Consider the following 1,077,683-nt stretch of genomic DNA (forward strand, 5'->3'; position numbering starts at 1 on the left):
GATGCTGTGGAGATTCAGTAGCAAATGTTTATCACCTATGGTAATCAGTCAGGGAGTGGAATTTACAGCATGTGTCCAAGTTGTTTCCTAACCAACAGCTTGCCAACCATCTCCTGGTTGACATTAATCCCAAGAAACTCTTTCATAAACTGCAAAAATGAACTAATCTCCAAGGTGGCAATGGGAAGAAACAAACACACAAACAAAAACAGTATTTACCACAATTCACACCCACTTTAGCTTTACATTTCTGGCAAGGATGTATTTGCAATAGCTGATGCGGAGAAATAGTGGAAGAGTCTGATACTGAGCTGGAACAGAAAAGAGACTTTCAGGAGAATGTATAAGATGAAAAACAACAAAGAGGTAATAAATGACACAGAGAAGGCTGGGAATAGTGATAGATGGAGGAGGAAGTGAACATGGACATACCCCACGTGGGGAATTCAATGTGAAAAAGAAGACAGTAAACGCTGCTTTTTAATTTGTTGATAGCTCACTTGCTCTTTTTTATTTTATTTTATGGAATACCCAAAACCAAAACCAAATTTCTTGTAAGAATCACAAACATTCCGCATGGAACAGGTTGGGTTTTTGGTATTTTCTGTTCTGTTTCAGCTTGGTTGAAAGCATCACAGAATGCTGGAGGGGGGGGGGAACACCCTGCTCAGTAAATAATTAATACTGAGATGAATTACTAAGAAATTAATGGATTGCCTGTCTTCTGAGAACTTCATAAACCAATTTTTCAAAAACAAAACATTAAACATTAAACAATGGATATAGTGAAATCTTGACTATTAATTTAATTTCGCATGGAAGGAACCATCCTCTCCCATTTTCCTTGACAATAAGTGAACTCCTATCCTCAGATTTGATTTACTTTCCTCACTGGAACTGCGTTGGGCGGGGAGGGAAATGACGGGATGAGATTCTTTGAAGCCAGCCACGTTTGGAAGAAATGAGTTGCGTTTTATAAATGGATGTTTCTCTCCATTTGCAAATTGCCAGGTGGAACAGATGAAGTGCTGACAAGGTCACAGAGACTAAATATGAAAAGGAAGAGCAGGCAAAGCAGTGACGAACCCTATGAGCTGCCAGCGGCCCATTTATTACACTGTCTAAGGAGTGCCTAGGAAAGTGAGCAAAGTGCTAATGAAAACTTGGCTAATCATTCACCCTTGCAGTATTAATGGCCAGAAGTGTAGGCACAGCTGACAAGGGGGCTGGATGTATCAGGCGGGGGGGGGGGGGACAGAGTGTGCACTCCTGATGTCGTGCTTTGCAAAAAATGTGCACCAATGAAAGCTGCCAACTTTTCCACTGAGATGCAATATCATGCAGATCACATTGGAAGCATATATTTCTGTGCACACCTGCATACTCCTTACATGGCTGCATTATCCAGCTCAGGAGAAGGAAAAAGTTAAGTTGACAACTGGCAGACAAACCTGGCTTGTACTCTTATGAGATACAGGATTTCAAACTTGCCTATGGAGCTTCCCATGGAGGTGGATCCAAACACAGGGATGGGGTGCCTTGATAACGACAAGGAGAATCTCCCTGCTTTCGAGGCAAACATAGACAAAGCCTATGGCAGGGATGGGATCACAGTAGATGATCTGCTGGCCCTGATTGTCTGATACTGTCAGGGAGAATTCAGAGGAGCAATGGACAGAAGAGGCAGAAGAGGAGCTCAGGGATGCTGAAGAGCCCCACAACTGCCCAGAGACAGAGGAAGCGTAAGAGAGGGCAGAGAGTAGCCAGGGAGAGCAGGGGCTCAGGGATGCTGCAGAGCCCTTCAACCGCCCAGAAGCCAAGGAAGGAAGCTCAGATTCAGGAAGGGAGGGGGATTTCAAATCAGGATTTCAAAACAGACAAGGAGGGAAATGAAACGTAAGGATCAAAGACGTCTCACATGATTCCCATGCCTACTTTGCTGGTGCGGGAATCGTAAGAAGCCACTCCCCAAATCTGACTCAACGGTTTGTAAATACCAAGCTGATTGTGCTGGGTGTTACTGCGAAGCGGAAACACACCACCTTTACAGATACCACACCCCTCATCATAGAAGCCAACTCCTAGGGACCAAGGTCCCTTTGCCTCCCTCCAATAAAATATTAGAGGGGGCTGGGCCCCCACAAAGTTGATGAGCATTGCCATTCAAATGGGGTGTGTGCACCGCATCATGTGATCGATTATGCAGGGTGGGGCTGCAACTCATGTCAATCAACTCATGTGTAAATGGCAGTGGAAGCACACAGATAGCAACCTGAGGCCTTTCCTTTGGGCAACCTGTTGTTGTTGTTGGCATCTGGGGACAAAATGGCATGCTCATCAGCGGTCGCAATTCAATTGAATGTGCACAAAATGGCCACCGTCTGTATGGGTGGATGCAGTCCTCAGCATCCATCAGAACAGGTATTGGAACCTTTGGTCCTCCAGATGCTGCTGAACTACAACTCCCATCATCCCTAGCCATTGACCATGCTTGATGGGGCAGATGGCACGGAGCAGGAATGCGAGTCTGTTTTAGCTACCTGGCCAGGTACTTTGTGGAAGGTCCTGGGGTTTCATCCTGGGGCTAGAAGAGTGGGATTGTTTTCATCTTGCTCAGACTGACAGCACTGGATCTTGTTTTAATCAGTTGACTTGGTTAGTCACCTTCTGGCAGCAATCCATAAGGAGATCCACAATTCTTGCAAGTGGGACATCATCATCTGCTTGGCTGTTCCATCATTTATTTTACTGGGCAATACTTCAACATCAAACATAGGGCAGACATGGAGTGGGAGGGCAGTTCAGCATATGATGTACCCATTCACAAAAAGACAGCTTCCTACAGAATGGCAGTTTCTTAAGTGTGACTGCAGAAAAAAAGCAATTTGTGGAGGAAAAGTGTGAGCTAGCTCTTGGCATTGTCTTTCAGATTGACATCTCTGCAGGAGAGGTCTTCTCTCAATATGTTCTCAAGCCAAAGAGAAGGTCTTCTTTCTACTCATACGGCTTGCTAGGAGCACTGTAGAGTAAATATTCATAATGCACTTGAAACTTTAATTATAGCCTTCTCCCTTCACTGCATCAAACAGATCACCAGATGTTACTGAAATTGAAGCATTCTGGATAGTTTCTTAGAGCAGCTTATGCATACATTTGGGGGAGAAAGCACAGCACCAGTAATTATTTGGTAGTGTTGAATAGGACTATACAATATCTCTTATTAATGACCACTTAGGCGCCAGCTAATTACTAGCAGTCTGCGATGATAGGCATATGACTACCAAGCTTCCTCTATGCCCCAGTGGAGTAATTATGCAATTATTTCTGTCTTTGAAGCTGGAGCATTGTCATGCAATCTAAAAAGTGCATGTTATGAAGAAAGCAATTACTCTTAAAATTGCTGGTAACTTCAAGTGGAATTGGCAACAAATCTCCCAAAAAACAAAAACAAAAAAACAACACCCCCAACTCTGTGCAATTAATTATTGTGTGGTTTGGCATTCGCAGAAAGTAGGCAGAGATGTTCCAAGCCTCTTGAAATGAAATGAAAGCAAAAATGAGTGCATATGTTCAGTTTTGTGGATTCGTGGAAAAGATGGGCTTTCTTGCTTTTCCTCTTAGGCTTGAAACACCCAGAGCAAAATCGTTTCAAAATGGAAATGAGCTGTCCTCATTGCTATATCAGTACACAGTACAGTAGTCCTTAAGGTCTGCTCTCTCTCTCTCTCTCTCTCTCTCTCTCTCTCTCTCTCTCTCTCTCATTATTTCACTTTGTGCAATATCTGTTACTTTCTTAACTTACTCATCGAGGTTCCTGTTGCCCACAGCTGGAGCAGCTTACACAGTGTGGTGTAGTGGTTAGGGTGTCGTGCCAGGACTAGGGAGACCAAGGTTCAAATCTTCACTCAGCCATAATGCTCACAGGGTGACCTTGGACCACTCGTCATCTCTCAGCCTAATCTTTTAAAAAAATAATAATAATAATTTTTTATTAACTTTTTCCAAATAAACAAACAAAACAAAAACAATTATTTTATATACAATTCATCTTATATTCACCCATCTCAGTTCATTTCGCTCTGCCGAACTGTGACTTCCCTCCCTCCCGTCATTCGGCTTTATTTTTCACTCTTATCTCGCAGTTCCTTTTTACCCACATTTTAAATCAGTTCGTAGGATTTATTTCAGTCCTGCAAGTGTCTTTAAACTTCTACAGTTCTTCTCCATATAGTCAATGAATTTACTCCATTCCCTTTGGAACTTTGTCTCTCCCTGGTTATGGATCCCGCAAGTCAACTTTGCTAACTCTGCATAGTCAATCATTTACGTCTGCCACTCCTCAATCGTCGGTATCTCTTGTAGTTTCCATTTTTGGGCTAGTAAAGTCCTTGCCGCGGTTGTGGCATACATAAATAGCCTCTGATTTCCTTTTGCTATCTCCTCTCCCATTAGTCTCAATAGAAAAGCTTCAGGTTTTGGGGGAAAGGTATACCTAAACATCTTTTTCAATTCATTATACATCATTTCCCAAAATCTTTTTACTTTTTCGCATGTCCACCACATATGATAAAATTCACCATCTTTATCTTTACATTTCCAGCATGATTTATTACTCATTCTAAACATTTTGGCTCGTCTCTCAGCCTAATCAACCTCACAGGGTTGTTGTGAGGATAAAATGAGGAAGAAAGAACCACGTGCACTGCTTTGAGCTCCTTGGAGAGAAAAGTGGTATGTAAGTGTAAGAAGTAATTTATTAGGGGGTGCATCCAAGTAACATTTTAGCATATTTATCTTAGAGGACACTATGATGATAGGATTTCAAGTCCAGAGTGATGATCCATGTTGTGCCGATTTCAAACCTCTGGTGACTTCTGATATCTATAGGCAGCTTTTTGTTTGCTTTGCACCTTCAGTCAACATGTGCATATGGGATAAAATTAGGATTGCATCCACTGGCTCTGCTCCTGACCACATAAGCAGCAAGGGATAGTTAGGGCTGGGAGAGACTCCCTGTTTGAAACCTGCAGCCACGGTGGACAATGCTGAGCTCGACAGGCCAAGAGTCAGTCTTGATTTCAGGCAACTTCCTGTTTAAATGTGTTCAAGCTGGGCATGCACTGGCAAAGAAAGGGGGTGCTGTGGCTGCGGTCCGCCCTGGGTGTCATCCCTCTGAGGGGGGTGACATTGCCATGCCACCACCCCCCGGGACGCTCGCAGCTCGCCCCGCCCCAGGGATGCTAGCCTCTTCCCCCCCGGGCTGCTAGCCCCGCCCCTGGGTACACAGCATGTGCGCTGCTCCGGGTGCCAGAGCAGCTACTGGGTAGCTCCGCCTCCGTGCGCATGCCACCAGAAACCCTGTGAAAGGCAAGTCAGCCCCTGATTATGTGCAGAGTGGCTCAGTGCAGACTGGCAGCTAAAATAATGGAGTCCCAGGAGGCTATGAGTTTAAGTGCAAGCCGGAGTCTGCTCACCCTCTGGTCTATCAAAGGCTCTCGTTCCTTCCCCCTCCTCCAGCTTCCTTTCTACTCAGGGTAGGGAAGGGAGCTGTGGACAATTCTGAATGGAAAAACACCCAGAGGGAAAATAATTAAGCAGCCCCTCCCCATAGTGTTTTCTCAGTTAAACCCTTGCATCCTCCTCCCCCCAGGCTGCTTTTTTTGGTTAAAAAAAAAAAAAGCAAGGAGAAAGTTGCATGCAGCTGGTTAAATTCAATGGGTTGTCCTACTCAGAGTAGACCCATTGAAATGAATGGCCCCTAGTTAGTCATGTTTATTCATTTCAATGGATTCACTCTAAAGCAGGACTAGCATTAGATACAACCCGGTAAGACTTTCTTCTGAGGAAACACAAATGATGCTAAGTATTTGCCCTTATTTCCTTCTTGAACTCCTTATAGGGCTGGTATCCAAGCATACTCAAAACTTTCTCCACTTCCATCACGTTCTGGAACTTTCCCGAGCAACTTCTCAAAAGGCATTGTGAAACATTCCACTGCTCTCTTTAGCAAGTGGAACATTTTTTAATTAAGGCTGCATTTCAAAGGCAGTGGGACTTCATAAGCGAATGCTAATCCTGTATTAGCAGAGAGTAGTGAGTGTCGTCAGCATATTAGAGAGCCATGCCAGCCGGTGCTAGGCTCAGCCTCATTCGCACGGACTGAGCGCAGAGAACAGATGTCTTCCCAGTAATGGATTTCTGGAAATCAAAAGATTTCTTTAATGTTTTAAGACAGCTTGGCAACATTTGATCACGATTACCTTAACAGCTCTGCCGTGTTTCAGGACCTAATTAGATGGGAAAGTCTCCTAGCAATTTAGCCTAAGTATCAAGTGTCACATGATGTAAATAATCCCGTGTCAATTAGAGTGCAATTTCTCATATGGATTATATTTGGATGGATTGAGAAGCAAAACTTTTCAATATCACAACCAAAGCAAGTGAGTCACTGTATTGATTCAGTATAGTTAATCGCCCACACCCCACTCCACTTATACCTAAAGATCCATTTATCTCAGTCCATAGGGCAAGTACACTAATGAGGGGTGACCACAGAATATCCAAGTAGCCCACACAGAAACATTAAGCGGTAGACAATTGATTTCTGAGGCCATCATGCTTCCCCATCACTTTCATTCAGATCGGTTTTGCTCAAGAGTTCTACAGATGTTGTTTCCTTCATGTAAGGTTTCTTACAGCACAATCTCAGTTCAGAGATAAAAAGTTCCCAGATAAAGAGAAAGTACTTCTTCATGCATAGTTACAGTAAGCGATGGAACTCCCTCCCTCAGGAGGCAATGAAAACTTGGTTGGTTAGACAAACTCACCAAGGAGAGGGCTATCGATGGCTACTAGACAACAATGGCCTGTAGCCACAAAGTCTGTAGACTTTGGCTGGCTACTCACCATACATTATAGCAAAGAATCCCAGCAACTTTAGCTTACCTCTCACAGAGCTACAATTCCCAGCACCCTTAACACAATGTCAGTTTTCAGGATTCTTTGGGGGGAGTCATGTGCTTTATTGCAAATGTGTGCAGTGGAATTCAACTTCAAGCCAAGGTGAGTGTTCCGTCATGGCAAAAAAAATCTGCGTGTTGAATGGAGCAAACTTCTCCCCACAGAGCTGATGGACAGGGTGGGGCAAGGAGAGGGGGAAAGCCCTATTGCACCAGTGGGACATATTGAGCTCGTTCCTGCTAGCACAAGTATTTAGTTGACTCCAGCCCCTGGTGTGAGTCCAGCCATGTTAAAACAAGACCAAGTATCTTCATCTACTGTGCAGGAAACTGGGACAGGATGTGGAGAGAAAGGGCTGCAGGCACAGACTGCTTGCTCAGAAACCTGCATGAATGATGCACTGTGAGATTGCAGCTGCCTGTGGGGAAGCACATGTTCAGAGGCAGGGGTGCCAACTTGAATAAAATATTGGGGGGGGGCAGGTAAGCACCGCCCTGCCTAATCAATCACATGATGTGGTGCATGCACACCATTTGAATGGCAATGCTAATCAACTTTTTTAAGGGGGGCTGGCCCCCTCAAATATTTTATTGGGGGGGGCGCTGAAGGCACCTGAGCCCCGAGGAGTTGGCACCAATGCTCAGAGGTATTTTGCTCCAGCTGTTCTAAGGCTAACCCATGTTACTCCTGAGTTAAATGCTGTCAAGGTCTTGGAACAAATTAAAACGAGGGTGGGGAATGAGTGAGGGGATTCCCCCCCCTTTTTTGAAGTGGTGGCAGCAACAGATCACATTTCCTGATCGCCAGAGGTTAGATGGGGTTTGAGCTGCAGCTATGGCAGCAGGGCGAATTGCAATCAGGCCCAGGACACATTCAAGACAGGACTGTATCCAGGAACAGCATAGAAAACAGGCACAAATTAAACAAGCAAAACCCAGGCATTTGCATCTCAAAAACATCCAAGGACAGCAGGCTGAAAACGGCAGCCCAGTTGCAGTGTAGTACAGAAATTCTGAACTAGCCCACCAGCACTGTCTTCGTGCTTCCAGCCATGCGTGTGAAGGGGAGACCATCATGTCAGTAGGTGCCAGGATGATTGCCAACAGTTCCAGCCATGCCGCAGCCCTGGGCAAGGAGCAATCAGGCTGTGAAAGGACCACGGCAGCAGTGAGTCCTTCCTTCCCTCCCTCCCTCCGTCCCATCATGCATGCAGCACACATCAGTGTGTGTAATCTCTAGTGCTGTACATCAAGGATTGCCTTGCGCCTTAAAAGGCCAGTGAAATGCATGTAGGATTTAGCTGTCCTGCTTTCTTTGCACCTTTGTGACTCTGCACAATACTGTAATTTATATTTATGAGATTACGGGCAGATTTTAAAAAGGTATTAACTTTCCAAACACTCAGGGTAGGGAAAAAAATACTAAAAATAAAACACCCTTGTATTCTTCTGGGTTTACCGTGAGACAAGAAGGGGGGAATAAATAAAAGAGGAAAGACTGCTGCTTGAGGGCTAGAGAAAGGGATAATGGGATGGTACGCCAGGCTCAAATTATGTGTTAAGGCGACTGATGGCTTCCGGCCTGTGTCCCTTGAATTACAGCAGAGGTGAACATCAGGGCAGGATTTGAGGGAGGAGTCTAGGGCTCCACTCTGCAAAATGTCTAGGAGGGCCCTTAAGTGCAATGGGGCTGACAGACCACATTTTGAAGTGAAATCATACATAGCTATCTACACAAGGGTTGCATACACAACCTGCATTTAAAGCAAGCACACACAAAAATGCCCCAATAATTATGGGAACTGTAGTTTGTTAAGGGTGCTGGGGACTGTAGCTCTGTGAGGGTGAGCGACAGTTTCAAGGGTTATTTGTGAGAAGTGTGCTTTAAATGTGTGGTGTCGCTCTGCCCTCAGTTAGCTCCATTAAACCATACATCTTGGGGTTGGTTTATTTTTGGAGGGGGAGGCCTAACTCTGGAGATACAAAGTACTAGGTTTGTTTACATCTTGTTTACAGAGGCCATGATTGAGACATTTTAATCCTGCCAACTGTTTTTATGATGTTGTGAGTTTCCCTGTGCACCATAGCTGCCAAGTTTTCCCTTTTCTCGCGAGGAAGCCTATTCAGCAAAAGGGAAAATCCCTTAAAAAAAGGGATAACTTGGCAGCTATGCTGTGCACGTGGGCTTTTATTGTTTTTACATTTTAATTGTTTTATTTCTCCCGTAAGCCACTCTGGGACTATGACTGAAGGGTGGAATAAAATATTTATAACACACAAACAGGAAAGGTTCAATGAAATATATCCGCCCCCGCCCCCCTTTCTTTATCCAAATCGCAGATCTGGGCTTTAAATTTTCACAACTTTAAACAGAGCCTGCAGTATGTCAGCTGCCGGGACTGGAGCATGGTGTATAAGCTCTTCTGAGCTTTGCTCACCTGCCTCACAATATTAAAGCAGATATTCTGACATGCTAGGCCACAAAGCCCATTTTGATTAATGCTGAGAAAAATCCTGCCACCCAAAGCTCCCTTCAAACCTGTGTGACACATTCCCACTGCCTGCTGCATATGCAGAGAGGAAGCGGAGAGAAAACCCCAAGAAAGCCCTGGGGAATTATAGCCAGGATGGGATATGTTCTCTGTCAGACACTCTACCTGAACAACAGAGGACCTGCCTTCAAGGCTAGGAAGAGACCAAGAATAGGAGTCAGATACCCTGGGAAGTGTGTGTGTAAAAAAGGTAAAGGAGCCCTGGACAGTTAAGTCCAGTCAAAGGCGACTATGGGGTGTGGCGCTCATCTTGCTTCAGGCCAAGGGAGCTGGCATTTGTCCACAGACAGCTTTCCGGGTCATGTGGCCAGCAGGACTAAACTGCTTCCGGTGCAATGGGACACCGTGATGGAAGCCAGAGCGCATGGAAACACAGTTTACCTTGCTGCCGCAACAGTATCTATTTATCTACTTGCACTGCTGTGCTTTTGAACTACTAGGTTGGCAGGAGCTGGGACAGAGCAATGGAAGCTCAGCCCATCACAGGGATTCAAACTGCTATCCTTCCGATCGGCAAGCCCAAGAAGACGCTCAGTGGCTTAGACCACAGTGCCACCCATGTTCCTGCTGTGGAACACTACCATATATCATAAAATGTCAGGGTAGTATCCACCAATAAAATATAAAACATTATTAAAAATACAAAAAAATTAATAATGTGATTGGCTAACCAACTTAAACAACTGCAAAGGCCTTGTTCTGCTGTGGGTTGCGAACGCTGTGGGTTGCGAACGTGCCTCCCACACTTATTACGTTCCCAACCCAAGCGTCCACTGTATATGTACAGTGGTACCTCGGTTTATGAACACAATTGGTTCTGGAAGTCTGTTCATAAACTGAAGCGTTTATAAACTGAAGCCAACTTTTCCATTGAAAGTAATGGAAAGTGGATTAATCTGTTCCAGACAGTCTGCGGAGTACTTAAACTGAAGCGTTCATAAACTGAAGCGAAATTTCCCATTGAAAGTAATGGAAAGTGGATTAATTCGTTCCAGACGGGTCCGCAGAGTACTTAAACTGAAGCGTTCATAAACTGAAGCATGGGTGTAATTGGTTCCGGAAGTCTGTTCATAAACTGAAGCGTTCATAAACTGAAGCAAACTTTCCCATTGAAAGTAATGGAAAATGAATTAATCTGTTCCAGATGGGTCCGCGGTGTTCATAAACCGAAAATTCATAAACCGAGGTGTTCATAAACCGAGGTTCCACTGTATTAGTATTAGGTACAGTACAAGGAATAATAAAGCTGCTCCTTTAAGAAAAAGTATTGCCTTTCCCCTTTCTAGACCTCAAGACAGGCTGGGAAATGAAGGCACAGTGATACAGTATTCATGTTTCTGCCCAGAGCAGAAAAAACCTCTGTCTCTCTTTTGTAACCTAGTTCTGTTTAGTTCTTGCAAGTCCAGGAAGAGGGGTAAACTCACTCATTCTTACAGAACTTCATAAAGAGATTTCTAACCACACCCAGAGCCAAAAGAACAGCTTACTGGAATGTGGGTACTGTAAATACTACATGTGCCTTATCAACTTCAATAAAATACATGCCTGAGAGCTTTGTGGAGTTTTGTTTCTACTATCCAGACTGAGAGAAGGCTCAGGATGGAACAGGCCTCTTAGCATCAAAGGGGTCTTTTAACAGACACCTGAAAGTTAAAGGGCGAGGCCGCCTGCCAAATCTCTGCTAGCAGAACGTTCCACAGCATTGGACTGGCGACACTAAATGTCCAACAGAGGGACAATTATGGAGAGGCAAGGGCCCACAGCCCAGCTCCCTAGCTGGCCAGGTGGGACTAGCTAGCTCTGGGAGGAGGTATGTGATTTCTCAGCTGGAGTTGCCTCAGGACAAGTGAGGGTCACCTGCCTGGTCAAGCCTAGATGCTGCAACCAGCATGCAAAATACCAATGGGAAGCAGAGTTGAGGTACTGTGTCAGTTCAACTCCTCATGTTGACGGGCCTTCATTTGTACGCTCCTGAACCTATACGGGACTGTGCTCGAGTTTGACTGGACTGTATCCTGACTGCTGGACTTTGGACTTGGCAACCTGGATTGACCCTGAACATCACTTCCTGACCTTTGGGCTTTGGATTCTGCTTGTGTGGATCAACCCTCAGACTTTGAACTTTGGACTTGGCCTACAGACTTGCTGCCAGGTAGGCCACAGGTTCAGGACACTGTGGAATATTAAGGGTAACTGAGTCATGGGATGCTGAAGGTGCTGGTTGAAAAATTACAGTAAATAAGCATGAAGCTGGTGATTAGGAGGGATGTATGACTTGAGCTTGTTAGCTTATTTTACCCATAATTTTTGACCTGATAAGTATAGCCTAAAGCAGGCATCTCCAAACTTCGGCCCTCCCGATGTTTTGGACTACAATTCCCATCATCCCTGACCACTGGTCCTCTTAGCTAGGGATCATGGGAGTTGTAGGCCAAAACATCTGGAGGGCCGAAGTTTGGGGATGCCTGGCCTAAAGCATAAACTGGTTTGGAGCCTACCAAAATCCCCCCTCCCATAACCTGTGAATAATACTTTTGTTAAATTCATTGGCAGGTTCGTTAACATGAACCAGAAAGTGTTGTTTCAATACCAGCTGAGATTCAAATGCAGCACCTTCCCCCAGTCAGGACAAGCTGTTAATTAATTGCTACCAGAGATGTAAAATAAACAGTGAGGTTAATTCACAAGGTAAATATTTTGTACATCTTCCAAATATTCCTAACATTTAACCACAGAACAATAGATTAGCCCAAGACAACATCTGCTGCAGTGATAGGTCAGGTGCATGCCGGAGACTGTCAATTAGTTAGATTAATAATGAGTAATGACTAGCATGCATTTAGCATATGAGCTGACTGCTACAACGCTAGAAAGCGCAGCTGCAATCGGAAATCAGTCCACTCCTCGACTCCTCGCTAGAACTTTGAAAGCAGCCCAGTTTAGCCAAATTCAGGATCATACATTGCATGCACATGGTTTTCAAGGGGGGAGGGGGAGAATGTCACTCAGGAGGCTGAAAAACTAGGGGACTCTTTATTATTATTTTGAAAAATTAAGGTTACATAGCACCCTTCCTTCAAAAGGAGCACAGGGCTGTGCACAACTCAGTAAAAATGCCATCATTTACAACAATAATAAAAACACCTCAAAAGTAAAAGCAGTATAGTCCAAAAGGGCACTAAATTAAATTCAGGCCCATCTCCCAAAAGCCTGGATGAACAAATATGTCTGCAGCTGACATGTGAAAAATAAAATAAAATGTGGGGGACAGCCGAACTTCCCTGGAGAGGGAATTCCGCAATAGGGCCACAACAGAGAAAGCTCTGATCTGTGTCTTCATCAAGCCTGTTGGCAAGATCATGAACAAGGCCTCCCCTGCTGGGATGGTAGGTATTGGGGTGCAGGAGACACTCCTTTAAGAACTAGGGCAGGCATCCCCAAACTGCAGTCCTCCAGATGTTTTGGCCTACAACTCCCATGATCCCTAGCTAACAGGACCAGTGGTTGGGGAAGATGGGAATTGTAGTACAAAAAATCTGGAGGGCCGAAGTTTGGGGATGCCTGAACTAGGGTCTTCCTAAGACACAGAGGGATTTTCCATCAGTGCCAACAGCTTGAAATGGGTTTGTAGCTTGCAGGCAGGTAGTGCAGTGCTTTCAGGATCTGTGTCATTTTGGTAAACTGTCAGGTAATTTTGGATTACTGAGGTTAGTCTAACTTGGTTGAGGAACTGAACTCCCTGCTGCTAGGCACAGCCATGCCTTGCCACTGAGGCTCACCTGAGCCTCTATCAACAACTTTGGATCAAGGAAGCCACTTGGAAGGAAGACAAAAGGGAGGTATCACCATGCTCGGGGGAGCCCTAAGCTTTGAAGAAGTACAAAGATTATTCAGAAGGGCAAAAAGAACCCAGAACATCTCAATGAGAACTGAGCATGGTGACCACCGACTGTCTGCGGTGGTAGAGGTGGAGAATGGCTGGCTGGCAGGCACACTGAACTCCAAACCACTATTTGTACTACTGCAAAATGAATTAGTTCACACGGGAATGCATATTGCCTGTTATTCCAGGCAGAATGGTCAACGGCAGTAGAAGAAGGGCAATGGACCACACAGGCCTAAGGCCTTGTATGCAAAACTCAAGGAAGATGGGTCAGCTTCCCATATCATTGCACCATTTACTGTATTTTTCTGTGTATAAGACAAGGGTTTTTTAATTAAAAAATTATGCTAAAAATAGGGGGTCGTCTTATACACGGATAGTGGAGCATTTTTGTGGGTGATTGGTTGGTGTGGCAAGGTCCGCTGGCTATTAGCTGCTGCGGCAATGGAGTGGGTGATTGTCGCTTTTGGTGAGCGAGCAGACGATTGGTGGCTTCGTTGATGTTCGTGCTGTGAACTGTGACATTCCTGCGGGTGAGCGATTTTCGACAACCCTATCCCCCCAAAAGCTCAATAAGTCGGGACAGGTCCCACCCCCCATGGGGGTGTGCTATACACGGAAAAATACGGTATTTTAGCTGTCACCATGTGCCTCCTTCGTACATGTGCCATCGTGCAAACTCTGCTTCCAATGGCACCTGCGCTATTTTCTAGATATTTTAAAGGAATACCGCTATAAGGTTGAGCTACTCCATGTTAGGGTTTTTATATATCCTCTGCTGCACAAGCAAGCAGCACATGTGTGACTGTTGTTTTTCACACACTGAGTCTGTGATACTTCATGAGAGAGAAAGTTTACTGTATTATGTCTCTTCCTGATCATGTGATGTTATTCTGTACTCTTTCGCTTCTGGTTCTCAATGGAGAAGGAGGCAAGATGCCTAGCTCTGTTCTGGTGGAGTTCAATGAGCAGAGAATGGACTGTGTAAATAGCCTTTAATAAAGTAGCTTTAGATCTACTTTTGGCTCTTCATTATTGTCCTACTGCAAGGTGCAGAGGAATGTGCGTGCTGTCTTCTACAGAGGGGAGTCGCATATTACTGGCCTCTGGTCTGTCCAGGCATCAACAGGCAGGGAAGGCTGCTCTGAAGTGTCCGGATGGCTGGGGCTGTTTCCAGTTGCCCTGCGCACGCATTGCCTACATGCGGTAGCCTTCGGATGATTCCAAAACTCCACACAGGCACTACATTCGTAACACGGCCAATTTTTTTTACAATGCTCTGTTTACCTAGGAGCACATCCCACTAACTACAGTGGCATTTTAACTCCCAATGCATGCATGGGGCTGCAGTCTCAGGAGCTTTCCCATTATAGGCACAAACACATCCATGATTAAGTCCAAGACTTTCCACGAAAGTCAATTGCATATGAAGTTCACTCCTTGCAGGCAGGAAGGGTGCTTCCCTTCTGCTTTGGTCAGCTACTCCCCCTGCTGTCGGTCACATTGGGTTGACCGTCTTGACTTTCAAGTGTCATTTTGCATGGGAGGGAGAGGCTGAGCTGTTGGGGCCTGAACTCATTCCACAGGGGGTTGAGCACAGTAATGATTCCTCTCATTACCTACTCATTTTGCAGATATATTGACAGAGAGGGGACTCCAGTCAGTGACCCATAAACCTTTTTAATTGAAAATCTCCCCAAATAAAACGGTAGTATAACCTCCAGGCTCATCCTTTTGTTTCCTAACTCAGATTCCCAGTCTCACAATAAGGCACTAAGGTGAAGGTACTGGAGACAGACAGAATCCGCTCCCCCACCAAGAATATAATAGCCTGGGGTAGCACAAAGGAACCCGGACAGTTTGGTCTATCCTTGAACTGAGCTGTCAGCAATATTGTGTAGGCCTACTGGGCTTTTCTTGCAACTTGCTACCCTTTCAGCAAATGGAATGGGGGAGGTTCAAATCCTACAACAGCATCTATAATAAAACAAAGAAATCTATATAATTATAGCCATGCACCAGAAATTATTAAACCAAAGATTGGCCCGTAGGACTGAATTAATGAAGGAGATAAAAAACACAGCTATAACTATGATTCCAAAAATATGTCAGGAAGCCAGCAGCGCAGACCATTTTGGAATAGAAAAACACCAAAGGCAAATCAGTATTAGCTAATGAATTGGCTATAGTGTTGATTAATGCAAAAAGCAGGGTTGTTAATATATTTCATGTGGAGATCCACAAAATAGGGAATAAAATGAGCATTCTGCTGAGTGTGATTCCTGTGTTTCCTCTCCATGGGCACATCCCTTAATTTTATGGATATATATATATAAAATTAAGCATACTCTTCAGCCAAAAGGGGCTCCCAGGGCAACTTCCCCTCACTGGGTGGAGGGGAAACAGAGACAGTCTCTGTTTTCAGGCTTACAATGTAAAAAGCCACAACACAAAAAGGAAATGTATTTGGACGGAGAAGGGAAAAAAATAGGCTCAGCTTCAAGTTCTTAGTTATAAGCTGTTCTAATGCATACTCTGCAAGTGTCCTGGAAAAAGAGGGACATCCCATTTTTCCCTGTGAGAGCACGGTGGCCATTTTGAGTGCCATGATACCAAGTGATTTAGGCTGCGATATTGCCCCCCCCCAAATGTGTATCTTTTGGGCTCCATGATCTCAGGCAGGTCATGTGACTGGTGCAGGAACATGGATGGGAAGATGCACGTAGGGTACGCGAATGACCAGCTGGGATGGGAGAGTTCAAAGACAGGAGGCACCAAAAGTTTGCAATTTTTTCAACTGCACTGCTCAAGTGGCTCTGCTTCTCTCCGCTTTTCTCCTCTGCTGCAGCTTGAGGTAGACTTTTCATCCTCCAAATCCTCCAACTGCTGATGCAGTTCACTATTTTATCCCCCTCCCATTCTCTCTCTTTTGAACCACAGTATACCGGTATTGATGCTTCCCCCCTCCACAATTTTGCTGCATATCTTAGTGGCACCTCCAGGCCTGTTTTGGCATCCAGTACTGTACATCCTCACACCATGCTACTTGTCTGAAAATAGAGGGAGTCATGCTTACAGCAAAAAGGAATTTTATTAAAATTTAACAGCAAAAGTTTTAAAATATGTATTTTGCAATAGCCAATTAGCTGGTACCCAAAATGTGAGCAATGCTTTGGGGAAAATCATCTCCAATTAACAGAAGCATGTGGGGGGGGGGGAAACCTTGTTATTACATATAATTATGTGATTGATTCACACCCATTTTGGTTGTTTACAACTTTGGATGTTTTAAAAACCACACTAGATATACTTGACCTATGACTAGGGGTGGACAGATCAATCTGTTTCTGGGCCGTGTAAATTTTGCATGTGTTCATAAGCTGCTTTTGCGCCATTGCTTCATTAATCTATGATTTGTTTTTTTATTAAAAAAAACCAAATTAAGAGCCATATTTAAATCAGTACTGAAATAAATATTTAAACATATATTTGAATTGCAAGATAAGTATTTTAAAATGTATTTTATTTATTGCATTTCTAAACATTTTACCCTAAAACATGTATTTTTAAAGGCATTTTGGTATGCTTTTTTTTTTTAGTTCAAAGGTATATTGCAAAATTTCGAGGAAGTTTGAAACCCGAAGGATGATTGGTACGGTATATTCATCTAGAATTAGGTCAGTTTGCTTAAAAATGCAAACCAATTATAATTTCCCATCCCTACCTATGTCCGTGATTAGAGTTGCCTATTTTGAGTTTTCACTTCACAATTGCCAATTTCGACCAATTAGGGATGATAGTGGAATGCCGTGATATCACGGCACTATGTAGCCAATCAGATTTAGCTAGCTGGCCATGTCTGATGGCAAGCAAAGCCAACTGACAACAAGCAATGCTTCCTTCATGAGCCACAGGGGTTACACCAGCCTTACTCTGGGCAAATTTGTTTGTCCCACTTGATACCTGATTAAAGAGGGCTATTGTGTTGCCCTTGGAGACACCTAGCTCAGCTGGAATGCTAAAGGTGGAAGGTAGAACAACGGGTTGTTGGCAGGGATCCTAAGAACATCAAGAGAGTCCATCTAGATCAGACCAAAGGCCCATCTATTCTAGCAGCCTGGTCTCACAGTGTCTGGCCAGATGCCTCTGGGAAGTCCACAGGCAAGACATGATTGCAACAGCACTCTTCCCACTTGTGTTCCTAGCAGCTGGTATTTAGAGGCATCCTTGAAGTACCATACAGCCATCGTGGCTGGTAGTCACTGATAGCTTTATCCTTCATGAATTTATCCTCAATGCACATAAAGTAACTGCTGAAACATTTGCACAAAACATGTAACTGCATCAACAATACAACTTCAGATAATAATGAAAGCATATAAACAAGCAGCATGCCCTTTAGGCACCGCTCAGAATCTATATGCCTGGCAGAATCAAAAGTTACTTGCATAGGAACTAATTCCGAGGCTGTGTGGAAAGCTGTAGGTGGAGATTTGGCCTTCGTATTGCCAGCCTCTGGAGTGTTCCAGTCTAGGGATTGGTGTGATTATTTCTCTTTGGGAATCAGATGTAATTAGTGCACTTTCTTTGTGTCACTTTTGGAAATCGCTTGAATGCTTATGCAGAAAAAATTAGAAAAGGACAGTCAGAGAAGCAGTTTTCATTTTTATGCCATGACTCTACACAAGACTGAACGTAGAACATAGACTCTAATGTCACAGAGGAACTGCTAGCTAAGCCAATAATGGTTTAAAATAGAGATTGGTTGGGTGAAGTAGTGGAGATGGAATAGGTACGAATTTTGAGCAGTACCACTTATAGAAGCTGCCTGTGGGAGAAGCACTAAACAACTGGTGCATCATAGAAGGGGAGGGAATTCTAGTACTCCACCTCCCACACTTGATTCCCCCCCCTCTTTCGAACTCCATTTCCCACTGCTAGACTGAGCAACTGTCACACAGCATTATTCTGTAAAGTGTTTCTTTGCCGTTTGTCACCATCATGTGGTGGTCCAGCCATCTCTGCTCCTTGGGTGGCTTCCCTTGATAAGTTAGGGATATGTCAATATGTCCCAGACTCAGGGACATTATTACGGAAAGGTTACGGAGTCACCACTAATCGGTTTTTGAATTGATGTTAATGCCATAAATTTCCCCAGGGAAATGAGAAACAAGGCACTGGAGAAACTATTGGAATTCATGAAAGGTGTTAAGTCATTGTATATGCAGAAATAGGTGCTGCAGGTTGAAGAGTCATAACTGAAGATTCCAATTAGGTTGCCCTGACCCAGACCTAGCCCATCTCTTTCTCCCTTTCCATAAGCTCTTTATGAGTCTTCATAAGACATCGCAGAAGCCTGTGTTCCAAAGGCATTAACCTTTCTCATGTCCAGGCTGATGATTGTCTTATGCCTATGGAAGCCTGGCTTTTTCATCCGATTGGGCTCCTTGTGAGAGGTGGGGTTCACACAGTGAAGTGACTGACATAACCATAACTTATCTTTGACCATGTTCCAGCTGTTTTGACCAACTCTCAAACACAGGCATTTAGATTTCGCAAACAGCCAGTGAGATAACCAGATATGCCTTAAACCTATTTAAATATGAACAGTGTGCCACTACACTTCAGCATTTTTCCTTCCACATTCCCAATGAATAGAATGTGTGTGTCCTATCTATCTTTCCGTGTTTTTCTAGCAAGGGAAATAAGTATCTTATGCCTTCCACTTCTTCAGTTGTTCCTTGAATGTATTGCTGGTGGAGTCCATTCCATGGTACCAGTTTCCTGTGCAATTTGCATGGAGTTAGCAGAGCAGATGGTACCCTTTGATTTTCCTTCTGCACTGATTCCCTAGAAGTGTCTGAGTAAAGGAGGTGCTCTGATTTAAAATAATTAAATGCTGAGGAAATGCTTCTGAATGTGTGCATGAAATTTAATTAATGGAGCATTTTGACAGAATAAGTAGGTGTTGTTTGCAGAAAATGGATATCTTATAATGTTAAGGGAGAAACTGCTACATGAGGAGATGGTCTCTCCAGGCTCTGCCCCCACCATTTGGAGCAGTGGTTTTCAAACCTCCTGCCTTTAAAAAAAAACATTTTACATATTGATATGCCTGCTGAGGACCTTTGGATGTCTGCTTCAGAATGCCTTGCTTTACACTTTGTCGAAGGGAAACTCCCGACCGGAGTAGAAATCATATATCAAACAGATGGAAAGCTCCTCAATCTGAGCAGGCTGAAAGCAAAGAGTAAGGTTACCGTAACTTCCGTCATAGAGCCTCAGTATGCTGATGACAATGTAGTGTGCACACACTCAGAGGATGACCTCCAAACCATCCTAAATATCTTTGCAGAAGCTTATGAAAAGCTTGGCCTTTCACTCAACATCCAAAAAACCAACTGCACCAACAAGTACAAAATAACCCCTCTGCAGCGCCACAAATCCAACTCAATGATGTAACGTTGGAAAATCTTGATCACTTCTACTACCTGGGCAATTATCTTTCTACAAGGGCCAACATTGATGCCAAAATCCAGCATCGCCTGAGCTCTGCAAGTGCTGCTTTCTCCCGATTGAAGTGCAGAATGTTTAAGGACCGGGACATTCGCAGGGAAACCAAAGTGCTTGTTTACAAAGCTATTGTACTACCAACCTTACTATATGCTTGTGAAACATGGACCACTTATAAACGCCATCTCCAACTCCTCGAAAGATTCCATCAACGGTGTCTCCGAAAATTTTTACACATCACTTGGGAAGACAGGCGAACTAATATCAGTGTACTGGAAAGCAAAGATCACCAGTGTTGAAGCAATGATTCTTCAACATCAGCTTTGTTGGACTGGTCATGTTGTGCGTATGACTGATGATCGTCTTCCAAAGCAACTACTCTATTCTGAACTTTAAAATGGAAAGCGTAATGCTGGTGGTCAACAAAAGAGGTTTAAAGACTGTCTCAAGGCAAATCTAAAAAAATGTAGTATAAACACTGACAACTGGGAAACATTGGTCTGCGAGCGCTCCAGTTGGAGAACAGCCTTTACCAAAGGTGTCATGGGCTTTGAAGACACTTGAACTCAGGATGCAAGGGAGAAACATGCTAAGAGGAAGGCATGCTTGGCAAATCCACACCGTGATCAATTCCCGCCTGGAAACCAATCTCCCCACCGTGGAAATACATGTGGATCTAGAATTGGCATCCACAGTCACTTATGGATTCATTGTTAAAACCGTGTTTATGGAAGACAATCTTACTCGGCTACAAGTGATCACCAAAGAAAGAAGAAGAAGCCTTGCGTTGCAAAAAAATGTGGCGAGTGTAGAGTGCACACCCTGGAGTGACACTGTCTCACTACAGGAGCTGGCGGGGCACTGCAGTATGCACAAACACTCCCAAGTGGCTGTACATTACTGAGAGGGGTCTTGGCAGTGATGGGACAAGCTGTCTTTCACAGTGACACCACTGGACTACTCTAGGAAGGGGGCAGGATTCCATTCCGTTCTCATTTAAAGGCAAATATACATAATTTGGCCATTTCTGAAACAATACGCAAATGAAAACATAGCCATCTGTCAAAATTCATACTTCTCCCAATTTAGAAGTGAAGTTTCCCAGCCAACTAAGATGCACAAAAATGCATATACTAATGTAAAGTGTGCATAAGAATGCATACAGTACATCAGTGGAAAAATACATAAAATGCACTATTTTAAGGAAAATGTAAATATTAGGGAAAATATGCTTTGGCATAATGTATATATTAGGCAAAACTGCATGCAAAAATGTGTATATTAGAAGAAATTTGCAGTAAGATGCTAGTGAATTTTCATGAGGACTTTAAAAAGAAAAACACCTGCAAACTGATGTGGAAATTTGGAGAAGTGAACTTAAGGCTGGAAAAATGAGAAACTGAAATTGACAGGTTTGCTCATTCCTAATCTACACTACAACCATTGCTCCGATAGCAGAATGAGCAGTCAATTGAGCTTTGAACAGTCAGTGTGTCTTGGGACAATCCAGGGCTTACATTGGCTCTGAAATAATGCAATTGCCAATGATAGCACCAGTATGCTGCCAGCCACAGCTCATCAGTTGTGCACTGCCATAGCCAACCAACCCAATAATTTGCACTCCAGAGCGGCCTTTTCACGCACATTTATCATACCCAATCTTTGAGTCATTTACTAATCACAAGTGACTGCTGTGCAAATGACCCAGACTAGCTAAATGCAAGGTCATCTCCTCCTCCCCATCACACCTGCCTTGACTCTGCTGGGATACAAGTTTGGGGACCCAGAGAAGTCCTACTTTTATTGTCTTCTCATTTAGATTCACACGAACATTTCTGAATGCAGCTCACATGCTTGCAAGAGAAGCCAAATGACGCAAAGTCCCCCCAGGGGTCAGAGAGAAGGAGAAGGGGTTTAAAAAATGTATCAGTAGAGCAGCAAGGCTGGAAATGAGAGCCTATGAATAAGTGAGGATGGAGGTGACATTTATAGCAGCTTAAAGCCAGAGGACATACTGAGATCCTTGGCCGAATTCACTTAAAACATGCACACCAAGCTGGAAGTCAGCAGGAGAGCTGGGGTAGAATCAGGACAAAATCAGAAACTAGCTCATTGGCATTGCCCTGTACACCTAGTTTCTCAAACTGCAACAAGCAGCTGATCACCATGTCTATCAGTGTGTTCCACACTGGACTATGTAAGCCCCCAATAACGAGTTGGAGGAACAGATGTTTTACTCTTTCCAAGGGCGGATTTTGGTCTTTCAGATTTCAGTGGCGCCCCGTGCAAGGCCAAAATCCGGCACCCCGCTGCCTCGCACCTTCCGTTTTGCTCAGTTCACTACATCATAGTTATGATGTCCAGTGTGGCGGAAACAGTCACGCTGCCCTAAATTGGCCTCTGCTCTTTCCCACTTCACCATTACCCATCCAAAGCTGCAACGGGTCTCAGTGCAAAAAACACATACAGATATGTGTAGTTTTCCCACTGCAGACAAAAAGCAGTGGGCATTCATATCTGGACTTTAGAACAGAAGAATGGTTTAAGCATCCCTTCCCCCATCAAAACACAACAACATCAACAAACAAACACTAGATCATTTGGCCATCACATTAGTTTGGCCCTGAGTGAAACTCTGCAGGATGACAGGACCACGAACGCTCTGGTGAAGTTTGGCTACCAGTCACCATAGCACTTGGCCTTTCACATCCCTTATCTGCTTCTGGGTATTAATTGGATATGTCCAACTCCTCCATTAGGAGCTGATTATTCTGGATGCAATAGTTAGACTTTTGAAATCTCTTCTCCTTTCTTGCCAGAAGGAATGGTGTTTGTAGGAGACTGATTGACTTTCGCTCAGATCTGCCGCATTCTTCAAAACCTCCTTGATTCAGCCCCGTTCTGTTTGTTTACAGCAGATATCTGTGTCTTTCACATTCATTAGCACTTTGCCATCTGCCGCCTTAATAGGGAAATAAATGAGTGTTGTGGAGAGTTCCTTGAGAGTGTGGAAAGCAGCATTTGCAAAAGTATTTTTGTTCCTCTTCCCTCACACTTCTCCCCACCACCACCTTGCTTTATCCTTCTGGGTTTCATTTGATGAGAGAAAAGAAAATAATGTTGCAGGAAAATAATGTTGCAGGAAAGTTTTGTTTGTTTGTCTGCAGATATTTTCAAAAAGGCTTCTGGGTAGGCCATCTAGCGGGGCTGAAAGGTGAGCTAAAATAGGCATCAATATAAACTCATGCCAAGAGTGTGGGACCAAAGGATGGGATTTTCCAGGATCCAATTGGAAGCCGGGATGCCTTCTGTAATTCTGGGATGTCCTGGTCAAATCAGGACAGTTGGGGAGGTATGCAATAGCTCAAGGACTGCCTCTCCCCATATGAACCAGCCCAGACTCTGCTATCATCATCTGCGGCCCTTCTTCATGTGTCTCCTCCATGAGAACTCTGGAGGCTGGCAACACAAGAATGGGCCTTTTCTGCAGTGGCCCCCTATTTCTAGAATGCTCTCCCCAGGGAGGCTTACCTGGCACCTTCATTATACATCTTTAGGTGAAAACATTCCTCTTCAATAAACAACAAGAACTACTACTACTACTACTACTACTACTGTAGGATATAGGGATGTATGCATGCATGATTATTTTCTTTAACAATAAAAACAATTAATAAGAACAAACTTAAAAAGATAAGCAAGGAGTCATAGCAATTTATAGCACAGTATAATGCAAATAAAGGTAAATGCAAGCAAAAAAAGAGTAAGACATAGTTGTATTGAACCTTTTGTTGTTAGTTATTATATGTCAAGTCTTTTGTAAATTATAGATCTGTATATATCTCCCTGAGTTCTCTAGGGTTCACCTGCTCTGCAATGGAGGCCCCTATCCTGCCTCTGTATTTTGGTGCCTGGTGGCCTCACGCTTCCATATGCAATTTTCATAGGCAATAGGAAAAAGTGCATCTGAGTCACTTCTATTTTTTCCAATTGTGTGAACCTTGTTAATGCAGGGTAGCAGGTGGAAGAGAAATCAAATGTATGTTCTTGTCAATGTAGGTTTCACATTCACATTACATGCCAATTTGAGCTTAAACCAATTTAAGCATCATGTGTCCTTAGACTCAAGTGATATCTAAAGTGGCTTTAGACTGGTTCAGCTCCACTGATAAAAATGTACATTTAATTTTCAAAAAATGGTTATCTTTTAGTATCTATCCTGCACTCTCAAAATTTCTCAAGTGATTTGTCCCAGACCCAAAAAACATTATTGGCATGTGCTGAAGAAGAAAAGCCCTATGCTTTGATCTGATCTATTCTGCAAAGATTTTTCCTAAGTGCTCATTGCTTACCATGGGCACCTGTGAGTACAGAAACACTTTCCTATCTTATATTTTCAAAACTGGGTGGATCTTTCCTAGGTGCAACCAAAACCCTAGATAAGTCTATTGAGTTTTCTATCCCCCTCTATGCTCTATTGAAAGCCTGCAACCAAATACAGACTTTGTGGCTGCAACATTAAGACTGCTTTTCCTCTCCTTCCTTAGTATGCTTAACACCTAATCTGATGAAGAATTCTGGGTAACTCCAAAGCTTGCTGACTGTGAGTTTTATCCAATCCAGTGCACACAGAATTCCATTGGAATTTCCTCTGTTTCAGAGGGTCTTCCGGTCCCCTGGAGCAGATTTTGAGGGTGTCTGAGGAAGGGGGTTCTGCAAGGGAGCAGAGAGGGAAACATCCATTATACATGAGCAGAAGTTCACTGTGCTGGTGAAAGAGCAGTGTTGGATGCAACCCTATTTTGTGACGTTTTGGTTGAGAATGTCTGTAATATAAAGATGATAATGTTGACTTAGTTGACAGGATTACTCGGATTATGCACAGAAAGCCACTGGAACATGTATAAAGGTGTATATGCTATCAATGCTTAATGTTATTATCATTAGGCTGCACGCTCAGCTCCAAGGCATAGGACCTAGAGAGATAACCACCTTCATTTTTGTCACAGCTTTCCTTGTTATGAATACAATGCTTAGCCAGGGTCCTGCAGGGTTGGGAAAGGCAATGCCCGTTAACGAGCATTAGCACACATATAGCAGCATGTTCACAGATGGCCTTTGACCCTTAGCTTTCACTTCTTTCCTCTCCGTGGGACAGAAAGTCACCGTTCTTTCAAGGTCACCTTGGGGAAAGCGCAAACTCCGTTCATTAGTCTCCACTCGGTGAGCAAGCTTCTGGCTTTGAAGAGGGGAGAAGCAACAGCCCCTGTTTCACTGCATTAAACATTGATAAAGCCCGCCAAGCATGTCTGGGTCTAATGCAGCTGCTTTGTAGGGAGCAGCTAATGCCCTTCTCTAAAATTCAGTCATTTGAACTATGCTGGGAGGCAGCCGGCACCTCTGCTCCCTGCGATCGCTCAAGCGTCTTTTAACTTAATGACAACAACTTTGCTAACAGCTGAAATCAATACAATTCCAGCATCTCAATCTAATCATAGCCGGGCAGCTCAGGGAGAAGTCGGCTCAGATGCACGGCTTTGGAGACGTACGCAATCTCTGGCATCATGAATTTAACCCCCAGAATGGTAAGGATATCATTGGACATGCTTTGTGTACTTCACAAAAGGTGCATTGGCTGCCACCCTTAATCTCCTCTCCTGGCCTTGAGACCGCACACCCAGTCCTGATGCCTCCACAGTGGCAAAGCTAACCAAAGAACACACAACCTTTAATTATGGGGTAGATGGCTGGAACACTGCATGTTGTGCTCTGAACCAAGCCCATTTGCTAGAACACTGCTCTACCTTGCTCAAGCCCTTGCCACCAAAACCAGATGGCCCAACCTTATCTATTTACTTACTTATATTGTTCATTCTTAGACAGATTTATAAGCCACATTTCTGCCCTAAATGCCCTCAAAGCAGCTGAACCAATAACCAGGACATCGTCAAAAAGCACATTAAAACTGACGGTGCTTTATGGCAGCTCAACTCTTCCTACTAGCCCACCAAAAGCCATGGGAGCTAACCAGAGTTAAACCTTGCTGCAAAAGCAGACAGACAAGCCCTTGGCACACCCTTTCCTTTATAGGGTGAGTGGATGCTCTGTTTCCTTGAGTCAGTACAGTGTGATGGACTGGAGCTCATGGGACAACTTTTGCGGGGCTCTCTCTAGGACCAGCAGCAAGCCCAGTAAGTGCAGCAAGACAGCCTTGATAAACTCCCAAAACCTATTAAACTGTTAGAGGTCAGCTGTGGGTGCGTTATGCATCATTTGGATTAGGCACTGAACTCCCAGGACGTCACAGTCTCTGGGATAGCAAATTTTAGATAAGGAAAGTAGCATTTATTCACATATTATTCACTAGCATCAAAGGTGGTCATGTTTCCTCCTTTACACTCTTCTGCCTGAAGGGTTCTCTGGTCCATGTCCAGTCTAAATAGAAAGAACCCTAAGAAGGAAGAACAGGGACCTTGAGGCTGCTCACCAATGGTTAGCACTCAGAGTGCAGGCTGAGAAAGGAGCAGCCTGCAGTGGGAGGGGCAGGGCAGCAGTGAGGTCAGATGCCCCAATAGGAGCACCAGATGCAGCCCTGACCTCACCACCATCACCACCACCTGGAAAGCATCAGTGATGCTGCTATTGAGAGGTGAGGGCTCTAGCTCTTCCCCATCACATAAGTCACTCATGAACTAAGCAAATGCAGTTTACTTGGTATCTATTTCTATTTAAACTATAGTACATTGGTACCTCGGGTTAAGAACTTAATTCGTTCCAGAGGTCCGTTCTTAACCTGAAACTGTTCTTAACCTGAGGTACCACTTTAGCTAATGAGGCCGCCCACTGTCGCCGCGCGATTTCTGTTCTCATCCTGAAGCAAAGGTACTATTTCTGGGTTAGCGGAGTCCGTAACCTGAAGCGTCTGTAACCCAAGGTACCACTGTACTTAGTTCTAGAGGAGGAATTCCATGCAGTGCTAAGGAGATCAAGCCATCTGTGCAAGGATTTCAGCCTGCCAGATAGAACCTTTCCTCCCCTGGCACCCCCCGACCCAATATGGGGGGCAGGGGGAGGAGAGAGGGGAATCCACATTGTGCTAGTGGGAGTTCTTGGTGTTGTTTCTGGTAGTGACACTCATTAGCTGCATCTGGCCCTACGTGCATCTATTATATAAATTAGCCTGCATTTTTTTAAAAAAAAAACAATGCAAATTTACGTCCTCTCTTGTCCTCCTTCTGGTGATGGATTGCCATTTCAGGACCACTTTTCAGCATTAGTGACATTTGTGTTTAGGGTAGCACATGCCCATGTTGATTTATACAGTCTGCCTATGTGAAGGAAATGGACAGCAGACAGCTAGATACTAGGAAGTATGTAAAAGAAAACTAATTCTATTGGGAAATGGTGATGATGGGGATTAAATTTATTACCTGCCCTTCACCAGCAGGTCCCAGTGCTGGTTACAATTTAAAAATGCCCCCCCCCCCGTTGCTCTGGATATTCCCAAGATATGTTCAGAGTCATAGCATCAGGGTGAAATATGGAGAAGAGGGATGAAGGAGCAGCTATGCTTCACTTTGAAATAGACCCTTTCTGAGCCCCTCACCTCCAGAAGTGTTATTCCAGCCAGTAGTTGCCTGGCAGAGCTCAGAGAAGGAAAATGCTACCTTAGGGCAGAAATTTGGATTAGGCTCTCTTGAAACAAAGCTGATCCCTTAATATTAGAATTTAGGAGGCAACACATGCCTATAGCAGGATTGTTGTTGAAGCTTATCACATCTGAAGCTGTGCCACTACCAAGGACTATTCTCACCTCAAGTGGGATTTGAGAGCTTTCAGTGTTAAAACAAAACCAAGCCAAAACAATGGGGTGTGTGGACTCTTAGAACTGCATTTATAAGAGGATAATTTCTTGTTTATCTGCTCTTCTTACCTCAAAGCCCAGCAGCCACTCTCTCAATAGATAACCACTTCCAACTGCCTCCACATTTTCTGCAAACTCCATCTCAGCCTTACTGAAAGAAACACTGTGACCTGGAAAATGCCTTTTTGAATATCCCCCTGCCAAGTAATGTTTAGGGTGCCCTTGAATAATTTGTAGATCATAAGCAACCTCTCTTTGCTTTTATAATTGGACAGAGGTTAGCTCACTTTAGGTTTAGCTAATCATCATTAAAATTCATGCTGTTGAATTTTGTGTTTTGAAAATATTTGTTTCATAGTAGCATGAAGGGGGAATCCATTTTCTTCCAAAGCCTTTTGATTGATTGATTTTTGTAATTCCATGTCCCACACTCCCTGTAAATCATATATTGCAAGAAACTGACAGATTTGGTAAAATAGATTGCTGCCTGAAGCAAGAACATCTCAGAAAATGTTAACACAAGAGAGCAGTTAGTGTTGGAGAGTGACAGCTGTCAGCTCAGAACAGAGAATATTCTAGAATCGGCTTCTGTCAGTTTCTTTCCAGCAACAGGATGTGGAATTGTGGCTTTGACAGTGCAGTAGATGACAGCCCCCTGAGTCCTTTTGATAATATATGCTCTGAGCAAGAGAAACTGCCTCAGGCTACCAAGGCTGGCCTCAGGATTTTTTTTGCAAAGAGGGGGCCTGGGCAAATCTCATGGTGTCATCTGGGGCTGGCGGCCATGTTTAACTGCACACAGCCACACAAATACGTTTGCATGACTTCTGAACCCTGAATAAATTGTTTTCAGATGAGCATAAATCACACCCCTAAATTACCATAAATTACCCCTGTGGGATAATTTAACGAAGGTTTTCCTTTGTGTGGAGAGAGGGTAGTCCAAAGTCTCTCCCTATATATATATATATATATATATATATATATATATATATATATATATATGATAAATAAAAGAACCCCTATATATAGCTTCTAAGCAGTTCACACATTAAAACAGGAGACTTGGGTTGGGAGATCAAAGAGAAGGGCCATGTGAAGAAAAGCAGGTGGAATGCCAAATAAAGATGGAAGCCCCTCATATACTGTCTGTGGGTTGTTCTGAGTCAAAGAAAACTTAAAGACATGTGGTTTTCTAGTGAGAAATGTTGGGGTTTACTAATGAACCCTCTTCATGGGCTATGAAGGACTTGGTGCAATGACACTTCTGGTAATGCAGAGATTATCGCCTCAACTGGCCTGTTCTATTTCTGAGATACTGTATAGGGCATAACTGTCAAGTTTTCCCTTTTCTCGTGAGGAAGCCTATTCAGCATAAGGGAGTTTCCCTTAAAAAAAAGGGAGAACTTGACAGCTATGGTATAGGGGCAAAAAGGGCATTGTACACTCCTGTTTCAGAGCATATCCACTACCACTAGGTCCTTGACATAGAAGTTGCTCAGCAGCCACAGTGCAAAAGGATGTCCTTTCTACCTTAAAAAAGGGTAAAGGGACCCCTGACCATTAGGTCCAGTTGTGAACGACCCTGGGGTTGCGGCACTCATCTCGCTTTACTGGCCGAGGGAGCCGGCATACAGCTTCCGGGTCATGTGGCCAGCATGACTATTACTAAGCCGCTTCTGGCGAACCAGAGCAGCGCACGGAAACGCCATTTACCTTCCTGCTGGAGTGGTACCTATTTATCTACTTGCACTTTGACGTGCTTTCGAACTGCTAGGTTGGCAGGACTTTCTACCTAGCTGCCCATTATTTTATCCCAGCCTTTGCCAACCAGGTAAAACCTCAATATATTTGGACTTCAGTTTCCATCAACATGTGCTGGTTGGAGCTGATAAGAATTGTAGTCCAAAACATCTCAAGGGGGCCAGGTTAGTGAAGGCAGTTTTGTGCTCACAACCTCTTTCTCAACTTGCAGCATGAGCCAAGAACCTGTTATCAGTCCGAGAATTCCACTCTAAACAAAAGCACATTTTGAAGATATAATTCTCCTCTTGTATTTGAAACCACAGAATAAGTGATGCAGATATTTGCCGAGGGAACAGGCAATCTGCACTTGGAAGGAGGTGATTATGTACAGCCTGCAGCCTTATAAGATGCTCCTTTGCTTTCGTTGCTTGACAGTTTGCATACTTGGCTCATGGCAGCTCTGAGCATTTGTCACCCAAACTGTGGTCATGTTTTGGTCACTATGGCCATATACTCTCACTGTACATCTTTTTCAGCCCACAGCCATAGCTCTGATCATAAAAGACCTTGGTTGCAGGAAGGACATTTGGAATTCAGACTGGCATCTAAATTGTCTTCCTGGGCATTCTCCCATCGCTAAGTGTTTCACTAATGGGCTGGAAGGGATGAGTTATTGTCCCAGGCAGTTCCCAATTCTCTCTGCTCACACTGTAAAATAAGAAAATAAGCACCTGTCCATCACAACCGGAGTCACGAGCTGCCAATAAATTACTAAGATTGCTGCGTGTGAGCGGACACTCTCTAATTATCCTACCCACTTGTGACAGCAAATCCATTTTGCTACAATGGAATTTGAGGACAATCAAAAGCCCAGTAATGCAAAGTGGTTCCTCACATTGACTTTACTCAAGCTTGAGGGTGAATAAAAATGTATATTTGTGTGTATGCGTATATACATACATAAAATCAGAGTTGTAAAATGGAAATCAAATTATTTTCATTTAAATAGGTGGTTTTTTTGTTTTGTTTTTTTAAAAAACAGTTATGTCAGTGTCCCAATAGCCTGGTTTAATGCAGGCAAATATATTCAGGTCTGCTCTGTGCTCATGATCTCTTGAAAGAGGTTAACTTTCTATGCAAAAGAATGAAGAATATGTGTCTTTTGAGGTCAAGCATCTTATTTATTACTGTTTAACAATCAGTCCATTTTTGCAGGGAATTCTAGAAATTGTAGCTCTGGGAGAGGAATAGCAGTCTCCTAACAACTCTCAGGACCCTTAACAAACTACTGATCCCAGGATGCTTTGGGGGAAGCCACGTCTGCATAAATTGGTTTGATAAGACTTTACATGTATAGTGCAGATGGCTGTCACCCGAACTTCTTTTGGTATCTGATTGGTCACTGTGAGAATCGATTTAGCTCTTCTAGGGTTCTTTCCCCCAAGGCTGACTCTGATGGTAGAGGTGAACCATGCTTGTCAGAAAAGTGCCTGGGGAGAAAGGGAAGGAAGGCAGGAGAATATTCAGTGCTCCTCACACAAGTACTACTTTTGATCTTAAGCTGGACCCCATCTCATCACGGGCACACATGTGAACAAAGGTGGGTACTGCTATCTCATCTAAATGTTGTCCTCAGTGGGGCTGAGCTTTTGTATCAAGTCCTACATGTTAGTGAAAGTAAGCACTAGAGAATCAACACCAGTCTACACTGAATCCACTCTTGGTGTTCCCCCTATGCATGTTGGTTGGGGGTGAAGGAAAATGCTTTTCAGCACTTTGAATGCAAAATATAGTGAAATTTATCCAACACTCCATTCTGTACCTTAAGTGCTTGGACCAGAATTGTGTTTAGAGCAATTAATGGCACAGACCCCCTACCACCACTGATATCCTAATTCACCAAAAGCTTTCAGACCTGGAAGCTAAAGAGCTACTTGCATGGAAGGTCAGCTCAATGTTGCTTTTTCTCCAGCTTCAAAAGTAATATTTACTTTCCACATTCAGAGTTGTGGAGGGCTCTACAGTGGTACCTCAGGTTACAGACGCTTCAGGTTACAGATGCTTCAGGTTACAGACTCCACTAACCCAGAAATAGTATCTCGGATTAAGAACTTTGCTTCAGGATAAGAACAGAAATCACGCGATGGTGGCAGCAGGAAGCCCCATTAGCTAAAGTGGTACCTCAGGTTAAGAACAGTTTCAGGTTAAGAACGGACCTCCAGAACGAATTAATTTCTTAACCTGAGGTACCACTGTATAGAGACCTGAATGCCTGCATTGTTAGATCTCCACCAGAGATTTAAGGATCTCAGAATTGGGCTGAAGGAGTTGTGACACCAAAAACAAGGTGATCAGCCAAGAGTCAGCATTGAAGAGATGGGAAATTGATCTGGAAATATTTTAGAAACATTAGAACAGAGTCAAGAAAGGCTGATGTAATTTACTCTCTCCCAGTTCTCCCAGCCCAGCCTTTAAAATGAGCACCCATTGGTCATGAAAAAAGACTATGTGAGGCACAGGTATATGATATCAGGTCAAGTGGGAAGGCACAAGTCAGTGTATGAGACTGAGTTTGTTGCAATGGCATACAATATAATCCTCCTCAAAACACTTCCTGCTTCTTAATTCAGAGTGAGTTTTGAGGGCAAGCAGACATGCTGGACAGCCATTTGAAGGGCAGAGAAAATAACATTGTTAAATCTTCCTGGGCCTAAGAGCATCAACCACAAGGCTTTCTGAGATCGTTGCTTAAGACAGGCAGAGCCAGCTATTCTGGCTTACTTCGCAGGCTACCCAAGGAGGAAGGAATCAATAGTATGTGGGAAAGAAGCATGAATGGTGGACTGAAACAAAGAAGATAGGCACAGGAACAAACTGATATTAAAAAAGTATCCCCTGGTGCCATCTTAGTGTTCAGGGTTTCCCTTTCCCCACCCCAATTAATTGGTTGCTCTCTGCTGGAAGTAGAAAAACTCGTTGAGTATGATGGGATCAAGGCACATGTTTCTTTTATTAGATATTTATTGGGAGAAACATAGGGGGAGATGTGGGTTGGCAGCAGCAGCGCCCCCTCATAATGCCTAGCTTCACTGTAGCTCATATTGCTCTAGAGACTGATGATCAAATTTTGTTTGCAGATGCCTGCTCAGAAATCCAGGTTCTGACTGCATGTTGGGTTCACTAAAGTGTCAGCATCTCCACACCTGTACTATGAGATCTGCACTGTGAACTCCTCATTTGATTTGATTTTTTAAGAAGGGGGGAAAATGTACTGATTAAGGCTGGAAACAACACAACACAATCCTGAAATGCTGTTTCAAGGGTGCTATGGTCACATGTCTCCTTCCTGCTTGGGGGTGGGGTAGAGTAATTTTAATCAGGCTATTATTATTATTCCTTTCGAGCTCTGTTTAATGCAAAGCAATGAGTTTGTGTGTCAGCTGGAGCAGAGAAAGGTTTACTGCTCTGTTTTAAGGAAAGCTGACACCTCATACTGTTGGCTAATATATTCTCAAGTGAAATACACCAAAGCGTATTGCATCAATAAATCATCCTAGGCGGAACAAGTTGGCACTATAAAATTGCAGATTCTTGTTTGGAAGTATTAAAAGGCTGAAAGCACCTAGGTGTTTTCCATGCCACCCCCGTCACCTGCCCCAAATCCTTCAAAATAAGCTTCCCTAGACATCTAAGGATACTATCTGGATTGGGTACAGCAATTTGGGACTATTTCTGCTAGTGTATCTTATCTCTTCCCTACAATCCCAACCTACTCCACTGGAGAGATGTCTAAAACAACTCCAAACCAAGGCCCCTACCCACACTCAAGACACACACCATCGCCACACTGCTACATTTTAACGAGAAGGCTCTACTACTTATTAACGCCTTCATGCTCCAGAAATCTGATATAAAGGCCAGATGGGGCGAATTGGAAGGGTACAGACCTCATACTGCAAAACGGAAGCTCAATGGTGGTTCTGGGAGGTGACCTAAATGCCAGACTAGGCCGAAACAACCAGACCCTATATACATGGTTAGGCTACACACCCCCAGATTTGGAGGAGGCGGAAGGCCCTCTCACAAAGCGAGACTCAAAAGATCAAATGGTGAATTCTGCCTAGCACAAATGACCTTCAAACTGAGTCTTCACATTCTAAATGGTGCCTTAGGAAGGATCACCCAGCTGAGTTCACCTACCAGTCTGGAATTAGGATGAGCGCTATCAACTATATCAATGTCTCAGAACCTAGAAGTCATACCAAGATTTGAGAGCAACCATTTCCTGGCCTCACCCCAAGTAGAGGAGTTAACTCAGAAGGTCCTTACTGTAAACAACTGTCAGGCCCTTGTAAGGAACCCACCGCCGAGCCAAATGAACCTCTCAACTAAATCAAAAAGTATCAAAATTGCTGACTTCAGTAAGAGAAAAATTAATAATAATAATAATAATAATAATAATAATAATAATAATAATAATTTATTTATACCCCGCCCATCTGGCTGGGTTCCCCCAGCCACTCTGGGCGGCTTCCCAAAAAATATTAAATTACTGCAACATCTGCTTCTCTTTACCCAGGGGCGTAGCAAGGGGGGCGATGGAGGTGGGCCGCTACTCTGGAAGGGTGTGCCACTCGGCATGCCCCCCTCAGCCCCCGCGACTCCCAAGCCAGCCCCACCGCGGTGGTGACTGGTAGAAAGCCTCGCTCGGCCTCAGCGCGATGGCAGCTGACTTGCTTTGCTTCTTCTTCCTTCCGGCTGCTGGGCGGAGGCGAGGGGCGGGCCAGGGCCTCCACGGCTCTGCCCAGCAGGAAGCTTCGGCGTATCTGCCGGGGGGGGGAGCACTGTGTGTGCGTGTGCAGGAGCCAGCCACAATTTGCTAGGTCAGAAAGCGTTGCGGAGCCAGGATGGGCGCTGCATCCATTGCTTAGCTCTCCTGGCCCTTCTGTGCTGTGGGGCGGGGTGGCAGCGGTGGGGAAGCAGCGAGAGGCCCCCCCGTGACAGAAGAGGGCTGGATGGGGAAGGACCTGGGCGAAGGAGTGAGTGAGCAGATCGCCCAGCCCCTGTGGACGGATAGCCCCGCCCTCGGGTGCACAGCATGTGCGCCGCTCTGGGTGCCCGAGCGGCTAGCTCCGCCGCTGTCTCTACCTAATAATAGGGCCGGCCCTGAGGATATTATACCCCAGAGCCTGAGAGTATCTGCAGAAGTGTGGTGTGAGTACCTGGAGTGAGAGAAGCTAATTATTGGGTGGATCCCAGAATATTAATTTTCCTGCAGGAGACTATAATAGTTTTACCAGAGTTATATGGTACACAGTTTCCAACCATAGCAACCCAGTTTGGTCTGTATATGAATATAAGAAACACAATTGCCTCAATCAGAATGTAGACTGAAGGTGCCTCCAAATGGCTTCTGTTGTGTTCCAAAAGCATATTCATGAATAAAAGAAACCACACTTTTGAGTTCCCATAAGGGGAGGCAAAGAAAGAGCTGTACTCCCACTTGCTTCTCTGCTCTATATAACTCTCTCCCAAAGCTTGTTTTCATTTTAAGAATATATATAAAATACATGTGTGTGTATCATGGATTATTTTGAGAGAAAATAGTAGGATAATTCACTACAGGTAATGAATGATTCCTGTCATTTTAACAATGGTTTGAACTCCCTGAACAAATATTATTGTTCTGCAGCCTTATGACAAAGCCAACAAATTATGCACAATGAGGCAGCCAACTTGCTCCCCCATCTCCCCCATTTAGTAAGGAACATGAAAGGCTTGAGATGAGTTGTGTCAGATATAATCTTTCCTGTGTGTCCCAATTCACAATATCCTAATAGAGCCTCAAGCAGTTAATGGGGAGCCTATACCAGAGTGAGATGCTGCTCGGTGAGGGATGAATTTTGTCCCAAGAGTAGAAGTCAACTGTGCATTGTAATCGTTGAACTAGATAATCCTTGGACTTTACGATACCAATACTTATAGAAGATACGATATGTTGCCATCAGGAACTGTGCTTTTTGATATGACGATTAAAATTACAGTTTTATTACATATCATGTCATGTTACTTTACAGCTACTTATGTGTGTGTCCAAGAGTAGAAGTAGCATCCTTCTCTCACACCAACACACCAGCACTTAGGGTGACACTGCTTCCCTTAGATTTTGTGGGTGAATGTATGTGCTAAACACCTGTAAATTCTTACCGCTTCTGCTTGTTTTCCTATTCCAGTGTTGTGTGTGTGTGTGTGTGTGTGTGTGTGTGTGTAGAAAGAGAGTGTGTGTAAAGGGGAATCTAAATCTTTGCCTCACTAAATATAGCTCCCTCAGAGGGTGGAGCAGAAACAGATCCCAATAAGGGGCGGAGGAAGGGGGTACAGTAGGGGTGGCCCACCCTGGGTGTCTTCACTGAGGGGGTGACATTTGGCATGCAGCCCGCCCGTGACTCCCAAGACTACCCTGAGCTGTTGGGGGAAGGGGGGGGAAGCTGTGCCGCTTTGCCAGCGCCATTCCCCCCTTCCCCCTTCGTTTTGACAGCTTGGGGGAGGCTTATCAATACTTCTCCATTTTTTCATCTTCCTAGGTTATCTATACGTTCTATTACATTACAAGTGTATTTAAAATCCTGCTAATGTTTTGACCTGCTTACAATGATTTTGTATATAAATTATAAACATTTCCCATTCTTTTTTAAATTACCACAGAGTCTAGGGCTTGCTGATCAGAAGCTCGGCGGTTTGAATCCCTGCAACGGGGTGAGCTCCCGTTGCTCGGTCCCAGCTCCTGCCCACCAAGCAGTTCGAAAGCACATCGAAGTGCAAGTAGATAAATAGGTACCGCTCCGGCGGGAAGGTAAACGGCGTTTCCGTGCGCTGCTCTGGTTCGCCAGAAGCAGCTTTGTCATGCTGGCCATATGACCCGGAAGCTGTCTGCGGACAAACGCCGGCTCCCTAGGCCTAGAGAGCGAGATGAGCGCCGCAACCCCAGAGTCGGACACAACTGGACCTGATGGTCAGGGGCCCCTTTACCTTTAATGTGTTTTTTATATTGTACACCATCCTGGGATCTTTTAATAAAGAGTGGTAGAGAAATTGAAACAACAACAACAACAACAACAACAACAACAACAACAACAACAACAACAACAACAAATACTTGAGTCTCAAGCCATTTGGGGCTTTATATGCTAGCACTATCACCTTGAACTGGGCCTGGTACCTCACTGGCAGTCAGTCATAGCTGCCAAGTTCTCCCTTTTTTAAAGGGAAATTCCCTTATGCTGAATAGGCTTCCTCGCGAGAAAAGGGAAAACTTGGCAGCTATGCAGTCAGTGTAAACACTTTCAAGACAGGAACCAACTATTTCCACAAGCTGCAGTTCTTGCCTCTCTACTCTATGTCTCTTCCTCTGAATATCTAGCTATACTAAGGGTGCATACAGAGATGTAAATTGTCTGACTGCCTCGCTTCCTAGCCTAGCAGTCACATTCTGCACTAGCTGCAGCCTCCAGGCCAGCTTCAAGGGAGGCCCCATGCAAGGATGTTCTAGATATACGCTTCCAGTTCCACTGCAAGAGTTTGGCCTGGACGGCTGCTCTCTTAACTCTTCCCCAGCTTTCTCTTTTTATATTCTCCATGTTATTATTCTAAGTTGTAGTCAGAGTGCGAAAGAGTGGGTGGGAAAGATCAACAGAACATCTGAGCGAGTAAAATCCTTGCCAGCATTTCATTATTCTGTGGCAATAAATTTTATACCCAAGTGTTCATTTTTATTACCATAAAGCGTAATGGGCTGTTTTCAAGTGGAAGCTGAGCTACAATCCAGCCAGTAGGTAATAAAGCAAAGTTGCTTCGAAGATTCCTTCACTGCCTCAATCAAAGCATTAGCTGCCTCCTGCTATATGTCACCAGCTCCCACTCTGCCAAACATTGCTGAGTCAGCTTGCCAAGAGCTGCATGCTTCCCAGCACAGGCAAGAACGCAATAGAGGCATTTCCTCTTCCCAAATGAAATGTATGAGGACTGATCATTCAGGGGCTGGAAGGCTCCCCTGGGAGAAAGGAACCGACAGTTTCCACAGGCTGCAGCTTTCACCTCCTGCTATGAATTTCTAGCTATACTAAGTGTGCATACAAAGCTACATTTTCTAGAGAACTTGGCACAGATTCTCCCATTATTATAAGGGGACAGGATCCTGGAGTAAGAAAACCACAAACATGATAGTTAATCTGGGCTGAAAGAAAACTACTCTCAGGGTTTTTTTGCAACCGCTTTTAGGAGTGATGAAAAAAATGCCTCCCTTTGCAAATGTGCTTCCATATTTGTTTGTGTTCTCATCCCCTGCTCTCATTCTTAAAGTACTTCAATTGATCTCAGAGACATAACAATGTATTTAAAGCTGATTGACTACAAAGCATTGTGATATCATCCCTGATGGGTTATGACTGATGTGACTTATCTAGAAAGGGAAAGAATGTGCTAAAATGTGTCCATTTTTTGCTCTTTGCAATTTTCCCCAAGATAATACATTGTTGTATGTTACCAGTTTGCCTGCACAATTTTTCCTGATGTTGATTTTATTGGTTGGTTGGAAAACTGCATTGCAAAATTCAGAAAAGTGCGAATTTTGTTTTGCTTCTCCTGTTGTTTCAGAATCTGAATTAAGTTTCTGCCCCAACCATAGTAGCTAACATGCCACAGAAGGTTTCTGACTCTTATGGCTAGCTAATTAAGCAAATGGGGCTCCTCTAGCCAGGTACAAAGCCATTAAATCAAATATTTGGATTCTGCAGCTAAGACATAATAATCTACACTTGGCACTGGCAAGGCACCACCAGGGGAAATCCCACACAAAAGGAGGTAGATGCCCATGCTAATTAAATTCAAATTACATTTGTCATTGCTAAGTTTCCTGTTGAACTGAATTCATAAGGGAGAATCTGGGTGTGCTTGCCACCACATGCACACACATCTCCCACCCCCTTTTTATGAGAAAAGGGAAAGCAAACAGGCTTTCCCATCCACTGCAAGGTTATCTCCACTGCAGCAATTCCTCCTCACTCTGCCTTCTGCAGCACATTTAGGAAGTTAATATTACAATACCCATTCAGTGTTGGTGCCAGTGCCATTGCAGTGCAAAGGGAAAAGAGAAGCAAGTCCTTTTGATTTTGGGGGAGGTGAAGAGTGATAATGGTTTTGAGCCCAAACAGCATAACATGGCTGTCAGCCAGTGGGGCTGTGGATGCAAAGGAACTTCACCTAAGGGGCTAGATCAATGTCTTTCAAGCTGTGTTCTAGGGATCCTTGATGTTCCTGAATGAGAAGACCAGTTACTGGAATCCAAGCTTCCCTATAAGATTGCTTCCTAGCTCATCTCCAATAATGTGCAGTCGAAGGGAATGAAGAGGGCACGATAGGTCACATTCTCACTTCATGAAACACAAGTAGGAAGAGTGCTGTTGCATTCAGGTCCTGCTTTGGGGCTTCCTAGGGGCATCTGGTTGGCCACTGTGAGAACATGATGCTGGACTAGATGGGCCGTTGACCTGATCCAGTGGGACTTTTTAAATGTCCCAACAACAATGAAACCCATTAGGCTTGGCCAGTGCACCTAGGTCCGCCAAGTACCCCAGAAACTTTTGTAATACACTGGGATTCTGTAGCAGATATGTGTGTGTGAGGGGGAATCCTCAGCAATGGAAAGGGTTCCCTGGAGGGTAGGAGATCTGAAAACAGCTGGCTAAATGACATCACCCCATAAGGAACACAGGTCACTGCCAAACATAAGAAAATACAGTGTCAGACCACTGGTCCATCTGGCTCAGTACTGTCTACACTGGCTGTCCAGGGTTTCAGACAGCGGACATTCCCAACCTTACCTGGAAATGCCAGATAGTGAACCTGAGATCCTTCAGCATGAAAAGCACATGTTCTATCACTGAACGATGACCCTGCCCCAGGAAGAAATGGGAGGGGAAACTGCCAAGCAGAGGCAGGAGTCTCATAAGACATACTATTCCATTAAGAGCTGTTGTGCATTCATCCAAGGTATGAGCTTGGGCACTTGGCAAGGCACCACCACGTTCTTGTACTCCCCAAGACAGTCCTGCATGTCTAGCTACTCGAGCCTCAGCAAAAACAAACAGGGCCTGCTAACAGCCCCTCTGGCATCTACCAGGGGATAGATGAATCTGTCAATTTCAGTTACAGGTGGGTAGCCGTGTTGGTCTGAGTCGAAACAAAATAAAAAAATTCCTTCAGTAGCACCTTAAAGACCAACTAAGTATGAGCTTTCGTGTGCATGCACACTTCATCAAGACCAATTGCAGTCATTAACAGTTGTTAACAGTCATCAACAGGTTTACCACTCCTATCAGCCCCTCACGCATCACCCATTCCCATCAACCCCACCCCCCACCCTCTGAATATACATAAGGGTCTGGTGATTTCTGTTTCAGTGTATCTGATGAACATAGCTGCCAAGTTATCCCTTTTTTACAGGGATTTTCCCTTATGCTGAATAGGCTTCCTCGCGAGAAAAGGGAAAACTTGGCAGCTATGCTGATGAAGTGTGCATGTGCACGAAAGCTCATACCAAAATAAAAACTTAGTTGGTCTTTAAGGTGCTACTGAAGGATTTTTTTTAAATTTTTCTGTCAATTTCAGTTTCTCAGTTTCTCCACAAATGTTTGAATTTTTCTTTAAAAAGCCTGCACAAAAATTATATGCATTTTTGTGCCAATTTCTCCTGATATTTGCAATTTTTTGCACACAATTTTGCCTAATATACACCCTTTTTGCAATTTCCCCTAATACGCTGTAGTTTTCTATGTCATATTTTTGTTAATAACTCCATTTTCCTGCACACAGTTGGACAGCTGCATCACAAAATTCAGAGAACCGCACAGTTTGATGGACAGCAGTATTTCACTAGGTACTGAGCAGTACACTAGGTACTGAGCAAATTCCCCCACCCCCCCATTGATAGCTGCTGTCTGTCAATCTCTGCTACCTCACCCCCCACCCCCACCCCTTGTCTTCAGTATAACTAAAATAGAAAGCATGATTTTCACTTTGAATATTTCCCAACTGCTCTATCCAGAGACTATGAACGGCATCTGCTAACTTTTCCTCCCTCTTTAGTGTCTCTCAAGGTAAATTCCAGCCATGTTTGCACTTCTCAACAAAATTCCAACCAGGGGGGTGGGGGTGGGATGGCATGGATTTGCTGACAATAGATGCTAAAACTTTGTGTCTTTAATTAGTCCCGGGAAGTCCTAGGAGGGAGTTTTAGTTTTCATGAGATTCTTCAGCATCCACAGAACAGGTGTGAGGTCTTTCTGTCTCTCAGCAATAACAGTACAGCTGCACAAAGTAGTTTTGCTTCCTAGACTGACCATTCCTCCTGTGTGCACAAATGGTGGTTTCACCTTAAAATTTTTTACAGTGGAGATGAGTATTCTACAGGAAACAATTTCAATGCAAAGGCACTGAGGGGAGGAATATCCCCCATCCTTCCCAATTGTTTGCCTTTTTGCACCCACTTGCTAAAGTTCATACAAGCCTCAATTGTTTGTTTCTGTGGTGCCTTTTTATTTTAAAAAATGTTTTCTCTTCACACAAGAAGTGAAGTTGTCACACATATCCAATGAGATTTAATAATCTGATAATGTCACCAAGGGCAAACAAAACTTATACAGAGTAAGGGAATTGCCCTTAGTCTGAATTATCTTGAATGAGCTTCATTTGTCCTCAGTGACATAATTGTGTAGCTAAATCTCATTGACTATGTGACAACTTCACAGTTTCCAGGGAGAAACGAATTGAGAACGCAAACAAGCAATGGAACTGAAGCAGCAACCAGGGCTCCGAAAAGGCTTTTATTCCACAGCCTGTTTTGGAAAGGTACATAAACTGGTGGAGGGACAAGGGCGTACCCACCATGGGGCAAGTTAGGGCAGCTGCCCTACTCTAGAAGCCAGCTGCCCCCCCAAGCTAAAAAGAAAGAAGAAATCTCAATGCAAAAAGCGGGGCGCGCGGCCCCAGCCCGAAAGAAACAGACCAGCCCTCCCCCCTTTCCCCTTTCCATAACCCATCACACTTTCTCCTCTCCCCCTCCCACTATCGAGCTGCAAAAGCGGTGGGGTGTAAACGTAAGAGACGGAGGGATCCTCGCTTGTTCTCCCCACCCCACCCCGACCACCCCCACCAAGAAGTCACTTCTTTGTAGTTTTCTCCCCTGCAGCAGGAGAAACAGACACTCCCCCAATTCGAAATACAGTCAGTCAGCAGCAGCAAACGCGCGCGCGCGCACACACACACACACACACACACTGCAGGCTCCTTCAACCCTTCCAAGATCCTCCCTCCCCCCACTTTCTCCCCGGATCGAGGCACTCACACTCACTTTTCTGGCTGGGTGCCTTGATGTCTATGCAGAGCAGCTGCAGGGGCAGCTCAGCCAGGGACAGTGGCTGCGGAGCCAGCCCAGGAGGCACAGTGGGGAGCCGGGTGGGAAGCAGAGGAGGAGGAGGCTGAGCCGTCTGCGCTCGGGGCAGAAACAGCGCACCTCGATGGGGCGAGCTGCCCAGAGGGGCGACCAGTGCCGTGGGCAGGGGGGCAGGAGGGGGCAATTGCCCCCCTAGAAGCAAAAGGCTAAGGGGCGCAGCGTGGCAGCCCCAGGCTCCGGCTCCCAGCGCAAAGCTCCAGAGGCGCGAGGGGAGCGTAAGCGGAGGAGCGCTAAGCGGGAGCGGGTAGTGTAAGTGGAGGAGGCAGCCACAGGCTCGCGTTCCCCGTGCACCTCTGGAGCTCGCGCCGGGAACGGGAGCTTGGGGCCGCCTCCTCGGAAGACCTGGGAGGTGCGGAGGAGGCAGCCCCAGGCTTGCGTTCCCCGCGCGCCTCTGGAGCTTCGCGCCGGGAACAAGAGCCTGGGGCTGCCTCCTCAGAAGAGCTGGGAGGACGCAGGCCACGTAGCCCCGACCACATTCCCACTGTGGCCCCTCCCCTCCCGCCCCTTGCCCCCTTGCCCCCCCTAATTTTGATCCTGGGTACGCCCCTGTGGAGGGAGAGTGGTTCCCTGTTGCTACAACCGCTCCCGAGAGCGCGGACTTGATAATAGCTTCGTAGCCATTAGGTTGGTATGCGTAGATATCCAGAACTGTAAGTGTTATTTTTGAGACTGAAAGCAGGCAATGCCCATGGCAACTTGATAAAGCAGAAACAAAATAATTTTGTGCATGCACACGAAAGCTTATACCAATGACAAACTTAGTTGGTCTCTAAGGTGCTACTGGAAGGAATTTTTTTATTTTGTTTTGACTACGTCAGACCAACACAGCTACCTACCTGTAACTTGATAAAACAGAGACACTGTTTCCTGTGGGGTGCACATGAGATTCTTTTGCTTCTTTTTACTTGTCTGGTAAAATAAATTTTACGCATTATTGAAACACTACAAAAACCTGTAAACGGAAACAATAGTCGGATGAGTGTGGGTACCATTTAAGATAGGGCCTCTATTATTACCACCATCATCTCTCTCAGGAAACTTTTGTATGGATTCACCCTAAGAATCAGTCCTGTTCCGGAGCCCTTGGAATCTGGACAGATATTTCTACCCAATGCTAAGTTAAGAAACCGCTCACGGCCATCATGAAGAGACTGGAGACAGTCTTCACTTCAGCGTCCTATCAAGAAACCCAAATCTCTACAGTGATACGTCGGCCTAGCAAGGCATAACTGCTTCTTCCTGGTTTTCTTTGCCGTGTAGCTATGCCCCTCGCTAAATAGTTAATTTACATAAGAACATCTATCTCCTAAATTGTGTGTATCAAACAATCAATCATTCAAAGGCGGCAAACCTCCCGAATCTGTAATTATGGTGTCGCAGCTGATTGTGATGGAAGTGGAGCTGTCAGGGAGACGTCCGTGAGACAAGCAGACTGGCGCAAAGCCCTCGCCCAAAGTGTCTGCGCAAGCGTTCCTGCCATATGGGGCTGTGATTAATAGGCCGCCTCCATGTAAATATTTAGCTGTTTAGGAAGTAACTGGATCCAATTACCTTTAAATGCATTTCTCTCATCCTGAGAAAGCACAAAAAGACTCGGTTTTTTAAAATGATGACTTCAGCCCTGCTAACGATGCTAGAAACGTTCCTTGGCAAAACCAAGGGAGAACAGACACGAATAGGCACGTGTGCATCTGTTTCATGTGCCTGCATACACATTATGTGGGGCTCCAGTTGTCGGGAGCCCCAGCAAAACAGATCTACTTGATTTCCAGTTCATGAATCTAGTACAGTGGTACCTCGACTTACGAACGACTCAACAACCAAATTTTTCGACTTAAGAATGGGGCAAATGGCCACGCACTTACGAATGCCTTGACATCCGAAAGGAAACCGCAGCGGTTTTAGATAGGGATTTTTCTACTTACAAATTTTCCCATTTCCAATGCATTCCTATGGGAAATCACGTTTCCAATGGCGCTTTTCAACTTACGAATTTTTTGGCCTACGAAGGTGCCTTCGGAACGGATTAAATTCGTAAGTCGAGGCACCACTGTACTGGATTGTACAAGTTTGCCAGGGGACAAAGTGCACCTTGGCTCTCTAGCTGAAGCTGGTGTTCCTGAGACTGCAGCATTTCTGGGAGCCATTGAACTCACAAGCTCAGTTTCTGTGTCCCAGTTCCTTTGATGCAAGAAGAGCTGCCTCGTGTGACGCTTCATTTTCTACCAACCTCCAGGTTGGGCCCTAGTTTGAACAGCTGAGGTGTTTCTGGCATTGTAACATGCCGGAATGACCAACTCTTTCTGCAGTGAAAGAACCATAAGGGCAGATTTCAATGACACCCTTATTCTCCCCCCACCTTGTATATTTGTATTGCAAAAATTTGAAGCTCACAGAAGAATCAAAGACTGCAAACATAAAATTGTGATAGCTCAATATGGCAAATAAGATTCACCAGTAACACTCAAAGTAAAAGATATGGAGTTTCCCCCAAATATTATTCTACCCTATCCAAATATTATTCTACCCTTGAAGATTCTGCTGTGTCACTCTGGGACTGGTCCACACAGCAGGTTCTTCTCCCTTGCCCCAGCAAGAAATGTCTTTCACTGTATAAAGGAGGCCCTTTTGATTGTGGAAGTGACCAATGCAGCATTTCCTGGCCTTTCCCTAAAGTAAGCGCAGCCTACACTTGAGAGATCAAGGGCAAATAAACTAAAGTAATTTAGCTAGCAATGTGTTTTGAAGTTTATTTTCTCTGCTTGCCTAAACCCTTCTCCCATTCTGCCTCTGGTAAATAAATGTCTCCTTTGTAAGGATAAGTGTTTTGCTCTGCAATTATTCTTGAAATAGCTAGCTTACCCACAATGCCTTACTGCCAGCCTTATGCTATGAAGTGGAATAGAGAAATGAATCACCTGGAGGCTTGAAGAGCAAGAAAAAGACAGAGTTCTTTCACCAAAATAATTACCCCCACTGTGCTTTTAGGATTACTTGCTTGCTTGGATGTTGCACAGCTCAATGTAGACTTGTGGCAGCAAAAATTAATAATAATAAAACCCCAAAGTTTGGAGACTACTCATCCCAGGGCACCCTCTATGCCCCACATCCCATAATAGAGGGTGTGAAAACTCATCTAGTGGTGGTTTGATGCTTATATTGAGCCATAGTGAAAGCTGTGCAGTTACAACAGGAGCCACAGAGATCTGCTACAGGTAGCTCTGCAGGCTGTCTTTCAGGGTGGGCTATCTTCAGAATGGACCACCATTGCAGCTGCACCCAAATATAGTTAGATGACTGTTCTCCAAATCACTGAGTGTGCTAGCTGAGGCTGATGGGAGCTGGAGTCCTCTGACATTTGGAAAGCCAAAGGTTGCTTGCCTTTGTTCTAAGCCAGGCACCCCCAAACTTCGGCCCTCCAGATGTTTTGGACTACAATTCCCACCATCCCTGACCACTGGTCCTGTTAGCTAGGGATCATGGGAGTTGTAGGCCAAAACATCTGGAGGGTCGCAGTTTGGAGATGCCTGTTCTAAGCCCTCAAACTGACAAATGACTTATGGGATGCATCACTTGAAATATGAATTTGTTACAGATACTTTGTTTCAGTGGGGTGCCCCATAGGTATTTTCAATAGTGCAACAACACCCTTAGCTTCTTAATTCACAGATTGTGACATGGGTCTGCATCCTTTCCAGTTATATGCAAGCGCTTGAGGAAGTGGTGTTGGTTAAAATGGTCAAGAAAAAGTTCCGCCCTGAGAGGATATGGAACAAGTTCAGCCATTGGGAGTGTGGGCTGGGGTAGACATACTTGATCAGCTTGGGCCATAGTTTCCTGTGATTTCCTCATTATTCCAAACATGAATTGTTCTGCTTGTTTTGCCTCCTTCAAAGTGCAGTACGGGAACTTTTGACGATCCTTGAATTCCCTGTACTTCTTCCCAGCTGTTGTCTATATTGCAAACTGAGTGATGTTATTACAGAACATGCCCTGCAGCAAGATATGAATGAGCATCTACCCGTATGCTCGCCAAATATTTACTGCACAAAAGGAGAAAGATATTATTTCATAAATCAAAAAATTGCTCCCCTGGCCCCTAAATGAAGTTTAAGAGCAGGCTCAGTAATTGCACTCCATGTTGTATAATGCAGAGCTGATTGAGTACAAGGGCAGCCTGCTGCCACCTGAGGGTTCCCTTTCCAAAGAGCTGGGCTCATTTGCAAGAAAATGGCCAAGCCATTCAACTAGGTGGAGGTGCGACATCCATCTTGCATCTGTCCCAAATGGCTCGCGTCAGCTGAGAAACATGGAACTTGAGTCAGGAACGATGTCCTACCGCAATGGGAAGATCCACGTCATGAATTTAAAACATATTCAAATGCACGTTTAAAGCTCACTACTTTCCTCAAAGAATCCTGGGAAGTGTAGTTTGTTGGGGAAAAAAAAGCAAATTCCATGCTAGGGATCCTTAAGAACGCAACTGAAAATAAAGCTGCCAATATCTTAATGCAAATCTATGGTATGAGCACATTTGGAATTCTAGTCACCTACACTCAAAAGGGATGTTGTAGAGTTCAAAAAAGTTCAGAAAATGGCAACTCAAGTGGTCAAGGTGCTGGAGCAACTCCCCTATGAGGCAAGGTTACAACGTTTGGGACTTCTTAGTTTGGAGAAAAGGTGTGTAAGAGACGACATAATGTATGGTTATAAAATCATGCATGGCATAGAGAAAGTGGGTAGAGAAAAGTTTTCCCTCCTCTCTCCTGACAATAGAACTCGTGGCCAACCAATGAAGCTGAATGTTGGAAGATTCAGGACGGATAAAAGAACATCCTTTTTCATACAGCATATAGTTAAACTATGAAACTCGCTCCTACAGGAGGCAGTGAAGGCCACCAATCTTGATGGCTTTAAAAGAGGATTAGACAAATTCATGGAGGAGAGAGCTATTAATGGCTACTAGCCTTTTGGGGCTTTGATCTTCCTCCAGGGCCAGAGGCAGATAATGCTTCTGAATGCCCATTTATTGGTAACCACAGGGGAGGAAATTGCTCTTTTGCTCGAATCTTGCTTGTGGGTTTCCCACAGGCATCTTGTTGACCACTGTGAGAACAGGATACTGCTTTAGAGGGCTCTGCTGCTAATTCCCAAAAGCAACTCCATCTTTTGGAATACTGATTTATTTCTGGTGGCTCAGAAACTTCTGTCAACAATTCCATATCAGTTCCACACCTACCCTCTACCCTGCCACCAACAAAAGAGTCTTGTGCACTATGTGATGCTTTTTTGCTTATGTGTTACTCACCTTAATCCTGCCATCAGGACTGTTTCCTGCCTCTTTCTTAGACTGTCTACTCCCCATTGCTCCTTGCAGCCCAAATCTACCACTGGTATCTAGCTCTATGGACAAAACTATTGGTTGGGTGTAACTTCCGTAACTTCCTGCTGCTTAGCATCTGAAATCTTGGCTGTTCATCTTATGTCATAGTTCTGCCTCTGCCTCTGCCTCTGCCTCTGCCTCTGCCTCTGCCTCTGCCTCTGCCTCTGCCTCTGCCTCTGCTGGTTACACTGAAGGTATACAGTGGTACCTCTACTTACGAATAACTACTTACGAATGGAGCTCCGCCCGCCATCTTGGATGTTGTTTAGATAGGATTTTTTCTACTTGCGAATTTTTAGATAGGGTTGCTTCGACTTACGAATTTTTTCTCCCAATCCATTCCTATGGGATTCGACTTAAAATTTTTTCGACTTACGAATGTGCGTTTGGAACGCATTAAATTCGTAAGTAGAGGTACCACTGTACTTTGGTTCACCTGACTCTGTATATAGTAAAGAGATATAGGATAGCACTGGAGTTCTGGAATAGGAGAAAATAATTGGGGGTCACTAAGATTATCCAAAATGTACTCCTACATTTGCATGGCCACTTGTTGCATACTGCATTCTGATCTCATCACATCTAAGTGTTAGCAACAGATGCACAGGGGAGATGTGCCTGCAGAATGAGTACTGGATGCCTTCCAGGAGACAATTTGCATTCTCCCTCTTTCTGCATGAAATTGATACTGGGCTCATTGGATGGAATCTTTTGAGTGAACTGCTTGATTCCTCAGTCTGTTTGCCTGTTTTATAAACTCCAAATGCCAATGAAATAGAACAGCAGGGAGCATAAATCCACAACCTGGTCAAATAAAAGCTGGGTCTGTAGAGGGTAGTTTGCAGTCAATTGCTACATGTTCCTGGACATCAGCATTGCTGCTGATCTCTCTGTGTGTATTGGATATCCTTTGTGCACACTGGCAGAACATCCAGGTGATAGATCACAACACAGATTCAGATGTGTTCCAGAATGTAGGAGCAGAAGAAGAGGCAGTCCAACCCAAAGGCAATTATTTACCATAACTGGGATGCCATATGACCAAGGATGCCTACTCCCATTCCAGAATTAGCCTCCGGCCTTAGCCAGTTCATATCACTGCAGGGCAGCTCAACAGCAGGTATATTAGAGGAAGGCGCTTTTTGCCAACATCAAACCATGGTGTCATTTGACTACAGCCCTATTCAGGAGTGCTTGAGAGCACAAATTGGGTAGAGGGAGCAGGGCACTGTGCACTGCCCCTGCACCCAGCATACCCATGTGCACTGCTCCCCACAATTCCTGCCTTTGTAGTTTTATCAGGAACCATGTCAAATGTGTGAAGGTGAGGTATGGAGAGAGCTGAGCCACTGCTCCCTACTGCATCGTTTGTGTTATCGCATGTTCCAATGTTTCCTCTGAAATCCAGTTTGTCGTGTCAGAGGAGGGCAAGTCCAAGCTCCTGCATGCCAAACAATGTGTTCCATTGAATTTAGACAGTGCAAAACCTATCAATTTAGTACAATGATTCAAGTCTCAAGTAGTTCCTGCGGGTTGCAGGGGAATTGCCAGATGTCTTGCCAGATGCGAAGTTGTTATACGTGTTTTATTTCTTTCCTTCACTTGCCTGGCATCTCTCTGCTTGATTGCAAGCAATTCAATACCCTCTCCATCCCCACCCCCAGTTACTGGGACAACCCACTCCAGTATCTAACAGTTCCATAGTAATAATCTCCAGTTTCCTTATTTTGTAGTTGGGTAGAATGATTGAGTTATATACTTAGGCATATGTGGGACAGCACCTTGTATGATCACTTGTACATTCTTGCATCTTCTTGACTCTGTTTTCTGAGATGCTTTAGAATTATGTCCCCGCTCCCTGGAAAGCATCTGCTTTTCTCTACTATGATGAAATTGCTACCACTTTGCTCTTGGCCCCAGCCAGAAGACCTCAGGGTTTCATCTGCTTGTTTGTTTGCTTGTTTCAGCCATTCTTTAGATTATTTACCCGTCATTGCAACAAACTTTTGGAAGCCCAGCTGCTCTCTTCTAAATGCTTGTTTAAAAGAAAGAAAGAAAGGAGCAGGCAGAAGAATGGAGGGAACAACAGGCACCCAGGCTGGCTTCCCCATCTCCCAGGCTCACTTCATCACAGGATGTAGCAGACATGATATATAGGTGAATCTGTGGGGTACCAGGGAACACACTGCATAAAGCTAGAATGGCAGAAAATGTATTCTGCATTTTCCCAGACCACAGCGCCTTGCAAGGCTCGTCTAAACATTCCCTTGCAAAACTGAATTTAGAGGGTGATTACAATCCCACCTACAGGTTCTGGGTAGCATGATTAAGCATTGCTGCCCGAAGAGATGCTGCCACTTGCTTCTCTGTCTGTGAACAGCTGCAAAACATCTTGGCTTCCAGCTTTTGCATCCTGCTTCCCAGCTGCAAGGGTAAGATGAGCCCAGCCAATTGCAGAAGTTCAATGGGTTTAGTGAAGGAAGAATGGTTAGTTTTAAAATAGAAAAAAGAGAAGTCAGAGGCTCAAGCACATACAGAGGTCTTCAGAGCCTTGAACTTAGAACACAAGCCTGGAAGTTGCCCACACACAGGCCTTTAGGATCTCTCTGGTTCTTGAGTGGCATTCACCGTCAGCTGTGTCTTACTTGTAAATGGCAAAAAAGACAATCACGGGAATATATAATCAGCGCAAAAACAAAACTATACCGTGATAAATCCCTGAAACGAGAGATCGATATTCATGTCTTTTCTATATCAGAGTTTCTTTTGGGAGATTTAAACCTATTATTGATCCCCTTCATGGATCAATGCCTTGTCGTGGCGAAGGGGCTTGAATAACTCAGAGAAGCTATGAGCTATGCCATGCAGGGCCACCCAAGATGGACAGGTCATAGTGGAGAGTTTTGACTAAACGTGATCCACCTGGAGAAGGAACTGGCAAGCCACTCCAGTATCCCTGCCAAGAAAACTCCATGGACAAAGACAACAGGCATATAAAAGTTATGACGCTGGAAGATGAGCCCCTCAGGTCGGAAGGCATCCAACATGCTACTGAGGAAGAGCGGAGGACAAGTACAAGTAGATTCAGAGCTGATGAAGCGGCTGGGCCAAAGCCGAAAGGACGCTCAGTTGCGGATATGCCTGGAAGCGAAAGGAAAGTCCGATGCTGTAAAGAAAAATATTGCATAGGAACCTGGAATGTAAGAACCATGAGTGGAGGTAAGCTGGATGTGGTCAAAAATGAGATGACAAGAATAAATATCGACATCCTGGGCATCAGTGAACTAAAATGGAAGGGAATGGGCGAATTCAGTTCGGATGACTATCATATCTACTACTGTGGGCAAGAATCCTGTAGCAGAAATGGAGTGGCCCTCATAGTCAACAAAAGAGTGGCAAAAGCTGTAATGGGATGCAATCTCAAAAATGACAGAATGATCTCGATACGAATCCAAGGCAGACCTTTTAACATCACAGTAATCCAAGTTTATGCACCAACTACCGGTGCTGAAGAAAATGAAATTGACCAATTCTATGAAGACCTACAACACCTTCTAGAAATGACACCAAAGAAGGATGTTCTTCTCATTACAGGGGACTGGAATGCTAAAGTAGGGAATCAAGAGATAAAAGGAACAACTGGCAAGTTTGGCCTTGGAGTTCAAAATGAAGCAGGGCAAAGGCTAATAGAGTTCTGTCAAGAGAACAAGCTGGTCATCACAAACACTCTCTTCCAACAACACAAGAGACGACTCTACACATGGATATCACCAAATGGACAGCATCGAAATCAGATTGATTATATTCTCTGCAGCCAAAGATGGAGAAGCTCTATACAGTCAGCAAAAACAAGACCTGGAGCTGACTGTAACTCAGATCATCAGCTTCTTATAGCAAAATTCCAGCTTAAACTGAAGAAAGTAGGAAAAACCACTGGGCCAGTAAGATACAATCTGAATCAAATCCCTTATGAATACACAGTGGAAGTGAGGAACAGGTTTAAGGATTTAGATTTGGTGGACAGAGTGCCTGAAGAACTATGGATGGAGGCTCGTAACATTATACAGGAGGCAGCAATGAAAACCATCCCAAGGAAAAAGAAATGCAAGAAAGCAAAATGGCTGTCCAACGAGGCCTTACAAACAGCGGAGGAGAGGAGGCAAGCAAAATGCAAGGGAGATAGGGAAAGATACAGGAAACTGAATGCAGATTTCCAAAAAACAGCAAGGAGAGACAAGAGGGTCTTCTTAAATGAGCAATGCAAAGAAATAGAGGAAAACAATAGAATGGGGAAAACCAGAGATCTGTTCAAGAAAATTGGAAATATGAAAGGAACATTTCGTACAAAGATTACCATAATCAAGGACAAAAGTGGTAAGGACCTAACAGAAGCAGAAGACATCAAGGAGAGGTGGCAAGAATACACAGAGGAATTATACCAGAAAGATATGGAAGTCTCGTACACCTCAGGTAGTGTGGTTGCTGGCCTTGAGCCAGACATCTTGGAGAGTGAAGTCAAATGGGCCTTAGAAAGCATTGATAATAACAAGGCCAGTGGAAGTGATGATATTCCAGCTGAACTGTTTAAAATTTTAAAAGATGATGCTGTTAAGGTGCTACACCCAATATGCCAGCAAGTTTGGAAAACTCAGCAATGGCCAGAGGATTGGAGAAGATCAGTCTACATCCCGATTCCAAAGAAGGGCAGTGCCAAAGAATGCTCCAACTACCGCACAATTGCGCTCATTTCACACGCTAGCAAGGTTATGCTTAAAATTCTACAAGGCAGGCTTAGGCAGTATGTGGACCGAGAACTCCCAGAAGTGCAAGCTGGATTTCGAAGGGGCAGAGGAACCAGAGACCAAATAGCAAACATGCGCTGGATTATGGAGAAAGCTAGAGAGTTCCAGAAAAACGTCTACTTCTGCTTCATTGACTATGCAAAAGCCTTTGACTGTGTCGACCACAGCAAACTATGGCAAGTTCTTAAAGAAATGGGAGTGCCTGATCACCTCATCTGTCTCCTGAGAAATCTCTATGTGGGACAAGAAGCTACAGTTAGAACTGGATATGGAACAACTGATTGGTTCAAAATTGGGAAAGGAGTACGACAAGGTTGTATATTGTCTCCCTGCTTATTTAACTTATATGCAGAATTCATCATGCGAAAGGCTGGACTAGATGAATCCCAAGCCGGAATTAAGATTGCTGGAAGAAATATCAACAACCTCAGATATGCAGATGACACAACCTTGATGGCAGAAAGCGAGGAGGAATTAAAGAACCTTTTAATGAGGGTGAAAGAGGAGAGCGCAAAATATGGTCTGAAGCTCAACATCAAAAAAACCAAGATCATGGCCACTGGTCCCATCACCTCCTGGCAAGTAGAAGGGGAAGAAATGGAGGCAGTGAGAGATTTTACTTTCTTGGGCTCCTTGATCACTGCAGATGGTGACAGCAGTCACGAAATTAAAAGACGCCTGCTTCTTGGGAGAAAAGCAATGACAAACCTAGACAGCATCTTAAAAAGCAGAGACATCACCTTGCCGACAAAGGTCCGTATAGTTAAAGCTATGGTTTTCCCAGTAGTGATGTATGGAAGTGAGAGTTGGACCATAAAGAAGGCTGATCGCCGAAGAATTGATGCTTTTGAATTATGGTGCTGGAGGAGACTCTTGAGAGTCCCATGGACTGCAAGAAGATCAAACCTATCCATTCTTAAGGAAATCAGCCCTGAGTGCTCCCTGGAAGGACAGATCGTGAAGCTGAGGCTCCAATACTTTGGCCACCTCATGAGAAGAGAAGAATCCTTGGAAAAGACCCTGATGTTGGGAAAGATTGAGGGCACTAGGAGAAGGGGACGACAGAGGACAAGATGGTTGGACAGTGTTCTCGAAGCTACGAACATGAGTTTGACCAAACTGCGGGAGGCAGTGCGAGACAGGAGTGCCTGGCGTGCTATGGTCCATGGGGTCACGAAGAGTCGGACACGACTAAACGACTAAACAACAACAAACCTATTATGTTTCTTTGAGTAATCATTAGTTGAGTTTTACTATTATTCACTTTATCAATATCTCGTTTCAGGGATTTATCATGGTATAGTTTTGTTTTTGCGCTGAGTGTCTTACTTGTAGGCTGCATTAGGTAGGTTAGGCTAAGAGACAGTGACCAACTCAAGCTTCATGAGCTTCATGGCTTCAATGAGCTTCATGGCTGAGTGGGGTCCATCAATTTAGCCACTACACCACATTGGCCCAATATGGTTTGGGATCTGGGATTTGTCTGGTCTGGATGTGCAGCCTTAGTCAGAACTTTGCCTCGGCAACTCCCAAGGCTTGCCATACATCCAGAATTTCCCAGACATTTGGCCGTCAGAAACAGTGTCCGGGCAGGAATCGCTTAAATGTCCAGGAAAATCTGGACATATGGCAACCCATGTCGATGTCCAAAGATTTTGGCTCAACAACATTTGTGCCTGGATTTTCACTTTTTTGAAATATGGCAACCCTACAAACCCCTCACTGGATCTGTTTTACACCACAAGTATGACCGGAATGTGTGCTTGAACTATGATAATGCCTCTTGCTCATCTGCATGTATCCTGGAGAGGGGCATGCGAGTGTATGTAGAAACTAGCCTACTGTTCAAAGACTAAATTTACATTTGTTGCTCCACCCACTTTCACCTCTGGCTCCACCCACCACCAGCATGTGGCCCTCATAAGGTTGTTCCAAAGGGAATTTGGCCCTCAGGCTAAAAAAAGGTACTCTGTTCCTGCTATAGAGGCAATTCAACCCCCACACAGCGTGCCCTTCCCTCCTGTCATCCCCCCCCCCCATTGCTAGTTGAAAGCCTTGACAGCATATGAAAATATGGGTGGGTGTTTTGAGCTTGGGATCTATTTTATCTTTATCCTTCTTTTGTTTTAAATATGAATGGCACCTGTTAGATAGGAGTGTTTATCTCCCTGAAGATTCTCTGGGAAGACTCGAGCCTATGAATCACTTGGTAGTTCATTGAAACCTTCATGAATGCTTGCTGCCAAGGGGTAAACTGCTCCCATCAAGAGCACATTATGCTCTAACTCAGTGTAATAAGTATTTGACCACTAGAAAAGCTGATGCAGTAAACAGAAACACCTTTGTTCTTACTTTAGAGGTGTTGGATGTAATTGCTGATGTGGCAGGAAATGCAGATGTTGCGAGGGAGGAATCCCAGGCTGAGAGCTCTGTTGGGAAACGAAACTCCCAGGATTAGCATCTTCATTCATCTCTCATCCCAACCTTATTGCCTTACATAACTTTGTGAATATAAATGGACTCAGAAATCTCCCCTGCTCAGTGCTGCAAATAACAATTATACAGCTGATGCTTTGTTCCCTTTCAGTCAGTGGCACCATTTTAGTGTTCAGAAGAGGGGTGAAAGCTATTTCACTGAGGATGGGGCAAGGGTTCGTGAATCTATTCATGACTAAATTGCCCACCAAAGGCTAATTTTAAGAGAACTTGTTCACACACACACACACACAAATAATTATTATTTATACCCCACCCATCCTACTGAGTTTCCCCAGCCACTCCAGGCGACTCCCAACAGAATATTAATAACACGATAAAACTTCAAACATTAAAAACTTCCCTAAAGAGGGTTGCCTTCAGATGCCTTCTAAAAGTCAGATACTGTCTGAGAAATAAATACTTGTTGTCTGAAACATGGTGCCAGTGTTGGGATATAACTTCCCCACCAACCTACCCCACCCGTCTTGGAATACTCCCTTGATTTTTGGTTAATACTTCCATCGTAGAGTTGTTTGCTTATACCGTCTCTAGGTTGCTCCTTCTGAACGCTCTTTGCCAATAATGTAACACATATTAGCATATGATCTTGAGGATGTAATATGTTGCCTTATTAGACAATGATGCTGGATGGCAGGCACCATGACCAATGAGACAATGGTGAAAGTTTGCTCAGGTTTTGTCCTGGCTTTGCAGTTATGCAATGAAGCTCAGCAGCCACTGCTCCCCGGAGACCTGAATTTTGCCTAGGTGCCCATAATTCCCAAATGATGTCTTGCCATCACAACTGATTTCTCTCTTTGTCATTGTTCCATAATGGAAGGAAATAATATTCTTGTGCACTAGGTGACCCTTTCTGCTAACCGGGTATTAATGCCATTAACTGGTGTGTCTGCTGAGTCAGGATTGATTACACCATGGCTTCCACCTAACAAATGTGGACAGGCCTTCAGTATATTCATTAGCAAAGGTCAGAGTGTGGGGGACCCTGAAGGCAATAAAACCTGCAAAATAAATGAGGGAGAAAGAAAGCTGTAAAGAGTTTTGCTCCTATGTTGCAAGTTGCTGGCAGATTCCTTGTGTTGGAGTCGTCGTTCCAATCACTCATTCCAATTGTTGCGCGTAGTTGTCTGAACTATGTGGAGATAAAGCACATAGCAACCTTGATGGGAGGAGGGGGAAGTAGCATGATTGATTCATACAAACAAATTATGAGAATGATGAGAATTCATTTAGGCTGAGCAAGTTGTCATCTGGCTCCATGCTGAACAGCTTCTGTAGTTATTTCAGCAGCTACTCCATTCAGAACTCACCTTGTCTTCACCACACTGCTGAGGCACACTTTAGAAAAACTCAAAATGAGTTTTCTGGGGAATATAGTGCATGATCACATTGTGCCCATTCAGAAGCCGAGTTTCAGGTGATAGATATTTCCCAGCGGTGGGGAAAAGGCTCTATGCATCCATTCTGTTACATAGCATCTACAAATCTGCTTTTCTGGGAAGAGATACTAATGGCTGTTCAATAAACACCTGGAATGCCATTTTCATGTACTCTCCTCCCTCTTGAATGTGTCATCTAACTCTTCTTTTCTTGTCCAGTGAAGCCTCATTGTCAACAAGCAGGCCTTAAAGATGGCAGTGGGAAAAGGAGCAGTGGGAAAAGGAGTATCTTTCTGAGAGTTAGAAGCCCACCTTATTAAGCAGTGGTAATTTTACAGCAGGGGTGGGGAACCTGTAGCCCACCTGAAGTTGTTGAGCTCCCATCAGCCTCAGCCAGCCTTGCCAGTGATCAGGGGTGGTGGGAGTTGTAGTCCAGAGACCTCTGTTGGAGCACAGGTTGGTCACTCCTGTTTTCCCATTTCACAATGGCAGAGGTAGGCAATTAATTTCCATGACTTTCCTGAAAGTCATGACAGGCGCAGTGGTGGGATTCCAGAAAATGGTTATCTTACAACAGGCAAGCACCTCTATGTGACATCAGAACATCATCACTCAGTCGACAGTCTGCAATCCACAGACTACAAGCCTGAATATGGATTCAGTTACCCATATATTCAATGGGCTGGATTCAACTAGCCTGTTCTGCTAGTGGAAGCATGTGCAAGGGCTCCTGCAAATGCAACAGAGCGTTCCTGCCCTTGTACACCCCCACAAGCTGCCCCCAAATGCACTTTGGAGGGTTGGGACTCCCCCAGAAACATAGCTGTTAAGTTCTCCCTTTTTTAAAAAAAGGGGAAATTCTCTTATGCTGAATAGGCCTCCTCACGAGAAAAGGGAAAACTTGACAGCTATGCCCAGAACAGGGTGTGTGGAAGGGGAAGGGAGATTGTTTTGCCTGATGAGCAGAAATGCTTCACTGATGGAACAAATGTCTTAGCACAATGCTGAATTCATCCCCTTGTTCTTTACCAGCAAAAGAGAAATACATCTCACAGTCAGGCTTCATCACTGGAATATGCTCTATTTTTCTCTTCACCCCCTTACCCTTTTCCTTTTCTAAGGTCAAACGCCAGCTCCATCAGCACTTCACCTGGCCCAGGAGCACTGTGCATTACATTACTGGGAGTTTAGAAGGTGCTACTTGTCTTCATATCGTGGCTAATAATCAACTTGGAAGTGCATAGTCAGCAAGGAAGGGAAACGAGCAGCTAATTGCCATCCCAAATGAGCTTTCTGAAGTAACTTTCCATGATTCCTGTTTTCCAAACTGATGAAAAACCAGAGAGACAAAAGTGGATAGGTAGAGCTTGGGGTTTTTGGATACCTGTGGTCAGGGCCATGCAAAGCTGGTAGTAGGCCCAGGCTAAATGGAAAATGTAGGCCCCATTTTGGTAGGAGGCCCAAGTCAGATGGGAAATGTAGGTCCCATTTCAATAAACTCTACCGGGGGACTCTGAGTAGGCCCCCTCAAAAGCATAGGCCTATGCCAATTGGCTCCTCTGCCCCCCTCTGTTCTGGACTGCCTGTGATGAAGTGTATTATGTGTTGACAAATAGATTCAGACACCCCAAAGTGATTAAAAAATTGTGTGTGGGCATCTGTTGTTTTCTGGCTTCTGAGAATCCCTACTTTTCTTTCTTTTTTGGGGTGGGGTGGGGTAACCAGGAAAATTAGAAGCTTGAAGGTTTTTTTCTTAGAAAGTTTCGGGTAAGTAAGGGGGGATGCAACTTGGATGTTTACACAGGTTGCCATGACTCTGGCCATTTCAAAGTAAACCCACGAGAGCTGTCTGGTTATAAAAGCCCCCACAGGGTAAATCTGGGCAGTCCATTTCTGTGCCGAGAACAAAGTTGCCTCCTAGCCATTTCAATTGTGCAAGGCTTTAACAAAGCTATTTAATGTGCTAGAGATCTTTTTGATAAATGGCTGGGAAATTACAGGCATTCTGGGAGATCTGCATGGAATATCTTTCTTTCTCAAAGAATGTGTCATTGTAGCAGGACTGTGGTTTGTCTAGGATTTGGTAGTTAGAATTGACAGTGTATCCCAGCCAGTATCCCAGGCTACTTTTGGGCAGGGAACAAAAGTCTAGAAAAATGGTACTAAAGATTAGGGAAATGGCCAAAAATGTAATTTGAAAAGCAGTCAGTTCTAGTGCTTTGAAAGCAACCTTCCCCACTGATTTTTAAAGCAGACAATATTCTTCCTTATTCCTTTGTTTGTTGGCCCCTGGCTGCTTAGTTATTTGGTTATTTCTTATGTGCAATGCAATGCAAACCACTTGGGCAAGTTGTTTGGGCATCAATGGGCCTATTGTCCTATTCTAATGAGGATGAGCCCATGGTGAAGTCTGAAGGAAGGAAGTCTGAACAGGAAGTTAGAATAAGGACCAGAGAGAAAGAGACTCAGAAGGTCAAGAATGGAATTGGACTGAAGAGTACAGTGGTACCTCGGGTTAAGAACTTAATTCGTTTTGGAGGTCCGTTCTTAACCTGAAACGGTTCTTAACCTGAGGTACCACTTTAGCTAATGGGGCCTCCCACTGCTGCCGTGCCGCTGCCACGCGATTTCTGTTCTCATCCCGAAGCAAAGTTCTTAACCTGAGGTACTATTTCTGGGTTAGCAGAATCTGTAACCTGAAGCTTCTGTAACTTGAAGCATCTGTAACCTGAAGCGTCTGTAATGCGAGGTACCACTGTAATAAGAGACACATCCTTCAGTACCCTGGACAGCTCCCGTGGAATATGCTCAAAACTGCTGGGTGCTAATTGAGCCCTTATACTATTCAATAAAATGGACTTCAAACTTTCCACATGAATATGCCCTTAGAGACAACTAACCTGGGTCCTTGTCATTAGTCTTTGGATTCATTTTCAGTTTTGGAGCCAACACCCTTTAGATAGGTGCTTAATCTTCCTCAGTGTTTCCACGAGTCTCAGTGTAGTTTTAGTGCAATATCAGAAAGAGGTGTATGATTTTGTTAATAGCCAGTTGTGTCTCCAAGAAACACACACACACACACACACACACACACACACACACACACCATGTCAGAATGCAAACCCCATTTTAGGGCTAGAAATTGAAAAACCAGTTGGTCTGCTCACAACCTATCGTTGCTTTACAAAGACAGTCAAGGACAGTCACCTGTAATTGATGCATTTGGCACATCTATTCCTTTCTTCCTCTTGCTCATTCAGTTTTCTAGCCAGATAATTGCTAGGCTGGTTAGGACTGCCAGGGAACAGTGTATTCCCCAAATTTCTTTCTCATCCCCACTGTGAAATCAAGTATAGGGTTTGTTACCTCTAATACGTGTGAGTCACCATCAGAACATTATGAGAACCTCTTGGCTCTAGACCCAAGGGAGGCCTTCCTCTCATGTTATCTTTCTACTTTATTAAGGGAAGTCCCTGGAAGGTAGAATTTTTTATGTTGTCTTACTGCAGAAGAAGAATCAGCCAAGAGGCTTTGTTGTTTCTGTCTAATAAAGGATTGTGGCATCTGGGACCCAGATCTTAGGTAGCCAAGCTTGCTGCAGCTATTATTAACTTCTAATTCAATAACATAAGGAATTGTGAGCTTCTTCTTGCCATTGGGTGATGCAGTGAGCATAGCCTGTCATAGATCAAATGGCAAGTGAATTAACTAAGAAGGTGTTTTAAAGACTCTTTTGTCTTATTGCCAAAACCTTTATGCTCTTCTGTCCTTTGAAAATGATTTTGTGTAAACCTAAGTGTTATGCCTTGCAGTTATCCTAGCAATAGCTACAGTAGCTACCCACATGTCCTTAAAGTCCGGCTTTATACTACGAGATAAAATACTGTAATTGCAGTGTAACAAGAGAGATTTGGGGCAGTATAAAGATTCAAATAGCAAATGAAGCCACAAGAATTAACCTCATTGTACAGTAAACTCTTGATCAAACTAAGCAATAAGGAACCAATCAGTGGGCAGAGCCAAATGTCAGCATTAAAGACTGAAATTTTTTTCCTCTGTTCATGGTTTATGTATTTATGTGATTCCAGATTTTGAATAGGGAGAGGACTTTGCAAAATCTCTAGTCCCTATAACAAGTGCTTAACACAGTCAACTTTAGAAGCAACATACTGTACTTTTCAGAATGTTTTCTCCAGTCTCAATTTTTGGTTGCTTTGTGAAAAAAGATGCATATATGGAACATGGAAGCATAGAAGCAAGCTACAGGGGTAATATATATATATGGTGTGACAGAAATATGCTGTGAGTCGTGACTTATGGAGTTTATTCCTACCAGATACAGCTTAGCTAACTTAAAAGTGGATTATTACACAAATCAATGGAGGACGCATATTTGAATGGCTATCGGTCATGATGACAAAAAATGGAACCACCCTACAGGAACTGCTCCAGGTTTCAGTGGTAAGAGGAGCCCTTGAGCAATGTCCCCAGTGTCCTCCCTTGAAATGTGAAGTGAGTGAAGTGAAAATACATACGGCAGGTATTGCTTCTCCTCCTCATCTACCAACCCTCAGTGGAGAGAGGATGAGTGAGTCGTCTTGTGCCAAGTGCAGTACAACTCCTCTTTGTTGTTTGTTTGCCTGCTTGCTTGCTTGCTTGCTTGCTCACTCACTCGCTCACTCACTCTCTGCCCCAGTCAATTAGAGGGCAAGTAACCAAAGAGTGGACAGTGGGAAGGTGGAGCAGCATCATCAGTAGCTAAGATGGAAGAACCAGCTGGTGATAGACCTTTGCTAAGCCCTAGCAGGAGCCTAATGAGGCTCAACTCTAATGCTGGGTCTACCTCCATAGTCTGAGACCTCTGACTACTTGATGCTGGGACTGGTGGGAACAAACAACAAGGGATGGCTATCTCCTTCTTGACCTGCTTTGAACTTTCTAGGGACACCTGGCTCACTATTCCTTGGGAGCAAAACACCACCTTTTACAACCCAAGGAAGAGCCAAGTCATTGAAGCTGCAATTTTACAAAGGAGAAGCAGAGCGGAATATGATGGATGGGCTGCAAAAGCTGCTTACTGTTACCTTTCTGGACATCATAATTACACACCTCAGGGTAAGTCTGTCAAGCTTTGGTGATGCCAGTTCTTCTGCTGAGATTAAAGCAAAGTGCTTAATTCAGAAAGAAAAAGCTGCAAAAAGGGAAAGCGGAGTGAGAATTACAGGTGTGGTAGAGAAAGGGCCTGTGAGGTTCCAGCACCTGATACTTGTGTTCATTGAGAGACAAGGTTCTAGGACCATGTTCCATGTCCTTACTGTTACAAACAAGTCAGCTTTTGGGGTGCCTTCTGTGAATACATAAGGGTTATATATGGCTGAGCTTTTCCCTCTCAGGACTTCCCTAACTTGAGAAGCTGTCAGACCATTTGCCTACCTAGCCCACCACTGCCTTGAGAGTTTTAAATAAAGGCTGCCCCAGTCTTTCTGGGGATTGAATCTGGGATTGAATCGGCATACAATGCATGTGCTATTCATCTGAGCTACACCCCCCCCTTCCCCAGACCTGCTCTATGATGTCTGCTACTGGCTGAGGAGTGTTTTGGTGGCAGTACCAAAACAGGTCTTATCTACCCTGGAGCTACCCTCAGTCCTTGCTGTGAAGAACATAAGAATGTTCTTCCATGTCAAACCAGGCCTGGCATTGTGCCTCTGAGGGTGGCTAATTCAAAACGATCGAGAAATTGTTAAGCACAGGAGCACGCAAGTCAGACAACTCCAGGTAAGGGCCATGCTATTTATTTACTTAATGAGAACCATAGCTCTGAACTGCAAGCATTACAAAGGGATAATGGCATTAAAATGGAGTTCAAGCTGTTGAGGGAGGGAGAGTGGGATGGAAAGTCTGAATAGAGGCTGTTTCCACCCAAACCTTCCATTACAGGTGCAGGTGGTATAACAGCCTGCTGAGGTCATGTGGCTGTGGAAGTTTTCCTTTGGAAGGCTGTACAGTAATCACTAGGAAGACTTTCTCTCTCATGCCACTTTGGAATTTCTACGTTGTTTTTCCTGCATCCCCCAACCTCTGTGAATTTTATTTATTTATAACCTGCATTTTTACGTGCTCAAAGCAGCTTACAACAGCACAACGTACAGATTATTATTTTTATTCTTTTCCACCATTCCTCCAAGAAGCTGGAGGCAGCACACCTGCATCCCTCTCTGGCCCTTAGTCTCTGAGGGGTGGGGATTTGAATGCATCACTCCAAACAATGCTCATCCCACAGGTGTGCAACCTGTGCACATGTAGCTCTCCACCTCCTTCAGCAGATAGAACAGCACTTTCAAAGGCTGCTCTAGGGCCAGGGTCTGCATTTTCCCTCTGGGTTGCCTCCTGACCCTAACAGCTATGTGTGCCAGGAATAAGTCACTGTTTACTGACTGCAAGAAGGCAGCCGAGGCAGCGGGATGGCTGGCATGTTCACGAGGAAAGCCAGAGTGAGTCTATAATTCCGTGTGTGTGTGTGTGTGTGTGTGTGTGTGTGTGTGAGAGAGAGAGAGAGAGAGAGAGAGAGAGAGAGAGAGAGAGAGAGAGAAAGAAAGAAAGAAAGAAAGAAAGAAAGAAAGAAAGAAAGAAAGAAAGAAAGAAAGAAAGAAAGAAAGAAAGAAAGAAAGAAGAGAATGAATGGAAGAAGAATGTGCATCAGAGACCCAGAACAGCCAAAGGGAGCTTATGGAACCCTCTATCCATTTGTTGCGCATCTGGTATATCACACCTTTAGGCACAACTAAAGAACTTTGTCCCCTTTTCATTCTCTTCCACCTTATAGCAGTCTAAGATGGGCCAAGGTTTTTGATGATGCCTTGCCCTTGACCATTTTAACTATCAGCCAGTCCCCATTTCCCACAAATTTCAGTTTGGTAATTCCCCAAGCTGTCAGTCCATGCTTTATTTGTGAAAACAAAAAGCCATTGCAAAGAGAAAGAGGGAGAGAACAGGGAAAAGGCCCTGTCATACCCACATTAAGCGCTGATAAAACTATGCCACAGAGAACAACGTAAGAGAGAGGAAAACAAATCCAAGCCAATGGTATACAGCAACCTTCACTGACCTTCGGATGTTATTGGGCTACAACCCACATAAGCCTCAGCCGGATAAACATTGGAAGCTGCTTGAGTCAGACCTATTGTTCCATCAAGCTCAGTATTGTCTGCACTGACTGGCAGCAACTCTCCAGGATTTCAGGCAGCAGTCTCTCCCAGGTCTAGCTGGAGATGCTGGGGATTGAACCTGGAACCTGCCACATGCAAAACAGATGCTCTGCCATTGAGCTATGGCCCTTTCCTCACATTACAATTGCAGGCCCATGCAGCAGAATCGTGTTGCCAGTGGCTCCCTGTAAAGGTTGATAAAGGGCATTTTAAAGTGCAGAACAAAGAAGCAGGAGGGACAAAGCGAACCTTTTCCCCACTTACGTTTCCTCTCCTTTCATTACTTCTTTCTTTTTAGCCATTTTTGGCCAGGTCAAGCTCAGTAACTGGAAGCAACCCTCACCAGAAGAAAAATGGCTGGAGAAAAAAGCCCCAATTTGGGGGGAGAAAAGCTTAGGCAATTATCTATGAACTTTGCCCATATTGTATCTTGTGACTCTCTTATTGACCCATCGCTCATCCCCAGCTGTCATCCACTCTAACTTGCGTCTCATTATTACACATACACAATCCATTTCTTCTCGTCTTGCCTCTCTGCTCATTTTTAGCAAAAGGTGTTGCCTGTTACGCCCATATGAGAAATCCACTTACAATAGGGAAACATCAATTGGGGGGTGGGGTGGGAAGAGCACAGATATCAGCTTTTACAGCCTGCTTCTTTGAAATTGATCTGGAAGAAGATGCTGAGACACACAGCGACACTTCCTGCCACCTAGTGGCAAGAAGGGGTAAATCAACCCCCTTTAGCAAAACCGTCCTGTAACGTTACTTGGATTTTTTTAGTATGTTTATTTAGTAATCGTAGACCCCTTAATCTATACAAATCCTAAATACATCACAAAAACAGTTTGCACATTGAATCTCTCTTCTCCCAAAGACTCATCAAAGTCTAAGCCTGAACATTTCCCAGAGGTACAGCAAGGGCAACTTCTTGCTGTGGTTGTTGTTGTTGTTTAGTCGTTTAGTCGTGTCCGACTCTTCATGACCCCATGGACCAGAGCACACCAGGCACTCCTGTCTTCCACTGCCTCCCACAGTTTTGTTTTGGAAAATTGAAAATAACTGTAGTACACAGGAAGTTGCTTTATACTGACTAAGACAATTGGCACATCTAGCTTAATATTGTCAACCCTGACTGGCAGCTGCTCTCCAGGGTCAGACAGGGCTTTCCTGGAGATACTGAACCTGGGATCTTTTGCATGCAGGGCATTTACTTCACCACTGAGCTACAGACCTGCTTAGGGATACTTGAGGATGTTATCTGTTCCACATTTTTAAGCGAACAGACCTGATTTGCACTTCCTGGACTTAGTGCATGCAGCTATCCTTTGGTTTTCACACCTCTCCACATTTTGCAATACACTCCTCAGCTTTAAAAAGAGGCATCAAAATCTTTCAAGATGGAGGGTTCTCTACCTTCCTCTGCTTCGAAATTAATGAGGCCAGGGATAGGGGGAAGGCAGAGATGGTAGCAAGGTGTGAGATAAGCAGGTGCCTTGACCTCACCTGCTCACCCCAAACCTATTGCAAAGATTCAAACTGCTCCCAAATCCTTGCAACAACCCTAACCGATATATGGAGCAGTTTCAATATTCTCACCTCCCTGAGCTTTTTCTCTAAGTTCCATTTCCTCCAGCCATTCAGCAACAGTTTAAGATTCATTTCCCCACAGGGGCTGCGATCTCTGGCTGACGGTGTGAAATGTTAAAGTCGTTGCCTTTCAGTCAATACAGGGCAACTGCTTTGATGACGCCAATTGCACCTAAAAAAAAAGGAGAATAGGAGGGAAGAGGTTATCACACATCCAAAATAGCGGCCTTGTGTTTACCAAGGGCCCACTGTTTTCATCTACCGTGATGCATCCAGCGCAGAAACCCATGTCTGTTGTTGCTTGGCAGATCAGTAGCACTCCAAAAGTTGCCTTCTTTTCTAATTTCTGAAGTGTGGGATTCAGGAAGGGGCTGGCCCTACCATTAGACAAAGTGAGATTTCAGGCGACAGCTGCTGGGAGACAGACAACAGTGGTGAGGGCACAGCTGTGTGGCCCCTAACTGAGCATGTTGCCCTTATGTGTGTGGAAGTGCAGTGTCCTATGGCCAGTATGGAAGTAAAAATTCAACTGCCTGCCCATAGGCTGGTGATGGGGTGGGTGCCAGCCTGTCCTTCACTTCAGGCTGCAAAACATTTTGGGCTGGTCCTGGTGGAAAGGGTAAGTTACACCCTCCAGGGGCCCAGTGCAGTCCCCAGTCAAGACAAAACAGAGTGTCTTGACTGTGCTTCCAACTGAGCATCGGAGATTCATGATCAAGGTGCGACACTGTCAAAACCTTCATTGCTATTCACACTGTGGAGTGAGAAGTGAATGAGGTCTGGCCTTGAGGAAGATTGTATTCGCAGCGTAGCTCATGTCGTTCAACTCTTTCTTTGTTCAGAAAATGGAACCTGTTTAAAATCAGTTGCCAGCTGAAGAACGATGGGATGTGCCTCCTGCAAAATGCCTGTGAGATGTACCCTTTCAAAAGCAGGATTGCATTTATAAACTATTGTTCATTAACACATGCAGACATTCCCCATAGCACCGTGAAGTTTTAATAAACAGTATTGTAGGGGCCTCAAGAGATTTGCTTGAGGGAGTCCAAAATGGCTTTCTTCATTATAAATTCTTGCTCTGGGAGCTTACACGAAGAGATAAACAAACCAGCAGCCCCCTTTTCTCCCCAAAGCAAATATTTTGGAATAATTGTGAATCTGCAAAAATAGGAAACATTCTGTGGATGGCAGGTGGACTCTTCACTAAATGTATCCTCTTTGGAGCAGTAGCCTTTTATTGCCTTGGCGCACAGCACAAATTTTCCTCACAGAGCTACAATTCCCAGAATTCCCTGTGAATAGCTCTGGGAGAGGAATAGGGGTCTCTTAGCAACTCTGTAGCAAACTACACCTTCCCATAATTATTTGGGAGACACCGTGGTGTTTAAAGTGGTGGCATGGTGCTAGAGATGCATGTTGTGAATGTGGCGAAAGGCAGTTCTGGCCTCTTTTTGTCCCTATTGGGTGTCCAATTGTTGAAGTTATTTCTCAGACAGAAAAAATACACGAGTCTGCTAAAGAGAAAGGCTTGCTTAACTCAGCCTACGGGAGCTGAGAATGCACTCCTGGCTTATTAACTTTTTAAAGACGCAAGGTGGAATGAGAACTCTTAGGAACTACTGGGCCCCTTCAGAAACTCCAGAACATTGTAGGTATATGTTTTAAAATAGACATTCTATACCAGTAGAGTTTTATCTTTCCCAGAGGTGGGGGAAAGGATGCAAATCCAAACGACGATTTCATTTGTAACCTGGAGGTCTATAAGCTTTTCAACATTAGTTCAGTCAATACACAATTACTGAAAGGGGAGTTGTTGCTTAATTGTCTATACAGAGGAGTGGCTGACCATCTTTTATAATGAAAACAATAACACCAACTTGTGATTGTCATTATCTTTTAGTGTGACGAATCCCAATACTTTGTTGCATAGTTAAGTGAAGTCTTCATATCACCATATAAGTTCTCTCAGACGCATGTTCTCGTCTCTGTACATTTTTAAATTACTATATACCCACACTCCTGCAAATGTACTAATCCTATGAATACAAGTTAGTTCTTGTCCTTGTATTTTTCAAAATTCATGTTCACACATTAGATTTGGTGACACTTCCCCTTGAATTGCTGCACACTCCAATATCACAGTCCTATACAAGTGTTCTGAGAACTAAGCTCCACAGAGTTTTACGAGACTTACTCCAAGGTGAGTATAAGGTTGCAGATTCACTAACTTTGCTTGGATTATAGTTTTGATTTTCTGTCTTATGAACTATTTCAAACAAAACATATTCTTAAATAAACTCATAACTTTAAAAATGCATAGCAGTGCTGTCAAAATTCATAATCACCTAATTAGGAAGATGAATTTGTATAGGTCATAATACTTGTTAGTATTACAGACTGAGCACCACTTCCTCCCCCTTACTTGGAAAGTAAAATGAGATACTGAAAATGGATTAGCCACTGTTTCGCAGACCAGATACCCAAAGTGAGCTGTTTTGGAAGCCTGTGTTATTTAATGTCAAATTCCTTGTTCCTTCTGAAATGCCCGCCAGCTGCTGTGAAACTGCATGAACTACGGAGCCTGCTGCTTTATTTATTTTTTTCCTGTTCTACCATTTGACAACAAGACCTTGTAGGTGCATTTTACAGAATTTCTTTCATTTACATTTCTCTTCTCACTGAAGCACTCATGGAGTGCTCTGAACTGAACATCCAAGCAAGCAGCCTTTTCTCTGTTTGCTCAGTTCTCTCACTTGTTTCTGGTTGTTGCCCACCATCACTAACCACTCTTGGTTATAGGGGTGTGTTTGTGTGTTTGTTTTGAGAGAACAGGTGGTTGAAGTTCCATACAGCTCTCTACCATGACGGACAATGGAAACTACAACTCCTAAGGGCCAATAGGAAACGCCACATGCATGCAGCACTATCAGTATACCTGAAGGAGCATCTCCAACCCCATCATTCAGCCCAGACACTGAGATCCAGCGCCGAGGGCCTTCTGGCAGTTCCCTCACTGTGAGAAGTGAGGTTACAGGGAACCAGACAGAGGGCCTTCTCGGTAGTGGCACCCACCCTGTGGAACGCCCTTTCAACAGATGTCAACGAAATAAGCAGCTATCCTATTTTTAAAAGACATCTGAAGGCAGCCGTGTTTAGGGAAGTTTTTAACATTTAATGCTGTATTGTTTTAATATTTGATTGGGAGCCACCCAGAGTGGCTAGGGAGACTCAGCCAGATGGGCGGGGTACAAATAAATTACTATTATTATTATTATTATCATTATCATCATCATCATCATCAGCAACAACAACAACAGTAAAAGCCCTGCAAGAAAACAGATGACCCCCCACCCTGCCCAAAGTACTTCCAAGAATTTGCAGTTATTATAGAGCTGATTTTGATTTCAACCAAAGGACCTGTCCATCATCACACAACAGCCAAATTGTACAAGAGAGCTATCTCAACAACATTTTTTTTTTGTTTAGAGGGAAGCAGCAGTTGCTCTTCAATAACTTCAATAGTACGAAACCTCTATTCTGTTTCACATTAATTTTGTTTGGCTGAAAACTGGGTGTGGTGCAAGATACCCCCCCCCAATAAGTGCATTGCCATAGCAACACACAGCTGCTCCCTGTGCATCTTCATGCTCCCAAATTCCATTCTCCATGGGTGTTGAAAATGGAGGGTAAGCACATTTCAAGGGATTTGAATCATTATTTACAATTATTTTGGTGAGGCCTCGCCTCTCCAATCGATTATTGCTGGCTAAGCCTTGAGAGGGCAAGGGAGCAAGAAGGATTTCTGGGGCCTGGTTCCCTAACAAGCCCAGCGGCAGCAAGGGAAGAGAAGGGGAAGGGAAGCTGAAAGGGCATTCTTTGAATGCTGTGTCACATCAAGGGCAGCAGCTATGGGCTTCCTTCTTCCCTTCAGAACTTACACCGGGAAGGATGAGGAGAAGGGTTTGGTAAGAGGAAGAGAGGGTGAGGGTGAGGGGAGGAAGTCACACAGGTGCCGGCATCTCTGAAACAGGACTGTGTTATTCCTTGGAAACACATGCATCATAAGGATCAACCAGGCTTTGTTTGTGTGTGTCTGTGTGCTTGGTCTTAGGAAGATTCGCTATATGTACTATCACATATAAAGGGTTGGACTGGAAATGAAATGAAACTGTTTGGCAGAGCCTGCCATTTCATAATTAAAAGCTCAGGCTGCATTGCAGATAACAGGGCCGCTCTGTATTCATAAGTGTTCTGAAATTCGAGTATCACGTCTCAAGAGATGTGGCCACCTAACTTTGCAAAAGCAGAGGCTTCCCAAACACCACCTCCCCCTCACTCCTTCTGAGAGTGCAGCTCAACAAGGCAAAAAGTCCTCTTCTTGCTACTCTCTCTGCATATGGCACCCATAGTTTTGAGTCAGCTGGTGATGAATTGCAGCAAAGGGTGCAATGAGCACAGACCATGAGGGTTCATTGGAATGCCAGTGCCACACCCAGAACCAGTATGGCAGGGTGGGGTGGGGGCATCTCACTCAGCATTCTGTTCCCCCAGTAGCCTACAAGCAGGTCCAGAGTGCAGCAGTGCTCCATCGCTTGCCATACTCAGCAACTGGCTTTTCAGAGGTCTACCAGCAGTGGAGATACAACATAGCCATCATAGCTAATAGCCATTGGCAGCCTGGTCCTCCATGAACTTGTCTAATCTCTGCTTAATAAGAACTATCTGCACAAGCTTTTCACATCTTCCATGTCCACATTGTTCCTTCTTTATTTCCACTCGGGGGCTGAGACTAAAATCAAGTTGCTTCTCTTCCATAATATCCACTCCCTCCCCTGTCAGATTCAAGCCCTTCCCCAGTGCTCGACGGTGCAGTGTGATTTCCCAGCGCCATCTTTGTCTCCTCCACTTTCCTTCTTCCTTACATTAACTCATCCGTTGCGCTCAGTGGCAAAGTTTTGTTGTGCACCTCAAACAATGTCAGGCTCGGCAGAGTGCTTTGCATTACACACATATAAAAATTTTCTTCCCCGATACACGAGAGATCGCTCACAACCTGACAGCAGAGAAAAAGATGTGATGCATCTTGCAAACAATGGAGTTGTTGAGGAGAGGGGTTGCAGCATCAGCGGAAAGCTTAAATTGGCTCCCTGGTGACAGTGCATAGAGCTGCAAGCGCTTCTCGGCTTCATAAGAATTCTGGTCTGGTCTGTCCTCTTCGCATGATGGGGTGAGCGGAGATTAGCCTTATGAAGGAAATGCCCCATCCAGCACGTCTGCATTCATTACCAAAGCATTTATTAGGGATAAAGAAACCCAAATGGATGTGCTGTGGAATGAGCATTCCAAGGGCTCGAGCAGATGAAGTTAGCAGATAAAGATGTATCCTCTCTCCAGGGCTGCCATGCAAACACATGTCTGCCCATAGATGGTTCTGCCAACATGGCTTCCAGAACAGATTACCTCAGCATCCTGATGGCACCTCAGCATCCTGATGGCTGTGAATGTACTGCCTGTGCTCCATGGGGGTTTGAGACAGGGCACCACTCCCAGAACAACACCCATGGGATTGGCAGGAACCAGAGCATGACTGTCAAGGTCTCCGCAAGAGCTCAAAGAGTCAATGATTGCAGTGACAGGAGAAGAATTCAGAGATCACGATCTGCCAGACCGTAAAAGTGGTCCATTGGGATCCTGCACCTGGGATCAGCATCTCTACTTCAACAGGAAGCTTTGGTAGGCAGGTATTGAAGCCAACATATTGCCTAGAATATAGGGTATTATTAGTCTATTCCCAGTTAGGAATGCAGAGTGGACCTGGTTTGGTTCGCATGCACACACGGACATGCACACATGTACTTCTTAGTAGCAAACAGTGACCCACATGCAACAGAACTTGGGAAGATGGGAGAGACTCCTGATCCCAAATCTACAGGTTATCAACACAAATCAGGAGACACAAATAAGTGAGAAGCGGGTCTGAAACTCTATACTCTGCCTCAATATTTCTTACTTACTTGCTAATTGACACACTAATTTGATAAAAAGCAAACATTTCTTCTCATTGCTGCAGTGTAGTCTGCTTGCTCAGCGCAACTGTTACTTGTTACTTTGGCCCATTAGCAGCTTTTTGCAAGGAGTCTAAGGGCAGGGAAGGGCTCTTTGCTAATTGATTTGGGAAATGTGCCTAATGCATGGCATAGTCAGCGCACCTTAGGCTGCTGAGTGAGGCATTGGGCAACCCAGGAAACTTTTCAGCTCCCACCCACCGACCTAATTTTGCTGCCTGCATTGCTTTGCTGGTTTGTTTGAATGCCAGAGGCCTTCAGAGGCTAGGGAGATCTCTAGGTCCACTCTTTCCTTGGTATCCGTCTCTTTCTTTGGGTCCTTCCAGGATGTTGCTGTTTTCAGGTTCACCCGTGTGCAAAAAATCCGCTTCCCCCTAAAATCAGACATTTTGTGATAAGGAAAGCAAAGGGGAAATGTACTTAAAAGTGTAGGGTGACAATTGCTTGACACAACATTCAGTAGGGATATAAGAAGGTATTGATGTAAGTTGCATGCAGCACTGTTTCCATTCCACTGCAGTTTGGCTACTGACAAAGCTATGTTATTTGTCTCACCATCCACTGTGGCATAATCTTAAGTAACTAATCATGTTATTGTGATGTTATTCGACAACATTCATTTCAATGCAAAGGGAATGCATTTGTGTGCCTTTTGAGGACTGAAAACAGCAACAATAGCCCTGGGAGGTAAAGGTAAAGGGCCCCTGACCATCAGGTCCAGTCGTGTCCGACTCTGGGGTTGCGGTGCTCATCTCGCTCTATAGGCCGAGGGAGCCGGCGTTTGTCTGCAGACAGCTTCCGGGTCATGTGGCCAGCATGACAAAGCTGCTTCTGGCGAACCAGAGCAGTGCACGGAAACACCATTTACCTTCCCGCTGGAGCGGTCCCTATTTATCTACTTGCACTTTGATGTGCTTTTGAACTGCTAGGTGGGCAGGAGCTGGGACCGAGCAACGGGAGCTCACCCCGTTGCAGGGATTCGAACCGCCAACCTTCTGATCAGTAAGCCCTAGACTCTGTGGGTTAACCCACAGCACCACCTGGGACCCTTAGCCATGGGAGACCAGGGCACAAATCCATACTCAGCAATGAAACTCACTGGGTGACCTTGGGCCATTCACACACCTTCAGCCTTTTGCCCACCCCCACCCCCTGTATACGTATATATAGTATATAGTAGGTGCTTGCGCACACAGGCCTCAAAAAGTCTCCTTTTTCATTGTTTGTCTCTCCTCTGTTATGAGTAGCCTGGCGTTTTATGTTCAACCCCTCCCATAAAGCAGGAAGGAATTACAAAGGGTTCAGCGTAAGTCTTTGCCTGGTGGCACTGGAGACCATTAAATGCATAGCATGGCATTAGGCTGCTGCTTCTGGTAATAAAGAACAAATGTGCGAGGGTTCTGGCGAGAGCTGGGATTTAACAAACACAGGGCTGCTAGCGTCACAGGCCTGCTTGGCTATTATGATTCAGGGGTAAATAATTCCTGCGAATCATTTGTCTACATTGTCTGGAGAGAATGCTGTGGAATAATTTGAAGACGGGAAATGTTCAGGATGTGAAGCATGCACCGCCGAGCGCATTGTACCCAGCTTAGCGTCTTCTCGCCTTTGTTTGGCCCTCGTTACGGAGAGATCTGCATGGTTTGAACTTAAAATATGAGAGTGATTATCCAATCCAAATAAAAACCTCCGCAGAATAGGAAGTGCTATTTCATAGCTGCCTGCCTAGAGCAAGGCTATGAATGGCTTCTCTGGAGCTGAAAGAAGGGGTGGGAGAGGGGAGAGGGTCTCACAAGGAAGTGTCTCCTGCAGAGTCATCAATGACACTTCAAGAATAGGCAGCACCACATTTAAATAAGCTAAGTCTTGTTTATGCAAAATCAGGACTGAATTATGTGGCGGGTCTTTCTTTTTTCTTTTTTTGCTTGCCACACAGAGCTAATTGGGGATCTATCACCAGTCACATCTGCTGCATGAGCCTTATCGGTATAATAGCTCGTGAGATTGTCAAAATAAATACATAAAGCATTGCCAAAGTGCAAAGTAAGAAGGCTCCAAATGGGAGAGAAGTCTTCTTCTTCTTCTTCTTCTTCTTCTTCTTCTTCTTCTTCTTCTTCTTCTTCTTCTTCTTCTTCTTCTTCTTCTTCTTCTTCTTCTTCTCCCCCTCCCCCTCCTCCTCCTCCTCCTCTTCTTTTTGGTGGGTAGACATTTAAATAGGAGGGGGTGGGGAGCGATATCCTGCCATGCCTCTCACCACATGACCCTGGGAGGGCAGTGCAGCAGTCCTGCTGACTTTACACACCATGGCTGGCAGAAGGCATGGAGGTGGGAGGGATGTTTAACCCTTTCGTTCCTCAGGCTGATGACATGAGGAAAATCCCTCCTTGGGTGTGCAAGATTCTTTTCCATTTTCTTCATTATTTTGAGCTGCCTTTCTTCTGGGTGGCACTCTAGCAGTTGTCCATATTTAAACACACAAAAAAATCATAGATTCAACACAAGGAAGCATTCTTTGATATCTTTGATATCTTTGATTATTAAAACATTGGAATTTTTAAGGATTTCTGTTTTACTAGCCATTTGCGGTTTCCTCTTTCAAGCCTGTGATCCATCAGAATGTCACACTACAGACATTCTGACAGAGGAATGGATGTGCAGTCTTAGGCTATTAAAACACACACATTCCTTTAAAGCCGCAGTGCAATAAAATAAGGAATAACAGAATTAAACCCTGTGAATGGGAAACACCTGTTTGAAGGTGAGCCTTCTGCTAACTCCTGGCATGGCCAGCCATCTCTATCCACATGGGAAGCTATGTGTGTGCATGTGATTGTCTGTCATAACTTTCCTTCCACATGTCACTCACCACAACTACAGGGAGTCCCCATAGACTCCTGATTCTAATTTTTCTAAATATCTTTGCAAGGGCAATCAAATCCCATGTTTTAAAGCTCACTCTTCAATTTAGATTGTGATGCTGCCTCGAACAGAATAAATCCCAAACTGCATTGGCTTCTGCTTAATTTCCAAGACAGATTCAAGAAGCCAGTCATTGCTTAAATCATTTAGGAGTGAGGCGTTTAAAGGGGCACCTTCTCCTACCACTTGTGGCTCCTGGAGAAGCCTCAACACAAACCGAGATGCAGATGGTGGAGGCTGAGATGCCTGGGCTTCACCAATCCCTGCTTCATACGCTCCTTTCCTTGCTGACGTTCCAGCATTTGATAAAGACCATAGTGTTTCAAAGCACATTTGAACAATGATTGAACTGCTAACCTCTCTATAATGTTGAGGCTGTGCAGATTGCATTGTTTATTTTTTGCACTGTTCTTAATGATCTATTGTCATAGCCTTGAGCATTCCTTAAATGGAAGGGACACTGCAGGATATAAACATTTAAATAAATGGATGGATGGATGAAACCCAGTATTTAAGATAATCTCTTTCGTGCAGAATGCTGTTCCGAGGAACTACGGGCACAAGAAATATAATGCAATCAATAAAAGAGGTAGATTTATTCCTGCAACATCACTATGCAGCCATACTGTCATATCTAATGCATCGACTGAGGAAAAGAAGGTGTCACATTGCCAAAGACAAACTTGCCAAATGAGTTTCCATTTGGTACCTTGGACAGTGCCTGCCTTCTTTTTTAAAAAAATACTTTTTATTAATTTTTCACTTTAAACAAAAAACAATAAATTCCAACATATATCAATCAATCTCATTCCCCTCTGCTCTGCCGCCATCCGCTCTGACTTCCCTCCCTCCTGCCAACCGGTTTTCCCTTTTCCAGTCTATCTCACAGTTTCATTTTATTAAATCAAGTCCACAGTTTCATTTTATTAAATCAAGTCCACATTGTAGGATTTATTTCAATCCCGCTAGTGTCTTCAAACTTCTACAGTTATTATTACTATATTCAATGAATTTACTCCAGTCTCTTTGGAATTTTGATTTGTCCTGGTTTCAAACTCTGCAGGTCAGTTTTGCCAGTTCTGCATTGTCCATCATCTTCGTCTGCCACTCCATTGTTGGTAATTCCTGTATTTTCCACTTTTGGGCTAATAATATTCTTGCCGCAGTTGTTACATACATAAATAATCTTTGATCTAACTTTGCTTTTTCTCTCCCATCAAGCCCAGGCAAAAAATGCTTCTGGCTTTTTGGGAGAGGTACAGTCATCCCTCGGTTTAAATACACTTCAGTTTGAGTACTTTCAGTTTAAGTACTCCGCGGACCCGTCTGGAATGGATTAATCAACTTTCCATTACTTTCAAAGAGAAAGTTCGCTTTAGGTTAAGTACGCTTCAGGTCAAGTACGGACTTCCAGAACCAATTACACTCATACTTCGGGTTAAGTACACTTCAGGTTGAGTACTCCGCAGACCCGTCTGGAACGGATTAATCCACTTTCCATTACTTTCAATGGGAAAGTTCGCTTCGGATTAAGTAAGCTTCAGTTTAAGTACTCTGCGGACCGTCCGGAATGGATTAATCCACTTTCCATTACTTTCAGTGGGAAAGTTCGCTTCAGGTTAAGTAAGCTTCAGGTTAAGTACAGACTGCCAGAACAAATTGTGTACTTAAACCGAGGTACCACTGTACAGTGGTACCTCGGGTTACAAATGCTTCAGGTTACAAACGCTTCAGGTTACAAACTCCACTAACCCAGAAATAGTACCTCAGATTAAGAAATTTGCTTCAGGATGAGAACAGAAATCGTGCTCCGGCGGCATGGCGGCAGCAGGAGGCCCTGTTAGCTAAAGTGGTGCATCAGGTTAAGAACAGTTTCAGGTTAAGAACGGACCTCCATATAACTGCAATAACTTAAACAATTGTTCATCCACATTTCCTCTGAAACTTTGTCAAAGAGAATAGATTTCACATCTTCTGTTGGCAATTTGTTCCATTGTTGAAATGTTCCCACAGGTAAAAAGCTGCAAAAATAACTTCCTGTAACTGAATGCAACTGTGATTTATTTATTTCTTGGAGTGGGGGAGGGACACAAGTTTGAAATGACCCACCCTTTGACAAGAAGTCTGGTTAGGGATGTAGAAAACAAAGGTCAGAGGAGCCCGATCACATAGATTTTCCAATGTTAAAAATATGTGACCCTTATAATTCACCAGAAAGCAAGACCCAGTGAGCTCTATGATGCTTTCCCAGGAAACATGTTTAATAATTAAATGTTCTTACTAGAATATCAAAAGTGAAGGCATAGGAGTCAAAATTCATGGCGGGCACACACACAAGTGATGCCTATGTACAGATGTGCTGATCTCTACTCTCATTGTACCCCGTCTATCTGGCTGGGTTTCCCAAGCCACTCAGGGCGGCTTCCAACAAAGATTAAAAATACATTAAAACACCAGTCATTAAAAACTTCCCTAAAATATCCCTTCTTAGCATAGGGTACCCAGAAGTGGGCACAGTATTCCTGATGAGGACTTCAGAATTTAGGGATAAGGGTCATGGAGCATTTGCTTTGCTTGGGTCTCAAGCTTCAATCTGTTGAATCTCCAGGTAGGGTTTGGAAAGACTCCTTCCCTGGAGGACTTAAGTCAGTGTAGATAATATTCAGCTAGATGGAGCAATGGTACTCAGTACATTGCAACTTCCTATATTCCTAGAATAATCTGGAAGAGTTTTCAGCTTCAGTCTTAAACACACCAGGAAGGAACAGAGTGGATCTTACTTCTGAATAAACATTGATAGGATTAGACTGCCAGTGTTTTATGACAAGAGTTGCCAATATTTTATGCCCCTAACAGCTGCATCGCAAGCATAAATTAGTGATGGCTTTTTCCATCGCTGAATCTTCATGCAAGGAAAAGCTGCTGTTTTTATGCAAGTTGTTAAAAGCACAAGAGCTCTGCCAGAAAATAAGTTGGCAAACTCTTTTATGACACAACAGTAGCTCAGGCTATAATGCACCATAAACATGGTGGAAAAGAGAACACAACAATAAATCATCATCATCTCATGACAGTGAGAAGAAACCAACTCCCCGCAGGACTATAAAAATTTAAAACATTAAAAGCTGGTCAACTAGCTTTTAAAAGAATGGGTTAGAGAGTAGTGAAGGCATCGCTCAGAAATGGTATTGTTTTCTGGATTTGCTTGAACTACAGAACAAACTGCCAAAACATGTTTACCCATTAAAACCATTCATGTTGCAATATTTATATGCTCTATTAATCATACATCAATAGATAATGGCCGAGGAGGCTGCATGTTTTTAGGACTGAAGGAAGCAGGGGATGTTGCTGCTTCATAAAAGAATGACTTTCATTCAACCGGGAGCATTCATTTATAATCTTGCTATATCCATTGTCAACTTTAATAAAGTGTATATTTAATTATAAAGAGTAACGCCAGCTCTTTGAACTCTCCTTGATTGAGTTATGGTTGACAGCTGATAATCTGAGCACTGCTGAATGGCTCCTGAGCAGGTCAAAGAGAAGCTTCCCATTGACTTAGGAGGAGCAGGACAGCGGCCTTTCTGTTCAACTTACTGAATTTTACAAGGAAAACTAATCTGATTTCAAGCCTAACTTGTCTCCTTAGTGCTCAAATGCACACACACTTATGATCGTCAATGTCAGTTGAAACGGCCTAGACATGCAGCTATTCATACCTTTTGAAGAAAAATAAATAAATCAAGCACTGTAGGAGAATTCACTAGGCAGAGTGAAAAAGATGCAAGATAAAATGTGAGGATAGTGAAATCTTTTCTTCCAGGAAAATACTCCATTCTAACTCTCAACGTATTATGTGCCCTCAGCTTGCTACGTTTTGTTTCCAATTCCAATTTAACCACATCTTCAGTCCACAGGAAGAGAATAAATAAATCTCCTAGTTATTTATTCAAAATATTTTCATCTTGCTCTTCCAGAGTGGCTTACAGATTTCAGTGATAAGCCCCTGCCCTCAAGCTCACCACCTGAAAGGCAAAACACAAGAGGAAAAGGGATTGGGAGGGAGGCGGGGGAAAGTAAACCGAGGCAACCCATTCTCAGGACTTATCCACACCTCTTTTTGCAGAATATAATAATAATAATAATAATAATAATAATAATAATAATAATAATAATTTATTATTTATACCCCACCCATCTGGCTGGGTTTCCCCAGCCACTCTGGGTGGCTTCCAACCAAATATTAAAAACAGTACAGCATCAAACATTAAAAACTTCCCTAAACAGGGCCACCTTCAGTTGTCTTCTAAAAGTAAAATAGTTGCTTATTGCCTTGACATCTGCTGGGAGGGCGTTCCACAGGGCAGGTGCCACTACCGAGAAGGCCATCTGTCTGGTTCCCTGTAACCTCACTTCCCGGAGAAAGTGGCAGGGCAAAGGCAAAGCCACCCGAACCCATGCTTAGAAAGCACTGCTCAGACCCATGGTTTCTAGGCATGGGGCAAGCAGAAGTTTGAGCCCTTAGTTACAGAGTCTAGCTGGAATGGAGTTTACGAAGGGAAAGAGCCAGAAGTTTCTGTTCTCTCAACAAAGTCACTGATGGAGTCACTGATGGAGCCCAATATTGAATGTCACTTTCTATTTCTAACTGGGCAGTGGAGAGCAGAGGAAGGAACTTCTGAAGGACCTTTAGAGATCAAAAACAGTTCTAGCCTCCCCTTTACAAAGAGCATGAATTGCCTCTACCCGGTTTTTTCTTTGGTTACTTTATTCTTGGGAATTTATAGCTATATCCTCCTCCATTTTGTCTTCTCATCAGCAACGGGATGTAGGTTAAGTTGAGGGACAGACCCAGGGGTAGGTCACCCAGTGAGCTTCGTGGCCCAATATGGATTAATATTTTGGCCCTCTACATATTTTGGCCCCACAAGCTTTCATTCATAAATAAACAAAAGCATAGAGAAACACCCTCTAGCTACTAGATTTCACCTACATGGCAGCCTTCATATGTTACTGGGCTACAACTCCCATCATTCCTGAGCACTGGCTGTGCTGAGTGGGCCTAATGGGAGTTTGTGTCCAGCAACATCCAGAGGGCACCATGTTGGCTACCCCGGTACGAGACCATGCCAAGATGGTGAGCATGGATGTCTTGAGCCATAGTTGGAAAAGGGTATCTGTTGCATAGCTGCCAAGTTATCCCTTTTTAAAAGGGATTTTCCCTTATGCTGAATAGGCTTCCTCGCGAGAAAAGGAAAAACTTGGCAACTATGATCTGTTGGCCTTGCAGCCCCTGGGAACAGGAAGAGGCCCAAGCTCAAGTGAATTACCGACTGCCTTTCTTCCCCCACTCTCATAGCTCCACCACCCAAATGCCCATAACCCCTGCCTTTCATCTTGGCAATTTCTCCTTTGTGTTGAATAAATTGAATATGTAATTTCATTTTCTCTCTTAGAGCATTAACAACCTTGGGATTGTTCAGATTCACAATGAAGACAACAAACAAGTAATTACTGACAAACTGATATTGCTGTCGAGAGAAGAATGCAATTGATTTTAATTTCTTGTCAGTCCTGTTTACACTTCTGTTGCATTAGATATAATAAAGTGCTACGGTAGATTATGGTCTGCAATAAAACAGTGTGTGTGCGTTTTAAAATAAAAATTAGGCCCAACAAACTGCCTCCCGTATGAAAGAACATGCCTTCCCCCACAGTGTGCCCGCCTCCACTTAATTCACTTTAGAGCAGTACATCCATTTCACAGGGATCCTGTGGGAACCGCAATTAATACTCAGGCACTGAGATTCTCTCTGGGACAAGAATTAGGGTGAGGTACCATCCTTTCTGTATTTGCCCTTCAAAAACCAGTGCTCAGCTCTGATTATGGGCTACTTAAGTCAACTGGCATCTATGGAGGCAAGTACAGTATAAGTTCCATCAAGTGACTATAGAAAAGAGGTTTATTTGAATGAGTTCTGCACTACACCAATCATATTTGTTGCTATAAACTTTGTAAACGGATGCCATAGGAGACTGGAGTACAAAAAAAAATTTATGAGCAGATACTTCTTACTACAGTTGATTTCTAAACAGCTCCTAGAATCATAGAATCATAGAGTTGGAAGACAGCACAAGGGCCATCCAGTCCAACTCCTTGCCAAGCAGGAAACACCATCAAAGCATTCCTGACAGATGGCTTTCAAGCCTCCGCTTAAAGACCTCCAAAGAAGACCACCTCCTCTTGGTTTCTGTTCTTTTGTCATAGCTGTCAAGTTCTCCCTTTTTTAAAGGGAAATTCCCTTATGCTGAATAGGCTTCCTCGCGAGAAAAGGGAAAACTTGACAGCTATGTCTTTTGTGGTGTCCCCTGTAACTACTTCCCTCTCACTGGTTCCTTTCTACATGCAATAAGCAAGGTGTGGAGTGCCATTTCCTGCAGGTCTGTTGGCATACTTTACTGAAGACATTTCAAAAGATACAGTCTTCAAAACAGACGCAGCTCTGAACACATCCATTGACGTTTAACACCTGACTCTCAAAAAAGTATAGTTTCAGAATTCTGTACACACTAGCAGTACCATTGGATTCAGTTCCCAAATGTCACTCAAAATTGGTGCAGCTGGCAGTTAAACTCTAGGATTAGAAACCAAATCAGTACACATTATAAATCTATTCAAACAGATCTCTAGCAGTTGGTGATGGCCCTCTTGAACAATGTTTTTTTAAAACAACAACAACAATAGGAGGAGGGCATGATGTGGGTAAAACTGAAAGGAGGAAGAAAGTGGTGCTTGAAGATTAATTAAGGGCCCACTACTTAACTTACTCTCCCTAAACTGAGCACCCTGCTAACTTTGAGGCAAGCAACTCGGATTCAGGAAGGTGAACCTGTCTACATAGGGGTGCCAAGTCAAGGTTAAGCACTCTAAAGTCTAAGTTTTTATAATGTTTCTGCTTTCAATATCACGGAAGTCTCGTCTGTATACCTCCCTCCTCCCTGTGTTCCACCATCCTACACATGCATTAGATTTACTTATCTAATATTAAGTTTATGTCTGATACAAGATCGCCAGTATTGATCGCCAATATTTGAAATGCATTGGAAAGCTGTTTATTGTTGCTGTTATTGAAACAAGCATAGTTTCTAATCCGCCATAACTAATCAGAACCGAACCAGTCAGTTTAAGAGCATCGAGCAAGGTACTGAAATTTTATTGGAACTGAACTGAAACCCAAGCAGAACAAATTTAAGTCGCAGGTGAACTGGAACAGAACATCTACTGTCTTACTCCTTGTGATCTGGAAGGGGTGCTGTTGAGAGCCAGCTCAAATCCTACAGGGATACTTTCATCAATTAATCAGGATTTCCCCCCCTCCCCTATTCTATGAGTGGCATTTATTCCTGCCATCCCTGCTCCCCATGATCTTTAATCCTAATTAATTTCATTGGCGCTCGCTGCGGCCCATGCAATGTGCTGCTGGCATTTGCATTACACTGTTGGGCTAGAGAGCACACTCCTCACCTGCTGAGACTCCTCCATAGAGAATGGAAACTCTGTGACTCTCCAACCCCATCAAACGGATGTGTTATTAATTGACCGGGCTTTCTTTCCAGCCGCCCCAGGAGAGCTCTCATCTCGGCTCTGCTAAGGATTGGAGGCTGTTAGAGCTAATGCACTATTGATGAGGAGGCAACGGGACTACAGAAGTATCTACTTAAGCAAGAAGTATTTTTAGACCCTCGCAGGGTCTGGACAGAGGGAGCCACCAAGACACGGAACTTGCCTGACTGCCATCTAGCATATGTCACTGCTTTCTGGATCCTGGCAATACCAGTGGCTTTGTCTAGAGAGACTGATCCTTCTCCCCCGCTCTATAATGTTTATAAAATTTTCTGTTTTACATTTTAGAATATTCATTCAAACAACCATAAAATGTCAATGACTTCCCTTCTCTTTCCACGGTTCATTTTGCAAAACATAAATCCCTGCATATTTTATATAAATTAAACCATTCAGTATTTCATTATTACATCCATCAAAACTTATTTACACTGCTGAATTTATCTTAATGCTGCCCACATTTTCAAATAAACAAAATTTTCCTCCATAATAAACATTTCCCAATACTGTATTCTTTAAACACATGTTCTTCTTGTTCTCTTATTCTATATGTTAGGTCCGTAAGCTGCGCATATTCCATCAGTTTAAGCTACCGTTCTTATTTCGTTGGGACCTCACTTTGATTTCCATTTTAGAGAGGTTGATTCTTGATTTTGTTGGTCTGCGTGTGTTTGTGTGTGTGTATGAGGAAATTTATACCCCACTTTTCCACTATACATGGTGTCCCACAGAAAATTAAAAGCAAAATAAAGCAATCCCACAACATAACTTGATCAAAACAAATACAAAGAAGAAAGTGGCAGCCAGAGAAGAAAAAACTATTCAGCCGGCATCAACAACGAAACAATATGCTAACCCAGCTAAATGCCTGCCTAAAGAACCATGTATTTTAAAAGACAATGGAAATATAGTAGTGTGGGGGCCATGCAGATCTCTCGGGGCAGGGAGTTCTGCCACCAAGGTTCCACTACAGAGAAGGTTACCTCTTCAGCATTCTCACAAAGAAAGACTTCAGAAAAACATACCAGAGAAGTTTTCCAGATGACCTTGGAGACTGAGCAGGTTCATATGGACAGAGGCAGTTAAAAGTGTAATCCAGGCATAGGCAATCTCGGCCCTCCAGCTGTTTGGGGACTACAACTCTCATCATCCCTAGCTAACAGGACCAGTGGTTAGGGATGATGGGAATTGTAGTCTCAAAACATCGGCAGGCCGAGTTTGCCTATGCCTGGTGTAATCTATCAAATCCACACTTTCTGAAACAATATATGACCTGAAATACAGTCATCCTTCAAAATGTGCCCTTATCCAGATTTTGCAATGCAGACCTCCAACCGAACTGTGTTTACAAAAGTGCATATATTAGGGAGTGGTGTGCCTAAGAATGAATATATTAGTGAAAAGAGCATACAAAATGAATTATGTTCTGGGAAATGGCTTGCAGAAATATGTACATTAGTCAAAACTGCATGTAAAATGTGATTATTCACACTAGAAAGCTGATGTATTTTCATCAGGATGTAGGGGCACGTGCAAGTTGCTGCAGAGATATAGAGAACTGAATTTAAGATTGGGTGAAATGAGAAAATGAGAAAACCAACACTCACGGATCCTTCCATCCCGATTCACGGGAGGCGTCTGTGTTGTGGGAGCAACTTTGACATGTGGCCAAAGGGGAAGAAGCAGCCCATGATCTTTTCTGAACATAAGTGAACAGCTTGACTGTTTTCCCTGCAGCCTCCTATGCGGTCTTCATGCAAAGCGCCCAAACGACCCCTGGGAGGAACTTGGCAGGAAGGGGCCCAGTTTTGGTGGAAGGCAGAAGCAGCTAAAGAAACATCTCAAGAGGTGGGTGTTCCTCCTTTCAAAATGACCCGTTCTTCTCCAGCCTCAGACTCAGGTGCATGTTTTATGCTTCGCTGACAAATCATATGAAACTCATCTGCAGCTCTCTGTCTTGCTGCAGCACAGTTGGATCAGTTTGCAGCTGTGGATAGATTCACTCCCCACCCTCACCCCCCTCTCTGGAGATGGATGGAGAATCTCCCACAAATCTCACAGAGCAGAGAAGGTGTGGAAGTGGCTATAAAATCTGCTATAAAGCAGGTGGAAGTGTACAAAAAGGGTGCAATAAAGGCAGAGATCGCTTCCATCTGTCACGACACTGACTGGGTGGTTTATTCAGCTAGAGAACTGGCATGTCAAACTGAATATATGTCAGGATTCCTTTAGGATCCTCCTGTCACATCACATCATGGTTAGTAGGACCACTGTCAATGCCACTGTAGAAGGTGGCCAGGAAGGAAAGATGCTATACTACCTACCTACCACCTTGAGGAAGGTGAACCGGGAGGGTGGCAGAATAGAAAACAAGTATAAATTAGTTACAATGCCATAGGGTAATTTCATGAAAATGTCAATCTACAGACACATTTTTCATTTTTTATAGTAAACGTGTTCTCCGTCATTTCAAGGATAATTTCCCAAAGTTTTATTATCTGGCAACAGTTATTCAAAACAGCATTTTACACATGAGTAAAACAAACAGAAGCATGGCATGCAAGATGACTCAGAATTTCTCTGTCCCCCACCCCCCACCCCCAAAGTTCAATGAAATACCTTTCCAAGAAAATAGAGAATACAGTGGTACCTCTACTTATGAATGTTTCTACTTACGAACAGAGCTCCATCCGCCATCTTGGATGTGGTTTAGATAGGATTTTTTTCTACTTACGAATTTTTAGATAGGGTTGCTTCGACTTACAAATTTTTTCTCCCAATGCATTCCTATGGGATTCGACTTACAATTTTTTTCGACTTACAAGTGTGTGTTCGGAACGCATTAAATTTGTAAGTAGAGGTAGCACTGTAGGTTAATGGTGCTTTATTGTATTAATAGTTTTGCTTTCTCATTTGGTGAACTGGCTAGAAATTTTATGCTAGGAACAAAATAAGATGAGGTTAGGACAATGGTGCTTATGTTGATTTATACATTTGTCACAAACACAAAACCACAGACTTCCCCGCCCCCAGTACAAAGAAGGGCTTCAGATGATGATTGCTGGGTCTGCCGTGGTTGAGATGGAGAGAGGCAGTCCTTAAGGCATTGGGAGCTGAAGGTCTCTTGTCTTGTCCCAGGGAACAGTACATCTCTGAAAAACATTGAAGGCAGTCTTGAATACAAAGTGTAAATAAATGCTAACATGAGTTAAAATAAATACCACACACACAGGGAATAATGTCCCCATGGGAAATGTGATTATAAGTATCACATGCAGAGCATCTTGCTTTGGAGGCATTTATTTGTGGGTGTCTTATCAGTAAATTTTCACATATTGTATTGGTCATGTTACATTGGTCACAGGTCATTTGCCAGAAAACATTTTCTCCACGGATAAATTCTTGAGGTTGCAAAACTCTAACATGGGTCACAGCTTTTAAAATGCAGTAATAAGAAAACATTTGAACTACTTCTTGAATATTTATGTAGAGGCAATCAAGGCAGTTAACAAACAAATAGTTTAATGTTAATTGGAGTTAAATAATAGCAGCTGAAACACGAAATACTGTGTAAAGAAGCTTAAAATGTTACATTGGTCACTATGGCATTACCCCACCATCCTATGCAGATCAACTCTGCAGTCTATCCAGCATCTTCCCTGATATGTGTGTATATGATTGCAGCCTCATTTGCACCTACCTCCCCTCTCTCTCTCTCTCTATCTCTCTCTTCTCTCTCCCTCTCTCTTAGAGAGCACTTGTGGCCGAGTAAGATTGCCTCCCATGAACACAGTCTTAGTGGTGTATCCATAAAAGACTCTGGAGACCAATTCTGGATCCGTACATCGTTCCACAGTGGGGACATAGGTTTCCAGGCAGGAGTCAATCATGATGAGGATTTGCCAAATGTGCCTTCCTCTCAGCTCTTTACTCCCTTTTGTCCTGAATTCATGCTTCTTCAAAATCCACGACGCCTTCGGTAGAGGCTATTCTCCAACTGGAGCGCTCACAGGCCTGTGTTTTCCAATTATCGGTGCTTGTACTACATTTTTAAAGAATTGCCTTCAGAGCGTTTTTAAACCTTATTTGCATCTACCGCCAAACTATCATTGGTGAGGTGTGAATGCTGCATCAGTAGGGGAAATATTAAGCACTACAAAACTCAACTGTTGTGGCATATTTGTTATAAGAGACAGTATTTCTGCACAGATGACTCTTGTTTGTCCTGTTAGCAGATCTCTGTGTGTGCACATCTTGGTGCATCCATTCCGATACACATGTTCACAGAAGCACAAATTTAGCAATCTTTAATCAGGAGACAATTGTGTGTTACAGTGGTTATTGCACTATGTTACTACCGATGGAGACATCACAATACTGCTATGCTGACTTGGAGGAATTAGCAAGAACCAACAAATGTACATATAAATGCAGAAAACATGTTTAATTACACAAAATGGCAGACAGTAAGTAAAACAGCTGGGGTGGGGTTCTTGAAACAGACGTATAAAATAGCAGGATGGCTAGCTGTGAAAAGTTACAAACCCCTGTTGACGAAACATAAGCTTCTATTTTAACAGTCCTTATAACACAAGATATGGGACCCAGGTGGCGCTGTGGTCTAAACCACAGAGCCTAGGGTTTGCTGATCAGAAGGTTGGAGGTTCAAATCTCTGCGACGGGGTGAGCTCCCGTTGCTCCCGTTGTACATTGCTGACAAATGTACAAATCAGGTGCCAGGAAAACAGTGCCAACCTAGCAGTTTGAAAGCACATCAAAGTGCAAGTAGATAAATAGGTACCGCTCCAGCAGGAAGGTAAACAGCGTTTCCATGCACTACTCTGGTTTGCCAGAAGCGGCTTAGTCATGCTGGCCACATGACCCAGAAGCTGTCTGCGGACAACCGCCGGCTCCCTCAGCCAGTAAAGCGAGATGAGCACCGCAACCCCAGAGTTGTCTGCAACTGGACTTAACGGTCAGGGGTCCCTTTACCTGATAGAAGGCCTCAGGTTCTATGGCACAAAAAAGCAGGATAAAAAAATACCTTCAGTAGCACCTTAAAGACCAACTAAGTTTATATTTTGGTATGAGCTTTCGTGTGCATGCACACTTCTTCAGATACCAAAAAAGCAGGGTGAAAATATCTTGGAAAATAAAATACAAACAAATGTTGGGAGTCCTAAAATTAAATATGTGGCTCACTTTCCTCCTCATATCTAATGCGCTCCTCAGCTTTCCCACTCTACTTCAGTGTACCAAAGAAGCATCAAAAACAGGGAATGGAACATACAGAGGTGACTGAGAATCTCCTGCACAGAAAGCACAGAAGAGCTGGAGTCACTATTATGGGGCCTAAACTGACTTGCAGCAGCTCTGGGAACGGGTCACTCTTGCTGCTCTATAAACCAGCCCCAGCAGCCATTCTGGGTCTACAGCAGGTTTGCAGGGCTACAAACTGTGAACACCAGCCCTCTACAAGCTACAAATTAAAAGCAGCCTCAAGAGCAGCGCAGTGGCAGGCCGGCTTCTACTGCTGAGGAGTCTCAAGCAGGCGGAACAAAAGGAGCCGGTGGTGTTGTGCTGATGCCCACAACATCCAAGGAGCCGCAGCCATTCTTTTTCCCGCAGAAGCACTTCCTATCAGAACAATTTGGTGCTAATAAGCTCCATTTATAACAGTAAGCAGTGGTTTGGCAGAATAATTGCCACTAAATACCATTCAGGGCTTTCTTGCTTTTCCCCCTGCAAGTCACTAATTATTCCGCTGCTGAAATAGCATCCAGAGGAGCCACTGAATACCAACAAATGGGGAGCTGAGCATTGATTCAGCGAAGCGGTGGCAGGGCCTGATTAGGAATGATAGCAAGGCCATCGTCCCCTGAACAATGCCCCTTGTCGTCCCATGCATGTCACGTGCCGCGCCCAATCACAGTCCCCTCCACACAAGTGTCTGCTTCAGCTCCAGTTGCAACTTGAGAAACAGAGCCTTTTAATAGGCTGTGTGACCCAGGCGAAGGAAAAGGCTGGCGACGAGAGGAGCAGCAGCAGCAGCAGCACCTGGGAGGAGAGCTCCCAGTGCCCTTCATGACTTGGCTGTCGGGGCGTTGCAGCAAGTCCGTGACACACATGTGTATAATAATATTTGTGAAGCGATAAATGTGCCTCTGGGGAATTAAGAGGGTGGGTGGCTAGGGTCACGTCATTCAAAACAAAACAAACATTGGGGAAGGGAAAGAGAGCTGCTCCAAAAGATTCAGGGTCTGTGGTGCTCTGGACCACAACCCAGCAACATCCCTGCTTGGCTGGCTGTAGAACATAGGTAGGTTCCCCTTGAGGCCCCTCTCAGTAAACGAAGCTCTCATGTTTGGTGCACTTTTGAGACACTGTTCCCAAAGGCAGGTATTAGAAGTCTTGTCTTGTTTGTATATGCATGCACATTTGAATCTACCCCTTAGCCAAATTGGGGGGAGGGAGGGGGTGAAGATACAGGTTTTTTTTTTTAAAAAAAGCACAAAATTCAGGTGTGCTAGTTTAAAGTTGGCAGATGGTAGCTCCAGTTGTGGAGTATCCCCTTACTATGACCATCATTACAGCGATGGTGAGCTCCCAGGCAGTTCTGCTTGAATTGGTATGTGTTGTGACGTTCAAATTTGTGGAGTTCAAATTATTCAGGCATCCCTCTCCCTCCGCCTACTGAAAACTTATTGATGTTCTTCCCTCCTGTTCTCTACTATAATTTTGATGCTTTTAAAATATGTTCCCTACAATGCCCTCCTTGTTCCCATGCATATCATAGCAGCTCAGACGATTTCTTGCAAGGTGAAAGCATCTGGTTCTTGGGGGAAGTTACTTATAGATAAGCATTATGATCATATAGTGGGTCATAAACCCCCCACTTTGTGGGGGGCTGAGATAAGACTGAATTAGGAAGGACACTGTGGATTTATAGGACGGGTGTTTTTTTTCATGAGAGATGAAACATGAGGTCAGAAACAATTTCAAACTGCCCTCAAACTGCGCAAATTATCTTCAAATAACCTTTTAAAATAGCTCAAACTATAATAGAATCTTGAGAGAGGATAACACACCACCCTTGGGGAAAATAAAGAATATTTTATTATTGATTTTAATGCCAGAGGGGACGCTTGTGATTACTTGCCTTGTTGTATGACTGCATTAATTTCTTCTGAATTGACATCCACAGCAACCTGAGAACTCCTCATTCTAAAAACATGTAATCATTTGAGCTGATAGATCAGACCCTAGTTTTTAGTGTCTGTTTATTTTTGGTGCCTATAGTATTAAACATTGAACTATCTAGCACTCTATCTTAGCTGCATGTTGGTTTCTCTTGACAAAGAAAGGTGGAGTATAGATAGTAGACACAAATATATTGGTAGCATAATGGCATGTCTGTCCTGACATCACATCACCAGACAGCAGCAAAGAGAAAGAGCACCAGAATCACTCTAGGGCAGTGGTTCTCAACTTTCCTAATGCTGGGACCCTTTAATTTTACTGCTGTTATGAATCGTAATGTAAATATCTGATATGCAGGATGTATTTTTATTGTTACAAATTGAACACTTCGTCTGAGGCGACAGGAGGTGGGCATGCACCTCCTAACCCACAATGCCAGCGTGGAGCGCTCCCTGCCCTAGAGCCAAGGCAAGTACAGTGGAACCTCGGTTTATGCCTACCTCCGTTTACAAACGCCGCGGACCCAGAAGTGTTTACATCCGGGTTCCGCGGGGCTCGGATGTGCAGAAGCGATCTGCGCAGCTCGCACATGCACAGAAGCGCTCTATCGGCGCTTCGCGCATGCGCAGAAGCGTGCCTTCGGCGAGCGAATGCCTCGGCGAGCAAACGCCTCCGCGGAACAGATTGCGTTCACAAACTGAGGTACCACTGTATATGGGCTTGAGGCACACGAGTCACACTTCCAGTTCCCACCATTAGTGGGCACTGGTGACACATAAACAGTAACTAGTTCGTTAATCACACGGGTGTTTTTATTTATTTATTTATTTTCTTTATTAAAATACTGATAATAATAATAATAATAATAATAATAATAATAATAATAAATTATTTGTATCCCGCCCATCTGGCTGGGTTTCCCCAGCCACTCTGGGCAGCTTCCAACAAAGATTAAAAATACATTAAAATGTCACGCATTAAAAACTTCCCTGAATAGGGCTGCCTTCCGATGTCTTCTAAATGTCAGGTAGTTATTTATCTCTTTGACATCTGATGGGAGGGCGTTCCACAGGGTGGGCGCCACTACTGAGAACGCCCTCTGTCTGGTTCCCTGTAACCTCGCCATGAGGGAACCGCCAGAAGGCCCTCGGAGCTGGACCTCAGTGTCCGGGCAGAACGATGGGGGTGGAGACACTCCTTCAGGTATACTGGGCCTGAGCCCATCAAACATTCCCTGCAAAGTATGGTTTGTATACCTGTACTATGAATGGGCATATTGTGCATGGATAAAAATACTATACAGAAGGGCCAAACTTTCCTTTAAGGCACCATGGTAAGGGAGGGGGAGAGAAGTTGCAGCTGATCTTTCTTTTTTTTTGTGGGGAGGGGGTTGTTTGAGTCATGCCGGGTGCAATGGCAAAGGGGGATTTTTGTTTTTATTTTTTCTAAATCTACCTTGAATCGTGCCTGGATCCAGGGGCAGAGCTGGCCAAGTGTTCCATTCCATTCCACCCATACGCACAGGCCCCTATTGAGGATCCCGCAGCCGCTTTGCAATTTGCGGCTCTTAACCTTCCCCCACCCCCCTGCTCGCCAGCCCTCCCTCTCCCGCATCATTGCGGTTGCATGCTATCTGGAAATGGCGGGGGCCGCGAGAACCCGCAACGTGGGAGAAGGGATCCGAAACAAAGCCGCCATGCTTTGAGCAGCCCACCAGTGTCCATCCCGCCCCTTTAAAGTCATTGTCGTTGTTGTCATCTGCTGCTGCTACCACCACCTTCCCTTCCTCACCCTCCCCTTTCTAGCAGAAAGAACTACACCCACCAGGATGCTTTGCGGGTCTCTCCCTGGGGTTCCGGATGCTGCTCCTGCCGCTGACAATGCAATGTGCTAATCATCAGCCACCACTTTCTTTTCTCTCCCCCCCCCACACTCTTTAAATTCCCCCCCAAAATCGCTTTAGGTGTAAACAATAATCTGGTTTCGCACATGCAGGGGGGGGGGGTTGCGCGACGCAAAAAGCAAAAGAAGGGTTTGCATTTGAGAAGGCTCGGAGTAAGCAGATCTGTTTACTGGTGCGGGAGGGGGGGGTCACTGGAAGAGACTAGACTGTGGGCGTATCTGCATGTGGGTGCCTGGAGACTGATAGAGGAGCAGTGTCCCCGTCGCCTAAGACCATCGGAAATATGTGTTTTTCAATGGTCTTAAGCGACCCCTGTGAAAGGGTCATTCGAAACCCACAGGTTGAGAACCGCTGCTCTAGGGTTTCAGATCCAATAAAGAGGAAAGGGGTCAGATAACAACAAAAAGAGTCATTTCAAGCTATCTTTGAATTTCAGCATGCACATTTGTGAATGGGGAAATAATTCATATTTGTAATTGTTTTGGCAGAAAATTAGCTGCAGTTGAACTTTGCTTTGAATATTCTCTGCCCTCTGCAAGTAATGGTTGAACTTTCCCTCCGAGGACCCCAATTAACAGTGCAATCTTATGCATGCCTACCTAGAGGTTCAGTGAGTCTTCCTGCAAAGTAAATGTGTCTAGGATTGCAGCACAAAGGACCTGTCCTGCAAAAAGGCTGAGCACTCTGAATTCCCTCTAAAATGTACAACACTTGAGGGCACCGCACATCTCTAGGTGTCATCTGAGAAAATCATTACAGTATTACTGCCAGGAATCTCAGGGGCAAAAAAGAGTCAAAGTAGAACAAACATCTGTTTAGACTTCCCTGTGTCAACAACATTTCACCTTTGGGTGGTTATGAGAATGATAATATTGCTTATGATTCTACTTATTCAGGTACTACTGTGAACACAGTCCCATTGGCCCAATCTTTTCTCTAGCAATAAAGCTCTCAGGAGCACACTCTCCAAAGAGGAATAGCATCTCCATGGCAGGACTCCCTAAAAATTAAATCATTTCTCTTTCTACACCATGCAGAGGTCCCAGTACTCTGTCTTCCTTGGCTATATAAAAGCCAATAGGGTTCTGTCCTTTAGTCAAACATCTGACACAGCTCTTATGGCTCAGGAATTGGGTTAAGTAGCAGGAAGCAGAGAGCAGGAATAAATAGACAGTTCTCTGAATGTAGGAATCTAGAAAGTGGAGACCCCCAAGGATCGGTTTTGGGATCGGTACTTTTTAATTTGTCCATATACATGCTAGAGTTTGGAGGGAACAGTGAGATAGCCATGTTTGCCAGTGATGCTAAATCAGGCATCCCCAAATGGTGGCCCTCCAGATGTTTTGGCCTACAACTTCCATGATCCCTAGCTAAGAGGACCAGTGGTCAGGGATGATGGGAATTGTAGTCCAAAACATCTGGAGGGCCGAAGTTTGGGGATGCCTGTGCTAAATGGTTCATGGTCATTAAACCAAAAGGAAATAGTGAAGAGTGTTAGTGTATAAGAGTTAATGCATGCAGGGGGAGGACAAGAAAGGGTTAATTTAGGTGTGCTTGACCTGCACTTGCAGCTAGTTATGTGTGAGTCAGCAAACTTGTGACAGTGAGTCCAGAGAGTGACTCAGCACAAAAACAAAGTATAAATACCCTTGTACCTATAGCCACTTTGCCTGGGTCCCGGTTCCTCGGCTAGAACCTAACTTTGGCTGTAAGGACAGACTGAGGTAGGGTTACTTTATGCTACAACTGTACGTAGCTGCTAAGCTTGCTCAGCCTAGATAAACTTCCAAGAAATATCTGCCACCACTGCTGGGCCCCTTCCTCATTTCAGGTGTTAAGTACAAACCAAGTGCCTCCATTCATCCGAACTGGAAGGAAAACCAATTAGTTGCTGGCCATAACCATATATTGCTACAATAACCTTGTAATTGACATTTCTGGGGTATTATGGAGGCTGAAAGTCATAAACTTAATGAAAGTATGTTTATTGCACTTCAGCTTCATCTCTGATTAAATCAAATTTGCATAATGGAAAGTTATTAAATTTCCATGTTTCTAATTTCCTTTAAAAAAATAATTTAAAAAAAAACAGCAATTCAAAGACTTTGTTTATAGAAAAGCTGGATGGTGCATAGGGATGCTACAGAACACACGCCTTAGCTGAAAAATGTTTTTAATAAATTGCCTCAGATGGAGCAGGCATGTTGCATTGTTCCATCTTTTAAACGATTCTCTCTTCCCAACAAATCGGAAAGTGTCCCTGCTCATGTCATTAAACTGAAGGTGTGCAGCACTGGAAAAGTAATCTATCAGTGCCAGGCGAGCTATACCTCTGCTCTCCCCCGGCCTTGCCATCCTGCCACATTGGCAGAGAATTTTAAGTAGTAGGCATGTTTATTATTTCCAAAAAACAAGGGAGCATTTTAATTTTTTTAATTTTTGCTAAAGGGTAAATTATTCCTGCTAAGGGTTGAGTTTGGAGCAGTTTTTTAATCGCATAGTAAGCAAAACCTTGTGGGTTGAGACAGTGTCTGTGTGTAGGAGGTGAGATTGCTCCTCTTCCCAATAGGGCATTAATGTAAACTATGTTCTCTGACACAGCAGTTCATCAAGCAGCCTCTGTAGAATGAAAGGCATTCTTGTCCGTTTGGAACACAGCATTCAATAGCTTTCCAGATTTCCTTGGTTCTCCTTTCTTCCCTAAACTGGACAAAGCTGTTGAAACATTTCAGCATCAATTAGCAAAAAGAAGAAGAAGAAGAAGAAGCCCTCATCTGAACCTGTTCTCTCCCTTCCTCCTCTGTGCAGAGCTCTCAAAATCTAGCTATTTCGCACATCCCCTTTGCACTGGTGAGTTTGAGATGCTCAGCTAAATGTACCTCACCCAGGGACATGCCCACACTCTTCCAGGTCTCTAGAATGGAACATTTCAAAGAGCTTCCACTGACAACATTCCCATTTGGCACTGAATAAAACAGATGCCCACCTCCATGCATGAGAAGAGGTGCCTTCCCCATCATGCAGGAATTGTGAATCCAAACAATTTTCTATGAGCCCTCATCATCAAAGTCTGCATTTAATATATGAATGGCTCTGAAGACCTGGTACATGCACCACAAGTGATTGGTTTTTGTTTTTATATATTTTAATTCCCCCCTCTTATTCAGTAAAAGTTTCCAGGGTGGCTGGATAAGATTTATTCAACCACGTAAACAAGCCCAATCTCAAAGCCTAGAACTTAAGTCCCACTGCGTTCAATAGGACATGCTCCAATATATAAGATTTCCGGCTTAGCCACCCAACAACAAACTTCTTATTTAAGGGCCCTTGAATTCAAGGAAAATATCTCCAGCATCATTTAAATTCACCAGCGCATCCCAATCTAGGGTGCCAATTCTTCATTTTCATTCTCAGTGGCCCACCACTTTGGGTCTCTGGGTCGGACTATAACAAGCAGAGGAAGATTATGACTTTTAAGATTATACTCCACTTAATGAAGTAGATGTGAAATTGCAATGTACATTTGGTGTCAATGAAAAGATTCCATCAGCCTCTAATTTGATGTACCCATTTGTTTATGTCATGCACCTGAAAATATGAAAAGAGGCTCCAATAAAATATTCATGGTTTGAGAGAAATATGCTTTGACTTCTAGCTTTCCGCTCTATGCTTCTTGCACCAGCTTTTCTCCTACTTGAGTGATGCCCATGCGCTTACAGGAAAGGATTCATTAGCGCTAATCCGAGTGGTGAGCACATGCAGTGCATGGCTGCTAACAGGGAATCCATGCCGCTACAGAGTGCATCTGCTCCTTTTCTACAGTGCCGTGCAAGCACTAATTTATGAGCCCTGAAGCGGCAACAGGGGCGTTTTTAAGCCAAGCTTTTTATGGCATAGATCATAGCAGGCGGGGCGTATGACAGATGTCTTCATTAGGAAGGGCCAGAGAGCAGCCCCAGCCCTAGTCAGTCACGCATGGACATCCATGGCTGAGTGGAGGAAACAGAAGCAATAAAACTTGGGCAGAGCAATGGCTCAAATGCACAGAGAAATTCCAGGCAGAAATGGAGCAGCATGCTGGAGGGGCAGCGATGGACTTCATCCTGCTGCTCCAGATTCTACACTTTAGAAAGGGAGGAGTCAGCAATGAAATGGAGAATTAAAGGCAGCTTTCTCAAGATGCACGTCCTGCAACTATAAAGGAAGACAGAATAATCAAAGGAAGAAAGGACCTCCTAATTGGATCGTAGATCTCCACCTTCTGGCAAAGGACTTCTGGACCTTTTATTGGCAGGCAAAGACCAGCCAACAGTCTCAATAGTTACATCTCTGGCCGCCATTTCGATGAGAAGAATACCTGCGTAAAATTTTCAGTATAATAAACAAAATGGGTAAGGACAAAATTGCCACTTTGTTGTTCTCTCCCACCCCTGGTTCTCCCATAATATAAAAGCAATTAGTTAATTTCAAATGGCATGACCCTATGATTTTTTTTAAAATGCAAATAAATATGGCCCAAAGGACATTGGGCATTGGTTGGGAAAGTGTCTCAGAACAGGAGAAAGGTGGTAGCATCCTCAGAACCCTGCCATCCCTCTGCCTGAGTGTCCTTGTTTTTTCTAGTCAAATGATATACCTCTGTTCATTCAATACAGATGTTTGTCGAAAGCCTTGTATGAGCTGCAAAGCAAGGCTGAGCACAGAGCCCCCCCCCCTTTCTTCTTGAACGTGCACTGCTGACATATGGATAGCTTTTGCTTGTATCCCCAGTGGTTCACACAGTGACTGGTTCCTCCTCGGCTGCCCCAGCCCCAGTATTTATCCAACTCACTGGACAGTCAGATTGTCATTCCCAGCAGGCAAGCTGTTAAGAATCACAAATTTTAGCCTTGCCACGTAAATAGCAAGGGACAAGACACCTGGTGCTTCCCAAATTGCTTGGCACAGGCAGAGGAGACGGAAACAGCAGACAAGGAGGTTTGCTCAAATTTCTACATAGGAGCTCAGATCAATGGCAAGTCATGAATGAACAGCTGCAAGTGGAGGAAATGAAACAGTGGCACTCTGCATACAGAGAGCATCCATGAGAGAAATACACAATATCCAGCAGCTGAAAAGGATGGGAATTTAGGCTGAACCTATGAGACAGATACATACTGAACAATCAACACAGGGGGGGAAATTCAGTCGCCATGGCTGTTCCCCATATGCAGCCCCCATAACTCTGTGCATGGTTCTGAATCCTAGACATAGTGTGCAAACATGCCAGCAATCTTCTGGCTGGTGTGATCACTAGTCTGGGGAGGAACAGAATTCAACCAGATTCCTACAACCAGATCCCAAATCTCTATCCATGAACCAAAGATTGGTATAGCCTGGATAGCTCAGTTGGTTAGAGCATGCTGCTGATAATACCAAGGGTGCAGGTTTGATCATATGGGGCAGCAGCGTATTCCTGCATTGCAGGGGGTTGGACTAGATCAGGCATCCCCAAACTTTGGCCCTCCAGATGTTTTGGCCTACAACTCCCATGATCCCCAGCTAACAGGACCAGTGGCCAGGGAAGATGGGAATTGTAGTCCAAAACATCTGGAGGGCCAAAGTTTGGGGATGCCTGGACTAGATGATCCTCAGGGTCATCTATGATTCTATGTCAAAGCTATATTTTATTTGGCACCAATAGGGGATTTCCCCTCAAAAGAAATGAAAGGGGACTGCAGCAGCTGTGTTGGGGGGCTGAAAAATGAGACAACAGCAGGGTGATCCAGGCTACTTTCCTCCCTTCTCGTGCTGAAGCCTGATGTCTATAAAGCACTCCCGAGTCAAATCTGTATCCCCACAAAACCTCCTGTTGCTCTGTCATTCTGCATTTCCATATCTTATAGCTCAATGCTTTCCTAAACTGGCCTGAGTGTTGAGATTACCATTACCAGTCCAAGTTGGTTTGGATTCCTGCCATGATATCCTGCCAAGAAGTGCAGGCCCAAACTCTGGCAACTGTGTGAGTATCATCAGCGCTTGGGTGTGGGGTCCCTTACAGCTGCATACAAGAAGGATACTATTTCCCCTACCCCTGTGGCTACTACTGCACTCTTAGGATTCTACCCCTTTAATCAGCAGTGCCAAGCAAGCTTAATGTGCTTTCTGAGATAAAGCACATTAAGGTTATTTATTGCCAATAAAGCAATACACACACGTATAAATTAAAGGCTGCCTGCGCCTTGCTACCTTCCAATCATATCTGCGAGAGGCTCTCTGTGACCTGTTGTGATTTATGCACTCAGAGAATAGGCTGGCCAATAACCAAGAGGCAAATGGTGTCATGGCCATGATAGCTAAAATGGAAACACCACATTCAGCTGCAGTAAACATCTGATGACCAATGTTGGGAACATACAAGAGAGGGCATTTCACACCCTGCTTGTGAGCTTTTATAGACTGGCTTCTGTTTAGGGGGAAATGCTAGACTTTGGTGTGATCTGAAAGGTAATTCTTATGCCTCTCAACCTCATTGGTTCTGGGTACCACTGTTCTATCAGGACGACTGCCACAACAACGGTCTCCTTCCTAAGTAACTGCTTCTAGAGATTTAAGGGTTATGTCTGATGGGCAACCATTCCTGTGGACAGCATCTTTTCGCAATCTCATGCTTTACATGTTGGGCACAGAAACATCCTCCAGTGTTGTGTAGGATATAGAAAGGTAATGAAAACCCTGCGCAATAGTGATTCAAATCTAGACAACAGAAAGAAACACCTCAACATAATGAAATTTGTGAAACAATGCAGCCTCATTCAGCAGATCTACTTCTGCAGGCAGAATAAGCAATGTACTATATTAAACAGAATCAAGCCTGTTAATCTTCATGGATTTTCCCACTTATGGAATCCAATCCTCATTGAAATTGCCAATACATTTGCCCTGGGCTTTCGCCACCTGATGTGAGAGGACTCTCGGGTGTCTGTGTTATGTAGGGTGCTATGTGGGAGCTGGGTTGGTAGCTGATCCTATTTTCTACAAGGAGGTTGGGCTAAAAAGCCTTTTGCTCCCACCCACCTCACCCCCAATCTCTACATACGGCAGCTGTGAAAAAGGCAAATTCCATGCTAGGGATCATTAGGAAAGGAATGGAAAATAAAACTGCCAGTATTGTAATGGCATTATACAAATATTTGGTGCAGCTGCATTTGGAATACTCTGCACAGGTCTCATCACCTTCATCTAATGAAGCTGAATGTTGAAAGATTCAGGGCAGATAAAAGGAAGTAGTTCAAAGGGCACAGTGGATTCTGGTTGACTTCTGAGCACAATTTGCTGGTGCTTAGTTGAAACTTTGAACAGCTTTGGACCCGAAGAACCATCTACTCGCATATCAGCCTGACTTGCATCAATATTTAGGTCCTCCCTACTATGGGAGGCGGGTGGCGCTGTGGGTTAAACCACAGAGCCTAGGGCTTGCTGATCAGAAGGTTGGTGGTTCGAATCCCCACGATGGGGTGAGCTCCCATTGCTCGGTCCCAGCTCTTGCCAACCTAGCAGTTCAAAAGCATGTCAAAATGCAAGTAGATACAGTAAATAGGTACCACTACAGCGGGAAGGTAAACGGCATTTCCGTGTGCTGCTCTGGTTCACCAGAAGCGGCTTTGTCATGCTGGCCACATGACCTGGAAGCTGTACACCAGCTCCCTCGGCCAATAACGCAAGATTAGCGCCACAACCCCAGAGTCGTTCACGACTGGACCTAATGGTCAGGGGTCCCTTTACCTTTACCATCGAAAATTAGGTGTGCAGTGATTGGGGAAAGGAATTTCTCAGATGGGGCATCCTACTTATTTGGTTCTTTCCCCCGGATCTGGCACCTATGTATTCATTCCCCTGGTCTTAAAACTTGAAGTATCATAGACTCCTTTTTTTTTATTCTGCTCCTTTATAGATTGTCATCATGTATTTATTGTTTTATATCTCCTTTCAAAGGGTGGTCTACATTAAATACATTTTGCCCTCCTCCTCCAAACATTTTTCTTTTGTTGCATAATTTAGATGGTAAGCCAGAGGGCAAGGACCATCTTATTACTGATCACTGTGAGCCACTCTGGGAGCTGCTTTTTTTTTTTGCCTGAAGAGCAGGCTAAAAATACTTTAAATAAATAGAATGTAAAACAATCCATTGGAACTCAATTGTTGTGCTGCACACCTTTCAGAATCATTTTAATGGAAGCCAATAGAAAAATTACTCTTCCATATTCTATTCATGGTACTGTATAATAACAAGGTTTCCTGGCTGTAGTGATTTTCAAAACCCCATATTCTAAAGAGCCATCCACCCTTGCCCCGAAACTTTCCTTGTTTTAGATTTTAGCTCTAGAACCAGATAAAACAACAAGGGTAAAATAAAAGTTTTTTTGCAATCTCCCTAAACAGATATCCCTGGGTTGGTTTTTTTTAAGGGGCTATGAACGCACTATGAACGCAGGTGGCGCAGTGGGTAAAACCACAGAGCCTAGGGCTTGCCGATCAGAAGGTTGGCGGTTCGAACCCCCGCAACAGAGTGAGCTCCCGTTGCTTGGTCCCAGCTCCTGCCAACCTAGCAGTTCGAAAGCACGTCAAAGTGCAAGTAGATACATACCGGTAGGTACCGCTACAGCGGGAAGGTAAACGGCATTTCCGTGTGCTGCTCTGGTTTGCCAGAAGCGGCTTTGGCATGCTGGCCACATGACCTGGAAGCTGTATGCCGGCTCCCTCGGCCAATAACGCGAGATGAGCGCGCAACCCCAGAGTCGGTCACGACTGGACCTAATGGTCAGGGGTCCCTTTACCTTTACCTATGATCATTTCCACAAGACTAATAAATATACCCAGTCATTACTGAACTGCCAAGGGAAGGCAATTGTGGAGGGATGCAGTGGTTAAAGAGGTTTGTCTCATTGAACATCCATCTGTGTCCAAAACTGAAGAATCCTTTCTGTGCAATCTAAGTTCAAAGGCTCCCATCAGCCCCTTTACTATGGGAAATTGATAGGAGCAAAGGCAACTGCCTTGTCTCAGGTCAGGCCTGTTGTCCATCCAGCCCAGCATTTTCTGCAGGCAGAGGACTTTTCTACAATCTGATTCTAAAAGAGAACTGTGCCAGGGTTTGGAGCTGAGAAGGATCTTTTGCATACACGCACACACCTAAGATGCTGAGCGGAAGAGAAGGGCATCTTCAACATTTCAGAGAGAAGCTCTATTCTGAGGTACTTATCTTTATCAGGCTCTTCCATTAGTACCAACAGGACACACAGCAGTAGCCTGAGAAATCAATGCCCCCTTCCCCCAAAACAGCAGCAGCAGCAGCAGCTGTACTGGCAAAAGGAAACACTTTCTGGATCACAAAGAAAGAGTTGCTTATGCTAGGTTATCATATCTGCAGGGAAAGAAGAACTCAGCAATGAAAAGCGCAAAGCAGACCTCACCAAACCACTGCTTTGGACACAAAGCAAAGAGGAGCAACTTGGGAAACATAAAAGCTTGGTGAAACCTTCCCTTCCCCTGCACTGCTTTCACCCAACATTGCCATTCCTCTATAGTCTGCATCCGCCCTCTAGTGGCCAACCCTGAAATGGGCTCAAGAGGATAAGAACACTGGTGCTTGCTTAGGAACCCAATAAAGGACCAGTTATGTTGTTGTTCCTGTTGCTGTTTAATATATACTGCTTATATGTCAAATTGCTTCTAAGTGTTTACAACTATAACATCAATCCATAAGGACACTACAAAAAAGCCATGCACAATAAAAGCTGCCCTCTACGAGACAGACCAGAAAGCCCATTGATCTCCTTTCATAGGTTGTAGAATCACCTAGCACAGGGGTTCCCAACAAAATTTTCTCGAGGACCCCTCATCAAGCCGCTATTGTGACAAGGACCCCCATTAATTCCTAATCCTAAAATTAAAAAGTGAGAGCCAAATTAAGAGTCTTTTTATATTTTATATTTATACGTTTTTTACAGTTCTTCCTCTTCATCTGTAGGCCTTTGTCGTTTTAACGAACCACTTTTTAACCAATGGTCTATTTTTAACTACGCGAACTGTAGCTTCCGCGAAAAACGCTTTGTTTACAAACACTACTGTTTTGCAAAGAGGCAGCGCGCGCCAGGGAGGAGGGAGGGGAATGGAGAAGACAGGGTACCTGCGCAGTAGTGCACAAATGAAGCCGACACGCGCAAAGCATCTTGGGGAGTGTTTGTAAAGCGCCACCTAACGGCATACAGCAGAACTACTGCCTCTATCTAATTCTAGTTTTGCGCTAGACTCTGCTCATGCAGGAAGCGGCCAAAATAAAAAATCTGTTATCATACGAAATATATTTAATATATTTTTTATTCTAATAGCATCTTGCGGACCCCTCTGGCATAGCTCGCGGACCCCTGGGGGTCCCCGGACCACCTGTTGGGAACCACTGACCTAGCATGCAGGAATCTTTTGCCCAATGTGGTCCAGAGAGTGCAGTTCAGGAGGCAGACTCCCCACACACCTCTGTGAGTCAACAAAGTGCCCTTTCAGCTCGCTTTGTCACCAGCAGCTACTGGTATGATAGCTGTACACTGCCTCCAGGAAAAGAAACAGCATGCTTTAAAACACCAGTCACTGGGGAACCACGGTGGGAGAGAATTACTGCCCTCTTGTGCTGCTTGCTGGCTTGCCATAGGGGAACCTGGTTGGCCACCGTGGGAAACAAGGAGGCTGGGCTAGTATCACCTTTGGTCTGATCCAGTGGCCAGGCTCTTTCAGTATTCAGCAAGCATACACATCCAAGGCCACAAAATGTGGCAGGCAATCTGCCACGCATTTGCTTGGTGATTTTTTTCTTTTCTTTTGCAGTATTCTGGAAGAGCTGTCTTAACAGCTGCTGTGCAATAGAGGCAACTGATAAGTGGATGCTAAGTTGAAATCTTCACCATATAACTGTTTCTTGAAAACTGAAACAGAAAAATAACGTGTTTTTACACATTACACACACACACACACACACACACACACACACACACACACTACAAAATATGGTGATGAAAAGAATTAAAAGAAAGTCTAAAGTTGCAAAATGCAAATATTAATGAACCAAGAACCAGGAAGATCATACTGTGTCTGAATGTCCTGGCTTTCCTCATCAGGCTTTAAGGTTTTTAGCTGAGTCTCAGGGAAACATCATCTCTCTCGGTCAGTCTACAAATGCCTAAACTTTCTTTGTACCACTTTCACAGGCTTAGCTAGGGCCTGTAAGAAAGCTGGCTTCCCTTTGATGTCAGAGCACTGGGGCTCAGGTCACTTGCGAGACTCTGCTTGGCTTGGCTCAGCACCATCATTTGTAGCTTTTGGCCCAGGTGACTACCGAATGCCAGCACTCTCAAAGCTGTATTTGTGGGTGTGCACTGTCAAGTCTTCCCCTGAATTGGCTCTTTGTGAAGGCATCAAAGAGGAAGATTTTCTTATCCACTAGTGTTCTATAATGCAAACAATCTTCTGATACCAGTTCCCTTGAAAGTCAGACATGCAGTCATTTTAGACAATTCCAATTATTTTAGAAAGCACAATTCAGAGTACTGAAAAGCATTAAAGATCACTCAGCTGTTACAGAAAAGAAGAGAATTCACTTTTAAACTAGAAAGTTTTTTTTATAAAGTTGAAATTTGTTACAGGATTTTGCCTCTGCCTTGCATTATTTACACATATAACGCCTCACACAGAAATTTTCTGAGTTTGGCATGAATTAGCATGCTGGCATTTTGGTTCTGCAAAACAGATCCCACTGTTCTCTGTGAGCCTGGTGTTATCAAACAGTCTGAGGAGTTATTTCATGTGAGACCACTAATATACCTTTAGCCCAGCTCCTAGTTTAAACCAAGCTTGCAACTCTTAACTAAATTTCCGCTTTTGTAGATTCAGCAAGAGTGTTTTAAGTACCTTGTAGAATATGGCCCATTGGCTAATAAAATCAGATAGAAGTTTGTCTCATATCTTACTTTTTCAGTAATATCCTCTCCATTATCAAGGCTGTTTTGGTCCAAAGGACATCACCCTTCCAAATTAAGTACTATGAAATGCTGCATTGTGTGGCTCTTCATTTCAGAAATGCTTTTCCAAAGGTTTCTACATATTGGGTCACAGGCTCCTTACAATTTCATGCATACTTTCCTCTGGAACAGATCTTAACAATTTACAACATACTTATGCTTGAGCAGATTCTCTGGCCTTTGTAATGTAAAACTATGGAGCAAATATGTTGCTGCCTAGAGCATTAATCATGTGACTTTGCCCAACAGCCTGTATGTGTCTACTCGGAGGAAAGCTCCACTGGCTTCAATGGGGCTTACTCCCAGGTAAGGTTTTTTTATATAAAGTTGAATTTTGTTACAGGATTATGTCTCTGCCTTGCATTAATTACACATATAACGCCTTATAGGTATCTTTGGTGCATGGAATTCAAATTTTATATGGGCACAACTCAAGTCTTCAGTGGCAACTTTTCTTCTTCTTCTTCTTCTTCTTCTTCTTCTTCTTCTTCTTCTTCTTCTTCTTCTTCTTCTTCTTCCTCTTCTTCTTCTTCTTCTTCTTCTTCTTCTTCTTCTTCTTCTTCTTCTTCTTCTTCTTCTTCTTCTTCTTCTTCTTCTTCTTCTTCCTCTTCTTTGTTTCAGAGGATAGTAAGAGAGGAACTGCCTGATTTGTCCCTAGATGATCACTTCCTCTTTATTCATGCATCATGCGTCAAGCTACCCTATAAATCAGGCATGTCCAAAGTCTGTTCCAGGCTCCTAATTCAGCCTGCAGTTCGATTTAATCTGGCCCCCGTGGCAGTATATGTCCTGGGGTAAAATTGAAAAAAAATGCTCAATAACCTCAATCCTAAAAAAATCTCAACAACTTGGGGGTTAAATCCTTAAAAAATCTCAACTTTGGTTGGCCCTCATGCATGTTCACTTCATCAAATCTGGCCCTCTTTGAAAGACATTTGGGCACCCCTGCTATAAAGCAAACAATTCCCTTGTTGTCTTTTGCTTGCCATTCATCCCCTTTCTTCTTGCCTCCTTCATGAATGGGATCCAGGCCCAATGCGGTCCCCTCCCTGAAGTCGCATTGCCCGTTGTCCAGAGAGTCAAGATCATGGGCATAGCATTAAAGCAGCACCCCACAGATAGGGGAAGCAAAGCAAGCTCTGTTGGAATGGCAGGGGAAGTTGGGGTAGTAGCAGTGCCCAGCTGGTTGAACCATTCCTAGCTAACCATCTCTTCCTCAAACCAGATCTATATGCCTCTGTGCAGAAATAGCCATGCATGCACTGCCCCTGAATTGCATGAATTTGTTACTGAAAGGTGTCTGATGACAGTCTGATTCAGCTCAGAAATCACTTGCTCTTGAGACTGTGGTGCGTCCCCCCCCCCTTTCCTTCTGTCAGTTTTACCGCAGTGGAGATGTGGAACTGAAGCTGCCTATATTGCAGAACATAGATATGAAGTGAAGTGGGAATGTGATCTAAGTCACAGAAGACACATGATGGAGGGGATACTGAACAGTGCCGGCCCAGCCATTAGGCAAGGTGAGGCTGCTTCCTCAGGCAGCAGAAGTCACTGAGACAGCACCCCATGGGTGCCCCCACCTGCCCTGCCACCTCCACCAGTGGCAGAGAAGTGGCACCAGCATTGACGCCAATTTTGGGTGAGTTTGTGTCCATTTCGGGTGAGCTCTCATCCAAAAAGGGCTCGATCTTGCCTGAAATCAGCACCAATGGTGGCAGCTTTTCTCTGCCAGCAGACTGTGGTCCACCAACGAGTACTGTCCCACAAGGAAGAATGCCAGATATAATAGAAGCCCAGAGAAAGCTACCATATAAATCAGCTGTGGGGAAACTTTGGCACGCCAGGTGTTGCTAAGCCATTGGCCATACGTTCTGGGGCCGATGGAAGTTGTACTTGTTTATTCATAAAAAAAAAATATTTTTATACCATTATTCAGGGTGAAAAAATCAGTGTGTTTTACAAACAATGGTATGTAATACCATTTGGTAGAAACCATAGAAAGAAGTTAAAGTCAGAATTGTGTAAAGATGTATTCTTAATTGCCTGCATAGGCCTGATAGAATAGAACTCTTCTTTCTTTCTTTTTCAGGACAGTGCCAAGACATTTTGCTACCTGCAGTGAAGAACAAGGTTCTTCTCCCACTTTTCCAAGGACAGAAGCTGACAGAACTGGCATTTTATTTCAATACTAGCAACAGAAGCTTCCTCCACCTCACCTGAGGACAGTGGGCACATGGAACAAGGCACATAGCAGCACACATCACTCTGCCCTCCAACAGAAGGGTTCCAGCTGAAACAGCTGCTGCCTGAGGCAATAGTCTGCTTAATGGTAGGGTTAGCCTGGTTTTTTTTTTTTTTTTGCTGCTGCTGCTGTTTTTTAAAAAAAAAATGTGGTGAGAAAAGTAAAGGCAACCAGCTATCTTAAACATGCTTTTAACCTGCTTTTAATCCAGCTTCTACAGTTCTCTGTTGCTCTTGCTGTGCTGTTTACAGGATTGTTACTTTATTTTTAAAAAAACTCATGTAAGCTACTCTAAATTAATTTAGGAAACAAACAAACATACCTGGTGGGACTCGGCCATAGCTCCTCCCTGCTCCACTTCTACACACTGCCGATGGATCGAGAAGGTGACGTCTCCGATAAGGCTGTGGGAAGGATGTCTGTAAACTCCTTCAAATCCAGTCTGACAGATGGTTGCATCATCAGTTGAGGGGAAGCAGCATCTGGACCTATTCTCCACAACAGATCATCACTATGACAGTCTCTGAAGGGAGCATTATCACAGCATTGATCATCTGTTCACCAAGTTTTGTGAGCTAAACTGCTGTACACAGTCTCACTTGCCAAGTTTCTCCGCTGTGGCACATAGTTAAACAGCCAGTTAAAACATTACAGAAGATAGCAATAGCCTTCCAGTAATAAATAAGGATGGTGCTAATGTTCTGTGTCAGGGTCACCCACAGAACCTCCTATGGTACCTACAACCTATCTCAGTATATATCTCCTCAATACACCAGAGATGCTTGGCTTTTCCTGCTCAGCCGTCTGCACTGGCTCAGCCTCTCCTACATTAAACATGCACTCTTAGATTTGCCCATATATCCTTGGATGCAGGACCGGATGTCCACCCTCCCTTCTGTACTGAACAAAGGAGAGAAGAGCTTCTCTTTGTGAGCAAGCACGGTAGTGTCTTTTCCTCTCCGCATCTATGGATATGATGCCTACGCCTTTTTGTGGTCCTATGTCTTTTTCTCCTCTGTGAGATGCGGCAGCCATTTTGTATTGTGTCACATTCCTACACTGGCAGGACAACGAGGAGGAGGAGGAAGAGGGGTGTAGTTGGGACTGAGACACACTGGGGCAAGCAGGGGATGGAGATGGAAGTACTCACAGGGTGATGGGAAATGGTGAGGCTCCCAGTACGTTTCCGAGCACAGTTCAAAGTGTTGGTGCTGACCTTTAAAGCCCTAAACGGCCTCAGTCCAGTATACCTAAAGGAGCGTCTCCACCCCCATCGTTCTGCCCAGACACTGAGGTCCAGCTCCAAGGGCCTTCTTGCGGTTCCCTCATTGCGAGAAGCCAAGTTGCAGGGAACCAGGCAGAGGGCCTTCTCGGTGGTGGCGCCTGCCCTGTGGAACGCCCTCCCATCAGATGTCAAAAAGGAAAACAGCGACCAGATTTTTAGAAGACATCTGAAGGCAGCCTTGTTTAGGGAGGCTTTTAATGTTTAAGAAATTAGTGTATTTTAATGTTTCTGTTGGAAGCCGCCCAGAGTGGCTGGGGAAACCCAACCAGATGGGCGGGGTATAAATAAATTATTATTATTATTATTATTATTATTATTATTATTATTATTATTATTATTAGGGGATGGGGGTCAATGCACAGGAACCAGAGCAACAGGACCCATCACCAGAGGGGCCTCTGTCTCCATGAACACAACAGGCTATGGGGTGTAGAGAGCAGCAGGAGGGGCACTCTAGGAGGCTGAGGCAGGCAAGAGTCTACAGCCCAGCCCCCTAGCTGGCCAGGTGGGGCTCACTAGCTTTGGGAGGAGGTGTGTGATTTCTCAACTGCAACAGACTTGGAACAGGTGAGGGTCACCTGCCTCATCAAGCTCAGGTGCTGCAATCAGCATGCAAAGTCCCAAAGGGAAGCAGAGCTGAGGTGCTGTGTCCGCTTAAGTGTCCATGTTGATGGATCTTGGCTTAGATGTTCCTGGGCCTCTATGGGATTGTGCTTTGGGTTTGATTCTGGACTGCTTGAATTCGGACTTGGCTTAGTTGGACTGACCCTGGATTGTGTTTCTTGACCTTTGGACTTTGGCTTGCATGGATTGACCCCTGGAGTTTGAACTTTGGACTTGACCTACTGACTTGCTGCCAGGTAGGCCTGGGGTTCAGCACTTTTTCAAAAGTCTAAACGGGTCCCAGTTAGCAAATCCTGTTCTCTGTAAATAGTATGTTAAGGCTAAAAGATTTGTAAAAAGATTTTCATCTTAACCAAAGTCTAGATTGACCAGCACTGATTCAGATACTAACCTCTGTGCACTCTGTCTTTTCTTTATTTTTCCTTACGCTTGTCTAGAAAAATTTCCATCAGCTGCACTGGGCTGTGCAAAGTAAAATTATTCACAATTAAAAAGTAAAAAGGAAAGAAAAGGCCATTTTGTGTGAGTGACTGATACTTCTTTTTCTGTAGCTAATGCTTATTTTTCTGCATCTCCTGTTATAACCAGATAGTAGTGCCAAAAATCTGAACATAGCAGAAAGCTATTCAAACTGTTGAAGAAAATAGGTCTTTGTTGAAACATCATTCAGTGAGATCCAGTGGTCCATTTCACACATAATTAAACAATGACTTAGTGTTATAAGACTGAGGCACAGGAAACCTTGGGCTTATGAGCTTCCTTCCCCCATCCTCTGGCAAAGTGCAAGGGGTAGATTGGAAGCTTCAGTCGTTTTAGATTAACCACCGTTTAATTTTATGTCTGATTGAAAAATCATGGTTAACCTTAATCATGGCTTCTTTAATGCAAACCAGCTTCATAAACTATGGTTTGAAGGTGGCTTGTTTCCCCTAACCATAGCTAAGATTTATCAGTTTAATATGCCATGGCAAGCCATGGTTAATCTAAAATGGCAGTAAAATCTTGCAATAATACCAGAGGAGGAGGGAGGGTTATGCAAGACCATGGAGAGAATAAAAGGTAAAGGTACCCCTGACTGTTAGGTCCAGTTGCGGACGACTCTGGGGTTGCGGCGCTCATCTCACTTTACTGGCCGAGGGAGCCAATGTACAGCTTCCCGGTCATGTGTCCAGCATAACTAAGCCACTTCTGGTGAACCAGAACAGCGCACGGAAATGCCATTTACCTTCCCGCAGGAAGGTACTTGCACTTAACGTGCTTTTGAACTGCTAGGTTGGCAGGAGCAGGGACCAAGCAACGGGAGCTCACCCCGTTGCGGGGATTCGAACTGCCAACCTTCTGATCGGCAAGCCCTAGGCTCTGTGGTTTAACCCACCCATGTCCATGGAGAGGGTAGATAATACTAAACTATGGTTTACTGTTTACTGGTTTACTGTTTTGAGGGATGCAGGCCTGTCCAGGCAGGTCTCATACATGGAACAAAACCCTTCCACACTGTTCCTGAGGAAATTGTGATCAGGTGGCACACCTTGTGAAATCCTTTCTTTCGCTTTATTTGTGCTCAGAACAAAGTAACGTCACAGGTGCTCAATGTTACATCAGTTAAGAGAAGCTGTCCCACACAATGTAAACTGCAGATAATATAAGCTGCACAAAAATGGTTAGACCTGCCTTCTGCTCAATCCTACACAATTGAAAAGAAATTGCAGTAAGCCGTATCAAATAAACACCTTCATTAAATGCTTAAAGTGAAGCCATCGGGATTAAAACAAGTGTGTCAACAAGTAAAACAAAGACATCCAGATATAATCTTGTGGCAGGATGAAGCAATTACTGAGGGGGCACGTAAATAAAGAAATGCAACAAATCCCTTTCCTTTTATGCATCAACAAGTAAGCAGTAGCAACGAGAGAACAATTAATTAATGCACAAAAGCTAGCTTCAGCTAGTGGCATATTTTGGCTGCCATCCCAAGAACATAAGCAGAGCCTCAACAGACCCCAGGCCTAGGAAGCTGGATCACAGCTGGAAGAAAGCAGGTACCTTCTTGGTGCTAAAATAGCACTACCAGCTCCAGCAATTTCACCACACTTCTCATAATGCCACCGTGAGGTGAAAGCCCTTGAGGGAGCACTCAGAAGGTGAGTGTGGAGCCAAACACCCCCGGGTGCCAGAGTGGTTTGGTTTCTTGGTTCCCTTGAGCTTGTGCTGATGCACTGTGGAGGAGAAAAGTTGATGAAAGATGGGAAGCTCCAGTCAGTAACTGGAGTTAAGAACTGCTGTTCACTTTTTCAGATTTTAGCAGATGTAGAAAAAGATGTTGAGTGGTCACATAGTGATGGTAATATGTAGTTCGGTCCAAAGGTGGCTGGTGCCCATTGTGACTGGTAGAGTGGAAGGCAGGGAGGCCAACACGACAAGAAGAGTCAACTAATTCTAGTTTTCTCCCCATCAGCCTCCTTGCTGAGCTGGACAAGGACAACATTGGGCTTAAGAAGGAGAACATTGCGAGCAAGGGCCACCTCCTGGTCCGTAAAAAAAGCAGGTAGGGGCTGACTGAGCTTGGTGGGGCAGCACCCTATTTATCCTAATAGACCAGGGGTGGCCAACTCCGAAGAAACTACGATCTACTCACAGAATTAAAAACTGGCAGTGATCTACCCCCTTTTGGGGTGTTCAGGTCAAAGTTGTTTAGGGAGGAGGAAAGCCCTGTTTTTTAGGGCTTCAGGTCAAAGTTGTTGAGATTTTTTAGGAAGGAGGAAGGCCCATTTTTTAGGGGTTCAGGTCAGAGTTGTTGAGCTTTTCTGAGGTGGGAATAAAGCCCTGTTTTGGGGGGTGAAGGGCTAAAATTTTGAGCATTTTTAGGGGAGCCAAAGTTGTTGAGCTTCTTTGGAGGGAGCCAGTGATCTACCAGTGATCTACCACAGAAGGCCAGTGATCTACTGGTAGATCACAATCTACCTGTTAGACATGCCTGTAATAGACTAACCGCCAGGTGTTTGGTCCTGTGTATGTAACTCATGAAAGTGGTCTCAGCATAATAGTCTGGAATTTTGGGACTTCCATACATGTTGGGCTGAACTCCCAGACTATGGCAGACTCTTACATGACATTTGCTGCCTCGGGCAAAGGACAAGATGGCACCCCTCCCTCTCATTTCACAAACAAGTGAACCAGATTGGCCGGCTCTTATTTCAACAGTCATGGTGGGGCAGCATCCTGCACTGAATCAGAGGGCAACAGGGCAGCTTAGGGGGCCCAGAGCAGGCTGCAATGTGGCATGCTCATCTCTGTTCCTCCAATGCCTCACCACCACTCCCTGCCCCGGAGCATCTGCCACCTGAGGCAGCTGCCTCACTCTGCCTAAGGGTAGGGCCAGCCCTGCAAGCTAAAAAAAATCATATTTAAGCAATCAACACAGCACAGTAATATGAGCTGGGACCCTTAGCAATGTCTTAATTCAAAATCCTGGCCCGCTTCCCCTCCAGGCAGCATTTACAATGGAAACATTTAACAAGTATATGTGTGCAGCCAAATGTCAACCAAGGTTGAAAGGAGCCTTTTGTTCAGTGCCTTGGGGCTTTGAGCTCCAATTCTTTACAAATATTTATTTGATTTTGGTGGAGGAAAACAAGAACATTCCTGATAATGAAGAAGAGATAATTATCCCCCAATCAGGGAGGGGAAAAACTTCAAAAGGCTCTGCTTGATCTTACATTAGAGTGAGCTGGGCTGGGTAGCTCCCTTGTGGCTGTCTCATATTTACTGCTTTCCTGAAAGGATAATGACAGAAGCATATTGTCCCTGCTAGCTGTGTTTGATTTACTGGACCTGAAAAAGAGTGAAGCTAATGGATGAAGAAAGGAGCAAAAGGGGCTTTATGGTGCAAGTTTGCACCTTCACATTCCTGCTTTATTTGCTCAACTCATCCTTAGCACAATTTTCAGCTCTGGGCCTGGGCAATCTTTACTCAGAAAAAACACACGGCATTGCTCCCTTTTAGGAAGGCCAGGCCATATGTTTCTCCTTCTCAGTCTTTGGCTGAATCCCAAACAGTAGTTCTTGAACCACCATACATAAAAGCTGCTCTCTCTTGTGTGGAGTTTATGGAAAATATAAAACTGTGAAAATATGCATGAGTTTTTAGTGCCTGTTATTGGATAGGCAATACCTAGATTTTGTGTCCCCGTGATGCTTTACTGCAGCCTTCTTCCAAAACATGCTTGTCTCCTACAGAAACACGACTACTCATAGCAGTTCTGCACTGAAGGAAATAAAACCCTAGCACCTTCAAGGCACGCACATGATGGAATTCTTATCCCACCCACAGAAACAGCAGCGATATTAATAATAAGACAGCAGATCCCAGATTCAGAGCAGCTCTACCCTTGGCCAGACAGCAGTGAGGTGTGATGGAGCAGCACATCCAGTGCCACATCCACAGCTCTACTGCTCATGTTAGCCATGGTGCAAGGCAAGGGGGCAGGCAAACCCCTGCTTCATGCCATACCAACCTGGAGTTGTTACAGCAACTGCATCTGATGGCATCAAGTGGCAGCAATAGGGTTGGCTTGGGATGCTCCCTTCCACACCTAGAACAGCTGTTCAGCAGTACTTCTGTATATTCACACTTTGGGCAGGTGGAACAGGAAGCCCCATGCTGGAGAAGTGACATCAGCATCACTCCATGGCCAGATGCTGGCGAAACTGTGGATTGGATGGAAGTAGATCCTCCACCATCCAGTATTGCAGGGGTTGGTTGGTTTGCTGCTAATTATTAATATTAAAATGCTAAACAATATTTGAGAGAAATATGGATACTCAGAGGCCTCATATGTTTTGGATATTAAAGGCCTCACCCAAGACATGTCTCTACTTGCGGCGAATGACAAGATGGTGACTTTTGTACCATGCGTGGAAGCCAACTGGCCAGTTGGATCTTACTTGAACACCACCCCAGCCCTTTCCCCAACATCTGCCACCTGAGGTGGCCACCTCACTCTGCCTAATAGAAGAGCAGGTCAAGGTTCTAAAAACCAAGCCTTGATATCCTGCATGTTATACTCTCTTTTTTCCCTTCACCCTTTTCCTTTGAAATTATCCACTTCCTAGATTCTCTCAGTTCCCCTCTCCCTACTTCCCTCTCTTTTGTCTCCTGCTTTCCCAATTGTTCCACTCACCCCTCTGTCAGCTCATTCCCCCACATCTGGCCCTTTGTACTGCTATAAGGAGTCTTACGAGGCTTTAAACATCACCCAGCTGCTCTGCAGCCCCACTTCTAATCTGCCAGGGTCTGTGTCCAGTAGGACCAGGTAGGAGACAGTGCTGCAGCCAGACATAGGGCTCATCCACACTTACTTTTTGACCAGCGCTTTTTAGGTACAGGTCTGTGCTTTCCTGGTCCATGTCTCGAGTGCTTCCCCCTGTCCAGCGCTTTCCCCACAAAACCCAATCTTTGCCGCTGAATCATAGAAAATGGCAAATTGAGTTTTCTGTGAATTGCCATTTGCTCTGGATCGGTGGTAAAGATTGGGATTTTGTGGGGAAAGTGCTCAGGCAAAACAAAAAACAAAAACCACAAAACAAAGCAAAACAAAACCAGTCAAACACAGGCTGAGAAAGCCCAGACCTGGACATGCAGAGCAAAGGTAAGTGTGAATGAGCTCATACATTCTATACCCTCTCAATAGACAATACATTTGATTCCATCTCTCCTCCCAACTAAGAAACATTCACATCTTTAAAATATTTTGGAATGCTCTAAATATTTGCGCAGTGCATTCAGGGTGCCAAGATGTGCTCCAGAAACCTCTTGCTTAACACTTGTTTGCAGTGTCCACTGTTTCTCCTCACAGCTGCAGTGTCTGCACCACCTTCTCCTTCCTTGAGTGATCCCAGCCTATCTGGGATCACACAGGGAGTGTGCTAACAGATTTAATTATAAAAAAATTCCTTCAGTAGCACCTTAAAGACCAACTAAGTTTTTATTTTGGTATGAGCTTTCGTGTGCATGCACACTTCTTCAGATACGAAGAAGTGTCTGAAGAAGTGTGCATGCACACGAAAGCTCATACCAAAATAAAAACTTAGTTGGTCTTTAAGGTGCTACTGAAGGAATTTTTTTATTTTACTTCGACCCAGACCAACACGGCTACCTACCTGTAACCAGATTTAATTATGTAATGCCGAGGGCAAGCTAAGCCAGTTGCCCTCGCTCTGAATGCACACCTTCACTGCTGCCCAGCCCTGTGGTGGGCAGCTACACTTACATACCCTTTCAAGTCACCTTCAAAGAATTGTCAAAAGTGGAGGCAATTTTCAGTGCTGCTGAAAGTGTCCCTGAACAGCAAACCCCATTCTAAACTCATTTCTAAAAATATTATCCAGTGGTTTGTATGGATGTTACGGAAAGAAAACAGGATAAAAGCCAAGAGAAGTATCACAGTTATTTGACTACCAAGAGTTCCACCCAGATCCCTTACAGTTCCCGACAGCCTAGTCCACGGTTCAGATGCCTGGGATTAGACTAAAGAGAGTCTTTGGGCTTCTATGAAGAGTCCTTAGGCTGGGGTTGCAGTAGTGTCCAGCAGCCTAAATTGCTTTTGGGTGAGAGTGAAAAGGTAATTAAAGTTACAATTAAGATTGTTGTTTAGTCGTTTAGTTGTGTCCGACTCTTCGTGACCCCATGGACCAGAGCATGCCAGGCACTCCTGTCTTCCACTGCCTCCTACAGTTTTTTCAGACTCATGTTTCATAGCTTTGAGAACACTGTCCAACCATCTCGTCCTCTGCCGTCCCCTTCTCCTTGTGCCCTCAATCCTTCCCAACCTCAGAGTCTTTTCCAGGGAGTCTTCTCTTCTCATGAGGTGGCCAAAGTATTGGAGCCTCAGCTTCAATTAAGATTACACTTCATAAATCTGTTTAGTAAATTATATTTCCCCCCAGTGTTTTTGAAGCATAGGTGTGAGCATGAACAGTGTCAGTTACTGCTATACATTTTTCAGTGTTTCACATTATACTGCATAATGTATACCTCTCAGCTAAGGTTGACCATTTAAATTTTCGTGTCCAAGTTTATATTTTATGTGTTCCAAATCTGCAGCAGCCCTGAAAAAGGTAAAGGGTTACTCTTCCACCCCGATCATCAAAATGCACTTGAGCCACTTACAGGTATCAATAAATCATTACCTCTGAGTACCAGCTTGAGGCTTTGCCTCTTCTCTCATTCTGTTTAAACCAGCAGGAGGATCTGTGACAGTGATAGGTTTGCCTTCTTGTCATGGATCTGGCCGCTTAGCCTCCGCTCTCTGCTAACCAAGGACAGTGACAGAGCCAGACAGAGAAGTTCATAGCTAGTGACATCTCCTCTCGGTGGGAAGCAGAGTGGCCTTGTTATATCGGGGGCAAAGGGAGAGCATCATTGAGGTTAAAGAGTACATGAAACTTAGCAGGTACCTGGCCCAGGCAAAGGAAGGGAAGGGACACTGATAGCATCTTTCCAGAAGGCAATTGTACCACATGGAAGGTGCACGGAAACCTATTTGTCCACCTAGGCAGAGCCTTCCTTGGGCAGAGAAGCAATACAGATGTTTGGTAATGGCTTGCATAGGAATAATTATGTACCCAACCACTGCCTGCCAGTGAATCGCACTGAACATAAATGTGTGTGATCAAGGCCAGAATGTAAGTGAGATAAGCTAATATGGCACTGTAAACTACTTTGCGTTTTCATGTTGGAATAACCAGTTTAGTGGTGTAAGGTTTTGAGAGGTTTAGTCTATTTTATATATTGAGAACTGTTGAGCATGTCTAACCTGCAATGGTTGAGGATTAAATACTCTGAATGAGGCAGTGGTTCCCCATGTTTCAAATGACATACACGTTTGCTCAAGTCCAGTAGGGAGATAGAATGAAGGAGCCGCTTCATGCAGGGTTGTGCGTGTGTGCGGAGAGAGAGAGAGAGAGAGAGAGAGAGAGAGAGAGAGAGAGAGAGAGAGAGAGAGATGTATGCCAGAGATGAATGTTTTTTTGAAATGTGGGGAAATAAAGTTTCTTACTCCCAAAAGGAATTTTATGAATTTATCTTTGAAAATTAAAGTAAATCGGCTTGTAATCAGTTTTAGGCATGAGAGTTTGTTCTCCACCAGCACATATTTGTTTTATAATTTACAGACTATTGATCCAGGGCTAATTCGCCATTTAAGAAGATTGGCATTAGCAAGTTCCATTATAGCATGCTGGGAATTATTATGGGTATTGGCAGCTCTGCTTCATTTACATTTTGCAGACATTCACTTTGATGCAGTGTAAGTTAAAACCCATGATATAAGGAAACTATATCAATTTGAAAAGGCAATTAATAATAATAGGTCACAACTAGCCATCCTTTCATGGACATCACTGGACTCATTTTTTTCCATACCACTAACCATTTTTGTTTCTATTATCCTGTGGGGTGACATTTTTCTCTGGGAAAGAGACATCCTCCACCAATCTACAAAGTCTCCCCCCCCCCGGGCAATTCTGTGTGGTGCACAGGTTGTATGGTCTTTTGCTCATTTTCAATCTATTTAGCTTTGGCTTGTTAGCAGTGTCTTCATTGTTTACTTTTTGCCAGGTGTCAAATATTAATGTCATAAGCTATCAAATACTGACAGTTCTAGAGATGGTTGCCAAGTACCCAAAAAAACCCAACAACAACATGCATGCCAGCAACCTAATATTGCCAAAAAAGACAAAATAGTATTGGAAGTCTGTTACCAAATGCTGTCATAAGGACTTAAGAAGAGCCTGCTGGATCAGGCCAATGGCCTATCTAGTCCAGTGTCCTGTTCTTACAACTGCCAAACAGATGCCTGTGGGCAATCTGGGGGATGTGAAACACAGAGCAGTCAAGTACAACATTCCTAGAGTGGACATAAAAAGGGGATGTCTGGACCAGCCAGTCAGAACTTCCTGTTTCCTCCTGGGCTGGGACAGACTTCCTCTGCATGTGACTAGAGGTGGGCATGGCCTCACCTGTGCAGGTAACAAAATACCTCAGCGGAGGCTGCTATCTGTCTCTCTTTGACTCCATTCCTCGAAGAAGCAACATCTGCTTAGCCTAAGATGCTCTCTTGGCTTCCAGCCAAGAGAGGACAAATGAGCTATCTCCTTGTGGGATAGTTTCCAGGTAGAGTCATAAATTCCAGAAATTCAACTTTTCCTCTTGCAAAATAAAAATGTTATCATTAAATGGGGCATATTGCTCTATTTACCCCTAGCACCAACAACTTGCGCATGTTGTGTCAACCTGCTTCTGTGCCTGTACTATTCTGATGGGCTTGGGGAATATTGGGATGATACCCCAGCCCCAATCAAAATACACATGGAAAAGTCTCGGGGGGGGGATCCCCCTTATGGCTTACATTTTGAGAACCTGTATCTTAAACATGACCATCTTTCTCCCACCTTTCTTTTTATGCCATACATCCAAAGCCCACGGCTGTTGCTCTGTTCTAAGGGTTCATCTGCCTGCTGATTCACATCGTGGCCACCCAAACCTCTGTATTGGTGGCTTCCACCGCTGGGACACTTTGCTTTTGGCTTGTCAGATTTTTTTTTTTGATGTCACAAAAACAACTGGCAGATCTTGTGTTTAGGGGATGCTTTCAGTGAAGTACTAATTATTAGATCACTGTCAATTTGAGAGGAGGTTGCAGGCAGCATTCCATTTGGGGGGGGGTCCTGTTCTGGATGCATTACTGTTCCACAGTTTCATTAATGGCTTAGCTCAAAGAAGTAGCAAGTATGCTCAAATGGAGGAACTACAAGCACTAGAGAGCAAGATTAAATGGAGGAACTACAAGCACTAGAGAGCAAGATTAAAATTCAGTGTGATGTTTAAAATAAAAATGAATTGAAAGAAATACAGAATGATTAACTGAGGGAAGACTGTCTGGGCTTAGTATATTCTGTTACATGCTTGGGAAGGGGACAGTACACAGCTTTTGCCTGTGTGTGACACACAAATACACACACACACACACACACACACACACACACACACAATCACAAAGTGAGATCACCAGCAGCTTAAGACTCCACAGGCTGCTGTGCCAAAAACAGGCAGAGCAACTAAACCTTCTGCTACTGTCAAATCATCAGGATTTAAATGAAGCCACTGTGCCCTTTCTTCTACCAGAGTTTGTTCTCTGCCATCAGAAAAGAGGATAATTTGTCTTGATAAGGGAGAGATTGGTAGTGGTTCAGTTCATCAGTGGAAATTAATGCTGCCAACCTACACACTGCCTGTTTCATGGTCTTTAGTCCCTGCCTGTGAGAGAACTCAGGAAAGGCATTTTGCAATTTTAAAGTGGGGTGTGTGTGTGTGTGTGCGCGCGCCTGTGGCCCTCCACTTGTTATTGGATGATGGGAGATGGAGTGCAATATATGGAGGGTCATAGGTCCTCCATCTGTAAGCTAAAAGCATTGGAGGTGAGCCACAAAATCCAGTTCTGAGATCCAATGACTAAATGGGACGAGTGGGCTTGAAATGAATGCATTGCTGCAACACATAGCCATTACAGTTTGGTAAGTGCCCTGCCTATTTCCTCCATTTTAAATTGGTTACTTCTGTTGAAGAATCTTGGCTATGGTTTCCATTATTTTTCTCACTAGAGATTAACAGAGGTAATCAATAAGGATAGTGTTTGAATCTCTCTCAAGGGTAGTAGGGTAGTGAAGAAGAAATGATTGTTTTCTCTGAGGTACATCACCTGGGCTTCTTCGTTGTAGCTCATCTCTCTGCCCTCCCTTTTGGAGTCTATAACCTAAGTCATTTGCTAAAAACTCCCTTGACTGTACAATGCTCCATGAATGACATAAGTATTGATGCATCAGGGAGCAGCACAGCGAAAACACCTGAATCTTTTAGCATTACGTGGGACAGAGACACAGTTCGCCTGTTTCAGTTCTGTTTAGAAAAACCAGATGGTTGTAGTAGTATAACAATCCCCAGTTCAGTTTTTCAGATATTGAAGTGCTTTGTGTTAAACATTGACATAAAAGGACTTTGAAATGGCCATGCTAAGCAGTCACCATGAAATGTCATTGCTTCATTAGTGTCACTTTTAAGGCATAACAGTAGATTCCCAGCTCTGCTGTGCGAGTTCCGTAGCCATATTATGCATAAAGGTAAAGGTAAAGGGACCCCTGACCATTAGGTCCAGTCGTGACCGACTCTGGGGTTGCGCGCTCATCTCGCATTATTGGCCGAGGGAGCCGGCGTATAGCTTCCAGGTCATGTGGCCAGCATGACAAAGCCACTTCTGGCAAACCAGAGCAGCACATGGAAACACCGTTTACCTTCCCGCTGTAGCGGTTCCTATTTATCTACTTGCATTTTGACGTGCTTTCGAACTGCTAGGTTGGCAGGAGCTGGGACCAAGCAACGGGAGCTCACCCCGTCACAGGGATTCGAACCGCCGACCTTCTGATCAGCAAGCCCTAGGCTCAGTGGTTTAACCACAGCGCCACCTGGGTGCATAGGGCAGTTTAATTGCCAACAGCAACAAGTTTCACCCATTTTCTCTTTAGCACAAGTACAAGTGCAATCAGACTGAACGTGTTTCCATAACTTCAGTATACCCCAACCAACTCTCTCTCTCTCTCTCTCTCTCTCTCTCTCTCTCTCTCTCTCTCTCTCTCTCTGTGTGTGTGTGTGTGTGTGTGTGTGCGTGGTGTGCGTGCGCAGCAGTTAAAAACATATGATATTGGGTGTGGAAAATATTTTAAAGGCCATAGCTACTCATAATGGGTTTTTCAACTTATTTATGTGTATATGTATGTCAGTCAAACTAGTCAGAGATATTGCACCCAATTTTATGATTTTAAACAATTTTAGGGTGCAAAAGTACCCATACTCAGTTGTCCTAAGTTGAGCTTCGTTGATACAAAGTAAAGCTTTAAAAAACCCAATCCTGATGCACAATGACACTGAAGTAAATGCAAATCACACTAACACTAACCTCTTTTATGAATAATTTATTATTACTTTTTGCAAAAAAATAAAAAATCCCAAGTGCAATGGTAATCTTGGTGAAAATTCAGTGTCAAAAATAGTAAGGAAGACTCAAATTCTAAGAACGGTATGATGATTACTAAATGACTTGCAATGCCCTTGTAGGTAGTAAGGAGATGGCCCAAATTATTCTAATTAGGAGTTTGCTGAGTCAGACAGAAGCTACTGAGCATGAGGTTAACTGGAGGGAAGAGTCTTGTTTTCTCCCAGAAAGCTCCAGCTTTGTATTCTCATGGCTGTCTAATACAAGACTATCTTCTTCATGTGGAGGAAAGCCATGGCATTATGTGCTAACAATGCAGCTGACACTTGCACTTCCCAGACATGATAGCCATGTAGGAAAAACCATCCTTTATGGAGTGGTGAGGAACCTTTGGCCTGGGGATCAAATAAAGCCCCCAAGGCTTCTCTGTCTGGCCTAAGACTGTGCTCAAACTATGCACCTTTCCAGGCTCTCTGCAGGCTATATCCTTCACTGACCCAGTTCCATCCTTGAACACTTCTGCATAGCTAGAACATGTCCTTGAACTATGATAATGCCTGTTTGCCTGGATGGAGAGGTATGTGTATGTGTAGAAATCACTGGTTTATGCATGGCTGAAATGTAGCCTACTGGTCAAAGGTAAGAGCCACATCCATTGCTCTGCCCACTTTTGCCACTGACCATGCCCACATTTGCTTTTGGTCCTCACCACCAACAGCTTGAATACCTTCCCCCCACCCCGCCCACAGCGTGCTCACAAATTAATGTGGTACTTGGGCTAAAAATATTCCCCATCCCCTCACCTAAAGTTGGCCATATATTATTGGACTCCAGCTTCCATCAGCCCTACACAGCATGGCCAGTGCTCAGGAATGCTGGGAGTTGTAGTTCAACAATATTTAAAGGGCACTATATTGCCTACTTCTTGGACTCTGATGTGACCCAAACCTCTGCCAGAGGGATTATGTTGCCATTGTCCACCCCACACCCCTTGTTGGTCTTTATAGGAAAAGCTAGTGTTTGCTACTCAGTGAATAATCAGAGCAGAATGGTCTGAAGGCAAATGATACAGTTCTACTGTGGAAGCTAAACAGGTTTGGCTCTGGAAGTTGTCTGAATGGAAAAACAGCCCAACCTGTGGCCCTCCAGATGTTTTGGCCTACAACTCCCATGATCCCTAGCTAACAGGACCAGTGGTTAGGGATGATGGGAATTGTAGGCCAAAACATCTGGAGGGCCGAAGGTTGGGGATGCCTGGTCGAGAAGCCATTCAGAAGCCACTTTGAGCTTTCTGGAGGAAAAGTGGGATATAGTTTGAAAAATAAAGTAAATCATCAGGAAGTGACCCTCGGACATTTCAAAAAATCTATGTTGCCATAGAAACCCCTTCAGAAAGATAAGGCATCCCAAGAGTCCAAGATTAGCATTTTGTTTGTTGACTTGTAGTCCTAAGATGAAAAAGACATAACTCTTTGCTGCTTTCTAAAATATGCTAAGCAACAATTCTGCAACTGAGCCACCAGTAAAGATGAAAATGTTGGTAACAGACCATGAAGGCAGGAACATCCCAATGAAAAGAGCATCTGCTGTTATGTTTCAGAGCTTTGACATGTGGCTGATGCAAACTTTGTCAGAGAAATGAAGAGTATCGTGGAATAAATAGTAGCCTCTTTCCCTTTTACATTCATTACAGGTTGAATTTATTTATTTAGAGCATTCTGCACCACACTTCATTGGATCAGGTTCCACAGTGGAGTACAATATAGAATATTTAAAACAAAATCTAGTACAATAAAATGCTAACAGTACAATCCTCTCCTCACAATGCTTTTCGATGGCTGTGGGTGGGTAGGATACTGCTTAGTCTCTTCTCCACTGGTAGCCAGCAGAAAGCCCTAAAACAGAGTGGGGGTACCATGCTGGTGGATTTGGATCTACTGGATTGCTGGACCCTTCAGCTATGCCAGCCTGCAGCTATAGCGGAAGGATGTGGGCAAGGCACTTGGATCAGTGCGAGAGACTATGTGGACTCTAGACTCTTGCCCCTTGTGGCTGATTAAAATGAGCAAGGAGGCGATAGACAGCTGAGCTACGGAGGTGATTAACATTTATATGAAACCACTGAGTGGTGTTATCCAGAGACTCAGAGTATGTTGTCATCAATAAGCAGATGACCTGCAGTTCCATATCTCCACATCTGCTGTATCAATGTCTGGCTGTAGTAACAGACTAGACAAAAGCTAATAAACTGAAGCTCAATCCAGGTACAGTTAGTGGGAGGTTCCCTAGACCAGATGGGTGGAGTTCAGCCTGTTTTGGAAGGAGTTGCGCTCTCCCTAAATGAGCAGGTGTGCAGTTTGGGGGTAGTTCTAGATCCACAAGTAGCACAGAGTGCCCTCCATCAGCCTTGGCTGATGTAAACAGATGGTATCTTGACAAATGCATGTGGCCCCAACCTCACAATTTCTGATATAATCGTGGATACTATTAAGGGCATTTACTTACAGGAAAGGAGAAGTTGGTGGAAGGGAGGATAATTAGAACCTCTCCCATGACTGTTTTGTAAATCCTCCCCTCCTCCAGTTCATTTTCAGATGTTGTGAGAAAGAAAATCCAAACCACATGAAAATTACCTGTAGGGTATTAGCAGCCCCTTATGCTAATATTATGAAGGAAAAGCAGGGCTAAGAGCTGTATGTGTTTCATTCCTAACTTCTGATTTGACCCTCAGACTCCAGTCTTGAACCAATAACAAACTGGGGGTATGGATAGTTATTGCCATCACAACTTGCTTATGAGCAGAGTGATCTCATTGGCTGCTGCTGAAGACAGAATGCTGAGTTTGATAGACCTTGGTCTGATCCACCAAGGCAAACCTTATGTTCTTATTCTCATTTTTTTGCTGAGATGAGGATTATTGATAAAAGAACCAAGACATCAATCAATATGTTTGTGGGCCTTGCTTTGACCAAGTGGCTCTTGTTTCTTGGAACGGCAGCTCAAGGTCATAATCTGAATGAACTAGATCTTTCTGACTGAAAGATCAGGCACATTCAGTCCATCATTTGGAATATAACTTTAGAAAAACTGAACTAGTCCACTGTTTGCTTTAATTTGCTTTTTCTTTGTCCTTATCTGAGAGAAGCACTTGGGGTCAGGGCAAAGGCAGAGCTACCAATCCCAAAGCTCTCTTTCCTTCTCCACTCTGTTTCTCTGTTATTTTTCTGGGAAATGTGCCTTTTCCTGGTTCACTAGATTTGAGATCTTTTCTCATCATATTTAACCTCTTAAATATCCCATTGAACCTCTAATTTGTTGAACCATTTATTAGAGACCAGTTACTTACTTTGTGTTTATGGGCCCAGCTCTAATGCAGGTTTTATTTTTATATTACATTTATATTCTGTCTTTCCTCTGAGAAGCTTGAGGTGGCAAACACTTCCCAAATTTATAATAATAAATAACAATCATCTAACAATCCCTTGAGGTATGTTAGGTTGAGAGTAAGTGACCAGCCCAAGGTCATCCAGTGAACTACATAGGTGAGTAAGGATTTGAACCCTGGTCACCCAGGTCCTAGTTCAACATACTAACCCAGGGTGGCCCAACTTTTCATACTATGTGGGCCACAACAGTACTTTGACATGGAACCCCTAGGCTGCACACTGTTGTCATGGGGGGAGCGACACACACACACAAAACCCTCCTGCCTTCCCAAAGCTGGCTAAGTGAGGTGCTAGGCTTTAGGAAGGGGGCCCAAGGCCCTGGCAGTGTCCTAGAGCCCTCCCACTTCATTCCCCAAGCTGGGAAAGTGCTAACAAGGCTTTGGGAAGGAGCGGGAGGACTCTAGGACCCTGTCAGAGCCTTCACGCCTCCTTCCCAAAGCCCAGTGGCCTCACTTTCTTGCCTTTGGTAAACAGTGTGAGTGCTTGGGGGAGGGAATCAAATGTTGCTAAGGGCCACCAAAAATGCTATTGAGCGCTGCATGTTTGACCATTATGGTCAAACCACAACACCACTCTGCCTACATGCAATTAAGATTGCAACCTTATACATACTTACCAGGAAGCATGCCACATTGGACACAGTGGGACTTTAAAAAAAGAAGAAGCATACATAGGATTGTGCAGCATGAGATGTGTTTCAGGTGCTTTCTATCTCATTGGGAGGGAACACCTCTCTGAACCCGTTTTGGGGTTTGGGCTCAGACTTGGGATGCCTCCTTGCTCAGTAGCTTAATTTGCATTAGCAATTTGACAAGGCCCTCAGATTTATTTATTTTTAAGTGGATCGTGATGGCAATTGTAGCTATGGAGTTTAAAGCATCCTTCTATTATATGCCTGAATTTGGATCATAATTTTGCAGTATCACTCATTTTCACCATTTGTTCGTTTGGGATTTGCTTACAGCTGCAAGGCTTCTTCTGCAAGGCCTTGGGAAGCCACTGCCAGTGGTGTACATTGCTGGGCTATGTAGACCAGGACTCCACATTCAGGAAGTTGATGCTGAGAACCTCTCGTTCCAGGTGCATCACCTATCAGACACAAAACTCAGCTCTCGAAAATAAAAATGTCACTAAATTCTAACAGGGAGGATTTTGGTTCCTTGTAGAACCACAGAGTTTACCTTGCCCTCTTGACAGCCCTTCAAGTACGTATAAACATACTCCCCATTCCAACCTTCTCTTTTCCAGGCTAAACGTACCCAGTTTGTTCAAGATTTCCTCACAAGACTTGCTTTCCAGCTCCCTGAGCCTCTTGAGAGGGGTGTTTGTTACCAGTTGGGTTATAATGCATGCAACATATACAGTACTTTAAAAGTTAGAACTTGCCTGTTAAATTTAACACAGTAGCAAAGGGTGAGTGATTACAGGTCAGGACAGAGTACTGCTGTTGCATACCAGATTCATGCTTCACTGTTACTACAGCCTCACATGAAAGAAGAGATCAGAGATATGCAAAACCCACCCAGCCCTGTTCAGAAATTTCACCCATTCATCAAAATTGTTTTAACTTCCCCAATCATACCTGCAAAGGCTGCGAGCGAGCAGAGCAGGACTCTTCAGAATTGCCTTGATTTTTGTTTTACACATCTGAACTAGATGCAAATGCAACCTTTACCAGAACCCCAGGGTGCAAACTCACGAATTAGGTGCTTCATAATGCTTTTTCATCACCCTATTGGGCAACAATTCTACCATTCAATGAAATAAGGTGGTAGGCAGAGGTGGTGGAATTCTGTATTGTTCCATTTCAGACTATAGTTGGGTAGCAGCGTGGTTTATTATTATTATTATTAATGCTCCTGGTCCCCTGAACATAAAACACTCTCTGCATGAAGCAAAACCACCAAGGAGATGGCTGTGCTAACACACTTTCCCTGATGTGCTCATTTACTACATAAAAGGATACCCTTCTGCTTGAGCATTCAGAAATACAAGCTCTCACCTGCAGAACGAACTGACCCAATGCAGAATACTATCACTTCGGTTTTGCTGCAGTCGTTTTCACAGATACACTGAATGTGGGGACGGCAGAATTGCATCAACTGCCTCCACTCCATGCTAGACTATCAAATGTGGTGTAGGTTCTGTCTGCATAACCCGGGGGGGGGGGTTGTAAAAAAAAAATAGAGAGAGAGGATACTCAGTCCAGCGTACAAAGCTATGCCTGCACATTGCTACCCGCCTGGCTCTGCTCAGACGTTTCGCTGCATGCATAGAGAGTCTGTCCCTCCACAGGTTCAGTGAAGTGCTGGCTGTTGTGAGAGCAGGTGTGCATGGTATGTAGGTGGTTAAAAGGGGGGGCGGGTGGCAAATGGGTATCTTTCCCCACTCTTTCAGAACATGATTGAAGATGAAGTGGGAGGAGTCTCATACCTGCTCCTGAGATTGAGCGGGAAAGTGCAGCGTCTTCATTCACTTGCACTTGCCAAGGTGTGCTCGGCTCCTGCATGCGGCACAGACGCCTCTGTTTCCACAAAACAGCCTCCCCACAACCACGCCCCGAAGGTCCAGGCCACAGAGCAGCGCCCAGGACCTCACACAGGGCACGTTCATGGGGCCCTTTAGACCAGCCCTCCCTCTCCCCGCCCCCCTCTTTCAGCTCCGTGACAAACCCATCCCGATATAACTTGTGGACACGCGCTTCCCACCCCACCACCGCGCCTTCTTACTACCATTCAGTTAAGGAAGGTGGCTCCGGCGAGGGGGGGGTGTACGCCCGCCTTTTTCCCGCCTCCGGGCGCTGAGGGGGGGGGGAAGGAAGCCTTCTTTCGCCAGTCCTGCAGAGGGTGGCCTCTGTAGGAAGGGAGCCCGAGAGCGGGGCAGGGCAGGGGTCTTTGGGCCTCGCCTCCCCACTCCGAAAGGCGGACTCTGTCCTGAGCCCCCCCCCCCAAGCTCCCTCGGCCGTCGGCCCCTGGCGCCGCGGGGCTGCGACTCCTTCGCAGGGGGCCGGGACTGGGCGGGCCTAGAGAGGGAGGCAGGCGGGAGAGGCGGCGGCTCCTCGCGCAGCCTCTAGCTGTCCCCGCCCGCTCGACAGCAGCAGCTCCGCTCGAGCCCGTGTGAGCAGCGGCGGCGCAGGCAGCTCCGGCCAGCGCTCGGCGACGAGGATGCCCAGCCCGGCACCTCCGCAGTGCTCCCGCTCCGCCCCGGCATGGTGAGTGAGGGAAGGCAGGCAGGAGTACGCGCAGGGTTGGCGGGCAAGGGCGAGGGAAGAAAGAAAGAGAGGAGGGGACGGAAGGTGGCCGGCCAGGGCTGCGTTCCGCGCAGCCTGCCAGCTCCTGCCCAAGAGTCGCTGCTGCTGCTGCTGCTGCTGCTAGTGGTGCTTCTTCTCGCCAGAGACGGTGCCAAGGGAATTCCCTGCCCGGTGAGCTTCTGGGAGCTGTTGCTGCCCCGCTCTCCGCTTCGGCACTATTCTGTCCGGGCACAGCAGCCACACCTGCCTGCCCTCCTCTTCTTCCGTGGTACCCATGCCAGCTTGGGAGGGAGGTTTTCCTTCCACACCGAAGGCGACCCTCTGCCTGGATCTCTTCCCCCACCCCCGCTCTTAACACTCTGGCCGCTTGCAGTAGGCCCCCTTGGAGGGGCAGCTGCTGCAGCACCCCCTGACACGTCGACACCCCCCCCCTTTTCCCTTGCTCATTTTCTCCTGGGCCAGGTAGCCTCTGATGTCCTCTTCTCTCTTATAGCCCATCACAGGAGGAGCTGTGATCAGGTCGGGACTTTCCGAGTAAGAAGAGCCCATTCTTGCTCCAAAGCAGCCAAGTCGTGCCTCTTGCTTCTTGCCGGGATGAAGAGGCATCTCCAGAGATGGAGGATGGATCTGGGCTGCTGCCAGTGAAGCGCCACTGAGGAGCTCCTGATTCCTACCCCTGTTCACCATCCATGGAGTGGCAGAGCCGAGATCCTTGATTGGGCTGGGCAGAGCCCTCTGCCTCCCACCTTTTGCTCCTCCGGCTCACCATGGGGTGGAGGCATCTCCTGTTGCTCCTGCCTCTTGCCCTGTACGCCTTGGCACTGCTGCTAACCACACAGGCAGCTGGGCCCCTACGGACACCCAAGGGCAACCGGACACAGGGGGCAGCAGCCCCCCGGCGGCCATACAAGCCGGCCAAGGAGCAACAGAACCAGACGCTAGCCAGCACACCACCATCTCCTGTGGCAGCTGGTAGTGGGGGAAACCGTGGGCGCAGTCCAGCAAAGGTGCCCTCCAACGTCAGTGCAGGCAGCTCTGTGCCAGCGTATGAGACATGCATGGGCTACTATGATGTGAGCGGGCAGTGGGACAAGGAGTTTGAGTGCAACAATTCCCAGAAGGATTTCCGCTACTGTTGCGGCACCTGCTATTACCGTTTTTGCTGCAACAAGCGCTCTGAGAAGCTGAATCAGGATAGGTGCCGGAATCAGGGCCCGCGCCCCAACACAGATCTAATGACCCCCGCCACCAGTAATGATGGACCTGGAGGTATACCCAATGGGTATGACCCAAATGAGGACAACACGAATGCCACCGTCTACATTTCATGTGGTGCCGTTGCCTTTGTTGTCATTGCAGGCATTTTTGCCAAGGTGGCCTATGACAAAGCACGACAGCCACCGCAGGAGATGAACATCCACAGGTGAGAACAGGGTGTGGATTCTGTACCTATTTACCTCCCCCATGACCTGTGCAATGAAAACGCATTAGTGAGAGTGAAGTATGAGCACTCAGTAATGACAGCATCTTACAGCATGGGAAGAATCCCCCTTCTCACAGAAATGCAGCTACTTCCCTCACCTTAAGTGATTAACAGTGGCCCAACTTTTTTCTCCTTATAAATGGGTTGACTGTATTCCTTGATCTTCCATAGATCTCTGCTGTCCTGCAGGGAATGGAAGAAATAGTTCTCTTTAGGGCTCTTGAGCCAGTCCTTTCACCTGCTGTACAGCATAGTTCCTTCTGTGGCCCAAGGAGCTAAGTACAGATGTAAAACTACTTTCTGGAAGAGATTGCCCCATATCCAGGCACCATACAGATCCCAAAAGAAATTGCTTTACAGCCAAGTAAGAGTAAGGAGTGGACAATTTCCCAGGACAATTTCCTCCTTTGCTCAGAATCTTCTTACCTCCATGTGGAGATCCATATATAGAGTCTTGCATGTTATACCATATATTCATACTTCTTCACTTTTGTATTCTTGTTCAGTGAACAATAATAATAATAATATACCATTTTCGTAACAAGGACAGGACATGCTATTGGGAAGTAGGTTTTCATTTCCAATTCTGGAAAAGGAGGTTGCTTAAAACACACACACTTCTCTGCTTCTTTAGTTTAACACTGGGTTAATAAAACAGACATAATGAACAGAAGTTAATTTGTACTGTAAGTGCAAATGTTTAAAATGGGTCTTCTAGTAAGAAGACTATAATGGATTCTGAACTAGTTACATTGAGATATGTATGTGGAGAGGGAGTTATGTTTTTAAAACTACTTATTCAAACTCGGATTACACAGAGTTACAAAGGAAAATGTATGCATCATCACTTATAATAACTGTGGTGGAATTTACTCTTGAAAGAAATAAGTGTTTTCTTTAGGCTAGCTAGGCTGCGGAGGAGAAACAGAGAATCTTCTTATCTGAGATTCAGCTATCTATATCTTGCTGCAGTTGGGGGAGCACCTTCTAAATGGATGGTGTAGGTGTCTCAATTCTCCAGCAATTGTGAGCATTATTTTATAGGCCAATTACCGTAACCACCTGGCAAGTCTTACTTTGTAGGCTTTGAATCTAAGACCTTTAAATTTACTTCTTCAAAATTCAAAAACCTTTAAATGTGCTAACTGCAACAATCTTGATAAGGTCCTGAAATTAACAGGTGTTTAACCTTTTGTAATCTACCCCCATCTCTGACGTGTCCTTCAAATCCTCCATTTCTTCCAACCTTGTATGTTGTATCTACCTTTCGGCCATTTAGATTATTAACTTGCATTATCTCCACAGCAAAGCACACACTTACATAATACCAAGCAGGCCTTAAGTAAGGAAATAGCTGCCCACAGTCAACAATGCTGAATGTCTTAAAAGCACAAATGAGGGAACCCCCTCCTTTCACATTTCAGCACTGCAGCTAAATATTAACTCTACATGAATGCACTGTTTTCTATGTTGCCTTTGTTTCATATTAAAACAGGCTTCACTATCTTTTCACCCTCTTCAGACACCTCTTCAGATAAACACAAAACATGGACAGGGATTTTCCTTGCACCCATCCTAGTTTGTCTGTTCAGCACTGGACAGTTCCCTTTATATTGGTTAAGCTGTACAAGCAGCTCACTGGGCTTCTGTTTTACATCTCACACGGGTTCCATCTGTTCTCCCCAAACTTAAACAACTGTTGCTGTCTACTATAACTATTCCTCTTATTCCTCTTTCCGCCCTCCCCTTTGACACCTGTTCATCCTTCATCACTCCACAGCCCACCCAACCCTCAGTATCTTGGCACAAACACATATTCACTCCCTGGGTTCTCTGATCCCAGTGTTCCCCATTGGTACTTCCTTGTGGCTAGCACTCTGTGTGCCTAGTTACTTCTTGTTTGTAGTGCTCAAAAGCTAGAGAAAAGGGAAAGTTTTCCTTCTCCCACGCTAACTGCAACAGGACTCACCTTACTGTGTCTGTTACCAAGCTACTCTTGTCACATACCCCTTGATATTTTGGGAGGGAGACCCATCGCTCTGCATTTTGATAGATTTGTTTCTCTGTTGTTTTAATTCTACTATAGTTTAAATACTTTCAAGCTATTATCTTTTATATGTTTTTAGCTTTCTGTATTTTATCTCTGTTGTTCTGATTTCTGTAAGCCGCCTTGAGTCCCAGTCTTGATAAAAGGCAACATATAAATAGATACAATAATAATAATAATAATAATAATAATAATAATAGTAACCCTGTATTCCTCCCTCATTAGCTGCAATTATAAGCAACTATTCCAACTCCTTCTATTTTTCAGCACTTCTGGGGTATTATAAAGTAACACTTGAATGCTAAAGATGACACACAGGTTTTTTTCCCAAAAAGAGAATGGTAGGGAGTGTTGCGTAGCAGGAATACATTTGAAATGTGTAAAGTCATATGTGTGCCCTTCATTTTACCTCTGTGAATGACCACCACCTCTCTCCAGCTGACATGCACCATTGAGGCAGGACCCCAGAACCATGCCAAATTATTAAAATTTGGGCATATGTGCCTCACAAATGTAAGCATGTAAAATAATTTATATTGAGATATATTTTAAAAATATGCAACAAGAACAATCTACCTAACGGAGAGAAGAAACTGTCATTGCACAACTATCATTCAAGTCATCAGTTAATGACTGTGTTTTGTCAAAATACTTGACCACAATTTTTAAAGTGAAAGACAAGTGTCCTTTCCCTAGTTGCATGGAATACCAGCATGCCTATAGGTAAATTCTCAAGACAGCCCCCATCCCTGCAGAAGCCTCCATTTATAGACTTTTTTTCTGATCTACGAGACCTAAAAACAATTTCCTTTAATTTCTCTCTTTTGCCTACTATCTAACATGCAGTGAAGGGCAACTAACTCATCAGCTGGTACAAGTTATCACAGCTACACATACACCACACACTGAATCCGAACCTTCCTGACAAACCTCAGCTGCAACTGCAATCTTAAGGTTTCTATTCTGAAGGGTTATGCCAGGACAGAGTTTGAATCTAGAACACCCTTGGCTCTTAGTCAGTACATTATGGTTGCTCATACTTATGCCACACACCTCAAAATTGACACAGTCAGAAAGTGGGGGTCAAAAATGATTTTTATTGCAGTTTGGGTAGAGTCCTGGTGGCTAGCAGGAGCTGAGTGTGTGCGTCTTTGGCGTATAATACTGAAAGAGGCTCTTGTTTGTTTCGATGGCTGTTTTGCTGAAGCCAGCATGTCTCAGTGAACAAATGACATCTCTGATGAATTTGGAAACCTAGCACATGTTCCTCTTTTCCCACATGTTCCTTTTGCTACATATAATGCCAGGGGGTTGGAGACCTCCCATTAAAATCATAGGGAGCCCTGTCAGCCCTGTCTAAACACCTCTTGTCATTTCTATCCTTTTGAAGTTCCCATTTGCTTTTTTAAAAGATGAATTCTAAATTGTGAAATGAATCACCTGTATGGAGATGAAGGGCATGAAAGAATGAATGACAGAGTGCGCGTTTGGGGGGAGGGTGTGTGACTTCAAATATCTTTGAAAAGAGTTGATTGACTTTTATTATTAGAATATAGTAGATGACAAAAGATTATGCCTTTCAGAGATGTTTAACCTAAATTTGATCAACAGTGGCACAATAGTTTAAATATTGTGAAGCACTGATCCAGCTTTCTGGATGGGGTGGAGAATCTCTTCTAGCTCAAGGGCCACATTACCTTGTGGGCCACATGCCTGTGATGGGCAGGGCTAGAAGTGGGAAGAGCAGTGGATTTTACTCTTACCTTCATACAGATGTTCCCCTATATTCCATCCAGAGGCTTTGTGCATGTACATACAGATATCTATTTATTCGTGCTACATCCAGACAAGCAAAAGGCACTATTACAGTTCAGAGATACATGGCATCTGGCAAAAGCACTTGAGGAGGACACAGAGTAAGGTCAGGGGAGGACATGGCCTTATGGCATTCCCGAGAGAGGGGGGGGGCCTAGATGGCCACATATCTGAGGTTCCCCACTCCTGCACTAGGGGCTGCATGGTCTGTTGTTTGTCTCTGATGCCACCAAGGCGTGTCAATTCTTGATACCATGACTAGTATGCTCCTGTATCTCACAGTTATACACAGGTCTTGAGCCTCTAGAGATGACTAAATGGTGAAAAGTTGGGGGATAGGAACAGGAATGTTGCGTCTGTTCTCATGAGCTCTGATGGAATGTTGGTGATGCAGATGGAACAGGGAAGACAGTAATGGTTGGTTGCATTCCAAACTGGGTTGGGGACTAGGCAGTCAGTCATCCAGCAATTGCAAGCACCTTTCCAGATTCAAATGTGTGATGAATACAATACTTGCAGCAAATAGCACAATGGTTTAACTTAAAACTGTTTTCTTTAAAAAATATATTTAAAAGCTTATTATATGCCCAGTGCTGTTTCTATGGATTTTAGTGGGAAGGATATCCAGCCCTAAATTGTAATGGATTTCACTTAGTTTAGAATTTGATAGAGGGCATGTAGGTACTGTGACAATTCTTATTTAGCTCTTTGAGGAAGCAGCATTAGCTCAGTGAGAGGAACTTCCAGGTGGATACCAGGCCTGTTAGTTGCTTCTGACACAATTGAAATCTCATCTGTGCATGAAGAATTGCCACTGCTGGTGGGTCTTGTGAAGAGTGCATTTCACAACTAGGAAGAAAAACTTGTTTCTGTCACTATCTTTCTAAAAAAGCAACACTATCCATGTTCTTGGAGTGTGGCATTTCCCAATCAACATTCAAGATGATTTTTTAAAAATAGTTATAAGTGAGATTAGTTGGCATAAGATAGATAGATAAACTTTATTTCGGCCATAGGCCCATAATGTTGGCATAAGTCTATGTGCATATATTTCTTACTATATCCAGGAAGGGTTCCAATCTATAGAAAACATAATGTGGCTCAAGTGTTGGATAAAGCATGGATTGTAGTTTTGAATTGCCTAGAGCAAAACGAAGAACTTCTAAACAATATTAAAATTTATTTATAAAGGCAAAATTCCAGGCATATTAAAAGAAACATAAAATAGCCTCCTGAGCATTTCACCAATATCATCTACATTTTTTAAAAAAAATACTTTTTTAAAAAATACTTGGGGCTCCTATGTTAATTGCATATAAACATAACTACCTTTTTCATTCAGTCAGGATGCAAAATATAAGAGGAAGAATCATGTTCGTATTGTCATAACAGGTGGACTCTACAGTTTTTCTCTTCTCCTTCATAGAATCATAGAATTGCAGAGTTGGAAGGAACCCTTTGGGTCATCTACGCCAACTCCCTTCAATGCAAGAATCACAACTAAAAAAATCCCTGACAAATAGCCACCCAACCCTGTTTAAAAACTACCACCACCGCCCTTCCACTGTCAAACAGGTTTTACAGAAAATTATTCCTAATTGTTAGTCAGGATCTCCTTTAGTCAGTCCCCGTTATGGTTACTTGCTTAACCATATTCATACGTTTTATTTACGGTAACTTACTTCTGACTACATAGGTACTTATGGCAAGGTGAATTTTAGAAGTCTTTTCATGCTTGTTGTTTGGTGAGCACAGATCGTGCAACCGTGAAGGTTTCCTTTTAGCCTTCATGTTCTGCAATTCCGAACTCTGCTGTTAGACTTTCCCCAGAGCTTCCCCCTCCATAAAATGATCTGGATTCTAAACTAATTCTGCTACTGAGGAATATAGCCCAGAAATAGCTGTGCAATGATCTTGCCCAAGTAAAGAAAAGATTTGTACTTGTTGGCTCTGCCATTTCTGCCTCTTTCACACATGTTAGTTTAAATGGTGGGACTTCAGCCTTGAGTGGATTATTGTAAACAGAGTTGGTCTGCCTCAGAATCAACGAGTGTGTCTCTGTGTGTGTATACCAAAAAGTGCTCTAAATCAGGCCCCATATATGTTTAAGTCTGCACCCGAAACACACAAAACACACAAAAACTGTGCATACTTTGATCTCACCATACTCCAGTGATACTTGGTGGATATTTCAGGGTATGCTGCATTTTTTTTGATGTGGCTATGGATGGAACGCTGCACACCTTATCTGTCTTCCTCCTATCTAATTAATTTCCCTGAAATGTGGCAGCTTTATATTTTGCGGTCTCCGAAGTTAAGTTTTCATCTTCTAGTACTTACTAATGTTGCTTCCTTTTCTCCTGCTTCTGTTAAATTCATATTGAAACTCTTGTTCACATTGGCAGATGCTTCTGGGATTCCTCCAAAGCACAAATTCTTTTGTGCCATGAGCTTTTGCTCACATTTGCATTATCCTGGGCTAGTGCAAATCCATAGGTCATTTTTATATTAGATGTGCACTGCTGCACAACAGACTCTGGTGATTTTGCATGTAACTGCAACATCCCTATATTTCACTCTCAGGAACAGTGTTGGCAGCTGGCTGCCTCACATCACTCAGCATTCCTAACTGGGCATTTATTCTGGTTACAGGTAGGTAGCCGTGTTGGTCTGGGTCGAAGTAAAATAAAAAAATTCCTTCAGTAGCACCTTAAAGACCAACTAAGTTTTTATTTTGGTATGAGCTTTCGTGTGCATGCACACTTCTTCAGATACAGTGAAATAGAAGTCCCCAGGCACTTATGTAGAGAAGGGGTGGGGAGGGGTGGGGATGGGGAGGGGAGATCACTCAGAAGGGTGGTGGAAGTGGGCATTAATTGTAGTGTTGGATCGGCAGGAGCCAACACTTCAGATGTAGCTTGAGAGAACTGTAGTATTTTTCTACCCAGAAATAAGTTTGAACTCTACCTTTTTGTCACATAACAATCAAACTCGCCTGTAAATGTGTTACTTCTCTAAGCCATACCTTATGATTCTTAGCCCCTGTAAGTCATATACTGATTTGTTGTTAGCCATGATTTGGCTATGTGTGACAGAGGAGATGTTGGTAATGTACTGGCTGTTGGACTTACCTTTATCGCCAATTGTAACTAGAGATTTAGGGAGGGGGGACAGAAGTCATTTGGCCATGTAGAAACACCAACATACTTTCACTTCAGGAATGTGACCCTGGCCTGCTAAACATGTACAGTGGTACCTCGGGTTACAGACGCTTCAGGTTACAGACGCTTCAGGTTACAGATTCCGCTAACCCAGAAATAGTACCTCGGGTTAAGAACTTTGCTTCAGGATGAGAACAGAAATTGTGCGGCAGTGGCACGGCAGCAGCAAGAGGCCCCATTAGCTAAAGTGGTTAAGAACAGTTTCAGGTTAAGAACGGACCTCCAGAACGAATTAAGTTCTTAACCCGAGGTACCACTGTGCTGCCCACAGCCATCACACTCAGCTGAGATAATTTTAGTTGCCAGCTGTGTTTTCATTTCTGTTGCTAGAGTTTGGTTGTGTAATGTTGTTGTGGACCTCTGAATTAGAGTGGCATTTCTGCGATGGTCTGTGTACATCTCTCCGCAGCATCCCTTACTTGAGACTCTAGTTACAGACAGGATCCAGGAACAAGAGATGCTACAACAGAAATGCTACTAATTTTGCTGAGCCTGCAGTTTTGCTTTGGGTCAGCCTTGATTTTCCCCATCAAATTATTCTTCCCTCTCATGCACAAGCACCTACATACAAGAAGTAATGGGGACTAACCATTAGTGAGGTGCATTTCAATGGATTTCTATTAATTTCCTGCCTCTATATAGTGCACCAAGCTAATAACATTACAAGCTGGAATTCATTCAGAGCTTTTTGAAGCTTTGCTAATTAGGAGGAAACCTGCCAGTGCCAATGGGCCTGTATTGGTGTTTTAAAGAAAACTCTGACTCCATCCATCGCTTAAGCTTTGCTGAGGTCTACACAGTCACAGGAATGTTCCTCTCTCACGCCCTGACTGAATTTTATAGTATAAGTTAACGTTCCATGGCCCTTTCCAGTTTCCTAGCCAAAAGCTGCTATTTCTACACAGGAATACCATTGACACATGATGCAGAGTGTGTGTCTTTTGTACCCAAGAATTTCAAGTAGAAAATGTAATTAAAACACAAAACAGTCCAATGTTTGGAGCTAGCAATGCTTGATGTCAACTGGCCATACTACCGGTAGCATCTCCACTAGAAAGGCAGCTGCTCTTTCACATGAGGTCCCCCTGGGTGTCATGCTTCAGTCTGTTTGTCTTCTTTACTAACCCCCTTTCAAAGTGACGGTGGCTCTTCAATGTGCACGCTTATTATGATACATGAATGTGAGTAATCTCAGTACTTGAACCTGCAGCCCACTCACTCGGCACGTACATTGTGAACCACCAACGTATGCCCTTCTCAACAGCCATAAGCAGGATACAATAGTACACAGACAGATTCACAAACAGACACATGCACACAGAGCTCTAAAGCCTGAAACATGCACCATTCAGTAACTTTTTATTTTTATTTTTACAAATGACACCTGAAACATTTTTTTAACATGTGCTCCCAAATCTTCTCTTGGAAACTCTCTGTAACACCGCAGGAAATGCATAGATTTGCCTATATGTTTGGGTTCTGGAGGGGAAATGGAAGAGATGGGCAGGGAAGTGGGGCATTGAACTGAATATCTGCTTCCCGTGAAGTGTGGTGTAACATATATTCAGGAACCTAGGAAGTTTTCAGTACTGTGCTGTTAAAACCGATGAGTATATAAACCAGGCCAGAATCAATTTGACAAACGGGCTGCCTGCTTGGATAGCATTTTGAACTTTCCATGACACTCAGGCAGCCTGAAGATGGGTACCAGACTGACCGATGAATGGCAGATAGTTCAGCAAAATCCTGACAGCCTGTTCCTCATCCTCCCCTCCCTCTGTGTCCCACGGGAGATTCATCCTTTCAGGTGAGCTGCCCAGTTGTCTGCATGAATAAGCTCTGACAGCCTCTTGCCTCTGGCCAGGCAGCATAAAAAGTGAGTATAGGAAGCCACTGTTATCTCTTGGAAGGCTGTGATGGATTTCAGCAAGATCACCACCACATAGGCCCAATTCCAGCACATAGATTTGCATGAAAGGACTCTTCCTACTCAAGAAGGGCTTGGTTTCAAATGTTTCAGTTAGAATACTTTGTCTTTGGGCCTTGGCTTTTCCTGAAGTCTTCTTCACAAAGTCACACAAATAGTGTGAAGTCTTCGTCACACTGTTGCTACAATTGAGCAATCTCTCATGTCAATATACAGTGTAGATCAGGCATCCCCAAACTTCGGCCCTCCAGATGTTTTGGACTACAATTCCCATCATCCCTCACCACTGGTCCTATTGGCTAAGGATCATGGGAGTTGTAGGCCAAAACATCTGGAGGGCCGCAGTTTGGGGATGCCTGGTGTAGATTCTCCCTCAAGGAAGCAGAATCTTAGTGGGGGAGTTAATGGATGCTCATGCAAACAATAGGCCGACTATGGTCATTCACAGAAACAATCCTGTTCCTTGCATAATTGCATGGCAAAGAGGAGTTGACCAGTGATAGCTACTTATTTCATGTGCATCAACGATACACAAAAGATAGTCATTGATGCCAACTGCTCACATGTTTTGGCAATGAGTAGAAGGTGTCCTATGCACTGTCCTTATATTAATCTATGGCTTCAGTCATGGGTATGAGAGGGATGCAGTGCAAATGTTATCGCCCACCCAGATCTGGGTAACTTTTCACTGAAAGGGCTGCCACACAATAGTTAATAATAATAATAATAATTTATTCTTTATACCCTGCCCATCTGGCTGGATTTCCCCAGCCACTCTGGGCAGCTTCCAACAAAATCTTAAAATACAATGGTCTGTTAAACATTAAAAGCTTCCCTAAACAGGGCTGCCTTCAGATGTCTTCTATAAGTCTCGCAGATGTTTTTCTCTTTGACATCTGGTAGGAGGGCATTCCAGAGCGCGGGTGCCACTACCCAGAAGGCCCTCGGCACTGGACCTCAGTGTCCGGGCAGAACGATGGGGTTGGAGACGTTCCTTCAGGTATACTGGACCGAGGCCGTTTAGGGCTTTAAAGGTCAGCACCAACACTTTGAATTGTGCTTGGAAACATACTGGGAGCCAATGTAGATCTTTCAAGACCGGTGTTATGTGGTCTCGATGGCTGCTCCCAGTCACTAGTCTAGCTGCTGCGTTCTGGATTAGTTGTAGTTTCTGGGTCACCTTCAAAGGTAGCCCCACATAGAGTGCATTGCAGTAATCCAAGCGAGTGATAACTAGAGCATGCACCACTCTGGCGAGACAGTCCACGGGCAGATAGGGTCTCAGCCTGCGCACCAGATGAGATTAAGCTGATTAACTGTTATGAGGAAGGTAGGAGCAGAAGAAAGATATTAGACTATGGCTTGTGGGTTTTCACTGTAAACAGCTGGTAAATGGCTACATCTGGACTCAGAAACTGTAGCAGAGTTCTGTTGTACAAAAGGTTACATCTCTCTCTGTGGGACCCTTTGGATTGCTAATAGGAAGAGATTAGCTAGGACCCTCTGTAAATTACCCTGACTCATCTTGGAGAAAACAACAAACATGGACTGGAGGTGGGAGAACGGAGTGAGAGGCAAGGAGGGGGTGCTAAATAAGTTGGAGAGAGAAAAAAAATCATGCTCCTATCACAATTATCAGGGTTAGGGTATCTTACAAAGAGAGGCATGGAGCAGTCTGGAGATACAAAAGAGGTCTAGTTAGTGAGAAGTGGGTTATCTATGGACATTAACCTAAATTTGCAAGGTGATTAGAGGTGTTACCTGGATCAGCTAGGACACCAGGTGCTGGGGGATTAATTAGCTTCATGTACACCTGCTCATGTTTGTGGTTTGCATTGTCCTATTGCTTACCATTATTTTTTCAAGGTCAGTGTTACCTTACCAAGATCAGGTTTATACTACACCTTTTACCTCTGATTTGTCACAATGATAGGTGTACTCATTGCTCTGAGCAAGCTAGATCACACAAACACATAGCCATGGGCCATGTACAAAGTTCCAGCTGAACTGAGCTTCTCAGCAACAACAGCCCATGTTAAGTCAACATAGTTATCTTGCACCCCTGCATTAGAATTCAGCTCCTGAGGATCTCGCTCAAAATTGGATGTGTCATGATGAGCTATTATCTGAAGAGATGAATGTGCATCTACGCCAGCCTGGCTCTCCCATCTGCTCAGATAGGTGAAGCATCCTCTTAGGCAAGATTTGTTTTTCTGATCTAAGATGTATTATTGGCACAAAATGCCTTTCAGTTGTGTCATAGCTCAAGCCTGCAGCGCTTACGCAAGTAAGTAGGCTGCCTTTGGCTCCTGTTGAGATGAGGTTGGCAAGATCAAGCCCCTCATATTTGGTTCTCATTCCCACTGCTCTCTCCTGCAGTTGGGAAACAATCAACTGAAATGCTGCGAGTTGTGTGTGTGGTAGAATAGACGTATCCATCAAGCGTGCATGATATCATACCAGGGAGGAGTTTGCTTCTCTTACTTAAGGTTGTTGGTGACAGGGCATGTGTGTGTGTGTTGGAAGTTGCTCACAAACATCATTGTGATTTAATTAGAAAGCTGCTAATCATCACGCGTTGGGTTTGCATTTGTGGTTCTGTCTTAATGCCAAATGATACAATGTGAGGAAGGAAGTGGCAAAGGGAGAGCATTTCATATTGGCTAGGCTACAGAATGAGCACATGCAGTTTGATAGGTCATTCCTATGGCTGAACAAGCCCGAACCATGGTTTTGTTCATAAATGTGGAATTCTGCTGACACAGGTGCTGTGCTCCCCAAGCTGCTTGGGACAGCCTCACAGCCTTCAGTTCAGATACCAAAACAAAATGTAGACTGCAGCTGTAGCTCCACTTGTGTAATCTAAAGTTGGACAGTGCAGCAGAAAAATGAGTACAGTCATACCTTGGGTTACAGACGCTTCGGGTTGCGCGTTTTGGGGTTGCGCACCGTGCCGAACCCGGAACGGGTTACTTCCAGTTTTCGGTGCTCGCGCATGCGCAGAAGCACTGAATCACAACCCATGCATGCGCAGACGTGGCGCTGCGGGTTGTGAATGCTGCAGGTTGCGAACGTGCCTCCCGCATGGATCACGTTCGCAACCCGAGCGTCCACTGTATTACAGGGAAAGCACTTCAATAATCAAATGTTCTTTTCCTGAATTAGGCTCCTTACTCTCCCCCTTTACTATCTCTGTCACCTGTGGTTAGGCAGCTCATCTCCCCAATCATCACTTACTTTCCTTTCCTTTTATTCCAGACTAACATACTATTATTTCAGAAGAAGGGTGCAAAAACAAGCTTTCCTCCCCTTCCCCCCCCCCAGCGCTAAGTGATGTTTATCTTGTTTACAGAAGTGGTTAGTAAATTGTTCTATTTCTCTTGTAATAGTATTGTGCTTCATGTGAGAACCAGCTCCTGATGCATAGCTTTCTCAACACAGGCACAGAGAGGGAGAAAATGTGAGGGTTTGGATGTCAGACCATAGGATTCTACTTTGTGGACAGACAGTAAGCAAAAGAAATGCTTTCCTTCTCAGTGATGCCATGCAAAGGGATACTATTGCTATCCCTTTGCAATAGTTATTCTTGGAGAATGCAAACAGGCTATCCAGAAAGACAATATGGGATGGAACCATACAGAATCCAAATGCTGTGATCTGCCACATGCCACTGCTGTTCTGCCTTTACCAACTAGGATCCTCTTGCCAGTAGTTTAGATCCTCTGGTTTAGCTCCTCAGTGGATCACTTCTGCAACCTAAGTTTTAGTTCTCAGCCAAGACTGAAGGCCCTATTCCCAATAATACCATTATAATACCAACTTAATAATAATAATTTATTTATACCCCGCCCTCCCCAGCCAAAGCCGGGCTCAGAGCGGCTAACACCAAATATAAAACAACTGGTTAAAATACAACTCAACAACAAGACTACATACATCAAAATTAAATTAAAATTAAAAATTCAGCCTCATATAAAAGGGAAAAAGAAAGGGGAAAGGGGGGGAGTCAGGTTGGCTCCAGGCCAAATGCCTGTCTTACAGGCTCTGCGGAAAGAAATCAGATCCCGCAGGGCCCTGGTCTCAGGAGACAGAGCATTCCACCAGGTCGGGGCCAGTGTTGAGAAGGCCCTGGTTCTAGTAGAGGCTAATCTGATTTCCTTCGGGCCCGGGACCTCTAAGGTATTACTGTTTATGGACCTTAAGGTCCTCCGCGGGGCATACCAGGAGAGACGGTCCCGTAAGTACGAGGGTCCTTTTGTTGATGGGAACAACAAAAGTCATAAAGAATAACCAGATTCCATAAATTTGTTGCATTCCAGTGCCTGTTCTGTAGCTACTATGCACGCACTTCAGCCCATGTTATTTTTTCTTTCTTTTTTTGCATCATGGCAACTGCCAATAATCTTATTTTGCTCCTCAGGTACTTCTTCATCCCATTGTTTGTCTACTTGGGAATTAGTCATTCCCTACACCCAAAGATTGGGCATGCAGTGTTAAGGACTTACTCAAGCAATCAGTGAAGACGCCCCAATCATATTTTAGCTTTTGTAAGATAGTCCCACAAGCCCCAATCAAAGTCAAGTGTATGGTATGGTATGGTATGGTATGGTATGGTATGGTATGGTATGGTATGGTATGGTATGGTATGGTATGGTATGGTATACAGTCCATGAAGAATGGCTGTGGTGATGATCTTGTGAAGGGTAGGCATATTGCTCTTCACTCCTTCCAAAGATAAATCAGGATAGAAGACTACTCCAGATTTAGAGAGGAGAAGTACACCATTGTTAATTAAATAGAAGACACTCACACAAATTCCACAAACAGTGGGGTATTATTTATATAGGGGGAAAGGAACCATTGCCAACGATGATGATTGTTTTAAAGACTAGTTAAGAGCTTGTGTGCTGGAGTGGCAGAGCAAGGGAGCACTCAGACTAAAATTGCCATCTAAAACTTCTGAAGAGACACAAATTGGCAATCATAGGGAAGCAGTGAGTTGTGTCATTGGCACTATTTATAACACAGGCAATGCCAAACAGGTGCCTATGACTACTTTCATGAACATATTCCACACAGCAGTCACAACTGATATAGGGAAGGGATACGTCCTTGCAACAGAAGTGCAACACGGATGAGAAAGTGAGGCTGGACTCTGCACCACCGATGGGAAACAACCATGTATTCATTCTGTTAAAACTCGATAGTCATCTAGAAATTCTCTAAGGCTGCAATCCAATGCACACTTATGTGTGGGAAAGCCTGATTGAACACAATGAAACTTTGTTGTTGTTTAGTCGTTTAGTCATGTTTGACTCTTCGTGACCCCATGGACCAGAGCACAGCAGGCACTCCTGTCTTCCACTGCCTCCCGCAGTTTGGTCAAACTCATGTTCATAGCTTCGAGAACACTGTCCAACCATCTCATCCTCTGACGTCCCCTTCTCCTTGTGCCCTCCATCTTTCCCAGCATCAGGGTCTTTTCCAGGGAGTCTTCGCTTCTCATGAGGTGGCCAAAGTATTGGAGCCTCAGCTTCAGGTTCTGTCCTTCCAGTGAGCACTCAGGGCTGATTTCCTTCAGAATGGATAGATTTGATCTTCTTGCAGTCCATGGGACTCTCAAGAGTCTCCTCCAGCACCATAATTCAAAAGCATCAATTATTCGGCGATCAGTCTTCTTTATGGTCCAGCTCTCACTTCCATACATCACTACTGGGAAAACCATAGCTTTAACTATACAGACCTTTGTCGGCAAGGTGATGTCTCTGCTTTTTAAGATGCTGTCTAGGTTTGTCATTGGATCAATGCCTTGTCATGGCGAAGGGGCTTGAATAACTCAGAGAAGCTATGAGCTATGCCAGGCATCCTCAAACTGCGGTCCTCCAGATGTTTTGGCCTACAACTCCCATGATCCCTAGCTAACAGGACCAGTGGTCAGGGAAGATGGGAATTGTAGTCCAAAACATCTGGAGGGCCGAAGTTTGGGGATGCCTGAGCTATGCTGTGCAGGGCCACCCAAGATGGACAGGTCATAGTGGAGAGTTTTGACTAAACATGATCCACCTGGAGAAGGAACTGGCAAGCCACTCCAGTATCCCTGTCAAGAAAACTCCATGGACAAAGATAATGAAACTTACTTCCATGTAAACATACATAGGGTCAGGCTGCATGACCACACTTCTGGTACTGATGAATATAGTTTATTGACTGTGATTCCTGCATTGTAGGGGGTTGGGCTAAATGACACCTGGGGATCCCTTCCAACTCTGTTCTTCTGGTGGACCCATCTAGTCCTCAGGGTTGTTGATTTTAAAGATCTGGTCTAAACTTGACTTGCAATTGCCTGGCCTTGGCCCTCACTGATTCCCTAAAAGAAAAGGAAAGCAGCTTTGGGAATGGAATAGCAGGAGGAAAGGGGATACTTAGCCCTTTCCCTTCCTGCCATTTATTTGTTTCATATGAACCCTCTCAATTATTTTTCTTCCATTAAGGAAAAGATACAGCCCCCGTCTTTTCCTTCACCATTTGGAAAGCAGATTGGGGTTGATTTTGAGTAGAAAAATGGAAGGAAATGAAAAGGTTAAGCAGTCCTTTCCCTAACCCATTCCTCTGCTCTGCTTACATCTGCCTGAGGCTGTTTTTTCATTAAAACAAAAAACAAAAACAACCACACAAACCACTAGGGGAAAGAGGCACACAACTACATGTCACGTGCAGTTTGGCCCTGCGATTCTAACGTCTCATGGGGATATTTCTAATTAAACCTTTCCCCTTCTGGAAAGTGTGTCTTATCAAATATGTGCACTTATAAATAAATATATGATGCAGCTCAGCATGGTACAGGTGTGGGATGTAACTCTCAATTTGCCTTCAGGTTCTACAGCATTCATTTCAGGGTTTGTTTGTTTTTTAAAAAAGAATCCTGCATTTTGGGACACAATTTGTTTTTTCCTCTGTTTGTTTCTAGCATCTATGGGAAAGTTTCACAAGAAAAATTGCTTTACATTACACTACTCTACAAAAAGTGCTGTCTGCTCCTCAATGTTCTTGGCTTGTGGGGTGTTCAGTTTGTCCTTGGAGGATTCTGTGCCTGGTACCAGGTCAGGGCTAGGCATGACACAACCTGGGTGAGCATTTACCCCAACACCAACATCTCTTTCCTGAGCAGCCATTGCTACTTCAGACACCAGAAGTTTATATGTGAAGTTAAGACTTCTTTGCTCCAGGGTGCATAACTTTACACATGCTTACATTGAATCACATTTGCCATTTTAATGCCCATTCACCCAGTTTGAAGAAATCATTTGGGGGTTCCTCGTTATCCCATCCTGAGCAATTTGGTGTCATCAGCAAACCCAGCCACCTCACTGCTCACCTCCAACTTCAGATAATTTAAAAACCAACACTGGTCCATATAAAAGAACTTGTCCCAATTAGGCAAAACCTTCAGATTTCACAGATTTTGTGACAGTTCTCATCTCAAACATGCCAAACTGCATTAAAAAGTTTTAATGTAAAATACATTTAGAAATACATTTAGAAATAAATATCTGATAACTGCTAAGCTAACTTAGATCTTTTGATGAACTCTGGGTTGTTGTTTTTAAGTCCAAGTCCTTAACCACATGCTTATTGATGCTCTCATCTCGCTTTACTGGCTGAGGGAGCCAGCGTACAGCTTCCAGGTCATGTGGCCAGCATGACTAAGCCGGTTCTGGCAAACCAGAGCAGCACACGAAAATGCCGTTTACCTTCCCGCCGGAGCGGTACTTATTTATCTACTTGCACTTTGACATGCTTTCAAACTGCTAGGTTGGCAGGAGCTGGGACCGAGCAATGGGAGCTCACCCCATCGCGGGGATTTGAACCGCCGACCTTCTGATTGGCAAGCCCTAGGCTCAGTGGTTTAACCCACAGCGCCACCTGCGTCCCTAAAAGGATAGTTAGGCAGGAGCAAAGTTTGCCTTCTACCACTAAGCTATAGTGCTTCCCCTCTTAACAGCTTCTCCTCAAGACTGCATCTCCTTCTTGGCTCTCATCATTTCCCACTGGTTAGCCTGCACTCCCAACACTGCATATTTGTGGGGTAGTATCCATCATAGCTTGTCTTCTCTGGATTCTCTGCCATGCTCTTGCACCCAAATTTATATATATCCGAAGAAGAGCTGATGACTGGCAATGCATCCTTCAATACAAGGGATGCTTTCTTTGGTAATAGAAAGCTTGTTCTTTTGTGTTCTGCTCAGTTATATTATTTCTGTTAATTTCAGGATTTTGATGCCACAAATGTGTGGTTTTTATATGAACCAGTGCACAGAATTTGGGTTACTGTGGTGCAGGTTTTGATTTATAGACTTCACACAACCAACACAACTGATGCTTGCAATTCACTCTCATCTCTCCATCCTGCTGTGGACAAGTCCATAGCACCATAGGACACCACCCTTCTGCCATATCTTATCATTATAGAATGATAACAGAGTAAAAATGAGACAGGAAAGCTGTCTTTTCCTTCAAGGGCATCAGTGAACTCAACGCTTTGAAAAAGTTGAAGGAATTTTTTTTGGCACTACTCTTGTTATTTGTTGCTCAATGTACATGTGGCTGGTGCCCGAGGAAAAGAGTGATTCATAATCTTGAACATGTCTTGAACATTTTAAAAGAAAGAAAAAGGGGTGGCTAACATGTTCCACTCTAGAAGTTGCTGGACTACAGCTCCCATAATCCTTGACCATTGGCCATGCAGGCTGGAGCAGAAAGCTGTTGGAGTCCTGAAGCAGCTCAAGATCCAGAGGATCTCAGCCTGATATAAATGAACTGTTTCTCGTACAATTTGCAGGCTGCAACAATAATGCATTAAGGAATCCGATTGTTTCCCATCCTTGCATTGGTAACAGATTGACTCTAGGCCTGTTTCCCCACTAGAGAGAACAGAACCAATTACATTGTATTAGCATTAAAGCCTCTCCTACTCCTTCCAAGCCAAACTCCCTTGCCCTCTCCATGTCATGGAAGAGTCTTTGTAGATCTTGGCTACACAAAGAAAGCAACCCATGTGTTTCCTTCCACTATTGTTCTGCGGAGTCTAAAATTCTCACGGATGAAATATCATTCAAACATCCACAAAAGCATCTCACTGTGGGAAGAGTCTTGATGTATTTCTTTTTAGCGCTGCAGCACTGAATGTAGATGTATTTTTCACAAGGAACCTGGATATCCTGTTCATCACAATCCAGGTCCCTAATAGGGTTGTGTTTGTTAGTTACTTCAGAACTTTTCATGAAAATCAATATCTTCTGAAAAGCAGAACAGCTGTTACTAAAATAAAAATAAAAATTCAACAATTAAATAGATATATATTCTGCATTTCTTTTAACCCAGTGTTCTTTCCCTTTTCACCACCTAATTTCTTCTTCCTGTCTTGCCCACACACTCCCTTCCTCCTTTTGCCATTCTGTATCTTTTTCAGAAAGATTTTCATGTCAGCTGGAGCAAAGAGTTTGGACACTGTTTTATCTGTGTAAAAAAGAAACAATGGGATCGGAAACCCAATAGGAACTATCCCATTTGCAAATCAAAATGAGATCTAAAGAATCACTCTGTTTGAAAGCTTGCTGCACGGAAATTTAAATTCATGTGTTCTACTTTATTTGCTTTCTTAGCAAGCTTCTGAAATGGAAGAAGTGATGTATTGCAATATAGCTTTTGTGCAACTCCTATGCATTTCAGAGGGATTCATACTACAGGTCTAGTGGATTGTGCCCAAGGTATTATTCATTTAATGCAGGATTTTAAGATGCTTTTCAGAATAAAAGCCCCCACAAGGTGGCCTACAATTTATAAAACAATTCATAAAAAATAAATAGAACAAAACCCAACAATGATTTAAAACACCATAAATTGACAGCAGATAAAAGCTAATTACAGCCAAGATGAAAGGTGTAAGAAACACATTCCATAGCACCATCCTAAAACAATCAAGGATATGCAAGATGGTTTTAAAGTTTGCTTAATAACCTGAATAGCAGCATCAGTGGTGCATAAACAGGTAAAGAATGCTATAAATCTGGGACCTTTACCTCACCTGGAGAGAATGAATAAGATTAAAGATGTGGTGTTGCATATTTCACTTCTATTTATAGTTATAGATACTAACTATACTATTTATAGTTATAGATGCAGCTCCCTTATGGAATGGGAACCTTGGGAAACACTTTGAAAACCATTAATGTTACCTGGAAGGAACCATGGTTCATATTCCACAGGGATATTTCTTCAAAAGGCACATCTAGGAGATGGAGAAGGAGATGCAACTGAGATTTTCACATAACTAACGTTGTGATCTGAAGCCACCTTATTTGAATTCCAGCTTGGTATGGACAACACCAGCCTTTCAAAAACCCAGTGGCCTCCAGAGTTTTTCTTCTTCTCTGGGTTGCAACTCCTACCATTCCTGACCATTGCCCGTGGTGGCTAGGACTGATGGGAATTGGAGTTCAACAAATCTGGAGAGCACCAGGTTGGAGAAGGCTGATTGATACAGAGTAGCAACAGTTGTCAAACAGGTGCCTTATGAAAACCGCACCTGGAAACACCAGGGATCGAAACAGAGAACTTTTCCATGCAGAGCTTGCGCTCTGCAACAAAGGTATCCCACATCCTTTCCCTTTTGTAAAGAATATACTGTGTGTGGCAAATTACAGATAATGGGGCCAGGTTCAAATGTGTCAGTAGAGGCTTTAAAAATATATATTGTAACATAAAGCGCTGTGATCAAGTTACACAAATGTTTGTGTGTGTGCAGTAGCAGCCAGTGTGGTTGAACAGAGCCATGGAGCTGCTTTCTTGACGCCAGCATTACCACAGCTTACCTGGAGGAAGATGAGGTGGGGCAAGGTTGGGGCTGTGTGGAGGCAGCAGCATGAACACCAGATTGTCTCTGAGAGTGCACTAACACGGCCCTGAGCTTGCCGCAGCAGCATCTGTAGTGGCTAGTGCTGGGAGTAGGGTTCCTTGGCTGTGTCCCATCACATCAGCTGCTACTGTGTGTGTGTGTGTACGCATGTTTTTTCAAGCAAGAATAGTTAGCATGCAGGAGTACGCATGGCATAAAGTTCAAGCAGCTGGCATACATTATATGTGTTAGAGAGTTCTACTGTGACTTCTACTTACAATATTTTGGCTCCTGTCCATGCATTCCAATCTTGACCCATAGACAGTGCTTCAAGTGAATGGGCAACCATGAACACCATGAACTTTGACACCATCCTGCTTCTGCTCCCTCTCTATTGGTTTTTCTTTCTCCTCTCGTATCTTCTTTACATCTAGTGTTTTTACAAAAGAATACATTCACACACACAAGAAAGAAAATGTAACAACCACAGTATATTCTTTTTTAAAACAAACAAACAATGCATCAAAACAAAATAAAAAAATTCCTTCCAGCAGCACCTTAGAGACCAACTAAGTTTGTCATTGGTATGAGCTTTCGTGTGCATGCACAGTTCTTCAGATACCTGCTCATGAAAGCATGCACACAAAAGCTCATACCAATGACAAACTTAGTTGGTCTCTAAGGTGCTGCTGGAAGGAATTTTTTTATTTTGTTTCGACTACATCAGACCAACACAGCTACCTACTTGTAACTAAAACAATGCATCGTATCACATAGAGACAAGTTCTCTTACGTTCATCTTGAGTTGTGAACACTTTGCACTGTCTTCCATCCTTCCTTGCAGGGCTCTGGCCGATATCCTCCGGCAGCAGGGACCAATCCCCATAGCACACTGTGAAAGAGAGACTATCTCGGCTATAGATACCTCCCCCAAAGACAACACACCAATCAGAACATCCTCCAAAAATCACTATACGCCAGTGCGCACCTCCAAGAGCAACCCAGGTAAGTGTTGCGCTTCTTCAGTACTTATAAAATCACACTCTGGTGATTTTATTGGGGGGAGGGGGAATGAGTCAAGATGGAGGCTTCGTGCCTGAGGATTCTGTGGAGCAGCAGCAGTGGCTTGCATTCGAATGTGCATTTGTGACTATACTTTAAGAGATGCAAATACTTTTGTTAATGGGCTTATTGAGACATGTTTAAATGCTCGGTGAAGGTATAAGATGAAAACAATGGCATTTTGCAGCAATGGGCTACCATATCGAGCTGTTACAATAGAAAAGAATAATAACAATAGACAAACAAATGAAATCTGACAAAAATATGTAGGTGGGGGCACTACAAAGGGCAAGTGAATTGTGACACAAGCTTTCAGTCTTAAAACATGACCCAAATCCTCATCTGAGCACTGGAATCTTCTGCTAGCTCCACTACCCACCTCCTGGGAAATATGGCATACTTTGTATTATCCATTATATGAACTGTTACAGTCATAATGGGATACTATGTAGAGCGAGATGCCCCAATTCAGTCACAAGTGATTGAGTATGACACAGGAGTCATTGGGTAAAGCCTTCCTGCCTCTGGTTATTTGAGAGGTCAAAGCAGGTGACCTTAAAAGGGTAATAGCTCCGCGAGGTGCTGAGGCAGCCCGTCTCTTTTGCCACTGCAAACTGCAGATTCCCAGCACAACACACAGGTAGTGTGACTTGGGCATCTTTCCCTCTCTTTATCTTATTGATTGCATCCCAAGGGATCTTCCTTCTGTTGAGGCAAAAGGTAAAAGAGGGGTTTCAGCAGAGAAGTCGAAGAGGGGAGGGAATACCGAAGCCCTCTGTATCTGCAACACCTCCCAATCACCTCACTCCTCTTTGCTGCTTTTGTTTATACATTGCCTGAGAAGGCAAAAAACAAACAAATAAATAAATAAATAAATAAATAAATAAATAAATAAATAAATAATAACAACAACCATATCTTTCTGTATAAAGATAGTTGCACAGTCCTGCCAATTCTGACCAACCAATATAAAGATGTGCCCCTTTCTAACAAACTTCCACTAGTTCACAGTGCAGGGCCGGCTCTAGGTAGACCCCCGGTGGCGCTGGGTCGGTAGGCAGGGTGCTGCGTGGCGAAGCCGCACGGAAACCATGCTGCACCCTGCGGGGGCGGGGGCACCGGAGCGATCTCCGCCCCTCAGCGCCAGGGCAGCTGACCTGCTTGAGACTGCCCTGTCACAGTGCAGAACAGGCAAGAAAAACAACCCCCCGCCACAAAAAAACCAAAAAACAAGCGTTTTTTATATTAAGAAAATCATACTCAGGCCTTACGTAACCAGCTGATCTTAGGGCTAATCAAGACTTCCATTTTGTGCCATATTTTCTATGCACAGTTCTGGGATTTCAAGGTCCATGTCCAAGCGCCACGGCAAAGAAAAACAACCACCACCACTCAGACATGGACCTGGAAATCCTGGAACTATGCCTAGAAACGCAGCAAAAAAGGAATTGTGGATGAGCCCTCACACTGTGTCCTGATGGGAGTGCATTGTGAACAGGCAAAGAGGCTCGGCCAAGGACAGTGTGAGTTTAAGCAGCCTGCCAAGCCCCACCCCATGCCTGCGTTAGTGTACTAACATACCCTCTTCACACTACACCTGATAGGTTTCACCTCCATCTGGGGCCCCTGCAAAGCTGCTCCTACCTGAACCCTCTGTGGCAAACAAGGAAGCAGACTTCTGGTTCTAAGGCAGAATGTAATCTATAGCTGTGCCTATAATCTATAACCGCAGAACATAGAGCAAGGGCGTACCCACCACGGGGCAAGTTAGGGCAGCTGCCCTACTCTAGAAGCAGGGCTGGTGGGCAGAGGCGGAGCACAGCCCGGCGGAGCGCGAGTTCACCATTCCCGCCGCGCCGCGCCGCACCCTCCCTCCAGCTCCCCGGCGCGCCCTCAGGCAAGGCCAAGCGCGGCGGGGAACCAGGGAGCGCGGCGCGGTGGGCGGGAATGCTGAACTCGCGCTCCGCTGGGCTGGGCTCCGCCTCCGCCCACCAGCCCTGCTTCTAGGGAGGGACACAGCCCGGCGGAGCACGAGTTCGCCGTTCCCGCCCGCCGCGCTGCGCCCTCCCTCCAGCTCCCCGTCGCGCCCTCTGGCAAGGCCAAGCGCGGCGGGGAACCAGAGAGCGCGGCGTGGCGGGCGGGAACGCTGAACTCGCGCTCCGCTGGGCTGGGCTCCGCCTCCGCCCACCAGCCCTGCTTCTAGGGAGGGGCACAGCCCGGCGGAGCGCGAGTTCGCCGTTCCCGCCCACTTTGTGGCCCCTCCCCTTCCGTGCCTTGGCCCCTCCCCTTGCCCCCCCTAGTTTTGATCCTGGGTACGCCCATGACATAGAGAAACAATTGGGCAAAAGCCAACATTTCCTGCATTTTTTTCCTCCTTAGCTAGTATGCCGGGCAGGTAAAGGAGATGTTTAGCAACTATAAGTTAAGCAACCACTTCAGCATGACCAGTTCATTACCAGATAACTGCAGCATTAAGTGGTGCCCCACATGTGTGAATTAGTTGTTCCAGCTCACCTATCACAGACAGAGATTCCGCATCCTCTCAAACCACAAGGCTCTCGACTGAAGTTGATGTATGTATGTATGCATTCAACTGTGGCTGATTTGTACAGAGGAATCAAGTTATGCACAAGCATGTGTGAATCTCTTGAGCTCCCAAGCTCCTGCCTATAAAAATGCAGTGGTGGTACTACAGGGGCAGGCTGTTGGGAGGAAAGAGGAAATTAGTTCAGTCTAATAATAATAATAAATGAAGAGGAAAATTGTCACTGCAGATTATCTGGGACATACACTTAGCAAATGAAGAAGCTGCCTCACACTGTTGGCCCATCTAGCTCAGTATTGTTGACACTGACTGGCAGCAGATTCCCAGGCTTCCGTGCAGGGGATTTCTTTACCTGGAGATGCTTGGGACAGAACCGGGGACCTTTTGCGTGCAAAGCATATGATCTGCTATTGAACTATGGCCCTTACAAAATTATGATGGAATTTAAATGCTAAGAGCCAGTTTGGTTGCAGGAAGAAATGTGGGTTTAGTAGAGTCCTGAGCTTTGACTCCATACTGACAAAACTCTCACTTCATCTGGAGCCATCAGCAAAGAAAAAGAGGCAGCAGTTTAAGATAGTTGCTGAAACTATTGTTTCAATGACAGCAGTTTTGAAACAAAAAGATGTGTTCAAAAAGGGGCTTTTGAAATATCCCTATTTCTTGCCTCACAAAGCAAAAGTGACATATTTGCTGATATGGATAAGTATTCTAAATAAAGCAATAGGCTTCTGAGTTGTTACTCTGGATCTAAAGAGAAAGAGTGAAAGAAAGATTCCTCATTTAATGGAAAAGGTGAATAATAGGCCATAGTTTTGTATTTTGGAAGAGAAAATGGGAACAATGTGGTCCAACAGCGACCACCAGGGAATTGCAAAAATCATATTTCTTCTGGAGGTGCCCTGAATATGCAGTGCCATGATTTGGGGAGCTAGAAATATCTACAGGGGAAACATAATGTGATCTCTGCTATAGATTGCAAAGGCATGCCTAACATATGGATGTCAGCAACGGGTCTCCTTTGAGGAAGTGGTTCCTCCTCTCTGCATGGCCATCCAGGGAATTCACCATTTGCTGTTGTGAGTTAGATGTAAAACACAGTATGCCTAAGATTACAAGAAATCTCCCTAATTGCTCTATCTATCAGTATTCCTTTGGCGCCATCACAGAGACGCTAATTGTTCAATCTCTGCATTAAAGCTCTGTCTCTTATGTTTTTGAGCTTAAGATACTGTTTCCTGCTATCCCTTCCCTGTGTGGTGGGCAATTCAAAGCAAACTCAGAAAAAAAAGGAGAGAGGTAAAATATTATGAATGACTTCTTATTTGTACAGTTCAAAGCACACACTATTTCAGTCATCGTTATTGAGTGCTCTGGCGAGCCAGAATGTCAGTGGGCCCTCTGGTGTCCCCAGAACCTTGTCCTTAACTTTGTTGTCCTCTGGAGCTAGTTCTGGATTAGCAGGGTGGGATATTGATGCTGAAGCGCAGTAGCTTGCTTACATCTACTTAGTGAGTCCAAGCCTGAGGTGTGGTTGGCTATAGGTTTGTAGTGGAGCACATGCATCAAGGTCCCAGCTTCAATCCCTGGAAATGAGCAGGTAGCTGGTGATTTGAAAGACTTCAGCCTGGGAACACCTGGATAGCTGGTGCCAGTCAGAGTAAGGAATAGTGGGTCAAGTGGACGAATGGTGTGACCTGATAAAAGGTAGCTTCCTATGTCCCAACAAGATTTGAACTAAATATATCCTGGCACACACCTCTGTATCTTCTTAACTACTTAGACTAGTTGTAGGAGAGGGATATGGAGATTTACGACATCTTTGCAATCTGTATATTTGCAAAATATAAAGACTAAGCATTTACTGTGAAGCTGCAGTGTCAGCAACAAATGCAGAGCAACATCAGTTCAGCCCTTCCAAAATCTGAACCAGCTGTTTGCACAGTGAAATCCAAGCTGCCTCTTTTAGCTTTCTCTCTTTCCCTCTGGTCGGGCAAAATGGCAAGCATGAATGACTCAAGATATGTTCCAGATGTTTAGAAACAATTGGGTTTTTTTCCCCAGCTGTGGTCAGATTGTAACCAAAAGTCAAACCATATATAACAGGACAGGATGCCTCATAGCAATATGGACAGGGGAGATGACCAAGTTCAGTGAGATATCAGAGAGACCACTTGCCCACCATATTGTGCAGCAGTCAGGTGGATTTGTAGAGTTAAGCAGCCATGGTCATTCCTCCTGGGAAAAGAATGTTCAAACTCCACAGAAGACAACTGCCAGGTTCTTTTCGAAATGGACCTCATGCCGGATTAATACCCAAGGTTATGAATTTGTTAACCAGGAGCTCTGTTCACAGAGTTTGCAATAAGCAGAGGATTGCTGTAGACTTTTGAAGAAGGGTTGCTCAGGCAGATAGTTCCTCCTCCCATCAAGCAGGGAAATTATTGATCTGGGTTTTCAAATATTCATCAGAGGCAGAGCTGGCTCTGCCATTAGGCAGGCTGAGGCAGCTGCCTCAGGCAGCAGCCCCACAAACACCCTGCCACTGGCGCAGAAGTGGAGCCGGCCCAAATGGCGTGGGAATCTTGTTGAGCTCACAAATACTCATGCCATTTGGGTGCAATCTCACTCCAAAGTGTTGTTGGTGCTGGTGCCACTTCTCCACCAGCGGTGGAGGTGGCAAGGTGGGTGGAGAAGCAGCGCTGGCAGCAGGAAGTATAGTGGTGGCAGCGGCTTGGCAGGGCAAGGCAGCACCGCCTCAAGCGGTGAAACAGGACACGCCACCCCTGCTCAGAAGATATGGATTAATGTTGCCTATATTGTAGCCCCTGAGCTGTGCCCTGTGGTCTGGATGCAGTACAGCCTCTTTGTTCTGTTCTCAAGAATCCTGCTCTGAGTCCCTCCTGCCCTGCATGAGGCGGCGGGGGGTGTTGGCGTGGAGGGACAGTTTTGCACCATCCAGGGGGAAGAGAGCAGGGACATGCCATCTTCCAAAGTCTGTGTCATGTGATAGAGGAGAGGCTGGTTAGCTTATGGGACATCATACTTCCAGCAGAGAGACCACTGGGTGGTAAGCACTAAGATTTTAAAAGGCTAGTGCTGCCCTTCCACTTACATTTGCAGTGCAGATCAGCAACTGCCCTTTGACTGTACAAGAATACCTGCTACCTCTTTTGTGGGGCTGGTTAGGAATATTTCCTCCTTTGGACAGGGAGTTCATGGTGAGCATGTACTCTGCACTCAAGAGATTAGGTAGTAATATATTCAAGTTTAGCTGAACCTGCAGTTAGTCCTCGCTGGTGGGGTCAGTGCAGGTAAAGAGGGTGGTATAATTATAAGGAAACTGGTAAGCACCCCAAAACACCAGATGAGTGGCAATAGGGGTTTCCATAGACCAGATTCTCAAGGCCAATGTGCTTAGAGGAAATGGGACTAGAACCCCTTGGGAATGGCCCAACTCACTCACTCAAGGCTAAGGGGTTGTGAACTGTGACGATGACAGGACTCAGTGTAGCAGATGTAGCTGGGAAGGAGAGGTGCTATAGCTTATGGTAAAATTCCACATGCAAGTACAAACCAAATAGACAACCCCAATGGGGATTGAAATTTAGGTTTAATTAGGGTTCTTGTCTCTATGCAGTTACATTTGTGGTTCTTATATATCACCCAAATGCTCCTTCAGACCACAGAACCTTTTAAGGCAGTGCAACACCACCTGGATGAAACAGAAAGCTTTGCTTCTCCTCCATGGCTGGAATTAAGCTGACCTTATTCTCCCACAACATTCCCTTAAACATCCTAAAAAAGTGCTCAGCAGCAGCAGCAACAAGAAACAACAACAGATCTTTGGAAGGAAACCCTAGATTTCCTAGGAGAAGTTCAACTCCTGTTTAACAATAATGGTATTAGACATTTAAAGATTTGTAAACATGGAGAACCTGGTTTGCTTCACCGTTCCCAAGAAACAACTTTTCCTTCCAGTTTATGTGCTACCATGGCAAAAGTGGTTGAATGAGAAGGTGCCTTATGCACCTTTGTGTCTGAAGAACAACCTATTGGTGCAAATTCAGCTTTGAATGCAGTAAGCTACACAGGTTAGTCCACTGATTAGCTAGATATATCTGGGAAGGCTTTTAATAAGTCATTTGAGTCAGGATGCTTCCAATGTGAACACACACAAAGTGCTGTTTTCAGCAACTCCTTTTACCTGGGGGCATATTTTGATCTCAGTCTGCATGCAAAACGAGAGTGGAACATGTCCTCAATCTTTCTCTTTTCCTTACCTTAAAAAAAAAGTTTTAACAAATGTGTCCAGCCAATTTCAGAGTTCAGCAGCATGGGAAACATTTCACCTCTTCACAGATGTGAAAAGATTTTGAAGCCAAGGCCAGCTGCCTCTGGGTTGGCAGATGAAAGAAGAGAACTATTTTGGTTAGAGTTTTTCTGACCTATGCAGAGAACATCTCAAAGTCACAAGTAGTTGGTATCTAAATAGACCAAGACCAAGTTTGGAATCTCCCAAACTGTTTCATCATCATCACCATCATCATCATAAATGGAAGGCAAAAGGCTTGATGATGAAATATAAATAAATCAATAAATCTACATTAATCTAATCTATCCATCTATCTACACAATCCTGTAGGCTTTTTTTAAAAAGGTGGTACAAGTTTGTTTCATGAGTTTGTGAGAGTTCACCATTCTTGCATACTCTTCAATGCATACTCTTTTCAAAATGGGAGCCTGAGTGGATGATGAACCCCCCCCCCCAGACACTTCTTCTTTTATTTATTTATTTATTTATTTATTTAATTTTTGCACATTTTCCATTTTTCTATTTTCAGAAACAGAATTTTTGTGCAGACTTCCCAACCTTACCTTCCATGGCATTCATAACAAACCTGGCTTTGCTGCATATCAGTTTGTTATTCCACCCTAGTTTTTCTCCTTCTGATCCTTCACTGTATTTAACTGTTGTTTGTAGAATTACCCCTACTTGTAGGTTGATTTTTGGTGTCAGAGTTTAAAAAAAAAATTTCCCCAAAGCTGTCCCATTCACCCTTTTGCTTTTTTGTTTTTTCCCATCTTGATTTCCTATTGTGGCTGTGAGATTTGCGAGTTCTGCAAATTCTGTTAGTTTGTGCAGCCATTGTTCTTTATCTCTCCCCCCGCCCCCAACACTTCTACTCATACCTTCTTTCTGTGTGTCTTCATGTATGTGAATCTCACTTGCAGAGTCTGGGGACATCCTCCTTAGGCATGGGAGAATCCACCACTGTCTGTGTATGCAGAATTTTCTTATGATTCGGTAGCAGTTGAAAAGAGCAGATGTTAAGTAGGTGAAGCCCTACCAGCTGAGTCTTGTGTGATTTTGAGCTGTGATCTAGGCAACCCCTTGGGCAACCTTGAGAAGTAATTTTTTAAAAGATACAATAAGTAAAAAACAGAGATGTGGCTACTGCTCCACATATCCTGCAAAGTAACACAGAGAGAAAAAGACTGCAGACTGCACAAACTCATTGTGGAGCAAGTCATTTGGCAGGGATAACAGCAATACATGTTAGTTGGTTGGTTTTCTAAAGGAAAAATGCCTAAGAAATAATAGAGAAGAAGGACTGAGCTCCTTGTGGGTGGGTGTGGAAACATTTAATCCCGATTCAGAGAAAACAGAAATGTACTCCGTTCACTATTTATTTAAGGCATGTGCTATACCACTTAATTATTTCCATTCCTAAATGGTGCATATAAAAGCAATCCACAGAAGATGAAACAAAACAACAACAAAAATTCATCATAAAACCAAACACTACCCCAAAATGCCTCCTGGGACAAGAAAGCCTTAATCATGAGCTTGAAGTTCAGCAAGGGAGGTGCCTGTCTAATCTCAGCTAGCAGGGAGTTCCAGAGGCTTGGGCTTACTATGCCTCACCAAATGCACTGCTCCTAGTAGTTAACATTTAACAGAAAGCACAGGAGAGCAGACCAGAAACGGCTCATCAGAGCTTCTCCTTGGTGACAAATGGTGTGTTCCTCTGCGGCATGGAAATAAATATTTTTGTGTTGAAGTGACAGGCTTTGTATTCAATAATAAGTGTTTAACTGAGACAAATTGGAAGAGGTGCCTGTGCAAAAATGCAGGTACATTATTAATACATAAGTGCTTGGATACTCAGATAATCTGTTAATTCAGGCATAGCTAGCTGCATAGGTCCCACGGACTGCAAGAAGATCAAACCTATCCATTCTTAAGGAGTGCTCACTGGAAGGACAGATCCTGAGAAGAGAAGACTCCCTGGAAAAGACCCTGATGCTGGGAAAGATTGAGGGCACAAGGAGAAGGGGATGACAGAGGACGAGATGGTTGGACAGTGTTCTCGAAGCCACCAACATGAGTCTGACCAAAGTGTGGGAGGGAGTGGAAGACAGGAGTGCCTGGCGTGCTCTGCTCCATGGGGTCACGAAGAGTCGGACACGACTAAACGACTAAACCACAACAAGCTGCATAGGAGTCTCGCTCACTTTTAGTTTCATGCCAAAGAGCAGAGCTGGAAGTGTGATACACGAGGCAGCATGGATGTCTTTGTCCCTCCTCAGTGCAGCCTATGAAGCGCCCAGAGCTCGACATCCCCTGTATCTTGTGTGCAGACAACTGGGGTAAATTCTGTGCTGCTCCGCTGGAAGCAGGAATTCAAAATGAGCAGAACCTGAGATGCCTCCCCACCAAAATAAAATAAAATAAAATAAAATAAATGTAGGAGAATGTATGGTGAGTATCTGCTCCCTGATGGTTTGCTATTCTGGGCTGCCTCAGTGTAAGAGGCATGCTGTAGCAGCTGATCCCATTTTGAAAAACTACTTGACATGACCCCATTGGCTCTGCAGATGCCCCCAAGCTGGACCACACATCCTTTCCACATCCTTTCTTTTGGAGCCTGTGGACTGAGGGGTATGTGGCCATCCTAAGTCCACCTAGGAAGGCATTTAGCATTCTATCTGCAGAGTGTGGTCCCAAAGCTGTGAAGCCTGGCATCACGACTCTTATCGTCCACAATGATATCAGGAAATTGTGAGTTACTATGGTAACAATATCTTCTTTTTTTATATAAAAAGAGAGACTAATAAAAGTAGCAAGAGGGTGAGCAAGAGGATTAAGAATATAGATTTCCTTTGAAACAAAACATCACAGCAAAACTCAGCTGGCTCTGTGCAATACAGCGGACTGGAGAGAACACAGGAGGCGAATGGGCTTCACTGACGGAGGGAGGGAGGGAAGGAAGGAAGGAAAGAAGGAGGAGGGAGGTGCATCGTAGGGAAAGAAAAAGAACGCTTAATGTAAAAGGGAGCCTTTGAGACAAAAAAAGCGGGGCTTGTTTTCAGCTCAGTGATAGTATTATGTGGTGGACAGAGAGACGTAGAGAGAGGGGGGTGTACAGCGCTCCTACTGGTGTGGAGCTATTTGCTCGCTCACTGCACAGAGTGATCCTTTCCACGCAGACATGGTAGTCTCAAGGTGTCAGCACCAGATGTTAATCTCAGTGTTGCCACCCCAGGAGTGACTATGAATGAACCCACACTCTCCAGCAAGAAGACGGAAGAACACAGGAATCGAATGAAGGGGAAATTGAAAGGTTTGCCCCAAAAGTTGTGAGCCCAGTCTTTTGTGCAGACCCAAGGCACTTTGCTACCATAAGCTGAACATCAAATGATGCCAGCTGCCTCCCTCTGTGCTAGGGCCATAGTGATTTACTTCGCTATTCAGACATCAATTCCTGCCTCAATCATCCCCCTAAATTTTGCTGCCCGAAGCATTCTGCGCCATCTTACTTCGTGACAGGGCGACCCTGCAAGTCTTCTATACAGCCAGGGCTGTGACTCCACCACTGCATTGAATGAGTATGGAACTTGATCCTTGGCCCCTCCTTTGACATTTGGGAATCTTAGTTTTCTTTAGAAACAACAACACAGAAGCAATTTTCTAGCTCTGTTGACTATGCTGCTAGACAAGAGTGTGGAGGCAATGTCTGTTGGTGGAATCTCAAAATTGACAGTGCAGTGCTGGAGTGGCTATTGGCAGGGCAAGAGAGCAAGGCTGGCCCTTTAATTTCCACATGATTATCAGAGAAAGAATGAAGAAGTCTGGGGGGGGGGAGGGCAGCTTCTCTTATTTGCATATTTATATATTTTGCAGAATTCTGCTTTCTTGTGATTTGTTTGTTTAAGCGGATAGTATGCACAGACTTTTCTCTAGTCTTAAAAGTCAGCTTGTGCATTTCTTTTGTTTATTCACTATAAAGAAGCACAGTGTGTTTGAAGAAACCACCAGGAGAGTATATCTTTTGGGGGGAAGACTTGTGAAGGAGATTAGTTCCAATGGGGGTTGTGGATGCCACCCCACTAAACAAAAAGCAAATGCCACTGGAAGGTTGAGAGCTCAGAAGCTCTTGATGTATAAAGTGTCCACTATTCCTTCTTCTTGGTTCCAGTCTCCTTTAATGACAGAAACCCTGAGGCCTCCCCGCACCATTTTCTCACAAGTGAGGCAGCCAGAAGGCAAGAGTTATGGCTCTGTAGGACAGGCTGAACTCTGAGCTGCAACTAAACCGCATGCCTTTTGGTCTGTGGGTTTTGCAGAGGAGGCTGGGTGTCTCTGCCAGGTCTTGTAGGAATAGTTCTAATCTGTATTCATAGTAACACACTGTTTATGCACCACCTGCTCTATAGCCCTTATGGCTTTTCTAGCTTCAGCTTGAGTATGTAGGCTGTGAAACGCACTATGTGTGTGTACATGCCAGCCCCTCCTTCACCAGAATAGGAAGGCATTGGTGGTGATGGCAATCAGAAGCTGGCCATGCAGGAGAAACAGGGCTAGGAGCAGTCTGAAGGACAAAGGAAATAACATCTCTCTCCCCACTCCACCCCATCCTCACATACAGAATAAAAGTTGACAGCGACCTGTAGCCTACTTCTCTTGTTCAGACATCCCACTGTAGGCTGTGCAATTAGATCTTCCTGAGGTTCTTCCTGATTGCAGGGCTTGGAGGGAAATGATAATGAAATGAGTCTTGACTGCTTTCAGAAACATAGATGGTTGCTTGTTAGTTCTGCCGACCTGGCAGCCAGAATTTGGTCACTGGCATCACCAGTTGAATGCCTAACAACAGGGAGTGCAATTGAGTGAGCTTAGTATAGCTTAATTTGCAGGATTAGTAGGATAGGTGGTGTTTCATCCATTCATTATAAGTGTTGGGGGTTTTTTTGTTATTCATTCTGCCTTCAATCGTGTTCCCTAGCAATTTGTATAAAAATGACAATAAAACAATCAAGATATGAATGCAAACAGCATGCACGCTGTGAATCTTACTCAAGATTTAAGCAGGGTACATTGAAAGGTGGGTGGGACCCTTTATTAATTCCCTGTAATGGGTGAAGTTGAGAAAGAACTCAGCATGGTCTGCAGTCCCTTCCTCTGTGTATCACATCTGGTCGCTGGTGACATCACAATACATAACTCATTTGCCAAGACCTGAGAACTTGGGCTAGAAATGCTGTTTCCCCACAGTGGACTATCCATCTGCTGAAAGTCTCAACCTTGATGTTGCCGAAGTGTCTGGGTAGGCCTTTAGAAGAAATGCAACATTGGGGTGGAGCAAATCCAAGAGACTTGTCCATAGGACTTTGACCAGGTTTCTTGGGCCCTAAATTATTGCCCAAACAACCTGTGCAGCTTTAACAAGATGTACTCAGGGTGCATGTTCACAAACACTTACACACTCCCCACATACCATTGTATGCATGCTTATGGATGTACTGAATGTTCATAAGGACAGTTCATATTTTATACAATGAGCGTGTTTATAATGCACACGCCAGTGCTTGCAGCAGTAAATGCAGCAAAGTGTTAAGTGGAGATTCCTAAATGAGCAGGAGACACATGTCAGGAAACGGCAGCCAATCCGGAATCCCCAGCATGTTTCCACTGCTGCTTGTCCCTGAATATTTTCAAATATACATCTGCGCTTCACGATTTTATGCTGTTTACGGCTCCAAACACCTGGGTACATGTGACAAGCATTGGCTCTGTGCCACTATGGGGATTGCTAGTATAGAATTAGGGGTGGCAAACCGGTTTTGTTTTAAGCAGGGGTAAATAATACATGACTGCACTCTTGTATATGTGCTGCTCGAGTCACCTTTCGTTGGGCACATTTCTAATTTCTCCTTCTCTTCATCTAACCCACTTTTTCTACCCTCCCCCTTCATAACAACTATGCTATTTCTTCTGTTTCCTCTCTACTCCCACATCATGACCTAATTCCCTTTCCTCATAACAATTGTTTGCTTAGGGCTGCTTTCCTGCTGTAAGAGGCCATCTCTGATTTGTCGGATACCAGATGCCCAGTGCTGGGAGATCTGCCTGTCCAGTGGAGGACTTAAAGAGGGGTTCTAGGTTGTGTTTTGTGTGTGGCTTCCGGTTTTGAGCAAATCCAAGGCACAGGGGGGAAAAACCACCCCAACCGTGTCCCTTTTGGTATGCATTGAGCTACCTCTCCTGTGACATTGCCGGGGTTTGACCCTGAGTATATTCATTTGGCACGGTCTCTGTTTAACACCCTCTCCGTCATTTTAGAGCAAGTACGTAATTTGGGCTGGTGCTTCAATTGGAATCTGATAGGAGGAGGAGTGGGGGCCAGGCATCTCTTACATGTCATTTCTCTAACGGTGACATGCTGGCTTTATCCAGCTTGTGATAACCCCCAGGCTAGGCAACAGGAACAGAATAGTCTCTCCATTCATTGATGTTTTCAGTTTGCTGCATTTTCCAGTTCAGATACTGTAGGCTGAGATCTCCAGTGCAGCCAATTATGCAGCATGTGTGTAAATAGAATGCATTGGCGGGGGGGGGGGGCAAAATTCCTAAGCCTTTGGCCCCCATGCTGAATTCTTTGGCGCGCGCACCCACACCCACACCCACACCCACCCCATACTTGAAATGCCAGGGAATGAAAAGATTGAGAGCTGCTGGTAGGTCTTGTGTCACAGTTTGGTCACTCGTGGAATAGGTCCTGCCTGCAGGAAATGTGCAGCCCTGAAAAGATGGCTTATCCTGAGGACCAGCATGCACGGAAGATGGGAGCTAGATTCAGGGAAATTATGGTTTTTCTGAGTAGGAGGAGGCTCTGGAAAAAGCCTTTGCTTTTAACTTCCCTGCCTGGCACATCTGCTGTTTAGAAATTACAGAGAATTTCTTGAGAAATGGTGAATTAATTATACTGTGGTTGCTCTGCTTGCTTGTTCACTCACTGTAGATTCTGCCTTTGCTTATCTGCTCCGGAGTTCTGATTTCATAAGAGTGGAAGTGACTGCGACTGAGTTCTGGAGATAAGGGATAGATGTTTGGTGGCTGAACACTGCACAGCAAGCAATCAGATGCCAGGGACACCAGGCAAGGCAAAGCCAGCACTGACCACCCCACTCCCCCCCCCCACAAAAAAAGAAAGCCTAGCAAAGCTAATCCCTAATACGGAGTTTGAAAATGAGCTAAAATAAGTTTCTGCAACTATCCAAGTTAAAATATTTTCTGGACTGGAGCAAGTACATAGGATGCTGGCCAACACATAGGGTGGGGGCATGGAGAGAGACTTCAGGTTAAGCCTCTGGCCCAGCATATGGGGTGCAGGGTAAAGAGTTCAGGGCAGTCCCTCAGAACAGACTTCATGGGTTAGGAAGACTCAGATTCAGGATGAGCTTTAAGCAAAAACAAATAAATTGCATTCACAATAGAAGGGCTATTCTAGTGCATGCTGGTCCAAAGGGCTAAAAAAGAAGAAGAAGAGGACTTGCAGAGCATGGTACATAGGAAGCTCCTGCTCCTGCATTTATCCTTTCACTGAAGTGTGTGTTTGCATGCGTAAGTGCATTTCTAAACGGAGCAAAAAGTATTTGCCCATTCAGAGTGAGGGCATGAATCATTGACCAGACTCTGAATTGCTTTTGTGACGCTGTTGCATAGATAAATCAGATTACCTTCATGGCATGACACCAGAATGCTACTGCTAACGAACACCATTACTGTATGGGCGCAGAGTAAGGATTGAAAGTATTGCCCTGACTCTGACCTGAGTTTTCTGACATAATCCCATGGCCGTTTTGATTGGTTACAGGGCATTTTAAGTTTATCATGCTGGCCTCATGATCCCTGCTGGGGTGAGATCAAGTTGCCAGCAAGAAGACCCCCCCAAAAAAAAATTAGAAGGAAAAATGAGACTTCAACAGTTGCCAACAAACAATAAAAATATTGAGGGGGGGCACCATGAAAATGGTTGGCACAGTCAGGTTCCCTGGGGGCACTGAAGGGTCCCATGACCTCCTTTCATACTCCCTCTTCATATTTAACATGGCTCTATGTAAAACTAAGATATGGAACAAGCTGTCTACCCTAACTGGATATGTGTGTGTGAAAAAGAGAGCTTGGTCTCTTGTACATAAGAATGCTTCATGTCCCAGATAAAACAGCTGGGCAACATCTCCATCCCAAGCAAATAGGGCTGCTTCATTGATCCAACCTATGGCAACGAAGCCCCAAACTGAGACAGAGCCAGTGAAATGTAAATGTAAAATCTGGGCCCCAGCCATTGGGCACAGTTGGGTGCATCTGAGGCATGATTCATATGGCACAGTCTGCTTGTCATCTCCAGCACCTTGTTCTTATCCTGCTCTGGTAACATTTACATGGCTGAATCACATGGGGACATTAGCACACAGGTCCCAGATTGAGGGAAATTGGGGTGCGAGGGCTGGCCCACATACGGTACCTACAATATCCTAGCAACTACAAATGATTCAGCCATCCAAAAAAACTCACCACCACCCCGGGAACCACAGTCAGAGGGAGCCTTCTAGGCCATCTACTGCAACCCACTGGGGTGGAATCTGCACACAAATTAAAATAATAATCTGAAAATGGTTTTTTTTATAAAGCATTTAAAAAACACATTGAATTTTCCATAAGGCTCACCATCGCCACCTAGTGTCACATTGTATATTGCATTTAAAACGCTCTTAAAATGTTTTATTTGCAGCTGAAGAGCTGAGCCCTGGGAGTCAGGGCAGGAAGTCCATAGCTAGATCGTTCCCAACAGATGGCTGCCTGGCCTCTGCTTGAAGACATCAAGCAAGAAGAACCCTTCACCCTCCTGCACCATGTTGAATGGTTCTAGTGTCAAACCATTAGGAGGTTTTCTCCTAATGTTTGCCCAAAATCTATCCTCCTGGGATTTCAGTGGTGGCTAGTGCACCTTGGGATGGGTGGGGTAGAAAGCAGGGAGACCAGCAGCAAGCGGAGCTGGAGCCAATGGTGGGCAAAGCCACTTGATTCTAGGTTTGCCCTTATCCTCCTCCCTGCTGAGTTGTAGCACTGAGACTGAGAAAGAGGGAGCTGGCAGCCAGTGCCATCCACTGGACTGGTTTGGAGTAAGAAAGCAAATAGGTAGAGGCTGGCTGAGGGCAAAGTGAGGTTGTTGGGGGCAGTGCCCCATTCTCCCCGTAGGGTAGATTCCACTCTGTAACTGGAGCCCATTAGGCCTAGTGTTGCCTTGTGGGGCAGCCGCAGGTGTGACACTCCGCTGGCATATAAACCAGGTCTGAATATTAGGGCAGCGAAGGGGGCAGGATTTCAATTCATTGCAGAATTTGGAACAAACCTTCCTAATCTGCATTTGATGAACCATGCTTAGATTGGAGCACAGGCATGTGGATTAAATAGCATGCCCACAAAGTTTTCCAGAACACACCGTCAGTCCAATTTCCTTTTGGATGCGGTGGGTCTAAAGCCTTTTTCCCTGGTTCTGTCTTTTTTTAATAAAAAACAACAACAACAGTACTTTATAGCTGCTTTTAGCACATGCCACATTTGCTAAAAGCAATCAATCAAAAACCTTTGAGTGAAAAGCCCTTGGAAATGGTGGTACATTATAACATGGCATTCCTTCCTGTGCAAGTGTAGAGAGAATCATAGGGCTGCCTCCACAGGTACATTTTACCCTTTATGCAGGAAGGGATAGCATGTCTGTAACACGCTGACATTTTTAAAAGAAAGAAAGAACCAGGGAATCTCTCAGAGACCACCTTGTAAATTCTTCTAAAATAATTTAAAAATGTTGAAAGCATGCTGCAGATTTGAAAGATCCACACAGACTTGCCAGTCCACTCATGTGAAAAGGACATGGACTGGATCAAGGCTGTTTCATACATCCCTAGATTAGGGTGCCATATGAGTCATAATGAATCTGTGAGGTCACCACAGGAAGCAACTTTTCATTTCTCTCTGTTCTCTCTATTCTGCCCTGGCTCAATCAACCCTTCAGTGTTTTGGAGAAGACACAGAATTTCTCCTCTGGAATTACACATAATATTTGCATCATAGAGAAGCCACCATAAGATTCAGATTCTCGCTCCAGATTCTTGCACAGCATTCTATGGGATTCCTTCTTCCTCACTGTGAACAGCAGCAAAATCCCATTTTCACAATGAATATCAGGACACTTGAAAAGTGGCACCCTAGCCTCCATAATGAATGGACAGTTTAATTCTGAGCTGTATCATCATGTGAGGATAGAATGGATTGGCCAAGTCAGAGGTAAAAGAAAAGATACTATATGCCTCAGGCACATGGTTTTTTCAAGTAAAGGATGTCATCAGAGGGACTGAGGGAATTCTGTGTTGCTTCTCTAGCTGAACACTAGAGGGCACAATGCATACTATAATTACCCATCTCGCCTGGCTGGACTGCTAAATGAATTTTTTTCCCCATTTTGGCTTCTCGGTGCCTGTGTGAACACAGATCGCTGGCTGATCCTTGTGCTGCTTAGCCTTTTTGCTTTACCCTGCTTCTAAGTGAAGCACACTGCAGTCCCTACCTGTTGCATATGCTATGTCTAGCCTGTTGCCTGCATCAGTCCTCAGGCTTGCAGTGCTCTGCTGTCCTAGTAAGTGTGTTATATCACCTCTGCCCGTTTGCTGATGTTGATGTGTAATGTGAAGAAGTATATAATCCCTGGATGCAGAAATTTATGAGGACTGCTAGAGGGGAAAGTTGATGGAGTTTCGATCAGCTGCACACGTCACTCCCTAGCAGGCCCTGCCTTTCCCATCAGACAGTATTTTGGTTTGTGTATTGTTTATGAAAGTCCAAATTGGGTAGGTTCACTATATTACATATGAACTGAACTGAGTTTCTCCACCACCAATACTTGACAGCCACTTCTGTGTATTACACTGAGGAGCTCAAAGTGATTAATCAGCTTGAAGAGGAGGAATCAATCTCTTCCCCTTCCCAAATATGGCTGAAATACATTGCTGGAGAAGAGTCTTCTGCCCAGTGGAATGCCTTAGTAGAGCCAGATTAGGAATTAATGCTTTGCTAGATCCTTCTAAGAATCCCTTGGGTAAACCCTCAGTGATGGAGGCAGCTACCAGATACAGTTTTTAGCTGGCAGAGCTCCACTGTAATTAAGTCACCTTGATGAATTGGCTCCCCATCAGTGGAAAATTATGCTAGCTACTGGGAACAGAGAGGAGAGATTTGCAGTTTGGTTCTGAGCCACCACTGCCACCATTGCCCTGATGACAGGTGGCGTCATCAGGCTCATATATGCTTTGTCTCTTTGGCTAAGAGGGAGCTAAAAATCTGGGGTGCTGCAATCACATCTCCCTATTGTGTACATTGCTTGCAGGAAGCGACTAAATAACTTTTATTAGTGTGTAGACTTGCTTGGTGTATTTGAGTCCTTCAGCTTGCTTGCTGCTCTTTTCTCATTCTGCCACTCTGAAAATTCAGTGTAACTCCAAAAACAGTGTTGGAAGGTCTGACGGGTTTTCAATCATAGCCTAGTGGTTAGCCATAGTCACAGGCTCCTGGCTACCTAACCTCTCCCCCCCCCCACTTCCTCACATGCAGACTCACTCAGTGATGCTGAACAGCAGATTACTAGGTCCCTGCATATAGTTCTACTGCAGCTTGACAAGTCATCAAGCCTTCCTTTCAATTCTACCACTCCACCCACTAACAGGAGTCTGACAAATACCAAGATACGGTAGTCCCCTCTACAACTTTTGAGTAACCCAATGCAGCAATATGTGCCAGTTTGTGCTTTCACAATTTGGCCTGGTGACTGTACAGTGACGGCAGTCACATTGCTCACTCCCACGGTGTTTGATTACCCAAAGCCTGGTGGGAGGGTACATTGTTCCATCTTGCAAGCTGATATGCTTGTACTGACAGAACTGTCTGTAATAGTGTGATGTAGCTCAGTGGTAGTGAATCTGCTTTGCATGCAGAAGGCCCCAGGGTTCAATCCCCAGCATCTCCAGGTAGAGCTAGGAGAGACACCCTATCTGAAAACCTGGAAAGCTGCTGCCAGTCAGTGTAGATAGTAGATACTATGCGGTAGATGGACCAATGGTCTGACTTGGTATACGTTTCTGTGTTTGAATTCCACCCTGAGCGTTTTAAACTTTGCAGCACTGTGTGTCCAACAATGGAAGGTTATAAAGATCTCCCTCCTACCCTTTCCCGCCAGGCACACAGAGGCCCCTTCCCAAGCTGGCACATGCCTTGGTTTGCAGTCAAATTCCTGTGCACAGGAAGCAGCTGAGACACTGCAAAGAAAATGTAGAACATCCTGTACTGTGGGTTTGGCAACAGCTCTGTAATGTTCATTGTATCCTTGCTGCATGGAGCCAAGGCTTGAATAATCCCTTCTGTTTCTCTCCTTCATAAGGCGACAAGCAGCAAAAAGGGACAAGATGCCTCTACTTTTAATATTTACGTGTAAAAGGGAATTTCAGCAGGTGCAACTTCTCTCACTCCTGCATAATATGCACCTGCTGAAGTTCTGTATTCTGTATAGCATTTCTCAGATCCAAACCTTTCTGTTTCTGTCTAAGAAGGTGCACCTGCCTTCAGCTCTGTGTCATTTAAGCAGTAAGCACATCTCTGCTACTATAGTCTCTTATGTTCTGCTAGCTTACACTTGGCTCCATACAGCCACGGTTTCTCTTGCTCTTCCAGCTCCAACTATCTACCTCTGCAGGGTGGGGAACACTGAAATGTGGGTCAGTGCTATATATATATATATTAATGAACTAATCAGTAAATTATGAGATTTATATCTGCCCTTCATACATTAAGTTCTTTAGGGCAGCTCACAAGGTCATGAGAAGATAAACAATAATATTGAATAACACAGCAGAGCAGTAAAACACAACAATAAAAGCCAGTTAGCCTAGGCAGCCTGGACAAATAAAAAAGGTCTTCACTTAGTACCAGAAAGCCATCAGGTTTGGTGACAGATGAGCCTCACAGCACTGAAAAGACCCTTTCTCTGATCATCGCTCAGCTAACTCTCACTAGTCACCACCTACCTGACCATTAGGAAACAGTATTCAATCCAGAGCCAGCCCTGCCATTAAGCAAAACGAGAAGGCTTTGCCATTAAGCAAAACCTCACCCAGGGGATGCTGTGAGAGAGTGGCAGCCTACCCAGCTTCACCCATCCTCCTGTGCCTTGTTGTTGGCCTAGGCTGGTAGGCTGTGGCATTTGCAGCTCTGTCCTTCAACACTTCATGAAGCTGAGTAGGTGAGGCAAACCACCTGTCCTCAGGCATTGCAAAGGAACACCAGCAGAACTGAAGTAAGAGTTGAACTGCCCACCTGGTCAGCTTTTGCACATGGACTGGGGTCTGGGAGGATGTCATCTTGTTGTTTACCTTAGGCAGCAATGGTTCTTGGGCTGGCCCTGCCTAATAAACATTAACGTTGAATAATATATATGAGAAAAATCTATTATCCAGCAGGCCACTCCACTGAGCTGGCAAGCTTTGCCGCCTGCCATACCCACATGTATAGGAGCATCCCTATTTTCACCTGTAAAAAGGTTGAAGGATATCTTGCTCCTGCTGCCTCTCTCAGAATCTGAGAACCTCCAGATAGAGCAAATGTTCCAAGGCCTCCTAACGGAAGGATTTAAGTAAGTCAGCATAAATACTGCTCTGGAACAATAATTGCATATCCATCTAGCAGAGCCCTCCCCTAACCTGGTGCCCTGCAGGCCTTTTGAACTAGAGCTCCTGTCAGCCACCTGTCAGCCATGGCTAAATGTCAGGGATGGTGGGATTTGGAGTCCAGGAACATCTGGAGGGCACCAGGTTGAAGAAGGCTATCTTCAGAGTTAAGCGACAGAACTCTGATCTGTTTCTGAGTGACTCTGAGTGCATTCTCCTCTTCAATATATAATTCAGCTCCTGAGCCACTCTGTATACAACAAAGCCTAGCAAAACTCTATGTTCCTCTTTCACTATAACTGAGAATCTAAGAAACAGCTTTCACCTTTCCCTCTTTTAGCCAAAGTGGATGAAATTTACAGGAGCAGGAGCCTCCCCAGAGTGGATTAAGCCTGTCTAATAGGTCCATGGGTTTGAGAGGTAATCAAGTGATACGTATTGTACATCTTTAAAAACTTTGCAGCCCGTCTTTCTGCAGGTTGTATGTGTCCTTTGATAGGCTTTGGAGGTCTTCCTGTGGAGATCTGAAGAGCTTTGGGTTCTATTTGGGTTTTTTTGTGTGTTTTTTTGTTAAAGCAGAACAAAGTAGGATTAAAAACAAATCTTTAAAAAATCCTTCACTGCTATACTTAAACAAACAAAATAAATCCAGAGCTTTTCAACTGCTCAGCAGGCAACATTTTCAACAGCCTGACTTACTGCAAAACCCTTGGACCTAGAGCCACACGGAGATATTACATAGGAAAACATATAGCTATATAGGCACAGAAAAGTATAGAAGCCTAGCAGCAGAGCACTCTGGTGGAACCTCTGTTCCAACTCGTCATGGGAAGGTGTTATTGATGTTGCACTTCAACAAGGAAGAGAGGGGAGACCCCTGAATCACCTTGCTGAATTTTCTTGTTATTCGGTCTCCAAACAGAGCTGATGCAAACTCCATATTCAATTCATCTACTTATTGCTCTTTCCTCTCCCTATTCTCCACTTCTTCTGCTCCCTCCCCTTCTATGAAAATTTTAACTGTAAGCTCTTTGGAGGCAGGGAATTGCCTGTTTGCTTGTGTTTTTCATTGTTGCATTGATTGTGTAGTGTACAATGGCAATATCTGGCAATGCTAATTGCCATGGTTAAAAGCCTGCTGTAATGTCTACTTAGAAGCAAGTGCCATTCAACATAGGTCTCCCAAAATTGACCATTGAATTAGAAGTTTCCTCCCTCTGGCTTCTGCCCCAGCTTTACTAGTAGCTCCTTGGTTGTCTCTTTTGGGGGATGTACTCACTGGTTTCCAAAACAGTTGCTACTGATATATATCAGTGCTTTTTCATGGTAAAAAATGAGGTATAAGTGCTATGGGTGCCAGCATAAAATGGCTGCTTTGGGCAGCAGCAAATGAGGTGACAGTACTCTGTACCATACTATATTGTCACAAAACCACCAGTATTTATTATTGCATTTGTGAAATTATGTGCCTTTTAATTAACAAGCACTTGCTCTGTAATTAAGCTCCCCACCACCACAAGTAATTAAGGAGTATTTAAGGGACAATTCAGTAATACAGGGACCCTGTTGAGCAGGAAGCAATAAAGGAGACAGACTGCAAGAAGGAAACTTCAAATTAAAGGGACAGTAGCCCTGTAAAACCTCACTGATACTTGCCAGCTGACATTGGCCAGGATAGCATTGTATCCATCTGAGGTCTTATCCACACTTCCTCTTGTCCTGCTGCTTTTCCCTGGAGAAAACCACTCTTTGGCGCTCAATTGGAGCAAACAGCAATTGCCATTTGTTCTGATCTATTGCTAAAGAGTGGGTTTTTCCTTGGAAAGGAGCAGGGCAGGAGAAAAACTGCTCAGACCTATATCTAGAAAGCATGGGTCAAGGAAAAAACACTTGGCCCTGTGCTTTCTAGGCACAGCACAAGCGGAGCTGTGGACAAGCCCTGAGAGAGAGAGAGAGAGAGAGAGAGAGAGAGAGAGAGAGCACCATATAATCCAGCGGCATCTCAAAATGTATGCATAGAGAAGGGTCCAACAATTCATGGTATTATGGCAAAGCAGGCTTGTGTATTCCAAGAGGTTGTTGCATGTCTTCTCACTGTCATTCCAGAACCCACCCTGAGGTTGAGGACTAACATACTAATTTCTGCCTGAGAGTAGTACTTCCATCCACAGACATAGATAACCTACTTACCTACTCTCCCCCCCCCCTGCTTATTCCCTGGGACAAGCGTAACAACCATATTCACATTATTTCAGCTTAGGGCCTTCCAGCAATCTGATTTATTTTTAGCACAACATTTGACCTTGCTCCAGTTCAGCACTAGTAGTGTAATAGCCCACTCCCACACAATTGATGAGGAAGTATTACTAAATGATTGCTTAAAATCTGGCAATCTTTTATGAGATGATGATGATGATGATGATGATGATGATGATGATAGCCTGCTCTTCACCCTAAGGTCCCAGGGTGGGTTAAAAACATTAAAAACATGTGTGTGTCCCAACACTGCAATAGGATAGTTATAAGTGGAGAGAAGAATTCTCTGGAAACAAATGATGTTGTGGGAACTATCCCACAACTGTCTGTGATACTCGTACAACCACAGGGAACAACATTAATTGTCACAGTGAGCACTGAACCCTCTAACTAGGGTGGAAATAACATCTTGTCCATTTCCAAAATGGAGAAGTATATTCCAAAATATCGTTACTTTGGAACAAGAAGTCCTTGGAGCAGAAGCATGTTACAGCTGTGTAAAAATTCTCCATGTATCTATCTATATTGACAATGGATTTGCCACTAGGTTAACTTAAGGAATTAACAAAAGGAAAGCTTTGTTTTTCTTCCTGTAACAACCTGAATCCCCTAAAGAGCCTCTCTGGAGGGTCAGGAGGCCTCCCAAACAGTGTAGGAGGAGAGAAATATTGGGGTGATTCTCCACTCCTCTAGCAGCCCCCACAGCCTATACCACATTATTCAGGATGGCCACCAAACCTTACAGAGAGACTCTTTTTGGGTGTGGCCATGTGAGCAGAAAGGAGGAGATGGAAAACTTTCCTTCCATCAACTTTTCAAATTTTTCTTAGCATGCAAAGCATTGTCTGGAGAGGCTTTTGGACATGGAGGATACTCATCTTATCAACATGCATCGGCCCGCACTTGCTTGCTCACTTGCCTATCTTGCATGAGGGAAAAGTTATCTAATTAATCCTTAAAAGCCACAGCAGGCACAACATTTATGCCCAAACCTGGGGTCATATGTTGCATTTGCAGTTCAGTTGATATACTAGTAAGAGCATCTCTTTAATTGTCCCGCTTCCTGTCTGTCACTGATTTTTGGAGGCACAGTTAACATTTGGATAAATGGAAAGTCTCACCTGTGATGTAGCCCTCCCATATCTCAGAACTAGTACAGCATGGCCTGCCTTCTAGTTGCATTTCATTTATTTATTTTTTAAAAATGACATGGTATTTCCTCCTGGCTCATAATAAGGCAGCTTTCAATAGGAGTGATAGGAAAGTTATTAACAACTAAGAACAATTTTGGGGCTCAGCAGAATTTAATTGGACATGCTGGCACATATTTGGTGAAGCAAAACCTGACAAAGGCAGTTGAGCTAATTGGGATAGTGTTATTGTGGCCACGTTTGCCACAGAGACTGCTGGCGTAAAAAGCTGCTTAAGAATGAGAGATAAGCCTCCTAGCTCCCCCATGAACATCTAAAAAGCCCCAGGCACCATGTCTTCTAGAAACTGCAGAAATACTCCAAGAAAAAGCCTTAAAAATTGCAGAAGGGGATTCAAATTTGATTTCTCCTGCTCTGGAGGCTAGGACACGAACTAATGGCTTCAAGTTACAAGAAAGGAGATTCTGACTAAACATCAGGAAGAACTTTCTGACAGTAAGAGCTGTCTGTCAGCTCTTCCGCAAGAGGTGGTGGACTCTCCTTCCTTGGATATATTTTTTTAAGCAGAGTTTGGATGGCCACCTGCCATATAGGATCTAGTTGAGATTCCTGCATTGCAGGGGGTTGGGATAGATGTCCCTCGGGTTCCCTTCCGGCTCTACAATTCTTTGTTTCTATGAGAAGCCCAAAGGAGTGCCTCTGACAAAGAACATAACATTCAAACAAGCTTGTGTAGGAAATGTCAATGCTTTAAAAATATGTTGCTGTCAGCCATTGTTCACTCTGTTGGTTGTGGGTGATAACTGACATCACAGTTCCTGAATGAACAATTAATCTATGTAGGCTGAGCCAAAATCTTGCTCCCAGTTTTGAGGAGAGTCATTTCAGTGATGAGGAGGAAAACAGGCAGAAGGCTGCTGAACGTAATGGTTATGACACTCCATGGTGTTACCATGAAGTTTTATTCTGAAACCAGTTGAGGCAATGCTTTCTGCCCTCACTCTAAGAAACTGTGAAGTTTTTATTTGCCGGTATTTTTTAAATGTCAGCTGCCAGCCACTGGGAGGAGTGCTGTCCTGATGGCTCTGGATAGGGCAAAGCAGTATCATGTGAGTTTGCTGTAAAAGCAGAATAACAGAAATATAGAGTTGGAAGAGACTATGAGGGTCATCCAGACCAACCCCCTGCAATGCAGGAATATTTTGCCCAATGTGGGACTCGAATCCACAACCCTGAGATTAAGACTCTAATGCTCTGCTGACTGAGGCTCTATCTATTCCTGCACCAGGCTAATTTTTTATTATTATATTTCTATTCAGTTTTTGCACTGAAGAATTACTTTATAAATCCGAATGTCTCAGAATCTGGGAGATATGAGCTGCTTCGTGTAAAGCAGGGTCACCAAACTAAGGCCCGGGGGCTGGATGCGGCCCAATCGCCTTCTAAATCCGGCCCGCGGGTGGTCCGGGAATCAGCATGTTTTTACATGAGTAGAATGTGTCCTTTTATTTAAAATGCATCTCTGGGTTCTTTGTGGGGCATAGGAATTCGTTCATATTTTTTTCCAAAATATAGTCCGGCCCCCCACAAGGTCTGAGGGACAGTGGACCGGCCCCCTGCTGAAAAAGTTTGCTGACCCCTGGTGTAAAGGATCACATGGCAGCCTGCACTCCCACCTAACATTGGAGGGCAAAAATGTAGATAAGAGGGGGCTCTGTCCTTCTGCTAATAATGCATATGTATGAAAACTCTCCATGCCTTTGAGAAGAGGTGTGAAACCTGTTGTTGTCACAGCAAGAGGCCATACATGGAACCATCAGGTATTAGTACCTGTATAGGTATAGGATGGTTAACTATTAAGCACTGCGTAAATCCTAAGTATTATTATTGCAGTCATTGTCATGATTATCTATCTTTCGCATTCAATCTTATTCAGAAGAGAATACCTAGATAGCTTGCTGATCACCACAGCTTTACTGCTGGCATGGTTAATGGCCAGCCACTACAGGTGCATTTAGCAGAGGTGGGGAGGTGCTTCACAGTGCTTCCCTCATCCATAAAATAGCTCAGCTGGGCTGCCTGCCACCTACACAGCTTGCTTGCTTGCTGCCAGCAGTTCCTCACACTGGAGTTGGCATGGTCACCTATAGGCGGTCACCCAAACTGCAGCATGACAATATGTAATGCATGGTTCCAATTACATAAACCTCTGGTTACGAACTTAATTCGTTCCAGAGGTCCGTTCTTAAGCTGAAACTGTTCTTATCTTAAGGTGCGCTTTTGCTAATGGGGGTTTCCCCCTGCGCACGCCTCCAGCATGCAATTTCCGTTCACATCCTGGGGCAAAGTTTGCAACCAGGAGCAGCTATTTCCGGGGTAGCGAAGCTCATAACCAGAAGTGTTCGTAACCAGAGGTACTACTGTATTAAGAGAATGTATCCCTATTTCTGCAGCTGCGAGCTCAGTAGGCATCTCCTATAGCTGTCAGTGTTCTCTAGTAATGGTTGTATCACAAAAATGCAAAGTGATAGTAGATGTTGAACAGGGCTCATGCATTATGCATGTCTGCAATATATTTTCAAAATCTCACAATTTGTTCTGGTTTTGTTGTTTTAATAAACGGTGTTGTTGTTTTTAACCCTCATGGTTGCAGGATGAAGGGAAAGAAAAGGCTTGCTGAAGGGTCAAAACCTAAAGGGACTTGTAGATGGAACATCCGAACATAATTTCTTTTTCTTGCCTATAGACCCTTTCCCCTTCTATTCTTATAATTCTGGCACCTCAGACTTTTCTTCCTTTGTCTTTTACACACAGACACACACACACACTTGGGAAAATGATTCTGAATTCTGTGATGTGCTCCATTATATCATTATGCATCTTTGAATAATCTGAGTACAGGATTTGGTAAGGCTTGCTGAAGAATTCAGAATTAATACTGTAGACTGCAGGGTATAACCACCCCAAGTTCTGTTGTCATCCCATTTCTAAAGGTGAGGCCGGAGGAGGCAGAACCAGCATAGTCCAAGCTGGATCAGTGGCAAATCCAGTAGGATGGAGTCAGAATAAAAGTTGGTTGGTGTACAGTGGAGCCAGAAAGATGCAGGTAGCAAAATCTTGAAGCTGCCAGCCTTTCAGACTTCCAATACTGGTAACTTAATAGAACCTAAGGTGTTTGACAACCCTACCCCCACCCATAGCTGCCAAGTTCTCCCTTTTTTTAAGGGAAATTCCATTATGCTGAATAGGCTTCCTCGCGAGAAAAGGGAAAACTTGGCAGCTATGCCCCCACCCTCACCCTTAGGTTGAGTTTCTGAAGAAGTTACTATACAGTTCTACCTTTTTGCCCAGTTACATCTGAAGAGCCACCAAATTGTTATTCTTTATGGCTTCCTATTATTCAGGTGAATGGAGAAGCCACAGCAAATCTTGCACTGGGGCAGAGGCTTCTTAGCCCAAGAGAGAGTCTTGGATGCCCCCGTAATGCCATGTGTTCCAGTGTATTTATATAATTGCCTGCAATTTGTTCTTCAATGAAGCAGTGCTTTCTGGATCCTCTGCCTCACGTACCATTTCTTATCCAGGCAATCTGTGCTAATTTACACTCCCCATGTGTAGCAAAGGCAAAGCAGAAAAAGATGTTAAAGCTGACGGGGAAATAAAGTCCCTGCAGGAAAGGATGTTGCAGCATCCAGCCCTCTCTAGGCAGATCATTTTCCTCAAGTTGAGGTCATCCTTGGTAGTCAGCCGTGATAACAGTTTCTGCCTCTGAGCCCCTCTGCACTTGAAATGCCCTTCCTTAGCCCTGGGGGGTTCATTTACCATAGGCTGTGAGCTGCAGCTGTCTCTCTACAATCTCTAAGGTGGCTACGCTTGATTGACAGTATAAATAGATGTTCCTTCCCTTCCTGGGGCATGCAGAGAACCCACACCTTCTTAGGACTGCTTGTTTGTGCTGTTTGTCTCACAAGTCACTGAAATTATCCAAACAATGGGAAACAGGGGTGGGGGTGGGGAAAACACCATCAGCTGAGCAGGCAGCTGAAAGCACAGGGCATCTCCTTTCTTCCCCTAAGGTGACATTTTGTGGTAAACTCAAATTCAAGTCCTTCATAGGTACCCGTGCAATAGCAGAGATCTGCCTTGGAATTTTAGTACCCACAGAGAGTTCACTGTTTTATAACCTGTGTTTAGGAATAACATTTCTGAAAGGTGGATGACAAGAGCTTAGTTCAGCTCTAATAATCCCATTATTCTCGAGCTGGGAATATAAATGACATTTGCAACCATGGTTGTTCCTCTTGCAATATACTTAGGGTGTGTTTGCAGTGGAGTGTTTCCCTTTTGAGCTGAATGCCCTGAAGAGCTTGGCTTTTGTTGAGCGGTGAGCAAAATATACATCCATTTGAGGGTTTGTCTGGCCTCAGATGGGGAGGGAGTCATTTTCCTCTGCGATTTAATTCCGTCTCTTGAAGGATAGCAGAAAGATGTGTGTGGTAACCTCTTCTTTTCCCAGTGTGGCAAAGCTGTCTTCTTATTTATTTATTTATTTGCCTTTTGAAATGAAAGACAGAGAGAACGGAATTGATCTCAGGAGAACCAACCATAGCAATTGCGAGCCAGCCCAGTTGTGAGTAATAGGATAGACCCAGGAGATGCAACCTCAGTCAAGTAGCACTGTAGAAAACCACTTTGCTCTCTATAGGCACGTTAAAAGAGCTGGGCAGCTACTCTAAGTTGGAAGAAGAACGTGCCAGTCCATTTAAAAACAATAACATATAACTTTCATTGCAGGGCAGCCGTGCATGCTCTATAGTTAAAGCTGGAAGTTTCCTTAAGGAGTTGATTTTTTTAAAAAAAAAAAAAGTCTCAATATTCACATTCTAAGAATCCACATGCTGAAACCAGTGGCCACTTGTCCATAGAAGATAGCGGAATATCGTCACCTCAACCTCCCTATCAGAGTGTGCATGAACTAACATACATGGATGTGCATGTGCAAATGAGAATGTGTGAGAGGTGGGAAGAGAGAGAATGGTGTATCCTTCTAAAACATCCATGGGAAGTCACAGCAGGCTACAAAGAACATCCATGCAAAGAGAATGGGCTTGGAGGAGAAGGCATGTGGGAAGAGCTTTAATTTAAAATGAAACGCAATGGAAGCCTTGCCCATGTCTGGATTTTCATTTTTTCATATGATCACTTCCTCTGCTTCTGCCCCTTGGATCCCTTTGTCTATCACAACATGGCCAGAGGCAGAGAGCAGCAGAAGCTATTAACTGCCAATCTACCATGGGTTTTTTTTTAACCCTATAAAATACCTGCTGCATTTGGCCCTCTGGTGCCCCTCCCAGCCCTTCAAAGTAAGTGCTCATGTACCAAAGCTTTACAATGAAAAGAATGGTAATTGAGGATTAGGTAGAGAGGGATATATAATAATTGTTGGAGCATATCCTCATATGACGCTTCTAAAGGAATATGATTTCGGCTAGAATGCATGTAACAAATGATGTTTCACAATGACCCTTTCCTGAGACTCGCAGGTGGGCAAAGGGATTTGGGGAACCAACTGATTTATTTCCGGCATATCTTTGCTCAGTTCTTCTGTTTGACCTCCAATCTACCTGGTTGTTTGGGGATGGCTGCAGTTGCAGGGGTTGGGGAGGGGAGCAACAAAATAGAAGCCACAGTATTTTCTCGAAATACAAGCTCGCTGTAGTACTTGTCATTTATTCCCACTCCCAATATTATTTCATTTAGTCAATTAGTAATTTAGAAAGGTTCATAAACCTGTTAATCAAAAAGCTCTTTAAGTGGTGTGCATAATGAAATTGTAAACAATATGCAGCTGAAATTCAGATAACAAATACAGTATACATAAAATAATTATTATTAAAATGCAGATAAAATCATTAAAACATTTTAAACAAATATAGGTAATTAAATTATATGCCTGGGTAGCCTTGCTGATAGATTTTGGCTCACTCATTCGGGTATCCACACCACTCCCATCTGGAGTGTGGCATCCAGAACAGTGGTTAGGATATGGTGATCCCTGAACCAAATCTGTTCCTCCAGTGGTCTACTTCTCCCATCATTTATAGCCAAAGCGTAAAACAAAGGCATGGGCATAATCATGACTGCAGTTATGGGCTTCCACCCCACCTCCTTCTGAGTATGGGCGCTCTGTTAAAACTTGTTTACTGGGGTTCTAGGATCTATATACCATATCTGCTTCAAGGAACACAATAGAGGAAGTGCCCAGGAAAGGGAAAGTGGTGTTTCTTAAAGAGAGCATTTCAGCTCAGTCAATAAACCACAAAAGATGTGACTCTTCTGGTGTCAGGATTCAACATGAGGGTTGCCCACAATGCAGCATCAATCGAAAACAGCCTTCACCCAACTAGAATATGTTTTGAACTTAGAACCATTGGCCATGCTGCCGGATGGGAGTTGGAGCTCCCCTAGCCTTAACTTGCAGCTCCCCCAGCCTCAACACCATTTTGTCCTACACACCCAACCCAGGGAGAGCACCACTGCTATGTTTCTAGAACACATCTGAGCCAGGAGAGGCTGTGTGCAAGTAGAACCAGTGCCTCAAAGCAGTACAGGACTGAAGCTGAATCCTGCTAAGACAGTGAGACGTTGTGAGAGTGAGTGCTTCCCAGCTCTGAGAATTGGGAACTTGTCCCTCTGAAGGAACAGGTACATAGTTTAGGAGTGCTCTTGGAACAGGGTGGGCTCCGTGGCAAAGAGCACTTTTTACCAGCTTTGACTGGTGCATTACCTGGACAAAGATAGCTTGGCCATTGTGACTCATGCACTTGCAAGCTCATATTTGGACTCTGCAATGCATACTATTAGTGCAGCATGGATTGCTCAGTTGGTTAGAGCGTGTTGCTGATGACGCCAAGGTTGCAGGTTCAATCCCTGTATGGGGCAGCTGCATATTCCTGCATTGCAGGGGGTTGGACTAGATGATCCTCAGGGTCCCTTCCAACTCTGCAATTCTGTTATCTATTTGGCACTTCTTTTGTGGTTAGTCTCTAGAGGCTGCAGCTGGTGCAGGATTCTACAACCTACATAGTGCTTTGCCAGTGCTAAGGGATCTGCTGTGGCATAAAGCCAGTTTTAAGGTCTTATTACTTACACATAAAGCCCTAAACAACTCTGGACCAGATTAAGGCTGAAACCAGGTTAGCCATACCACAGTCTGATGATTGTGAGCTTGTGGCTTTTTCACTAGTAGCACCATTGTTGTGGTGCACTCACTGGTGAAATGCAAGAGGTCCAGTTTAACTGGCTTTTGAAGACATACCTGTTTACATACAGGCATTCCCTCAATCTCTTGACCCAGTTGCCCTGTTTTAATTGATGTGGGTTTAATGGGATAATTTTACTGTATATTTTTAATAATGGTTGTTTATGTTTTAATGGGATAGTTTTATTGTGTATTTTAACTCTGCATTCTTTGTTATAATGTGTTTTAACAATGTTGTTTAGAAGCTATCTGTGCATTAAGTGGAATAAAAATTAACAAATAAAAAAATGGATTGTAATGTGACATGCTGTTTCTCATCTTTCCTTGACAGGTCACTATGGAAAGGATATTTATCGAAGCGGAGGTCCAGATTTCCATAATTTCATCTCCTCTGGGTTTGTCACGTTAGGAAGAGGACACAGCAAGGGTACAGTGGAAACCATTTTTTGCTAAATAGAAAAGATGAGGTTGAGTCAGTCTCTCTCTTGGAAGTTGGTTTGTGTATGATTCCAGATAACAGTAAGAGTGTGGAAGATCATTGGTTTATGCTGGAACATGGAGTTACAAGTTCAAAAAACTGCCATTAGTGGGCTCTTAAAACCTGTAGAGAGACATGTGGCATTTTGGGTCTGGGAGAGGTATAGACTGGCAGACAGACACGAGCTGTTTGCAGACTGCTGTTTGCGGTCCGACAGGATAAATTGCTCTGTGTTTTCCTGTGTAAATGGATGCAAAATGCCTTCCTTGCCACCATTTCCCAAGAAAACAGAAGGGAGTGTAATGCCACCATAGCCATGGGATAGAAAAGTGGCACCTGCTCCCATAAAAGCAGAGTATACTCCACTTATACTGTACATGTGTACCACATGGGAAAAAATGTTTAGAGCAGATTAAGCTAATGGTTTGGTACAGATGCAAATAATTATGAGCAAATCTAACAGAAATGCCTCATGCACAAACCCCACTGAAATTTCATAATAGGGAAAAGGTTTTACAGCTCCCACAGCTATACTACACAAGCATATGCATTCTTATACTTGCCGAAGGTTATCTTGCAATTCTTCCAAGGCCATCTAGCTAAAGTTGGAGGGATGGGGATGGGGGTGTCCTTATTCCTTTTATACAGATCAATGGGGAGTGTTTTGATGTTGGACTAGGGGCTTCCCTTGTCTAGCAGCCTTGGGAGCTTTGTTTTGTTTTGCCTTGCTCTGCTTTGCTGTCCTCTTGAACACACCACTGGGCTCTCATGCACCTGTCCGTTAGAGATGTTTGCTTTGGCAGTGCCTTCTGTGGTTCACTTGCTCTTTGCTTGTACATGGTGGAACCTGGACTGCACAAACTGGTCTTTAGAGTGCCCATGGATTCATGGTCCAGTCGGGATTCATGGATCAATCCCAAAGCAGATCACTGGACTACATGGCCTTTGTTCTCCTCTACTTCTTGTCCCCTACACTTTCAGTGGGATTTCTGCATGAGGTGCTCCTTGTAGATTGTGCTATAAGGTTGCTGCTCATATTATTCACTACATCTATTGAATGTGCATCAGCATATTCAGTATAACAGGAGTGCACTGTATTCAGATATATTTTCCCCAATATTGTAAGTATTTTATAAAGTGATTTCCTTAAGGGTCATATATTTTTGTGTGTCTACCTAATCTGTGAGAGATATAAAGATAGATAGATATATATAATATACACACATATATAATATGCTATACAAATAAGAAAACATGTCAGTATCCATATTCTGCAATATGTATGTTCTGTGTAACATTATATGTATATTCAGTACAATCCTGAGTGTGCTGATGTGGTGATGTCAAATAGCAAATTATACATGCCATACGTAGCATCTAGCTGATGCTCACAGCTGACGTTCAGGAACTTGTTGTTACCCGGACCTTGATGACTTGTCTTTTAATCACTCTGTTGCCCATTCGGGTGGGTTTTCCATTCAAAATAGTGTGAATTATTATTTTTAACTTTCTTGTGCACATTCTGTTGCCTTCGGATTGTTGAAGAGTGAGTTAGCCTCCTCGAAAGACTTGAGGGGAGAGAGGGGCAGCCTAGTCTGTGCTGGGCCACTCCCTGGTTCTAAGACACAGCTTCTAGGCTCACTGACCACCAAGTCTCTTCCAGGGTCCACCTCACTCTGTGGCACATTAGCACATTGATGGTGGTCTGTACTGCTGGGCAGGCACAAGCCACATTGATAACCCAACATTGTTTCCTGCTGATTCACTGTGAGATTGTTGTACGTTTATATTATAGATGTATATGGATATATTATTTCTACAGAAACAATGTACTGTATGTGGAAACATGCTGTTTCATATATATCCATCCTTGTTGCTGTTGTTGTTCCCATGGATGCTCACCATTCACAAGTTGTTAAAAAGAAAAAGAAAAAACACCTTTATTTTCCTGACATCTCTTGCTGTTTAACTCAATGGAAGAAAATCTTTCTCTACAAGTGTCATCCAAAAGCAGTATGAGTTCTGTGGAACTGTCACAGAAGAACCAATATATGTGTGTATTGTCTGTGTTTTGTGTATTCAAATAAAGTTTACTGAGGTGGAGGCAGAGCCCATAGGATTATGCTCTCCCTTTGGGCAGGATGGTATGCAGAAGCGCAGCACAAAATTGAGAGGAAAGCGAACACCACATATGAACCAGGAACTAACCTTCAGAAAAGGGACTTATGTAAACTTTCTGTGAGCATGCCCTTTCAAGGATTTCATTGGGTGGGAGACAGGTCAGACAGGAATGGAAAGCACAAAGCACTGAGTTGAAGGTAATAGCCACTGGGATCTATAGAGAGATTCCCAGAAGCATCTCTTCCTATGTCCCAGGCTTTTCCATTTATTTCTGACTGGCTACATATTATTGTCATTTCCACTACTCCAGAGGAAGTTATGGGGGATTTTTGCTTAGATATGCAGGCCTGGTTTGACAGGGCAGGAAGGCAGAGGGGAGAAAATGGAGCATAAAATTGATAAGTGATAGCGGCCATGTGCAAGGCAGGAAAGTGGTGAATGAGCTTTTGCTATCTAGCTTTATCCAGTTTTGCCAACTCTCACTGTTTAATTAGGAGCCTTACTAGAATTGATTTCCCCCCAAAGAATGCTGAATCTTCTGCAGTAATGTAATCAATTACAACTATTCTTTATTTTCAAACCTTATTATTATTTTCAAACCTTATTTTAGAAAAGCAACTTTCAGGTTTTCCTGGCCAGTGAAGGCGGCTTGAAAAAATATTGTGCATGGATGCTTAAATAAAAGGAGCTGGGTTTATTTATTTTAATACACTCCCCAATCTTAAATGTGTTTACTCTGAAGCAGGCTCTACTGAAATGAATGGGACTTATCTTCCAAATAAGTGTCTTTCAGATTGTAGCCAATAGCTGTGCCTTCACTATTTTGAAAGCCAGGTTCATATATTTGATCTGTTTGAGACTTGGCAAAGCTCTTTGCATAGTTGTGCCTTAGTGTGTGGCAGCTTTTCATCCTGTGTCCAGTTGGTTTGGTCTTTTTTGATTTATGGGAGGTTAATTATTTTGAATGTTTACAAGTGGACTAGCTGTGTCCTTTGCCTGATCCAGCCATGGCATTTCTTATGTACTCAGCAATACTTAAATGTGTGTAAAAAAAATTCTTAAAAAAAACCTTTTGCAAGTGAAGTTGCACTGGTGGGTTTAAGGAATGCATGTCTTCTTAACCCATTAATGAATACTGCTATTTGCATGCAAGAGCCATAACTGTATGTATACATGTTCCCACTAATCTGACCCATCACCGCTTTAGATGCTGTAATTGCAGGCACGTCTCTTGGCATATATATATATGGACCAAAACTGTTGTACCAGCTGTAATATCTCAGTAAGTTTACTTGTAAACAGAGATGGTTCTGTCTAACCCAGCTTAATTGTAGCTTCATGAAATAAGCTACTATCATTGCAATTCCCTGATATAACTCCCCCTGAAAAATTGCATCTTCATGTTATGGCTTTATTACTGGTGGCTTTACTTCGCATCAGTGTATTGTGTTTAGTACTGTGTTAATTGGAACTGTTTGTGATCTTGTGTTGGTTTTTCTATGCACTAGGATACATGTGCTCTCCCTCCCCGCTTCCAGGCTGTTCTTTGTGGTGTGGTTGTGCTGCAAGGACTAAGTATCAATTCAGTGGGAGATTGTTTGGGGATGGAAGCATAGGTACATGATATGCTATATAATACCATTGAATACCAAATAGGTGAATTGAGGTTTTTGACATTCCACAGATTCCTAGGCTTTGGTGATTTATTTTTCTGGTATATGACACTCGGCTGGATGAGTCATCTGAGCCTCACATTTTCAGTTTATAAAATAGTGGGTGATCATATTCTCCAAACTATGGGATGGGAATGTGCTCTTGTTTCAGCATAATCAACGAGAGCTCTCTGACCGTAGGCATACTCATGATGCAGGAGCTCCCTGTGCCAGGATCTTCCTCACAAATGCTTCACACATTGTTCCGTTGCTTTGTTAAGTTTGCTTGCACTGCTTTCATTCCAATGAGAATGCGCAGTACAAAATAACATCCACTTCAGGGAGTTTAGCCTGCTTTTGCCAGATACTCACCATTTATGTATCAAGGAAAAATAGGCACACTCTAAGCGGTTAATTCACATGGCAGTTGTCTGTGCAGATGTATAATCCATTTTTCTCAGTCTACAAGCAGAGCCACCTTCTTTCTAATTATCAGGCACAGTTCTGACATAACTGCAATGTTTCCCACTATGTGAACAAGCCTGCCCTCAGGCTCATAGACCCACCTCCCCTCTCACATGCTACAGGAGGGGAGAGAAAGCTGCTTCTTTTGCTTTTAAGCAAATCATAGTTCCCTGTGATGCAACCATGATTTCAAAGGTGGAATTGACGTCTGGGGGCGGTGCTCTGTCCTGGATCTTACGCAAGTCAATTGAAAAATTGTTGGGGTTTTTTTTTTTGGCATTTTTGTAAAATAAGAGAGAGAGAGCTCAACCACTTTGGGGTTTGATCGGAGAGCAAGCCAGGATCTGAAGCCATGGTTCTGATAGTAGCTTTGTTCTCACTTACCATATTTTAAGCAAACCAAAGTTGGGTTGAGTTTCTGGAATGACAAACTGAGTATGTATACCAGGCCTGCACGTTTGTGATGTACTAAAGTTGGACACAGCCCACCAGTGATATACTGTGGTCTGCTTTGGGTATTTGACAATCTCCTGGATTTTGCAGTACCTGGATAATAGGGTGGCAGGGACCAGGTCATTTATTGAGCCCTGTTGGAGTGTTTTAGGTGAATGATGGGAATGTTTGGCTTGGTGGGTCACAAAACATGCAGGTCTGGGTAACAGCTATGTACACGCATAAGCACAAAAATGGTCTAAAATAACTGTAAACTCTCCCCCCCCCCAGAAGATTGCTTCTTCCCATTCCTTTCTTCTTCTTAACAAAACCATGGATGCAGGTGTTCTTTTTGCCAAGCTACCCTTGGACAATCTTTGCAGGATTTCTGCTATTAAGTAACAAAACAAAACAAAAACCCCAAACTAGCATGGCTTATTATTGACAGCAGGAATTGTTCAGGTTTTGCATTTCCTTGCTCCTTTTCATTTAAATTGTGTTAGCCTCATTCCGTAACTCTGCACAATGCAATTTGTTTTGGCCATTGAGTTTCTCTGTTTTTGAAGAATCAGATAAAGTGCACAATATATAGCCAATGTGTTTTCCTGGTGATTCATGAAACCAAATGAAGGAGTTTATCCCCATTGGAATACTGTCAGTTAAGACTCTTAAGTGCTCACCCACATTTCTGCTTGTCCCCTGCTTTCTAGGTATTGGTGCAAGCAGTTTTGCATTTCCCCCACCGGTTTCCTTGGAAAACACTTTGCCACTGAATCAGAGTAAACAACAATCTGCAGAAAAGTTTTTAATGTTTGATGTTTTATTGTATTTTTAATATTTTGTCGGAAGCTGCCCAGAGTGGCTAGGGAAACCCAGCCAGATGGGCAGGGTAATAATAATAATAATAATAATAATAATAATAATAATAATAATATGGTCTAATTCAGCTGTAAACTGTAGGTTTTCCTGGAGGAAAGTGGGGCAAATGAGGTGTGGGCAAGCACTCAGAAAACCACTTCCGCATTTCACGGAGGTGGTGTTGTGGGCGTGGCCCGACTCAACCATCGCGAGGGGGCTGGTAGCTCAGCCCTCTCGCGAGACGGGGTTCCCGCCTCCGTCATACCCCGGCCGACCAATAGGGTCATCCGGGAGGCGGGGCCTCCTCACGTTTTAAATTGGGCCGGAGGCGGGAACCCTGCCTTTCTTTAACCCGGCACTCGAAACAAATGTTCCTAAGAAGCAAAGTCCATACTCATCCACACCCTCTCTCCCCAGGCCACACATCTCAACTGGCCTTGCTCCACACCCTCCTTGAGTTTTTTTGTTTGTTTTTTGTTTGGTCTGGCTGGAATATGTCCTTGAAACTCTGATAATGACTCTTGCTTACCTGGATAGAGGACAAAGCAGGCTGTGGAGGTGCATGTGGATGCTAGCCTACAGTACAAAGGTAAAATTTGCATTCATTGCTCCACCTACATATTCCTCTGGCCTTGCCCACCACTGGCATGTGGCCCTCAGAAGGTTGTCCAGAAAGGAATGTGGCCCTCAGGCTGAAAAAGATTTTTCACCCCCACCCCTATTAAAATTTGTAGAAATATACACAATGGGAGGACTTGGATCATATATTATTGTGCTCACAACACTTTCAAATATTGTGGTTTCTTAAGAAATATACTTTGTGAAATGAGGGATATGTATTTCAAATTCTATTTTATATTGCGGGAATATTATATCAGGCTCTGCATCTAAACACAAACAACCCACAAGTTTCTTGCTCTCTCCCTAGGTTGTAGGTTAGTGTAAATGGTGTTAGGAGCACAGGAATCTCACATGAATGGATACAAACATTATACAAGTCCTTAACTATTCAACAGCTAGCATTAGCTAAAGGTAAAGGAACCCTGACAGTTAGGTCCAGTCGTGGATGACTCTGGGGTTGCAGCGCTCATCTCGTTCTATAGGCCGAGGGAGCCAGCGTTTGTCCGCAGACAGCTTCTGGGTCATGTGGCCAGCATGACTATGCCGCTTCTGGCGAACCAGAGCAGTGCACGGAAACGCCGTTTACGTTCATGCCGGAGTGGTACCTATTTATCTACTTGCACTTTGACTTGCTTTCGAACTGCTAGGTGGGCAGGAGCAGGGACCGAACAACGGGAGCTCACCCCATCGTGGGGATTTGAACCGCCGACCTTCTGATCAGCAAGCCCTAGGCTCTGTGGTTTAGACCACAGCTATAAATGAGGCAGCCCCTTTCTACCAGAGCAATCCTGTAACTTCCAGAAGTCAGTTACCTCACTGAGGATGCCTGCCATCTATGAAAAATGAGCAGCGCAATATTATGAGAGAGAAACACAAAGAATAGGAGGGAGTTGGAGCAGGAGACTTGAAAAATATAGAGTATTTTCTGTGTGTTTTGTATTGCATGTGTATATTTTTACTGTACCTAATTGAAACTCTTTCTGTAAACTGTTTTGTGTGTGTTTTGATAGAAAAAAGTGGATGGCGATTAAGTCAAATGAAAGTAAGCAAAGAGAAGACAGGGACATGAAGACAGGTAGATGGGAGATGACAATAGTCGGAAAAATGAGATTACTGTAATAACATGACAATACACATACCCCACATATGGTAATGGCATTTGTTCCAGCACAGCATAAGGAGCACATGTGATGGCATGCAAGTGAAGAGTTGCATTACACATTGCTTTTTAAGCCAAAAAAGGATGTTTACCTACATGCTTGTCTCTGATACACATATCCTATTCGTTTCAAAGTGTAGTGGTTAACCTGATAACTTATCCCACTAAAAACCTACACAAAATTGTAAAAACAGACAGAAAAACTAGAATGTGGGTGAGAGAGTTTTCTTTAGGGTCAGCCTGCAAAGTCCACAAAATCACTCTCCTTTGTCTTTCTTGTTCTCCCATTGTCTCCCTAAGTGCTGTCCAGGGTCCTGATGTCTTCTTCATGTCATCTTCTAGTAATACAAACTTCCCCCCTTTAGATTGCAGTCTCAGTGTTGATTGCTCCTCCGTTGCATACCTGAAATAAAATAAACCAACTAAAAACCACTGTGTAGATATGAATCTGTATAAATGCATGTGTGGCTATGTCCCTCTTTGTGTCCACCCTTACCATCAAGGTTCTGCTCACAGGAATACATGATAGGCTATCACACTTTCAAGGAGTGCAGTTAGGACCCTCATTCACTGTGTCACTCCATCAAACGTCCCTGTGTTCTCAAAATGGTTCATTAAGCACTTCATGTGCTGCCAGTTAGATATAGTTAAGGAAAGCTGGAAGGGGCACATAGTCTCATAGCAGCAGCCAAAGTTCTCCATGAATAAGCAATGCAAAAATTGAGATTTTGGCAAGTACACTCCCAGTTATCATTAACACTTGTTAGCAAGATCACATTGGCATGGGGAGAGCAAATTGCAGTCATCTGCATCCCAATAAATTAGTTTATTGTCACCCAATATAATATCTATTCATTGTGATTGCATGAAGTGTGTGTACCCTGTTTTCTGATTTGTTAATTAATGGAAGATTATCCAGATTCTGCAGCCAATTATATATGCTGCAGACAGAACAGCTAGACTAGGGAAGGGTGATTCACAGTTAGTGAGCATTACCGAAGAATTCCTGCTCTAGTGGAATTCTTATTTATGGTAGCTTATTTGTCTGCACTGTCTCTGGATAACTTGCTTAGTATGGGGCAGCAAAAGGACAACAGGAAGGGAGGTCTGTTTCAGAGACAGGCCAAGGACCCATAAAGATGCTTGAAGCAAGACATGTGCTCATAAGCATAGTATAAGGCATAGAAAGATCTGAAGCAGAAGAGAAGAAACCACCAACTATGTGCCAGCATTATATATTCCATATGCTCAAGAACAACAAACTTGATAAAGGGAAATGCAAAACTGAACTAAACCTAGCATCATAAGCTATCACTGTTGCTATGACTGTATTTTACAGGATAAGTAAAAGAGTAACAAACATGTCACTGTACATATTACACAGATTTTGTTTCACTGAGTGGTCTTTTTCAGATATCCTATCACAAGGCAGAACTGTCATTGTACAGTTAGCAGGTAGTGTTAGAATTTTCTCTGTTTCCCACCATTGCACTATGTAATACCAACTCTGCACTTGGAATTTCTGGGTCTTACCACTTTTTTATTTTTATTTTGAAGTTGGTCCTCTTTAGCAAGTTACTGAAGATGCCAGCAATGAATCTCTGCTAGCACATTCAGCTTTGGCATTGAGGCCAAAGGTAAAATTGCAATGAGTGGCAAGAGATAGGGGAAAGCAGGCACTGGCAATTAGAGTGAAGATTGTAACCTAAAATACTTTACCTGTGCACAGGCAGGATCTGAATTTCCATTGAGTGATCCCAGTAGGCCAAGGAGCTCTGAAGGTGGAGGCAAGGGAGAAGTTGGATTATCAAGGTGTATGGGGAGCACCCATTAATCCTGAAATATAGCAGAGAAGCTAAATGCAGCATTTGCACCTGCCTTTACACAAATATCAAAGATAAATCCACAGTTGCAACTATTATTTTTCAGATGGCAAATTCCACAAAACAGTAGGATACTGTCTAGAGTATAAACATCCAGGTAGGCAGGTAGTATTCTTTCCAGGTTTATTGGCACAAATCTCTCTGAGGCATAATTTCTTCAAGCATGCCAGTACATTAAACCTTTAAATAAAGATTGGTCAAGTACATTGCCACATTCAGCTAGTGTCCTCAAAGCAGCTAATAACATTAATAAACATAGCAGATAAACTAACCCCATTGCAGCAGTGCTCAAGAAGCAAAACAACCAACCCTACCAGCCAATGATTAAATGGCCATGTTTGCACAATAAAATTAGTTTAGATACCTCAATCAAACTGTGGTGATCTCACATAGCAGCATTTGGAGAGAGGAAGACAAAATGGTACATGAAATTCTGTGTCAGCATTGGGATCAGACTGGGGCTATGCCCCCAATTCCAGACCTGGAGGGTGTACTCTATAGCTAAAAGGCCGCAGGTGTCATATGTCTGTTCTGCTCCAGTTCAACATTTGGTGCTTAACAACCTATTGCCTACTCAACAGAGCAATCTTGGAATCTTTGTGAGATTTCAGAATCCCAGTGATGCAGTAACCAGAATGGAGAACTGTGTTATTAGAAAGGGGGAAAGCAGTAATGTACAAGGTCTCCCATAATGTTCTGTATAAATAAATTGTATGTCTTCAGCACTCTGTTGAAACAAATGTTGTACATACAAATGGAGAAGGCATAGATAGGAGGAATGAAAAGGATTGGACACAGTGGGACTTACTTCCAAGCAGAAGTGCCATGAGCTTCCATTGAGACCAAGAGATAAGCTAAATGGGTATTATTAGTTAGTTAGTTAATTATTTAAATTTCTATACCACCCTTCATCCAGGGATTACAGAGTGGTTTGCAATATAAAAACACAAAAATATTTAACATAGTAAACAAAAAACCACCCCACCCCCGCAGTATAAAAGGCCATAGATTATTTAATTAGCCAAAGGTATACAATATGACGAAGTGTTTCAAAGTTACGACTTGAGTAGGAAAAGATGGTTGAGGCCTTTCTTTATCCTTTCGTATAATGAAAGGATCACCAAATATAATAAAGACACTGGTCAGAATGCAACAAAGAAATGTTTGGATTTAAGCTTTTTGAAGTCAACACACTGCATTGGATTGTGGCTCCTCAGTTTAAAAAGAGAGAGAGAGAAATGCTTTTGCATGCATCACACAGCACCCCTTTGAATTATTCTCCCATTACTAAGTCTGGTGGAATATAATATAATTCAGGTGGTGGAGAAGAGATACTCATGGAAGACAATAACCTGAGTTACTGTCATATAGATGAACTGGAGCATGCATACTGATGTTCATGGTATTCTTGTCACCTTAAACTGGTGAGACTGGAGGTGATGGCAAAGAGTGATGTATTCTGGTTATATATGCATCTCTGGTTTGAGATTTAGAGATTATTTTCTTGCTAACTTTAAGTCACTAGTAGAATGATGTGCAAATATCTACTGTATATTCAGAAAGAGAAAGAGTCAGAGACAGGAGTAAGAAACTGTATCAAGTGGGGTATACAGAACCTTTCAAACAAGTTTCTGTAAACATGTTGATTTTTAGGCCACCGGTAAAATGATGTCTCATATAGATAATGCACAAATGTCTATATGCTGGAAGAGAAAGAGACAGTGAGGAATTGTATTGAGTTGGCTAGACAGAACTTCCCAAACAAGAGCCCATAAACTATCATTTCCCCCACTCGTCCTTTTCATCCTTTTATCCCATATATCCTTATACTGAAAAAAGAATAGCGTCAGAGGCAGGCTGATCTTAATGGCATAGGAAATAGATTCAGATTGAACTTAGTTTACATGCCCATCTTATTTAAATAGTTCATGCTGATAAATCAGTATTTGCACCTCCATAAACCACCTTGGGAGATGGGAGTAAACCATCTTTGTCGTAGTCTATAAAGCTATGGTTTATATGGAGGTAACTTGCACTAACTGGTAAACAGTTGTCAAACCCTGAGTGCTCCCTGGAAGGACAGATCGTGAAGCTGAGGCTCCAGTACTTTGGCCACCTCATGAGAAGAGAAGAATCCTTGGAAAAGACCCTGATGTTGGGAAAGATTGAGGGCACTAGGAGAAGGGGACGACAGAGGACAAGATGGTTGGACAGTGTTCTCGAAGCTACGAACATGAGTTTGACCAAACTGCGGGAGGCAGTGGAAGACAGGAGTGCCTGGCGTGCTATGGTCCATGGGGTCACGAAGAGTCGGACACGACTAAACGACTAAACAACAACAACAACTTGCACTAACTGGTAAACAGTTGTCAAACCCAGTAGGCTTGAGAAAAAGCAACTGAGGCTACTGATTGGATTTCTTTTATAGCCATGTGCCACCACTTTGTTGCATACCTGTGTCTTTAAGGCATCCCTTTCCTCCACTTTCTCTGCCAGTGCCTTTATTTTCATCTTAGCAGTTATGTAGCAATCTGTTTCACCCTAATGAATTCCTCTTTCTTTGCCTTGTGTATTATGTCAAAATAAATCACACAACTCAAAAGGAAAATTCAGTCTATTATTGAGTGCCCTTTCCCAGGAAGGATTCTTCCTACTACATAGCTGCCAAGTTTTCCCTTTTCTCGCGAGGAAGCCTATTCAGCATAATAGAAAATCCCTTAAAATAAGGGATAACTTGGCAGCTATGCTTCCTACATGGGCTCTCTATTGTCACTAGGCTTTAATCGTGGGGATTGTGGGCTGCCTCATCACATTGCTTACATGTGTAAAATAAAAAAGGGGGGGGAGGCTGCTTCAACATTCTCTTGGAAAGGGTTTCCTCTTTCAGTATTTATTGATCAGTATTTGGTCATATAAGTACATCTGCTGCTCCTGCTTAGATCTCATTTAGTGCCTTAAAAAATGGTGCTTTACTCACAAAGGATTTTATGAGAAATTCTATATTCTCAAAAGGGGGGGGGGAATCTAATGTCTTTTCCATTGCTTCGTTTGTAATTAATCCAAACTGAACTTCACAAGTAGTAATTCTGGTCCTCCACCCCTGCCTCTTCTTAGATGTCTGCTGTGGCATGTGTCTGAAAAAGTGTTTTTCTTCTTCTTCTTCAGAGATAATGTTTTATTCATATACAGCTTTAAGTCATGTTAATAAAGTAATTGATTAAGCAATTAAACATTCATACAATCAACAGATTAATGTTTAAAATAACAGTTCTATTTTTTAAAGAGAAAATCCACTTTGAGAAGGGGTGTCAAAGTGGTAGTAGGCAGGAGGTGCTGAATAACCCCCCCCCCATCTTCTGAATCCCAAATTGCCCATCCTGAAGTGGCTCTTCTTAAGGGGAGGGGGAGGAAGCAGGCAGCCTTTCTGAATTTGCTGCATATTTTTGTTAGACCTTGATAATCCCAATGAAGTGAGAGGAGACTGGAAATCTTCCAAGCAGCAGCCTCACAGGAATAAACACAGGCAAAATCAAGGGTTTGCTCACTCACTTGCTCGCTATGGTAGCTTCACAGCACAAACTCACAAACAAATCCATGAGCCTGTAATGCTGCCTTCAGTAGTTTTCATGGCTGCTCCAGATATAATTCTTCATCTTAAAGGCACAAGTGAGGAATGTAAATAAAATGCATCAAACATATTGAAAGCATCTATGCAAATCAGGACCAGACACGTTCCCCAGGCAAAGCCAGGTATTTTGCACTCCATTATGCACACAGTTATGATGTCACAGGACTAAGGAAAAGTAACAGTCCTCAGCATTAAACCCAGATAGAGACTAGAGACAATAAGAATATTTACGCCAATGGTGGAACTTCTTAGAAGCTTTCCTGCTAGTCCCCAGAAATATGTTTATGGTTACCACCTGGCAACCATTATCTGCGGACTCCTGCTCAAGGCTCCCATTTTAATGAGTTTTGAAATGTCCTGGAAATGTTATTTTTAAGTGCTGCCAACAGATCATACCTATCTCCATTCATTTTTCCTATGCTGAGCTGGCTCAGCTCTGTAACCCTCTGAACACAAAACATTTTGGGTCCCTACTTATCCTACTTGCTATTTTTTGCATTTGTTCCAGTTTCAACATATTCTTCTCAGATATGAAATAAAAAAATTCCTTCAGTAGCACCTTAAAGACCAACTAAGTTTTTATTTTGGTATGAGCTTTCGTGTGCATGCACACTTCTTCAGATACAGTGAAATGGAAGTTTCCAGGCACTTATGTAGGGAAGGGGTGGGGAGGGGTGGGGATGGGGAGGGGGGATCACTCAGAAGGGTGGTGGAAATGGGTGATTGACTGGCTGATAGCTGTTGATGACCGCAAACGACTGCAAATGGTTTTGCATGAAAAAGCAAGGGTTGAGATGGCTGAAGATCGCTTATCATGTATAATGAGATAAGAACCCGATATCTCTGTTCAAACCAGGTCCCTCCATGGTTTTGAGCTTGGTGATAAGTTGCAATTCAGCAACTTCTCTTTCCAGTCTATTTCTGAAATTCTTTTGTAGTAAGACAGCTACTTTGAGATCTTGTATAGAATGTCCTGGGAGATTGAAGTGTTCTCCTACTGGTTTTTCTGTCTTCTGGTTCCTGATGTCAGATTTATGTCCATTTATCCTTTGGCGTAGGGTTTGGCCTGTTTGTCCAATATAGAGAGCTGAAGGGCACTGTTGGCATTTGATGGCATACACAATGTTAGAGGATGAGCAATTAAATAGTCCTGAGATGGTATGTTGGATGTTGTTGGGGCCAGTAATGGTGTTGTCTGGGTGTATGTGGCAGCAAAGTTGGCATCTGGGTTTATTGCAGGCTCTGGTACCAGTGTCCATGTTAAGTCTGGTGGTTGTATTATTGTGGGTGAGGAGTTGTTTAAGATTGGGTGGCTGTCTGTAGGCAATGAAAGGTCTTCCTCCCAGAGCTTGAGAAAGGGAGCGGTCATTGTCCAGGAGAGGCTGTAGATCTCTGATGATGCGTTGTACTGTTTTAGCTTGGGAGCTGTATGTGATGACTAGTGGTGTTCTGTTATTTTCTTTTTTGGGTCTGTCTTGCAGCAGGTTCTCTCTAGGTATCTGTCTGGCTCTGTTGATCTGTTGTTTAACTTCATCAGGTGGATATTTTAGTTCTAAAAAGGTTTGCTGTAGATCTCTTAGGTGAGATTCTCTGTCTGTAGAGTTGGAACAGATGCGGTTGTAACGTAAGGCCTGGCTGTATACGATGGATTGTTTGGTATGTTTGGGATGGTAGCTAGAAGCATGTAGATATGTTTGTCGGTCAGTTGGTTTTCTGTATAAGGTGGTGTCTATACGTCCATCCTGTATTTTTATAGTAGTGTCCAAAAATTGTATCCTGTTCTCAGATATGAATGACCAAAACTGGACACTTGTTTCAAGCAATGCATTATCTGAGCTTAGTATTGGAAATGCATGCCCTTATAAATCTGAATGCTGATCATCTAGCAAGTCAAGGGTCTCTTCAGCCGCTTATAGTTATTTTATGGCCAGGATCCCATCTCCAGATGCTCCACCTCACTTGTCATTTCCTGTTGACCACAACATTATGTATTTCCCAAATGCATAACTATATAACTTTGTAAACTTTGGGAGAAATTCAACATCACGCTTAAGTGATTGTTCCATTAGGGAAGCATTTGACTTCACTGTTCTGGGCATTTGCCTGAGCTCCCCAGAGTCAATTTTAGTGGGTGCTGGGGAAGAAGGGTGGGGAAGCTGTGTTTTATATTGTAAAAATACCAAGATGGATCACACTGAGGGTATGGACTCCACTCTTCAAATAAAGGGTAAAAGGATAGTGGAATATTCCTGCCTCTCCCCCTCTCCAAAAGAAAAGTTCACAGGCTAATAATCTCTTTAAGTTAGTGGTACAACAATGGAAGCTGCCTTGTTTTATAGGAAGTGAATAAAGATGCATGGCTCAGTTAGTTCATTTTACCTCACTAGTACTCTGGCTGCAGACCACAATCTGTCAACTGGAATATGGGGCTTCCATATATGTTGTCCAGCTGAATGGCCTTGTTCACCATGGAATTCTTTTTTTTTAATTTCCCTTGCAGTATTTTGCTGCATATAGCTATTACATCTCATGTGTCTTCAATGATGTTGTGAAATAAGTGGTCTGCTTCAGCCACATGCAGTCACATGGGAAAGTTGGAAATAATTTGTCAAATCTTGTGCTGTTTGACTCTTGGCCTGCCGTCATCACATAAACAACTCAGTTTCTCAGGCTGTGAGCGTGTGAACATTTGACACCTTCCATGGCACATTCAAGTTGCCCAGTTTATCAATTATCAGTTTCAAGAGCTGAGATCAGACACCTGTGTTTCTGAAGCTGAACACTGGCTAGTTTCCCCAGGTCATTTTGTACCTACAGAGTTGGTTGAGGAAGCATGTCTCTTAGCAGTTTCTATAACAGCTACCTATTACTCACTTGTGCAGTTTTGAAACACCAATCAGATAATTCACAGGTCCCTGAGGACAGTGTAACACAAATCTTCAGGGAGTAGGTGAGGGAGGCAGCTGTCTTGTTTGGAGTATTCACAACTTTTTAGTGCTTTTCAGGGATGTTTCTTATTTTATTTTTAAAATCCTCTTCCTCTGCATTGAGACAGATTTTTCTGCTGGGATGTCCAAGTGACAATCACAATATTCATCCTCCTCTGGGTTACAAGGGGAATGTATCAAGTCAGATAAAGGGAAAAGCCTTGATGGTCATTTTGTCCAACCTTTCTGTTATGTTAGGGCTGATTTCAGCAGTCAAATGTTCAGACATGTTCCAGGTTTTATGGAAGCTTCAGGTTTCCTGTTTCTAGGGAACCATCTTCCGTCCTACAATATTTTTGCTTAATCTTGTGTGAGGTTCCATTCCTTTTTAAAAACAAAAACAAAAAACAAACTGATTTCCTTCCAATACATTTTCTGCTCCTCCGATATTCAATGATATTGTGGGTATCACCTTCTGTTAGTGATTGAGTTTTAACCAAGAAGCTTTTACTGGCAAAGAAAAGAAATTGCTCAGCATTGGTACTTTCTAGTGATATTGTAATCTGCATATACTTATATCTGGTAACATGCTGACGTGAAGTTGGACGCACCTCTTCAGTGGCATAGTTAATGCGAAAGCGATGGGGACTTACTTGGTATTAGTGTGGATAAAAATATGTTCCTGTTAGCTTCCCTGGTGCCATGGAGGATCCCATTGCAGAACATGCTACAATTATTCCAATCTCTGATCAGGGACATGAGGAATCATCATGCTTTTTTTCTTTCTGGTGGCACCCATGCTTGTCCCAAGATACAAGGCGGAGCCCCATCAATTTCCAGTGACTAAGGACATGACAAGCCTAGAGATGTAGAGCTTATGGTACAATTAAGTAGTATTTGCTCCATCAGGGTGACAGTGATGAATCACAAGATTGCCAGCCTTCTCCATATGTTTCCATTCCTTCTCATCAAGCACAGTTTATACCAACTTTCCTGGGTCTTGCTGTGGTGGGAGATCTTTTCTACTCCTTTAGGCTTCCTGCACACTTGTGAATCTTGGGCCTCCATGAATAGAAAATGTTTCCTGCTGCAGAAGTTATTCTAGGGCAGGCATCCCCAAACTTTGGCCCTCCAGATGTTTTGGACTACAATTCCCATCATCCCTGACCACTGGTCCTGTTAGCTAGGGATCATGGGAGTTGTAGGCCAAAACATCTGGAGGGCCGCAGTTTGGGGATGCCTATTCTAGGGGAAGCTGGCACAAGCTGCCCAAAAATGGAAGTGGGGCTAATGGCCCTGCAGCCCTTTACTACTTACATTGCTGCTTTATAGTTTGAATGCTGGAAGATGGCTTATGCTTCCTTCAGCACAAGATTGGCTTATCCCTATCTGACTTTCTGAGCAACAATGCAGGGAAGTTAAGGCATGATATTACAAGCATTTTTACACTTTCTATTTATGTAATGAATGCTAGCTGTGGTAGAGATAGTCTAGGGGTCAGCAACAAGCGGCCCCTGGGGGTTGTTTAACCGGCCCCCAAACTGCCCCCGAACCAAGCCGCCTGCTCGGCAAGTCCCTGTGTGCTGCACTAAACCGGCGTGGCGCAGGGGTTCACTTCTGCGGCTCCAGAAATTGCGTCTGTGCAGACGCAGATGCCAGAAATCGCAGGGACGTGTGCAAGTGATCCGGCCCATGGAGGGATCTCCGCAGGAGTGAACAGGCCCAGGCATGGTAAACCTTGCCGACCCCTGAGCTAGACTTTGAATGGAGCTAACTCTTCATGGAATAGTCATAGGGCTGGAAGGGACTAGAAAATCATGAAGTCCAACCCTTGCCACATACTAATACCCTTCATACATCACCAACCCCCCAGATTAAGTCATATCATCTGAACTGCAATGAGCCACAATAAAATCCCTGTCTTACTGGTGGCAATGACCACTTTATATAGTGCGGAGAGAATACTCATATAGCCAACAGTGCCACTGTGTGTCAATGCACACATGATGTTTGCCTCACCAAGAAGAGCATCACCTAGATGTACAGCCTTAGAGCAGCGAAGTAAAAGCCAAGAAGGTGGCTACCAAAAGACTGAAATGACTAGTCTGTTGGGTTTTTCAATTGGCAATCTTCCTTGTAGCATTGCAAACCATGTTTTATCACATCCATTTCAGTGGCTGAGATGGGAGGAGATGCTCCTGTTGCACACATTTTTGCCTCACAGTCTGCAGCAAGCAGAAGCAGGAGGCTTTGGAGTCGAAGTATCAGCTAATGTCAATCATAAGGAGGACAAAGGTGGCGAGTGCAGAGGTACTTCTCCCTAGTTGCACAGTTACTGCAGGGCCTTCCAGATACCTTCAGGGCAGCTAGAAGCAACATTGACACACAAGGGCCTTCATTGTTCAGTATCAATTTAAGTTTTAAATGTAGGCCACTAACATTTACACCAAGCCTGATCACTTAGCCATGTTCTCTTCATATGGCCTTGCTCCCGATGAGCAGGAAGCACAGTCCCAGAGGTATGGATTTCCCACCAATCCTTATCACGATGCACAGAGGCCAACAGAATGATTCTAAACCCCTGTCCATTTCAGAAACAAGCCTTCTATTTTAGAAGGTGAGTGAGTCAAAGGTTGTCACTCTTCCATCCACATAGATGGCATCTCCAGAGGAATGGCAGCTTGAAACAGAAAGCTGCTTCACCCCTCCTGCCAAACTCTTCTTGTGCAATCCTGTTCCTAGTTGCCATTGCAAGAAAACCTATGATGTCTAGTCCAAAGAACATGGCAAAGTCGGGGAACAAATCCCTGCAATACAAGAGTCTTTGCTACCAGACAAACATAACTTAGGAGCATGGTTTCTTTAAACTGTTTCTGAAGTTTAAAGATAGGCCCTTGAGGAAAGCCTTATCCAGCTACATTGTAGGTGGCAGACAGATGGGTTGTGTGATGCAGCAGAACTTTCAAGGAACAAATTACATACTATATGTTTATGGGATAACAGCAGAACAGTTTCTGGTGATAGGAGGGGTCCCCACAAAACGTGATAAAAGTTCAAGTCCTCTTGCATATTGTCTTGCATAAGCTAAATGTTCCTAGTCCCTTTGTCCTTTCCTTATAAGTTCATGCATTCTAAATTATTCAACATCTTCACAGCTGCTTTCAGAATCCTTTCCAGTTTGAGTGCATCCTGCTGAAAATATGGTAATCAGGCCTGGACACAATATTCCAACTTTTGGTGTTGTTGTTCCAATGTCATGGTATTGATTCTGCATCCAGACTGTGATGCATGCTAATCCCTAAAGCCTTCTCAGGAGTGCTAGAAGCTGGCCACTGTCCCTCCCTTTCTATAGTTACCTATTTGGCTTTTCTTTCCAATGGGTAATGTTTAGCCATTTCTCATTCCTTAATTGCATTCCATGACATATAACCCAGTTGCTCCAATGTCATTTTGAATGATAATCCTGTCCTCTGTAGTGTTTGCAATTCCTCATATTTCCCGCATGTTGGATGAGTATAATCTTCACTTCTTCATCCAAGTTATTAATGAAAATGTTAAATAGCCCTGGATTCATGACAAACATCTGCAGAAACCATCTTTTACAGAAACCTATTTTGAAACAGAACCATACTCTTATTAAAGGGATGGGGAAGCAATTGCCATGGGCAGCACATGGTGAAGGCCTAGGCCTGCTTTCCAAAATCTGCCCCTTCAAAATTAACGTGGGATCCAGGCCCTGAGAAGGGGCAGGAAAATGGCTTCCTTCTACTAACTCAGGAGCCACATTCCACTCACTCCTTGTCTTGAACCTGAATTAGGGTGGCCAGGTGGCAGGTGAGACAGATACAGCAGTCACCTGGCCACAGTCTTCTCCACGGTGTATTACAGTCTTATTTACTTTCTAGTAATTTCTAAAATTGCATCTAGACATCTAAAGTAAAGCATGCACATCTTATGAATATCTGTGTCCTCTGTTCTCTGCATTTTGCATTCACTCACCACCATGCAAGTGTGCAATTAAATCTCCAGGTGAGGTGTGGGGGTCATATTGGTTTGAATGCACATGCATTGATCATCATGCCCATGAACACTAAGGCACTATGTAGTGCGCACAGCATGTGGAGGAATATTTTGAGCTGTGGATAACTATATAGCAATATAAACTTGGGGGGAGTGGAAGGGAAGGGAAGTTTTTTTTGACCTCATGGTATGCATCTCACTGATCCTAATGGTAACCTGCAGAAAACCATAAATTGTCAGGGCATCGAGGAGAACATTTCCCCTATTTTCAGGAGAAATCCATTATGCAGCTGCATTTGGAATACTATGTACCGTTCTGGTCATCTCACCTCAAAAGAGATACTGTAGATCTGGAAAAGGTTCAGGAAAGGGCAACCAAAACGATCAAGGGGATGGAGCAAATACCTATGAATAAAGATTACAGCATTTGAGACTCCATGGCATGGAAAAAGTAGATAGCAAACATTTCCCCCTTCTGTCATAGCACTAAAACTCAGGGATATCCAATGAAGCTGAATGTTGAAAGACTGAGGACAGATAAAATAAAGTACTTCTTCATGCAGCACAGTTAAAACTAAGACTTTCTTCACTGCCTCTATTGCATCTGCAGAAAACAGCAGCAGGAGACTCTTTCAGGTGCTTCACAATTTAGCGGAACCACCTGCTCCATCGGGGCCCAGTACGGGCCACATGATCTCCTGCAAAGTTTTTTGCAGATAAAGTCACTCAGATTGAGGAAGAGGTAGACTCCACTGTGGGAGCAGGGCCAGGGCGGGAGAGTGCTAGAGTCCTGTCTAGTCAAGCTGCATGGGATCAAGTTGCATGGGATCAATCTGTTACCTCCGAGAATGTGGACAGGCTGCTTGGACTAGTGAAACCAACCACCTGTCTCCTTGATTCTTGCCCATCCTGACTTATAAAAGCTAGCCAGGAAGGGCTAGATGATGCCTCTGTGAGGGAGGCTTTCCAGACCCGCTGAAAGAGGCGGTTATCAAACCGCTTTTTAAAAAAACCATCATTAGATGCGGCCAATATGGCCAACTATCACCCAGTCTCAAAACTCCCATTCTTGGGCAAGGTGATTGAGCAAGTGGTTGCTGAACACCTAGAGGCATGCCTAGAAGAAGTTGACCATTTGGATCCCTTCCAGTCGGGATTGGAACTCATCATGGGACTGAAATTGCCTTTGTCACACTGGTAAATAATCTCCGGCGGGCTAGGGACAAGGGTGAGAGCTGTTTCCTAATTCTGCTGGATCTCTCAGCAGCTTTTGATACCATTGACCATAACATCCTTCTGGACCGTCTAGAGGGGCTGGGAGCTGGGGGCACTGTCATACAGTGGTGGTGGTGGGGATGAGTGTTCAGACCCCTGGGCTCTCATTTGTGGGGTGCCTCAGGGTTCTGTCCTCTCCCTCATGCTTTTCAACATCTACATGCAGCCGCTGGGAGAGATCACCAGGGGGTTCATCAGTATGCGGATGATACCCAGCTCTACCTCTCTTTCAAATCAGAATCAGTGAAGGCCGTGAAGGTCCTGTGTGAGTGTCTGGAGGCAGTTGGAGGATGGATGGTGGCTAACAGATTGAGGTTGAATCCTGACAAGACAGAAGTACTGTTTGTGGGGGACAGGAGGCGGGCAGGTGTGGAGGACTCCCTGGTCCTGAATGGGGTAACTGTGCCCCTGAAGGACCAGATGCACAACCTGGGAGTCATTTTGGACTCACAGCTGTCCATGGAGGCGCAGGTCAATTCTGTATCCAGGGCAGCTGTTTACCAGCTCCATCTGGTATGCAGGCTGGGACCCTATCTGCCTGCAGACTGTCTCGCCAGAGTGGTGCATGCTCTAGTTTTCTCTCACTTGGACTACAGCAATGCGCTCTATGTGGGGCTACCTTTGAAGGTGACCTGGAAACTACAACTAATCCAGAATGTGGCAGTTAGACTGGTGAGCGAGACCACATAACACCAGTCTTGAAAGAGCTACATTGGCTCCCAGTACGTTTCCGAGCACAATTCAAAGTGTTGGTGCTGAGGTCAGCCCTAAACGGCCTCGGTCCAGTATACCTGAAGGAGTGCCTCCACCCCCTTCATTCTGCCCAGACACTGAGGTCCAGCGCCAAGGGCCTTTTGGCAGTTCCCTTGCTGCGAGAAGCCAAGTTACAGGGAACCAGGCAGAGGGCCTTCTCGGTAGCAGCGCCCACCCTGTGGAACGTCCTTCCATCAGATGTCAAAGAGAAAAACAACTACCAGACTTTTAGAAGACATCTGAAGGCAGCCCTGATTAGGGAAGTTTTTAATGTTTAACAGACTATTGTAGTTTAATATTTTGTTGGAAGCAGCCCAGAGTGGCTGGGGAAACCCAGCCCAGATGGGTGGGGTATAAAGAATAGATTATTATTATTATTATTATTAAACTATGTCAGTCACTCCCACTGGAGGCAGAGATGGTCACCAATCTAGATGACTTTAAAAGGTGATTAGAGAAATTCATGGAGGAGAGGGCTATCAATTAGTCAATGGCTATTAGCCATTATGGCTATGCTCTGCCTCACAGTTGGAGACACTAATGCTTCTGAGTACTAGTTTCTGGAAACCACAAAAGGGCAGGGTGCCCTTGTGCTCAAATCCTGCATATGGGTTTTCTACAGGCACCTGGTCGGCCACTGTGAACACAGGATGCTGAACTAGATGGGCCATTGGCCTGATCCAGCAGGTTCTTCTTATGTTCTTACATTCTCACTCAATTTCCCTTCATTTTTTTTCCAATTAACATTTCAATATTCCACATGTCAACTATGGACTTAATTGATTGACTCAAAAAGTTGGCTCAACAAATGGTTCTTCTAGACCTCTTAGTTTTCCTTCCCCCTCACTCTTATAGTGAAAGTGAAAGTTGCCATGGAAAACAATGGATAAATCTAGGATGTTAGCATAGCTGTGATTGGGCTACCACATGTGCCGACCCCCCCCCCCAAAAAAAACCTCCCCAAAGGATAGCAGTAAAGTCAGCAGTTCCTGTCTTTGGTGTTCACTATGAACCAAGAAGTACCCTCCACAAACAATGAGTTGAGCTACTGGGTTCTGGAAGCTCACAAGGACATTGTTGGGTTAAAAAAGAAAATCCTTTCAATTTACAAACTTATACATTTCTGTGTACTCAGGAGTCCTCTGAATATGAGAAAAAGACTAGCTTGTTTTTGGATGACCTTGTTTCTGTTCCAGACTGAGAGACGTGGTTCCTCTAAATTGATACAATTAGCAATCTTAATTCATTTACTGCTTGTAGTTCAACCAAAAGGGAAGAGAGATAGCTTAGTAGTGAAGCAGCTCCCTTGCAGACAGAAAGTCCGAGGTCCAAACCCCAGCAGCTCCAAGTAGGGCTGAAAATGTTCCTTGTCTGAAACACAGGCAAGGCACTTCTAGTCATTGTTCTGTGCTAGATCTAGCTGACTTGGTATATCTTACACCCTGTGTTCATTAGGCAACCAAACCACAGTATCTCTCACAGGCATGAAGACAGACACTGGCAATTTAATCTCATACAAACAAGTCATACCCATCTGTTCATTTTGGTGCTAAGCAGGCAAAGCAAAAAAAAAAAAAAAAGGTTCACAGACAGAATACAAGTACATCAAGGTCAAGAACACACCTTGGAGTAGGGGAACTGAAAAATGTCCCTATTGAAAGCAATACATAAAAGGTAGGCACCTAAAACTGTGAAGTGCTGTTGACAGATTCTGTTTACCCTCTCCCCAGTTCAATTGAAAGTAAATGTTCAGCAAAAGGATGAAATCCAAAACAGATCCCAGAAAATGTATCGGCAGCACATCAACACAATCCAGTATAATGATAGGCTGTGCTTCAGTTAACTGGTTCCTATGGACTTAAGTGCACCCAGTGATTTGCCAGAATGCAGGAAAAAATGCATTCTTGAAGACAAGTGTTGCAGCATGTTTGAGAAGAGCAGCAAAACTTTCAGTTGGTAAAAAGTCTCTCCAAATTACATCATGAAAACACTGTTTGAAATATGACATATCCAATTGTTTTAGGCCCAATTCAATCTCACACTGACTGTGAGGTTTTGCCTTTCTGTGCAAGAACTACTGGACGTTCTCCAAGAAGGCATTCTGTACAGCTCTCAAGTCAACTAGGTCAAGAAGACCAGCAATACTTAATAGTTAAGCAAGCATCTTACACCAGCTATTTAATTTACTTAAGATACTGCAAGACAGCAACCCAATCCAGTACATGTTTACTCAGAAGTAATTTCTACGAGTCAAATGGGCGTTTTCCCCAAGTAAGTGTATGTAAATTGAAGCCTTGGGTTTTCTTTGTTTTTGTCATTCTAGAATTTTGCCCATAGGGCATATGTTTGTTCTGCCCATTCTCCCAGACAAGGACCAAATCCATATCCTCTAGTTTTGAAACATCCTTCATTGAGGGAACAGTACTGGGACCAAATGCAAGACTTGGAGAAATTGTCCCATCCCCATGCTATTTCAAATGTTACTCACTGTGGATAGAGTGAAGATGGATTCCACTTGCTGCAGTCAAGTTTCAAAGTCTGGGGCCAACATATAAATGTTGCTGGTGCCTCAGTCTTTCTTCAGTATAACTGAGTCCTCTCTTTAAGGATGGGGCCCAACTTCAGAAGCAGCTGCTATTTATGTTTATCTCAATCGTCTTCCAAATGAGTCCCAGAATCAGACTCCATTGTGCACTTGAGCTGGGCAGAGATACTTAAATTTTCACAGGGCTTCAATGTGGCCTCAGGGCCTTTCTGTAGATTTTCTTCCCAGCTCTTACAGAGCAGTCTTTTGTTGGTTGCAGCACTGCTTCCTGTTGTTCCTACCATTTTGAATGTCTTTAGAATGAAATATAAGCACGCTTCTGTAAGATAAATGAGTAACTTATCTGTTCTTAGAGGATGACGGGAACAGGCATTCACCAAACCCACCTTTTGCAAGCTGAATTTCCGCCTCGAATACTTGGAAAAGGCGCAGAAGCACAGGAGGCCAGGCACTATCTCTGTGCTGCTTCAATGTGGCTTCTTTTAATCGGCTGGCTGTCCAGCATTTCAGCACTGCAACATCAAGGTGGATGCTTCGCCTCTGATGTCAAAATGGCTCCAAAATGGACCTGGGGTAGAACTATACTTCCACTGCTTTCAGGCCACTGGCCTCCTGCAATAGGCCCAGCCCCATTGCATGCGTTGATACAGATCTCGACGTACACAGAAATATGTGGCCCACTTGCATCCCATCTCACAGATGAGCGATCCCCACGCCGCTCCGTATTCAATACCTTCATTGTCTGTTGCAACAACATGTATTTCGGGTAGGCAAAAGTGAAGTGGTGATCAATCAACACCCTGGCGGCTTTGCACAGCTCCCCTCCCCCCAAAACTCTTTTTTTGCTGTCTATGGCTCCTCTGTTCAGGGCTATAGCTGAGTAGCTGTTGTTGTTGCTGCTGCTGCTACACATTCAGCAGCAGCAGCAGCAGCAGCAGCAGCAGCTGCTGCCGCCGCCGCCACCTCTACTGCACTCTGATGTCATCCATTTATTGAGCTGCATGCTCCAGTGAGAGACGGTGTAGGATCCCTGGTAAATGCCTTCCTCGTCTCTTTGCTATACTTCCAGCCACAGGATGAGCAGCTCCGAACAAAACAGCTTTCTTGTCTTATTGAGCGAGATCCTAGAAGCGGCTTGCGATGCTTAGAATTCCATGCGTGTGTGTGTCTGGGATGCAGCCCTGACAGCCTGTGAGTGATGGGGATAGTGATCTCCAGCATATCAGAGGAAGCTTCTGGTGCAGTGTTTCTGTGATGTTTTCAGAAAGCACCACCACCTGTCTCTCTCCATGCCACTGCCACATCCCATTTTTCTGCACCACATCAGATCTGTTAGCATCTTTATGGAGGGTCCAGACGATAGATGCATATAAACAAAAGGTCACCAGGATGTTGAATTTCTCCCTACCCATCCCTGGGGAAAAACAACAACTATTCTCCTCCACCAGTGACCTTTACTGCAGCTTAAAATGGAGGCATTTTCAAAATTATTATTTAAGCTTACAAAAAAAAGGCTTCCTCCAAAGAATGTGTGGTAGAGAAGTGTATGCACAGCCTGAGTTTGTCTTGCTGTTTTCATCACAACCATTCCTACTGCCAAAGAAACAAGACGCTTTCCAAAACGATTACAGCAATAATGTGCATCAGTTCTTTTCTGGGGGGCCATTTTAGATTATTTCCCTGACCCCTCCCACCGCCGCAGAGACTCATGGATTCCCGCCTAACCCATCCTTCAAATGAACCAATCCGTGGTGGCTCGGGGGAGGGGGGGCATGGCCATCTACTTAGCCTGGCCGACCACTTAGCACAGCATCCATTTGATGTCTTAATCACTTCTATATGACTTTTCTAAATGCAAACTGTTTTTATTTGTCAATTAGCACATTCACAATTACAAATATAGTCCAAGGGATTCAATTGCACACACTTTCTTGCCAGATGAGCCACACTGTGTTAGGGGAGAACAAACCTGAATGTAACCAGCAGCTAGTTTAAAGGACATATGTGGAAAGTAACTGGTCTATGAAAGACCAGATTCTGCAACCATGGTCAAGTACCACAAAACCCCCTGCCAAAGAGAATAAGTTGCTGCAACAATATCCAAAGCTTTGAGTGATCCATTATACTCCCAAGCAGCAGCAGGCCTGATAACTCCCCTCAGATAAGTGCCACACCTTTGAATACGCTCAGACCAGAGATGCTTTTCTCCTCCACTAGAGGAATGTGGGTCTGTGAATGTCAGTGCAGATTCCTGAACTAAAAAGCCTTCACTATGATTGAAAGAAAGACCCCACTGGATCACGCCAAGGGCCCTATCTAACCCAGCATCCTGTTTCTCAGAGATGGAAGCTCCCAAGCAGGCTCATGCATGACTAATAGCCATTGATAGCCTAATCCTCCATGAATTTGGTGCCTGGTGGTCTTAGTGGGTGAGCAGAGAGTTAAACCTGATCCTCTGGCCAGCAAGTCACCAAGAGAAGCTCTGCCACTGTCACAGCTATACAGGGTGTCTGTGTGTCCGTGTGTGTGTGTGTGTGTGTGTGTGTGTGTGTGTGAGAGAGAGAGAGAGAGAGAGAGAGAGAGAGAGAGAGAGAGAGAGAGAGAGAGAGAGGAAACTCTGCTTGTACCTCTGCTGCCACTGCCAAGTGTAACAACCACCACCCCATCACACAAAGTTTTCAAATGATTTCACTTACTTGCCCCTGTTTGTGAAAGGTAAGTTCTGAGGTTAGAACTTTTGGCTCAACCTTAGTAAGATTTTGGAACGCATAAATAAAGAAAACCATCAAATCTAACACGCGGAGGAAGCACTTTATCTAAATTATCTATCAATTCAGTATTTGAACAATTGGTATTAATAATTGTATTATAAATTGGTATTGTTATAATGAGCCTATTATTGGACTGTAACTGAAAACTAATAAAAGATTACTATAAAAAAAGAACCTTTGGCTCAGCCTTAACGCGAACACAGCTTTCCTCCTAAAAGAAGTAGTGGTTTTTACCTTGCTGCATGCTGACTTACAGTATGCTTCCATCTGACTGGGATGTCATTGTTCACTTGCCAAGGTTTTTGCCACTGTCTTAGAATTTAAAATGCTAAGCAGCCCAGAGTGGCTGGGGCGACCTAGTCAGATGGGTGGGGTACAAATAATAAAGTTGTCGCTGTTGTTGCTGCTGCTGTTGGCACCGTGTTTTAAGTATCTGGTTTTGCAATAGCATTTTCCCCAGATGTAGCCAAGTCAAAATTAGCATGCTGTTTTTGTGCTCTTTTTTTTCTTTTAAGCCTGATGTTATATTATATTCTGCTTTAACATCACAGTTTTGCCCCGGCTTATTCTAAATCTCTGGTTCACCAGCCAATGGTCCCTTATACTACATGGTGGTACAGAGTGTCAGATTCCCAAGTCACTGAAATATTTTATAAGTTTTAAAAGAATAGGTCAGTACAAAGACATCACCGTCATTTACAGGTACTCCCATTGAAACATGGTTTGCTTATTGCCTCTGAAGTGTAAAAAGTGTAAAAATGCCATCCTCGGCTTGAATCTCCACGTAATAAGTAGGCTGGCACTAATACATAGGCTCTGTAATATCAATTGGACCTGTGCTTTATAAATGAATTCTATTAATCTTTGAAGACTCTTATTGGGGAGTTTTGCTGATTTAAAGCAGCTGCTAGTTTGTTGGGAGCCATGTCAGATCTAAGATCACACTGATCATACCGTGTGTAAAAATAACAATTTTGTAAAGCTACGAGGCAGCTGCCAAATTCTCTTAGAACACTAGTATCTTCTTAAGCAGGCATAAACAACTTCTTTCTGGAGTAGGGAGAAATAGTAGTCCACCCATATGTGTGTATTAAGAATATCCATTAATTTATCATATAGTGCTTGATTGCCAAAGTAGCTTTTCTCAACAAACCTCGGTTAAATGAGAAATTAAGTGCTACAAACAATGTGTGCATAGTGCAAAGCAGGATGGGGGCTTGGGTGTGTGTATTATAAACTATAAAGGGTGCTGTGCATGTTCTTATAAATGCACGAATCCTTCCTTCCCTAAAGGAATGAAGGCAGGAGGGCATGCCTTAAGGTTCGTGCTTCAGGGTTCCCAACTCTCCAGAGCCCCAGCAGGTGCTTTGTTAACAAGATGTTCCTATAGTGCCAATTTAGAAAGCAGATTCTTCTAAATAAGCTTCGTCTCTCAGTACAATAAACATTCAAAAGGATGGCAGCATCTGCATTGCACAGAGAACACAAAAGCCTCCCTCTGCTGAAGCACTTTCATATCTGCTCTCATGGTCAGGAACTATTCCTGACAGCGAATCCTACATGGAGAGCAATGTTTCACGCAGAGGACAGCAAATTCTGCAGAGCATGCTCTGCAGCTTCCACTTCTTCTGATCAGGTTTGACATGGGAATGAAACATCAATACTGCTGCTTAAACAGGCAGGGATCAGCACTGTTATTTATCTCCTATTGCGTGGCATCGCTCCATGCAAGTATGCTCAGCCACCTCCCCATTAGAGAGGCTTGGAGGAATGCTTGTTTCAGCTTATGCCAGGCATAGGCAACCTCGGCCCTCCAGATGTTTTGGGACTACAACTCCCATGATCCCTAGCTAACAGGACCAGTGGTCAGGCATAGCTGTCAAGTTCTCCCCCTTTTTAAGGGAAATTCCCTTATGCTGAATAGGCTTCCTCGCAAGAAAAGGGAAAACTTGACAGCTATGGCGGTCAGGGTTGATGGGAATTGTAGTCCCAAAACATCTGGAGGGCCGAGGTTGTCTATGCCTGGCATAAGCTGAAACAAGCATTCCTCCAAGCCTCTCTAATGGGGTGGTGGCTGAGCACACTTGCATGATCCCTAGCTAACAGGACCAGTGGTCAGGGATGATGGGAATTGTAGTCCCAAACCATCTGGAGGGCTGAGGTTGCCTATGCCTGGCTTATGCATACAGCTGCTCTCCGGGTGGTTTTTTTTTTTGTCCTCTCTTCCCCTGTGGAATGTGACTTGGCTGGCATTGCACCACATTGCCTCAGATTTCTGTTTGTGGCCCATGACAGTCCACATGGAGACTGGGTCCAATTCTGTCACCAATTAACTTATTAAGATGTTTTTTTAAAAAGAAAGAAAGAAAGAAAGAAAGAAAGAAAGAAAGAAAGAAAGAAAGAAAGAAAGAAAGAAAGAAAGAAAGAAAGAAAGAAAGAAAGAAAGCGGGGGTGGGGAGAGAATGTGACATTATTTATAATATTTGTGTTTAACTACTGTGGGGATGGGGCAGGTAGCTAGATATTAAAGTAAGTAAAATATGTAGGACAACAATTTCTGATAGTAGAAGGAAAACATTGGAAGCCCCTTTCCATGGGTGTTGGTGAAACTGGTGGGGGGAAAGGCAAATATGAAATCCCTTCGGGGTTGGTGTTGTGTATCCTCTCCAGCATGTGCAGTGGAGAGACCCTTGAGCACTAGGGATTGCTCCTGGCACCAATTTGCAACTCGGTGCTATTTGGCAAATGCAAGCCATGGCAGACAAAGCAGTAGCCACATTCACCTGCTTCATCCTCTCTTATTCTGAAATCAGACGAAATCCAGCTCTTTCCTCATTGTGTGCATTTAGAAGTCATCAGCAAATTTTTCTGGGGTTTTAAGGGATGTTACTTGTCTTCACTGATTTGTTCTCTCTGATCATCAGATGGTCAAAACAGCTTGGTGTACTCCCTGAGTGAAAAAGGTCCTCAGTCATAGTTATTAATGAGAAATGCATATCTTTTCCCCTCAAATTGGGGGAATGGGTGTGGTTTGCCCTGTGAAGCTGAAACTCTTCCCTCCCTCTCAGCCCACTTTTGTGAACTGTGCATTCAGGAACATTCTTTTTTAAGATCAATTCATGGGTGGTGGCAATTCTTTACATAAGAAACTCCCAGACACTTAGAGCAGTCTCCAATGGGAGTCATATCAAGAGCAGGGCAAATGACATCGGTAGACTCAAGTTCACCATGCATTGTTTTCATTGGGTCTACTCTGAGTAAGACATTGTCAGATGCAAGCTTTTAGGCTGGAGAAACAGTGCTGCAGCTGGAACAGTCACTGGGATTTAATTAATTAGTAAACAGGCAAGGATAAGGACTCATCACCCAGAGAGAACTAAGGTGCCAGCAACATTTTTTGCAAGGGAGATAAGTACTGATGAGGGGAAATAGCAAAGCCTTCATGAAGACTGGGTGTATATCACCCAGGAAGCTAAATTAGAGCCTATCCTTTCAGAGCATCCTAGTCATGTTTAAGTTAAGAACACACCCTGAGTGCATCTCCTTCATGCTGACTAGCATGGTTGTCACTGTGATTTCTCAGCATGCTCAATTATTTCTGCAGAGGACACTAAATTCTCTCCCTTCAGCTCCCCCACAACACACACCTTTTCCTGCTGTGACCAGCGGTCACCAAAGACCAACTAAGGTGAGCATTTTAAGCAGAATTCATATTAATGTTAACAACTTACAAATGCAAATAGCCCTCTTTCACTTCAGGCTTGTAATGGTAAATCCTGAAGTGCACGCTCTTCATAAAAAACCCCATAGCCACTCCTCTTCTGAGACTATGCTGCAAAAAATTTAACAGGCCAGGTATTAAGACCAAGCAAGTTGTCTTTCTTACCTAATCCAACCTAATGCAACAAGTTTCATTTTAATAAGTTTCCAGTATGTTTCTGAGCACAATTCAAAGTGTTGGTGCTGACCTTTAAAGCCCTAAACGGCCTCGGTCCTGTATACCTGAAGGAGCGTCTCCACCCCCATCGTTCAGCCCGGACACTGAGATCCAGCGCCGAGGGCCTTCTGGTGGTTCCCTCACTGCAAGAAGCAAAGCTACAGGGAACCAGGCAGAGGGCCTTCTCGGTAGTGGCGCCTGCCCTGTGGAATGCCCTCCCATCAGAGGTCAAGGAGATAAACAACTACCTGACATTTAGAAAATACCTAAAGGCAGCCCTGTTTAGGGAAGTTTTTAATCTGTGACATTTTAATGTATTTTGGTATTTGTTGGAAGCCACCCAGAGTGGCGGGGGAAATCCAGCCAGATGGGTGGTGCATAAATAAATAACAACAATAATGATGATGATGATGATGATGATATCCAGCGTGATGAAGTCTTCTGGTGGACTCAAAAGCTTACTATTTATTTTGTGACCTTTTGGTTGGTCATAATTAAGGATGAGCTAGTATCTCAGTTTGGATTTCAATTTATCTTTTTTCCTGTCTTAAGTTTGGTTCTCTCCATTTCCATATCAGTTGGCATTTTTTTTAAGGTCCTCATGAAAATTCATCAGCATTTTAGACCAAATTTCATTTAATATACACATTTTCTATGCAGTTTTGCAAAGTGATTTTCTCTAATGCAATACATTTCTCTAGGTTATTTTCACCCATATATGCATTTATATTCACACTTTACCCCACTATATGCATTTTGTTCACATTACTTGGCTGGAGACATGCATTGCAAAATTCAAAGACGTGTGACTTTTGAAGGATGGCTGGGTTTCAGTTCCCATACGGTTTCAGAAAGCGCAAATTAGGCAAATTCTCCTTCAAATATGCGCTGAACCAAATTTCTGCATAATTTTTCAAAATACAAGTGGCAGCTTAACCCTTAGCCAATCTACAGTACTTCTGAGCTAAATTCAAGGTGCCTATGTTGACATATAAAGCACTACACAACCAGGACCCAAACATCTAAAAGAGCAACTCCTACTATATTGACTTGCCTATGGGAATCCTGCCAATGGGGGGAGCTATGGGGTGGTGGCACTGGATTGGCCTCCTCTGTGGTGGTGCCCCACCTCAGGAGTGACTGAGGTGCATTAAGTACCAACACTATAAGTTTTTCATCAGCAACCGAAGATGTATACTTTGGAGACTTGGTATTTGGAACCCCACAGATAATTTTCATCACCTGCTTTCATATCCTGATGATGTAATAGTGTTCACATTTTATTTTATGGTTATTGTGCAATGTACTTCTGCCCTGGAACCATATGGTGAAGTGCTGACTAAAAATAAGGTTGATAGGTAAGTAAACAAACAAACAAACAAACAAATGCTTTTGGTTCTGCTCAGTCAAGCAATGCTGTTTTCAGCACTCACTTCAGTGGGGGGGGGGCAGCAACTTGCACTGTAACACCATTCATCCCCCCACCCCGCTCCATTTTCTTTAAATCAAATTCCTTTTCAAAAATACTCTGATATGTTCTGAGAAATGCGGACTGGATGGCACAAAGGGAGAAAGCAGGAAGCTAAGGCTTTGAATAATAGGATTATGCAATTCAGGCATCTAATCACTCATGAAAGAATAAGATTAGTTAAAGCACCAACCATTGTAATCTGGGGAAATGCCTGTTAACAGAATGCATACCTGGATTTATTAGCTTCTGCTAATGGGCATGTAGTTGCTTTTAGCCTGGACTTCTGTTTGTTGTGTCCTAAAGGCATCACGGCACGTGCAGTCCAGGGATGAGCACCCAGTGGCCCTCCAGGTGGGAAATGCCATAGCCCAGTGGTACAGCCAATGGTCTGGAGGCAGAAGGTCCCAAGTTTAAAACCCAGTGAGAGACCCCAAGCCTGAAATCCTGGGGATACTGCTGCCAGTCAGTTTAGACAATACTGAGAGCTACCATAGATAGGCCAACTGACTTCTGTTCATGCTGGAGAGGGATGATGGAAGTTTGAATCCAACATCTGGAGGGCCGCAGGTTGCCTTGCCTATGTATCATTGCTTGCTTCAGACCAGTCATGAAAACTGCACTAGTAGCATTGCCAGTGCCTCCTTCCTGGTATACGGATTATATAGACTGCAAAACGTGAACTATTATCAGCTTTATTGTACCAGACACATAACCTATAGTATAAAGTAAAATGTGACCCAATTACCGCACACGATAAAGTACGGAACAGCAGGCGTCCTTAAAAGCAGAAAATTGACAACAGTTTCATTTTACTCATTTGTCTCCGACACACTCCTTCTGTGTAGTATATTCAGTGGAAACAAGTGAGGATGGAGTATATTGCTTTTCATGTAAAACAAACCCTTAATCTCAAGGATATTCAGCAGCTCTCTTGAGCTTTGATTTTCTTCTTTGGATATTCCATATAGCCTTAATAGTCAAAATGTTTCATTAGCTGTTTACACATACATTCCTACCTTGGCCTTACTCTGAGAAGCACATGGTGGTACATATAGTTCTAGTTCACCTGTTGCACCTATTTTACTTCCATGACAATCCTGTGAAGCAGTTCAGGGTGAGAATGTAATTGACACAAGTTCACCTGATGAGCTTCATAACTGAATGGGATTTGAATCTGACTCTTCCTTGTCTAGTCCAGAATTTTAACCACCATATGCAGCCAGTGATCCATGCCACAATATTTTGCAAAGGTCCTGGGCCATGCAGTTTAGGGTGATAATCCTAAGAAGGGAATGACACAAACTACAGAAGATTGTAGGAACCTTAGTTATTGATGTCAGAAATCTCTTCACCCTCCACTTTGGTGAGTCAGGAGCCAGGAGCAATAACGAGGGTTCTTCTGAAGCGACATTGCCTTGGCCTTTCCTCATTCCTCATCCACAGTATGCAAGTAGGAACAGTCCATTAGATAATTGCACTCACATAGAAATTTGCCTGCAAAAGCTCTGGCTTCCTTTTGCGTTGACACTTGCCATTCCCTTAGGTGCCTGGCAGAAAATCCCAATTGGAATGGGGATTTCCAGACCCTTAAGCTTCATTCCTGCTTTAACAATACATGAATGTAATATGCACAGTTACTCATTTTCTGTAGCTATTTTTTTTAATAAATAATAATAATAATGGGAAGGTATATAGCTATCTCTCAGAACAAACATGACTTGAGGTTCCAAAAAAGTTGGGATGCTCATAAAGTGGTCATGGGTCATCCTTTACAGGTGACAATCCACTATTTGTAGGCATCCTCTGTTTGAAGGCCTATCTGGTGCAAGTCCCATTTAAGGATAACCCTACAAAGGGAAAGCAGCTAGGGCCTTGAAATGACCATCAACAGGTAGCACCTAGGCAGTAGACTGAACAGGCACACAGGTGTCACCTGGTCATGGTCTTCCCCACTATGGTGTGATGTACTATATTTCTATTTAAATTAAAATAATCATTTCTAAATTTGCATCTCTAAATATAAATTAACATGGTGACATGTAAGTGGCCACCCTGGAGGCGCAGTCTATTTTAATAGAAATGCAATGTCTGATCTTGCCCTCTACTCCTTTCACCCAATATACTTCATCTAGCCAAGATCCTTTTGACCCATGTGGAAAAGGAATGCTGCCCAGCTATTTTCTAAGATTTTTGCACAAGTCAATGTCATACAGGCTCCACTTAGCACAGTTGATTCAGGGAATGTAAGTATTGATTGCTCAGCAGAACTGCTGATCAGTGACTGTCACCTCAGTGTTCTCATGGGAGGTTTTGTGCCTTTCCTGCCATAATTTTTTAACACTGAAAGAACTTCCCCGTAAGCCACTGTCTCTCTGGGACCTTCTGTTGAGCACACCATTTACCTGGGCTCCCAGCAGACTCTAACCACAGATCAAACATCTCTCTTCTGCTTAATAGAGCCTACTGGACCCTGTCACCATTGTTAGGGCAGGCTCCACTATAGCAGCTTCACCTCATTATGCTGGTGATTTATTACCAGCCGCAGCAAGCCAAAGGTTTTCACTAAAATGAGTGTTGCACGGATGGATTTGTTGAAACAACTCTGTGACTAGTGGGATGAATGATGAGAATGAACCCTGGGCTCCGAACAGCAGCCAAAGCTCTTGCTGGCGTCATCCATCTAGTCCTCTCTGTGGGACTTTGCCCTAATTGGCACAAAAAGAAGCTAAAGATGACATTAACACTTCCTGCAGACAGATTGCAAAGACTGTTATAGATTTCTACCCCCAACTCAGTGACCACTTTAAATGCATAGAGGAGACAAAGTGGCGTGAGCCACAGAGAGGATCCTGATAATAGGCATAAAGCTAGCGTCAAACTGAACCGATACATTGAAATGTCAAATTAACCTTTCTTTGGCACAAGTCTTCACAAGATGGGCACAAAGCTATGCAGATGGCAGTGCTGTGAGCACAAGCCATGTAGGTTTGACACAGTGGACAGTAATAGGACTTTAATAGCATTAAGGAACCAATCAGCTCAGTTGAGCCTGAGTGACAAACAGAAAGTCTGGTATCCAAGAGATTAAAGTATCAACAACATATTAGAAGACAGCCGTGAGTTCAGGTCTCAAAATGCATGGCTTGAAGTACCTGACTTTACAATGACCAAGTCCTGCCTCTATACATATAAACAAGCTTGGCAATATTTTACAGATACTCAGTATTATCAGATTGGAAGCAGCCATCACCTTGCTGTAAAATATGAACTGCCATATGCATTAATGCAGTGTTTCTCAACCAGTGTGCCTCCAGATGTTTTGGGACTACAACTCCCATCATCCCTAGCTAGCAAGACCAGTGGTCAGGAATGATGGGAGTTGTAGTCCCAAAACATCTGGAGGCACACTGGTTGAGAAACACTGCATTAATGGCACCAAGCAGATAGCTTACAGGGGTCAGCAAACTTTTTCAACAGGGGGCCGGTCCACTGTCCCTCAGACTTCGTGGGGGGCCGGACTATATTTTGGGGGGAAAATAAATGAATTTCTATGCCCCACAAATAACCCAGAGATGCATTTTAAATAAAGGGACACATTCTACTCATGTAAAAACACCAGGCAGGCCCCACAAATAACCCAGAGATGCATTTTAAATAAAAGAACACATTCTACTCATGTAAAAACATGCTGATTCCTGGACCGCCCACGGGCTGGATTTAGAAGGCAGTTGGGCCACATCCTACCCCCGGGCCTTAGTTTGGGGACCCCTGGCTTAGAATTTACTTTTATTGGGCATACAACAAAACAATGCCAGGCAGAAGAAAACACTGCAGAAGTGGTCCGTGTGTTGGTAAAGTGTGTTGCTGCTGCTCCCCCTTCAAAAAGTTAATATAATTACCAATGTGTTAGTATCAAACTAGCTGTGATGATAGAGATACATGAATGCACTCTCTAAATGGGAAACCGTGTGGGAGGGGGATTTGGATTTGGTCTCTAGTGGGAGAGGGTTAACCCTTTCCCCCTTGCTCCATTTTACCATTGCAAACAACACACACACACCTCACAGCTACTTAACTCGTTAGGAAAAACCCATGCACACACTGGTAAAAGCTTAATTGAACCTACCTCCCCAGAACGGAAGATCAGCAGGTTTCTTCTCCACTTTTGCAGAAATCCTATCTACCACAAAGGACTCCTGCCCATCTTGCTGTTGGGGTGAATATCCAAATTAAGCTGTCACAAGGGCTTCCTTGATCCCACCATTAGTGCTGCCCCCTAGGAGCCAACCAAGCTCAAAGAATGTGTATGTGTGGAGTAATCAGCCTCATAACTTAAAGAGGGCTGTGGGTGCCCCTCCTTTTCCTTACCTTCTTGAGTTCTCCCATGTCTTAAACTCATTTTCCCTTGGCTCTGTCTTTGTGCCACTCCACAGTATGAATGAACATAGACTATATTCTTGCAGTCTATGAGATCATCAACTTTCAGTATTTAGATATGGAAAATCATTCCACAGTACCAAAAGTTCCACTATGCAAGATTGGGATCCATTCTAGCCCTACAACTCTTGTGGTTGTTTTAACACATAACCATTCTTTAGAATAAAAAAAGGAAAGTAAAACATTAGGCATCAACTCTTCAGTATCAAGCTTTCTTGTCATTTTTGTCCCAACAAAATATATGAAAGAAATTGTAAGCTACTATTTTTTATTATTTAACTGGGACAGTTTGAGTAGTCAAAGGGTATGGCAGCTTTCCAATAATACTGTACTGCTTGGGGGGCAAAATCAAATGGCAAATCATTGCCAATTCACACGAATTTGCATGGTCAAGCAGGGGTGCTTGACCTGTATTACATTTTGACTTCATATTGCTCAGATCATTGTTAGGTGTACTATAATCCAATCCACTTTTTGAGGTTCCTGACTATATACCAAACATTTGCATTGCTATGCCTGAGGCCAGCATAACTGTTTTTGCCAGAGATTAGGACTTCAAGGATTCATTTCCTCTCAAATATTAAACTGTGACAGGAAGCAGGGCTGCTAACATTGATTAGATATGGAACGGTAATTACTGTACTAGGAAGTCATGCATAAATATATATTACCCAAATTTTCAGTATAATTAACTGATTGGCATCTTTTAAAATGTTCGTTCAGGTATGATATTGTGCAGAGCTTATGATGTGGTGTGAAAGCATGCGCCTACCAGTCAGATGCAATTAAAGTGGATTTACTTACATTGAAGTCAATGAGGCTAAAGGCCACTTCTGCCCATAGTTATTTAAAAACAAACCAACATGGAAATCACTTCTGTGCAGGAAATCTTCCTGTACAATGGGGAACAAATGTAAAAGAGAGTACACTTTCTGGAAACTGTGACTGGTGGTTAGTTATTAGTCATTTGGGCATGCGGCAAAGTATATTGAACACTAGTCCTACTTAGAGTAGACTCATTGAATTTAATTGACACAGCTTAGCTTCATTCACCGTAGAACTTATTTGAATATAGTCTAAAATGAATACCATTGACATTTGTAAGAAAATCATTATGTGTGGAATGGCCTTTAAAACCAACACTACATCCCAGTTGCTCCCAGTTGGGGCAATTTAGCCATACAATCTGACCTTTTGTAAATACTAACCAGATACCATCAGTTAGGTTGGCAGGTGGATGCATCTCATAACAACCTTGATATATGGGTAAAGAAAGACCAAGCTGCTCTAGTGGCATGCATCAGAAAAAAGTTCATTTAAAAAAAAAAGAAATACCACTGAATTAAACTTAATTACATGGAAGGCATATATTTGGGGCAAAGTAGGCATGAAGGTTGCAGATTTGTGTGCTTAAAAGTTGCATATGGGATGTACCACTTCAAATTGCATGTTGATGAATGCTTGCCATACAAAAAATTCCTGGCAAGGCAAAAATATGACACATCTCTAAACCTCTAGTCTGCTTAAATGTGGATGCTTTTTTTTTTTTTGCATGTGGGTGTATCCAGTCATGTCATGTGAGCCAACAAGCAGCCTGCAGTAGTATATGAGGTTTTCAACTTCATAAGAAGACGTATTTGGGATGTGATGTGGTAGAAGCAAAAGCCCAAACTACACATTATATCAGTAGTTAATGTTTAATTATTATTTTTTAATAAAACTAACAGACACAAATGAGGGCTACCAATTTGATCTGAGCAATGGCTCTGGAGAAGGGTGTATTTAAAACTTTCATTCCAGTGCCCTTTTCCCAATGCTTATCTCCCTCCATGGAGGGATGTGAGGGGAAGAGAGAGAACCATGCAATGATACAGGCACCTGTATATTTTTCTGCATGGAAATAGTAGGTTTTTTTTGGGGGGGGGGAGTGCAATATAGAAACAAGGCAGAGTAAAAGATTAAATACTGCAGCTCACCACGCTCATCCTGCCACTTTCCAATCAAATGAGGGCTTTTTCCTCCCTACATCTGTATTTAATTTAGAGGAGGGGTGGGAACATTGGAAGCCCAATCATTGATTTCCTGATGTAACCTTTTGTTTGTCCCAAAAGTGTTTGGATACATGGCTTGAAGTATTAATATGTCTAAGACAAGCAATCTTGGTACCTTTTCTCCAAGGTAATGCATTTTAGAGGGAAGAGGGATTCTATATAAGCAGTTTAAACCTGCTGTTTCATAAAGCTGAGAGAAAGGACTTGGACTGATGTGCTATGGCAGTTTAGGATGTCAACATTGAGCTTGCACTTGACAGCCCATTACTATGCTTTTTTAATAATAATAATAATAATAATAATAATTCTACCCCGCCCTTCTGGTTGGGTTTCCCCAGCCACTCTAGGCGGCTTCCAACAAAGGATTAAAAATACATTAAAACATCAGTCATTAAAAACTTCCCTATTGACTTTAAAAATATGTTGCTTCAATTGTAGTTTTTGTTATTATATGAAAACTGAGCTGGTGGCTTGAAGCATTGCAGTTGGCAAACAGTGCAATCCTATGTGTATGTCTACTCAGTTCCATTGAGTTGCACTGAACTCACTGGAACTTACTTCTGAGTAAACATGCTGCATGGGATCTGGCTGTATGACCAAAATCTTCTGTTCCACACCTTGTATGTGTGGAAGCACCAATGAATTCAGTGAAAGAAGCACAGAACCAGGCTGCTTGGACGTTTATGTTACAGTCTTACAGAACAATCAGACACTGCACAATGAATGTTCATGGAATGATGGTTTGCTTCAGGCATGCATATTCTAAAGTAGAAATGTTTCAGGCATCTCATGCTATTATTGCTCATGCCCTGAGTCAGTACTGATCAGCAGTTTGTATTTAATTTCTTAAATGGAGGAGAAGAGTGTTTAATGATCAAATCTGTAAGCGATGAAAATCTGGAAAGGGTGACAAACACACTCTGGATCAGACTGAATTAATACAAATGAGGAATTGCTTTTCCATTTTCCCCGGTGTTGTTAAATACTACTGCTGCTGCTATTAACAATTCAGCCAAAGTTAAGTACCTTTAAGCCTCATTGATATCATTGAGAGAAATCTGAGCACATTCTAAACGCTTCCACTGAAATCAATGGAACATAATAGGATTTATATTTGGCTTGATTGTGCCTAAAATTATACTCGGATTGGGATTCAAGATCACATTGATTCAGTGAAGAAGTGGATTTAAAATAATGCTAAAATGAAAACCAAGGAAATAAAGTATTAGCTTTAGGATATGAGCAGGATACAAAATGAGGGGTCCAAAAAAAATGCTGTGGCGTCAGAGATGAGAGTTAGTTGCATGATCTTTTTCTAGATCATTTTCCTAACAGTTTTGTAATCCTGGAAAATCACATACCACCCTTTGCAATCATGAGAACTGCTGACAACCATGTGGGTATGCTTCTGTGCGCAATATATGTCCTTGGAGTCTTTTGTGTGGGCCCCTCTCTGTAGTTTGTGTGTCATGTATACACCCCTACAATATATAGCAATACTGTATTACATGCTCACCTACACCAATGTTTAAGGGGATAAGTTTGGTTATATGCTTTTCTCTCTCTTTCTTTCTATTTGTATTCTACCTTGAAAATCAATAAATATATATATTTAAAAATGTATACACCCTTGAAACATTCATGCCACCTCCAAAGAAATGGCCACTCTAAGCTCGTTTTTCTCCCCCAAGGTTATCACAATAAGCTCTTTTTAATATGCTGCCAAATAAAAAGTTGGCTGACACCTTCTCCACTCCTCTCATCCTTAATTTGGCATAAGTGCCTAAGTAAAAGTGCCGGGATTCTGCAAGGGTGTCATGCAGCTTCCGCTTTATTTGCTATTATTGTTGCTTTCAAGTGGAAAATTGATATAATAACAGCCTTCTTGCGGCACACAGCAGTCTCTGCTTTTGTACAATGCTCTGTAAGGATGATCAGCATCCACTGGCAGGACGGGGGTGGGGGAGTGACAGATGCTGCCTACAAATAATGAAGCGATCCAATTTCCTTTGGAAAGGAACTTTGCAACAATCTCTTGAGCTTGGCAAGTTACAGTGCTGTCCAGGGCTGCTTATGTGTATGTTTGGAGCAGTGGATGTTTCCCTAGCTCATTAGGTTTGAATATTCAACAGTATTTCCATTAGAAAGACGGTAGAGGGAATCAGCTTCCCAGCAACAATAGCTTATCAAATGAAAAATAGGCAAAATAAGAAGCTTTATAGAATACATGCACACACATTTGTTACATACAAGAGGTGATGAAATAACTGCCAAGTGCATGAATTCGCTGCATACATCTTAGGCCTTTGCCTGAACGCCTGCCTTGAAAAGTCATGAGCAAGTTGAAGGTCCAAGACATTGCAGAGAATCAAGGACTGTGAAGTAGGGAAGTAGACTTATGCTGGTATTGATATTTGCATCTCTTCTTAGCTGCAGTGACACCTGTGTATCCAAAGCTATTTCTTCTGTGTGAGGCTTTGGAAATACAGTGGTACCTCAGGTTACAAACGCTTCAGGTTACAAACACTTCAGGTTACAGACTCCACTAACCCAGAAATAGTACCTCAGGTTAAGAACTTTGCTTCAGGATAAGAACAGAAATCTTGCTTCAGCAGTGCGGCAGCAGCAGGAGGCCCCATTAACTAAAGTGGTGCTTCAGGTTAAGAACAGTTTCAGGTTAAGAACGGACCTCCGGAACAAATTAAGTTCTTAACCAGAGGTACCACTGTACCCATATCAAGGGATATTCTGCAAGTGCAGAGACATAAAGGTGTAAGTGTATTAAGTGTAGAAAATTCATTCATATTGTATTAGTAATGCTGTAGCCATTTTACTTTATGCCTTCATAGCCATTTGCATTGTGCCCAAAGATTAAGGCTGCTATTATAAACATACTTACTAAGGAGTCAGTCCCTTTGAATATAGTGGGAATTACTTCTGAGTAGACATGCTTAGGATTGTTTTGCAACTTACAAAGACCTAGTTGGATAGTGTCAGACAGTCTTTCAAATATATTGAGCAATATTTAAGTTGCAAACCTGCTCTTTGATAATACTGTATCTTGTTCCTTGGCAGGTATGTGCCATTAAAGGCCGATTAAAGGCCTGTGCAATACCAAATTCCCCACCAGCCTCTCAAAGAGGGAGAAATTGTTATTTCTTATCTTCATCCATTGTTGCCTTAATTCACAGCACAATTCAATGCAATTTTACTCAGAAGAAGTCCTATTAGGGTCCAATTCTGGGCACTGCAATTTAAGAAGGATGTTGACAAGCTGGGAGGAGGGCAACCAAGATGATCAAGGGTCTGAAAACTAAGCCATATGAGGAGCACTTGAAGGAGCTGGGTATGTTTAGTCTGTAAAAGAGGAGACTGAGAGGAGATATGATAGCCATCTTCAAATAAGGGCTATTACATGGATGAGGGAGCATGCTTCTTGCAATGGCTTCAAGTGGCAAGAAAGGAGATTCTGACTAAATATTCAGAAAAACTTTCTGACAGAAAGAGCTGTTCAGCGGTGGAACAGACTCCCATGAGAGGTAGTGGACTCTCCTTCCTTGGAGGTTTTTAAGCAGTGGTTGGATGGCCATCTGTCATGGATGCTTTAGCTGAGATTCCTGCATTGCAGGGGATTGGACTAGATGACCCTTGGGGGACCTTCCAACTCTAAAAGTCTATGATTCTGAGATTGTTTGCCATTCTAATTAGATGCTAAAGGTGGCGTTTCAACTCCCTGAAGATACTTTGTTAAAGCTCAGTGTGTTTTACAAGTTGAACCTATGAAATCAGAAGTAAGGACTACTGAGTTAAATGGGGGTGTGCTCCTATGAAACTTAAGTTTGCAGTGATGCTGATCCTAATAAATTGGGTATTATGCTATGCACTGCTTCTTCGTTGCAGTGTATGTATTTATTTTAGTGGATCAACATAGCTATCTGCATTTCTCGACTCTCCTTGGCACCGTGGCTATGAAGACTGTCATAATGAGCTCCTGCTCTACACCCCTGAATGGCACACAGCAATGGCATATCACATTGTGATCCTAATATCTACTTTCTTTTTCCTGTGTAATCTTTTTAGGTGGCAACCCTGTACCCATCTATAATACATTTTACTTAGTTTCTACTTCTCCTTCTTTTTAGGGGGAAGTGATATGTAAACTCAATAAATCCTGATCTCCTCATCTGAGGGGAAGAGTCTTATTGCACCTTTAAAATGAACTAATTTATGGTGTCATAAGTTTTCATGGACTGCATTCTACTTCATCTGTTGTAGTTTATGGAAACATGCCATAATAATGTATTTATTAGTTTTTAAGGTGCCACGAGACACGTAGGATGTAGCAGCAAAAACAGCAAACATAGTTACTCCTCTGGAAACTGTTAATTAAGTTGATTACACAAAACAAATAAGGTATCAAATATCTAATGTAACCAACGACACACTGAGCCAGAATTTATGAAGGTAGCAGTAACGATCTTGAAATAGAATCTACACAGAACTCAACTCATGTGTCACACCAGCAACTATTTTATAAGATTTGATACATTATCATTCAATTATACCAGAAAGATATGGAGGTTTCGTACACCCCAGGTAGTGTGGTTGCTGACCTTGAGCCAGACATCTTGGAGAGTGAAGTCAAATGGGCCTTAGAAAGCACTGCTAATAACAAGGCCAGTGGAAGTGATGATATTCCAGCTGAACTATTTAAAATTTTAAAAGATGATGCTGTTAAGGTGCTACACCCAATATGCCAGCAAGTTTGGAAAACTCAGCAATGGCCAGAGGATTGGAGAAGATCAGTCTACATCCCAATTCCAAAGAAGGGCAGTGCCAAAGAATGCTCCAACTACCGCACAATTGCGCTCATTTCACACGCTAGCAAGGTTATGCTTAAAATTATACAAGGCAGGCTTAGGCAGTATGTGGACCGAGAACTCCCAGAAGTGCAAGCTGGATTTCGAAAGGGCAGAGGAACCAGAGACCAAATAGCAAACATGCGCTGGATTATGGAGAAAGCTAGAGAGTTCCAGAAAAACGTCTACTTCTGCTTCATTGACTATGCAAAAGCCTTTGACTGTGTCGACCACAGCAAACTATGGCAAGTTCTTAAAGAAATGGGAGTGCCTGATCACCTCATCTGTCTCCTGAGAAATCTCTATGTGGGACAAGAAGCTACAGTTAGAACTGGATATGGAACAACTGAGTGGTTCAAAATTGGGAAAGGAGTGCGACAAGGTTGTATATTGTCTCCCTGCTTATTTAACTTATATGCAGAATTCATCATGCGAAAGGCTGGACTAGATGAATCCCAAGCCGGAATTAAGATTGCCGGAAGAAATATCAACAACCTCAGATATGCAGATGACACAACCTTGATGGCAGAAAGCGAGGAGGAATTAAAGAACCTTTTAATGAGGGTGAAAGAGGAGAGCGCAAAATATGGTCTGAAGCTCAACATCAAAAAAACCAAGATCATGGCCACTGGTCCCATCACCTCCTGGCAAATGGAAGGGGAAGAAATGGAGGCAGTGAGAGATTTTACCTTCTTGGGCTCCTTGATCACTGCAGATGGTGACAGCAGTCACGAAATTAAAAGACGCCTGCTTCTTGGGAGAAAAGCAATGACAAACCTAGACAGCATCTTAAAAAGCAGAGACATCACCTTGCCGACAAAGGTCCGTATAGTTAAAGCTATGGTTTTCCCAGTAGTGATGTATGGAAGTGAGAGCTGGACCATAAAGAAGGCTGATCGCCGAAGAATTGATGCTTTTGAATTATGGTGCTGGAGGAGACTGTTGAGAGTCCCATGGACTGCAAGAAGATCAAACCTATCCATTCTTAAGGAAATCAGCCCTGAGTGCTCCCTGGAAGGACACATCGTGAAGCTGAGGCTCCAATACTTTGGCCACCTCATGAGAAGAGAAGAATCCTTGGAAAAGACCCTGATGTTGGGAAAGATTGAGGGCACTAGGAGAAGGGGACGTCAGAGGACAAGATGGTTGGACAGTGTTCTCGAAGCTACGAACATGAGTTTGACCAAACTGCGGGAGGCAGTGCAAAACAGGAGTGCCTGGAATGCTATGGTCCATGGGGTCACGAAGAGTCGGACACGACTAAACGACTAAACAACAACATTATCACTCTGCTCACCCTCAGTCATTTTGGGGCAATCCAAACAGGGACTTCCCACAATTCAGCCTAGGAAATACTCTGTAATAAAATGTATAATGACTATCTAAACTATTTTTATTAGGGGATACTGACAAGTAGTAGTAGTAGTCGTACATACATACATACATACTTTTCATTAGACAGCTATGAGCATTTTACTATACCACCTAGAGACATAGCTGCCAAGTTCTGGATTGAAAAATCTGGGACCAGCAGCAGTGTGGCACCGGAAGCCGCTTCTACGCGACTTCCTGACATGCCTAGAAGCAACTTATGGTGCCACTCTGCCCATTTCCAAAATGGCCGTGGCGCCAGAAGTCACTTCTACGCACTTCCGGACATGCGTAGAAGCGACCTCTGGCGCTGCGGACATTTTGGAAATGGGCAGAGCGGCACCAGAAACATGGCCGCCTGCAGGAGCTGCTTTCCGGGGGATTTATGGGAGATCATTCGGGAGACCAGCGGGAAACAGTAAGAAAATACGTGGGTTTCCCGGACAAAACGGGGTACTTGGCAGCTTATGCCTAGAGATAACTTTAAAAAAGGAAAAAACAACAGAGTTTTCTGGCACCTTACAAACAAATTTATTGTTACATAAGCTTTGGTGGACTTCATAAGAAACATGGATGACATCCAAGAAAGCTTATGCAAGAATGAATTAGTTAATCTCGAAGCTGCCACAAGGCAGACAGCCGTCACAACAGCCAAGTATTCCTTGTGGAGGTACGCAATAAACCCTAATGGCCTGCATGGGACAATGATGTCACATCCCTTGAGGCCTGCTCGATGCCTCTGTGCAAGCACAAAGCTGCAGGAGCTACCAGCCAGGGCATGTGAAGACTGCAGGACCTGCCATTGTGCAGGCCACAGCTGTACCTAGTGTTGGAATGGGTTGTTTGTTTCCACGGAGCGAAACAGTGAACCCATAGTTAAAATTGCAAACACTGTTAGGAAAAACGAAAGACACTTATAGGATTGTTCCAATGTTCCATGGAAGGAATATTTACATATTCTTAAGAAATTGCAGCATTTTCAACAACAAAAATCAAACACAGCCATGTGGATAAAATTCAGGGTACTGGATGAGTTATTTCAACAGACAGAGGGTTTGCCAAGCACGTGGCAGAGGATGTGGTAAGGTACCGGTAATATTTCCTGCTCTGCAGGCCAGGGGCTGTTTGGTATACTAATCACTGTTCTCTGCATTTTCAACAGTCATTTCTGAATCTCTAAAGCTCTGCCCATTGTTCCTGGACTAGCAGCTACCTGGTCAGGCGGTGGTTAATCACACAGAGCAGAAATAATCTGAAATGCAATCCTTACCTTACATGCCATGAGAAGGAGAGCCTGCATGGAGGGAAGATTACATAGGAGTGGGCCCTTCACTCAGCAGACCTCCCAGAGAGCTAGCACTTCATTCACTGCAGCATCACTGACGCTGTTGGAATGTGGCTCTCTGCAGCAGCTTGCCGGAGGTGTGCAGAAAACACACATTGAAGTCACAGAGCCAGCCATGTAAAGCCACTGCAAACATCTCAACTAGGAATGGGCCAAGCAGGCTTTCTTTCCAGGAATAAAATGCCCTCCAATCCAGTTCTGCAGATTTTTGTGCTCATTATCTCCTCTCCTGATTGTAGCACTGCCACCCCGCAAGGCAACTATCAGCACAGCTGGCTGCCAGAGATGAACCAAGGGGATCAATGTGTTCAACTCACCATTCTCTTCTCCATAGTGTGAATCAGAGCCTGCGCCTCAGTGATGGCTGTGAGAAGAGACAGCAGCTCTGGGATATTGATAACTTGTCATTGACGGTCTCCTTGCTTCAGGAAGTTATGCTGCCTCCTTTGTTCCCTCCCTCCCTCCCCAACCCCACTCCCCACACTCACTGCTTGCATGTAATTATTGGAAGCAGGGTACATTAGATTTGATACACCTTCCCAAGCAGATTGTTGCCAGCATTGAGATGTGGAAATATGTGCCCAGGGCAGATTGTCCCAACTACTTAAAAAGGTGGAGAGATCATACTGTTTCTACCCCCATTCATTTGATGAATAAAAGAGAGGAGATTAATGCTCAGAGGGGATGTGTGACGTGTGTGTTGCAGATTTAGAATTTGAACACTGAGATCCACAAGCATCTTTTGTTGTTAAATTAAACCACTCCATCTTAGTGTGCCACAGGCTTTGAATGGTACCTTGCTGTTGCAGATCAGTTGGATGGCTCTGAATCCATCCTGCTCTTGTATGTGACTACATGATTTTATTTGACATCTGAAATGCTTTAGCTATTGTAATTAGCTTCAGTGTGTGATCACTGCTAACAAATCAATTACATTAAAAACAAAACAAAAAACTTATCATCCCTTTTACCCAGGGAGCTAAATAGGAAACATAGAACAATAGAAATGGAAAATACCTAGTCTAGTCCCACAGCAAAAGTCTGTTACCCAAAACAGTAAAAGGAGAACTGCCCACCAGCCCCTTTTATTGTTCAGTGTCATACGCAGGGTGTAAGTCTGCTGGGTTTTTTTAAAAAAGTGCCTGCAGAGTTCAGGCAAGTGAACCAAGGCATACATGCTACATGGGAAGGTAAGGGAAAAAAAGAAAGAAATGTTCGTGGAAATCTGAAATTATTTCTGAGATTCTGAATACCTCCACCAAGTCTTCCAAAAGGTTTTTTTTTTTTCATTTAAAAGATACACAGCTTTACACTACCCAACATATTGTCTCAGTAACAGTTCCGGAGGATCCAAAATGATATTGGATGAAACTGTTCTGACCTCCACAGAGACACTAGAGCAGAAAATTACAAGGTAGTCTTTACCGAATGTTATCTAACATGTTTGACTGTGTTATGTGAACCCTGTGCAGGCTGCTGAATCACAGGGAGGGCAGAGGGGTCAATCGTATAGAGATTCAGTGTGTCAGTGCAGTGCATTCAAGGCCAGAGTCTGAGTTGGGACTTCTGAAAGAATGATCTCTTATTCACAGATTTTAGTCCCGGTTATAATGCGCTAACTCCTTCTCCAGCTCCCGTTGTTTCCACTAACAGAGGAAGGTCAGGTTTGCAGTGAACACAATACAGGAAGATGCTTCTCATATGCAAATGAGGAATTGTAATATTTTACAGACATAACTACAGTACAAGGAAATCAGGAAACACTGCTTGACTTGTGCGGGGCAGGATCATTTAACGGTAGTGAATGAAAATGACAGTAACTGAAAATACTGTACAATGTTGTTCCCTAATGAGTTTGATGGTTGCATTGTCATGAAAAAGCGCTATTACATCTGAGGAAACCTGAGGTCACTTCACATTAGCATGAGACTCGTACGTATGTGTTAAATTATTATTTCCCCCTAAAGTAGCACATTTCTCGTCGGCCTGGCACAGCAATGTCCTACATTAAATGATGTGTTAATAATAGTTTAACAGATGTTGCACAATGCAACATTGAGAGGCAGTTGGAAACATCTCACATGTCCCTGTGTAAGTATCCTGGGTCTGTCTCTGCCCCACAACAGATTTTACATTCCTGCTAAACCGAATGAAGACCAGAGTTCCTACTATGATTCCTCAACGCAGCCATGGCTGCACCCGGAGTCAAGGCTAGCACAAGACAGCAGTCCTTCCTGTTTGAGGGCTGGCAAGGCCTGCATTCATCTAGCATCAATTAGCACTTCAGGGCCCCAGCCAACTCCCATAAAAGTCAAGCTGATTATTTTAATTAGCTTTTTTTCCACTTAAACCCCTGACTTTTCTTGCTTATTATGGCAACTAAGATTTCAAAGTTAAACCATTAACACAAATCGCAGCCCAATTATAAACTCCAACATTAAGTCTTATAATTTTTTTAGCATCTTGGCTTGAGATAATTAACATACACTATAGAATAATAACCATAAGTCATTATCCCCACTGCCATATGCACGTCTTTTATGGCACACTCACGTTAGGAGATGTTGCTCCCAGTTCTTCTTTCTCAACCACAGAAGGCACAAGAAGTTATATCTTCACTGCAGGGGTTGCTAATCCATTGTGGGCTACTGAGAAGTGGCAGTGAGATTTATCACTTGCTTAGATTTATATTCCACCCTGTGCAGGCGTCTCACAGTAGGGTTAACTTATTAACACAGTAGGGTTAATACTTATTTTATTATTTTATTACATGCTTTCTTGCTTTCCTCCATGATGGAACTCAGGGTGGCATTCTTGAGTTTCCAGGTAGTCTGCTATCTAGGCACTGCCAGAACCAGACTTACTTAGCTTCTGCAAGGTGGCTCCATCATGTGACGTCCAACTTTGTCATGTTTAAATAGGCTGGGAAAGAGAGAGAAATCCCGTTCCCACATAATTTAGGGCCATTTCATACATTTCAGAGAGTAGAGTGTCATGGAATGTAAGCTCAAAGGAGAAATGCATCCAAGCACAGCTCTCTGGTAAGTGTATCTGTATGATGGATGCATTTGCAAACCTTTGTTTATTGAATTTATGTTTCTAGGTGTAAGCTGTAGGTGTAGGCTTAAAAATACAACGTGTGATGTGCTGCTTACAAACTAAAAGAAGGAAGGAAACCCTGCAGAAGTGACCAGCTTGGGACAGGTTGAGCCAGCAGTTATTTTGAATCTCTGGCTTCTTAGCTGACATCCCAAAAGCAACTGAGCTTCCCTGTAACCCATGGTGGAAGTCCTGGGCTCTCTTTGAAATGATAACTTGTGGTCCTTCATATTTTGTTGGACACCATATCCAGTCAGCCCTAACCAGCATGGCCAATAAGGTGATCTCAGTTGCAATCCAGTGACATGTTATGGACCACAACTTCCCCATCCTATCTGTAGATAAAACAGCCAACATCTATTCCTCTCTTCATATACTCCTTCATGTACATAAACACACAAATGTGATACAGGCTCAAATGAAGGGGAAGGACCTGGAGCCACCCAAGCTTCAAGATTTTGAAAGCTGTGCCCTGCACCAGGTGATTTCCTTATAGCGTGTATAATGTAGACATTGCTGAGCTTTCTTCTACTAGTACGTATACTCTATTCACTAACTTTGAAGCTTTCATCTGCTGCTAGTTGGAGGTGCTTGTTATGTGTAAGTCAAGGCATCCCAGCAAGTTAGGCATGCAGAGCAACTTCCTTCTTGCTGCCATGGGCACAGAAGATTCATCGCCATGACTCTGAAACAGCACCACCTGAGATTAAATACAAAATAAAATTAATTGGCCACTGCAGAAGCTGAACAGCAACACTCAGAGAGATGTTATCTGTTGTCCTGTTTGAATTAAGAATTCATAATGGCACAAATCATTCTGCTTTGTTTTGCTTTGAGTTGTACTGTACACAAATGAACTTGCCAGAGAAGTTGATTAATGAGAGGAAGTCAAGAAACACAGAAAACGATCCATTAGCCTATCTCTCCAATCCATCTTATCTTTCTCCTCAGCAGCCCGCCAAGAGGATGGCCAAATGAACAAGAAATCAGGTTAAAATCAGGCATCCTGAGATTTTTCATCACCCTAACAATATCCTGTTCTGTATATACCTCATTTGCTTTGTCTATACTAGAAAAGGGGGGAAATGAAGGGCAAAAGACTAAACACACATACACAAAACACACCATGAGAATATAGTACATCATCAAACACATGGAAACACTAGGGGTGAATCTTTCAGTTTCATTTCTCTGTTTTTCATTTCTCCAGTCTAAATCCACTTCCCTACATTTCTACAGTAGTTTGCATTGCTGTTTTTAAAAATCCTCATGATAATCTGTCAGCAACTTAGTGCAAATTTCTTCTAATATCTACACTTCTATATGCTGTTTTGACTAACATACACATTTCTGAGAGCAATTATTGTTTGTTATCTGCACTAATGTTTTATAAACTCTCCAGTAAAATATGCTATATAGGGTGTGTGCATGTACACAAAGGGATGAATTCAATGCAGTGCTAAGGAGATCGTACTGTCACCACAAGCATTTTTGCTTGCCTGATGGAACAACCTCCCCTCTCCTCCCCTCACATGCTGTTCTGGGCATTTTCCCAACCCACCCTCCCCTGCAAGCCAATTTGAGTGGGCATGGGGAGAGGGGAATACCACTGCATTAGCAGAACTCCTTGCAAGGGCTTCAACTAGCAAGACTAGTTAGTTGAATTCTGCTCACATTGTTTGGAAAATTACACTGAAAAATTCAGAGAACTGAAAATTTCAAAGAACACTTGTGTTTTGGTTTTCATATTGTATTGCTTTGAAAAATGAGAATTAGATAGTTTCTCATTAAAATGCAAATCAAAGCAAATTTCTCCCCTATCCTAAGGTAACCTCCCCCCCTCCCCCACATATTAGATCCAACTGACAGAGTCATGGGTTAGCAAGATGGTTAGTGTTTAGTGACGCCACCTAGACAAGCAACACTAAAGCTTGCAGTTTCTTCTGGAGACTTTCCCTAGCAATCTTGGGAAGAAAAAAAGTGATGGCAGAAGCTCTGCTCTTGGCAGAGAGGACATGGTGGGTATGTGGTCCTCTTACAGGACTGCCAAAGTAATTAGTTCAATAAATAGAAAGCATGAGTTATCCCTGCTGGGTGATTAAGTTAGAATAAAAGGGCATGAGGGAGGCTGAAGTCAGCTATTACCTCTCCAATTTAAAATTAAAACAATTAATCCATTGGCCCTGCTGGAATTAATAGAGAAGCCAATGCACCTGCAGTATAATACATAAAAGTTAACATATAGAACCCTGGTTACGGGTTGTCCCAGAAATATAATAAAATCATATTATATGGTAAATAAAATCATCTAAACATGGTGCCTAGCACATTTTTGTAATGGCGAGTGCCTTATGTTTCTACAACATGATATAGTTTTTAAAAGAAAGAAAATTCCAAAGTTGTTGTTACTTTGATTTGAGGACCCAAGCAGTGGTGCTGCATCTGGCAGAAATATTTATTCAAGATTTTGTCGGCAGATGAAGGAGACATAAATATCAATGTATTTTTTCCATATTGATTATTCGATTTTCACGTGGTTATTGGAGTGCTCAGCACATGGTTTATGTCCCTTCTTGATTCCCATTTCCTCCATGCTCTCCATCTAAGCTGTGTAGATTGATCAGGTTGCCAGAGATACTGTTTCACCTAAAAATGATTCTTGCTCATCCCAATTTATTTGACTGTTAGTTTGAGCCCTATGCAAACCCCATGTTAAGTCCCAGGTTCAAGGGAGAATGTTCTCAGATCATCTGCAAAGGTACCTGCATAGTGAAATCTTAGGTCAACATATAGACTGCTTTAAAAAAATTCCCCACATATTTCCAAACCAGCTGAACATACAGCAGGCGATGGGAGTCATGCAAGAACCATAAAGCCAGCATGAAGAATGAGTCATGTGACTATTTACTCTGTGGCCATGGGTTCTGATGCCCATGTATATTTTAAACGCAGGGATGGTGCAGCTTATCATAGTGCTGAAGAAGAAATGGAGCAAAAGCTTTTTCTTTCCCTTTTTTGCTGCAGTCGGTTTATACTACAGAGTTCTCGCTGTATTAAGGTGTTTATTCCCTGTCTAGTTGCAGGTAGGTAGCCGTGTTGGTCTGATGTAGTCAAAACAAAATGAAAAAATTCTTCCAGTAGCACCTTAGAGACCAACTAAATTTGTCATAGGTATGAGCTTTCGTGTGCATACACACTTCTTCAGATACCTATTCCCTGTCTGTCTTTCAGCATGCCTCCCACCACCACCACAGAGACTCCCTGGAGACAGCTAGAAGATCACTTTTGTCTTGTAACTTTCTGGTATAACAAGTGAGATTTATGAGAGCCATCTATTAAGAGAAAGCTCGGAACACCAGGAGAACAGAATGACACACATGAAACTATCATGGTTTATGGGTCCTGCTTCAAAGTTGATAGTGCCTTTCCAAGGTCATTCACCTTATTGGAGGAGGACGCATCTCCTGCCACTCCTGCCAGTGTTGTTCTAGAGCAAAGTAGGCCCTCTTAAATGTGGAGTCCCTTTTAGCCATCAAAGCAAAGAATGAAAACATGCAACACCCAGTCCTATTTAGTATTGTTTTTATTATATTTATTACCCTCCCTTCACCAGCAGGACCTAGCTCATCTCCAAGCAAGGACAAGCCTATCGAAAGGACAAATTAGCCATTATCTGAAAATAAGTTGTGATTTTGAAGCCACTGGGGTAGCTCTAGCACTGGAGATTCAGTATAGTGTTAGAAGACCCAACAGACTTGACAGAGGGCAATCCTAGAGCAGTGTGCCCCTGTGACTACAGGTAAAATGTGACACCACTGGCTCATTAATTGCCTCCACTTCGGTACAACAGGAGCTAAGTCTGTATCATAAAGAAGATATAGAATGCAGTGGCGGAGCTTCATGCTCCAGCACTGGGGGGCGGAGAGCAGGTGGGGGCGGGGCTGGCGTGCATCCTGGGGGTGTGGCACGCCACCTGCGGAGGCGTGGCGCCCAGCACAGGTGGGGAACAACTGTGATGCCCCCCCACTGGGATCGTGTTGCCGGGGGCGGTGCACTCCCCCCGCACTCCTCTTCCTCCGCCAGTGATAGAATGGCATCACCAATGAGTGATCTACAGTTGTGCAATAGACTCTTCTCAAAGCCTGAGCAAATTCTATGGTGCTGTTAGAATGTCCTGTTTGGAATTAATTAGAAGATTAGAGTTACCTGCAATTTTTATCTGTTTGGGATGTTATCCTTGTTTTACACATTACAATTACAATTTTGGATTATGAGTCTTAAGTCAAATACGTTGTGTCTGAGCTCTTCAGATATAGCAGATGAAAATGTGAAATGACAGAGTTCTTCAGAGTTTGAGCTAGATGTTGCATTGGGTAAATATTTGCTTTAAACAAAATGGCAAGTTTTGTGAGAAATCTTCAGACTGGAGGTTATTGCAATTACATCAGACATTTAAAGATACATGCTTGAATAGTTTGGATGCTTCCTTGCTTGCTTCACTATGTAGCACCAGTATAGCTACCTTCCTTATGCAGCCCCACAAGGTGGCATGGCAGAGGCACACCCTTTCCTTTAAAAAAAGAAGATTATCTAGTGGTTGTTGTTGGCACCTGTCTGTTTTGAGAGAGAATGGAGTGCACCTCTGGGGGGCGAAGTCGAACCACAGTGTTAGCAGTACCGAAGTGATTTCCCTGGGGCACAAGCCTGGGCAGTGTGTATGGAGATCCTGGGCTTCCCAGACAACAAGATCTCCCCCTCTCCAATGGTGTCAGCATCGTATCTAACCAACAGCCCACGAGCAACCCAAATCTAATGTCATGAGAGAGAAAAAATCTGATTTACATGCTGCTTGCTAACCTATATTCGAAATGGTTGCAATGGCATGTGAAATAACAGTCTGTGCCTATGATGAATGATTAAGATAATCCACTCAACTCATTTCAAGAACATGGTGCAATTGAGGCAGAAAATAAGTACCTGATAAGCTGGCTGTATGAGCTGTCCCCAAGTCCCCTTGAACCCCCAGTCTTCAATGCATGCAGAGTGGAGTCATACTGCACAGCCAACTTTATCCATATCCCAGGAGAGTAGTAAAAATCAACTGCTGGACACTCTTCTGTCCTCACTGCCAACAGTCAATTTTCTGTTGATTTCCAAACCATGCTTAATGTTGCAGAGGCTTCCCAGAGTCTATGGCAGGCATGGCCAAACTTTGCCCTCCAGAGGTTTTGGGACTACAGCTCACATCATCCCTAGCTAACAGGACCAGTGGTCAGGGGTGATGGGAATTGTAGTCCCAGAACATCTAGAGCAGGCATCCCCAAACTGCAGCCCTCCAGATGTTTTGGCCTACAACTCCCATGATCCCTAGCTAACAGGACCAATGGTCGGGGAAGATGGGAATTGTAGTCCAAAACATCTGGAGGGCCGAAGTTTGGGGATGCCTGATCTAGAGGGCCAAGCTTGGCCATGCCTGGTCTATGGCAAATGTACTAAATAACTGTATATTGATTGGTGATATACCCCAGCTCTTTCATTGATTCCTTCCCTCAGTGATATGTGAAGTTCTGATGTGACACCTTAGCTTGTTTGCAGAAGGTATCAAATCATAGTCTCATAGAGGTATGTTGAACTTTGTGTCTCCTGCTCTTAGGCGTTCCATGATAGTTTGGCATACTATCCCCCTCAATGAGAACTGTAACATTTACACTGAGTTCACATGGTACATGGCTTGGTGGGAAGTTATGTCTCCAGTAGAGCATTTTAATTTTATTTTTTGCAGTGGTCAGAGTAGCTGATCTTGTAGAAGGTACTTGGTAGAGAGAAGAGGATCATTAGTTTGTGCAGGCAGAGTTAGTATATTTTAAATGCAAACACTATGTCAATGTAGTTTGCGACAGGATAAGCCTCCCTGGGATAGTAAAGGAAAAAGGAAAAAAATCAAAGCCAACAAACCACACATTACAAAAGCCATGCCTAAAGCAAATAATATGCACGGCATCATTGCACCTCACTTCCCATGCCAGCACCTAACAACATAGTAATTGTAATATGTAGATCTGGCCTTATACAGCCCCTTTAGCACAGTATGAGGAATTCTACATTATACTTCTTTCCACAGTGACATGCTCAGAGCTTCATTGTAAACTAAGATTATGTGTGACCATGTACTGAGGAAAGATTTCCTGGCATCATCTCAGACCCCCCAATGGAGGTCTTTTGTTCTGTCAATATCTGTCAAATATTGATTGTCACCATTATTACCATTATTAATGGTACTAAACCATTATGTTTAGTACCACTCAGACTCTGTATACAGTGAAATGTCTTCTTGCAAGTAACTGAACACCATGTGTCTGTAATCTACATCAGCATTTTACATTTGTGCATAAATTCCACATATAAAATCTTGCATTGAGCATGGGTGCACATTAGTGCAGGAGTCCCATTTTCACATCCACTGATGTGACCTGTTCTCCTTCAGTGGCCGCCTTATTTTGTATCACCATCTTCTCTAGGGCATGTCAGAGCATCCGATCCAATATATGATCTGATTGCCTCTGGCACAGCAATGCCACCATGAAACAATGGCAGCCGCGTGCAAGCCAGAAGCCGTGTACCGCTGTGGCCTCTGCATTGCTACCTTTGTGCAGGGCAGACCCCAGCAACTGACAGCATATCCCCAAGGTATGACATATCTAAGGAGAAATAAAGCCACCTGTCTCACAAAAAGGACAAGGAATCATTGAAGCAAAGCCTTTAGTACAAAATGATCAACAACAAATTTGTAGGTTTATTCTCTCCCATTCTTCTCCAGTTTGATTGCTATCATCTGCTTCTTTCTGGTTTGCCTCTTCCTCAACTTCATCTTCCCTTTCCGTTCCGCCTGTTTGGCACCCCATTCCCACTCCATCTTCAGTATTATGCTTTGGCCATGTACTGTATTTCCTTCATGACGGACTCCATTCATTCCCGTTTCCTTTTTTGGAAAGCAACTATCTGCTCCCAAGAAGCAAATGCCCCTCCCCCGTTGCAAAAGTTTAAAACTATGCCTGAAAATGTCTCCCTCCTCCCAAGCCACTGACTCACTCCCAAACTGCGTCTCCTCCTCTTCCCTTGTTCCCCATTCTCCCTTTCCTAAAAACAACAACAACAACAAAAAACAACTTGCATTTCTTTAGGTTGCGAGCCTGCAGGCAGGTTCGGTTTCTTTTTCATTGAACTATTGTACAGCATCTGGTGTGGTTGTGACATTTCATTTCATTTATTTATTATTTACTGTATAGGAATGGCCACAAAAAAAAAATACTGACTGAGAATTGGAGGCGCTTATCTTCATTATTCCAGAATAAGGGGAAGAAAATGGGGACCTGCTTTTGCCCAATTTGAAAGTTTCCAAAGGAGCCAGTAGTATAATAATAATAATAATAATAATAATAATAATAATAATAATAATAATAATATTAATATAGCAGGCTTGTTTTCTGGGCTGGAATGTGCAAATATGCTCAATTGTTGTTCACATTGCACAGGAGAGTCCCTGGTCTCTCACCCATATGAACTTTCAGTTCTGAAAGCTGACAATTAGGTGCTCCCAGTCCAGAAGGTTAATTGCCTGGGTTGCTTGACACTGCCTATCAATTTGATTGGCATTAATTACCTGTGTCAGTGGAGAGTTCTATTGTATAAAGATCTGGTTGCTATGCATACCGTGGAGGCCTCCATTCTCTCTTAAGTCCTGTCCTCCATTAATCCACAGGAGCCAAAAGGCAGGAGCAAGCAGGGTGGGGAGGAATCAAAAGGCAAAGCTAAAAGATGCACACTGTTAGCCTTCTCCAACGTTATGTGCAAAATACAGTCTTCTCCAACGTTATGTCCAAAATACGACGTATTGCAAAAAAATAGCTTGGGGGGGGGAGGTAATTTTAAATACTGTCAGTGCCCAATGTATCTTGAGGCACAACTTTCTTCATCAAGGAAGGAGCGAAAAAGGGAGAAGGAATCTATAGAAATGGAGAGCCCCAGGCTTTAGCATGCTTAGTTCATGGTGTGTTTATTTTACTAAAAGTGGCAGGTGCATAATGAAATCTGGCTGCCAGGCACTCAGAGTTGTCATTTCAGGAAGGTAGGGCTGTGGGAGACCAGCAATGGGCACTCAGTGAAAGCAAGTTTTTTCACAAGTATTACAAGGTGCATAAATGGTAGAATCTAAAAGCAATCAAAGAGCAGCCATGTGACTTTTGCATGTAGCCTGTTGCTAGAGCTGAACACCTAACCAAGCAGAAAGATACTAGTTTTCTTGATTTCTCGCCAAAAGAAAACAAGTAGCAAGGCTATGCTATCTCTTCCCTCACCCCGCTTAAATGAGGAGGCAGCTTTGCACTGGGCTCTACCTCAGGATCCAGAAGAAACTGCTGGGCTTCACCCTCCAAACCTGACAGAAACAACTGACCTCTACACCAGGCTCTACTATGGACCTGCTAAGGCCTCTGTCCTAGGAACCTTTGAGTTTTTGTACCACCAAACACACCCAAGCACAAGCATTTTTTAAAAAGACAGAAAGAAAAGCAAGAGTTATCAACCCTACAAGTAGTTCAAACTGAAAAATAGTTGCAGGTGCTGAGGTTTGGATAGAAAGAAGCAAGAACCTGACTGCCAAAAAGGGTTCTACTACTCATCTAGGGTTGCCAGACACAATAGAGGACAGGACTTCTGTGCCTTTAATTGCCCTGCTCTCTTTTGAGTCTGGAAACCTTAAAGAGAAACCAGCAGACCCTTTGTTTAATTTCCAAGCAAAGGGTCTGCTGGTTTCTCTTTAAGGTTTCCTGACTCAAAAGAGAGCAGGGCAATTAAAGGCACAGAAGTCCTGTCCTCTATTGAGTCTGGCAACCCTATATTCAGCTTAGAGGACTTTTAGAGCCCATGGATTGATGCCTATGCAGCCATAACTTGCTTTTTTGCAGTTTATGGTGCCTCCTGATCTTTTACAGTGTCGCCCAGGTGTGGTTTTCCAGATGTTGTTGAACAGTAACTCCCAGCAGCAGCAGCAAGCACGGTCGATGGCCAGGGATGGTGGGAAATGTAGTTCTGCAACATCTGGAGGGCTAAAGTTTCTCTGCACGTGGTGTCGCTCATCCCTGACCACCTGTACCAATGCCTCAGGCTAGTTCATGTCTCAAAAAATTACCTTTGCTTATCCTAAACTCACTGCCTGAGAATTCACACAAAGTTGTAGCTGCACCTTCGTTGCTGTTTTTTGAATCCTTTTACCAAGGTCAGAGGTAAGGCCAGAACTCCCGGTTCCTTTGGTACTTTAGGCTGAGAGATTTCTTGTATGGAGCAACTACCTTGGTGTATTGTTAAAAAGAAATCCAGTTCCTGTATATGGCTCTTCACATATCTTTGTGAGTTGCTGGCTGCAATTTTCATAACCAGATTGAATGCATCAATCTAAATGTATAATTCTCTACTTAAGCACACAGGCATTTGAGCTCACGTGTCATATTGTCTGGTTTCTGAATTGGCAGGTAATTGGAAATAGCTGGCATCCCAATGAGCTGAACAGTCAATCATCACAACATTATGCAAAACTCATTAAAATGTGTGCTTGCAACTAACTGAGACAGGCTGAGGCATTCTAGCCTGCTCCCATTTCCTGTGAGGTCACTCAGATGTTCTCTGATTATTTAGTCTCTCTCCCCACCCCCCACCCCATAACTATCTACCATTGTGGAGATAATGTTCCACTTTATAGTGGTTTACAAGAATATCCATCATTTCCAGCCTCATGTTCTTCTCCAATGCAGAGACAACATTTGTTAGATGAAGATTTGCTGCTGTTCGTACATATTTCATAATAACTGGTAGAGAACATTTTTCAGACCAGGTCACAAAAGATTCATAAAACATAAAAGGCAGTTTTTGTTATATTTCTTTGAAGCACTCTGTGCAGCTGCAGGTATTGATTAGCTGGCTTTTTGAAGACTGCCAATCACTCCATCAAAAATAAATAAATGGTTTTGTCTATATAAGTGACAAGACGTTACGCCGCTTATATCCTAAAACAAATCTGTGAGCAAGATGGGCAAATTTCTCAGCTCTTTCTTTCATTGGAGGTTTAGGGAGTGGGATATGATGACGCATTCCAAACCTGGTTACCCTTTTGATGAGATCGTGTTGAGTAAGGAGCTGAAACAATTGTCAGCAACAGGAAGCAGTGATCCTTGTGGTGATCAGAGGTACTTCGTGGAAATCAGAGCATTGGAAATACTAGTGGATGGGACTCAGTGGATGGTTCCAAAAGTGTTTCTTAGAGGAAAGGGCTCAAATCCTGATTGTATTATTTATTATTACCTACTGCTATATAAGATCTTCATTTGAGGCCCTTCTTAGAAAGCCATGTCATCAAAGATCAGGCAGATGGCCACAAATGAGAGGCTTTCAACCAACCGAGTAACACCCTCCTCAAGAAGGTTGCCTTGCACCTATTATTATTATTATTATTATTATTATTATTATTATTATTATTATTTCAGGTTAAGGGTTTCCCCCCCTTAGGCATTTTAGTGTGTTTATACTTCAAGTATCACCTGAAGTTCAGTTTTCCACTCTGTTTTTATTTATTTCTAATTGCTGTACTGTATTCCTATTTTGTTACTGCTGTTTTGGATTTTAATTGCATTGTGAACCGCCTGTTTACAAAGGGCAGCCTTAAAAATTGGGGAAGCCTTTATTTATTGGACTTTTATATCATTGTTGCACTTCTACTTTCCTCTGGGATGTTTAAAGCTGCTGAAATTTGAAATGGGGTTCAAAAATGAAAAAAAACAACAACAACATTTAAGCAACAACAGGAAAGCCTTATGAGCTGAACCCAGTCCTCTTACAATGTCCAGCACCAACCCTCCCCATATCTGCTGTTTGTATTTATCATAGCTGGTCCCTCCTTCTTTCCCAAAGCTTGCAAAGTGGCCGGGGTGGGATGGGGAGCTTGGAAACAGTGGCAGAGGCTTCACCGTTAAGGTCCTTGTGCTAATCTGAATGATAAATTCATGCCCAGAAATACAAGAAATGGAGATTGCCAGTGCCCTTCACCTTAATGGATTCAGCACCATGTGTTTCAACAAAAGCTTTTCCATAGTCCGCCCTGCTCCCCTACAAACACTTTCGGAAGACCCTTTCTAGGGAAAAATAGGCAAGACCAATCATTGCTAGAATTCAAGAGGTATTTAATAGCATTTGTATTCTATTCTCTGTTTGGCTAATCGTAATGTGCTGTGCTTTTTTATTGCTGCTTATAAATTAGTACGGTTGATGGGTTATTTCATTGTTGTTATTACATTATATGTTTTAACATTTTGCAAGCCACCTTCTGAAAGCAATGTGCCCTGAAAGGCAGGTTAGATTTTTTTGAAAGATAGAAAGAAAGGGCAGAATTCAACAGACTGCCTTTGGTTCCTGCTTTTCTTGGTGAGTATATTAAGGTAACCAATCAGTGAAATGTCACTATCAGCCAAAGCCTGGTTGCCAGTAAGGCACCTCCTGTTATGTACCCATCTGCACCAGGCACAGCGGAGACTAAGGGCTTTTTTTCTCTTTCATGCTCACAATCTCTTTAGGTTTCCCTGCATATATTCCATGGGCTCATAGCTACATTATAGAGCACAGCGCAGAGTAGCCTGCTCTAGGCGGCAGGATCTGCTCTCATGAGAAAAGCATTTGAGCATTTCCAGAAGAGCAAGCAATTAGGGGTGGGAGGAATTCCTCCTGGGGGAGATGGAGCGTCTTTGAATGTATCCATCTCGCCCACAGTATGAAAACGGACTGAAATCATGTTATCTTAGTGAGCTGTAAAGCCGCAACTTTGACACTGAGAGAACAGGCATGAAGCTTTGCATAACTGGGAGGGTTCCAATATGCTAACTAAGCCTAGGCGCTGGTAGCACCAGTGTGTCTATGAATGACGGGGGGGGGAGCAGGACTGACTGTATATATATATATATATATATATATATATATATATATATATATATATATATGGGGAAATAACACATATCTTGAGTGCCACCACATTCCCATAGGGGAGACTGTGCTGGGTAACAGAGCTATGGGCCACTGCCTTGACGCCGGTCTATAATTGCAGGAGATACTACTGTGTCTGATAGGAACATACTTTTGATAGCAGGCTTCTCCCCTGCCCATATGGCCACCATAGCTCTACACAACATTTGTTTGTACAATTTAAGTAGTTCTGAGCTTTTAGTATCTGCTGAACAGGCTTTAAAGGAACCTACTTCCATTAATTATAACGTACAGTTAAGTGCCCTACTGTGCGCAGTCCCAGCATGCAGGTTTCACCCACAGTGGGTAGCAGGCATGGGTCTTGGGCTTCTTCAAACTGTCCTGGGCTCCTTTGGGAGGAAAGGGAAGATAGAAGTTTGAAGGAGGAGGGGGAAGGAGAGGGGAGTGGGGAGAAGAGCCCTCTTCACATATTCCAGCCATTCACGGTGTGTAAATTTCCAGCATAAAATTGTAGCCTCACACATGGGGTTGTACTCAACTGGGTCCTTCTGCTGATAGAAGGCTCTTTGATCCACCAGGCGTTGTCACTAACAGGCAATGGAGGAGCCAATTCCTCCCTGGATTTCTCTTTCCTTCTGAAGCCCCCTTTGTCCGCACCCACATCTGCTCCTTTGGAACAGTGTGGTAGGCACACATGAGAGACTGCAAAAGAAAGAGGAAATATATGAAAATCACACACACACACCCTTCTATTCATGGACGCCTCTGCTGAATCAAAGAGCCATCTATCAGTACCAGTACCACCCATCTATCAGCCGAGGGACGCAACTGGTTGCAGGACATAAGGGGGTTAGAATTGTTCAATTGAATCTCTGATCTGGATCTTGTGTAGGGATTAATTCTCCCCACCACAATATTAAGTTTCAAAGCTTATTACTGCAGAACAGTCTTAAATACTACCATATGTTTCGCTTCATAGGACGCACCTGACCATAGGATGCACCTAGTCTTTAGAGGACGAAAACAAGAAAAAAAAATTTTTTTGCTTTCTTGAATTGTCCTAGGCATAGCAGCCAACTCCTAGAGGCCTAGGTGCCTTTGCCCCCCTCATAAATATTTGAGGAAGCTTATTTTGCAAAGGGGGAAAATCTCCATTTTTTTAGGATCAGCTCAAAGTTGATGAGTTTCCTTGCAAAGGGAAAAAAACCTGTTTTTATGGGGTTCAACTCACAGTTCTGCAGCTTCTTCTATAAGAAAGGAAAGGGACCCATTTCTACAGTTTCCAGACAGATAATCTAATCAGCCAGTCACATGTCTCCCTCTGCAGACAACAATTGAGGCCTAGGCAAGGGGCCGGGAGGGGCCGGGAAGGGAGCTAGCTCTCTTATCTCCCTCCCCGATCTCTTGCAATCAGCTGCTGAATGGGTCCTTTCAATACTCTCTCCCCCCTCTTGTTAGCCTTTAGCTCTTTCTTTTTTAAAAAAAAAAAAAGAAGAAAAAGCACAATCTGCCTTTAGCCCCTGGGCAATTTGGCTCCAGGGATCATGCATTCGCTGCATAAGATGCACAGACATTTCTTCTTACTTTTTAGGAGGAAAAAAGTGCTTCTTATGGAAAGTAAATGTTACAAAATATCAAATTAACACATAAGCAATGGGTTCAGTCCTCTATGCGGTTCCTCTCTCTGGTCCCCAGCTTGTTCATCATCTTGTTCAAGGGTAGGCAAACTAAGGCCCGGGGGCCGGATCTGAATGTGTGCTTTTATTTAAAATGCATCTCTGGGTTATTTGTGGGGCATAGGAATGCGTTCATATTTTTTTTCCAAAATATAGTCCGTCCCCCTACAAGGTCTGAGGGACAGTAGTCCAGCCCCCTGCTGAAAATGTTTGCTGACCGCTGATCTTGTTCATCATCATCCTGCTGCTGCTGCTAGTACTGACCATCTCCAAAAAAAGAAAGAAAGAAAGAAAACACATAGGCCTCTCAGGTTTCGGCTTCCTGCTGTGAGAGCTCTGCAGTTTCTGTTTTCTTCTGGAGAGTCACCAGGTGGTTTAGCTCATTGAAAGGGAAAAGTACCACCCTTCTCTTCTGCTTTTGCCATAGTGGAACCTCCCACCCAAGGCAAACTTTCCCCCTACAGCATCCCAAATACAATGCATTCAAACAAAGCATTGTATCTACATTAAACTTATAACTTTAACAAGGCTGCATGTGAAGTTTCAACCAGACCTCAGTTCACAGCATTTAGTTTGATTCTGCTTTTAAAGGTAAAGGGACCCCTGGCCGTTAGGTCCAGTCGCAACTCTGGGGTTGCGGTGCTCATCTCGCTTTACTGGCCGAGGGAGCCAGTGTACAGCTTCCGGGTCAGGTGGCCAGCATGACTAAGCCGCTTTTGGCAAACCAGAGCAGTGCATAGAAACACCGTTTAAATTAGCTTTTCTGTTTTAGAACTCCAGTTGCATCATGGATTCTATCCCCCCCCCCCTTGCACCCTTTAATCTGTGTATGTGAGTTTGTGTGCAAATCCTCACGCAGAGCACTGTTTCTTCATTTGTGCAATTGTTCAAATCAAGGCAAAGACAAAGGGGAGGGGGAATCAAACAACTACATAGCAAAACCACCCAGTGAGTGCTTATTTTTTTCTTTTTAAAACATCTCATTATACTGACTGTTGAGGGCTGAATTTTTGACACAGTGCAAACCTCTCTTTTCTAAACTAAGGTGAGTTGGTATTTCACAGAATTTCTGCCGAAAGAAAGAAAGAAGGAAAATAAAATTGCCCCTCTTTGGTCCACAACATCACAGTATTATGCTGCATCCCACATCAATTTCCATTTATTGTCAGCTGGGCATTATGGTAATAGCAATATAGGTTCAATATATGTGCAGCCCATATGATAGAACTAGGGATTGATGTGTAATTAGCATGCAGTGTGGACATGCTTTAATAGCTACAGGCCCCTTGGTTCTAATGCAGCAGAACAACATATTTATTGGAAAGGGTTTCAGAAATGTATAAAGCTGCTTTAAAATGTTTACATGGAAGAGGGAAGATGGGATATCAGTATTGGTGGTGGTGGGGATAAATGTACTGTAAATAAAATGTGTGGGTGGTGCTGAAGTACACATTTAAATAGATACTAATGAAATGTCCTTATTCATGATGTATAGGATGAATGGGGAGTGGGCATGTATGTTAGGGATCTTTGTATGATATCTCTTGTTTTCTTAGAATACAAATATACTTTGGACTCTCCACCATGGGATCCCCAAGTACAGTACATCATTTCACTTTACAGAGAATGACAGCCATTCATTTATAGGGAGAAAGTAAAGGGATTGCTGCTCTTCCCTTTAAAAAAAAAACACCATAATCATTGCTATTATTAAACATACTAGTCACTTGTTCTCTAAAAGGCCTCCAAGGTGCTTACATTTAAAAGTTATGTTATTCCTGGGGTGGGGAGGAAAAAATAAATAAAACATTAACCGCTCATACAGCATTTCATGCAACATATAAAAACAAAAAAAACTGTGCCCCCTATAACAATAAATTATTAACAATAAATAATGCAAGCCCCTCACTATCATGACCAAATTTTTGGATTTTGGTTGATGGTACTTCTGTTGTTCTGTAGCCCTGTAAGTACTCAAAAGATTACCCCAAGTATGAAAATATGCTCAATGTGTGTGTGTGTGTGTGAGAGAGAGAGAGAGAGAGAGAGAATGAGAATAAACAATACAGGTAGGAAAATAAGTATAATTGGGGCTTTTTTCAGCTGGATCTCACTGCAGCTCAGTTCTGGCACCTCTCAGGGGGGCACCATTGCCACTCTAAGAGAACGAGGGAGGTGTTCATGGTGAGTTCTGGCACTCTTTTTCTAGAAAAATAGCACTGAGTATAATACATAATAAAAGACAGAGCGCCATAGCTGTGAACCTGCTACCACATGTGATTAATAATTAGAAGTCAGAATTCTAATTATTAGAATGTATTACTGGATTACAGATAGGTCACACTTATCCTGGAGCCTGTTAGGGGAACAGCATGCAACCAGCCTGCCTAGTGAAGCTTCTGCTGGGAGCTCCTTATTCATACCCTATTGTGGAGCATGTCCCTGTTTGTTTCCTTTCTAACAACTGGGGAAAATCATTGGGATTCTGAGATCTTTGGAGAGTTGCAGGTTTTGCCCACCCCACCCCCAAGCAAAACTGAGGCACCTGGTTGGCCACTGTGAGAACAGGATGCTGTACTAGACAGGTCGGATCCAGCAGGCTCTTCTTATGTTCCTAGCCTTTATTTGTCTGCTCTGCCTCCTGTGAGGGAAAATCTTGTGGTTGCACCTCTAGACTGCACCTTCCACTTTCTTGGCTTCCCCCCTTCTTCCCTTACCTGAGCTGGGCTAGGAAATGCTAGTGATGCAATCAGAGTTCTAGTGCATGAGCTGCTTGAGAAATGTTTAATTCATCTTTGGAAATCCTGCTGTTAAATTCCCTTGATTCACTCAGAGAGATAATAATGCTCTCCTTTATAAAAGGGAAACCAGAATCTGATTGTGTCTTTATCATTCTTTTAATTGTGACTTTTGTTCTTAAACAAAGGAGTAAGGATGAAAGGAAGCAGAGAAAAATATATATTTACATAAAAGTAATTCCAATAGATGAGTGAAATCAAACGAACCAATTTACAAGGCAGGAAAGGTTACTACTGATTAAATGCCCTATAATCTTGAAAATCTCTTTGGAACTCAGCTTGCTCTGCTCAGCAGTTACTGAAACAGAAATAGCTTCATGGTTTAAACCTCCACATCCTTTTAAAGCTATTAAAATGGCTCTTTTATGCACTTGGGAAATGACTAGTTTACATTTAGATTTGTGAGAAACGGCCTGGAAGAAAGGTATTATTACTTTTGTTGTTATCACCACTGTGTATACCATTTTCAACATGCAGAATCTTTGTTTGTTGGTTTGTTTATCCTCACAACAATACCAAATATAATGTCACTTTAATTTACCTTTTCGCAGATGGGGAATTGACCAGCATTTAAGAGCACAGTTGCAGTCCTGATGTAATTCCAGCACAGGGCAGTCTCGAGCAGGTTGGGCGCCCTGGCGCTGAGGCGCGGAGATCGCTCTGGCACCCCCGCCCTCGCAGCGCGCAGCGCCACCGGGACTATACCTAGAGCCGGCCCTGCCCCCACCCCAGTTGTATCTAGTTTTACATATCTCTGATGGAACTATGTATGCATTCACTGCTTATTGGATCCCACAGACATCCACCTCCAAGAACAAGATAGGACCTTAGCTGAAAATGTGATGAGAACTTTTCTAAGTGTGCCTGAGTGAGATGTGAGCCAAGAAGACACACACACACACACACACACTGGAAAAGGAAACCTTAATTTATTGAAACTAAAGAATAAGAACAAATAAATCACACAGTGTATAGTGTTATGACTACCAAATTATGTGTGGCAGCACTAGATTGGATAATTTAAGATGCCCTGTGCTAGGAGAAGGAAGATGGGAGGGTTGGGAGTATGGCAGTGTGTCATACAAAGTCTCAGAAAATAGAGATAGAGTATTAAGATTTAGCTTTTTCTGACTAAGATTGAGGAACTCCTTGACACTAGAAGGAAACAATTGGGTGGAAAAGAGAGCTCTTAGCCGGAAGCAGTACAGTATCCCAAGCCTGCAAGGTTCTCCCCTCCCCCCCCCTCGGCTTCAAACCTGAAGCATCAGAAACCCCTCTCAGGTTCCAAGTCCCAAAGTCCCATGAAAGCTGTTCTTGTGCGCACAGAGCAAAAGAGCCGAGGTGGAGCTCAAAAGCGAGCTCCAAATAATTCGAAGACTAACTACAGTCATACCTCGGTTTAAGTACGCCTCGGTTTGAGTATTTTCAGTTTAAGTACTCCGTGGACCTGTCTGGAACGGATTAATCCACTTTCCATTACTTTCAATGGGAAAGTTCACTTCAGGTTAAGTACGCTTCAGTTTAAGTACTCCATGGACCCGTCTGCAGCAGATTAATCCACTTTCCATTACTTTCAATGGGAAAGTTTGCTTTAGGTTAAGTACGCTTCAGGTTAAGTACGGACCTCCGGAACCAATTACACTCATACCTCGGGTTAAGTACGCTTCAGGTTGAGTACTCCACGGACCGTCTGGAACGGATTAATCCACTTTCCATTACTTTCAATGGGAAAGTTCGCTTCAGGTTAAGTACGCTTCAGGTTAAGTACAGACTTCCGGAACCAATTGTGTTTGTAAACCGAGGTACCGCTGTACTTAAACACACTTTCAACTCTAGCTGTTTGTAAGTAAGGGAGGGGGTTTTGGTGACATCAAAAACCTGTATTTCTTTAATATAGTCAGACCTTACCAAGCAGTGGGGGGAAAGTACTAAAATAATCCACATCCGCAGGTCTTGTCCAAGATATTCTGCGGCAGAACAGCAGACAATGTCCTTCTGTGCATACACACATGTCAAGGTGCAAAGAAGCCAAATCTGCTCAAATTATTTTGGCTCCTGGGGTGTAAAATTCCATATGTGTTTCTCCCTGAGCATAAGAATGCAGCGGTTTGTGGCACTAAGTAAGAATCCTTTCAGCATAAGGATTCCTGCTTGCTCAGTGGGACTTCTCCCTCTCCCTCTGTGTGTCCCCTAAATCTGTTCTGAGATTTTCCACCAAGACTCCGGAACAGATTTTTTTTTGGGGGGGGGCACATATACAGGGTAAAGGGGAGAGGTGAGTCTGTGCAAGCAGGAATCCTTGCACTGATGTGATGCTTGCTTAGCACTGCATTGGAAAAAAGCCAATAATAATAAATAACCAGCCATTTCCTACCCTTTAGATGACGTCAGCTGTCTGAGGTAGTCACTTCACTCTTCCTAATTATAGGACCAACCCTACATACCCACTTAAAAATAATTGCACTTCTGGCTGAATTTCATAGGTACACTACGCAGCATTATGAGAATGAAACTCCTATAGGGAAAGACTGTGTATGCTCATTGCCTTTGGAATGGAGCTCCTAAGGCTTTCATGTCAGGAGTGCATTTTCTGGGATCCTTGAGAAAGAAGGATACAGTAGTTCACAACATTCAGGCTTTTAACATGAGTACTGTGCTATAGAAGCCTTCTACAATTGTACTCCCTGCTTTTAGCCCCTTTCCTTTGTTAGCTAAGTTTCCTCTTTACTAGGTAACTTTTGAAAAGGAGGAACCAGCCAGGCCGCAACTCATTGTTTTATGAAGTGGGGAAATAAATCCCGGAACCATTCAAATTACAAATTTCAGTGTCATCACTATTAATAGGCCCAGTATCTATTTTATAGTTGTTGTACAGGTTGAATTACGCTTATGCTTAATATCTGAGCTCACCTCTCATCTCCAGATGACCTGATACTGTCTTACTTGCCAGTTAGGTCATCTTGCAATTTTTAAAATTCCAAAAAGTTTCACAACCATTTTTATTTATTTTTGCTAATAAATGCACCAATTTGTTACCCAGCACAGTGACACTTTCCATTGATGTACATACAATTTATAAGTGATGTTTTCATCAGCCCACTGATTAATGAAGCAGCCATTTGAATAACAAGCAATTAAGAACTTCATTAAATGATGCCACTCCATTGAGACAAATACCATAGAATATAGCAAGTGAAGGAAAATATGCTCAGCAACTACTTTGGGGGAGGATGTAGTGGGGATGGTTCAGTCCAATGATATAGCACTGTGTCCAATCTAAGTAGCACCTTGTATTTTTGTCATTGGCACCCACCTGTCTCAAGACTTCATGGGGTTGAAGTCAAACCACTGTGTTAGCAGCACTTAAATGACCTCCCTGGGCTGCCCAGACATCAAGACATCCTGCATGGCCTCACTGATATGGCCCAAAGGAAAGCTGAGCAATATGTTTGGCACTGTTGGGTTTACTCCTTGGGCTTTTCTTCTCCTGAAGATATCCTGCAAGACAGTGGAGGTTTAGGATCAGAGTTTTCCTTTGCCTAGATGGGCTACCTTCCCGGGTTGATGAGCGCCATCTGTCCCTCACTCCCTCTATAGCATGTGCAGAAACCACCTTCTTGGCCTTCTGCTCAATCCGCCAGAGCCTGTCTTTGCATGCAGGGGAAGTCCCTAACTTGAGGCTACCCTCACCTGGTTTATCTGGCCAGTCAAGGCAGTTTCCTGCGGCATGACTACCATCATATGCTTACAGCTTCTAGGAGCCACAGGTGAGAGCTGAGTGCAGGGTGGGGAGCAAAGGTGGACAATCTACCCCAAAAGGAGCATGACATGTCCCCACCAGAGGTACTACACTTCCCCTAACACTCCACCCCCCCCTGTACCTTGTATACACCTTGTCAATCGGACTTTTTTCTGCAAAAGAATTTTCCAGGTGAAAGGGAAGCAGTGTCTTCTGAGATGTTTCTTATCTGAATCTTATCTGTGTTCTTTGTAGGCTTCCACTTTGGACTGAACTCCCACCAAAACTCACTTAGAGCCCAAGCTGTATATATTCTGGAAGCATTGAAAGACTTCGGTGTCCACATGTAGAATGAGTTCAAGTTTATCAGATGGTTACCTGTCCCAATGCTTAGGAATGTGATGGGCTAAACATCTATGCAAATAAAGAAACATTTCGAAATGCAACAAGACCTAAAATAAAACATTGAAAGCACTGGGCACAATCAGCCCAGAGAAACATTTAAGGGCAGACTGGGTAACAATCTCTAAACATGAAAAGTATAGGGTGGGTTAAATAATTGAAGGATTTCAAAATTAATATCTGTGAAGCTCTTCACTGGGTTTGCCAGCCTTAATCCAATTTACTCTGTAGTAATCCTGGGACATTCTGGTTTGAGTAAGAGTTCTCCAGAGAAACATCTGGACAATGAAACATGTTGTGAACATGTTGTACAAAAGCCGTTAAATCACCTGCAATTGTAGGATTTTGAGAATAATGTGGATTTGATGGCTTTGGAACAGTTGATCGTGAAATATAAGCCCCGGGAGGACTTTCAGATGATTATGATTCAACAAGTAGAAGGCCATGACATTTCATGATAATAGGGTACCACCCCATTGGTGGTTTACTGGTGCAGAAGTGTGAGGCCTCATGATCTCATTTCTGCATTACATGTTTGTATGCGTACAGTTTATCCATGATCTACTAAAGACCTTTCCACACAATTGCCCATCCCTTCCTCCTCTAAGACCCAGGAATAAAAAGCACACACACACACCCCAACCTCATTCATGGAAAGGGCCGTTTTTAAAATTTGCTCTAACTAATTAGTCTCTTTACAGTGTCCTGTTCCCTATGGAGTGCCTGAAGTGTGCAGAACCTTCTAATCAACTTGCTCCAAATTCCATTCTAAGTCTCATTAGAGCACGCCAGGATCTTTCATCTTCATCTTCCTTGTTAAATTTCTAATGCTCTTAAAGAGGAGTAAAGTGCAACAGGAAAAGATGGCATAATATCAAACCTGCAGGTGGCTTTGCCATGACAGGGATGGAAAAGAATAGAAAACAAATATGTTAATTTAGTAGCTTTTTAAAAAATTAGGTATGAAAATGCCCAGTGGCCACAATTGTAAAGGAGCTTGATGCTGGACTTCTCAGTCAGTGATCTATATATTTAGATTTGACCCCAGGTTTTGGGGGAGAAGAATGTGGATCAGTAGGCAGGGTGTTCAGAAGCTGCTCACTAACTGAAAGCATTTAAATTCCACTCATTTTCAACAAATAAATGTCCTATTTACATACAAATTTGCTCCTTGCATTGTTAACTCTGAATGTGGTTCCTTTGTAAGGGAACTCCATGTAGACATTTCTTGCCTCTCAGAATCTTAAAATACTTCTACTCACACAGAAGAATGGGAGAAAAAGTATCACAAGGTACATAATCCCCCCCAAAGGTGGAATAGGGACACACAAAGCAACGGGATTGCAACAAAATGCAATGGGTGGGATTCAACTACTGAATGTCAGCACAAGCCCTGTGCAATGACTTCCATTTGTGTAATGGGGTTTTCCCTGTTTTCCCCCCATGTGCCCTCCACACACCCTAAAATTGGCTTGGGGGATTGGAGAACCCCTGGAATAGTGGGGGGGGGAGTGGGGAATTGTTCCATCTGGCAAGCCAAAATAATTGTCCTGATGGAACAATCATTAAAGCATGGTGTTTCCATTCAAGGAGTAGATCTACTGAAATTAATGAGCATAACTAAGTTAGGCCTGAAGGGAGAGATTTGCCATTTATTTCAATGGGTCTACTCTGAGTAAAATTTAGTTGATTTGATTTCTCATTGAACTGGCTTTATGAATGTAAAATGCAAAGTAGCATAACATTGTCCAAAACACAGGCCATTAAAGTCAGCAAAGCAAACTTCATTGGGCAAGACTTTAAATCTTTCAAATGTCCTTTTCAGTTCATGATGACTGTATGGTGTGTGTGTGTTTGTGTGTGTGTGTTGATAATCCTTTGTTAACCTGCTAATCATGTGACTATTGCCCTACCACAATCTGAATGAGGCTTTTGCACTCAAAAGAAAAGTGGTTGCAACTGAATGCAGAAGTACAATCAAGGATTGGCTTAGCGCCTTGTGGGTGGCAGTTCCACCAGCTGCTCAGCCCACTGTTTATTTTAAAAACTGAGGCCATTATAGTCTGAAACAATCCTGTGAATGAAGATCAGCCAGTGGGATCATTTCATGCTGTAGCTTCAAGGCTGTCAAACTAGTTTCTTCAGGCATATGCATCGTTCAGCCCGGACACTGAGATCCAGTACTGAGGGCCTTCTGGCAGTTCCCTCATTGTGAGAAGTGAGGTTACAGGGAACCAGACAGAGGGCCTTCTCGGTAGTGGCACCCGCCCTGTGGAACACCCTTCCATCAGATGTCAAGGAAATAAGCAGTTATCCTATTTTTAAAAGACATTTGAAGGCAGCCCTATTTAGGGAAGTTTTTAATATTTAATGCTGTATTGTTTTAATACTCAATTGGGAGCCGCCCAGAGTGGCTGGAGAGACTCAGCCAGATGGGCGGGGTACAAATAATATATTATTATTATTATTATTATTATTATTATTATTATTATTATTATATTTCTCCAAGCAGCCGATTAAGACAGTGTGGATAACATGGAATTAATTACTTTGTGAAAAGAACATTAGAGCCTAATAATGGACAGAACATACTATGAAACCACTGCCCATCTCATATCAATTATATTCTCATTATTCTGTGTGTTATCATCATTTGTGTTCATTTGATTTTAACAGCATTGTATATTAATTTGCAAAACAACAGAAGTACAATTATTACTTTTTTTAAATGACAGGCATGATTAATGACCTCATCAGCAGGACATTTTCCATTTATGTACTGTAATCAGTTAATATGGTACCCTAAAGCAGCAGTGGCCATTCCATTTTTTGCTAGTTTTTGTGGGTTATCGGAGCCAAGACCACACCGGGACTTTCAGGTGTTGGTCTGTCTGTGATGGCTACAAACAGGCTGCACACAGCTGCTGGAAAGAAGCAGGGACTCACTTAGCATGGCAGACATTGTAGATGAAATGATGGGGTAGGTGTACAATGTACACCAAGGTTAATAAGAAAGCTTAGCACTTAATTTGTCAGTGCATAAAGTGTGTCCATCTCCATAAACACTGAAGAAGAATGGGCAGAGAAGAAATGTCTTCTCTCATTAGGAGTTGGAGTTTCCAAGGCTCTCTCCATTGTCCTCACACAGATATGCTCAGGATCTCATTGTTACCTAATAAGAACAGCATCTGTCACTCCCATTCTGCAGCTTCCTGGCAACCTTGTTTCATTTCCCTTAATTTCCCATTCAGGGAAAGACCAAGTTCATCATGATTTGAACAATCTAGAGGGGTCTTCAGTTTCCGTATATGCTTCCAGCAGTTTTACATGGGACATAACAAAACTATAGCTGCCGCACAGTGCAGAGTGAGCAAAATGAGGAGCCTTTTAAAAACCAACACAAAAGTTCAAAGGACCATTGGAGAGCAGCATCTAGGTCAGGCATCCCCAAACTTCAGCCCTCCAGATGTTTTGGACTACAATTCCCATCTTCCCTGACCACTGGTCCTGTTAGCTAGGGATCATGGGAATTGTAGGCCAAAACATCTGGAGGGCCGCAGTTTGGGGATGCCTGATCTAAGTTAAAGATGTTGTTGTAAACCACTTGGATATATTTTTATGATATAGTGGTATATAAATATTTTAATAAATTATTGAATAAAATGAAATTGCAAACTTTAGTAGAGAATTGTTTCACAAAAAGCAGCATAGTTAAGAAATTCGGTTTTCAACACAGGTTCGTAAATCAATGTATGGAGCTCTTCATTTTGCCATTGTGTATGGGAGGCAGAGGGGAAAGTGGGCTTCTGTTTCTGTCAGTTCCAAATCTTAATTTTCTTAGGACGTACACCAGGTTGTAACAGAAATAAATCCCAGATTTTTTGCATAAAAAAACCCAGCAGCTACTTTCTCATCATATTAAGAAAAATATGTCTGCACAATGAGCATTTAGCTCCTTTAAAATAACCCATCCCAACTGTCTCTACACTATCCCAAAACAGCTGGAAGGTTCAATTTACTGTTAGCAACTCAGAATCTGGGTCCTTCTGGGAAGTGGGTTGGAGCCATGCTCCCCAAGTAGACACAAGTAGCTTCTTTAGCTCTATACCCAGTTCATGCCTTGCATCTGTCTTTTTTATTATTCATTCACAGAGACACACACACACCATGCTCTCCTTATCTGCATATTAAATCTGTTCAACTGAGGCCAAGTTCAAAGCTATCAGTGGCTACACCATGATGCACATCCTTGGGTTAGTAATCTGGCAACACTCACAGTCACTGCAAGGGGTACAATCAGAGAGAGAGAGGGAGAGAGAGAGAGGGAGGGAGGGAGGGAGGGAGGGGGAGGGAGAGAGAGAGAGAGAGAGAGAGAGAAGGAGAGGGAGAGAATATTGTGGATCATGACAGCTAAATAAACCTAAAACAGTTCCATTTCTGAATGCCCTTCATTTAGGAGTCTTTTAAAAAGAATCTGGTAGAGGAAAATGGACTCTGAACCAGCGTAAAGGTAAAGGTAAAGGGACCCCTGACCATTAGGTCCAGTCGTGTCCGACTCTGGGGTTGCGGCGCTCATCTCGCTCTATTGTCCGAGGGAGCTGGCGTACAGCTTCCAGGTCCTGTGGCCAGCATGACAAAGCCACTTCTGGCGAACCAGAGCAACACACGGAAACACTGTTTACCTTCCCGGTGTAGCAGTACCTATTTATCTACTAGCACTTTGACTACTTGCACTTTCGAACTGCTAGGTTGGCAGGAGCTGGGACTGAGCAACGGGAGCTCACCCCATCGCAGGGACTCGAACCACCGACCTTCTGATTGGCAAGCCCTAGGCTCTGTGGTTTAACCCACAGCACCACCCACATCCCTCCTCTGAACCAGCATAGTCAAATCTTAAAATCCTATGAAGGAATGATGTGGTACATGCCCATTTTGCTCTGCAAAAAAGAAACTGTCTAACTGGCATGATGACAAGGATTTGAATGCAAACTTGGAGACTGTGAGGCTGGTGTCACACCCACAAATCAGGCATATATACTTTCAAACTGCTTTATTGAGACCCTTCTAAGGCCTTCATATGAAGCCTTATAAAGTTCCTTATAAGCTTATTGGGCACTCCTTAATGAGAAAAGCAGTAATGATAAACTCCCCTTATCAAAATGAAAAAAATTCCTTCCAGTAGCACCTTAGAGACCAACTAAGTTTGTCATTGGTATGAGCTTTCATGCGCATGCATACTTCTTCAAATACCCGATGGACTTCCATTTCATGCGGCTCAATGTGGTGCCTTCCATAGTTCTACAGGTAGTAACAAGTATGCAAGCACACGAAAGCTCATACCAATGACAAACTTAGTTGGCTTCTAAGGTGCTACTGGAAGGAATTCTTTCATTTTGTTTCGACTATGGCAGACCAACATGGCTACCTACCTGTTCCCTTATCAAGAACTTGCCCACCATTGCTAATTGTCTCCTTCAACACACAGCTAAAGAAGCATGTTGTTTGTATTCTATAGAGCAGAGCTTTCCAAACTGTGTGTAGTGACATGTTAGTGTGTCGGCTGCAGTGTATACGGTAGGTGTGTCACTCGAATGTTCCCCACGCTCCTCCCGGGGCTGGAAAGGGATTAGTTCAACCTCCAGTTTGCTAGTGAAAATGAATTACTGTGTCACTAAATGATGCATATCTGAAAAGTGTGTCACCAACATGAAAAGTTTGGAAAACTTTGCTACAGTATAGAATGTACACAGGGCAAAACGGCAAGTCAGCACTGAAGTCTGTGAACAGCATTTAGGGATATAGTAGCAGTCAGTGTGGCATAGCAGAGCTGCCCTCCCAACACTGGTTTAATTAGTGCAGGGCAAAGTAGTTGCAAGGTTCAGGGCTCCACAGGCATGTTGATGGAGCCAATGCCACCAGTGTGTCCATACAACCGTGAACTCACTGCCACTCTGCCCCACCCCAGTGTCATCCAGGAAAGCTGTAATGATACAGATGTTGAGAAGGCAGCTATGCTCCACCACGGCAGAACCTGCTATATAGGGGTAAGATGGCATCCTAGAGATGGGAGCCCCTCACCTCCCATCAAGATAGAAAATTTGAAAGCCACTGAATTAGAAAAGGCATGTTTCAGTGATGTTTTCAGGGTGATCCTCTTGTTTCTGTTTGGTGAATTAGCATTTTGTACAAAGAACCAGGGATGACGGTGTGCTTATGCCTTGCATGGGGGGGGGGAGCTCCTAAAGACACCCTCTCATTTCATGATTCCCCAACAGCATGGCAACGTTATCACAGAAATGTGTAATATTGCTTTCTTGGAAAATCAATTAAAAATTAAAGATACAAAAGCAAATTAGTCTCATGCTGACTCCCAGGACCTCTTGCAGAATTGAAATTTTACGGCTGCTATAAAACGGAGTTTATAGGATGGCATCTTCACGAGTATTGTACTTTGCAGTAGATGCTACATTTTCATGGAAATGAGGCTTGTGGGAAGGATTATGGGATAGGAATGTAGAGTGGAAGGAACGGTGATGGGGATGAGGAGGCTGCGAGAGAAGGTTCTGCACAGTGGAACAAGATTCTGGGAGAAAGTGGGTTGCAGCCTTAAGCCCCTGGTGTAGTTAGTGGTCAGAGTGTTCAAGATTTCAACATTGCACAAGGGAAGCACCAGCAGTCAGTTCCAATGAAAGTACAGAATATTGCAGAATTAGAACCAAATATCAGCTTCCCACTAGTAACCTTAAGAGGTTTAGCATTTCTAACAACTTAATTTGTACTTTCTGAGCATCTTTCCCTGCATCCTTTTCCTTTCAAAAATAGGTATCTTTTACTTTGTAGATAAATGCTTCAAAGCTCTGGCCTCTGATTACTCGAGAACTGTAACACCATTATTTTATTGTCTAATGGACAAGGGTTATTTAATGAATAGTTTATTATTTTGACAAAGGACATTAAAAAACCTGTCATTGCAGATACCTTGCAAAAAAATCGACACAAGTCCTCAATAGAGAGTTCAATCCACAATGATTTTGTCCCTCTCCACCTGTGAGGCATTTAAGACAACTAATCCTAGATGCCTCAGAGGTTAGGAAGGACTGCATCTATGGAGGCCAAGCTCTCTACAGAGGGAAGCCTGTTAAAGGGGTCTTGAGCATCTGATTATTCCCTTAATTCAGAAACAAAATCACATAGTTTGGGTTACTGGCAATACTTCATCAGATATGAAGGGTAGTATTCCACAAAGTGTTACGCAAAGGAAACCCACTGAAATTAGCAAACATGACTAAGTTAGGCCCATTAATATCAATAGGTCAACTTTCTGAGTAAAAGTTCTATATCACCCATAATAAGTAAAACAAAGGGTGTAACATGACTCCCACCACCACCACGCATGCCCCATACCCTCCCCAAATCTGCTCCAGAGGGTTGAGGGAACCCATAGAACAGATTTAGCAGGCATGCCGGGGGAGGAAAGTCACATTGTGCAAGTAGAAATCTGATGGGACCACAACTTAGCGCCATTTTGGATACAACTCAATGATTTGGGAGAATTATGATGGGCCCTTAACTACAACATGGTAATTTAGAAGGCATGATAAGGCAGATGTCAAAGAAAAGATACAGAAGCAGCCAGAAGATTTCACAAACATTTAAAGACCATGCAACTTCCATGTACCTATGGTAACAGAGCATGGACTTATGAACACTGGAAGCTGCTTTATAACAAGTAAAAGTGATGGTCTATCTAGCTTAGAACTTACAGACTGCCACTTGCTCTCCAGGACCTCAAACAGAAGGCTTCCCCAGCTCTACCAGAGATGCTTGGCACATTTTGCATGCAAAGCATACGCTCTGCCACTAAGCTTGAGTCCTTCCCTTCATGGACAATTGCCATTTGTTAGAAAAGTGTGTCCTTGTAGGAAAATAACATATATTCAACGAAGTAGCGGGTAATAATATATATTGCTGTATACAAAAATTGGTGTGTTGTAGGGTTTTTTTTTTTTAACCTTCCATGAAGTCATTGGGCTGCTTCACACCTGAAAATTCATCATTGCAGCCAGCTAGGAACACAGAAAGCTGCTTTATACTAGGTGAGACTGTTTGTCTTCTCCACCTGGCACCTCCCCAGGGTTTCAGTTTTTCATGTCACTCTGCCACCTAAACCCATTGAATTGGAAAAGCCAAGGATTAAACCTAGGGCCTTATTTCTGCAACGTCCTTACTATACCACTGAGCTATGGTTTCTCTCTGCGTAAACTAACAACATTAAAATAAACACCCTATTTGAGGGACTGTGGTGAGTTTCTACCGTATGAAAGCTCTGACTCATTCACAAATAATTCTGCAGCCATCAAGAGGTGACTATGAATGGGTTGGTCAGGGCTTGGTAATAAGAACTGTTCCGGGAACCAAAGGGCAGCTCTAGCCTCGGAGATTTTGGTCATATCCACACCATACATTTAAAGCAGATTGGCTCTCCCTCAAACAATCCTGGGCACTGTTGATAACCCCCTCACAGAGCTACATTTCCCAGCCCCCTTAAACTACAGTTGCCAGGATTCTTTGGAGGAAGGCATGTGCTTTAGATGTATGGAGCAAATGTGACCTTTGTTGGGTGCTGCAAAATCGTTTGCAACCTGATTTGCAAAGGGGTTGCATTCTGGGCCATTGTGCATGACAGTAGAGCATGCTCCACCCTGTTGCACCCCATAATGCCCCTGCCCCACCCTGCCTCTGTTACACCCACTTTTCCAGCCATTTCCAGGTCGCCGCAATGTACGCATGCACAGTCACACACATATCAAACATGCATAAATCGGCTGTTGACTGTATGGGGGGGGGGAGAAACAGTGCTTTAGAAAGTATTGGGAACAAATTGCTCACACAGGCATGCCCATTATTGGAAGCATGCTCCATGCTTACTATTTTGCTTGCAGAAGTGTGAGAAGTATTCAAGGAAATATGGGTTTCATCCTGTGCCCTGTGTGGCACTTGAAATATTGATATCCCCCCCCCTTGATATTGGTTCAGCATGCTTACCACCTGGCCAAAAGTGCCTTAGAAGGCAGGTTCCTATTTTATTTTTCATTTTATTGTTCAAGTTATCTTTTTCTGAGCAAGTATCCCCAAGTCTTGCATGAAGCATCTCTTCTTAGAGTCTCAACATTCTGTGTCATAAACAGAGGAAAGTGAAGGGTTGCATAATGTTTGAATAACCTGAATTATTTCCTTTGGTAAACAAGTAGGTTTTGTAGTTCTTCCCAGAACTACAGAAGATTTTGACATTATCTCCACACAGTGATTGCACATTTCAAAGCAGAAGGCTCTGTTAGAATAAGGCAGGATGCAAGGTGACCCCTCACAACAATCTTTCACGAAAATTCTGAGGAATGGAGAAACAGGCTTTATTGATGCGTTCTCCATGAATGGGATTACCTTGGATTTGCTTGTGGCAAAAGTTGCCCCTTTTAAAGAATCTGCTTCACACACTGGTCTTCTTGGTGCTCCTCTGTGCTTTCTTGGGGAAAGGGTCCATTTTGACTGCTCAACAGTTGCTTCCATAATGCCACATCACTAACTCATCTTCCCCAGAGATCTCTATCATGGTCATTGCTTTAATCCCTACTCCCCCCCCCCATTTTCTTCCTTTGTACACCCACCCACTCACAAGGTTAGGCCACTTTGCATTATACTGACCAGAACATGTTCAGGTGTGGCAACAGGAAATAGGAACTGCAGCAGATGACAGGATCTTAAGTTGGGATGGGTGCACCTGTCAACTTTAGTTCTCTCTGTTTCAATGTTTCTGCAGTGATTTGTGGTTTGTTTGTTTGTTTGTTTGTTTGTTTGTTTGTTTAAAGCAGAATTCTCATGAAAATTCTTATACATTTATGTGCAGGTTTCTCCTAACAAACACATTTTTGTATGCATTTTTGACAAACACACATATTTTTGCACAAAATTTCCTGTGATACAATGTTACTTTCACTAATGCATGCATTTACATATGCACACCTTAGCCTAATATATGCACTTTTGTACACATTGCTTGGTTGGAGAAATGCACTGCAAAAATCAGGAAAAGTACAAATTTCAAAGGATGGCTACATTTCAGTTTGTATATTATTCTGTAAGGTGTGAATTTTGTAAGTTCACCTTTGAATGCACCTGGGGATGAATCACCTACCCAGTGGATGTTCCCCCTCTGCAAACCCTGTCAGAGAGGAAACTCTCCTACGGCAGGCATTCTGTCTTGCCACTTTCTCAGCTGCATTTACATAAAAGTCAGTGGTTTGCAAGGTCTTAACGAGATCAGGAGCATGCCCAAGGTTGTTAATATTATGTTTGCTGGAGAAGCAAGTGCTGACTCCTTTGCATACATAAGTTATCTTTATTTTAATGCTGGACTGGTTTTAAAAAGGCAGCAGGTCCCATTATTAGAACTCTGGCTGTGCAATTTATGAACTGTCACATGCTGAACTATGCACAGTAGAGTTTCTACAAAGCTTTGACTTTCTGATGCATATTTAATGCTAAAAGCCCACACAAGCCATGATTGGGCCTGTCATGGAAAGGGGATTTCCACCACCACCACCATTTTCAGGCTAGGATGGCTACATTTTTACTATATAATTAAAATGTTGCTCCCACTGGAATATTAGCAGCCACCTGATATTTTTTTGAAAGCTGTGCAACATCCCAGATCTTATGAAGTCGTCATACACAAAAATATAAATATGAAATGCTCTTATTTCTAGACAAAAAGGTTGGCTAAGAAACTCACACCACCACCAGAAGCATTCAAGCTCCTTCCAAAATGATGTGCATGTCTGCCCCCAAGAAATGTTGATATCCTAATGGAAGTGAAATTTCTACCAACGTTTTGCTTTAGCTTGACTTTCCAAATTAATCTGGCAGGAATGTCAGTTTAGGGCCTAAGGGGCAGAGAGCAGGGATGAAGTCACTACTCATTAGATGAGAGGTGAATTCAAGCCTGCTGAATCCCCATGGATAACTCAATCTCCGCAGAAAGGAGCTTGGCTAGCCCTTGGAAAGCACTGAGTGTACCACTGACAAAGCCCCTTGCGCTGCAGTTCACAAGCACCTGACAACCAGCTGCCTGCCATAGGGGACTTAGACAGGTAGGCAGGGCAACCTGTCGATCACCTGAGGACACCAGGTGATGGACAGGTGAGTTGTCCTGTGGGGATGGGAACCGATAAGGAACTGAGCGACTGGGCCAAAAAGGTTCCCCACCCCTGCTTTGCATGAAATTATTGCACTAGAGATGTGAAAAACCACTTGAGATATACTGTTGATATTATTAGACATATTATTTTAGCTTCTTCGGAATTCAGGTAGAAGTGTCGTTTGAGCAGAATCCTCCAGATTCATGGGGTGTTCAGCTTCTCTGAAGACACAAGTTCAAATCTCCATTCAGCCACAAAATGCACCTTGGGACAGTCACCATCCAGCAGGCTAACCTGCCTTGCAAGGTTTTGTGAGGATAAAAAGGATGGGACATGTGTGTCGCCCTGAACTCCTTGGAGTGGCAGGAGGAAACTGTAATGAATAAATAGAATATCACCATCATCATCATCGTTAATTTATTAAATTACTATCCCATCCTTCCTCCCAAAGGAGCTCATGACAGCAAATAGCAAGTAGCAAAACAATACAATTAAAAATGAATTAAAATATGATTAAAGCAGTTTAACAAACGTCCAAGGACATTTAAAAACATTAAGAACATCTAAAAACATTTTAATACAGTCATGTATCCTCGCAGCTACAGTAATAATTTCAGGGTTGCTGACACAGTGTCTTTCAGGCATCAACTGCCTGGGTGAACAGGAGTGTTTTAAATGCCTCCTGAATGCTAATAATGGGGCACAGGCACATCTCACCAGGCAGGCCATCTGCAAACATACATTCATGCAAAGAGGTCATGTATGTATGTGTCTGCAAATGCATGTGTGTTACACTTGTATACTCAGTTGTCTGCAGCTCCCCAGAAGCCGTAGAAACATGGGTTTGCCGTCGGATAATGGGCTTATCCACACTTAGCTTTTATCCCACATTTTCTAGGCACAGGTCCATGCTTTAAAGTTCTGTGTCCAAGTGCGCTTCTTTTGCCCTACTGCTTTCTCCAGGAAAATCTGCTGAATTGGAACAAACAGTCTGGATGAGCCCAATGTGTGAACTGGCCCTTAGAGTACTGAGAACAGAAACGCTTGTAAAAAGAGAGAGAGAGACAGTTGGATCTCTGCTTCCTATTCCTTGAAACCTCACACTGCTGGAGATGTTATCCTGCAACCACCTACTGAGTGTGGTTTGGGAATGGGAGAGAGGCAGAGGGAATTGAGAATAATATCACAGAAATAAGATATTAACTTTTTGAAAGGCAAGAAGGAGGGAGATTTATTTGTTTGTTTACTTAACAATTTTCCTACCTTCCTCTGTAAAGTGGTTTCCAGGTAGTCACCCATCCAGGCACTGACCATACCTAGACAAATTTAGCTTCAGCAATGTCATAGCCTTAGATGCCTTTGGTTCAAACCCTGGAACAAGAGTCAGTGGCTTATGGCATTAGTGTCATCTGTGCGACTCTGCACCAAATGCATTCTAAAGCACTATTATCGCTGTGTTATCAAGCATCTTCCACATTAAAATACAGTGTTCTACAGGAAGGAAAGTGAAAATCAGAAAGATAAAGGCAGCTCCAGTGTTGATAGGAAAAGCTGCTGCTGCTTCACTCTCTTCCCAGGCCCTTCTTCTCATTTAATTGTTTCAAGGCAAAGTAATAGCAAAATTTAATTAGACATTTTCTTTGCAATAATTCATGAGGCTGGGTTCTCACTTCAAGGTCATCAGAGCTGTAGCAACCTCACAAAGCTCTGCTTCTCAGCCAGTGTCCAAGGCCCCCCTTCATTCCAAAGGGTGTTAAACTCATCCAGGCTCCAAGGTGTATGGAAATCAGTTGCCATGGGACATCACACATTAAGTAGTTGAAAGCCCCAGAATAGGTAAAGAAAGGTCGCTTGTTGTGAGATAAATTGATGTTACAAATCTGTGTTGCTGAAAGACAATCTCATTATATTGCTGTCATATCTAAGAGTCTCTATTCTGTCCTCATTTTCCTTGAATTTCTACTCCTGTTTCTCCATCTATCAATGCACCTGCGGGTTTTGTCTGTGGCTGGAGACAGACCTGGGTAAAAGCTGTTTCTTGTATTCCCAGAGATAGGAGGCCAACGCAGTTATGTTTCACCATCGAGCAGATGATGGTGCAGCCTGAACCCCATGTAACAGTTAACAGAGCTCTATCTGAATGTCTGCTACCCAGTAGTGGTTGGTGAGATAGAGTGGCATGGCGTACCTGACCTCCCTTCACTACAGTAGCACACTGGAAGGGCAACAAGGAGAAATGAGGCAGTGGTAAGGTCAACATAGTGCAACCACACTGGCAGGGGGGTTGGAATGGCTCTGCTGGTGTATTTGCACCATGTTGACCTCACCATCATCTTGCACACCCACCACCACTCCTTGTACGTCACAGTGATGGTGGTGATGGGAGGTCAGGTAAACAGAACGAAAGAGGGGTTGCTTGGCTACAAAAAGTGATTAATGTAGGTGCCAGGTGAACATTTCAGGGGAAGGCATTCTTAGATGAGGGGTCACCACCAAGAAGACTCTGTTGCAGCCACTCAACTGCTAGGGGCTCTTAATTATTGGTCCCTACCAGAGGTGTATGTCTTGTATGAGTATGTGCTGTGTGTTGCATGTGTGCATGCGTGTTAGCTTTGTCCCAGTCCCTTTTGCAACCCCCTTACCTGAAATGTAGCCCCATAAGTTTGGCCATGAGGCTTCAGCACAGCTTGAACCATAAGCAGAATCAGGTTTGTTCAGCATGAGGCTTGGGTATGGTTCCTTGGCATATTCTTACCCTGATATCAAGGCCACCCACATCCTAGCTCAGGACTGGCTTCAGGTTTGAGCACCCCATTAGCACACTGCCCTCTGGTGGCGCCCCTGCTACATAAATGAGACTGTCTCTGCAGGGTTACCTGTTGACAGAAGCATCAGCAGTCCAAAATGCCTAGAGTGATACTATGTTGTGAGTAATTAAAATGGGTGGGGGCTACCTGATGCAGCCACTGGTGTGGGTGTTCCAAGGTTCGGTCCACATCCATGCTAGGCCCTGTTGGGGCCCCAGGATTTGCCCAAAGATGCATGTCCTGGCTTATAACTGAAAGTGACTAAATTGTATGTGACAGGAATAGTGTGCAAATCTGGCACAGCCGTTAGGCTGGATGAAATGGGACATGCCACCCCTAACAGTATGGCCGCTCCTCCTGTAGTCCCCTCCCATGCCACTCCAGTAATGTAACAATGCAGAATAAATTGTATTGAGTCACACTGCAAAAACCATGCTAATGTTGCCCCGCTGCCTTCACCTAAAAAAAAAAATCTGGTATCCTCATGCAGCATAAATATTTCAACAATAAATAAAATGTAAGAAATGTATGAGCAACCAAGCATTTCCTAAGTGAATGTGTAGAACTAAGCAGTCAGATTGTCATTCTTTCTGTGGTTTAAAAGCCTTTTTACCAGGAGTAACTTTTCCAAATGGACAAATAGCACAAAAAGCAGCTTTAAAAAATGGTCTCCTGAAGGCCACCCACAGGAAAGAGAAACTATAATGCTACAGGAGACAGGACAGGACTGGAATTGCATGTTTAGAGCAGGGGGAAGTTCTCTTTTTGATATTTCAGTGTTCCTGGCATGCAGCCCAAACAAGGGGAAAGTACAATCTACTGTGCAGCAGGTGTCCTACCTTCTACACCATTGGGCGATGTTTTTTTCCCCTATCGCTTGCGGCAGAAACAGCAGAGGAATGCAACCTTTTTCAGCTTAATCCTGGCCATAGAATACGTCCAATTCACAAAGACAGCTTGCTAGCAATTCACCATGGGAAGTGAGGATTAAAAAAAAACCTGCGACTACAGAAAAGATATCTAAAGAGTGTTGTTATTTCCCTACAGGGGAACTTGTATTGCAACTGATGTACCACACAGATTGAATGGCAAGTGCTCTGGTGGAGGAGGGTGGGCAGGAAGGCTACCCCAGTCTGAAGCTATCAGATGATTCACAAATACATGTGGATGAGTTTGCAGCAGTAATCGCAAGTGCTCAGGCCTTTTGTGTTCCTCTCTTTAGCTAACGAGGAAGTGGTAAGACTTCAGCCTTTTTGCCTAGTTCCTAGGGAACTCAGCAATGCTTCTTTATACACCCATGCATGTAGTATACTCACACCTGTTGGCTGGCACAAATGAATGCAGGGGGCAGGTGGCAACACTGCAGCAGCAGACTTCACTTGCCATCAATGCACATTCATTTACATTTTATATGGAGCCCTTTGCATACATCAGAACAAATTCTGTTATGTCAGAGTTCCTAGCATCATGTCTGACAGAAAAATAGACATGTGTGTGATTAAATCTAACCTTTTTTTTAAAAAATTGCTCACTAAGTTAAACCACAGAGCCTAGGGCTTTCCGATCAGAAGGTCAGTAGTTCGAATCCCCTGGATGGGGTGAGCTCCTGTTGCTTGGTCCCAGCTCCTGCCAACCTAGCAGTTTGAAAGCACGTCAAAGTGCAAGTAGATAAATAGGTACCGCTACAGTGGGAAGGTAAATGGCGTTTCCATGTGCTGCTCTGGTTCGCCAGAAGCGGCTTAGTCATGCTGGCCACATGACCTGGAGGCTGTACGCCGGCTCCCTCGACCAGTAAAGTGAGATGAGCGCCACAACCCCAGAGTCATCCGCGACTGGACCTAATGGTCCGGGGTCCCTTTACCTTTAAGTTCCATTACTTGCATCATCTGACTAGGCATTGCAGGTGTATTCCATTGATGGTTTGATGGGTAATGTGCTACACAATTTTAACTATGAATATCTCTGATGACTGCCCTAAAATACATTGATGCATAAGCCAGAAGCAGGGTAGACCTGGAGTTAAACTAGCCCATAGGATGAGCCAAGGAATCAGAAAACAGAGGGGATGGTCATTGAGGAAAAAGAGGTAGTCAGGAAATTATGTCATAAAACACCACTCATAATACACACTATGATTTTTCCTCCCACGTGGATTGGTAGTGCACATGGATTACCCCACCCCCTGGTTAAAACTAAGGCCAAAGTAAGTTATTATGTGCGGAAATCATTTATGTAAGGCACAAGCTTAGGCTAGGGTCCTCATATATATGATTGCCGCTTTCTGCCCAGAAGAAGGCACATACATTATTTACTTTCATGGAGACAGGAACTGGCAATGGTTATACAATTGGGTAGCCAAATCTAGACTCTGGATCTGCAGCATCCTGTTTAATACCGTGCACTTGTAGTTAGTGCACCCTGGGTATTCATTAAAGCTAGGCGCACCATTAAATAATTTTACAATTGATTCCTCAGGGGAATGCAACTTTATATGTCTGTGCAGGGATGTAAATATGTATCTGCATCAATGACTTTTACACACAGTGGCGAATGTTGTTACTATACTCACAAGTGAACCCCAGACAGAGCTGTCTCAGTAGAACAGCGGCTCTTGCTCAGAAATGCACCCTTTGAACAATCAGTAGAGAACAGTTGAAAGCAAACAAAAACCAGAGAGCACTAGGTCAAGAAGTGCCTCTTACAGGCTGCATGTTCCACGTCATGAGGCATGTATAAAAATGTAGACTTGAACACTAGAATTGTGTTTCTAAGATCTCTCTAATCAAGTTGAAAACATTCCGCAAACCTCCAAAGAGTTGTTCATGTAATAAAACATTAGTAATAATACTTAGTATTCAAACAGTATTCGTGCATATCACTAGCCTTGCAATAACCTTTAAGGTAGGCAAATATTATTATCTCTATATTAGAGGTTTGCAGCGGGGGGAGCAGAACTGAGAAATGATGGTCTGTCTGTGCCTAAAGTCATCCTGTGAATGCTTGATTAAGGTGAGAGTTGATACCAGGGTTTTCAGCTCACAGCTTAATCAATCTTAACCACCATGGTAAGCCAGAGATTGATTGATTGATTGAATTTGCATCTTCTCTCAAAGGAGTCCAGGGTGGCAAACACCAAACAGTACAATTTAAAATAAAATAAAAATGTATTTAAAAATTAAAAAACAATTTAGAACTATCTAAAAACATTTAAACAATTAGAATATCTGAAATTTTTTAAAAGCAACTACATACCCTGAAACACTCACACAAACATGATCAACAAAGAAAAAGACATACCTATGAATTGCTATCTTTCTGGGCTTGGCCAAGAACAGCATACCTTTTCAGCCCCAGTGAACAAACAGTGCCCAGCAAGACAGGCAAAGAAGAAAGATTTCCTCTCCATCCCCAAATCCTTGGGGTCCCTTTTAACTCTACAATTCTATGATTCTATGGAAGATAACATAATGCAGAGGTTTCCACCCTTTTTAAATCCATGGCTCCCTTGACCAACTACATTCTTTTGGCAGCTCAGGAGCCCAGTTATGTCACCCCGTGCCTGCCGAGCTGGCAGCCTCTCACCCCTTTTCGAACACCCTCCCTTGTGGAGTGTTCCCTCAGCCTCCTCTTCTCTTCCTTCTCCTTGGGAAGTCCTCTGGGCAGCTGCTGCCCCTGGTCTCTGAGCTGCCCCCAGCCCCACCCCAAAGAGAGGTGGTTCCTCACATTGCCTCATAGGGGCCTGGGACTTATTTGTCGATTCCCAACAGCAAGGCATGGCAGACTGGCTGGCTGGGCTCCCTCACCTGCTTGCTTGCTTGCTTGCTCTAAGCCTGCCTCAGCTCCTGGCAACCAGCAGCCCCTAGCCAGTCCCAGAGGCACCATTCTCCTGTGGAGCTTGTAGCCAGGGCTGCTGCAGAGACAGCCATGCAAGCCTTTGGGAGGCAGAGACACGAGAGGGCATCAGAGGAGGGAGGGAAGGAAAGAGGGACAGAGGCCACAGGCCAGTGTTGCCCACGGCACCCCTGACCATTATTCAACCCACCCCAGGGTGCCACGGCACATTGGTTGAAAACCACTGGCATAATGGAACAAAATACAAAATTTACTCTTTGTTAACCTCCAGAGTCTCTCAGTTTATATGTCATTTTATCTAGTGGTGCTGATTCCCATGCCTTTGTGTACTAGTGAGAAATATCTGCTCTGGCTAGTTCCCTCCAAAACCAGGTGATGGTTGCTCTGGCTGCAGTTAGCATATGGATAATCAATTCCTTACAGTGTAATCCTTTATCATTCTCTTCAAATAACCCATTTAGGTGAGATGGACCTAAATGGGGGTTTGTTCCATATTGCTCACCTTTCATCTTCCTCCAGTTTCAAACTGAGCTCTTGCTCCCACGTTATTTTAAGGCCTCCTGTACCATTCACTTCTGATTCCAGTAAGATTTAATTGCAGAAATTTTAATAGCCGATGCGTTTTGAAGATGTTGTTCCTCAGGGCACATGTTCATTTAGTTATATAGCCCTGTTGAGATTCAGGTAGGTAGGGTTGGTCTGACGCAGTCAAAATATATAAAAAAATAAAAATAAATTGTCCAGTAGCACCTTAGAATTGATGCTTTTGAATTATGGTGCTGGAGGAGACTCTTGAGAGTCCCATGGACTGCAAGAAGATCAAACCTATCCATTCTGAAGGAAATCAGCCCTGATTGCTCACTGGAAGGACAGATCATGAAGCTGAGGCTCCAATACTTTGGCCACCTCATGAGAAGAGAAGAATCCTTGGAAAATACCCTGATGTTGGGAAAGATTGAGGGCACTAGGAGAAGGGGACGACAGAGGACGAGATGGTTGGACAGTGTTCTCAAAGCTACGAACATGAGTTTGACCAAACTGCGGGAGGCAGTGCAAGACAGGAGTGTCTGGCGTGCTCTGGTCCATGGGGTCACGAAGAGTCGGACAGGACTAAACGACTAAACAACAACAACAAAGCACCTTAGAGACCAACTAAGCTTGTTCTTGGTATAAGCTTTCGTGTGCATGCACACTTCTTCAGATACACTGAAACAGAAGTCACCAGACCCTTATATATAGTGGGAGGGTGGGAGTTTTCTCAGGAAGGTAGTAGGAGATGGGTGATTGACTCAATGGGTATGGTAAACCTGTTGACGACTGTTAACGACTGCAATTAGTCCTACAGAAGAAAAGCAAGGGGTAGTATGCGGATGATTAGCATATGTAATGAGACAGGAATCTCATTAGAGATATATAATATAGATATTGGATTCCTGTCTCATTACATATGCTAATCATCTGGACAGTGTTCTTGAAGCTACGAACATGAGTCTGACCAAACTGCGGGAGGCAGTGGAAGACAGGAGTGCCAGGCGTGCTATGGTCCACGAAGAGTCGGACACAAACAACTAAACAACAACAATCATCTGCATACTATCCCTTGCTTTTCTTCTGTAGGACTAATTGCAGTCATTAACAGGTTTACCATAGTTCTAGATTCAGGTAGGTAATTGTGTTGGTCTGATGAAAAAAATTGTCCAGTAACACTAAGTTTGTTCTTGGTATGAGCTTTCATGTGGTCTCTAAGATGTTACTGGACAATTTTTAGGTATACCATACCCATGCACACGAAAGCTTATACCAAGCCCCAAGTGCTCCTGAGGAAGAATATACAGTTTTGGAAACTAACCAGGCTGGTAAATCTTTTGCAACTTTAAGACTCCATCTCTCCTTTGTTTTCCTCTGGTGTGAGTGCCTCCCCCCCCCCTTTTCCTTTTTTGAGTGCAGAGGGAGTGAGCATTCCTCACATAGGAGATATGGAGCAGGGGACTTGGCTTAATTGAGTCACTAAATATAAGGTTGAAAAAGAAGCCATTTGTGCTCCGGGGCCACTGAGACATGTCATTGAATTGCACATGGAAACACATTACGCACTGACTGAATTGCATGACTTGTCACCAGCTCCCCTGCTGTATCAGAGATGAGGGGGAAGCCATTCCTGGGAGTTGCTCACAAGCTATAATGGATGCCAGATCAAATGGAGGTCAGCACAAGCTGTGTAATTAGACATCAAGGAAGAGACGTGTTCTGATCATAGAGGAGTCAATGACAGGTCTTCTGCATGAAAGCAAAGTTTGCACAGAGACAGGACCAATGAATACTAAGGCTGCAGTTATATGCACATTTTCCTGGGAGTAAGTCCTACTGAACTCAATGTGGCTTACTTTGCAGTAGACGTGCAGTTGTAAGGCCGCAGGTTGAATTATAGCGGCATCACCCACTCATAAATGTAAAAGTCACTTAGCAGCTTCCCCCCAGTATGACATTTCTTAGAGCTTCACCCAGATTTAATTCATTTCCCCAATATGCTTCAGTCTTACTCTCCAAAACTGCAGCCACAATGGTATACAAATAATTCTTTTTGCCATGAACATCCATTGTGGAGCTTGTTAGCGTCTTCCAGAAATTCTCAGCATTTTTCATTGATATATTTTCTGACAAAGTGCTGCCATTTATAACAGTGTTTTGTCAACTAAATCTCCCTCTTGGTATTTTGTGAAGTGACTGATTCTCAGATTGTCTGAACAATTAACAGGATCAGGTGCTTAGTAAGCTGTACTGTAGTTTTGTACAGTTTCATATTGCAATATGTTGCTACTACTTGTGCCAAAAAAAGCTCAACAATTTGGCCCCCAAAAATCTGAACAACTTTCCTGTCCGGATTTTCACTGTTTGAAATATGGCAACCCTAAAAGGAGTTGTTCTGCTTCTCCTCATAAGCAAACTGTCAACATAATCAGTACAATTTCATAATAAATATTTGTAGCTGGAAACACACAACCTTTCTTAGACTGTATTTCCATATGGTACTCCTAATCATATATATGTGCAAACAAGTTGCCAGGCTCACAGCATTCCTTACTGGCCAAAAGAAAAGTCATGTCCCAGCATGCTAAGGGAGGGAGGAAGTCTGCCTTCCCTCCCCTCTCAGAATATTTATCCTATTAATTCAATTAGCTTTTAATACAGTGTTAGCAAACACAAATTGTAAAAGGTACAACAAGAATGGTCAGGAAAGTTAGAGCCTGAGCTTTGCTACTTTGCAGGTGTGGCACTCAAGGAAATGGCTCTGAAGCTACTCATAATAGATAAATGATTCTGGCACATCTATCCAACTAGACTCAGAGGGTCTACCACGGTAGCAATACTACTAATGTTACATATTGTGGTTTGATTGCCACAATGACAGCAGGAGTGGGAACAATCTGCATTGTTGTTGTTTAGTCATTTAGTTGTGCCCAATTCTTCGTGACCCCCTAGAGCACGCCAGGCACTCCCGTCTTCCACTGCCTCCCGCAGTTTGGTCAAACTCATGTTGGTAGCTTCGAGAACACTGTCCAACCATCTTATCCTCTGTCGTCCCCTTCTCCTTGTGCCCTTAATCTTTCCCAACATCAGGGTCTTTTCCAGGGAGTCTTCTCTTCTCATGAGGTGGCCAAAGCATTGGAGCCTCAGCTTCAGGATCTGTCCTTCCAGTGAGCACTCAGGGCTGATTTCCTTAAGACAATCTGCATAACCAAGGCTAAAAGCTAGTAGCGCCAGTAAAATACAAATTTATTTATCTCCCTCCCCCCCCGTCTTGATTCAGATAGGAGGGGCATCCTGAACATTGCAATACTTTTGGGTTGAGACTGGTTGAGTGCTGCAGAGAGCTGACTGGTCAGAGAACATGAGATGGACAGAAATATCTCTCTAAATTCAAATGGGAGGATATGAGTGTGCTTGGAACAGGAAAGAGTGTGCCTTTGAGATTTTGGGTAAAAAAAAAATTCAAAATTGCCTGCCATTTCACTTGCCTTGGTTTGCTGTAGAAGTCCAGCCTCCTTTACACCTTTACCAACTGCCCAAAGAGGTATAGTCAAACAACTGGAATGTGTCTGCTAAACAGGTCATTTGAAAAATGAATAAGAACAGTGTGTTATGCCTGTGTGCTCTGTAAGCTTGGCCCCATAAAAGTAATTGCCTTTTTGTTTTTATCTCCATCATACTTTTGGACAAATGTAATTACTTCTGCATATCAAACCATACAGATCTGGCACATTCCTCAGATTGTGTTTCTATTCAACTCTGTCATAAGGGACAGGAGGAGGAATTTACTTGAATCCAGGTAGCATAATAGGCTGAAAAACATTATGCAACTTGCTTCCTTTTCCAAGTCCCTGTCATCTTTACGGTGCTGAAACTGCTTAGAGGCTGTGATAGGAGGTTAATCTTTTAATGGGATTTTAAGTGTTACGTTGCTGATTTCAAGGAAGTAAGTAAAAAACTCAAGATCATCCTGTATTAATAATATGTCAATGGTGTCCAAAAAATGCAGATTGTAGTTGTTATGGAGAACTTTAAAAACTAAGAGTAAACATCAAGCAGATTTGGGTTAAAGGTGAACAGAGCAATGATCATCCCACTGATATTTCCTTTTCCCATCCTAGGCTCTCCTAATGCAATGAGATTAGTGTAAAGCTGGCCTCTATGCCAGTGCTTTGGGATGTATTAAAATGGAAATGCTTTGATGCAAATATAATATGGGAGCTACTATTAATGCCTCCTAACTAATATATATGTAAAGTTATGAGCATGCATGTAAACAAGGGTACATTGCAGAAATAATGTTGCATTCTTAATTACAGGGCCTGCTGCTGTCAGCAGACGCTGCCTGATGATATCAGATCGCTATTTCAGAAGCAAAACTAATACGTCAATGTCAAGGAAAATGAGTTACTTACCAACAAGTGTATGAGAAGAGTTGGCCCACACCATTAATCACATCAGGCATTTGGTAGCTGATCATATAATATCAGTATAATAATTTGTTATTCCTTGTTGTACTATCAGATGAATATATTTGCTGAATAATTTGGCAAGCTCCAAATAGGCTGTAATTCCCTGGAGTGACATATATTTAGGATCTGTCTCTATTTCCTTCAATCCTTGCTGAAAGGACTGAAAAAATCCAGACACTGTGTTTGCTTTTTCCCTGGCTGTTGTTTTGAAAACATGGGCTATACAGAGATATGCCCAGCTGATTCCAGCTGCTGTCTGAAATTTGAAAGCCTACAGGAAAACGCAGCTCCCTTTCATCGCCACTTCCATAATTTGTCTCTCCATCCAGTAGAACCTTAGAGACCAACTAAGTTTGTCATTGGTATGAGCTTTTGTGTGCATGCACACTTCTTCAGATCATACCAATGACAAACTTAGTTGGTCTCTAAGGTGCTACTGGAAGGATTTTTATTTTATTTTTTGTTTCGACTACGTCAGACCAACACAGCTACCTACCTGTAACTTGTCTCTCCATATGAGAGACTGTAACCCATTTGCATCCCATGTTATCTCTTTTATTAAGTCAGAGTCCTAAAACATCACCCACACATGCAGGACTCCAAGCAACTGATCCTCAATCTATTTACTCAAGATGCCCCCTCTGTTGTCAGTTGTCCCCTCTGTCCCAGGAAGTAATCCTCCAGCTTGGCCCTTTTATGTACCTGAGTAACAAATGGGGAAGGGCCACAGTTCAGTGGTAGGCGACACTCTTTGCATGCCAAATGTCCCAGGCCTCAAACTGTGGCATCATCAGGTAAGGCTGGGAATGACCCATGCCTGAAACCCTGGAGAGCCACCTCTAGTCAGTGTAGACAATAGCAAGCAAGATGGATCAATGGCATAGCTGTCAACCCTCCCTTTTTTGCGGTAAACTCCCTTATTCCAAGCCACAGCTGTCAACTTTCCCCCTTTTTGCTGGAAATTCCCTTATTCCAGCGCTGTTTCCAGCGGCTATCCTGGATTGTTAGATATACCGTAGACTGTCCCCAGGACAGGTGAGGCTGCTGATGCCTTATTTTCAAATCCGAAAGTTGACAGCTATGATCAATGGTCTGACTTGGTATGAGGAAGTTCCCTATATTCCGAACCTGCTCCCATTATTTGTCCCTGGTTAGGTATAATAACCATGCTATCAGTCCCCACTCTTCATCCTGCTAGCAAGCCATTACCCTTGCCCAGTGTTGACTGCCTTGACTGCCTCACCTTGGAGGATGGAAGACCCCTACTGTGTCTATGGGCCCCTCACTGTCCCAAACAAATTCTATTTGAGCTCACTAATATTATTAACTGCATTTATATCCTGCTTCTCTTCAGCAAAGGAGCTCAAGGTTACATACGTGGTTCTCTTCCCCATTTCCCCCCTCACAACAGTCCTGCAAGGTAGGTTAGCTGAGAGAAAGGTACTGACCCCAGAGAGCTTCGTGGCTGAGTGGGGATTTGAACCTGGGTCTTCCTATTCTCAGTCCAGCACTTTAACCACTACTCTACATTGACTCTTTTGTCAAACCTGACAACACCTTTCAAAGCATGTCCCAGTGACCAGGTGTTTTTTTTAAAATAAAAATAATAATTCTAAATTCTAATAATTTGGGGAAACTAATAATAACTAGGAGTGCAACGACAAGGAGCAGTTGTTATTAATAGAGATTACAGTTGGGATAGTATTCACAGAAATTCTGAGTGCATAAAAAGAAGACAAGAAAGAATGGAGCCTTATTAGTTCAGGCACCACAAAACAAAATGCAAATTTCAAGTGGGAGCTGAACTGGCTAGAAGCTGGTGGCGGATAGCTAATAGGGGTGATCTTTTGATGTTTCCTGAATATACAGGGATGATGTAATGCTTTCCTGGACTAACAATTTATCTGCCAAGTGGCGTTTGCGACCAGTGGAGATTGGGGGGGGTGGGGTAAGAATAGTAGCCATTTTTCAGCTTTGAGTTGGGAAACACAATGGCCGACAGACATTGATCTGGGAGGGGTTAGCTGGGGTTGGCTAAAAACACAGCATTATTGGTGTTTAGTTGCTCTCTTTGGAACTGATGCAGGATCTGTGGTTCTGCTGCCTGCTCTGAAACCCCATTTGCATCCATGCATGCCCAGCTTGTGCGCTTGGAGATAAAAACAGAGATGATGCAGATCTTCAGGAAGAAGATCTCTTATCTAAAAGGAAACTAAACTCTTTTGCACTTTCCCTGTACTTCTCGCCTTTTAGGAAAGTGGGGCATATGGAGCACTATTGTGCCTTTGGTCACCTGGCATTGCACCAGCAGCAAAATCACTTAAGCTACTTCACTGACCTAGTATCAGAGCTAGGGTGGCTAATGTTACTACAGTGGTACCTCGGTTTAAGAACAGTCCGGTTTAAGAACGATTCGGTTTACGAACTCCGCAAAACCGAAAGTAGTGTCCTGGTTTGAGAACTTTACCTCGGTCTAAGAACAGAGTCTGAATGGTGGAAGGGCACCGGCAGTGGGAAGCCTCATTAGGGAAAGTGCGCAGGGCCGGCCCTAAGGCAAGGCTGGGTGGCGCAATGCACCAGGGCGCCGTGCCGCCAGGGGGCGCCGTGCTACGCCCACCAGACAGCCGCGCTGCGGCGAGGCAACAGCAGCAGCAGCAGCAGCAGCAGCAGCCTCTCATGCCAGCGAGGTGCCTGAGGGAGGGAAGGGTGAGCTCCCTCAGGCACCTCGGCAGCAGCGCCGGAATAAAAAGTGGCGTCGGCGGCGTCTCCCTCCCCCCCTCTTGCTAACTCTTCTCCCGCCGCCTCAGCGTGAGCATGCGAGAAGCAGCCCCTCGCAGCGGCCAGGAGTAGGAGAGGGTGGCAGCAGCAGCAGCTCCTTGAGGCACCTCGGACTGAGGGGAGTCCTCCTGCCTCACCACTGGGATGTCGGCATACAGCCTGCTCAACAGCGTCTTCTCCTGCTCGTCCTCGCCAGCGCCCGGTGCCTTGCCCTCCTTCCCGCCTCTCCAAGTTGCTGCTGCCGCCTCCGCCTCAGCCTCCTCCTCCCCATCCCAACTGCCATCTTCCAGCCGCCAACAGCGGTGGTGGCTTCTGTCTTCGTTTCCCTCCCTCCCCAACTGCGCCCTCCGCCCCAGGCTAAATTTTGGGAAGGGAGGGGGCGCCGGAGGGACCCTTGCACCACAGCGCTGGATGTGGTTAAGACGGGCCTGAAAGTGTGCCTCAGTTTAAGAATGGTTTCGGTTTAAGAACTGACTTCCGGAACAGATTAATTTCGTAAACCGAGGTACCACTGTATACTGTCTATGCCTGGAGCCAAGGCCTGCCCTGTCTGCCAGTGGAAGTCTTCCCAGTGTGGGATACATACGACTTGTACAGTTAGGTGATTCAGAGTACTTTTGAGCAACTGCACCCAGAATCTGACAGATTACTAACAAGTAACCACTTGCTGTTCTATAAAATATTGTGGTGTATCTCAAATGGCTGTTTTCCTTTTCTTTTCATTTCTTTTCTTTTCAACTCTAGTGATCGCTAAATCAGAGCTACATCTTCTGGAATGTGCTCTAATATTCATGTATATAAAACCAGTGAATAATATAGCACTCCCTTGAGCCCTTTCCTTCCCATATTTCTGCAGCCTATACCTGCAAACCTTGAGTCTTTTTCGTGTTATCATTTTAACAACAGGCCCATGCTTCTCTGCCTGCTAAAGCTGAAACTGTGTGTGTGTGTGTGTTAGTTCAAGTACACACTGATAACATTGCAGGGTGCTTTATTTGATTTCTCTCCTGCAACACACTTTTATATTTATTCTGCCAGAGTTAACCATAGGAACGTAGGTATGAAACTGCCATATAGGAGATCATACCATTGATCCATCTAGCCCGGTATTGTCTGTACTGATTGACAGTGTCTCTCCAGTGCCTTGGCATCTTTTTCCTCAGTTGCTACCTTATCTTTTTAACTAGAGATGCCAAGGACTTGAACCTGTAGTTTTCTGAAAGCATGCATCCTCCTGCAAAACTATGGGGTCCTTCACACCAAAGGAAAGGGTACATAGCTGCCAAGTTATCCCTTTTTTAAAGGGATTTTCCCTTATGTTGAATAGGCTTCCTCGCGAGAAAAGGGAAAACTTGGCAGCTATGAAAGGGTATGCTCTGGCATGGTAAACACCAGCTCTTATCATGAGTCACTGCATTCAAACAACATTTTCATCCCCTCCCAGTCTGGATCCCCCCAATTCAACTCCGCAGATGGCAGAGAAAACTGCACTCCTTCATCTTCTCACATAAAAAACCAAGAATAAGCACCAAATACCTGCACCTCCCCACCTCACAAGGAGGATGGGGAATCCCTAACATAGAAACATATTACAGGGCCAATCAAATACGACATATAATCCCGTATATACTGGAAGATGAGACAAAACAATGGATACACTTAGAGAGAGACACAATTGAGAATATCAGCACCACAGCATACCCATTCCTCCCAAACAAACTAAGAAGGATCCCCACAACACTTAATAGGTACACACAAACCATGTTCAAAGCATGGAAAACAGAAACGGACAAACTAACCCCAACCACATCCCCACTACTCCCCCTGGTCTACCATCCATTATTCCACCAGGCAACACAAAACATCCAAACTAAAACTTGGCAAACCAAAGGCCTATATCGCCTAACAGACTTCTATAAAAATAACATACCTCTGACAACACGAGAAATACAGGATAAACTAGAAGACACCCAAATACCCTGGTTAGCACAACACCAATTACATGCCCTCTTAAACAAGCCAGTAATAAAATCAGCAGCAACAAGACCCCTGACACCTTTTGAAAACCTCCTTCTAACGACAAAGGGTCACGGCAAAGGGATGGTATCTGCAATATATAAAATACTGCACCAAAATTCCACAAACTCAGACGCAATAAAAAAACAATGGGAAGAAGATATAGGCTATGAAATCAACCCCACTCAATGGACCAGAATGTGGTCTAAACCCCCATTTAAATCCATATCAGCAAAAAGGAAAGAACTCACTCTGAAAACCATCTACAGGTGGTACCTAACACCACGAAAACTAGCACTAATACGCCCAGGAACCTCATCAAAATGCTGGAGAGGATGCACATCAACAGGCACATATTTCCACATGTGGTGGGAATGCCCCAAAGCCCAACAATTCTGGAGAACAACCGTAAGAGAAGTAGGTAAAATAACCCAACAAACATTAGAACTTACCCCAGAACTGGCCTTGCTAAACATCTTCCAGGACAATAATGCCCACCTACATCACAAAGAACTCATAACCCACTTACTCTCAGCTACCAGAAACACCATAACCAGACACTGGAAAGACCTGGCAGGAGTAAACATGGACCAATGGTACCAGACGGTATGGGAAATAGCCCTATTAGAAAAATTAACCAATAAGTTGAAATTGACACGGGGTCAAATAGAAGAAGACGGCTTCACCCCAGTATGGTTCCCCTTTATCACATACACAGCGCAACACGACAACGACAGAAATCCACCAACAGCATACAAATCAATATGGCTAACCTGGCCCGCCCACCCTACTCACATAAAACAGACCACCACAGCCAACCACAAAAGAAAACTATATCCTAGGCCAACCCCAACAACTCTCACCATCAAAGGAAAACAAATGCACAACAAAGAACCTGCACAACCAATGCTGACAACCCCCCCCAACACACTTTAAGTAAACTAGAAACATTGTCACACTACCCCCACCCCCTTCCCTTATCTACCGCTCTCCCCCTTTTCCTCCCCAATGTCTCAACAATTGAAACTGATCTGTAAAAATGCTATGAGAGACACTGCCCATGTCTTTGTAAACTGAGAAAACCTTTAATAAAAATAAATTAAAAAAAAAAAAACTATACACACACACACAAAAAAAAATGCTCCTCCCTCCAACATGCAGTCATGTGCTCACAGTTCCTTTGCTTTCAGTGTGACCTAGGAGCACCTCACTTTCTCTGAACAGTCCCTTTCAACTTCGCTGCAAACATATAAATAACTGTTATTGTTTTAGTAGGAATGCATGGGGCTAATTAGGCGTATAAATTTTAGCAGGAGTGTAAGGAACTAATACAGCTCTACCGTAAGTTGTATAGTTTGGGCAAGGGGTAATCTGTTTCATATGTCCTCTCTTTTGGGTGTCTACTGTTTGGAATGTATTTTGCTGTCTTGGTTTCCCTCTGCCAGAATACCTGAGCCAGGATGCTGTTACTTGAAAGATCACAATATCTTGTCCTTTGGTTATGTGGCCTTGTTCAATTATTTTTCCCCCTTCTGATTTCTGGTGGATGTTTGAATCAAGGGTTCTATGACATGTACAGGACAACATTTACAGCTCCCTCTGAGCAATTCCACATCTTGATGTTCTTTCTCTCCATATGTGTATTTAGCCTGTTCCAAATGCTAGAAGAAATTTAGCAGATAATATTTTTCAAGCTTGCAATGTAAAGCTGGCTCGTGGCTCAAGTCATTTTGCTACCTGAAATGCAACAGGAAATGGTGCCCCTCCCTCAGGTAAAGGTGTGTGGCAGCCCAAATTATTTTGGTATAACAAAAAATCCACAGGCACCTCTTCTTGAGAATAAAAATGATACATAACTGTTTTGATGTCCTTTCATGACACCCAAAATCAGCTGTCCCATTTTTCCTAATACTAGGGCTTGCCTTGCATGAAGATACAATGATCTGAAAATATTCACCAGCAGAATTTCTGCAGGTCACAGATCTGTTTAAGTACAGGAATGCAACCAGAAGAAAATATTACACCAGCACTAAAAAAGCTGTCAATCTTCCTCCCTTTGTCCTCACCTAGAGCTGCCTGAGCATGTGGGAGCCAGAAAGTGTTGGTTTGGATTTCAGAGAGGACAAATCCTGCAGATGCAAATTGGAGGGCGATACAGAAAGGCATGGTGGGATTGTTGTCTGGGGGGTTTTGTTATGTTAAAGAGAAATTGAGTAAGAACCTGAAACACCCCCAGTGTATTTGTTTTGTTTTTTATAAAAAGAGGAGGTGGAATTCTGCTTTCCAGGAGATTAGAGCTAGGGTTGTCAAAGTGCTAATTTTACTGAGGATTACGAACAAGGAATCTCTATTGATTGCTGGCTTGTTTTGTTTTTCCCCCTTTTTTCTTTTACAGAATTAATAGAAGCCTGCATTGCAGGGACTCACTAGCTGGTAGGGATGATAAGGCTCTCTGCAAACATTAACATGAAAGTTTCACTTGCATAAAATATTGATTTCTTACAGAATCATTTGCTGGCAAGTGTGGAGAGATGTGGGGAGGGAGAAGGAGTGTGTGTGTGTGTGTGTGTGTGTGTGTGTAGGGGGAAGAGAGTATTGGGCGATAGTTTTAAAAATACTAGGAAGCTAAGCCGGTATTATTAATAATAATAGCAACCATAGTTAACTTAATGCTTCAAGTTTATGTACAGTTGTATATAGTAGGGCTGCACTAGATGTTATCCTTTTCCATTTCTGGGTCAAAGTACTGCTTCCATGGAGAACCAAGTCTGTCCCCCCCAAACATAATGAATGAGACTTGTTTTTTAAATCATTTGTTGTCATTTGTTTCTACTGCTTCTTCACCATTGCCCCCATACTAGGGCTTATTTCTCTTTTTTAAAGTGATTGCTGTCTAATCAGGAATCACATACTGAATGTGAAGCCAATCAGATCAGGCTACTATATGTGATTGTTGTTGAGAGCAAACCCAACCAATTGAAGGTGTTTTATGGGGCCCAGATCTGGGTTAGGTCAGTTCTGGGTCATCCTGGGTTGAGGTCGATTTGAACTCCCAGATCAGACCCTGGATGGGATGAGGAGGGGTACAGAGCCCTTGAGATGAGCCAGCTGAATAAGGCTTCTGTACTGGAGGAGTGAACCACACTCCTGTCACAAAGCTTGAGCCTGGACACACGCACAGGACAGGGCATCCTGTCCCCCTGAGCCAGATAAGTTGACTGCCTCCTGAACTACTATGCCTGTCCAACTGCTCAGGGAGTGGCCACAAAGAGGAGGAGGAGGCGGAGAAGTCCCCATATTCAGGCCAATGGGATTGACCATTTAAGAATCTCCATTAGGGTGGAATTTAGGAGGAGTTGGCTGAAAGCAGAGGCCCATAAGGAGCTTTTGCAATGCCTTGTTAGGAGCTGTCCATAGTGCTGCTTCTAGCCTTGCCTGCTTCATCCTCTTGATGCTGTGGATACTGGCAACACACAGATCATAATCAGATAGCTCTGCTGTTGCATTTAACTCTGCACCTGACTCCGCTGCCTTTCCTTTCAGAAGAAGATATTTTGATTTATTTCAAATTTTAAAGGACTTGGGCCGGTTTTTGTTACTTTTGACTCAATTTTCATTCTTCTTTATTTAAGCAAGATTTATACCCCTCTTAATTAACCAGAACCTCTAATAAAGCAGCATAAAATAGTTGTGAAGCCATCAAACCAAAGGGTGCAAAAATCCTCAAAACACCGGAACCTTGCCTAGAAACCAAGTTTGGAGTTGTGATCATAGGATCTCTTCTTAACTGAAATTCCTCCCACTCAAACTACTACTACTTAAGAATTCAATATAACAAACCTCTGTCCAGCACCTGCTCCTGGCCTCAACCCTGGGCTGGTTTATGTCACTGCTCATAATTCATTATTTCCCCCTCTAACCCATCAGAAGTCCATTTGGGACAAGACTTTCCTGATTACTTCTGGCTCCCCTGCCTTTTTCCTCCCTCCGCCCCCTGGCAACCTTTTCCACGCCAACTTTGCTTTATTTATCTCTTCTGCCTCTTTTATCTCTGTTCATCCCTTCCCGGCTCTGTGAGTTTCTCTCTGGAAATGCTTAGCTTCACTTACACTTCCCTCTGATGGTGTCCCAAGTTCTCCATCTTCTTGTCCCTAATCTCCCAAGGACCTTCTGCAGCTGCTGCTCTGCACGCTTTGCCTTTATCTAGCTGCCAGCCAGCCAGAATGCCTCTGCTTTTTCTGCACCGTGGCACCGCCCTGCCCCCTCTGATTCCCAACAATAGTCACTAAAAATACCAATCAAATCAAACACTAAGAACAAATTAACATAAAATTTGTCAAAATGTAAGTGAACGCAACGCTTTTAAAGCAAGTATGCATAATAAAATTATATGTTGAAATTGCATGTTGAAATTGCATTATCCCACTCTTCTTCCAAGGAACTTGCTTATTAAAAATCATTCTAATGTGCCCTTCATTGCAAACGATTCAGTCCATATTTTTGCACATATCCCTCAAACAGTTTGACGCAGGTTGAATCCACCTCTGAAGGATTTTACCTAATTCACGCCTGCTTCACCTTCAGCACCTCGTCCTCTTTCTTAAGACAGTTAATTGAATTGTAGCCCCTTCTTCTTGCTAAGAAAATTATTTCTCTAGGGCAATCCTAGGAAAATCTGTTTGAAAGCCCTCCCTGATAATCCTGCATTTTGTTTGTTATCAACTTCTTTTAATGTTTCAATTAATTAGCTTTTGCCCGTATAACAGCAGCTCCAGAGGCTGCAGCCATCTAATTTGTCTCATCATGTCAGCATCATATAGATTTCTCAGTAGAGCTGAAAAAAGTGTGACGAAAACAAAACTGCTGCCATCCAGGGGACTTGGATGCAGCCTGTAGGGGTCACTTGTGGAGGGGAAATGACTTGCAGTAAAATCCTATGCATCTTTCCTGGTGTGTTCAGGATTGCAGCCTTAATTTCCCCATCAGGAAGTGATCATTGATTTACAGGGGATTTTTTGATGCAGCCCCCCTGCTAACTCACAAGGACATTGATGCTTAATAAACAACAACCCAGCAACTGACAGGCATATGTCAAGAATGCTTTGATGGTGTTTCCTGCTCGGCAGGGGGTTGGACTGGATGGCCCTTGTGGTCTCTTCCAACTCTACGATTCTATGATTCTATGATTCTAACTCCTGATGAAGGCAGAAAAGAGTTTTTAAAAGTCCAAATAATGATCCTGGGAGCTAAAGACAATAACAGCAGCACCCACAAAATCTGAGTGAGAAATTTTCTTAAACGCATGTTTTAATCTTAGGCATTTCTAATCTAAATTAGACCCTTAGGACCAAAGAACAGTTTTATAATTGCAGCTCCTGTGTAATATCTTCATAAAGGGATGATGTTTTCCAAGGCAGTCAGCAGAGAAAGGTTCTCTAAAAGGCTTCTTAGTAAATAGTCATGATTCAGCAACAGTAGTAATAAAAATAACAATAACTTTATTTGAGTTTTTATTTTAGTTTTTTTTTCTTCCAAAGGAGACCAGGATAGCAAACAATATATTTTAAACATTTTTTAAACAATTCCAACACAGATGCATACTTGGAGAAATCTCAACTAAAAAGGTTTGTTTGAAGATGAAGTTTTTTAGAACCCAACAAAAATACAATAGAGGCAGAGCCTGTGTAATATTCAAGAGGTGGGAATTCCAAAGCATAGGTGCCACAACACTAAAGGCCTTATTCCTCCACTGAGCAGAACAGACAGTGATTAATTGGGTATATGAGGGGTGAGGAGATCTTTCAGCTGTCCTGGTTATAAGCTTTAATAGTAATAATGTTTTTTTTTTAATCCTTCACATATGTCAACTCTGTAATTCATGCAACAACCTTGCAAGGTTTTCCAGTATTTTTATCCCCATATTACAAATTAGGGCAGAGTCCAAGAGACAGTGCTTGTCTAAGGCCATGCAGTGAGTTCATGGCAGAAGTGACATTTGAACCAGGAACTTACTGCATTATCATAGAATCATAGTATTTACTCCCATGTATTGGCAAATGAATTCAAAAATGCAAGCTCTTAACTCAGAAAGAATAGCCAATACAGGCATTTGAAACAGTGTGAATAAAATGCAGCAGCATTTCAGAGCTCTGCCCGCTATTTATTCATTTAAATATCTGAAGAAAGGCTATGTTTGCAGGGTTCCCAGTCACATGGATTGGTTGTCATGTAGGAGCATACAGGAATGTGTGTATAGACTCTCTTCTGCCATTCAAATGAATGCATGCAGTGGTGTGCTAATTTCTGAATAAGATGGCCCACCATGTAGGACAAATATCTGAAGACCTGTTTGCTTCCTGAAAAGATCTGCACTGTTCACTATGAGCACAACAGGCAGCAGCATGAAAAGCTTGGGTGGGTTACAGCTCCTCCCTCTCTTTTATGACGCCTGCAATGCAGAACAATTCCAATTGTTTTCCCTGAACATATTTTCATGTTTTCTTAAGGAAAAAATCCGAGTAAATCTGAATCATAAACAGGGCTAGGAGTGTCTGGTGGCTTTAATATATGCATTGTAATGTCCTCTGCTTTGAGAACGTGGCTAAGAAGTGGCTTAAAAATCAAAGCAGTAAGTAAATAGTTAATCCCAGGCGTCTGGTTGTCCAGGTGTTTAAAAAAACTGGGTATATTTCCCTGTCATAGTTCTGAAAAATCGATTTATTTATTTTTTAGTTGTGGTCACAATGTGAAGAAAGTTCTAAATACTATAGTCCAGTGTTGGGCAGGCCAGGTATGTGGGATCTGCTTTGTTCTTGAGGTCTACGTACTAGAGCCATATGTAAAGCAATGACTATGGGGATGGAATGATACACTCTTACAATTAAACTACAGGGTGACTCTATAATTTGTTTTAACAACAGAACTGAGCTTGTAGCCCCTTTCAACAAAAATACCCTCCTGGTTTTACCTCAAGCTAACTTAATTTCATATGTTTATTTATTTTTAAATAAGTATCTTAGCTGTTGCTGTTCTTAAATATTCGAGAGTCAGAAACCTTTGCAGATCTGATGCAAATTATATATAAATCTACTAATAGAGTCTGACATACCTTCTGCTCCTCCTTACTACAGCTCTTTTCTAAGCAGGCAGAACAAATATCAAAGCAATAGCCCCCCCCCCCCGGTGCATTCATTTCAGCATTTGTATGTTGTCACGCGCTGGCAAGCACAGACTGTCCAGAGTGAGAAATTAATTCTTTATTGTCCAAAGTACACTTACAAGTTAGGGAAATTTATGTCCATCAGTTCTATGACTCTCAGCTACTCCTAGGTGTGCACCTGATGAGGCAGTTGCCGCATCAGAGAGAACCCACCCCGGCCTTGGCTTATGTATCTCTCCTATTCGAGCTGCATACAAGCAAGCAAAGACTCGGCCTGCATGTAACCTCGTGCTCCTCCCTCTTCAGTCCTCCTCTGGTCCTGTGAGACAGTGGGGCAGGAGAGGTGTGGGCAGGAGGAGGTGTGGAAGCCCTTGACTCTACTTCAACTGGTGTGCCTGTTCTTCACTCTCCAGTACTGCCACTTCTGCTGCCTCTGACTCTAATCTCCCAGCTGTTCACTGATCCCTTCTTTCAAGTCCTCTGCAGTCTCAAGTATCGCTTCTCCCAGTGCCCACTCCTCAGTGTACAGCCATTCCCTGACGTCTCTGCAGATGCTCTAATGTTTAAATCAATGTGTGCAGGTTGAGAGCAGAACCTGCCTCACACCCTACGTGTTACCTAATCAGAATATCTGGAAAAGGCTCAAATACTGCTGTGTTTCTGCTGCTGTCATCTTGAAGCAGGGGAGGAGTAATGCAGCTGTATAAGAAGTGTTAAATTACTCCATGGTACTGGATCCCATTTGTGTTTTTCCCCTCCCACAGACCACTTGAAAATTGCTGGGGGTCTTGGAGGACCACTTAATTATTATTTTCCCCGCCTCGTGTATCAATTGGATTGCATGATGCTAGATGCTGTGCAATTTTTAATTGTATTCTTATAATATATTTTATATAAAATATAAAAAATATAAGGAGCAATTAATATTTATTTATTTATTATACCCCGCAGATCTGGCTGGGTTTCCCCAGCCACTCTGGGCAGCTCCCAACCAAATATTAAAAACACAATACAGCATTAAACATTAAAAACTTCCCTAAATAGGGCTGCCTTCAGATGTCTTTTAAAAGTAAGATAGTTGCTTATTTCCTTGACATCTGCTGGGAGGGTGTTCCACAGGGCAGGTGCCACTACCAAGAAGTCCCTCTGCCTGGTTCCCTGTAACCTCAGTTCTCACAGTGAGGGAACTGCCAGAAGGCCCTCGGTGCTCGATCTCAGTGTCTGGGTAGAACAATGGGGGTGGAGACGCTCCTTCAGGACCGAGGCCGTTTAGGGCTTTAAAGGTCAGCACCAACACTTGTTAAGAAGGGAAATGTTAAGAAGGGAAAGGGATAAGTTTAGAGATTAGGTATAGTTGTCTAAAGGATTGTTTAAAGAATAAGGGTTGAAATTTGGATGAAGAAATCTGCTATGAATATTAATATGAAATTATGAAAATCAGAAGGAAGGGATTCGAGGAAGTCACAAAGACAATGTTAAACAAAGTATGAGGTTGAAAATGCGGTATGTTTTATTTGTTTGTATGTTTTTCTTTATTATGTAAAATCAATAATGTATGTTTAGATAGATAGTTGGGTGGGCACTCGCCTTCATCTCTCCTTGTCATCGAGCCTCTTGGTGGCAAGGGGAGGTTCTGAGGGGAGGGAGGGGGAGGTGGGGATAAACCCAATTATAAAATGGACCACCTTCTACTGTCCACCTTTCATGGGACTCTCTCGTGGCAGGAGGGGGCTTGTGGAGGGAGGGTTAGAAGAAGGGGGATAATATGTTAAGAAGGTGTATGTTTTTCTTTATTATGTAAAATCAATAAAAAATTATTATAAAAAATAAAAATAAAGGTCAGCACCAACACTTTGAATTAGAAATGATTGTGAATATTTAATGCAATGGATATGCTATTTGTTGTCTGCAGTCACCTGAATGAAGTTTGAGGACCCCAGTTTGGGAACCCCTGCTATATGACATGAAGTTGTTGTTGTTGTTGTTAATTTTTATTTTGTTGAGGTGGTTGGTACATAATTTGAAAGCCAATCCATTCCAAACTCCCTTTGCACCAGTGAAGCAGGTGGCTGGGATTGTATTAAGCACAGATAACCTTCCGCCCAGCTCTGACAGCCTCTGCTGACCTCCTGCTGGCTGCCACCTGCAGAGAGACACTGGAATCACCAGAGGCATCTATCATGAAGCAATTTACAGATGCTGATCACAACCTAGCACAGAGTTAGATGCACTTTAAGCCCACTTTGAAATCATTTGGTCTTATTCTGCCTAACCTGTGCTAAAGTGTGGCCTCTGCTATGTCCCACTGTTAATAGGCCCAAGCCACATCTATCCTTTTAGCCGCTTATCTCTGCAAGCTGCAAAATCTAGAAATAAGCAAAGTCTCGGAGAATAGGTGTGGAAAGTGGGTGAGACCGCAACAACCTGCATCAGTGCGGCTTTACTTGAAAGTCAGGCTTGGTAGGTCAGCTGCTTAGGCAGGCCTAGTATTTGCACTGAAGCTACAGCAGCATTTGAAAATGCTTTGAAGATAAAGAAAAAAAGCATTTCAATGGCGTTTTTCAAAAAAGGAATGAAAGGAGCTGTGATCTCCAAAGCCTCTCGCCACTCCAGCATCTCTCCAGACAAAGAAGAAATGCACAAACGCACACACACACACAAGCAACAGACCCCCTCAGTGTCATAATCTGCAGTCCAAAGCCTGCCACGAGGTAGAAAGTTCAAGATAAATGTCACAGATGCTTAACGTAGTTTAGCAGTGAGTGTGTCTGAACAGGACTGTACCAATCCACATTCAATTCCCTACTCGGCCATGGATGAATTTGGGCCAGTGACTACCTCCCAACCTAAACTCCCTCACAGTTGTGAGGTTGTTGTTGTTAAGAGGAAAAAATGGGAAGCTCCTTGGATAAAGAGGGGGGGTTAAAATGTAAAATAAATAAATGAAAAATGGACAGCAGTCAAAGAGAAATGACATTTGCTTCTTTCTAGTTACACTGCACCGTTTCTTGCCCATATAACAGACAATAAACTGTTTTCCTCTAACCTACGGTTTATCAGCAGCCATCAATTCAACAGCATTTCCTTTCCAAATAAATATGCAGCTCATCATGTGAAGGAAAAACTTTTTGGAAAAATGATGGACCATTTAAAAGCTGTTATTAGCAGAATAGTACCAAGCAGATACCTGCCGGGGGTTCAGGAATCTGAATCATTTATTCTGGGCATGTTTCTAATATGTGAAGAATATTGTATGCAAATTTATATTGTGTGTGGATTTCAAATCCCTGCCAAGATTGCAAGATCAAACAGGAACACTGGTGCAGGAGTGGACATTACTGCTTTTGGGGAGAACATTGGTCCCATTTTATAACTGAAGAACACTGAGGCACAGCAGTAAATGTTCAGCAGTCAGTGAATGCATGGCATACAATTCTTAGGCAGAAATAAGAATTTAGTTACTTAATAAAGAGTGTGCATCTCAGCATATGCAGAGTGCTATCCTCTTACGGCTGAGCATTTGCAGCCTCGCCTTCTCCACACTGTTAGAACTGGGGCTTATGCTTGTGTGGAATATGACCCATGCAAATTAAAGTCTAGATCTTCTTTCTTTAGAAATTATTAAGCGCTGACCCCCATCCTCTCCATTACTAGAATGAGGTTTCATGGGGGGGGGTGAGCATTCACAGCACACAATTTTGTGTGAGAGATGAAGTCACTTACTGAGAGGGGGAAGCGAAAGAATAAATGAATGAAGAGTGCGCTGAAGTTATAAAAGAAGAAGAAGGCTGTACAGTATAGCCAATTCCCATACTAGGAGAAGCTGTAATTCTAGGTTCCTGGATTGCTTTAATAGGGGACAAGCCTTTTTACCCCTCTATTAAGGGAAAGTGATTTAAATATATTATCAGAGGCTAAGCTGTTCCTTTGCATCACTTCTTTGTGTCTGTCTAATGGCATCTACATATAACTTTCAATCCTTTGCAGGCCCCTTGTCTGAAGCCTCTGTTGTTGTTTTCTGCATGGTGACTATGATCATGTCTGTCTGATGCATTATAGACCACATGTACATACTCACACAATTCTAGCTCTCTTTGTAGGTTTTGGATTCTGAAATGTTCCTATCCATCTTGTGACCTTTTATGTTCACAGCATCCTCTATCTGATGTAGTGATAGGCATGCCATTTTGGGACTTTTTTTGCACAGCTACAAACTACCTTCGCTTTCCCTGTTTCCTACATTGCATACATCTTGCCTCAGAGAACAACATACGGTATGTTCCTGACAATCTCTCATACAGGGCAGTCAGGGGAAAGCTGTTCTTTGTGAATGACAGCAAGGGTGAGGGTTGAAGACGTGGTTCTCCAGAGTTCAACCCTTGCCCACCTCTGAACAATGTTGTTGTTGTTGTTGTTGTTGTTGTTGTTGTGCTACTCATCTGACTAGGCTGCCCCAGCCACTCTGGGCAACTTCCAACAATTTATAAAACCACAGTAAAACATCAAACATTAAAAACTTCCCTATACAAGACTGCCTTCAGATGTCTTCTAAAAGTCAGATAGTTGTTTATTTCCTTGACGTCTGACAGGAGGCATTCCACTGGGCGGGCATGACTACCAAGAAGGCCCTCTGCATAGTTCCCTTTAACTTCACTTCTTGCAGTGAGAGAACCGCCAGAAGGCCCTTAGAGCTGAACGATGGGGGGTGGGGGTGGAGACACTCCTTTAGGTATACAGGGCGGATGTTTTTAGGGCTTTAAAGGTCAGCACCAACACTTTGAATTGTGCTCAGAAATGTACTGGGAGCCAATGTAGGTATTTTAGGACTGGTATTATATGGTTCCGGTGGCCACTCCCAGTCACCAGTCTGGCAGCCACATTCTGGATTAGCTGTAGTTTCCAAGTCGCCTTCAAAGGTAGCCCCGCATAGAGCACATTGCAGTAGTCCAAGCAGGAGATAACCAGAGCATGTACCACCCTGGTGAGACAATGCGCAGGCAGGTAGGTTCTTAACCAGCGTACCAGATGGCTGTGTGCCATCCATGTGTTCATAACAGAGAGCATTTCATGAAAGGGGGGGAGCAGAGCACATCTCTACTGTATTTGAATATTATGCTTTACATTTTCTAAGTGGGATACATGAAGCTGCATAAGTCTTCTGTCAAGTTTGCAGCCACCTAAAGGAGTCAGTAACAGCCCTGAGCCATTTGTGTCTAGCACCCCTCCCTCTTTTCCCATGCAGGCACCTAAGGCAGGTGTAAACAGTTTATCAGTCATTTTGAGATTACAAAAAAAGACACTGAAACATTACATCAGAGAATTAGGACAGGGTTTATCCACAGATAACAGTGAGCAGGATTGCATGCAGGTGATTGTAGGATGGGAAATCAAAGAAAAAACATTTCTTCCAGGAAATAATATTTGTCTAAATCTCCTTTGATTAAGAACCCCCCAAAGATCATAAGAAACAAAGGAAGTATTTCTGCTTGAAAATCTGGCTTTGAAATTCTGCCGTACAAAATCCCTTTCTGAAATGACTTTCTGTTTAGACCCAATGGTGTATACTTGACATTTTGAAATCAGAGGATCCATCCTGGTCAATTTCACAATTCTTCTCCTTACAAAATCTCATCCAAAGCTCATATTTCAGCAGCTAAAAATAAATCAGTAGCCCGAAACTGATTCTTCCTCTGCAAACAGTGAGTGAGAATATAGGCTACTCCTGTATTAAAAGTACAGATCCAGGTCATGGAGCTGACCTACTTAGGGGATATTTTAGGGCTTCCCAAAAGGTTTTGTGCCCTCTAAATGTCAGTCTTATTGCTGTTTGTAGATCAGCAGAACTCTGCATACTATGAAAGAACTGGCTATTTAGATGTCAGGGTTTGTTTTTTAAAAATAAAGTTTTCATTAGTACAGGATAAGAAGTTTAAATAGATCGAAACCTATTGCTCAGCATAAGGACAGGGAAGTGAAGAGAAGATCAAGTCAGCAGAAACTCTGGATGTGCCAGGTCTTTTCATGCTCAGTGTGCAGGAAATTACAAATTCTACCAAGAGACACCACTTGAATTTGATGCTCTTGTCTAAATCTATATATGACTATTGGGGGAGGAGACAGGTTGAATGGAAGAGTTTAACTGGATTGCAGTACGTATACCAGTAACTAACTGCCACTTCAAGCTGTTTATTCAGTGTCAGCTCTGTTGTTTCCTAATCTAAAAATCCATATTATTCCTAGGTAAGATTTTCTAGAGGAGGACCTGTGTTAGTCTGTTGTCACAAAAGCAGTCTTGGAGCATCTTGAAGATTTAACAAATGTATTGTGTCATTAGGTCCTTCCAGTCCTCCTCTGGCTGATGGCTGGATCTAAACATATCTTCTTTTTGCTGTGGTCCTGCTCCGGACAGAGACCTTCCATTGGGTCTTGGGCCTCTGGCACTGTAGTCACCAGGCAACTCAGTGGCTGCCAAGGGGTGGGAGGTGAGGCTTGTAATCTTCACGTGTGATAGAGAATCTACCCTTCCATAAGCAGAATCTACACTGATCATTGGCCATTATCATGTTATGGGGAAACCCATTTTATTTCAAATTTAGGTTTGTGTATACCAAAGTCGTTGGACAACTCCATCAGAAACAGGAGTGGAAACCCTGAACAGAATAGACTCCTCAAGACATAGCCCAAGCACTAAGTGCAATTTCACCCATTTTCCCAAATTACACCAACACATTCCACCGTGGAGTTATAGTGCCCATTTGCAATGTAGCACTGCTGGGACCCTGATGCTGGGAAAGATTGAGGGCACAAGGAGAAGGGGACGGCAGAGGACAAGATGGTTGGACAATGTTCTTGAAGCTGCCAACATGAGTTTGACCAAACTGCGGGAGGCAGTGGAAGACAGGAGTGCCGGGCGTGCTCTGGTCCATGGGGTCACAAAGAGTCGGACATGACTAAACTACTAAACACCACCACCACTGCATTTAAAGAACAGAGACAAGTTAACGCATAACACTGAGACAAACCCTAGCTTAGAATGAGTGCATGAGTGTGCAGGTTCCTAGAGATGAGATCGCAGTCACTTTGCTCATCCTTCAGTGCTCCTAATGTTGCATTGCTGTGAGCTAAACCATGGTTTGGACTAGTGTGCTGTGCAAATGCAGGTCTGTTGTTTGTCTTTTATGAACATGAGTGCTGGAAGAAAGACCTGCTCCCTGCTGCAAGGCCCATTTCCACCTAGCCTAGGTGGCAGGGCCCAGATTCACCCTGAACAGCTAAAAGAAGCTCCTGGGAGGCTGGAGGGACATTGCTGGAACAACTCTTTGTTTGCGGCAACTGGCTAAAATGTTTTTAAATGTTTTGAATGGTTCTAATTTTGGTTCCTCTGTTTTGTTTTTGTCACGTTGGTGTAGGTTAAATGTTTAGTTGGAGTTGGTGGTTATTTTAATTTGGGTAAAACTCTAAACTGTTTGTAGTTGTTGTTATCAACTTCTATTGATTTATTGGTTGGTTTGTTACTTGTAGAAGATATTTTGTTTTTTAATGTTTGAAGTTTTGTTGTGTTTTTATATATGTTGTAAGCCACCCAGAGTGGCAGAGGAAACCCAGCCAGATGGGTGGGATATAAATTTTAAAAAACAAATAAATTACAAGTGGTTTGCTTAGAGCGAGACAACCCACAAGCTGAGGTTCAGACAACATGCCAAACCATGGTTCTGTTCACAGTAGTGTAGCAGCAAAAGGACCCGAGATGGAAAGAAACAGCAGCAATCTCCTCCCTGGGTGCCTGTGCATTTGTGATAAACTGTGATTTGGCCTAACATTACATGCAAACCAGTCACAATGTGGGAGGTAACCTTCCAACAGTGCTTCTTCTATCATGGCTGTGTTCAGAAACACAACCATTTCTCAGCGGCTAGTCTTAGATGCTATGTTAATAATACTTGGCAAAGCTATTTGCTTTTGAAGTGTTTAAGGGCACAGCGACCACAATAGAAATTTTTATATAAATATAAAAAAGTCAAACCAATTTTTGACCATGCCCTTTTCAGTGGCAATAATGGAGTTGTTAAACCTGAACTGAAATCTTTATCTGAAGAGAGGAATGAATGTTTCTAGGGCAACACTCAATGTGTTAATAAAAGGTGATGGCAGATAAAAAGTGTGTCAAAAATACCAGCCACAGTTATATTGCTAGTTGGTACCGAGTCAAATCACTGCTATACTCTCCCTGCGGTTTGAGTTACTTGCAGCAACTTGGATCAAAAGGGCCACTAAAGAGTGTCTCCATCCTGATAGGTCACCCATTAAGCTTGCCTTACGCATTCCAGCTGAGTCACATCTTCAGACAGAATAATGCTTTAATAAGCCCTTTGCTGGAATGGATTTTCTTTATATGTCAGAAATTAAAATCAAGACAAAGTTGGCAGGAAGCTATTTATCAGGGACTAGGAATTAGCAGAAACCTTTCTTGTTAGTCAAATTGGATTAATTTTTGTGTGTGAGTAATAATCAAGATCCATATGACATTTCATCCATTTTATTAACCAGGCTTAATTTGCAGCATCTGTAGCATTTTTTTTTTGATACTAAGATTCATTTCAACATAGGCACTATTAGGATGAAGTAGATACATGCCAGCACATTCCATTTGTATCACACCATGGGGCAGCTATGTGCCAGCAACAATGCACTAAAGAAACTATTAATAGAAAAGAAGAAATATCAAAATAACTGCCTCAGTGGTGTCACCCCAATGAGACACCACTCTGGGGTGATTACAGGGGGGGGGAGCTTATGCTATTCAAGGCTGCATCAAAAGAAGATCAGGGAAATCATAGTACCACTCTTTTCTGACTTGGAGTACTATGTCCAGTTCTAGGCTTCACAATTAAAGGATATATAGACCAGCTGGAACGTGTGCAGAGGAGGTCAACCAAGATGATCAAGGGTCTGGAAACCAAGCCTTATGAGGGAGTTGGGTATCTTTAGCCTGGATAAGAGGAGACTGAGAGGAGATATGATTGCCATCTTCAAACTGTCACATGGGAGACGGGGCAACCTTGTTTTCTCCTGCTCCAGAGAGTAGGACCCAAACCAATGGCTTCAAGTTACAAGAAGGGAGATTCTGACTCAACATCAGGAGGAACTTTCTGATGATAAGAGCTGTTTGACAGTGGAACAGACTCCACTGGAAGGTGGTGGACTCTCCTTCCTTGGAGGTTTTCAAGCAGAGGTTGGATGGTCATCTGTCATGGATAGTTTAGTTGAGATTCCTGAATTGCAGGGGGTTGTAAGGGACCCTGAGGGTCCCTTCCAACAATACAATTCTATCATTCTATTATCCCAAAGATGATGCACGATCCTTATTCTTATATATGGCATTGGGATCTAAGTTGGGAGGCAGTCTTCTGATCATTGCCCAGTTCCTACTACCACTACTATGTGGTTTTCATTCTTTTCTTATACTGTATGTCAAAGAGGTCCGGAAGCAAGAACAAGGGAGCTAGCTCAACAGGTTACAGGGAACTAGGCTAGATGAGTTATAGTATCAAGAGTGGCTAGGCATCTTCTAAGGACTTTATAACTGCCCCATCCCTTTATTGAACATCAGTTTCACCTTCATCCAGAACACACACCGGCTTCTTCTTCCCAAGTACGGCTGCTCAGGAAGGGAAAGAAGGCCTCACACGATCAAGTGAGCTTGGCACCTTCTGGTCTGTGCAGTTTCCTTCAGCTCTAAATGTTTCTAGCACTTAAGATTAATTCCACCCTACAGTAGGTCCTGCCAGAGCACTGGGGTGATGGCAGCTGACCAAGGACGGCAGATGCTGATGCTAGCCCTGGCTACCTTAATTACTTCATTTATCAATAAGCAAGCAGGAGTAATATCCCACCTTCGCCCATTTGCAAACCAAATTTTCTAGCAGTATTCAGCTGAAGCAAAAAAGTACCCAAAGCAGGAGGTATCCTCACATTTTTTTGAACAATGTGAATCAGTGTTTAAATATCTGGTGCTAAGAAAAAAAACCTTCTGCCTCTCTCACACACAGAAAGATCTCACTACCAGAATTTTCCTCACATGCAATGCATTTTTTTCTTCATGGTTTAATCCCATTGATTGCCAATGTGAAATAATGGTAATTCACTATAGGGGCATTTAGAGCATCTGCTAAATTAATACCTAGCTTTGTTTGAAAAGTTGCTATGTCCTGAGAATTTAAATAAATCGCTTAATTGGTCCAAAAGTTAAAATAAGTTTTAAAATGTGCTTGCCTGTTTCAGAGGCATTTTTTGTCTCAGTTTTCAAACAGAAGAATAAAGCTGACTATAAAGATAAAATTTAATATTGACGTTGTGCTCATTTTAAAAAAATAGAAAAGGGACATCATTATTTAACTTTCATTTTTAAGTAAGATTTTTGTGCAGAGAACATATCTTAAAGCTACCTTTTTCCTAATGAGTGCTCTTTTCTTATTGTTCTTAATAAAACTGAGGGCCTGAAATGCACTCAACATATATATCCGGACGAAGGTGCCTTTTACCTTTTCTTTGTGACTCTGTGCATCATGCTGCTGTTGTGATATGTTTGGCACGTGCACAAAAATCTTGCTCCAAGGTGGGACCCTAGTAACTATGTCACTGTATCATTTATGAAAACCATGTGGGTTATCCTCTCATCTGTATCCACATCCTTGAGGCAGACATCCCATAGGATAGTTCCCAATGGTGGGGCTACCAAGTTACATACAATTACTAAAGAATGGGATGTTACCATGCACAATTGTGGTCTGTCCATCCCCTTGCCAGTGCCGGATTTATGTATAGGCTAAGTAGGCTGAAGTCAAGGGCCTCTAAATCTAGGGGGCCTCCAGGCAACCTCCCCCTCGCAAAATTGCAAACCCAAGATTTCATGCAAGGGCAGGGCAACTTGGGCCTCTAAATCTAGGGGGCCTTGCCAGCCTGCCATCTCCCCTGTGCCACAGTCTCCCCTCACGCAAAATTGCAAACCCAAGACTTCATGCAAGGGCAAGGCAACTCAGGCCCAGCAACTATGAAACTCAGGGCTAGCCAGTGGGGCCCAATTTGAAGCAGTGGGGCCCAACTTTAGTTTGTTTTTTTGTAGGGCCCCAGTTCACAGCCAAAGTCTGCAAAATCTTAGAGATATAAATAAAATCCATCTAGATTGCCCTGGTGCAGGGGCCACCTTAGTAGCAGCCTGTGGGGCTCAATTTGGCCCAATTGCTCCAATTGCCTTAAGGTCAGCCCTGATAAGACTGTGCAGGGGTTGGACTGACAAGCCCTGTACCTTCTAGGTCCCTGGTGTCACTATTCAGAGTACAGTACAGACTCAAGGACTTGTTATGGAAACAAAGGGGGGGGGAATGCTTTTGCAGTTCATCAGAACTATCCAGCAATATCAAGTTACAGGAAAACTGGTGCTATTAACAATAATCCTTCTAGTTGGTTAATTAATTTGGCTACTTTCATGTACATGACGTCTGATGCTAACCCCCTGAGTTAAATGATAACTCATCAGAGGCAGCTACAGTTGCAAATAGAAATAAAATATCTGTGAAAGGAAGAGGAGCAGGTTTGCTCAAGTGTGTTGCAGGTAGAAATACTGTTTGTAATGAAGTGAGAGCAGTAGTTGTTCGAATTAACAAAGGAGAAAGTTTTGAGAATTTACATGCTAGATTAAAATTGATTAATTCATTGCGAATGGGGTTGTAAGAAAAACACTGGGGCCTAATTTCAATAATAGAGTGTCTGGTATTTGATGGGCAATCTCCTCCTTTATTTCCACACTGTGGCTGCAGACCAAATCACCTTTCAGGAGAGCTATGAGATTCAGGTGAGGGTCATATGCCTTGTCGATCCCAGCAGGTATATAACAGGAAGGCCTGCGGCCTGCCCAGGTTCTCTCTCTATTTAAATCTGGCCCTGCCCCTTGCATTGCAATCACACTTCAGTAATAAAATGAGAACTGGGTCTTCGGCTGCAAACCTGTGCCCACTTATCTTGGAGTAAACTTCACTGAATACAGTACCGGTATGGCTTTCTTCTGAGTAACTGCTGTTAACACTCACTGCACTTTACTGCAGCATTGAGCCTTGAGTACTGTTGCAAGCCACAGGACACAACAACTATTTTGAAATTCCAGCCACATCTGGCCTTGTCAATCTGCTTCTTTACTCCTATAAAAGAACATTGTGGTTTCAAGAATCCCTGAGGTGAATCCTGTAGGTATTTGTCCCTGTCTTAAGCAAACATGGTTATTTGGGCACAAATTAGATATTTAAAGTGATAGTGTTCAGAAACGAGGGCAAGCTGCAGCAGATCTTTAGAAATCACCAAACTTGCGGGGGGGGGGGATTCTTCAAAGAGACATCCCAGTGTGAAGTTGCTGAGTAAGAATGCATTAACAATTATGATGCTGTGAAACCGACAGTGCAATCCTATGCATGTCACGTCAGTTACTATTACGGTATGTGTAAAAGTGGATCTATAATTTATGGGCATTCTGAATATACATATTTCTTATTTAATTAAATCTTTTCTACTCAGAATAATGTTTAATCTCTGACCAGAAGGTATATAACTGGATACTGGTATATAATCTAAATTGGGTGGCAGAGTCCAAAATGTATTTTGTGCAAGGGCCCACAACAAAGTACAGCTGTCATTGTGACATTATCTACTGCCATCTTTTCCAATGTGTGGCATTGTTATGGCTGTGATCTGTGCTTTGGAAATCAACTCATTTTCTCATTTTTCACTCAGCTATGGTTTGGCTTAGCATTACATGCAAATCAGGTCTAAATATATTAGTCTTTAAGGTGCTACTACACTGTTATCTTCAATGAAGTGTTTATAAAACTAAAATGGTACATGTAGAATGTGACAGAAAGATATCAAAAAAGCAAAAGCAGAGCCTTTGTATCACTCAGCAATTTAAGTGATCTACAAGGAATAAAAAGGAGGTAGGAATCAGCGAAATGAAAACAAGAGCGTATGAATAAAAGAAATACATCAGGAGCAGAGTCAGTCCATGAATGGTGCAGATCCCAAATGTAGAAACGTTAACAGTGTGGTTCGCTGTCAGCAGTGGATAGGAAAGAACATGAGATGACCTAGAAGTTGCCCTCTTCCTCCAGCTCCTCAGCAAAATTGTAATAGATATGTGTTTTTGCAGAATTAGGGACTGCAGTCATATCTGTCTGGTATTCATTAGGAATCTAATTAGCATCAATTAGTCAAAGAGATAATACTGAGTCGGATTAATTCCGCCCTTCGTGTGTGTGTGTGTGTGTGTGTGTATATACATATGCATGCTTTTTTCCTCCTGTAATATTGCTGAAATATTTGGCTGTTCTGAAACACTTCAGAAGGAACAGGAAATGAAATAGGTATAGGTTCAGCATGTGCTGAAATAAATAAGAACATCAAAAGTGCTTACCTTTGGATGGATGATTATGACCAAAGAAATCTTAATTGGGGATTTCTACAGAAAATAGTGGAGGGAGCTACTCTTAAGCTTTCTTAGCTGGATTTCCGTTTGATTCCTGATTCCTGTATGGGGCTGAGGCCTGAATTCTTACATTGAGCAACATCTGGCTGCTTCCACACTAGATGTTTGCTGTGAAACAGTCATGCTTTGTACATTCACTTTTTGCTGGCACCGACATGAAGTCAACATCCAGCCCTTGTCATCATATTTACTTTCCATCTTTCTTCAGACGGCAAGAAATCTGACTTTTTTTCTGGAAAACAGAGCAATAGCACTTTCTTTCCCACCTTGTGACTTTGAACCTCAGCCCTAGTGACAGCATAACATTGGTTCCACCTACACTCCATTAATTTTGTTGCATTTACCAAGATTCATATACCGCTTGATTGTAATGAAACCTCTAAGGGATTTACACTTGTCTTTCTTCTTTACTGGTGATGTCTAGAGCAGTGCATTTTGGTCTCTTCCTATGCTTTAAAGAAAACTGAAAGCATGACTCGGTAAAGCCAATCCTCCAACTAATGACATACTCCACGGCCACATGGAAATAGAAGCATTAATCTACGATCAGACAATCTCAGACCTTATTTGGGTAGCCCAGAGTATTCCCAGTGTTTCCTACTAGGTTGAAAGCTTGCTTAGAAAGGGATATTGGAGAGCTAAAAAATGTTGAGCAGCAAACCCAAACAGAGTCATTCCAATAAAGGCCTCTGGTTTTAATTGCACTCCGTAGTGCTCTTTCCACTAAAGAAAACTCCAAGCTTATTGCTCACTTGCTCTCCCTTCTGAATTTTGTAAAACAACCGCAAGAGGCAGGGGTGCAATTTGTTGAAGAAACAACCTGGACTGAGTTAATAAGGAAATTGCTTTGATAGCAGTCCAATCGTTGGGCCTGGGTGGCTGTGTATGAATTGCACACCACTTAAAGCGCAGGGATTATTACACTCATACTTCAGCCCAAGACTGCAGCGATGTTCCTTAGACCAGCTGCCAAAGAGTTAGCTCCGCACGTCTCTCTCAAGTGGCCTAAAGGTTTTTAGTACAATAAATGCCTGCATATTTTGTTGAGGGGGATCCAAATGTCTTTCCTTAAAGTAGCAGTTCTTATATGGAGGCATCCATATATGTATTTTTCCAGCACTCATGCTACATCATTTTGTCACTGGGAGAGTGCAGTGTCTCCTGCGTTTACCATGTCTGTGTGACAGTTGTGTCAAGTGTAATTGTGCCAATGTCATGTACACCTGCTGAATAGTGTCTGCGATATCACTGAAGGGGAAAGCATAACTATACATACAGAGACCAGCCCACATCGTTTTCTGGCATTTCACATTAAAATGGTTACATATTTTCTTATAAACTTGTAGAGCACTCTCCTAGTCCTTTACCCCATTAACAAATACCAGTAAGGTCAAGCCAAATATGGAAGGGTGGGTGGAGGTAATAAAATAGCTTAAGAGTGTTTCTAAGCTTTCCTCCCCTAACAGTGATGTGCAGAGATTTCTGTACCCATCAGAGCACCCATCAGGTGCTTACAGCCTTGCCCCTGCCATCCTAATCCAAGCCGACAAAGGAGGATCCTGCCAGGCTATATTGTGGACTTTGAGTAAGTGAACTAGGGAATTCTCTACCTGATATAAATCAGTGGCTGCAGCTCCTCATTAGTGCCAGCTTCTCTGCTTATCTGGCTGCCACTTCAAGAGTTGCATTGATTCTCGGATAACACGCAGTGTGCAGCAAGTGACAGTGGTGTGAGCCAGTTCCACACTAGTGACTTTTCTGGGGTGGTTTAGTTCTAATCTGACATCTGCAGACAGAGCCTGGATTTAGTGTGTTGCAATTCTTACCGCCACCAACTCATGCAAGGCCTGGCAACAGCTCTGATCTCTTGCAGGCAATTGGAGCAGTAAATGGCACCTTGTGCCTCCCTCTTTTGCCCAAATAAATGATGGTCACACAGAGCCAACAAGAGACACTGGGGCAATAAAACAGTTCACTTTAGCCTTCTTATGCTCCGGTTGACAGCATCCTTCCTCCCTTCTATGAGCAGTTGTGCGGTCTCTCTCTCTCTCTCTCTCTCTCTCTCTCTCTCTCTCTCTCTCTCACACACACACACACACACACACCAAATGTATTAGTGTATTAGCTGACGAACAAGTAGTGTGACACAATCTAGCCAGAATGACACTAGGTCCAGGGCATTGTGGGGATGCAAAATGTTGGTCAAATTGTAAGCAGTAGCAGGGGTGCGAACTTGAATAAAATATTGGGTGGGGGCAGGTGAGCCCCGCCTGCATAATTGATCACATGACATGGTGCATATACACACACACACCATTTGAATGGCAATGCCCATCAACTTGGGGGGGGGCTAGCCCCCTCAAATATTTTATTGGGGGGCCAAAGCCCCCTCGGCCCCTAGGAGTTGGCTCCTGTGAGTGTTAGCAACTACAACAAAAAACATTCAGAATAATAGAAAGAAGTAAGCCATGCCCATATTTCATTTGTTTACTTTTAAAAAAAAACAACCTATGATTTTGCCCCTATTAGAAGAGACAAAAACTGATGAGGGTGCTATTGATGTTATACACAGTTGGTGGGGCAGTGCCTCATTTGTCCTAATGGACCAGCCTACAGTAGGCGCAGAACAGGAGACCTAAGAATTTTCCAGTTGCCTATTTGGACTGTAAAGCTGGGGATATCATTGACTTTACGGAGCAAGTAGTGTTGGGGTTCTCTCTGGGGTTTATTGCAATAAATTGGTCATGTGCTACGGGCAAACTGATGGGCAAGATTACCCTTAGAGCACTTTCTGTCTTATGCCTCTATGGTTCTGTAACACAAGCAGACTCCATCATTGACATCTTGTGGCTAAATGCTGCTTGCTTTTCCAAAGGGAGGGGGATTGGCATGAAGCTAGGAAAAAGTAGTTCATTCTTTACTGCAAGGTTCACACACACACACACACACACACACACACACACACACACACACACACTTCTGCTGCCTCCTTCATCTTGCTTCAAGTGCATCTATGCACTCAGCAGGGAGCTCAACAAACTTCAAAGTCCTCATCCCTACATTGCTTATCCACACAGCTTTTCTGCTTTTCTTGGCTCAAGCAGACCAAATGATTCCAAGCTGAATCTCCTGCTTCAGGCAGTTTTCTGATGTTCTCAAGCTTCAGCTGCATTCATTCTTGAGGGACCAAAGCCGCCTTTAACCTGTTCAACAGAAGGTGCATACAGGAGGGTGGGGTTGTGCATCCACTCATACCAACTGGGCCTGCCCCATGCACACATTCAGGTGAGGATGTGAAAAAGCCTATCTCTGTGCAAACCATACTGACTATTAAGGATCAGCAATTGCATGGGCAATGCCTTTATACTTATAGTTTGTGTGCACGTTGTTTCTTCTGAGCAGTCACCTGAACTCAGATCAGGGGCTCTCCCCTCTGTAGTCACATTTAGCTGAATGTGTGAAAGGAGATCAGTTCAGTACTGCCAACAGAGGACAGTCCAGTCTTTATTTGAAAGAGCTGTCAGATTACAGTCTTCTGTTTGAAGACAGCCTCTTCTTTGAAGGGCTGTGTAGTCAAAGTCTGGTTTAAAGCTAAGGAACCATAAAAATGGGGAGCCTTGATTTTGCCCATCAACAGACAGAAGCCCCTGGTCAGCCGAATGAATGGACACACAGTCACCCACTAAAGTGAGATGTTTTTTTATTTCTATTTCAATTATAGCAATTATTTTTAAATTTGCATCTATACACAAGTTGCCATGTGCAGAGTTCATGCAAATCTTTGTCCTCTTTTTGGTGTGATGCATTTTCTCTTTTCTGACAATGGCCACCCTACTTATATCCATAGTGATACTTGACTACCTGTGGCCATCAGGTAGGACTTTACCTTCCCACCCTATACTCCCAACTGCCTCCTGTTGATAAGTTAATCACAGGCATGGCAACTCCAAGAGTGGACCCAGGACTGGCTCATGGCATTTTGGTGCCTGAGGCAAAAGTATGAAAGCCAACTGGATTAATCTTATTTCCGTAATGTCAATGGGGCATTGGGGCAATGTCCCAAAATTCTGAAGAGTGTAAACCAGGCATAGGCAAACTCAGCCCTCCAGATGTTTTGGTACTACAAATCCCCTAGCTCAGTGTTTCTCAACCAGTGTGCCTCCAGATGTTTTGGGACTACAACTCCCATCATCCCTAGCTAGCAAGACCAGTGGTCAGGAATGATGGGAGTTGTAGTCCCAAAACATCTGGAGGCACACTGGTTGAGAAACACTGCCCTAGCTAACAGGACCAGTAGTCAGGGATGATGGGAACTGTGGCCCCAAAACATCTGGAGGGCCGAGTTTGCCTGTGCCTGGTGTAAACAGTACTGAGCCAAGTGGGCCATGAGTGACCATCAACAGGAGCGAACCAGCCATTTCCGTAAGGCAGGGTTGGGAAACATGTGGTCGTCCAGGTGTTATTGGACGATAGCTTCCATCATCCCTGACCACTGGTCATGCTGGCTGGTGCTGATGGGAGTTGAAGTCCAACTGCATCTGGAGAGCTGCAGTTTCCTCAACTCTGCCATATTTCATGAATGAAATAACTGTAGCAGGCTGGGTCTATTATTCAGTAATGGTTAATTAAATATAAACTTACTTGCTTCTTGCCTGCATTGTCTGAGCTTTTTTGTTTTTATTTCCTGATGGATTATTTATTTGTAATATTTAGAAATCATGCTCTTTCTTTGCAAATCTCAAGTGTGGCAGCATAAAATCTGAAATGGGTGAGAATGAATGTGGAGGCGCATACAGGCACATGTACTCATTTTTATTCCGTATGGGGATCCTCAATAGGCAAACGAGGTGCAGGCCACCAAACTTCCACATACCCTACCTACAGAAGAGGAGCTTTCTGCATGAGAGAAAGAGTCCCAATTAATGTTTGGTTTGGTTTCTTTGTTCCCATTCCGAACGTTTCAGTACTCCAAGAATCATGGGAACCCAAGAGCTTGTAGGAACAGAGATCTGCATTTTGTCACCCAGAGAAACCTGTTTGTGCAACCACTGACCCTGATGTGCAAATCTACATTTGATGTTTGGAATAGACTGTGTTTTTCTCCCTAATGGGAATTTTAACACTTTTCATGAGTGATTTATACTATTTTATGGCTGCCTTTTAGTTTTACTTTAATTTCTGGCTGGTTTCCAAAAATGAAAAGGGCAACATTGACACACACACACACTTCTTCTTCTTCTTCTTCTTCTTCTTCTTCTTCTTCTTCTTCTTCTTCTTCTTCGGCGATCACTCATATCCGAGTAAGACTGTCTTCCATAAACACAGTTTTAACAATGGGTCCGTAAGTGACTGTGGAGGCCAATTCTGGATCTGCATGTCCTTCCACAGTGGGGACATTGGTTTCTGGGCGGGAGTTGATCATGGAGTGGATTTGCCAAGTGTGCCTTCCTCTTAGCACATTTTTCCCTACACACACACACACACACACACACACACACACACACACACACACAGTGGCTGCCAGTTGTGCATGTTTGGTATTTATTTTTGAACATTTTTTGTTTGTTTAGATGCACATGAACGCGCAACACACACACACAGTTACCGAGCAGGGGGAGATGCTTAGTTGTAAGGTGTGGAGTGGACCTGATGTGAAAGCATTAGCTGGAGAGTAATGCCCCCCTCTCTCCTATTCCTATGAGTCCCCCGTCTAGGCTGACATGGTGAGCAATAACAGCACAACTTTCTGGCCATTTGAGGAGCTTCGGACAACTGTGGCAGATGGTTGCCAGCTGAGGCAGCGTGGCTATCATGCCCAGGGTCAGGGCAGCTGCAGTTTGCTGGTTGATGACAGCAGCAAAAGCTGTGAGAAGCTGCTGCAGACATGACTGAAGGCTGAGGCATGGGTACACCCAACAGCCTTGAAGGCAAGTCAGATCTCAAGCTACTGTAAACAGGAATGGATGTTTTATAAATCCTTTATGCTTGATCCCATGGATATCTATTGCATAATGTGTGCCTTAGCCTGTAGTCGGAGGCTTGACTCGCTTTCTTGCAGGGAGCTTGGTTTCAGATGGCATTGCTACCTGGGACATGATTAGTAAGAAAAGCAGCAGGTCAACAATATTGTGAGCAATCCATTAGGGGCACTCGTCAAAGCGAACACCCCTGCTTGAGTAGGACCAAGGCAAGTCGATCTCTGATTGCAGGTTGCAATTAGCAGTGCAAACAAGGCCCTGCTGCCTGGATCCTATGAGCTGCTGCCACCTGGCACTTCCTTTGCCCCATTGTCTTAGAAACTTACTCCAGGGTGGAGAATGTATGTAGAGGGACACTCTCCAGGCCTCAGCAGAGTGTCCCCCCCCCCGTATTAGGGACTACTATTCCTAGAATCGTCTGTGAAACTGAAGATTTCCACCAGGAATTCTGATGACAGGTTGATAGTCAAAGTCTTCAGTAGGAGAAGACTCTCTGCTGGGGCCTGCAGAGTTTCCCCTATTCTTCTGCCTCTTCCTTCCCATGCCATCCTAAGGTAAGTTTCCAGGTGTTGTGGGCAAGGCAAGTACTAGAGACAGGCACATTGGCTGTGAGCTTGTGCAAGTGGCCGCATTGAACTCTAGCCAAGCCCTTGATTGAGCCTTTGTGCAGGTGCAGACTTTGGTCTTACAAATTTCAGCAGTGCCCTGTGTGATGCCAAAATTCAGCACCCCCTGCCTCTTGTATTCCAATCTGCTAGATTCTCTACATCATAGTTGTGACTCCCCCTAGGCTTGGCTCCCAGAGCAGTGGGACCAGTTACGCTGTCCTAAATCCATCACAGTTTTGTGAGTGTTCACTTGGAATGCTCACAAGGGCTCAGTCTCTTTCACAATGAGCAGCAAGATGCTTTTGTGTCCGTAGAATAAACAGGTTTTGCCCTGGATTCTGCCCCACTCCTTTCCGTGGACCTACTTTAGGGCTCCACCCAAGTATCAGAGTATTTTTATTTTGTGAGCTGACAATGCTGCTAATTTGGGGTTCATAGGTGTTAGTCTGTTGGACTTCTGTGTCCTTCTTAATCACTTTTACAATCTGTTAACACACTGTTTCACTTTAAGAATTGATAGCAGTATGTGGCCAAAGTTCACTGTAAGAGAGAACACCCCCCCTTCTTTTGCTTAGGATTACATGTTCTCAGCTACTGTCTGGAGAGCCCCAGTACTTGGCTTTCCTCTGCCTTGTCAGTTAACTGGAGCATGGTGACCTTTCCTTCAACAAACATAAAGTGCTATCTATCCTGTGACATCCTGCTCAAAGAGGAGAGGTGACTAAGTGGCATCACAGTGCATGAGCCACTTTTGGAGATGCTTTGGGCAGCAGGAAAGCAACCCTACAGCTTCAGACATAATGCTGGTCTATACAGTCCTCTTATTCACCAGAGCAGAGAGTGCATGCTGCTGCTGCTGCTTTGAAAAGGGAAAAGTCACAAGACTTTTACACCTGAATATAAAGATCCACACGGGTGGTGCTGTGGTCTAAACCACTGAGCCTTGGGCTTGCCAATCAAAAGGTCGGTGGTTTGGATCCCCGCGATGAGGTGAGCTCCCTTTGCTCAGTCCCAGCTCCTGCCAACCTAGCAGTTCGAAAGCACCCCAAAAAGTGCAAGTAGATTAATAGATACTGCTCTAGCGGGAAGGTAAACGGCGATTCCATACACTGCTCTGGTGTCAGTGTTCCATTGTGCCAGAAGCGGCTTAGTCATGCTGGCCACAGGATCCGCAAAAGCTGTCTGCGGACAAATGCCGGCTCCCTCGGCCAGTAATGCGAGATGAGCACCGCAACCCCAGAGTCGTTCGCGACTAGACTTAACTGCCAGGGGTCCCTTTACCTTTACCTTTACCTATAGAGATCCTCTCCCATTAGTGTCTTAATCTAGACCTTGGTACTAAGTATCTCTTTCTCTTCCCCTATCTCCCTGCTATATTATTATTATTTTCTTGCCTTTGGTCATGAACTGCTCACCTGAATGAGTTTGATCAGCCTTTTTTTAAATTGTGGAAAATAACATGGAAACAGAATGAAGCCAAATTATGGGCAAAAAAGATGTACACGCGATCCAGACTGGAAATAGGCCAGTTCCTCCACCTTTAGTTCCAGGTCAGTTTCTGCGGATTCCTCTTTCTCCATCATTGTTCAGCATCACATCAGCCTCTGTGCAATCTGCCAGGCTTGTCAATAACAGTCTCATGTCCTCTATTCCATAAATTATTAATGGCTTTGTGCAGCTTTGTCCCATTTGCATTGAGCCCATTTGCAAAACCATTTTCCTGGGCACGGTGTTTTGACAACGGAGGCACTGATCGCCATTTAACAGAAAGTATAATACTGCCTTGTACAATGGGCAGCACACCAGGCTCCTTATAAATAAATAATATGTGGCCTATTGATTTTGCCAAATAAAGTTTTTTTTAGCATTAAACATTATCCCTGTGTTCAAGATGATCTTACTTATCTTTACCCTCTTCTTCCATCCCACAAGAGTAGTAAGGGTCAAGCTAGATGTGACGTACAAGATCCGTGATTCGACTTCTCGGTGTTTTCTTTAAACTTAAAAGTAGCTGCAGGAGTTTTATCAGAGCAGCAACAACACCACTGGGGAGTGGTGTTTGACTTTCCTGCCCTGCACCATTTTTCTGATCTGAGTTGTCTTCCAAACATGATGTTAGCCCTACTGCGGGAAGGAGAGGGGAGGGGAGATGGGCATTTTATGAATACCTGTATTGCCCCCCCCCAAGCAGGGCTAATTGCAGCATGGTCGGGAGGTGAGGGGAAACACACACAAAATGGGATAAATAACTGAGTCCCCAGTGGCCAGTGCCACTGCTCTAATTGAAAGCTTCAGTATGCTGATGATAACGTAGTGTGTGCACGCTCAGAGGATGACCTCCAAACCATCATAAATACCTTTGCAGAAGCTTACGAAAAGCTTGGCCTAACACTCAACATCCAAAAAACGAAGGTGCTGCACCAACAACTACAAAATAACCCCTCTGCAGCGCCACAAATCCAACTCAGTGGTGTAACGTTGGAAAATGTTGATCATTTCTCCTACCTAGGCAGTGACCTTTCCACAAAGGCCAACATTGATGCCGAAATCCAGCATTGCCTGAGCTCTGCGAGTGCAGCTTTCTCCCGATTGAAGTGCAGAGTGTTTGAGGACCGGGACATTCGCAGGGAAACCAAAGTGCTTGTTTACAAAGCTATTGTACTACCAACCTTACTATATGCTTGTGAAACATGGACCACTTATAAACACCATCTCCAACTCCTCGAAAGATTCCATCAACGATGTCTTGGAAAAAATTTACACATCCATTGGGAAGACAGGCAAACTAATATCAGTGTACTGAAAGAAGCAGAGATCACCAGTGTTGAAGCAATGATTCTTCAACATCAACTTTGTTGGACTGGTCATGTTGTGTGGATGCCTGATGATCGTCTTCCAAAGCAACTACCGGTACTCTATTCCGAACTTTAAAATGCTGGTGGTCAACAAAAGAGTTTTAAAGACTGTCTCAAGGCAAATCTTTAAAAATGTAGTATAAACACTGACAACTGGGAAACACTGGCCTGCGAGCGCTCCAGTTGGAGAACAGCCTTTACCAAGGCTTTGTCGTGGGTTTTGAAGAAACTCGATCTCAGGACGCAAGGGAGAAACGTACTAAGAGGAAGGCATGCTTAGCAAATCCACACCATGATCAACTCCTGCCTGGAAACCAATGTCCCCACTGTGGAAGGACGTGTGGATCCAAAATTGGCCTCCACAGTCACTTACGGACCCATTGTTAAAATCGTGTTTATGGAAGACAATCTTACTCGGCTACGAGTGATCGCCAAATAAAGAAGAAGAATCCACCCTCTAATTGAAAGTATAACACTCCCCACCCAACAGCTACTTTCAAGGGAGAAAGCAGTCAAGGGATCTGATCATGGATCTGAGGCATTACTTCTGTTTTGTCCCTAAAATGAATGCAAATGTGCAGTGCACAGAATTCCTCTGTTATGCCTTCCCCTTCTGCTTTGCTTCTGAGAATCCAATTCATGTTCTACATACTAATTCCGTCTATGTTGCAGATGTCCAATTTAAAGTACATAGTAATAAAAGTACCAATTCATTCACAAAGAAAAGGAAGATAGTATGAACTGGTCAGTTGCAGCCTGGTTAAGGAATGTTACCTGATCTCAAATGGGACACATGTAAGCTTCTTGGGCTAAGTCAACCTGTGTGGCCTATTCATTGCCAATCTTTAAAGGGGCCCCTTAAACATATTGTTACTGGGAAGGAGGGAGGAGTCTACAAATCCTAGTGGCCTCCTAAATCTCCAGTGTGACCCTCTGAAATTTACAACAGAACATTTTATCTGCAGTTGTGAGTGTTTATTTACAATTGGGGGGAAGCAGAGTGATACCCTCTGTGACAAAATGGGTACGTGTGGCACTGGAGCATACCTGCCAAGTTGCTGTCAGAGAAATAAGGGACCGGGCCGGAAATAGCAGACCGGAAGTAGCGCTGCCGCCATTTTGGAACTGGGCAGAGCAGCATCAAAAGTCACTTCTGAGCATGCTCCGCCCAGTTCCAAAATGGCCACCGCGCCGGAATAAACCGGGGAAAAACAAAAAAACTGTTTTTTCAGCTAGGAACAGCTGGAAAAACGGGGATTTCCCGGGGAAAACGGGAGACTTGGCAGCTATGCACTGGAGAATCCTCGTGATCAGTTACAGGTACACCGAGGGAGCCCCACTCCTGATTCTTCGGTCCTAAACCTCCACTGCCTTGTGGGATATCTTCAGGCGAAGAAAAGCCTAAGGGGTGAACTCTACACAAATCCAGAGTGGAGTCCCCAGGACAGTTGGATGGCACTTTGTACTCCTCCTTCTGGCAACTCCTGCAGCCAGGTTGGTGCCAAACATATTGCTCTGCATTCCTTTGGACCCCATCAGTGAAGACAAGGTGCAGTGGTCTCAACATCTGGGCAGCCCAGGACCTCCATACACACTGGCCAGGCTTGTGCCCCGGGGGAGGTCACTTCAGTGCTGCTAACACAGCAGTTTGACTTCACTCCCAGAGCTCGAGACAAATGAATGCCAACAAGAACAATGAATCAATCCTAAGAGTCCTCCCCCCCCAATCAATCCTTAAGAGTTTTCCCCTTGCCCTGGTTGCAGTTCTAACCAGGTCTACTCAGAAGCAAGTGCTATTCAGTTCTGTTGGGCTTACTCCCAGGTAAATGGGGTTAGGAATGCAGCCTAACTCTCCAAGGCAGAAAGGGAGTTGCTGTAACTGTGAATATTTATTTATTTAAAAACATATTAGCAGACATAAATTTTCATATATTGTTACAAAATTGTATAATTTGCTTTAATACGTACATCACATTTGAACATATGCAGTGATAATTAAGCATATAAATAATAGATCAAGACCTCTTATATACTTTACTTTTCTTACAGCATAGAACACAAATAGCATGTCCTTGGATTAAATCTATTAATTCTGACACAAAATCTGTAAATATGAGTGTATTGTTTTTCCTTCCCCTGCAGCTGATATATAATTACTAATTTTTAGTCCTCCTTCCATTCCATTAGAGATATACCCAATAAAAACCCCTAAATTAAAGGATAAAAAGAGATCAAGACCCAGCAGTGAGTTGGGAAAATCAATGATTTGGAAGAAGAATGCCTATGAAAAGAAAAAAGTCTTTGGGAGCCATCCAAAGCTTCCTGAGAGGGCAACTGAGGGGCTATGGGATTCAAAGCTCTCCCGTTCCTGCAAGACACTCCACATAAGGAGGGAAACTTACAGCAGTTCAGGAGGTGGCAAAGTCACCTTAGTTAAACCATCAGGAGAGGTTTTAGGAGGGGGAGCAAAATGGAGGAAGATTGAGAGAGAATGTTTGTCCTGGCTAGTACAACCTTGGAAAGACCCAGGGTGTGGTGGCTCCTTCACCTCCCCACTGTATAGAATTGGTCTATTTGTAAACTGGCAGAAGACCATCAGAGAGAGGGAACGTCATGGAGATCCACAATCTAGGTGCAACTACTTCCTGCTTCCCAGACCCTAAGGTAAATCTCTTGGTGCAGGGGGAGGTGTCAGTAGCTTACTGTTCAGTGAGCAGACAGGCTCACAGGGGAAACACTTTATTGGTGCAGATGCTCATAAGTCTGTTGCCAACAGTTGTTCATCTTTCTAAGATAAATCACTTAATTTGGTAACCTGCGTGAAGCCCTGATTGTTCAAATTCAACATGTGCTCTCAGCACTAACCATGGACAAAGTTCAGCATTTAACACATCTCAACTAAGCAAGGAAGGAAATGTAGGGCCAGCTAGAAATGAATACAAGGACAGAGGATTTTTTGTGTGCCTGTGGGCTTATTAACAAGCGGGAAGGGGAAAGGTCTATGGTACATCCTTCACCTTTGATACAGACAACCAGGCTTGTGGGGGAATTTGGTAACATTCCTTTGCTGAGTGTACAAGGAGTGCCCTGGGCAGCAGAACATCTGGACCAGACGGTGAATGCTGTGAGTTTGATTGCTGGCAGTCACCAACAGTCTGTGATGAAGGTGACCTGCACACTTGTCCCATTAAATGTTTCAAGTCCTTAGGGTGTTTGCATCATACAAAGGAATTAAAATAGGTTCTTGGTAGTTGACAGGTGGCTTCAGATGCATCCGAAAATTAAGCCCTGGCAATTCAATTAACTCTTTCTTTCTAAGCTTCCCATCTCACAAAGTAAAAAAGGATGCATTTGATAATGTGGGCACAGAGACTAATTTTTCAGAAAGGCAGAAAGGCAGCTAATATGTGTAAATAAATTATGGTGTATGGGTATATGTGGAGAGAGAAAGAGAAGCAGAGACATCAGAGCAAAATTATCCTGGATGCATTTCAAAATTTATCGTTGGGTATCTTTAAATATTGCAAATACAACACATCCGTGTGGTACTAGGTGCTGTACAAAGTATAGCACTGAAACAGCTTTTGATTAGATCTATTGTGTCTACAATAAAATAGAGGACAGGCTCAGGACAGGCATCTGAGTCACAATGACTGACACGATGAGTCAGAGGAAAATCAGAGAGTAGTGCCATATCACTGCTTTTTTGCAACCAAGATAGGACTTTTTTGGAAGGAGTTATGTAAATTCTTGGCTCAGCGCTGGGCATAGGTATCAATTAATTTGAACCATAGAGTACTGTGAAAGTATGCTTGTCTACCAGTGATTGGGGGGAGGGGACACTTGACAAGTTCAACATTCTTGGAAAGTTGCCAATTTGTTTTTCATGTTCCATCGTTCATTGCCAGCACAGACTACATTTGAGGGTAGCTTGGATGCTCTTGAAATTAAGGTTCTGCCTGGTGTCTGCATGGTATTTGTACAAGAACTCTGATTTAAATTTATGGTGTTTGTATTTGTGATGTACTATGCTTTTAGGGATTTAAAGGGGTGGAAATGCATTATGACTCTGCCAGCCAGGTGGGAAAAGACAGTCGCAACTAAACTGTTGCAGTCTTATTATCTTCTATAAATGTGCAAGGGTTTTCTGTTTTTATAAACTGCATTTTCAACGGCATTTTTATAGTAGCCCAGCAATGGGAGGTTAATTGTAACAACACTGAAGTCTGTATTAGTTGCAAAGTTAGAGAGATGCCTGAATATTACGACCTTGCCTGCTCCTGGGTTAGCAGCCTGACCGACTGCTTGTTCATTGGCTCTCTGACCGGCAAGCAAAAAGGTGGTAGCAGTTATGAGGAAGAGGGGCAGCAGAAGCACCAGGTGATGAGGGCAATAAGGAAGGGAACCCATGGAAGGTGCCTTGCCCAAGGTCCCTCCTGAATTTAGAGCTGATGTTAAAGGACAGGCCTGTCCTCCAACCTCAACCCAGTACTGGCAAATGCCACTCCAGCAGATGGTATTATCACAGCTGCTGTGAAAAAAAATGAGACACACCCCTTCGCTTTCCTGCTCCATTGTATTTCTTTTGCCAGTCGTTGAAGGGCATTAAATGCCTCCCACTGTATTTCTTGGAACAGCCAAGATTGGAAAGCTCAAAGGGAAACAAGCAAGCAGGTGGCTACAAGTAAAAGCAAGGAGGAGGTTATAAGTATGCCCATGCCAGAGCCTTAACTGGAAAAGGCCGACTTGTGAGTCCAGTTGTAAGGGTGCCTGGTGGTGAAGGCTCTTCGGCAATAAGGGTAAAGTGGGAGGTGAGGTTACTTGGTTGGTCGCATATACGTACTGCTGTATGCCTAACTGAGATTTGAAATGGGTACCGTAGTATTTCTAAATAAAACCAAGTGTTTTCAGTAATCTTATCCGTATGTGTGAAAATAGCATTGGGCTCTATGAAGCTGATAAATTTGGCTAAGGTCATTTTGCAGAGTTCTGTTTCAATGACTCATCGAGAGAGAGTTTGCTGGAATGCATCAGTAAATATAAACTATCGTGCTGGCAAATGTAATACGGAGGAGAAATTGTTATCAGTGCTTCTTGGCCAGTCTCCCCCCAGTTTTCACACACCCATTCTGCACTGGGAAAGAGATCCAGAGATTCTGAAGCAAATGCAGTCATTTAGTCGAAGTTAATTAATCCTTGCTGCTTTCCATAGTGACATGCAGGAGCTATCAATTGGGCAATAAGGATAACCTGCAATTCTCCCACATGGGGGGAGGCCCCGAACTTCCCTTTGAGACAACCCTACTCCCAGTTCTTTGCTAAATACAGCTTTGACTGCCAAAACATTGTCTTTAATTAAATACATGGGGGCTCTCTGCACAGCTGGTGAAGGTGGAGAAAGCTGCTCTCCTTCAAGCTCCCACTAGAGCGCTTTCTACATCTTCCCTCCCTGGTGAAAGAGGAGCATGTAGTTGCTTGCTCCTCAAGCACAGCACAAGCATGTAGATAAGCCATCTGCCACAGGAAAGTGGGGTGGGTGGAGAGAAGCAAGTGCAGCCAGCTATCCAGCCAGCAGCCTCTGGCTTAAGCAGAGTATCTTTGCCAAGATGTTGGGTTTATCTCTAGTATGCACTTGCACATGTTTCAAGCATGACCCAGTTCACTTGTTAATTCTTTGGGGTACATCAATTCATGAAGGAAAAGATAGTCTCAGAAAGGAAAAAAGGCAAAACCCATGACACTCTCACAGCATGCATTCACATGCAACACTAAGTCAAAACATGGTTTTGGCTTGTTCCTGGCTATAGACTGTGGCTAAGGAGGAGCTTAACCAGGATCCTGGGTTTGGCCAATATGCTCAGCCAAACCTTGCCATGTCAAACTGAGAGGAACAGAGGAGAGTCAGAGTGGGTGTAAGCTTTGCTCCAAGGGCCAGCACATTCACACAGCCCCAGTAAACCATAGTTTGCTTTACCATAGTGGCCTTCATCCCTTCCCCAACCATTTACTTAATATTTGCCTGTTGAAGAGGAGCCAAGGGGCTCTGTTCTGCACGCCCCTCTGTGCTGTGCTGGATTCTCTTCTTTGCTTCTTTGTTTTACTTAGCGTATCTGTTGTAACGAAGAGGAACGTGGGGGTGCTGCAGAGAGGATCATTTGCTCTTAAGGGTGCAAAACTGAGTGTCCCTTGCAGAATAGATCGGCTGTGCGGCACAAGTGCACATCAATGTCGCGTTTGCCCCTTTGCTCGAAGGGAACTAAAACAACCGAATTCCCTGGTCCTAAGCAAGAAGTTTAAGATTGGAGTTGTCGGTTCAATCTTCCAGAGCAGGCAATATATTGGTGGCACCATGACATGTCATTTCAGAATGCTTATAAAAAACAGTTTCCCTGCTGGAACTCTGGGCTAAAACATCTCTAAATAGAAATAGGCCTGGGCACAGGAACTAGGATGTCTATTTAGATCTCTAATACTTATGTTCTAGTGTTTAGGATGTGAGGGGGGGGGAGGTGTGGCTCAGAATAGAATTCAGAACAGTAGAATCCCTGCGTAGCGACAAAAAGCCTGCAGCAGCTCCTGCTGCCTTCGCTGCTGTCTGCCTACAACCCACCACCATGCTTTCCATTATTAATACACATTTCTAACAGAACCCAAAACATGGCAAAAGCAGTAGGAGCTGGTCTAGAGGGAACAGGGGGAAACAGACAGCCTAGAAGAGTTGCATCTTTGTGAATAGGTTTGGATATGCACAGGACCAGCATCTCAAGGAGCCCCCTGGCCAAGTGCCATCCATCACCATTGCATGAGCATCCCCACCAGCAAACTTTGTGCCAGTGGCAGCATAGTGAACAGCAGTGGGGTCAGAGAAGGCAGGTGTAGTGCTGCTGTGATCTGCGGTGAACTCCTGTGAGGTGCTTGCCATTTTGATGTTCTCACATTGCGCTGGTGTAGCTTCACCCTGGGGGTCGCTGTGGAAACATCAAAACGGTGGTTTCCATCCTAAACATGGGCTGCTGCCATTCACGTAACTTGAAACCAAGGACGGTGGACAAGACAGGACCCAGTTCAAATGTTGGTGGGCCTTTAGCAGCTGGCCATGTATGCCAGGGGCTGTCCTGGATACACAAATCATCCCAAAACTGTTGGAGTTTGATAAGGTTGCTTAGAATCTATGGGTTTTTGGAGGAGTCCAGTAACTCAAGGATGATGAAATCTGCCAATTTCAGTTTCTCTTTCCACCCCACTCCCCGGTCTTTAGTTCAGTTCTCCACATTTCCACACCAGTTTGATTTGTTGTTGTTTTTTTAAGTCCGCTTGAAAATTCACCAGCATTTTAGTGTGAATTTAGTGTGAAATACACATATCTGTATGCAATTCTAATATTCACATTTTTGCTAAGCAATTCCCCCTAAAATAATTAATTTTTGTATGTTATTTTCAGTAATACATGCACTTTTATGGACACTTTACCCCAGCACATGCATTTTTAAAAATACGTTACTAAGCTGGGGAAGTGCATTGCAAATTTCGGAGAACCGTGAATTTCAAAGGATCACTGTGTCCCATACTGCTTTGGAAAGTGTGGATTAGGTAGCTTCTCATTTAAATGGGATCTGAATCAGATTTCTCCCCTACCCCTGCTAAAAGTCTTTTTTTTTTAAGAGAAAAATCAATAATCCTTCCCTCTCCCCACCACTGCCACTGCACCAGCAAATCATAGGAGAAAGGGATGACAGCCATTCAACCATCACTGCCCATTGAGAGTTCTTTGACTGCGCTTTCTGGCCAGGAGATATTACCACTGATATATTAACACCAGTTGCATGATTTCTTGCTTGGGGCACAGAATACCCAGGGCTTGTTTTCAGCCGGAGCCATGGCTTTTTCAGCCGGAACTCGCCGGAACTCAGTTTCAGCACCTCTCAGATGGGTGCCATTGCTATTATAAGAGAACAAGGGAGGTGTTTGTGGTGAATTCCAGCACCTCTTTTTCTAGAAGAATAGTACTGGGTGCACCTTATGCCTGGGAGGCTCTTGAAACATCCACAGCAGCCGCAGGAACCTCAGGAAAGCAGGACTTCCAATATACGCCTGAGATTTGATGGGGTGATGAGGGTTGAGGGAAAACAGCACAGCATCCTCTGGTGTTGAGAATAACAGCCTGTGGGTTTGTCCTTCTTCCAGGGGCCGTTCTGTGCACAGAAAGACAGACAGGCTGCCCCTGTCCTCCTCCCTCGCTGCCCCCTTCCCCTCATCTCTCATTATCTTTTCATGTCTGTTTAACAGTATCTGCTTTAAAGCTTTCATTCCAGCTTGTTTAGTGCTGAAATGGATAAAGCGCCCTCTTTCCCCATGACCCCTGTTAGAGTCGTGAATAAAAACAAATTACAGTAAATTACAGAGGTGTTGGGTATTACCAGAGGAGTGATGAAAATATGATGGCAGTTAATAGAGCATATTTAAAAAGATACCAGGCAATTGTTGTCTGCTCAGAGGCTTTGGGGGATGCGGCAGTAAACAGAGAGAAGAAGTGGCATTGCAGAGCTTTGGGGCCTTTTCATTTAAAACGTCCCGCTGGCACAGCAGCCAGGGCTGTTAAACTCTTCAACGGCAGGCATCAGCTGCACGGCGGTTACTCCCTCGGGGACTGTAGATGCCGCCAAACACCACACATGGGTGAGGAATGCCACTGCTAGGATTACATTTTAATTGGCCATTTACAGAATTCCATAGGAAATCTTACCAGCCAGTGCATTATACTTGTAACACAGCAGACTAGCTTCCAAAGAGATGCTGTAAGGCTACATCTGGGTTGTACCACTTCAGTCAGCGGCTGGGGGGGATTCACAGGTTGCACCTATGTACAGTCATACCTCGGTTTGCGACCACTTCGGTTTCAAGGAATCTTTGTAAGGCACGGAAAAGATCAAGGCAAAGAAAAAGAAGTAAAGTGCAGTAGGTAGACACAATTCATTTCCCATTTGGGCATATCATCTTACAGTTGGATGGATCAGTGTGTTGAGCTCTTTTGGAGCAATTTATCAGTAGTCAGGCTACAGGGTGTGCAAGCATCTTTCCAGGATACTGAACCTTGCACTGACCAGAGAGAGCTTCCAAACTAACAGACCACGAAGGAACATTTCTGTTTTCAGTACAATAAGCCCAAGAGGCAATCACTGGGGTAATCCTTGAGGCCTTTGTCCCAAGGAATTACTTGTTGGGCCATTTTAAACAAAGCATTTACAATAACGTGGCCAAGTTCTTTGTTGCTAGCCTTCCGAAGAAAGCCATTCATGCAAAAGTCCCAAGCACCAGTCTTTAAGATGGTACAAGAAGGAAATGCAAAAGCAGTGAATTCCACTGCATGGCAGTTTCATCCCAAATACTAAAGAGATGCTAGAAGAGCCCTTTCAGTCTCAGGAGTAGGTATTTAGGAAGAGATGTGGCATCTGTCCATGAGATTATCCCTGAATAGCTTGGGCATGGGACCTGCTTTCCATAAGACACTCAGAGGGACTCCTCTCTTTGGAGGAGTCCACTGTTTGACCGGCTGTCTGGTTCAAGCTGTGAAAGATGAAGAATCCTATGAAAAGAGGGGAACTTGAAGCTGCCCATCAGCAATTCTCACCTGGCCAGGAGACTGAGTAAGCATGCGGGTCACCATGCTTACTCAGCTATGGTGAGATGTATTTCTGCTATGGTGAGATGTATTTCTGTATAAATTATAATAATTATTCTTAAATTTGCTGCTATACATATAAATTGACATATGCTGATTTTATGCAGTCTGTGTCTTCCTTCATCCCCTTCCCTCCCTCCTTCCTTCCTTCCTTCCTTCCTTCCTTCCTCCCTTCCTTCCAATGCTTGCATGGCTATCCTAATCCTTGGCAACATCTACATGCTTGGTTAGTTCACTGGCTTTATTATAAGCTGAGTGACAATTGTTCCAAACCATTCCGAAATGCGACCGTGTCATAGGTTTGCATGAAAAAAAGCAACTCCCTCTGCTTGCTCTATGTTAATAGCATTGTTGTAGTTGGTATCAGATTTAAAACAATATCACAGTAACAAGTGTTCTTATAATAATAATACACTAATTTATTATCTTCTTTTTTCAAAACAATTTAATGACTAGAGCAGACATTTAGACCTTGTTGAGAAACCCCAATGAAATTTGAAATGCTGCCCCTGGTCAGGCCTGAGAAATGTATCCCATAAATAGGTGCCCACGTAAGGGTATTTGCAAGCAAATGAAGCTGACCTTGCAATAGGAGCATGCTAAATTACCCACACGCAAGCTTTGATGGCTGGAAAGAAGGTTGCCTTGGCTGTTGTACATCAAGTAGATTAAGGAAACTGACTGCTACCAAGAACTGCTGGCAGCAAAGCATGCTTGCTTCCACAAATGAGGTCAGCTATCCCCCACCATGACAGGAATACAACAGCTGCTGCTGTGCCCTAAGCAAGGAGAAGGTGATGATGAGGTCTAGTATCAGGATTTACCATTGGCATGTCTGTCCAAGACTATTTAAACAGGTAAATCTATGAAAAGCCTCTGCAGGACAATGTCATAAGTTAGGGAGTTACAGCAGCAAAGTAATACAGTATAACAAAAATTAAAATCCAACAATAATGGAAAAGAGTGGCACAGGAGGAAAAGATCCCACAACATTTGTGAAGCCCAGCTAAAACCTTAAAGCTTTTATCCTGTTTTTGGAAGGCCAGCAAAGAGGAGCCTCTATGAACTCCCCATAATTTTGGGGCTGCTGCAGAAAAGGTCTGCATCCCCTATGGGATGGAATCTGGGGCAGGGCAGGGGCGTAGCAAGGTGCCGCGACCCCAGGGGCGGCAAATTGCCATGCACCCGGGGGGCGTCGCCGCTACGTAATGACGCATGCTTCGCTACATAATGACGCATGTGTGTTACGTGACACGCTGCACATGTGTGTTACGTAGTGGGGTATTGCCGCCCCCTGGCGACTCCAATCCGCACGCCTCCAGCTACAAACTCCAGTTAGAAAGCCTGCTCGGTGCGGCAGGGGGGGTGCCACTTGGCGCCCCCACCCCCGCGACTCCCAAGCCGAGCCTCCAGCCTCTCGGTAAAAAGTCCGCTTGGTGCGGTGCGCCGAGTGGACTTTTTACCGGGAGGCTGGAGGCTCGGCTTGGGAGTCGCGGGGGTGGGGGCGCCAAGTGGCACCCCCCCAGAGTGGAACCCGGGGCAGACTGCCCCCATTGCGACACCCCTGGGGCAGGGTCTCACTCCGAGCTACTAGAAAAGCACCATGGGAAAAGATGTTCCTTGAAATAATCAGGCGATTTCAGGATTTCAAGGTTAAAAGCCAGCGCTTTGAATTGGCCTGGTTGTGTTTTGACTGCAGTGACCTCAGTCAACCATGGAAGCTAGAAACTTGAAATGTGAGATGCTTTTGCTTCCAGGGACAAAAAGAAGATATGTTTGAAAAGAAAAGGGGCGAAAGCAGCCCTGCTGATGCAAATCATTTGCAACAGGCACAGATAGGCAGGATACCGCTTGTTATATGGTCATTTTGCAGTTCCAGGACAGCAGTCCAACAGTTCCAAAAGCTGGGTCATCTCCACTGCCTGGCCCCATGAATGAATGCACAGTAGAATTTTTCTGACAGATTAGTGCTTCGGAGTTTGGTTTTGTCAAGGCTTGTAATTTAAAACCAATGTTTTCTGGCAGAAAGCTGGCTGTGTGCAAACAAGATAGTGATAGTTGATTGTATTCTGCTCAAGGAGCTGGATGGGAATTGGGATAGAGACTATAACCACCATCCCTGGGTGCAGAAAGCTGATCGAGAAGAGGCTGCAGCTTAACAGCTAGCTCTTGCTGACCGAATTTGACACAGGGGAGTAAGGTCTCCCTTGTCACCTATGTAGACATGTAGTTTGCCCCATCCCAAAGGCTCATGTATTATCGTGGACGTGCAGTCCAATTATTGTGAATTATCATAGGCCAATCACTATGGTTTTGCCCTAAAGCAATACATTGTCAGAGTGGGGGGGGGAATGCTAACATTTAATAATAGCCCAGAATAAAAATAATTTTAAAATGAAGGTAATGGTTCTGAATGATTGATATATGCTTCCGCAAATAGGACTTAATGGCTTATAGATAGTTGGAGATCTCTCTTGAGTGTTTGGGAAGGAGGGATGCTATCAGAGAGCTTGGAAGGTGACATCTCCCAACTTCAACTAAGTACATGTGCAATTCACCACTTCTAGCCATGACTGCTGAATGCCACTTACTGAGAATCACAAGTGGGGAGAGTGCTGGTGTGCTTATGTTTCTCCTTGTGAACTTCCGATGGCCACTGTGAGGACAGGATGCTGAATACTGGTCTCATCCAGCAAGGCTTGTCTTTTCATATTATGTTCTTCAGGGCTGCACCTGGGTAGACCCAAGCATTAATATCTGCTGATATCCTGCTCTTCCCTGCCATCTCCCCCTGCCCCACCCCTCTGTGCAATTAGTTCTCTTTTATATATAGAATTATTTCCCGGGAATCGTTTTGCCAGCCACATGGTGCTGGCACTGTGTAGCTGTGTCATCATGGGCATCCTTCCTGTGGAGAGTAAATGGGGTATTTGAGCATGTTTGTGAGGCAATGGCACAGTGACTGGTGCAAAGACAGAGCCCTGCAGGAATGTACCTAGCTCCATCTGTGATGGTAGAAAGTAAATATATGTGACAGTTTCCTTCTTTCTTCGGGGAAAGAGATGAGGGGCTGGAACCTGTGGAAATAAACACAGCACAGCAAGCTCTGGGGTGTGGGTGCCTGAGTGCAGATGGGTAGCTTGCTCTCTCGTCAGAGTTTGCTCTTGTGGAGCCATGTTTTATTCAGAAAGCATCTGCCAGGTGTTGTGGGCTCCTAATAGGAACGAGCCACTGAGACAGAGATAAGTTGTTTCCCATCCAAACAGCACCATCTCTTGGGGTTTACTAGCCCTTGTTCCCATATCCTCTGAAACAAAAGAATGTTTAGCCACAAGCTTCCTTTGAAACACATCCGTTCCCCAAAGCGAGGTCATTTGGGCAGCTGTCAGGCTGCCCAAGAGAAACAGCCCACCATCTTCCCCCGCTCTGTGCTTCAAGAGTAAACGTAGCAAATCGTCGCTGCCATGCCGAACAGCAGCTGGAAGCAGGAGGCTGTCTGGGTTTAATTGAGTATTTGTTCTGCTTTGTTTACAGGGCGGGTTATCATCCTGATTACTTGTGGGCTGTTTACACACCTTCTCATTCATCCCCTGTTCAGGGTTTTTCCCCATCACTTTCCTAACTGCAGAAATCCATTCCCTCCCACCAGTGCTTTTTTCTGGGGGGACTCGGGAATATGCATACCCCTAAACATTTTGTGAATCTAAGTTTGACCTCATTGAGGGGCAGTATTTCAATATGAGTAGGAAAATGAGAGTACAGTACCCCTAAACATTTTTTTAGGAGAAGAAAAAAGCACTGCCTCCCACCCACAGGTGGATTTGATGCATTGGGGTGCTTTAATTTAGGTTAATTGTGCAAACTTAAGGTCTAGTATGTACTTGAATCCCTTCTGCAAAATACTTACAGCCTGGAGGCACCCTAAAAGGGAAATGCATTTGGCTGAATGCTGGGGGTTGGGGTGGCAGCACAATTTCAACTGGCCCAGTGGTGCATGTCATTTTAGGGGTGAAACTTAAATTTTTGAAAATTTCTTCAGTGAGTCTTAAAAATATGTTTCTGTGTGTGAGGAGTTCAAATCTGCTATTAATTTTGTGATTGGAAATTCTTTAAAATTGAGAAATTTGATATGGTCCCAAAAGAACAGGGATGGGGAGAACGAGGGGAAAGGAGAAAGAAATATATCTTACTCAACATCATAAATGCTACTTTTCAGTGAAAAGGCTGTGGGAGGTGGGATGTTGAGAATCAAATCCTGCAGGTGGAAACTCAGCCTCCAGCTTGAGCATTTATCTTGCCATGGGAACAGAAAAGAGTTTACTGTAACTCGCTACAAATTTTCTGCCAACTCCACTTTTGAAACAAAGGGAGGAATTCAGCACTGTGCTATGTTGAACATTCTGTCAGTGCATTTCTGCTTGCCAGGTGGAACAATCCCCCATATCCACACATCATGTGCTATTCTGGGGGTTCTTCTGACCCTCTGGCGCTATTTACGGCAGCGCCTGGGGCAGGGAGGGAGAGGGAAGTGAAGTCCATGTGTAGGCTTCTGCTGACAGGACTCGTTAGTTGAATCCTGCCCAGTTTGTTGAAATTGAATACTGTATATAAGTATATAAAATATAGGACCTTATGGCTGAAAAGGCAAATCAAACAACTTTTTGGAAGTGGGATGCCAAGGAAAGGCTAAACATTCATAAAACAGGAGTCACTTAGCCCTGGAAAGTAGATTCATTGTATATAATAATCTTCTCTTGAGGACCATGCTAAGAAGAAACAAGTTCTAGCACTTTGAAGCAGAGTAGGCTGTGCAGAACACTGATTGGCTAGACACTGCTGACAACACAAAAACATCCACACACAAACACACATCGCCTCCTGATTTTTTTTTCAACTTAAAAACAATGAGGGGGTAAAAAAAACAGTCAACAAATTATTGTTTAGTAATTTATTCACAATCGAAAGGTGGTTCCATCAACATACAAGATCACTGGCTCCTATGGTTCAGATGATTTGACCCCTCTCCTTGCTCCCTTGTTTCTTTAAAGCCCTGTGCTTTAATGAAACAAGTGCTTTAAAGCAGTGTTTCTCAACCAGTGTGCCTCCAGATGTTTTGGGACTACAACTCCCATCATCCCTGGCTAGCAAGACCAGTGGTCAGGAATGATGGGAGTTGTAGTCCCAAAACATCTGGAGGCACACAGGTTGAGAAACACTGCTTTAAAGAAACAAGGGAGTGAGGAGAGGTCAAAGGACCTGAACCATAGGAGCCAGTGGTCTGTACAAGGTAGTGTCCTATGTTCCTATCCTCCCATCTTCAAAGCACATATTTGTTGTTGTTGTTTAGTCATTTAGTCGTGTCCGACTCTTCGTGACCCCATGGACCAGAGCACGCCAGGCACTCCTGTCTTCCACTGCCTCCCGCAGTTTGGTCAAACTCATGTTCATAGCATCGAGAACACTGTCCAACCATCTCATCCTCTGTCATCCCTTTCTCCTTGTGCCCTCAATCTTTCCCAACATCAGGGTCTTTTCCAGGGAGTCTTCTCTTCTCATGAGGTGGCCAAAGTATTGGAACCTCAGCTTCAGGATCTGTCCTTCCAGTAAGCACTCAGGGCTGATTTCCTTCAGAATGGATAGGTTTGATCTTCTTGCAGTCCATAGGACTCTCAAGGGTCTCCTCTGGCACCATAATTCAAAAGCATCAATTCTTCAGCGATCAGCCTTCTTTAGGGTCCAGCTCTCACTTCCATACATCACTACTGGGGAAACCATAGCTTTAACTATACAGACCTTTGTTGGCAAGGTGATGTCTCTGCTTTTTAAGATGCTGTCTAAAAGCACATATTTATTTATTTTATAAAAATTAATACACCACTTGATTGTAGAAAAAACCTCAACACTGGCATATCATGTGGCAAATTCTCAAACTACATGGTGTGCTTTCCATAGTCCTTCCCAATGCCTTGTTTTCCAGGAAGAAATCACTTCCGTCTGTTGATTTTCCTCAGGAACAATAGCAGAACAAGATTTGTACAGTTGGTTGAAACGAAAACTTGAATCAGAAGTAATGGACAGTGACACACATTTTTGAAGTTGCAGTGGAGAAATATTGCTTCAGTTGAAATGGGGACCATTTCAGCGTAGTGACTTTATGCTACTAGACACCCATGCCAGTTTCTTTCTTTTTTCTTTTTAAAAATATTTTATTTAATTCTTACCATATCACAATAGTACAATGGTGTGAACAAAAATAGAAAAACCTTCTTTTGACACTTTAACAATACATTCAACATACGTATATCCAAATACATTTTCCACCCTCTTTTTCCCCTGTGACTTCCCTCCACCCATGTTTGGCATTATTAGCTTTGTTACAGTATCTTTAAAATTGTGTTTGAACCCCCATGCCAGTTTCCGCATGCCAGCAGTGAAGGTTGTGTATGGCATAGGCAGCACGACCGACACTGAGTCATGAGTCATGAAACTGGTACAGACATGCCATGATTGCAATTCAACGTAGAATCGGACGTTACTCCAAAAAGAATTGTGTGAGCTTCTTTAGCTGTTCCTTTCCAAAGGCACCTGTGGAAAATTGCTTCATATGTCTTATGGCATATCTCCGTCTGAGATATGTTGATAAGCTCAAATTGGAAATGTCTAGTTGGCTGGAGTGTCCCATTGTGTGGCCAGGACCAAAAAAGAGAGAATTATCACAAACCTCACAATTGATCCTTCTTCAGGTTATTAAGTTGGGGCTGTGGACAACGGTACTAAATCCCAAGGGTATGGACTCATGGCTGAGTGACTTGAGCTGGAAGCAGTGCAGATCTGGAGCCTGAATAAGGTCCAGCCCTACCAGTACGGTAGATAGAGTGCAGCATCCCACTTTGGGTGGCATAAGAACTCGTTCCAGCTCTGCCAATTTCTGCCATTGGAGACGCAGATATGAGGGAGGTCGATAGACAGGAGAAAGGTAGATCAGCCCTTCCCAGCCTGATGCCTCACAAATGTTTTGGAGCACAACCTCCATCACCTCTAGTCAGCTTGGCCAGTGGCCAGGGCCGGTGGGACTTGGAGTCCAAAACATCTGCAGAACACCAGGTTGAAGAGGGCTGTGACAGATCCTAGCCTCAGACCCTGTTGCTGGCCGTCCCTGGCAATGTTTTCATTTGAACACACTTTTTAAAAAAAGAAGAAGAAGAAAGAGCAGTCAAGGGACATTTGTAGAGAGTTTCCCTGTTTACAGACAGCAGTTTGTCATGCTGGCAATCTTCAAAATAACTATCATTGGGTGAAACTGCTCTCCATGGCAGACACTGCATCAAGCGGCTCTGTGTTATTAGCAGGGCCCAAGGCATTCAGGGAGACAGAGCTCATGCTGCTTGGGGAGGTTTGTTTGCATTTAAACACAGGCCTCGAATCTAACTGGTAGACTGACTCTGTGCCTGAGAGAGACTGGCTCCCAATTATATGGGGACATGTACTGCTAGCACTCTGTAAGCTACCATGGGCATTTTTGAAATAATAATAAGTTGGCTCGATGTACATTTGTGAAATGAACACAAAATAAATATTATTAAACACCCCACAAACACACAGACATACTTTCACTAAGACGTTACCAGCCCAGAGACTGCATAAATGATAAAGACACTCTGTGGACTAAACTAGTTGTGATGCTAATTGTGTGAATAGTACTAATGCAAATAGTAATTTGGGGGAGAGGGAGTTTGTTGGGACCACAGCAGCAGGGAGGGTTTGTTTGTTTGTTTATAAAATTATACCACCTTTTGGCCTTAACAGGGGTCAAAGCCTTCCCTCACCACCTCCTGCTGTTTCCATGCTGCTAGCACAACTGTTTAGTTGAATATCGCCCCATGACTTATTAAAAAGGTAAACATTTAATAATGCACTTGCTACTGTTTAATACCAAATAAATCCAAGAGCATGCCTTTGGGAAGGATGTTCTGTCCCAAACCCAAATGATGGGTGTCAACTGGGTACAACTGGAAGGAGTGAGGGTGGGGCCCAGAGGTTTCAGTGAGCCACTCCCAACCTTCACCTCTCCCCAGTCATAAATCAAATCCTGAGATTACAGTTTAAAGATATGGCTACAAACAACTTGAGTGAACCGTTTTCACATTCTTTAGGTTCCCATCCAGAAAAGAAAGCAGTCTGCTCAACAGATGACCACAGCTTCACAGTACTGAAATGCTATCATCTCACAAATGTTTTGTAAGCAAGAGTTGTATCTGCTAATTCTTCAATTAAAAAAAATAACAGCTCATAACAACAGATTCCCCCCCCCCTCTAAAATCAGCACCTCTGTTTTCTTTTTCATAATTGCTGCATGGCAATGTCATTAAAAGGAGACTTATGTGAGTCCGAAAATAATTTTAGGTGGAAATCGTAAAGAAACCTTTTAATGCATTACCTTCTCATTGTGGTGAGTGGCTGGGCAATTTGAATACAAAATAAAAAACACTTCTCCAATGTCAGTCAAGGTAATTTATTTGGACTGAAAAACCTAATAGCATTCAGCTATTTTGCCAGCATAGTATGTGTCCATCTCATGAGAGTGTACAGGAATCTTGCACTGGGGAATGCTGACAAAAGGTGCTCCAAACTGCCAGAATTTTGCAGGAGGGATTCAAGTGCAGACTGGAACTTTAGGTTTGCTCAACTGAAGCGGATTAATGTGCTCTGTTGCCCTTGTACAACAAATCTACTTTTTGAAATAAACAAACAAAAAGTTTTTACAGGTTTGAAAGTGACAGGGAAATGCACTGAAAAGTGTAGGATGGACAACTGATTAAAGGGGTGATATGCTTTTTTTAAAATTTTAATAATTTTTATTTTGAATTTTCATAATACAACAGAAAAAAGAAATAAAGAAATATTAAGAAATATAACTCCAAAACATAATAATAATAAATAAGTATACAAATAATAATACAACAAAATACAAAGATTTTTTTTACACACAAATCAAAATAAATAATTCCCTCTCACCCTTCACCCTACACCCCCACCACCCCTAAAGGGGTGATATGCAAACCCATGCAGGCAAATGCGGGATGAATGCTCATTGTTGTATAACCACCTCATAAACAAGTCAAAATGGATGCTCAATAAAGATCAGGCTTTGTGGGGAAAGGACATGTGAGAATTTTGCACTGGAGGCTAATGAGCTAAATTGAGGGTGGCTCTTGAAAAGGCCTCCTGGCATCCTTTTCGATACCTAGGTTCCAGTCTATATAAGGGAAAGTGGCTAAACAGGGCTATAAACAACATTGCAGTCAGACATTACAGTCTTTCACAAAACTGCAGGTTATTGTTATTCTATGGAGAGGAAATAGAAAGGCCATTTGTACCCAGCTTCCGACAAGTCTTCAGTTTCACATTTGGGAAGGACAATTGTATCACCATCACAGTTTCTGAGGGTACCAGTCCCCCCTCCCCCATGTAAAGATAACTAATGCCAAGTGGTGAGTGCCTATAGCATGAAATGATGTGGCAGTAAGACCCATTGACCTTGAGAATTATTATTATTTGTATTAAGAAACATGGCAGTCCTTGACCACCTGGATAGCTGGTAGCTGGTTTATTTGTCACAGGACAAGTGAGACTCACTCATGCCCAGTTGTATACTTGGTGTAACAGCCCTTGAGAGAGAAAATCAGAGTCCTTTGACGCAAATGTTATCAAGGGGAGTAAGTCCTCTCACCAAGCCAGACCTTTTTTTTCCCCTGTCCCTGCTCATCTCAGACAGTTGTCCACTCTACTCCCCTGTAGAAAGGAAAAGGAAAAGAAAAGACATGATGATGTTTAATGAGGACTAATTGATCCTTTGTTTTGAAAATATGCCTCCCAAAGCCCAAGTAAACAAGTGGGCTGGAATAACTTTGGCATGTTTAATTAGGTTCTGTAGCAGATTTTGGCTTCAGTGATAATTGTATGTATAAATAATTAACAGGCTATTTTTGTCTTACCAGCCATGCGCCACAAGAAAGCAGGATTCCTGCCGCAGGCGCCACGATTGCCCAAGGGGTTCAAAAGGGTGTGTGGACAGAGAGGGCGCTTAAAGATAGATAGATAGATACGTAGATAGATAGATAGATAGATGATAGATAGATAGATAGATAGATAGATAGATAGATAGATAGATAGATAGATAGATAGATGATAGACAGGCTGCTTTTTTCTGGGAGGGACGCAGAGGTACGCATACCCCTAAACATTTTGTGAATCTAAGTTTGACCTCATTGAGGGACAGTATTTCAATATGCGTAGGAATATGAGAGTACCTCTAAACAAAGAAAAAAAGCACTGGATAGTTAATAGATAGATGATAGATTAGATAGATAGATAGATAGATAGATAGATAGATAGATAGATAGATAAATAGATGATAGATGATAGATAATAGATAGATTTTACATATGGTCTGTAGAGAAGTTGTGAAAGGGGTATGTGGTAGGTTTACCTCCCTCCCTGGGGCTCAAGCATTAGGGAAGGCAAAGCTGGCCCACCATGGTTTTTTGTTGGTGGTGGTTTGTTGTTGTTCTTAATTTTATTATGTATTTTGTGGTTTTTATACTGTGGTTTTATGTTGTGAACCATCCTGAGATCTACTGATGAAGGGTTGTATACAAATTTAACAGCAACAACAACTTCCTGACGGCTGAAAGGACCACATAGGCATTGAAACACTGGCTAAAATGTCCCATCTTCTGCTTGGTCTTAGTGTGCTGCCTGTAAACACACTAGTATGCCCCAGGACGCCTGAGGGGGAAATCATATAGGAAACCATTTAAAATTCAAATACTCATGAATGCAAACATCCAGGAAGCCAGTGTGCATGCATACAATGGTAGTGCTTTGGATGTGTTGAAATGGGAAACCCATATTTTTAAAAACACGTGGAACTAAGTGCTATTGTTGCTCTGTTTTAGACAGAGGAAGCTCTTACCTTCAAAGACTGGGGCAGGAGAGACACTGTGCACTGCAGTATAAAGATGACCATGTCCTATTGAAACAGTGTTGGTGGTTGTCTTCATTTTGAATACCTTTCAGCTATCGTTTTAAATTCTGAACTTTCATTAGCTACCTTGAGTGAAAGAAAAAATAGGAAGGTGGGATCAAAATCTCTAACCTGCATGCATTTAAAAGGGAAAGGGAAAGGGACCCCTGACCATTAGGTCCAGTTGTGAACAACTCTGGGGTTGTGGCTCTCATCTCGCGTTACTGACCGAGGGAGCCGGCGTACAGCTTCCAGGTCATGTGGCCAGCATGACAAAGCCGCTTCTGGCGAACCAGAGCAGCACACGGAAACACTGTTTACCTTCCCGCTGTAGCGGTCCCTATTTATCTACTTGCACTTTGACGTGCTTTCGAACTGCTAGGTTGGCAGGAGCTGGGACTGAGCAACGGGAGCTCACCCCGTTGCGGGGATTCGAACCGCTGACCTTCTGATCGGCAAGCCCTAGGCTCTGTGGTTTAACCCACAGCGCCACCCGTGCATGCATGTACTCGTGGGTAAATCCAATTCTCCATTTTTGGCTTATTTTTGTTGGAGGGAAGGAACTTGCTACAAAGCGACATGACAGGGTAGAGATACTTTGAATAAAGCAGCCAGAGCTTCTGGTTCTGGATGCAGGAAATCCACATTTTAGATACTGATCAGCTGCAGCTCCAATCCAGAGATCAGAGAAGCAGGCAAAGACCATGGGGAGATGCTGGTAGCCCACTGTTCCACCCCCAGGGTCATGGCTGCTGAGAACTTAGCCAAAGCTAGAAAGGATAGCAGCAGAGAACCAGGCAGGCCCCTGGCACTGCAAAAGCTGGCATAAGGCCTCAAGCTCTTTCCGATGCAATCCTGGCTGACACAGCTAAGTTTGGGAGGTGGCTCAGGGCTTTGTTTAATTTAATTTAACCTTGTCACTGCGCCACAATAAATTATTCAGCAGAAGAATCTCCCCATTGTGAGGAACAATTCTCATTTTTTAGATGCAATGCATATTGTGGGTTGCTTGAGATATTAGGATGGGGCTACATATTCCGGCACTGAGTTGTCAGAAGGTGGCAGACTCAAGGTGGGCATATTTAATTGGTGTCTTTGGAGGCTCAGCAGAAGCAGGCCTGCATGGAAACGACAAAACCCTTCCTTAAAGAAGGGAAAGGATTTAGTGTTCCTATCTGAATTACATACTTAGGGGGATTTTAGAAACGTCTGCTGGGTAAAGACAAGGCAATTAGACTTAGTGTGGTTATGTGTATTCCTGCAACAGACTGAAGTCCGGCATTTTTTGCTGTGCATTTTATACCGCATCACGCATAAAGGCACAGTTGTAAAGGGGCTGTTTCTGTGAGTGTGCATTCAGATAACAGAACCATGGCTGCTTCTCAGGGCCCAATCACACTTACAACTAGTGGCATGGTTTTCGGGCTAGAGTGGCCAGGGCTCAGCACCCACGGACTTGGAATCCACAAGCACATCCTAAGGGACAAGAAAATGAACTGTCCTTCTTGGGATGGGAAGGTAAGAGAGTGTGTGCCGGAATCAGATTCTCTGCTATTCTCTCCAGCCTAAACCTGAGATCATAAGTCAAGAGAGACGTGTACAATTTCCTGGTCCAAGAGCATATGATGAATCCATTACTCTATCATCATAGTTGGACGGATTTCGTGGAGGTTAGTCAGGTCATTCCTGGATAGGATTGCCAATATTTACAGCCTGCTGGGTTTTTGTAATCAGCCTGAATGCAAGGCCATGATCTATCTGACATTTAATGGAATTGACATCTAAATGAACATATAATACAAGCAAGCATTTTTCCCCTCAGGAGCGATGGTATTCCCTCCCCCTCCCAGGAAAAGTACTGGGAACCATCTGTGTCGGGGGAGTGTTATGGCTTAGCTTTAAAAAAGAAAAGAAAATGCAAGCAAGAGTAAGCTGGGGGTGCTGCCTTGATTTATATGATCCAAAGTCCTCCCCACCTCAAACAAACAAACAAAACCCTTCCGCTCAAGCAATACACGTGGCAGAGACCTGCAGACACTTCTTCCTCTTTCTGGAGAAAGCAAAGGAATCCATGCAGCAAAGGTGGCATTGGATATATAGGCCAGCAATTAAGGAGCTCACACTTCAGAGTGCTTCAGATTCCGCTCCTAATCAGATCCTATGCTTAAAAGCCAAACTCTACCAAGCACTGATTCATGTTCATTTTCCTAATGATATATCCCACAGAGAAAGAACATCACAGGGCAGCAAAGCTTAGGAAGGAGACCGTGCTGTTGCATTGATCTAAGCTGGATCTCTTGTGCCTTGAAGACCAACGGAAGGAAGGAAGCCATAAAACTGGGAATGGTTTTTCTTAGGCAAGACTTAGAGCCTTTAAATGCCCAACAAGTTCCCTTTCTTTCATTCCACTGACAGGACCCAAGATGAACCACAAAGGCCCAATCTAAGCACCATAAGAAAAGCATAGCTACGTGCCATTCCATCCAGCTAATGCTTTGCTTCAGAGTTGAGCTGATATTCCTCAGAAGACCTTTTTATCAATCTGGGACATTGCAGAAGGTGCTAAATGGTGGTGAGGCTGCCAGCACAGTTGCTGATGTTCCCACTGGCAGTGACAGCAGCAACAAGTACAGCAAAAACTTTAGAGAGAGCAGGGAGAGAGAAAGAAGCTGCGCTACTGCCACGGGAAACTGCTTCCCCTGGAGAATTTCAGTGAAATGGTCTGTTTGCCCCTGGCTCAACTTCTCTACCCACAAATGGAAGGGGGGGATTGAGAGGCCATTTGTGCACAGCTGTAGTCTGAACCAGGCTGCCCTGCATCTATGCATGCAACATTAGCATGCCAGGGATCCAGGGCAGGAAGAGGCACGCTACTCTGCATATGCCATGGCTGACTGCCACGTTTAATCTTGAAGCTGCAAGGTGTCCAGTTTAAATCAAGCCAAACTCAGGGTCTGAACTTGACCAAGGTTCTTGGAAGAGAAGGGCTGTGGGAGAGGCAGGAGAATCGTAGCAATCTGCAGCACGTCGCCGTACCGTACTCCTGCTGCTGATGCTAATGATTATCTCCTTGCATTGCTGCTGTGAAGCTGCCAAGTCTTCCCCAGCATCCTTGCATCCTCTGAGTCTTTGAAGGAGAACATGACAGGAGGAAGGGAGGAAGAGGCAGGAGCCTGCATGACAGCATACTAAAATAATAATGCCCTAGGACCCAAGCTCAGGAGGGAGGAAGCTGAAAGGAAGGAAAGCTATCCATTGCAGTGTAAGCGGTTTGAAAAGGCACCTTTGCACCCCCTAGTGGCAATTCACTGACTTTGCACCACTTACCGGGAGGGGGAGAAAACCAAAGATGTGCCTTTTTCCTTATCAGAGATCCATGTTTCCTACAGTGTCCTCCCTGCAGTAAAGGACAGGGTATGTTTCGAAGGGATGTACTGCTATAACAAAGTGCCAATGTATCTGGAAAGTCTTTTTAAAAAATGGATGTTGTCACAAACTGCTGCTGTCAGTTTGAAATCCATGCAGCATTTAGCCTCCTGCAATGATGACGATTGTTGCTGGGGGTGGGGGGTTAGCTTCAGTCTTAGGCAGGCTGGAAGAAGTGCTGCAAACAGTGTCTCTGGTCACTTCCACCATGAGTATGTTTGACTATATCATTTTCAGGCCCTGTGTATGTGTGCACACACCATTTATTACGGAGAGGAAATTGTCCAGGCCACTAAGTGACTCTGCAGGGGATGTCCCTGCAGCAGTGCAAAGTCAGAAGTTGTGTCTTACATACTGCCCTGGAAACATGTTCCTTGGTGCATTGGGTCCTGACATTATCCAAGGCTCTGAAGACAAATTTGCATGCAGCACATCTCAGAGCTCCCCGGCCATTGAGCCCAGGAGTGCTAAAGGAGTTCCAGATCAGTGCTTTCCATCTGGTGATGCTTCTTAGAATGCCATGTGTCACAAGAACAGACACCGGTTGATTCCTTATCCCATGATGCAATGTACTGTTCCTTTAAGCCTTTCTGTATGTATGTTTTGTAGTTACATCCACCATACATTTCAAGCACATGGCTTCCCGCAAAGAATCCCAGGAACTGTTGTTTGTACAGGGTGCTGGGAGCTGTAGGGGTAAACTACAGTTCCCAGGATTCCACACCATCCAACATCTCGCTCTCGCGAGACCAAAAAACAAGTGTCTTTTGATCCAGCACTCTAGCACGAGCCAGCTGACTCACGCCAAAGCACAAGACCAAAAATAAATAAATTGGGACATTCCATTCAGAAGCTAGGATGGCTGCTGTAATTCTGGGTTGAGGGGCATGGGACTCACTGGGCAAAGCCGAGACTCTTAAAGTGATATACATGTCAATTAAACATATTACGTGAATGTGACTTCAGTTCAGGAGAACAAAGTTTACCATGGCTGAAGATGGGATGGGAAACCCCTTTTTCCCCTTGGTGAGGGCAGCATTCTAGAGACAGTATAGCATAATGGTTTAAGTATTGCCTAGGTCCTGGCAGACCATGGTTCGAATCCCCACTCAGCCATTGTGTTCACTGGGTGACCTTGGGCCAATCACTGCCTCTCACCCTAACCTGCCTCACAGGGTTGTTGTGGGGATTAAATGAGATGGAGGAGAACCATGTAGCTCCTTAGAGAGAGAGAGAGAAAGGTGGGGGTATAAATGCAACATATAAATAAATCCCCCCAGGAATAATCAGTCAGGGAGCACATGCCAGTGGTAAGCAGAGATGGAGTCAATGGTGGGTGGGGCCAGAGCCAAAATTAGGCGGGGTTTTCTTCCTCGCCACCCCAGCTTCCTCCATGCCTATCAGCTGGAAGTGGAGGGACAGATCACTCTTGCTCCAGGTCTGAACTGAACACTCTTGGAAGGCTTGCCCACTCCTTCCATCTGTTTTGGCTTTCCCTCTCCCCTCCCCCTCCCCCCCTCTCTCCATTCTTTCCCTACTCATATGGATGCAGTCTGAAGGGTGCATAAATACACCCCTCCCTTGGCTCTCTCTCTCTCTCATCTTGAGTGTCCAAATGTGCATGCGTACTAATGAAGTCAAAGAGGGTGTGCACTACCTGATGCCTAGCTTTGGAGGTCACAGCAGACAGGCTCTTAGAGTCAATGAAATCCTTTCAGGCTTTGCTTGGGAAACCACATCCCCTAGGACTGAAAGCGGGGGCTTCTCACAAGCTTACACAGGAGGTTCTGTCCTGGGAAGAAAGTTCATTCTACATCAGAATTTCAATGAGCTGCTTGATATGGAGAAAGCAATGCCCATTGAACAAGCCAGTCCGCATTGTGCTCCTAATTACCTTCCAGCATTGGCTTTCAGCTTTCAAAAGGCAAACAAGGGTGCTGCTGGTTATTGAATGACTCCGCTGAATGGATTACTTTGGCACTCTGAAGTTGGATCATTCAATGGCAGTAGACACTGATCTGCATGGGGCTTTATAAAGGAGGTAGCCCACTACTACCACAGAATAGGGAAGGAAGAGTGCTGCAAGGCACAGTCTAGGTTTCTGGTGAATGTGCAGCCCATAACTACCTACTACCTTAGAGTACATAGATGCAGCTCCCAGCCATGATAATTTTCCAATCATTCCAGCTGTTGGGGGGCTTTGCCACGCCACAAAAGCCTTGTTACTTTCCCCCTTCCACGCCCTCTCCTCCCCACTTGTCCAGAGTTGGAGGGATTGGGCTGTGTAAGTAACAGTTTTTCCAGATACGTATTTAAGTGGTTAGATCATTTCAGCAGACAGAAAAAGAAGAAACAGCTTTTTAACATTGGATCTGTTTCAGAGGCTTGTTGAGATTATGGGACCTGACCCTTCCATATCATGCACCAAATGACAGAGGCAGGATTTCTATGCAGGCTCAAACCTTCGCATTATTTTAATGCATTGATTGGCCGCAGAAATCAACTGTGGCTTCCTCATAGCACAACAAAGTTTGGTGCGTCCATAAATTATATTGAGAGATTCTGACCCAACAGCCTAGGAAATTCAGCCAAAATGCTTTGCGAGCAAAGAGATTAATGTCTTGCGTATTTCAAATGTGCTGAACTGTTAGCATCACATAGTCATGTTGGCTGATCATGTAGCTCAAAGCATTAAAAAACTGGCAAAACTGAAGACAATGTTTTCTCCACCCCCAGCTTCTTCTGCAGGTTATGAGGCTAGATTGACAGCTCGTTATTGGTCATAGAAATGTACAGCTATTCTTTTAAAAAGGAGGAGTTAATGCTCGCATGTCAAATACACACTTTGGGGGATGAGAATGAGGGTAGCCTTACATATTTTTGAACTACATTCAACTCTGTGGCTTTTCTCATGCATTTCATATCTGATCATAGGCACAGGCTCACCTGTAACGGGGATTGCTGCGACTGATTCTAGAGCCATGGGCACTTCACAAGCTCTTTTCACACTCCCTGTGGCATCTTCCCATTCTACCCTGAATACAGAAAGCATATGAAATGCTCTCCCCAGGGAGGCTCGCCTGGTGCCTTCGTTACACATCTTTAGGTGCCAGGCAAAACATTTCTCTTCTCCTAGGCCTTTGGCTAATCAAACAAGCTATGACCTTTTAAACTGTGGCAAGGGGTATTGTTTTTGTTTGTTCCTATGGTGTGTATTTTTGTGTTTAATATTGTAAACCACCCTGTGATCTTCAGATGAAGGGTTATTTAATGAATAAAATAATAATATATAAATTAATTAAAGATGGGTAGAGTCAGCCTCGTGGTTCCTTTCTACTTGGCTGTCACCTCCTTCCAAACTAAACAATGATTGTGTAGGAAAGAACCATGCATTCTCTCCATGTGTTTGTTTCCTGTGTAGAAATGTTTGCTAGACAGGCATAGGGAAAGACCATAGGGAAATGGTTACTGGATTCCCTGGAAGTAAAATTGGAATATTGCTTCACTGATACAGTACAGTGGTACCTCAGTTTACAAACACAATTGGTTCCAGAAGTCTGTACTTAACCTGAAGCGAACTTTCCCATTGAAAGTAATGGAAAGTGGATTAATCCGTTCCAGACGGGTCCGTGGAGTACTTAAACTGAAAATACGCAAACCGAGGCGTACTTAAACCGAGGTATGACTGTACTGTATATGTCTACACATGCAATTAATAATGACCCCATCATATATGACTTGTATGCACGTAGGGAGGATAAAATTCCACGTGGAAAATCACTGACTTTGAGGTGGTAAGTGAACATGTGAATCCACCCTAAGATAAAGGCATATCAGCCACTCCCTACAGTGCAGTGATTGCTAGGTTTGCAGCATGACCCAATTAAAATGAGACAGTCACAGTTCTCTGTCAGAATTGCCCTTAATGGGATGTTTGACAGATCAGTCCATCCCCAAAGACTGCTCAGAAGGGAGTCTTGGAATGGGGGAGCAGAAAGAAGAAGGATGATGTTTGCGGCATAGCATTTACGCAGCTCATTTGGCAAGGCCTTAAGTGGCAGGCATAGTGCACTTCAGTGAGCCTGGTTTGCAGAATGCTTTTGACAGCATTCAATTAATGTTGAAAACTCAAGGCAACAAGTGAGGCCCCCTGAGGTTTGCTGCAAAGGTCAAGACATTTCACCTTGGGGTGACAAAAGTCCAAAGAGGAAGGTTTTGGCAGGCCTTTGGTGACAACTCCAAAGAGGTCTGTAGGATTAAAGAGGAAGGACACAGGGGAGTATCGATTCTGAGCACTGGTAGGCACTGTGCATGTGAAAAAACACATACCCAAGTGCAGGTGCAAAAACTTAATCACTTTGGAAGCACACCAAGAAAAGCCCTCACTCTGGAGAGCTGGGGATAGTGGATAATGGGCAGTTAGAGAGGGGCTGCTCAAGCCAGGAAAGGCAGGCTTGAATGCTTCCTCCTCAACCAAAAATGATGCTCGGGGTCATATTTTCTGAATGGAGAACATGGGAGGCAGAAGAAAGTACAAATTCTACGCTCCTCAGCAGGAGGAAATGAAGCTGCTGAGTATGCTTACCTTCTGGTACCCCTCTACCCCTCTTCCCATTCTCAAGAGTAAGGTGTCTCTTTTGTTATTGTTTGGTTGTTTTTTAATGAGGGAGGAGGGCCCTTAACCTATCTGTAAGCTTTCTTGAAAAAAATACTTTTTAAAGATTTTATTTTCTCTTTTCTCTTTCCTCTTTTCTTCTGAGTATTCTCTGCATATTCTGGGTGGGGTGAGCTATGGGGAAACTATGCTTCAGACATCCATGACACCCCTGCGCACTGGAACACAACAGGGCCACCCTGAAACAGCAGCTTCATGGCAGTAGCTATCTATGTGGATGGCTAACCTGGATTTAATAGTTGCAGGGCGCCCTGATTGCTACTTGCTTTGGAGGGAAGGAGAGAGGAACAGCTGATGTTTCTTCATGTTTGAAGTCACTTTTGACTGCCTTGCTCTCTTCCCTGGGATTCCCCCACCTCACCCCATGTTCACTTCGTAGCCCCAGCTGCAGAGATGGAGTGTTTGGCACACCATATGATGTGTTGTGGGAAAGTGAATTCAAGCAGCCAGTTTTTCTCCTAAAAAGGATTTCCATTCATTCATTCATTCATTTAAAAAAATACACCCTGCTTTTCACTTCATCTGGGTATCAAAGCTTGCTAGGAATAGTTTAACTAAAAGATCAAAGATCGTTCTAGTTTTGTGTGTGCCAAATAGTGGCCTCTGTAGCTACCGTGCACGGGACAAACTGCAAATATCTAGCTTGTCCAGTGAATTTTGGACTGGCACTCAAACCCTCTCACAGGTGAATTCATTGGCACTTGTAACCAGGCAAGGAAGTGGCACGAATTTACAATAAATGCTACTATCTCTTTTGGTAATCTGAATCTACCTTAAATTAGTCTAGTACCATTTGATTCTTATCATGCAGTTACTGAAAAGTTAAGCCAAGTTTAAAAGAGTTTGTTTGAAATTATCTACATGGACACGGCATTTGATGCAGTAAGTGGCCTTCACTAAATTATATGTACCGACCAATTATATTGGCTTGTGTTCATTTTCTATTGGGTAAAGGAATACCAGTCACATCCTTTTTAAAAGTGTGCTTCCCATGTTAGATCATTTTGGAGAGTAAACAAAAACAAACTCCATAGTTTATTGATATTTTTACAGTATTTTCTTTCAGCGATTAATTTCTTTGATGGAACTACTCATCAGTGGAGGACACCAGGCCCCACTCTAAACTCGGTTCCATTCTGTAATGGTTTCTGATAACATTTAATTTCTCTGAAGTGTTGAGAATTGTTCAGAACTGCTCAGGTTGCAGAAAACAAGGCTGGATCGGGTGTAAGACAGGCAAATAATTTCAGGGGCTGGTGAATTTTTAAAAATCCTGTTTGCTTTCTATTGAAGATCCAGTGAGATCTGAATCCACACCAACCCGCTTACTGAATTCAATTGATTATGAGTTAGCTAAGTAGAATGTTTCCAATTAGAACATAAGATGAAAGTTGCTATGGTTGTTTTTAATTAAATATTTAGTGATTTGAAAAGGAAAAACTGTATGTGAAACATTGCTTTCTGGGTGAGAGGGGAGAGAGAGTGTGCTAGCAGAGTTGCAATGCAGTGTAGTAAATTCATAGATCTGGGGTGCCAACTTACAAACTTACTGGACTCAATGGAGAGCCCAAGAGAATTAGCCTCCCTCCCACATCCAGAGATAAAATACATATAATTCCTAGCAAGGAGCACTCATGTGGGAACTTGGTTGAAAATGAGCATTTAGCAAAAAGAATAACACCCTAAGTGGCCCCAACTTCCCCCTCCCATAAATTATCTTCCATTCCTCCAAATCCTCCAGCACATTGGGGTGGGGGGGGGATGCATCTTCAACCCAACAGTAATAAAGACCTTTTCCAACTCTACACTATCCTTTTTGAGGTGAGGCAACCAGAACTGTACACACGATTCCTAATGAAGTTGCACTACAGATTTGTATAATGGCATTATGAAATCGGCAGTTTCATTCATCGTTATCGTTTTCTTCCTAATGATTCTTAGCATGGAATTTGGCTGTTTTTTCACAGAGGAGATAGCATCACCAGCATAGTACATAGCCAAGCATAGTGCCCTAATAATATGGGTGGAGGGGAGTATAAATCACATGGAGTGGTAATAGCCTATGGCAATGTATAAATGAGGCCTCATTGTCTGCGTAACAGGCGGCCAAAAGAAACATCATTAGCCCAGAAGAGTGGCCACTTCACATTGTCCTGCCTCTGTGCAAGTATTCCTTAGGCCACCCTTCCACAACCTAGTGCCCTTCAGATGTTTTGGACTATAACTCCAACCATCCCAGACTACTGGCCAAGCTTGGAGAAGGTGGCCTTAGGCACTTCAGAAAGTATGGCACAAAGCCATATGCAAGAGAACTTCATTCCCATCTTATTTCAGGAGAATGATAGGCATAGTCAGGCAGTCATTTCTCAGTGTCATGGAGAACTACAGGTGGATAGATGGATGTGCTAAATTAGGATCAACTGGAGCTAAGCAGATGGAGTGAGAAACATAGTGACTTGTGGGCATAGGATGAAGTCTTTCCCCTTGGTGCTGAACATAGAGAGGTACACAGCCACTACTGCAGTGGGTCAATAGATACAATCAGGGTCAGATTTGGAAAGGCATCGTTTTCCCAATAATGTTTATACATATGGTTCAAGTGCATTTCACAGTCTATGGCCAGGCTTTACAATATACTCCTGCAGAGCGCTGAAGTTTTCCCCTCGAGCCTAAAAGCACACATACAATCATTAAATCTCAAGCTAACAAAGAACTGTGATGGCTCACAAACTTAAAGGTAGAGAGTTTCTGGCGCTTGACAAAGAAAGAAAGACACAGGGAGAACTCAGGCACCTTAGGGGGTGCCAGAAATCATCTAGAGAGTAACCCACAGCTATGATTTCCAGATCAACAAGTAGAGAATATTCAGAAACTGTGGTGCCACCCTGCTGTGGAACTGCACTGCTTTAAATAAGGGAAACCCATTGTATAGCTTTGTTGCCTTGAAATGAAGGCATGGGAAAAAAGTCAGCTCCAGCCACATGGGTGCAGCCAGTCATCTGGTTGTGTCATTGCCCTTCCAGATAGGTTTTCAGCTGCCTGGGAGGGTTGGCTTATTAGCATTTTAAATAAATGAGAAATGTTGAAATGCGAAGAAAAAGCTACTGGTAACTTTAAGTAGGTTATGGTAAAATCAGTAGGAACTCATGCTCTCCAAGTGTCCCAATTTTACAGGGACAGTCCCAGAATTATGAAAGCAATTCCAGCTTCGGATTTGAGCATAGCTGCCAAGTTTTCGCTTTTCTCGCGAGGAAGCCTATTCAGCATAAGGGAAAATCCCTGTAAAAAAGGGATAACTTGGCAGCTATGGATTTGAGCCTGGAATGTCCTCCTTTCCCATCAGTGCTGCTGCTGCCAAGCTCAGGGAGGAGGATGAGCTGGCGCTTGTCTCCGCCCCCCCCCCCCAAAAAATATGCTTTGTGCATCTGTGTCTAATCTTGGCCCTTTCGGATATTTAGATGTTCATGATGTTCCTTTTTTCATCTGAGGAATGTTGGAAGGCATGGTAACTAATTATGCACATTAAACATATGACATTCACCATAGATCATTTTCTATTGTGTGAACTGGCCTTACAGGGCAAGCCATTGCAACAATAAAATATCTGAAAATCTGCTCCCTCGTTGCATATCAGACAGGCCAAGAGCCAGCTACAGCTGGACACAATCAGACCCCTTTCTATTCCTTAAAATTGGAAGAAGTCTTCTTCTTCATCTCCTCCTCCTCTTTTTCACTCGTTAAAAATGGGCCATACATCCACCTGCTGGCACAGCAAACTCAAAATGTTTGCCAGCTCCTGCAGAGCAGTCGGTGATTAGTTTCCATTAGTTGAGTTGCTCTCCAAGGAGAATTCTCTCCATCGGCAACTGTTCTACAATGCTGTAGGGACCAAAAGCCCTTGAAAGCCTGGTCATTGGTAGAAAGTGAAGATTTTTACATGATAAGAGTAATTGAGAAAGGTAGAAAATGGCAAAGAATACAGCTAGGAATAGTCTCCATCATGTTGAGGTAAGTCCCAGTCAAACTAAACGTTCTTGTTTTGCAATTTTAGCCATTTCTGCACTCAAGGTACCCTAGCCAGGCCATTCCAAGGAATGCTCATGCTGCCCTTGTGATATTTCTCAAGGAAGTGGAGTCATATAGCTGGGTCTCCTAATTATTGATTATGTTTGTATCACTTGTGTTAAGTCACAGAATGCAGGGGGTTATGCACTTTAAAATCATTACATACTCATTTTTTACACAGATTCGCTGCTTCCCATGAGTGCAGGAAGATCATTCAAAGGCTTAAAAATAAACCACACATTTCAAAAGCTTGCAAAGAGAATAGAGCTTACCCTGAAACTGACTTTCATTAGAGAAAATCTTCTGCCCATAACAAATATTGTCCGCAACCCCACATTAGAACTCACCTTCAGTGGCACTATTGAGCATAAAAAGAGGGAAATGGGGGGGGGCATTTTCTCAAGGAAAAAAACATTGCAAACATCTAATTAAAACCCAGCCTTTTCTGCACTTGCAGCAGTTGTGCTGAACATGCAAGGGGGACAGCATTGAAATGTCTTTTAAAAATTTAATGCACAATGTCTGCATGACCACACAAGCATGTGGTATTCCAGAGAGGAGCTTGCAGCAATTTTGCACCCCACTGAGCAAAGCTCCTCTCTGGGAGCCTACAAGCTCAACACAGTCTGGCTAAGCCAAAGTCTAGCATACTGTGTTGTGCAAACTAGCCCAGACCACTGCCTACCTATTGCTGTAGACTCATGCTAGCATGTAACTGTAATAAAAGATAAGGGTGTTTTTTTTACCTAAACTGGAAAAAGCCTGGCCAATTTTGCCCAAAATAAGCAGCAGCCAGAACACCATTCAGTGAACTTGCTTACATTCTTTTAATACACCAAATATTGTTGCTCTGTAAAAGGTAAAGGCACCCCTGACAGTTAGGTCCAGTCACGGAGAACTCTGGGGTTGTCTGCTCATCTCGCTTTATAGGCCGAGGGAGCCTGCGTTTGTCCGCAGACAGCTTCCGGGTCATGTGGCCATGGCGAACCAGAACACCGCACAGAAACGCCGTTTACCTTCCTACCTATTTATCTACTTGCACTTTGATGTGCTTTTGAACTTCTCGGTTGGCAGGAGCAGGGACCGCGCAACGGGAGCTCACCCCGTCGCAGAGATTCGAACCGCCGACCTTCCAATCGGCAAGCCCTAGGCACAGTTTAGACCACAGCGCCAACCTGCTGTTGCTCTGTAGGTTTTACTAAATAATTGTTGGGTGTGAATACAACAGGTGCATCCTGCTGCTTCTCAGATACCGGTACAAAAACCTACTATTTAACATTATTTCCCTTTCTTCTTTGCTTCCTTCCACGCTTCCTTCCCACTGTGTTGAGTTTTGTATCAGAAACCATTCATGCAGTGGCTGTGGCTGCAGTGTATGGTGTATACATGATGCTGTATAAAACAGAATTTCAAGAGAGAGAGAAAATGGCAAAGAACATCAGAGCCACTTATTTTGTGACTCCACCTCCACCTTAAAACAGTATGCTTAAAGCATCTCTGATTGTTTTTGTTTGTTTGTTTGTTTTTTAATGTTTGGACAAGTTTGTTGTGAAGCTGCTACTCAATATTCTGGAGAAAAACACTGCAAAACCTCCCTAAACTGCTTACTGTAATGCACCACTAAATCACCATTGAAAATAGGAACATAAATCTATTCAGCTGTAGTTTAAAGCTATTATTTCCTATCTTATCATTCTTGAATCTGCCTGCTCAGCCTCTTGCTGGGTTTGTTTCCAACTTTTTCCCTGGCAGGTTTCCTCTTCCCTTAGGCAAAAACATGTACCTTGTGACACCTTCCCAATCGTTTCATTACCATGTGTTGCTTCTAGAGTTTTGCTTTCGAATAGTTTAACTTAATCTACCAAGGGGGGAGGAGGAGGAGTTACCTGGCTTTCCCCCACAAAACAGGCAGAAGCAGATACATAAGCCATTGCAATTTTTAGGGTTACCAACTGATCAAGAAAAAAAAAATAACTACTGTATTTGTGTGCCCTGGGCTTAACATCTTGATCAGCAGAAACCACCAGTTAAGCCTTTCACAGCTCATAAACAAACATCGCTCCTTGCTAGTGCCCGCAATCAAATCACTGTCACAATGGTATGTTTTAACAGTAGCCAAAGGGGCTACTTTCTCTTTCATCTGATTCACCTTTGGACCTCTCCCCAAAGCAGTATTGCATCAGGAACTGCTTGACATATAAAAAGCAGCCTCACACCATTGCTTTTAAAGCAGCTGCAGAGCTACAGGTTGTGTGTGTAGATCTGCTCTAAGAGAGCTTCTGTTCTGAAACTGAACCTAGGATTGCAATGCTGTGCATGTTTACTGAGAATTAGTAAGGGAGCTACTCCCCAGGAAGTGTGCATAGGGTTGCTGCCTTCATTGCCCAAACCAATAAGGAAAAGGATTCTGTTTCTTGGGCTGCTGCCGAGAAGAGGATGTCAGTAGGCAACGCTTTCCCTTCCGCTACAGCACCCACCCAATTCCTGCCTGTTATGCAGCAATCAGTGGCACTGCAGTCTTATTCTTTGCTGAACCTTGGTGGTCTAAGTTGGCGAGGATTTGTCAGTTGCCTGCACAGAGCACTAGGCATATTAAAAACTGTTAAAATGCCAAATGACCTGAAAGATTAGACCCAAGAAACTGCCTACTAGGTTTCAAAGGGTTATGATGACTCTTGCAAATTTTACTTCGCATCAGTTCCCTGTCTCACAAATGCAAATTGACGACACAGTGAGGCAGAAATCTTCATTATTCAGCACAACAACCTCGTCCTGTGCAAGTAGATATAATGCAGCTTATATTTTATCTGGGGAATCAAATAATCAGAAATGCTGTTTACACAGAGTTACTTAAGCAGGGAAGGTTACAGTCAATTCACGTGTGTTGTTGGTATCCTGCTTCCCCAGGTTCTCATGGATCTCATAGAACAGGGGTGGCCAACTCTCAAGAGACTGAGATCTACTTACAGAGTTAAAAACTGGCAGTGATCTACCCCCTTTTGGGGGGTTCAGGTCAAAGTTGTTCAGCTTTTTAGGGAGGGGGAAAGCCCCCATTTTGGGGAGCTGCAGGGCAAGAAAATGAGTTTTTTTTTTAGGGGAGCCAAAGTTGTTGAGCTACTTTGGGGGGAGCCAGTTATCTACCACAGACGTCCAGTGGTCCAGAAGAAGAAGAAGAAGAAGAAGAAGAAGAAGAAGAAGAAGAAGAAGAAGAAGAAGAAGAAGAAGAAGAAGAAGAAGAAGAAGAAGAATTTATACCCCACCCATCTGGCCGGGTTCCCCCAGCCACTCTGGGTGGCTTCCAACAAAATATTAATCATAGTTACAAGGGATCCATGATTATCATCTAGTCCAACCCCCTGCAATGCAGAAATATGCAGCTGTCTCTTACGAGGATCGAACCTGCAACCTTGGTGTTGTCGTCACCACACTCTAACCAACTGAGCTATCCACCTCCATGGGGTATGAGTCCTGACAAGTTTTATATGGTGGTAGCAGTAGCAATCTGATTACCATTGAATGACAGTGCTCCTAATGTACTATCAATCCAAGACATTGTAGGAAATTAAAATAGTGGGTCCCAGGCCCAGCAAATAAAAGTGCCAGGGGAGGTGTGAGTGATGACGCTTCTGGCGCCCTCGCAGCTGCCCGAGGGCGTTGTGTGCTCATGCAGCCCAGTTCATTAATTCAATCATTTGTTTGTTCATCACACTTTTCTGGAGATAGCTTGCAACACAGTGTGCAATAAAACTAGCAGTGTTATGCACATTTAACTGTTAATGTGACAGCTGTCTACAAAATTTGCTCTGTGCCAACTGGTCCCCAGTGGTCCCCATTGTCAAGGAAATCATAGGACAAATGCTGTGATTGGGGAAGGTTGATAGCTCATTGGCAGAACATCTGCTTCACATGCATAAGGTCCCAGGTTCAATCCTCAGCATCTCCAGGCAGGTCTGAAACTCTAGAAGGTTGTCGTCAGCCACTGTAGACTGGAGTAGGGAGCCTGTGGTCCTCCGTATGTTGTTAAACTCCTGCTCCCTACCTAGTTTTGCCTGTCATCAGGTATGATGGAAGCTGTATGTATGGAAGTCCAGCATAGGTTCTCCACCTCTGGTGTAGAAAGCACTGAGCTAGTTGGGCCAATGGCCTGACTTAGTATAAGGCAGCATTCTACGTTTCTGTATTCCTGTTGGAGCATAACATACATTGCGTACCATTCTCTGGTTGCAGCATGAATCAATACAATGTAAATGCTAATGTGAACCTCCCTGGGTGCGTATGAACAGGAATTATTTGCATATGTATAAGCTCCCCCCCCCCCAGTATTGTGAAGATATCCTGGATTCAATCCTCTCTCCTCTGTTCTTTCCCTCTCCCTTCTGAATCAGATGATAAATGATAATTGAACACAATCCAGTTGGGGGTGCTTGTGCATTGAGCAGCATTAGCCCCTCCTTTGCACTCATGTTTCTCCTGTTTGTGTAGTACAGAATGCTTAGGATGTGCAGTGCCGTGGGTGGGGGTGGGGCTGGCCAGGTTTTTTTGGCCCCAGGTGAATCCTCCAGTGGGGTGCCATTGGGGCTCCTAGCCTTCCCCCCCCTCTCTCTGTGTGTGTGTACATGGAGGGGGATGTCAAACTGGGTCTTTGACCCAGGTGAAATAAATCCTAGTTTTGCCCCGGCATGTGAGAACCCTTATTTCATTTGAGAACATAAACCAGCCTTAAACCTGGTGCCCTCCAGTTGTTTTGGACTACAGCTCACATCAGCCCTGTGGCTTCTGCTTCTTCTGTGAATTCCAAATAATAAAAGACTGTTTTGGGTGCAGTGGGGGGATAGCTAGAAAGTGAGCATAGGAGAACCAGGGGGAGAGAGCATTTTTAAAGAAGAGAGGAAAGTTGATTTTTGTCACCAAATGGATTTTATCTCCTTAGTGTTATTCTTTTCTTCCCCCCTAGTAATTAATTTCCTCTATGAGCATGCCATGGAACCAGCTGAAAATAACATTTGTCCTTTGCAGACACATCATTCATCTGTGGCATATTTGACAACTGCAAATATTCCAGCTTTCCATTTTCGTTGGCTTTATTAGCAAAGACAAAGTACAAAATATGCAGCCTCTCCTCTGAAGAAACTGACACTTGCGATTTTTTATGTTATGGATCAAAATAAATCCATTTCATTCCAGTTTAGCTATCAACATGTAGGGAATCACTGGGGCTGAAAAAATACAAGCTCTAGAGGATGTGGAGATGCGCAAGAGAGTCTCGGAAGGAAAGCTGGAAAGTTACCTGGTGAGATGAGAAGGGTGTTTTCTAGGGAATATTATCCTTCCGTGGAAAGTAAAACGCTGGCCCATTGGGGGCTATTTAATGTTTTCTTCATCAATTACCAGGAGTCCACAACTTGGGAATGGGAGGCTCAGTGAGTGATTTATGTTGCAAATTAGAACTGTCAGTCTCAACCTTGAGGAAGAAGGGCTGCTTTCAAAGTTCAGATCAATACGTCAGCATCTGAAAAGATCTTCTTCTGTCAAGAGTGGGGATGAAAGGCTGCCAGGCAGCTTCAGATCCTGCAATGTTTGTCAAAAATGCTCTGATCTGAGCTGCTTAATTAAAGGTCTCATGCTGAAAGGTGCTGGAGGAGCCCCACGCTCACCATAGTCGTCAGAGATGCTTACACCTGCCTCTCCGACTGAAAAGAGTAGGGCGGGGTTTCCCAAACTTGGGTCTCCAGCTGTTTTTGGACTACAGTTCCCATCACCCCTGACCACTGGTCTTGCCAGCTACGGATGATGGGAGTTGTAGTCCAAAATCAGCTGCAAACCCAAGTTTGGGAGTAGGGCTTCAGTGGATCTCAGGGCTTAGACATGTTGCTTCCACTAGAGTGGAAGCTGCACAGGTGCTTGGGAGAGAAGACACCCAACACTCAAAAGGACTACTAGACCATGGTGAATGATGTCAGGCTGTGAGAAACTGTTTGGGAGGGATTGTCTCATTTTACCCTGTTCTTCTGCACTCCAGACACTGAGCCAGATTCAGCAAACCTGGTGTGCTAGCAAAAGCCAGCACAAGGACTCCCACTACCACAATGGGGCTTCCCTCCTTTCCTCCCCCAACATGCCCCCCCCACCTCCTGAGGGCCGAGAAAATAATCAGAACAACACAGGGTGGAGGAGAGGGGGGTGGTTCTGTCAGACCAGCAGAAATGCTTACGCTGATGAAAACATTCTCCTTAGTGCTATGTTGAATTCCTCCTTATCTTCATAGAAACATGAGCTGGCTGGCGATGCATACTGGTGAGGCTGGGGGTGGGTGGGGAAGTGGGGAGAAGCAGCTGAAGGCAGACGGCCCTGAGGCAGTTCAGTAATCACGGGCGGAGGTGGTTAGCTGCAAAACGTGCTAAGGCAAATGCAGCACTAGCTTTTAATCATCATTTGTTCAGCCCAGCCGCACCAGACAGCTCACAGGGATATGTCAGCAGCATGGGCACCCCAGCAACAACTTAAGTACCAACAGATCCCTGCCCAAGAAATGTGCAAAAGCACGGAGTCGGGCAATGGTAAATTCTCAAAACACAGTTTTTAATGTAGTTTGCTTGTACAGTTTTCTGGTTTTGTGTAAATCTTGAGAGAGCAAAGGAATGTATATATTTATGGCCCCATTCAGGAGAGCGCTGGAAATAGCTGTGTGAGCGCAGCTGGAAAAGAAATGAAAGCATTTGAGAAGTAGTAGGCATGGAAAGAGGAGTGGCGGATAGTGGCAGCAGATCCACCCACTTGAAAGCACAGGGGACGTGGGGATCTATGGCCCCGGGTAGAGCGGTTTAGAGCTCTGTTTACCCTCTAATCCCCATACCGTCATGTAAACTCAATCACAGTGGAACAGCCTCGAGACTGGTGCTATTGGAGGGCAATTAAATGGGAATGCAAACACACAGTAAATTCCGTTGTGGACAAGTCCTCGTCATCACAACCTGACACTGGACGCTGGGTAATGTGCCTGATTGTATGTAGAAGCTGTTATTGCCAACTTTTAGTAAAGAGCCAGCATCTGTTAACACGAGAGGAAAAAGATATATGGAGCTACATTACACTAAATACTAGGGGTGTGCATGGATGGGCCTTGGTTAAAGCTCTTAGAAAGCAGCCGAGTGAGTTTGCCTGCCCAGCTTTGCCCTGGTGACTTGTGTAGTAGCGAAACTTGTGTGTCACCAAACGTCTTTATGTTCTGGGTGGATCTGCAGCAGGCAGCTCTTAAAGACTGCACACACACACACACCCCACACACACCTTCTCTCCCCTCCCTCTCTCTATCTCTTGATACTGTTTTTCGGTATCTTTTCCAGCTGCACCCAAAGGATTCTTATTGTTATCTTTGGAAAACCAAGAGCCCTATTAATCTTTTATTTCCTTAATGGAGCTTCCCAGTGGACAGATGTGAGCCCAGCACATCATCAGGACGGCTGCACAACAGCCCTTCCTTCCCCTGGCTGACTTCAAGCCGGTGCACCTCCATTAGCAAAATTATCTCATTAAACCCGCAAAGAAGCAGAAGAATCTGCCACCCCTCCCTCCCTCCCTCTCTTTCTGTCTCTCTCAACATACTTTATTGCTATTAGCACTCTTCGCTATTAGTGCTCTTGAGCATTGCCTGCAAAAGTGCTGCAGAGGGGTCAGCTGTGCAACAAGAATACAGAAAGCATGGGCAGCGGGAGAATAGCTGGAAGTTAGGCTATTTTAAGGGAAAGAAACTATTTAAGCAGCTGCAGTTTCATGAAATAAATTAGAGATGGGTCACAGTGGATGGCCTTGAAGAGATCTCCTGAACTTGTAAATGATAGGAATCTAATTTTGCTCATCATCATCATCATCATATGTGTGTGTGTGTGTGTGTGTGTGTGTGTGTGTGTGTGTGTGTGTGTGAGAGAGAGAGAGAGAGAGAGAGAGAGAGAGAGAGAGAGAGAGCGCTTCTGCAGATGGAGCAAAATTGCTTGTTTTATACCTTTCTTGCATGAAACGTAAGATGGCATACAAATGGCTCTCAGGCGATCTCAGTTCCAGGCACCTTACTTCCAAGCAGCAGCCAGACCCAGACTTGGTTTAGCTGCTTCAAGTTTGCTACGTTTTGTGCCTCCAGACCATGTTCTGCTGCAGCAGTGGCACTGTACTGGCATTGCAAGTAGACTCGCTGCAAGTAGACACGGGATGTTGCCCTGAGCAGAGCAGCTGATTGACATCATATGCCGGTCACAGCCAGCATCACCAAATGTGGCATTGCAGTGTTTTGCAAAGCATAGAAGCAGTCAGAGATGAGGTAGGGCTGGATAGGACCTGCAGCAAATTCATTAAAAAAAACACACACACACTGACCACCACAGAGCCAGTGACCAGAGAACAGCCTTCCACAATGAATACATGGAAGTACTCGTATACCAGGACGTTACAAAGGACAGGACAGCATAGCAGGAGGGACTTGGCTCATCCTAGGCTAGAGGCAGATTCCAGAAGGGGTGACTCCCATTCTTTCCTCCTCTGAGTACCAATGAGCTCCAGCTGAGAACAGAAGTTGTTGTTTTTCTTTGATGTGCCAAAATATCTAAGGCCATCACTCTATAAAATATATGTATGATCTTTGCTACAGATCAGACCCCGCACACTTCCAAATCCCAAGTCAAATCAGTCTGACAAACATCATTTACAGGGTCAGGCAAGTTATATGTGATACACCTGTCCTGGGAGCTTGTTACTCATGCTTTAAAAACAAAAATTAACTCAAACTTCCTTTTCTGCTTCCAGTGAAAAAGCATGGACAGTGGGATATGTAGATCTGTAAACACTAGATGTCATCACCATGGAGGAAATTGGGAGCCCCCCTTCAATTTCTGACAGAACATGAGAAGGACAAATTGTTCACCTTTCTCCTTCTCCCTCCCCCCCCCAAACCAGCTTCTTTGACACCCCCCTCCCCAGTCAACTGAATTTTGTTTTTCACACATCCTGTGTTCAGTCACAACTTGAGAAACTGAAGTGCTACAGGCAATCAAAAAATCAGTTCATATCTAACTGGCACTGTAGTCAACAGGAAATTCTTAATCTTTAGGGAGTCTCATTTTATTTCTCTTTTAACAGGTGGTGGATGCACTTCAGTGGGGAAATAAGAATATTTGGGTGCATTATCTTAGCTTAGCTTAACAGTGGATCCTTAGTACTGAAGGTTTGCTTCTAACTATATCCTCTTTACATTTTATCCATGACTTAATATAAAAGTGTACATATATTTAGTCAGCATCTGTCTCCAAGATAGCATCTGAAATGTGCTAAGCTATCTGGCTCACCAGCATTAAAATATTTCCCTTGGGCAATTTAATCCTGTCTGGAACCAAGAAATCGGCATATTAAGAGTAGAGTATGAGACTCTGCAGTCAGATAATGCAATCAGTGGCAGTGATTGGCTCAAGTGAGGGCACTCGCTTAGCCACAGCTTGTCTGCAAACTTATGCAGATACAGTACAAGATCAGGAGGAAGAGTAGCTGCCTTTCTCACATTCTATCTTGTATTCTAGGAAAGTTTGCATATAGTTTGCTAGACATAATGCCATATGCAGTTCTTCCATATTGTGTTACATCAGGGTTTGCACTTACCAGTTAGTTAACCATATGCTACTGTTACCTCATAACCAGCACTGACCTGAACACTACATTATGAAAAACTTTCTGACGGAGCAGTTCAACAGCGGAAGGGACTACCTTAGCAGGTGGTGAACTCTCTTTCGTTGGAGGTTTTTAAACAGAGGTTGGATGGCCACCCGTCAGGAATTCTCCAGCTGCAATGAATGGATGGCCTTTGGGTTGCCTTCCAACTCTACAATTCTATGATTCTATCATTCTACCAGCCCAGGGAGCCAAGGAAATGGCATGTGGGAGAGAGAGAATAATTTTCAACATCTGCAAGGGGTGGGTTGTAATGCAGGAAGGGAAAGTGTTAGAATCTCCTTTCCATGACCACCACAATCAGGATCTTCACAACTGCTTTAAGAATGAAATCATACTAGGACTTTCACGGGTCTCCCATGAAATATTTCGTTTGGTTCTCATGGTCTTGTGAAAATCCAGCACCCTTTGTCCTTCATTGTCAATGTAATGTCTAAGAGGTTTGTGGAATCAGGGAGGTGGTGTGGTAGTCTCTTTGTGGGTGTCTTTTCCTGTGGTTGTTCTATCTGTATGTTGTGATACTGTGCTGCCAGGAGTAGAGGCAGGTGTCTTCTTAAGCTGTATTGTAAGGAAAGCAACCCATTGTCAGAGCTTAGGACAGGGGTTGAGGCTCAGCTGAACCCAAGAGTACTCCCAGAGCGGGTTTGGCTTCCATGCCAGTAGAAAGACCACCCAGATACTTGCAGACATCTTTGTAATGCTGAGTTGGTCTGCCAAGGGGCCTGGTACCTGAAGAGGACATCCTTGAAGCAATACCACCCAAATGGCAGATATAAGATTTAACTGGTAGCTTGGAGAAAATTATATGATCCTACTTGGTAAGCCACTGCCACTAACCACGTGCAGCTATATAATTTAAAGCAGCTTCTCTGAGATGCTCATAACATGTCCACCACAGGCACTTTGTCCCTAAAAATAATGAGTTCTCGCAATCAAATCATAGCCTATGGCACTGCCTTTAAAGCACAACTGAAGCACATTCTCCTCCTCAAATAATCCTGTAGTTTATCTCCCACAGGGTTAAAAACTCCCAGGAACCCTTAACAAACTTAGAGTGCCCAGAATTCTTTGCGGGGAGGAATGTGCTTTGAATGTGCATTAAAGATGTAGTGTGTGCTATGCATCCCAGATCATGTAGGGCAGCTGCTCACACCTAGGTTTCCTCTTTAAAATGCCCATGTTCAATATGTGGATATCGGGGTGGGTCTAGTCCAGGCTTGTGATGGGAAAGGTCCTAATCCTTCTTACAATTAAGCAGTGAATCAATTTTATTAAATGGATGGATGGATGGATGGATGGATGGATGGATGGATGGATGGATGGATGGATGGATGTGTTAATGCCCTACAGAGATATACAGTGGAACCTCGGTTTATGAACACCTCGGTTTACAAACGCCACGGACCCATCTGTAACGGATTAATTCACTTTCCATTACTTTCTATGGGAAAGCTCGCTTCAGTTTATGAACAGACTTCCGGAACCAATTGTGTTCATAACCCGAGGTACCACTGTAATACGTGATTATGGCTTATGAATGTCTGCAGTGTGGACATGTAGAAGCTGAAGACTACTCAAAAGCAGAGGCTGCCTTCCGCTGAAATCTGTGTCATGGTTTGCTTATGCTTTGGATGTGCTTCTTATTTTGCTGAATATCCCATTTGTGGCCTCAGCACAATGGGTGATGTTATTCATTAACTTGTTTCTCATGCAACTGAATTTTTAAGAGAATAACATGAAAGACACTTCCGCTTTGTTAAGCATTTTCTTCTCCTTAATCGTGTAGAGATTTCCCATGAATAATGTGAGCTATAATTATTACCTGCAGGTTGGCAGAGCCTTGGCGAACTGTTCCTAAAAAGGAATCTTATTTTCTTCCATTGAATTTCAGATGACCAAGAGCAAAATTATAACCACCTGATATTAGGCACTACAAACCAGACACCTTCCAATGGTAAGATAATAAACAAGAGAAGATCAAAGTTACTGGTGCTGTAACTTTACTCTTTCTACTGGCATGGAAGCCAAATAAATATCAATAGAGTATTTCATGAGCTGGACTCTCACATGAAAAATATTTATTCTATTGATCATATTGTATTTGGGCCATATTGCTTAACAATGGCCCAGTCTCTCTAATGCAGAAAGGAGAGCATTGTGCTATGTCTCTTTCTTCCTCGGTTGCTGTTGTCGAAGATTGCTTTGATTTGTAGTGTCTTGGGCATCAAAAGAGGCACAGCAAGAGCAAAACCTGCTTGCCCAGATAGGAAAGAAATTTGCTTTGAAGCCATATAATCCACGCATGCCAGTGCTCTGCTGATGTTTCAGCGCTCATCATCAATTGTGTTATTTTACTTTATTTACAGCTTTTACAATGCAATCAAAGACAATTTCAGTGCTGGCAGCCAGCTGCTTGGGACACAGAGCCTAGAGGTGGGCAGACAGCTTAGCTGCCTCTGCACAGTAGCCCTGCTGTCACAAATACACATACACATCAGTTGTGCATGTTATTTCTTTTAACAAGGTCACCATCCCTTTTCTTTCCAATATTTGGCCGTGCATGCTTTCTGACTCCAGAATGCGAAATCCTCCCAGTACTTCACTTCCAGGTAACAATTGTGACCAGCACAGCCAGATTCAGTAAGTTGCCATAGTAATTGTGTGGGTGATTTATTTATTTATTTTTTAAAAGGCAAATTGCATGTGTGGGACCTCCAATCTGGATGGGCGCCAGAGCAGGGGGCACAGCATTAAAGCCCCCTTACCCCGTGCTGGGGTCCCAATCTGTATCAGACCTCCTGTACTTCCATTTTTCCTTCAAAAAGCAACACATGCTTTTGTTAATTGCGCCAGGGTTGGCACATCTAGTTTGGCCCTTGGTTGACTTCTTATATAAGGAGGGTCAAGATATTATTTTTGTTTAATTCTGCTTTTCTAACCTAAAGAGCTCAAATCTCTTGAGTCTTTGTATTTTCTTTCCTCTGATGTTTCCTATACAATGAAAGATTGCTTCTCTACCTTGGACCTCTTTCACCACCAGTTCGTTTCATCCAGTCTTCAACTGGTTGCCCACTGAGCTTTTGCAGCTTATTGCTCTTAGGTTTCCTGTGGTGTCTGTTTATAGAGACGGAAATATGTTTTTGACTATTTCCAACAAATAAAGAATAAAATCACCTACAAAGTCAGAGAACATATCCCCAGACTTTTCTGTTGGCTCCCAGGCAATTTTGTTATCCTTCACTTCAACAGCATATCAAGCAATCTCTGCCAAAATATTTTGGCCTCAGTTTGCCCATTACCTGCACCTAGTTCTCTCCCTTGATTCCTTGGCGGCGGCGGCCCCCCCCCCCTTGTTCTTTTGCCACCTCTTCCTTGGTGCCACAAGAGTCACTTTTGCCTTTGCGTGATTTAGGTCTGCAAGAGCACAAATATGCAGTTGTCAATATTAGCTTTTCAGCTTTGTGCAAATACCGCATGAACACATCTCTATATATTGTTTTCTAGGCATGGTGCCTCCAAGTTGTTCTTTCCCTAGGGCTGTCATTTATAAACTAGCTTTGCCGCTGCATCGTTCCTAGTGAAGAACTCTTGCATACATGAAAGCTGTGCTGCATTTTAAACTGAGGCCTCCATAGCACAATCACTTGCGAGAACAGTCTTGAAAAGGTTACCTTGGCACTCTGCTAAATTATCTATTTTATTGCTCAGTGTTGGCAATTGCCATTCCACAACAAAAATAACAAGTCCTTCTCACTAACACACGAACCCAAATTTTTGTCCTTTCCATTAACCTCAACAAAAGAAGAAATGCCAGCCACAAAACTGTTGCATTATGCCTCTCAGCAAGGCCAAATATTTATGCTATATCTGAAGTAAATTTGGAAAAGAGAAAAGCTAAGTTTAATCATCCTTTTTAAAAAAGAAAAAAAGGGAAAAGTCAGGTTCAAAAAGACACCTTACATTGTTGCACCAACACAGAACAGAGGAAATGTAATACAGTCATACCTCGGTTTAAGTACGCTTCAGTTTGAGTACTTTCAGTTTAAGTACTCCGTTTGGAACCGATTAATCCACTTTCCATTACTTTCAATGGGAAAGTTCGCTTCAGGTTAAGTACGCTTCAGGTTAAGTACGGACTTCCGGAACCAATTGTGTACTTAAACCGAGGTACCACTGTAAATAAGTGCAAGGATGGATCAGACACAGAGAAGGTAGTTTTGGCAGCCGATAATCCAGTGAGGAATAAAGGTTCTGTTCAAAGTTGGGTGGCATGTTAATTATGGCACCTGCTCAATGGACAGCAGAGGCTCACGGGGCAGGAGAGAGGCAGAAGTTAGTGGCATCCCCACCACAGCAGTGAGCCAATCAGAACAAGGATAAGATGGGGGAAGTGGCAGCAAGTCAGGAGAACTGTAGATTGCCGGCAGAGGTCTGCAGGTACACTCACACACCAGTGACACCCTAGAAGTCCCCTGATCTCACCACCTCACCCCATCCTTGTCCTGATGAGTGTAGCACTACTGTCTCCAAGATGATGCTGTTGCCTACACACACACACACACACACACACACACACACACACACACACACACGAGTCACTGCCAACATTGGACCATGCAGTGGACCAAGTTTAGACCATCTCAGATTCAAATTAGGCCCGGATTTCCCATGCTCATCCATCACTTTAAAACACAGCTTAAACAAAATTTGTCCAAATTCCTAGTCTTCCATTCATGTTTCAAATGTGAAATTTTACTCCAGAATTCAAAATGCAACAGGCCATTTATAAAAGATTGTCAAATACTAAATGCCATTGCATGTCAAGTGCCAAATACAGCCAAATATTATTACCATAGTATGCCCAATATAAAACAATGCCAAATTCTGAATATCACTGCGTGCTAGGTGTAAAATATTGTTAAATATCAACTGTTTTATATCAGACATTGAAATAAAATATAATCAGATTCAGGGTGACCTTGGCCCAGTCTCTATGTCTCAGCCTACTTCACAAGATTATATAAAAATTAAATGGGTGAAAGACAACCATGCTTCTTGCTACCTTGATTTCCTTGCAGAAAAGCTAGGGTATACTGTACATGTTCAACAATTATTCATTATAGTTTTATGTAAACCACAGTTTTAAACAGAAATACAAATTTTCTCACTTTAGTGGAGAAGATACCAGATGAATTGTGTTCCTATTCAGTTTGCTGGTCTCAGGTGCTGGTCTCTGTTGATGGGCAGTTTCAGGGCCTACTGCTCTTCCTTTTCATGGTTCCTTATCTATAAACCAGACTTGGACTGGACAGTCCTTCAAATGGAGAACACCTTCAAATAAGAGCACTGTCCTCTGGCACCCCTTTCAAAATAGAGGACTATCTTTGAAGGAGGTTCTGCATCCTTGACCCAAACAGTATGGAGGCTGAGAACAGTGTCTAAAAGAAGACTGCAAGAGTGAGGCCAGGAAGCTCCGACCCAGGGGCGTAGCCAGGATCAAAATTAGGGGGGGCAAGGGGCGGGGGCAAGGGGCGGGAGGGGAGGGGCCACAGCGGAAATGTGGGTGGGGCCACGTGGCCTGCGCCTCCCAGGTCTTCCGAGAAGGCGGCCCCAGGCTCCCGCTCCCGGCGCGAAGCTCCAGAGTCGCACAGGGAACGCGGGCCTGTGGCTGCGTCCTCCGCGCCTCCCAGGTCTTCGGAGGAGGCGGCCCCAGGCTCCCGCTCCCGGCGCGAAGCTCCAGAGTCACGTAGGGAACGCGAGCCTGTGGCTGCCTCCTCCGCGCTTCCCAGGTCTTCGGAGGAGGCGGCCCCAGGCTCGCGTTGGGAGCCTTTGCTTCTAGGGGGGCAATTGCCCCCCCCCTGCCCCCCTGCCTACGCCCATGCTCCGACCGAAGCAACCAATGTAAAGACCAGTATTCTGAAGTGTGACAGAACCGGTATCACAATGTACTTTTGCTGCATTGTGATGCATTTGCATTCAGGATTTAGAACCTTTGTTCAAATGATTCCCTTCTCATGAACTGGTATCCTAGTGTTTTTGTTCATTTGTTCTAGTGCTTCATGACAGCCTGTGGGATTTTTGTTTGCTTGCAAATAATGCATTCATTTGGATTACCGTACCCTTCCTGCAGGCTATAGTTCATGATGAGATGTTTGTATTGATGAGTGTTTGCTGTAGGCGATCAAGTGAGGGATCATCATGCAAACATACTGAGTCTAGGTTGTAAGTTTAAGATTTCAGGCATGTCCCCACAATCTGAGGATGGTAGGGCAACTGAGTCATATAGCATGGGCTCAGGTAGTGATTGGTTCAACTAAGGCAGGTTTTTCTAGCACAACAACACCTATTAGTATGCAGGGAGCACTCTATCTACTCAAGCAAAACCCTATTGCAAATATTCGCACGAGCCAAAACCGAAAGGGAAGTCAAACAGAAATGGGTTCTTTGGGGCTTTTCTATGAATACCCTCCCCATACCTTGTTTGTCTCCACAACCACAAGTCAGTTTCTGAATAGATTCATAGCACACTTTAAATGGCCTCCCCAAATGCATTAAGGAAATGCAACAGCAGAATACCATTATATTTCAGGAAAACCATTTGGAGCACCACTTTGAATAGTTCACTAAGGTCAGATCCACACACTGTAATGGTCAAAGAAAATAATGTAAGGGACTATTCAGAAACAGACACCAAACAATACAGAAAAATCATATTGGCCTCATCTAAAAATAAATTGTTTCTTAATAAATTTTGTTGCTGTTGTTTATTACCCATCTTCCACCTTTAAATACATAAAAACTGTTTAAAGTAAGTTCCAATCACAAAAATAGGATTGCTACTAAAAATATGCATGTCAAATTTTAAAAGCTGCGATAACGAGGTGTGTCTTCAGCATATGATGAAACTACATAATGGAGATACTAAATGCATATGCATCTGTATTATATGGGGATTTGATCAGAAGCTTGAAGAGCTTCTACAGAGGAGATAAATGGAAATCATGGTACCATAGCATACCATCTTCCAGCTCAGCCATCAGTAGCCCCAACCTGAGGCTCCTGAACAGAATAATGTACACCAACCTAAATTATGATAGACTCCTGGAGTTACGGTAATGGTAATAATAATAATAATAATAATAATAATAATAATAATAATAATACCCTATCCATCTGGCGGGGTTTTCCCAGCCACTCTGGGCAGCTTCCAACATATATAACTTTGTAAATCTGTTAGAGCAGTGGTTCCGTTAGGGGTCCAGGGACCTCTGGGGGTTTGCGGAACACACCCCGGAGGCACCATCCCCTGCCAGGGACCCACTTATCTTGTTAATTCCACAGTGAAAGCCACAATGATGATACATGGATCACCCAGCCTCTGCTTGAGACCAGGGCCTGCTTGCTGGCAGGGGAAAAACTTGTGAAAGAGTTGCTGGGTGACAAATGAGCCGGGATCAGGCTAAAACCTCTGATACAGTTTCTTGGGGTTCTTGCAATTGGAAGGAAAGAGAGAGAGAGAGAAAATGGCTTGCACCATGAGGTGGATTCACATATTTACAATTTTTAAAAATGTAAGGGATCCCTTCCCCTCGCTCTCTACTTTTTAACTGAAAAGAACTAATTGCTTTCAGGAGTATCACATTTAGAGGGCTCTCCCACTGCTTGTAGGTAGGGTTTTTAGTGAATCTTGCCTTAGAAGTTTAGGATTCATGTCTCATCTTGGAAGTCCAACAATTGCTTTTTATTATTATTATTCAGTTGTAGTGGAGCAATGGAGACAAGTTTTTCTTACTATCTGGGGATAAGCAATTTGTGGTAATATCACAAATTTTATGGTCTGTTTTTTAGTATACCTAAAATCCTTTGCTTCTTAGGGGCCACCCCACATTTTCTTCAAAAAATTGCTTTGCCCAGGTAACTACCATAGAGCACAGGGTCCGTGGCTTGGCTTTTGAAAAATAGGGGGTTCTCCGTAATTAGTTACAGTAATTGGGAACCACTCTGTTAGAACATCATGTTCTCCCAGATTTTACAAATCCTTTGTTTAGAAGGTCACTTGAAAGACTTCCGCTTACGTACCTTCTTCACCTTTACTGCTGTACTCAACTGCTTAAGAATATCTTTATACAGGAATGCAGTCTTACTAGGTTCAAAATTATGGAGAAGCCTATCTTTAGCCCTGCAGTCTAACATGAAGAAATTCCTAGCAGTAATCAGCAACCATGTTCCAGAACTCTCACTGTTGAACATTATCCCACGGAAGGTGAAAGTGTGGACCAATCTCTCCACACCCCATCCAACAATACTGACTATAATTTGGGTATATTAGGTGAAGCTTTGCAGGGGTAATATACCACCTACTGAGAACTTTGCACTGTGCTTTCTTTATTTGTGTGTTTGATTGATAAGGTTACAAAAGAGGTTCAGATACAATGCCAATCATCTCCTTCCAAAGAATCACTTACGCCATTCTCTGTGTCTGCACACAAGATGGGTTGTCATCCCAAAACGGTTTGCCAAGTGCTGGATTTTATAAGGATCGATATGAAAAAGTTTATATTTAATTATGCTGCCCTTGATTTAAATGGGTTTTAACCAGTTGCTCAAGCTGATTAATTATAATTTAGCCGAAAGACCAGTTTCCATTCAAAAAGGCAATGTGGTACACTTTGCCACAATGCTTTGCAAATAACTATGAGGTTACTGTGGATCCTGGCAGGATTTGTGTGCGCACACACAGGCATAAGAAGAAGCCTTAACGGTACACGCCTATACAGTGGTACCTCGGTTTAAGTACACAATTGGTTCTGGAAGTCTGTACTTAACCTGAAGCGAACTTTCCCATTGAAAGTGATGGAAAGTGGATTAATCCGTTCCAGACGGGTCTGCGGAGTACTTAAACTGAAAGTACTCAAACCGAGGCGTACTTAAACCGAGGTATGACTGTATATACATGTTTATTTGGCAGCTCCCAGGTAAGTGTGCCAGTCTTAGCCTGGAAGCTAATTTCAACGGTGGGGAACCCATGGCCTTCCAGTTGTTGTTGGACTCCAACTCCCAGCACCCAGTATGACCAGTGGTCAGGCATGATGGGAATCATGGCCTAGCAGCACCTGGATGGCCAGGTGTTAAAGGAAGCAGACCACATGCTCCCGGAGCATTTTCGCCATGCCTGGAAATAGAAAGAAGCAGTAAGAATGTCTTTAGGCAGTATTCAGAATCCAACACTTCAAGCAGGACCTCCACCTAGGACATGAGAAGTCTGACTCATGGGCGTAGGCAGGGGGGGCAGGAGGGGGCAGCTGCCCCCCCTAGAAGCAAAAAAAATAATGTATTTTACAGACCATAACCAGCACTTTCCTCCTCCAAAAACTGAAGTGGAAAAGGCTTTGCTTTAGCAAGAGCAGCTAAGTCTCCGCTTGCTGGGGGGGGGCACAGCAGTAACAAAAACACATCAAATAAATAAAGCAAAGTGGCTACCAGTAGTTAAGCAGTTAAGACAATGGAGCATATATCCCCAGGCAAGATTTGATAGCTGACCATTTCACCCTATTGTTCTTAAGTGGGACTTGTTAATGAGCATTCAGGAGCATTAAGAGTTCTATTGGCGATTTAATGAGGGTGCAGACTCAGAGGATTCAATTTGACTAAGGTGGCTCTGCAAGGCTAAAAGGAAGTGAATAAGAAAGGGGGGGCTGTAGCTTTGACAGACACAGTGATGTTTATAAAAAGCATTGGTGTTCCAGTCTGCCCCTCCTCCTGCATCTGTATACTGTAAATCAGGGGTGGCCACCTCCCAAGAGACTCTGATCTACTCAGAGTTTAAAACTGGGGGTGATCTACCCCCTTTTGGGGGGTTCAGGTCAAAGCTGTTGAGTTTTTTTTAAAGGAAGGGAAGCCCTGTTTTTTGGGGTTTAGGTCAAACTTGTTGAGCTTCTTTTAGGAGGGAGGGAGGCCCATTTTTGTTTAGGGCTTCAGGTCATAGTTCAATTTTTTTGAGGGAGGAGGAAAATTTTGGGTGAGCTTTTTTTAGGGGTGCCAGTGACCTACCAGTGATCTACCACAGACATCCAGTGATCTACTGGTAGATCACAATCTACCTGTTGGACGTGCCTGCTGTAAATCAAGCAGAGAGAAAGCTGCTTACAAGGCTCCTGTACATGCAGAGTTCCAGCATCACAGCGTCACCCAGAGGCACCCACAAATATGAGTTATCCCTCTCTCTATTTCTTCCTTCCTTCCCTCCCTCTTCCATCCTTAATAAAATATGGGGGGGCAGATAAGCCCCACATAGAAAGCCCATCAACATGGGGGGATGACTCTTTCAAATACGGTATTTACCAGTAAATGGGGGGGGGAGGCACCTAGGCCTCTAGGAGTTGGCTGCTATGCCTAGGAGTAGGACAATTCAAGAAAGCAGAACGATGCATATGGTATGGTAATATATCAATAGAATCGTAGAATTGTAGTCGGAAGGGACCACAAGGGTCATCTAGTCCAACCCGCTGCAATGCAGGATTTTTTTCCTAAGGTGGGGCTTGAACCATGGTTGAAATATTATGCTGATATGCAGCAACACCTCGGAGCTGTCGTAGCTGCGGCCATGCCTTGCCCCGCCCTCGCCCGCCCTTCCACCCCCTCTCGCCTGCCCAACCCTCCTGTCCTCTTGCTGCAGAGTTCCAGCATCACAGCGTCATCCAGAGACACCCACAAATATGAGTTATCTCTCTATTTCTTCCTTCCTTCCCTCCCTCTTCCATCCTTAATAAAATACGGGGGGGCAGATAAGCCCCACATAGAAAGCCCATCAACATGGGGGGATGACTCTTTCAAATACGGTATTTACCAGTAATTGGGGGGGCACCTAGGCCTCTAGGAGTTGGATGGTATGCCTAGGAGTAGGACAATTCAAGAAAGCAGAATGATGCATATGTATGGTAATATATCAATAGAATCATAGAATTGTAGTCGGAAGAGACCACAAGGGTCATCTAGTCCAACCCCCTGCAATGCAGGATTTTTTTCCTAAGGTGGGGCTTGAACCATGGTTGAAATATTATGCTGATATGCAGCAACGCCTCGGAGCCGTCGTGGCTGCGGCCGTGTCTTGCCTCGCCCTCGCCCGCCCTGCCACCCCCTCTCGCCTGCCCGACCCTCCCGTCCTCTCCAGCCAAGCAGGGTAGCCGCCAACGCTACCAGCCCCAGAAGCACAAGGTGGCCGCTGCTGCCACCGCCACGATGTCATCAGGCCCGTTGGCCCTTTAGCCCCGCCCACTTTGTGGCCCCTCCCCTTCTGTGCCTTGGCCCCGCCCCTGAACGACCATGGCTTCCCCCCCCCCTAGTTTTGATCCTGGCTACGCCCCTGGTCTGACTGCTGAGATTTGATTGCACTCAATTTTGTTTGAATGTCTGATGAGAGATGATTGTTAATTAACAAGGGATTGTATTTAATCTGTTCTATGCAGCTGCTGTTACCCTAATTATAATTAGGTCATCCTGGTTTGATCCTGCCTGCCAAGGGGTGAGTGTTTGTGGAAGCAGGAGCAATCACCTGAGGCAGCGCACTTAGCTTCTGAGAGAGAAGCAGCAGCACACTTTCAAAAGATGCGTGAGGCCAAAAGGGGCATGGCAGCATGCTTGTGACTCTGCAAACATAGTGGTGTTGTGTGCTTGAGTGAAAATTAACATTTCATTTAGGACAAGGAGTGCACAGCTGAGAGTACAAATGTTCTCCTAAGCATTTATCAGAGAGAAATATCAAAGAAAACTGTCTACATTTGCTAGGAGGAGGAGGAGTGTTTGAGTGAACAGATATGTGCATTGTTACTCTAATGAGAGTAACGGTAAGAAGCAAACATACTTTTGCAGCTACTCCTTGCACTGCCTTTTTCTGTTTCAACTTATGCCAACATAGTAGTGCGCCACAGATGTGTGGTGTGGCAGAGCCATGGTGTTCTCCTCCTGACACGGAGGCACTGGGGCAGACAGAGGAGGTTGTGAGATTGGGGCTGTGCAACTATCATTGCCCCTACCCCTTGCCTCTTGCCCCAGCACCATTCAGGTAAGTTTCAGTGGTGTCACTGTCAGGAGGACTGATCTGCAGCTCTGTCTCACCCCACTAGCCGCTACTGCCAACGTTGGTTCAGTGTAATGTGCATACACATTGATTGGAATCACGTGTTCCCACCCTTCACTCTTCCCCTTGCATGACTGCAAGGAGGATATCAGAACATTCTGTATCCATTTTCAATTTTCCATAGTTTATCTTCAAACCAAAAGAGCCCCTCCCTCAATATCAACTACCTTGGGCCTTATAATGGGGATAGGAGACCTTGTTGGGGGTGTCACCACTAGGAACTGCCTGGTTGGTGTTTACTTGTGACAGGGCCTCCTCAGTAGTGGAACATTCTCCCTGGTGAAGTGCATGCCTCTCCCTCATTGTTAACATTCAGCCAGAATGCAAAAAAAATTAATGCTGTTTACCAAGGCATTTAATTGCTACATTATACTGTTCCTGGCAATGTTGAAATTCTTCAGTTGTGAGGAGATTTGATTGTTCTAATTTCTTTTTGAAATATATACCATATTATTCTATTGCTTTTTCTGTTTTGTAGCTTTCTGCCCCGGGGATCCTTTGGGATGTAAGTTTAATTAATAAATAACTTAGTCAAAAGACCTAAACTGTGCTTAATCTTAACTATGACATAGGGCAAAATGCCTATTTCAGACATTACAGTTTGAAATTTGTTTCCATAATAAGCTATAGTTAAGCCGTAACTACAGTTTGTCCAGGTTTGTGTTGATGCAAAATACAGGACAATTCCTGGATGCCAAGATCCATGTTTGGGGCAAAGTACTCCTTAGTGAGAGAACCCCAGCAAATATTTAGTCAGAAAATATGCAGCAAAGTAAATCATGGAATTATAGGCTGTTAGACCTTTAAAATATGCCCTTCTAAGAGTTTCCAAGATGTCCCCTTTAAAAGTTTATTTCCAAAGTTTCCTTCATCCCTCATTTTTTCATTCTCATTTCACTTTTAATTTGTATACCACCTTTATATTTTCCTATAAGCAAGGCAGTTTAGAAGCTGAAGAAACAACAAAATGTACACCTTTTAACAATCTAATCCAATGCAAAAGCCATAATAAAAACATAACTTTAAAATAAGCAACTTGTATCAAATAAAGTAATATTCAATCATACATTAGAATAGTACAGAATAATATTAAATACAAGCAAATAAAAATTAAACAGAAATTCACTCTTAACAATTACAATAAGTTCTAAACTATAATCAATAATAATAACAGCCAGTCACAGTGGATAAAATAACACAATACAAATTGGGAAGCAAAGATGCACAACTTAGAGAATTATTATTATTATTATTATTATTATTATTATTATTATTTTAATTTCCCTGAACCATAGCTGCCAAGTTTTCCCTTTTCTCGCGAGGAAGCCTATTCAGCATAAGGGAAAATCCCTTAAAAAAAGGGATAACTTGGCAGCTATGCTGAACTCCTCTCCTCCCAACTGTTTCTTGTGTTCCTAAAGTCATGGTCTAGAAAAGGCTCCTAGGCCTGGAGGGTGGGGCAAGACAGGTGGGGAAAGCCATTGCCTGATGGACAGCAGGAAGTCCCTCCCCTCACAGTCCTTCCTCTGACACAGTTCCCTTATGAAGACTCCTAGGCCTGGAGGGTGGGGCAAGGCAGGTGGGGAAAGCCATTGCCTCATGGACAGCAGGAAGTCCCTCCCCTCACAGTCCTTCCTCTAGACACAGTTCCCTTATGAAGGCTCCTAGGCCTGGAGGGTGGGGCAAGGCAGGTGGGGAAAGCCATTGCCTGATGGACAGCAGGAAGTCCCTCCCCTCACAGTCCTTCCTCTAGACACAGTTCCCTTATGAAGACTCCTAGGCCTGAGGGTGGGGCAAGGCAGGTGGGGAAAGCCATTGCCTGATGGACAGCAGCTAGTCTCTCTCCCCTCACCATTTCCAGCATCGGAAAAGACCACACGCTTGGTAAGTTGAAAAATGTTTGTCTTACAAACTCCAAAGGTCAGATTCACGTGCCTCAGGAAAGTTGCACAAGCAAATAAAACTTGGTTTAGTTACAAGGTGGTGAAAGTTATAGGAACTCAAGCGCAGCTGGTGAGAGTCATCAGCTCAATCCTTCACATGGTGAATTTCTCAGGTACAGTGGAGGATACAATAGCTTTGGTTACCTATTGCCTCCCGAGGGAAAGGGAAGGGACACTGTGGACTTAACAATAAACTGGTTGGTTTAAAAATGCAAGTTAAAGTTTCCACTCTCTTCCTCAGAGAAGGGGAAGGTTGTTGGGAGCTGAGAAGTCCAGGCATGTTAAGGAAAAAGGCAGGGAACTGGCTTTGTTTGGTTTTTCATATGGAAGAGTATTCAGGCTTGTATTTTCTCTTCCCCCACCCCCACCCCCCATGCATATGGTAATCGTTCCAGTGGAATAACTGTCTAACTGCAGTATTAGAAGTATTTCAATTTAGGTCCTTCCCAGAAGGTAAGAAAATGATTCCTCATTTCATAACATGCCCTGCAGCAATTTGTTACAAATGTGCCTGTTTTTGTTTAAGATGCCATTTGCTTGGAAATGCTTGAAAATCAGTAGCATCAGAGGAAGTGTACAGTATATCTCATGCCTCTGCAAGCAGTTATGAAAGGATATGACAAAATTGCATGATTTCTAATTTACAGTGAATGAATAAAAGAAGCAGAGCATTTCCCCCTGAAATGTTCAGGTGATGCTGAAAAAGTCAAAGGGAAAGAAATGCCTCACCAAACCCATGCAAATTTATAAAGCAGTTTCTCTTTAGAGGTGTCTATAATACTTCAGTTGTGGATGAAGCTGAACTCTCACATTAGAGACTTCTATCAAGTAATCCTGCCTACATACTAAATTTGGCATTTCAATGCCTGCGAGGGTGAGGGAACCTGAACACATTTTTGTTTACTGGACATTATGGGGGAGAGCAAGAAGAAAGATGTGCTATTGGATTGGCCACCTTCCACTAAATTACATTTTTGACATGGTAGAATCACCACCAAGTGTTTCGTGCTGGGCATCATTTTCATGTGGTAAATAAATCCCATGGATTGGCTGTGCTTTCAGAATAAATGTTTGTTGAGGGCAAATGGCTCTTCATCATGCAAATTTTAACACACTGTTCAGAATGCAAGATCTGGCCTGTAGAAGAACTTGTGTTCCATTTGTTTCCTTTTTGTGTGTGTGCACGGAGAGCAAAGGTATTGTTATAGATTTATAGGTTCTAGAATTTAATTAAGATTTATGGGTGTCAAAGCTAATTTCCTTGGAGGAACTAACCAGACTCAAGTGTGCATTTGGGCTAGTAAGGTGTGTGATAGGCCCACTGATAAGCCTCTGTTATTAACACATATAACAGCTAATTAAATAGGCACACTTCCTGGGTTGTGCATTGGACTTTGTAATCCTAGCCAGATCAACAAGTGTTGATGAAGTCAGGCAAACTTCTTTGTGAGGTGACCACCTGGAAGGATTAACCTTTAGGAGTTCAAAGGAAATAGGTATTAGAATGCAAATACTGTATTTAAAAAAATGAATCCTTCCTCCCTCTGTACATAAAGGGGCTTAGGGTTTTTTTAAAGGTGTTTTTATTGAATATTCTTGGGTTACAAAAGTACATACATTCTCTGTTTACAGATCAGAAAGCCCTTTCCACAGATCAGTTATATTTGATGTGAGACTTTAATGTTGTAGTCAGTAGAAGGTTGGGGGAGAAGAGAGGTGGGGAGGGAGAGTGTGGGAAAGAGAGGGGGATTAGTAAACTTTCATTCTCTTACATAATGTCTGTGCAAGGTTTTTGTGTCTCTGTCACGTGGGTAGGTTCTCTTTCTATTCATTTATTAGTTTTCATTGGTGGTGAGAGAGAATGGGAGCCCAGGGCCTGGTTAGTTGCCTTCAGTTGGCTGCAGTGAGTTTTGGGTGGCAAAACTCCGGGGAAGGGAAATGGCTTTGTTTGCATATGCGAGGGTAGGGGTTGTTGGGTCAAGTTATCCACATTGATTTGTGTGCTGTCAGTGGGTTCTCATTGATGTCTTGTTGGGCTGCGTGTAATAAAGGAAGGTGTGGTTAATTATGTAACCAGGAAGCAGAGAGGAGCAGCTGAGATGAGATGTGCCCTGCAGAGCATGAGAGGCTGCGGAAAAAAGGATGTTGATGCTGTTACTATGAAGTAAGCTAGCACATTTTGGGGTGCTGTGCTGTGAACTTCCTCCATTGTAGGCTCCAGTTTGTATATAAAGCCATATATCATAATGACACTATAGCCCCCATTGTGCCTATTTTTCCAACTCCTGGGTGAGCGCCTGGAATTTTTGAAGTCTTGTGCACTGCTCGGCGGAGATTGGGGTGGCATGTAACAGTATATTGGGGAAAACTTCCCCAACATCTTGAAACTGTCTGAACTGGATCTCATCACTAACCACTTTTTCATATACAGTGGTACCTTGGTTGTCAAACTTAATGTGTCTGTTCAACTCCTGGAACCGTTTGAAAACCATGGTGCGGCTTCCGATTGGCTGCAGGAGCTTCCTGCACTCAATCGGAAGCCACATCAGACATTTGTCTTCCGAAAAACGTTTGCATACCGGAACACTCACTTCTAGGTTTGCGACATTCAGGAGCCGATTTGTTCGGGAGCCAAGCCGTTCGAAAACCAAGGTACCACTTTACAGTGTACAGTGGTACCTCCGGTTATGAACTTAATTCATTCCGGAGGTCCGTTCTGAACCCAAAACCGTTCTCAACCTGATGTGCCCTTTCGCTAATGGGGCCTCCCGCTGCCGCCGCACCGCCAGCGCACGACTTCTGCTCACATCCCGGGGCAAAGTTCACAACCAGGAGCATCTACTTCAGATATCTGAATAAGTGTGCATGCACACGAAAGCTCATACCAACACCAGTCAGGGGTCCCAGACATGTGTGAATGGGTATGTGCCCAAACTAAGATGTTGTTTAAGTGTTTGCTGCAGGCAACATCAGTGTGCATTCAGCAGCTGGTTTTGCTGCATAAAACATAGAGCCCCTCTGAAAGGACAGAGAGTGCTTAGAATTGTGTTGCAGAGGACACCGGCTAATCTTCAGTGTAGCAAATTGAACTCTCTTCATTTCAATTCCTACTAGAGCTTTATAGCTGAATTTCCAGAGGGATTGTAATCCCTAGCCTGGTACGCCACCTGCAAACACTTTTGCAGTAATGATGCAAAGTCTTGTGTGCTGCCCCTCTCCTGTTGTGCGAACATGAGGAGGAGTTCAGCATCACACTCTTCTGAGCCTCCTGTTAGCGCAAGCTTTAAAAGAGAGAAAGGTTATGCCAAGAGGAAAATGTGACATCAGTGGTGTCCCACATGCAACATCAGGCTTTACGTACTCCTTCAGGCTATAGCTCTGAAAGGCTAGCTATGGCATCTGTCTCCAAGTCCCCTGCATTGGGTGTTGCACCCAATTACATGAATGCCGAATAGTGGTTCATAGTATTCCTCCCCACTGTGTCTCTTAATGGGAATCCTCTTAGGGCTGGTGTGAATTATGTCAGGGTCTAAGAATGCAGAATACAAGGAGAACAAGCTTTGCTGTATGCGAAAGAAATTTTTGTTTGGGCTACAAAGCTCCCTAAGCAGATTTGTACAATTCAATATCTCAGTCAGAACTACCTCACAGGGTTGTTGTGAAGCTAAAATACTGCTCTGAATGCCTTGAAAGAAGAAACTAAAATAAATATGGGGAAGGTAAAAAGGAGGGATAATAGAACTGTTAGTGGATGCCCTGATCCAAAGTAATCTTCGTATCCCATGAAATAAAGACTATAAATAGTGAGCTTGGTATTATAATGTAAAGACTTGCATTAAGGACTCCATCTCAACGTTTTGAATGGCTCTTCAGGCAAATAAATGCCTCCTAAAGCAGTTTGCAAACTATTTAGCAACCAATACACAATTGAAATATAATATGGAAACCATTTATAATATCCATTTCCTTCAAAGCGCTATTAAAGTCCAGCATAAAACATACAACAATAATAACCCGACGTGATATTTCAGAGTCAGGTCACAGTACCATTTTCTACAGTCATGCCCAACCACTAAAGGCCATGGTTTATTTTAATTTGTTTTTCAAATGGTATTATCTGTTTTAGCACTGTACTGAAAAGGAAAGTTAAATAATTATTTTAAATGAATTTAGCAATAAAAAATAAGTGCTATATAAATTATTCATATTAATCTCTGCTGTACCTATAGGTTTTTCTTACATTATCAAACAACGCTGGTGGTGCTGTGTAATTAGAATTACATCAGCAATTTTCCTTTGCTTGTGTGTGTGTGTGTGTGTGTGTGTGTGTGTGTGTGTGTGTTTTAAGATAAGTGAGGGAAACCTCTTGCAAGTATGCTATTTGAATGTGAGGGACAGAAGGAACATAAATTAAAGGCAGCAAGAACGAATGTGGCTTATCCTGAAAAACAGGCAATTGGACACATCTTCAAGTGAGAAGAAAGCTCGCTGTTTACCCAGCAGCTTTATAATAGAATGCATGTATTGTCTCTTCCAGCACAAAAGCCTATCAAGCCACTGACCTTGACTCTCAGCTACATTATGCATATAGTAGCTCCCCAAGACATTTCAGTTTCTTCTCTGATGCTGCTAAATATTGGAAATAGACTTCAAGGTAACCTCTCATTTGCAGCCCCCATCCATGCTTCTGATTGACTACATGGCAAAAATGTAGGGTGCTTAATTTCACAGGCTTCACGCAAAGAAGGCAATTAATTGCCTTGCTCACTCTTGAAATGCAAAATCTCTGCATTCAGCCAGGTATGCCCTGTGTCCCACAGAGCTCTACACACATTGCAAATCGCATGATGAGCTCTGATGGTGAACTTACGGTATTTGTCACAATCACCAGCACTTTAGCAGTAACAAGTGTTTGCTTCCACAGCCCTCCTAATCAAATTCATTAATGTGTAACCCTGAAATTTTGGATGCCCTACAAACCGATGCCAAAGTTTTGTGACCAAAAGCTCAAGATTATACATTAATGAAGCTACAAATGAACACTGGCTTAAGATAGACCTCAAACCTCTTTGGTGAGAACTTTGGCCCTAAACCTGGAGTATGCTTGTATATTACAGCCACTCTTCTCAAGGTTTGCAGAGGTACACACTTGCATGCAAATTACTTAATCGCTTAGTGCTTGATGATGCACAGAGGAATGTGTGTGCTGACACCACCATAAAGCACTGTATAGGAGATGATAATGAACATTCTGTTTATTCTGGGGTAGTTGATCTTGCTTCCCTATCTGCTTGCTGTGACTAGCCACCTAGCCATGGTTGTCACCAGCCCATTGGTACAGCCACTGCTGCTTCTACCCACCCAACCAATTTGCAAGGCATTATTGGCACAGCTGCCTGGAGCGTGACTATGCCACTGCTGCTTTGCTGCAGCCGAATGCTGGAGAAAGGGGGAAGAGGAGGAGGAGGAGGAGGAGGAGGAGGAGGAGGAGGAGGAGGAGGAGGAGGAGGAGGAGGAGGATGGTCCATCACCCACAGGCAGCACCATGTCTTGTACAGGCACTGGTAGTGATCTGAACTGAATGTAGAAAGATTTGAACGTGGGGCCTTATGCATACAGCTCCTAACCATCTGTGATAGCTCATTTGCGCATGCAGATCATCCCTTGATACTACACTCATCCAACAGTGGCCATGCATCTTGCGGCCTGCCCCTTTTTCTTTTCAGATCTAAGGGATGTCCCCATCAATTGCAGCTCTTCTGGTTTTATATTTTGATTTAGAGGCCTCTAGCAAAATTCCTCTCTCCTCTTGCTGTCTCTGCTGTGCTTTTTAAAATGACAACATTGACATATAAGCTTGAAAGAAACTACTGTTTCGAATTATCAATAATCCCAATGCAGATCACTTATCTTTGTGAGATGTGACTGTAATTCCTTTCCGGTGCACTGGAGCAGAGACAATGTGCCCATGCTGATGAAGTCTCTGTTTACAGTGTAATGTTGAATCAATGGTTCCTGCTGCCTGGTAAGTAGAAGGTGTTGCCTAATCGTGGAGCCAGTCTATTAGATGCAGGCTGAAGTATTCAGAAGAGAAAATTGATCATGGGGAGAAAACAGTTGCTCTATCAAGGCTGGCCCAGCCATGCAGTAGGCTGAACCTAAGTAGCACCAGGAGAGGAGGAGTTGAAAATAGCAGGAGTCAGGAAAGGAGTCTGAAAAGTCTTGGACCTAGTGGGGCATTTGTGCTCTGCTGCAATCACTGGAAGCTATCATTTTTGATCCGCTTCAGGCAACAAAATATACTGAGCAGGGAAATGGGGCTGCTGTGTGACTTCTTCTGGGCACATTTACATTTCCCTGACCCTTTCTCCCAGAGAGCCAAGAGGGCAGGAAGACCTGGTCACCACAAGTTGGGTACTTGATGTGTTTCTTCTACAACATTCTGGGTGGCCTTGATGTGCTCAGTTGTATTAAACTCAATTTTTCTGTTTGTGCCTGCAGAATGTAGTTGGGCGGGAAGGAGGAGCAGGAGAGGACTGGTTACTGGATCGTATGATGTGGCAAGGCAGGGACTCTCACAGCAAGTAGTCTGGCACACTGTTGCTAATGGCATGTGCTGCAGAGATGAGCCAGGAGATCCAGCAAGCAAAACCAGTTCCACTCTGACATTGCTCAGAAGTGCTAAAGCTATTCCACTCTCTCTCTCTCTCTCTCTCTCTCTCTCTCTCTCTCTCTCTCTCTCTCTCTCTCTCTCTCTGTGTGTGTGTGTGTGTGTGTGTGTGTGTTAAAAAACCTGCGGACAGTAGACAGGTGACAAACTCATGACCAAGCAGAGAGAACGCCATGAAATTCTGAAACACATACACATGGGTTTCCAGGACAAATTTTTAAACAGGACCGGAAATCTTGATGTTGGGAAAGGATCATAGCTTCGCAAGGAAGCGGCTTTCATTTGAAATGTATGTATGTTTGTTTGTTTGTTTGTTTGTTTGGCTGCCTGCCTGCCTGCATCTCTGAGCCTCTCACATGCTCCCTTTGTCCAAGGCACTTTATTAGTCCCGGTAGGTTCTTATCTGAGATCAGCCACTGGGATCAGTATACAGGGCAATGATACAATTGAATTGGTATCACACACCAGACCCAAAGAAATGCTCCATATGTTAGCAGCAGGTAGTGCCTGCGGGCAGTTTCTTCAAATTTGCTAGATTTAAAAAACAAGAGAGTTGAGGCTGCATAAATGACAAGCATCATCCTTAACCCTTGATGGAATGAGTCAAGACTGAAAAATCTGCATTGTGCCTGGCATCCTTGCCTAAATTCAGATTCTGCGTTTTAGCATTAGGATTCAGGACTAGGGGCTCTGCCCACGCCACATCCCCAGGGTATACATTTGTGCCAATCCTATTTGCAAACATGTCTGAGCAGTGTCTGCAAGAATAAGTTTGGAAGTCTTGCTGAAAATATTTGAAAATGTAGTGTCAGCTGTTAGTTGAGGGCCAGTTCCCATTATCACTTGGCAAGCGGAGAAATATGGGTCCAGAAGTCACTGGATCCAGGCTGAGCTGAGCATGTGGCGAAGGAAGTAGGCGATGTCTTTGCTGAATACTCAAATCACACGCACCCCACGGTGGTTGTAGTATTCATCCACCCACTCTTGGCAACAACAAACATGGGTTAGATTCATGAGCTGCATGTGTAATAAAGCAGTCAGAGAATTGCTTAATCGGATTGTAAGAGCGGTCCACCAATTTCCAAGGGAAGCTCAACTACTCTCTTCTTGTGCCAATTTGGTTGTATGAATGGTATCCCTCAGAAACCCACAGTCAGACAGGGCTTCCAGGAGCGGTGCTGCAATAGGCACCAGCCTGGTCGCCCTCCATGTCCTTTTTTTTGTTTCCCCATCATCTGGGGATTTGCTCACAGTAGTTGCTGCCGCTATTTTTAATGTTCTTATCTCTGCCTGTTTTAATACCTGAGCACCTGGGTGTGATATAGAAATGTTATAATTTGACAGGCCTTTCTCCTCTAGCTCGAGCTGATGAAAGACAATTTTAAACTCCGGCTTCAGTCATTTGATCTGATTTGCAGCAAAGGGATGTGATTTCAATACCAAACAAACTCTGCAGCCTGCCCAGATTAGGTGGCAGGGCCTATGAGGCTCCTCCCCAATTCTGTGTTGTGCTGGCAGCCTTGCATCAAAGGTGGCCTGACTCTAGATCACAAGGTCATTGTGGTGCAATGGTTAAAGTGTTGGTCTAAACCAGGCATCCCCAAACTGCGGCCCTCCAGATGTTTTGGCCTATAACTCCCATTATCCCTAACAGGACCAGTGGTCAGGGAAGATGGGAATTGTAGTCCAAAACATCTGGAGGGCTAAAGTTTGGGGATGCCTGGTCTAAACTCTAAAGGGGAGAGCAAATGGCTACGAGTCACGATGGCTATGTGCTACATCCATTATGAGAGACAGTACGTCTCTGAATCCTAGATGCTGGGGATCTGGAAGAGGAGAGTGCTATTGTGCTCATTTCTTGATTGCGGGCTTCCCGTGGGCATTTGGTTGGCTATTGTGGGAACAAATATTCTGAATTAGATGGGTCTTTAGCAGACTCCAGGGGGGCTCTTCTAATATTATTATGGAGAGACCCAGGTTTAAATCCGCACTTTAGCCATGGGTCTGGCTGGGTGACCTTGACCCAGTCACTACCTCAACCTGATAACTGAGGGAAGAATATGTACACTGCTGCGAGTTCATTGGGGAAAGAGTGGGATATAAATCAATGTGATAGATAGGTTTTCTTTCTCCCCGCACTCTCTGCTTTCATAAGATGTGAGATGATCAGCTCTAGATTTGTACTACACTGTGCCGTGATGGAGGGGGGGCCGGATGTTCTGTGATTTGTCTGGATTAAGACCCTCCCACATGCACACACATGCCTCAAGATGAAGCAGCTGACTCAACAATTCTGTGTTGAAATCTTGTGGGTGATGAGCACTGTTGAGGTCTTGAAAGGGTTGCAGGAACATTTTGTCTTTTTCTCTTGTTCTTTCTATACTATATTTGGGGGGGGGGGGTTTTGCAGTATTGGGTGTGTGTTTGCAGTGAGCAAACCTTTTGCGGCTGGAATCCAACCACCAAAACCTCAGTCTCAGGTCCTCCTGTTGACAGCTTGTGCTTTTGATCAGCAACTCAGTAGCCCCTGTCCAAATCTTGTGAGCCAGAGGAGACTCGGGGCAGGACGTGTGGCAATGTAACGGAAGAGTTCCTCTTGAGTTACATCAGCACAAGCAACTGTAGGTTTTTTCCCCTATCCAGCCATATGATAGATAGCAGTGTGGTGGTGAATTGGTTGCTGCATGACTCCAACTGCCTCACAGTTCATTTGATCTTTATGGGTTCAATGATTCTCAGTTGCAGTAGCCTTATACGGAGCCAGGCAATTGACTCACCTAGCCCAGTATGGTATCTATTCTTGGCTAGGTCTGAGAGAGAGGTCTTTCTCAGTGGACTTGGAGGTACTAGAGGTAGAATCTAGGACATTCTGCATGCAAAGCATGTGCTCTGCCACTGAGCTACAGCCACCCCAGAAGATTGCTGGTACAAAGCAACCATTGCTAAGCAGGTGTTCTCTTTGTATATATTGGAATCTTGGCATGGCTTCAGACGCACAATCATTTGGTGTAAGGCTGTCAGGAGATGCTGAGGCTAGAACTTGGAACCTTCCAACATGTGATCTGCTGCCACACCTGGGAGGTGCTCATCCTATAGGTGTAGAAGAAGAGACACGGTTGATGCAAAGGACCCAGTCTGATGCTCTCCAGATACAGAACTACGACTCCCATCAGCAACCTCAGTCAGCATTGGCAATAGTGAAGGATGGTGGAATTTGTGGTTCAAAATACTTGGAGGGCACCAGCTTGGAGAAGGCTGCAAAATACTATGGTTAGCTTTCTCAGAAGTGTGGGATCATCCCCCTAATCCCACCAGATGCTGCATCTGCAGGCAAAGGCCATTCTCCAACACATATGGGTGATGTGATTAAGCCCATGGCCATGATTGCACTCTGTGTTGATGTGTGGCCATGATTTTTCTCCAACAACCCAAGGAGAGCTGTAATCATTCAGATTTAAAAATAACTCTGATGCTGAGATGACAAATTACAGGGCACCTTAATAGAAAAATTACACCACGTTTTTATTGAAAACACCTAAGGGCTCGCTTTGGATATAATCATGGTCATTATCACTGTAATTAAGAGCAATAATATTTTAATAATGAATTTTCAAAAATGAGTAATGAAGGACCCATTTGTCTAACCAAGCATTAAAAATGAGGGAAGGCAGGTATGGCTGGTGCCAGTTCCCCGAAATGGGGATACAATGAAGCTAGGAGTTGGGAGAGGGAAAGAGAAGGAGGGTAAAGGCTCTTTTGGGATGGGGGTTAGAACCAGCAAACTCCGCAAGAGGGTGATTGGCAACTGGAAGGAGAACCTTCAATATGCCCTTCAAACTGGTCTGCCAGTTTGCTAGAGTTTAATATGCTAGAGTATATAAAAGAACATTGCCCTAATTGGAACAAAAAACTTCAATTAAGCATTATTGCTCTGCCTTGAGTGTTTATTACTGTACTGTAGTGTGAATTTAAAAAAAAAATGCAATCTGGTTGGTTTGCCTCTATGTTTCCAATGGCACAGACTCCAAGATGAGATGGAGGTGATCATTGGAAAGGAGCCTAGGGGAGTGGGTGTTGATGAAGGTGGGATTTCTCTCTGCTTCGGTCAAGCAGTTAAAGAAACATGGGTCTGAGCTGCACTCAGTGCATTTTCCGTAGATTAGAGAGCAGGGGTTGCGAAACTGATGCCCACAAATGCACAGATGCTGGCAAAACCTTTTGCTGGCACCTACAGGGTTCTTCCACACCACTGAAATTAGGCTTGAAAGGAGCATTTTGATGTGGTCAATAGAACAGGTTGTAGTGTGTGCTTGGTGCATGTGTCATTTCTCCAGTTTGCAAATGTACCCACAGGCCAAAAAGTGTTGGGCAAGAGCAAGGCCCAGGCAAGAAGAAAGCAGAAAAGCAGCTGGCCCCCTAGTTGGACTCAGCAGACAAATGCATTTGTTCATGTCTGTGTTTGCAATGGAGCCAACGGAATAGAGAAATGAGCAGCCCGTGGCTTGTTCACCTACATTTACAGTTACATAACGAGATGCCTGTCTTCTTAGCATCAGTTGGGTGAAGGAGCAAGCATTCTGTATCAGCACACTCTGCCTTCATTAATAATTGCAATGGACACGGAAGAAACAAAGCCCTGGGTTCCTTGTTTGCAGCTTGGCTGGTGTCAGTTTGAATTACTTCTCAGTTCAAGACTGGGTGATGTGATGGGTGTGCCCGAACTTACTGCACGCCGAGCGCTCTTTCGTTCTTCTTATGGCTCAGTTTCGATGGAAGTCTTCTTTCTCCCTGTGTTGCAGAAAAACCACGGATGAACAGCATCCTCACCTCTGCCACTGAGCCCTATGATCTGTCCTTCTCCAGGTCTTTCCAGAACCTCTCCCACCTCCCACCATCTTACGAGTCTGCAATCAAGACTAACCCAAGTAAATATTCTTCCCTGAAGAGATTAAGTAGGTGTCTGCTCATTTCATTCTCTTGCACTGTGCATGGTTAGGCTGAAAGCCCCCCCCCCAGGTCCTCCCCTCTTGCTGTAAGAATCTTTGGCTGAAGTGAGCTTGCTCTTTCACACCAGGGTCCAGGATAATCTGCACAGATACCACCTCAGCAGCCTCTTTCCTAGGCTGTTTTTTTATTGACCAAGCATATGCTTAGTGTCCCTCCCTGTTAAAGCCCACCCAGCTTCCCATTCATTTTTTAAATTGAAGAATAAGAACAGTGCAGTTTAGCCCTTGACATGCCCCTTCCCTGAATAGATCCCTGCTATTTTTAGATCTTCCTGTGTACTCTGGGGCAGGTCACTGCATCCAAAATTGTGAACTAAATACCCTGGTCCAAACAGTACCAATTGATTTGTTCCCTGCATTAGGGACATTGGATTGGCATGCGGCCTTAACCAAAGTATTGCCACTTCAATAATTTTGGGCAGATTTTGGGAGCAGGATATGAAGTGTGGTATACCCTACTCCCCAAGCCCTTACAATGTACCTGTCATTTTCTTTTTTCTTCTGTGACAATTCACAAATTTCTCAGTGGAAGTGAAGCTGCGGCACACCAAGAGCAGCTATAGGGAGAAGAGTTCAATTGCCAAGGCAGTTGAGTTGAGTAACTCAGCCTATCTTCTTACACTGTGCTCAGAGTCACTATGAAGTGGGGGGGGATGCTTCTGTCACCCAGTTGCCTGGATGACAGAGGCAGACTGTCCTAGCTTCTAGCACTATGAATTGGCTCAGCGTCCAAAGAGTCTCCCATGTTGCATAGGCCAGGGGTGGGGGGATATGTGGCCCTCTAGGTCTGGAGGGCCAAAGGTGCACCATAGTTGCAGCTCTCCATATTTTTCAGCTGTGTCTTGCAAGTTACTGCACAGGAAGTTGTGACATTTGCTCAATTGCCCAGGCAATGTGTGGGGCCAGCTGTGGGCTAGGAAGCTGTAGCACAGCATGGAATCCCCACATTGTTTGGAAACACAAGGATGCCTTTCTGTCTCCCTTTTCCTGGCACAATGAATGAACTTGGCCCATTTTTTTTAGTCCACTCTTCCCGCCCACCCCAAATATCAGTATAGCAGGTTCAGCTTTACAGCCTGTAAATGAGACTGCAAAGTTGGGGCTTACGTTTCAGCTCAGCCCTGTTTCTCACTGAGGCCACCAAGTATCCCGCACAGCATCTTAGTCTGTTATTAATGCTTTGACCTTATCACTGATAACGCTGTTTATGCTCTCTCGGGTATTCAATAATTTATCCAATGTGAAGGCTTCAGAATAGGTGCCTGCTCCCACTGTTATTTTTCCAGTCAGTACTCTCCTTGACCCATATGTTTTTGGAGCACAGCATTGTAACTCTTTGTTGTGTATACTGCTCAGCAGAAAACACTTTAAGCTTTAATAGCAAAAACAGACAAGTAGAAGTCCCACTGGATATATCCATTACTGGTCTATACCATTTCAGACTGCAGGTAGGGGATTAAATGTTTTATTCTATGCATAAAATACTTGTTGTATAACTAGCATGTCCAGGAGATTATTCTAGGCAAGCATTTCCTCCGACGTGACAATTTTGCATTACTTTATGTTGACATCCCACCTGTGGTCTGATTGGTACAGCCCCTGCAAGAGATACATCACAGGAGGCTTCTGCTCATCCCTTTAACTCTAGCAGTCTGATGGTCACTACAAGATCCCCTTGGACTAACTGTGCTTTCCAAAGTAAGTGAAACCTTGTAAAGGGTGATAAGAGTGAGGTGCTGCAAGTGTGAGCTATAACTGGACTAGGTTAAAACAGAAATCTAAATTATGTATGTCTATGTGTTTTTGAAGAAGTTGTCTTTAGCAGGGGTTATTGTTTCCATGTTACGTGTTTTTATATTGTAAACAACCCTCATAGGGCTGTAGGGCTAAGGGTCCCCTTAAAAGAACTACAATTCCCAGAGTTCCCTGTTGATTGTTAAACCGCTCTGGAAATTATAGCTATGGGAAGGGACTGATCAGCACCCTTAACTGTCTACAGTTCCCAGAATTCTTTGGGGAAATCAAAAACTGTTTAAAGTGGTGCTTTAAATGTATTGGCGTGTATGTGGTCCCAGTAATTGATGCCTGAACTGACATATGAAAGACTGTGTGTGCACATACCATAAGCAAGCTATATGTTCAGAAATTAGGAGGATGGGAAGCTGAATTTCACTCTGCTGGAATTGTACGGGAAGTGGCTTAAGTTGATAGGTAGGGATTTTGTAGAATGATTCAGAGAAATTCATGTTAGCTGAATGTATATACTGTATAGGAATGATCATGAGTAGAGTCATTCTCAGAACTGGAAATTGAATGCATTTTGAAGATATACTGATGCAAGATGGGTGGCGGAGGTAAATGCATTTTGTTGGGGTGCTGACTAGGGTGGCCTATTTATTTTCCCCCACCAAAAAACCATTTAGTTCTAAAACAGGACAGATTTTGGGGCACTGTGGGTTCATGATTCCTCCATATCATCTCAAAAACTCCACCCACAAAAAATGCAGTTTATATTTTTGCATCGGTTACTATTGAAAAGCAATGAGCATAACAGCACCATAGAAAAAATAACTGTTTATTATAAAAAATATGCATCAGACTCACATTAATATAATAGATTTACATTATGACAAAAGAAAATGACTGCACTTTCTGTGTGTTTGCCTAAGTCACAGGGACAGAAAGTGAGAGACAGCTTAACAATAAAGCAGTGAATGTTAATGCCAACATAGTCACATCAACAGCGAATCAATGAGACAGAAGTTAAAGTGAAAACACATTTCAGCAGCACCCAGTGAGCAGATCAAACGTGATGATTAAATAGTGTTAGAACAAATATTGTCCTTTTAAAAAAAGAAAAAATGGTATTGGGGAAATCCACAGTGTGTTGCTGCAAGCAAGACCGCTTTGCAAAAAGCTCAGACAAGTCAATTATTGGCGAGTTTGATGCTTGTTCCACTTGTAGCGAATTCTGTCACATCCCTCCTTCCATAGTTTAGTGCTGCAACGCAGCCTGGGAGGGGACAGATTCTATCACCAATACAGTTGAAATTAAGCACCAGTGAGCACATGAAATATTTCACAGGGAATCTAACTGTCTTCTGCAGCTTTTTTGTCTTAGCAGTTTAAATAGTTTTTGTAATAGCATATTATAAATCAGGGATGGGGAACATGTGCCACTCTGGACCTCTCTCAATCACCTCCCTGGCCATTGGCCCTGAGGGGATCCAACAGCAACTGGAAGGCCCCAGGTTCCTCATCCCTATTAGAAGTGGCAATTAATAAAATAAAGATGTGGGAGAAGTGCTGGTCTCCACTCCACTCTAAGGGGTGTTACTGTGATTTGTAAAAAATAATAATCCTCCATATGCAAAATTGTATACAGTGGTGCTTCGCTAGACGAATGCCCTGTTAGACGAATTTTCCGCTATACGAATAGGTTTTGCGATCGGAGGTTGCCTCGCAAGACGACAAGGTTTTCTATGGCCGCCGCTTCGTCTTACGAAGCGTGGCCATAAAAACCTCCGATCAGAAAACCTACAGGGCATTCCTCTAGCGAAAGGGGAACGAGCTGCAGCACAGGAAGAAGGCAAAGGAAGATCAGCTGAAAGGCGCTGACAGCTGTCACCGCCTCTCAGCTGATCTTCCTTTGCCTTCTTCCTGCCCTGCAGCTCGTTCCCCTTTGTGTTCCGCTGGTCTCTGCTGGTGAGGGGCAACCGGCAGAGACCAGGGGAACACAAAGGCTGTAGCACGGGAAGAAGGGGAGGATCCTCCGCTCCCCCCCCCCACCGCCCGACACTGCGGGGATGGGACGAGGCTGGAGAAGCCTCGTCCGATCCCGGGCAGTGTGTCGGGGGGGGGGAAGCTGAGGATCCTCAGCTTCCCCCCCCCCCGCCCAACATGGGCTTGCTAGGCGCCATTGGAACAGCGGCTAGCAAGCCTGCTTTTGCGGGGGGGCAGCGAAACACCCCCGCATCAGCTCCGGGTGAAGCGCGCCGATGCGGGGGCGGTTTTGCCGGCTGCCTTCCCCTTGCCAAGGGGAACGCAGCCGGCAAAACACCTGCGGGCAGGGGGAGGGAAGAACGGAGGATCCGATGGTCCTCCCGCTGCCCGACAGATCCGGCAACCCTGGGATCTGTGCTTTTTGTGATGGGGGGCAGAGGAACGAACGGGAAGGGCTGCTTTCTCCCCGTTCATTCCTCTCCCCTCACCGCAGACAGCAAGGAGAGCTGTGGGGCTGTTGCCGCCTGTCTCCCTGCCTTCCAGGGAGCCAAGCGAGCAAGCGCCGCCTCCAGTCCCCGGAGCCCATAGGAACACATTAATTAACTTTTAATACGTTCCTATGGGAAACGGTGCCTCGCAAGACAAAGTTTTCGTTGGACGAATTGACCGTCGGAATGAATTAATTTCGTCTAGCGAGGCACCACTGTATTCCACAAATGGAGTAGCCATTGATGTTTCACATGATGGCAGCACTCTAGATTACTGCCTGCATTGCACATTTACCATATCAACATACCTTTTTTTAAATAAATAAAAAATGCCTTCCACCCTTGCTTGACACTTTGCAAACGCCTTAACCTTATCTTTCCCATCTCCTTCCTCCACACAGCTGACAAGGAAGCTGAGGAGTATTACTCCAGAAAGAGGCACCTCCCAGACTTGGCGGCCAGGGGGACCCTCCCTCTCAACGTCATCCAGCTCTCCTCCCAGAAACAGACCACTCAGAGGGAGCGGCCGCGCCGTGTGATGCGGGCCATGTCCCAGGACCGAGTGCTGTCCCCAGAGAGGATCATGCCGGAGGAGTTCAGCATGTCTTACGAGCGGATCCTCTCTGACGAACAGCTGCTATCCACTGAGCGCCTCCACTCCCAAGACCCGCTGCTGTCTCCAGAGCACTCGGGTTTCGGAGAGCAGTCCATGTCGCGGGCTTTGTCGCACTCAGACGTCTTTGTTTCGACGCCTGTCATGGATCGCTATCGGATGACTAAGATGCACTCCCATCCCAGTGCCTCAAATAACTTGTACAACACCTTGAGTATGAACCAAACGTCTGCCAAGCGCCAGGCCTTTGCCTCCCGGCGGCACAACACAGTGGAGCAGCTACACTATATCCCAGGGCACCACCACCATTACCGCACAGCCAGCAAGACAGAGGTGACTGTTTGATCAGAGACACTGTGCATTGTAGATAATCCATCTATGGACCGGGGTGGCTTCAGTGCCCTACACTGCAGTGGCCTTATGGCCAAGATAACCTCTAACTCTATGTCTGAAAAGACAGACTCTTCCGACAGTCCTGTCTGTGTTGTTTTGGAAATTCATCTACATGTTATTGACATAAAGAGGAAAAAACAAAACCTGAACAGGGAGAGGTGATGCAGGTAAGGTGTCCTGACGTGCCCAGTTTCTGTCAAGGAAAGCCATTCAGATTATGGCTCCCTTCAAGGGCTTGCCTGCAGCTACTCTCTAGGGTTGCCAGGCTAGGACAAAATTGGCGTAATACGGCCAAATTGACAAACCTTCCAATCCAGCGTAATGGGATTCGGTTGTGATCCTAGTGCTTGACAGAGGTTTAGTTTTACCAGGACTGTCAGCTGCAGTCATGACTGAGGCCAGTTCCAGCCAAGGTCCATTCTGTAAGACAGAAAGTAAAAACTCCAGTCCACCTAAGCATGGTTCTTCCAGGTCATTGGGCAAATTCCAGTGGTAAGCACTGTTACCCAACTCCTAGACTGAGTGACAATGCCTGCCACGGTTGGAAAACCGCATTGTTTTACAGGTAACTGTAGAACAGAACTACTCCAGTGCCTATAAGATTGCCAACCTCCAGGGTGGTAGGAGGTGGATTTGTTTATAAGCACAATTCTGCTGATAGGTGTTTGCCAGCCCCCCACCTCCTCTTCCATCCATCCTCATATGTAAATTCCCAATATGTAAATATTTTTTTAAAAAAAGAAATGGGACAGAATTGCTTCTCTTTGCAATAAGAGGCACCAACAATAAGTTGCAAGAGATGTGGAATAGCTGCAGCCTGATTGTCATGCCATGAAAAGTTGATCACAGCTCAATCTATGCTTGGCTTCTTGCCAGCCTGCAGCTTTCAGCTACCCCTGGGAAATCTTCAAAAAGGCTAGTTATTTTACAGGATTTCTTAGAAAGATAGTTTTCCAAAGCTTTTTTCTTTTCAGCCCTCCTGCCCAATAACATTTTTTGGGCTGCCAATCTTGCTGCATCCTAATCTCATCCTGCAGGTGCTTGTTCCTCTTGTATACTAATTAGGCACATTGTACAGTGATAATTAGACACTGGGTGTCTGTAAATTCTTTCCAAGAAATATTTATAGGTCCAACTTTAGTTGGAATTTGAATATTTGGAACAGGTGTAAATTCTAATCTCCCTGCCTGGTCCTGACCTCCGTTCCAACAGCTACATGCAGTGGCTGAGCCTGTGTAAAAACCATGGACTATTGGCTCATTCCACTGTGTACTTGCATCCCCATGCTACAAGGTCTTGCTCCAGTTCTGCACAATGAGATGTAGAGCCCCTGCATTAAATAGGACCCCACAGAGCTAAACAGTCTAAATATGTGCATTGAACAAAAGTTCTTGACATCAGTGGCCTTCACTGGGCAGCCTCATGAATTTCCCTTCATGAGCTTTTATTTTCTCTGCATTTTTCCAGAGAGGCACGCATTGGAAAAGTGATATCCTGTCCCTTTTTACCAATCAAGTTTAGTGTACAGCACCAGCCAAAAGCAACCGCAGAGCTGCTTTTCATTGGTGTGTTGTGTTCGTAGGCCACAGATCAGAGCCATAAGAAACACTATACTTTGCTTAACAGAAACTGGGCTGAGAAGGGAAGAAGGCAAAGGCCACGATCCATCGTTGCTTATGTTCTATTCCTGAGCAACAGGCATACACTCTGAAGTGTTTGTCACAAGCTGCAATGCACACAGGTATGGTCACACAGTAGTGGGAAAGGGAGAGGCAGTTTTCTCAATAATTTACACCGAGCATAGTCATCTTCAAACAATCTCTGGTGCCCAACATAGCTGCCAAGTTATCCCTTTTTTACAGGGATTTTCCCTTATGCTGAATAGGCTTCCTCGCGAGAAAAGCGAAAACTTGGCAGCTATGGTGCCCAACCATATGAACAATAAAAAGCTGTTGACCTATTAAAGGGTCTGCTACAGAACCTCTCTGGAAACAAAAGTCTTGGTGACATCTTGAATATGATATGTCAAATATATAAGGTGTATCATTCTGATTTGCCATGATGTAAACCAATGGACCATTGGTTACCTGGGTGAAGCAGGCATCAGAGAGGAGGAAGGATACAGTCCCAAGCAATGAAATGCTACAGGTAGACAAGACAGGCCTAGTTATGAGAGCCCAGGGGCACATAAAGCATTACTGAGGGGGACTCTGTTTCCCAAAGGTTGCTACAAATATATCTGGCCATCTGTACATTTCCCACTAGAATGGCGTTCTGTTGTCCAATATTGTATGGCTCATTTTCAGGCCACTTCTTGGCCTGTTCTACTGAAATAATAATCTGCAAAGCACTATTGGCCTTCTCATTTCCTGCCTGTTGGACCTTCTTTATACAGTATGCAAGCACTCTGGTTGCTGCCGGAAACTGCAGCTGTGTGACCATGAATCCACTCTGTTGCCGCAATGTTATGGGAATCGCATCGCCTCAAACGCTGCAGAAGTGCCCTTTTGTGTGTGGCGCAACCATGCTGCCTGCATACTTTGCAAAGCAGGCCTTGGCCTCCCAGCAGCTCATATACCCTACTGAGCTCACCAGTACATCCTTCTGTACAAGTCCTCTGAAGAAAATGCAGAGCCAAAAGTGTTACCCCTAAGTCAGTCATCCCCGAACTTGGCCCTCCAGATGTTTTGGGACTACAATTCCCATCATCCCTGGGTCCTGTTGGAGGGCCAAGTTTGGGGATGCCTGCCCAAAGTGAAATCTCCATGGAGTCACATCTGCCTGCAATTTGGCTTGATGTGTTCAGAGAGGTGTTACAGGATAGGTGGACGAGGGAAGTGAGTGGTTCTGATTACCAGTACTTTCTCTCCTTAACTGTGCTCTGAAGTTAGATGTTTCAGCTAGCATCTAGTATCAGAGCCACTTACATCTGGATGTAAGGCCTCCTAATATCAAGCCCATCAAAACAAGTGATTGCTCCCATGCTGCTTGTGAGAAGTGTAGATAAGCCAAGTGTCCTTCAAGTTCTGAGAATACCAAATCTTCAACATATTGCTTAACCTCCCCCCCCCCATTTATATCCCTGCCTTTCCACGGAAGAGGGTAAAACCCACCGCCACACGAGCAGAAGTCAGCCTCTCCTTCCCCTGCACTCTCCCCAAAATCAGCTTCAGCTGAAGCCAGGAATCAAACTACACATGAAATCCTTTTCAGTTGACTTCAGAAGCATGTAGGATCATACTGCAAAGGGCACTCCTTCAAGTACTCTGGGCTCAGTCCATTGAGGGCTTTCAAGATAATAAGAACCACACTTTGAATTTAGGCAAGAAATGAGTCACTACTTACTGCCATTGAAACAGGACCCACATGTTCAATTCAACATTTTGCATCCATTCAAGTTTTCCCAGGGTATCGCCAAGTAGTAGCAGGTGTAGCTGTAGGTTTAATACAAATATTATCAGTTACCTGAATTTAACATCCTAACTCCAAGACAATGTGTGGTATTGAACTTTTTTTTTTTTTTACAACTGTTATGGAGTGGCCATCTTCCTCTTCCATATGTTTTCTTCCTCCTGAGATTGTGAAGGCTCAGTTCCTGCTTAGGTTGAACCCAAGGACTACTCAGTGATTTCAGGGAGAAGGAAAGGCAGCCCTGACTTAATCCAGTGCTGCAGCAGGACAACCAAGACTTGCAATGCAGGTGTGATATCTGAGCTTTTAGCTTGGTGGGAAATACAATAATAAGCCACATGAACATGCTTCCTCTAAGCAGAGGTCTCCATCATCACATCTCACCGGTTCAATTTCTTCTGCCTAACACAGAGCCATCTGCTTAGCCTTCTCATTTCAGGAGTAATTCCCCTACTCTGATAAGAGCAACTTAGTCTTTGAGGACTTCTCAGAAAGGGTTTTTGTTTTTTTAAACCTGCGAATTTCCAGAAAACATTCAGGTAAGGGTTGCTTTATGGATGGTTGGTTCCAAAGGCAACAGATCCAGCAGGAAATCCCCCCAAATATACATACCCATATGACTGGAGTGTGAACCTCTCACACAATGAGAAAGAGTGGGGGTGAAGTGGGGTGTATCCCAGCTCCTTGCTACCACTGTTGTTGTTGCCATGCTCCCTAAGGTGGAAGGATAGAGCTCACATAGACTCCCCAATCAAGTTAGAACTAAATTGCATGGGGAGCGTACATGAATAGGACAGTTTACCAGTGGAGACATTTGCCTTCAACTTATGGAGGGCAATGAGAACGTGGATTAGTGATAAGGGAGCCATTTGGTTCTATTTGCATTTAAAGGTGAACCAACCTAATTCACACTTTCTGAAACAATATATGAACCAAAACATAGCCAACCTTAGAAATTCAGTTCTCTGCATTTTGCAATGCAGTTGTCCAGCCAAGTAATGTATACAGAAATTCATACCTTGGAGGGATGTGCATAAAAAGACATGTATGGGTGAAGCTGCTTTGCAAAAATGTGTACATTAAGGGAAATGGCATACAAACACATGCATATTAAAATGGGGAAAATCAGAAACACTTGCCCTTCCCAACAGTGACAGAAGACAAAGCTAGAGCATTCATCCCCATCATCTCTCTCATGCAAGTCTACTCATATGGGGAACTAGAATGAATATTTTTTATTCGTTTACTTGACAGAATTTTATATACTGCCTGATTATTAAAACAAAAACATCCAAATGTTTTACACACACAAAAAACACCACCAGGGCTCTCAAAAACGATATATGCAGCCGGAGGTGGGGTTTGGGAGAGATTTGTAGTTAAAGGCAAACCAATTTTAATTGAAATGTCTGTGCAGCTGAGTGAGCAGCTGCAGTGCAGATTTCAAAGGCACCTCTGGCTGCATGGACAGTTCTTTCCCCAAAATGAGTCAGCCTCTTTTTTTTGTTTGTTTGTTTGTTGCTTCACCTATGTTCAGCAACATGTGCACACATGACAGGGAACCAGAGCCAAATACAGCTCCCTGCAAAGTATCCTTGTATAACATGTTTGCTGCTTTCAATTTTCACATTTTAAGGTGTGCCCTTCCGTTTTTAGTTTTTATTTAGCCTTTTTATCACATTGACCTTCCAACAAAATTTTCCAGGATGGCTAACACGAAATCAATAGCTTATGTGTACACAAACAGCAAGCCCTGGCGCAGGCCCCATCCACACTTTCATTTCCCCCATGATTTCAAGTCACAAGTCTGAGAGGTTTCTTTCCCAAGGAAAACCTACTGTTTACTGCTAAATCGAAACAAACGCCAATCCAGAACCCGATCAAAATTTCTTCCAATTCAGCAGCAAATGGAAAGTTTTCCCAGGGAAAGCGGTAAGGCAAAAAAAACAAAAACAAAAAACAGCAACACCTCTCTTACCTGTGACTTGCAAGTGTAGATTGTCCTACAGCTGCCTTGGTTGGTCCTCCTGTGATTATAGCATCCCCTGTAGGTCAGTTCTTGCACAGCCCAAACCGCATTACAGTCTGCTGGGTTGGGTTCAAATATATAACAAGACTGGAAAGAATGAGAAAGAGTTAAAGATGAACTCATAAAATTGTGCAATCCTCAGAACAAATAGACAGAAGGAAGTCTGTGATACAGAAAACAATTTTAATGCATGCACAGGAAATGTCATTTCCTAAATGAAGCAATCTTGGGCTAATATAGCTAAACAGCTCCCCACCCCCGTGTGTATGTTTTAGGGTTCCTTTCTGGTTTTCAAAAGTGTTGCAAATGCCGCTTTTGCTTACCACTTCTGGACAACGTGCACAATGCAGCCCATAAGCCACCCAGCTGACAGCCTACATAAATCAACTGTTGAGCAGCCAAATCCTCCTTCTGGGGTTCTTCTGGGGTTTTGTTTGGAGGGCAAAGAGAGTATGAACGCAAGAGGTGCCCCAGAGTGGTGAAAGAACCCGCCCAGCTTCTTTACAGAATCTCTTGCCTTGAGATACAAGCCCCTTAACACACTTCAAATTCTCATTTCTTCCCATGGTCAAATGTTAAATCGAATGTTAATCACAGGCTGAAGTGAGCTGAAAGCAAAGGGAGAAAAGCCCTGGAATAATTAGCCCTCCGATTCTAGTTCATCTTGGTATAAGTGACAATGTGCAAACATTATCATCTTTGGCAATGCAGAGGTGGGTGCCATGCAGTGACATGGCCTTGAAGTTGTGAGCAAAAGAGTGTGGTTAAAATACCCAGTGGCAGGGAAACCTTGGAGCCTTCAGGTGTTGCTGGGCTACAACTCCCATCATCCCTGACCCTTATAGCTGCACTGGCTGGGCCTGATGAGAGTTGGTCCATAAATACCTGGGGAGAAGGAGGACCCCATCCCTGCCCTATGGTTTCCTATTCAGCAAACAGTGATTGTTGATTCACAGCAACTAACGATATCAGTCATCCTGGCCTGGCCTGACTGTATGGAACGCACATTTCACACAATAAACCATCTCTTGGATGCTGAGGAAAGTTAACAAAGATAACAGCTCTAACTCTATGACTTGTTAGCCAGCTTGAGATTTCTTAGCAGACCTCCACTGGAACCATCTCAATTCCCTGTGTTAATTTTTCACAAGGGTTAAAACTTCAAAAACTAATGTAATGCTTTCCCAGAAACATCTCAGCAATAACTCTGGATTGGCTCAGTTCTCAAATAATAGCTACCTGTATGTTGTGTGTTTACTGCTTATCAACAGGATGGTTCAGCATCATCTCTGAGGTGTCTTCACTGAGTTGTTGAGGCAGCAGGTGGAATCAGTTCCAAACATTATACTTCATCTGCCAAAGGCCTGTGAGAATGAAAGGAGACAGACATATTCTGTTCTTATTATATTTATGTAAATCTGGGGAAGGGGGGGGACGGCTAAAAAGTCCATTATCTCATTAGTTAGCAAAAATGGCATTTGGTGTCTCTTTTGTGACCTTTCATGATTTGTGGAAGTTCTCACCAATGGTGTAGAACTGCGCCTTACTGTTGCTCTAACCACATGCTTTGCAGTCGCTTCTTCAAGCCTTCATTCCATAAGCTGACAACAAGGAATCCTTTAGCAAGAGTTAACTCTTCTCCAAGGAAGCCAGATCTTATTGTAACCAGCTTAATTTGGGGGATAGCTATTTCCTGAGGGGAAGGTTGAATGTCCAGCCCTCTTTGTGCTTTAGCCAAGTTTATGGAATCCATGTTTATTCTTCAGTAGTTCTGACAAGAAAGTACATTTGTTATCTGTATCTTTGCACAGACTCTTGGTTACGCATTAAGCTTCAAGGCAGCAGTATTTGACTGTTTTTCTCTGTATTATCCTTGTTGTTATACTTACCTGTAAAAGCACATTCTGTAGGTACTGTAAACAAAACTATTACCAGTTTAGTAAAAAAAATAAAAAATTAGAGTCTTAAGGATTTTTTTCCACTTTTGTCAGTAACAAATATTTATGGATTCAAAAATAAAGCAATTTCAACAGAAAAAAAAAGCTCTGTTCGCTTTTGGTACACATAAGAGGTCATCTTTCTTGGCTGGCTTTGCAAACTTTGTAAGCAGAGAGGTAGGCTTGTGCTTGTGTGTGTGTGTGTGTGTGTGTGTGGACGTGTGAAGAGCAACTATAAAATCTAGCACGTCAAATTCTATAGTGTCCTTATTTTACTTTGTTAACATGTACAAAAAAGGGGGGATGTGCTGCCTGCACACAGAGGGCTATTGAGTTACAAGAAGGAGTTCTCTCGGCATACTTGAGAAAGGAGGCACAACATTTCAGCCAGCATGCAGCCACACACAAACACATGGCATTCCATAGCAGAGAAATCTCAAGACTGCACAAGAAGGATCCACCTGCTTCCAGATCTGTACCATGATGTACAATAAAACACGATCCCTTCACTCCTGCTGAAAGGTTATTCAAGAAATCCAAGAGCCCATTGATGACTAGTATCTAGATTGGAGGAAGGCATGGTGCTAGACAGTGCTTTTTTCTAAAAATAAAAAAATGTTCAGGGGTACTCTCATTTTCCTATTCATATTGAAATACTGCCCCCAAATGAGGCCAAACGTAGATTCACATGTTTAGGGGTGTGCATACCCCCCGCATACCCCCATTAAAAAAGCACTGGTGCTAGACAATCTTAAATCTGATAAATCTGAGTGATTTATCAGTATGTCGTCCAAAACAGGTTTGAAGTCCATACCATGATATCGGTTTCATAATTCTTACCTGGCAATATATTGTGAATCATAATGGGGGGGGGGAGATCGCGCTATGCAAAAATCACCATGTGGGAAAAACTGAAGAAGGCGCATAGCCTCTCTTGCTAGCTAATCAGCACCAGGACCCTCCCTCCAAATCCTCCATGAGGCTCCAGGGAATGGCTATGCAGCAGAGGAGCAAGCCTAATGCTCACTGACCCATGTAATTCAAACTCCACTACAGATAGCAATCTGCTGAAGCCAGAAAATGCTCTCAGAGAAACCCAGGTGTAAATGAGAGGCAAGCCACACCATTTTGTGCTACTAAAGACCAACAACAGGGGGGGTAGGTTCCTACGGGAAGAAGGCAGAAAATGAATAGGCAACACACACGCACACACAATTCATGAATAGGCTCTTTGGTGGTGAAGAATGTGGGGCTGGGGGGGGGGGCTCTAGCCAAAAGCAGCTGTTGCACAAGAGGATCCTCTGTAGGCAGACCCACCTTGCACACTCATAGCTGTTTTGCCAGCGGTCATTCGTTACTTAAGCTTCTCTTCCCATAGATTTGTGGATTTAACACAGTTCATGGACCTGTAGCAGTCTGATGAGCAATGACAAGCCAGCAATGGCATGCAGGTTGTAGCCCCCTAAATAGGCCTGAGGATAGGGTGGGCAGGGACACGATTGACTTCCTTGTGTGTTATGTCACAGGCTGGGGTGCCAACTTGAATAAAATATGGGGGGGCCCTGGTAAGCCCCACCCTGCATAACTGATCACAAGATGTGGCTCACACACACCTTTTGAATGGCAATGCCCATCAACTTGGGGGAGCAGCCCCCTCAAATATTTGGGGGGGGCCACGAAGGGACCTCAGCACCTAGAAGTTGGCTCCTATGTCACAGGCTAACGGTCTCCTCCCCTTCTGAACTCATTGGCTGGCCAGAGGCAACCCGAATGTTAGGACAGAGCAATGCACAGACCCACTGCTGTGGTGTTGGAGTGAGGCTACAGCCTAGGAAGACATCAATGAAAGCCATTGTACAGCCATTCCTCAGTAATTATCCCACGCCTGCGCTGCAGTGTCTGAATTCAAGGCAGAACCCCTCTCTCCTCCTGCAGCTGCTACACCTCCCTTGTTCAGTCTATTTCAGGCAAAGCAGCTGGCAGGTACCAATCAATGTAGTTCATCATCTCTTGAAAGGTTTGCCCCCATTGCCTTTCCTCATTGACCCAGCATCAAGAACCACAGGTATCAGAGTGCTGCTTCACACTAGGTCTGCTGGATTTAAAACCTCTCTCTCTCTCTCTCTCTCTCTCTCTCTCTCTCTCTCTCTCTCTCTCTCTCTCTCTCTCTCTCTTGCAAGTCAGGCTCCTTTCGGATAATTGGATGGATCAAAGTGCAATAGAAGCACACCAAATGAAGCCTTGGAAGTGTGATTCATTCCCCACCACCACTACTCCACCTCCATCTCTTCCCCATATTCAGTCTTGTGCCTGTTGAGCTGCTTCATAAAGTGAGGTGGAGGTTCAATGGTTTTCAATATGGAGAGAATATCTTGCTAGGCTAGCAGGCAGGAGACCTCTATGACCCTAGGCCATCAGTAGTGGTGAGCGCATAGCTCTAAATGTGCAGGGTCAGCTTTTGTTGTCATATCCATCTACACAATGAAACAGAATGCAGTTTCCAGTAACTAACCAGCAAATAAGTGGCACCAAATAATGCAACCATGAATGTGATCTAGAAAGGAGTTGGACAGACTCTTCTTCAGAACTGGCCATTTCTACTAGCTCTTCCCATTGCCCATGCTATGACGCAACATTGCCATCACATATGGATGACTTTGGCAAAGCCTCACAAGGAGTCCAATACAAGTCCACATTTCATGATGAAACAGAAGCCATAGTGCAGTGGCTAACCTGGCTCCCTCCAGAGGTTGTTGGACTACAACTCCCATCAGTCCCAGCAAGCACAGCTAATATTCAGGGATGGTGGGAATTGTAGTTCATTTTTTACTTTATGAATTTATGTATCTCTGTCTACATTACCGGTAGTCTCAAGCCACATGGGTTCCCCACCCCTGCTTAAAGCATAAAATCAGCCATTTGGAAAGGGAATGTGTTAGAAATGGCAAAGGTTCATGGCATGAGGCTGGCATGCAAATAGCTTCAAACTTTTGAAAGGCTACTGTTTTGTTTTTGAGCAAGGAGCCATGCAGCGTGAACTGAACTGAATCTCTCCAAAAGGGAGATTTTTAAAGCCTGCATCTTTGCTAACCCAAAGATTGCATGATCCTTTTTGTAAGTACTTCTCTTTTAAAGGCATTTGGAACCATTTTTTCTCATTTACTTTTACTATACTGCCAAAAAATGGAGACTTGTTTGCTGTTACTTCTGAAACTATGTGAGTAGAACATTCACTTATTTGCAAAGCTAAGTTTCTATGATTTATTCTATCCTAAATATTTTCATGGGGAACATTTGTTTAAAGGTGGATGAGGGCAGAGGCAAATCTAACCAAGTTTTAATCTGCCTGGAGCAATCACCATTGTGCTAACTTTGTTACAAGACAAGACAGTAAGAATCTCTTTTCCAAACCTCTCTCTCAAACATTTCCGTGCCAACCCCCATGAGCTGGAAGAGCAATCGCTGACACATCCTGCCTTGCTATTGGCCATCTTTGCCCCAGCAGGACATGAATTTCAGCTTGTGTTCTGAGCAGTTTCCTGTTACAGCTCTCCAACTCCTGCATGTGCTACACTCCTGAAGGACACCTCATTGATTTTGTGTCTGGCACCCACCTGGACTCTCATTACAAACTGCTTAGCAGATGTTATTTGGCATTGCTCACTCTCTTGGGCCAGGGCTTTATGACATGATGTGGACATTTTGTGCAGCATTTTCCCACAGTTGCTGGCAAAGGGAGGAAGAACAAGAGAAACGAATGAGGGATTTATCCTGACACTACCTCCACTGCAGCCTGGTGCCAACATCAGGCACAGAAAAGCCACGTTCAGTCTTCCTGCAGGCCAAGGAGGGACCATGCCATGGAGGTCCCTTTGAATCAACTGAACATTAGGGGTGGGGGGTATTGTGCATTGCTCAGAGCCGCATTCCTGCTTCAAGTTTAAGATAGACATCATAGGGCTGGAGGGTATAGGTCATCCGTTTCCATTCCTACACATCCTCAGAAGATCAATCCACATCTTCCTATGTCTGCCATGGGTTCAGTTTTCTTTGATAAAGCTATTTAACATCCTAAATGCCCAGATCATTACATTTGCTGGTAAAAATGGGGTTCTCCTATCACAAAAGTGTGTTCCAAAACTAGGATAGACCTAACAGAGCCTGAAGTCCAAACTCAACATAAGAAGAGCGTGCTGGATCAGGCCCATGGCCCACCTAGTTAACAGTATCCTGTTGTTACAGTGGCCGCCTTGTATGAGCCAAATGCTGCAGTGCCATATTCCCTACACCGCCACTTGCTAAAGCCATCTCTTGTGGGGTTGCCAACTTTTATTTTTGAGAGGATTCTGAGCTTTTAATGCTGAGCATGACTGGATGATATTCAGAGGATGAAGCTCATCAACTCCCTGCTGAGAAACAACTTCACTTACTTCCTATCTGTCACGCAGCCCAAAAAGGAGTAGTCCTGGAAAGGGGTGGGGAAAGTTGGTAGTCCTATGTTCTGTGCGCTAAAGAACTCAAAACCATTGTGACTAAAGAGGCCGGTGACTCAGGCAAGCCTTGTGTGGCCTGTATTTCATCACCTCTGCCTTTCCCTAGTTAATTTCCCAGCAGGATTGCATGATATAAAGTGATGCAAGCTGGCTTCTGCCTTTTGGGGAGATGAGCAGAAAATTAAACAGCCCCCAGCTGGCAGAAATCAGCACTTTCAGAAACAGATTTCCCAGTCTTTTCCAGAAGAGCATGCTGAGCATGATTCTTTGAGAAACTCCCCCCTGTGGATGCTGTTTTGTAATAAATGGGAGCTGTGCGGCTTCCCAGAGGATCATGTCCATTCTCATTGTGTTCTGGAACAGGCCGGCTGGTTTCACATTAAAAAAAACAAAGAAGGATGTGTAGCTTTCCTGTGCAGAACCAACTGGCACACTCCACTGTATCTGTCATTTTCATTGCAACCCTGCAGCTGTGCCTCTGCTCCGACACTGTTGTTATATTGTTATAATATATTTTTTTATACCACTGCCATCTTCCCTGACAGGGACTCGAGGTGCCTTGCAGATAAAATTAAGAACAGCTAAGAACCAATAATTAAAAAATAGTTGAACATTGATAGGATTAAAACTATATATACACATAGTTATAAAAAGATCTCCACCAAGGCAGAGGTACAAAACACCCACCCAGGTAGTGTGGGTTGGCCTCCTCCTCTTTTGACAGCCCCATCCTCTCATTATGCAACTGCCTTAACCCTAAACACCTTCTCTCTCTTGACACCTTATTACTGGGTAGCCAAAATGGCACCCTCCAGATCTGGCTACCTTTGCCTTTTGTGTTTAGGAGAAATATATAGACCCCTCTCACTACTACATCAATTATCCAAGTGGGATCCTTGGTACCTTCAACAATCCTCCAGCCCTGGACGACCATGCTTTTGCTTGCTCAGTTTATACTAGAAATACAAAATCATCTTCATCTAAAAGTGTTGGAGTGCATGTTTGCAGCTATGGTTGGTTCACTAGCTATGGCACCTTTTGGACAGAAAGGACTTGACCACCACATTCTGTGCACTGGTAGAATCCTAGAAGTATATAACTGCAGGGATGGAAAGGACCCTGAGGGTCATCTAGTCCAACCCCCCACAATGCAGGAATCACAACAAAACCATTCATGGCAGATGGCCATACCACCTCTGCTTAAAAACCTCCAGTAAAGAAAACTCTTATAGCACCTCCCACCACTGGGAGAGGGTGATATCTATGGCAACCCCTAAGTTGTAGAATTTTTGCTGTATGCTAAAGATACATCTCTTTACCCATGTCTTTGTCCTGAACCTCTGGCCTACCTGGTAGCAAGTCAGTATGCCGAGGGGGTCAATCCACACAAGCTGAGTCCAGCAGTCAGGAAGCAATGTTCAGGGTCAATCCAAGTAGCCAAGTAGCTGAAGTCCAGCAGTCAAGATATAGTCCAGAGTCAAACCCGAAGCACAGTCCCGTAGAGGTCCAGGAGAATCCAATCCAAGGTTCATCGGCATGGGCAGTTGAGCAGACACAGCACCTCAGCTCTGCTTCCCTTTGGTGCTTTGAGTGCTGATTGCAGCATCTGGGTCTGATGAGGCGTACGGCCCTCACCTGTCCCAAGCCTGCTGCAGCTGAGAAATCACACACCTCCTCCCAGAGCTAGTGAGCCCCACCTGGCTCTCGTTTATCTGTATAGATGTGTTTTTCCTTGTGTTTGTTATAATTGGTTTTAGTGTTTATACTATTTTCGTGGGTTGCTTCAGGTTCACTTTTGTGAGAGAAGCAGCTTATAAAGTTAAATAAATAAAGCAAGCAATGGAACACAAGGCATAGAATTTTCCAGGAACAGAATTGCTAATGTGAGCAACTATGTTTGGATCCTCCAAACACAGAGAGCTAAGCTCTGATGTTGTGGGATGATGAGAGTCGTAGTCCAACAACACCTGGAGGAGGGTTCCCCAACCCTGCTCCTAAACAGTTGGACCAGCTGGAAAGACCCCTTAAGCACAAGCCCTGACCTAAGGCAGCAGTGCTCCAGCTGTGATTAGGAGGTGAAAGGAAAATGCCTCATTAGTATGAGCACAGAAGAAGCCGCTCTGGGAAATATCAGGAGAGAATCATTGTAAAGCAGCATAAATTTTGAGTTTAGGAGTTGTCAACGGTTGCAGTACTGGGGAAAGGTTTCTTGCGGCACACTTTGGTCTCCTGTGGTGTTACTGTACAAAGTTTGCATCAGCAAAATAACATGGGGTCCAAAAAGATACTGAAAATGAAATGGTGAAGCAAAAAATGGACCAGGACAGTTGTCAAATGAAAGACATGCTGCAGAGAACTGGAGAATGCGAGCTGTACTGCATTGTTAGGGGACCAGACTAGAAAGATGAAGAGACTTTAGCCAGCATGGTTTCTTTATGTGGCAAGTGGAGAAGCAAGAGAGGTATTTAATATTTTTCACTTCGATGACAATGCAGATAAAGCAATGGGGTGACACAAGTTTTGATTAATAAATCTGAGGCGTACTGTGCACCCAGCAGAAATGTTACATATGAAAGGCACACATTCTTCACTAGAGCTCAGAGTACAGAAAAGAGTAAAGACTCATATGTGACTAATTTAAAGCGGTTAGCAGGGAGTGGTGTCAATCATGTATTAAAGATCACACAGTTTGTGACATAAAGTCAGGCAGAATAAAAGTCAGATTACTAAGAGTGACTGGTTTAACTCTGGAGTGGTACACTTGCTAAAATGCATAAAACCAGAGAACCAAAATCTCAAGAACCCAAGAGATATGAAGAAAGCAGATCTAAAAGAACACTTTCAACTGGCTACTGTAGACAAGATTACCAATAAGTTAGGAAAACTACTTAAATCAATACCAATTATCAACCAGTAACAAAAGGTATTAGCTGTGTAAATTCCACTCACCTTTTGGCAAATACAGTTTAAGAACATAAGAACCACCCTGCTGGATCAGACCAAGGGCTACCCAGCATTGGGTTCCCACCCACAGTGGTTGACTAGATGCCTCTGGGGAGCCCACCAAGACGACATGGGCACCCTCTCCCACCATTGTTCCCCAGCAGCTGGCATTCAGAGGCATTACAAGAATGCCTTTGTACCCATGGCAGTTTCTCTTTTTGCACAGGCCCCAAAATGCTGGCAACGGAAGAGTCAAAATATGCTTTCTAGCACGAGAGTAATATTTGTTTTATTGAAATCAAAATTTATAGCACACTTTTCCCCTCTAAAAAGTTGCCTAAAGTGGCTTACAAATTTAATCAACTATAGGTGCTTTTCTGAAATGACTAATGATTATCAACTGAGAAGGAGTCAATTCTTATGAAGCGAATATATCGCTATGTATCTCATGCTGTCTTATTTGTCGGTTTCAGAAACAAAATTGAAGGATTTTCAAACAGCTACTACAAATGATAGAGGTTTACAATCTTAAAACGTACAATTTAGCAAGGCTGACTAGAAGTAAGAATGAAAGTTCCCAAAGATAGCTATAGGTATTGAAATTAGAAAGAGGAATTCAAAGAACATGATCACCTGGGGGGGGGAGTAATACAGTCATAATAGCACAAGTCCTATGAAAAGAAATTCTAAATATCATGCAACACAAAAATCACCATCAGAATTACATTATGGAAAAGAACTACTAAAGAAATAAAGAAATGATAGGGCAGACATATGTGCTCTAACTGATGATTTGGTATCACCATGTAGATGGCATCAAACATCTGAAATAAAAATTTTTAAGCCTGTGTTATTTTCTCCCTGTGACATTGAGCAGAGCTTTTGCAGGTAGTACAGGGCCTTTTACAGGGCCGTCTTAAGCGCCCCTGGCGCCATGGTGCACCGGATCTCTCCAGCGCCCTCCTGCCCCATTTCCCAGCGTGGTGGGTGGGCAGGCAGGCACAGTGCGATCTCTCCGGCGCCCTCCTGTCCCGTTTCCCAGCGCGGTGAGCGGGTGGATGCAGCGCACAGCTGCGCGGCGGACCGGCAGACTGGCCGGCCAGCGAGCAGGCGCAGCTCGCAGCGCCCTCCTGGTGGGCCGGCGCCATGGTGCCCTGCGTCACCCAGCCTACACGTAGGGCCGACCCTGGCCTTTTACAGGGGGAGGTAAAACTGCTGGTGACTCATTGTAACTTGTTTGCAAAGTATTTTTAGGATAAAATTGCTTGCATCTGCCAGGACCCTGCCCTGGCTGCCCTGCTACAGCAGTTGAATCTCAAAAGGTATCCAGAACACTGTCTAGTCCTGTTGTGTTTGATGAGTTTCAGTTAGCAAGGCTTGAGGGTGTGGACAAGGTGCTTAATGCCTCCTTGCGATAGGGGTGCTCCCTGGTTGCTTAAGGGAGGCAGTGCAAGACCACTCCTTAAGAAGCCCTCCCTGGATACAGAAAATTTACGTAACTACTGACCAGTCACCAGTTTCCCTTTCTTGGGCAAGGTCCTTGAGAGGATAGTCGTGGGCCAGATCAAGGCTTTATTAGATCAAACTGAGAGTCATGTTTTCTTTAGGGGGGGGGGGCATGTAAAGATAGCAGAGACCAAAGGTTTTCATGAGAGGATGAGGTATTCAGGAAAGCGCCAATGGACCTGGAAGGTAAGGCAACAGTAAGTCAGCTATCATTGTGGTCTGCATCGTGTTAAGTAAAGTGCGTACATTTCAGTCTTTTGTAGCATTATTATAAAAAGTTTGCAGCAAGAGGAGAAGCAGGCTCGAGTTTTCTGAAGGAATGAGACAATTGGGAATAGCGGACAAGCTGCCCCAAATGATATCACACATCCACCAGTACCAGTTTTCCCCTGCTGTGTGCAGAAGTATATGATGTGTTTGAAGATACAGTCTCAATTCACCCAGGGCAATGCTCAGGTCCCATGGACCTACCCAGTGCCCACATGAACTGAACTGTGTGCAGAAGGAAACTCCCTCACACAGAATTCCTCAGTAGACGCCGTTGCTATGGAAAGACATTCTTTTGAGCAAAAATACATTTTAAGCCTGCTGAAATAGGGCAGTAAAAACAAAAATGTCCCATCATTTAATTTATCCTGAAACATAGACAAGCTATTCCAGCTTCCTTATCTAGCTCTTCCACCATTACAGTTTGAAAGTAAAGTTATTCCACATCCCCCAGGTTGCACTTCTTTGCCATGGTGACAGTCACGGTCTCACCCAGGTGAGAAGAGCTGTAGTCGGGGCTGCTGCCAAAGCCCTCATTAATCAGCGACTCAATTATCTCTTCAAAGCCAGACAATCTGCAGAACATATTCAATAAGGTCCCACAAACAGCAATTTATCTCTAATTATCTAATCATCCTTCTCTAAATCTGCCACTTCTTACCAATAATCTTATTACTGTAATTAATTGCAGAGCTCATTAAGTACACAGAGCACAGTAAAAGTGTATACAACAACATCCAAATTCCACCCACATCTTAAACCGGGGAGCAGGATGCCTGGGAAAGATTTTTCTTTCTTCCAGAGAAACCCACAGCAGTATGATCTCTTCAATAATAATAATAAAAGGGAGGAATAGAATAGAATGGCAAATCTCTCAGGTCTCCAGAAGGACTACCCAATAAAATCTCCACCCTTAATGAAACCTATGTCAATAGTTAAAATTAGAGCCAGCCCACCCATAAGGTGACGAGGCGAGTTGCCTCAGGGCGGCAGGATCCTGTGAGTGGCAGCATTGTGCACATGCTGCTCGCTGCCACCAGGCACTCATCCCTACCAGGTGCTTGCTGCCTCCTCCTGCTCCTCTACCGCCACAGCCGTGCTGCCACCTGGAGGTGGCCCAGGTAAGCCCCGCACAAGGGCAGTGGTGGGTAGGGCATGGGGCAGGCCATAGCAACAAGGGTACCTGGCCACAGCTGAGGGGCAGGAGGGGGTGGCAGGGGGCAGCAGCAGCAGCAGTGTGTGGAGAATAAAATTCAGCAGTCTGCCCAGAAGGAGAGACTAGAAGTAATGGCAGGAGGAGGCTCTGCCTTCATCAGAAGAATAGAGCCATGGCTGGGAGCAAGATAGGGGACAACCTCAAGTATTACAATTGCCAAACAGGAAGAAAAATAGTTACATGGGCTGCCAAGACTCTCAACAATTTGCAAGTGGCCCAGGTAGGGGGGAGCTCTATATATCCTAGATGTCATGCATACAGAAAAAAACAAAAACATAGGAGAATGAGGTACTGTAATTTCTTAAGAATAAAAACGGATAACAAACGCAAGGTACAAAATTTGCATAACATCTCACATTAATTGCTTCCAGAACAGCCATTGGGAGTCACTCTGCGGCTTCCTAACTGTGGTTCCTAAGGGTTAACACATTTATAGCAGCAAAAGCTTGCATTAATACATTATTTCAACACATTATTCACTAGACTAGAACCACCACATTATTGACTGTATAGACTCTGCTCAGATCTCCACAAAAGGCCTCACACATTCAGGAAACATTTTAAATTAAGTGCATTTGTAAATGCATGTGCTGAGTTGTCTGGCCAATTACAGGCATTTAATAAACCACTCATAATAAATAAACTGCATGAGCCTGAGAGCCAATTTCAGGATAAAGGCGCAGCAGTAACCCTTGCACAGTAGGGAACCTGCCCGCAGTTGAGACTTTTGTTGCAAATAATCTATAAATTATGTATAGCATTTACCCATCAATGATCCTGCACTGGAAACACATCCACATTCAGCGCGAGAGTGCCAAATAGAAAATGAAGAAATAAATCCTGTTTGTCCCTGAAGAACCCATCTCCAGCACTATGCAATTCCACAGTAGTGCTTCCTCTTGAGAAGCCATGGATAATTTGCATAGAATTTGCCGATATTTTTAATCAGCTTTGCTTCTGTGGGCTGGGGTGGTGGTGGTGTCAATCTCTTTTGCAGATTTGACTGTAGACTATTAACAGTATAGCCCAGCTTCCCGCAACCTGCTGCCCTTCAGTCATCAACGGACTACACCTTCCATCAGTCCCAGTCAGCATGGCCAAAGATCAGGGGAGTTGTAGTCACACAACATGCTCCAGGTTGTGGAAGTCTGGCACTATTCTATTAATGCCTCCTCGGTAGTCCCACCAAGTTCAGTTGTGCTAAGTGGCTATATGCTTGCAGCCTAAATCACCTGTTGAGCAAGTGAGGCACACCCAGGAGTTTGAATGTAGCCACAGTTAACTATTGCAATAAGGAATAATGTTCCATATTACTTGATGTGCATGGGTTGCAAGATGGTTGTTCACATGTTATTATGGTGTTGTTAGGGCACGTTGCCAAAGATGAGAGAACAATGGTGCTGGACTGCAGGGAGCCCAGACTGACCCAAACTTTAGTCTCCAACATTTCCAGCGAACACCATGAGCAGTTAGGCTGCGGTTCAAGGCAGGAAGAGGCAGCCCAAAGGAAAGCTGTGCCAGTTGAGTTAAAGCTGGGGTGTCTGCCCAAGTGATGTATAAAGGAGCATGGTAAGGAAACAGACCCAATAGCCGACTGACAGTATTCTAACCTACTGGCTGACTGCTGTTTCACTGCTACATGCCTTGCAATGCAGTTTTTTCCTACCACAACTTTTGAAAAGCTAGTCTTTTCATAATGGTTTTAACAGGTAGGGGAGGGGAAGTCTGAAGCAAAAATGAACTGTAGTGAAAGTGCACCAACAGCAAATATATGAGAGAGAGAAAACTGTTGAAACCTTGATTTGGGATTGCAGTAACACAACGCCCACTTTGTAATGGGGGTGGGCTTTGAAGATTTGTAATATAGTGTATTGTGACAGCGCAGCAAATGGATTGCTTCCTGCTGATTACAGAACAGCAATACTTCTGCAGCGCCGAAAGATTGGAGTGTGGCAGGGACCTTTCCTATCCTTCTATTGTGCTGTTCAGTTTAATGTGCACCATGAGTGCATTCCAGAAGTTGACAGTTCAAAACTAATCAAAATCCACTGGAAGGGAGCTTGCTTTTAATATTCAAATCACATTAATTAAAATTCCAGGAAACTCTTAACACTACCATGCTATATATGAAGGACACTTAATGCTGACTGGGGGGGGGGGCAATTTAATAAAGGCATCTTACTATTTCTATTTAACTGAAAGTGAATTTGCGGGAGGGAGAGTTTCAGACAATAAAGCTGTTTCACTGTGCAAGCTTAAGTCCTAAGTGAGTTTCATTATCAATGGCTATTAAATTTTCATTAAATCAGTGAATTATAACAATGAGCATCACATATCCATTTGGTTTAATCAGTCATACTGTGCCCTTCCTGCCCTTTAGCCCCCAATTCCCCTCCCAAAATACTGCCCATTTTCCTTGCTGCATTAGTAAGGGGGGAGGGGGGAGGGAAAGGCTGGGGAGCTACAAGTCAGTATCTTGAACAATGGGTTTTATAATGTTGGGCATATTTAGCTCCCCCCACCCCAAGTTCTTTTTGTTATCTAACCGCTGGGATGGCTTATCACACAACATTAAAGCAAGTGTTTGCACTAGAGATGTTTGCCTCTCTGAAAATATACAGTGGGGCATCACAGAATGGTCAGGTGCCAACACTACTTATGGCACAATTGCACATCATTAAACATTTCAAATTCCAGTGAAGCAATTGTACGACCAACAATGTCACTGGCCAGAAATTGATTGATGTCCATCAACCACCCCATGGATTTACACAACTGCCAAGCACAACCTAGGTGTATTTGCCCATTGTTGCTTGACTCCTAGCACCTGAGAGATCATCTTAGAGCTGCCAATATATTGTGGGTTTCAGTAAGTGTTAACCAGCTGGCAGTACATTGGTTTAACTGGCAGGTTATCCTGAGATCAGCTACCTCCAGTCAACCCTGTTAGCATTTGGAAAAAAGGCAATTATCAGGCACAGGCGAAATATTATTACAAAACTTATACCACTCATAAATGTTAAGTTTACTTCCCTCACTACAGCTTCATTCACATTGTTTAATAGCTTTTGTGAAAACTCACTTCCATTGCAGCGTTCCAAGAGTGCAATCTCCTGTAAAAATGAACCATCTGTACAGTGTGTCAGGCTTTGCTCTTTTATGCCTCTAGATGTTGTATGATGTGGGGGCCAATCTTTAACTGGATTTGTCTGGCAAGATAATCATTTTTCAGGGATAGCTGAAGTAGAATGAATCCTTCCTCTGTGTGGGGGACGATCCAGGGTGTCACCCTACAGTGTACATGACCAATTCCGTGGAAGTAAAAGGAAGAAGCACTTTCATTTACACAATCAGGGATCATCACCTGTATCTATACTTTCCCTGCAAAAGTGTTCAGTGCCCTGCAGTCTCTTTAAACCAATCTTGCTAAATCAGATGCACTATTCAATTTCAGGGCAATGCCTCCTCCCTGGATGAATTTATAACATCTTTGTACAGGAAACAAAAGTCTGAAACTTTTTACTTGCATTCTCCCATGGTGGCATTTTTTCATTATGTGTGGCCCCAAGCTTGTAAGAACGACATTTTTTAAAATCTTCCTTGAGACTGTGGTTAAATATGAAAGATGGTATAAAAATATCCTTGAAGGCAGTTCACACATGCATGCATAATACTTGATTACTCAACACTTGATGATTTGCAGCTTCCCACGCGAGCTTGTTTCATGGGAAAACTCTGAGTTCGTGGTAACGGTTAGAGAGGGTACAAAAGTTGTGTTATTTCCAGCCACAATTCAAAGTACCTTCATAACCCTTCACGGCTTATTGACTAGGTACATCCTGACTATTACCTGAAGTCACTGACAGGGGCGCTCTCTCTCACCAAATAAAGCGCAGAAGGTGGCAGCTAAGAGAGACCTTCTCACTGATAGTGCTCTGTCTGCATGGATAGTTCTCCGAATGGATGCTCACCCGCTGCCTGTGTTGTTGCCCCTTCAGCACTGGGCAAAGACTTTTTATTTAGTTTCCTATTACTTTTAAAAACTTTTAATGCTAAGCAGATTGGTATTGTTTTTTGCTGTTTACTAGCTGTTCAAAAATTTTGTTCAATTTGTTCTTGTATTTTTTATTGTACATAAGTCACACAGTAAATTTGATTTGAAGGGCAAATTTAAAAACGATTAAACTTGAGGTGTGATCTGAGATGACTCACACATACATATATATGTCACCATATCACTCTTTGAACGATGAGCACACATGTGAACCAGAATTGAGTATTCCTTCATGCTATTAAAAAACATCCAACCAGGAAACGGTGACTTTTCTGATGGGTGTCTGCTAGGAGAAGAGCATGTGAATTAAGAGTCTAAATCTGCAGGAGCAGTGCCACCCCTGCTAAAACCCACTTGGATGGTTTCTCTTTAGTCTTCAGGTTAAAAGTCCAGACATAGGTTGGACCCCGTTGGCGGGTTTTGTACACAGGACATGGGTACACATTGCGGACATCTTGCTTGTCGACAGGGATGGCTTTAATGAAAATAATCGGCATTGATGGAGTCAGGTCCTTTAGTCGGGCATCAGCAATCAACCCTGTCTGTGAAGGATAGCAAAGGAAAATGTGAGCTTATTTGACCAGCCACACCTTTCTGTTATCATTAATGCCAGGTCCACATGTCTCTGCCTCCAGCCATTCCTATAATCTACTATAACCCACTATCAATGGTTTGCTCCCTAACTTCCCAGAGAAAGGCTACTGCAGAGAAGATTAGAAGTCCTCTGCTTGGCGCTTATTCCTTGCCACTTGCCCTGCCATGGTCCAAGGGGGTGGGAAGAATGGTCAGGCTACAAAATAAATAGCCATCCAATTACACAGCCCCACTGTGCAGAGAAATGTGGCTGTGAAGCCACTGCAAGCAGATTGCCTATTGGCATCCTTTTCCCATGCACCTTGTTGGAAAGGAGGGAAGGAGGAAGCAGGACTGAAGATGTTGTGCTGCCAGTGCTCTCTAGGGTGGGGGAAAAGAAGGTAAGCTCCACCCAAGGAGGTGTCAGTCAACAAGCTGGTCTTGCCTCCTAGGTAGCAGGAGGGACAATACCAGGGAACTCTCCTTCCTTAGAGCACACAGAAAAGCTACAAGCACTTTGCACATTATACCTGACATCCTCACATTAGTGCTGCACAGTGATGAGAACTTACAATCAAATGCAATCTTCTGATCGGTTTATTCACCTTGAGGAAGACCATTAGCATTCCAACAGGCATATACAAATGGTAAGCAATCCTGATCCTTTTGCAACACAAACAATATGTACACTTTTATATTAAGGTAATTCTGATAATAGATAGCGCCTGCAGAGCTTAAGATTCCCAAAGAAGCAAGTAAACATTAAATAATCCTTGTAACAGCAACACTTCTGGGAGCTGGTGTTGCAACATTTCAACTTGCAGTTACATTTAGTTTTAAAAAATATTTTTTGAGCAGGCACTTGTCTGGATGAAAGAAACAAATATGCCCCCATCTATTTTTAGATTGACAAAGTTTTCAATCTCTCTTAGAGCATTCCAAAGCATTAATTAATGTTTATATTTGCATGCTTATCTCCCTGTTGATCAAAAGAAGCTTTTGACTTGGATACAAGCATTTTCCCTGCTTAGGGATATCATTTGGTTTACAGATTGGTGGAGATGTACACCTGCACACACGCCTTCTCTCTCTCTCTGCTGAGATAATCAACACCAAAATAATTCTTGGGGAAAGCCTGGCACAGCTATGCTTATTCTATTTAAAACATTTCAATGCTGCCTTTCATAAAAAGGACTTCCTAAGTGGTCAACAAAAGAGATTATAAAACTGATCATTAAAACTTACACCAAAGCAATAAGGAAAAAAATGCAAAGCACTAAAGCACTAAATGCAATGCAAAGCACTAAAGCAGCAAAGAAGAATAGAAAACAATAAAATTATGATAGGGCAGGAATGCAATGCAGATGAAGAAATTATATCTCATATATATCCTGCTCCTTCTCCTAGAAGCTTAGGGAAGTATATGAGGAGTTCCCCCCCCCCATTTTGTCCTCACAACAACCTTGGTAGGTGGGTTGAGCTGAGAGACTGTGACTGCCCCAGTGCCACCCAGTGAGTTTTAACAATGGGTGAGGATTTGAACTTGAGCCTCCCCAGTCCAAGTGGAATGCTGGCTTGTGAAAACACAGGGGTTCGTGACCTTAGAAACATCACCAGCTTGGTCTTTTTGCCAACGGACTGCCTTTTCTGTGCACTGATCATAAAATATGTGTGGAAAGAAGCCCTCAGAAAAGTAAGTGCAATGTACTTTGAAAGAACCTTGATGTGACAATGCACACTGGAAGCAGGCACAAGTGTGGGTTTAAGAACAGAACTGCATGTTACACACACGCCTGTCCTAACATGGCCATGCTTGGTAGAGAAAAGCAGCTTTGGGGTGGGATTAGGAATGGGAAATAAGCACGTAGTAGGGGCAGAGAGGTGCATACTCCCTCCCATACCTGTCACTGTTCTGATTATAATTGCAGAAAACCATGTCCAACTCCCCTCTGTGCTTATCTTTGCAAACACTACTTCTGCCTCCTGAGGTGGGGTTTTCCCTATAAGAAATAGCCATCTGGGTTACATGTGTAATATGTAGTTCCACCATATTCCAAGGATGTGGCTTCTGGGAGAATTGCATTCACTTGTTGAGCACATCTCTTCCCTTAGTGGGGTGCTGGTGAGGGGGCATCTTAAAGTGTATCTTCAGAAGAACTCTGAGGTTTAGCTTGACTCAACCTGCCTACTCCCATTCCTGTCTGCTTCTTAAAACCACAGCACACATCACATGCCAGCAAGCCTATGCCTGTGATTGTATGTTTACTCAGCAGTGAGTCAGGCATATCTTAGCTTATGAGAGCACACACCATGTACTTTTGCAAACCCATGTTTGTTGCACACATACATTGAACACAGGCTTTAGGCAGGCAGGTTTCTAGTCCTGTATATAGCAGGGCTGTTTAGGCTCTTCAACCCTTTGATGCAAGCAGCATCCGTGTGTATTATTTATGCCTTTGGCAAAGCTGGAAGTGGGCTTAACCACGAGGAAGATCTCTCCCATTAAAATGACATTGCTACAACCCTCACTGTCTGGTAGGATGGCCATCTACACATTGCTAAAAGAGAGGGGAAATGCATCACCAAAAAAGAGATGTGCATATGATAATTTATATGTAGTGTTTTAAATTTAGAAATTATTATAATAATTTAAATAGAAACACTGGGTGGCATTCAGCATCTCGCTATTACAAACCTTCTGCCTGTGCAAGCATATCAGCTTGCCAGATGGAACGATTCCTACTCCCTCCTTCTCCCTGCATACTGTTCTATGGGTTCTGCCAACTGCCCCCACCAAAGCAGGGGGCACAAAAGAGGAGCAAAAGCCCTGACGGGCTAATGGGATTCTTTAGGTGAATCCTGCCCACTATTGGGATGGGGGAATTTGACCAGTGGACCTGTGTGCTTGCTTGGTCTGTGGCCCACAACTAGCTGGTGATAGCGCAACTTTAAAAGCACAGCTCTCCCTCCTCTAAACTGGGCTTGGACAGGACAGCCTTTAAAATAGAGGGCTGTCCTCTGTAAAGTAGTGCACATGGCCACCCTGGGGTCTGGGGCTTTCCCTGAATCGCTTCCCTCAGAAATCTTGCTCTCTGAGAAACCAGCAGAAGGAAAAGTGAAAAGAGGGTAAGAGTCCCAAATGAAGCTGTCAAAGACACACACTGAATCCTTCCCAGCCGTCCCCTCCCGTAGCCTGGGAACAAGGCAGGCATGGGGAACCTGTGACTCCCCAGATGTTGCTGGCCTCCAACTCCCAGCATCCCTGGCCATGCAGGGAGGGGCTGATAGGAGCTGCAGTGCAGCAACATCTGGAGGGCCACAGTTCCCCACACCTGGAAGGCCACCTTTTCTTTTGTAAGGGGCTAAATGTTCCACACGCAGAATTTATCTGCCTTGGGCGAAATGAATACTAGCAGGGAATTCAGGACCTTGTAAAACCTGTCTGGTTTTCTTTTGTTAAGTGGGAGGCTGATATAGATTGGTTCATAAACGTAAGCCACCCACATAATAATATGAATGCATACATAAATATAGGAGATTCATCTCTGAACAGGGCAGATGGGAAACGGCTGCCTTTAGCTGCAGCCATCACCTTACAGTGAAATTTCTTTTCTAAATTGGAATAGCTCCCTAAAGCGATTACCCTGAACTTCAGAGCTTCAGAGTGAATGTGTATAGCAGAGTTAATAATTCTTTACACTGTCACCTGCATTTGTCCCCACAAGAATACGCACATAGCTAACAGAGCTATTGAATGGGGAATCAATGGGTCCATTTCAACAAAGAAATGTCCCTGCCTGCCTTCCCCAACCTCCTCCCACCTCCAACCTCTATTTAAAAAGACATGTTCACAGAGACAGAATATCATTATTACTGCTTAGTGTTTTGCAGCAGAGAAAAGAATACTTCTAGAAAATGCATTAAGAAATAGTTATTGAAACTCTTATTTGAAATGCCAGTTAAGCCTCCATATCATGCTGCCATAACTGCTGCGCTGATGACCCCAAGTTAGCCATTCTGTGATTGCTGGGTGGGGGGGAGGGGGGAGGTGGTTGTATAGATATGAGAAAGTGATTTTTTTTTCTGATCTGCTTGATTACATTTGATTAGAATGTTTCACACATTGCAATGCATGCAATGTGTTTGTTAAGTTTCACTGCTTCCTATGATGAAGTGTTTTTTACTTTTTTAAAAAAAAAAAGCAGAAATAAAGAATTCTGAAAAGTATTGTGCTGCTGCTGCTGCTGCTGCTGCTGTGCGTATACTATGAGTAACTTGTACAAAATACACCTCAGTATATCCTCTCCAAGTTATGGTTTCACTTCTGTTGTTTTATTTATTTAGCCTGAGAGTCATCATTGTATTCAACAGATACCAACTTTAAGCAAACAACTATGCCTTCTTGGAAAAAGGCTGTATGTATGTTTGTATGTATTTGGGGGGGGGGACACCCTCAAAGTTGTTTACAAAGAGAATAAAACAACATTATTGATGAAAACAGTTAAAACTATTTAAAGCATAAAAATAAACTGAGCAACAAACTAAAAACAGACTTAGCATACAAAAAGGAGAGAATTCTGCCAGAAATGGTCGCCTCACCAAGAAAAGGATAAATACCACACACACAGCTAACAACAAGCAAGAGAGAAGAAGCCAACCCGAGGGAGACTGGTCTTTGCCCTGACTTCTCCTATTCTACAAAGCCAATCAGTTTATGGTTACCTCCTGTTCATAGTAGAGCAGAAGAAGCACTAACAAAGAATCCGCCTACCCAGACGGGTTCCTCCTGATGTTTTGCCCCATCGGTAGCAAAGCCACAACCAGTGCCAAACACTCCAGGTCCAGTTTACACACTTACACACACACACACACACACCATATGTGGATGCTTCCTTGAAAGCCCCACAGGTTCCCTGGCCCCTCAGCCTCAGCTCATACCCTGCAAGGTCTCAGGGAGGGTCTGTAAACACACCAGTGATAAGGCTCTGACCTCTGGTGATTTCAAACAGCTAAGTCTAGGGGATCAAAGAAAGCCATTGATTTGGATGCATAAGTTATGGGACATGAGCCAATAAACCTTTTAGCTCCAAGGCTGACAGCACCAGCTGCTCCTTTTGGCAGGGTCTTTAAAAATAAGACTGTGTATGCTCTGTGCAGAAAAAAAAAACAAAAAAGGTGGGTGGGTGGGTGGGAGAAGAATCCCAATTCTGCACAAGTTGTAGCACAAATCATGCACCACAGAAATTCAAATTCTGATATCAGCAAATTATGCAAACTAATTTTGCTTATTTTGCTTCAAAGGCCCTGGTTTTCAAAGAATTTAGAATAGGCAGGCAAGGATGGAGTGGAGTAAAAATAGTGAGAATGTATCAATTGGAGCCAAATCCATCCTTTGAATTGCATGATTGTTGGTGTCTTAAAGCACCTCCATTTTTCAGCATGCCATTTTAACTGCCTCCTCCAAATTTAGGTCCCTGGAGCCTTAATACCCAGCTTTCATTGACTTTTGCACAGTTCTATCTAATCTTACACTAGCTGTCAAAATCAGAGAATGGTTTAAACATCCATGTCATTTGTTTATTTATACTTATTTATTTATTCATTACATTTATAATCCCACCTTTTTTAACCTAAGGAGCTCAAAATGGCATGTATGTGGTTCTCCCCCTCCTCTTTTAATCCCCACAACAACTCTGTGAGGTAGGTTCAGCCGAGAGGCAGTGACTGGCCCAAGGTCACCCAGTGAACTTCATGGCCAAGCAAGGATTTCAACCCAGGTCTCCCAGGTCCAAGTCCAACACTCTAACCGCTACATCACGCCAGCTGGTTGACAAAAGGTTCTCCCTCAGCAAACATGAACACAGGAGCATGAAAATCAAAATCCATCAAAGTTTTGCTCAGCCTGGCAGGCACTGAAGTCCATTCTCAACCAGCCACCCATCCCATCACTTTCCTCCTCCTCCTCCTCCCTCTAGATCCCTCCCACACATTTTCATTTAAAGTTATTTTTCTATGATATCGTACATGATTGTTAAAACGGTCCATTCCCTTAGTGTAGCAACAAAATCCCAATGCTCATATTTACCTGCATATCCCAGCGTGCACCTTCCATAAATAAGCCATGAACATATGCGCCTTCCCGTGGGGGGCTGCTGAACTCCTCACGGTTCCTCTTGGTCACATCACACTGCAGGGTCATTTTGTCTAGAGGCCACTCGTTCTTCCTGGCCATGGACTGCATGATGGCCGTCAGGAAAGACTGTGGGTTGAAGAATCCTGCCAACCACACCACAGATGGTAGCAGGAAGTCCCCAGTCCAGGTCTCCAGCTCCTTGATGCGGTTGAGAAGGTCAGCAAACCAGCTGCCTAGTCCAGCCATGGAAGGATAAGCCCTCTTGGTCCATGATTCAGGTACTGTGTCTAAGAAGATGGCATTCTGTAAGTTCTCCATATCACTGGTCATGGTTAATTCACCCTTTTAAAAATGTATGAGAGAGGGGGAAAGGCATTGGTCTCAGGCAGAAATGCAGCAAATATGTCAAAGCAACATGTTTATCTGTCCTGATGTCTTGTTTAGAGTGGTTTTCAGGAGATCAGAAACTGTCATGTTCAACCTGCAAACAACGTTGGTGGAGACAGGACGACCAGCATTTTTGAAGAGTAAAATCTAGAAATGTATTCATCTCTCTCTTATTAATTTTTTTCTTTTTAAAGTAAATAAATATATGTGTTAAACTACTAGAAATGTTTTAACATTATTTCTTCCCTTGCTAATCCTGGTGTGCACATATAATTTTAAGGTAAGGGGCAAGAAGCACGTAAGAAGGAAGGAAGGAAGGAAGGAAGGAAGGAAGGAAGGAAGGAAGGAAGGAAGGAAGGAAGGAAGGAAGGAAGGAGAGGGCAGAATGGGCAATAAATGGAAGAGGAGCCTGAAGGTAGGGCAGGTGGTAGAGGGTTGGAGACAGGGGAACGTGGCAAAGTGGGGCTCTGAAGGCACTTCAGGGTGCACTGGAGATAATGTATGCTACAAGGTAAAGAGGAGTGCTGGGCAGGAGGGTGGTCAAGAGACAGAGTAGCTAAATGAGACAAAAGTGGGCAGTGATTTGAAAAACAGGGACAGATGAAACCAAGGTCTGTGCAATTTCCATCTTACTTTGCGCCCCTACCTAAGAGTCAAAGGGTGTGATAAACAAATGAATGAACAAACCGTGGAGTTGTGAAGTGGCCCCCATGGGCCCCTACTCTTGCACAAACTGCTATTGAAACCCTCCTTGCTATCAAAAAGGGTGTGAGATGCAGCATGGAAGATGGCGGCTAGCAGCATTCAAGTTCACAGAGCTGAAGAAAAGATGGCCAAGGAGACAGCAGGGCTGAAGTATAAGCTACACATCAGCCTAGGGAGGGGGCGAAGGGAGACAATAGGGCTCTGTGTATGATTTCCTAATATTTATATATTGCTTGGCACATCCACAGGTATCCCAAAATGATTTATAATAATAAAGTACATTAAAATGTATTTAAGTTTACAGAGAGTCACGGGAATTCAACTATCATTACAATACTTTTGAATGATTGTTGAAGGATTCGTTTCCTTTTCCTTTTTCGTTATCTTATTTGTATTTGTTATATTTGTTATATTTTAAAGAATTGAAATAAAGATATTATATTATACACACAAAAAAACACTGAGGGCAAAAAACAAGAGAGAGAAGTTAATTTCACAATTACCCCCTGGAAATCAGCAGCCAAATTACTGGCAGCTAACTTCTTGGAGTTAATATTGTTTCTATTACATGTTATGTTTTATATTCTGAGTTTGTCATCATTTAGTTCCACTGGCAGTACTTCTTTATCATTTGGTATCTTTTTAACAATAGTGGGTGGTGCCCAACTATGTCATACCTCGGAGCAGACCTATTGAAATTAATGGACTTAAGTACTAACTTATGTATCACCAGCATCTGATAACACTCACTGATGTTACAACTTTTTTGCCTACTCTTCGTGGTTTATGCATCCTTGTATACAAAGTTCCCTTTCAGGACGTAAAATTTAGTTACACAGGACACTCATCCCGGACTAGAGGGCTGCAACACACAACTGGGTCACTCGCCCTTTTTCACACTCAATGTTACACAACGAAGAGCCTCTACCTTGAGCCCCAGGTCAAGTTCTCGCAGCGACCTCCTGATTTCAGTAGTAAGGACGTTCATACGCTCACATTCCTGGAATGCAACAACAATGTATGGTGTCCTCTCTTCCACCTTGGCCATCAGCTCAGGAATGTTAAACTCATCAGTTAGCTTCTCCAGGATATCATCCAGCAGTGCCTTCACCTGCATACCAAAAGGAGGGTTACTGAAATTTTATTGCAGAAAGTGGTGGCTGGGGCCCATTGGGACAGGTAAGATGCAAGGCAGATGGACCAACAGTGGTTGAGCCAGAACTACTGGCAGCCAGAGCCAACTAATTCTAATTTTGTCTCCTCCTTCCTCCTTGCTGAGTTCTGTAAGGGCAACACTGAGACTAAGGAAGAAGAAGGTGACAGGCAGTCCTATGCTCTGGACTGGATGTAATTAAGAAGGCAGGACAGTGGGGGGGTGGCTCAGGGCAGGCTGAAGTTGGTGGGGCAGTGTCCAATTCACCCTATTGGACCAGCCTCCACTGCTTGCAGAAGTCAGGGAAGATATTCAACTATTCATTGCTGCCTTGTGAAAGTTAACCTGTACCTGCTGAAGATAAAGCTGAGCCGACATGAACCTGGCTCCTCTAAATCAACCCATCCAAGTGGGCTATTACATTCTAAATACCTACAAGCATTCAAAGTGGCTCTTTTTACAGAGATGATTTAGGAATGGCCACATATTATGCAGGAGCTCACTCCTCTCCTCTCCTTTTCTTTCTTTCTCTCCCCCCCCCCTCTTCCCATTTTCCCGTGTGCCTCATTCTGAGGTTGGGCTGGTTCAGTGAGATGGATGAAGCTATAAAAGTAAAAATCAAACAGCGGAGCATACTGTATTGCACCGTTTATGAGCAATTTTATTCATGTATTATTGACAAATGCAGGAGATTATTTTAAATGGAATTTTAAGGTGAACTATCTCAGCGCATTGTAAACAAGACAAGACAAGTCTGTCAGCTCCCAAGGTCTCCCTGCAGCTCAGTTCAGCAGCATGGCCACCAGAGTTTGGAACATCATCTCATGGGACGGCGGATATTAATACATTTAAGCCACTAAATCATTTAAAATGTATAGAATGACCTTCGGTCCTTTCTTCAAAGCATTATATTGTATTCCCTGCACCCTTGTCTTCTCTGTCACCTGCCAATCAATCTGATCTATTGGCCACAAACCAGCAATTCTATCAGAAGCTTTACTCCTGCCAGATTCAAAGGGTGTCCGTGTATACCAGAAGGGATAGTAGTTTCCTTTCTGCACAAAAAATAAAAGTAACTTGCTCTGCATACATTTTCCCTGGTAGAGTTCCATCCACAACTGGAGGAGGAGGGTTAAGATTCCTGGGCAGTGAAAGAGGAGAACTTAATCAGAAAGATCTTCGTCAGCAGGTAAATTGGCACACTCCAAGGATTCCCTTTGCTGTAGGCTGGCGAATAGAATTATCACCAGCATTTAAGCAAAATATGAAGTAACGATTGGGGTTCTTCCTTTAGCCATAAAAGGCAAAATCATTTAAAGGGAAGCCAAAAGAGTTTCTCTAAGCCTGGGAAAATTTCTTAGGAAGGCTGAGCACTGTTGCCACATTTTACTTAAAATGAATTTCAAATTTGGAGGCACTTTCCAAGGGAAGAAAAAGATAATTGCAGCAAGACCACTGCCATTTATTGTGGAGGGTGGGGCTGCACCTCCCAAAGGGTGAAATTGTTTCCATGGGTTCAGGTCTCTCTGCTCCATGTTGTTAAGTGTGCATCCAACCTGCAATAACCCATAAAATCACAGGCACAAAAATGAAGCCTGGATTGCAGGGAATCTGCCAGCCAATTCACATTCCTCCTTTTAATATGTCAGCACGCTTGATCTTATTTCACTCGGAGCGAGGCAGTCGCTTGAGTAGTTAACCAGAAAGCCCAGACCATGTGTCTGGTTCTGGCCATGGCCCTAGAAAAAGAAGCCATGTGCACAGGAACTTGAAAGCCAAGAAGATGATCAGCCTTGGCAGCAACAAATGCAAAAATTAATTAACCCAAGATTGGGATTAACCATTTTAATTTTAGCCTCCTAGTGTAAAGAAGAGGAAATAATGGGGCTGATCCTCAGTTGTTCATGAATTGCAGCCAGAAAAAAAGTGTTCATAAACCAACCTTTTAATATTGACCTTCCTGTACCTTATAGGCACGTACTGGAGTTTTAATGAAGTAAACGTTTCCCTTAAGAGAACACAATGAAATAGGTATTTTTTGCTTTTATTGTTACTGAGAAGTCTTCTACAGATTTAAACTATGTAAAGAAGGCATCAGAGTTTATTGAAAAAAGGAGTAGTAAACTGCATACCCCAAATCTCCCTAGTTGAACTTAATCTAGGCTATTCCAGCTCCTGTATACCCATCATCTATTATTATTATTATTATTATTATTATTATTATTATTATTATTATTATTTGCATTTAAATCGCACTTTCTATAAACCAATATTTTCTTCAGTCCTCAAACCCAGATATCATAAATCCGCTCTCTTTTTCACACAAAAACCCTGTGAGGCTGAAGGTTAGGCTGAAAAGCAGGAACTGGCCCAAGGATGGACTTCCATTTCATGCGGCTCAATGTGGTGCCTTCCATAGTTCTAGTTACAGCTCAATGTGGTGTATCTGAAGCTAGTGTATCTGAAGAAGTGTGCATGCACACGAAAGCTCATACCAAAATATAAACTTAGTTGGTCTTTAAGGTGCTACTGAAGGAATTTTTTTTATTTTGCTTCGACTCAGACCAACACGGCTACCTACCTGATTTTTCCAAGACATCCTCCTGGGTTGCACACCGCGACTACAAACTAGAAAGGGTAGGAGCCACTGTCTGGATGGTCTCCCTCTTTAATCTCTAGGAGGAAGTCAAATCTAGGCATGTAATGGATTGTACTGGCCCCTCTGTATGAGAACCATGGTGTACTTCCACCATTATTAATTTTGAATGAGGTCATAAGCCATTTATTTCTACAATGCCCACAACACTGTGGATAGTGTACTGGAACTGTACAGTTCCAGGACCTCCCTTGGAATCAATAATGGCAGTTCCTACTGCCTAGTGAAAGCTAACTGGGCTGTATGAACTGCCCATAAACTGAACAAGATTCAGGCTGAAACTAAATCAGACACTGTCTATCTGCTGTTTACTCACCTTCTCTTCCCGGGTGGCCCCTGAACCTTCTCCAAGGCTGGTGTCCCGGGGCTGCAGCTCCAAAACAGTGCGGAAGAGCTTTTCTGAGGTTTGGGTCAAGAATCCAATTTCTGCATTGGGGTGGAGGCCATAAAGGTATGGAGACTCGGCAGGCAATGTATTGTCTATATACTGGGCAGCAAAATCACATCAGGATTATCAGCAGGGTTTCAGGCATCTCACACAATACCACCAACAGGACACAATGCCTCTGATTTATTTGTAGTGCTAGTGGGCCATTAGGAAGCCAACATTAGAGCTGCAGGTATTTTTAATGCAGCCATTAAAGATTTTTAATGCAGCCATTAAAAATCAGACCAGCCTCAGCCCAACCAAGTTTTGCAGCTGTTATACCCAAACCTTGCTACAAATTTCCAATGAGAAGCCATTTCTTAACTTGGTTTGGTGTGCCCTTTGGGTGCAAGAGTTTTAGCTTGTAGCTAAGAAATGGATCATGAAGAGTTGGACACGACTAAACGACTAAACAACAAGAAATGGATAATGAACAGGGCACTGTTAGCCCTGGACTCTGGGACAGAAAACAAGGGCCTCAATTTGGCACCTGTCACTGCAACAACATTTGTTTCCTTTTGAGAGAAAAAACAGCTTTTTACACAGAGGTGTGGTTTGAGTGCACTAGAGAGCAAACCTCCTCGACCCCTTCACACCCCCTGTTAAGTGATGGGTTGAAAAGGACTGACTAGGCAGGAGGTGTCACAGCTGGAAAAGGAAAATGGGTTGCTTTTTTCTTTCATATGTTTTGAGGGGGTGAAAGAAGAAAAGGCATCTCTTTGTTCCATTCCAGGTTGGTTACAGAAGGGTAGGTGGGGAAATGAGCAATCAGGGCAGCACATAGAGAAGAGAAAGCAGGGTGGCAGAGGAACTCCTGGTGCACATCTTGCCCTGGGCTACCTCTAGTTTGGGCGCACCACTGTCAACAAGTGCTCACAAGTCCACTTATTTTCTTCTAAAATAAAACAAGACTTGCTCTTCATACCCTGTTGCCAGCACCTCCCCCTTCCTTCCCGACAGAAAATTAAACAGCTCTTCAAGACCCAGAGGGTTTTCTCATAAAACCTTAAGATAAAAATTGTCCCTGAGCATACTGAAGGAAGCAATATATGAACAAAAGTATTAATAATATAATGAACAGCACTGTCAAAGTGTGTGACAGTGCTATTCTCTACTTGTTCCTTCTGAAATAAGCTCCACTAAGTTCGGCAGGACTGGTTCCCAAGTAAGTGTGTACCATGTTATGATTGCAGCCTCAGAAATGCTTTCGAGCAAACAGGTGCAGCTTTCCATCAGGTCTGCTGTGGTCGGCAAAAGAATAATTTCTATTAATGCATGGACTGAAAGAGTGCAAGGTGCACTGTCACCTTTATCATTAGAGTGGACTATTAGGAGGAGATTATGAACAACTGGCTGAAAAAGAACCACCCACCAGGAAAGAATAATAATAAAGTGTGTTCAGCAGGGATACCTGGTGATAGCTGTTGTAATCCATGTTCCCTGGGAGGGGAAATCCTGGGGCCAGCAAGAATTCTCCCTCCAACATTTCAGGCTTGATGAACTCTTCCAAGTAGGTCTTGCAGAGACGTCTGTCCCAGTCATCTGTGATGTGTCCTCCATACATGATCTCTCCAAGGAGGTATCGTAAATCGTCATAGGGAACCTAAACAACAATAGGCACTGGATCAGACCAAAGGCCTACCTAGTCCTGTTTTCCACAGTGGCCAGCTAGATGCCCATAAATCAGGGCAGGAAGGCAACTGCTGTTGTTTCCCAGCACCTGGTAATTCAAGGCAGCATGCAACCATTGTGACTAATCACAGGCTACAGGTTGCAGGAGGTGCTGCTTCCTAGGAGCATAGTCACCCTTTTAAACCTTAAGTGTCAGGGAATGCTTTCGTGTCACTAGTTACTTTTTCCCCCCTAACAAATGTAATGTAACACAGCAGTTAAAACCGCTCCATGCTGCACACAAGAGATTCGCTCAGAGAAGCCCAGACTGCAGAACAGACTGTGTGTATATGTGTATATGTATGCTGAGGGGAAGGGAGAAAGGGTGGGAGGATTGCTACTTAAAACAAGGATTTTCCCGGTTCCCTAGACTGAACACATTTATCTTGGCAGCCAAACACTTCCAAATATTTTCTCAGAAATGCCATGGTGGAGACACACACAGGCCAGAAACAAAAGTTCATTGGAATGGGGATTGTAAGATGAAAGATGTGCCCTTTGCTTCGAGCTACAGTACAGTAGTAGATCAGTCCCCCAAACCCAAAAAGGCCACTGATATTAAACACCCAGGAACAGGTTTCAAGATTTAACGTATGGAAGATATGATGCCACTCACCTTTGAACTAGCCTCCAAGTAATTGTACAGAACATTGACTGAAATGGTCAAGTCCCCAGTGTTAAAGGGGTATGAACGATTCCAGCCCTGCGGCCCAAACTTGCGTCTTTCAGCTACCACAGCATGAAAGTAGCAGAGGGAAAAAAGGATGCTCTTGAATTCATTCTCACGGGTACACATCTCCAGGGTGTCCTGCAAGGCAAAAGTGGGGGTGGGGGAGAGGAATAGGTGTTTTCTTGGTAAGCACCATGCTAGGCCCTCAGCAAGGGCCTAATGAATTGCAGATTTACCAAACACACATACACACTGGAGCATTGGACTTGGGTTATCCAAGGATTCCCCCCCCATTAAATTATGTTAGGTTTATTTGTGTGAGAGGTTATAAGAGGGTCAGAGTTGACTTCCTAGACTTACCAGAATTATACTTCTTCATTAATCCATTTTAAAGGGTTCTAATTTTTTAGGGCATAGCCTATTTGTAATCCAATTAATTTTCCTACTTTGAGAGGGATACTGCATTGGCCTGAATATAAGCCTCACTTTTTTACCAAATTCTGACCGTGAAAAGTTTGCGGCTTAAATTCGCGACCTTACAAAAATTGGCTTTTACGATATTGCTGCTGAAACAGACATACGGTAAAGCAGAATGGGTGTGACTGCCTGCAGAACTTTAAGGGAATGGCTTATATTCAGGTATTGTCTCCCCCCTCCCCCCTGAATTTTAAAGGTGTGGCTTATATTTGGGTACGGCTTATATTCGGGTCAATACAGTATTATTATCAGGCCAAGTAAATAACATTTAAATTTTTTCAAAGTGTTTTACATCTGATGTGGCGGATCTTGGCCATTTCTGTACTTCGCCTTATAGTGTGCTGCAGTCTGGATGGCTGCAGGAGGCATATTCTTTTACTGTTTACTACATCTGGTTACCATGCTTTCAATGGAATCAATCATCCAACAACAGAAAGGGCTCCTCTATATTTGACCTTCAGCCCAACAATACTCCCATCTTCAAACTAACCCCATGAATTAAAGAGAAAGAATACGCCCACAGCTTGGAGTTGTGGCCAGTGCTCATTATGACAAATTACAGGACAACAGAGAGCAGGTGGGCCAGCCAGCATCCATGGACTCTGTTACGTGGGTTAAAAAGTGTAACTAAGTGAGAGAAGCAGGAATCGACTTCTTTCCCCAAATTTTCCAAGCTCCAGAATGCAAAAGGGAGGGAAAGGCAGCTCTAAGACAAATGCACCCTGCCCTTATTTGACTGCACATATCTCTCTAGCTGCAAACCCAAAACAGCAACACAATGCTGATGCAATACCAAACCACAGTCTTTATATAAAATTGATACAATAATAAGCTCTTTGTGAGACTGCTCCTTGCATTAGTTTAAACAGCAGCTCAAAGCAGCCAAATGAGGTGTGAAGCCACTGCTCCCACGTACAGCAGGATTTGGAGGATAAGATACATTTTGTAAGAATCCGGCCATTTCGAGAACATTAATTACTATCTGATTTGCAAAGGCAGGATGGGAATGAGGAAATCTTGAAAGTTCCACCCCCTCCTCTCTCCTGAGCCTGGGATTATGAATGAAAGTAGATGAAAACAACATAAGCCAGAGTTCCAGCATTGGTCCTCACCCAACTGCACCTGCCCAGAGATCCCAGCTCTTACCCAGGAGAACAATGCAATGGAATGGCAAGGCCCATCATCAGAGTTCAACAACACAGATCTTTCCACCAAGGGAGTGAAGCCCCGGATCATGCATCCTAGGTAGTGCTGGCTCAGACCTATGGGCAAGGGGACCCACTCCCTCCCATGTCCTCCCCCTGGCAGACTCAGGATGGTCAGTCAAGGCATAGCAGCCTTGCACAGAGGGTTCTTGCTGGTCTCCCTGTCAATGGGAAACCATCACAGTAATGGTGTGATGAGCACAAAGTACCATTTTAAGGGATGCAAGAAAATGCTTAAGTATGTACAGGAAAAGCTTTAAGGAGACTGCGAAAGTACACCAGCAATTTCCCCAGTTCAGACACTGGCTCCAATTAGCAACGCTCAAGGACACACACACACAGCAGCAGCAGCACAACACAGCGGTGGAAACATGGCACTTGGTTTTTATCTCAGTGAGGCTCTGTAAAGCCGTTCCCAGTCCAGTGCACAGCTTTGCATGCCACGCTGGGTGCATTGGCTAATTGCTAGGCTGATCTCCTTCCTGGCTGTTGCAGCAGAACACTGAGATTCTCCCCGAGATGGTGGGCCAATACCTGGTTGAAGTTGTCCAGAGCCTTGTGGAGATTGGCATGCATTCCTGTTGGGGGCTCGTTGGTGATTTTGATGGAGTTCTCGAGGATGCCCTGTGGTATGATGTGGCCTTCAGGTGAAGCCGCAGGCTCTGCACTAATGAAGACACGAAATGCAGGGTGACTGCCTTCACTGTGCTGCTCTAGCTTCTTCTCCAAGGAACTCAGCCACTTGGACACCAGGTGGATGTTCTGGCAGGAGAAAAGGGTGTTATTACCACAGCACAGCTGGCTTGAACAGGCACCACACAGACCCCTTCCAGGAGGTGAAATGTGCTCTATTTCTCCCCACCCCAAGCTTCACAAGCAAATACCTTACCTAATAACCCTCAGCACTGTAATTCACTTCCACAGACATTAGCTGCACATAAAAGGATGCAGATTTTATACACTTTGAAATGCAAAATAATCAGGACAAATAACTAGCAATTAAGGAAACAGCTCAGTGTGTTTGTTTTCTTAGGGATGATGTTATTCCATTTGTTAGAATAATGTACTGCTGGTGAAGTGATGCTATTTCTTCCAGACAAAACAAAGTTCCTGTATATACAACTGAAATGAAACTGCTTGATAATTTTCAATCAAATAACTCACCCTTGAAATCCGAGCCAGTTCCCAGAAAATCACATTTCATATTGTGCTCAACAACAGTGTAGGTGCCTTTGTTAAAAACTGGTTAATTTCAGGCTAGTTGTGCTTCCCACTGCCAGCTGATGGTCACTCTCTTGTTAAAGATTTCATCAAAGGCCATATTGATGAATGAAGACATAAAAGCAAAGAGAAAGCTGGGGGCGTGTAGGAGGATAGGTAACCTGCTGTTATTAATTATCAAGCTGGCATATCTACTGTTCCGCAGATACTGTATACATAAAAGTTTGGTTTTTATTTTTTTTATTTTTAAAAAACTGGATAGTAGAGGATGAAAGGGATAGAAACTCTAGATGATAGCTGGGAGACAGTCCAATGTACAATGCAGCACACCAATCAGGAGATCCACTTGCTGAATTTCTGGTTCTAATACTTAAAGGCAGTGCTTTATTGACTGCCTCACTTATGTAAGCTGCTTTGGAAGACCCCATGTTGGAGAGGGAGAACTGGGATCTAAGTTTTTGCATAAAGATAAATAAGAGGTTAATCTGTTGTTTTCAAGTGAATTGTAATGTTGTGCACTTTGTGTGTTTTAATTGTTTTATTCTTGGTACTTCAATATTGTCATTGTATTGCAATATTGTCATTGTATTGCACCAGGGAGACAGAATAAATAAAAATATTACAACTGTGCAGGAATGTATGTGGACACACACACACTTTTCTCCGCCTCTTCCCCTGCTCAGTATGCATGAATATCCACAAAGCAAATGAAATAAATAACAACATGATAATGGAAAGTTAAGACAGGAACAGAAAAAGACAGCCTTCCTGGCTCTTGTCTAGCAATAGGAGTACAAACACTGCAAAATTAGTTAGGGTGATCCCAGACCCTTCCAGTGGTTAGCAACCCTATTACTGTACTGATTCACCACCTTGGGATTACACTGACATGTGGGTAGAGTGTAAAGTAGCTGTGTGTGTGTGTGTGTGCGTGCACGCGCATAATACAATAAAGTACCAGTTTGTTCCTTGTAGGCCTGGATACCTATTTTTTCTATGCAAACTCCAAATGTTGCTGTGCCACCACAGAAGCATCCAATGCTGCACAAATATGTTCAGCAGTGGCTCAGTAAAAATGTGGGTGTATGCTGCACACACAAATCAGTGCATATAGGAGCAGAATTTTACGAAGTACTTCATCATGTGCGCTGCTTGGATACACAGCCAGTTCACATGACTGAGTCCTGGGCATGAACCCAGGATGGGGTGCATTGGATCAATTAAAGACAACGAGAGCACAGAAAACATTTATGAAGCAAATGGAAGACTGCTGTGAAATTTGACAGCACTGCAAAGTCTTCTTCACTTCAACTGAAGCTTCAAAACAGCTCCCACAGAGCCCTTTAATACAGCCACCTTATACTGCTCTCCATGCAGTAACTCAGACAGACATGAGAGATTCAGGCACAAGCAGGGTAGTGTAAAAAGACCCCAATTTTCTATGGATAAAATTTGACAGGACAGAACAGGCACTCCCCACAGAGCATGATGAAGATGGATTCTTTAGGAGATTGAACCTTTTGGCTGTTGTGTAATAAGCAGTCTCAGGACTGCACCTTGTGCTGTAAGGATATGGCAACAGCTGTTGCTTTTTTCTTCCCATTGCATTTAGGTGCTAATTTATTTATTTCTATTCAGTTACCTTGATGAGATGTGACTGATTAATACTGTCTGGATAGCAAGACTACTCTTGCAGCTTGTCGCCGCTCAAAATGCAATACATGCACAGACATCTCAAAACCCCACTCCATCCACTTTTACATTTACAGTACACCGATAATAGCATCAAGCCCATCAATTTGCAAAATTCAACTTCCTGAACTTTCTTGTTCCGATTGGTAGAAGAATAATGGCCTAAACCCGAGTGCCTACAAGACCCATGGTACTGCAAAGGACTTTACCAAGCTCTTTTGTAAAACCACCTAAAATTAAACTGTTCTAGCTGGGTGCCCCTTTAATTACTTTTTAGATCTTCAGATGATAAAAGTCTCACCAACATTTGTCTTAGTAACTTGCCCATAAACCTAGAATCCTGTACACACTTCCCTGGGAGTAAACTCCGCTGAAGATAGCAGGACTTAGTTTGGAGTAAAGTTGCATGGGATCACACTGTTTTAGCACTCTATTTTCTTTAAGAGAAATGCTTTGTAATATGTAGCCCCTACTTTCTGTCTTATCCCCCAACACAATGTTGTGTTAGTAAAGACAAGACGGTGATCCACAAGCACCCAAGATTATTTTCCTGTCCGTAGCTGATAAACAGAGAGCTGTGTGCAAATGGCCTCTCAAAATTCTCTGCTCTATTTGTAGCCAGATAAACTGGGCGAGAGGACCATAACACTAAACTTCTCCAGGAGGAAGAGTAGTTCTCCCAACAGCTCCTTGGGGTGTAGTGGTGGGCAGGTCCACTTTCCCCCATGAAGGTCCTCCCCAATTGCTCCTGCAAAAGAGGCAGCAGCAGCAGCAGCAGCAGCTGTCTTGGCAGCCTGACCAACATTCTGCATCCTTTGCAGTGCCCCAGACCTAGGGTTATCTCAAGGCCCTGCAGTGTGGGTGGAGTAGTGTCAACAAAACTGGGGAAAGCGGCCTTCTTTTATTAGATGAGGGGGGATTAAAATCTCAGATATGTTCTCAGAAAAGTGGGTTTTTCAGGCCGAAGGCAGTAGTCTATGCCCCCTCCCTTCATCTTATTTCCGAATGCACAGTGGATTTCCTAATTCATCTAAGGCTTGAAATGTGCTTCATGCAATGGGAAGATGGGCTTGGTAATGAAGCAACCCACAGGAGTTCCTTGCCATTTTTTTATGCAGGGCTGGTCCTTCTGGATGCCATGTTTATGTTACGATTCATCAGAAGTACCTTGTGCTTTTTCAGTAAAGGTATTTTCATCACCCGTTCTGGACTTTGGGTTTTGAAAATTGCGACAAAATGTGCATATACACACACCTTTCGAAAATTAAAACTGCCATTTGTGCAGTGCCGAGGGTGTGCGTAGGAGTGTGAGCATATGTGTGCATGCTCCTGTCAGGGAGACAGATTGTATATAGCAATCAAAGGAACGCGGATGCATATGTAACAGACTGGGAAAGAGTCCAAGGATGGATAACACACACACACACACACACACACACACACACACACACACACACACAAAAAAAAATATGTGTAGGTGTTTGAATTTTCCTTTAAAAACAAGAAGAAGACTCCCAAACATCTTTAAGCTTGTACATCTTCAAGGTAAAACACGGATCATAAAGACGTAGGCGTTGCTATGGTAACTCCTGGAAATAGTACCGTACAAACCAGCAATTTAGTTCACCACAGATTCTCTCCCACACCAGTCAGCAGAGGTATACTGTAAAAGTACCAGGAGGTTCTCTTCCCCATTTTAGAGACACTTCTCCAGGACCATCTTCCCAAGGTGTGTCACAAAGGTGGAAGGAACCCATTCTGCAAATTGGCAGGATAACATCAAAGCGTAACTTTTGAGGCCTCCAATATCTGTCTGGAAGACCTTGCTGAAGACGCTGTGCAGTCAGCCGTGGCAGACAGATTGGCTCTTGCTGGCATCTCAAAAAGTATATTGGAGAGCTGGAAAGGGTGCAGAAAAAGGGCAACCAAAGCAATCAAGGGTCTGACTCAACTCCACTATGAAATAAGGCTACAGCATTTGGGGCTCTTTTTTGTAGAGAGAAAAATTCAAGGTAGGAGAGATATTATAGTGGAGTATGAAATTAGGCTTGGTGTGGAGATAATACTCCACCCCCATCGTTCAGCCCGGATACTGAGATCCAGTGCCGAGGGCCTTCTGGGGGTTCCATCATTGCAAGAATTGAGGTTACAGGGAACCAGACAGAGGGCCTTCTCAGCAGTGGCGCCCGCCCTGTGGAACACCCTCCCATCAGATGTCAAGGAAATAAGCAGCTATCCTATTTTTAAAAGACATCTGAAGGCAGCCCTGTTTAGGGAAGCTTTTAATATTTAATGCTGTATTGTTTTTAACACTCGATTGGGAGCCACCCAGAGTGGCTGGGGAAACTCAGCCAGATGGGCAGGGTATATATAATAAATTATTATTATTATTATTATTATTATTATTATTATTATTATTATTATTATTATACTGGAACCTGGGGTCATTCAATGAAGCTAAATTGGGAGCTGAAGTGGGAGAAAATAACTTCCTTACACTTAAACTATGGAAGTCAATACAAATGATGGCCATCAGATTAGATGACTCTAAAAGGGGTTTGTTGTTGTTGTTTAGTCGTTTAGTCGTGTCCGACTCTTCATGACCCCTTTTCATTGAATTGCTTCCCCCGGCCTCCATTAAGCATTTGCATGATCCCCATCCACCCAAGATTTCTTTCTGAGTCAGTCATTGGCAGTTCAGACCCTATTAGCAGATATGTGAAGTTTCAGAGGCTCAGATCAGTTTCCAAAGCATGGCCAGCTATCCTGCCCAGTAGTTGGCAGAAGCAGAATAAATTATGCAAAATAAGCACATGCACATATGTGCAAATGCATTTAATCTGACTAATTTCTACACATCAAGGAATTCTAATTTGGTTGGCAATGAACCCAAGGTTACCTTGAAGGTAATTGTTGTTGGTGGGGTATTTTTAAGCACATGGCACATGGCACAAAACAGTTCTGCCTTGGCTTGTTTGCGTAAAAAAACTCCTTACCCTCCACCCCAAGTGTTTGACATGTAATCCAATTATTTAACATGCAATAAGGAAATCTCTGCCAAGCTTCTGATCAGTGCATTGCTCTGGTTGAGCAGCTCATTGTTATTTAATTTAGTACATGAACCCAGCTCAGTGAAGCAACAATGTATGAAAATGAAAAGGCACTCAGGAATTCAATTAAGTCAATCAACTGAGTGAAGGTGGTGACATTCTGACTAATGGATAAAGACTGTGGTTAAATTAGGACGAGCTCATATCTGGACTTTTCCTGGTAAAAAATGGGATACAAACCAAGGTATTTGCTTTACTTCGCAGAAGTTACGACAGTGCTTTTTCTGGAGCTGGGGTTTAAAGGAGAAAAAGTTTAGGCCAAGAGCTAAGTGTGGCATCAGCGGTATCACATGTGCAGCATCAGGCTTCACATACCCCACCACACTAACAGCAAACAGCTATGGAAGCCTAGCTATGGCATCTCTCTCAAGGTACTCTACACAAATGCAGAATGTTAATGGGGACAAATACTGCTGCTTCCTTATCAGACAGCAGCTGCAGGGCACAAGATGAAAGCTCAACCTTATTAGGTAAGGTGGGGCCATGAGGAAGCATAGAACTGTAAAGTTGGAAGGGACTCAAAGAGTCATCTAGTCCAACCCCTGCAATGCAGGAATCCTGCCCACAGTCACAGCCATCCCTGGGTGGGTTTGAAGAATTAGAGTTACAGACTTTGGGTGGAATTCAACATCACATTAATATAGTCATTCCATCAGTGCAAGCATTCCCCATTCCCCTCTTCCTGTACTCTCTCCTGGGAGTTCTCCTGACCCTCCACAGAGAAGATTTGGGGAGAGGTACAGATGGGGTATGGTGGGGAGGAGAGGGAAAACTCCCTCCATGCTAGAGGAAGTCCCTGCAATGGCTTCTGCTGGCACACTGGGCTAGTTGAAACCAGCTTTCCTGTTCAACTATGGATGTTTGTTGTGTTTTCTTACTGCTTTTCCTTCTCCTGTGAAGTAACTGACTTTTCAATATTGATTGTTGTTTTGCCTTGGTTATCATACTTTATTAAAATTTACAGTGGGGACCCTTTTTTGTGTAAAAGTTGACATAAGAGCATGAGATGAGCCTCCACTTCTTTTGAATTCTCTAAAAGAGGAAATGTATTTGACTAATCTTTAAAAAAAAACTATGTTGACAAGTAAGTGTCCAATCTCCAGCACCAACTGCAACATGGGAGTTAGGACCCTAATATGTATTTGTGAGCAGCATATACACATTCATCTGGTTTGCACATAACTCTAAGCCATTGTTTGTTTAACAAACCATGAGTAAACACAAGTGTTCCCTCAGGCGAACAACTGCAATCCACGCTCTTTTCTCCACAGCTCCTATTGCCTCATGCCTTTGTAGTTTAGTGAGCATCTGGAGTGTGGTGGTCAAACAAACCATGGTTAAGGAAGGGTGCTAGGTTCACACATGAGAAAAGGCCTGCTGGGTGAGGCCAAAGGCCCATCTAGTCCAGCATGCTGTCCCAGCTAGATGTCCCAGCTAGATGCTCATAAGCAGAACATAAGTTCAACAGAATTCTACGTAATACGAAGCCATAGTTAAAAGAATCCAAGGTACACAAGCCAACAACAAATCAATGACTTCAGATTGCTGCCTTTTTTTACTGCCAACAGACCACATACTTAAATAGGTTTGCACATAATGATTTAATTAATGGTGGTTTAACATTATGTTTAATGCTTCCCAGCAAAAGCTGAAGAACCAAGGAAATACGAAGAGAAACTGCAGCCATATACTTTGAGAGAGAACACAAACCTTGAAGAAAGAAAAATAGCTGCCTTGCTACCACCCGTGTTCAAGGGGTCACAATTCCTTGGGCAACACTAGCCCCTCATAGTTTGGGAAGTCAAATATTAATAGGAAGCAATCTTTTGGCAAATAAAAAAAACTTAAAATGGTCACATTTACAGGATTCCATTCCTCCTCTCTTCTCAACATCAAGCCCAGAACAAACTTTGAAGTAAAACCACAAATCCCTGGCTCAATGTAATCCAGGTTTAAATCGATCAGTAATCACAACACTGACAGCATATACAGCACCTTTCCATCTCATTTACCATCTCTGCTGAGCCTGCTGGGCTGGAAGAGAAATGCAGCCTGGAAAGTGTGTTAGTGATCAAATCATCCACACTTTGCAAACAGAGGAAACAAGGCACTGAGGAGCTGCCGGAGTTCCTCAAACCTGGCAAAACAGCTAGAGAAAAGGATTAGAATTTGCATACTGTTTATCTGGTTACAACTGAACTTATGAAACAAGCTGCCCTTTTAAGGGCAGTGAGGCATTTCTGCAAGAACTAACAATGAGGGCTGGTACCCCCAGGTGCCTTGCATCAGATTCCCCAGTGGAAGAGCCTGGGCAGGGGAGGGGGCAGGCAGGAAGTAACTCCATGATGGCGCTAGGCATTTTAGATAAAGCAAAGTATTCTGGAAACCCTGCATGAATTATGTACCCAACTTTTTACACTGTCATATAGCAGTTGGATCCCATGTGTGTCATGCGACCAGACATCCATGAACACCAGCAAATGTGCATTATTTAACTACTGCTCCTCTGGTGCTTAGTGGGTAGGGATATGCAAAGTTTGCTGTGGGTGAGAATCTTGTTTGAAAAGGGTCTTTTGTCCAGGAAGGGTATCCTGCTGCAAGTATCTTGCCTAAAACACCTTTGAAACATTGTCAGAACACTGTTAATTGGCAAGTTGTCCTTGCAGTTGTTGGGCTAAAATGACTGGTTTTGCCTTTGGCTTTTACTTTAAAAATCCGAGACATTTGAATGAATTGACACCTTCAAGTGAGCAGCAGAAAGCTCAGGAAAAGGTGGCAACTCGTTTTGGAGTAGTGCAAGTGTAGAAATTGGTACTTGTAAGAGAATTCGACATCCTGAGCAAGTGTCTAGCCCCTAGAGCTCTGAAAATAAGTGGCATTGCCTGACTAAACATCAAGAGCTGGAGAGGCTGTGGAGCAGGGTTTCCGGTTGCCGGAGAATGGGGCTTCAGTGCTACACATCTCATTGCTTCCCCTACTCAATGCCCAGCAAGAACAGCAGCTATGAAAAATAAGTATAGATATGCACATGAGCTCAATTTGCATACAGATATTGCAGACTCCGTATTTTCTTGGTGCACAATTTAAGGCCATGCTGGCATAGGGGTGTGTGTGTGTTCATATATACTCTTACACAGTGCACACAGCAGGGGCCATTAGGACTTGCAACCCTTGAACTGACAACAGGCACATCTGTCTATAACAAAACTGAATTCTGCAGTAAGCATTTAGGACAAGCCTGAGGAACTTACAGCCCCTCTAGATGTTGTTGGACTCCAACTCACTTTAGCCCCAAGATAGCACGGCCTATGATGGGGAATGATGTAAGTTGCAGTTCAACAACATCTGGAGGACCACAAGGGCTAGGTTCACAGAACATGAAACAAACACACACCTTGGTACTGTGCAACCACGAGAGATGTCACCAGACATGGTCTTGCTGCCATTTCAGTGGAAACCCACACAAAATCTGCAAGCTGCAACAGTGACTAAACTCAATGTATTTGGCCTTACTGAGAAGCAGCAGACTTGTCATACTGCCAGCCTGTTCCCTACTTCAAAACCAATCATCAGTTGCCACTGATTTAACCTGTTTCTGCAGCAGTTGAGTTGACTCAGAAGCAAGGAGTGGTTTACCTCTTTTCCCCTTTTCTTCCCAATGTCTCAACAAATGAAACTGATTTGTAAAAACGTTACAAGAGACATTGCACATATTTTTGTAAATCAAGAAAATCTTTAATTAAAAAAAAGGAAGAGAGATTATACCTGCAAGATAACCCAATGTCCCTCTGCTGCAGCAAGGTCCAAGGCTTTCTCAGCCACTACCTCCTGGCCTTGTCCAAGCGACACATTGTGGAAATTCCTGTTGTTAAAGGTGTAGCCAAGTTTCTTCCCTAAAAGAGGAAAGTAAGTTTTTTCAGCACAATGAAGCACATAGCACCACAGCTTGATCTCAGGGTGCTTCTTGATGGAAGTTTATGATATAATCAGTGTTACTCATGTGCACAAGTTTCTCGCACTAACTATATGACATCATCATCACATTATTAGCCCTTCCTTTTCTTACGTTTAACCTAGGATTTCATGTTACCATGGAAAATCCAGTAAGTAAAAATAACCCAATGAGCATCCACAATCTCCATTGGTGTAGAAGCTAGTCCGTATTCTTTTTTCCCTTTAGAGGTTTGTGGTGTGTGGGGTCATGTTTCTGTGGGTTTCCTTTATTGCCACACCCCAACTTCCACATGCTCCTCATATGAGCACTGTGCGCATGCCTATTTCCATTAATTGCCAAAGACATGCTGATATTTCAAGAACCCAGTTTGGAAAAGCTATGCACACATGTGAGGCACTACTTTGAGGACTAAGAACATAACAGTTGTTGGGATTTTACATTTTTAATAGAGAGTTATTATGTAAAACCTCTCATCTTTATCATAATTTCATCACAGCTAAATGTAAGCCTTGCACAATGCCTTGGTATTAAAACATTTTTTTAACAAAACCAAAGGGATATGGATGTTACCCCACTCCCAAATACACACACACATCCACAAGAAGGATGGGTGGGGGAATTAAAAGTATGTGGGCATTACAGAAATGTCCGTGTGAATGCCCAGAACAGGAAAATGTAATCAAGGGCACAGAAGAAGTCATTCAGGGGAAGAGCCAGAACACACAACATGGAAACATTCTATCAATGGCTGCCCATTGATGTGGATGGGAAACAATGGTTATACGGTAGCTATGGAACTGCATATGTGGACTCATGTGCCAATTGCACACACAGAAAAATCAGGTCTGAATGACCTATTTGCAACATATCAACCCTTGTCTGGAAGCACCCTCAAACTTGATCTTAAAAACCCATAGTACCTACGAAAAAACACACACCAGCCCAGGGTCCCATGCAGGGTACATAGGGGGCTAGGGCTCTTAAAAGCACCCAAGTCACTTTCTGTTATCTTCACCTTAACTTAAGAACCTTACTGTAGGTGAGCTGATGGAATGGAAGAATCCCGATAGCTATAAAAGATAGGGAAGGTAGCTGAAAGAGCACCGCTCTGTAAACTTATGCTGTAGCCAACCACATATTTAAGGCTTGCTTTTCAAGCTATCATCAAGATGGGCAGGAAAGAGCCACACACCCAACCAACTTCATTAGGATCCTGAGATTGAAATGACAAAGAGCTAAATTTCTCTTTTGTAGTTGAATAATAAACGCTCCCATCAAAATCAAACTCTTAAGTGTGGATCTACACTGTACCTGGGAAATAATGGGAATGTGCCATAGGGCATTTTCACACATAAAACAGACAACTGCAAGGATTTGTAATGCAAACCTATTTGTATGCTGAGCATTCTGATTTGCATATGCAAACACCTAAGGCAGAATTCTGGCACCACTGCTTGGCACAGAAACTGTGCTTTTCCTCTCTCAAAGGCACTGAAGTTGCAAGTTGAATAAACAACAGAGATAAAAGGAAGGATTACAATACTCATGGTTATGAATATGGCACCAAAATGCTGTGTGTTTTGCACACTCACAGGCTGTTATATCCAAGGTCTGTTGATAGAATCCCTTCCCTCAAGTCTCCAAACTGGGCCTTTAGGGCTGGATAAAATCCCTCTCTCCAGTTCACTGCATGAAAATAATCATGCTTCATACACTTCATAGGGATGGACAAGAATCTGAAGCAAGGATGCCAATCATGTGAAGACCCTTGCTTGAACTGAATCTGAGGTGGACACAGTCTACTCCTGCTTCAGTTCTGCTTACAATCTGCAGCCCTTTAAATCGATTTATGCTATAAATCGATCAAGAAGACATCTGGATCCATTTGTATATGGGGCGATTTGAAGGACAATTTCAACACAAGCTTGTCCAAGTGGCTACTAAAGCAGCTGGGAGACATGGAAGCTGGAAGGAACAACTTGGAAGAGATGCAGTTCAGTGACAGAGCACATGCTTTTCATGCAGAAGGAACAATTCCCAGCATCTCCAGGTAAGGCTGGGAGAGACACCTGCCTGAAATCCTGGAGGGCCACTGTCAATCATTGTCATAGCTGCCAAGTTTCCACTTTTCTCATGAGGAAGCCTATTCAGCATAAGGGAATTTTTCTTAAAAAAGGGGAGAACTTGGCAGCTATGATCATTGTAGGCAAAAGTGAGCTAGATGGACCAAAGGTCTGACTCAGCATAAGGCAGCTTCCTATGTTCCTATGGAAGCCAGACTGCTGTGCTTTAGCACCTGGTGTCTATCAGGTGGAGGAAGTCCAAAGTGTAGTAGATGCCAGCAAGTTGAGAAGATCTGGTGGAGGTAAACAAGAGGCATTCCCTGCTTGACTGGGTCATAACTAAGAAGGGCAGAAAGTAAGAAAGACCTTAAGGAAAGGAGGAGAGATATGAAATAAAGTGGAAATGAAAGTGTGAGCTTTAAGTTTCTACAGGAGTGCTGCTAAAACTTTGCTTCTTCTATGCAAGCCAAACAAGCGGACCCTGCCTGCTGCCAAGGGGAGATGGTTTCCCAAGAGTAAAAACTGCCCCATCAGAGAAGGCTTCCTTCTTTCCCTGCTGTAGCTAGCACATTGCCATGGGTTTGGTTTAACTCACGGGTGTCAGAGACAAAGCCCGGGGGCCTAATCCGGCCCGCCAGACCTCGTGCTGTGGCCCGCCGCTTGCCGCTGGGCGGCCGCTCGCCCGCGCGGTCACATGGGCGGCCTGGGCGCCACTTCCGGAGGAAAGGGTGGGACACAAAGTTGAATCCGAGGCCCCATTGGCTAGTGGCGCTGCTAATCTGCTGTTAGCAAGCGCGCCCGGCTCTGAGCCTTGCTCTGAGGCAGCGGGAGGTGAGTGCCATGAGGAAGCCGCTCGGAGTGCGGGGCGGCGGCAGTAAGGGAAGGGCAGAGAGAGGAACTGGAACTGTTTGCCTCAAGAAGGAAGCGCCAAAAGGGCGGGCGAGGTCCTCTCGGTTGGCTTTGGGGCTCAGGACAGAGAAGGCACAGCCTCTCACCCCCTTTATTTGTCCCGCGGCAGAGCTCGGCGCTGCCAACTTGTGCAGGGACAACGCTCAGGAAGCCCCATGTCCTCAGGACAAGAAAGCACGTGCAGGAGGAGGGCGACTTCCGAGTAATTTCTGTGAAGTGCCTGTGCAGTTGATCGGGCGTGCCTGCCGTTCGCTTTCCCCGCTGGCTAACAGTTCCCTCCCTCCCTCCCTCCCGCTCGCTATTTCCCTCTCACCCCCTCCCTCCCTCCCTCCCTCCCTCCCTCCCTCTCTATTTCCCTCTCAGCCCCTCCTCTCCCCTGCACCTTTGAAGGGCCACCTTGGCAAGGAAACACTTGCCCCACCACCCCAGCCCCTAACAGGACCCCCAAGGCTCCTGCTTCAGCTCTTCAGCCCCCCAAGGAGCCCTTCAGCCCCTACCTGGCTGGGAGCCCAGGGAGGCGATCCAGAGCGCCACAGGCAGGCTGTAGGTGTCAGCTGGCCAGAGAGGACATGCCATGTCTGTTCCCAAAGATGAGGCACAGAGGAGCCTGCCAGATCCTGGGACAGTCCATCTCCCTCAGTGCAGCCAACACTGGTTGGCAGCAACAGCTCTCCAGCTTTCAGCCCTGCCTGGAGTTGCTGCCAGGTAAAAGCTGCCAGGATTCCTGCATTGCAGGGGGTTGGGTTAGATGACCGATGCAGGTGTGTGTGTGTGTGTGTGTGTGTGTGTGTGTGCACCTTGTGGGTCTTTCATCCCCTGCAAGACAAAGCCCTCCCCATCAAGCCAAAGGGCAACCCTTTTGCTGGGGGCACCTGCTGGAGCTCTGAAACCTGCTGTCCAAATACATCCCCTCTCTCCAAGCCTCCCTCTTGAGCAGCCACAGACAGACCCCCGTGAAGAGGAGCCTCCTTCCATGGCTGCCCCAACCCAACCTCTTCCCCAACCCCAGACGCTGAGCTTTCATTTTTTAAAAAAGGTCTCTAGTCCACCCAGAGAACTTTGGAACTCCCTGCCTAGGGAAGCTAGATGGGCTCCCTCCCTGCTGGCAGATGGGAACTGACTGTGTTTTGAGGAAAGGGCTAGCGCTGTGGTATTTTTATTGTTGCTATTATCTGTATTTCTAATAGATCTTTTCAATACATAAATACATAAATTGTACAATAATTGTACATTTGAATATCTACTTGCCATTATTCTGACTATATTTCTGCTTTCAGAGCTAGTTATTACTTACATTATTACAAAAAACAGTAATAATTGAATGCAGTGACAATAATTTATGATAATAAAGAGTGGACACATAGTCCTACAGATACAGCCGGCCCTTTGAGGGTGACCAAACTGCTGATGCGGCCCCCAATGAATTTGAGTTTGACACCCCTGGTTTAACTGATGCAATTTAACTGACACAATTTATTTACCATGCTTCTCTACATCCTTCAGGGGGTCAACTCCAGGTGAGAGGATAAAGAACATCGGGGTTGCAGGTCCAGACTCCTCAAATGATGTTGCAAAATCCAGAGATCTTCCTGCCACGTATTTATTCCCAAGTTTTTCTTCCACAAAATCTCTGTTGGAAGAAATTGCTGAACCTATTAATATTCAGGAAATACAATGCATTTGTAGAATAGTGTGCTCTTTGACTTAATCAGAATTCATCTATATGGCCTGGGGATTTATTATCTTAGACCAGAGGTTCTTGAGCCTTTCTCTCACACCTCCCTAAGTCTCAGAATGGAAAGAGGGGTGGGGGAGAGAATACATGGAGTGATAATGATGGCTCAGGAGCAACCCCAGACTTCAAGCATTCAGGTGGATAGTCTCTTCTGAATGAGAGAATTATTATTCTTTATTAGATTGGTATACCGCCCTTCAGCCAAAGATCACAGGGCAGTTTCACAACATGAAAACACAAAATACATAATAAAACTAAACCAAAACAAACCAATAATGCCCCCCGCCCCACAGACACATTTAAAAGGCCATAGAATGTTAATCAGCCGAACAGCTGTCTGAAGAGAAACATTTTTGCCTGGGCCTAAAGTTATGTAATGATGGTGCCAGGCGAGGCTCCCTGCACAGAGCATTCCACAAATGGAGAGCCATCACAGAAAAGGCCCGTTCCTGTGTTGCCACCCTCCAGACCTCTCGTGGGAGAGGCACCCAAAGGAGGGCCTCAGATGATAATTGCAGGGTCTGGGTCAGTTTCTATGGGGAGAGGTGGCCCTTGAGGTATTGCGATCATATGCCATTAAGGCTTTACAGGTCAAAACCAGCACTTTGAATTGGGCCCAGAAACGAATTAGCAGCCAGTGAAGATGGATCAGGATTGGTGTAACATGCTCAAAGCCACTTGTCCTGGTGAGCAATCTGGCCACCGAATTCTGTACCAGCTGGAGTTTCTGAACCGTCTACAGCTCATAGTTAGTGAGAAGAGCCCCAGTTTGGATGACATGCTAAGTCAAACGATGGCTTAACTCAGCACAGTAGCATGAAAGATTGGGGAGGAGCAAAGAGGATACACATTCCTCTCCAGGACCCTGCATGTTCAAATATTTTCACTAAACCATGGTTTATCTTAATGTGTTGTGCATAACCAGTCCATCCTTTTGTTTAGTATGCTTAGCTCGTCTGTGCATCTCTCCTCCCTTCTACTGTGCAATGAAAACCTCCACGGGAGGTTTTTAAGGAAACATGGCCAACTTGGAACTTTAGATATTTGATACTTTATCCTAGAACAAAAGTTTAGACTTGATTTTCCAGCTTCCAAACTTTGGGATTCCGTGATACATGAGTGCAAATTTAATTTTTTTGTTCTTTGCTGGGATCATGTAGCTGCTGAAAGTCAAATCAGAACCTTCAAGCCCATGGACATTATCAAATATCACTCAGATGTTGAGCAACAAACAAGTCCTGATGGAGCAAAAGACCTTTTGCTTTACTTGAAGTACTTGTACTACTTTTACATGCCTGCCTGAAGTTTACATCTTCTCAGTCTGCTTCACTAAATAACTTATAAATACATTAACAACCAGTCACATCAGCTAAACTTTATAAAAAAAATTCTGTAAGAGAAATAGCAGGCACAATTTACTAATTGAAATAGCAATGAATTATAGAGTTTGTTTCTGCTAGAATGGTTTATTCTTAAAACTTGAGAGACAGGGGGCAGGTGTCTTGCACTAGGATGTGTTAAAATGCATGAGACTGGTATTAATGAAGTCACCAAGAGCTGTTGTTCTTCTCCTTGGATAGGCAGCATTTGTCTCTCTCGTTGTGACAAAATTGATTGCACACAACAATGTTTTCTAATGAAGAAATATAAAGCAAAGCCTTAAGAGAATGGCAGAAGTTAAAGTGTTTTGTAGCAGGCAAGGAGTTGGAAATAAATGATAAAAGCAGCAATTTATTATAAATGTTAGAAGATTGACTCCCCTTCTTTGCTCTTTTGCCCAAAGGATGGTTCACACTGTATTAAACATCCCACAAAGAGTTTTAAAGCGTTATAAAGCATAATGAAACCCAATGATAAAAGGCAAAACAATTAATTAATTAAACACAACAATAAAAGGCAAAATAATAAATGATAACATAAAAGTAGTTGCAGTTGTGGTTTAATAAAGTGATTTTGGGGATTATTGTTAACAAAACCTTAGATTTGATTTTTTTGGGGGGGGGGGCAATGGGAGCAGGGGTTTATAATGAAATATCCTCCAAGAGATTTTGGAACTTTGTGATCATTACTATCACATAATCTCACGCTGTTCCTGTATAAGATTTCCTGGCTTCCCATGAAGCACAGGTACTTTTTATGAAGTCAAGATTTGATGCAAAATAGCCTATAAGTCAAACACAGTCTATGCTATTCTACCATTACTATTGGCTAGTAAGCCAACTTAAAAAACAAACAAACAGGAAAGTCTAAGTTAATGGAAAATTTGCTTGCTTGTTTTCTGTCACATTGCAAGGAAGAGCAATAGGGCTGCAAGTGTGGCCAAAAGTCGTGTTCTTTACTACCCTGGTTTGTTTGAAAGCTGTTAATCAGCAGTGAGGAACCTCCAGTCTGGAACCCAAATTAGGCCTGGTAGAGATCTGAACTAGGCTTGTGAGGACATCTTCCTCAAAGCACACCCACCTGACATCAAGTGTGGGACAGGTAAAGATGTCACTGGGATTGGCTGAACTAGGGAACTAGTGTTAACAGATTTCAAAAGGACTGCTAATGGCACCCAGCAGCTGATTGGCACCATGCCTTCCAATGAGTTTTCAGCACCCATCACTTGAGATTAATTCCTTTGAAGGTGATTTATCAGCTAATGAAGATGTACACAGGAAGGTGATGGACAAAAGATGAAGGTCTCTGTATGAGAGGCCGGGCAGAAAAGATCCCTCAGGGTGGGAGGCTGAGGGAAGAGGGGGAGACTCCCAGGTGAGAGCTGGGAGGGCTCATTCTTCTATGATAAGGTATAAATGTGATAAAAGGCTTGGTATTATTATCCTCTTTTTCTCTTCTTCTTTTCTTTTTCTTTTATCTCTCTTTTTGGTTTCTTCCCTAGATTTCTTATATTAGTTTGGCTTTTATTGTTTTTATGTTGAAAATTTTCAATAAAAATGATTATAAAATAGATGATTTATCAGCTGACTGGCACTGACAATACACCTTCAAGGAAATTCACTCTGTACACCAGTCTGTCTCTCTACAGACAAGGAGCTTCTTTGAAGATATCATCTGATGTCATAATTCCATCAGGTGATTGATAGGTGCCCCCCACCTGTCATGTATGGTTCACCCCTTCTGTTAACCATTATTTTCTGGTCTGGATGAAATGGGATAATCTAGGTAATGGAGGACTTCCTGGTTTGTTTGCTGCCAAAGGATGGACATATGTATGTCCCAAATGTTTGTTTCTGTCGCTGTTTATTAACTCACTCATAAGCAGCTTTCAGGGAGCACAGAACTCTCTTTTAAACAGAAGCAATGCAGAACAAAAACAATGCAGTTACCAAATACCACTACAATAAAACTAGGGTGACAGAAACATCAGGACAAATCAGGTTCTAATTGTGCCAAGCACTGATCAAGAACTTACGAGTGGCTAACAGTGTTTGATTTCAGTTTATTATCCTGAGCTAACTTTTTATCACAGAGGATAATTTTAGCAGATTGCACACATTTATCTAACTCCCATACAAATCAGTCATTCACAATGAATCATGTTGAGCCCCCCATTATGAATTATTATCTTGATTTAGACTTGCAAATAAAAAATATTTAATCTTACATTCAAATATCAATCTGAAATCACGTTTTATTTTGTGTCATGCCAGGTAATTTGAGTATAAAAAAACTTTTGTTCAGACTAGCTTTTCCAATTTATTTATTGAAAAGTTTTGGGGTGTTTTGTGACTCCTTTAATTTCCAATACAAAGAGGTTGTGTGTGTATCCAGGTTTGGATATGCTAAGTTCCAATTTATGGACAGATGCCCAAAAGGTAATGTCTGAAAGATGGGCAGAAATTTTATTTGAAGTGGGTGAAAGGAGACAGCCTGAAACACCAGGATAGATTGTGCATCAGCAGCATTCTGTAGATGGCAATCAATGTTGAAAGTGGCTGAGGTTAAATGGACATCACTGATTGATTCTGTTCTGATTAAGTGGAGAGTAGAAAGAACAGGAAGAAACTGCACTGTAGAATTAAGCAACCTGCACTCTAAGCTAGGAATATAGATATACATGAAAACATTTAAGCACTTGTTCTGTGACATGTCTGGTGCTTCTTGGACACACTGTTGAAAGATTTAGTTTTTCACTTTACTTGACAATTCTTGACTCAGCCACCAGGTGTACAGCACTTACCTGACAGCGTATGTCATGCGGTCAGGACGTATGGCTCTCATCATACACAGCTGCTGCAAAGCAGACTTATTCTTCCATTCCTGAGGAAACTTTTCCTTTTCAGGGCATTCAGACTCCACAAACTTTTTCCAGCGTTTGGCAGAACCCTCAATATCCCGGTCCAAGTTGCGGAATTGTTCCATGGATGACAGTGCCTGGAAGAAGAGAGCTGGCCATTACTTAGAATGGGAAGCCCCACATGGATGGTACTTCCTGGAGCTGCTTCCTGAAAATTCAAGTGCCAGGAGCCCTTCTGAGGCTGGCACTATCTTTATTTTTCATTAACATATTTATTGAAACATATTCATAGGTATACAAAAATGTATACCCATTTCCCAGTTATCTTTCTATAATATACTAAGATAAAGCAACTACTTAGTCTAAAAAAGAACAAAGTTGAAAGAAAGAAAGAAAGAAAGAAAGAAAGAAAAGGGAAGCCCTCCCCCCCAAAAAAGAAAGAAAATGGGAAAGAAGGGGGGAACTAAAGAAAGACAGAAAAGAGTAAAAGGACTCTCAGCTCTCTGCCTGCAGCTACATATAATACTCATTCCTTAAAATCCAACCATTCTATCTTCCATAAACCAGTATTTTTTCAATCTTCAATTCCCCATGTCACAAGTTCATTTTCACAAAAGGTCCATAAGAAATTTCCAGTCCTTAACAAATGTCAGTAATGATTTTTCTCTAATTAAACATGTTACCTTTGCCATCTCAGCCAGATTCAGCCAAGGTCAGCACTATCATTCAGCACCTGATTTATATTTTTTAAAGTAAACATCTTACTACACTTCTTTCTTTCAGGGGGGAAAAGAGTGACTGTGGGTCTCTGACATTTTTTTATTGCTGCAGAATTTTATGGAATCTCTTTGCAAACCTGTTTCTGTGTTGTTCTCCACAACACCCAGACTTCCTTGCACTGCTCCGCTGCTACATGGCTTTGGAATTGTGTATCTTTTTGCACAGGGACACTCAGAAATAACACCAAGGCTTGAAGCTTTAAAACAGGCATCCCCAAACTGCGGCCCTCCAGATGTTTTGGCCTACAACTCCCATGATCCCTAGCTAACAGTGGTCGGGGAAGATGGGAATTGTAGTCCAAAACATCTGGAGGGCCGATGTTTGGGGATGCCTGCTTTATAACAACCAACACACTGCTGATTTCTCCCCCATCTCTAGGATCCATAGAACCAAAGCATTTCTTGCTTGCTTCTTCTTCCCAAAATGCCCTCTTAATTTATCGCTCCATCAGAAGATGTGAAATGGATTAAACTACAATCAGGCTACGCCAAAGGAATGAATCCTTCAAAAATGTGACAGACATGTGGATCCAAGCCAAGACTATATGAAAATGAAGTGTTTGGTAATAATGGGGGTGTTTTTAAAAGAGTATTTATTAAAACAATTATATACCACCTTCCACTCAAAATTCCAAGGAGGGCTTAGGATAACTAATAAATACATTATAATAGTAAAGAGCATCACTAAAAACAAATGCAGCAGGAAAAAATACATCAGATGTAAAAGCATAGGGAAATTTAAAGAGTTTTGGCTACCACCTGAGACACATTAGCAAATGAGACAGATGAGCACCCCTGGGAAGAGAGTTCTACAAGAATGGTGCCACAGCTATTTGCCTAATTTCAGATGTGGGGGGCGGGGTTTAAGAAAAAAGAGACTAACTACAGCAGAAAAGTGTGTGTGTGTGTGTGCGTGTGCGTGTGTGTATCACTTCCTCTGTTTTGGAGTAAAAGCAAACCCGTCTTCAGTGACCCCACTTCCCCTGCCCCCCGCCCCCCACAAACCCCACTCTCAGGTGACTGGGCAGGAAAAACAGTCTCTCAGACACTGTGGATTTTTGAGGGAATATTTACTGAAAGCATTCGCCACAGGCACCGTAAGAAATACTGGAAGATGCAGCATTGGTGAACTCCCCATATATAATCACCAGGTAGCAATTGTTTGTGTTCTAGAATTTGAACATTTGCTGGCCTGCAAAGAACCTTGTAAATAAACACCTTTCCACAACTTTCCATTAATCAGCAGTGGGAGATCCGAACAGCTACATGGTCTTATTTATGTTAGTTTCGGATCACTGTGTTCTGCATAAAATGTGATCAGGATAGACAACCAGTACTTCTCAGGTGTTCATACATTGCAATCTGCCTCTGTGCTTATAACTTAAGAATATAGCATGGAAGGATCAGGATGGAGAATCTAACCCCACCCCTCTCCAGTATCCTTGCAGCTCTTCAAAGCTGTCTGAAAGCTAGGAAAGAATATTGACATGGAGTGCTAAGACAACATCATCAAGCTAGAATGTAATGGGGCTCATACTGATGGAAAACTATTCCATTTGGGAAGCAAGCTGTTAACTCAGAGGATTGGTATAAACAATGGATTATTTGCTTTCCTCCAGACCACATTTTGTTTTATATAATTCATTTGCCGGAGTTGGCTCTTTGTTTGGCTGCATTAACTGAATTATTCAACTCATGAGCACAAGTCTAATGAAAGTAAAAATAAAGCCATGATGGGTATGTAAAACTTCAATCAGCATGTCATGCAAGATCTACATTTTAATCACCCTTATTACTATTATAACGTCTGACAAGCTCACTAAGTCTGCCCACGCCAATCATTTCTCAGATTATCTTCCTACTATGCAATTTCTTTTACAGAAATCTAGAGCATAATTAATTTATATGATACTTTGAAGACATGTCCATGCCCCGTTCTAGACTATCAGCCCCGTTAACGAGACACTGGTGAGTCTTAAAACCTATGGCTCTAACTCTGCAACAGGAATTCAATGAGACTTCTACTGAATTCCTGAGAGGCATATAAGTGATCTGATCTCAATAAAACCAGTCATCTGTAAAGGATTTCACTTGTCCATGATTGGTAGGCAGCCTTAAGGGGGGAGGAATGTTTAGACAAATGCATTCCCTCTCTCACTGAAACTAGTTGATCCACTTCCAGGTTATCAAGGGATGGTTGTGCTCCTGACTGAAATACCACTTCCCATCTGATCAGGGCCGGCTCTAGGTAGACCCCCGGTGGCACTGCGCCCTGCGAGGGCGGGGGCGCCGGAGCGATCTCCACCCCTCAGCGCCAGGGCGGCCGACCTGCTCAAGACTGCCCCGCATCTGATCCCTGTTTTTACCTGCTACCTATACATATGTGCCTTGTTACATACCTAGGACCAAGCTGCAAACACTGATGACCTGTAGTTGTAAAGATTTTCTATAACAGGATTGAGAGTTCAGTTTGGATTCTGAAAATTTATACTTGTGTACTCAGAGGCACCCTGTCCCTTAACTCCAAGTGGTGTTTACTCTACCATCTTGTAACAGTGAAGTTACTACTACTACTACTACTACTACTACTAGAATTTGCAATCTGCCTTTCATCCATAGATCTCAGGGCAGAGTTCACCCCTAGCTTTCACATCAGCACACCTTTAATTTGTTTCTGCTTTTGTACATTGACAGGGTGGGGATGTCTTTATCCTATGCTAACTTGTTCACATCTTTGCTGCAAGTAGATTAGGAATGGTTTAAGGACTCCAATCAGTGTGAAGCTGGTTTGAGAAATGACACATCAAACAGTAGTATCTTATAACAAAGCACAGGATGCATATGCATTTTGGATAATGTCATCTGAACACAGATAAAAAAATCCAGCTTGGGAAACACAGTGAGTGCACAGCAAACACAAGCATGAACAGAGCCTAAGAGTACTGTACAACTATTTCACCTGGCCCTAGTTGGGGGACCTTTGAATTCTAGTAAAAAATATGGAATAGATCCTGCAAATCTACCGCTGGCCACCACTGTTCTAAAAAGGATCTAGCTTTTCAAAAGGGAGGGATTCAGTTATGACGCTGATACTACACTAATATTTTAAACATGGGTACTCAAGTAAACTGTAGGCCAGTCTTATCAGACCATCTTGATCAAAAGATTGTGACAGCATTAGCAAAAAATATCATTGTGCATTGCATATATTCAGCAGATTGTGTCAAAATCAATCGTCAACAAGAATAGAAACTTAACAGAACTACAGAGTACACAGGGCGGGAGAAAGAAGGGCCTTTGTCAAGGAAATACTGGTTTTTCTTCAATGCGAAATACATGAATTGCTATTTTATCTTTTAGCCACACACACAATCTTATCATCTGCATTCTGCAAAATTATAAATACAACATTAATATGCATCTTTGTCTCTGCAGCCGTTCTCCTCTTGAAAGCTGAATCCACTATTTAGAGCTCATTATTCAACACCACGTTTATTAAACAATGCCTTTTCAGTTGCTTTTTCATATCTACATAATGAATATTCTTCCTCTTCAGAAATAGAAGATGAAAATGATTGGGCTTGGGGAGGGGGCTAGGGTGGAAAGATTAATCCAAGCTAGCCAGGTGTATCCTCAACTCATTACAAGCAGCTTCTCTCTTCTTGGCTGAGCCATTTACATTCAGAAAAGAAAGCATAACAGAAATGAAGAAAGGGCCATGCTTTCCATGCAGAAGGTCTTTAGGTCTTTAGCTGGGGAAGGGTTCATGCCTGAAATCCTGAAGAGCTGCTGCAAGTCAGTGTGGACAATACTGAGTTAGGTGGACCAGTCATCTGAGTTCATATAAAGACAGCCCACTACATGGGAAAACTCAAGACTGGGAACTGGGTCTTTCTGTCAATGAATTCAGGTGTCTGGAGGCAATACTGATAAGGGAGTCATAATAAGATGGGGGGGAATAAGGATTAAGATACATTAGGGCCCTGGCAGGGTCAGAAATGGGAACCATGGGTGCCTTACCTGTGGCAAGAAGAATAAACAAAAGAAGCTACACATGGCAAACATGTTTGATGTTAACCTGTTGGTTCTTTGTTTGGGGAGGCAGAAGGGAGGCTTTCAGGAGCTGTGGCAGACCAGATATAACAAACAGACTTGCCACTCACTGTCTACTTGTCGCATAACCTTAAACTCTTAAGAAAAGATTATTTCTCATTATATCCTCCACTGTAGAATAAATTGGAATCTGAATAAGGTAGCAATAGCAGGTATTCATCTCTCAGCACTACATTTATTACTGTGCAGGGGGGGAAGCAGCATTGGTGGTTGAAGGCTCCAAAGAGCTCTCCATCATGAAGCTGGTTTAGCTTTTTGCCTTTTCAGTTCATCAACAACCACCCTAGGTCTCTCTGTCTCCCTCTCTCTCTCTCTCTCTCTCTCTCTCTCTCTCTCTCTCTCTCTCTCTCTCTCTCTCTCTCTCTCACACACACACACACACACACACACACACTTCATTAGTGGGTAAAGGGCTTGAGAGATTTCTGCTGAGAAATGTGTATTTAAAGCTTCCAGTCATACATTGCAAACATCAAGGTGATTTTTTTAAAAAAAGAAAAGAAAGCCAGCTACATTATTTTATTTATTTTTTACTGGCCCTTAATCGAAGTCCTAGGGTGGGTTACAACATGATAAACAGAATATACTAAACAGTAAACAAAGCAACTAATAAAATTCTGTGCAGAAAGTGAGCAATCACTGCACGTTCCACAACGTGTGGATAAATCAGATATTCCCTTCATGGTCCAGACTATGACACACAGAGGAATATGAAACAGAGAAGGCACTGAGGTGGAGAAGTACAACTGCAGTTCTGAAATCTGCAGCAACATCAAAATCCCAACCCTAAAAAACTAAGCAGGGCAGGAACCCATCATAGCTTAGGGCTGCTGTGGAAGCATGAGAGAAAGGAATGTCCTTCAAGCAAGGAATAAGATGATCAGAGCCACACCTCATAGAAGACAATCTGGTAACAAGCCCTTGTTATGCACCTCATCACCTGAGATGCAACTTTACTTCCCACATTTTTGCTGGCTATAACATAAAATACAAACTACAGTGTGTGTGAATGAGAAGCTTTATGCACAGTACTCAAACCAATAAAAATTTATAAAACCAATAAAAATTTAAATATAAAAACCCAACGCTGGCTTCTACTGCATAACTAAAACATATTTTAAAGTTATTTATACAAGGCTAAAAATGAAATATTGGTCTGTCTAAATTTCTGCTGAACCAAAGATTAATGGACTAGGTGTGTTTGTTCCCCCAAACAACTTTTTGGGGAAAGTTGAGTGAGGCTATTTTAGTCTCGGAGTTTTAGCAACTTTCTTGGAACAGGGCAGCCCTAAGCAGAGAGAGCTAGACAGCCTGGACACATCCAACCTGAATCACAGTGACAACTTGGCAGGAGCTCGAATCCCCCACAGAATGCAGCAGGGTGTGCAAACCACCTCCGCCTTCACATTTGATTTCTTAAAAAAATACTTTAGAAACTGCTAGGGAATGATTTATAAGAAGAAGAGAAGGAAGAGCCCTAAGATTATTCATCAAGGAGTGGCAAAAAGTAAGGGAAAAGGTAGGTGTTATTCCCCCCCCCCCGGAAGATGTCCAGATCTTGTAGTTGAGATCTTTTGCCTTATGTACTATCTTATATCGTTTTGATTGATTGATGGCATTTTATTATACTTGGTTGCCTTAAGATGCTGTTCACTGCTTTGGGCTGAAAAGTGATATATATACCTGTAAATGAACAGTAGCAATAATTATGTTACTGTGGCTGACATCACAGTTCCTCTCTGCTCTTTTAAGATGCAACCATCTCTCTTCATTGCTTTATGATTAGAAACTAATCTGAAGTAGATTTCTAACTGAAGGTTTCACAGGCTTCCCTGGTTTAGGGACACTAGGGCAGGAAAGTCTCTCTGGGGCTCCTGAGAAATTTCTATTGAGATTATCCTCAGGAAGAGACAGCACTAGCAAAAACAAAACAAAAAACCCACATTGTGTACACGCATGCGCGTACAGACACACAACTCCCACATTTCCTTCTCTGAAGAGAGAAGCAAACAATTGGACCATGATAACCCAATTATTTAAATATCCCACTATCAACAGGGAAATTATACTTTCCTTTTAAAAGGATAGTAGGCACTCTCTAGCTCCAAACCTGCTCCAAGTCTCACCCTGAGGACAATCCAAGTAGGGTTGCCAGACTCAATAGAGGACAGGACTTCTGTGCCTTTAATTGCCCTGCTCTCTTTTGAGTCTGGAAACCTTAAAGAGAAACCAGCAGACTCTTTGTTTAATTTCCAAGCAAAGGGTCTGCTGGTTTCTCCTTAAGGTTTCCAGACTCAAAAGAGAGCAGGGCAATTAAACGCACAGAAGTCCTGTCCTCTATTGAGTCTGGCAACCCTAAATCCAAGGGAGAGGGGAAAATCACATCCAAACAGGCCTAATATCTTTGTTACTTGATATGGTCTTACAGAACGTTCCCCTGCAGGGCTGTGATAACTTTTGCTAAGTTCCCCAAAGGCAATGCATGCACACCTAAAGCCATGTTCAGCTTTAATTGCTTTGCAACAGAAGCTTGCTTGGCTTGGGGATTTTGGCCTTGTTTTCATTTTCTCATTTCAGGGTTGACCCTGTAATTCAGAAGTCTTCAAAGAGCTGCAAAGTTATTCCTATTCTCTCCCGACTGCGTAACAGTAGGACTAGGTCACCTGCAAAGAATACATTCAAGTCGCAAGTCATTTAGACACAGCCCTAGATTTTATGACTATTCCAATGGGGTCAAAACATCACTGATATAGTTTGAAGTGACTCTGTCTGAGGGTGCTTCCCTGCTTTACACCTCTCTCTTGTTTGATTGCCTTTGTTTCCGATCCATATCCTGAATTTGATGGATTGGAACACAGATATGATGAGACTGTATATATTTTTGCCAATTCCATTTTGTAACAATTTAAGGCTCAGCTCCAAGTTGTCAGATAGAGTCAAACACTTTTCTGAAGTTGATGAAGCGGGAAAGTATTTCCCCCTTTTAGAAAGAAAGAAAGAAAGAAAGAAAGAAAGAAAGAAAGAAAGAAAGAAAGAAAGAAAGAAAGAAAGAAAGAAAGAAAACATTGAAAGTCTTATTGTAAATATGTGATCAGTTGCTCTTTTTCCTGGGAGGAAACCAATTTGGTTTTCGTGGATCGTTTTTGTGCTTCGTTAGGTTCTACACATTATCCTTTTGTGGAGGACTGTGCAAAACACTTTGCTGATATTGCTGTTAAAATGCATAATTCTGAAGGTCCTTGGCGGTCCACTTCAGCTTTATTGTTATCGTTTAAAAGGTTGATATAACCAAGTTTCTGCAAAATGGTGCACTTGGAAGGTGACAGGAGACTGTGTATTTTAAAAGAACCCTTCAAGAATAATCTCAATATTATATTTCAACATTGTACTTGTAACTGCTTAAGGACATTTTTTTTATTCCAGTGTTCCATACTATCAGAGAGTTGGAGGCGACTATGTAGGTGAGCCCACTGCCCCTCTAGGTCACTGCTTCCGTTGTTCCATTGTTAATCTGCTCTTATCATTAAGATGTTTCTCCTAATAAAAACATAAGCAGAGCCTGCTAGCCTATCTAGTCCAGTATCCTGTTCTCACAATGGCCAACTAGATGTGATGGGAGGCCATCAATCAAGACCTGAGCGCAGCAGCACTCTCTCCACTTGTGATTCTCAGAAACTGACATTACATACTGTGGGCGTATCCACCACACATTCAACCAGTGAAGGCTGGCCCATTAGGGCAAATGGAGCACTGCCCAGTGCCCCATCAACCTCGGTCTGCCTTCAGACAGCTTACACTTGCTTGCCTTATTTCGTACATCCAGTCCAGAGGGTGGCAATGGCTATCCACTTTAGTCCCTCAAGTGTTGCCCTTGTTGAAATCAACAGGGTGGGGGAATGGGGGGTAAAACTAGAATTTGTTGGCTCTGCATGTCATTGGCTGTAGGTTTACTACAGTTGGCCTCTGTGCCTTCTGCCTCACCAGTTCCAATGGGCACCAACCATCTCTACATCCAATGTACATTTAAAGCATGTGACCTCCTGCAAACAATCCTGGGAACTGTAGTTTCCACACACACAGCCACAATTTCCAGGACCCTTAAACTATAGCTCCCAAGATTCTTTGGAGGTACTTGTGTGCTTTAAACGTATGGTGCGCTTTTGGGTGTGCTCCCAATGCATAGTGTGGGCCTGCCCTATGTTAATTCAAACATCACCAGGCACTAGGAAAATGGGTAAATGCCCTCAACCATTATGTTGGTAGCATTTCATGAAATCAGGGAAAGGCAAAAGAACCCAAAGAGAGAACAGTTCTCAAAGAACGCAAAACCCTAAGAGTTTTATTCTGCAGTACTTTTTACTAACTTCATTCTTTGTGGCCAAGCAATGCCATCATCCCCTGCTTCACTTGAACGATTTGGTCCTGTTGGGTTCTGGAAAGGGCCAACATAACTGACAAACTTTTTTTTAAAATGGAAGATTAGGCTACATTTAATAGAAGATACTATCCATTGATCAGGACGCAGGTGGCGCTGTGGGTTAAACCACTGCTGATCAGAAGGTCAGCGGTTCGAATCCCTGCGACGGGGTGAGCTCCCATTGCTCGGTCCCAGCTCCTGCCAACCTAGCAGTTCGAAAGCACGTCAAAGTGCAAGTAGATAAATAGGTACCATTCCAAGTGGGAAGGTAAACAACATCTCCGTGTGCTGCTCTGGTTCGCCAGAAGTGGCTTTGTCATGCTGGCCACATGACCTGGAAGCTGTACGCCGGCTCCCTCGGCCAATAACGCGAGATGAGCGCCACAACCCCAGAGCCGATCACAACTGGACCTAATAGTCAGGGGTCCCTTTACATTTACTTTATTATTCATTGGTTATACATATAAAAGACTTTACGAGTTAAAAACAGCTACCTTGATGCCACCCCACGACTGACTTGACAAAAAGTCTACTGGACTGGTGACTCCTGGCTGGGCTGGATATCTTAGCAGGAAGTCAAGTTCCGTGGCATTAATTTCTTTATTCATCAGAAGTATCTGCAATGACAAACCCACATGGCACTGCAGGAAGTTGCAAGGATTTCCTGAAGAAAAGGCTTTTGTTTGCAGGGGAGACCAAAAAATAAAAAGTAAATTCCAGCAAGATTCTACCCAAAGGCAAGACATTCATGAATATTAGGACTGGTGCTAGAATTGCAGACATTTTGTACTTAATTCCTTCCTTTTGAATTTACATTTAAAGATGGACCTGAAATAATTTAAGCAATCAATAACCTTTACAAATAAAAGCACCAGTATAACCTATAGATGGGGAGGATTCCAGTTCGCTCCACGTTTGGGAACAAACCTAGCCACTTTGCCTCCTTAGGACCAATGTGCAGATTAGAACATATTCCAAATAATCAGCAAACCAATCTGTGCATTGGTCCATACTGTACTTACAAGGTTGCCCGAGGGCCACCTTTCTCTTCCTTTAATATTTTACAGCTGCTTAGAGCAGCTCACATCTCCTCCATGGCCATGCAGCCAAAAATATATCTTTTTAAAATGCTCCCTGGAGCATTTTACTTCATACTGTGTACAGGGGAATCCCCACTTAAGCAGGGGTTCTGTTCCTGGCCGCCATGTGCATCAGCAGGACACACACAAGTCCCTTCCAGTCCACCCCAGTCCACCCCACTCCATCTCCGTTCCACCCCACCCTCTTTCAGTGGTCATGCACGACTCAAATGTGTGCAAGTGGGGAGTTGTCTGTAGTCACTTTCTGGAGAATTGTATGGAGAAAATGATGGCTGCCCCCATGTACCTATGGGGGAAGTATTTTCTTTTTCCATACAAACATTTCCTGGTGGCCACAGAAGAGGGATTTACTGCTCTAAGCAGCTGTAAAATATTAAAGAAAAAGAGAGGATATCAGGTAAGTACTTTAAAAACAGACACACCTGGAGGGGGGAGGGCAATATGGAGCTGGTTTTGTGAGCACATGGAACTAGCACAGGACAGAAAGATTGCTCTGTCAATCCCTAGTTGTACACATAACTTGTATATGGATATGAAGGTCTGTCCATTGGACAAGTCACAGACATTTCTACTCTGTAGGTCAGTGGGTCCCAAACTTTCTTCCCATGGAGCGCTTGATAATTGATGGAAATCTTGGAGGACCACTTATTTCTGCTTGCGGTAGCAACTGTAATGTGCTGTAGTCGATGCTGTATGATGCTCAGTTGTATTTTTACAGACACAGTTTGGGAACCCCTAATGCAGGTGATGAGCAGAACATTGCCACAGAGTGAGTGTGGCTCACCGATCATTACTGCAGAGGGTGCTATGAGGGAATAACCAATTTACCTGGAAAGTGACTTGGGCCGTGTAAATCAGTTTGTCACATTCAAACAGCCCCCGAGTTGTGTACTGGAACACAGAGCTGGTGATGCTATCAATAAGGTTGGCTACTCGCTCTTTTAGGTTTTCATCTGGCGAGGCTCTTGCAACAGCTTTCTGAAAGACAACACTGAATGCCTAAATGTGAAGAGAAAAAGAGAGACAGGGAGAAATGAATTACATGAGACACTACAATAATACCTCAAAACATTCCTGGCTTCAGTAATACAATGCTCACTCCATCCAGCCTTGGAAAGTATGGGCAAAACATTATCCATCAATGGGATTGAAAAAGTTGGCAGATAGCACGAGAAATCTCCCTCTCCGTTGTCAATCTCTTTCAAAAGAAAAAGTTCCCCTTGCTTCCCTTCAATTGGACATGTGCAGGATATAAACTGAGATTCTGTGGGTGCAACTAGACAGGGTATGAGTGATATGCAATTTCAGGAACGCATATGCATGTCTCACAATGCCTTGGTCAGAATTTGAGCAACCCAATTTTCAGTTTTTAAAAAAATATTAGAGGTTTAATGTTAAAAAATTCCTTCAGTAGCACCTTAAAGACCAACTAAGTTTTTATTTTGGTATGAGCTTTCGTGTGCATGCACACACGAAAGCTCATACCAAAATAAAAACTTAGTTGGTCTTTAAGGTGCTACTAAAGGAATTTTTTAATTTTGTTCGACTCAGACCAACACGGCTACCTACCTGTAACTAGGTTTAATGTTGTGTCACACACTGCAGTCTGGATGCAAGGAAGGTAAGGCAATATTAAAGAGGGCCAGTCCGGTTTCTTCTTGCTGTGCTTGCAACCTTTAGCTGTGCTTTTTAAAAAACAGAACTACCACCAAAGTGGGAGGAAGCAAGGCAGAGCAAGTCTCATACTATGGGAACCAGCCTGGAGTGACATTCCCACTCAAACTATATGGCAGATTCAGCTTGTGTCTTCAAAAAAATAGTTCCGGGTTGAAAGTTTAGAATTGATCTTTTTCACTAAAATTGGGGTGGGGGTAGCAGCAAGTTTTTTTTCAAGTAACTGATGTTCTCAGAATTTTATCATAATGCTGCAGCAATGGGATAATTACTGGTTTGTTTGTTTTCTCTTTCTGTGCCATTCTTAAAGCCACATGCTTTCCAAGTAAAGATCTGTCAATCTCCTAACTCCCTGAACTTAGCTCCCTAGCCTGTTCATTCTCTTCTTGCCAATAGATCACCATCCCTGCCGTCACTGGAACTCATCTTCAGTTTTGCTCTAGCTAAGTTTTCTCCTTGGTCCCTCCCTTCTTGCCTTCACCCCACATTGTTTCACCACCCTGACCCATCATAAGGCTCCCTATCCAATTGACACGCTGCCTCTTTCCCAACTTTATACAGCCTCTCCTGTCCTTTGGTTCTGCCACAGCACTCTTTCCCATCAGTCAATTCATCAGTTTTGTATCTCTTGTTATTTTAGTCTTATAGCTGAAAATTTGAGGCAGGGGAGGCTAGCATTTTTTGGTCCAAGGGCCACATTTGCCCTTGGCCAATCCTCCAGGGGCTGCATGGCAGCAGTGGATGGGGCTTAAAGTGGATGGAGCCACTCCATTGTCTTGCATGCACACTCTCACATGCATGCACAGAGCATCTGGCTCCTCAGCTGTACAGGTCAACTGAGGGTGGAGGTTACTGTTCCCTGTCCATCCACCAAATGATCAGCCCAATGACTGCAAAGGGGGTGATTTGCATCCTCATCAGGGTACTGGTCTTTGCCCACCCCATCAGCGTGTGTAATTTATGTTTGTCCACATTGCCAAAACTGGTGGGATCTTGCTTGGTGTGTGTGCAGAAAATCTGCAGATCCAGTCTCCAAACAGGAGCACGTCACCTCTAATTTAAGGGGTGATTCAAGTTATATCTGAATGTTGTAACTTCATAATCTTTATATTGTAGACAAATAGAAACAAAATTTGTCAAATGTAAGCTTGTCTGTTTCTGGAAAATAATATGAGCATTTCATTAATGATTTCCAACTAAGACACACATTCTGTTTTGTCCATGTCTCTTTCAAAGATATTCCACAGAACAGAATGCCTAGCCCAAACCAGATAAAGAAAGTAAATGAAGATATGAATATCTATAACACAAGGTTTTCAAAGACAGACAAAATATTCATTTTCCCTAGGCAACAGAAATGACACTTCTCTGAAAATGATTATCTGAAGGACACTGGCCTCCCTGGGGAAAATGCTCCTCTCATTATATCATCTCTAGAGGAAACTCAGAAGATAAACTCCAGTAAAAATCTCAAATAAAAAAATATTGCCTGCAGCCAAACCAATGGACACATGCTGTCCCAGGCCATAGGAACTGAATGTTTCATAAAGGCTAGAGTTGGGATTATTAGAAAGAGAAAAACAAATGAGAAAGAAACACATGTAAGTCTTCATCACTTGAATAAGGGGGGGAAATACTATAGGAAAAATCATTGAATGTGTTTTCAGATGGTAAAAACTGGTTCTCAAGTTAAATTCCAGCTGGAAAATAGTTGTTTCTTAGGATTTGAAGAGCCTCAGCAAGTAAAATATTACTAGTTTATAGCAACACAACGTCTAGACATGCAACATCACTATATTACTCATAGGACAGTTTTTTCCTTCATTGTTCTTAAAAGCTCTCTGAGTTATTGCAAAGGCCTATTTAATTCTCGTGGGGGGTTGATATGATAAATTTTGAAACCAATGTTTCAGCAATCTTCTGTAAAGCAGCCTTTATCTTTGATTCAGCAGATTTCTACAAGTGCCTTCAAATCTACTGAATCAATTGATTCAAAGAGACTTCTTAATTAGCCCAGCACGTCCTGCAGGCTGTAAAAGGTTTCCTTTTGGTAAGATTTGCAGCTCAAAATCTGGGGCCAGGTTACTCCCCTCTCCAGTGCTACTTACATGACAGGAAAAGATGCATGAGAACCTTCTTCAGTCTGAAGACCACATTCCCTACCTTCTGGAGGCCAGGTGGCTAGTGAACAGGTCCAGAAGCAAAATATTTGACCCTGACATGTTAAAGGTTCTGCATGCACATACAGCCTCATCCAGCCAAACCAGGGGTATTCCAAGGACACCTTCCACTCAAGGAAGACACAGTGCAGGGCTGGGACGGGTGTGAGCAAGGGAGAGGAGAGGAGATGCAGCCTAGTGAGAGCCCAACGGGCCAGGAGGAGGGGCCTCAAAGGTTGCATCCAAACCCTGGAAGTGAGGTGCCTCACCCTCTCTCTTCTTCTTTTTTAGAAGACTGCAGGAACACACAAGCCATGGAACAGTCTGGAAAGCACTTTAGAAAATGAAATGCACAACATTTGAATATGCAAAAGATTGCACAGGCATGGGAAGGTTGCACATCTTGTCATCAACAGGCACCACCCTAGGATGTGCCAGTAACATTCGTATAACCATCTTACACAGAAAACTCAGTGGCAAATGAGGTTCTTTTAGCTCAAGGGGAGAATCACATTTCATTAGCAATATGTAACTGCAGCTTGATATCAAGCTCCCTGCAACCTGAAGGGAAGACTGTGGATCTTTTGTAACCAAAGTGTCGCACAGCACACACATTTCTTTAGTATTTTAAGTCCGTACAAGCTCTAGGACACAATGATCTGTAAAAAGATTATGTGTGGGATGTTGGTTTTAGATCAACATGGCTATATTAAATGGGTGTATCAATAACTAGTAGATACTAAAATTGGTCTATTACGGGCACAGGCACATCGAGTGAAGTCATTGTATGGGCATGGCTTTTTTCAGTAAATCTGTTCTCAGAAAGCACACACAACCTGTCACAGATCACATTGCCTTTACTTTACAGAATGCTGCTTCTGAAAGAGGAATTTCTTTTGTAAGGCTGCATTATTTATTTAAATATTTCCATCCTGCCTTTCTATACCTAGGTATACCCAAAGCAGTCTTCAAAGCGAGCATGGCACAGCATAGTGAACTAAAATACAAGGTTAAAATATGGAGGTTAAAGTAGGGTTATAGGGAGCATAGAACGCCCTTGTTACAACAGCTCCACTCGATACCGGCCTGTTTCCAGAAACCATTCAAATACTGGTTTTGACCTATAAAGCCAAATACAGCTTAGGTCCAGGCAATCTGGAAGACCTTATTCCCTCATATGAACATATTCAGGTTCTGATACCATCAGAGGAGGTTCTTCTCTCAGTTCCACCACCCTCACAGGAACGCTTGGTAGGGATATGGGAGAAGGCATTCTCGATGGGTGCTCCCAGACTTTGGAACTCCCTCCCTAGAGTAGCTAGACTGGCTCCTTCCTTGTTGTCCTTCCACCATCAGGTGAAGAACTTATTCCAACAGTGTTTGGGGAAATGACTGCTTTTAATGAAAGAGCTGATGCCATGATGTTTTTATTGAAATTATCTGTATGTTTTTAATAGATTACAGATAGATTTGTTTGTTTTTAATGAATTAAAACAATTATTTTTAGCTCTTATTTTATCTGTAAGCTGCCTTGAGTCCCTATTAGGGAAAAAGGAGGAGGAGGAGGAGGAGGAGGAGGAGGAGGAGGAGGAGGAGGAGGAGGAGGATCAACAACAACAACAACCAAAAAAACGGACCAGAAAATAGCAGGAGTAAAAAAAACCACCTGAAGGGCATAATATAAAGAGTTTTAGAGAAAACATTAAAAACAGGTAAAGGATTCACATACTACCAAAAAATTAGGTGCTGCAACCCAAATGCTTCTCCCTCTTGTTCAGAAGCAAAAAGCGAAGAAAAATATTGAGCGGGTTCATAGGGGAGGAAGCAATTCCTGAGATCTGTTGGTCCCTGGCTGCATAGAGCTTTAAAGGTCAAAACCAGCAATCCTGTAGTACAAATGCTTAGCGGTTAAAGTACAGAGAAAGTAAAGAGGCACTGAAATCCAGCTGTCACTATATTTGAAAAGCAATGGGGTACTCCTACAATTTGACTCATAAGATTTAGCACAATTTGAACTGCCTGGGAAGTTGGAGGAAGTCCCCAAACACATAAATGCTGTACCTTCAGGGAAAACTGGTACATGGGATGAATGGTATTGAGGTCATTCATGATAAAGTACAGCAAGGAGGCACGAGCTGCTGCAGGACGGTAATGCTCCCTTGCCTCATTAATCTTTGTTTCTGTCACCTTCGATTCCTGGACCTAGAGGAAAGGAAAGGCAAATCCAACCATGAAGATGTAAGACAACCACATTCATCTGTGCAAACTTTGTTTCCATAGAGATGGCATAAGCTCAGCTGATTGGTTTAGACATAACAACATGCCATGTGTATCAAGAGTACCTCCTCTCTCCTCACCTGCCTACTTCTTCCAGCATTTAAAAGCTCCAGTAATGTAAAATCCAAGAAATGGAGAGGAAAGGTGTTCAAATGTCATCTCACTCCCAACTTGGTCATCAAGAAACTTAAGGTGGTATCTGGCTCCACAACAAAACTCCCCCTCCCTCCCCACGCTCTCCTCTCATAGGCACTCAGGGTTTCCCCCTGTTGGAAGTGTTGGGATACAACTCACCTTGCACTGGAGGCTGATTTTCTGTATGAAAAAGAAGAGAGAGGGGGCGGGGGAACTCTGAAGTTTCTTAGACTGTGCTTTCTGACCTAACCTGTACTGACCTTCGCACAGATGCTAGGCTGATACTTAGGATTGCTCACTTCATTTTCTAAGCCCTTCTTTATCCTGACTTTGGGAGCGTAGACATCTTTTGTGTGTCTCCTGCTGAGACGCAAGAGCATGCCTGCTATCAAGCTATCAGAAAGGTATTTCCTGTAGAATCTTTCCTGTCCAACAAGTATTTCCTGTAAACATGGATTTCTTATTTTCCTAGACTCTCATTGTGATCATATCCAAGATAACCTCCAGAGCAGGTTTGGGGAGAGAGGAGAGGGACAGAAAGTTTTGTTGTGCAGCCAGAAGTCCTTGTAGTAATGGAATTCCTTTGCTGGATACCATCCTGATTTCCAACATATTTCTTCATTCATTTGCAAGTTCCTCAGAAACCAATGTCTGAAATGTTTTCTTGTGAAATGTTTAAGTTTTTTTAAAAACAACAACAACTTTGATACATTGAATCTGAATTCTGAAGTTTACCTCCTTTGTAATGAAAATAAAAAATCCTTCCAGTAGCACCTTAGAGACCAACTAAGTTTGTCATAGGTATGAGCTTTTGTGTGCATGCACACTTCTTCAAATACCTCTAGTGGTGTTCTGTTATTTTCTCTTTGGGGTCTGTCTTGCAGCAAGTTGTCTCTGGGTATCAGTCTGGCTCTGTTGATCTGTTGTTTAACTTCATCGGGTGGATATTTTAGTTCTAAAAAGGTTTGCTGTAGATCTCTTAGGTGAGAGTCTCTGTCTGTAGAGTTGGAACAGATGCGGCTGTAACGTAGGGCCTGGCTGTATACAATGGATTGTTTGGTATGTTTGGGATGGTAGCTAGAAGCATGTAGATATGTTTGTCGGTCAGTTGGTTTTCGGTATAGGGTGGTGCCTATACGACCATCCTGTATTTTTATAGTAGTGTCCAAAAAGTGTATTTCTTGCATAGATTGGTTCATTGTTAGGTTGATGGTGGGGTGAAATTCATTGAATGTCTGGTGGAAGGTGTCCAGGGTCTGTTGACCATGTGTCCAGATAATAAAAATATTGTCAATGTATCGCAGGTACAAGAGAGGTTTGAGTGGGTAGGAGTTTAGGAAACGTTGTTCTAAATCCACCATGAAGATGTTGGCATACTGTGGGGCCATGCGGGTGCCCATTGCTGTGCCGCTGATCTGGAGGAACAGGTCATCACCAAATTTGAAGTGGTTGTGGGTAAGGACAAAATGGTATCTGAAGAAGTGTGCATGCACATGAAAGCTCATACCTATGACAAACTTAGTTGGTCTCCAAGGTGCTACTGGAAGGATTTTGTTATTTTTATTTTGACTGCGTGAGACCAACACGGCTACCTACCTGTAACTAGTCCTTTGTAATGTTTTATTTTGAAATCTTTAAGATAATATTTAAGTTTGGTAGAGCATGAGACTCTTCATCTCAGTGTCATTGGTTCAAGCCCCATGTTGGGCTAAAGATTCCTACATTCCAGAGGGTTAGACTAGATGATCCTCATGGTCCCTTCCAAATCTATGATTCTATGTTGCTTTGAATGTAAACTTTATATTTGACTTTCTTCAGTAATGATTTATCCTAGATTGGTGTACCGCTTTGAGATTTTTTCCTTTAAAATATAAAGCAGTATAGAAATGAAATGAATAATAATAATAATATTTTCCCACATCTTATAGTACAGAAGTGTGCAATGCCTTTTTACAAAATTACTTGGCAAGAAATTCCAAAAGAAGATTTATGATGCACTAGCCCCTACAAATATACATTATGTATATGTTTAAGAACCACCCATACAAACAGCATGGGAACTTCTATAGTCTGTACATAGATACAGCTTGGAATTACATGCTCCTATGGCTGCAGAAAGCTACTTGTATGTGAAAGATGCAACTGAAATTTGCAAAACAAATTATGTGTGTCAGATGACTATCAAAGAGGATGGTTTTAAAAGACAGATTTTTACCCAGGGGAGCCACATCAATGCCAAACTGCTGGAATTCCTGCCAATTTAATCTGGACCACATAAACTTCAGTGGATCCTGTCATGCCGCCTCTGCTAAAATCCAAGTTTAATTGAGTTAATGTAATGCATGTTGAATTAACTGAAGTTAAATAAAAAGCCTTGGTATTAAACTGGAATGGTTTAAGGCATCTTATTATAGTGCTAAAGTTTTATGGTCTTTACATTGGATACTGCTATTTGTATTTCACTTTAAATTGCCCATTTAATGCCCATCTATTCTGAAGCAGGAAGATTCCTAGACTTGACCAGAACAGAAGTGTGTGTGGCCTCCTAATGATTTCTAGTCTCCAAGCAGAACAAAATGACCTAAGATAATTTTTTTAAGTTCTAATAAACTCCCTAGCTCTTAAGACAAAATGTATATGCAGGGGTTGTTCCCCGCATATCCACCCAGACCCAGTTTGTATTTTTACCTTTTCTTCTATTTCTGCAGCTGTCTGTTTGGTGACTTCTAGATTTTCCACTAGAGCTGTATCCCCTAGGAAGTTCCCTGAGGCAGAAGAGAGGCGGGACAGCAAGTTGTCTTCCAAAGTTTTCAAAGTTATTTTGAATCCATTCTGCTGCTTTGTGAGATCAGACTGTAAAGAGTTGAGGTACAGACCCCCACAAAACACAAAATACATTAATGCCTTGATTTCCACAGCAAGCATTTTCCTAACACCAGCACGAGAATATTTTTTCTGTAGACTTTTCCGCAAAACCACCCACTCTCTATCTTTTTCTCTCTCTCTCTGTTTCTCTTGTGACACCCACCCACCCACATAGAGGGGGGCGTGCAACACTGAATAACAACAACACACTTGTCTGGACAGAGAGATTCATGTGTAGAGACCTCCGACTTTTGTGCAGCAGAAATGTAGCATACTGTACAAAGGTAAGAAGCACACCCATTCCTCTGCACACTTTTGCCACTGGCATGTGGCCTCTGGAAGGTTGTACATGAGGCAGCGCAGTCCTCAGGCCAAAAAAGTCCCAAACCAAATCATAATATCATATACTGGCCAAGCTTTTTACTGTGATTCATATTTTAAATTTAACAAGCTGCCTTTTCAAGATAATAACAATTTTATATCCTTGATAGATTTTTTCAGTGGGCAAGCCATGAAGATGCCACCATAAAATTTATAAGAAGTCTGAATATTAAACAACAAATAAGGTCAAATTTTTCAACAGGAAACTTTTTTATTTTCTGTTCAAGGAAGCATTTGAGTCTTTGGCTATTTGACGGATTTTTTTAGGGGCCTTTGTTCAAAGAAGTCCAAAATGGATGCTTTTATATCAGAACGCTATACTCTAAACAACTTGATAACCAGCCCCCTCAATATGTTCTGCTACTATTTTTATCTAGCAGTTAATTAAGTGTGTGATTCGTAACTATTTAGGTATATGATTCACAGATATTAAAACCAATGGGAATTTGTTTACACCTTTCCAACTGGCCTACATATTATTACATATTATGGCCACCACAGGGAGGCTACCCAAAATACCTGCTCAACACCTTTGGGTTGCAACATATACAGCTTGCCACTATTATATGCATAATTTTCATGCCATCTCCAGACATTTTAGGGAGACATGCCTGTGGCATGAAAACTCTCCCAGCAAAGGGAGCAATCTGTGCAGCAAATTTATTTGTTTATTTTGTTCATTTCGGTATTTTTATACTGCCCTTCACCCTAGTCACCAGGTGCTGTACAACATATTAAAATGCACTGACACATATTTCTGAAACTAATTTAAACATCAATATAATGTAAACAGCACATAACAAGGGGTACTGTCAGGGGGACTCCTTACAGGGAGCCTCCCCCGTCATCCTGACCAGCACTTCGCCCAGCAACAGCACAAGCAGCGAGTCGGTGGGAGGGAATGAGGGATGGAGCGGTTTGGAGAGAGGGCTAAGTGAGGTGTCTGAGCCCTGGCAACGTTATGGAGAACAGAGAGTGCAGGAAGGGCTCATAAACGTGTCAGAGCCATGGCACCACTCTGGTAGAGGGTCAACGGATGAGGGACTCAGCGAGACGTTGGAGCCCAGGCGACGCCCAAGCCAGCAAGAGGGGAAACCTCTCCTTCCGGCGCCCAAATTGAGGCGAAAGCTTGATGTAAAAAGGTACGTCTTCAAAGTCTTTCTAAAAGCATTTAAATTTCCTCAGTGGGCAGAACATTCCAGTTTTGGCTCTGCCACTGAAAAAAAACACGTAATGCAAGTGTTGTTACTAGGTAGCCCAGGAGAGGTCTGAGTCACAGATCTGCGGGACCCTGAATATTTTTTTGTGGGCTACAGTGCTGGCCAAGCCTAGCAAGGGTGCTGTTGTACCAGTTGGAAGTACAATAGCAGATATTATTCAGTGTGTAATTTAGAGGTGATTTCTGTTGTCTGTAAGTCAACTAACCAAGGGTTGGGGGGGGGGTGCTGCATAGCAACCAAGGAAGCTCCAATATCTTCATTGAGATTACTGCAGCATGCACTGGCTGCCTAGCTGCAAGGCAGTTTTCTTCTGGATGTTTATTTGCATGCCACCATGCAGGGCCTTGCAAAAAGACAAAAGCTCTCTGTTCCTTCCTGATGAAGCTATATTCTGCTTAGTTCGGTTAACTTTTGCCAGACTTTTCTCTCTGGACTCTGTCTACTTTATTCAAGTGTCTTGTTTTAAATTATTGTATGTAAGCCACCCTGGGAGACTTTTTGGCTGAGCAGCAGGGAACAAATGCTCCCACCACCACAGCTGGTGGGAGGGTGCTGTTTGCAGAGGCTCTTCAGCCTCTGCAAACAGCACCCTCCCACCAGCTGTCTGGCTGCTGTTGTGGTTGAGGGAGGAAATGGCACAACTCAACACACCAAACAACTGTGTAGTGGAATGAGGAGCACCAACAGACAGAGAGCACTGAGGTTGACTAGTGGCCTTTTTCAATGAGTGAATGAGCATGAGTAGAAGGACCATTCAGATTTTGCAGCCAGCACAAATGCCGTTTGCAATGGAAACACAGTCTGCATAGGGCAGCTGCTGGGAGGGGGAAAGAGGCCAGAGGCAGGTCAAGGAAGGCCTCTGCAGTGCCTCAATGCTGCTTGAGGGGAGAGAAGAAATGAGGCAAGGTTGTGAAAAGCCTCTGCGGTGCTGTCACTTCACATGGGAGCAAGACAGGGAGAAGAGGCCAAGAAAAAATGGTGGTCTGGGCCAAAACAGCCACACTGTCTGTTACAGCTTGCTGCTTGGTCACTGAAGAAAACCCACAGGAAAATAGTCTCTTATCTCCTACGATGTTGCTCCCTTAAGTTGGGGTTTTGTTTTTTTCCATCCAGAAGTGAGTCTCTACTTCCTCACATCAGAAAAAAAACTATATGCATAGCCACCAGCCAGCTGCATCCCATCTCAATGCCTCCCTCCATCTCCAGGCATATTTCTCTTCTTGACCCTTCTGCCAACCCCCACTTTCTCTTCTGGCCAACTACGAAGGAAGCACATGCATGCATCCATGCCGCTGCATTTGAGTGGGGAGCAAGAAGAGAAAGTATGGTATATGTGCTGGCCTGTGGAATACGTGTTTTTTTTTGTCTTTGGCTTTCTATCGGGTATCATGAACAGCGAGATGTACATTTTAACTGTACAGAATTCATTTTGTAGAGGAAGGCTCAATGGGAAAAGGTTTCATTTAGGCTTGCAGCCAGCCTGCAACTTACCTTTAGTTCTTCCAGGTCAGGCCTCTCCATACTGACAACTGCTGCCAGCAACTGGTCTTCCAGGCCATCCCGAGTCACGGTGAAGTTGATGAGGGTGCACTGTGCTTGCATTTCTGGCTGGTAATGGGGGTTTGCAAGCTTGGTGTGGAGAATCAGACGGAAATTGGGGTTGAACTCACACTCTTTATCTCCAATTTTAATGTACCTGAAAGGAAAACAAGAGTCCTCATCTATCTTCAACTTCTTTCCCACAAGTTGCATATATGTATGTATAAGGTTGTGGGAATGGGTTTTCCCTATGTCATCATGTGACAATGCTGTTCTTGACCTTTAGGCGAAATAAACAGAAGTGCCAAATTGAAGTGGAACGACTATTTTAAAGCAATGCTATATCACTAAGAAATGAAAGATATTCAGTAGCATGAAGATAAGAGTGCACAGTACCTCTCAGAATTAAAAAGCATGACTTTTTCAATAAGGGAGTGTGCAGGACACCTCAAGGACTACTGTAAAACAGGCCACTTCTTACATGGTGGCTGTGGCATAGTTGTCACCATAAATGGTTCCCTTTATGATCAGGACTCCACAAGAATATACTTTAATGGCTAGGCACATAGACTGATGTCATAGCTTGTAACATCTCCACTTCAGTGACAGAGGAATGTTGTGGAAGGACCAGAGGAAATAAACCAAGAACAGAAAAGACAGGAGAGTACCAAAAGAAAAAGGAGGAATGGCAGCTGAATACCAGAATGAAGAAGCTTGTCAAATAAGAGCATTTTAATTACTTTAATATAAAAAGATTTGTTTGCTTTTGTATTCTTCTATCAAGTCCATGAGGCTTTGCTTTATTTGACTTGCCTCTTCTAATTACGAGTACAGCAAACCACATCTGAGTCTTCTATGTGTGACTGCTATTATTTTTATTATTCTACAGTGATCACTTTCCCAATACTCACTGGACCTAATAACAAAACAAATATTTAAAATAGAACCCCATAATATAAAATGAATGGCCTGCTGGATTATTATTTTTCTTATCACTCAGGACACCATTTTTCAAAAGCTGCTGCAACAAAAGTGTTTTAACAGATGCCTCCAACTGGATTATGAGACACCATTTCCTGGGGGAGGGGGCACACCCCATCCTGTTGTACCATTATTGAGAAGGTCCACCTAACTCAACCATTACAATATTTTGGTGCCTGAAATTTGGGCTTGCAGAATAATTTCCCCTGATGGCCTCTAGGAAAGTTCACGAGAACTTGCCCACATATTTCCCACAGAATCAACAGCAGCTCCTGTCAGACAACACACAAGCTTTCCCGTCATCCAGAACTTGACAACCACGGATGAGGAGCCTTCTGATTCACCACCATCTTACCTTCCTTTTTTAATTGTCTCACGGCCAAGCAATGGACCTAGAACTGGGTCAACAGATTCTTCCAAGTTCTCAATCAGAACAACTTCACCAGCAGCAAGAGCCTGCTCTATCATATCCAGATACCTAGGAAAGATAGTACCGGGGTGACATATGCAGCAATAACCCACACAGACTTTTAAAGCAAGGAACATTTGCCTTCATAAGGGAAAGAGTGGGAGAAGCAGAGTAAACTCGGGGATTTAAATACCTGTATTTTCCTGTGAGAGCTGGACCATAAAGAAGGCTGATTGCCGAAGAATTGATGCTTTTGAATTATGGTGCTGGAGGAGACCCTTGAGAGTCCCATGGACTGCTAAAAGATCAAACCTATCCATTCTTAAGGAAATCAGCCCTGAGTGCTCACTGGAAGGACAGGTCGTGAAGCTGAGGCTCCAATACTTTGGCCACCTCATGAGAAGAGAAGAATCCTTGGAAAAGACCTTGATGTTGGGAAAGATGGAGGGCACTAGGAGAAGGGGACGACAGAGGACGAGATGTTTGGACAGTGTTCTCGAAGCTACGAACATGAGTTTGACCAAACTGCGGGAGGCAGTGCAAGACAGGAGTGCCTGGCGTGCTATGGTCCATGGGGTCACGAAGAGTCGGAAACGACTAAACAACAGCAACATTTTCCAGTGTATAAGACTGCTTTTTAACCCAGGAAAATCTTCTCAAAAGTCGGGGGTCATCTTATACGCTCTGTTGTATTTCTTATATGGCCCAAACTCTATATTTTAACTGGAAAAGTTGGGGGTCGTCTTATATGCCCAGTCGTCTTATACGCTGGAAAATACGGTATGTTAATACTGGTTATATGGCGGGGGGGGGGGGGTTGAGAGTAAAAGAAAGCAAACAAATTGTATGTATGCATGATTATGCTGGTCCAGCAGTATGGGGTAGTGCATGACTTGCTAAAAGGAAAGCATGTTAAGAGGCACAAAGTTTAATTAAATTCATAGGATCCACAGAGTGATCAGCACCTGTAAGCAAAACGTTTGGGGATACAGTCATGCCCCAGATTCTCTTATGTGCAATGTGTTTTTCTGGGACACTTTATTTTATTATGTAAAATCCCTTCTGCAACCAGATTCAGATCTCTCTCTCTATTTTCCCAGGGTTCTTGCTGGCCAAAGTGTGTTAGATGAGAAAAGTAAAAGAGAAATCTTTTGAATTAAACAATAATGGCTAAAACTGAAGTGCTACTTGGGGGCGGGGGCGGTGGAGTGCACTGATAATTTAAAGATAAATGACTGCTCCAACAGAGGGAATCTTGACTTTCGCCATAAAAATTAAGTCCCTGAAGATGGGACTTACAAAAAAACAAAAACAAAAATACTTGCAAGCACTGGACAACTTTTTATAATCTGCCGGAAAACCATGGCGAGAAAAGCCACTGCTTTAGGTCTGTCACCCACCCAACTCTTTTGCCTGGGATATGAAGGTGCCCTAAAGACCTTAAAGCAAAGACTTTGGGATAATTCACACAGTGATCTAAGACATCAATCACTTGCGATCTGCAGTCTTGTTTATCAGACTTTATCAGTCTTAATCAATCGTGCTTAAATCTAATGAATGCATAAATAGGGTTAATGTGTTTTGTGTTTTTATGTTGTATTTCTGTGTTGTGAACTTCCCTGAGACCTATGGATAAATGATGGTACAGTATACAGATTAAATAAATAAACAAATAAGAAAGAAAGACTTCCTGCTAGGCTTTACTAGGCCACTCCCCCTCACCTTTGTAGGAAGGGTTACCGAACTCTTTGTTGTCTCACTTCCACCATGTGAACCCTACCACATGACTTCAGCAAGCCATCTTTGTGTTTCTATACAAATAATTTAGAAACATTTACCATTTTGGAACCTAAGTCATACTGCCTGTCTTTTCTTGCTGCCGTATGGAAAAGCATATTAATATAACTTTTGAAGAGTTTGTAAGTAAACCATTTTTAACTTACCAAACATGTGGTGTCTTTCTATGCTAAGGAAAGTGAGGAACTTTGGAAGCAACTTAGATATTTTAAAGGTCTATCAGTTTATACTTCCATGTTTAACTTTGCTGCATGCTTTGAGATTTTAAAACTCTGCTGGGGCTCTCTCACCAAAGATTACTTCCTGCAAACCTGGATCTAGGCACCCAGGGAATTCTTCTTTTATTATTATACTGTATCTATTTTTCCTTTTACCAAATTATCCAACAGAAATTGTTTGCTTGGATGCATTTTATCAAACACACATATTAACAGAACATGCAAGCATGGTGATTTCCTTGAGGACTGTGAAATTGCTGCTTCATTATCATAACCTGTGAGAGTTCTGCTAAACTGACCCTCTTCATTGACAAGACAACACGCGCAGAAGACAAAAACGGCTTCTCATGTGTGCCTTGCCTGTCTTTGAATTGTTTCCTAAGTCTTTCGAAAGATCTGTGAAAGACAATTCCTTAAGAATCCTCAGAGCAGGGGACCATAAAAGTTCTATTTTATCACCCCACCCCTGGACCTCTTCCTTTTGAGAACTTGCAACAGTGCAACCTGGAAGACCGCTGTACATGAGGCCTGAGTCTTAAAGGCCAAATATCAGAGGTGAAGCAACAGAACAAGAGACTAAATCCTCAGCGCTGAAGAACTGCAGTGTGACGCACAGCCAGCTGGTACCCAGAGTGCAGCCAAACCTCCTTCGTTCTCCTCCTCCTCAATACATTCACAGTTTCAGTGACGTTTCTATGGCAACCATGCCAAGTTCTGCACAGCTCCTCCCCATTTAATCAGAAATCTCTATAATCTTGGTAATGAAAAAGGCAGGTTAATACACAAAAGTTCTACATAGCTGCAAAATTGGAGTGCTTTCCTTCCAAACGTAATTGCCTCCTACGATCTTGAGTCTGAAGCAGAATATACATCAAATCTGACACTGCAATTGAACACATCAGGTTTTGTTTTTTATCCAGCTGCAGCTTTGCATGGTCCTGCCTGCTCACCCTTTCTGCCCAATCCGGGTCACTCGGAGAGCTTCACCATACTTGGTTTTGATCCACTTGATGCCCTGGAGCTGGGGGTCAACCATGAGCGGCCAGCGCTCGCAGTTGCTGAGGATTGTGGCATTTTCAGTGGACATGCGGTCAGCCGGTAGCCCTTCATTCTGCCAGGCTGCTATGTCAGCATCATCAGTCAGCATCATCAGAGGATCCAAAGAGGGAGTCACGGGGATTGCAACCTAGGACAGAAAAAGGCACACAGATGAACAGTAAACACCTATGTATTCCAAGTACCAGCAAGCTGAATTAATATTGCTTTTTCTGTTATTTAACAGCAAGTCTCTACTATCGCCTGCAATTTCCTAAGATTGTATAAAACCTTTAGGTGAAAGACTGAGAGGCACAAGAGGGATTTCAAATTTCCTGCTGCATCATTGAAACCGGAGTAAGGGGAATAAGGTATTTTTTGCCTCCTAACCATCAATGGAAAAAACCCCAGCTTGGGCAAAAGAGTATTCCACATAGATAACAAACTCACCATTGTGTGCACCACCCAAACCAAACAACCACCACCTGGAACCCCTTACAGCAGTGGTTTTCAGCCAGTGTGCCATGTCACCCTGGGGTGCCTTGAATGATGGTCAGGGTGCCACAGGCGACACTGGCCTCTGTCCCTCTTTCTTTCTTTCCCTCCCTCCTCTGATGCCCTCTCGTGTCTCTGTCTCCCAAAGGCTTGCACAGCTGTTTATTGCAGCAGATCTGGCTACAAGCTCCCCAGATGAATGGTGCCTCTGAGAGGCATTTGTCTTTGGGGTGGGTGGGGGGACAGCTCAGAGACCAGGGATGGCAGCTGCCCAGAGGACTAACAAGGAGAGGGGAGAGCAGAGGAGGCTGAGGGAAACACTCCACAAGGGAGGGTGTTTGAAAAAGGGCGAGAGGCTTCCTGCTCTGCAGGCAAGGGGTGACATAACTGGGCTCCTGAGCCCCACAGGGGTGCCACAGAAAGAATGTAGTTGGTTAAGGGAGCCGTGGCCTCAAAAAGGTTGAAAACCTCTGCCTTGCAGCATCAGTTCCAGGGTGTAATTATCCCTTGGGATCATTGTTCTCAAGCTTTTCAAGCCACACCCATTTGATCTTCAGAATGCTGCCAGCATTCATGTGCATGTATTATTCAGCAATGCAGTTTCACCAACTGAAATGTGTCACATGTATATCTATATGTCTTCATACAAGTGTATATTTATTTTAAAGTGAAAATTTTGTGTAAAAGCCCCAAGGTTCAAGAAAGTATTTTCCAAATTTAAAACTATTTAAATGCAGGATAAACCTTGCCCCATTGACATATGCCTTGCCCTCCAAAATGTGAATCAGCCCACATAGCTGAAGTGGAAGCAAGGGTCCTATCTTCATTTCCTAGGAACTGAATGGTCGGCCAAAGCTAGATATAATATATTTTCTACATTCAACATTCCACTATCCTGGCTACAGGATAGTCACCCAAAGGAAACACAACTTTGAAGGGGTTACCATCTGATGATAAGTACAATATTCAAATCTTTCTGCAGAGGATTAAATATTTTTGTGCCATGGATTCTGCCCTCATGCTCCATCTTTTGAGAGTGATATGGAATGCTTCTCTTAACTCGATGCATAAGGGTCCCCAGCTAGCCAAGTTACAGAGTTCCTAGATATTGCCACCACCAAATTTAATTAAGAGAAATGTACTTCTAAGCTGAAACTGTAAGATTTAAACACAACTGGTTTGTGTGGTGGTTTCAGTTTTGCCCTTCTTGTATCTGAGCCAATGGGGAAAGAACATGCTGCACTTTCAGTTTTCAAACTTTAGTCTTAGAATACAGTACAGTGGAGTAGAACAGGCATCCCCAAACTTTGGCCCTCCAGATGTTTTGGACTACAATTCCCATCTTCCCTGACCACTGGTCCTGTTAGCTAGGGATCATGGAAGTTGTAGGCCAAAACATCTGGAGGGCCACAGTTTGGGGATGCCTGGAGTAGAACATCAGTAGAAATACAGCTAAGTTAAGTTTTCACAATTTTATCAAGGAATCATAGGCTAAATCAGGGATCAGGAACTTGTGGCCTTCAAGGTAACATTGGACTGCAGATTTGGGAGCATCAACATTTGAAATATCTAGGAGTCCAACAACATCTGTAGCCACAAGTTTCCCATCCCTGGGCTAAGATAAATTAGCTCATTGGCAACCCCTCCCTCTTCTACTTCAATACATCCTTTTGTGTACAAAAACAACAACAAGCAATGACACAAAAACATCAAAGAATGAGGCCTGGGGCAGGTTAAGATGACAGCTTGATAGAACAGAATCAGATTGCACCTTGTACTTTTGCAGAATGTAATTAACACATTCACAAGTCAACTGTGGTGCTGCAAGGCAGCATTCACAGTTCCAGAAAGACTTGTCGTATAACACCAGGTGACCCTAAAGCAAGCTTTGCTTACCCAGAAGGCTTGGAACTAGAATCCCTAAGGGTACTTCATTTATCTTAAACACAGGAGCAATATAATACAGTGGTACCTCAGGTTAAGAACTTAATTCGTTCTGGAGGTCTGTTCTTAACCTGAAACTGTTCTTAACCTGAGGTACCACTTTATCTAATGGGGCCTCCCGCTGCTGCCCTGCCGCCGCCGCCGCACAATTTCTGTTCTCATCCTGAAGCAAAGTTCTTAACCCGAGGTACTATTTCTGTGTTAGTGGAGTCTGTAACCTGAAGCGCCTATAACCTGAAGCATCTGTAACCTGAGGTACCACTGTAATAAATTATATAGAAATGCTTTTTAAATGATTGTTTGGCATTCTAGAGAGAACAGCAGACATAAGCAAACAAAAATGGAAGACCCAAAAGCTCTCTCTGTGTGTGTATTGTGGACATTCACAGCCATCTGGGTAAATAAAAACAAATGTTTCTCAAATGTCATGGTCAGCAACAGGGTGTAGCACTTTCAAAAGTCCATTCTAAACCTTGTTCCAACAGAATTATGGACTGTGTTTGATTTCAAGCTCATGACAGAACAAAAGCTCAGATTGGAAAGCAGAGATGCATCTGAAAATGTGACAGTTATCTTGTGCTCACTTTTAGCTGGCGCAAGTATGGTTTCCATACGCTGTCCATTAGGTCCTGCCTATATTTCTTGCTGAAGTAACCCAAGTAAGAGACAAATGCAGTTATCAATAAGACATCTCCACACAGTGCACTCTCTTGCTGCTTGAAGTCTTTCACTGATTCAGCCCACCTCACATTTTCAGAGGCTAGGCCCCCAACCTACAATGAGCAGTGGAAAACAAACCACACAATTAAAGTTCATGAAATAAATTCTGACTTCAGAGATTTTTCATTCCTAGGAGTGCAGGCCTCTTACAAGGTACTGCCCTAAGCAAGATGTCTATACTGGCAACCTAAGAAGTCCTGTTTCACAAAACTGCTGTTGGTGAAGAGTGATGCAGTAAGGAGCTTATAGCCATTTTTCAGCTTTGTGCCTTTCTTTTTGGAGTTTTTTGTTTAGATTTTGCATAGGTCAGGAAAGGAAAGTTTGAGGAACAATTCTCCCAACCAACCCTGGCCTCAGAAATTGACCCATGGTCTGGGCCTAGTTGAACTAGCATGCTTCTCACAATGGGACCCAGCCCAGATGGGATTTTAAGTCAGAGAAAATAATGTTTCCTACTGCTGCTTTACCCAGAGGTAAATATGAGGAATATGCTATTTACTCTATCATATAAGTTTATAGTCAGACTGAAAATGCCTGGTTAAAACCTTTAAAGCTTTTTCTGATTAAATAGACAATGGAGTCTTTTCCAAGGAGAATGGTATCTGTTACAGGAAACCAGAGGGACAGCACGTCCGGCTTTGCAATTTGAGGCAAAATGGGAAGTGCCATCCTGCCCTGCCACTGCCACATCTGCCACCAGTATCAGTGCCAATTTTGGGTGAAATCATGAGAGAGCTCATGCACTCTACAAGATGTCCTGTGATTTCAGAGATCTTGCCTGAAATGCCAATGCCGCTTCTCTGACGGAGCGCCTGCAGGAACACCACCTTGGAGACTTCTGTCACCTGGGGTGTGAGCCTCACTCTGCCTAATGGCTGCAAGGGCCATGGGAAACCATTTATTTAATATTTTTTATAATGATAATATTTATCTCTCAGAGCCTTCTACAAAGTATTCAAATTGTATGTTGGAAAACATGATTGACTCATTTTTTTGCATATTCATTTTACTGCAATAACTGAAATATGTCTGCCTAAAAGATATTCTGAGTTCTCTTAGTCGAAATAGCCATTTTACTGAACACTTTGAGTCGCTTCAAGCTTTTTCAGTAGTGCCATTCTTTGTATCTTATTAACATGGTAAAATTATGTAAATCTTGGTTCACATTACACAAAAAATACCTGGAAATGTTGAGAAACCTGTGCCTAGTTGAAGCCAGAGTCTTCCCAACTTCACCATTAGCCTACTTTCCTCAGAAATATTACATCCAAATAGTGTGGTACATAAATCCATTTGTTCTTTGAGATCAATAAATTGAGGCCTCATTATATGCACTGCAAATGTTCAGTTAATGTCTATCACTTAGAGAACATCATCTCCAAGGCAGGCAATTCTAAAACCTTTTTTTATTTTCTCAAACCTTTTATAATCTTAGCTGATGCTGTCGGGTTGTGGGTCAATTGTTGGGTTGCGAGTCAATTGTTTTAAAACAATTTTATTTTGTTGTTTTTTAAAACATGACCACTGCTATCGGGCACTTTTCAGTGGAAAAGAAATTAAGGAAGGAGAAGCCGCAGCACTGATAGGTCAGAGTATCAGAATAAATACTAAATGAAAGAGTAATCCTAAACAGCAACAAAAAGATTTATTTGGAGAAAACAGAACAGAATGTGAGATCATGCATATAAGACAATAAACACAAAAATAGCATGCTAATTTAGTTACAATTGTGAGAGGTGTATTTTGAAGGTGGAAAGTGGTGGCAGGCGAAGATACTTAGCATTACAAGATTTCCTAAATTACTGCACCATTGGCAGGTTGTCTGTTTGTTTTAAATCGAAAGAACAAAACAAATGTTAATTGAAATGAGTATCTCTAATTTTACTATCCCAAGCAAGGCAAACACATAAAGAAAAGAGGAATATTCCCAAATAGATAATCATTTCCTGAGACAGGTGCACCAATAAAAAATCATGAGTCATCTTGAAGATTTGGGGGGGGGGGAGCTACAAATTAATGGTGCTTCCACACAGCAATTTATTGTGGATTTGGTGCTGCTTATGCATGCAAGTTTTTCATAGTGTCCAAACAACACTGTCTTCATCAAAACACAGTTCCATATATCACCCCACCTCAATCTAATCAGCCGTGATTCCTGCAAGAAATAATATGGAGTGGCATTTTGGTAATAGTGTCGTCAAATGGATGCTGCTCAAAACTTGCATCTGTGAGCAACACCAAGTCCACAATAAACTGTCCCATGGAAGTTCCCTTGCTTTAAAACATCAGGGAGTATGTGTCGCTAAGAGGAGGATTAAGGGTATGTGAAAAACTATACAATGTCCATATTAAGAACAATACAAAATCAGGACTGGCAGACTAAAAGTTTAACTTTTAGTTCTACCCTGTCCCCCCAAAAGTTGGGCTTTTGGTCTAAAGGTATTTAAAAATTAAAACATAAAATAATATCCCAGGTATATGGAAGGCAGGACAGAGTGACATAATGTTGAAAATACACACTCAACACACACCAATAATTCTCACCTTTCAAGATCGAACCATTGCACAGAAAAGCACATGTGCTAACTTAAACTTATCAAATATAAACTGGATGAATTATGTTTGCAAGTTTACAACAAACTGGAACGCCTTATAGCAAGAAGAATTAAAATGCACGTTTTTTCATCTGCTTCCAGAAATACAAAAATCATGCCATAGGGCATAGGGATTTGGTTGGCCACTGTGAGAAGAGCAAAAGTGATTTCCATCTCCAATATTCCACTTCTGCTTATCATGGGAAGGTCAGACTGGCTTCCCCTCTACATGTTTGCAATGGAAATTACTGTAAGACATCTGAGTTTCTGCTGTGCTTGGGGTGCAAGTACAGTACCCTCATTTTTACCAAATTCTCCAAAAGTGCATAAATCATAAACAGATGCCAGGCAGGACAAGAGGTCAACTTAAAAATAGAAAGTCTAAGATTGAAAAAATCCCACATCTGTGCTATAAAGCAAAATCTTTCATTTTACCAGTTTCCATCTTAATTAAGAGATCACCCTCCATGCTAATTAGTTGTTATTGTTCTTTTCCTTTTTTCACTTTTTAATTGGCTTCTCTAAGAGTGACTTCTTTGGTAACAGCCTCAAAGCTAAACTCTCAATCCTCTGTAAATAAACACAAGTAGGAATGTGGAAATGACTAGCTCCACTTGCTGGTGAAAATGCAGAATGGTTTGATACTTGTGTTGGAAAAGCATGACGGGAAAAGTGTCTCCTATTAGCCGCTTGCCGCTTGCCTTAATTATTCTCGGATGCAGCGTTTATCTGTATGAAATTTTATGTTAAACTTTTTAATTAAACTAGACTTTGAATGAATGTGCTCGGTTTAAATTAGCCATGACATCATTTATGGTGGTACAGGAAAGCATTCTAAACTTTAGTGGCAGATATGTTCCAGTGCATTAACAAATTTGCTGATGTATTTTAATAGTAGTAGTAGTAGTAGTAGTAGTAATGTAGGAAATAAACTAGTTTGTAGGGGGCCTTAAATCATATATAATGAATTCCATGAACTACTTAAGGCTTAACCCATTGTACTTGCCCAACTGGCTTGGATAGGTATACTGTATTAAAATACAACTGTGCATTTGTAGCATTTGTAGACTGTATCACTTCCCTAATACACATAGCTATAAGCTGCAATATCTCTTACTCTGGGTGAACGCTACTGAAGTCAGAGGAAAACTTCAGTGCAGTGAATACAGACTGCTGCTCTAGTAATTCTATATGATTATGTCCCTAACTAGTTCGACTGACTGCTATTTTTTTTTTAAAGCAACCAGCAGGCCCTTACTTTTTGCTTCTTGTTAAACAAGCAAGGCAGGCCTTTTGCACAACACAATACTATTACAACTACACACATGAATAGACACTTATTGCAAAGATAAAGGGCAACAGAGCTCATTAAAAACCCATATGCTCATTAAAATCACAAATTAAAGGTTTCATTTCACAGCAGCTGGAGCTAGTGAATGGCTGCTATGCCAACAACCATGTATCATTCAGAAAACCAGACAATACAGACATATACTGCTATGAATGATGAAAAGTGAAAAAAGGCACGGGGCCCAGATTGTTGTCCCAAAGTTTCAAGGCTTTACATGCAATGGTCGCATTGTGCATTTATGGCTAGTTCATTAGTCCAATCAGATAGGCAGTCAAGGAGTTTTATGCTCACAGTAACTAATGACTGCTGAATCTACTCTTGCACAGAACCACTGTGCAACCATTCACTACAACGCTCTTCTGATCTATTCACACGCTACTATTCCTTGGAGAGATCAAGAATCTTAGCTGTCACTTGATTTTTCTCCTTGAAGCAGCACTCCACACCGGGAAACACTTCCCCTAGAAAAGCAAGACTGATAAATAAGAAAGGGGCACGTGCTATACATATCCTGGCTGAATAATTGCTCCCTTTTGCAAGTCTGGTGTAATACCAGTATGCTATTTGCTTTCATTCTGAACTGGACAAACTTTCAGATTCAGAAGCACAGCTAGTTCTTCCCACGCACGCCCACAAGTTGGCCTTCACATGGTGGCCCAAACCTCATCAAGTGATTCTCACCAGGCGATTTGCAAGGGAGATGGTCTTCGCTGTGGCTTCGGCTTCCTGTTGACATTTTAGCTTCTCTGCTGTGGCCTTCTCAAATTTGGCTGTAAGCCTAGCCAGGTTCTCGTTAAGGTGCTGTAGCATGAAAAGAAGAAAGGCATAGGAGAAACTAAAGATCATGACGTGATGCAATTTGAATTTATGTATTCACACACCCCTGGTCAGAAGGAAGTGGGCTTTCTTCTGTTACTCAAGAAGACACACCTAACAGAGGTTATTTATTTCATCGCTGCCGGAAATAGAAGAAACATCAGTCTGACCTTTTAAATTCACAAACCCACAGAATCCCCTTGAATGCCAACTCTGTGGGAAAAACAACATGGTTAAAACCCTCTCCTCCCATGGGGAATCTGGGGGGGGGCACAAAAGTCAGGCCTCGTTGCAGCAAGCTGATCTAGGCTTGACCTGGGGTTTCTAAGGGAATTCTCCATCACTCTAACAGCTGGCCTCATCCACAGTTAACAAAACTTACCTCACTTACTACACACCCCTTTTTTAAACTTACCCCATTATTTGTGCCTTAACATACATTATAATAATCTTAACCCCTTGGACATAGCTGCTAAGGAGATAGTGGCGTCCTGTACCTTTGACAGTTTACATAGAAAAGCAAATTTTGGTAAGCTCAGCTCGCTATACAGGGGTGACAAAAGCTGCACCTGCCAAACTTCCTTCTTCTCCTATGCAACTTTGCATCTTGTGACCTATCCTGTGCAAAAAGCACAGAGCAGAAAAGGAAATTGCCTCCTTGCCAGTTAAGGCTTATTGCCTTTGAGATTATTTACCAGCCTAAATGTGGAGAACTGTTTGTGTGAAAGCTACAGAAAGGGGTGTGACCAAGGACCCAAGCAAAAATGCCCTGTTTAGCTACCGGTATGCTTCAGTGGTCTGGCAATGGACTTTGAAAGGGACATCCAATCACTGCCCATATGTGAGAACATTCTCTTCCTGCTTCTCTGTAAAAAAAAATCAGACTGTTCTCAAAGTTATTGAAACGTTTCACTTCTGTGACAAAAGGACTGAAGTTAACAATTGATTTTTATCTGTATCCAGCACAAACAGCTTAAAGCTAAGTGCCTCTAAATCATTTTAACACTGCTTGAACAATACACTAGAAATAAACCCAAATATGAAAAGGGGTGGCTTTTTTTTTTTTTAGTGGCATCTGGAGTTACTTGATCAAATACCTGCACAGAATACAAAATGCAGCCTTTTCAAACGTTGTTTGTCATTAAATCCCAGAGCTGTAACATTTAAAATGACTTCTATACATTAATGTTTCCTCCATTTCTGAAAGCATGTGCAAGCATTTTCATTTATATATTATACACTGGATCCCAGCTTACACTCAGCTGGGTTTCATTCATGCAACACTTGTGAGGAGAGGCAGAGGAGGTTCCTCATTAGGGTAAAGTGAGGGAGTGCCCTGTAGGGTAGGATAAATCACACTAGTCCCACTGTTGTCTTCACTTCCCCCTGATCTCTGCCACCCATCCTTCCCTTCATGCCAACTCAGCACACTTCCCCTTCTTTTTTTTTTTTAAATTTTTAAATACTTTATTTCTTATTAAACAAATTACAGAAAAAAAGACGAAAAAAAGAATAGAGAATGGAAAATAAAAGCTACATTGAATATTAACTTATATCCATCATACATACGAAAAATAGCTCGAGCAAATCATAAATACAAACTACGAAAGCAAATTTAACTCAAACAAATCATAAATACCATGCAATCATTCATTCAACATTAAAATGCCAATAAAGACCAAGGATACCTACTGGGTACAAACTAAACAACGTATATAAAAAAAATCATCCATGTAGCAGTTCCCCGTCTCCTTGGCATGAATAAAAGAAAAAGGGGGGAGGGAAGAAGGGGAGACAGGCGAATAGTAAAAAGGGAAGAGGAGAAAGAAAAGGAAGGGGAAGAAGAAGGGGGGGAAGAAGGAAAAAGAAGGAAAAGGGGAAAAGAGAAAAAGGAAAAAAGGAAAAAGGTAGTTGCTTCCTACTATTTACAATACGCTTTACTTTATATGTTCATTTTCCCTACCGTACTACTGTGTTTTCTCATTTTTAACTTTTTCCTTTTTGTATTCTCATATCTCCTCTCCTCTTATATCTCTATTCTAAGCATGTCACCAAATTATTCTCTATGTTTTCTTTTTCCAGGTATTCCTGTACATACTTCCATTCTTTTGTTATTTTTTGCCTAGATACATTTCTTATTATTGCCGTTAATTTTGCCATTTTCAGATAATCTATCAATTTCTCCTGCCACTCTTGTACCAATGGTAATTTTTCTTCTTTCCAATTTGCGGCGATCAACATCCTTCCTGCCGCACAAGCATATAACAAAATATTTATTCTATCTGTTGGTATGTTTGTCGGGACCATACTTAAAAGGAATAGCTCAGGGTTTTTCTCAAATGTGCATTTCATCATTTTTTTCATTTTTTCATATACCTCGTTCCAGAATTTTGCCACCTTTGGGCACGTCCACCAGCAGTGGAAAAAGTTTCCCACTTTCTCATGACATTTCCAACATTTGCCATCTCCAGATCCGTGATATTTTGCAATCTTCTCTGGGGTTATATACCATCTGTAGAACATTTTTAGGATATTTTCTCTAATTGTTATGCATGCTGTAAATTTAGAGTCCGAATTCCATAATTTTTCCCACTGGTAAACTTGAATTGACCTGCCTACATCTACTGCCCATTTTATCATTACCTTTTTGGTTAATTCATCTTTTAGTTCCCATTCCAATAGGAACTTATACATTTTCCCCAGTGGCTTCTTATCATTATTTATAATTATCTCTTGTAATTTAGAATCTTTTGTCGAGAATCCAATTCCTTTATGTAATTTGAAAATACTTTGTATTTGGCCGTAATGTAGCCAGCTTGCACAATATGTTCTAATTTCCTCATATGGTTTCAATTCTAAATGATCATTTACCTTCATCACTAGATCTTTATAAGATGGCCACTTACCCTCTGGCCTGCTGTTACACATAGCCGTCATCTCCACTGGGGACGCCCACCAGGGGCTTTGAGGTTCTACTAACTTTTTAAACTCTTGCCAGATTTGGTACAGCGATTTTTTAATTATATGGTCAGAAAATTCTCTCGGGTTGCCTTTTTGGTCTAGTAAAAGATAGGCATGCCATCCTTTGATGTTACGGAATCCTTCTATCTCTAGCAATTCTTTGTTCTCCAACGTGAGCCATTCTTTAATCCAGCAGAACCCCGACGCGGCATAATACAATCTCAAATCTGGTACTCCCCAGCCTCCTCTTTCCTTTATTTCAGTTAGTAATTTATACTGTATCCTGGGTTTCCCTCCTGCCCATATAAATTTGCTTAGAATTTTCCTCCATTCCTCAAATACTGATTTTTTCCCTATTATTGGGAGCATTTGGAAGAGGAATATGAGCCTTGGTAGTATCACCATCTTAATAGCTGCAATTCTGCCTGACATAGATAGGAATAGATTCCTCCACCTGTCTAGGTCCTCTTTTATCTCTTTCCATAATTTGCCGTAGTTATCTTCGAATAAATTTATGTTATTTGGAGTTACCCATATGCCTAAATATTTAACTTTTTTAACTACCTGCCAATTTGTCGCTTTTTCCAATTTTTTTGCTTCTTCCCCTTTCAGATTTTTTGTCATAATTTTAGTCTTATTTACATTTACCTTGAACCCAGATACTTCTCCAAATTCCTCCAACCTCCCTTTCAATCTAACTATTGATTCTTCCGGATCTTCCAACATTATTATAATGTCGTCCGCAAACGCCCTCACTTTTATTATATGTTTTTTAATTTTAACCCCTTTAATTTCTTCATCCTCTGTGATCTTGTTCAATAAGCATTCAATTGATAATATAAATAGCAAGGGCGAAAGCGGACACCCCTGTCTTGTTCCCTTGCTAATTTCGAGCTCCTCTAAAATTCTCCCATTCACTATTAATTTTGCCGTTTGTTTTCTATAAATGGCATTTATACCTTCTGCAAATCTTCCCTCTATCCCCATATTTTGTATCGAATTTTTCATAAATTCCCACGACAAATTATCGAAAGCCTTTTCGGCATCCAAAAACACAAATGCTGTTTTTTTCCCGGGATTCCAATCTAAAAATTCTAATATGTTCAAAAGTATTCTTATATTATTTGCCATTTTCCTTTTTGGGAGGAACCCTTGTTGACTTCTGCCAATTATTCTATTCAATACTATTTTTAATCTTTCTGCCAAGATGTTTGCATATATCTTATAGTCAACATTAAGAAGGGATATTGGCCTAAAATTTGTTATCAATATTTCTTCGCTCTTCTCTTTCGGCAGGAGGGTTATATAGGCTTCTTGCCAGGTTTGGGGGATATTGCCTTTCTCTAGGGCCTCATTTACTACTTTTTGATACACTTCTATTAGTTCTTCTTGTAGTATCTTATAGTGTTGACCACCCAATCCATCCATCCCCGGTGATTTACCCACTTTTAGCTTTTTTATAGCCATTCCAATTTCTTGCTTCGTTATTAAATTATTTAATAATTCCTTTTCCTCCTCGTTTATTTGTTTTCCTCTATATTTTCCTAAGTATTCCTTTATCTTTACCTCCTCTCCTTCCTTCCCCTTATATAGGTTTTTGTAAAAATTATTTAAGCATTTTTGTATATCTTCGACTTTTGACCAACAATTTCTTCCTTCTCTCACCTTTGTTATAATTTTATCATTTTGCCTTTTCCTCAGTTGCCAAGATAGAAACTTCCCTGCCTTATTTCCAACCTCAAAATATTTTTGTCTGTTCCATCTAATCTTATTTTCCAATTCTTGATCTACCACATTTTCTAATTCTTTTTGTAAGATTTTTATTTGGTTTGCTAAATTTTTATCCCTGGGATTCATCCCTAACTCTTTTTCTTTTTCTTCTATCCTCTTTTTGATCTTCTCTATCTTTTCTTTTCTTTCTCTCTGTTTCCTTCTCTTTTGCTGTATATAGAGCCCCCTCATAAAGGCTTTGCTTGCATCCCAGATCGATGTTAATTTTGTCCCCTTTCCCATGTTCAATTCAAAAAATTCTTTCACTGCCGATTTCAGATTTTCCACAAATATCTCATCCCTTAACAAACTCTCGTCCAATCTCCACCTCCTTGAATGTTCTTTTTGGTCTTCAATTTTTAGCATTACCGGGTTATGATCGGAAATAAGTTTGGGTAGAATATCGGATTCTATTACTTTTGGGAATAAATTTTTGGTTAGCCATATCGTATCTAATCTGGCCGCCGATTTTTTGGCCTCCGAATAATGTGTAAATTTTTTCTTAGTGGGGTTCTGTTCTCTCCAGACATCTTTCATATCATAATTGGTGATTAACTGTCGAAAACTGCCCGGTAATTTCCCTCCTCTTTTTCTTCCTACATTAGTTCTATCAAATTCTGGTTTCATGATTCCGTTCATGTCTCCTACTAGTATTATCCCTTCTTCCTGGGCATTTTCTCCAATCATTTTCTCTACTTTCTTAAAGAATTCTACTTTGCACCCATTCGGAGCGTAAACATTTACTACTATGATTTCTCCGATACTTAATCTGATTTTGACCCCTACTATTCTCCCCTCACTATCCTGGAAAAGTTTTTCTGCTTTTAATTTGGGGTTTACATACGTGACCACCCCTCTTTTTTTCTTTTTGTCAGCGGAGATGAATTCATTCCCCAGTCTTCCACTTTTTAGAATCCTTTCGTGTTTTTTCGAGATATGTGTTTCCTGTATACACATTATGTCCCATGATCCCTTTTTCAACAGATATTCTACCTTATTTCTCTTACTTTTCTTATTTAATCCATTTACATTCCATGAGATCAAACTAAACCTCATTCTTTATTATCCAAACAATATACACAATTACAAAATTTGAAATAAGGAAGGAAAGGATAGGACCGGCTTCCCTTTTATACAGCACTTTACTCTTTGATGACTGCTCCCAATATTTCTAATTAATCGTAGAGGTGGCAATAATAATTTCCCTTCTACAATTAGTTTAGGTTAGCAATTGTTACTTCCAAAACAAGAAAAGAAAAGAAAGGGAGAGAGAAGAAGACATAAGCAAATTCCAATAAAGGAGAGTCCTCAACAAATTTTCAAGTTTTCCTTATCCCTATTCCTCTCTCAAAATAACATAGAATCACGTAAATTTGTATTCGACTCTCTCCACCCTCCTTGATCTCAATCCTCACTACCCCTTTCTCCCTCTTCCTCCCCTCCTGCCTCGTTCCTCAGTCTTCTCAAAAATTTCTCTGCGTCTTCTTTTGTTTTGATAGTCTTCCTTCTTTCTTTATAAAAGAAAGTCAGGCCCTCCGGGAACTCCCACATGTACCAAATGCCTCTTCTTGTTAGGGCATCTGTTAGTTCCTTGTATTTCTGTCTTTTTAAAGCAAATCTTTTGGGTATTTCCTTAAATATGGCCACCGTTCTTCCGTCAATTACCAACTCCTCCTGTTTCTTTTTTTGGAGGATTTTGTCCTTTAATAATCTGGAGTTTAATATGATCATGACATCTCCTGGTCCCCTTTTGTTCTTTGTTTTGTCTATCCGGATCCTGTAGATCTTATCCACATCAAAAAGCATGTCTTCTTCTTTTACTTTGAGCCAGGTTGCCAGTTCCTTAATGATCTTTTCATCTATTTGCTCATTGGGGGATTCCTGTACTCCCCTTAATCTCAACCATAGTGACTTTTGTTTCATTTCCAGCAGGGCAATCTGATCAGCAAGGTCCTCCTGCATTCTTTTGATGTTTTGTCTCTCCTCATCCTCATCATCATGCAGCTCTTTTAGTTCTTTATTTGTTGTCAAAATTCTTTTAATGGATTCTTCCTGCTTTTGCACTTTGGTGTTCAGCTCTTTAACTGTTTTATCAAGCTCCTTATTCTTTCCATACAGTTCTTTGATCTGGCCAGTCATTTCCATTATTATCTTTGAATTGCTTTCAATCTTTGTTTCCACAGCATCTAATTTATCGCCTAATGATTTGTGGTTTTCTCCCATTTGTCTATTCATCTCTGTTATAAGCTCTTTGATGTCCACCAGTGTGTCATTCTCATATGATGATGATTGTCTCCTCCCAGTCAAAGCTTGTGTCCTTTTACTTCCCATCTTCCCCTTCTTGCTACCCACCTTCCTTCCTTCCTTCCTTCCTTCCTTCCTTCCTTCCTTCCTTCAGCTGAATGTTTCCTCTGATGGCTGTCATTGGATTTTATGCTAATATTTCAATTAATGATTTGGTGAACTATGGATTTCTTTAAAAAAAACCCATTTTCTTACTGTTTTACTCACTGAGCCTTGGAATTCTTCTTAAAATAGGCAGGATATAGGCTTTTATTTATTTATTTATTAAGAATATTGACATCCCACCTTTCCAACAGAATATTGCTCAAGGTGACCAACAATAAAAGGAAAATTCATCAAGCTAGAGACTTCCCTTGGTTATGAATGGTTTGTATCATCACCCAAAAACTCTAAGAATAACACTGAAGAATAAATTGTTTGAACCAAGTAGCTTGGTTCATTACTGCTCACACACTACAAAAGGTTTAGGCAGCAGCTATTAAGTTTGAAGATTTTTCAAACATGGGTAAGTCTAAAGAATGTATATAGAAATTATTTTGTGAGCTGTCCAATGTTACCATATTTCAATGTCATTTTACGTTGGATTTTAACCACCCTAGGAAGTTTTATTGTGATTTGTAAAGAAATCATGCTGTGACACAAATTGGTAGGTTTTCCTAATTAAAGACCACATTTTAATTGACAGTTCTGAGCAGTTTTCAATTCCGTACTGCACTGTGTTGTGAAGCTGGAATGATTTTTATAATATACTGGTAATATATTCAGTGTTTATGAGATTGATTTGGTATAAGATGGTGATGACCTATGAATGTTTTTGTTGCTGTTGCTAACAATAGTGTGCAATACCTAACACAGCGTTTCTCAACCGCTGTTCCGCGGCACACTAGTGTGCCGCGAGACGCTGGCTGGTGTGCCGCGACGTGCGGCGACGAGAAGGGCGATTTGCATTGTCACGTGCCTGGCGGCCGCCAATATACAACACTAACCCGCCAGAAAGGAAGCCAGCCGGGTCACGACGCGGAGCAAGCGCAGCTCTCAACAGCCACCACCACGGGAGGGTGGTTTTAGACAAACTTAAAGAAGCTGGCTGGATGAGCTCAACCTGAAACTTGCTGAGCAAAGGATTGTGCTGGCAGAGAAATCAGCGGCTTATGAAGCCTTATTACAGGAGATTGCAACCAACACAGCAATTGGCAAGTGTTTCTTACAGTCATAATTATATAGTCAATATAGGGCGGCACAGAGTTAAATTTTTTAACTTTTTTAATGGTGGTGCCTCGTGATTTTTTTCATGGAACAAGTGTGCCTTGGCCCAAAAAAGGTTGAGAAACACTGACCTAACAAATAGATCCCCCCCCGGGTTTAAAGCTAGTTTAAAGTTTCATAACTTCAATTGACAAAGGGATTCATTATCCCTCAGTAAAAGTCCCATAATGTACTGTACAAAAGAATTAGCTTGGATCCAGCAAATCCTTAATGCAAACTTTCATGGGCATAGCCAGGATTTTTGTTGGGGGGGGCAGGCCTTTTGTTGGGGGGGGCAGAACCTCAGTTAGCTATGGATTGGGGCAGGGCAGCTGCCACTCCCTGCCCTTGCTTGGCTACACCCATGCAAACTTTAGTACTCATTCCTTACAAGTGCATGGATCTCTAATTTCTGCCAAAACCCATACTGTAAATTCTCCTAATAGTCAAGAATGGCTATTCCAGGTTCCCAGCTGCAGGAATGCTCCAATTATATATACATATGTGGAACTATGCTCACAGAACATAGAAACAAAGGTAGCAATCCCAACTACCCTTACACTGAACTCAATTATTTCCGATTAAATATTACATGTCACTGTTCATGGAAATGACTAGAGAAACATTCAAAATCTCAGGACAATCAATTGTCTGGACAAATGGGTTATGTAGACATTTTCCATCTTCCAAAGTGTTGTTCTGCCAAGCAGCCTTGTAAGAAAGTCTACAAAAATAAACTAGACCTGCCCCCTCGCCTGCCTATACAAATCTGTCAGTCTACCATGGACCATGGAAAGAAACAAAAGCAGCAGCTCCTTGTACCTGTAGGTGATTCTCTCAAAGTAACCAGCCAGAAGGGCAGCTATTAATAAGCTTGATGTACAGTATACACTATGGATTACAATGCTAGATTTTTTTTACTTTTTATTTTTGCATAGCCAAATGATGTATAATGCAAATGCCATCACCTCATAAATTTTTTAAAATGTGCATCTGCTATGGGGCAAAACTAAAATTCTGGTTACTGCCAGTGGCGGAGGAAGCCGTTCAGGCGCCTGGGCCAGCATGCCCAGGAGTGGGGCAAGCCGCACTGCGGGCGGGGCAACGGCAAGGTGCACTGCAGGGCCTCCGGAGTCTGCCTGCCTCCTCCCGCTCAGCTGCCCTACAGCTGGGGGGGGGAGGCAGCAGGCAGACCATTTGGGCAGCACGGAGCCTGCACACGCCCAAGCCACCACATCTCTCCCAGGAGAGACGTGTGGCTCGGGCACGCTGCAGGCCCTGCATTTTGTCACCCCTCTCAGTGGTGACACCCGGGGAGGCCCACACCCACCACTCCCCCCTTCCTCCGCCCCTGGTTACTGCAGCATGGGAAGAATAGGTAATGCAACAAAGCAGGAGACACAGAACCCTCCTCATCTCTCACTTCTTCAAAGCTTTGAGATGCTGCTGCTGAACTCTTTTAACCACATCAGCCCCAGCCAGCATGGCCAAGGGTCAAGAATTATGGGAGCTGTGGTCCAACAGTATCTAGAGGTTCCCACCTCTGTTTTAAAGGAATATATAGGAAGGCTCTCTGAATTGACATCTCACAAACCTAGAAAGATATGCTAATGGGTTTCTGAAGAAGCATTCATTCAACTGCAAGCAACCATCTGCCAAGATGTTTCAGACAGACGTGTCAAGGGCCAAAGGTTTACGGCTATATTCCTGCATGTCATGTAAATCCTGGGGTAGTTTGAAAGACAGGTAACTTTCACCACTGGCTAATGTGGCAATCTCTCAAAGCTATGAGTAAATTTAGATCATTGTAATAGCTTAACTGGGACTTAAGAGAATTAAATTAGAATTTATGCAATTGATGTGAACAACTCAACTTTATCAGTCACATACCTGTAATCTCTCAATATAGACCAGGCATTCCCAAACTGTGGCCCTCCAGATGTTTTGGCCTACAACTCCCATGATCCCTAGCTAAAAGAACCAGTGGTCAGGGATTATGGGAATTGTAGTCCAAAACATTGGCCGAAGTTTGGGGATGCCTGATATAGACAAAAATTAGATTGGCCTGCATCAGGTACCGTAGTAGCAGCAAAAAATACATGACATAATATGATGAAAAGATAAACCTAGCTCAATTCGTTAGAGCGTGGTGCTGATAATTCCAAGGTTGAAGGTTTAACAGCTTCATTGCATTGCATAGGGTTGGACTAGATGCTACAATTCTATGCTTCCATTATTAAATGATTCACACTGTTAATGGGTAGTTTATGCAATGCAGATGCCTACAAAAGCAAATCGCTGAACTTTGATGAACTTCATATACCAAATAACCGTGAGTCGTTCACAGCACAATGGCCCATCTACTGGCAAGAGACAGGCAAAGGAACATCGCTCAGCAGATTCCAGGTTCACTACTGGGCTACATGGCAAAATAATCTGCCCTCGTATAAGGCAACTTCCTATACTCTACCCAGTGCATCACAGAACAATGCAAAGAGAAATCTAAACCTGTTTTACAGGCTGCCTTGGACTTTTGGACTTACTGCAATTTTGGCCTTGATGCTAGCCAGCTTTTCCTGGGCAGCAGCAAGCTCGGCATTAGCTTTGTTGAGAGCCTGCCGCTTGGGCTCCACGTCGCAGTACACTTCATGGAAGTGCACTATGTTGATGACCCAGGAGCAGAGGCCAGCAGCTGCATAGGACTTAGACGTCACCAGCTCAGGCTTGAACTCGGGGTCCTGCAGATAGGGCTGAAGGGCTCTGAGGCAGTTCTCATGTATATTCTCTTTGTTGAAGTGGATCAAGGAATCCAGGAAGCCATCCACTTTTGCCATGGACACTTTGGCTGCTTTCCAGGTCCTGTCCTTGGGCACCTTCCCGCCAGGAGCCATGAGTACCATCACGGCAGCAGTGACATTGCTGACAGCGGAAGGCGGCGATCCAAACGACTTCAGTTCTGTCAGATTGGTCTGAAAAGGAGCGGGGAGGAGAAACCAAAGTTGTTAGACGAAAATGAATGGGTTTTCTTTTTACTTTGCTGGTAATGGAGTCAAGCTCCAGAGCTATCAATCTGAGAGAGGAGCTTTGAAGCCAGGAGCAGCACTATGAATTTTAAATATTATGACTCATCGGACGTAAAGGAATGAATCCCTCTAGTGGCACAGGGGCCTCTGCCGGCTTGTTAGATAAGAGCCAGTCATGTTCCTTCAGCATTTCAGCCCAACTCACAGGCCATTAAAAATGCACAATTATGTTACAGATTTAACCAGTATGAAAAACAACTACCAAAAAAAGAAACAAACTCAGAATACACTGAAATCAACAAGGCATGTCTGAAGCTGCAAAAGGGCTTTAAAATGTGTCTCTTAATTGAGAGTTCTCATAAAGGTGACTGCCTTATAAATCTTTATGCATTTTAATGCAAGGTGGATTGAGGCCAATACAGCTCCACAGAATGGTCTCTGAAAATCCCGCTGTATTGTGGCTACATATCACGGAGAGAGGCAATTGTGAGTAACATCAGGGCACATGCTGAAACTGATCCTGCAGTGTCCTCACACAACCCCCACCCCTCCTGCCCATGTTTATTTGGTAGCAAGGCCACCACAAGGTTACGTACGCAGTGCGGTCAGTCACTACACACAAGAAACTTTGCATGTGAACCATATCCAAGATAAGGAAATAATGCCATCTGGTGCTGGGCTATCTAAATCCACCCTTGCAATACCATTTTATTTAAGTAGGATGCTTGAATCCTGGATAAAATGTGGGGCTATGCTCTCTGTTAAGCCTTTTAAAGTTCCATAGATTCCAGTGGGGGATGTTTAAGCCTGCCAGGCTAACTCTTCCACTGAATCAATGGAATTTAAAATGTGTTTAATATGACGGACGTATGTCCTCTGTTTGAATATCCCTTTCACTGAAAAAAAGAATTTTAGCTTTTTTCCTTCCTTCATAGAATAACCTTTCTGCTGTGTCACATACAACCCTGTGTTGCCTTGAACCCTTCTTCTACCATCGGCTGGTGATAGTATTCTAACAAGAAAGCAACAAACTAAAGTGCTTGGTTTCATTTCTTCACTGGGATTTTTTAAATACAAAAAAAAATCACATTAATCCAGCCAAGCTATGAAAGGGGTGCCATTTCAAGATCACCACATGACACCTGTTTCTCATTAATTGACCCATAAATTCCCTCAAAGCCATTTTTAAACTCCCCTGAGCTGGAAATAGCCAGTGTTAAGACTCCTCTTGTCATGCACAGGTTTATTCTGAAGCAGAATTCCACCTACCCATCATGGAACTGATAGCACAGAATGCTAAGCAGGTAACCTCCAAAGAACAGAGATGGTTGCAACTGATATAAGCACACAGACAACACTGGCTATATTCCAAAGGAGCGATCCTGCCAAAGATCTGTCACATCAAACTGAGAAGAAATGTGTGCATCATGCTGACATCCAGCAAATGTGAAAGCCCTGGCAGAGCAAGCCATACTCCACACTGGGGATTCCTGCCCCAATAACCTCTCGGTACGTTTATTCTTCATATATCTTCACCCCAATGACACTGAAGTCTACAGAAGAAAATTACTCTATCCCTGAGGGGCAGGGCATGCTGAAGCATACCTGTAGCACAAAAGTACCAAGGTAGGTGTGGTCACTTGAAAATCCTTAGGGCTTCTCTGGATTATTATGTCTGGTGCCAGATGACTATGTCGATTGCTTGGTATGTATAGACTTACACAATTTGAGCAGCAGAACCAATTTGGTCACAAAGATAACCTTGATTCCAGGACTGAGCTTGGGGGGAAAACCAATGCTACCAATTAAAACCAGAAGTTCATGATGGGCAGCATCAAATGGCTAGTGCCAGTGGTCTCATAGATCTTCCTGGCTACGGTCATGATGACTCTATAATGCTACCTCTGGAATCTGAGGCACTATGCCCCAATTGTCAGTAGCTGGGGGCAGTAGTGGGCTGTTGCCCTTGTGTCCTGCTTATGAAATTCCCCAGCAGCATCTGGTCGGACTCTGTGGGAACTCAATAAGCAGAGACAGGATTATAGCCAGATCCAGCCGGGTTCTTCTTATGTTCAGAACCTGGGGGAATATGAGCAAATCTGCATGGAACGAAGCAAGGTGTGTAAGCCATTTCCAGATCCCAACATGCTCACCACTGGAATTTGTTTCAAGTAGCTCTGAGAAATGATGCCTCTGTCACCACTAGTGAACGGGGGAAGCCCCACAGAGAAAGCAGCTTGAGTTGCATTGTTAAGTTGAAGTCCTATACCTGAAACCCTGTCATGGGGCGGGGGGAGGCGTTTCAGCTGCAAACTGTCTACATGCTCCCCACTCAGCTAAAACCCTTCTGGCAATGCCACTCCTGAACTAGGGTTTGAATTATTTGCCTGACAGCAGAGTCTACCTGGAGCTGAAGCGCTTTCATTTATTTGCTTGTTAGGAACAATGACATCTGTTTTAAGGCCACACAGACAGCAGTCTGCTGTGCTTTGGGCTTTGAATTATTCTGCTAACAGATTAACAGTATGAATGGGCTGGGTGCAAGCAGCAGCCACCTACAGTACTGGCTGCAGAACTTAATACTGTAGCTCCATCTCAAGGCCAAGACAGACTTTCCTTCCACTGCAAGGCTAGCTTCCACAACTGGGCTTTTACATTTTAAATTCCCAGCATGGGAGTGGGGGCAATCTGGCACTAACAGGGCTTACCTGCCTAAAGTTAATTGTGGCATGGGAGCAATTTTCATCTAACTTGCAGCTTGGGGTGGGAAATTAAACCTTGCCTCCCTATATTGTGTTATCCCAATGAAAAGCCTCTCCTGAGAATGCCGAATAAATTCTAAAAACAAACAAACAAACCCTAAAGTGTACACTAGCCATGCAATTGAAATAACACCTGTTTTGGCCCCCTCAGCAAAGTCCTTTGGGTGAGTGAGAGAGGGTGTCGATGTCTACCAGTCTGACATTTGGTATGAATCTTTCTGGAGAGCGGAGAGAAAGTTCTACAGGTCTGTTCCCACAACCCTTGGTACACAGCAGCCTCAAGACCAAGTGAATTCACACTGCAGCTGAATGGGTGGCAAATCAGTTACTTCCTTGCTTCATCATGCACTCCAATCAGCACACAATGAAGCACCGAGTGCTGAAGCATCCAGCCGCAAAGCGTGTCACTCAACCTTCATACTGATTAGGCACGGTTATCTGAGCTGGCCATACATTTTTCCCCTTCTTCCTGGAATATCTCCACTCCCCAGCTGGATTTATTGTTCATATCGTCCTTAGGACTTAGGGTAGATTACATCCAGGAGTGAGTGCCCATCCTTAATGTATCCAAAAGGGGACATATCAGCAGGCACAAGGAAACCCCATTTGAAGAAGTACAAAAAGAAAGGGAAATGGAACAAGGAATTTTGGAAGAAAGCATGGCTGATTGACTCAAATACTGAACAGAAGCACTCCACACTGCAACGTTTTGTTGCAGATCTCACTTCTATTTTTAAATACCAGGTACAGATAACACAGCATGGCCATTGTCTTCTTGGTCTGCTTGTGAGCTTCTAAGCACATCTGCCTTGAAAACAAATACAAGACCAGGTGGAGCAAGCAATTCTTATGGTCTTAAGAGTTTTGTACCAATGTTTGCCATTCATTTTTACCCAAGAAACTGTGCAACTGGTAGAGGGCACTCATTCCCATAAAAAGCAGCAGGGAAACACTGGCCAATTACCAGAAAGCGCGAAAGGAATATTCATCCTCACAAAGTCCAACCATCTTGAAGGCCAGATGAAGAATATGGGGTAGCAGAGATTTCTCCTTTTCAAAAATAAAAATACCGTAAATCCCCATTATCAGACTAATACCAGTGTATTAAGGAGAAAATATGGGTGGCATTTTTTCTAATTGAACTATGTATGCCTAAAATTGATCAGACAGCAACACAACTGAAATGCAAAGCCCAGATAATCTATTTGGACACCCACCAATCTTCCTTGTTCCAACCTCCCTCCCCCAGCAATCTATATTTCCAACTGCTTTCTACTAAAGAGTAATGCATATTCATTTTGCTCCGTATGAAAGCACAATGTAAACATATCTGCACTAATGGCTGAAACTTCTTAATAAACACACAAATAGAGCCAATTATTCATGTCAACGGATGGGCTATACTCTCTGACGCAGGTGAGGAGGAGGATGTGATTTCTGGTGCTCTGTAAACGCTGCTGCTTTGGTCTCCAGGGAAGCTCCAGGCTTCCCATTAATCTTGCCTTAATGAGATGTTATACAGTTTCGGCATGAAACCCAAATTGACAGGATCCAAACATTTTCCTGCTGCATTAGGATTTTGTTTCTAGACACACGGATCCTGTCAACAGAAGCACCATGGCTGCCCTAAAAAAACAGAACCAAACAAAAAGCTGCTACCTGCTTTTGTTTGTTTTTAATTGCTTTATCTTTGGGCATTTTTCTTGGTTTAGCCTAACCATAATGGAAGACAGGGAACAATTCAGTCTGTGCATATGCTAAGAAGCATTAGTAAATAAGCCTTGACATAGGGATCCTCTCCCCTGCTTTTGGGTATGTTGCAATCACCCTACAACCCGTTTATTCCAAACCCCGTTTTTTTGCTCAAAGAGGTTCAGTTATTTGAAATGATTCCATTGCCTGGTTCATAAATCACAGTTAACTGTGCTTTAAGGTGAATGAGCAGTGTGCGGGGTTCATTGCTCAAAGGCCCCTCCTTCACTCCTCTTCTGCTGCTGCCACACTTGGTAAGAAGCAAACCAGAAGCTAGCTCTGCCTTATGTGTGAACCAGTAAACATGTGAACCAGTTTGGGCAGAAACAAGCCATTACTTTGTACATAATGAGCCAGCCCCCTCTGGTTTGTTTTTTCCCTGGTACGGCTACAGCAGGGACGAGGAGGAGTGAAGTGGGGACTTTTAAGCAGTACTTTTAAGCTAACATGCTGCTCATTCACAACAAACTGTACTTCATGTTGAACTATAGTCTAATGTGACATCCAAACCAGGCCCATGAGTGCAAACACAATGGAACCGATTCTCTGCAAAATATTTCCCAGGTTGGCTTCCTGAGCAGCAGCATCTTATATCTTGTGTCACCTTTCTTCTTCATTGTATTGGTTCTGCAATAGGTATATGGATGCATAACCAATTCCTACAATGGGACCTCAACAACTAAAGGATGGCTACTTCTCATGTGTACCTACCTAAGCCCATCTTTTGACAGACTGCTCCACTTGCCTCCTCATTCTGAAGTGTGGAGAGCAGCTACAAGGGAGATCTTCTCATTAGTGGTTCTTCCCCAGCTGTAGAGCGCCCCCCCCCCCAAAGAGGCTCACCTGGCACCCATATTAACATCCTTTTTTGCTGTCAAGCAAATGCCTTTTTATTGTCCCAGACTTTCTAATGTAGGTTTAAATTAGTTCATTGCTATTGAGTCTCTGCTGTTATAGAGATTTGGTGCATTTTGCACTGTGAGTTTAAACTCTCCGTTTTGTGGTTTTGATGGATTTTGATTGTTCTCAGCAAAGTGCCACAATTGTTGCATTTGACTGATTTGTTTTCATTTGTTTAAACTGCATGTCACCCAGACAACAAGGATCATGAGGTGACTCAGAAGTACAATAAACAAAATACATAATGGTTTCATGTTAACTTGTTCACAGGATTTCTCTCTCTCTCTCTCTCTCTCACACACACACACACACACACACACACACACACACACACCACTATGAGCACAAAGCATTATATTGTGAGAAAGAAAAGGAAACAAGCATTTCCTGAGCTAAGGTATGTTATTGCTATGAGTTCACAACTGAGTGATAAATGAGAGGGAATCCACTGGTTTCAAATTTCATCTCAGATAATTGTTGCTACAAACAAGAGAATGTGGAGTCTGACCCTGCGCACAACCTAGAAGTCCCAATGTGTTAAATGGGGCTTCTTCCTAAGCAGGGACACCAACTTAGACCTCAGGTTATGGGTGCCCAGTGTATGCGACATGGTGTCATGATGTCACATTGTGATGTGACATGATGATGTCACACACTCCACAGCCTTGGACAGCATTTCCGAGGTCTCACAAGGCCTCGGACATGACTTCCATTGCTTCGCGAAGCACCAAAAGTTGTGTTGGAGGCCCTGTAGTATTGGTGCTGAGCACCCACAACAAAAATTTTGTGGGTGCTCAGGCCCCCAGGACTCCCTATAACCCCCTATAGTTGGCACCCCTGTTCCTAAGTAAATATGCACAGCTCCACAGCCCAGTTATGAAAATCCCATTTTCACCACCCCAATACCTTTTGCACTGATGTTCGGCTCGTATGATCCCCACAGGCACCTGATTAGCCACTTTAAGAACAGGATGCTGGACTAGATGGGCCATTCATTGGCCTGATTCATCAAGCTCTTCTTATGGTCTTACCCTATTGAGTGTGTTGAGGGCTTCCTGGGCAGCTGCAAGGGCTGGTTCAGCTTTTGCCAAGTCCTCCTCACAGTCCTTCTGCTTCTGCTGCACCTCCTCCGTGATCAGGGCTACCTTCTGCTCCTCCTCGTCAGCAATAGCTTTCTCCTTGCTGACTTTCTCTGTCTCGATGCCCACCACCTGGATCAGTTTGTCTGCATCTTCATTCTTCTGCTTCAGCTCCACCTCCTGAGCTGCCAACTTTGCCTTTAAATCATCTACCTGGAGTAAAGACGATGCAAACCCAGCCAGAGGGCATGGAATTAGTATTATGGGCACTTAGAGAAAAAGAATATCTGAAAAGCGGGAGAGGGCAGTGGGGGATATTGTGATTTAACTGTACTCTGAGATGGCTTTTTTTCTTGCCCCATACCAAAAACATCCTCATCTCGGCTGACTTAAAAACAACATTATTATAGAACAAGATGGTTTCTAACTCCAAGCTGCTATGCAATTTGGGACCTCTTCCTAATAACAACAAACACTCTTCCTTCTTCAGACTTGTACATTCATGAGCCCTTTTCGTGTGCGGTTGATGATGCACTTTCTGTCGTTGGAGAAAAGGTGGGATGTGGCACAATGGCTGAAGAAGACACCCAAAGCAATCTCTTTGGAGATGTGGTTTGTTTTTTTTTAGGGATGTAGAACTAGTTTCCACATGCTATGACAGCCATACTGCTTTAAATGAAGAACTCTTTGTAGACCCTGTGACAGCGCCACCAGCTTCAATTCCTTTATAAGAACACTACAGCGCTATACAGAACAAATATTCTTTTTATTTAACCTGCAAGGGTAAGCTCTGGAGCTCCGGGGTAAACCTTTGTCTGTAGGGAAAGGCAGACATATAATTGGTCTGGGATTCCATCCCATTTTCAGCACTGATTTTAAACACCCTGTAATCGCCCTAAAGTAAGGGGCAGGCATTTTGTGTAAGCTCTGAATAGAGCCCTGTTCTTTGTATATGCCTTTGCTGAACGGCTAATCCATTTTCATCTCCCGTTGTTCTGCTGGAGGAAGCAAAATTACCCTTAGCTTACTTGGGGGTGCATAAGCACTTTGGTCAGCAAAACTCAGTGGCAAGTTTGGCTCATTTAAAATTCTTTGGAGATGTGGGGAAATTGAAGGAGAAGAGATTTGGGGGGGTTGTGGGGGGGGTTGGGAGGCTGCTTTTAGATATAGCTTAAAGCCTTCAGCCTATGATAAGTAATTGCATACTGGATACATGTATGAATAGAAAGTTTATCGGGCTTTAAGTGCTCCAATGAGGCAACCAAGGGATTGACTTGTCAGCTCTACACAACCCTTATAATAGCTATATAAAGGGAGAGGATAGAAACACAATCCACTGGCTCTCATTGTAAGATGCAATGGCATTTCCAGACAAAGCCTTCTTTAAAAAAATGCAGAGTATACAACAGTAATTGAAGGTTAAAGATTTGACATATTTTTAAAAGGAACTAAAAAAAACAACCAAGAAAGGCTCCAAAGTATTAAGAACTAGGGTTGTGTTTGAAAGCCAGGAAAATGCAACAAAGCAGAATAATTGTCCCTGTGTATAGATCCTCTGACAAAGGAAGGAAAACTGTTTTTAAAGCAGAATAAGCTTCATCACTCATGATAAGCAAACACTGAAACCTTAATACTTAACCCTAAACTAAGAATTTCATGCAAAAATGTGTGGTGGTGATGTTATTCCAGTGGGCAACGTTTGTGTGTGGAGACGCAGCAGTAGAAGGGGCATTTACACTTTCACACCCATCATGTCTTTGTTCCATATTGCTTCCTTCAATGACATTTCCCCCATGAGGCTCCAAATGCATTTCTGTCCCTGCAAACACACATTTGATTTTTTTTTGGGGGGGGGAGCTATGAAACAGTGAAATAATGGGTGGAAAAGTACAAATGCCCCCACTTCACTCCCAAATACTGCCAACACAAAGCAGCTTTTCTTGTTTTAAGAGCACCATCAAGCAAATGCTTGTAATGTGAAGTTTGGGCATCTGAACCATGTCACTAATACCGAGGTGGGGAAAGTGTAAGCTGAGATGCTAAAATCTGCACTGGCGGCCATATTGGGCTAGGATTTGAGCTGGAAACGTAATATAGGTTTCAATGAAGTGTTAGATCTTTATTTTGAAGATGAAGGAGAAAACAAACCCCACATATTCTGGTCTTAAAACTCTTCCATGAAGTCATATACATATTGGTTTGTTTTATAATAAAATAACAATGGCTGACAAATCACAAGATGGCTAACAGGGGGCATCAACTGAGGGAAGGTGTGAGAAAGCTTAGTTTCTTTTATGTGAATATGATTATCTTTTCAACCTGGTCATCAATGATTGTAAGAGTGTTTTAAAAAGAAAGTGATTGTTTTGTTTTCTTCTGGACTTGTACGATTCCACAGAAGCAGGTCAGTAAAGGCCCTTCCAGAGACATTGCGGAGGATATGGCTAACAAGCAAAGCAATATATGGCAATATAGTGGAGGGTAATCCTGACCAGACAAATGGCACAACTTTGGTATGCTTCTTACCCTCTGTGTTGGGCCCACAGGGTTGAGCTAACAAGCTCAAAGCAACCCAACTTGCCTCCACACAGCTCTTCAACCCTGAAAATTAAGGCCTGACCAATCCACATGCTTTGCTTTCCCCTCAACTGAGAAAGGGGAAGATGTGTTTTCTCTGAGGGAACCTTAGATGGTTTTGTGGATATTGATGGAAAGGAGACCAAAGCAAGCCAGATAAAGCAAGGCCAGTGCTATATAATTCCCAGTAAAAACCCTGCACAAAAAGTAGGAGCATTAAGAACAGAGAGGCTTCCCAGTAGGCTCCCAGCAGGCCCTTTTAATCCGATTACCTGTGCCAGGGGTTCAGGACCACTACATTCACTGCATCAGAAAGATCAGCAATTAATTGCTACAGCAGGAGAGACTCAAGTCTGGAATTCAATGAAACCTTTTTAAAAAAAACAAAAGAAATGCTAACAGGTTGCCTCAGGGCAGGCACAGGAAGCTAAGTGGAATGCAATTCCCTTCTCATAGGGAGAAGAGTTCTGAAAATAAAATGGTTGCCTGAAAGCTTCTCATTCCCTGCATGTACTGGCAATACTGCACTGTGAAGATCAGGGAAGCCAGGGTTGTTTTTTTTCCAGGGGGAGTTCACAGGAACTCAGTTCCAGCACTTCTCAAGTGGGCGCCATTGCCATTCTAAGAAAAGACACTAACGAATGTGGAAATGTGGGGAACTAAATTTAAGATTAGGGAAAATAAGAAACTGAAAGAAACCAAAATTGACAGTTTCATAATTTTTTTGTGGACTGGAGTCCATTTCATGAGATACATGATAAAACAACGCAGCTCTAAAAGATTCACAAAGTGGGGGTGGAATCACCACTGAGAATAGATTTCTGGGTGCACATAGGACTTACAGGGCTCACAGCTGCTTGAGATATTTTCCCTGGCAGCCTGCCCCCAGCCCTTGGCATTTTCAGTATGCCAGCAGATGTTCATAAGGCACAACTCAGTCACAACGACTGTTCCATACATTATCCAGGGAAGGGACTGAAATAGTCCTTTAAAATGTATTGATTGCATCGTTTTGCACAAGTGAACAAGTGTGCAGGTATGAAGAGCAACATGTGAACCTGGGCTTGTGGTTCATCCCTCACACAAAAAAACCACAACTGGTAAGCCAAGAACAAACCTTGATTGTAGAAAAAGTAACTGATCATGTCAAATTAGAGGGATAAAGATTAAGAAGTCCTTCTTTGTCACCTGGTACCTTTTTACTAAATTTGTAACTCACCGAGGTGGCTCTCTCTCCTTCCCCCACCTTGCCAGATTCACATTGTCCTCTGTTTTCTGGTATGCTACTCAAAAATTTCTAGTACCTTGCTTAATTTAATATACATTGGTTTATGTAGGTTTTAGCCAAATGTAATGTTCGCAATACAGTACTCACCTCTACTTTGCAATGTCTCTCACTTGTACCAATGTTTTCTTTTGTAATGTTATGGTTTATATGTCATGGAATACAATATTCTATGGGGGGGGACTTTCAATAAATGTCTATTGCAAAAGGAAAAAGAACCAACTTTGAACTCAGAGTTTGTCTGAAGTGAGGCAAACCACAAGACTGACTAAGCATGCAACTCTAAGGCAAACCACAGCTTAGCTTCCAGTAGTACCAGAAGAGGAGCAAAACATCCACAATTTATTGCTTTGCGTACACACCATAGCTGCCAACCCTCCTTTTTTTTGCGGGGAAACTCCCTTATTCCAGCGCCGTTTCCCCCTGCTATCCTGGATTGTTAGATATACCGTAGACTGTCCCCGGGACAGGTGAGACTGCTGCTGATCCCTTATTTTCAAATCCAAAAGTTGACAGCTGTGGTACATACATGCTTAACTTGTTCATCCTTAGCTGTGGTTTAGCTTAGTGCTATATGCAAACTGGGTCTTAATATCTTCCCTCTTCAAGGAGCATAGCAGTTGCTTCAGTAAAAAGAAAAAGACAATGTAGAGCAGGGATTAAATTCACCCTACGTTCTGGCACAGCTCCAGTTTTTTAATCAGCCCACAAGTCCATCCACCTCATTATCTGATCTGTGAAAGCAGCAGGGTGCAGTGCTTCTGGGAGGAAAGCACTCACTTGACAATGGCAGGGGTGAGGCAAACTGCCCTGTTAATGTATCACACACACACCCCAAATTTATTACAGATAGCAAATAACAATTTTTATAAATCCAATTTATATATGTAAGGCTGAACACACATACAGGCAAACAGCAGTCTAAGATACACAGTAATAGTAATACAGTAATAGTATTAGTAATAGTAATACAGAAAAGACCCACACAACTGACCCCGCACATATAATTGTTTGTTTCATTTGTGCTTCTAAAGGGTACAGGATGCCATAATGGAGAAGGAAGTCATTTGTATGTGAATGTGTGTGTGTGTGTGTGTGTGTGTGTGTGTGTGTGTAGATAGACAGACAGACAGATAGATAGATAGATAGATATTCTTTTCATCTCCTACCTTTACAACATTTGCATTACTTAGCATCCTACTTAGCAACAAAGGCCTCCTCACCTGTGCAGATGTGCTGCTAAGCTTCTGCAGACCGTTCTCTAGCCGCTCCATTTTTGCTGTCAGTTCTTTCTCCTTTTTAAGCAGCAAATTCTGATAGAGCTTAATCTGTTCCAAGAATGACTTGGGGGTGGTGTAGTTATAACGGCGTTCATTACTCAGGTAAGAACGGGACATTTCATTAACGCTGGTGTGCACATAAGCCATGAACTTGCTTATGGATTCCTTCACTGAAGCCTAAAAATAAAATGGAAGAGGAAATATTTTGAGCCAGATCATGGCTAAATGCCCCATGAACATGCCTGAAATAATATGGCAGTTTAGTTACCAAGCCTCACAACTACAGCAATGACATTCTAGAAGTTGGGCCTTGCGTGTGTTATCTTCTCAAGGACCCCCTTGGGATTTGGATCTCAGTAAAGGAAAGAGGCTCCAATACTTTGGCCACCTCATGGGAAGAGAAGACTCCCTGGAAAAGACCCTGATGCTGGGAAAGATTGAGGGCACAAGGAGAAGGGGATGACAGAGAACGAGATGGTTGGACAGTGTTCTCGAAGCTACGAACATGAGTTTGACCAAACTGTGGGAGGCAGTGCAAGACAGGAGTGCCTGGCGTGCTCTGGTCCATGGGGTCACGAAGTGTTGGACATAACTAAACGACTAAACAACAACAAAGGAAAGAAGTTATGTGGGAAGCAGTCCTCAAATAATTGCTTACCTCAATAGTTTCTGTCCCTTGCAAGAAGCGCAGGCTGACTGACTCCAGAGCTTCTCGGGGCCACTCATGGAACCAATCTATTGCTGTACAGTTAACAATGGCTGGGAACTTCCGACTACGAACTCTCAGCTTGTTCCCCACTGGGGAAAAGCAAAGAGCAACCTGAAGGAACAGAAACAGGTGTTGAGGAACTGAGAGAGCAAGATTTGAAGGAATAGAACTTTTAGCCATTTTGTGTTCAGTATTTGGTTGTAAAATGGTGACATCTGCTTTAGACCAGCCACGTTCAAAGTGTGTTTCAGGGGCCTAATCCTTTGGTTGGCCCTCACAGCCCTTCACGTCATCAAATCTGGCCCGTTTTGAAAAAGGTTTGGACACCACTGCTTGCCTTTAGACATCCCCCTGCACTGGGAGATCAAAAGCTCAGAGGAAGGTTAAAAACACAAGAGGAAGTTTTTGCTCAGGATGTTGTGCACAGGAAAATAAAAAGTTCAGCCTAGAGCAGGGGTTCCCAACAAAATTTTCTCAAGGACCCCTCATCGAGCCGCTATTGTGACAAGGACCCCCATTATTGTGACAAGGACCCCCAGGGAGGAGGGAGGGGAATGGAGAAGACAGGGTACCTGCGCAGTAGCGCACAAATGAAGCCGACGCGCACAAAGCATCTTGGGGAGGTGAGCGTTAGTAGAATGCGCACGCTGCCTCTTTGCAAAACAGTAGTGTTTGTAAAGCGCCACCTAACGGCATACAGCAGAACTACTGCCTCTATCTAATTCTAGTTTTGCGCTAGACTCTGGGGAAGCGGCCAAAACAAAAAATCTGTTATCATACGAAATATATTTAATATATTTTTTATTCTAATAGCATCTTGCGGACCCCTCTGGCATAGCTCGCGGACCCCTGGGGGTCCCCGGACCACCTGTTGGGAACCACTGGCCTAGAGACAAGGTAGTTACGTGGAGAAAGAAATTTAATCAGAAAAACATTTTAACCGATTGTCCATAACTACCAGTAATTGCACAAATTTTGTACAGATGACAATCTAGAAAATGTAGAAACAAAAATTTGAAGAGCTGCAAGAGAGAGAAAGGGCCAAAATGCTTTAAGAGAGCCCAAGCTGTTAGAAAGAGAGCAGGAGAAACAAAGACCACAAACAGACAGAATCTGTTCTGCTGGAGGCAAACGGTTAAATATTAGTTTGAAATTAAAACTTGTTGCCTTACTAGAACTGTTAGTAAAATCATTGTTGGCGGGGGGGGGGGAGGTTAACTGAGAGTTATTTGCCATACCACTCTACCCAGTATAGGAGGTAGGTAACAAAAGGCTAAAGGACTATTTAGCAGAGGCAAACTGAGGGAAAGGTGTAAACCTGGTGGCAGCAATACACTTATCAAGTAGGGAAGGATATGTTTGACTAGTTTAATTGCCTCCCTTCTCTCACACAGTGCAGGCTACAGTCCATGTCAGTGCAAGTAGATAAACCACTGAAGTGGGAAGGTAAGCAGCGTTTCCATGCACTCTGTCACTCATCACGGTCCTCTGTGTGCGAGAAGCAGTTTAGTCATGCTGGCCACATGACCCGGAAAGCTGTCTGTGGACAAATGCTGGCTCTCTCGGCCTGAAAAGCGAGGTGAGCACCACACCCCATAGTCACCTTTGACTGGACTTAACCATCCAGGGGTCCTTTACCATTTTTACCTTTACCATGCAGTAACACCACACAAAAATGTTACAGTGGTATGGCTTGTCCTTACGGCTTTCAAGTCATGCCAGAAGCTGACTTACAGCAGGTTCCAAAAAATGCATGGCACAGAACCACAGTTCAGAAACAGAAGGCACACTTATCTAAGGCCTTCGCCACACAGTCATTTCCCTCCCCCACCCCCCAAATACATGTATGATTCTTACTCGTGTTTTAGGTAGGATCCAGACAATTTCCCTTCATTTAATGTTTCTCTTGCAGGGATATCACATTTTCTTAGCACTCAAATGTGAATACATTTGGGAGGAAATTGCTTAGTAAATTTATTGCAAAAAGCCAGCCAACAGAAATAGCTGTCAGAAGCACAAGATCCTTTATTTTTCAAAGCATAACTGAAAAGCATCAGCAGATTGGTCCTTGGGGACCACAGTCCTACCTTGAGCTGCCGTCTAACTCTATCAATAAAGAATTTCCAACAGGCCTCCCTGGTGTCCATCAATCCTTGGGCTTTTACTTCATTCCTCGTATTACCAATGATATTTTCAACTTCATCATCAGGAAAAAGATCAGGAACTTCTCCTGGAAACAAAGAGGTAATTTTACCCATTGTGATCTTTGCTTCATTGGTAAAATGAATTCTGCACAGAGCAGAACATCTGCACACAACTGTTGAGTGGGAAAGAGTCCAAAGCAAACTGTTATAACCATACTAACAAGCCCACTTGATTTCGTCTCAATGGACCTCTAGGTAAGCCCACAGGGAGTAACCTTGCAGCTGAATTATTTCTACAGTAGGTATTTGATAAAATAGAAAGAGTACACTGAGAAGAACCTTGGGGTTGTTAGCACATCTCCCAAGATAAAGAAATAAAGCAAAGAAACAGAAGAAACAGTGAAAGAGCCATTTGTCATCATTCCACATCCCGGATGCAAATCGATTCTTGCAGCCAAGGCAGAAACATCACCACCCAAAGTTACCACTACGTCTATATACCAAATAGGCACCAAAGAGGCTGTGTTTGTATTCTGACACTATGGAAAAGAGCACTTTGGGCTCATGAGCTCTCTGGTGTGGCCACACAGTAAAGACTGGGGCCCTTTGCTTCTGTTATCAGCTAACCCGATCACTCATTTCACCTGAATCAAGAACTTTTGTGAATCTTCCTCATGGCTGTGCCAGAGGGGAGGGCACATATTTAAGCATCATATGAGAACCAAGCCTGTATATCTTTTTATCTTTCTAAAACATTCATATTCCTATTAAACAGCAGAAAGAACTTTCTGATAGTAAGAGCTATTTGACAGTGCAATGGATTCCCTTGGGAGGTTGTAGATTCTCCTTCACTGGAGGGGGGGGGGTTAAGCAGAGGTTGGATGGCAATCTGTCATGGATGTTTTAGTTGAAATTCCTGCATTGCAGGGGCTGGACTAGATGACCCTCTGGGTACCTTCCAACTCTCCATTTCTAGGATTCTACATCAGGCAACTTACAACAATTAAAATCACAACAAAACAAACATATCACAACAGCAAAATCATAAAACAATTAACAGTAAAGCACCCTAAAGGTAAAGGGACCCCTGACCATTAGGTCCAGTCGTGACCGGCTCTGGGGTTGCGCGCTCATCTCGCATTATTGGCCGAGGGAGCCGGCGTATAGCTTCCAGGTCATGTGGCCAGCATGACAAAGCCGCTTCTGGCAAACCAGAGCAGCACATGGAAACGCCGTTTACCTTCCCGCTGTAGCGGTTCCTATTTATCTACTTGCATTTCTTAAAACATAGCTCAACATGTTGATAAAAGATAAAAACAAGAATGTTGATAAAAGATAAAAACAAGAAGATGAGAGGGGGAAAGAATACTTGGAACATGCAAAGTCAGCAGGGGAGTAAAAATCTTCAGGGCTGTTGTTGTTTGAGTTAATATAGCAAGAAAAATGAAAGGAATGGGTCGTATGTTTAGGGACATAACAAAAACCCAGTCACCAGCTGATCTAAGCTGATCTGAGTGAGCCTTGAATATAGTCATGGCATCTACCATGGATGGCCTTCTCCAGGGTTTTATCTAAATAAGTCATCTCATTAACATAAGGATTTCCACTTGCACAACAGAACTTCCCCTCTATTTCTCTTTCTCGCCCCTCCAATCTGTTCTGAGGTTTCCCCTCAACTCTCCAGAGCAGATTGGAGGGGGTACAATGAGAGGATAAGGAGGGGACAGCCTGATGAGGAATCAGAAGACCTTATGGTAAAAGGACGAGTTAACTGGATGCAACTCATTGTGCTCACATTCCAAGAGTTTACTTCCAGGTAAATAGGTAGCATTGTGAACGTGTGTGCGCATGTGTGCGCACCTGCATGAAAGATGGATTCTGAAATAGGAACAGGGAATCTGTGGCCTTCTAGATACTGTCAGACTCCAACTCCTTTTAGCTAGAGTCTGCATGGCCAATGATCAGAGATGATATGAGTCACAGTCCAACACATCCAGAGGGCTCCCTTGTTCCTGCTATAAAGAAAACTGTTCCTTGGAATAAAGTTGCAGCTGGATCTGATTTATGTGTGTTCTCTGGAAAATATTTCACAATTTTGATTTGCTCTTGCTTTGTCTGCCTAAAAATTCAAATTGCCAAGATCCATACCTGAAGCAAGCAAGTCATTTACCAAAACTAAAAACCTCTCATCGGCCACTTGAGCGTCCGTCATGAGGAAGACGGTACCAACATTCTTTAGACCTGCTGTAATGTACTGTGCTGCCAGGTCTGCCTGCAGATACAAGAAAGGAAAAGGCATGTATATCGAAGCACCAAAAATTCGGCTATCTGCTATGAGGTGAAATTCCAACCACACTGATGACTAAATTCAAAATTCAACCAATTATGCTGGTGTGCCTGCAGAAAAAATTGCATACATTTTAAACCACATTGCAGATCCTAATGAGTATTGTTGTACACACATGAAACTGTGGGAAGGAAATATATAACCTCACATTATATCCCAAGATACGTAGTATCAAAGCTCAGCATTATTGCCTGAGTCACAATAGTCATTAAAGTCTCCTTGCAAAGCTTTAGAAGATCAATAACTAGACAACACCACTATTCTGAATATTCACGTCTTCCTTATACACTCCTCTACAACACAGGTATTTAAAGAAAAAATAAATGTATAATTAAAATTTTCTTGTCATTCCATCTGCCATTCTATGATGAACTTTCCTTAATGACTGATCTTTCTTAAAACAGATTCAAATGTTCAGCAAGGATTTGTAGTTCCTCCCATGAGATTATACCACCACAAAATGTGAGTATGGGGTGAATGCTTATTTAAATGTACACTGAAATTAAAAGCTTTCTACAAATGGAAGGTTTCCAGCCTAGGAATCTGATTAGGTTAGGAATAGGCAGGGAGAACTCAATTTAGGAACACTTTCAAACTAAAACTCCTCACATGCAGATAAACTTAAGTTTAGTTTCACTCCCACTTTTATGAGCTGCTCACCTTCAGGTCAGGAATCCCATAGCCTTTCCTCAAGGTGATTTGGAAAACCTCCAGTGAGCTAATGAAAGCTGCCAATCTCGTCAGGCTCTGCTTGCCACTTCCTCCCACACCAACCAGTAGCGCATTACCTCTGGGAGATTCCAGGATACGACTGATACGGCAGCTAAATAGGACAGTACACAACCACAATTGCATTAAAGTGTTTTTCCTCTGCGGTACATTTCAGTTTATGGCATTAGGGGTATCTCCTGTTATACTCAGAACTAGGTTCAAAATTTCAACCCATTATGACACCTGAATAGAAACACCAGTAAATCTATACCCACTTAGTAGCATTCGGAGTCTTCTTTCATCACTTTTTCTGCCTCTTAAATAGGATTTATGTGCCTTTGCACCTCTCCAGCATGGACTGAACCTACCGGTAATTGCATTTTTTTGGAAACACAACTATAAAGATCTATGCAATCTAGTATGCTAATAAGCAGTTCAATTGGTTTGGTTTACATATCTTGCGGAATCTGAAACTTAGCAAAACCAGAGTTCTTGCCTAATGAACTTATCATGGTTGGAGGGGGGGGATCCAATTTCTGGAACCAGCAGGAAGGCAGTGCAGAAGAGATACTTCCTGAGAGGTAGGAACTACCCACCAATCTCAAGCAGGTACTAACCCATCTAGGAATTTTCTCCTAGGTGCAGGAGGAGAACATATCCTCTATATCCCCTTACAAACAAATCACTGCCATTCAGGCTAATGTCTCTGGACTATAATAGTTTAGGGTTTGAACACCATAATAATCCACGATTAACTGAAAATAGAAGCAAAGCTTTCCATTTCACATAGCCACACCGGAGGAGGAGAGGGGAGTATATGAGACTAGGCTTGTGCATGCAACCCAAATCACTGGGTCACCGAATAGGGAGCTTCATTTGTTCATAGGCATGGAGGTGTGTTGATGTATTGGTACATTCTAAGTATGATGTGATGTAGCCCATGAAGTACAATCTGGCCTTGAATGACATTGTTCTCTACACTGTCCTGGCATTTTGCTGCCTTATAATCACTACAACTCTGTGGTACATAGTAAACGTACCAGTAAATATCACAAAGAAATCATCACTTTCATTGATTTGATTACACCGTCATTCTTGTAGTGCATGGCACTGATGATGTCTAGCTGCCTGCATACAAAGCCATTTGTTTTGCCTAGAGACGTGAAACAAACCTTGACAAAGCCCAGCAATTATTAAAGTTATGAGCTTGCAAAGGAAGGGCTCAAAACCCTTTAGTGGTTAGTGAAGATGGATTTCAGCTTCTGAGCTACTGATTCAGCTATTAAAACTTAAATTCGCTTCTTGTATGTCTAACGTTCAATTCATACCTGTAAAGGAGGTGTTTATTTATAACCCAGCTATCTGCCAAGGCACTCAAGGCTGCATTTATATGAAAGATGATATGCAAAAACAAAAGCAACAAATGCAAGCAATAAAGCCAAATATCATAAAATAGATTATGCTCTCTACAGAAAAGGAAATAAAATCAAACACAGTAAGAACAGGAAGGTGTTGGAGATTTAAAGAAAGGCATTCATATTAAAAGCCTATTTTCGAAGTGGCTAACAATGATCTTTATTTCTCTTGAAAGCTTTTGCAGGAATGGATTTTGACGGGTCTCCTTAGACAAGGAATGCTAGAGGCCTGGAGCTGCCATCAAAAAGGACCAGCATTGGGTCCCCACAGACCAATCTAAATAAATGAATAACCTCTCACGATGAGGGACCCATAACATAACAAGGGTCTGATCTGCAAATCTTTTATGGGCAAGTTGATAGGAGAAGATTTTTCCAGCTGTCCACAACTTTTCATCTGCTAGGGAGACGGTCATGTGGCCTATGCCTTCTGCCATTCAATGCAAAAAGAAGCAGCTACTAGCATGCAGCATGAGACGGCAAATTCATCATTTTATATGGTTCATTTGTGCAAGTACCAGTAGCTTCAGCTACCTTTTTTTTTTTTGCCAGCGTTAAAAGATAAGCCCGTGAAAGGGGTCACGTGACTCTGACCTCAGTCACAACTTTCTGCTCTTCAAGGAAGAACAAGAACCCTTCACTCTCATCTAAGGCCAGGCTACAACCAGGGGGAAAAAATAGGACGGGTCTGGTACCTGCATAGGTGCCAACTCCCAGACTGAAAAATCTGGGATCGGCGTGGTGTGGCACTGGAAGTCGCGTTGTGGCCATTTTGGAACTGGGCAGAGTGGCACCGGAAGATGCTTCTACGCATGCTCTGCCCATTTCCAAAATGGCTGCCGTGCCGGAAGTCGTGCTGCAGCCATTTTGGAACTGGGCAGAGCAGCACCGGAAGTCGCTTCTACGCATGCTCTGCCCATTTCCAAAATGGCCGTGTGGCGATAAGCCCAGAGCCAGGCCCGAACAAGTAAGGGTTAAAATTTTGTGCCAGTTAGAACCCAAAGGGGAAGACTCAGCCAGGGTATAAAAAGCCCCTCCCTGTGGAGAGTCAGAAGAGAAGGGAGAGTCAGGAGAGAAGAGAAGAGTTAGGAGAGTGAAAGCTAAGAGTCCGAAGTGAGAGCTGGGTCTGGGAGTGATAGGTGTAGCATTGGTGGTAGTTAGCAGACAGGATAACCAGTTATTGTGAAACATGTTGTGTTTATTAATTAGCTGTTTTAGCGGTAGTAGGCTGGTAACTTTATAGCGGTAATAGGCCAGTATAGGTCCTCTATTGTAAGTTTGTTAAACACTGTTTATTATCCAGCAACCACAAGCCTTTGTACACAATAAAGCAACTTGTTTATTCACATTATCCTAGTCTGTGGTAAATAAAATGAGCAGGTACCAGTTAGCAGTCTGGTGAGCTGCAGCTGAGGTACCATTGGTCATTGGTGTAGTACTCATAGTCCGTGAAACGTCCGGGGGTGCTGCACAGGCCTGCAGGGACTGTGAGAGGCCGCAGCACCAGAAATCACTTCTGCGCATGTCCAGAGACTCCAGACATGCGCAGAAGGAGCCTCCCGGGCCGGTAAGAATCCGGGGGACTTACGGGTTTTTTAAAAAAATCCGGGCTGCCAGTGGGAAACAGCTGGAAAAACGGGGGTATCCCGGGGAATACGGGAGACTTGGCAGCTATGGGTACCTGTCTGTAACGTGCAGGGCTCTGTGAACAAATGTGGCAGCTTTCCTTTTACAAGCCTGACCCACAAAGTCACTGTGGGTGCTTGCCTTTGTGCACTGAACACCAGATCCTAGTACAGCCTGGTCGGCACGAAACTACTCAAGATAAAATGCTCTTTAGTAACCAAATGGAATAAAAGCACTGTGGCATGCAGAACCACTACGATTGTATTAAACATCAAGGCCCTCTGGTGCACGGAATAAAAGGATGCTACACTCCCCAGCACACAAAGGAGGCAAGCAGCAAGTTTTGTATGCATTGTTTGCTTTTGTGACAGTGATTGAATTTGTTGCCTGGAGTTGCAGAAACAGTCAGACTGCCCCTCCCGCCCCTTTCTAATGAAAGAAATAGCATTTTGTAACAGCTGGGAGAGTTGGGGGGGGTGTGTGATCTGGCGTTCTGAAGCACGTGCATTTGGGGCAGTCTCAGCATCCTTGCTTCTTGAACAACTAAAATCAAAGCCCATAGGCAACTGGAAAACCACTCACTGCAAGTATCAAACCATCCTCAACAAATATATTTATTAAGTGTCTCTTTCTTATCCTGCTGTTTATATAATGCAGCCTTCCTGAAGCCCCAGATTGACAAGCAATAACATTTTAGTATCCATTGCCCAAACAAAGAACTTGAATATTGTTTTTCAAAAGCCTTTGTCCACCCGCCTCCCCACCACTTTGAGGTGGGTTTGCAGACACACCACCACGCCCATCCCCAAGCAAGAGAAAGCTCACAAGAACTCCAAACAAAACATCTCCCTTACACATGGCACATGGCATCTTCAAACAGCACCAGGTTCATAGTAGAGTTGACCTCGTTGTGATTCTCTAAGGCTTCCACCAGAATCTGATTAAGTGATTCCCAGCTCTTAACAGGCATGTACTTGGGCTCTCCAATGCCTTTTACAAAATGGCAAAACATGTTCATCTTCCTAGCCTGTTCCAAGGTGTCCTCTATTTCCTAATGAGAAAGAACAAAGAAACACAATGTTCGGTTTCAGAAAAGATGAAACCCATCCAAATCCAGCAAAACAAAAAACAAATAGAAATGTGTGATCTGTTGCCTGTTGAGGAGAAAAAAATAAATAATAATAAATAAAATCCTTATGACCAGGCTCTCACCCCACCCCCTGCTTTCAGACACAGCACAGTTCACCTCCCTTTTACATTTCTGTGTAATGGTCCATTCTGTGTGATGGTTACTTGGAAACACAGACACACAGACACTCAAATAACAAGATGCTTATCCAGGTCAAAGATTATGTTCCCACGATGGAGAAGAAAACAGGCATACTACCCTCTTCATCACTCCACATATGACTTTTGCTTCAGGTAAGTGACTGAAGTGGTCCTGCATCACTTACATCGTAGAACTTCTTCACCGTCTCTGTCTGCAGTTTATCAAAGAGGACAAAGTCCTTTTCATCAACCATCTTATCCCGGTAAACACGGCTGGATTCATGCAAGTACAGCTTTACTAAGTCATGGGGAGCCTTCAAACACTCAGGAGTTGAAAACAGAATACCCTGGAAGCAAAGAGATGCATATGACAGACATACAGATCATTTTTGGCACGGATGCAGAGCTGCAGGTCTAGCTGTGAAAGCAAAGTGAGAGATTCAAATGGCAGCTTGTGCAATTGCCGTGTTCGGGAAAGTGTCAGTCCCACTTTATTCCATTCAATGAGGATCTTGTTTTGCATGACACAGGCTACCTTGCAACCCCTTCCTATCATTTCAGGCTGAGCTCTGTGGATGCTAGCCTACTCACAACTAAAATCACAAAGCAACACATGCACAAGATCTGAATGCTAAAAGGAACAAACACTTCCCCACACCACTGCCATCTTCCTCGATCAATTAGACTTGCTGTTCCACAGACAGTGAAAGAGTGAGGGGCATGACTCTGAATGTTGCAAGACAACTTGTTTATTGAGCCTTCATCCTCATTTGTTTGCAGTGAAGTTATATAATGTTGATTCAAGCAATTGTTATCCCACATTTTCTAGTGTGTTTTCCCCATCACTTTCCTTACCGCAAAAACTCCAGGGAGGTGGTAAGTATGTTGGGCATTTGCACCAAATCCACTTTTATTGTGCAACCTGAATTTGCTAATTATAATCTGCTAAATAGCAATAATCTGGAAGTGACCTTCTTATCACAAAAACAAAAGGCATTTTAACTTAAGTGTGCTAAGGGGTAATAAGCCCACATGAAGTGATCTTGTGTGCATACTCTAGCTCAAGTTGCCCCTTGGGAGCAACTTGTAATGAGAACAAAAGAGAGAGAGAGAGAGAGAGAGAGAGAGAGAGAGAGAGAGAGAGAGAGAGAGAATGTTGTTCCCACAAGAAGAATAACCCATTTCAAAAAAAAATAATCATTACAGTAGCACCTTAGAGACCAACTAAGCTTGTCATTGGTATGAGCTTTCGTACTGGAAGGAATTTTTTTTAAAAAAATTGTTTCGACTACGTCAGACCAACACGGCTACCTACCTGTAACCATTTCAAAACCTTAAGCTTTCCAGAAGACAAGATTGGCCGTATTCTATTAGATCCACCCCAAACCTGGTCCTATCATGAATTATGCACAGATACGACCTCTGACTTTAGTGGGATTCACGCCCACTAACTTGGGATTCGGATTACAACAAAAGTATAAAGTTGCAATTAATTGTATTCATTGTTCAGTAACCTCCCAGTGCTGTCCTGATTTAACTTGTAGCAGACAACAAAAATGCAGGCCACACACACTACCTCATACACAACCATTTCCTGCAGACAATGCCACTCACATTTCTGCAGGACAAACGCAGCTTGGGAATAAAACTGGGTGATTTTTTTTTAAAAAAAAACTGACTTTAATCAGGCAGATATTCCCTCAAGAAAACATTAATTTCTGCCAGGTAATTGTGGCATGTTTATGACACCTTCTAAAAATGCATATGTAAGGGTCTCTTTCAAATAGAAATCCTTTTTAACAAAGTCCATTAACAATATCTATGGGTCTGGTGACATTAAATTTAAAAGAAAACCTCTACTGAGTTATTCAGAAATTCTAAGGTGCACTTAAAAGTAATTGAAAATGCCTTGCTTCTTTCAGCTATTCCACATTTTTAGGTTTGAGCATAAATGGACATGCATTCCTTCAACTAAAATGTGGTTAAAAACAACAGCCTGGCAGCCTTACTACACACACACACACACACACACACACACACAGAGAGAGAGAGAGAGAGAGAGAGAGAGAGAGAGAGAGAGAGAGAGAGAGAGAAGCAACTCCAATTGAAAATAACAAGGATGATTAGATTTCCTTGAGGACAGACCACATCCTTTTTTAGTCTGTAACAAACCAATTTAATGTCCATAGTGTGCCATACACTCAACACAGATATGAATGGCAAGAATAAGAATATCTAGTGAAGAACAGATAACATTTTCTTAACCAATCTACAACTATAGCCAGTATTCTATTCCTTAAGGGAGGTGCCACAAAACTGCTCCCTCTGACCTGAAACATTTGCCCTGATCCAAATTATTTCGGGATCAGCAGTAAGGGAAAGACACTCTCAGTATGTTCAGTGTAACTCTGTTCTGGTCTAAGGCTGAAACATTTCAGTACGCTTTGGAGCTAAGCCTGGCAAAGCTTTGTTTCACTACATCCTGAACACTATACAAATTCCCAAAGAAACCAATAACAAATTCTACACTCTGTGCCTTCGACACCTTTCCAGATATATTTTTATTGCAAACCAAATCCTATCAACCAAAATAAACCTTTACTGCTCTCAACAAAATCCCTTTTAAAAAACCCTGCCCGATACATATTTTAGAATAGGTCATTCCAATCTATGCTCCATGCAGGGAGTAACCAGTCCTGCCCAGGTACCATTATTATTATTTTAGAAACCAAACAAATATTGTGAATTTTAAATGGATGGTGCAATTTGTAGGTTTAGACCCATCACACCAAAAACCAGGTGAAGTCACCACCATCTTAATTCAGGTGCGCTAGTGAAAGTTATTGTGTGGGCTTCCACTTGCTGGACTGGTGATCTGAATATAGCATGATATGGCCAAGCTGCCACTGTACTATTCAATGGTTTCATTCCTTTCACAGACTTTTTCAGCCTGGCCAAAGAAAAGTTGTCCAGAGTTGCAATCTCACTTAAGTGAGCTTCCAGGGCGTTAACATTCCACTGCACATCCTCTCCAGGCGTGAACTAGAGAAACTGATTAAGAGATACAAATGGGATAAGGCTTCACCAGAGAGTAAACTTCAGCAATAGCTTAGCGAGTGGTATAATAACAATTAGTCCGGGGAACAATACAACTTGAGCAGTGAAGCTGGGTAATGTGGTAAGTATGCACAGTAAGAAATAATTTTTGCACTTGCGCCGTGCTTTGGAGCAACATCAAAGAGGAAAGATAGTGCTGAAGTTTTTTACTTCTGCAGAGCAGGGGTGCCTCAATACGGATCCCACGTTTTAAACAAAAGAGAACTACATGGTGTGGATTTGGGCTGTCAAATATATGGGAAGCAAGGCTTCCACCTTCACCCCATTGATGTTAAGACCTTTAAAAACTTTTTGAAAGCTTCAGCTGACGCAGAATACAGTAGCCAATTTATTTATTTTTAAGAGGTCAGCATAAGAAAGGGGAAAACATGGCAGATTAAACAGCTTTAAAATATCACATAGCTTCTAACCATAGGGGACTCCCTCACAGCAGCAATGACCTTTACAGCTCCATATGGTCTGTATTCCTCAGGCAACCGCAACACCTTCTCCTGTATGAGCCTCCCACAACTGCTAATACACCCACATGAAGCATAGAATCATAGAATCATAGAGTTGGAAGAGACCACAAGGGCCATCCAGTCCAACCCCCTGCCAAGCAGGAAACACCATCAAAGCATTCCTGACAGATGGCTGTCAAGCCTCTGCTTAAAGACCTCCAAAGAAGGAGACTCCACCACACTCCTTGGCAGCAAATTCCACTGCCGAACAGCTCTTACTGTCAGGAAGTTCTTCCTAATGTTTAGGTGGAATTTTCTTTCTTGTAGTTTGAATCCGTTGCTCCGTGTCCGCTTCTCTGGAGCAGCAGAAAACAACCTTTCTCCCTCCTCTATATGACATCCTTTTATATATTTGAACATGGTTATCATATCACCCCTTAACCTTCTCTTCTCCAGGCTAAACATACCCAGCTCCCTAAGCCGTTCCTCATAAGGCATCGTTTCCAGGCCTTTGACCATTTTGGTTGCCCTCTTCTGGACACGTTCCAGCTTATCAGTATCCTTCTTGAACTGTGGTGCCCAGAACTGGACACAGTACTCCAGGTGAGGTCTGACCAGAGCAGAATACAGTGGTACTATTACTTCCCTTGATCTAGATGCTATACTCCTATTGATGCAGCCCAGAATTGCATTGGCTTTTTTAGCTGCTGCATCACACTGCTGACTCATGTCAAGTTTGTGGTCTACCAAGACTCCTAGATCCTTTTCACATGTACTGCTCTCAAGCCAGGTGTCTCCCATCCTGTATTTGTGCCTTTCATTGTTTTTTGCCCAAGTGTAGTACTTTACATTTCTCCTTGTTAAAATTCATCTTGTTTGCTTTGGCCCAGTTGTCTAATCTGTTAAGGTCATTCTGAAGTGTGATCCTGTCCTCTGGGGTGTTAGCCACCCCTCCCAATTTGGTGTCATCTGCAAACTTGCTCAGGATGCCCTCAAGCCCATCATCCAAGTCATTGATAAAGATGTTGAACAAGACTGGGCCCAAGACAGAACCCTGTGGCACCCCACTAGTCACTACTCTCCAGGATGAGGAGGAGCCATTGATGAGCACCCTTTGGGTTCGGTCAGTAAGCCAGTTACAAATCCACTGAATGGTAGCATTGTCTAGCCCACATTTTACCAGCTTCTTTACAAGAATATCATGGGGCACCTTGTCAAAGGCTTTGCTGAAATCAAGATAGGCTACATCCACAGCGTTCCCTTCATCTACCAGGCTTGTAATTCTGTCAAAAAATGAGATCAGATTAGTCTGACATGACTTATTTTTCAGGAACCCATGCTGACTTTTAGTGATCACAGAGTTTCTTTCTAGGTGCTCACAGACTGTTTGCTTAATGATCTGCTCTAGAATCTTTCCTGGTATTGATGTCAGGCTGACTGGGCAGTAATTGTTTGGGTCCTCTCTTTTCCCCTTTTTGAAAATAGGGACAACATTTGCCCTCCTCCAGTCTGCTGGAACTTCGCCTGTTCTCCAGGAATTTTCAAAGATTATTGCCAGTGGTTCTGAAATCACCTCTGCCAGTTCTTTTAATACTCTTGGATGTAGTTCATCTGGCCCTGAGCTTCTGTGCTCACAGAACAAGGCTTTCTCTGTTGCAGCACCATGATGATACAATGTCCTTCTAAGGCCAGGTGCCCTGCTCTGTCTTTTTTTACTTTGAAATTTCTAAAGACAACCTTCCAGTATCCTCAAACTTTCCTGTTTAATGACTGGTGCAAACTGTGGTCTATTGTTATTTCCTATGTTTATGCTTAGTTGCTGCTGCTGCTGCTGCTTGACCTTCTTTTAATCATTTGCACTGCCATTGTCACACATCGTTTTCTTTATTTTTTTTAAACAGGAAATGGTATAGAAGTTACCTGTGCTACTGCATCATTCGAGAGAAGAAAGGGGGGGAAGGGATTGTTTTACAGCAACAATATGCTTACAGCTTGCCTGTACTGATTTCCATTGTATCATCCAAGTGAGCAATCTGGAGAGATGCATAATACAGTGTGCATATGACAAAGGTCTCAATTCAGCACAGTTTTCTATTTCAGATAAGCTGAGATATCAGACCACACACCTGAATCATGGATTTCACCATGCCAAGTTTCTTTCAGCTTAGATGTCAGAGGCAAAACACAGCGGTTTTGTAGTAAAATTTTAAAACAAACATTCCAAGTACACAAGAGTCACAGAAAGCAAGAGCATCCATATATTTCACTCTCACTTTATAAATTTCCCAGGGACTGTTATTTTATAGGTGTCGAAAATCTGCCAGGAGCAGATTATATATGGGGAAGTCTCACTGACTTCAACAGGGCCAAGAGGACACGAGAATGGCAACAGCCAAGTTCTATAATAAACTTTCTCAATTCTTTGCTTTTACAAAGAAACATTAATTTTCTCTCTCCTTTTCTCTCTCTCACACATATATATACTGCTGACAATCAGGTGTGCAAAATGCAACACCCATCTGGAAGGTTTCCTTTATACTCTCAGTGATTTCTGTTCCTGGTAATTTGAAACTTGTCAACTAAAGTAACTAAGTCTGGCTATTTTATCAGATTGGGGATGATTTCAAGGAGAAGGAGGGACCTTATGCAACCAACTTTGCTCACACACAAACCATCTTTCAGCTCTTGCCGAGAGTAATAAATAAAACAGTGGCCCTTTGATTACTTCACACTTTTTACTTTTTGAAATAAAATCCAGCAAACCCTTTTCATACAGGAAATAAGCATAACTTGGTGGCAATTATTCAAAGTAATTATTGTGTAAATTCTGGTCTGCCTTAATCGGTTTGTAGCCATCCACAGAGCTGGTGCTGTATGAGAGATATATGGATGTAGCAATTAACTAATACAGAAATATGAGAAAATAATGAACAAATGTATTTCTGGGACAGAACACAAAAGGAAGTCAGTGTACTCATGTACTAATGTACTAATGAAGCAACAGATATGCAAAAAAAAAAATGCCACAGGGTGCTTGAACTGAGCAGGCTGCTGACTATCAGTGCTTGGATTTGCATGCATTTTGTGTAAGATGCACTTGAATTCTGAACATCTCAAGTAAGCTGAAAAACAGCTGTTGTAAGAGCAACCCTCAAGTGTCCTCAGTACTGAAAGCCATTAAACACTGAACCACTTGATTTCCTGCCTAGGATAAAGGAGATGTTAAAGGGCCACTACATTTTTGCATTTGCATCAACATTAGCAGTTAAAAGGGAGTTTCTGGTGTCTAACCCCAAGCAAATTGCAAAACAGGAAGCGATAGCCTCAAACCAATTGTAGCATTATGTTCTTTCCAGAATGAAAACGAGAGCCACTTAATGCAACTAGGTAGAAAGACAATCAGAGCTTCTTATGACACAAGCACATTTATTGTTGATTATTTAAAAAAAAAAACCCTTTCCACTTTACAGTCTCTGCAATATGACAACAACACAGAAAGCAAAGTGCAGTTTCCAGCATTCTCAGGAAAGGATCAAGCAACGTATAAGGCAATTGCAAGACTGGAAAGTTGGAATAAAGCATAACTGTGCGGAATATAGACAAAACATTCTGTCTGTGTATATGTGAGCAAAATCCACTTGACAGTCTCCAGAGAGTGAAATGTCATCTTGGGCCTCTACACACATTTGGGGAAGACAAGACCCATTTGATCACCATGCATCCCATTTACTCCTAGGAAGGACAAACAATATCTCATGGCCACTGCACATCGGGCATACATTATATATTGCTATGCTATGGCACGGCATGGTTCTATACAGCATCAGCATCACTCCTTTTCATTTCTAATTTCAAAGTCTAATTTAGCTAAGGGAGCACACAGCTCCCAACTGGAAGAGCTACCTACCTGGAAGACATTGGACAAATCTCTCAGGTTGAAGTTGTAATGAAATTTGATAGCTGTTGGCAGGAATGTTGCCGCCACTTTCACGTGCAGGGCAAGAGCCAGGCTTATTAACTGCTGTGATGATTTCTGTAAAGCCACAGAGAAGTTCCCCCGTTTCAGGTGCTGAGTTAGGATGGTGCTGTAAATTGTGGACAGAGCATCTGACCCAGGGAATGAGAGGGCAAACACACTGAAGTGGCGCTGCATAGAGGAAAACACAATACAGACTAGTAGGTATTGCATGTAACAGAAATAGGATGGGTTTGGGCAGAATCACTTTCACTGGTGCAACTTTTCCCTTGACCTGATAATAGCAAATGCCCGAGAGTTTTCATACACCTGTCTCCAAAGGGAAGAATCATCAATCACACCCAGTAGGCCACAGACAACTACTCAAGTGAAACTCATAAATAAAACACGGATAGAGATGGTGATGCTGGCCAGATGTAGAGCAGTGCTTGACCTATATTGTACACCTCATTCTTCCTAACTCCCAGATGCTGGACACTGGGAAATCTGCCTACCAGGAAAATAATGGCATCACTAGATAATTCTAAGCTAACTTCCTGCTACAAGAATACTACTACTACCATACTACAACTACTACTACAAAGGACATGGGTGGCGCTGTGGTCTACTCCACTGAGCCTCTTGGGCTTGCTGATTGGAAGGTCGGCAGTTCGAATCCATGCGACAGGGTGAGCTCCTGTTGCTCTGTCCCAGCTTCTGCCAACCTAGCAGTTCAAAAGCACACTAGTGCACATAGATAAATAGGTACTGCTGCAGCAGGAAGGCAAATGGTGTTTCTGTGCACTCTGGCTTCCATCACGGTGACCCGTTGCGCCAGAAGCAGTTTAGTCATGCTGGCCACATGACCCAGAAAGCTGTCTGTGGACAAATGCCAGCTTCCTCAGCCTGAAAAGCGAGATGAGCACTGCACCCCATTGTTGCCTTTGACTGGGCTTAACCATGTGGGATCCTCCTAATTGAGGGTCCTGGTTGCATGCGGGCATCCAGGGCTCCCCCACAGGGTTAATTGGTTTAGGGGTGTAGCTCAAGTCCTAGCCATGGCCCCAGGATCATGCCAGGCTGTTTGGGCCAATCGGCAGGGGTGGCGTGATCCCAGGGGCCGATAAATACGGTAGCGTGATGCAATCGGGGGCACTTGCTTTGCGCTGCCGAACACCCCTCTCCCTCCCTAATGTTAGGCAGTGTTGCTTTGGGCCTTGCTTGGGATTGGGTCGCCTGTTTTGGAACAATGGCTGGGTAGGAATTTTTTCATTTGGCAGATTGCCTATAGCCACTTGGTTTTCGCCTACCCCTCAGCAATCATCACAACTTGTAAGGTTTGGTGGTTAGGCATTGGCTCATTGAATTGTGGGGATGGGGAGGTGCAGCCATCACCTGCCCTCCAGGAACAGGGTATTCTGGTAAAGGAATCTGGGGGTTCTGGATCTCATCCAAAGCCCGCTTGAGGGACTAGGGCCATGCCAGGACCACAGGGACCCCGGGGTGAGCTTGGTACTTGGAACTACCAATCAGAGAGGTGGAGTCAGTTATAGTCTGGAGCCAATGCCTAAGCCAATACCACTCACGTGGTTGTATTCAATAAAGTTGTGGCCAAAATTTGCCCAATAACTTAAAACTAAAATAAGTTTCTGTGTGAAGTTATTTCAAGGGGGTGGGTCCTGGGGGCCCTGGAGCGCAACCAGGGGTCCTTTACTACAAGAGGGCAAAGCATTTGACATGACACTTAAAACAGAAGCAGCACTTGTACTAATAAATAAAGTACTGCTTTAAGAATGTTGAAATATGTCCCTATCCATTATTACAGAAATCCAAAAAACTCTGCAAGATAGCTAAGTATATTCCTCCTGTGTTGCAACTTAAGAATAGGGAAGGCTGAGGTTGCAAGACAGTGGCTTTTGTCATAGACTATCTTGGTCTTTGAACAAGGAATTTTCCAGCTAATGGAAGAGGCACTGAACTATGCCAGTTTTCAGGTGCCTTATCGCTCTCCCTAAAATAAAATAAAAACCAAGTTACACTTTTAAATTACCAAAGTAACAAAAAGGTTAGAAAGGTCCTGTGATTCTTCTTGTAAAGGATATTTGCCAAGCAATTAGCATATAATCCCACTACAACAGGACACCCACTGCAACCCATCACTTGGCTTCCTAGTGTTTACATGGCAAAAAGCCAATTTCATCTGTTAATTCAACAAGAATTTTCATATCCAAAAAGCTCCAGCTTTCAATATGGGCTTTGTAATCAGGGATATGGGCTAGATCAGGCATAGGCAACCTTGGCTCTCCAGATGTTTTAGAACTACAACTCCCATGATTCCTGACCACTGGTGCTGTTAGCTAGGGATCATGGGAGTTGTAGTTCCAAAACATCTGGAGAGCCAAGGTTGCCTATGCCTGATCTAGCCCATATCCCTGATTACAAAGCCCATATTGAAAGCTGGAGCTTTTTGGATATGAAGATTCTTGTTGAAAATGCTTGGTGAAGTATATGTTAGAAAGTAGAAGAAGAAAGTAGAAGCCAATGAAAAAGTTCCAGCAAAACAAACAGAACTACTCCAGTGTATGCCTTGAAAAGAGTTTTCCACTGTCCTTGGTCCTGAAATATCATTATATTGGAACTGTATTATGAAATCAGACACAGGGGCTTCAATATAAGATTTTCTGATGTTTAAAAACAGCAAAGCAGTGACAGGGGTATGAATGGGCTCTACACAGGGAAGTTGGTACTAAAAATGAAATAAAAAATCTCCATCCTTTTTTGCAGCTGTGTAAGTTCAGTACATCTTACACACACACCCTTTCTTCTCGTATCCAGAAAACACTTGCTAAGTTTTATTTCAAAGTTTTCATTTCTTAAAGTTTGTCTTCACATGGAGACCATCTAGGATAGCTTGCAAAGAAATGAGAGTGTTAATCCTTCCAAAGATTGAGTGAACCCAACAGCGGCTTTCTCCTTGCCAGGTGAGCAAGCAATACCTGCAAGCGTGGGTTGATAGTGAAGCTGCCTGCTGTGGGATTCATGCACGACACGTACTGCACATTCATGATCTCCTTCAGGGACAGCTTGTTTCTGTCATACCTTTGCCAGAAGAAGAAAAAAGAAAAGAATGCATCACCCTAATCACATCCTATTAGTGACAAACAAACAGCAGTGTGCCTGCCGGACTTTGCCAAGACTCAAGCAGCATGTCAGATGCGTACTGGGCACCTGCTGTATCCCAGCTGCTTTCAATTAATATTCCAACAGAGGTTGCACAGTATTGGGGAATGAGGCTAGGATTCGCATATGTCTAGGTAAAATCTAGCACAGCAGGGACTCTACATCAGGGAGAGTATCACACTTCCGTTACAGTATTTACAGGCAATGCTCTAGGGCAGGGGTCGGCAACCTGCGGCCCATGAGCCGCAAGCAGCCCACGGGGGGCAGTTTAACCGGCCCACGAGCCACCCCCGAACCAAGCCGCTCACTCAGCAAGTTCACGTGTGCTGCACTAAACCGGCACGGTGTGGGGACTTGCTTCCACGGCACTGGAAATCGTGTCTGCACATGCCCAGACACCGAAAATCACATCTGCGCATGCCCAAATGCACATGCACGATCTGGCCCACGGAGAGATCTCCACAGGACTTGACTGGCCCAGGCAGGTAAAACCTTGCCAACCCCTGCTCTAGGGCATGATGAGTGGGATAGAAATTCAGCAAATAAATACTAATAAATTAGCCCAAAGGCAAATTTGAGAGAAAATATACATATGTCTTTTAAGAGGGTCTGAATGTGATAGGGAAACAGAACAGAATTATGGCTAAACACATACCAAAGTGACAAGGACTGTAAATAGACAGATCTATCCCTATTTTACCAGTGCCCATAGTCCAGATGTTGCCGAATCAGTGTATGAGGCTGGACTGTTCCATAAGTGTCTACTTCAGGCATATTCATGTCATCGATGAAGTAGATAAGCTTCTTGGTGCCAGGAGGGCCGTAATTCCTTCCTGCTTTTTTATCCAGCGGCTTCTCAAGAACAGCTGTGAAGAAACAAAGGCTCAGAGTTTTCAAAAGTGTTCTTTCCAACACTGTGATACTAAACTGTAAGGCAGCTAGAAAGTGGTGACTCCCTTTGATGAGGAACCATACCCCTGGTACCTGTACAGGTATGTGGTGGAAGTGGTGTGTCACATTACAATTATTTACAGAAACAAGAGAATGAAGATGAGAAAGGCTGATGAAAGGATTGCAGTGGCTGAGGTTTAGCACACTGCCAAGGCAAAAAGAGAAAAAATGTTAGGCAGAACCTAAAACAGGAATAAGAAACTTACAGCCTTCCAGATATTGTTAGACTCCATCTCCCAACAGCTGAACCTTGGTCAATGTTCAGCAGTTGTAGACCAACAATATCTGGAGGGTTGTACATCCTTGGTTTAAGTTAGGAGTGACTGAATATGGGAAAAGGAAGAAGAATAAAATGTCTCATCCAGAGTTGCCCTCTGTCTGGTTCCCTGTAACCTCACTTCTTGCAATGAGGGAACCGCCAGAAGGCCCTCAGTGCTGGATCTCAGTGGGGCTGAATGGTGGGGGTGGAGACGCTCCTTCAGGTATACTGGACCAAGGCCGTTTAGGGCTTTAAAGGTCAGTACCAACACTTTGAATTGTGCTCGGAAACATACTGGGAGCCAGAGTAGATCTCTCAGGGCCGGTGTTATGTGGTCCCGGCGGCCGCTCCCAGTCACCAGTCTGGCTGCCACATTCTGGATTAATTGCAGTTTCTGGGTCACCTTCAAAGGTAGCCCCACGTAGAGCACACTGCAGTTGTCCAAGCGGGAGATAACCAGAGCATGCACCACTCCGGCGAGACAGTCCGCGGGCAGGTAGGGTCTCAGCCTGCGTACCAGATGGAGCTGGTAGACAGCCGCCCTGGACACAGAATTAACCTGTGCCTCCATGGACAGCTGTGAGTCCAAAATGACTCCCAGACTGCACACCTGGTCCTTCAGGGGCACAGTTACACTATTCAAGACCAGGGAGTTCTCCACACCTGCCCGCCTCCTGTCCCCCAAAAACAGTACTTCTGTCTTGTCAGGATTCAACTTCAATCCATTAGCCGCCATCCATCCTCCAATTGCCTCCAGGCACTCACACAGGACCTTCACCGCCTTCACTGGTTCTGATTTAAAAGAAAGGTAGAGCTGGGTGTCATCTGCATACTGATGAACACCCAGCCCAAACCCCCTGATGATCTCTCCCAGCGGCTTCATATAGATATTAAAAAGCATGGAGGAGAGAACAGAACCCTGAGGCACCCCGCAAGTGAGTGCCCAGGGGTCTGAACACTCATCCCCCAACACCACTTTCTGAACATGGCCCAGGAGGAAGGAGCGGAACCACTGTATAACAGTGCCCCCATCTCCCAGCCCCTCTAGACGGTCCAGAAGGATGTTATTGTTGATGGTGTCAAAGGCCGCTGAGAGATCCAGCAGAACTAGGAAACAGCTCTCACCTTTGTCTCTAGCTCGCCGGAGATCATCGATCAGCGCGACCAAGGCAGTTTCAGTCCCATGGTGAGGCCTGAATCCCGATTGGAAGGGATCCAAATGGTCCACTTCTTCCAGGCGTGCTCGGAGTTGTTCAGCAACCCACCTGCTCAATCACCTTGCCCAAGAATGGTAAATTTGAGACTGGGCGATAGTTGGCCATATTGGCCGGGTCTAAAGATGTTTTTTAAGAAGTGGTTTAATGACCGCCTCTTTCAGTGGGTCTGGGAAGGCTCCCTCATAGAGGGAAGCATTCACCACCCCAAGGAGCCCATTGCCCAGCCCTTCCCGGCTCGCTTTTATTAGCCAGGATGGGCAAGGATCAAGGAGACAGGTGGTTGGTTTCACTCGTCCAAGCAGCCTGTCCACATCCTCGGAGGTAACAGATTGGAATTGATCCCATATAACATGACTAGACAGGGCTCTAGCACTCCCTCGCCCTGGCCCTGCTCCCACGGTGGAGTCTACCTCCTTCCGAATCTGAGTGACTTTATCTGCAAAAAACTTTGCAAAAGCATTGCAGGAGATCTTGGTGTCCCTACCAGGCCCCGATGATGAAGGTGGTTCCGATAAATTGCGAACCACCTGAAAAAGTCTCCTGCTGCTGTTTTCTGCAGATGCAATAGAAACAGTGAAGAAGGTCCTCTTCGCTGTCGCCATTGCCACTTGGTAGGCTCGATGTTGAGCTCTAACCCGTGTCCGGTCTGATTCAGAATGAGTTTTCCGCCACCGGCGCTCTAGCCGTCTCAGCGATTGTTTCATCACCCTCAGCTCCGGGGAAAACCACGGGGCTGTCCGGGCTCCATGCAATCGGAGAGGGCGCTTCGGAGCCAGACAGTCAATAGCCCTGGTTAACTCCACATACCAGTGGGCCACCAGGGAATCAGCTGAAAGGCCATCAACATGGGATAAAACATCCCCTACCACTCTCTGGAAGCCAATTGGATCCATTAAGTGGCGGGGGCAGATCGCCTGAATCGGTCCCACCTCCCTGCAGAGGGGAAGGGTCGCAGAGAAGTCCAGTTGCACCAGGAAGTGATCTGACCATGACACAATATTAGACCCAATATTGGGCAGCAGTCTTAGAAGCAACCAGTTCTGGCTCCCAGGAGAGTGTTTTAAATGTGGCATGCCTGTTTCTCAGGGGGGAAATAATTTTTGTTTGCATCTGCAAAAAAGTGAAGCAGCCTGTAGCATTGGATAAAGAGCAAAGGATAGGATAAAGACCAAAAAACTGAGATGAAAAGCCCACTAAAATTAGTCAATAAAACACTTTTGGCAGCAGAGTTGTATTTTTCAATGTGTAATGGTTCTACGGTGCAGTTCATAATTCATCCAAGATATTGATCTATTTATCCTTGGCCCCTGAACCATATTTTGGCTTATCAGAAACAATGAGGAGTCACTCACAAGAAGAAAATCATTGTGTATTGTGGCAAACCATTTATAGGGACCCTAGAAGATATCGTTCAGAACTGTCAAGCAGCTTACTCTCAAAGGCTTGGAATGCAACCCTATTTTTTTTGTAAGAAGACCAAGTAACACGCTTTGGTATTTGGACATCTATATGCATGCTTATTACCCAGACAGTCAACAAGAAGTTGTCTGAAGCCATGTAATGAATATTTGGATTCAAAGCTAGTCAGCTTAATACATGATAGATTAACCTGTGCAAATATTGCACAAAAAAGTGATCAAGACTACTAAGCTAGAACGAAGGGCTAGTTTGGCCTGAGAAACATTCATCAAACTGAAGCCTTTGTCACAGAAAGGTAGCACTTTGTCCAAAGTGAAATTGGAAATTGTATAATACAAGCTTCTTACTAGTCATCACTCAAACATGCTGAATCTTACACATGGACAATAGGAACAGAAAACAGCTTGATGTCAAGGTAAGGCGCCACGGGCAAATTAGAGGTTTATGTAGATGGACAGAGGAAAATCATCCAAATGAATACCACAATTTCTTTTGCACAGTGCAACAAGGCATAAACAAGTCCTTTCTTCAAATCACTGAACCTATGGCATTCAACAGTAAGCATGTCATGATTCCTCTTGCATTGTGATTATGGTCTGAAATACAGTCTTGGGCTAGGGGGGACAATATGGGCAAAGGTGCCCATATTGTGTGAATAATCCCTGGCTGGGAAGACCAGGACAAATTGTTAAGAAAAGAAAGAGTAGGGTTAAAAGGAAGTGGTGCTCACTAGAATAGGATTTGCTTCTGGGAGGACTATACAAGAAGGCAGTGGGCCAGGTGGCAATAAGTTCTTAGCTCCTTTTATTTGCCCCCTCCTGCCCTGCATTTAGTACACAACAGAAATGTCTGGATGTGTACTCTTTTTAAAAAATAATAATAATGGTAATCAATTATTTATGACAACAAACTGATGTTTTTAAAAGTGCCAAGGTTTGCTTCTCCCACGTTTTCATCTCTCTAGGCAAATTGCTTTGCCAAAAACATCACTATCAGGGCAACTTCACTTATTTGTTCTGTGACATAGTAATCACTGTACCACCAAAAGCATGTACATGTACATTTGTACAGTACAGTACAAGTATTTATCCTGAGTGCAAACATCAAGAAGTAGCTGCATGTATCAACATATCTATGTTGAACAAGATATTTGCACTGGCTCATATACATTACAAGGTACAAACGGCTATTTTTCTATTGCCTTATTTTAAAAAAATAAACTGGCAGTTCTTAGTAGCCTTTCATCATAGTAGCAAAGCCTGCAAGAATGTTTTCAAAGATCAGCGTCTTGCAATTGACAACAAACTTCTCAACAATCACCAAGCTATTAGGGGTGTGCTATCATTTGCTTTTCACTAAACTGATCACATATTCGTAGGTTATTAAAAATGCTTTTTGTTTTGTATTTAGCGCCGACTGCTAAGAATCCATCTCATCCTGACAGTTTGTGGCACAGAAAGATCCTGAAATGATGGGTGCAAGATAACACCTCTGTCAATGAGGAATCTTCCTCTTTAAACAATACCCCCCCCAAAAAAAAAAATTTATTAAATTTCTGGAAGTGAGAGAATGTCTTTCAAATATGCATTTAATTAGAGCCTAATTAACATAGAAAACATCCCTTTTAGGGATTTAACAAGTATGCAAAAGATATATCAAATTGAAATGCAATTACTGAGAGATCAAATGACATGTTCGTAAAAGCAGCATTTTAATTTGAGAATGTCTCTCACAATAATATCAAAACCTACATGTCCCTTGCACAGATACTCAGACCCCAATTATACTGGAATAAACAATCACTGTGTTTTAGGGTTATTAAGCATCTGCTGTGCTTTCCCAGAGGCTGATGGGCTGAGAGACATCTATTTCTGTGGAATTCTCTGGGGGCAGGTTTGCCACATGAAGAAACCTTGCGCAAGGCTCCATAGCTTGAAATGGGATTTAGATGGCTCAGTGGCCTTTTTCAGAATCTTTCCAGGATTAAACGCATTATGTTCTACAGTTAATTGCATCTGGAAATCTGCTAAGCACCATGGTCGTGCAGGGGAATGCAAACGTTTTGTAGAAACACAAAGCTCTTTGATGCCACATGAAGCATCCCATCATGTTACCTTTTCCAGGGTGGAATTAGTTGCACCTAATCACTAAACATTTGTTTGGACATACAAGTCTCTTGCGTGTGTGGGATGTCCCATTCACTAAGCAAAGAGATCCGATCTCCCTGCATTTGCCCTTGCAAGGGTAGATCAGGTACTTTTCACCACAATGTGTGGGAATCTCTTGCCAGCAGGCAATACTCTATATGCGTGTTAGAGGTGTTGTGCTCATTAGAGATTTTATGCCCATAAACAATCAATCAATGGTGGGGCCTTCCATCTCCATTTGCAGCATGCATCAGAACGTGACAGTGCTTTACCAATGCAAGAGCAGTCATGTGATACTAAACATATTCTGTAATCATGTAACACAAAATCTAGTGGCATGTGTAAAAGCACAAATAATTTCAGTTTTATTTGAAGGGGCTAACTACTGGTATAGGGACCCAGGTGGCGCTGTGGTTAAACCACTGAGCCTAGGGCTTGCCGATCAGAAGGTCGGCGGTTCGAATCCCTGTGACGGGGTGAGCTCCCGTTGCTTGGTCCCAGCTCCTGCCAACCTAGCAGTTCGAAAGCACGTCAAAATGCAAGTAGATAAATAGGAACCGCTACAGCGGGAAGGTAAACGGCGTTTCCATGTGCTGCTCTGGTTTGCCAGAAGCGGCTTTGTCATGCTGGCCACATGACCTGGAAGCTATACCCCGGCTCCCTCGGCCAATAATGCGAGATGAGCGCACAACCCCAGAGTCGGTCACGACTGGACCTAATGGTCAGGGGTCCCTTTACCTTTACCTAACTACTGGTATATGTCACATACTGTATATAGACCTACACTAATAGAGGCCCCAAACTCTGTTTTCCTCTTGGGGGGGGGGGGGAATCAGCTTCAGAAAAAAGCCATTTTCAACAAGTGGTAGTAAAGAGGAGAGGGCGTCAAAGTTTAGTGATACAGCACTTGCATTGCATGCAGAAGGTTTCTGGTGCAAACCCTGGATTGTCTGTAAAAAGGAAAAGATCAAGTAGCAGGTGACGGAAGAGACCTCTGCCAGAAAAGGTGCAGAGTTGCTGTGACTCACTGTAGACCATACTAAGCTAGATGGACAAGTAGTCAGAGCTGATATAAAGTAGATTTCCAGGTTCCAATGTTATGAAGGCCTTTCTTCACCAGCCATTTCTGCACTCCAAACACCACTTCCAGCTGCTGCTCCTTCCAGAAGAAGAATTCCAGATACGTGCTAGCAAGGGCAAATATGCGCTACTTAAACCCCATTAAAAATGGAATTTGAGAAGTTACAGGAAGCAAGATTATTAAATATATGCACCCCAAGATGGTTCTCCACTCCCAATCCCAACCTCAAAGCTGCTTTTCTATTAAGTGCATCTGCATGCAACCTGTAAAGAGTTTTCAGATCCAAGGATCAGAGAGAAAATCCTGAAAATATGCTAGCAGTATAAAGGGCTGTGAGAAGTCTCAGAGTTGTGGATTATTTTGCACCTTTTCATAACGCCACAAATTCCCCTGTAATGTTTGCAACCAAGAAAGGCAAGTTGGAGCTGCAAGGAAAGAAGGCAGGGCAGCAGGTGGATAGTGCCTGTAGAAAACTGCCATTTTTCCTCACAGACTTGCTACCATAGCTGCCAAGTTTTCCCTTTTCTCGTGAGAAAGCCTATTCAGCATGAGGGAATTTCCCTTTAAAAAAGGGATAACTTGGCAGCTATGCTTGCTACGCTCTGTGAACTCCTGCAAGGGAGTCTCCCAGTCTTCATTACTGGGACATGGTCCAGCACCCTTTCATGTCCATGCCAATACACACATTCTTGGAGAAAATGGTGACTAAATCAGTCACTCTAGTGATGAGGATGTTGGTTCTCCCTGATAGGACAGTGAACAGATAGATATCATCTGTGGGTCACAGATCCCCTTAGGTCAGTAATGCAGCACTATAGGAAAGTATTAGTGTTGGCAAGCATTGGGTAGTTTCTTCCTTCTCCTGAAACTGATGCTGGGCAAGCAAACGGTGTCTCTGAAGCTCTCTTGGATGTCATTTATTATTCTGGCTGAAGAGTGAAACAAACGCCCGTTAGAAATAGCTGCCAAATGATAAACTGCAAAACAGAACCAAGTAAATCTAAACACTGAGCAGCATAAACCAAGGTGCAAGGGGTATAAATCATGTTCAGCACACACCAGCAACCGTGTCTGAGGCACATTCTTACACTAACCCACCCTGTGGATAACTTATTCGGATTATGTGCCCCAGCCTCTGGCCATAACTCTCAATCCAAGTAAATATGGGGGGGGGGGGTTGCTGCCATTTATCTGTATACATCTCAACAGCAAGAAAAAGCTTTTCCCTCTGGCACTAAAATGTGTGCGTTGGGGCTCACTTGTGCTCTAAGATTTTATAATCTTGTGGTGTTTTTATTATTTTATTGTACACCCTGCTGATATTCTTCTCTTAAGTGGCAGTTTATAAATTTTCCTACAAATAAAGATATACAGGAACACCAATGGGTTTGGCTCATTATGAACTCTCACAAACTCCAACCTCTTTCAAGCAGAATTTGGAAAGTGAAATGAAGCACGTGTTTGTATTTTAATGACAGTTAACACCTTTCCTCTGTTTCAAATGTGGATCAGTTTTTCCCCTCAAAAGAAGTGTTTGCTTCTGAAACTATCAGAGATGCATGGCATTTGTTCCCTGAGCTGCATTCGTTTAGGTAACAGCAAATCACCACCATAGGGATATTCAAATGTTAACAGTGGGCAGGGGGCAGACTTGGGTCTTTCAAAGGCTAATCCAGGGGTCAGCAACCTAAGGCCCATGGGCCACAAGCGGCCCACAGGGGCTGTTTAACTGGCCCCTGAGCCACCTGTTTGGAGAGTTCCCTGCGCACTGTGCTAAACCAGTGCGGTGCGGGGACTCACTTCTATGGCACTGGAAATCGCATCTGTGCAGATGCAAACGCCGAAAATCACGGGGGTGCGTGTGCGATCCAGCCCGCAGAGGGATCTCCGCTGGAGTAAACCAGCCTAGGCAAGGTAAACCTTGCCGACCCCTGGGCTAATCTCTCGCCTTCTGTTCTGCTCAGTTCACTATGTGATACTTGCAACACCCTGCAGTGCCCCCTAGGCTCAGCAGCCAGTAGGGCGGAAGCAGTTGCACTGCCCCAAATCCACCTTTGCAGTGACCCTTTTCGGATTATACATACTCAGACTCTAGAGTTATGCTGACATCAACAGCAGGTCTCAGGCATATGCATATTTTCTCCACCTCCCCCATACACCTTAACTGAGAGACACCAAGTTTATTTAATTCAAGATCTCCCTGATCCAACCATGCAGATCACAAAATGTCTATAGCTTTGAAAAGGTGAGCATCATCTGGACATCACCTGTCGTTGTCGTCGCCCCCCCCCCCCCCGACTTTAAGGTATATTTATCCCAAACAGTTCTGAATGCATTGGTGCCCATAAAGGCGGGTAGATCCCTATAAATGATTCAATATACACAATAGACCACTGTAATATGGACACTGGAAGAATGATACTATGAATAGGCCCCCTCAGGACATTTTCCATATGCATGCGCTACCTGAAGCTGCGTTGTTTACACAGCATTTATTAAACTATGACCAGGTTTCCAGCTGGGATTATTAAAAGACAGAGGAAGCTGTGAGCAACGACAAATCACCTGCAGCATTCTCCATGCCTAAATATTTCTAGCTAGAACTACTTATTCCGTTGCTGCAAAATGTATGAATTAGTTGCACTTCTGTTTTCACATATGGTGCCTTTTATACTAAAATATTTAACTTGCATATTCAATTAGAGCCAAACAAATGTGCTGTAAAAACACACACCCCTCACTATCTGACTCCCCATTTCGAAACAATGGACTAACACTGGGTTCCCGCCAATGAAAAAGCCACTTGAGTGAAGTGGCATATGCACACTTCCTTCAGGCCCATTTTAATTTCAACAGCACTGAAGTGTAGAACAAATAAAACAAAAACAAAAAGGAAATTGTCTCTTATTTAGGGCACTGTTGCAGGTATATGGATCAAGCTGACATCATTTATCAAAGAGCGGTTCCACAACATAAAAATACAAAATGAGAATACAAAATACATAATAAAACGAAAACTCCCACAAATGCATTTAAAAGGCCATAGAATGTTAATCAGCTAAAGGGCTGGTTATAGAGAAATGTTTTTGCTTGGTGCCTAAAGATACATAATGAAGGTGTCAGGCAAGCCTCCCTGCGGAGAGCATTCCACAAACAAGGAGCCACCACAGAAAAGGCCTGCTCTTGTGTTGCCACCCTCTGGACCTCTCACAGAGGAGGCACATGAAGGAGAGCCTCAGATGATGAACGCAGTATCCGGGATGGTTTATATGGGGAGAGGCAGTCCTTGAGGTATTGTGGTCTTGAGCCATGTAAGGCTTTATAAGTCAAAAGACAAATCTGATGGAATTTACCCTCTCCTTTTATGTATGGATTACTCTTCAACATGATAAAGGATTCCGTTTACTCCCTGAGTTGCGATGGTTATGCTTCCAGTTATTAGTTTCTGTGAAACTATTTTAAAATGCAAATGCAACTCAGAACAACAGCTCCAACACCTCAGTTCAGGCACGCAACAATTTCTTCTTAACCCCCTTTGATTTGGAGTATGCATTTATTTTAAGAGTCTCATGGCATATTTTATTCCACCTTAGTAGCTGCCCTTTTAATTTACTCTTTTCATTTCACCTACTTATTTACCTTGCAGCATGGCAGACGTGGTGTAGTAATTAAAAGGAACGTTCTTCACCAGGTACTCCTCGGAATCCAGCAGAGACAGTTTATCTCCTACAATCACAGACTTCCCTGTGCCTGCATTTCCCACCAGCATGACTGGTCTGCGTTTCTCCAAGAGCTGATCCATGAAGTAACGCACCCGGATGGTCTCAGTGGTGTGTACCAGGCAGGCCTGATGGGAGAATGAGAGGCATCTGTAATGAGCCCCACAGCACCCTACACATCTAAGCAGGGCAAGCCAGAAACATGGAACTGGTAGTTGGCACTGTGTGGAATCAGCAGAAGTGTGGCCCCTTCCCCAAGCCCTCCACTGATAACGATACCAAGTGATGGCAATTTTAACAAAGTGCTGTTGCGTTTAGGGCTGTTTCCAATGTAGCATATGCTTCAAAACACAAGGAAGCAAACAGAAAATATTTGCAGACACACAGAGAGACGTGTGTCTTTTAAATGTGGAAACAAACAGACCCAGCCACTGAATACAAGCAGCTTGTTGAGAAGGTGTATATTTGGAAACACAAACAGCAACTTGTAGATTGGACTGGTTCATTAATGCCTCCAATTAATTAATGCCTGGTTGGCTTGAAAATCCTCTCCCAGGTGTTCAGTATCAGGAAAGGGCAACTTGCAGAACTCACACAACTACTTCCACCCATTATGCTTCTTCCTAGCCTCACTGACTCACACCTAGGGTTGCCAGACTCAATAGAGGACAGGACTTCTGTGCCTTTAATTGCCCTGCTCTCTTTTGAGTCTGGAAACCTTAAAGAGAAACCAGCAGACCCTTTGTTTAATTTCCAAGAAAGAGGATAAATCAGACCAAACTAGATTGGCTTTGAAACAGAACCAGTAAGTAAAATGAATCCATCAGGGGGCTTCTTGCCTATCTGAATCCTTGATTATCTGTGAATGCCCTCCAACACACACACAGTTCCATTCACTGCAATGTATCTGATGTTCTGATCAGAAACCTGATAAAGGTGCTCCGCATACCAACTGTTTCTCTGGGCATAAAGGTTATTCAAGGTAACACACTTAAGTGTGAAATGGTTATCCACAAATATCTGCAATCTCAATATTTGGTCAGAGACAACCATTCATCCTCCGTGCAAGAAGGGATACTCCAGCACACTCCTTTTCAATGAACACTGCCCAATTCATTGAAAAGGCACTGTCCAATCATTATAAACACCCAAAAACAAGGAAAAGCACAGCTACGAGCAGCAGCAGCAACAGCAACAACAACACAGAAGGGGATAAGAACTGAACAGCAACACCATGAATGACGGGAGCACAGATAAGGCTACCACTCCTACAATAGGTGATTGTAAGGTCATTCAAGTAGGCGTAGCATCAATTCTCTACTTATAAAGCAGCATTCAGTACCAATGTGCAAAAATTAACGGAGACAATATGCTTACACATTCTTATCCAACCTCTTTGTTCAACATTGTCTCACAAACACACACATAAGCATCATTACCTACCTGTAATGGCATTTCTGGATCAAAGTCAAATTTGGGGATGAGCTTGGACCAATGCTCAAATTTCTTTGTTTCTGGGTCAATGTAAAAGTCAAAGACTGTTCCATGGGAAGGAAACTTGATGGTCTTGAACTCTGTCACCCACCATTTACTAAATTCGACCCTGTAGTCTACAAGCTGCCAAGAAAAATGTGGAAGGGGATTTAATGCACAGATCAATCACTTTTTTATTAGCATCATTGTCATTATTATATTATCAACATTATCACAGTTTGTTTATCACCTTTTGGCCCAAGGGCACCCAAACTGGAGGACAGCATATTAAAAACAAAATATACAGTAGAGTAAGATAAAATGCCATAAAATCAATGAAAACAATATAATACATAAAAATCACAACACAGGAGGATCAGAAGAAAGCCTTCCCAAGCTAGAGGATTAAAGAATGCTGTCACCAACCTTGCATTATATATACTGAAGCGCTAAAAATCTGAACAATGAGAAATAATTCTTGCAGGGGGAAAGCTAGTGCCAAGTTGAATAACTAAGAGTGGTCTCACCAGCACCCTAACTATTCAAGGGTTCAGGGTGAATGAATAATTGGTGCCAATAGGTGCCATTTTAAAAATAAAATAAGATTAGGAACTCTTGCAATATTAATGGTTGTCACTTTACCTCATGCTTTCTTGGCAAGTGCAATCCTCCACAAAGGTTAGGATAATGATAATGATAATGATAATAATTTATTATTATACCCCGTCCATCTGGCTGGGCTTCCCCAGCCACTCTGGGCGGCTTCCAACAAAATATTAAAATACAGTAATCCATCAAACATTAAAAGCTTCCTTAAACAGGGCTGCCTTGAGATGCCTTCTAAAGGTCTGGTAATTGTTATTCTCTTTGACCTCTGATGGGAGGGCATTCCACAGGGCGGGTGCCACTACCGAGAAGGCCCTCTGCCTGGTTCCCTGTAATTTGGCTTCTCGCAGCAAGGGAACCGCCAGAAGGCCCTCGGTGCTGGACCTCAGTGTGCGGGTAGAATGATAAAAAGTATGTGGCCCTCCTAACCCAAGTCAACACAATGTCCCTAAGGACCTTGCATCAGCAAACTACCCTGACAGGGGCGGATCTACTATGAAACTAATGAAGCTCAGGTTTCAGGGCCCCTAATCCCAGAGGGGCCCCAGAAGGGACTTTATTCATGCATACATTTCCCTAATATTCATTCTCCCCACGTAACCTGAAAACTATAAGGCATAGGGAAACTTTATTCACACCAGTGACTTTGACATGTGAAATATACTCGGAGTCGAGAGTGAATTTCATGCTCTTTATTCAGCTCGTAGTCATCAAGGAGAAGAAGAATGCCCTTTTCCCAAAACCATCTGCTTATATACATTATTTACACAATGGGCTTTGTGTGATTGGCTACTTCAGGGCTACACCTGTGGGCAAATCAGTTTGTGGATTGACTTCTGCCAGCAGCATGATTGGCTGCTTCTGCAGGCCAATCAGGTTGTGGATTCACTTCTGCCAGCCGCCTGATTGGCTGCTCCTGCAGGCCAATCAGATTGCGGATTCACTTCCATCTGGAGTTGGATTGGGTGGCTCCTACAGACCAATCAGACTGCTGATTCTGGATCCTATTGTTCTATGGTTCAGCTCAGTACATAACAACATGTGAGATAATCCAGTACAGTAATTTTAAAAGTCTGAGATGTAGCAGTTCATTAAAAAAATTAATAAATCTGGTGATCTGTCATGGAACAACCCCACTGATGAAGATAGCAGTAGTTACCCAGACCTCATTGCTGGTTGTGAAGGGTGCACTCATAACAGTTCAAACTTCAGGGCCCCCAAAATGTAGGTCTGCCACTCCATCCTGATGCCTGCTGGTGTCTTCACACGGCAACCTCACATGCTGCTTGGTCTTCATGCATGGTAGAAATGGAAACCTGCAAGCTACACCTTGGCAGCTTGGCAAGTTTTTAAGTTGCATACTTTTCCAACTTTCTTCTCTTCTGGGGGAAAAATCCTTCCAGAACACCGCTTTCCTGACATTAGTTTTTCTTTCCATTTTTAAGGGAAAAAATATCAGTACTCTTATGTCACTAAACAAATAATTATCTATGATGGGACCTGATGCAAGATCTATCAGAGTTAATTAAGCTTGTGTAAACAACTAGGCAATCAAATTGATCAGCCAAAGAAAGCAGAAGGCTCCCATCAAGCTGTTCATACCAAAATCTTTCTCCATCAATCACCACTAGTTTGCAATTTACTTTGTCAAAGTCCTTGCCCCAGAACAGAAAACAGATGCCTGAACACAACCAGTGCACATTTCTTTCAAGACACAGTGACAGTGTACGCCTACTTTAATTATAAATCTCACAGCTCTAAGATTTGTAAATATCATGATTTGTTGAAAAAGCCAATTGCACAGAGCAAAGTACAGTTCACCAATAATCAGCCTGCCTACCGGAGAAGGGCATCACTTTTATGTGTGTCCTTCACAGCAAAGCATCTGAGATGTATTCACAAGGGCACCAGATGACTGTCGTGTGGAGCTAGTGTTAATTATCTACTACTCAGTATCATGTGAAAGTGTTATTGGCTGCCCTGTTACTATTCTAGGTGGTGCAGAAATGCCATGACCTGTTCTATTGCAAGTTGGCTAGTGTCATACGCCCCCCCCCCCCCACCAACACATGCACACACACACACAAACACAGAGAGGGAGAGGGAGCTTGGCTGCCTAGTCCTAGGTCCTTTTCGTTCACCAAGCGCAATGTCAATACTAACCAAACAAAACATTAAGCCTGAAGTTTCAGTCTTCGAGGGCTGGATCACACATGCATGTTACGTCACTTGTTTCTGTGCTCAACATTTGATAATCTCAACCTATGTAATCCAATGCAACAGAAAAGCCTTGTGATTTTGGAGTGAGCATGAAATTATTTCTGCAGTGGTTGATCTACGATGGTTCAATCACACATGCTCACTGATGCTGAAGTCATAAAATTTGTTTAGAAAATGTGTATGAGTGTGGGTTTTTTATTTTATTTCTACTGTAATGCTGTAACTTTTTGTATGCTTTAACTTATGGTTGTACATTTTTAAGTGACACTTTTATTGCTTTATCTTTTTTGTAAACTGCTTTGAGGTTTTCTCTACAATCAAGCAGTATGTAAATTTTATTAAATAAGTAATAAAACGATCAACATTCAGGTCTTTCAGTTACTCAGGGCAGGCAACAGCTTTGCTTCCACTAGTCCACACCAAACTTCCCAGAAGTGCTTCCAAGAGAAATCCACCTACCCTCAAGGTAGCACACAAAGGATGGTGAATGAAACACACTGAACCAGACATTGCTGCCCACCCAACCTCCAACTCTCAATTAATTCTTTATGGATTATTTTCCCCAGGTTTATCAGCTTCAAATGCTTTTCCAATACAGCAAATCAGCTGAGGCCATGAGTCAATTTCACTGAGGTTAACCAACTTCCACTAGGGAGCAATACACACACAGACACACCACACACACACACACACACACACACACAGAGAGAGAGAGAGAGAACATGAGCTATCAAAGCTTCAGTCTTCCTCACAGATAATCCAAAGGGGGTTGTTCTCACCTCACATATTATTCAAAGCCTCCGCAGATTTGTTCTTCCTTAAAATAATGCTCATTCCATGTAACGGGGCCAGTACTTTTTTCTTATTAATTGCAAAGGGAGACCTGCTGCATAAAAAAGGCCTTTCGTTTAAAATAAAATAAAAATGCCACCATACAACTTTTGGTGCTCTTCCAGCTCCTTCCTCAGCCCACCTCACCAACTGCCTCCTCCTCTCTCTTTTTTTACCATTACTGTACTATTAAGATTTTTATTGATTTTAATTTTTAAGAAGCAACCAACAGATGACCTACCTCATGATCTACCAATTTAGACCATGTAAAAGAGGGCAAGGAAAAAAGCAGATAAGAAAGAAGGGAAGGCTGAGAGAAACTGGCTCTCTTTTTACACTAAAATAACATTAAACTGAAGGAACTCAAGTAACCCTCACTGCCAGAGGAGTGATAAATTTCAGCTGCTCACGTAATGGAAGCTTGCTGATCTTAATGCTTTTACCTCCATCCCTGCTTTTTAGAGAGGGACCTTCCTGCCCACCTCCCAAGCCTGCAATAGTGGGAAGGCATTCATATTGTTTATTCTGACATTTCAGCAGCAAAAGGTCAGAACTAAGGGCAATTTCTATGGCGAGCAATAAACAGATTTTATATTGGATCATTTTTCACCGGATCTTTGCTTGTTCTTATTCAGACTACAGCACTCCGGATCCTTAGCTCTGACATTTACAGAGAAGCAGAGAAAGAAACATGGAGTTCGCCATTAAGAGCAACGTTGGGGGTGGGGGTTGTCTGATCAGAACTCCAAATGCACATTGCAGAATAGTCCTGCAGCAAGCATAGATGCTTTCAGAGGATTTGGCACACTCTGTTAGGGCAGAGAGAGCAGAAACCCACATGGCGACTTGGAAAATTTCTGAGAGAATCATGAATTCAACCCAAGTCCTGCATGAAAATGGGTCTCATTCAAGCAATAAGAATTCATTATGTTTATGGGTGAAGGAGAGTTTGATGCAGCAGAAAAGGCTCAAGGATATCAGCCTCATAGGTATCAACGAGGTCAACTAAACTAACTGCAATGGCTGTGATCCTGGTTATGGCAGAGGTTTATCTTTACAATTGGTACAAGCTCTTGCAGCAGCCTGTTCCTTCATTCTGGGGCGCCCAATTCCTTCCCCCTTGGTGGCGAATCAGCCTCTGCCAAAAAGATTGGCTGTTTGAAGGCCAAGAAAAATGGGCTGATATATTCAGAAAGGTTATTTTTATAGAGTTATTTTAAAAAGCAAAAACAAGCACATGCCAATTAAAATATGTATGATCTGCATGTGCAATTAAGCAGAAAAAAACACAAACAAACAAACAAACACTATGCCTGTATATTTCACACCACATACACACGAAACAAGAAGATAGATAAGGGAACTCCTATACAGTGACAATAATGGTCCTGAAGGGAAGCAAGTAATGGAAGGTCTCCAGTAGGAAATCTTTCTCAACAAATAACATTTCGTATATTCATCGTAATAACTGCAGAGCTTTGGATCAGGCTGCCCCACTGTCTCTCTTTTACACTCTCTGGCCCTGTTTACATCCAGCATGGCAGTTCAATGAGGCATGATTTGTTTGAACATACACAAGTGATGAGTTTGAACATTGATCCCTCCTCTCATTTGCCTGACTGCAAAGAATACTTCCTGCTCTCTTACTCCAGTTTCACATGTTGTCCAAACCAGGGAACTGTTTGCAGGCCACCATGAAGCCACCATTTCCTCATTCAGGTATCATAGAAAACAGTGGTATAAGAAACCTGAAAGTCTCAAACTCTGCAGTTGGATGTGCAAGAGAAGAAAGGAACGGGGAAAGACTCAAGCTCATCAGCCAAGCTGTGGTTTATTGAGGAGCCTAATTACATATGAAGTGGGTCTCTCTCTCTCTCTCTCACACACACACACACACACACACTCCTGTTAGTTAAAACAACTGTCATCAGTCATTTGTTGCATTAAAAATTTTGATTAATACTTTACTACCTGAAGTGATCATAGTTCTCAACACTGCACATTAATCTTACTATGTACACAAAGGTCAGGATTTCCTTTTGTTTCTTTTTCTGCTTAAAGAATAAGCTTTGCAAAGCTCAAACACATAAGCCCCTTTCACAATTGAAATGTATATAGTAAAATGACTTCGTCTGCTTTACCCTACAGTATAAAACGAACTGAACCATAAAAACTGATCAACTCAGAATAATGCAAGCATAAGAGTAAATCATGGGTTATTGTAATGAGTTGTCATTTGTTTATCTATAACTAGGCAGAGGCATGCAAGACAGCAATAATCAAGTACATCAAATGAGAAAGAATCAAGGCATCTTGTCTCATCTTTGAGACAGGAGCCTGAGACATAGAAAATAGGTGTTGGGAAAATGCAGTTCCCTCCTGAAGAAGTGTTAGAATCCGTTTCCACCAAACAAACTCTGGACTGAAACACCAATCATTACTGTCATCAAAAATTGAGAACATGAATACTGAAATGAGGAATGGGCCCTAGGCTTGCATTAATGATATGAAAAACTAAACTAATGACTAAATAACAGAGGTGAAAAACAGGATTATATAAATAATTGGATAATGAGGCTGATTTAAATACAGAATAATCAGAGAGAGAGAGAGAGAGAAACCCTCCTATTTTCCTCCTGCCACTCAAAAAATGTGAAGAATGAGTTCTGCTCTTCCCCTGTGCCTAAGGGGAGACTGTTTATAAAGGCAGGGAAATCAAAAGCAGAGAGTTTCAGAGCCCTTTTAATAAAAAAAAAATCTCATAGATCCTACCTCATTCTCAGAGCAGAGATATGCCTAGTCCTGGGTTCAAAGTGTATGCCATCTGAAACCATGCTGTCTGGTTACTATGCTTTACTAGAACCCATCATTTCATGCTGGGAATGAGTGATTGGACTGGCAGGGATGGGAATGGGAATGGCTTCCTCCAGAGATGCAAACACATCAAATTTACTTAAGTGGAGTAAACCTCAGTCTGGAGACCATCCCCTCTCAGATAAAAGTTATGGGCAGTTTTCCTCTAGGGCACATATTTGCACACTAGAGTCCCTTGGCTCTGATATCTAACAAAAACCAACTTTTAAATACAGTACCTGAATGCGAAAGCTGGATAAACTCTAGAATAGTGATGGCTATTCAGTACCTCCAAGGAAGTGGCATATAATGCCCCATCTCTGTTATTTGGAAGATGGGGAGAAAGGAGCATGAGCAATAACTCACTCCAGCCAGGCTGCCTCAACAACAGTATTTCAGGATCTTCCTTACGTAGAAGGTCTTGACAAGGACACCTGCCTCCCTAAGAGAATTTAGCAGAAGTAGAACAACTGCCCGTTTTTTGTTATACTGCAGTTAGCAACTGTGAGTGTACAATATGATTGCAAGTTCAGAGCTACCACCAAGTCTCATTTAAATTTGGAGGTTTCTGCTAAAGGGGGGGGGGGGGCTGAGGAAGCTTACATGGAACTAAAGGTTTCAATAATCCTAGCCCTCTTTTTTGAGGGATGTTCCTGCCACTGGGTGGAGGCTTCTCAACTCCATCTCATCCCACCTCCCAGTAAGGGTCACCATTCACCTCTGGGGTTCCTCCAACAAGCAACTGATCACCAGTCACCACATCTGATCCTATCCTCTGGCCCATCCATTTTGGGGGTGAAGCTCAGGTTTGCAGTCAGTTGCTAGATGTAAATGTGAAGATGTATTAAATCAGTACGGCTGTGAGGAGGACATATCTTCTTACCTGGTCTTGGAACATAGACCCACCAAAGGCCCAGATAGCAGCAAATACAAAATACAGTTCGTAGAGTTCTTTGGGGCAATCCGGAGGAGTGTTTTCCTTGGTGAGGAGGCATTCAAGGAGGTAACACAACATCTGAACCATGCTCTGCTCAGGAACTGGAATAATCTTCTTAAATCTACAATGGGGGAATTGAAAACTTATGAAGTTTAATTGGATTTAGCATGACTGCCATTTAACAATATGAGGAGATAGGCGTATAAATCCTCTTTCCGAACATTAACATTTTAAAACTTTCATTGTGTATATCTTTCTTATCCACTGCTACAGAGAGCTATAAAATACCATCAGCACGCAGCCAAGTAATAACTGTAATCATAAGTTTGAGCCATTCTAAAACTTTGATCCTCTTGGAAGAAGTGAAATGGAAACCTTGCTAAGGGCACTGATTTGCCACAAATGCAATGAGTTCAGAAGTGGTCAAATAACAGCGTAATAAAATAATCCCTTTCATCTCATATTTTACATGGGTTTAGGCTACATTTACAGATGTGTGAAGCCGGATGAGACCTGCAGTTTGCTAAAAAGTAATTATAGTTATTGGAACAGCCGGCTGTACAAAATCAAGTACAACCATCGGCTGCCCATCCTGAAATATCTCCATGTGAAGCATACACAAGGCATCAAGCGGCCCTTGCCCCCTCTGCCTACACTATTTGTGGCTATAATACAGCCTTACTGACTGTAGCAGTTAGAAAACGTGGGGGGGGGGGAGAAGCAAAAGAAAAGCAAGTTGTTACTCATTCACCTAAGAGTGGGGTGGAGGAGCCTTTCTGCCATGTGATATTTTTCTGCATAGATAGGCCCTCCGTCTGCAGCCAGGTGGTGGCATATGAGGGGTGGGCAACCCTATGGTTTCTTGAGAGCCGCTTGCCTTCAGGATCAAGCTGCCAGGGGCCATTTACAAGCAATAAATGGGACAGCAGTCCAATTGTGGGCAGCGCCAGGGTCAAAAGTGGATGGGTCCACCCTTTTTCTTTCTCTTTCCAGCACCATGTCCCCTTCTTGCCACCAGCATGAAATTAAACCAAGAGTCACACACCTTCCTCACACACAGGAACCTTCACGTGCACTAGACAATACACTATTTTGGTATTACTATGCCAACTGAATCCCACCTTGATCTGTTCTGCAGATTTTATACACATTTGGTGGGAATGTTAAAGAAATTAATTTGGGCCAAGGCCTTGAATCTAATGTCCTACTCAGAGTAGACTCGCTTAAATTAAAAGACATGACTAACTGGGGCCCACTGATTTCAATGGGTCTACTATGAACAGGACACACTATAATTAAAGTGATAGAAGGAATCAAGTTATGCATACTTGATTAATAGATCCAGCCATCCCATCATTAGGAAGGCTTGGTGACTAAATTTAAGCAAAAAAAAACACCATGTAGGCAGTATGTAAGTTTCTGCTCAAAAATTAGAGACAAAATTTATCAGAAACAGCTTTTATCAGTAGAGGATTGAAGGAGAAGTATAGGATAGTATAGGATAGTATAGGATAATATATTATAAGAAAATATGGCAAGGATATGCAACAAAAATAGATTCATTAGTTTGTTAGTACTGGAACCAGAGAACAAATTATCAAAGGTCCTGTTGAAAAGAGGTATTGGAAATAATTTAAAGGATAAACATGAGAATAAGACAAACCTTACTGCAATAGCGTAATCATTATAATAGTTAAAAGATAACTGAAGATTTATTTTATCTTTTTTGCTAATCCCTCTGCAGATACTAATTAAAAAGTGGATTCTGTGTACAGTGGTGCATGCAAGCACTCATCTCCTCCCTCCTCCTTTTTTATATAATTTATTTATAATTTTCATTTATATACATTTCAATAGCTTAACAATAGTTCTAACATTTCAAACCTTGACTTTCTTCCTCCTCTTTCTGCGGTTCCTTAAAATTATTTTATCATTTCCTGCATTTTCTAAATTAACTTATTCTTTAATTCATCTATTTTGATTATATATTCTTTTGAAACTGCAGGTTATTACAGTAATCCTGACAATGTCTTTATCTGTTTACAATTTGTTTGTAGATATTCAGTAAACCATTTCCATTCTTTTATATAAAAAAGTTTGTTATCTTGATTTCTTATTCTTCCGGTAAGTTTCACCATTTCTGCATAATCTGTATGTTTTTGTATATATTCATTTCTCATTGGGACTTCTTCTTCTTTCCATTTTTTTGGGCAAGTAACATTCTTGCAGCTGTAGTTGCATACATAAATAAATTTCTATACTGTTTGGGTAGTTCTACAGCTATAATTGCTAAGAAAAAAAGCTTCTGGTTGTTGTTTTTTTAACAAATGTTATCCTGTTCCTTCTCCTCTCCAATGCTTATTTATGAGGGAGCCAAGGACTTTTTTTTTTTACTCTCTTTCTTGGTAAAGGTAAAGGACCCCTGACAGTTAAGTCCAGTCGCGAACGACTCTGGGGTTGTGGCGCTCATCTCGCTCTATAGGCCGAGGGAGCCAGTGTTTGTCCGCAGACAGCTTCTGGGTCATGTGGCCAGCATGACTAAGCCGCTTCTGGTGAACCAGAGCAGCACACGGAAACACCGTTTACCTTCCCGCCGGAGCGGTACCTATTTATCTACTTGCACTTGATGTGCTTTTGAACTGCTAGGTGGGCAGGAGCTGGGACCAAGCAACGGGAGCTCACCCTTTCACGGGGATTCGAACCGCCGACCTTCTGATTGGCGAGCCCAAGGCTCAGTGGTTTAGACCACAGCGCCACCCACGTCTGTTACATTCCAGAAGACCGTTCGACTTCCAAAACGTTCGACAACCAAGGCACGGCTTCCGATTGATTGCAAGGGCTTCTTGCACTCAAGTGGAAGCCACGTCAGACATTTGGGTTCCGAAAAACGTTCAAAAACCGGAGCATTTACTTCTGGGTATTTGGCATTCAGGAGCCGAAACATTCAAAAACGGAGCCATTCAAGAACCAAGGTTTGACTGTACTAGGTGTCACTGTAGTACCTCTACACAGCAAACAACCTTAGGGACACACCTAACAGAAAATTATTATTTACTTATGACACTTGTACTCTGCTCTTCCACCACAAAAGCCTTAGAGCAGCTTATATGATACAAAGAGACATCCTTTGAGGGCAGCCATTCTTCATTCATCTTCTGTGACTGGAAGAAGCTCTCAAGTCCCACAGGTATGATGCTGAACTTCTTTTAATACAAAACAAGAAACCAGTTGGGGAAGCTAACATGTAGTACTTAGGACAAATAGTCATAAATGCACGTGCAGTAAGCAAACCTGTGTGAATTGTTCAGTGTGGTCGACTGTACCTGGTTCTAAGAGTGTCCAAACAAATTGGCAGATACTTGTCAAACAAAATGGTCAGGTTAGCTCGCTCTGACTGGATTTCTCGTCTGTCAATCCAGCTACTCACGGGAGGATTCCAGCCCAGATCAGCTGGATTGATGTAAAGGATCCCTGGGAATGTGAAATTTCAGAAGTCAGCAAGAGAGTTACCCAGTTTTTCCACATCTAAGTTATAGGTAGTTGAAAGATAATAATAATCTCGTATGATTATGCAGCGACAGCAGCAACTGGATCCTTGGACAAGGTGTCTGCCATCACTAGCATGGCAGCCATGTTAGCTGGGGCTGATGAGGATTGTAGTCCAAAACATCTGGAAGGCAGCTGGTTGGCTACCCTGGCTCCCTTCATGAACCTTAGGCCAAAGCTAACCCCCATTCACTTTCTACCATGCCAAAATGAAATGCCACCCTCTTCCTCTCCCTTGCCACCATCTACCTGCTCTAGAGACAGTGGCAGGAGTGGCAGTCCGCAGGTGACTGATTTCAAACAGCAGCCTCATGGTGGGATTGAGAGGAATCCTTTCATTGCTTGCTAGTGTCAGCACCTGCAAAAGGATAGATCCAATCAGGTTGGGGACACCAAGAGCACTGTGATCTGCAGAGACTTCTCAGAAGCATACTGATTGTATCCAACCCAGGACAATACCTTCCCTGAAACACCTAAACTCTTTATATGGAGTTGCAAAGGTTTCCTCTAATTTTCTCCCAACTGCTCATTTATTTAAAGCATGAGAATAATGCCACTTACATAAAACCCTGTTGATACTATGTCAAAAAACAACAGAGGGCTTGCTTGCTGCTCCTGCTCCTGCCAACATCCCAGGAAGGAAGTGTGCGTTCTTTATTAAAGGCCCTTTCTGTTTCTGGAAACAATCTTTTGATAACTCACAAAAGGCGTAGGGCACCCACCAATACTCTACCCTGGATAATCTTCCCAAATTGCACTCAACTAGGTGCAGGAACCAAATGTGGGGATTGCACAAATACCAAGCGATAACATTTTCTGGATATAGTTGTTGTTGTTGTTCTTCCTTAAACTGCAGGGTTTCCACCCTCAGATTCTTGAAACAAAAGGAGTTGTGAAGGTTTTTCTATAGTAGTTTGGTCCTATGGTTTACATCTGTGTGCCTTTTGGCAAAGGATAGATTGTTCTATGTACTCAAGATTAGTCGTTGCCCTCGGACTTGTGTCTTACCTTATTATCATCCATGACAGTATTAAGAGACTCAATCCACATCGGATCAATATCACCATCCAGCACAATCCATTTGGGGCCATCATGTATAATATTAGCCAGGTCTCGCATAATTGATGAGAACAATCCTAAAGAGATCACAGGCACTGAGTGGGATTCTCAGAGGACTCTGCACACTCCCTTTAATAACATACGAGTGTTTTTGTTGCTGTCGTTAATTCAGCTTGCATACGAACAAGCAAAGCGAAATCTAGATGCAGTTGGTTAAATTTGATAATTACGAAAACAACAGGGTATGAATAGAATCTCCTTCAGGAGATAATGCATAAGCATGATCAAATAATCTCATTGAAAATAATCCCAGACCACTTAATACTGCTGAGAATGGTTAAGGCCAGAGAAGAAGAAGCAACAGCAACAACAAAAAGGGGGAGGAAAAACTGTGATTATGAAAAGCATTTGACTATGACTTTGCTGTTCTCCCTCCCCCCCTCAAGATGACACCATCTTCAAAGAAAGAACATAACCACAGCAAAAGTTTCAGAAGTTTAGATGACAAAGGAGACATAGTACACAGTGGGCTGCCTTTTCCCTTTGTCCAATATAATTTCCCTGCAATTTCCCTTGTAAATGCAGGTACAAACGAAAGGGAGCTAAGGTGTGTCCGTTCAGATGTGGCTGAACTACAGCCACCAGTCCCAGCCAGTATGGCAAGTGATCAAAGATTATGGGATTTGTAGTACCTCTGTTTTAAACAGTTAAAGGTAAAGGTAAAGGGACCCCTGACCATTAGGTCCAGTCGTGACCAACTCTGGGGTTGCGGCACTCATCTCGCATTATTGGCCGAGGGAGCCGGCGTACAGCTTCCAGGTCATGTGCCCAGCATGGCGAACCAGAGCAGCACATGGAAACGCCGTTTACCTTCCCGCTGTATTTATCTACTTGCACTTTTGACGTGCTTTCAAACTGCTAGGTTGGCAGGAGCTGGGACAGAGCAACAGGAGCTCACCTCATCGTGGGGATTTGAACCACCAACCTTCTGATCGGCAAGCCCTAGGCTCTGTGGTTTAACCCACAGCGCCACCCACGCCCCAGTTAGGTACTAACAAAAAGTTACAAACTTAGCATGTACTTGGTTCTGCCCTACACTCTGCTCTCATACTACAGTGTAAAAGCAAGCATACCATGCAATGTTAAACATACTGTATTTCCATGTCTACGGGTCCACATATTAAGTAGCTCAGCACCATAGCAAATTTCTTATTTCAGAGTATCTTGCTAATATTTCGTATTTCCAAGATGAACCAATTGCCTTTTATGAGTATGAGGAACTATTATGTACATGGTGTTAGATTCCGCAATATTTTCATTGCTAAGTGAATGCAATACAATAGTATCGGTATATATATTCTCCTCCTAATCCACAGTTGAAAATCTGAGCCACACCCCAGCTCTCAGTCAGTCATGCCCCTGAGCTGCTTTTCACTCACACTTGTTAAAATTATAAGACACTTCAAGGATGCCAGCTGGAAAACCCAAGAAGATAATAAAGCTTTGGCCTACACTAGTGAGTCTGTCACTGAGAACAATGGCATGGTTATATAGTGTTGAAAAGATATAACATCCCATATCTCTTGATATAAAGGGGTGGGGGGAGGGATAGACCGAGGAGATACTGCAGTGAAGATTAGAATTGCAAAAACTCCAGAAGGTCTTGATCAGGCATCCCCAAACTTCGGCCCTCCAGATGTTTTGGACTACAATTCCCATCATCCCTGACCACTGGTCACTGTCCTCTTAGCTAGGGATCATGGGAGTTGTAAGCCAAAACATCTGGAGAGCCGCAGTTTGGGGATGTCTGGTCTTGATGCACCATAGATGGTCCTGGAGTTTGACAATCCCATAAAGAAAAGAGGGTGTTAGAACTAGGGCAAAGATATTACGCAAGGTTCGTTCTATCCTTACATGCACACACTGGGTAAGAACTGTGAAATGGGGCTGGGGAAGCCCCAAGCTTCTATATAGGAAGCCTGGGAGAGAATTGGTAAGTCAGCAAGTCAAAGTTCACATGTCTCAGAAGGTAGAAAAGAGACAAGGAAGCTCTGGAAAGGCCATTTCCATTTAGATATTGTGGGGTGGCCAAGGAACTCCATAACTGAACAGAAGCACAGAAGCAAGACCAGGCATCCCCAAACTGCGTCCCTCCAGATGTTTTGGCATACAACTCCCGTGATCCCTAGCTAACAGGACCAGTGGTTGGGGAAGATGGGAATTGCAGTCCAAAACATCTGGAGGGCCAAAGTTTGGGGATGCCTGAGCAAGACCAACTTCCATGAAAGAGGACTGGGAAACATACCCTGGTAAGGCCTCAGACTGCTGTGTTCTCTCTCTCTCTCTCTCCCTGGCACCTCAAATTAGATTTAAAAAACAAAACAAAAACATGCCTTGCCTTCTTTCCACAAAGGCCACCTTCTTGCAATAGTTACACTTCAGGGGGCCCAGGCACTGAAAATGTGGAACCATACAATGCATTCCAAAGATTACATATCCAAAGATATTTTTCTTGCAAAAAAAGAGTTGAGTAATATGCGGGGGGGGGGGGGTGCTTATGAACACAAGGAAATTAAGAAAACAAAAGTGCCTCTGGAGAAGTCTGCAAGAAAGTTCAGATGAGAAAAGTACGCAAGAACAATAGCAGCCGTACTGCACAGCACACCAGAGAGAAACACAAGTTATTACTTTTCATGAAAGCCTCATCTATGAAAACAAAAAGCGCTAGAGACATGCAAGAGAAAACGCTGGAAAAGTTCTAACTTGTGATAAGAAAAATCCCATACCTGCAATGAACTCTCAGAGCACATATTCTAGATTAACTGTTTTTGGATTTTTATTTATTTTTAATTTATTGCAAGTTGCATGAAAAGTGTCTCTCTTCCGAGGTTTTGAAGATGTGAGAACACCCTTACCATCCTTCCACTCTCTTGTAGCAGGATTAATGATGCCAAAGAGTTCATCATTGGTAACCGCCTTCGGATTGAGGTCCGTCCAAACAGGCCGCCGCTTCATGATGTGATAGGTCTTGTTGAGAGATTTCAGCACCTGTGACTTGCCTGTACCTGCATTTCCCACCACAAAGACAGAGTGCCGAACTGCCAGGAGCTCTTCCAGCTGCACCACCTACACAAAAAAGCCAACAAGATAAAACCACCATGTTGTGGACAAAAGTACCCACGTCCCATTTTACTAACCATGACAGATTGCTCTCATAATGTAAATTCAGAACAATGTATATGCTTCTCAAGGACTGCAAAAGCTCCACAATAGGCCGCTCGTCATCCGAAGAAAAAAGAAAGGTCCCTTGCAATGTGATGCGTGAATGGCCACAAACCAAGAACAGGAAACAGGCAACAAATGATAAAACAGGTATGGGAAACCTGAGATCCTCCAGATGATGCTGGACTATATCTCCCATCAGCCCCAGCAAGCATAGCCAATGGCCAGGGATGATGGAAGTTGTAGTTCAGCAACATTTGGGGGGAGCCAAAGGTACCCAACACATGCAAAAGTGGCGAAAAGTGAAAAACCTGAACATGCAACAAAAATGCACCAGGGATGCCTTCATGCACATACACCCTTAGCTAAGTTCCTTTTTACAGTAGACAGAGGAGACTCTTTCACAAAAGCATAGAATTGCAGAATTGGAACAAAGATAAGTAAAGAAGATCCCAGAGGACTCCTGCAGCCTAAAGCTTGGGTAGATGAAAGCCGCAACCTTACTTTGAGCACAAAGTTGTCCTCTGGTTGCAACTTGAGTTCCAGCACAGCTTGCTTCACGAAAGATTCGAAACTGAGATCTCGCTTTCTTGGAACATCCAAAGCAGGAAAGAGGTCCCCAATCAGACCCATGAACACTGGCATGTCATCCGTCACAATCTTAGGGATGTTGAAGTCCCGAAGAGAGCGCATCAGCACCTGGTCTTCAGGGCGGTCTGGGTCTCCTCTCTTGAGAGATCCAGCAACAACCAGGACTGACTTAATTGCACGTAAGCCCCAGTCATAGTGATCCTAATGAGAGAGAGGAGGGGATAATGTATTTTTTACTTGGCCCACACATCAAACACTGGAAGTGTATCTGCAGATATCAGCATGTTATCAAAGGAACATAAATTAACTTTCCTCTAACTCTGATCCTCAGCTTCGTGCTGGAATGACTTGAAAGTACAGCCTCCCTAGGCAATAAGCAGTCAATACAGAACCAGCCAGGTGGAAGAAGTGAAGCAAGGAAGTGGAATCCCAAGGGACCTGACCCAGAAATCCTGAGAACCAGCGAGCTGCACAGAAGATCCCATGTTTAGGAACACCAGGACTCACACTAGCCCGCCACCACACCCCATGCATTTGGCATGGGAATGTAATCCCAGGCAGGAGCAAAATAATAACGGAGAGCAGCAGTTCACAAATGTATATTTGATTTTGAAAAGGGAAGAAAGATGTAGATGAGATGCATCATGGAGATGTTCACAAAAGTAAAACATGGCAATACTGTGTGATATCGGATGATAGAGAACAGCTAATGAAATGCAACTCACCTGCTTTGACAGCAGTTCTTTGCATAACTGGTAAAGGGTGATGAACTTCCTAGCTAACAGCCGGGCCTCTATGAATCCTTCTGCCACCAGCATAATTTCACAGATCAGCTCGAAGTCTGGCACAACCATTGCACAGGGCCTAGGAGAGAAACTCAGTGTATGTAACCAAGCCACGCAGGAAGGTGCCTTATACAAGGTCAGGCCATTTATCCATCTAGCACAAGACTGTCCTAATCCAGACATTGGGTGGGCATGTGTGTCTTAATTTTACCCCAAGGGCCTCAGGTAAAGCAAGAGATGAAGAGTTCTGCTTTTGCATAAGAGGCCTGCATTTCAGCCACACACAAGTCACGGGCTTCTACACACATAGAATCATGGAGTTGGAAGGAACCCTGAGGATCATTTAGTCCAACCCCTTGCAATGCATGAATATGCAGGTGTCCCATACTGGGATTGAACCTGCAACCTTGGCATTGTCAGCCCCACACACTAACCACACACACACACACACACACACACACACACACACACACACACACCTTACCCTCCATCACAATTTAGGGGCAAATTATTTAGTTACTTATTCATTATACTTATCATCATCCAGCCAGCCAGCCAGAGGAAGAGCTGCTTGTGGGATTTTCTGCTTCAGGGACCCAAGTAACTCTGCTGGCCATAGATAAAGTGCACCTTGACCTTGGGAGGGGGAATTTGCTCAGGAACTAAGTATCCTGAATAGGAGATACTCACTGAACCATTTTGTTCCAGGCCCCACTTATAGTGATCACATTCAAAATACTATGACTTCCTGAGTATCTCCCACCAGCTCCATAAGCATAACTTCAGGGATACTATGCACACACAGGTGTTTCCTGGAATTTACACAGAGAAGCAAGAGCCTTATGTGCTAGCATAGTCAGAACCTGGATGAAAGGCTCTGACTGAGTCACTTATATAGCCTGCATACTCCAGAGCAGCCCAGACTGGTCACTTTCATCCAAAAACCAGAAGACTAAGCACTGGGCTACACCTTGGAGGGAAAATACTGTGTCTGGTTCATTTGCCCTTGCCAAAATAGAACAAAATACACATGGCAAAGGGAGATATCATGATGAATAGTGTTGGGTATGGAGCAGGGAGTCCCAGATACAATTTCCAGTGCAATGACAAGCTGCCAGATTGTATACCAAAAACCTCAGTTTACGTTCCATAAAATGGGAACAACAGTTACTTACCACAAAATACTCTTGCAGGAAAGAATGAGACAAACATTTTAACGTACTAAAATGTCGAAAGCTAAAAGGAACGTGATCCATATCTTACCTGAAAAGAGCTTTCAAATTCTCAGGCAGCTCCGTACGACCGGCATAGCCAGGATTCATGGTGATGAAAATGCCAACAGAAGGAACTAGTCTAATGTCTTCGCCAAGGAAATTAAAATTCTGCTTTTTGTCCCTTATGGCATCCTGTATGCTTTTCACCTGAAAATGGAAGAAAATTGGGCTTCCTGCATGGATTTTTATAAAGCGTGCTTAATAAAACGTGTGCTAAAAAAGCTATGTGGTATTATGGTACATATTAGAATCAAGCACTTATCTACACTGCAGCATATCTAAGCAAGAAGATGCCTCCTGTTGGTTGAGAGGGCCGGCATCATCTTTTTTTAGTGATTGCTGTTAAAACAGCTGCCACATTATGAGCAAACTGTAGCTTTATGAGCCACTGTATACTCCCTTTTTTTCCCCAAAAAAGAAGGGGGTAAAAAGGTTGCTCCATGGCTCTATCAGTGTAAATTTTATCTCCATTGAAAGATGACCCCCTTCTGCATCAAGTCATTAGGGCTCCTCCAATCATGTTTCAGACAGTGGCTAACTAACTGCATCCAGGAAGTCCAGAGGCAGGGCACAAGAGCAGCAGCCCTCCCCATTTTTTTGTCCCCAGCACCTGGTATCCAAAGACACATTGCCTCTGAAGAAGATTTTCCACTTGATTCCAAGGTTAATGAGCAATTGATGACCTACCCTTCATGAATTTGTCTAATTCTCTGTTAAAGCCATCTCAATCAGTGGCCATCTCCACCTCTTGCTTCAGTGAATTCTATAAATGAATTATGCTTTTAGGTGAAGAAATACTTTCTTTTGTCTGTCCTGAAACTACAGCCAACTTCATCAGGTGGCCCCCAGTTGTAGTGTTGTAATGGGGGACAGGGGGTGAATAATTTCTTTCTGCCCTCTTTTTTTCCATGCCACGTGTAAGGTTGCATGAACATAAAATTTAGGGCAGAAAGACCCCTGCCTATTATTGACAGAACCTGACAGTTATGTGAGCAGTTCTCATGCAATCCAGGAACAAAATTTAGGATGGGTCCATGGAAGCAGGAATGAGGAAGCCTGTGGCATATCACCACCTTGCAAACCAGGACTATTCCAAACCAGCCAAGACAGGAGCAGCTATATAGATTCATTGATACTGGGATAAAAGAAATGAAAAGCCTTCATGCCATGAAAAATGTCTCTAGCATACATTTATCCCCCTGTGTGATGGCTCTGCATAGCCAACATCATAGGAGTATATTCAAGGCTAAAAGCTAATTAAAACAGAACACCCACTGCTTTGGGCCAACAATGCAATATCTATACATGCTAAGTTATCCAAGGTAGAATTTTAATTGACCTGGAAGTTAAGTGAGATTTTGTGAGTGGCTGCCTTGAATGTTTAATAGCAAGACTGGCACTTTTACTACAACATGCATGACTTGCTAACTTCATGGTCTGCTTTGTTCTGCTGTGTGGCTTGCACCTCTGAAGTACAGATTCATCGTCTTGACTATTATTCTTTGGAGGGCTTAATGTCAAGAATGTTTTTCCTGTTGTGCTGCTTTCTGAGAGGAGAAACAGATCATCAACGCCATGTTTACTGGCTTGAGAGAATCTCTGTGTTAACAGACTGTCTTCAAACACAACCAACACTTGACAAGACACTCAACACTTGACAAGACAAGCATCTGATTAGGGCTTTCCCCACCATCACATTAACATTCCAAATTGTATTTAAAACCACAATGATAAATTTACAGTGGCACTGCTTGTTTTATTTCAGTAGTCTAACTAATGGAAGAAAAAACATGTAATGTTGAATCAACTAGGGACTTCTTGTCTGAGGATACCGTTTCTCCTTTAATCAGATAATACCCCTTTTGTATCTTTTCCTGGGCAGTGCACATTAACAGGCTCAACACTGTCTAATTATCACTACATGGGCTTTTTACACACAGCACACTTAAAATGCACAGGCCTCATATTTTCACAGAGCACTTCTGTACACAGCACTTCGCAACTGTATATACCTTTGCCAAAAAACACTGCCCTAGTAGCAGGAGCTACTATCCATGCTACCTGTCCAGAAAGGAGGAGGGCATATAGCTATGCTACAACTGCCATAGAAGCATTATGTTCTCTATTTCTACTGAGTGCCCCTACAGCAAGATCAAATGCCCCTCAGCTACTGTTCCTCTCAGTACCCTACAGCTTCCAGGTTCTTAATCCATTTATGACACCAGTTCTGCACCTGGAACCAGGCAAAGCTGATATACAGAATTCCCACCTCACCCAACAGCTGCCAAGCACTGGAACTCAACAGAAATAAAAAAGGAATTCTGCTTATAATGGGACCAAATTGCATTTCCAAATAATACAAACACAATACGTTAAAAGCAATATTAAAACCAGTAAACCAAGCCTCCCCCACGTCTTCTGGATCCAGGTAATCCTATCTTGAGGAAATTTGGTAAGTGGCAACCATCCATAGGGCTTTTTCTGAGGTGGTGCCCCATTCATGGAATAACCTCCCAAGAAAGATTAACTTGGCATTAACTCTTATGTTTTAGATGCCAGCTTCAGACCACATTGTCCTCTCTAGCCTTTGATGGTGACTTGCTTTTCTGCTCTTGTCATTGTTGTCCTTTTCAATTGGATTGTGTTTATATTTTATTGTTAATCCGTTTTTATCGTTAGCTCTCTTGAAGACTGATCAGTGGAAAGGTGGAAATAGAATGAATAACATAAAAACAGTGGCCATTTCTGGGCATCACACTAAAATATGGTTTAGCAAGACATAAAGGAGCCTTGCCTCCTTCCAGGCTTGCACTCTCTCTTCCTTCCATGCAGCCAGGAGGAGGAATAGCTTGAAAGCCTTTGCTTCCACTATTCTTTACCCACAGCATGACACATTATTTGGACTGCAACTGTGGTTAAGATTTACTATTGGCAGTTTTAACAAGCCTGCTTCAAAAACTGTAGTTTGAAGTCGGCTTATTTTAAATGAACCATAGTTAACGTTGCCCACAGTTTGTCAGTCTGGACACAGCAATAAACTATGATTAATCGAAAGCAGAAACAGAAGGCCATGCAGGAGGGAGGGGAGGAGAGCCCAGGAGGAGGTTAGGCTCATTCATGTCTCACCAAACCATAGTTTTGTGTGACATCCAAATGCAGCTAAGATCTCAAGGTACATCCCTGCCTTACACTTCTTTCCTACTTATTACTTACCTGTACAGCCACCACTGACAAGACTTCAACAGAAATTCTGTTAAACTCATCAAAACAGCCCCAAGCACCAGTCTGGGAAAGGCCTTTGTAAATGTTCCCACAGGACTGCAACAAAGAAGGGAAAAGGACAGCAAAATTACCCACCTATTTTGCTTCAGTGGAAATGTGTATACAACCTATTTCCAGTCTCATGAGCAATTTGTTCTGTAGGCACTTTCTAAAGAGCAAGGGAATGGAAGGCGGAAGCTAATAACAGCAATGATGAACTTGGATGGGCTTCTCAATTGTACAGTTTTATTGCCTATATGCAATCCGCCCATTTAAAGATGATTGGTACTGGCTGACAGCACTCCGAGCTCAAATAGATGAAGGAATAATTCTAGGGTTGCTTACTTAGATCAATGAGAAGCAATGAAGAGCCATTTAGACAAGGGGTGGGAAACCTGCGGTCCTCCAGAAATGGTTGGACTACAACTCCCATAAGTCCCAGCAAGCACTGTCAGTAGTCAGGAATGATGGAAGTTATGGACTAGCAGTAGCTGCAGAGGCAGGGGGGAAGAGATGTTCCTCATCCCTGCTCTAGTTTAATGAAATGTTTCTTAAGCTTTGATTTCAAAACAGGATAGCGCCCACCTGTGAAATTGTGACTGTGTGAGGCTGTTGTCTCAGCACCTGACTTGAATGTGAAACCACCCACCTACTTTTTGCTGTGCTGCTGCCAACACACGATGCTGACTGCATTGAAGGTGGGTCTAGCATTGTCTGTTGGCCACGATACAGCAATAGTAGGTGAGGCAGTTTCATTTCCAGGTCAGACGCTGAGGCAATCCCCTCAGAATGCCGCAATTCCGCTGGCAGATCCTGAAAGTGTTTCAAATATTTTGGGAATTTCGTTCTTTAAAGCAAAGAACTGGATACAGCCCCACAGCTGATTTTCCCACAAGAGGGAAAATAGTAAGCTTTTGGGAAATGGAACAGAAGTGAACAAGGAGAATAAATCTGCCCTGGGGAGAACTGCAAAGCTTGAGTGTTATCAGAAACAGCCATGATTCACCACAGCACTACTCTGTTTTTGTGCAAATCCCATTCAAATCAATGCAGATTGTGCAGAAAAAACTTCCCAGTGGGATTGCACCCCAAAGAAAGTGGAATGAAAAGTATGTCAGATGCAGTTTCTCCAAACAAACAAAAATGTGTAGCAGTAATTATATGTATTTAGCTTTCTGCAGCGTTTTGGATTTCTAGTCCTCACCATACCTTTTAAGAGAAACTTCCCTAATGAACCAGCATTTAGCTGAGTTACCTCTTTCTCTCTACACAGAATCTTACTGGTATACTATTATTCTTAACTGTTTCTTAAAAGTTACCTTGTAGTCCATTTGCTCTGAACAGTTGAACACATACACCATGATGCCAAGAGCTCGCCCAAGATCCTTAGTAGTCTCTGTCTTCCCAGTGCCAGCGGGCCCTGCAGGAGCCCCACTCATAGTTAGATGCAAGGACTGGGTGAGGGTGATGTAGCATCTTCAAACAGGAAGGAAAACATCGTCATTATCATCATCCTGCCTTCTTCCCATATAGGAACTTAAGGCAACTTAAACAAATTAAAACAAGACAGAAAACACACACACAAAAGCCTAAAAACATATAAAAGATAATCATTTTTTAAAACAATTAAACTGTGATAGAAATCAAAACAATATGAAACAAATATATTGAAATGCAGATAACAAAAACAGCAAAAACAGCACAGCACTATTAAAAACTCTGTCCTTAAAAAAAATCCTTTAAAAAAAAAGACTAGAGCTGCAAAACCATCAAGGCTTTGTGAATTGCACATCAGAAATAGCAAATTTCTGCACAAACAAAATGGGACGGTGGGGAGAACAGATTCTGCGACAAGCTGGCAAACTAAAGCTCCTCCATGAGTGACACCTGTCCCTTGTCTGATACCCCCTTCCAGATACCTACCTGTCTGTCAGAGGAGTGATGACCAGGCGGGGTGTGTTCCCAAGGTATTCATAGGAATACAGAAACTGTGCATCACAAATGTTTGCATAACAGTGCTTCTCCTCATCTGCCCACCTGTGTCGGAGTTGAGACAGCCAAAGAAACACCTGTGCATTGTCCACCTTCAAGAGCAGAACAGAAAGTCAAGATAAAACAGCTTAGGAGGGGGGGCAAATGGTGCAGCTGGAATACCAAGGTGATCTACATACTCCACAGCGATGGTGAGTGCACTTGGGGGAAATGATGTCAATGGCTTTGCACATCTCACCATTCCACAGTGAGACAAGTGCCTTGACAGGAGTGCCAGCCAGGTCGGGTGGAAAATCCCCCAGAGCATTCAGGAATCCACCAGCCTCTGAGACAGACCAACCAGTGGGTCCCCCATCCCTGCAAGTGGAGTAGCTACATTCAGGCCAAACTTCTCCAGGGAATGGTGGGCTCTCCAATCAATGGAGCATTAGCAATCCACTCTAAGGCAAAGACCAGGTCAAGGGCATGCCCAGCTACATGTGTTGGAGCATTAATGTACTGAGAGAGCCCCATGGTTTTCATGGAGGCCATGACGTCTCAAGCTGGTCCATTTGAGGCAGCTTCAGCATAGATACTGAAGTTCCCCAAAAAACAACTGTGTAAGGTTCTCCAACACCACATCAAAGACTTCATCCACCAGCTCGGTCAGGGAGGTTGCAGAACAGTGGGGTAGACGGTACATTAGCGACATCACTGTGCTGTCTCTCTGGCCAAACACCACAAACAACCCCTCAAACCCACACACATTGCCAGTTGGTCTCTTGGTAAGGATGATGAAATTATTATGGATGACTGTAACACCTCCTCCCTCCCCCTCTGACCTGGAATGGTGCTGCACTGAGCCCCCAGCTGGGTCAGCATAGGCCACCCAGCCCATCTGCCAAGGTCAAAGTTATGCATGACAAGTCTACCCCGTCATACACAATCAAATAATGGATGGTCAAAGATGTATTATGGACAGACCTGGCATTTAGCAACTACATGACCAGGCCAGGGGGCCAATTGACCAGTGTCCCCAGATTCTGAAATACAGCAGATAAAGCAGAGTGGGCAAGGGCTTTGATTTAACTTGCCTTACTCCCACCTGTATATTTTTGTCCACTCTTACCTGCCACCACAGCAATGGCAGCATGGCTTCAAAGTAATCCCATTGCTGGTTTAGCCAACTACTCGTCTTCACTAGCAATGCACAAGCTCCCTTCTCAGTAATACTGAGAAAAACAGTATGGAAAAGATCCAGCTGTTTGTGTTGTGCAACAAACCTTCTGAGCAATCATCTTGGCCACCACATCTCGAGCATGCACATCAATGGTGCAGATGGTCATGATCTTCTGCCTGTCGCCCTTTGAGAGATGCCCTATGAGCATGGTGATGAGGGTGTTCAGCTGGGTCACTTGCTTCTTGTAGTACTCCTTCATGGCATTCTCATAGCCTTCTTCCAGCCTGGCAAAGGCAATCCCAACCTCTGTGGTCCACCAAATCTGAGTACAGGTGAGTGCCACCTCGGAAAGAGAAAGAAACTCAGAATACTTTGCAAAGTCAGAAATAAAGGGTGGATTTCTAAGCCACAAGAGTCTAAGGGGTGGGATTCAACTAATGAGTGTGGTCAATGGAAGCCCTGTGGAGGGGCTTCTGCTTCAGCAACAGGGTTTTCCTTCCCTCTCCTTCTGCCCCCACACACATCGGAAATGTGTCAGAGGGGTCAGGAGAATCTGTGGAACAGCATAGGGGGGGGAGATGGGGGTTATTCTGTCTAGCAACCCAAAATATTTGCCCCTATTGATGCTTTTGAATTATGGTGCTGGAGGAGACTCTTGAGAGTCCCATGGACTGCAAGAAGATCAAACCTATCCATTCTGAAGGAAATCAGCCCTGAGTTCTCACTGGAAGGACAGATCGTGAAGCTGAGGTTCCAAAACTTTGGCCACCTCATGAGAAGAGAAGAATCCTTGGAAAAGACCCTGATGTTGGGAAAAATTGAGGGCACTAGGAGAAGGGGACGACAGAGGACGAGATGGTTGGACAGTGTTCTCAAAGCTACGAACATGAGTTTGACCAAACTGCGGGAGGCAGTGCAAGAGAGGAGTGCCTGGCATGCTATGGTCCATGGGGTCACGAAGAGTCAGACACGACTAAACGACTAAACAACAACAACAGAGGGACCTCTGTGTATAGTGTAGTATATAAATTCAATAAATAATAATAGTAATAATCTTCTTAGCATGATGCTGAATCCTCCCAAAATGATTTTTTTTCATTCATAGAAAAACATCCATGAAGAAATATGTGGTTAAAAAAAATGTGTCAGAAAACAAAAGGACACCCAAAATAATTTGTGGATAATTCCTGAAAAGGCTACATGGATTTCGTCTACTGATACAATGCTTTACTACAGGGGTATTCTGCCATCGTATAAAATTGTTACAGATGAATAAGTCCAGAGATACTTCAGGAATTTTCCTTGAGATGTGAGCTGGGACAGATTGCCTATTTCCCATCACTACACCCTCTCCAGCATTAACCAGTGTTTCCCAATTTAATGGGCAAATGTTCCCAGGAGATGGCAACTCATCAAATGAAAAATCCACCAAAGGAAGAAGATAAATTGCAATTACCCTGAAGTAAAAAGACGCCTCAAAGGCCATACCTTCCCACAGGGTTATGGCCACAAAAGATCATGCAGTCATGGCCTAGAATAAAACCTGGGATTTAAACATTGCCGATCCCAAAAAACATCCCCACTGGCCACCTGCATTAGGTAATCTATGAGAAGCCATAAAAATGTGATATATAGGATTATTGCCACTTAAAGGTCAAAAGATAGAAACGGTAGCTTAACAAATATTGCAAGTCAAAATAAATCATCAGGAGGGGGTGCTTTTTCATAAATGAGGGTAAGCAAAAGACCTATGCCATAAAGCTTTGCAAATGATTCTGAAGCAAAAAAAATATTTCCAACTTCTTAAAAAAAACTAAAACTGGTGAAAATACCACCCGTATTTTTTTTCAGTGTCCAAATTCTTAATAAAAATTTGATTTCCATATTGGAAAAACAACCACCACTCAATATTTATTTTTTATTTTTTAAAGGCAAAGCCATGTCCTCCAAGCTTCTATTTATTACATATGGAGAAAATGGCTTTTCTTTTCTTTTCTTCCTTTATAGCAAAACTAAAATCCTCTGAGCTGTAAAAAGCATCTGATAATCTTTAGTCACTGGCAACCCAATTCTTAAAGCACTGACCCAGCTCAAAAGCTATTAAATTGGAGCGGGTGTTTGCAGAGGGTGGAAAATTATAAAAAGTTTAACTGTTAATGCTTTACTGTTAGCCATCGTTTCTTCCAGGGTAGGCGCTGCCTTTTTCACCCAGTTTGCAAAGATCTGAGATATGCAAGCTCCTCATTCTCCCACTGTGGCTCCCCCACAGCAAGGCTCATGTGCTAATGTTCTTTTCAGACTACAGAAGCTTTTTTGTTTTACAGAAAGCTACCATAGGACTCCTATTTCCCAACGATCCATTAGGCTGCACTTCAATTCTGAACTCTGGTAAGCAGTCTACTGCCAAGTAAGTAATTGACGCTTAACAACCAGAAGTAGCATCTGATGAGAATTTCGCAGCCAGGGTGCAAGCGGGTGCCCCAGAGCACTGACACGGCTTTGAAACTCCCATTGTTCTAGGAGCATTTTGTGATAGGGAATTTCATTAGCGTGAGCCGTTTCTGATCTCTGGGCGCTGTACTGGGCCTAAGATTTCAGAATAAAATTGCGGAGTGGAAGGAAAGGAGAACCTGTTTCTGCCTCCCCACTTCTAGCCATAGCTGCCAAGTTATCTCTTTTTTTCAGGGATTTTCCCTTATGCTGAATAGGCTTCCTCGCGAGAAAAGGGAAAACTTGGCAGCTATGCTTCTAGCTACTCTCTGAAGACTGGAGAAGAGACCCTCTTAAGAATATTTTACGGGGGTTGGGCAGGGGAAGGAATAGACCATGTGAAAAATGAATATTATTTCAGCGGCAGTTCATTCATTTTCAGCTTTGTATTCTGGTTATAAAATTCTGTTGTTGTGCCCATAACCCAGGTTTAAGGTGCCATTTAGCTCCTAGCTTTCATACCTGTTTCTAATACTGCCCATCAAATCTGGAAAAAAATGCACTAGTTGCCTATTATCTTCTGGGCCTAATTGAAGGTGTTATGGGGTTTAAAGTCCTAAATGACCTAGGTCCAAAATAACTAAAAGAACGCCTCCTCTCATACTGACCTTCCCAAGTTTTAAAATCTGCAAGGAACCTTTGCTGAGGGTCCCTACACCTAATGAGATTCTGTGGGGTTAAAGACCTGTGGGAAGATTCTCTGTGGTGGCCCCTCACCTTTGAAATGTCCTCTGCTCTGAGGTGTGTCTCACCAAGATACTGCTGTAATTTCATCAGCAGGTGAAATTTGCCCAGGCCTTTGGGATTTTCCATTTCTGTCACTGTTGCTTGTTTTACCTGCAACTAAATTCTGTGCAAGCAACTCCCTGTAGAGAATGGCTACCACTGGTCAGTTATCGTAAGACTGACCAGGGCTGAATCTACACATATATTTAAAAAAAACACTGTGAAATGCTTTTAAAAATATATTTTTAAATGGAATTTACCATTAGCTCACCATCACCATCTTGTGTCACATTTGTATAATGCACTTAAAACATTATATTTGCAGCTATATAGCTAAGTCCCAGGTGCAGCGGAAATGACAGCTACTCAAGCTAAGAAGGCATAAAATGGGATTTGCCCCAGAACCATGCTTAGCCCACCCTACACACCACGGATTGTTCATCTGAAGAGGAAACAGAGCAGTACCTGTGCTGGGTAGTCAAAAAGCCACTGTTCCCTTGCCTTTTCCTCATAAGCCATCACAGCCTCTGTCATCTCGTGTCTCACAGTGGCCCGCATGTGGTCCAACACACGGTTCAGCCAGCTCTCCACCTAGGGGAGAAGAGGAATCCAGGAGGCAATTACCATCAAGCGTTACTCACCCTGGAGGTGGTGGTTCTTCCCTCCCTGAAACTACAAAAAAAGGATTGCTGCTCAAGGCAAGAGGCAACTTGTCTTGTCCCCTGTGGCCCCTAGAAGCACCTCACCACCATTCCATCTTTATGCCATGCTTAAGACAGCAAAATACAAAGGGGGGCATTCTTCGTTATAAAAACTCTCCCACTGGAAAGTGTCCTAAGCGTGAACTTAAGCACTTTTAAAAATCTGGAACACTGGCTCATCTAGCTCTGTATCACTGACACTGGCTTGCAGTAGCTCTCCAGGGCTTCAGATGGCTGTACCTGGAGATGCCAGGGTTCAGCCTGGGACCTTTGGGGTAGAAGGCGTGTGCTTCGCTACTAAGCTGCGGTCCTTTTTCTTCTGAAAGACTTGCCTTTTGGGTGGCCAGAAAATTGCAGGATTTATTTTCCTGTTTGAAGTTGACCTCTTGCTTTATTCTATTTATTCTATTACAGCGGGGTTTTATGCTTATTTCCCGCCCACAAAATTGTAACCAGACCCAACCATTCGAGATGAATCAGGTTATAAATAAATTAGTTTTAAAAGCAGCCTTTCCTCTTGCATGCTCACCGTATAATATTAACATCAGGGTCACTTCATACATAAATGCATTTTTCTACCAAGAGACAATATCACTGTCGAAAAATACGTGTGTATTAAGGGTATTTACATAAGTTAAGAGTTATAGGGAAATTGACTTTATAGATCTAAATATATGTTATCAGAAAATCAAGCAGTGAAATTTAAAAAGAGAGTGAACATCTCTCATGGTTTAAATTTAAAAAAAATCAGATGGTTTGTCTGCTTTTAGTGGAATTGCTCACTGGTCAGTTAAAGAAGGTACTGTAACATAATTTGAAAAAAGGTTTGATAAACATCTCTCTCTCTCTCCATATTATAGACACATATAAGGTATTATGGAATGGTGGTTAACTGGAGCAAGTAAATGAATATACGATGTGCTGGGTTCAGGTTATAAGTGACAATATTCATAAACAAGTTTCAGAATATTTATTAACAACAGTAAGGAAGCTTTCCTTTTAACAAGATGCTACTATTTTCTTGATTATAAAAGCTGTTTATACCAAGTCAGAGAATTAAGTCCATGTAGGTTCAGTAATATTAACACTACTGACTAGCAACAGCTCTCCAGGGCTTCAGGCAGGGGTCTCTGCTAACCGTATCTGGACCAAGGTGTCCTTCTGGAGTTGGCAGCTACTGCTTTGCAGGGGTTCTGCTCTACTTGGATGGCCAACTCTAGGAGGTTTTGGATAATACTGCCCAGTCCTGTAGACTCTCCGGTGTGGAGTTCCACAAAACTCTATATCTTGTCCTCCTTGCTGCATAACATCTAACATGGAACTGCTGAGTGGGGTAATCTGGGGTTTGGAAGTGCACTGCCATAACATGCTGAGGACATGTAGCTCTGCTTCTCATTTTCCTCTTCTGTAGGTGAGGCTTTGGTTACGTTGAACCAGTGCCTGACCACAATAACGTACTAAATGAAGGCCAACTTACTGGAACCCAGTCTAGATGCCGAGTCGGCGGGTCTTATGACCAAACGAGTGATGTTCAACTGGACCCAACTGGTCCTGGATTGGGTAAAAACTGCACCCTGAAGGAATAGGGTCATAGCTTGGGAGCTATCCTGGATCCATTACTGCCACTGGCCTCAGTAGCCTCAGTAGCATGGTGTGCCCCCTCTACCAGCTTCAGCTATCCTATGAGGATAGGGATAACTTGGCTTCAGAGGTCTAGACTCTGTTTACCTCCAGGTTAAATTACTGCTATATGTTATATGCGGAGCTACCTTTAAAGATTGTTTAGAAACTGCAGAATGCAGTGGCCAGAGTAATAATGGAGATCAGATAGTATGACCATATTACATCGATCCTAGTCTAGCCTCAGCAGCTGCCAACATGTTTCCTAGCTCAATTCAAAGTGCTAGTCTTAACCTATAAAACCTTATACCGCTCAAGACCCCAAATCATTCATAGCACCACTCTGACAAGAGCCTGCCCAGACTAAGAAATGATCAGCTGATGTCATGGTGATGTGGGAGAGGGGCTTTTCAGTGGTGGCCCCCTGTCTATACAATGCTCTTTCCAGTGAGGCTCACTTGGCACTGTCATTAATATATTTTCAGTGCCAGATAAAGACCTTCCTCTATTTCCAAGGCATTTGATGGTAACTGTTCTGTTGCTCACATATTATATTCTCTGTTGTGCATAATTCATCAGCTGTTGTAACAAAATGTTATAGGTATTTTGAAGGATAAAATACGTTTTAAAATTGCATTGCTTTGTTCTTCTGTTTCAGTTTTTCCGTGCTCACTGTTTGTAAGCTGCCTTGTGATTGCTCAGGTGTAAGGCATCAAATAAAAAGGTAAGTAAGTAATACTGAATCTAATGTCACCTCAATCCATGCAGAAAAGACTCAAATTGTACAGAGAACTCTTAGGCTGATTGAACTTTCATTTTTGCTTGAATCATGTAACCAGAGTAGGTACATCACAAGGCAACCTGTTTACAGCACCCATTCAGTGTGCCAAATAGGAAATGCTCTGTTATAGTCTGCTCTGTTATAGTCTGAACAAAAACCACAGGCATAGACCTTGTTCACAGAAGGAACATGGGTTTCTTGACATCACTCTAACCTGCCCACTGCAGTCACATGGCTCGCTGAAGTTAACATATTCTTCCTCTTTGCTGTACATCCCTAAGCCCAGCTTGGTCGAACTTTGGTCTGAATCCACCTGAAATTTCATCTTGGCCATATTATCAAAGAGTTTTGAAAGATGTCGCTGGACCTGCAAAATATATATATGTGTATACAATTAGGACTGAGCACCATGCAGCTAGAGCACACAGCACTTTTCCATATTGCTTCCAAGAATAATGGCCCACAGTTAGGAAAACACAGGTGGATACCAGCTATGAACCCACATTTTCTTGCTGCTACCTTTAAAAATAGTACCATTGGACCCCTGCGTCAAAGAGAAAGACATCTTGCTTTTATTGTTCATTGTCTTTAGTTAATGCTCTTTCTCTTAGAGACCTAAGTTTTGTGAAATGCCCAGCAGCCATAATTGGCATTCAGCAGCTTACAGATCCTGAAAGCTCCTTTTATGTACAAAACATCCCTCCTTCCATTTGATAAACTGTATATAAAGCATTCTCATTCTCTACCAACTTGTCCCCTAAAGCTTTCAATTGCACTTAAATCATTGCAAGTCCAACACTAGGCCCACTAAGATAAAATTGTTGTGTATTTAATCCTCCTCCTGGAATCAGCAGACGGAGCTCAGAGACAACAATGGAAAGGCCACAGGTTTATCCATATTTGATTCTACTTGACATTTATTTTGATTTTGCAGCAAATCGCTTTAAATAGGAATAACAGACACAGCTCAAATAATTCCTCCTATCAGTGAGCTTTTCAAGGCAATATTTTCCTTTGTGTTTTCCCGTGTTTTCTGCTGTGTTCAAGGCATTGATCAAATTGAAGTTCTGAGCCCAATAAGTAGCTGAGAAGGATTCTGCGCTGGAGGAAATCAATGCCTTTTTTTGCTTTTTTTCTGTGTGCAGAAGCAGTTAGTTATATAAAGCCTGCAATAGCTTAGAATCCAGTTTAACAGGTGCAAACCTCTAAATGGTATAGGCCTGTGATATTGATGTGTTAAGTGTGGCGACATTTCACCCAATCCACCATTCTTCTGTCATCACAATATACTTTTTCCAGGTGTACTTTGACAAGCACTAAACAAGTGGAACTCAAACACAGATAGTGCTACAAGACCAAATTTTTTCATTTTTCTTTTTAATATAGTTTTTTTGTGGGAGAAAGGGATTCATCCACCGTGGCAAACAAGGAACGGACTTAGGACTCTGTCCTCCATTGTCATCTTAAAGCCCTAAAGGGGTGGAGAACCTCAGAGTAAGGGGTCTTTATCCGATCCTCAGGACTCTCCTCGACTTACACCCCCTCTTTCAAGGAGACAACACCTCAGTTTCCAATCTGCACTCCCCCAAAATGCTTTTCCCTGCTGGAATATGATTTCCTCATACTATGATTGTGCCTCATTTGCTTTGATTAACATTGAAGATGTGTATGTATTGGGGGGGGGAGAGATATAGAAACTCTTGACTTTTGCAATGTAGCCTACTGTACAAAAGTAAGAATCGCATCCCTTGCCACACCCACCATCATTGGAGTTCCTTACCACCTGTATGTCCTGTTATACCAGGCATCCCCAAACTCGGCCCTCCAGATGTTTTGGGACTACAATTCCCATCATCCCTGGCCACTGGTCCTGTTAGCTAGGGGTGATGGGAGTTGTAGTCACAAAACATCTGGAGGGCCAAGTTTGGGGATGCCTGTCCTATACTGTCCGGGAGTTGTTGCGGCTACTCCCGAGTAAAGACGCTCCAGTCCGTTGTGTCTTTAAAGGTTTTATTGTGCATGCTATTTACAGTGCAGAGATAGCAGAAAACATGACCGCCTAGTCACTCTCAGAACCCGGCAATGGCGCCCGTCAGCTTCGAGGCCAGCCTAATAACCTGGGCACCCCGAAACGCCGCCACTTCGCCCTGCGTTTGGGCACGCGCCTCAATTCGGGCGCCGGAAGGAGCGGTGTCCCTTCTTCCCCTTGCTGGCTGGGATGGTGCCTGGGCTCCAACGACTCCCTGAGCCATCCCTCCTCCCCTAGATGGTCAGAGTGGTGCAGGGGCTCTCTGAGCCCTTCCTCCACCGTCTGTTCCCCAGAGCGTTGCCAGGGCTCTGATGCCTCGCTGAGCCTTCCCTCCTCCATTCCGCTTTCCCCTGACCCGCTGCTAGCGCTGTCACTGGGCGAAGTGCTGGTCAGGATGATAGGGGGAGGCTCCCTGTAGGGAGTCCCCCTGACATATACCTTCCAATGAGTTTTTACTTTGTGTGTTCTGCATATTAAATATACATTTCTATATGACAGGAGGAGAGTCACGGCCTGCAGGGACAGAGGCAACCATCATCAGTAAAACACAGCAAGCATGGAAGAAAAGGCCAAGGGGCGTGGGGACAGTGTTGTATTATATTATATTATATTATATTATATTATATTATATTATATTATATTATATTATATTATATTATTATTAGTTCAGGGGGCAAGAATGTCATTGGATGAACTTCACGGATATATGTACACTCCATCAATACAAAGGGAGAAGCCACCTTCTGCTCTGTGTAATTCTCCAAGAAGAGACAGCATTTTGCGATGAGCCGTTAGAAATTGTTAAATCGAAAGAAGACAAGAAGCCCTTGGAACATCCTGTAAGTACAGGTAACTCATAGCCTACGTGAGGGTTCGGTTCGGAAGGTCCACGAATAAACTCAAAATTGCATAAAGCCAGGAAACCCCTGGAACCACCACTTCTCCCACCATCCCTACCTTTATGAAGCAGGCCTTGCCCTGACCACCTCTGGGAAGTACACGGAAGGGTTCTCGGAGTGTCCCAGAGCCCCATAAGCAAGGCAAAGGGCTTTAAAAGCTCCTTCTACAGCAGGTACCCCCTACTCTCTTATTTTCCTGCTGCCCATGTAAAGTTGCAATCGCACAAGTGAAATCAGCTTATGCTGCAAGTTACCCTGTACTTTAACTGTTTCAAAATTATTATTTGTTTCCTCTTCAATAAAACCGTGTTGGGTTTTTAAAGGATGCTTCTTTTTTAAAAAAAAACAATCTGAAAAACGCCACTCCGAAACTGGATGGACCTGCAGGTTAACACATAGCAAACAAGTCACAAACCAGCTCTTGACCATCCTGTCTATTTCTTGCTACTTTAATAATAATAATAATAATAATAATTTATTATTTATACCCCGCCCATCTGCCTGGGTTTCCCAAGCCACTCTGGGCAGCTTCCAACAGAAAAATAAAATACAATGATCTATTAAACATTAAAAGCCTCCCTAAACAGGGCTGCCTTCAGATGTCTTCTAAAAATCTGGTAGCTGTTTTTCTCTTTGACATCTGATGGGAGGGCGTTCCACAGGGCGGGCGCCACTACCGAGAAGGCCCTCTGCCTGGTTCCCTGCAACTTGTCTTCTCGCAAGGGAACCGCCAGAAGGCCCTCGGTGCTGGACCTCAGTGTCTGGGCAGAACAATGGGGGTGGAGACGCTCCTTCATGTTTTGTATTGCTGTACGTTGCACATATGTATTCATGCAAAAATTCCTTTAAAGTAAATAAATGGGAACAACCATTCTGAAGGGCCACGGGTTCCCCCCACCCCACCCCTCCATTACGTCCGGAGGGTTCTTTAAACAAACAAACAAACAAAAAACAACCTTAAAGCTCTCTTTCAATCTCTGTGAATTCCTTATTCTTGTCCAGGCAGAAGCGCTTCCTACCCCACCTTAAAAGAGCATGAGAAAGCAATGCCAAGGAATGAGGGAATCACAGTATAATTTCTGCATTGGACTTTGATATGTTGATCCTGCTACTTCAGTCTGGACTGGCATCAATCAGCAGAAAGATCGGCAGAGTTCCTGTGAGGCTTGCAAGTATTAGTCAGTTGAATCTTTGTGCCCAACACTCAGTAAAACCCTTCATCTGCAAGAATTCTGACACCTGGGTAAGCCCTTTGCTTCTCTCCTTTTGTGAAATGAATGTACAGTACTGACAGAGTTCTATAAAAACCTGGCGTACAGGATGTAGATGCTGCCATCTAGTGGTGTTTTAAAGACTTGCTGCTTCTCGAAAGGAAGCTTTATGGTCAAGGTCACAAACAAAGCACTGGTAGAACAGTGTCTCCTTCCTACAGCAAGTACCTCACAGTTGAATCAAGCACATTCTACCCCCCCCCCCAAAAAAGCCATTTCCATTGGTAGAAAAGCAAGCTGAGGTGTCTTACCAGCTGCGGGTTGGTGCCATTCGAAAGAATATCCAGTAAGTCGGCAGAGGAAATAAAGTAAAACCTAGGAAATGCCAACCGCTTGGTGTCCAAATACTCCGCCAAAGCTTTCTCACACAAAGACAACCTGGCAAAAACAAGCACAAAAGAATGTGCTCAACGTATATAAAAGTGCAGAAAACAAAGAAAAACCAAACATACCTTTAGAAGAAGCACATACTTTGTCTCGCTAACTTTGGGAGGGGAGACACTTTTTGGAGAAGCTTCACTGCTTTCATGTGTTACAAATATGTGTTTTCTGCCACCTGTGCACATCAGAGCCACAACCAATCCCTCTTGGCTGGCATATGCACCTTTAATATGCTCACAGTGGACTGCTTGAGATTGTTGCACACACGTATTACTTTCTGGCAGCGCCACTGCACATTTTAAGAGCACAGTTTCAGAATACAGTGGTACCTCGCAAGACAAAATTAATTCGTTCCATGAGTTGTTTCATGTTGTGATAATTTCATCTTGCGAAGTGTGGTTTCCCATAGGAATGCAGTGAAATTTAATCAATGCGTTCCTATGGGGGGGGAGTGCAAAAAAAGGCGCCGACTCACCCGCCATGGCCGCTCCGGAAGTTCTTAAGGCTCTGGGGAGGGGGAAGCAGGAGGAGGGCCAGGGAGAGGCTTAAGGTGAGTGAGGGGGGATCCGGCTGCTCGAAGCCGGGCGATGGCGGGCGGAGGAAGCACGAGGTGGGTGGGACTTTCGTTTTGCAAAGTTTTCTATGGCACGGCCATAGAACAAGTCATCCATTCATTGTGTGAGGCGTTCGTCTTGCGGGGTACTACTGTATAACATGTGAAACAGCCTGAATGTCCTCAAAATGGCTTTTTTAAAATACATTTTTATTGGGTTTCTTTATTATAACAAATTACAAATACAATTATCCAAACTTTATATTTTACAATCCCCACCCTCCCATTGACTTCCCTCATCTTCCCTTTCTGGTTTATTACATTACTTGTTATTTTCTGCATGTTAAATAACAATACATGTTATTGCTATCTTTCATCTTTTCTACTTAAATAAAGTTGTGGATGTTTATTCAAAGCCTGCCATTGAGTCCATCTCTTTTTTTGTTTCTGTAAGTAAACTGTAAAGGGTTCCCATTCTTTTTTAAAGTCACTAGTGCCCTTTTCATGTAATTTGTCTGTTAACTTTGCTCATTCTGTGTAATTCATCAATTTGATGTCCTCAAAATGGCTCTTAAAGAGATGTAGAACATTTATGATTATCTAAAACCAGAGTTTCCATTACATACATGCAAAAGGAATCCATTCCTAACCAGGAATAGCATTTCAAAAGCTTCTGCCATGCGAGTCCTACCTACCTGCTTTGGATATCTTCCAGTTGCTCATAAAGGCCAGGCTTGTTGGTTGCTTCCACTACATTTGGGGTTCTTTCAGCATCATATGCCAGCTCTTTGAAATCAACATCAATTCCTTCAAAACGCTTGGAATGCTATGGAAGACAAGAAAGACAGGAGGTCCTGCTGCCTTGTCATATATATCCCCAGCTTCAGTATATCCCCTTTCAGTAGCCAGGCAGCTAGGTGCAGCCAGTTTAAATTTGGGTAGAGAATGGTGCCCTAGGAAAGTTGATCTGATGATTGAGGGAGAAGCCTGAGGTCAGATAAGGGAGGATTTCTGAGATTCAAAGGCTCTGGGTCCTATGTGGGGCCTTCAAGGGGGCCATGGCTCTCTCCCCACTGACTTTGTGGAGAACTCTGGACAGGAGGGCCGAGGTGAGTGGGAGGAGAGGCATAAAGGAGACCTGGAAGCAGAGGGGCCTTGTAAAAGTCAGGGCAAGAAGCTTAGGGTCACAAGCCTGGTCCAAAAGTTTGTTATGTATTCTCTGCCTTCCTGCATGGCTGGAGGATATAAACTGGCATATCTGAATGCCTCATCACTCCTCTTGGCCCCGGTCATTTCTCATTAACACAAGAGATTTCTACAGAACTTAGCCAACGGTTCAACATGCTATACCAACTTCTTTTCATCTCCATCACATTAATTAGCAGGAGTGAAGTACATTATTTATATTACCTTTAAGTCACTTCTGCTGTCGTGACTTCCGCTAAAATAGGGATAACAGATAGCTAAGCTGGGCACCATCATATGTTATGGGACTAAAACTCACATTAGCCCCAGCCAGCAGGGCCAATAATCAGGGGTGGTGAGAGTTGCAATCCAGAAACATCTGACACTAACACATGTTAAGTCACTCCTCCACTAAAGAATCGTGGGAACTGCAGTTGGGGAGAGTACTGATACTTCTTTATTGGAGATCCCCCAACCATGACACAAGTTTCAGGGTGCCCTAGTAAACCATCTTAAGCCTATAGACGGGCTCTCCCCAAAATAATAAACAGCAGCAGTCCAACACATGATTTTTTGGGTCTGTGAGAGGGAACTATTTTGTAATTGCAGCTCCCATAATCTGTACCGGGAGCCAGTGCCATGGAGTACCTTGAACAATTATGCAACTGAGTAAGCAGCCTCCCTTAGGTTGATGCTCCCTAGGGAACGGAGAATCACCCTTGGCGCTTTCCTGTAGAAAGCAGATAGGATTTTTATTACCTCCGGAAGTTGTGCCCGGATATCTTCCGATCCAATGAATATGCTTTCCAAGTGAGACCAAGTCCGCTGAACCTCAAACCAGATGGAAATGACGGAGTCTGCCGTAGACAACTTTCTCTGCCAGAAAGACACTTCCTCTAAGAAGAAAGCAATGTATTTGGATGTCATCAGGTTCTGCAGCTGGACTTGGTTGTCTTCAAGGGTCTCAATGAGCTCCTCGTCAGATTTCAGCAGGGGGACATTTGTGCGGGGGTGAGGTTCGTATTGGAATTCCATGCTGGCCCAGGTTGTCTTCAGCTCTTTCACAACCTTCTCCATGCTCATTTCTTTAACTGCTTTGTCCACTATGCTTCTCACCTCATCCTCAAAGTTATGCAGGTTGAGTTTAAGCAGGTCTGCCAGGGTGGTGTCTGCATCCATGGTGAACTGCACACCTGTGGCTTGCATCAGCTGGTTCCAATGCCTCTCTCGGATGGCCGGATTCTGCAGTTCTGACACAGCCCTCAGAGATGTCAGGATGTTTTTCACTTTGTTGTCCAACCCGGAGAAAGCATCCCAGGCCCTCATTTCCTTATCCAGGCTCCGTGTGTCTTTGGCGAACTTCTTGCACTCCAGCTCCATGTTTTCAATGTTAATCTCTCTCCATTTCGTAGTCTCCCAGTCATTCATGCTAGAGAGCACTATGGAGATCATATCCCAGAGTTCTTTAAGAATACGCACTTCCCTTCGGCACTGCTTGAGCTGTTTGTATTCTGGAACACTAACTTCAAACAAATCAGCTGCATCATAAATCGAGGTCATGGTAACTTCCATCTGCATAAGCTCTGTGTGGGATGCATCCAGCATTTGGTAGGGATTTGTTGTGTCAAACCTAGGAAGCAAGTTTTAAACTGCATTCAATCATGACTAATTCCTTCCCTAGAAATGCACTAGATCCCCAAACACTAGCAAGTATGTGTGCAATGAAACATAAATAAAGAGACATACCCAACTGCAAATTGTAAAGAGAGGGCCCACACATTTCTGAATCTTTCCCTCAGACTTTCAGACCTAACGTAGCTGCCCCTCCCACTCTCTCTCTCTCCAGGCGCAACCAAAAACTATTCCAGAACTATAAGCAGGGCTGTCTTAAGCATATGCAGCGCCAAGGTGCAAAGATCCACCCGGCACGCCCCCCCCCCAGGTTGTCCAGTCCCTGGCACACAGGACGGAGCCGGCCAGCCACCTCAGCGTCTCACTGGCTCGGTCGGCCCCCGAACTCGGGGCACAGAGCCACGTGCAGCAGAAGAGCCCATCGCGGTGCTCTGACCAACGGCCAGGCTCTTCCCCGGACTCAACTCTTGGGCCCCAGATTCTCGGCCTAGCGCCCCTGAGAGCCCGGCGCCCAGGTGCCCCCACACCCCTAGCGCCTATGGGTAAGATAGCCGTGACTATAAGCCTTGGACCATACATCTTATCCCCTAGACCATAAAATGAGAGGCAATAAAAGGCAAAAGCAAATTTTTAAAAGGTCACCCAAAAGTGACATTAAGCTTCTATAGAGGCTGTCTCTCATAATCTAACATGACCTGAAGCAAGCCGAGCTGTGCTGCTCAACCCTTCTGGTAGGGTTGCCATATTTTAAAGAGCAAAAAAGAGGACATATTTGCCAGCGCCTGGGGTGGGGGTGCAGTAGAGAAAATGCTGGCCTAGATAGCCCTATGGTTTGGTCCTGTAGGATCCTTTGTATGGCCCCGTGGGCTCAGCCTAGAAACTCTAACCACTGTGTCATGTTGGCTCGCAGCTTAATTGTTGAGATAATCCTCTAAGGCCCTGTTCCCCCACCACCTTAAGCACAGTAGGTGAGCCACAGGATAGGGCAGGCATCCCCAAACCCGGCCCTCCAGATGTTTTGGGACTACAATTCCTATCATCCCTGACCACTGGTCCTGTTACCTAGGGATGATGCGAGTTGTAGTCCCAAAACATCTGGAGGGCCGAGTTTGGGGATGCCTGGGATAGGGGCTTTCTGATGTTGATGATAAGGAAGTTCAGCCTCATCACAGCACTCCTTTTGATGCACAGTTTCCCCCTCCAGCATATTGACTTCTGAGTTTATTGTTGTTTTAGCCTAATTGCATGCATTTTATTGTCTGATATTCTTTTAATTTCCTATCATGTTGTTTGCTCCTTTGATTTATTTTTCTTTTATGACAAAGTCTACATCTGTTGAAAATAAGTAAAGGAATAACCGAACACACGTCTGAATTAGCTCTTGTCCAATTTTAACACTCCTGGAACAGCAGTCCCTGTGTGCGCATGTGCTCCCTTCGTACCAAAGGGAAAAAATGAGGACATTTTGGCAAATTCAAAAAATCCGGCAGGACAGAAATTTTACCCCCGGATTTTTGAATTTGCCAAAATGTCCTCATTTTTTTCCTTTGGACAAGAGCTAATTCAGACGTGTGTTTGGTTATTCCTTTACTTATGGCAACCCTACTTCTGGTGAGAAGAGGAAGAAGTTTTTGACTGAGAAAGCAAAGATGAGGTGGTGGCCAACTCAGGTTATATCATCAACTTAGAATTTTCAATTGAAGCAATGGCTTGAAAAGGTCAAGGACAGAACAATGTTTTCACCAACAATGCATCAAACTTGTGACCCCACCGTAGGGTGCAAAAAAATGGCAATGCAAACCATCCATGCAAAAGGCTTAAACATACAGGTGAAACTCGGAAAATTAGAATATCATCGAAAAGTGCATTTATTTCAGTAACACAACTTAAAAGATGAAACCAATATATGACATAGATACATGACATGCAAAGCAAGATATGTTAAGCCTTTATTTGTTGTAATTGTAATTATTTGTCGTTCGGCAGGTCAATTATAAATGGAATATAATTAATGAAATGTAATAGCGATGTTTATTTTTGTATTATTGTAACTCTTTGTTTTATTACTGTGGAATTTCCCAAAGAAAACATTTGTAAAAATTAAAATTAAAAAAAAGTTGCATTATTGAAATAAATGCACTTTTTGACGATATTCTAATTTTCTGAGTTTCACCTATACATAAATATTCACTCTTCAATGGCTCCTACTGAAAAAAGGGTAAGCAAAGATTACTGTTTTTCACAGTCAAGAGTTGGGCACCAAGGGCACAAGAGATGTCATACTAATAGTATGCTACTGTAGGGAACGGTCCTATTAATGGCCTTTGTTATTTGGCTGATTTTATCTTTCCTTGGTAGCTGAGATGAAAAGGTAAACACTGTCACTGATGAACACACAAGTCCTCCATCTTTTACACTGCTATCTGCTCCAACCTGAACGGTGCCTGTTGGTGAAATCGTTCCCTGAATTTATGTTGCTCCACATCAAACACAGCACACTTCTTGCGGAGAACCGTCACTTCATTTCCCTGCAAAGGAGCTACATGATGCTTCATAGTTATTGCCAGCTTCTTCACATGGCTCCATTTTTCTGGCAGCTCCTAGAAGCAAATTGAGATGACAACAAAGAAAGATGCTGGCGGAGAGCAATCTCAACTTGAACTAACGTGTCTCCAGCCTGTTTGTGTACAGTGTGCACACACTGCTGGAACACACCAAATTTTACCTTTGCAACAGCAAGACCATGATAATTATTTTGCCAGGAAATAATTGGCAACATTATCCCTTGCTAACCAATACATTGTCCTAATTGTTCCTTTCCCTCCTCCCTGATTTGGAGACCACTGGTGACATGCCAAAAGAATTATTTTAGTCCTATATGAAGATGAGGAGTGTATTTGCCATGGTCTTGAGTTATTAAGCACCATGCCTGCATTCTCAGTAGACTAGTACAATTGAAGCTTCTGAATCCCCAACCCACTTAAAAGTTGTTAGAATGCTAATGGGTGAACATGCATGTTTCAAGAAGAACACTGAATAAAAATAAAATATTGCATTAATAGGTGAAAAGAAGTGTTTCAAGAATAGTAATAGATAAAAATAACATATTGAGCCTAAGCTAAAATTCAGCAGCGTCTCTACAAAATATTTTGAAAAGCATCTCAAGACAGGCTTAAACATTGGCATTTCAGCAGCTGAAGTGCAACAAAATTAAATGGACAGCAATGATTTGCTGTCCAATCCTAGGCACATTTCTCAGAAGCAAATCTCACTGATTTCAATGGTACTTATTTCCAAGCAAGTTTGCTTTAGGGCTCCAGACTCAAGGTGTAACATTCAAATTGCTTACTCCAGAATACTTCCCAAATACTTCAATGGAGCTATTACCTGATGTTATCACACTGAGGTGTGCAACTAGGATTTATTATTTTCATATAAGTACTATTTGGGAGTGCTCAGCGCTGCCTGAGATTGTTTAGAAACCAAAAACTACTGTGTTTCATAAATAGATAATATAATTTGCAAGCTTGGGGCCATCACACCTAAAATTGGGTGAAATCATGTTTCTGTCTGCTCTGCCATCTTTATTCAAAATGGCTCCTGGCATCCAAACATCAACGAAAAACCCCACTCTTACCTCTGGAACCCTTGTGCCGAATTTGGTAACAATGTCTTTAGTGGCAGCTAAACCTAAGCCAAAAAAAGGTGAAGCCACATTTCGGTCAGCTATCGTGATTCAAAATGGCAGCCAGAGTCCAAAGGTCAACGAAGAGCTCCACCCTAACCTCGGGAACTCTTACGCCAAGTTTGGCAATTATATCTCAAGAGGTGTCTGAATGTATATAAAACAAACTAATGGACAGACAGACAGACAAACCACTTTACCAAATGTATAGTAGACTAGTGAGAGAGTACAGCAGTGCCCAAGAATTTTTAGAAACCAAAAATTTTAACGGATTGTATAATTTGTCAGTTTGGACCAGTCATGCCAAATATTAGGTGAAGTCACATCAAAATTACATTTTGGTCTCCCATCTTGATTCTAAATGGCGCCAAGCATCCAAACATCAAAGACCCCCACCCCACCCACTCCTCACTTCAAGTACCCCTGTGCCAGGTTTTGCAACAGTATCTTGGGAGGCAGCCAAATTATAGAAAATGAATGTCCAAGCATACAAAACGTTTCCCCCCAAAATAGTATACAGTATTATGGATTGTATCCAACAGTATTCATGCACAAGTGAAAGGGGCTTCCACCTATGCAACAAAACTTCCCTTTCTTCTCTCCCTGTGTGCTCTGCAAATATTCTTTGGAGGGTTGGGAATCCTCTGGAACAGATTGGGATGGCATGGGAGGAGGGGAAGTTTGTTTGCACAACATTGCATACATTGTATTTCTAGCCTATTCTTCCTGCAGAAAAAAGCTCAGAGTTGGTTTCTTCCTAACCAGATGCTGATCAGTTCCACATCTTTGTAGTTCCCCCAGTGCTGTAAGATTGAGTCTTCCCTGAAAATTTGCTTGGGCCATGTAAATGAAAAATATCTCAATGAAACTTTACATTATTGAATTAGACCAGCCCTCCAATAGTTCCTTGCATCATCCATCTATCAGAGCAATCTTCCTACATGTGCTGCATATCTAAAAAGCATGTGTTCTGAGGATAACTCTGTTCACAGATGAATGTAGTTCAGTTTTTAATCTGTCCACACATTTGCATATTAGCAGCATGTTTCCACCTACCTCCAGCTGCTTATAGACTTCCCCTGGCAATTCTTGCTCATAGATCTTCAGCAATTCAATTGTTTGTTTCAAGGGCTCAAACATCTCATCAGTGCTGGTCTGTCTATCTTTAACAGCCAATAGGTGGCCCATAACTTCCACCAAGCCCTCATAATCTCCACTCTCCACCATTTTGCTCAAACCAATCTCAGCAACTTTTACGAACTCTTCAAGGTCAGCCAAACTAAAGACAGTGAAAGAGGACATACATTGAAAACATGTTGAGGATTGTGAATATTAAGCAGCCCTACCACTAACAAGCAGGAGTGGGCAACCTGTGATCTTCCAAATGATGCTGGACTCCAGCTTCCAATGGCTACAGCCAACAAAGCCAACGGGTCAAGGATGATGGAAATTGTAGTGCAGCAACATCTAGAAGGCAGCAGGTTTCCAACTCCCACCCCTAAAGCAAATAACAGGAAGAAGCAAAGAAAGAGTCATTTCTAGTTCTGCCAACCCTGTATAGCCAAAGGGAATCACAATTTCCAAAAAAAATAAAATGGGATTGAAAGTGGCTAACTTTAATAACTTAACTGTTGTGTGGCCTTTCTTCTATCCTTAAACAGGAATCACACAAACCCTAAAGGCTATTTAAGTGGTGCAACAGCGAAACAATGATACCTGTGAGTCACATGATCAATGAGGTGCTGCTTGAACATAAAGCTCCAGTTCTTAATTATACTCAGAAGGGACAACTTGAAGGGGTGGGCATCAACTTTCATCCAGCTGTCAAATACAGTGACTGGCTCCAGGCATCTTACTTCCTCATAGACCTTCTCATAAGAGTCTATCTGCTCTTTGAACTGCTGCAGTGTAGGAGGGCTTTCTGGGACGCCATCCTCAGCATGGGCCTCTATCTCCTCTGCAGTGAGGACATGGCTGTACAACAGGAACTGGCGCATGAATTCTTTCCTGTCATCCACGTAGAGATATGAGTAGTGGTCAAAAGAGCTGCGGTAGTCACAACAAGTTGACATCATCTTCCGGATGCGATCCATTAGGATGTGGCGCATGTCAGCAAGATCAGACATCTCCTCCATGTCATCCTGAAGAGAGAAGGAATACAAAGCTAGGTTACTAAACAGGACTGAAAACAATCACCCAGATGCAAAACAGGACAACAGCCGACCAAGGGCAAGACCTGGTAATGGGAGAAAGTGCTGTGGTCTGCAAGCCTGGGAACCAGGGAAGACACTCGATATATATCATTGACAAGAGCCTCGACCAAATCATAAAAACCATCACAGGCACCAGCATCCAAGGAAGGGCGGAATATCATCTCTGGAACAGACAAATCCAGCTGCACTTTGAAGAGGGGAGCAAGGCCTGCCTTGGAATCTGTAAGACAGAATAAGAAGGTGGACTAAGTTTCAGACAGTTCCTACCAACCTCCCCAATGGAAATTACTAGTGAATATAGAAACACAGACACCAGCATAATAGCAATGACAGAAGCATACTTTTTGATTTGAATGTGTTATTTTTGTCATCAGCAAAGTAAATTAATTTATTTGTGGCATTTCTAGTGAAGGGTCCCAGGGTGAGAATACAACATCCTTAAAATGCAACAGTAAATAAATAAAAATGCAGAGGAAGGTGAGCAGTTTTTACAGGACAAGTATCTTACTTGCTTTCAGTGATTGTATATTGTGTCTAATATATATATATATATATATCTCTCATACACACACACACACACACACACACACACACACACACACACACACTACTTCTGCTACTCCCACATAATCCCAACAGCAACAGAACCACCCTCCTACCCTAGATAAATTGATAAGTAGCTTGCGTGAGCAAGGACAAGTTCACCTGTGTTTTCCAAAAGATACTTCAGTGAACATTCAATGACATTAAAGAATCCATCAAGGACAATCTCATCCACATGCTCCAAATAAGCTTTCCAAATATCAGAAGTTGGATCTGCTGCAAATAGTCTCAAGTTTTCCTAAATATATAGAAGCCACAATCAAATGAAGGTGATCTCAACATTGCAGCATTAACAAAAGGTCAGCTCTTTTGACAGTGATAACCAGTCGCTTGTATTTCTCCTGTTGTCTTACATCGTTCTAATATCCTCAGCTTATGTGCAACTTACTCAGGCTACACAGACTTCACAGTTCAAAAGGTTATTAGTATTTATAAATACTTGGAGAATATACCAGTTCTAGTGCCAACAACTTGCTGGAATACACCACTTGCAACATCTGGGGAGGAATTCAACATACCTGCACATATTGGACATGCCTAAAACAGTCGCTGCCTGTATAGGCTGAGCAACATGTTGAATGCAGATGTCAATGTACAACAAGGTAATAGCAATTTAACAGTCTGACTTATTCATGCCCCTAGGGAAAACCAGACAGCCCCATTGACATTAGCCATTTATGGCCAATTCTGCAATGATGGAAAATAAATAATTGCAGATAGCATTTCCTGGGAGAATCCACATTATAATTTATGTAAAACAAAAAACAAAAAAACTCAACCTTGATTAGTAAATGGATCTTATGCCCCGAATCTGTGATGAGTCGATAGTGTTTGTCCAGTCGTTCATGTCGACCATCTAAGTACAGCAGAGATTCTTTCTTTCCATCTTTTCTTTCAAAAACTGGGAAGACCCAAGTTTTCATGATATTCTGAAGTTCCTCAATGTTATCCTTGGTTTTCTGGATTCTTTGCTCAAGATCTTGCACACTGTGAACTAGTCGTGAAACATGTTCCCAAAGCCCTTTCAACACCAATGGAGAGAAAGTCAGCAAGCATTTAATTGACAACCCAGAAACAAACCAGATAATTTTAAAAGCGCTTTGGTTACTGAATTGCCATAAAGAATCCAGAGAGCATTTCTACCATGAGTACATCTACAGGAAGAAGACTGCAATTTACAGCATTAAACCAGAATGAATCAGTAGAACTTTGGGCCAAGAGATGGCCTAGAGCAGGCATCCCCAAACTGCGGCCCTCCAGATGTTTTGGCCTACAACTCCCATGATCCCTAGCTAACAGGACCAGTGGTTGGGGGAGATGGGAATTGTAGTCCAAAACATCTGGAGGGCCGAAGTTTGGGGATGCCTGCCCTAGATGAAGGAAGAGAAATCTGGGCCTCAAATTATTTTATTTATTTGCTTTTCTGTACACCTTCATCCCTGCTAGGTTCCACAGAACCTATTCCAGAGGTACTTCTTACCTTCTGTTTTCCAGTTCAATGTTTCTTCTGCCTCTCTCAACTGAATATCAATCTCCTGCAACTGGTCCTGTACAAGGGGGTATTCCACCTCCAGGACTGTGAGCAGGATTTTATTGTACCAGGTGACCATCAAGTCTAGGTTGGCTACCAGCTTCCGGAAAGACTCCTTGGAAGAAAAGATTTCTGCTGCTGCCTCTGGTATCTTCCCAGTCTGGCTTGGCCCAAGGTAACTCACTTCTCGCAAAACTGACACCAGCTGCAAAACACATTCACACAAACCTTTGAATTCTTTTTAAAAAGAGTCCTCTTTCTTCTTCTTCTTCATAGCACTGTTTCCTTGTCTAGAATTACTCTAATCTCAAAACTGGAGGAAAGAAAAGTTCCTGCCAGAAAACTGATGTTGATTAGAGACAATCTTGGCGCAGTTCTTAAAGACAGTCTGTTCCTTTAATATCATAAACCAGCGTGAGAGTAAAACTTGGATATCTTAGTTACTAGGACATTGCTTTTCTAGATAAATTTATGGAGGATGGGGGGGGGGGTGCAACCATGCTCCTTCTGTTCGATCTCTCAATGGTTTCCAGTACCATTCAATAACATTCTGGACTTACTAAGTGGAATCGGTATCAGTGCCACTGTGTTGTAGTGACTCTGTTCCTACTTGAGGGATCATGTCCAGAAAGTAGCAATGGGAGTGTGCTCTTTGGACCCTTGCTGTTTTCACCATGGGGGGCCACAATGCACTTTTTGTCCCAAATGCTACCCAACATCTATAACGAAGACGAAGGGAGCAGTCAGTTGAAGTTTGGCAGCAAGCTGTCATCAGTATGCTGATGATATCCAGCTCTATTTCTCCATTGCATCTGATTAAAGGAGAGACCGTGCAAGTCCTGGACTTGTGCATGGATGCAGTGGTGGACTGGAGGAGGGTCAGTAAACTGAGCTTGAATCCTGGAAAGATGGAGGCCTTGTGGGTGGGTGGTTAACTATGACCGGAAGACAGGTCAACTACCTGTCCTGGATCGGGTGGCCCTGCTGTCCGAAGGAACAGATACATTTTCAAGGGTACTCCTTGTGGCCCATCTCTTTCACTTGAGGCCCAAGTGACCTTTGTGGCAAAGTGTGTGTGTGTTTCTACCAGCTCCAGCTAGTGCACTAGCCACTGATGGAGGAAGGGGGTGTGGGGGTGCAGTCTGCCCCAGGTGTCATCCCTGAGGGGGGTGACATCGTCACGCCGCCCCCGTGGGACACTCGCCCTGCCCCCAGGTGCACAGCATGTGCGCTGCTCCAGGTGCCAGAGCAGCTAGCTCCGCCTCTGGCACCAGCAACAATCATTCCTAGACCATGACAACCTGACCACAGTGGTCCAACCACTGGTAACTCGAAGGCTTATTTACTGTAATACACCTTAGGTGGGGCTGCCCTTGTATCTGGTCTGGAAGCTTCAATTACTGCAGAATGGCATGGCCAGACTGCTCACAGAAGCAGAATACAGGCAACACGTAATTCCGCTGCTGTTCTTGTTGTTTTGCCAATTAATTTGTACTGCTTTTCAAAAAATAAAATCAAACAAATGAATGTAAAATTAATTCAAATTTAAAAGTTGACTTCCCACCCACCCCTTTCATGATGTTTCTCTTCCCTCCCTTACTCACTGCTCAGTATAACATACTTTTCCTAATTCCATTTCAATACTTAAAATATTTTAGTATTTTATCATTAATTCCCTCCCCCTTTCTTTGTTGATTCACAAAGCCTTAAACAACTTGAGCTACCTGACTCCTTATGTTTGCATAGGCAACTCGGCCCTCCAGATGTTTTGGGACTACAGCTCCCATCATCCCTGACCACTGGTCCTGTTAGCTGGGGATGATGGGAGTTGTAGTCCCAAAACATCTGGAGGGCCGAGTTTGCCTGTGCCTGCCTTATGCTCTACCTTGATCACTGAGCTTCTCTGACAGGGTACTTATGGTTCCAGGTGCCCCTGAGGTTTGGTTGGTCTCCACTAGGGATCAAGCCTTTTGTGAGGCAGGCCCTGCCATGCGGTATTTCCTTCCAGCAGAAGATAAGCAGGAATTGCATCTGCCTTCTTTCAGATGTCTTTTGAAAACTATTGTTTAGATAGGCCTTTGAAATATTATTATTTCTCATTTTAACCAATCCATTTTTATTCACGTTTTACCAATGTTTTCAATAATGTTTTTATGTATGCTTTTTGCCCGTTTTATATAAGCGCGGGTTATAAATTACTAAGTAAGTAATACATCTTACCTGAGGGTCAAAATTGACAGCAATCAGCTTACTTTCCGAATGCCTTCTGATGATCGGTCGAGTGAGGTTATACTGCGATTTTTCAGACACGGTTTGGAACCACTCCTTATAAAGCTTCTCTTGGTATCTGCCATAAGACCACAACCACCATGTCAGGCTCTGTGAACTGTTAGGTGGCTGCCTGAACCCTTTTTGCTGGAAAATATTTCCTAGCTATGCTGCAAGCAAAGCTGTGGAAAGGAAACTGCAGGTACCAAAAGCAGCACAGGATGGGAGTTCCTGCAGTCGTGTCTCTTATTCTTCAGGGGACGGCTAAAATAACATCTCTAACCCTGTAGAATCTATAAAAGGGGAGGAGGCCTTTCAGGTAATCTTGTTCAGGGTTTTACGTGTTTTAAACAAGAAGCCACTGAACATGGCCTGGTAGGCGATCAGTACAGTGGTACCTCAGTTTATGAACACAATTTGTTCCGGAAGTCTGTTCATAAACTGAAGCGTTCATAAACTGTAGCGAACTTTCCCATTGAAAGTAATGGAAAGTGGATTAATCCATTCCAGATGGGTCCGCAGAGTACTCAACCTGAAGCGTACTTAACCCGAAGCATGGGTGTAATTGGTTCCGGAAGTCTGTTCATAAACTGAAGCGTTCATAAACTGAAGCGAACTTTCCCATTGAAAGTAATGGAAAGTGAATTAATCCGTTCCAGATTATTCGTAAACCGAGGTGTTCAGAAACTGAGGTTCCACTGTAGCTAGTGCAGTTCCCTCAGCAAAAGTATAGGTGTGTGCTGACTGTACTCAACAATCTTGCCACAGCCTTCTACACCAATCCCAAGGGAAACCTTTCTCAATCCGGCCCACAGACGGTCCGGGAATCAGTGTGTTTTTACATTTAGTAGGATGTGTCCTTTTATTTAAAATGCACCTCTGGGTTATTTGTGGGGCATAGGAATTCGTTATTCTTCTTCTTTTTCCAAAATATAGTCCAGCCCCCCACAAGGTCTGAGGGACAGTGGACCGGCCCCCTGCTGAAACAGTTTGCTGACCCCTGCTATAAAGCATGCCTTAATAATGGCTAATATATTCTCAAATCATGCCCTAAACAAACAGACTTACTTTTCTAGCATCTCCATCAGGTCTTCATACTTCTGCACCATTCTTTTGCCTTCAGAAGAGTCTAGGCAACTGCCAAAAAGAAACATCAAAATAAATATTAAGACTATGTGGTGTAATAGACATTATAGGCATGTCAATATTACTTCCTCTTGTTTTTAAGTAGCTTTTTAAAAAGCGCATATCACATTCTAGTCTGAAAGCCCTGAAAAGCCAAATTATATACAAATACCTTTCCTGTCAAATATTTTTTTCTGTCTGACCTCTCAATTTTTCTCCTGTTTCTCAAAGCACAGCTTCCTTTCTCTGTAATTCACAGAGACCTGAATAGCAGCCCTCATTTTCATTCGTTGTCTGGTTTTAAAGAACATGCTTTGTTTGGACAGTATTCCATGATGGCGATTGTTCTGTCTGTGCAAGCATTTCAGCTTGCCAGATGGAACAAGCTCCCCCTCTCCCCTGTGCTGTTGTGGGGGTGCTCCCAACACCTTCGGGGCCAGTTTCAGGGGCCATGCATGGGGGAAGAGAGGGGGCAAACTCTCCTCTGAGCAAGTACAAGTCCTTCCACAGGCCTTCCACTGGCAGGGCTTATTAGGTGAACTCTGCTCACTTCGGCTCCAGGACTAGTTGTAACATTTCATCTCATGTCAGTTTCCTTGTTTCTGCCTCTTCCATTCTGGTTCCATTCACCAACCAGAGCAGGCCACAGACTGATCTAAAGGGGCTTATAGACGGATCAGGACTGGACCTAACCACCAGTATTTGAATGATAGTATCTGGAAATTCAAAATATGCTGCACTTATTTCCTTAGGCGGGATATAAGCATACAAACACACACACACACACACACGTCTTTTATTCCATTTATTCTTCCTTCCATCCTTCCTGCTTTATCAGCTGGATTTTTACCAGTGGACTCTTTGCAAAACAGTGGTACTGCATGATTCTTCCTACTGTGACCTCTGACTGTGCACTGTGACCTCTGACTGTGCACTGGGTATCTATTCTTTACACTCTGTCCATGGTATCCTAGACCTAGTTCTGCTTAGCAAGATTAGATTGTCCTTTAGGAATTATGGAAGGTTTTATCTAAATGCAAAAGCTCTGCAAGTTACGGCTTTGCCTGCCTTATGAAAGCTAAAGATATCCCAGTTCATCCCTAGAAACCACTGTGCAATGTCTTCCTCAGACTTTTGACTCTCTCAACAATCCATTGTCTATGAAAAGCCTGCTTGCATCTTACACAGCCTTGCTAGGATTACTGATGTCAAAACATAAAATTAGGACAAGCCAAGAAACAATTTTCAAGCTTAGCTTGTGACGTTAGACCATGGAGACAACTTTCTCAATTTTCTTTTAAGCCCCAACATCTCTGTAATACAGAAAACAAGGCAGCACACTGATTCACAGGGAAATAAATAAAATGCTTATATCAGTGGCAGAGAACTACCCACTGCCCAAATCCTTATTTTCTTACACCCCCACAGGCCAAGTTTGACACATGAGTAGAGCTGCCCACCTGTCAATCACCTAATATCACAATGACATCTGCTGATTTGGTGCTTGTGACAGGGCTTTGCAGGAACTGGTGACTAGTAGGGCCTACAAAGCCCCTTTGGTTCAAGTCCCACAGCTGACATCATACATATATATATATATATATATATATATATATATATATATATAATATTTTTATTAAAGATTTCTTGAATTACAAAGGTGTGTGCAGTGTCTCTCATATTTTAACATGTATCATTTTTGCAAATCAGTTTCATTTGTTAAGACACTAAGAAGAAAGAGGGAAAAAGCTGACATCATATATGACATCAGGTGTAGCAGGCTTAATTAGGCGCACACATCAGAGGTTCCCACCCCTGGCTTAAATGAAATTAAGATACTCACAAGTGGGTGACATGCCTGAAATTACTAAATGGGATCTGGATCCTGTCTTTTAATTCTTGAGCCCAGCGAATTCCTCCAGCAACCAATGGCATATTCCTGTGCACTGTAGGACAACCTGAGAAAAACAAATTCATCCCGAAGTGAGAAGCGTGAACCAGTGTACTACATGGACCCAGCAACAGAGATTCTCTGATGTAAAACAGTCAACCAAAAAATATGCAAATACCCCTCCTGGGTTGTACTAGGTCAGCCTGCAAGCAACTCTGCACAAAGAAAGCCTACTAGAAAGAAGGGTTTTAGCCTCCCAACAAGCTACGTTTTTGCATACAATGGTTTTTTTCTTCCTATGGGCTTGGAAGAGAACAACTAGCAGCTAGCAGCTCAGCTCCTTCACATTCTGCTCAGGACTCAAGTACAGAGGAAAAGGTTAATAAGAATTCAAATTTCTTTTCCACTCCATATGCAGAAGCTTCAATAGAGGTGGACAGTCACATGACATAAGAAGAATCTGCTGGATCAGGCCAATGAACCATCTAGACCAGCATCCTGTTCTCACCCTGGTCAGCCAGGGGCCTGTGGAGAGCATTCAAGTAGGACCTGAGTGCAACAATGCTCTGTCCGCTTGCGATTCCCAGAAACTCAGAGGCAGACTGCCTCCGACAGTGGATGTGGAGCACAGCCATTGTGGCTAGTAGCCACTGATATGGTGTTATCATCCATTAATTTGTCGAATAGTCTTATAAATACATCCAAGGTGATGGTCATCACTTCCTCCTGCAGGAGGAAGTTCCACTGTTTATTTACGCACTGTGTGAAGAAGTATGTTGACTAGCAGAGAGCAATTGGGCCAGTATCTCGAAAAAGCATTTGTGATAGATAATATGGCGGCCCTTCTCAGGTCCGATGTCTGTTTCCGCCTCTCTGACAGGACTGAATGACACATCAACCACGAGACTTTAAAGCAGAGGTCAGCAAACTTTTTCAGCAGGGGGCCGGTCCACTGTCCCTCAGACCTTCTGGGGGGCCGGACTATATTTTTTGGGGGGGGGGAATAATGAAAGAGCACCATGAGCCCCGGTGGCTGCTTACCTGTGTCTTGCGAGCGGCAGGGGCTGGCGGCGGTGGGACGATGAGCGAAAGGGCTCCGGAGAGGGGCTGCTTAAAATGGCAGCCGTTTGAGCACTGCTGCTGCTGGCACCAACAAAGCCCAGCCCACTTCCTCCTCTAGGTAGGGCAGGGACAAGCCAGGATGAGGGAGGGAGGAGGCACCGCCGCCATGTGAGAGAGAGAGAGGGAGGGAGAGGGAAAGAATGCGCGCGCTGGTGATCCACAAGTCCACAAGCCAGGTCCAGAAGGCAATTGGGCCTGATCCAGCCCACGGGCCTTAGTTTGTTGACCCATGCTTTAAAGTTTATTATTGTAGAGGTAAGGGGGCACAGGAAGCTCTCCTTTCTCAAGTTCTGGAAAGGCTTGTAGGTATTGTAATGAAATGACCTAATACGCTGTAATTTGCACAGCAATCTTGCTTTAATTTATTTATTTATTTATTACATTTTAAAAAAAAAATATGAAGAAGTCTGTCCTACTTAAGCAAAGATTTGCAATATCAATTATGAGTTTTTTTTAAATAAAAAGCGGCTTAAAATAATTGTGCACTTCCTTGCTTTCTAAAGGCATCTTGTTAACTCAAGTTGCTAACAAATACCTAGTTCCAGCTCCTCCTGAATATGTTTCAGGTAGATCAGTTTAGCATCGTCCAGGTCTCTGTCGAACATTGTGATGAGGAGAGGATATTTTGCACAGGCATCTGCTGCTATCAATGGCCGTTCCAATAGACTCCCAAATATGTCTATCAGCTACCATATAGAAAGAAATGGGAAATATCTGTGATTTTGTGTACATGCCCTGGGTCCAAACAAAACCAGCAACCCTTTTCAACACCCACATATTTCTTCAATGGCCCACCTAGTTACTGCAGTTCACCAATCTATCTGATGAATGTACGAAACAGGTTATAATCATAAGCCATGTTTGATATCAGTTACACATTGTAATGGTTGAAATCAGTTGATAAAATGATTCCAATGATGTATTTCCCCTCCCCAAAAGACAGGCATAGGTTCGTTCATTATTTGCCCCACATATTTTTGCAGCAAACACATCCCTTCACTACAATTATTACCAAAGACTGCTTCCGCCTCCCATCTCCCTATGTTTTTATTGTTCTTTTCCTTTCTAACTAAATGTTCTGCATCTCCCACTTCACCCAGCTTTAACTAGTCCTAACTCTCCGACCCCTTGCTGGTAAGCAGCAAATGAATGCTACTAGCCTTTCCTTGAATACTGCAGGAACAAGGATGGGGAAATGAGAGAGGCAATTCCTGCTCTGTGAGATCTAGCAATTTGAGGTTTTAACCTATCTGGAAAATTTCCTTCACCAGATAAAACAGTGGCCACAAATCATTTTATCACAACTTGGAACTAAGAAATCCAGGCTAAAGGGTGGCTTCAGGCCTCCAAATCAATGTGGCTCTCCCTCCCTTTGCAAGGAAGCCTTTGGAGCAGCATCTAGAAACAAAAAAATGAGCCAGCACTGTGTGCTTAGCGAATGCAGATAAGGTAAAGGTAAAGGACCCCTGGATGGCTAAGTCCAGTCAAAGGGTTGTGGCGCTCATCTCTCTTCAAGCCGAGGGAGCCGGCGTTTGTCCACAAATAGCTTTCCAAGTCATGTGGCCAGCATGACTAAACCGCTTCTGGCGCAATGGAACACCATGGCAATAGCCAGAGCGCACGGAAATGTAGAAAACACATGCAACTTTTTACATGGCCATATATTATTTGTTGGATTTTTCCTTTTTATTATTATTAAAGTAAAATTGTTTGGTTTTATAATCTCTTTCTGAATGCTCAGCAACTGCAATTTGAACCCATGGAGCTCTACAGCTCTGAAGGTCACCAATTCAAGCCAAGGGCCTATTCACATGATGAATGGGATGCAATTAAGATCTTAAAAGTGGTAGGGTGAAATATAAAATAGCATTAACTGAAAACTCTTCAGGGCATTTGTAAGAAAAGAAAAGCTTTGTGTATTGAAAAATAGGGCACATTCACTACACACTGCATTGTCCTAGTACAACAAATACAAACCTTGAATGCGTGCTCTATGCTAGCTGCATCATCGAAAGCCTGGGCAAAAGCAGTCCCTAGCCTCCGATCCATATCTTCCACTTTCTCCTTGAAGTCACACACATCATCTTCAAATTCCTAACAGAACCAAACAACAACCCAATGAATTCATGTCACAGATGATTCAGCAGTTTCTGGAAGCAACTCTCCCCAAATACCAAACTCTTCAGCGCTAAGCTCCTAAAACCCTCTTTTGGTAGAAACATTCAGCATAAAGATGAGATGAGTTATTATGGAATCCAGAACCACCTACCATGTTGGCCACATCCAAGCAGTCATATGTACGATCTGAAAACACTTTATAAACCTCTTGGAACTCTTCATACATGCTCAGGACTTGCTGGCTCAGAGGTTTCCCTTTTATGCCACTGAATTCAAGCTTCTCCAATTTCTCTAGGTCCAACGCAGTCACCAGAAGGTCCTACAAATTGGGATAATTAACAGTTATTACTCACAACAGATTTTGGCACTGCTTCCCAACAAGTGGACTAGGCCAGGCTAGACCCATGACTGCCTCATGCTGGTGCCTGAGACAAAGAGAAGATAGAGTTTATTTTTCATAATGTTATAGGTCAACGCTAGCCATACCACCTTCATTATCATCCCTAAACTTAAGACGTATATAACTTATAAATACATATTTTTAAATAGTTAAGTGACTAAGACTGTTGTTGAGTTACTGCTGGTGTGGGTCAGGCGGGGGCATTAAACTCAATGAAATACAAATCGCTAACATCTCTGTTTGTCTTTCTCTCATTAGATCAGCTCCTGTCTAGGCTACAATCATTTAGCTTACTTCCTAGCAAGACCTATTGGAAAATATCAATATGGCTTTAAAGAGGCATTGATTATTGCTGTGCTTTCTGCAAGGTTAATTAAAGGGGTGTATAAAAATGCTGCAGCCCCCTCCCCTCCAATCAATACTACTTTGCATTCAACTGAGATTCTGTGCTTTAAGACAAGAAGAGACCAAAAAAAAAATCTAATTGAAGCCATTTTTCAAGAGAACTGGAGCATGTGTCAGCCGCCTATATTATACTTCTGAAGTCTTTCAGTTTGGGGTAGGAAAGGAATGAAAAACTCGCTTTTATTGCAGCCAACCAAAAATCTTCTTAACCTGTGAAATCCCATGGTGTGGTGGCCGTTTGAAACTAATGGAAAATCTGACAAGTGGAAAACAAATTGCAGCCAAAATGCTTACATACAAAAGTTGTATAATGTGAGGAAATTGTGAGCCAGGAATTTCTATACATTTTACAGGGAGATTCAGGAACCCATGTAAAGCCAAAGAGATATAGAATACCCCACAGATACCACATCTGTCAGCAACAGGTCAGCACTAGGCTTTCTGTAACATTCCACATGTGCTGATCCAGTGCATCATATCCCTGTGTGTCTCACACAATTGTGCTAACCTCTAGCAGTCTACATGGCTGACCAACGAAGTTGGGGTGGGTGGGGAATGAATGCTGGTTTAGCATCAGATTAGGAAGCTGTACACCGGCTCCCTCGGCCAATAATGCGAGATGAGCGCCGCAACCACAGAGTCGGTCACAACTGGACCTAATGGTCAGGGGTCCCTTTACCTATTTATATGCAATTTGAGAAGGCTTCCCCAAATGATGTACAGCACATTGACTTCTCAGATCTGATGGGCAGCAGATCAGCATTTGCTTCTTTTGAAACTATATTGTCCAGAATATATTTCACTCTTCTTAACAGCTGACAATGTTGAGACCTACAGAAACGTTCTCGTTTTAAAACCACGCGAATGGAACATTGTGCTTCATTCAGATTTGGGGAAGCAAAAGTCTGCTCATGCAATGGGGGTTTCTTGAGCCCTCATTGTGCCAACACTTCCCTCAAAAAAAGTCAGAGGACTCTAAATAAAGGTTTGGGGTGGGGGTGGGGAGGGGCAAGAGGAAAGTGGTGAAAATCAGCAGAAGGACTTCTGTTGAACATCTCTAGATCTAATTGCTATATCCTAACTGTCCTTATGCCATAAATGTCATGAGCTACATACTACTATTGTCTCTCTACACCCAGGAAATGTCTATTTTGTACACATATATAAAGCTCAAAGTTAAATACAATTATTTAGGAAGTTGGCACATTACTACTGTGGATTTTTTTTGGTTGGGGGAGGTCTTAATATCTGAGCAAGGAAAGGGGCAATTTCCATGTTATATTTGAAAAAAAGAGAATCTGAGCCTGGGAAATTGGGTCATGCCTAAAAAAAACAACAGCCAGGGTAAAAGCTGTAGAACAAGATGCCGTTGTAAGAACAAAGCAGATTCTGATTAAGTGTGGGAGGCATGCCCTATAAATACACACGGCATTGGGCTGCTCTGGGGATCTTTTAATCTGTACCTAGCCCCATTTTATCAATGTAACCTTCAAGGACGAGGAAGAAGATAACAAAAAGGTAACTTGAAGGGTGAGGAGGCCTATGCATCAAGAAGAGCATCGCCGTCAGCTCTTGCTCAGAAATCCTGACAGCTTTTGCAGATCTCCTGTAGCAGAAATCTGCATTGGTGAGGCAAATGCCTGAGAATTCAGGAACTCCTTGGGTGAAAAATTCAACCACATATTAAACAATAGTATTATTTATGTACCATATTTGTGTCCCACCTTTCTTCAAAGGAGCTCAGGGTAGCCTATGTAAGGTTTATCCCGCTTAAAACCCTGCAATACAGAAAAGGCTGAAAAGCAATGGCTTGATCAGTCATGCCTGCAAGCTCCATGATGGAGTGGGGTGTTGAACCCATGTCTTCCCCAGCTAGATCCCCTAGATAGACACCAGGAATCCTGAACCCCTGGAAGCAAAGAGTCAAGGGAAGGAGACAAGTTACACTAATTTATCTCTGACATTATATACATTGTTCTCTATATACATCAGCATCTGTAATATTCCATGATACTTACATTTACCACGTGGAGCCTCTCTAGAAAATTATCCAATCGTGCAAAAACCATTACAGAAGGGAAATCCCACTCCTTTGCCTCTAGGCCTGGCTGAAAGTAAGTGGTAAGATTGTCTCTTCTTTCCTCGAAGGTCTGCTTGAAATAGTTGAAAATATCAAAAGTTGTCTGCACTTTGCTCAGACTTTCTTCAGTTTCTGCTTTAAGCAGATCTTCTGCATTGAGGTAAGTCCTAGCCTAGGTAGACAGAGAAGGGCAACAAATCTTGTCGTTTCAGTGGTATGGTTTGCTTGTGTTTTTTTTTTAAAAAAAAAGGAAGAGAAAATGAAACAGGCACAGAAAGACCGAGTATTCAACATAAGAGGCCTAATCCTAACTTAAATTGTTCATTTGGAAAACTGACAACGGTTCAACGGGATTGGTACACACAACACAATAGGAGGAGGCATAACTGTCCACATATCTGTCAAAGGGAAGAGTAAGGGACAAGTGCCTCTTTTATAACATTTCCTACAAAAGCATAACACTGACAAGGTGTCTAAAAAACAGAAGGGACTGCCTTCTAAAGAAAAGGTAGCGTTCCTATATTTAAACCTCCAGCACTTGCTGGGATTTGCAGAGAAACAGGGCATCTCTCTGGATTTCCATTTTGCCGCTCCATTTAAAAAAGGCTCTATGCATATCCAGGGCTGTTTAACATGAGACCCTCTCATCATGCCACAGTACTCCTCATTGTCAAGGTACCTCTCCTCTCACTTACCACTGCACTGGAATGACAACTGTGGGAGGCACACATGCCCGCTGAGGGCAACCGAAACACAAGGGCTGAAGCTTTACAGTGACAAAGTGTGTGTTGCAACCTGTAGACCCCAAAGCATTATTGGAGCCCTCATACTGTGTCTGCACGAAACAGCAGTACTGTATATTATTTTCTCCATTTTGCAGGGGGTGAGAAGAACCACCACATGGCCTACCTGCTGAATGAGGAGGTTGCAGATTTCCTGAAGCAGCACAATTATCCTTGCAGGTGTGCTGTAATATTTGGACGTGGCCCAGATTAAGCACACCACATGAAGCACTCGGTTTAGTAATGGCTTCAACTCGTTGAATTCCACATTTTCTATTTCCTCTAGAGGGCGCTCTAGGGGCTTTAGGTGCGCATTTATATCGTGGGCCTCAACCAAAGCTGTGATTTTGAAAGAAAAAGAAAAGTTCCACACAAGAGAAGTTAGGGAAAGGTGCCGTACATTATTCAGGAGACCTTAAATATACGTCAGTGGAAGCAATTCTGGTTTAATTCAACTGGGCTTACTTTCAAGCATGTATATTTCTGAAATACAGTGCACATTAAACTCATTTTACACACCACAGGGCAAAAACTGAAAACTAAAAGTGTGACAGAGAAAAACCCTAAAGAATACAACAACACATAAGACAAAATATGTGCAGCTCCCTCCTCCTGAGAAATTTCTGCCGCTCTTCATCTACTATTTCGACAAGAACTGAAGAAGCTGATCTCCACATAGGCCAACCAGGAGCGGTTAGTGATCTGTGAATAAACATTATAGCACAAATTTTCAAAATCTCACCTGCTTCTACATCTCTGAAAATTGACCTGAATGCTGGAAAGTAGGTGCTCTGCACTCTGTCAAGAAGCTCCATCATGGTCAAAACCCTTCTGGTTTTCAGCTGGCTGTAAATGCACTGCAGATCTTCAAATCTACAGGGAACACAAAATGGTGAGGCAGTGAGCAAAGGCACATTTCATGTCAAATATCCAGGCAACATACACCCCCTTACAGCAAATCTAGGTTATGCATTTGCCAGTTTTTAAGAGAAGACTCCCTGGAAAAGACCCTGATGCTGGGAAAGATTGAGGGCACTGGGAGAAGGGGACGACAGAAGATGAGATGGTTGGACAGTGTTCTCGAAGCTATGAACATGAGTTTGACCAACTGCAGGAGGCAGTGGAAGACAGGAGTGCCTGGCATGCTCTGGTCCATGGGGTCACAAAGAGTCGGACACGACTAAACAACTAAACAACAACAACAAGATATTCCTAGGCAAAACAGTTTCCAGGGCAGAAATTTATTTATTGTGCTAATCAGAAAGTGGTCCATGGGGTCACGAAGAGTCGGACACGACTAAACGACTAAACAACAACAACAAATCAGAAAGTAAACAGTTGTACAGGTGACGTAAACAGCAGTGGGTGTTTCCACATCAACTAGAGTCCAGCTCAAACCAAAGAGTTAGTTCTGCAATTGCCCTTTCGCTACTCTGCTTACGTCTTCAATGCAGAATGAAGCTATAAATGTACCTGCTTTTCCAGAAAGCCAGCTCCACCTTTGGACTAGGATCTTGGCCTTGCAAAAGTGGTTCTGAAGACTCTCTCTTTAGAACTCCCTGAATCTGGTGGGTCCATTCAATGACAGCTGATTCAATTGCATGGACAATAGATTTATCCACAAGTTCAGTGCTACGGAAAGCAAACATATCAGCAGATTAGTTTTACTTCCCATCTGACAGTGGTAGATAAAAAGGCAGATCTAAAAAACAAATACAACATGAAGTCCTATCTGGAATGAAGCACTAGGACGCTTATCACAGTATAATCTATGGTTCACTTTATTGACCCATGTTATTTCTGTTCCTGGTGTGCCATACTTTTCCACACTTCTTTCTATTACAGTAACTACATAGTGTAAAAACCTTTAAATAAAGCACCTCAGTACAATGGTATCTGACGAAGTGTGCATGCACACGAAAGCTCATACCAAAATAAAACTTAGTTGGTCTTTAAGGTGCTACTGAAGGAATTTTTTAATTTTGCTTAGTACAATTGATTCAACACCACATTATTACCAGCAATAACTATCAAAGGCTTACCGTAATATGGAATGGTGGGAGTATACTACAGTGCTTTGAACAAAAGATCAAGCAAAACTGACAGATGCTAAAGTAAGAGACTAGTTGGCACCTGGTACACTGGCAATGAAAACACACAATCATAATGTCCAAAATTGCACTGAAGACCAACATCGTTTACCAAAAAAGTAGTTCATTCTAACTAGTAAAAACAACCAGCCAACACAAAGCACAAAACAAAACACGGTGGTTTAAATTGGGGGAGGAGGGGGAGGCTATGCTAAGTCGCAGCAAAAAGACCAGCTGTTAATGAAAACTGAGTTGTTGCTAACAGGACCAGTGGTCAGGGATGATGGGAATTGTAGTCTCAAAACATCTGGAAGGCCGAGTTTGTCTATGCCTGGCCTAGAAGAAAAGCAATACTGCAGTCACTGAGTACATTTAAAATGACCATTCATGTCAATTACTACTTACGTTTTCTCATTGTCAGAATCTATATACGAGTCTCTTTCAGGGTCAGTAGGGAGCGGCAGCAAAGTCTTGCCTTTAATTTGTCCAATAACTACAAAAACACTACTTTTCAGATTGCAGATGTGGTGGACGATATCCTGTGACACCACATGGGGCCAGCTGGGATGGTTTTTCTGGTTCCCCAAGAGTGGCACCACTACCTAGAAGACATATTAGGTTGAGAAAATTTCAGAGCCCCTGGTTTGCTAGGTTACATCAATCGCAACAAAACTTAAAAGTTTTACTTGTAAGTTTTATAAGTCCCATATTAATTCTTGAATCCTTAGGAGATGCTTGCTCTGATGTTCCCTGAACTAAAGAAAATGGATCAATTTGGAGAACCTAGAAAAACACTTCAAACCTCTGAAGCTCAGATCATCACTGTGAGTCACTGCAAGGAAAGAAGTCTGGTGAGCAAATAAGTCACTTATCCATGAAGAACAGGAAGCTAGGAGTTAATCTACTTTCATTTAATTTGTTTCCTACATCTCTCACCTCTTTCCTTTATTCAAAGTCAATTTCTTTAAGGTAACAGGAGCTGTAACTATGTTTTTACAAATAAGCTAACAAAAAACACACAAAACAATGGTGAGAAGCAGGTATGTGTCATTCCTACAAAGGACTCCCAAGGCATGCTACCAACCTGTTGCAAATATACATAAAGGGATCATTTTTTTATTTTTAAAAATGGCTGGATTTTGCAGACAACCATTTGTTTCTATCGTTCCAGTGGCAGACCTGACACTTTGACACTTTGAAACTCTTTGACACTTACAGACCTGAGAATCTGTCTTGCACCATGTCAGACCACACTGGCACATATATGCCCAGTTACTCAGACTAGTAGTAGTAGTTCTCCAGGCCCAGGTAGAAGCCATTCCCATTACCTGGTAGCAGAGATAATTTAACGGTAGGTTCTAGGGATCCATGCCTAGTTACGGCCTCTCCCTTTCACAAACAAATTTGAATGGGTGCTATGTCTTCATTTCCTCATTTTGTGGGTTTGGGTTTTGCATTCTTGTTCCTCAGCAACTTTCTGAATAAAAGTGGATCACCTCCATTTAAGTGTAGGCTAGGTTTGTTATTATTATTTCATTACTATTGTACTGTCAGTCACCACATTGCTGCCATCAATAAAGCCAGTTCTTTCCAAAGGTAAACATACCATGTTTATCGACAGTGACCTGTGATCTCCAGTTTTTCAATGCTGAGCTGTTGTAATGTGATTGCTCTATTTTGTATTTTAATTACGGGTGTTTATATTTTAATATTTGCATAACTGGTTGGTATACTGTATAAACTCCTAATTTAGTTGTGTTGGTACTAAACAGTAGATAAATTTATAAATAATAATGACAATCTCCTCCCCCGAGTCCCCTCACAGGGCTAATATACAGAGACTAATTCAGATTCTTTTTACCTTCAACTTAAAGAGTACGTTTATATGCTTGCCTCTCTCTCTTCCCCACACAAGGCAGTGTGTAGTTCTTTCTATGAAGAATTTGTGAAGATGAACCCTCTATTGCATGAGTTTCAAACATCTGTCCAAGCCCAGGAGCTGAAGTGCTTGGAAAACGGATGGCCAATGAGCTAATGTGAGAGCAGGAAACTCAAATTATACTGGACCTGACAGCAAGGAAAACTCCAGTACTCACCATGACTGGGATAGAAAAGGAACCAGGCGCTTTTTGGCTAGCTGCTCACCCACCTGGCACTCCCCCCTCCCTTTGCAAACCAATAATAAAAACAGGATGGTGAATGTTCATCACTCTGATGAAAATTATGGTGAAAACGCTTATTACAAAAAGTTGAAGGCACCAGTAGCATAAACATACAAAGCTACCTTAATAGCAGACCTGACCCCAGTCATCCAGGTAGCTCCAAAATGTCAACCTCCAAAGGCAACAGCTCTCCATAGATTGTAGAATTGTACCTCCAGTCCAATGCAAGGGTAGAGGCTTGTTTCCCAGAAAGGTTCCCTAAAACCCTGTTAACAGAGGGTGCTGGGGACCAAACCGGGGACCTTCCTGAGGACCCTGAGTAATATAACCCCTCTCCTGTTCAGAGGGCCACCCCTCTTCTTATTACATGCTGCTACCCAGTGCTTTCTTCTGGGGGGACGCAGGGGGACGCATAACCCTAAACATTTTGTGAATCTTTGTACTTTTGTCCATTTACTCTATTTATTTTTCCCGATTTGAACTATAAAATGGTGATTTTCTTGAGTCAAAATGAGAGTACTCCTAATTTTTTTAAAAGAAAAAAGAAAAAAAAGCACTGCTGGGTCTTGGCACTAAAAGAAGGCGATGCTTTCTCGCCTGTTCCCCCTTTTTTTCTGTCAGGGTCCTAAGTTTAGCAGCTTCTTGGCAGACCAAAAAGGAGGGGGGGGTCAGCAAGGGAAACTACTCACCTGCTGGACATACAACTGGTATGCAGCTGCTGCTACAGCTATGAGGTTGAGGGGGGGAATGCCCACCCCCTTATGCCAGACCTCTGACCCGCATTCAGCCCTCCCCAGAGCGCCCGGCCCCTTTGAGCAGCCCTACCTCCTCCACGAGGGCAGCGAGGTGCTCCAGGGGCACGGAGGACAGGTCCCCATAGAGCAGGTGCCCGGGAGCCGGCGGGGAGCGCAGCGGCCCGGGGGCGAGGCGCAGCAGGAAGACCCCCTTGCCAGAGCGCCCGGTGCCGGGCGCCGGAGCCAGCCGGTCGGCCAGCGCCAACTGGCCCCCTGCGCCCGGCGTGACGAGCAGCAGCCGCTTGGCCGGGTCGCCGTCGAGGAAAGCGCGCAGGAGCGGCCGCGCTTCGGAGCTCCCCGCGCAACGCTCCCAGCGCTCGGGCTCCACGCGCAGGCTGCTTGCCACGCGCGCCCCCAGCAGCCGAGCCCGGGGGTCCGTCTCGGGGGCGCTCTCGAAGTCTGGCTCGGGCTCCTCGCCCCCCATGCTGGCTGCCGGCACTTCCTCCGGCCACTGTTTGCGGGGCGGAGCCGCTGTTGCTTTGGGGACGGAGGACGCCGCTTCGCCGCCGCCTCCTGAGAGGCCGGCGGAGGAGCGAGGGGACTTGGCGCGCCGCCTCCTTGCGCTCCACTCCACCCTCCTCTTCCACTTCTGATTAAAAAAACGGCGACGCGAGGGAAAGTGCGAATGTGCTGCAGCTGGCGACGGATTTAGTCATTTCAGCCCCCTGGACTCGGTGCCGAAGCGTCTGCAGCACATGCGAGGCTGCTTTTTAGCCGTTTAATCTTGAATGCATTTTAAATCCACAGGTACCAAAGGCTTGTTCCGCCTTCCCGCTTCCTTTCCAAAGCCCTGCTATTAAGTACTGTACTATACACCACTCGCAGGCGATAATTTTGAGAATTAAAACCATTAAGTCTACTGAAAGCAACAAGTCTTTCTCTTCATTAGAAAGGGAACTGGCGCTCCATGGAAATTGAAATAGATCAGGAGACGGAGTACGGTATTACGGCGCTCTCTTTTTTCTTGAAAATAGCACCAATGAAACGGAAAACTCTTCCAAACTCATTTTATGCAACCACTTCAAAAACAGAGACAAAATGGTCTTCACACTGGGTGTCTTCTCAATCCCTGCGTGCTACTGCCATTTTTATGTTACTCTTCCTTTTATGTTACTTCTAAATATAATGGTATATTTTAAAACTTTGGCAGTTAAAGGTCCTTATCAGCTGAAAAGACTTTTTAATTGATGGGAGTCCTGTTGACAAAGGAGCAAATAAAAGCCCAGCTTGGTGATGATCCTCTCATATAGTTTCATGAATTTCAAATCTGTTCCTTAGCTCAATTTGGCCTGAGACATTGATCAATCTTGTTCATATATATTTTTTTTTTATTTCTCTTAGCAGGCAGACTAGAGGTAGCAAGACACTGGTGTCACAACACTTCCTTCTCTGCAGGAAGATACTGCTCTAATGGAAAAGCTGACTGATGTGAGCAGGATTGATAGAGGAATAAATAACTACACAACCTTTAGAAGACATCTGAAGGTGGCCCTGTATATTTTAAATGTTTATATGTGTGTGTGTGTAATGTTGGAAGTCACCCAGAGTGGCTGGAGCAAAGCAGTCGGGGTACAAATATAAAATTATTAATGAGTTAAAGATACTGTTGTTGTTGTTTAGTCGTTTAGTCGTGTCCGACTCTTCGTGACCCCATGGACCATAGCACGCCAGGCACTCCTGTCTTGCACTGCCTCCCGCAGTTTGGTCAAACTCATGTTCGTAGCTTCGAGAACACTGTCCAACCATCTTGTCCTCTGTCGTCCCCTTCTCCTAGTGCCCTCAATCTTTCCCAACATCAGGGTCTTTTCCAAGGATTCTTCTCTTCTCATGAGGTGGCCAAAGTATTGGAGCCTCAGCTTCAGGATCTGTCCTTCCAGTGAGCACTCAGGGCTGATTTCCTTCAGAATTGATAGGTTTGATCTTCTTGCAGTCCATGGGACTCTCAAGAGTCTCCTCCAGCACCATAATTCAAAAGCATCAATTCTTCGGCGATCAGCCTTCTTTATGGTCCATGATACTACCTGCTAACAAATGCATCCGCTTACTGTGTATGCTCTTTGTGCCTGTCTCTAAATTCGCGTTTTCCTCTTTTACTGCTTTTGCTATGTCAACCCATGTATTGTACCCATTATGATGTACATAGCATGTTGTAGCTCGTTACTGTATTTTGGACAAGCACCTTTAGTAAAAATTTAATGCTTAAAAAGAGAAGGAATATTGTACAGATTGGAAAGATGCAAGAGCAACCAGTGATCTGTTTTATGAGGGAAGGTTGGGGGGTAAAGTAAGAGAGGACATGGTAAAGGGGTACAAAATTATGCACAATGTGGAAGAGTGGATAGAAATAGGTTTCTCCCTAATAATCCTAGAACCAGGAATCATCCACTGAAGCTGCACAGTGGGAGATTCGGGACAGACAGAAGGAAGCAATTCTTCGCACAATGCAGTTAAACCGCGGCCGTTGCACCTCCAAGATGCGGTGGTGACCAACAACAGATTTGTAAAGGGAATTAGACAAATTCATGGCGGATAAACCTAAAAGTAGTTGCTATTTCCAGGATCAGCACCAGCAAGTCTCTGCATACCAGTTACAGGTGAACGTTGAGTAGGAGATGGCTATTGCTCTTACGTCGTATGTGGATTTGGATGCTGGACAATATGGGCTTTTGGTCTAACCCAGCAGAGCTTTTCTTCTGACATGTTTACTCCAAAATGAATCAAAAAGGCAAGTTTGTAAGTTACAATAGTTATGCTTCCAACACACACACACACACACACACACACACAGGTATTTGGTAAATATGATTTACTGGTTCTATTCTTTTAAAAAAATACAAGGAAGGATGACCTACAGCATCAATGCTGTAAATACCAAAGTGGTGGTGAGTTCTGCAAGATGTATCCTAGGTATCTTGTATTACTGCTGCAAGCATGCATAGCTACAACACATCACATTACATCCTCTTCCATAGTGAAGTATTTCCCCACTAAAAATGATAAATATTTAGGAAATCGCAAAATAGAGAGAATCACCCCTTATTCCAGAGGTCCTATCCCCATTTGTTAAAATATCCTGATTTCCCTTGGTCTTAATCAGTGGTTGCCAAACTCCCCTGCTTCCACAGACCACCTGAAAATTGCTGAGGGTCTTGGTGGACCACTTAGTGATTTTTCTGCCTGTTGCAGCAATTGTAACACACTGTGCTAGATGATACATGTTTTTTACTGCATTTTTAGAGAGACACCGCGGATTATCTGAATGAAGCTCCATGGACCACACGTTAGGAACTCCGTCATTTGCTTTTATCTGCCTCAAAGTTTATAAAACGGAAAAATAAAATATTTCTAGCAAACAATCAGACAAGCCATTAGACTAGATCTGCACATTGTAGCCAGGAAGCACATTTTGCCAGCTGTGCTAGTCGTGTGTCCAGCAGGAATTGCACCTGTAGAAGCAGTACAGGTAATTTACCAGACAGAGGCCAACCAAATTTGGCTAAGCTCAAGTGTGCAGCTGCCTTCCAGAATCTTCCGTGCTGTGCATACCATGTCATGCATAAGTCACTCTCCCTGTCAGAAAGGCACAAAGGCAGCTGTCTGCTGCTGTGCTCAGCTGTGAGTTTTTTGTTTTTTGTTTGGAGCTCCGTTAGAATCCTCGGTGTGTTCCAATTTCATTTTGGCTGGTGCCTTGTTCTCAACAACAGCCCGGGCCTCTGAAGCTTTAATTGCCTCTTGGAGAAGACGCAGCTCCCGCTTCTCCCTCCGCTCTTCCATCTCCCCAATCTCATCTGCAAACAAGGCTTTCAGCGGCAGGATCAGTTTTGGAATAGCAGCAAAATCGCCAAAACGCACCTGGTGACAAAGGCGAATATTAGAGCAGCAGGAATTATGCAGTATCTCCCACTCACCCACAGCCAATAATAAACCAGGAATAGCTAACCTGTGGCCCTCCAGCTGTTGTTGGACTACAATTCCCACCATCCTAGATTATTGGCCATGCTGGCTGGGGCAGATGGGAACTGGGAGTCCAACAAACATCTGGTGGGCTACAGATTTTCTGTCCCTGCTATAAACTATTGTAATAGAGGAGATATGTGCATAGCATTCTCTTGGTTGTGAACAAAAATGAGTTCCTTTTCCCAACCTTCAACTCCCCTTGACCTGTGTAGGGCACACGAAAGGAAGGTTCAGTGCAAGTCTCTGGAGCCCCAACATACTTTTCCAATGTAAGTAAGTTGGGATCCCCAGCAAAGACCACCCAACAAAAGCTGGTGTATGGCTGGGGAATGCTAGGAGCCAGCCCAATGTGGGTTTGATAAAGGAAGGTGAAACAAGCATCTCTGATCCCACTTACTCTTGTTCTGTATGGTATGCCCTCTTTGTAGATGCTAAAAGCCTGATTTAGTAAATATTTTCAAGGGAGAATAAAAAAATTCCCTCAAATTACATGAAAATGTGGAGCTCTCTTATACCTCAAAGCTCAACTTCTTCACTCACCTGCATGTGATCAAACGCAATTCCAACTTTCTCACTGAAATCGTCACTGAAGAGAGGGATTTTGGCATAGCGCTGGCTGAAGTGATTGAGCATGATGAAGTCTGCATTCATCTTCATCCCAACTTCAATTGCTTGGGAGGTAGTACTATAGAAAGGGAGAACAGTAAAACAAAAGCAATATGAATTGCAAAAGGCTCCCCTCAGGTATCATAATACAGTGGTACCTCGGTTTATGAACACAATTGGTTCCGGAAGTCTGTTCATAAACTGAAGCGAACTTTCCCATTGAAAGTAATGGAAAGTGAATTAATCCGTTCCAGGTGGGTCCGCGGCGTTCGTAAACCGAAAATTCGTGAACCGAGGTGTTCGTAAACCGAGGTTCCACTGTAGCCAATACCCAGCATAAAAGAAAATACTAAGAGGAGTGGAAAACGTATTATAACCCTGCAGGAACAATATTTTATGAGCTGAAACTTCCTATGCAGTTTAATTATTTCAGTTGCTATTATACAGGTGAAACTCGGAAAATTAGAATATCATCGAAAAGTGCATTTATTTCAGTAATGCAACTTATTATTTTTTCTTTCTTTTAATTTTTACAAATGCTTTCTTTTGGAAATTTCACAGTAATAAAACAAATAGTTATAATACTACAAAAATAAAAACAAACATCGCTATTACATTTTATTAATTACATTCCATTTATAATTGACCCGCCTAACAACAAATAATTACAATTACAACAAATAAAGTCTTGACATATCTTGCTTTGCATGTCATGCATCTATCTCATATATTGGTTTCACCTTTTAAGTTGCATTACTGAAATAAATGCACTTTTTGATGATATTCTAATTTTCCGAGTTTCACCGGTATATAACAAGCAAGCAGAAATACCCATCTCAACATGAAATGAAATGAGTTTGGGTCTTAGTAGTCCATAGCTTCCCTCCTGAGTTATGCTCTGGAACAGACTGTCATTTCATATCGTTTGGCTTCAATCTGTGGACATCCTGCCAAAAAGCCAAAGCTAATTCTGCTAGAGATTGGGAAAGGGTACAACTTTTCACTGCAATTATTTACTTTCCCAGTAGAAAGCTATATTATTTCAAAACACATAACCCTATCATTCACCCTTTTAAAAACATTTAAGATAAAAACAAGATAGGCCCAGACCTAAATAAAGCCTGACCCACAAAAGTGCCGAAGGCAGAAACAGCCAGTTGGTATCTGCACCAATCTTACACAATTACTAGAGCAGGGATGTCCAACAGGTTGATCCGTGATCTACTGGTAGATCCCCATGAGGTTTTGGTAGATCACGGTTGATCTCTGGCTCCCTTTCCTTAGCCTCGCTAAAACTGACTCCTGCACCACCCCCTCGCCCCGCCCGCCACTGTTGTTTGATCTCTGGAAGGGAAGACGGAGCTTTCCCTGTGCTGCTTTTTTCACCCCTGAAAAACGGAGCCTTCCTTCCCAAAAAAAGCTCAACAACTTTGAGCAGAACTCCCCACTGCCAGCTTCTAATTCTGAAAGTGAATCACAGTCTCTTGAGAGTTGGCCACCCCTGTACTAGAGGAACACAAGGTGCCTCTACATATTTCCCATTACTACTTCGATTTAAGGAAGTACTGCCTTTTCATTTCATTTATGTCACTCTAAGAAAATGCCAATGCCACTCCCCCTTCTATAATTTACCTGTGCGTCTTCTCTATAGCTTCCTCTTCTAACCCATCTTCCAGTGTAGCTTCATGTATCAGCAGAGAAGCATTTTTCCCTGTAAAAATGATTAGTCACATTTTAGGGGGAAGGGGGAGAAGGAAAATACTTAAACAAAGAGACATTTGGCTTTCCACACAGCATTCCCAAAAATTATCAGATAATCTAGGACCATTGACAAAAAAAACCAAAAACCACTTACCCATTTCGACTAAAGCATCACATGGCATAGTGTCACCAGAATATACTATTTTCCACCCAGATTTGTGAACCATGGAACAAGCAAAGGCATTCTTACAGTGCCGGACCTCACATGTCTGAAACTGAAAAGCACAACATGCTGGTCACTGGGATTCTCCTGTAGGGGAGAGAGCTTGCTTCCCTCACTGGAGGTCAATAAGGCAAGGTAAAGTAATCAATCACATTTGCTTGTATGTACAAAGTAGCAGCCCCAATGTGGAAGTCACTACAAGGATTCAAACGCAATACAAGCATAGATACAACGATGTAAAAATCATCAAACCCACCCCTTCATTATGTTAGTTTAAAACAGTTGCAAAGCATTATTTAGCAACGCTAACCAATTAGCAGCTGACACCTTTTGACACGTGCAATTTGTCCACGTTGTTACTACCCTAATTTTACAGCATCAGCTATTCAGTAGTGCTTAATCTGCAATTCTCTTTGAAGCTTCTACAGCATTATTTGTTGCATTCCCAAGGCTGCCTTATCTTTAGTCCCTATTCAATCACATAAATTGTGGCCTTGTTTCTTTCAAGCTGGCTGTTTCTAAGCAAAGACAATTTAGCTAAACAATTTAACTATTTCGGTCTCTGCACTCCCACAGGCACTTCCTTTCTACCCCCATCCCACCTCGAACCTGCCTTACCTTTGCAAAGTCGTATTTCTCCATAAGCAAGCTAATGAAAGCCTTTGCTTTAGGTTTAAATACATCAGAATCTTCTATTAAGAACCGTGCAGGAATCAAGCTGCAAGGGGGGAGGGGGTGAAAGACACAATATGATTATGCCAAGATTTTTCCCTCCACCCCAGAATTACCAAAAGAATAAGAACAGCAGTACCACCTAGTTCAGTCAAAGGAGCAGCAATTAACCTCTTGAAACCTCCCCCATCTGCCTTCATAATCCCCTATTTGCCACTTGCTCCCAGATTTTGTGACGGTGGTGATGACTGGAATCAGATGGTGGGCAGGGGGGTTCGACTGGCTTTCTTCAGAAATCAACAGTCTGAACAATTATCTGATTGATAGATAGGCATTACTCCTGTGCTACGGACAAAAACCACTCATCACAGAGTTTGCAGTGCTCTCTGGAATATGTAAGATATGGTTCTTATTAGCCAATACAAGAGAAACAGAGCAAGTGATCAGACTAAAAAAAAAATCCAAGCTTTATGGCTGCTTGCTAGTGGGGCAGAAAACCCAAGGAAACCCCGTCTCATGGGTAAGAAAAGATGGGAAGCATGCATTAATATGGACTGAAGTAAATACACCTTAGCCTATAAGGGAGCATGAATTGCTAGACAATGGACACGAGCATTTGCTACTAAACTAGGAACTATGATGGTCTTGAAGGTTTGGATGAAATTAGATACTTCAACCCAAACTTGACTGCTATCTAAAAACATTTCCCACTTTAAGAGAGCTTAAAAACAGACTCCTTCAGAGGCAGGACAGTGAGACATAGCAGAGGCCTGCAAAAAAAGCAACAGAAAACACATTTCTGCAGCTGCATACCATGCATTGGGGTAAAGCATGGCAGCTGCATCTGAGAGGAGATGCAGTGTTCCATAGCAAAACAAGACACCTGGTGTATCTACTCACTTGATGTGCCCCAAGATTTCTTGGCAATGGTCATGGTACTGGTGCAGCCATGTCATGATTAATGTGGGTGCAACCAGCAACAGCGGGCTGGAGGGCTGACCCAGGGTCATCTGAAGTAAGAGAGAAGCAAAGGTCGGAGATCTTGCAAGGCTAAGTAAATAGGAAGCATGCATCAGATCAGATGCAAGGCAAGGACTGACTCAGTGCTGCCACCGGTCACTGCCAAGACACCCTCACAAAGTTGAGCTCTAGCTTTAAGGCTGACATACTTACAAGCGCCCGATGTCTCTGCAACAATATATTCAACAAGCCCTAGGAGAGAGGAGAGAGGCCCATTGTAAACAGGACATCTGGCTGTACACTTGTCCATAAGGAACCCTAAACAAAAACTGAAATGAAGTACAGTGGTACCTCTACTAACAGACGCAATCCGTTCCGGGGTGCCGTTCGCAACCCAAAAAGTCCATAAGTAGAGCGCCACTTCCGCGTGTGAGGCAATAGAGCGCTCCTGCACATGCGCAAAGTGCGCAGAACACTTCTGCACGTGCGGCTTCTAGAGGTATGACTGTACTACACCAATCTATTTGCTTTAAAGGGGGGGGACTACTGCTTGAAAAAGAAAGGGAATGTTGCCGTGTAATGTACTTCCAAATATGTGGAGACTGCGCACAGGAAAGACAAAGTAGCTTTTCCCAATGTTAAATGTCAGGTACGTTTTTTAAAAAAATTCATATATATATATAATTGAAGTGTACTTACCACTACAAATTCTAACTTACTACACCTCAAGACAAGGATTTGCTTCCAAACATTTATTTTATGGAAAGAAAAATGTCCCTGTAGCATTTCAAAGATGTCAACAAATTGGGTTAGTTAGCTGCTCAGCCACACAGTATCATCGTAACTTCATAATGGCTGTCACCAAGAAAAAATTAGCTACACCAAGCCACCTTTTTAAAGGTTGGTAGAAAAAATGAAGGTGCAGAGGAGGACATATGGTAAAAACTAGACACTTCCCCTGAGGACATTAACATATAGTGGAAGGAAAAGAATGCTGTAGTGCCCATCCCTATACAATACTCACTGTATGATGGTCAGCATGTATATGAGACACAAACACAGCTGCAATGTTACACAGGATTCGGTCAATTTCATCTCCATAATGACGGCAAAGCTGGCCAAATGTTCCTTCACCGCAATCCAGAAGCAGAGACTGGGTAGGGCTAGCAAGAGAGTGAGTACAGGTTTGTACCACATTCACTAGCGTCAGTGTACTGAGATATCCGTCCAGCATCCAAGGAAACAAAGGCCAGCAAAAGCTTATGATGCTGACAGGATGCAGCATCCCATGATACAACTTCAGGGAAAAGGGCAAAGACAGTGATTCCCAATTAGCTAAGTACTGCATACCCCGTTTATCAGAAGCCAAGCCATGGACCCCGTACTTATATCTATGGTAGTTCTTCTTATGTGAACAGTGCCACAGTCCCCCTGGGTAGGTTACGTGGACCACATAGGAACCACTGAGCTAAGATATCAAGTAAGGAGATGCTGATGCATGTTCCGGCACCATCCGATTAGCTCAGGAAAGCACAAAAGGGCTTTCTCCATTGTTGTGCCTAGGCTGCCTTTGGGACATCCATCTGGCCCACTCCTCCTTCGTGGCTTTTCAATCGTCAAGACTTCATTTCAGCTTGGCCAGGCCTGACTTTATGCCTATCTCATGCGTCTGTCTTTGTTCCATTTTTCCACCTTCTCCTTTTTTTAGGTTTGTGATGGAAGCTGCTTAAGCATTTCAATTTGACACAGAAAGGCAGGGTTTTAAATTAATAAAGTTTCACACATGCAGCTTGCTCAAAATGCAACAAGCAGCATGTGCTACAGCAGGAAGATAAAAGAAGTCTTAGAATAAGCAATTGCTCGTCACATACTAAGGAGCTATCTGCTTAAAGCATCATCACTTGAGTGAAACTTCAGAGAAGGAATGCGGTGGTAAGCCTATAGGTGTGATTGCTGGGTACTGCTTGATGGCTACAATAGCTGGGAACAAGGTTAAAAAGATTTTATTAGCCCTCACAACTTGGCACTGGATGTTATTTGTCAATGATTCCTTAAAAGAGAACCTGCCCCCACAGGGCACTCATGTATTTGTACCTACCTAAGGTTTACCAGTGTAGAGCTAACGTTTCGGATTTTCATTGGGATTGCAGAGCCTGTTCCTAAGAAAACAACTTCTGGGTAGGAGCCAGTGGTTCCTAGAAACAGGTAGAAAAGAACATGAATCCTGCAGACTCCTACACTGCGACAGCTTACAATGATTTTATTATTTATACCCCGCCCATCTGGCTGGGTTTCTACCTCTACTTCATCTGGAAAACAAAACACAGCCCTCCAGAAGGAACAAGAAGTTAAACCCCAACAGTGTTAGAAGGTCTGGATTCTGGCCATTTTCAGGTCAAGTGAAATAACTTTCTAGTGAATAAGCGGTGTGATTTTTAATATGTTTTTTAAGCTTTCTCTTTCAACTGGAAAACACAGTCCTAAAAACATAATGGCAACTGATATGCTGCATAGCAAACAGTGAGAAGTGGAGGTGTCCACTCTACACCCCACTAGCTGCAGCCCAGCACACCACACACTACACCTTAAGCAAAGTTACACTGTTTGCTGGCAAATGCTTGTTGCGGTACAGCCAAGCACTGTATCCCCCAACCTTGCTCAATTATTAATTCTGAAGTTTTATCCTCCGCCTTTTCATTGAAATGCTTCTCAAAATGGCTTACGACAGGCTGTAATTAGACAAAACGAAATCCCACTCAGACACACAATCTAGCAGTCCCCTGACTGTTGGATGTGGTCATTTGCTGCAACTAAGCAGTGGACCTTTACAAGCACAACTCAGCAGACAGGACCAGGAAGAAAAACTAAGAAAGGGGGCCAGGCGGGAGACAGGAAGAAAACATTCCTTATTGCAGATGTTCTCAAGGGATGTAAACATTACAGAAAATCAAGGAAGTAGGAAAATTATGTCTAACATCCCTTCAAAGACAATGGTAAACTTTTCAGGCATTAAATAGTTATTATTTGTTGCTGCCTTTAGCCTCCAAAAGAAGGTTGTATCACCCTCCCCCGAGCTATCTTATTAGCCCTTTCCAAGCAGAGGCAACGTACTCACCTGATGAGGCTGGTAAGCTCTCTTTGCACTTCTGCACACAATCCTGGAAGTGAGGGAGCTCCAAGGCTTCAGCTACAAACTCAGCAGGATTACAAGCAAGAACAGCCTCCCTGAAAGAACAGAAAGTCAAAAGTGGAGCAGGGGAGGGGGAAAGAGAAAAACAACAGCCATTAATTTCAAAATCAAAGTACCTAATTACTTCTCCCAAACATCCTGATTGCTCCTTCCGTTCAATAAAATTTACCAGCACCAAGAAAGCATTTTTAATCTTACACCTGCAAGCACCAGGTGCTCTGGACCAAATCCCTTGGACGTCCACTCACCAGACGAGCATCAACTTAAACCAAAGGAGCCCTTTGCAATCTGCCTACCCTTCAATGCTCCATGTATCCCTCATCTCAACCAGCCTACCTCACAAAGCTTTATTCCCCACTGCTACTGAAACCACTGTCTCAGTGTCTAAGTTAACAAGTAGCACTGGGGGCAGAAATAGGTATTAGACAACATGGAGCTGCCACTTGTCTCGAGTCTAACCTCTTTCCTCACACCAGGGGGAAACCCATGAATTGTGTACTACAACTCCCATCAGCTTCTGTGGGTCATGCTGGCTGGGGCTGATGAGAATTGGAGTCAACACCATCTGGCACCACATTTGCTACTCCTGCTCTGGTTTAGTATGTGACATTAGAGTATTAGACCAACACACCATTCCACCCCTAGAAGTCAATAATTTGGGAAGGACAGGGTAACTCCCTGCCCAATAGTGTTATGTCATGCACTGTGTCAAAAAAAATTTTTTTATTGACTTTAAAATTAAAATTAACTAGACCTTATTTGGAATAGGACATAAAAAGAAATGGAAAGGCAGGAGCTCCATGCCTCTCATAGTATCTACTTCTACAGAAGCGAAGAAAGTCAGGATTGTTATTTTAGTATTTAAATATTGGGGGGGGGAGATAAACCACAGGATTATTTTTAAACAAACAACTCAGCAGTGTACATAAAATAATTGCAGTGGTACCTGGGTTTACAAACAGTCCTGTTTACGAACTATTCAGTTTACAAACTCCACAAAACAGGAAGTAGTGTTCTGGTTTGCGAACTTTACCTCAGTCTACAAACGGAAGCCAAAGGGTGGAAGGGCATTGGCAGCGGGAAGCCTCATTAGGGAAAGCATGCCTCGGTTTAAGAATGGATTTGGTTTGAGAACGAACTTCAGAAAAGGATTAGGTTCGTAAACTGAGGTACCACTGTATCTGAAAGTAATTCTTTCAGTAGCACCTTATCCGATAAATGGACATAAATCTGACATCAGGAACCATAAGACTGAAAAACCAGTAGGAGAACACTTCAATCTCCCAGGACATTCTATACAAGATCTCAAAGCAGCTGTTTTATTACAGAGAAATTTCAGGAACAGACTGGAAAGGGAAGTTGCTGAATTGGAAATCATTACCAAGCTTAAAACCATGGAAGCACCTGGGATGAATAGAGACATCAGATTCTTATCTCATTATGCATGATCAAGCTTTCTTTAGCACCTCAGCCCAGGACTAATTGCAGCCATCAGCAGCCATTAACATCCATCTACAGGTTTACCACTTCCATCAGCCCATCTCCCATTCCCACCCACCCCCACCACCCTCTGTATATATATAGGGTCTGACACTTCTGTTTCTAGTGTATCTGAAGAAGTGTGCATGCACACGAAAGCTCATACCAAAATATAAACTTAGTTGGTCTTTAAGGTGCTACTGAAGGAATTTTTTTATTTTGCTTCGACTCAGACCAACACGGCTACCTACCTGTAACTGAAAGTAATTCTGAAGGCCTTATGCCCCTATCCAAGGACAAGTTCTAAGTGCTCACCTACCTCTGCCATTCTGATTTGGGCCTCAGCTGGTACCTGAGGAGGCACTCTCCGCGTGTGACAGGTACATCGAACGTGGCCTCTTCTTCCTGCTGGGCAGACAGAAAAATATCAAAAACTGTGCTACCAAAAAAGTTGTGCAAAAGAAAGGCACGCCCCTTGCTTTCACACTCTGAAATCAAGAAGAAACTTCACCTTGCTATTGTAGGAGGTAAGCAGCGGGAAGATCTCTGGGTGGATGATGTTGAGCTGGGTCTGAATCTTGTGGCTACGGAGTTGGTGCACCGAACGGCAATTCTCATTGAGTATCAGGTGCTGAGTACTGGCTCCAAATCTGGTGGGATAAGAAAAACCAAGCACACAGCTCTAGCGGGTTTAAACTTGAGGTTACTATTAGAATTTTTAAATGAGGAGGGCAGTTTTGACTAGAATTGTGCCATCTTGGTAGAGTCCCTCAATGTTCTGCACAGTTCACATTACTTACAATGTATTGACCTTGTCAGGTCTTGCTCCTTACTGTGTTCCCAGTCTGAACACGGTTTCCCTAGGTTTAGCCCTGCTAGGATACTTGACCTGTCTCTCAGGCTACAAGGACAGGGTTTGTTTATCTCGCCTCCCATATTTTTTTTAAATTTTATTTCCCTACAAGTTGTGTTACTGAATACACACAGGAGAACAGCACAAATTACATCAGCAAGAAAAAAAGCAAACTGGGGAAAGGAGTGCCTAAGAATATGACAGGCTTTGCTTGCAGACAGGAGTTGCAGCTAATTCACAGAATTTTTATCCAGATAAGATTTGCAAGAGGAGTAGATTTAAGCAGGGAACCTTGAAAGCTGATATACTGTAGTGACCTTAAAACCACAAGCTAAGTGGTCCCTTGGACTTAGAAGGCAGCTTATCTTCCACAATTTAAGCCCAGTCATGTGCCAACTGAGAGGAATGTAGCTGGCATGTGCACAAGCATCTAGGAGGTGGGACTGCCCCAGATGTTCAGTACCCATGGGAACATCTGAACAGGGCTACAGACAGTATATAATTCCAGCCAACGCACATACCTTTCTAGCCACTGCTTATACCGGCTGTCCTTCAGAATATGTTCTGGAGTTATATGAACAACTAAAGCCACAGGAGTCTCCTGTTTTCCTTCTTGATACCTGCAAACAAAACCAACAGTTAAAAGCAGTGGTTCTAACATGTAGGGACAGATCAACCAACTCACAGAGCAGGGGGTGGAGGTGAAGCTCCAGGGAGGGAGGGATGGGCTCCCAAGGTAGATGATAACTTCTTATAAAGAGCAGACCTGCTGGATCAGGTAAAAGGATCCTCTAGTTCAGCACCCTGTTCTCACACAGTGGCCAAGCAGGTGCATTATCAGGTAAATACCGCTAGCAGTAGGCCCTTATGACAGGGCTTCTGGGAATGGCTGCATTGTTAGTGCCAGTGTGATTTGGGAAGACTGGAGTTACTGTTTTGCTCTTCTGTTTTCCTACATATGACTTCAGAAGGGAAGCAGAGAGATCTAATGTCAATATGAGATTACCATCCCACTCTACAGACAACTGTATGCACATGACTGCACACAATCATCTCCAAACACATTGGTGGCCCAGATGGCTGGGTAGCAGCCCAGAAGGCAGAATAACTTTAAAGCATTCACACACAAAACTGAGAATTCAAGTAATTAAAGAGGTACCAATAGAAAGCATCAGCTGCAACATTTTTGCAACATTTCCTCTAGGATCAGCAACATGGAAAGCAAAGTGAATACTTGACACAAGCCCAGTGGAAGCCTTTGACAAGCTTCTTCAAAGTGGGTCGACTACTTCTGGTCAGACAGTAGAATACTTTCATACCACTTCCAAGATGGCCAAACACAGAACACAGAAGGAGCCATGCAAGCTGCAGGCAAATGTGCGAAGTGCAGTAAGCCCTTAGTTGAAGAGCTATTTTCTGCAGCCACAGTGTCAGAGCAGAAGAGTGAAGCTCACACGGAAATATCCTTCAGACACCTCAGAACAGTGGGCCTAGGCTCCTCCACTCTTACAAGTCCGTCTGGGCAGGACCACTGGTGATCTAGAATAGCACTAGTGATCTCCTAGCAATTCCACAATGCCAATTCCCACAGATCATTGGTTTCTAGCCAGTTGCCCACTATTTTGTTCATGTGCACTGCATCTTTCCGTCCTACCCACAAAAATTACTTCTTGCTAGAGCTCTTGCAAGTCACACATCAGCTCCAATACGCTGTTGGCAGGGAATGCCAACTGCACAGGAAGGCACACACCCCGCCCCACATACTGAATATAAAGGTAGACATGCACATTCTTAACCATACCTTCGCAGTGTGTCATTTTCACAGACTGCATCTATAAAACCTTCATGAGGACACTCCACTATTATGAAAACTGCTCCTGGGTCTGTAGGTGTGCAAATTTCTTCAGCCAAGATCTGGAACAATCATACATCTCAGTATACACTATTTAACATGCACGAACAACACAAAATTCAAGGACTATGTATTTGGTGTCCCAAGCTGACAATTTGAAAGCTACACCTAAAGAGTCAAGGGAAGACTGGCATGAAGCAATTCTTGTCATCTATGCAAATACTTCACGGGAAGACTTGGCCTCAGAAAGTCAGTCACTTGGATCCACCATGGTGAAAAGATCCAGTGCTTCCCTCCAACTCTAATTTGTGAAGCCATTTCATGCCTTTTCCGACTTTATAAGAACAAATCAATATACCCATAACCAGTGTAGCTTCATATGCAGAGATCCCCAGTGATAAAAGACAAAATGTTTTAGGTTGTGCTCCCTCCAGCCAATCAAGTACAAACCCTGTTCAGTTACATCCAAAAGGCAGTGACTCACAACAAGAAGCAGGGTCAGACCACTGGGGCGAAAGAATTTGTCCTAAGAGCCATACCTCTCTGCCTTCAAATGTGATGTTCTCTCCATCTTTCACAGCTGCTATGATGGGAGCAATTGCTGCAGTGCCCCTAAAAATAAATTATAAAAAGTTAGCCAACCTCAGAGGGATTAATATGTGGGGGAAAGCTCATTAGAAACCCTTCTGTACTTACACAGGTAAGCCAAGCGCCTTTGCTTTCATGACCAAGAAGTTCCCTTTCTTTGGATGGAGCTGCAGTTAAACAAAGCACATTTAGTCGCAAGTTGTTACATCAGAAACTCCCTTCAAGACATCTATCTACAAACTGATATTAAAATACAAGGGAATGAGAGAAAGAGACTTGTCTGACATGTCTCCAGGCAGAAACTGGAGGGGTGGGAAGTCTCATTTGGAATGAAGTCGACATCTGGAGTGAGGTGTATCAAAAAATACTGAATCCTCCCAATAGGTAGCCAGCTTCATAAGAAAGCAACCTAAAGCTGTAATCCTAAAAACACTTATAGTGGTACCTCGAGTTAAGAACTTAATTCGTTCTGGAGGTCCGTTCTTAACCTGAAACTGTTCTTAACCTGAGGTACCACTTTAGCTAATGGGGCTTCCCGCTGCCACCGCACCGCGATTTCTGTTCTTATCCTGAAGTAAAGTTCTTAACCCGAGGTACTATTTTTGGGTCAACAGAGTCTGTAACCTGAGGCATCTGTAACCCGAAGTACCACTGTACTAGGGAGTAACACCACTGACCACAGTGGGACTTGCTTCCAAGCAGGCAGGCATAGACTTGTGCTGCATGTATTTTAATAACCACAACTTTTAGGCATTTCACAGTCAAAATTCTCACTAGTCAATGTGAAACATTTCCAAGGAAGCCAATCATTCATATATATATATATATATATATATATATATATATATATATATATATGGGGGGTCTCTCACACACGTATAATAAATCCTGATACAATACAATCATAAGAATATCTATTAAGAACTGTGCTTAAGCCTGCAATCTTAAACATTCCTCAACTTCCCATAAGCCGGAAAAGTGAGAAAAGCAAATGACCACTAACTCAGATAGGCCCCCTCCTAATAGCAAAGCACCAGGCTAGTATTCAACCTCAACTGTTCTCCACTTCTGAGCTGTGACATGAAGTCTTTATCCAGGAAGCCCCCAAGTTCCTGGGAAGCATCATTCTGTACAAAGGTGATGAACCTGCAATGCCACTTATGGTGCCCCCTCCCTTAAATCTTCCCTCATTTGAAATAAGGTCCTAATGTTCAGGAAGCGGGAATAAGTGCTTCTTGTGACAGCACACTGCCAGAGGAAGAAAAGGCACCTTTGCGGGGTAAACAGAGGGCTTTTTATCCCAATCTGACACCGAACTCAGAGGAGAGATTACTCTCTTTCTACCTAGCGCTGGCATGGGGAGTAAAGACACAGTGTGTGTGTGTACCTATGTGCACATGTGACTGAAGGCATTAGTGGTGAGTGTGTTCTGTACATGCAAGTGTGGGCCGTATATGTGTTCAATGTGCAGCCAGTGTTTGCATGTGAGTGTGTGTGCTTAAGATACTTTGACCACACTGCTGGCATGTAGCCCTCGCAGGGTTAGCTAAACATCAGTACCACAAAAAGGTTAGCCACCCTTGCTGTACATAGAAGCCAGATGTAAAATAGCCACCTTATTATTCTTACCTTACAAATGAATGCAACAACAAGTGATGGGTCCCTCTGACCGATGCGCCAGCTACTATCTTAAATGCAAGAAAAGAAACCCTGTGTTTAAGATTCAAGTGGTTTGCACAACTTTAAAATTATGAAGGCAAATCAAATTCTCCGCCAAAATTAACAAGCTAGCATGCCTTGACAATGGGCCATAGCTCAGTGGTAGAGCAACTGCTTTGCTTGCAGAAGGTCCCAGGTTCAGAAGGTCCCCTGCATCTCCAAACAGAACTGAGGGAGACTCCCTACCTAAAAAGCTGGAAAGCTGCTGCCAGTCAAGTGTAGACAGTAGCAAGGTAGATGGACCATTGGTCTGACTCAGTACAAGGCAGCGTCCTATGACCCCATGATATTCAGCTGACATGGTCCCCAATACTGAAAAGCCCACCCTTGGAGAACCCAAGGCCCAGCTGCTGCCCCAAGCTTTTCCATTTCTGTTGGAGGGGACAGACACAACATCAATGTTGTCCACTCTTCTCCAATCTGGTGCCAGGTTATGGACAACAACTCCCATCATCCCAGCTAGCACGGCCATTGGTCAGGGATAATAAGACTTGTAGCCCAAAACATCTGGAAGACTTCAGAATGAAAAAGGTTGTTGCAGTGTACTATTAGATGTAAAGCTCCCCAAGGATCCTTCCAGCTCAAAACAGGAATAATAAAATCGAATGAATAAATAATTAAACTCCAGAGAGAAACACCTTACCCTAATTTAATATTAGTTATACCAGAAACAATATTTTGCTTTACCCTCTGCTACCATGCAGCTTAAACTTAGCGCTGAGGACTTAGTGCTCCTAATTTCCAGGCAGCCCTCCTTCAATATATCTGTAACTAACTGGTGGGTCCTGACACATTCTTGGAATCAATGAGAAGCAAGGCTTCCTCACCCATTTTCTCAGGGGATTCTTTACTCCTGTTACCCTGCACAGACTGCTGCTCCACAGAGGGAGATCTCCGTCCTGCGAGGCACTTTTGTTCAGCCTCACCAGCTGGTGACTCAGGCCTTGGATATAGCCTTTGCTCAACTTCTGGCTTTTTGCCTGTTCCAAAAAATAAAATGGGGAGAGGGGTTAAATTAGTGCATATGCACACACACACGCCCGTGTACCCTGGAGACACTATTTAAACTGGAAATAAGGACGTATTCAACTGTTTTCATGTCCTACTGTGAATATCTTTATGTGGAAAATTGGTACTCAACTTGTTAGCTGCTGCAAATTATTATCAGCCAAAGCTCACTGCTACCATCCAGAAATAGTCCCAATGATGCTCCCAAAGTATCTGAATTCTCACCACAATTACCCATTTGGCACAACACCATTTCAATGGAAACAAAATAAAAAAATTCCTTCCAGTAGCACCTTAGAGACCAACTAAGTTTGTCATTGGTATGAGCTTTCGTGTGCATGCACACTTCTTCAGATATCAATGGGGATATTATAGGAAAAAGACAAGGGTAGAATACAGGACAGGACCTACTTAAGGCAAAGAATTAACTACTGGAGGACATTTTTGTGGGTCAGTCTTTACAATTAGGGAGTAAATACTCCCTGTTAAGACATAATGGTGCAGGTTCAACTAACTGGTCCTGTTAGCAGTGCCTGCACTATGCCTTCTGCTAGTGCAAAGGGGCTTCCCCCACCTTCCTCCCTCCAAAAAAGAACTGGCTTAGGGGTGCTGGGAGAGCCCCTAGAACAGCACATGGGTGGAGGAGATAACTGCATTAGGCAAAAAGAAATGCTTGTGCTGTTGGAGCAATCTCCTTAGTACTACACTGAAACCTCCTCAGCATTCTGTGTGGCCTGGGTAGATCTGTCTCAGTCATGTCTACCCTTTGCAAGGAAGTGTGGAGATGAACGAAATAAATCATACAGCACTCCTTATGTTATGGAAGCCATTAAGCAGCAGGAAAGGAAAGTTATAGAATGAAATGAAAAGTGGCACTTTTCATTATGGCACTGTACTCACCTACCAGGGGAACCTGATAAACTGTCATTGTCTCATCCCGATATTCCGGATCAGAATGGGGCCGTACAGCTATTAACAAAACAGACAAAATACGATTCAGTGGGATGATACTGTTAGTGCATATTCTTTCTACGAATAAGAGAACATAAGATTATTTCAAAGTTGGATAAAACATGCCCAAATCAAAATCTATGGAACACAAATCCTATCCTCAGACTTCAGCTGGCTCCTTGCTAGATGCCTCTGAAGAAGATGGTGAGGTCAACAACATTAAGGAAGTTGCTGCAGGGGAATTCAGCATCAAAGACAACAGCAAAGATGTGGAACAGGTTTCTGCTCTAGCTAGACAATTTTTCCATCCAATCAGACTGCAGCAATGATGTATTATAAGCACACACACAAACCTGCAGTACATACCTATGTCTATTCCTTTTAATGGACCAGAAAATACTTTGATTGCCTCCAAGTAGTTTTGCTGGAATATATACATGAGTGGGGTGGGGGGTGGAGAGAGAGAGAGAGAATGTCAAAATTACAGCATTGCACAGGTTTTTTCTAGCAAGACAATAGCATGGATTACTCTTATGTTTCCTATTTAACCATATGCACCCCCAAACTGCACACACAACTTTTAGCAGTTCAAGAAATGTAACTTATACAAGTGGAGAAGAGGGCAACAACTCAGACTAGAATCAACTTAGTTCAAGTTGCAGACATTAAGAAGGAAGCCATATTTCCTGAAAGTAAGGAATAAGTTTTAAGTTCTCAAGTTTGCCCTCCTGACAGTACATACAGTACCACAAAAGCTTAAAGCTGCAATCCTATACAGTCGTACCTCGGGTTACGAACACCTCGGTTTGCGAACAGTTCGGGTTACGAACTGCGCAAACCCGGAAGTGGTTTTGGTGCACGCGGTCTGCGCATGCGCAAAGCACGAAAATGGCGCTTCGGGTCGCGTTCGGTTTACGAACTATTCGGGTTACGAACTGCGATCCGGAACGGATCGCGTTCGTAACCCGAGGTATTACTGTACAGATATATTTGGGGGAAAGTCACACTGAACACAATGGGACCTACTTCTGAGTCAACATATACAGAATTGCACTATTATACAACCTCAGGGCTCTTACAAACCTTGTTGTTCTCTGTCACAGAGCACAGCTCTCAGCTGGGATGTGTTTGAGCCCACCATAACCCCTGACAACGAGGGGTGCATTAGTTCAAACAGTTTATCCAAGAGTACTGTAATGGCATTAAGGGATGAAGGATCTGACAGGCAAACCCTGTAGGAACAGCATCACTCACCAGCTGTGGTGGCCCAGAAAGCACACACCTTGGAACCCCTGTTTCTTTTAAGGTAAGAATCATTCCTGGAAGAGAAAACAAGAGCTTGCTTTCAGTATGGAACTGCAAAAGGCCCTTGAATGTTTTGAAACCCAAATAAGTCTTCCTACTTCTACCAGAGCACTAGTTTACTAGCTTACTTTTCAGAACTACTTGCAGCCTATCCATAACATCTGCATTATCCTTCTACTAAAGAACTCAAAACAGCCAAATTAAAACAAAGAATATATTGCCTAGTTGAACTCACCTGACAAGCCACCAACATTTGCCCAGTTCATTCTGGTGATGAAGATATTGTCTACGCGAGCCACTTTTAACCTGTGGCGAAGACAAGAATTCAAATAATTTGCGTGCTAGGATTCTGGCCACCTGTGCACCCAACCTCAATCCCAATTATTATACTTACTTGTGTTCTTGCATAAGGCGCTGTACTCCTTCCCCACAATTAAAAAGATACCTGGAATGTAATGTTTTAGTTTTTAAAATTTTCAGATTTATGAAAACAACAACAAATCTAAAACATCCAGGACTGGCCCAAGAAGTGAAGTACGAGACAGCTCTCCCTCCCCAGTTCACATACAGTAGCCAGCTGATTGGCAGCTGAATCTAACCATGGCGATAAGGTGGTACTGGAGGCAGCAGATCAGTTTAGAGGACCCGGAACAGGCTGCATGGTAGCAGAGGGTAAAGCCTGGGGGAGCTCAGAGCAAACAAAAAGGGGACTCTACTGCTCCCCCACAACATGAGCTGTCACAGCACTCAGGCTAATGAAAGGGCCAGCCGTCAAGATGGCCTGGTTGCACCTTGTATCCAGCAAAGCCTCATAAACTGGGTGCGTCTACCTCTGACACGCATCATATGCGGCAGACTGGAGGGGCGCTCCTGGGGGAGGGCTGGGTGTGCCCTGGCCGTCTTGCCTGCTCCACCGCTATACAACTGGGCGTGATCACGCCTGCCAGTCCTAATGCAGCGGGCGATGGGGAGAGGGGCCAGGTGTGCTGCCTGGTGGGCTGTCTGCACTAACTAACAAGGCCGAGATCGGCAGGAAAGGAAAGGTCATTTAAGAAGGAAGCTGCGCTGGAAAGAACCGCGTTGAGCGAAGAGAAGCGTCGCTCCTCTTCCATGCGGCCAGGGAGAAATAAAAACCGGGAAGAAGGCGCTTTATTTAGGGGAGGCTCTCGGGACACCACTAACCGGTTATACTCGGAGAACACATAGAGCGCGGCTCCCGCATCCCGCGTCCCGGCCGCCGCCACTTGCAAGAAGACGGTCCTGGGCCCCGAGGACTGGAAGGGCCCCGTGGCTCCCTGGCGCTTCTCTCGCGAGCGCAGGTGCCGCAGCGAGTCCTTCGGCGGGCGCTGGCGACGGAAGGAGCCGCCGCCGGACATGGCTCTGACCGTCACCCGCAGGAGACCCCTCCACATCCAGCCACCGTGCTCCGCCGCTCCTCAGGAGACGCAGCCAACTAGCTGCTAGCTCCACTCCACACCGCCGTCGAGCGCACGTTGCCCAGATTCCCCGCCCACTTGACCGCTCGCGGGCCAATCTCGTCCTTGGGCCCAGCTCGCGAGCGTCCCAGCAGCCAATAGCCAGAAAGAGAACCATGCACCATGTGAGGCAGCCCGGCCAGTAGGAAACTAACTGTAACCCGATTTCCTCGTTTCATGTGACGAAGCCTTGGCCACGCAGATTTCGTATGGCTTAACAGACAAGAAACCATCGAGATGATTGAATTTGTCGCCTAGTCGCTGGCGCAATACCGCGATCCTCATTGCGCTTCCGGTCTGGATTTTAACTACTTCCGCTCTAACTTCCGTGGTGCACATCGCATCCTGCGCGCATTGATAATTATGGCCAATGGGGTGTTTGGTATAAAGCCGGAATCTGTAGCAGTCTAATTATTTTCTCTCCGTATGTTCCACTTCACATAAATAAGTTTTTTCTCCCTATTATGTCTTCGATTTTACGAAAGAAAAAAGTTTCTTCACAACTGGGAAATACCGAAGCTCCATTTCCTAATGTAAAAACCTGCTTCGTAAATAGTTGTATTTTGTTTTTGAGTTTCGGCCCTGGTTAGGGAAAAGTTGTGAAAAACAATGCAACCCCAATAAAGGTAAAGGGACCCCTGACCATTAGGTCCAGTCGTGACCGACTGGGGTTGCGCGCTCATCTCGCATTATTGGCCGAGGGAGCCGGTGTATAGCTTCCAGGTCATGTGGCCAGCATGACAAAGCCACTTCTGGCAAACCAGAGCAGCACACGGAAACACCGTTTACCTTCCCACTGTAGCGGTTCCTATTTATCTACTTGCATTTTGACGTGCTTTCGAACTGCTAGGTTGGCAGGAGCTGGGACCAAGCAATGGGAGCTCACCCCGTCACAGGGATTCGAACCGCCAACCTTCTGATCAGCAAGCCGGTGGGTTTGCAATGTGAAAGGTGGTTATTATCCCATGTGGGATAGTGTTTATGTAAACAAATTTCGTTATTTATTGATTTCCAAACTCAGCACCCTCACCAGTACAACGGAGTTTTTAAAGGACACAGCAGAAAGGGGCAAGAAACCTACAATGTGGCAATGAATTATTTTGTGGCTTAACAAGCCAATTGCAGAAACATTGATTAACTTTATTGGTGAAACAATATAGTATGTATTGCATATTTGTGAAGGTTGATTCACAATGTTTGCACAATGCAAATATTTGGAGGTCATAATATTTTGTGCTTACCATTGCAGATAGAAAACAATAAAGAAAAATCCAAAGAAAACTAATCAGTCCAGAAAATATTTTATTCAACACAACCCAGAAAGATTACCAATTACACGCATGAGCAATGCTTTGCTTTAAACCCAGAACAGCCACTGATACTATTACTAAAAGTAGTGCACACACAGCTGAAATTAATAAATAAGTTTACATCTGTTTGTTTTTAGTGTAAAATCAATTCAAAAATATCAGGAAACACTGTAGAGGAATGTTAAGTAAAAGCCAGAATTGGTGTAAAACCAATTCAAAAATATCAGGAAACACTGTAGAGGAATGTTAAGTAAAAGCCAATTCAGTATTTGACATGAGCATGCATTCTCAGAATAATGCCTCTCTCACCTGGTAATATTAGGCATAGTGTTTGTTCATATGTATAATTCCATCCTAATCCCAATATTAGACATATCCTAGGAGCTCTGGATCAGTTTGCAGAATTCACAAAATGCTGTAACTGAATTAATTACGGTATGTAAGGAGAACAGGAAACTGATATGCATAATGGCCACAAGAGGGAACCTAGTTGCATGTATTCGGCATGAGTACCAGCAATGAACCAGAAAGGAACTGTGACAATACCTGCAGTGAACATGTACCAGTCCAAACCACCAAACAAGAATACTAGAATAAAATTAAGTAACTTATGCATGCTACTTTTACATATGCCTCTTCCTCCATTTCCAATTTAACCCTGCATCACACAACCAACATGAGGGCAGCTGCCACCTGGACAGAGAATTAATGCTAGAAGTAAACTATTTTAATATCTGTTTGGTCTTGTAAGTCACTGCCAGGCTAGTGAAGAAACTGAATCACGTAAGACAGAATTTTACTGCAATATTACTTTGAGGAGGATGTGCTGCAACAGCATTTTGGTTAGAATTAGGGTTGCCAAGTTTTTTTCTGGCTAGGTTCTTGTGCCTTAACAACTGTAGGACACGTAAAAGATCAAAAAGCAAACTTTTCCCAGCAGGAAGATGTTGCACTGAGGAAAGACTTTGCCTGTCATTTTACACTTAAATCATGAGAGCCCTGTTGGAAAAGGAGTTGGCAATCCTACACAAAAATGTGGTCCTAAAATGGAGAACAGTCTAAGTGTTATGATGCCTTCCTCAAAATGTGTGTCGCATTCCCAAACTATTGGGTAAGGGGAAACACTTGAATGAGAGTGCATTTTCACTGTATTACTATCTGCCAGAAAGCATTTCACTTCATTTTACCAATACTCAGGAGGAGCATAGGAAACTCTTAAGGAATGAATTAAAAGGCATAGAGCCTACCTAGCAAGCTGCCATAAGAAACTAAGTCTGATGAGACAGCCAAATATGCCTATAAATGACCAGTTAGTTCACCAGGGACTGGAAGCACATTACAAGTCAGCAGATTATTCAGGGAGGCAAGATCATGCTGGCTAGCAATGGACTCTAGCTGGAGGCTGATAGATGAAACTTAATGGCATGGAAGCAGGTTACCATAAACTGTGGTCCATACAAACTTGTTCAGTCCAATTGCTACAGATGTACTAAGACAAACTTGCAATACTAATTGGGGACGGGGGACGGGGGGACTATTGAAGCCACCTAGACTGGAACCCTTTATCTTCCCACGTGGAATGAAGTCCCCAGAGACTCAATATATGCTTCCAAATCTATTTCCAATTCCAGTTCTATTTAGAACACGACTGCTATATTCCTTTGGTATCTGTCACCAAAAGCTAAGTAGGAGGACAAGAAAAAATCTTTCCATTGACTAAGACTGTAAATTTTCCTTTGACTGTATATGTATGAACATAGCTAGCAGGTTGCTACTTGTTCTAATGCGCTGCTTGGATTTCTCCCTCTCTTTGGCATTAAAAATTTATTCCAAACTATTTGCACAGCAGGAATTTCCCCCTAGATCAATTTCCACCTCAAAGCAAAACCTCTTTCACGCAAATCAAAGGTTTGTTACCTCCTTGGGCAACTCTCTGATAAACTGCAAGAATAGGACACCAAACCCAGGGCACAGGATGACTTGGCCTTTAGCTGTGGAAAGAGGGTGGAAGCTCAGGTTCTATTACAGGATATACACATTAGCACAGTTGAAACCCCATGGTGCGTGTATATGTGTATATATTTTCCAAAACAGGGAAATAAAACCTACAGGTAGGAATTCAGTTGACCAAATTCCTCATTATATTGATAGATGAACCTCTGTACCCTCCTCCAAAATGATTCCAATGGTTCATATAGTGAAATAGCTGGTACAGCTTGAGCCGTTTATCAAACCCTGGTGCTTTGGGGATTTTGCTGTGGTAGGCAGAATAAAATGAACCACTAAAGCCACCAAACATCCCAGCAATTGCTAACTCATACTCAGAGTGACCATAGAAAGCTGCAGGGTCAAAGATAACTGGACCAGAGTCATCTTCAGCTACATTTCCTCCCCACAGATCCCCATGTAGAAGAGCAGGAACTATTTCCATATCGCCAAACAAACTGGGCATCTTCAGCTGAAAAAGAAAGCAGGAGTTGCTAAAGTTAATTGTAAGGAGGTGGGGTGTTCTAATTTGTGGCTTTAAGCAGTAGACACATCAAATCCCAATACTGTATAGAGAAAAAGAGACAAACCTAATTTCAATGGGTGTGGACAACCTAGGCGCAGAGGACTTGAATTAAAGTAACATGAACAGTAGGGGGCACATCACATTCAAAAATGAAGTACTGTAACAGGATTTTCCAGAGTCTTGTTAGCATTTTAACCAGATATCTGAGGTACTACTTTATCAAAAGGCTTAAGGAAGATTTTTAAGCCTTTTGTATTTAAATTTTAAAAAATTCTCAAACATTCCTTCTTACATTATATAGCCACATGATATCAGTGTTTATTTCAATGAAGAGAATGCTTATTTTAGTCTTTAATTGTTTTTAAAATGTACTATTGTATATTCAAATAGCTCCTCCTCTCCCCACAAATATTATTTGGTCCTTTCCACATGAGGTCTCTTCAGTGGTGCTACGGTATTGTTCTTCCACAATTAGTAGAGACCTCAGAGAGAGGTTGGTGAAAAGACTCTTTTCCACTAGTTTATTAGGTTCTGAGGAGAAGGGGATCATGACATTTGCACAGACAGTGTAGGTATTACAGAAACTTTACACAAATTTGAGAACAACCCCACTTCTACAAATGAGACAATTCCCTCTATGGTCCCCATGGGACATCGTTACCTGGAGTTTTGCCCAAAGTTCTCTTGCTTCCCTGTCTCCAGAGTTCTTCTCAATCATGTCCATCTGAGGTTGAATTCGTTGCCTGGCAAAGAAAGTCACCCAATCCTGTTGCCAGTCATTCACCTAAACAAGCAAGTAGTCAAAAATTCAGCCAGTTTGGCTCTATGAGAGGATGCCTTAAAGAAGGCCCTTTGATGGAAATAAGACAAGCAATTCATAAACCAATTAAGCCATACCATTTGTATGGAGACTCATCTAGACATACTTACTTCTCTGGTGCTGAAACTGATTTAAATGGTTTGTGGATGAGACTGACAGACTATTACGGACTTTACAAAAATATGGAATTTTACACTTCTATATATAAAAAGAAGACTCTTGCTGTGTTAATTAGCTGTTACTAACACCAACTCTTGATATTGCGTAAGGCACAGCAGTTGTTTTCAGGGGCATTCACGGGTGCAGCCATGGGCGTACCCAGGATCAAAACTAGGGGGGGCAAGGGGAGGGGCCAAGGCACGGAAGGGGAGGGGCCACAAAGTGGGCGGGAACAGCGAACTCGCGCTCCGCCGGGCTGTGCCCCTCCCTAGCAGCAGGGCTGGTGGGCGGAGGCGGAGCCCAGCCCAGCGGAGCGCGAGTTCAGCGTTCCTGCCCGCCGCGCCGCGCTCTCTGGTTCCCCGCCGCGCTTGGCCTTGCCAGAGGGCGCGACGGGGAGCTGGAGGGAGGGCGCAGCGCGGCGGGCGGGAACGGCGAACTCGCGCTCCTTCGGGCTGTGCTCCTCCCTAGCAGCAGGGCTGGTGGGCGGAGGCGGAGCCCAGCCCAGCGGAGCGCGAGTTCGGCGTTCCCGCCCACCGCGCCGCGCTCCCTGGTTCCCCGCCGCGCTTGGCCTTGCCTGAGGGCGCGCCGGGGAGCTGGAGGGAGGGTGCGGCGCGGTGCGGCGGGAATGGCGAACTCGCGCTCCGCCGGGCTGTGCTCCGCCTCTGCCCACCAGCCCTGCTTCTAGAGTAGGGCAGCTGCCCTAACTTGCCGCATGGTGGGTACGCCCTTGGGTGCAGCTGTAACACCGACATTTGCTGCTGTGTTAGCTGAAAGGTGAAGATCGGTTGCTAATACCAAAAGTTATGACAATAGCCCTGGAATCTTCATACCTAGTTACAGTTCTCTGAATTAATATTTAAAAGTCCTCTTATTCAAACAAATTCAGACTTTCCCAATTAAAGGAAAATTAGAAGTAAACAAAAAACTGGAAGATTTGTTCAATGCGGAAGAGCCATTAGTTCAGATCATACCTGTGGAAGATAGCCACAACATGTAACAGTGTGGAACCCGAATTTTTCCACAAACTGGACCCCCGTTTGTTCTTCACCTTTACCTATTAAAACAGAGAGAAGTGGTGAATATCTGTTCTGAACAGAATAGCTTTCTAAACATAGGAAACTATATTATGCTATGATTTAAAAACCTCCATTCTAAATAGAATGGATTGTATTATTATTATTATTATTATCATCATCATCATCATCAATTGAATTTATATACCGCTCTATTCCCACAGGTCTCAGCTGCCACTAGCATTAGAACCATAAACTTAAAAACCTTAAAAACCTGGAAAACATGTAGTTCTAACTAAGTTTCTATGTTTTCAGTTTTCAGCTACGACAAATACTGTAAAGTAAGATTCTGAGAAGCATGCAGTTGCTACAACTGGAGACAAAATCATGATCTGAATCAGGGGTGAGAAACCTCAAGCCTGGGTGCCAAATGCAGCTGCCCAGTGCTTTTTTTCAAGGGGTACTCAATGATACGCAGTACCGGCACCTATTTTGTTGTTTAAAAGTGTGACACTTACTGTAACAACTTCATGGGGAGGAATTTTCAAGGAGGGGGCGACTTGCCCCATCTTGTTGGCATTTTTATATCTCTTTATGGATGCAATGAAGAGTTTCTAGGGGTTCTGCTATAGTTGGAGCAAAACAGCTAGGGGCATTGGCAAGTCATGGACAGCTGGGTACTTTACCAACAGTGTTTGCATCTTTCTTCAGCTTCTCCCCAAGTTTTTGATTGTGAAGATGAAGATCAGCCAACTGTGTTCCAAGTTTTTCCGCATGTCTAGTGATGTAAAAAAAAAAAACAACTTTTACAAAGCAACAAAAAATTGATGGTTTCACTATGAAACAGCATCTGGGAGGGCACATGTTTTATCCAACCGCAATTTAAGAGGTACCTATCTCTAAAGGACAGAAAGAAAGTTGTCTCATCCAGCACCTCAGCACATTCACTGCATGCATTCAAGACACTATGATCCCTTATAACACTAAGCCTCAGTGTTGCATGTGATGGAACCCCAAATATGTGCTTGTTTACCATACAGTGTTAAGTTACCTTGGACTTTGGGCAAGTAACTATGCAAACTCCAGGTTTGGAGTTCTTGAAAGAAGAAGTATGTGTTGCCTCGATCAGCATAAACTTTTGACCTGTTGGAAACTCAGCCAGCAATAGAGGAGGAATTTTGGTCTAGTGAGATGTCCCGTGATGAGAAGCTGTTCTGGAGGATTTAGGTGCAATTTGGCTTTGAGTGTGTGTCTCTGAAGTAATATGGGTTCTATATCAAAACTGATAAATTTCTAACCAAACTGATTTGTTTGATTACAATAAAATTGATTTATTGCATCAACTCCAAGTTTCCATTCCAAAATAAAAGATTAAAAGACTGTCAAGCTGTTACCAGCATTCCAGCAGACTCACCTATTGGGAAAGTTCCCAAGAAAATTAAAATGACACACTATGACTGTAAATCTATGCATTCAAAGTCAATGAGATCCTATACACAAGTAAATGCATACATAATTAATTAATATATTAACATTGAAATCTCAACAAATATATTAAAGAGCCAACACAGTAACTTGGAAAATGTTGTCTGTACCAAAGTTCATAAAGGAAGTTCAGTAAGATCAGGGTAATTTACCCTCCCATCCCAAACAAAGTTATAGCTTTATTATTTAGAGCAGAATGCTCTGGGCTTTTCTGTTTGGCCCTATTTGGACTCTCTCTTGTCATGCACCTTCCCAGTCCACAACCATCACAGGGCCTGCTCCACACTCTAATGTGCTTTTGCCTGGCTGCAAAGTTCTTGAACTGTGATAAGCCCCTTGTCCACCTGGAAAAATGGAGAGGTGAGAAATTGTCTGAGTTTTGCACATAGCCTACGCCACGACCCTGAACGTCATATCCATGGTTCTACCCACTTTTGCTTCTGTCCCCAGTCACCACTGGCATTCAACCTCTGGAAGGTTGAGTCCTATGGAATGCAGCCATCAGGCTGAAGGAGATACCCCAACCCAACCCTAATTTAGAATACATAGCAGCATGCTGGTTGCAGCTCAGACTGAAGCAAAGCAATAATAAATTTAACATTTTTGAATAAACACTTGGGTCTTCTTTCTCCTCTTTAGAAGACTTCATAAAACACTTATGGGCCAAAATGTTACCCAACTAGTTCACGTCATTGCATAAATGAATAGTAAATCTGATTAACTTGTATTAACTTGTTTTCTTCAATGTGGTTTACATGATACTGATTTTCCTCCTCAAATGTGCAAGTAAATTGCAGCAAGAAATTGAGAGAGATTACCTGTTCAAACCCCTCATATCCAAATGCTCCATCACAAACAGAGTACCACCAGCTGGCAGATCAATAACTTTTATAGGTTTAGGAACTTTCACTGTCTTCGTTTGCAGGATAGCTGTTAAACTTGCCATTTCTCCATCAAACATTCTCCTTGCCTGTCAAGATAAAATAGAGGGTGGGGACTTCTGTAAACACTTTCACATACAAAACTTTCCAGCATATGTCAGATTTAAAAGAAAAATAATAATCTTAGGAGCCTGCATACACAGCACATTTGCCCCTTTCTGGGCACATCCGCCCTTTCAGCACTGAATCAGAGAATAATTCACAACACAGCACAGCAGCTATTATTTAGCAAACTGCCAAGCCATGTCTGCTCATTTCTTCATTAACACTAGCTATCAAAAGCTCTGCCAATCACGCCTCGCAAGTGGCCATTATCTGACAGAAGAGCTGGCATAAAAAGAATGCCCAGCACAAATCCTGTTACCTAGGCAAGCTGGTTTCCTAGCGGAAACAAGGCACCCTGCACGTGATCACCGGCACTCTCATTTACTATTTCACATGTTTCGCAGTGTAGACAAAACCGTAGCTTTTTAAATGGGCTCCTAAGGCCCTGGCTCAGATTAAAGCCCTGCCAAGATGTCCTGTTAGACCAGGCATCCCCCAACTCGGCCCTCCAGATGTTTTGGGACTACAACTCCCATCATCCCTAGCTAACAGGACTAGTAGTCAGGGATGATAGGAATTGTAGTCCCAAAATATCTGGAGGGCCGAGTTGGGGGATTCCTGTGTTAAGACACTTCCTCAAAAGTAAACTTTCACTTCGCTGCAGTGGCGGGGCCCACGGAGATGGATGGCGAGAAAGCCCCTCTCCAGCTCCGACTTTAGCAAGTCCGCCAACGAACAGGCAGCCAGGGGCACCGCAACTAGTCTCTGGCTCGTCTGCAGGCCAGGCGCTTTCTTTCGGCTGCGGCCCCATTGCTTTTTTAAACAGCTGCCTGCAGGGCAGGAGAAATAAACTATTAACATAGCCTCGTCCTCGCGTCACTGTGACGGGTTTCGAGCTCGCTCTGTGCATTTGCGCCTATGTCAGGCCACTTTGCAAAAAAAGAAAAAGCAAACAACATGGGAGTGCTATTCAGCAATGGGGAGTAAACAACAATTCGCCTTCTGGCTGCACGGCTTTTATTCGACCCTTTTTCACTTCACTCCCCATCACCCACACCCGCCTTCCCCACCGGGAGTAGCATTACCCGCCGGTGCTTCCCCCCCCCCCGGTTCTTTCCCCCACCTCTGCGCGGGAGTTGCTTTTCACGAAGACGCGCTCGTGGTCGGTGTGGAAACTCTCGCCGTGGCTAATGCAGCCGCCCCCCGAGTGGCCCGTAGGCCGGAGCGCCGAAGTGCCCAGCTCCCGCCGCAGAGCCTCCTCCATCCCTCCGCAGAGCCCCGGGGAGAAAGAGGCCAGCCGCTAAGACTCGCCCCGCCCTCGGAGTCGCAGGCCCCGCCCCCTCCGGAGGCCTCCGTGCTCGCCGCTGCCTGCTGAAATGGCGGGGTGGTAGCAAGCGCCCGCCAGGAAAGAGCGCGCGCCTCTTGGCAGGGCGGCGCCTGCGAAAGGGCGGCTCACTGCCTTTGAGGGAAACGGGAGCAGTGACCCTTTTCTCCCCTTTCCTTCTGGTTCACGCGTTTCGTGTGGGGAGGCCGCCCATAGCTGCCAAGTTATCCCTTTTTTTCAGGGATTTTCCCTTATGCTGAATAGGCTTCCTCGCGAGAAAAGGGAAAACTTGGCAGCTATGGGAGGCCGTATTTTAAAGGAGTGGCTTGGTTGCTATTTGAGGTCTCCAGCATTTAGGTCCGCACTTGTGCTGGATAAATATGTAGAACTATAAAGTGCATGTGTATATTTTTTACTGTATTTTAATTGGAAGGTCATATGTATGGTGTGCCTCAGTCAAACCCACCATTAAATGGACTCAGGGGTGCCAGCTTGAATAAAATATTTGGGGAGGGGCAGGTAAACCTCGCCCTGCATAATGGATCACATGCACACCAAATGCATAGCAATGCCCATCAGCGGGGGGGGGGCTCAAATATTTTATTGGGGGGGCAAGGGACCTTGGACTCTATGAACTGGTTGGGGAAAATGGAGTTGCAAGCCAAATTTGAACCAAAATGGTGATTCAGTACAGTTGCAAAGTTGCACAGGTAGCCCTCCTAGGTCCTGTTGTGTACCCATTGGCTTGCCAGTGAGTTAAGAGATGCTGTGTGGCTTGCTAGTAGGGGGGTATTTGTCAAGCCTCAGGGCTGCTATGCGTCTGGGATTTCCCCAGACCTTACCAGGATGTAGTGATATGGGGGGGGGGTGTTTCTGGAAGGCAGTGGTTTGTCCTAGAGTGTCTGGGGGTGTCTGGATTTTTACTTCTTGAAATACAGTATGGCAACCCTATTAAGCCCAACATTCTAACTCCTCTGACTTACACTTAAATACACACATACACACAGCACTATTCATTGCTGTGTTGAGCTTCAGACTAATATTTGGAATACAGTCCAACCCTGTCTTTTTTCCACCCTTATGAGGATGTCTTTCTAGGACACAGTGACATTCCAGGGACATCCCTACTGGTCAGCTTTCTGTTTAATTAAGGTTTATTTCTGTAGAGCAGCTGGCTTCCTGGGCTGGAATTATTTGGTGAGTCATCAGTTAATATATACATACCAAAATAAAAAAGGACAGCAGCTGTGTACTGGCTGACAATATCTACCAGAAAAGAGAAGGTAATTGGTATGTGCTGCCTTTCATTTGCTAGGTTTAGATGTATAAATGGAAAATATTTCTTATCTTTTTCTACTGAAAGCACCACTCTATGTGCATGTTCATGCTAAAGTATGTCTTCTGGGTAGCTTGAAGGTTAGTTCAGGAAGGATGCAAGCATTTTTACAAGCCATCTCCCAATCTTGTTAGTTTCCTGTGCACAGAAAGCATTCAAACATAAAATCCCCCATCTCCTTTCTAAATTGTACAGTGACATACCCTTTAGTAATGTATAAATCATTCTTCCGACCAATGAGATGTTAAAGATCAGTGACTCAGCTAATTTATGAGAAAAGATAGTATTGTGAAATGAAAAAGCACGACAATAAGAAAAATAATAGAGTTTGAAATTTGTGCCTTCATTTTATTCTTATCTGCATGGATGTGGATCTTTCTTTCCAAGTCTTCTTCTCCTCAGTTCCTCTCATGCCTGTTGACAGCACTATTTGCCTTACTGATAAGGGACACAGCCTAGACTTCATAGGTTATTTTTTCTTTTCCTTTGCTCTTAACATTCGTCCCATTGCCAAGTTTTGCTAATTCTCTTTTATAAATACACCCATTCTCTTCTGTCCCTTTTAGTTCATGCTAGATTATTTCATGCCCTTACCATTGCCAGCTTCTCTTCTCTAGCCTTCCTCTTTCATTCTTCAATTCTTACCTCTATCCAAAATTCGACATCCAAATGTATTTCATCTCTATTGCAATAAAACACCCTCTTCAAACCACTTCTGACTTCTCATACTTATCTGCTATGTGTGTGTGTCCTGTTATTAACTTTAAAAGCTACCCACCACTTTGACCACACCAAGCTCTTGACCCTGGCTTCTCCCTAAATCTCCACCTATGACCTCTGCTTCTCCAACCCTACCAATCTCATCCAACCAAAGGTCTCATGCTTCTTTCAGTTATATGCCCATTCCTCCTTGCTGCCCCCACAACATAGGATGAATACATATTGCAGTTGTCCGTTCCTTTCTTATATCTCATCTTCCATGTGGCCTTTGATTTACCCTTTTAATATACATTCCCAACTGCAACCAAGTTTTAAGTACATGCAACATTTGCCCACACCACTGTTGGAGGCAGAATTTACCGGTAAGTGATGTGATTCTACATTTGTCCTTATGAATGCCATTCTGGAATAGTTTGCTAGCAGAATCGTATATTCTACTGCCTCTTAACCCTGCTCTGACATTTCGTTCTGCACGCTGCAGTTCCATCAGTCATTACCCTTATTCAGAGGCCACAATTTTCTCTATTTTGTAAGCCCCAGTTCGACAAACGTGGGCTGGAGGCTGGACTCCAACCATAGCTGCCAAGTTTTCCCTTTTCTCACGAGGAAGCCTATTCAGCATAAGGGAAAATCCCTTAAAAAAAAGGGATGACTTGGCAGCTATGACTCCAACTGGAGAGCGCTAAAGCGCGCTCACGCGTAACTGCACAGCAGAGCACATGCCTCATCCTCCGATGTGTAAACACAGCCGCGCAGCGCCGCAGTGACGGGCGTGCGCGCCAGCCAATACCGCGGAAGAAATACCCCAGCAACTGAATTGTTGGTGCCTGAGGGGGCGGGTGCGTGCCCGCCAATGCCTTCGGAGAGGTGGCGTTCGGAAGCCCAGCTGTACCAATGGGAAAAAAGGAGGGTGGGGGCGGGGCCCTTCTTTTCCAATGGCAGCGGCGGAGGGCGTGGCCTCGGGAGCCGCACCCCCATGGGCACAGGAGGGTAGGTGTTGGTTGGAGAGGCTGTCACTGGGTGTTGCGCTGGGAGCGAACTCGGTCGGTGGGGAGGCGGCGGCAGCAGCAGCGACGGCAACGGCGCCTCTCGAGGGGCTCGAGCAGTGGCGAAGAGTTGTGGCGGCGGCAGCCGAGAGGGTCCCCCGTTGCCTTCCTTGGGAAGCACAGATCCTATTCCCCCTGTGGCCGTTCGGCGCACCCGCTCCTCCTCTGTGGTGACGGGCTTTCCCCTTCTTCTCTTTCGCTGCGACTGAGCGCGCCCAGCCAGGCAGGTTGGACGGGAGCGGCCGCCTTCGGTTCTTTTGGTCGTCGGCCTCGTCGGTGCGTGGCCGCGGATGGCGCCGTTGAAAAGTCCTCCTCCGCTGTCACGGTTGCGTGGGAGCCTTGCGGCGCCCACTGCCTCTTGCCTCCCACTGCTGGCACCGTGAGGCGACCCCCTCTTCCTCCTCTTCCTCTCCTCCTCCTCCTGGCAGCAACCCACCTGAACCTGCTGCGAGCTCCCGCCGCGATCTCGGCTGCTGCCCCCGGCGACGCGCTCCGCGGGGCGGCTTCTTCGAACATGCCTTTGCGCCTGTGCTGCTGCCCCCGCCGCTGCTGCTGCTCTCCGTCGCCGTCGCCGCCCGTGACGCTCTCAGTGCCGCCACAGCTGCTCGTTGGGTGCCTCTCATGGGCGCTGGGAACTGACTCCCCGCAGGGACTTCTGTGAGGCCGAAGAGAGAGGAGGAGCGCGGAGCGGTGGCGAAAGAGGATGAACCACGTGGGCAGCCCTGTGAAAGCTTATGACTTCTTGCTGAAATTCCTGCTGGTGGGCGACAGCGACGTGGGCAAAGGAGAGATACTAGCCAGCCTGGAGGATGGAGCCACCGAGTCGCCTTACGGGTACAATATGGGTAAGCAGCAACGGGGGAGCCTGCGGGGGTTGTACCTGCGGCCAAGCTCTAGGCTAGCCTCGGTTATTGGGCGGCAGGTAGCTCTTTCTTACACCTGTAGACTGCACGGAGGAAGGTAGTGTTTGTGCAGGGCTGCCTTTCGCGATTACTGAGTCACCGCAGACACCTCCCACACCTTGGCAGTTATAGGGCAGGGCTTCCATGACAGGGCATGATCTGCCTTCCCAAGTGCCTTGAGCTCTCTGGTAGCCTTCTTTAGAAACTGCAATGGCAGGAAAGCCCATCGGCTACTAGCTGCCGTGTTGCCGTCATCTGCTTTGATTATGCTTCCCTACGATCCACGTTTAGGTTATTGCAAATAATCAGGTTTCACACACCTCCCTTAACGTTAGAAGGTTGCCCATTCCTGTCAACTGAATTACAAGGTGTGAGCCCAAATGCACTGTAAAATTTCCTTATGAGTCAGTAAAGTTAAATGTCATGTAGATGTAATGACCATGGTCAGACTAGCTTGGTGAAACTAAGTGTTCTGTAGACCCAGCAGAGCTACAGGCAGAAGAACTAAAGCACATACAAGGACACAGCCAAACAATTTTATTTGGTCCTCTTAAAGTCATTTAATCCTAGTGCTAAAATGAACTGCTGCCTCCACTTTGTTTTCTTGAAATCATGACGACAGTGATGCTCATATTCTCACCAAATTAAAGGATGCACACTAAATGGAGGAGATTAACATTTTGCTGTGCATATTTCATTGAAGAAGAGGAATGGTGTAAGTTTGTATTTGGGGTTTGTGTTCTGTGCCAGGTCAGCAAGCTTGTGCTTTACAACTGCTTTGAGAAGCTACGAAGAATACCTCTTCTTAAATAGAGACTGGAAAGGTTTGCTATACAGATCTTGTGCTTCTTTCAGTTTGCTTAGAGCGACCATCGGGAATGCTGAGTATTGGTGGAGATTTTTATTTTTTGAAAAATTAATCACTTTTTGAGTTCTTGAAGGTAGCTGTCTGCTGTTTTAAAAGTACAGTATAAACTATGTAACCATATGCAGCAGAGTGGGGAACTTTATAAAAAAGTTGAGTACCACATTTCCTCAGGGAAAATGCTCTCTGGCTGCCTGCTTACTGGCAGTAGATACACTGGCGGAGGAAGGGGGTGCAATCCGCACCGGGTGTCAAGCCTGAGGGGGGTTGGCATTGCAGTGCCACCCCCTGGGACGCTCACCACGGGCTGCGCCCCTCTGGGACACATATGCGCTGCTCCGGGTGCCAGAGCAGCTAGCTCCACCTCTGACTGGATAGGTCTGAAGCCAAAAGTGGCTGGGGATACCCCATTTACACACATCCACTGTGAACCTCCCTTTTAAACTTTACCTTACACCCACCAATGCACTCATTCATTCATTCTCACACTGCCCCCATGCATGTACAGCCATGCACCTTCCTTTCTCAGCATCCGGAATGCTATCTCTTCCTCCACTGGTAGCTCACTTGGTTTCCGTGGTGGACACTGAAAAACATACTTTACTTATCAGCACCTGACAGGGAAATGGTCATGTGATCGTTTCTTCCATCGTTTCTAGGGTAAAGACCAATAAAAACAATGTACATTACCCCAATGTAGCATGTATCTTTCTTCTTGTAGCTGAAAACATGGTGACTGGGGCCCATTTTTCTGACTGCGTGGAAGAGCAAATGCTTCCAGCTCACCCACTGCCAAGACAAGGTGTCTAGTACTCAAAGGTAGTCAATTTATTTTGCACCTGTGGCAGAAAATCCCACAAGTACCGTATCTCTCCCCTTCTCAGCAGTAAAAATACAACGGCAAATTAAATAACTTTCAATTTACTACCCTTTCATGACACCCCATAGCCGTCTAAGGCAGCTGTCTCTGCTTAATGGTAGAGCTGGCCCTCACAGGAGGTTAAGCATAGGTTCTGAATGGTATTACCCTAACAAACAGAGAGTGAAAAATTCACCACATATATCTGAATCAATATGATGAATCTTTTTAGCCTGCTGATATGCTAAATATTTAGAACAGTGCAAGACATCTGGACATCTGCCTAAAAGTAGTAAAGGTGGATGAGGGTCTGATTTATGTTCTTTTAAAAAAGGAAGAGACAAGAATAAGTATAGCACAAGATTATAATAGTACTACCAAGTGTTTCTGAAGAACTGATATGGATAGGATGAGTATTTTTGGCATTAACACTGGAACATTTATTTATAGTTCATTCCTTCATTGAACTTGACAAATGAGAGGCTCAGACCATGTCAGATGCAGCTGAAAACCTGAACCTATGCATATCTTTAATTTGATTTAATTCAAAGCAAAATAAAATCTTCCTCAGAATATGATTCCACATCAAAAATTTAATGAGTTCATTTTTGACAATGACTACACCACCCAATGACAGACTTGTCACTGACTTCAGTAGCAGCAGGACTGCACCCATGCAGTCCAGTTCTAAACATTATTCAAATGTGATTAATGGGACTAACATATTTGTAAATAAGCATGGATTTACAGTACAGCATCATGGTATGTAGACACCATCCTTCCTCTTGCCAGGAGAGATGGGGATTCACTTTTTGGTCATTCTTCCCAGCATATTCTTATTGTAGCTATTTGCAAATATTCAGCTAATAGTTTCAGCTCATGAGTTTTTTGTGAGTAGATTCAGCCTGCCATTTGAAATTGAGTCCTTCCCATCAAGCTGATCTGCCAATTGGTACCAAATCAGCTGGTAGCTGAAAAGATGGACATTTCAAGTTGCAAACTGCAATAGACTTTAGATCTAGCTTTTCTTATGTCTGTTGATAAATGGGAAAATGAACCCATAGAAATGAAGCACTAAGCATTGACTCTGCTCAAGGTGCTATACTAGGCAATGCTCAGGACATATCCCAGGGAAAAAGATGATACAACTTTGTGCACACCATTTTGCAGATAATTTCAATCTCCTTTCAAAGCGAAACTTTTTTTTCATTTGCTTTATGCTTGAGGGGAAAATGCTGCCTGTGCCATTAAATAAAAATAATTATAACTACTTGGGGCAAAGCTGGTAATTATTTTCTGCATGCACCCATTTGTATTGGGTGCCAGAAGCCTTGAAGGCATGGGGCAATGGTAGGGTCAGGGTGGAGATGTCTGAAGAAGAAACATTTTAAGAAATGTGCTGCCTTTCTGACAGCAAATATGTACATCATACACACCACCCAGTAGAAAAGTTCGTCTTAGTTATTTCTGTATCCGGAACAGTGTATTAGGGAGTAGAAAGTGTACAAGAGACGATCTGATTCACAATGGCTCAGTTCAGACGGCGGAAGTGGGTCTCCTCGTTTCCGGTCTGGCTTCCCTCCTGCCGTGGGAGGGGAGGGAGAGAGGGGAAGAGAAAAGGAGGCGTCCTTGCGACCTTCTTCCTTTTGGCTTTCGCTTATTTATTGCTTTTAAGGGACATTCGCCCTTTTTCATCCGGAAATTCGAGGGAGTGGGTTTCTCGCTTCACCATCAGGAAGTGCCGTGTTCTCACTTCCAGTCCTCTCTCTTACCTCGCAGCACCCTCCTCTCCACTTTTTCTCTTTTCCTACCTACAACCTTCTCCCCCGAGAAAGCTGCCCTCCCAAAATGGCGCCCCTGGACTTGGACAAGTATGTGGAGATTGCGCGGCTTTGCAAGTATCTGCCCGAGAACGACCTCAAGCGCTTGTGTGACTACGTCTGTGACCTCCTCCTAGAAGAATCTAACGTGCAGCCATTGTCTACACCAGTTACAGTCTGCGGCGACATACATGGACAGTTTTATGATTTATGCGAATTGTTCAGAACTGGAGGTCAGGTTCCTGACACAAACTATATATTTATGGGTGACTTTGTAGACAGAGGCTATTATAGCCTTGAGACGTTTACCTATCTTCTTGCCCTAAAAGCAAAATGGCCTGATCGCATCACACTTTTACGTGGGAACCATGAGAGCAGACAGATAACTCAAGTGTATGGATTTTATGATGAATGCCAAACCAAATATGGTAATGCTAATGCCTGGAGATACTGCACCAAAGTTTTTGACATGCTCACAGTAGCAGCGTTAATAGATGAGCAAATCCTCTGTGTACATGGGGGCCTGTCTCCAGACATAAAAACACTGGACCAGATTCGGACTATTGAGCGCAACCAAGAGATCCCACACAAAGGAGCTTTTTGTGACCTTGTTTGGTCTGACCCAGAAGATGTGGACACCTGGGCCATAAGTCCCCGAGGTGCAGGCTGGCTGTTTGGGGCAAAAGTCACAAATGAGTTTGTCCATATCAACAACTTAAAGCTCATCTGCCGAGCCCACCAGCTGGTACATGAAGGTTATAAATTTATGTTTGATGAGAAGTTGGTCACAGTGTGGTCTGCTCCGAACTACTGCTACCGCTGTGGAAATATTGCCTCAATCATGGTATTTAAAGATGTAAATACAAGGGAACCAAAGCTCTTCCGTGCAGTTCCAGACTCAGAACGTGTGATCCCCCCAAGAACAACCACACCGTATTTCCTCTGAGCTGTGGCTTTGCCCTTTTCTTTTGTGACATACCCTTTTAGCACTTTGCTGCTAAAATGCTGCCTCTTGCCATTTATATTCTTAAATTATCTAAATGTGTTGTTTATTGTCAATAGGGATGCATATTTAAATCTCTCTCCCTCCTCTTATCCCTACCCTACCTTACTTGCCACTTTTGAAATGTCTCTGAGCACCCACCCACCTAGCTACCTGATTTGTCGTACTTGTGATTTATTATTTTTAGTTCAGTTCTTTTTTATAGGGACCTGCATTTTCCCTTTAAAGAAATAAATCTAAACATCAGAACAGGTCTGATCTTTCATTCAGGGGGGTTGACTTTGGGGAGGCTATTTTTTTTTTAAATAAGCTCTCAAAATTTCAGCAGCAAAGTTGTATTTGGTGTGCATGATGGGACTGCCCAAGCCCTGCTAGTGAGTACATTTCCAAGATGTAAAAGAATGTCCTGGTTTATATTTTGTTTTAAGTCAGCATAAATAAATGGTGTTAATGGCTGCCCCTGATCTCCCTCCACAAGGGTGCTTTTTTTTTTTTAGGATTTAAACTAAAATGCAAAGCCTCGTACAGGTAAATGAATTTGTTCTGATTTTTCTCAGATATTTTGTCTTTTTAATAAAGTCATATCTCAGTCTATAGGTTAAGCATTCAAAATAAAGCCCTACGTTGTGTTTTTTTTTTTAAAAAAAAACACCAAACAAACACAATGGCTCAGTTCAGACGCCATATTTGTACAGTGGTACCTTGGGTTACAGATGCTTCAGGTTACAGACTCCGCTAACCCAGAAATAGTACCTCAGGTTAAGAACTTTGCTTCAGGATGAGAACTGAAATTGCGTGGCAGTGGCGCGGCAGCAGCATGAGGCCTCATTAGCTAAAGTGGTACCTCAGGTTAAGAAGTTTCAGGTTAAGAACAGACCTCCAGAACAAATTAAGTTCTTAACCCAAGGTACCACTGTAATGGTTTGGAGAGTTAGGAACATGCCAGAAGTTCACTTACACCCTCTCCTTTCTCCGCTGAGCTCCTTCATCTGTTCCTGGTTTTCCTCATTAGAATCGATGTGAGGGCTAAAGAGGGAAATCTTTATCTCAGAAGCCTACAAATCCACTTTAAATATTGGTTTGTTTTTAAAATATATATATCTAAAGTCTCTGCCTATCCCTTCCCAGGTACACACGTCTTTTTTTTTAATGTAATGGGGTATAACAGCTATTTTTCCTATTTATTATACAGACTATTGCACTAAAGGCATTTGAAAATAATGTGAAGCAGTATCAGGCAAAGGCTAAACTGTTGTTGGGGCACATGTCAGAAATGTCATTGGTCTGTGGGTTAGAAACAAAACAAAATGGTCAGACATCACTTAGGCCCATAATGCTGAAGCCTGTTCTTCCCTAATTACCACAGTTCCTTTGTGGGTGACTTGCTTTTTTGAACCTAAGTTATGTGGTAATTTTTTGACCGTTATCGGGCCTAGTAAACACAGTGCATTGTCATCAAATGTTAGACTGCATTGGCAGGTTTTTCAGGTTTTACTGTTGAGTAATGTATGGGAGAGTTAAGAAGTAAAATGCACTCATCACAGAAAGCATATTCTCCTTTTATGTGCAATGAGTTCACACAGGTCTTTTATAATTAGAAGACTAACAATGCAATCTGGTACATGTCTATTCAAAAGTAACTCCCATTGTGGTTTATTTATTATAAATATTTTAATAAATATAAATAATAGTGTCTTCTGGCTTCTCATGGGGACCCTGTGCATTGATTAAAACAATATACTCTCCATAAAATAATAAAGACTAAACTTAGAACTAAACTAAAAACTAGAAGCCATACGTTAAAATATGTGGGGAAGGGGGGAGAGACAAAACCAAACTGAAAGACATGGCAAAACAACAAGGTTTTGTAGCACACTGAAATGCAAATAGGTAAGTCATGAATCAGACAGGCATCCACTAGAATCCTAGTGCTGGGAGCTCCTCAACCTGGCCACTCTGGTTGAAAATGCCCACTCAAGGATGATTAAGATAGACTTCCAATGATTACTGCAAGTGGAAGGAAAGCTCAAGCGAGAGATGGTGGTTCTTCACTCATCCTGGTCCCCAATTGTTTTAAGACTTTATAGGCAGTTACTACTACTTTGAATTGTGCTAAGAAACAAACTGGGAAAGAATGCAGAGTTCTGAAAGGGAAACCCTAGATGCAATCTAGACTGCTGCGTTTTGCACCAGCTGACGTTTGCATGGATGGAATGTAAACTACTGGAGAAATGTAAGAATCCACATGCCTTGCTGTGCCTACTTTTACACCTGGCTCCACCCACCAATGGAGTGCAGCCCCCACAGGGGACCCAGGAGGGAATGTGATCTTCAGGCTGTGAAAGGGTCCCCTTCCTGCAATAGGACATGATCTCACAAGCTATCACCTTAGACAGGTATCCTTTACCACACTTGCAGAAAGCAGGATTCTATCCTACACCTTAAAAGCTACTTTATGATGATCATAGAATCAGAGAATTGTGGAGTTGGAAGGGATCCCATGGGTCATCTAGTCCAATCCCCTGCAATGCCAGAATCACAGCTATCATGGTATATAAAATTTGTAATAAAGCTATTATCCTGGTATTATCCCGATATGCCAAGGCAGTAATCCTGGCTGGGTCAAAGCAGGGAAATTGCTGTCTTTGCTTGGTAGCCATTATGAATTCCCAGAAGGATTCTAAGATTTTAAGAGAAAGCACTGGTCATAGTAACGGAGGAAGCTGCCTTATACTGAGTCCATCTGTTTCAGTACTGTCCAAATTGACTGGCAGTGGCTGCAAAGGGAGATGATTTCTGGAAACACATGTTCTCCTCATACAAGGGGTATAGAGCCTGATAACTAGTGATTTACTGTCAGTAAAAGTGAGCTTCTTTCTGGCAACTAAGCACAGGCATGGGCATGCTATTCTTAATTTTAAAAATGGTTTTGCTAGTTACAGCACGAATCAAACACCTACTTGCTCATTTGTTGTGCTGCATTGGGTGTTGCAATCTATTACAGATGCAAATCATCTCATGCTAGGCATAATTGCCAAATGTGGCAGAATTTTTGGAATAGGTGCAATGAATCATGCTTAAAACGAGATAATGACTAATGGCTTATGAGCTCAGGGAAGAGAATAAAACAACAGAGTTTAGTCTGTAAAATCTGTGCACAATATTTGAAGGAAGCTCCATCTTCAAAGCATGTCTGTTAACATATTTCAAAGAATGGCACTTACATTACTGAAAACCTCTGTGGTTGGTCTGTGGTAATTTTATACCTCAGTAACTCTTGTTTTTAAAATTAAAAGTTTTGTGTCTATTCAAAACAGCTGTTGAAAAGTCCAGTTCTTCCTCCCCTTTCTGATGGCACTTAAGACTCATAGTTATCAAAAGTAAACTTACTTTGTAATTTTTTAGTTATAAAATTATTAACATATGCTCCTAGGCCATTGTACAGAAATAAGTCCCCGTTTAGCAGAAGCTATGAAGAAACAAAAGGGAAGGGAAGTGGAGCTGCACTATCTGAAAGAAGGAAAGCGTTAAAAGACTACAGTAATGAACTTTAGAAGTAAGGAAGAAACAAACAAAAAAAATCCAAATAGCACATCAAGACAGAAGTTTTTAAAACTGTTTCTTCATTAGATGATGGGGCTGGGCAAAAATGTAAAGGGAAAATAGTCCTAGACATAAAAAAGAAAGCATGGGTTTAAGAAATATAACTATATAGTAGAGATTTAATTAAAAATAACAGTGCTTTATTAACTGAGTTACCAAAGACAAAAATGGAAGGCAACAGATAGAAAAGGGGGCAAAAACATGAACAGGTGTAACCTTCATATCTAATCATATTCTTGCCCTTTTTTTCTATCAGTATTCCTTCCTGTATTGCTTTATACAAAGTTTAAACTTCTTTTCTTAACCTTTAAGAAGTTTAAACTTCATGAAGCCTGTGAAGGGAAATATATAGAGAGGTATAAAATGACTGAAGAAAGCAGAAAAGAGAAAACAGAAATAATATGTTTAAATTGAGAAACAGGAAGATCAGTGAACAAGACATTTTAGTAGTTAACACAAGGTAGGCTGTAGGTCTGAACAAGAATGTTAGCTGACATAAAGAACAAATTTAGAAATCTTATAGAAATTAAATTGGCAGACCTTAAGTAGACATGTGAGCCGAAATAGAAAGAGATCAAAGATAACACCAAAACTCTTGAAGGTTGGTGCCAATTGGAACTTTGGAAGAGAAGGCAAAGTATCTTTTGCACAGTGACATCCAGGCAGATACAGACAATTTGAAATAAGGTATTGGTAAAGGGGAGAGAAGGACCAAACAATAGAGCCTGAAATCATTTGTATAATGGTGGCACATTGCAAGACACAAGAATAAATTGGATTGCTAAGAGAAAGCATATAAAGAGTGAAGAGAAGAGGGCTTAGAATAATAATTGAGGAAGACTTAAAAGAAGCTTTCATGACACAGGAGTGAAAGCAGGAGAGGATGGTACTGTCCAGTCCCAAAGAACTGTAAAAGAAGCAGAGTGATCACCTGTACCCAAAACTGATGAAAGTACATACAGAGAAAGCTGGTGTCTTTCAGCACATAATACCACTTTAGATTTTCCACAGAGCAGTCACACTAGAATGTTTGAATCAAAAACCAGCTGAAAAGGACCATAAAAAATTAGATGAAAGAAAACTGTCACATTTAGATAAGATTAAGAGGAGCAGTTAAGTCCCCCCTGATCTAAATCCAGTTTAGTAATTATTGGGCCCTCACCACCACACACAATTTACCTCTTGTTTCCCTCAAGGGTTGTCACATCTTGCTTTAAAAATCCTAGCTTCCCAAAGTCAGGGGCGGGGGGCGGGAATATATGTGGACATTTTTATGACTGTTGGACACTAGCATGTTCAAAGCAAGAAGAAACAACACTTGAAGAAAGGTATAGGTAAGAGAAAAACAAATCAATATTTACTAAAATGGGAGAGGGAATTGGATCAAGAGGATAAGCAGTACATTGAAGTGAAGAAAGAATAGAGACTTCCGGTTGGTCGCGTCGCCATCGAGGTTGGAGGTCCGTTCAGCGGAGCGGACCTCGGCACTTTGAAGAAAGGGAATGCCGCTCCAGCAAAGCGGATTCCCTTTAAAAACCCCAAGTCGAGAGTTTTGGGGGCAGGTTCGTCTGGCGGGCATCAAAAGCGGGCTCTCCCCCCCCGGAAAGGCTCTGTTTTGAGCCCCCGAGAGCGGCGGGATCGGAGCTGCGACGCGACAGACAAAGACCGCTAACTTCAAAGCGCGACGCTGCGAAACCGCGAGGCACAGCGACCAATTCTCCCAAGATTTGGATCAAAACTGTAAGTTTGGACTTTGATTTGGATTTAAATTTGGACAATTGGCGAAGGGATGAGACTTAAAAAACGGGAGTCAGTCTCTACCCATTGATGAGCTGGAGGCAGTGCTTTAGCCCGAAGCCAGAGAAAAGGATACAGAGTTTCAAAATCCCCAAGGAAAAACTATAACTTCCCCACCTAAGGCAGGGCTAAGGGGGGAAGAGTGGAACAATATTGACCCTGCAAAAGCAATTGAAATACGTGGGAGAAACCCCTTCTCAACCCGGGACTCGGCACCCCAGGAGATTCAGCGAAATTTTTATGAAAGGAAAGGTTGACAGCTGTCAACAATAAAGTTAAAACGGTTTGCGATGAAAAAAGAAGAGATTAATTGATTGGATTTTAAGAACTGTGAAAATTACTTTTCAGCCATGTTGGATTTTTTTTTTTTTTTGGAGTGGGACTTTTGAGTCTCCATTGCTCCTTGTCTTCTAATCTCCCTGCTGCCCTTGAGTGAGAAAGAATGTCAACATCCGGAACATCTGTTTTCCAGAGGACAGTGTTAAAATTGCTTGGAAACCTTATAGATGGGCAACAACAGCTTAGAGCTCAGCTAAGAGACGTCAGAGAACAGTGTCAGGAACTGAATAAAACTTTGCAGAATGAGATCAACAATGGAAAATTAATTCCTGAAGACAGAAGGCAAGAATACACAGAAGAAGAAGGAAATGCCCAACAAGGAGAAGAGAAGGACCAGGACTTCATGGATAGTTCTGATCCTCTGGAATGGGAAAAACAAGAACTGGAATTGATTTCATGGGAAATGTGGGAAAATGTGAATAGGCAAGGAAAAGAGTGTGGGAAAATGGAGGGACAGAGGGAGGGGAAGGCTGGTGCATGGGTGGTAAAATGGGAAAGAATGGGAGTGGGATGAAAAAAAAATTGAATTAAAAGTAAGGCAGGAAAAAATGGATATGGATTTTGGTTTATATTAAGGAATATGAATTTGGATTATAATTTGGAATTGCTGTATTAAAATGGGGGAAAGGGTCTGGGGTGGAGGAGGTGGTAGTAAATAATTAAGGATAGAAGAAAGTATATGAATTAGGAAGGATTAAATCTAGGAAAATTTCTTGGGGGAAGACTAGGCTAGGGAGAAAAAATATGAGGTTGATTTAAAAAAAATGTTTATTTGAAGGTTATAAGTTGAAATCAGGGCATATGAATTGTTTGTCTAGATAAATAGCTTGGGGGCTTGCTCTCCCTTTCTTCCCCGCTGTTCCAGGGCCTCTTGGTGGCAGAGAGAGGTTCTGGGGGTGGGAGGGGGGGAGTGATAAACCAAGCTATAAAAGGAAACATCTTTAACTGCTCGTCGCCCATGGGCCTACTCGTGGCAGGGGGGGCACTGTGGGTTGGAGGGGTGGGAGAAGATGGATTTTATGTTAATTGAAATAAGAGGTAATGTGAAATGATAATGATATGCTGTATGAATTTAGGTTTAAAGACTATGAGCTGAATTGCTACAATGAAATTGCAATGATTGAGTAGGAGAAGATATGAAAATCAATGGGGAAAGATGAGGGGAAGTCACAAAAACAATGTTAACTAAAAGAGGATGAATATGTTTTGTTTTATTTTGTAAAATCAATAAAAATTATATTAAAAAAAAAAGAATAGAAACAGCATCAAATGTTCGAAAATGAATAAGACAGTGTCCACACTATACCTTTAAAGCACATTCCCCTCCCTCAAAGAATTCTGGGCACTGCAGTTTAACCTCCAAACAGTAACCCATAACAAACTTCAGCACTCAGAATACTTTGAGGAAAGGAATGTGCTTAAAATGCACTATAAAAGTATAGTGTATCTACTGCCTAAAGAGATAGAATAAAATTGAAGGAGTGGGAGGAATAATAGAACAGGAAGAAAAAGGAGGTGATGAAGAGCCAACATAAATACCGGTAACATTTCTGTTATTCATTCCTCATTACCTCTCTCTTCTTCTGACTGTAATATACCTCCGAATCCTTCCATTTTATTAAGTTACTTATTTGGTACTCAGATTTACTGAAATCATTTAGACTTGTTTTCAACTTTTAAGACAATGGTATGGTGTACTTTTGATCACAGTCTAAACTGTTTGAAATCGCATCATAAAAGGTAAAACCCACAGCATTTCATAGTCCATGTGAATGATTAAACAATGCTATCTTGGAGAGCACGCAGAACAACTATGTAGTACTTTGGTCAAACTAGTGAATGTTAAATCTCAAGATCCTTGTATAATGTCATTCCTTGCTAGTTCAGAATGTTGTCTAGCTGCTCTCCCTTCACATGTTGTCTTCCCTGAACTGCTACAGGACAGCCCAGTCCTCAAATTATATTTAAGCTGGGCCAACATAATCAGTTTGTATGCACATATTTCAATACTGAAACCAACTTGTGTCCTGTTGCTTTAGTAGAGAGAACCAGAGGTCCCACCCCTTTTGCAAATATAAATATTTAGGCTGGAACAGGGAGGCTGAGGGTGTGGGCCAAGGGAGCAGAGAGGAAGGATCTGGCACTATGCGGAATTCTCTGGTCAGTTGCAAAGAACAGGCCAAGCAAGGAGAGGTGGCAGAAATATCACAACACTCCCCATCATCCCTCAGTCTTAGCAAAGGCCTTTTGCATGTTTGTTTTTTAAAAATGTCCCAGGGACTGATTCCTCAATGCCACCTTTTCATCTTCCTTTCTTCATTCCACTCCTTCATGCAACTAGTACCATGAGATGTGACTGACAGCTCAAAGGACTAGGCTGCTAAACCCTACTAATTCGGGGTATGATACCAGAAATAAATGTTGTTCTTTTTTAACTTTGCATGCTACAAGCTTAACTTTAAATCTGATAGACATACATAACTGTAGTAGGAACAGGTGATCAGAATTAAGTACTGCCCTCCATGGTTCCTGGAAATACCGTAATCAGATTGTGGTTGGACGGTTGGCAGAGTAAAATAAACTTGCCAAAACAACCGCATCTAATTTCTTGACTTTTAATGATATTAACTGATATGTTTCCACACAGTTGGTTTTTGATGCTTAAGAGTAAGCCAAATAGTTTCAGTTAATAACCTGCATGTTTGCCTGATACCTGAAAAACTGTTAGATTGTTATAAAACAAGGGATGGAGGATCTGTTACCATGGATACTGAAATAAAATCAGATATTACCGGTACTTGATTAGCTTCTTAAACACAGGCTGAAACAATGCCAAAATTTCTAGGGGAGGGCTACACTGATTACTTAGTATTGAAAAAGCTGCTGCAGTGCTCTTTAGTTTCCTCCCTAAATGCTACTCCTGCCAAAATGGACAAATGTGAATATGGAACTATAGTCTGCCATGAAGACAGCCACTATCTTCTTCCTTCCTACCCAAGCCTTGTAGCTCTCCGTGTCCAACAGAAAACATGGTAGTTTTATGCAACGTGTTAATTTAATGTAGATAAATTAATGCAGATTAGCCCCTTGCATAGGCACTATTAATCCATCTAAGAGACTTAATTAAATGCAGCCTGTTTGGAGCAAGGTTAAATGTAAATGAGCAAACAACATTTTCTCTTTTTTAAAAGAGTAACTCTTCTTCTTCTTTGGCGATCACTCGTAGCAGAGGATTTGTGCCTGTTTGAAGAAAGATACATTTACACAATGTGAGAATAGGCGAAACCAAGCACAAAGCCATTTATCACACATAAATATCAGAATGTGATGTGGAAAGACAATTATATAAGCTATTACAATGTAATAAGAAAAATTGAAGGCTTGGCTTTTGTATTTTATTGATTTTAATGATTTACAGTGGTAAAAAAATATACAAATCTGAAGATGCTTTTATGTAGTCTCTGGGGTCTTCATGAATTCATGATACCAGATTTTGTCCTTCAGCATTGGACAGGTAGTTTTAAAAATGTGATAGTCAAAGTACTATAAATTATAAACATTTTAACAAGCAGATAAATTAAAAGCTTACATTTTGAGCAACTGTGTATCAAAATCTAATAATAATAATTTATTATTTATACCCCACCCATCTGGCTGGGTTTCCCCAGCCACTCTGGGCGGCTTCCAACAGAAAAATGAAATGAAATAATCTATTAAATATTAAAAGCCTCCCTAAACAGGGCTGCCTTCAGATGTCTTCTAAAAATCTGGTAGCTGTTTTTCTCTTTGACATGTGATGGGAGGGCGTTCCACAGGGCGGGCGCCACCACTGAGAAGGCCCTCTGCCTGGTTTCCTGCAACTTGGCTTCTCACAACGAGGGAACCGCCAGAAGGCCCTTGGTACTGGACCTCAGTTTTAAATACTGTATGCAATTATTACCCTAGCCCATCCCAAGAGTTTACTTAAGTGTCCAATATGAGCCCTTAATAATCCCTCTCTGTCCCCTGACCTTTTCAGGAGGAAAAAGGGCCACTCTACTGCTATAGAGGCCTTATGTCTAAAATTCTGACTCAGTAGCTAAGTAACCATACAGACAGAATAAAAATGAGTAGTCATCTTGTTCAGAATCAGGGGAGAGAGAGGAAAAAATTGCTACAGGGAAGAAAAAGGAAAGTTGTTTCCTAAAATAAAGATTAAAAAACCGCTAAGATATTAGCCTCACCTACTAGAGTAGTGATTTAAAAAAAGAAAAGAAATAAGGTGATACTGAAACAGCAGCATATTGTGTGGCTAGGGTAGTGGTGGGTAGCCTGGTACTATTTTGTTGTTGTTATTAAAAGAACTACCGTACATATGCATTCCTCACCTACAACTGCAAAACTGTTTGGGAGTCAACTGCTTAATCCAGAGATGTCATTGGCACAAGCCAATAGGCAGCTGAAGTAGCTATGCAACACTTTGGACAATTCTAATAAGCCCTAGAAATAATCAAGTGCAGTGCATACATGTTATCTTTCTCTCTGTCTCCTCTGAAAGGTTTTTTCACATACAGTTTGAAGCCTGCACAATGAACACTGCAAAAGCAGTCTGACTAAAGCTCTCATGGATAATATTAATATTAATAATATTAATAATAATAATAATAACGTGCACACGCTATATTACCCACCACCCATTGCCCTAAAAATGTGGAGCCTATTTAAAAAATGGGGCGGGGGTGGTGGCATGGCTGTCCCTAGCAGCTTCTGCATGCAAAGTGGGTGCTTTTTTCCACTGGCCCTTCCCCATATACTGGTCTATTTTAAAAAACAAAAATGGGTTGGTACTAATAAAGTGATTTAACATAGGAATTTCTTGCCTGGTCGCTTTGTAGAGTGAAAAAAATAAGCATGCTTTCAGTATTTTAAAATTCTGCCTTACCTCCTCCCATTCCCAGGTATTGATTACAAGACGACAACAATACTCCTAGATGGGCGTCGAATAAAGCTGCAGCTCTGGTAACTTTGCATTATGTTCTCTGTTTGGATTGTGCCATTGTGCTTTGAAAACAGTTCATAGCGGACGTAGTACTGCTTGGATGGATGCAATGTCATATTTAGTGTAAAGTTGACTACAAATATTTAATTCTTATAACAGTTAAGAATAGGTCATACTACCCACCAGCCTTTTGTACTAAAGAGCTATAGTTGAGGACAAAGGAGCAACTGTGAAATTAATGGGTTTCTCTGTATATGTGCAAGGAGCCTAAGTAATATTAAATGATCCTGCTGAAATGCATGATGCCCATGTGGTTTGCTGGTTAGAGTACTGGACTCGGACCTCGAAGACCAGGGTTCAAATTCCCACTTATCCATGAAGCTCACTGGGTGACCTTGGACCAGTTTCTGTCTTTCAGCCTCACGTACCTAACATACTTAACTTAGACAGCTTTTCCCCCTAAGGCAAAGGGTAGAATACTAATACTGTAAAGAGAGCAAAACAGAAAGACCACACTGTTCTTCAGAATGGAAAGGACTATGTATTTTAAACTGTATTTTACCTTCCACAGGGACACATCTGGGCAAGGCAGATTCTGCACCATATTTCGTTCCTATTCCAGAGGGGCCCAGGTAATCACAATTTTGCCATCTCTAAAATATGTCACTGTAGAGAATGAACTGAAAAGAAAAGAGCTACAATATGGGGTGGGGGAACTATACTTACTTATTGTATTACTTGCTTTCAAAAATTGTTATACGATTTGTAGCTGCTGAATAAAGGGAACATCATTTGAGTCACCAGAAATAAATTATTTTAGAGAAATGTTCAGATTTGTTAAGTCCTCAGTCTGCTCTTTTTCCTGGTTAAATAAAAGAATGGTTACACAAAATTGTACGATGTACTGTGTACCTTATCTATGTGTCAGGCTGATCTAATCTTCTTTATTCACTCAGGGCGTGATATTGGTATATGATATTACAAATCGCTGGTCATTTGATGGCATTGATCGATGGATAAAGGAAATAGATGAGGTAAGGCACATCTCTGAAAACTCATGACAAATCCACTTGAAGGTGACCTAAAGCCCATTTGAAAGAGTTTCAGTAGCAGGGAGCTTTCTTTTCTGCCATCAAAAGACTGTGTCACCTTAGAGTTGCTGTGGGTGGCAAATGGATACCTAACTGCGTGTCTTGACTATCGAGGGGAGTAATTGGCAGCTTGCTGTGACATGTGAGACATTTTGCAGATAAAATTGCTTATATTCCTGTTTGCCTTGAAGTCATTCCCATTTTCAAACACTATATTTGGACTTGGATGACACTAACTCTTGTCCAGTTCCAGATCTTCCTCTTATAACATGCAGCAGGTGGCCTGTCAGACGATTCCAAGCATTCCTGGTGCTCATTCAATAGCAGTCTGACTTCTGGCTTGGTTTTCAAACAGACTGCTGTAGTTGCCTTGGTCAATGATTTTCATCTTCAGTTGGTTGTGGTAACTCCTATCAGATACATTTGATATGATTGACCATAAAGTTTATTATTGGAACTTTTACATACCCTTAATTCTATGCTAAAGGGTTTAAAAAATATTTTGCAACTTACATTTGGCAAAGCAATACCTTTTTTTTTAACCACCTGCTGATTCTGTTTGGTTGTTTTATTTTCTTGTATTGGGTTTTATTGATGGAATCCACCTACAGCACAGCACAATGGACAAAAGGAATTAAAGAGTTGTTATTGTTGTTAAAAATCAGTATTTTGTTGAAGAAGAGGGTTAGAGACTTCTAAGCTAACATTTTGCTGCCTATCTTTACTTAGCATGCTCCTGGTGTACCCAAAATCCTTGTTGGCAACCGCCTACATCTGGCCTTCAAACGACAAGTATCTACTGAGCAGGCACAGGCCTATGCTGAAAGATTAGGCATGACATTCTTTGAAGTAAGCCCACTCTGTAATTTCAACATCACAGAGTCCTTTACAGAACTTGCAAGGATTGTAGTAAAATAAAAAAATTCCTTCAGTAGCACCTTAAAGACCAACTAAGTTTTTATTTTGGTATGAGCAAGGATTGTGTTAATGAGACATGGAATGGACCGGCTGTGGAGGCCAAACAAAGGTAAGTAACACAAAATCATTTGCTTTATTGCAGCAGGGTCTAACTCATGAGCCAGCTCTGGGCCAGCAAGCCACAGGAAGTGGTCCACTAGCCCCATGAAGCTTTTATCTCCTCATATCAGTGTTGTGGCGCTGAGCACAAGATGAGGAGCTAATCTTTAAAGAACAGGCAGAGAGAATTGAAAAGGAATAGGAAGACTTTTGCCCCACTCAAAGAGAGAGTTGAGGGAGTGTTGTGTATGTGTTTGCGTGAAAGAATGCACACATGCAGCATAAATATACATTGGCCGTGCAGGGGAACTATGTTAAAAAACTAATTTTTTGAGGGGGGGGGAGCAGTATGCAGGTTGTAGATTAGCCACCCTGCTGTAAACAGTATGACAACTGAGCGCCAAACTTGGGAGCACCCTTCCTCCCCACTCACTTCCCTTGTCTGCTTTAACCATGCTTAGCATTACATCTGTACTAGTACTGGCCATGGTTAACATTTACAATTTCCAGAGAGTTAGTCATGCTAGTCTCTTGCAGCAAAAACAACAGTCTTGAACAAATTTATCACGGCATAATCTTTCACTTCATCAGATGCACAAAGGAACCAGTGCTTCATATTACCTCAGTTGTGAAGGATGTGTGGGAAAGGCTTATAAATTGATATCTCTCCTTCTCTAAGGCGAAGAGGTGGAAGGAAGAAAAATTTCTACCCCCTGCAAGTTATACATGGGTTGTTAGAGAAAGGGAGGTGACTAAAGTGGATGTTCAAACACTGAAGTACTGTTTACCTAAAATTCACTTCAGTGGGCCCCTGGAATTGTGCTGCCATCTAGAGCTGGAGGTTGTAGTACAGTATTGCTTTAATTGTATTTATTTATTTATTTATTTATTTATTTGGCTGTTTTTCTTTTCAGGGTGAGGGTTATGTGTTGTTACTATTTTTCTTATTTCCCATTTTCCTCTTTGCAACATCACCTTTATTCACGGAGGCAAGCCATAGTTATGGGGATTCAAGGTAGAATTAGGAAGGAACTCCAGAAGCAGTGAAAAGAAACAGAATCCAAGAGCTCTGAAAAATATAGTGAAGTCAAAGTTGTGCACTCTGTCACCTTGTGGCTATTTAGAATCATGTTATAACTAATCTTAATTCATGTTTTTGCTTCTTGTTTTAAGTCCTGAGTTTGCAAGATCTTTGTTGCCGCGCCATAGTTTCATGCACCCCAGTGCACCTTGTGGACAAACTTCCACTCCCTGTTGCCTTAAGAAGCCATCTTAAATCGTTCTCTATGGCCAATGGACTTAATGCTCGGATGATGCACGGACGTTCCTACTCTCTCACTGCCAGCAACAACAACAAAAGAAATAGTCTGAAGAAAGTCAAAATTATCCGTCCACTCCAGAGCCCTCCGAAACACTGCACCAGAAATAGCTGTAAAATCTCCTAAGCCTCAGCTTGGAAAGGTTTGGGCCAGAGCCTTTAACACAAGGACTCATAGTCAGGTCTGTTGTATGTATTGCATTACAGAAACAGAACAAAAAACATGCTATTTTAGAGTCATTTGTTTTAAATAATGCTGCTTCCAGATGTGTGATGCACTCTGTGCAAACAAAGGGATGTGAAACTTTGCTGTTGGGTTTTTTATATATCAATTTTTTGATGTGCATGAAGACTTTGTGTGTTTTATAAAGGGAATAATATATCGCACTACTCAGCTTTCGATGGCACTAAATCTCAGAAGTAAGTTGTTTTAATTGCTCAGATATTGTTTAATGGCTACTTTTTATTTGGAGTTAAATAGGAATCAGTGTCAGTCTGTAAATGCAGGCAGTTTCTTAAACCACAATGTATTGTATACATTGTAAAAGCTACAAATTCTGTAGTGAAACAAATATTTGTGATGTTGCAATAGAGCATCTGAAAATGGTTTTGTACTGCTTCCTCAGTGATTTTGAAACACTACTTTGAGCTACCAGTGTGTAAATGCAATATACACAAGATTTTCTCCCATCCATGTATAAAATATTTGATAAAAGTTTTGCTATGTTGTTTAGGGATTAATCTGTGGTTTATATGCTTATTTTTCTGGTAAATATACATTTTTGTAATGGATATTCTAGTGATCAGTTATATTGTGAAGAAAGCCAAAGACATCAGATGTATTTGCCACACAGCAGTAAGAAAAATGTGGTTTTAAAAGCTGCTTTATCGGGGAAAGGACGCTATTTAAAAATAAAACACTTTTTAAAAGCTCTAAAAAGTGCTGGGGTGATTCTTCCTAGTTAAATATTTTCCTGGTCTCCCAAGACTTTGTTGAGGTAATGACTTTCATTTATAATTTGTTCATGACTTGGTTAAAGGGTCATCTACCAGTTTTGTCTGTGAAGTTACATTGAACAGCTGCCCAGAATGGCTAGGGCAAACCAGTCAGATAGGTGGGGGCAAATAATAAAATTATTATTATTATTATTATTATTGGCTGGTAGTTGGTTTTAAGTAAACTGGGGGTGTTTCCCATTGCTGTACTGTTCTGCTTTCAACTTACTTTGTTTCAATATTGTTTTGCTTTTTACAGTATTTTATATTGTTCAGTTTGATTTGAATTGAAAACATTTCTGATGGTTTATTATTTATTTTTTTACTCTGTTTTTCCTTTACTAGACAGAGTTCTCTTAAGAACAAATGCCCTCTGTTACCCCCTTGGCTGCCCCCATCATCTTCCAGGTGAACAGCCAGAAGCCACATGACACCATCAATAACACTTCTTGTTTCAGAGCTGCTACTGCAAGGGCAATATCATCTGCCTATAAATCTTATTTTATTATTGCAATCCACTATAGGAACATAAGATGCTGGACCAGACCAAAGGCCCACCTGTTCTCACAGTGACCAATGAGATGCCTCTGGGAAGTCCACAAGCAGGACATTAGCACAACAGCATTCTTCTCCACTTGCACTCCTCAGCAATTAGTATTCAAAGGCATACCACCTTACGATACTGGAGGCAGAAAAGGCCATTACAGCTCAAAGCCATTGATAGAAAAATTATGGAGAACAAGGTGAAGTTAACTCTTAAAGCCATCCAAGTTGGTAGCCATTACTACATCATAGAGTAGCTAATTCCATAGTTTTAATTGTTTACTAGGTGAAGAGGTATTTCCTTTTCTCTGTCCTGAATCTTCCAAGTTTGAGTTTCATGGAATGATCCTGAGTTTTAGCATGAGAGGGGGAGAAAAACCTAACCAGACCCACTTTCTCCATTCTACCGGTATACATAATTTTATTCACCCTTTTTGTAAATTGAAAAGCCCCAAGTGAAGTAAGCTTTCTGCATAGAGGAGTTGTTCCAGCCCCTTGATCTTATTGGTTGCTCTTTTCTGCATCTTTTCCAGCTCTGCAGTATCATCTTTGAGATGAGCAGAATTTCAAGTACAACACACAAGATTTACACTTTTACTGGGCCATCCACTACAACAACCCCAAATATATTTCCTGCTCAATCACCACCAGTTCAGTGTATATGAGAAATGATGGGTTTTTTGCTCTGAAATACATCACTTTACACTTGCTTACACTGAATTACATTCACCATTTTAATGTCTATCCAGTCTGAAGAGATGGCCGAGAGTTCCTAACAATCCCTTTTTGTTTTTACCAGCCTACACAGTTTTCTGTCATCAGCAAAGTTGTTGACCTCATTGCTCACCTCTAATTCAAGACTAAATATCTAAATTGGCACCCATAGGCAAATGTACTCAGAGCTTTTCTTCTCTTGCCTTTTAAAATTAAAAAACCAAAACAAATACAGTCTTTAGCCCTCCTAGAAAGTAAGTTATGACGCAAAATACGCAGGTACGCAGTTTCTGTGAAATGAGCCAACCTGGCTGCTCCTGTCAGTCAGTATTTTTAGCCAATGAGTGAAGTCAAAGCTGTGATTGATAAGTGATTTGTTTGAAAACCAGCAATAGGAATTCCTGGAGTCTGCAGGACCTGCTGTTTCTCTGTCTCATGTTTGAAAAGCAGTATTCAAAAATAAAATTATTGCCAAGCATAAGCAAAACACACTTGCCAAGCCAACACATCACACCTCCATGTCACTTCATGTTCCTAATTGTGAAAGTGCTTGATGAAGAAGAAAGGGAGGAAACCGTTTCCTAAGCACAGTGAACAACAAATGAAACATCAGAACAGAAATTGTAGTACTGTATACGGTAGTATTGTGTGTATGCCAGTGTGTTATTGAAACCAGCAATGTCCTTTGGCCTTATGAAAAATGTGCGGTCTGAGCACTTGAAGGTTTATTCCTCAGCGCATTGTCTTAAGCACAGCAACATATGAAGCATACTGTTATAGGTCTACAGATGCTAAATGCCCGGGTTTAATATATGTTGGAATATAATTAGAACTGGGATGTGAAAATGGCATGTCAGGCCACTGTGTCTTAAAATGTGTATTAGGTTCTGCAGACACACTTCAAAGCTCCTGAAATTAACATGTGAGAAGCTTAATGAAGGCAGACCCTGTGCCAGCCATGGCTAACCCTGGAGAATCAACAAGTAAAAGTTAATTAACAGGTAATTTCCTTGTGAGGTGACCGCCTGGGGACAAGCCATTTAGGCGACACAAAGGGGTGAAAGGGTAAGCCTCATTTGCAAATGTGTGGGCCAGGGCAGGATTTAAGCTACTGAATTTAATGGGGCCCTTTATGTGTCCAGCTGTCCTTTGTCAACGACAAATTGTTGCTGTTTTTTGTTTCAGGTAGGTAGCTGTGTTGGTCTGACGCAGACGAAATAGATAAAAAAAAATTAAAAATTGTCCAGTAGCACCTTAGAGACCAGCTAAGTTACTTCTGGGTATAAGCTTTTGTGTGCATGCACACTTCTTCAGACTTAATTGTCAGGGGTCCTTTACCCTTAACTGGGCTGTTTTTTGTGTTGAATATATGCTATAAAGTAATTTACTGACCTAATAGGTATCTAAAATCATTTGCACACAACAAATACAGTGGTACCTCGGGTTACAAACACCTTGGGTTACAAACACTTGGGGTTACAGACTCTGCTAACCCAGAAATAGTACCTCGGGTTAAGAACTTTACCTCAGGATGAGAACAGAAATTGTGCGCTGGCGGCGCGGCGGCAACGAGAGGCCTCATAAGCTAAAGTGGTGCTTCAGGTTAAGAACGGTTTCAGGTTAAGAACGCACACAAAACACTGTTGCTGTATGTAGGTCTTATTTTATTTGTTTTTTAATCTTATATTTTGGAAATGTACATCCAGGTTTTTTCCCCCTTTATTTTTTTTAATTGCCCGCAGGGGGGCAATGACAATGAAGATTATCTTATCTCCCCCCCCCCCAGAGTGGGGCCCTAAGTTATAACTTGTTTAGCTTATACGTAAATCCGGCACAGATCGTGACTCATTCCCGAAGGAAAGACTAACTCTGGAGTAAGAAGCACGTCTGTAACCCCTGGAATGGTGGTGACTTTACTGGGGGCTGCCGTGTTGCCCCACGTCCAACGGGTCTTTTGCCTCCTCGTAACCCCATGGATCCCTTACCTCTCTTGCAAGGGCAACAACGAAGGCAACACGCGATGGAGACCGCGAGAGGCGCGATAAGAGAGCGCAGTTCGGCGACTACGAGGAGGGCTTTCCCCAGCGCCCACTTTTCCCGGTGGCGCCAGCCAAGTGAGAGCCGGGCTGCTGATCGTTAGCTTGGCACTCCGCCGGGCGGCCTGCCTTGAGCGACGCGCTCTGCGCTCTGAAAGAGGGGAACGGACGTAGCAGGCTAGGGAAGTCGAGGAAGGCGGCAGCAGCAGCAGCAGCGGAGGTCGGCGTTCGACAATTCGGCTCTCCTCTGGTCAGCCTGGGAAGGCTTATTGGACGCGCTCGGTGCTTGGCGCGGCGCCTGTCTAGTCCGGAAGGAATCGTGGCGCTGCCGCCCCCTCAGGCCAGTGACCCTCCCCCGATGGTGTGAAGGACCCCCCCTCCGCGGCTGCGGCCTTCCCCGGAGTCCGGCGCCATGAACCTGCTCCCAGCCAACCCGCACGGGAATGGGTTGCTGTTCGCCGGCTTCAACCAGGACCACGGTAAAGACCCTCGCGGGGCGCCGGGGGGGGGGAGTCAGGGGTCCGCCTGTTCTCCCGCGGGGGAGGCGTTCGGGCTTGGCGGGTTTCCTTTCCTCCCCCGTGTTCAGCGTCCATAATGGGGGAAGCCGAAAGTTGAGTTTCTCGCCCCCACCCAAATAATTCCAGGCCTTCCGATAAGTGGGAGGCGCAAGTCTCGAACCCGCGGCCAGTCTAGACGGATGTCTGGGCATAAAAAAGTGCGGGCGGGGAGGAGGGCTTTGCCTTCTCTTCTTGGGGCGAAGAGGGGGGACTGCCCTCTCCGGCCTCAGAGACATCTCCTCTTTGCCCCCAGCAGGATGCCTTTGTCCCTTAAGTTTGTGTTGCTTAGCGCTCTCTGTTAACGTTGATGGCTGCCAATGCTTCCCCCTTTGGCCTCGTCTCCCCCCTTTCCGTTTTCCGGCCTCTGATGAGCGCACTTGGGTGTTTATGGGGCGCAGTCGGAGTCTGGTGTTTTGCAAAATGCGCGGGGAGGATCGGCCTCAGCTCTGAGACACCAAGACAGGGGAGGCAGTTGCTTCCATTCTCCTCCTTTCCTTCTCAGACTTCCACGCGGAGCCTTGTTTTGTCCTAATACAACAGTGCTTGGCCCAGCCCAGATGCCTTACCCCTTGTACACTGCCTCATCCTGTTCTCCTACAGTCTTTCTCTTTAAAAACCTGCATATATTGAGCTCCTTGTTGGGCATGTGTTTCAGGCTTGCCCTCCTACTCATTGCCGTTTCCACTGCAACTGATGCATAATTCAACCCCACAAGGAGATGCCAAAGCTGGACTTAGGGCTAAGATGTGTGTTTTGGCCCAGTTATGCACTGAATCATTCTATTCCTCAGATTGGCTTGCTTGAATTCTCATTAGACTGCAACTCTTTCATAGGTAGCTGCTTTCATGGGCATATGAATTTGCATACAGAATTGAATGTCCTGAACAGTTTTATTGCTTTTAATCAAAGGGCACATAGCATAAAGTTTTGCAACATTATGACCTACGATATCTCTTATGTGTCCCAGTCACAGTAAAGAAGCAAAATTTCTAGATACCCTAAATGACAGTGCCTCTGGTCATGGAACCAACTAGAAAGTCAGCGACCCTGAGGTTAATCTTGAGTGGTGCCCAGGACCCGATGCCAATTGGGAGCAGTGACCATAGCACTATTAAATTAAATGTGCTTTGATTTCAAAACAGGAAACTACCCCAAAGGGAGGAGCTTGGTAAAAAGGAAGTTGAAAGGCAAAGTCAAGTGGGTTGGATCACTCCAAATTGCTGGGGACTTGTTTAAAAACGCAATACTGTATTTAAAACGCAAGATAGTGTGTACACCATAGATGGCAAAAAGTATCATGAGGGCCAAGAGGATGCCAGTTTGGTAATGTGCAGAGACAAAGTAGCCGTTAGAGGCAAGAAGGCTTCCTTTAACAAAAGGAAGTCTTGTCCAAATGAAGAGAATAAAAAGGAACAAAAAATGAAGTCTCCCAAGAATTGGTATTGGTATTTGTGCTTTATAACATGTTCACAAATGATGAAGAGTTAGGAAGGGGTGAGCAGTGAGGTGCCCACAATTAATGATGATACTGAATTGTTCAGGGTCTTTAAAATGAAAAGAGATTGTGAAGAGCTCCAAAGGACCTTTCCAAACTGAATGAATGGTTGGTAAAATGGCAAATGCAACTCATTGTAAATGAATTGTTAGCACTAGGAACAATAATTTTACATATACAGTACACTCATGGGCTTTGAACTAGTGGTGACTGACCAGGAATGAGACTTTGGGGTAATAATGGGTGTCAGCACAGTGTGCAGCAATTGTGAAAAAAGCCAAATTCCATGCTAGGGGGCATTAGAAAAGGAACTGAAAATAAAACTGCCAATGTCACAATGACATACAAATCTGTGGTGCAACCACATCTGGAATATTGTGTACAGTTCTGGTCAGCTCACCTCAAAAAAGGATATTGTAAAGTTGGGAAAGGTTCAGAAAAGTGCAACCAAAATGATAAGGGGAATGGATCTTCAAGGGAAGATTGCAGTATTTGGGGCTTCTTAGTTTAGAGGAAAGGTGAATCAGAGGTGACATAGAAGTCTATAAAATTATGCAATGCATGGAGAGAATGGACAGAAAAGGCCCCCCCCCCACACTCATAAGACTAGAACTGGTGGACCTCTAGTGAAGCTGAATGTTGGAAGATTCAGAACAGATGAGGGAAAGTACTTATTCATGCAGTACATCGTTAATCTGTGGAACTCACTTCAAGAGGAGTGATTTCCACCAACTTTTGGATGGCTTTAAAAGAGGATTGGACAAATTCATGGAGGATAAGGCTATCAATATGGGACGCGGGTGGTGATGTGGGTTAAGCCACAGAGCCTAGGGCTTTGCAATCAGAAGGTTGGCGGTTCGAATCCCCACAATGGGGTGAGCTTCCGTTGCTCGGTCTCAGCTCCTGCCAACCTAGCAGTTTGAAAGCACGTCAAAGTGCAAGTAGATAAATAGGTAAACAGCGGGAAGGTAAACAGCGTTTCCGTGTGCTGCTCTGGTTCGCCAGAAGCGGCTTTGTCATGCTGGCCACATGACCTGGAAGCTGTATGCTGGCTGCCTCAGCCAATAAAGCGAGTTGAGCGCCGCAACCCCAGAGTTGGTCACGACTGGACCTAATGGTCAGGGGTCCCTTTACCTTTATGGCTATCAATGGCTACTAACAGTTGGAGGCAGTAATGTTTCTGAATACCAGTTGCTGGGAAGCACAAGAGGGAAGAGTGCTCTTGTGCTCAAGTCCTGCTTTTGAGTTTTGCACAGGCATCTGGGTGGCCGCTGAAGTACAGGACGTTGGACTGGATGGAGCATTGGCTTGATCCAGCAGGCAGTTCTTATGTTCTTACAATTATCCCTAATTAGTAGCAATGACAAATAGTTTGTCATTTTAATTTGTTAGGGAAGCTAGTTCAAATTGAATGACTACACCAATCATGTGCTTGCAAATAGAGGAGTGTCCTATGTTTATTGTGCTCTTGTTCATTTCATAGTTGTTTTTCTAAGAAAAATTACACTTGTCTAGGTGCACATTTAACATTTCATGTGTTCCCCTAAATACACTGTGTGAGGCATCCCAAATTGATGTGGCCCCTAGTGAATGAGTTAGCAAAAATTAGCTAGTGTTCTTTTTTTTCTGCCAAGAAAATAGGCTATGACTCACTAGAGTAACACAAGTTAGGGATCAACTTCCTTGTAGTAAACCTCACCCCAGAAAAGCTTATGCTTTGCTGTTCTTTACCTTGAGAATATTTTATTGCAGTAATCTGAGTAGTCACTTCAGTGGAGTTTCATAGAATGTGTAAGCTAGTAAAATGTTCATTCTATTTGCACCAGAAACTACAGTATATCGTGTGGGTTGTATGGGCTACACCAGGAGCTGAAACCTACAGGATGCAGTTTCCTAGAGTGCTTGTTTATAGGCTAGTAGAGTTGTTGGAATTCCAGCTTTCATCTTAGCAACAAATTCAGATGTGCTGGTTTTGACTTGTAAAGCCTTAAACAGCTCAGGACTGCAATACCTCAAGGACCACCTCTCCCCATATGAAATTATTTGGCTCCTGCGCTCATCACCCGAGGCCCTTCTTTGGGTGCCTCCCCCACGAGAGGTTTGAAGGGTGTCAACACAAGAACAGCGTTTTATGTGGTGGCTCATAAATTCAAGGTTCATTCTAAACCATTATAGTGAATAAAGTTTCAAGCTGGCTGAAAGGAAAAATATTTAGATTTATGTACTTGATTGTGCTTCTTGGTAAACAAATAAATGGGAAAAATAATAAGCAGTTACTATAAATGGTGAGGTAGAGGAACAGAAGGGGGGGAAGGGAAGATACATTTTTCTCAATAACTGACATAAACTATAAGAAAAAGGAAATGTGTGGTTGACAGAGCTCTCAATTTAAGCCTGTTGTGGGCCAGCCTGTTCAAAAACAAATTACAGTACACTTGGCAGACTGAGGACTCCCTAATCCCTACAAACAGCTGTGTAGGTTTGATCCTAAATAGCCAAGAAAATACATCAGATTCCAGGCATCTTTATAGCTTTTAGTGCCAATTGCTTTTCTAGAATGCTCACAAATCCATTCACTGAACCACTGTAATGCACTGTACTAGCAGTTAGATTGATGTATTGCCTATTGAGACTAAGAGCAACTCTTTAGGATCTCTGGCAGGGAAGTCTTACCAGATCCTCTTAATGGGCGACGCCTGGGACTTTTGTACACAGGGCATGTGTTACTACTGAGCTATGGTCCTTTGCCTGACGTAGTAATCCTCTTCTTTTTTAGGGTGCTTTGCATGTGGGATGGAAAACGGATTTAGAGTGTTTAATGCAGATCCGCTCAAAGAGAAAGAGAAACAAGGTGAGATTCTTCCTCAATATTCTGCTGTGCCATTTTTCCCCATCTTAAACCGCATGCTGTGCAATCCTATACTCTCAAGTAACTGTGCATAGAACAGAAATTTCACTTGCTGGAATTTGAGTACTATTTTCTAAAACTTTGATCCAGTATAATATTGCTGTGTCCATAATGTGTGGTTGGAAGAAGGCTCTGAGCAGGCTTTTCTGATGATGGTCATAAATGAAGCATTGTCTTGAAACGAGGCACTCCAGGAGTAAAAAGTAAAAGAGGACTGACTCAACTGCATTTTAATTTGGGAGTCTTTGGAGAGAATCCTCTTGATACACAAAGATGTTCCAGTATGAATAAACTTTTCTTTGCCTTGAGTGTTTAATAAAAAAAAATGTCCCTTTTCCCTCTCCAGAATTTCTAGAAGGAGGTGTTGGCCATGTTGAAATGTTGTTTCGCTGCAATTATTTAGCTTTGGTTGGTGGAGGAAAAAAACCCAAATACCCACCTAATAAAGGTAAAGTATTGAGCAGTAAGTAAGCAATAACTTAGGGCTGAGTTCAGCACTAAACATTTCCAGGCCGCTTTAATGTAATTGGTATTCAAGCAGATCCTATCGAAGACTTCCTGGGTAGTTTTAAATTTAAATAAATATGGACTTAGTTGTCACCCTTCTCAAGTTGTGCGATGAGGAATCATTCCTCTTAATGCCAGGTGCTAGCTAGAGCAATCTGTGACCTGTTGTTTCCCTGTATTCAAAGGATAAACAGATTTTGATAAGCAGCCATGATACTGCACTCCCACATAAATAGGAATAAAAAGCTATTGGCAGTAGCAGGTGGGGAGGGTGAAAAAGAGTGTAGACTAAGCTTCAGAATGCCATCATATAAGACTTGTTTGGATGTAGTTGATGCTTCTATTTTCTCCTGACCCAAACCAATTGTAAGTTAATGCAACTGTATAATGTCTAATTTTGAAGATCTGAACTTGAGGCATGGTTTTTGTTTTTTTGTCAAGTGAACCAGTGAAAACTCGGTAGTCTGGGGTGCAGTAGTTCCTCATGTAGCTAGGCTTATAAAGTGGCATCTCTGGAAGCACTTTATAAAATTGCAAGGTGTTATTTTAAGGCTAATAAGGCCATTTCCATTTCTGCAGTGATGATCTGGGATGATCTGAAAAAGAAGACAGTTATCGAAATAGAATTTTCCACAGAAGTCAAAGCAGTTAAGCTGCGAAGAGATAGGTGAGTCTGGTCACACTCTGTTGTATGGAGAGCTCCTTCTGTTTTTCGCCAGTTCGGAGTTGGACCAGTTTAGCTGGATATGATGCTAATTGGTGTGCCATTGCCTTCTCTCTTTCAGAATCGTGGTAGTTCTGGACTCTATGATTAAGGTTTTCACATTCACTCACAATCCTCACCAGTTGCATGTTTTTGAAACCTGCTACAATCCTAAAGGTAAGTGTTGTCCACTACATAAAGTGTAAGAGGAACAAAGAAAGATCCTGTGCTGTTCTGTTTGTTATCGTGCTCCTGATGATAACTGATGCTGTCTATTTTGCACACCAACTTCACTATATAAAAAATTACTTGGACCTTTCTCATGCTTCGCAAGTCATGTGATGCTAAGCCATACCAACCTTGTCATCCCCGTTAAGTGCAGTGGAAAAACTTATGAAACCATTTGTCCTCCATCTTCCCATAGTTTTCACGTTGGATTTGGAAAAAAGAAAAAACGTTGGAAAATGCATTGTTGGAATATGGCATTTCAGGGTTGTCAATTTTGGGTGGGAGTCAACGGTATGTTATGATGAAGATTGCATCACTGCGAGCATTGCAGCTTGTCTGACAAAACAGTTTCCCCTCTCCTCCTCCTGTGTGCTGCTCTGGGGGTTCTCCCAATCACCTTGAGCCAATTTTGAGGGCCATGGAAGCAGGAGAAGGGGGGAAAGCCCCATTGCACAAACGGAAGCCCTAATGCAGGGTTTGAGCTGACGGTAAATCTTGTCTTTTGCTTATACAGACATTGACACTCATGGCTATGTGGTAACCTGAAGCTTCCTAGCTGGCTTCTTTGAGTGTTCCAAGTACTCTCAAAACTTATTTTCAGAAGGAAGGTGGGGAAGACAGAGATGGTAGTAAAAATGCCTATTCCTCAATACTTTAAATTGTATTTCAGGTCTTTGTGTCCTGTGCCCAAACAGTAATAATTCCCTACTTGCATTCCCTGGAACACATACTGGACATGTGCAGATAGTGGACCTGGCAAATACAGAGAAACCTCCTGTAGATATACCAGCTCATGAAGGGGTCTTGAGTTGCATAGCTCTTAACTTACAGGGAACAAGAATTGCCACAGCATCAGAAAAAGTAAGTCAATGATTTTACTCCACAGTTGGGTAGAAAACAACACAAGAGTCTTTAATGGTTTAGAATGAACCTTGAATTGCGTCATCTTGAGAGTCTGTGTGGCATTTTAATAGGTGCATTTTATAGTCTTTAATTTACTGTTAAGCCTACTGGGAAGATTATATCATCTAACACAGAAGTTGAATTTATGAAAGTCTTGACTTTAAAGTTTATACAGAAAGTTGGTAACCTTTGTGGCTGTAGTGATTACGTTTGAAAATACGCATGCTGTTATTGCAAATATTGGTGAAGAGATAAACTATGCATTCTTTGGCAGCCTGTAACCTGCATTGCTTCAAATAGGTTCCTCACTCAAACCTTTCATCCTGCTGCCTCACTATTGCATGCCAGAATCTTCCAAAATATGTAAGAAATGTGTTTTTTCCTTAGGTTCAGACTACAGTATATGGTATAAATCCAGTTCATGTAGACTTTCTCAATTTTCCTGTCAAAATACTGACTTTAGTAGCATTGATCTTGGATATATTCATCCAGATAAACCTGAGAGGATTTCCAAATATGTGGGAAGGATAGCACCAGATAATAACAAAAATAATTCCATATGGGAAGGGCAAAGATGTGCAGCTACAATAGTGTAGGGTGGTAGAAAAATGAGAGCCATCATCTGGGAAGTGAACAGCTGTATCCTAATGTTGTGTTCTGGGAATAGCTTGCATTGTTTTTGAAAGGCTCCCCTCGCATCTTTAATGTGTGCAACTGCTTTTCCAGGGGACCCTAATAAGAATATTTGATACATCATCTGGGCATTTAATCCAGGAACTGCGCAGAGGGTCTCAGGCTGCCAATATCTACTGGTAAGGTTTATTGTTTTGTTAATGTGTTAGGTAGGGGGACTGGAGGAATCATGCTTTGCCTTGGATCATCAGCAAGATGAGGGAGTGGGCGTTGTACAAATGGGGGTTTCATGCTTTAAAACTACTCCCCAGTTTTCCAGTTAAGAGACATGAACTTCCTGTGCGTGAATAATTTTCTTCCATCTGTGACCTGTTAATCATACAGCTGATACTGTCAGCTGGCTTTTCACATTAGCCAGTTCAGTGTTATGTGTAGCACATCAGACAAATCTAAACATTAGGCTTGGTATCTGAAAATTCTTTGGGGAAAATGTGACATCACAGAGGTAATCAACAGCAGTACAGTTCAAGAGGAATTTAATCCAATTGAGAGTAGAGCATTAAACACAAAAAATGGGAGTGGGGGGTTAAGTCTGAGAGCTACAGTGTATGAGATATACAATAAAGCATCAGTTCAAACGTGTCCATAGGATGTCTGCACCTTTTTTCAAACTCAGAATGAAAACTCAGAAATAAAGTAGCATACATCTTGCAACTGTTGGTTTATGGAGGAACTAAGATACTAATTAAGAAGTAATTATGCCTCATCAATATCTGTGTGCCCTTTTCTTCAGCTACATGTATTATGGAGGAGTTAAGGCTTTTTAAAGGTGTGAATATATTTCCCTCCCTCGCGTCTATGTGGTTTACTTCTGGGGTGAATGCTCTTTCACTTTCTACCACTTCACTTGCTAATGCTGCTTCACTCTGCATCAACACCTGCTGATAAAAGGTTAGCATCTCACTGGATATGTTGTTGCAAGGTGACATTGCTTTAGATACCCTCCCAAAAACCTAGAGTTAAAGAGTTTCTAAGATGCTTTGGAAAGAGGTTGGCTTATAGTGTTTGAAAAGTTGCAGTATACACACACAGGCATTTCTTTAAAAAGGAACTTATTCCATGACAGTGGTGATATAAGCAGACTTGTTTCTGACTTCTCCTTTAGCATTAACTTCAACCAAGATGCTTCTCTCATTTGTGTGTCAAGTGATCATGCCACAGTGCACATTTTTGCTGCGGAGGATCCTAAGAGGAACAAGCAGTCGAGGTAAGCAGCTGGGGCCAGTGTAATGACCGCTATGCAAAAATGATTAGATAACTTCATACAGGAAGAATGTATCAGTAGCTAAAATAAATAATTAAAATAATCACGAAAATAATTGTGAACCTTAATACGTGCTAGGAGTCAGTTTGCTTCAGTGCCTGGACTACTGGGTTGAGATGATGCTGAAGAGAGCTTTCTTTCTTTTTCAGCTTAGCATCAGCCAGCTTCCTGCCCAAATACTTCAGTTCCAAATGGAGTTTTTCCAAATTTCAGGTTCCCTCAGGCTCTCCCTGCATCTGTGCCTTTGGAACAGAGCCGAATTCTGTCTTAGGTAAGAATCTCGAGTTGCACCAAAAATCAAACAACCATGCATATCCCAAACACAGCCTATGAATTTAAGCAGCTGTGCTCACAAACAAGCTTTTTAGAGCAATCTCCCTCTGTCCTTGATGGGAGTCCCATTTATATAAATGGGTTTTAACTCCAAATTAAATGTGCACATGATTGCAGCCTAAGATTGTAAAAATGTTTAGATTGCAAGGAATGTTGAACACTAAAGATTGTTGCTTAAGATCTCATGGAGGGCAGCTTAATGATTCATCAAGAACTATCTGGGGTGGGGCAAGCCAGGCACTAGAACTGATTGGCATATGTAGCACAGCTCTTATGGGAGAACATTTCTTAGCCTGCATGTAATATGGCGTCTCTTGCTGCTCTCACAAGCAAAAGCTGTGCAGTGAAACACAATGTGTAAGCAATTGACTTGCCAAATTGAAAATAGTATCTTTCTCTTGCAGCGATCTGTGCAGATGGCAGCTACTACAAATTTTTATTCAATCAAAAAGGGGAATGCTCCAGGGATGTCTATGCTCAGTTCCTAGAAATGACTGATGACAAACTTTGACTGAACTGATGGAAATTTTTAGGTAGGGGAGAAGGGTATCTGGAACCCCGTCCTGCTTATTCTCCCTTTCCTGAAGAGATGGTCTCTCACTACCTTCAGTCAACTGTGCTGCTCAAGATGGGACAGATGACTTTACGAAGCCCAAGCCAGTATGAACAGAGCAAGGCAGAGGACTACTACGTTAACTGTCAACAGCTGGTTTTAAATGTTAAGTTTTGGCTGCTGTTGTTCCTTCAATTTTTTTTCTTATGTTTTTTTTTTTAAAAAAATGTTTCAATAGCCTGTGCCTATTGGGTTTCTCTCTGTAATTAAACTGTGAACCTTAGTGCCTGCCACTCTGTAAGAGTGAAGGGGCAGGAGATTTACTAAGGTTTAAACAGTGAATGGGACATGTCAAAAGTACACACAGATTTGAGTTCTAGTACCATGCTTAAGGAGGTGGCAGGAAATCTATACCAGCAGTTTCTGCCTTTGTACATGTCCTTTTCCTCCTATCTTCTAATACACAGAAAGGAATATTATAGCAAGTTGGCTCTTAGTTGCACTTGCTCTGACATAGATAGAATGCTCAAGGTCCTTGTTTTCATGCTGTTATAAATAGATATTAACTCGTTTGTCATTTGTCAGAGGTGCCAAAAGAAATCCATAGCAAACATCATTAAAGTACTGTTGGCGTAAATAACCATTCTGCAGGGCAGGAAGTGGCATAGGACAATGTTGAGATGTTGGGAAAGTGACAGCAAACAGCTTAGGTATTGGAAATAACCATTCCAGACACTTCAGTTCTTGATCCATTGGTATTTGCACTTAGGTTGTGCTGGGGAAGTTCTACAAGTACAAGATAATATGTAATGGCCAAGAAGGTAGTATATTGAACAACAAGAAGGGGGAAACAGTGACCCTCCAGATGTTACTGGACTTCACTGCCATCAGTGCTAGCCAGCATGGCCAAGGATGATGAGAGGTGTAGTCAAACAGCGGGAGGGCTGCAGCTTTCCCACCTTATAGCCTGTAAGAAATCCCTATCATACAGCAAGCTTATTATGTGTTCGGAACAAACTAAGCAGCTGTCTTTCTGAACACTAAGTAGTACATCAATCACAACACTATATTTTGGGAAATGAGGTATTTGGACACATAATTTGGAGTTAATAATACCATCCCCTTAAAACACAACTTCAGTTATTAGCTCCCTTGATTTCATGTATACTTCAAAATTAATTGAAGTCTTGGTTCAAGTTGAAAAGTATTGGAATTTGTCATTTAACTAAACCTATATTCAGATGTCAGTTTGCATGTTGCTTTTAAATGTGTATTTAATCATGGAAATTGTTTTGCACACCTTTTGTAATTTTCTTTAATTAAAGTGACTTAATTTGCTGTATTCATTTTATGGTAACAGAAGTTCTGTATATGGGTGCTAGTTCTGTCGTTTGTTTTATTTAACTTGCCTAAATAGCTCAAGATCAATTAGGAGTAGGATGCATATCATCTATGGCGCTAATAGATTGTATCCAACAATGTTGTTGAGATTTTTAATTAGTGGACCAGTGAAGGGAAACATGTTTGTTGAGTCTAGGTGGACAAACAGTCTGTATAAGAGTAGTTTTGTCTTTCCTATCTATGCCTTTGGTCAAATTCTTTGACACCAACTTCCCATTCTTATCCTTACCTTTTGTTTTAGGGGTACCCTTTTATCATATAGTTTTTAAACAGTAATGCTATCTTTAAAAACAGGCTAATAAGAAAAAACACATTTTGAAAAGTGTTGTTTCTTTGCTGAAATCTATCACTGCAAGACTCTTGCCAAATATCATAAAACTCAGGTAGAGAAGTAATGTTTGCAGAATTTTCCAAGCAGGATAGGCATGCTGAAGCAAAATAAATAGGAAGTTCAGTTCCATCACCCACAGGTTGAAGTAAGGTAACATTAAAAAAAACCCAGTAGTTATTAACAACACTAGTTTGTCAATTTTAACAGCACTTCACACACATTTAAGACTTAACAAATGCTCATTCTTCTGTATTTCATCTTCCATGACCCTCACTGTTATAGACAATATGCATAAGGATAGTGTGTGTACATGCCTACCTCTGCCAACCCTAGGATAATATATCTACCGAAGTAGACTCTTGTTTGAAAGCTTATAATGTAATACACTTTCACTCCACCATCCTATGAATGTTCAGGAAAAGAAACTTAAGTGTTAACGTAAGTATGCATGCATGTCTCCTTTCTCACCAATGCCATATTCCCACTTGACAGATAAACCTCCTGCCACTGTTAAAATGAGTTGAGAGGTCTCCTCCTACAGCACATGAAACAAGATTGGATGGACCTTCCTCTCCAGTAAGGGCTTGTCTGACTGGTTTTGAAAGAAATGCCGATTAGACTACTTACAAACACAATTACAACCTAGAACAGCCATTAATAGTTAAATGCATATGCCATTTCTATGCACCTGAGCCTTGGGCCATGGAAAACACTAGCTAAAATCACAATAATTCATGCGTAAAGGAAAGTCAAATTCTGATGAAAAATAAGCACTGCTCAGTACTGTAGTAATGGTAGTATAATCCAAACACTAGTATACTATACAGTAGGTGCATCAGCTAACTACAACTGTAACATCAAAATGGTAAGAGGCTGTGCCATGCTACTCAGAAATTACCCAGAGCTCCTTTTCTGTGCAACACCACTGGGGAAATATATAAACATAGATGTTGATATGGCTAGCAGGCATTTGCTCATGTGACTCAAATTGCTCCGGGGGGGGGGATAGTCTGATTTTGTATTAGTTATTTCATCCAGGCAATTGCCCACTTGGTCCAAGTGTCTTCAGAAACCTAAAATGGACTTGTATGAAATTTTCTTCTGCAAATGACATTAGCACCGGTCTCAAGTAGCAGTCACACAAGGAGAAAGTTGCAATGTCAGAAAGCCATAATATACATTTCAATGAAATTCTAGTATTTCTGTGCAATTACTTGTTTACAAAGGCGACTGAAGTACAGTGGTGCCTCGACTTACCAATTTAATCTGTTCCGAAGGCACCTTCATAAGTCGAAAAAGCCATTGGAAACGATTTCCCATAGGAAAGCATTGAAAATGGAAAAATTCGTAAGTCGAAGCAACCCTATCTAAAAATTTGTAAGTCGAAAAATCCCTATCTAAAACTGCCGTGGTTTTTTCCGGATGTCGAGACATTCATAAGCGTGCGGCCATTACCCCCATTCGTAAGTCGAAAAATTGGGTTGTCGAGTTGTTCGTAAGTTGAGGTACCACTGTACTGTAAAAGCTTCACGTATTACATATAATAAGGGAAACTGAGTAAGACAAGTAAAGATAAGACACCACTGGCAGATGGGGTAGGGAAGAATTTCTGTATTTGGTAATACTTTGTTTATGTTATTACTTCCGATGCCTATCCTACTCATGCCATCCTGTTTCACTTGTCTGAGCCCTGGCAATTAGCATTTTGACACTTTAAAGTTATATCTAAGCTTTCCCCAGTGCTCAAATAGCATAGCATTACTTAACCAAGTTTATGGAATGGAAATGCAATTATTTCTAGAGTACCCTGCCCATGGAAGAAGGGGTAGGTCAACAGCAGGTAAGTTTAAAGATTCTTATATTGAAGGCTATCATTCTATGCGTTCTTACCTGGAACCATGGCATTCTGACAGATGTGCATAGGACGGCGATGTAAATCTTGCTCCAAGATTCTGTGTCCTACACTGACTATATAAGGTGCATAAGAAAACTTCCAAGTGTGAATAAATTTTGACTGACTTAAGAATTTCACCAGATTTTTTTATTCAAAAACTTGCAGCAGTTTGCCTAATACTCATGAAATAGTAGGTTTATAACCAAATGTTTTGCTAATAATTCAGTTTAATTATTTCTAAATTAAGTTACCACAGCACAAAAAGTAGAATGCTGCAGTTACATAAATTCTTTTGCTTTACCCAGCTTATAGTGGCTGTTATAAATCCAGCTAGTGTACAGCATTTTTTCATAATCTTTTAATATGTATTATCCAGATTGACACTGTGACAGCTCTACTGTGTGGGTTAACATGATACTTGGTACAGATTTCTCATATTTGGTCTTCAGATAAACAGTTTTCAAAAACTGACTAAATATAAGCCATTCCAAGCCATTTCAGTCCATCATGAAAATACAGATTCTTCTCAAAATGAAAAAATATATATAAATAATGGTATTGCCAAAAAAGGGCAAATCAAAGGTTCAAGCCGGTCTTTACCTTTAACTCACCTTAATATGAAGGGACAAGACAGCATGTGAATGAAAGACAAAAAACAGTCTTAGCTTTTAGTTCAGTTCTGAAATGTAAGGTGGATTCTACAATCACAACTCTGAGAAGTATCCTTTAAAATGTTCAACTGCAGAACACACACTTTAAAAAAACCACATTTATTATAGTATGGTAGCCACTGTTAGAAAACCTCAACAGCTACTCTTAATTCAGACCCCAGAAGGTCTGTGCAGGACATCAAAAGTTAAAGATAAACTCATCAGATTAATTTCTACTGGTGGGCGCTTATGCTGAAAAATATTGGATATACCTCTGACAAGTTATTATTTTTCTTTTTAAAAGGACTTGTGATAAAGAATTTTCTCTTTTCTAAATGAAGAACAGTCTGCCATTTTAAACATACACAATATTAAGCGAGACTCTTGTTTTACTTTAGACTGGAAAAATAAGCCAGGGACAATCAAAGTCAACACAAAGTAACAAACAGCAAAAGGTAGCAAGAAAGAGAAACAGATAAGTGCAGCTCTGGTCAAATTATCATAGCAGTTCTTTAACGTCAGTTAACGGCTCATTTACACTGTATTTCTAATCAGTAACATGCAAGCCCAAAGAAGCATTTGATCACTACACAAGGTAATAAAATCTGATTAAATTTTATCAGGCAACTGCTAAAATATGAAAATTTGCAGATGTAACAAAGTAGCTTTATCTGAACTTTAACAGGACAAAATTAAATCATTCCATTGGTTAAAAAACCCTACATTCAGTTTTACCAAACAAAATTTCACATGAAAAGTACTGTGTGATTCCAAAGTTTCTGGAGTAGAAATGGAGTGATTTGAAATGTCAAAGACCCCATTATTTTGAAAATAAAATGAAAGTACACATCAAAAATTTCTAATTCCACATGTGAACAACAAAATACTGCTTATCTACCAACAACTGCATTGGGTAGGTCATTATGAAAGGCTAGCTGCCAAGATGTAGGAAATGGCTCCTTGCCTCTGTTCCCTTTGAGGAATATACAATCGTTTGAAATCCAGTCACATGAAGTACTTATCATGCTGTGATATACTGAGATATTCAATCCTTAAAGTAATCAATCCAATAGAGCTTTTTAAAGTTGCAGACTTCCAACTTTTGTATCTCTCCTTATCTATAAAGAGTCACTTCAGAACGGCAAGGAGGAGTGGGGGGAAAGGGGTCACAGCCTCTGGAACAAGATGTTGGACAGTTTGGTTTCGATTTTTAAATTAAGGAGTTCTAAGGCCACCTGTGTTTTTTTTCCTCAGTGCTGAAAGTTGAAGTCACAGGGCCCCTTTCCCCACCATGTGAGAACATGTTCAATATTTTAGGTGTTTCAATGTCTCCTTTTGGCACCACGGAGCATCATTCTAAAAAGAAATATTCCTCTTAAGTTCCTAGTTCTGGCTGCCTTGTTCACTCACTGCCACAGGTGGAGTTTCAACATTCACAGCTATGACTATGCTCTCTCCATCCTCCGTTTTGATACGTTTCAACTCTTGCTGATCAGACTGGTCTCCATTCTGACGTTTTGTTGGAAGAGAAGCTGATGCAGATGCATGGGTTGCTAACATGTGTAGGGGACTTGCAGCAGCTGTAAAAAAATAAATCAATGGAGAGATGTTAAACACAGGGAAGGCAAGAGGAAGCCCAATTCCACGAATGGCTTTTGTATTACATGAAAGCTTAATGCGGCACACATTTGAGAATGACCCTAAGATGTTCTTGCATGGGTGAAAATATCTGCAGCAGCTGACCTTATGGCTAAAGAGGAAGAAAAACATTATTGTGATAAAGGGAACTTACTGTCAGAAAGTGTGAATAGAATAGCAGTCTATATTCTACCGGGAGCAGATGGTCCCAAAGGATTGTGAAACGACCAAGAATAAAGCATGAGTAAATACCGGTAACTGTAATACATTGTAAAGAACTGCATTGTCAAGGTTCAGGGCAGCGTGTGGGGGGAGAGAAATGAATAAAACAACACCAAGATAATTGGGTATCTAAAGCTTAATTAAACCATGAACCAAACCAAAGCTGGGATCAAAAGAGTTACTTTAGGCATACCCAAAGCCTTGAGCATAACTAGTGGTGATTCCCCCTCCCACAACAGATTTCCCTAACTTTCAACATAAACATCCTTTTGATTTTAAAAGCAGACTGCTATCTGGGATGGAGAGCTATTCCTCCAGAAATACAAATGCACAGCACAGTTATACAGTTCTTTGTATCATAGATCAGTTCCTAACTTAACGTGAAAGGGAAAAGATGTAGACTAAAAAAACAAAAACAAAACCCTCTTAATTTTCAAGGTAGTAGTTACCTCAAAATAAGCTAAAGAATTAAGCACAAATCTGTAGCCATTTTGAGAATCAAGAATCCACAGATTCTGGGTATCACTGTGACAAAAGAAAATTTGTGACGCTAAAGACATCACCCCAAATGCTTACCAGTGTTGGCCTGACCTTGAATTGCTGTGGTGATGGGTACTATATGTGTTCCATTCTGAGTTACAGTTTTTATTGGTAGCTGGTGTTGACCTAGAGGTGTCTGTTGCACTAGAGTAACCGTCTGTAAAGGCGCCGTCTGAGATGTCTGAATGATCCGACTAGCAGCTCCTATGGTTGTATGGCTAACGGCAGGTATAGGCTCCACTTTAACTGGGGGTGGGAATAAAAATATGTTAGAACAAAAGTTTGAAAGCACTGAATAATTCATGGTTAAAGCATCAAAATTAGCACTTCTTAAGAGAAATCAGTATTATGTAGTTGTTTTCTCTACTTGCAACAAATACAACAATTTTAGGACTGTATTACTTCCAAGGGGAACCGGAACCAAATTCTCACCTTTCGTTTCATTGTGGTCTCCATTCTCTTGAGGTTCTCCCTTAGGTTGGGCCACCATTGCTGCCTGTGTGACCACGGCTTGTCCAGCTACAGTGAAAGTATTTGCTGGTGCTAATCCAGTCACATTTGTGACAGACACAGCTGGGATCTGATGAACAACATGAACTGTCTGTACTACAGGCTGCTGGGATGTTGATGTTGTCACAGGAGTTGCAACAGTGTATGTGACAGGTTTCATAGTTTGTGGTAGCTGCCTCTGTACAGTAATTAAAACCGGCTGGCTAGATAAGGGTGATCCTATTAAAAAAAAGGCGAGGGAGAAAAATTAGTTAAATCATCCGCTTTCCAAAAGTCTATGAACATATTGTTTACTTGCATTTTTAAAAAGCCTACTCCTTCCTTCAACAGTTTCTTCAGCTATCCTAAGAGTAAATCCAGTTAGTTCAGTATTACTATGACACTGTTTTCAGCAGTAAAAGTAAAAAAAGTAAAAAAAATAATTGTTGTGCCACAAGGAGTGGGTTGCAACTACTGGCAACACCAATAGTTAACATAACTACATTTCAAAATAAAAACAAAAAAAAATGGAAGTGTTGTATATCCGTAGTTCAGTGGCTGAGCGCATTTTGCAGGAGGTCACCAATGTAACCTCTGCTCCTTTGAAACAAACTAATGGGTTTGCTTTCCCCTTTGGAGACCTAACACAGCGTTTGGGATATCCAGAAGTTGTTGGACTCCTGACTTCCATCAACCCCACCCAGCACCATCAATTGTCATAATTTCAGCATGACCATTCCATTTCAACCCCAACTCATAAATTTGAAAAAGGTGGTTCTATTAGCCCTTCACAAAGCATAGAGTACTTCTATTTTTAATTTTCATTCATAATTTCTTTCTGCAAACAAACTTGGCTTTTGAAGTGAAGCCTACATTATACTTTCCATTAGTTTGGTACAGTTTTAATATGCATAGTAAATACATGAACACTATATGAATATTTCACCTGGGGCACTCTGTGCAAATCGTGCTTCTTGTATTACTGCTAATTTTGGCTGGATAGTACTCGGCTCAGGTTCCATTGGGACAGGTGACCCTTCCCTTGACAGGCTCTCTGGGGTCTGCACACCACTCGAGTGAGCAGATAACACTCCAGAGTGATTAGGGGAAGCTGGGGCACTTCTGCAAATGAAGAACAAAAGCAGCCACTTTCAGATTGAGAATTGACAGCTACGATGAGTAGTCAGCCTCAAAAACCATTTAATGCATATACTTTCCACAAGGAGGAGCTCTTTGACTGAGAAGTACTACAAATTCCTGACTTCACAGTCTTTTGCAGAGGTAATTCAAAAGCAGACTATGGTTGCTATAGTAGCACAGAACAAGGAGTAGGATGTGGGGGCATTGAAACAAATGTCAATAAAAATGAATGAGTTATTCAGCATGCCTCGATTTAGAGGTTCAATGTGCTGAAGCTCCTGTGTGGGCACCAAAGCAGACACTGGCAGGCCCATGGGCACCCTAGACAATCAAAGGTATGGAATTCCCTAACTCAAATACCTTGATCTTTGTTACTCTGTCATATATGTTCTTGGATTTCCCAACTTCTCTAACGGACAGGATCTGCTTTAAATATTTTTAGATACATCATTTTTGAGACAATATCTAAAGAATTTAGATTTCTGTGATTTCTATCTTGGTTTAAGCAGCACCGGAGTATTCTCCTTATTAGGAAATTACTAACTGTTCATGTTCTATTCGGAAATGCAGGCCTAGCCACTATGATTTTAAGCTAAATGATGGAACACTTGAAGCTCTTAAGGAAAACTTTCAAAATCTGTGCTTAAGTTTCTGCCCCCTGCACCACCAATACAATCCCTGTAGAACAGGGGAAGACTTTCTTGGGGGTGAAAGAAGTCCCATTGCAGAAGCAGAATTCATTGCACAATTGGGGGAGCATGGCTGGGTGTCACCCATTTAAAATATTATATAATGTATTATACACACCCAGATTTAAGCAGAGTGGGTTAGGTCCAAAAAGTAAATGGATACTTCTCCAGAAGCTCAAGCCATGGGGCAAGCCAATGGTAAAAAAAATAAAAATGCAATCAAAAGCTATATAGAGCTGCTTGCTTGCTTGCTAGCTAGCTACTACCGAAGATTGAACAGGTTGAAGAGAAAGAAGACTGTGCCCTTGCTGGGCATTATCCCTGAGCAGCAACTGTGGAGCAAGAGGGCAGCTTGGCAGGTGTTATGTTAATAATGCGAACTGACAACATTCAATGTGCGAAAGTTGATTCTTGTGACACTACATTACCTGCACTGTGTGAATCTAGCCCTCCACAGCTATTGTTTTGAGGTAATGAGAAATGCAATGCATTCGAAAGGCCTACAACTGAGAAGGAACAATATTCCTAGCCAGCCTAAACTTTGGAGGGGGGAATTTCAAGCCCCTGAAATGGCAACAGATCCTTATTATGAAGCAAAACCCACCAAGTCTCATCAAGAAGAAATTTTAATGGCTCCTTAGTGCAGTCAATCACAACCAACACACTTTCTCTATTAAGGAAAAGTCCTTTATAATTGTTATACATCTAGTTGTAACAACATTGCAATCACTTAGGACTGCGGTTACCCTATGCCCAGCAGAACGCGTCACACTTAAGGTGAAGCCTCTGAAAATGTATTTTTAAATCCCCAACTTTGATTCCTTACCTAGAAGAGAGAGGTCCCAGTGGGGTTCTAAAGCAAGGTACTCCTCTCGGCCGCCTTTTCCTAAAAGCCTGCTCTATTAATTTGCTTTCAGAGGCAGGGTCTATCCTCCAGAAGGAGCCTTTGCCTGGTTCTTCCTGGGAACGTGGTACTTTGATGAAATAACGATTCAGAGAGAGATTGTGACGAATTGAATTCTATGGAATATAAAAAAGTATACAGAAATCATCCATCTCTTCAGTATCAAGCAGGAATATGGCCTAATGCAAAGGTTTCCGCTCCTTGTGAAACCAGTCTCAGGTCATCACATACTCATTTGACAGCAGTCACCCTTTCATCATAACCAACTTTTTGAGCAGTGGAACTATCACATATTGATTAGGTTTTCAGGTCTTGCAGTTTCTCCCTCTTTAACACATGGTTTTGCCTTTTCTTGGTGCTATTTTTACCTTCTGTCGCCTGAAATACTTCAAATTTTGCTTAGTACAGCAGTTTTAAGTTTTACATGCAGAAATGTCATTTGACATTCTGGTGGCCTTCTCTGACCTTGACCTTTCAAGCTTGACACTTTGCACATTACACTCCTAGGATGTACTGAACAATGCCGTCTAGTTTCTTAATAACCAAAACATGAATTTTCCTTTTAAAAAAACTTGGAAATATTCAGGGAACATATGCTGGCATCAATGTGAACAAATACATGAGGATGGCCAATGATTTTGGTAATAAAGAATTCTCCGCAAACTTCACTGTTTCTCTCCCATTCCATATCCTCTTTTTTCCTCCTCCTTAAAAATTCCTGCCTCTTTTCCTCTCCCATCCCCTGTATCTCTCCAATCTATACTGGAATATCCCAAGTTCTGCAACTTTCCAATAGCTGCCAGCAGACTACATTATAAAAACTAAAGCACATGTTCAAATTGGTTTTATTAGATGAAGAGCATAATTAATCCACTTTGGGGGTTTCTAGAAATAGCATTTGGAGAAGTTGGCACAGAATTTGTGACTCCTACTGAACCCGCTTTGAGGTGTTTTTTTTACAATAAAGCGCTGTTTAAATTTTATGAAATAAATGAGTAAATAACATTCCTCTACCAGACATTCAGGGATTTCTCATTTCTCAATTACACTTTTTAAAAATCCTCATCTCCCCCCAAATACTTCCACTAATAACCTTTCTATGTGGAAAAGGGTCATTGGAAAAGGGTTAGTTTTACTGAAAGAACCGGTGTACCATTTTAGGTTACTGAAACAGCTAATCATTTTCAAAGCTCTAAAAACCTATTTCACAAAGTTAAACATATAACCAGGGTGGGAGGGGGGGGGCTGTGAAGTTCATGGCTGAAGTAGTAATTAAACTAAGTCTTTTTCTGTTTATTTTACTTAAAACAATACTAGTTACGTTTACCTGCCAGCCCTTGTCTGCTGTCCTGTAGTAAGGATAGTTTTTAGTTATGTGCGTATAAATTCCATTTAGTGTAAGTTGCTTATCAGGTGCCATCGTAATTGCTTGTACTATTAGTTGTGCATAGGAATATGGTGGCTTTGAGTCATCCTATAAAAGAAGATGAAAATGAATACAGTAAAAAGTTTTCTACAGCAGTTTATCCATTCAGTAACGTAAGAAATACATCAATTGTGTATTACAATAAAGCTTGAAAATATCAGACAATTGGGAGATATTATATTATGTGTTTGAGAGTTGGGACGGATGTTGATCACAAGTGGAACTTGAGTCAACAGTGTGATACAAAAAAGGCTAATATGAATATATGCCGCATTAATAGTTTCCATAGTTTCCAAGTCATGGAAAGTAATAATTCCATATTATTCTGCACTATTATTATTCAACCTCAAGTGGAACAACATATCCATATTAATCACAAAACTGGAAGATACCTTGGAAATCAGCACTCCACTCAACATAGGATAAAACTACATTATAGCATAGCTGACAGCTGACCATCAAGTCTCTGCTTAAAAACCTCCTGTAAATAAAAGCCCTCTTCAGACAGTTCTATTCCATGATCAGATAGCACTCGCCAGTAGAAGGTTTCTACAATGTTTAGTTGCAATCTACTTCCCTGCAGTTTCCATTGATTGTTTGCAGTAGTGCCCTCTAGAGCAACAGAGAACAGGTCTGCTCCATCTTCTGCATGAGAGTCCTTCAAATATTGAAAACTGCTATCTTCTCTTTTCTTGGCTAAACATATCCAGCTCTTTCAAGCATTCATCATAGGATGGTTTCCAGACATCAAAATTCAATTAGTGTGCCAAACTTGTCAATACAGCATCCACAACTTTAAACCACATTACTGTGGTGTACAGAGATGTTTTTAAAACAAACAAAATATGAATGAATGATCCAGTACAGAAGTGCTCAGAACACTGACTTCCCATGATATATAGACATATTGGAATGTGTTCAGAAGAAGGCAACAAATACAGCTGCTGCTTTGGAAAACAAGTTCTATTATTATAAAGAAAGGTTGAAAGAACTTGGCATGTTTAGACTGGAAAAGAGGACTGAGGGGTAACAAGATAGCACTTATTCAAATACCTGAATGGCTGTCACACAGAAGAGGACAAAGACTTGCTCTCTATTTCTCCAAGTGGGCAGATCTAGGAGGGGTAGTGGGCTTTTCTTCACTTAAGGTCTCCAAGCAAAAGTTAGACAGCCATCAGTTGGGGATGCTCTAGCTCTGGATTTCTTGAATCAAGCAGAGAGTTGGACTACATGGCTACAAGGACTCCTGTGACTGTGGTTGCATATTTGATGCCTTTTCTTTTTGAAACTAACTTTTATAGGCTTTAGCATTTTCAATTTTCCAACACACAGAATGAATATAATTTCAAAGATATTTTAGAAAATCACTTAACAAAAAAGAAAATTGTGAAAGGATAAGTAGTAAATAAATAGAAATGCTCTAACACATTTCATTACATATAATGTTTGTTCATTACATATAAGTGATCTATTATATATGAATTTATTGGGACAGATTAAACTAAGTTGCTGGGGGGGGAATAAGGTCCACTTGTACAACAGGACTTTGCACCCCCTTTTCCACCCGCCACATCCTCTAACTCTCCTTTGCAGGGTTGGAGGCACCCCCAGAGGAGGAGGCAAGCAGGGGATGCATTGGGAGAGGGGAGAATGTCCTGTTGCGCAAGTGCACCTTGATCACTGCATGGACTTAAGTGCTATGCTGACTTCTACCCATCAAAAGTATTTACAGTAGTACCTCGGGTTACGAACGCGATCCGTTCCGGGTTGCAGTTCGTAACCCGAAAAGGTCGCAAAGTGCGCCGCTTCTGCGCATGCGCGGGACGCGCGCACACCGAAAACACTTCCGGGGTTGCGGAGTTCGTAACCCGAACTGTTCGCAACCCGAGCAGTTTGTAAACCGAGGTACGACTGTATATCGCTTTTCTGTTTAAATCACAGAAAGCAGTTCACAACATAAACTGACATTTTAAAAAAATCAATTCAGTAAAACAATTTCATAACTTTTGGGTGGGGCTGTGTTCTGTTGCTGATATAATAATTTATTATTATTATTATTATTATTATTATTATTATTATTTGTGCCCCATGCATCTGGCTGGGTTGCCCCAGCCACCCAGTCAGAGTTGCCAGGTGGTAGAGAAGAAAATCTTCTAGCTTTATGATACTTTCTTAGCATTCTGTAGCATCCAAACTAAATATAGCACAGATAAACAGGATCTATGTTGTTTTCTATTTCAAACTGCTAAACCACATATAGTTATTATTGCTACTTTTGCTTTTTCCAACAAATACATTTCCATTAGTGTAACACAGAACTCAAGAATCAATGTTACAATATTGATTGCAATCAAACTTACCTTTGGGCTATCTCCACCAGATGCTTCTTTGTCATTTTCTGACTGTGAATTGTCAGCCACTAGATGTAGGTCAGATGGTATTACACGGCCCATTTTGTACCCTGAAGAACCTGCACCACGAGGGCTAGATGGGCAGGAATTTGCAGCACTGTAGAATAGGAAGATTATATCCATTACAGAGTATATCCACCCACAAATTAAAAATATCAAACACCCCTGGTTACAAAATAAATCATGCAAATAAGAGCCTGCAATCATTTCCACAATAACCCTTATAAGTCTCTCAGCATTGTGAACTTTAGTAGTTATGGGGGAAGGGATCACTGGGATCTATTTCATAAAGATAACATTAACAGCTATTTTATGAATGTGATGTTTCTCTAATGGAATTGAACTTACATGTAAACATTTTTAGAAAACTGTTTTTCAGAATCTAGTGCTTTACTTGTGTAGTATACAACAGTATATATGAAAAGGGATGGACAAGCCTTAAACAAGGATGTGGCAGGCACAGTTATACAGTGTTCAATCTCAAAATGTAGAATTACACCAGTAGGACCACTACAGCTGCAGAAGAAACTGCTCAGTTGGAACACATGGCGTACAAAATTCAATGTGGTGAGACAAAAAGCCTCAACAAAGCATGGGTGAAAAAAATCACATTGTCAAATCCAGTTTCTCTTATAGACATAGTGCTTTGAAAAAAGATATGGAGGCTAAATTTGCCTCCATGTACTCCATGTAAACAGTGGTTACAGCACAAATCTGAATGCTCTTTTTGAGGGGAGAAAGGGGGGGGGTCACTCACCAATGAAGGCAGTAGTGAGTGACATATGGGAAGAAGCAGGCTTTCCTTTCCTGTTACTATTAGATTAGGAAAATGTTAACATCTTGGCAGAAGTCTCACATGCTCTCAAATATAGAGAAAACAATCCCTCTTAAGGTCAAGAAATGTTTGCTTCTACCTAGTTTTTCAAAAAGTGTGGTGCTGCCCTCTAGCAAGTGTGAAGCCTTTGTCTCAACTTGGAAGCTACGAGGTCTTCAAGCAACATCTTCCAACAGCACATGGGAGGCTTGACAGGTTGAGGGAGGGAGGAAATTATTGTTTTAGCGGCAAAGTGGTCCAAATGCTGGTTTTTAAAGCCACAACTGCATCCTCCTGCATGGCTGCAAGACTGTAAAAGAGACAGAAGAGTCTCCAGGCTGCAATCTGGCAATCTTACTAGATGCCAGAATTGCTTGTTAATATGAAAGTGGTTGCATGTACAGTCATACCTCGGTTTAAGTACGCTTCAGTTTGAGTACTTTCAGTTTAAGTACTCTGCGGATCCGCCTGGAACGGATTAATCCACTTTCCATTACTTTCAATGGGCAAGTTCGCTTCAGGTTAAGTACGATTCAGGTTAACTATGGACTTCCAGAACTAATTACACTCATACTTCGGGTTAAGTACGCTTCAGGTTAAGTACAGACTTCCGGAACCAATTGTGTACTTAAACCGAGGTACCACTGTAGGTGCCAACTGTCACATATTAGTTTGGAATAAATATCTGTACATGTAGGCAAATCTCTCACATGTGTCCACCAACTACAGTCAGATCAAATGAGGAACTACATTCAGGATGGTAACCTTAGGAATGCAAATAATTGTTTTAGGTGCATTTCCCTATCTTCAATAGATTAGATTTGAGATAGCCGAGGACACCTCAGTAATGCACACCAGTTACAAAAGAAATGCTACAATGATCTAAATCCTCTTCAGGATATAATGGGCTATACAGTAGTACCTCGGGTTACGAACATGATCCGTTCCGGATCGCGGTTCATAACCCGAAAACGTCGCAAATCGAGCGCCATTTCTGCGCATGCGCAAAGCGCCCCCCCCCGCTTCTGCGCATGCGGCGCGCCGAAAACACTTCCGGGGTTGCGGAGTTCGTAACCCAAACTGTTCACAACCCGAACGGGTCGTAAACCGAGGTACGACTGTAATGAGAAGGGCAATAAACCAATTCAAAAGATTTCAAAAAAGGATGATATAAGGGAACATATACAGTGGAACCTCGGTTTATGAACACCTCAGTTTATGAATTTTCGGTTTATGAACGCCGCGGACCCATATGGAACGGATTAATTCACTTTCCATTACTTTTAATGGGAAAGTTCGCTTCAGTTTATGAACGCTTCAGTTTATGAACAGACTTCCGGAACCAATTACACCCATGTTTCAGTTTATGAACGCTTCAGTTTAAGTACTCCGCGGACCCGTCTGGAACGGATTAATCCACTTTCCATTACTTTCAATGGGAAAGTTCGCTTCTGTTTATGAACGGTTACTCCGCGGACCGTCTGGAACGGATTAATCCACTTTCCATTACTTTCAATGGGAAAGTTCGCTTCAGTTTATGAACGCTTCAGTTTATGAACAGACTTCCGGAACCAATTGTGTTCATAAACCGAGGTACCACTGTAATTTGTTTATTCTTCACAATGAACAATACCAAAAACTTTGTTAGATTGGATAAAACAACACAGACTAAAGATCAACCTGTGGAGAAAAGGGAACCAACTGACTCCAGAGCTACTGTTGTTAAGAAGTCTGTTTTGCTGCATGCCCACAATAGTACTGGCTTATGGGCCTATTCCAGCATTTCAAACTGAATAGCTATCAACTTTATTTGTAGAAGTTTTCAGAATGAACTTATTTTTTAAAAGCATTCAAAATGTTGACTATGTGGCTTCTAAAATGTACAACTGATAAACAAATCAGCTTTAGAAAAGCACCTGCATGACAAAGACATACCCACCCCTGAACAGGATCACTATCCAGACAACAGTCAACTATTGCCAAACCAGCTGTTAGCTGGAGAATAAGCCCACATAATGGCTCCATCTTCCATTTAATTTTCAGCAAACACTATGGTGAGATCCAAACACACTATCTACATGTGTGAGTGGAAAGAGCTTCCTCTCATGTGCAGGGGGAAAGGCAGTATCTCCGTTGACAACAGTCCCTGGTGAGTTTCTGCTCCAAAGGCTCTTCAGTCTTTGGATGGGGGTTTTTTGGGTGGAGGCTGACAATAGGAGTAGAAATCTGAAAAGTTCCTGTTTGCAAAAGGAGCAGGGATTCATATATATTTTGACCCTTCTCTACAGATTCTCAATAGGGCCTCCACCCAATTAAAAGGAAATTAACAGCATGTAATTTTAAATTGATTCAATTTGTTTATGGCAACAAATAGTTTTGAAGAGAATAAAATGCCATCTGATGATGCATTTTATTAATTCTTTTTGTGTTAAACAAAGAAAAGGAATGCTTTTTCTAAGATGGTGCCTGCCATGTGTAGGTGGGTTTTTAAAAGTATTTATATATAATTATTATTTTTACATGTGCTGCCCATTTCATAAGGGCACATTTTAGTCAGCCAATTCAAACTTACCTTAGCCAATTTAGCTTAGTTTTTAATATAGATCTTATCTGGTAATATAGTTGGAGTCAATAATTTATGCAGCTCCAATCAGTACTGTGAAGATGCTGTAAGGAGGAATCTTAAAAGCTTGATTTACCTTTGATCTCTCACAATTAATGCATTTTGAGTCTTTAAACACGGAAGTTTGGTATCACTGTTGGGGGAAAAGTTCCATGGAAAATATTGGCATCTCTGGGTCTTCCTTTTACCTTGTTCATATAAATGTGCAGGGGAACACACAGAAGTTCTAGTCAGTTCTCCCTTGAGAAAGATTATATGGTCACAATTGCTTCTCTTGAGATATGTTGTTTATGTTTTGTTCTGATAGGAAAGAATTTGCATGGACGAATGTTTGTTTCGATACCAAGAATCAACCAATGTGATTTTATATTTATGTGCCTCAGAAGCTGCTGGACATGCTTTATTTTCACAAAGCAACGGCAATAAAATGTGTAATGTATTATAATTTCCCAAAAATAACACATGCACAAAAAGGTAATTTAAAATAAAACTCCAAGGTGCCTGTAAACAATCACACTGTGTGATTCTCATTTTAGCTACAGAACCTCACTGCCACTCCAGCTCCCCATGACCTTCAGGAGCAGGTTTTTTTTGGGGGGGCAGTGATGAGAGATTTCAGTAAGAAGGGGAGTTGGGAACACTCACAAAAGTCACAGCATGTGCACAGAATGCTGCATGAACAATCCTTTAGATTCCAGCATTTATAATGTAGTGCCTTTCCTAAATTGTTTTCAAAGTAGCCATGACTATTATTTTTAATGCTGAAAAGCTGAAAAGCCTTGTAATGTTTTCAAAGTTATTTTGAATACTATTCTTAATGCTATAAAGTTGAAAAGTCCTCCCTCTTCTCCCTACAATCTGTTCTGGAGGGTTGGGGAGAAACCCAGAAAAGGTGTGTGGGGTGCACAGGAGCACATGGGGAAAGGAAATGGAGGGGAAATTCTACTGCGTGAACAGGGATGATTCTTTAAGCTCAATGACTTCATTGGATACAGCCCACATACTATAGGCAACACAAAGACAACTGTAATAGATCTACAGAAGCATTTTCATTCATTACTTGTTATGTAGACACTGCAGTGTGAGTTAAAATCAACCACACACATTTTTCACTGAACATATTACTACAAACAAATCATGATTCCAAAGTCTCAGCTCAATTCACAGTTTTGCCACCTTTGTTGGTGGAAAACCAACTTAAATGCACTCTGCACATTCTAGCTGCTTAAACTATTTTGCAAATGACATCCAAATTGCCTTTGCATCCTTGGTAAAAATGATTTTATTAAATTGCAATTAGAGATGCCTGCATACCCAACTTTTCTCCCCAAAAGAGATAAATTCTTTGCAAGTTTTCTAAGTGAACACTCACAAAGAATCAAGACCATACAGTGGTACCTCTGGTTACGAACGCCTCAGGTTACATTTTTTGGGGTTACGAACGTTTTTAACCTGGAAGTGAGTGTTCCAAGCTCTCGGAGGCCTCGCCACTGCCCGGAGCCAAGCCCAAATACCCGCGGGGCCTGCGGAGGCTCCACGACTGGGTTCCAGCAGCAGGAGCACTCGGAGGCCTCCGTGAATGCCGGGAGCCAGGCCCTGACATCCATGGGGCTCCGGAGGCTCCGCGATCAGCCTCCAACCGTGAGAGCTTTCCGAGGCCTTCACAACTGCCCGGAGCCAGGCCCTGACATCCTCAGGATGCCCAGCAGGTCGCATTTCAGCCCCAAAGTTAGGTAAGGAACACTTACCTAACGAAGACCGAGAGCAGTGAAGCTGTTAAGAAAACAAAGATGAGCCTGGGCCGAAAAGCCCTTTACCAACCCTCCAACCCTTGCCCCACCCCCAGCTGTAGCAAGATGGGTGGCACCTAGCTAGGTAAGCCCACTGACCCTGGGGGGGGGGAGTTGAAGATTTTGGGATTCTGCAAGGGATTTGGGGATTTGTTTATGTGAGTCGGCCCTATGCCTGTGCCTTTGTCTCTGCTTTGCTCCTTTGTTTGGGGGACTTCTGGGGGGTTCTGCCTTCTGTCATTGTTTTGGGGATCGTGTGGAGCCCAGTTCAGCTACTGGTTGATTGTGTGACTGCAGAAATGGATAAAAGCACCCCATCCAAATAATGACTATCATCAGTGCATGTAATAAAAAAAAATGTTAATTTTTTTCATCTACAATACTGTCTTATTTATTTTATAGTACAGTACATTGATTATTGCCCTCATTTTATGGATCAATGGTCTCGTTAGGCAGTAAAATTCATGTTAAATTGCTGTTTTAGGGGGTGTTTTTCATCGCCTGGAATGGATCAATCCACTTTTCCATTACTTTCAATGGGAAAGTGCACTTCAGGTTAAGAATGCTTCAGGTTAAGAACGGAGATAAGAGATTAAGATAGTCAACACAACAGAAACACCTGTTTGTGAGGTATTGGCTGAACATTGTATAAACACAAACACCTTTGGCCTCTCCGCCCCCATCTTTGCATTTGTGCTGTTAAAATATGTCATCTCAGCAATTTTTCAGATCTTAGCCAACCATTCCCTACTAGAGAGAGCACTGATTGAAGGCAAAAAAAATAGCTGCTATAAGAAATATCAGCTGAATTTCCCCACATTTTAATTAACTGAATTATCAGTAAAACTCAACAAAATATTTATAAGCTTCAAACAAAATAAATAAATAAAGATGGCTTATTAGAGAGATGGTCCATGTTGTTAGGTTACCACATAGCCAACATTTATCATGGTTCTTAAACTCAATCTAATGTTCCCAGGAATCCCAGCAGGTATGAATCATTGGTTCACAAAATGTTCCAAGTCTGACAATTTCTAAACACTCACATATTGAAAGCCAAACTAGACACAACAGCAGCAGACCTCTCCTTTTAAATGCAGATTTGCCCCAATCATGTAGGTTAGGAGCAAGGGGCATGTGAGTGGGAACTATAGAACCTTCCTTCCACATCCACCATTAAAACTCCCTGCTCTCAACCATTCCAATTGTTCTCTCAGCCAGGCTCCAGTAGCAGAAGCAAGCCTGGCTGGGAGAAAAAGCACTGGGGGGGTAGTAGCTGCAGGAAGTTAAGTGATCATGGAAGGTATTCAGCACCACTCACCAACATGCCTCTCTTCCTCTTAAAATTGAAGCATCTGTCAGGACCCACACTCTTGTTAGCATCTTCCTAATCCATCAAACTAGCAGCACCAAAAATAAAGGTGCTGGAGACTGACCCAGGCCACAGTGCTTTAGATCTGGCACCCTTGAAGCAGAAATACTTGGCTTGGATCCTCCAGAGCCTGTAACTCGAAAGCCTGAACCCACCCAAGGAAGTAACTCCCTTTATGACAGGAACCCAAATCACCATGTTGGCCCATCACCACAGGCAGTTAGCCCAGAGAAAAGTGTTATGAGTGGAGAAGGAAGAATGCTGGGCTTCAAGTTAAGATTCCTGCCGCTTTAAGGTCTTCTACACCTTAAGGAAGGGACAGTGCTTTGGAAGCTGATCTGGAGACATAAAAGCTTTTGTGATTAGTTTGTTCACTTGGAGCTTTCCATGGTGCTGTCTTGCCCCATGGGCGTACTATCAAGGTAAGCAAAGGGCATCCTCTCTCACCTACTTTATATAAAATTGGGGCAAACCCACAATGAAAAACATGTGTCTGTAACCATCACCTCTAGTTTGGCCTTGAGTAATCCATAGTACTGTAAATTCAAGTAAGACCAGTACAATTAGGAGGCTGAAGAGAACGTGCAAGTCTACAGTTTATTCCCAGGTTGAGCTGAGCTCCAAGTTTTATTGCACAAATGAAAACTTCAAGTGATGTATTACTTCGTATTAAATTCTGTGGTCCTATATTAATTGTGCATGCAGTATCACAATGTCTAAATACCTGATGGTTCCTGTGGGAGAAGGGAGAGGGCTGATCAGGTGAGCCATGTTGTCTGGAATGTTTATTGTTAGGGGAGAGATCTGGGGTTGCACAGGTTTCACTGGGGACTGCGGGGACTCCTGTTTTTCTCTTTTTTCATTGGATAAAGCTGTAAATGTTATCTTGATGTTTGTGCTGGGAAACCTGAATGTACATCTGCAAAATAAAAATAAAATGCACATATTAACTGGAAGATTATAAACTTTTATTTGCATAATTTCATCAGTATTACTTTACCCTAATAAAATGTTAATTGTAAAGTGTTATTTCAGGTTACAAAATGAGCAATTACTATTTGCCGTTTTAAAAAAGGCATAACACAGAGAACTGAACACACATATAAAGACCAAAACTGGCATTCACAGAAACAGCATAGTATCATGAAAAGCTAGGTTTGAATGAAAAACCTTAGTCCTACACACTGACCTAAAATTGGTTAGGAAACGATCCATACATCATAAAAGGGCATACATTAAAAACCTCAAGAACTCCTTTTTTCCAAAAAAAAAAATTCAAAATACAGTACATAGTGTCTTGGGGTGTGTATGTTATGTTCTGGGTAGAGGGGTAGTGTGTAAAACTGAAATCATGTCTAGTCAGAACAACCCCCTAGAACCACTTCTACATGAAAAATCTTACCTGCCAGAGCCAGTATAAGATATCACAGGGTCACCTGAGATATCGCAAAAGCATCCATAGCCCACGCAAGTGTTTCCCAGATTCCAAGGGTGAGAAATTAAGAGCTCTTTCCACGCAGGAAAACTCAGCAAGCAAAGGGCTTTTAAACTCTCCGCCTCACACACATATTTGCGTGATACTAGCTGGCCAGCTGCCAAGTGCATAGAACTGTGATTGTGCAAGTTAAATGTGTGCAAGTTGTGATCCTACAGTATGGCAGGATTCCAACCAACTTGTTCAGTTGAGATAACTCAGACCAGTGTTTCTCAACCTTTTTTGGGCCACGGCACACTTGTTCTGTGAAAAAAATCACGAGGCACACCACCATTAAAAAAGTTAAAAAATTTAACTCTGTGCCGCCCTATATTATAATTATGACTGTAAGAAACACTTGCCAAATATTGCTTTCCGGCGGGTCAGTGATGTATATTGGCGGCCGCCAGACTCGTTTGCTTTGGGAAAGAGGAGGAGAAATATTGCTTTCCGGCAGGTTATTGTTGAGTATTGGCGGCCGCCAGGCACGTGACAATGCAAATCGCCCTTCTCGTCGCCGGACATTGCGGCAGACCAGCCAGCGTCTCGCGGCACACTAGTGTGCCGCGGAACAGTGGTTGAGAAACGCTGACTCAGACAACCAAGGGCTGTTTCAAACAGTTGAATGTCATGGGAGTGGAGGAAGAAATAACTGCATAGAAATACTGTGTTCTCTATTCCTGATACATTTTCAAACCTGCTCTTTCTGGGACATAGACCTAGTTTTTAAAGCTGTAATCAATCGTCATCCACATTAGTCAATAATATAAATACATACACATTCACACAAAATAGTTTTCTTATCTGAATATTTCAAAGGGTATCTCCAACATGTATTACACAGTTACAAAGGTACAGAAATCAGAAACCAAAACAATCCAGTGATTGGAACACCTATGAAGGTAACAAATAATGAAAAGCATACCCCCCCAAAAAATTCTCCTTCTCATAGTACTAGAACTCTGGGTCACTCAGTGAATCAGGGTAGGTTCAAGGTGGATGACAGTGCTTTTCACAGTGCTCAACTATGGCAATAGTAAAACTGTGTTAGGTAGCTTTAAAAGGGAATTAGACAAAATCGTGGAAGTGAAATCTATAAAAAGATATTAGCTATATTTCCCTAGTGGTGCAGCAATAAAGCTGCTAGCACATTTGCAAAGCCAGCAGGGTTGGGAAAGGTTTCAAGTGGGATGGGTGACCGTGTGTTGAGATTCCTGCATTGCAGGGGCTGGGCTAGATGACCCTCAGGGTCACTTCCAACTCTACAATTTGATGATTCTATGAGAAGCAAACAGACTCAGGTTCAGAGGCACTATACCAGATGTTGAGGACAGGCAGCAGGGAAGGGAAGCCCTAATTGTGAGCTTCCTGGAAACATCTGGCCTCTGGAAGCAGAATGCTGGATTAGATGGAGAGTTGTAGTGATCCAACAGAGTTCTTATTTAGACTGAAAATAAGATGGACAACCAACTCCTCCATAAACTGAACCAAATTTCCTCCCTACACTATATGTATTTTTACAAGCACAACACCCCACAAATTTAGCTTACACCCATTTTTCTACCAGCAATAAAAATGATTTCAGGCCAACAGCAACTAACACCAATTTAAGCCACTTCTGGAAAACATACTTCACTTGGAAATACAAATCCTACCATACTTTGCAACATTAAACCCTATAAAATTTAAACCTACAAGGCTACCAAAGAAAAGAGCTCTAAAGAAACCAAACACAGCATCCTTGCACAGACTGAAAGGAACCCTGAAAGAAATCTGCCTGCAGGCAGTAGTTACTGTAGAAACCAAGCTCTTCATCGTTTTCCTCCAAGCAGAAGACACAAAAGAGCTGGAAAGCAGGGATCGATGGGAAGCAGCTTATAAAGCTGCTTGTCACATCAGCTGCAGGAAAACCAGACACTAATTCATTAAAACTACCCATGTAATGCCTCTGGAATTTGAGGCTCCATCGTCTGCGAGTACAAAAGAAACTCTGCCTATGGAAACGCTGCACTTTTAAGTATTTGGCATCTTTCAACACAAAAGCTAAACACAGGCTGGTTGTGTGGTCTCTAAATTTCATCTTCAACCTTAAGAACATGAATGAATATAATTTGTCTGGTAGAGGACTGCATGTCTACACTTGCTTCAGATTTATAAATGGCTGTTTCAGCATCTTAAACAACTTATGCCACTTTGAAGCAATAGAACAGTTGCTTCAAAATCAAGCCAACTTTTCCCCTTTCAGTTTGTTATTATTTCCTGCTGTTAAATTAATTCATATTGTAAGCAGAAAAGGATTTTCTATTCTATAACCACTGTAAGTATCTATGTTTCCATGTGAGAAGGTCAACAAACAAAAAGCTGTACCCTTCTATTAGACATTTTCCCAACTTTTCATTCATATGCAAGCAGGTTGTCTCTTTGGTGTAGTAACATTTAGGCCACATCACACCAATCAACAGCATACATTTCAAGCAGCCACTTGTAAGTTTTGACTAAATTTCTGGATAAATACTTTTTTGTCAGAAATGTTCTCATAATACCAAAAAGAGGACAACAAGCCAGATGTTTTTAGGAGTATGAACCTTCACCTGAACACAAAATTAAGGCTATATACTGAGATAATGTGGCTGTGTTTACTGTGATTTGGAGAGTACATTATTTATATCCCACCTTTTTTCCATGTATGACATACATACAGGGAATTCCTTTTTCAAAAAGTCTTCTAAGAGAAGAGTTTTTTCCTTTTGGTATTTGTATTTTTTCTTTAAAAAATAGTGATTAGCCACTATTTCTTGCCAAAGGCAACTCAAAGCAACTTCCAACCAACCAACCAACCAACCAAAAACCCATATAGATACATTAAAACCAAGAAGAAGAAAATACTGTTATACACTACCCTAATTTTCAAGCAATGAGAAATTCCAGGCCGGGGTTCCATGCACTTACCCAAGGTTTGGTTTACTGGAAATAAGAGACAGCAGAGACTGTGGTGTCTTTAGGGTATTTGGTTTATTTACTCATATATACAACCTGAACATAAGCTGGAGAAGCTTACAGCTTTAACAACACCCCAAAATTTCTTCTTTCTCCCATAGTCACAGGCTTGGATTCTAGCAGAAATCAAGCATGTCTCTCTCCCAGCTTCTGCTGCTGCCAAGTTCTGCCTGTATTGGATGTAAATTGCTTTTATGTATCTGCTGGTGCTTTAAATTGTGTGTGTGTGTGTGTGTGTGTGTGTATATATATATATATATATATATATATATATATATATATAGTTTTAATTGCTTTTATTATAAAAGTTTGATTATAAAAGTTTCATACATGTAACTGTTCTAGTGTGTTTTATACAAGCAACTGCATATGTGTTTTTATTCTATTGTAAATTGCTTTGGTATGTGTCATGGGAAGCGTTCACAAATAAAATAAATAATAATTAAAAAATAATGAACACATCATATTTCAGATGGTCTCCCATCCAGGCACCAACCAGATCCAGACCTGCTTAGTTATGGGTTGTGCGCCTTTCAATTAGGGATTGACAGATCAGTCTATTTCCAGTCAGTATCACTTTCATATGTATTAAATCATAAATCCATTCTATCTTTCTTTTAAAAAAACTGCACTAAAATGCATTTAGACAATATGCATTTTGTGTGCATTTTTCTGAACCAAAACTGCACTGCAAAATATGGCAAAGTGTGCAAGAATGGCAAAATAGGCTGGTTCACTCTGAAATGCAGACCAAACATAATTCTCCCCATCCAACTTCCAATGCATGTGTAAAATGGGAACATAAGAAGCCAAGGACATAGGCTGGTAGGATCATCTGTTCTAACTCTTGATGCTAATTCCATCTAGCCCAATGTTTTATTTAGATGTGTTTATTGTAGCTTCTGAAGGGAACAATAAAATTAAAACATGGACTATACTTCAAATTACTGTGATTCTATAATGTGACTATATTGTGCAAATCTTACGCAAGCCATTTTGAGAGCCTTTTCTTACTACAAAACGAGATATATTAAATCAAACAAACACACTGTTCAATTCATGGAATCATACATTTTATGCACTCTTACTTCTGAAGGAGGAGGTAGATGAATGATGCAAACTGCTGCAGTAGCCAACATAACAACAAAGCAGTGTTGTTTTCAGCAATATACAGCACAGGTTACGGCCTAATTAATCTGTAACCTTTTTAGTTCCACACTCTCCTAGACAAGCCCAGTCAGCATATGGTCCAACAAGATCAGCATATCACTTAAACTTAACAACCCATGAAACAGTGCACCTAAGCATTCTTCAGATTAACCATTAAGAGCATCTACTTTTCAACAGTTTTCTAAGTGCATCATTTTGGACATATTCCTACAGATTTCCTACTTTGACATACTGTACTTAAAACTTGCACCACTGAAATATGATTAATGTCTGATGATAAGAGCAGACTAATAACTCATTTTCAATAGCCTCTCAAGTCCTATGCCAGTGTCTCCCAAACCTTGAGCTTATGTCACCCTTGTACGCTTATTCTGTATTCTACCCCCATCCCAAATCCAGCATTAAGTCTGTTCCACAACTGGTTGTGCAGAGATCCTTACATACAGTCATGTACATGCAACTGCTGGTGTTCACAAAAAAACTGTGGACTGCGGCACTAATCAATTCCTAGCATTAGGAAAGATAGCAAGCCATATCTGATACTTCCTAAAACAGGAACAGACAATATGGTGCCCTCCAAAAGTTTTGGACTCCAACTCCCATCAGCCACAGCTACATGGCACAAATGGTAAGAGATTAATTATGACTACTGTAGCCTACAATATCTGGAAGGTACCACACTGGCTATCTCTGTCCTAAAACCATATATAGGAGAACACCATTAGAACAAAGCAGGTCATCAAAGCAGTAAGAGGGGAAGCAGCCATCCTCACAAATCCAGGGAGAATCCTCTAAAAGCTCTTTTATTATTATTATTATTATTATTATTATTATTATTATTATTACTACTACTACTACTACTACTATTATTATTACTATTATTCCCACATTGGGAGAATCACTGCTTTATGAGGCAGATAATATCAACCAAAGCACAAGAACCTGCTTCCTTCCCTGCTAGACCTCCACACCAGAAGGTGTGCTGCTAGTGTGGGAATGGCAAAATGCAGCTGACTGGAAGTGTGGCTGGAAAAGGATAACATCCTACCTTGCTGAAATGGCAGCTTTGTATCTCTAAGATGGTACACTGACTTACATTCAGTACTACAAACTGCTGTCCATACAAAGGATCAGTGTGTAAGAATCTAAGCACTTATGATTAATGTTAACCAAGCTTTAGATTACAGTCAATGAGCCAATCTTTAGGCTGCCCCAGAAACGGGGGTTGTATGTATCTAACCTATTTATGTTAGAGAGGTACAAGGTACTTACTGGAGAACTATCCAAGGTTTAACACGAGAATCCGAACAGAGAATGTAAAATTACTTAGCAAAAAACCATTGAAATTTCAAGTAAATAGTGCTTAAAGGTTGCGGTGCTCATCTCGCATTACTGGCCGAGGGAGCCAGCGTACAGCTTCCAGGTCATGTGGCCAGCATGACAAAGCCGCTTCTGGCAAATCAGAGCAGCACACGGAAACGCTGTTTACCTTCCCGCTGTAGCGGTACCTATTTATCTACTTGCACTTGGACGTGCTTTCGAACTGCTAGTGCTTACATTTATCTTAATGACAACTTGTTGAAACAAATGAAATCATTATTATTATTATTTTGAAGAAAAAAATCAGCGACACCATCTACATTCTGTTAAGAAATTCAGATGGACATCTTATGTAGGGTTCAGTTCCAAGAGATTATAGTTAAGATTAACCAACATTTGTCTGGGTTCAGACAAAGCTAATAAGCTAATAAAAGCAAACAACCAGCAGCATAAAAATCCAGACACAGTAGGTAAATAAACAAAATTAAGATATTTAAACACTCAGAAAAACAAAAGGTCCTTTGCTCCAATGGGCACAAGTCAAGCTTCCCTGAGGTGTGATTCATTAAACAGGGCACAAAAGAATCCCATTCCCCAGTTGCCACCTACTGTATCAGTGATAGCAGGACTACCCCAAAAAGGACATCTGATGATGACCTTAAGACATGAGCATGCTCATATTGAATAAAAGTAAGCATCAGTACTTTGACTCATGTCCAGTAAGGACAGGGAACCAGATACCGTATATGTCTCAACATCAACAAGGTTTCAGCCCCAACATCTGGTTTTCAGTTAGCACTCTCATAGCAGTATTTTGCTCTGACAGCAGTTTCTGAATTCTCTTCAAAGTCAATGTTATGTATAATGCATTGTGATAGTCTAATCAGGAGGTTGCCATGCATAGTTAACTGAGCTAGATTCCCTCTGTACAGGAAGAATTCAAACTTGTGTAAGGTACTCTGTGCCCCTGCATCTCCAAAGCTGGATGGAGGATCACCTCCAGAACACAAACCTGCTATTTCAGAAGAAGGGCAAGGTCACCCATAACTGTTTCTATACCACTAAGCTGGATAAATGAATCACCTACAAACTGCACCTCCATCTTCTGTAGACTGAGGACCATATTAGTTGTGATAGTTTCAGCCAGCACAATGAGTACCAGTAAAGCAATGAGGCTTCCTCCCCTCTCCACCCTCTGCAAGACCTCAAAACCAGCTCTTGGGGGTCAGGGGAACAACAAATGGGGGGATAGTTCCATTTGGAAAACAACATTGAATTCCTCTGAGACTCTAATTCCGTCTATAAACAGACTCTAATTCTGTCTATAATCAAACCCAGATGCTGATCTGGTACTTACATTGCCTTCCTTGAATCAGCTGAAAATGAAAGTAGTGCTGGGTTTCACCCACTTATTGATGGCACTTACCTAATATATAAAACAGCATGTGGGACAAGATGGAACCCTGCAGGACCCCTATAACATAAATGTCATTGAACCAAGCTGTAGCACCTCTGCCCCACTTTCTAGAACTAGCTGTTCAGATAGGAATGGAAACACCATAACATTGTATCCCAAATTTCCAAACTTACAGTCTGAAAAAAAAAATTGATTTCTTTTTAAAAACATAAATATAACACGTTTTTTTCTGGAGGAAAGAAATGTAATTGTGGCTTCATTGAACTCAGTGGGACTTTATTTCTGAATCAAGATGCTTAGGATCATGCTACATAGTTTCTTGGATTATTGAAACAAGCTTAAACAGACTTGCATTCCACAAAGCAAACTGCTCTTTGAATTTGGAAAATTCTGTATGTGATCATCAGAATGTTGTTGCTTTCACACAACTGAATCTATAGATTTCAAGACATACAGAAGCAAACACTTTAGGGAGTAGTCCCCAAAGTATGGTCTGAAGACATGTGAGGCCAGTACCTAGCTGAAGCTAAGATCAGTGCCTGCATGGAAGTTTGGTGATATATAAATGCAAATAGGAAAATAAAAATACATTTTTGTTATAGTATTCACAGAGTTGATAGCAAGTGGCAAATACCTACCTTTACCTTTATAGCATGCTCTCTATAAAAACCCAGGACTGCATAAACAATGTTGAGATAAGATGAAGATTCAACAGCTTCTCCTTTCAAAATCACCCCAAAACCAGAATCACCATTTTCTTCTTTGGGGGAAAGCTACAATGACTACAAAAATAGCTTTATTATTATTATCTCTTCATTCACTATGCAGTCAGTGTGTCATCCACAGATTATTATGTGAATGTCAGTGTCTGCCCCTCCCATACAATGCTGCAAGTCACTCCGAGGAGAGGCAAGCCCAGCAAAACTAAAGTCAACTGGTATATCCCCACCAATCTAAAGAGTAACTGGAGAGAAAAATTAATTTGATGGGAAGGAAAAGAGGTATGCTGCCACTATATTATCACTCATGTTTGTCTACAAGCTCTGTTTATAGAGTTTCTGTTTACCAGAAAAAATACAAACACATCCATGAAAGTTTCTGCAAAACTAAGTGGGACTATAGTTGCCAATGCTATTTACTGTATTTAACAGAAAATTTTGCTCATGCTATGTGACATAGTGCAATGGGCAGAGCTACAGTGAAGGCTGCCATCATGTAACCTCTGCTATAATTTTCAGGATCCAGCCACGAGCATCAACAAAAATCCAAGTTCCTCCTTTTAGTAACACTTCCTGCTGCTGCTTTTGTTACCCCAATTTTGTTTTATGGATCCAGCATTAGTAGCTTCAGTCATTAATAATAATAATAATAAATAATTTATTCCGACCCCGTCCTTCATGGTTCAGAAACCTGGGCTCAGGGTGGCTAACAACAAATTTAAAACATTTAATTGTAATACAACATAAAAGCAGCATAAAATACAGTATAAAAGCATAAATAACAATAAAATTCAAGAATCAATTTGGGGAAAATCCACCCAATAAACATTATAGTCACCAGGGCTGGCTGGCTAAATTAGACCTACGGTACTTGGGCCAGCGAGGAGGTCAGGGGAGAATTAGCTGTGGGGTCCCAGAGCGGGTAATCTTCATAAAAAGGGGGAGGGGGGAAGAGAAGGGAAGGGAAATAAAAGATCAGGCTGAGTTCAAATTAAAGGCCAGGTGGAATAGCTCTGTCTTACAGGCCCGGCAGACGGTTAAATCCTGTAGGACCCTAGTCTCATGGGACAGAGCATTCCACCAGGTCGGAGCCATCAATGAAAAGGCCCTGGCCCTGATGGAGAATAGTCTGACTTCCTTAGGGCCCAGGATCTCTAAACTAGGGGTCAGCAAATTTTTTCAGCAGGGGGCCGGTCCACTGTCCCTCAGACCTTGTGGGGGGCCGGACTAAATTTTGAAAAAAAATATGGATGAATTCCTATACCCCACAAATAATCCAGAGATGCATTTAAAATAAAAGCACACATTCTACTCATGTAAAAACACCAGGCAGGACTCACAAATAACCCAGAGCTGCATTTTAAATAAAAGGACACATTCTACTCATGTAAAAACATGCTGATTCCCGGACCGTCCACGGGCCGGATTTAGAAGGTGATTGGGCCGCATCCGGCCCCCGGGCCTTAGTTTGGAGACCCTGCTCTAAACTATGGTTATTCATGGACCTTAAAGTCCTCTGCCCCTTCATGGATCAATGCCTTGTCGTGGCGAAGGGGCTTGAATAACTCAGAGAAGCTATGAGCTATGCCATGCAGGGCCACCCAAGATGGACAGGTCATAGTGGAGAGTTTTGACTAAACGTGATCCACCTGGAGAAGGAACTGGCAAGCCACTCCAGTATCCCTGCCAAGAAAACTCCATGGACAAAGACAACAGGCATATAAAAGTTATGACGCTGGAAGATGAGCCCCTCAGGTCGGAAGGCGTCCAACATGCTACTGAGGAAGAGCGGAGGACAAGTACAAGTAGATTCAGAGCTGATGAAGCGGCTGGGCCAAAGCCGAAAGGACGCTCAGTTGCGGATATGCCTGGAAGCGAAAGGAAAGTCCGATGCTGTAAAGAAAAATATTGCATAGGAACCTGGAATGTAAGAACCATGAATAGAGGTAAGCTGGATGTGGTCAAAAATGAGATGACAAGAATAAATATCGACATCCTGGGCATCAGTGAACTAAAATGGAAGGGAATGGGTGAATTCAGTTCGGGTGACTATCATATCTACTACTGTGGGCAAGAATCCTGTAGTAGAAATGGAGTGGCCCTCATAGTCAACAAAAGAGTGGCAAAAGCTGTAATGGGATGCAATCTCAAAAATGACAGAATGATCTCGATACGAATCCAAGGCAGACCTTTTAACATCACAGTAATCCAAGTTTATGCACCAACTACCGGTGCTGAAGAAAGTGAAATTGACCAATTCTATGAAGACCTACAACACCTTCTAGAAATGACACCAAAGAAGGATGTTCTTCTCATTACAGGGGATTGGAATGCTAAAGTAGGGAATCAAGAGATAAAAGGAACAACTGGCAAGTTTGGCCTTGGAGTTCAAAATGAAGCAGGGCAAAGGCTAATAGAGTTCTGTCAAGAGAACAAGCTGGTCATCACAAACACTCTCTTCCAACAACACAAGAGACGACTCTACACATGGATATCACCAAATGGGCAGCATCGAAATCAGATTGATTATATTCTCTGCAGCCAAAGATGGAGAAGCTCTATACAGTCAGCAAAAACAAGACCTGGAGCTGACTGTAACTCAGATCATCAGCTTCTTATAGCAAAATTCCAGCTTAAACTGAAGAAAGTAGGAAAAACCACTGGGCCAGTAAGATACAATCTGAATCAAATCCCTTATGAATACACAGTGGAAGTGAGGAACAGGTTTAAGGATTTAGATTTGGTGGACAGAGTGCCTGAAGAACTATGGATGGAGGCTCGTAACATTATACAGGAGGCAGCAACGAAAACCATCCCAAGGAAAAGGAAATGCAAGAAGGCAAAATGGCTGTCCAACGAGGCCTTACGAATAGCAGAGGAGAGGAGGCAAGCAAAATGCAAGGGAGATAGGGAAAGATACAGGAAACTGAATGCAGATTTCCAAAAAACAGCAAGGAGAGATAAGAGGGTCTTCTTAAATGAGCAATGCAAAGAAATAGAGGAAAACAATAGAATGGGGAGAACCAGAGATCTGTTCAAGAAAATTGGAGATATGAAAGGAACATTTCGTACAAAGATTACCATAATCAAGGACAAAAGTGGTAAGGACCTAACAGAAGCAGAAGACATCAAGAAGAGGTGGCAAGAATACACAGAGGAATTATACCAGAAAGATATGGAGGTCTCGTACACCCCAGGTAGTGTGGTTGCTGACCTTGAGCCAGACATCTTGGAGAGTGAAGTCAAATGGGCCTTAGAAAGCACTGCTAATAACAAAGCCAGTGGAAGTGATGATATTCCAGCTGAACTATTTAAAATTTTAAAAGATGATGCTGTTAAGGTGCTACACCCAATATGCCAGCAAGTTTGGAAAACTCAGCAATGGCCAGAGGATTGGAGAAGATCAGTCTACATCCCAATTCCAAAGAAGGGCAGTGCCAAAGAATGCTCCAACTACCGCACAATTGCGCTCATTTCACACGCTAGCAAGGTTATGCTTAAAATTCTACAAGGCAGGCTTAGGCAGTATGTGGACCGAGAACTCCCAGAAGTGCAAGCTGGATTTCGAAAGGGCAGAGGAACCAGAGACCAAATAGCAAACATGCGCTGGATTATGGAGAAAGCTAGAGAGTTCCAGAAAAACGTCTACTTCTGCTTCATTGACTATGCAAAAGCCTTTGACTGTGTCGACCACAGCAAACTATGGCAAGTTCTTAAAGAAATGGGAGTGCCTGATCACCTCATCTGTCTCCTGAGAAATCTCTATGTGGGACAAGAAGCTACAGTTAGAACTGGATATGGAACAACTGATTGGTTCAAAATTGGGAAAGGAGTACGACAAGGTTGTATATTGTCTCCCTGCTTATTTAACTTATATGCAGAATTCATCATGCGAAAGGCTGGACTAGATGAATCCCAAGCAGGAATTAAGATTGCCGGAAGAAATATCAACAACCTCAGATATGCAGATGACACAACCTTGATGGCAGAAAGTGAGGAGGAATTAAAGAACCTTTTAATGAGGGTGAAAGAGGAGAGCGCAAAATATGGTCTGAAGCTCAACATCAAAAAAACCAAGATCATGGCCACTGGTCCCATCACCTCCTGGCAAATAGAAGGGGAAGAATTGGAGGCAGTGAGAGATTTTACTTTCTTGGGCTCCTTGATCACTGCAGATGGTGACAGCAGTCACGAAATTAAAAGACGCCTGCTTCTTGGGAGAAAAGCAATGACAAACCTAGACAGCATCTTAAAAAGCAGAGACATCACCTTGCCGACAAAGGTCCGTATAGTTAAAGCTATGGTTTTCCCAGTAGTGATGTATGGAAGTGAGAGCTGGACCATAAAGAAGGCTGATCGCCGAAGAATTGATGCTTTTGAATTATGGTGCTGGAGGAGACTCTTGAGAGTCCCATGGACTGTTAGAAGATCAAACCTATCAATTCTTAAGGAAATCAGCCCTGAGTGCTCCCTGGAAGGACAGATAGTGAAGCTGAGGCTCCAATACTTTGGCCACCTCATGAGAAGAGAAGAATCCTTGGAAAAGACCCTGATGTTGGGAAAGATTGAGGGCACTAGGAGAAGGGGACGACAGAGGACAAGATGGTTGGACAGTGTTCTCGAAGCTACGAACATGAGTTTGACCAAACTACGGGAGGCAGTGCAAGACAGGAGTGCCTGGCGTGCTATGGTCCATGGGGTCACGAAGAGTCGGACACGACTAAACGACTAAACAACAACAACAAAGTCCTCTGCAGGGAATACCAGGAGAGGCAGTCCCGTAAATACGAGGGCCCTAAGCCAGAAAGGGATTTAAAGGTCAAAACCCACAATAGATTAAGTAAGGTGATCATCTGTAGCTTATCCTCCACCCTCGTATGTTAATGGGGTTGATGTGAACCCCAGCAGCAGTTTGAAATATTTGCAAAACATCTTAGCAAAACCAGAACCACTTTACAATCCATGCTGGCTTCATCATGACTTAGTTAACACTCTTATAATGCAACCCTGTAACACTGGATTCTTATTTATAATATTTTTTAGGACTCTGTTAGGCTACTGGGATACACTGGGTCCCTTCCATTACAGTATTTACTGTAGTTACAGGTAGGTAGCCGTGTTGGTCTGACGTAGTCAAAACAAAATAAAAAAATTCCTTCCAGCAGCACCTTGGAGACCAACTAAGTTTGTCATTAGTGTGAGCTTTTGTGTGCATGCACACTTCTTCAGATACCTTCAGTATTTACTTCAGTATTTACTATGTAATATTTCAACTAGGCATCTTTTGTTTTCCGTTTTATTTTCTCTCCTGTTAGAACTCAGTGCTTCACCAATGCATCTCTTTTGTTTTCTCCTCCAGGGCTCTCTGATAGCACAATAAGGAATTTAGATTAATATTCTGGTGTCCCAATTTACCATATTTCTTTTAAAATTCAAGGTTCATAATATTTGTTTATAGCTAGAAGCTGAAAATGAGTCTGCTGGATCCCAATAACAGATTGATATATTGTGTAAAAAAGAAAGTAGAGGTTTAAACTATGCTGTGAATGAAAAACTAAATAAACCAAAAGGAAGGAAGAGAGGGAGGCACCAGAACAGGAAACCTAGAGATGAAAAGACCTCAAGGTGCACAATGATGCCCAATGCATTTTAAATCAGAAGAGCTTTACCTCAGAAAAACTAAAGCAGTTTCTTCTGAGGATCTGTTTAAAACTGTTTAAAAGAAACTTGTTCAGTTACCATTAGGAAAATACTCCTGAACTGAAATCCACTGGACTCAGGTTGATTATAGCACCCCCTTGAAGTCACATCTATTCTTCATATGCTTAGAATGTAAGTGGCATATGAAAGGGCACAGATGTCAGTTATTGCAGTTTGTAGAATACATGCAGTGGCAATGTATTAACCAGCAAACATCTCCTATGAATTGTGCCAGATGTCAAATAGTAAAAGCATTTTTTTTTTACTATTTAGTTGATGCACAGCAGAAGTTATTCCATGGGATTCATAGTCTGTTACAAGTTTTTGATCTTGTTTATAGCAGTTGAACACCAATGCTGTTCTACACCTGTCTTGGGAACAAAACTGATGCCTAGTGTTTTAAACAGAGTATTCACTAATGGGTTTAGATCAGATCTCTTGCCTTCTGTAAGTGTCTAATGTTCAAGAGCAAGAGGCTATCACCAGCTGTTTCTGTTTTCAGCATGATAAAGGTTTCTTTTCGCCTGTATTAGAAACTTATTGATGTACTACTCTTTGGGAATTCCTACATTGTATGTTAAGAATCAAGCTACACATTTATACTGGATATTTGTGATTGATTTTTTTTAACTGAAATGTAGTTTTAAGTTCAGTTTGTATAGAGTAGCATGTGTGTTCTTTTGAAGGGGGTGTTTAAATCTTCCCCACGTAATTTTCTCCTAATAATACCCACTCCCAAACCCATCACTGCTGTTTATCCAACAGGTGTTGGGGGCAAATTGGAAGCTCCCTGCAGCTTCATTTCATTTTTAAAAACATTTAATAAATCAGACAAGGATTTCGCATTTAACAGGTGGTTTGACCCCAAGACAAGTAGTAAATTGAACCTTTCTTCAATTTCTTAAGCAATCCCTCCTAGAGGTTCTATGGATTACTGTATCACAAGATTAGAATTCTCTGTTCATACTACCTATGTTGAACTAAAACAAATCTTATCTCAAATTTTAAATATCTGCCACAGTATAGTAAGATTTATTAGTGATTCACTGGAAATTGTGGCTATTCCTTTTCTCAATGAATAGAATTTGGAAGATAATGATTCATAAACCCACTCAGTTCAGTTTGTTTACATACAATATTGAAGAGACATGCTAGTAAGGGCTAAATCAAAAGTTGTCTACAGCAAAGAACTGGATTAAATGAAGCAGGGTAGAGACTCTTCATCTGAAAGAGTTACACCTTAAGCTAAGCATTTCTAAATATTATTGTGCTTGAAAGACTCCTTATTGTGAAAATATTATTGCTATTTGTATTTACTGCTTAAATGTATATATACATTTATATGTATTTAAAGTGATAACTACCACACGGGTAGCGCTTTGGGTTAAACCACAGAGCCTAGGGCTTGCCGATCAGAAGGTCAGCGGTTCGAATCCCCGTGACGGGATGAGCTCCCGCTGCTCGGTCCCAGCTCCTGCCAACCTAGCAGTTCAAAAACACGTCAAAGTGCAAGTAAATAGGAACCACTACAGCGGGAAGGTAAACGACGTTTCCGTGTGCTTCTCTGGTTCACCAGAAGCGGCTTTGTCATGCTGGCCACATGACCTGGAAGCTGTACACCGGCTCCCTCGGCCAATAACGCGAGATGAGCGCCACAACCCCAGAGTCGGTCATGACTGGACCTAATGGTCAGGGGTCCCTTTACCTTTACCTCTACTCCTAAAGATAAGACACAACACATCACTGAGACTTCAAATAAATACCATCAAAACCAAGAAGCAATCACTGACATCATTCTTTTATTCCAGATATGTGTGTTTATTTTGAAAACATGTATAAGCACGCAGTATTTTAGAGACTGAAACATAGAACATCAGTTTCTTATTTCTACTAGAAAACTACACATAACAGTACCGTATATATAGTCTGACTTGGACCACAGCTGTTGTAACCATCTGAAAATCCACTCCTAAGCACTGGGGAAGCCTCTGGAATAGTATTGCATCTGGACAGCAACAGGGAACTGACAAAAATCGAGGGGAAGCAGAAGTGCTGTCCACCATGTTGCAACTTGAGATCCCAACATCTATCTAATGTTAATTCTACAGCAGTCAATAGATATCAATCATTCATGTTTTTATTACTAATGCTCAAAGCAGTGATGGCCAACCTTTGGGGTAAGTGTGTCTAAAACTCCAGTTCACAACGTAAGAGTGCTACTCTAATACACACTAATGAATAGATGCAGTCCTCCTGGAGTCTAATATAATTTTGCCTCTAAACTACAGAGAAACTGTTGCAAAGAGAAAGCTGGCAGGAGTGCATATGGCATAATCACACTTGCAATCTTTCTGCTCCTGTCCAGTTGTGCAGATGTCTGCTCCTTGAGCCACAGGTTGGCCACTTGAGCAACGAAGGATACAACTTTAAACAATTCATTTATAAAAAGAAAAGTGATCAATGTGTATACCTATTAACTGCAAGACCTCCACCTTAACCTTTGCTGTGCAGTCAACAACTATTTACCATACTTCTCAATATTTACACATTTTAGATACATATATGGATTGAAAGAAGGCTTCCATCTTTCTAGGTTTTAAACTATAGTTTCAAAACCTAGAATGAAGACATCCCAAGCTGTGTTTTCAAATTTTATTATTTCTAAGATGACTTAACTGCTATGAAGAATTAATTTAAGCAAATTTTATAAATTATTTTAAGTGGCCAATACTGGGTTTCTAAGGTATCCAAACAGGAGGGGGGGAAACACCTGAATACGCAATTGGGATTTGTCAGATTAAGGATTTGCGATGTATACAAACTGCTTCCTCAAAACACAAATACTAAGCAAGACAAACACCATGGCTTGTATGTAAAACAACTACAGTTACAGTCTGAGTCAAAATTCTCTGTTTAAGTTAAACAAAACCTGCTATGTAACCACGATAAGGATACATGTAACTCATAGCTGACTATCTCCATTATCAATTTCTACTAGTATTATGACAGATGGAACAATTCCAGGCTACTCATTGGTAGCATACACATTTGAAAATAAGTATTTTTACTATAAAGAGTAAAAGCAACTGAATTAGCCCATGAGAAAAATTCCAAGAATCACAGTAGGGCAATACCCTTATTAGGCTCCTAACCAATATGTCACAAAATAGATTTTTACTATCTATTCTTTAGGGTGTGGGACAACCATAACATTAATTAAGGTCAAATCTCTGAGTGTCAGACCAAAAACTCCAAAGAAAAAAGGAGGATTGGTGGAACAGCATAAAATTTAAAAAAACCAAATATGGACTGTAACACAGAAGGTTAATGTGAATTTCAGATACGTAACTTATATGAAAAATATACAAGCTAACTTAAAGCTCCCTAGTTCATTGTAAACAAAATTTACAATGTGTCACTTTAAACTGAATCTCAAAGCAGGATTGCCTGTCTACAAAGAGACTTCAAGTGTGTAGTACACTAATGCAAAACATTGCTTTGCACTGTGCACAAGTTGCAAAATGAGCTGTATGACTAGAAGTAACAAGAATTAAAATCTATGAGTTATTTCTAAGTAAACATGGTAAGAAGCAAGATACAAAACATAATTTGGAACTCTTGCACAGCTAAGCTATTCAAGCTCCATTTTAATAGTTTTTAAACCAATGATTATTAGATTTAAACAAGATCTATGTCATACAACTTTGTAAAAACCTTATTTCTTGGCAACAGAATTCAGGGTTTCTTTATATGCCTTCACATTATAAATGAATTTGATTCTACAAGCTGAAACATGAGCTTAACTTTCCTACTGAAATGAAAATAAGTTTTGATTAAACCACCAATATTTGTAAGCTTCCACACACTCTTTTTCAGCATGAAGATATAAAGACATTAAAAGCTGTTGAGCCTAAATGAAAGCCGGACTAACTACTCATAGCTAAACAGGCTTTTTCAAAGTCTAAGTAAACACCACTGATGAAACCCTGGCAAAGCTCCTAACTGACTTCAGTGGGGTGGAATTTCACTCCAGGTCCCTTGGTAAGCAGATCTCAAGATTACCTAAGCACTCATTCTGAAGTTAAACAATAATAAGATCCCTTATTATTTACAATATTCTACAAGACTGTCCAGTACCACATAAGAGACTTTCAATGTTTTATTGTTTTGCCTATGGCCTTCAATCCACTATGAGTAACAGAAAGATGCTAGAAATATATGCCTTCACATTATAAAAGGATTTGATTCTTGAAAGTGATGAAAGGATCAACAAGGAAATTGCACACAGGCTGAGCTGCTCAAGATGAACATAACTAATCACACACCAGGTTACTGGACCAGACCTTGATTTTAATTCTAAGTCCATCTACTTGAAATTTTGACTGAAATCGCCAATGCTTGTATCCAATTAAATACATTTGAAATTAAGTTTATTGGGGTGGAGGGAGTTGTAAAAGAAAGGAAGACGAAAATCTCAAATAAACTATTGACAAAAAATCAGCTGTAAATTCCACATAATTACACATTAAAAGTTAATAACTAGTTATTTCACATAAATATAGCATTATCAGTGTGCTGCTTAAAACAGCATCAGTCTTAATATTTGCATATTATATCAAAATTTATTTTGCAAATGGTATCTCAGTGTAGGTGATGTACTATGTTACACCATTCTCAGACACACCACAGGTTGGAATGCTGTGACATGTCACTAACACAGCTAGCTGCATCCTGAAATTAACATTTTAAACAGCATTTTTTTCTTGAGGGTGATTTAACCATTTAATGACTTTGAACTTTCCCAACTTTGGGGGGGGGGCTTGCTATTTGTGCATATAATGCACTGAAGGGAATCATGACAACAATAACAGATGTAATCACAGAGCAGTCTTATTTCAAACCACGTGTTACCTCACTTCCTATATTCCTAGATTTGTAAGGTCTTCTGAAAACTATCACAACCCATTAAGCTACAAAATTAAATAAAGTATTCTCTCAAAATCATCACAATGAACAGACCAAATTCACAAATGAAATACTTAAGAGAATTTTCCTCACAAATTTTCAGATTCACAGTGACAAATCATCAGGTGTGGATTGGAGCAGAAAGTATCATTTCAAATTTTAAAATTAAGTTCATAGCTGCCAAGTTATCCCTTTTTTAAAGGGATTTTCCCTTATGCTGAATAGGCTTCCTCGCGAGAAAAGGGAAAACTTGGCAGCTATGATTAAGTTACCTGCTCCCATCACTCAATATAAAACTGATTTTTTTAATTACAGTATATTAAGTATATGAAGCACAACCATGATTAAAAACAATGTATTTGTGTCTTCCTAACAGATTCCTTTCAGTTTCAACAAAATAACTCAACAAGGCAAAGCAGACTATTTGCTTTGCTTTTCTGTATCGTTGCCAACAGTATGAATGGAAGTCACAGTTGACAGAGGTCAAACAAGTCATTTAACTGTATTGACAATACAGCATTATACACAGAAACATAACTAAGCAATGGTAAAAAGTATTGAAGTGCCTAAAAAGGGCTGACTTAAAACAAGTGTTGTTGGGGCTTTTTTTATTTAGAAAATTGGTTAACAAGCAATAATATTTAAATACCTCCGAAAACTATTGTGTTTCAAAAAGGGTGTTCCATTAATATTTCCTAATCGATACCATTTCAAATCAGCACATTTCTAAACCATACCACACTTTCTGAATTATTATTATTATTAAACCCCAGTGTGACATTTTAGCCACAAGGCTATTGTATCATGAGGCATTCTTGTTCAGAGCACGGAATGGAGGTCTGTAGTGCTTCGTTTTCCCTTGGAAGACACGGTGCTTCCTGTAGCATGGGGGAAATACAAATCGATAAGATGACAGATGTGCGTGGCTTGAAAGGAGGCTCTCGCCCCGATCAACGCTGCGGGCAAAGGGGTTACTGTATTTTGTTGAGGACTGTGCAGCCTTTACGACTTAAGCCTCGAACCAACACGAGTTACATCCAAATAAATACAGTACACCGCCTGGTGGAGGGGGGGGGGCTGGGATATATATAAATCATTACGGCTCCAGAAAGCGCTAGGAAACCGGGCGAGCGACCACGCGCGATGCCCACGCCAGCCTGGCAGAAAAGAAACCGGGCTCAGGTGGTGGTGCTGCTCCTTTACTGCAGACACCCTTCAAGCCTCCTTGCCCGGGTGCCGCGGACAGAAAGAGCCTTAAGGCGTGGTGCCGTCCCTCCCTTTCCTCCGGAGCGTCTGGCGGAGAGGCCTGAACCCGCCTCTCTCACGCCCCCCTGACTGACACACCGGGAACGGGGAAAGGGGGGGAGAGAGACGGAGAGAGAGAGAGGAGAAAAGAAAAGGAGGTCACAGTGCCGCCGGAGCGCGTGTTCCTTCCACCCGTCCACTTCACATGCTCCGCCCGGTAGTCCCTCCCTCCGCTCCGCACTTACACTCGGGGCAGCTGCAGCGGCGGCGCCCCCCGGCGCTGGAATACCCCGTCCACGAAGACGCCGTTCTTGCCGAGGCAGCGCAAATAGAAATCGCCCCCGCCGCCAGACGGTACAGGGGCGGCAGGGGCGGCAGCAGCACCATCGGGCTGGGGCCCGGTCCCATCGTCGGCGGCGGCGGCGGCGGGGCCGGCAGTGCTGTTGGCGGTGGCCTGGGCGGGCGGGGCCGTGAAAATCTCGAGGTGCCTCCTGGAGATGAAGCTGGAGTGGCCCATGCTCACGTCCACCGACCCTTGCGAGGAGTTGCGGCCGATGGTCACCGAGCGCTTCTTCATGAGGTATTCGAACTCGCGGCCCTCCAGCCGGGCCACGGCCGCCGCTGCCGTCCCCGCCGCCATCTTGGCCGAGACAGCGCGCGGGACCGAAGGGGGGCCCCCCTCCGTCAATCCCCCCACCCTGCGCGCGCGTGCGCGCCCCCCGCCTCCCCCACACGCCGCCCGCCGGGCCGGCCCCAGACACCGACAGACACAGCAGCGGAGTGCTACCGTGCAACGCACACTTTCACGCAGCCCCCCCCCCCGCGTCCGCCGGACGGGCGGCCGGCTCGGCCAATGGGCGCGCTGCACGCCCATGGAGCTATTCCGCACATGCCAATCGCAACTGGCGCCGGGACCAAGCGCAAGGCAGCAAGGTAGATTGTGCCTCAGAACAGACAAGACAGCCAGGCAGGCGGCAGAAAAACGCGGACTGGATTATGTATATATATATGCACACTGTATATATTTTAAGTGCTTGGAGCGGGTGGTGGGGAATCTGATGCCTATTACTCCTTGCTTCAGGAACTGCTCTCCAGCAAGAGTGGATAATACCTTACGCTTGTAAACAGATACATAAATTCCAGAGGCAACTCATATCATCTTCATACAAACATAAGCATGCAAATCTGAAATAAGCAAAGGAGGCAGCTTTCACTGTTTTCTTACTCAAGGGGGAAAAGTCCCATTCATATATATTTATATTTTTGTAGCACTCAACTTCATATACACTACCCTGACTAACTGGATGCCTACACACAGTGTCATATCTCTCCCCCACCCATTGATTATTATTATTGTGGGAAAGATAAGGGCAGTATTTGCATGTCACCCTCAGCTCCATTTCCATTCTGATAGTTCTCACTGGAGGCAAATAGCCATACAGATTACAGTATTTAGGTCTCAGTCTACAACACAGACTACTTACATATTACCATTCCGTTCTTCCCTTTCAACCTAAATCAATTCTATATCAGACTGTAGCTGTAGTGGAACGCATGATTGATTGTCATGCAAAAAGGTCCGAAGTTCAAACTAATGTGAGCCTAGCATGCGCCAAAGATCAGGCACCTATCCCGGGTCACTGCCTGCTGTAGATGGAGGAGAAACTGTGATAAGGATCTTATTAATGGCAGATGCATGCAAGTGGGTGGTCCTTGAGACCTATCCTGATCCAGTCCTAAACATTTTGAATGTTAAAATTTAAGACTAGCACCTTGGTGATGAGTTGTGTTCCTTATACGGTACCTAACTGCCACTTTAGTATCAAACTTGTAATGTTCTATATACCATGAATACTGAACTTTTAAATAATTTTCTCACTGATTCAAACACTTTCTCTCTGCAGGTTGCCCAAGTGTAGCACATTTTCTGTTAATATTTTATTCAGCAAATAAAAATGCCCTTTGAACTAAATTTGCTTCTAAAATTTTAATATTTTGCAATGGGTTGTTTTAAATGTTATTTTAATTCATTTTAGTTTAACGCTTAGTTTTTGATATGAACCCTAAACCAAAATACTGGGTTTGGTTTTGTTTTTGCAAAAATAAAAGACTCTATCTTCAAGAACGTAGCTGTGGTTCTTGATTTTATTGTACAACACATACATGAACTTTCTGGCATTTTAATAGCTCTCCAACCTGACTGGGTCTACAGAATGCATTAGTGGAACATAGGTAACACAATCCTAGCAATGCAAGTTAGTCTCATTGGGACATCCCCAGGCAAGCAAGTTTAATATTGCAACCTATTTCTACATAGGATTCGGATACATTATACCCTGTTGAATTCCATAGGTCCTAGGCAGGAGATCTCATTCTGAGTATTTCCAGGGCAGCAGTGTGATGTTGCAATCCTAGGCACACTTCCTTAGAATTGAAATCAATTGAACTTACTGAATTCAGAATGCCTTTACTTGCAAGGCCAATTAAAAGGAATAGATTTGAACCTTCCCTAAATATTAAAAACAATTCAAAGTTATATTACGGAATTCCCAACACCTATCTCCTGTAGTATAATAGAAAGTATGTTTAATTGTGGGTTTAGCTCAAACTAAAAAGAAAATTATACAGCTCTTGTGTATTCTAATATACAGTACAAGCAAACATTACTACTTCACCAACCAAATAATCTTCCATCCCCATGCACACTATTCTGGGGGTTCTCCTGATCCTCCGCAGCTGATTTGGGGTGGAGCACATCAGGAAATAAAAATAAAATAAAAAGCCCCTTTGCATTAGCAGGACTCCTTGCACTGGCTCCTACTAATGCAACTGTTTTGTTAAATCAGAGTCTAGAGAGATGCTGTGACTCAGTTCACCTGATTTTAGAGTTTCATCAAGGTGTCTGAAGTCTCCCATAATTTCTGCAAACTGAACTGGAGCTCATAAAGTGCTCTCGCTCAGATCCAAAGACCAGTTTGAAATATTCTGAATAACGCTAGTATTCCAAACAAGCCATTCAGCTTTTAAAAGCTTCTTGGTAATCATTCATTCATCCCACACTTTATGGTGCATTTCCCAGTCACTTTCCTAACTGCAAAAAAGCCTCTCTCTGTGTGTTTTTAAAGTTTATTTGTTGCAGTAAGGTGACAAAGCACTTTAATCTAATTTAATTGCACAAACCTAAGTTTCTGGTGTAGCCTTATATCCTTCCCACAAATTAGTGACAGTCTGGAGACACCAAAATATTATTGGGGGCAGGAGTAGGGAAAATAAAACATATGAGCATAGCTGCCAAGTTATCCCCTTTTTAAAGGGATTTTCCCTTATGCTGAATAGGCTTCCTCGCGAGAAAAGGGAAAACTTGGCAGCTATGCATATGAGACTTTATACTAAGTCAAACTACTTCTCTATCTAGTCCAATAAGGACTGTCAGCAGTCCTTCAGAGTCTTTGGCAAAGACATTCCAGTCGCTTTCACTACATGATCCTTTAACTGGAAATGCCAGTGATGCAGCCCAGCATTTTCTGCATGCAAAGCGTGTCCTCTGCCACAGAGTTGTGATCCTTGACCAACCCAGGCTGAGACAGACTGGGCATGTGATCATTTTGTATGTCTCTATATAAACTGTAGAATCTCTTATTAATTCACATAATGTACAACCGGTTTATTAATAAAATACATTACAGATTGTTATATGTATGTTCTTTGTCACATCCATCCTTCGTTTCACAGTTTATCTATTTTGGGCAAATTCCAGTCCAGAAGTCTGAAAAAATCCTTGCCTGTTATTTTGTCCAACACAAATGTCTGCAGTTGGTTTACAAACCATGCTACCCACAATGCTCTGGGCGTCAAGCTGCTTATGGAGGTTGTAACACGCCGTGCAATAATCTCCGATTAACTAAATTATATAGTCTTGGCGCCCTGAATAATATACACAAGTAAACTACTTCGCTTTCAGGAAGCCCCCTCCGTTGCTTCCTGTTCAATCTGCACTTTACACAGCCCCCTTCTGGGAGGAATTAACAAACCTCGATGCTGCAGCAAGACATGTGCTTTTGAGATGACATCATCCTCAGCGTCTGAGCAGTGACCTAGGCAGAGTGTGTTTGTAAATACAAGGGCCTTGGGGGTGGGGCAGGCAGAACAATTGGTACTGGAACATAGGGCTGTTAAATCAATGAGATGCCGTTTCAGGGACTAGATTAGGCCATTTTGAGTTGACAATGTTTCAAAGGCAAGACTTTGCGTGATACAACTGAGCCAAGGGCAGGTTAAGGAACAGCCTCGACTTGAAATCCAGGCAATTTAAAATAATTGTTGAAGTCGTTTCATGTGCCGCCCCTATTATTAATGTGGAAATTGCTGTATGTGCTCTACTAAGCAAACGTTTCTTTAAAAAATTAAATACAAACTGTGCCTCATTTTTTGTTTCTAATACATATGTGAAGAATAACGGTTGATGCACATCACCACAGGGACCTCAGGAATATCCTTATTTGTTCTGAAATAAACTCAACCACCAGCACAAGCTGAAAACCCAGCTTACATAGCAGTTGTATTCAATAAATGCTGTTTAAATGGTTAATGGGAATCACTGCTTTTTCTGTTTTGCATAAGCAGACAAGTCTGGGAGCACAGAAGTAGAATAGAAACTGCAGCATTTTCTGTGTTTGAGATTTGATCATTGTGACTTTTCTGCTCTCTATATCAGCAGGAGTCATCTCCATCCCAATCTGCCTTTGACCTGATAGGAGTGGCTCGCAATTTCCTTTAATCAAATCTGGGCTCCTGTGAATTTGTAGAATAACAGTGTGCTGCAATGTCAAAACTGAAATGTAATGGTGGCAGGCATTATTTGTTTAGCCTTTTAAAAGTTCACTACTCTGCTCTACAATTACATTAATTTAAATAAATTGTACATTGTTTGCCTAGTTTTTAAAATGTCAGAAACTGAATAACTGCATGCTCTTGTTTCAGGGGCCTGATCTTTTAAGAGTTATCACCAGACTTAAGGTTGCCCAGCTTTCTGCCAGTGTTGAAGTGGCACTGCTGGTGAAATACATCACCAGAGAACGTAGACCCCAACTCTCAGGCAGAACTGCCTGCCAGAGGGTGCAAATTACTTTTTAAAGTTGTGCTAGCTTAGAGTTCAGAAAGCACAAATATAATCCACAATAGAAGATACCTTTGATGATTAAAGCAGATCCTTGAACAGTAGGTGAAAGAATAACTACACCTAGCAAGTATTTCAAGTGAACTTTTTGCTATGTACATTTTGTGAATTAAGCAGAGCGCCAACAGTTTATATAAACATATACAAAATGATCACATGCACATTCTATCTCAGTATGGCTTGGTGAAGGACCACAGCTCTGGCAGAGGCCATGCTTTGTATGCAGAAAATCTTGGGCTGCATCATTGGCATCTCCAGGTAAAAGGATCATGTAGTGTAGGAGGAGATTACACTATCCAAGTGTGGCAAACAGACTTAAAGGAATGTGTGTAGATTGTTTAACTAGCCAAAGACCTGGGAGAAGAGGAAGGTTTTTGCCTGGTGCCTAAAGATATGTAACAAAGGTGCCGGGCAAGCCTACATGGAACAGCATTCCACAAGTGTGGAGCCACCACTGAAAAGGCCCGTTCTTGTGTTGCTGCCCTCTAGATTTCTCACAGAGGAGGCACACAAAGAAGGGGCCTGGAAGCTAATTGGTAGCCAGTGCAGTTGGGCCAGGATTGGTGTAATATGCCCAAACCGTCTTGCCCAGTGAGCAATCTGGCCACTGAATTCTGCACCAGATTAAGTTTCCGAACCACCTTCAGAGGCAGCCCTACATATAATGTGTTGCAGTAATCTAACCTAGAGGTTACTAGAGCATAGACAACAGACGTTAGGCTATCCATGTCCTGATAGAGGCACAGTAAGGCCACCAGACAAAGCTGATGGAAGGCAGTCCACACAACCGAGGTCACCTGTGTGTCATGGGATAGCAAAGGATCCAGGACCAGGAATACCCTCAAGCTACGTACCCGCTCCTTCAAAGGGAGTGTAACCCTGTCAAGTGCAGGCAACCTCCTACCTTCAGTCTTATCTGGATTGAGCTTCAATTTGTTGGCTTTCATCCAGTCCATTAGTGAGGCAAGACAACATTCCAGCACATCCACTGCCATACCTGCAGATGTAAAGGAAAAGTAGAGCTGTATGGCATCAGCACATTGCTGACAAGGTACTCCAGAACTCCAGATCACCCCACTCATTGGATAATATGGGAAAGATAAGTTACTATCAAAGACTGCAGGGCTCAGCTAGGGCCCCGTTATTGCCCAACAAACTTCCTGTGCTTGGGTCAGGTTAGGTGAATTACTGTGGGTCAACGGAAGACCACAGGTTCTGCATACAAAAGCCTAGGTTTAATCCCCAGCATCTTGTGGTAAAACTGGGAAAGGCTTCTGTCTGAGACTCTGAAAAACTGCTGCGTAGTAGACAGTTTTGAGCAAGATGGATCTGTGGTCTGACTAGGTAAAGGAGATAGCTTCCTGTGTTCCAATCCCACCACATTTCCTACTCTTGAGGTTTGCCATACATCCTTCTGAGCAATTTATTGTTGAGACAGACTATAGGCCGCTGCTTTGCATTTACCAGACTGCTCCTCTGTCTTCATTGATACTTGTCCCTTGTTGTTGTTGTTATGCCGTTCATCTGACTGGATTGCCCCAGCCACTTTGGATGGCTCTCAACCAAAAACAGTAAAAATACTGAAGAAGTGTGCATGCACACGAAAGCTCATACCTATGACAAGCTTAGTTGGTCTCTAAGGTGCTACTGGAAGGATTTTTTATTTTTATTTTGACTGTGTCAGACCAACATGGCCTACCTGTAACTAGTAAAAATACAATACAACATCAAACACTAAGATGTATTTTAATAGATAGCTTCTTGGTGTCTTATCTGACTTGCCCACTCAAGTTAGAGCATGCCCTCTATGTCTTAGAAGTGAAGGCTCTAGTCATGGTTCCTTGCTTGTTCACCTGAATGCCTTCCTTTCTCAAGCCACCTGAAGTCTTACCAAGCCCTAGGATTACTCATACTCAGTGCCTGGCAATGATTCAAAAAGAGCTACCATAGCTTCGGGCTTGAATTAACCTACTATTGTACCCACCAGCTGCAAGGATAGCTATCTATGGGTTTTGTATTGGCAAACACACATTCTATAGCTACAGGCATTTTGCCTCACTCCTGCCTGAAACTCCGGAGAATCACAGTGTCAACAATACTGTGCTAGATGGACCAATGGCATTACTTGGCTCACCACAGGTATTTCAAGTGTCCCATTTCAACAGCACACAGTCCATCACAGCAGAGTTAGGCACTAGATAATTTGTTTTAAATTTACAGTACCATTACAATTCACTCTACCACTATGATCTACCAGCGATGGATCACTTACCTTGTGAGCATATTGGACTAGAAAGGGGCACATTGCTCCCCTGTTATACTGGTGCTTCACATGGGACCAGAAGCGGCTTAGTCATGCTGGCCACATGACCCGGAAGCTGTACACCGGCTCCCTCGGCCAGTAAAGCGAGATGAGCACCGCAACCCCAGAGTCGTCCGCAACTGGACCTAACAGTCAGGGGTCCCTTTACCTTTAGCTAACCTTGAGCTGGCAAGGGAGCTTTCCCTGATCACAGTGTCCTTTGACTTACGTATCTGTGGATTTGCCCCATAATTGTATGAAAAAAATTAAGGTAAGATAAATCAGAGCAATTGGCCATGAAAAACAGTCTCAACTCTGCAGATACCATCAAACCCTGAGGTGACATTGAAGCTGGCATTGTAGGATCAGGGGTCATCAATTTTTTCAGGGGGGGGGGCAATCCACTGTCCCTCAGACCTTGTGGGAGGCCGGAGTATTTTTTTTAAAAAAATAATAATGAATGAATTCCTATGCCCCACAAATAACCCAGAGATGCATTTTAAATAAAAGGACACATTATACTCATGTAAAAACATGCTGATTCCCGGACCATCTGTGGGCCGGATTTAGAAGACAATTGGGCCGCATCCGGCCCCCGGGGCTTAGTTTGGGACCCTGGATTAGGATATGAAAACTGAAAACAGCCACACAGTATTTCCATTTCAGGACGGGATATGTAAGTGTAAAGCCCTTTGGGCAGCCACTTGGTGGCAGCATAACTGTGTTTACACCTGCAAAGAGCTGTTGTTGCTGCACCAGCACTTGCACCTCTCCAAGTCAGCATCCTATGACTGTTTATCAGCTTTTTGATCACACAGCAGAAAATATAGGACTGGGCTGAATGGACAGATGCTGAAAACCTTATCAGGCTTCTTCTTTTGGTTCTGTGCTACTAATATTGCTGCAAATGAGATACTGTCCTGGTAATACTACAACTATGCTTTCTCCCTTAGTGGTTTTCATAGTTTTGAATGCCTATTTTTTTCTAAATCAAAACATTACTTTAAAAAACAATAAAGAATATATAGTCAGTCTGTATGGTATCAATAAGTTGGTTATTGGGGCAAAGTTTTCAAGCTTATATAGGATTGCAGGGGCAATATGTTCAGCCCCTTGATTTCATTAAGTTGTCCATTTAATGTACAGATAAGGAAGAAATAGCACTGTGCAATTTCAAGAGCTTCATTAATGAACTTATGTGTATGTGTAGTGTGAGGCTTTGTCCCTAATGCCAATTCCTCTCTCTAATTAGGCTAACAGGTAGCTGTGCTCTCCTTATGTCCTAATTCCAAATGCTCTAGAAAGGTGAGACAGAAGATACATGATGTGTTGCAGACTCAGCCAGCCCACTTCTATGCATGTTTACTCAGAAAAAAATCCCACCGAGTTCACCAGGACCTTGTCTTGCACTGCCTCCCGCAGTTTGGTCAAACTCATGTCCGTAGCTTCGAGAACACTGTCCAACCATCTCGTCCTCTGTCGTCCCCTTCTCCTAGTGCCCTCAATCTTTCCCAACATCAGGGTCTTTTCCAAGGATTATTCTCTTCTCATGAGGTGGCCAAAGTATTGGAGCCTCAGCTTCACGATCTGTCCTTCCAGTGAGCACTCAGGGCTGATTTCCTTAAGAATGGATAGGTTTGATCGTCTTGCAGTCCATGGGACTCTCAAGAGTCTCCTCCAGCACCATAATTCAAAAGCATCAATTCTTCGGCAATCAGCCTTCTTTATGCTCCAGCTTTCACTTCCATACATCACTACTGGGAAAACCATAGCTTTAACTATACAGACCTTTGTCGGCAAGGTGATGTCTCTGCTTTTTAAGATGCTGTCTAGGTTTGTCATTGCTTTTCTCCCAAGACCTAGTCTTAAGCAAATGTGCACCTAATACATAAATTGACTTTCTGAAAGTCCTGAGGGATAAGTCTGTATTCATGGTATGCATATGTACCAATTACATTGAGAAATGTAGTAAAGATCAAAATTTAAACCACTGGATAGATATACTGTATCTAAAATATAGGTTGCTAGGGCTTTGCATCAGTCTTCAGTGCAGAAGATGTTGGAAAGGTACATGCATGTGAATCACTGTTTTCAGGCTATTTCCACTGTGGTAGACTTTTTTAAAAGTGTCACAAAGACTCTATGTGTACCTTAGTAGCTATTTAAATAGAGATGACAGGGAGTGACGGTTGAGGGGGAAATGGCATATTAAAAAGTTACATATCTGGAGCTTGATAGCATTACCAATATAGTTTTTAAATCTTCATAAGAATGCATTATTTATGAAACCAACGAAAATTTATTAGGTGCTATATGTAAATAAAATACCTATGGTCCCTGCCACATGCTCATGATCTAAAATTAAATAATTCAAATCTAATTACAGAATATAAATTTTATTGTTTAAAATGTCGACACAAGAAAATATTACAGGAAGGGTCAATTTCAGCTCAGAAATGGTAAAGTATTTTTGATAAATTTTGGTAAAGTATTTAAACTCTACCAGTCAGGACTATCACACCCGACAGTGCAGTCTTATACATATCTACTCAAATATAAATCTAACTTAGTTTCAATGGAGCTTACTATCAAATAAGTAGATATAGAATTGCAGTCTTAGCCAATTAACTATATGGCTTTTAATGAATAAGTAATTAGTTGGTTGTGTTTACCAAACATTTACATATTACATCTAAGTAAAAAGTAATACTGCATTTTTAAGGATTCTAAAAGATAATGACTATGCATCTTATAAATTAGAAAACTTAAATAAATTCTAATGACAAGTATTTTATGGAATACAGTGGTGCCTCACTAGACGAATTTAATTCGTTCCACGGGTCTATTCTTATAACGAAAGAAAATTTGTCTAGCGAATCCCATAGGAATGCATTGAAATTTTTTTTTTAAAAAAAATGCCCATAGGAACGCATTAATTGAATTTCAATGCATTCCTATGGGAAACCGCGATTCGCTAGACGAATTTATCGTAAAACGAATTTGTCTAGCGAGGCAACCTTCGCTAGAAAAATCCTTTCTTTAAGCGAAAATTTTGTCTTACGGGGCGTTTGTTAAGCGAGGCACCACTGTAATGCCTTTTTCGGACTATTTAATGAAATATAGCGCAGTCATACCTTGGTTTTCGAACAGCTTAGTTCTTGAACGTTTTGGCTCCCAAACACCGCAAACCCGGAAGTGACTGTTCTGGTTTGCGAACTATTTTTGGAAGCCAAACGTCTGATGGGGCTTCCGATTGGCTGCAGGAGCTTCCTGCAGCCAATCAGAAGCTGCGCTTTGGTTTCTGAACATTTTGGAAGTCAAACGGACTTCCAGAACGGATTCCGTACGAATTCCAAGATACGACTGTATGATGAACTCAAGAGCAGGATTTGAGCTATGAGCAACAGAAGTGATTAGATTATAATATTGTGGTTATAGATAGAAGATGTGGGGGAGCAGAAGGGGAGAAACAACAACTTCATGGAAAATGGGGTGGGAAGTTGATAAAAATAAGAGAAAAGACGAAATTGTGTTTTGATTGTATATGTTAAAAATGTTGAAACTTAATGAAACATAATGGAAAGAATAACAAACTTACATTTAAAGATATTTAAAAACATTACCTTACGTCGTTTAGAGAAACTTTATTTATTTGATTAAATGCACAATGTATTGAACGTTCATCTTTTCCACCCGACAAGCCATTAACTGCAGTTTATGTTCTTGAAAAGTTCAAGCTCCAGTGATTAAAGATTGCTTCTCTTTCTGCAACAATTTCTTATACTGTAAAGAGCTTTCATGGAGCTGTAACATTTTATATGACACGTTGAGGTAAGGCTAAAGATTGTTTGCTGTGTTGGATGTAAGTTATATAACAACCGCAGACCGCACCACTTGCACTATGCAAGTCAAAATTATTGGATTAGTGCACATGAGAGCTGTCCTCAAGAAGCTCATTTGATCCATTTGGTCAGCAGACAAAGATGTTTAATGAGGTGTAGGGAAGTATACTTATCAGATAATTACTGACAGACTCTAGCTTTGACAAGATGCCAAGATCTGTACAATACACCCAGGCAGCAGCTTTAGATCAAGCACCATCCTTTCTTGGAAAATTTTTTCCTGGTGTTTGTCCACCAGCCATATATTAAATTATGATGTCTATGATAGTCATCGTATGTAAAATGTAGGGATCCATTTGCCTTTGCTAGCAGCCAGTCTGCATCTAGAGGTTCTGAGTTCAGATCACCGGATGTTGGAAGGAGATGAGGAAAAGAACATGAATGTTCCCTAATGATGAAGGCAATGTGCCTTATTATCCAAAAGGAAACGCAGACCCTGGTAAGAGCTCTGATACTCCTATAATTTTGCCACTGCATGTAACATTATGTTGATTCTGGAAGAGCTTCAGAAGGAATATGCAACGCGAGACCAGAGGAGTGGGTAATGTAAAAAGGAACATTAGTTTTAATAAAGGTAAAGGGACCCCTGACCATTAGGTCCAGTCGTGACCGACTCTGGGGTTGCGCGCTCATCTCGCATTATTGGCCGAGGGAGCCGATGTATAGCTTCCAGGTCATGTGGCCAGCATGACAAAGCCACTTCTGGCAAACCAGAGCAGCACATGGAAACGCCGTTTACCTTCCCGCTGTAGCGGTTCCTATTTATCTACTTGCATTTTGACGTGCTTTCGAACTGCTAGGTTGGCAGGAGCTGGGACCAAGCAACGGGAGCTCACCCCGTCACAGGGATTCGAACCGCCGACCTTCTGATCAGCAAGCCCTAGGTTCAGTGGTTTAACCACAGCGCCACCTGGGTAAACATTAGTTTTAATAACCATTACTAAAATAACATCACCAAAAAAAGAGCAGGTTATAGACTATTACATCATTGTCAGTTGCACAATAATAAGGTTATGCTTCAAAATACATGCAATAGCACTGTTTCTGAAGTGGAGGTTTCCGGCAGGAGGGAGGCTGAGGCTGAGTGAGTGCTCAGGCAGTTGCAGTTACGGGAGAATATAGAGAAAGAAGGGGTGGGGCAAGGTAAAAGCAGAAATGTTGAGTGCTGAGAACACATAATAAATCAGGGTAGATGAAACCCGGTGATTAAAATGTTGTTGATTTAAATCAGATTTGTTTTAAAATATATTATAAATTTGAGTGCAAGCAAAATTTAAAACTAAAAATTAATTGCTCTCTTATCAGATTTATTAGCTTCACTCCAGGTAATGTTGAGCTGCAACCCTATACACACACTTACCATGGGATACACAACTGAATTCAGTGGTACTTACAGTATTTCTGAGTAGACATGCACGTGGTCTAAGTCACATGACAAGCAAAAGGGTTGTGATTTTCTTTCCATTGCTTTCAAAGGTCCTTAGTCATGACTGGCTATAGCTGGAGCAGAGTCTGCTTTTCTGTGTACATGCTTTTCTCTGTACATGAAGAAACAGTTTGCTCAGTTCTCAGATTATGAATGTTTAACTGCTGCCTACCTACCAACCAACCAACCACACATTTGGCCATTTCCTTTCATCTTGTGAAGATAAACTGATTTTCTCCAGTAATTACCCACTTCCTTTTCTGGATGGTTCTGGGCCCTAATTTACCTCTACAGACTGCTATGCAATAAATTGTTTTTTTTTTTAAAAAAAATGCACCTGCTTTATTTAAAACTCTTTGAATCTTTATTAATAGTTAAATTTTTATGGTTTATTTAAATGTATATCAGTAGTGTACAACTTCTTTGCCCCAAATGACCACACACAGCAGTGCAGAGGCATATCTCAGTGGTGGACAGCCCTACCCTTCCTCCCTGCCTTGTGCATCATATTCTCCACTAGAACTGCACTGTCCCCAGCCTGCTAAACTGCTGGTCAGCGGGCTGGGGAAAATATATATATGGAAGCCCAATCATGGCAGAGAGATAGCAAAACTCAGCAGTAGAGGCTGCTTGGTCACCTATGCAAGACACACTTGAAGGCCCCCAAGGGCTGCATGTGGCTCCCAAGTGGTGGGTTGAGCACATGAGGTCTAAAGACTTATTTCATTGACACAAAACGGGTAGATTAAAGCTATTTTAGGTTTATTACAAATTATATAAATACTGGTACTATAAAAATACTGTAAACTATTTAGAGATACAGCTCTGGCCACTGTGGCCCTAACAGTTACTATTTAGCTGGATGGTGTAATAATGTTGGAGAACTGTACAGAGGGAAAGAGGGGAGATCTGCTGACTGGAACAAGCCCTGGTAATTTTATTATAGGAATCACAATCTCTTGGTTGTGCAGGATTTTCATCTGGCCAGGCTTGCTTTTTGTTCTGTTAATACTAAAGCTGAAATCCTATAATTACATAAGAAGCTGCTGGATCAGGCCAAATGCCCATTTAGTCCGGCAGCATCCTGATCTCACAGTGCCTGTGTGAAGCCTGCAGGCATGCATACTTAGAATCATAGAATCATAGAGTTGGAAGAGACCACAAGGGCCATCCAGTCCAACCCCCTGCCAAGCAGGAAACACCATCAAAGCATTCTTGACATATGCCTGTCAAGCCTCTGCTTAAAGACCTCCAAAGAAGGAGACTCCACCACACTCCTTGGTAGCAAATTCCACTGCCGAACAGCTCTTACTGTCAGGAAGTTCTTCCTAATGTTTAGGTGGAATCTTTTTTCTTGAAATTTGAATCCATTGCTCTGTGTACGCTTCTCTGGAGCAGCAGAAAACAATCTTTCTCCCTCCTCCATATGACATCCTTTCATATATTTGAACATGGCTATCATATCACCCCTTAACCTTCTCTTCTCCAGGCTAAACATACCCAGCTCCCTAAGCAGTTCCTCATAAGGCATCGTTTCCAGGCCTTTGACCATTTTGGTTGCCCTCTTCTAGACACGTTCCAGCTTGTCAGTATCCTTCTTGAACTGTGGTGCCCACAGTCAACTTGGCAGTCAACTCTGATGATCTTTTATTTTTATTCAATTATTTATGGATTAAATGAAAGCAAAGTGAAACAAATATATATATATATATATATATACAGATACACATATATATATATACACAATATATATATATACACTATATATATATATATATATATATATATATATATATATATATATATATATTGTGTATATATATATATATATATATATATATATATATATATATATATATATATATATATATATATATATATTGTATATATATATATATATACAAAACTGAGGGCGGCGTTAATGCACAACTTCAAAGAATGAACGTCTAGTTCCTCTGGTCGTGGAGAGTAAATACGTTTTCATTATCAGTATTGTTGATTGGTGTTTACAAGGGTGGGGTGAGCTGTCCCGCCTTCACTTCGGAACCCGGACGTTCGCCTGCGTGGCGAAACATCTACTCGCCCTGGGTGCTTGGACGCCTTATGCGGCTGGATCGCTCGCTTTTAGGTTTGCCATTCATATCAAAGGCTGGAGAACTTGTATGTATTGGTTCTTCTGGCGCCCTTTCGCTTTGATTTCGGGACGCTGAGGGGTTAGCAATAGGACTCCGATAGGGGACGCTCCTCCTTCCCGCCATGCCTGACCAAGTCAGAAGTACTGCAAGTGTATTCGAGGCTAGCGCTTCTGGACGTCGTGTGACAGGAGCCGCTGGCCGGTGAAACGAGAAAGGAGCCACGCAGGTTTCCCTCCCTCCTTCCTTCCCTCCCTCCCAGGGCGACTGCCCCAGCCGGTCTCCTCAGGCGTAACTCCTGGCAAAAAGCGCCAATACACCTGCCCACTACCCTCTCTCCTCCCTCCTTCCCAATGGCAATGGGCTTTTGGTTTTCTTTTCCTGGGACAGGTGGCCACCAAGAGAGAAGCCACGTTGCCACAGCTCGGAGGGTATTAGCTTTGACCCTGGGCAAGTTGAGTCAACACAGCTGCTCCAGTGCCCCGGCCCGTTAGCTAGTTCAGACACCCTGCCCCGCGCGCGCAATATAGTGGCCTGAGGCCCTAGCCCCGGCGGTCCCATGACGTCATCCCGGAGCGAGAGGCGAGGCGTGGGGGGGGAAAGAGTTCGATTTGCCTCTCCCAACATGGCGCCGCTGCCGTCGCGTTGCTAGAGACGCTCTGCGGTCGCGACTCGGGGAGAGGAGAGGGGAGGGGCGCGCGGCGGGAGCGGCGCAGGCAGCTGGGCTGGCCGGGTAGAGAAGGGGAGGGAGTTGGTGGGACGGAGCGGGGAGTGGTGGCGCGGGGGGAGAGGCTGAGAGAGAAGAGGAGGATTTAAAGGAGCCATGTCCCCGGCGCGGCGGCCTCGGCTGCTGCTGCTGAAGAGGCCGGAGCCGGGTGGAGGGCAGAAGAGGAGGGTGCAGCGGGGCTGCCGAGGGGGAACGAGGAAGCCCACCCAGCCCTGAGCACCCAGCGGGGGGCGGCGGCACCACTGGGCGCAAGATGGTGAGTGCGCCCCGGCGAGGCTGGGAAAGGAGGACCTGACCGGAGGGGATGGAGCCAGGAGGGGACGAGGAGGCGGTGCCTAGGAGGAGGAGGACAAGTGACAGGGAAGGAGGGAGGAGGAGGAGGAGGGAAGGAGCGCCCGTGAATGAGCCTTGCTGTCAGGGAGGTAAGTGACAGGTAGGCCACGAGCCGGGCGGGAGCTCCGGCTGCTCTTCACCCCTGGAGCGGAGAGGAGTGGGGAGGTCAAGTGGTGGGGCGTCCGAATGGGGCAGGTGGAAGGTGGCAGGTGCTCGGTCTCAAGGAGGCTTGGGCGGCGAGGCACACCCGAGGGGGTTGCAGGTGACTGCGGGGAGGCGCCCGGGAAGCCGGACAGGTGCCGGGGAAGGGGGAAGGTGTCCGTCAAAGGACTTACGAGCGGCAGGCAGGTCACAGGTGTGCGCGGAGTGATGGGCATCTGGACCGGGCATCAGGTGATGAGACTGAGCGGGATGCTCATGAAGGGACACACACCCTCTGCGTGGGTGAGTGGGGGGTGGTGGTGGTGCTTAGGGTGGGGGCATGAATGACTCCCGAGGTTCTTCAGCAAGCCGGTAAGTCAGTGTTTCCTCTGGGAGGAGGGCAAATGAGCCTCGAGGTGGGTGGGACAAGAGAAGACACCTGCCTTTTGCTTGACCTAAAGATCCAAGAGTTTGGGGGCTTCATTGTAAAGAAGCCACAGTCTTCTCCTTGGCACAGTTCCTCTGTGTTGTCATGCGCTGTTACATGAAGTTATACTTGTGAGAAATGGATGAGCTTGAACTAGTGCAATACACGAACTGCTGCACCCATTAGGATGAGGACTCACAGACATAGCTTGTCTTTGATAGGTCTGCTTTGTGTCAGATACCTGCCTCTTCTCCCCCTTTTTAAGATGCTGTACTTGATTACCTGAGAGAGGCCCATTGCACTCTGTGGGACTTGCAACACAACCCTATACATGTCTACTAAGAAGTAAGTTTCCTATCCATTGATAGTGGCAATTTATTTGGTGCATGCTCTCACTTGGGCAATTTGCCAAAGGTTTGCTGGTGCAGCAAATCAAAGAATTGTTTAGAACAGTGCTTAAGACTATTACCCTAAACCTACTTACTTGGAAGAAAGACCAATAGAAATTATTGTGACTGTGCTGCATAAGCATTGTTTCTATCAGGTTGTGAAATATGAAGCCTTGGGCAATATTGGTGCACTTTAAAATGTTTTGAATTTAATATGGGGTGAGGCATTTTCTGCTTAAATTATTATATTGCGTTTATCTTTACCATACCCGGATGTCTTCCTCTGTTAAGTGGTTATGTCATTTGCAGACCTTCGTTTCCATATTTTCAGCTGGCACTGTTCATTGGAAAGGAAGTAGTGGGATGCTGAAGGTGAAATAGAACAGGTAGTGCCAGAACTGATGAGAGTACTTGGATGCATCTTAACCTGTGTACAGTGAGAGTGAAAGCAATGCTTAGTGGCAAGGATAGAAGAACTGCAAAATTAATATTTTTGAGGGGGGTAGTGTGTATTGTTGATTTTTGGCACCATTGGTGTTGGTATTTGGAGTGAGCCCAAATGTATACCTCCCTTAATTACACGCAGGAAGAAGTAAAATGAGACTTAATAATCTGCAGCAAAGGATTACTTTACTGAACATGGCCTGAAGAAAGGTTCAGTGCTGCCTGTTGGAATCTGGAAAAGTTATAACATTGAGGATGAATTATATGAACCTTCCCGTAACACCTTAGAGACCAACAACCGTAAGACAGAGAAACCAGTAGGAGAACACTTCAATCTCCCAGGACATCTCACCCCTTGCTTTTTCCTGTAAGACCAATTGCAGTTGTTAACAGTCAATAGGTTTACCACACCTATCAGCCAATTGCCCATTCCCACCACCCTTCTGAGTAGCACCCCTCCCCACCCTCTCACTATATATATAAGGGTCTGGTGACTTCTGTTTCAGTGTATCTGAAGAAGTGTGCATGCACATGAAAGCTCACACCAAGAACAAACTTACTTGGCCTCTAGGGTGCTACTGGAAGGATTTTATTTTTATTTTGTTTCGACTAGAGCAGACCAACACGACTACCTACCTGTATTTGAACCTTAAAATATATAGTCCACCACATTACATGTGTTTGCCTATGTAGTTTTAGATGAGTTTCAGGGGTATGGCCATGTTAATTTTTGGCAGCAAAATCAATGAATAATCTTGTGGCAATTTAAAAGACTAACATCTATTATAGCATAAGCTTTTGTGGACTAGAGTCCACTTCATCTGACCAGTCTCTGATGAATATTCATTGCCATTGATTAGTTCAGTTAACCAATTAATACTTGTAGCTGTGATAGCTCAAGTCGGTATAACATGAAACTCTTAATCTCGGTGTCAGAGGTTTGAGTCCCACATTGGACAAAAGATTCCTGCATTGCAGGGGGTTGGACTAGATGATCCTCATGATCCCTTCCAATTCTACAGTTCTGTGATTCTATGATACCCATGTAATGCTCAGATAAAAGACACAATGGCCTGCTTTACATGTCACACTAAGCCAAACCATGACTTAATGTGATCATGTTGGTGTGTGGGCTTCAAGAGAAGATAATGTGACTGCCTTACTGCTCTCCTAGTCTTCCTGCTGCTATGTTGGGCTAAGCCATGGTTTGGCTTAGTATGATGTGCAAGTCAGGCCAGTGTATGAGGATCGTTGTAATCCTAATGAAAACTCTTTAAACAAACTAAAACAGGCACTTACAGGGCATCCTATATGTAAAGGTTTGTCGGTGGTGCCTTTTTAATTACTCCCAATAGACTGATAGTGAAGAGTGACTCCAAGTCTCCTTTGCTGCAGGCATGTAACTGTTTGCCTTTCTAGAAGTTACAGATTTAGGTCAAATAAGAGATGAAAAGTCCAGCTAGGGCTTAGAGTTTACTAAAGCTATCAGATTCCTTTGCTCTGCTCCTAGCTTTCATGTTTCCTATAGAGACGCAGGCAGGAAAACAAGTAAGCTGTTGGGAGTCTTTTAGGAATAATGTGAGATGAGGTGAGTGGTAACTGGAGAAAAGTCTCCCTTGGTTGGGGAAGGCCCTCCACTTATGGAGTTCTCTGCCAAAGAGGTTTGTCTAGTATGTATATTGTTATTTCTGTTGGATAGTTTTGACACTAATTGTTTTTAGTATATAGTGATTTTTATTGTTATAAACTTACTTGTGGGGGGAATAAACTGAAAAGCAGTATAGAAATCTTAAAAGTAAATTGGTGGGGACAGGTAGAAGCAGAGTTTACTATTTGATTGCACACCCTGGGGAGTTGCTCTTTGCCTCTCATGGGTGGCACATTGCTTGACTGGTGATGGAAAACAGCTTCTTTTGCCTGCTATGGTAGTACTGGTATTCCCTAGGCCTCTAACAGTTGCTTATTGGTTCCTCCATGATGTGTTACTGCAGAAATGTATGTAATGGGAAGACCTGCTAAGTAATAGTTGAAGGCTCATATGTATGCATGCATTTGGCACTGAAGCTGTGGAATTAGCTTCTTTTAAAAGAAAAGGCTTGTTTTTATTAAATTTAGAACTCAGTCTTCTTGCATGTTCAGGCAGTTGTTGATTAGCTATGCCTTGTGTATTTGAAGACTTGTGATTGCAGCTGAAAGCTTGAATGCATGGTTTTTCATTGTGACCGAGTTATTAAAACACTTCATAACATTTTACTGTAATAGTAGCTCTGTTAATTGGTCTATGATGAAGATGGAAACCACAGGAGGGGAGGATGATTTTGTGCTTGAATCCTGCTTGTGAGTTTCCCATGCTGGATTAGATGGGCCCATTGGGCTGATTCAGCAGACTCTCCTTATATTTTGAAGATGAATTTCTGAGCTGAAATGTAGCAAGGTATAGAACAATATAGGCAGGTTATTTAGCCTCTTCATAAATACAATATATGTGGAAGGGTTTCTGTGAACATGGCCCTATGTATGGTGCCAGAGAAAGAGAGGCCAAAGAGCACTTCATTGTATAAATTATCATACTTTCGGAGGGGTTGAAAACTCTTCTTGGATCTGCTAATAGTCTCTCTCTGCTCACCTTGCCTAAGCCACAATGGGAAAATTCAGATGGTAACTTCTCTGGGGTTGAGGCATAACTCCCCAGAGTATTGTCTGTAAAGAACCTTGTACATGGGTAGTGTTACTTAAATAATTTTCTCAAATTCTTCATCAGATTGATTTTTCTCTTTGAAGTTGCATTGCTTCTATATACTGTACTACTAAAGTATCTAATCACTAAATTAAACCGTCTAGAGGTCACTTGTGACAGAAAGTGGTACATAAAGGCATTCAACAAGACATGGCAATTGTGGTCTGCTAACCAGGAAGTTTTGCACACAAACACACAGTTTGGGCACTAGAAACAGAAATATCATTCTTAGGCTGCAATCTTGTGCACTCTAACCTGAGAAAAAAAATATAACGGCTCTTACTTCAGAGTAAACTTACATGCTATTGCAGTTTAAAGGTAAAGGTAAAGGGACCCCTGACCATTAGGTCCAGTCGTGACCGACTCTGGGGTTGCGCGCTCATCTCGCATTATTGGCCGAGGGAGCCGGCGTATAGCTTCCAGGTCATGTGGCCAGTATGACAAAGCTGCTTCTGGCAAACCAGAGCAGCACATGGAAATGCCGTTTACCTTCCCGCTGTAGCGGTTCCTATTTATCTACTTGCATTTTGACGTGCTTTCGAACTGCTAGGTTGGCAGGAGCTGGGACCAAGCAACAGGAGCTCACCCCATCACAGGGATTCGAACCGCCGACCTTCTGATCAGCAAGCCCTAGGCTCAGTGGTTTAATGACAGCGCCACCTGGGTCCTTACAGTTTAGTTTCATTTAAATGGTTTTGATCATTGTACTGCTCCAGCACGTTTTGGTGGATCCAGACTATAATAATCTTAAAATTGTGAACTTGTATTGCTGTGGGAAACCTTTCTGTGGAACAATGCCATTCTTTTTCATTTTTTGTATCTATGTTTTTCTACAGTATCTGTGGCAAATGATGAAGTTTCTGTATTACTGTATATTTGTGAACGTAACCCTATAAAAGGCTTCTATGGCAATTTTGAGTGCCTGAACTGTGCTTTTAATAACTGCCACTTTAGAAAAAATTAATGACTCAGTAACTGCCAAAATAATTTCCTCCTTGAATAATTTGCTCTGCTTTCTCCTGGCAAAGGTGCACAACAGAAGGAATTCTGGCAGTGCATCAGTCCACCTTGGCCAGTATTTTCTGTGCAATGATAGTTGTCAGAGGTAGCTTGTTGGTGGCATGGCCTGTTTAGTTCTTCAGCCTCAAAACCAGAAGAACCTAATAGGGCAGGCAGTTTGAGAACCAAATTGCCTCTCCTGATTATGATGATGATGCCAGGCAAAGTGTGTGTGTATATAGACCTAATGTTATTGCTGCTCTTCTTCTGTAGCATCTTTGTGAACTAATATTGGATTTACAAGGTCACTCCTGGCACATGCCACAGTGTGACAGATTGGGAAGACATGTTTCAGGGTGATTGTTGTGGCTCGTCTGGTAAATGTGTCATCCAGGAACAGCCTGTATGGAAGAAAGGTGCAACAAGTTTGTCACCTTGAGGAGAAAGACTTGCTAAGCTGTTGTCTCCTGTATTTTATCTTGCACCTCTCATGCACCAGCCACATGCGTTTACTTAGATTGCCATAGCCTCACTTATCACCACTTTTGGGCATCTATCTCCTCCTAGTGGTAACTACATTTGTTGCTCTGTTGCTTGCACTGGTCGGTGCACACTCTTCAGTGCTCACTGCTAAGTTACAGCACTTCTTGAGGTTCCAAATGGACATTCTGCATCTTGGTTCTAGATTCTAGCTAGTACAGTATAAAGAGAACAAATCTGAGCTCGATAGAAGTAGCCAATAAGATAATAACATGATGCCTGTGGACCAGGCAACATGTAAGGGCCTCTTATGTTGCTCTGCTAAAATATTCTTAAATGAAGATAGATCTCTGACTGATGAATTGGTTTTGTTTTGTAATTGTTAGTACTTTCTGATTAGGGGTTTAAGCTTTCGAAGTATACTGTGGTCACTTCCTTTCCATTGCTAACTTTCCAGCTTGAATTTTAATCTAAAATTCTTTCTCAGTTTCATTACCGTAAGTGTAATTTCTTTTTGGGGGGGGGGGCTCTCTCTGAGTATTGGGAAGCCTGAGAAAAAAGTCTGTATAGAATTCTTAGCTGCCACTGTATGCAATGTCTACTTAGAAGTACAAATCCTGTTTCAAAGGAGCTTGCTCCTGGATAAGTGAGTATGGGCTTTCAGCCTGAGGCCCGTTTACCTGTAAGTAAGTCGCAGTGAACCCAATGGCTTGAATACGGAGGAGTTCCCTTCTACTGGTAGGATCATCCTGTGATTAGAGTTCTGCTCATGAGACTCTCTTGCAGGTGGATGAGAGGTAACCTTTGCTGATTTCCCCCTGCAGCACCTTGTGCCCTCCACTGAAGGGTTGGGGAAGGAAAAGGAGAGGGGCTGCTGGGGGAATGGGAAAGATACAGACAGCAGATAGACAGACACACTTCCTACTGCTAGCAGGGCTGTTGGGTCCCATATAAACATGAAATGGACTGGGCTGTTAACAGTAGATTCCCAAATACTGTGATTCATTGACATTGTCTTGTTATGTGTCCTTTACCTGAGGATTGTGTGTATGTGGTAGTATATTTCATATTAATTGCTGAGGAAAGTTGGATTTTGAAGTTAAAGTTTTATAGAGAGGAAGTTGTATGTTCATGGCATGTGTTCTCCCCAGTCAGTTTCAATGTAAAATGACAATGGAACTGATAAATTTGGACGAAAATAATTTGTGTCTCACTGGTAGCTAGTTTATCTGGTCAGGGTGTGGGGTAGTTGAAGAGATAGGACTAGTAAGAGGGGCCCAGTGACAAGAGCATGTAGTGGATGTGTGTGAGAGATAATATATACACAGCCAGTTATAGAAGAAAGGTGGTCTCTGTGCCGAGAATTAATTGGGATCTCTGAAATAAATAGGGGTTCTTGCTAACAAATATATAAACATAGTTAAACTAATAGGACATGTCTAAAGTGCATTAATGAGTTCTGTATTTCTTGCTGTGTATGAAATTGGTTTCAGCATATTATTTTGCTCAATGTGACAGTGCCAGTTAGAAGGAATTGCCTGAACCCACAACGAACTCCATTATGTCTTGCTTTAAAATTTGTTTTATGAGGGTTTAGCTCAGTTCTGTTGGCCTGAAACTAGAAAGAGAAGGGTTGATAAGAAATGGCATAGTAGCTGGCTGGAAAACAGAAGATTTCACATAATTCGATAACAAACAGTGTAAATCCTGTGTGTAGGCATAGTCATTATGAGTATACGGAGGAAGGTAAAAGAAAATTCCCAAGAGCACATCCCTTGAATTATGATATACCAAAGGTGGATTGCATCAATATGCTGTGAAATACTATTTCTGTTGATGCTGATCTGAGTTGGCTTCATTGTTGCAGACCAGCCCACAATTCAGCAGATTCCTCTCTTTCCCGCCACCCCATGATGGTAATGTCTTTTGCTTATTTATGTGGAATGCTTTGCCCTTGCATCCCATTACAGCTGTTGAACTGTGGATCCTATCAGGTGTCGTTTAAGGCAGTGTTCTCTAAACTGAGGTCCCCAGATGTTGTTGGACTACAACTCCCGTCAGGGTTGGTGGGAGTTGTAGTCCAACAGCCAAGATCAAAGGAAACTGTTGTAAGGGAAGTAGGGTATCCCTGTGGACCTGGTGAACATTAGTGTCATACAGTTACCCTTCCTTGTTTTCACTTGCACTCAATGCAACCATTCTCCTCTGAGGAGATAACTTGATTTGTGAGCATAGATTGCAGTGGTACAATTTAATGCTTGTGCTGCAGCACTATTAGTGCCTCAAGTTCCCATTCAGAAGCATCTTGGCAATGGCTGAAATGTGGTTAAGACACACTTTTCATTAAGGATGTGGACAAGTCTATAGAGCTCATCCCACTGTTATTTTATAGTGAAGGTATGGGCCTACTCTTAAATCCCAAACTAGATAATTCATTGTGGACAATCTTCCTGGCAAGTTCCAGAGGGATAGTCATGCTAGTCAGTTGTAGAAAACAACAACACCCTATGACTCTTTTGATTATGATAATAAGAACATTAGAGATCAGCTAGATCAAGCCAAAGGACCACCTAGTTCAGCACTCTGGCCAAACACAGGGGCCTATTCTGGGAGGTTTAGACTCAGGACCTGAGTCCAGTAGCACTCTCCCCACCGGTGGTTCACAACAACTGACATTCTTCACAACAACTGACATTCAAAGCATACTGCCTCTTGGCAGTGGAGGTAGAACATGGCAATTATGGCTAATAGCCACTGTTGCCAAATAAAGAGAAAGCCCAAAGCATGATATAATACCACTTAGAATTGGTGTGAGAAACACTGTAGAGCCAGTGTGGTGTAGTGGTTAAGAGCGGTAGACTCGTAATCTGGTGAACCGGGTTCGCATCTCGGCTCCTCCACATGCAGCTGCTGGGTGACCTTGGGCTAGTCACACTTCTTTGAAGTCTCTCAGCCCCACTCACCTCACAGAGTGTTTGTTGTTGGGAAGGAAGGGGAAGGAGATTGTTAGCTGCTTTGAGACTCCTTAGGGTAGTGATAAAGTGGGATATCAAATCCAAACTCCTCCTCCTCTTCCTCCTCCTCCTCCTCCTCCTCCTCCTCCTCCTCCTCCTCCTCCTCTTCTTCTTCTTCTCCTTCTTCTTCTTCTTCTTCTTCTTCTTCTTCTTCTTCTTCTTCTTCTTCTTCTTCTTCTTCTTCTTCTTCTTCTTCTTCTGGCTTCCATATGATGCTCAGGCTCCATCACCCCCAGCCATCACGGTCAGTGGTCAGAAATGAGGAGATCTATAGACAAACCACATTTGGAGGCCCACAAGTTTGCAATCCGCCACAGAGGTTATAGTGGCTTCTAGTCTGATTAGTCAGGGACTGAGCTGGCACTGCAGGACTAATTCAGACGTTACTGGGTCATGGCCAGACCTACCAGCCTTCCTGTCCAGTCTGGGCATGCTACAACCTACTACTACCTGTTTCACATGCTGCAGGTTGGCCACCCTCTGTCCAACAGTGAAGTTGAGGTTAATATGTTTTTCATTTTTCATATTTTTCATTTTCTTGTAGCATGCTAGCCTGTTAAAATAGGAATTGCTGTGCTCCACACCAGAAATTTGAGCTGTTGTTAGGCCTTAGCTACAATTTTTGAAGCATTTGTTATATAAATTCAGAAGCTGTTAAGTGTACTGCATCTTAACCAAAATGTCTGAAAAGGGCTTGTGTGAAATTCAGTCTTTTGAACATTTTGTCACTTTTTTATTATAGGTTGTCTGGCAGTAATTGATGCAAATCCACCCAAAGCCTTGATGTTTGGTTTGTCAAATTGACACGGTGAAATCCACAAGGAATGGAGAAAGCTATTCCCTCCACTTTATCAGAACAGCAGAAAGAGCACAAGGATGATGGAGAAAATACTGCGCCAATGTCCCTGGTGTCAAAAAAAGAGGATTTTGCTGCCCTTGAGTGCCCTCAAGGTGAAGAAAGAATAACTGCCTTTATTAAAGATGCAAAAACATCTCTGGAAAGTGTGGCATTGCTGGGGGCATCAAAGGAAGGGGGGATTGTTCTCACGAAGACTGTCCCTGGTTCTTCAGAGCAACTAGAAGCGATGAGTAGAGAGGGAAAAGTGACAGATGAGATGTGTAACCGTAAAGAGGAGTCCAGCTTTTTTATACCATTTACTCATCAACAGCCAGATGCTGCTTTGGAAGCCTGTAAAGTGACTGGTAAGTCCAGTGCATTGTAATGACAGCCCCATTCTTAAAAAACAAACAAAAGCAAAACAACTTTTATAGGTTTGTTTCTTTCAAAGTAGATAAAAGGTAGAGGCCAGGCAGGCCTCTGAGATGAAAGTGAAGAAATGTCAGCCTAGAGAATCGTCTGAAGCCACTGCGATATGGTTCTGTTGCTGTGACTAATTGCATCCAAGTAGAAGACTGTGCACTTCCTTCAGTGCAATGTGTGAAGTGGCATGTAGTATGTTTGCTTGTGACATATAGGAAGAGGATCAAAATGGATCTCAAGAGTTCAGTAGCCTAGTTGTAGCTTGTGAGTTCAGCACCACAGACAGGGGTCTGAATTTAAGCGGTGCATGGTAGAAAGCCAATAACTGTTTTATGCAGACTAATACTCTGAAGTATTTATATCCTAGGTTTGCCAAAGCTGTGACGCTAATAGTATCCTTTGACTTTGTATGCCAACTGTGCAAGTAAAAATGGCTGTTTTGCTGTTTAGCTGTTTGGGCATGCATGTTTTAACTGACAGTCCTCTTTATGTCTATTTAAGGTAATAGCCTGTAGCATTGTGCAGTGGTACATTCCAAGGAAAACTGTGAAAGACAAATGTTTAAAGAAGTACATACAACAGAAATTGTCCTTATCCCATGTATGTAATTGAGACTATGAGAAGGCTGCAACAGGTGCAATGCTTTCTGCTCCTCCTGAGCTTTGCCCCTTTCCCCTCTGCTACAAATGGCTGATTTGCCATTTTCCTCTGCTGCAGTTTGTGTTGTTCTTTGTTTATGAGACACGTGCGCAACATAGGAATACGCTGAGGTGACATCGAACACTTCTGTAGTTCCACAGGAATGCAGGAGGATCTGCTCTCATTCCGACTGTAGAGTTCATTTTTTAGAAGACCTTAGACTTTTGAAGCACTTACTTACGAAGAACAAACATACTGTACAGTAAGTAAACGTGACTCTGTAAACACAGCATTTCCCCCAGAGAGTGCCATGAATTGCTGTTGTGACCACAGTGCGGAATGTGTCAGAGGCATTCGCTGAATGTTGTTACTGATGAGCAGCATAACGCCTTGACATCCACTGCGCCTGCTGTTTTGTAAATCATTGAGTTTGTTGGAGGCTGGGTACCCATCTGTACTTTTGAAGTGCTTAAAATCAAAACTCTGCTCAAATGTTCCTTGTATTGTATGCCAAGGAAAGCTGAATTCTACAACTTGTATGAAATTCACAAATTTGGTGGTGTTGGCTTATTCTTGGCTAAAAAGGTTAAGGTAAAGGTACCCCTGACCATTAGGTCAAGTTGGGACCGACTCTGGGGTTGCGGCGCTCATCTCACGTTATTGGCCGAGGGAGCCGGCGTACAGCTTCCAGGTCATGTGGCCAGCATGACAAAGCCGCTTCTGGCGAACCAGGGCAGTGCACGGAAACACCGTTTACCTTCCCGCTGTAGTGGTACCTATTTATCTACTGGTACTTGCACTTTGACGTGCTTTCAAACTGCTAGGTTGGCAGGAGCTGGGACTGAGCAATGGGAGCTCACCCCGTTGCAGGGATTTGAACTGCCAACCTTCTGATCGGCAAGCCCTAGGCTCTGTGGTTTAACCCACAGCACCACCTGCATCCCGTGTATTCTTAGTTACCTAGCTTGTTTTGTTTCTATTAGTAATGAAGGAGGACAGAGAAATATGTATAGCATGAAATAACAGCCTTACCTCAGCACTGTATCTATTCCCCCCTGTGCTGTGGTTTGCTCTTGGGGGTGGATTTTTTTTGGGGGGGTGCAGTCAGTCCTATGGGTTAGGAGTGGGTCACCCCTGCACAGGACATTCTGTTTTTGACACTTGAGTTTTATATCATCTTCTTGTGCTATACCAGGGGTTCCCAAACTAAGGCCCAGGGGCAGCCCAATTGCCTTCTAAATCTGGCCCGCAGACGGTCCGGGAATCAGCGTGTTTTTACATGAGTAGAATGTGTTCTTTTATTTAAAATGCATCTCTGGGTTATTTGTGGGGCATAGGAATTCATTCATATTTTTTTTCCAAAATATAGTCCGGCCCCCCACAAGGTCCGAGGGACAGTGGGCCGGCCCCCTGCTGAAAAAGTTTGCTGACCCCTGTGCTATACAGAAGTAATAACTAGCTTTGACATGGCTGGTGCTGTGGCCTGCTCTTTTCTCAACAGCACCACTGGCATTTGTTTGTAGGGGTTTGCCATGTTCATAGGTTCCTTTCAGGGATAAATATTGCCAAGGTCCCGATAATAGTCAGTACTGCCATCAGTGTTGTAGTGGTAAATGCAATCCCTTCACGACAGTCCCTATAACCAATGCTGACGTCAATTCCAAGCTAGCTTTTTACTCGTAACCACCCTCCAGTCTTATGACAATCTCTGCTGGACTCGGAAGGTTCCTTGCTATTTTATGACCCACCAGTTGCCCATAATAAAGGGATTTCGGAATTTTCCAAAATAAACATGGCAGCTTAACCCTTAGATGTTTGTGCTAATACAACCTACCTCTTTCTATGCTTAGTTTCTTAGTTTCTGAGAAGACTAGAGTGTATTTATTTGGCATGCAGAGGATTGACAGATAGTGCCCCAGGAGATGATATTGTCATCCCTGCTGTGACATGTGGCAGTGTTTTTGTCCTTGCTCCACTACACCACTGACTGCCGTCCTGGTATTTCAGTTATAACAGATGTCTGTCATGGATGGTATCTCAGTTATGACAGATGAGAATTAATCTGAACACATTAGATGAGTTGGGCATTGGAGAAGAAAATAGTAGGCCAGTTGTGTTCAAGGAACAGGTGTGCTTAAACAAAATAGCAAGTATGATGTGAACCCTCCAGAAGAACAGTTCTAGGAAGGGAATGGTCACTGGCAAAATAAGGCAGCTTAACTACTGAGTATTTGGTGGCCTGCAAGATGCAGGTTTGCCTGGTCATTATTGCTTTTGCTTTGACTGCTCAGTAAATCTGCTGGGCATGCTGTGGGGTTAACTGCTAGGGCTTTGGAGTAAGGTAAGAAACTTCAGCACTCCATACAGGTGGCAGCATATGCACTGAGCTGGGTCACACAAAGGTTTGTAGCATTCAGCTTTTAGTTTCATTACCTTTTATTTTTAGGCTTGCCATATTTCAAAACGTAAAAATCTGGACACCCCCCCAATACCCGCCCTGGATTCCCTGCCTTCCCGCTTCCCTCAGCGGGCACGCCTGGCCATTGCTTCACTTGCACATGAGCCTGTGTTGCCACCTTTTTACCTGCAGGAGACAGTGGGAGTTGTTGGGAGGAGCGCTCGCACCTTGTGGCCAGGTGGGCAGGCTTGGAGACGTAAACGGTGGGTCCAGGCCCCTGGGAAATGCGCGTAAGGTGCTGGCACTGTGGCCACGGCAAGAGCCCACTGTGCCACTGACGTCTAGTGCGCCACCCATGCCTCAGAGAAGCAGTTCCCTGACAGGGCAGCCACGCACAGCCAAACAAGAGAAGCAACGGGCAGTGCCAACAGCAGCAGCACCATGGGCAACTGGAGCCCTTGCCATGTGCCCCGCAAAGAAACCCCAGGAAAAAAACCCCAAAATTGTCCCAGACGCCATTTTGGGTGTCCGATTTCCAGGCATGTCCGGAATTTTCCGGATGTATGGCAAGCCTATTTATTTTCCCCTTTTCTCTCCAGTGATGGGCCTGGTCATTTTGTCCCCTATTCTCTGTGTCTTTATTACCACCATCTCTGGATGAAGTAATTCTGTAGAATTGTAGCCTGCTTTCAGTAGCAATTTCTAAGCTTTTGTTGAGAGGGTGTAGAAAAACCTGATCTTGTTCTCTCACTAGTATATCAAAACCAGCAAATATTTTGGGAACTGGGTAGCTTCTTTGGCAAAATGCCCTGCCCCTAAATAAGGGTTTCTGCTCGTAATTAAAATTAATAAATTTACAAGCATATGCATCTATATAATATGATTTCTGTCTCTGTTTCTTGAACGAAGCACTCCAAAAGGTCGGTGGGTGGTGCATTGATTCTCAAAATTTAGAAACTCTTAAAAAAGGCTATAATTTTCTGAGCAATACTGTGGGCTCTGAAGTCTTTACACAAGCAATCAATTTAGCTAGGAATTTTCCAGATAAAATAACTCACATGTCCTCCTTTGGGCTGTATGCATCATGTAAACATTTAGAAAAAAACACATCACAAGCCTGGCTGTTGTGTTGGGGATAGGAAATGTAGTGATTTTAAAAACCCTAATCCTACACTTTTCTGGATGGTTACATTCAACAGGACTGAGCAGTCACTCATCCCCCTCCTCATTTAACATGTGTGTCTCACACAAGCTTGTTTCTCGCAGAAGCTCTCATTTAACTAAGACAAGCACACTCTAACTTTAATACAACCACCTATTATTCGGTCCCTGGAGTGAACCTCTGCCCCTGCCCCACCATAGCAGAGACCTCACTCTCTTCTCAGTCTCCATCAACCAGTCCTGCCCCTGCCCTGCGATTTCCACTTCTGCCAGAAAAATTGCTGACCTGGATCTGGCTCCACTTGCAAGATTGGGTGGGGAAATGAAGGTGGCCAGTGGGGAAAAGAGGGGTCTCCTTCTGAACAGCATCCACCACTCATCTCCCATGTAAAAGTGTTGCTGCCTATGCCAGTGCTCCAACCACTGCCCCATCTTCTTGCCTCTGCCCCATGCTTACAAACATGGAGCAACAACTAATAAGGGACAAAGTGGCATCACACGCAACTTGCAAGGAAGGAAAGAGAGCGCTCCATAGTTGCCTAGGCAGTGTATTACAAATCCCAAGTGGCCTCGTGAAAACTAATCTACATCTCAGAAAGGAATCTTCCACATGCATTAGGTATAAGAAAATTTAGGACTGAGAAGAGGAACATAGTACTGATTTCTAAATGACTTTCATAATTATCAACCAGTTTCCAACTTAGGTTCCTGTCTGTTTCGAACTGTGGTCTGCAAAAATGAAAATTTGGCCTCTTAAGAGGCATACAGATAGCTGGTATCTGATGCCAAGTCTACGCGGGGTTTTTTAAAGGGGGTGGACAGTATTGTGATGCTGCAGCAGCACAGAAAGATAGGGTTTTTACATTGAACGCACAAGCTAGCATATTGCATATTCATGTTGTCATTTCTTTCCTTTCATGCAAGTTTCTAGCCCTTAAGACTGCAAAGATAGGCTTGAAAATGTGTGTGAGCAATATCTGAAATTTCTGGAGCCAGAAAGAGATTAAACAGCACTTCCTGTGGACACAGAATGCCTCTGCTATATATAGCTTCATGTCTCTCACCAGATATACCAGTGTCAGAATAAAACCCAAAGCAAGAAAATAAATACAAATTTGTTCAGTTTGCATAGGCTGGGATCCAAAGAACTACTTTAGGGATGTGGCCAGTGGCATTTTTGTTTCCCCAGCTCTTCTTTGAACAGCAGGCATCCATGCCATACCACAAACTCTGGCAATTAAGCAGTATAGAAAAACATATTTTTTAAAAAAAATCTATTGAAAGCCCCTTCAGCTTCAGAGATAATTTGTTATGATGTCATTGATAACAAAATGCCAGCCCATATTTTCCCCCACCCATGTAATCCGGATTTACCCTTTCTGAATAAATCCAACATTTATTTATTTTAAAATATTGCCAATAATCAATTTGTGATATTCATGGCCCATGAAGGGTGTCTGGAAGCACCCTTATGAAGTTCCCTTATGGCAGTTTAGGCAGACTGGAGATTTCTACTGCATAGGTGTTAATGCAGTGTTAAGGCAAGAGGCAGGACTTCCCAGAGTGAAATTAAAAGTCTGGGAGCAAGCAATATCCCTCTGGTTGAAAATTCATTACAATCCAAAGGGAATGTTACCTCACTTCCTGGCTGCAGTTCCCTATCCACCATGGGTTACGCAAATAACTAATAAGATCAAACAAATTGTCTATCCCCATATCCTTTAAAATGAAATTTTGTGGTCGATGCCATATGCATTTATTGGCAAGCCACTTTGTGTAGGGGTTTTGCCTTGAAAAAGCAGGATGCAAATACCAAAATAAAATGATTTCCCACTTCTCCTTGTGTAGCACCACTACCTACCATAATTTTAGTTGTGTTTAAACCCCCAAATATTGTCAGCAATAATGGACTTGTGCTTGATTTTCTTGACTTATCCTGACTGCAATATTTGTGTTCTATTTACTGTAGATTTGATATCCTCTGACCACCTCCACCCTAGGTTGATGGAGAGTAAAGATTTTGGCTCAGCTTTTCCTTTCTATAGACTCAAATGGTCATTCAGTTGAGTGGCCACCTCTGCTCCAGTTAATTTCAGACAAATACTTGGAAAGTACAAGATGCCGTGAGATGGCTCCCTCCAGGCTCATTTTGTAAAAGCTTTGGGAGTCATTTAAAACAGTTGTTGTTATGTTGGCAGACAAATGTGAACAATACTGATCCAGGGTTGGATTGCACATTTCCCCCAAATAACATAGGAAATGACTTGTAGAAACTGGTGGCAAATCTGCTCCTCTAAAACACTATCTCAGTGGGAGTAAGGTGAAAGTAGAAGTGTCTCAGTTGCCGTCTGATGGTGAGGGAGGTATTCAGGTTACCTTGCTGAAGTGAAAAGAGTGGTCTTATAATATGTGTTCTGCTGCCTGAAAGAACTTTTTTTGCTTTTATCCTGATGTCACACTGAGTCTGCTTCAGATCTGCCAGCCTCTTAAAGACTCTGACTGTCAGCGCACAAAGGTCTCTTTCATAAACTCACAGCTCTTTCTTCTGAGCGGCTGTATCTGTAGCTTCCTTCTGTGAGGAACTTGCCATTATGTTTCTGAGTTTGTTATGCTTAAGTTTTAAATCTGACAAAGGATGTGCTCTTTGACTGTGGAGCAGCAGGAAATGGAGAGAGCTCTGGATGCCAAAAATCACCAAAATGTTCACTTGAAGTTGGTGACCAACGAATGTTGAAGCAAGCATTCTCAGGGGTCCAGAATGTGAAGCAACTGCCCCCTCACATTTAGGCCACATCTTCAGATCCATTTCTGAAATCTTACAGGCTTTGTAAAACCAACAGCGAGGGAGTTTGAGATCTGTGGGCTGAGACAGCGGATAGAAGTGATGTTACTAATTATTTGTGCATCTGGTTGTTCAGTTTGCCCACACACTTACAGTACTCCATATCTGGCACTATTGTGGTGGTGGTGTTTTCATTGGGGTCATAGCAATGTCTCATAAGTGCACCACAGAAGCTCCTGGAAATGGACTTGTGGTTTTGACGTGCCTTGATTATGAATGGTTGGGAGCCCCACCAAAAGATGATAAAACATTTAAGCTTGCAATTGATTAGTGCAGTTGTGAGGGACAGGGGATATCGCGAAGTCCCTCCCCTCCTGAGTTCAAGCCCATCCCCGAGCACAGGGGAAAGCAGAGAGAGTTCCGATTCCAGTGGGGAAGCAGGAAGTCGTGTCTGAGGCTCAGGCAAGGTAGCGGAGCCAGGGTCCCAGGTGGGACAGGAAGGGGCAAATAAGGGGGGGAGACCCATCCCCCCAACTCCGGAATTGCGCAGAAAGCGGAGGGGAAAGAGGATGGGTCTACCCAGGCTTTTGTGTTGGAGAAAGACGCGCCAAAAGCCATTCGGAGGTTCTGAACCCGACTGAACACATAGCTCCGTGTAAATAGCAATGACTTCAGCACTGTAAATACGCAGCACCAATAAAAGAATAAAATGCAGAGCTGTGTAGAGTCGTTACTCTGAAGTAGCCTGCTCCGGCCACTGTGAGAGCAACCTCCGAATCTTTTTTGGGGCTACTTTGGAGTTGCCGGGATGAGTGCGTCAGAGGCGGAGAAATGGCGGCAGATCGCGGAGAAAGCCCAACAGGACCTGCAGCAACTGGCGCTGCAGGCACAGGGGGAATTAAAGGCAGCTAAAGAAGAAACCAAGAAGGTCCAGGAGGACAGGCTACAACTTGCGGAACAGGTGAGAGCGCTTCAGGAAAAAGAGCAGCAATTAAGGGCGGTGGCGGTAGAGCTCCAAAACAAGTTGGATGCCGAGAAAAACAAGGCGGGAGGGGCCCCCCAACTCCAAGTGCTGCCAGGAAGGAGAGCGGGGACCCTAGTAAGCAAGTTCAATGGAGACCCGAGGGAATATCATGGCTTTGAGACTGAGATCGTGTATGCTCTTGAGCTGCACCATGATGAGTTCCCTGATGATGAGCACAGGGTAGCGTTTATTGTGGAACACCTTACAGGGGCAGCCAGGGAGTGGCTAAGACCGTTAATCGCGACAAAAAATCCTTGCATGAAGAATGTCAAACTATTTCTAGAGGCTTTAAAAACTATGTATGCGTCCGATAGCCATATGGACCAGACCAAGGAGGAACTGCATAATTTAAGGCAAAGAACAATGACAGTTCGCGAATATTGGGCGAGATTCACCATGCTAGTGCACAGACTGGGGTGGGAACTGCACTCGCCTCCGATGGAAGCGGCGTTCTACCTGGGGTTGAATGAGGATGTGAAAGATGAGCTCTCGAGAGGTCCAAAGCCCAGTAATATGGATCAGCTGAGCAAAGCGGCTCTGGCGGTGGGGGTGAGACAGGAATCCCGGTGGAACGACAAGCAAGCAACGCGCGCAAAGCGGGCTTGGTTCCCACGGTCGCAGGAGAAGCCACTCCCCCAACAACCCTTCCAAGCCACGCCTGGGGCCAGCCAGGACCAGGAACCCATGCAAATTGATAGCGCGCGCGCGGGCTTTTCAAACCCCAGCGGCGACAAGACGCAAGGAGGGAAGGGGCGGGAATTGCTTTCTCTGCAACTCCCCCCAGCATCTCGTCAGAGACTGCCCACATCGCAGAGAGTGGCAAGGAAAGGCGGGAACAGTTGTGCCCTCCCCCACTGACGCAGCACCACAGCAGGGAAACGGGAAAGCCTGGTTGCAGGAGACAAGGGGCAGCAGCCAGGCGCAGTCAGCAGACAACAGCCCCAGCCCGCCCACCCGCACAGCGCGGAGCAGAGCCAGCCCACCCCTCCCAGAGCAGGAGTGGTTCTAGAAGTGACGCTAACGCTCCCAAATGGCTATCCCCTGACGGTCCTCGCCTTAATTGACAGTGGTGCATCAGCCAACTTCTTCTCGAGAAACTTTGCAGAAGAGCACCAGATCCAGCTTCTGCAGCTGGACTTTCCCCTGCACGTAGCCACCATTGACGGCAGGGAGTTGCTGGGAGGGGCCATCACTCATCAAACCCCCCCCATGAGAATGACGGTGGGAAGGCACTCAGAGACACTGGCATTCAACGTCACCACCATCTCAGACCCCCCCATCGTCTTGGGCATGAGCTGGCTGGCGCACCACGACCCCTCCATCAGTTGGCACCAGAGATGCATCACGTTTGGGTCGGACTTTTGTCTGGAACATTGCATGCAGCACCAACCAGGGGAGGGGCCTCCGATAGCCACGGTGGCCACCATGCACGTCAAGGGGGGTGAGGCGATACCCAAACCATACTGGGACCTGCAGGAGGTCTTCAGCGAAGCGGAGTCCGACCACCTACCCCCACACAGGTCTTTTGACTGCCAGATCAACCTGGTGCCAGGGGCAACGATACCCCCAGCCAAGCTGTACGCCATGTCAGATCAGGAACTGGAGGATCTGCGTGCGTTTATAGACAAGAACCTCAAACGGGGGTTCATCAGAGAAAGCAAGGCAGCAGGGGGCAGCCCGGTCTTCTGGGTGGACAAGAAAGACACGCAACAGCGCCGTCTTGTGGTGGATTTTAGACGGCTCAATTCAGTGACAGAGCCAGTGGCTTTCCCCATGCCCAGAGTGGACGATCTCCTGACAGCGGCACGCAGGGGCAAGATTTTCACCAAGCTAGACCTGAGGGGGGCGTACAACTTGATCAGGATCCGGGAAGGCGATGAGTGGAAAACCACGATGTTCACGCCTCTGGGCTCTTTTGAATATCTGGTGATGCCCTTCAGGTTGCAAGGGGGCTCAGCATGCTTCCAGGCCTTCATGCACCACGTCCTGGGGTCCCTCCTCTTCAAGAACTGCTTGGTCTTCCTGGATGACATCCTTATCTATTCCAATGACCCAGTGCAACATGTGAAGGATGTCAGGGAGGTGTTGCAGCGCCTGAAGGAGAACCACCTGTATGTGAAGCTGGAGAAGTGCAAGTTTCACACCAGGGAAGTAGACTTCCTGGGCTACAAACTGTCAGACAAGGGGCTGGCGATGGACAAGGACAAGGTGCAGGCCATCCTGGACTGGCACAGCCCCAGGACGCGCAAAGATGCCCAACGCCTCCTAGGCTTCGCCAACTTCTACAGGAAATTCATCAAGAACTTCTCGCGTGTTATGGCTCCCATCACGGACTGCCTGAGAGGCAAGCAGAAGTTCAGGTGGACACCAGAGGCGCAAGCAGCGTTCGAAAGCCTCAAGAGGGTGTTCGCTTCAGACCAAAACCTGTTCCACGTGGTGCAGGATGCGCCCCTACGCGTGGAAACAGACGCTTCAGACAGGGCTTTGGGAGCGATCCTGTTGCAACTGGACGCCAACAGAGAGTGGAGACCTTGTGCCTTCTTCTCCAGGAAGCTGACCCAGCCGGAGCGCAACTACACGGTGTTTGATAGGGAACTTCTTGCGATCCACGCTGCTTTCCAGCACTGGCGACACTTCCTGGTGGGCGCCAAGCACCCCATCCAGGTGTGCACAGACCACAAGAACCTGGAGTTCTGGAGAACAGCCAGGGTGCTCAACCAGCGGCAGATACGGTGGGCAGAGTTCTTCTCGAACTTCAACTTCTCCATCCACTACATCCCGGGGGAGCAGAATGTCAGGGCGGATGCCCTCTCCCGCAAACCAGAGTACATGGAGCAGGAGTTGCCACCAGCACCCAGGCACATTTTCCCCCCATCAGCATGGTCCTGCGGAGCAGCAGTGGTGAGCGAGGCAGAACTCACAGCACTGACAGCAGCTGATGAGTTTGCCACCCGCATCTTCAGAGAACTGAGAGGGGGGAGGGAGCAGGCAAAAGACTTTGCAGAACGCAGGGGGCTGCTTTTCTACAAGGGGGCACTGTACCTGCCCACCACCCAGCTTAGACGTAAGGTCCTCAAGCAGATGCACGACAACCCGACGGCAGGTCATTTTGGAAGGGACAAAACCGCTCACCTAGTCATGAGACACTTCTGGTGGCCAGGGGTGCGGGAAGATGTTAGAGACTATGTACGGGGCTGTGACACCTGCCAGCGGGCAAAGGTAGTCAGAGCAGCCCCAGCAGGATTGCTGGAGCCCTTAGCCACACCACACAGGCCGTGGGAAGTGGTGTCCATGGACTTCATCACGGACCTGCCTGCGTCCAGGGGCAAGACCGCAGTGTTGGTGGTGGTGGACCTTATGTCCAAAATGTGCCACTTTATACCGTGTGCCAGGGCGGTCTCTGCAGAAGAGACAGCCAAACTGTTTGTTGACCACGTATTCAGACTGTATGGATTACCTTCAAGGGTTATTTCGGATCGTGGCCGCCAATTTGTTTCCAGCTTCTGGAGGCGGCTCATGAACCTCCTGCAGGTGGAGGTCAGCTTATCGACGGCGAGACACCCGCAGACCAACGGACAGGCGGAGAGGGTCAACGCCATTCTGCAGCAGTACCTAAGATGCTACGTCAGCCAGAGACAAACGGACTGGGTGGATCGCCTGCCACTGGCGGAATTTGCCTACAATAATGCAGTGCACGTCTCCACAGGGGTGTCGCCCTTTAAGGCCAATTATGGGCACGACCTCAGATCTTTCCCGGAGAGGGAGGGGGAGGAGGAGGAGGAGGGCCCACTGGCAGAGGATTGGGCAGAGGAACTGGAGACGGTGCACCAGCAGCTCCGAGAACACTTGGAGAGGGCCAAGGAAGCGTACAAGAAGGGGGCAGATCGCCACAGGCGACAAGGGGAGGTCATCAGGGTGGGGGACAAGGTTTGGTTGTCCTCGGAGGGCCTTCCCATTAGAGGGAGGTGCAAAAAGCTGGCGCCCAGACGGCTGGGCCCCTTCACGGTCACGCAACAGGTCAATCCGGTGGCCTTCAGATTGGCACTACCAGAGGACATGAGGGTGCATCCAGTGTTTCATAGATCGCTGCTGTCGCCGTACAGGGAAAGCAGCAGGCTCCGAGACAGCGAACAAACCCCCGAGGGAGGGGGGGGAGAGGGAAGGCAGGGAGCAACTCAATGAGGCCACGGCCATCCTTGATTCACGGAGAGGGGTGGGGGGCCTGGAGTACCTCATGGCATGGGAGGATGCTCCACCGTCACAGAATCAATGGGTCCCAGCCACTCAGATACAGGAGGAATTCTTGGTGGAAGAATTTCACGCCCTCTTTCCCCACAGACCCAAGCCCTGGCACATGGAAAGGGAGGGGGAGGGGGAGGAAGTACTGGAGAGCAGTTCACCATGGGGATGGGAAGCGGAGTTTGAGGAACCAGAGGAAGAAGTATGGGCGTCGCCGAGATCCACCCAGTCAGAGGAAGAAGCAGACTGGCAGCACATTTTTACCCCCACCAGCTCTGACGCCGCGGACTTTTTGGGATTCCAGTCCTCCCAGGCGGAAGGGGGGGGCTTGCAGGACTGGGGGGAGGTGTTCACACCAACGGGCTCGGAAAGTACTGAGTTCTTAGGCTTCCAGTCGTCACCGACACCTGGGGGGGACCTGGGGAGGGGAGAAGGGGAGCTTGGGAGGGGGGTGGATGTGAGGGACAGGGGATATCGCGAAGTCCCTCCCCTCCTGAGTTCAAGCCCATCCCCGAGCACAGGGGAAAGCAGAGAGAGTTCCGATTCCAGTGGGGAAGCAGGAAGTCGTGTCCGAGGCTCAGGCAAGGTAGCGGAGCCAGGGTCCCAGGTGGGACAGGAAGGGGCAAATAAGGGGGGGAGACCCATCCCCCAACTCCGGAATTGCGCAGAAAGCGGAGGGGAAAGAGGATGGGTCTACCCAGGCTTTTGTGTTGGAGAAAGACGCGCCAAAAGCCATTCGGAGGTTCTGAACCCGACTGAACACATAGCTCCGTGTAAATAGCAATGACTTCAGCACTGTAAATACGCAGCACCAATAAAAGAATAAAATGCAGAGCTGTGTAGAGTTGTTACTCTGAAGTAGCCCGCTCCGGCCACTGTGACAGCAGTGTTCCAAAACCTAATGGTTTCTGTGTCGTCCAAGTTTGTGATCAGTGTGAGAAGATGAACAGTAGACCCATCAAGCTGGAATCGTAGTTCAGTAAGAATGACTGCATGATTGCAATAGCGTTGTATATTTATAATGCATGCAGCAGCACTCGTAACTGTGTTTTAACAGTTTGTGTTTAATGAGCTCCACTGAGATGTTATGGAGGGGATGGTTCAGTCCTATGAAAGGATGGAAGGAGTTTGGGGAGTTGGAGCTTGATGACCCGGGGAGGGTCCCAGCAGGTTGGAGAAAGCAAAATCGTGCTCCCAACAAATGTCATAATACAAGGAAGAGGCCCGTGATCCAAAGAGTAAGCATCTGGATCCAGAGGAGATATCAAGTGGGTTGACAAGGAAGTGTTCCACCCCTGTGGTATCTGATGCCTCTCGTCAGACTTCTCCTATTGTGGAGCTGCCTTTGGTGTCACCTCCTGTCAATGAAGAGCTTCCCCCTTCTGTGGAAGTGATTGAGAATAAGTCAGATGCTGTGCTGGTGCCAACTCCTTTTCCGCCTCCATGGAGATGCCAGCCCAGACAAGCTTTGAAGACCCAACCCACTCATAGGAATCCGGGTACCCATTTACTTACCCTGTCCAAGGACTCCAGCTGTTTGCTGTGCTAGGAACTGTGCTCACCTTGCTGTTCAAAAGGAAGATGCAAGGGGAACATTGCTTGTTGGATCAAAGTCTTAGCTGGTGCTTAACCATGTCGCTATAATTTCCTTGCACCTGCTAAACCTTGTAACCAGTGCCTTGCTTATGTACCAATCTGATTTATGACTTTGGAAGAAACAGAGCTGGGAGTGTGAGTTCTTTGGCTGTCACTTGTCAGTGAGGGCCAGGATGTTTTCTATTCATTTCATGTTTATACCACTTTATATTTTTATGGGGGAAAAACTCAAAGCGGCTAACAACACATTAAAACATCAAAGTATACATTCAAGGCAACATAATTAAGAGAAAACTAAAATATTATCTTTAAGATTTCAAAATAAAACATTGCAAAGGAGGTCAACTACAGAATGCACATCTAACACAGCAAAGATAACAAAAGAAAAATCAAAAGAAAACATCACTAAAGGAAGTCAAGTATAAAATGTGCATTTAAAACAGCATAGTTAGCAAGAGAATAAAATACTATCATAAGCATAGAACATATGCTTATGGGCCGTGGCTGTGGAAGCTCAGGCTCAATGATCTGGATCTGCACACAGACAGCCAATATACCATCAAAATCACTGCAAGTCATGCTCAATCTCCTCATCCCTTTTAAAAGCTCTTAGTTGCATATATCTGGCACATTTTTGATTAATACAAACATTTCTGATTTTCTACAAGACGTATATATCTAAAAATCCTTATGGTGATGCAACTACACTACTGGATGACCTTTTAGTAATAGCTTTTTTTGCATGCATTTCATGACATTTAGAACAATTATCTTGACCAAATTTTAGCTCTACTCATAGAAAAAAGTTAATTCAGCAGACAGAATAAATACCAGCTTGTTTCTACCGGTATTTTTGAAGGCCAACACTTTCAGGAGATGCCAACACTTTCAGGAGATGCTAACTCAGAATGCCTTGACTTCTGACCTATAACACCAGGCAAATACTGTAGGTTTCTTCTGTAACTCCAGACTTGCACATTCCAGAGATGTTGTGACCTGTTAAATCTTCAAATCTCAAGGCTTATCCAGTTTTTGGAGGTGAATTGAAAGTGGTTTCTTACATTCGTTGTTGTGTAGGATCCAGATGTCCTCCCTCAAATAGCACTCCTGTGGGGAAATTATATTTTCCCCGTATTGCATTTTCTTAGTTGGGAAAATTCAATCTTTTTCTTTCCACCCCCACCAGACAACTAGTGTTCAATGGCAGGGTAAACTGCCATTGAACAAGAATTGTAGACAGCTGTTGGATTGTGACCTTGACTTTACAAATGAATGTAGCACAAGTTTATCTAATGCCCTCACTATTTACAAAAGGAGGTGGGGTTAAAGATAGTGAATAAAATGAAATATCTGGGCATCTGGATTACAAATAATAATAATAATAATAATAATAATAATTTGTTTAAGGATAATTATATCAAAAAATGGAAAGAAATAAAGAAAGAATTAGAAGGGTGGGGTAGATTAAAGTTATCACTTTTAGGTAGGATTGCATGTATTAAGATGAATATTTTGCCCCAAATGCTTTTCTTATTTCAAATGTTACCAATTCTAGGATCAAAAGCTGGTATCTTCAAACAGTGTAAAAAAGACATTACCAAATTTATCTGGAATTACAAACCCGCAAGAATCAAATATAAGTTAATGATTGATATTAAAAGTAGGGGAGGTTTGGCATTGGCAGACTTAAATCTATATCATGATGTGGTGGGCTTCCTTTGGCTGACAGAATGGATAATGTTAGATAACCATAAATTATTAGAGGGGCACGAAAATAAATTCGGTTGGCATGCCTATCTGGGGGAGGATAAAGTAAAAGTAAATAAAGGGTTTAATAATCATGTTATAAACAAATCTTTGTTGAAAATATGGAAGAAACATAAAAGGCTATTAGAGCCCGAAACCCCCAGATGGCTGTCACCGGTGGAAATAATAACAATGAAGAAGAGGAATTCAGATGGAAAGTGGGGAAAATATAAAGATCTAATAGAAGAAAAGGAAGGGAAGCTCAAATTAAAAGAGTATGAAGATATAAAACATTTCTTGACGGGTTGGATTCAGTTCCATCAAATAAATAGTAAATTCAATAAAGATAAATTACAAAAAGGTTTTCTGGAGAAACCCTCACTGTTAGAAGAGCATCTGTTGCAAAATAATAATAAAATCATTTCCAAAATGTATAATGTACTACTCGAATGGGAGGACAGAGATGAGATAACAAAGGAAATGAAGATAAAATGGGCATCCAATTTGGGGAAAGTGATACAATTAGAACAATGGGAAAGGTTATGGAAAATTTCATGGAAATTCACAGCCTCTGAAGGAATTAGGGAAAACATGATTAAAATGTTTTATAAATGGTACTTGATGCCGGTCAAGATACACAAAGTGTATAAAACAAAAAACAATTTATGTTGGAGGTGCCAAAAAGAAATGGGGATGTTCATGCACATGTGGTGGCAATGTGAAAAGATTCAACCCTATTGGAACCAGATCTTTGATGAAATTTAAAAAATATTGAAGTATAATATAAAGAAAAATCCTGAATATTTTTTATTAGTAATGTTAGATGAAGGAATAAATAAGCAAGATGAAAGAATATTTCTCTACGCAACTGCAGCTTCAAGAATATTAATTGCTACATACTGGAAAAGACAAGAAATAACGAAAATCAGTGAGTGGCAGGAGAAATTACTCAGCTATTTAGACCTAGCGAAATTAACAGATATAATTAGGGGGGGCAGCAACCAGAAATTTTATCAAAGATGGGAAAAATTTGGGGGTTATATGAAGAAACAGTGCCCTACATTGAAATCCTGGATTTATTTCTAATTCTCTGTACTGTTCGCAAAGATTGCAACTATAAGAGGAAATATTAGGGAAGTATATCATGGCAAGGGAGGCAGTAATTAGTTAAAACTCAGTCAACCCGAGATAAGTGGAAGTTTTATGGATGGAAAGGATAATTTTGTTTGTTTTGTTTGTTATGTTTATTTACGATATGATTAGTTTAATAAGATATAGATTGAGTAGAGGGAATATACAGGAAAGTCTGGAAGATTTCTGTATCAGATTTTATTTACACTTTTTATTTGCAAGTTTGGTTATATGATATTCTGTATGATTTGTATGATTTGTTTTGATTTGAATTTCAATAAAGTTTAAAAAATTTCAAAGCTATATATATACACACACACACACACATACATACATACATACATACATACAGTATTGTATACACTTTTAGTTTCATTTTGCTTGGTAAAAGTGCTTTTGTCGCCTTTTTGTTGAAGATTTTCTCCTGACTTTGTAGATTTTTGTTATGTCTGAGTGTTCTCCACTTCTAGGGCTGAAGTACACAGCCTGCAATTTAAAAACAAATCCCAATCCTGCCCCGACCTTGGCAATACTTACCCTGCTGTAAACCCGTTCCTCCCCTAGCCATCCTTGGCCTATAAATGGCCTCCATCCTTGGCCTATAAATGATGCCATTGTCTCAGCAAATGGCAAAATGTAGCTAGAGCACATTTTGAATGATTATTTGGATATGTGTACAGTATCCTTTAATAACCTTTGCAAAATAGAGTCTGGCCTGAAGATGTCCAGATACGCTCAGAGAATAAGTACTTCGTGCAAATGCTAAATATCCTTATTTGGTCAGAAATATAGTGCCTTCGCCTTCGCTGTTACCCCCAGAAAAACCCTGCAATTTGGATTTTCTTTGTAGTCTGCAGTATTTCAGGTGCTTCTGTGGTCATAAGCATTGAGATCATACTTCATCAGGGTAGTTGTCTACTCTTGCCTTCTGGCTTTTCTCTTTGCACTCTCCATTAGGCAGGAAAGGTGTGCTGTTATAGCTGAAAAACTGAATTAAGAAAAGTTGCTGACCAGATACTTGGCACCAAGCCTAGCTTGTGCTTTTGACAAACAGCTGTCCCCATGTTCCCATGTGATGTGTTTTTTGGGGGGTGGGGGAGACATGGTTGTGATTATGTGATTATGATTGGTCAATTCTGAGTGCCTAATCAGTATACTAATACCAATCTGAGCCTTCCCATGCTTGTGCACGGGAGAAGTACTCTCACAGACTTGAAGTAGCCTGAATACAGTGGTACCTTGGTTTAAGTACACAACTGGTTCCGGAAGTCCGTACTTAACCTGAAGCGTACTTAACCTGAAGCGAACTTTCCCATTGAAAATAATGGAAAGTGGATTAATCCGTTCCAGACGGGTCCGCGGAGTACTTAAACTGAAAGTACTCAAACCGAGGTATGACTGTATACAAAAAAATCTGAGAGGGGGGGACTCCAAAACAGCCCAGTAATAAGTCAGTAGCACAGAATGTTGAGAGACTGAGAGAGAGGGGGAAATTGAGAAAAGAGGAGTGAGGAATCCTATTTATTAAGCATTCATCCTGCTTTGCTCATATGAAGCTGACACAGCAGTTAAATCTGGTTTTCACTGAGCATTCATTCTGATTTGTTTGTGGTGCAGTTATACAACAATGAACATTCATCCTGCATTTAACCTGCATTTAACCTGACAGAGGGGTTTCCTCTGTCATTTGAAACCTAAGTGTCAGACTGGTTTGATATTGCCCTGGTTTGATCAGAAGCATTATTTATGGTCAGTCATAATGGAAACCTGCAGTGTGCCTACTACTCCAACAGCTTTCTGGTTCCACAGAAGACCTCTGGACTCTTCTCTCCCCCCCCCCCCCAATGATCCATTTTAGACAACTAGACAAGTCCGCACATAGCAGGGCAGTTTCTCCAAGATGAGGAACCATAAAGAAACCAACCCTTGTACACATGACTCCATCCCCCACCCCCAACCAAGCGAATGGAAAGTGATCTAATGTAAAGTATTCCTTTAAAACAGAAATAATGGACAGACAATATCCTAGTAATTATCTAAATTGTACATTCACTTGATGGATAAAAGATGTATCTGAAAGACCATTATGCGGTCATAAACTGTGTCTGGTGGAAATCCGCAACCCATTTCGCTCAACAGCTTTCCCAAATTTTGTTCAGATTTTCTCTATTTGAAATATGGCAACCCCATCCCTTCCAGCCTAAAGATCCTTTAAGATATGCAGAAGGGGCTCTCATAGCAGTTCAGTCACTCTCATAAGTGCAGGAAATATGGCCTGGGAGAGGGCTTTCACTGTGGCATCCCCTAAACTGTGGCACTCCCTTCCCACAGAGGTATGTGTAGCTTTAACTGCACCTCTTTACCCTGGGCTTTGACATTTAAGATATTTTGTTTTGTGGGACACACCACGTTTGCTGAATTCATATTGTTGTGTTCTGGTTGGAATGGGTTTACTTGTTTTTGTAATTGTAACAAATATTGTTCCACCTCTACCCCACCTCCCACGAACCTATGGTGAAGGATGGGTAAGAAATATTAGAAAACATTGAAAAACAAACAAACAAATGAAGCATTCACTCGTTAGTGGATGATATAAGCCCTTAATTAAATGGAAGTTAGCTTGCTTCATTAGATTTTCAGTGATGTGATCTGATGTTCTCCAAAGAACGCCACAGCAGTGCCACAGCAAGCTGGTTTCTTTCAGCAAAAAAGTAATTGGTGCGGCTCCAGCCAAACACCAAAGTCAGAACTTTTCTTCACTAGCAACTTATTACATAATAAATGCACATTGTTGTTGTTTATTCATTGCCCACAGGTCCACATCTCTTCCCTCAAGTCTGTGTCATCATGGAATGTCATATTATCCCACGACTTGAAACACAATATTTTGCAAAGCCTCCCTTCAGATAGAACATTAATTCCTAGCATGATTGCACTGTCACTGTGCAAATGCTGCAGGCCTCTGTTGGGTCGTAGTATTTGTGATATTTAGAATGACAGATACTAACTCTTCTTTCTCCAAGCCTGCATTATTTTTTGTTTTATTATGTATTTGCAAGAAGGCTTGTAAACATATTGCACAAAGGCTTTAGGAAGGGCCTTGAGGAAGTTCTTGAGTTTCATATCAAAGTTATTTTGGCATTCAAAGTACCCAGGGACCAGATCTGCAACTCAGCTACTCTGAGCTGCAGTGTGCCATTGATATGCTTATGTTTAATTTCCTCCGTTCTGTCAAATCCTGAGTTTACTTGAGGTCGGGACACTGTGAAGCAGATACCTGTTGTAACCGCTGGCAAAATTGCAGTGACTGGTGGAATCAATAGCTATGGCTTCTAGCCAGATGGCCATAAGCCCATGCCATCTTATTGCCTAGCCAGAAGCTGTTCAGAGTACTCCAGCATCAGTTGGTTGCATGGCAGCTGTGTATATCTGGGGTTTGCAAGGACTTTTGTCCCTTGCGGTGGCATTGAAGGGGAGTCACAGCTCTGCACAGTTTATCTGTGCATTGCATCCTAATTACCTCTCTAAGGGGACCCAGGTGGCGCTGTGGTTAAACCACTGAGCCTAGGGCTTGCCGATCAGAAGGTCGGCAGTTTGAATCCCTGTGACGGGGTGAGCTCCCGTTGCTTGGTCCCAGCTCCTGCCAACCTAGCAATTCGAAAGCACGTCAAAATGCAAGTAGATAAATAGGAACCGCTACAACGGGAAGGTAAACGGCGTTTCCATGTGCTGCTCTGGTTTGCCAGAAGCAGCTTTGTCATGCTGGCCACATGACCTGGAAGCTATACGCCGGCTCCCTCGGCCAATAATGCGAGATGAGCGCGCAACCCCAGAGTCGGTCACGACTGGACCTAATGGTCAGGGGTCCCTTTACCTTTACCTTTAAGGTGCATTTACATTTACCGTATTTTCCGGCGTATAAGATGACTTTTTAACCCAGGAAAATCTTCTCAAAAGTCGGGGGTCATCTTATATGCTGGGTATAACCGGACTGGAGAATCTGCGGTTGCCGCATACGGTGGGGGGAGCTCAAAAACAGCCGTGGCCGCATCCCCGCGGTATCTGGCGACCGTATGAAAGCAGCAAGGGTAGCGCTGTACAAGTACGGTAAATCCACTCACCAGGAGCAGCGCTGTGCCCACAGAGGCTGTTTATCCAGCCACGAGCTGCCAGGTCACCAAGCTGCCCGCTCGGCAAGTCCCCGCGCTACGCCGCCCTAAACCGGCGCCGCACAGCGCGGGGACTCGCTGAGTGGTGCTGAAAATGGCATCTGTGCACGCACAGAAGTGATTTCCAGCTTCTGGGCATGCCCAGACGCCAGAAATTGCTTCTGCGCATGTCTGAGCAGAAGCGATTTCCGGCACCCCAGAAATGGGCAGCGCAGCACAGCACCGGGAATTACTTCTGCGTAGTCTTATATGGCGAGTATATCCCAAACTCAATATTTTAGGCTTGTGTTTACAGCAGTTTACAAGAAGTAACCAAAGGCATAAACATATATTTTTAAAATTGTAGAAATACAGTATCATACTTCCTTTTGTCTTAAGCTTTGGCATATAACATCCATAGTCTTGTACCTGCCTGTAGGGCTGTAACCAACCCTTGTTGTATTTTATTGTGTTTCAGTTTGGTTTTTTTAAACCATTTAGTTGTTTACTGTTTATAATTGTAAGCTCCTTGAAGTAGTGGGTTAGAAATTACCTTTGAATTAGGAATAGTGCAACTGCCCAACTGAAATGTAGCTGGAAGCATGGTTTGATTGGTCGTCTGGATGAATCAGAAGTGATGTCAACTGCTTACCCCTTAAGTTAGGGATTGTTAGTGCTCATATTCACTGCTGAGTGAAACATCGAGTAGTGTGACCCCCTCCTCCAATGACAGATCCTACTCAGAGTAGGCTCATTGGAATTAATGGACCTAAATTAGTCATGTTCATTAATTTCATGGTGTCTACTCTGAATAGTACTAGCACTGGATAAAACCCAATGAGTTTATATTTCAGGCTGAAGTTACTGTTGTGGAATCATCCTGTTAAATACAAGCAGAGATTCCCCATTGGGGAGACAGATACATTCTGTGCCTGCTCGTGCTATTTATTTCTGAGCCTCATAATTCTGAATTAAGTCTCCCTGGTCCAATGGGCCATGCTTTGATTGGATAGAACATTACCTGATCATTTCCCTTTTTAGTAAGCCAATTGCCAAGAGCCTTGTCTTTATACCTTTACACCAGATCTTCTTGTGGACTGTTTTGTTTAGTTTTAAAAAACAGCACACCAGACGATCTGGACGCAGGAAAAGATAACCCATGTTACTAATTAACTCATTTTTTTGCATTTAGCTCCATCGTATTTTTGGACACAGTCACGTGTATTTAGGTGAATAGAGTTGCCCAAAAGGGTTGTACGCAGGGCCCCACAGACCAGAAATATTTCACTGAATCCATTACAGAGCTTTTCTATTGCCTAAACATGGCTCTTTTTTCCTTTTACACAATAAACTGAGTTAGTGAATGTCAAATGACATACATGGGTTTGTGAACTGCCCTTTCTTTCTTTCTGCAACATTTGTTAAAAATATGTTTGTGCTGGTGACATGTCTAGTATTATACATTTGAAGTGTACGTATCCCATTTCTATGACCCCATTTTTGAGACTGTAGTTTTCTAGGTTATCTATAATTGCTTGTGCTGTTGCTGGCTATATAAATATAGTATTTATCACATTTGAAGTCATGACATCTTTTTTCCTGCTAACTAATAAAATTGTTTTACTGCAGTGTAATACTTGACTTTTCCTTGTGATTTACGGAAAAGAGTTTTTCCCCATTAAGGCTAAATCTCTTGGAATGAATGGCATATTGTCAGATTGCATTTGAGGAAAGCCACTGCAGGGGGAAAAAATGTCCTGCAGAATTTATAAAAGCTGGGGGGGGGGGGGAAGAGCAGATGCCAAATGACTACACTGAGTCCTTAATCTATCGTCTCCTCTATTTTTATACGTAAAAGGGAAAAGATAGAATGCAGCCACTATAGAAGCATTTTGTTGTTACTAACAGCAACAAATGATATGGTGCAACAGCAGATTCCCTTAAAGAAGATCATGCTGATATGCCCAGCAAATGATAGATTAGGCAGAACTAGATGTGACAGCAGCCGTTCTGTATGTTTAAACCTGGAACAGCTTCAGTCACATAAAACAGGGGGGGCAGTCTTAAAAGGAGAAGGAGCAAGTGGCTGAAGGAGCTGTGGCTTCTCTCCGCAAACACTTTTCTCTTAGCAAGGGCAACTTCTAATACTGGAAATTCTGCTGGGAGAAAAGTTCCCAAAGGGACAGTGCAGGGTAGTAAGCTCTGTGTTTTGGTGGGGTGAGGATTCAGCAGTGTTCACTCATTCCCCCCACTTCATTGCTTTTAAAACCAGATTTTCCCACCCACCCCCCTCTTTCCATGCCATTGGGCCTGTCCTGTATTTGAACACACAAAATTGTTGATGTCATCTAGTTTGATCTTCTGGGGTAATTTTCCAAAGTCCCTGTTACAAAATCCATTGAAGTTGAAAAGTGTCCCCAGATTCATTGAACAAAATCTGGTAACCTTAGGTTAGAGGAAGGTAAACTTGGAATTGTTTGATGCTTTAGTGTCTTTGGAAATAATATGAGGATTATCATTATTTTCTTAAGCAACACAGCTCTGGATCTTATGAACAGCTCAAGACTATGAACCTGATGTGAGCCTGGCAGGGTGGTTTGTGCTAAGCATCAGAACAGAAGTCAGTTGGAGGACTGTAGCTGTTACTCGGTTCACAAAAAACAGTAAAGCATACACCAATATAATGACAGATAATATGGCAGATAAGTAGCACTTCTGCATCATTTAGAAAACTAGATTGCTATATCTATTCTTTCATTGAAAAAAACACATCAGATTGTACTATTTAGATTATGAGGATGCTTTGCTAGCTTTGAAACTTTGGCTGTGATTAAAGGGAGAATCTGCTGCCTGCTGTGTATGTGTTTGTGTTTTGTTTTTCTAAAAACCCACGACTCCCATTCTTGAATATTCAGAAGCAAAGTTTATTTTGGATTACCAGAGAGGTTAAAATGTCCGCCTCCTAAGATCAAGCAAGACATTAAATTCCCTCATCTCTTGCTGTTTCCAAGAAATGAGGTCTTGCAGCACCGAGTACAGTTTTGTGCTCATCAGTAAGAAGATAAATTGTTCTGTTTTTCCTCTAAAGGAGATGGTTTCTAAAAATAGAAATGCTAGAGCTCTCGTGAACAAAAGAATTCCTAAGATCCACCTCTGCCATTGTCCTACTCTCTTTATCTGTACTTCTACTGCTTTTTCCTGAACAGCTCCATATTTTTAATACTTCAAAATTTACCTTTCTTTGTCCCTTTATAAAGATTGCAATTCTCTCCAGCTTCTTTCCTCCCTTGCAAGTGAAAGTAGCCTACTTGGTATCTCCCCCCCCCCCCCCCGAACAAACAGGACCCTGCTGTTTGTCCACCAACATATTAGTTTCATTTTTTTTGCTGTCTTGCAAAACACTCCAAAAAATGGACAGGCTTCAGAGGTGTTATCTCTTTTGGCCTGGATTTCCATCAGCTTTGTCACAGAAATCTGGAGATACTCCACGTCTTGGCTTGAAGATAGTGTATAATAGAGTCTTTCATTCTCTTTCACGGCCGTATTGAAGAAAAGGCTGTTTGGAAAATATATGCTTCCATCCAAGTTACGGCATGGCTGTGCATCTTGAATCAAAGTCTGACAGTGAAGATAAATGTATTATATGCACATTTGTTGCATGCATGTCCTGCTCGTGGGTTTCCCTTGGACATCTGGTTGGCCACAGTGAGAAGAGAATGCTGGACTAGATAAGCTTTTAATCTGGTCTAAAAGAGCTCTTTGTATGTCCTCAGACTAGTGGGAGAGCACTCAGTCTGTTCAGTCGAAACATAACCGTTTCTCCTGGGACAGGTTTTGGAAAAAGTGTTCTATTCTGCAGTTTTTCAAAGTATTTCTGTTTAAATGTGGAAGATTCATCTCTGGATGCCACTGATTGCCTTGTACACACCTCCTTCGCAATTCTCAGAATGGTTTTGATATCATCATCATCATCATCATCATCATCATCATCATCATCATCATCTTTGCTCTCTGTTTTATGAGAAGGTTAAACATAGAGATTCGTATGTGCAGCTTTTTTTTTTAAGTGAATAGCCCACATGAAGCATAACTGGCAAGGTTGAACTTTCTGTTTGACATGCTGTTATGTGTTGTGTGTTTACCAGGCAAGTTGAGAAGCTGGCCTGAAGGCAAGCTCACACTGATAAAATGCTATATCTGTCTTCGGCCTGGATTGGCACGGGCAACTTTTCCTTCCTAGGATCACTGCAAGTGAAAATCACATTGAATTGTGAAGCTTACCTACAAAACTTGCTGTTTTATTTTCTTCTGTTTCATGTTCATTGCACTACAAATATAAACAATGCCTGATATAACCAGGATGCCATTGCATTTCCAGCCCATGAAGGCATTCAGGAGCAGGAAGGAATGTACAAAGATTCAGTCACAAAAATGGATGGTGCAGATTCAGGCTTTTTCAGTTTCAACCTGATACTCCTGTCCTGTGCTCTCCAGTAGCATTTGGTTGACCCTGTCAGCTCTGGCATTCTGCCATATGCCCCTCTTCCCTTTAAAGCCACATATTAATAATATTTTTATTTGTAGCGATGTATGTCAGCAAAAATATTTTTTATTTGTAGCAATGTATGTCAGCAAGATGCCACCATTCCTTCCACCTGCCAGTACTCTCAAAACTGTAGAAATTGCCTCAGTTGTGGCCAAACTCCAACTCTCTTTCTCTCCAGCACTTGTTCCCTGTCAAAATAAATAACAGCGTCAGAGAGCAACTTTCTTAGAATTACAGCAGGGGTAGAAAGGGTTAAACTCCCCATCTGTGATCCCAGTACAGTAATAGCCCCCAGCTGATGCTATTTGTTGAAAAACAAAACAAACCCCTGCCCATTAAATGTGAAGCACATATTCAACATCATGTGTAGTTTGGGCCTTAGTGTTATAACCCTAGTGCTTCTAAGTTCTGCATTTATGAAATTGGTTCTGTTTGCAGTCTCATCTCCATTTTATTTGACTAACATCCAGGTATTGTTAAATTCTTATCATCAGTTGAAAGTTAGTGAAAACCCTGATGCTCCACCATTTGGGGATTTGGGGACAAAATGGGTATGAAATATACAGTGGTACCTCTACTTACAAATAACTCTACTTACGAATTTTTCTACTTACAAATGGAGCTCCGTCCGCCATCTTGGATGCGGTTTAGATAGGATTTTTTCTACTTACGAATTTTTAGATAGGGTTGCTTCGACTTACGAATTTTTTCTCCCAATGCATTCCTATGGGATTCAACTTACAAATTTTTTCAACTTACAAATGTGTGTTCAGAACACATTAAATTCGTAAGCAGAGGTACCACTGTACTTGCCAAGTTAGGTTCTTGAATCATGTGTTAAAACCACCTTTAGTTAGTATATGACTGTAGTTCCTCTCGTTAAGCCATTTTACAAGCAGTCAGGTTCTGGCAACGAAAGGAATCTTTGAGGAAAGAGCCATAGTTCAGCAGTAGAGCATTTGATTTACAATGTGAAGTTTCCAGGTTCAGTCCCTGGCACCTCCAAGTAAGGCTGGAAGAGACTCATGCCTGAAATCCAGGAGAGCTGCTGCCAGTTAGTGTAAACAATAATAGGCTAAATAGACCAATGGTCTGACTTGGTATAAAGTGCCATCCTATGCACTGTGGCTTCAGGAACACACAGTTTCCCACTGCAGACCATCTTGCTGGGAATTTTGTAGAATTAAGCCAAATTACAGTGCAGTTTGGGTTTGGCACAGAATCGGGTCCTAGAGCTGTGTATGAATTCCAACAAAAGAAAGGGTTCAGTGGAAGCTTTGGCCAGATATTGATGGCTGCTTCCTTTTGGCAGCGTAACAGAAGATTGGGATGGGTCGAGCCTGGATTCCACACAGAACTGGAAGTGCCTGAGTGTGGTCAAAGTTTGATGCATTCATTGCAGGCCTAGCAGGTTAAGATATATGATCATAATGTGTGCTTTAGCACACCCTCCATGTGTTACCAGGTGTAAGCAGGGCTGTGTGTCTCTCACACCCACTCCTGTTTTCTGCACAAAAGAAAGCCAGCTTTCCAGTGTGGAAACACAAATTTCCAGTGTGGTGGTCCAGTCTGGCTCAAGAGGTGGTAGGGGTGGTTGGTTGGTTGGTGGGTAGGGTGACTTTAATTGTTTGTCCCCAGCTATGATATTGATTTGGATATGGCCATCTGCACCAGCAGTTTGTGTGGGGTGGGGGTGGGGGTGGGGGTGGAGAGAGACTCCCTTTTGCTTCAATTGAAATCATCTCACTTTGCAGAGGAAGCAAATTTGTATTTTGATACGAAGGCACTAGAATGGGTGTTTGCTTGTTTGTTTACTACTTATAAGATGGATTCTTGGACATGCTTTATTTTACATCTATCTTGTTTCATTTTAAACTGCTTAACTGCTAGAATGATTATATATCAAATTGTTGGTGCTTGGGATTAAACAGTGTGGGTTAGAAATCCCATACTAATCCAAACCCGCCCTGAGGAAGGGACACAAACTGGGTGGGTTTAGCTGCTTGGAAAGCTTTATAGCTATAACATTACATGTTTTGTAAAGTACACTTGAAGCCACGGTATGCTACACAAGTCAGGCATATGATGCCACCTTTTCTCTCTTGCAGATGAGCCCAATCCTTCTCCTTGTGCTGTTGTCTCAAACACAACTCGCAAGAAAGAAGCCTGGTAAGTGTTGAAATTGCTAGAGGGAGAATTACAGGGTTTGGCATTTTTAATCTCTGTGGGCCAGTTCCCAAGGTCTTTCATTTGTATTGCAACATCAAGCTTAGTATAATACCATTCAATATAACATGTGTGCCTTCACTCATGTAATCCTTCCTGGAAAATTTCCCTGGGTTCTCGTTTTGAAGTGGGTCATAGTCAAGTCAGAGAAGCTTGCTGTTCAGGTCATTGGATCAATTGATAGAACATATACCTGCCACTTGATTATTGATCCTAGGACTATTCAACACTGAGCGATGAGCAGTTGGTTATAAACATAACAAATAAACAAACTTCAAAATAAAATCTGATAAATCAGTGAGACTTGTTGCCTAGCAAAGGCACATAAGACTGCAGTGTGAGCTCAGTCTCTAGGCCTTCATGTTGCATGAAGCTTCAACCATTCATTATCAGATTTCTCTACTCTTCATTGTTCTGTGGGCTTGGCAGAGGATAAGTTGGCTCTATTAAGTGCTCTTGTTTTCTTTCCCTGCCATCTTGGATGACCTTGGCCAAGGAAGACGTTATAAGAACTTGCATTATGGAATTCCGATGAAGTGTATAGCTCATTTCAGACAAGTCTGTTTTTACTTTAGCCCAGAGAGGAAACAATCCAAACATAGCTTCTACCGAAAGAAGTTAGCATCCAAAAGGCTTAAGGAGTCTAAAATGAATGAGATTCAATGGTGTAAATTGAAAGTACAAAAAGTAAAATGATGATGGAACAATGGCTAGGAGGTGGGACAACTTCAGATCCAGGCGGCATGTTACATTAGCCAAACATTTTTTAAATCACGGTTAGTGCTGGGCATTCCCCCCCCAAAAAATGTAGAAGTGTGAGGCTCTAATCTGGATCTGGACTGTGAAGCACCTCAAAAGTAGTGTTTACTGCAAGTAGTGCTTTTGGGGAGACAATAGCAGATGGGGAGAACAGTTTTTTTTCCAGAAAAGGCATGGAGAAAAGAGAGTTAGAAAACAAACCTGCTGTACAGCTGCTTTTTCTTAAAAGAAAGAAAGAAAGAAGCTGGGAAGTAACAAGCATGTTTAACATAACTTGTAGTTTAGTTTGGCCCTGTGACTTTGCTCCAGAACAATCATGGCAAGTTTTATATCTCTTTAATGAGGTAAATGGTAGAAAACAACAGCAACAAAAAACACTGCTAATGAATATGGCTCATGACCCAATGGCAAGTACTACAGAGTCGCTTAGCAAATTTAAGGTTGTTGCTAGTGCTGGAAATGAAAGGTTTCTTTTGGACAATTGAACAATAGTAGAAAATGGGCTGATTATGAAGGGACAATGTAAACTTTAGATAGCATTATCTAGTTAGAAAGATATACGAAGGCCTGTCTCTTTATGATGATAAAGTGACTAAAATTGGCTCTGAGAGGTACAAAAAATTAAAATTGTCACAGTCTCTGCCTTCCGGTTTAAAATCTAAAGGCCATACTATGAAAAGAGAAAGACATAGTATGAGGGAAAAAGAAGAGAATTCAGAAAAAGCCAATTTTAATACAAAAACTTTCTGGTTACATACCCGTAGCAGCCAGATAGAATAGCTACTGAGGTGAAAGTGCTAAGAGAAGGGGATCCAAATGGCAGTAGCCCCCAGCAGGTTGAGCTGATGGAGTAGGGCTTTGAGGTGTTGTGTTGCCTTTTGCGAAGAGTAATGATTCATCTGAGAATGTTGTTTGAGTGATGGAAGTGCACAGGGAGATGTATACAGGCATTTGAAATGTTGCACGCACACCAGTTTTCCATGCAGCAGCAAAGGGAGGGCTGTGTAGAATGCATGATCTCAGCTGTGACTTAAGAGTCAATAAATAGTTCATGATTATAAATGCATATATCTTTTGAGAGCAACAATTCAATACATATCCTTTAGCTGATTTTTGTTGACTGTTCTTTTCAGCACCAAGGCAGAAGACCGTTTAAAATCCAGGAAAGGCTGTTACAGAGCAAAATCTAGGGGCTCAGCAGATCAAAGAAGCACGACTGCCTTGTGGGATTGCTCTTTACGGGAGACAATGGGCAGTGTCTCCAAAGAAGAAAGCACTTTAGAAAGACTCCCGGGTTTGAAGGATTTAGCAAGCTCCAAGGAAGCAGCACGGAAAAATAATTCTTATCCAAAGGAACCCACTTCTGCAATGGAACCTAACATTATAAAAACTGTGCAAAGGAATACGGATGATCTAGAAGGGGAGCTTGAGCCGTTAGACCCTGGCAAAGCAGCAGTGGAAACTTCACCACCCCCTCCTGGAGCACAGACTGTTAGTGGGGATGAAAGACACCATAGCAATGAACCAAAGCAGCTAGAAGCCTTCAGCAAAGAGCACTTAGACAAAAGGCAAGGGTTGGGAAAGAAGGGCTTTCAGAGGCTTGACTGGCTTTCTGAGCACAATGAGGGGCTAAGGCCTCCCTACAGAAATCTAAATAAGCCAACAGATGTAGCAAGAAACCTGGCCATTAGGGGACAGTCTGCACGAGAAGCTTCTTTGTTAGCTCTACCAGTATTTAGAAAAATGCAAAAACCTCATGCAAGTAAAGCAAGGACTGTTGAGAGTGCACTCTCCCCCAGGAAGGGGCAGGCAATGGACTCTGATTTAGCCGAAGTAAGTTCTGCGAACACTGCTGAGTGGGCATTACCGATGTCGGGGCATCAGACAGCCACGGACCTTTCTGTCCGCAAACATGCTTGGACTGCTAATGCTGGAGATGCTTCGGAACGTGTTCCTCCGAGGTCTGTGGAATCTCCTTCCTGCAGCACCTATGATGACACAAGACCCTATATGTGCAACACCCTGGTGGAGGAGCAGGGGAAAGATGGTGCGGCGCAGGAAGAGGACCCTACTGTGTACACATGCATTGAATGCAGCATCTATTTTAAGACGAAGGAACATTTGATGGACCATATGCTTCAGCATAACAGGGGACTAGGGCTGGATCAAGGCAGAGAGGGCATTGGAGGTCAGTGTCAGTTGACCTGTAGTGAATGTGGATGGGCTTTTGGGGACATTGGTTCTCTAGAGCAGCACAGGAGACTCCATCAGGAGTCCAGAGAAAAAATCATTGAGGAAATTCAGAAGCTCAATGAATTCCCAGATGAAGGCCGTGATGCCAGGCTACAGTGCCCAAAGTGTGTGTTTGGAACCAACTCCTCTAAGGTATTTGTCCAACATGCAAAGATGCATGTCAAGGAGAGGAAAGATAAAAGTTTGAAGAATGTGAACTTGTTTGGCAGTTCCAGTGGTAGTGATCCACGGGACAGCTCCATGCACAACATATATAGTAGACATTTCAGGCCAAATGATCATGTACCTCAAGTGGCGCATGCACACAGTAGCAACAAAGGTCTTAGCACTTGCATGCTTTGCAGCTTTCCAGCCCCAAATGAAAACATTTTAAAAGAACACATGAAATATGCTCATTCCCACTTGTCCTGGAACACGGAGTCTTTTGAAGCAGATGTAAACCAGCCTGGAACTAGTAGGGATGCCTACAGCCCTAGCAGGTCTGGCCGATTTTCAGAAACTGATTATTTGAGCAAAGCAGGCAGACATTTTCCCCAGTCCCACTGTGAAACCACGTCCCACTATGAATCCCTTCATGGCTTCACAGTGGGCCACCAGAGACTTAATAAAAGCAATGGCACTAATAAAAAAGAAATCCCAATGCCTGGGTTTCGGGCTAGGAAACGAGCTCCCTATAGCTCTTCACATAAGATCTTGGGGATGTCTACTCTTACCTCAGCAAAAGCTTATTCTCCGCATGCCCTGAAACAAATAAGGAATAAAAGCACAGCACCGCCACTTGAGACTGAGAGAGAGAATGCCAAAAGCCACCCAGGTGAGCTGGAGGAACTCCAGCACAAATGGTTACCCATAAGCGATATTAGGAGTATGGAAGAAGAATTCCCTTTAGCAACAGAAATAGAGTTAGCAGAGAATAGATATTTCAGGCCTGTTGCTATTCCTCAATCTGCTTTGGACCTCAAAAGGAATTTCAGGGGCACTTTGAAGGCAACAGATTATTCAATAGCATCAGCGGGGCAGCAGCATCAGTTACGTCACATGGTCCCCATTGTTCTTGTTGATGAGATTAATATTTATCCCAGAAAGATGAAGCGGCCCAAGATGAAGATTCTCAAGAAAAAGATGTTGCCTCCTTCCCAAGAGTTTGGAGTGGATGAATCCCTTCCCTTAGGTGTCTTCCTATTAGATTCCTCTTTAGAAAGCTCTTTAGAACTGGATGATCTTCTGGATGCAGATTCATTGATGCTGAAGAATGAGGAGAGGAAATGCCCGTACTGTCCTGACAGGTTCCACAATGGGATTGGCCTAGCCAATCACGTGCGGGGCCACCTGAACAGGGTGGGTGTGAGCTACAATGTCCGTCACTTCATCTCTGCAGAAGAAGTGAAAGCTATTGAGCAAAAATTTTCCTTCCAAAAGAAGAAGAAAAAAGGTAGTATGTATTCAATTTATAATTTTTTCAATTTTTCTAATATTTTTCATTCCTTGAAGATGGGTATGTATGCTCCCATATTTTCCCTCTCAACAACAGATGTTATTGCATCTTTGCAATGTCTAGTTTTCATAGTTTGGGGTGTTTTTTAAAATCATGTGATCTAGTGGGGGTTCTTTGAAAGCATTTATTGCCTGTTGCTTATGTCTTAATATGGCACTGATTATTATCCCCTCTTTCACAGTTGCAAACTTTGATCCAAGTACTTTCAGTTTAATGAGATGTGAATTCTGTGGGGCTGGCTTTGACACACGTGCAGGATTATCCAGCCATGCCAGAGCTCACCTGAGGGATTTTGGAATCACTAACTGGGAGCTCACCATCTCACCAATTAACATTTTGAAGGAGCTACTAGCCAATTCATCAGAATACCCTATGCTTCAGTCTGCACTAGGAACAGATCCTTCATCGCCAAATCAGGAGAGAGAGATGCTTGGGTTTGGGCCCTGCAACAGCACGACCCCCTTATCTGAATGCAGCATTTCACAATCACCTTTCTCCCCGTTCCCTCCTTCCTGGGGAGATGAGCCTATGCAGCCCTTCAGAGATGGTAAGCAGTTTCAGAATTTTACTGCCTGGTGATAACCTTTACAGAACAACCTGAAGGAAGTGATGGTGATTATTATGAATTATAGTGATACAGAGGTAAAACACAGGATTCAGACATTTCCTAGGAGCCCATGGAGAGGAAGACATCTGGATGTCTAATTGCGATGTCACGCAGTGGCCCAAGTCTCCCCAGAAGTCATAGACTGGTCTAAGTCCTACTTCAGGGAAGGCTTTTTGAGATAAAGGAGTGTATATAATATAAACACACACATATCTCAATAAAAGACAAAGTGTGGGAGCAAAGAGAAGGAAACAAAAGTGTCAAAGCCTAAAACTGGTGTGGGTGGGAATGAGAAAAAATTGAGTGGAAGTGAAGAGAAAGAGGAACAGAGCAGAAAAAGATTGAGTCAAAGAAGAATGTATTAAAAAGGGGGGGGGAGAGAATAGAAGAGAAAATAAATAATTATAGTTTGTTAAGTGAGAGGATTGATTCTATGGGAAGTGGATGTGTTAACCAGGACCACATAGGAATGCATGAGTTGGGTAACATTTTTCTTCCTGACCTCCTAAGCAAATCACAAGACCAATTTTTAAGCAGTCAGTCATAACTGGGTGCTCAGGTTTTGCACCCCGATGAAAAAGTAGACTGCAGATCAAAAGTATTGACTAATCTCTCTGTAGTAGGAAGTGTTCAGTTATTTTCTCCAGTCATGATCATAGCTGCCAAGTTTTCCCTTTTCTCGCGAGGAAGCCTATTCAGCATAAGGGAAAATCCCTTTAAAAAAGGGATAACTTGGCAGCTATGGTCATGATATGAAGTTTGCCTCAAAATCTGATCTAAACCTAAAACAAACAAGAAAATACATCATGTTGCCATGTCATATCCTTGCCATTCGGCTACATTTTTTAGCCAGCCTATTCTGACTTGGGCTACCCCCATTTCTAACTGTGACAACTTAGGTTCTTAACTATTAGATTTTTGTCTGTACAGCTTGTCTTCTCTAGGCATGGTTCTGAGGTTTTCTCACTGGAAAAACTTTCATGGGGCAGAAAGAGACTATAATAACAAAGTTGTCACGGATGATAAACCGCTTCACACACAGTTCCTCAAGGGTATAATTACTTTCAATCGCCATCCCATTCCTATTATTTTGTATTCTTTAACCTTTATATAACCAGCAGCATTAAACCATTTTCGGTCAGTAGTCTGAACTTTGTTCATTGGTTTGAAGAATTGATGGATACTGTTACATTGTAGACTCATGGTATTTAGCAAGTGACATATTTGTGCTCTGTAATACTAACTAAGGTAGAAAATAGATTTCTGCATAGTTTCTTCTGTAGGACTTGGAATGTATTTCTGATCCCAAATCCCATCTTGTCTATGCTGTTTACTGAAGCCTAAAGAAAAAGATGTGAGTGTGCATTGCCACACAGTGGCCTTGGTGTTATTAAGGAGCTGATACAAGTCCTCCTGTCTGTGGAATGGCATTTAGCAAATGCAAGGAATGCTAAATGGCAGATTCAAAAGGAATTTTGCAGGCATTGCTACACTGTGAAATGAAGAAAAGTTATATGTTTGGCTCCAGGAATAGTCTGCAGGCACATAATGCCTATCCACAGTCAAGCAGTTCTTGCCCTGTGAGCTGCCTGGATGAGAGACTGCTTGAAAGCCATAAGTAAGTCACCCTTTAGAAAAGGTAAAGGTAAAGGGACTCCTGACCATTAGGTCCAGTTGTGACCGATTCTGGAGTTGCGGCGCTCATCTCACATTATTGGCCGAGGGAGCCGGCATACAGCTTCCAGGTCATGTGGCCAACATGACAAAACCGCTTCTGGTGAACCAGAGCAGCACACGAAAACACCATTTACCTTCCCGCTGTAGCGGTACCTATTTATCTACTTGCACTTTGACGTGCTTTCGAACTGCTAGGTTGGCAGGAGCTGGGACCGAGCAACGGGAGCTCACCCCATCACGGGGATTCGAACCGCTGACCTTCTGATCGGCAAGCCCTAGGCTCTGTGGTTTAACCCACCCGAAAAGGAGAAAGTATCCGAAAAGGAGCAGGGTATAAATGCAATAAATAAGCAATTAACATGTTTACTTGCCCTCAATATATCATGCATTATATACAAGCTGCCAGATGGACGTTTCTGCAAATAATTTTTTTTATCTACTGATAAAAAGCAACAGACGGGAATAATGGTGTCCATTTCTAACTCTTATGAGTTAATCTATACTAAGAACTGTGAAAAATCAGCAGTTGTCTTTGCAAAGTAGAGACATAATGTAGCTAGAAAATTTGCCTAAACACACAAACAACTGTCAGAAACTGCATATGGTGTCATCAGCATGCACATACCTATTAATTTACCTATCTATTTACTTAACATTCTTGCAGTACTGAGGACAGCAATACAGCCTACAGGAAATTATGGTGGAGACGGTAAAGGAAAGCTGACTGTAGAAAAGTATCATGATGTGTTATGGGAAACCAAACATTCATGGATTTCTGTTGCTAGTCAAATGCATTAAGGTTAGCAGTGACATGAACAAAATCTTTGATGCCTTGTCGTTCTGGATGCATTCAGAAATGAAATAAAACAGCTAAACTGGCATTACTTACTCAGCTTTAAGTTCTAGTAAGAGAGAAGGGTACTGAAAACAAGGTAGGGAATGTGGACCAAAAAATTACTGGATGGCTTCATAACCTTTTCCTGATTTGTGGAAGAAGGATTGCAGAATTCAGTCGTGCCAAGATCACCATGATATAAAAAGTAAAAGTAAAACCTCCAACAACTTCTACTATTGTCCCTTGATGGAAGCACTTGCAAGTCTTCATCTCAAAAGGTGGTTGCATTTGTACATCATGGAAGGAACAGGTATTGGATGCTAGACAAAGGCCAGGGGATTCTCAGATTTGTATAGGTCAAAGATGTGTGGCCCTTCAGATATTGCTGGACTATAACTCCCCTAATCCCCGACCTTAGGCTATGCTAATTGAGGATGATGTAAATTGGAATGCATAGCATTAGGAGGGAAGGCCAGAGGAGTGGCTGCAGCTCTGTCTCCTATAATAGCTGGTTCCTCCCTCAGAGTGAAGCTGTAATCAGAAATAAAAGCTGCCAGTCAGGAACATGGTTATCTGAGGACATACGGTATCTTTATAAAACCTTCTGGTGCTTCTGCTTTGACTACTATAGGCAGTTGTGGAAGATGATCCTCTAAGAACAAGAATGGTGTAACATAGAATTATGAGACACCAAGCAACTCTGCTGCATACTGACAGCCAAAATAGAAAGTAGTTTAGCCTAACCTGACTACAGAGAAAATAGCTTTATTATGTAAAATATGGAAATACAACAAGACTAAAGTGACTAGGAAGATGGAGTCTCATGTTAGTGAAGAAAGCAGCTCTAGAATGTTTTGCTTCTCCTCATGAAAAATACTAGGAATATATTCTCTTCTTCAGCTCAGTTTTCAGTAATATGTTGAACAGTTGGGTTTTATGTCGGCAAAATGGAAATCTAGTTTGAAACCAATGCTAGCCTGCAATTATAAAATTATAGCTCATCCTTTACAAATCATTATCTTAATGCAAATGCCTTTTGCTTTAAAATGTTATGAGTAGGACTTCACTGAACTTTAGGCTCTAATTTATCTATACAAAAAATACAGACATCTCTGTATTTTCAAGGCCGTACTAAGCCAAGCAACACCACAAAGAACAAGATATATTATTATTATTATTATTATTATTATTATTATTATTATTAAAGCAAGTAACATTGGTTGATTAGATTTCTGGCAGGCTTTTGTGTTATTTGGAGGTCTGGGGAAATTTCCCATATGGATTAACCAATTCATTATAAATCTTGGGATAAAGTGTTCATTGGATTCCTAATACATGCCCAGAGTGTATAAACCCTAGAAACATGGGGAACAATGTTCCTCTTCTTAAGAAGTGGTTTCTTGTGGTTTTTGTTTGTTTGTAGATAGTGAAGGTTTTCAAATATAGACACTGTGAAAGTTCAACATTAAGACACTTCTTTTTGGAAGCTAATTGTTCATAGGTTCAAATTCATTTTGTAACCTCAGCAAAGAAAAAGAATGAATTTGTGATTTTAACCATTCTTTCCCTCCTCTGTGTGTGGCAAAAAACACAGACCAGCATTGTGTCACTCTGTCCCTATCTCTGCATTCCCCCCCCCCCAACCATTGGAAGGTCATGTACAATGAAACTTAACTGCCATGTTTTCTTACTCCCCAGCCCCCGGTGACCTAAACCCTTCATGGATTTTTTTGAGGCATGTATTTCAGATATCCCCTGAATCTGCATACATAGATGGCTGGGTCTCTAACTCGTGCAAAGCCTGTAGATTCCAAAGAGGCATGGACCTTGTTTTGAGTGGCATGTGGGCTAAAAGCATCTTGGTCATATTTTATTTTATCATCTGGACTTCCTATTCTTAATGCTGACCCTAAACTGTAGCATTCTGGTCTTAGATAATTTCATCTAATGTATGAAGCACAGACAGACCTAACCAAAGCCAATTAAAATTTTTACCCCCTTTTTTTTGGGGTGTCAGTTCTCACAATGAGATAATATATTTACCAGAACTTGAGTTGTTACTATTGAATACTATTTCCAGTGGATAAAATCCCTTTCTTTGGCAACAGGAAGTGAATCAACAATTCTCATAGTTCAGTAAAAATGTTGTAACAGTACTAAGAAAACTACAGAATACAAGGTTGGACCAGTGCTGTTAAAACATATATGGTTTATGAGCCCAGCCTGGCCCACGAAGGATATTCTGTCCATTCTACAGCTGATTAAAGCGAATGCCATTGTAGAAGAAGGAAAGAGGACCCCTTCCTAACAGTTTTATTAAAATCAGTTGTCACTTTTTTATGCACCTAGTGCTGGTGAAGAAAATACATTCTTTGCCTGCTGAAAGGCACTTCCTTTTCCCAGTCCCTAGGCATTTGTTTAGTGATGAGTTCAACCCCCAACTCACATTAGTGGACAGATATTTGGTGGAGATAAAAATATATATGAACAGTTACAGAAAAATGAAAATTTAAATATAGGAATAGGAAATTTAGAGAAATGGGAAATAGGGCTTACACCCAGATAAGTGGGATTATGATTGCAACAAAAGAGAGGAGATATTTGAATTGCATTTCACTTTCAGAAAAATAGTCTTCTGATTGAAATATTTATCTCCCTTGTCTTATGGCTTAAAAGCAGCTTTGTTCAACCTGAACTGATGGAGAGGATGTTGGATTTTAAGCACACTTTGGTGCATATTTATTCTTTTTGAGACGGTTCATCTTTCTTAATCTTCAGAACAGAAGGGAAGATCTGTTTATTAGAAGAGGTGCAACTGAAGCAAGGAATAAAAAACCAGGATGGAATTTACTGTCTTCTATTAAACTGTCACCTTTCTTTGTATCTATGACCTGGGCCCCTCCATTACAAATGGGTTTGGAGCTGAAAAAAAGCCTAATTGCAATGCAAGGAAGTGTCCAAAGTCCCAAATCTGATTGAGATTTAAGGGAATACAGTCTTCTTTAGGCAGTAGATCCTTATAAGTGGATCTGAAGGAAACCCCGTTTTCTCAGCCTTGAGATAAAAGGGGGCTTTTCATAAATTACAACTTATTTATGTATCTGTTGTAGTTTTTAAAATACAGTATGTTGTATCTCGATTAATCTATTATCTTGCTTTGCTACCTACACAGGAGCATTTGCTGTTTAACTAGTATATAGATTGAGCTTGCAACTGTGACAGCTACGGTATATCCTCCACCACTTCAGTGTACTTGAGTCATTTTGTAGTTTTGGGCTAGAAAACTGGCCGTTCAAGTACTGTAAGTGGTTTTGCAGATGATGAAATAGAAAAAAAATGTTTTTAAAACTGTTCCTAAAGATGCAGAGTGTTTTATACCCCTCACGTTGCTTGTCTGCTGTGAAGCTCTTCATCTCTCTTTCAGCAGTATTATTCCGAAGGCGTTCTTCTGGCCACAGAGTGCATCTTCCTCTCTCGGTTTTCTGTTTTCCCCACCTGCCCGCTAGCAAACTGCCCGCCTTTCACTTTCTGCCTCCTGCGTCCTAGCTGTGGCCAGGAGAGTTAGTTAGGTGCTCTACTGCTCTCGTCTGCTGGAGCTTTATGCGCGCGGCTTCCATCCTCGCTGGCTTTCCCTTAATCTGTCGTTCGATGGTGGAGTAGTTTTGCCTGGACCCGTACCCTGATCGCTTCGTGGGTTTTGCTGCAATCTCTCTGGGCCTGTGGATTCCTCCTGGTTCGGCTGGGCCGGCTTCTCTTGGGTTGACTCGGCGCTCGACTACTCCACCTGATCGCACTCAGTTGGAGTCTCGGCGCTCCGCCGCCCCGCCTGGCTGCCGCCCCGCATGTGCCGGACCCAAGATGGCGGCCTCCACCCCCTCGCAGCCCAAAGCGACAAAAGCGGTGGCGGCGCCGCGGCCCCGAGAGGATGAAGCAAGCGCGGGTCCTCCGCCCGAGGCCGGTAAGTCCCCGGAAGGCGAGGAGGAAGACATGTCCGTCAGGCAGGAGGGCCGATTGGGGGGTGTCAGGCTGGAGACCCGCTTTTCCTTCGTCGCCCCCCCCTCGCCCGCCGCCTTCGGGGCAGCCCGGGCTGCGCCTTCAGGGATCGCGGCGCCTGTCCCTTTCTGGGGGTGGCGTGAGGTCGGGTTGGGTTGCTGGCAGGAGGCAGCGCCTTGTTTCTCCGAGCAGAGTCCGTGATAGCTTTCCTGTCAAGGCCTGGTAGCCCGCGGCTCTCCTCCTCCTTCCCCGCCAACGGGGCGCCCGGGTATCTCGGCCGTGCCTTCCCCGCTGGTCAGCAACCTTTCGGCCGCCTCCCGTTTAGCCTCTGCAGCACCCGGAGCCACTGGCCAGCGCCTGTCACGTCTGGTCCGCGCCCTCTGGCAGCAGCTGGCAATCGAAAGTGAGACTTCTTTTTAAAAAAAAATAAAGCATTTTTTGTCCGTTGCGGGAACGGTAATAATCCACATCGAGGCAAATCGGCTCTCGTTTCTTTTGACTTCCTAACCTCCCTTGTGGATACATCATATTAAAGTGAATTTTGAAAATCCTGAAAAGAATGTTACTGACTCTTGTCTAAAGCCCAAAGTAAGACACCAAGAATTGGTTGTATTGCACTATGAGAAATATGCATACCTACAACATAGGTTGGAAGTTATTTATTTTTTAATGCAATAAGTTCTCTCGTGTCTGTTTTTGGCTGTCCAGCACTTTGAAGGTTGGAATGGCTGACTTCTGTCTTTTAATCTTGCCAGTCTAGTAATATAAACAATAGAATACAGTAATTCTACTTTAACCTGCGTTTCCGATTGCCTACTTTGTTGTATATTTAAATAATTTTGAAGAATAAAAAAATAGTAGCTGATATTATCTTGAATTATAGTGAATTTGTCCAGAAAACAACAGTTGGGATCAGTCTTACTTAGGAGAAGATTCCCTATTCTGCTCATCTTCCCCATCCCTATCTTTTTTTGCAGTTTGAGCCTATGTGTGTCTATTCAGAAGTAAGTTATTTATTTATATTTACATATAGTATTACAATTATATTATGCCATTCTTCCAAGGAGCTCAGGATGGCATACATGATTCTTTCTCTCCCCACTTTATAAGGCTAGTTTAGGTAGGCCAGGCTGAAAGAGAGTGGCTGGCCCAAGATCACTGGGTAAGCTTAATGGCTGAGTGGGAATTTGAATCAGAACCTCTGCAGTTTTATTTGGACACCACAATACCATGCTGACTCTCTGTAAAAATAGCTATTCCCAGGGTAAGAGTGTTTAGGATTGAGCCTTCAGAAATTCTCATCGTCTGTTTTGGGCTAAATGACTTTTTGTAATGCTACTGTAGTTCTTTTCACAGTACTGTATCTGTTGTTGGATCATAAGAGATTAGTTTAAACTTTGCTCCTTGTCGGAAACAGTTTTATATAATGTTACGTCACTGTCTTGCTCTGGCAAATCCCCCCCCCCCCTGTATTGAAAATATTTATACCCATTCTCTTTTGTTTGTAATTACTGGTTTCTTCATCAGTACAATTTCCCCCTGCATCTGTGCTGGGTTCTTGTGTGTATAACTACTGTAAATGCCACTCAGTGTGGTGCTTTGTCCTGCAACTGAAAAACCCTGTAACTAGAAAATAACTAATTGGTGGCTTAGCTGATGTGACTATTGTTATTGTATTAATCTAAGGAATTTGCTTAGCTCATCCAACAGACAGCGAGTAACCAATGTTTTCTGTCTTCTTATCTAGCAAGACAGACTTGTTTATTATAATCATGCCTTAAAATGCTAAAACTATTAAAGGCCATTAGTGCTGGTTCGTTTTTTAGTGAATTAGTTAAATTGTAATCCTAGACACACTTAATCCGGAAAAAAAGTCTCATTGAACTTTGCAAGACTTAATCATTTGCAGGAATTAATCATGTTTTGCTTTTCTTAACTGGCACTATGAGGCAAATGTAGCTTGTATGGTGCTTAATCTCTTTGCATTATTTATTTTCCAGTTCAAACCCCATATTCTCTTTTATATTTTGGTAGTTATGGCTTCTGAGGAAGAAGAAGAGATGGTCACTGCAGAGATGGGGTCACCACCCCTCCAGAAGAAAAGTTCTCTGGCTGGGTCATTAGACCATATACCTAACAGAATAGGAAGCTCACTCTCTCCTGAACCTTCTAGCAATAAGGCAGATTCCCAGGATTCCAAAAGTGAGTCTGTTGAGGTTGCTGCTGAGCCTTGTCTATGGTGTATGTGATGGTGACAGTCCCATTAGCTGGCTTTAATGCAGATCTGAACCCTTTGCTTACCACTTGTTTTATAGAGTGGTGTCACTGCTTATAATTTACACTGTCTCTTGGTGAAATAATTTGAAAGGTTTCATGACTAGCAAAAGTATTGTTCACATAAAAAATAGCAAAAAGAATTCAGTGTGTTTCATAAGTTTGCAATATTTGTGTTAAATACTGAGGGTTTAATAAAATGTTTCTTTTTCAATATGTGGCTAATACAGTATACAGTATTTTCTATTTTCTTTTGCTTTATGTAAAAGTACATTGTGAAGGACAGCAGTCAGCTTAACAAATAGCTAATTAATGAACCCTTGTGCAAATATGATCTACCAACATTATGTACCATTATTGATTTGGGGGTTGCGGTATTTTTCCCATTGCTTGTTACAGTGAACAGCCAAATAGCCATTTTGTGGTTTTTCTTCATTTTAAAGGAAATGTAGAATATATGCTGTGAGGGATCTTAACTTTCTGAGTTAATATTGTAATGCTCTTGAAACCAAGAAGAAACAAATATTTCTGATTTCAGCTTTAAAATGATCACAAGTAGCCACTTGGTATAAATATTATTTAAAGCATTTTTACCCAACTCTGTGGCTGAAAAGGCTCACAGCTTACAGTCTAAAAGACACAATACTAATGGAAAAATGAATGAGGAAGGAAGAGGAAAATGAGGAAATTCAGGCATCAATTCTTAAGGTTTCATTGTAGTTCTTATAATGACCAACTGGGATGGAAACAATTCAGGGAGAAGGTGGGTCTGATAAAGCTGGTCTCTCAGCAGACAATCAAATGGCCCTCCTATATTTACCTCTGCTGCAGTCTGATGGAATAGACTTCATTGTTTTTGACTGTATTTGGGTAGGAGAATCAGGCCGTGATACTTGAAATGTTACTGAAAATAAGAATTATAATGTTTTGTGAACAAGGAAACAAAAGGAGGTATTTATAGTGTGGCTTTCATCAACTTAGCATAAGGTGCATGTCACCAATTTTGTGTGAGAACACGGGTCAAAGTGATGGTTGCAGGGCGGACTAGTAGTTGTGATGCTGATTTTCGCAGAAGGAATTTGACCATCAAGCACCATTTTTTACTAAAGTTTAGTGAAGTCATCTGTTGCAAAATAGACTGAAAGAGCCAGTCTATTTAGCTAGTCCAATGCTAAACTGATGATATCTGGCTTGTTTATGGAGCGGGGTCCAAATCAAGATAACATGGTGTACGCTTGTGCTGTACTGACTGGTAGCAAAGGCAGTGTGGGGTTAAGCTTAACCTTGTCTCAATAAGTCACTCTCCTCTTTCCAGCACCAAACCTCACAACATGTGAGGTCTGTGGCATCTGCTTCGAGACCCGCAAGGGCTTGTCCAGCCATGCCCGTTCTCACTTACGTCAGCTCGGTGTGGCTGAGTCTGAGAGCAGCGGAGCCCCCATCGACTTGCTCTATGAACTGATGAAGCAGAAGGGCAAAGTGGACAGTGGCCCCATCTCTCCAAGTCTTAGCAAAAAATCTGCTTCTCCCAAAGAAGGGACTGCAGGGTCCTCACAGCCAACATTGCTGCCTCTCAACAAAGCTACGGAACGGCCGCAAGAGGCACCTATAAACAAAGCAATCAAATGCCCTCCAGGTTTCACCCCCAAGAATGTTGCCCAGCCAGGATCTCCCATACTCAAGAAAGTGACACCTGCTCTGCCTGGTTCTCCTCTGCCAAAGACCCCCGAAGACAAAAGCCCCAAGCTACCGCTGAGCCCTCTGCAGAGTTCTCCTAAAGCACAGTGGTCACAACCGGAGGAAGAAGGCCCCTTAAATCTAAGTGAGTCTGTTTGATGCTGATGCTGCTTGTGAACAGGAGAGCTGGCTTGCAGTTTGGTGCTGCAGGGAGCTCTTGTGTTTCACATTACCTTGTAGCGTGAACCAGTGTAGGGCTGCCCACCCCAAGGCACATTTTACATCTATTGGCTCTGCACAGGCTGCTTGCTGCATTCACACAGACGGCATCTTGTATACACCACAATAAAAGAAGGGCATAAAGGACTCCTGCAAAAGGGTCCCTTCCTATTTCTAGAACAATTGATGAACTTCACTGTGATCCTTTGGTGTTGTCCAGAAGGGTTTATTCCCTTCTCTAAGCTGTGTGAGCAGGAGTTTTAAAAAAATATTATTCTTAGGCACCTTTTCAGTAAATCTCTTTTCCCAAAAGTGGAAGTTTCCTCAACTGGCTCTTCCCCGAAACCCATCTCCAAGATGGTCAGTCATAATTATTTTATTCATTGGATGGGCCACAAAATTATTTTATTCATTGGATGTGTCCTTTTGATTTGTACCTGGAGATTTTTAAAGTCACTGGTGAAAGTAGGGATGTTTATCTCTTGAAGAGAGAGCAACTACTGTATAGAGACTATGTTTCTTTCCAAAGCCCTGAGTGAAACTCTTCTTAGAAGAAAAGACTGAGACACCCTCTGAGATCTTGTGCATAGCTGTTCATTTAAAACCAAAATACTTAGCAATCTTTCAGAATAAAGAGTGAGGAATTTAGTGCTCTCAGTACCTAATTAAAAGCAATTTCTGCTGCATCTGAGTCATTGCTTCCCCTGTTGTATATTATCTGTTTGCCCTTCTTCTCAGAGCCTATAGTAAGGCTTGTGGACTTGCAGCTGATGTTGGAGCTTGGAGACTTACATAATTTGTGCTTCTTTTGCGCTATCATATTCAAGGCTAGATCTCTTCAACTGTGTTTTCTATTAAAGCTGGCAGAAATGGCACAAGCCACCCAGTATCCCTGCTTCAGTCTTCTCTTGCATTGGTGGGAAATAACAGAAAATCAGCACTGCTTCTGCCATTTCAGTCCTTTTTAAAAGCCGTTTTGCAGCTGTTGCTGGTGAGGGAGTAGTGAGTTCTCACTTGGTGTGTTGAGGCAGAGGTAAGGAGAATCGTAAAGAGTGGGGAATTTTCTGCTGGGCTTGGCTCAAGGTACCAAGGCCAGTCAAGGCCAGTCCTATCTGGAGGTGGGGAAAGCAAACAATGCACAAGGTGTGTATTGTGGTATCTTCTATTGACCCAGCAGCAACAAAGTCTGCAGCATCAGTTGTAAGGAAGTGTTGGATGACATCCTGACCTGTCCACCCCACAACTGAGTTCCTGCTTCTTTCATCTGGGAACCTTCAATTTAAAAGCCCCTTTTCCAAGTCCCATTTGCCTTCTTCTCTAACTGCATTGTCATGGGCCGCAGATTCTTAACATAATATTATGGTGTCAGTTGAGCACTGGAGTCCTTAGATATGTTGCGATTCTTCCTCAAGCATACAATTGAAAAACAGTTGCTGAGAAAGTCAACACCATTTATACAGCTGCTTCCCATTCCCATTTTGAGGTGTAATCAATTCCTAAACATAACTCTTTGCCCCAGGCATTGATATTTTACCTGCATTTCATATTTTAGAAATTGCTGCGAGAACCTTTGCTTTTATTGTTCTTTGCTTTTAGGCTCTGCCTTGGCTGATATGATTTTGAACTGTGTTTCATCCGGTCAGTTGTATATGAAAGTGGAGGTTTATAACCAACAAACTTTGCAGTTTTCTAGATACTTTACATGACTTCTTTGAACATTCCTGGGAATTTGAATTTGCTTGTGACGGAAATTGGCATAAATCTGCATGCACTAAAATAAACTCTTAAAGTGGCAGTTCTGCCCTCATTGAGTAATAACAGCTGTCAATTCTGGGTTCAACCCATTTCTTCCTAATGACTTATACCACATGCTGCTAGACTACGTAAGAGTCATAGCACTGAAAACGTCACTGCTGTCCATCTTTATTTTGAAATCAAATGCAAAGCTTAATAGTGGATCGAAGAAGCCTCATGGACCTTACAGGCATGAGAAACAATTACAGTTTGGAAAGTGTTGTTGTGCCATTGTTGGGGATAACCATTTACATTAAGATTCTTCAGTCTGAAGGATTGAAATGCTAGGCAAAAATGCAAATGCTTTGGACCTCTTAAATTGACGGTTTAATTTTTTAAGTCACTCTTTCTGTTTGCCACATTGCTTTTCCAGCATGAACCCGGCTGGCAGCTTGAAGCTTTGCTCAGTCTGGGACTAGGGCTGTCTGACACACTGCAGTTTTTGACATTGCCGTTTTCAAAAGTTACTGGTGTCTGAAATGCCTGGTGGTTTAAGCTGAAATGGAAAAGGCTTGAGCATCATGTTTTCAGGAAAGAGAATATTTGAAAACTTGACCTGGGCCACTAAAAGGAAATCTGGTTAAATGCAAGTCTTCTGAGAGAATTTCTGCTTAACTGTTAAGCCAGCATCAGTGGGTACAGGTGAATAACTTGGCTTTCCTTTAGGGCTGCTTGCTAAATCCTACTAGGAAACCACTTTACCATTTCTGGAGTAAGAAATGGGGCCTTTAGAACAAAAAACAAAAAAAAAGGAAGAAGGTCATTTTCAGGTTGTAACGGGTACTTGAGACACATCACTTGTGTGATCGTATCTATTGTGATCAATGTGTTCTTTTTTCCGCAGCTGTAGATAGTGACTCGGGCAGAGAAATTGACTGCCAGTTATGTGGTGCCTGGTTTGAAACCAGAAAAGGGCTGTCGAGTCACGCTAGAGCCCACCTGAGACACCTGGGAGTGAGCGATCCAGATGCTAAAGGATCTCCTATTGATGTTTTAAATGATCTCATCAAAAGCGAAGACTTCAAAGGCCTCCCTCCCTCTCTCCTCCATAGTGAGAGAGAAACATTAGGGGAGACTGGGAGCTCTGATGGACCCAGCCCAAAGAGCACAGCTACAGCAGCGCCTGCCACAGGCATGAAACAAGCACACGCACCAAGGCCTTTGGGCAAACAGCCATCTGTACTCTCACCTCACTCCCCTCCGCCATCCAAGAAGTTGAAGCCACATGGCCACAGGCTGTCAGCTGCGGCCAGCCTGCAAAGGAAACAGGGTCTTTCTTCCAGTGCGTATTGGGCAGCAGATGCTGAGATGGCTCCACTCAATCTCTGTAGGTTCTATCAGCACTGCCTCCTGTCCCCTCCTCTTCCTCTCCCCCTTCCTAGTCTTGTTTATGTGACATGGAGCTGTACGCTTAGAAATCCAGGCCCCTTGCCATTTTCCTGCCACCATGTCCAATAAGCAGCAAAGGGTTGGGGAAGCAAGCATTTTGGCCCACATGCTTTTCTTGCAAAGCTTTTTCTGAAATGTATAATGCAGCTTTCCCAGCTGGCCTGTGCGTGTGCTGAAGTTAACTCTTCCCTGTCCGGGTATTTTCTCCACGGTTATATCTTGCTCCAAATGGATGGCATCTCCCTGTCCCAGATAGGAGAAGGCTATATGGTTGCTCTTCAATTAAGGGTATCACAAGACAAGCGTGGATTCAATCTGATCTGCTGCAGATGGAAGGGGAATTAATTAAACATTTTGAAGGGAAGAGTGTGCAATTTTACATAGCCTGAGCCCTTTTGTGGCCATTGGTTTGAAATTGACTGCTGAATTTTTTACAGCACTCATTGGCTTTGTTTAGTGTCAGCAAAATGCTCAGTACTGATGTGTTTCTCCATGGCATTTAATGTCTTAGCAGTTACAGAGCAAGGAAGAAGATTGCATCTGCCATTTACAATTTTACCAGGGCTTTAAAGTGGCACTGTGACCCATTTCAGAGATGGAGGTGACAACTGCCTCAAGGTGGTGGGATTCCAGCTATTTCCCTCCCTCAGTGCAGGGAGAGTAGATGAGACCAAAGTGTGATCTGCATACTGCTGGCTTTAAAGCTGTTAAATAGCCAGGGACACCCCATATTGAATGGTGTGTTTCACCCCTTTGCACTAGCTGTCCTGCATTACCTAAAGGAGGCTGCATGGCTCAAGCTTACGGTGGCAAATACAGAGCACTTGGTGGTTCTTCCCCTGACCCACATTGGGAAATGAGTCTTCCCTTTCTCCCTGACAGGGAGAATTAAGGCATTGAATTCTGGGATGGGAAAGGGTATTCAGCATTTCTCATTGTGGGATTTCCTATTCAGCTGTACAGCAAATGTACTTTCATCCAGACGGGTGGCCCTTCGTTTTGAAGGAGACAGTGGGATCATGGAGAAGAAACTGGCCTTCATGCCTGGTTCCTTGCACACACATGATCATCTTCCTTTGAAAGCTTGATCAGGGTGCGAAGGAAAGCACACAGCTTCTGGTATACCTCCTTGTTAATCTCATGACATAGGACCAGCCATTCTCAGCATTTTTTTATAATTTGGCAGCACCTGCTCTTCACTGTCTCCTGTCATGTATCCAGTGTCCCCTGCTCTGACCACATCCTACCCCAGCTTTCATGCTTCACAGGAATTGTTGGTGGTTTATTTTTTTATTTGGCCAATCTTGTTACGGTATCAGCTTTGTCTTGTGTGAAATCCTTGTGCTTTGTGCCTGCTTCATACTGCCTTGTAAGGGAGTAACCTAGTTGGTGTCCACGTCACATCCTGCTCCCTGCCCAATCCTTTTTTTCAGCCTCTGTAATAGTCTGTCTCTCCTCTCCTCTTTCTCTTCAGCCTCTGGAGCAGAACCTGTGCGGGATATCAGGTGTGAGTTCTGCGGTGAATATTTTGAGAACCGGAAAGGGCTCTCCAGCCATGCCAGGTCGCACCTTCGTCAGATGGGGGTAACTGAGTGGTATGTGAATGGCTCTCCCATCGACACCCTCCGAGAAATCCTAAAAAGGCGAGCTCAGCCTCGGACCAGTACCTCCAACTCCCCAGCACAGGGTCAGAAATCACTTGCTCCATCTGTTCTTGGGGGCTCCCTGGAGTCACGCGGTCCAGGGGAGAGCCATGTGCCTCCCATGCCTAAGAAGTCACAGCAGCCAGGGAGCCCTTTGGGGCACTCTCCTACCTCTTCTCCCCCAACTGCTAGAAAAATCTTCCCTGGGCTTTCTTCTCCCTCTTTGCACAAGAAACTGAAACAAGATCAGCTGCGTATGGAAATCAAGCGGGAAATGATGTCTGGGGGACTTCATAATGATTCACATCTATCTGATAGAGCTTGGTCACCACGGGAGGAGATGTCCCCACTCAATCTCTGTAAGTGTTAGCAACAGGGGCTGTATGCATAAGCCTTTGGTGATGGGCAAAAATGCATGTTAGAATGGGTGTGAAAGTGAAGAATTGGGAATTAGGGCTACATGATTTTTTTCTCTCAGTAAACAGGGTGCTGCTGCCTAATAATCAAGATCTCAGATAGCATCAGCTTTATGCTCATGCATTCCTGCACTGGAGGTTCTGAGAGCTTGTGACCATGTTGTATGGATTCCTTGTAAGATTGTTATTAGCAATTGGTGCCTTAGTACAGTGAGAAACTTTCTGTGTTTCCTGATTGGCAAAATAAATGCAAATATTCAGATACTCCTGTCTCCAAATGTGCAGTCACTCTAGACCAGGCACCCCCAAACTTTGGCCCTCCAGATGTTTTGGACTACAATTCCCATTTTCCCCGACCACTGGTCCTGTTAGCTAGGGATCATGGGAGTTGTAGGCCAAAACATCTGGAGGGCCGCAGTTTGGGGATGCCTGCTCTAGACCTAGCAGAGTGTTGAGAAGCATGCTAGCTTCAGGCGTGGAAGACCCAGACCTGGAACCTGTTCAGCCCTTAAATGATATGGATGGCTTATCAGATATAAGTGAGATAAGTAGTTCATTTTGTGTGTGTGTGTGTGTGTTTTGAAAAGCACTGCAGAAATAAATAAGGTTGTGAGAGGTGCATGACTGGTTGCTAATTACTTGCCTTTGAGTGTAAAGCATTCTCTGTGCATTTTTATTTGTCTTTTGCAGCCTCTCGTGCTGACCCCGTGCGGGATATTCGGTGTGAGTTTTGTGGTGAGTTTTTTGAGAACCGGAAGGGGCTCTCCAGCCATGCCAGATCTCACTTGCGCCAGATGGGAGTAACTGAATGGTCAGTCAATGGCTCCCCCATCGACACGCTACGAGAAATCATAAAGAAAAAGAACAAGCCGTGCTTGATAAAGAAAGAGCCAAGCACAATGAGCATTGAGCTTCCACAGCCCATGGGGGAGGATGGAGCTGATCCTAAATCCCCTGGGAAAATGCTGCAACCCATGGCTTTGTCCCCACTGGGCGGGAGGACTGGGAAACCACACCTTGGTCGGGAGGTTAGTCTATCACCACTCAAGTCACCAGAGGGCTTCTTGGCACCACTCTCCACTAAGCGCCCACTGCCAGATGAGCGGCTGAGCGGCCACAGTGAATTGAAGCAGAAAACCTACATCCAGACGGAATTGCCATTCAAAGCCAAGCATGTGCACGACAAGCCCACTCATACATGTAAGTGCAACCCCAGAATGGGGGAAGGGATAAGGTTGGGATCCTGAAAAACCTTGGTATTCTATTTCAAGGCCTTCCCTTATGAAATTGAGTTTCTTTCAGGCTTGTTGAGAGTGGGAGGGTAGATGCAACAGTGTACATATGGACCTCATATAAAAGGTATTCCACTACAGCCTTTTGAGGCAAGGCAGTGTCCTGATAGGTAGGGGTTTTTTTAAAACATGTAGTGGGCTTAGAGTTAGCCAACAACCCTGGTGTGGTACGTTGTCTCTTCTCCTTCCCTTGTATCAGCTAGCCTTTATGCATCCTCTGGCTGGTAGAGTTATTTCATTATCTTTGGGGGTTCAAACATTGGGCAAATCAGTAATTGGTGTAAACTTTCATGTCTTCAGCCGTAGGGCCAAAGTGGGCAAAGGTATGCAACTTGCCTATTTATGGGCAAATGATTCTGGGGTTTGGTTTACTTGACTTGTGGGCTACAGGTGATGGCACTGCTTAGGAGTTTCAAAGTGGGCTTTTCGGGCTGTTGGTATTGATCCCTGGGGATCCTTTGTGGGGAAATAAGAGTAGTGCCATGGAGCAAATAAGTCCTGGTGCTCCACACTTGAACTGTTACTGCTTAAGTCCTTTACTGAAGGTTTTGCTCAGTCTAGCTCCCTGCCATTTCTGCTCCCAGCCACCGAAGCCTGCTGTGAACTGTGTGGCCTCTACTTTGAGAACCGCAAGGCACTGGCCAGCCATGCTCGCGCACACCTCAGGCAGTTTGGAGTGACTGAATGGTGTGTGAACGGCTCCCCAATCGAGACTTTGAGTGAGTGGATCAAGCATCGTCCCCAGAAAGCCGGAGCCTATCGCAGCTACATCCAAGGTGGGCGGCCCTTCACCAAAAAGTTCCGCAATGCATCTCACGTGCGCGACAACGATGCTTCCGGGAAGAGGGCTCCTCTGAGCCTGCAGGCAGGCAGCCCTCCACTGGCGAACAGAAACCTCGGTGGGGAGATAGTGCCCAGTGAGCCTAGCAAAGCTGTGGATGGTGGCAGTGGCAGTGGCCTCAATGGTGGTGATCGACCTGCAGTCACGTCACCTCTGTCGCTGGTAAAGATGGAGGAGCATCAGCAGCATAACATAAACAGTGAGTCATTTCTCCCAGATTTTCAACACAGGGCCCATCTGGGTACAAGGCTTTCTGGTCAGTCGGGAGGCCTTCTTGAGGAGGCAGCTGTATCTTCCTGGGGGTAGGAGTGGTAGCAGTGAATGTTCAGGCACCCATCTAATTTTTCAGTGTTCCCAAATTACTCATTGGCCCCAATGCTTTGGGTAGCTTCAGCTAAGGGCCTCAGAGGAATTCCTCAACAGACTGGCATGTAAAGATCTTAGTCACGGGGAGATGCACAACATGACAATGCCGTTCCTGTAGCTTCCCCACTCTCCTGCATGACTTCTAGACTTTCTCCTGCCCCACCTTTCTTTTCTTCATAAAAATGTTTTCACAAAGTTCCTTTTTCATTCCAAATACATCACAGCCAATGCTGTTGGCTATATCCCAGCATCCTTTCCGAAACAAATTCCCCCCCTGTTCACTAGAGTTTGAACGAAGGCAGGCCAAGCCCGTTGAGGCTCCTCCACCTCGAGAAGAGGAGATTGCTGATCTGCAGCAGAAGGTTGAAGATGTCCGCCAGCCACCTCCCAGAGTGAGACCTGTGCCCTCCTTGGTTCCTAGGCCACCACAGACCTCCTTGGTAAAGTTTGTGGGCAACATCTACACGCTGAAGTGCAGGTTTGTGCCATTGTTCCATTTTGCTAATCCCTTTTTCTGCAGGGAAATTTGAATGGCTTTATAGTGTGGGCAGTTTGCTCTTAAACCTATTATAGGCAACAATCTTCTTGTACCAGGCCTTTTGGAGGCAGGGCAAGAGATGGGCAGGCAACCTCAATTCCCACACACCCTTTCCCGCATTCTACTTTTAGAGGGTTTTCCTATGCGTTTTGAGATAAGCAAATCTTCAGCTTGGTTCAAATAGACTTTTGTGTTCTCTTTGTGCAGGTTCTGCGAAGTGGAGTTCCAGGGGCCCCTCTCCATCCAAGAGGAGTGGGTGCGGCACCTCCAGCGCCACATCTTGGAGACTAACTTCTCCAAGGCTGATGCTTTGCGAAGTGGGACCGATGTGCCTGCGGAACCACCTGTAGCTGAGGCCCAGTAGCAAAGTTCTTAGGAAGCACCAGCATTCCAGAGTTTCTCTCTTACCTTTCCAGATGAACAAGATTAATGGTTATCAGAATGGGGGTGAAAGCAGTATTTGACACACACCCCCTGTGCTCCACAGCTTTGCCCGCCTGTAGACTTAACTTGGATTTTGGGTGGGGCAGAGAGTTCGCGGGAACAGTCCCAAAGTTTGAGCACTAAATTAATGATGCTGTTTTTAATGGAGATGCTCCTTATTGATGGAAGTGGTATTCCAAACTGGAGCTCGCTTTTATCTGCACAAAAGTAAAACGGAAATTTCCTTGTCCTTCCAGTGAATGCAGGTTTCTCCAAAGACACACACTTGTTACAGGGAGGAAACATGGACTTGCTCTGTTGCAGTTCAGGCTGTGAGAGATGTGATGGTGAGAATTGTGAATATGAGGTTCTAGTGAAAGTTGTGAACATGAGGATTTGTTTGAGGTCAGACACAAGCAAGTTGGGAGGGTAGACACAGAGCACTTTGTTCTGTGGGGAAAGCTGTTGATTCTGTATGTGACTCTAGAGTTAATGTATGTTTGACTCCTTAGGTGACAAGTCCTTAGTTTCTGTAGATGTTGGATCCTGTTGTGCATGTTCACATTCCCTAACTGCGTAATGGAGGGTCTCAGTCCCACCTGCATTGAAGGGGAAATCATGGACTCTTTGACCCATATACATTTCCCCTTTCCATAAGTTCCCAATGTCACTTGGTCATCCCCATCTGTTTCATGTGGGACCCTGTAGGGAATTCAGCTCTGCCACGTTATGGCAAGGAGATTTTGGCAAAGGAATATGGATTTTTCCTGTCTTTAGCCTTGGGCTGAAGAATGGGTAATGATGTCCCATAGATAACCTCTGCCTGAAATCAGGGATGACATTTCCTTCTGGACAAGCAAGTCCTTTCCAAGGGTATCTGAAGAGTTTGGACTTCTTGCGGGTGGAGGGCCTCTATGTTTCTTCTTTTTAGCAAGCACTTGGTGCAGTTCCCAAACCAGCAACAGTAGGTCCTACTGGAATTTCTGCTTTCCTGTTATTTCTCACTGTTGCTGTCCTCGTCTCTCTTCATAGAACCTCAACTTTTTAAACTCTAGTTTTGTGTAGAAATAACAAGCATTCATTTTTATTTGGATCCCAGGCTGAGCAGAGTCTGGAGGCAAATTACCTTTTAACTTTTTCAATGGGCATATTCTGGTTATTACTGTACCTAGGAATATGTATATTAGATTAAACCTGTTCTGGAAACAAAAGGAGAATCCTGAGTGTTGTGCTTTTCTGGTTGTGTACTTACGTGGAAGGTGGAGAATGTGTTGTGGTTTCTATAGAGAGGTGTCCCAAGCGCTGCCAGTGGATGTGGAAGCTGTTTCTTGGAGAAACCTTAGGCTCTATCACCCCAGGATAAACTGAAACTAGCAGACTCACTGTCTTGGTAAGATGTACTGTAAAAGTGTATTGGTGAAAGATAAGCTTTTTAAAAAATTGCTTTAATTTCCCCTATGTTGAATGTATTTCCCACATCTCACCACGTCTCTGGCAATACAGTCTGAGCCCCAACCCATACAGGACTTACGTAGAACAGATACTGAAATCCTTATATCAAAGTGTGTCACCACTGTTGCAGGCGCCTATTCTGCCATGTACAACTTCTTCCTCTGTTTCTGATTTTTAAAACAATTTCTTTTTATATGCTTTGGTCTCCCATAGCAGGCTGAGCAGCAGTCATATTATGAAACCAAAGTCACAACTCTTAAGTTTTTTTTATTCAGCACCTATAATACAGAAGAATGTCCCAGCGTAAGACAGGATAACAGCATCACCATATGTCGCACTGGGTTCCTCTTAGACCAAAGCAGGGTTTTAAACCTTGATTTCAGTCCAGGTATTCAGTATGTAAAGGTATTCCTCACCATATCTAACTGGGCCAGTTTCCAGAGCAGGGACTAGTATGACAATATAGTTCCAAATATTATATAACTCCCTGTGCTAAGAGTTGCCTTCCCAAAACTGTGTGTGAAGGGTGTTACTACACCTGTCACTACTTTAAATTAAGGGGTAGCAATAGCACCATAGCTTTCCAGCTTCATTCTGACTGTCCTGAAAAATGGAAGGAGAAGTGGGTAGCACAGTGTGCCTTGCATGCAACCATCCCTATTGCTTTCTTTTAATCAAAGGCCATGAAGGATGCATGCATGGTTGATTCTGCCTTGTTTCCATTCCCTCTCCCATTCAAGTTGTGTTCTTCATTATCATATCTGATTGAAAAGTATTCCATGATAGTGGTAGCAGGGAAATGCTGCTTGACAACTTCCATGTGCCAGACACTATCTATGTTCCCCCTGTCTATTAACTACCAGGAAAGCATTACACTTCTGCTCTTCTTTGTACAGTGGCTTTCGCTTCTAAGTGCATTAAAGGCAACTGAAAGCCTCTAGCTTAAATAATTGGCTGCTTGATTCAAATCAATATCCAGCTCTCCCTTAACCCCTTTGGATTGTCAGGACAGAGTGCTGCAGTGACCTTAGTCACCTCAACAGACAAATTCGCTTCTAAGGCAGTCTACTGACTGCTTCCATTAGCCATCTTGTCTCCTGACCAGGCTGCGTAGTACACCTGTATCCTCCACCCCCTCCTGATCTGAGATACCGTCCCTCCTGCATACAACTCCTGATCTTAAACATTGTGAAATTTATTCAGAGTTCCCTTTATGATTGGACCCTTGGTGTGTTAAGTTCATGTCTCATCTCAAGTTACTTAGCCTTCCTTAAAGTTCTTCATTGTCATTCGCTTCCCAACTCTGAGCCTTACCTTCAGCATTGTAGCCTCAGGCCTCCCTGTTCCTCAGATTCCTTGTATCTTGGGACTTCTGCTACCACCTGTCTCCAAGAGAGGTTCTACTCTCCTCCAAACTGACAACATTCCCCTTCCTCACAGAAGTAGCAATGCTAGCTGTTTGGTTCCTTGAACAACTGGAATTGTATGCCGCCAATCAACCCAACCAATCAATGCCAGAGGTTTCACTGCCTAAAGCACAATATAATCAGTTTGGTTAAACAGTTGCAGTTTTTTAAATCTACTGATAGGTTCCCCAGTAAATTGGTTAGCAGACTGTGAGGGGGAAAGTGATACAGTACTTTTAATAATTTGCTTAGAACTGCAGGCAGCAAGCACCATTTTATAAGAAGCATTCTCCATTATGACCAGAAAGAATGCTGTTTTTAAGATGTTTGATATCATGTATGTGTGCATCATCTTTAAAACAAAGCATGTCTTTTGCTTCAGGGATATTGTTTTTACAAATATGCAAATTTTCATTACTTGATTTAATCAAGTAAAACTTGTATAGCCAATTAAAGGTAAAGGGACCCCTGACCATTAGGTCCAGTTGCGGACGACTCTGGGGTTGTGGCACTCATCTCATTCTATAGGCCGAGGGAGCCAGCGTAGACAGCTTCCAGGTCATGTGGCCAGCATGACTAAGCCGCTTGTGGTGAACCAGAGCAATGCACGGAAACACCGTTTACCTTCCCACCGGAAGGTATCTACTTGCCTATTTATCTACTTGCACTTTTTGGCGTGCTTTCGAACTGCTAGGTTGGCAGGAGCTGGGACCGAACAATGAGAGTTCACCCCATTGCGGGGATTCGAACCGCCAACCTTCTGATCGGCAAGCTCTAGGCTCTGGTTCAACCCACAGCACTACCCATGTCCCTGTATAGCCAATTAGTTTACATTTATTTAATTGGGTTGCATTTGCAACTTTGGAATCTTTCGAATTGATTCCTCCCTTTTGCCAGTCATAGCTGCCAGGTTTTCCCTTTTCTCGCGAGGAAGCCTATTCAGCATAAGGGAAAATCCCTTTAAAAAAGGGATAACTTGGCAGCTATGTTGCCAGTACTCTTGATATTCTTTTTTTGGAGTTGAGCCAACTACGTGTTCCTTTGAAAGGGCCTGCCTCACTAATAAAGTTTGATGTTCCAGTAGGAAAAGATCTTATTCCTGTTAGAGGGTGGGTGGTTTTTTTTGGTAATTATTATACAAGCTGCCCTTTATTATGTTTGCTCCAAGAGGCATTGCATTCAACCTTTTATCAAATTATCTGTAGATGGGAATAAAACTCTTGAATTCCTTATCTTAAAGGGGCAAAGCCCATGAATTATGCATATATAAATAGCTGAGAAGAGAGATCACAGGGAAATATGGAATTTTCCGTGAGACAGTTCAGGACCACAATTTTTTCTGAAAAGGCTGTCTGCGCTACTTACAGGGGGGGGGGGGCACAGAAGTTACAGCCTTATGTTTGTTTAGCCAGGGAGCATTATGCTCATTCAGTCCTTGCAATCAGATACTGATATAGCCTGTTTCAGACCATTTCCAATGGGCCTTTAATAACAATTTCACCCTCAATTGCACCATAAAATGTTGGTCATGATGTTTCCAATTTCTTCAATTTTCAAACAAAGGAACAATAATAGGAAACTGACCATCTAGCTCAGTAGTGTTTTCTACAAGGAGAAACTTGGAACCTTTTGCAGGCAAAACAGATGTTCTACCACAAGCTAACTTTGTGATACAAATGTGTTTTTTCTCATCTTGTTAAATGAAGTAAAAACAAGGGTGTTAACTGAGGTAGAGTCGTATGTACCAGTTCATGCGACATTGTGCCACGGTAGGAGACAATGTTAATATCACACTCTAGCAACTTACATGATTAACTATACTTGGAAATCAAACTCCTTAATGAGTCTATGAGAAGGTTTTGGTTTTTTTTGCTAAGGCTTGTACTTTATTAGAAATCTGAGAATATCCCTTCCCAAATGTCCTGATGGAGATAAAGATCTTCAATGAGCCCTTAGCTTAAGATAAGATAAAGATCTTCAATGAGCCCTTAGCTTAGCCCTCTTCAACACTAAAGGACCCACATACTAGAAGATACTAAAAGATTCACAATAGCACTAGAGAACTAAGTATGGCTTACAGTGCATAGCAAGCTACTGTACAGTGGTACCTCGGTTTATGAATGTAATCCGTTCCTGAAGTCCATTCTTAAACTGAGGCGTGCTTTTCCTAATGAGGCCTCCTACTGCCAGCTCTGTTCTTCTTTGGGTGCAGGAAATTTCATCAAGGATGCCAGACTTCTGGAACAGTAGAGTACTTCACCTGGGAGAAAAATTCCTTGTAGGCTGAAGCTAGAGGCTCGTAGACACAATACTGTACAAATTTCTGCCATAATCTACATTAATGGAATAAAAGATATACGTAAACCAAGGGACAAGGAATGACTTGCTTTGTCTACTCCCCTGGAGTCAGGACATTATGGCATTTGCAGCAGCTCTGAGACCCTGCAGGAGAAAGATGAAACAAACCTATGTTCATACTAATGGAGCCACGAGTGGGAGATCTTGCAATAGCTTAAACATAGGCCAATTTGCTTTTAAAGCGTTATGAATTACTATTTTATTCACCACACCAAGGACAATATAAGTGTTGAGTGAATGAAATAGTTTCAAACAATTTAAGGCTATGCATGAATTTGTTAGTTCACTGTTGATACTTGGCTGTACAGAAGAGGATGAAGTTGGGTTTTGTAGAAAAGAGTTGAAATTGGCACAGTTGAAAAGAGTTGAAATTGGCACAGCCTACTAAGATACAAGGTATAGGTGCTAGCATGCATGATTAGAATTGTGTTCCAGCAGTGGTGCCAATCTAGTAATGTGAAACAATTATCAGAGTCTAGGCCGAAAGGATTAAAGTCAGGAAATCGGCCCTCAGAGGAAGCCGCAAGTAGACTGATAATGTAAGTAAAGCAGGATTTCGTTTAGAAACAAAATACCAGTATCAGAGAGATTGCTTCATACTATGGCTCAAGCCTAGAGCATACTCAGAAGTTTAGGATAATAAGCAGGGCATCCAACAGTTCAAATCATGCCATGCCAACTAATGGATTCTTGGAAAGTCATGATCTAGAGTGTGTTACTTACCCAGGGTTGCTTAATAGTGCCTACCAAAGTGCCTTTGCTATGAGTATTGGCATCATATGGTAGATGTTTGATTCTTGCTCTCAGCGTTATTCTATATGTGCAAGCTCGTATGAATGACAGACATTGGTAAAAATCTATCATCTTTTCAATTTGTCCTGTAAGCAGAATAACAATTTATTTTTGCCTGTGGCAACATTCATAAATCAAATTGTGTCATCAAGCAGTTATCCACTTTTTAGTTTAATCTTTTGTCAGTTCCTCTATTCTGACCTTCTGGTGTCCAATTTTTGAGTTCATGAAGCAAACCTAGTAACTATATTTTGAATGTCTAATCCAAGAAGCTGAGATGGTTCCAGTACTAGCTATGAAGCACCAAGCATTTTCAAAATCACCATTTTCAAATACGGTGGCAAAAAAGAACCCTCTCTGGTGTAGCTAAGTCCATAGCAATTTAGCTTTAGATGTTTATTAGCAATTGGAAATCCAGCTGTTACGCAAATATTACTTTTAATTATCAAATATTTATGGGTTAGAATCATAGTGGTAGAGGAGTCCATCTCTCTGTTCTTCATATTTCTCTGAAAATTAAAAGACACTTTGCCAAGGGCTTATGTTCAAGATAAAGTACAGTACCGATTGACTAGGTGTTGGTTCTTACTCAGAATAATCAGACATGGTGTAATATATACATGATCAAAGGTGATAAGTGTTCAAAACACTTGGTTTCAGTAATGTGGTAATCTTGCAACATAGGCTAATATTCATATATTACAACTGTAGCTCTGAGGTGAAGCAAGAGCCAAGGAGTGAATTCATGGCTGAGGTGACAAACAACTGTGATCTGGCAGCTTGCCGCTCACCACTTCAGGCAACTCACTTTCCATTTGAATCCTGTTCAAACCAGAATCTATTTTCAAATGTTTTCTCTTCTAGAAAAGAATACTGCATTGCAGCAACCATAACTTAAAAGTGTAATGGGATGGTGGCAAGAGGACTTTTACCTAACCTCTGATACCATCCTTCATGGAAGAAACTGCCCAAGCATTGTCTATATTCAAGGTGTTTGGTATTCTGAACCTCATCAGTGAAGAAGCACCAGCTTCCACGCTGGGGGGCATTGGTTTGCATAGCTCTGTATTTTTACCACCTTTTCAGCAACTTTAGCCCTGCCTTCAAAGTTCACATCCCCTGTTAGTGTATGTCAGTTAAGTCCAGTTTGATACGATGTAAGTGGTTGCACTGGCTCCACCAGTTGCATTGGTGAGCTGTCAAATCATCATTATTATTAAGTTTGTGCGTGGGTGAGAGAGAAATCTGACCTGATCTTTCTTTCTTTCTATTTACCGGTAGAAGAATCCGTTTATGTACTCGATTGTACATTGATGTTTTTCATTGAGAGGTGCTCAATTGCTACATCAAACTTTAAATTTGGGGAAGCAGGCTACACCATGGTGTTGTGCCCCCCCCCGCTCTGTCCCCCTCATAAGGGACACACCGCCATAGCAGTTCAGGCAACCGACACTCGTGCTGTCCTGCCCCCTCGGTATTTTAATTCTGATGCCGCAGCTTGAAGACGTGGGGAGGGGAGACACTATTCATAACAAGGCCCTGTAAAATGGCAGTCGTTGTGCCTCCTGAGCTTCCGTAGCCCGTCAGATTCGGAAGAAGTTGAATTCCTTCCAGTTTACAGTACAGTATCTCGTTGATTATTCCCCCGTCCTCAGTCCACCTCCCTCCCCCGCGAGATAGAGACGAACTAAGCTTCTCTCTTTCTGACCAATAGGAGCAGCTGGTTGGTCCCGCCTCCTGAAAGGTGCGCAACAAGAGAAAGTGGACGCGCTGCATACTTGGGGACAATGAGTACAAATTAGTGCCCGCCGTTGCACCGCTCCTCATGAGTGATAACCGCTTAGACCCAATGACCTCTTGGAAATCTCTAGCCGGTGCTGTTATTCGCTGACGGAACATGATTGGCACTTGCAATTGCCTTATAGCTTAACCGAAGTGGTTCTGATCGATGCCTCCCGCCTCTAATGAAATACGAGGGCTCTAGGCCTCTACTCCCAATAGCATGCGAGGGAGGCGGGACTAACCGCCGTAACCGCCAATGGCTGACCGGCTAGGTGTGCGAGTGCGGCCAACAGTGTCGGGAGGCGGGGCTAGCAAGCTGCCGTTGCTGTCTGGCGCAGGAGGTAACGGGTGTGAGGAGTGTGGTTTTGTAGTGGAGCCGTCACCGCCATCATGAGCTATTCAGGTGAGCATCGGGGGCCGGGTGAGGGGGGAAGAGAGGGCGGCTGCCTGTCGGGCGTGAGGGTGGAGGGACGGGTTCCTCCCACCCACTGCGAGTGGGCCAAAGGGAGCGCAGGGCCCGGCCCTATGTCAACATCTCGGGGGGTGGGGTCAGCAGCGCTGCTTTTCCCTTCTCTTCTAGCAACGCTGTGGTGACCCCCGTTCCCCGCGGGGGGTTGCTGAGGTGTTTGTCAGGCGTTGTTTTACCGTTGCTCCCGCCAAATAAAGCAATGGCGCGTGGGGGGCGGGAATGTTCTTGGACGGTTTCAGGCTGTGCGCGCAGGGTGCGCCGCCCTCCTCAGCCGTGCGAATGTGCGGAGGGGATCGGGGAAAGGTGAATGTCGGCATTGCTGCTCTGCGCCCGCCGCCTCAGAATCGGGGTGGGAGGGAAGGAAGGAGGGATGAATCTTTGCGTCTCTGCCGTCTTTGCACACGCGCACCCCACTGCTTGGTATCTGTGAGCGGTTATAATAGGAGTGGGTGTGGGAAGGTGGCGCAGGAAGAAAAAAAATGGGGGGGGGAACCTTCCCCTGTGTCCGATCGGTTATGGCTTCCCTTGGAATAACTGCCATTGTTTCCGCCTTGCTGAACCACCAACTAACACTGTTTGGGATTTAGAAAGGCTATTTGCCAAAGAGGAGTTGCTTTCTAAATAAAATAAAATAAAAACGCGACGGTGGCATGTCTCCTTGAATTCTAGCTGCCCGCTATTCGTTTAGTTTTATGCGTGCGCACTGTTATACAGTTATCTGAACTTGCGGTGTCAACATTTGCCTTTCTAGCCCTTTGGTTATGTAAGTGTGGAACCAAATCTATTTCATAAAATATGAGGTAGTCTCTTCGTTACCAGTATAGTTGCCCAGCTACAGATGGAATTATATGCAATTAAAATAGTCTGGCACCTGTGCCCCAGTGCGTGTTAGTGCATATTGAAGACAAACCTGACTGATTTTTGTCTGAAAACTTAAAAAAGCAAACCCAAACAGTTTGCTGACTGTTTTGGACAGCTTTGGTGCACTTTGAAGTGATACAGATTCTTCCATGGATCATTTGCTAAGTCCCATATGTGACAGTCATGCATGTGGTATTTATTCCTTCAGCATGTACCATGGTCAATATTTTTCTCAGTCGTTAATATTTTTTATCAAAGGTAAAGGTAAAAATAGAGTATGGAGTTCTCTCTTAAAGGTAGTTCTTAACCCGTACCACCCACATAAGATAGTAGCTTCTCCCAGTTCTCACCTGAGATCTTTCCTTTCTCCCCCCAGCCTCTCACTCTGGGAGACCAACATTTCCCTGGTCAATATTTTTCTAACTAACCTCAATTAGTCATATTTTTTGCTTCAAATGTTTGAGTAGGGACTTGATACTGGAATGTGAGAAGCATGGGTTCTGTCCAGCTGCATGTCTGGAGTTCTACTTGCACAATGGGACTTCCTCTCCCTCCACATTTTCAAAATCTACTCTGGATCATCCTCTAGAGGAGATTTTGAGGGTGGGGGGATTGCAGGGGAAAGGAGGGGAAAGTTCTGGTGTGCAAGCAGGTCTACTGTGCTAGTGAAGCAGCAGTACTGGAAATCATGTAATACTATATTTCTTTGAGGTTTTGGCACATTATCTTGGTTCTGAAATAAAGATACTTTAGATTTTAATGATATTCCTAATTTGATGATTATCTGAGGAGTTAATCACTCCTGTTTTGATTACAAATGAGTTATGATAGTTAAATGGAAAATTTTATTAGTGAGCAAGGTGCAGGGCTTACTTTGAACCAGGAATTGAACACCAGGAATCCAAATGGGTGTATGTAGTGCATATGTAGTGTGCTTCTCACTGTGAACAGAGTGCTCCTGAGTAAAAGCAATCATCCCCTTACTTGAAAAAATTAAGATTGTGGGCAAAAATGCTGAGCCACAATCACATACATACATACATACATCAAGTAAAGTCCATTGAATTCAATAGGTTTACTTCTGAGATGTACAGAATTGCACTATTAGTGGCAGTTTGTAGTGGCTGTACAAGTTACTTGTACTGATTGTGATGTACTATAGAAGTTGTATTCTGTGTCAGCTAAATGTGCCTCACAATATTGCTACAGTGAGGGGGGAAAGTATTTGATCCCCTGCTAAATTTGCCCGTTTGCCCTCTGACAATGAAATGAAATGAAGCTGAGATTAGAAGCACCTGCTGTAAGGGAGAGGTCTTACCTCTAATCCCAGCTCATTACAGTACCTGTACAAAAGACACCTGTCGACAGAAGCAGTCAATCCAGTGGATTCCAAAGTAGCCACTTTGACCAAGACCAAAGAACTGTCCAAGGATGTCAGGGACAAGATTGTAGACCTGCACAAGGCTGGACTGGGCTACAAGACTACAGTGGAACCTCGGTTTATGAACACCTCGGTTTATGAATTTTCGGTTTATGAACACCGTGGACCCATCTGGAACGGATTAATTTATTTTCCATTACTTTCAATGGGAAAGTTCGCTTCGGTTTATGAACGCTTCAGTTTATGAACAGACTTCCGGAACCAATTACACCCATGCTTCAGTTTATGAACGCTTCAGTTTAAGTACTCCGCGGACCCGTCTGGAACGGATTAATCCACTTTCCATTACTTTCAATGGGAAAGTTTGCTTCAGTTTATGAACACTTCAGTTTAAGTACTCTGGAACAGATTAATCCACTTTCCATTACTTTCAATGGAAAAGTTCGCTTCAGTTTATGAACGCTTCAGTTTATGAACAGACTTCCGGAACCAATTGTGTTCATAAACCGAGGTACCACTGTATTGCCAAGCAGCTTGGTGAGAAGGTGACAGCAGTTTGTGCAATAATTCGCAAATGGAAGAAACACAAAATAACTGCCAACCTCCCTCGGTCTGGGGCTCCATGCAAGATCTCATCTCATGGAGTTGCATTGATCATGAGAACGGTGATGAAGTAGCCCAGAACTACACGTGGGGAACTTGTCAATGATCTCAGGGCAGCTGGGACCATAGTCACCATGAAAACAGTTGGTAACACACTACGCCGTGAAGGACTGAGATCTTGCAGAGCCCACAAGGACGCCTTGCTCAAGGCAGCACATGTACAGGTCCGTCTGCAGTTTGCCAATGCACATCTGAATGACCCAGAGGAGAACTGGGTGAAAGTGTTGTGGTCAGATGAGACCAAAATCGAGCTCTTTGGTATCAACTCAACTCGCCATGTTTGGAGGAGGAGGAAGAATGCTGCCTATGACCCCAAGAACACCATCCCCACCGTCAAACATGGAGGGGGATATATTATGTTTTGGGGGTGTTTTACTGCTAAGGGGAAAGGACACCTTTACCGCATCAAAGGGACGATGGATGGGACAATGTATCATCAAATCTTGGGTGAGCACTTCCTTCCCTCAGCCAGGGCATTGAAAATGGGTCAAGGATGGGTATTCCAGCATGACAATGACCCAAAACATACGGCCAAGGCAACAAAGGAGTGGCTCAAGAAGAAGCACATTAAAGTCCTGGAGTCGCCTAGCCACTCCTTAATCCCATCAAAAATCCGTGCAGGGAGCTGAAGGTTTGAGTAGCTACACATAGCCTCGAAATCTTACTGACTTGGAGAGGATCTACAAAGAGGAGTGGGACAAAATTCCTCCTGAGATGTGTGCAAACCTGGTGGCCACCTACAAGAAACATCTGACCTCTGAAATTGCCAACAAGGGTTTTGCCTCCAAGTACTAAGTCATCTTTTGCAAAGGGATCAAATACTTACGGTATTTCACTCATTGTAATGCACATCAGTCTCTGTCTTTTGTCTTCTGGGTTTCTGAGGATTTTCTTGTTGTTATTCTGTCTCTCACAGCTACAATAAACCTACTATTAAAATTATGGGCTCGTCATTTCTTTGTCAGAGGGCAAACAGGCAAATTTAGCAGGGGATCAAATACTTTCCCCCTTCACTGTATATTTTCTGGAGAAGCGCAGGTCCCTTAAGGTCTAATTCATCTTTCAGTAAATATATTTTTGATTAATTATACAAATCCAGTTGTTCAGGATTGGTGTATTTTTCATCTTTAGTAAAAGGACTGTCTGCTAGGTTTCAGAGGACTACTGTTCTGGTACTAGTTCAGCCTCTTTATAGGAGATTGTAGCAGTGATACATGCTTTACAGCTAGCCGTTGTAGCTCTTTGCTCCTTGTGGACTTTGATTCATTTTTTAAGGGTAGCATTGGAGTTAAGAGGCCTTAAGCAGCAGAGTTCTGAATTAGTATCTAAGTACCTGTAGTAGTCACAGAGGAATTATACCAGAAAGATATGGAGGTCTCGTACACCCCAAGTAGTGTGGTTGCTGACCTTGAGCCAGACATCTTGGAGAGTGAAGTCAAATGGGCCTTAGAAAGCATTGCTAATAACAAGGCCAGTGGAAGTGATGATATTCCAGCTGAACTATTTAAAATTTTAAAAGATGATGCTGTTAAGGTGCTACACCCAATATGCCAGCAAGTTTGGAAAACTCAGCAATGGCCAGAGGATTGGAGAAGATCAGTCTACATCCCAATTCCAAAGAAGGGCAGTGCCAAAGAATGCTCCAACTACCGCACAATTGCGCTCATTTCGCACGCTAGCAAGGTTATGCTTAAAATTCTACAAGGCAGGCTTAGGCAGTATGTGGACCGAGAACTCCCAGAAGTGCAAGCTGGATTTCGAAAGGGCAGAGGAACCAGAGACCAAATAGCAAACATGCGCTGGATTATGGAGAAAGCTAGAGAGTTCCAGAAAAACGTCTACTTCTGCTTCATCGACTATGCAAAAGCCTTTGACTGTGTCGACCACAGGAAACTATGGCAAGTTCTTAAAGAAATGGGAGTGCCTGATCACCTCATCTGTCTCCTGAGAAATCTCTATGTGGGACAAGAAGCTACAGTTAGAACTGGATATGGAACAACTGATTGGTTCAAAATTGGGAGAGGAGTACGACAAGGTTGTATATTGTCTCCCTGCTTATTTAACTTATATGCAGAATTCATCATGCGAAAGGCTGGACTAGATGAATCCCAAGCCGGAATTAAGATTGCCGGAAGAAATATCAAGAACCTCAGATATGCAGATGACACAACCTTGATGGCAGAAAGCGAGGAGGAATTAAAGAACCTTTTAATGAGGGTGAAAGAGGAGAGCGCAAAATATGGTCTGAAGCTCAACATCAAAAAAACCAAGATCATGGCCACTGGTCCCATCACCTCCTGGCAAATAGAAGGGGAAGAAATGGAGGCAGTGAGAGATTTTACTTTCTTGGGCTCCTTGATCACTGCAGATGGTGACAGCAGTCACGAAATTAAAAGACGCCTGCTTCTTGGGAGAAAAGCGATGACAAACCTAGACAGCATCTTAAAAAGCAGAGACATCACCTTGCCGACAAAGGTCCGTATAGTTAAAGCTATGGTTTTCCCAGTAGTGATGTATGGAAGTGAGAGCTGGACCATAAAGAAGGCTGATCGCCAAAGAATTGATGCTTTTGAATTATGGTGCTGGAGGAGACTCTTGAGAGTCCCATGGACTGCAAGAAGATCAAACCTATCCATTCTTAAGGAAATCAGCCCTGAGTGCTCCCTGGAAGGACAGATCGTGAAGCTGAGGCTCCAATACTTTGGCCACCTCATGAGAAGAGAGGAATCTTTGGAAAAGAGCCTGATGTTGGGAAAGATTGAGGGCACTAGGAGAAGGGGACGACAGAGGAAAAGATGGTTGGACAGTGTTCTCGAAGCTACGAACATGAGTTTGACCAAACTGCGGGAGGCAGTGCAAGACAGGAGTGCCTGGCGTGCTATGGTCCATGGGGTCACGAAGAGTCGGACACGACTAAACGACTAAACAACAACAACAACCTGTAGTAGTTATTGCTGCTTCAAGGTCAGTGCATTGTCATTTATAGTCTTGGTTTATGGAGAAGAGGGTGTCTGTTTATGTGCTCCTTCACACCTTCTGTGGGAATTCCCTATTATCCCCTTTTACTATGGTTCACTGTTATGTGATTGTTAGTGATTCTGCTAATGGATGTTCCAAGGAAATAATGCTTAGGGGCTCCCTAGTTACACAAAATAAATGTGGGTAGAGAAGGGATGATGTGTGAGATGGGAGAGACAAGGAGCATGTGATCCTGTGGTATACTCCTGATCTCTGAACTATAGTTGGACATTACATATATACTGGCCTGCAAATGATTACCCACTCCCTAATATTGCAAGCTAATGTAAATTAGTAATAATGTAAATTAGCAATAATCCTTTTCTTATTTCCTTCTGGTCAGAGTGCTTTGAAATTGAGATTTCACTGGATGCAGTTGAACTTGTAAGCCTTATGCTATTGATTTAAACAGGATTTATTTATGTCTGTATCATTGAGCCTATTTTTGTCTGTGTAGTAGTCCCCACCATTTGGGCAGATGAAGGTCTGAAGGGGGTATTGATATATCTTTTCAGCAATGTCCTTATGAATGCTAAGGAAGTAGTTCTGTCTGAGCCTTACTTTTATCAGACTACAATAAAGTAATTAAAAACAATTATCCTAGTGTTGTGCCAGTTTGAGAATTTTCATGCACATGAGTATATGTGTGCTGTAGAAGGGTGTTCATCAATGGCTCCTCCTCATCCTGGAGAGTAGTGACTAGTGGGGTGCCACAGGGTTCTGTCTTGGGCCCAGTCTTATTCAACATCTTTATCAATGACTTGGATGATGGGCTTGAGGGCATCCTGAGCAAGTTTGCAGACGACACCAAATTGGGAGGGGTGGCTAATACCCCAGAGGACAGGATCACACTTCAAAATGACCTTAACAGATTAGACAACTGGGCCAAAGCAAACAAGATGAATTTTAACAAGGAGAAATGTAAGGTACTACACTTGGGCAAAAAAAAATGAAAGGCACAAATACAGGATGGGTGACACCTGGCTTGAGAGCAGTACATGTGAAAAGGACCTAGGAGTCTTGGTAGACCACAGACTTGACATGAGTCAGCAGTGTGATGCAGCAGCTAAAAAAGCCAATGCAATTCTGGGCTGCATCAATAGGAGTATAGCGTCTAGATCAAGGGAAGTAATAGTACCACTGTATTCTGCTCTGATCAGACCTCACCTGGAGTACTGTGTCCAGTTCTGGGCACCACAGTTCAAGAAGGATACTGACAAGCTGGAACGTGTCCAGAAGAGGGCAACCAAAATGGTCAAAGGCCTGGAAACGATGCCTTATGAGGAACGGCTTAGGGAGCTGGGTATGTTTAGCCTGGAGAAGAGAAGGTTAAGGGGTGATATGATAGCCATGTTCAAATATATGAAAGGATGTCATATGGAGGATGGAGAGAGATTGTTTTCTGCTGCTCCAGAGAAGCGGACACGGAGCAATGGATTCAAACTTCAAGAAAGAAGATTCTACCTAAACATTAGGAAGAACTTCCTGACAGTAAGAGCTGTTTGGCAGTGGAATTTGCTACCAAGGAGTGTGGTGGAGTCTCCTTCTTTGGAGGTCTTTAAGCAGAGGCTTGACAGGCATATGTCAAGAATGCTTTGATGGTGTTTCCTGCTTGGCAGGGGGTTGGACTGGATGGCCCTTGTGGTCTCTTCCAACTCTATGATTCTATGAATGTGTGTAAGAGATTCATGACAGAAATGAAAGAGAAACTTTTAGAGAAAGTTGGAATACTGAGGGCAATGTTGAGAGGAGGCTAAGGGATGAAAAACATGCATTTGAAATGGCTTAAACAACCTTTTATTCATTGATCGTTTTTTAATTTAATAGACTATAAATTGAAAAATTAGATGCCATACGTTACTGGTGGGATACATTCACAAGATGTTGCAGGCTGATAGGTCTCCATAGCTTTGTAATGTTTTTGCTCTATATTGCTAAGGTATATGTACTTCGTTTGGATGCTTCTTGAACCTTGAGAAGTGCTGGATTCTTAGGATTCTGCTATCTCAACATACCATACCACCCTTTCCTACCCTTTTTTTCCAATTGCTGTCTATAAACATAGCCTGGGATTTCCTTTCAGTGGCAGTGCGTGCCATACCGTAGTTGTTCAAGTCTGTGTAACTCAAGGTTAGACTATCATTATTAGTCTAACAAGAGTACACACCAGATGAGAGGGTTCTACAAAATAATATTGTAGACTGCAGGTTAGACCATGGGCAGTACAGATAGCACATTCCATCTGTCCACAGATCAAAAAATGTCGATTACAAACTGTCAAATGAAATTAAGTTAGGTCAATTTTTGTTAAACTTTCTTCTTGTGATTTAACTGTCATTCAATGAATATTCACGTCAGGTCTGCTTAGTGTAGTACCTTGGATAGATTGACAATAACCTTATAACTAACATGATTTTTACCTCTGGGGTATTTTTTTTCTAGGTTATGGAAACTGGAACTCTGGCACAAATAGAGGCAAGTACCATAAAATCTTAATTGACTGCCAATATGCATAACAGTTAAATCAAAAAGTAAATTCATAACTAATGTTGAAATGTAACGGTTTTCACAGTTTTGGTGTATTTCTCCTTTTAATATCTTCTGGCACTCATGCTCCTTTTATACATCAATATTGTTAAGTCAGAGTTTATGTTATACTTCCTGGCCCTGTCAGTGAGACTACTGCAGATTCTTACTTATGGCTGATATTTGATCATCTGTATGTTTAATTTGGGCATTAATTTATCTCCTTCCACCTCCCACATGCTAACAATCATATTCATGTTAACTTAGAAATAGCCCAGTTACTTCATTGAGACTTTATCACAAGAAATGTGCATAGCATTATAGCCAAATTCCGCTTGCTTGCTAGCTCTTTTCCAAATGTTCAAAGAATAACAAAGCATCATGAACTTTCATGGGAATTTAGATACTTCAACTGCAATACTATATACAGTTTGGGGGGAGTGTGCCCCATTAAATTAAATGGGATTACTTCCGAATAACCATATTTAGAATCACACTGTTAAGCTATAATTGTATAAACAGCAGGAATTCAACCCCTTGGAACAGAATGGGACAATTTCCAGTAAACATGTATAGGACGCAGTGTTAGTTTCAAATTAAGAAGTGTGGATATGGAGACAGTAACAATGGAGTATATAAATCATGGAAGGCATGCTAGGGATCCAGTTCTGCATTGTATTCTGCAGTCCAGTTACTATTGTAAATGGCTTTGGGATTCCTGATGGGAAGCAATTCATAAATGAAATAAATTATAAGTGGTCAGTACTATTAGCTTGAATAACTTTATTTTACTCAATGTGATGAATTTTCATTTCCACCCTTAATCAGTTTTAGTTCTAAATTTGTGCCTTTACAGTATTGTGTGGAGATGAAATATGGTGTCTTGCAATTAGGTTCTCTTCTTATTGACACTGTTGTGCCACTTGCTAGAATTTTTAAAGTGATTTGAGAATATTTTATTGACTATCCACAAATTCAGCTGATTTCTTACATAAATGGATAATCCTGGGGTAGGTGCTGAGTGTCTCTCCTGAAAACTGCCCCTCCCCCAGTCCTAAAGAGAGGTGGATCATTATCCTAGGTAAGATGTGCTGTGCATGGAGGCTGCCACCTTGGGCCCCTCTAGCAATCAGGATACACCTGAAGGTATTGTTAATGGTGCTATAGTTGGAGGTAATACCAGTGCTGTAGCACCTGAGCCCTTTCGCAGATGAGATAAAAATGAAGGTTGACTTTAGCAGGAAATGTGCTATGTACTTTTTTCATATGTAAGAAGTTTAATATTTGGTAGGAGTTACAGAAAATGTTTGTCCAGACATTTTAGACACAGCTATATCCTGAAGAGGAGCATTCTTGATGGTGATAATCTTGCATTAGATGCTTATGTATGGCAATCTATGCTTACCAGAAAAATTCAGTGACTACTTCTCATTTCAGGTTACGAGGACTATAATTATGGATATGGATACAGTCAGGATAACTCTGGCAATTATGGGTATGGTATGGCCACTTCAAACTCTTGGGAAATGCCTAATTCAGATACAGACATGAACTATAACGCATCCACTGGCACCAGTGCTGATGTAATAACAAAATTTAACAAGCGCTTAGATATGGTGTCTCATCTAGAAACTGACACGATGCAAGGAGGACATTATGGCTCAGGTGGAGACAGGTGAGTGTAGAGACAAAGGTGAAAAGTTTCAGTAATAGTTATAGATCAGGGCAGTTTGTGAAAGACATGTTGATCTAATGTGCTGTTGCCTAAGAGCTGTTCCCTTTGTTCTCTGACTGATAGTATTGCTCTTTGCTTCATATCTTTGCTGTTGCTTACAGAGCTGGGGTGGGGTGGGGAGGAGACAGAATTAGCCAAATTGTACTTCCTCTGCTTTAGCTTTGAAAATAAGGTGCTTGCACACATCTTTTAGTGAGGAAAGTTTGTTAATACTGTAACAGTTGATAAATTAATTGTAATGAAATATTTTGAAAGAATAGCAGGTTTTAGCAACCCCATATAGTTTTGGATAGGTCACTATTTTCACAGAGTGTAAGTCAGGTACCATCAACATTAATGGAATATGTGTTTAGCTGGTTACCATAACTTAAGTTTCTCTTACGATTTTGCTCCAGCCAACTGAAACAGAAAATAAGTAAATAGAGAATTCTGTAGTCTTTTCTCAGTACATTTCTCATCCCTAGAAGTCATTAATAAATTGCTTAAGTTATTGTTCATACATAAGGAAGTTCACTTTGGATTGTTGAAGTAAGTAGTGCTTATTGCTTTTAAGCTGGATATATGGTATAAAAAGTTGTCAGAAGTGTTTGCTTCACATTTATACCTGAGTTTTTAACAGTTTTAGAGACATTGATTCCCAGACAGTTAGTGCACTTCACTAGAATGGCTATATTTAGGGTTTTATTGGTTGACAGTCCTGTTTAATGGATGCATTTCTAGAGGACAGGTGAATGAACTACCGTATGTCTAAATAAATTGTATGTGTCATTCCCTCTGGAAAAGGTGTCAATGGGCCACTGTATTATACCTGTTTTGTGTACATTCATGCAGCTTAGTGGAATCAAAGCATAGTACTTTAACTGTAATGGGTAAATTATGCATAGCATTCTGTATTGCTTTTCTGTGTGTTGTCACTGTTTGTTTACCAGGTTCTAAAAATAGCTTACAGTATCAGAGCATGTTGATATTTTTTTATTTTAAAATACCTTTGCTACTCCTTAATATTTATCTTACTGATATTGTGTCAGTTTTTAATTTATGACATTTTCATAAAAATAGAAGATGCAGGAGATTTACAGAAATCCTTAAGGGATTACATAGTATCAAATGTGGTTTTCGTAGTGTATGCTCTCGATTTGCACTCATTAAAACAGCATCTCTTGCCTAAGAAAGGTCATTGTTGTAGATAGTTTTGCCAAATAGTATTTCTGTGTTTAAACTACAGATTTCATGTGCTGGAATAGTTTTAAGTATAAAAGTTTAATCTCCACTTTGCAGATACTGACTCAGGTTGTCAGGCTCTGCTGAAGTTGCAACCCTGTGCACATTTGGAAGCCAGTGTGATGCATCTCCCTATTTTCAGTTCTATTATACTAGGTGACTATTAACCCAGCACTGTTAATTCTCACTTGAGAGGCCAGGTGAACATTAGAGACTAAATAGCAGGAAACTGAAATAGATTTACGGTATATTTTGGAAAACAATTTCATGGAAGGCTCAGCTACAACAGTGAGTAGCACTATGTTATAAATAGGCACAAGAGCTTTGGGTTGATAGATGGAATATTTGAGCCTACCCTGATAGCTTTTAGAACAGGCATGTCAAACCTGCGGCCCTCCAGATGTTTTGGCCTACAACTCCCATGATCCCTAGCTAGCAGGACCAGTGGTTGGGGAAGATGGGAATTGTAGTCCAAAACATCTGGAGGGCCGCAGGTTTGACATGCCTGTTTTAGAATGACACTTTCTGTTCAGAGTTAGTTTTTAAAGTCTCCTCCTCAGCCATTGTTTCCTTTCCATGTCCTTGCTTTCAGATCCTAGATAAAAATCTTGACTGTTGATTTTTGCACTTGTGTCCTGTACTGGTTTATTAAGTGCAAAGTGACTTTGTTTTGGTCTGCCATAGCAATCGAAACAACATGCTGTCAGGAATAATGTGGATTTTGGCATTCAACTGCATCTTTGTCTCGGAGCCTCTGTACTGTTTTACATGCATAGTATGTACCTTAAATTTAAAGTTCTTCTGCAGCTTATGGAACATTCTTGTGAAATTGTGCTGGTTCAAAGCTCTCCTTTATAGAAACAAGTCAACTTGTTTGTCTCAGCCACTCATTATAGTGAGCATAGAAAATGGAATTGTAAGGTGTACTGTACTCACATATTTTGTCTGCACTGAGCTTTCCTGCAGGTAAAATGTCATGTATAAGCCTCTCTTATTATATAGATGATTTCTGCTTTCTTTTCTTCTTACTAAAACCACTTTATTTCCCAAACTGCTAATAATTTGTGGGAACTGACCTTGCATCCAGTGACTTCATTTGTTTTGCATAGCCAAACACCTGAAGTGATTGGAGTGTGAAACCAGTAAAAGGAAAAAATTAATAATTTGTATGACCCCCCCAAATTGAAGATACGTTTGTCAGTCTGATCAGAGTGCTATGCTCTTTCTATGATTGACTGAGGCTAAACGGAACAAGAATTCTATGTAGCCTTATGTTGATTACCCTCTCTATGTCCTTCCCCACTGCTATAATGTCCAAGAGAATAACTCTCATACTGAGTTAAAACATCAGTTGAGCTTTGTTATTATCTTGACTCTAGAACAATTATGAGAGGTTGTTTCCTTTAATGTGACCTGTTTTACTGCCATTTTTGGCAGACACTTTAACATGGTGCTCTATATGCTACTGATTAGATTCCTTGCTTGCTGTGCAATTCTTGCAGGTATGATACATATGAGTCCTACGACTCAAGGCCTTCACTAAACGACCGTGATCTGTACAGATCCGGCTATGATTACAGTGAAGCTGAACATGACACCGACAATGCCTATGAAGGCCACTATGACAACTCCTATGGGAACCGCAGGGAGCAGTACCACAACAGAGCACGTGACAACTTTGGCCACCGGGGTCAGAACTGGGCCAGAGACAGGCGAAATAACAGACCCATGGCTTCTGCATATTCTGGGCGCATGGGCGGACAGTGGAATGAACCGCCAGTGCCAATGGGAGGACGGGGCCATGGCCCCAATAGGCCCCCATCCCTTTTCTCCCACAAACTATTCCCTGAATACAACATGTTCCAGGGAATGCGAAGTTTCTCTGGCAACATGCGCTTTGGAGGAGGCGGCATGAAACAACGAATGAGGAGAAACTGGAAAATGTGGGATGCAGATTTTAAAGTAAGTACCTATGATCTTCTCCCACCTGTTTTCTGCCCCATTTTTAGGGACATTGCCCAGCAAGAGAACTGCCTAGAACTGAGTGCAAAGGAGTCTGTTTTGTAATTTAAACTGTTTTATTATAGGGAACATTTTTCTTCTCTGTCTCTTACATCTGCTTGGCACATCTTTATTGTTCTTTAGGAATCTCATTGTCTTCAGTATGCTGCCTTAGCACTGAAAATATTAATCACTGGCTTTTAGTCATATCTAGGAAGTGTGACCTGGGATTCATTCGTTTGTTTCGTATAACATAGGTCAGGTCTTAGGTGTGCATGTCTGTACCTGTTGAAATGAGTTTTCTTGAGTGTAGAGAACTTAAAATGTGAATGAATGAACATTTCTTGGTTGGTGATAAGAGAACTCTTAGACTATGCATGTGAGTAAAAACAGTCTTTTCTTTCAATTCATAGAAAAAAAGAATAAAGAATGAGCCTACTGCTAATAAACGAAAACAGGCTAACAGTTCTGATGAGCCTGACAGTAAGGCAGCAAAAACTGATGGCTCTGACAACTCTGACTCTGATAATGGTAAGAGCAAGTCACTGAAGCCTCCTGCCTTTTCTTTTCATTGCACCTTAGTTAGCCATATTGAAACATTAAAAAAATTAAAAACTTTATTTAAACTGTAAGAAACAAATGATTACAGGAATATAATATAAAAGTAAGCTTCACATCCTAATTTGGTTGTTCAGGAAAAGGGTGCATCAAGACAACCAGATTTCCCTCATCAGTGCAGGCAGACAACTTTGTGTACCAGTACTAAGAGTATAAGAAATAAAATCCTTCCATATAGCATATAATTTTCAGGGTCTTCTGAGCCATTCGAGACCATTAAATAGTGGATAATCTCTGAAATTACTGTTTGTCTTCATGCATTTGTATCAAATGGTGTTTTTCACCATTGTGTTTTTAGGATTCTGATTGCAGTCCCAGTGTCCATGTTAACAGGTCTTTTGCGCATGAATTACAGAAACAGCCATCCTAGAGATTTAACTGAGAAACCTGGTGGGGCCATTACAATAACACTTTTACATATATTGGAATCTCCCTATAAATGTCAGTCCAAAATTTAGAAACCACTGGGCATTCCCACCAGAGATGGAAAAAGGTACCTCTGCCCCCACACAAGCGATCTGGCAAGAGTCCAGATATTCTAGAAATCTGTATCTGTGTCCGATAATGTGTGCTTTTTTAAAATTAATGTTAATTAAAACAAAACTTTTTGTGAAATATTTCAGGCTTGCAACCTTATACCCACTTAAAGGTAAAGGGACCCCTGGCCATTAGGTCCAGTCGTGACCGACTCTGGGGTTGCAGCGCTCATCTCGCATTATTGGCCAAGGGAGCCAGTGTACAGCTTCCAGGTCATGTGGCCAGTATGACAAAGCGCTTCTGGCAAACCAGAGCAGCACACGGAAACGCTGTTTACCTTCCCACTGTAGCGCTACCTATTTATCTACTTGCACTTTGATGTGCTTCCGAATTGCTAGGTTGGAAGGAGCTGGGACCGAGCAATGGGAGCTCACCCCGTCGCAGGGATTCGAACCGCCAACCTTCTGATCGGCAGGCCCTAGGCTCTATGGTTTAACCCACAGCGCCACTCGCGTCCCCTTATACCCACTTACCTGGGAGCAAATATAATTGAACTCAGTAGAACTTGCTTCTGAGAAGTCATATACTGTACAGTATAGGGTTGCACTGTTACAGTCATTTTATAGTCTGCATAGTTAGTTGATATGTTGTTCTTTTCAGAAGAGGGCCCTGAAGGAGAAGCTGCTGAGAAGGGTTCTAAAAATGTGAGTCTGAATTGAGTCTTGCTACAAAGATTTATAATCCCAGTGTTTTATACATATATGATAGGAACAAGAGTTACAAATGATGTCCTGCCATGCTTGCCTTTCTGTTTAGGGAGAGACCATGTACAGTTCCTTTTTTCTGTTGTTCAGAGAACAGAGACTAGAGGCTAGTGTGACTAGGTGATGAATGAATGTTTAAAGATCAAAGCTGACTCAAGGCACTGGTGCCCGAGGTGAACACAAGCTCATTCCCCAGCCTCACTTACAATAAGTAGTATAATAATTTAAATTGTTGATAATTGGCTCTCCTTTAATGATTCTCATGGTATGCAGATTGGGGTAACTCATTCACTTTGCTTTGTGTCAGGTCTGACACTGAGAAGACATAATTGGTGTTTCTTTTCATTTATTGAAGATTTAACGTATAGATCTATTACAAAATACATCTGCTTCCAAATAATCCTATATAATAAAGTCCCTGTGTCTCTGCGTCCAGATTCCGTGTGTCTCTGGGTTACTGTGCATGTGCCCCAGGGACACAGGGATTGGAGGCAGAGACAACCGCCGCTCCGCCAACCGCCACTCCGAAGCCCCGTCTCATGCTGGAGGTGCGCTGCGAGGCGGCGGGGGAGAGAAGCGCTCCTCCCCCCCGCCGCCTTGCCACGCACCGCCGGCATGGGATAGCGCTTCTTCAGCGAAGGCAAGCAGGCGAGCTGTCTGCCTGCTTGCCGTAGCCGAGGAAGTCGAAGCGGAAGCGGGCAATTTGGCTGGGGGACTGGCTTGGCGGCAGCGGGAAAAAGGGGAGGAATTCCTCCCCTTCTTCCCGCCACCGCCAAGCCAGTCCCGGAGCTGAAGTATGGCGCAGTGGGGTTTTTCGCCGTTTGCCTCCCCCTGGGGGGAAGGCAAACGGCGAAAAGCCCCTGCTGCGGGGTTGCTGGCTCTGTCAGGTGGGGGGGAGGGAGAAGCAGAAGATCCGATTGGTCTTCGGCTTCTCCCTCCCCCCGCCCAACAGAGCTGGCAAGCCCGGGATCTGTGCTTTCTGTCAGCAGTGGGGGGGGGGGAGAAGAACGAACGGAGAGAAAGGGCTGCTTTCTCTCCGTTTGTTCCTCTCCCCTCACCGGCGACAGAAAGGGCTGTCGGCGGCGGGGGGAGAGGAAGGAAAGAGGAGAAAGGGCTGCTTTCTCCTCCTTCGTTCCTGTCCCCCTGCCGCCGACAGCAAGGACAGGTCCCAGGGTTCGGAGAAGCGCTGCGCAAGCGCTTCTCCGAACCCCGGGATGTTCTAGCGCCCGTTATTGAACGGGCTGAAATACACTAGTTACTAACATAATCTATTATGTTGTGTTCAGATATAGGATATAGGATGGACAGAAAGTGTTAGTGTGCAAATAGAGAGTCAGCCCTGTATGGATTGAATTGCTAGCTATTCATTGTAGGTGATTGGGATTATGCCAGCTGACTCTGCTCCCATCCGATATTAGTGCATTGGATACCATGTTAAAATTGGGTTTTGTGTGCATACAGCTCAATATATGTAGGTCTGATTTGTGTAAATTGTGTTCCCCAAATGTGAGAGATCAGATCTGGCCTACATGCATAAGGCCCCCTACTGTAATATGGCATTCCCTGCACTGGTGTCAGGCAGATGTAGTGAGTAGGATGGATGCAGCAAAAGGGGGTTAGGCCAGCTGACACATTTCCCCACCTTTTAGCTATGTTTGTGTATGGCTAAGAACTTAAGAAGGCATAGAACAGGAGTGGCCCTCCAGATATTGGTGGACGAAAACGTACATCATCTCTGACCATTAGCCATGTGCCCTGAGGCTGATGGGATTTAAAATGCAAAAATGTTAGAAGAGCCAAAGGTTCCTTATCTCTGGCTTAGAGTTTGAGCATAGAGTTATAGTTTGATCAGTGCAGAACTGAACAGAATCCTATTTCAGTCCAAACTATCCAGATGTAGAGTTAGTGTCTATTTTCAAATTGTAATTGCAGCTCTTATGATTTTGAGAGGTTTCTTAGAACATGAAATTGTTAAATAAATTCTGATGCAGCTAAGGGTTTTTTCATTGCTCATTGTTGCAGAGAATTTAAAGGATACTCACAATCACAGCCTACTATATTGGTGTTTCTAGTAAATGGTAATTTTGTACTGTGGTTATGAACAGTGGCTGTTTTTTGCCTAAGCCCCAAATCATCTTGGTAGCTAGCAGCACCCCTGATTACTTGATGTAAAGGTTATTTCTACACGTGTTGTGACCTTGCCTGTAAGCAAGTGCAGCTCTATGCTTCAGTGTCTTTAATTACATTTTAGGAGGGAGAGGGAGAAGGAGGTGAAGATGAGGAAAGAAAAGGAGACTCTGAGAAAGGTAAGTTCAAATGTACATGCATTAGGGTACTTCTGGTGATTTATGTTATTTTTGGGACAAGATGTGTGGAATATTGTGCAATTTCTTTCTGGGAACTTGGTGTATAGAATAATCAAATCACCGTTTGTATCCTTTGAATAATTTGGTGTACTGATTAATTTTTTTCTTTTCCTTTTATATTTTTATTTTTCTTGTTTTGTATTTTTTCTTTTTAGTTTTGAATATTTGGATGTAATGTTTAATATATGCTTTCTTTGTAATTTTAAAAAATGCAATAAAGATTTTTTAAAAAGATGTGTGGAATATTGCAGGAGATACGCATTATTGTATTAGAGCCATTTTATAAACCATTGATAAATTCCAAGTTTGTTTTTACATGTTGGTTCAAATTGGTTTGGCCTGTACTACAACCTTTTGCTAAATCCAGTGTTTGGCACCCATGAGTTAGAAGCGGGGTCCAGGAACCCCACAAACTCATAACAATATAGAAGGAGGGGTTGCTGGTTTGTTTCTGTTCCTATTTTTTATTATATTTTTGTGTTGATGATACTGCAATTCTATTTTGTGGACAGCGCTGAGATCTTTGGGTATAGGGCAGTATACAAATGTAATAAATAAAAAATAATATAAACCGTAACACTTATACCTGGAATAACCTGAAGAGAATTACACTGTGTGGGATCAAGCTCAGAGTTCATCTAAACTGTAACTCACACTTTATTCTTTATCCAACGACCAGGCAGATTCATATTAAATATGTAGTTTACTTTCCAATTAACCTGTGATGCAAACTAAATGTTTTTCTTCTTATACAGACCATCACTGAACAATTGGTTTTGTGTACCCCACAGTTGTGTCTCCCAACAATTATATTTGTCTCAAAATTTTAAGTTGCAATTGTGCTTCCAACTCTGATTAAACTCCAGGAAACTAGCACTTTGTCTGTGAATTATTTTATGTATTCATTTAGAAAATTTGCAGACTATTTTATTTTTTTAAAAAAACCTATTCAAGTGGTGTACAGATAAGTTATAGTATGGCTTCTTCATGGAAAGTAGTCTAGGAACCTGGAGCCCAATCTTACCCAGGAGTTCAGTAAGGTCCATGAGTAGGTATCCTTTAAAAATAAACTGATCTTATTCATGTAGGAGCTATGACCATTCAAGAAGAGATCAGTCAAATCAAGCGCAAATTGCAAGCTGGCAAGAAAACTCAAGAGAGGCAAAAAAAGAGGTATCGTGATCGGATGGTGGAAAGGTAAGCCTCCAGAAGAGTTTGGGGGTGTGCTTGGAGCTTGAGTGGCTTTGGGATAATGCTATGTGTTCTTGTGTTTCAAGGAAATTCCTTCACTATATATTAGTTCCTTCCCTATAGTAACATATGTAAAATAACTTTACCAACTTGCTCCCCCGGGAGGCAGTGATTACCACCAACATGGAGGGTGGGTTTAAAAGAGGACTGAGCAAATTCATGGAGGAGTTGGCGAGTGATAACTCCTAGCCACAGCTGGAGGCAGCAATGCTTCCAAATACCAGTTGCTGGAAACCACAGGAGGGGAGATTGCTCTTTTGCTTGAATCCCACTTGCTGGTTTCTCACAGGCATCTGGTTGGCCACTGTGAGAACAGGATGCTGCACTAGGTGGGCCACTGACCTGATCCAGCAGGCTATTCTCATGTCCAACAAGTTGTTGGAGGTTGCTGTTTCATGTTGTACTTTCAAAAGTTTATCAAAGGTGGTATAACATTTAAAAACAAGCAATTCTCTGTTTAAATAATAATAAGCCAATGCCCTTCCAGTGCTCTACATCACAGCTGTACTGAAGTTCTGTGCAGTCTTGGGGATTGCTGGTAGGGTTAGAACAAGAAGTTGGAGGGCTGATGGTCCCACGTATTCGCCAACAAAAGTTTCAGGATACATGGTTTGTAAAGAGTTCAATTGGGAATAAGACAGCAGTGTTGCCTATTCAAGCACACCTAGTGTAATGTAGTTCTTCGCTATAGTAAATTATATCAGCTTGACTACGACTACATAAAGGAAACCGCAAATTTTCAAATTACTGCCGTGCAGATAAAAAGATTTTTCTTTATTTGATATGTCTTAACAGGATTCAGTTTGTATGTTCGTTGTGCAAGTATCGCACTTTCTATGAGGATGAGATGACCAACCATTTGGAGAGCAAATTCCACAAGGAACACTTTGCATTTGTTGGAACCAAGCTGCCCCAGCAAACAGCTGACTTCCTCCAGGTAGGCCTTTTTCTTCTTCGAGCCTTCCATTTTCCTTCTGATATTAACATACAAAGCTAGATGTGGCACTTTGTTTCATTTTCCCCAATCCCTCCTTGTCATTTGATTTTTAATTATTTCAAGTGAGGCAAAAATGTACTTTTGGATGTCTATCAGAGTAGAAAACATCAGCCAATATCTATATCTCTCAGTTCATCTGTGCTGCTCTTGCATTTTTTAGTACACAACACATCCACACCATTACCTTAGCTCTTGCTTTTGAGAGAGATGGGGGAAAGGAAAGGAAGGCATAGCTTTGATTGTATAGTAATCCTAGCATGTTGTGCATTGGGCCGGGCCAGTATGGTATTATGCATTATTGAGTATTCATAAGCTTTTTTGCAACGCAGGAGTATGTTGCTAATAAAACAAAGAAGACAGAAGAACGCCGTAAAGCAATTGAAGATATTAATGCAGTTATACAACAGATCTACAAAGACCAAGATCTTACCCAAGGTAGGTGTCTTAAAATTCAGCTAAAAAGCAATACATATTGTTGTTTTCTTGGGTAAAAATATTCAGTTTTCATTCAGAAAAATAGGATAGAGGATAGGAAGCAATTCCGTAATGTTCTGTGTGAGAGAAAGATGTCCCTAAATTAACTTTGCTATTAGCTGAGATGGATATTGAATGCCCCCCCCCCAATTTTGGTCCTTTGTTACAGTTGGGGGTGTGTGTTTATGTGTGCAAAACAGTCATTGTGTGTACGGTAGGATAGGTACTTTTTTAGAGAGAGAATTTCCCCCAATGGTCCTGAGGAATGGAAGTCTGTTATTTCACCCTCCTAAATATTTTCCTGCTATCAAAGGTTTCCTATAGGAATCCTATGGCCCTCCACACGTTGCTGACAGTGTTTGCAACTCCCATTGTTCAGGTGCATTTTGCGACAGAGAATTTCATTAATGCAAGCAGTTTTTGAGCTCTGGGTACAGTACTTGTGCCTAAGATTTCAGATTAAAACTGCCACTACTGGAAGGAAAGGAGGACCTTTTTCTGCCTCTCCACTTCCAACCACTGCCTGGGACCCTCATAAGAATATTAGAGGGGCGGGCAGGAGAAGTATGGCTTTGTTTTTTGCAATCTTCAGAAGAGGACTAGACCATGTGAAAAACGAACATAAGATTTTAGCTGCAATTTATTAATTTTCAGCTTTGTATTCTTGTTAACAAGAAGCACACCTAGACACTCAGTTGTGGCGCCCATAACCTAGGTTTAAGGTGCCATTTAGCTCCCAGCTTTCATATCTCAGTTTCTAACACTGGTTGCTGAACTACAGTGCTCATAATCTCTCACCATTGACAATGGTGGCTGGGGCTGATGGGAGTTTGTGTTCCCACAGCAGATGGCCATAGGTTTTCCATACCCATACTACAGTCTGTAATATTTTGACTTTTTTTAACTTTTCTCAGACATTGGTATGGAACATTTTGTAAAAAAGGTGGAGGCTGCTCACTGTGTTGCTTGTGACCTCTTCATTCCGATGCAGTATGGAATAATCCAGAAACATCTGAAGTCCCTTGATCATAACCACAACCGCAGAGTAAGTGGATTTGTTGAATTAACTGTTCACCACAAAAACACATTGGAGAAGTTTGAACAATCCCTACATCATTCAACTTTAGAAAGGCTAAAGCAGATGAAGACTAAAGCAATTGAATAATTTAGGGGTTTTAATGCTTATTTTAACGTAAAAATACTTCAAAGAGCATGCTTAAGAGCAGGCATGTCAAACCTGCGGCCCTCCAGATGTTTTGGCCTACAACTCCCATAATCCCTAGCTAGCAGGACCAGTGGTTGGGGAAGATGGGAATTGTAGTCCAAAACATCTGGAGGGCCGCAGGTTTGACATGCCTGCTTAAGAGACTATAGTAACACACACACACACACACACACACACACACACACACACACACACCACACACTTAGTATACCTACTCTCCTGGCAGTAATATAGCCACTAATAGAATCCCATTATTTCCAATCAGTTCTTTGGCTGCAAATGTAGCTCCTGCTTGGTTTTGTTAAAATAAGGTGTGTATATCTTGCTTCATACAGTGGACATAGGTTGGGGAATCAATTAATCGCTGCACTCAGTACATGTCTCTTTCTTTTGTGTTACCCAGTGTTTACTGGGAGAGGTGGGGTGCACATGCCACAAACAGACTTACACTGTCAAATATAAATTTGCCCTTAGATGTTTGGTTGGATATTTAGGTCCGGAATTAACGGGGGATAGGGTCCAGTGGATTGACAGGTGAGAAAACAGGTTTTTTTCCTTCTCAGCTTCCATAGTCTACTCTAAGTCTAGAGAGGGGAACCTTTTTGTTTCCACAGGCCTGATCATTCTCAGGATCTGCCTTGCACACCAAATTTGACATGTCAAAATCAATTTTACTTGAGAAGTAGGAGGAGGTTAGTGAGTCTCCTTCCCACATTAAATAGTTCCTGATAAGAATGTGTGAAAAGTTACTGTACTTTGGAAGGCCTGTCTTGGTATAAATCAGGCACCCCCAAACTTCGGCCCTCCAGATGTTTTGGACTACAATTCCCATCTTCCCTGACCACTGGTCCTGCTATCTAGGGATCATGGGAGTTGTAGGCCAAAACATCTGGGGGGGCCGCAGTTTGGGGATGCCTGGTATAAATAATCATGAAATGTAGATACATTTTGTGCAGACCATTTATTTATGTATTTTGTCTTCTAGGCTATGATGGAACAGTCAAAAAAATCATCATTAGTAGTTGCAAGAAGTATTCTTAACAATAAACTTATCAGCAAGAAATTGGAACGATATTTGAAGGTAAAACGTATATACATAAGAACGGCCCACAGAGGGGTTATGGGCAGAATCCAAAGTGGCATGAGCGAACTTGATTCTTGCACTGTATAACTTCTTTCCTTCTACCTGGAGCCACCATGCATTCCTGAAATCTGCTCTAGAGGGTACTCCATGTACCCTCAAAATGTAAATTTTGAGCGTGCATGGAGGGCTTCAGGGAAGAAGTGTATAAGGTGAAGTCTGTTCCACTCACACACATGTTGGATACAACTTTTTTTTACTAACTTAAAAAGAGCCATATTGCTATGTTAACAATGGAAAAGCTTTTATTTTCTAATATTAACTGAGTTTTTCCACTAACCTCCATTTTCTCTCTCTGCTTCATAGTGCACCCTCTCTTTTCTGTCCCTTACTATAAGGGCACTCTCTATTTCTAAGTCTTAACTTCTCTCTGCAGACCACTGCACCCATTCCTTTTTACATTTCCCCATCTGTACATGTCTGCACCTCCAACTTCTTAACTTCCCTATGTTTTCTTACTATGCAGTTCTCTGCATCTTACAGTGTTTTATTCTGTTTGGACCCAGTTTCTGTATACACTTTAAAAATTATCTCTCCCCGGTTTTGCTTTCTTTCCTATTGTGTCCCCCCTCAAAATACTTTATTGAGAGTGGCAGCAATAGCCCCGGGAAATCCAGCCTAGTGAAGGGTCCACAGATGCAGGTGGAACAATCAGCATGCTTAATATGCTGCAGCAGGCTTGAAAGATATCTCTGAAGCCAGGGAGAGGAAGTGTTATATAGGTATTCTCTCATTTCCAGTCCAATTTGGAAGGGTTTCAGTAGGTGTTATATGTTCTTGTAAAGATGTGGGAAAGGGCCACAAATGATGGGATGTGGAATTTCCCCAAGTAGCTGCAAATAGAGGGGAGGAGACCACAGTCAGTCTGTGAGCCGTACATTGGGCACACCTAGACTGTTCTCTATGGAGAGTTTTAACAACTTTTGCAAAATGAACAGTAATTGCTGTGTAAATGGCAAGATATTGTTTAACTCCTTATAAATTGATATGCACCCACCCATTGGAGTGGGATGACTTTTTAAATTTCTGTCACATCCTGGAGGTTAAAAGAAATGAGTTTTCTATTATACAAGCAATTCTTGTTTTCAGAAAGATTATTGAGACACTTGTTGGTTGAAATGCCATAGTCCCCCCCCCAAAAAATGATCAGGGATCTTTCACTTGTATCAGAGATTTGATTATATCTACTAATGAAAGAAAAGGAATGAAAGTGTCCTGTTTTCTTGTTACTTTCGTATTTGATTTTCTTCAGGTTCTGTAGTTTAAAGCTTACAAAAAATAAATAAATTAGTGCAATAGTCAAGGCCTTAGAATTATTTTTATGTGGTGCTTCACTCAACAACAAACTTGCTTACCCATCTATATATTATAGACTGCTCAGTTCCTTAAAGTGTGTGATATTTAATGCTGGGTGTCAGGTGGTTCTGATTTGTTTTGCAGGGGGAGAATCCTTTCACAGATGATCCTGAAGAGAAAGAGGAACATGAGGACGGTGAGGCAGGAACAAGTGGAAATATGGAGGAAGGAGCAGCTATAGGTGAAGAAAACAAGGTTGAAGAAGAAACTAAAGGTGGAGACAATCTGGCTGAGGAAGACGTAGTTGAAGAAGGTACTGCAGAAAACAAAGGAAATGATGATGAACCACCACCACCAGGACAAATGGAAGAGCAGAATTTGAACACATCCCAGGAATCATTTGCTGCTGAGCAGGAGCAAGAATATAATGAAGAAGACGACAAAGAAAAAGAAGAAAGAAAAGGATTCATACCTTCAGAGGATATGGAACCACCTGATGAGTGAACTTGCACAGAAGGCTGAAGCATTTTGAGACTCTGCATTAAAACTTTTTAAACCATAACTGTATTTGTGACACTACATGGCACGCAGCTTTGTTTCTCATTGACTACATTTTCACCTAGTTACAGCACTTGAAAGCCTTTATCTGTAAAGTGTTTTTGGAAATAGCTTTTTTTAACCAAATCTTCATTGTATTAGCTAGGTTTTGTGCAGTACAATTTTTAGGTGGCTTTATACTAGGAAAATACCCCCCCCCCTTTGAGTAAATAACTCAAAACCAAATTGTGTTAATTGGCTTACAACTTTGGGGGGAGATAATTGTCCTCTAATTTTCTCTTCCCCCCCCCCTTAACTTTGTATATAGTTGAATATGTTTTTGTTCCCTAGCCAGCCGTGTCTGGATATGTCAGTAGCAGAATTCTGGGTTTTAAATTCTGCACGATTGGAGTAACTTCCATGCAACTGTAGCATTCTTCTACTCTACCTTTTTACTTTTAATATGCAGAAGTAATACTTGGGGGTCAGCACAATAGTTTTTCCAGTGCTTTTATTTAAGGATGAATTCTTCTGGTGGATTGAGATAATATTAGGATTACCTGTACATGTGGGTTTTTGGAAGAAGCAGCCACATGAAGGATGTGCAGGAAGCCTCAAAAAGGGATAAATGCATCCCAGCACATTCGTAAAAGGCAATTCAGCATTGCTCCTTTTGAGTTTTGTCCTGATGTTGTTTAGGGGACATCATTTATGCTGCTTGCCTTAGATTGCTATTCTGTAAATGAAGGCTATGGTAGCCCATATGAAACATGAAGAGTGTTACAGAAACATTAAATATTCCCTTCAATGCAGTTCTTTGGCAGTTGTCTCATTCTAAATCACCCTACAATCTCAGCAACGTACTACTGCTTCATTGTGTGTGGGTGGGTGTGGATACGTGTGTGCTTTTTTTACTACAACCCAAGGTTTATTTTGCCCCATGAAGCAATAGTGCTACAACTACTACCTGCTCTTGTTCATCCTTCATTTATTATCGTGTGTTTCTCTTCAAGTACATGTGTGGTTCCTACAGTGAAAATCAAGTAGTGGACTGGACAAGGTTTTATGATCTTTTGTTTCTGCTTTCCTGCTACATCAAAGGAAAAGGGTGAGTGAAGTAATCTTTGCACCACAGGATGTAGGCCTTGCTGCCATACACCACTCCTGCTACATTAAGCCTTTGAAACACCTAGCATCTGGAGCTATATGGAAATAAATATTGCGAGTAGATTGCAAAAGTCATTACATTTAATCAACAGAAATAGAAATGTTGAAGGAGGCTTCAGAGTACAGCTTTTCTTTAGGAATGTGTAACGACTCAAGTGTTTAGAACAGTATGCTGTGTTTTGTACCTTATCAAGTCTTAGATGTTCCTGATAATGAATTAAATGAATATTGGGTGTACTGAAATTATAGAACTAAACTCTTTTCTACATATCTGAGCTGGCATCTTGAAACGAAGTGTCTGCTCTGCAAGTTAAGGAAATTTCTGCAACAGCTGTTAGGGAAGGATACTAAGTTTTAGAAGTATTATGGCAATCACTGATTGTGGTATAGGTTTCTAATCTTTAAGTAGTCATTGCTGCCTTCTTCAAGCCATTTTAGGTATTTGCCTAAATGATAATAGTACATGTTAGTAGCAAAAGTGTGAGTTGCACAAAAATGTTAACTGTAGTTAGGGACAGCGTTTCCCGTTCTGCTGCTTGAGGCAAAACTGGGAGTCCTGCCCTGCCACCCCACCACCTTTACCACTGGCACTAAATAGGTATCAGCTTTTCCACCCCCAGTGGGGCTGGGCACCACCTCAGGGGCTTCATCCACCTGAGGTGGCGGTTTCACCCCGCCTCATGGGTGGGCTGCGCCATACTGTGGTACCAACTTACTTTGTAGCCATCTTTTTATCAGCTGGTTAAACCCCAAAGGAGTGGTACTCATTTTAAAGCTTATATATACTTCTAAAAACTTCAGTAGCCCCATATGCATTCCATCTTCATTATTGCACTAACAGCCCACACATAAACATGCTTGCTTGTTTGGAAAGGGGTGGAATTCAATGTAGTGCTAAGAGGGATATGCATGCACAGAACGAGGTCTGCTCACACAAAAAGTCTCTTCCCTACACACACCTCCCCCTAAACCTGTTCTTTGGTTCCTCCCAACCTTCCAGAGCAGATTTGGGCGGGATGTGGCAGGAGAATGTCCTGTTGCACCAGCAGACCTCATCTGTGCATGCAACAACTCAGTGGAAACCTGCCGTAAGTCTCCGTAAGTGCAGTGGGACCTATTTTGGGGTAGATGTTTAGAGTTGCAGGCTCAGCATGGAGCTACCCACTGTGAGGTTGATACGAGTTCCTCATGTTTGTCTCACAACTCTAAAGCAGGGGGGGGGACATTTCGGGAGAAAACTGACAGGCGTGAGGTCTGGATGGCCTAGGGCAGGCATGTCAAACCTGCGGCCCTCCAGATGTTTTGGACTACAATTCCCATCTTCCCCAACCACTGGTCCTGCTAGCTAGGGATCATGGGAGTTGTAGGCCAAAACATCTGGAGGGCCGCAGGTTTGACATGCCTGGCCTAGGGTCAAATTAGGTATGATATTGAACATGTCTATTCTTCACACACCCACTCCCTGCAAAGCAAGTTGCAGCTTCAGGTGAAACAACACAGAAGGAAATGTTAAACAGAGCAAATCTCAAATTTAGCAGTTAATCAGTAAAAGCAAGAATAGAAGGGGATCCGGATCCTAAAACGTCTCTGCCATATTAGACCTTTAATTGGAGGCTTTTATGGTCTAACTTAATTCAAAGCCTGTTAAGCTGGAGTCTAAGGGGCATCTCTAGAGGTTCCACTGTTACTAAGATTTTGTGGGGATAGCTGGGCTATCAAGTGCTATCCTAGAAGGGTAGTAGAGGAAGTGGTGGTGGCAGCAATTATGGTGCTAAGTGCTTCATCTAGAGGAGGCTTTGTTGGGATTGAAGATCTGAGGAAGAGCCTTAGATTGTAAAATTATTAAAGGTTACCTGAATCCCTTATTAAACTTCATTCATTCATCACACTCCATTACTGCTATTTACTAGAGAAAAGGAGGATAGATTGGTCCTTTTTGGAAATGTAAGGGGGCAGCTAAAGCTCCAATCCTATACACACTTGTCCAAGTAAGTCCTATTGAACTTTGGTATCTACTCGGAAGTTAGCTCCACTATCAGATTTTACCGTACATTCTAGGCGCAGCTAGACAGTGAATTAAGGACGATGCCATAACATTATATCTCTTTAGAGGATGAATACCATTTCCTCACCCTATACCATACTCCTGGTTCTTCTCAGAAAACATGGAAAATATTTCTGACATTTAAGAATTTCACAGCAGGGAAAATTCCACCATGTATAGCTTCTTCCACTGCAACAGAGGTGGAAAACTACCTGGTGAAATTACCCAATCTATGTAATTCTTAAAAGCCTTTTAGTCTGGGCCTGGCACCTGTTTCTCTTTAGTATTGTTCATGATATCTGTACATGTCTGTTTCTTTCTCTTCAAATATGTACAAAGTAGCCTCCTGCTTGAATGTTACTGACTGTGTTGCTGTACCAAATGTCAATTTTGTACATCGGTTTTAGAATTCGTTATCCTTTGTCATGAATTATAGTGTTCTGTCTATATAAAACTAAACTAAATCAAGTTGTGATTGCCCGACAGTGATTTAAAAAATAGCCAGAACATTTGTTATAATTGCAGCTTTGCCATGCGTGTTGAATTTTGTAAAGCTGCTGCTGAATCTTGAAAGCAGTTATTGCTTTCACTGAACATGTGTACTTAGTAAACTGCAGGAAAAGCTAGACTCCATTTAGTGTTTCCCTGTGCAGAGAGTTTGCTATTTCTTTTCATAGAATTTAGTTCTCGTCTAGAGATCAACTTGTGTCTGAAGTGCCAGGTTCATTTTCGAGCAATTGGCTTGTGCATGCTCACAGCTAAAGTTCTAGGTCCTCATTCATTTTAACTGAAATTTCAGCTGCTTTTCCAAAAGAGATGAGCAAGGTCCATAGCAGCTGTCTAACCTACTTCCATATACAGTGGTGCCTCGCTAGACGAATTTAATTCGTTCCACGGGTCTTATAACGAAAAATTCGTCTAGCGAATCCCATAGGAATGCATTGAATTTTTTTTTATTTTTTTTTTGCCCATAGGAACGCATTAATTGAATTTCAATGCATTCCTATGGGAAACCGCGATTCGCTAGATGAATTTTTCGTAAAACGAATTCGTCTAGCGAGGCAACCTCCACTAGAAAAAACCTTTCGTTAAGCGGAAATTTCATTAAGCAGGGCATTCGTTAAGCGAGGCACCACTGTACAGCCTCCACTACTGCCTAGTGCAGCTTCTATCAATTTTAATTGCTATAGGGAACAAATCACACAATATTTTTTGTGCAAAAGAGCATACCTAGACATCCTGGATTGTACAAACATGGGGGCAAAAGTTAAGAGTCATATTCCTTGCTTCAGTCATTTTTGTCTCTGGCCCCACCTGCTCCTAGAATGTGGCCCACTGTCTGAAAAAGGCTCACCATGCCTGCTTTACAGGAGAAGTAGGGAGCTCCAAAACGACGACATAACTGAACAATGTACTTATCTCTTATTTATTTCTGCTGTTGCAAATAACAAATAAATGGCTGTTAATTTGTTCCCACATCATGCTCATCACTGAGGATGAATGTACTGATTTGCACAAAGTACACTGGACTGTGGGTGGAAAAAGCCAGGATTAAATGTTGAACCACTGATTATCAAGGATATCACAAACTATGATGCTTTTCTCTGTATAGTTGGGGGAATTGTGTTTCTTTAACAAGTTGGTTTTCACTATAGCTTTGCTGTGCTATCACAGATCTGCATTGTGCCAAATTCTGTAAGTACTGATACTGTTACCTCACAAATGAGTTAAACTGTAGGATTGCATCCCATGTTAGTGATGCTCTGTGCAGTCCCACTGAAATTTATGGGCAAGACTAACTTAGGGCCATAAATTACTGGGGTTCTACTCTGTGAAGAACTTGGATAGAACACAAATACTCCAGCTCAAGCTCACCATCAGGTCATTGTTAAGTGGTGGTGGAAAGGTTTAGCAGTCAAGTCCCATAATGTTTAGTGAGTGTGTCTCAAGATTAGGAAATATGTAGAGCAACAGCAGGTTTACAATCTTTGTGCCTGTAACAGCTGCATTATGGATAGTTTCTCTGTTGGAAATGAAAGAATGGCTGTGCTAGAGCACATGTTTTGCATGCAGAAGACCTCAGGATAAACACCTGCCCTTTCCAAGTAGTAGTACTGAAGAAATATTCCTGTCTGAAACCTGAAGATTTGTACTGGACAGGGCATATAACATATCTTCCTGTTCCCAAAACAGGAAAGAAGATTGAGAGAGGGTCTCTGCATCCTTGTAAAACACTTCAGCAATGTACAGCTATTTTTAAAAAAATAAAGTTCCACGCAGACCTCTTTTTCCCATTCTGTCAGAAATGGGTAGGCCAAGGGTAGTGGAACTGTCATAGAAATTAATGTAATTCCAAATAAAAGGTTACATCCGAGGCTCTCTTCCATTGCAGTGCTTTGAAATAGTTATGCCCTTTACCCACAGAAACTTGTCAGGGGAAAAATGCACCTTAGTGATAGAGAATCTACTATTATCAAAATACTATAAAACATATATTTATACTTCCATATGGATGGTGACCTATGCTGTATTGCATTAATTTGTATTTAAGGTGCCACAAGACTGTTTCGCCACAACAGAAAATCATGCCTATCCATCTGGAAAATAACATCTAGAAATTCAGCAGCTGCCTACCTGATTCCACGACAGCGAAAGGCTGCAGGAGTTAAACCAACCAGTCTTTTAACAAAGAGTATTGTCCTACTTTAGAGAGACATCATTTTTAAAGCACGATACCAAACGAGATTTTGCAACAAAAAAATCATTGCCTGCGAAAGGGACAGGAGTGTACCTCGCACCTATTTTTCATCTGCGACATGCATTTAAAAGCACAGGTGTCTGCTAGGGTGGTGGGGAAGTAAGTCACCCTCTTGCAGCTGCCTTCTTTTTTGTGTGCGAGCGAAGGGTTATTTCACAGCACCGCAACAAATGAGATCATCTCTCCGCGGCCACTTCATATCGGTTCATGAGACACCGCGTTGTTTTCTACCACCGTCGCCTCTTATCAATTTAAGCAGGAACCGGAAAATTCTCTTAACGAGCCATTTCAGTTGCTTTAAGAGGCCAGGCCAATGGGAAGGAATTTCACGCGGGGAGGCGGGAGTAGGAGCCGCTCACGGGAAACACGAATGGGCAGGATTTTGAGATCACAACCAATAGAAAGTCAAAAGTCCGCAAGAGGAGCCAATCCACGGTGGGCTCCAACGCCAGCGCAGTGAGGGTTACTCTGCGTGGTCGCAGGTTGACGGAGAGGGAAGCCATGGATCAGGGCTATGGTGAGAGCTGGCGCTGCAGGGGCGGGGGAAGGAACCGGGAAAGCCGGCAAACGCGGGTTAGGCTTCGCTCGGGATAGGGCTCTTTACCTCACCGTGGTGGCTTTTCGCACTGACTAGGCCTGGTGGCTCTCAACCACCTCCGCGAGACACGGGCGGTGTTGATTGGCCATCGGCGCTGCCCCTCTCTGAGATTGGCCTGGCGAATGGAGCTCCTCTTTCTAATCTCCACGGTCTGCGAGAAAGGCGGGACTTGGCCCTATTTCCGAAGACGACACAAAATGGCGTCAAGGCGCCCCCTTTCCTCTGCGCCAGCGCGCGGTTCCTGCACCCCATTCTTCTGCGCGGGGTGGTGCCTCTTCCCCTCCTCCCCCGTGGGTGGGGGTTTTACTTTCGTAGCTTGCCAGCCTGCCCCCTCCTCCAGACACCCGCAGCTTCCTGGGCTTAGCGCTTGGCCCATATACTGTGGAGAAGTCGGTTCTACATCTCTATTAAGAGTTGACAACATCTTCCCCCTCCCTGGCAGGGCTCCTGTGTCTTTAACGGCTCTGCCACCCCTGTAGGTAGCAAGTGAATCCTTTTCCTGCTATGCCGTCGACGCCAGGGGAAGCGTCCGCCTGTTAAAAGGCCTGTGCAACTGTAGCTAGTCACTCACTGTCAATAGGCTTTATCTTCCATGAATTTATCTCGTTGTTGTTTTTAAGCCACCCAAGTTCGCAGCCATCTCTTCTTTCCCATGGAAGTGCCTTCCATCGTTTTAACTATGTGAATAAGTACTTCTTTTTGTCTGTCCTGAATCTTCCAACATTCAGCTTCATTGGACGTCCATGAGTTCTAAAGTTACGAAAGAGGGAGAAAAACTTTTCTATTCCCTTTCTTCATGCCATACGTAATTTTATAAGCTTGTATCATGTCAACTCTTAATCATTGTTTCCCTAAACTAAAATTTCCCAAATGTTCCTAAAGTTGCAATCTTTCACTCCATCCCTTAATTATTTTGGTTGCCTTTTCTGAACCTTTTCCAAATCTACAATATCGTTTTTTGAGATGAGGCAACCAGAACTGTACACTGTATTCCAAAGGCAGTCACACCATAGATTTGTATAAAACAGCATTATGGGGTGGTAGTTTTACTTTTAGTTCCTTTCCTAATTTTGTTGGATTCAACAGGGTGTGCATACAGTCTGGTATCTGCAGAATGTGCAACGGGCAGGGTCTGAAGATTAGGGGTGATTTACTGTGAATATGATAATTTTGTCATCTTTAAATGTGAAACGAAACCCCTAGCTTAGTGGTATGTCTGAACTGGGAGCTGTGGTTTGTTTTGCTCCAAACAAGCCACTGTCTTCACCCACAGTTTGTCCCTGGCTTACTGATCATACTGTAGTTTGTTTCCCTTGTGTGCTGGAGAAGGCAGGCAAAATGGATAAGATTGGTGCTTTCACAGGAAACCACTAACTACTGTAAATTGGCATGTTTGAGTAGTCACATTTTCACTCAAATTGCAGCTGCTGTATGTGAAAGTAGTTAACAGAAAGTGTCTGGGAGGGGAGAAGTTAATGTGCGTTTCTGTGAGTCAATGAGTCAATATTTCTCTTACAGGTTATAGTTCCTGGGGTACTGAGGCCACCAGTACTCAAGGTAAGTCATGATCTCCTAAAATAAAAAGTTTAGAAAATAAACCTTAACCTTAAGAATGTTGTGTAAGCTCAGGCCTAAAAAATGTCAGGCTGCTGCGAAGGAATCAGGACTCAGAGATGTGGAGAATAGGAAAGTAGAAACATTTATTTATTGCAGGCTTGCAACAAACAAAATAGCAATAGGACACAGCAAGTTGGGATCCCAAAAAGCTGGCCCTGAACACAATTTCCCTTTGACCTTTATACTCTAGGGCCAGTCCCAACAGCATAAAACATCTAATTAGGTTGGCCAGTTTAGAACAAAGAGCTACCAATGAACGTGGTCAAGGCCCATTCCGTTTATCATTTATGAACAATATTACCCCATCCTAGATTAAGTCACCCCTGAACCAAATTTGGGGCATCCGGGATTACTACATGCTATACAATCCATATAAGGCACATCCAGGGGTTACAGTGACCCAGTAAATTGCGAAAAGATGTACTTTTATCCCAGATTCTAGTATCCTGCTAGAAAAGGATGCACCTCTGTCCCAGATTCTTACATTCAGCATCTTATGAGGCAAACCTCAAAAAAAAAAAACCCCTCTGTGTGAGCTCACGCCTGAGTCCAGCTGCCACAGAGAGAAGCCAGGTGGTTTCCAACATAGGTGCATTCCCATTCCAAATACAGTTACAATTATTGATGCAATTACAATTAAACTTTGGTAAATATTAGAAAGCAACATAATACATAAAAAGATACATAAAAGATACTTCATCAATGCATATACAATCATTTGCCACACAGCGTGGAAATACATAGCCCACTTCTTGAAACATCCGTCCTTATCTAATGTTCTTGAAACATCCATCTAATGTTCCAGGCGTCCTGCCAAATGTAAAGACAAGACATACTGGACAAGAGCATAAGAGCATTCTTATACCAGGTGGTGTATATGTAAACAAGGAAAACTTACTGTCATAGAACCAGCCTCTCAGCATCTCTAGTAGGCAAAAGAGAAGACAGAGAAGATGATTTTAAGAAGGCATTGACTTACAGTGGTGCCTCGCTTAACGATTGCCCTGCTTAACGAAATTTCCGCTTAACGAAAGGATTTTTCGAGCGGAGGTTGCCTCGCTAGACGAATGCGTTTTCGTCTAGCGAATCGCGGTTTCCCATAGGAATGCATTGAAATTCAATTAATGCGTTCCTATGGGCAAAAAACAATTCGAAAAAAATTCAATGCATTCCTATGGGACTCGCTAGACGAATTTTTTCGTTATAAGAAAAGACCCGTGGAACGAATTAAATTCGTCTAGCGAGGCACCACTGTATACCAGAAATACAGACATGGCTCATTTCCGGCAGTTATGTACCTGAAAAGTATAGGCCCGTACCTGGAGGCCTACACTCACTCACATCAGTTGAGCATAAGTATGTATATAAATAAATATGCTTATCTTAAGCATGGGTCACAAATAATATTTTTTAAAGGTCCTGAGCAGCCTTGAACTTCTACTCTGGGGACCGTATTTTGAGAGGATTTTATTTTGTATAGGGCATGTCCAATGGTTTTAGCTATTTGTGCAACTACTGTAATTTCCCCTTACCTCCCCCTCTGCAGCCCCCATGCACTCCTGAAATCTGCTCCAGAGGGTTGGGTGATTCTAGAATAGATTGAGAGGTGTGGGTAGAGGAGAGGAAGGGGAAGTCCTCTGGTATGATGGTGGATATTGCCTATATACCTATCTGCACTTAACTCTTTAACTCATCACTTCTGTTTTATTGTCTTGCTGTCAAATAACTAAGTCATTGAAAATTGTTTTAATTTGCTTGCCTTATGAACATCAAGTGAAAGAACTTAATCTGTGTTGTGTTAACATTGCTTTGATTGACGTGTTTAATGTAAAAGTAAACTTTTGTCTCTTTAAAAGGTGGCTATTCAACAAATCCAGCAAGTTGGCAAGGTATGGGTTTTACTTGCAGTACTATCTTAAGTATTTTGCCAGTTTGTTTTCAGAATTAACAAGAATAAATGACTGGAACATTTAGAGGCATTATATAAGTTACCGGTAGTATTTGAATTTGCATCACTCCTCCTAAAGCCAAACTTGGCTCCAGAGTTCCAAAAACTTTGTAGCCAAAAAAGGGCCAGTGAGTATCAGCATGCTTAGGGGAACCCATAAGTTTGCAAAAGCACAGACATGTTTAAAAAATCAAAACAATCTGGGTGGATCCCTCAAAAGGCCCAGTGATGGCTGAGCATGCTTAGTAGTTACATAATCTTAATTGTTGGCTGTGGGGATTGGAGGAAGAGGGAATGGAAGTGGCTAAGGAAGGGAGGCTTCAAAACTGGCAGGAATGCAAGAGAGGCTAACCGAGAGAGAAGGGAAGTTTAGTAGGAATTTGGGAGAGTGGAAGCTGAGCATTATATTTATACTTACCCCCCCCCCAATTCCCCTTCTTTCCCTTCTACGTCCAGTGGATGGAGAGAAAGGGGTGGAGGAAGAGATAAGGGACCCCTGACCATTAGGTCCAGTCATGACCGACTCTGGGGTTGCGGCACTCATCTCGCATTATTGGCCGAGGGAGCCGGCGTACAGCTTCCAGGTCATGTGGCCAGCATGACAAAGCCGCTTCTGGCGAACCAGAGCAGCACAGAGCAGGAAACACCGTTTACCTTCCTGCTGTAGTGGTACCTATTTATCTACTTGCACTTTGAAGTGCTTTCGAACTGCTAGGTTGGCAGGAGCTGGGACCGAGCAACGGGAGCTCACCCCGTCATGGGGATTCGAACCGCCGACCTTCTGATCGGCAAGCTCTAGGCTCTGTGGTTTAACCCACAGCGCCACAAAAACAGCACAAAGAACCATTTCATTGTAAACCAGGGAATAACCTATTCACACATTGAAAAATTATTCTTAATTAGACCCAGGGTTAGAAACGAGAGCCTCTCATAGAAATCATTGGAGAAATCCAATATTTTAATATAGCTGCTAATTGACAAATGAAGCAAAGTTGAAGGGAGAACAGGAGGCAGAAAGTTACAAGAGGAGAAAATGAGAGCCCATGGTGGGGCAGTGGTGGGGAGCAGAAGGGGGACAGTGAGGGGGCCTTGGCCTCTTCTGAGGAAATCGGAACTTTAGGCAGTCCTGGGTATGTTTCTGTCCTGATGAGAATATATAATCAGGTACTATTCTTCCACAAATTAACCCCTTCAATCCTGAGCAAACAGTCTCATCAGCCACAAACTCAGGTGAAACACATACACACTGAAATAATCTGCAGAATTTTGCTGCAGGATTCAACTTGTAGTATATAAAACAATGTGTGATACAGGTCTTGTAGTGTTTTTAACTTTTATACTGCTCTTCTTTCAAGGAACATGAGGTAGGTTAAATTTGCTTTTATAGAAGAAAAATGATAATAACAACACACCTAAAATCTTCACCTCTTGAATTGATCTAACCAGAGTGGGCACATAACTAAAGCAATGATCTCCTGCAACGATTTTGCAAAGTTTTTTGCAGATAAAGTCGCTCAGGTTTGGGAAGAGGTAGACTCCACCGTGGGAGCAGGGCCGGGGCGGGAGAGTGCTAGAGTCCTGTCTAGTCTAGTTGCGTGGGATCAATTCCAATCTGTTACCTCCGAGGATGTGGACAGGCTGCTTGGACGAGTGAAACCAACCACCTGCTTCCTTGATCCTTGCCCATCCTGGCTTATAAAAGCTAGCCGGGAATGGCTAGGCGATGGGCTTCGCAGGTTGGTGAATGCTTCTCTCTGTGAGGGAGCCTTCCCAGACCTGCTAAAAGAGGCGGTTATTAAACCGCTTCTTAAAAAAACATCTTTAGATACGGCCAACTATCGCCCAGTCTCAAATCTTCCATTCTTGGGCAAGGTGATTGAGCAAGTGGTTGCTGAACAACTCCAGGCACGCCTGGGAGAAGTGGACTATTTGGATCCCTTCCAGTCAGGATTTAGGCCTCATCATGGGACTGAAACTGCCTTGGTCACACTGGTTGATGATCTTCGGCTGGCTAGGGACAAAGTTGATAGCTCTTTCCTAGTTCTGCTGGATCTCTCAGCGGCTTTTGACACCATCGACCATAACATCCTTCTGGACCGTCTAGAGGGGTTGGGAGCTGGGCGGGACTGTCATACAGTGGTTCCGCTCCTTCTTCCTGGGCCGTGTTCAGAAAGTGGTGGGGGGGGATGAGTGTTCGGACCCCTGGGCTCTCACTAGTGGGGTGCCTCAGGGCTCTGTCCTCTCCCCCATGCTTTTTAACATCTACATGCGGCCGCTGGGAGAGATCATCAGGGGGTTTGGGCTGGGTGTTCATCAGTATGCGGATGATACCCAGCTCTACCTCTCTTTCAATCAGAACCAGTGAAGGTCCTGTGTGAGTGCCTGGAGGCGGTTGAAGGATGGATGGCGGCTAACAGATTGAGGTTGAATCCTGACAAGACAGAAGTACTGTTTGTGGGGAACAGGAGGCGGGCAGGTGTGGAGGACTCCCTGGTCCTGAATGGGGTAACTGTGCCCCTGAAGGACCAGGTACGCAGCCTGGGAGTCATTTTGGACTCACAGCTGTCCATGGAGGCGCAGGTCAATTATGTGTCCAGGGCAGCTGTCTATCAGCTCCATCTGGTACGCAGGCTGAGACCCTACCTGCCTGCAGGCTGTCTCGCCAGAGTGGTGCATGCTCTAGTTATCTCCCGCTTGGACTACTGCAATGCGCTCTATGTGGGGCTACCTTTGAAGGTGATCCAGAAACTACAACTAATCCAGAATGCGGCAGCTAGACTGGTGACTGGGAGTGGCCGCCAAGACCACATAACACCGGTCTTGAAAGACCTACATTGGCTCCCAGTACGTTTCCGAGCACAGTTCAAAGTGTTGGTGCTGACCTTTAAAGCCCTAAATGGCCTCGGTCCAGTATACCTGAAGGAGTGTCTCCACACCCATCATTCATCCCGGACACTGAGTTCCAGTACCGAGGGCCTTCTGGCAGTTCCCTCGTTGCGAGAAGCCAAGTTGCAGGGAACCAGGCAGAGGGCCTTCTCTGTGGTGGCGCCCGCCCTGTGGAACGCCCTCCCATCAGATGTCAAAGAGAAAAATAGCTACCAAAATTTTAGAAGACATCTGAATGCAGCCCTGTTTAAGGAGGCTTTTAATGTTTAATAGATTATTTTATTTCATTTTTCTGTTGTAAGCCGCCCAGAGTAGCTGGGGAAACCCAGCCAGATGGGCGGGGCATAAATAAATAAATAATTAAATAATAACAATAATTATTATTATTATTTATTATTATTTATTATAATATAATAACTCTTCATTGGTCTTGTGGCAGTGGACAGTGATGGCCTATTAATGTTTGTATCTGAAAGTGTTTTTCAAGTGTGTATGAGTGTTGGCTTTGGTGACGGTTTCCATAGATAAGATCGACACTTGAAACTCAGAGCCCCCCTTTTTACTGTACTATTGTATTTCCTTTTTTCCAGGCTATGAAGGCTATGATTATTACAGTGCCCAAACCAGTAGCTCTACTACACCTGCCCCATACAATTATGATACTGCCAGTGTTGCTGCAACTACCTGGGACACTTCTAAAACTACCGACATGACAATGAGTGATGAGATGGGCTCTCGAATGCCAGTTGTAAATTACAGTACTGGGGCAGTGGGCACAGAAAACTCTGACTCCATTATATCAAAAATAAACCAGCGTCTGGATATGCTGTCAAAGGAAGGCAGCGGTGGTCCTGGGGAAGGCATGGAAGATCAGGGAAGGTAAAGTAAAAATTCTCATCTCTGAAAAATGTATTTCTAGTTCTCAATTGAACTTTAATTCATTAAAAACAAGAATTGATAGAACAATATTCATTACTTGATATGTAGTTGGTAGCTTAACATTGGTACCGTTAAACAAATGCTATAGTTTCTGATGACAAAGCTTTCATGCAAGAGAAGGCAACCTGTTGAAGAGAAGGTCTGCTGCCTTCTCTTGTTGAGGCATCAGCTATCAGATGTGTGCCACAAGAGATTTTCAAACAGGGTTTTCATAATAGTGCCTTGAAACCACATAGAAAATACATGCTATATGACTTGCATAATTTTTAAGGGTCCCTGGCTGTCTAACAAGGCTGTTGTTTTCTTCTACTTCTGTTGTAGAATGTGTTGCTCCTTATTCCAGTACAGTGAACATATAAAGCTGTTTTATGCAGGGTCAGATGCTTGATCTATCTAGTTCAGTGTTGTCTTCTCTGAATAGGAGCAGCTCTCCAGGCTCTTTGGTAAAGGTCATTCTCAGTGCTGTTACTTGTATTTTTTTACCTGGAGATGCCAAACTTTGGAACCTTCTGCATGCAAAGCATGTACTCCACCACTTAAGTTATTTCCCTTTCTTTGTAGAGAAGCAAATAAACTTTCAGAGGGCCTCCAGCATAGGTTTTATCTGTGCCAAGTCTGTTCAGACTACCTGTCAAGTCCTCTATAACTACTGACTGAATTCTTTGCTTGTAATACAGCTCTTTCAGATTTGAGTCTTATGAGTCCTATGACTCTAGAGCATCAGTGCCTGATCGTGACCTGTACAGAACCACCTATGACTATAATGAAGTTGGATCAGATCGGAATGATTCCTTTGGAGGCCGCTATGATAATGTTGGTGACCGCAGAGATCAGCCCCGCAACAGAGGAAACAACTATGGCTTTGCCAGAGGGAGGGCCCAGAATCGAGGGCACCTAAACACTTTCAATCGTGACCACTTCATGCCATCAAGTACAGAACGGATGTCTGCACAATGGAATGAGATGAATTACATGGGTGGAAGGAACATGGAAGGGCCTGGACCCAACCGGCCTCCATCACTATTTTCCCAAGCACTCGTCCCAGAGTATAGAGATTATGGTGATTATGGAGACTATGGAGACTATGGCAACTATGGGGATTATGATTACGGCATGATGGGAATGCAAGGAATGGGAATGGGAAGGTTTCCTGGGAACATGCCCTATGGCTTCAACAGATCACGTGGCAGAGTAAGTTTAGCCACTAACCTTAGGAACTCTTACATTTATAGCTGTTTCAGTAGTTGTAAATCGTCAGATTGGTTCAGTGATTAACAACAAGATGGTCTTATTTTTATGTAGGATGTTTAATATAACACCATTTATTTATTTATTTATATTTTTCATTGCAATAATTGGAAGTGATATTGACAGAATAGTGATGTTTTTGTTTTATTGGAACTAAGATGAAATGCTTGAAAAAATGCCTGCTTGTGAGGTAGCGAAAAATGGGTGTTCCTTGGGTGCATGGGTTGGGCTATATTCTTTACTAAGGAAATGCATGAAATGTATTTTTGTTGAAGAGGACATTTATAGCAGGAAACTAATGCATTCTGGGGTTCCTGGCAGGTGCTGACAAACTGGCCAAGCATGTATTGCTCTCTTTTTTCTTTCTAGCCAAAGAGGAGACCATTCCGTGGTCGTTTTGGTGGGCATTCAGATTTTGAAAGTGGATTACGCAAACGGAAGCATTCCCAAAGTGGAGATGAACCAGACAGCAAACAGACAAAGATAGAAAGTGAAAGAGATTACTCTGACAATGGTGACAATGGTAATGTTTTGATTTTGTTACACTAGGGACTAGTATCCTGTTTTCTCATCCTTTGCTTTGCTACCAACCTATTTGTCTTCTAATTATTTATTAAATAGGTCATTATAAATCCTACTTCTTTGATGTGCTACTATAAAATATAGTACCATTACAATTCACCAAATAAATAAAGGACCTGCATCTCAAGATGGAGAAGAGTTGGGAAGTGTATGCTAGCAAGTAAATTTCTCAGCAAATGGGAACCAGACTTCCATTTTAAATGATCCCAGAAGAGTGCTATGTTTAGACTGTAAAATAAAATGAACTTTTCACAGTAGTTGAATGGTGTCTTGTATATTGACAGATAATGGTGAAGGAGAGGACAAATCAGGAGATGAAAGAGATAAAGGTGTAAGTAACTTTTTCAAAAGTATCTGGATTTTCAGAAGTGATCATTTAAAGTGATGAATGTTTTGGATTACTGACATTCTAATGCAGCATATTTTACATCGAACTTTTAAGAGATGTAGAATTAATTACTTTGTGTAATCCCTCTCTCTTTTTTTAAAGGAGCATGAGAGAAGCAATGAAGATCTAAAGAGGAAAGGTAGGGTTTAATTCATTTGGCAGGCCTATATTCACTTCCCACTTGGTTTAATCCGAGTGGAAACTCATGCTCTAGAGCAGATTATGGGGGCACATGAGGGATTGTGGAGTGGGTAGGAATTCCATTCTGATCTTCTATGTAGGCCATTACAGTGGTACCTCGGGTTACAAACAGTCCTGCTTATGAATGCTTTGGGTTACGAACTTCACAAACCCAGAAGTAGGTGTCCCGGGTTGTGAACTTTGCCCCGGAATATGAATGCAATCCGGGGCCACGGGAGGCCTATGTAGGGAATGCGCGCCCCAGGTTAAGAACGCTTTGGGTTAAGAACGGACTTCCAGAACGAATAAAGTTTGTAACCCGAGGTACCACTGTAGATGCAACTGGCTAAAATTTATTTGAACTCAAAAACTTGTAACATCAATATTAACGCCTTAGGGGAGATAGTATTGTAGCATTCATGTATCTTCCTTAGAAGGAGTGACTGACCAGATGTCTCTGAAAACTGAAAATATTACCTAAGATCTTCAGCTTTATTTTTTTCCCTTTTAGTTTTCTTGCCAATATTCAACAAATTAGTGATAATTCCTGTTTTAAAGCCATCTAAAGCTGATAGTCATCACTGCATCATGTGACATTGAATTCTATAATATATTAATTGGGTAAATAAATACTATACTCTAAAATCTACTCTTTTCAGTCCCAAGCTCTAGCTCTAGCATTATCTGCATATTATGAGCTTGTTTTTGTAACTTAGTATGGATGAGTGAGGGTTCCAGAAGAAGAGAGCATGGCTGCTGGACTCCTCACCTGGTCGTCTTCTGCTGTGCTGCCCTGAGCTAAGCTATAGTTTGCCCTAGTGTATCATCTGAACCTGGGCTTGTGGTTTGCAAGGTGTAAACCTAAGAACAAATCTTTATTACAGTTTGCGCTTCATATGGAGCAAGGCAAACCACAAGGCTGAGTTTGGACAACATTCTAAGCTGGACCATGGCTTAGGCCTGTGCAGTGCAGCAGCAGCAAAGTGGCTGAAACCACCTCTCATATAATCGTAGAGTTGGAAGGGACCCCAAGGGTCATCTTGTCCAACCCCCTACAATGCAGGAATCTCAGCTAATACATCCATGACAGAGATAGAGACCCTGTAGACAGTACATTCACACTATGCCCATTGGTTAGCTTAGTTTGAAGTAGGCCTATGTAAACTGCCATCCCTCTGAACTTTTAATTCCTTTTATTTGCTAAATACCTTTAACTCTTTAGCTTTCCCCAGCTTTGTAGGGGATTCAGCTCTTGATCATGGATGCTCATTCCTTTACCTTCCGCAGTTTTGATACCGTTTTTGAGATGAGTCAAAAACATTCCTTTAAATATGGCCTTGTTGCAAACTTGAATAATACTCTTGATTCTTACTATGTTCAGTACATCCATAATAATTTGATATCGTTTGCCCTTTACATTGCTGCAGCTCATTGAGTTGATTCTTCCAGGAGCTTTCCACAAGAACTCCAAGATCTGTTTTGGATAGTCACAGACAATTTTGACTTCCTCTTGTGAAGATACCCTTTTTAAAATTAAGTGTGCATCACTTTGCACTTAACACTGAATTTCACATGCCATTTTGCTGTTTGTTCATTGTCCAGTAACCAATTTCCGTTCCGTGGGCCATTTGTTTAGCTTGATAGAAACATAAAGAAAGATATTAGTGAAATGTATACCGGTAGGTATACCCAGATGTTTCAGCACATCTCCGATGTATTTCTTAAGTTATAGTGTATGTTGTATTGTTGAAACATACATTACTATTTTTGATACTACATTGTTTCAATTTTCTGCTTCTGTTACTGTTTGTTTATTATAACATATTTATTATGTATCTCTTGTCTTCCTAAGAAGCTCAGAGAGAAATGTTAGTGTCCATTCAACCTGTGATTGAGATTGACTTGTCCAAGGCAACCCAGTGAACTTCAGAGTTGACTAGGGATATGAGCTTGACTGTTCCCCACACCACCTTCTTCCACTGCACTAGCTAAGAACCATTCAGAGGACTGACATAAGCGTGAAGACCAGGGGTCCCCAGACTACGGCCCGCGGGCCAGATGCGGCCCAATTGACCTCCCAATCTGGCCCGTGACGACCCCCGCTGCCCGCTCTTGCGGCGCGCTGCGCGGCGGCACCATTCCAGATCTGAAAAAAATCGCCGAAAATCGTTTCTGCGTATGGGCCTCTCCCGACCCAGAAGAGGTCATTTCCGGTGCACTTCCGGGTCGGGGGAGGTGCACTTCCGGGTCGGGGGAGGCCCATACGCATGCGCACAAACAATTTTCGGCGATTTTTTCGGCCTGGAAGCACGCCACCGCGCCAGTAAATGGGTGTGCACATGCGCACTGGCGCACACTCCCCCACCCTCCGGCCCACTGCGTGCACACTCCCCCGCCCTCCGGCCCGCCGCGCGATCGGCGCAGCGGGCACCAGCCCAAAGGCGGGTAAGTCTGGGGACCCCTGGGGACGACTAATAGAAAGCAGTTTCACTGTGGCAGTATTTCTTATGAGAATAGCCCTCATGCTTATGTTGTATATCATGGAGGAGGCTATGGCTGTGTTGGAAAAGTGCAATTTAATGAATAATGTAAATAATATTTGTGAATTACACTTGCCTTATGAAACACTGATAGAGGTAAATGCTTTTTATTGCCCTCACATGGTAGATTCTTAATTGACCTTTAGAAAAGCAAGTCAAGGAAAGAGGAGAGAGGGGATTAGAAGTAAAATATTTTCATCCCATGACATTGTAATGCAGATGAACGTTAGTTCTTAAAGAACTGTCTTAAATTTAACTTTCTGTAGCATCTGGTGATGGCATTGATGATGATGAGTCAAAACAAAGAAAAGAGAAGCAGAGGCAGAGGGATCGAATGCGTGATCGTGCTATGGACAGGTAACTGAACAGATCAGAACTCTTACATCTTTAAACATCTTTGGCTTAAAATTCATTTTCACTTAAATTCCTGCTTCATACATGAAATTAAACCCACATTATATCTAGCCTTTCAAAATATGGTTGCAGTAATTGAGAACATTCTGTTGTTTCTCCAGGAATATTCACTAAAGTTTATTGGGCTGTCTCTTTATTTTATTTCTACTACTGTACCAATCTACAAAAGTAATTTTTTTGCTGCCACACTGCAAGTTTGCTTTCCAGCTCAAGGAAAACAAATGGCTCTTGCTATGTAAAATTTAGTTTCATACATTGTCTTTTAAATTGCTAATAAAATGTACAAATAGTAACAATGTGAAAATATAGTTGTGAACTGTTGTTTTGGGCTACCTCATTGAAAAGGTAGTGTAGAAATTAATAATTTAATCAAAATAATGATTGCTTAATGGTAGCCAGCTGAGGTTCTATAGGACTTGCCCATGCCAGTGTTTTATGTGACTCCTCTTTCCTCCTTTACCCACTTCCAAAATTCTGTATTTATGAAAATGTAAATACTTCATCTTGCATCCCATACATGTCTACAAGGCTGATTATATCTTTTGGTTGTTTCCAGATTAAGTAGGCTTGCTCAACACATTTTTTCCTGCTGCCTCCCTTCCAAAAAAAAAACCTTGTCCATAGAACTTAGGAGGGCCTATCAAACTGTGGACTATTTCCTCTGAGACTGCAGTTGTTGTTGTTGGTATCCATCTGTCTCAAGGGGGGGAAACTTGTAGGGCAGTGTATATGAAAGTCCCAGACAACAAGTCCTCCCTCTCAGCATAGGGGCAGGGGAATTACCCTATTTTGGGAAGAGAAATTTTGAACTCTTCCAGCAGAAGATTCTTACAATTTTATGGTGATTTCCCCCCTTCTCACTGCCATTTTGGGCACAGCCCACAATGTTTGGTAGATCAACCCAACAGTCTAAAGATTTGGGGGAGGGAGTTGTAAGAGGGAGGAGGGGGAAGGCAAGTACAGTTGTGCAAGCTTGCCTCCCAGTTTAATGCATTAAAATTATATAAATGAAAGGTTGATAGTTAAGACAATGTGGATTGGGTTTATTTAATATTTTAGATGACAACCTTGATTACATTCTGAATAGGAACCTTATAAGCATTGTTGTGCTAGCTAGAAGGCTTGAAATATCTTTGCATTGAAAGTGTCATCACCAATTAATGTCTGGCATATGGTATCAAAGGCCTTGGAAACTAACTTTAATGGACAAGCTCATGAAACATGCCTGCCTCTTTTTGGCCAACCATATACTGACATTTTCATTAAAAACTATCTATTCATAACTTATGCCAACGTTCAACATTTCCACAACCTCATGAGTTCTGGTCAGATGTTTTATCATCACTTCATAGTTACTCCAGTACGGTATAATCTTAACTATTTTTTTGCCTTACTCCTGGATCTTTATTGTTTCTGTTTTTCTGTTTGTACCCTTGTTGCCTCTGTTATATCTTGGCCCCCAGTATGTACTTACATTCTTTCCTGTTAATATTACTCTACTCAAAACCAGTAAAGTTAACTAACTAAAATATATATGGTTGGAAGCATGAGTTGCTTTTTCTATCAAGTAAAGAGATCACCTCCAGAGGCCTCTGCTTCATTGCAATGGCTTGAGGGCAAATATTTATCTCATGATGGGAGCAATGCCAGCCAGCTGAGAATTGATATGGAATGCTACTCATTATTGATCCAGAGAAGATTCCAACGAATAGTTAGCAGAGCAAAAACTTAAACACGTTGCAGGATTCCCAAAAAAGTAGACCGAAGGCAATTGTCTTTTATCCAGCAGAGCTTTGCTGCTACTGAAGGCAAATGCACATAATGGTCACAAATCCAATACATTCAGGATTGGCACTGTCCATAAGAAATCCAGTTGCAGCAGACTTAACTTAAACTTACAATAACTTATAATAAGTCTACAACCTTAACTCTAAGCATACTACCTACAGAATACCAGACCAGAAGGAAGAGAGATAGAAAGTGAAACCCAGGCTCCTTCTGGCTTTACTATTGTAGTCAGCATGACCTTGACCAGGGGTCCCCAAACTAAGGCCCGGGGGCCGGGTGCGGCCCAATCGCCATCTAAATCCAGCCCGCGGACAGTCCGGGAATCAGCATGTTTTTACATGAGTAGAATGTGTCCTTTTATTTAAACTTCATCTCTGGGTTATTTGTGGGGCATAGGAATTCGTTCATATTATTTTTCAAAATATAGCCCGGCCCCCCACAAGGTCTGAGGGACAGTGGACCGGCCCCCTGCTGAAAAAGTTTGCTGACCCCTGACCTTGACTGAAAGAGATAACAGTACCAGTTTAAGCTAGCTGTACTCAGCTTCTCTGAAGGAACAACCCAAACAACCTGAACCTTCTGTTTGTTTGTTTTACACAGAGACCCTCTTGAATTAAGTAGAATAGGAAAGATCTCTACACATCAGATCAATACTTTCTGCACTAAGAAACGCAATTGTACACTGCCCTGTGTACTGCCTGGCGAATCCTAGTTTCTAATGCTATATGCAAATATATGTAATTCTGTAATACAGGCAAATACTCTTCTTGAAGGCTAATTGGTTATATCAACTAATATTGCATTTCAGTATTTCCATAATTGTGTTTGTGTGTTTGTGGTTTATAAGGATGGCACTTCAGTTTGAGAAACTTTAAAACTGTATTGCCTAGAGTAGTTTTGTCAAGGCAAGTCCCCCCCCCCCAAAAAAATTCTCCTTTCCATGTGTGTGTGGCCTGGAGGCATGGGTAGAGGGAAAAGAATGGTTGATGGATTACATGAATCAAGCAGGGGTGTGAAGGATGTCCAGAAGGTTTCATGTCTTATGCTGTTTTATAAAACTTGGTTTAAATGTATGGTTTAAATGTATAGTGTATGGAAACCCGTGTTGATAGAACCTAAGAATTACAACACTCTGGTGTTGTGTGATGAAAACTTACATTGTTAATGTTGTGATATTGCTGTTATAAGATAATTTCAAAACATTAGTAAACTCCAGATGAAAATAGATTATAGCAAAGTTATGCATAGTTTGCTATAATAAACAGTGCAACCGTAGATTGAAGCAGCAAAGGAATCTGGTAAACAGAAAGTTTCTTAGGTTCTGTTAGGACAGTAGTTGAGTTTATGGTATTTATTTTTCATGTATTGAATTTCATAAATAATGTGTATTAAAAATCAAATTCAATGCCTTCCTTTAGAATCCAGTTTGCTTGCTCTGTATGTAAATTCCGAAGCTTTGATGATGAAGAAATGGAGAAGCATCTACAGAGCAAATTTCACAAGGAGGTCCTGCAATACATTGGGACCAAACTGCCTGACAAGACTGTAGAATTCCTGCAGGTATGCTTATTTGGGATTTTAAGTTGTGATCAAAAACAACTATTAGGTAACTTAACTGCTTCTGCTATCCAGTAATTGGGATTAATGCCCAAAGAATTGCTAGTGGTTATTCTTGTAAGTTTTTCTTAAACTAGGTATTTTGTCAAGTTACTGTCAAGTAATTTGTTACATGCAGCATGCTTCTAGATAGCAGTGTCTAACTGGTTGGTCGTTAGGACTTTCAGCTGATGAGTCCCACCGAAACGTGTAAAGGAAAGATTGAAACAGAACTGTTAAGAAGCAGTTACCCAGCGAACTACATAGTGATTGGAGATCACTAATCTGAGTGATTACTGTATGGTTCCAATGTCACCTCTAGCTGGACTTTTTACTCAGTTTTGGAGACAGTGACTTAACTGATTACTCATATTTTCTCGCTTACAATCCCCAGAAATATATAGTGAACAGAAATAAGAAAATTGGGAAGCGCCGACAAGAGCTAACAGAGAAGGATGGTACAAAACAAAAACCTGATCCTTTCAAAGGTAAGTGGAACACTATTAAGAATTCTCAACCCACCACCTAGAAAGTACAGTGCAGAAATCTCAACTAAAGCATCCATGACAAATGGCCATACAAACTCTGCTTAAAAATCTCCAATGAAGGCAAGTCCGCCACCTTCTGATGGAGTAGGTAGGCTGTTAACTGTTGCTGTGAGGAAGAGAGTACCCAGTTGTTAAGAGCAGAGATGTTTCAACCAAAAAACAAGGTAATAATAATAATATAATGATACATTTTATTTATACTCCGCCCTTCCCAGCCAAGACCAGGCTCAGGGCGGCTAACACCAAAAATGAAACAATTAATTAAGATACAACTTAAAAACAAGATTAAATACAACATTAAAATTAAAATGCAGCCTCATATGGAAGGAAAAAGAGAAAGTGGGGGAGGGGATCAAGTTGGTTCCAGGCCAAAGGCCAGGCGGAACAACTCTGTCTTACAGGCCCTGTGGAAAGAAATCAAGTCCCACAGGGCCCTGGTCTCATGAGACAGAGCGTTCCACCAGGTCAGGGTCAGTGCTGAAAAGGCCCTGGCTCTAGTTGAGGCTAATCTAACTTCCTTTGGGCCCGGGACCTCTAGGGTGTTACTATTTATGGACCTTAAGGTCCTCCGCAGGGCATACCAGGAGAGGTGGTGCCGTAAGTACGAGGGTCCTAGGCCTATAGCCATTGCTGTAATAATTCCCCCTATATTTGGGTCATGTTGCGCTAGGATCTTATAGGGACAGACAAGCTAATGCTTGTGAGGAGTTTTGTGGTAGCAGCTGGGTTTTTTTAATGACATGACCATTATTGCTGTAGTGAGTTTTCTGCATTGGCCATTGAATTATCTTCTAGTTTCTATGACTAACTGTTTCTTAGTTTGTATGCTTAAAATGATTAATGTAGCCAATTGGTGGGAATGGTGTCAAAACAACTGCTTGAGAAATAACATACTACAGCATTTTAATAGTTTATGTTCAGTTGTGATGCATCTAATTTGTGTTTGTACCATTTCAGGAATTGGCCAGGAGCACTTTTTTAAAAAGATAGATGCAGCTCATTGTATGGCTTGTGATATGCTAATTCCTGCACAACATCATCTTCTCCAGAGACACCTGAGGTCTGTTGATCACAACAGGAATCGCAGAGTAAGCAGTATTAGTATTTTCTTTATGATTGATTAATGAAGTGCAATGATTTAGAAAGCAGTCCATGTGTGGAAGTCCCAGAAACTGCATGGGGCTTACTCGCTAGTGTGTTTAGTAATGCAGGCTTTGAAATTCTTAGATTGAATGCTATTCCATACCTGACACTTTTTTCAAATCTGGGATTTGCTTCTCAATTGCAATTGAAAACTTATTTATGAAGGCATGATTAACCTGCTTTTTGGTTGCTAATACATGATAGTATAGTATAGGTAGAATATATTTCTTTGCAGTTTTTCATTCACAAAAATGGCAAAGCAGCTTACAAACAGTAAATAACAATAACATAATGAAAAATCACAATAGCAACATAAACCATATAGAATAATGAACAAATCATCAGTAAAACAATTACAAACCATCAATAAAACATTTACAATCCATAAAACACTTAAGAAAACAACTCAAAAAATAAGCTAAACAGCACGATTACAGTGGTACCTCGACTTATGAATGCCTCGACTTCTGAAAGTTTCGACTTCTGAAGTCCACTAACCTGGAAGTATTTTTGTTGCGCGTGCGTTCTGCGCATGTGCAGAAGCGGGGTGCATGGTCTGCACATGCGCAAAATCGCGCTTTGCGCGTGCGCAAAATGAACGCTTCGACTTCCAAAGTGCACCGCGGAACGGATCGCCTTCGTAAGTCGGGGTACCACTGTACTACAAAAAGCATATTATAGGATTCACAGCATTCATAATCTATAAAACAATATTAGCAACATTAGCAAAATAGCAATTAAAAGTAATCTTAGGACTGATTAATTCATATACACCCTCACCACCTCCATGACTCATAATCTTCCACTCTATTCAGTTCACTAAAGGACACATAAACGTAATGCCTTTGGGAGCAACTCCATTCTGAAGGCTCTTAGAGCTGGAGGGTGGGGCAAGGCATTGCCTGATGGCCGTCATAAAGTTTCTCTCCCTTTTTTCCGCCTATGTCTGGGACTCAACCTAAGTTATTTCACTATATAGGAAAAGCAAGTGCAGGTGATTTGTATGCCTTCTGGGTGAGTCATGGCTCTTAGCTTAAGGCCATGAGTATCTCTTTTCCAAAAATGAAAACTATCGGACCACTTTTGTGAGGTTTCAGCAAAGTATTCTTTTATGTGCACTCTACTTTTAAAAAGTACAAATAATATGCATGGTTTTTCCAGTTCGAGAGATCATAATATGACACCTGTAGCTACAAAAGAGAACTTCAATAAAGTATGAGTATGGGTAAAGTTACTGTGCTTGATTTTTCCCTATAGTCCCTGAAAGACTTAAGTCTGTGATAGGGCTAGGAACAGGGATAGGGCTAAGTGATAGGCAGAATAGAGAAATACATAGGCTACATAGACTACACCTACATTTGATAAATGCTTGAATAGTTTGATGACACATGTGTAACTTGCCATGTTAAAATTGAAACTTGGATATAATGGCTTCTACTTCGGCCTGAAGGAAAATTTAGCCAACATATCTTCATTGTGTAGGAAGAGAAGGTGCAAATTGGTTCTGTTCTTATGCAGTATGTATTGAAGTTTCCCTTATGAAATATCAGTACAGTAAAGTCAGCACCATTAAATCTAAACAGTTGGATAAAAGCACTATAGAAACTTCGTATCAGTTTTGATTACACTTCTGATAGTGAAATAAGCCCACTTTGGCAGTAAAGATGCCCAAATAAATCTACTAGTTCATATAAAGCATATCATTTCCTGTCCTATGCTCATTTTTTATAAACTTCCATCATTTTGATTACCTTGTGTTAGATCCAGAGTTGTCCTTCTGTTCATGGAAGCTATTCCATTTGTTGAAGGGACTGCAATCCAGCAGAAACCACTGCTGGAGGAAGAACTGGGGTTGGTTGTTGTTGTTGTTGTTTTTAATTTTCTGGAAAGACTCCAAATCTAGAACAAAACCCTAGCTCCAGCATTACGTAAGTTGAAAATGCCTAGGCAGAAGCATCACCAGGAAGTCTATGGCAAGAGCTTTTCACTGACCCTATTTACTCTTAAGTATTTTTTCTTTTACAAAGTCTTGAGTGCATAGTGGCACAAAAGTGATGGCTGTAAAATAAGGAAGATAACCAGAATTGCAGCATGTTTATTTTGTATTTAGGCATCATATTGACTTGTGTTTCTACACTTCCTAGATGGCAGCTGAACATTTCAAGAAGGCTAGTTTCCACGTAGCTAAGAGTGTTTTGAATAGCAAGCACATTGTGAAAATGCTAGAAAAGTACCTCAAGGTAAGTAAGCAGGATATTTTGTGTGTAGTCCTGCTTTTTCACAGAGCAAGAGCGCAGGAGCTTCAGCCTGGCCTCAACAGAGCATTACAGTAATATTGCTGAGTGTGCTGCATGTGTCTTTTCACATAAGATGGAGGGAAGCAAAGTTATTTCTTTGCTTTCTTATGCATAATCTGAACCTTGAGTAGTGTCTTCCTCTGTAGCATTCACTCCCACTCCTCCCAGATGTGTTGGATACTCATACTAGCAGACACTGGCTGTATTCACACATTACACTAAACTGTAGTTAAAGGCTTACAATGAATGCATGTACAGGTCTCATTCACTTCTTCCCGAGCAGTGCAAGCAGAAGCGAGAAATGGCAGTCCCTGGTTTAGCATTATGTCCAAACCTGGGGTCATGGTTTATTTCACTGCAAACAAATCATGATTAAGGAACCAAGAACAAACCTTGGATTCACATTGATTTGCTTGAAGTGAAACAAACCACAATCCCAGTTTCAGGCATAATGCTAAACTAGGGATCTGCATTTTTATGGCAAACCATTTACTGTGGCTTACTGTGATGTGTTAACGTGGCCAGTATATAACAAATTTCTAGCTGCTTACAACTAGATTAATTAGCAAAATAAATGCTATCCTCAGGCTACCCTCTGCTAACGATGTAAAATATAGCTGTGTTGAGGGGGAGCATTGTGCCCTAAGCACTGCTTGAAAATTAATCTGGTTAGTTGAGAAAAAGCATTTTTTTCTTGCTCACAGCATGGAATGGACTTTCTTGAGTAGAAAGATAATGCTGAAAATGAGTTTTCAGTTTTCATGTTAAAGAAAATAAACTTGGGAACATCATCCAAAGTCAAAGCAAATTTTTGTTAGTCCCAATGTTATTCCAGATATGACTTGTGGGAGAAAGTTGACTTCAGGTGATCTGATCTCAACTGTTGGGCAGTGCATGACATGAGTGAGACAGGGCCTCTCCAAAATATTTTGCTATGGCTCTGTAAATCAAACTAGCCTTTTACCCTGCTGAGCATGGAAAAGACGCCACTTATCTCCAAAGCAGGGGTGTGACGAGCCAAAAATGGGAAGAGTGGTAGCCTAGATGAGTATTTGCAGGTCATGTGGAGACTCCTGTGTGACCATTGAGGGTTTGCTGATGTAGCATACATGGTCATATGTAATTGGTGAGTTCCACTTTTGATAGGAAAACCTGCAGCCATCTGACCAGGTGAAGATGAAAAGAAACAAGTTTGGCTGCTCCTATACCTGGGAATCCAGGAGTATCCCAAGATTCAACAGGACCCTCTCATGGCAAGCATAACTAATGGGGGAGCAGATATTGTCATTTCCTCTACATGTCCGCTCTGTCCCTATGGCAACACTTCGGTCTTAACCAGACTGAGTTTCTGCCAATTAACTAGTCTCTGCTAGGCAGACACTAGAAAAACTGAGACTCTGCTCTCTGGGTCCAGTGAAAAAAATTAAGCTGAGCACATCAGCTTGAAGTTGACACTGATGGCCTATTTACTGAGGCTGTGTTCCCCCAGCGGCCTCTCATACACGTTGAACAAGAGGGGTGACAGAATAAACCCTGCGTAGCTCGCATGAGAGAGCCCTTGGGGCAGATGAGCAGTTGCCCAGTGCCACCCTCTGGGATCTCTCGGAGGAAAAAATGGAACCACTCAAGCGCAACTCCGTCTACCCCTGCTAGGGTCCGCAGGTGCCTCAGCAACACCTCATGATCAACAGTATCAAAGGCTGCCGACAGGTCTAACAGAATCAGCATGGACACCTGAACTTTGTCCATCAGCAGGAGGAGATCTTCGACCCACCCAGCACAGTCTCCGTACCATACCCAGGTGCAAAACCAGGCTGAGAGGGGTGAAGGAAATCTGAGGATTCCAGGTAATGCCAGAGCTGCCCCATCAAAAATCTTCTCAGCACCTTCCCCAAGAAAGAAAGGCTGGAGGCAGGGTGATGCAGTTGGCATCAAGAAATTATTCTTGAACATCGGCATATTACTTCCTCCCTTAAAGGATGCTGGCACCTTGCCCTTCCTGAGGAAGCTTTTGACTTTGAATCCCCACCCCTTTAACTGGCGATTAATGGACACATCCAAATCGCGGGGTAGAGCCTAGAGCTCTGAAACCACAGAACATCAGTGAATAAAGCTGGTTGGCTGATTTTCAGTCAAAGAAGATGGCGCTACTTGTCTTTCACCTGCATGGATCTTCTTTCATGGAGGCAGTTAGTCTCTCAACTGGGTCATAAAATATAAATGTTTAGTTGCTAGGTGCAGAAATCCTTGGCAATACTGTATCTGGCCCAATTTTTGTGGGTTGGAACTGCATGGATATAGATGGAAAAGCAGGACCCCAGAAGAGAACTTGGAACTCATGTGTCTCATGAGTATTGGGGTTCAGAAATTGTCACTTTCATTTGATCAGGATAAGGGCTAGATTTCTGTATTGGCATGCTGCCTTTCTGTTGTACATCAGTTGCAGGTCAGCCACGAGTGATCCACAAAAGCAGGGTGGGGTGAGGGAGAGAATGGTTTTAACCCCCGTACATGACAGGCATTGGTTTTGAGAATCAACAGAACAACACTAGTGTGTCTGCTGTTTCCATATTGTGTTTCCTTTAATAAAGAACAGAAATTCTAGCAAGAGCAAAAGAGCACTGGCCCTGATATGGTCAGTGAGAAGCCATGACCTCAGTCTGAATGAGTTTAGTGTGACTGCTGTATGAGTGGTTCCCAGTACAGTCATCCCTTAGGTTTCTTGGACACAAAGAGTGTTCTGCTTAATGAGATCACAAAAATGTATGAGTACCCATCATTGGTTTATAGCCATATGTCAGCATGTAGACTTGCTAGTGTTGAATAGTGTGGTAAGAGAGCTGAGCACTTCATAGCTGTGATGTAACTGGGTGTTTCCTAAAAACAGTTTCTGCCTCTAAGCTGAAGGCTAAAAAGGTGTGTTGAAAATTATTTAAGATTCCACTGGATTTTTCTGTTGTGGAATTACATCTCTTGATGCTACAACAAATATACTGCAGCAAAGTGCATTCCAATCTTACTCCTGTGAGGCAGACACATTGTCAGCTTTCCAAATAGTACCATAGGCTTTAGGGTGCTGGCAGGCACATGTGAAAGAATTTAGCAAAAATGTAGTCTGTTAAGTAGTTTGAGGCAAGAAAGGCTATTGTGCTTTGAAGTGAGGGTGCTCAAATTTCAATCACTCAGTTGCAGACTTCTGCATTCTAGGTATGAGGCTGTCTAAGGGAAGTTCAGACAATTTTGTGAGTCAATAATAATATGCTTCTTCCCTTTGTCAGGGTGATGACCCATTTACAGATGAAAACATTGACCAAGATGTTGTTGACTCTGGAGCCTTAGAGGGAGCAGAAGGTGAAAAGTCTACAGAAAGTGCTGCAGTAGAGAGAAAAGAGAGTGCTGCAGATGAGATCACAACCACGGAAGTCAGTGAAACTGCTAAAGCAGAAGGGGATGAGAGAGCTTGCTCTACTATAATCTTTTCTGAAGATAAATCTGCGGAGGAGCAGGAGCAGGAAAAAGAGAGAATCAAGCCAGTAGGAACAACAGAAGGACTGTCTGCCCATCCTCAAAGAAGCCTTGAAGTGAGAGCAGCAGAAAGCCAAGTGGAGGAACAAGAGCATTTGGAGATGGGAGAAGGGAACTCCACTGAAATGGCAACAGCTGAAAATAGTGACATCAAGGAAGAACCAGTTATTGTAGCAAATGCAGAGCTGCCATAGGAATGACCATATAAATGATTGTATAAATTGATTGTTTGAAGATGATTTTGTCTGGCTTAGCTGTATAATCTCTCCCCACATACACCCTGGGGGGGGGGATCTTATGTCAGTGCAGTACCTGTATGTGCATTTCTAGAGTGCTGCCAATTTTGTTATTGATTTGAAGAAAGGAATTCATCTATTCTGTTACGGAAGCAGTCTTGTGCTTCATTGTTGTATGGAGAATGAGAAGTCTAATTCACTTTTAGGTTGGAGGGTGTGCAGAAGGCTGTATATTCTCCAAGAAAGATTTGGTGACTTATTCATTGTGGAATGAACAACACTATTTGAAAAAAACAAACAAACACCAAAGTTGTTAATCATTCCGCTCCTCCCAGCTGTTCATTTTTCAGTATTGAAGGAATATAGCTTAATTTGGAAATGAAATTTCCCCTCTTTATGAAGGTGTAGATTAGTTAAGTCTGTGTGTTTTTGCTTGTGAAAATGTTTGCTCATTTAAGTTCTTAAAGAAAAGACTTGCTGCCTTGAAAACTGTTACTTCCTTTATCTAGTTTGCAATATTGCATGAAAATAGCATCTGTAACTTGTTTTTAAGCACCAAGATGATTGTGTGTCACACTGGGGTTATCGTTTCTACTGAGCACTATTTCAGATTTTCTGGATAGCAAGCTGCAACTTGTACATTATGCTGCTACAGAGGCATAGCCTAAAGGAGAAAAGTCATACCACCACTGAATCTCCATCCTCATAATAAAAATCACAAATGTATCATTTATGGAGTGAATTGCCAAATACTGCCCTGCGAGTATTGAAGCAGTACCAAGACCAGCAAAATAAAAGCAGATTTGTGAGTGTTAGGATTGATGTGCATAGTATAAAGCTTTAAGAGTGAAATGGAGCACTATTTTTAAAGAAAACAACAACCCCAGTATTTTGTCTTAGCAGTTAAATAAACTTCTGAAACTGAAAACTAGTATCTTACATTTAGTTGGCTCCAAAATATGTGCTGTCTAACAGTGTGGTCACATTATTGCTCATATGCTCTTCTAACTGACTGCTGTCTAGGACACACATCCCACACATGCTAATGCTAGAGCTGCTATACAAGGGAAATAAATTATCTCTGCTGTGTGGTTGAAGGAGAGGAATAAATATTAATTCCAGTTTCTATATCAAAAGCATTCATTGATAATCAGGGTGAGCAGTGAGGTAGTCGGGCTTGTGGCTGATACCAAAGGTTCCATACCAGGGATCGTTAGGAAATTAGTTGAAAATAAAACTGCAACCACACTTTGAGTACTGCATACAGTTCTGGTTTCCTCATTTCAAGATATTATAGAGCTGGGAAAAGTTCAGAAAAGGACAACCAAAATTATCCAAGTCCAAAAGTTACAGCATTCAGGGCTTTTTAGTTTAGAGAAAAGCTGGGGTATGATTTAGGTGTATAAGATTATGCATAGTGTGGAGAAGGTTGGCAGAAAGTTTATCATCATACTAGAATCCAGGGTCTCCTTATGAAGTTATAATGGAAGATTCAGTACAGAAAAAAATAATTGTGCTTCATACAGCACAAATAACTGGAACTTGCTCCCACAAGATGGAGTGATGATCTCCCCCATGGATGGCTTTAAAAGAGAATATGACACATTCAACTGAATATCCCACTCTTTTGATTTGATACTACTTGGAAGTTATCTTTCCATTGACACTTGGTGGCAGAGCACATGTTTTCGCACACACAACAGCCCAGATTCAATCCCTGGTATTTCCAGTTAAATGGTTCAGTCTCAGCCAAGGCTCTGGAGGGCTGCTGCAAATCAGGAGGCAGCACAGTACTACATGGACAAATAGTTTGACCTGGTATAAGGAAGCTTCCTATATGAATATTGATACCATTATTTTTAATTCATGCAACTTCCCATTCTTACATTTCACCACAAATTGTTCTTTTTCAATCAGCACTTTAATGGTTTATCACTGAATAAAATGAACGGTAACAATGGAAAGTTTGCATGAAGGACTTGCCAATTAATACATGACAATCAGGTTGAGATAGAAGAGTGAGCAATCCTCTCTTAAGTAGCTGCAGCAGTCTAGTAATCGGTCAATTCCCACTTCACATTAAGGAGTAGTAATTCCTGCCCCATATTCAGGGCAGCTTTTGCATCTATAACAAAATCATCTTTCTAGTTACAGGTAGGTGTTGGTCTGAAGTAGCGGAAACAAAATAAATTCCTTCCAGTAGCATCTTAGAGACCAACTAAGTTTGTCATTTCTATAATGACAATGACAAACTTAGTTGTCTCTAAGGTGCTACTGGAAGGATTTTTTTTTATTTTGTTTCAAAATCATCTTTGTGCAGTTGAACCTTGAACAGTAGACATTCTCATAGCAGGTTATACAGGTTAAAACAGGTCCCTGCCAAAACAGCTGGTACTCTACTGAGACTAAGCTTGCCTGTGCAGATACAGTACATGATTGGCATGCCTGGGATGAACCATTACTTGTTCCCCCTCTCTTTCCTACCTCATTAATGTATGCATTCCTATCTAATCCACCACCACTGTGTTTCTGAGTAGACATGACAGTCCTCTTATTTGTACACTCGGGTACAAATAAATTAATGGGGCTTATTTATTGCATTTAGATCCCTCCTTTCCTCCAAGGAGCTCAATGTTTTCTTCTTCCCCATTTCATATTTCCAATAGCCCTGTGAGATAGTTGGGTCAAGACAGTGACTAGTCAACGGTCATTCAGTTTAGTGTGACTGCTACTGCTGCACACATTTTTTGGCCGGGTTGGGACTTGAAACCTGGTCCTAATCTGACTGACACTCGGGGCTTTCCCCCCCAGCCAGAACTCACTTCCAGCACCTCTCAGGTGGGTGCCATTGCTATAAGAAACAAGGGAGGCGTTTGTGGTGCGTTCAAGCCCCTCTTTATATATAGAAAAATAGCACTGTTAACATTCTAACCCAGGCATCCCCAAACTTCGGCCCTCCAGATGTTTTGGACTACAATTCCCATCATCCCTGACCACTGGTTCTGTTAGCTAGGGATCATGGGAGTTGTAGGCCAAAACATCTGGGGGGCGCAGTTTGGGGATGCTTGTTCTAACCACTACTCCAGCTTACTCTCAAGTAACTGGATGTAGGAAAGCAGCCCAAATGTTCTAAATGCCAAAGTAACATGGGTTTTGTTGTAAGCTGCCACTTTCCTTTGCATAAGATATAGCTGCTGACTGTAGTTTTAGTTTGGAAAGCAGCCCTAATGCTACCTTTCTTGAATTACGCAGAAGGTCATCCCATTTCTCTTATAAAGCTAGCAATACTTTTAACACAGTTCATAGGCAACCTTATGATCTTCTCCTGCTACTAAATGGCCACTGTTCTGTTTCCTATTAAATGTTTCTCACTGTCCACCACACATCCTATTACATGAGGAAGGCAGCTGGGAATTTTCCATTCATTTAATAGTTATTACAACAAGTAAGATGAACTGTGTTGTCTGAGGGTACTTGAATCCGTGCGATGGGGTGAGCTCCCATTGCTCTGTCACAGCTTCTGCCAACCTAGCAGTTTGAAAGCATATCAGTGCAAATAGGTACCGCTGCAGTGGGAAGGTAAATGGCGTTTCAATGCGCTCTGGCACTCCTTACGATGTCCTAAGAAGTGGTTTAGTCATGCTGGCCACATGACCCAGAAAGCTGTCTGTGGACAAACGCCAGCTCCCTCGGCCTGAAAGTGAGGTGAGCATCGCAGCTCATAGTTGCCTTTGACTGGAACTGTCCAGGGGTCCTTTACCTTACCTTTACCTTTAACTAAGGCTATGCTTAGATGTGCCTGTGTTTTTGTAAGTATCATTGACCTCCTGCTTCAGAATATGTGGAACAAAAGGAGTGCTGAACGATTGACCTGCTGAAAAGTCAAGCCTTCTCTTCCCCCACCCATATATATACATGAGAAATACCAAGTATAAAATAGATAGGGTTCTTTCCGATGTGCTTCCGCCTTAAAGGAATTTGCCCATGTCGCCATAGGCGCTGTGGATCGGATATGAGAGTTTAAGATCCAAGTCCTCTGCTCCAGTTGGTGAACAAAGGCTCCCTCTTTTCCTTTCCGGTCTGCTGAAAGAATACTGACCGAGCTGGGAAGAGCAAGGGCCTAGCTTATTCTGCGGAAGAGGTTCCCACTGAGTGTTGTTTTGTAGAGAAGAAACTGGTCCCCGTCGCCTTTTCCATTGTGTATTTAGCATCTTTTTCGGGACTGGTGGTGCACCAAGGGCTTGCTTTGGTCTGAAAGGCTGGTATATTCTATGTGTCATAGCGCCGCATTCCCATGCGTGCAACCGGGCAGAGTGAAGCGCCACAGAATTCCCAGCCCCGAGGAATAATATTTTATTATTGTTATTATCGAGCAGCAACAGCCCTAGAGCTCAAAAGTAACTCCGTCAGCCGACCAACAAGCAATAGAGCTATGTGACACGATGCTAGTCTTTGCTAAATGCTTTCGCGGGAAATTAATTGCCTGACTGTTGGCAGTAGCAAATTTATTCTCGGGGTCGGATTGGACCCGCTAGAGAGATCAGAAACGGGGATGTGGTACATTCTAACGAGCAAAGTTTGTTCTGTCACGTTTCCGGGAATGGGCGCGCGGGAGAAATGACTGGAGACAAGAGCGGCAGTTCCTATGTTATTCAAAGAGCAAGCAGCACCTTTGTGGGGCGGTAAGCCCCATCTCCCAAGCACCATCACTCGTTTACGAGGCGGTGGCGGTGGCGGCGGCGGCGACGCAGCAGCTCCCTTCCCTCTCCCGCTTGCCTCACGATACCCCCTCACGCGCCGTCTCCCTTGCGGGACTGAGAAGCGCTCCTCCTCGCGCCCGCTCGGAGGCTCCTCACTCGAAGGGGCGTGGCCGTGAGGTAAGGGAACCTTGGATTCGAAGTCCTGTGCCCTGCGCGAGGCGTGGCTTGTTGCGTGATGACGTAACGCGCTGCGTGGTGAGGTCAGTGCAGCCCCGCCGTTGCTGGTCCCGCTGCCCGTCGCTCTCTGCCCTGGTCTGTTCGCCGTGGTCCCGGACCCTCCCTACGGAGTGCGGCGCTTCCCCTTCACTCAGGGCTTTGCTGGATTTGGTCTGGTAGGAGGCTGGTGACAACGCGGCCTTCTCCGGCTCTCCGCCCGCCGTCAGGTAAGAGCTGGGCCGGGCCGGGAGAGGCTGCGGGGGTTGGTATTCTCCTTGTTCAGTTACGTTGTCTTGTCGGCGTAACCCGCATTGCGTAATGTGACCGTTGCGTCAGGCGACATACGCTTTTTGCGTCGAGGCCTATTGCGCAAAGGTTTTACGCGAGCCTCCTCAGCCTACGCCGCCTGGTGTCTCTGGTGTCCCGTGCCGCGTGAGCAGGGCAACTTTTCCCACCCCACTCCCCTCTACATTTTCGCGGTGGCCGGCTAAGTTTCACGGTGGGTTAATCGGGAACAAGATGTGGCTGGCTATTTCGCACGGTTACGCGGATTGCGTTAGGTGGTGTGGAAGGCTTATGGTGGCTACGGAGTTTCCGTAAGCGCTGCTTCGCTGCTCCCTTTAAGGGTACGTGATTGCCGTAAGTATGTCCGTGCCCTCCGCCTGTACCGCTATGAGGCCGGGGTGCGTTGTGGGCGGCCCCCGCGCCGCCCTTGCACATCGGGCCTTCCTCTCGCTGAGGCGCATTTTCGAAGCGGCGATGGGCCTTCCCGCCGAGGGCGCCCGGATCCCGTGCGCGGGTGGCGCAGTAAGCGAACCTGGGCGGGGCGGGTGCTGATGGTACTTCCTGCCGCCGCCATTTTGTCATCGAGCAGGAGGGGGAAGCGGCGGTAGTAGCGGCCGCGGCTCCGGTAGGGAGAGCGGCGGCGCTGGCGAGAGGGAAGCAGCGGCGGCGGCGCTAGCGGAGGTGGCGCTGTGAGAGGGCGCCGGTCTGACCGGCTCCTCGGAGCAGGGCGCGCGCGAGTCAGGCGACTCCGCCTCTCCGCTCCGTGCCCTGCCTGCCAAAGGTTGCGGTTCCTGTAGGCCTGGCTCGACCGCTACTCCTGCCCGGCGCCGCCCCCACCTGGCTTCCCCCGTGACCGGGTCTGGCCGTGCCTTGGCCGCCTGCGAGTTGGGGGGGGGGGCGGTCTGTGCCGGCTGGTCTCCTGGCTCGGGACCGGCACGTTTATTGGCTTCCTGTTGTGTAGCCGGATAGCGAAAGGCCCGGAGGATGCGCGGCAAGCGGCGTCCCGCCTAACAAGGCCGCAGTTGGCAACGGTGTGCAGAGGCAGCAGCGGATCTTTCGCTTGCGACCCGATTCGGAGCGTTGCCGGGGGCCAATTCCTTAACTGCCCGATTTAAGTACGTACAAACGGCTGCGCGCTGTTTGTGCTTCTGTGAGGACCACACGTAATGGCGTTTTCTCCCTTCCCAACCTTTGCCCCCGCAGTCAATAAATCAACAAAAGACTTAAAGCGGTGCCATGTAGTTCAGTTGGATCCAACGGTAGATGTGGATTATAACGCAGATATCTGACGGTTAGTCCAGTATAAACCCTTCACTTAATATGAGGAGCCTTTAGTGGGGTGGAGTTTGGAGGCTGCATTCTTAGCAGGTCTGGAAACCTTCAGTAGGTAGAAGTGGATCATGATTAGAACAGGCTACCGTTTGTTAGAACAACTGCAAAACTGAAATTTTTTATTTAGTCGACAGTTGCCACTTAGTAGTAACATAAGTGGATATTTAGTAATTGTGTGTGGTGATAATGGGTTTTTTATAGATGGGTCCTTACATAATGTTGGATGCTTTTTGTAAGTGTTCATATACATAGTGCGTGTTATGATAAAATCAGTGGTCATCCTTGCTTTTTTATAGCTGAATTGCTTGTCTTATTGCAATTTTAATTTTAGCTAATAAAGTTTATAATAATCTCCAAAAGATTTTGATCAACGTTGCCAGTAGGCTTCTTTGGGGGCAAAGTGATTATTCACCTTAAGTTATACAGTTGCAGTAGTGAAATAGGGACTAAGTCTGAAAATGCTAAATTGCACATTTCAAGTTTAAGGCTGCAGTCCAAACTCAACGTACTTGGGAGTAAACCACACTGAATTCAGTGGAACTTCTGAATAAACAAGCTTAGAATTGTGCTGTACAGTAAATCAGTGTGGATATAGCATGCAACCTATTACAAAGGCAAAGTCTTATACCACCTGACCTGCAGTTGTTTTTATTACTCTGTAATGATGGTAATTTCCCCTCTTGGTTTCTTGCAGAGGATTTTTTTTTCCTGAGAAGGCATTTGCCACTGCTTTAGTAAAGTTGGAACTGAACAAGAACAGTTTATCACAATTTAATTAATACCCCTCTGGTCCCAACAGCTGCAATAATCCCATCAACTCTATGGAGTCGGGGCTCAGATATGTTATTGAAGCAGACAGTTATCCCTGTATTGTGACCTCCTGGCTCTTGTGTAGTGCTTCCTGATTCTTTATCCCTTCTCTCACCTGCAGCAGATTATAATACTTGTGGGGTGAATTAGTATCTATGGGACAGTCAAATAAGTTTGTTTGCTTTCAGAAGTACCTTTTATGCCTTGCGTTATACCAGTGGTTGCAGGCTGCTGAATAGGTTGCTCAAAGTGAACCTGCTGCCCCAGGACCATGTAATGATGATGTGGAAGGAAATTACTTGCTTCCATGGGGAGGAAATATTTATGGAGTGTTTGGATTGGCCACTAGTGATTTTTGCTTATGGTTGTTAGACTTTAAAATTGCATCTGAACTCCATGGAGCATGCAGCTATGCATGAGGAACAGCTTAAACTAGCATCACAGTAAAACATTTCTTATGGTCACAGTTTGTTTCACAGTACAGTACATGAAATTTCACTATGGCTTTGCCTACACAAGATGGTGAGTTGTATAGCTACAGAAATCCAGCTAATCAAAGGTTGTATTGCCTTTGATATTATTGTGCATCAGCCAAAGGCTGTTTCATACACATTTTTTTTCCTTCAGAAGTGTAGAAATGGGATACATTTTCTTTTATAAAAACTGCCCATTTTGCTTCATAAACACTTGCTTATATTTTTTTTGTATATTTTCAAGAATGCATAAAGCGGTGATTTCTGAAAGTCAAAAGTGTACGTGTTTCGTCAGTATGTCCATGTAGGAAAAATATAATACACGAAGTGGACATGATATAGGTGAAGCAGTGTTTGAAACTCCCATTGTTCTAGGCGTATTTTGTGACGGAATTTCATTAGTGCAAGCAGTTTCTGAGCTCTGGGTACAGTACTGCGCCTGAGATTTCAAATTAAAACTATAGAGTGGAAGGAAAGGAGGACCTTTTTCTGCCTCCCCACTTCCAGCTACTCTATGAAGACTGGAGAAGAGACCCTCTTAAGAATATTAGGGAGGTGGGCAGGGGGAGGACTCTACCGTGTGAAAAATGAACATAATATTTTAGCTGAAGTTCATTCATTTTAGTTTTGTATTCTTGATGTAAAAAAGCACACCTAGACATTCCATTGTTGCGCCCATAACCTTAGTTTAAGGAGCCTTTTAGTTCCTAGCTTTCATGTCTCAGTTTCTAACACTGAGGTGAATGTGCTTGCCAGTGGATTCAAATCTACAATTTCTTGTATTTCCCACCTCCCTAGGTTAAATCATTTAGTTATTATTTCCTTTATTTATTTGAGGTTTCACTTGGTTGTCTAATGGTCAGCAATGGGGGTTGTAGTTCAACAATATATGGAGGGCATCACGTTGGCTATTTTTAGTTTCATGCAAAGGGCTGGTAGTGAGGCAGTGATACAATTGAAGCTCTTTTGAGTTCTTATATGCAGGTAGGGATGTAGTTCAGTCTGCATTAGCAGCATTTTAGGAATTTGCTGGCGTGTGGAAGTGTGTCTAAAGCGCATCCTTTTGACATGCCGATTTATTATGGAATTTGTTGTCATTTTGCATTTTTCTTTTGTCAACTGGCCTGGGATCTTTGGATGAAGGGCAGTATACAAACGTAATAGATAATAATTATAATACAGTAATGCTATAGTTTGTACAAAAAAAATCCTTCCAGTAGCACCTTAGAGACCAACTAAGTTTGTCATAGGTATGAGCTTTTGTGTGCATGCACACTTCTTCAGATACACAGCTGTATACCTGTAACTAGCTATACCTGTAACTAGCTATAGTTTGTATTCAGTTCACATAATAATAAATTGAACTCTGCTGTTTTTAGTGTAGCCCTCTTAAATATCATTGGTTTGAAGGAGACCCTTACTGATTGTGCTCATACCCCTCTGATGGCACATGCAGCCATAACTCTAGGAGTCTTCAGAACAGGTGGTCTACTGTAGTACTGTTCTGGCAGAACGTATGGTTACTTAAGAGTGTAAATTCTCTTTCCTTCCTACCAGTTGTATAGCTTTATGTGGAACTTAGTGGTGGTCTTAGGAATATGGATTTTTTACTTAATGTATTTGAGTTTGTCAAACTCTATGCACTAGACCCGCAACTTACATGTGATTTACTTATACGATTGCAGCTTTGTGTGGGTGCTGAGAAAATAAATAAATAAATAAATGGACGGGAAAGGAGAATTTTCTTGAATCTGCAGCGGTTTAAATATTTAAGTATCCAGGTTGAATCAGCAAGGCACCTGGGGCATTCCAATTCTTACCTTATGATTAAATAGCAATGTCCCAGTCTGGTATGATCATGAGAACTAAGCATGGTACATTCCCACACAAGGCATTTCCACCCAGTTCTCTTGTTTAAGGGGTTTTGTTTTTTAAGTTGTTCCCAAAATTATCAGGGTTTTTTAAAAAATGAGTGAAATGTGTTTTAAGACAAATATTTACTCAGTTTGTATTATGAAGACACATTTCTGCATAGAGTGTGCTACACTTTCATGTACTGTACAGTGATACCTCGGGTTACAGACGCTTCAGGTTACAGACTCCTCTAACCTAGAAATAGTACCTCAGGTTAAGAACTTTGCTTCAGGATGAGAACAGAAATTGTGCTCTGGCGGCGTGGCGGCAGCAGGAGGCCCCATTAGCTAAAGTGGTACCTCAGGTTAAGAACGGACCTCCAGAACAAATTAAGTTCTTTTCCTGAGGTACCACTGTACTACAAAAGGTCGTCTTTGCTTGTGAAATGCTGCTTACTTCTGGTAACCTTTGAAATAGTGTGGAGATAAGTAGAAGGAAATATCCTGCAGTAGCTGTCATTTTGACATGACCTCTGCCTTGTGACTGTCCTTTTCACTTCTCACTTCAGACCAGGCATAGGCAAGCTCCGGCCCTCCAGATGTTTGGGACTACAATTCCCATCATTCCTGACCACTGGTCCTGTTAGTTAGGGATGATGGGAATTGTAGTCCCAAACATCTTTGCTTGTGCCTGCTTCAAACCAGAAAGGTGTATTCACACCTAAGGTTAAACCTTAGTAAATGATTAACTGTGGTTTAATGTATGTCTGTATGGGGGATGTTGGGGGAGGAGTAGTACCTCTGGTGGGAGACATGTCGTCCTCCTTCTGGAGTAGTTTGTCCACCTTTGGTCTTCACCCTGCACTCAGTTTTCACCAGTGGCTCCTAGAAGCTGTCAACATGCGGCGGCAGCTGCTTCCCGGGAACTGCTTTGATTGGCTGGCTAAACCTGGTGAGGGTAGCTGATGTGTCTCAATTCTTAGGTGAATTAGGGACTTTCCCTACATGTGAATTGAATGGACAAAATCAGGAGTGGGTACAGTGGTCAAGAATGCAGTTTCTGCACCTGCTGTAGAGGCGAGTGAGGGGCAGATGGGGCTTTTCAACCTGGGAAGGTAGCCTGTTTCAGAGAAGGAAAAAGGATCATAAAGCTCTGCTGCCTTGCGGGAGAAAAAAACCCTAAAGAGTATATCCTACCCAAATCCAGGCAGTTGGATGGTGCTTTGTATACCTCCTTCTGTCAACTCCTGCAGCTAAGCTATTGCTCTGCTTTCCTGTGGACCATATCAGCAAGGCTGCAATTTGCGGGGGGGGGGGGTGTCTTGCCTTCTGGGCAGCCCAGCCCAGGATCTCCATACACACTGCCCAGGCTTGCACCCTGAGGAGATCACTTTGGTGCTGCTAACAAAGTGGTTTGACGTCACTAGTAGCATGCTAGTGGAGACTGTTTGCTCTCATGTTCCTAATCATGACTCTGGCAGCAATAAAAACAAGCTTTTGCTTCTTGTGTTGTCTAAACCCGCGGTCTTAGTTCGTTTCCCCAAAACACACCATGAACAGTAAGCTAGGAACAAACTCTGCTATCACTTGAACTTTGTGCAAACCACAAGCCCTGGATTAGACAACACAATAGGCCAAGATTTGTGGTTTGTTGTTCCTAGTGTGGGGAGGAGCAAAATAGGAATCTTGAGCACCATGCACCAGCATTAAGTGTAGCATAATGTGAAACACAAACCAGGTCATACACTGCTACAAAACTCGTATTTATCTTTTTGAGGCTCCATCTCTGTGTGTACTTACCTGGAAGCAAGCCGTAATCAAATGGCAGTCTTAATTCTGAGTAATCATGTATGCCTATTAATTTTCTTCAGTATACCAAACAGCACACTTTTATATGCTAAAGGATACATTTTTATTTTGCTAAAGGAGTCAAATAACATCAATTGTTCTGGACATTGTACATTTCTAGGAAGGAAAAGTAGAGGTGGAAATGAGAATGAGGAAAGCATCAGGAAGCAACCTCAGTCTAGGTAATAGTCAGAAGAAGTAGCAGATGAGGAGAACTGGGAAAGGAAAGTGGGAGAGACTGGCTGAGCAGTCATTCAGATGATCTTGCCAGGACACAAAGGTTTGAGCAGTAAGTTGTTCCAGGAATTGCGGGGGGAATTGCAGTAGTTAGACCGGGGTAGGCAACCAAAGACCATGGGGCTGGATGCAGCCCAATCACCTTCTCAATCCGGCCCACAGACGGTCTGGGAATCAGCATGTTTTTTAATGAGTAGAATGTGTCCTTTTATTTAAGATGCATCTCTGGGTTATTTCTGGGGCATAGGAATTCGTGAACAACATTACACTTAATTGTTGTAGATTGCCTTCACTTACCCCACCCCACTGCCCTGCTCACAGTTGTGAAGAATATTTTAACATTATGAATGGTCTGTCAACATTAAGAAAAATAGGTATCAATCAGTCCATATATGTGGACTGTCTCTGGATAAAGTAACTTCTTTCATTTCTCAGCGTTCTTAACCTAGTGCAAGGTTGTCATCTGAACTAGCCAGATGTTTAACAGATAATCACAGTCAACCCATCATTTGAAAAAGAAAAGAAAAAAGACTTCAGAGCCACCTTGGCCAAAAATGGCACCTAGACATTTCATTTTGGCGACTGAAATTGAAACTTTGGTTTAATGAGCTTATATACCCAGTAGGGTGGGTCATAAAAAACTTTTTGGGGAAAATGTTTCCTCCCTTGATCTTATATCAGGCGTATGGTATAAACATAGTCAAATTTCAAATTTGGGACAATTCGGTTAATATTTAGACCCTGCTCCTACAGATTGAAATTTTGCCTCACTACGAGTGATGAAAACATAGGAATTTGACTCATTTATTCTCGGTATGTTAAATTGTGAACTAATAAACATAAATTTTAGATTTTATGTAGAACAATAATAGTTGCATACTATTATTTTATGCAATATTTATTTATTTAAGATAAAACATGTTGATAATTTACATGAAAAACCAATGGTTTTGAACAAATTATATGGAACAATGAAGCAAACGGTGTACTAAACAAGTAAACATAAACAATAAACAATAAAACACCACTCATTATGTGTTGCGTCAAAACATCACATTATACTTAATTACTTAGGTATAATAATAATAATAATAATAATAATAATAATAATAATAATAATAATAATTTATTATTTATACCCCGCCCATCTGGCCGGTATAAATTGTACTAAATGCTTTAGTTTACGTGCCTTTCTTTTCCTGGTGATTTTTATTATTATTCATATTTTTCATTTCAACACTGCTTCATATTTTAAAGAACAAATCTCAAAACAGTTTACAACACATTAAAACATAAAATAAAACAATCCAGAATAAAACAGATTCAAGCTTCCAGGAAAATATTTCAGATCCTTTTCTAAGTGACATTTTCCTTTCCCCATTCGCCCATCTGGCATCCAGAGATCTCCACATGGTCGCAATTGGACACAATGCAAGTCGCAAAACTCACCTGGCTCATTTCTAACACTAGTTTAAAAGTATAAAATAAATAGTAGGAACATCATAAGACCCTGCTGGATAAGGCAGTGATCCATCCAGCATCCTGTTCTCACAGTAATCATACCAGATGCCTGGAGCCCACAAGCAAGATTTGAGCCCAAGAACACACTCCCCTCCCAAGGTTTCTAGCAACTGGTATTTGGAAGCATATTGCCTCATGGCGGCAAAACAGGGGCTAGAATCTTAAGTTATGGGGCCTAGTTATTTAAAAGCCTGTGTTTGCCAATATATTTTAAAATCGGGGTGCAAAGTATTTCTGATGCCTTCTGTTCAATTCCTTTCTTTCTCTGTGAAATCAGAGTGCAAGGTCCTTTTCTGATGGAGATGCTATGTCCAGAAAGCAAAGAAATGTGTTGGAATGCAGCATGGCTTTACAGAGAACTGAATGATGACTTAGAAAGACTTGAGAATCGTGAAATATAAATAACAACAATGCTTGTCTTCCTTGCAGGCAACTGAATCTGGTTTTATACTCATATTATCAAGTCATCTACTGAATGTGTCTGAGATTGTAGCAGGGTAGGCTAGCAACTACCATTGTTTTTCCCTGTTTATAAATGGTTTTGTGCTGCCTGTCTTTATTTGCCTCTTCATCTGCAGACTTACCTCAGAAACCTACATCCTTTGCTTTCCTTCTGTTCAGGTGTAATCCATCCCTGTGGCCATGTTAATGAAATGCTCATCGAATACTTACAGACTGTTGCATAATTTTTGCTTTGAAATAAATGAATCCTTGTATAATGAGCAGAGTTTTTGTTGCTGCTTGCCAAGAAGTATAAAGAACATGTCCATGCTTCTCAAGAGTTCTGCACTATTACTCAGCTTTTTCCAGCCAGTATCCATGCTGTTTGTTTACTTCCATGCCCACATTCATTCTTGAATAGTTGTTAAGCATATTGGTACCGGTATCAGTTCCCAATATAAAGCATGCTGGTTTGATGCGAGAATGAAATTTGGATTAATGGCTATTCAAATCTCAGTGGTATTTAAAGCCTGCTATGTGGGTGGTGCTGTGGTTTAAATCACAGAGCCTAGCCCTAGGGCTTGCCGATCAGAAGGTCGGCAGTTCGAATCCCTGCGACAGGGTGAGCTCCTGATGCTCGGTCCCAGCTCCTGCCAACCTAGCAGTTCGAAAGCACGTCAAAGTGCAAGTAAACACGGGAAGGTAAACGGCATTTCCGTGTACTGCTCTGGTTCGCCAGAAGCAGCTTAGTCATGGTGGCCACATGACCTGGAAGCTGTACGCCGGCTCCCTCAGCCAGTAAAGTGAGATGAGCGCCGCAACCCCAGAGTCGTTCGCGACTGGACCTAATAGTCAGGGGTCCCTTTACCTTTACCTTTATGCTATACTAGCTGCTGTGAAGTGGCTTCCATCTATGCAGCTCTACAGGGCTGGGCGTGCCTTGTGCTTCTATGCTGCTGCACAAATCATGGCCCCCTTGCTGAGGTCCTCCATCGTCACAGTTAGAGGTATATTTCACTGTGCTGCAGCCTTTCCAAAGGCCACCCAAATGGTACTCACAGACCATGGTTTAAAAACCTCTGTCTTAGTCCATAGTTAATACCAGTACCATTTCCACTGTGTGTATTTCTCAATCTTGCACACTGGGATAAGTGAATTGTTTTAAGAGGCAAGCAGTGTAGTTGACATCATAGAATCGTAAGAATTGTAGTGCTGGTAGGGAGTCCAGTGTTCGAAATTAGGCAGGCACGTTTTGCAACTGGTGCGAGTCCAGTAGTGACCATATGGAGATCTGTGGATGCCAGGTTGGCGACTGGGGAAAGCAAAATATCACTTAGAGAAGGACCTACGTTGGCTCCCAGTATGTTTCCAAGCACAAAATTCAAAGTGTTGGTGCTGACCTTTAAAGTTCTAAACGGCCTCAGCCCAGTATACCTGAAGGAGTGTCTCCACTCCTATTGTTCAACCCAGGCACTGAGGTCCAGCACTGAGGACCTTCTGGCGGTTCCCTCACTGCAAGAAGCAAAGTTACAGGGAACCAGGCAGAGGGCCTTCTCGGTAGTGGCGCCCACCCTGTGGAATGCCCACCTATCAGATGTCAAAGAAATAAACAACTATATGACATTTTGAAGACATCTGAAGGCAGCCATGTTTAGGGAAGTTTTTAATGACTGATGTTTTAATGTATTTTTGATTTTTTGTTGGAAGCTGCCCAGAGTGGCTGGGGAAACCCAGCTAGAGCGGGGTAGAAATATTACATTATTATTATTATTATTATTATTATTGGAAATATTTTTCTTGGAGGTTGAGTTAGTTTTATTCTGGATTGTTTTATTTGATGTTTTAATATGTTGTAAACCACTTTGAGATTTGTTCCTCAAAATACAAAGCGGTATAGAAATGGAATTAATCAAAATCATCATCCCATCGAGGGGGAACAGCGCCTAGACATTCCATTGTGGCGACTACAGCCCAGATTTAAGCTGCCTTTTGGCAATTAGGTTATGTATCTGAGTTTCTAACACTGGAAGGGACCCCAAGGGTCATCTAGTTCAATCCTCTGGTGAAAAGACCATTGTGGCAACTGTAAGCTAGATTTAAGGTGCCATTTGGTGCCTAGCTTATATATCTGAGTTTCTAACACTGACAGTAGCCCACTTTTACCTTCTCCCAGAGCTTGATTGGGCACCCTCTTTGTCTGCATTTCCATTTCAAAATTATAAGGAATAACGTCAAGTTGCTGAATATTTTTTGTTTCAAATGGGGTAACGTCAAAATTTAATCTTGTTACATGAACAAGTTAATAAATTGTGTGTTTTATTAGTATATTGTGTATCTGATTAGTGCTTTAATACATACTTCAGTTGCCTTTTGGGCATGGGTCTAAAAAGTATGGCTGAATCTTGTAGGCAAGTGTTAGTTTCCACCAGCCAGCTGTGAAGTTGAGTCCCACCATGCTAGCACACCAATAGCATTGCTACTACATACACAGCATTTTATACTTGTTTTAGAACTATAGGAAAATGAAGTGTTAAGATGACAATATTAGCACTATCTGTAGCTATTTGTGATACCATACCTGAGGTAGTGATGCAATCTATTCATTTTTGTTTCTAACATTTCCTCCCCTCCTGCTACAGATAATTGCTGCTTTCCATGCTCTATTTGGTGGAAAGTATTTGAGTTTGACTTTTGCATGGCCAGTATGTCTGAAATTGTGCCATGATTTCCTTTGTGGAAGTAGCTAACATACAACATAATAAATTGAGAGGGTCGGTCAGTTCAGGTGTGTGACTGCTTATTACTTACTTAACCATGCAGTCAGATGGAATAGTCTGTCTGCTCCCTGATTCTGGAGTATTTATTCTCACTCCACTCCCAGGCTTAATCATAGTTACCCGTTATATTAGCAGCCATGCTAATTACAGTTAGAGCTAACATAGGTTCCCACTTAAGCCATGATCTGAAACAGCATTTTGGAACTCGTTAAGTGGTATCTTTGGATGGCCCTGACAATGGTTTAACTCAGCATGTGAAATGCATGTCAAAAGGAAGGAAGTACTCAATCCCATGGTTAAACAATTGGGAAAATTTCAAAGTAGTCTCATAACATTAATTTGGCACTTGGATTAAAATTTTAAAAATCTCATCTGTTTGAATTTTCTTTATAGCTAAAACTAGAATAATAATAATAAATAATAATAGTCATAGCAACAACAACATAGCTGTCTGTCATTGGTAGCTCTTTCTTTTGGGGGAATTCACTAGTATATCAGATAATAGCAAATGTTCAGTAACCATTCATTTTGTTCGTATGTAATTTAGCATAACATTCCCCTAGTTAAAACTAGAATACTTGCAGGCCAATTATTATTTTTTTATATTTGCCTTAGTTATCTCACTTTGAAAAACATGAAATGGGGAGGTTTCAGTTTCTTTTAACAGATCATGGACTCTCCCTACTTCTTTAGATACTCCCTGAGGTGATTATTTCTTCTTCCTAACAAGATAGAACATTATTATCTGTAACTACACCTGCAAAGCTGTCTGCTGCTTTTATTTGATGGCTAGGTGGAATAGGTCAGTAGGAAACTGAGTGAAGCAATTGATGGGTTGCATCCACCCTGTGACTGTTTTGGTGATTTTTTTAGATTTTTGGGAAGTTGAAGAACATGAAACAGATGGAGGACTGAGTGTAAGTGGTGGAAAAGTCAAACTAAATCTGACAGAGCATACCACAGAACATGCATGTATACCAGTGAGGGTGTGGTGATGATGCGGAATCCAGCGTTTCACAAATAGAATTCCATTTGCACAGTGGGGACATAATCTTTCAACATCAACAGAAGTAAAGTGTCTAAATCAGCCTTTCTCAACCTTGGGTCCCCAGATGTTTTTGGCCTACAACTCCCATCATCCCTGACCACTGGTCCTGTGAGCTAGGGATCATAGGAGTTGTAGGCCAAAAACATCTGGGGGCCCAAGGTTGAGAAACACTGGTCTAAATCAAGGGAAGTCATAGTCCCACTGTGCAGTCGTATCTTGGAAGTCAAATAGAATCTGTTCCGGAAGTCTGTTCGACTTCCAAAACATTTGAAAATCAAAGCACAGCTTCTGATTGGCTGCAGGAAGCTCCTGTATCCAGTCGGAAGCCACAGAAGCCCCGTTGGACGTTCGGCTTCCAAAAATAGTTCGCAAACAGGAACAGTCACTTCTGGATTTGCGGCATTTCGGAGCCAAAATGTTCGAGAACTAAGCTGTTCAAAAACCAAGGTTAGACCACACCTGGAGTACTGTGTACCGTTCTGAGTGCCACAATTTAAGGAGGATATTGATTAGCTGAAATGTGTGCAGAGGAAGGCAACCAAGATGATCAAGGGTCTGGGAACAAAGCTCTATGAGGAATGGTTGATGGTGTTGGGTATCTTTAGCCTGGATAACAGGAGACAGAGAGGAGATACGGCCATCAAATATCTAAGGGACTGTCACATGGAAGTTGGAGCGAGCTTGTTTTCTCCTGCTACGCAGGGTAGGACCAAAACCATTAGCTTCGAGTTACAAGAAAGCAGATTCTAGCTCAACATCAGAAGGAACTTTCTGACAGTAAGAGCTGTTTGACAGTGGAATGGACTACCTTGGAAGGTGGTGGACTCTCCTTCATGTTGAGATTGGATGGCCATCTGTCATGGGTGCTTTAGTTGAGATTCCTGCATTGCAGGGGGTTGAACTAGAGGACCCTCTGGATCCCTTCAAACTCTACAATTCTATGATTCTGTCATTCTTTCTTTCCTTGTCCCTGCCTCTCCCCCAGATCTTTTTCCTGAGTAGATTTTGAGGGTGCAAGACAGTTGCAGGGGGAGGAAAGAAAGGCGAAGTCTGGTTGTGGGAGTGGAAATCTATTCAGCTTACTGTATATTCCTGCGTATAAGACTACTTTTTAACCCAGGAAAATCTTCTCAAAAGTCGGGGGTTGTCTTATACGCCAGGTCATATTTCTTATACGGCGAGTATACCCCAAACTCTATATTTTAACTGGAAAAGTTGGAGGTCGTCTTATACGCCCAGTCGTCTTATACGCCGGAATATGTTCAAAGCAACCCGTGATGGACACCAGCTGAGTTTGTTCTAATGGATCTGTTATAAGTGGTGAATGACCCTATTACAGTGGAACCTCTACTCACGACCACAATCCGTTCTGGAGGCCTGTCCTTATGGTGAAACGGGTCGCTGGTAGAAGCGCTGTTGTGCGCAGGCACATTCGGCGGCACGCCACTTCTGGGCATTTGCGACGGCGGCAGCTGCTTCTGCACATGCGCAAATCGTGGCAAACCCAGTGTTTACTTCTGGGTTTGCCACGGTCACGACTTGGAACGGGCCTAAGTAGAGTGGGACATAAGTAGAGGTTCTACTGTATAATCTGGGCTTGTCCACCCAGACAGAAAATCTGGCTGCTTGACCTTTTTAGGCCCATTCAGCAGGCCATTTGTTGCCCATGAGCTATGTGGAGTTGGTATCACGGCAGTTTGTCAGCTTTGTGGAGAAACGGAGGGGGGGGGGATCTGTCTGAGGAGAGAAGGAGCAATGAGGACTTCTCTGTTTGCTCAGCATATGAGTGTTTCTGTATGTTGTGGGGTTGTTCCAAGTATGTGGTGTGTGTGTATTAAGAGTAAGATATGTATTGTGTGTGGGAATATGTGGGAATTCATGTGGCGGGGGAGCAACAGTGCATGTATTTCTCATTCTGTGTTATTCCACACCCCATGTTAGAAACCACAGGAGGCGTGAGTGTTCTGACAGGAAGAGCTGCTTGGCAGTGGAACAGACTCCCACAAGAGGTGGTGGACTCTCCTTCCTTGGAGGTTTTTAAGTAGAGGTTGGATGGTCATCTGTTATGGATGCTTTAGCTGAGATTCCTGCATTCCAGGGTGTTGGACAAGATGACCCTTGGATCCCTCCAACTCTTAAGATTCTATGATTCCTGTGTGCAAATTGTCATTGCGAGTTTCCCACAGGCCTTTGTTTGGCCACAGGAAGCTGGACTAGATGGGTAATTGACCTGATTCAGCAGGCTCTTCTTATGATCCAATGTTCAAGTAAGGCTACTGTGTTCATTATTTGGGGTGTAGATGCATATAGCTGGCCCCTGTTATTAATGAATAAAAAATAATGGGTGAATCAAGTAAGGATTCTACTCATTGTGTGAGCAGAATGGCTTTTGCTCATTGACGGAACTTCCACCACCCCCATTGTTTCCAGATGTGCTCTTGAGGGTTGGGAAACCTCCAGAGCACTGAGAGCACATTTTGAGGCTGCAGGAGCATGGGGGTGGGTGGGAGGGAAAGTTCCTAATGGGAGCAGAAGTTGTTCTGTTTGCACAATAGCTTAGTAGGTTACCACCCTAGAATTTTTCCTCAGAAGTCCTGGTTTTGGGCATTTTCAGGTTTATGCATATTGGTTGATTAAAAATGTGAATATTTATAGATTAAAATTTCTTTGAGTTGATATCATACGGTATCTACTTGAGTCTAATGTGCTATTGAATCTAATGCACACCTTAATTTTTGGAACGTAATTTGGCCAAAAAAGTGAGCATTAGATTTGAGTAAATACTATCCAATTTGTAACCTAATTCTTGCTTCCAGTAAGCTCATTTGTCATTAATATCCATAGGTGAGTTTTGCATTGGGGTAAATGTAAATTGGGGTAAATGATGGGATGCGGGTGGCGCTGTGGGTTAAACCACAGAGCCTAGGGCTTGCCAATCAGAAGGTCAGCAGTTCGAATCCCTGCGATGGGGTGAGCTCCCATTGCTCGGTCCCAGCTCCTGCCAACCTAGCAGTTCGAAAGCACGTCAAAGTGCAAGTAGATAAATACGTACTGCTATAGCAGGAAAGTAAATGGCGTTTCCGTGTGCTGCTCTGATTCACCAGAAGCGGCTTTGTCATGCTGGCCACATGACCTGGAAGCTGTACGCCTGCTCCCTCGGCCAATAACGTGAGATGAGCGCCGCAACCCCGGAGTCGGTCACAACTGGACCTAATGGTCAGGGGTCCCTTTACCTTTAAATGTTGATGATATGTTCCTGTAAAATGGGGGGAAAGCCTGGGATTTTGAGTCAAGTCATATTTTAATAGTGTGTATTCTTTCTCACACAATCACAGTGGAGGTATCTCTGAAGGGCATAACAGAATTCTGCTTTACATCTTTCCTTTTTAATGTGTGCCACTGTTAGGAATTCAAGTAGAGGAGTGAAGGAGTGGACAGGAGATAGGAGGCACACACAGAGACCTCTCATTGACTGTAATGCTTAGCACCTCTCTTCCATTGTGTATGGAAGTGTGGGCAGGCAGAACGCTCTGTTACAGCCTGTGGATGGAGCTTGCCCTCCGTTTCTGAAAGTCCATAAAGGCTTTCTAAAAAAACGCTTAGTATTCTCTTTCTTCTGTAAAACAGTACAGTTTTGGGTTTCTTAGTTGTCCCCTTAATGTGCAGCATTGTACTGAAACTGTTGACATTGAAGAGATGATGAAATGTACAGCAATAGTACTGGTAAGGAAAACAAGTAGAACAACATTCATTCTGCCAGTAAGCTTGGACTGATAAGCAGTGCAAATATTAATTTGCAAGAAATCGAATTTGTCTACTACATCTTTAAAATTCCACTAACTTCTTTTGAGTAATGTGACCTATTAGTTGGCAAGCTGTTGAAAACATGAAACATTGGATGCCAAGAAATTACTTTTAAAACCTGCAACTTCTATGGTGAGATACAAATCTTAGAAATAAGTGTCTTTCAAATAGAGCAACACAACTCAGTAACCTTGCATTTCTTTATCTTCTCTCTGGAATCACTGTAAGACTGACTTGGATTTATCTGCGAACTCCTTTAAACTTTTTCCATTGGTAGATATACTTGGTGCATTTGAACCTTAAAGATTGTTCCTAAGTGAAAGGCTGAACTATAGTTAACATTTTACAATTTATTTGCATAACAGACTGGAGTTTCAGAGGAAATACAGAATGTTTTTATATGGCTAAAACTTTTAAAAACTTGAGGTTTTTCTAATCTGATTAAATTTAATATTTGTGCATTCCTTTTGAATGGGTTGCATCTTTTGTGGCACTGCACATTCAGAATTTGAAAGAAAAATTAAAAATACAGGCAACTCTCTGTTTGTGTGGGGTGGTGTTCTGGGTCATTGCATGCATAAGCCTGTTCTGCCTCCTTCCAGGACTGAAAACGGCACATGTGTTGGTGGTCGTGCATGCCTTGGTCATGAGCAAAATGGTAGTTTGCTGTGTTGTTGTATATGAAACATGTAAAATAGTAAATCAAACACAGGAGGTCAGTTTACATATGCCGAGCTGTGGCTAGCTGTTAAAGGAATGAGTTCTCTTTCTCAACACAGCCCACTTACTGAATTTCTTCCTGATTTGTAGAAAATCAGTTCATTGTTACAAGGAACATGGCCTACATTTGCCCTGCAGACCAGGATCAGATCCCGGTTTACAATAATCATTTGCAGGACCAGCCCAAACTATGGTGGGTAACAGAAGGGGGTGGGGGAGTGGGCAAGCAGACTTTGTTTTCAGACTTGTGAAGTGTTTACATGAGGTAGTGTAGTAATTGTTTCCTTGTTTCCCTGAGTGAAACAACTGATAAAATCAGTGAGATAACTAACTTCATCAGGATCGTTGCCAATAAATGGTTGACTCAAGGAAAGTTTGTAACTGGATCAGATATGTGGAGACACAATTGTGGGTACAAATTATTAAAGAAAGGTGTTGATGAAAGAGTTTACTAGATCATTGTGATATGATGTTTGGTTTCCTCCTTAAATAGAAGTCATTCACTATTGGCAGTTGAATAACTTTTATCCCAAGGCATGTGGTATACTTCTATAGATGTCATTCATTGCCATGTTTGACAGCTCTGAAAGCCATTAATGGTGCTGCTTAACACAACCATGATCGCCCAAATCATGTGTTTTCAATGCAGAAATAGTTTTATCACCTAACAGACTCTGGGAGCACGAGTTTCTTAATCTTGAGAGTCATAGATTCAAGCCCACATTGGGTAAAAGATTCCTGTATTGCAGGGAGTTGGACTAGATGACTCCTGTTTCTTTCCAACTCTACAACTCTATGGTTTTATGATTCTAGGAACATAAGAAATGCCCTGCTGCATCAGGCCAAAGATCCATCTTGTACAGCATTCTGTTCTCACCATAGCCAACCAGGTGCCTCTGGGAAGGCGTTGTTGTTGTTGTTGTTCTTGTTCTTGTTCTTGTTAATATTTATACCCCACCAATCTGACTGGGTTTCTCCAGCCATTCTGGGCGGCTTCTAGCAAATGAAAAATAATAATAAAATGTCAAACATTAAAAAGTTCCCGATACAGGAACTTCAGATATCTTCTAAAACTTGTGTAGTCCTTTATCTCCATCTCCTTGACATCTGGTTGGAGGGTGTTCCACAGGGAGGGTGCCACTACTAAGAAGGCCCTCTGCCTGGTTCCCTGTAGCTTCACTTCTCTCAGTGAGGGAACTACCAGAAGGCCCTTGGAAGTGGACCTCAGGTTGAATGATGGGGGTGGAGACACTCTCTCTTTCAGGTATACTGGCCTGAGGCCTTTTAGGGCTTTAAAGGTCAGGCACCAACAAGCAGGACCTGAGTGCAATAACATTATCTCAATTTGTGATTCCTAGCAATTGGTATTCAAAGGCACAGTGCCTCCAAGAGGGGAAGTAAAACACAGCTGTTGTGCATGGTTGCTATTGTTAGTCTTATTCTCCATGACTTTGGCTAATGCTCTTTTAAAGCCACATTGGTGGCCATCACTAAATCTTGTGGGAGTAATTCCATAGTTCTAATATGTGCTGTGTGAAGAAATTATTCTGTTTGTTCCAACATTCAACTTCATAGGATGGCATCAAGTTCTAGTGTTATGAGAGTGGGAGAAAAGGCAGCCAAAAAATCAAATGGATAGAGAAACTCCCCTATGAGCAAAGGTTATAACATTTGGGGCTTTTTAGTTTAGAGAAAAGATGAGTAAGAAGTGTATAAAATCATGCACAGTGTGGAGAAGGTGAATAGACAAAAGCTTCAACATAATTGTTCAGGGCTCCCTTTCTGCTGTTTAGTAGAAATGTGGGAGAAAAAAGGCTAATGATTTCCTCTTTGCTATATTTTCTCCAGCTCTGGTCTGTTTGGTATTGGAGGAGTAAATCTGTTTTTTAAGCCACTACCCTTGGTAGTTGTGTTTAATGTGTCAAATGGTGGTAACTGCAGGTGAACCGTAACTTCTAAGTCAACACAAATAACCACAATGGTCAACATAGGATTGTCCTGTGCAGAGGTTACATCCATCTACGGCTGCCTGCCAAAACAGCTCCGAGCCTCCAACACTTAATGCTTGGGGCAAAAATCAAGATATTGTGAATGTGTTCATACCCTGCTTATAAGCTTTCCTAAAGGCATTTCACTGGCCGTTGATGGAACCAGAACACTTTTGGGCTGCCAAAGCAAGGCAGTTCTCACCTTCATAACATCCCTTTTCAAGATAGTGAAAAACCTGGAAATTACATGGCTGGATTTGAGCTTAAAGATGCCTCACAATTTCATAAGCTGAACTTGAAATATTAAACTGTAATTTTGTTTCTTGATATCTTTTTATTTCATACTAATCTAATATTTTATTCTTTCTGCAGATTTACACTTCATAGTTAAGTGTAAAAAATGGAGATTAGAGAGTGAAAACAGGAGAGAAATCAGACAAGGATAAACTCTGCCTCAAGGTAATGTGTATTTTTTTTTAAAAAAAGTTACTTAATGTGTTTTTGTATATGAAAATCTGGTGTTCTGCTTTTGCATGTCCACCCTGGGTTATCTTGCAAGGCGAGCCTCTTGTATGTTAATGGTATTGGATGACTGATAGTTTAAAAGAGTTAAAAATAATTTTAGATTTGGTACTAGTACAATGACAGCTCAGTGAGTCATCTTCTACTGATTATTTACAGTAAAATGTTGTTTTGTTGTGTGAGATTCTAATTTTTCTGGAATTTAGTAAGCTGGATGGAAACAAGAGCCAATCTTGGAAACATCCTGGGAAATCTCTACCAAAAAACCTTAAACAGAAATGGCCTCATAAATGTTCTAACTAATGTCAATATCCAACAGAACAAATTCCAACGGGGAAGATGATCGCATAGAACTCTAAACCAGCAAAAATTACATAATTAACCGCAAAGGCCTTTCGAAAGACCCAGGTCTTCACCAACCACTTAAAGCAATATAATGAATGGGCCTGGGAGATCCCATTTGGCAAGACATTCCACAGAGTAGGTTCTTCTTTGTCAGAAAGAGATGTAATGTAGTTGACTTACCAGCTAATGCTGAAAAAAGCACACCTTACAGCCGCCACCTGCACATCAAACAAGAGTGCCAGATCAACAAGTATTCCCAAACTACCACCTGCAAGCATTTAAAAGCTTCATACAAAAAAATGAATATATTTGCATAGCTTCCAACAGCAACAGCTAAATATTAGGAAACATAAATTCACCCAGGTGGTTAAACAACTACCAGTGGTATCCAATTAGTGTGTTCCATCAGAACAAGCATTCCTGCTTACACAACAGATTTTCCCCCATCTCTTCTCCACAACTCCTAGGAGTTAAGGAAAACTCCTAGGAAAGACTGACAGGCATCCCCAAACTGCAGCCTTCTGGATGTTTTGGCCTACAACTCCCATGATCCCTAGCTAACAGGACGTTGGGGAAGATGGGAACTGTAATCCAAAACATCTGGAGGGCCGAAGTTTGGGGATGCCTGGACTAAGAGCACACATGAGGGAAAGAGAGGGAGGAAGTTCCATTGGCCAAGCAGAAATCCTTGCAATGGCAGGACACAATAGTTGGATGCTGCACCATGTTTTACTTGCAGTTGAGTTAGTTTTTTTTTAATAAAAAAAATAAGAAAATTGTTGCAGGGCATTAATACCTCTTTTCGTCTAGGGCTTTTATGCAGAAATCTAGCTTCCCTACCACTGACTGCATTGTAACTAGGACAATGTTTTTCCTCCAGGTAATGCAAGAACTGCAGCAGTGTAACAATGATTGTTCAAATGTCACTGTCACTTACAGTGTAATGGCCTCACATTACAGGCAGCAAGTAATATAACTCTCCCCTTCTCTCACTTGCCTTTTCTTTTACAAAGAAATAATTTTAATAATCTTGCTTCCTTATAGGCTGAGCACTGTTTCCACTGTATAACCCCAGTAAGGAAGGCCCTTTATCAGAGTAGCTACTCATCTAGTCACCTGTGGTGTGTAATAATTTTCTTTGGGCTACCAGGCTTGGAAACATTACAAATGTTGGTTCTTAGTCCTCCGCCCATTTTATTTTACAAACAACTAGCATGAGTTTGTGTAGGCAGGAATGCTAATTATTTTTTATTGACACATCTGGCTGTGCCTGTGTTCCTAACTAGGTAGACGTCTTTTGAGGGAAGTGCCAAAGAGTGTTTCCAGTTAAGCTATCATTGAATAAATTTTAGTCACTAACTCAGCACCAGTACATGGCACACTTGAGTGAGTGATGGAACCCCAACAGGGCTCACTGCTTCCACCATAGCGGATGTGGCTCAACCTGGGGAGATGGCTGACCCTATGTAGTGCATCTTTACTCACCACCACCTTGTTCATTATGCTAATGCCATTCCCAACATATGTATGTTAGAGCCAGTGTAATTAGCACAGTGGTGGCTAGAAGGGAATGGAGGTGCAGCCCATTGGTATTGCTGAGTGAAGCTCCTGGTCCATGCACCTGTCCTCCCTAGCACTGCCCCAATGTAATCAACATTATGGCATGGGCAAGTTAATGTGTGCCGTGTTACCCTGGTACTTGTTTGATGCACCACCACCTGGGGCAGGCATGCACCTGTCCTCCAATTAGCAGGTGCAGGCGGTAGGCATCATTGAGAGGGAACCACTGAGGGTAGCTTGCCCTGGATCTCCCAAACTGGCCCCTGTTTGGTCAACTGGCCTACTGTTGAACATCTGCAGTATGTGCCTAGTTAGTGAATGTAGTTAAGATGTAAGCATCTTGCTGTTCCTTAAGTTATTTGATCAGTATCATGCAAGCTATTTAATGAACTGGAAAAACGTGGAATGTGTACAGAAAAAGTTCCAAATTACTGCTTTCAACTTGGATGTTAACTGCCTCATAGTTCATTTTGTTCTGTAGTTCTCTTATTTTGATTCCACATCACCTGAACACTTCATTGTGATAGCTACATTCCTGATTAGTCTTCTTGGAGGTGCTCCAGTTTCTCCCTCATTATTACTTTCAGTCTTCACTCCTCCTCATCCCAGTTGAAATATTTTCTGTATCTTCCAAGTTGTTGACTCATTCCACTCTTGTCTCCCTCTGGCTTGACTTATAATCTTAATGTATCCCTGATCTCTGCTGATTTTTGTCTATTAGGCTTGCTTTTACATTTCTGCCACACAAAAACTCAGGCAACCTAGAGACATTATCATAAGTCAAGGACACTTTCAACTAAGCAAAAGTACTCAGGGAGGGTGCAGAGCACAGCCAGCGAGGGGTGTAGCCTGAAAAGGACTATGGCCTAGAGATAATCCTGTGGAGCAAATAGAGCAGCCTGGAAGGCCTCATTTGCCCCAATGGCCTGTATCCAAAGAAGTTATGCCATTGGCCCAAGTGCTTCCACCTGTGCAATGGGACTTCTTCCCCTGCGGCAGCCACAGATCTGCCCTGGAGTTTCCCAAAACCTCTGAAGCAGATTTGGAAGGGTGTGTAGAGAAGAGAGGGCGAGGAAATCACACAACACAAGGCTTTCAACCTGTGGAAATGGGATGACTTAGTTGGATGTAACCTGAGGCTCCCTAGTCTGCCTTAAATTATTGATACATTTAACTCATTACCCACCTACTCTCAGCAACCAGAAACATAACCAAACACTGGTGAGACCTGTCAGGAGTAAGCATGGACCAATGGTAACAAATAGTATGGGAAACAGCCTTACTAGAAAAATTAACCAATACACTGAAACTGACACAGGGACAAATAGAAGAAGACGCCTTCACCCCGGTATGGCTCCCCTTTATCACATACACAGCCCAACAAGACAACGACAAGAATCCACCAACAGCATACAAATCAATATGGCTAACCTGATCCAAAACATCCACCTACCCCACTCACACATGAAAACAAAGTTCACCACAGCCAATCACAAATGAAGAATCACACCCTAGGCCAATCCCCAACCTCTCTCAACACCAAAGGAACACAAGTGAATAGCAAAGAGAACCTGCACAAGCGACGCTGACACAGGTCCCCACACGTACATGAAGTAAAATAGAAACATTGCCACCCGACTTCACCACCCTCCACCTCTTTCCCCCCTTTTCTTCCTAATGTAACACTAATATCTCGACAAATGAAACTAATCTGTAGAAAATGTAACTTGAAAAGAGAGACATTGCACATACTTTTGTAAACCAATAAATCTTTAATAAAAATATATTAAATTTTTTTGATACATTTTACTATGAAGACAAAAATCTTTCTTTGTTACATATAATCCATCTAATTTTGTAGAACTGGTGATATGCATCGGTATCAATTATAGCTTGGTGTAAATAGTATTTGTACTTTGGCTGTATCTGTGCATAACAAAGAGTGACTTATCAACTACATCCAAATTAATTCTGTTCTACAGAAAACTGCATGGACCAGGATTGGTGGTCTCCAACTCTGCATGCTTAGTCAACAACTCCATATTTTTCACATATAATAATGTTTATTATTTATTATATTCTGCTTTTGTTTGGTTTATAAAATGTAGAACAAACTGGATGTGCTTTGTCACATCTTGATAAAATGTGCAAGTGTTCAGAATAAATATCACATGTTACCTTTTGCCACATTTTGTACAACTGTGGGTAAATTGCTTTGGGGGAATATAAAGCAGAGATAATTAACCTATTTCTGGTGACCATATGAAATTTTAATCAGGATGTGATATAATGTTTGCCCTTGGTTTTAGTTCTACAGAAAATAAAAACCTTGTTATTATGCAAAATTTCCAAAAAAGAAATGTATTGTGGCTTGTACCTAAATGCATGCACTCCATAATGATGATGTCCTTACTGCTAGGTGGTGCTAACGTAATGGTGAAGTCCGGCTGCTCATGTCTGTTACAAAAGTTAGTTTGAGACTTCAGAAGTTGGTAATTTGTGGTGTAAAGTGAGAGGTGCTAAGATTGTAGACATTTATAGGAGAAGATGTCCATGTTCAATTGTTCTATGTGTTGAGATTTTCAAGGAGATCTTCACATTGTTAGGAAAGGCCAGAATGAAGACAGACCTGCTAGCTGCAGGAGGACTTCAATACTAAAGCTTCATATTGCTAATTTTCTTTAGAGAAATAGTAAATCTTGAATAAACTTTATACATGGGTTTTGGAATTCTGTCCCCTTAAAATTATGTAAACTCTTCTGGAATTCTGTAGCTAAAATATACAAACTCAAAATGTACCGTGTTATTTATGTTTTATGTACTATATGTTTAGCTGTTTTTGAATTTTGGTGGATTCTGTACTTGATCCATTCAGTTATCATACCACTATACACTAATCATAGTTGAAAACACATTGAAAAGCTTAATTTTACACAATTTTGGTTTTTTTCATGAAAAATGTAAGAACCAGAAATATCTTATTAAAATTTGGAGCTAGGATTGTAAGACATATTTAACTTGCTGTTTGATATGATTTTTCTTGTTCAGTTGCATGATCAGTCCTAATGCAGTTTCCAGAATCTCTTCCTTTATGCTGACTTGTGTTAAGTTTTCAGACAATAAAAACATTTTATGAAGAATCAAGTGATGAGAAACATCAATCTTAACTTAAGCGCAAGAAAAGAATATGACATTTTGACTTTTATTTAGTTGACAGAGTAATTTAAGTAAATGTTAGAGTATAGCCATTTTTATCAATCTTGGGTTTTTGTGGTTATACCATCTCTTCAATTTATTGCTCCCTTAGGGACTTCTCAGTATAAAACTTGTAACTAATTTTAAATATAATAAATAAAAGCGTATTATAAAATATTTATGGTAACTTTTTTTTGCTTTCTTTTAAAGTACTGAAAATTAACAGATTACCTTGGCTCTCTTCCTACATCTGCTTTATTGTTCATTTGAATCCTTGGCGTCTCCAGGTAGGGTTGGGAGAGGCTCCTGTCTGAAACCCTAGTGATCCACTGCCAGTCAATGTAGACAGTACTGAGCTAGATGGACCCAATGGTCTGAATCCGTATAAGACGGCTTTCTATATTCCAGTCTCAATCTTATTTCTACTTCTAAATGTTCCTTTTTATTTATTCTTGCTTATTCAAGAAACTGTAAATAGGTGGCATACCTGGCTTCTAGGTCTCTCATTGCCCATTTTTTAAGGAAGCAAAATAGCATTAATAGAGATCACAGTTGTCAGCAATTTATGCCCATTAGTACAGTTTTGAGAACTTTTTCTAAAGGGAGTCATTTTTCTTTCTGCTATTCCCTTTCCATCCAGTCCCTACTGTAGCAATACATAATTGCTATCCAGAAACAAATTGATAATAGTAGTTGTAATCAGTTATGCACAAGTGTTTTTTTAATCAATGATGTACTGTTGCACAGTTTGGCTTAGCATTATTATTAAGCCATCCTCTTTTGGGGTTAAAAACTACACTGTGTGGTGGTATCACATCATGGTCCAGGCTAGTTTCATCCTTGAGCAAGGATGAAACCTGCCCCACACTTCATTTTTGCCAAGGAAGGAAGAAGCAAGCAAGCCACAACACTGAGTTAGCATTTCATGCAACCCAGAGCTTGTGGTTTATTTCTCTTTAAACAAACCATGAGGGGAAGCCAATACCTCTGTGCTTATTATTATGTGCAAACATGTCTTATGTTATAAACCCACTGCCATTTACAGTGGTACCTCGACTTACGAAGATGATCCGTTCCGCAGTTGTCTTTGTAAGTCAGAGTTTCGGTAGTCGAAGTGCTGCTACGGCACATGTGGGAAGCACGATTTCACGCTTTTGCGCATGCACCGACCACGCGCGTGCTGGGCGGACTTCCGGAGGCTTCGACTTCGGAAGTCAAAATCTTCGGAAGTCGAAGCCTTCGGATGTCAAGGTATGACTGTATTCTTATTAGACTGCTCTCACTGCCAGTGAGAGAGAAATTTCTCTTCCTTCTTTACACATTATTGCATAGACCTTGATTAATTGATCCTGTCATTTAATAACAGATAGGGTTGAATGGAATGCCTTCAAATATATTCAGATTTACATTCAGGGTGGATAAAAATCAATGATTTTTTTTAAAAAATCAAAAAAATCGGATTTTTTTGATTTAAATCGGATTTTTTGATTTAAATCGATTTTTTTGATTTAAATTGGATTTTTTTTAATAAAATGCTTTTTGAGGAAAACATATTACCATCCAAAGGTTATTCCATCATGAAATAAAGATTAGTTTTTTAATTATGTAGTATAAGGTTGTATATGTTTAATTTTTGGGGTAAATAAATTCCATTAATCCATTCACCTCTTCCAGAGGTTTTTGTAAGATTATTGGGCAGTTTCTCTGCCTACAAGATATTATCACAGGTGCTTGGTTTACTTTTGCAGTTCTCAAAACTGAATTTGACTCAACAGAGATCACATGCCTCTTCTTCACAGCAAAAATGTTATAACATGAACAGAGTTGAGAAAAAGACCTTAATCCTATTGTTCTACAAACCTATGAATACAGAAACAACCCCTTCAGCGCTAAGTTTCAGGAAGTTCAGTGAATAGAATAGAAACAATATTTTTCTGATTGTTTGGACAGTATTTAAGTTTTTCATGTGTAGGCTGGGCTGACAGTCTAAGTTTCTTAAAATATATATATATTGTTTTTGTTTAGCCAAATTAGTTAACAAACATGGATGTTTGTTTAAGCAAATAACATTTGCGGAAATGTTATTGTTTCAGTTGAATAAATCTATTTAAATTGTTATTATTAAGGTAATGATTATTTTTCTCCTTCCTAAGTACAACAGTAAAGTTGTCCAAATATGAATGATTAACCTATTAAACTGGGGATAAAAAAACTAATATGAAAAGTTGTTATTCTAAAAATCTTCATCTACTTGCATAATAAAGTTATACCAGCAAGAATTAGTCTTTATGATTTAAATCAACTATGATTTAAATCAAGCCTTACTGACTAGTGATTTAAATCGTGATTTAAATCGTGATTTAAATCAGTTTGATTTAAATCAAATCCACTCTGTTTACATTTGTATTCCTGGCAGTATATGCAATATACTAATATCCAGTTATATGACAAATACATGAAGTCAAGAATTTCAAAATGAATCCTGTGATCATTTGATAGAATTGCAGTAGTAAGGGCCCCTTCCCAACAGTGCAGAAATCAGGGCCTGTTACAATGTATTTACATAGTAACTGTCATTATCTGCCTTGTAACTTTTTTGCTTTTGTGCTTCCAGTTAGACAATTGGACCTAACTTCCCCAGCTGACCTCTTGCTTAACAGAAGTGGTCTCTGAACAGGAACAACATACAGGGTTATAGGCCTTGAATTGCCACCATGTCTAATTTCATTGTGTGTGCTTGTGAAGGTTTTATGTTCTGTATGCAAACAGTGCATGTTGTGCTGCTCTGTAGAACATCATGGAAATAACAGGTGACTGCCACAATTTCATGCTTGCATTTTGCGGTTCCCACTTATGTGCATATAAGTCAGCCAGCCCACAGCAGAGAGCATACCAATTAGGTTTTTTTAAAGTTTATTAGCATCTAATTGATATTATTTGACTGTTCAAGGGACCAGGAGTGGGCCAACTTCAGTATTCTATTGCCTTACTGTTTTGCACTAGAGTTCTTGTGATCTACCAATGTGTATTAAGTTATAGAGCACAACTGTGCACACAGGAACTCTTTAACAGTTGGGGTACAACTTAAAGGTAAAGGGACCCCTGACCATTAGGTCCAGCCGTGACCAACTCTGGGGTTGCGCGCTCATCTCGCATTATTAGCCGAGGGAGCCAGCGTACAGCTTCCAGGTCATGTGGCCAGCATGACTAAGCCACTTCTGGCAAACCAGAGCAGCACATGTAAACACCGTTTACTTTCCTGCTGTAGCGGTCCCTATTTATCTACTTGCACTTTGATGTGCTTTCGAACTGCTAGATTGGCAGGAGCTAGGACCAAGCAATGGTAGCTCACCCCGTCACAGGGATTTGAACCGCCAACCTTCTGATCAGCAGGCCCTAGGCTCTGTGGTTTAACCCACAGCGCCACCTGCATCACCTGCGTTGTACAGTTGGGGTACAACTTAGTCACTTCTAAATGGTCTTCAGTATACAGCTTGGCTTAACGACATAAGTTCCTTGCTTGATCAAATCATAGCTCACCTACTATCAGCATTATTTGGCTAAGAGTCCAAACTAACTTCTACCCATTTTGCTTGGACTTCCTTTTCCTTTTTTGCTTTAGATGTTTAATAATCCCACCCCCTTTGCCAGTGCATATTAGCGTGGTTAAATGAGATGGCAAAATGGTCCTATCGCAAGCAGGGTGGATTTGATTTAAATCAAACTGATTTAAATCACGATTTAAATCACGATTTAAATCACTAGTCAGTAAGGCTTGATTTAAATCATAGTTTTCTACATAAAGACTAATTCTTGCTGGTATAACTTTAATATGCTGGTAGATTAAGATTTTTAGAATAACAACTTTTCATATTAGTTTTTTTATCCCCAGTTTAATAGGTTAATCATTCATACTGTATTTGGACAACTTTTCCGTTGTACTTAGGAAGGAGAAAAATAATCATTACCTTAATAATAACAATTTAAATAGATTTATTCAACTGAAACAATAACATTACAGCATATGTTATTTGCTTAAACAAACCCATGTTTGTTAAGTAATTTGGCTGAACAAGAACAAAATATATATATTTTAAGAAACTTAGACTGTCAGCCCAGCCTACACATGAAAAACTTAAATACTGTACACTCCAAACAATCAGAAAAATATTGTTTCTATTCTATTCACTGAACTTCTTGAAACTTAGCACTGAAGGGGTTGATTCTGTATTCATAGGTTTGTAGAACAATAGGATTAAGGTCTTTTTCTCAACTCTGTTCATGTTATAACATTTTTGCTGTGAAGAAGAGGCATGTGATCTCTGTTGAGTCAAATTCAGTTTTGAGAACTGCAAAAGTAAACCAAGCATCTGTGATAATATCTTGCAGGCAGAGAAACTGCCCAATAATCTTACAAAAACCTCTGGAAGAGCATGACATTGTGAATGGATTAATGGAATTTATTTACCAAAAAATTAAACATATACAACCTTATTCTACATAATTAAAAAACTAATCTTCATTTCATGATGGAATAACCTTTGGATGGTAATATATTTTCCTCAAAAAGCATTTTATTTAAAAAAATCCAATTTTTTTGATTTTTTTTTTAAAAAAATCATTGATTTTTATCCACCCTGATCACAAGACAGTGCAAGGAGAAAACAAATATATACACATGACTGCAATGTTAATGACTAATTCAATGCTTAATTTAAAAGTTATCACCTTATTACTCGGAAGGAAGGTGTGTGTACAGGTCCAGGTTATAGTCTGGTTATCTCCTATCTCAGGGGTGGAAAACTGGATCTGGCCAATGGACAGGTTCAGACTTCCCCCAGTGCCTGCATGCCCCATAGAGCAGCTGATCCCAGTGGGGCTTGCTGTCAGCACCAAATTAGCATTTACAGCAAACTTCACTTGCAGAAGAACTATCAGGAGCACACCTTTAAGGCTCTCAATTGTTTCTTTGTAGCTGTACTTTCACCTGCCCCTACACCTGAAATCACAGGTGTGGGGCAGATAGGCATTACTGTATTTCAAGGAGATAGCCTTGTAGACCACATTAAGATTCCTGCAGCGCCTTGTCTGTGGGCTGGAGGTTCCTCACTGCTTTGCTATGTGGAGCCCATTGGAGGACCAAAGTGGCTTGTGCTAAGTGAGGACATTCAGTACTTGACCACTGCAATCACCCTTACTTTCTGTGTGTTTATAAGAGATTGCCAATCCATTTTCCTTTGGGGGCAGGAGATGTATTTGTAATCATGTAGGCTTAAGAGACAATGGTTTGATTTCAAACTACAAATCAAGATCTGAAATCATTAAATCAGGATTAAACTACAGTCTCACAACTTGGATATAACAGGAAATGTCATGGTACCCCTCCTTTTGTAGCAATAAGAATGTCATGTTAGTCTGAAGTATTGATTTTCTTGCTGGCCATGAAATCAGCACATAGGGGATGAATCAGCTTGGTAATTGTATATATCAGGGATAGTTAAGGAAAACAGGATTCTGTTGAGGAGCCATGTAGTTTGACCTCTGTCCGTTTTGTTCAGTCAAGGCAAATGTTGCACTTCTTACTTTTCTAGCCGAACCTTAGTTCTGTGTAATCAGGGCCGTCTTAAGGGTATCCAACTCCGTGGTGCAAAAATTTCTCCGGCGCGCCCCCCATTTCCCTCCCGGTGGGCAGGCTGGAGGGCGGCTCCTCCGGCGGGGAGGAGGCTCCGGGTGCGGTGCAGCTGCTGCCAAGAGGTGCTGCGTCCAGCCTCACCTCTTCCTTGGCGCCCTCCAGAACTTGGTGCTGTGGCGCCCCGCACCACTAGCTCCTATGGGCAAGATGCCCCTGTGTGTAATCATGCTAGGATATTAGTTTGATAGGGGCAACATGTAGTAATGATTCAGTCAGCTCTCCTTTCTTGACCTGGAACAGTGATGGCCAACTTCTGCATTCTCTGGTGGTGCTGTGTCTTCACAGCTAATGATTATGTGTGTTTGTGCTGGGATCATTACATACAAAGCCAAAGGAGAGATGCTACAACAAAAGTGTCAAATATCTCTTTCTTTTGCATGTGTTTGCCACTGTGAATAAAACTGTTGGGAAAACATAACATGCATTGATTTAAAATGGATTGAAGCTGACAGAGGTTAAATAAAATAGTACAGTTGCTATCATTTCAGGTATGGAGCTAAGTAGACCAAAATAAAAGGGTGGAAGCAGAATCTTGTCACATAGAAATATTTAAAAGTTCCAAGAAGAAAGCAATATGATGAAAAAATAAGGAGCTTTCAGTCAAAGCTAAACCACTGAACACACACAGTACATTGGTTTAGGGAACAGAGTGTAGAAACTTTCCATCCTTAAAACTCTGTTGTCTCAGAAGGCCTGCCTCCTGCTTTGAGAACCATAATGCAGTAATGATACTTGTACCTTATATAATTTGAACCTCCTATTTGTAAATTACTTCTGTATCTACAGCCTGCCCTTTTACATTACTTTTGCCATTCTAATAGAATCTGGAAGTGCACAGTTTATATTCACAGTTTATAGCAGTTACAGGTAGGTAGCCGTGTTGGTCTGAGTCGAAGCAAAATAAAAAAATTCCTTCAGTAGCACCTTAAAGACCAACTAAGTTTATATTTTGGTATGAGCTTTCGTGTGCATGCACACTTCTTCAGTTTATAGCAGTGTTTCTCAAATTAGTATGAATTTCATTCACTCTGCTAAAAGTAGTTAATTCTGTAAGGCAGGGTTCTTAACCTGTGGTTCATGAATGAGCTTCAGAGGGTCTGTAAACTAGTTACAATTTTTTTCTCTCCATTGCAATAAAAGAAATGGTATGCAATTTATTGTGTTTATGTGCATTTTTCTGGAGTCCTTAGCTTTCATCAGATTCTCAACGGGGTCTTTGACCCTAAAAAGGTTAAGAACTACTGCTGTAAAGCTATAAGGCTGTGCCCACTTAGCTGAGAATAAGTCGTATTGAAAACTGAGTCATGCTTCCGAGTAAACAAACATAAAATTGCACTGTAGAGTCAAGGAACAAGGAACAAGCACCTTGGCTTCACAAGCCTGATGTAGGCAGTCATAAGGAAGCAGAAAGCTTGCAAAAGGTAGAGCCGAGCCTCAGTACTGGTAATAATGGTTTAAGTGGTTTGTGCACAAGCTGGAATGAAGCCTCGGGCTTGTTTTGAAACTGGGTCTGTGATAAACCATAGTCCTGGTTGTAAGACAACTTGATGAGAAAGTAAAACTAAATGCTAGCAAAACCACCTAGCCATATGGGAGGATGGAGTGTGTAAGCCTGTGGTTGAGCTCATTCCAGTTTATACATGTAGCACTAAACCATGCTTTGGAGCTATGTGCAAACTACACCAATAGCTTCATTCACAGGTCAGAGTAATCCATGGTTTAGCCTGTCAGGAAAAAGCTTAGACAAGCTTTAGGTTCAATCAGGGTGGATTTGATTTAAATCAAACTGATTTAAATCACGATTTAAATCATGATTTAAATAACTAGTCAGTAAGGCTTGATTTAAATCATAGTTTTCTACATAAAGACTAATTCTTGCTGGTATAACTTTAATATGCAAGTAAATGAAGATTCTTAGAATAACAACTTTTCATATTAGTTTTTTATCCCCAGTTTAATAGGTTAATCATTCATATTTGGACAACTTTACTGTTGTACTTAGGAAGGAGAAAAATAATCATTACTGTACCTTAATAATAACAATTTAAATAGATTTATTCAACTGAAACAATAACATTACAACATACGTTATTTGCTTAAACAAACATCCATGTTTGTTAACTAATTTGGTTAAACAAAAACTAAAAAACTATACATATATACATATATACATATATATATATATATGACTGTCAGCCCAGCCTACACATGAAAAACTTAAATACTGTCCACTCCAAACAATCAGAAAAATATTGTTTCTATTCTATTCACTGAACTTCTTGAAACTTAGCACTGAAGGGGTTGATTCTGTATTCATAGGTTTGTAGAACAATAGGATTAAGGTCTTTTTCTCAACTCTGTTCATGTTATAACATTTTTGCTGTGAAGAAGAGGCATGTGATCTCTGTTGAGTCAAATTCAGTTTTGAGAACTGCAAAAGTAAACCAAGCACCTGTGATAATATCTTGTAGGCAGAGAAACTGCCCAATAATCTTACAAAAACCTCTGGAAGAGCATGACATTGTGAATGGATTAATGGAATTTATTTACCCCAAAAATTAAACATATACAACCTTATTCTACATAATTAAAAAACTAATCTTTATTTCATGATGGAACAACCTTTGGATGGTAATATATTTTCCTCAAAAAGCATTTTATTTAAAAAAATCAAATTTAAATCAAAAAAATCGATTTAAATCAAAAAAATCCGATTTAAATAAAAAAAATCCGTTTTTTTTATTTTTTTTAAAAAAATCATTGATTTTTATCCACCCTGGGTTCAATCACTTCCCTCCTTTTCATGTGGCATGGTTGCAAGTAGGAATTCAAAAGCTTTCATTTTACTTTTTATTAACCACCCCTTGTCATATTGTCAAACCTGAGAAAGACCCAGTTCACATGCAGTGCTGAACCATGATTTAGCACTGCAGGAAGCAGTTTGACCAAAGTCACGGGCTCACATACTTCCTCATCACCTCAAGCCGGGAAGAGAAGTTAGCAAGCATTTACTTTATTTCACAAAATCTTGGCATAGTGTTATATAGATAAACCAGAGATGCAGACCATCATGGGCTCCTTGGGAGGAAATGTAATAAATGAAACTGGATAGTTATACTTCATAACCCATTGTTTGAAATTGGCTGATCATATTATAGAGCTCAGACATAATGTGAAATTGTGGGTTGTTGAATTTGGAAGCAAAGGCTTATTATCTTATAGCTACACCAGAGGAGAGGGAAGGGGCACCATTGGATCCTAACACTCACATATGCTTGGTCCTGACACACTGAAGCATAGTTTGATGTCTGAATGTAGCTGCTGCTCATGGTAGAGTAAGAGTGGCTAACTTGTCGCCCTTCGATTCCCTTCAGCTCCAGCCAGCAGGATAGGGATAATGGGAGTTGTAGTCCAACGACATTCAGAGAGCCACAGGTTAGCCACCCATGGTTTTGAGATCAAGAAGGCTTGGTGCCTCCCTGTTGCAAATGTTTCCTTTGGCATACATGATCTCACTGATCAGTACACATCCACTTAGAGCTCTGCTTCAGTTTCTTTCATTTCAAGTAATTTTAATAACCAATTCAGAGTTGTCATTTATTAGAAATTACATATTCTTTATGGGAGGGCAGTTATGGCCCTAACAGTCTAAGAAATAATAATTCAAATGCACAAATTATCCACATAGCTTTTATAGCTTGTGTATATGAGATAAGAGACTTTGGAAATTTGGGCTAGATTATCCTTTATGTGTTCTAGTCTTTTAGCACCCTCTCCTGACTCTCCTTGTGTATTGCACTGTTTAAAAGGGATCTGGGCTGTTCGAGGCATTTCCTAAAAGAACATAAAAAGAGTTAAGTAGCATTTTTTTAAATTTGAGATAGTGTTTGAAGAATTTTTCTGTTTTAAGGCCGAAAGCTGAAAATTTCCTTTTTATTGCTTTTTGATAAAAGAATTGCAATGGTGTTATCAGATTATTTCTGAAATTTCATCATCACTTTACTAAAATGTAATCATGTTGCTTTACAAATGTTAGAACAATAATAAGGTAACAAATAAAAAAACAAAAATAGAAAACAGACAGCAATTATACAGCCTTAAAAGCAATCTCTTGCAGAAACCTGTTGAACAAAAACAGTTTTTGCTTCTTCCCTAAAAGCAAATGGGGATACTGATTTAATTTTGTTATTTCTTACCCACCCTTCATTATGAAGGATGAATTTAAAAATATAAGTCAGGCCATCCCTTGAAGTGTTCTGCAGCACCAGGTGAAGTTATTCACAGGCTGGAAGAGTAGGAAGTGATACTTCTGTTACCTTTTTCACCACTGATGCCACTTTTTGATATGACAGTAATATCTGCTGAACTTTCCAACTGGTTCATGCTGGTTGAAGGTATGGTAAGGAAAAGGGAAGTAGTGTGAGAATCCTGCTCAATCAGACCAAGGATCTATCTGATCCAGCTTCCTGTTTCCAACAGCAGCCAGCAACATCCTTTTCTTTCTTTCTTTGGTGGAAACTCAAAAGCAGCACATGAAGGTCTCTGCTATTGTTTTCCCCCATAACTGCTATTTGAGGATATGTGCAGTGTTTCTCAAACTTGGGCCCCAGCTGTTGTTGGACTACAACTCCCATAATCCCTAGCTAGCAGAACCAGTAGTCCGGGATAATGGGAGTAGTAGTCCAATAACAGATGGGGACCTGAGTTTGAGAATTTTTTTGTGGCAGAAAAAATTATAAATTAATGTCATTTGAATAAGTGCTTTTTAAAAAACAAAAACAAAAAAACCACCTTGAATCTACCGCCAGTTTAACCTAATGACTCTATTCTGGATTTTGAGAGGAGGAAAAACATTCATTTTACATAGTGAAAGCTTTTATAAACCTGTCCCACTATAGCCATCCAAAAAGCCTGAAGCATTTTAGCCTTTCCTTGTAAGTGAGGGTGTTCTAACCTCCTAATCATTTGATTGCTTTTTCTTCATCTTTTCCAGTTCTAACCCTTTTGAGATGTGTTAACCAGAACTGAATACAATGTTCCAAATATGGCCAGTTTAACTTTAATGAATAATAGCTAAGTTTCCATTGTATAGGAGAAAATTTGAGGTTTTGCCATGAGTAAACCACAGTCCAGAAAGAGAGAAGGGAAAAGCTATGCTCACTGCTAGTTGCAACTGTTAAAAATTGAGGGGCTTTGAATACAGATGTATTTTGTGGAAAATGTGGTATATAAATCAATTTACCACGACTATCCTGTGGCAATCATGAGGAGGACCTTTTCATTTGTGGCACTCACCCTTTCCTCTGAAGTAGGACAAGTGCCTACTATTGGCTTTGGGCAGTTCCTAAAAACTTACCTTTTCTCCTAGGCTTTTACTGATCATTAATACAGGTAGCTCCCCATTTACCTGGGGGTTGTGTTCCGAGGCACCGTGCACATCAGTAGGATGTGCATAAGCTCACCCTGCTCCTAGCTGATGAGAAATGCATGGCAGTAGCAGTAAGAAACAAGGGAAGCAGGGACACTCCATTGCAGGCATCCCCAAACTGCGCCCCTCCAGATGTTTTGGCCTACAACTCCCATGATCCTTAGCTAACAGGACCAGTGGTCAGGGATGATGGGAATTGTAGTCCAAAACATCTGGAGGGCCAAAGTTTGGGGGTGCCTGCTCCATTGGCTCCACTGAAAGACAAGTTCCATCGGGTTCCTCCTTTTCTCAACTTCTTCTGCCGGCAGCTATTCCATAAATTTTCTGCAGAGGGAGAGATGAAAAGCAGGACCACTCCGTCGACTCAGCTGAGACTACAGTAGTTCAATTTGGCTCTTTCTGTTCCTGAATTGTTTCCATTCTGTTTCCTGAATATGCTTGCCTTCCTCTTCCCTCCTAATTGCCTTTCCTTTTGTGTCATTTCTTCTAGATTGCATGCCTCTGAGCAAAGACTGCCTTTTCTATTGATCTTATGCAAGCTACTCTGAAAGTCTTTTCATTTGAGGAGTGGGGCAAACATGCTTTAAAGGCATTTTTTGTGAAATACTTTGAGTAACATCCAGCTATGGCATCCTGCTGATGCTGTGAACTTGTGTAAAAGAACTTCCCTTTGCTTTGCTTCTTTCTCTAGACACTTGTATGCTGCCAAAATCTGTTTCTGGGGTTGGGGGAGTGGAAAGGAAGGTCCTTGCATAACTGCTAGCACAGTGTTGGATCTTCTTCATAGGGAAAATGTTTAGTAAAGTTTGGTGAAGAGAAAAGATGGATTATACTAGAAGATTCTACACGTGCTTTGTTCAGGGTACTCTGATGGTTCGGTTCCTTACCTAGTGTAGGATTTTACAAGTAAGAGGGTGAACCAAGCTGTATACTTGCGTGGGTGCAATTTTTTACCCTGTGCAAATGGAAACACGCAAACAATAATAATAATATTTTGTGCACCGATGTATAGTTAACCTTATCTGACCCATGTTTAATATTGTTGCATTTGCTTTACAGAGTGCCTAGTGGAGAATGCAATGGGATCAATAGCATGTCTGCGGAGAGTGGCCCTGGGACAAGACTGAGAAATTTACCAGTAATGGGGGATGGACTAGAAGCTACACAAATGTCTACAACACAGGCACAGGGCCAAACCCAACAAGGCAATACTTCAGCTAATAACCCACCTCCACCAGAGACCTCAAATCCTAACAAACCCAAGCGTATGACCAACCAACTGCAGTATCTGCTCAAAGTGGTGCTCAAGACACTATGGAAACATCAGTTTTCATGGCCTTTCCAGCAGCCTGTGGATGCTGTCAAACTAAACCTCCCTGTAAGTATAGATTTAAGAGAATTAAAGGAGCAGCAATGTATCTTATCATTTAGTGGTGTGGGATGCTTGTGGAAGATGGGAGGTGAGGAGCAACCCAAAGGTGGAAAAAATATATGTGGCAGGGGAATTGGCTAGGGGGTCAACAGGAGAGGAATAGAAATGTAGTTTCATGAGGACTGAAATAAACATAAACGTTAGAGTTTCTTCAGAAGTGTTGAAGGGACTGGGAACAGGAATAAAGAAAGCATGCAGTCAGCTGAGATTCTACAGTACTGAACTTTATAGGACAAGGGGGCATCAAATGGGCCTACAGTAAAGTGAGGGAAATAAGGCAGATAATATGGAGTAAGGAGTAGGCATGGGGGAGAAAATGAAGCATGAGAGCAGCATATGTTATGCTCAATGAACTAAATTTCATAGGAAGGATGCTTGATACAGCTGGAAGGTGAAGAAAGGCTATCATTTGATGTGCCCATCCATATTTTCAGTCGCCATTGCTGGTCCCCAACATCTCTCCCCGTATTGTGTATCTAATGTAGACATAATTCCCCTGGGTAAGAGTTGTATCACTTTGGGCTCTGTATAGCAGATATCACAGCATTTGTTTTTAATTAATTAATTAATAGTGGCAGCAACATTTATTTGTATGGTTATTTTATAATTATTGTATGGGACTATTTTTATTTGCTTGATGCTTAGCTTTCCTCATATCAAACCTAAATAATTGCTTTGGTTGGCAAATGGGAGGTTTTATTTTCATATTTAGTTTTTGAGAAAGTACCTTCCTCCTTCTGATACCTTGTTAATACTTGGCTTAGATTAGCCATGCCTCCATGATTTATCTTGTTAGTTATCCAAAGGATTCTTCTGTGGAAAATCTGAAAATAAGACCTCAAAGTCTACTCAATAGCTAACCAACAGGCCATAGTAATGTGGACAGTGATATGCTGCTGCCCCACCACTCAGGGACCATTTTATTCAGCTGTATTACTTAGGCAGTGTGACAGAAATCTTGCAAGCTGTTTGAAAGAACATTCCTTTGTTGGCGCACTCCTAAATAGATTTCTCTGCATGCTTGGTCAGTGGTCAGCTTGTATTCTTCCTAGTCAGGATATTAGGTTCATTTTAAGAACTGTGGTGCCCAGTGTACCTATCCTGATTCATGGGCCTGATCCACATCATTCCTGTGCTGTGCAGCACTGCATGGTGCTACAGGGATGCTTCTGACCATGAAATTGTTGAAAATTTGTGTTGCCAAAGAAAGAACAATTAAATGGCTACCAGAGCGCATTGGAAATGTTACAGAGCATGCTTACAGGGCTACTTCATTCCCTAAGTACTAAAGCTATACAGTCGTACCTCGGGTTACGACCACCTCGGTTTGCGAACAGTTCGGGTTACGAACTGCGCAACCCCGGAAGTGTTTTCGCCGCGTGCGCGCACAAGCCGCGCGCACGCGAAAATCGCGCTTTGCGCATGCGCAAAATGGCGGCGCCCATCGCGTTCGGTTTGCGAACTATTCGGGTTACGAACTGCGATCCGGAACGGATCGCGTTCGTAACCCGAGGTTTTACTGTATATGCAGTTCAGGCAAATCGCTGTCTGTCAGTATGTCCTGTTGTTGTTAAAGACTAGCTAACTAAACTGGTGGTCTGAAAAGAGAGCTATTGAAAGGAATTGTGAGCTGCAGCCACAGAATCCTTCCCAACATTAGAAATGTTGTTTTAAAAGTTCTGGTTCACATTGTTTACTGGGTGCAGGTACCTTACTTTGTTTGAGCAGTCAGCTGATGGTTTTCCATATTAATTGTTGTGAAATTTGGGTTCTATCGGCCATTATGTGTGTGTCTGTCCTTTACATTAAAAGTATGTTTTAAACCCAGTATCACAGAGGAACTGAGGGATGAACTAGATAGGACTATGTTGTGGAGGGATAAGCATTTGAAATGGGCTTTTTTACCCATGTGCCCCCCCCACCAGTCCCCCAATGGCTGTTGCATATGAAGTTGCCATTAGCCACAAAGGGTGTAAAAGATGTGAATAATACAGCACTAATGTGCCTGACAGTGTAAAAGGTAAAGGGACCCCTGACCATTAGGTCCAGTCGTGACCGACTCTGGGGTTGCGCGCTCATCTCGCATTATTGGCCGAGGGAGCCAGGTCATGTGGCCAGCATGACAAAGCTGCTTCTGGCAAACCAGAACAGCACATGGAAACGCCGTTTACCTTCCCGCTGTAGCGGTTCCTATTTATCTACCTGCATTTTGGCGTGCTTTTGAACTGCTAGGTTGGCAGGAGCAGGGACCAAGCAACGGGAGCTCACCCCGTCACAGGGATTCGAACCGCCGACCTTCTGATCAGCAAGCCCTAGGCTCAGTGGTTTAACCACAGCGCCACCTGGGTCCTGACAGTGTAGAAGCAGTTATAAATAGATATTACAATAGCTAAGGATCTAATGTTGAATGATTTCCCTCTTTGTCAGTTGTTTTGATAAGACTCTGAATGCTTCTAGGTTTATAATTATTTTATCTTCTAGACATTGTTACCAAATATGTTGACATATTAATTAGTAGAGTTGGGACAGAGAGAAATTATATTCTTTAAGCTTTTCTACATGAAATGCTTGAATGCAGTATGCCTGGCAAAAGTTTCAGTTATAATAATTAATCCTCTCTGTTCCCACAGGATTATTATAAAATTATTAAAACTCCTATGGATATGGGAACAATAAGGAAACGCTTGGAGAATAACTACTACTGGAATGCACAAGAATGTATCCAGGACTTCAATACAATGTTTACAAACTGTTATATCTATAATAAGGTATGTGGTCTTCATATATTTGGGCTTTCAAATGATGTGTCTGTGACGTTGCATGAGACTTTCTCTCTCATGCAACAGTACTTTCCTTCTTCTACCTGCCCTAGAAGCAACATTTCTTTTAAAATGTATTCTTTATTTAGAGTAGATAAAATTCTTCACTTTTTAACAGTTTTCAGAATTCAGATTTAGAACAAGCAGGTTCCAAATGTTTAACTCTGAGAAACTTTTCTGCCTTGATATTTTTTTTGAAACAACAACAAAAAGAAACAAGATATAAATCTCTACAACAAAAAATATAGTGAATCTGTTTCAAAAGCAGAAATAAGTGTGTATGTTACTTTAGTTATATAATTAAATACAGTGAGTTGGGGGGCAAGAGCTGTATGCTGGCAAATACTTGAAATGGCCAAATTTGATTTGGAAAAAGTCAAGTAGAACCCAGAAGTGACTACATTAGACACAGTGTAGAACAGGCACCCCCAAACTGCGGCCCTCCAGATGTTTTGGCCTACAACTCCCATAATCCCTAGCTAACAGGACCAGTGGTCAGGGATGATGGGAATTGTAGTCCAAAACATCTGGAGGGCCGAAGTTTGGGGATGCCTGGTGTAGAATATGATGGGGTTAAAGGGAACTTGAAGCTACAGGACTTTTTAATGAAAGCATACAGCTTGGAAATAGCATGCTAAAAGCTCTGTGTGATGTCACATCACAATAAATACATCCTTATCAAGGGCGGCGTCCAGCCTTCATCTTAGGCAGAATAGACCTGTTGAAATTTATAGACATGATTAACTTAGGTCCATTAATTTCAGTGGGTTTGCTTCGAGTAGAATTTGGAAACAACCTCAGAACAAACATGGCATCCAACACATCCAGGTGTCATTGATACCAATTAGGCAGATTTATTGCCACGTCGTTCTGTTATTTCCATGGTATCACAGAGTTGTGAATGTGTGTAACCGCTTACATTTTTTGTTTGTTCAGCCAGGGGATGATATTGTTTTAATGGCAGAAGCTCTAGAAAAACTTTTTCTGCAGAAAATATCTGAAATGACGCAGGAAGAAACTGAAATTGTTATAGTCCAGACAAAAGGAAGAGGACGGGGGAGGAAGGAAACAGGTACTGATATTGGGACTGCCTATTCACGTGTTTTTTTCCTTTTGGACTAGCCAGTATTCACTATCATTACTTGTGTATTTGAATAGGGTGGATGAACTTGTACTTGAAGGGAACTTGTGTGTGTGTGTGTGTGTGTGTGTGTGTGTGTGTGTGTGTGTGTGTGTTTCATGTACGTATAGTATCCATGCCAGGGAGAGAGAATTACCTAGTGTTAGCAAGTAACAATGCAGAAACATCTCTTAAAGAAAGCATTGACATCAATCATTCCCTTTGTCTTGGGGTGGGGGGCAGAACCTATCCCTGCTAATAGGCTCTCAGCCTGGAAAAGTGGAGTATAGAAATCACTTTCTTTAGTTTTCCACTGTACTGGGTAAAATACTTCCCATGCCTCTCACCCAACAAACCAAATACTATCCAAATAGAAGGCGCTCACTTTAAGAAGAGGTAGGAATCAGTATCTCCAAATTCATGTACAGCTTAGCCAAGAACATCACAATCTCTATAAAGAAAGGAAAAACAGTAACACGGGTAAGCAAAAATTCATTATTTTTGTGGGGGGATATGCTCTGCACCCCAAAGGCAGTCCGAGAAATAGCCACAGCAGTCAATCTGTTGCTCAGCTGATGATAATGAGCCCAGGTAATGAGGCTTCCAGTCACACAGCCAGTCTATTTACCCACCTCTCTCCAGCGCCGGCAAGGCATAGCAATGGTTTCTCCTGGAGGGGGGACAGGCAAAAGGCCTCCAGCTTTGTGCACACTCAACCAGTCATGCTCAAAGTCCTTGAGGAGGCCACAGCAGGTCTAGCAAAAACAAAAACAAAAAAAACCAGTTCTGGAAGCAGCACTGAAAATGCTCAGCCTGTTGCGCAGCCAGCTGAAGATAATGAACCAGGTAACGAGGCTTTTAGCCAGCTGAAGATAATGAGCCTGGTAACAAGGCTCTTAATTTCACAGCCTCTTGATTTGCCTACATCTCTCCAGCATTTCCATGGCATAGCAGTGATTTCTCCTGCAGGGGGTGGGGCTATTTGAACTACGTTTTTGCATGTGTTGAGGTTTGCTGTACAGCATATGATGATGCTTCCTTTTCTAACAGTTACATCCAAGGCTGGAGCATCAACGGTACAGAATACAACTCAAGCATCATCCCCACCACAGACGCAGGCTTCACAGCCAAATCCTCAGCCGGTGCAAACAACTCATTCCTTTCCTTCTGTGACCCCTGATCTTATTGTCCAGACGCCAGTAATGACGGTGGTGCCTCCCCAGCCTCCACCACCACCACCTCCCCAGCCTCCCCCTCCCCCTCCTTCAGCTTCTGCTCCCCAACCCATTCAAACACACCAACCAATTATCCCAACTGCTGCACAGCCCATGAAGGTGAGTAAATTACAGCTTTGCTCTTTTGTTTCCTTATGGCAAGTGGCAGTTTTAGATGAATAGGTGAAATGGCTTGACCAAAGCCATATTGATCCAGGGCATATTTATGCTTACGGTTCTCTCACTACATTCTTGCAGAGTTAGGACTTCCCCTGTTTAAATTTTGTTTGCCTGTAAACTTCTACCTCTGATGGTTAGAGAGCAGAGTTATATTAGAATACATGCTGTGATTGTAGAAGACCCAAGTTCTATCCTTGGTATGTCTCATTTGGGTCAGGAAAGAATTCTGCATGAGAACAGTGGGAGCGGTTGAATCTCGGTGGTAGAGCCCATCCTTTGCATTCAGAAGGATCCAGGTTCAGTTCCTGGTATCTCTAGGTAGGGCTAGGAAAGACTCTTGACAGAAACCCTGGAGAACCTCTGCCAAACTGTGTGGACAATACTTGGCTAGATGGTCCAATAGTATGACTCCTATGTTCCTAAATGGAGGCATGAATAATTGTCAGTGCTGGGCTGGATGAATCATTGTACTGACTTCGTAAAAGAGAAAACTTATATTATTATATATCGTTTTCTTAAAGTTGATTCCCCCTTCCCCCCAATAGCGTACCCATGCTGAGAGTCACTTCACAAATCTCATTTTACACAAACTAGTAAGCTGCAATTGGCTGGGCATTTCTGCTACGTGTGCACATTCTTAAAATTGTGTGTGTCCTATATAAAACGTGAAGGAGCCTTGAGCCTTCCCTGGAAATAAAGTGGTTGAAATGTCCTCTGCTACCCTCCCAGAACATCTTTTAAAAATCTTTGAGAGAAATGTGTAACTGTGCAGTCTCACTGTACCAGGTAAGTCAGCTTGAGCTAAGTAATGCGACACCCATGAACCAGGTGCAATATGTACTCCCTCGTTGGAAGCCATGCTTTGTCATGAGGAACCGAAAAGCAACAGAGAGAAAAGCAAAAGCGGTGTAAGGTCTGATAAATACAGCCACTAGATAATGTATTTGGTGGCTAAATGTTGACATTATTGTCACAGGTTTTCTTATATTGGTGTGGTTGTTGCATGGGAAATTGCCCCTCTTTAGTGTGATACAGTTTTAGCCTCTCCAGTGCAGATTTTTAGATATTTGATTCCTATCATTGGTCAGGTCAGTACTGAGGTTTGACCCTTGTTTTTCACCTCTCTCTTTTACATGGAGCTTGCAAGTGAAAACCAGATCTTCCTACTATAGATAACAATTACAACATTTCTAAATGTACTTATTAGGGAATAAGCTCTATTGAGCACAGTAGGACTTCGGAGTAAACTTGGATAAGATTGTGGCGAGTGTTTTGTAAAGGTAGATATAGGTAACGTGATTTTTAGACAACTAAGCTTTCTCAGTTTCAAAACTGTCTGGGTATTCAAAATTTTCATTTTGAACAGCACCATTCCAAACAGCATTCAAGTGAAATGAACCTATAATGAATTCAATTCAATTCTCAAAATGTGGCGTTTTCAAGTCATCAGTTCAGGAACTCTTATCATGTAAACTTAGTACCATTGGGAAAGAACTTAAAACATTCATTTTAAGTGGGCAGCATAGGCTATATGGCAAATATGTAGCACTAGAGTGTTTGCATTGTTTCACATGCATTATCTAAGTCAGGGGTCCTCAAACTACGGTCCACGGGCCAAATCTGGCCCACCAGGGTCTTGAACCTGGCCCGCCCGGTCATTGCAGAACCTGCCGCTGTCTTAATTTTTTTATAGCCGTAAAACCGGCTCAATGGGGCAGCCCCACATTGCAAGCACCCAACCTAAAATGGAGGTCCCTTTGAGGCACGCAAACCAAACCAAATAATAAAATAAAGATGCAACAGCAATGGCAGGAATGCAATACGCGCGGAGGCGTCTTCCGCCCGGCTCAGCCGCCCTCTTCCGCCCGGCTGAGACCCTGAGATGCCATGCCCACTGCACGGGAAGGGAGAGACGCACTACCCTGGATCCAGCTGCAGTTCCCTTAGTTCCCACTCCCAGGTGCGGCCGGGCTTGAGTTGTGTGCAGTTAACGCTTCCCCACGTTCCTTTTGGGCTGCGTGTCTCCCTGGCTTGTGAGTGCAGTGGGGGAGGCTCCTTGGAGGCAGCGGACGAAACCCATCAGCACACAGGGTGTGTACGGACAGACCTGTTCTGTAACAATCCTGCCTCCTTTGTTTTTTCCTGTTTCTTGTGCGCTACAAATAAAATATGTGCAGTGTGCATAGGAATTCATTCTTATTTTTTTCAAACTATAGTCCGGCCCCCAACAGTGTCTGAGGTACAGTGAACTGGCGCCCTGTTTAAAAAGTTTGAGGACCCCTGATCTAAGTAATCATTACCACTATCTCACAAAGAACAAGGTATTACGAACCCCTAATTACAGATGAGAAGCAGAGACTACAGTGCAAGTGTGGGGAATCTTTTTCAGCCCAAGGGCTGCATTCTTCATGAGCAATCTTCTGGGGGCAATATGGTGGTGGTAGATGGGGCCAAGGAAAAGGTGGGTATAGCAACGGACATGACTCTAAACTTTGTATAATGGGCTACATTCCAGCCAAAAGCTTCTACACACACACACATGTTGTCCTTCCAGGCAAGCATAGTCCAAGGACATTACACACAAACAAAAGCTGACAAGGGTGCAGAGTAAGGCCAGTGAGGAGGCGCGGCCTGGGAAAGTCCCACAGTCCACATAGAGAGGCCAGGAGAGCCTTACGTTCCCCACACCTCATGTAATAGCTTACTTAAGGCCACCTAGTGAATTCATGGCTAAGACAAGATTTTAATCAGGGGCTTCATAGCACACAACTTCACTGCTGGCCCCCATATTTCACTACACTGGTTATTAAGATTTTTATATGGTTTTTAACTATTTCTCTTTTTTTCGTAAACTTCATACTTACATTGAATTATATACTTGGCCTAAGTATAGTTAAGCAGACCTATTTTCTAGAACTCAAAAGTGAGGCAAGGGTTAAGTGCTACCTTTTAGAGAGGACTCAGCCTGTTCTTTTTTTCTTTTTATTTAGGTTTTATCTTATTGTATCATAAAAAAGCTTTATTAAAATCTTATGGGGAAAAGTGAACCTAGTCCAATGCCATTTTTGTGGGAAGTGTTTGTGATGGTGTTTTCCCCTTCGTATTTACTCAGTTGTGAGGATTTCACATGGTCCTATCTAGCCAATACAAGTAACAGAAGGCTACATAGAGTGTCTGCTTGCTTTTGCAGACAAAAAAAGGTGTGAAGAGGAAAGCAGACACTACAACTCCAACAACAATAGACCCGGTTCATGAGTCCTCATCACTGCCCACAGAACCCAAGGCTGTCAAGACAGGTCCACGAAGAGAAAGCCGACCAGTGAAGCCGCCTAAGAAGGATGTTCCAGACTCTCAGCAGCATGTAGTAGAGAAGAGTAGCAGTAATAAAGTGTCAGAGCAATTAAAATATTGTAGTGGCATCATAAAAGAGATGTTTGCTAAGAAGCATGCTGCCTACGCATGGCCCTTCTACAAACCTGTGGATGTGGAAGCACTTGGGCTTCATGATTACCGTGATATCATTAAGCATCCCATGGATCTGAGCACAATTAAAGTAAGTGTAGTTTTATGCTGTGCATGTAGTCTTCTGTGAATGCCAATACCCACACATTTATACACCTTGTAAGTTATGAAGGAACTGTACCTGTGTTTGCTTGTGTAAGCATGTGCTTGTTTACTGTGTAACTTTAAACTGTTGCTAGACTCCCAGCTCCCATCATCCCTAACCCTTGGCTTTGCTGGTTGAGACTGACGGGAGTTTGATTTCAGCAACATCTAGAATGTGAGGGAATACCATCTGTTTATATTCTTTGTGGATAGGGAGGCTTGATTTCTGATTTTGTAGTTCCTCTGGTTTAGACAAGTATTCTTGGCCCTTTTGTCCAGTTATTTTCAACTTAATTTCCACTAGGGGGGGGTTGATCTTGGTAATTGGAAGCAAAAACAACTGTATGCTGGTCTGAGAAAAATCTAGGTGTAGTTAGATGCACAAATCTTGCTCAACCTTGGATATCTACAGAGGCTGCAAAAAGTAGCAGTGAAAGTGACTAGCTTTTCTTCTTCCTCTTCAGCAAGTCCAATCTTTACTGTGGAGGTGACACTAGCAAGTGATTAAGAAACCATTGACAGTTTTCATCTTACAGTGAAAGAGCTTCTACCTATAGTCAGACTTCTCAGCTTCACCACAAATAGGTTTTTAATTTCGTATCAATTTCAGTTCCACCGTGAAGGGACTTCTCCTATTTGTAGCCTTTGCTCAGAGTTAGTATGCTGCTACCATAGGACTTTCCAGAACCAGCAGCAAATGTGCAAGCAACCAGGGTGGAGTTGGGGGACAGTTTTCTTGGCAGGGAGAGCACAGATGCTCAGAAGGTGTTCCAGAGCTCACTGTCAACATATAATGTCATGGGGGTAGCACAGTGGGAAAACTAGTTAGAAATCAACAAAATAGGTTTTGTACACCTGTTAGTGCAGAAAATAATGGCAACTTCTTCGATGGAATAGAAAAGGGAAAAGTAGAAAGATGATTAGGAGATGATGCCTCGCTAATGAGTTGAAAGGCTGAATAGGATTTAAAGCTGTATAGGACTCGGATGACACATGTTCAGTATTCATCAATACATGATAATAAGACTTGCAACAAAATGTTGCCATGTAGAATGCTCCTTTTTAGGGTTCCAGCCATGCTTTCTTTCATATAGCACAACTATGGTACAAGTAGTCAACATCCCCATCTAATGGGTATAACACATTGTCACATACTCAATGAGTATGTACCAAGTCAAGTATGGGTCAAGTCCAAAAGCAGAAACTACAAGTCTGAATAGCCATAGAAATGTAATGTGATCAAATACAGGTAGATGGTTGGATTTTAAGCATTAGAGGACCAGAAGCAGAGTTAAATGGTCAAAGCCATTCAGAGAATCAATTTCTGAAGGATAACATAGGTGAGGCACAGGAGTTTGTTCTTAGCAGAGTTGCTCAGACTGTGGAGCCATACATAAGGTCTTATTTAATACCAGTAGCACCATTATTGGCTTCCAGGTTCAGCTATTTCATCTGCAGTTTCTCTTTCTGGTGCTATCAGGGTAACACTGCAGCAACTAAGTTTGACAGTCATTTCATCCATAAGAATTGAGGGGGGAGGTTACTCCACTGACCTTCATTGGCTGTGCTACTTATATAAAAATTAATACAGGAAGAAATTCTTCTGGCTTTTTCTTTGTCAGGTTCAGCTTAGGGCTGTGGAGTTCCTAGTTGGTCACCTTGTCTGTGCCTAAGGCTTTGCTGTGTGGAAGTGGGGAATGAGGATGAACTACAGAGAAGTAAACATTTTCTGTTTTTGTAAACCAGGCTTCTTGTCAGAGCTACAGGTCTGCTTTTAAAAGTAATTATTAAGACAGATTTGATGTGGAGAGGGGGAATAAATTAATTGAATCTTGTTAATAATTTTGGTGCAGAAAGGATAGGTAGGTGGAGGAATAAATTTGCTAAAGGGAAAAGAGGATGGATTGATGCAAAAAAGAGTCTCTTCATAAGTTAGACTTCCAGGGCGGGGGGCACCAACATGGTCAAGAGTGCACAGGCTGGCTGTATTAATGTGGCTATCCTGTACATCGGAGGCATTATGGACCAAATTTCCCCAAGATGCCATGTGTAGTTTTGTGAAATGTGCTGTGTTTGTATCAGGGCTGGTGAAAGAGATTGTGTCACCCAAGCTGCTGTTGCCCATTCTCTTCATTGCTGTGCTGGCTATAGCACCTTCCCCCCCCCCCCCAAGCTTTCTGTCTGTTTGTTTTGCTGCTACTTCAGGATGAATTGTTCTGACATACACACATTCATACATACATACATACCTACATACATACATACATTCACTCACTCACACTCACACATGTGATTACATTATGTTGTGGCGCCAACAAGGCTTCCACCTCCTTCCTCCCTGCCTAGTTCTAGGAAGGACCTGGATAGATCCTTACCTCCAAACAATGAATCTTGAGATTGGGGTGGGGGACCATGAAAACACATGTGGTGCTGCAGTTTGATGTAGGGCTTTAATGATACAAAAAATGGAATCAGGGAGCTTAAAGTTACTGCAACTCCCTCCAGTCTTAGGCATTATTAGCTGCCACCGCAAACAATGGCAACACATGCACTTTCATGGCTACTCTGCCCAGAATGCTTTGCTCTGAGAGATGGAACTCCACCCCCCTCCATTAGTGTTTCCTGGAGGGAGGAGAGAGTTTCAGCGAACAGGCAGCAGCAGAGCCAGCCAAGAGAGGTAAGCAATGGGCTTCAGGTGGTGTAATTTGCAGTTGCCTCAGTTTGCCTAATGGAAGGGCCAACCCAGATTTTCATTGACCTTCCCTTATAGTGGTAACATCCATCTTATTAGCATAGCAAAGAACTTAACATGCAGCTGTAGCGCAAGTACTATTCAAGTAATCCACTCCTGTAGGAGAGGGAAGATGTGATCTTATTCTATTTGTTTCTTGCAATAGCTGCCCCTTCTGGCTGCTGGGAAGAGGCAATTCTCCTGAGTCTTGCACTGTGCTACTCAATGCATCTGGCCTGCTTTCCAAAGACAGTGAGGATATAAAACTATGGGATTTTTAAAACTATTACTTAAAAGATTTCTATATTTCTGCAGTAAGAATGCCAACATTCTATGAATTGCTTTATAGACTTCTTTCCAGACTGGGAAAGTACCTATCAAGGATCTACTGTGCTAGTGCACATGTCCTATAATAGATTGATCCCCACAACAATGAGTGTTGTGAGAGATTTCAGAACATTGTAAAAAGTAGTTTACTATAAGGTAAAGGGACCCCTGACCATTAGGTCCAGTCGTGGACAACTCTGGGATTGTGGCGCTCTTCTCACTTTATTGGCCGAGGGAGCTGGCGTACAGCTTCCGGATCATGTGGCCAGCATGACTAAGCTGCTTCTGACAAACCAGAGCAGCACACAGAAACGCTGTTTACCTTCCCGCTGGAGCGGTACCTATTTATTTACTTGCACTTTGATGTGCTTTCAGTACTGCAAACATCTCTAAAGTCTAACCATTGCCTGTAATAAATCTTGCTGTAGCTTCCTTGTGCATATACCCACAGACAGTCAGACACGTGATAGAAGTGCAAAATATTGGTTTCATTGCTCCATATTCTTCATGTATTATATTTGAAATATTAATGGCAGAATTTTAATTTTTTACATTTGTAGTCAAAACTGGAGAACCGGGATTATAGAGATGCTCAGGAATTTGCAGCTGATGTCAGATTGATGTTTTCCAATTGTTACAAGTATAATCCTCCTGATCATGAGGTGGTTGCTATGGCACGGAAACTGCAGGTAAAGAAAATATTTCTTTAAAATTAAGTTCTGTATTAAAATGTTACTTTTTAAGAGTTCACCAAAATCTAATTATCAGAAGAAAATAATGAAATATTAAACTAACATAAAACATGCAACTATAAGCATCAAATGTTGGCATTTGACTGCCCAGGAGCAGTTGTGAGATGGGCCCCAGAGCTAGGAGCCTGCGTGCTCATTCCCGGCTACAGGATGATCCCGGCGGCACAGGAAATATGTGATTGTTCCCAGCGTGAAGAACAACACACACACAAACCATGAAGTAGAACTAAACTCCTTTATTGTGGCAAGATGCAGAGTGTCTCTGCTTGCCCATCTCAGACAGTCAGAGCTGCATGTAAAATGCGTCCGGCATTACTGCAGCCAGAACAGAAAGTAAAATACAGTGAAAACATCACATGGGGAGAAAGGCTGATAAGGTACATTCATTTCTCCTGGGAAACAGACACACATACCAGCCTCGCTGCTTGAGTAGCTCGGTGTGAACAAAAATCCCAACAATATATACATTACTCTAGGCAAAAAATATATCTGTAAAATATGCGTGCACCATTTATTTTTCAGTAGGGTCTCAGACATGAGGCCTAGTTTTGAGAAAAGCTCAAAACCTGGTTGACAAACTTTGCTGGGAAAGAGACAGGAGGAATGTGATTCTATTGAGTCTTCTGGCTTGTATCCACTGAGCATGGTATCCTACTGGACTTCCTCTTTGGGTTTGGAACTAGGGATACCACTGGTGATTCAACTTTGGAGAAAGTAGCATCCTAAAGGTGGTTGCCGAGTGGGGATTAATGTATATATTGCTTATTGTATTTCTCCAGGATGTATTCGAGATGCGTTTTGCTAAAATGCCAGATGAGCCTGAAGAACCTGTGATTCCAGCTTCCTCTCCAGTAGTGGTGCAGCCTCCACCCAAAGTGCCCCCACCTTCATCCAGTGATAGCAGCAGTGACAGCTCCTCTGATAGTGACAGTTCATCCGACGATTCTGAAGAAGAACGAGCTCAGCGGCTAGCAGAGCTCCAGGAACAGGTAGTCTATTTATGCTTCAGAATCTGCATCACCTTTGGTCCACTTAACTGCAGTTTTCAGGTTTGGAGTAAGGATCTGTTCAGTTCCCTGTATACCCAACCATGTGCAAAATCTTGGTCTTCTGGACCACATTGGAGTTCATTATTTTGCAAGCCTGCAACTTAAGACTTCAAAGGAGGAAGAGAACCCAAAGTTCTCAGATCTATAGCAGGTGAGGGGGGGGAGTGAACATATGTTCTTTATAGCCAGTGATCATAAGCTTTTTATCCCAGGACTTACAATTCTACTTGAAAAGAATCAGGCAGAGTTTACTTTCACACATTCCTCTTGTATGTACTATAGAATTCTAGTGTGGAAAGAGTCTGGAATCACTTTGGGTCTATAATTTTTGAATGGCCTGTTTGACTGAGTCTTCCTCCCAACTTTGGAGCTAGAAAGGTGATGAGTATCATTATGCTACTGCTGGGACAATCTCTGCCCACCTTTCTAGCTTCAAAGTTGAAAGGCAGGATTGGTTGCTGACTATGGACAGCACCACACTTTGCTTTGTGAGTAAAATTGTTGAAGCCTGAGTCTCACACTCTTTGCACTGTTGATATGATGTGAGGAGAGAAGAAGCATGGGCTAAAGGAGAATCTTGACCTTCCATGGCTATCTTAATTGCTTTAGCAACTAGAGCAGGGGTCCCCAGACTTACCGGGCTTCGGGCCGGTGCCCGCCGCGCTGACCGCGCGGAGGGCAAGGGAGTGCGCACGCAGCGGGCCGGAGGGCGGGGGAGTGCGCGCCCGTGCGCATGCGCACACTGTCGGAAAGAAAATCGCCGAAGATCGCTTGTGCGGATGCGTATGGGCCTCCCCCGACCCGGAAGTGCATCGGAAATGACGTCTTCTGGGTCGGGAGAGGCCCATACGCATGCGCACAAAGGATTTTCGGCGATTTTTTGCCGATTTTGAAGATTGTAAGAGCGGGCGGCGGCAGCGGGCGGCGTCGCGGGCCGGATTGGGAGGTCAATTGGGCCGCATCCGGCCCGGGGGCCGTAGTTTGGGGACCCCTGAACTAGAGTTAAACACTTCTTTTTTTCTTTTCTTTTTTTGAAATACTTTTTATTAAATTTTCCAATTAAAACACATCAAATCACATTGAAATTATTCCCAATTACATTTTTACAAATCCAAATTAATCATACAATTCCAATTAAAGGAAACATTGCAATTATAGCCAATTATACTTAATTTTTCGGACTCCCATGCCTCAGATTCCCAGAGCTCCCTGCTAATCACCAATATCCCTTGCTTCCTTTTCAATTTATCCCTTATTTAACAGCCTCTGATATAAATATCACATATTTTCAAGTCCATTACTGTCCTTTCTTGGCCTCTGAGTTTACGTTGCCAGCCGGATGTTTCCAAATACTTTCTGTCTCTCTGTGGACTGTATCTGTAACCTCCCTCCGATCTCTGGCCCCTAATATTAATTAAGTCATAAATTATATCCAAATCCCTCTCCATGGCTTCTCTGAAAATAGAATCACAGTCTTTCCAGCAGAAGAAAAGCCAGACGTCCCTTCTCACTCTTCTCAAAACCGGGCGACTTCTCTTCTACCTCTGACTGCATTCCATTCAAGCGCCATCTTGTTTGATTTATGAACTGCGACACAAATCTTAAATCCTCCTTACAGACACAAATCTTTAGCATCTCAGCCAGGGCAAGGATTTTAAGGGAGATTTTTGCAAAGATGTCAAATTATATATAATTCCTCCAATTTCATATTTCTTTAAAGTTCCATGTCCACCAGTTTGTACTCTCCATTATCCTGCTGCTCTACATCAAGTCCGATGTTCCGTCCAGGAAAGGTATTTGATAAATTATAGGCAAAGAACAAAGAAAAAGGTTGCACTTACCTGTATGGTGTCTCGGATTCTCCAGATGCTCACTCTTCACTCCTGCGATGTTTCCTCTTATCTCGCATTGGCCGTAATTCAAATAATTCTCTCTGCTACTCAGGGCTGTGTCCATAAGCAATAAATTTTCACTCTTTCATCTGAGGCATGCCCAAAACTTTCCTCTAATTAAAATTCCAAGTAATGGGACCCATATGCCTGGTGGGTGGCTTCCAGGAGTGCCGACTCCAACGGGTGCTACAGCCCAGCCCCCCCCCCCCGCAGGGGTCCGGGTGGGTTAAGGAGCATCTGCGGCCAGCGGCCCCCTCCCGTAGCGTCCCGGGAGGGGTAAGGGAGGCTGCATACTCCCAAGGCAGCCACCTAAAAAACACAGTTAGAGCGGAGAAGATGGAATTGTCCGCCATTCCCTCCAGCAGTGGGCAGAGTCTCCAGAGTTAAACACTTGTTTCTTCCCTTCCTGCTCAGTCGACAATATTGCTCATGTAGAATGAATGGGTGATCTTGATAACATTACACACAAAACTTTTAGTAAAAAGGCAGTTAGATGGGCACCAAAGTAAGCAGAGGGATCAGTACTCCCCCCCCTTTTTTTTTGCAAGGGGAGATTAAAATGAAGAGATCAGAACAAAATTGTATTGATCTTTATGTCCACTCCTTAGCTTAAAGCAGTGCATGAGCAGTTGGCTGCCCTGTCCCAGCCACAGCAGAACAAACCAAAGAAGAAGGAGAAAGACAAGAAAGAAAAGAAAAAGGAGAAGCACAAAAAGAAAGAAGAAGTAGAAGAGAATAAAAAAAATAAAACCAAGGATCCACCACCTAAGAAGGCCAAGAAAAATAATGGCAGTAACAGTAACTCAAGGTCAGCCTTCTATGTTCAATTCTTTACTTTATTTGATTTGTTTGGACTGAAGAATAAGTGTGTTGTCAGGATTATGGCAAAACTTCCAATCCTTCAAATATCTAAAACCCAGTTGAATTCACATTATTTTCAACCATATAGTATTATGAAAGTAAAACTCTAGTTATACAGCACTACCATTTATTTGAGCTTTCTTGGCTTGTAGGAAAACTAAGTATGTACAGAATTTTGGTTTTAGCAGATCCTTTACCTGATACAAAGGCTTACTCCTGCAGTCGCATTTTGTGCTCTAGATTTTGAGGAGCAATTGAAGACTTTTTGCATATTAGAAAACCTTAGTATCAGTAAAATCATTTCAAGCAGTCCTTTAACAGACTGCTGTGTTGGTAAATTGTAATTATGAGGCTGTATCCAAATAAGTTGTGCTTGAGTACACATTGAAATTAATCTACCTAATTTAGTCTTAATCTACCTAAATTAATCTACCTAATTTAGTCATGTTTTTTAATTTATATGGGTCTATTTCAGTGGATCTATTCTGAGCATTTATATTGATATTTTTTATTTATATTTATGATTTATATTGATATTTTTGTTTTATATAAGGCCAATATTTTAAGATGCAGAGATCACCACCCAGTGGGTGGTGCCTTTCCGTTTTAGAGTGAAGACATAAATTTCTCTAAACTGGCTCCTGGAGTTTTGTCCAATGTGTGTGTTCACTGTGGAGTAGGACTACATGTTTTAAAAAGACCAGAAACAAAGTTTAGGTTTAAATATAACTAACAATCAGTTAGCTTTTTAAAATAATACTAATACTACTACTACTACTACTAATAATAATAATAATAATGTTCAGCTGCCAACTGCTATGAGAAACAAATGGAAGTATAGGGAGTAATTAAGCGTGGAGCAATTCTGTCCCACTGAGTGGTTCTTTATGGTCTCTGTGCAGTCCCACTGCACCTGCACAGAGCCCACTCCAGGAACATTCTAGAACTTGAGGCAGGGAGCTGGCATTCTTGCCCCTTCCTTTGGGGGGGGGTTATTTTTGAACTGTCTGGACATCTATCAGGTGATTACCTAATTTCCATACTCCGTTTGTCATCTCCTGTGGCACCTTCAATAGTGTAGTCTCTATTGCAAATACAGCAAATCATTATGCTGTTCCTCCCTTACCCACTTTCATAACAAACTTAAGATTGTATTTGCATTCTGCAAATATGTGTTGCTCCCCTGTGATTTTCTTCTTCTTTTCTATATGTCATTTTATATGTACTGTTATTTTGCTGAAACAGTAATACTTTGCATTTATATAGCCCCCTGAGTATTCAGTGATTTTCATATAGATTATCTTGGTAATCCTTACATTAACTCTGGAAAAGAGGTCGTTATTATTGTTTCCAAATTACAGGTGGGTAGAGGGTATGAGATGATGGCTTGTCTAAGGCCACCTAGTAAGGCTATATGACTAAGGTAAGATTTGAACTGTAAAGTTCTTGACTTTCAGCTCAGATTATTAGGCATTTGACTATGCCAGATTTCAGAATGTAGCAGACAATGCTAACAAATTGCAAACATAATTAACAACACACTTTAGAATAGCATTTTGCTGTCTGTCTAAAATCATTGTTTTGTAAAATAATGAATTAATAATTGTTCTTTTAAGTAGTAAGAAGGAGCCCGTGACTCTGAAGAACACCAAGCCACCTCCTGCTTATGAGTCTGAGGAGGAGGAAAAATGTAAACCAATGTCTTACGAAGAAAAGAGACAGTTGAGTCTGGACATTAACAAACTCCCTGGTGAAAAACTAGGCCGGGTTGTCCATATCATCCAGTCAAGAGAACCCACGCTGAAAAACTCCAATCCTGATGAGATTGAAATTGACTTTGAGACATTAAAGGCATCCACATTGCGGGAGCTGGAAAGATATGTAACATCTTGTTTACGGAAAAAGAGGAAACCTCAAGGTACCTTTCAAGCTCAGAGCAGTTGTGTTGCATTCCAGCGCTGTGTATTTAATCTCTTGCCACTGTATAGAGAGATGGGGGAACATATTAGTATTCAGGCACTATAAACTCATGCAAGGAAAAAGAATCCCCCATTCTAGCAAATGATGGATTAGATTAATAATAAAGAACAGATCTATTAGATGTTATCACTGGACTTTCTTGATGGCCTATGATTGGATCATAGTGTTCCTCAGTTTATAACTACATTACAAATATTTTCTCTTCAAACAGCTATAAAAACATACCATATTTCTCTTTTATGCCCATTTTAACTGTTTTGTAAAACTTATGAATGTTCTATTTATTATGAAACTGTTCACCACAACCAGACACAAAACTTTTTTTTAGTTGCAGATAATATTTCTAAGACCCATAGGTTGGTATCTTATAAAGCAACGAACAAAGGCTCTATGATACTTCTCCATTGCTGGAAATTATTAAAAGTTTTTGTATTAATAATTGACTACTTTCGCATACACATTATTCAAAAGAAGGACAAACTTTCTAAAAGAGGTGCACAGCAGAAAATAAATGCATTTTGAAGTAGTTATTACCATTTGAGAAATCTGAAAGTTTTTAAAAGGTTTCCTTTTTTGTATCTAGAGTCCCATTAATTTTGCATTGTTTTTAAAGGACTATACAACAAGGCAAACTTTTCTTCTACATATTTTATGTTGAAGCCTTGGAAAGAAAAAGAACAGCATGGCAGCACATTCTCCCTGTGCTTTTGAAAGTATTGCTTCATTTGGCCCAGTTAAAAACATATCAGTATGCACAAATCTTCCACAGGGAAAAGAGTAGCAAGGCCCATAGTGTTTAACGGGAATACTGCATAGCACAAGAATGGGTTCTGGATTATATTCTTATCCAATGACAATACTGTGCTATTATCTTGTTGCAGCAGAGAAAGTGGATGTAATTGCTGGTTCCTCTAAAATGAAGGGGTTCTCCTCCTCAGAGTCTGAGAGCACCAGTGAGTCCAGCTCCTCCGACAGTGAAGATTCAGAAACAGGTTAGATGCAGATTATTTATAGACTCAGTCCTATACCTGTTTCCTGTATAAATAAATATGTTTTTAGTATGGCTTCGTCTTCTTAATTTTTTTTATTTTTTATTTGGTCTTTGTAAAGCAGTATATACAGTATATTTTCTGTATATGAAGCTTACCCAGTTTGGATCCAACATTATAAAGAGGGTATCACATCTGATTGCTTCAAAATGCACTGAACAATGCTTTATTAATTTAGGATGGCAGAGCCACTTTATCATTCGTGCTACGGTACCATTTTATGTGTCTGATGGTTCAGATTCACAGCTTTTAAAAAAAGAATATTTTCTAAACTGGCTTCTCATCTAATAGAGAGTAAGATACACTTTTATTAGTGAGCGTTCAGTCAGCTTGCCAAAAGGTAGATACAGTGTATGATTGTGTATTGGAAAGATGGCATTGAGAAGTAATTGGAAAAAAATAGACTGAACGCAGGGCAATCATCATACTGAAAAGCTTTGTTATTTCTAATTAACATTGCCTTAGTATATTTTTGCTGTTAACTTTGAGAGCTCTTACAGGTTTCATTTGATACTCCTCATGTGATCCTAAAGTTGTTTTTTATTTGAATGATGCACTTAGTTTCGTGCTAACAATCAATATTTTAAAATTAATAAATATGGCAGAATAAAATTCTGTGCACTCTTTAGACCCGCAGTTCTCGCATGAACTGCAAAAGCATTTTGCAGTAAGTTCTTCAAATATTGACTTACCTTAAGGTTTTATTCATCAAAGCCATAGGCTGGATCCAGACTTTGGATCCAGCAGTGGGTTCCTTCTGGTGGAGAGCAGGGAGGTGATTTTTGTCAATTACATCCTTCTCACTGCAGTCGCCTGTGGAATTGTGTGAGATGTGGTGCTGGGGACTGCAGGGGAAGGTGTAATCATATTTCAGGATAGGCTTGGACTTTAGTGTGCTGGGGGTGGGGGTGAGGAAATCGACATTTTCAATTAGTTATAAGCAGTAATAGTTTCACTGACCTTTTCCTATGTTTAAAATGGTAAATTGTGTTCAACTGAAGTTCTAGAATACACTGTTCTGTATCACAAAAGGAGCTTCTATAGACTGCAAGAGGCCCATTCCTAGTATCTATATACATATGTGAAAAGGCCCTTGAGTTTGTTTAGAGATAAAGATGGATGATGATGATGATGATGATGATGATTCCTAGGGTGGTTTTTTCTATGTTGGCAGGAATGATAGGAATTTTCTATGCAGATAATAGGACAGCCAGATGCAAAAGAGGACAAAGGCTCCTTCCTGCATTTTTAACAATTGTGTAGAAGGAATTTTAGTTGGTGTACCTTATCATGCAATCTACACCTGCAGAACTTCTTTCTTCTGCAAAACTATTAAAGGTGCATGAGCTGTATTCTCTTGCATCTGGTTGCCCTAGCAGGTTATTTTCAAAAAACGCTTTTAAATTAAAAATTAATTTCAGATTTATTTGATCTTCCATGTTTTGTTTTTTACTCTGTTCCTTGGACTGTCTTGAATTTCAATAGGAAGCTTCTTTAAAATGGCAATTAGACTAGGTTTTCTGTGAAACAAAAATGCTCTACCAGTTTATATGTGAGCAAGGTATTTTACAGTATAAGTTTGATTAAAACTTTATTTGTGTTGTTCTTAAAACATAAATTTATATGATTTAAATGCTTTTCTTCATATTGATCAGGAATTGATACTAGGATATGTTCTCCAGCTCTTGATCAGCCCTAAAACAAAGGTCCCTGACTTGTAGTTTGTTTTCTCAAAGCAAGTTTGATGTCATTAGAGTGAATTTAACTTAAGAATTCTCAGTGTTCATAGTAGACATAAGAGTAAATTGAGGTGCAAGATGTATTTTCCCCAGAACATTCATTTTAATGCTAAAAAAAAGAGGCAGAAAGCTTGGTCTTCATTTTACTATCAGGTCACAAGCCTTGCTGGGATACAAGCAAGGGATACAAGAATGTATTTAGTGATACAAGAATGTATTTAGTTATCCTATCTGATATTTATGCCTACCCAGCTGCCTGATAAGCATAATATATATGAATGACTCAGAAAAGTCATTCTGGCACATTCCTGCTTTTCTCTCACCAGTTGTTAGAGAATGCTTATAAAACAAGTGGCATAAACACTTAATTTAAAAAGCAGTTTGGAAATCTGGTGAAAGCATTTCAAAAAGCATCTATCTGTGATGTATACTTGGTATTTTCCCTCTGGGATTCCCTTTAAAAAATCAGCTGCAAAATTCCTGTTGCTTTTTAAACTCGGGGGATGTTAAAAAGTTTGGGGTTCTCTTGGACAAGTGGCCAAGAATAGGTGGGTATATGCAGGTGCTACAGATATCATGACCAAAGCAGGCAGTTAAAAGAGGAACTTCTTCACAGTGGAACACAAATTATGGACATTCCATCCTAGATACATCTTCCCCGTTTTTATTTATTTTCAACAGTTTGGCTCACTGTGTTGGTTGCTTTAATCTGCTATGAGTTGTTTTTTACAGTCGTACCTCTGCTTACGTATCCCTCTGGATACGTAAATTTTGGGTTGTGAACGCAGCAAACCTGGAAGTGTATACTTCCGGGTTTTGCCCCGCACACATGCACAGAAGGGCGCCTCCAGTTACGAAGTTTTCGGATGCGGCTGGGCCTCCGGAATGGATCCCGTTTGTAACCGGAGGTACCACTGTATAAGCAACCTTAAAGATGTCTTAAGTGTGAGGGCAGGGTTATCCTGGGATGCCTCCAGTGTATAATATAATATTTTAATTCTGCCTGTTTTATACCTGTTTTGTACCAATTTCACATTAAAAATATTGTAGTGCAAGGTTATTTCAGAAAATCTGATTTTGAGGTTGAAGTCCACTTCAGGGGATTTAAGTTTAGTTTTGTAATACATTGATTGCCTACACATGTTCTTTGTGCATGTTTGGTTATACGCAGTGTGTCATATACTGAATATAAAAAGGAAGTGTGTGTTGTGTCCAATTAAATCATTGCACATACAGTATGACTTCTGTGACTACAAGTGAACCTCCCCCACTCCCAGTCAGCTCCAGGAGTTCCCCCAGGCCTCCAGAGCAGATTGGGAGGAGAGGGAAGGGAAGTTTCATTATTCTCATGGAAGTCATTCTGTGTGTGCAGTGATTTAGTTGGCTATAACCCATTGATTTCTTCCACAATCATCCAAATCAATAGAGCACTTTATCCTTAGGGAGGGAAAGAGATTTAATGTGTTGGGGAATCCCGGTCTGCAAAGAAAAATCATATAAGCCACAGGAAACAATTTTATTTAGTGGAATCAATTAGCCATCATTCATATAGGTGAATCCAACTAAACTTTGGGATTTTTGCTGCATTAGAAAGGTTCAAAGAGTTTAATAATAAGATAGACCTTTCTTACCAATATTTGAATTGTTTTAAAATTATACTTATAAGGCTTGTGAATTCTATCGAACAGTGTTGCTCTGATGACTGTCTGTCAACAGAATAGGAAGGGGAGCAATGTTCATCAATTCTCCTTCCTTCTCTGCTGATCCATCCACACCTATAAATCTGTTATGTTCAAAGAATTTCCCAACCCTCTGGGGCAAGTTTTGGGAAGGCAGTTGCAGAGATGGATCCAGAGTGTCCCATCCACAGAAAGAACTGAGTGGGGAGGAGGCAGCTTATGCTGATTCCTCCTTCAGCCCCTGCCTCACCTCCTATGCTGTTCTAGTAACCCTGTGGAGCAGCTGGCTGCAGGAGGGAGGAGAAATTTGCAAAACGTGCCTCACGCCCAGAGGGAGTGTCCCATGAATAGAACTCCAGTCACAGGAACTCTAGGTCCAAGTCAATATGTATGATTTTAAATCAGATATAAAACAAGGCAATAATATTACCTTGGGTGTGATTGTTGTAAATGACTTGTAGTATCTTAACCTCTTGATCTGCTGACCTTGCTGACCCCCACCCATGGAAAAAATGGCAAGTGGAAAGCTAGCATGGTGGTGGCCTCACTGGCGGTAGAAAGCATAGGGCTCTGAAATGTGGGGGTGGAGCAAAGTTGGCCATGGATCTGCTTAGATTCAAAGCTGCTTCATTTCTCTGAGAGGGACCTCATCTAGGCCCCATACCTGTATCAGTTTGGAGCTGGCACAACTAACCTCTCATTATCAAAACAGGGCTATTGAAATAATTAAAGCACTTTCAATTTTAGCTGGACTTTAATATGTTGATGCTTTTTTATTTTTAGTGAATTCTTTCTTCCTTCTTATACCTTGACTTGCAAGCAATAGACCAGGCATCCCCAAACTTCGGGCCTCCAGATGTTTTAAACTACAATCCCCATCTTCCCCGACCACTGGTCCTGTTAGCTAGGGATCATGGGAGTTGTAGGCCAAAACATCTGGAGGGCCGCAGTTTGGGGATGCCTGCGATAGACTCTTGTTACATGAGCCTAGTTCTCAAGAACCAGCAGGTGAGGATCTAAGAGCAGGTTCAGACTTCAGCTCAAAGAGTAGAGTCAGTTGTGAATTCACCCCATGTGTCGTAAGTGGTCTCAGTCCACAAGAGAAGCAAACTTAACTATGAGATACTCCATCATAGTTTAGACTAGTGCTTATCTGAACTCTTACATACATTTATGACCTCTCAGCATGTTACTTAAGAGTTATCTAGGCTGATGGAGACCTTTGCAAAAAATTTAGATCCCTGTTTTGGTTTATACCCACAGAGTTGTTTGTTACATGAGAAGCCTCTTCTATGAGTAAACATTCTTATATGCTATGACCATGATCTAGAGGTATGTGCGCACCAGAGTTTTCTTGTCTGTTTCCCTTCCAACAGCTCCTTCTACTGAACCTCCTCCAAACTACTTTTTTAAAACCTCTTCCAATTTTAAAAAGCAGTTTAGTGGTTTGGCATGAAAGCTGCTGAAGGATTGGCTTCACTGGATGACAGCCTATATAAATTGGGTCGTCTGGTTTCATTCTGAATTGCCCCACTTTGATCATACCTCTCCTAGTAGTAGGAAGGTGGAAGCTCTCCTTTCATGCTGCAGGTTGGAGCAGGCTAGTAACCCTCATTTAGGGGGAGTGATATTTCGGGTAGGAAATCCTCCTTTTAAAAAAAAGTGTTTAATGTTAGTTTGCTACTGCAAAGCCCCACAGGTCTTCGTTGCATCTACAGAGCTTCCATGTGAAAAAGGATTTGCTATTCCGATCCATACCAGGTACAGCTCTGCACATGTTCTGTGGAAGCCCATCTACAGGGGAGCTCTGTTTGATAAGCAGCTGCTGGATTGTCTTTAAGATTATAACATAACCATTAAGTGTATTTAATTTCAACAAGGGTACTTTATTCTTATTGTCCTCTACACTTTCCCCCTACAAACCAGAATTTTTGAATTCTTAGAAACTAAGCACCAGCATTATAAATAGTTGCCTTAAAAGTACAGTATATTTTCAATATGGTTGTGTATATGCATACCTGAAGGCATAACAAACAATATCTAAAATTTTAATCTTTTTTGTACTAATGGCTTGTAATAGAATTATTCAGTGTACATACTGTCAGTCGCAAGAAACACTATGTATAAAGTTGATCTAATCTAAGCTTTTAGGATTAGGGAGGCTACATATTGAAATGATTGCCTTTGTGCGTACAACACTACAGCACAGTGCTTTCTAACATTTCAGTAAAGGTTCTTCATTTATAAAAACTAAATTCAGGGTTTTTGAAATATATTGTCCTTATTAGCATTGTTAAATTGTTTTTTTTTTCAATTTTGCATTTGTTTCTGTCATTTGTTTTCTAATTTTTCTGAAGGGATAAATACGATAAAGGCTTGATTTTTTTATTGGAATGTATAAATGCATGTTTTTAGCAAAGCTGTAATTCTGCTTTCCCTTATGCACAAGTGTGAACTGTTCAAAGTGCATTTGATAATGAATTGACTGTCTGCTGTAATTTTTATTCAGCTGTTCAGTTATTTTACCTTTACAAATAATAATTTATCAGTAATTTATATAATCTGTTTTTCTATTTTATCTGCATGCTTATGATTTAACAATGATGTAATCACAATAATTTTAAAATAAGTTGTATAGTATCTCTATTTTTGTTCTAAAATAATAAAATAAATAAAGAATTTGGTTTGCTACAGAAAATGTACCTGTTGTAAGATAACTAAAATTGTAGTTGTTAACCTGTCATTTCAAAATGGGGGAAATTACTTCTCACATTCTATACTAGTACTAGTCACTGTTGCTACTTCTCCTAAGGAAATCAAATAAACATATAAGATGACATATAAACTAGTTGGACCTTGATGCTTTTGAGAAAGCACTCACTAGCTTACCTGGAAAATAAAACAACTTTTCTTTTCTTTTCTTTTAACACACCAGGCTTATTTTACTGAAAATCCCTTGTAGGATCTGATGACCAAAATAGGACCTTCTCAATGAACTCTGATTTTCATTCTGCGGGACTGAAAAGTGCAAATACCAAAGCCTCTCCAAACTACTCTGTGCATGTGTGAAAGACACTTCTGCACACACAAGGCAGGAAGTTTGACCATTTTTCTACCCTGCCCTACAAACTTTGGGGCCCCCTGAAAGCTATTCCAGAGGGTCCACCAGCCTTTGGGTGGAGCCTTTCAGCTTGTATGGGAGCTGCCACTGGAACAGGGGAGAAGATAAGCCCCCTTAGCACAAGCAGAAGCAACCTTGTGATATTTGGAATGCTGGCCAAGGTCTATAGAGGAAGTTAATCAGGTTTTGTATACATGTGGGAAGTGGGGCTTTTGAATTACTATATGGTCATTCTTAACAGTTTTAAATAAGCTGAAAACTGCTTAAAATTCAGAAAGAGCAGTTCATAAAGTCTGTGTTGTTTGGATGCTTTTGTAGTGTTTAAAATTAAGCATTATCTTACCTAGACTAGTGTGCTCTTATCAAAACATTTTAATAACTCTTCCAGTTGAAACAAAGAAAACCTTCACTTCTGTCTCTGCTTGTTCCTTATTTTGAATAGTGAAATGCTGATGGTGCTACTTGATCCAGCTTCTTTTCACCTTTGTGACAGTGAACATCTTAGTATCTTGTGCACTAATTCATTAGTTTGTCACACACTTGTGTAATCCTACTGAAGGATGTACTAAATATTTAAATCACAGCATGAAACACTGACACATAAAGTACCCATTGGACCCCCAGAAGAAAGCTGCATTTCAGGAATAGATAGCTCTGGTCACCAATGGAAATCAAGTCGACAAGTGATCTGGCTCAAATGATGCCAGAAATAATTTAAATAACCATGTCAGTTTTTTAGGTTGCTTAAGTTGAATACTTGCCCTTAAAAATTCTTCCCCCCCCCCTCTTGTATTATTTACACACACAGCTAAATTCTACGGGAGTTGCAGAGTATGGGACCAAGAAAATAAAGCACAAAGAAGAATGTGCAGCTCATAACCTTGTATATTTAGAACTTAACTCTGCTTTATCAAACTAAGTTACTTTTTCATATACAGTGGTGCCTCGCTTAACGAATGCCCTGCTTAACGAAATTTCCGGAGGTTGCCTTGCTAGATAAATTCGTTTTATGAAAAATTCGTCTAGCGAATCGTGGTTTCCCATAGGAATGCATTGAAATTCAATTATTGCGTTCCTATGGGCAAAAAAATAATAATCAAAATCTCAATGCATTCCTATGGGATTCGCTAGACGAATTTTTTTGTTATAAGAAAAGAACCGTGGAACAAATTAAATTCGCCTAGCGAGGCACCACTGTAAAAATAATATCCCACATTTACAGGAATTAAATTGTCTGACCTGACAATTCATTTAAATAATGCCTCATCCAAAAATGTATCGAAACCACTCTGAGGCCCAATTCATACATTATCTCAGGAGTATGTATGTGGCCAAAAATAATGTCATTTGACTTTTCATGCAGTTGCCAAGTTAAAGTGTAAATAAATACCTATGTCAGTACAGCGACAGATATTTATCATGTAATCTTCCCATATAGAAAAGTGTTATCACAAGCCCATGAAGCTTTGGCCACAGTGAACTGACTTAACAGCAACCATATTGCCGAAATAACATTTGAAATTAGTTTTAGAAGTATCTTACAATAGTGCAGTTAGTTGGACTATAATATAGACAGATGAGTGCAGTCGGCTCAATGTAAAAAAATGTGCTGTGAAAATTTCATTATGACAGGCTTGTCTATTTAAAAAATCCTTTCTTAGAAACTGAGCACTGAACAATATTTGCAAGCCAGGTTCCATGGATGCCCCCAACAAGGATTCTAGGTGGATTTGACAATGTGTTAGACCTGTGGTGTTATGGTAACTCCTAGGGGAATAAAAGAAGGCTGCTTCCTTACAGAAACACCATATTGACTATTATTTACACAAGCTCAGTTCTGAAGGCCCAGGTATTTCAAATTAAAGGCTAGAAATTCCTTGTTCCTGGTATGGGTAGTGTTTGCAAGCTTCATGCATGCATCCATGCTTTCTCCATTGGAGCCCTTGGAAGCAGCTACCTGTGTGGCTTGCATACACAGGAAAGGTTTTTAGGTGATTTCCTTAACTCATTCATTGATTAGCTCATTCTTATAAGGAAGCTGATACTGCTACAGACAACTATAAAGAGATGTAAGCATAAATACAAACACAATACATCAGCATCAAAACCATAGCTATTTTGCCCCTTTTAGTCAGCTTAGTCCCTCACTTATTAAAATGGAATCCCAATACAGTGGTCCCTCGACTTATGAATTTAATCCGTTCCGAATGCACATTCGTAGGTCGAAAAAGTCGAAAAAAACGATTTCCCATAGGAATGCATTGGAAACGGAAAAATTCGTAAGTCGAGTAAACCGCATCTAAAATTCGTAAGTCGAGAAAAACCCATCTGAACCGTAACGGTTTTCCTTTCGGATGTCAAAAAAAACGTAAGCGAGCGGCCATTTTTTTCATTCGTAACTCGAAATTTCGTAAGTAGCGTACTTCATAAGTCGAGGAACCACTGTATTTATAGTTCTTGTTTAAAATAGAATATTGTATAATAATGGCAAAAGAGGCCAATGTTTTGCAACAGATCACACATTTTCAGATATGCATGTGTGCATCATTTACCCTTTATTCTATCTGCTCCATAGCAATGTGTAGCACGTGCTTTTTAGAAAGTACATATGGTGGTAAAGTACTGAGATGTTAGTGATAAACTGAAAACTTGACATAACACTGTCCAGTTTCTTAAACAGCTTTACTCTCAAGGTGTCACTTTTAAAAAGGAATTACAGTAGCTAACGTGATCTTCTATAGCTGGTGCCAACAAGCTGTCTTCTAGGGGTGGTTCTACCTATTTTTCATACTATTCACATTCTAACCTACATCAAAGAGCCTCTGACTGCTAAGTTAATTGCCTCACGGGTAATTTGGCCAATAAACTGCTTTCCCCATTGCACAGGAATGCTCTAAATCATTAAATTGCAATATGGAATTTCCCTCAAATTATGATTGCATGGAAAGTAGAAATCAGTAGCTGGCACAGTAAAGGGCTTTCTCTAATAAAACATCTGATACTTAGAAACCTTTTGGATCCTTGCAACCAAATAGGGAAAGCTGAAGGAGTTCCATTGACTGCTTTTTCCCCAAGGGCCTGGTGGTAAACTTGTAGATTTTTCCCCAAGAAGGATAATATTGGTGCAACTGATAATAGTGGTAGAATATTGAGAAGAACGTGATATTTGTTAGTTGCTGTTCGTGGGGAAGGCTATGTGGTTCTGTTTTAAGAGCAGTAAAGGGGTACTTCATATGCTGTCTTTATTAGACTGTGGCTGGTGGTAAGTTTTGAAAGGCACCTTAATTTTCCAGAGTTGTAGTCAACGAAGTCCCATTAGTGCAATGATTTCCACCTGCCCAGTGAAACTTGCTCTCCCCACAACACACCCCAAATCTGCTCTAGAGAGTTGGGGGGAACTCCCAGAACAGTTTGTGGGTGTGAGGAGAGGGGAAGAAAGTCTTGTGACTCTTGTTGCTCAGGCAGAGGTCCTTGTGCTATAGGACAAGTTACTCTTTCCCAGATGGTGGGCTGTATCTAATCATTTCTGACTTTTTCTGTTATTTAAGTTGGTAGATCTGAGCCAACTTCCTTTAAATAGAGACTGTTTGGGCTTTTTATAGAGACTAGGAAAACACTTTCCTTCATTGAAGTACCTTCTACAGTTGTCTTTGTCCAGTTGTACACATGTGTGTCATAAGAAAGTCTCACACACACTCACATGCACCCCTACCCAGATGGCTACCTGCTCATACCAAAATAAAAACTTAGTTGGTCTTTAAGGTGCTACTGAAGGATTTTTTAATTTTTCTTGGATAGCCTTAAGAATCAAAAAGCCACCAAGCTCAAAAAGGCAGAGCATGGTCTTCGTGTGAGGACATTTCTGTAGCAATGTCACTATGTAATGCAAAGCTTAACCGAATGTTGTAGTAAAAATCCTAGAGCAAATTGTTGCTCCTAGGCTACCTAGGAAACAAGCCTACGTGGGATGATAATGGCAGTTAATTCAATACAATAGTGAAGTGGCACAGGTGAGGCTGCGTTGCTCTCTTGGCTTCCCAACGCCAGTTGCTGAGAGGGGCAGGACAGCAGTGAGCCTACAACATGCCAAACTCCCCATTCCCTTGCCCCTCCTCTCTTGATAATTGACAGTGGTGTGCAGCATTGGGAAGCCAGGAGAGCAATGCAGCCCCAACCACACCTCTGGCCACAGCTGATTCAGCTACTGCTATGATTTAGTATTGAAAGTACAGAGGAAAGCTGCAGTAAAATTTATGCAGGCAACTGAGTTGTTAGATGAAGATCCTCACAAAAGTGAATTGCTAAGCCCAGGGGTTGCTTTCTTTCTCCCGAGTCTTTGACTCAACAGCTTGCATTAGTTGTAATGGCATCTTTGTAAAATAGAAGTGGTTAATTCATTGGGCTTGTTTTAGGCATGTAAAGGGATAGAGAACATTTTTCTCTATGCATATACATATCATTGGGGGGGGGATCAGGCAGTTTTCTATGGATTCCAGAAATGACTTGCGCCTTTTGATTTGAATTTCATAGTCATAAAATAACTTATATTAAAGAGTATTACATATATAAACAATGTATGAAAAAGCACTGTAATTCTCTGTTGTTCTTTCCCCCCAGAAATGCCTCCAAAACTTAAGAAAAAAGGACATTCTGGACGAGAACAGAAGAAGGTACATTGTTGTAGAGGGGAAGATATTTTATTGTGATGTTTCTCTGCTTGACATTATGTTAATTTATCACAAAGAAACCCACTCCACGTCCAAGAGAATAGGCAAAGCTTTGCTCATCTCAGCTCCCTAGACCTGTCTCACATGGGAAGGCAATACAAGATATGGAATCCTGCAATACAGAATATGGAGCTAGTAAGATGCATTCATCTCTGGCCCTAGCATTAATCAAGGTTTGGAGTTTGTGAAACATAGGGTCCAGAATGGACAAGGAATTATCATTGGGTCCAGCTCTCATGTTTCCTCAGAGGCTTAATGTTTTTTCCCAGTTGAAGAAGGAAGTGTTTGATGATTGAGGAAGTGCAGCTCAAACAAGAGAGGCTGTTATAAAAGGTTTTTTAATTGCCTTTTGAAGAATTCTTTAGTGAAATTCTGAGTATTTCAGTTAGTTCCGTTACATAAGTACAGTTTGGGAGCAAGAAGCTAAGTATTGAACTTACCTTGCTCTTTGCGCAGTGCTATCTTTCGTGGCAGAATACTTTAATAAATTTGCTGGTTGCTGAAGCTAGCATTGAGTATGGGGCTGGGACAACACTAAACTTCAAAAAAATACAGTGGGTTTTGTTTTTTTCTAAAAGAGTACTTTATTTGTTGCATATTTTTCTTCCTAAGACTCTGTGGTCTGCTATACTCTTATTAAGGTACACACTTCGCACAAGTGCATGTACAAAGTTTCAACAACCAGTTTTTATAAACGCAAGCAACTTTGGGAGAAGATGTTTTTATGTGGAGAATTGTTATGGGAAAGCTAACACATTTCACACAGTTTTTCCCACTACAGCTCCCCTTCTCTAAGCTGTTTTTCTCCATCCTAGTGATTCAGTTGAGTGAATGCTGAGAAGGAGAAACTAGGGACAGGGAGGTCTGAAGAAAGGGGTAGCACTCCCTCCCCGTTGTTTCCCATGCAAAAACCTCTGTTTCTTTCCTGCAGCATCACCATCACCACCATCAGCAGACGCAGCAACAGCCACAGCCACAGCCACAGTTGCAACCACAGCAACTGCCTCCACCACCTCCTTCAGCCCCTCAACAAGCAGCCCCTCCAGTCAAATCCTCTCCTCCAGCTTTTGTCCCAGTGCAGATCCCAGTTATGGAGCATCCGCTCCCAGGGAATATGTTTGACACTATTTCACATTTCACTCAACCGATTATACACCTTCCTCAGCCAGAGATGCCACCCCATCTCCCTCAGCAGCCTGAGCACAGCACTCCTCCTCACTTGAATCAGCATACAGTAGTTTCTCCTCCAGGTGAGTGCTGTTTCTTGGATGTATAACTGTAGTTTTTAAAGTTCCTCATAGGACATTGTGGACATTTGAGCAATATTGCAGCCCAAGGTAGTGCAAATCAAGGGAAAGTTTCTCTTAAAATCAGAGGGCTATTTTAGACATAACATTCCTAATTTGCTAAACCATGGGGTTGTATCCAATGAAATCATTCAGTACATTTCCGAGCACAATTCAAAGTGTTGGTGCTGACCTTTAAAGCCCTAAATGGCCTTGGCCCAGAATACCTGAAGTCTCCACCCGCATTGTTCAACCCAAGACACTGAGGTCCAGCTCTGAGGGCCTTCTGCTGGTTCCCTCACTGCGAGAAGTGAAGTTACAGGGAACCAGGCAGAGGGCCTTCTCAGTAGTGGCGCCCGTCCTGTGAAATGCCCTCCCTTCAGATGTCAAGGAGATGAAATTACACAAATTTTAGAAGACACCTGAAGGCAGCCCTGTATCAGGAGGTTTTAGCGCTTGATGTTTTATGTTTTTAGATATGTTGTAAGCCACCCAGAGTGTGTGTCATCAGTGTGTGAAAGGGAGGAGGCATGGGGAGTGGAATGTCATTCAGTCCCAGTTCTTGTTCCCAGCTTACTAAACTGTGGTTTAGAAAGACATGAACATTGTATCAACACTGGGCCATAGTTGAAGGGTCAGGATTTTGAGTTTAGAGAGCTGGTTTTCTATGCCATAATGTGCAGGATCCTTTCTCAGTTGATCTCTTTTACACAGAAAAAGTTGTGTGGGTCTTTTGTGTGTGGTAATGGTAAAAAAATGTGATCTTCCACCTGAAACCTGTAGTAGTACAATCTATTCTACCGTATCAGATCTCAGCAACCTTATTCCCATTCAGTTGCATGCACAGACCTGACCTTAATCTGTGAGAATAATACAATTGTTTTCTGTGTCACAATGGTTGATGTAATGTTTTCCTGCTTTCTCTTCCGCAGCTTTGCACAATGCTCTGCCTCAGCAACCCTCAAGACCTAGTAATCGAGCTGCAGCACTCCCCCCTAAACCTGCTCGGCCTCCCGCAGTGTCACCAGCTCTTAACCAGCAACCCATGCTTCCACAGCCCCCACTGCCCCAGCCTCCCCAGGAGCTTTTAGAGGATGAAGAACCTCCTGCTCCTCACCACAACCTGCTGAGTAGTAGCCAGATGCAGCTGTACATTCAGCAGCTGCAGAAAGTGCAGCCACAGACTTCTCTCCTCCCTTCAGTGAAGGTCCAGTCGCAGCCTCCGCCATCCCTGCAACCTCCCCCTCATGCTCCAGTGCAACAGATGCAGCATCAGCCACAGCAGAGGCCAGTACATATGCAACCAATGCAGTTCCCTCCCCATATCCCTCAGCCTCAGCCACCTCCGCAGCAGCACCTACTCCCACAGCAGCAACAGCCGCCGCCACCACAGCCGTCAAAACCCCAGCAAGTCATCCAACACCACCCCTCGCCACGACATCACAAACCAGATCCCTATTCAGCTGGTGAGTAATCTAACATGAATATAATGAACGCTTGAAATATACTGGGGGGGGGGGGCACGAATTGCTTTGCTTCCAAAATCTTCCACGCTTTACTGATGTTATTTATGATAAAAATCAATGGAGGCTATCACACTATTTAAAAGTCATGAATTGAAGAGAACACAAGAAAGGAAAAGGGAGTTTTCTAACTGGAATTATTGTGGGGGTTTTAAAATCAAATTCACATCTAATATATTTTTGTTTGACAATGTTATACTATTGTATCCATTTAGTAAAGACAGTTTCATTTTGACAAAACATTGACTCTTCAGTAGCCAACAGTTTTTCCTTCGCATCTGTACTCTGTTCAATTAGTTATTTGCATAGTGCTTCTTTTCAGAATGTCCCTTGCTCATTTAATATTAATATCATTTAATACCTCCCCTAGACTTCAGTTGCCCTTGCTTAAAAGACAATACTACCGGTATAAGGTGAAGCAATCCATTGTCTTAGATTATCTGAGCTATTAGGTAAAATGTATTTGACTCAGGTTTTCCGTTTTTAGATTCAGAAATCCCATGCATTCATATCTCATACATACATACTATGTTGTGATCAGTGTTAGAAACTAATATATGAAAGCTAGGAGCTAAATGGCACCTTAAACCTAGGTTATGGCGCAACAACAGAATGTCTAGGCATGCTTTTTTATAACAAGAATACAAAGATGAAAATGAATGAACTTCAGCTAAAATATTATGTTCATTTTTCACATGGTAGAGTCCTTCCCTTGCCCACCCCCCCAATATTCTTAAGAGGGTCTCTTCTCGTCTTCTGAGAGTAGCTGGAATTGGGGAGGCAGAAAAAGGTCCTCCTTTCCTTCTGTTCTGCTGTTTTAATCTGAAATCTTAGGCGCAGTACTGTTCCCAGAGCTGAGAAACTGCTCAAACTGCTCACACTAATGAAATTCCCTGTCACAAAATATGCCTATCCTAGAACAATGGGAGTTTCGAACACTTGTTATGATACCTCAAAAGGACTAATATAGTGTAAAAGGTGCCCCATCTGTAATTAACTGAAAGAGTCTGGTGCTGAATGATGACACCTTGGAAAAAAATATAGCACATAAATAATTGTTCCTGCAGGCACTGTAGGAGCAAATGTTAAGGTGCTATAATGTGCTCACTGTAGGACAAAAGAGCCAAAAAATGTTTTCACAGTCATAGTGCTGGATTTCTTAATAGGTCATGAGGCATAGTGAAGTGTTTGTCATAGCTAACATTCATTTAGCACTTATGATGTGCTAGGTGCTCTTTATAATATTAACTCTTCCTAAGGAGCTTGCAATGTACAATAAGTAGACAAAACTGAGATGGAAGAAGGGTAAAATCAAGTATCAACTCATTTGTCGTTTGGATGGGAAAGAGTCACATAGTGATGGAGGACTAATTAAGTGAAGTCTGGGTGGCTTTGCAAAGGCTTTGCTAAAATAAAACAGGGGTCAGCAACGTTTTTTGAGGCAGGTCCGGTCCACTCCCTGGCAGACCTCTTGGTGGGCCGGGGCATGCACGCCCGTGCGTGCGCTCAAGCTATTTCAGGCGCTCTTCCAGAAGTTGGTCCCTGCGTTGAGGAAAAAATGGTGTCGGGGGGGGGGGCATGGAATCCCCACGTCGATCCACAGAACGGCTGTGGGCTGGTTCTAGGAAGCTCATGGGCCGGAACCGGCCCATGGGCCTTAGGTTGCCAACCTCTGGTCTTGAAGAACAGTTTTAAAAGCATAAAGGGAGGTAACTTAATTGATTGGCAGATACTGATCAAGGCATAGGTAGCATGCAGAAGTCACTGAAATGGAACTGAGAGGGGAGGAAATGAGAGTGGAGATAGGGAACTTTAAAAGTGAAAACTAGCATTTTGAAGCTTTTGTGAAACACATTCAGAATCCACATACATAGGTTATAGCCAGACCACATAGTGGTGCAGATAATGAAAGATCATCCCATCATATAGCATCTCTGTTCATCCCAACCTCTAGTTTGCTCATTGCTTCATTGGGCTGATTCCTGCAAGGGTATACAACAAGACACACCCATTCTCCATTCATTTATGAGCATACTGTATGATAATCTGAACATGCTTGAGAAACATTAGAGGGCAAAAATGCTTTTAATGAGCCCATGTTTGGTAAATAGCTAATAATTTAGTAAAGGCGTTCCCCAACCCCAGTTGTAATATGTTCTGGTCAGAACTTCTACTGCAGATCATAGGTCCATTATCTCAGAACTTTCAGTTAATGGCTCTGACTGAACTGTGATAAGAAGCTGACGGACTGGTGCTGAATTGTTACAGGTCATTTGAGAGAAGCACCTTCTCCTCTCATGATGCATTCCCCACAGATGCCACAGTTCCAGGGGCTGCAACATCAGTCTCCACCGCAACCAAATGTCCAGCCAAAAAAACAGGTAAAGACATAGTGTGAATGTAAAGGACTTTCCAGAATTCAGTTTGCACATGAACCTTGAAAACATTATCAAGGTGAGAAAACCGGTATTTGCCAAACACTTGTAGTGCAAGATGGGGTGGGCTTACACAGGGGAAGCTATGTTAGGAAATTGTGATTGACATGCATTTGTCCTACTGTGACAGGAACTGAGAGCCGCATCTGTGGTTCAATCACAGCCTATGGTAAAAGAAGAAAAGATGCAATCCCCAGTCATCCGAAATGAGACTTTCAGCCCAGCCTTGCGGCAGGATCCTCCCAAACACCCAGAGAGCATCAAGCCACCTACACATATCCAACAACGTGAGTGAAAATTGAAATCTGTTTGTCGAGTGTGAGGTTTCATTGTAGATTTGTCCACATAAAAGAGGAAAGGCTAAATTTCTTATATTGATCCATGATCAACCCTTCTATAGTGCCAAACAACAGGAGCAAGTTTTTACAGTGATTATTGTTCTTTCAGGAACAGAGATGAAGCCAGTGGACAGTGGGCGGCCTGTTATAAGACCCCCAGAGCAAAATCCACCACCTGGAGTCCAGGACAAAGAGAGACTGAAGCAGGAACCAAAAACACCAGTTGCCCCTAAAAAGGTAACAGTCCATTATCAGCTAGTGTCTCTAAAAATGAATCAAGGGTATTATAACTATCCTTGGAAAACGTGATTTTAGTGATCTGGGTTGACTTGCTGACACTCCCGCTAGGCATTGTTCCTTAGTGGAACAGAGAATTATAGTTATAAGCTGTAATGTACTTCTTCTTTTTCCTCCTCAGGATTTGAAATTAAAGAATATGGGCTCCTGGGCAAGCTTAGTGCAGAAGCACCCCACTGCACCATCCTCTACAGTGAAATCCAGCAGCGACAGCTTTGAGCACTTCAAGAGGGCAGCCCGGGAAAAGGAGGAGCGTGAGAAGGCTTTGAAGGCTCAGGCAGAACAAGCAGAAAAGGAAAAGGAGCGGCAGAGACGGGAGCAAGAGAGAATGAGGTGAGAGGAACCTGTACTTTTAACCCATTCACCTGCAAGTAAGGAGCAAGCACATGCTTCATTGTGTTCATATAATTTTATGATCACAAGTGCTGTAATTTGGCATAGGTGTGCTAGGACTTGTTTTTGCTATGCCAACCTGCTGTTAGGTAGGTTGAAGTCAAGCTATAGCAGAAATCCTATACCCCCATTGTTTTGTATTTTCATGGTTAACAAGCTGCCCACAGTGCCTTCAAATCAGCATGTTATTCCTGGATGCTTTCCCAGATGCTAAGTAAAAGATGCAAAGAGTAGCCTATGGTTTTAATGGTACTTTTGGTCTTGGGCAGGAGTCGTGAAGAGGAGGATACTCTGGAGCAAGCTCGTCGAGTTCATGAAGAAGTCCGACGGCGCCAGGAACAGCCACCACAGCATCATCAACCACCACCACCACCACCACAGCAGCAGCAGCAGCAGCAACAGCAGCAGCAGCAGCAGGTGTCAGCAGCAGCCTCTGCTCCCCAAGCACAGAGCTCTCAGCCGCAGACTTCTCAGTCCATGCTGGACCAACAGAGAGAGATGCTCAGAAAACGAGAGCAGGAACGAAGACGCAGGGAGGCAGTAAGTGAGGGAGAAAGGGATTATTGGGGTTTGAATGAGGAGCTATTTCGACAACAGGCTAAACAACAGAGGCTCACTCTGCTGATATAATTTTTAATTTGCTCACTGCATGCCAGAGATCCTCAGTCTTTTTCACAGGATTCTTGCATTAAGCCTACAATCCCGTGTACATGTATCTATGTGTTAAGTCCCACTGAGTTGTGGAACTTCTGAGTAAAGTAAACATGTTTAGGGTTGTGACTTAAATCGGTAATTAAATTATGAAACAGAAAATGTTTGGATCCTTAAAAAAGATTGAAGAAAGTTGAATATTATTTCCTTTAGGTAAAGAAAACATTGTGAAACCGAATGCATAGCCCGGGGGGGGGGGTCCTAGAAATAGTTAATTTCCATATTCATTGACAAAGCTCTCAGATTTCCCTCTCTCTAAATTTCTACCTTTTTGTTTTCTCTGTTTCTTACTGACTTTCTTTTTAATATACCCTTTTCATGGAAGTTCCCATAGTCTGCATTCTACACGTGTACAGATACTGTCCACACATGGTCATTGCTTCATGTGCACATAATGCTTAGTCATGGTTTGTATTAATGGCTTCAACAAATGCTGAGTTATCTCACAGACAAACAAACATGTATTGTTTCTTGAAAGCTTGGTTTATTTTCTAAATGCCACTCTTGCCTTGTGCCTTTGTAGCTTGATGAGCATCTGGAGTGCAGTGGCCTAATGAACCAGAGCTAAGCAGAGTTGTTGGGTTTGGACATAACCCCTATCTGTAGTTAAAACAAGACATGTTCATAAGCCAATAACAACTTATAGTTTCACATTGTGGGTGGCATTACGTTTTTCTCAAGTAGACCCATTGAAATTAATAGGCCTAATTTAGCCATGTTAATTAATTTTAGTGAGTCTACTCAGAGTAAAACCTAGTTGAATACCACCTTGTGGTTTGGGTTTGTATATTCAAACTATAGATAGACTAACCAAACTATGGCTTGGTGTTATGTGTGAACCAGGCCACTGAGGTTTAATCAGATTTGTGTTCAGCACAAGGGGGACCTTTATTCCCCCTAACCTTTCATACACACAACTTGCTCTTCTTAGGGCCAAGCCATAGGTGTCTACTTTGAAGTTAAATTATACTTCCTTCTTGTCCCACTCTCACATCCTTCATTTTCTCTCTCCCCCCCCCCCCTCTCTCTCACACACACATTTCTCAGCATCATGTTCCCTGACACTGTCACTCTATCCTGTTTCTTTTGTAAGGCAGTGGTGTAATAGATGAAAATAGAGAAAAGAATGCTGTCATCTGCCTGAGCCCTTTTAATGTTGTCTGGTATGATTTCATTAGAGCTGGCCAAACATACTGTGCTAATCACTAGGCTTTCTGGAGTCGAGAACTCAGCCTGCCCCTTTATGGAAGAGACAGTGCGCCAGGCCAAGCAGGCCAGTGATTGCCACTGCCTGGTGGGTTCTGCAGCAGAAAGCCCCCTTTTCTACTGGATGGCTATCTGAATATAACCTTTCCTGCAAACCTGGATGACTGTTGCCTTCTCTCCTCTTTTCCAGATGGCAGCTACTATCGACATGAATTTCCAGAGTGATTTGTTGGCAATATTTGAAGAGAATCTTTTCTAATAGCGCCTGGTTTTCTTTGCCTGACTCCTTAATTTCCTGGCAAATCTTTGACTCTCCATAGTGTTGTTGGCGGCTGGGAGGAGAGCATTCCTGCAGCCTTTCTGCATGTGTGACAGATGCGGCCTCAGAAGGATCAGCAGAGTCTGCCTTACAATGTGACTTTCTTCCCCACCCCGCCTCACTGAAGAAAGAAAGACCAAGACAAGCCAACTCTGTACTAGGTTTGAGTCAGTGGACTGGGAAGGGTGCCCCTGATCACTTGATATTCTCTATGCCAAACTTACTTGCAGTATATCCAGGACTTAATGCTGTTCACCCCTTTTCTATTCTTAAGAGTTCTGAGTTACAGAATGTCTTTGACTCTACAATGCTGTGTGCTTGCAGCACAAGACACTCTGCATTGAGAGGCTGTGTACAAGAAGACATACAAGCTGTTCTGAGTCCTGTCATCACTGGCTTTGCCTTTAACTAAACTTCCCACAAGCCTGTAGCTGGGAGCCATTCTCTGTAAGTGTTCGCTTGTGAAAAAGGGAATAATTTAGCGGAGGTGTCAAGTGTACCTGGCGATTTGAGTGAGGTTTCTGTTTTTAGCATTGTGTGGAGGTCCAGGAATCTGAGCTAGACTACCAACCAAAGTCAGTTTCTTTCAATCTGTTTATTTTCCTCCAGACAAATTGGCACTGCTCAGCTCTTGAGTGGGTATTCTTGTCTCTTCATTATGGAATGGAGTGGGGAAAACATTAGCACCAGGGGTATCTCCCACCCTGTCAATAGTGTTTGACTGTGGCTGTATTGTATAGTGAATATAGTTGGCATATATTTGTTTGAGTTTTATTGGTGAGCCCACCAAACTCTGTAAAGACACTGCTTATATTTTGCTCAGTTCCAGACTTTTCATCTATATTTTTAACTGTAATACCAGAAAGATACATTTTGGGTTTTAAATGTCATGGAGTCTGTTAAATTAGTTTTTTATACAGCAAAGGAGCAGCTCCAAGGAGGGAGTGGGAGTGGACTTGGATCAGCAGGAAGGCCTGCTCCTCTTGCCTTCAGTTGAGTTCTCTCACACACTAGCAGTGATCGTTTTCCCAGCACCTTTAGTGGTTTTTTTCCATTTTACTCTTTGAATTGTTCCAAGTTTATGTGCCATAAATACCCACTATACAGTACAATACTGGTGTGTCAGTATTGGCCAATCTCTGGAGTAATTAATTGGTTTTACTTTAATACGGTGAATATGCATTTGGTCTGTACTGATCATGGAATAAACTCATCTCTTTTTTTTTTAAAGTTTGTGTCGTACTGACATTTCTTTTAAATCCTGCTTGTGGTGAAATTACTTAATGGGGTGAAGCTGCAAAAGGACAGCTTGCCCCCTCACTTGTCTTGCTCCAGCAAAGAAGGGAATTCTCCAGCCACAATTAGCAGGGTTTCTGTCTTGTCACAAACCTGGGAAAAGCTTTCCCTGGGAGCAATCCTAAAGCAACAGAATTCCATACAAACTGTAGGAAGACAAAGTATCAAGCAGTTGGTGCCTTCTCAGAAGAGACTTTCCCAGAAGGCATCTTACCCCATGGCTGGTTTCATGCTGTAGAACTAAACCAAAAGTTGGAGAAGACCATGCAGGGATTGCTCTCAGTTACTTCCTATTCCTGCAGTGGACAAATATTAGCAAATGTAAGATGTAGCTCTCAGCAACGAAAATTGGTCCACTTCAGTTGCAATGAGAAAGAGGCAAGGTTTGTCTGCTTATGGACAATGGTCCTCCAAGCCTTGGACAAGTCGCATGTTGTCAGTGAAATACTTTGTTTTAAATTTGACTGCCTGAAAAGTGCTTAGGTTTGGTGCATTTGGACTGGCTGCAGCTGACACCTTGAGGATCCAGTGAAAGGAGAGGAAGGAATAGATAGTTCAGCTTTCTGTACTCTTCCTCCAAACAAGTGTTCTCGTAGGTACTCCTGGCCCCAGAATTTGACAGTGTAGAGCTTGTGTTGATACCTCTCTTGACAAAATGTGACTGTTCTGACAGAAACTGTCCTGAGTCTGAGTCAGTGGGATTGGCCTATCGAACACTGTTATTCAGTATGCTTATTCCTGGCAGCTCGGGCCCTCCCTGGCTAGCTGCTGTAGAGGATGCTATCACTTTGTGTGAACACCTCAAACCAACCTCACTTCTGCACGTTCAGCCAAAGACATCCCTATTTTCCCATATGACAGAAGTTTTGAAAGACAGTTCGCATAATTTGCCATCATCTCTTCACTCATATGAGATGCATTGCCCAACTAGATTATAAATGGCCAAATGGGAGATAAAACTCAGCCTTGTATTATATAATATGTATGTTGTGAAGAGGGTGGTGTCCAAAATGACATAAGTATAGGTAGCTACTTATGCGGGGCTACCTCCATGTCTCCAGACCTGGAAAAGACTGTACTACCCTTACTCCTCATGTGATTTTCCATAGTGTATTGGGAGGAGTGGGAAAGGGGGTACCTAAGGTAGCTCTCAACTGCCTCTGATTAGTATTGCCCTTGCATCTTTCGGTCCTTTTCAGCATCAATCTCAGGTCTTTTTGCAACAGGTGTGTATTGTGGCCTGCTGCACAGCTCCAAGACCAGGCTATAGGCTGCCACTGTCAGATGGCATGGCAGACCGTGTGTCACCCATTCCCAGCCTAACTTTGGACTTGGCCTTTCAATGAGCAATTAAATCTCTATGCCCTTAGTTGTCAGAGGTGCATGGAGCAGTAGCCATGTACTGAAGGGAACAGACTGAATTTAGGGGCCAGTGATTCTTTGGTATTCTTATGAGCTGTTGGTCTTCACACTGAATTTTTACCTAAAGGTGCCTTTTTAACTCTACATCATTAGAAGATCTCCATGCTTTTCTGTGTAGAGTACCAGACAGTTGGGTACTTTGAGGGAGTGAAGGGGTGTCTAAATAAGAGATGCTCCCAAGGTAGCCTCTGTGAAGGCTATTTGAGTATTACCTTGCTGAAAGGATGTGCAAGTAGGTGTTGGTCAAGTTTTCTGCCACCACGAGTTGCTTAAAGCAAGCAAAAAGTTGTCTGTGTTCTTCTTCCTGGTAGTTGCCAGTCTTGAGAAGGCCAAGGGGGTGTTTGCACTTCCATCTCCAAGCCCAGCAGATCTGTATTAGGAATGGGCTAGACTTCTGGCCAATGATTGCCCTTAGCTTTAAAATGCAACTGTGTAGTCTGAAAGATGCTGGGTTTCTGAGGACTGTGCACTGGCCGGGGGGGGGGGGGTCACTGTATGCTTGGGAACGTGTAGCTGTTCATTTTTTGGACCAACATAAAGGTAGTCACAGTACGCTGGATTGTACACAAAACTAGCTTCCACCCTTTAACTGCTGACGTGTGAGCATTATTGCGAGATGTTTAATCTCTCTCACACGCAGATTTTTTTGTGAAGGTTTAATTGATGGATTAGCCCTTGGTTTTAAATTGTATCCCAGAAATTGTCAGGGAAAGGGGGCTCATATTACTGTGGCTACGGCTCAGAAGTAAGTAGAAAGAGCCCCTTGCATCCCCTCCTCTTCCCTGTGCCACTTGCGCATCCTATTTACTACAAGTTCATTAACTGGCCTTAATCTTCTCTTCTTGGCTCTTTTTGTGCAGATCTTTGATGGGGAAGTAGGAACTTTGGCTTCCCTTCGGAACGTTGTTCTGATCTTTTCATTTCCATTGCCAGTCCTTTCTCACAGTATTCCTTGCCCCCATGTCTCCCCCACCCCCACTTGCCCTTTTTACGAAGCACTTTGGATGATCATCTCCCTCCTTTAATTTTAAGCTCAGGGTTTTTGGGGTACTTTTAGTGCACATCCGCTGTAAGAGTTGATCACAGATGAGCTCACATCCACTGTAAGAGTTGGTCACACATGAGCTCATCACAATTGTACATAATAAAACCGCACCATACTGACAAAAATAAAGGCATAACAAAATGGAGATGCTGGAACTTCTACCAAGAGAGCACCCTCGGCTGTAAAATTTTAAAAATATATAATTTATATGTATGCAAAGAACAACACCCCTTGTATCTAGTCAGTAGTGAGGTTAGTCCTTTTTTAATGTTAACCCCTCTTTTTGCATTTGACATTTGCCAAACCTTGTCGGTAGTTGAGAGTTCCAAGTAGTGATAGAGTTTTTTAGATTGGTGGCTTACTCAGCTGTCTCGTTCTTCTTCCTCACTCTCCTCCCCTCCTTTCTATCTTTTGCAAACTTCTTGAAATGTTTACAGGCTTGCACCTATCTACTTTAATTTTTTTAAAGCTGTACTTGGTATTTTATTTTTACACATTTCTGAATGATGAACATAGGGTGATATCGTTAGTTGGGACATGATTTTTTTTTCTGCCAAAGGTATTTTTTTGCTATTCTTGTGTTTTATTTTTCTGTTTTTACAAAATGTTTGTGTTTATAATTTGTTTGTCATTCAGACTGAGACATATTTAATTTCCCTTTCTTCCCCCAACCCCATGTATGATTTTAACAATTACAGACATTAGATGTAGGAGTCTAGCCTAAATGATGTAATCTTGTTTATTTTTTCCCCTTCTTCAGTCTTGTACAAATGAATAAGAGAAATGTACAATCCCACTGTACTTAATGCACGGAACGCTTGGCAAATAATTATGTCAGTGAATTTGAAACTTGTATTAAACACTTTAGACATTTGTAGAAGGGAATTCATAGAATTTTCACTTATATACTAAAGGTTTTTTGTGCAGTTCTCATTGCAAAAAATAAACATTTGTACTGAAGTTATGAAGTACACTTTTTCTTTGATCTTTTGCTCTTGTACAGGAAGACTTGGCAAAGACTACACTGAATGTTGGGTCCCAGCTCATCAACCGGTTTCCCTCACAGTTCAAATTTCAGTTGCATGTTGTACAAGCAAGTCTGCCCCATACCAAATGTTGAAACTTCAGGACTGCAACTCATTAAAATAGGAGACCACAGTCAAAATCCAAAGCTGCCAGACAGTACTAAAAACACGATGTTTTGTTTATTTATTTATATTAAATTTGTATAGATCTCAGGACAGTTCACAGCATAAAAATACAAGATTATAGGACAAAATATATAATAAAAATAAGCAAAAAACCAAAACACCAGTAACCTCTGTTCCTCCTGCCCAACACATTTTAAAGGGTATAGGATGTATATTAGCCCAAGGCCTGGTTGAAGAGGAACATATTCACCTCTTCAGCCTCAAGCAACAGCAAAGGATCAAGAAGTACCCCCCCCCCCAAGCTACATACCTGCTCGTTCAGAGGGAGTGTAACCCCACCAACAGCAGACAATCTCCCATCCACCCAGTTTAAAGAACCGTTTCAGTCGTATCTGGATTGAACTGCAATTTGTTAGTTCTCATCCAGTTAATTACCAAGGCAAGACAACATTCCAGCACATCCACTGCCATACCTGTAGATGTAATGGAAAAGTAGATCTGAGTGTCATCAGCATATTGCTGACAACGTACTCCAAACTTCTGCATAACCTCACTCAGCAGTTTCATGTAAATGTTAAGCAGCATAGGAGGTAAAATCAAATCCTGAGGAACCCCACACTGAAGGCTCCATGGTGCCGAAAAACACACTCAAACATTATACTCCAGAAATGTCCATCCAAGTAGGACTGGGACCACTGCAAAACAGTGCCACCCACCCTTAATTTGGACAGTTGCTCCAGAAGGATACCATGGTTGATGGTATTTGAAAGCTGCTGAGAGGTTGAAGAAAATTAACGGGCACATTCCCATCTCCTGACAGAGATCCTCAAACTGGGCAACCAAAGCAGTGTCTGTGCCAAACTTGGGTCTAAACCCTGACTAAAATGGATCTAGAAAATCAGTTTCCTCCAAGAGCACCTGAATATGATGCGCAACCACTCACTCAAGAACCCTGCTCATGAAGGGAAAGTTAGCAACTGGCTGGTAGTTGTTAGATTTTCTGAATTGAAGGAGGGTTTCTTGAGGAGTGGTTTTACCACTGCCTCCTTCAAGCAGGCAGGGACCACCCCCTCTCACAAGGAGGCATTAATCACCTCCCTGCTAGTTTTCATCAGCCAAGAGGGGCAAAGGTCCAGAGGATGTTATAAGGTCAGCAGTGTGCCATAACCCCCATAATCTACCTGCCTCCTTGAGTGAATTGTGTCAGTCCTGCCTTTAAACAATATGATTTTGATTTTTTCTCTCTCTCTCATTTTATGCTAGTTTTAATGTATGTTATTTATTTATTTATTCATTTAGTCATTAATTCATTTGCTGTTGTTAATTCACTTTGAGTGAACTTTTATTAAAAAAAATACCAACCAGTAAGTTTATTATTATTATTTTATATAACCCATTATCCTACCTCCCCACCATAGCTGCTTACAACCAGTCCAAATAAAAAAGGTTTGCAACAATCCTGAAACAGCCTCGGACTCTGCCGAGTCTTCAGGAGAAGGAAGCCCTGCAATTGCAGAAGTTGCCATTGAGAGTGTGCACAGATGGTGATCTCAAGCAGGCTAGTATCACCAGCATCTTTAAGAGGCGTACACCATCAAAGGGCTTTGCAACCAAAACTAGCATCTTGAGTTGAATTGTATCCAGAAATCACTGAGGAGCAAGTGGAAATACTCAAAAGGGCTGTAACATTTTCCTTACAATCTGCCCCTGCCAGGACATACACTCCTGCATTCTGCTCAAAGTTTAAAACCCTAGAACAGCTGGTATTTTGGCAAAGATGAATTATCATGATGGGCACTCCATTGCTACAGAAATGATAAAAACAGTAGTGATGTGACAACCGTTTGAATCTGCTATGTGACTGATTACATCAAATATCAGAGCAATAGTAATAGGATTGCATGGCCAGAATATAAAGTGGGGATCAGTGTTGCTCAGTGTGCAGGTGCCTACAAAACCACTAGTAGAAGGAAGAACTGTAAAACATTCAAGTCTTTGTTCGTTATGATCTCCCCAATTCACAGTTTTAAAGGCTATTTTGATCAGATGACCCCTCTTTTAAGGGAAGCGTTACAAATTGGAAAAATCTCTGCTCTTAGTCCCACTTTACAGCAGACTGACTTAATCCAGTATACTTTTTACTACAAATAGTTTTGTATGTAGTACAGGCAGCAGCAGGCAATACTGGCAGCAGCTGCAGTGGAGTGCTATTCCCACTGCTGCCCGCTACTCCTAATTTCTCCACGATTCATGGAGACAGTTGGCGTTGCTGAGGGGGAAGAGCAAAGCACCACCCTGCCTTCCCCCTAGAAGGGAGAGGGTGTGGTTGCCTACCCTAGGTGAGCTTCTGCTGCAATTGCTGATTCCCCACTCCACCAGACCTTGCTTGTGAGGCAGAGTAAGTCCCAGTATGCCGATGAGCTTGCTTTTTATAGGTTTATGTATGAAAGCAGATGGGGTACCTCTCCTCAATTCTGGAAGGTGAACATACTTCAAAACTCTTCTGATGGGTGGGAAATTAAAGCTGACATTGGAACAAACACATGAGCTGATTTTCACACACACACACGATTAATACCAATTTTCACTATTATTACCATAGGGTACACACAATGATACAATTCTGTTCATAGTGGTGGAATGATCACACCTCATATAATCAAATTGGATATTGACAGGCTCCCTTACTAGAGGGTATTGTTAAATTTCTATAACACCCATTTGAAGATCACAGGGCAGTTTACAATATAAAACCACAGAAATGCATACCATAATAACAAACAAAACCAATAACCCCACACACATAGTTTAAGAGGCCATAGCTCGTTATTTATAACAGTATACAAGCGAGCACGTTATTATTCTTATCAGATGCACATCGGTATTGGTTTGCATATAGCGGTAGTAGTATACAGGGTTTCTTTTTCTAGAAAAAGGTGGTGGAACTTGCTGAGCATCCACCCAAATTTGTTGAGCTGAAAGGCTGCCAGAATGCGCCTAAGAGGTTCTGCTGAGTTCCGGCTTTAAAAAGCCCTGGTATTATATACCCATTCCTAGTAATGGCAAGCTCTGGAAACGTTCCCATGTCCCACAAGTAATTATTGCCAGCAAGTCTGCAATCCTTAATTGAGGATACATTCATTATAGCTGCTAATAACGCGAGTGACATGTTCTTAGCCACACTAGCAGCAATATGCATCTTAAGCCTATAGACAGCACATTTGTGTTCATCCGTGCACACCAAGGAAGGTATCAGCTGGCATGGAGGAAGTACAAGAGATATGTGGAATGTGGGGAGAAACACAGTTCAATGAGACAGCATGCTCAGTGGCCACAGAATGCTGTGTTTTAAGTTTGGAGATAAGAACACATGGAGGAATGATGGATAAGCGTACCCTGGAAGACAGCACTCCATACTGCAACATTTTGTTGCAGATATAATAAGCAAATTTGTTTTATTGTCCAAAGAGCTGGTTTGAATGGTGACACCCAGGACTATTCCTAGAGCTGCAAGTATCCCTAACACAACTGCGCAGTCTTGTGTTTCTTACCTGGTTTGCACTGGGAGCTTGAGTATTCTCCTGGGAAAACTGACATCTTGAAGCTGTCGTCTGAAGGGTGAAACAAATAGGTAAGGTCAGGCATATAAGCAGCAGGATGGCCTAGGCCTGCAACTTAACTTCTGAGCAGATGGATGTCTCAGTAATCAGGATTTTGACCATGTTTTATCAAATGTCTACTTTCTACAACATGTTGCAAGTATTTGAACAATTGTGATACCCCAGTGGCAAGCCCATGCAGAGCTTGTCTGAAGCCTGGGAAGTGTCTTGTTAGAATAAATTTATTAACTCAAACAAAAAAGCAGTCGGTCCATGGAGGCCCCCTCTACCACCAACTTAGTCCTCCAAGGCCCCAGGGCAAGTATACCTGGCTGCCCACCCACTTTTGCAGGAATATGCCACTGAAAGAGGGAGTCCCCATTTCACGACAAATTTCAGTCCCCAAGATTGCGTGGGAATAGCTCAGTAAGGGTTCACTTAATGCCACCCATTTAGTTGGATAATTATGGTGCGGTTGGTACCAATCATTGAAACAAATAGCTCTTATACCAGGGAGGTTGCAGTGGGTGAAACCCTGTGGTTTCTGATGGTATTGAGGCCAGAGCTAGATGTAAAACACTGGTTTCTGGCATGTGGAAGGGTGGAAATCAACTTTTAAAAGCTTTCTGTTCACCAATGATGTACAGCTGAAAGCACCTTGGGAAGGGAAAGCAATAACTCAGCTTTGTCCCTTGCTCTTTTTTTACAACAGGAAATCTGGGGAAGCAATGTGTGTTGGGGGGGGGGGAATAGCTTGAAAACATTCCTTTTTAAACAATAAGTTTTGTATTATTTTTCTCTTTAATATATTGTTAGTGCTGGCTCTTGGCGTTTTTTGCTTCTACTTTTAGAATTTTTAGAAATTCTAAAATATATGTGTGTGTGTGTATGAATTTTCATATTTCTCCAGAGTAAAATGGGTTTTTTGGACTACATGAATACCACATATCAGGATTCCAGTCTTCAGTTCATGGGCAATTTCACAACCTTCATGAGCCAGTGACGTCCACATCAACTTATCTAACAAGTGACACTATTTACATATGAGCTAAGCAGAGGATTCCGTTTCCTCCACCCATTTTAGCATGTGACGCTTAATGTGTCCTGAGAATGAGGATGTGCATCCTGATATTTTCACCAGCTATCATTGCTGATCTTAACTCTTGAAAAGCCCACAAGGACAGCATGACCATGACAGCACTCTGCTGCTGTTACCAAGGAACTAGAATTCAGAGGTAGACTCGAGGTAGCAGGTAGCTACCATGGCCTTGATAACCCTACCCTCCAGGAATTATCCCATTTTAAAGGTGTCTAAATTGGTGACTATCACCATTTCCTGTGGTAACAACTTCTGCATTTACTATGCATTGTGTGAAGAAGTACTTTTCAGTCTCCTATCATTTAACAGGTTAAATGAAGGATACACCTTCCCTATTGTCCCTTTCTCTACACCATGCATAATTTCATACACTTTATTATATTCCCCCTCCCCAGCTGCTTTCCCCCTACACTATGAAGTCCCAAATGAGTAGGACCAAGCATTTTACACCTATTGTAAAACACACAGCTAGTTGGGAATGAACGTTTTGTTTAATATCAAACTACATTTCTGTATTATGTTCTGTTACTAATAATATGCTTCGGCCCCAATCCACCTGTGGTGGTATGTGGGTGGTTACTTTTAACTCGCCCAGGTTGAATTCCTGTCTTTTCCTGTTTATATCCCAAAGTACACCTGTCAGGACGCACCTATGTTTGACGTGCTTTAATCTCCTTCACCATTAATTTTAATTATGTTTAAATGTTTTAATTGCTTTGTTTTTATCGGTAATTTTCATATTTATGGCAAACCGTTTGGGGGGTAGATCTGTTATATATATAAACAAAACTAAAACAAACTTGTTCAGTCTCTGGGCCCGGGAGAGCAAAAAAAAAAACACCCTTAAACTTGGATCTGCTCGGAGTCTTAACAACGGGGTCGGTTACTCCGCTCTATAGGAACGACCATGGGTCGGACTCGGGGTTGAGGTGGGGTTTGAACCATTGGCGTAGCCAGGGATTTTTTTGGGGGGGGGCAACAGGCTTTTGTTAGGTGGGGCAGAACCTCAGATCTGTATGGATTATGGGGGGCTTGGCTACGCCCATGGTTTGAACCCGAGTGGGGCCCTTCAGCTAAATGAAAGAAAAGGCCATTTGCGCGTCGGGCGGGGACGGGGTGCCACTTCCCCTCCTTGAATCCCTGCGAGGTTCCTGGGAGTTAAGCGAGACTTAACAGGTGGGGGTTTTATTGAGGAAAAAGAACTCGACCAATACCCGGCTCTCTCTTGCCAGCCACCATGCTAGAAACGGAGTCTCCTTCGGGCGAGGTCAGGGCCCTCTCGGCGGGCGCGGAGTCGAAGCGGCGCCCTGAGCTCCGTCAAGCAAGCGGGGACAACAACCGCCTCTCGCCCCCCGAGCGGCCTTTGCCCTCGTGGTCGCTCTGACGCGGCAGAGCTTTGCGCCCGACGCTACATTGAGGAGAGCGCGAGGCCCCGAGGCGTGAGGCGAGCAGCTCCTCCGCCTTCCCCGCCCTCGGCTGCAGAGCGTCTTCCCACCAGCGCATAGATAGCGGCCTTCGCAGTGGGGGAGGAGCTGGAGGGGCGGCTTTTTAAACGGAGGCAGGAGCAGGTTGAATTGCGAGGGCAGGAGCGGCAAGGTTGAGAGTGTGGGAGATCGATGGGGGAGCAGGCAGAGCTACTTACGGGGCTCACCTTTTCGGGGAGCTGAATTCGAGGCACCGTCTACCAAAGGATTGTTTGACGCCAGAATTTGAGTGGCTTTCCTCACTGATTGCAGCAGGTAGGAAAAGTGGCAATACGGGTTAGGATTAGCACTTTTCTGACTGGCAGGAGGAATTGCATGGACTCCGCCACCTGAGTCAGCGGGGCGATAATCGGACGTGGGTTTGGGGAAGATTGCCGACGGGAGACTTTCTGTGGAATTTCGGCCTCCTAGCCTTTGGCCTCAAGGCAGGACTCCGTAACAAGCCTGGCAGGAAGATCTTCCTATCTTATTCAGCCTCGCTGGAAGGAGGCCCGGTCGTTAACTACGTCTACTCAGAAGGAAGTCCTATTGATTTCACTTGGGTTGATTTCATTTAATGGGGTTAGGATCGCATGCTTAGTGCACTTGGTTTGAGTTTGTTGTTGATTCCCACCCCCCTCCCTGCTATGGTACCTGTAGCTTTTGTGCGAAATTCTGCCCTGCTCATTGTAGCTCACAGAAACTGGGAGCTGCCGCAGCATCCCGGGAGAGAATTACCATCTTGTTGCTGCGAAGGGAAGAACTTGATTTCTAAACATCATCCTAGTGATGTCTGCCTAGGCTTCCTGTACCCTCATTGAAACTAGAATACTGTTTTGTTAGTTACTTAAACTGCTACAGGTCATGTGTGTGTTTGTGTGTGTGGCCTAAAGGCCTTCTCAATAGTATCTAAAAGAACTACCTTATGCCAAGCATTGAACCTGAGACCCTTGACATACAAAGCATGTTCTCTACCCCTGAGCTGTGGCCTCTCTCTTGCAGCACCAGACAGCAGGAGGAGATGGCATCTCTCTCGCATTTCTTACTGATCCCCACACGCCTGATGCTGAAGGTCTTTAATGTTATGTCCCGGCTGTCTATGTATAGTGCCGCTTTCCTTGCTGCTGTCTTCTACTGTTGGTGGGCCCTATGGCAGGTGGTGTCTAGGGGCCCTTTCCAGGTGCTCCGCAAGAAGAGGCGGGCGACTCCACCAAGATGCCTCACTGATGCCTCGCATGGGGAGCACAGCTTTGTGACGCTAAAAGTGAGTACAGTGGCAGGAAAGTGGAGGGGGGGAGGCCATAGTCAGGTGGTCACAGACAGCAGCTGAAGCAGGAGGTGAAGGCAGGATTCTGGGCTGCTTGTGTATTTGATAGACTGGGAGTAACATAGGAAACAGCCTATTGCCAGGACAAAATATTTGTCCCTCTAGCATGATATTTTCAATGGTGACAGACAGCTGTTCTTCAAAGTCTTAAGGGCAAAGAGTCTTTCTTATCAGCTGCCTCTTAACAGAAGATGTCACAGATTGTGAACCTCTCACTCTATGCATGCAAAACTCTTAGTTCTTGTCTGTGTCTGTGTTTAACTGTCCTATTTCTCTGTCCTCTGGGGGCTCAAGAACTCAGGGCTGCGTCTTCACTATGTTGCTGCTGGCGAGGAAGGAGCCCAGCTGATGCTTTTCTTGCATGGATTTCCCCAGAACTGGTAAGTGTCGCTATGCTGTGTGGTAGTTGGAAGAAGTGCAATGCCTGGAGCTGATATCAATTTACTGCAGGTAAATTCCTGCTCGTGCAGGAAGTCAGCTCACAGATCTGTCAGTCAATGTGTTAGAGGAGTTTACTGTAAAGTTAAGGAGAAGGTATTGAACAGGAGGATTAACTTCCCTAAGGAAATGACCTAGAGGAGATGATGTTACTCAACTACATGCTATCAAGCTTCTACAGTGGTGCCTCGCTTAACGAATGCCCTGCTTAATGAAATTTCCGCTTAACGAAAGGATTTTTCGAGCGGAGGTTGCCTCGCTAGACGAATTCGTTTTATGAAAAAATCGTCTAGCGAATCGCGGTTTCCCATAGGAATGCATTGAAATTCAATTAATGTGTTCCTATGGGCAAAAAATAAAAAAAATCAATGCATTCCTATGGGATTCACTAGACGAATTTTTCGTTATAAGAAAAGACCCGTGGAACGAATTAAATTCGTCTAGCGAGGCACCACTGTATATTGCACAGTGAATGACCATCAGGTGTTCACCATTAGTATTGCTATTATTATTATATATTTGCTTATACCATGCCTTTTTTCCCTGATAAGACTAAAGGTGGCTTTCGGATTAAAAACAAAAATAGCTAAAAATATAGAAAAAAATATCATTAAAAACAATTAAATCTTAATAGAATTAAAACTGTATACAGATATAAGATCTATTTAAAGCATACAAATAAGTACAATAAAAACACCGGTCTTTTCATTAAAAGCAGTCAATTCCCAAAAGCCTGTTGGAACAGAAGAACAACAAGGGGGGGAGTCATTATTCAAAACATATATATACAAAAAATTGAGAGGCAAAAACTATAACAGCTGTAGAGCAAGGAAGCCCTCCTCTCTACTTAATCCCATTGTAATTTGGCTGTATTTCAACAGGTTTGCATGGCGCCATCAATTGCAGGAGTTTAAGCGGGCATTTAAGGTGGTGGCCCTTGATTTGCGGGGCTATGGCTTTTCCGATGCACCAGCTGGTTCTGAGCACTATCAGAGGGAAACTCTGCTGGCAGATGTACATGGTGTCATTGACGCTCTGAGCCCCAGCGAGAAGAATGGTGAGAGTGAAAATGGTTGTTTTGGAGGAAGGGTCTGGTTTGCCTGGCTACTGGCAATGGGAAGAGAGTGTCATGCATTCAACCTATTTAAGCTTTCAAGTGTTACATGGATGCTTAATGGGGCTTCCTGGAAATGAATCAGTGTTTGGGTTGGGGAATTGTCAAACAATTGTCCACATTGTCCCTGTTCTGATGCCTTCTGTTTGTCTTTTAGAGATTTCTAAGTGCATCCTGGTGGGGCATGACTGGGGTGGATCCATAGCTTCTGAGTTTGCTGCCTGTTACCCCAATTTGGTGGAGAAGCTTATTATTATGAATGCTGTTCAACCACATGTTTTAGCAGGTGAGGCTTGTGCTATCGGGATTTGGTACTCACTACGATTGTGTGCACCTTTTGGCATTCACTAATTCTAAGCAGGATTGTAAAAGGGAGAGAGGAGCCTGAATCTGCCGGGGACTAGTCCCTGCTGCACAGTTAAATGGTCACTGTGACTGCATTGCCCTTAGGATGCAGAACTTGCATAAGCCATCACTGTTACACTACAGCTCTTTTCAGAGGAAGAGGAAGGGAGGTTGTCTGATCTATCCAAGTGCCACACACCAACACAGCTTATGATTAGATGGAAGTCTTGTACCAGGAGTACATTAAAAATACACAGTCACCAAGCTTCTCCCCCCCCCCCACTGCTTGGACTGCAAGTTGATTCAGATGTTAGAGGGGAAATAGATGAGAGCAACCCCAGTTGAGCCCTCTACTTTATTTGAAGATAGTTTTCTGGTTGTGGTGATTTTGTTTTGTTTTTTTTATAAAGTATTTTTATTTCAGTTATGCATAAAATAGATGCAAAAGCAAAAAAAAAAAACCAACAACAGCAAAGGGCCATATATTGATTCTCTTGATGAGTAGTTCTGGTGATACTTAATGTGTGGCAGGGCACCTTATTTTCCCTTCCACCTTGCAGAATATTTTTCACAATATCCCACCCAGCTGCTGCGATCCAACTACATGTTCCTGTTCCAGCTGCCAAAGCTGCCAGAGCTCCTGTGGTCCTTAGATGACTTCTATGTGAGTGCAGGGTGGGGAGTTTGCCTCACCATTCATGCCGTCTTGCATTAGGAATGTAAATACAGCAAATCTCTTTTTCCAAGCTGTCTGTGTAACTTTGTGAAGCCAAAGCATTTTATTCTCTGCTGGTGACTGTTCATTCTCTTCGCTCAATGCTGAACTACAAATCTAAAATGTGTTTTCATGGGCATATCCCAAACCCTTCTGCCAGGCTGCTTTCAGCTCTGCATGAAGGGTGATTCTCTCTGCTTTGGTTTGTAAGAAGCATAACCCTGTCTCTTCTACCCCCTCCACCACAGCCTCACTCCATATAGAGTGCCTCGTGTTTAAACTTGTACGTTTTGGCTCCCAAATGCCAAAAACCCGGAAGTAAGTGTTCCAGTTTTCAAACGTTCTTTGGAACTTGAACTTCCAACATGGCTTCTGCAGCTTCCGATTGAGTGCAGGAAGCTCCTGCAGCCAATCGGAAGCCACGCCTTGGTTTCGAATGTTTTCAGAAGTCAAACGGACTTCTGGAATGGATTACATTCAAGAACCAAGATACAACTGTATTTACGCTAAACAAGGGGCCATCATAACCTATTCAGACATTGCATACTATGAACAAGTGGGATATGTGAGCAGGCACAAGTACATTTGCTTTGCCACGCTCTCTGGATTATTTGGAGGGTGACAATCTCTGACAAGGAGGCTGCTCTTTATGTAGGCTCCTCTTGTGATGTAGAGTCCTGGGAAATCTACATTGCATGGGAGGCCTACCTGAGTCAAGTGGAAAAGTCTCCCTGCTGCAGATGGTTACCCTCCAGCTTGTGACATAGGATGGAGCTAGTGCATTTGTCTTCACTCGTGTGAATAGGGCAGGTGATCAGTAGCAGATTACCTTTGTGTGGATAGTGGAGGCAGGCAGGCTGGGGAAATCTTTAAATACTACGGTACTAAGCTGATCTATCAGGCAAAGACATATGGGCAGGGGCAGTTTTTTGTTTTTAAAAGGAAGCAACACTGCTTACTCCATTGCCCTGCCCAAGGTGGTTTAAGCAAATATTTTTACAAATCTTTCTAGTGTCATGAGCTGCCTCTGGCTTATTGAGGAGACTGTATTGTACAGGATGAGGAGGTGTGCATTTAATTAGCCTCTACATGCTGCTGTGTCTTTTTCTCTACAGCTAATAAAGTCTGTTATGACTAGCAAGAAGACTGGGGACCAGAATCATTTGACAGAGGAGGAGTTGGAGGCTTATCTGTATGGCCTTTCGAAGGACAGAGGTCTAGAACCACCCATGAATTACTACAGGAACATGTCCACGTGAGAGCCCATATTTTCCCAGCTTTGAATAATGGGTGGGATCGGCATTTTTTTCGCAGAGGAAGGAACTGCTTGGCAGCAGTAGCCTTCTGATCCTAATATTTGTTGGATCATGTGGTGCTGAGGGGCAAAACACTCTTCCTCCTCCACAAATCTGTATTTAAATTTCAGAAAAGGGGATGAGAAAATCCTGTGACCATTCTGAGATACTTTAATTTCTAAAAGAATGTTCATTTATAGAATTGTAGCTAAGGTGTGGGTGTGCTGCCTTTCCAGATTTATGTCATGGCTGCAGTGCATGAGCCTCCCTAGGATAGAAAATGACACAACTCTGATAAGTGGCACAAAATGGTGAACTGATTTCTGTCCAATGCCAATTTGCAGATTTCTTTTCTGTGTATCTTCTCCTACAGTTGGGTTCGTGCAAAGCGCAAGGATATTGTGGTGCCCACCCTGCTGATCTGGGGAGAAAATGATGTATTCTTGGAACAAGGGCTTATCGTACCTATGGAGCAGAATGTGTGCAAGAACATCAAGGTGCAGCGCATCCCTGAAGCTGGCCACTGGGTCAGTGAGGAGCAACCTAAAAAAGTCAATCAACTGATGTGGGCTTTCCTCCTTCAGAGAGACTGAGACGGAAAAAGGGAGTGACTCCTCTGTGCACTACAAGCATCCCTACCACCCAGCATGCTGGAAATTACAAGAACAGCCATTTGACCTGACACTGGAGATCTGGTCCTTCTCTGTGTCCGGTGGAATGTTTCTACCCTATATTGGAACATGAGTCCCAGGCAGCTTTTAACTGGTTTTGCTACAAATCTGTGTTCCTTTGCACTACAATAAAAAGGATTTGCTTCAGGGTTTCTGATACAGGCTTCCTGATGGTGAAACTGCACAGCTGTTGCATTCAGCAGGTCTTCCAGCTGTAGTATACTGGCATTAATACTCACAGAAGAGCACAGCTTTTCCTTCTATATTGCTTTTTGTTGAGTGTGCCTTACACAGCAGAATCCGGAGCTAAGCTATGCTCCCTGTTGCTGTTTCACACCCATTTTCACTGGCATCTTACTACCTTGGCAAACTACACAGGAAAGCGACCCTTGGCATGGATCACATTGAAATAAACATTTTCAGCCTTCTTACTTCACTGTCTACCTGGAATGAGTTAATGACACATTAGGAGGAAGCTGCTTCTTAACGTGATATTACCTGGGAACATGACTATCCCTGAGAACATCCTGGTAACACGTAGGACAATTAGTTGAATGTCTTAGGCTTGAATTAATCCACTGCTCTTGCCAAAGAGAGGGTGCAGTGACTGATCTCATGGTGTGTGCCTCATCCCGCATGCATGGTGGACTGGAGAAATGACAAGAAGACCATCAGTGGGTGTGTACATATGTGCAAAAGGAACATATATAGGTGACTTATAGGAACACAGTTGGGTGGAAGCTTCACATCTGCCAGGATTAAAGCTAGTCATTGCTCTGGGAGAGAATGTCTGCCCATGAAGCAGCCCCCATAATAAAGAGGAGTTTTGATACTACAGGTATTGTTCTCCAGTGTTGTGGACCTGATGCTCCAAATGGTGGGAGTCTGAAATTGGTACAAAGCAGATGTGCCCTTTGGGCATATTCTCTAGAATTGCAAGCTAAAGGTACAAGAGCTTCTAGTGTGAATTGTGCCGCCAGCTATGCTGCTGCTGTGCGGAGGCAGGAATTGAGTCAGGGATGGAGTGCCAGTTCCTAATACTACTATGGGCCAAATTACCTGTGACGTTTTGTGTTTAAACAAGTGTGCCTGACTAGCCTATTTTTATTTTGGAGGGAAAGCAGCCACAAGGCCCTAATCTGTAATGTGCTTCCAATTCAGATAAGTTGCCAGGACTGGTTTTCTGCTGAACATTATTCCCGCCAAGCTGCTTTGTGCCCTTGAAAGTTGCATGTAGTTTTGACCCTCGGCAGACATCTGATAGTTCAGAAGTACCAAGATCTGGGGGCCAGGTTAGGCTCAAGGCAACCTGCTGCCAAAGCACAATCAGCAAATGCTAGCGGATAAGGAAGACCAAGTTTCAAGAAGTCTTAACAGGCTGTCTTGTTTGACCTTCAGCTTTCTGTAACTGGGGTTTATGGTGGCATTCATTTGCTGTGGTTAATTCCGCATATTATCAAATAATGTTATGGTCTAGGACAGTGATGGGCAACCTTTTGAGCTTGGTGTGTCAAAATTCGCCAAAAAACCCGAGCATAACTCGGGTGGTGTGTCACTTCGAGAAAAAAAACCATAATTTCATGATATTTATAGTTTAAATAACAAAAATGTATAATTGTAATATATAACTGTATTTAATAAACCAAAACCTAATTATTTAACCAAACCAAAAACCCCTTATTTATCACAAAGTGCCCAGAGTTGTTGAGCTTTTTGGGGGGGAGCTGCTGACCAAAGTTTTGGAGGTTTTTGGGGGGGTGCAAAAGTTGCTTTGGTTTTTTTTTGGGGGGGTGCCCCAAAGCTGCTGCGCTTTTGGGGGGGGAAAGAGAACAGAAACAAATGACGAATAATACCTTCGCTGGAACGCAGCACCAACATAGTCTGCCAAAGTGCCAAAAAATCTAGCACAGAACGGGTTAAAAAATGAACGCTGTTACACCCAATCTTCGTCTGCCAAAGCGCCAGAAAAAATAGCACAGAAAGGATTAAAAAAACCAATCTCTGGCTACCAGCAACAACAACAAAAAAGGATCCAGGTTTTAACAGCGGAGACAAGCTGTAGCGTGAGGCGGAGCGGGAGAACAAATGGGGGGGGGAACAACAACAACAGCGCAAATGGGTGGATGGGGCGCATGCCAGCAGTGAGGGCTCTGCGTGTCACGTCTGACACACGTGTCATTGGTTCGCCATCACTGGTCTAGGATCATCATTGTATAGTTCCCACTGTATACTGAAGAAACAACTGCAATGTTCTTGTATCGACCTCTCTGCCACCCTGGGCTCCTTTGGAGAAAGGGTGGAATATAAATGTGTAACTTAAATGTATAAGAAAATAAATATATAAATAAAATAAACAAAACATGAGGCAGAATGGCGCTAATGTTAACACACGGTTTAAAATGTAGAGCAGAGCATTTTTGCTTCAGCTTAGGGTACAATGTATTAGCAAATATGAAACTCCTGCTATTTTCCATTCCAGAATCACTATTTTCTGCCAGGCATGTGATCAGAGGTGCTTATGAATCATCTGCAGTGAAGCTAGGAGGCAAGTGGTTGCTTCAAGTGAGCACATGTGTGTGTGTCTAAACCTGGAACATGTAAAGTTAAATGTGAATAAGAGGAGTTCTTGATTACCCTTTTTCCCAGACAAGCTTTTTAATTTTCTATACCAGGTAATTATTTTTTAAATGGGGGAGCATTCAATTTAAGAACCATATATATCGGGCCTTGGAATCTTGATGAAAATATTGCTGTTTTGCAGCTCCACCACCAAAATCTCCTACCTCCTTTGTGGAAATCTGTAAGGGCAGCATTGAGGAAGGGGCAGTTAAGGTCGGTAGGACACAAGGCTGGTTAAGTTACTGTAGCATTAGAATCAGAGGAAATCCCAACATGCTTCTACCCCTCTCTGGCATTAAAAATACAATGAGAATAAAGTAACAAAACATTTGCTTCCCCTCTCATGACACTCAAATCACACTGCCTGTCATTATTACTGGATCTCCTTGTGTACCAGTTCACACTTGCCCATGATCCGTATCTTACACATATATTTACAGAAAAACCAATAATGGGGAAAGAGCAATATCATCTTTTGGAATCTTTAGTGGAAGCTGTTGTGAGGCACAGGCTTTCTTGCAATGGACCTGATTATCCAGCTTAAGTTTGGGGGAAATTGAAAACAACAACAACAAAAATAGCATAGTTCACTTGGGGAAACTAGCAATAACCACACCAATGCTACAATCAGAGTATGTATGAACAAAATACATTAAGGCCCACGACAGCAACTGCTGGCAAAGTTATACAGTGCATGCTTGGTTTCACTCTGAAGCTAGAATGCAATCAGTACAGTACTGTACTTTAATGTTTGCAGGGGGAGCCACCTTGTGGATTCTGTGTGCAACACCTATTCCTTTAGTTCTGAAAGTGACATTACAGCGAATGGAGAAAATTAAAAGTTCCCAGGTAGGGAGAGGGGAATGATCAGGGCCTCATGTCATTTTGCCTTCAGAAAGGGGTGGTGGTGCTAGTGGGACAGGGAAAAGCACAAAAGGTTCCCAAGAGTAGAGCAGCTCAGTTGATGCCCCTTCCAACTTGACCCTCTAGGTACTTGCTTGGCGTGCCATAATTGAAAGTCCCATGGGGAGAAGTGATTGAAGAGGGAGAAGAAGAAGCGGATGGTGAAGGAAGCAAAAAAGATAACAGAAATAAAAAAAGACTAGAGGAGTCCTCTGTACAGATATCACTTCCTTAGCAGAGGGAACATGACTGAGGTGTGGCACAGTGAGTAGAGCAAAGGTCACAAATGTCTTTTGGCCCATGGGCACATTCTGAATTTTGAGACCGAGTGCTGTGGGGCACCAGTCAGAAAAAGAGTGCCATGGAGGCATGGCATAACACAAAGCTAGAGAAAAAATCATTTATTTATTACATTTATATCCTATCTCTCTTCTAAGGAACTCAAAGGCATGGTGAAGCTTACCCAGTACAGTGGTACCTCTAGTTAAGAACTTATTTCGTTCTGGAGGTCCGTTCTTAACCTGAAACTGTTAACCTGAGACACCACTTTAGCTAATGGGACCTCCTGCTGCTGCCGCGTCACTGGAGCACGATTTCTGTTCTCATCCTGAAGCAAAGTTCTTAACCCGAGGTACTATTTCTGGGTTAACGGAGTCTGTAACCTGAAGCGTTTGTAACCTGAAGTGTTTGTAACCCAAGGTACCACTGTATTGTTATTTACATTTGAAAAAGACAACCTGCTGAGTTTTTGCCTGCTATATAGTTGTTAAAATAAAACAAATCCCTGTACCCCAACCCCAGTACCAACCCTAAACCAAAGCCTAGGCTGCCATCCTTTGCCCACTTAGGCCAACAGGGTCTTCTTCTGTTCACTTATCACCATTTTTAAGTGCACCACCAGACCACCTTGCCCATTGTATCCCCACCAAGCGCCTCAGCTTCCAAAGTACCGTAATCTCAGTTGTCTTGCAGTTTGCCTGCTGGAAATCTCAGCTAGCATACAGCTTAGAGAAGAAAGTTTTGTAGTTTTGCTGAAGCAAAAGTTTGAAGAAAGCTGTAGTTTTGTGTTCTTATGTTCTGTTACCAATAAAATACTCCGGTACCAATTCAGCTGTAGAGGTAGGCGGCTGTGACCACCGCCCACTATACCTTTAAAGCACATTCAAAGTGCATCATTTCCCTCAAAGCATTCTGGGTACTGTAGTTTACTCAATCCAGACACAATTCCCAGCAGCCCTTAACAAACTACAGTGCCCAGAATTCTTTCAGGTGAGAGGCAAAGAATGTGTTTCAAAGGTACCTACCCGAAAAGCGGGCTGTTCCCTTGCCTGATCATGAACAGTTCAAAGAGACTCTGATGATCTGGTGCGTGAATACGTGGGGTGGTGAGCATAGCTCTGCAGCCGAGTTAAAAGATACGGTCATTTATGTGTCAGGGGCAGGGGCATTCTCGCCTTCCTCTGACTGTCCGAGGTTTCCAAAAGCCAAAGCGGTCGTAAGCTGACCATGGTGCGGAGAGGAGTTCGAAGCTTCCGGCTCTCTTGGCACGAGACTCTTAATCTCAAGGCTGTGAGTTCGAGCCCCACATTGGGCAAAATATTCCTGCGTGGCGGGGTGTGTGTGTGGACTAGATGACCCTCGTGACCCCTTCCAGCTCTATGATTCTTGCCGACGTGCCTGACTTGTAGGAGGCGGGGTCTCCTTTGGGTGAGATCCGGCCCTTCGACCGGGCCCTCCAGGCCTGGCTCCCTGGGCGTTCGCTCTCTCGACGGGCCCTCGAGAGCAAGCCGGGGGGGGGGGGAAAGCAGCTGTGGACGAGAGCCGCCCCCGTCCCCTGAGGGGGCTCAGCGCAGGCAGCTCGTCCCTCCGCCGGAGAGAGGCCTGGTCGACCGAAACCCGTTCGCCCTCCTGGTCGCTTCGACGGGGTGGAGTTCTCCGCCCGACGCAGCCGCGGAAAGAGCGGGAGGCCCCGAGAGGCGGGGAAGGAAGCGCTGCTGCTCCCTCGCCTTGCCGCCGCCGCTTCTTCCCTTGGATGGAGGGGCGGCGCTGCCTTTATAAAACGAAAGCCGGAGCGAGTGGGTCGCGGGAGCAGGGGGAGATTGAACGCGCCCGGGCGGCGTCGAGTGACTCCCCGCTCCTTGAGGTACCGGCCACCGAGAGAGTGAGTTTCGGTTGCCCGCACGCCACTATCTACACTACACTCAGCTTGGGAGCCCCACCGATATATCCGAAGGCAGCCAGGAACGCCAAGAACCCAGCCGTGTTAGCAGAGGAGCACCCCCGCTTGGGTTTGCTGGATACCGAGAGTTTGCTCGTTTGAGTTCCTATGGACACGCGTCGTGCCTCCTGTGGCAGGACTCCCGTTTGTAACGCGGCGGCTGGGTCCGAGTTTCTGGTCTTCTGAGAAAGGACTTGCAACCGGTAACGTCGCGGCAGATCCCGAAGTGCAGGGTCCTCATAACAGCCACGCCCCTTCTAAAATTATACAGTAACTAAAAAAATTATACAAGAATCATTATTAGGGTGCGTTGTAACAATGAATGTAGATCCCAACGTGTTGCCTTTCAGCTAGATCTTCTGTTTTAGGTATGTGCACATACATAGGCAAATGTTTTGGAGTGCAGTTTAAAGTGGGTTCAGTGTACCCCATGTGTGCATAATTGTCACATTTGCACAATGTTGTCCTCATCCAAGTGGCAACCTGCACTCCCCCCCCTTTAGTTCAGATTTGTCCATTCTGTGGATAGTGCAGTAAGTGTGGGGATCTAACATAGACCTGTATGATCCCAGCCATAGGTGTACTGAAGCACATTGTGTGGGCATTTTTTAAAAGGTGTGTGGTAACTTTTGCTGGGTGCCATCTATCATAGCGCCCTCCCTTCAATTACTGTAGTGAGAGGTGCTTATTGGTGGGCTGCTGGCGGGGCTGTTTGGGAACACACTTCTTTTTTACATTTTTCCTACTGTGTTTTGTGCAAGTCTGGTACAGTATATCCGAATGCTTGTATCTAAAAATAAACAAATACTTGCATGTATGCCCACAATGGACCTCAGGTTTCCACAGCTCAGGGAAGGAGGGTAGGGAAGTATTAATTAAGAGGAGGGGACAACAACAAACAGTGCAAATATACAGTGGTACCTCGGTTTACAAACACAATTGGTTCTGGAAGTCTGTACTTAACCTGAAGCGTACTTAACCTGAAGCGAACTTTCCCATTGAAAGTAATGGAAAGTGGATTAATCCGTTCCAGACGGGTCCGCGGAGTACTCAACCTGAAGCGTACTTAACCCGAAGTATTAGTGAAATTGGTTCCGGAAGTCCGTACTTAACCTGAAGCGTACTTAACCTGAAGCAAACTTTCCAATTGAAAGTAATGGAAAGTGGATTAATCCATTCCAGCCAGGTCCGTGGAGTACTTAAACTGAAAATACTCAAACCGAGGCGTACTTAAACCGAGGTATGACTGTATTCCATCAAGCACTGCCCACTAGTGGTGATGGTAAATGCTCCGCTGGAGTTCACTTAAAAGTGCTCTTGTATAGACGAAAATGCACAGGTAAAAAATAGGATCTGTGCATTCCATGCATGCATTAACACTCTGGTGTATCCTCAGCCTTAGAGCAAGTCAGAGCACATTGGTTTATCTGCCTCAGGACTGACTACAGCAGCAAGAAACCTTTCTTAGGCTGCATAACAGTGGTGTGTATAGAAGAGGGAAAAGGTTGCATTCTAACCATGCAAAAGTATAAAGTTTCTACAGACAATTCTACACACTAAGAAAAGTGGCAGTGGCCCAGGAAAGTCTCACAGGGCTTTTGCCCAATGGAGCTGAGGTTCCCCACCCCTGATCTCCATTAACTAGAAGCAGCTCTTGGGCAGGGTTCTTGTCCAGCTGTACTTGTAAATGCCAGGCATTCAATTTGGGATGCAAAGCATGTTCTCTTACTTCTGAACTGCAGCCTCTCTCTTGCAGCCCTGAACAACAGGAGGGGATGGCCTCTCTCTATCGCCTCTTACTGGTCCCCACACGCCTGATGCTGAAGGTCTCTAATGCCGTGTCCTGGCTGGTTGTGTATAATGCCTCTTGCCTTGCTGCTGCCTTCTACTGTTGGTGGGCCCTATTGCTGGTGGTGTCTAGGGGCCCTTTCCAGGTGCTCCGCAAAAAGAAGCGGGAGACTCCACCAAGATGCCTCACTGATGCCTCGCATGGGGAGCACGGCTTTGTGACACTAAAAGTGAGTATAGTGGAGGGGAAGGGGGAGGCTTCCAGCCATAGTCAGGTGCTCACAGACAGCTGCTGAAGGCAGGATCCTGGTCATGTATTTTACAGGTTGGGAGGAACATAGGAAGCTGCTTATTACCAAGTCAAACTATTTGTCCCTCTACCCTGATCTTTTCAAAGGTGACTGGTAGCTGCTCTTCAAAGTCTTCGGTGCAAAGTGTCTTTCCCCTCAGCTGCCTCTTAACAGGAGATGTCACAGATTGTGAACCTGTCACTATCACTGAGCTCTTGTCTGTGTCTGTGTGTAACTTTCCTATTTCTCTGTCTTTTGGGGTATCAAGAATTCAGGGCTGCGTCTCCATTATGTTGCTGCTGGCAAGGAAGGAGCTCAGCTTATGCTTTTCTTGCATGGATTTCCCCAGAATTGGTAAGTGTCACTGTGCTGTGTGGCAGTAGGAAGAAGTGCAGTACCTGGAGCTGATGTCAGTTTACTCGAAGTGTGGTTCATGCAGGAAGTGATAGGGCACAGATCTGTCAGCCAATGTGTCACGTGATACCTTTCTGGCCAGCAAATTCCTGCAAAATTGGGGCAAAGGTCTTGGACAGAAATATTAACTTCCCGAAGGGAGGGACTTGATTGCTGCTTTCCTCTCATGGTGAATGACCATAAGGCCTTCATCATTAAATTGTAATTAATACAACTTTTTTTAGTGTTGACCTTATGCTACATAGAATCAGAAGTAATATGACTTACAGGAGACTTACAGTTTTAACAAGTGAAGAACAAATGTAAAAGAGGTCATGATAAATTAAGCAAAAGCTTGGTGAGGGTTTCTTGATTTTTAGAGGGTGAGGAAGCAAAAGGAGGCAAATAGTTATATTTAATTGAAATACCTTTAAATTGTCTTTCATCTAAAGATCCTAGGGTAGTGTACAATAAGCATTAATAAAATCATTTGTACACAATATAGAAATACAGTTCAAACCAGCAACCTTTGTAACAAATAATAAACAAACCGAGCAGCAAAAACTGTAGAAGTTACAGAGCAGGACTAAAGCAACACAACAAAAGTAGGCACCGATGTCCTAGAATTTTCAGGTAGGGAAGCCCTCTCTCTACTTATCCCTTTATGGTTTGGATGTATTTCAACAGGTTTGCATGGCGCCATCAATTGCAGGAATTTAAGTGGGCCTATAAGGTGGTGGCCCTCGATTTGCGGGGCTATGGCTTTTCCGACGCACCAGCTGGTTGTGAGCACTATCAGAGGGATTCTCTACTGGCAGATGTACGTGGTGTCATTGAAGCTCTGAGCCCCAATAAGAAGAATGGTAAGAGTGGAAATGGTTGTTTTGGAGGAAGGGTCTGGCTTGCCATAGCAATGGGAGGAGAATGCCCTCTGCTCAGTCTTGCTAAGCTTTCAGAAGTGTTGCATGGGTGCTGAATGGAGCATTGTGGGGATGAACTGGTGTGTGAGTTTCGGAAAGTATCTAGCAGGCTTGTAGCTTCTCATAGGCAGATACTTACTCGTCTATGATTGGTTGTGTCTAACTCAAAATAGACCCACTGAAATTATGAAACTAAGCTACTCATGTCCATGAACTTCACTTGGTCTATTTTGAGTATGATAAGCCCATTGTCTCTGTTTAATTGCTTTCTATTTGTTCTATTTGTTAGAGATTCCTAAGTGCATTCTGGTGGGGCATAACTGGGGAGGAATCATAGCTTTTGACTTTGCTGCCAGTTACCCCGATATGCTGGAAAAGCTGATTGTCATGGATGCTGTTCAACCACATGTTTTATTAGGTAAGTCTTGTACTGCCCCATGATTTTGGTTCTCACCATGGCTATTGGCATTTTCTAGCTCTAAACAGGATTGAGGATGGAAGAGAGAAGCCTGCAGAACTGTAAATGGCCACCATGACTGCATTGCCCTTAGGATGCAGAGTCAGGGTGGGTCATCATTTCACACCACAGATCTTTTGGGAGGAAGTGGGAAGGAGGTTGTCTGCTTTGCTCAAGTGCCCAACCCCAACACACAAGCATTGCTTGTGAATAAATGGGAGCCTGGCAGCAGGACTTTCTTTAAAAAAAACCCTTTTCTTTAAATCCCCCTGCCCTCATTGCTCAGACTGGAAGTTGATGCAGATGTTAGGGGAAAATAGGAAGCAATTCCAGTTGACATCTTTCACTTTATTTTGAAGATTGGTTTCTGAGAGTGGCATTCAACTAAGTTTTACATAGAGTACACCTGTTGAAATGAATGGACCTAACTTATTCACATTCACTAATTTCAGTGGGTTTGCTCTAACTGAAACATAGTTGAATACCACCCAGTATCTGGTGGCATTTCCTGTGTGGAGAAATTGGCACTGCCCTGACACACAACTTATTTTCCCTTCAACCTTGCAGAATATTTTCCACGACATCCCACCCAGCTGCTGCGATCCAACCACATGTTTCTGTTCCAGCTCCCAAAGCTACCAGAGTTCCTGTGGTCCTTAAATGACTTCTATGTGAGTTGAGGGAACGGTTGGGGAGTGGATTCAAAAGCTCATGTTCTGTCACACTTGGAAGTAAACACATGCAGATTAACCAAAGGGTCCAATCATTTTATTCTGCTTGGGAGACTGATGGCTCTCTTCCAAAATCCTAAAATACAGTTCTCAACTGTGTTTTATGTTATTCACCCCAAATTTCTCTGTCAGTCTCCTTTCAGCTCTGGGTGCAGGGTTAATATTACTATTATTTCTAAAATTTCTATACTGCCCTTCATCCAAGGTCATGCACATGTCTTGGTTCATAAAACGCATAATCCTGTGTTTTCTCCCACCTGCCTACCTTTATGTACACATGGCCTGGCTTTTAAAGTTTACTTCTAAGGTATTGACAGTGCTTTTATATACAGTATGTATAAAAAGTGTTTAGGGGTACTCTAATTTTGACTCAAAAAAACCACTATTTTATATTTCAAATCGGGAGAAATAAATACAGTAAATGTACAAAAGTACAAATATTCACAAAATGTTTGGGGTATGCGTACCCCTGCATCCCCCCAGAAGAAAAGCACTGGGTATTGATGTGGTGAGATTATTACCTAGAGCAGGCATCCCCAAACTCGGCCCTCCAGAACTTTTGGGACTACAATTCCCATCCCTGACCCCTGGTCCTGTTAGCTAGCGATAATGGGAGTTGTAGGCCAAAACATCTGGAGGGCCGCAGTTTGGGGATGCCTGACCTAGAGTCTGGGATGAAGAGGCCGTAGCAAGCTATGACATGCTCTAGTGCTGCCAGAGGGAGGGAGGACTATGACTGTAATGGGTGTGAGGTGGTTACTCACAAGTAACGACACTGGATTCCGACCTGGCTTTTTACAGGTTTATTGTGCATACTATGTGCAGTGCAGAGCTAACTAAAACATGTCCATTTCAGTCACTTCCAGAATCCGGGAGTGCCCCATTTCTGCTCCTCCCCCAGCATAAGAACTTGGAGACCCCCAAGCACCGCCTACCCTCTTTGTGCTTGACCCCTCTGCATGGATAGGGTGCCGGAAGCAACATTTCCCCTTCTGAAACCTCCTGTTGCGGGCAGTGCAAGGGCTCTTTGCTACCATCTCCGAGCCCTCTCTCCACCCTTGTGACCATCCCTCCTTCCTCCCCATTGGACGACTCGCTACTACCCCGGCTGGAAGAGGTGGTGCTTGAGAGGAGGAGCTGGGGATCCCTGTAACCCAATCTCGCCTCCCTCTCCTCTGGGACTTCCCTGACAATTACCTTCTTTGCTTATTCCTTCACTTCCCCATCCATTCTCCCCCCTGCTGCTTGGCATGCAAAAACATAGCATACAAAGTTTTTTAGTCAGTGTGGAGATGAGTGCTGGGAAAGGCTTAAACCAGGGGTCCCCAGACTTACCGGCGTTTGGGCCGGTTCCCACCGCGCAGATCGCGCGGCGGGCCGGAGGGCGGGGGAGTGCGCGCCCGTGCGCATGCGCACGGGCGCTTACTGGCACGGCGGCGCGCTTCCAGGGTGGGAAAAGCGCCGAAAATCCGTTGTGCGCATGTGCGTGGGCCTCCCCCAACCCGGAAGTGCACCAGAAATGACTTCTTCCGGGTCGGGAGAGGCCCATACGCATGCGCACAAAGGATTTTCGGCGCTTTTTTCCCAACCCGGAAGAGCGCTGCCGCGCTGCGCGCCGTAAGAGTGGGCGGCGGGGGTCGTCGCGGGCCGGATTGGCAGGCTAATTGGGCCGCATCCGGCCCCCGGGCCGTAGTCTGGGGACCCCTGGCTTAAAGTGTAGTCCAAAACACAGTCCTGCATTCTGTTATCACAGTGACCAGCCACGTGCCTATGCAAAGCCCCAAAGCAGAACCTAAGCAAAATAGCGCTCTCCTGCAGTTTCCAGCATCTGGCATCCAGAGGCATGCTTCCTCCAGCTGTGGAGGCAGAGCATAGCCATAATGGCTCCTAGCCATTCAAAAGCCTTACCCTCAATGCATATATCTAATCCTCTTTTAGGATCAGGGCCAGTTCAAAGGGAAAGGGGGGGAAAGAGACAATGCTGCTTCCTCCTTTTCCCAGCAAAGGTACTTTGTGGAAGACTTAAGCGAGAGTAAATATATAAAAATGGCATGAGCTGCCTCTGGGTCAGAAAATGGGGTGTGCATTTAATCAGCTTTCACATGGTGCTGTGTCTTTTTTTTCTACAGCTAATAAAATTCATTATGATTGGCAAGAAGACAGGAGCCCAAAACCCAGCACGCCATTTGACAGATGAGGAACTAGAGGCTTACCTGTACAGCCTGTCAAAGTGTGGAGGTTTAACACCAGTCCTGAATTACTACAGGAACCTGTCCACGTGAGAACCCATTCCTCTCCAGATTTGCTCATGGGTGGTTTTGGCACCGTATGCTTTTTCTTCAGTTGTGGTGTACCAGTACATTCAGGCTTTTCCCTTAGAGGTGGGTGGGACTTGCTTGGCAGCAGGAATTTTCTGGTCATAATATTTGGAGAGGTCACAACATTCTTCACTGGATTATGTGATGCTGGGGACAAAACACTCCTGCTCCCAAAAATATGCGTCTAATGGTGGGAAAAGGGAATGAGGAAATCCTGTGACTGTTCTGAAGGGGATTCTGAGATATTTTAATTTATGATGAAATGGGAAAGGTTGGGTTCTAGAATTGGAACTGAAGTGTGGGCATGCTGTCTTTCCGGATTTCTATTGATTTTTCTCACCACTGCTGTGCATGAGGCCTGCTAGGGTGGAAAGTGGTAGGGTTGGCCGCAACTTGGGTAAGTGGCCAAAGTGGTGAGTTGCTTGCTGTCCAGTGCAGATTTGCAGATGTCTTCTCTGTGGCCGCATTCAGATGTGGGGTTAATTGTGTTTGTTTTGCTGGTTATAATACTAGTGCTTCTCTCCTAATTGCTAATGATCCTTTTACACTGCAGTATCTCTGTTGCATTATTGAACTGTGGCTTTTTGAGTGATATGCCACCATGTCACACTACATTTTAAAAGGTGGAGGGAAAACTATATGCCAGGATAGCACCCCAAATTTTATCAATGCAAAACTCCCAGTGATTTTCTTAGTTAATGGGGTTGCAAACAGGTTTTGTTTTTGTTTTTTTGGAAAACATTAACATGGAAATGAGCTCTAAACTTCTGCTAGAGTGCGCTAGATGTCCAGCAGTAGCTTTCATGTCATGTGGAAGATCACAAAACACACAAAAATAAACAGGTAAGTAAACATTGTGAAGATTGAACATAGTGCCATCTGAATGTGGCCTGTGAATCTATATCCCTACAGTTGGGTTCCTGCAAAGTGCAAGGATATTCTGGTGCCCACCTTGCTGATCTGGGGAGAAAAGGATGGATTCCTGGAACAAGGGCTTATCCCATGTATTGAGCAGAATATGCGGAAGAGCATCAAGGTGCAGCTCATCCCTGAAGCCAGCCACTGGGTTAGTGAAGAGCAACCTGAAAAAGTCAATCAACTGATGTGGGCTTTCCTCCATAAGAGAGACTGAGATGGAAAGAGGGAGTAACTGCATCTGCACTACAAGCATCCCTCCCACCCAGGGAATGACAACAACAGGCATTTGACCTGATGCTGGAGAGCTGATCCAACCCTGTGTCCTGTGGAATGTTTCTACACCATATTGGAACATGAATTCCATGCAGCCTTTAACTGGTTTTGCTGCAAGTCTGTGTTCTTTTGCACTACAATAAAAAGGATTTGATTCAGGGTTTTTTATATGGGCTTCCTGATGGTGAAACTGCACAGCTGTTGCATTCAGCAGAAAATCTTCTACTGTATCTCACTCCCTCTGTAGCATGGAGGCATTAATACTCAAGGAAGAGCACAGCTTTTCCTTCTATATTGCTTTTTGTTGAGTGTGCCTTAGCACAGCAGAATCCAGAACTAAGCTGTGTTCCCTGTTGAGCTGTGTCACACCCATTTTCACTGCCATCTTACTACCTTGACAAATGGTACTACACAGGAAAGCAACCTTTGGCATGGATCTCATTGAAATGTTTTCAGCCTTCTTACTTCACTGTCTACCTGGAATGAGTTGGACACATTAGGAGGAAGCTGCTTCTTAACATGTGATATTGCCTGGGAGTGTGACTCTCCCTGAGAAAGCATTTCAGTTGGTTCATGAAGCAACCTCCATGGCAAAGAGGGGTTTTGATACTGTTCCGTTATTGCTCATCCCATTGTTTTGGATCTGATGATGCTCCAAACGCCTGCAGTCTGTGAAAGTAGGTAGAAAGTACAGTTGCCCTTTGGGCATATTACCTAATATTGCAAGTTAAAGATGGAAGAAGGTTCTAGTGTGGATTGTGCTGCTGTTGTGCAGTTGCTGTGCAGAAGCGGGAAATGAATTGGGGATGGAGTGGCAGGAGCTAATATTACTCAGGGTCAAACTATCTGTGATGTTAGCTGTGTGTTTAAACAAGTGTTGATTTATCTTTGCTCTATCCGATCACCTTTATCTTTGAGGGGAAAGCAGCCATGGGGCTCAATCTGGAACATCCTTCTGCATCACAGCCTGCCCCTGGTTTTCTGCTGAGCATTACTGTTTGTCCTTGAAAGGATCATGTAGATTTGGTCCTTGGCGAACTTCTAATAGTCCAGAAGGACCAGAATCTGGGTTTTCCTTGGGCCAGTAATTCAGCTAGTCTGGGGTTCAGCTGGAGCCACCATAGTGCACCACCTCAGAGCTTTGGCTAGCCTAGCTCTTACTGCTTTGTGCTTTTTCACAAACCATTGTGTAAAGGCTGCCATAATTGCTTGGACCATTATTAGGTGAGGGCATATATTGAGCTGATTTGCTTCTTTCAGGCTAACATTCTCTTCTTTCCATCCACCCAATTTTCTTTTTAAGTTCAGGGTTAGTTTAGTACCATATCAGAATATGGAATACTTGCGTCCCTAAAACAGAGGTAAGATCATATTAGTATAAGTCCGGGAGCCTGGAAATGGTGTGCTGATATTTCAGGATTCCGGGCAGCAAACTACAGCTGGTTAGTCTTAGATGTGACAACAGCTGTCTTCATTGTGAAATGTCACATCAGCTGTCATTTTTCTGTTCCAGTCAAGCATGTTTCTTCCTCTGTTTCCTGGTGAGGAAACCATGCGATGCCTCACAGACATTTAAACGGGGGTTGGAGAACCTGTGTTTTTCTAGATTTTATTTGATTACAACTCTTCTAATCCCTGACCATTGGCCACGCTGGCTTGGGCTGAAACTGGAGTGTCACAGCATCCTCATCTCTGAACTAAAAAAAATAAATCACCTTGCTTATATGTCCCTTTATATGTACTGATGAAGCAGAAAGTATCTCTTAGACCATAACCTTTGGCTCTCCAGCAAGCAACCTTTGGCTCTCCATGGCTCTCCATGCCTAGGGATGATGGGAGTTGTAGTTCAGCAACATCTGGAGAGCCAAGGGTTCCCCATCGATATTTTAGACTTAATTTCTGTCATATTATCTTCCCTGTACATATGCTGCTTATAGAAAATGATGCTTTTAAGCTTAAAATGCTATGCTCTGTCATTCCACTTTTCAGTCAGACTGATCATGGCTTTAATTTGCTGTGCTTTTGAAATGCCACTAGGGGATGTTGTTGCAACAGATTTCCTGCTCAAGCCAATTTACATTGGGGACTAGCAGAAAGAGAGTTTAGGAGCTCAAAAGAGCCCTGCAAAAATGCAGGGAGAAAAACAACTGAAGGGTGCGAAGAATCAAGTTTAGTTGAACTTCTGTTTCAAAAATCACGGGTGGTGTTCAACCTCATTTTTACATGAGCGCACGTGCAAGGAGATTTATCTTCCCCCTCCTGCTCCTGCATGAGCCCACCACCATCTCCAAATCTTTTCTGGAGAGTTGGCAGAACTTTCATAACAGATTTAGGAGGCGCCCAGTAGGAGGAGAAGGGGAGATCAATCCATTGTACAAAGAGAAATCCTTGCACTATTAGAGCAGTCTGCTTAGCACTATATGAAGTACAACCCAATATTTATTTTTTAAAAATATATAGGTACAGGAAAAATAAATAATAATAATAATGGCTACCTACTTCTTCCAGCAAATAACCTATTTGAGCATATGGTTTTCCTCAAGAACACTTGTAGACAGTGTTTTGTTGTTGTAAATAACGAATTGGCTGTACGTACTCAAATCATAAAATGCCTATCCCACCCCTCCCCGCTTTCTGTGGCATTCTTCCGCTTTTCTGTTGAAATCATGATGAACTTTTCATTTTTAAAATTGATAATAAAATTTAAAAAAATGTTTGATATGTTATAGATGCTGCTTATTGCTTTGAGTTTTAAAGAATAAAAAATGAAGATTGCTGCAAGGACACCCGTCACAAAATGGCCACTCTGGTGTGAGTGGCATAGCACAAAATGGCTGCCGTGAGGGCAAGGCATAGCACAAAATTAGAGTACAGTGGTACCTCGGTTTAAGTACACATTTGGTTCCGGAAGTCTGTACTTAAACTGAAGCGTACTTAACCTGAAGCAAACTTTCCCATTGAAAGTAATGGAAAGTGGATTAATCCGTTCCAGACGGGTCCACGGAGTACTCAACCTGAAGCGTACTTAACCCGAAGTATGAGTGTAAATGGTTGTAGAAGTCTGTACTTAACCTGAAGCGAACTTTCCCATTGAAAGTAATGGAAAGTGGATTAATCCGTTCCAGGCAAGTCCACTGAGTACTTAAACCATAGCTGCCAAGTTCTCCCTTTTTTAAAAGGGAAATTCCCTTATGCTGAATAGGCTTCCTCGCGAGAAAAGGGAAAACTTGGCAGCTATGTCTTAAACTGAAAGTACTCAAACTGAAGCGTACTTAAACCAAGGTATGACTGTACTATTGCTGCTGCTCCCCCCCCAGCCCCCCACATGCTTACTGTGGGAAGTCAGCTATGTCCTACTGGCCCTGGTTGTGGAGATAACACAATATTGATTGCCCTCCCCTACAAACAATTGTACTGTTGTTGTCTAATAACAACATGGTGAAGGCCACGCAACTTTCCCCCCCAGAGAAGCAACTATGGCAGCAGGGACTCCTCTTGAGTCAAGGTAAGACACTTTTCTGTTTAATTGGGTGCCAATTATTTGTACAATTGCAAAGCTTAAGAATCCACAATATTCTTGCAAGGGAAGATGATTGAGAGAAAACCAAAACCACTTGGCCCCACCTTATATGATCTCCTTGGCCACCCCAACAAGTCCAGGGGCCACCAGTTGCCACTGATATTCTTTTACTCATTATGATGGGTAGCTAGAATAAAGAACGCCAGGCCTAGCCTATCTGTCATGTGTGAAAGGGGAACGGGGAGGCTGGAAATCATATACTCCGTTATGCTTGCTTTTATTATGTCACCTCTAACAAGCCATTAACAAATGGCTTTAACTAATCTCCTTTAGCAAAAATTGCAAGTGATTGCAGATTTGCCTGATGTGAATAGAAGAGTTTATTTATTTATTTCTGCAGAAATGGAAGTTAAGGATCTCAGCTTTTCAGAGCCATCATTATGTAATCCACACAAAGCCTTCCTAGAAATTTAGGGCAGAGTGAGACAGAAAACATCATTCTGAGTTGTCAAAACTCACCCGTACTGCTTTTCTGCCAAGTTGTGTAAACTGTATAACAGGACTGTGTCATCTGAGCATCATTTAAAAGGCAGTCCCTACACAACCAGACCACGTTCTAGAGCAATGATCCCCTGTGGTCTGCCCAGTAGATCAAAGAGTGGCACTGAAACAGAACCAATTGCCACATTTCTGGAACAGTAGCAGCTCCAGCCCTTGAAAAGAAGCAGTAGCACAATGGGCGACACCTGCCCCTATAGCAATGACTATGGATGACCTCTTTTTGCTCCTTGAAACAGAACTAAACCTATCCCTGACCCTATAAGCAAGAGGGGGAAGTTACCCTCCCAGCAAATCCTCTTTTTGGAAGGGAACAGGGAGAGAATCTTTTCATCCTTTTTAGGGAGTATCTAATACAGTAAGCCCACAACTTAATGCTTTTTTATGGGGCTGCAGATCATTGCTTACTAGGCTCTGGAGGCTCTCGAGATCTTGTGGGGCAGCTTTTTAAGCCCTGCACCTTGCTTATAGGGCTCTGGTATAGTCACAGTCGCCTCTGTCAAGATCTTGGAGGGGAGGGGTGGTTCAGGGGACTCATTCTGACTTTGCCTGATGTTGCCTTTGGGTTTACACTGCAACCTCAGTGTAAATTACGGGACTGCTGTACTTCTATAGCAGTGGGAGTATGGATCTGATCAGTATGCCCTAGATAAAGGCCAAGGGAAATCTCTTGCTCAGTCACTGCTCTGAATTTCCTAAAGGAAGGACAAGGAGTTGCTTGTATCCGGTGTGTGCATGTAGAAGAGATGTTCCTGTGAATCTCCTCGTGGCCCTGCGTTTATTGCAGGAGTGTTAGTGCCATTTCAGATGCGGAGTGGAAGCACAGAACATTCTTTGGCGTTCCTACGAAAGCCTTTTGAAGCTGCAGTTGGGCTGCTGAGGACTGCTGGCTGAAGCAGGGCCAAGTCCCTCTGATGCACGGCCAAAGGGCATGGGCAGCTGTGACCCTGAGAGCCGAAGAAATTTCTCCCTGAAGGAAGTGGTGCCCTCTGGCTAGGGAGCCGGGCCAGAGGTTGCTGTGAACGTGGCTCTGCCGAGACCTGGGACCAAGCCAGCTTGAGACTTATCTCCACACGTCTGGCTCTCAGCCAGAACCCTCCCCTTACCACGTTCTGCTGTGGGAACATTCTTCGTCAAGCACCAGAAACGCTTTGCTCTGCCTAATAGCTTGCACATGGTGGGCGGGCCTAGCCTTGGGAATGTGCAGCTTAGCTACTCTGTGCTAGTCACGTCATATCTCCCCCCCTTCCCACAAGCCAGGCCTCGCTGCATTCTTGGGGGCTGGACATGAGTTACCCTGTTGTCTCAAGGGGGCGCAGGCTGGCTGCCACTGAGAGGATTCAGACTGTAAATCCATGGGCTGTTCGAGGAAAGGGAATGTGTGTCCCCAGCTCTGCTCTGCCTTTCAGAGTTATGAAACCTAGTAAAGGGGATGGAGGTGGTAGCCAGAGTCTCTGACCAGCGGAAGCCAGCAGCAAGAGACTTCTCGCATTAAGCAGGGCCTGCCTCTGGGGTGGAGTAGCTTTCAATGTAAGAATCCCATACACAACAGCACTGAGGTGCCACTGCCTTTGCAGCTATACAGGGATCCCCTTGACAGCAAGGTGCAGATGCAGCTAAGTGTGGTCACCATGGATACAGGAATGCACAGAAATGGACCTGTTCAAAAATGTTTATAGCAGGAACTCTTGGGAGACTACTGTTTTCAGCTCGATGACTGATACATTTCCCAGCCTGATATTGAATTAGGAATTTGTGCACCGTAAGAGCTTACATATTTCTCTTGGTTCTGTTGCACATTTTTAATATGGCATTGGTGTGCATATATGTTATAGATCCATTTCAGTCGGGGGCCTAGGCCCGGTTTTCATTCAGAATCTGCCTTGGTCCCTCTGTTTGATTACTTCCGTCAGGAGAGAAGCAGGGGAGTGGGCCCGTTAATTCCCCATGATCTCTCAGTGGCTTTCAATAGGCCTACCATTGACTGTGGTATTCTGCTAGAGCAGCTGTCCGGGTTGGGGGTGGGTGGCACCTTGTTGCAGTGGCTCCAGTCCTTCTTGATAATTTTTAGAGGGTGGTACTTGTGGAGTATTCAGCCCTGTGGGGTATCCAAGGTGGTATTCTGCAGGGTTCGGCCATATCCCCCATGTTGTTTAACATCTATATGAAACTACTGAATGAGGTCATCAGGAGTTTTGTAGAATGTTGTCAGTGATATGCTGGTGACACACAGCTCTACCTCTGCATCTGCATGTGTGGCAGTGGATTTGTTAGATTGATGTTTTGCCTCAGTAATGGACTGGATGAGAGCCAATAAACCTAAGCTTAATCCAGACAAAACAAGACTGAAGCACTATTAGTGGGTGGTTTGCTAAACTGGATGGATGGGAGGTGATCTGCACACCCTCTGAAGGAGGATGTAGGTAGCTCCCATTGGCTCCCAGTACGTTTCCGAGCACAATTCAAAGTGTTGGTGCTGACCTTTAAAGCCCTAAATGGCCTCAGTCCAGTATACCTGAAGGAGCGTCTCCACCTCCATCGTTCTGCCCGGACACTGAGGTCCAGTGCCGAGGGCCCTCTGGTGGTTCCCTCACTGCGAGAAGCCAAGTTACAGGGAACCAGGCAGAGGGCCTTCTCAGTAGTGGCACCCGCCCTGTGGAACGCCCTCCCACCAGATGTCAAAGAGATAAACAACTACCAGACTTTTAGAGGACATCTAAAGGCAGCCCTGTTTAGGGAAGCTTTTAATGTTTATTATTGTATTTATTGTTATTGTATTGTATTTTATAAATTATTGTATTTTAATATTTCTGTTGGAGGCCACCCAGAGTGGCTGGGGGAACCCGGCCAGATGGGCGGGGTATAAATAATTTATTATTATTATTATTATTATTATTATTATTATTATTATTATTATTATTATTACTGTCGTTTGTGCTCTGGTAGTCTCTATGTTGGACTACTGTAACATTGGGCTGCCTTTGAAGATGGTTCAAAAGCTGTAGCTGGTGTTTTCATTTTGTATTCTTATGCTGTAATCCGTCCTGTGATCTTTTGATGAAATAACAATAATTTTAATTTTGGCACAACTGCACTAGACACAGTACCAATTAGTTTCTGGCCCCAGCTCAAAGTGCTGGTTTTGACCTGTAAAGCCTTATGTGGCTCAGGACCCCCATACCTCAAGGAGCACCTCCCCCGACATAAACTAACCTTGACCCTATGATCACCATCTGAGGCCCTTCTTTGTGTGACCCCTCCCGCAGGAAGTTCAGAGGGTGGCAGCATGAGAAAGGGTCATTTCAGAAGTGCCCCCCCCTGGAATGTTCTACCTGGGAAGACACACCTGATACTATCTTTATCCAGATTTAGGCACCAGACTAATACTTTAATTTTGTGAGCTGGCCCTTAATTTTTGAAGGATGTTGTGGCCTTTTTTAGTAGGGTAGGAGTTGAAATCTTGCCTTGTTTATTTGTGTTTTTAGTCTCTTATTTGAATTGTGCTTTTAGATTTTTTTACTGTTGTTTTTAATAGAAGTTGCTTTGAGGTACCTTGTAAGAAAAGTGACTAACAAATACAGTTGTTGTTAACAGCAGCAGCAGCAGCAAGATAATGGTTATTCTACAGCAACTTAGCATAAGCTGCTCCAATGAAGCCTCTATGAGGTTGGGGTTGCTTCCCACTTCCTTATTTGCCCTTCTGGTAATTCCCTTATTTCATTGGTCCAGCGGTAGGAAAGGACATGACTTAAGAGGTGGATTGCACCAGTGGCCTGACCCCTCAGCGCCAGGGCGCCTGACCTGCTTGAGACTGCCCTGGAAACCGAGACAGAAAGGAGCAGCGCGCACACACACACACACACACACACACACACACAGATCTGGTAGAGGAGAAAGACGATAGATGCACACAATTTAAAAACAAAAAACATAGAAAGGGTTAATGGTGTGTCCTGGACTTGAAAAAGAGGAAAGTCTTGGATATGTGTGTAGAGGAAAATGGACAGCAGGAGTTTGTTTGCTCAAACCCCTGATAGGAAGTACTGTATCATAAGTATCTTGGAAAGAGGGTGGGATTGAGGTTATGAGGATGAATGCCATCACAATAACGCTCTCCAGACTCCACTAAAAAAGGGAAAGTGGGTGAAAGATAAACATATTTCTTTTTACACTCTCAGTGGTGGAGAGGGAGAGAAGATGTACTTTAGTCCTTCTTCACTTCTGCAACTCCTCCCCACTCTCCACCCCACCCCATGTATGGCAACACTCCTGTTCCAGGCTGTTCCATCCTGTTCCAGGATGAATGTCTCTCTCATTCAGATAGGTAGATAGATTTTTCAATGAAAAGAACAGATAATAATTGAATGAATGTCTCCTTGAAGGAGCATGTGATTTCATCCAGCCTTAAGATGACTATAATAAGACCTCTACTGAAAAGGCTATTTCTGGACTCCACCAGCTTCAGTCCTGGTTTTGAGACTAAAACACTTTTGGTTGCCTTGGTAGATGATCTGTGCTGGGATCTAAATAGGGGAGATGGTCCCCATCGGTTCTGCTTGACCGCTTAGTGGTATTCAATGCCATTGGCTGTGGTATCTTTCTAGACTTCTGAATGTCATTGAGTGTCATTGAGGGGCACCCCATTGCAGTGGTTCTGGTCCTTCCTCATGGGTCAGTCCCTGAAGGTAGTGATGGAGGGTTCTTATTCAGCATATTGGCCACTGGTGTAGGATGTCCATCAGAGATTAGTTCTGTCCCTCGTGCTGTTCAACATCTACCCAGAATTACTGGTTTAGAGTATTGTGTCATCAATATGCAGATAGCATGTCACTCTGATCCCCACCTCCATGTAGACTGACACACCAGTGGTACCCATTCCTGAGGAAGGTAGACCTGGCTCAGGTAACATACACTGTAGTTATAAGGTAATGGCAACATACTCTACCTTTAAGGAGTCATCAGAAGCTACAGTTAGTCCAGTTCAGCAACAAAGATGTTAGTGGACACGCACCATAGACCATGTGGCATCTGTCCTATAATTGGCTGCCATGTGGTTCCAGGCACAGTTCAGGGTGTAAGGGAGCACATTTAAAGCCCCCAAAGGTTATGGATACCTGGGGAAATTGCCTCCTCTCATTTCATCCTTCCCACCCTCTGAACTCAGACACAGACACCCTTTTCTGTGTCCTGCTTAGGATGGAGGCATGACAAGCGATGAGTTCTTTTCAGATGATGCACTAATATTGTGGGATGCTTTGCCCTGGGAAGCATTTGTGCTCCCCTCTCTGTCTCTTGTTTGCTGACTGGCAAAATAAAGTTTGATTCTAGCAGGTTGTCTCTTGAGACAAACAAATGCGAACAACAGCAACAAGCATTGCCTGCAAAGGTCATTTTTGCTTGTGATCTCTTGGTTTTTTTTGAAATTGGATTTAATGTTGCGTATATTATTTGCCATGTATTTTAATGTGTCAGCATTGTTATATTTTGTCATTTTATAGTATTGTGTTTTTAAAGTGTTGTAAGTACGGGCAGTAGAAGGGCAGGATGGAATTTTTCATATAAAACAAGCTAACTTTGTGCTGCAGATTCCACTTAGAAAAATGGTACTGGGCTCTCCATGAGCCCAAATATGCATCCTTGGCACTGGGAACCTGTGACCTATGAGGCACCCTAGCAACATGGCCTCACTCCCCTTGAAGGATCAAAGTAGGCTGATCCTAGGAATGTCATTGTAAATCAATGGAGTTTGCTGGGATCAGCTCACTGGGGAGCACTTTGTGTCAGAGTGACGCTTTTGCTTCATAAGGGACAACCCATTGTTGGGAGTGAAGCATAGTTTGGGAAAGCCTAGCGCACATGTATTTTTCTTTATTTATAGCATTTATAGTCCTCTTTCCGCCATCATGATGTTGTCCCAAAGTGGTTCCCAACACAGTATACCAAATACAAGTACAAATCAGCAAGCAGATGCAGGAGTGCAATAAAGAGAATATTGACCACCAGAGCAGACTCATCCAGATCCTCCCAAGAGACGGGGAGAAGAGTTTTGTTTCAAGTAGGTGACAGAAGTTCATCAAAGATGTAGCCATCCGTACCTCCAGGGAGAGGGAAGTCTAGAGTTGGGACACAATTACCAAGTGCAGCCTATTTTCACACAGCAAGCAAAACTTGTTGGTGGAACAAATATACTGTAAGGGCTCCTTCTGCTGATCTAAGAAGCCAGAGTGGCTATTAATGAATAAGACAGCCCATCAAGTATCTACCGTAGATCCCAAGCTGTGCAGGACTTTAGATGTTAACACCAGCATGTTAAATGGGACCCCAGTAACATATCGGTAGCCAGTACAAAGTACCTCCTCTTGCAGTTGCCTGTGAATATGACCCTACATTGACAGTGTTCTGCACTAGCTGCTGTTTTCAGACCATCTCCAAGGGCAGCCCCATTACAGTAATTAAGATGGGAGGTTACTAGTGTGCAAAACTGTGGTCAACCTATCCTGATCCAAGAGTGGCCAAAGATTACAAACCAGCAGGTGCTGGAAGGAGGCAGTCCTTGCCACTGAAGCCATGTGATACCTAGTGGCGGATCTAGCAGCACCCTAGAATGTACTTGCTCCTCTAGGGAGAGTGCAGCTTTCTCCAGAACAGGTTGCACATCCAATTCCTTGACACAAGAGCTACATACCAACAGTGCCTCTGTCTTGCTGGGGTTCACCGTCAATTTGTTAGCCTTCATCTAGTCGATTACTACCTGCAGGCACCGGTTCAGAACTGACAAAGCTATATCTGCTTGAGATGGTATGTTCATCTGAGTGTTATCAGTGCTCCAAACCTGTGACAATGGTATCCAACAATTCCATATAATGTTAAAAAGCATTGGGGATAGCATAGAACCTTGGGGGGGGGGAACCTGCAGCATGTTACTTGAAATAAAAAATCCATAGCAACTGCAAATATGTGACTGAGAACCAGCTTCAGACTCTTACCCCACAACTGAAAAATACAGAGGCAGTAAACCTGTATACTATATATTTAATGCTACTAAACATTAGTCTTGCTTGCTTCTGAAGCTAGAGTGAAATGGGATCTCCTCCTTGCCCTCATTGGTTCCTTTGCGGTCTGCAGAAAGGAAATCTGGTTAGCTGGAGAGGTGTGGTATGCACTGCTGAGGTTGTTGGTTAGTACACTGCCTAGCTCCGCTCTGCATTTTATTTATGGAAGGAGAGGAGGTGCTGGCGGTTAAGGAAGGCAACAGTGGCAGAGGGACAATCTGGGCCTAATTTAGATTCTGCACTTTTCCTAGCTCTATTTCCGCTTCCAAAGTGTGTCTCCATGACAACCTCTCAAATGTGGGGCCTTGTGTACCCCTTGAGGAGAAATCCACTCATGGGATCGTTCATACCCTCTCCCTCCAGAAATGTCTGCTGGTATTCTATGCCTTTCAGCCTGAGATACAGAAAAATTCCTGGCAAATTTGAGATATTCACATGGACTAATCCTGAGCAGGCTTTAGGGATTAGTCCATGCCTAACAAAGCCAGTGAATCCGGGGTATCAAAAACTCCTTCAAGCGGAGGAGTTGGGACCACTATGCCAACAAAGCTAGGGTTACGTTCAAGAGGCAGTGGTAGCATCTCTTCCTGAGCCCTAAACTCATTTCAGAGAACTGGTTTCTTTGAATGCTTCTGCCTTTACTAAAGCTCTTATGTAGGTCTTTGATTCTTTAAGGGCTGGTCCTGCCAACCTGCATTGGCACCATGATTAGGCAATAGATGAAGGCAAGAATTCGTATCTGACAGGTTGCCAATTTGAGACTTTTTGCTCTACAAGTTTCCTCACAGTAGTGAGGTGCTTGAAGAATCTACATGGCAACATTAAAAACCGGTGTGTGCGCCACATTTCAACCGTGTAAATAATCTTAAGGAACCCATCTTGGAGCAAAAGAACTTCAAAGGGAAACTGCAGCAGGAAACTGCTGAATTAAAATATATCGGGTGTTTCAATGCTATCATTTGTGGACTTAACTGAGACAAAGGGATTTTTAGCACATTGTATGTGTTAATTGACTTGCTGATGCCAGAATGTCTGAGTCACTAAAAACAGTTTTGTGAATTACCATGGTTAAGTACATAATCATGACTGCCTATACTTTTCTGTATTTCATTTCCCTCAGCTTACTTTTACAATCCTTCATCCCAACCAAGTATATATGTACCTGTAACTCAGGATGCATATGATGACTGTTCACAAAAGCTTATGCCATAATAAATTTGTTATGGTCTTTAAGGTGCAATAATGCTCCAGTTGTTTTTGCTGCTTGACAATGGCACTGTGAGTCCAACAGGGGGAGCACTTGTCCCAGGGTCAGCTAGTCATCTGGAAATCTGTTTCGAGTTGTATTTAGCCCTATAGAATGAGATTCAAGTGAAAATAATCTTTTAATTTGAGCTAACTTGCTGTTCAAACGTACTACAATTTTTCAAACTGTTGCCTTGCAGTTGGTTTTCTTCTTTCACTGTCATAAAATTTCTAAAAAAGAATTAAGGTCAATAGAATTCGGATATCCTCCATAAAAGATTGGAAGAAAGCCAGCTGCAAGTATAATTGCACTTTTCCTCTAAATGAACATCCATGCGTAGGGAAGGTCCTCTGGGACTGAAGATCTCACATTTCAGGATTACTTTATGCATTGCTATTTCCTACAACTTTCTATATGGAATTTCATCTTTGTATAGGCAAATTGTGTGTACAGTCACCTAAAGAAAGGAGTAAAGTTAGTTTAGAAACAAACTTTAACTCCCTGATGCAAAAGGTCAAAATGTCTCTGAATGATTGCTCAAAAGCTCAACTGGCTTGGGAAAATATCAACAATTAAAACCAAACATAATTCAAAAATCCTTATACCTCTTCCAAGTTCTTCCAGCTTATACTGTATTGAAGACTCCAAAACTAACAGAGGACAAAATATGCTAAATCTATTTATTCATGAGGAGAAGATATCACAGATAATAAAATATATTATGAACAAATTAATCAAGGAGAAGTGTGTATTCCCAAGACTTTCAGGTAAAACAAATCCTAGGGTTAATTAAAAATGATAATACCAAACAGTGGAGGAAGATCGAAGTATAAAAGGTTAACATCAATAAAAGAAGGGGGTGATGCCTTTCCAACACCCCCAAAATAATCATTTTTCAAACAACTCTAAAAATGTGGCAAAAGAGAGTGAACCAGTGGGTCCCAGGAATTGCACCTTTAATGCCTTATTTATGCCACCCTTTTTATCATTCTGATAAACATAATAAATTTAAAGATTAAGAAATTAGAGATGTGAGCAAATTAAAAGATTCTATATCAGTACACAACAAAAATCAGGGCAACAAATTGAAACACAATTACGGGCCATATTAATTGGTATCAACATCCATCAGCCTGGGAATGCTCTCATATCCACTGCTGTGCCCTATAATAATAATAATAATAATAATAATAATAATAATAATAATAATAATAATAATAATTTATTATTTATACCCCGCCCATCTGGCCGGGTTCCCCCAGCCACTCTGGGCGGCTTCCAAAAAAACAGAAATTCTAAAATACAGAAATCCATCAAACATTAAAAGCTTCCCTAAACAGGGCTGCCTTGAGATGCCTTCTATACCTAGAATGTATTTTATAGTCTTCCCATATAGTATTCCTATACCAGGAATGTATTTTATAGTCTTCCCATTGTGGGAAGACTAGGAACCTTACTTTTAAATTCAGGGTTGTTGATGATTGTGCATGTCATCATATCCTTGAGGCTAAACTGCTGTGGTATACTCTACAAGGAGGGGGGTTGCAGGTCACCACTGATGTGTGTTGGGAAGCTTTAGCTGATTTGGAATGTGACAGCCGACATTCTTGGACAGGGTCCACATGAAGAGATTAGTGAGCTCTGTATGGACACCCCCCCCAGAGAACTCTCACCTAGAGCAGTGTTGCAAGATCCGGGTGGTCAGGATATGGCCAATGAGGCCAGACTGAGCAGACAAAAAGGTAGACAAGCCAGCAGCCAGGGGCCATCCACACTGTCCTCTCAGTGAGGAGAAAGAATAGATCCCACCCACACCACGTTCCCACCCATACCACGGGACCCAGGGAAGGGAGGGATCAGAGGCAAAATGTGGAGCGGGCCAAACAAGCATGCCAAGCAGTGCATGTCGTCCATTGAAAAAGGAAGACCTTCTTCTGTAGACAGGGGCTAGGGCATGGCAGATCTGTGTATGTTTCCATCCATGAAAGAAAAACAGATGGAAATGGAGTTAAACACAGCAGTTTCTGAGTGGGATGCAGGGGGAGGGTGTTTCTGGCACATCGAACGACTTTTTCTGTAGCAGTGCCTAGATTTTGGAATGCCCTCCCCAAGGAGACATCTCTGGCATTGACTTTACCTCCTTTTTATACATCAGGTTAAGACCTTCCTGTTTACCTAGGCATTTTAATTACATTTTAGTTGGAACTGTTTTTTTCTTTTGTGATTTTAGCCTGCCTTTTTTGTATTGTGTGTGCATATATCTATAAAAATATTATATATTATAGCAGGGAGTGCCTGATCATCTCACCTTTCTCCTGAGAAATCGCTATGTGGGACAAGAAGCTACAGCTAGAACTAGATATGGAATAACTGATTGGTTCAAAATTGGGAAAGGAGTACGACAAGGGTGTATATTGTCTCCCTGCTTATTTAACTTATATGCAGAATTCATCATGCGAAAGGCTGGACTGGATGAATCCCAAAACGGAATTAAGATTGTCAGAAGAAATATCAACAACCTTAGATGTGCTGATGACACAACCTTGATGGCAGAAAGCGAGGAGGAATTAAAGAACCTTTTAATGAGGGTGAAAGAGGAGAGCGCAAAATATGGCCTGAAGCTCAACATCAAAAAAACCAAGATCATGGCCACTGGTCCCATCACCTCCTGGCAAATAGAAGGAGAAGAAATGGAGGCAGAGAGAGATTTTACTTTCTTGGGTTCCATGATCACTGCAGATGGTGATAGCAGTCACGAAATTAAAAGGCGCCTGCTTCTTGGGAGAAAAGCAATGACAAACCAAGACAGCATCTTAAAAAGCAGAGACATCACCTTGCCGACAAAGGTCCGTATAGTTAAAGCTATGGTTTTCCCAGTAGTGATGTATGAAATTGAGAACAGGACCAATGCTGATCACCAAAGAATTGATGCTTTTGAATTATGGTGCTGGAGGAGACTCTTGAGAGTCCCATGGACTGCAAGAAGGTCAAACCTCTCCATTCTGAAGGAAATCAGCCCTGAGTACTCACTGGAAGGACAGATCCTGAAGCTGAGGCTCCAATACTTTGGCCACCTCATGAGAAGAGAAGACTCCCTGGAAAAGACCCTGATGCTGGGAAAGATTGAAGGTACAATGAGAAGGGGATGACAGAGGACGAGATGGTTGGACAGTGTTCTTGAAGCTACGAACATGAGTCTGACCAAACTGCGGGAGACAGTGGAAGACAGGAGTGCCTGGCGTGCTGTGGTCCATGGGGTCACAAAGAGTCGGACATGACTAAACGACTAAACAACCACAAAAATTATACAGTTATACATTGTGTGAATTCTTTTATTCACACTTTTGTACACAGCCCTGAAATGTTCTGGTAAAGGGGAATTAAGAAATATGATAGATAGATAGATAGATAGATAGATAGATAGATAGATAGATAGATAGATAGATAGATAGATAGATGGATGGATGAATCTTGGGCCCTCAGTGCTGGAAAGGGAATGCATAGGACCAGCTATCTTCCTTTGGGGATCTGATGCAGGGCAGGTGGTGCTGGCTTATCAGTGGGGCTTAAATATCTTCTCCCACCCACTGTCAGCTTAGTGGGGCCAGCTGGAACAATGGATGGCTAGTAGCCATTAAGAGCCTTAGGCTCAATGATAAGCTATGGATAGTCTTATTTTCCATAGATAGCCTTATCCTCCATGAATTTGTCAATGGAAAATAACATCATCAGTGGCTTATCACCAGAAAGTATCACCAACAGGTCCACAGGAAATTCTATTACCTGGATTAGTTATCTGAACTTTTGCAATACTGTAATCACAGAATTTTGACTTGGATGTCATACATCTAAAAAAAACCCTAACCTCTCCTTTGTCTTCTTGCAGTCAATCAAAAGTGTCTCTAAACCCTCACCTGACTGTGCCTTCTGTCTAATGTATTTAAGAAGGGGGTGTTCAGAGAAATGCTTTTGCCCAGTAGCCATTTCTGAGCATCATTCAAAAAATCTCTGATCATTTTGCTTGGCCTGAACAGCGTAGGCCTAAAATAGTATTTAGGCGAAATGGAGGTTATTCTGGGGACCTGATCAGAGGAGTTTTATTTTGCTTCATGTGTTATATGTTGTAGGACTTTGCTTTAAACAACAACAACAAAGTAATGTTTTAAAACAACCAACAGTGGGAGAAGTGTGTGCAATTCATGGGAGCTGTGAATCAAGTTATGGGGTTTGCTCTAGGGCTGAAAACTCCACCCACACCCACCTCTAGCAATGTAGTCACCTTGTGCTAAACCAGAAATCTGACAATGGCTTTGAAATTGAGGTCCCATTCAGAATTGCTCAGTTGAGTATACTGTAATGGGAGTTGGGAGTTTCTTCACCCACTCTGGTCTCCTGGAATTTGGCTTTGTTTACATCCCCTTGCACTGTGAGACCTGCCAGGGAGACCTTGTATTGCGTACTGTAGGCCTAATTCTCTTGCCAAAGGTTAAAGGAATGCTGTTATTGAAGTTGTGCCATGGACTTGGCCTGGTGGGCTGCACTCGTGTGGGTTTAACAGGAAGCCTCCAGTAGCTGGGTACAGGAAAGGACCAAAATGCTGGGAACAGTCTGCATTTCAGGGCTATTTATACCAGTGCGAGTTGTTCCCTTACTGGTCCTCTCAGCTATTTGTGTCCCACGACTTGGAGCATTGCTCCTCTCCGACCTTTTCTTCCATTCTCCTTTATTTTTAACATCACCCTTTCCTTCATCTGGGTGGCTCTCATGAGGAAAGAGGGAATGGGTGAGTGGGAATCATTATGTATCTCTCCTGACCTGAGCTCTGGGTGAGGACTGTGTTTTTAGTGGGGCAGGAAGTGCCGGAGTCCAGTTCTCTTGTTGCAGTGCAATTTAGTGGAGGCAGAGGGGTATAGCTTCCCAATCTTGTTTTTCAGGCCACGTGCAATTAGGAAGCTTCCTTATATGAGGTCTGAGTATTTGTCCATCTTGCACATAGTTAAACTATGGAACCTGAAGCTGCAGGAGGCAGTGATGGCCTACTTAGATGGCTTTAAAAGATGATTGGGCAGATTCATGGAGAAGGCTACCAATGGCTCCTAGCCATGATGTGTATGCTCTGCCTCAACAGCTGGAGGCAGTAATGCTTCTGAATACCAACTGCTGGAGAGCACAGGAAGGGTGAGCACTGTTTGGCTCAAATCCTGCTTGATGGTTTCCCACAGGCATCCAGATGGACACTATGAGGGCAGGATGCTGGACTAGATGGGCCATTGGCTTTAGCAGCAGGTGCTTCTTACGCTTAGCTCAGCATTGCCTCTTCTGACTGGCAACAACTCTCCAGTGGCTCAGGCAGAGAAATTTCCCATCACCTTCTACTTCCTTCTTTTTCAACTGGAGATCTTAGAGGTTGAACCTGGGGCCTCCCCCCCCCCATTGGACTATGATCCCACCTGTTATGTCTGTCCATTAGGAGTAGATAGTTGTACACAAAACCTGCTCTTGAAGTTTACTTTCATTTTTGTGATTTAATGCACTGGCACTGAACCTTGCTGTGGATTCTGCACACACACCCTACCTTACTCTTTCTTACTCTCCCTCAACCTTGAAGCAGCTTCTGGAATCGGATTCAAGCTCATTTATGGATCCATTCTTTAGCAGAACTACCTTGAGGTGCTGCAGAGAAGCATCCACTGCTGCCTTTCATCCAGGTGGATTATATGAAATGTGTACACACCATGACAGTGCAATGAAGCTTGCCCCCTCCCCAAAGCCACATCTTTTATACCTGCTGTCTGCATAGGCTGCTTCTTGCACTAACTGGGAACCTCTCCCAGCATCAGCAACATAGGCAGGAGCTGTTACTTAGGGAGGAACCTGTCTAGGGTTGCCAACTTTTCCCCCAGGCAGGGCTCCTCTACTTTTAATGGGTACATGTTCAGCAGGTAAAAACTTTTCTATTTCCTTCTCTAGAAAGTTTCAGCTTCAAAGCATGGAAGCCCTTTTAGGATAAAAGTTGGCCACACTATTTAGGTGCCTCTCCTTTAGATCTAGGGACGCGGGTGGCACTGTGGGTTAAACCACAGAGCCTAGGGCTTGTTGATCAGAAGGTTGGCGGTTCTAATCTCCACAACGGGGTGAGCTCCCATTGCTCGGTCCTTGCTCCTGCCAACCTAGCAGTTAGAAAGTACGAAGTGCAAGTAGATAAATAGGTACCGCAGGGGTAGGCAACCTAAGGCCCGTGGGCCGGATGCGGCCCAATCGCCTTCTCAATCCAGCCCACAGACGGTCGGGAATCAGCATGTTTTTACATGAGTAGAATGTGTGCTTTTATTTAAAATGCATCTCTGGGTTATTTGTGGGGCATAGGAATTCGTTCATTTCCCCCCCAAAAATATAGTCCGGCCCACCACATGGTCTGAGGGACGGTGGACTGGCCCATGGCTGAAAAAGTTTGCTGACCCCTGAGGTACTGCTCCAGCAGGAAGATAAACGGCGTTTCCGTGCACTGCTCTGGTTCGCCAGAAGCGGGTTAGTCATGCTGGCCACATGACCCGGAAGCTGTACGCCAGCTCCCTCAGCCAATAAAGCGAGATGAGTGCCGCAACCCCAGAGTCGTCTGCAACTGTACCTAATGGTCAGGGGCCCCTTTACCTTTAGATCTTGCCACCACCAAAATGTAGGTAGGAACAGATTAAGAGGTAGATAAAAGCAAAACAGGTCTATCTCCCCTGTATGTGCTATTGAATTTCAAGGCAGAGATTGCCTATAACTCGCTAGTAAGCACCGATGCACAAAGCCTTTTAAAGGGAGCCAGAGACGGGAAAAGGAAAGACCGAGGAGGGAGGCAGCCCCTCCCGCCTTACGAACTACCACAAGGAAGCTCTAGGGCAGCCCAGCGAGCTGGGGAAGAGGCTCTCTGACCGGAGAAGAGCAAAGACGTTCCCAACGCCAACGCCGCCGCCATGGTGTGCGTATGTGCTTGAACTCCTCAAACAGCAGAGGGCCGGAGAAGGCAGGAAGCTCCGATACAGGGAGGAGTAAGAGAACCGACAAACAAGCGGCGTTGATCTCAGCGGCACTGGCGGTGGCGGCTCGGTGCAAACCGTACAGGACGTGGCGAGTACGTAGGGCTTTCCATGGCCCGAGCACTCGCCCGAAGTAGAGCCGAGGAGCGCCGCTTGCACGGAGAACGCAGCCGCGGACTACTCTCCTTGCAGCGAAAGTGCCGGCATAAGCCAAAGAAGTGAAGCTGGTAAAGGAGGAGGAGGAGCGTTTTTTCAAGCCGAAGTGTTGAGGCCGGTGCGGGGCGGGCGCAAGGTTGCAGCCCATGTTAGGCGGCTTCTCCTTTGGTGGCGCTGAGGGGTCGGGTTCGCCTGGCGTTGTAGAGGACCGGGCTGCCCATAAGGTAGCGGTAACGACCCCGTCGGGGCCGAGGAGCTTTTTTGCTTTTGTCCTCTGCGTAATGGTGAAGAGACGCATTGACGCCATACAGTTGAAGCACGCGGCTTCCCTCCCACCCAATCTTGGGAACTGTAGTTTGCAGTGCACAAGCACACACCCGATCTTCAGTTCCCAGCGCCCTTAACGAACTACAGTTCCCCCAGTTCTTTGGGGGAAGCCGTGTGATTTAAATGTATGGTGTGGGTGTGACCATTAGGAAGCAAGAAGCCCCTGATTCCTATCTAGCAGATGTCGCAAACCCCCTTGTTGTTGTTTAGTCGTGTCCGACTCTTCGTGACCCCCAGGGACCAGAGCAGGCCAGGCACTCCTGTCTTCCAAAATTCAGGAAAACCAGCAGAGTTTTGTGGAACCTTAACGACTTAACAAATTTATTATGGCCTAAAGCTTTTAAGAGCTTCAGTCTACTTCATCAAATAAAAGTGAAGTTCATGAAAACATGATCCACATAAAGCTTAGGCCATAGTAAACTTAAGTCTGTGAAGGTGCCACAAACCTCCTCATTGCTTTTGCTGCAAGAGTCGTACAGCGCAATCCTAACCATTGTCAGAGGTAAATCTGAATTTAGCAGAGCTTACTCTGAAAAGCAGAATTAAGATTGGAGCCTAAAAGGACTACCATTCTGGAAATCAGTACCTTACAGGGTTGTTTGCATGGATGTCAACTGAAACACTTTGCAGATGTTAAGTATTATCACTATTGATGAGATCTCTCAGGAGGTGCTATAAACCACCATCTCCCAGCAGGAAGTGGAACTTGCCCAGATTGGGGAGATACTGAGAGCAACAGCTCAAGACACGAATATGGGGAAACATGAAATCTAATAAAAATGGTTTTTCTGGTGTCTGAACTGTACCAGCCCTATCTGGTAGTTATTTCCTATCCCCCCTCACTTTCATAGACTGGGAAGGATAGGATTATCTGTATTTAATAGAAACCCAGGAGGAGCAAGGAGCTTGCTTTATGAAAGCGAGGCCTTATCTGCTAGCTAGGACTTACCAGGGTTCTTGGGTTGTCATCTGGAGACAGTTATTCTGGGCACAAGTAAGCTAATGACTTTCATGAGAACTTTGCTGCAACTCTAGGGTGGATATGGGAAGGTGGAGGGGTGGGTGGGAAGGACCTCTCAATGGGGGTCTGGGCTGCAGAATCAGGGGCTCAGATTAAAACACTGAGCGCTCACTCTCTCACACGCACACATACACTCTCACACTGTTTCCATGCCCTGGCAGTGCTCCAGTCTCACACTACAATGGGCTGCTGTTTTCAGTCTTCTGACACAGCTGGCAGCTTGATGAGAACAGCTGGTTGCCTGAAAGGGAATGTGGAGTGGTCCTTGGCTTTAGGTTGGGGGGCCCCCCAATAGGGGCTGAGTGACTGAGCTTCTCCATCTCTCCAGCCTAGCCGTTGTTTTGCACAGAACTGGAGAGGATGGAGAATTGCCCTAGCAAAGCTGTGCTCCCAGCACAGACCTTTATGGTGCGGGGGGAATCAGAGAGAAACATAGGGATCTTGAACAAAAAAAACTTAACTGGGGGAAAAGGTCTTCCCAGGGCATGGTCTGAGAACACACAATGCCACCATCTTGCTGAAGTTAACCAGGCCTGGTTCTGTGGAGTGCTTGAATGGGAGAGAGACTGTTTGGGAACCCCATGTACACTGCCTTGAGTTCTGTGATGGAAGAAAAGTGGGACATGTACTAAATAAAATAAATACTTTAAATAAAACTTCCATGTAGAATTCATGGGCATTTAGCAGACTGCTGGACCACTTTTGTTTTCTTTGGCCCTCATTCCAAGGTCTGGTTTTTCTTGCTATGTGGTTGACTTCTTTTTCTCTTGCTTTTCTAAAATTGTATTTATCGTTTAGCAGTAGTTTCTTGCCCTGCAGCGAAGGATTGCTGGTGAGGCTGGTGGGGCCATATCCCTTTGCCAAACCAAGTGGGAGCTAGTGTGGAATATTATGGTGGACAGAATGTTAGAGGTGAGGTGGAGGGGGAAAACTGGGTTGAAATCCCTGTTCAGCCATGAAGTTCATTGGTTCATCCAATTATTTATTACAGTTTGGGGAATGGCTGACACTCAGTGACAGAGTACACAGTTTGCATGCTGAAGATCCCGACACTACTTCTCAGCATTTTCAGAAAGGTGTGGGAAAACCTCCCGTCTGAAATCATGAAAAGTCACTGCCGGTCAGTGAATTTATTACATTTATATCTCACCTTTCCAACAAGCTCAAAGTGGCATATGTGGTTCCCTCCCTCCTCATTTAATCCTGGCAACAAACCTGTGAAGTAAATAAGGCTAAGAACCAATGACTGGCCCAAGGTCATCCAGTGAGATGCATGGCCAAGTGAGGATTTGAACCCTGGCCACTAACAGACAATTCAAACTGCATTTAACTATTTAAAAGCATTTGTGTGCACCATTTAATATTTTAAAAATCTGCATAATAAAAACACAAATCAGGTTATAAGAACACATAAACATCCAGAATAGAATGAGAGCCATTTTCTCTCAGCCTAACCTACCTTGCAGAGTGATTGTGAACATCAAATGGGATAATATTCTATGTATGCAATTCCATGAGCTGCTTTGAGGTAGGGTGAGGCATAAATCTAATCCCAAGTCAAAATTGTTTAGACTTGTATCCAACAGTTGCATGAGCAGAAGGCAGCTTACACAACTGACCTTTCTTTTCCTCATCTGCCCCCAGAAAAGGTACCTGGAGAGTTAAAGAGGGACCTACCTACTGTACATTGTGGGATGTGTCATATGGGACTGCAGTGGGAGGAAGCTGAAATCTGAAATCAGGTGGACGAGCCCTACATCAGTGAGTGTCGCCTCCAGATTGTCAGGCAAATACCAATAAACAAGGGCGTAGCCAGGATCAAAACTAGGGGGGGGGGCAAGCCATGATCATTCAGGGGCGGGGCCACAAAGTGGGAACGTGGGCGGGGCTACAGGGCCAGCTGGCCTGACGACATTGTGGTGGCGGCAGCGGCGGCAGCAGCCACCTTGTGCTTCTGGGGCTGGCAACGGCGGCGGCTACCCTGCTTGGCTGGAGAGGACGGGAGGGTCGGGCAGGCAAGAGGGGGTGACAGGGTGGGCGAGGGCAAGGCAAGGCACGGCCGCAGTCACGACGGCTCCGAGGCGTTGCTGCATATCAGCATAATATTTCAACCATGTTGTGGGTTCAAGCCCCACCTTAGGAAAAAATTCCTGCATTGCAGGGGGTTGGACTAGATGACCCTTGTGGTCCCTTCCGACTACAATTCTATGATTCTATTGATATATTGCCATAGCATATGCATCATTCTGCTTTCTTGAATTGTCCTACTCCTAGGCATAGCAGCCAACTCCTAGAGGCCTAGGTGCCTCCCCCCCCAAATACTAGTAAATACCGTATGTGAAAGAGTCATCCCCCCCATGTTGATGGGCTTTCTATGTGGGGCTTATCTGCCCCCCCATATTTTATTAAGAATGGAAGAGGGAGGGAAGGAAGGAAGAAATAGAGAGAGGGATAACTCATACCGTGTTTCTCATATTTTAAGGCATCCCTACAAAATAAGGCATGGCAGGATTTTCCTGAGGTGGAAAAATATAAGGCATACCTCGAAAATAAGCCGTACGGGTAGTGGAAGAAGGTCTGTGGCAAAGAAGGGTTGCTGCTGCCGCGTTAACCCCCGAGACCTGGCTGCAGCCTCAGCGCGCAGCACGTGCAGCCCCAGAACCCGGCTGTAGCCTTTGTGCGCGGACACCCGGGACCCGGCTGCAGCCTCTGCCTGCTGCGCGCGCAGCCCCAGGACCCGGCTGCAGCCTCTGCCTGCTGCGCGCGCAGCCCCAGGACCCGGCTGCAGCCTCTGCCTGCCGCGCACGCAGCCCCAGGACCCGGCTGCAGCCTCTGCCTGCCGCGCGCGAAGACCGTGGTCTGTACAGATACCGGTACCGGTACTTATTTTTTAATTAAGACATCCCTTGAAAATAAGCCATGCTGTGTTTTTTTCAGGAAAAAATTAATATAAGACATGACTTATAATATGAGAAACACGGTATTTGTGGGTGCCTCTGGGTGACGCTGTGATGCTGGAACTCTGCAGCAAGAGGACGGGAGGGTCGGGCAGGCGAGAGGGGGTGGCAGGGCGGGTGAGGGCGAGGGAAGGCACGGCCGCAGTCACGACAGCTCCGAGGCGTTGCTGCATATCAGCATAATATTTCAACCATGTTGTGGGTTCAAGCCCCACCTTGGGGGAAAAATCCTGCATTGCAGGGGGTTGGACTAGATGACCCTTGTGGTCCCTTCCGACTACAATTCTATGATTCCATTGATATATTACCATAGCATATGCATCATTCTGCTTTCTTGAATTGTCCTACTCCTAGGCATAGCAGCCAAATCCTAGAGGCCTAGGTGCCTCTCCCCCCCCCCCCAATTACTGGTAAATACCGTATTTGAAAGAGTAACCCTCCCCCCATTTTGATGGGCTTTCTATGTGGGGCTTATCTGCCCCCCCCCAGTATTTTATTAAGGATGGAAGAGGGTGGGAAGGAAGGAATAATAGAGAGAGGGATACCTCATATTTGTGGGTGCCTCTGGGTGATGCTGTGAAGCTGGAACTCTGCAGCAAGAGGATGGGAGGGTCGGGCAGGGGAGAGGGGGTGGCAGGGCAGGCAAGGGCGAGGCAAGACAGGGCCGCAGTCTCGATGGCTCCGAGGCGTTGCTGCATATCAGCATAATATTTCAACCATGTTGTGGGTTCAAGCCCCACATTGGGGAAAAATTCCTGCATTGCAGGGGGTTGGACTAGATGACCCTTGTGGTCCCTTCCGACTACAATTCCATGTTTCTATTGATATATTACCATAGCATATGCATGATTCTGCTTTCTTGAATTGTCCTAGGCATAGCAGCCAACTCCTAGAGGCCTAGGTGCCTCCCCCCCCAAATACTAGTAAATACCGTATGTGAAAGAGTCATCCCCCCCATGTTGATGGGCTTTCTATGTGGGGCTTATCTGCCCCCCATATTTTATTAAGAATGGAAGAGGGAGGGAAGGAAGGAAGAAATAGAGAGAGGGATAACTCATACCGTGCTTCTCATATTTTAAGGCATCCCTACAAAATAAGGCATGGCAGGATTTTCCTGAGGTGGAAAAATATAAGGCATACCTCGAAAATAAGCCGTACGGGTAGTGGAAGAAGGTCTGTGGCAAAGAAGGGTTGCTGCTGCCGCGTTAACCCCCGAGACCTGGCTGCAGCCTCAGCTGGTAAATACTGTATTTTAAAGAGTCCTCCCCCCCCCATGTTGATGGGCTTTCTATGTGGGGCTTATCTGCCCCCCCCCCCAGTATTTTATTGAGGATGGAAGAGGGAGGAAAGGAAGGAAGAAATAGAGAGAGGGATAACTCACATTTGTGGGTGCCTCTGGGTGACGCTGTGATGCTAGAACTCTGCAGCAAGAGGAAGATACCGGTACACCTGTACAGGAGCCTTGTAAGCAGCTTTCTCTCTGCTTGATTTACAGCAGGCACGTCCAACAGGTAGATTGTGATCTACCAGTAGATCACTGGATGTCTGTGGTAGATCACTGCTAGATCACTGGCACCCCTAAAAAAAGCTCACCCAAATTTTTCCTCCTCCCTAAAAAAAGCTGAACTATGTCCTGAAGCCCTAAACAAAAATGGGCCTCCCTCCCTCCTAAAAGAAGCTCAACCAGTTTGACCTAAACCCCCCAAAACAGGGCTTCCCTTCCTTAAAAAAACTCAACAGCTTTGACCTGAACCCCCCAAAAGGGGGTAGATCACTCCCAGTTTTTAACTCTGTGAGTAGATCAGAGTCTCTTGGGAGGTGGCCACCCCTGATTTACAGTATACAGATGCAGGAGGAGGGGCAGACTGGAACACCAATGCTTTTTATAAACATCACTGTGTCTATCAAAGCTACAGCCCCCCCTTCTTATTCACTTCCTTTTAGCCTTGCAGGGCCACCTTAGTCAAATTGAATCCTCTGCACCCTCATTAAATCGCCAATAGAACTGTTAATGCGATCCCTGAATGCCCATTAACAACTCCCACTGAATAACAATAGGGTGAATAGGGTGGACCTTGCCTGAAGGGATATTCTGCTCCATTGTCTTAACTGCTTAAGTACTGGTAGCCACTTTGCTTTATTTATTTGATGTGTTTTTGTTACAGCTGTGTTCCCGCCCCCAGCAAGTGGAGAGCTGCTCTTGCTAAAGCAAAGCCCTTTCCACTTCAGTTTTTGGAGGGGCAAAGTATTGGTTATGGTCTGTAAAATACAATAATTTTTTGCTTCTAGGGGGGGCAGCTGCCCCCTCCTGCCCCCCCCTGTCTACACCCATGCCAATAAATTTAGATTTTTCCACTAAAGTGGATTAAAGCGCTCTGGCACCCTAGTGGAAAAAATCCACTTAAAACATGGACTTTTTGCAGTTAAGAAAGTATTACCTTGAAAAGTGTGGGATGACTGATGATTAACAGGTAGATCTATAAACACTGCAAGAGGAAATTGGGGCGAATGCTCATTATTGTATAGCTCACGATAAAGGTAAAGAACCCCTGACAGTTAAGTCCAGTCGCAGACGACTCTGGGTTTGCGGTGTTCATCTTGTTTTACAGGCTGAGAGAGCTGGTGTTTGTCCACAGACAGTTTTTCTGGGTCATTGGCCAACATGACTAAGCCGCTTCTGGCGCAACGGAACACTGAAACCAGAGCAGCGCACAGAAATGCCATTTACCTTCCCTTCGGAGCGGTACCTATTTATCCACTTGCACTTTGGGGCATGCTTTTGAACTGCTAGGTTGGCAGGAGCTGGGACCAAGCAACAGGAGCTCACCCCGTCACAGGGATTCGCACCACCAACCTTCTGATTGGCAAGCCCAATAGGCTCAGTGGTTTAGACCACAGCACCACCCGTATCCCTTCAATTTTGTATAACCTCCCCTCAAACAAATTGGTATGACTGCTCAATAAAGACCGGACATATAGTCTGAACTCCACATAAACGTTGTGCAAGTGAATCTGGATGAATGCTCAACAAACTGGCTGTGTAGAGAAGTAAAGCACAAGTACTGTGTAGCACCTCTCTTGTTTTCTGACTATTTCTAAACCCAACTTTGAAGCAGGAATGTGAACATTAGAAGAACCTAGGCTGATCAGATGATAGAGATTAAAAAGCTCAGCATCCTGTTTGCCACAGAGGCCAACTAGATGCCCCTGGGAAGCCCTCGAGCAGGACACAAGGGCAATAGCCCTCTCCTGCCAAGGCACGCTACCTCTGCCCAGGGAGACAGCATATATTTTACCTAGACAGCCACCGTTGATAGAGTGGGTGCCCAATAGGGCTTCTAGGCTACCCACTTTCTCTGGAATTGACATGCTTTTATTTACTCCATTGTTAAAGGATCCATCAGGGTTGCTGCGAAACTCTTTGCATTTTAGTGTTTTCCCTGTTGCTCTCCTCCTACCTTTTTACAGGCCTGGTTTGTGGTCGGTTTTTCTGACTTTCAGTGCCAACTTTTCATGTCTGGACTAGCAGTTGCTACTGATGCACCTGGTGAGAGGAAGGGTGCATGAGACAGTTTGTGACATGGTTAATGGGGCCTTGCCTTGCTGCCTCTTTTGCCCTACATTTCCAGGGTACAGTACTACCAACACCATCACCCGTCCTGGGCCCAGGAAGGGATTTTGAAAAGGCAAACCTCTGCAAATCAGCTCTCTGGGAATGGGAGAAGGAACAAAGGAAGCCACCTTCGCCCAATTCAAGCCACTGGTCCCACTATCTCAGCACTGTCAACACTGACTGGCAGCAGTTCTCAGACCAGGAATCTTTCCCAGATACCAGGGATTGAACCTGGGATCTTCTGCATGCAAAGCAGATTCTCCAGCACTGAGCCACAGCCCTTCCTGAATGAAATTGGACCTGGAATCTATGAGTAGGGTTGGGTGGCATGAAGACAAGGCTGTCCCAAGACATTTTGCTGCCTGGGGAAAAGGCGAAGGTGGCGCCTTTCCCCACTCCATGGACAAAAGCCTACCAGACTGGCAGCTGAATCATACTTAAGCACAGCACTCCTAAAAGACCCCAGGGCATATGATAAGGATTTTGTAACTTTGGCCTTTTACCTTACTAGAAGAATGCATGTGAAACACTTTGAGCACTTAGAAAGAGTGTTGAATAAATACTAGAGTGATATAAATCATGTTGTAGCCAAAACATCCAGCAAATACTTAAAGCACCCGGGAAAAAGACTGTGAGTCAGGGGACTCCAGGGTTGCTATATTTCTTATTTTAAAGAGCAGCCTCTCACATTGCTGGAGAACCTGCCTAGAGACCATAACTAACATCTTCTGTTTCTCTGGGTTAAATACCACAGCGCTGGCTTGTGCCTTGTTTTCTCGCTGATACGTGCTCCTACAAGAGGCATTATTCCCACATCCCCTGGCTGCTATGGAGTTAGTAATGTGGGGCTAGATGCAAGTGAGCATGAATACATAGGATTGGAGAGTGAGGTTGTCAGGATAGATCATGGTGTATTGGCTTCACTGTTCACGTGTCTGATCTGGCGGAAGCCTAAGGGGGAAACCCTTGGTCAACAGCTTAAACAGAAGGTATTTTGCGTGGCCTGGTGACTGGCTCCTCCTTTGCACCAGAGAAGCAGAACCGGCCTTTGTTTTCACTAGGAGAAGGGAAAAGACTCAGTTGTTACTCTCCTTCCTATTCTGGGCCCCTCCAAGCTTTTGGGGTGGGAATGTATTCTGCAACATATTGTTGATGCAATAATAGTGCATTCATGGGGCATACCAGTATATACTGCACCGCCTTCCAGTATATAACTCATTCCACTTTTTTTGTGACGCTCCCCCAGTGTTGCTGCCTTACTGCAGTCTGAAGGGACACACTTGCACTATCCTGCAACAAACGTGGGACTCAAAGAAAACCTGGAACATCTGCAGCGTAAAAGCGACAGGATTTCAGCAGGACGTTCCATTCATTGATTAGAAAGGAAGTGTGGCATGACTGTTCTGAAACTTTTACAGGCGTGAATGGTACTGAAACAGGTCACATATGAAGTGCCCTGATCCAATCATGAACATAAATCATAATGAATGCACAATAAAAAAGGAGGCCTGGAAGCCCCTGACCTTCCTCCCACCAGTTCCTCTTCTCTGCCCTCACAATACCAAGCAAAACAAAAAAGGCAGAGAGCAGTGCAGGAAGGTGAGGGAAAGGCAAGCCATAAGGAGGTACCCAAGAAGGCAGTGCTTTTTCTTCTTAAAAAATGTTTAGGGGTACTCTCATTTTCCTACTCATATTGAAATACTGCCCCTCAGTGAGGTCAAACTTAGATTCACAAAAATTTTAGGGGTATGCGTACCCCTGTGTCCCCCCAGAAAAAAGCACTGCAAGAAGGAATTAATGAGAAGGAAAGCGGCCAGTGTATTTTGATAAAATGAAAGTGAGGCAACTATGCCCCAGAGAAAGTTTCTTGAAATAGTTTTTCTCAGTAGAGAAAGGACATCAATGTTTATGTCATCAAACAAGGTATTTTTATAAAATAAAAAAATTCCTTCAGTAGCACCTTAAAGACCAACTAAGTTTTTATTTTGGTATGAGCTTTCGTGTGCATGCACACTTCTTCAGATACAGTGAAATGGAAGTTTCCAGGCACTTATGTAGAGAAGGGGTGGGGATGGGGAGGGGAGGGGGGATCACTCAGAAGGGTGGTGGAAATGGGTGATTGACTGACTGATAGCTGTTGATGACCGCAAACGACTGCAAATGGTTTTGCATGAAAAAGCAAGGGTTGAGATGGCTGAAGATCGCTTATCATGTATAATGAGATAAGAACCCGATATCTCTGTTCAAACCAGGTCCCTCCATGGTTTTGAGCTTGGTGATAAGTTGCAATTCAGCAACTTCTCTTTCCAGTCTATTTCTGAAATTCTTTTGTAGTAAGACAGCTACTTTGAGATCTTGTATAGAATGTCCTGGGAGATTGAAGTGTTCTCCTACTGGTTTTTCTGTCTTCTGGTTCCTGATGTCAGATTTATGTCCATTTATCCTTTGGCGTAGGGTTTGGCCTGTTTGTCCAATATAGAGAGCTGAAGGGCACTGTTGGCATTTGATGGCATACACAATGTTAGAGGATGAGCAATTAAATAGTCCTGAGATGGTATGTTGGATGTTGTTGGGGCCAGTAATGGTGTTGTCTGGGTGTATGTGGCAGCAAAGTTGGCATCTGGGTTTATTGCAGGCTCTGGTACCAGTGTCCATGTTAAGTCTGGTGGTTGTATTATTGTGGGTGAGGAGTTGTTTAAGATTGGGTGGCTGTCTGTAGGCAATGAAAGGTCTTCCTCCCAGAGCTTGAGAAAGGGAGCGGTCATTGTCCAGGAGAGGCTGTAGATCTCTGATGATGCGTTGTACTGTTTTAGCTTGGGAGCTGTATGTGATGACTAGTGGTGTTCTGTTATTTTCTTTTTTGGGTCTTTAAGGTGCTACTGAAGGAATTTTTTTATTTTACTTCGATCCAGACCAACACGGCTACCTACCTGTAACCAAGGTATTTTTATTTATTTATTGCTTTATTTATTTCATTTATACATTTATACATTTATACATTTATACATTTATTTCATTTATTTCATTTATACATTGCTCATTCAACTAAGTTTTCTGGGCAGTTTAAATATCAATAAAACATACAAAAAATACTCTTACAAGATGTTGGGATGTGAATAGGTGCTAAGAGAGGATATATTTATTAGATATCCTGCCTTCCTCAGTAGAGTGTCATCCCTTTGCAGCTTAAAAGGGAAGCTTAGATAGGCTAGTTTAGCCTTTTCGTTTTAAATAATCCAGGATTTTAAGGCAGACTGGATTTTCCTGGTTTCCACCCCTTAAAACAGGCATCCCCAAACTTCGGCCCTCCAGATGTTTTGGACTACAATTCCCATCATCCCTGACCACTGGTCCTGTTAGCTAGGGATCATGGGAGTTGTAGGCCAAAACATCTGGAGGGCCGCGGTTTGGGGATGCCTGCCTTAAAACAATAATCATACAAAGTAGTCTTGTAAAAGATAAAAATAACATTGACTCACTCAGAATACTTGTTGAAAAGTAACAGATACAGCAGCTTTGTACAGGCAGACTTAAAATGGTAATTCAGTCTAGCTTAAAATGTAGTCTGATCTTGGAGCTCAGATATGCAGGTGTTCTCACATTGCTGGTTTGGTGAGGAAGAGGGTGTGCCCAGGCAGGTGGGAGAATATATAACTATACAGTGGTACCTCTGGTTATGAACTTAATTCATTCCAGAGGTCCGTTCTTAACCTGAAATCGTTCTTAACCTGAGGTACCACTTTAGCTTATGGGGCCTCCCATTGCCGCCGTGCGATTTCTGTTCTCATCCTGAGGTAAAGTTCTTAACCCGAGGTACTACTTCCGGGTTAGCGGAGTCTGTAACCCGAAGTGTTTGTAACCTGAGGTGTTTGTAACCCGAGGTACCACTGTACCTTCCCCCTGTTATGGCACAGTGGGAATGTCTCTCACAGAGTTCTCTCTAGCAAGTTAACAGGAAACCTCTGTGAGCTTCAGAGCTGTATGTATCTAGCAAAACATGAATTGTCGGTTTGACTGCACTTTAAGTATCCCACACAAGAATCAACAAAAAAGTCACAAATCAGAAAGCTCAGGAACAACCCCCCCCCCAATTAAAACCAGCACCTAAAACAATTTAAAACCAGCATAAAACACAGCAAGGGGGAGCTTGATGTGAAACCAGGAGCACCCAAAGAATATGTCATTAAAAGACCTGTGTTCACCTGTTATCTTAATAATAAAATAGATGCCCCAATTCTGCCACCTCAAATAGCCAGTGGCTGTACATTATCTCAGGTTAAGGCCACTTCTGTGGAGAAGAAAATGTCACAGTGCAGGGCTGTAAGAGCTTGGTGCCTCCTTCCTGCTGGAGGAAAAGAGTTTGCTTGTGACTGAGGCCTCCAAAGGGCATGGGAATTTGATGTTCAGGGAAAACGGGCAGGACAAGCAGTTATGTAGCATAAGCCTGTGGGTTGTGGGGGGTATAGGATTGAGGCACAAATAAAAAAGGTAGCTGCAGAGAGCATGAGGAATACAATGGAAGATTAGAAAGGCAATGGAAATCCTGGTTATCCTTCTGTTAAGCGTAGCTGGAGAAAGGTGTGTCTCACCCACAACAGGAATCTCTAAAAGCAAAGGAGTTGCAATGAACGGGTGGTTTTTTTGGCCTTCCCTTGACTTTCCCCAGGCAGATAAGTGCATGTCCTGTGGAAGGGACAAAGACTTAACATCTTGCAGCTGTGCCCACATTATGCTGTTCTTTCCCACTATGTATGTGTGTGGACAAGGAGTCTGTTTTCCTGTGTGTAGCAGAGAGAGAGATAAGAAGCAGTGCCTGCTTACAAGACAGCACAATTCAAAGGGTCAGCTGTGGGCTGAGAGAATTCTCCAGCTGCTTATTTATGCAGCCAAAGTGGCACTATCTTCCACAAGAGGAAAGTATTGATAGACTCAAGGCTGGGCTTGGGAAGAAAGATGTCTTAAAAAATAAGCAACAGACACTGTGTGATAAAAGCAACAGAAGCACCACTGCAGAACCATAACATAATAGAACCAGGGCGGTGGGCAGTGGGATACTGAATCTGAATAGCAGGCTGGACCCACATGTGGCCCATCTCTGCGGACTCATTTTGGCGGTTGGGTGGTGCTACTCATCTGTCACTCGGTTGATGTCATATGATCAAATGATGCCAGGCAATTGCACTTCGAAGGAAGAATGATGATCTCATGCGAATTTCAGCTGCGAAAACCAAATCTCCTGCCGCTTTCTCTGCTGAAAGTGGGGCTTGCTTTCAGTGTTGAATTCGGCACCGACAGCAAGCCCAGCTCGTGGCAGGCGTTGACTGCAATCAGGAACTTCAGTGCTGAAGTGAAAACTGATCCAAGTGCGTCTTTTATTCAGTACCAGATTTAAAACACCAAATGCAAGCGCTGCTTTCTGACTGATCCTTTGCTGCTGTGTCTGTATCTGCCTCACACCTCATGGTGTATGACATCAGGTGTAGGGCAACTGGGAGAGGTTTGGGGGAAGAAGCCTCATGGGTCAATGGGACCCCTGGTGGGCCTAATTAGGCCTGCAGACTAGAAATTTCTTGCCCGTGTTTTCGAGTAATGTGACCAATTCAGGCATGTAAGGTAGACACCTTGTTTCTCCACGCAGTCCCATCCTCCACGCATCTGCAGATAGGCTTGGCCCATGTTACATCCTCAATGCCATCATGGGCATGCAGAGAAAATCAGGATAGCTTTGTAATCCAGACAAATTACACTGAGGAGGATGGTTGTATGATTTGGAAGGGCTGTATCTAGTTCTATCTCTACAGGATATCCTTTATTTGGAGGCCAAAACTACACCACAAGCAGTTTCATGATTCTTCCTCCTACTTGTTGTTGGTTTTTTAAATGAAATAAAATAAATGAGTAGGTTGAAATAAAAGTAAGTTGAAATTGGGAGTGGAAGACTAGTGATGTGAAGGGGTTTGCGTGTCTATGTGCTTGTGTGTTACTTAATCCTTTCCCTTTCTTTCCCCTTCCTGACTGCTCAAGGTCACCTGTTCCAAGCTGTTTTCAACCCAGTTAGGGGAAAAGATAAAGGGTTGAGTGTCTTTTCCTTTACTGGGAGAAAAGCACTGGGATGATTTTCATTTTGAGTTGACAAATGGCAGGAAAGAAACGATTTATTAGTCCCTCCTTTCTTATCCCATTCAGTCGTTCCTTTTAGGTTTTTTTAAAAAATAAAAGCCAAAAGGAAGAAACACAAAAGTGTGCATCATGTATGGTTTGGCTAAAGCACCCCCCTTAGAGGTCTGCTCAACATTTCCTCGAGATTCCACAACCTCCAGACAACTTATTTCATGCCTCAACTTCTTTTATTGTTATTGTTCCTATATTTAATGTCAAGTCTGCATAACGTTTCCGTGAGCTGCTCTGGTTCGCCAGAAGCGGCTTAGTCATGCTGGCCACATGACCGAGAAAAACTGTCTGTGGACAAATGCCAGCTCCCTCGGCCTATAGAGCGAGATGAGCGCCACAACCCCAGAGTCGTCCACGACTGGACCTAATGTTCAGTGTACCTTTTACCTTTACTGCACAACTTGGTTTTCCAGTAAGCTAAACACACCCCACTAGAAATGACAAGCATGTGGCAGGTGGTTGTAATCCCAGGAAAGCAACAAAAAACATGAGATTTCTTGGTGAGCCCCATATATGTCTGGCAAGGGGTATGTGGCATGGTGGGTAACCATGTGGTTAGAATGTTGGCTCAAATCCCCACTCAGCCACAAAGTTCACTGCATGATATTGATCCTGACCTACCTTACAAGACTGTTGACAGGGTAAAAAGGGAGGGGGGGAACCATGGACGCCACCCCACCCCATGCACCTTGGAGGAAAAGAGGGGTATAAATGTAATGAATAAATTAAATAAATAAATACTTAGAAACTCTTGGTTCTTGTGGATAGCAGGAATTGCCCTACTTTGTTTAGAGATACCTTTAAAACATGTGAAAAATATAAGCACATTTCTTTCGCACCCCTAGAAATCCATCATTTAAACCTGAGGTGGCTAACCTGTGTCCGTCTGATGCTGTTGGGCTATGGCTCCTATCATCCCTGACTATCGACCATCCTGACTGGGGCTGATGCAAATTGGAGCCAAACAACTTCTGGAGGGTCACAGGTTCCCAATCCCCTCGTCTGAACTTCTCCAGCCTTAGGACAGACCAATATATTATAAGGGAAGTGCAAGGTTTCAAACCCATCACCCTATTGGGTGGGTGAGGGCATCTGCAGATGATTAGTGAGCAAGAGGGGAGATGCTTTAATCTTCCTCCAAATTCTAACTCTCCCTTGCAAATGGCCCCTCCCTAGTTTTTTAACTTAAAAAAAAATCATTTCCCTGAAAACAGAAATAAGCCTGGTTAGGGAGATAAATATCTTTGGGGGTGGGGTGTTTGCTGAGGAGAATAGGGGGAAGGATTCAGCTTCTTCCTGCTGCCCACTAAATTCGCCCGCAAGTCCTTCCCCTTGCCCACACATCATCTTGGCAACTTACAGTTTGCCAAGATAATGTGTAGTTCTAACCTCCCTCCAGATAGATTACATCCTGATGGATTGCCTTCTGTGGTGAACTGGACAAAGGAATTCATCCCAAGATTTAGAATCCTGCTTCCTTTGACAGTTAGCAGAGTGGTCAGCCTATCCCTGTGTGCTTTGCCAAATTGTAGGTAAGTTATCTTGCCACTAAACTGCCATTGATTTGGGAAAGAATTGAATAGCTTCATGCTGGTATGCATGCTGGAAGTGGAGGGGAGGGATTCAGGCTTTGCTTGGGCTAGAAGCCAGGCGTGGTGGGGAGGGGAGTGCATCTAAAGTTGAAAGATGCATCTTTTTCATCCATGTCGAAATGGGAAACAGCTGCAGTGGCTCCAGCCAAAACCCTGCTGAGCTGGGACCACCATGTGGGGGAGAGGGTGTTAGATGCAATACCAGGCATGAGGAGAACTTGAATGGGGCCTCGAAAACTTCCCTGCCTCAAGTCTGCTGGAAACTGTTGACAAAGCCTCTTTCGTTACTACCAGGTCTTGCTTGGGGCTAAGTGTCATTCAGGGTGAGTCCTAGCACCTATTTTTGCAAGGCTAGGACTCACTCCTGGAGGATGGGAAGCAAATCACAGAGGGTTCCTGGTCATGGACAAAGTGTCCTGTCTCCCCAATATGAAGAGCTGAACCACAAATACTTTGTGATTAGAAAGTTGAAGGGGTTCCCCCTCTCCAGAGATGGGCTTTTAGGCAGGTTTGGGTTCCTATATATATATATATATATATATATATATATATATATATATATATATATATATATATATCGGGGCATGTGCGCACATGCACACAAGCAGACTTGAGTACGGCTTGTACCTGACTCACTTGTTTTGAGCACTTAGAGGAACCTGTTCATGGTCTCGGTCTGCCTCCTTCATGTACTCTAGCCATGATAACCTGCCACACCCATGCTGAGGCCTGCCCAGGCTTGTCACTGCTGTGACCAGACCCTCTTATCCACAAGTGCCTGCCCTTTGGAGTCCTCCTAGGTACTCCACACACAAACTCAGGTGTTCATGTTCTCATTCTCTATGCCATTTCCAGCCATGATAGGTGCTCCCCCCCCCACACACTCCCTGCACTCCCATCCTCCATGGAGAAGCTGGTCGCTTGTTGGTACAAATGGCAAAGAAAATAAACAGATGCATCTGAGCTGGAGGCCTGGGGAAGCAGAGGGCAGCAACTGGGCTGGAAAGAAGCAGCGAGAGAAGGCAGTAACACAAGTAGATGACAGGTCTTCCCAAAATTCTCAGAATGCTGCATGACCATCTTGAGTTCAGTGATGACTATGTGCTATAAAACAAGGACTCCATCAATTTTGACCTGCTTCTGCTCACTTTTAACCACTGAAGGAAAAGAATTATGGGTCGGTTGGTTTACACAGCTAGGAATTCAGGAGGTGAGATTGATGGGAGAGGCTGCCAACGATCTCAAGAGCCTGGAAGGAGCCGAAAGGGAAGGGTGCCCCCTGAGGCTGGTCAGCATATGCAGCTCATGCTATAGCAGCAGGGTGTCGAGGGAGAGGATGTGGGTTTGCCCAGGACAAAAGCTGGCACTGGTGGCCATTATGGAACACCTGCCGTAAGGAAGGGCAGCAAGGTAAAGCTGGGCACCTTTACATTGTGTATTCTCCTGTGCTTTTGTACGTCCTCTTCTGTGAAGCTTTGAATATAGAATCTGGCAGAGGGCTGGGATTCCAGAGAATCAGCTTTCAGTTTAAAAATGTTTCTAGCCTTCATGATTGCGAAGGGAAAAAAGGAATGCCTGCTAAAAGCTCAGGGAGGCAGGAGAGTTTTGATGGCATTTCTGAATAGCCACAGCTCCCTAAAGCCCCTGCCATGGCCTTGTTCCTCTGCCATGCGCCTGCATTGCCCACTCCATGCTTCTTCCCTGCCACAAGAGGTTGAAAGGGTTTTTTGGTGTGTTTTTTTTGCAATAATCCAAGCATTGCAATCAAAATAAACAAGTATGCAAATAAAGTAACTATGTAAACTTTATTGATATACACAATATATCACAAATGTACAATAAGAATAAACTTAGAATCATAGAGTTGGAAGAGACCACAAGGGCCATCCAGTCCAACCCCCTGCCAAGCAGGAAACACAATCAAAGCATTCTTGACATATGCCTGTCAAGCCTCTTCTTGGATTGATAGTTGGAATTTTTTTCACTGCTTTTCCTTTCCCCTGAAGAAAATTCTATGTTGTTTTAAGTTCATTAGTAACTGAATGGATCCTAATTGCAAATAACTATCAGGCAAACTTGGCAATTTCAAAGTTTTTAGCTTTGCTTACTAAATACAAGTGAAATAAACATGTCATAGAATCATAGAATCATAGTTGGAAGAGACCACAAGGGCCATCTAGTCCAACCCCCTGCCAAGCTGGAAACACCATCAAAGCATTCCTGACAGATGGCCATCAAGCCTCTGCTTAAAGACCTTCCAAAGGAGACTCCACCACACTCCTTGGTAGCAAATTCCACTGCCGAACAGCCCTTACTGTCAGGAAGTTCTTCCTAATGTTTAGGTGGAAGCTTCTTTCTTGAGGTTTGAATCCATTGCTCCGTGTCCACTTCTCTGGAGCAGCAGAAAACAACAACCTTTCTCCCTCCTCTATATGACATCCTTTTATATATTTGAACATGGCTATCATATCACCCCTTAACCTTCTCTTCTCCAAACTAAACATGCCCAGCTCTCTAAGCCGTTCCTCATAAGGCATCGTTTCCAGGCCTTTGACCATTTTGGTTGCCCTCTTCTGGACACGTTCCAGCTTGTCAATATCCTTCTTGAACTGTGGTGCCCAGAACTGGACACAGTACTCCAGGTGAGGTCTGACCAGAGCAGAATACAGTGGTACTATTACTTCCCTTGAATCTGAACTTGGTTCAGAATTTGTATTTTTAGAGTCACACCATGTACAGTAACGTCTTAAATCACTCCAGTGTATACCAGATGAATGGTCTGCCAAGGAGCCCAGTTCAAGCCCAATAGCTTATACAGTATGCTGACAAACAACTTCTCTACTATCTCAGCAGTAAGCACATGCCAGCTTCACTATGCGAAACACACTCACACCAAAATAAAAACTTAGCATGATGGGTGTAGATAAAGCCTAAAGGTTACCAAGTCCAATTTCTTGCTCTAATTTTCTAAGAGATAGCGTGAAACTGTCTTTCCACCTTGGAATCCTGCTTAGTGGTAACAAGTACATCTTTGGTTTGAATCCTCAGGGTGGACCTTCCTTGCGTCACTGAGCTATCACAACCATTTCTTATTAATTTAGGGTTAGAGAGCAAGACTTTGATACCTGTTTGACTCCAACATCTTTCTCTTTACAATTTGTGTGTCATGCAGAGAGAAAAAGAAAAAGAAAGACACACACTTGTGCCCATAGCATATGAGAAATGAACATTAGCTAGATTAACAAATTTTTAATTTGTATTCCGCCTTCCCATCTTGCTGTACTTAAGGTGGTTTCTAACCCACAGAAATTACAACACAATTTTATTATATATATTTATGTGCCAAAAGGGAACATTGTAGATGTTCTCTTTTGACTACGTATATGTTGGCTGCTAAACCACTCTGGAAATTGTAGCTCTGTCAGTCTCCTAACAACTCTCATTACTCTTAACAAAGTACCATTCCCAGGATTCTTTGGGGGGGAAACCATTATTGTTCAAAGTGCTACAGAATCATAGAATTGTCTAGTCCAACTCTGCAATGCAGGAAACATTTGCCCAACGTGGGGCTCAAACACATGACCCTGAGATTAAGAGACCCATGCTCTACTGAGTGAGCTATCCTCAGGTGTGATACTGCTTTAACTGCACAGTGCAGATGGAGCCTGGGTTACATGTACCAATGGTCTGACTGGGTATAAGGCAGCTTTCCATGTTCCAAACATGTAAGGCAAAACAAAAGCCTGTTCAGCTGACAATGTTCATTCTTGTCTTGGGCCTGGAGGCAGGAAGATCAAAGCAAATTTAGGCTTGCATCTGGGCTTGCAGAGAATAAAACTTGTGAAGCAACCAAACAAAAACAAAACCACCTTGCAAAACACAGAAGGTTAATTCAGGGATCCCCAGTGCCAGCGCATTAACATTCAATATCCATCCTTGTGGTGATTGTGGTGGGCCAGATTGTGAATGGTGGAATGCCTAAGGAATGAATGTATGGAGTGGCACTGCCACCTTCTTTAAACTTGCCCCTTTCCTGTGCCTTTAGCAGCAGCATGACATGCAGAACAACAAGCGTCAGAAAACTAACATCATGGAAAGAAAGGGACCGTGAAAGTTTCACCTGCAGTTTCGAGTGTGCTCAACAGCTATTAAAAGTACAGAAACAGCACCACAGTAAAATAAGGTGGCAACCTTTATCTGCAGGGTTATGATGGAAAAACTTGAACCTGACAACTGCCTACACATATTCAGGAAGGCTCACTTCCTAAGCTTGAGAACCACTTTCCTAATATTGTGATGTTATCTTGCAACTCTTCACAGCCAGCATCCAGCTTAATTGGAAATACTTTCTGTTTCCAGTTTTGGCTACTTCTATGACCAGCAGTCTTTTCCAGGATTGTGAACAATACATTCTGCTTCCACATGGAAATGTGTAACACCCGAAAATCTAATTTGTCTTGCCTGTGATTTCACCAGTTCTATGACTGATCAGTGCCTGCAGGTCTCTCTCATAGTTTGACCTTTCAAACTGAATAGGTAATAGCAGGTAGCCAAACTATTTATTGTAGTCACTGGACACATGACCTTTAACTTTTTATACTACAAGCTTATGCTTGTAGTATACTCAGAAGGAAGTCTCACTGAGTACAATGGGACGTACTCCCAAGTAAGTGTGTTAGAAGACTGCAGCATTAGGGTCATTCACAGTGTTTTTGTGTGCTCAAGAGAGAGTGCAAGTGCAGTAATGGAAGATTGCACAAGAAGAAATATCACAGTCTGTAGCACGGTTTGTTGTAGTGCAGCACCACTTCCCAGTTTGTGTGTGAGCTTGCACTATTTAAAGAGGAACAAGGGTTCCACTTATTGGTTTGTCTGCACAGACTTCCCATGCCTCTTCCCGTATTGTTGAGTTTTCACCTTTCTCTCTACTGTGTTCTCTTTAGGGCCAATTCACACAATATCCAGAAAATAAGTTTGCTACTTGTCTGCCACTGGACGTCTCCCAGTGCTCTTTGTAATTACTGTAGTGAAGTGTGGAAACATAGTGTCTTCCTTTCTAACATCAATGGGTTTTGCTGGGAGGCACTTAGTAGAAAAATGGAAAACTCTTGCCCCAATCTTGCCCCGATAAAGCTGAAAACCTGTACACACTTAACTGAAGTAAGCCCATTGAATTCAGTGAGGTTTACTTCTGAGTAGACATTACAGGACTGCACTGCAAGTGTGAAATGGCTCTCACTAATTTCTTTCAGCAGAAGTTAAATCCTGCCTACATCATGATACCAGGGCCCAACATCTCCTTTTGAAGTTCCACCTCCCTTTTTCTGCCACACCACACTTGGGAGTGTCTTTGGCTGCCCAGGTGCACACCACTATTCATTGAGAAAATAAACATATGAGGCAGAACTGTTGTTGTTGTTGTTTAGTCGTGTCCGACTCTTCATGACCCCATGGACCAGAGCACGCCGGGCACTCCTGTCTTCCACTGCCTTCTGCAGTTTGGTCAGAACTGTAGGGAGTAGAAATTGCAAATGTATGGAATCTCTGTAAATTGCTTAGTATAGAGACGATGCAAGGCAAAATGGAATTGACTAATGGTGCATTCTTTTACATGTCAACTCAGAAGTCAGTGCTTGGTGGTGGGCATACTGGGACTGCAACCTCGCTGTTGATCAGGATGCACCTTAAGGCCACCCCTTTTATTTTATCCAAGGCCTATGACGCCAGACAATTCGATCTGTATAATTTTGCAATCTCCATTTGGAATATTGATCTCAGCATTTCAAATTCTCAGCTTTATGACATCAGCAAATTCCACCAACACATTCCTGATTCTATTGCCAAGGTTGCTAGCAGACATGGGGTGAAATTTGTGTCCCATGAGACAGGGAACCACAGTAATGATCTCTCTCTGCTCCTAGCCTAATTTATGTCACTTCTACAGATTATCTGGTAGCAAACAACTTGTTAAACAAAAACAGCAACTGAGTTTTTAAGTATTTTCTGTCATTGATCAGTGGTGGCCTTTTTTGACAAAAACATATGGTAAACAGCTAGCTTCTAACTTAAATTTTGATGTGTTGTTCCTCCTGATTTTCGCCCATTCAAAGGGCCCCTAATTAAAGCAGCACATGTTCTTTCTACTCTTCTTATAATTCATTGTGGGGGGGGGGCAGGGGCAGAGAAACAGGGACCTGCACAGAGTCACACAAACACAGCAAAGTCAGGAGCTGCATTGCTCACGAATACAAACCTGTGAGAAGTGATTTCACACAGTGGCAACATGTGACTTGCATTCCCTTACTAAGAAGGTACCCTTCTCAGACGGGTTCTTGGCTTTGAGAACTGGCTCCTGTGACCAAGCCTCTGCACTTTCTGCAATCCCACACGGTATTAATTCAAGGTGCAGCGAACACTGTAATTCTTTGCTGAAATGCCCTCTCCCCCCCCCACTGCATGTTCACCATATTATTGTTTTAAATGGGTTGTTAGCCACCTCTAACTGAGATGGGTGGGATAAAAATCACTTAAAGGAATACAAGCATTTTACTGCACTGTTACCAACAACCTTCCAAGCTAAAGGATCTAGATCAGGCATAGGCAACCTTGGCTCTCCAGATGTTTTGGAACTACAACCCCCACAATCCCTGACCACTGGCCCTGTTAGCTAGGTATCATGGGAGTTGTAGTTCCAAAACATCTGGAGAGCCAAGGTTGCCTATGCCTGATCTAGATCTAGGGATGCAGTGAAGCCGCTGCCCAGTTACTACAGCGTGAGTCCCAAGTTAGCCTGGATGTACAGGTGAACCTCAGAAAATTAGAATATCATCGAAAAGTGCATTTATTTCAGTAATGCAACTTTTTATATTTTATTTAATTTTTACAAATGATTTCTGTTGGAAATTCCACAGTAATAAAACAAATAGTTACAATTAAAAACAACAACACATCACTATTACTTTTCATTAATTACATTCCATTTATAATTGACTCGCCTAACAACAAATAATTACAATTACAACAAATAAAGGCTTGACATATCTTGCTTTGCATGTCATGCATCTATCTCATACCGTGTTTCCCCCTTTTTAAGACGGAGTCATAATATAAGCCATGGCAGGATTTTAAAGCCTTTGTAAAATATAAGACATACCCCGAAAATAAGCCATGCCTGCAGGGTCGGCTCCCAGCAGCGCTGGGCATGGGAGAGAGGAGACTGAGCAGCCACTGTGGCATTGCGCTGCCAGAGACTCGCAGCCACTGAGGAGCTTGCGGCGCCGGGGCTTGCAGGCGGCTCTCGCCTTGCCGCCCTTTCTCCTGCTCCCGGGGGAGACGTGGCTTCTATTCCCCATTGCCAAGGAAACAGCCCGGGGGAGAGACGCCAGAGCTGAGGCGCCCCCCGCCCGCGGATCCCACGTGCCGCCGAAAACGGCAATGCTTAGGGCCCCCCACTCCTCGCCCGAAGTGGAGTAAGGCCCCCCGAGCGGTCCAGGGCTTGCTTCCGAATGCGCAGGGACAGGACTGCGCTGTTAAACTCTTTGCAAACTCCTTGCCCAAAAGAAAGCTGTCCTGCAGAGTGCCGGATCGAGGAGCCGGTCTGCAGAGTCAGCGCCCAGCAGCGCGGCGCTGGATTGAGGAGGCGGTGCTTCGTGCGGAGCTGCTGGGCGCCGACCCGGCAGGCCGCTTCCTCGATCCGGCGGCCTCCCGGGTGGGCGCCCAGCAGCGCCGCGCGGAGCACCGGATCGAGGAAGCGGCCTGCCGGGTCGGCGCCCAGCAGCTCCGCACGAAGCACCGCCTCCTCAATCCAGCGCCGCGCTGCTGGGCGCTGACTCTACAGACCGGCGGTGCTCCGCGCGGCGCTGCTGGGCGCCAACCCGGGAGGCCGCCAGATCGAGGAAGCGGCCTGCCGGGTCGGCGCCCAGCAGCTCCGCACGAAGCACCGCCTCCTCAATCCAGCGCCGCGCTGCTGGGCGCTGACTCTGCAGACCGGCTCCTCGATCCGGCACTCTGCAGGACAGCTTTCTTTTGGGCAAGGAGTTTGCAAAGAGTTTAACAGCGCAGTCCTGTCCCTGCGCATTCGGAAGCAAGCCCTGGACTGCTCGGGGGGCCTTACTCCACTTCGGGCGAGGAGTGGGGGGCCCTAAGCATTGCCGTTTTCGGCGGCACGTGGGATCCGCGGGCGGGGGGCGCCTCAGCTCTGGCGTCTCTCCCCCGGGCTGTTTCCTTGGCAATGGGGAATAGAAGCCACGTCTCCCCCGGGAGCAGGAGAAAGGGCGGAAAGGCGAGAGCCGCCCGCAAGCCCCGGCGCCGCAAGCTCCTCAGTGGCTGCGAGTCTCTGGCAGCGCGATGCCGCAGTGGCTGCTCAGTCTCCTGCTCTCTCCAGTGTCCAGCACCGGCGCAGCTGGGCACCGACCCTGCAGGCTGCCTCCGGAACCCAGCAGCAGCAACGCTGGCTGCCGTAATTACAGTTAAAAAAAAATTAAAAAGACACCCCCCCGAAAATAAGCCATAGGCTTATTTTCTTGGGTAAAATAAATATAAGACGGTGTCTTAAAATGTGGGAAACACGGTACATTGGTTTCAGCTTTTAAGTTGCATTACTGAAATAAATGCACTTTTCGACGATATTCTAATTTCCTGAGTTTCACCTGTAAATAGTATGTAGCAAGTGGGACCCTACAACAAAATGTTGCCGGGTACCCGCTGTGTGCATGTGTGGTCACCCCACCCCCAAAATAGATGGGCACTGCCATTCAAATGGTGTGTGTATGCTGCGTCTTGTAGTCAATTATTCAATTCAAGTTGGCACCCCTGCTGCCTACCCTGATCCTTTTGAGTGGCAATAACAGGGACTGAAGCTGGGGCCTTCTGCTTATGCTCTACCATGAAGCTAGGGCCCACTCCATTTTGTTGGTGCTAAAATTTACATGCTAACTAGCAGTTACAGGGCAGAAGCAGAGCAGAAGCAATATCCACTCAGCCTCAATTTTGTCTGATTTTGAAAAATTAATGTAACGAGGATAAAAACAATGCTGCCATTTTGAATTGCAGGGCAAGGATTTCTGATTCCCAGTTCTTTAACAACAAACACCCCAGCAGATAATTAAGAAATTGGGGGAGGGGTGTGTCCAACTAGGAGTGGGCTTTTGTGTGGAAAGCCTGTGAGCTTAGTTCACGTTTGGTACTCAGAACAAATTCCTGGTTTCAGAATTATTTACTTCTAAATGTGTGTCTTTTCTATCTAGCTCTGGTTGGTGGATCTTGGAATTTCCAATAACAAGCAAAGTAGATCCCATATGCCTGAAGTCTGCTAGCCCCTGTTGTAAGGGATGGGAGAAAGGGAGACGTACCGGTAATGGTGCCTGGATTGTAATGCAGGGCTTGGGGAGGGTTAGGCTAGGGCCTAGTTTCAGGGTCTAGCTGTGGGTCAAGAGTCCCAGCAATGAGGGAGGATGTGTGATCTGTTGCTTCTCTTCCCCTCGGAGAGAGCCTTGGCAAAAGATGAGTGAGAACCGTGTGTGCAGAGTGGCAGCCTGAACATTCCTCAAAGTCCCTGGCCCCAGATCTCTGCTCATTCCTAAGGAAGGCAGCCAGGCAGCCAGATGTGAGTTAGTTGCCTCTAGCAGGGAATGGGCCTGGCTCGCTCAGACTGGTTCCACCGCTCCTCAGACTTGAGCACCAAACACTCCTGTCCTTAGCCCACTGGCACAGAGGATTTAAGCAGACAGACATGACAGATGGAAGCGAGACAATTACTAAGGCTGAAAGCTTCCAAACTCTGCAAGCAGAAGCAAAATGCCCTACTTTTATTAAGAGCGTCCAATGTGTTGTGCGAGATTTTAATTTACACAAGAATTGAACAAAGCAAACATCCTGTGCCTGAGGAAGCGTGCTACAAAACTCAAAAGCTCATACCGCACATGTTGTGAATCTTGGTTCGCTCTAACCGTAGTACTGCAGTCACTTTATAGACCTGCGCCTTGGATTTTTCGGACCCTTAATGAGGATTCAGAGCTAAATTTTCATAAGGTGTAGAAGTATGTTTAAGCTGTCCATGTGTTAATGTACATGAGCCATTTGGAACACCTGACTTGCTATACTACTAATTGCTTGATGATGATGATGATGATGATTTCTGCTATGGCTATGGGCAGGTCCTGTAGACCTTAGGCCAGCAAGCAAGAGCAGGAAGCTGATGATAGAAACTGAGTTTGCCCATGGCTAAGGAGGGGAGGCTTCTCCTCTGATGTGTAGCTGCTTTGTCATCATAGCACTCAGAAGTCTCAGTCTAGATGTGCTGGTCTTCTTGCTGCTGTGAACCAAGGCAGGGACATCATTTGCATGGCCAGAGTATGGAAGAGGAAAGCCAAAGAAGCTGACTAATTCATGTGAGGTCACACAGAGTGTTGGTGGTAGAGCAGGGAGACAAGCCCTCTTTTGAAAAAATTGACTGATTCATCTAACATAGTCAAACTGAGCATAAAGGAGACTGAAAGGGACCAAATGTGCTGTGTTATCCTGTCCCACTGGAGACCAGGGCTGCCTACACACCAGACAATTAAAGCACATTCCCCCAAAGAATCCTGGCAACTGTAGTTTACCACTCAATTCCCAGCACCCTTAATAAACTACAGTTCCCAGGGTTCTTTGGGTTTTACATGTATGATGTGTACACAGCCCAGGATTATGTTCCACTCTACCCATTTTTGTATGAATGCTAGTCTCTTGATAGAAGATTCTGTGTTCCGATTATCTTCCAAGTCATTGGCATATCTAGTCCTTTTAATGGTCTTGTGTTATCCCTTTGATCCACATACTGTGGCAATGAGTTCCAGTTGCATGAAAACAGCCTTTTGTTCACTTTTAAGCTTGGTAAACCCTTCTCTTTTTTGATAGCTGTTACTTGAACTGAACAGGCAATCCACATGCCCATCAATTGAGCTAGAACCATTATAATAGTCTTACCCCCCCAGGATTTCATGTCATTACTGTATCCCATCAAAAGGCTGCACACATTTTGAACAACAGCAGCATCATAATGCCAGAGTTCTTGGGCCCAGTTTGAAGATTCAGCTTTGGAAAATGATGTGATGCAGCACAGTCTCTACACAAATCTGGAACCCACTAGGACAGTGGTTCCTAATTAAGGGTATGGGGACCCCTGGGGGTCCGCATGATGCACCCAAGAGGTCCACAGCCCCTTAAGTTGCCTCTCCCCCAACTAAATTTTTGCAATTTTCGCATGGTAATATCACAAATTTTATGGTGTTTTTTTAAAGGTGTACCTAAAACCCTTTGGTTGTTAGATGCTGCCCCACATTTTGTTCAAAAATTGCTTTGCAGATAACCAGAGAGTTATCAAAATTTTCACAAATGGGGAGGGGGGCTTAGTAATTAGCTAATTGGGAACCACTGCATTAGGATGTTAAATGCTCTTCTCCCTCTGCCCCCACCCTCGTTCCTTAGTCGTCAAAGATTTGCGTAGCAAACATCAAGCTCTTTGCCCATTTCGAGGATCCAGAAATAAGAAATTTCTGGAAAGGCGTTTAGACTTTCCTTTGTGCCTCCCCTCCGCCCTAGCCCAGCTACACGGCCCGGCTCCTGGGTTTGTGCCATTGGAAACAAGCAGACGTTGCTCTGGGCTGCTGCTGCTGCTGCCTCCACCCCTCATCGTGGGGGAAGGATGGAAACTTCCCCCTCTCCTTGGGGAATTGGGACGTTCAAGAAAACAGCAACTTTTTTGGTCACGTTTGGAGAGAGTTCGCGGGAGAGTTCGTGTGTGGGAAAATGCGAGGAGGCCTGGTGGCTCAACAGTGCCTAGCCCGAGCCAAGCCTTCCACGGCAGTTTCCCCCTTCCTCTCTTCCCCATCGCCTGCAGCCCCCCCCCCCCGAAATCCTAAAAATAATCCGCCTCGCTGGGCCGAGACCCAGCAACCCCACATTGGCCTTGGCTGCCAAAGGAGCAACCCACAAGCTTTCCCGCCCCACCGCTTCCCGAGAGGCGCCCAGATGTGCGCCTAAAGGGAGGGGGCAACTTCGGGAGAGACCCATCCCGCCAAAGTCGATCCCACCGAGGAGAGCGAGAGAGAGCGCATCTCCTCGCCTGCGGGATCCTGCGCGGCGCCACGCTGCCCTCCCTCTCTCCTTTCCGCACAGACTCCCCTCTCCCTGCGCCCCATCCTCGCCCGGGCTGTAGGGGCCGGTGGGGGGTGGTGAGTAGGGGGGTGGCGAGAGAGAAGGAGGGAGCGTGGGAGCCGAGCCGAGCCAGGCCAGGCGGGCTGGGTGCGGACCCCGCCCCCGGGCAGCGGGGTCGCCCCGCCCCTCTCGCACTCCGAGAAGTTTCCCAGGGTCCGGGAACTAGGAGGAGGCGCCGCCGCCGCTGCCGCCGCCGCGCTTTCGGTGTCCTGGTGTCTGGCTGGAGCCTCAGCGCGGCCCCTTCCATGGATCTATAGGGCGGCAGCAGGACTTTAGGGGGGAATGGGCTTGGCGTCCCGGCGCGGGGCCCCGTGGCGGGCATGGCTGGGCTGCAGGCTTTTGGGCATCGCTCTGCTGGCGCGCCTAACACTGGGAGCAGGTAAGGAGGACCTCGGGGTGGCTGGGGGGTGTCGGGGGGACGGGGACGGGATACAGTGCGCTCGCCCCTTCGGCTTCGTTAAGCCTAGCATGGGTGGGAAGAGAGCCCTCCCCGCTTCGGCCGGGCTCGATCATGGCCTCTTCGTTTCCTCTTTTCAAACTTTTCAAGCAACTTCGCCGGAGCCTCTCTGAGTCCCCTTGGCGCTCCTCGGTGCCTTGAGCCGCCATCTCCCTCCCTCCAGTCCGGGCAGCGAGTGGGGGGACCCTGAAGTTATTTTTCTTGTTCCCGGCTAGATCCGCGTCCTTTTCTCTTTCTCTTCCGCACCCCCCACCCCACGCCAGAAGAAGGGGAGGGAAGGGGAAAGGGTTACGGAACGGGCCACAAAGAAAATAAATGATCGTTGTTTAATTACCGATTGTGTGAAGGGGAGGGAGCGATTAGGCTGGATTGGCGGGCGGGTGGGGGGTGCTAATTCGCCGGCACTGATTTGAGCTGCGGGGAAACAATCTTGCACTTTTTATTTACTTGAAGTAAACTTTCTCGGCAGCCAGTTTAAGCTTCCCAGCCCGGAGCGACTGGAAAAACCGGAGCGTGGATTTCGGATCTGGCTTCTCTCGGTCTCCGCTGTAGCCGTCGCTCTCTGTTTCTCTTTCTTCTGCTCCTTGCAAAGCAAATCTTGCTCGGGCAGGCTGGCGAAGGGAGAAGCTTTCAATTTTCTATGGTATCCCATTGAGGTTTTATTGAACCGGGTATGCTGTGGAGTTTGGTTCTGCCAAAGCCTGAAGTTTGTGCAAGAACGTAAAGGAGGAAATAAATGTTTGGTTTAACACGCCTGTTGTGCAGACATGCAAATGCATTTGGTAAACAGCATGGATTGAGAATTTAGTGCACTTGATTGTGCAACTGGTGTATGTGAGCTTGTCTGTGAATGCGCACATGATCGTATGTTTAAAAACGCATAAAATGCATTGCATGTGCAAGGCACACTCGTCCTCTCTTTCTCATGGAATATATGTAAGAGGTACATACATGAACTTATATTAGTGTAGCAAGCTTGTGTGCTGGTGTGTGTATGTGTGTGTGAAATGATTTGCTGGTAAGTGGGGTGGTTGTGGGTAAAGGGGCGACACCCACACCTCCCTTTTTCTCCTTTGGGATTGTCATGAAATGGCCTCCTTGGAAGGCTTTACACCCACACTGACATTGAATTTGATAGAGCTTTTGTTGCTGCGCATTGTGTGTACAGGATAGCAAAGGGAAGGGTGTTGATGATCTGGGCAGATGTAGTAGCAGCTGTCGTCCCCTCGCCCGCCCTCCCCTTTCACATTCTGCTGGATGCACAAACTTTTATTGTTGCTGCATGGCATGGCACCGTTGTTTCCGACCCAAAGGAGCTAAGTCTGTGGCTGGCTTCGAAGTTGCAGATCCCTGACTGTGAAACTGGAAACTCATCTTGGAGCCATGCTAGGGAGTGCACAGCTCAGCAACTGGGCCAGCCAGTTCCCATGCTTCTGGGGAGTTGCAGTGGCTCAGTCTGCTTTGAAACTCTCTTCCCCCCCCCCACCCCCACCAAGCCGGCTTTTCCCTCATTTGTGTGCTTGGGAATATACAGTGATGCAAACGGGAGATAAGATGATTTAATTGGGTGTCGTGCAGTGACTTGCTTGCCCTGTGAAACGTGCAGCAGTATGCCAGGGATGAGATAATTGCAGCGAAAGGTAAATAGAACGTGGGGCTATTATTCAGCCTGGGTTTCACTCTCCCATGAAGCCACCTGACTGGTTTGGGGAAGCCGGCCTTGCTTATTAGAACGCTCCCGGCCAGCTGGTGCTCCAGTGCGTGGGAATGTGCGGCTCGTCCAACACAGGAGGCCGGGGGTGCTGTGGATTGTGGGTGCCCGGGAATATGAATCCCCTCCTCCCCTCCCCGCCAGCTTGCTGCTTGGCTGGACATAGAAAGGGCATTGTTCTTGGTTGAGCAACTCCACCGCAGTGCTGCCGAAGCCCTGGCGGTCTTGCGCCAGACAAGGGCTCCGAGCTGCTGTTTTGAGCCACACGGGAACATTTCTAATGGCTCTAGAGAATTCAAAATGGTGCAAAAGGCACTGGGACCCCTGTCCTTAAGCTTTCCCAGAACAGCATCTGAAGGGCCTCAAAGAGTAGGAGGTTCAGGGCGAGGGGCCAACTCTGGTTGAGTGTTCTGAGTTTGAATTGGCAGGGTGCTGTCTTTTTTTCTTCCTTCCTTTCTTTCTAGGTGTGGGCTGTACCAGATGAGGGTCATGCAAGGGTTGGGACTCCTGCCTAGTAGGACGGGCCCTGTGTGTGAAAGAAAGCAGGCCGCTTTTTACTACAGTATGCATATGAACCTTAGGGCTAGACACTTAGGCCTTGTCCACAGCCATGTCTGCAAGCCAGACATTTTGTCTCTTCCAAAGCTGTTCCTTCTTTTCTGCTTGGCTGCACTGATAACAATGTGATGATCCACAGGAAAGTGCCGCACTTGATGAAGCCCTCATCCAAGGGCTGCTTCACATGATCGGGCACACATGAGGTTTTTCCACCGTGATCTGGCCTTGGCTTCCCAGAAAATGTATGCAACATGCCATGACATGAAAGATCTGCATGCATGATCATCGTACATGTGTTTCGTCTTTGTTCTTTATCCTTTCCCTTCCAAAATGGGTGCAATCCATTGCCTAAAAGCGAACATTACTAAATTTCAAATGGAAATTTGTGGTTTGATTTGGCAGGAGCAGGGACTCAAATGTGAGCATTTAAATTCGTGCTTAGCTTTGCCAAAAACACAAGCGCCAAGTTATGTCGTTAATTAATGTACTTCGATACAAAATTGAACCTGCCGATTGGTGGAATTGATTATTTGAATCCAGTTTGCACATGCTCCTATCCCATCCTCTGGAATTGGGAAGGAAATCTTTCCTGCCTACGCAGTTTTCCAGATCTGATAGTAAACACAGCTTTGTCGTTAATGGCACCCTCTGTGTGTATCTGAAATCTCTCCCCTCCTTTTTTTAAGCTTGTGTGGATGGCGAGACTGCAAAAGTGTGTGTGTTTTTGTCAATTCTAGAAAGAATAAATGTAATCATCCAGAGGTCTTGCCCTTGGGGCTTTTAGTTGGTGTTTTCCATTTTGCAACAGGTTTCCTTGCCTTCAGTTGTGTTTGTGGAAGGGAGTATCCTAAGTCTTGCCAGTACCGAGCCCATGTCTGACTACGCGGTATCTAATCCTGCTGCCTTTCTTTGTGCTTCTTCTGTGGACACAGTGAGGAATCTCTCCCTTCACCCTCCCACCCCCTTTGTAGATTCTGTGAGCTGAAGCTATCTGTGCACAGAGTTGTTGAGACACAGCAGCTGCCTCCCTGCTGCAGCCCCTCCAGATGCAATAGCAGGGCCAGCCGGCTGGCCATTCAACTCCCTGCCCCTTTATTCTGCCCACATTGCTAGCCAGCTAACAAAGGCAGCTGGAGGGAGCCTGGGAGCCCCTCTACACAGCCCTGCAGTACTCAGTCACTTTTGGGGGGCCAGATTCCTCGCTAACAGGTAGCCACACTTTCTTTTTACTAGCCTCAGTGGAATGTGCGTGGGTTGAAAGCAGCATCCGAGTCCCATTATATGCATGGATCCTGGTTCACCACACTTCTGTGCAGATGTATTCAAAAGCACAGGTAACCAGTCTGAGGAAATCAAGATCAGGTTGCCTGCTGTGGACCTCCCAGATGCTTGCTTAATCACACCTGCATTCAGTTTGGGTTGACAAAAGTCAGAATGGATTGGAAATAAGTGCAAATGTTGATCACATCGTTTGGACTGAGCGCAATGGTAAACACTTATCCTTTTCATTGTTTTGGAGAGCCTGGAGGAGGATGGTGAGGGAGAGGGGCATATTGTTGCTCCTGCCATTTGGACATGGCTGTGACTCAACCTGCCCCTTTTAAAAGCCAGAATTGCGCTTAGGCTATGCAGTGGTAATTTATTTTATTTTTGCAGCAAAGGGCCCAATTCCTCTCATTTCTGTCCTCTGCTGGCTGTTGCTACTGCTGTCCCCAGGTCCATAGAAGAGCCATAGCACAGTGGTATAACATCTGCTTTACATGTAGAAAGTCCCTGGTTCAATCCCCAGCATGTCTAGGTAGGGCTGGAAATGTGAGACTCTGCCAGCCAGCATAGACAGTACTGAGCTAGATGGGCAGCTTCCAATGGTCTGGCAGATTCCAATGGTCCAGCCTAGCAGTCAGGCTGAGTATATTTTGTCCAAGCAGAAGGCTTGGTATTGGGTTTAGAACTCTGCCTCCTGTGGATTTTGGTGCTCATTCTTTAAAGCAAGCTCCTAGCTTCTATGTCTGCTGCAGTGATGAGTAGGGCTCAGCAACGCCTGGGAACATTTCAGTAACCAGGGGAGAGGCAGAGCAGGGCTTCCATTGCTCAGGAAATAGGACTTTGGTGCCCCGCATAGCTGTTTCTCCCTCCCTGTGACTAAGAATAAATTATGCAAGATGGGCAACTCACGCAAATTTTCTCATTTTGCATAATTTATCCCGGTCATGATTTTCAGCTTTTCTTGGCTCAGAATTTTGTATACCTTGGCACAGAATTTTCTTTCTTTTTTTTGTTAGTAACGAGGTCTGTTTATAAGTGCCTGCCAATAGGGGCCTGGAATCAGTCAACCACACCCTACATGGTAACCAAGATATGTGGGTGGTACCCACGGCATGGGCTGTCAGCATGTTAAAAGAAGATGGGGAATTGCAGGAGGTTTTTCTCTGGGACTCTTTCTTTGTCTCTGTTGCTTTGTAGGTTTTGATTCCTTTGAAAAAAGGCAAGTAGTGCTTGTAACATGCATGCTTCTTGCCGTGAGGTAGTGAGTGGTTTTCAAACTTTCAGAATTTAGCACAGACTTTCTCCATTTACTTATATCCTGAGGAACTGCCCCATGGAACTCCTGAGCACTATATGAAGCATATTGTGCATGTTCTCTTCATGTGGGGGCATTGGCTAAGTCTGTTAAGCCTTACCATCAACCCACATCAATAGAGAGTATACCTTAGGGTGCACTAAGTACTCCCCAGCTGGGGGCAGTGGCCAAGAAGTTTGGTGGATAGCAGTGGGCAGGGTGTCAAAGCTCCTCTGCCATTTTGGATCACTGAGAAACCCCAAGAGTTCCCCAGGTTGGTGTTTTCTGAGCTAGCCATTCACTCCACATTGGAACTGACTCCTAGAATGAGGCGCAACTGTGGTACAGTCAGGGTTCTAACTTCCATGGAAGCCCAGGAGGTCTTGCATGCATAGACTTTCCTGCCATGTTCAGTGTTCGGCATCAAGGGGTAAGGAGCAGTGGGTCCACACCACTGGCGCTCTCTCCCCTCCTTTAATCACATGGACATCGTTCCAGCAGTTAATGTGAGAAGCGGGATTGGATCTCCCATTCTGTATCGCATGCAATGCTCCCTTTGGTGGTTCGAAATGGGTTCTTCAAATAGTTATCCATGTCAAGCAGAGGTCACAGCAAGGGAAAATTTTCTTCCCAAAGGAGGTGTCAGAAAGAAGATCTCCAGAAGAAGATGTATATAATGCCCTATGTGCTGATGGAACATTTGGCTGAATCACTAGAGTCTGGTCCTCCTTGACTTCACCCGTATCCAGAGCTTGGAACAGAACTCGGGAATCCTGGCTTCCAGGGCCTTTGCTCACACTCAGGAAAGGCCAAGTAGAGAGTTACAAGCCAGATTCAGCTTCAGCTGATCTGAGGACCCTTTATCAAATTTTAATTGAGATGTGGTAGCCAACTGTGCTCGTACTTCTGAAAGGAAAACGAAGCAATGGAATTCCATGTGTATTTAATAGGGTAATACATCTTCTTGGATTGATAGCTGGAAAATTTTCCACTGCTTTTCCTTTCCCCTGAAGAAAATTTTATGTTGTTTTAAGTTCATTAGTAACTGAATGGATCCTAATTGCAAATAACTATCAGGCAAACTTGGCAATTTCAAAGTTTTTAGCTTTGTTTACTAAATACAAGTGAAATAAGCATGTCATAGAATCATAGAATCATAGAGTTGGAAGAGACCACAAGGGCCATCCAGTCCAACCCCCTGCCAAGCTGGAAACACCATCAAAGCATTCCTGACATATGGTCGTCAAGCCTCTGCTTAAAGACCTCCAAAGAAGGAGACTCCACCACACTCCTTGGCAGCAAATTCCACTGCCGAACAGCTCTTACTGTCAGGAAGTTCTTCCTAATGTTTAGGTGGAATCTTCTTTCTTTTAGTTTGAATCCATTGCTCCGTGTCCGCTTCTCTGGAGCAGCAGAAAACAACAACCTTTCTCCCTCCTCTAAATGACATCCTTTTATATATTTGAACATGGCTATCATATCACCCCTTAACCTTCTCTTCTCCAGGCTAAACATGCCCAGCTCCCTAAGCCGTTCCTCATAAGGCATCGTTTCCAGGCCTTTGACCATTTTGGTTGCCCTCCTCTGGACACATTCCAGCTTTTCAGTATCCTTCTTGAACTGTGGTGCCCAGAACTGGACACAGTACTCCAGGTGAGGTCTGACCTGAGCAGAATACAGTGGTACTATTACTTCCCTTGATCTAGATGCTATACTCCTATTGATGCAGCCCAGAATTGCATTGGCTTTTTTAGCTGCTACATCACATTGTTGACTCGTGTCAAGTTTGTGGTCCACCAAGACTCCTAGATCCTTTTCACATGTACTGCTCTCAAGCCAGGTGTCTCCCATCCTGTATTTGTGCCTTTCATTATTTTTTTTGCCCAAGTGTAGTACTTTACATTTCTCCCTCTTAAAATTCATATTGTTTGTTTTGGCCCAGTTGTCTAATCTGTTAAGGTCATTTTGAAGTGTGATCCTGTCCTCTGGGGTATTAGTATCAAAGTAGATCACTCTTATAGGGTAGGAATGGCGAGCCTGTGGCTCTCTAGATGTTGTTTGTCTCCAAGTCCCATGAGTCCCCATGAGTCAGCATAGTCATGACCTGGGATGATGGATGTTTCAGACCAGTAGCATTTGGATCGCCACAGGTTCCCCATCCCTGCTCTAGGGCATCAGAAAGTTTTCTGATGCAAATTATTGTATCCAAATGACACTAATTTGGAAAACTGTCCTATTAATAGTTTCCCAGGAAACGTATCTCACTGCTGGGAAGTGCTTCCTTCAGAGACATTTGTCCCACAGCATCCTTTCCTCCCATTGGTGACCTCATACTTTTGAAATGCATGTGCTCCATCTCTGTGTTCCTCATACTGCAAACTTTATTACAGAGCCTGACTATCCTTAAGTCAGATTCTTTCAGCCCCAGCTAGTGTCAACATCTCTGACCTGGTTTTAAGAAAAAGGCCTCCTGGGAATTCTAGGTTTTAAAAGTGGGAATTTCAATTGGAGGAAGGGTTGTTTTGCACCCTTGGACTGCCAAGCCGTGGGAGGATATATTTCTAAGACATTTGGAGGGCATCCTGTTTTGTGAAGGGATGAACTTGGCAAGCCTGATGTCAAGGTCATAGTAGAATAAACTATGATGTGTTGTCAGGGGAAGGCCAGAATTCAAAAGACCTGCTCTGTAATTGATGCAGTATTATGGTTTTGATTGTATATTATGGCATAGCTACTGTGGTGGGAAAAGGGACGCGGGTGGCACTGTGGGTTAAACCACAAAGCCTAGGGCTTGCCGATCAGAAGGTCAACGGTTTGAATCCCCACGACGGGGTGAGCTCCCGTTGCTCGGTCCCAGCTCCTGCCAACGTAGCAGTTCAAAAGCACGTCAAAGTGCAAGTAGATAAATAGGTGCCGCTACAGTGGGAAGGTAAACGGCGTTTCCGTGCGCTGCTCTGGTTCGCCAGAAGCGGCTTAGTCATGCTGGCCACATGACCTGGAAGCTGTACGTCGGCTCCCTCGGCCAATAAAGCGAGATGAGCGCCGCAATCCCAGAGTTGGTCACGACTAGACCTAATGGTTAGGGTCCTTTTACCCTTTACCTTTACTGTGGTGGGATAAAAACCCTAGTCTACCTCCCTTATTATCAGGGACATAATACTGGTCTTCATAGTATAATTTGAGTCTTTTGCGGGGAGTGGAGAATCTTGCTGAACAACTGTCACCTCATTCTTGCCTCTGTCTTGAATAAACAACTTATGATGGTATTGCAGAATGAGAAGTCAGTAGGTAAACTGTTACAGCTCTTTGAGTTGTTACATTTGCAAGTTTAACATCACATGGATTTCCTGAATGCTTCCTGCATGTCTTGCAGTGAATACTGTATTGTCCATCTGAAAGTACAGAGGTAGCTTGGAAGTCGAACAGAATCCATTCCGGAAGTCCGTTCGACTTCTAGAATGTTAGGAAACCAAGGCATGGCTTCCGATTGGCTGCAGGAAGCTCCTGTAACCAATTGGAAGCTGCGTCAGACGTTTGGGTTCCAAAGAACGTTTGCAAACTGGAATACTCACTTCCGGGTTTGCGGCATTTGGGAGCCAAAACCTTTGACTCACAACGCATTCGGGATCCAAGGTACGACTGTACATGGAATACAGAATGGACAGTGCCCAAGGAGTTCCAGGTTGGTTAATCTTCATGTGTCTTCCAAGGCATGTGAGTCTCCGTCAGGCATTATGGCATTTGCTGTGTGCACTTATGGTGGAGATCCAGGAACAATGTCTGCCCTGCAAAGCACAAAATGGTCCCCAAATAAAGTGTGGTGGCTTGACACTTGTGCAAAAAGGGGTTTATGAGCTGTGAGTCAGTAGTGCATTCATTCCCAAAACAGTGGGCTCCTAGAGAGGGGAACTAGACTGGACCTAATGGTCAGGGGTCCCTTTACTTTTACCTATGTTTTTAAACAGGAATGTCCAGAGTAGACAATTGTGAAAAACCAACAGATCTTGCAGTCGTCAAAGGTTACTGCTTTTTTTGCTTTACAAAGATTAAAAATGGGTACTAGTCCTAGCAATCAGATCATGCTATACTAGTTATGCTATACTAGTTACGATGAAACCATCATTGCAAATATACAGTGTATCTAGGCAGGCGGTGCAATGAAAAATCAGTGGTTTCGGAGTGTAGCTAATGCTGCTTTTCTTGATTAACAAATTGTATCTGGAGAGAAATGATGCTATTGAGGAAACGGAGGTCATCGAGACAGAGAAGCGTTTACTTCTCCAAATTCTCATAAAAGTGTCTTAAATGCTTGAAACTTTAAGGGTGTCTTTACAAGATAAATTCTCTGGGTTTTTTCTTTCTTTCTTATGAGACATGTTTGATTAACGCACTAAGAGAACATATTGCACCATGGGCCAACATGTCACTAAAGATTCAGTGAGACCAGGAGATCAGGCCCCAAATATTTATTTTATTAAATTTATATCCTGCCCTTTCTCCCAAAGGAGCCCAGAGTGGCAAACATAGCACCTGACATCTTGGGTGAGGTGTGCCGTCCTTCATAAGACAACTTATGGATACAGCTGTGTGTGTTTGGGAAAGAAAAAATATTGCTAGCTATCATAGTCCAAATTCTGTGCTGAATCTTGCAAGCTGCATAAATTTATAAATCAAGCAAGTTTGTTTAGTTTGCCTAACTTTTGTGTTAGCTTGTAGAGAGAGGCAAGGAACTAATGCAAGGCACAGAAGCCTTAACCCCTTACTGCTGGAAAATCTAGGCTCCCCACTGCCCCGCTCCTAGGTTTTGAGCTTTCACTAGTCATTTCAAGGCATAATACTTTTATTAAACGTGTTTAAAAATGACTCTTGGTATGTGGTTTTCTACAAACAAGACTGAATTCTTAACTTGTTTGATTGTTTACATAGACTTGTTGATTGACAGAGCCCTAAATATTGGCCTGAGATGACCCTTTGGCACATAACCCTTACAATCTCTCTCTCTCTCTCTTGAAATGTTGCTTGTATGTTTAGTGCTGCTTGTCATTTAAGGAAGGGATGGTTGGGGTGGAGGTGAGAAGCCAGGACTCCTGGCATCTGGCTGAGCCCTGCAAAGAGCATGAGGATTAAGCAGTCAAAGCAGTGGGAGCCAGAGCACCTCAATTGTAGTCTCTGGCTTTTCACTGTCTTGAAGGGTGACCTCTGCCACTTCTTATTCCCAGTGGTTCTTTAAAGAGCATGAAACCTATTTGTTTCTGGATGGTTTGATGCAAAGCTAGAGCCTTGGAGAGCTAGTTTCCTGGGCTTTGGGGGAGGCTAATGCTGATTTGGGGAAGGGGCAGAGGAACTAGAGACCAAATTGCAAACATGCGCTGGATTATGGAGGCAGCAAGAGAGTTCCAGAAAAACATCTACTTCTGCTTCATTGACTACGCAAAAGCATTTGACCGTGTCGACCACAGCAAACTATGGCAAGCTCTTAAAGAAATGGGAGTGCCTGATCACCTCATCTGTCTCCTGAGAAATCTCTATGTGGGACAAGAAGCTACAGTTAGAACTGGATATGGAATAACTGATTGGTTCAAAATTGGGAAAGGAGTACGACAAGGCTGTATATTGTCTCCCTGCTTATTTAACTTATATGTAGAATTCATCATGCGAAAGGCTAGACTGGATGAATCCCAAGACGGAATTAAGATTGCCAGAAGAAATATCCGCAACCTCAGATATGCTAATGACACAACCTTGATGACAGAAAGTGAGGAGGAATTAAATAACCTTTTAATGAGGGTGAAAGAAGAGAGCGCAAAATATGGTCTGAAACTCAATATAAAAAAATAAACCAAGATCATGGCCACTGGTCCCATCACCACCTGGCAAATAGAAGGGGAAGAAATGGAGGCAGAGAGAGATTTTACTTTATTGGGTTCCATGATCACTGCAGATGGTGACAGCAGTCACGAAATTAAAAGGCGCCTGCTTCTTGGGAGACAAGCAATGACAAACCTAGACAGCATCTTAAAAAGCAGAGACATCACCTTGCCGACAAAGGTCCGTATAGTTGAAGCGATGGTTTTCCCAGTAGTGATGTATGGAAGTGAGAGCTGGACCATAAAGAAGGCTAATCGCCGAAGAATTGATGCTTTTGAATTATGGTGCTTGAGGAGACTCTTGAGAGTCCCATGGACTGCAAGAAGATCAAACCTATCCATTCTGAAGGAAATCAGCCCTGAGTGCTCACTGGAAGGACAGATCCTGAAGCTGAGGCTCCAATACTTTGGCCACCTCATGAGAAGAGAAGACTCCCTGGAAAAGACCCTGATGTTGGGAAAGATTGAGGGCACAAGGAGAAGGGGACGACAGAGGACGAGATGGTTGGACAGTGTTCTTGAAGCTACGAACATGAGTCTGACCAAACTGCGGGAGACAGTGGAAGACAGGAGTGCCTGGTGTGCTCTGGTCCATGGGGTCACGAAGAGTCGGACATGACTAAATGACTAAACAACAACAACAATGCTGATTTGAGCAAAGGAAGTTCTTTGGGTTGCTTGTGTTCCCTCTCTTTGGAAGGTGGAAAATCAAGGCTCTTCTGAGTTCATATTCTGCCTTGACGTGTTTTGGGAGGGGGTGGCCAACAGGACTAAGAATATTTTCTCTTTGCCACTGTGGGCCATGTTGCAATTCCACCCCATCCCATGTACATATGAGAGGGAAGTGTGATCACTGATTCCCTTGGTTTGCCACACATTTTAGGCAGTATGGTTTTAGACTGGCTTGCCTCTGTGTAGGTTTAGGTCTGGCCTTTCCTTTGGAGATAAGATTCCATGCAAGAGCTGAGAATTGTGTTTATGGCTGCAAGGCCCTCTACATTTGGGTGCCCATGTCTGAAAAGCATACATGTGTTGGAATGTTGGTTGTAGAGATTGAGATGTGGGGAGTGCATTCCACTGGCCCAAACTTGGCTCTGTGCTCTGGAGAGGACAAAAGGGTAGGAAATTGTGGGTTTGTGTTGTGTCAGGAATGCTTCCCGCTGAGATACTTGGCTATGCATGTTATACTTCCTGTGAGATTGTGTACATATTCACGTATGCAGTGTTACATGTGCTTAAGCTGGTTTGAAAGTATTCAGGCACAGGGTGTGTTTATGCTGTCTTTGTGAGCTCCTGGCATTGTGTGCATGTGTGCGTGTGTATGTATGTGTATGCATGCAACTGTGCTGGGAATACTTTTCATAACTGTGCTTGCTAGCTGTGTTTGGGATGGTTGCCCCATATTGTTCACCTAAGAGTGTGTGTATGTGTAAAAGAAACTCACTGTCTGTTTAGGTTTCAGTGAGCAGAGTGTCAGCACCTATTTGTATGCAGCCTTTGCTAGTTATACGTTGTTCAAGTTGTGGGGAGGGTGAAATCCATAGTGGCATAGGCTCATTTTGGGTGCGGGGGAATTTAATATAGTCTGCATACAGGGCGGTTGCTGAGAGCACATTTTGCTGCAGTGCTGCTGCTGGCTCTGCATGCCGACAGAGTGAGGGGCGGCAGTGGAGGGGGGAGAGGCATTGTCTGGGACTGATCTGTGTGCTGGGCACGCACTCTGTTACAAGTGGGTCTCTAGGAAATGGCTGAGAGTGAGTGTATTGCCTGGGCCCCAGCTCCTTCCATCTTCTCTCTGCTCTCGAGAGAGGAGGGGTCTCAGACAGCATCCCTTTGCTGCTCGGCTGCATTTCCCTCCTTGAGTAGGCCCAGAGCACTTGTAGTGTCTCTTGAGCCTGAAAAGGGGTTCCTTTGGGAATGGCTGTGTCTCTAATTTTGATCCTTTCAGAGGGCACTCAAACACCCCTCTCAGGGCTGGCAGAGATGGGTGCCTGTGGTTCTTTCCCCTAACCTGGGCCCCATCAGGGGACGTGCTTCGCTTGGCTTAGCTTGGGCATTTACTAAATGGCTCCTCCTACCCACTCACGATGCCACATAGGAGGGAGAGGAAGACTACAGGCTCCCCATTTTTCTGTGCCAGTTTTGTTAGGCCCTTGTCCTTCCACTTTGAGTTTTGCAGGGTTTTCTTAAAAATACTAGCCTCCCCATACACAGGGCTCTCTATACAGATCTGTGGACGGTCAGCTAGCTCTCTCAGTGGCAGTTGTCAGAGGTCACCAAGTACTTGTGGAATCTACATAATTCCAATCACTCGCCATGATCTGAGGCTGCTGGGTTGTTTAGTGATTCTAGTTGGTTAGCTGCAGTCCTCAGATGATTTCTGTCTTCTCTAGAATGCCCAGTCCCCCCAGAAACTGCTGTCTTTCCCTTCCTGGTTGCTTGGGGAAATCTCTGAAGAGGAGCAGTTTTCTCTTGCCGTTTTGCAGATTGTCTCTTTTCCCTACGACTTTTGATGGTATTCTGCATACTTTTTGACCTTTGCCAACGAAGCCAGTCTCTAGTTACTGGGTAGTGTAGAGGCTGAGGTTGCACTAACTGAGCCAGCTAAGTCTACTTGTGGCTTGTGAGAAATTCTGTCTACTCCCTTCGTTTGAAGCATTTCTGCCTTATCCTTTTTTGTGTTGTCTGATGTGACCCCATGAAGATGCATCTGCAGACCTTCAATTATTATTTCAATCTCTCTGTGTGTTCAGAAGCCTAACAATAGCATATATGAATTGTTCCATGGATGATAATTTTAGCAAGAAAAACCTCCTGTTGTGGGACTCTGGGCAATGCTTGGGATGGCAAGAATCTGCTCTCAGTTGCTGTTATTTTAAGTGAAAAGGTTTTCTGGGAGGGAGGGAGGGAGGGAGAGAAGGGCCACCGCCCAGTGGCAAAGTTCTGCTTACAAAAAGTCCTAGGCTCAATTCCAATATTTCCACGCAAGGGTTGAGATTGATTCTTGTCTGAACCCCTAGAGAAATCCTGCCAGTTGTGTAGACCAGAGGTGCAGTGTTTAAAATAAACTAGGTGCCAGGCGCATTTTGCTACTGACACGGATCCACTTGCAACAACGTGGAGATTTCTGGGCACCAGGTTGACAATCACAGTTGAAAAATATCTGCCTTACTCCATAGTTAGTACCATTTCCATTTCCAGTGTGTATGTTTCTTCTTGCATACTGGGACAAGTGAATTGTTGTAAGAGCAAGCTACAGTCAAGCAATGTAGTTGAGATAATAGAATCAGAGAATTGCGGCATGATCCTGGGGGTCATTTAGTCTAATCCCCTGGGAAATAGACATTCTGTTGTGACAACCACAACCTAGATTCAAGATGTCATTTGGTGCCTAGTTTATATACCTGAGCTTCTAACAGTGCGCATGTGGCCCTCCAGATGTTGCTGGGCTCCAACTCCCATAATTCCTGACTGCTGGCCATTGTTGCTGCATTATGGGAGTTGGGAGTCCAACAGTATTAGCCTATCCTTCCTGGTGTGGACAGTAGGGAGCTATGTAAACCATTAGTCTGACTTGGTATAAATCAGCTTTGTATGAGCAAAACACTGCTATGGGGGTGCAGTGGAAATTGTAAAAGCAAAAGGCACAAGTTCAGTCCATATCCTTTATCCTGGGGCAAGAGCTAAGCATGACTATAACACATAAGAGGTGTTTTTTGAGCTCATGGCATGATGGTAATGCTTGTTTCCTTCTTCTTCTTCTTCTTCTTGTTGTTTTTCTTGCACCAGGTTGAGTGTGCATGGGAGCTTTTGTTGAGCTGTTGTGACCAGTAACTTTTGCTAGATCTGGTTACAGGTAGGTAGCCGTGTTGGTCTGGATCGAAGTAAAATAAAAAAATTCCTTCAGTAGCACCTTAAAGACCAACTAAGTGTTCTTCACAGCCTGGGCATTGTTTTGTTGTTCCTACAGCTGTGCAATGGCATCCTCTAACCAAGCTCTTTCTCTTTCCCTACAGCCATACAGTGCTTGGATGGCGACAAGCCCTGTGAGAATGGTGGGAGCTGTGTTGTTTACTCCAACGGGATAGCTGCCTGCATGTAAGTGACACCCTTGCACAACTTTGCCCATGGGATCAACAACAGCCAGTGCGTCAAACCATATTGGGGGTTTGTAGGGTTGGGTCCCTGCCTTCAAAGGGCAGACTAGTAGTGTAATTTGGGAGCTGTAAAGTTGTCATTGTGAAAAATTGCTGCTTGGCTTGAAGTGGGAGAGCAGTGAGCTCTGTTGACAGGATGCAGTGTAGTTTAGGAAATATGGGGCCTGGAAATGCTTCAAAAGTCGCAACATGATGTGCATCCTTCTCAGGTGCTTTGCATTAGGCCTGTGGGAACTACTGACTGGTGCAGATTGGCTTCCACTGCATCCTTCTGACTATTCTTCAGCTGGGATTCTGTTTGCCATGGGACACTGGAATACAGTGGTCCCTCGACTTACGAAATTTCGAGTTATGAATGAAAACAAAATGGCCGCACGCTTACGGTTTTTTTGACACCCGAAAGGAAAACCGTTGCGGTTTAGATAGGGTTTTCTCGACTTACGAATTTTAGATGCGGTTTACTCAACTTACAATTTTTTCCGTTTCCAATGCATTCCTATGGGAAACCACTTTTTCTGACTTACAAACTTTTCGACCTATGAATGTACATTTGGAACGGATTAAATTCGTAAGTCGAGGGACCACTGTAATTTGGTCTCAATGTCCATTTAGAGACATCCACTTGATGGAGTGGATAGCATATTGGACTTAGTTTAAGGAAACTTGAATTTGAATTCCTGCTAACCTGTGAAGCACTAAAGACAGGAGATCTTGGGCCAATTATTATTTATCTACGGTACCTAAACTGTGGTGCTGTGGACTAAACCACTGAGCCTCTTGGGCTTGCCGATCAGAAGGTTAGCGGTTTGAATCCGCACAACGGGGTGAGCTCCCATTGTTCTGTCCCAGCTCCTGCCTACCTAGCAGTTCGAAAGCATGCCAGTGCAAGTAGATAAATAGGTACTGCTGCGGCGGGAAGGTAAGAAGGAAAAAAGAGGGAAGAAGAGCAGGTTTTCTGGTTGCCGCAACAATTATATAAATATGAATCTACAAAGGAGCTAAGGGCCCAAACAGATGATATGAAGAAGATCTGAATCTGAATTGAGCAGCTGCAATGGGTGTGTGTATTTAGGGCAGTGTTAGGAAACATCTGACCTGCCAAATGTTGTCATTGGACTCCAGCTCCCATCAGTCCCCAGCAGTGTGGCTGGTGGCCAGGGATGGTGGGAGTTGTGGTCAAACAACTTATGCAGGCCCACAGGTTCTCTGCCCTGGTCTAGGATTTAACACTTCCCCTCCATGTCTGGATTTAAATTCCTGTTCATGTAGTTGCTATTAATCCCATAGCAGAAAACATACACATGATGGTGGGATGGCTCAAGGTGTTAAAGGAAGACCCCTTTGATCAAATTTGTAACGCCTCACACGACTGCTTTTAGGTTGAAATCAGAATTTATGAAGCCTTGATCACAAATCTTCCATTGTCTCATTTCTTTTTACCCTAAAATACGATAATTTATCATGGAAAAGGAGGACAATATCCCAAATAAAGGGAGGATAGATTACATTATGGGCCTTAGCAATTTTGAATATAATCACATGGGCTCTTATAAATGAAGAAAAGTATAAAGTGAACAAAATTGAACAGGAATGGGAACTCTTTAAGAAGTTTTGGAATGTTAAACAAAGTATGGTATGCGGTAATCCTTTCTCTTGGAACTTAAGACAATACTTCAGATATGCAAATCTCAAGCATTTTTTTATTTAAAAAATTTAAGTTGTAATGTCTTTATGTTTTAATACGTAATCTAATAAACTAAAACTTTTGTGAATTGCTAAAATGTTTTGCAGGTGTTTGGGGTTTTTTTTTTTTAATGTTTTGATATGATCTTACACATGCCTACTTGGAAGTAAATTCCATTGAGTTTCATGGAATTTACTTCCAGGTAAGTGTGTATAGGATTGCAGCCTTAATAATATATGCTCGGAGAAATATTTTATCAGATTAAAAGATTTCTACATTATAAATACATCTTAATGGTGTTTAAAGTGTTTATAGTGTTGTTGTTTTTGTCCTGAGAATTAATTGCCTTAATGGAATTTAGAATACAGTATTTGAAGTCTCATAACGTCTCTATATTTCTGTTTCATGAATTTAATTTATTAAAATAAATATGTATTTCTAATCTCCATAGTATGTTAAAATTATGACAAAGCTTGGTTTATTTTTTTTAAAAAAGATCATTTATCAGACAAAGAATGTCTCTTGTTGGAACGTTGTAATGGGGATCTGTCAGTACAGATGGCTGTTGTTTTTATAGGTTTGAAAGCTGCTACTAGACAGTCCTCCGCTTCTTTTGATCTTGAGCTTGTGTTTTAACAGGCACCCTGCTGAAGGGTGGGAGAGTACCCTTGCTCCTAAGGGCATCGCTGATGCTGCCAGTAGTGCCCAGGGCTGATTTTATATTGCCTTGTAATGCAGTTGCTTTTCTGTAATAGGAGTCCCAAACTGTGGTGTTGAAGTCTGAAAGGGGGAGACCAAGGATGTGCTGATGACATAATTATCGGGATTTCAGCATTGTGTTAGCCAAGCCACATGGTCCTGGTGCTCATATGCCCTTGTGGTTTCCTGGCAATGGATGGTCCAGATGTACAGACCTGGATTTAGCCGGGCCAGGGATGCTTATTCGTCGTCCTTCCTTTATGTTGCTTCCCGTAGTGGCAGGTGTTTGAGCAAATTCAGTGAGCTCCTAGCTTAGCCTGGTGTTGCCTGTGTTGGAATCCAGGACAGGTGGATCTGCCTGCAGCTGGCACGCCCAGAACAGGTGAATCACTGGGAGGCTCGAAGCCCGGCCTGGATCCCTGGATGGGATGATAGGACAAGAAAATACTACCAGTCACCTATAAGTCCTGTTCAGAACGCAGCTGTCCCACCAAGGAGTTTGGGCACTTAACCAAGCCTTGGGGGGGGGAGTTGGGGGGGGGGTTGGAATAGTGAGGATATCTAAGGAAAGCTGGATATGTTTCTCTGGGGGCTCAGGAGAGAGGAAGAAAAAGGAAGGTTTCTCTTGGCATCATGGTCTGAAACCTGTTGGACAGGTTGGGTGGGGAGGCCTGGGAGTGCCCAGTGCCGAAGGGAAAACACTCTCCTCCTCCCCCCCTCCCCCACTAAACACCTGCAGAGAGGCCTCTTAAAGGGGCGGTCACCATTTGGTTCCTTCGGGCCTGGCAATGCCAATTTGGAGGAGGTGGACAATGGGTGAGTCTCAGGTTAGTTTTTGTCTCTCTCTTTAATCCACCCCCCTCCTCAAATCTTGAAGAAGGTGGGGCTTGGATTAGGGCTGAGAGACACTTCACATGAATGTGAAAACAGGCTTTCTTAGGAGATGGCAGGTGCAGCTACTAAGAAGAGCAGTGGAAGGAAACTGAATGTTTCTGGAGCTGGGAATGGGGAAGCCAAGGCGGCAGGGGTGGTCTAGAATGGAAATGGGATCAGAATGGGGCCTGGCGTGAGATATTCAGTGGGCGGCTGGGGCACTGAAAATGTGCGCAGCAATGAAATCCGTATCACTGTTTTTAATGCTGAGGTTAATAGTCACCACATATTCCTGGTTTTCATTTTTAAGAGAAATTAACACTAAAATATAAGGGCCATTGGAGGAGGTTCTGTACTAGGTGCTTTCTGTCTGCCTTTACTACTTGTTCATGTGTCCCTTTCCCCTCACATCTGTTTCATAACTCAGAGGTTCTCAAACTTTTTTTGCAGAGAATTTGAACATTGATGGGGGTCCCCTATAAATTTTTCCCTTTTTGGGGGGAGGTGGGGAGGGAATTAACAGACAGCACCAGCATAGTACAGTGGTACCTCGGGTTACAGAGGCTTCAGGTTACAGACGCTTCAGGTTATAGACTCTGCTAACCCAGAAATAGTACCTCAGGTTAAGAACTTTGCTTCAGGATGAGAACAGAAATTGCACGGCATCAGCAAGAGGCCCCATTAGCAGGCCCGGCCCTACGTGCAGGCTGGGTGGCGCAGGGCACCATGGCGCCGGCCCGCCAGGAGGGCGCCGCGAGATGCGCCCACCCGCTGGCCGACCGGTCCGCCGCGCAGCTGCGCCTGTTGCACCCGCGCTGCGCGCGGCGCCCACCCGCCCATCGCGTTGGGAAACGGGTGGGAGGGCGCCGGAACGGGGTGGGAGGGCGCCGAAGGGATCCGGCGGGCGCTGGAGGATCCGGCACACCACGGCGCCGGGGGCGCCTAAGACGGCGCTGCCCATTAGCTAAAGTGGTACCTCAGGTTAAGAACAGTTTCAGGTTAAGAACGGACCTCCAGAACGAATTAAGTTCTTAACCCGAGGTACCACTGTATTACAAAAATCAGAGGATCTAGACCAGGACCTTGTTGGTCTGTTTGATAATCTGGCGCTAGACAAAGCGACCACTAGTTCTGCTGTTGGGAAAAAGTAAACCAAGTGCAGGGCCTAGTCCTCCTCCCCCCCTCCTCCTCCTCCTCCTCCTCCTCCTCCACCTCCTTCTTCTTTTTCTTCTTCTTCTTCTTCTTCTTCTTCTTCTTCTTCTTCTTCTTCTTCTTCTTCTTCTTCTTCTTCTTCTTCTTCTTCTTCTTCTTCTTCTTCTTCTTCTTCTTCTGCGATCACTTGTAGCCGAGTAAGATTGTCTTCCATAAACACGATTTTAACAATAAGTGACCACGGAGGCCAATTCTGGATCTACACATCCTTCCACAGTGGGGACATTGGTTTCCTAGTGCATTGCCTTTCTGTGGGCCACCAGAATGAACTTATGGTGCCCCCTTTTAATGTTAAAATAAGATCTCCTCACCCCTTGCTTTACACATGAATAAGAAGACACATCAAAATAAACACGTGTCTGACACTGCAGTATCTAGTGCAGCCATAAGCGTGACATTAGAATCCCAGACCAGTTACACATATGGCAGAGCTCTTTTATGTCAGAAATCTTGCATCCTTTGGGCAGTTATTTGCTCATTGATCCTGTATATGAATTCTCTATACAGTGCAGTGTATAGCTTGCCATAAGGTGACAGATTCCAGAGCAAATGGAAGCATATAGGCAACTTGCCCCTTGGTATATAATGTTGGCACCCAAAGAAGGGTTATGACAGTTGGCAGTACAGAGCAACTCCCATCTCATTTGCAAGTAAGGTAAAGGTAAAGGGGCCCCTGACCATCGGGTCCAGTCGTGTCCGACTCCGGCGTTGTGGCGCTCATCTCGCTCTATAGGCCGAGGGAGCCGGCGTTTGTTCGCAGACAGCTTCCGGGTCATGTGGCCAGCATGACAAAGCTGCTTCTAGCGAACCAGAGCAGCGCACGGAAACGCCGTTTACCTTCCCGCTGGAGCGGTCCCTATTTATCTACTTGCACTTTGATGTGCTTTAGAACTGCTAGGTGGGCAGGAGCTGGGACCGAGCAACGGGAGCTCACCTCATTGCAGGGATTCGAACCGCCAACCTTCTGATCAGCAAGCCCTAGACTCTGTGGTTTAACCCACAGCGCCACCTGGGTCCCTACTGTAATGCTAATCCAAGCCATGGCTTGGCAAGAGCAGGTCCCCAGAGCAAAAATTGCAACTACAGTACTCTTCCTTGGACCTGCTGCATTACCTGGGGTCAAACCATTTGGTCAAAACCTGGTTTTATGGTTTGTTTCATTACATAGAAAGCACAAGCTGAACCCCGTATTCTTGTTTTACCACATGGGGATTACCTAGGGAGGCAGCCCACAAGCTCAGTTTCGGATGTAATGCTGAGCTAAACCATGGCTTACGTCTGGGTAGTGCAGGAGCAGCAGGACTAGGGGAGGAGCGCTGTGGCCACTGTCTTTGCTCATTCACTCTAAAACCCATGGTTTGGCTTAGCACTGCGTGCAAATTGAGCCAGTTATTTAGAAGCACTGACAGAGGATGAATGAGTCCCTTGCGCATCTTCTTGCTTGTGCCTCCTGTGTAACATGCAGGGAGGAAAATGGCTCCTCTCCACCATGGTGAGAAGTGTGAACTCTACATGCATGTGGAACTCACATGTCTTAACGCACACAAGGCAGATATGCATCTTCCCAAGCATGAATGGACACTAAAAAGAGGGTGCACAAGTTGCTTGCTTTGCTATGTTCCACAAGAGGTCACATTATTTTAATGATTTATAGGCTAACAGCAGTATTCTCAGGGCATCTTACAGATAAATAAAATGGAGTTGCCCCTAGTTTATTTGCTTGCTCCCAATTACTTGAGTGGGACGTTTTTGAAAGCATGATGGTACTTGTTGTTGTTGTTTAGTCGTTTAGTCGTGTCCGACTCTTCGTGACCCCATGGACCATAGCACGCCAGGCACTCCTGTCTTGCACTGATGATGGTACTAATGAGTGGTAATGGGTTTTTTAGTCCCCCAGAACAGGAATTTTGAGTTTGTGACTCCCCAACTCCACACCCATGCTGATGGAGCCCCAGCACTGCCTCACAGCTGATGGGATAATGGCTGTAGTGCCAGAACAGCAGTAGTAATCAATCCCACTGTTGGAGCACTGTTCTTGATTCCAGTGCTATGAGTTTCTACAGCTGGTCTTAGAATGGGGAGCAGGAGAAAGAGACACAGCAGTGCCCACCCAGTGCCATGCAGCTATTTGATCTGTTTCTCCATTGGGGCTTTGACAGTTCCAACTCCCTCCAGTAAGGAGTTGGCACTACTTGCTACTGGTTTTCTTTTTTACTCTTTGTAATCCATTTTAGTTTTGTGGGGGCAAATTGCCATTGTAACCCCCCCTCTCTCTATGCTTCATTCTTGTTGACTGCTTTTTGAGGGTCAGAGCTGATTGTCAGCTCCTGGTCTCCCTCTACTTGCAAGATACAAGCATATTCTCTAGTTCAGGGGTGGCCAACTTCCAAGAGACTGTGATCTACTCACAGAGTTAAAAACTGGCAGTGATCTACCCCTTTGGGGGGGGGGGGTCAGGTCGAGGTTGTTGAGCTTTTATAGGAAGGAAAGCCATCCATGATTTGGGAGGTTCAGGTCAAAGTTGAGCTTTTTTTTTTTTAGGAAGGAAAGCCCTGTTTTGGGGGCTTCAGGACAAAGATGTAGAGGGAGCCAAAGTTGCTGAGCTGCTTTGGGTGGAGCCAGTGATCTACCAGTGATCTACCACAGACATCCAGTGATCTACCAGTAGATCACGATCTACCTGTTGGACATGCCTGCTCTAGTCCATGCTTTGAAGCTTTCTGTGGCAGTAATTGCAAAGGCGCTAGAAACTGTTGCTGACCTTGTGCAAGTTGTTGGTTTTCTTCCAGTGAGTGGAGTGGGGAAAGTGGTGGGGGTTATATTAATTTTTTGCCTGGATGGATGTGTGAAGGGTCTGCCTGCAGTGCCCCCAAGCCCTCAGTTTTTCAATTTTGGCACAGGGCTACAGGCCTGCTACTGCCACCTGCGCAGCCCTGGGGTAAGGGCTGAGTCAGAGAGTGTTGAGTGACATGTGCAGACACAGTTGGTGAATCACAGCCCCAGGGAGAGCTATAAAAAACCAGCTCTACTCCCCGGATGTGAGCAGGTAGGGACATGGTGCCAAGGCTTGGTTCCCTGTGCTGAAAGAAGAGGCTTTCTTCTTTGGGGCACCTAGCCACCCTCAACTGGTAAGTGAGATTGCCCTTGTACTGGCCTGGGGCAAGAGGGAGTGTTCAGTAAATAAACAAGGCCCTGCTTGTTGGCGCAGAGCATAGTTTTGCTGTAGACCTGTTTGTTTCCCTCTGTGCCTTAGGAGGGTGCAAAGACTCTCAAACTGCCCAACTTTTTCACTTTCAAAACCAGGACACGTGTCTGGGTGAGTCATGTGACCTGCACCTCGCCCTGAAGAAAGCACTTTTTCGGGCGAGAGCGCAGTGCAAGAGCATCTCACCCAAAATGGCCGCTGCAATCTCGCACGGAAAAACAGAATGTCCGATTTTTCCCCGGGGTACTTGGCAGGTATGGACTCCGTGTATCAGCAGCTATAGCCCATTGTCACAAGGGGCAAAACGAAACAATAAATTAATGCATTTGTGCATTTAATGTGTCTTTTTAAAAAACAATGTGGGGATTGGTGGGAATATTGTGTGTGTTCTTGACCACTTTTGCTGTGGTCCCAGTGAAAATTGCCTTCGTATTAAACCTGCTATTTGTCCTGGACCACAAGCTGTAATTGGTGCCAGTGGCACCTTCCTTCCTAAGGGAAATAGCAACTTCAAGAAGCAATTTTCACAGGGACTGAAGTTCAAGGGGAAAGGGTTAAATCTCCTGCCGCTGTTTTATTTTTAAAGTTAAGTAAACACAAAGCACACTCATATTTTAATGTATTGCCTACTTTGGCCCAAATACTGTACACACTTGGCCAAATAGATTCATGTTTGCTCATTCTGAGATTTATATAACTGACTCACACCTGGTTTGTCTGCCTCTACTCTGGGTCACTCATCTCTCTTACTATGAGTGTGGTTTCCCCCTTTAGTGGCAACAGAATTATGACCAAAGCTTTTGCCACAAGGTTCACCTTTCAGCACACCTAGAGAGCAGATGTCTTGCAGTAATGTGCCAATAGAGCAAATATTTATTTATTAATAAAATTTATACCCCTCCCTTCAGTGGCCAGTTGGCATTCCTGCCTTACAAAATAACTTTGCAAAGCAAATAGCTATGGATGGCTTGAACAAATGAATCAAACCACATTTCAAGAGGAAGTCATATCTTCTTCCCTTCCAATCTGGCTTGTGGATGTGCTTCCCTAGCTTTAAATACAGTGATCAGTTGGGGCAAAGGTTTCCACCCTTTTAAAGTTCACGGCTCCCTTGACCAACTACATTCTTTCTGCAGCACCCCTGTGGGGCTCAGGAGTCCAGTTATGTCATCCCTTGCCTGCAGAGCTGGCAGCCCCTCACCCTTTTTCGAACACCCTCCCTTGTGGAGTCTTCCCTGAACCTCCTCTCCTCTACCCTGGGCAGCTGCAGCTGCTGCCCCTGGTCTCTGAGTCCCCCCCCCCCCCCCGGAGAGATGCCTCCTCAAACTGCCCCACAGGGGCCTGGGAAGCCCTGGCCAGCCCCCGAGGCACCATTTGCCTGGGGAGCTTGTAGCAAGGAGTGCTGCAACAAACAGCAGTGCAAGCCTTTGGGAGGCAGAGACGCAAGAGGGCATCAAAGGAGGGAGGGAAGGAAAGAGGGACAGAAGCCAGTGTTGCCCGTGGCATCCCTTATTATTGTTCAAGGCACCCCAGGGTGCCATGGCACACTTGTTGAAAACCAGTGAGTTGGGGAATTATTCTCAGAACACTCAGTCTTCCCAAGGGCAATTTTTCCTCTCTCCAAAGGCTGCAAAGACCAACTATCTTTGGTCTTACATCTTCCACAGTAGTAAACAGCATAACCTACAATCTATAAACACCTTACCTTCTTTTGAAGACTACATTCTTAGAAGTTGGAAGGTGAAACTCGGAAAATTAGAATATTGTCGAAAAGTGCATTTCTTTCAGTAATGCAACTTATTATTTTTTATGTTAATTTTAATTTTTACAAATGCTTTCTTTTGGAAATTCCACAGTAATAAAACAAATAGTTACAATAATAAACAAAAATAAACATCGCTATTACATGTCATTAATTACATTCCATTTATAATTGACCCGCCTAACAACAAATAATTACAATTACAACCAATAAAGGCTTGACATATCTTGCTTTGCATGTATTGCATCTATCTCATATATTGGTTTCACCTTTTAAGTTGCATTACTGAAATAAATGCACTTTTCGACGATATTCTAATTTTCCGAGTTTCACCTGTATACAGGCCTGCTACAACCCAGTGAACAAGCCAATAAATTGGTTCTGTCGCTTCCTAACCCATCATCTATGTTCAGTCAGCCTGCACATTGATGGGATAGGTTGTTTGAAAGAGAAGGTCACACTTTAGTTCATTTGGGCTGGAGGCTAATAGGACACTTAGGATGGGCTGCTTTGAGGGGCCAGGATTGACTATGGTTGATTGTCTGAGCTCAATTGAATATTGAAGGGAGGGTAGTAAACCTTACTTGGGACTTGGTCATCTTATGACATCGGTATCCGACTGGGTAAGTAAATACTGTTAAAGCTTAGTGATGCTGAGTGGAGGAGCTGAACTTGCTTGGAAAACAGGCCCACAGTGGGGATGGTTTGCTGAGAAGACAAATGTAGTATTTTGTTTTACAATGCTTCCTTGGATGGGTATTTGAACCCCAACTGCATGGATTTCAGTCAGAGTGGTATTCAATTTTGCTTAGAGAGACAAGTTTAGATTTATGATGGAAAGTTAAACTTCGGTGAGCAAGTAATTTGAAGATAACTTGCATGTTTTGGCTGCTATTAAATCTAAACTACTGCTGCCAGCTAACTGATTTTACACAACAAATGCATACAAATCTACAAATCGGACAATAGGCTACCACCCCAGTGCCCTCCATTTTCTTTACAGTTTACACACTGTTGTTTTGCAGCCTTAAGTGTTGCTGGCAGCCTTTCTCTCAGATTCCAGTCCTTTCATACCATCTTCTGGAACTCAGTGGACAGTGTCCACTTTCCTCTTTGGACCTGCTGGGCCTTCACCCTCTTGTCTCCCTGCCCTCCTTGTTCAGGAGGCTGTGATTTCCCTCCACTGAAGCAGAGCCCCCCCCCCATTTTCAGGCAGGGATCACCCCAATTTTCAGACAGAGCCCCTTGCAGGTTCCAGACAGATCTGTCCACAGCTTGCAGTTTTCAATTATCCCATTTTCCCTCAGAGTTCCTGAGTTCCCATGGCAACTGGAACTAGTCAGCAGCCAGCCTTTCACCCTGGGTTAACTTTTAGTTGGCTACCACTCACACAAGATTCACCACTACATATGCTCTAGATTTGTGCTGCAGAGAAACAGCTTTGGTCAGTTGACATATCCCGCAGTATGGCTGTTTCCGTTTTCTTATTCTTTTTTGCCCAGTGGCGGTGGGGGGTGCCATGTAGTTTGCTCAGACATTCCTTTTTCCTTGTCTAATTCCTCTTTGGGCTGTAAGGCCCTGACTGTTGTCTCAGCCAGTGCCCAGGACTTGCTGGTCAGGCTAGGCAGAAAAGCAAACAGCTTTCTGTGTTGTCATGGCAATAGCAGGCTGGAGGGCTCAAGCAGGCTGCATTTACAGGGAAGGCTTGTGGAACCCCCTTTGAAAGACTCCAGGACGGCCAGGAATTAGGAAAGGGAGCTATGTGCTGCTTATCCAACCGCTTTACCTTTACCTATGCCACCCCTTGCTATCTTGTCCCTCTTGGGGTGGGCAGAGAGCGTTTGAATGGGTGGACAGAACTGTTTGTGGCAAGCTGCTGGATCCTGCAAATGAGAATGCGATGTGAAAGCCCAGGGAAGTTGAGGGATGAGTTCCCCACCCCAATGTATGGGCGTCAATTCATTATAGTTTGTACTGTCCTTCCCTCAGTCCTCAGTGGCCACTTGTCCTTGTTTCCTTAGCATGTTCACTTTGTGTGGGCCCAATGCAAAGTTCTCCCCATCTGTCCATCAGGATATAGGGAGTTGAAAGCGATTAAGCTGGAGCAAATGGCAGCTGCGCCCCTATGCAGACGGGGATAACCTAATTTCTCTTGTCTATGCTCTGGTAACCTATAGGTTAGATTACTCCAATGTGTTATACAATGGGCTGCCCCTGAAAGACAGTTCAGAAACTTCAGCGGGTGCAGAATTCAGCTTATTACACTGATCCTGACCCGATTGCACTGGCTGCCAATTAGGTTTGGGCCCAATTCAAAGTGCTGGTTTTGACCTATAAAGCCTTAAATGGCTCAGGGCGGCCATATCTCAAAGACTGCCTGTGATCATGATCTGAAACCCTTCTAAGTGTGCTGCCTCTTCATGAGAGGTCCAGAGGGTGGCAACACAAGAGGAATGCTCTCCCCGGAGAGGCTCGCCTGCTGCCTTCATTACATATTTTTAGGGGCCAGGCAAAAACTTTTCATTATAACCAGGCCTTTGGCTGATTAACATTCTACAGCCTTTTAAATGTGTTTGTGGGAGAGGGATGGTATTGGGTTTTGTTTTATTAAGTATTTTGTGTTTTTTATTTTTTATTTTTATGTTGTTAATCACCCTGTTATCTTTGGATGAAGTGCAGTGTACAAATTTAATACATAGAATAAACAAACTTCAGCCACCAGAGGGATGTCCCCAAGCTTTTCTACCTGTCAAGATTGCTCAGCTTCCAAGCCCAGGGAACCAGGAATTTTGTTAGGCCTAAGCTAATACAAAAATTCCAGCCAGACCTGCAAAAATTAAAGACTATCACCATACCTCGCTGCATATCCCCGAAGAGTCAGACAGACAACAGCTAAAGGTTCAATCTCTGCCATCTGAGTCTTGAGCAGAAATATTGGGCAGAAACAGTTGACCAAGAAGGCCAAATCATTGGGCTTAGATTTCCAGGCATTCCAGAATAAAGAACACTAGAAAATTGAGTGAGGTAGTTTCTGTGCAATGCATATAAATGATATATAAGAGAGAACCTGTAAAAAGTAAAGATAAAAGAATACTGTAGACATGGGGAAAAATACAAGTCAGCATAAAACAACTAAACTAGCTAACCTAGTCTAATATAAACCCACTTGACCTCACACCGCAGGAACAAACATCACAATCAGGTGCTCAGGCATCAGGAAAAGCTTTGAAGCATGGACTAAAGGAATAACCCAAACATCTAGCAAATAACATAGCAACCAGACCAGAGGTTCCCAGCCAATCGGAAGCTTAGCTGTCCAGGACCTTCCAGTACTTGGAATATGTGTGTTCCCACAGAGACACAGTTGCTGTTAATTAAGCAGGCTGCCATATTGGCCTTGAGCTATCAGCCTCAGTTAGATAACACAATTTCATCCTCTTTAATGAGAGCTACATTTCTCACCAGAAACAAGATTGTCCAGTTACCCAGGGAGGGGGGCAGGTGGCTGCAGAAAGTAAACTTTGATCAATGCCTAAGCAAAATAAAAGCTTTTCTGGATGCTACCCAGTTTGCTTATAGGCATTGCTGGACAGGTGCGGATTCTTGGACCTTGTTGATCATTAATTCTACATAGTTTGCCTGGGCTTTCTGAGTTGGACTAAAATATTTTTGTCTGGTACTAGAAGAGGAATCTGGGTGTTAAGGAATCTTGTGGGAGTAATATTTGGATAAGGTCAGGAACTACCAGGGACTTTGCCGAATTTAAAGTCTTATTCTTCTAACTACGGTACTTGAAACTCCGGTTTTCTGAGTTAGAATGCATTATTTATCCTTTTCACTAGATAATCAGGCATCTTTAACATACCATTAAATGTGAGATTATTAAGATTCTGCTGGAGTTGCTCAATTGGGTATTTGCATACAAGTTTTGGACTGCTCCTTCAACCTTTGATCTAGCCTTCTGTTCTGCTTTTGGACAATACTATATATTACAAAAGAGGGTGTCCAAACCATCAGGTGATAAGTTAGTAACCACAACCATCTGGACCGTAGCCGTGCCCCAAGGTTGTATGAATTACTCTCAACATAACGGCTCTGCTTGAGGGCACAGAACTGACTTGAATGCCATCTGTATAAACATTGCCCCGTCCTTATTTCCCTTGATGTTTTGCAGTGAGACCTGCTGACAAAATCTTATATAGGGAGGGGGAAAGACTTTTCTTAGATCTGCCCGGAATTTACTGGTAAGAGGAAATGGTTGGTTGGAACCTGACAGAAGGCCAATGTTTAAGATAATCTATTTTCAGCTTGGCAAAGGGTAAGTGTGGGCAGTTAGCAGAATTTGCAGATGACACACACTGATGGAGTAGTTTAGTGTGAGCAACAGGAAGTTGTCTTCAGTGAATTGTTGCTCAATAGAGGAAAAAGACACGCTCGTTCCAAAACACTGTGCAGGTTCCTGTGTTGTTTCGTTGTGGCTCCCAATTCCTTGGTGAAATGGCAGAAAGGGGTCTAACTGCTTGTTGAATTAGTCCTTCACTAGTCCATTGGGCACCAGAATACCACTTGTGTACATTAGGGATAGCATGAGTGGCAGATGTCACCTAGTAAACTCTGTCTGTCTGTCTCTGCTAGATGCCAGCCTGGACTGATTGGAGAGCACTGCCAGTTTCAAGACCCTTGCCATCAGTCACCTTGCGCTAACGGGGGATCATGTGAGAGCACTCTACGTGATGGCACTGTGCACTACCAGTGCACCTGTCCCAAGGGCTTTCGAGGTAAGAATACGCAATGTGGTGAGATGCAGCGTGTGTCTTTCTGTAGAAGCTCCACAGGCTTTTCATATTCCTGATAAAGATTGCTTTGCTGGGAGATGGGAATGCACATTCTCCAGGGAGGATGGGTCCAGATTGTAGGTGAGAAAATTGACCTTCTGGGGAAGAAGTAACCTTCTAGGTCACTTGGTACATCATTTTCCATTTAGGTCAAGACTGCTCTCTGTTTGATGCCTGCGCTAGCAAGCCGTGTGTCAATGGTGGCCGCTGCACCAACTGGAATGGCCGCTACAACTGTACATGCCCATCAGGCTACCAGGGCCGCAACTGCCGGAGTGATGTGGATGAATGTCGGGTGCCTGGCCTATGCCAGCATGGGGGTACCTGTATCAACACACCTGGCTCCTTCCACTGCCAGTGTCAAGCTGGCTACACAGGGCAGCAATGTGAGAGCATCTCCACACCTTGCGCTCCCTCTCAGTGTCTCAACGGCGGCACTTGCCGTCAGACAGGGGAACTCAGCTACGAGTGTGCTTGCTTACCTGGTGAGTGAACAATTTGCAAAGTGTACCTTTGCTTGTACCTACTGTAAGGGAGCGGGGTGGAGTACTAAGCAGGTAGATTTTAGGGTGGGACGATCCCTCAGGGCAGCTGGGCGTAGAGTTACACTTGGGACTCAAGCTTGACCCTTTTCTCTGCTTACACCGTGGCATGCTTCACTATTCTCCTGTCAGGAAGCTCATGGGAAGCTATTGAGAGCTTTGGTGGAGCAGGAAGGAAACAATCTAGGCAGTGGGAGGAGGTGGGGGGGACTTGGCAGCCAGCACATGTGGCTTTGACTGCAGGAGCCAGAGTGTAGTGGAAGGCTCAGCTAATTCTTCTTCCTTGTTCTAGTCAGAGATTTGGAACAACGAGTAGAGCTTAGAATAGAGGAGGGGTGCTGCATTGCTCAGGGGCTCAGTGTGACTCTGTGGTGTTTACCAAGCCTTGTCAAGCTTGAAACTGTCCCCCTGTGGCCAATGGAATTGACACCCAGGAAAGTGTGCAAAAGATTACAACCCATAGTTGCACATTAGGGATGGAATGGTGGGTTGTTGGAAGGATTTTTCTTTCTCTACTACCGGTAGCAACAGTCTTTCCACAGTTTCTGGCCAGGCTAAAACCTCCCTTTCTCCCTTTTCAGGTTTCAAGGGACACAACTGTGAGATTAACATAGATGATTGCCCAGGCCACATGTGCATGAATGGAGGCACATGTGTGGATGGCGTAAACACTTACAACTGCCAGTGTCCCCCAGAGTGGACAGGTACTGCATTATTATTATTGGTCCAGGAACCAGAATGTGATTGGAACAGCCTAGATTTTAAGGGCTTTAATGGGAAACGTAGGGAGCTATCTAGGATTTGGGCAGAGATGGGAAATGTTCTTTTCTTCTCTATACGGCATTAACCTAAGTCAGGAAGGCCAACTGTTTTAGAGAATGAGTTGAGAAATATTACCTTATTCTAGTTTGGGAAAACACTGGCTTTAATCTGGCTCGGTGCATGGTGGGCAAAGGAAAGGGCAACTCAGGGCTGCGAGTGTGGAGGTATTGGGGTGCATGGGGGAAGGAGAGGTGGTGCTACAGCTGTTAGGCCATCCCTGATGGGAAGGTCTTTTAGCAAACTAAGCCCCACCTTCTTTGCACTGTAGGCCAGCACTGCAATGAGGATGTGGATGAATGCCAGCTGCAACCCAATGCCTGCCACAATGGAGGCACTTGCTTCAATACCAATGGGGGGCATTCATGCGTCTGTGTCAATGGCTGGACAGGAGAGAGCTGCAGTGAGAACATTGATGACTGTCAGACAGCGGTCTGCTTCCATGGTGCTACCTGCCATGACCGTGTGGCTTCCTTCTACTGCGCATGTCCTATGGGCAAGACAGGTAACTGGCTCCTTACCTTGCATAGTGTGTCCACGTCATATGTTTTTTTCTGGCTAACTGGTTTGGTCAGAATTTTTGAAGGGTTTGGTCAGCGTAAGAAGAATAGAGTGGATTAAAGGGATATTGGATAACACGGATAGGGTGTCAATCAGAAATGGAAGGACGTTGCTGAACATGAACAACGTATGGAAATCAATACCCCTTGTCCATAAATTCCATCCCATTCTCTACACTCCTCCTGTTTTGCTGTCAAGTGATTGCCTTTCATGGCCCTTTCTCTTCCAGGCCTTCTTTGTCACTTGGACGATGCCTGTGTCAGTAACCCTTGCCATGAGGATGCCATTTGTGACACCAACCCAATGAATGGCCGTGCCATCTGCACATGCCCACCAGGTTTTACCGGAGGGGCCTGCGACCAGGATGTGGATGAGTGCTCCATTGGTAAGACAGCTGCACCCTTCTTTTGCAATTCCAAAATGTGAAGGAAGGAGGACTGCTTCTCTAACATGTGAGGGGGGTCACTGAGATGGACTTTTGCCAGCTCTTTGGGTTGGGATATTGACAAGTAAAACACTTGAGAGAAGGATCGGCTTCTGCTGGCATGCCCTTCTTGTTCCTTGTCTGGGTTTATCCCTTAAGTCAGGGGTGCACAAGCTGCGGCCCTCCACATGTTGTTAGACTATACCTCCCATCATCCCTGATCACTAGCTATGTTGGCTGGGGCTGATGGGAGTTGTAGTCCAAAAACATTTGGAGTTTGGCAGGTTGTGCACCCTGCCTTAAGTGAAGGCAGAGAAGAAGTAATTTTGAACCAGCCATGTTCACTTCATGTGCATTTGCCTTCTCCAGGAGCCAATCCATGTGAGCATTTTGGAAAGTGTGTGAACACGCAAGGCTCCTTCCGGTGTGAGTGTGGACGTGGCTACACAGGTCCCCGCTGTGAGACAGACATCAACGAGTGCCTCTCCATGCCTTGCCAGAATGATGCTACCTGCCTTGATCGCATTGGCGAGTTTACCTGCATCTGCATGTCAGGTGAGTTTCCTGGCTTTGGGGAGCAGAATGTCCTTCCTATCCAGGACTGCATCTTGGATAGCATGAGATGTGGGGAGAGAGTAGGTAGGCAACAGGACATGCAAGAATTGAGGTAAAAATCCCTGCTAAGTACGGGCTCCCTGAGTGGGCTTAGATAAGTCACTTCTTATTTCAATTTGCTTTTAAAAGTGAAAATGTCAGTGACCTGTTTCAGAGCTGTTGTGAAGCTCTGTGAAAAGTGTAGATCATTCAAAAAATGTTATGTAAATGACTGTAGAGCGGCCTCTGCTCTTGGGCTCCCTGAAGCTTCCTGTCCCAAGTATCTTGTCTGCCAGGTGTTAGCATGCCTGACTGATCTACACTGAGGCTCTATGGAGTGACTTTCCTTTTGCTCGTCACATGTTCTAGACCAGGCATCCCCAACTTCAGCCCTCCAGATGTTTTGGCCTACAACTCCCATGATCCCTAGCTAACAGGACCAGTGATCGGGGAAGATGGGAATTGTAGTCCAAAACATCTGGAGGGCCGAAGTTTGGGGATGCCTGTACTAGAAAATTGAGACAGGAGGGATCTCTCAGACTATGACACTTCCATGTCTCGTTGGCTGTGCCTGTTCTTTTTTGAGTATACCAGCAGGAAGTTTCTTTCACACTGCCTGCTCCTCTTAGGCCTGGATTCTCCAGTGAGTGGGTGGTATTCTCTAAACTGAGAGATGGGGAGGGGGGGCAGAGAGACAGAATACAATAGTTAGATTGGTATGAGACTGTTGTGGGGATGGCCACAAGGTATAGCAGTCTAACCTGCATCTTCCCCTGCTGGATTCCAGGCTTTGTATTCCCCGCAGTTACAAAGCAAGAACATGTTCGGTTTGCACTTTCAGTAGAGCTGGCAAATACAGATTCAGGAGAAGGGCCCAGAAAGGTGCAGGAAGCAAGATATTATTGTGAATAGTGGAGGCTTCGTCCAGGGTCCCTGGAGGAGTATTCTGCTGTTTCATCTCCCCCGCCCCCCTGCCCCCAAATGGCATTGCAATTCTGTGGGCTTGGGATGAGGAAGAAGCCGAGATCCTTAGAAGCGGTTTGGTGGCTGAAGAAAGCATATACATATGGAGGAATCCCTGGAAAGTGAGGGATGACTATACAGCTGTCCCTCCTCCCATTGTGGCATAGCTATAGGACTGGGGTGCTGGGTAAATCGATACAATGTTCATACAGACAGTGGGAGTGCAGCATTGTGCTTGGAATATTAATGGTGGGGCCGGCCTGGCGGGTGATGTGAATTGACTGTGCTTTGTGTTTCCGTTACCCCATATAGGGAGGAACATTCTCCTTGCTTGCTCACTCATTGGTTAATGCTGGCTTTTTGTATATATTAAAAAAAATCTGGGGGAGGGGTGGGTCCTGCTAGCTGGGAATGGCTTTGGTCTAGGGGCTAGAGAACTTTGTTTTAGTGTTGCAGTACTGCGCTTAACCTAGTATTGTTGCGTTCTGGAGTTGTTTCCCCCCAGGATCAGGATGGAGCAAGAGTTTTGACGTATCGCCTAGATATTTGGCAAGCAGCTCCAAAAATTAGGAGCCCAGCACACAGTGGAGTGCCTCTCCTACAAAATCACCCTCCCAAAGCGGAAACAGGAAATCTTAAAAAGTTTTTGACTGGGATGTGGAGTGTTAGTTTGAATGCTCTTATACTGCTGGGTTGGAAAGCAGTTCTGGAAAGCAAGTTTTTTTGTCTGTGTGTACTCTCAATTCTTGAAACCCAAATTAGCATTTGCACTGGTGCATCATCTCTGACTCTTGTTCCCGTATTGCCTTAGCTCGTTACTCCTGCAGTCCTAACAGTTCTAGAAACTCAGCTCCTCTCCCTACTGCTAGCCTCACATCTTCAATTCTGTTCATTGAGACAAAGTGTTGCACCAGACACACGTAACCAAACTGTTCCAAGCTCCTCCACATAGCCTCAGTTCTCCTCCTTTTTAATGGTGTAAGCTCCAGAGCTACATCACCCTCCTATTCCTCTTACGTCACTGGAACTTCCTCTCACAATTCCCAGCTTTGTTTATTTTATCTGTTGAGAGAAGCAGAGAATTCAATTCTCTCCCCCCCCCCACTGTTCTCTCCCTCTTTCTCTTCCATCCCCTCATTTCCTGCCAAGGAAGCTTCTTACTTTCCCATTCCTTTTTCCCAATCTGGATGGAATAAGCAAGGGGTGTGGGCATATCTTTTATATTAGAGTTGCCTACCCTGTAGCTTTCCAGGTGTTGTTGTATTCTAACTCCTGTCAGCACCAGCCAGGATGGGCCATGGTCAGAGATGATGGGAGTTGCAGTACAGCAACACCTGGAAGACTAAAGGTTCTCCACCCTTCCTTTCTACACAGTATCAGAGGCAAGAAGATTCTCTGCCTCAAGGATACTTGGAGGAAGTGGGCTATGTAGGGTTATTGAGTCACCACCATTTTAGGTTTTTCTCTACTACCCCCAATGATTTGGGAAACCTGGCTCTGGTGAGCTAGAACGACGAGATTAGAAGCTGCCTCCACTTTTGGGATTTCCCCTTTGCATAGAGATTTCTCTCCAAATTGGAAACAGGAGTTTGCCTGTACAGTACCTTCATCTCTGAGGGGGTGGTAAGAGAATGCAACATTTTGTGGGAGGTTTCTCCCACTTACCTTAAGCAAGCTCTGCCCATTGAAGAGGTTCATATGGAGACAAATTTAAGTGCCTTCTTACGTGAGAAAATTCTGCCCCTCCTGTCTCCACTTTGGCAGGGAGAGTAGCTTAAGGGAGTGGAAATGGTGCCTCAGCCAGGAGCTGAGACTGATACTATAAGGCTGTAGCAGCTCAGATCCTCTATGAGTAGTCAAGGAAAGTGGGGGTGGGCCTCGATTATTTCCTCTGTGCTGCTTGCCAGCAAACTATTCATCGGAGAAGCAGACTTCACTGTTTTTATTACAGTGGCGAAGGGCTGGGAATAGCAAAGCCTGGAGGGTTAGTCATGCAATTCTGTGCCTTTATAGCTGCAAGGATTCCTTGGAGCATGTGTACACAGACCAGCAGTTGGGCAAATTCAGGGTGGTCATTCTTCTATTGACCAGAGCCTGCTTAACCTCCTTGCCTAGAGAATCGGGTTACCGTTGTGCTGACCTTATGCATGGCATGTCCAGTGCCTCACTTTTGCTCCTTTCTGTTATGACTGCCTTTCTAGACGGAGGACTCATAGCTCAGCGGTAGAACACATTCTTTGCAGAAATGGTCAGTCTTTGGTTAATAGACAGTCTTGGTCAAAAGAGCAGTCCCTAAACACCTTAGAAAGTGCTGCTAGTAAGAGTAGATAATACTGGGTTAGATAGACCTACGGCCTCACTTGGTATAAGATAGCTCCGGCTGTGTATTTTTGCACCCATAATTTATGTGTGCATTAACTGCTTTATTTTGTAATTGCACATTTTATTGTTGTTAACCTACCCTGCGAACTTTAGGTAAAGAGCAGGTATGAATTTTAATAAAATAAATCAATAATAATGTGCCTGGTGTAATCCTCCTCCCGCCAAAAAAACCTTTTTGATTTCCTTTTCTACCACTGGTTCCAGCTGCTGGCTGTTTTTTCATCTGTTCTTTGTGTTCTTGCAGTTCTCTTATCAGGAACACGTAAGCAACTTGACTGTCGAGCCAAGTATTATCTACTCTTAAGTGGAAGCAGGGTTTTTAAGCAGAGGTCTTTCACATCCCCTGCTTCCTGATTCTTTTAACCTGAAGATGCCAGGGGTTGATCCTAGGATCTTCAGCATGCAAAACATGTGGCCCATCACTGAGCTGTTGTGACACGGAAGGAGCGGGAAAAGAACTTCTGCTTAATTGAAAATGGAATAAGTTCGGCAGTTGCACAGATTATATAAACATTGCTTTGGATTAGTTGAACTAACACATGATCAAGTTTGATGCATGGCATGCTTACACCACCATCAGTAAAAGTGGTAACAGCTTACTTAAGACGGTTGTGTTAGGATAGGTGCTGTATGTACCATGATGGTAAAGTGGGGATGTGGGGAAATAATAGAGAGGAAGGAATGGGATGCAGGGAGACTTGTAGAGACAACAAAGATGGAGTTGGAGTTTGGGGGGAATTCCCCCCCCCCTTCTTCCTACTAGATGGGCCTTAAATTGTCTGTCTGATCATTTTCACCTCTTTAAGTTAGTAACTATAAGGAACCAGCTTTAAAAATATGGATTTTGTTTTTAATGCCTTGCATTTGAACCGAAACGCTGTACTTTATTGTGCACCTTTGCCATGTAATAATAAGCTAGTATTCCTAGGCGTGAGCCTGCCAGGATGAGATGGACCCCTTGTCTCACTATGGTTGTGGTGCTACAGTGCTGGACACACGGGTGAGTCTAATCATTGTAATAACAAATGGTTCCTCTTGGTTGCAGGTTTCAGTGGCACTTACTGTGAGATCAACATCAACGAGTGTGAGAGTAATCCCTGTGTCAATGGTGGCGTCTGTAAGGATATTGTCAATGGATTCAGCTGTACCTGTCCCTCCGGTAAGCCCAGGGCTTTTTACAGCAAGGAGATAAATGGCACTGCATCGTTCTCTTACCTGTCCTCCCTGCCTGGCATAGCACAGGTGAACTTGAGCCTGTTCCCCCACAGGGCTCCTTCTCTGGCCTCTTAAAATATTCTGCAAGTTTGTGCGTATCTGAAACCTGCCCACACATTACTTTGATAAAGCTGGTGAGCATCTGCCGTGCTTGTAAGGAGCCTTGCTTTCATCCCTTCTCCTGATGTTAGGAAATGTCTGCCCCTTGTGTGAATTCAGCTGCGTGTGCTGAATTTGAGTCTCTTAAGTTGAGCTGTGCTGTAGTTTTTCATGAGCTCACACTGCCCCTTGTGCTTCCTCTCCTCCCTTGCACTGTGTACAGTTTGTGTAAGTTTTCTTAGCTGAGCTAGGAGTCCAGCTTGGGGAATTCTTTGTCAGTGCATGGGATGCAACTGTAGCCCTAAGGAGAGTGTGTTCAGCTCATTCCCCAGGACTTGCTCCGCTTTTCTGCTACCAAGCGGGTGGGGGGCCCTGTCCTCCATTCAGTTGCTTCCAGGGCTGATTGACAGACAGGCCTATAGCTTGCTGTGTGGGAGCTGGGACAATGGTATCTTTGTTCCCCCAGCCTGTCGCACAGGCCCCTGAACCCAATTTACATGTGGGGCAGACACCGCAAAGCCCCCTGTGGAGAGGAGGGGGAGAGAACATTGAGAGCCTTTGCTTTAGGCCTCTGGTGGTGGGGCTGGGCTGTGCAACCAGGATGAAGTTTGAGGACTCCTGTCCCACATAATTTTTCCTCCCAATGCGAACCTGTTTTCTCTTTATCTGGAGCTTTCAGTCCAAACTATCATTTTATTCGAGGCTTGCTCTAGCTGTGTACCCACTTCAGACACTTAGCTTGAAAACAAGTATACACTCAATTCTTTTGCCAGCCTAGCTTGTGCCCATTTCAGACATGCTTGTAAAGTCCTCTGTTAACAACTGGGAGCTTCCAAGTACACAAGCTTTTCTCACTCAGCTCTATGTGAAACCCAGCTAGGGAACAAGAGGTGGCTATACGTATAGCGCCTCAGCTCTTCCACTGCAGCACTGAACGTCCATTCCCTGCTCCTTTTTATATATAGCGCAGATGTTAGTGTAAGATTCTCATTCATCAGAGTGGATAACAACAAGTGTTCTTTCTCTCTGTGTTGTTTGGATCTTCTCTTGTGTATATTGGGTGAAATGCAACACGCATGTTAATGTTGCCAGATTGAGTGCATGTTCCTCATTTTGTTGGTACATCTGGTTTGTTTGACTACTTTATCTTTCTGGGTTCAGGCTTCTCAGGCTCCATGTGCCAGATTGACATCGATGAGTGTGCCAGCACACCATGCCAGAATGGTGCAAAGTGTGTGGACCGGCCCAATGCCTATGAGTGCCGTTGTACAGAAGGTAATTGCTCTCTGCAATGAGTTATTGCCTTCCATGCTCTTCTGTGCTACTGGAGGGGGGACTGTTTCAAGTCATGAGGGTGTTGTGATGACAACTGCACAAGGATTATTAGAATCTGATGCAGTCGAGAGAAAATTTTCCCCAAAACATCCTTTACATCTGCCTTTCATGGGTGACTTTTTTTTGAGAAGCTCAGGCTGGGTGTGATGTGAGCTTCCTTCCCAATCCATGGTCCTTCATCTTTGAGCATCTTTTAGGGAAGGTGTCAAATCACTTTCTAACTTTGGTATCAAACCTTCAGCAAAATAACTTCTCTATTCCTGATTCCCAGATAGTTGTGAAAGATCAAATTGATGCTTGTGGGGGTTCTGTTTTATTTCCTTTTAGATGACTTTGGTTTAAAGATGAGCACAGAATTTAGCACCATGAAATTCCTAAGGAAGCTTATTGTGTTCTGAAACCTAGTGATGTACAGTGCATGCCACAACACATCACAAAGAGAACTAATATTCCCATGAATTAAAGGAAATGGACTTGGGAGAGTAGGATTTTTTTTAACAGACTGCAAGAAACTCCTACACAGAACGGCTTTTAGGATAAGGGGAAAGGAAGCCAAATTAGTGCACACAGTTCATTCACATTGTGGAATGGAGAAAGGAGGGTTAGGTTACTCCTCATTTTTTGTTGAGTTTCTTAATTGATGTATCTAACTTGCTTGATAAACATGAAGCGGCATCCCTTCTCATTTGTTCAGACACTTAAAAAAGGACAGTAGATGCATATCTGATTGGCTTACGAAACAATGACTCTCAGTCTGAAAATTACAGGGTTCTTAACACAAGCAGTTTTAAGTAAAGGTAAAACAGAAGATGGGGGGCACTAGGAGAAGGGGACGACAGAGGATGAGATGGTTGGACAGTGTTCTCGAAGCTACGAACATGAGTTTGACCAAACTGCGGGAGGCAGTGGAAGACAGGAGTGCCTGGCGTGCTCTGGTCCATGGGGTCATGAAGAGTTAGACACGACTAAACGGCAACAACAACAAAACAGAACTAACAGTAGTTGTGGAAAAAAATTAATGTTTTGCTTGCTACATTTGGGTGTTTGGATGCATCTTTTCAGATAAATAGTAGTTTAGGAAACATTGGGATTTTCTAACATATTAGAGAACTGTATCTGGATGGACCTAAAGGTTATGAAAATGGGAGGGAGGGGGAAACCTTTCCCCAGTCTTCTGTGTGCATGAGTTGCTACGATGCTGATGCTGATTTCCCCTCTTGTTTACAGGTTTTGAGGGGCCTTTGTGTGAAAGGAACATTGACGACTGCTTTCCAGATCCCTGCCACCATGGCACTTGTGTGGATGGCATTGCTAGTTTCACCTGCACTTGTGCAGCTGGTTACACTGGATACCGCTGTGAGAACCAGATCAACGAGTGCCACAGCAATCCCTGTCAGCATGGGGGCAAGTGCATTGACCTGGTGAATAAGTACCTGTGCCACTGCTTGCAGGGAACCTCAGGTAGGGCATCCCTCCTCGCTCTCTTTCTCTGCTTGCTCTCATTTCTTACATCTCCCAGTCCTATCCAGGGCACTTTTAATTTATTTTCTTAGAAAAATGTATAGACTGCTTAATCAGAAAACCCTCGTAAGTTGTACGTATAATAAAGTTATCAATAAAAACACAAGATAAAAATCAGCAAAGTAAAACACACACACACAAACACACAACTAAACGAATGCCTGGGAAAGCTTGCTGCAATAAAAAAAGAACAATATAATGAAGGCACCTGCCTGGTGTCAATAGGCAGGGAATTTGAAAGCACAGGTGCTGCCACATTAAAAGAGAGACTCACAAATACAGAGTAAACATTACACGTCACATGTAAAATGCAAGTTTTGCAGATCAAAGCAGCAAAATAGGCATGTATGGTGCGAATCAACCCCCCCAATAAGCTAGATGTAAGTTGTTAAGAGCTTTTTTATATGTGAATACTAAGCTTGTTTTAAGCTGTCTGCTTTGCGTGCATCTAATTTGTGTGATGTCAGCTGGCCAGCTGCCAAGCATGTAAAGCTGCAATCGCACAAGTTAAATGTGTGCAAGTTGTGAGTCTGCTGTGCTGCTGTGGCCAAGCTATCCTGGTCCAGATACGGGTCACTGCTGTTGCACCAGCAGAAGCTGGGAAAGGGCTCTCTTAGCCACCGAGCACAGCTGGACCTCCAGTGACAAAACTGGATTCAGAAGCACCTCCAGGCTGTATACCTACTCCTTTGGAGTGAGGGAAACCCTCTCCAGGGCAGGAAATTGTTTATTGAGTATCAAAAACGCAAGGAGATCAAGAAGAAGGAGCAAGCTTGCACTCTTTTCCTGTTCTTGATAAAGGTCATCCCATCAGGCCAGCCAAAGCTGGAACGGGTCTAGATAATCTGTACCTGCCACAACCCTCTTTACCACCTCCCCCCCCCCGCAAAAAAGTGAGTGCCTGCAACTGGACAGTAGTTAGTCCAAATTAAAGAGCCAGCTTCTTTATGAGTGGCCATACCCCTGCCTCTTTCAAGGTGGCAGGGACCATCTCTTTATGCAACGAAACATTAACCATTTACTATGGTTCCTATTGGGCAGAATCCATTGGTGATGCATAGGAAGCTATAACAATTTCCCTTTCATTGCATCTCAACCTACTTGCACCAGTTCTTTCCACTCTATACATGTCACTCAGCCAAGACAGGAAAGAATTTCCAAACTTGCTGTGGGGCCATTTGATGTAGGGCGATTGCATATTTCTTCAGGCCTGTGATATATCCTTTTCTCCAAGGTGCCAATTGTGAGATCAACTTCGATGACTGTGCCAGCAACCCCTGTGATTATGGCATCTGCCGCGATGGCATCAATCGTTATGACTGCATCTGCAAACCTGGATTCACAGGTGATGGCTGGGAGGATGAACTGCTGGTTGGGAACAGGGCAGAAGTAGGGGAAACTGAAGAGGCTGCAGCTTTAATCAGGAGAGAATACCGTGGCAGAATATGCATGTAGGCGGCAAGTGTTTGGCTTTGAGGTAGCATTGCTCAATAGTTGCTATAGGATTTAATTCATGCCTAGTGAAGGGGACAAAGCTGGATGAAAGCAGCAAGAAGTTTCTTCTTGGCCACTCTGTTGCTGAGCAGTCCTTTCTCCCACTTAGGTCCCCTGTGCAACGTGGAGATTAATGAATGCGCATCCAACCCCTGTAAGAACGGTGGCACCTGTGTGGATGGTGAAGACGGCTTCTCTTGCCTTTGCCCTGAGGGATTCCATGATCCACACTGCTATTCAGAAGTGGACGAGTGCAGCAGCAGCCCATGTGTGCATGGCACATGCCACGACAACATCAATGGGTGAGAGCTGATTACCCCAATGCATGAGCTGCTGCGTCAGGAGTAGGCAGGCTTTGCTCCTATTGTTCCCATGAGGTGGCTCTGAAGACAGGAGTGGATTAAGCCACTTCCTACAGGCTGGTCAAATGGGCTAACAATGGGTGGTGCTTCTTGGAGGGAGTAAGAAAGCTTTCCCTCTTCATCCTTTCCCCCCTTCTTTCCTCTACAGGTACCAGTGTAAGTGTGAGCCAGGCTGGGCTGGCACCAACTGTGATGTGAACCACAATGAGTGTGAATCTAACCCATGCCAGCATGGAGGGACGTGCACTGACTATGTCAATGGCTATCGTTGCAAGTGCAAAGAAGGCTTTCAGGGTATGCGTCTATAGCTTCCTTGCCTTGCTTTTGTTGCCCGTACTTTACACCATGCTCAATCTCTGTCTAGCTCTTCTGTAACCCAAAATACATATCTCACCCACATACTGTTTTGCATCTCTTGCCATCTCTGGACAATACTCTGCCTGTTGTCCAAAGTTATGCCTTCTATGTAACCTTCAGTGTTTGAGCCATCTAGATCAGGCTTCCTCAAACTCGGCCCTCCAGATGTTTTGAGACTACAATTCCCATCATCCCTGACCACTGGTCCTGTGAGCTAGGGATCATGGGAGTTGTAGGCCAAAAACATCTGGAGGGCAGAGTTTGAGGAAGCCTGATCTAGATCTATGAGGGATTTGCAGTTATCTGAACCCAGCTTTCCCCCGGTTCCATTTTCTGGTCCTTTATGGGAGCTAATGTTGGTTGGTGGCATTACTAGTGGGAGAAAGATTCATCTTCAGGGATATCTGTGTTCATGGGGACCTTAATGCTTATCTGGTTCTTCTGCAGGGACCTACTGCCAGACCAACATAAATGACTGTGCCTCCAACCCTTGCCTCAACCAGGGCACCTGCACTGATGGCATTGCCAGCTATACCTGCATCTGTGACTTGCCTTACACTGGTGAGCTCTGTGGGTGTTGGGGAACACCTGAACATCTCCTGCAAAAACTTAATGCTTGTTAGCAGACTGATCTAGGGAAGGGACTTTTATGGCAAAACCCATGCCAGGGTTGCAGTTGGGAAGGGAGGGATTAATAAGCAGTAATTGTTTGTACTGTATGCCATGTTAGAAATTCATATTCTGCATTTTAGCCATTCATTGATAAGTACCGTAATGCAGATAATGACTGAAAGACAATGGTGTGATAGTTAGGCCACAAATAATGGATGGAGAATATCTTAAAAGATTGGAAGTCAAACAGATTTCGTTCCGGAAATCTGTTCAACTTCCAAAACATTCGGAAACCAAGGCACAGCTTCCGATTGGCTGCAGGAAGATCCTGCAGCCAATTGGAAGCCGCGTAAGCCATGTTGGACGTTCAGGTTCCAAAGAATGTTTGCAAACCAGAACACTCACTTCTGGGTTTGCAGCATTCGGGAGCCAAAACGTTCGACTTGCAAGGCATTTGGGATCCAAAGTACAACTGGGTGCTCTAAAGGGAGAGCGCTTGGAGAGCTGAAATAGATGTGTGTGGTGAGAGAGAAAGAGAGACTGAGAAACAAAATGATAAGGAATCACATGTTGCCTTTACTATGCTTAGTTCTTAGGAATTGCCACTGTGCATGCTGAGTTCAGGCGATAGTGTCACAACATGGGTAGGGAGAAGGATCTGAGTCACTCATCATCTGGTGATGTCACAGGCATTATCCAATACCTGTAGATGCCTTTGGCATTTGTGCAACTTCCATTCTGCAAGTCACTTTAAATTGCAACAGCATCTGCTTTCTGCAAACCACATTTTAAAAGCAGCAATATGTCATGGTTAGGGAGCCTGGAGATGAGTATAAACAAAAGTGCTTCCTCGAAGAAAGACATCTGGATCCATGCAACAAATGACTGGCAGCTAAACATTTGTTACTCTATAAAGTGACTGACTGACTAGGAAGGCTCTTGAATTAACTTTATTATATTTACCTTATGTACAAAGTTTAATTCTTACTGACATCACTTTGTGGCTAGACATTTGGTCTCCGAACTTGATTTGTATTCCTGTAGAGTCTAAGACATGTGTTATATAGTTCAGAATAAGATGGCTATTAGGCCAGTGGAAATCCAAACAAGTACCCTTATCTATTTCTCTTCCCACAGGTCGGAATTGTGAGAATGTGCTGGCTCCCTGTTTCCCCAATCCATGTAAGAACAATGGTGTCTGTGACCACACACCTGACTATGAGAGCTTTACCTGTGGTTGTGCACCAGGCTGGCAAGGTACCCAGACTTATGAGCCACGTTGTTCTTCCTGTACTTTTCTGAATATTGTGGCATCTAATCCTAGGAGCCTATGTGCCAGTTTTAAATTTTAATTTGTTTTAATTTTGGGCTGGCTTTTAAATATAAAGGCATTTTTACTAATTTGAGTTTGTATTGCTCACTGTCTTGAGTGTCTTTGGATGGAAATGTGAAAAAGAAATTTCAGAAGTAAAACTAAATATTTTTACTTGGTTTGACATTCTTTTATTGATTTTACTTCACAAAATACCTTTACCAGAAGATCTGCCATTCTAATATGGCATAAAGGTAAAGGGACCCCTGACCTTTAGGTCCAGTTGTGACCGACTCTGGGGTTGCGGCACTCATCTCGCGTTATTGGTAGAGGGAGCCGGCGTACAGCTTCTGGGTCATGTGGCCAGCATGACAAAGCCGCTTCTGGCAAACCAGAGCAGCACATGGAAACGCCGTTTACCTTCCCGCTTGGAGCAGTACCTATTTATCTACTTGCACTTTGACGTGCTTTCAAACTGCTAGGTTGGCAGGAGCTGGGACCGAGCAACGGGAGCTCACCCCGTCGCAGGGATTCGAACTGCCGACCTTCTGATTGGCAAGCCCTAGACTCAGTGGTTTAATCCACAGCGCCACCTGCGTCCTGTGGCATATTTAGCAATATTCCTGATAGTAACGTTGTGATTGGATAATCTAATAATTTTCTTATACCTATGCATTCTGTGTGATTGATTATATGATAGTAGACACATGCCTGGGATATTTTGTTTTGTTTTGTTGTTTCCTTCATTGTTGTTGGTTTTTTGCTTCTCCACATAGTGGATGCAGCAATATGAAAAAGTCTATAGAAGTGGATTGGGGGGGGGGAGGGGAAAAAGAAACTTAAAAACAAACAGTAACCATATTTTCTTATCCCCATAGGGCAGCAATGCCAGATTGACATTAATGAATGTGACCAGGACCCCTGTCGAAATAGGGGCACCTGCACCAACACACATGGCAGTTACAGGTGTGCCTGCCGTCCTGGCTACACTGGCACCAACTGTGAGTTAGATATTGACGACTGCAAACCAAGTAAGTTCATTGAGCACATGGGACAACAGGAAAGAACAACCAAGAATCTGAGGTCTTGCTAACTATTTTGGTGAGGCAGTATAGCAAAAAGAACTGGGTGAAAGTTCTAGGAAGAAGGAGCACTGATAGGACAGGAAACCTAATAAAGAACTGGAAACTGGGCAAAAAGGTCATTAGGTGACACCTGCTTTTCCAAGCTGGCTTCCAACTCTCACATTTTTGGAAGTGGCTGTGCCTTGACATTTGGCTTATGTCTAGAAAATTAAAATGCTAAGAAAATTAAATGGTGCAGACTACACGATTGAAGCAAATTTGCTTTCTTTTACCTAAGCATAATCTGTGTTGCATCACATATGCTAATTGCAGACTTTGAGTGCCAGTGCTTATGTAGCCAAAACAGAACCCTCCATGCATAAGAGAGAGGTATTGGCAGGTTTGGGTGAACCCCAAGGTTTCACAGGACTACAAGAAGTTTTGAAGGGGAAACGCTGCTCTTAAACAGTCCAACAAGACAGAGTAAGCTTACTGACCATGGAATGCTGACGGATTGATGTGGGTGGGGTGGGCGAAACAAAACTGGCAGGGGAACAGGAATGCTTAACATAGCAACAATTGCTTGCAGGTTCCATTTGTACTTCAGACTTTTAAACTTTGCAGAACTTGGATTTCTTTGACTAGGTATAGAATTGTAGAGTTGGAAGGGACCATGCGGGTCATTTAGTCCAACCCCCTGCAATGCATGAATCTTTTGCCCAACGTGGGGATCGAACCCAGAACCCTGAAATTAAGAGTCTCATGCTCTACTGACTGAGCTATTCCAATATAGGCTAGAGCAGTACTAAGATATGAGATAGAATAGGTTGTGAACTGTGACTGCAACTGATATTCAGACAGAACTAGATTTTATTTGTTACAGGTAGGTAGCCATGTTGGTCTGACATAGTCAAAAAAATAATTAAAAAAATTCCTTCCAGTAGCACCTTAGAGACCAATTAAGTTTGTCATAGGTATGAGCTTTCGTGTGCATGCACACTTGTTACTACCTGTAGAACTATGGAAGGCACCACATTGAGCCGCATGAAATGGAAGTCCATCGGGTATCTGAAGAAGTATGCATGCACACGAAAGCTCATACCAATGACAAACTTAGTTGGTCTCTAAGGTGCTACTGGAAGGATTTTTTTGTATTTTTTGTTAGCTCTTATTTGGATTGAGATGTTTGAATGTAACATCGACTCCTGTTAATGCCAGTGAAAATTCAACATGTCTGTGCTCCATCCTCAGTCTCTCCTGGATTATGTCTGTGACCCTGGATGTGTGAAGTTAAACATGACAAAGATCTTAGTCTTTTTGTATTGGAGGACGTCATAGTGAAAGAGTTGAGAGCTTATCTTGACCCCTTTGAGTATTCCTCTCCCTGCCAACAGATCCTTGCCTGAATGGTGGCTCCTGCCAAGATGGCATCAGTACTTTCATGTGCACCTGCCTGCCAGGCTTCACAGGCATACACTGTGCAACTGAAACCAATGAGTGCCTGAGTAACCCCTGCCGCAATGGAGCCACCTGCACAGACTATGTCAACAGCTACACTTGTACCTGTGCGCCGGGCTGGGCTGGCCTACACTGTGAGCAGAATGTTCAGGAATGCACTGACAGGTGAGCTGGCTCAGATAGTTTGTCATGAGGAACAGTGACTTCTGTCTGCCTGTCTTTTAACTCGTATTACTCAGAGGGCACATTTTGCAGAATGGATACTTGGGGCCCCATTCATATGAACAAAGCCAAGCAGCACTGTGTGGTAGGAGTTAGTCAAGAGGGTTGGCTTACTGCTGTACAGTTCACATGTTTTATATATTGCAGCACATTCCCCACTGTATCGTGTTTAATAAGGTCCCAGAGTTTTCTTCTCTGCTTTTTAGAACAAAGCGATTGTCTCATTCTAGTAGCAATGTGTGGAAAGGGCTCTGTTCCAGAAAACTCTAGATGGACGAATGGTTCAGAAGTAGGTAGGATCCTGTTTAAAAGGAGACAGTGTACTGTACTCCTGTCCCCTCTTTGCTTCTCAATAAAAACTGAGAATTAGTTATTCATATGAACACAGACTAAGCCTGGGATTAAGTGCTGGGTGCTATAGGGTGACAGGAGCCAGATCTGAAGTTCCCCTGGTTGTCAGTTACATGCATATCCAATCCAGTTGTAAAGAATGGCCAAATATTGTGTAAGGAGGGAGGCTTATCACACAGTTGCAATTTTCACCTAGAACAGAAACTTCTGTGTAAGACAGATGCAAGCCAGCACAACTAGCCAAGTGTTAGCTGGTGGGGTAGGCCTAGCCTATGCTGGGTGTCTCTTGGGGTAGATAACTTCCTTCCTCTACTTCTGACTCCTGTACTTATGTTATGGCAGCTCCTGCTTCAATGGTGGCACATGCTTGGATGGAGTGAATTCGTACACATGCCACTGCCGGGCTGGCTTCAAAGGATCCCACTGCCAGCATGAGATTGATGAGTGCCAGTCACAGCCCTGCCTCAACGGTGGGGTGTGCCAGGATGGCGTGCAGTCCTACCGCTGTACCTGCCCTCAGGGCTACACAGGTTCTCAGTGCCAGGTAATCCACCCCAGGCCTCTGTTGAAAGGGGATAAGATGGTTCAGGGTTTCCCTTGTTTAAGTTAAGCTTCTGCAACCAAGCCTGAGCCCCTAAGTTTGGATGGAGTTTACATCTTTTTTTATAAAAACCCAGTACATACGCCTTGCAAGCAGGTCCCTGGAGAGGTTGCAGTATGGAGACACCTAATGGAGATGGATTGGGAAAGTGCCTAGGTTCCGTCATCTTTGGTAGGTGCTTTTATTTTGCCACAAAACCTCTTGCCTTTTCATGCCCCCTCTAGACCCTGTTGGATTTGTGTAGTCGCTCCCCCTGTCAGAATGGTGGCCGCTGTATGCAGACAGGCACTACCTTATCCTGTGCTTGCCCTGGAGGTTGGACTGGTCGTTACTGCGACATCCCCAATGTTTCCTGTGAAGTGGTGGCCAGGAACCGAGGTAAGGAAACATGCTCCAGGGGCAGTGAAACGGAAGCTCTTCTTCCAGTGTTTTCTTCCTCATTTATTCTGCTGTCTGCTTCCTCGGTGACCTTGATGACGCATGTTTGTCATCCAGGCTCCCCAGCATTATCAGCTTATGCTCACTGGCAAAGCTGATACAGAACTTCCAGAGTTGACACAGTGAATGTTACTTTCCTTCAGTGATGCGGGGACAATGTCCTTGGGTTTAGTGGTGCTCCAATCAATATTTCAGATGGCTATTCCCAGTGGCATTGGAAACTAAAAATGCTCAGCGTTTGAATTAAATTTTGCCATGCTTCTAGGGGGCAGAATAAAAGCTACAAATGTTGTTGCAGACTGTATATGAAACTGTGTAATAATTTCAGAATGGTGTGATAATGGCTGAAGGCACTGGAGAGTTGGTCTGGATTCCCAGTCCTGCTGTGGTACTGGAGCACGTTGCACGTTCTATCACAATCTAACCTCTATTATCAAGGCTATAAAGAGGCTTTTTTACATTTTACAGAAATGTAAATTAAAATCTGACTTTGAAAACATTGGGATATTTTGTGCTTCCCCAGTAAAGTGTCCTTTAAATTGAGGTGGGTAATAAAGTCTAGTGCTTGGAGGAAGCCCTTGGGTTCTGTTCTTATGACCAACTTTCTTGTACAATGTTGCTTCAGTCTTCACTTACCCTGCATTTAGTCACTTTGTCTAATCATCCTCTGGAAGCAGGAGATCAGAATATGTGGCAGTATACAACGTGTAATTTGCTTTTCCGTCCAATAGGTGTGACCAAAGAGCAAGTGTGTCATTACGGTGGCCGTTGCGTGGATGCCGGAAATAGTCACTACTGCATTTGCAAAAAAAGCTACACCGGAAGCTACTGTGAGAGTGAAGTGGACCACTGCCAGTACAACCTGTGTCGAAATGGGGGTACCTGTCGCAGTTTTGTGGGAGACTACGTCTGTGAGGTGAGGGAGTCCTTGCAGCCAGTAACAGGCCAGGATTCCTGGTGTCTCTTCAGAACTCTGGGAAACCTGGTGACATTTAATGAGGAGTTGCTGAATGTCCAGTTAACAATTGTGAAATAGGATAAGAAAATGGCACAAATCTGCAATTTATTTTCCCCTTTAATTTTTTAAAAAACACAACCTACTAAAACCCCTCTATTTTCTTCCAAAGTTTTATTTTGTTGAAATATGGCTATGGATTATAATTGTTTTCCCACTATTGCAAACTTCCTTACTTTTGGGGGTAACTCCTATTTGATGGGGTCGCGCGGGGGGCGCTCTGGTCTAAACCACAGAGCCTAGGGCTTGCCGATCAGAAGGTCAGAGGTTCAAATCCCTGCGACGGGGTGAGCTCCTGTTGTTCGGTCCCTGCTCCTGCCAACCTAGCAGTTCGAAAGCACATCAAAGTGCAAGTAGATAAATAGGTACCGCTCCAGTGGGAAGGTAAACGGCGTTTCCATGCGCTGCTCTGGTTCGCCAGAAGCAGCTTAGTCATGCTGGCCACATGACCCGGAAGCTGTCTGTGGACAAACGGCAGCTCCCTTGGCCTATAGAGTGAGATGAGCGCTGCAACCCCAAAGTCGTCAGCGACTGGACCTAACGGTCAGGGGTACCTTTACCTTTACCTATTTGATGGCTGGTCAGATTGGTTGAACTTCCAAATAAGTTTTTGTCTTATTAAATCAGTTAACTTTGCTAATTCTAAATTTTCACATAGTTTTTTCAACCATTCCTCTTCGGTTGGGATGTGGTTTCCTTTCCAATGGCTGGCTATCAACATTCTTGCTGCCCTTATTGCGTACAGGAAGATATTAGTTTTATCTTTTGGAATGTCTCCATTCAAGATTCCTAATAAATATGATCCTGCTCTTTTGTTGTATGATATTTTTATCAACTTTTTAATTTCCTCATGTATCATATTCCAAAATTTCTTAATTTCAGGGCAGGACCACCACATATGATACAAAGTACCATAAATTTTAATGGAACCAAGAACACGAAACCTTTTCAAGGATGCAAGGCTCCAGCCTTTCTAGCCCTTTTGTGTTCATTGCTGTTTTGTCTTGTTTGCTTCTCTCCCACTCCAGTGCCCGCTAGGATTTGAGGGGAAAAACTGTGAGTATGACATTGATGAGTGTCAGTCACACCCCTGCCAGAATGGAGGGACTTGCATTGATCTTGTTGGCCGCTACATTTGCTCCTGTCCACCTGGAACTCTGGGTAAGTGCTCCTGGGTATAAGGAGACCTTTACCAATATTACTTGTAGTAGGAAGGTACAAGACTGGGGGAAAGGATTTAAGTTCTGACGGCATAGGTTTTTATTGTTGGATTTGCTATTTTGTTGAAGAATAGTGAAAGGGAGCTCTGGATTTCTCCCTAGGGCACAGGATGGAGAAGATGGGCTCAGAGTACTCAGAGCCTCTTTTTGAGGGAGGACAGCTTCAGCAACGGTGCCCAGGGCAATGGATGGATGGATGTTGACTCACTGTTGGGCACCGTAAAGGGCGAGAAATCTTGTTTTTTTTCACAGAGACAATGCAAGGATTGTGAGGAGGAGGAAGAGGTTTGTCTTCCCTGAGATTGATGTTTAATGTGATGGCGTGTTTGTCATCTCTTTAGGTGTCTTGTGTGAAATAAATGAAGATGATTGTGCTATGAATCCTGGCTCCCGGGTCCCCAAGTGCCTCAACAACGGAACATGTGTGGACAGAGTCGGTGGTTACCGATGCAGCTGCCCACCAGGTTTCACAGGCGAGCGCTGTGAGGGAGACATAAATGAGTGCCAGTCCAACCATTGCCACCCACGCAACACACTTGATTGCGTCCAGGAAGCCAGTGACTACCACTGCATTTGCAAGCCAGGCTATACTGGTGAGTGACAGTGTGTTCTCTTTTCATGTGGCTGATGTGTGCAAGGGGCAAGGGAGAGTGTGCCCAAAGCGGAGCCCAGTGATGTGTAGAGGAGCCAGGCTCAAGGACTGCAAGTAGGAAGAATCTCCCCTGTAAAGAAGTTAGCAGTTCATGTTCAACCAAGTGGGTGGAGGGGAATCCAACTATGCAGCTAAATGCATATTTGTGATCTGAAACAAAGATTGGAATGGTAACTGGATGAGATGGGCCTCTTTGGCCATTTCAGTGAGCAAATATGAGCTTTGAGAACTAGTGCTAAGATGCAAGGCCAAATATAGCAGGGTGGTGGTCTTTGGGGCTAAGTTCTGCTGGAATCCATCAGTAATGCTCTGTTTTTCATATCCTCAGGCCGCCATTGCAAGAACATTGTGAATGCATGTGACTCTCAACCTTGCCAGAACGGTGGGAAGTGTAATCCGGCAGTCAACCTGCCTCTAGGCTACACCTGCCACTGTCCCCGGGTGAGTCCCCTACAACACAGCTGCTCACAGCCAGTGGCTAATGCAACTCCTGTACACAAACATTGCAAGGGGCTAGGCAAGGGAGAGAAAGGAAGACTGCGGTGGGGAGGATTAGGTGGGGGAACTGTTAGGTTGATATGTTGGTGTTGTGCTACGAATGAGTTTCAGTACCTGTTAGGACAAGGTTTCTGTCTGGGAGGCTTTTTGGAGGTAGAGAGTTTATAGTGTCCTCCAATGCAAGGCTTGTCATGGAAGGAGTTTCTACATGGGAGTGGCAGGAAACAATTCTGCTGCATGATCTTGTGGGAATTCTGGTTGTGAAGCCTGCAAGAGAAGTTTGACGCAGTGCCATAACACAATGCAGAAGTCTAATATTGGCTAATAAGGGGAGATGGCATTGGTGAGTGGTGCCCAGTACTGGAGGATGTGGGGTATGGGAAGGTACTTCTTGAGGGCAGGATATCAGTGCTGGGCCTTCAGCTTTGTGGAGGGAAGAATTTACTCACCAGACTGAGCGCTTGTAAGAGGACAGCTATGGTGCCAGAGGCTTTCTGTTGCTAGGCCAGCAGTTGGAGCGGTTTGAGGGCTTGGCTGGCTTTCCAGTACTAACTGTGCTTGTTATTCTTTTCCAGGGTTATTCAGGCATCCGCTGTGAGCGCATGCTCTCCTGCCGGGAACTCTCCTGCTTCAATGGTGGCAGCTGCCGGACCACAGCGCTGGGTGCTCGCTGCTCCTGCCTGCCTGGGTGGGCTGGTCCGGAATGCCGCCTGCCTGCCAACAGCAGCTGTGCCAGCATGCCCTGCCACAATGGGGGTGCTTGCCATGAGACTGCTGACCCCCCTTATTTTCAGTGCCTTTGTCTTGGTGACTACACGGGGTTTCGCTGCCAGACCCGCACCCTGAAGCTCCCCGAGGTCCACTGCCCGCTGAAGGAGTGTGCTGAGAAGGCCGGGGATTTCTACTGTGACAAGATGTGCAACAGTCCAGCCTGCCACTGGGATGGCGGTGACTGTTCCCTGCGGGTTGATGATCCCTGGAAGCAGTGCGAGAGCCCCCTGTGCTTGCAGCTCTTCAACAACAGCCAGTGTGATGAGATCTGCAACACTGCCGAGTGCCTTTACGACAACTTTGACTGCAAGAGCCATGAGTCCAGCTGCAAGTGAGTCCTGCCACTGCCTCTTGAGTAGGGGAGGCCTCTAGTTGTGTATACTGTACCAGAGACCCCTGGAATCAAGGGTCACCCCCAACTAAATGAGGAACCAAGACTTATTTTAGGCAGTGTAGGGGTGCTGTGCACAAACATGGGTGCTTCCACTGAGACCTATGAATGTATGTCCATCCCTATGTCTGACACCAAACATGGCAGAGTCTTGGTATTATTTGCATGGATTCCTTCTATGTGTTCCACTAGGCTAGCACTGAGACTTGACCATGTTAGCTGTGGGGTGTAGGAATCTGCTGCAGACCCATAATGCCTTGTGCCCCTTCCTGCTTAGGGCCTAACAAGGCACCAGTGAGCTGTGATGCAGCAGCTAAAAAAGCCAATGCAATTCTGGGCTGCATCAATAGGAGTATAGCATCTAGATCAAGGGAAGTAATAGTACCACTGTATTCTGCTCTGGTCAGACCTCACCTGGAGTACTGTGTCCAGTTCTGGGCACCACAGTTCAAGAAGGATACTGACAAACTGGAACGTGTCCAGAGGAGGGCAACCAAAATGGTCAAAGGCCTGGAAACGATGCCTTATGAGGAACGGCTTAGGGAGCTGGGTATGTTTAGCCTGGAGAAGAGAAGGTTAAGGGGTGATATGATAGCCATGTTCAAATATATGAAAGGATGTCATATGGAGGAAGGAGAAAGATTGTTTTCTGCTGCTCCAGAGAAGTGGACACGGAGCAGTGGATTCAAACTACAAGAAAGAAGCCACCTAAACATTAGGAAGAACTTCCTGACAGTAAGAGCTGTTCGGCAGTGGAATTTGCTACCAAGGAGTGTGGTGGAGTCTCCTTCTTTGGAGGTCTTTAAGCAGAGGCTTGACAGGCATATGTCAAGAATGCTTTGATGGTGTTTCCTGCTTGGCAGGGGGTTGGACTGGATGACCCTTGTGGTCTCTTCCAACTCTATGATTCTATGTATTGGCATAGGGTTGGTTATGACAGGCATGACTCAGTTCCTTCTCCTCCTCCTTCCACAGCCCTGTCTATGAGAAATACTGCTCGGATCACTTTGCTGATGGGCATTGTGACCAGGGCTGCAACAACGAAGAGTGTGGCTGGGATGGGCTGGACTGTGCACTGGAGGTGCCCGAGCGCTTGGCGGACGGCGTTCTAGTCATCACTGTGCTGCTACACCCTGACGAATTGCTCCGCACAAGCACCATCTTCCTGCAGAAGCTGAGTTCCATTTTGAGAACCTCCTTGCGCTTCCGCCGTGACAAGAACGGTAACTTCATGATCAAGCCATATTACGGCTCTGGCAGTCGGACGCCGTATTATGGATCTGGCAGTCGGCAACGCAGGGAACTGGAACAAGAGATTATTGGGTGAGTCACACAGAGGAACTGAAGGAAAGCAAGGAGCTTTGGGAGTTCAGAGTGTTGCTTGGGGGGGGGGGGCGTGTTATAGGACCCAGGCCTCAGGGAACATGGAGGGAGGGATATAAGAAGGTTCTGAATGGAAAGAAGAGGTAGTTGGGCCCAGAGGCTCAGCTAAACAACTTCCAACAGCCTTCACAGAATAAGGCAGCTGTGAAAACTGTAGAACTGGCCTACAAATCTGAGGGTTCTGTGGAAATACTAACAAATCCAGAGTGACCACAAAAACTGTTTCGGAGCTGATAACGGGATTATCTAGTTACAGATTTCCATAACTAGATGGGAATTCATTCAAGTGTGCTTAGATAACTTAATTATATTATTCAAGAACCACTTCTGGTGTCTAACTGCTTTCTTAGCCAAAGTACCAGAAGGTGGCTAATGAAATAAAACAAGCAATCGAGTGCCTGAGATAGTGGTGGATCTCTGGAAGCCTTATCTTAATGCCAAGCAAGTGGGTTACATGCATTGTTAAGAACAAACGGGGTAAATGTGATCTGCTTAGGAAGAGTCAGCCTGCATTTTGTAAGAAGAGATTGTGCTTCACAAATACATTAGGATTATTAAAGCTACTGATCGAATCTCAGGTGGGTTTTTCCTTAATGGGTGTATTTGGAAGTGCCCATTCTAAAATTCAGTGTGTAAAAAAGCAACAGACCAAAGGATGAATGGGGAGTAGACCTTTTGTGGAGCTGGCCGACTTGCCTTGTCCTAGAATTGTGTGTGCTACTAGATAAGGAGCTCTAAGCCCTCGTAACACTTGCTTCTTCCTCCAGGTCTGAGGTCACTCTTGAGATTGATAACCGACTCTGCTACCAGGCTTCAGACAAGTGCTTCCCTGATGCAGACAGTGCTGCAGACTACCTGGCTGCCCTGTCAGCGGTGGAGCGCCTAGAGTTCCCATACCCCCTCAAGGCCGTGCGAGGTGAGGGTAGCAGAGGAGTCATTTGCTGGAAGCAGAGTTTGACTGGGTTTGGACTTTACAGGAAGGTCATGACAGGGTCTCCTAATAGGGTGGTTTTGTTTCTACAGGTGAAAAGATCGACGTGGTAGGCGATCTCAAGCTGGTGCCATTGCTGGTGGTGGCAGGCCTGATTCTGCTGGTGATCCTGGTGCTGGGTGTGCTAGTGGCACGGCGCAAAAGGGAGCACAGCACCCTCTGGTTCCCTGAAGGCTTCAGTCTGAAGAAAGAGAGCAGCAATAAGAACCGGCGTGAGCCTGTGGGTCAGGATGCCCTAGGCATGAAGTAAGAGCCTTTCATTCACCCAGGTGCTGTGCAGAATGAAACCCCAGTTCTTGCAGCAGGTTTCAGCTTCTGCAGGGGATGGTCAGCTTTCTGTGACTTGTACTTTGCTCCCAATTGTGCTTTAGTTAGCTGATGGAGAACTTCTCCTTCATTCTGTGGTGTGGTGTGTGGGGAAGAGCAAGAGGGTGTAAGCCCATAGCCTTGGTGTTTGCCCTGCACTACTGTTTGACTTCACTGTGTACCTTTCCCCCTGTTGCAGGAATATTGGCAAAGGAGAGAGCCTAATACCAGACAGCTCAGAAGACTGGTTGGAAGAATGCCCAGAGGCCAAGCGACTAAAGGTATTCCTTTTGAGACTTTGCCTGGCTTAAGAAAGGGGATTCCAGCTCCTCACAAGAGTCTACCCCACTGCCTCCCCCCACCCTCTTCCTCTTGGTGTCCGCAGGTATTACTCCCTGCATCAGACTACTATGGGCCTGACTCATTGGTGTTTGCAAGCAGCAGTGAAGTAGTTTGATGCACTAGGTGAGCAGGCGCATATTATGTCTTTCCATAATAGCTACAGGCCCGTGTTCATCCTTGCCAGGTGGAGGAGCCAGCCATAGACCGTGAAGACCCTGTAGACTGCCGTCAATGGACACAGCATCACTTGGTGGCAGCAGACATCCGCATGCCGCCATCTATGGCCCTGACGCCACCCCAGGGTGAATTTGATACTGACTGCATGGACGTCAATGTCCGTGGACCAGGTAATTGGGAATAAGGGCAGCGAGTTGGGTCTGCGAGTGCTCATACGGAGCTTTTGCAGACAGTGTCTGATGAACAGAATCGGTCTGTTACTTCCTGTCTTCTGTAACAAGTCCCAACATGTTTTGTTCTAATCCAGTATGTGGCACATGGGAGAGGAGAAACAGAGCAAATCTTTTAAAAAAAGCCAAACACAACAGCAACAACCCTTGTTGGGATCTCCTTACAGATGGTTTCACTCCACTTATGTTGGCCTCCTTCCGTGGTGGTGGTGAAATGGAGACTGAACTGGCTGAGGAAGAGGAAGCAGATGACTCCTCTGCCAACATAATCTCGGACCTAATCTGCCAGGGGGCTAACCTGAGTGCCCAGACAGACCGCACAGGTGAAACTGCCCTGCATTTGGCTGCCAGATATGCACGGGCAGATGCTACCAAGCGCTTGCTGGATGCTGGTGCTGATACCAATGCACAAGACAACACAGGGCGCACACCACTTCATGCTGCCGTGACTGCGGATGCCCAGGGAGTCTTCCAGGTGGGTCTCACCCAATGGACTAGTGTGGCCTTTTAAATACCCCTCCTCTGCCTTGCTCGTGTTAGCAGCATGCTCCAGTTCCCTTTTCAATGGAAAGCCACTGTGATGGTTACCACCTGGACGTTATTCTTGTGTTATCCACTCATTACCTCTGGGGACACGATGAAAAGTTAGTTAGCCTGCCTGTACTTTGCATTGATAAGAGTGAATGAAAGCCTAAGAACGGTATTTGAGGCGATAGTGTTACTGTGCACATGCTGCCTTGGATGGTGTATGTTTTTGGCACCAACCTAACACACCAACATGTTCTGTTGTCAGATCCTGATCCGGAATCGATCTACAGACTTGGATGCCCGAATGGGGGATGGTTCAACAGCACTGATCCTAGCAGCCAGGCTGGCTGTTGAGGGCATGGTGGAGGAGCTGATTGTCTGCCACGCTGATGTCAACGCTGTGGATGAGATGGGTACGTAACCCCCAGAGAGGCCGGGGGGGGGGGCTGAGTTCTTTTACTTGGCTATTCTGCGTTATGCTGAACTTCAGCAGGAGGCCTTCTCAGAACTACAACATGCATTGCAAATGTATTCCAAATTAATTCCACAAATGCACTTGCTGAACCTCCAGTCTGGTTGCCCTGGGCATTTCTCAAGCATCAACAATTCACTTGGCCATTCTCTTGACTCCTGCTTCCCTCTCTAAGCTCCTTAGATGCATTCTGATGAGGCTCTGCAAGGCAAGAGCCACTGTGGGGTCATAGAGCCCTGAGTGCCGGAGGTGGAGGGAGCAAGAGGATGAATTACATACATGACAAGGAGTGTAGGATCTTTCTTTCTTTCTTTCTTTCTTTCTTTCTTTCTTTCTTTCTTTCTTTCTTTCTTTCTTTCTTTCTTTCTTTCTTTCTTTCTTTCTTTCTTTCTCTCTCGTCACATTCTTGAGAGTCAAAAGGACACCCCCGCCTCTCTCTGCTACCTATTTTTTTCTGGCTCTTTTTTTTCAGTCTGCCTACTGAGTTGCTGGAAAGGGGACAGAAAACTCTTGCCAGAACTTATTGGGTGCAGAGGATTTCCCTCTTCAAGCATCCATTGCTCTTATCAATTTCATGTCCCTCCTCCCATGCTCTCGCCCCCACCCCAGCCAGAGTTCTAAACTATTTGCTTGCAGAGGGCATCCCCTGCCCTTCCACCACTCCACCCATTTTGCCTTTTCCCGTTCCAATCCACCACCCTGCCCTCCTTTCCCCCTCTCCCACCCGCATGAAAATAAGCCAAGATTCACGTGTGGCCCTTATTCCTGATGTATGAGGACAATGCCTTACTGTGTGGAGGGGTATTAAGAGAGTGGGGCATGGTCTTGGTCAAAATGGCAGTTGTGCTGCACAGAAGACCTTATGGGGAACCTGCTGGTGATTCTGGGGACCCCGTAGCTGCTTGATTCTTGCATAGACATGCATCTCCATAACAAAGCAGCTGATTTGCTGAGAGGACAAATCCAGAGTCTACAGAAGGTCCAGCATTAAAGCACAGAATGAGCAGCAACAGGCGAGGATGGTAGTGAGGAGCAAGGTGGTAACTTTGGATTGAGGAGAGTTAGGGGAGCTGATGCAGCAGAATACTTCTAGTGGGATCTGAGACTCAGTATCAGAGAGAGAACTTACAGTAATCCTCATGGTGTCATTCCTCTCAGGTAAATCAGCCCTGCACTGGGCAGCAGCTGTCAACAATGTCGAGGCCACGATTGCGCTGCTGAAGAATGGAGCCAACAAGGACATGCAGGACAGCAAAGTAAGTTCTTTATTGCATTTGTTTTTCTGTTATCATGGGATGCTTTAAGTTTCATGTGTCTCCATAACTTGGAAGAGCCACATCCGTTGCTGTAGGCTCCTTCTGACAGGAGCAGCTCTTTCCATCCCTGTAAATGTCTTCAAGCTAGACCTGGTGGCTTCCCTGCCCTGTATATAGTGGGGAGGTTTACGGGGAGGCAAGAAGCTCATGGCTCCTTTTCTAGAACACTTTGTAGCATGTGCTCTTCATCACCCTGTCCTCTCTGTGGCAGGAGGAGACACCGCTGTTCCTGGCAGCCCGGGAAGGCAGTTACGAGGCAGCCAAAATCCTGCTGGATCACTTCGCCAACCGCGAAATCACAGACCACATGGATCGCCTGCCACGCGACGTGGCTCAGGAGCGCTTGCACCACGACATTGTCCGGCTTCTGGACGACTACAACACCGTGCGCAGCCCGCAGGGGTCGTTGCCCGCTGGCCACTCCCTCTCCCCTCTCATGTGCCCTCCCAATAGCTTCTTGCCCAGCTTGAAGCCCACGCCACAGGGCAAGAAGAGCCGGCGCCCTAGCACCAAGAACGCGACGGCAGGCAGCAGCGCCAGCCTGGCAAGGGAGAGCAAAGAGGCCAAGGCACGTGCCAAGAAGCTCAACCTGGAGTGCCAAGGCTCTCTCCTGGAGAGCTCTGTCACCCTGTCTCCCGTTGACTCACTGGACTCCCCCTATGTGCCCAACCCTGCCTCGCCAGGGGTCTTCCACCCAGGCAACTCCTCACTGTCAGTGCCCTCCACTCCCATGGTCCATGGCATGATGGAGGCGCCCTTTGCTGTCAGTCTTGCACGCCTCAGCGACCTAGGGGATGGCACCCTCCTCTCCATGAACCGCCTCTCAGTGCCACCAGGCCGCATGGGGCTCAGCCTGGGCATGGTGAGCCCTGTGGCCATGCCCTTTGATTGGCATGCCCGTGTCCCCACTTCCCAGTGCCAGCCAATCATAGGAGTTGTGCACCCAGCCACCTCCCATCCCAACCTGCACCAACCAGGCCAGGCTTTCCCACCAGGGTTGCTTCTGCCCAGCCACATGGCCATGGGGCACAGCTCCCAGGGCCTGCCCAACTCAGCTCCTCCACAGACCAAGGAGGCAGCCCAGCCCATGCCCCCGCCAGCTACCACCATGAGAACCAACCAGCCTGTCTCACCCCAGGAGGCCCAGGGGGCGCCCCGTGCAGGGCCCCCACAGTACCTAAAGCCCGCAGGGGTCGAGGATTACCCGACACCCCCCTCTCAACACAGCTACACACAGGGGCAGGACGCGACCCCCAAGCACTTCCTCCATCCGCCCAGTGAGCACCCCTACCTGACTCCTTCGCCAGAGTCCCCAGAGCAGTGGAGCAGCCCCTCGCCCCACTCCCTGTCCGACTGGTCTGAATCTACTCCCAGCCCCACTGTCCTGGGGCCCAGCCATACCCAGCTTCCTTCGGTGGAGCCATCCGCTAAGATGCAGGTGTTTGCATGAGGAGGTGGGTGGTGGAGTAGATCCCAGGGGCCTGTGTCCCTCTGTGGCCCCCATTGGGGCCTGCACTTGCCTCAGGGGCTCCTGTCCTTGTTTCCCCTGACTGTGTTTTTTATAAGAGAAAAACTCAAGTGTAAAAAGGTTTTTTTTTAAAAAAAAAATTAAAATAAAATATGCCTGGTCTTGGAGGGGGAAGGCATGGCCTCCCCATTCCCTCACTGCCACAGAGCCCAGGCTGGCCCTCTCCCTTCCCCTCCCCTGTAACCATGGCAACTAGGTTTCAGGGGAGGATTTTTTTTAAAAAAGAAGTAAAATAAACTCTCTCTTTTTGTATAAACACTGCATTTACTCCAAACGCTTTATTTTTTACAATGTATGCAATGTCAGAACCCCTGTCTTGCCACTCTTCTTCCTATGGGTCTTGAGCTGTGAGGAATGGAGAGGAAACTGTGCCCTTTGCTCCCCCCCCCTCTGCATGGCACTGTCTCTCGGGTCGAGCACCCACCTCCCCTCCCACCATGTTGGGGCGGGATTCTGCTCACTGTATTTGTGTACTGGGTACGCAGCATTAGCCCAGACTGCCATTGCTATGCAGAGGGTCGAGCCCCAAACCTGCCCGCTGTCCTGCAGGAAATTAAGCCCCATAGCGCCCCCCCCCAAACTTGGCACTTCTTCACATTCCAGGTTAATTTATTCATCTTAAATTCTACAGCATTCCCACCCTGTCCCCCACAAAACCCCCCTTGACTTTCCAAATTGCTTCAGCTAACGCTAGCCATGGTCATGGGGATTTTCCAGTCCCCAGAGTATTCTGAGCCGCTCTTGTTTTCCCTTTTTTTAATTATTATTATATTATTATTATTCCTGGCCTTTACTAACATTCCTCCCATCTGCTCCAAGGCCGCCTTCAGCCTACATTGGCAAGTTACATTTTCCCCTGTACGATGAGTTCCTTGCCCCTGTGGTACTGCGTGGGAATTTTGGGGGCAGCCCCAGACACTAAAAAGAGTTTCACTCTGTCGTGAAAGGTACTGAGATAGAACACAAAATGCTTCCTCTGTTTCTCCTCAAAAACACCTGGCCCCAGCAGCCAACTACCTACACTTTCCTCACTCCCTGACTCCCCCCCCCCCGCACTCTGTACATTCCAGCTATCCCTGGCTGTAAATACTGCTGGTGGGAGCAGGTGCCCAGGCAGGACCTTGGTCCGGTGGTGACCGCTGCTTCCCCCCCCCTCCCTTCCCTTCCCATGCTCTGTAGCAATAGTGGGGGAATGGCCTTGCGCAAGTCAGACCTCTCTTGTCATAGAAGGACCGTTTCTAGCTCATTTAAATAAATAAAAAAACTTTTTTTAAAAAACAAATTAAAAAAAATCCAGTGTAAACCAAGTAGCTTTAAAGCAGCTGGGTGCTTTGTGTACAGAGCGGCTTGAGCCGCGGCATAATAAACATAGCTAATAAGGAAATGGCCTCTTGCTTCCTCTGTGTGTCTTTTGTTTCATTTTGTTTCATAGTTGCAGGTTCAGGCTGCGTAGCAAGCCACTACGTATTTACATATATCTATAGTCTACTTCTACAAATAGATTCAATAGGTTTTGTCCTGTTTTCCTTCCATTCTGGGTCGCTATGGAATACAAGTCGTACCTTGGTTCTCGAACGCCTTGTGACTCAAACGTTTTGGCTCCCAGACGCCGCAAACCCGGAAGTGAGTGTTACAGTTTGCAAACGTTCTTTGGAACCCAAACGTCCGACGCGGCTTCCACAGCTTCTGATTGAGTGCAGGAAGCTCCTGCAGCCAATTGGAAGCGACGCCTTGGTTTCCGAATGTTTTCAGAAATCAAACGGAACGGATTCTGTTTGAGACCCAAGGTACGCCTGTACTATCAAAGGTTCTTCCACTACCACTCTTTCAACTGCCTGTTCTCTGTGACTTCTTCCAGCGTTGTAGTGTTTGAAAGAGGGCTGCTTGCTTTCAAGAGCATTGCTGTGACTGATGTGCTTAGAAGCACAGGTCCATAGGCTTTCAATTATTGGATTTTGAACTTTCTACTATAAAAGGATCCTTTTGACATTCATTATTCTGCCACAGAAATACGGAACTGTTTTAGAGCTCACCCTTGATTTGATATGGGGCACTTGCAATGTCTTTGGGGTGTCACTATTGCTGCACATGAACTGAGGACACACACAATGGTTCCTGGCAGCTGCACATTGTAGGAGCCATGGCTAAGCTGTCTTTCAGTGAATCATCTAATGGAAGAACCTCTGATAAACCCCACAGTTTTAGCAAAACGAAAATACTTTTTACAAGCAGAAATGCCTTTTAAAAAGGTTACGTTGCCATCACAACAGAGAAAAATAAATACATACTTTCCTCACAAACTTCCATTTCTTTAGCAGGGTCTTAATGCTTTTTCTTGCCTCGGATTTCACCTGAGGTTTTCGTTTGCTGAGTCATCGAAGCAGTATGACATCACAGCATTCCAAACATGATTTGCAAATGAACAATCCATGGTGTTCCGTTTGGTTTCCCCAGAGCGGGGGCGGGAAATCTATTGCTTCCTAAACTGAAGCTGGCTTGCGCTTGCTAGTTGCCAGGATTAATCTTAATGTATGTGCATGTAATGCTTTCTCATCTGTGGCAGCACAATGCAGAGACAGGAATTGATACAACCTTGGAAAGTTTCACTGCTAAAAATATCTGTGTTGAAAAGAAGTCGGAATACATTATTTTGGTTTCCCACATACAAAGTAGTCTATGGACAGAAACATTGCCTTAACCAGAGAATCTAACCTTGTGGTGTGTTTGGGTATTGATGGTTGATGGGAAGTCCCAATTTTTCCCATGCAAGCATATTGAACACTTCTGAAGAAGGACCACAGAGTCCACAGCAAGCAGCAGATAGTGGACACAGGAATCAACAACTATGTATGAAACCTTGTCTTTTCTTGGGGGTAAATCATGAGCTGTTTCATAGACACTGAAAAAGCTGCCCCTTGAATAGTTAATACAGTAAGAAGATTTAAGAACTCACCTTCCTGAGATCATATTTTAATACAGTACTTCATCCAATAAAGGATGTGAGTGACTAATGATATAACTCTACCACCCAGAGTGGCTGGGGAAACCCAGGCAGATGGGCGGGGTAGAAATAATAAATTATTATTATTATTAAAATTATTATATCTCCCAGGAAGGTCCAGGAAACAGCCTTGAGAAGGCATGGTTCATTTTTACTTTAGGTTGGCAAGTATCATCAAGCTCCACAAGGCCTGCAATATTCCACCTCCCCATTAGGCCCCCTAATAGTTCTGTTCAATTATTCCCTGTGTAGTCTGTTCCTCCTCTTTTTTTAACATTTCCAGTCTTATTGCTATAGCAGTTACTTACCATTGGGTGGCAGCAGAGATTGTAAAGCTGCCAACTCGTGCTGGGCTGTTCTAAAGGACTGCGTTTTCTATTACTAGTTTATTGCACACATAAATAAAATACAAATAGTAGTACCCTTTAATAATTTAGAGTTTCCTGGCACCTTAAGAACAAACAAATTTATTGGGCTTCAGATTTTTGTGAGTGTGAACCCATTTTATCAGACCTGTGAAGAAGTGAGTAGGTTCAGCCTTCCCCCTACACACCTCCACCAACCTGGTGCCCTTGAGACATTTTGGGCTACAACTTCCATAAAATGCTGTCCTGTTTGGTTATAAAGAAAGGCAGCCACTTAATGTGACCTCTTCACTTACCTGCTCAAATGGCTCTTGCCCACAGACAGTTTAGGCCACAACAAATTTGTTAGGTCTTTAAAGTATCCCAAGGTTCTGGTCTTATTTTGCTGCCACAGCCTAATATGGCCTCTAAAAACCAAAGTTTTACAGCCCTGAATCAGTGAAAATGTAAGAGATCCTGCATATGGGAAAGTGCCTATACCATAGGAACCAAGTACTGGTATTACAAATTGCAGCTGGGAAGCTGCCACTGAAAAATGAAGGTGTTAAGTGTGACGAGCCTGATTTAAATCACTACACAGGGTGGGCTTGCACATGGAATAATTTTCACTGGGCCACCATTACGTAAGCTATATAGTTTGTGGTGACACAGTGAGAGTCACTCCTTCCACGTTAGAAACTGCTATCAGATGCTTTCTGAGAGCCATGCTTCAGCTCGAGGCCCACTGCCACCCCTTGAACCCCCTGGCCCTGATCTTCCTCTTCCTTGCTCTGCTACTGCCTGTTCACCTGCCCGCTTGGAGTGAGCAAAAAGGGACTAGTCTGCTTGCTAGTGCACCTCCTGATAGCTGTGCAGGCTGCGCCCAGAGAAATAGGGCAAGCAAAATGGGTGGCAGTGACAGTCGTAAAGGTGTGGTGGGTCCACTGAGACCATCTTGCTCAAGGCCCTCTCAAAACCTGACTGTTATGAATGAGCAGCTCCCCAGAGGAAAGTGTCGCCTCGAATACAATCTTTAGTTTCCGTCTTTTGCTACAGGCAAGACATCTTTTAGATGCAGCCATTAGTATTGCTTTAGGCTGGCCACGTCCTTGCTGATTTCGGCAGGTTTTCAGGCAAGGAACTAACCTAGACACTGGGAACTGTGATAGTTTCCTTGACCAATAGCTTTTGGGAGTGGGGGAGATAAGTGGAGAGACGGGGGGGGAGGACATTGAACTATTCTATCTTTAGCTAAGAACTAGGATCTTCCTTCCGTTCTTTTTTTTTTAAGCACAGTACAAGAAAACAAGGGGAAACATGCAAGTCTGGTGTACAAGGGTGCATCAAAATTTAAAGTTAGGTCAATCTAATCCGATGCCCGTTTGCTTAGGAGTAAGCCTTATTTATCCTAATGAAACTACAGCATTGAGTCAACATGGACAGAAACAGGTTGCAAAACCCACGAGGACCACTAGGTGGAGGTTGTTGTAAATCTCCCAGCCTGATGAGTCTCTTTCCAGGTTGCTACTTTCCAGGTTGTTGAGAATTTCCTTAACCACCTGGATTGGGTTGTTTTCTTCACATCACTGCAGGGCTCCTCTATGAAAGGATGTGCTGTGCTGTGGATATTTCCTGAACTAAGGATTAGTTACTAAGGATAACAAAGGATTCTATGGTTCTATGATACTAAGTTAACTAAGGATAAGGTAAACTCTCCTTCATTGGAGAAGGAGACATTGGCCAGCCTTCTGTCCAGATTTCTTTAGTTGTGATTCCTGCATTGCACAGGATGAAGTAGATGGCCCTTGGGTCCCTTCCAACTCTACAGTTCAACTATTCCACCGCACATTGGAAGAATATAAGGTAATGCCTGACTGTATGGCGACAGCTGTCCTGGGGAATGGCTTTAAGTAGGCTTTAAGTTGGCCCCTGACTTCCTTCCCATTTATGTATTCATGTTCTGCACTGTTGATCATCACCAGAGATAGACAAAGTAAATCTCAGTTGGGTGTGTTGATCTCTTAATTTCCTGTCACATCGGATCTTATTTTTATTTCATGTAGAAGGATTTGCAGATCACAACATTCTCGAAATGGTGTATATGTCTCTAAGTGGCATACATACATCTTAGCAGGGTGATTCTAACATCCAAAGACAAGTGCCTATATTAGGTGAAGTCTGAGTCCAGGTCTAAGGAACAAATGAGGTAAGACTTCATGCACTGAATTAATCCATGAAAGCTGATGCCATAATAAACTTGTTATTATTTAAAGTGCCACAAGACCCTGTTATTTTTGCTGCAAGAGACAGCACAGCTACCACTACGGAATACGTTTCTGTTACTGATGGCAGTCAAAGACCAGCAGGGAGACCTTTCCCCACACCTCCACCTGCAGATAGCAACGGGGCAAAATTCTAGCAGGACACCCTCTAGCACAGTATTCCTCAAACCTTGGATTCCCACATGCTGTTGAGCTATAACTCCCATCATCCCTGACCATTGGCTAAGTTGGTTGAGGTTGATGGAGTACAATGCCATCAAGGTGGAAGAGCAGTGCTGCAGAAGCACCCCCCAAAAAAGGTTTAACCCAGGGGTCAGCAAACTTTTTCAGCAGGGGGCCGGTCCACTGTCCCTCAGACCTTGGGGGGGGGGGCGGACTATATTTTGAAAAAAGAAGAAGAATGAATTCCTATGCCCCGCAAATAACCCAGAGATGCGTTTTAAATAAAAGGACACATTCTACTCATGTAAAAACATGCTGATTCCCGGACCGTCTGCGGGCCAGACTGAGAAGGTGATTGGGCCGCATCCGGCCCCCAGGCCTTAGTTTGGGAACCCCTGGTTTAACCTGTCTGAACACACAGACATACACCCCTGTGCTGGAATTAGATTTGAACTTCAGTTGATGCCCTCAGAAGACTGTTCTCAAGCCTAAATGCCCTGGAGAGGGGGAAAGGGGAAGCTATTGGCAGAATGGGGAGACTCCATGGGTCAGCAGTTCCCCACTCCTACTCTAGCTCTGTATTGCCTTGAAAATAGAGGTGTGTGCCTTTGTGTGTCAAAATCTATGCACTGGGCTCTACATATTCTACCACCGGTAGCTGGAGAGAGTAGCTGCAGCCCTCTACTAGACTTTCCCATCCCTATGCTTTCCCTGCTCACAGAGCTTTAATTGGACATGTCTGGACCACTTAATCCTCTTACTTTCTAGACCAGGGCATGCACATCACATGGTTGGTACAAAGTCTCTGGGGAATGTGAACCCCATGCCAGGGGATTAACCTTTTCTGGCCCCAGCAGATTGCATGCCTACAGGGACTCCATGTGCAAATTCAGAAGGGCAAGGTAAATGCAAAGCCCTCTCTCCCTCCTAGAATTGGCTGAGCTCAGTGGGATGGATGGGCAGACCTAAGGTAGGATCCTGGGACAGATCTTTGCAACCATATAATGCCAACATGCCATCCCCCCCCAAATATGGTAATGCTGCTGCTGTAGCAGCTAAGGGCTGAGCAGGCACAGTGAGGGATGCTTTTTAAATTGTTTTTTGAGTGTTTGCATTGCAGGTCCAGCTAAGGATGCTGGATGGGGCCTTGCCCTCTGCTGTACCGCCCTATTGGACAGCAGTGACATACCTCCAGAACCTGGCTGTTGGGAGGTGCAGAAGGAGAAGGAGCAGGCAGGAGCCCCCAGGAGACAGGTTTCAGGAATCAAGCCAAGGGCGTGCCAACGTGCATTTCTGGGATGGGACAAATGCCAGCAGCCAGAGCCTGCTGGGGCCTGCATGGCCCTGGCGCCTGCACCGGGGATGTGCCTGAGAGTGCCATGGTGGAGCCAGACTGCACGTGTTGGCAAGTGTGCCATGTGGTAAAAAAGCATTCCTGATCACAGCAGTGTTGCCAGGAGCCTTCATTTTGAGGGGGGCATTTCTTCAGAATCTCCACTGAGCTCATGCAGCAGAGACCCAGGGCGCCACAGCTGCACACTGAGCCCTATCAGGAAATAGCTTTGCATGTGGATCAGGGCCCTTCTCCATAGCTTGCTGTGTAAGACAGGATGGGAACAAGCCTCCGTCAAGGCAAAGCAACAGTGGGCTTCCTAATGGACACATCGGTCAACACATTTAGGCTGTGGTTTCTCTTTGCTGGTACCTAGCTGGCTGAACTTTGTCTAGATTTCAAGTCAGTTTTCAAAATTCTGCTTTAAGTGGCCTGAGCTCAGGTGTGCTCTAGAACACAGGTAGACAATGTGGTGCTCCCCAATACCCAGTCAACTCTCATCAACCCCAACCAATGCAGCCAGTAGTCGGGGATAGTGGGAGCTGCAGTCCAAAAACATCTTCCAAGCTACACTGCTAGACCCTGAGTATAGAGGAAGCTGGAAAAAAACAACTGTGCATGTGAGCGGTCTATTTATGTGAGAGGTTAATACCGGGGGAGAGGATTTGTGTGTGTGACCAAAATAATTTGAATTTTTTTGTGTTTTACTGAATGTACAAAAGGGAATCAGCTATGAATCAGTGTGGGGAGAGGAAGAAGGAGCTGGTATATGCTCAATCCTTCTCCCCCCCCCTCTCCTACACACAGTCAATACATGGATGGAACATGGAAAAGAAAGGGTTTGTCGTCCCTGGAGCAGCTTCTGCCCAACATGTCTCGCACAGACATTGGGAAGCAAGGAAGAGGAAACCCCAAAGAGAAGGGGATCCCACCCTGTCCCATTTATGAATATGCAGAAATTTCTGAATATTCAGAAATGGAAGGAAGAAGATTATCCAGAGTTCGTGATGTCAATCAATCAATATCACAGGTGCAGGTTTGTAGAAAGAAAAAGAAGAAGTTCGGGTAGTGTATGTTAACAGCTTTCCATTCTTCATACTGCTTAGGGTTGAGTTAGATAAATCCATTTCTTCCCTCATAACAAACTGATTTAGAACACCTTTAGTATTAAAGCTTTCAAGAAACAAAACATTTTCTTCTGTTTGAAATTTCTCTTGGGGAGGCTGACCAGGAAACTGGGAAATTTCCCAGAACAAATGAGGACACTGAAAAATGACTAGAAAGATGGGAAAGTCAAAGGAGAGAGAGAGAGAAGGGGAGGGGGAGAGGGAGAGGTTTTTGCTGTCTCCATGATGGCAAATAAATCCACATATTGAGAGAGGGAACATACTCCCACTGATCATTCCCCCCAATTTGAGATTTGCACTTTTCTTAAAAGGGATCTTAATCATGTCAAACAAATGTAGGTCATGTTCATCTCAGACTAGTTCTGGGCTCAGTGGGTTAGTGGAACTCAAGCTAGACAAGAGTGGCATATTCACTGAAATAATTTTAATCAGCTTAAAATCAGCTCTCTCTTTTTTTAAAAAATCAGCACTGGGTGGGTGGTATCCCAGAAGACAGAACAAGTTTAAAAGATGGAACCAAGTTGACTTTTATTTTTTTAAGAAACACAAAGGGATCAGTTAATGACATGTCATTGTTTATTGGGAGGCTGGTCCCATCCTGCCCCTGCATCTTTTATTTCCTTCACTGGAGTTTTACCTGTGCTTATTTCAGGACACTTTAGCCCTGGGATTCTTTCCCTTCTTTTTTTAAAAGACATACCATAAGATGGTACAGGAAGTGGTTGTGTTAACTGCAGCTGAAGTTGTAAGGCTCTAGCGTGCTTCTCTTCTCCTGAAATGAGTGCAGACCAAGTTCAGGACCAACGTGGCTTGTGATGAGGAGTCACCCTGAACGAGGCCCATACAGTCATCAAAACAACCCCTGCACAGATGGATCCTTTTAAGACCCCACATTTCAAGCAAGAACTGTCACGCTGTCGCTTTTCTGCTTGAACCGCTCAGACAGCATTGACCTTCTCTGTCTTTATTCACGTGCTAAGAAGGGCTCTGCATTAAACATGAATTAAGACACTTCTCTCCAGAACACAAGGAAAACAGCAGTGCAGCTAGGCTTTCCACGCCGCCTGCAAATAGCCCAGCCAAAGATCTCACCCACCCATCTTCTCTCCTTCCTGCCACCCCTTTTCAATCAGCTGCGAGAGGCGCATCTGTTTGCTATTCCCTAGCCATGCAGGCAACTTGGCTGCTCCCACAGAAATGTAACTTGGGTGTGTTACATTAATGATACATACGGTTGTAAGAGTGTCCCAGGAAGTCGTCACAGCAGAGATGCATGATGGTTGGCAGATGTGCTCCTTTCTTTGCTGAGCTATGGAAACCGCCGCTGCATTTCAGCTTCTGCGGGAAGCTTGGTTTAAGGGGCTGTGGCTTGTGGAACAGTCTGGACACAGATGCATGTGGTCATTTTGTCCCCTCCCTTTCAATGGCAATGAAGAAGCCAGTTTCGTGTCTCTTAGTCCTTCCTTCTAAGCTGGCCTAAGTGAGCTCTGCTTGCGCCTTACTTATCTTTAGGCATCAGAAAAGCAACATCAAGCCTTCTAAGCAACAAGCAATTGCTCTTGATCTGCAGCCAGCACTGTCTTGTCTCCTTTGCAACAAGAGAGAGAAAGCTCCAAGAGGCAAGTCCTTCCATTAGGGATCTGTCCAAAAGATGACGTGTTCCTTGGAGCCATGAATACAGCTAGTTTGAGACCACCAAATCATTGTACCAACCAGCTTCAAAGAAGGATTTTTTTTTAAAAAAAAGTTTCAAAGCAACAATTGTTTGGGGAATATCTTTTTACCCTACTGGTTTATGCTGCTTCTTTCCTGGGCAATTTTTTTAAAAAAAACTATGATCTTTGGTTATACATTTCAATAGTTTTACAATCATTCTAACATTTCAAAACTTGACTTCCTTTCTCCTCTTTCTGTGGTTCCTTTATTTTTATGTTTACATTTCCTGCATATTCTAAATTAACTTACTACAGTGGTACCTCGGGCTAAGAACTTAATTCGTTCTGGAAGTCCGTTCTTAACCTGAAACTGTTCTTAAACCTGAGGTACCACTTTAGCTAATGGGGCCTCCCGCTGCTGCCACACGATTTCTGTTCTCATCTTGAAGCAAAGTCCTTAACCCGAGGTACTATTTCTGGGTTAGCGGAGTCTGTAACCTAAACCGTCTGTAACCTGAAGCGTCTGTAACCCGAGGTACCACTGTATTTTATTCATCTACTTTAAATATAATGAAACTGCAGGTTATTACAGCGGTACCTCGGTTGAAGTACAGTCTGGTTTAAGAACAATTTGGTTTACAAACTCCACAAAACCGGAAATAGTGTCTTGGTTTGAGAACTTTACCTCGGTCTAAGAACGGAATCCAAACGGTTGAAGGGCACCGGCAGCGAGAGGCCTCATTAGGGAAAGCACATCTCAGTTTAAGAACGGTTTTGGTTTAAGAGCGGACTTCCGGAACGGATTAAGTTCGTAAACCGAGGTACCACTGTACAATAATCCTGCCATCATGCCATACTGTTTTTCTCTTCTATCCCAGCCCCCCAATGTAAAAGACAGTTCATTTCCTACCTTAGCCTACCTACAGGATGGGAGGCACCCCAGCTTAGAGGGTCATCCATCAGGAATGTCCAGGCTTGCAAAGTGACTCTCCCACCCCACCCCTGGAAAAAAAAGAATAAACCTATTTGCACCTCAACAACAAAGTGCCTGTTAGGATAACGTGCTTCGAATGACGTGCATTCTAGCCCATGAAAGTTTTATGACATAATAAATTTGTTAGGGTTATGCTTAATGTGTTGCTCATAAAGACTTTTCAAAATATTTCAAACACTAATTTAGGCCTCTCCCAAGGTTCCGTTAGCAGAACACAAAGAGAATACATTCCAGGCAGCTCCCCCTTCCTTCGTTTCATCTGCTCCAGGAAGTTGGGGACCTTCCTGAGCAGATTCAGGGGAGGCACAGGGACTATAGGGTGGGGTGGGCGTGGATCGCTGCAACCATTGGATGCAACAGTAGGCTACAATTCACTTGGAGGAAATCATCCTCCCACTATATTGAACATTTCATCAGTGCCAGCTTAAAAAAAATTCCAGACAGAATAGGGTTGCCATACGTCCGGGAAATCCCTGACATGTCCTCCGGGGGGGGGGATTTTTACAATTGTAAGCATATGTCCGGGTTTGAGGGGGGTTCAGGATTGGGCACCAGCTCTGGCTCTGTTTCAGGCTCAGCAGTAGCCCCCCCCCCCCAAAGCTCAACAACCTCTGGAAATACGGCAACCCTAAGATAGAGCAATCCCCTCGCACCCCACCAATGCATGTTTCTGGGGTTTTTCCCCAACCCACCCAGAGCCAATTTCAGAGGGTGTGTAGGGCACAGGAGGGGGCGGGAAAACCTTGCACCAGGGCTTCTGCTGACAAGACTCTTTAGGCTGCTTACACATCTTACATTTAAAGCACATTCTGCTCCCCAGAGAATCCTAGGAACTGTAGTTTAAGGATACTGGGAATTGTAGCTCTGTGAGCAGTAAACTACAGTTCCCATAGAGGTGTGTGTGTGTGTGTGTGTGTGTGTAATGTGCTTTTACTCTTGAATGTGTACCCAGCTTTTGTTAGTTTTGCAACTGTTCTGTCTAGTTGCAGTTCACGACTTGCCTCTGCCCAGAGCAGAATGCACCAGATGGAGGGCTGATTTGCCTAGGCACCCATCAGCATGCCACCCACACTGGAGGCCCGCATTCTGTTTCTAACTGTTATCTTGCCTTGCCTAGGTATTAATTCATTTGTAAAATGAGCTCGTAGCTACTTAACGCTCCTTCGACTTGCAGAACAAGACCTTAATCAGAACTTTATAAGCAAGTAAATCACAAAGCAACTGTGAACATTATGAAAACTGCTCTGGTGAGTTGCACAAACAGGTAGACCAGTACAGAGTTTCAGTCTCGGTAAGGAATATGCTACCACAGGGAACTTCTCTTTAAACTCAGGCAGGCGCCTCGGAAGCCCTGGACAAATCCCATAGGAGGTGTTTCCCTGCATGGATCTAAAGGCAAAACTTTGTACCTAGAGATTGTTAGGGCCTTCCAGGTTTAAAATACAGCAAATGTGCAAAAGTTGTCGCTCATCTCTTGTGCGGGATCTAGCCTTTCCCTAAAAGAGAGACTTCTGCTTGGAGTGGATAGAGTATCATGTTTTCTTAGCTTGCAAACCACAACACACTATCTCTGGGGAAATATTATTCTTCCTCCTATTCTGGGCCACATCGTGGTCAAATATCGGCAGTCCATCTATAAGCAGGGACTTGACCCGAACTTGCATGCAAGGTGAAACTGACAAAGTGCTTCTCCACACACCACCCTGAGACTAGTCAGTTT

The 1,077,683-nt window shown here is 43.4% G+C and overlaps 14 protein-coding genes, 4 long non-coding RNA genes and 1 pseudogene across 71 annotated transcripts; 11 read left to right on the forward strand and 8 right to left on the reverse strand.

The window, feature by feature from the left end:
- Nucleotides 1-125,124: 125,124 nt before the first annotated feature.
- Nucleotides 125,125-381,485, forward strand: SHISA6 (shisa family member 6). 3 transcript variants are annotated; one of them, XM_088661671.1, is made up of 7 exons: nucleotides 125,125-125,502; nucleotides 126,035-126,964; nucleotides 147,773-147,933; nucleotides 179,595-179,690; nucleotides 375,961-376,113; nucleotides 377,764-377,865; nucleotides 380,780-381,485. In XM_088661671.1, the coding sequence occupies exons 2-7, from the start codon at nucleotides 126,309-126,311 to the stop codon at nucleotides 381,334-381,336; spliced, it is 1,725 nt and encodes a 574-aa protein (XP_088517797.1). In that variant the 5' UTR covers nucleotides 125,125-125,502; nucleotides 126,035-126,308; the 3' UTR covers nucleotides 381,337-381,485. The 3 variants fall into 3 exon arrangements, with proteins under 3 accessions (XP_088517797.1, XP_088517798.1, XP_088517799.1); XM_088661672.1 differs by having other exon boundaries at nucleotides 375,961-376,086; XM_088661673.1 differs by lacking the exon at nucleotides 377,764-377,865.
- LOC132591741 (uncharacterized) lies at nucleotides 379,044-386,913 on the reverse strand. The gene is made up of 4 exons (XR_009557173.2): nucleotides 386,774-386,913; nucleotides 384,730-384,818; nucleotides 381,690-381,804; nucleotides 379,044-379,180 (listed from the first exon to the last, which is right to left on the reverse strand). It is a non-coding gene; the product is annotated as an uncharacterized LOC132591741 (long non-coding RNA).
- A 16,382-nt stretch (nucleotides 386,914-403,295) lies between these two features.
- Nucleotides 403,296-593,694, reverse strand: DNAH9 (dynein axonemal heavy chain 9). Of its 2 annotated transcripts, none has more exons than XM_088661670.1 (69): nucleotides 593,263-593,694; nucleotides 590,681-590,877; nucleotides 589,659-589,817; nucleotides 588,928-589,058; nucleotides 588,313-588,524; nucleotides 587,342-587,575; nucleotides 584,670-584,837; nucleotides 584,378-584,494; nucleotides 582,936-583,086; nucleotides 581,231-581,345; nucleotides 579,331-579,399; nucleotides 578,215-578,341; nucleotides 575,944-576,199; nucleotides 575,243-575,484; nucleotides 574,566-574,701; nucleotides 573,884-574,080; nucleotides 573,364-573,788; nucleotides 572,704-572,926; nucleotides 570,396-570,562; nucleotides 567,090-567,960; nucleotides 565,841-565,971; nucleotides 564,463-564,589; nucleotides 560,227-560,379; nucleotides 557,376-557,501; nucleotides 553,798-554,037; nucleotides 552,467-552,627; nucleotides 551,863-552,019; nucleotides 550,496-550,600; nucleotides 547,272-547,429; nucleotides 545,949-546,087; nucleotides 545,137-545,424; nucleotides 544,326-544,536; nucleotides 541,360-541,487; nucleotides 540,601-540,709; nucleotides 540,129-540,276; nucleotides 536,752-536,926; nucleotides 529,329-529,502; nucleotides 527,806-528,013; nucleotides 517,793-517,958; nucleotides 516,909-517,011; nucleotides 513,865-513,990; nucleotides 506,586-506,747; nucleotides 505,986-506,182; nucleotides 502,040-502,202; nucleotides 501,181-501,304; nucleotides 498,976-499,118; nucleotides 496,838-496,999; nucleotides 496,123-496,356; nucleotides 490,990-491,250; nucleotides 484,065-484,490; nucleotides 473,107-473,226; nucleotides 468,345-468,533; nucleotides 465,237-465,472; nucleotides 462,218-462,340; nucleotides 460,834-461,038; nucleotides 457,565-457,729; nucleotides 454,526-454,666; nucleotides 449,460-449,630; nucleotides 448,026-448,148; nucleotides 438,166-438,359; nucleotides 433,729-433,877; nucleotides 429,086-429,213; nucleotides 419,832-420,059; nucleotides 417,562-417,753; nucleotides 416,686-416,877; nucleotides 415,164-415,334; nucleotides 411,967-412,149; nucleotides 409,899-410,288; nucleotides 403,296-403,782 (listed from the first exon to the last, which is right to left on the reverse strand). In XM_088661670.1, exons 1-69 carry the CDS (start codon nucleotides 593,653-593,655, stop codon nucleotides 403,555-403,557), a joined length of 13,323 nt encoding a protein of 4,440 aa, XP_088517796.1. In that variant the 5' UTR covers nucleotides 593,656-593,694; the 3' UTR covers nucleotides 403,296-403,554. The 2 variants fall into 2 exon arrangements, with proteins under 2 accessions (XP_088517796.1, XP_034960619.3); XM_035104728.3 differs by having other exon boundaries at nucleotides 513,865-514,104.
- Nucleotides 593,695-596,020: 2,326 nt separating this feature from the next.
- On the reverse strand, nucleotides 596,021-616,056 carry ELAC2 (elaC ribonuclease Z 2). Of its 2 annotated transcripts, none has more exons than XM_035104730.3 (24): nucleotides 615,478-616,056; nucleotides 614,690-614,740; nucleotides 614,531-614,601; nucleotides 614,245-614,309; nucleotides 613,357-613,414; nucleotides 612,940-613,008; nucleotides 611,859-612,011; nucleotides 610,942-611,000; nucleotides 609,421-609,479; nucleotides 609,264-609,336; nucleotides 608,674-608,786; nucleotides 607,394-607,492; nucleotides 606,531-606,669; nucleotides 606,339-606,424; nucleotides 604,466-604,575; nucleotides 603,449-603,545; nucleotides 602,375-602,513; nucleotides 601,564-601,602; nucleotides 601,291-601,400; nucleotides 600,337-600,436; nucleotides 599,650-599,770; nucleotides 599,427-599,505; nucleotides 597,729-597,873; nucleotides 596,021-597,083 (listed from the first exon to the last, which is right to left on the reverse strand). In XM_035104730.3, the coding sequence occupies exons 1-24, from the start codon at nucleotides 615,705-615,707 to the stop codon at nucleotides 596,841-596,843; spliced, it is 2,508 nt and encodes an 835-aa protein (XP_034960621.3). In that variant the 5' UTR covers nucleotides 615,708-616,056; the 3' UTR covers nucleotides 596,021-596,840. The 2 variants fall into 2 exon arrangements, with proteins under 2 accessions (XP_034960621.3, XP_034960620.3); XM_035104729.3 differs by having other exon boundaries at nucleotides 606,339-606,427; nucleotides 615,478-615,802.
- Nucleotides 616,057-617,055: 999 nt separating this feature from the next.
- FN3KRP (fructosamine 3 kinase related protein) lies at nucleotides 617,056-625,493 on the reverse strand. The gene is made up of 6 exons (XM_035104731.3): nucleotides 625,179-625,493; nucleotides 623,888-624,039; nucleotides 622,271-622,362; nucleotides 621,543-621,625; nucleotides 620,254-620,376; nucleotides 617,056-619,538 (listed from the first exon to the last, which is right to left on the reverse strand). Exons 1-6 carry the CDS (start codon nucleotides 625,317-625,319, stop codon nucleotides 619,200-619,202), a joined length of 930 nt encoding a protein of 309 aa, XP_034960622.1. The 5' UTR covers nucleotides 625,320-625,493; the 3' UTR covers nucleotides 617,056-619,199.
- A 2,957-nt stretch (nucleotides 625,494-628,450) lies between these two features.
- RAB40B (RAB40B, member RAS oncogene family) lies at nucleotides 628,451-649,013 on the forward strand. Its single transcript, XM_035104734.3, has 7 exons — nucleotides 628,451-629,326; nucleotides 644,607-644,667; nucleotides 645,219-645,279; nucleotides 645,604-645,681; nucleotides 646,468-646,635; nucleotides 646,711-646,765; nucleotides 647,929-649,013. Exons 1-7 carry the CDS (start codon nucleotides 629,185-629,187, stop codon nucleotides 648,198-648,200), a joined length of 837 nt encoding a protein of 278 aa, XP_034960625.1. The 5' UTR covers nucleotides 628,451-629,184; the 3' UTR covers nucleotides 648,201-649,013.
- Nucleotides 631,326-634,532, forward strand: LOC118079942 (serine/threonine-protein phosphatase 6 catalytic subunit pseudogene; annotated as a pseudogene). Its single transcript, XR_015948066.1, has one exon. The product of XR_015948066.1 is annotated as a serine/threonine-protein phosphatase 6 catalytic subunit pseudogene (transcript).
- On the reverse strand, nucleotides 645,356-652,515 carry LOC148686818 (uncharacterized). The gene is made up of 3 exons (XR_015948067.1): nucleotides 652,312-652,515; nucleotides 646,269-646,343; nucleotides 645,356-646,148 (listed from the first exon to the last, which is right to left on the reverse strand). It is a non-coding gene; the product is annotated as an uncharacterized LOC148686818 (long non-coding RNA).
- Nucleotides 652,516-652,532: 17 nt separating this feature from the next.
- On the forward strand, nucleotides 652,533-663,848 carry WDR45B (WD repeat domain 45B). Of its 2 annotated transcripts, XM_088661685.1 has the most exons (11): nucleotides 652,730-652,841; nucleotides 654,461-654,522; nucleotides 657,191-657,265; nucleotides 657,669-657,770; nucleotides 658,409-658,496; nucleotides 658,615-658,709; nucleotides 659,431-659,621; nucleotides 660,390-660,475; nucleotides 661,462-661,563; nucleotides 661,770-661,891; nucleotides 662,358-663,848. In XM_088661685.1, exons 2-11 carry the CDS (start codon nucleotides 654,516-654,518, stop codon nucleotides 662,462-662,464), a joined length of 975 nt encoding a protein of 324 aa, XP_088517811.1. In that variant the 5' UTR covers nucleotides 652,730-652,841; nucleotides 654,461-654,515; the 3' UTR covers nucleotides 662,465-663,848. The 2 variants fall into 2 exon arrangements, with proteins under 2 accessions (XP_034960626.1, XP_088517811.1); XM_035104735.3 differs by lacking the exon at nucleotides 654,461-654,522 and having other exon boundaries at nucleotides 652,533-652,841.
- A 2,409-nt stretch (nucleotides 663,849-666,257) lies between these two features.
- On the reverse strand, nucleotides 666,258-705,971 carry FOXK2 (forkhead box K2). Of its 2 annotated transcripts, none has more exons than XM_035104753.3 (9): nucleotides 704,093-705,971; nucleotides 683,565-683,759; nucleotides 676,191-676,338; nucleotides 673,732-673,878; nucleotides 672,327-672,520; nucleotides 670,618-670,793; nucleotides 669,615-669,911; nucleotides 669,234-669,428; nucleotides 666,258-668,362 (listed from the first exon to the last, which is right to left on the reverse strand). In XM_035104753.3, exons 1-9 carry the CDS (start codon nucleotides 704,719-704,721, stop codon nucleotides 668,166-668,168), a joined length of 2,178 nt encoding a protein of 725 aa, XP_034960644.3. In that variant the 5' UTR covers nucleotides 704,722-705,971; the 3' UTR covers nucleotides 666,258-668,165. The 2 variants fall into 2 exon arrangements, with proteins under 2 accessions (XP_034960644.3, XP_034960643.3); XM_035104752.3 differs by having other exon boundaries at nucleotides 669,219-669,428.
- A 12,732-nt stretch (nucleotides 705,972-718,703) lies between these two features.
- Nucleotides 718,704-783,081, forward strand: WIZ (WIZ zinc finger). Of its 14 annotated transcripts, none has more exons than XM_060271778.2 (14): nucleotides 719,553-719,768; nucleotides 720,679-720,758; nucleotides 729,219-729,679; nucleotides 757,256-757,316; nucleotides 759,266-761,820; nucleotides 762,062-762,427; nucleotides 771,027-771,194; nucleotides 772,582-773,088; nucleotides 775,801-776,283; nucleotides 777,820-778,347; nucleotides 779,095-779,604; nucleotides 780,281-780,736; nucleotides 781,189-781,381; nucleotides 781,649-783,081. In XM_060271778.2, exons 3-14 carry the CDS (start codon nucleotides 729,301-729,303, stop codon nucleotides 781,803-781,805), a joined length of 6,363 nt encoding a protein of 2,120 aa, XP_060127761.1. In that variant the 5' UTR covers nucleotides 719,553-719,768; nucleotides 720,679-720,758; nucleotides 729,219-729,300; the 3' UTR covers nucleotides 781,806-783,081. The 14 variants fall into 14 exon arrangements, 11 of the variants coding, with proteins under 11 accessions (XP_034960630.1, XP_034960629.1, XP_034960631.1 ...); XM_035104737.3 differs by lacking the exon at nucleotides 719,553-719,768 and adding an exon at nucleotides 719,871-719,934; XM_035104739.3 differs by lacking the exons at nucleotides 719,553-719,768; nucleotides 720,679-720,758 and adding an exon at nucleotides 718,704-718,781.
- A 3,498-nt stretch (nucleotides 783,082-786,579) lies between these two features.
- Nucleotides 786,580-789,561, reverse strand: LOC148686819 (uncharacterized). The gene is made up of 3 exons (XR_015948421.1): nucleotides 789,123-789,561; nucleotides 787,804-787,958; nucleotides 786,580-787,164 (listed from the first exon to the last, which is right to left on the reverse strand). It is a non-coding gene; the product is annotated as an uncharacterized LOC148686819 (long non-coding RNA).
- Nucleotides 789,562-789,895: 334 nt separating this feature from the next.
- Nucleotides 789,896-815,487, forward strand: AKAP8L (A-kinase anchoring protein 8 like). Of its 5 annotated transcripts, XM_088663106.1 has the most exons (16): nucleotides 789,896-790,011; nucleotides 790,089-790,110; nucleotides 792,896-792,919; nucleotides 795,998-796,019; nucleotides 798,489-798,521; nucleotides 800,010-800,247; nucleotides 803,031-803,490; nucleotides 803,943-804,060; nucleotides 805,285-805,328; nucleotides 807,640-807,694; nucleotides 808,843-808,951; nucleotides 809,801-809,942; nucleotides 810,332-810,437; nucleotides 811,391-811,521; nucleotides 812,687-812,782; nucleotides 814,283-815,487. In XM_088663106.1, exons 1-16 carry the CDS (start codon nucleotides 789,911-789,913, stop codon nucleotides 814,640-814,642), a joined length of 2,061 nt encoding a protein of 686 aa, XP_088519232.1. In that variant the 5' UTR covers nucleotides 789,896-789,910; the 3' UTR covers nucleotides 814,643-815,487. The 5 variants fall into 5 exon arrangements, with proteins under 5 accessions (XP_088519232.1, XP_034960645.1, XP_034960646.1 ...); XM_035104754.3 differs by lacking the exons at nucleotides 790,089-790,110; nucleotides 792,896-792,919; nucleotides 795,998-796,019 and having other exon boundaries at nucleotides 789,982-790,057; XM_035104755.3 differs by lacking the exons at nucleotides 790,089-790,110; nucleotides 792,896-792,919; nucleotides 795,998-796,019 and having other exon boundaries at nucleotides 789,982-790,057; nucleotides 805,288-805,328.
- A 5,607-nt stretch (nucleotides 815,488-821,094) lies between these two features.
- On the forward strand, nucleotides 821,095-846,045 carry AKAP8 (A-kinase anchoring protein 8). 6 transcript variants are annotated; one of them, XR_015948417.1, is made up of 15 exons: nucleotides 821,095-821,161; nucleotides 822,761-822,799; nucleotides 824,716-824,748; nucleotides 828,284-828,572; nucleotides 829,310-829,823; nucleotides 830,250-830,403; nucleotides 830,747-830,793; nucleotides 830,953-830,989; nucleotides 833,837-833,927; nucleotides 837,191-837,332; nucleotides 837,763-837,856; nucleotides 838,874-839,004; nucleotides 841,204-841,299; nucleotides 842,503-843,203; nucleotides 844,635-846,045. XR_015948417.1 is itself a non-coding variant. In XM_035104757.3 (14 exons), exons 1-14 carry the CDS (start codon nucleotides 821,146-821,148, stop codon nucleotides 845,073-845,075), a joined length of 2,124 nt encoding a protein of 707 aa, XP_034960648.1. In that variant the 5' UTR covers nucleotides 821,095-821,145; the 3' UTR covers nucleotides 845,076-846,045. The 6 variants fall into 6 exon arrangements, 2 of the variants coding, with proteins under 2 accessions (XP_034960648.1, XP_034960649.1); XR_015948419.1 differs by having other exon boundaries at nucleotides 843,010-843,203; XR_015948418.1 differs by lacking the exon at nucleotides 830,953-830,989 and having other exon boundaries at nucleotides 830,747-830,791.
- A 4,006-nt stretch (nucleotides 846,046-850,051) lies between these two features.
- On the forward strand, nucleotides 850,052-931,421 carry BRD4 (bromodomain containing 4). Of its 13 annotated transcripts, none has more exons than XR_015948416.1 (21): nucleotides 850,052-850,260; nucleotides 869,543-869,629; nucleotides 886,972-887,290; nucleotides 889,975-890,112; nucleotides 891,100-891,235; nucleotides 892,334-892,617; nucleotides 895,868-896,230; nucleotides 899,902-900,030; nucleotides 900,873-901,082; nucleotides 903,643-903,842; nucleotides 905,512-905,813; nucleotides 906,757-906,867; nucleotides 918,081-918,133; nucleotides 919,122-919,440; nucleotides 920,409-920,942; nucleotides 923,268-923,377; nucleotides 923,561-923,721; nucleotides 923,882-924,009; nucleotides 924,191-924,402; nucleotides 924,732-925,002; nucleotides 926,570-931,421. XR_015948416.1 is itself a non-coding variant. In XM_035104762.3 (21 exons), exons 3-21 carry the CDS (start codon nucleotides 887,006-887,008, stop codon nucleotides 926,636-926,638), a joined length of 4,014 nt encoding a protein of 1,337 aa, XP_034960653.1. In that variant the 5' UTR covers nucleotides 850,052-850,260; nucleotides 869,543-869,629; nucleotides 886,972-887,005; the 3' UTR covers nucleotides 926,639-931,421. The 13 variants fall into 13 exon arrangements, 12 of the variants coding, with proteins under 12 accessions (XP_034960653.1, XP_034960657.1, XP_088519224.1 ...); XM_035104762.3 differs by having other exon boundaries at nucleotides 923,268-923,380; nucleotides 923,565-923,721; XM_035104766.3 differs by having other exon boundaries at nucleotides 905,515-905,813; nucleotides 923,268-923,380; nucleotides 923,565-923,721.
- A 227-nt stretch (nucleotides 931,422-931,648) lies between these two features.
- LOC148686820 (uncharacterized) lies at nucleotides 931,649-937,832 on the reverse strand. Its single transcript, XR_015948422.1, has 3 exons — nucleotides 937,525-937,832; nucleotides 935,164-935,223; nucleotides 931,649-932,085 (listed from the first exon to the last, which is right to left on the reverse strand). It is a non-coding gene; the product is annotated as an uncharacterized LOC148686820 (long non-coding RNA).
- LOC118079953 (epoxide hydrolase 4) lies at nucleotides 937,701-943,828 on the forward strand. 2 transcript variants are annotated; one of them, XM_035104769.3, is made up of 8 exons: nucleotides 937,701-938,049; nucleotides 938,776-939,037; nucleotides 939,395-939,480; nucleotides 940,420-940,595; nucleotides 940,810-940,938; nucleotides 941,558-941,661; nucleotides 942,828-942,967; nucleotides 943,381-943,828. In XM_035104769.3, the coding sequence occupies exons 2-8, from the start codon at nucleotides 938,795-938,797 to the stop codon at nucleotides 943,598-943,600; spliced, it is 1,098 nt and encodes a 365-aa protein (XP_034960660.1). In that variant the 5' UTR covers nucleotides 937,701-938,049; nucleotides 938,776-938,794; the 3' UTR covers nucleotides 943,601-943,828. The 2 variants fall into 2 exon arrangements, with proteins under 2 accessions (XP_034960660.1, XP_088519238.1); XM_088663112.1 differs by lacking the exon at nucleotides 938,776-939,037 and having other exon boundaries at nucleotides 937,721-938,049.
- Nucleotides 943,829-947,593: 3,765 nt separating this feature from the next.
- On the forward strand, nucleotides 947,594-960,232 carry LOC118079954 (epoxide hydrolase 3). Of its 9 annotated transcripts, none has more exons than XM_088663107.1 (8): nucleotides 947,594-949,361; nucleotides 951,161-951,436; nucleotides 951,765-951,850; nucleotides 952,577-952,752; nucleotides 953,099-953,227; nucleotides 953,834-953,937; nucleotides 956,127-956,275; nucleotides 957,228-960,232. In XM_088663107.1, exons 1-8 carry the CDS (start codon nucleotides 949,233-949,235, stop codon nucleotides 957,445-957,447), a joined length of 1,269 nt encoding a protein of 422 aa, XP_088519233.1. In that variant the 5' UTR covers nucleotides 947,594-949,232; the 3' UTR covers nucleotides 957,448-960,232. The 9 variants fall into 9 exon arrangements, with proteins under 9 accessions (XP_088519233.1, XP_034960665.1, XP_034960667.1 ...); XM_035104774.3 differs by having other exon boundaries at nucleotides 948,450-949,621; nucleotides 951,175-951,436; XM_035104776.3 differs by having other exon boundaries at nucleotides 948,472-949,723; nucleotides 951,175-951,436.
- A 44,851-nt stretch (nucleotides 960,233-1,005,083) lies between these two features.
- NOTCH3 (notch receptor 3) lies at nucleotides 1,005,084-1,066,449 on the forward strand. 4 transcript variants are annotated; one of them, XM_035104778.3, is made up of 34 exons: nucleotides 1,005,084-1,005,318; nucleotides 1,020,109-1,020,190; nucleotides 1,034,320-1,034,462; nucleotides 1,034,669-1,035,004; nucleotides 1,035,643-1,035,765; nucleotides 1,036,152-1,036,385; nucleotides 1,036,671-1,036,826; nucleotides 1,037,235-1,037,420; nucleotides 1,041,850-1,041,963; nucleotides 1,043,280-1,043,393; nucleotides 1,044,681-1,044,914; nucleotides 1,046,209-1,046,319; nucleotides 1,046,578-1,046,770; nucleotides 1,046,979-1,047,124; nucleotides 1,047,635-1,047,748; nucleotides 1,048,937-1,049,056; nucleotides 1,049,990-1,050,142; nucleotides 1,051,570-1,051,798; nucleotides 1,052,549-1,052,750; nucleotides 1,053,032-1,053,185; nucleotides 1,053,977-1,054,161; nucleotides 1,055,289-1,055,421; nucleotides 1,055,822-1,056,073; nucleotides 1,056,461-1,056,573; nucleotides 1,057,206-1,057,732; nucleotides 1,058,768-1,059,115; nucleotides 1,059,943-1,060,091; nucleotides 1,060,199-1,060,412; nucleotides 1,060,672-1,060,753; nucleotides 1,060,972-1,061,161; nucleotides 1,061,299-1,061,696; nucleotides 1,062,015-1,062,162; nucleotides 1,063,380-1,063,477; nucleotides 1,063,749-1,066,449. In XM_035104778.3, exons 1-34 carry the CDS (start codon nucleotides 1,005,222-1,005,224, stop codon nucleotides 1,064,985-1,064,987), a joined length of 7,317 nt encoding a protein of 2,438 aa, XP_034960669.3. In that variant the 5' UTR covers nucleotides 1,005,084-1,005,221; the 3' UTR covers nucleotides 1,064,988-1,066,449. The 4 variants fall into 4 exon arrangements, with proteins under 4 accessions (XP_034960669.3, XP_034960671.3, XP_034960670.3 ...); XM_035104780.3 differs by having other exon boundaries at nucleotides 1,061,389-1,061,696; XM_035104779.3 differs by having other exon boundaries at nucleotides 1,060,999-1,061,161.
- Nucleotides 1,066,450-1,077,683: the final 11,234 nt, after the last annotated feature.

This window comes from Zootoca vivipara, chromosome 2 (assembly GCF_965207765.1).
Source record: "Zootoca vivipara chromosome 2, rZooViv2.hap1.1, whole genome shotgun sequence".
NCBI lineage: Eukaryota > Metazoa > Chordata > Lepidosauria > Squamata > Lacertidae > Zootoca > Zootoca vivipara.

Bases quoted from the DNA above. Each gene is read 5' to 3' on its own strand.
- AKAP8 (XM_035104757.3), top strand. The intron at 824,749-828,283 runs GTATGGGTTTTA...CCTTTTTTCCAG, and splicing joins AAATCCAGCAAGTTGGCAAG to GCTATGAAGGCTATGATTAT. The intron at 837,333-837,762 runs GTATGCTTATTT...TACAATCCCCAG, and splicing joins AGACTGTAGAATTCCTGCAG to AAATATATAGTGAACAGAAA.
- WIZ (XM_035104739.3), top strand. From the start codon at position 729,301: ATGGAGAAAGCTATTCCCTCCACTTTATCAGAACAGCAGAAAGAGCAC. The intron at 778,348-779,094 runs GTAAGTGTTAGC...TGTCTTTTGCAG, and splicing joins GATGTCCCCACTCAATCTCT to CCTCTCGTGCTGACCCCGTG. The intron at 779,605-780,280 runs GTAAGTGCAACC...TTCTGCTCCCAG, and splicing joins CGACAAGCCCACTCATACAT to CCACCGAAGCCTGCTGTGAA.
- BRD4 (XM_035104762.3), top strand. From the start codon at position 887,006: ATGTCTGCGGAGAGTGGCCCTGGGACAAGACTGAGAAATTTACCAGTA. The intron at 892,618-895,867 runs GTGAGTAAATTA...TTGCTTTTGCAG, and splicing joins CTGCTGCACAGCCCATGAAG to ACAAAAAAAGGTGTGAAGAG. The intron at 900,031-900,872 runs GTAAAGAAAATA...GTATTTCTCCAG, and splicing joins CTATGGCACGGAAACTGCAG to GATGTATTCGAGATGCGTTT.
- ELAC2 (XM_035104729.3), bottom strand. From the start codon at position 615,707: ATGTGGAGGGGTCTCCTGCGGGTGACGGTCAGAGCCATGTCCGGCGGC. The intron at 614,310-614,530 runs GTGAGTTCAACT...TTTCTCTTCCAG, and splicing joins AAATGTTGGTGGCTTGTCAG to GAATGATTCTTACCTTAAAA. The intron at 613,009-613,356 runs GTATGTACTGCA...TTTTGTTAATAG, and splicing joins ATTAAAAGGAATAGACATAG to CTGTACGGCCCCATTCTGAT.
- LOC118079954 (XM_088663107.1), top strand. From the start codon at position 949,233: ATGGAGGGGCGGCGCTGCCTTTATAAAACGAAAGCCGGAGCGAGTGGG. The intron at 953,938-956,126 runs GTGAGTTGAGGG...TTTTTTCTACAG, and splicing joins GGTCCTTAAATGACTTCTAT to CTAATAAAATTCATTATGAT. The intron at 956,276-957,227 runs GTGAGAACCCAT...ATATCCCTACAG, and splicing joins TACTACAGGAACCTGTCCAC to TTGGGTTCCTGCAAAGTGCA.
- FOXK2 (XM_035104752.3), bottom strand. From the start codon at position 704,721: ATGGGCGTGCAGCGCGCCCATTGGCCGAGCCGGCCGCCCGTCCGGCGG. The intron at 676,339-683,564 runs GTATTTAGACAT...CCTATTCTACAG, and splicing joins TCTCCCACAGGAACCATCAG to TGCTGCAAATTCCTGCCCAT. The intron at 669,912-670,617 runs GTGAAATATTCA...TTTTTTTAATAG, and splicing joins ATTTGCACAGAGTGCCCCAG to GATCACCCTTATCTAGCCAG.
- FN3KRP (XM_035104731.3), bottom strand. From the start codon at position 625,319: ATGGAGGAGGCTCTGCGGCGGGAGCTGGGCACTTCGGCGCTCCGGCCT. The intron at 621,626-622,270 runs GTAAAGTACCCA...CTGTTTTAATAG, and splicing joins GAAAGATGCAAACACTGTTG to GTAAAGGTGAAGAACAAACG. The intron at 619,539-620,253 runs GTAACGATGTCC...TTTCTTTTTCAG, and splicing joins AACTTTGGGCAAAACTCCAG to CTGAAGATGCCCAGTTTGTT.
- WDR45B (XM_035104735.3), top strand. From the start codon at position 652,775: ATGAACCTGCTCCCAGCCAACCCGCACGGGAATGGGTTGCTGTTCGCC. The intron at 652,842-657,190 runs GTAAAGACCCTC...CTTCTTTTTTAG, and splicing joins CGGCTTCAACCAGGACCACG to GGTGCTTTGCATGTGGGATG. The intron at 661,564-661,769 runs GTAAGCAGCTGG...TTTCTTTTTCAG, and splicing joins AAGAGGAACAAGCAGTCGAG to CTTAGCATCAGCCAGCTTCC.
- DNAH9 (XM_035104728.3), bottom strand. From the start codon at position 593,655: ATGGGGGGCGAGGAGCCCGAGCCAGACTTCGAGAGCGCCCCCGAGACG. The intron at 560,380-564,462 runs GTAAGACACCTC...TATATTTTGCAG, and splicing joins ATGGCACCAACCCGCAGCTG to GTCCAGCGACATCTTTCAAA. The intron at 420,060-429,085 runs GTATAATCTCTC...TTCTCCTGCCAG, and splicing joins GACATTGGGTTATCTTGCAG to AACATCCACCTGGTGTCCAA.
- LOC118079953 (XM_035104769.3), top strand. From the start codon at position 938,795: ATGGCATCTCTCTCGCATTTCTTACTGATCCCCACACGCCTGATGCTG. The intron at 939,038-939,394 runs GTGAGTACAGTG...TGGGGGCTCAAG, and splicing joins ACAGCTTTGTGACGCTAAAA to AACTCAGGGCTGCGTCTTCA. The intron at 940,939-941,557 runs GTGAGGCTTGTG...TCCACCTTGCAG, and splicing joins TCAACCACATGTTTTAGCAG to AATATTTTTCACAATATCCC.
- SHISA6 (XM_088661671.1), top strand. From the start codon at position 126,309: ATGGGGTGGAGGCATCTCCTGTTGCTCCTGCCTCTTGCCCTGTACGCC. The intron at 179,691-375,960 runs GTACAGTGGAAA...CCTGTGTTGCAG, and splicing joins AGGAAGAGGACACAGCAAGG to AAAAACCACGGATGAACAGC. The intron at 376,114-377,763 runs GTAGGTGTCTGC...TGATTGGTACAG, and splicing joins TTCTTCCCTGAAGAGATTAA to CCCCTGCAAGAGATACATCA.
- RAB40B (XM_035104734.3), top strand. From the start codon at position 629,185: ATGAACCACGTGGGCAGCCCTGTGAAAGCTTATGACTTCTTGCTGAAA. The intron at 644,668-645,218 runs GTAACTTTGCAT...TACCTTCCACAG, and splicing joins CGAATAAAGCTGCAGCTCTG to GGACACATCTGGGCAAGGCA. The intron at 646,766-647,928 runs GTAAGTAACACA...TCTTGTTTTAAG, and splicing joins GCTGTGGAGGCCAAACAAAG to TCCTGAGTTTGCAAGATCTT.
- AKAP8L (XM_088663106.1), top strand. From the start codon at position 789,911: ATGGCTGACCGGCTAGGTGTGCGAGTGCGGCCAACAGTGTCGGGAGGC. The intron at 800,248-803,030 runs GTGAGTGTAGAG...CAATTCTTGCAG, and splicing joins TATGGCTCAGGTGGAGACAG to GTATGATACATATGAGTCCT. The intron at 809,943-810,331 runs GTAGGCCTTTTT...TTTGCAACGCAG, and splicing joins AAACAGCTGACTTCCTCCAG to GAGTATGTTGCTAATAAAAC.
- NOTCH3 (XM_035104778.3), top strand. From the start codon at position 1,005,222: ATGGGCTTGGCGTCCCGGCGCGGGGCCCCGTGGCGGGCATGGCTGGGC. The intron at 1,061,162-1,061,298 runs GTAATTGGGAAT...GTTCTAATCCAG, and splicing joins CGTCAATGTCCGTGGACCAG to TATGTGGCACATGGGAGAGG. The intron at 1,061,697-1,062,014 runs GTGGGTCTCACC...TTCTGTTGTCAG, and splicing joins ATGCCCAGGGAGTCTTCCAG to ATCCTGATCCGGAATCGATC.